This window comes from Penicillium odoratum, assembly GCF_028828045.1.
Source record: "Penicillium odoratum strain IBT 22623 chromosome Unknown utg000004l_segment0_segment0, whole genome shotgun sequence".
Taxonomy (NCBI): Eukaryota; Fungi; Ascomycota; class Eurotiomycetes; order Eurotiales; family Aspergillaceae; genus Penicillium; species Penicillium odoratum.
Window position 1 is genome coordinate 2,256,106 of NW_026643146.1, and position 1,078,343 is coordinate 3,334,448.

General features: G+C 47.3%; 397 protein-coding genes across 397 annotated transcripts in view; 188 read left to right on the top strand and 209 right to left on the bottom strand.

The window, feature by feature from the left end:
* Positions 1 to 43,730: 43,730 nt before the first annotated feature.
* On the bottom strand, positions 43,731 to 44,803 carry rps1 (40S ribosomal protein eS1; the record flags this gene model as incomplete). Its single annotated transcript, XM_057139054.1, has 5 exons — positions 43,731 to 43,874; positions 43,924 to 44,425; positions 44,520 to 44,545; positions 44,617 to 44,701; positions 44,790 to 44,803. 5 exons carry the CDS (start codon positions 44,801 to 44,803, stop codon positions 43,731 to 43,733), a joined length of 771 nt encoding a protein of 256 aa, XP_056997261.1.
* Positions 44,804 to 45,583: 780 nt separating this feature from the next.
* Positions 45,584 to 46,104, top strand: N7520_005121 (transcription elongation factor 1 family protein; the record flags this gene model as incomplete). Its single annotated transcript, XM_057139055.1, has 4 exons — positions 45,584 to 45,586; positions 45,647 to 45,688; positions 45,740 to 45,878; positions 45,932 to 46,104. The coding sequence occupies 4 exons, from the start codon at positions 45,584 to 45,586 to the stop codon at positions 46,102 to 46,104; spliced, it is 357 nt and encodes a 118-aa protein (XP_056997262.1).
* A 334-nt stretch (positions 46,105 to 46,438) lies between these two features.
* Positions 46,439 to 47,370, bottom strand: N7520_005122 (uracil phosphoribosyltransferase; the record flags this gene model as incomplete). The annotated part of the gene is made up of 4 exons (XM_057139056.1): positions 46,439 to 46,490; positions 46,544 to 46,715; positions 46,777 to 47,135; positions 47,201 to 47,370. Coding segments are annotated over 4 exons (753 nt in total), but the record flags the coding sequence as incomplete, so codon positions are not given.
* A 503-nt stretch (positions 47,371 to 47,873) lies between these two features.
* Positions 47,874 to 50,414, top strand: N7520_005123 (WAPL family protein; the record flags this gene model as incomplete). Its single annotated transcript, XM_057139057.1, has 2 exons — positions 47,874 to 50,081; positions 50,139 to 50,414. 2 exons carry the CDS (start codon positions 47,874 to 47,876, stop codon positions 50,412 to 50,414), a joined length of 2,484 nt encoding a protein of 827 aa, XP_056997264.1.
* A 392-nt stretch (positions 50,415 to 50,806) lies between these two features.
* rhbA (Rheb family small GTPase rhbA) lies at positions 50,807 to 51,564 on the top strand (the record flags this gene model as incomplete). The annotated part of the gene is made up of 4 exons (XM_057139058.1): positions 50,807 to 50,861; positions 50,930 to 51,069; positions 51,127 to 51,255; positions 51,325 to 51,564. The coding sequence occupies 4 exons, from the start codon at positions 50,807 to 50,809 to the stop codon at positions 51,562 to 51,564; spliced, it is 564 nt and encodes a 187-aa protein (XP_056997265.1).
* Positions 51,565 to 52,228: 664 nt separating this feature from the next.
* Positions 52,229 to 54,026, top strand: N7520_005125 (serine--tRNA ligase SES1; the record flags this gene model as incomplete). Its single annotated transcript, XM_057139059.1, has 7 exons — positions 52,229 to 52,361; positions 52,411 to 52,481; positions 52,548 to 52,694; positions 52,781 to 53,202; positions 53,278 to 53,368; positions 53,422 to 53,790; positions 53,862 to 54,026. The coding sequence occupies 7 exons, from the start codon at positions 52,229 to 52,231 to the stop codon at positions 54,024 to 54,026; spliced, it is 1,398 nt and encodes a 465-aa protein (XP_056997266.1).
* Positions 54,027 to 54,538: 512 nt separating this feature from the next.
* Positions 54,539 to 56,321, top strand: N7520_005126 (D-3-phosphoglycerate dehydrogenase; the record flags this gene model as incomplete). The annotated part of the gene is made up of 6 exons (XM_057139060.1): positions 54,539 to 54,834; positions 54,902 to 55,856; positions 55,915 to 55,957; positions 56,033 to 56,091; positions 56,147 to 56,228; positions 56,293 to 56,321. The coding sequence occupies 6 exons, from the start codon at positions 54,539 to 54,541 to the stop codon at positions 56,319 to 56,321; spliced, it is 1,464 nt and encodes a 487-aa protein (XP_056997267.1).
* Positions 56,322 to 56,818: 497 nt separating this feature from the next.
* N7520_005127 (CDC2/CDK family serine/threonine-protein kinase) lies at positions 56,819 to 58,716 on the bottom strand (the record flags this gene model as incomplete). The annotated part of the gene is made up of 8 exons (XM_057139061.1): positions 56,819 to 57,416; positions 57,502 to 57,696; positions 57,748 to 57,961; positions 58,020 to 58,050; positions 58,102 to 58,256; positions 58,326 to 58,422; positions 58,481 to 58,562; positions 58,613 to 58,716. Coding segments are annotated over 8 exons (1,476 nt in total), but the record flags the coding sequence as incomplete, so codon positions are not given.
* Positions 58,717 to 59,352: 636 nt separating this feature from the next.
* Positions 59,353 to 59,577, top strand: N7520_005128 (uncharacterized protein; the record flags this gene model as incomplete). The annotated part of the gene is made up of 2 exons (XM_057139062.1): positions 59,353 to 59,448; positions 59,512 to 59,577. 2 exons carry the CDS (start codon positions 59,353 to 59,355, stop codon positions 59,575 to 59,577), a joined length of 162 nt encoding a protein of 53 aa, XP_056997269.1.
* A 337-nt stretch (positions 59,578 to 59,914) lies between these two features.
* On the bottom strand, positions 59,915 to 65,040 carry N7520_005129 (uncharacterized protein; the record flags this gene model as incomplete). Its single annotated transcript, XM_057139063.1, has 20 exons — positions 59,915 to 60,201; positions 60,275 to 60,407; positions 60,480 to 60,592; positions 60,679 to 60,724; positions 60,791 to 60,914; positions 60,975 to 61,207; positions 61,265 to 61,399; positions 61,454 to 61,536; positions 61,591 to 61,923; positions 61,980 to 62,133; positions 62,190 to 62,676; positions 62,734 to 62,879; positions 62,928 to 63,277; positions 63,335 to 63,466; positions 63,533 to 63,599; positions 63,656 to 63,790; positions 63,846 to 64,187; positions 64,251 to 64,802; positions 64,852 to 64,891; positions 64,949 to 65,040. 20 exons carry the CDS (start codon positions 65,038 to 65,040, stop codon positions 59,915 to 59,917), a joined length of 3,984 nt encoding a protein of 1,327 aa, XP_056997270.1.
* Positions 65,041 to 66,274: 1,234 nt separating this feature from the next.
* Positions 66,275 to 67,793, top strand: nap1 (histone chaperone NAP1; the record flags this gene model as incomplete). The annotated part of the gene is made up of 5 exons (XM_057139064.1): positions 66,275 to 66,321; positions 66,398 to 66,477; positions 66,542 to 67,287; positions 67,352 to 67,669; positions 67,743 to 67,793. 5 exons carry the CDS (start codon positions 66,275 to 66,277, stop codon positions 67,791 to 67,793), a joined length of 1,242 nt encoding a protein of 413 aa, XP_056997271.1.
* A 762-nt stretch (positions 67,794 to 68,555) lies between these two features.
* On the top strand, positions 68,556 to 73,610 carry N7520_005131 (type V myosin; the record flags this gene model as incomplete). The annotated part of the gene is made up of 7 exons (XM_057139065.1): positions 68,556 to 68,690; positions 68,767 to 68,899; positions 68,953 to 69,142; positions 69,203 to 73,049; positions 73,107 to 73,180; positions 73,236 to 73,450; positions 73,507 to 73,610. 7 exons carry the CDS (start codon positions 68,556 to 68,558, stop codon positions 73,608 to 73,610), a joined length of 4,698 nt encoding a protein of 1,565 aa, XP_056997272.1.
* Positions 73,611 to 73,917: 307 nt separating this feature from the next.
* N7520_005132 (non-canonical purine NTP pyrophosphatase) lies at positions 73,918 to 74,754 on the top strand (the record flags this gene model as incomplete). The annotated part of the gene is made up of 6 exons (XM_057139066.1): positions 73,918 to 74,088; positions 74,146 to 74,219; positions 74,271 to 74,415; positions 74,470 to 74,506; positions 74,555 to 74,616; positions 74,686 to 74,754. The coding sequence occupies 6 exons, from the start codon at positions 73,918 to 73,920 to the stop codon at positions 74,752 to 74,754; spliced, it is 558 nt and encodes a 185-aa protein (XP_056997273.1).
* Positions 74,755 to 74,849: 95 nt separating this feature from the next.
* N7520_005133 (uncharacterized protein) lies at positions 74,850 to 77,473 on the bottom strand (the record flags this gene model as incomplete). The annotated part of the gene is made up of 7 exons (XM_057139067.1): positions 74,850 to 75,045; positions 75,101 to 75,249; positions 75,416 to 75,599; positions 75,909 to 76,113; positions 76,161 to 76,290; positions 76,454 to 76,921; positions 76,988 to 77,473. The coding sequence occupies 7 exons, from the start codon at positions 77,471 to 77,473 to the stop codon at positions 74,850 to 74,852; spliced, it is 1,818 nt and encodes a 605-aa protein (XP_056997274.1).
* Positions 77,474 to 78,434: 961 nt separating this feature from the next.
* Positions 78,435 to 80,225, top strand: N7520_005134 (aspartate kinase; the record flags this gene model as incomplete). Its single annotated transcript, XM_057139068.1, has 4 exons — positions 78,435 to 78,580; positions 78,630 to 78,710; positions 78,808 to 80,057; positions 80,128 to 80,225. 4 exons carry the CDS (start codon positions 78,435 to 78,437, stop codon positions 80,223 to 80,225), a joined length of 1,575 nt encoding a protein of 524 aa, XP_056997275.1.
* Positions 80,226 to 81,774: 1,549 nt separating this feature from the next.
* On the top strand, positions 81,775 to 83,880 carry N7520_005135 (forkhead box transcription factor; the record flags this gene model as incomplete). Its single annotated transcript, XM_057139069.1, has 1 exon — positions 81,775 to 83,880. The coding sequence occupies one exon, from the start codon at positions 81,775 to 81,777 to the stop codon at positions 83,878 to 83,880; it is 2,106 nt and encodes a 701-aa protein (XP_056997276.1).
* Positions 83,881 to 84,535: 655 nt separating this feature from the next.
* Positions 84,536 to 85,188, bottom strand: N7520_005136 (BUD31 family protein; the record flags this gene model as incomplete). Its single annotated transcript, XM_057139070.1, has 3 exons — positions 84,536 to 84,679; positions 84,767 to 84,897; positions 85,017 to 85,188. The coding sequence occupies 3 exons, from the start codon at positions 85,186 to 85,188 to the stop codon at positions 84,536 to 84,538; spliced, it is 447 nt and encodes a 148-aa protein (XP_056997277.1).
* A 299-nt stretch (positions 85,189 to 85,487) lies between these two features.
* On the top strand, positions 85,488 to 85,837 carry N7520_005137 (Tim10/DDP family zinc finger protein; the record flags this gene model as incomplete). The annotated part of the gene is made up of 2 exons (XM_057139071.1): positions 85,488 to 85,587; positions 85,674 to 85,837. 2 exons carry the CDS (start codon positions 85,488 to 85,490, stop codon positions 85,835 to 85,837), a joined length of 264 nt encoding a protein of 87 aa, XP_056997278.1.
* An 801-nt stretch (positions 85,838 to 86,638) lies between these two features.
* N7520_005138 (60S ribosomal protein uL23) lies at positions 86,639 to 87,572 on the bottom strand (the record flags this gene model as incomplete). The annotated part of the gene is made up of 4 exons (XM_057139072.1): positions 86,639 to 86,726; positions 86,788 to 87,074; positions 87,155 to 87,207; positions 87,551 to 87,572. The coding sequence occupies 4 exons, from the start codon at positions 87,570 to 87,572 to the stop codon at positions 86,639 to 86,641; spliced, it is 450 nt and encodes a 149-aa protein (XP_056997279.1).
* Positions 87,573 to 87,857: 285 nt separating this feature from the next.
* On the top strand, positions 87,858 to 88,709 carry N7520_005139 (25S rRNA (adenine2142-N1)-methyltransferase; the record flags this gene model as incomplete). The annotated part of the gene is made up of 1 exon (XM_057139073.1): positions 87,858 to 88,709. One exon carries the CDS (start codon positions 87,858 to 87,860, stop codon positions 88,707 to 88,709), a length of 852 nt encoding a protein of 283 aa, XP_056997280.1.
* A 55-nt stretch (positions 88,710 to 88,764) lies between these two features.
* Positions 88,765 to 90,872, bottom strand: N7520_005140 (putative transporter; the record flags this gene model as incomplete). Its single annotated transcript, XM_057139074.1, has 6 exons — positions 88,765 to 89,128; positions 89,180 to 89,346; positions 89,402 to 89,499; positions 89,558 to 89,686; positions 89,746 to 90,689; positions 90,748 to 90,872. The coding sequence occupies 6 exons, from the start codon at positions 90,870 to 90,872 to the stop codon at positions 88,765 to 88,767; spliced, it is 1,827 nt and encodes a 608-aa protein (XP_056997281.1).
* A 379-nt stretch (positions 90,873 to 91,251) lies between these two features.
* On the top strand, positions 91,252 to 91,628 carry N7520_005141 (uncharacterized protein; the record flags this gene model as incomplete). The annotated part of the gene is made up of 2 exons (XM_057139075.1): positions 91,252 to 91,433; positions 91,499 to 91,628. The coding sequence occupies 2 exons, from the start codon at positions 91,252 to 91,254 to the stop codon at positions 91,626 to 91,628; spliced, it is 312 nt and encodes a 103-aa protein (XP_056997282.1).
* Positions 91,629 to 92,502: 874 nt separating this feature from the next.
* N7520_005142 (translation termination factor eRF1) lies at positions 92,503 to 94,347 on the top strand (the record flags this gene model as incomplete). Its single annotated transcript, XM_057139076.1, has 6 exons — positions 92,503 to 92,626; positions 92,712 to 92,761; positions 92,821 to 93,192; positions 93,251 to 94,010; positions 94,085 to 94,234; positions 94,289 to 94,347. 6 exons carry the CDS (start codon positions 92,503 to 92,505, stop codon positions 94,345 to 94,347), a joined length of 1,515 nt encoding a protein of 504 aa, XP_056997283.1.
* Positions 94,348 to 94,686: 339 nt separating this feature from the next.
* N7520_005143 (prephenate dehydratase PHA2) lies at positions 94,687 to 95,652 on the bottom strand (the record flags this gene model as incomplete). The annotated part of the gene is made up of 1 exon (XM_057139077.1): positions 94,687 to 95,652. One exon carries the CDS (start codon positions 95,650 to 95,652, stop codon positions 94,687 to 94,689), a length of 966 nt encoding a protein of 321 aa, XP_056997284.1.
* Positions 95,653 to 96,493: 841 nt separating this feature from the next.
* N7520_005144 (uncharacterized protein) lies at positions 96,494 to 99,214 on the top strand (the record flags this gene model as incomplete). The annotated part of the gene is made up of 7 exons (XM_057139078.1): positions 96,494 to 97,205; positions 97,276 to 97,605; positions 97,935 to 97,962; positions 98,017 to 98,195; positions 98,248 to 98,345; positions 98,699 to 98,741; positions 98,793 to 99,214. The coding sequence occupies 7 exons, from the start codon at positions 96,494 to 96,496 to the stop codon at positions 99,212 to 99,214; spliced, it is 1,812 nt and encodes a 603-aa protein (XP_056997285.1).
* Positions 99,215 to 99,646: 432 nt separating this feature from the next.
* Positions 99,647 to 101,328, top strand: cbf5 (pseudouridine synthase CBF5; the record flags this gene model as incomplete). The annotated part of the gene is made up of 5 exons (XM_057139079.1): positions 99,647 to 99,746; positions 99,823 to 99,979; positions 100,072 to 100,703; positions 100,761 to 100,987; positions 101,038 to 101,328. 5 exons carry the CDS (start codon positions 99,647 to 99,649, stop codon positions 101,326 to 101,328), a joined length of 1,407 nt encoding a protein of 468 aa, XP_056997286.1.
* A 456-nt stretch (positions 101,329 to 101,784) lies between these two features.
* Positions 101,785 to 103,162, top strand: N7520_005146 (FYV10 family protein; the record flags this gene model as incomplete). Its single annotated transcript, XM_057139080.1, has 3 exons — positions 101,785 to 102,435; positions 102,487 to 102,681; positions 102,731 to 103,162. 3 exons carry the CDS (start codon positions 101,785 to 101,787, stop codon positions 103,160 to 103,162), a joined length of 1,278 nt encoding a protein of 425 aa, XP_056997287.1.
* A 108-nt stretch (positions 103,163 to 103,270) lies between these two features.
* N7520_005147 (25S rRNA (uracil2634-N3)-methyltransferase) lies at positions 103,271 to 104,606 on the bottom strand (the record flags this gene model as incomplete). Its single annotated transcript, XM_057139081.1, has 2 exons — positions 103,271 to 104,301; positions 104,417 to 104,606. 2 exons carry the CDS (start codon positions 104,604 to 104,606, stop codon positions 103,271 to 103,273), a joined length of 1,221 nt encoding a protein of 406 aa, XP_056997288.1.
* A 576-nt stretch (positions 104,607 to 105,182) lies between these two features.
* On the bottom strand, positions 105,183 to 106,515 carry gmtA (GDP-mannose transporter; the record flags this gene model as incomplete). The annotated part of the gene is made up of 4 exons (XM_057139082.1): positions 105,183 to 105,625; positions 105,677 to 106,048; positions 106,123 to 106,210; positions 106,273 to 106,515. 4 exons carry the CDS (start codon positions 106,513 to 106,515, stop codon positions 105,183 to 105,185), a joined length of 1,146 nt encoding a protein of 381 aa, XP_056997289.1.
* A 679-nt stretch (positions 106,516 to 107,194) lies between these two features.
* Positions 107,195 to 107,896, top strand: N7520_005149 (thioredoxin domain-containing protein; the record flags this gene model as incomplete). Its single annotated transcript, XM_057139083.1, has 1 exon — positions 107,195 to 107,896. One exon carries the CDS (start codon positions 107,195 to 107,197, stop codon positions 107,894 to 107,896), a length of 702 nt encoding a protein of 233 aa, XP_056997290.1.
* Positions 107,897 to 108,180: 284 nt separating this feature from the next.
* N7520_005150 (SMI1/KNR4 family protein) lies at positions 108,181 to 109,782 on the bottom strand (the record flags this gene model as incomplete). Its single annotated transcript, XM_057139084.1, has 2 exons — positions 108,181 to 109,708; positions 109,772 to 109,782. The coding sequence occupies 2 exons, from the start codon at positions 109,780 to 109,782 to the stop codon at positions 108,181 to 108,183; spliced, it is 1,539 nt and encodes a 512-aa protein (XP_056997291.1).
* A 1,804-nt stretch (positions 109,783 to 111,586) lies between these two features.
* On the bottom strand, positions 111,587 to 112,945 carry N7520_005151 (uncharacterized protein; the record flags this gene model as incomplete). Its single annotated transcript, XM_057139085.1, has 1 exon — positions 111,587 to 112,945. The coding sequence occupies one exon, from the start codon at positions 112,943 to 112,945 to the stop codon at positions 111,587 to 111,589; it is 1,359 nt and encodes a 452-aa protein (XP_056997292.1).
* Positions 112,946 to 113,555: 610 nt separating this feature from the next.
* Positions 113,556 to 114,073, top strand: N7520_005152 (SCF ubiquitin ligase complex subunit HRT1; the record flags this gene model as incomplete). Its single annotated transcript, XM_057139086.1, has 4 exons — positions 113,556 to 113,663; positions 113,723 to 113,801; positions 113,855 to 113,925; positions 113,975 to 114,073. The coding sequence occupies 4 exons, from the start codon at positions 113,556 to 113,558 to the stop codon at positions 114,071 to 114,073; spliced, it is 357 nt and encodes a 118-aa protein (XP_056997293.1).
* A 225-nt stretch (positions 114,074 to 114,298) lies between these two features.
* N7520_005153 (signal peptidase complex subunit 1) lies at positions 114,299 to 114,719 on the bottom strand (the record flags this gene model as incomplete). Its single annotated transcript, XM_057139087.1, has 3 exons — positions 114,299 to 114,496; positions 114,553 to 114,612; positions 114,672 to 114,719. 3 exons carry the CDS (start codon positions 114,717 to 114,719, stop codon positions 114,299 to 114,301), a joined length of 306 nt encoding a protein of 101 aa, XP_056997294.1.
* A 612-nt stretch (positions 114,720 to 115,331) lies between these two features.
* Positions 115,332 to 116,551, bottom strand: N7520_005154 (homoserine kinase; the record flags this gene model as incomplete). The annotated part of the gene is made up of 3 exons (XM_057139088.1): positions 115,332 to 115,676; positions 115,733 to 116,031; positions 116,131 to 116,551. 3 exons carry the CDS (start codon positions 116,549 to 116,551, stop codon positions 115,332 to 115,334), a joined length of 1,065 nt encoding a protein of 354 aa, XP_056997295.1.
* A 1,552-nt stretch (positions 116,552 to 118,103) lies between these two features.
* On the top strand, positions 118,104 to 120,068 carry N7520_005155 (magnesium transporter CorA family protein; the record flags this gene model as incomplete). The annotated part of the gene is made up of 1 exon (XM_057139089.1): positions 118,104 to 120,068. The coding sequence occupies one exon, from the start codon at positions 118,104 to 118,106 to the stop codon at positions 120,066 to 120,068; it is 1,965 nt and encodes a 654-aa protein (XP_056997296.1).
* Positions 120,069 to 120,841: 773 nt separating this feature from the next.
* On the top strand, positions 120,842 to 123,917 carry N7520_005156 (uncharacterized protein; the record flags this gene model as incomplete). Its single annotated transcript, XM_057139090.1, has 6 exons — positions 120,842 to 121,101; positions 121,166 to 121,367; positions 121,422 to 121,551; positions 121,602 to 121,718; positions 122,079 to 123,182; positions 123,247 to 123,917. The coding sequence occupies 6 exons, from the start codon at positions 120,842 to 120,844 to the stop codon at positions 123,915 to 123,917; spliced, it is 2,484 nt and encodes an 827-aa protein (XP_056997297.1).
* A 27-nt stretch (positions 123,918 to 123,944) lies between these two features.
* On the bottom strand, positions 123,945 to 124,457 carry N7520_005157 (uncharacterized protein; the record flags this gene model as incomplete). The annotated part of the gene is made up of 1 exon (XM_057139091.1): positions 123,945 to 124,457. One exon carries the CDS (start codon positions 124,455 to 124,457, stop codon positions 123,945 to 123,947), a length of 513 nt encoding a protein of 170 aa, XP_056997298.1.
* Positions 124,458 to 124,879: 422 nt separating this feature from the next.
* On the bottom strand, positions 124,880 to 126,289 carry N7520_005158 (splicing factor ESS-2 family protein; the record flags this gene model as incomplete). Its single annotated transcript, XM_057139092.1, has 1 exon — positions 124,880 to 126,289. The coding sequence occupies one exon, from the start codon at positions 126,287 to 126,289 to the stop codon at positions 124,880 to 124,882; it is 1,410 nt and encodes a 469-aa protein (XP_056997299.1).
* A 492-nt stretch (positions 126,290 to 126,781) lies between these two features.
* Positions 126,782 to 128,902, bottom strand: N7520_005159 (uncharacterized protein; the record flags this gene model as incomplete). Its single annotated transcript, XM_057139093.1, has 3 exons — positions 126,782 to 128,511; positions 128,564 to 128,815; positions 128,881 to 128,902. 3 exons carry the CDS (start codon positions 128,900 to 128,902, stop codon positions 126,782 to 126,784), a joined length of 2,004 nt encoding a protein of 667 aa, XP_056997300.1.
* A 2,358-nt stretch (positions 128,903 to 131,260) lies between these two features.
* On the bottom strand, positions 131,261 to 131,817 carry N7520_005160 (uncharacterized protein; the record flags this gene model as incomplete). The annotated part of the gene is made up of 2 exons (XM_057139094.1): positions 131,261 to 131,712; positions 131,751 to 131,817. 2 exons carry the CDS (start codon positions 131,815 to 131,817, stop codon positions 131,261 to 131,263), a joined length of 519 nt encoding a protein of 172 aa, XP_056997301.1.
* A 2,163-nt stretch (positions 131,818 to 133,980) lies between these two features.
* Positions 133,981 to 137,616, bottom strand: N7520_005161 (putative RNA polymerase II transcription elongation factor (Ctr9); the record flags this gene model as incomplete). The annotated part of the gene is made up of 2 exons (XM_057139095.1): positions 133,981 to 136,710; positions 136,762 to 137,616. 2 exons carry the CDS (start codon positions 137,614 to 137,616, stop codon positions 133,981 to 133,983), a joined length of 3,585 nt encoding a protein of 1,194 aa, XP_056997302.1.
* A 381-nt stretch (positions 137,617 to 137,997) lies between these two features.
* On the bottom strand, positions 137,998 to 139,315 carry N7520_005162 (lysophospholipid acyltransferase family protein; the record flags this gene model as incomplete). Its single annotated transcript, XM_057139096.1, has 2 exons — positions 137,998 to 138,385; positions 138,459 to 139,315. 2 exons carry the CDS (start codon positions 139,313 to 139,315, stop codon positions 137,998 to 138,000), a joined length of 1,245 nt encoding a protein of 414 aa, XP_056997303.1.
* Positions 139,316 to 139,833: 518 nt separating this feature from the next.
* N7520_005163 (NADH kinase POS5) lies at positions 139,834 to 141,234 on the top strand (the record flags this gene model as incomplete). The annotated part of the gene is made up of 3 exons (XM_057139097.1): positions 139,834 to 139,954; positions 140,007 to 140,118; positions 140,181 to 141,234. 3 exons carry the CDS (start codon positions 139,834 to 139,836, stop codon positions 141,232 to 141,234), a joined length of 1,287 nt encoding a protein of 428 aa, XP_056997304.1.
* Positions 141,235 to 142,001: 767 nt separating this feature from the next.
* Positions 142,002 to 144,607, top strand: N7520_005164 (serine/threonine protein kinase CLA4; the record flags this gene model as incomplete). Its single annotated transcript, XM_057139098.1, has 3 exons — positions 142,002 to 142,018; positions 142,082 to 144,038; positions 144,095 to 144,607. The coding sequence occupies 3 exons, from the start codon at positions 142,002 to 142,004 to the stop codon at positions 144,605 to 144,607; spliced, it is 2,487 nt and encodes an 828-aa protein (XP_056997305.1).
* A 1,092-nt stretch (positions 144,608 to 145,699) lies between these two features.
* N7520_005165 (uncharacterized protein) lies at positions 145,700 to 150,040 on the bottom strand (the record flags this gene model as incomplete). Its single annotated transcript, XM_057139099.1, has 4 exons — positions 145,700 to 147,622; positions 147,674 to 147,920; positions 148,024 to 148,403; positions 148,451 to 150,040. 4 exons carry the CDS (start codon positions 150,038 to 150,040, stop codon positions 145,700 to 145,702), a joined length of 4,140 nt encoding a protein of 1,379 aa, XP_056997306.1.
* A 402-nt stretch (positions 150,041 to 150,442) lies between these two features.
* On the top strand, positions 150,443 to 151,732 carry N7520_005166 (rRNA-binding ribosome biosynthesis protein RPF1; the record flags this gene model as incomplete). Its single annotated transcript, XM_057139100.1, has 1 exon — positions 150,443 to 151,732. One exon carries the CDS (start codon positions 150,443 to 150,445, stop codon positions 151,730 to 151,732), a length of 1,290 nt encoding a protein of 429 aa, XP_056997307.1.
* A 420-nt stretch (positions 151,733 to 152,152) lies between these two features.
* Positions 152,153 to 153,304, bottom strand: N7520_005167 (class I SAM-dependent methyltransferase; the record flags this gene model as incomplete). Its single annotated transcript, XM_057139101.1, has 2 exons — positions 152,153 to 153,110; positions 153,159 to 153,304. 2 exons carry the CDS (start codon positions 153,302 to 153,304, stop codon positions 152,153 to 152,155), a joined length of 1,104 nt encoding a protein of 367 aa, XP_056997308.1.
* Positions 153,305 to 154,391: 1,087 nt separating this feature from the next.
* Positions 154,392 to 155,135, top strand: N7520_005168 (aminoacyl-tRNA hydrolase; the record flags this gene model as incomplete). Its single annotated transcript, XM_057139102.1, has 1 exon — positions 154,392 to 155,135. One exon carries the CDS (start codon positions 154,392 to 154,394, stop codon positions 155,133 to 155,135), a length of 744 nt encoding a protein of 247 aa, XP_056997309.1.
* Positions 155,136 to 155,357: 222 nt separating this feature from the next.
* Positions 155,358 to 156,426, bottom strand: N7520_005169 (amphiphysin-like protein RVS161; the record flags this gene model as incomplete). Its single annotated transcript, XM_057139103.1, has 5 exons — positions 155,358 to 155,811; positions 155,858 to 156,005; positions 156,070 to 156,143; positions 156,193 to 156,238; positions 156,330 to 156,426. The coding sequence occupies 5 exons, from the start codon at positions 156,424 to 156,426 to the stop codon at positions 155,358 to 155,360; spliced, it is 819 nt and encodes a 272-aa protein (XP_056997310.1).
* A 1,456-nt stretch (positions 156,427 to 157,882) lies between these two features.
* On the bottom strand, positions 157,883 to 159,534 carry N7520_005170 (serine/threonine protein kinase SAT4; the record flags this gene model as incomplete). The annotated part of the gene is made up of 2 exons (XM_057139104.1): positions 157,883 to 158,014; positions 158,074 to 159,534. 2 exons carry the CDS (start codon positions 159,532 to 159,534, stop codon positions 157,883 to 157,885), a joined length of 1,593 nt encoding a protein of 530 aa, XP_056997311.1.
* Positions 159,535 to 163,356: 3,822 nt separating this feature from the next.
* Positions 163,357 to 164,077, bottom strand: N7520_005171 (TRAPP subunit BET5; the record flags this gene model as incomplete). The annotated part of the gene is made up of 5 exons (XM_057139105.1): positions 163,357 to 163,377; positions 163,445 to 163,533; positions 163,598 to 163,743; positions 163,799 to 163,985; positions 164,041 to 164,077. 5 exons carry the CDS (start codon positions 164,075 to 164,077, stop codon positions 163,357 to 163,359), a joined length of 480 nt encoding a protein of 159 aa, XP_056997312.1.
* A 355-nt stretch (positions 164,078 to 164,432) lies between these two features.
* Positions 164,433 to 167,173, top strand: N7520_005172 (serine/threonine-protein kinase; the record flags this gene model as incomplete). Its single annotated transcript, XM_057139106.1, has 6 exons — positions 164,433 to 164,533; positions 164,610 to 164,679; positions 164,734 to 164,883; positions 164,963 to 165,766; positions 165,814 to 165,951; positions 166,013 to 167,173. The coding sequence occupies 6 exons, from the start codon at positions 164,433 to 164,435 to the stop codon at positions 167,171 to 167,173; spliced, it is 2,424 nt and encodes an 807-aa protein (XP_056997313.1).
* A 1,496-nt stretch (positions 167,174 to 168,669) lies between these two features.
* On the bottom strand, positions 168,670 to 169,775 carry N7520_005173 (putative AT DNA binding protein; the record flags this gene model as incomplete). The annotated part of the gene is made up of 3 exons (XM_057139107.1): positions 168,670 to 169,496; positions 169,568 to 169,682; positions 169,734 to 169,775. 3 exons carry the CDS (start codon positions 169,773 to 169,775, stop codon positions 168,670 to 168,672), a joined length of 984 nt encoding a protein of 327 aa, XP_056997314.1.
* A 1,539-nt stretch (positions 169,776 to 171,314) lies between these two features.
* set2 (SET and WW domain protein) lies at positions 171,315 to 174,097 on the top strand (the record flags this gene model as incomplete). The annotated part of the gene is made up of 4 exons (XM_057139108.1): positions 171,315 to 171,711; positions 171,815 to 173,409; positions 173,457 to 173,537; positions 173,591 to 174,097. The coding sequence occupies 4 exons, from the start codon at positions 171,315 to 171,317 to the stop codon at positions 174,095 to 174,097; spliced, it is 2,580 nt and encodes an 859-aa protein (XP_056997315.1).
* A 365-nt stretch (positions 174,098 to 174,462) lies between these two features.
* On the bottom strand, positions 174,463 to 175,580 carry N7520_005175 (translation initiation factor 6; the record flags this gene model as incomplete). The annotated part of the gene is made up of 5 exons (XM_057139109.1): positions 174,463 to 174,820; positions 174,877 to 175,065; positions 175,126 to 175,212; positions 175,267 to 175,338; positions 175,546 to 175,580. 5 exons carry the CDS (start codon positions 175,578 to 175,580, stop codon positions 174,463 to 174,465), a joined length of 741 nt encoding a protein of 246 aa, XP_056997316.1.
* Positions 175,581 to 176,383: 803 nt separating this feature from the next.
* Positions 176,384 to 178,479, bottom strand: N7520_005176 (uncharacterized protein; the record flags this gene model as incomplete). The annotated part of the gene is made up of 3 exons (XM_057139110.1): positions 176,384 to 177,316; positions 177,367 to 177,719; positions 177,897 to 178,479. The coding sequence occupies 3 exons, from the start codon at positions 178,477 to 178,479 to the stop codon at positions 176,384 to 176,386; spliced, it is 1,869 nt and encodes a 622-aa protein (XP_056997317.1).
* Positions 178,480 to 180,035: 1,556 nt separating this feature from the next.
* Positions 180,036 to 181,181, bottom strand: N7520_005177 (uncharacterized protein; the record flags this gene model as incomplete). Its single annotated transcript, XM_057139111.1, has 1 exon — positions 180,036 to 181,181. One exon carries the CDS (start codon positions 181,179 to 181,181, stop codon positions 180,036 to 180,038), a length of 1,146 nt encoding a protein of 381 aa, XP_056997318.1.
* Positions 181,182 to 182,838: 1,657 nt separating this feature from the next.
* Positions 182,839 to 184,319, top strand: N7520_005178 (putative UV excision repair protein (RadW); the record flags this gene model as incomplete). Its single annotated transcript, XM_057139112.1, has 7 exons — positions 182,839 to 182,856; positions 182,928 to 182,975; positions 183,044 to 183,119; positions 183,193 to 183,272; positions 183,322 to 183,648; positions 183,698 to 184,153; positions 184,203 to 184,319. The coding sequence occupies 7 exons, from the start codon at positions 182,839 to 182,841 to the stop codon at positions 184,317 to 184,319; spliced, it is 1,122 nt and encodes a 373-aa protein (XP_056997319.1).
* Positions 184,320 to 185,372: 1,053 nt separating this feature from the next.
* On the bottom strand, positions 185,373 to 187,223 carry smp3 (glycosylphosphatidylinositol-alpha 1,2 mannosyltransferase smp3; the record flags this gene model as incomplete). The annotated part of the gene is made up of 4 exons (XM_057139113.1): positions 185,373 to 186,342; positions 186,395 to 186,519; positions 186,567 to 186,949; positions 187,115 to 187,223. The coding sequence occupies 4 exons, from the start codon at positions 187,221 to 187,223 to the stop codon at positions 185,373 to 185,375; spliced, it is 1,587 nt and encodes a 528-aa protein (XP_056997320.1).
* An 819-nt stretch (positions 187,224 to 188,042) lies between these two features.
* On the top strand, positions 188,043 to 188,758 carry skpA (SCF ubiquitin ligase subunit skpA; the record flags this gene model as incomplete). Its single annotated transcript, XM_057139114.1, has 5 exons — positions 188,043 to 188,091; positions 188,166 to 188,251; positions 188,304 to 188,471; positions 188,531 to 188,700; positions 188,752 to 188,758. 5 exons carry the CDS (start codon positions 188,043 to 188,045, stop codon positions 188,756 to 188,758), a joined length of 480 nt encoding a protein of 159 aa, XP_056997321.1.
* A 1,067-nt stretch (positions 188,759 to 189,825) lies between these two features.
* Positions 189,826 to 190,487, bottom strand: N7520_005181 (60S ribosomal eL39 domain-containing protein; the record flags this gene model as incomplete). Its single annotated transcript, XM_057139115.1, has 3 exons — positions 189,826 to 190,050; positions 190,170 to 190,270; positions 190,362 to 190,487. The coding sequence occupies 3 exons, from the start codon at positions 190,485 to 190,487 to the stop codon at positions 190,002 to 190,004; spliced, it is 276 nt and encodes a 91-aa protein (XP_056997322.1). The 3' UTR covers positions 189,826 to 190,001.
* Positions 190,488 to 191,408: 921 nt separating this feature from the next.
* Positions 191,409 to 195,836, top strand: mdr1 (ABC multidrug transporter Mdr1; the record flags this gene model as incomplete). The annotated part of the gene is made up of 2 exons (XM_057139116.1): positions 191,409 to 195,427; positions 195,485 to 195,836. 2 exons carry the CDS (start codon positions 191,409 to 191,411, stop codon positions 195,834 to 195,836), a joined length of 4,371 nt encoding a protein of 1,456 aa, XP_056997323.1.
* A 1,468-nt stretch (positions 195,837 to 197,304) lies between these two features.
* N7520_005183 (SWI5/SAE3 family protein) lies at positions 197,305 to 197,679 on the bottom strand (the record flags this gene model as incomplete). Its single annotated transcript, XM_057139117.1, has 3 exons — positions 197,305 to 197,464; positions 197,522 to 197,607; positions 197,656 to 197,679. 3 exons carry the CDS (start codon positions 197,677 to 197,679, stop codon positions 197,305 to 197,307), a joined length of 270 nt encoding a protein of 89 aa, XP_056997324.1.
* A 305-nt stretch (positions 197,680 to 197,984) lies between these two features.
* N7520_005184 (Ytp1 family protein) lies at positions 197,985 to 199,607 on the top strand (the record flags this gene model as incomplete). Its single annotated transcript, XM_057139118.1, has 5 exons — positions 197,985 to 198,101; positions 198,150 to 198,227; positions 198,274 to 199,116; positions 199,163 to 199,292; positions 199,339 to 199,607. The coding sequence occupies 5 exons, from the start codon at positions 197,985 to 197,987 to the stop codon at positions 199,605 to 199,607; spliced, it is 1,437 nt and encodes a 478-aa protein (XP_056997325.1).
* Positions 199,608 to 199,901: 294 nt separating this feature from the next.
* N7520_005185 (E1 ubiquitin-activating protein AOS1) lies at positions 199,902 to 201,287 on the bottom strand (the record flags this gene model as incomplete). Its single annotated transcript, XM_057139119.1, has 4 exons — positions 199,902 to 200,834; positions 200,891 to 201,083; positions 201,133 to 201,190; positions 201,245 to 201,287. 4 exons carry the CDS (start codon positions 201,285 to 201,287, stop codon positions 199,902 to 199,904), a joined length of 1,227 nt encoding a protein of 408 aa, XP_056997326.1.
* Positions 201,288 to 201,530: 243 nt separating this feature from the next.
* Positions 201,531 to 203,474, top strand: N7520_005186 (uncharacterized protein; the record flags this gene model as incomplete). Its single annotated transcript, XM_057139120.1, has 3 exons — positions 201,531 to 201,533; positions 201,575 to 203,304; positions 203,351 to 203,474. The coding sequence occupies 3 exons, from the start codon at positions 201,531 to 201,533 to the stop codon at positions 203,472 to 203,474; spliced, it is 1,857 nt and encodes a 618-aa protein (XP_056997327.1).
* A 505-nt stretch (positions 203,475 to 203,979) lies between these two features.
* Positions 203,980 to 204,222, top strand: N7520_005187 (uncharacterized protein; the record flags this gene model as incomplete). The annotated part of the gene is made up of 1 exon (XM_057139121.1): positions 203,980 to 204,222. One exon carries the CDS (start codon positions 203,980 to 203,982, stop codon positions 204,220 to 204,222), a length of 243 nt encoding a protein of 80 aa, XP_056997328.1.
* A 319-nt stretch (positions 204,223 to 204,541) lies between these two features.
* Positions 204,542 to 205,854, top strand: N7520_005188 (heterokaryon incompatibility; the record flags this gene model as incomplete). Its single annotated transcript, XM_057139122.1, has 2 exons — positions 204,542 to 204,974; positions 205,001 to 205,854. 2 exons carry the CDS (start codon positions 204,542 to 204,544, stop codon positions 205,852 to 205,854), a joined length of 1,287 nt encoding a protein of 428 aa, XP_056997329.1.
* An 870-nt stretch (positions 205,855 to 206,724) lies between these two features.
* Positions 206,725 to 207,814, top strand: N7520_005189 (uncharacterized protein; the record flags this gene model as incomplete). The annotated part of the gene is made up of 2 exons (XM_057139123.1): positions 206,725 to 207,174; positions 207,227 to 207,814. The coding sequence occupies 2 exons, from the start codon at positions 206,725 to 206,727 to the stop codon at positions 207,812 to 207,814; spliced, it is 1,038 nt and encodes a 345-aa protein (XP_056997330.1).
* A 399-nt stretch (positions 207,815 to 208,213) lies between these two features.
* On the top strand, positions 208,214 to 209,197 carry N7520_005190 (Pfs NACHT and ankyrin domain-containing protein; the record flags this gene model as incomplete). The annotated part of the gene is made up of 1 exon (XM_057139124.1): positions 208,214 to 209,197. The coding sequence occupies one exon, from the start codon at positions 208,214 to 208,216 to the stop codon at positions 209,195 to 209,197; it is 984 nt and encodes a 327-aa protein (XP_056997331.1).
* A 258-nt stretch (positions 209,198 to 209,455) lies between these two features.
* On the bottom strand, positions 209,456 to 211,859 carry N7520_005191 (heavy metal translocating P-type ATPase; the record flags this gene model as incomplete). Its single annotated transcript, XM_057139125.1, has 4 exons — positions 209,456 to 209,722; positions 209,771 to 209,908; positions 209,971 to 210,521; positions 210,581 to 211,859. 4 exons carry the CDS (start codon positions 211,857 to 211,859, stop codon positions 209,456 to 209,458), a joined length of 2,235 nt encoding a protein of 744 aa, XP_056997332.1.
* Positions 211,860 to 212,125: 266 nt separating this feature from the next.
* Positions 212,126 to 214,066, bottom strand: N7520_005192 (uncharacterized protein; the record flags this gene model as incomplete). The annotated part of the gene is made up of 1 exon (XM_057139126.1): positions 212,126 to 214,066. One exon carries the CDS (start codon positions 214,064 to 214,066, stop codon positions 212,126 to 212,128), a length of 1,941 nt encoding a protein of 646 aa, XP_056997333.1.
* Positions 214,067 to 214,428: 362 nt separating this feature from the next.
* Positions 214,429 to 215,494, top strand: N7520_005193 (short-chain dehydrogenase; the record flags this gene model as incomplete). Its single annotated transcript, XM_057139127.1, has 5 exons — positions 214,429 to 214,440; positions 214,512 to 214,674; positions 214,722 to 214,797; positions 214,858 to 214,947; positions 214,999 to 215,494. 5 exons carry the CDS (start codon positions 214,429 to 214,431, stop codon positions 215,492 to 215,494), a joined length of 837 nt encoding a protein of 278 aa, XP_056997334.1.
* Positions 215,495 to 215,620: 126 nt separating this feature from the next.
* Positions 215,621 to 217,276, bottom strand: N7520_005194 (bZIP transcription factor; the record flags this gene model as incomplete). Its single annotated transcript, XM_057139128.1, has 4 exons — positions 215,621 to 215,646; positions 215,715 to 216,282; positions 216,340 to 216,902; positions 216,964 to 217,276. 4 exons carry the CDS (start codon positions 217,274 to 217,276, stop codon positions 215,621 to 215,623), a joined length of 1,470 nt encoding a protein of 489 aa, XP_056997335.1.
* Positions 217,277 to 217,689: 413 nt separating this feature from the next.
* N7520_005195 (glycoside hydrolase family 115 protein) lies at positions 217,690 to 220,667 on the bottom strand (the record flags this gene model as incomplete). The annotated part of the gene is made up of 3 exons (XM_057139129.1): positions 217,690 to 219,324; positions 219,369 to 220,194; positions 220,249 to 220,667. 3 exons carry the CDS (start codon positions 220,665 to 220,667, stop codon positions 217,690 to 217,692), a joined length of 2,880 nt encoding a protein of 959 aa, XP_056997336.1.
* A 541-nt stretch (positions 220,668 to 221,208) lies between these two features.
* On the top strand, positions 221,209 to 222,930 carry N7520_005196 (uncharacterized protein; the record flags this gene model as incomplete). The annotated part of the gene is made up of 5 exons (XM_057139130.1): positions 221,209 to 221,502; positions 221,548 to 221,601; positions 221,649 to 221,872; positions 221,918 to 222,216; positions 222,263 to 222,930. 5 exons carry the CDS (start codon positions 221,209 to 221,211, stop codon positions 222,928 to 222,930), a joined length of 1,539 nt encoding a protein of 512 aa, XP_056997337.1.
* Positions 222,931 to 223,017: 87 nt separating this feature from the next.
* On the bottom strand, positions 223,018 to 224,375 carry N7520_005197 (uncharacterized protein; the record flags this gene model as incomplete). The annotated part of the gene is made up of 5 exons (XM_057139131.1): positions 223,018 to 223,495; positions 223,554 to 223,930; positions 223,976 to 224,043; positions 224,090 to 224,126; positions 224,175 to 224,375. The coding sequence occupies 5 exons, from the start codon at positions 224,373 to 224,375 to the stop codon at positions 223,018 to 223,020; spliced, it is 1,161 nt and encodes a 386-aa protein (XP_056997338.1).
* Positions 224,376 to 225,303: 928 nt separating this feature from the next.
* N7520_005198 (FAD-binding oxidoreductase) lies at positions 225,304 to 227,165 on the bottom strand (the record flags this gene model as incomplete). Its single annotated transcript, XM_057139132.1, has 5 exons — positions 225,304 to 225,587; positions 225,634 to 225,955; positions 226,009 to 226,508; positions 226,552 to 226,874; positions 226,918 to 227,165. 5 exons carry the CDS (start codon positions 227,163 to 227,165, stop codon positions 225,304 to 225,306), a joined length of 1,677 nt encoding a protein of 558 aa, XP_056997339.1.
* Positions 227,166 to 227,400: 235 nt separating this feature from the next.
* On the bottom strand, positions 227,401 to 228,485 carry N7520_005199 (uncharacterized protein; the record flags this gene model as incomplete). Its single annotated transcript, XM_057139133.1, has 2 exons — positions 227,401 to 228,393; positions 228,447 to 228,485. 2 exons carry the CDS (start codon positions 228,483 to 228,485, stop codon positions 227,401 to 227,403), a joined length of 1,032 nt encoding a protein of 343 aa, XP_056997340.1.
* Positions 228,486 to 230,605: 2,120 nt separating this feature from the next.
* On the bottom strand, positions 230,606 to 231,079 carry N7520_005200 (ankyrin repeat domain-containing protein; the record flags this gene model as incomplete). Its single annotated transcript, XM_057139134.1, has 1 exon — positions 230,606 to 231,079. One exon carries the CDS (start codon positions 231,077 to 231,079, stop codon positions 230,606 to 230,608), a length of 474 nt encoding a protein of 157 aa, XP_056997341.1.
* A 693-nt stretch (positions 231,080 to 231,772) lies between these two features.
* On the bottom strand, positions 231,773 to 232,099 carry N7520_005201 (uncharacterized protein; the record flags this gene model as incomplete). Its single annotated transcript, XM_057139135.1, has 1 exon — positions 231,773 to 232,099. One exon carries the CDS (start codon positions 232,097 to 232,099, stop codon positions 231,773 to 231,775), a length of 327 nt encoding a protein of 108 aa, XP_056997342.1.
* A 2,096-nt stretch (positions 232,100 to 234,195) lies between these two features.
* N7520_005202 (uncharacterized protein) lies at positions 234,196 to 234,378 on the bottom strand (the record flags this gene model as incomplete). Its single annotated transcript, XM_057139136.1, has 1 exon — positions 234,196 to 234,378. The coding sequence occupies one exon, from the start codon at positions 234,376 to 234,378 to the stop codon at positions 234,196 to 234,198; it is 183 nt and encodes a 60-aa protein (XP_056997343.1).
* Positions 234,379 to 237,676: 3,298 nt separating this feature from the next.
* Positions 237,677 to 238,685, top strand: N7520_005203 (uncharacterized protein; the record flags this gene model as incomplete). The annotated part of the gene is made up of 3 exons (XM_057139137.1): positions 237,677 to 237,957; positions 238,022 to 238,464; positions 238,531 to 238,685. 3 exons carry the CDS (start codon positions 237,677 to 237,679, stop codon positions 238,683 to 238,685), a joined length of 879 nt encoding a protein of 292 aa, XP_056997344.1.
* A 594-nt stretch (positions 238,686 to 239,279) lies between these two features.
* N7520_005204 (uncharacterized protein) lies at positions 239,280 to 240,469 on the bottom strand (the record flags this gene model as incomplete). Its single annotated transcript, XM_057139138.1, has 5 exons — positions 239,280 to 239,627; positions 239,679 to 239,805; positions 239,851 to 240,199; positions 240,236 to 240,337; positions 240,400 to 240,469. Coding segments are annotated over 5 exons (996 nt in total), but the record flags the coding sequence as incomplete, so codon positions are not given.
* Positions 240,470 to 241,310: 841 nt separating this feature from the next.
* N7520_005205 (uncharacterized protein) lies at positions 241,311 to 241,614 on the top strand (the record flags this gene model as incomplete). Its single annotated transcript, XM_057139139.1, has 2 exons — positions 241,311 to 241,511; positions 241,606 to 241,614. The coding sequence occupies 2 exons, from the start codon at positions 241,311 to 241,313 to the stop codon at positions 241,612 to 241,614; spliced, it is 210 nt and encodes a 69-aa protein (XP_056997346.1).
* Positions 241,615 to 243,910: 2,296 nt separating this feature from the next.
* Positions 243,911 to 246,679, top strand: N7520_005206 (uncharacterized protein; the record flags this gene model as incomplete). Its single annotated transcript, XM_057139140.1, has 4 exons — positions 243,911 to 244,221; positions 244,268 to 246,019; positions 246,067 to 246,148; positions 246,194 to 246,679. The coding sequence occupies 4 exons, from the start codon at positions 243,911 to 243,913 to the stop codon at positions 246,677 to 246,679; spliced, it is 2,631 nt and encodes an 876-aa protein (XP_056997347.1).
* A 537-nt stretch (positions 246,680 to 247,216) lies between these two features.
* N7520_005207 (MFS transporter) lies at positions 247,217 to 248,986 on the top strand (the record flags this gene model as incomplete). Its single annotated transcript, XM_057139141.1, has 7 exons — positions 247,217 to 247,300; positions 247,370 to 247,390; positions 247,444 to 247,501; positions 247,558 to 247,617; positions 247,669 to 248,049; positions 248,096 to 248,382; positions 248,429 to 248,986. 7 exons carry the CDS (start codon positions 247,217 to 247,219, stop codon positions 248,984 to 248,986), a joined length of 1,449 nt encoding a protein of 482 aa, XP_056997348.1.
* Positions 248,987 to 249,384: 398 nt separating this feature from the next.
* N7520_005208 (uncharacterized protein) lies at positions 249,385 to 249,947 on the bottom strand (the record flags this gene model as incomplete). Its single annotated transcript, XM_057139142.1, has 2 exons — positions 249,385 to 249,537; positions 249,597 to 249,947. The coding sequence occupies 2 exons, from the start codon at positions 249,945 to 249,947 to the stop codon at positions 249,385 to 249,387; spliced, it is 504 nt and encodes a 167-aa protein (XP_056997349.1).
* A 442-nt stretch (positions 249,948 to 250,389) lies between these two features.
* N7520_005209 (GNAT family N-acetyltransferase) lies at positions 250,390 to 251,246 on the bottom strand (the record flags this gene model as incomplete). The annotated part of the gene is made up of 4 exons (XM_057139143.1): positions 250,390 to 250,521; positions 250,566 to 250,910; positions 250,959 to 251,021; positions 251,082 to 251,246. The coding sequence occupies 4 exons, from the start codon at positions 251,244 to 251,246 to the stop codon at positions 250,390 to 250,392; spliced, it is 705 nt and encodes a 234-aa protein (XP_056997350.1).
* Positions 251,247 to 251,765: 519 nt separating this feature from the next.
* On the top strand, positions 251,766 to 254,519 carry N7520_005210 (alpha-L-rhamnosidase; the record flags this gene model as incomplete). Its single annotated transcript, XM_057139144.1, has 1 exon — positions 251,766 to 254,519. One exon carries the CDS (start codon positions 251,766 to 251,768, stop codon positions 254,517 to 254,519), a length of 2,754 nt encoding a protein of 917 aa, XP_056997351.1.
* A 147-nt stretch (positions 254,520 to 254,666) lies between these two features.
* Positions 254,667 to 256,283, bottom strand: N7520_005211 (uncharacterized protein; the record flags this gene model as incomplete). The annotated part of the gene is made up of 2 exons (XM_057139145.1): positions 254,667 to 255,057; positions 255,106 to 256,283. 2 exons carry the CDS (start codon positions 256,281 to 256,283, stop codon positions 254,667 to 254,669), a joined length of 1,569 nt encoding a protein of 522 aa, XP_056997352.1.
* Positions 256,284 to 256,825: 542 nt separating this feature from the next.
* N7520_005212 (metal-dependent hydrolase family protein) lies at positions 256,826 to 258,175 on the top strand (the record flags this gene model as incomplete). Its single annotated transcript, XM_057139146.1, has 2 exons — positions 256,826 to 257,452; positions 257,516 to 258,175. The coding sequence occupies 2 exons, from the start codon at positions 256,826 to 256,828 to the stop codon at positions 258,173 to 258,175; spliced, it is 1,287 nt and encodes a 428-aa protein (XP_056997353.1).
* Positions 258,176 to 258,451: 276 nt separating this feature from the next.
* On the bottom strand, positions 258,452 to 259,997 carry N7520_005213 (uncharacterized protein; the record flags this gene model as incomplete). Its single annotated transcript, XM_057139147.1, has 6 exons — positions 258,452 to 259,355; positions 259,404 to 259,481; positions 259,529 to 259,572; positions 259,622 to 259,747; positions 259,808 to 259,911; positions 259,970 to 259,997. The coding sequence occupies 6 exons, from the start codon at positions 259,995 to 259,997 to the stop codon at positions 258,452 to 258,454; spliced, it is 1,284 nt and encodes a 427-aa protein (XP_056997354.1).
* Positions 259,998 to 260,577: 580 nt separating this feature from the next.
* On the top strand, positions 260,578 to 264,342 carry N7520_005214 (transcription initiation factor TFIID subunit TAF2; the record flags this gene model as incomplete). The annotated part of the gene is made up of 1 exon (XM_057139148.1): positions 260,578 to 264,342. One exon carries the CDS (start codon positions 260,578 to 260,580, stop codon positions 264,340 to 264,342), a length of 3,765 nt encoding a protein of 1,254 aa, XP_056997355.1.
* A 433-nt stretch (positions 264,343 to 264,775) lies between these two features.
* On the bottom strand, positions 264,776 to 265,250 carry N7520_005215 (putative small nuclear ribonucleoprotein SmG; the record flags this gene model as incomplete). The annotated part of the gene is made up of 4 exons (XM_057139149.1): positions 264,776 to 264,835; positions 264,883 to 264,957; positions 265,089 to 265,160; positions 265,221 to 265,250. The coding sequence occupies 4 exons, from the start codon at positions 265,248 to 265,250 to the stop codon at positions 264,776 to 264,778; spliced, it is 237 nt and encodes a 78-aa protein (XP_056997356.1).
* A 170-nt stretch (positions 265,251 to 265,420) lies between these two features.
* On the top strand, positions 265,421 to 266,672 carry N7520_005216 (uncharacterized protein; the record flags this gene model as incomplete). The annotated part of the gene is made up of 2 exons (XM_057139150.1): positions 265,421 to 265,502; positions 265,552 to 266,672. 2 exons carry the CDS (start codon positions 265,421 to 265,423, stop codon positions 266,670 to 266,672), a joined length of 1,203 nt encoding a protein of 400 aa, XP_056997357.1.
* A 189-nt stretch (positions 266,673 to 266,861) lies between these two features.
* N7520_005217 (uncharacterized protein) lies at positions 266,862 to 268,667 on the top strand (the record flags this gene model as incomplete). Its single annotated transcript, XM_057139151.1, has 4 exons — positions 266,862 to 267,084; positions 267,130 to 267,482; positions 267,527 to 267,808; positions 267,855 to 268,667. The coding sequence occupies 4 exons, from the start codon at positions 266,862 to 266,864 to the stop codon at positions 268,665 to 268,667; spliced, it is 1,671 nt and encodes a 556-aa protein (XP_056997358.1).
* Positions 268,668 to 271,279: 2,612 nt separating this feature from the next.
* Positions 271,280 to 272,492, top strand: N7520_005218 (uncharacterized protein; the record flags this gene model as incomplete). The annotated part of the gene is made up of 2 exons (XM_057139152.1): positions 271,280 to 272,200; positions 272,277 to 272,492. The coding sequence occupies 2 exons, from the start codon at positions 271,280 to 271,282 to the stop codon at positions 272,490 to 272,492; spliced, it is 1,137 nt and encodes a 378-aa protein (XP_056997359.1).
* A 188-nt stretch (positions 272,493 to 272,680) lies between these two features.
* Positions 272,681 to 273,776, bottom strand: N7520_005219 (uncharacterized protein; the record flags this gene model as incomplete). Its single annotated transcript, XM_057139153.1, has 2 exons — positions 272,681 to 273,604; positions 273,651 to 273,776. The coding sequence occupies 2 exons, from the start codon at positions 273,774 to 273,776 to the stop codon at positions 272,681 to 272,683; spliced, it is 1,050 nt and encodes a 349-aa protein (XP_056997360.1).
* A 352-nt stretch (positions 273,777 to 274,128) lies between these two features.
* On the bottom strand, positions 274,129 to 276,095 carry zfpA (uncharacterized protein; the record flags this gene model as incomplete). The annotated part of the gene is made up of 2 exons (XM_057139154.1): positions 274,129 to 275,534; positions 275,594 to 276,095. 2 exons carry the CDS (start codon positions 276,093 to 276,095, stop codon positions 274,129 to 274,131), a joined length of 1,908 nt encoding a protein of 635 aa, XP_056997361.1.
* A 7,258-nt stretch (positions 276,096 to 283,353) lies between these two features.
* N7520_005221 (beta-N-acetylhexosaminidase) lies at positions 283,354 to 285,153 on the bottom strand (the record flags this gene model as incomplete). Its single annotated transcript, XM_057139155.1, has 1 exon — positions 283,354 to 285,153. The coding sequence occupies one exon, from the start codon at positions 285,151 to 285,153 to the stop codon at positions 283,354 to 283,356; it is 1,800 nt and encodes a 599-aa protein (XP_056997362.1).
* A 466-nt stretch (positions 285,154 to 285,619) lies between these two features.
* Positions 285,620 to 286,558, bottom strand: N7520_005222 (dihydrodipicolinate synthase family protein; the record flags this gene model as incomplete). Its single annotated transcript, XM_057139156.1, has 1 exon — positions 285,620 to 286,558. One exon carries the CDS (start codon positions 286,556 to 286,558, stop codon positions 285,620 to 285,622), a length of 939 nt encoding a protein of 312 aa, XP_056997363.1.
* A 955-nt stretch (positions 286,559 to 287,513) lies between these two features.
* On the top strand, positions 287,514 to 289,387 carry N7520_005223 (acetyltransferase SAS4-like domain-containing protein; the record flags this gene model as incomplete). The annotated part of the gene is made up of 2 exons (XM_057139157.1): positions 287,514 to 288,300; positions 288,351 to 289,387. The coding sequence occupies 2 exons, from the start codon at positions 287,514 to 287,516 to the stop codon at positions 289,385 to 289,387; spliced, it is 1,824 nt and encodes a 607-aa protein (XP_056997364.1).
* Positions 289,388 to 291,807: 2,420 nt separating this feature from the next.
* N7520_005224 (uncharacterized protein) lies at positions 291,808 to 292,342 on the top strand (the record flags this gene model as incomplete). Its single annotated transcript, XM_057139158.1, has 2 exons — positions 291,808 to 292,151; positions 292,213 to 292,342. 2 exons carry the CDS (start codon positions 291,808 to 291,810, stop codon positions 292,340 to 292,342), a joined length of 474 nt encoding a protein of 157 aa, XP_056997365.1.
* Positions 292,343 to 294,218: 1,876 nt separating this feature from the next.
* On the top strand, positions 294,219 to 295,626 carry N7520_005225 (neutral amino acid permease; the record flags this gene model as incomplete). The annotated part of the gene is made up of 2 exons (XM_057139159.1): positions 294,219 to 295,352; positions 295,399 to 295,626. The coding sequence occupies 2 exons, from the start codon at positions 294,219 to 294,221 to the stop codon at positions 295,624 to 295,626; spliced, it is 1,362 nt and encodes a 453-aa protein (XP_056997366.1).
* Positions 295,627 to 296,357: 731 nt separating this feature from the next.
* N7520_005226 (uncharacterized protein) lies at positions 296,358 to 297,865 on the top strand (the record flags this gene model as incomplete). Its single annotated transcript, XM_057139160.1, has 4 exons — positions 296,358 to 296,542; positions 296,591 to 296,824; positions 296,885 to 296,998; positions 297,061 to 297,865. The coding sequence occupies 4 exons, from the start codon at positions 296,358 to 296,360 to the stop codon at positions 297,863 to 297,865; spliced, it is 1,338 nt and encodes a 445-aa protein (XP_056997367.1).
* A 280-nt stretch (positions 297,866 to 298,145) lies between these two features.
* N7520_005227 (uncharacterized protein) lies at positions 298,146 to 299,730 on the bottom strand (the record flags this gene model as incomplete). The annotated part of the gene is made up of 2 exons (XM_057139161.1): positions 298,146 to 299,275; positions 299,361 to 299,730. 2 exons carry the CDS (start codon positions 299,728 to 299,730, stop codon positions 298,146 to 298,148), a joined length of 1,500 nt encoding a protein of 499 aa, XP_056997368.1.
* A 3,650-nt stretch (positions 299,731 to 303,380) lies between these two features.
* Positions 303,381 to 304,194, top strand: N7520_005228 (uncharacterized protein; the record flags this gene model as incomplete). The annotated part of the gene is made up of 2 exons (XM_057139162.1): positions 303,381 to 304,016; positions 304,072 to 304,194. 2 exons carry the CDS (start codon positions 303,381 to 303,383, stop codon positions 304,192 to 304,194), a joined length of 759 nt encoding a protein of 252 aa, XP_056997369.1.
* An 810-nt stretch (positions 304,195 to 305,004) lies between these two features.
* N7520_005229 (DUF3237 domain-containing protein) lies at positions 305,005 to 305,518 on the top strand (the record flags this gene model as incomplete). The annotated part of the gene is made up of 3 exons (XM_057139163.1): positions 305,005 to 305,287; positions 305,338 to 305,405; positions 305,465 to 305,518. The coding sequence occupies 3 exons, from the start codon at positions 305,005 to 305,007 to the stop codon at positions 305,516 to 305,518; spliced, it is 405 nt and encodes a 134-aa protein (XP_056997370.1).
* Positions 305,519 to 305,742: 224 nt separating this feature from the next.
* N7520_005230 (uncharacterized protein) lies at positions 305,743 to 306,656 on the top strand (the record flags this gene model as incomplete). The annotated part of the gene is made up of 3 exons (XM_057139164.1): positions 305,743 to 306,001; positions 306,055 to 306,215; positions 306,414 to 306,656. The coding sequence occupies 3 exons, from the start codon at positions 305,743 to 305,745 to the stop codon at positions 306,654 to 306,656; spliced, it is 663 nt and encodes a 220-aa protein (XP_056997371.1).
* A 69-nt stretch (positions 306,657 to 306,725) lies between these two features.
* Positions 306,726 to 307,073, bottom strand: N7520_005231 (Ankyrin repeat protein; the record flags this gene model as incomplete). The annotated part of the gene is made up of 1 exon (XM_057139165.1): positions 306,726 to 307,073. One exon carries the CDS (start codon positions 307,071 to 307,073, stop codon positions 306,726 to 306,728), a length of 348 nt encoding a protein of 115 aa, XP_056997372.1.
* Positions 307,074 to 307,103: 30 nt separating this feature from the next.
* On the bottom strand, positions 307,104 to 307,926 carry N7520_005232 (uncharacterized protein; the record flags this gene model as incomplete). Its single annotated transcript, XM_057139166.1, has 2 exons — positions 307,104 to 307,795; positions 307,899 to 307,926. 2 exons carry the CDS (start codon positions 307,924 to 307,926, stop codon positions 307,104 to 307,106), a joined length of 720 nt encoding a protein of 239 aa, XP_056997373.1.
* Positions 307,927 to 307,968: 42 nt separating this feature from the next.
* Positions 307,969 to 308,922, bottom strand: N7520_005233 (5'-methylthioadenosine/S-adenosylhomocysteine nucleosidase family protein; the record flags this gene model as incomplete). Its single annotated transcript, XM_057139167.1, has 1 exon — positions 307,969 to 308,922. The coding sequence occupies one exon, from the start codon at positions 308,920 to 308,922 to the stop codon at positions 307,969 to 307,971; it is 954 nt and encodes a 317-aa protein (XP_056997374.1).
* Positions 308,923 to 309,975: 1,053 nt separating this feature from the next.
* Positions 309,976 to 310,491, top strand: N7520_005234 (uncharacterized protein; the record flags this gene model as incomplete). The annotated part of the gene is made up of 1 exon (XM_057139168.1): positions 309,976 to 310,491. The coding sequence occupies one exon, from the start codon at positions 309,976 to 309,978 to the stop codon at positions 310,489 to 310,491; it is 516 nt and encodes a 171-aa protein (XP_056997375.1).
* A 3,014-nt stretch (positions 310,492 to 313,505) lies between these two features.
* Positions 313,506 to 315,610, top strand: N7520_005235 (uncharacterized protein; the record flags this gene model as incomplete). The annotated part of the gene is made up of 5 exons (XM_057139169.1): positions 313,506 to 314,293; positions 314,344 to 314,454; positions 314,505 to 314,802; positions 314,861 to 314,947; positions 315,002 to 315,610. The coding sequence occupies 5 exons, from the start codon at positions 313,506 to 313,508 to the stop codon at positions 315,608 to 315,610; spliced, it is 1,893 nt and encodes a 630-aa protein (XP_056997376.1).
* An 854-nt stretch (positions 315,611 to 316,464) lies between these two features.
* N7520_005236 (uncharacterized protein) lies at positions 316,465 to 316,959 on the top strand (the record flags this gene model as incomplete). Its single annotated transcript, XM_057139170.1, has 1 exon — positions 316,465 to 316,959. One exon carries the CDS (start codon positions 316,465 to 316,467, stop codon positions 316,957 to 316,959), a length of 495 nt encoding a protein of 164 aa, XP_056997377.1.
* A 62-nt stretch (positions 316,960 to 317,021) lies between these two features.
* On the bottom strand, positions 317,022 to 317,618 carry N7520_005237 (uncharacterized protein; the record flags this gene model as incomplete). The annotated part of the gene is made up of 1 exon (XM_057139171.1): positions 317,022 to 317,618. One exon carries the CDS (start codon positions 317,616 to 317,618, stop codon positions 317,022 to 317,024), a length of 597 nt encoding a protein of 198 aa, XP_056997378.1.
* A 2,656-nt stretch (positions 317,619 to 320,274) lies between these two features.
* N7520_005238 (kinesin) lies at positions 320,275 to 325,344 on the top strand (the record flags this gene model as incomplete). The annotated part of the gene is made up of 6 exons (XM_057139172.1): positions 320,275 to 320,362; positions 320,422 to 320,572; positions 320,628 to 323,740; positions 323,800 to 324,128; positions 324,327 to 324,776; positions 324,829 to 325,344. The coding sequence occupies 6 exons, from the start codon at positions 320,275 to 320,277 to the stop codon at positions 325,342 to 325,344; spliced, it is 4,647 nt and encodes a 1,548-aa protein (XP_056997379.1).
* A 1,458-nt stretch (positions 325,345 to 326,802) lies between these two features.
* On the top strand, positions 326,803 to 328,004 carry N7520_005239 (intradiol ring-cleavage dioxygenase; the record flags this gene model as incomplete). The annotated part of the gene is made up of 2 exons (XM_057139173.1): positions 326,803 to 327,318; positions 327,369 to 328,004. 2 exons carry the CDS (start codon positions 326,803 to 326,805, stop codon positions 328,002 to 328,004), a joined length of 1,152 nt encoding a protein of 383 aa, XP_056997380.1.
* A 1,135-nt stretch (positions 328,005 to 329,139) lies between these two features.
* On the top strand, positions 329,140 to 331,120 carry N7520_005240 (ER oxidoreductin; the record flags this gene model as incomplete). Its single annotated transcript, XM_057139174.1, has 3 exons — positions 329,140 to 329,241; positions 329,313 to 330,910; positions 330,967 to 331,120. 3 exons carry the CDS (start codon positions 329,140 to 329,142, stop codon positions 331,118 to 331,120), a joined length of 1,854 nt encoding a protein of 617 aa, XP_056997381.1.
* A 553-nt stretch (positions 331,121 to 331,673) lies between these two features.
* Positions 331,674 to 333,176, top strand: pex13 (peroxin PEX13; the record flags this gene model as incomplete). Its single annotated transcript, XM_057139175.1, has 3 exons — positions 331,674 to 331,725; positions 331,829 to 332,350; positions 332,401 to 333,176. The coding sequence occupies 3 exons, from the start codon at positions 331,674 to 331,676 to the stop codon at positions 333,174 to 333,176; spliced, it is 1,350 nt and encodes a 449-aa protein (XP_056997382.1).
* A 719-nt stretch (positions 333,177 to 333,895) lies between these two features.
* Positions 333,896 to 335,641, top strand: N7520_005242 (uncharacterized protein; the record flags this gene model as incomplete). Its single annotated transcript, XM_057139176.1, has 3 exons — positions 333,896 to 333,999; positions 334,059 to 334,826; positions 334,882 to 335,641. 3 exons carry the CDS (start codon positions 333,896 to 333,898, stop codon positions 335,639 to 335,641), a joined length of 1,632 nt encoding a protein of 543 aa, XP_056997383.1.
* Positions 335,642 to 337,141: 1,500 nt separating this feature from the next.
* On the bottom strand, positions 337,142 to 338,368 carry N7520_005243 (SDR family NAD(P)-dependent oxidoreductase; the record flags this gene model as incomplete). Its single annotated transcript, XM_057139177.1, has 4 exons — positions 337,142 to 337,359; positions 337,408 to 338,022; positions 338,079 to 338,160; positions 338,327 to 338,368. The coding sequence occupies 4 exons, from the start codon at positions 338,366 to 338,368 to the stop codon at positions 337,142 to 337,144; spliced, it is 957 nt and encodes a 318-aa protein (XP_056997384.1).
* A 1,388-nt stretch (positions 338,369 to 339,756) lies between these two features.
* Positions 339,757 to 341,292, bottom strand: N7520_005244 (Clr5 domain-containing protein; the record flags this gene model as incomplete). The annotated part of the gene is made up of 5 exons (XM_057139178.1): positions 339,757 to 340,335; positions 340,549 to 340,580; positions 340,628 to 340,744; positions 340,798 to 341,026; positions 341,122 to 341,292. 5 exons carry the CDS (start codon positions 341,290 to 341,292, stop codon positions 339,757 to 339,759), a joined length of 1,128 nt encoding a protein of 375 aa, XP_056997385.1.
* A 2,491-nt stretch (positions 341,293 to 343,783) lies between these two features.
* N7520_005245 (beclin 1) lies at positions 343,784 to 345,409 on the bottom strand (the record flags this gene model as incomplete). The annotated part of the gene is made up of 1 exon (XM_057139179.1): positions 343,784 to 345,409. The coding sequence occupies one exon, from the start codon at positions 345,407 to 345,409 to the stop codon at positions 343,784 to 343,786; it is 1,626 nt and encodes a 541-aa protein (XP_056997386.1).
* Positions 345,410 to 345,745: 336 nt separating this feature from the next.
* N7520_005246 (Myb-like DNA-binding domain protein) lies at positions 345,746 to 347,419 on the top strand (the record flags this gene model as incomplete). The annotated part of the gene is made up of 1 exon (XM_057139180.1): positions 345,746 to 347,419. The coding sequence occupies one exon, from the start codon at positions 345,746 to 345,748 to the stop codon at positions 347,417 to 347,419; it is 1,674 nt and encodes a 557-aa protein (XP_056997387.1).
* Positions 347,420 to 347,827: 408 nt separating this feature from the next.
* On the bottom strand, positions 347,828 to 349,277 carry N7520_005247 (putative cysteine synthase; the record flags this gene model as incomplete). The annotated part of the gene is made up of 4 exons (XM_057139181.1): positions 347,828 to 348,674; positions 348,721 to 348,839; positions 348,893 to 348,952; positions 349,008 to 349,277. 4 exons carry the CDS (start codon positions 349,275 to 349,277, stop codon positions 347,828 to 347,830), a joined length of 1,296 nt encoding a protein of 431 aa, XP_056997388.1.
* Positions 349,278 to 349,781: 504 nt separating this feature from the next.
* On the top strand, positions 349,782 to 351,371 carry N7520_005248 (class I SAM-dependent methyltransferase; the record flags this gene model as incomplete). Its single annotated transcript, XM_057139182.1, has 3 exons — positions 349,782 to 350,082; positions 350,142 to 351,112; positions 351,162 to 351,371. 3 exons carry the CDS (start codon positions 349,782 to 349,784, stop codon positions 351,369 to 351,371), a joined length of 1,482 nt encoding a protein of 493 aa, XP_056997389.1.
* A 1,696-nt stretch (positions 351,372 to 353,067) lies between these two features.
* N7520_005249 (uncharacterized protein) lies at positions 353,068 to 355,004 on the top strand (the record flags this gene model as incomplete). Its single annotated transcript, XM_057139183.1, has 6 exons — positions 353,068 to 353,515; positions 353,569 to 353,681; positions 353,733 to 353,956; positions 354,010 to 354,287; positions 354,342 to 354,812; positions 354,868 to 355,004. The coding sequence occupies 6 exons, from the start codon at positions 353,068 to 353,070 to the stop codon at positions 355,002 to 355,004; spliced, it is 1,671 nt and encodes a 556-aa protein (XP_056997390.1).
* A 218-nt stretch (positions 355,005 to 355,222) lies between these two features.
* Positions 355,223 to 357,272, bottom strand: N7520_005250 (tetratricopeptide repeat protein; the record flags this gene model as incomplete). Its single annotated transcript, XM_057139184.1, has 2 exons — positions 355,223 to 357,028; positions 357,105 to 357,272. The coding sequence occupies 2 exons, from the start codon at positions 357,270 to 357,272 to the stop codon at positions 355,223 to 355,225; spliced, it is 1,974 nt and encodes a 657-aa protein (XP_056997391.1).
* Positions 357,273 to 358,012: 740 nt separating this feature from the next.
* N7520_005251 (nicotinamide riboside kinase 1) lies at positions 358,013 to 358,780 on the bottom strand (the record flags this gene model as incomplete). Its single annotated transcript, XM_057139185.1, has 1 exon — positions 358,013 to 358,780. The coding sequence occupies one exon, from the start codon at positions 358,778 to 358,780 to the stop codon at positions 358,013 to 358,015; it is 768 nt and encodes a 255-aa protein (XP_056997392.1).
* Positions 358,781 to 359,190: 410 nt separating this feature from the next.
* On the bottom strand, positions 359,191 to 364,798 carry N7520_005252 (uncharacterized protein; the record flags this gene model as incomplete). The annotated part of the gene is made up of 9 exons (XM_057139186.1): positions 359,191 to 359,993; positions 360,274 to 360,797; positions 360,845 to 361,238; positions 361,294 to 361,435; positions 361,552 to 361,728; positions 362,152 to 362,334; positions 362,396 to 364,138; positions 364,192 to 364,603; positions 364,680 to 364,798. 9 exons carry the CDS (start codon positions 364,796 to 364,798, stop codon positions 359,191 to 359,193), a joined length of 4,497 nt encoding a protein of 1,498 aa, XP_056997393.1.
* A 3,062-nt stretch (positions 364,799 to 367,860) lies between these two features.
* On the bottom strand, positions 367,861 to 369,488 carry N7520_005253 (glucuronyl hydrolase; the record flags this gene model as incomplete). Its single annotated transcript, XM_057139187.1, has 3 exons — positions 367,861 to 368,624; positions 368,695 to 369,147; positions 369,239 to 369,488. The coding sequence occupies 3 exons, from the start codon at positions 369,486 to 369,488 to the stop codon at positions 367,861 to 367,863; spliced, it is 1,467 nt and encodes a 488-aa protein (XP_056997394.1).
* A 389-nt stretch (positions 369,489 to 369,877) lies between these two features.
* Positions 369,878 to 371,104, top strand: N7520_005254 (alginate lyase family protein; the record flags this gene model as incomplete). Its single annotated transcript, XM_057139188.1, has 1 exon — positions 369,878 to 371,104. One exon carries the CDS (start codon positions 369,878 to 369,880, stop codon positions 371,102 to 371,104), a length of 1,227 nt encoding a protein of 408 aa, XP_056997395.1.
* A 218-nt stretch (positions 371,105 to 371,322) lies between these two features.
* Positions 371,323 to 372,933, bottom strand: N7520_005255 (right-handed parallel beta-helix repeat-containing protein; the record flags this gene model as incomplete). The annotated part of the gene is made up of 1 exon (XM_057139189.1): positions 371,323 to 372,933. The coding sequence occupies one exon, from the start codon at positions 372,931 to 372,933 to the stop codon at positions 371,323 to 371,325; it is 1,611 nt and encodes a 536-aa protein (XP_056997396.1).
* Positions 372,934 to 373,507: 574 nt separating this feature from the next.
* On the top strand, positions 373,508 to 374,841 carry N7520_005256 (Chondroitin AC/alginate lyase; the record flags this gene model as incomplete). Its single annotated transcript, XM_057139190.1, has 3 exons — positions 373,508 to 374,126; positions 374,188 to 374,616; positions 374,699 to 374,841. The coding sequence occupies 3 exons, from the start codon at positions 373,508 to 373,510 to the stop codon at positions 374,839 to 374,841; spliced, it is 1,191 nt and encodes a 396-aa protein (XP_056997397.1).
* A 1,047-nt stretch (positions 374,842 to 375,888) lies between these two features.
* On the top strand, positions 375,889 to 377,448 carry N7520_005257 (uncharacterized protein; the record flags this gene model as incomplete). The annotated part of the gene is made up of 1 exon (XM_057139191.1): positions 375,889 to 377,448. The coding sequence occupies one exon, from the start codon at positions 375,889 to 375,891 to the stop codon at positions 377,446 to 377,448; it is 1,560 nt and encodes a 519-aa protein (XP_056997398.1).
* Positions 377,449 to 377,801: 353 nt separating this feature from the next.
* On the top strand, positions 377,802 to 380,670 carry N7520_005258 (Zn(II)2Cys6 transcription factor; the record flags this gene model as incomplete). The annotated part of the gene is made up of 6 exons (XM_057139192.1): positions 377,802 to 377,928; positions 377,979 to 378,056; positions 378,116 to 378,672; positions 378,749 to 379,038; positions 379,082 to 379,471; positions 379,530 to 380,670. 6 exons carry the CDS (start codon positions 377,802 to 377,804, stop codon positions 380,668 to 380,670), a joined length of 2,583 nt encoding a protein of 860 aa, XP_056997399.1.
* A 168-nt stretch (positions 380,671 to 380,838) lies between these two features.
* On the bottom strand, positions 380,839 to 382,911 carry N7520_005259 (glycoside hydrolase family 154 protein; the record flags this gene model as incomplete). The annotated part of the gene is made up of 1 exon (XM_057139193.1): positions 380,839 to 382,911. The coding sequence occupies one exon, from the start codon at positions 382,909 to 382,911 to the stop codon at positions 380,839 to 380,841; it is 2,073 nt and encodes a 690-aa protein (XP_056997400.1).
* An 895-nt stretch (positions 382,912 to 383,806) lies between these two features.
* Positions 383,807 to 385,556, bottom strand: N7520_005260 (uncharacterized protein; the record flags this gene model as incomplete). The annotated part of the gene is made up of 2 exons (XM_057139194.1): positions 383,807 to 385,189; positions 385,245 to 385,556. The coding sequence occupies 2 exons, from the start codon at positions 385,554 to 385,556 to the stop codon at positions 383,807 to 383,809; spliced, it is 1,695 nt and encodes a 564-aa protein (XP_056997401.1).
* Positions 385,557 to 386,380: 824 nt separating this feature from the next.
* Positions 386,381 to 387,083, bottom strand: N7520_005261 (DNA-directed RNA polymerase II subunit RPB7; the record flags this gene model as incomplete). Its single annotated transcript, XM_057139195.1, has 4 exons — positions 386,381 to 386,390; positions 386,447 to 386,616; positions 386,665 to 386,745; positions 386,835 to 387,083. 4 exons carry the CDS (start codon positions 387,081 to 387,083, stop codon positions 386,381 to 386,383), a joined length of 510 nt encoding a protein of 169 aa, XP_056997402.1.
* Positions 387,084 to 388,581: 1,498 nt separating this feature from the next.
* On the top strand, positions 388,582 to 389,342 carry N7520_005262 (2-hydroxy-palmitic acid dioxygenase MPO1; the record flags this gene model as incomplete). Its single annotated transcript, XM_057139196.1, has 3 exons — positions 388,582 to 388,614; positions 388,676 to 388,699; positions 388,752 to 389,342. 3 exons carry the CDS (start codon positions 388,582 to 388,584, stop codon positions 389,340 to 389,342), a joined length of 648 nt encoding a protein of 215 aa, XP_056997403.1.
* A 621-nt stretch (positions 389,343 to 389,963) lies between these two features.
* Positions 389,964 to 392,433, top strand: N7520_005263 (F1F0 ATP synthase subunit alpha). The gene is made up of 5 exons (XM_057139197.1): positions 389,964 to 390,225; positions 390,405 to 390,574; positions 390,714 to 390,770; positions 390,837 to 390,957; positions 391,052 to 392,433. Exons 1-5 carry the CDS (start codon positions 390,154 to 390,156, stop codon positions 392,300 to 392,302), a joined length of 1,671 nt encoding a protein of 556 aa, XP_056997404.1. The 5' UTR covers positions 389,964 to 390,153; the 3' UTR covers positions 392,303 to 392,433.
* Positions 392,434 to 393,094: 661 nt separating this feature from the next.
* Positions 393,095 to 394,412, top strand: N7520_005264 (methylenetetrahydrofolate dehydrogenase (NAD(+)); the record flags this gene model as incomplete). Its single annotated transcript, XM_057139198.1, has 4 exons — positions 393,095 to 393,291; positions 393,480 to 394,113; positions 394,165 to 394,254; positions 394,323 to 394,412. The coding sequence occupies 4 exons, from the start codon at positions 393,095 to 393,097 to the stop codon at positions 394,410 to 394,412; spliced, it is 1,011 nt and encodes a 336-aa protein (XP_056997405.1).
* Positions 394,413 to 394,826: 414 nt separating this feature from the next.
* N7520_005265 (signal peptidase complex subunit 2) lies at positions 394,827 to 395,568 on the bottom strand (the record flags this gene model as incomplete). Its single annotated transcript, XM_057139199.1, has 3 exons — positions 394,827 to 395,066; positions 395,123 to 395,421; positions 395,535 to 395,568. 3 exons carry the CDS (start codon positions 395,566 to 395,568, stop codon positions 394,827 to 394,829), a joined length of 573 nt encoding a protein of 190 aa, XP_056997406.1.
* A 303-nt stretch (positions 395,569 to 395,871) lies between these two features.
* On the top strand, positions 395,872 to 396,893 carry N7520_005266 (ER membrane complex subunit EMC3; the record flags this gene model as incomplete). Its single annotated transcript, XM_057139200.1, has 5 exons — positions 395,872 to 395,921; positions 395,978 to 396,011; positions 396,067 to 396,433; positions 396,487 to 396,648; positions 396,703 to 396,893. 5 exons carry the CDS (start codon positions 395,872 to 395,874, stop codon positions 396,891 to 396,893), a joined length of 804 nt encoding a protein of 267 aa, XP_056997407.1.
* Positions 396,894 to 397,109: 216 nt separating this feature from the next.
* N7520_005267 (uncharacterized protein) lies at positions 397,110 to 397,861 on the bottom strand (the record flags this gene model as incomplete). Its single annotated transcript, XM_057139201.1, has 2 exons — positions 397,110 to 397,202; positions 397,253 to 397,861. Coding segments are annotated over 2 exons (702 nt in total), but the record flags the coding sequence as incomplete, so codon positions are not given.
* Positions 397,862 to 398,039: 178 nt separating this feature from the next.
* On the top strand, positions 398,040 to 401,437 carry N7520_005268 (MET18/MMS19 family protein; the record flags this gene model as incomplete). The annotated part of the gene is made up of 5 exons (XM_057139202.1): positions 398,040 to 398,121; positions 398,192 to 398,465; positions 398,525 to 398,762; positions 398,812 to 399,000; positions 399,050 to 401,437. 5 exons carry the CDS (start codon positions 398,040 to 398,042, stop codon positions 401,435 to 401,437), a joined length of 3,171 nt encoding a protein of 1,056 aa, XP_056997409.1.
* Positions 401,438 to 401,908: 471 nt separating this feature from the next.
* Positions 401,909 to 405,583, bottom strand: N7520_005269 (WD40 repeat domain-containing protein; the record flags this gene model as incomplete). Its single annotated transcript, XM_057139203.1, has 7 exons — positions 401,909 to 403,499; positions 403,529 to 403,866; positions 403,931 to 404,618; positions 404,669 to 404,915; positions 404,956 to 405,018; positions 405,048 to 405,446; positions 405,493 to 405,583. 7 exons carry the CDS (start codon positions 405,581 to 405,583, stop codon positions 401,909 to 401,911), a joined length of 3,417 nt encoding a protein of 1,138 aa, XP_056997410.1.
* Positions 405,584 to 406,016: 433 nt separating this feature from the next.
* Positions 406,017 to 408,290, bottom strand: N7520_005270 (uncharacterized protein; the record flags this gene model as incomplete). Its single annotated transcript, XM_057139204.1, has 1 exon — positions 406,017 to 408,290. One exon carries the CDS (start codon positions 408,288 to 408,290, stop codon positions 406,017 to 406,019), a length of 2,274 nt encoding a protein of 757 aa, XP_056997411.1.
* Positions 408,291 to 408,345: 55 nt separating this feature from the next.
* Positions 408,346 to 409,214, bottom strand: N7520_005271 (uncharacterized protein; the record flags this gene model as incomplete). Its single annotated transcript, XM_057139205.1, has 3 exons — positions 408,346 to 408,401; positions 408,449 to 408,842; positions 408,891 to 409,214. The coding sequence occupies 3 exons, from the start codon at positions 409,212 to 409,214 to the stop codon at positions 408,346 to 408,348; spliced, it is 774 nt and encodes a 257-aa protein (XP_056997412.1).
* A 701-nt stretch (positions 409,215 to 409,915) lies between these two features.
* On the bottom strand, positions 409,916 to 411,012 carry N7520_005272 (uncharacterized protein; the record flags this gene model as incomplete). Its single annotated transcript, XM_057139206.1, has 2 exons — positions 409,916 to 410,745; positions 410,802 to 411,012. 2 exons carry the CDS (start codon positions 411,010 to 411,012, stop codon positions 409,916 to 409,918), a joined length of 1,041 nt encoding a protein of 346 aa, XP_056997413.1.
* Positions 411,013 to 411,690: 678 nt separating this feature from the next.
* Positions 411,691 to 412,421, bottom strand: N7520_005273 (GPI anchored serine-threonine rich family protein; the record flags this gene model as incomplete). The annotated part of the gene is made up of 2 exons (XM_057139207.1): positions 411,691 to 412,209; positions 412,275 to 412,421. The coding sequence occupies 2 exons, from the start codon at positions 412,419 to 412,421 to the stop codon at positions 411,691 to 411,693; spliced, it is 666 nt and encodes a 221-aa protein (XP_056997414.1).
* A 933-nt stretch (positions 412,422 to 413,354) lies between these two features.
* noc4 (ribosome biosynthesis protein NOC4) lies at positions 413,355 to 415,023 on the bottom strand (the record flags this gene model as incomplete). The annotated part of the gene is made up of 2 exons (XM_057139208.1): positions 413,355 to 414,381; positions 414,431 to 415,023. The coding sequence occupies 2 exons, from the start codon at positions 415,021 to 415,023 to the stop codon at positions 413,355 to 413,357; spliced, it is 1,620 nt and encodes a 539-aa protein (XP_056997415.1).
* A 228-nt stretch (positions 415,024 to 415,251) lies between these two features.
* Positions 415,252 to 416,162, top strand: atp4 (F1F0 ATP synthase subunit 4; the record flags this gene model as incomplete). Its single annotated transcript, XM_057139209.1, has 4 exons — positions 415,252 to 415,282; positions 415,351 to 415,799; positions 415,867 to 416,089; positions 416,140 to 416,162. The coding sequence occupies 4 exons, from the start codon at positions 415,252 to 415,254 to the stop codon at positions 416,160 to 416,162; spliced, it is 726 nt and encodes a 241-aa protein (XP_056997416.1).
* A 784-nt stretch (positions 416,163 to 416,946) lies between these two features.
* N7520_005276 (tetratricopeptide repeat protein) lies at positions 416,947 to 418,379 on the top strand (the record flags this gene model as incomplete). The annotated part of the gene is made up of 6 exons (XM_057139210.1): positions 416,947 to 417,528; positions 417,591 to 417,630; positions 417,680 to 417,773; positions 417,831 to 418,161; positions 418,214 to 418,278; positions 418,331 to 418,379. The coding sequence occupies 6 exons, from the start codon at positions 416,947 to 416,949 to the stop codon at positions 418,377 to 418,379; spliced, it is 1,161 nt and encodes a 386-aa protein (XP_056997417.1).
* A 1,290-nt stretch (positions 418,380 to 419,669) lies between these two features.
* On the top strand, positions 419,670 to 421,482 carry N7520_005277 (putative tannase; the record flags this gene model as incomplete). The annotated part of the gene is made up of 3 exons (XM_057139211.1): positions 419,670 to 420,058; positions 420,107 to 420,213; positions 420,269 to 421,482. 3 exons carry the CDS (start codon positions 419,670 to 419,672, stop codon positions 421,480 to 421,482), a joined length of 1,710 nt encoding a protein of 569 aa, XP_056997418.1.
* A 916-nt stretch (positions 421,483 to 422,398) lies between these two features.
* N7520_005278 (uncharacterized protein) lies at positions 422,399 to 422,581 on the top strand (the record flags this gene model as incomplete). The annotated part of the gene is made up of 1 exon (XM_057139212.1): positions 422,399 to 422,581. One exon carries the CDS (start codon positions 422,399 to 422,401, stop codon positions 422,579 to 422,581), a length of 183 nt encoding a protein of 60 aa, XP_056997419.1.
* Positions 422,582 to 423,370: 789 nt separating this feature from the next.
* On the bottom strand, positions 423,371 to 424,474 carry zrfA (high-affinity Zn(2+) transporter ZRT1; the record flags this gene model as incomplete). Its single annotated transcript, XM_057139213.1, has 1 exon — positions 423,371 to 424,474. The coding sequence occupies one exon, from the start codon at positions 424,472 to 424,474 to the stop codon at positions 423,371 to 423,373; it is 1,104 nt and encodes a 367-aa protein (XP_056997420.1).
* A 1,515-nt stretch (positions 424,475 to 425,989) lies between these two features.
* Positions 425,990 to 427,820, bottom strand: N7520_005280 (putative bZIP transcription factor; the record flags this gene model as incomplete). Its single annotated transcript, XM_057139214.1, has 2 exons — positions 425,990 to 427,046; positions 427,096 to 427,820. The coding sequence occupies 2 exons, from the start codon at positions 427,818 to 427,820 to the stop codon at positions 425,990 to 425,992; spliced, it is 1,782 nt and encodes a 593-aa protein (XP_056997421.1).
* A 3,179-nt stretch (positions 427,821 to 430,999) lies between these two features.
* On the top strand, positions 431,000 to 431,963 carry N7520_005281 (uncharacterized protein; the record flags this gene model as incomplete). Its single annotated transcript, XM_057139215.1, has 3 exons — positions 431,000 to 431,174; positions 431,226 to 431,643; positions 431,705 to 431,963. The coding sequence occupies 3 exons, from the start codon at positions 431,000 to 431,002 to the stop codon at positions 431,961 to 431,963; spliced, it is 852 nt and encodes a 283-aa protein (XP_056997422.1).
* A 543-nt stretch (positions 431,964 to 432,506) lies between these two features.
* Positions 432,507 to 434,036, bottom strand: N7520_005282 (CCCH zinc finger protein; the record flags this gene model as incomplete). Its single annotated transcript, XM_057139216.1, has 4 exons — positions 432,507 to 433,212; positions 433,260 to 433,371; positions 433,426 to 433,938; positions 433,991 to 434,036. The coding sequence occupies 4 exons, from the start codon at positions 434,034 to 434,036 to the stop codon at positions 432,507 to 432,509; spliced, it is 1,377 nt and encodes a 458-aa protein (XP_056997423.1).
* Positions 434,037 to 434,390: 354 nt separating this feature from the next.
* N7520_005283 (transcription factor IIF subunit TFG2) lies at positions 434,391 to 435,637 on the bottom strand (the record flags this gene model as incomplete). Its single annotated transcript, XM_057139217.1, has 4 exons — positions 434,391 to 434,762; positions 434,813 to 435,009; positions 435,059 to 435,323; positions 435,380 to 435,637. 4 exons carry the CDS (start codon positions 435,635 to 435,637, stop codon positions 434,391 to 434,393), a joined length of 1,092 nt encoding a protein of 363 aa, XP_056997424.1.
* A 652-nt stretch (positions 435,638 to 436,289) lies between these two features.
* N7520_005284 (uncharacterized protein) lies at positions 436,290 to 437,593 on the top strand (the record flags this gene model as incomplete). The annotated part of the gene is made up of 2 exons (XM_057139218.1): positions 436,290 to 437,516; positions 437,564 to 437,593. 2 exons carry the CDS (start codon positions 436,290 to 436,292, stop codon positions 437,591 to 437,593), a joined length of 1,257 nt encoding a protein of 418 aa, XP_056997425.1.
* Positions 437,594 to 438,832: 1,239 nt separating this feature from the next.
* N7520_005285 (oxygenase MpaB family protein) lies at positions 438,833 to 439,310 on the bottom strand (the record flags this gene model as incomplete). Its single annotated transcript, XM_057139219.1, has 2 exons — positions 438,833 to 438,901; positions 438,945 to 439,310. The coding sequence occupies 2 exons, from the start codon at positions 439,308 to 439,310 to the stop codon at positions 438,833 to 438,835; spliced, it is 435 nt and encodes a 144-aa protein (XP_056997426.1).
* Positions 439,311 to 441,327: 2,017 nt separating this feature from the next.
* On the top strand, positions 441,328 to 443,389 carry N7520_005286 (glycosyltransferase; the record flags this gene model as incomplete). The annotated part of the gene is made up of 5 exons (XM_057139220.1): positions 441,328 to 441,845; positions 441,891 to 442,054; positions 442,097 to 442,127; positions 442,171 to 442,932; positions 442,981 to 443,389. 5 exons carry the CDS (start codon positions 441,328 to 441,330, stop codon positions 443,387 to 443,389), a joined length of 1,884 nt encoding a protein of 627 aa, XP_056997427.1.
* A 2,008-nt stretch (positions 443,390 to 445,397) lies between these two features.
* Positions 445,398 to 446,744, top strand: N7520_005287 (uncharacterized protein; the record flags this gene model as incomplete). Its single annotated transcript, XM_057139221.1, has 5 exons — positions 445,398 to 445,539; positions 445,611 to 445,630; positions 445,690 to 445,726; positions 445,789 to 446,332; positions 446,402 to 446,744. 5 exons carry the CDS (start codon positions 445,398 to 445,400, stop codon positions 446,742 to 446,744), a joined length of 1,086 nt encoding a protein of 361 aa, XP_056997428.1.
* Positions 446,745 to 447,737: 993 nt separating this feature from the next.
* Positions 447,738 to 449,151, bottom strand: N7520_005288 (feruloyl esterase B; the record flags this gene model as incomplete). Its single annotated transcript, XM_057139222.1, has 2 exons — positions 447,738 to 448,978; positions 449,046 to 449,151. The coding sequence occupies 2 exons, from the start codon at positions 449,149 to 449,151 to the stop codon at positions 447,738 to 447,740; spliced, it is 1,347 nt and encodes a 448-aa protein (XP_056997429.1).
* A 3,423-nt stretch (positions 449,152 to 452,574) lies between these two features.
* N7520_005289 (fungal specific transcription factor domain-containing protein) lies at positions 452,575 to 453,696 on the top strand (the record flags this gene model as incomplete). Its single annotated transcript, XM_057139223.1, has 2 exons — positions 452,575 to 453,383; positions 453,456 to 453,696. The coding sequence occupies 2 exons, from the start codon at positions 452,575 to 452,577 to the stop codon at positions 453,694 to 453,696; spliced, it is 1,050 nt and encodes a 349-aa protein (XP_056997430.1).
* A 3,302-nt stretch (positions 453,697 to 456,998) lies between these two features.
* N7520_005290 (uncharacterized protein) lies at positions 456,999 to 459,039 on the bottom strand (the record flags this gene model as incomplete). The annotated part of the gene is made up of 2 exons (XM_057139224.1): positions 456,999 to 458,945; positions 458,995 to 459,039. 2 exons carry the CDS (start codon positions 459,037 to 459,039, stop codon positions 456,999 to 457,001), a joined length of 1,992 nt encoding a protein of 663 aa, XP_056997431.1.
* A 1,334-nt stretch (positions 459,040 to 460,373) lies between these two features.
* N7520_005291 (uncharacterized protein) lies at positions 460,374 to 461,246 on the bottom strand (the record flags this gene model as incomplete). The annotated part of the gene is made up of 1 exon (XM_057139225.1): positions 460,374 to 461,246. The coding sequence occupies one exon, from the start codon at positions 461,244 to 461,246 to the stop codon at positions 460,374 to 460,376; it is 873 nt and encodes a 290-aa protein (XP_056997432.1).
* Positions 461,247 to 463,618: 2,372 nt separating this feature from the next.
* N7520_005292 (sterol methyltransferase) lies at positions 463,619 to 464,754 on the bottom strand (the record flags this gene model as incomplete). The annotated part of the gene is made up of 2 exons (XM_057139226.1): positions 463,619 to 464,268; positions 464,304 to 464,754. The coding sequence occupies 2 exons, from the start codon at positions 464,752 to 464,754 to the stop codon at positions 463,619 to 463,621; spliced, it is 1,101 nt and encodes a 366-aa protein (XP_056997433.1).
* Positions 464,755 to 466,299: 1,545 nt separating this feature from the next.
* On the top strand, positions 466,300 to 468,960 carry N7520_005293 (alpha-L-rhamnosidase; the record flags this gene model as incomplete). Its single annotated transcript, XM_057139227.1, has 1 exon — positions 466,300 to 468,960. One exon carries the CDS (start codon positions 466,300 to 466,302, stop codon positions 468,958 to 468,960), a length of 2,661 nt encoding a protein of 886 aa, XP_056997434.1.
* A 1,520-nt stretch (positions 468,961 to 470,480) lies between these two features.
* On the bottom strand, positions 470,481 to 471,624 carry N7520_005294 (uncharacterized protein; the record flags this gene model as incomplete). The annotated part of the gene is made up of 3 exons (XM_057139228.1): positions 470,481 to 471,269; positions 471,321 to 471,391; positions 471,438 to 471,624. The coding sequence occupies 3 exons, from the start codon at positions 471,622 to 471,624 to the stop codon at positions 470,481 to 470,483; spliced, it is 1,047 nt and encodes a 348-aa protein (XP_056997435.1).
* Positions 471,625 to 472,954: 1,330 nt separating this feature from the next.
* N7520_005295 (aldehyde dehydrogenase) lies at positions 472,955 to 474,533 on the top strand (the record flags this gene model as incomplete). Its single annotated transcript, XM_057139229.1, has 4 exons — positions 472,955 to 473,397; positions 473,449 to 473,842; positions 473,890 to 474,338; positions 474,389 to 474,533. The coding sequence occupies 4 exons, from the start codon at positions 472,955 to 472,957 to the stop codon at positions 474,531 to 474,533; spliced, it is 1,431 nt and encodes a 476-aa protein (XP_056997436.1).
* Positions 474,534 to 475,670: 1,137 nt separating this feature from the next.
* osm1 (putative fumarate reductase Osm1) lies at positions 475,671 to 477,648 on the top strand (the record flags this gene model as incomplete). The annotated part of the gene is made up of 3 exons (XM_057139230.1): positions 475,671 to 475,707; positions 475,758 to 475,826; positions 475,880 to 477,648. 3 exons carry the CDS (start codon positions 475,671 to 475,673, stop codon positions 477,646 to 477,648), a joined length of 1,875 nt encoding a protein of 624 aa, XP_056997437.1.
* An 812-nt stretch (positions 477,649 to 478,460) lies between these two features.
* On the bottom strand, positions 478,461 to 479,624 carry N7520_005297 (uncharacterized protein; the record flags this gene model as incomplete). Its single annotated transcript, XM_057139231.1, has 1 exon — positions 478,461 to 479,624. The coding sequence occupies one exon, from the start codon at positions 479,622 to 479,624 to the stop codon at positions 478,461 to 478,463; it is 1,164 nt and encodes a 387-aa protein (XP_056997438.1).
* A 2,121-nt stretch (positions 479,625 to 481,745) lies between these two features.
* Positions 481,746 to 483,482, top strand: N7520_005298 (protein phosphatase 2A regulatory subunit CDC55; the record flags this gene model as incomplete). The annotated part of the gene is made up of 6 exons (XM_057139232.1): positions 481,746 to 481,789; positions 481,900 to 481,940; positions 481,996 to 482,093; positions 482,156 to 482,798; positions 482,850 to 483,409; positions 483,459 to 483,482. 6 exons carry the CDS (start codon positions 481,746 to 481,748, stop codon positions 483,480 to 483,482), a joined length of 1,410 nt encoding a protein of 469 aa, XP_056997439.1.
* A 1,038-nt stretch (positions 483,483 to 484,520) lies between these two features.
* On the top strand, positions 484,521 to 489,770 carry N7520_005299 (transcriptional regulator SIN3; the record flags this gene model as incomplete). Its single annotated transcript, XM_057139233.1, has 6 exons — positions 484,521 to 484,624; positions 484,690 to 484,754; positions 484,858 to 485,668; positions 485,717 to 486,854; positions 486,925 to 489,027; positions 489,075 to 489,770. 6 exons carry the CDS (start codon positions 484,521 to 484,523, stop codon positions 489,768 to 489,770), a joined length of 4,917 nt encoding a protein of 1,638 aa, XP_056997440.1.
* Positions 489,771 to 491,123: 1,353 nt separating this feature from the next.
* On the top strand, positions 491,124 to 492,833 carry coaT (acetyl-CoA hydrolase ACH1; the record flags this gene model as incomplete). The annotated part of the gene is made up of 3 exons (XM_057139234.1): positions 491,124 to 491,266; positions 491,314 to 491,554; positions 491,640 to 492,833. The coding sequence occupies 3 exons, from the start codon at positions 491,124 to 491,126 to the stop codon at positions 492,831 to 492,833; spliced, it is 1,578 nt and encodes a 525-aa protein (XP_056997441.1).
* Positions 492,834 to 493,848: 1,015 nt separating this feature from the next.
* Positions 493,849 to 494,205, top strand: N7520_005301 (uncharacterized protein; the record flags this gene model as incomplete). The annotated part of the gene is made up of 3 exons (XM_057139235.1): positions 493,849 to 493,938; positions 493,988 to 494,115; positions 494,169 to 494,205. The coding sequence occupies 3 exons, from the start codon at positions 493,849 to 493,851 to the stop codon at positions 494,203 to 494,205; spliced, it is 255 nt and encodes an 84-aa protein (XP_056997442.1).
* A 2,650-nt stretch (positions 494,206 to 496,855) lies between these two features.
* On the top strand, positions 496,856 to 498,613 carry btgE (putative cell wall glucanase (Scw11); the record flags this gene model as incomplete). The annotated part of the gene is made up of 1 exon (XM_057139236.1): positions 496,856 to 498,613. One exon carries the CDS (start codon positions 496,856 to 496,858, stop codon positions 498,611 to 498,613), a length of 1,758 nt encoding a protein of 585 aa, XP_056997443.1.
* Positions 498,614 to 499,600: 987 nt separating this feature from the next.
* On the bottom strand, positions 499,601 to 499,947 carry N7520_005303 (uncharacterized protein; the record flags this gene model as incomplete). The annotated part of the gene is made up of 3 exons (XM_057139237.1): positions 499,601 to 499,642; positions 499,692 to 499,799; positions 499,861 to 499,947. 3 exons carry the CDS (start codon positions 499,945 to 499,947, stop codon positions 499,601 to 499,603), a joined length of 237 nt encoding a protein of 78 aa, XP_056997444.1.
* Positions 499,948 to 501,233: 1,286 nt separating this feature from the next.
* Positions 501,234 to 502,037, top strand: N7520_005304 (uncharacterized protein; the record flags this gene model as incomplete). Its single annotated transcript, XM_057139238.1, has 1 exon — positions 501,234 to 502,037. The coding sequence occupies one exon, from the start codon at positions 501,234 to 501,236 to the stop codon at positions 502,035 to 502,037; it is 804 nt and encodes a 267-aa protein (XP_056997445.1).
* Positions 502,038 to 502,185: 148 nt separating this feature from the next.
* N7520_005305 (putative C6 transcription factor) lies at positions 502,186 to 503,640 on the top strand (the record flags this gene model as incomplete). The annotated part of the gene is made up of 1 exon (XM_057139239.1): positions 502,186 to 503,640. The coding sequence occupies one exon, from the start codon at positions 502,186 to 502,188 to the stop codon at positions 503,638 to 503,640; it is 1,455 nt and encodes a 484-aa protein (XP_056997446.1).
* A 116-nt stretch (positions 503,641 to 503,756) lies between these two features.
* N7520_005306 (uncharacterized protein) lies at positions 503,757 to 505,033 on the bottom strand (the record flags this gene model as incomplete). The annotated part of the gene is made up of 4 exons (XM_057139240.1): positions 503,757 to 503,941; positions 503,990 to 504,236; positions 504,288 to 504,793; positions 504,865 to 505,033. The coding sequence occupies 4 exons, from the start codon at positions 505,031 to 505,033 to the stop codon at positions 503,757 to 503,759; spliced, it is 1,107 nt and encodes a 368-aa protein (XP_056997447.1).
* A 774-nt stretch (positions 505,034 to 505,807) lies between these two features.
* N7520_005307 (sugar porter family MFS transporter) lies at positions 505,808 to 507,677 on the top strand (the record flags this gene model as incomplete). The annotated part of the gene is made up of 5 exons (XM_057139241.1): positions 505,808 to 505,920; positions 505,971 to 506,836; positions 506,888 to 507,003; positions 507,050 to 507,194; positions 507,241 to 507,677. The coding sequence occupies 5 exons, from the start codon at positions 505,808 to 505,810 to the stop codon at positions 507,675 to 507,677; spliced, it is 1,677 nt and encodes a 558-aa protein (XP_056997448.1).
* Positions 507,678 to 509,284: 1,607 nt separating this feature from the next.
* On the top strand, positions 509,285 to 513,426 carry N7520_005308 (uncharacterized protein; the record flags this gene model as incomplete). Its single annotated transcript, XM_057139242.1, has 11 exons — positions 509,285 to 509,569; positions 509,622 to 509,901; positions 509,949 to 510,182; positions 510,230 to 510,948; positions 511,000 to 511,162; positions 511,213 to 511,557; positions 511,615 to 511,738; positions 511,786 to 511,973; positions 512,023 to 512,641; positions 512,690 to 513,151; positions 513,204 to 513,426. 11 exons carry the CDS (start codon positions 509,285 to 509,287, stop codon positions 513,424 to 513,426), a joined length of 3,642 nt encoding a protein of 1,213 aa, XP_056997449.1.
* Positions 513,427 to 514,288: 862 nt separating this feature from the next.
* N7520_005309 (male sterility domain-containing protein) lies at positions 514,289 to 515,640 on the bottom strand (the record flags this gene model as incomplete). The annotated part of the gene is made up of 2 exons (XM_057139243.1): positions 514,289 to 515,447; positions 515,501 to 515,640. Coding segments are annotated over 2 exons (1,299 nt in total), but the record flags the coding sequence as incomplete, so codon positions are not given.
* Positions 515,641 to 516,406: 766 nt separating this feature from the next.
* Positions 516,407 to 517,584, top strand: N7520_005310 (uncharacterized protein; the record flags this gene model as incomplete). Its single annotated transcript, XM_057139244.1, has 4 exons — positions 516,407 to 516,438; positions 516,485 to 516,805; positions 516,969 to 517,362; positions 517,423 to 517,584. 4 exons carry the CDS (start codon positions 516,407 to 516,409, stop codon positions 517,582 to 517,584), a joined length of 909 nt encoding a protein of 302 aa, XP_056997451.1.
* A 295-nt stretch (positions 517,585 to 517,879) lies between these two features.
* N7520_005311 (uncharacterized protein) lies at positions 517,880 to 518,271 on the top strand (the record flags this gene model as incomplete). Its single annotated transcript, XM_057139245.1, has 2 exons — positions 517,880 to 517,892; positions 517,973 to 518,271. 2 exons carry the CDS (start codon positions 517,880 to 517,882, stop codon positions 518,269 to 518,271), a joined length of 312 nt encoding a protein of 103 aa, XP_056997452.1.
* Positions 518,272 to 519,197: 926 nt separating this feature from the next.
* N7520_005312 (Pfs NACHT and Ankyrin domain protein) lies at positions 519,198 to 521,723 on the bottom strand (the record flags this gene model as incomplete). Its single annotated transcript, XM_057139246.1, has 3 exons — positions 519,198 to 520,611; positions 520,675 to 520,972; positions 521,156 to 521,723. The coding sequence occupies 3 exons, from the start codon at positions 521,721 to 521,723 to the stop codon at positions 519,198 to 519,200; spliced, it is 2,280 nt and encodes a 759-aa protein (XP_056997453.1).
* A 1,135-nt stretch (positions 521,724 to 522,858) lies between these two features.
* On the top strand, positions 522,859 to 524,175 carry N7520_005313 (amidohydrolase family protein; the record flags this gene model as incomplete). Its single annotated transcript, XM_057139247.1, has 1 exon — positions 522,859 to 524,175. The coding sequence occupies one exon, from the start codon at positions 522,859 to 522,861 to the stop codon at positions 524,173 to 524,175; it is 1,317 nt and encodes a 438-aa protein (XP_056997454.1).
* A 279-nt stretch (positions 524,176 to 524,454) lies between these two features.
* N7520_005314 (uncharacterized protein) lies at positions 524,455 to 526,260 on the bottom strand (the record flags this gene model as incomplete). Its single annotated transcript, XM_057139248.1, has 4 exons — positions 524,455 to 525,203; positions 525,249 to 525,960; positions 526,005 to 526,135; positions 526,182 to 526,260. 4 exons carry the CDS (start codon positions 526,258 to 526,260, stop codon positions 524,455 to 524,457), a joined length of 1,671 nt encoding a protein of 556 aa, XP_056997455.1.
* An 825-nt stretch (positions 526,261 to 527,085) lies between these two features.
* On the bottom strand, positions 527,086 to 528,546 carry N7520_005315 (ankyrin repeat domain-containing protein; the record flags this gene model as incomplete). Its single annotated transcript, XM_057139249.1, has 1 exon — positions 527,086 to 528,546. The coding sequence occupies one exon, from the start codon at positions 528,544 to 528,546 to the stop codon at positions 527,086 to 527,088; it is 1,461 nt and encodes a 486-aa protein (XP_056997456.1).
* A 2,090-nt stretch (positions 528,547 to 530,636) lies between these two features.
* N7520_005316 (uncharacterized protein) lies at positions 530,637 to 531,351 on the bottom strand (the record flags this gene model as incomplete). Its single annotated transcript, XM_057139250.1, has 2 exons — positions 530,637 to 531,142; positions 531,249 to 531,351. The coding sequence occupies 2 exons, from the start codon at positions 531,349 to 531,351 to the stop codon at positions 530,637 to 530,639; spliced, it is 609 nt and encodes a 202-aa protein (XP_056997457.1).
* Positions 531,352 to 532,113: 762 nt separating this feature from the next.
* Positions 532,114 to 534,532, top strand: N7520_005317 (uncharacterized protein; the record flags this gene model as incomplete). Its single annotated transcript, XM_057139251.1, has 4 exons — positions 532,114 to 532,411; positions 532,486 to 532,571; positions 532,632 to 533,429; positions 533,489 to 534,532. 4 exons carry the CDS (start codon positions 532,114 to 532,116, stop codon positions 534,530 to 534,532), a joined length of 2,226 nt encoding a protein of 741 aa, XP_056997458.1.
* A 334-nt stretch (positions 534,533 to 534,866) lies between these two features.
* Positions 534,867 to 535,892, bottom strand: N7520_005318 (ribokinase; the record flags this gene model as incomplete). Its single annotated transcript, XM_057139252.1, has 1 exon — positions 534,867 to 535,892. One exon carries the CDS (start codon positions 535,890 to 535,892, stop codon positions 534,867 to 534,869), a length of 1,026 nt encoding a protein of 341 aa, XP_056997459.1.
* Positions 535,893 to 536,395: 503 nt separating this feature from the next.
* N7520_005319 (uncharacterized protein) lies at positions 536,396 to 538,633 on the bottom strand (the record flags this gene model as incomplete). Its single annotated transcript, XM_057139253.1, has 6 exons — positions 536,396 to 536,968; positions 537,016 to 537,098; positions 537,146 to 537,964; positions 538,017 to 538,328; positions 538,400 to 538,513; positions 538,567 to 538,633. The coding sequence occupies 6 exons, from the start codon at positions 538,631 to 538,633 to the stop codon at positions 536,396 to 536,398; spliced, it is 1,968 nt and encodes a 655-aa protein (XP_056997460.1).
* Positions 538,634 to 544,802: 6,169 nt separating this feature from the next.
* Positions 544,803 to 546,075, bottom strand: N7520_005320 (uncharacterized protein; the record flags this gene model as incomplete). Its single annotated transcript, XM_057139254.1, has 4 exons — positions 544,803 to 545,222; positions 545,278 to 545,326; positions 545,375 to 545,491; positions 545,540 to 546,075. Coding segments are annotated over 4 exons (1,122 nt in total), but the record flags the coding sequence as incomplete, so codon positions are not given.
* A 1,352-nt stretch (positions 546,076 to 547,427) lies between these two features.
* On the bottom strand, positions 547,428 to 547,754 carry N7520_005321 (uncharacterized protein; the record flags this gene model as incomplete). The annotated part of the gene is made up of 1 exon (XM_057139255.1): positions 547,428 to 547,754. One exon carries the CDS (start codon positions 547,752 to 547,754, stop codon positions 547,428 to 547,430), a length of 327 nt encoding a protein of 108 aa, XP_056997462.1.
* A 1,682-nt stretch (positions 547,755 to 549,436) lies between these two features.
* Positions 549,437 to 551,488, bottom strand: chs3 (putative chitin synthase activator (Chs3); the record flags this gene model as incomplete). Its single annotated transcript, XM_057139256.1, has 1 exon — positions 549,437 to 551,488. One exon carries the CDS (start codon positions 551,486 to 551,488, stop codon positions 549,437 to 549,439), a length of 2,052 nt encoding a protein of 683 aa, XP_056997463.1.
* A 1,009-nt stretch (positions 551,489 to 552,497) lies between these two features.
* N7520_005323 (uncharacterized protein) lies at positions 552,498 to 552,864 on the bottom strand (the record flags this gene model as incomplete). The annotated part of the gene is made up of 2 exons (XM_057139257.1): positions 552,498 to 552,676; positions 552,780 to 552,864. 2 exons carry the CDS (start codon positions 552,862 to 552,864, stop codon positions 552,498 to 552,500), a joined length of 264 nt encoding a protein of 87 aa, XP_056997464.1.
* Positions 552,865 to 553,840: 976 nt separating this feature from the next.
* chsF (chitin synthase CHS3) lies at positions 553,841 to 557,485 on the top strand (the record flags this gene model as incomplete). The annotated part of the gene is made up of 2 exons (XM_057139258.1): positions 553,841 to 557,354; positions 557,403 to 557,485. The coding sequence occupies 2 exons, from the start codon at positions 553,841 to 553,843 to the stop codon at positions 557,483 to 557,485; spliced, it is 3,597 nt and encodes a 1,198-aa protein (XP_056997465.1).
* Positions 557,486 to 558,845: 1,360 nt separating this feature from the next.
* On the top strand, positions 558,846 to 562,132 carry N7520_005325 (uncharacterized protein; the record flags this gene model as incomplete). The annotated part of the gene is made up of 5 exons (XM_057139259.1): positions 558,846 to 559,723; positions 559,788 to 559,917; positions 560,005 to 560,464; positions 560,519 to 562,020; positions 562,070 to 562,132. 5 exons carry the CDS (start codon positions 558,846 to 558,848, stop codon positions 562,130 to 562,132), a joined length of 3,033 nt encoding a protein of 1,010 aa, XP_056997466.1.
* A 47-nt stretch (positions 562,133 to 562,179) lies between these two features.
* Positions 562,180 to 562,398, top strand: N7520_005326 (tetratricopeptide repeat protein; the record flags this gene model as incomplete). The annotated part of the gene is made up of 1 exon (XM_057139260.1): positions 562,180 to 562,398. The coding sequence occupies one exon, from the start codon at positions 562,180 to 562,182 to the stop codon at positions 562,396 to 562,398; it is 219 nt and encodes a 72-aa protein (XP_056997467.1).
* A 1,145-nt stretch (positions 562,399 to 563,543) lies between these two features.
* Positions 563,544 to 565,802, top strand: N7520_005327 (WD40 repeat domain-containing protein; the record flags this gene model as incomplete). Its single annotated transcript, XM_057139261.1, has 2 exons — positions 563,544 to 564,315; positions 564,361 to 565,802. The coding sequence occupies 2 exons, from the start codon at positions 563,544 to 563,546 to the stop codon at positions 565,800 to 565,802; spliced, it is 2,214 nt and encodes a 737-aa protein (XP_056997468.1).
* A 636-nt stretch (positions 565,803 to 566,438) lies between these two features.
* Positions 566,439 to 567,496, top strand: N7520_005328 (uncharacterized protein; the record flags this gene model as incomplete). The annotated part of the gene is made up of 2 exons (XM_057139262.1): positions 566,439 to 567,296; positions 567,362 to 567,496. The coding sequence occupies 2 exons, from the start codon at positions 566,439 to 566,441 to the stop codon at positions 567,494 to 567,496; spliced, it is 993 nt and encodes a 330-aa protein (XP_056997469.1).
* Positions 567,497 to 567,846: 350 nt separating this feature from the next.
* On the bottom strand, positions 567,847 to 571,850 carry N7520_005329 (class I myosin myoA; the record flags this gene model as incomplete). Its single annotated transcript, XM_057139263.1, has 5 exons — positions 567,847 to 568,259; positions 568,307 to 571,375; positions 571,436 to 571,481; positions 571,539 to 571,772; positions 571,848 to 571,850. The coding sequence occupies 5 exons, from the start codon at positions 571,848 to 571,850 to the stop codon at positions 567,847 to 567,849; spliced, it is 3,765 nt and encodes a 1,254-aa protein (XP_056997470.1).
* A 1,157-nt stretch (positions 571,851 to 573,007) lies between these two features.
* N7520_005330 (OPA3 family protein) lies at positions 573,008 to 573,897 on the bottom strand (the record flags this gene model as incomplete). The annotated part of the gene is made up of 2 exons (XM_057139264.1): positions 573,008 to 573,784; positions 573,838 to 573,897. 2 exons carry the CDS (start codon positions 573,895 to 573,897, stop codon positions 573,008 to 573,010), a joined length of 837 nt encoding a protein of 278 aa, XP_056997471.1.
* Positions 573,898 to 575,060: 1,163 nt separating this feature from the next.
* Positions 575,061 to 578,449, top strand: N7520_005331 (PLK family serine/threonine-protein kinase; the record flags this gene model as incomplete). The annotated part of the gene is made up of 2 exons (XM_057139265.1): positions 575,061 to 575,360; positions 575,411 to 578,449. 2 exons carry the CDS (start codon positions 575,061 to 575,063, stop codon positions 578,447 to 578,449), a joined length of 3,339 nt encoding a protein of 1,112 aa, XP_056997472.1.
* Positions 578,450 to 578,794: 345 nt separating this feature from the next.
* N7520_005332 (NAD(P)-dependent alcohol dehydrogenase) lies at positions 578,795 to 580,043 on the top strand (the record flags this gene model as incomplete). The annotated part of the gene is made up of 2 exons (XM_057139266.1): positions 578,795 to 578,923; positions 578,970 to 580,043. The coding sequence occupies 2 exons, from the start codon at positions 578,795 to 578,797 to the stop codon at positions 580,041 to 580,043; spliced, it is 1,203 nt and encodes a 400-aa protein (XP_056997473.1).
* Positions 580,044 to 580,119: 76 nt separating this feature from the next.
* On the bottom strand, positions 580,120 to 581,977 carry N7520_005333 (uncharacterized protein; the record flags this gene model as incomplete). The annotated part of the gene is made up of 4 exons (XM_057139267.1): positions 580,120 to 581,250; positions 581,298 to 581,608; positions 581,658 to 581,733; positions 581,780 to 581,977. The coding sequence occupies 4 exons, from the start codon at positions 581,975 to 581,977 to the stop codon at positions 580,120 to 580,122; spliced, it is 1,716 nt and encodes a 571-aa protein (XP_056997474.1).
* A 699-nt stretch (positions 581,978 to 582,676) lies between these two features.
* On the bottom strand, positions 582,677 to 583,856 carry N7520_005334 (uncharacterized protein; the record flags this gene model as incomplete). Its single annotated transcript, XM_057139268.1, has 5 exons — positions 582,677 to 583,068; positions 583,119 to 583,164; positions 583,394 to 583,521; positions 583,582 to 583,787; positions 583,840 to 583,856. 5 exons carry the CDS (start codon positions 583,854 to 583,856, stop codon positions 582,677 to 582,679), a joined length of 789 nt encoding a protein of 262 aa, XP_056997475.1.
* A 1,202-nt stretch (positions 583,857 to 585,058) lies between these two features.
* On the bottom strand, positions 585,059 to 585,273 carry N7520_005335 (uncharacterized protein; the record flags this gene model as incomplete). The annotated part of the gene is made up of 2 exons (XM_057139269.1): positions 585,059 to 585,236; positions 585,257 to 585,273. 2 exons carry the CDS (start codon positions 585,271 to 585,273, stop codon positions 585,059 to 585,061), a joined length of 195 nt encoding a protein of 64 aa, XP_056997476.1.
* Positions 585,274 to 585,283: 10 nt separating this feature from the next.
* N7520_005336 (uncharacterized protein) lies at positions 585,284 to 588,536 on the bottom strand (the record flags this gene model as incomplete). Its single annotated transcript, XM_057139270.1, has 3 exons — positions 585,284 to 586,796; positions 586,843 to 587,674; positions 587,732 to 588,536. The coding sequence occupies 3 exons, from the start codon at positions 588,534 to 588,536 to the stop codon at positions 585,284 to 585,286; spliced, it is 3,150 nt and encodes a 1,049-aa protein (XP_056997477.1).
* A 1,018-nt stretch (positions 588,537 to 589,554) lies between these two features.
* On the bottom strand, positions 589,555 to 590,211 carry N7520_005337 (GNAT family N-acetyltransferase; the record flags this gene model as incomplete). Its single annotated transcript, XM_057139271.1, has 2 exons — positions 589,555 to 589,781; positions 589,833 to 590,211. 2 exons carry the CDS (start codon positions 590,209 to 590,211, stop codon positions 589,555 to 589,557), a joined length of 606 nt encoding a protein of 201 aa, XP_056997478.1.
* Positions 590,212 to 590,864: 653 nt separating this feature from the next.
* On the bottom strand, positions 590,865 to 591,746 carry N7520_005338 (uncharacterized protein; the record flags this gene model as incomplete). The annotated part of the gene is made up of 1 exon (XM_057139272.1): positions 590,865 to 591,746. The coding sequence occupies one exon, from the start codon at positions 591,744 to 591,746 to the stop codon at positions 590,865 to 590,867; it is 882 nt and encodes a 293-aa protein (XP_056997479.1).
* A 1,662-nt stretch (positions 591,747 to 593,408) lies between these two features.
* On the top strand, positions 593,409 to 594,643 carry N7520_005339 (D-isomer specific 2-hydroxyacid dehydrogenase family protein; the record flags this gene model as incomplete). Its single annotated transcript, XM_057139273.1, has 4 exons — positions 593,409 to 593,556; positions 593,615 to 593,681; positions 593,730 to 594,013; positions 594,063 to 594,643. 4 exons carry the CDS (start codon positions 593,409 to 593,411, stop codon positions 594,641 to 594,643), a joined length of 1,080 nt encoding a protein of 359 aa, XP_056997480.1.
* Positions 594,644 to 594,682: 39 nt separating this feature from the next.
* On the bottom strand, positions 594,683 to 595,762 carry N7520_005340 (DUF1295 domain protein; the record flags this gene model as incomplete). Its single annotated transcript, XM_057139274.1, has 2 exons — positions 594,683 to 595,013; positions 595,062 to 595,762. The coding sequence occupies 2 exons, from the start codon at positions 595,760 to 595,762 to the stop codon at positions 594,683 to 594,685; spliced, it is 1,032 nt and encodes a 343-aa protein (XP_056997481.1).
* A 324-nt stretch (positions 595,763 to 596,086) lies between these two features.
* On the bottom strand, positions 596,087 to 598,789 carry N7520_005341 (putative DNA mismatch repair protein; the record flags this gene model as incomplete). The annotated part of the gene is made up of 3 exons (XM_057139275.1): positions 596,087 to 597,894; positions 597,941 to 598,326; positions 598,383 to 598,789. 3 exons carry the CDS (start codon positions 598,787 to 598,789, stop codon positions 596,087 to 596,089), a joined length of 2,601 nt encoding a protein of 866 aa, XP_056997482.1.
* Positions 598,790 to 599,040: 251 nt separating this feature from the next.
* pfa4 (putative palmitoyltransferase with autoacylation activity Pfa4) lies at positions 599,041 to 600,535 on the top strand (the record flags this gene model as incomplete). The annotated part of the gene is made up of 5 exons (XM_057139276.1): positions 599,041 to 599,372; positions 599,431 to 599,602; positions 599,648 to 599,947; positions 600,000 to 600,078; positions 600,132 to 600,535. The coding sequence occupies 5 exons, from the start codon at positions 599,041 to 599,043 to the stop codon at positions 600,533 to 600,535; spliced, it is 1,287 nt and encodes a 428-aa protein (XP_056997483.1).
* Positions 600,536 to 601,083: 548 nt separating this feature from the next.
* N7520_005343 (GFA family protein) lies at positions 601,084 to 601,662 on the top strand (the record flags this gene model as incomplete). Its single annotated transcript, XM_057139277.1, has 4 exons — positions 601,084 to 601,166; positions 601,228 to 601,420; positions 601,473 to 601,498; positions 601,545 to 601,662. The coding sequence occupies 4 exons, from the start codon at positions 601,084 to 601,086 to the stop codon at positions 601,660 to 601,662; spliced, it is 420 nt and encodes a 139-aa protein (XP_056997484.1).
* Positions 601,663 to 602,709: 1,047 nt separating this feature from the next.
* N7520_005344 (sugar porter family MFS transporter) lies at positions 602,710 to 604,284 on the bottom strand (the record flags this gene model as incomplete). Its single annotated transcript, XM_057139278.1, has 1 exon — positions 602,710 to 604,284. The coding sequence occupies one exon, from the start codon at positions 604,282 to 604,284 to the stop codon at positions 602,710 to 602,712; it is 1,575 nt and encodes a 524-aa protein (XP_056997485.1).
* A 363-nt stretch (positions 604,285 to 604,647) lies between these two features.
* N7520_005345 (glycosyltransferase) lies at positions 604,648 to 607,823 on the bottom strand (the record flags this gene model as incomplete). Its single annotated transcript, XM_057139279.1, has 7 exons — positions 604,648 to 604,886; positions 604,935 to 605,073; positions 605,124 to 605,814; positions 605,867 to 606,634; positions 606,689 to 606,925; positions 606,980 to 607,619; positions 607,673 to 607,823. The coding sequence occupies 7 exons, from the start codon at positions 607,821 to 607,823 to the stop codon at positions 604,648 to 604,650; spliced, it is 2,865 nt and encodes a 954-aa protein (XP_056997486.1).
* Positions 607,824 to 609,585: 1,762 nt separating this feature from the next.
* On the top strand, positions 609,586 to 611,586 carry N7520_005346 (Peptidase S10 serine carboxypeptidase; the record flags this gene model as incomplete). Its single annotated transcript, XM_057139280.1, has 6 exons — positions 609,586 to 609,800; positions 609,939 to 609,975; positions 610,024 to 610,164; positions 610,217 to 610,523; positions 610,572 to 611,139; positions 611,196 to 611,586. 6 exons carry the CDS (start codon positions 609,586 to 609,588, stop codon positions 611,584 to 611,586), a joined length of 1,659 nt encoding a protein of 552 aa, XP_056997487.1.
* Positions 611,587 to 612,861: 1,275 nt separating this feature from the next.
* Positions 612,862 to 613,804, bottom strand: N7520_005347 (M50 family metallopeptidase; the record flags this gene model as incomplete). The annotated part of the gene is made up of 5 exons (XM_057139281.1): positions 612,862 to 613,071; positions 613,121 to 613,165; positions 613,217 to 613,303; positions 613,346 to 613,579; positions 613,625 to 613,804. 5 exons carry the CDS (start codon positions 613,802 to 613,804, stop codon positions 612,862 to 612,864), a joined length of 756 nt encoding a protein of 251 aa, XP_056997488.1.
* Positions 613,805 to 615,155: 1,351 nt separating this feature from the next.
* N7520_005348 (uncharacterized protein) lies at positions 615,156 to 616,661 on the top strand (the record flags this gene model as incomplete). Its single annotated transcript, XM_057139282.1, has 1 exon — positions 615,156 to 616,661. The coding sequence occupies one exon, from the start codon at positions 615,156 to 615,158 to the stop codon at positions 616,659 to 616,661; it is 1,506 nt and encodes a 501-aa protein (XP_056997489.1).
* Positions 616,662 to 618,426: 1,765 nt separating this feature from the next.
* On the top strand, positions 618,427 to 620,700 carry N7520_005349 (uncharacterized protein; the record flags this gene model as incomplete). The annotated part of the gene is made up of 1 exon (XM_057139283.1): positions 618,427 to 620,700. One exon carries the CDS (start codon positions 618,427 to 618,429, stop codon positions 620,698 to 620,700), a length of 2,274 nt encoding a protein of 757 aa, XP_056997490.1.
* A 384-nt stretch (positions 620,701 to 621,084) lies between these two features.
* N7520_005350 (uncharacterized protein) lies at positions 621,085 to 623,317 on the top strand (the record flags this gene model as incomplete). The annotated part of the gene is made up of 4 exons (XM_057139284.1): positions 621,085 to 621,163; positions 621,241 to 621,562; positions 621,607 to 622,004; positions 622,173 to 623,317. 4 exons carry the CDS (start codon positions 621,085 to 621,087, stop codon positions 623,315 to 623,317), a joined length of 1,944 nt encoding a protein of 647 aa, XP_056997491.1.
* A 3,531-nt stretch (positions 623,318 to 626,848) lies between these two features.
* On the bottom strand, positions 626,849 to 628,356 carry N7520_005351 (Oxalate decarboxylase OxdC; the record flags this gene model as incomplete). The annotated part of the gene is made up of 4 exons (XM_057139285.1): positions 626,849 to 627,498; positions 627,552 to 627,766; positions 627,817 to 627,941; positions 627,991 to 628,356. The coding sequence occupies 4 exons, from the start codon at positions 628,354 to 628,356 to the stop codon at positions 626,849 to 626,851; spliced, it is 1,356 nt and encodes a 451-aa protein (XP_056997492.1).
* A 340-nt stretch (positions 628,357 to 628,696) lies between these two features.
* On the top strand, positions 628,697 to 629,449 carry N7520_005352 (YoaK family protein; the record flags this gene model as incomplete). Its single annotated transcript, XM_057139286.1, has 1 exon — positions 628,697 to 629,449. One exon carries the CDS (start codon positions 628,697 to 628,699, stop codon positions 629,447 to 629,449), a length of 753 nt encoding a protein of 250 aa, XP_056997493.1.
* Positions 629,450 to 629,939: 490 nt separating this feature from the next.
* Positions 629,940 to 631,462, bottom strand: N7520_005353 (glycoside hydrolase family 5 protein; the record flags this gene model as incomplete). The annotated part of the gene is made up of 7 exons (XM_057139287.1): positions 629,940 to 630,087; positions 630,160 to 630,234; positions 630,300 to 630,616; positions 630,678 to 630,729; positions 630,777 to 631,137; positions 631,211 to 631,225; positions 631,285 to 631,462. 7 exons carry the CDS (start codon positions 631,460 to 631,462, stop codon positions 629,940 to 629,942), a joined length of 1,146 nt encoding a protein of 381 aa, XP_056997494.1.
* A 3,475-nt stretch (positions 631,463 to 634,937) lies between these two features.
* Positions 634,938 to 636,360, top strand: N7520_005354 (uncharacterized protein; the record flags this gene model as incomplete). The annotated part of the gene is made up of 5 exons (XM_057139288.1): positions 634,938 to 635,093; positions 635,148 to 635,252; positions 635,307 to 635,716; positions 635,771 to 635,838; positions 635,900 to 636,360. 5 exons carry the CDS (start codon positions 634,938 to 634,940, stop codon positions 636,358 to 636,360), a joined length of 1,200 nt encoding a protein of 399 aa, XP_056997495.1.
* Positions 636,361 to 637,163: 803 nt separating this feature from the next.
* N7520_005355 (uncharacterized protein) lies at positions 637,164 to 638,198 on the bottom strand (the record flags this gene model as incomplete). The annotated part of the gene is made up of 1 exon (XM_057139289.1): positions 637,164 to 638,198. One exon carries the CDS (start codon positions 638,196 to 638,198, stop codon positions 637,164 to 637,166), a length of 1,035 nt encoding a protein of 344 aa, XP_056997496.1.
* Positions 638,199 to 639,020: 822 nt separating this feature from the next.
* On the top strand, positions 639,021 to 640,109 carry N7520_005356 (uncharacterized protein; the record flags this gene model as incomplete). Its single annotated transcript, XM_057139290.1, has 2 exons — positions 639,021 to 639,283; positions 639,380 to 640,109. 2 exons carry the CDS (start codon positions 639,021 to 639,023, stop codon positions 640,107 to 640,109), a joined length of 993 nt encoding a protein of 330 aa, XP_056997497.1.
* A 1,141-nt stretch (positions 640,110 to 641,250) lies between these two features.
* On the top strand, positions 641,251 to 644,970 carry N7520_005357 (ATP-binding protein). The gene is made up of 9 exons (XM_057139291.1): positions 641,251 to 641,364; positions 641,427 to 641,601; positions 641,687 to 641,884; positions 642,020 to 642,310; positions 642,368 to 643,286; positions 643,339 to 643,367; positions 643,460 to 644,131; positions 644,206 to 644,728; positions 644,940 to 644,970. Coding segments are annotated over exons 4-9 (2,235 nt in total). The 5' UTR covers positions 641,251 to 641,364; positions 641,427 to 641,601; positions 641,687 to 641,884; positions 642,020 to 642,219; the 3' UTR covers positions 644,941 to 644,970.
* A 4,528-nt stretch (positions 644,971 to 649,498) lies between these two features.
* N7520_005358 (uncharacterized protein) lies at positions 649,499 to 650,131 on the bottom strand (the record flags this gene model as incomplete). The annotated part of the gene is made up of 1 exon (XM_057139292.1): positions 649,499 to 650,131. One exon carries the CDS (start codon positions 650,129 to 650,131, stop codon positions 649,499 to 649,501), a length of 633 nt encoding a protein of 210 aa, XP_056997499.1.
* A 1,037-nt stretch (positions 650,132 to 651,168) lies between these two features.
* N7520_005359 (uncharacterized protein) lies at positions 651,169 to 651,718 on the top strand (the record flags this gene model as incomplete). The annotated part of the gene is made up of 3 exons (XM_057139293.1): positions 651,169 to 651,247; positions 651,296 to 651,508; positions 651,543 to 651,718. Coding segments are annotated over 3 exons (468 nt in total), but the record flags the coding sequence as incomplete, so codon positions are not given.
* Positions 651,719 to 653,226: 1,508 nt separating this feature from the next.
* N7520_005360 (putative MFS sugar transporter) lies at positions 653,227 to 654,852 on the top strand (the record flags this gene model as incomplete). Its single annotated transcript, XM_057139294.1, has 2 exons — positions 653,227 to 653,431; positions 653,501 to 654,852. The coding sequence occupies 2 exons, from the start codon at positions 653,227 to 653,229 to the stop codon at positions 654,850 to 654,852; spliced, it is 1,557 nt and encodes a 518-aa protein (XP_056997501.1).
* A 1,957-nt stretch (positions 654,853 to 656,809) lies between these two features.
* On the bottom strand, positions 656,810 to 658,637 carry N7520_005361 (uncharacterized protein; the record flags this gene model as incomplete). The annotated part of the gene is made up of 4 exons (XM_057139295.1): positions 656,810 to 657,728; positions 657,774 to 658,235; positions 658,285 to 658,434; positions 658,474 to 658,637. 4 exons carry the CDS (start codon positions 658,635 to 658,637, stop codon positions 656,810 to 656,812), a joined length of 1,695 nt encoding a protein of 564 aa, XP_056997502.1.
* Positions 658,638 to 661,027: 2,390 nt separating this feature from the next.
* Positions 661,028 to 662,301, top strand: N7520_005362 (intradiol ring-cleavage dioxygenase; the record flags this gene model as incomplete). Its single annotated transcript, XM_057139296.1, has 3 exons — positions 661,028 to 661,283; positions 661,332 to 661,656; positions 661,704 to 662,301. The coding sequence occupies 3 exons, from the start codon at positions 661,028 to 661,030 to the stop codon at positions 662,299 to 662,301; spliced, it is 1,179 nt and encodes a 392-aa protein (XP_056997503.1).
* A 1,459-nt stretch (positions 662,302 to 663,760) lies between these two features.
* Positions 663,761 to 665,025, top strand: N7520_005363 (putative integral membrane protein; the record flags this gene model as incomplete). The annotated part of the gene is made up of 4 exons (XM_057139297.1): positions 663,761 to 664,027; positions 664,075 to 664,460; positions 664,511 to 664,575; positions 664,643 to 665,025. The coding sequence occupies 4 exons, from the start codon at positions 663,761 to 663,763 to the stop codon at positions 665,023 to 665,025; spliced, it is 1,101 nt and encodes a 366-aa protein (XP_056997504.1).
* A 1,262-nt stretch (positions 665,026 to 666,287) lies between these two features.
* Positions 666,288 to 667,978, bottom strand: N7520_005364 (uncharacterized protein; the record flags this gene model as incomplete). Its single annotated transcript, XM_057139298.1, has 2 exons — positions 666,288 to 667,582; positions 667,630 to 667,978. The coding sequence occupies 2 exons, from the start codon at positions 667,976 to 667,978 to the stop codon at positions 666,288 to 666,290; spliced, it is 1,644 nt and encodes a 547-aa protein (XP_056997505.1).
* A 1,287-nt stretch (positions 667,979 to 669,265) lies between these two features.
* N7520_005365 (uncharacterized protein) lies at positions 669,266 to 671,190 on the bottom strand (the record flags this gene model as incomplete). Its single annotated transcript, XM_057139299.1, has 3 exons — positions 669,266 to 670,671; positions 670,730 to 670,969; positions 671,019 to 671,190. The coding sequence occupies 3 exons, from the start codon at positions 671,188 to 671,190 to the stop codon at positions 669,266 to 669,268; spliced, it is 1,818 nt and encodes a 605-aa protein (XP_056997506.1).
* Positions 671,191 to 671,585: 395 nt separating this feature from the next.
* Positions 671,586 to 672,221, top strand: N7520_005366 (YbhB/YbcL family Raf kinase inhibitor-like protein; the record flags this gene model as incomplete). The annotated part of the gene is made up of 1 exon (XM_057139300.1): positions 671,586 to 672,221. One exon carries the CDS (start codon positions 671,586 to 671,588, stop codon positions 672,219 to 672,221), a length of 636 nt encoding a protein of 211 aa, XP_056997507.1.
* Positions 672,222 to 672,526: 305 nt separating this feature from the next.
* Positions 672,527 to 672,985, bottom strand: N7520_005367 (uncharacterized protein; the record flags this gene model as incomplete). The annotated part of the gene is made up of 1 exon (XM_057139301.1): positions 672,527 to 672,985. One exon carries the CDS (start codon positions 672,983 to 672,985, stop codon positions 672,527 to 672,529), a length of 459 nt encoding a protein of 152 aa, XP_056997508.1.
* A 965-nt stretch (positions 672,986 to 673,950) lies between these two features.
* On the bottom strand, positions 673,951 to 674,969 carry N7520_005368 (uncharacterized protein; the record flags this gene model as incomplete). Its single annotated transcript, XM_057139302.1, has 2 exons — positions 673,951 to 673,995; positions 674,130 to 674,969. The coding sequence occupies 2 exons, from the start codon at positions 674,967 to 674,969 to the stop codon at positions 673,951 to 673,953; spliced, it is 885 nt and encodes a 294-aa protein (XP_056997509.1).
* Positions 674,970 to 676,266: 1,297 nt separating this feature from the next.
* On the bottom strand, positions 676,267 to 676,783 carry N7520_005369 (GFA family protein; the record flags this gene model as incomplete). Its single annotated transcript, XM_057139303.1, has 3 exons — positions 676,267 to 676,347; positions 676,407 to 676,615; positions 676,663 to 676,783. 3 exons carry the CDS (start codon positions 676,781 to 676,783, stop codon positions 676,267 to 676,269), a joined length of 411 nt encoding a protein of 136 aa, XP_056997510.1.
* Positions 676,784 to 677,631: 848 nt separating this feature from the next.
* Positions 677,632 to 678,300, bottom strand: N7520_005370 (uncharacterized protein; the record flags this gene model as incomplete). The annotated part of the gene is made up of 4 exons (XM_057139304.1): positions 677,632 to 677,679; positions 677,732 to 677,941; positions 677,993 to 678,111; positions 678,159 to 678,300. The coding sequence occupies 4 exons, from the start codon at positions 678,298 to 678,300 to the stop codon at positions 677,632 to 677,634; spliced, it is 519 nt and encodes a 172-aa protein (XP_056997511.1).
* A 1,108-nt stretch (positions 678,301 to 679,408) lies between these two features.
* Positions 679,409 to 681,611, top strand: N7520_005371 (putative C6 transcription factor (Leu3); the record flags this gene model as incomplete). Its single annotated transcript, XM_057139305.1, has 6 exons — positions 679,409 to 679,507; positions 679,556 to 679,662; positions 679,717 to 680,028; positions 680,078 to 680,518; positions 680,565 to 680,818; positions 680,872 to 681,611. 6 exons carry the CDS (start codon positions 679,409 to 679,411, stop codon positions 681,609 to 681,611), a joined length of 1,953 nt encoding a protein of 650 aa, XP_056997512.1.
* A 1,565-nt stretch (positions 681,612 to 683,176) lies between these two features.
* optB (small oligopeptide transporter, OPT family) lies at positions 683,177 to 685,728 on the top strand (the record flags this gene model as incomplete). The annotated part of the gene is made up of 3 exons (XM_057139306.1): positions 683,177 to 684,947; positions 685,058 to 685,472; positions 685,533 to 685,728. 3 exons carry the CDS (start codon positions 683,177 to 683,179, stop codon positions 685,726 to 685,728), a joined length of 2,382 nt encoding a protein of 793 aa, XP_056997513.1.
* A 711-nt stretch (positions 685,729 to 686,439) lies between these two features.
* Positions 686,440 to 688,041, bottom strand: N7520_005373 (cytochrome P450; the record flags this gene model as incomplete). The annotated part of the gene is made up of 2 exons (XM_057139307.1): positions 686,440 to 687,691; positions 687,749 to 688,041. The coding sequence occupies 2 exons, from the start codon at positions 688,039 to 688,041 to the stop codon at positions 686,440 to 686,442; spliced, it is 1,545 nt and encodes a 514-aa protein (XP_056997514.1).
* Positions 688,042 to 688,602: 561 nt separating this feature from the next.
* On the bottom strand, positions 688,603 to 691,066 carry N7520_005374 (DNA cross-link repair protein PSO2; the record flags this gene model as incomplete). The annotated part of the gene is made up of 2 exons (XM_057139308.1): positions 688,603 to 690,192; positions 690,239 to 691,066. 2 exons carry the CDS (start codon positions 691,064 to 691,066, stop codon positions 688,603 to 688,605), a joined length of 2,418 nt encoding a protein of 805 aa, XP_056997515.1.
* A 616-nt stretch (positions 691,067 to 691,682) lies between these two features.
* Positions 691,683 to 692,163, bottom strand: N7520_005375 (Sm-like protein LSM2; the record flags this gene model as incomplete). Its single annotated transcript, XM_057139309.1, has 3 exons — positions 691,683 to 691,714; positions 691,826 to 692,076; positions 692,150 to 692,163. 3 exons carry the CDS (start codon positions 692,161 to 692,163, stop codon positions 691,683 to 691,685), a joined length of 297 nt encoding a protein of 98 aa, XP_056997516.1.
* Positions 692,164 to 692,668: 505 nt separating this feature from the next.
* Positions 692,669 to 695,584, bottom strand: N7520_005376 (uncharacterized protein; the record flags this gene model as incomplete). Its single annotated transcript, XM_057139310.1, has 1 exon — positions 692,669 to 695,584. The coding sequence occupies one exon, from the start codon at positions 695,582 to 695,584 to the stop codon at positions 692,669 to 692,671; it is 2,916 nt and encodes a 971-aa protein (XP_056997517.1).
* A 1,280-nt stretch (positions 695,585 to 696,864) lies between these two features.
* N7520_005377 (Glutamate decarboxylase B) lies at positions 696,865 to 697,677 on the bottom strand (the record flags this gene model as incomplete). Its single annotated transcript, XM_057139311.1, has 4 exons — positions 696,865 to 697,043; positions 697,071 to 697,281; positions 697,347 to 697,569; positions 697,619 to 697,677. 4 exons carry the CDS (start codon positions 697,675 to 697,677, stop codon positions 696,865 to 696,867), a joined length of 672 nt encoding a protein of 223 aa, XP_056997518.1.
* A 58-nt stretch (positions 697,678 to 697,735) lies between these two features.
* On the bottom strand, positions 697,736 to 698,454 carry N7520_005378 (Glutamate decarboxylase B; the record flags this gene model as incomplete). The annotated part of the gene is made up of 3 exons (XM_057139312.1): positions 697,736 to 698,102; positions 698,162 to 698,236; positions 698,303 to 698,454. 3 exons carry the CDS (start codon positions 698,452 to 698,454, stop codon positions 697,736 to 697,738), a joined length of 594 nt encoding a protein of 197 aa, XP_056997519.1.
* Positions 698,455 to 699,772: 1,318 nt separating this feature from the next.
* Positions 699,773 to 700,755, top strand: N7520_005379 (uncharacterized protein; the record flags this gene model as incomplete). Its single annotated transcript, XM_057139313.1, has 2 exons — positions 699,773 to 700,207; positions 700,294 to 700,755. The coding sequence occupies 2 exons, from the start codon at positions 699,773 to 699,775 to the stop codon at positions 700,753 to 700,755; spliced, it is 897 nt and encodes a 298-aa protein (XP_056997520.1).
* A 35-nt stretch (positions 700,756 to 700,790) lies between these two features.
* On the top strand, positions 700,791 to 701,626 carry N7520_005380 (uncharacterized protein; the record flags this gene model as incomplete). Its single annotated transcript, XM_057139314.1, has 2 exons — positions 700,791 to 701,345; positions 701,393 to 701,626. The coding sequence occupies 2 exons, from the start codon at positions 700,791 to 700,793 to the stop codon at positions 701,624 to 701,626; spliced, it is 789 nt and encodes a 262-aa protein (XP_056997521.1).
* A 110-nt stretch (positions 701,627 to 701,736) lies between these two features.
* On the bottom strand, positions 701,737 to 702,540 carry N7520_005381 (flavin reductase family protein; the record flags this gene model as incomplete). Its single annotated transcript, XM_057139315.1, has 2 exons — positions 701,737 to 702,429; positions 702,487 to 702,540. 2 exons carry the CDS (start codon positions 702,538 to 702,540, stop codon positions 701,737 to 701,739), a joined length of 747 nt encoding a protein of 248 aa, XP_056997522.1.
* Positions 702,541 to 703,590: 1,050 nt separating this feature from the next.
* Positions 703,591 to 704,567, top strand: N7520_005382 (GTP cyclohydrolase II; the record flags this gene model as incomplete). The annotated part of the gene is made up of 2 exons (XM_057139316.1): positions 703,591 to 704,484; positions 704,541 to 704,567. 2 exons carry the CDS (start codon positions 703,591 to 703,593, stop codon positions 704,565 to 704,567), a joined length of 921 nt encoding a protein of 306 aa, XP_056997523.1.
* A 691-nt stretch (positions 704,568 to 705,258) lies between these two features.
* On the top strand, positions 705,259 to 706,915 carry N7520_005383 (UbiD family decarboxylase; the record flags this gene model as incomplete). The annotated part of the gene is made up of 3 exons (XM_057139317.1): positions 705,259 to 706,154; positions 706,208 to 706,322; positions 706,376 to 706,915. 3 exons carry the CDS (start codon positions 705,259 to 705,261, stop codon positions 706,913 to 706,915), a joined length of 1,551 nt encoding a protein of 516 aa, XP_056997524.1.
* Positions 706,916 to 707,220: 305 nt separating this feature from the next.
* N7520_005384 (alpha-L-arabinofuranosidase A) lies at positions 707,221 to 709,483 on the bottom strand (the record flags this gene model as incomplete). Its single annotated transcript, XM_057139318.1, has 8 exons — positions 707,221 to 707,568; positions 707,615 to 707,722; positions 707,767 to 707,921; positions 707,979 to 708,398; positions 708,454 to 708,643; positions 708,696 to 708,812; positions 708,865 to 709,314; positions 709,364 to 709,483. The coding sequence occupies 8 exons, from the start codon at positions 709,481 to 709,483 to the stop codon at positions 707,221 to 707,223; spliced, it is 1,908 nt and encodes a 635-aa protein (XP_056997525.1).
* Positions 709,484 to 710,336: 853 nt separating this feature from the next.
* On the bottom strand, positions 710,337 to 713,930 carry N7520_005385 (uncharacterized protein; the record flags this gene model as incomplete). Its single annotated transcript, XM_057139319.1, has 5 exons — positions 710,337 to 710,553; positions 710,660 to 712,704; positions 712,754 to 712,788; positions 712,843 to 713,666; positions 713,716 to 713,930. The coding sequence occupies 5 exons, from the start codon at positions 713,928 to 713,930 to the stop codon at positions 710,337 to 710,339; spliced, it is 3,336 nt and encodes a 1,111-aa protein (XP_056997526.1).
* Positions 713,931 to 714,636: 706 nt separating this feature from the next.
* N7520_005386 (uncharacterized protein) lies at positions 714,637 to 715,272 on the bottom strand (the record flags this gene model as incomplete). Its single annotated transcript, XM_057139320.1, has 4 exons — positions 714,637 to 714,721; positions 714,781 to 714,851; positions 714,908 to 715,199; positions 715,247 to 715,272. 4 exons carry the CDS (start codon positions 715,270 to 715,272, stop codon positions 714,637 to 714,639), a joined length of 474 nt encoding a protein of 157 aa, XP_056997527.1.
* Positions 715,273 to 716,886: 1,614 nt separating this feature from the next.
* N7520_005387 (uncharacterized protein) lies at positions 716,887 to 718,878 on the bottom strand (the record flags this gene model as incomplete). The annotated part of the gene is made up of 2 exons (XM_057139321.1): positions 716,887 to 718,524; positions 718,630 to 718,878. 2 exons carry the CDS (start codon positions 718,876 to 718,878, stop codon positions 716,887 to 716,889), a joined length of 1,887 nt encoding a protein of 628 aa, XP_056997528.1.
* Positions 718,879 to 721,831: 2,953 nt separating this feature from the next.
* Positions 721,832 to 722,980, top strand: N7520_005388 (uncharacterized protein; the record flags this gene model as incomplete). The annotated part of the gene is made up of 2 exons (XM_057139322.1): positions 721,832 to 722,047; positions 722,093 to 722,980. The coding sequence occupies 2 exons, from the start codon at positions 721,832 to 721,834 to the stop codon at positions 722,978 to 722,980; spliced, it is 1,104 nt and encodes a 367-aa protein (XP_056997529.1).
* Positions 722,981 to 723,294: 314 nt separating this feature from the next.
* On the bottom strand, positions 723,295 to 724,203 carry N7520_005389 (ribulose-phosphate 3-epimerase RPE1; the record flags this gene model as incomplete). Its single annotated transcript, XM_057139323.1, has 3 exons — positions 723,295 to 723,579; positions 723,647 to 723,898; positions 723,961 to 724,203. The coding sequence occupies 3 exons, from the start codon at positions 724,201 to 724,203 to the stop codon at positions 723,295 to 723,297; spliced, it is 780 nt and encodes a 259-aa protein (XP_056997530.1).
* Positions 724,204 to 725,966: 1,763 nt separating this feature from the next.
* Positions 725,967 to 727,632, bottom strand: N7520_005390 (uncharacterized protein; the record flags this gene model as incomplete). The annotated part of the gene is made up of 2 exons (XM_057139324.1): positions 725,967 to 727,197; positions 727,247 to 727,632. The coding sequence occupies 2 exons, from the start codon at positions 727,630 to 727,632 to the stop codon at positions 725,967 to 725,969; spliced, it is 1,617 nt and encodes a 538-aa protein (XP_056997531.1).
* Positions 727,633 to 728,511: 879 nt separating this feature from the next.
* Positions 728,512 to 730,373, bottom strand: N7520_005391 (MDR family MFS transporter; the record flags this gene model as incomplete). Its single annotated transcript, XM_057139325.1, has 6 exons — positions 728,512 to 728,703; positions 728,778 to 728,920; positions 728,973 to 729,294; positions 729,339 to 729,856; positions 729,906 to 730,217; positions 730,265 to 730,373. The coding sequence occupies 6 exons, from the start codon at positions 730,371 to 730,373 to the stop codon at positions 728,512 to 728,514; spliced, it is 1,596 nt and encodes a 531-aa protein (XP_056997532.1).
* A 1,436-nt stretch (positions 730,374 to 731,809) lies between these two features.
* N7520_005392 (ankyrin repeat domain-containing protein) lies at positions 731,810 to 732,601 on the bottom strand (the record flags this gene model as incomplete). Its single annotated transcript, XM_057139326.1, has 2 exons — positions 731,810 to 732,409; positions 732,470 to 732,601. 2 exons carry the CDS (start codon positions 732,599 to 732,601, stop codon positions 731,810 to 731,812), a joined length of 732 nt encoding a protein of 243 aa, XP_056997533.1.
* Positions 732,602 to 735,610: 3,009 nt separating this feature from the next.
* On the top strand, positions 735,611 to 740,210 carry N7520_005393 (ABC multidrug transporter A-2; the record flags this gene model as incomplete). Its single annotated transcript, XM_057139327.1, has 5 exons — positions 735,611 to 736,104; positions 736,158 to 737,670; positions 737,719 to 739,203; positions 739,252 to 739,709; positions 739,787 to 740,210. The coding sequence occupies 5 exons, from the start codon at positions 735,611 to 735,613 to the stop codon at positions 740,208 to 740,210; spliced, it is 4,374 nt and encodes a 1,457-aa protein (XP_056997534.1).
* A 1,008-nt stretch (positions 740,211 to 741,218) lies between these two features.
* Positions 741,219 to 742,289, top strand: N7520_005394 (putative C2H2 finger domain protein; the record flags this gene model as incomplete). The annotated part of the gene is made up of 1 exon (XM_057139328.1): positions 741,219 to 742,289. The coding sequence occupies one exon, from the start codon at positions 741,219 to 741,221 to the stop codon at positions 742,287 to 742,289; it is 1,071 nt and encodes a 356-aa protein (XP_056997535.1).
* A 2,821-nt stretch (positions 742,290 to 745,110) lies between these two features.
* N7520_005395 (histidine phosphatase family protein) lies at positions 745,111 to 746,881 on the bottom strand (the record flags this gene model as incomplete). The annotated part of the gene is made up of 3 exons (XM_057139329.1): positions 745,111 to 746,449; positions 746,514 to 746,667; positions 746,728 to 746,881. 3 exons carry the CDS (start codon positions 746,879 to 746,881, stop codon positions 745,111 to 745,113), a joined length of 1,647 nt encoding a protein of 548 aa, XP_056997536.1.
* A 2,244-nt stretch (positions 746,882 to 749,125) lies between these two features.
* On the top strand, positions 749,126 to 749,732 carry N7520_005396 (trafficking protein particle complex subunit 4; the record flags this gene model as incomplete). The annotated part of the gene is made up of 3 exons (XM_057139330.1): positions 749,126 to 749,151; positions 749,174 to 749,296; positions 749,360 to 749,732. The coding sequence occupies 3 exons, from the start codon at positions 749,126 to 749,128 to the stop codon at positions 749,730 to 749,732; spliced, it is 522 nt and encodes a 173-aa protein (XP_056997537.1).
* Positions 749,733 to 749,992: 260 nt separating this feature from the next.
* Positions 749,993 to 750,976, bottom strand: N7520_005397 (proteasome regulatory particle base subunit RPN10; the record flags this gene model as incomplete). The annotated part of the gene is made up of 4 exons (XM_057139331.1): positions 749,993 to 750,541; positions 750,591 to 750,810; positions 750,860 to 750,898; positions 750,951 to 750,976. 4 exons carry the CDS (start codon positions 750,974 to 750,976, stop codon positions 749,993 to 749,995), a joined length of 834 nt encoding a protein of 277 aa, XP_056997538.1.
* Positions 750,977 to 751,206: 230 nt separating this feature from the next.
* On the top strand, positions 751,207 to 752,395 carry N7520_005398 (uncharacterized protein; the record flags this gene model as incomplete). Its single annotated transcript, XM_057139332.1, has 3 exons — positions 751,207 to 751,339; positions 751,394 to 751,667; positions 751,714 to 752,395. 3 exons carry the CDS (start codon positions 751,207 to 751,209, stop codon positions 752,393 to 752,395), a joined length of 1,089 nt encoding a protein of 362 aa, XP_056997539.1.
* A 1,276-nt stretch (positions 752,396 to 753,671) lies between these two features.
* Positions 753,672 to 757,394, bottom strand: N7520_005399 (GTPase-activating protein LRG1; the record flags this gene model as incomplete). The annotated part of the gene is made up of 4 exons (XM_057139333.1): positions 753,672 to 754,115; positions 754,176 to 754,462; positions 754,510 to 756,961; positions 757,014 to 757,394. 4 exons carry the CDS (start codon positions 757,392 to 757,394, stop codon positions 753,672 to 753,674), a joined length of 3,564 nt encoding a protein of 1,187 aa, XP_056997540.1.
* A 1,546-nt stretch (positions 757,395 to 758,940) lies between these two features.
* Positions 758,941 to 760,448, top strand: N7520_005400 (ubiquitin-conjugating enzyme E2; the record flags this gene model as incomplete). Its single annotated transcript, XM_057139334.1, has 5 exons — positions 758,941 to 759,033; positions 759,093 to 759,114; positions 759,163 to 759,259; positions 759,371 to 759,539; positions 759,588 to 760,448. The coding sequence occupies 5 exons, from the start codon at positions 758,941 to 758,943 to the stop codon at positions 760,446 to 760,448; spliced, it is 1,242 nt and encodes a 413-aa protein (XP_056997541.1).
* Positions 760,449 to 760,848: 400 nt separating this feature from the next.
* On the top strand, positions 760,849 to 762,147 carry N7520_005401 (C-3 sterol dehydrogenase/C-4 decarboxylase; the record flags this gene model as incomplete). Its single annotated transcript, XM_057139335.1, has 2 exons — positions 760,849 to 761,424; positions 761,485 to 762,147. 2 exons carry the CDS (start codon positions 760,849 to 760,851, stop codon positions 762,145 to 762,147), a joined length of 1,239 nt encoding a protein of 412 aa, XP_056997542.1.
* Positions 762,148 to 762,421: 274 nt separating this feature from the next.
* On the bottom strand, positions 762,422 to 764,070 carry N7520_005402 (sugar porter family MFS transporter; the record flags this gene model as incomplete). Its single annotated transcript, XM_057139336.1, has 3 exons — positions 762,422 to 763,284; positions 763,340 to 763,915; positions 763,965 to 764,070. 3 exons carry the CDS (start codon positions 764,068 to 764,070, stop codon positions 762,422 to 762,424), a joined length of 1,545 nt encoding a protein of 514 aa, XP_056997543.1.
* A 3,580-nt stretch (positions 764,071 to 767,650) lies between these two features.
* On the bottom strand, positions 767,651 to 769,406 carry N7520_005403 (uncharacterized protein; the record flags this gene model as incomplete). Its single annotated transcript, XM_057139337.1, has 3 exons — positions 767,651 to 767,824; positions 767,876 to 769,021; positions 769,071 to 769,406. The coding sequence occupies 3 exons, from the start codon at positions 769,404 to 769,406 to the stop codon at positions 767,651 to 767,653; spliced, it is 1,656 nt and encodes a 551-aa protein (XP_056997544.1).
* Positions 769,407 to 770,082: 676 nt separating this feature from the next.
* On the bottom strand, positions 770,083 to 770,627 carry N7520_005404 (uncharacterized protein; the record flags this gene model as incomplete). Its single annotated transcript, XM_057139338.1, has 2 exons — positions 770,083 to 770,268; positions 770,322 to 770,627. 2 exons carry the CDS (start codon positions 770,625 to 770,627, stop codon positions 770,083 to 770,085), a joined length of 492 nt encoding a protein of 163 aa, XP_056997545.1.
* Positions 770,628 to 770,908: 281 nt separating this feature from the next.
* N7520_005405 (GMC family oxidoreductase) lies at positions 770,909 to 772,898 on the top strand (the record flags this gene model as incomplete). Its single annotated transcript, XM_057139339.1, has 6 exons — positions 770,909 to 771,261; positions 771,319 to 771,348; positions 771,395 to 771,833; positions 771,909 to 772,256; positions 772,306 to 772,804; positions 772,855 to 772,898. The coding sequence occupies 6 exons, from the start codon at positions 770,909 to 770,911 to the stop codon at positions 772,896 to 772,898; spliced, it is 1,713 nt and encodes a 570-aa protein (XP_056997546.1).
* A 62-nt stretch (positions 772,899 to 772,960) lies between these two features.
* Positions 772,961 to 775,526, bottom strand: N7520_005406 (uncharacterized protein; the record flags this gene model as incomplete). The annotated part of the gene is made up of 6 exons (XM_057139340.1): positions 772,961 to 773,945; positions 773,992 to 774,155; positions 774,208 to 774,417; positions 774,469 to 774,923; positions 774,978 to 775,350; positions 775,407 to 775,526. 6 exons carry the CDS (start codon positions 775,524 to 775,526, stop codon positions 772,961 to 772,963), a joined length of 2,307 nt encoding a protein of 768 aa, XP_056997547.1.
* A 1,603-nt stretch (positions 775,527 to 777,129) lies between these two features.
* On the top strand, positions 777,130 to 780,318 carry N7520_005407 (uncharacterized protein; the record flags this gene model as incomplete). Its single annotated transcript, XM_057139341.1, has 1 exon — positions 777,130 to 780,318. One exon carries the CDS (start codon positions 777,130 to 777,132, stop codon positions 780,316 to 780,318), a length of 3,189 nt encoding a protein of 1,062 aa, XP_056997548.1.
* A 139-nt stretch (positions 780,319 to 780,457) lies between these two features.
* Positions 780,458 to 781,537, bottom strand: N7520_005408 (alpha/beta hydrolase; the record flags this gene model as incomplete). The annotated part of the gene is made up of 2 exons (XM_057139342.1): positions 780,458 to 781,136; positions 781,197 to 781,537. The coding sequence occupies 2 exons, from the start codon at positions 781,535 to 781,537 to the stop codon at positions 780,458 to 780,460; spliced, it is 1,020 nt and encodes a 339-aa protein (XP_056997549.1).
* Positions 781,538 to 785,236: 3,699 nt separating this feature from the next.
* On the top strand, positions 785,237 to 791,452 carry N7520_005409 (protein kinase RIM15; the record flags this gene model as incomplete). Its single annotated transcript, XM_057139343.1, has 2 exons — positions 785,237 to 785,791; positions 785,855 to 791,452. 2 exons carry the CDS (start codon positions 785,237 to 785,239, stop codon positions 791,450 to 791,452), a joined length of 6,153 nt encoding a protein of 2,050 aa, XP_056997550.1.
* A 1,610-nt stretch (positions 791,453 to 793,062) lies between these two features.
* Positions 793,063 to 795,831, top strand: N7520_005410 (Mechanosensitive ion channel family; the record flags this gene model as incomplete). Its single annotated transcript, XM_057139344.1, has 1 exon — positions 793,063 to 795,831. The coding sequence occupies one exon, from the start codon at positions 793,063 to 793,065 to the stop codon at positions 795,829 to 795,831; it is 2,769 nt and encodes a 922-aa protein (XP_056997551.1).
* A 747-nt stretch (positions 795,832 to 796,578) lies between these two features.
* N7520_005411 (tubulin alpha chain) lies at positions 796,579 to 798,360 on the top strand (the record flags this gene model as incomplete). The annotated part of the gene is made up of 7 exons (XM_057139345.1): positions 796,579 to 796,593; positions 796,756 to 796,814; positions 796,871 to 797,027; positions 797,084 to 797,171; positions 797,222 to 797,293; positions 797,342 to 797,845; positions 797,894 to 798,360. 7 exons carry the CDS (start codon positions 796,579 to 796,581, stop codon positions 798,358 to 798,360), a joined length of 1,362 nt encoding a protein of 453 aa, XP_056997552.1.
* Positions 798,361 to 798,683: 323 nt separating this feature from the next.
* Positions 798,684 to 799,732, bottom strand: N7520_005412 (thiamine transporter TPC1; the record flags this gene model as incomplete). Its single annotated transcript, XM_057139346.1, has 2 exons — positions 798,684 to 799,400; positions 799,493 to 799,732. The coding sequence occupies 2 exons, from the start codon at positions 799,730 to 799,732 to the stop codon at positions 798,684 to 798,686; spliced, it is 957 nt and encodes a 318-aa protein (XP_056997553.1).
* Positions 799,733 to 800,310: 578 nt separating this feature from the next.
* On the top strand, positions 800,311 to 801,762 carry N7520_005413 (putative Gamma-butyrobetaine hydroxylase subfamily; the record flags this gene model as incomplete). Its single annotated transcript, XM_057139347.1, has 1 exon — positions 800,311 to 801,762. One exon carries the CDS (start codon positions 800,311 to 800,313, stop codon positions 801,760 to 801,762), a length of 1,452 nt encoding a protein of 483 aa, XP_056997554.1.
* A 1,525-nt stretch (positions 801,763 to 803,287) lies between these two features.
* N7520_005414 (uncharacterized protein) lies at positions 803,288 to 804,406 on the bottom strand (the record flags this gene model as incomplete). The annotated part of the gene is made up of 1 exon (XM_057139348.1): positions 803,288 to 804,406. One exon carries the CDS (start codon positions 804,404 to 804,406, stop codon positions 803,288 to 803,290), a length of 1,119 nt encoding a protein of 372 aa, XP_056997555.1.
* A 342-nt stretch (positions 804,407 to 804,748) lies between these two features.
* On the bottom strand, positions 804,749 to 805,646 carry N7520_005415 (PICOT family protein; the record flags this gene model as incomplete). The annotated part of the gene is made up of 2 exons (XM_057139349.1): positions 804,749 to 804,808; positions 804,858 to 805,646. The coding sequence occupies 2 exons, from the start codon at positions 805,644 to 805,646 to the stop codon at positions 804,749 to 804,751; spliced, it is 849 nt and encodes a 282-aa protein (XP_056997556.1).
* A 369-nt stretch (positions 805,647 to 806,015) lies between these two features.
* Positions 806,016 to 808,178, top strand: N7520_005416 (RNA exonuclease; the record flags this gene model as incomplete). The annotated part of the gene is made up of 1 exon (XM_057139350.1): positions 806,016 to 808,178. The coding sequence occupies one exon, from the start codon at positions 806,016 to 806,018 to the stop codon at positions 808,176 to 808,178; it is 2,163 nt and encodes a 720-aa protein (XP_056997557.1).
* A 59-nt stretch (positions 808,179 to 808,237) lies between these two features.
* On the bottom strand, positions 808,238 to 808,849 carry N7520_005417 (cysteine hydrolase family protein; the record flags this gene model as incomplete). Its single annotated transcript, XM_057139351.1, has 1 exon — positions 808,238 to 808,849. One exon carries the CDS (start codon positions 808,847 to 808,849, stop codon positions 808,238 to 808,240), a length of 612 nt encoding a protein of 203 aa, XP_056997558.1.
* Positions 808,850 to 810,372: 1,523 nt separating this feature from the next.
* On the bottom strand, positions 810,373 to 810,698 carry N7520_005418 (uncharacterized protein; the record flags this gene model as incomplete). The annotated part of the gene is given in 2 exon segments (XM_057139352.1): positions 810,373 to 810,556; positions 810,571 to 810,698. 2 exon segments carry the CDS (start codon positions 810,696 to 810,698, stop codon positions 810,373 to 810,375), a joined length of 312 nt encoding a protein of 103 aa, XP_056997559.1.
* Positions 810,699 to 811,856: 1,158 nt separating this feature from the next.
* N7520_005419 (uncharacterized protein) lies at positions 811,857 to 813,470 on the top strand (the record flags this gene model as incomplete). The annotated part of the gene is made up of 1 exon (XM_057139353.1): positions 811,857 to 813,470. The coding sequence occupies one exon, from the start codon at positions 811,857 to 811,859 to the stop codon at positions 813,468 to 813,470; it is 1,614 nt and encodes a 537-aa protein (XP_056997560.1).
* A 214-nt stretch (positions 813,471 to 813,684) lies between these two features.
* On the bottom strand, positions 813,685 to 814,716 carry N7520_005420 (phenylacetaldoxime dehydratase family protein; the record flags this gene model as incomplete). Its single annotated transcript, XM_057139354.1, has 1 exon — positions 813,685 to 814,716. The coding sequence occupies one exon, from the start codon at positions 814,714 to 814,716 to the stop codon at positions 813,685 to 813,687; it is 1,032 nt and encodes a 343-aa protein (XP_056997561.1).
* Positions 814,717 to 815,358: 642 nt separating this feature from the next.
* Positions 815,359 to 816,455, top strand: N7520_005421 (carbon-nitrogen hydrolase family protein; the record flags this gene model as incomplete). Its single annotated transcript, XM_057139355.1, has 3 exons — positions 815,359 to 815,528; positions 815,577 to 816,016; positions 816,064 to 816,455. 3 exons carry the CDS (start codon positions 815,359 to 815,361, stop codon positions 816,453 to 816,455), a joined length of 1,002 nt encoding a protein of 333 aa, XP_056997562.1.
* A 104-nt stretch (positions 816,456 to 816,559) lies between these two features.
* Positions 816,560 to 818,493, bottom strand: N7520_005422 (fungal specific transcription factor domain-containing protein; the record flags this gene model as incomplete). Its single annotated transcript, XM_057139356.1, has 2 exons — positions 816,560 to 817,445; positions 817,496 to 818,493. The coding sequence occupies 2 exons, from the start codon at positions 818,491 to 818,493 to the stop codon at positions 816,560 to 816,562; spliced, it is 1,884 nt and encodes a 627-aa protein (XP_056997563.1).
* A 1,372-nt stretch (positions 818,494 to 819,865) lies between these two features.
* Positions 819,866 to 820,234, bottom strand: N7520_005423 (uncharacterized protein; the record flags this gene model as incomplete). Its single annotated transcript, XM_057139357.1, has 1 exon — positions 819,866 to 820,234. One exon carries the CDS (start codon positions 820,232 to 820,234, stop codon positions 819,866 to 819,868), a length of 369 nt encoding a protein of 122 aa, XP_056997564.1.
* A 272-nt stretch (positions 820,235 to 820,506) lies between these two features.
* N7520_005424 (uncharacterized protein) lies at positions 820,507 to 821,463 on the bottom strand (the record flags this gene model as incomplete). Its single annotated transcript, XM_057139358.1, has 1 exon — positions 820,507 to 821,463. The coding sequence occupies one exon, from the start codon at positions 821,461 to 821,463 to the stop codon at positions 820,507 to 820,509; it is 957 nt and encodes a 318-aa protein (XP_056997565.1).
* Positions 821,464 to 821,944: 481 nt separating this feature from the next.
* Positions 821,945 to 822,590, top strand: N7520_005425 (uncharacterized protein; the record flags this gene model as incomplete). Its single annotated transcript, XM_057139359.1, has 3 exons — positions 821,945 to 822,014; positions 822,187 to 822,341; positions 822,384 to 822,590. The coding sequence occupies 3 exons, from the start codon at positions 821,945 to 821,947 to the stop codon at positions 822,588 to 822,590; spliced, it is 432 nt and encodes a 143-aa protein (XP_056997566.1).
* A 5-nt stretch (positions 822,591 to 822,595) lies between these two features.
* N7520_005426 (LysM peptidoglycan-binding domain-containing protein) lies at positions 822,596 to 823,010 on the top strand (the record flags this gene model as incomplete). Its single annotated transcript, XM_057139360.1, has 3 exons — positions 822,596 to 822,640; positions 822,699 to 822,790; positions 822,860 to 823,010. The coding sequence occupies 3 exons, from the start codon at positions 822,596 to 822,598 to the stop codon at positions 823,008 to 823,010; spliced, it is 288 nt and encodes a 95-aa protein (XP_056997567.1).
* Positions 823,011 to 827,114: 4,104 nt separating this feature from the next.
* Positions 827,115 to 830,281, top strand: N7520_005427 (serine/threonine-protein kinase; the record flags this gene model as incomplete). The annotated part of the gene is made up of 3 exons (XM_057139361.1): positions 827,115 to 828,002; positions 828,057 to 828,457; positions 828,505 to 830,281. The coding sequence occupies 3 exons, from the start codon at positions 827,115 to 827,117 to the stop codon at positions 830,279 to 830,281; spliced, it is 3,066 nt and encodes a 1,021-aa protein (XP_056997568.1).
* Positions 830,282 to 830,866: 585 nt separating this feature from the next.
* On the top strand, positions 830,867 to 832,280 carry N7520_005428 (putative alpha-1,6-mannosyltransferase subunit; the record flags this gene model as incomplete). The annotated part of the gene is made up of 2 exons (XM_057139362.1): positions 830,867 to 831,281; positions 831,334 to 832,280. 2 exons carry the CDS (start codon positions 830,867 to 830,869, stop codon positions 832,278 to 832,280), a joined length of 1,362 nt encoding a protein of 453 aa, XP_056997569.1.
* Positions 832,281 to 832,815: 535 nt separating this feature from the next.
* Positions 832,816 to 833,255, top strand: N7520_005429 (putative NADH-ubiquinone oxidoreductase 12 kda subunit; the record flags this gene model as incomplete). The annotated part of the gene is made up of 2 exons (XM_057139363.1): positions 832,816 to 833,041; positions 833,173 to 833,255. The coding sequence occupies 2 exons, from the start codon at positions 832,816 to 832,818 to the stop codon at positions 833,253 to 833,255; spliced, it is 309 nt and encodes a 102-aa protein (XP_056997570.1).
* A 290-nt stretch (positions 833,256 to 833,545) lies between these two features.
* N7520_005430 (pH-signaling protein PalC) lies at positions 833,546 to 835,244 on the bottom strand (the record flags this gene model as incomplete). Its single annotated transcript, XM_057139364.1, has 2 exons — positions 833,546 to 833,812; positions 833,889 to 835,244. 2 exons carry the CDS (start codon positions 835,242 to 835,244, stop codon positions 833,546 to 833,548), a joined length of 1,623 nt encoding a protein of 540 aa, XP_056997571.1.
* Positions 835,245 to 835,558: 314 nt separating this feature from the next.
* N7520_005431 (uncharacterized protein) lies at positions 835,559 to 837,212 on the bottom strand (the record flags this gene model as incomplete). Its single annotated transcript, XM_057139365.1, has 4 exons — positions 835,559 to 835,688; positions 835,740 to 836,416; positions 836,463 to 836,957; positions 837,009 to 837,212. The coding sequence occupies 4 exons, from the start codon at positions 837,210 to 837,212 to the stop codon at positions 835,559 to 835,561; spliced, it is 1,506 nt and encodes a 501-aa protein (XP_056997572.1).
* A 1,249-nt stretch (positions 837,213 to 838,461) lies between these two features.
* Positions 838,462 to 839,106, bottom strand: N7520_005432 (Bromodomain associated domain protein; the record flags this gene model as incomplete). The annotated part of the gene is made up of 1 exon (XM_057139366.1): positions 838,462 to 839,106. The coding sequence occupies one exon, from the start codon at positions 839,104 to 839,106 to the stop codon at positions 838,462 to 838,464; it is 645 nt and encodes a 214-aa protein (XP_056997573.1).
* A 317-nt stretch (positions 839,107 to 839,423) lies between these two features.
* Positions 839,424 to 840,809, top strand: N7520_005433 (transcription initiation factor TFIID subunit 7 family protein; the record flags this gene model as incomplete). The annotated part of the gene is made up of 1 exon (XM_057139367.1): positions 839,424 to 840,809. One exon carries the CDS (start codon positions 839,424 to 839,426, stop codon positions 840,807 to 840,809), a length of 1,386 nt encoding a protein of 461 aa, XP_056997574.1.
* A 91-nt stretch (positions 840,810 to 840,900) lies between these two features.
* Positions 840,901 to 841,500, bottom strand: N7520_005434 (uncharacterized protein; the record flags this gene model as incomplete). The annotated part of the gene is made up of 1 exon (XM_057139368.1): positions 840,901 to 841,500. The coding sequence occupies one exon, from the start codon at positions 841,498 to 841,500 to the stop codon at positions 840,901 to 840,903; it is 600 nt and encodes a 199-aa protein (XP_056997575.1).
* A 590-nt stretch (positions 841,501 to 842,090) lies between these two features.
* On the top strand, positions 842,091 to 842,946 carry N7520_005435 (enoyl-CoA hydratase/isomerase family protein; the record flags this gene model as incomplete). The annotated part of the gene is made up of 2 exons (XM_057139369.1): positions 842,091 to 842,401; positions 842,448 to 842,946. The coding sequence occupies 2 exons, from the start codon at positions 842,091 to 842,093 to the stop codon at positions 842,944 to 842,946; spliced, it is 810 nt and encodes a 269-aa protein (XP_056997576.1).
* A 1,496-nt stretch (positions 842,947 to 844,442) lies between these two features.
* N7520_005436 (uncharacterized protein) lies at positions 844,443 to 844,818 on the top strand (the record flags this gene model as incomplete). The annotated part of the gene is made up of 2 exons (XM_057139370.1): positions 844,443 to 844,518; positions 844,571 to 844,818. 2 exons carry the CDS (start codon positions 844,443 to 844,445, stop codon positions 844,816 to 844,818), a joined length of 324 nt encoding a protein of 107 aa, XP_056997577.1.
* Positions 844,819 to 844,974: 156 nt separating this feature from the next.
* On the bottom strand, positions 844,975 to 845,787 carry N7520_005437 (uncharacterized protein; the record flags this gene model as incomplete). Its single annotated transcript, XM_057139371.1, has 1 exon — positions 844,975 to 845,787. One exon carries the CDS (start codon positions 845,785 to 845,787, stop codon positions 844,975 to 844,977), a length of 813 nt encoding a protein of 270 aa, XP_056997578.1.
* Positions 845,788 to 851,487: 5,700 nt separating this feature from the next.
* On the top strand, positions 851,488 to 853,058 carry N7520_005438 (uncharacterized protein; the record flags this gene model as incomplete). Its single annotated transcript, XM_057139372.1, has 2 exons — positions 851,488 to 852,478; positions 852,529 to 853,058. The coding sequence occupies 2 exons, from the start codon at positions 851,488 to 851,490 to the stop codon at positions 853,056 to 853,058; spliced, it is 1,521 nt and encodes a 506-aa protein (XP_056997579.1).
* A 1,215-nt stretch (positions 853,059 to 854,273) lies between these two features.
* On the top strand, positions 854,274 to 858,185 carry N7520_005439 (uncharacterized protein; the record flags this gene model as incomplete). Its single annotated transcript, XM_057139373.1, has 1 exon — positions 854,274 to 858,185. One exon carries the CDS (start codon positions 854,274 to 854,276, stop codon positions 858,183 to 858,185), a length of 3,912 nt encoding a protein of 1,303 aa, XP_056997580.1.
* A 1,445-nt stretch (positions 858,186 to 859,630) lies between these two features.
* N7520_005440 (uncharacterized protein) lies at positions 859,631 to 860,197 on the bottom strand (the record flags this gene model as incomplete). Its single annotated transcript, XM_057139374.1, has 1 exon — positions 859,631 to 860,197. The coding sequence occupies one exon, from the start codon at positions 860,195 to 860,197 to the stop codon at positions 859,631 to 859,633; it is 567 nt and encodes a 188-aa protein (XP_056997581.1).
* Positions 860,198 to 860,615: 418 nt separating this feature from the next.
* On the bottom strand, positions 860,616 to 860,852 carry N7520_005441 (uncharacterized protein; the record flags this gene model as incomplete). The annotated part of the gene is made up of 1 exon (XM_057139375.1): positions 860,616 to 860,852. One exon carries the CDS (start codon positions 860,850 to 860,852, stop codon positions 860,616 to 860,618), a length of 237 nt encoding a protein of 78 aa, XP_056997582.1.
* A 1,133-nt stretch (positions 860,853 to 861,985) lies between these two features.
* On the top strand, positions 861,986 to 864,148 carry N7520_005442 (nucleotide pyrophosphatase/phosphodiesterase family protein; the record flags this gene model as incomplete). The annotated part of the gene is made up of 3 exons (XM_057139376.1): positions 861,986 to 862,417; positions 862,483 to 863,749; positions 863,799 to 864,148. 3 exons carry the CDS (start codon positions 861,986 to 861,988, stop codon positions 864,146 to 864,148), a joined length of 2,049 nt encoding a protein of 682 aa, XP_056997583.1.
* A 1,065-nt stretch (positions 864,149 to 865,213) lies between these two features.
* On the top strand, positions 865,214 to 867,001 carry N7520_005443 (BCS1 and AAA domain-containing protein; the record flags this gene model as incomplete). The annotated part of the gene is made up of 1 exon (XM_057139377.1): positions 865,214 to 867,001. One exon carries the CDS (start codon positions 865,214 to 865,216, stop codon positions 866,999 to 867,001), a length of 1,788 nt encoding a protein of 595 aa, XP_056997584.1.
* Positions 867,002 to 868,249: 1,248 nt separating this feature from the next.
* On the top strand, positions 868,250 to 870,530 carry N7520_005444 (SLC26/SulP family anion transporter; the record flags this gene model as incomplete). The annotated part of the gene is made up of 3 exons (XM_057139378.1): positions 868,250 to 868,469; positions 868,526 to 868,671; positions 868,719 to 870,530. The coding sequence occupies 3 exons, from the start codon at positions 868,250 to 868,252 to the stop codon at positions 870,528 to 870,530; spliced, it is 2,178 nt and encodes a 725-aa protein (XP_056997585.1).
* A 1,002-nt stretch (positions 870,531 to 871,532) lies between these two features.
* Positions 871,533 to 873,413, top strand: N7520_005445 (uncharacterized protein; the record flags this gene model as incomplete). Its single annotated transcript, XM_057139379.1, has 6 exons — positions 871,533 to 871,763; positions 871,817 to 872,145; positions 872,197 to 873,037; positions 873,085 to 873,203; positions 873,254 to 873,337; positions 873,389 to 873,413. 6 exons carry the CDS (start codon positions 871,533 to 871,535, stop codon positions 873,411 to 873,413), a joined length of 1,629 nt encoding a protein of 542 aa, XP_056997586.1.
* A 688-nt stretch (positions 873,414 to 874,101) lies between these two features.
* N7520_005446 (TauD/TfdA dioxygenase family protein) lies at positions 874,102 to 875,408 on the bottom strand (the record flags this gene model as incomplete). The annotated part of the gene is made up of 4 exons (XM_057139380.1): positions 874,102 to 874,239; positions 874,292 to 874,425; positions 874,487 to 875,219; positions 875,280 to 875,408. 4 exons carry the CDS (start codon positions 875,406 to 875,408, stop codon positions 874,102 to 874,104), a joined length of 1,134 nt encoding a protein of 377 aa, XP_056997587.1.
* A 2,446-nt stretch (positions 875,409 to 877,854) lies between these two features.
* N7520_005447 (uncharacterized protein) lies at positions 877,855 to 878,749 on the top strand (the record flags this gene model as incomplete). Its single annotated transcript, XM_057139381.1, has 2 exons — positions 877,855 to 878,083; positions 878,133 to 878,749. The coding sequence occupies 2 exons, from the start codon at positions 877,855 to 877,857 to the stop codon at positions 878,747 to 878,749; spliced, it is 846 nt and encodes a 281-aa protein (XP_056997588.1).
* Positions 878,750 to 879,162: 413 nt separating this feature from the next.
* On the bottom strand, positions 879,163 to 879,513 carry N7520_005448 (uncharacterized protein; the record flags this gene model as incomplete). Its single annotated transcript, XM_057139382.1, has 2 exons — positions 879,163 to 879,332; positions 879,387 to 879,513. 2 exons carry the CDS (start codon positions 879,511 to 879,513, stop codon positions 879,163 to 879,165), a joined length of 297 nt encoding a protein of 98 aa, XP_056997589.1.
* A 2,785-nt stretch (positions 879,514 to 882,298) lies between these two features.
* On the top strand, positions 882,299 to 883,513 carry N7520_005449 (uncharacterized protein; the record flags this gene model as incomplete). Its single annotated transcript, XM_057139383.1, has 8 exons — positions 882,299 to 882,480; positions 882,532 to 882,621; positions 882,670 to 882,770; positions 882,820 to 882,873; positions 882,927 to 882,995; positions 883,050 to 883,225; positions 883,277 to 883,413; positions 883,465 to 883,513. 8 exons carry the CDS (start codon positions 882,299 to 882,301, stop codon positions 883,511 to 883,513), a joined length of 858 nt encoding a protein of 285 aa, XP_056997590.1.
* Positions 883,514 to 884,570: 1,057 nt separating this feature from the next.
* On the bottom strand, positions 884,571 to 885,044 carry N7520_005450 (uncharacterized protein; the record flags this gene model as incomplete). The annotated part of the gene is made up of 1 exon (XM_057139384.1): positions 884,571 to 885,044. The coding sequence occupies one exon, from the start codon at positions 885,042 to 885,044 to the stop codon at positions 884,571 to 884,573; it is 474 nt and encodes a 157-aa protein (XP_056997591.1).
* A 105-nt stretch (positions 885,045 to 885,149) lies between these two features.
* Positions 885,150 to 886,502, bottom strand: N7520_005451 (uncharacterized protein; the record flags this gene model as incomplete). Its single annotated transcript, XM_057139385.1, has 1 exon — positions 885,150 to 886,502. One exon carries the CDS (start codon positions 886,500 to 886,502, stop codon positions 885,150 to 885,152), a length of 1,353 nt encoding a protein of 450 aa, XP_056997592.1.
* Positions 886,503 to 887,517: 1,015 nt separating this feature from the next.
* N7520_005452 (uncharacterized protein) lies at positions 887,518 to 888,896 on the bottom strand (the record flags this gene model as incomplete). Its single annotated transcript, XM_057139386.1, has 2 exons — positions 887,518 to 888,459; positions 888,519 to 888,896. 2 exons carry the CDS (start codon positions 888,894 to 888,896, stop codon positions 887,518 to 887,520), a joined length of 1,320 nt encoding a protein of 439 aa, XP_056997593.1.
* A 594-nt stretch (positions 888,897 to 889,490) lies between these two features.
* Positions 889,491 to 894,437, bottom strand: N7520_005453 (kinesin-3 motor protein uncA; the record flags this gene model as incomplete). Its single annotated transcript, XM_057139387.1, has 2 exons — positions 889,491 to 894,307; positions 894,374 to 894,437. The coding sequence occupies 2 exons, from the start codon at positions 894,435 to 894,437 to the stop codon at positions 889,491 to 889,493; spliced, it is 4,881 nt and encodes a 1,626-aa protein (XP_056997594.1).
* A 4,587-nt stretch (positions 894,438 to 899,024) lies between these two features.
* On the top strand, positions 899,025 to 900,104 carry hapB (CCAAT-binding transcription factor subunit HAPB; the record flags this gene model as incomplete). Its single annotated transcript, XM_057139388.1, has 1 exon — positions 899,025 to 900,104. The coding sequence occupies one exon, from the start codon at positions 899,025 to 899,027 to the stop codon at positions 900,102 to 900,104; it is 1,080 nt and encodes a 359-aa protein (XP_056997595.1).
* Positions 900,105 to 901,059: 955 nt separating this feature from the next.
* N7520_005455 (uncharacterized protein) lies at positions 901,060 to 901,926 on the bottom strand (the record flags this gene model as incomplete). Its single annotated transcript, XM_057139389.1, has 1 exon — positions 901,060 to 901,926. One exon carries the CDS (start codon positions 901,924 to 901,926, stop codon positions 901,060 to 901,062), a length of 867 nt encoding a protein of 288 aa, XP_056997596.1.
* Positions 901,927 to 903,682: 1,756 nt separating this feature from the next.
* N7520_005456 (putative arsenite resistance protein Ars2) lies at positions 903,683 to 906,538 on the top strand (the record flags this gene model as incomplete). The annotated part of the gene is made up of 3 exons (XM_057139390.1): positions 903,683 to 903,779; positions 903,836 to 905,826; positions 905,945 to 906,538. 3 exons carry the CDS (start codon positions 903,683 to 903,685, stop codon positions 906,536 to 906,538), a joined length of 2,682 nt encoding a protein of 893 aa, XP_056997597.1.
* A 410-nt stretch (positions 906,539 to 906,948) lies between these two features.
* On the bottom strand, positions 906,949 to 908,025 carry N7520_005457 (uncharacterized protein; the record flags this gene model as incomplete). The annotated part of the gene is made up of 1 exon (XM_057139391.1): positions 906,949 to 908,025. One exon carries the CDS (start codon positions 908,023 to 908,025, stop codon positions 906,949 to 906,951), a length of 1,077 nt encoding a protein of 358 aa, XP_056997598.1.
* Positions 908,026 to 908,486: 461 nt separating this feature from the next.
* Positions 908,487 to 910,110, top strand: flbB (the record flags this gene model as incomplete). The annotated part of the gene is made up of 4 exons (XM_057139392.1): positions 908,487 to 908,529; positions 908,746 to 908,832; positions 908,884 to 908,971; positions 909,036 to 910,110. 4 exons carry the CDS (start codon positions 908,487 to 908,489, stop codon positions 910,108 to 910,110), a joined length of 1,293 nt encoding a protein of 430 aa, XP_056997599.1.
* Positions 910,111 to 910,662: 552 nt separating this feature from the next.
* On the bottom strand, positions 910,663 to 912,231 carry N7520_005459 (cytochrome P450; the record flags this gene model as incomplete). Its single annotated transcript, XM_057139393.1, has 1 exon — positions 910,663 to 912,231. One exon carries the CDS (start codon positions 912,229 to 912,231, stop codon positions 910,663 to 910,665), a length of 1,569 nt encoding a protein of 522 aa, XP_056997600.1.
* A 379-nt stretch (positions 912,232 to 912,610) lies between these two features.
* On the bottom strand, positions 912,611 to 912,861 carry N7520_005460 (uncharacterized protein; the record flags this gene model as incomplete). Its single annotated transcript, XM_057139394.1, has 2 exons — positions 912,611 to 912,760; positions 912,808 to 912,861. 2 exons carry the CDS (start codon positions 912,859 to 912,861, stop codon positions 912,611 to 912,613), a joined length of 204 nt encoding a protein of 67 aa, XP_056997601.1.
* Positions 912,862 to 913,131: 270 nt separating this feature from the next.
* On the top strand, positions 913,132 to 915,293 carry N7520_005461 (uncharacterized protein; the record flags this gene model as incomplete). The annotated part of the gene is made up of 4 exons (XM_057139395.1): positions 913,132 to 914,020; positions 914,041 to 914,482; positions 914,534 to 914,831; positions 914,883 to 915,293. 4 exons carry the CDS (start codon positions 913,132 to 913,134, stop codon positions 915,291 to 915,293), a joined length of 2,040 nt encoding a protein of 679 aa, XP_056997602.1.
* Positions 915,294 to 915,443: 150 nt separating this feature from the next.
* N7520_005462 (eukaryotic translation initiation factor 3 subunit D) lies at positions 915,444 to 917,312 on the bottom strand (the record flags this gene model as incomplete). Its single annotated transcript, XM_057139396.1, has 2 exons — positions 915,444 to 917,008; positions 917,105 to 917,312. 2 exons carry the CDS (start codon positions 917,310 to 917,312, stop codon positions 915,444 to 915,446), a joined length of 1,773 nt encoding a protein of 590 aa, XP_056997603.1.
* A 652-nt stretch (positions 917,313 to 917,964) lies between these two features.
* N7520_005463 (putative oxalate decarboxylase) lies at positions 917,965 to 919,737 on the bottom strand (the record flags this gene model as incomplete). The annotated part of the gene is made up of 8 exons (XM_057139397.1): positions 917,965 to 918,098; positions 918,150 to 918,654; positions 918,707 to 918,827; positions 918,891 to 918,958; positions 919,015 to 919,186; positions 919,240 to 919,255; positions 919,308 to 919,397; positions 919,452 to 919,737. 8 exons carry the CDS (start codon positions 919,735 to 919,737, stop codon positions 917,965 to 917,967), a joined length of 1,392 nt encoding a protein of 463 aa, XP_056997604.1.
* A 3,377-nt stretch (positions 919,738 to 923,114) lies between these two features.
* On the bottom strand, positions 923,115 to 923,417 carry N7520_005464 (uncharacterized protein; the record flags this gene model as incomplete). Its single annotated transcript, XM_057139398.1, has 2 exons — positions 923,115 to 923,257; positions 923,318 to 923,417. 2 exons carry the CDS (start codon positions 923,415 to 923,417, stop codon positions 923,115 to 923,117), a joined length of 243 nt encoding a protein of 80 aa, XP_056997605.1.
* Positions 923,418 to 925,562: 2,145 nt separating this feature from the next.
* Positions 925,563 to 927,587, top strand: N7520_005465 (uncharacterized protein; the record flags this gene model as incomplete). Its single annotated transcript, XM_057139399.1, has 6 exons — positions 925,563 to 925,960; positions 926,014 to 926,142; positions 926,197 to 926,260; positions 926,315 to 926,766; positions 926,815 to 927,053; positions 927,103 to 927,587. 6 exons carry the CDS (start codon positions 925,563 to 925,565, stop codon positions 927,585 to 927,587), a joined length of 1,767 nt encoding a protein of 588 aa, XP_056997606.1.
* Positions 927,588 to 927,838: 251 nt separating this feature from the next.
* N7520_005466 (putative ab-hydrolase associated lipase) lies at positions 927,839 to 929,692 on the bottom strand (the record flags this gene model as incomplete). Its single annotated transcript, XM_057139400.1, has 1 exon — positions 927,839 to 929,692. The coding sequence occupies one exon, from the start codon at positions 929,690 to 929,692 to the stop codon at positions 927,839 to 927,841; it is 1,854 nt and encodes a 617-aa protein (XP_056997607.1).
* Positions 929,693 to 930,208: 516 nt separating this feature from the next.
* On the bottom strand, positions 930,209 to 931,993 carry N7520_005467 (sugar porter family MFS transporter; the record flags this gene model as incomplete). The annotated part of the gene is made up of 4 exons (XM_057139401.1): positions 930,209 to 930,936; positions 930,990 to 931,451; positions 931,510 to 931,838; positions 931,896 to 931,993. 4 exons carry the CDS (start codon positions 931,991 to 931,993, stop codon positions 930,209 to 930,211), a joined length of 1,617 nt encoding a protein of 538 aa, XP_056997608.1.
* A 1,430-nt stretch (positions 931,994 to 933,423) lies between these two features.
* On the bottom strand, positions 933,424 to 935,477 carry N7520_005468 (putative manganese ion homeostasis (Fr); the record flags this gene model as incomplete). Its single annotated transcript, XM_057139402.1, has 2 exons — positions 933,424 to 935,082; positions 935,157 to 935,477. 2 exons carry the CDS (start codon positions 935,475 to 935,477, stop codon positions 933,424 to 933,426), a joined length of 1,980 nt encoding a protein of 659 aa, XP_056997609.1.
* Positions 935,478 to 936,228: 751 nt separating this feature from the next.
* On the bottom strand, positions 936,229 to 937,684 carry N7520_005469 (cation diffusion facilitator family transporter; the record flags this gene model as incomplete). The annotated part of the gene is made up of 2 exons (XM_057139403.1): positions 936,229 to 937,590; positions 937,670 to 937,684. 2 exons carry the CDS (start codon positions 937,682 to 937,684, stop codon positions 936,229 to 936,231), a joined length of 1,377 nt encoding a protein of 458 aa, XP_056997610.1.
* A 1,228-nt stretch (positions 937,685 to 938,912) lies between these two features.
* N7520_005470 (uncharacterized protein) lies at positions 938,913 to 940,218 on the bottom strand (the record flags this gene model as incomplete). Its single annotated transcript, XM_057139404.1, has 2 exons — positions 938,913 to 939,759; positions 939,929 to 940,218. The coding sequence occupies 2 exons, from the start codon at positions 940,216 to 940,218 to the stop codon at positions 938,913 to 938,915; spliced, it is 1,137 nt and encodes a 378-aa protein (XP_056997611.1).
* A 1,054-nt stretch (positions 940,219 to 941,272) lies between these two features.
* On the bottom strand, positions 941,273 to 942,785 carry N7520_005471 (uncharacterized protein; the record flags this gene model as incomplete). The annotated part of the gene is made up of 4 exons (XM_057139405.1): positions 941,273 to 941,971; positions 942,027 to 942,129; positions 942,187 to 942,659; positions 942,723 to 942,785. The coding sequence occupies 4 exons, from the start codon at positions 942,783 to 942,785 to the stop codon at positions 941,273 to 941,275; spliced, it is 1,338 nt and encodes a 445-aa protein (XP_056997612.1).
* A 1,180-nt stretch (positions 942,786 to 943,965) lies between these two features.
* N7520_005472 (isopenicillin N synthase family dioxygenase) lies at positions 943,966 to 944,867 on the top strand (the record flags this gene model as incomplete). The annotated part of the gene is made up of 2 exons (XM_057139406.1): positions 943,966 to 944,169; positions 944,229 to 944,867. 2 exons carry the CDS (start codon positions 943,966 to 943,968, stop codon positions 944,865 to 944,867), a joined length of 843 nt encoding a protein of 280 aa, XP_056997613.1.
* Positions 944,868 to 945,327: 460 nt separating this feature from the next.
* Positions 945,328 to 947,009, bottom strand: N7520_005473 (uncharacterized protein; the record flags this gene model as incomplete). The annotated part of the gene is made up of 5 exons (XM_057139407.1): positions 945,328 to 945,521; positions 945,576 to 945,735; positions 945,786 to 945,897; positions 945,947 to 946,539; positions 946,596 to 947,009. 5 exons carry the CDS (start codon positions 947,007 to 947,009, stop codon positions 945,328 to 945,330), a joined length of 1,473 nt encoding a protein of 490 aa, XP_056997614.1.
* A 356-nt stretch (positions 947,010 to 947,365) lies between these two features.
* On the top strand, positions 947,366 to 949,011 carry N7520_005474 (uncharacterized protein; the record flags this gene model as incomplete). The annotated part of the gene is made up of 3 exons (XM_057139408.1): positions 947,366 to 947,865; positions 947,916 to 948,284; positions 948,345 to 949,011. The coding sequence occupies 3 exons, from the start codon at positions 947,366 to 947,368 to the stop codon at positions 949,009 to 949,011; spliced, it is 1,536 nt and encodes a 511-aa protein (XP_056997615.1).
* A 720-nt stretch (positions 949,012 to 949,731) lies between these two features.
* On the bottom strand, positions 949,732 to 954,128 carry N7520_005475 (uncharacterized protein; the record flags this gene model as incomplete). Its single annotated transcript, XM_057139409.1, has 4 exons — positions 949,732 to 951,275; positions 951,328 to 952,330; positions 952,400 to 953,425; positions 953,487 to 954,128. 4 exons carry the CDS (start codon positions 954,126 to 954,128, stop codon positions 949,732 to 949,734), a joined length of 4,215 nt encoding a protein of 1,404 aa, XP_056997616.1.
* Positions 954,129 to 959,877: 5,749 nt separating this feature from the next.
* N7520_005476 (uncharacterized protein) lies at positions 959,878 to 960,429 on the bottom strand (the record flags this gene model as incomplete). The annotated part of the gene is made up of 1 exon (XM_057139410.1): positions 959,878 to 960,429. The coding sequence occupies one exon, from the start codon at positions 960,427 to 960,429 to the stop codon at positions 959,878 to 959,880; it is 552 nt and encodes a 183-aa protein (XP_056997617.1).
* Positions 960,430 to 961,049: 620 nt separating this feature from the next.
* On the bottom strand, positions 961,050 to 964,368 carry N7520_005477 (glycosyltransferase; the record flags this gene model as incomplete). The annotated part of the gene is made up of 7 exons (XM_057139411.1): positions 961,050 to 961,354; positions 961,422 to 961,560; positions 961,617 to 962,310; positions 962,360 to 963,133; positions 963,195 to 963,725; positions 963,787 to 964,138; positions 964,209 to 964,368. The coding sequence occupies 7 exons, from the start codon at positions 964,366 to 964,368 to the stop codon at positions 961,050 to 961,052; spliced, it is 2,955 nt and encodes a 984-aa protein (XP_056997618.1).
* Positions 964,369 to 964,950: 582 nt separating this feature from the next.
* N7520_005478 (potassium channel family protein) lies at positions 964,951 to 967,423 on the top strand (the record flags this gene model as incomplete). Its single annotated transcript, XM_057139412.1, has 5 exons — positions 964,951 to 965,012; positions 965,061 to 965,100; positions 965,151 to 966,349; positions 966,992 to 967,150; positions 967,204 to 967,423. The coding sequence occupies 5 exons, from the start codon at positions 964,951 to 964,953 to the stop codon at positions 967,421 to 967,423; spliced, it is 1,680 nt and encodes a 559-aa protein (XP_056997619.1).
* A 2,189-nt stretch (positions 967,424 to 969,612) lies between these two features.
* N7520_005479 (uncharacterized protein) lies at positions 969,613 to 970,731 on the bottom strand (the record flags this gene model as incomplete). The annotated part of the gene is made up of 2 exons (XM_057139413.1): positions 969,613 to 970,506; positions 970,597 to 970,731. The coding sequence occupies 2 exons, from the start codon at positions 970,729 to 970,731 to the stop codon at positions 969,613 to 969,615; spliced, it is 1,029 nt and encodes a 342-aa protein (XP_056997620.1).
* Positions 970,732 to 973,780: 3,049 nt separating this feature from the next.
* On the top strand, positions 973,781 to 975,256 carry N7520_005480 (putative MFS drug efflux transporter; the record flags this gene model as incomplete). The annotated part of the gene is made up of 1 exon (XM_057139414.1): positions 973,781 to 975,256. One exon carries the CDS (start codon positions 973,781 to 973,783, stop codon positions 975,254 to 975,256), a length of 1,476 nt encoding a protein of 491 aa, XP_056997621.1.
* Positions 975,257 to 975,314: 58 nt separating this feature from the next.
* Positions 975,315 to 976,764, bottom strand: N7520_005481 (cytochrome P450; the record flags this gene model as incomplete). Its single annotated transcript, XM_057139415.1, has 3 exons — positions 975,315 to 975,517; positions 975,605 to 976,136; positions 976,192 to 976,764. 3 exons carry the CDS (start codon positions 976,762 to 976,764, stop codon positions 975,315 to 975,317), a joined length of 1,308 nt encoding a protein of 435 aa, XP_056997622.1.
* A 378-nt stretch (positions 976,765 to 977,142) lies between these two features.
* N7520_005482 (uncharacterized protein) lies at positions 977,143 to 977,505 on the bottom strand (the record flags this gene model as incomplete). The annotated part of the gene is made up of 1 exon (XM_057139416.1): positions 977,143 to 977,505. One exon carries the CDS (start codon positions 977,503 to 977,505, stop codon positions 977,143 to 977,145), a length of 363 nt encoding a protein of 120 aa, XP_056997623.1.
* A 486-nt stretch (positions 977,506 to 977,991) lies between these two features.
* On the bottom strand, positions 977,992 to 978,641 carry N7520_005483 (fungal specific transcription factor domain-containing protein; the record flags this gene model as incomplete). The annotated part of the gene is made up of 2 exons (XM_057139417.1): positions 977,992 to 978,127; positions 978,196 to 978,641. 2 exons carry the CDS (start codon positions 978,639 to 978,641, stop codon positions 977,992 to 977,994), a joined length of 582 nt encoding a protein of 193 aa, XP_056997624.1.
* Positions 978,642 to 978,744: 103 nt separating this feature from the next.
* On the bottom strand, positions 978,745 to 979,051 carry N7520_005484 (uncharacterized protein; the record flags this gene model as incomplete). The annotated part of the gene is made up of 2 exons (XM_057139418.1): positions 978,745 to 978,897; positions 978,977 to 979,051. 2 exons carry the CDS (start codon positions 979,049 to 979,051, stop codon positions 978,745 to 978,747), a joined length of 228 nt encoding a protein of 75 aa, XP_056997625.1.
* Positions 979,052 to 980,402: 1,351 nt separating this feature from the next.
* On the bottom strand, positions 980,403 to 982,631 carry N7520_005485 (triacylglycerol lipase; the record flags this gene model as incomplete). The annotated part of the gene is made up of 9 exons (XM_057139419.1): positions 980,403 to 980,554; positions 980,636 to 981,248; positions 981,306 to 981,454; positions 981,514 to 981,524; positions 981,579 to 981,674; positions 981,726 to 981,806; positions 981,864 to 982,115; positions 982,167 to 982,276; positions 982,344 to 982,631. 9 exons carry the CDS (start codon positions 982,629 to 982,631, stop codon positions 980,403 to 980,405), a joined length of 1,752 nt encoding a protein of 583 aa, XP_056997626.1.
* A 4,022-nt stretch (positions 982,632 to 986,653) lies between these two features.
* Positions 986,654 to 988,468, bottom strand: N7520_005486 (alkyl/aryl-sulfatase; the record flags this gene model as incomplete). The annotated part of the gene is made up of 1 exon (XM_057139420.1): positions 986,654 to 988,468. The coding sequence occupies one exon, from the start codon at positions 988,466 to 988,468 to the stop codon at positions 986,654 to 986,656; it is 1,815 nt and encodes a 604-aa protein (XP_056997627.1).
* Positions 988,469 to 988,901: 433 nt separating this feature from the next.
* Positions 988,902 to 990,615, bottom strand: N7520_005487 (MFS general substrate transporter; the record flags this gene model as incomplete). Its single annotated transcript, XM_057139421.1, has 6 exons — positions 988,902 to 989,171; positions 989,231 to 989,323; positions 989,374 to 989,871; positions 989,919 to 990,131; positions 990,189 to 990,314; positions 990,367 to 990,615. The coding sequence occupies 6 exons, from the start codon at positions 990,613 to 990,615 to the stop codon at positions 988,902 to 988,904; spliced, it is 1,449 nt and encodes a 482-aa protein (XP_056997628.1).
* A 994-nt stretch (positions 990,616 to 991,609) lies between these two features.
* Positions 991,610 to 992,938, top strand: N7520_005488 (TauD/TfdA dioxygenase family protein; the record flags this gene model as incomplete). Its single annotated transcript, XM_057139422.1, has 5 exons — positions 991,610 to 991,823; positions 991,882 to 992,399; positions 992,463 to 992,511; positions 992,576 to 992,707; positions 992,763 to 992,938. Coding segments are annotated over 5 exons (1,089 nt in total), but the record flags the coding sequence as incomplete, so codon positions are not given.
* A 193-nt stretch (positions 992,939 to 993,131) lies between these two features.
* On the bottom strand, positions 993,132 to 995,254 carry N7520_005489 (Zn(II)2Cys6 transcription factor; the record flags this gene model as incomplete). Its single annotated transcript, XM_057139423.1, has 2 exons — positions 993,132 to 993,645; positions 993,696 to 995,254. 2 exons carry the CDS (start codon positions 995,252 to 995,254, stop codon positions 993,132 to 993,134), a joined length of 2,073 nt encoding a protein of 690 aa, XP_056997630.1.
* An 866-nt stretch (positions 995,255 to 996,120) lies between these two features.
* Positions 996,121 to 997,005, top strand: N7520_005490 (putative carboxylesterase 18; the record flags this gene model as incomplete). Its single annotated transcript, XM_057139424.1, has 1 exon — positions 996,121 to 997,005. One exon carries the CDS (start codon positions 996,121 to 996,123, stop codon positions 997,003 to 997,005), a length of 885 nt encoding a protein of 294 aa, XP_056997631.1.
* Positions 997,006 to 997,791: 786 nt separating this feature from the next.
* On the bottom strand, positions 997,792 to 998,643 carry N7520_005491 (lipase family alpha/beta hydrolase; the record flags this gene model as incomplete). The annotated part of the gene is made up of 1 exon (XM_057139425.1): positions 997,792 to 998,643. The coding sequence occupies one exon, from the start codon at positions 998,641 to 998,643 to the stop codon at positions 997,792 to 997,794; it is 852 nt and encodes a 283-aa protein (XP_056997632.1).
* A 1,518-nt stretch (positions 998,644 to 1,000,161) lies between these two features.
* N7520_005492 (uncharacterized protein) lies at positions 1,000,162 to 1,001,508 on the top strand (the record flags this gene model as incomplete). Its single annotated transcript, XM_057139426.1, has 1 exon — positions 1,000,162 to 1,001,508. One exon carries the CDS (start codon positions 1,000,162 to 1,000,164, stop codon positions 1,001,506 to 1,001,508), a length of 1,347 nt encoding a protein of 448 aa, XP_056997633.1.
* A 985-nt stretch (positions 1,001,509 to 1,002,493) lies between these two features.
* Positions 1,002,494 to 1,004,030, bottom strand: N7520_005493 (uncharacterized protein; the record flags this gene model as incomplete). Its single annotated transcript, XM_057139427.1, has 4 exons — positions 1,002,494 to 1,002,571; positions 1,002,649 to 1,003,019; positions 1,003,079 to 1,003,905; positions 1,003,993 to 1,004,030. The coding sequence occupies 4 exons, from the start codon at positions 1,004,028 to 1,004,030 to the stop codon at positions 1,002,494 to 1,002,496; spliced, it is 1,314 nt and encodes a 437-aa protein (XP_056997634.1).
* A 627-nt stretch (positions 1,004,031 to 1,004,657) lies between these two features.
* On the top strand, positions 1,004,658 to 1,006,584 carry N7520_005494 (putative MFS monosaccharide transporter; the record flags this gene model as incomplete). The annotated part of the gene is made up of 6 exons (XM_057139428.1): positions 1,004,658 to 1,004,783; positions 1,004,842 to 1,005,172; positions 1,005,234 to 1,005,433; positions 1,005,515 to 1,006,165; positions 1,006,227 to 1,006,316; positions 1,006,432 to 1,006,584. 6 exons carry the CDS (start codon positions 1,004,658 to 1,004,660, stop codon positions 1,006,582 to 1,006,584), a joined length of 1,551 nt encoding a protein of 516 aa, XP_056997635.1.
* Positions 1,006,585 to 1,011,693: 5,109 nt separating this feature from the next.
* Positions 1,011,694 to 1,015,751, top strand: N7520_005495 (uncharacterized protein; the record flags this gene model as incomplete). The annotated part of the gene is made up of 9 exons (XM_057139429.1): positions 1,011,694 to 1,012,046; positions 1,012,107 to 1,012,332; positions 1,012,392 to 1,012,451; positions 1,012,507 to 1,012,797; positions 1,012,854 to 1,012,964; positions 1,013,043 to 1,013,082; positions 1,013,135 to 1,013,294; positions 1,013,339 to 1,013,511; positions 1,013,581 to 1,015,751. 9 exons carry the CDS (start codon positions 1,011,694 to 1,011,696, stop codon positions 1,015,749 to 1,015,751), a joined length of 3,585 nt encoding a protein of 1,194 aa, XP_056997636.1.
* A 6,020-nt stretch (positions 1,015,752 to 1,021,771) lies between these two features.
* On the top strand, positions 1,021,772 to 1,022,172 carry N7520_005496 (uncharacterized protein; the record flags this gene model as incomplete). The annotated part of the gene is made up of 2 exons (XM_057139430.1): positions 1,021,772 to 1,022,050; positions 1,022,110 to 1,022,172. 2 exons carry the CDS (start codon positions 1,021,772 to 1,021,774, stop codon positions 1,022,170 to 1,022,172), a joined length of 342 nt encoding a protein of 113 aa, XP_056997637.1.
* A 1,805-nt stretch (positions 1,022,173 to 1,023,977) lies between these two features.
* N7520_005497 (MFS transporter) lies at positions 1,023,978 to 1,025,591 on the top strand (the record flags this gene model as incomplete). The annotated part of the gene is made up of 1 exon (XM_057139431.1): positions 1,023,978 to 1,025,591. One exon carries the CDS (start codon positions 1,023,978 to 1,023,980, stop codon positions 1,025,589 to 1,025,591), a length of 1,614 nt encoding a protein of 537 aa, XP_056997638.1.
* Positions 1,025,592 to 1,026,068: 477 nt separating this feature from the next.
* Positions 1,026,069 to 1,027,103, top strand: N7520_005498 (bZIP transcription factor; the record flags this gene model as incomplete). Its single annotated transcript, XM_057139432.1, has 2 exons — positions 1,026,069 to 1,026,219; positions 1,026,292 to 1,027,103. 2 exons carry the CDS (start codon positions 1,026,069 to 1,026,071, stop codon positions 1,027,101 to 1,027,103), a joined length of 963 nt encoding a protein of 320 aa, XP_056997639.1.
* Positions 1,027,104 to 1,027,174: 71 nt separating this feature from the next.
* N7520_005499 (alpha/beta hydrolase) lies at positions 1,027,175 to 1,028,095 on the bottom strand (the record flags this gene model as incomplete). Its single annotated transcript, XM_057139433.1, has 1 exon — positions 1,027,175 to 1,028,095. One exon carries the CDS (start codon positions 1,028,093 to 1,028,095, stop codon positions 1,027,175 to 1,027,177), a length of 921 nt encoding a protein of 306 aa, XP_056997640.1.
* Positions 1,028,096 to 1,028,728: 633 nt separating this feature from the next.
* Positions 1,028,729 to 1,029,845, top strand: N7520_005500 (uncharacterized protein; the record flags this gene model as incomplete). The annotated part of the gene is made up of 4 exons (XM_057139434.1): positions 1,028,729 to 1,028,833; positions 1,028,912 to 1,029,141; positions 1,029,191 to 1,029,537; positions 1,029,598 to 1,029,845. The coding sequence occupies 4 exons, from the start codon at positions 1,028,729 to 1,028,731 to the stop codon at positions 1,029,843 to 1,029,845; spliced, it is 930 nt and encodes a 309-aa protein (XP_056997641.1).
* A 407-nt stretch (positions 1,029,846 to 1,030,252) lies between these two features.
* N7520_005501 (SDR family NAD(P)-dependent oxidoreductase) lies at positions 1,030,253 to 1,031,074 on the top strand (the record flags this gene model as incomplete). Its single annotated transcript, XM_057139435.1, has 2 exons — positions 1,030,253 to 1,030,803; positions 1,030,876 to 1,031,074. 2 exons carry the CDS (start codon positions 1,030,253 to 1,030,255, stop codon positions 1,031,072 to 1,031,074), a joined length of 750 nt encoding a protein of 249 aa, XP_056997642.1.
* Positions 1,031,075 to 1,032,317: 1,243 nt separating this feature from the next.
* Positions 1,032,318 to 1,032,809, bottom strand: N7520_005502 (cupin domain-containing protein; the record flags this gene model as incomplete). The annotated part of the gene is made up of 1 exon (XM_057139436.1): positions 1,032,318 to 1,032,809. The coding sequence occupies one exon, from the start codon at positions 1,032,807 to 1,032,809 to the stop codon at positions 1,032,318 to 1,032,320; it is 492 nt and encodes a 163-aa protein (XP_056997643.1).
* A 646-nt stretch (positions 1,032,810 to 1,033,455) lies between these two features.
* On the top strand, positions 1,033,456 to 1,034,869 carry N7520_005503 (aldo/keto reductase; the record flags this gene model as incomplete). Its single annotated transcript, XM_057139437.1, has 5 exons — positions 1,033,456 to 1,033,580; positions 1,033,648 to 1,033,734; positions 1,033,801 to 1,033,881; positions 1,033,944 to 1,034,511; positions 1,034,579 to 1,034,869. 5 exons carry the CDS (start codon positions 1,033,456 to 1,033,458, stop codon positions 1,034,867 to 1,034,869), a joined length of 1,152 nt encoding a protein of 383 aa, XP_056997644.1.
* Positions 1,034,870 to 1,037,659: 2,790 nt separating this feature from the next.
* N7520_005504 (uncharacterized protein) lies at positions 1,037,660 to 1,039,402 on the bottom strand (the record flags this gene model as incomplete). Its single annotated transcript, XM_057139438.1, has 6 exons — positions 1,037,660 to 1,037,888; positions 1,037,942 to 1,038,162; positions 1,038,217 to 1,038,478; positions 1,038,542 to 1,039,201; positions 1,039,261 to 1,039,283; positions 1,039,322 to 1,039,402. The coding sequence occupies 6 exons, from the start codon at positions 1,039,400 to 1,039,402 to the stop codon at positions 1,037,660 to 1,037,662; spliced, it is 1,476 nt and encodes a 491-aa protein (XP_056997645.1).
* On the top strand, positions 1,039,401 to 1,040,674 carry N7520_005505 (Zn(II)2Cys6 transcription factor domain-containing protein; the record flags this gene model as incomplete). The annotated part of the gene is made up of 2 exons (XM_057139439.1): positions 1,039,401 to 1,040,055; positions 1,040,085 to 1,040,674. 2 exons carry the CDS (start codon positions 1,039,401 to 1,039,403, stop codon positions 1,040,672 to 1,040,674), a joined length of 1,245 nt encoding a protein of 414 aa, XP_056997646.1.
* A 375-nt stretch (positions 1,040,675 to 1,041,049) lies between these two features.
* On the bottom strand, positions 1,041,050 to 1,042,141 carry N7520_005506 (uncharacterized protein; the record flags this gene model as incomplete). Its single annotated transcript, XM_057139440.1, has 1 exon — positions 1,041,050 to 1,042,141. One exon carries the CDS (start codon positions 1,042,139 to 1,042,141, stop codon positions 1,041,050 to 1,041,052), a length of 1,092 nt encoding a protein of 363 aa, XP_056997647.1.
* Positions 1,042,142 to 1,045,275: 3,134 nt separating this feature from the next.
* Positions 1,045,276 to 1,046,190, bottom strand: N7520_005507 (alpha/beta hydrolase; the record flags this gene model as incomplete). The annotated part of the gene is made up of 1 exon (XM_057139441.1): positions 1,045,276 to 1,046,190. One exon carries the CDS (start codon positions 1,046,188 to 1,046,190, stop codon positions 1,045,276 to 1,045,278), a length of 915 nt encoding a protein of 304 aa, XP_056997648.1.
* Positions 1,046,191 to 1,046,806: 616 nt separating this feature from the next.
* On the top strand, positions 1,046,807 to 1,047,655 carry N7520_005508 (uncharacterized protein; the record flags this gene model as incomplete). Its single annotated transcript, XM_057139442.1, has 1 exon — positions 1,046,807 to 1,047,655. The coding sequence occupies one exon, from the start codon at positions 1,046,807 to 1,046,809 to the stop codon at positions 1,047,653 to 1,047,655; it is 849 nt and encodes a 282-aa protein (XP_056997649.1).
* Positions 1,047,656 to 1,048,691: 1,036 nt separating this feature from the next.
* N7520_005509 (cupin domain-containing protein) lies at positions 1,048,692 to 1,049,090 on the top strand (the record flags this gene model as incomplete). Its single annotated transcript, XM_057139443.1, has 1 exon — positions 1,048,692 to 1,049,090. The coding sequence occupies one exon, from the start codon at positions 1,048,692 to 1,048,694 to the stop codon at positions 1,049,088 to 1,049,090; it is 399 nt and encodes a 132-aa protein (XP_056997650.1).
* Positions 1,049,091 to 1,050,362: 1,272 nt separating this feature from the next.
* Positions 1,050,363 to 1,051,286, top strand: N7520_005510 (alpha/beta hydrolase; the record flags this gene model as incomplete). The annotated part of the gene is made up of 1 exon (XM_057139444.1): positions 1,050,363 to 1,051,286. The coding sequence occupies one exon, from the start codon at positions 1,050,363 to 1,050,365 to the stop codon at positions 1,051,284 to 1,051,286; it is 924 nt and encodes a 307-aa protein (XP_056997651.1).
* Positions 1,051,287 to 1,057,952: 6,666 nt separating this feature from the next.
* Positions 1,057,953 to 1,060,696, bottom strand: N7520_005511 (uncharacterized protein; the record flags this gene model as incomplete). Its single annotated transcript, XM_057139445.1, has 3 exons — positions 1,057,953 to 1,059,326; positions 1,059,379 to 1,060,098; positions 1,060,163 to 1,060,696. 3 exons carry the CDS (start codon positions 1,060,694 to 1,060,696, stop codon positions 1,057,953 to 1,057,955), a joined length of 2,628 nt encoding a protein of 875 aa, XP_056997652.1.
* Positions 1,060,697 to 1,061,928: 1,232 nt separating this feature from the next.
* Positions 1,061,929 to 1,064,013, bottom strand: N7520_005512 (acyl-CoA synthetases/AMP-acid ligases II; the record flags this gene model as incomplete). The annotated part of the gene is made up of 8 exons (XM_057139446.1): positions 1,061,929 to 1,062,265; positions 1,062,321 to 1,062,458; positions 1,062,512 to 1,062,598; positions 1,062,651 to 1,062,734; positions 1,062,829 to 1,063,126; positions 1,063,196 to 1,063,409; positions 1,063,467 to 1,063,638; positions 1,063,706 to 1,064,013. 8 exons carry the CDS (start codon positions 1,064,011 to 1,064,013, stop codon positions 1,061,929 to 1,061,931), a joined length of 1,638 nt encoding a protein of 545 aa, XP_056997653.1.
* Positions 1,064,014 to 1,064,411: 398 nt separating this feature from the next.
* Positions 1,064,412 to 1,065,891, bottom strand: N7520_005513 (uncharacterized protein; the record flags this gene model as incomplete). The annotated part of the gene is made up of 2 exons (XM_057139447.1): positions 1,064,412 to 1,065,633; positions 1,065,716 to 1,065,891. The coding sequence occupies 2 exons, from the start codon at positions 1,065,889 to 1,065,891 to the stop codon at positions 1,064,412 to 1,064,414; spliced, it is 1,398 nt and encodes a 465-aa protein (XP_056997654.1).
* Positions 1,065,892 to 1,066,660: 769 nt separating this feature from the next.
* N7520_005514 (uncharacterized protein) lies at positions 1,066,661 to 1,069,744 on the top strand (the record flags this gene model as incomplete). Its single annotated transcript, XM_057139448.1, has 4 exons — positions 1,066,661 to 1,067,496; positions 1,068,086 to 1,068,398; positions 1,068,481 to 1,068,738; positions 1,068,818 to 1,069,744. Coding segments are annotated over 4 exons (2,334 nt in total), but the record flags the coding sequence as incomplete, so codon positions are not given.
* A 40-nt stretch (positions 1,069,745 to 1,069,784) lies between these two features.
* On the bottom strand, positions 1,069,785 to 1,070,903 carry N7520_005515 (NUDIX hydrolase; the record flags this gene model as incomplete). The annotated part of the gene is made up of 2 exons (XM_057139449.1): positions 1,069,785 to 1,070,766; positions 1,070,839 to 1,070,903. 2 exons carry the CDS (start codon positions 1,070,901 to 1,070,903, stop codon positions 1,069,785 to 1,069,787), a joined length of 1,047 nt encoding a protein of 348 aa, XP_056997656.1.
* Positions 1,070,904 to 1,074,284: 3,381 nt separating this feature from the next.
* Positions 1,074,285 to 1,078,343, top strand: part of N7520_005516 (uncharacterized protein) — a gene marked incomplete at both ends in the record, with an annotated part of 4,998 nt that continues 939 nt past the window's right edge. Inside the window, one exon of the mRNA XM_057139450.1 lies at positions 1,074,285 to 1,078,343. This exon is cut by the window's right edge and continues 939 nt beyond it. Within this exon, the coding sequence (XP_056997657.1) occupies positions 1,074,285 to 1,078,343 (4,059 nt within the window).

The following is a 1,078,343-nucleotide window of genomic DNA, read 5'->3' on the forward strand; positions in this document are numbered from 1 at the left end:
AAGGAAATAATTAATCTTTCTCTTATAGCTCTATCTATTAATCTCTAATAATTAGTCTAAGAACCCTATACTATAATTTAGCTAAAGAGATAACTGGAGAAGATGAGCTAGTCTATTATATATCTAGAGAGATAGAAATTATTCTAGTTTAAGATTATAAACTAATAGTAAGATATATAATTTAATCTCTATATAGAGATAATTAGAATAAGACTTATATATAAAAGGCCTAATATGTCACGGTGTGTCCTGATAGGGTCCGTAGGGACCCGCTAAGACCGATAAGGGAGATCACGGGCACGTGATCTATATCTTGTTTATCTGCACTTCCGATCTGGATCCTGTTGTAGCTCTTCGAGCTACGTCTTGTATAATAGCTTACGCTAGACCGTCCGCCGACCTGCTGCCGGATCAATTAGAAACCCTCTGAACCCGACCCGATCCCGCCGGTCTTCTCCTATTATAACCCTGCCAGCCTGCACCCTGACATAATAGATATAATAGATCTAGAAGGATCTAGAATTTTTAGAAAGAAGTTATTAAAGAGTATTTTATATAATAGGATAATCTAACTAAGATAGATTCTAGTTAGTCCTAAAAATAGAAAAAGACCCTAATAAAATATAAGAATCTAATAAGTCTAACTAAAAAAGATCTTAATTAGCTTAAGCAGACTAATAAAGATAAGATACTAAATATATTAGATAGTATAATTAGTCTATACTATAATCTATAAATAGATAGATAAAGTTAATCTATAACCTAAATCTATAAAATCTATAGATCAGTTAAGTTAATCTATAATCTACTCTATATAGATTACAGATTTAGATATAGGTTACCTACGCTAGTCTATTTTGATATAAATTTTAATACTATATCTAAATAGGATAGATAAATTTAATTATTTATGGAATTAATTACTATTATTTATATATATCTTAGTTATAATTTTCGATTTCTAGTTATTTAATATGATTCACGGTCTCCTGGGCGATACTGCCGGTTAGGCGGCCCTATCAAAATCCCTCTTTATAGAAAAACATATTTATTAACCATAACAAAAATGCCTCCCTAACGCTCCGATCGAAAAAAAAAGTTAATAGAGTAGAAGGGCCGTCTTATATTAGCTATAAAAGCTATAAAAGATAGTAAATATCCCTCTGCTGCAGCTACTATACGATCATTTGATTTATCTGTCTTAACTTTGAAGTATTAGCTTAATAGGCGTGAATCTTTAGCTAGGAAGAGACTAACTAGCTATATTTTTACTGAAATTAAAGAGCAATCAATAGAAGACTGGCTACTTAATATAGATACTAGAGGTGCTACTCTTACGATACCTATATTATGTGATATGGCTAATCTCCTACGAAGTGCCTAGAAAAATACCCCCTCGACTATTAGCGTTAATTAGCCTACTCAATTTATCAAACGACGCCTAAATCTCTCTATTCGACTCTTACGTAAATATGATTATTAGAGAGCTCTTTTAGAAGATCCTAGAATCATTAAACTATAGTTTGATTTGGTTTAAAAGACTATTGAAAAGTAGGGTATTGTTTTAGATGATATCTTTAACTTTAATAAGAGTGGTTTTGCTATAGGTATTAGCGTAACGTAAAAAATTATTACTTCCGCGGAATATTATAGAAAAAGAGTTCTTTTATAAGCTAGAAATCGAGAGTAGGTAACTATAATTAAGTATATTTAAGCTTCTAGAAGTATTATACCTCTGCTCTTTATTTTTAGGGGAAAAAAGTTTCCAGAGTATCTACGTCCCTATCTCCTTTTAAACTAAAAAGGAACTTATCTAACTATAAGTAAAAATAGCTAGACTACTAATATAATTAGTTTATAGTAGTTAAAATATTATTTTATCCTAAATATTAGGATAAGAGTAGGAAAATATTGCCTATTAGTCCTTAATAGTTATAGGAGTTATTTAACCCCCGAATTTAACTAAGTTTATAAAGAAAACCAGATTATTATAATCTATATATCTCCGTATACTTCTTATCTTTTATAATCTTTAGATATAGGTTATTTTTTAGTTTTAAAGAAGCTTTATAGAGGAGCTATTTTAACTTTGATGCGGAATAGAGTAAACTCTATTAATAAGGAAGATTTCCTTAAACTTATCGTAGATGCGAGAATAGGTACTTTTAAGACTTCTACTATATAGAATAGCTTTTTAGCTACTAGATTAGTACTATTTAATACTAATAAGATCTTAGAAAAGCTAAATATAAACCTAGATTTCCTTCCTCTAATAGAGATCCTCTCTTAGTGACTATCTTCTTCTAGTAGTGATAGTGATCTAAATACTCTCTAGACTCTCTTAAATTCATAAAATCATAATCTCGGATCAAAAAAGGTCTAGAATCCTTATCTTTAATCCTTTCTTTACTAATAAAAGGGGAGATAAAGAAGTCGTATAATATAACTATCAAAGTAGTCTTCCACTATATTTTTCTCTAGAATCGCTATACCTAATTAGAGGCTACTAATAAGAAATAGACTAAAAAGAGAGCGATAATACCTAAGTTTATTACCTAAAGAGGTATCTTTAGAGGTCTAGAGGGTAGTAAAGATAATATAGTCTATAAGGATAAAGATAAAAGTAAAGATATATATTTACTAGAGGTATCTATAAATACGGTTATTAAGCCTACTTTACCTTCTATACCTTTAGTTCGGCGGTAGGTGATATATTCTGGGTGTGGGAAAAAAGGGCATATATATACTTATTGCCCTACTCGCTTTAAATAATTAAATCTATATTGTTTTTATGGTTTTATTCGTCATTAGAAATTAGTTATTTTTAAAAAGTTGGTAGGGTCGCCCGACCGGTAGTGACGCCCGCCCGACCGTGAATCACGTTAATTATTAGTATTATAGATTTAAAAGATCTTAATTATATTTTAAAATTTTAAGTCTAGTAATAAGATTATCTTTAGGATTTAATATATTTCAAGTAGATTATAACTATTTAAAAGAGTTTAGATAGGAAATAGTTATTTAAAGTAGAAATATATATTTTTTATATAGAGTACTTTAAGTATATCTTCTAGAAGATTAAATAAATTTCTCTTTCTTATCTAAATTAGCTTCATTTTAACTTTTTAAATATTAAATCTACAATTGATTTTTATAGAAATTAATAGTATTTTTATATACTCTCTCTATCTTAGACTTTATTATTTAGTAGTAGACTTTATTAGCTATTTCTATAGTCATTAATACGACTTTTATATCCGAAAAAATTAGGAGATTAACTATTTCTATAGGAATTATTTACCCTTAAGGCCTTTAGTAATCTATAAATTTAATAGATTTTATAGGTTTCTTATGGATTTCTATAGATTATCATAGATTGTTTAGGTTTCTTATAGGTTTCTATAGATTCTAATAAGTTTTATAGAGTATCTAATAATCTATAAATTCTATCTAATAGGAACTATATTTTATATATAAAGTTATAATAGATTAACATATTTAGTTATTTACTATATAGTATAATTAATCTCTCTGTTTATTATTAAATTCTCCTATTTATAGTATTCAAAAATTCTATATAAGTATCTATAGCTCTCATATTCTTCTAAAGTATCTACTATCTTTTTTTTATTTTCTGTATATCTTAACTCTAATATACTAATACTAATAGCTTCTTATTATCTATCTATAATTGTTATATAGATGATCGTCTTTATCTTTCACTAGAGAACTTATATCTTTTATATATATCTAAACTCTTAGTTAGCTAATAGATAACTAATTCCTTTAGTTAAGAGTTTATTTAACTATCTATATCTTTTATATCTCTTTCTTTCTAAAATATATTAGTCTAGATTATTAAAAAGACTATATTCTCTTCAAAAGCATAATATATAATAATTAGATAGATAAGTAGCTTTAGGTAATTTTAGGAAATAAAATAGGGTATAATGAGACTTAAACTACTTTTCTAAAGTTTAGATCTAGTTTAATTAGATAGTAAATACTACTAATAGTATACTAAAGATAATATATAGTTATTAAAGATAAATCCTTAAATACCCTTAATCTCTATATAGTATAATAAATATATATTATAGAACTTTAATAATAAATAAGTATTGAAAGAGTATTAATTATTATAATTATACTAAGAATAAGATATAAATATCTGGTTTTTTTTTTTTTTTTTGTATTTATTTCTAGTCCTATTAGGCTTTTAGCCGGATTTACTAATAGGGCACTATAAGATAGCTAGAATAGCTATATCATAGGGTGGTAATAACGCTAATTATATAAAGTAGGCTATTTGTAGGCGGATAGGGTAGGGAGAGAAAATAAGGTTCTTATTAGGGGGGTGAGAGGATAAATAGTATAAATAGGTCCGCTAAGACTAAATAGCTAAATAGTATAAATACCAAAACCTTAGTACGCCCCTTCTTTGCGTACGCTTAATCTCTCTTCTTTTACTTATACCCTATCGACGCGCCTAAGTCACTTTCGGTAGCTTATTATTACTTACCTATATTTATGTACCGTTAACGCTAGTAGAAGCGAAAGAGTAGAGAATTAACTATAGTATAGGTCCAAGCCGTCCCTGTAAGTATCTCCTACAGGGTTCGATCGCGTTATCTCTCTATCTTCGAATAATGTAGCGGCCCCTAGGCGTATAAAACGCTAAGAAGGGTTAGATTAGTAGTTTCTGGAGGCCTATAGGTACTCTAAGGAATATATATTATTTACGCGGCTATAGTGACTATGGTATAATATATTTCTAGTAGGTAGCGGAACTAGCTAACGAGATAAGTAGCTAGTATAAAGGTAGCTACTTTAGGGGTATACTCTAGGCTAGTAAGCTAGGATATCTAGGTACTCTTAGGTAGTTATATAATACTAAGGATTTTAGCGTGGAGTATAGCGAATAGACTTTAGTAAAGCCTATAGGCCGGCCTATTGGATAGCCTAAGGGCCAGCCTAGGATAGGCTTTGGTAGGCCTATCCAAGCCTATGGGCCTATAAAAAGCCTATGGCGGCCTATTAGAGTGGAGATATCTTTTTTTATATAATTTATGAAAAATATATAGTATTTTTGGTATACTAGCTATTAAATACAGCTAAATAATATATATATATAATAAATATATTAAAATATTTAGAAATTAAAGAAATATAAACTAGTCAGTACTAGAATAGAAACCTAGTTAAGAATAACTAGAATAGTATATACTGACTATACCAATATACTAAAATTATAAGAAATTAATCCTTTAACTAGCTTATAACCCTATCCTTAACCATAATTATTATGGGGTTTTCTGCTAAAAAACCCGCTTAAGTCTAATATATTATATTTCTAATCTTTTATCCGAACTTTTATACTATTTCTAGATACTTTTTATAAATTAAATATAGAATATAGATAAAATAGGGTCTAAATTTATTAGATTCTACTTTAAAATAGTTCAAAAAAGTACTTTTTAGGTAAATTTGGCACTAAAGATAGTTTAACTAGAAAAGTGGTAAGGGTATATGTATATGAAATATACATCTTTATACCTTAGTAGGGTTATTAACTATTACTCTATAGTATACCCTATAATCTACCCTTATCTATTAAAAATAGCTATTATACTAATAAAGATATATATTATCTATCTATAAATAGGGATATTTTATAAGAATAATATATAGAAGATAGATAATAGGGTAGGTAGTATATATTTTAACGAAAATAGGGGTAAATAATAGAATTAATTTTAGGTAACTTAGTAGTTTATATATTAAAGTTAGGTAGAATTAGGTACCTATAGGCTTTTTTAGGCCTATGGGCCGGCCTATAATAGGCCTTAGATAAAGGGGGCGGCCTATAGGCTGGGCTTAGCTAAGGGTAAAGCCTAATAGGCCGGCCTATACTAAAGCCTAATAGCGAAGTAGGTGTAGGTTAGTAGTATATACTTTATATCTATTTTACCGCGCTTATAGTAGTAGTATATAGAGAGGTCTAAATCGACTACTTCTTTAAGTACGCGAGCTACTCTCTCCTTACGCTAGGCGGAGATAGTTAATAGGTATACTAATAGGGCTAGCTTATCTACTTATATCTAGATAAGTAGACCTCATTAAAAACGTTTTGAGGGCCGGTAGTACCGGCCCTCGGCGGACCCTCAGCCCTCAGAGGGCCGCCCTCGAGCGGCCCTCATCCGCCCGCATTTACATAAAAAAAGTTGACCTTTCCTAATTTAGACGCATAATATTGCTCAGTCATCCTAATAGATTACTGTTTTTTAACACTGTTCTGGTTTCCATCTTTCATTTCTACTTTATTACCTTATTATTATTGAGAAATTTTAAGAAATCAAGTAGTATTATAGTATATAATGATAGGTAATATAGATATTATTCACTTTTAGCCTACTATTATGAAGATAGGGTTGGTAATTTTGAATGTTGCGAAGTCTACAAGTTGAAGTTGTAGAAATATATATTTGCACTTAGGGTATATAGTGTATCCTCCATAGGAACTTAGTAATACTCTCTTTAAATCTCGAATGCTAGTATTTATGATTAAAAATTGAATCAAAAGGTGAAATTACGATAACTACTTGAAATATTGCTAGTAATTACTATTAAATTATATATGGTATAATAGTAAAGTGTTAGAAATTATGATTTGGTAGAAGAGTTTGTGGAAGATTTTTGGGGGGGGCATCACGACTACCCATTTTTTGAGGGCGGATTATTGAACTGAGGGCCGCCCGCATATTTCGAGGGCTTTTCGAGGGCTTTTCGAGGGCGGCCCTCAACTAGCGCTCAAATTCTGACCAATAGGGGAAGGTAGTAGTAGAAAAAGTGGGTCATAATATGATAGATCATAATATGATTACCATGATCACTATGATTACTTCTCTTAGAATAATCATAACGCGACTAGTCAACTTCGCGTGCTTGAAACTGTGTGAGCCCATCAGTGATAATGAGGAAGATGATGATTGTGGTCATGATAGTGATGGTGATAGTGATGCATCTTCGCCAAGAACCCAAGTTTTTAGCCTAGCCCAGCCCCTTGTTGAAGTTGAACAGAGCCAGCGGACTCTAATAGAGGATGAAACAAGTAGTGAGCCTAGCTTACCTAGTACACAGCGTTATTCAGGGAGGGTTCGGCAGCGCTCAACACTTCTTAATGGATATGAAACTGAGGGTTGGAAGCGCCGGAAAACTTCGAACTAGACATATATCTAGTAGCTGCAAATACCATTCATAAATCACTTATCTCACTTATCTCATCTTTTTTATCAATCCATAAGAAAATACTACTACCCTAGTCAAAATCAGTAAGAGTAGTGTAAAGTAAATACCTAAAGATACAGCTGAAAAACTGCATAATTTATGCGAGTATGGGTCTTCAAAAGTATGTGTACTGTTTGTCCTGTTTGTCGGCCCTCGAAAAGCCCGCGGGCGGCCCTCATGAGGGCTAGTAAAAGACCAGCCCGACCCCGCGGGCAGGCTGGACCGGCCCTCCGCCCGCCCGCGGGCGGGTCCGTAGGCCGCCCTCTGAGGGCCGCCCGCGGGCGGGTATGAGGTCTATAGATAAGTATAGCGCTAGTAGGTCTATAGAGGAGCTTATAGAGCTAAAATATTACTTTTATAGGTTCTAGAAAGAGATCTTAGATATATTTACTATAGGTAGAGATCGCCTACTTATATATCTAAGCTTCTATTATCTACTTATATATAATAGCCTTAGTTATGGTTAGGAGTAGTAGTATCGTTATAGGTATAGCTATAGTAGATTCGGCTACCTCTTTAGTTATCTAGTCGATATAACTTATTATTAGCGACCCTAGTATATCTAGATAGCTAGTTAATTCGAACCTACTATACTAGTTATACTTAGTCTAGTAGCTCCGCGATTCCTTATAATATATACTAGTCTAAGCTTTACTATAGGCGTGCGAAAGTTAGAATTTGAGCCTAGTTATCTATAAAGATTATTATAGTAGTAGTAGTATCTATAGATACTAGGCAGAAGCCCTTATATATATATCGAAATCATATTTCTATATTAAATTAATAGAGTATAAGCTTAATTCTATAAAGTTCTACTATCTAGATTGAATCTATAGGGTATAGTATTACTATTACTCTTCCTATAGAGATAAGAGTAGCGGCCCTTATATCTACTAGATTATTAAGCTTACTACTATTAGTATAGACTATTATAGTATTTAGCCTATAGGGCCCTATAGCTCTAAGGATCTTATTATGCTATATAATTACTATATCTTTACTTACCGCGATCTATACTTTTAGCGGCTACTATATATAGCTTAATTAGCTTAAGGTTATATAAATTAATCCTATAATCTTAGAGATACTTCTTAAGACGCTATAGCGGGGTAGTTATAGCTTTCTAGATTAGCTTAAGATTATAGTATATATCTTAGCTAAAGTAATATAGCTATAACGTTACCCTATTAACTAGTATATATCTATGAAGAATAGTATAAAGTAGATAAATATAGATATATAGATATATAAGTTCTATAAGCTATTAGATCGTGAGGGATACTAGTTAGATATAGAGAAGGATCTATAATATAGCCTAAGATATTATATAAAATACGCTAGCGATATAGTAAAAGGCTTAATACTATATAGATTCGGGTATATAGTTAATCTTACTTTCTTTTATCTAGTATACCCTCTTTATATACTATATAGAGTAGCTAAAGCTTATCTATAGAAAGAGTATAGCTATCTATATATATTATAGATAGAGTATTATAATCCCCTAAGTTATATTAGTAATAGAATAGAAGGCTATAGATAATACTATAGCTTACTTCTAGTAGTAGAGTAGGTAGTTATAGACTATAAGATTTTCGTTTGAAATAACCCTAAGATAATATAAAAAAAAAAAAAATAGCTTAATGTTAACGCCTTAAATTATAATAGAGTCTATAAGAGTAGATAACTACTATAGACGGATACTATATAGAGATAGCACGCCTATACCCTATTTCTAGAAGTAAATAAGGCTATACTTAGATAGAGAGAACTTAGATATATACTATTTCACCTATATCTTAGTAATAGTATATAGTTTAGAGAGAAATTAATAATTATAAATATAGGAAACGCCCTATATAAGGATATAGATATTATTAATATGCTTCTGCCAGCGTTAGCGGTATGTGAGTATGCGTAAGTCTGAACTGCGTGTCGTAAGCGAATCGAGCGCGATGAAGGGGTGCAAGCGAAGGAGAGAGGTTAGACGTACGCGGAGAAGGGGTGTGCCGAGGTTTTGGTGTTTGCACTGTTTGGCTGTTTTGGTCTTGGCGGACCTGTTTATCTGATTTGTCTTCCCTCCTGTTTTCCCCTACTCCCCCACAACCTTATTTTACCCCCAATCCGCCTACCAAATAGCCCTACTTTGCATGATTAGCGTTATTACCACTTTGTGACATAGTTGTTCCGGCTATCTTATAGTGCCCTACTGGCAAATCGGGCCAAAAGCCTGACAGATCCATGAATAAATATAAAAAAAATAAAAAAAATAAAAATTATTAATATATCCTATTACTAGTATCTAGCTAGAAGTAGCTATATAGATATTATTATTTAGGTCTAAGTTATAGAAAAGATATAGAATTATCAATAATAGGGACTCTTATAGGATCCTAGTAATAACTAGTTTATGTATATAGTATTCTTCTTATAAAAGAAATATGGTACTTTAATTTATAAGAAAGCTAATTAGCTAGTTTATAATAATCTCTAGGATACTACGCTTCTATAGATAGTAGATTAGATATATATATAAGATATTATCAAAAGCTCTACTTCTATCTAATATAGGAAGCGTAGTAACCTACTAGTCCTTTCTCTATATATTATAGACTACTTTAAGAAATACATAGATTATATAGTTATAGAAATAGCTACTATACCCCTTAATATATATTTCTAGTGGTAGGCTATATTTTTAAAAATCTTTTAAAGTCAAGATACACAATAAGAAAGTATTAAACTGAAATATATAAAAATAAAACTACACAATAATTTAGTAAATGATTTAATGCAGCAAGATAAAACAAACACAAAATACCTTAAAAAAATTATATTAAACGGTTATTTTAAAAGATATATATAAGCCAGTTCCTAAAATATATATTTCTAAATGAAAATTAAACATATAAAAAATAAAATCACATTACATCGCGCGCGCAATAAGCTCGCAAAAATAAAGAAAGATATACTAAATTGTGTTCTATTCATTAAGTATAATTTCTGTATTGTTATCAGAATTCTCATGTATTTATTTATTTTTCATAAATAATAATTTTATTATTTGTAATTTTTTACTTTATAAATTTACAATCGAAAGATTGTGAAAAAATTAAATTAATATAATTATATAATATTAATATAATTACACATAAAACTATAAGATATAATAACTTTATGGCGATAATCGATTCGAGTATCTTTCTAAGGGTTTCTAATAGCGAGATCGGCCGCTATATATCTAGATTAGTACAATCTAGCTTATCTAACTTCTAAATCACGATAGTTATACTATCTCTAAACGCCTATAGGTAGTAGCCTAGGATAAGATAGGCGTTAAAGATAGCCATAATAAAGGTAGAGAATCCTAGTATGTCTAACCCGTATTTCTATATAGCGTTCGGGATATCTAATAGGCCTAGGGCGTTATATAGGGTTACTCTATAGATAGCGTATTCGACCTTAGCTAGAGATATTGTGGACGGTATTAGAACAGCGTCTAGATATATGTGCTTTTCAATATCGATATTAGAGAGATCTACGGTAGGGGCTAGTAGGAAGAGTGCTGTGCGAAAGTACGCGGCTTTCTCGTCTGTCATGGTAAAGTCACGATTACCTACTTGGAGCGTGGGTATATAGGAAGATCGAGGCATACTTCTAGATCTTACCCACTTTGCTAACCTCTAGAAGCCGTCGATTAATGTGGTTACTTCTTTAACCCTCTCTCTATAGGCCTACCGGTCTATCCTCTTACTTCTTTCGGCCGAGCTGATGTTGTAGCTGCCGAAAAGCTTCGTGATCTTCTTCGTTATGGCTTCTTTACCACGTGCGGTATGCCTAACGCACTTGCTGCTTTAGTGGAGTGAGAGCGGGCGTATATGTGGGATATGAGCGTCCGGGGTGGATCTTCTAGACTGGATAAATATCTAGTATTATCTAATTTATATAAATAGCTAACGTGAAGTCCGGTTGCGCGGGCGACCCGGTTGAGCGAGCGACCCCACCAAAAATCCACTTCCATATTAATACGTCTTCTTCAACCATAACAAGAATGCCCCCTGAGCGCTCCGATAAGAAAAAAAAGCTAATAGAGCAGGAGGGTCGTCTTTTATTAGCTATAAAAGCTATAAAAGATGGTAAATATCCCTCTGCTGCGGCTGCTGCACGATCCTTTGATATCCCTGTCTCAACTTTGAAGGCACGGATTAATGGGCGTGAATCTGCTACTGAAAAGCGACACAATCGCTTTATTTTCACCGAAATTGAGGAAGGATCGATTGAAAAATGGCTACTGGATATGGATTCTAGAGGGGCAGCTCTTACTTTGCCTATGTTGCGAGATATGGCTAATCTGCTACTTTATGCCCGAAAAACTACGCCCTCTACTGTGGGTAATCATTGGCCTGCTGAATTTATCAAACGACGCCCAAATCTCTCTACTCGATTCTCTCGCAAATACGACTATCAGAGAGCCCTTTCAGAAGACCCTAGAATCATTAAACCATGGTTTGATTTGGTGCAAAAAACAATTGAAAAGTGGGGTATTGTCTCGGACGATATCTTTAACTTTGATGAGAGTGGTTTTGCTATGGGTATCGGCGCAACACAAAAGATTATCACTTCTGCAGAATACCACGGGAAAAGAGCTCTTTTACAAGCCGGAAATCGCGAGTGGGTAACCATAATCGAGTGTATTCGAGCTTCTGGAAGTATTATGCCTCCACTCTTCATTTTCAAGGGAAAAAAGTTTCCAGAGCATCTACGCCCTTATCTTCTTTTAAATCAAGAAGGAGCACGTCTCACTATGAATGAAAATGGCTGGACTACTAATACAATTGGTTTATGGTGGTTGAAACATCTTTTTATCCCAAATATTGGGCCAAGAGTGGGGAAATATTGCCTACTGGTCCTCGATGGTCATGGGAGTCATTTGACCCCCGAATTTGACCAACTTTGTGAAGAAAACCAAATTATCGCAATCTGTATGCCTCCTCATGCTTCCCGCCTTTTACAACCTTTGGATGTGGGCTGTTTTTCGGTTTTGAAGAGGCTTTATGGAGGAGCGGTTTCAACCTTGATGCGGAATGGAGTGAACTCTATTGATAAGGAAGATTTTCTTGAACTTATCGCTGATGCGAGAATTGGTGCTTTTAAGACTTCTACTATACAAAATAGCTTTTCAGCTACTGGATTAGCACCATTTGATGCTAATAAAGTCTTGGAAAAGCTAAATGTGCGCCTGGATTCCCTTCCTCCTCTCGATATTGTCTCACAGCGACCACTCTCTTCCGGCAGTGATAGTGATCCAAATACTCTCTGGACTCTCTCAAAATTCACAAAATCACAATCTCGGATCAAAAAAGGTCTAGAATCTTCTTCTTCAATCCTCTCTTCACCAACAAAAAGAGAGCTTCAGAAGACCTATGATATGACTATCAAAGTGGTCCACCACCATATTTTTCTCCAGAATCGCTGTACCCAATTAGAGGCTACCAACAAGAAACAGACAAAAAAACGAGAGACCATACATAAGTTTACTACCCAGAAAGGTATCTTTGGGGGTCTAGAGAGTGGTAAAGATGATGTGGTTTATGAGGATGAAGATAATGGTAAAGATATATATTTGCCGGAGGTATCTACAAGAGCGGTTGTTGAGCCTACTTTACCTTCTATGCCTTCGGTTCGGCGGCATGTGACATGTTCTGGCTGTGGGATAAAAGGTCATACATATCCTGGATGCCCTTCACGTGTTTATTAGCAAAATTTTGAGTTATTTGATGGTTTTAGTGGTAGTTCAAAATTAATGATTTTTCAATGTTTGGTGGGGTCGCTCGCTCAACCGGGTCGCCCGCGCAACCGGACTTCACGTTATAGTAAGTATAAATTACCTAATGTACCTATAATAGAAGGGGTAGATACTTAAAAATATATATTAGGGAGAGTATATAAATATATCAGATATAAAGGCAGTAATTTCGTATATAATTAGCTATTTATTTAATATATTTACTTTATATTCTATCTACTTTAGTAATTATAAATTAAGATTATATCATAAAAACTATAAAGCTATACTTGGCTATATTAGGAATACTTAAAAATATTTGAAAATACTATATAATTTATATAGAGAAGGCTATTTCTATATTTATCTTATTTAATGATATTTTAGATAATCTATAAACCTATATAGATTTCCTATTAGAACCTAAAATCTATATATAGATTAGATAGACTAACCTAAAACCTAATCTATAGGGAGGATAGGGCGGGTTTAGGTATAGGTTTCTATAGATTATAGTATAGCCTAAGTATAATAGAAATTATAGAGTTTTAAAAAGTATAGTAGACTTAGTAGTCTATATAATTAATATATAAATAACTTTATAGAAGACTTAGAGATATAGTATATATTAGTAGGGGACTTAGTAGTCTATATATATATATAAGAGTTTATTTAGATTTAACTTGTTAGTATAAGAGACTTAGAAGAGACTTAGAAGTTTATATAAGGAACTATAGGGAACCTAGAGATAGCTAGATAGACTTAGAGATTATAAAAAGTATTTAAATAATATTAAATAATAGCTTCTAATTACTTATTTATATAATTATTTAGTATAGTGGCTAGAATTCGCTTATCTATGAGCTTATTTAGGGGTATCTCTATAAGGATAGGGTAAATAATAATAAGAGTTACAAATAAAGTAGTTATAAATAGTAATAAGAGTATTAGAAAAATAATCCTATTAAAATACTAGTAGAACTCTTGATATTTTTGGTTTTTCCTAATTAAGAGAAGTAATAGTAGAAATACCTTTAGATTTTAAATAATAATTATATCTCTAAATAGTATTATTTATAGGATTAAAAATAGTCTTTCAAGGCTTTTATAATATTTTATATGATAGTTAATATCTAGATTATCTTAATTTTTATCTTTAAAGAAATTAAGCTTTTATTATAGTGAGAAAATAGTAATAATAGTATAAAGATTATTATTAATCTTATTATTTATACTATAGTAATATAAAAGCTTCTTTTTTAATATCTTTAAGAGAAATATAAGCTATTTCTATATTATTTTCTTTTCCTTAAGATACTCTTTATTTTTTTAAGATAATTAAAAAGCTTATTATATATATCAAAAACTAAATAAATACTTATATTCTTAATCTTAGATAGAAAAGTAGTAAATTTCAAGGAAAGCTAGATAATATAATATAAATAGTAAATCTATCTCTATTTTTCTATATTTAGTATAAAATAATCCTAGTTATATTAAGAGTAAAAATTATTAAAGACTAATTAAAGCTAAGTTCTAATAAGTCTATACATTCTAAATTTGAATAAGTCTTAGCTCTTTAGTCTAAAGATTATAGAAAGTCTCCTATTATTATAGACTAATATTAACATAGACCATAATATTTAGACCTAAGTTATAATAGAAAAATTAGTTAGATAGACAAAAAAAAGTATATAAAAATATTATTAATTTTTATAGGAAATATGAACTCCTAAATTCTTAGACTACTAGATAATATCTAAATTAATAATATATTAGATAAATAAAGAGAGAGAGATGGAGAAATATATTTTTATATATAAAAATTTATCTCTTAATATATAGAGAGTAAGATATAAAGATTAAAGAGAAAGTGAAAGAAATTATATTTTAATATATAAAAAATATATCTTTAGACTATATATCTTATTAAATAAAATAAATACTATTAAGTAATTAAAACTAATATATTAGAGTAAAAAGGAACTAGAGATAATAGGACTAATATTAAAAAAAATTAGAGTTTAATATAATATTCTTAAGAGTAAAAAGTAGTTTATTTAATAAAAAATAAAAAGGGTTATTAGCTATTAGATTACTAAAATAAATAAATAAAGAGTAGATAAGATATATTAGATACTATTAATTAGAGTAATAATAAGAGAAAGAATAAAAAATGGATTTAGTAATAATAAGAATAGATATAAATAAACTATAGTTTTAATTATATAAAGTTGACTAATTGTATTATAATCATTTTAAGAGAAGTAATTATAGTAATCATAGTAATTATAGTATAATCTATTATAATATAATCTATATATTTTATTACCATTTTTCTTTATTAGTTAGAATTTAAGTATTAGTTAAGAGCTACTCTTAGAAAGCTCTTAAAAAGCTCTTAAAAAGTCTTTAAAATATATAAATAGCTCTTAATTTAATAATCTATTTTTAAACAATAGATAGTTATAATATTTTTTTAAAAATCTTCTACAAATTTATAATTTCTAATACTTTACTATTATACTATATATAATTTAATAGTAATTACTAGTAAAATATCAAGTAATTATTATAATTCTATTTTTTAATTTAATTTATGATTATAAATACTAGTATTCAAGATTTAAAGAGAGTATTACTGAGTTCCTATAGAGGATATACTATATACCCTAAGTATAAACATATATTTCTATAATTTTAACTTATAGACTTTATAATATTATAAATTACTAACCCTATCTTTATAATAGTAGGCTAAAAGTAAATAATATCTATATTATCTATGATTATATACTATAATACTACTTAATTTCTCAAAATTTCTCAATAATAATATAGAAATAAAGTAGAAATAAAAGATAGAAACTAGAATAGTATTAAAAAATAGTAATTTATTAGGATCACTAAGTAATATAATATATTCAAGTTAGAAAAGATTACCTTTTTTTATATAAATATAGATAAATAAGGGCTATTTATAGGCGGCTCTCTAATAAGTATAGATTAGGCTAAGGGCTAGTACCCGTAGCCCTCAAAATATTTTTTAATAAGATCTATCTAGATATATAGATAGATTACTATATCTAATACTAAGGGGTTAAAGCCTATTGATTAGTATACTATATATAACTACTAAGAAGGTTTCTTATTTTAGATATACTTTTAGTCTAAAGATAGTATACTAGCTATTATAATATAGGGCATAGAGGTTGGTTAACTAGTAGATATCGTATACGCTATTATAGTAGAGAAGTACATTACCGTTAGGTAGTATAAAGCTAGTAGATACTATAACTAGGGTCATTTTAGCTTTATTATAGATATCTTAGATTATCTAATTAGCCTAGCAGACTACTTCCTATACTTATTACTATAGTAGGTTAACTAGAGAGCGTTCTATACTATAGATAATTAGCTATAGGTCCTCCTAAAGTACCTATTAAGGTATAGGGGCGCTACTAGTACTAAGGCTATTAGTAGAGAGTATGCTATTAGTATATACTCTATTTAGCTAGCTAGAGATAAGAGAGAATTTGGTATTATTACGAAGTGTAGCTAAGTAATCTATTAGTTAGTAGGGGCTAGTAGACTTTATAGCAGCTATAATAGTATATATATTAATAGATACCTATAGTTTATAGTATAGGTCGGCCTATTTACTAGTATATTCGTCGAAAATCGCGTGTAGGCGCTGTAGCTCTGCTAGTAACTCGCTATCTGTTATCCTCTTCGCTAGGGAGATGATAGTGTTGAACAAGCTATATAGCTTAGCTGGCGGTAAGGGGTCACGGTTCTCGTTTATAGTAGACTTCTATAGTATAGCTATTTTGAGTATTTTTGCTACCGTGGTGTGTAGATCGTGGATACTGTCAATCTTTAGCGTTTTAGGCTAATCTGTAGCTACGTTATAAGGTATCGGCCGGGCGGTCGGCCCCTTTTCTAAATTTTTCGCTATCGCGTGGTATAATACGCGCTTTTTAGCGCGCAGCGGGCAACCGATGATGTATCTTATCATACGTAAGTCGAAATTAGGTTCAATCGAACTGTGGAAATAAGACGCTTAATTTACTGTCTAATGATGGGTCTCTAGGCTGCTATAGCTGTGGGGCGCGTTTCGCATAAAAGAGTTATTGATTTCTATAACTATGTTCTTAAGAATCTTAAGTAACTAGTTTATCTAGATAATAATAATTATATTTTTAAGATTTTATTAAAGCTTTAAATAGTAGATCTAAATATAATACTATTTAAATACCTTTTTAAGAAAATACTCTAAATTTAGTAAATACTAATAGAATCCAATAGATATTTAGTTTCGAAACTATTTTACTTCTTTAAATTAATCTAAATAATTAATAATACTGATAGATATATTGAAAATAAGCTTATCTATTTATTCTTTAAAATATTTCTTTATATTAGTGATATATCAGGCTTATAAATACTAATAAAGATAAAATAATATCTTTTAAAGATCTATTTAATAACTATAACTCTAATCTTAACTAAGAAAGTAAACACAAAGATCTTTAAGGTAATGCTAGAATCTCTAATAAGACTACTCTAGAATCTAAAATAATCTATAAGTCTTCTTTTAATCTTACTGATATCTATAAAATACTTAGAATCAATCTTAAAATTCTTAAAAATAACCTCAAAGTCTTTAAAAATATTCTTAGAATCCTCAATAAGACTATTTTAGATCTTGAAGTAAAAATCTATAATCTATAAGTCCTCTCTAATACTCTTTTCTCTTATAAAGTAAATATTTAAGACTTATTAGTCTGTCTACTATTAACTTAATGAATATTTTTCCTAAGTCTTATAGATATTTTATCTTAATTCTTTAATCTAAAAAGATATTATAAATATCAATTATATCTATAGAGCTGTTACTAGAGAATCTAATTAATAGGAAATTTATCTAAATAACTATAAATAAATTAAAAACAAGATCAATAGAGATTACTCTTTCTAAAATAATCTTTAAGAGATACTATATTATTAATAGTCTTATTTTATTACTAATCTTATCTATAACTATAGTTCTATAAATATAATAATCTAGTAAATATATTAATATTAGACTCTAGTTATAGAAAAAGAGACTATTTTAATTTTATTATTTTAAGGCTTATAATCCTAGTATATTCTAATATAATTTTTTTGAGATAGGGTATCTATATATAAAAGATTAGAGATATCTTCAATATCTAAATTAAGATCTAAAAGGAAATTCCTAATAGTTATCTTCTAATCTAGATATTATTTCTAGATCTTCTTAAATATAGTAAATAGCTTATCTAATATATAGTTTAGGATAATAATAGTATTTTCGCTTTTTATATAATATTAATAATTAGATACATCTTAAATTATCTAAGAGATCTTGGTAAATCTTATAGATTAAATTTAATATATAAAATAAATCTCTATAAGATATCTTTTATTAATATTATTAGATCTATAGTAATTAAATAGTCTTTTTATATAGCTTTTAGATATTCATAGAATAAATAGAATGACATATATTTTTATTCTATATTATCTTAAGAAGATTTATATTAAGGAAATCTCTATAGAGTATTATTTAATTAGACTATAGACTATTTTTATAGATTATAAGCCTATTCTGATAAATATAATTAATAATATCTTTCTTAATATAGATTATATAATCTATCTATAGTATATTATAAAGAATATCAAGATTAAAATATATCTAATTAATACTAAATATATTACTAGAAAGATTAATAATAGTATTCTTTAAAAAGATAGAGTTAAAAAGTAGTCTCTAATATTATAGATAAATTTTAAAAGAAATCTTAATAAGATTTTCTACTTTCTTATAGTTAAGAGTTCTTTAGTATATATTTTAATATAAATAAGATTAGCTTAGATTTAATAAGACTAGTAAATATATTATAAAGATCTAGACTAAAGGCTATAATAAGTATTTTATAGCCTACTACATTAAAAGCTATCTCTATCTATCTAAAGTAGTAACTTTTTATATTGGAAAAGATTACTAGATATTAAAATAGGAACTAATAAAGACTAGAAGTTATCTTTCAAGGACTCTAAGAGCTTTTTAAATTATTATAAAGACTTAATTTATTATAATTTAGTAAAATCTTATAAACTAAGTAAAATCTTATAAACTAGATCATCTATAGGTAATCTTAAATAGATCTTAAAGCTATAATTATAATTTATAATATTAATAATCCTTAAGATCTATCTACTCTTTAATAAAAATCTATTAGAGAGAATTTTTAAGGATAGTAAAAGGAATTTATACAGTCACTCCCTAAATTGATATGGTCACTCCCTAAATACCAAATTCGGAAAATTACGAAATGTCAGAAGTTCCACCTGTACATCAGCAGAATTATTTTTCTGCCACATTTATTGCCACCCACAATAACTTTGTTTTAACACATTATTATTTCTACCAACTCCGCGGAGACCCCCCCACCCCCCCACACAAGCTTCCTTATAAGCGAATTCTGGTTTTCATACTAGAGATTCACATAAATCAACGCTTAAAAGCTGTTATTTAACGTTATTCGAATGTTTTTCAGGCTATCTGAGTCCACCCCGCTGCCCTCCGAGTTCCCCATATAAACTTCCAAGTCCCTTAGGCTAACAATTTACTGACAATTTGACTCTATACAGAGTATTCCAAAAACCCCTTATATATATATACAGACTACCGAGTCCGCTACTGATATATGCTATCCCTCTGAGTCGTCTATATAGACCACCAAGTCCGCCGCGCTTATCAAAACTTCATAATACCTATTATACTTTCCGGCATATTGGGTACTATACCTCTATTATCCTTCCTTAGCCGACTAGGGCCTCTTTTCGTTAGACTTATAAGATTCTTACGCTTTTTGGGTATCTTCGCTAGAGTCTTATCCAATTATGTAAAGTACTCTTCAGTAACACCTTTATGAAATTACTGTTCCTCCTAAGACCGCTGCGTCCGTTAGACCTCCTATAATTAAGTCTTGTGCTGATTATTATCTCTCTATAGCGTATCTTACTATAGGTCTATAATCTCAAACTAGGATAACTTCCGCCTACCTAGTCGTTATCCTTTATATATTATAGACTCGCTAGTCTTAATTAGTCGCCCTTTAGCTCGAATTACCGTATAGGGTTCTCGAACTAGATACTATATATTAATTAGGGGGGCTATAAGGGAACTATTAGTAGTCTTTTTAGGACTCGGGAGATACTAGTACTAATAGAATTAGTCTTTAGTCAATAGCACTTTATCTCTCTAAGAGACTAAAATCGTATAGATACACAGAATTCTGGGCCTACTAGTCCCTTTAAAATAGACATAAGGATACTAAATTTACTACTTATAACCACCACTAGGGACTAGGATCTTAGGAGGGTTTTTATTAGGGGGTAGATAGATCTTAAAGGTTACTAATATCTCTATAATAGCTTTCTAGGAGATAACCTTTTTAATATCACGAATCATAATAGTAGCTTCAGGATCTAAGAACGCCCACGGACTACCTAGTCTGCTAGTTATTGCCGGATAAGGGTAAACTGCGCCTTTATAATAATTTAAAAAGATCTGAGAGTCCTTAAAAGGCGACTTCTAGTCTTTATCGAGTCTTACTTTAAGGCCTAATATTCTCCTTTAGCTCGAGAATTTACCACTTCAGACAGATAGAGGTAGCCCTTAGTATAGCAGGCTATAAAATACTTACTATAGCCCTCGATCTAGACCTTTAAAATGTAATCATTAACGTCCTTAAATCCTAATCGATCCTATTTACAGTGAAAGATACGCTAATTTTTCTAAGAGCCCTTAACGGTAAGGAAGTAGAAAACCTTATTAAGATTATCCTTAAACTCCTACTATAGCGATAAAGACTACTCTTTAACTTATCTTTTTAAAGAATCCTATTATAAACCTATCTAGCGATATATTAAGTAATAATAGGACGAACTCGGACTTTGATATTCTTCATAATATACTAAAGACAGACCATCCTATCGGTTTTAGGGAAGATATTATTAATTACATTTATTAGAGTAATCTCATGATTAGTAAAGATAGTCCGCGGTCCGGCTAGATAAGGGATTTCTTTATCATAAACCTCCTTTAGATAATCTAAAATAAAGGGATAGGACTCTTCTTATTTATTCTATAGGAACGCAAAAGCGGCATAGAAAGACTCTCTAGTCGCTACAGATCCAATAATATCAATAAGTAGTATCTTATAAAGATTCGTTTTATAAGTTAAATCTATCCAAAGAACCTATAGGGAGCCCCTAAGGAGTTTAAGGCTTATCCGGTGCATCGCAAAAAGAGCAAAAAGAGACTAGTCTTCACGAGCAGAGTATCGAATAAACCATTCACCTTTCTTAGGAAGATCTAGAAGGAGTACTTAAATCGACGATCGTCCACTAAGGATATCTTCTTAGATCTACGCTTAGATATTATAGATATCTCTGATCTTTATATATAAATACCCTATCTTAATAAGTTACATTAAGACATACCGCGGTTACAGACCTTAAAGTAATACCACTAAAATAGTCTCTATTTCTACCTACAGAGTCCGCCGGCGATATACTCTCTAAACTAAAGAGTTAATAGGACTATAGTTATGGTTAGGATTAGTAATAAAAATAGACTATTAAGTTAAATACGGTATCTCTCAGAGTAGACTTCTGCATAGGCTAGGCCTTAGACATAATTTTCTGGCCCATAGGCCGGTAAATTTAAATCTCTATATAATTACCATATAGTCTATCTGTTAGGGTTTATGGATAAGATAGAGGGAGAATAGATGGGTTGTAAAAAAGCAGTAATCAGATTTGTATCAAAACTGATTCTTGAAGGAATCGTAGGTACTAAGAGAGAGAAGAGCTTTATACCCCGCACTCTCTCGGTAAGGTCAGCTGAGGTCACATGAGAGAACTTCCAGATACTCCTTGTCAGTTTCGTGACATAAAAAGAGATCCTAGTTAGCTAAGAAAGGCTAATAAAGATATAGTACTAGATATACTAGATAGTATAATAGAGATTATAGAGTTTTAAGAAGTATATAGTGGACTTAGTAATCTATGTATATATATATATATTTAAGAGATCTAGAAGATCTATATACAGATTAAATTATTAGTATAAAGGACTTAGAAGTTTATATAGGGAACTATAGGGAACTTAGAGAGTAATTAGATAGACTTATATATAGATTTTAGTGTTAGCTGGCCTAATAGGCGGACCTCCTATCTATAGCCTATTATAGCCTAGCCTAATAGGCTTTTTTAGCCTATTACTATCTAATTCTATCTGATTTTTAGATATAAATTACTAAGTTATCTAAAAGTAATTCTATTATTTACTCCTATTTTGATTTATATATATACTACCTACCATATTATCTATCATCTCTATTATATTTTTATAAATATCTCTATTTATAGATAGATAATATATATCTTTATTAGTATAATAGCTATTTTAATAGATAAGGGTAGGGTATAGGATATATTATAGAGTAGTAGTTAATAATCTTACTAAGAGATAAAGATATAATTTTATATATATATACCCTTACTACTTTTCTAGTTATACTATCTTGAGTACTAAACTTACTCTAAAAGTATATTTTTAAACTATTTTAAAATCTAATAAATTAGACCCCCTTTTATCTATATTCTTTATTCATTAATAAAAAATTGCTAGAAATGATATAAAAGTTCGGATAAAAGGTTCGAATTATTAGACTTAGACAATTTTTCTCAGTAAATACTAGCCCTACTTAGTATAATTTACCCCTTTTACTCTCTTCTCTTATTCTTCTCTCCTACTTACCCCTTATATATACCCTATATATCTTAATTATCACTTTATAGTAATAGTTATAATAGTATCGATCCATCTGATTCTATATTATCTATTTAGCTACCATACCCCCTACTATCTCTACTACTCCTCCTACTCGTAATTTAGACTATTAAACTTTAAACCTTTAAATATACTATTCAGATAAAGATAGAAAGTCGAAATCTTATTAATTAGTAGCTAAAAACCTAGTATAGGACTAAATCAGCTAGCAATTTAATAAAATAGGACTAAAAATGTTAATCTTCTAAGATTTAGGTAAGTCTATAGTAAGTTACTAGTCTATAGACTAGAGAACCTAAGATTATATAGATTTACTATAATATCTTACTTATATACCCTAATTAGAAGGTAACTAGTATAATTATAGTCCGGCGGTATTTATAGAGCTATCTATTAAAGGTAAAGCGCCCTAGTATTTAGTATCTTATCTAGAAAGTGGTAAAATAACTCTTTTTCTTCTTATCCTATCTTCTTATCCTATCTTTTTTCTAGACAAAAAAGCTAATAAGCTATTTATAATACACCCTTAGGTCTCTAACTACTAATCCTACTATACCCTTCTTAGATAATCTATAGAAAAAGTAGCTTTTAACTACTTTTACTAGTCTAAACCTCCCTTTTTACCTAATTGAAAGCCTATATTTCTAGAATCTTCTATAGCTTATCTAATTAGTATCTTCTATCCTATCTTTCCCCTATAGTTAGATAATTTAACGCTAGTTAGAAAAAGCGATAATTCTATAATAAAGAGCTATCCTTAATACCTTACCCCCTACTTCGAAGCTCTCACTTAGCCTTAATTATTAGACCTCCCTCTTTTAGTAAGTATTTATAGCTATAATAGGCTATTTCCTTAACGAATTATAGGAGTATAGAGAAGTACTTTTAGGGTTTAAGCCCCTATTAGGGACCTATTCAAGTAAAAACCTTTTCAATATCAATATAAATAGATAGATTATAGATAAAATCATTCTATATTAGCTTAAAAAGATTTCAATTTAAAATCTATTATATCTATAAGATAGATATTAATTTCTTATTATTAATGGATAAAATAGCTATTTAATATTGATAAGTATGCTATAAATAATATTATACTTATGTATATCTCTATCCTTTTCATATCTTTCATAGTCTATTGATATAGACTGCTTTATTATTTGTAAATATATAATTAATTAGTAAAATAGAAGATATATTATAATATTAACTAAATTAATAAATTAAACTTTCTTATATTATATCTAAACGTAATATAGACATATTTCAATCTACTATTATCTGGAATAACTTCTTAGCTATTAGAATATCTCTATATCATTCTATAGAGATACTTTTAAGCCTTAATATCTATTCAAAAACCCCTATCACTCTAAATAATACCATTAGTATATTCTTACTTGAATGCTATATAATCTCTTAGAGCTATAAAATTAAGCTTTATCTATCAACATATCTATTAAAAAATACTTAAAAAGTCTATCTATGTCTGTAGATTATATATCTAATTAGTCAATTAAGAGCTAAAAACAAGTAGTAAATTCTATCATCTTTCTAATATATGAAAATAGTCTTCTATATATAGAAAATAAAAAAATGAACTAGAAAAGAGATTAAAAAGATAAATAGATTAAAAGATTTAAAAATACTTAGCAATAGAGAGATCTTATAGATCTAAACTATATCTCTAGAGATTATTAAAATAGAGATACTATCTCTAAAGAAAGCGCCTAGAGTCCTTCATAGTAATAATTAAGACATTTATCTAAATATCCTATCCATAGGTTTATAGAGTATAGATTTCAAATTATCTAAATGGTTATAGTTGGATTATTTTTTAATAAATTAATATTTTAGTAGTAGTATATACTTTTGAAAATAATAGATATAGATGGATAGCCAACCTAACTATATAGCCTACCTGATCATAAAATATATCAATTAGCTTTAAATTTCAAGTAATATATTAATTCAGCATAGTAAGTATTATTTAACTTAGGAGCCTATATAAAAGATATAAATATTATAGTTATGATAAAGAATTTATAGATTATCATAAAAGTAGTAGGAAAATATTTATAGATAATAACCAGATTTCTAGAACTCTTAATATTATAAAGTTTTTCTAATTTAGGCATAGGGGAGTAATAGTAACAGAAAAGAGAGTAATATTAGAACGTCTATAATCTATATCCTTTTCAGTTATAAAAAGTTTTTAAGTACTTCATAAGACTTAATCATATCTAAGGGTCTTTATATCTTACTATATAGGATATGATAAGATATAGTAAATAACATCTTATTTTATCTTTAACTAATAAAATTTTTATAATTTAAATTCTAGATTAAAGATTATAAAATAGAGTTTAAAAGTCTTTTAATAAACTACCCTATTAGTAATAAAAGGCTACTTTTAATATCTTAAAAGATATTAAGTATTAATCTTCTATCTAGACTAAGTAATATTATTTCCTATAATAATTATATTTTATATCTTAGTCTTAGGATTATTAACCTAGGCTTTATATTAAAGATCTTTATATCTAAAGTAAGTCTTAATAGTAAGTAATATTTCATCTATTATATTAGATCTTTATATTCATAATAAAGTGATTTTAAGAGTAATTATTAAAGAAAGTAAATTATAGTGAATTTACTTAAAATCATAGGAAGAAGGCTAAGTAAATTAGTATTCTCTTAGCTTAGCTATTATAATAGACTATTTTATAGATTCTTAATATCTAAATACTATTCAATCTTAAGATTTAAGATAATAGATAATACATTTTATTATATCTATCTATTATCTAATCTAGATTATTCTATAAAAGTTTATAAAAGTTTATGATTTTTAAAAATATCATAATAATACATAGTTTAATCTTTTAATAATATATACTTTAAATATATCTAAATAAATTATATCTTATTATAATACTAATAAATATTGTTATAAAGTTCTCTTATATAACCTTAACTAATCTTATTAAGAGAATATAGAGTATAAAGTCTATCTCTCTCTTAGAATATCTAATTCTTTAAGAATTAGTTTTTAAGTATAATCTAACTACTACTATATTATATCTATCTATTCTCTCTCTACTCTATCTATAAATCTTAATAACTCTAATACTTCTCTGATAGTATAGAAGAAAAGATAGTATATTTTATTTTTAGTAATCTATAATATTTAATAGATCTAGTAAAGCTAGTACTAACTATAGTTCTAATATTAATTAAATTTACTATAAAACTTAAATAATAATGATCTAGATATTAAATAACATATCTATAGATAAGTCTCTGAATGACCCTTAATAGATAAAGAACCTAAAGAGAAAAAATAAAATATATTTATAACTATCTATCTTTTAAAATTTAAAAAACTAGAGTAATAAGTTTTAAACCAAATCCCAATATATTCTTAAGAAAACATATATTTAGATTTAGATTAATATAGATATATCTATAAAAAGGATCTTAATCTCCTAGATTTAGGAAATATTCTACATTATATTTTTTTATCTATAATCATTATAAAAATAGTTAAAGAATTATAAACAAATATTCTATATTATATTATATTAATTTAAGATTGTATTAATTTAAGATTAAGGATATTAGGATTTTTACTATTCCTTTTAGTTTAAATAAATAATAATAAGAGTAGGTAATATATATCAAAGAATGTATTAAAAATAAAATATAATAAAAGATGAACATAAAGACAAACTTATTATTCATATATATATTAATATTATAAATTAGTAAGGTTAATTTGAAAGAGTAAAAAAAAATTTTTTATATTTATTTTTAGATCTATTAGGCTTTTAGCCTAATTTACTAGTAGGGTACTATATAAGATAGCTAGAATAACTATAATATAAAATAGTGATAATACTAATTATATAAAGTAGGCTATTTTAGTAGATAGATAGGATAGTAAAAAGAAGATAAAAATAAGTTATAGGATAGTAGAGAAAATAGAAGAGAAGATAAATTAGATAAATAATATAAATACTCAAACTTTAGTATATCTCTTCCCTATATATACTTAGCCCCTTCTTCTTTATTTATACCCTATTAATATACTTAGATTACTTATAGCTTACTTTTTTATAGAAACCTACCCCTATTTATACACTACTAATACTAGTAGAAGTAGAGAAGAAGTAATTAACAATATATAGGTCTAAGTTATCCCTATAAAAATCTCCTATAGTATTTAATTATATTATCTCTCTATCTTTAAGTAATATAGTAGCCCCTAGGCGTCTAAAGAGCCTAGTGGGTTAGTAGAACTTTAGTTTCTAGAGGCCTATAGATGCTCTTAGGAATATATATATAGCTATTTATATAGCTATAGTAGCTATAGTATAATATATTTCTAGTAGATAGTAGAACTAGTTAAGTAGATAAGTAGTTAGTATCAAGATAGCTACTTTTAGTATATATTCTAGTCTAATAAGCTAAGATATCTATATATCTAGTAGATAATTAAAACTAAGGATTTTAGTATAGAGTATAGTAAATACTACAACGCCTCTTCTCCTTACCGCAGCAAAGGCCACCCTACGTGAGCAAACGATAGAGGTATGGACACGTGAGTGGAAAACCTCCGCCCACGGAGAATACGTCCGAGACCTCTTTCCGAAACCCACGAAAGCAGTATTTCAGCTCCACGAGCCACTCCGCAGACCCACCAGCGCAGCACTTATCCAGATGCAAGCAGGTAAGCTGGCCCTACCAGCATATCTGTCAACCATCTCCGCCTGGCGGGACGAAAGGGTAGCTCGGGCACTCGAGAACGGGGTGCCGGACCTAGACCCTTCGGCCTGCCACCACTGCGAGCGTGGTAAGATGGACACGAAGCACGTGTTACTGACCTGCCCCCGCTTTGCCACGCTCCGCGCCGAAATTCTCGGTATCGATCGTCCACCTGGCATATGGACGTCCTGGCTCACAAAGCCAGAGCGTGCACCCAAAGCAGCTTCCCTTATGCTGGCCACTCGCCTACTCGGCCAGTTCCGCCACCTACCGGAAACGTATCACACCACAGTCGCTGCAGCCGCGTAAGCGATACACACATTCCTTGGAGTGCCCACGGGCCTCCAGAAACCACTGATCCAACCCTCCTTGGCGTTTTATGCGCCTAGGGGCTACTGCGTTATTCGAAGACGGAGGGTTAACGCGATCGAACACCATGGGAGATGCCTGCGGGGACGGCTCGGACCAGCGCTGCTGATAATTCTCTACTCTTTCGCTTCTGCCAGCGTTGGCGGTATGTGAGTATGCGTAAGTCTGAACTGCGTGTCGTAAGCGAATCGAGCGCGATGAAGGGGTGCAAGCGAAGGAGAGAGGTTAGACGTACGTGGAGAAGGGGCGTGCCGAGGTTTTGGTGTTTGCACTGTTTGGCTGTTTTGGTCTTGGCGGACCTGTTTATCTGATTTGTCTTCCCTCCTGTTTTCCCCTACTCCCCCACAACCTTATTTTACCCCCAATCCGCCTACCAAATAGCCCTACTTTGCATGATTAGCGTTATTACCACTTTGTGATATAGTTGTTCCGGCTATCTTATAGTGCCCTACTGGCAAATCGGGCCAAAAGCCTGACAGATCCATGAATGAATACAAAAAAAAAAAAAAAAAAAAAAAAACTAGCCCTTAGCAGACCCTGAGCCTTTAGAGGGCCGCCTATAGATAGCCCTTATTAGTCGATATCCATATAAAGAAAGTTAAGGTTTCCTAATTTCGATTTATAATATTACTTGGTTATCCTAATAGAATACTATTTTTAAATACTTTCTATTTCTATCTTACATCTCTACTTATTTCCCTCTTGATATTAAGAAATTTGAAGGAATTAAGTAGTATTATAGTAAAATACTCTTAATGAAACTGATAATATTTATTATCAGTCTGTTAATATGAAGAAGAGGTTGGTGATTTTAATAATCACAAAATCTATAAGTTAAAGTCATAGAAATTTATCTTTATATATGGATTATACAATATATTTCCTATATAAACCTAGTTATACTCTCTTTAAATTTTAATTTCAAAAGCTATTATTTATAATTGAAAGTTAAATAGAAAGATATAATAGTAATAATTAGTTTATATTTTACTAGTAATTATTAAAAATTATATATACTATAATAGCAAAGTATTTGAAGGTATAATTAATAAATGATTTTATAGACAATTTTATAGATAATTTCACGTGGATTTTAAAGAAATGTTATAACCATCTTTTTTAAGGGTATATTAGTAAGATTACTAATTCAAGAGCGATCTACATCTTTTAAGGTTTTTTCAAGACTAGCTTTTACTAGCCTATAAATTCTAGTTATCTAGTTAACAAGAAAAGAAGATAATAGAAGAAGTGAATTATATTATAATAGATCATACTATGATTACTACTCTTGGAATAATTGAATATAACTAATTGACTTTATATATTTGAAACTACAGAATCTATATATCTACTCCTATTCCTATTGAATTTCCCTTTTACTCTTATTATCGCTCTTACCAATAATATCCAAAATATCTGAATTCGTACATATCTAGTTTTTATCTATTTATAATAGTAATCTGGTATTTAGTCTAGATATTTTTCACTTTTTTTATAAATAAGCTATCGTTTATTTTTTATATCTCTAAAAGCTAGTAATCCTTTAGTATTATTTTAAACCCTAATTTTCTTCTCAGTCTCCTTATCTCTAAATTTTTTTTATATTAGTATATTAGCGCTAATTAATTAATAGTATTTATTCTATTCAATTATATATTAAAGTATTTAACAATAGAATTTACAATGTTATAGCTAGAAATAGATTTTAGTAAGATAAAAAATATTAATTAGGTTAATAGTTAGTCAGCTGAATACTAGGTATCCTTTCATTAAGTTATAGATATTAGAACTAGAAAGCTAAGAGTACAATATGAGAAACATTATTAAATCTTGGTTTTTTTAAGAATGTTGATCTAAATAACCATTCTTATTAGTATTTAGTTGGAGTAATTTATAAAAAAGGGATAATATTAAAGGACTCTTAATAAATATAGTCAGCTTTTCAAACTATTTTATAATTCAGAATCTACTAATTATTACTAATATCTTGCTATACTATCTATTTAGATATAGAATACTCTAAATAAAATAACTATTTCTATAGAGGAAATATAAGATTAAAAGCTTTTATATGTCTTCATCTTTTTATATCTTTTTTTAATCTATTAAATATCTACAATTTATAAGATTGTTTCATTGTTTCATTTATCTAGCTTATTTTGATATTATTATAGATTCTTTCTAAAGTTATAATATATTTCTGACTATAATAATACTTCATTTGAGAATGGTAATATTTTGTTTTTCAATTCTAGAAATAAAGCTCTTGATTATCTTCAATTATTAGATCTCTCTGTTTTAATAGGCTTATATAGCTATGATTAGCTATTTTCTTAACTTTCAATTATCATCTCAATCTTATAATAATATCAATCCAAATAAAATAGTCTTAGAGACTTTTTTAATAATATAAGATTATAGATGAAATCCTTATAGTTACTATAAATAATATATTAAATAATGAAGTATAGTTATAAGTATTCGAGAGTCATCATAGTTGTTAGAGCTAGATCATGGCTCTATGATTATTTAGCTTCCTTATATTATCTATTTTATCTAATTTAGCTTGAATAATTTTCGTAGAAAAATAAAGGTAATCCTAAAAAGTAATACTATATAGATAAATAACTAGATTATTATATTAAAATCCTTTATATAGGATGATAGAAGTTAGAAATTACTAATACACTACATAGGATATATAATCAAACCCTATCTTTTGATCTTTATCCATCTTTCATATATCAAAGCCTATTTTTCTACCTTTAGTATTATTAATTTCTGTAGAAATAAATATCTTCCTAGCTTTCTAAGAAACTAAGAGTTAACTATTTTTATAAAAATTTGTTTATAGCCTAATGAATCTGAAACTAGCTAGTTCTTTAGAATTAATGATATTTTTATATCCCCTTTATATCTATTAATCTAATTTTTCTCTTATAACTTTGATTGAAAATCCTACTATCTATATTAATACTAGTTTATAATAATAGGGATATTTCCATAATCTTTAGATTAAAGAATTAAAGCATATTCTGATCTAGAATATATAGACTTAATAAAAATTAGCTTTTCTTATACTTACTTGAACATACTAAGTAACTTTGAATAATTTTTCCTAAGTTCTGCTCTGAATGTAACTAGGATTGTTTTATATTAATAAAAGGGTATTACTATCTAATCTGATATAAATCTATAATAAGCTATTATATATTTAGAAGCTTTAATTTAGAAGCTATATTAGGAAAAGATAAGTTTTATCTAATCTTTTTTAGTTAAAAAAGCTAATATCTTCTCTTTAGATTATATAGATATTAGAGTAAAAAGGATTTTTAACTCAATATATAATATCTACTAGTATTAATATAGTTACCTAAAGATAAGTATAATTAAAAATCTTATACTCTATATTTATATAATCTTATTCAAGATAGAAGAGATAGAGCTTACTTTTATCTAATCTTTAGATATCCATAAAGAGGGTAGAAAGGGTAAGATTTAGATATAAAAGAGTAATATTTATAAAATTAGTAATAATTAAAAGAGTAAGAGTGAGGGTATAAGAGAAAGAGTACAAGAGAGAGTAGGGGGTAAAAGAGAAAAAGAGGGATTTTATCTGAAGAAAGTTCGGATAAAAGTACAGATCATAGGTTTTTACCTATATATCATACCTAGACTTTAGCATGGGCCGGTCCATATAATAAGAGGACCAAAAATGCGGCCTACGACAGTAATATATATATATTATATATATTATATAATAGTAATGTTTTTAATAGATTTCAAAATAATTCTATAAAGATCCAATGTCCATAGGCCAGAAAATTGTGTCTAAAGCCTAGCCTATGCTGAAGTCTAATCGTACCTTATAATTATCTAAAGAAGCGCCCTAATTAGCTAATTAGCTTTTACATCATTAATTAGGTATTTTTGGTTATTATTTATTATGATTTATCTATTATATTTCATCAGATTAATAAGAGTCACTAACTTCTATAAGAATTATTAACTCCTACAATTTTAGGTAATAAGGGTTTTATATAGACTATAATATATACTCTCTATTAGATATTAGGCTTAATACTATATCTATAAATTTAGGATAATAGATGTTACTTCTATACTAGATCCTTAATAAGGATATCTATAGATATCTATAAAATATCCTTAAATCCTTATGAATATCTATATAAGTATAACTTATACTTAATTATCTACTTAGGGGTAGTTATATATCTCTTATATAGCTTATTAATTTATTTTTTAAAATAAAAGATATACTAGGTCAGTCCTAATTATACTTCTACCCTTATTTATCCTATTTCGTAATAAAATATTAAGAAATATATTCATTTTAACTAATATTAATTAATTTTATTATTACTTACAGTATTTATCTTATTTTTAAAGTTTTTAGGAGAGAAACTTAATTTTTATTATTCTACTTTACTTTACTATATAAATATATATTTACTTAAGCTAGAATATAGTATCTTTTCGCTAAACTAAGTATATATAATTAAAATAGCTATTTCCTAGTTATATTTAACTAAAATAGCTTTTAATCAATAGTCTAAGCCTATGTTTAAAGTATATTAAACTTTTAAATATATTCTCTTATAAATTATTAGTCAGAAGTTCTAATATTTTTAATAGTAGATTTAATAATTATAGTAGTAAGATTAAGGATAGGCTATACTATAATCTATTAAAATCCATCAGAAATCTATAATTATCTATTAAATTTATTGATTACTTAGATCTAAGATTTTAGAGATCTATAATTTTTATAGAAATAACTAACTTCTAATTTTTTAGGCTATAAGAGTTAGACCTCGCCATGACCCGTGGGTGACCCGCAACGGGTGACCCGCGACCCTCCAATTTGCGGGTGACGGGTCCTGACCTCCTACCCGCGGGTCGGTTCTAGTATTATACTCACCCGTAAAGGGTCACCCTCGGGTTACCCGCGGGTGAGCAAACAAGTCAAACAATATCTTATGCACTTTTTTTTGTATGTAATTGTAATTTATGTATATGACTCATCAATTTTATCTATCCTAATTAGGAAATGTTAAGAAAAGTTATGCAGAAACGGGTGGGTGAGGGTGAGTGCGGGTGAGCCATAAGCAACCCTCTGCGGGTAAGGGTCGGGTGAGGGTCCCTAAGGTTGGACCCGACCCTCACGCGGGTCGGGTGGAGGGTCTTGACCTTGGACCCGTTTGAGGGTCATGGCGAGGTCTAATAAGAGTATTACTGAACTCTACTACTAATCAATATATAGTAGTCTAAGGATATCTAAGGATATCTATATAGATATCTGTAATATATCTATAATTATTATTAAATATCCATGTCAATAATTAGTAATAGCTAACTATCACTATTGAAAATAAGAGATATACTAAAAATACCCCTATAACTTATATACTATAGCTTATTTACTATAACATTAATATTTTTAGCTTATCCTATATACATATATATATATCTCTCTCTCTCTTATATAGTAACTAAGTATATCTTACTTATAAGTATCTTAGTCTAATTACTCCATTAATTTAAATCTAGGTCTAAATCCTAATCTTCTTTATTTAGATAATATATTTAAGCTTATTAGTAGCTAAACTCTATCAATTTCTATATTCTAGATTTGGTCTTTAATTATATCTCTCTTATTTATATATATTAGTCTCTCTCTTTAGTAGTACTAGATTCTCTATTCTTTTAAGCCTAATAATAAGATAGATAAATTTTATAAGTAGTTTATAAATTAGTAGCTAAATACTAAATCTAGATTAATATCTAATATACAGGGCTCTATTTATCAGTAATTAGTGATTTTGGCCTAGATCTACTTATAGAGAAAGATATTATTATATCCGAAGGGCCTTTTTATGGTAACCTTATATATAGTATAATCAACCTTATATAGACTATAATATCTCTAAAAGACTATATTATTCGCAATTCCCCCTACTATTAGTAGTAGTATAGGGCTAACTATATACTAATTATTATATGATTTGATATCTATACCTCTCTAATTAAGATTAAAGAACGCTAAGACTAGTAGGCTATAGATTAGGAAGCCGAGTATAAGGCCCTTAAGAGATATATTATAGAGGAAGAGTAGAGTATATTAAGTCCTAGCTAGATACTCGATATAGCTAAGAAAGTAGATAAAGCTATAAAATAGATAATAGATATAGTAGTCATAGTATCTACAGATACTATACTAGTATAGAAAATCTATCTTAGATACTTATATCCTCTATATATACCTACGCTTACCCTACTAAAGTAGTAAATGTATTAGATATACTATATATGGTAATAGACCTATAATAAGAATAATTTTAAAGCTTTTTAGTAGCTAAGATATTAGCTTAGCTAAGAAAATAAGAAGATAGGCTAGTAGGCCTATAAAGAGAGAGTTAAAGGAGTAACTATATCTTTTAATAGATTCTAGTAGTTAGTAAAGTAGGTAAGATCCTAGAGAGTACCCTAATCTTATATACCCCTATACTCTATATGAGTAAATATAAATTTACTATAATAGATAAGAAAATGGTATACTTTTATATAATATTTTTCCTACTAGCCCCTACTACTAATTTCTCTAATATTAATAGATAGATATATCTAAAGGCCATCCTAATACTATCTATTATCTCTCTTATAGAAGTTAAATATACTATCTATAGAGAATTCTTATATAATACCCTTAGTCTATCTAATATACTAAATACTATATAGAAGTATAGATTAGATATACTAGGGTTCGCTATCTTTATTATAGTAATCTTTAATATCTAACCCTAAGCTATTATCTATAGGCTTTTAGAGATAGCCTACCTATTATAATATAAAAACTAGATAACCTAGATTATACTAATTTAGATATATAATAGCTAATCTTACTAATAGAAACCCTTAGAAAGATACTTAAAGTAATTATTACTATATTTTTTATATATAGATTATAGTATAGTTAGAATTAAATTTCAGTCCTACTTTATCTAGCTCTTTATAATTTGTAAGCTATTTTAAGAAGAATACTATATAAATAAACTAATTACTACTAGGGTCTTATGAAGGTTTTTTTCTATTACTAATTTCATATCTTTTCTAAAACTTAGATCTAATTAATAATATCTATATAGCTATATTAGGCTACAGCTAGATACTAATAATAGGATATGTTCATAGTATCTATATCTTTGTATAGAGTATATCTTTTTCTTATAACTATTAGCTACTTATTAGACTATATACAATTACTAAGATATAGATAAAATACTATATATCTAGGTTCTCACTTTTAAAATATAGTCTAATTTACTTCTAGAAATAGGGTTAAGATATACTATCCCTATATAGTATCTAACTATAGTAGATATCTACTCTTATAGACTCTATTATAATTCAGGATAATAAAATTAAGCTAGTAGTATCTTTTTATTATCTTAGGATTATTCCTAATAAAAATCTTATAGCCTATAATTATTTACTCTACTACTATGAATAAGCTATAGTATTAATAGTAGCTCTCTACTCTATTATTAATATAACCAAGGAGATTATAATACTCTATCCATATTATATATAGACTACTATACTCATTTTATAAATTAGCTTTAGCTACTCTATATAGTATTTATAAAAGATATACTAAGCTAAAATTATTAAAAATAAGCTTAACTGTACTCTTAAATCTATATAGTAACAAGCCTCTTACTATATTATTAGTATATTTTATATAATATCTTAGGCTATCTTATAAATCTTTCTCTATATCCTACTAATACTATTTATAATCTAATAGTTATTAGAACTTATATATCTATATATCTATATCTATCTACTGAATAATATCATTAATAGGGTAATATTATAGCTATACTACTTTAGCTAAGATATATACTATAATCTTAGGCTAATCTAGAAACATATGATAACTCTACTATAATATCTTAAGAAGTATCTTTAAGACTATAGGATTAATATATTTAGTCTTGAACTAATTAAACTATATATAGTAGTCTTATAGTAGTAGCTACTTAAAGGATAAATTATAATAAATAAAGAGAAAGTAAGTATATACTATAATAAGATTCTAAGTACTATTAGGCCCTATAGGCTAAATACTACTATTATCTATACTAATAGAGATAAGCTAGATATAGATATAGAGACTACTACTTTTATCTCTATAGGAAAAGAGATGGTAGTATTATACCCTATAGATATAATCTATATATTAGAACTCTATAAAATTAAACTTATATTTCATTATTATAATATAGAGATTAACTTCCAATATATATATAAGTAGTCTATAATATAACCTATGAATAGATAGATAAAGTTAACCTATAACCCAAATCTATAAAACCTATAGATTAGTTAAGTTAATCTATAATCTACCCTATATAGATTATAAGTTTAGGTATAAATTATCTATATTAGCGTATCTTTATATAAAATTCTAATACTATATCTAAATAGGATAGATAAATTTAATTATTTATAGAATTAATTACTATTATTTATACATATTTTAGTTGTACTTTTCGATTTCTAGTTATTTAATTATTAGTATTATAAATTTAAAAGATCTTAGTTATATTTTAAATTTTTAAGTCTAGTAATAAGATTATTTTTAGGATTTAATAATATATTTTAAGTAGATTATAACTATTAAAAAGAGTTTAGATAGGAAATAGTTATATAGGGTAGAAATTTATATATTTTATATAAAGTACTTTCAAGTATATTCTCTAGAAGATTAGATAAACTTCTTTTCTTTATCTAAATTAGCTTAATTTTAACTTTTTTATTATTAAATCTATTATTAATTTCTATAGAAACTATAGACATTAGGAGTACTTTTATATACTCTCTCTATCTTAGACTTTATTATTTAATAGTATAATTTATTATTTAGTAGTAGACTTTATTATTTAGTAATAGACTTTATTAGCTATTTCTATAATAATTAGTAATACTTTTATAGCCTAAAAAATTAAGAGATTAACTATTTCTATAGAAATTATTAACCCTTAAGACCTTTAGTAATCTTTAAACTTAATAGGTTTTTTATAGGTTTCTATAGATCCTCATAGATTTCTTATAGATTATCTAATAATCTATAAATTCTATCTAATAGGAACTATACTTTATTAGTTAAGTTATAATAGATTAATATATATTTAGTTTTTTACTATATAGTATAGTTAATCCTCCTATTTATTATTAGATTCTCTTATTTATAGTATTGAAAAATTCCTTATAAATATCTTTAGCTCTTATATTCTTCTAAACTATCTACTATCTCTTTTTAGGCTCTATATATCCTAACTCTAATACTCTAATACTAATAGTTTTTGAATAATTATTGAATTACTAATTATATATTATCTATAATAATAGATAATATAGTTGATAATAATAAATATATAAAAGACTATCTAGTCATATAGCTAATTAAATATCTTAATCCTCTAAGTTCTATATATTATATATATAATCTAGTTAACCTTAAATAAGTCTTTTAAGAAGCTAAAAATAATATTATTAAATGAAGAGATTAAACTAAAATAGTCTAATAAATAAATATATTTATTTTCAGCTAAATAATTTAGCTTAATCTAGTAAATTGTAGATATTTTAAAAAAGATTAGTTCTCTATCTCTATAAAACTTCTAAGTTTATCTCATAAAAAAGTCTAAGATCTAAGATCTTATAGTCTTTATTAATATAAGTCTATAATATTAGAAGATATTTATAGCTCTCCAAACTAATAAATCTTAATTAATTCCTTTTTAAGATATCTAACTCTAATAAAAACTTAATCTTTATAATACGTAATCATATTAAAAGACTAACTATTCTATAACTAACATTATATAGATTATCAATAACTATAGTTTAAACTTGATTAAGAAGAGTAATAATAGATTAAATATCTTCTTCTTATTATAAAGCTTTTCTTTAACTTTACTATTATAGTATTAAACATTAAAGACATTACTATTTATAATATCTATAGTATTTATAATAAGCCTTTCTTTTTCTTAATAAAGCTAAAAGTAAATTAAAGAATAAAGATATTATCTAGAAGAAATATATACTCTAGGCTTTTTAGATTACTAAATAGAGGCTCTTAAATAATTATAATAATTAAATAGATATTACTATATAATTTATAATAATTATAGTATAATACTTTATCTATTAAAGTTAGATTAATAAGATAAAGGTAACTATATTAATTATTATTATAGAGTTCTAAAATAAGAGTTTTATTCATATAAAGATATTATATTATAATTTAGATAGTATAGTCTTATAAAATACTATTAAAAAAAGATCTTAGATAATAATTATAAAAATCTTAAGATTATCTATATATCTTAGAACTAGCTCTAGAAAAAGTTTTAAAGTCTAAAGATAATAAGACTATAAGATACTTTATATATATGATTAAGAGTTAGAAGCCTAAAATATTCTAAAAAGACTATAAATATAAAAATTATTTAATAATATTTATAATATCTACTACTATTATTATAGTTAATTAAAGTTAAATACTATCTAAGGATTAATATATTTTATTAATTTACTACTAACTATAATATTACATAGAAAAGATAGAGATTATCAAAAAGTATCTCTCTATTAAAAAAGCTATACTATTAGATTAAGCTTAGAAATTAATACTCTATCTTGAAACTCTTAAGCTAATTGATAATATTAAAAAAGAGGATCAATAGCCTAATATAGAGAATATATAATAGATAAGAAGCTATAGAAATAGTTTAGATAATAAGAAGAATAATAATTAAAGTAAATAAATATAGTATAAATAATTGAAGAAATAATTATCTAAATCTCTTTATAATAATGATAATAATCTTTTATAAATACTAATAGATAAGAGTATATAGGGATAGTATCCCTAGCAAAGCTTAGGCTAATATATATTATAAGAAATCGCTAAGCTATTAGAGTATATATAATAGATATAGTAGATCTATATTAATTAGCTATCCAAGTTAGAGTAGTAGGTAATAAATAGATTAACTAGATAGCTGAAGAAATAATAGGATCTACTATAACTATAGCTATATCTATTACTATACTACTACTCCTAACTATAGCTAAGGCTATATTATATAAGTATAAATAGAAGTATAGATATTTAAGTAGATAATCTCTACCTATAGCGAGTATATCTAATATCTCTTTCCTAAGCCTATAAAAGTAGAAATATAGCTCTATAGGCCCTTCTATAGACCTAGTAGCGCTATACTTATCTAGATATAAGCTAGTAGGCTAGCCCTATCTATATATATAGCTATTAACTATCTCTATATAGTAGGATAAAAGGGTATCTTGGATACTTAAGAATAGAGTACTAGATCTAGACTTTTAGCCTATTATTACTATAAGTATAGTATGATAGATAAAGAGTATATATTACTAATTTATCCTTACTTTACTATACTCTATACTAATATCCTTAGTATTAACTATCTACTAGATATATAGATATTCTAGCTTACTAGGCTAGAATATATACTAAAAGCTACAATCCTTATATTAGCTACTCGCCTATCTAGCTAGTTCTACCATCTATAAGAGATATACTATATTATAGTCTATTCCGTAGCTATAGAAGCGGCTATATATTCTTTAGAGTATCTGATATAGGCCTCTAGAAATTAAAGATCTAATTAACCCCTTAAGCGCTTTTAGGCGCTTAAGAGTAACTATATCATTTGAAGATAGAGGGATATTGTATGATTAAGTACTATAGGAGATATTTATAGGGATGGCTTAGATCTATACTATAGTTAGATTTCTTCTCTCTTACTTCTACTAGTGTTAGTAGTATATAAGTAAGGGTAAGCTATAAACTGCGAAAGTGTTATAGGCGTGTTAATAGGTATAAGTAAAGAAGAGGGGGTTAAGTATATATTAAGAAGAGGCGTACTGAGGTTTTAGTATTTATACTATTTATCTTCCTACCCCCCTTCTCTCCCCCCTCCCTATAATCTTATTTAACCTACCCCTACCCTCTCTACCCTATCTATCTACTAAAATAGCCTATAGCTACTCTAATTTAGTATTATTACTACTTAGTATTATATTATTCTAGCTATCTTATAGTACCCTACTAGTAAATTAGGATAAAAGCCTAATAGATCTATAAATAAATATAAAAAAAACTATTAAATAGAAGCTCTTAAAATATTATACTATAACTAATTATAAATTATATAGTAATATCTGTATATTTATAAGGATTCTTTATCTATGAAAGAAACTTTAATAATTTGTATCATTAAACTAATAAGATAAAATATTTTAGAACTAGTCTTAGAATAAGCTTAAAAATCTAAAAATAATAAGATTATAAAATATTTTATCTATAGGATTAAAAATTAACAGCTTAAAGTATTCTAAAAGGATTATAAATATAAACTTCTTTTTCTCATAAAGATAATATAGAATATTCTTTTAATCCTAACTAATAGTATAGATATTAAATAATTATTTAATTATATTTATAATATCTACTACTATTATGATAGTTAATTAGTAAATACTATCTAAGGATTAATATTTTATTAATTTATCACTAACTTTGATATTAAATAGAAAAAGATAGAGATTATTAAGAAATATCTTTTTATCAGAGAAGCTATAATATTAGATTAAGCTTTAATACAAATATCTTATCTTAGCTAATTAATAATAATAATAAAAAAGATAAAGAGCTTAATATAGAGAATATATAATAGATAGAGAGCTATAATAATAATCAAAATAAATAACTATAATATAGATAATTAAGAAAATATTTATCTAAATCTCTTTATAATAATAATAATCACTAGGAATACTAATAGATAAAGATATATAGGGATAGTTAAGGTAAATTTCGACGTAATCTAGATTATCTAATAGATTTTAGATTCATTTAAGATAGTTAATATTATATAGAGATAATAAAATTATATTTATTAGATTAAAATCTTCAAAATTTATAATTATACTGTAACTATATAAAAAATATATAGGAAACTATATAAATTATATATACTTAAAAGAGTTATAAGGCTAGATATATTTAGCCTATTTAATATCTACTAGATATCCTTAAATATATAGAGGATATTAGGTAGTATACTATTTCTATAATTTATAGAGAGGATATATAGATATCTATAGATATTATTACTATAGTCTAGTTTTATATATAAAAATATATCTCTTAGTAGTAAAAGTATATATATTATTTTATGGTATTTAATAGCTAGAATACTAAAGATATAGTATATTTTTTATTTATTATATATAATAGGTATCTCTACTCTAATAGGCCCAATAGGCTTAGATAGGCCGACCAAAGCCCACGCGGGCCGGCCTAATAGGCTATCTAATAGGCCTATCCAATAGGCTTGCTAAAGTCTAGTACCAATACACCCATTAGATCTTGCCAAAGACGGATTACGGATTATAGCCGGGGTAAAGCGTCTTACAAGACGAAACTGGTTGGTAGGCTGTGCCGTAACCCGCAGAAACCCGCACCCGAACCCGCCCCATCCTCCCTATGGGTCGGGTTTATGGGTTACCCAATGGGTCGTCAAACAGGACAAACATAGAAATTTATGTATAAAACTGTACATAAAAGTGGTTTATTACATAAAAAATTGGATTTATCCATCCTTTTTAGGTATAGTGTTAAAAAATTATGCAAAGATGGGCTAGCGTGGGTAACCCGCACCCGAACCCGCAACCCGCATGGGGCGGGTTGCGGGTTGACTTGACCAACCCATGGGTTTTGCGGGTTCGGGTTGCGGGTTGACTTTACCTACCCATTTGCGGGTTATGGCACAGACTACTGGTTGGGTTCGGGTTCTTCTGGAGATAGGGCAAAAAAGCATGCGTCAGAGAGACAAAGCTGGAAAAGTTGATCTTTACTTCCTCGTGGAACAACGTCAGATTAAGCTTATCCAGATCCACCAGATCGTAAGGGGTTTGCACCCCCGCATTAAGCACGATGGAATCAATGCCTGGTGATTCCTTCATCACCCTGTTACAAACCCCGTCAGTATGTAGAAGGCCCCTCGTGAGAGCACATACCTTGTGACGAAGTCCGGGATCTGGGCCAGCTCTGCAATGTCGAACCGCTCGCCTTTCGCGCGTGTAGCCCCGACATTCTGCACGGACTGATCCAGACGATCCTGCCGCCGATCCACAACGGTGACTTTAGCCCCCTATTCCACCAAATAGGCCGCGAGGGCCCTGCCGATTCCAGCTGTCGCGCCAATGATCAGGAAGTGTTTGTATGGGAATGTCATTCTCTAAGAAAGCCCGAGACTTAGCTTCACATACCAATGTCCACCAGAGGGCATAAATCCCTATCAAGGTGTGGACTTCGGTCTTATTTCGGTCTTATACTTCGTAGTCCGAGGAAATGGAACTTATCTCTATATGCATGTAGTCGCTGCCTCCACAACATTGCAAAAGTCACTGACAGGTATATGTGAGTCTTCCACTCTGAATAGTCCAATAAAATGGATGACCTTTGCATGCTACCGCCCATTGATACTATTTTAGCTTTTATGAATATCATTAGATTCAGGACAAAACCCGATGCCCGAGTGAATTGGTCGTGTCACCGAGTATTTAAAGTACCCCAGTCAGGCTCTGTGTCAAGATTGAGTAGCGCGAGAGGACGACTGTTATTGTGATTCCGAATCTATCTGCCATCGGGTACGATCATTGATGAACCTGCATATGTCAGACGGGTTTCAGGAGCTTTTAGAATTCCGTCCTGAGAGATAAATGTTCGGGTGCAGGGAAGGACAACAGTCCTATGTGAACAAAGCGAACGTTGCTTTTGGCCACGGGTTTTGAGAATGGATGGTTTGACACCTGGCAATGCAGCAGCCATTTGCCACGGTAAGCGCTGTTGCGGAGAGTGGGATGCTGAAAGGAGTGACGAGCTGACCCGAGAGGATCGAGCCGGTTGAATGATTTAACATCAACTTATTAAAGTGCACAAAAGGCGCTCATGGCTATAAGTTCTCACGCAGGACTCTCTGGCGATTAAGTTCATTACTGACCCACTATGTTTCCTATGTTAGCAGAGAAATGTCCTAAAGTAACGTTTATTTTATCAAGATTCCGATATGAAATTCAGGTCTAGAAGTTGTATAAATGTCCTATCCTGAAGAATGAATACTAATAAAAATCAATAAGAGCCTCAGCTTGAATTTAGCCCTATAGGAGGGCTATATAGCGGGGGTCCAGAGTTATCTATATCCCATAATAGTGATTAGTTCCCACTATTAGTGGGTCATACGATGATGGATACATATACGATACATAGAACGTGAAAGTCCATGGCAAGGTAGTTAAGTCCCGCTGGGGGAGGGTATCAGGCCGCTGATTTATGCGTTTCACTAGCTACAGGGTAAAATCCGAGGCTCCACACCAGTGATGTATATTTGCCATACATGTCATGAACTTTTTTGTTATCCTATTGATCGGGAGACAATAATTGCCATGGTTGACCAGTATTTGACATCACTTCAAAATGAAAACCCCTTAAACAGTCTGAAGGACAGTCTCCTTGAACTCCCGCTCCACCTTCTGGCCCTTGTCGTCAGTCGCGGACTCGCCGTGGAGAGCCAAGAGGGCACCCAGGTCGAACTTGGGGGACTTGAGCAGCTTGACCTTGCGGATGTGGACCTAGAGAAAGTCAGAAAAAAAAATCAATTGATGGAGGGAGAAAACATACATTCTGCAGAGGGTAGATGCCCTGGGTGGACTTCTCGATCTCACGTCCAATAACCTCAGGAATGAGCTTGTGGGTGAGCTGAGACAGAGTGCAGCTGGAAGCCTCACGCTGCATGATCTCAGTCATCTTCTTGCGGATGGCACGGATTTGAGACGAGCGGGCGTAAGTGGTCTTCTTGATCTGGTTGGGGCGTCTCTTGGTGAAGGCGATGGCGAACAAGCGGATAAGGTAGTCGTCAGTGGTCTTCACGGTGATGTTGGCCTCAATCAGAGACTGCCACTTGCGGACCAGGGAGCGCAGCTTGTCGGTGGTGAAGTCCAGACCGTGGAAGTTGGTCAGGCAATTCTTGCCCTGGATCTCATCCACACGGAGCTTGACCTTGCGGAAAGCGTGGTCCTCATCGTTCTGCAGGTCAGCGAGGGAGACCTCGAAGATACGGCCCTTCAGGGAGTCGTTGGCGTTCTTCAGACCGCTGGTGCGGTTGACAAGAGTCTTGCCAACACTTTTGATTCCGTTAGCACACGATTTTCAGGCTAAGTTACCAATGAAGGATTGGAAAGGGTGAAAAAAGTGGGAGAGGGGGTGGGTAATCCTACTCGCGGGTCTGGAAGGTAGAGGGGGCCTGGCAACGAGAGAGATAGTCAGTTAACGTAGTCCTCGCAAGATACACATGTTGATGTCCAGTAAGCTCACCTTCACGGAGTACTCATCCTTGCGGGTGAAGGGGTCGACGGTGCGCTTCTTGATACCCTTCTTACCCTTTGAAAGGCGCTTGTTCCTGGTGACGAGGTGAGTTAGTGGATAGGTTTCCCGAGACAAGATGTCCAATGAAGCGATAGAGAGGAAGCGGTGATAGCAAGACTTACTTGCCAACAGCCATGATTGCGAGTCGGGTCTATCTGTGTGTTGTTGGAAGACAGACAAAGGTATCGCACCACGGCGCTCAGAAAGTTTCGAGAGTCTCGCTGCAACGGGTCTGAGGGTTGAAATCGAAAACCCACAAAAAACTCGGCTAAGCGAGCTTACCGGGCCCTACCTGTGGCTGACTCAGCCACTCAATCAGTCTCATGTGACACACAGACAAATTTATTTTCTCTGCAGAATTATGATTGGTTGGATTCGCTGCTTACGTACTTCCATGTAGATTTCTTAATGATATCATGAAGGCCAGTTTTACTGCATCGGGTGTATAGCCATGGGGGTTTGACTATATATGACTGGAGTCACTCATGTAATTCATATGCATTCACTTCACATGATCCTGATGTTGATCAGTTCAGTCACTCAGAGTTAGACATACCTAGAGAGGTCAGAGGTAGATTAAGAAGCAGGGGTAAACCGTGAAAATTAACATATTATTAGACTTAAAGAACGAGGGATGGTTAGTAGATAAATAGTTAATGTCGTTCAGAAGCACTTATATGTACTATCCTATGTATATGCAGGACTTTTGTTAGTATGAATGGTTAGTTTAGTGTTGATCACATAATATTCTTTTTTTGTCTTTTTTGCAGCCCAAGAAGTGCCCGCTCCACTGCTACTTTGCGACTCTCCTTCTCCGCACGAGCTAACCCGTCATTAACATTGATTTCTTGAACATCAAGCTTCTGTCTCCCCTCCCCCCTCCCCTCCCCCCGGTTCTTGAAACTCATCGTGGAGCATGGTAATTTAATCTCTGTCGCGACTTTGGAGTCTTACCAGAATACTAATCGACTTCTACTAGGGCAAGCGCAAGTCCTCCTCCAAACCCCAAGGGCCCAAGAAGGTAAGGAGAGATTGAAAGTAAGACCAAATTGAGTCTAAATCTTCTCTATAGCGGGAACCCCTTTCAACCACTTTCGCCTGTCTGTTTTGCAATCATGAGAATTCGGTCATCGTTAAGCTAGATAAGAAACTTGGCCTCGGCGACCTGTCCTGCAAAGTTTGTGGCCAGAAGTTCCAAACTGGTATCAATTGTCTGTCTTTTCCCGGTCGCATAGCCCGAGACTCCTTTCTTACACTCTTACAGACCTCTCCGCCGCCGTTGATGTCTATTCGGACTGGGTAGACGCGTGTGACGCGGTTGCCAAGGACACCGCGAACCAATATGACGGGGCAGTCAGCTCGCAGGTAGCTACTCGCAAACAGGGCCCTCCAGCCGGCGTGGCACCAGGAGACGGCTTCGAGGAAGAGGACTATTGATTCTGCTGTTATGGGGCGAATTGGCGCATGGGAAACGGTATTGATTTTGATGACCTCATCTGTACACATTTAGGCGCATCCTTGTGATAAATTCATCTTTGCTTCACTCTTCGAATATGATCTCCCTTCTCTGACCAAATAGAGACAAGATCAGATACTGAGCTAGAGTTGGCCGGGGTCTTGAACCGCCGAGAATCCTTTATCGTCGGGGTATGATGTATTCTAATACATCCTTTTGACGACTATGTACTCTACTATAAGGATAACATGATGGACCAAGAATAGCTTCAAACCATAGGCTACTACCTTATGTCGTGATTGGCGAAGATGGCAACTACAGTGTATAGTACCGGTCACCGAAATCTCCCAATCCAGGAATGATGTACCTGCGAACAAATTAGTATGACCTCAGAGTCCGAAAATGACTGGAGCTTCGTACTTTTTATCATCCAGTCCTTGATCGATAAAGGCTGTGACAACCCGAAGTTTGGGGAATCTCTCAGCAAACTCCGCTACACCGGAAGGGCTTGCGATCAAGTTGAGGAACAAGATTCGGTGCTCAGGGACACCTTTCTGCTTCAGGACCTCTACCGCCAATGTCGCGGATCCTCCTGTAGGGTATCAGTATGGCTGTGAAAGCCTCCAGGTTGTCAAGAGGGAATTGCCACTTACCAGTTGCAAACATAGGATCCAGGAGTAGGACCCATCGATCTGCAATATCGGCTGGCAACTTATCATAGAAGAGCTTCGGCATGCATGTTTCTTCATCTCTCTGGATTAAAATCTTGCCGATACGAACAGAGCGGCAACAATCCCGTAACCCTTGCTCCATGGCCTCTCCAGCTCTCATGATCGACACGCCGCATATCTTCCCCTCGAACTTCACCCCCAGGTAGGCCCGTCCGACTGGAGTGGTTACTGATTGCTCCACTACGGGCAAGTGGTTCAGACCTTCTTCAACCAGCAGCCGAATGATGCGGTTGGAGTAGAAAATGAAATCTGCCCGGCTAGTCCGTTTATCCCGAATCATCCTACGAATTTGTTAGATATTCCTACACGTGAAAGAAGCTCCCAGCAGAGGAGAGGGATGTCTCACGTCAGTAGAGCGATCAATTGGGGTGTTTGGGACAGCACATGAACATTCTCATACGAGACTTCTTTAGAGACGGTTGCTGTGGGCTTCTCACCGTCTGGTCGATAGAGAGGGCCAACGCCTTGAGCGGGCGACGGAATAGGTTCCTTGCTAGCCATGAGGGAAGAACGGACCTGTAAAGATTGCTCTGTCAGGGATACTCGGGGGTGGACACACGACCTTCTCAAGGAGCTAAATAGTAAAAAAGCGGGGAGAGGGGATTTTCTCTTATCGTAGGCTATCGGACAAAAATGACCCGCACCTGTCTTTATCAGTGCCGCTGAATAAGCCCCGGTACTTGACATACAGGACTTCAGGAATCGAGAATTCAGCTGAGCTATACATGCGTCTTCCGCGGTCTAGCCGATCCCATCATTTACATTGGGAGATTCTCCGATCCAAGATCAGTCTTTCCATCATCGTATTTTACCCCACCTTTGTGTAACTACTCTCCGCTCTTTGATACTCCTAACTCGGCCGCCTGCGGCATACCTTGTTCTTGTTCACCCGCAGACGCCCTCTAGCTCCATTGAAACTACCCGAAGGGCCTTCAAACTTACATCTACGGGTCCATTTATTTTCTTACACGCTACTTGATGGGAATGCTGGCCATTCTAGGCTTCTTCGTCTAGCGAGAATGGAATCGCGACACCGAAGTCGACGGCTGGTGACCCATGGCTCTGCTGTTCATAATAAATCGCAGTCGAAGACCGTGCTTCCCCATACGTCTACCATCAAAAATACTCAAACCAGAACCTACCACCAACATCACTCAAATCATCACCTGTCACATGGCGAAAAGAAAGAAGAGCAATCCAGAGGGCTGGGGCTGGACGGGGATTCGGAGGACAAGATCTACGACATACCATCTTCAGACGAAGAAAAACAGCAATACAAGCCAAGGCGAAAAAGACTTCGATATGACTCGAATAGACAGTCTGTCACCTTGCAGCAGGATATTGTGAGCTCACGACAACCCACGGTGGTTAAGACGGACGTCAAACCTGACGGCATTTCTGCCAAAAAACAGAACCCGACAGCCCCCCTGATTAATACTGCTTCGCTGCACAGAAGGAAAGGCACACTTGGTGGTCAAGGGCGCCCCGAAAAATCAGGCAATGCCGGGCCAGGGAAGCCAAAACCCCGGGCAGCTACTCCTACCGAACGCCTGGGTATGACCCGAAGGCTTGATAGTACCTCCGCACGCGAAAACAAGCTACCAGATAATGCCGAGGTGCAAAAAGTTATCTGTTCAAATGAGCAGCCGGGTCTCAAGTCTCCCAGTTTTCCAAGATGTACCTTGTCAGGGGTGGGAAATCGTACTCCTGGCCGTCGGAGACTAATTGATTCACTTGGCACCAGGGAACGCTCCGTCGAGGGATCGCCGTCAGACATACCGACTGATAGCATGTCTTCGTTCTTGGCTCCTCTCACCCCAACTCGACAATCAGAACTTGCACCGTCAAGAACGCCAGTCAAGAGCCAATGTGATAGCCATGGCCAGGACAATACTGCTGCACCATCGCCCCACCTACGTGGCTCTAAAGTCACATATGCCCGCCAGCGTTCATTCTTGGATGACCTGATGTTGGAGAACGGACCCTCGGGTGTGGACCTTGTAGCTAGTGTGGATCAAAACGACCGCCTGAACTCAAATAATGGGCCACGAGCTCGTCTTTTCACCATTGAGGAACCTGACAATGATGACGGCACTGTCCGAAGCATCCATGAACTTCGTCAAGCTGGCGGAAATGCTCGTTACCGGGGTGCAATCGAGTCCATCTTCGAAGACATTGAAGATGCCCACATCTCCTCATCGGGTCGGTGCAATGCACTCGTGCAACTCTGCAGCAAGTTGCTCGACTCAAAGCTTGCACGCCAATTTCTGGAGTGCAGTTTTGATAAGAGACTGGTGAATCTGTTCTCCATGGATCTCGATTTGACTTCTTCTTCACTTGCCCTCTGTGCCTACAGCCTCTGTGCCATCGGCAGACCTCTCCCGTATACCCTCGCCACTACAGCTTGGCCTAAGCTTTTGGATATATCACTTCCTATGTTGGATGTTCAAGATGATCTGTTCACAATGATACGTGCCCCACGCCGGAATATATCCAAGGGAACTCAATTATCCATTCAACAGATCATTCCTCAGCTTCAGTCGACATTGCTTCCAGATACTCATATGACCAAGCTATCTCCCTGTTTCCTAGCACTGCAATGTCTAAAGACAACCATTGCAGCCGTCCAAGAGAAAGGCGAAAATTCAATTGGTCTTTCTGTGCCATTTTTGCAGCGATTGCTAAGTCTCATGCTATCCACCCATTCTCACCATGGAGAATTTGCAACTACTGTCGGGTCACAAGCTTCTCAGAATCTGATCTCAGGATTGTCCATATTGGAGGCACACACCACCTCTGTTGGCTCTCTTGGGGACGATCATCGTCGTGTTTTGAGTTCCATTGCCAGTCTATATGGATTAATTTCCCCAAGAGGCAACAGTTCAATGAACCCAGCCAATCACACCATTCAAAGTCTCTACATCCGAGTTATTTTGAACGTTACCAACAGCCACCCCGGTCTTTGCGATGACTTTGCAACACCCGAGATGATAGGTGAACTGGCTGCGATTGCAATCACGAACTTTTCCAATTTGCCCAAAGATCCTCTTGTTCAGAATAACAACAATTCTTTAGATACGGTAATTCTGGCTCTAGGGGCCCTGATTAATCTAACCGAACAAAGCGAAATCTCGCGTATCATGTTCCTCAACACCGGAAGTACAGGCCCATCTCTTCTCGACCAATTGTTAGAGCTCTTCTTAGCTCATGTCGATTCCACTTCTGAGGTAAGGATCTACCGCAGTATTCTCACTTTGATCGGCCGCTGAACTATTGACCTCTAGGCACATTCTGTCCCGGCAGTCCATCACAACGTTGCGGTGGGGTATCTGGCGGTCCTCCTTTTGGTCCTCTGTCTCAATCCCAATGCTTGTGTACAGGTAAAGAATTCATTGCACACCAAGGGGCTATCGGTGATCATGTCAACTGTCGAGGAATTCTTGCAATACCACCGCAAGATTGAGCAGGAAATGCAACCCCTGCCAGTACAAGGTGATTCAAGTGGGTTTTATGTTCGATTACATGAACTTATGGGTCGGATCCAACAAACCGTCGAATGATGATGGCAGTGATGATTTCGTTTTTCTTTCCCCTGCCTTGCATCATTTAGCGTGCAGGCAGAATGATCTTAGCGGACTTAATGATTGATACCCTTCTTCTCCCGGTCTTGTAAGTTCCCAGTTTCTAATAATATGTATAAAATTGGGTTCCTGAGTATGCTACTTGTATACTTGTGTCGGTTCACGTGATACCCCAGATCGGGTATCTAATCACCTGTTTGCAGCGTTTGCACCCGGTCGAGCTCCCCCGATTGCTTCAACCCGCGCATTTGCCACTCTAGCCACGAGCTCTCGTCGGTGATCAAATCGTTCCGAGACTTCTTTCTTGACCTCCACATATCCCCCACTCTATCCAATTCTTCCTTTTTGCTTCTCACCCCTCTTTTGACACGATGCCTGCGGCTCCGAAGCAGAGAAAGATTGCTATTGTTGGCAGTCGTTCCGTTGGTATGAGCCTTGATCGGCATTGCAACTCAAGGGGAATTTTTTCGGCGTACTGACCTTGCTTGTCACAGGAAAATCCTCCCTGACGGTCCGCTTTGTTGAGCATCACTTCGTGGAAAGTTACTACCCCACAATTGAAAATACCTTCAGTCGAATCATCAAATACAACGGTCAGGACTATGCCACCGAAATCGTAGATACGGCTGGACAGGTATGCCTCTTCTCTCCCGGATAAAAACCCTTTTTAGAGCTAACCTCTCTTGGATAGGATGAATACAGCATTTTAAATTCCAAGCACTTCATCGGTATCCATGGATATATCATTGCGTACTCTGTGACATCGCGGCAGTCCTTTGAGATGGTAAAGACCATTCGTGACAAGATCTTGAATCACTTGGTAAGAAGCGCCATTTTTGCTTATTCTTTTCTAAGATGAATGTCTGACCGCTGGCGTTTGGAGCAATAGGGAGCAGACGAAGTGCCTCTGGTCGTGGTGGGCAATAAGAGTGACCTGAAGCCAGAGCAACGACAAGTCACACTGGATGAGGGCCGCAAATTGGCCGAGGAGATCAACTGTGCATTTACCGAAGCCAGCGCCTTCTTGGACTTCAATGTCGACAATGCATTCGAGTTGATGATTGGGGAGATCGAGAAGTCTCAGAATCCCTCACAGCCCACCGGAGGCAATAAGTGTGCTTTGATGTGAACTGAATATGATTCATGTTACGGCATAATTCCCCCTGGTATGTTGCTTCATTGCTGCAGTGTCTGATGAACAAGTTCTCAATCTGTTCACCCTTTCCCCTCATGACCGTATGCCCACCCTTAACGCCATGAGGCCGCCTTCAAGCTAACATTGAGATCTTCTAGAGCTCTGCGGAGACATACAATGACGTTTTGATATTGGCTTCCCCTCTTGCCCTCCGTATGCTCTTGTTGTTCTTTTTCCCCTTTTTTTCTGTCCTTGTTATTTTCATTCTGGATTGGTGGACTCTTGGGGATTTTGGTTGTATTGAATTATGGGGTTTTATTTATTGCGTTCAAAGGCTAGGGACAAACGTGTTTGATATCTGCATAGAGTAATGAAATGTTGGGCCCCATCGGCCCTTTGGTACGTGGACTAAGTTCAGTATATCTTTCTCAACTCAGGTAGAGGGAGCTATAATTGATTAAGTGTCAACTAGATAGATCCCTGAGGTTGTGCGTTGATCACAGCTAGTGTATGTATATCTCTGCAATATGGACTTTGATGTGACGGATTTCTCATGTTTGGATTAAGTAATCCCCCCGCCGTCGGCGCACTTTTTTCCCACCTTTACCCCTCCACCAAAGCCAGTGACTCAAGTTTTCGATTGTACCCCTTCTTTACCATGTTGGACCTCAATGATTTTGTCACAGAGCGCGGTGGTGACCCCAATAAGATCAAGGAGAGTCAGCGCAGACGCCACGCCCCTGAGGAGGTTGTGGACGAAGTGATCGCGCTGTACGAAGAGGCCCGCAAAGGTATGCCTGGGCTGATCGACTTGGAAAACAGCCTTTAACTCATTATTAGCACGATATGCGGTTACTCAAATTGGCTCCGAATTGAATGGCCTTATGAAGCAGATCGGCATGAAGAAGAAGGTATTCGTCACCCCCACACCTTTTCTCCTACTCTAGGACGAATAGCTCATATGTTGGATCGGATAGAACAAGGAAGATGCGAGTGACCTGCTCGCTCAGAAGGCAGACGTCGACAAGAGAAAAAAGGAGGCCGAGGATGCCGCTTTCGCAAAGGAAATGGAACGGGACCGGAAGATTCGATCGATTGGAAACTACGTTCACGACTCGGTCCCCGTGAGCAACAATGAGGCAAGATCGCATTCCGGGTAAAATTAACACATGTGAGGCAAAAGTCAGCTAACGGTACTGGTGGACTACAGGATGACAACCAGATTATCAAGACCTGGACCCCCGCCAATGCTGTTATGCAACGGCCCGATTGTCTCTCCCACCACGAGGTCCTTACTCGCCTGGACGGGTATGATCCTGAGCGTGGTGTAAAGATTGTCGGCCACCGTGGATATTGTCTGACGGGCTACGGTCTCTTCCTGAACCTGGCCCTCGTTAACTATGGCTTGGAGTTTCTCTTCAACAAGGGTTACAAGCCCAACCAGCCTCCGCAATTCATGCTCAAGGAGCTCATGGCTAAGACCGCACAACTGGAGCAGTTCGACGAAGAATTGTACAAGGTGACTGAGAGCGAGGATAAGTCCACCGACAAGTATCTCATTGCTACCTCTGAACAACCTCTGTCGGCACTTCATAGCAGCGAGTGGCTGCAGGAGAGCGACCTGCCCATCAAGTAAGAGAGCCACCCTTACTGCGCTGTCAACAAACGAGGTCCTTCTTCGCGAGTTCTGACATCAATCTCTTCTAGGTACGCCGGCTACAGTACCTGCTACCGCAAAGAAGCTGGTGCCCACGGTAAAGATGCTTGGGGCATTTTCCGTGTTCACCAGTTTGAGAAGGTGAGGTGAACCATCTAGCTATACCCCTGTCTGGAGGCTCATATGTTCTATAGATCGAACAATTCGTGTTGACCAAGCCGGAGGACTCATGGCAAGCATTTGAGGACATGATCGCCACTTCTGAGGAGTTCTATCAGTCCCTCGGTCTCCCATACCAAGTCATGGCTATTGTCTCAGGCGCATTAAACAACGCAGCAGCCAAGAAGTACGACTTGGAGGCCTGGTTCCCCTTCCAGCAGGAGTACAAGGAACTTGTCTCATGCTCCAACTGCCTTGACTACCAGTCCCGTGATCTGGAAATCCGCTTTGGTGTCAAGAAGGCCACCGACCTGAAGAAGACCTACGTTCACGCGCTGAATGCTACTCTGTGTGCTACTGAGCGAACACTCTGCTGCGTTCTCGAGAACTACCAGCGGGAAGATGTACGTCCGCCGTCTCCTTTCTCCCTCCTGTGCTTGAAGCTTGATCTTTTTGCTAACTCGTTCCATTATAGGGTATTGAGGTTCCCGAAGTTTTGCGGAAGTACATTCCTGGTAACCCCGAATTCCTTCCGTATACCAAGGAACTTCCCAAGGACACAACCTCCCAGAAGCTCAAGGCTAAGCAGGCCAAGGGAACTGAAGAGGCGGCTAAGAAGATGCAGGATCTCAAAGTCTAGATATTAAACTATTGAAGATTGAGTCGTTTTGGATTTTGATTTTGATTCTTATAAATTTCATATGTATTTCGTTCGTAGTTCCACTGGTTTTACGTGTATTTTAACCTAATTGGACCCACAAAAGAGCTTCTTTGATTGGACATAAGGAGGAAAAAGGAAAAAAAAGCCCCGCGGCCGGCGATGCCCCTCCACCCAGAAATCACGCCTTCATGAGTCTAATGAGTCATGAATATAAAGGATTTTTCTCCTATAAAGATCATAAATGTTTTATATAATATGTATAATATTGTAGAATGAGTCAAACCCTGGTCTTCTAACCCTAGTAAAATCCTTTCTTTCTTCTCTTTTTTTCCACTTTATTCAATTAATCTTTTATCGTCATCCGATTCCGGAGACTTGAGCTTATATAAGGTGACCTAATTGCCTCATTACTTTGGACTTCAAACCCTTTTTCTTTTTTCCTCTCATACCTTTTTTCCCTTCCGATATCCTTCTCCCTTTCCAATTCCACCATGGCATCTGCCAGAGATATTCGTCCTCGCCAGGATGACTTGGCCGCTCAGGCTCAATACTTCTCCACTTCGCCCTCCGCTTCCTTCCACTCTCCCTCTAGCCATAGCTCAGCGCTCACCCGGACCATCCCAGTGCTCAATGCGAAGCATCTGAAGCCTTTTGCGACCCAGGATATCAAGGTTTTGCTGCTTGAGAACGTGAACGTGGCCGGCCGTGAGATCCTGCAACAGCAAGGCTACCAGGTGGAATTCCTCAAGTCTTCTCTTCCGGAAGACCAACTCATTGAGAAGATTCGGTGTGTTGCCTCGATGTTGTCCCAGAAAATACGCTACTTGCAGATGAGCTGACTAGGATTGAAATAGGGATGTACACGTCATTGGTATTCGCTCAAAGACAAAGCTTACCGAGCGCGTCCTGAAGGAGGCCAAGAACCTGATTGTGATCGGCTGCTTCTGTATCGGAACCAACCAGGTCGACCTACAGTATGCCGCTGAGCATGGTATCGCCGTATTCAATTCGCCGTTCAGCAACTCCCGCAGTGTCGCCGAGCTGGTAATTGGTGAGATCATTGCCCTTGCGCGACAGCTGGGCGACCGCTCCAACGAGATGCACAACGGGACTTGGAACAAAGTCAGCAACAAGTGCTGGGAGATTCGTGGCAAGACATTGGGTAAGTCTTTGATCTCTCAGAGTGCGCAGGAATCAATAACTCACGAAATCTCCATAGGTATCATTGGTTATGGTCACATCGGTGCCCAATTGTCTGTCTTGGCCGAGGCCATGGGCATGTCGGTCATCTTCTACGACGTGCTTAACCTGATGTCCTTGGGTACGGCTCGCCAGGTCGATACTCTGGACCAACTGATGGCCGAGGCCGATTTCATTACTTGCCATGTGCCCGAACTTCCCGAGACCAAGGGCATGATTGGTCAGAAGCAATTTGAGAAGATGAAGACTGGCAGCTATTTGATCAATGCCAGCCGTGGAACCGTTGTTGACATCCCCGCCCTCATCGATGCCATGCGCAGCGGCCGAGTGGCCGGTGCCGCGCTGGATGTGTACCCCAATGAGCCTGCCGGAAATGGCGACTACTTCAACAATGACTTGAATGAGTGGGGAACTGATCTGCGTTCCCTGAAAAACCTGATTCTGACCCCTCACATTGGAGGAAGCACCGAGGAGGCCCAGAGTGCTATCGGTGTGGAAGTGGCTCTGGCCTTGAGCCGATACGTCAACGAGGGCACCACCCTCGGTGCTGTTAACTTGCCTGAAGTGACTCTCCGTTCTCTGACTATGGATGAGCCAAACCACGCTCGGGTTAGTTCAATCAATTTTGATGAACTCGGGAAGACTAAACTGACATTGCCTTCTTTAGGTCATCTATATTCACAAGAACATTCCTGGTGTGTTGCGCAAAGGTATGGAACTATAACCGATCTTGGAATCACCCCCTCACAGCAGCAATGTTTCTCTAACGTCTTATTTTTAATTAGTTAACGAAGTCATTGGTGATCACAACGTCGACAAGCAAATGACCGACAGCAGAGGCGATGTGGGTTTTCGATTGATGGGCTATTCAGTGAATATGACGAGCTAACCATAAGTAGGTTGCCTATCTGATGGCTGATATCAGCGATGTGAGCGCTGCTGTGATCAAGGACTTGTACGAGAGACTTGAATCTCTTAACTGTAAGGCCAAGCCCCCTTAATTTCTCTTCTCTTTACATGAAAACTGACATAAAACCCCCTCAAGCCCGAATTATGACACGAATTCTGTACTAAAAAGGAGATTTCGATTACTCCACCCCTGATTTTTCTTAATCAACTTAAACATTGTTTGAACCGATTCGAGTTCGTTTCATTTCACGAACTTCACTTGGACCTCTCAACGAGGCCTTAGCGGTGCAATGGAGAGTCTTGCATCTGTTGACTTGGAAGACCATGTCTTTACAGACAAATTTCCGAACAGAACCCAAAGTCACTAGTCTAGTATTGGTAGATAACGGCAAAAGCATAAAAGCAAATTTACGGTTTACGCATACCATTTATATATCCTTTCCACATGCTGGCTGTGTGTTTACATGTAAATGTCATTTTCATCTCAATTAAACTCTTCACAACCAAGAAAGTTCCATTTCAAGGCCGGTTCATGGAGAATGATACATCTTTGCGAGTATTACGCAACCTAGATTAATATGGAGAGGTTAATAATGCAGACTCCCCCTCTAGCCGGATCCTCGAGAATTGGGACTCCGACTTCTTCTTCGAGCTGGCTCACGACGATAGTCTCGCCGGTTCCCTCCACGCCAATCTGCGTTTGTTGGTGGATTATCGGAAGCATGTCCATAATTTGGAACATACGAATCAATGCTACTGGAGAACCTACCCCCTGGACGCCCTTGGGGGAATCGATCCCGTCGTGAGTCGTCTGACCATCCAGCTTGCGCACCATCCCATTGTTGGTGAGAAGACACCGGGGGCCGTGGCGGAAGCCCGCTGTCTCGCTGTGAGTGAGGAAATGGGCCACGTCGATGAGAATTTCCGGACGTGACAGTTGGTCCGTTGGCCCGACCCCCTCGAGCACCCCCTGGGATTCTACTTCGAGAGTCCGGTCGAGGGCCCGGCCCGGACCAGGCTCCGTTGGAAGAAGCATCACCGGGATTACCTCCTGGAGCTGGAGGAACGGGTGCTCGCTGGCCACGGAACTTCTTTCGATCCAATTCATGAGAATCCTGGAAGTAAGGAATTTCCCCGGGCCGTGCGGGAAGTGGTGCGGTGGTGAAATAAGGATGTTTCAATGCATCGATTGCATTGATACGTTTCCGCCAATCAAGCTTCAGAAGCTCAGTGAGTAGTGAGATAGCAGCGGGGTTTTGACTATTGCATTGTTAGTACATGCGATATAAGTAATAGCCGTATTCCAAATCCCAATGCCTCACGGGTGAGGGAAGGGTCTCCCTACTCTTTAAACACATCGACAAGGTTTCCAGACTTGAAACCAAAATTCTTGACTCCCTCACATCCAGGCAAAGAACTCCATCCGGGCATGTTCTCGTCATTGGGAGTTCCGACAAGATTAAAGATAAGTTGTGCTTGGTTCAAATCGCTGCTGCCTGAAAGAATAGGCTTTCCTTTGAACATCTCACCAAAAACACACCTATAGAGTGTATCAGGATCTGTCCAATAAGAACTGCGGGCTCAAACTTACCCAACACCCCACATGTCAACCGCGGTCGTGTACTTCCGCAGCGAGAGCAGTAACTCAGGTGGGCGATACCATCGGGTTACGACCAGGGCTGTGTATTCTCGTTTTGCTTCTCCTCCGCCCTTTCCAGGTTGCGGGGGAGGTTCATCGAATGGTCGTGCAAGCCCAAAGTCAGCAATCTGGAGGATTCCGGCATTACTGATAAGTAGATTGGCAGCTATCCCATTGGTAAGTTTGATTGAAGCAGAGCCAGGTGTTGACCAATTGAACCATACCCTTCATATCACGGTGCAAGATACGACTCTGCTATATGCGTCAGATAGGAAGCTCCTTTAACCGGTTTAGAACAAGCCATACCGCATGCAGGTAACGAAGACCTTCAAGAAGCTGCATCAAATAACATTTGATCTGAGGTTCAGTGAACTGGACCGATGGGTTCTCCAGGAGCCCGGAAAGATCGTGCTCCATATATGGGGTGACCATGTACATGCTGGGCTTCTTTCGTCCTTCGCCTGAAGTAGGTGTCAGTCAAGGTGCAATCCACGGTAAATAGTCAAATCTATACAGAGAAAACCTCTTACCCTTACTCCGTTCCACGGCCATCTCTTTGAGCTGCAAGACATTGGGATGAGAAAGCACTTTGAGAATCTTGATCTCTCGAATTGCAGTGATTGGGAACTTTCCAGAGCAGGTTAGCTGTGGCGTACAACGGGGACATGTATCAAGTCAAACATACGCCTTCTTTCTCATGGTGCATAAGAATCTTCTTCAAGGCCAGAACCGTGTTGTCTTTCTTGGACCTTGCTTTATACACCTCACTGTCCCAATGATTAGCCACCGAACGCTCACTTGGGCAGAAAACACCCACCCAAAAGTTCCTTCTCCAAGCTTGCCGATGAATTCAAAATCTCGAATGTTAGAGCAACCAGGAAACCGGGACTGGCCACTGCTATCCTTTTCCAGGGACGACATGGACGCGAGTTCGTTTGAAAATAAAAATAAAAATAAAACCCTCTTGGTCGAATAGAGAATGATGATTCGACTGAGGAATCGTGGACTCCGAAGACTTGGGTTTCGGTACTCGTGAGATCTAAATCGGGTATCGTAGGTTTATTCGACTTGGAACGATGACCGAATTCAGTTGGATTTTGTTGGGGGATTCCGAGTCAAGACGCAAGGAGAGTTTTGGAAGGTAGGTGGAATCATAGTAGCATTCGCTGATCAGATAAAAGTGACCAGTAGTGAAGTGAGCTTTAACATTGCCAGGGCCTTTCAAGGACCTCTCGAGCAGAATGAAGGTCCGAGCTGAAGTCAGGGCACCAAAAAAAAATCGTCGATCAGATCCTCAAGGGCCCAAGTATTGCAGACAAGTAAGAAGATCAGATCAAGACCAAGTTCTTTCAAGGTGAGTAAACAGAAGAAACCTGGGGACGTTTAAGAAGAAAGAGCGTCACTGATCACGTGACCGTGACTTCCACTTTCTCGAGTTCCCGCTTCCGCCGAAACGTCCGTCCTCTGCAAAGCCAAGCCCATCGTCCTGCGTACACAAAGTATGTGACTTATTCAACCCATCAAAATTGCTTTCACTGACTCAATTGCTCTGTAGCAATGGCAGGAAAATCCCACCACCCGGTCCACATTCACGCGGCCCGGCCGTTATACCGCTTTACTGCCACTGCCTTAGGTGCCAGCATGTGGTTCTTCGTATGCCTTCCTTCCCCGGTATCCCTGGATTGAGGCCAATCATGCTAACTGGGTTTTTTGTAGCTTATGTACCGTGCGAAGCAGGACGGTCCAGCTCTGCTGGGCTGGAAGCACCCTTGGGATCACTGAATGGACGGGCTCAGTCGGCCTCATACCCACGAACCATGCACAATTGAACCCAGAGGCTTATTACACGCCGCTTGATACCTTGACTTTGTTTTTATTGTTCTTTGTCTAAGAGAGATGGAAGCTTCCAGGGACTTGGAGTGCTTGATATGTACCATACCGTTTCTATTAGGTGACAATGCGACAGTGCACCACGCGATCCAATATCTACCGCGCCTCTCTCTCTCTTCTCTCTTCTCTTTTTCTCTCTCTTTCTCTCTCTCTCTCTCTCTCTCTCTCTCTCTCTGTTCGTCTCTAACTCTCTCTAAGTAAATACTGTCATCATTACCCTCCAATGTATTCACAAGCCCATCCCTTCCAGAAGAACCTTGTACTGGCGACGTTTCTTGCGATAGTTCGGCTGTAGCCGAGTCCGTGTGTGGCCAATGATGCGTGCCAACCGGGGGAACACTGTGACCTCTGCTGACCAGGACAATGCAAACATCCCAAGTGCAAGCGCCAAAATCCAGCCTCGGTAGGAGTCAGACATGATGGTCAACTCGAGCACGCTCGTGACCCATTCGGATGGTCGGAAGAGCATGTAGACTCCGATCAACAAATCGACAATGATCGTGCATAGATATGGAACTACAGTACAAATAGAATTTAGCAGCAGCTCTCTCGTAGAATTTCTCTTGGGGAAATATAAATTGTTGCTTACCATTTAATGTCATCGGTTGTCTAAAGGGTGGTCCGACACTCAAAACAATACTGGTCAGTATATATTGGAAGCAGGAGAACAGGAAAAGCGCCGTGTTTTCCGAGTTTACAATGTTGCTCTTCTCCAAATCCAGCTGGGGAGGGAGAAACCTGGTTTAAAGAGTCAGCATTTTCTTCGATTCGCATTTTCAAAGAAAAGGACATACCAGGGCTGGGTCTGGACAGTCTGGAAGATCGTCAGCTGGGCGAGAACCACCATAATGATCTGGCCCAATAGAGGAGTCAGAACCTTCCGCGAGACAAGGTCGGCTGTCGGTCGCTTGCGAGAAAGTGTGGGATAAGGACCCGTCCAACCCACTGATTGTCTGTTAGTCAATTCTCGAGGTAAGGTAAAGCAGTACTCACTAAAGATAGCAATCGGCATGATCAAGGCTAGATCAATGAACAGAAACTAGATATTCAGTCAGCTTATTTCTCTGTCGCTGCAAGCGTAGGGTCCGAGAAGTTATTTACTCACCTGGAAGTCACCGAGATTGGAACCGGATGTGTAAAGGAAGCTCACGGAGGAGAACTGAATGGCCGAGTAAAGACTCATGAATTTAAAGCAGCAGAAACTCGTCACCAAAGCAGCACGGCCCTCACTATCAAAGTTTTGTCAGGTAATGCCCTAGCGTTGAGGTTGCAAAGTTAAACACTCTTACCGAATCAAAGTGGGCACGCATGATATCTCGAAAAGCCTGCTGGTGAAGGGAGCGGCAACAGATGCCTCGGCATCAGACAAAGAGATGCCCACATCAGCAGCCTTCAAAGCGCCACAATCATTTGCCCCGTCTCCACAGAAGCCACAACAATAATCGATTGATTGAAGCTTCTCCACCAGTTCATGCTTCTCATCCGGTGACATTCGAGCAAATACTTTCCCAATGACCAGAATCTGAACAGAACGGTTAGAAAAAGGAATCAATTTGTAGTATTCAAAAGCAGCTCTTACCCGGTTCAACACATCTTCGTTCCCATAATCAACCATCCACCGGAACACATCACCTGTGACCGCAAGACAGTATTTCCGAGCCTGAAGTATATTTCCTGGGATGGATAGATCCTCTTCCGTAGAGATTTGGACGAACTTTAGAATTGGTCAGTCTCTATAATCATGGCATGTAGATCCGGGTTTCCATACTAAAAGTGTTCTCGGGTCTAATCTGAGATCAGGGTTGTCCACACTTTCCCATATAAGAGATGTCTTGGTGATAAGACCAGGTTCTAGATCGGTCAGCTCATGTCAAATTTCTCAAATGGACATCGTGTCCTACAAACCTTCAATAAAATGTGGGATGAAACAATGCTCATCTGGGTCAATCATCTTACATTCCTTGGCAACACTCACTGCCGTTAAGATATTGTCACCCGTACACATAACGTTTCGAATCCCAGCTTGTTTCAGCTCCAAAATCACTTGGGAGGTGCTAGGCTTCAACTTATTTTCAAAAATAATGAAGCCCAAAAACTCAAGATTACTCTCGGCCTCGACCCGACTAAGTTTCTGGGCCTTCATCCAGCTCAACTTTCGTTCGTATTTGGTTGCACAAGCAATGACACGGTACCCTTTGTGGGTGTAATAGTTCAACAGCTCGTCATAGTCGGATGGGACTACCAATAAGGTGAGTAAATCTGCCAGAGAATATCTTGCAGAGAAGACAACTCACGACTTTCAGGCACACATATTTCCTTGATACTTTCCGGGGCACCTTTCACAAAGAAACTGGCCCCATTATCCCCAAACTGCCGGACGACAACACTTGCGCGGCGGAGTTGAGAGACGAATTCAAAGTTTCGTAAGATACCAAGTTCGACGGGAAGCTGTAGTTAGTAATGATGGTAAGCGACTATTTGAACAAGATGGTTTCACGACTTACATTGGGTCCATTTCGCTGGCTTTTGCCAGTGTGAGTCTCCGGTGGCCTTGCAACAGATGGGGTGATGGTATCAAACTTAGAGCTTGTCGGCTCAGAGGCATGACCACCACCCTCTTCATAGGACCAACTCGTGAACTGAAACATCTTGATATCGAGAGGATCTCCTAGTAGCTCGCCATCAACAACCCTTAAAGAGTGGCATGTTGCCATGGTGTATATTATCTTTCGCTGCTTCTCCATGTCATATGCCGAGTTCGCCACTGACGATGGCAGTAGTAGACCACAAGAAGTTTCAGATAATAGTTCGGAGAACCTTATATCCATCAGATCAGTTCCAGTCGATGTCTTCCTTGTGTTTGAATTTTGATTGAGTACCAACCTTTGATTGTTGCTAACCGCTCGTGCGCCGAGAACATCCAATCCGTCCTCAGTAAGGGTTCCCGTTTTATCAAAACAGACAACATCCAGCTTTCCTCCAACGTTGACTCTGGAAATTCCAAAGGCATCAGCGGAATATTCGCTTGTCATTTAAAGGTTGACTCACTTTTGTGGGCTAATGCAGAAAATACTTTGCTTTTTGAGGCGGGAAAGTGCAAAGTTTGTGCCAATGCTAAGGGTTGCCGGAAGGGCCGGAGGGACGACGATTGTAATCAAATCAAGGGCACGGACAATGATGAGATGCCAGGAAAGCTATTGTTTATTAGCAATAGCACGCGCATACACTCGGGGTTGACCTACACCCAGTCTCATGAAATTGATGAACGAAGCCACAAAGCCACAAAGCGCAACTATTGCCATAACGGCAATGTAACGAAAGGAGTCTCGGTAGAATTTGAAGCCAGAGGGTTTCGGAAATAGCATTGATCGGACCAGGGCGCCCTTGGTCGTCGAAAATCCAGTTCTGGCGACAATAGCCAAAGCCACAGCTTCGTCGTCATCAACATTCTGAGGTCGCCTGGCCCGAATGACTTTGGTCCCACTAAAGAGAAAATGCTTGGCAACATTAGGATGAATCGATGGGGCACTGAGATCAAGGTGCTTGAGAGCATCATCAATGAGAGGAGTCTTGGAGACAGGTACAGATTCGCCTATTGCATGTCAGAATGTCTAACGGAGAGTCAAGTACGCAATTCTTGAGGACAAACCGGTAAGCATGCTCTCATTGACAATGCAATCACCCGATAAAAGGATAGAATCACAAGGTACCTGGTTCAATGACGGATCAGAAAACTCGAACACGTCCCCAGGTACTAAGTCTTGTGAGGAGACCGATCGCCCTGGCAGTCAAAAGGGTCAGCAGCGTTTTACTCAGACTAGAGGAAGCATTAGATGGCGTGGCTTACAGAATCCATTCCTGAGAACGCGCACGTCACAGTCGAACATGGATATTTCTCTCAGTCGACTCATTGACTATCTGAACATCAGTATCCCCGCAGTTTGAATGCTACTCGGCATTAAGAGCCTACCGATTTGGTTTCGACCACAGTAGTGGCAATGCTGAAAGCAGAGATGAGAAAGATGCAAACCGCATAGTAATAGTATTCATCCATAGACCAGAGGATGAGACTCGCAACTTGGAACATGTAGAAAGGATGGAAAGCCTATTGCCAGTAAGAGATAGACGCAGAAGTAGATCTTGTAAAAGGGAAAACACACCTCATCGAGCAGCAATTGCGGCACGGTTTTTTGCTGGATGTCGATAACATTTTGTCCGAAAATCTGTTCCCTGCTATCACGCTCATCGGCATCCAACCCCCCGCGCATGGCCTTTGCATTGGTCCATGCGGGATCTCTCCAGCCAGTGATCAAGGAGAACTTATCTTCGACGGGATGGTAGAAGAATCTCAGGTACCTGTAATCAAGAAACCGTAGGGATTCAATGGATGGATCGCGGTCCTCATCGTAGGCTTGACCAGAAGAGTCAACAAAGACAGTGGACAGTGGACGCCCATAGGACTGACTGCCAACCATGTGGATGGTAAATTGATTCCATTGGTCCTATAATTGCAAGTTAGTAGACTTAATAGGAGCCAGTGATGGGGTTACCCTTGGTATTCCTACCTCAATTGCAATCCACTGGCATTTTCCCAATGGAGCTGCTTTCCCAATCAATCTCACGCGCCACCGTGGGAGCCAGCGAAAGAAAAGATATGCCAATCCGCCGGTCAGGATGCATAGAGCGACATAGAGAGCAAAGCCACCGGGACTAGTGGAAAACCCCGCAAATACCGCCGTCAGGTCTTCTGATGCAATATACACCTTCTGATTGAGTCTGCTCCCGGACCTTCTATCACGTCCATACGAGCTCGCGGATAGGTATCGCGAAAGCAGAGGCTGCTCCACCGAGTCCCGCGATTGCGAAAGTCTCTTGGAGACGAAAGACCCTCTGTGAGACTCGACATCAGCCTCCGGGAGTCCATCTGCTGATTCCCCTTCGAATCCAGAGCTCAGATCCTCCAGATCGTCCTCCACCGCATCCTCATTCGACCACTCTGCAAAGTCTTCGCCGTCTTGGTAATACGTGAAACTGACTGTCGATCCCGCTCGATTCCGACGATGCGAGAATGAGACGACGCTCGATGGAATACTTTCTGAGATGGGTCCATCGAAAACCTATCTTATGGTCAGCAAAGAATCGGGCGAGGAAATTGCTTCAACATACCTCATGCCGAGCCATCTCTACGTCTGAGACCACGCTCACGCTATATCTATCAGTTAGCGATGAATTCATAGGCGTAGGGGGAGGCGCGTTCCGTTACCTGCTCCTGAGAGAGTCCCGTCGAAGACTCGGCCGAGGTATGGAGAGGTCCATGGGGCCAGTCCCCGACGGAGATGGTGGTCTGCTACCCATTGCGATTCGCGCTATGATGGACGGTTTTCTCAGGTAGGTCAGCGTTCAATAATTGAAAGCTCATCCGTGCAAGTGAACACTATTATGCCACTGGTTGAAGTAGGTGCATCACTTCACAGCAGCGGGCACTCGAAAATTATCAAGACGCCTGATAAGAGGGACCGCTGGGAGCTCTTTTGCCAGTAAATCGGGCGGTGTCTCCGAATGTCGTTACTCTGTTATCACCATGTGACCTTGATAAGCCCATTGATGGCCTCGGGTGTGATGTAAGCAAGCCATCCCTGTTTAGGCAGGAGGGGCAAGAGATGGGAGTTTGGTAGACTTGGTCTTCATGGTTGAAATAATATGAAGTATACGCTAGGGCCGAGTAAGATGTTAGTATTGAAATATTTGACATTCATTCAATTCAATTTTATGAGGCGAACAGATTTCAATATGGAGGTATATATCCATGGGTGTACTTGAAAAGAAAATGATCTGCAGTGCAATAGGACCAAAAGAGAGGTATATATATATAGTTAAGATTGGAGTTAGGCATGCATGTATATAATATGTAGTTTGAGATGATTATCTTGTAAAATAACTCCAAACCATATCCCAAAGGTTCTCTCATGAACAATAACTTTTTCACCTACATCTTATATTCTGTTTCTGAATTTAACATTCAGAATGGCGAAATGGGTCGCGGCCACCAGTCGGACTTGGTTCCAAAAGCGAACGTCAAATGGTTTAGCAAAAGATCTACAGAGTACTTCTATAACTTATATTTGGAAATATTTGCTGTGGCCATTTTAATATAAAACTTTTGATGATTACTACTAACTTGAGCTTTTGTTTTATCTCCCATGTCGAGAGAAATAGGAATATTACCATAGAGGCTACGATATCCCAATTTTTGATTTGACTTGATTAAATTATTTTATAATAAAATATATTGCAGATTTAAAACAACTTAGAGAGACTACAAAGATTCTAAATTAGCTCCAAATAGAGAGAGAGAAAAACTCTCAAGTTCAGTAGAGAAGCGAGAGGGGAAGTTGTTGGGAGCAGTTTTTTCAACCAGAACCGCATCCCGCCAAGCCCCTCCGGCCACCGGCGCTAAGGATCCCACCATCCAGACTCTCCTCTCCCCCAAAACTCACGACCCATATCAATTTTCTTCCCTCCTTTTCTGATCTTCACATCTCTCCACCCCCCCCCTTTTCAGACATCCCTCTTGTTTACCCCCTTCACTATGTCTGAACCCATCAGAAATAAGAAGGCTGATTTCCCGGTCGCTCCGTAAGCATTTTCCCCTGGGATTCCCTGACCGCTTATCGTTGAGCAAAAACACTGACACTGTGAAAAAAATGTACAGGACCCCGCAAAACACCCCAGCCAACAATGCCCCTATCTCCTCGCACGCCCAACAGCCCGGTGTCTCCAGCATCAGTGAAGGTAACCATTTCTCTCTTTCGTAAGTGTCGTCTAGTTGCGGTTCTAATCTAGTTTGCGTTCCCAGAAACCATGGACAATGCGGCAGCAGCCTCTCTCTTTGCTCGCAACCCCGCTCTGATGTCGATGATCCAAGGCAAGCTAGGCCAACTCGTTGGTCGCTCATCAGGCTACATTGAGTCTCTTCCCCCAGTCGTCCGCCGTCGCGTCGCTGGCTTGAAGGGTGTCCAGAAAGAGCACTCTAAGCTGGAGGCCGAGTTCCAGGAAGAGGTCCTAGAGCTTGAGAAGAAATTTTTCGCCAAGTTCACCCCGCTGTACGAGCGCCGGGCAAAAATCATTAACGGAGGCGTCGAGCCCACCGAGGAGGAGGTTGAGGCTGGCAAGGAGGACGAAGAGGAAGATGAAGATGAGGAGAACGACGATGCTGAGAAGAAGGAGCAGCAGGAGGAGGGCGAGCTTACTGCCGGTATCCCCGAGTTCTGGCTATCCGCTATGAAGAACCAGATCTCACTCGCTGAGATGATCACTGATCGCGATGAGGAGGCCCTCAAGAAACTCACCGATATTCGCATGGAGTACCTGGATCAGCCAGGGTTCCGTTTGATCTTCGAGTTCGCCGAGAACGAGTTCTTCACCAACAAGACCATCTCCAAGACCTACTACTACAAGAATGAGAGTGGATACGGTGGTGACTTCATTTACGACCACGCCGAGGGTTCCAAGATCGAGTGGAAAGCCGAGAATGATCTCACTCTGCGTCTCGAGAGCAAGAAGCAGCGTAACAAGAGTAAGAGCTTCCATCCCCCTCCATCAGTATCAAGCATCGGAGCTAAAAATATATCTCAGACACCAAGCAGACCCGTGTTGTCAAGATCAGCGTGCCCACCGAGTCCTTTTTCAACTTCTTCTCCCCCCGCAACCTCCGACTGACAACGACGATTCCGAGTCCGTTGCCAGTGACATTGAGGAGCGCCTTGAGCTGGATTACCAACTGGGTGAGGATATTAAGGAGAAGTTGATCCCCCGTGCGATCGACTGGTTCACCGGTGAGGCGCTTCAGTTCGAGGAGTTGGGCGATGAGATGGATGGCGATGAGTTCGAGGATGAGGATGACGAGGATGATGAGGATGAGGACGAGGACGACGAGGATGAGCGGGGATCGGACCGTGATGTGGAGGACGACTCGGACGAAGAGGTATCTATCTATATTCTTGAGTTTCACCCCTCCATATCCTCACACTGCTAACACACCTTTTCTTTCTCTCCAGGATGGTACTTCTAAGCCCAAGAAGGAGGCCGCCGAGTGCAAGCAAAACTAGAAAGCGAAAAACACAGAAACTCAAAAGTGTGGTTCAGCACACGGCTTACTCGAGATGCTTCATGGAATTCTTCGTTGCTTTTCTTGCTATGTTTTCCTTTTCCATTATCTTTCCCCTCATCTCTCATCACTGATATCTTTGTCTCCCTCTGCACTGCGTGAATTTTTTGTCTCTACCTAATATCTTCCAATCAATCGACATAAATCAGTGTGTAATATTACTACTCGCCCTTCCACTGGGAAAAGTGGAAGTGAAGGCGTGTATTGTGCTGGGGGTGTTGGGCGATATGGCCTTCATAGATAGATTCCCGATACTAGAATGGCGTCGTTTTTATTTTATTTTGGTTTTCCTATGTAGATGATAGAATATTATGCTATATATGGAATCATGACCCAAAGGATGGCGGTGACAGTTATGTGGGGGCTGTGGCGCCAACCCCCAACTTAGTCCCGAAGCTCGCGCTCCTTCAGGGGTTCTCTCTCTCGCTAAAACCCAAAGTGTTACCAAAACAATAACTCCCTACCTTTCCATTCCCCCCCTTCAGATCTAACTACTATCTCTTTCTTTCTTTCGGACTATGAGTCGATGAGGGGCCACCGTGAGACCCCTTGTCTTTGGACTACTCGTGATTGATCTACCCTTCCTTTTTTTTCCGTTCTGCCCTCCCCGAAACATAGCCGGTATCTTTAGGCGCTTCGCATCTCCTTCGACCCTTTTCGCCTTAACGAGTCAATTGAATTTCTGGAACGTGAGAGAGGCGCCATGGCACACATCTACGAAGTTGGCACAAGGGCCTGGCAACCCGACCCGACAGAGGGATGGGTTGCATCTGAGGTCAAGGAGAAGCTGGTGGATGGAGAGAAAGTCCAGCTCGTGTTTGAGCTAGAAAATGGAGAGGTAAGTGCAGGATTCGCAGGAGAAAGGTCTTGATGGCTTGCACAATATGGAATACCTGACGGGAGAGGGATGATAGACCAAAACCGTCGAGACTACGGAGTCCGAACTCCAGGTTGACAACAACTCGAATCTGCCGCCGTTGATGAACCCGGCCATGCTGGAAGCAAGCGAAGACTTGACCAATTTGTCTCACTTGAATGAGCCCGCTGGTTCGTCTTGCTGGAAAATGAAGACCTTGTTCCCTCGACTGACGGCCTTCAAGTCCTGCAGGCTATAAAGCTCCGTTACGCGCAGAAAGAGATATATACCTACAGTGGAATTGTCCTGATTGCCACCAATCCTTTTGCTCGAGTGGACTCTCTCTACGTCCCGCAGATGGTCCAAGTGTATGCCGGGAAACAGCGAGCCTCGCAGGCACCCCACTTGTTCGCCATTGCGGAGGAGGCTTTCGCGTAAGAGTTTATGCATCTTCTGGAGTTTCGGATAATCATCTGACCAAAATTTGCTTATAGTGACATGCTCCGAGACGGGAAGAACCAGACGATTGTGGTGTCTGGTGAATCTGGTGCTGGCAAGACGGTGAGCGCCAAATATATCATGCGGTACTTTGCGACCCGTGAGTCTTCAGATCAGCCTGGAAAGTACACCACAAGCCGAGCAGATGCAATTAGCGAGACGGAAGAACAAATTTTGGCAACCAACCCAGTGATGGAGGCATTCGGTAACGCTAAAACCACTCGCAATGACAACTCTTCCCGGTTCGGTAAATACATCGAAATCATGTTCGATGACCGAACGAACATTATCGGTGCCAAGATTCGTACCTACCTGCTGGAGAGATCGAGGCTTGTATTCCAACCCCTAAAGGAACGGAATTACCACATCTTCTATCAGCTTGTGGCCGGTGCTACCGATGAGGAAAGACAAGAACTCGGTATCTTACCAGTGGAAGAATTTGAGTACCTCAACCAGGGCGGTACACCGATCATCGATGGTGTCGATGACAAAGCCGAATTCGACGCGACCAGAAAGTCACTGGCTACAATCGGTGTGTCGACACAGTTCCAGACCGAAATCTTCCGTATTCTCGCAGCTCTGCTGCACCTCGGTAATGTGAAAATCACCGCAACTCGCACTGATTCTTCTCTGTCGTCGTCTGAACCATCCCTGGTGCGCGCTTGTGAGATGCTAGGAATCGATGTCAATGAATTTGCCAAATGGATTGTCAAAAAACAGCTTATTACGAGAGGAGAGAAGATCACCTCCAACCTAACCCAGCAACAAGCCCTCGTGGTTCGGGACTCGGTGGCCAAGTTCATATATTCCAGCCTTTTTGATTGGCTCGTGGATAAGATCAACAGGGGCCTAGCAACCGACGAGGTTATTGAACGAGTGCAAACTTTCATCGGTGTGCTGGATATCTATGGCTTTGAACACTTTGCAAAGAACTCCTTTGAGCAGTTCTGTATCAATTACGCGAATGAGAAACTGCAGCAGGAGTTCAACCAGCACGTTTTCAAGCTTGAGCAGGAGGAATACGTCCGGGAAGAGATTGACTGGACTTTCATTGACTTCTCCGACAACCAGCCTTGTATCGACTTGATTGAGGCAAAGCTTGGAATCTTATCTCTACTGGATGAGGAGTCTCGACTTCCCATGGGATCCGATGAACAGTTCGTGACGAAGCTTCACCATAACTTTGCCGCCGATAAGCAGAAATTCTACAAAAAGCCCCGCTTTGGAAAGTCCGCCTTCACCGTCTGTCACTATGCTATCGACGTCACCTACGAGTCCGATGGATTCATCGAAAAGAACCGTGATACCGTTCCAGACGAGCATTTGGAGGTGCTGCGCAATTCGTCAAATGACTTTATCAAAGAGATCTTGGATACTGCAGCTACAGTTCGTGAGAAAGACTCCGCAGCTCTAACATCCAAACCGGTCGCAGCGGCTCCAGGGCGCCGGATCGGCGTGGCTGTGAATCGCAAACCAACACTCGGGGGGATTTTCAAATCGTCTTTGATTGAGCTTATGCACACTATCAATTCCACCGACGTGCACTACATTCGTTGCATCAAACCGAACGAAGCCAAGGAAGCCTGGAAGTTCGAGGGTCCTATGGTTCTCAGTCAGCTGAGAGCCTGTGGTGTGTTGGAAACCGTTAGAATCAGTACGGCTGGATATCCGACTCGTTGGACTTACGAGGAGTTCGCCATTCGATATTACATGCTTTGCCACTCCTCTCAGTGGACATCCGAGATCCGGGATATGTGTCATGCCATTTTGCGCAAGGCCCTTGGTGATGCGAAGCAAGACAAGTATCAGCTGGGATTGACCAAGATTTTCTTCCGAGCGGGTATGCTTGCCTTCCTCGAGAATCTACGCACGTCCCGATTAAACGAGTGTGCAATTATGATACAGAAGAACTTGCGATGCAAGTACTACCGCCGCCGTTACCTCGAGGCCCGGGAGTCCATTCTTACCACACAAGCGTTCATTCGGGGTTTCCTGGCGCGACAGCTTGCTCAGGAGATCCGCCGGACCAAGGCTGCAACCACGATTCAGAGAGTCTGGCGCGGCCAGAAGGAGAGAAAACACTACAACGAGATTCGGAGCAACTTTGTCTTGTTCCAGTCCGTCACTAAGGGATTTCTCTGTCGTCGCAACATCATGGACTCCATTCACGGTAATGCCGCTAAGGTCATCCAACGAGCCTTTCGCTCTTGGCGTCAACTGCGAGGTTGGCGGCAGTTTCGCCATAAGGTGGTCATTATTCAAAACCTTTGGCGAGGTAAGGAGGCCAGAAAGATTTACAAGTCTTTGCGTGAGGAATCCAGGGATCTTAAACAGATCTCCTACAAGCTGGAGAATAAGGTGGTTGAGTTGACTCAGTATCTGGAGTCGTTGAAACGCGAAAATAAGGCTCTTGTCTCCCAGTTGGAGAACTATGAGACCCAATTGAAGTCATGGCGAAGCAGACACAACACTTTGGAGGCTCGTGCAAAGCAGCTTCAGGTCGAGGCTAACCAGGCAGGTATCACTGCGGCCGCTCTGGAAGTCGTGGAAAAAGAAATGAACACGCTTCAGAAAAACCACACCGAAGCTCAAGTTACCATTAAACGTCTCCAGGAAGAGGAGAGAGTATCTCGCGAAGCCCTTCGCGCAACCAATGAGGAGTTAGAGCATATCAAGCTGCTCAATGGCGATCACGAGAAGGAGAAAACAGTTCTCCGCCAGCGCGTTTCAGAGCTAGAGGAGCAGTTGGAAGTCGCCAAGCGAACTGTACCTGCCAACGGCATGAACGGCGAGGTGTCAAATGGCGCAGCTGCCCCAACTCCTGCTAGCGGTTTGATCAACCTAGTCTCCTCCAAGAAGCCCAAGCCCCAGCGACGCAGTGCCGGTGCGGAGAAGGTTGGAACTGATCGCTTCAGCGGTGCCTTCAACCCACGGCCCGTCTCTATGGCAATTTCAGGTCTTGGTGCTGCTCGCTCGAACGCCGCGACGTCACCAGGACTGGATTCGGTGGAGGCGGAGCTCGAGCAGCTACTTTCCGAAGAGGAAGATTTGAACGATGAGGTCGCCATGGGCTTGATTCGCAACCTTAAGATTCCTCTTCCAAGCTCAACTCCTCCACCCACCGAAAAAGAAGTCCTCTTCCCTGCCTACTTGATCAATCTTGTCACCTCAGAGATGTGGAACAACGGCTTTGTCAAGGAATCCGAGCGTTTCTTGGCCAATGTTATGCAGTCCATTCAGCAGGAAGTCATGCAGCACGACGGGGATGATGCCATCAACCCGGGTGCGTTCTGGTTGTCAAACGTGCATGAAATGCTCTCATTTGTATTCCTGGCCGAGGACTGGTATGAAGCACAGAAGAGTGACAACTACGAGTACGATCGTTTGCTGGAGATTGTGAAGCACGACCTGGAGAGTCTAGAGTTCAACATCTATCACACTTGGATGAAGGTATTGAAAAAGCGGCTGTACAAAATGATCGTCCCAGCCATCATTGAATCTCAGTCTCTCCCGGGTTTCGTTACCAGCGAAACCAATCGATTCCTCGGCAAGTTGTTGCCCTCGAATAACAACCCAGCTTACAGCATGGACAACCTCCTGAGCCTTCTTAATGGTGCCTACAAGGCCATGAAGGCGTTCTACTTGGAAGATACCATCATCTTGCAGACCGTCACGGAACTTCTGCGCCTTGTAGGAGTGACTGCATTTAACGACTTACTTATGCGGCGCAATTTCCTGTCGTGGAAGCGTGGGCTCCAGATCAACTACAACATCACCCGCATCGAAGAATGGTGCAAGAGTCATGATATGCCAGAGGGAACACTGCAGCTGGAACACTTGATGGTATGTCCCTATGATTCCTATGGTGGATTGTCGGTTTAGCTAACCCGACGACTGTAGCAAGCGACCAAGCTTCTTCAGCTTAAGAAGGCGACTTTGAATGATATCGAGATCATCCAAGACATTTGCTGGATGTAAGAGACCTGGGGTGCTGTTTGGCCGGTGACAAATGCTAATCTCATCGCCTAGGCTATCCCCGAATCAAATTCAGAAGCTTCTGAACCAGTACCTCGTTGCCGACTACGAGCAGCCTATCAATGGCGAAATCATGAAAGCCGTTGCCTCACGTGTCACCGAGAAGAGCGATGTGCTCTTACTGACTCCGGTCGATATGGAGGACAGTGGTCCCTACGAAATTGCTGAGCCACGAGTCATCACGGCCCTGGAGACTTATACTCCATCCTGTATGTGAACGACCATTCTTTCTCACTTTTGCATCATCTGACCACTATATATACAGGGCTTCAAACACCGCGACTGAAGCGACTGGCCGAGATTGTGTCAGCGCAGGCGGTAGCGCAACAGGAAAGACTCGATGGAGACAACGGGGCGCTAGAGGAGTAGATCTGTATATTAGACGTGTTTCTTCATCTACTTGTGGATTTATCTGTGAGCTACGGATTACGACTAGTGACATCTCACCACGAATTTATACCTGGGATGGTGCCAGGTTCGATACATTGATGCATGAATCTGTTTTGCAATCGACACTTTCGTAGATTTCTCATTTTTTCCATAGATCATCGGTCCACAGGTTAGTAGAAGCGGTGTACTTTCCGTTCAGTGGACCCGCGCCCTTCATTTCCCTTCTGGTGACTCATCTCCCTTCTGGTCACAATATTCCACTCTTCCAGTGTACAGATCGCCCATAATGACTTTAACAAAGCTGAACTTCATCACGGGAAACAAGAATAAGCTTTCCGAAGTGCGGGCCATTCTCGGAAATGTCGTCGAGGTCGACAGCCAAGAGGTAGACGTCCCGGAGATTCAAGGGTCGATTGAGGACATCGCCAAGGAGAAGGCTCGTCGCGCCTCAGAAGCTGTAGGTTTGAGTCCTTTGATTTTGCAATATTTGCAGAGGCTTATTCGAGTCATATAGATCAATGGCCCGGCCTTGACTGAAGATACAGCGTTGGAGTTCCACGCCCTCAAGGGCCTACCTGGACCGTACATGTGAGAGGAAATCACCTGAAGCAACGAGTGGACTGTACGCTAATTATGTAGTAAATCATTCCTGGAGTCTGTGGGTAATGAAGGCTTAAACAAGATGCTTGATGGGTTCGAGGACCGAACTGCTGAGGCCGTGTGCACCTTTGCCTTCTGTCGGGCCCCAGGAACGGAACCTCTTATCTTCCAAGGGCGGACTCAGGTGAGTTGTCCATGGCATATATTTTACGAATTGCATCCTCATGGGTGTATATAGGGCACTATTGTGCGGCCTCGAGGCCCAACCAATTTTGGTAAGTTATAACCCAAGGATAGGTCGAACTAGTCTAATTGAGCTGTAGGCTGGGATCCCATTTTCGAGTACGAAGGCAAGACATACGCCGAGATGGATAAAGAGGCCAAGGTAAGAGATCACAAGCCCACTTGTACCCCCATGGCCTTCCATGTCTCAATTCTAATACACTTCGACCAGAACGTGATTTCTCACCGATACAAGGCGCTGGTGAAGCTCCAGCAATGGCTGGCGGAGGGCCAACAGTGAGAACGAAGGACCATGGGGTATATGCAGATGATCTAGAAGGAAGGTCGTAGATGAGAACAAGACAAGCATTATTTCCACCCTGGATGCACCTCAATTCACTCGGCGCCATGCTGTTTCTTCCAGTTATCGACCCACTGGGCCACTCTGGCGCAGTTGTTGTCGACGTCACCATCCTCTTCGCTATTCAATTCCACCACAATTTCCTCGTCAAATGCCTCGCGGGCCTCTTCAAGAAGGACACCAAAGATCTCCGCGTCCAAGTTTTCCTGCAGCTTTTCTTCGTGATAACCCCTAGAACAGAGCCTTTAGAATTGATTATTCATGCAGTTCTCAGATTGAAGCATACCGGGAGGCAAGACGGTCGTAGTGAACGGCGGTCGAGGGACAGCGGAGGACCACAACGAGATCAATCCACGACTTGGGGAAGAGATCACAGGCGTGCCAGTCAATCAAGTACCCGCCCTGCAAGACTTCATCTTCAATTGCATCCAATAACTAGAATAAGAAGTTTATGAGTATTCATCTCGCGCAACAATGATTGATTCAGCCCCGCATCGCAGAACCCCGCGACGAGAGAAAAGCCGTTGAGGTTAAGCGAAAGAAGTGAAATTGCAATCGCAGAGCAATGGTTCACTATTCAGGACGACAAAAAGGTACATACCTTATCCTCATCAACAACCCAGCTCTTCCGCTCCTCATCGTATGTTTCGTAGCAGTCGCGGTCCTTGGCAACCTGATTCACGGACAGATGCTTCAAGCCGATCTCCTGCGCCAGCTGCTCGCAGTGCACGGTCTTGCCCACCCCAGGGGTGCCGGTGACGATCACATTCGGAGAGGTTCTCATCCTTTATGGCATTGACTGGAAGTAATGGAGGGGAATGAGAGAGAATATGATTTGCGATGGAAATAAATTCGGATCAACCGTGACCCCGCTTATCTTATCGTGAATCTACGGGGCTAAATATTCAATGTATAGTACTCAAGTTCAATGAGCCGAGGATATTTGTTACAGATGGATCATAAATTTATCACTAACCCGATAATGCAGATGGTATGAGAAACTATGGATTGGTATTTGAAGCCGCGTCGGTGGGACATAACCTATGGTATGTCAGTTGATAAGCCAGCCGAGAAAAATTCAAAGAAAGACTGACTTGAGCAATTCAAACATTTTATACTTCTGGAGATAAGATGCGCCTCTTCGGTACGCTTTGAGTAACCGACCAGGGTTTTTGGATTGGGCAGACGTTCCAATGAGGCGAAGCATGGCGGGTGAGGTCTTGAACATAGGGTCAAATACCAGTAGATTGGCACTGCCGTTGTCACGAATTTCAAATCCAATGATCGTCATGGAATGTCCTGTTAATGTCAGACGACGCAAATCATTGGAAGAGAAACAGACCCACCATGATGTTGAAAATAAATGGGAGGCAAATCTGTTTTATACACTCTCTTTTCATCTTCTAGAGTACAGGCTGACCGAAAGTAGGCGGCGACATCCATGTACAAAGAGTCATAGGCTCGCAAATTGCTATTCTCACTCAAGCTGCTGGCATCGCATCTTTATTTGTCATATCAGTGGCTTTCCCAATGTGGTGGAATTTGGACCTAAACTTACGGGATTCCAAGACTCATGAATAATGCTTGTGCCTGATTGTACTGTTAGTAAATCTTGACTCAAATTAATTCCATATCTTACCTCTGGTGTCCCGATGAATTTTCGTGTGCCTCGAATGCCTCCAGTCTCCGTTCTTCCTGTACTGTTGAATCCCTTGTCCCAGGCGAGCTCGATTTTGTCTTGTAGCTCCAGAATGGTGGGAATACCATGCATAAAGTTCTCATGACCTGGGCTTTGAGATTTCCTGAGATAAGACACCAACATCTGAATGTTCCGGTACCCACAGAACCCGCCCTCACGAGGCATTTTGCAGACATGGCGGACCTTGGGAGAACACAGAAAAGCCCGCTGAACGGAGCTATCCTGCTCACAAAGTTTTGCAATAGTGGGAATCAGATGATCTGTCTCATTTTCCACTGTTGTATACCGACTTAGCCTGCCGTCCGCTGTGATCTGGGTCTGTTTCGAGGTGCGACCACCCTTCTCTAGCATCTTCTTCAGCCATGAGGGCATCTTCTTCTCATGGGCATGAGGGCCTAGTTCTGAGTGCTAATTGTGCAAGTTAGTTTACATTTTCACGAGGGGAAATATACGTCTTCATCGATGAGAGCATACCCCCAATCGCCTTGCACCGTCTGGGCCCACTGTTCTTGAGGAACTACGCGCATGATCTGTCTTGGAGGAACTGGGTTGTGCAAAGTCCCAATCCGGGCCTCGTTTCCCCCCTTTCCTCGCGGTCATTCGACCGAAGGAGTCTTCTGGGTCGGAGGAGATATCATGGTCACTCAAGCCTGATTCTGCATCCAACGGTGACTGGGCTGATCCACACTCATCCAGCGCAATACCTTCTGCAACGTGAAGATCTAGATGAGTGGACAGCTCGGTGGTGGTGACTATTTCCCCACATCCATGAGGACAGTCTACATACTTGTCTGATTCTTCAGAGTTCGGTTGTGGAGATGGACTTGGTCCACTGAGAGAGTGCGGGACTGGCTCCTGGGTTCCATTTTCTGGATGGCAATATTCAATATGCTCTGCCACAAAGTTTGCATCGCAATCAGAGAAGGGGCAGAAAGGACAGCACGGGTGAGAAGGATCCATGACCCGGTTCACTCAGCCGATTTGGGTGGATTGGGTAGGAATTGGTAAATGACCTTTCAACAAAACTCTGACATTGAAGTCTGGAGAAAATAGTAGAGGAATGAGTAGACTTGGACCATTTATTTCAGGAATAGCGCTATCCACAACATGTAGAGTTCAGATTCATGCCTGACAATTTACAACTGTGGCTGAGGGTGGCGTGACCCACTTTCTCTTCCGTACAGAAAAGTGCAGATTTTGACATCCTGAATGTATCATGAGTGCTCAATTATGACTTATTAAAAATGAATTATGAACCATGGATACTATCATTAAGACCAACTATAAGGCAATTCCACAGTAAAATAGGGAACTAGAATAATCAACTCTGCATAGGTAAGATCGAAGTGACAGGTAGTAATCACCTTAAAAATTCATTCCTGTAAAGCTTGAGAGATCCATGACCCCTTTCTTACCCAAATATATCAAAGTGATCATATCAATATAGAAGTGTTCTTGTTGTGAAATATTAACCATGGAGTATGTGAGCCTAATCTGAGATTTTAGCGGGGCATAGATCTATTAGATAAGCATGAGTGAGTCATCAATTCCTCGAATGCTGTAATGCGGTAATGCTAAGTCTTAAAAGTCCGCATGGGGTGGATCTATGAAAACAATTACCTTGTATACTTGACCTAAATAACCAAATCCATGAACTACTTTCGAACAACGTCATTGCCCTGGATGGCGTGATTTACATAAAAACCTACTTTGATTGGCTCTTCCGCCTCCGACATCGTTCTGGCTGAAAGTAGAAGGCGGAAGAAAGCCCAATTGAACCTTTTGAGTCATTGCTTTCGGGGCAAAAAAGGAGAAAAAAAAAGTTAATGCCGCATGTGGCCCACTTCCCTCCGCTTTCGCTTTCCCTCTTTCCCCTCCATCCTTTCTATGTTGACCTCGCTTTCTTTGGGTTGATTCCGCTATGGCTTCCCTCAATTCAGACCTTCCGGCTGTATCGGCTTTGCACAGCAACTGGGTTGTGCAAAAGTTTGGTGGTACCAGTGTTGGCAAATTTGCGCTAAATATTATTGAGCAGGTCATTCAGTATGCTCCTCCGATCGACTATCGGTACACACGATACCACTGCAAAAGGACACAATGCTAACAAGAGTCATAGACCTAGTCTGCTAGAAAATCGAGTCGCGGTCGTCTGCTCAGCGAGGAGCAGCTCGACCAAAGCCGAGGGCACCACGAACCGGTGAGTCACCATTGATTGACTGAAAAGCGAGGAGGACCGAGGCCCTCCCATAACAAGCAGTGAATAGAGTCAAAGGACTAATCCTTTACTTGGTTAGGCTTTTACGGGCCGCCCGAGACGCCGAGAAATCACAGTCCCGGCAATATGAATCCCTCGTCGAGGCTGTCCGCTTGGAGCACGTGCAAGTGGCCCAAGAGCAATTGAAGTCAGTGGAGCTCAAAGAGCAAGTTATAGCAGACATGAATGGAGAATGTGAGCGGGTCCTCAAGGTCCTCGAGGCTGCACAAACGCTGGGCGAGATCAGTGCTCGCTGCGTGGACAAGGTCATGAGCACTGGTGAGAAACTCAGCTGTCGGTTGATGGCTGCATTTCTGCAGGATCGCGGTATTGACTCACAGTATGTGGATCTGGCCGATGTGATTGATTTCCCTATTGGCAGCCAGGGTTTGGACCAGGACTTTTATAACAGCCTAGCCGCGAACCTGGGCAAGAAGATCGAAGCCTGTGGACATCGAGTTCCTGTGCTGACCGGGTACTTTGGTACCATCCCCGGAGGCCTGCTGGATCAGGTGGGCCGTGGTTACACGGACTTGTGCGCTGCTCTCGTGGCTGTTGGAACCCATGCGAAGGAACTCCAGGTTTGGAAGGAAGTGGATGGCATCTTCACAGCGGACCCTCGAAAGGTGCCCACAGCGCGCCTCCTTCCAGCCATCACCCCGGCGGAAGCAGCAGAATTGACCTTCTATGGATCTGAGGTCATCCACCCCTTCACCATGGAGCAAGTCATCCGGGCCAAGATCCCCATCCGCATTAAGAACGTGATGAATCCCAAGAACCGTGGCACCGTCATCTACCCAGACTCCGCCGCGGAACTCGACCGACACACACCGGGCCATGACCCGCGTTTGTTCCGGACCCGGAGTGCCAGCTTGATGCAGAAGCCGAAGCGACCGACCGCGGTGACCATCAAGCACAAGATCCTGGTAATCAATGTGCATTCGAACAAGCGGTCTCTGTCGCATGGCTTCTTTGCAGGCATTTTTTCCGTGTTGGACAAGTGGCGTCTGTCAATTGACCTAATCTCCACCAGCGAGGTCCACGTGTCCATGGCACTCCATTCCGAGATGCCCCTGTTGAATGGAAACGGACGGGATGATTACCAGGTCATTGACGATGACCTGAAGGGAGCCCTGAATGATCTGAGCAAGTATGGCATGGTGGACATCATCCCCGAGATGGCTATTCTCAGTCTAGTCGGCAAACAGATGAAGAATATGATCGGAGTGGCCGGCCGTATGTTCACTACGTTGGGCGAGAACAACGTGAATATTGAAATGATCTCGCAAGGTGAGTCAATGATCGATGCCCCTCACATTGTGTGACCCTTGAAACTAACACGCTTCCTCCCCCCCTGCAGGTGCAAGTGAAATCAACATCTCGTGCGTCATCGAGGAACGCGACGCCGACCGCGCCCTCAACATTATCCACACCAGCATGTTCACCTTCCTGGAATAAACCTTTTCACGATCACAGAGTGCGTTGTCATTTGAGATATCCCCATTCCGGTTTTTTCCTCTTTGTTTGCGTGGTTTCTTTGATATAGAAAAAAGTTGTCATACATCCCCTTTTGTCTGATCTAACTCCTATCTACATGGATATGGAGATGGAAAATGATATGGGCTTGAGCATATTTCTTTTTCCCTCATGAATGTTTTGGATTATATTTGCAGCATGGGCTTGGCGTTCTTATAGAGGTGTTTCATGATCGAGGAATAGATTGATCTCATTTTGTGGTGCAGGGCTTTGTACATAAAAATCTGTTTGATGCCTGCAAGGGCAGATCAACCGTTCCTGAATGCCGATATAATTATTTAAGTTGTTTCTTTCATGCATCAATTATCAGTCCCTCAAGCCTTATTGGATTTTAGCCAATTGCGCACGGGGGGTTTTAGGACGAATGGCTGGCTAACAAGGGATAACCCGACGTGGCCACCGTCTCAGACGTTACATTTGATCATTCCAGACAATGCCAGATACTTGTTTCTAAATGTGAAAAGCAAATATTCATATGAGATGAGTACATGAACATAAAAAAAGTAACGTATTTACACAGATTCACACGGATATGATTGCAACGTAGAAATTATAGAATTCATAATACTACATCCCTCCAGTGGATCTTATAGTATTTTAGGGCAGGAAAAGAAAGAAAATCCGATCGTCGATCATGAATGCGAGCAAGGGGATCTCCCTGTATTCAGTACAAGTTAGGAACAGTTGTATTGTCATAAAGTTACATGGTATATTACAACAAAACATATTGAAAAACGCGTGACGCGTCGATATATTTTCAATACAGATACAGTATTATAGATAGGCAGTACCAACCTTTCCATCTACATCATCCTTTCCCTCCCCACCTCTTGAGGGTCTTTGGTCTTTGCTTTAAGCCTTGAAACTCTTAGTTAAAACTCCCAGACAAAAGGGTCGTGATTGCCCATATCCTGGATTCATCGGTTTTCCTCTTCCCCCTCTCCCCCACCCCATATTCTATCTACCCATATCACAGTCTACTCTCCATATACTGGGAGTACATCTGAAAAAAAGAAACTCCCCCCCCCCCCCCATTCGATCAAACTGGCTTGTTAGATCAACTTGGATGTTCGTGTCACTTCTGTAACTCTTTCTTCTTCATTCTATCTCCACCCAAGCAGCCCAAGTCTGTTTTGAGGCTCGTGGGGAATTTCCACTTGCCAACTGCCTTTACTGAGCCGTGTTAGCGCTTGGTACTTGGTGGCCCAACATTTACGATCAAGACTAGTCGGGCTGCATTACGGCCTGAGGCTGGCTGATCATACGCTTATTTCGGTCTCCGATTGGCTTAACCCGAAAGTCTCTGCAACCAGTCTCATCACCCGGCGCGTCCGACCCCGTCGGCTCCGCTGTCCCCGGTCTCTATCCTCTGGACCAACGGAAATTCATTGTTTGGGGATTGTTTTCGACGCGTCATAAGGTCCCGATTGGTGACTGGTGACGTTCTGCACCTCTTCTGTCTATCTAGACTATGCGATCGACGCGTCCGGCGCCCATCGCGCACAATTCCTCGGCCCTTGGCCCATCTGCGCACACGTCCGTCAAATCGCAGCCCTGTCTTCAACCTTCACCGCTACCATTACAGCCCATTGAAAACTCATTTCATCGGCTGTCCCGCCCGCACAGGCCATCACCGACCAAAGGCCTGCCCACACAGGGCTCACATCCTGGGCGAAAACTCGGTTTCGTTCCCATCTCTGCTCCGGCCCCTCCCATGTTTACTACCGACTCCCCTACAAAGAAACCACCTTTCTCCTTACACTCGCAACCCTCGATGCCCCAGTCGGCACTCTTCACCACCTTCTCCAGTGTTAATACCGAGTCCAAGGGGAATCATCTTCCCGAGGACCCGTCCAATGGCAGCTTTGCCGACTTCCCAGAACCCTCATATGAATCCAGGCTTCCTATGAAGCGCAGCCTCATGGACGCCGCCCCATTGAAAGAGCGCTCTGTCAAGAAGCAGAAGCGCGAAGACGTGCCACTCCACCATCTGCCCGAGCCACACGACATGCCACCCATCGAGGACGACGGTACGAAGCCACCATATAGCTATGCGACATTGATTGGCATGTCGATTCTGCGCGCTCCCAACCGTCGCCTAACTCTGGCCCAGATCTACAAGTGGATTTCCGACACTTTCTCGTACTACAAAAACAGTGAGCCTGGCTGGCAGAACAGCATCCGTCATAACCTCAGCTTAAACAAGGCCTTCATCAAGCAAGAGCGTCCGAAGGATGACCCGGGCAAGGGCAACTATTGGGCGATTGAGCTGGGGATGGAGTTGCAGTTCTTGAAAGATAAGCAAGTTCGCCGCGCGACAATGTCCAGCATCCCTCTCCCTGCAATCCCACCACGGGATTTGATCCCTCAGTCGCAAAGCGCAAGCACGACTACCTGGATGGTTCCTCCACCACCCATGCAGCAACCGCTTGCACCGAAGGTCTCTTCGCGGAACGAAGACCTGTCATCGGATGCCACTTTGCCTGCCTCTGATCCTGCCTTGCAAGACGACACAGACGAGGGCGTTCACACAAATGCGCACCCAGCTGGTCGCCTGCGCTCATCGCCCCCTGCCATTCGATCATCTCCCCCTATTGCTCCTCCTCGTTTCGCGCGCCAAGGCACCCCGCCAACTCCTACCCACGCTGGTCCCACCCCAGCTTCTCGTCCACGAAAGCGCAAGTCGATCACCATGAATGACAGTGGTTATTTCTCCTCTTTGGAGTCATCCGCCATGAGGCCAAACAAGGCTGGTCACATGCTGACATCTGATTTGGATATTGAGCCACCGCGCATTAAGCGCGGTCGTGCTGAAGAGGAGATTGCGCGAATTCGTAGCTCCTCCCATGACATCAGTCCGGGGCAACCGGCCACGCGCAAGGACCCTAGCACGCTTGTTGGCTCGTCGCCGCTGCGTGGAGGATATGTGAGCATGCTGCCACCGCCGTTGACGCCTGTCATCAAATTCAAAAAACCAGCGAAACCCCCGCCATCAGTCTCCCCCAATACCAATCTTCGAAACCACCGTCGCAAGATCCAACAGATGGTCAACTCACCCATCAAGCATTTGGGCTTGACAGATGAGGACCTGCCATGGAGTCCAGCTTTCAATCTTCACGATGAAAGTTATACCCCACACGACCATTTCCATACAACATTCGATGTCTTCGCCGATTCGGGCCATGAGCTTGTCTCATCGGCCACATTTGGATCCCCTGAGAAGCGTTCGGTCAAGCGTCAGCGGACTGACCATGGCAACGTTGCGCTAACCGACATCACCTCTACTAGCGCGAACAGTCGGATTATTCCACCACTACCTCGCTCAAAGTCAGCTATCTTCCCAGAGTCTCCATCTAAGCTGCCGGAAATCGGCAGACTTGGCGATACCAGCCAGGATGATTTTTTCTCCTTCCATCTCTTTGATGAGAGCAACGATAGCTCCGGGGAGGTTGACGGTGTTGATCTCTTACAGGGATTCCAAAAGATTGGAGGATCCACGAAAGATGATGCACTTAAGCCAAGAGCAATCCACCCACGTCCCCAGATGAGCCACCGCAGCAACACCACTCTATTTTGATGAACATTTTGCATGTTTTGAATATTCGAATTTCCCCTTTGGCTTTGGGTGTAATTAACCCTGTTAGATCCATCCTCCCCTCCACTTCTACTTCTTCTACTTTGGGATCTGGCTTCACCTCTCACCCTCGTGCATTATTGCGTGATGTATTGTTCTGGGCTTTATTTTATTTACCTGCCTGGATTCTCGTTTGTTTGCTTTCTTTTCTCAACCTCTTGAATTTTGCGTTCTGGACCAAGGAGTTGATGCTTTCTGGATATTACCAGGTTTGGGTTGGGTGTTTTCGTATGGGAGTTATTGGGCTGCGTCACGGCGGCTCTGACTGTTCCTTTCACCAGCCCGGGAATGGCCTGGGTACGACCTTAATGACGATGCTAAGATGTACATGAGCAAGCGATGGTTTCACGATTCGGGATTATCGGCGGGATTTGATTATTTTTATGGGATTAGGGAAAATAGGCCTGGAGCTACGGATTAGTTTAGCAAATTTGAAATCTTGATTACTTGTCTACCAAGCTGTCATTGGTATTAGAGGGTATCTGATTGAGTAGATCAACATAAATAAACAAATGCAAGACCCTAAACGCCCACAGACTAGAAAGAATGGATTTCCCCAAAGCCCTCACATAAATGTGACCCGGCGATTATGATGGTTTTAGTCACTGCTTGAGCAGCCCCGACAGCCACAGCCAACACACTGGATTGTCTGTTCCTCTTTAAGCTGAGCTTTGGGCACACGGCAGATGCAGGTTGAATTGAAATTGGTCTCTTTCGTCTGGACACAGCGAAGACAACATAACTATACACAAGTTAGTATTCCGCCAAAGTAAGAATAGTAATAGGCAGGTTATGCAGTCCCATGTATCAGCATGATGTATTAACATACCTTCTCATAACCCTGCTTCTTCCATTTGGCAATCAAGTTCGCATCGGCGTAGTTGTTTTTCAGCAACCAGTCGTAAAGCTGCTTGGATATTGCTTCCTTTTCATAGTAAAGATCGTAAATGTATCGTGAGCCTATCAAAGAAAGGGGGGTATATGTCAGTATTGACTCGCATGTGAGATGGCGCTTGCTTCGTCGGCGGGGGACCCGGAGGGGGAGGGGCAAAAAGGAAGGTCTTGGAGTTTCCACGTACGTTGGTGACTGATCTGGAAGATGGGCCACAAGATCTCGTACTTCTTCTTTCCTTCACTAGGAGCATTCTCAGCATCCTTCATCTTATTGCTGAACTCCAGCAGAGTGTCCTCTATGTCGTCAAAGCCGGCCGGCGGCGGTTTGCGATTGCGAGCAGTACGAATTGGGGGCATGGTGGGGATGTGGAGAGTGATATGGACAAAAAAAGACAAGAAAACGAAGTTCGAGGTACACAGCTCAAGTGTTCAACCCTGACGGAAAGAGAAGAGAAAGAGACAGAGAAAGACGAGAATAAAAGCGAATTTATTAGTCCTTCTCAAACGCCGCAACGGATCGTCGTTTTTGTGCCGTGACACACCGCCTTCGATTTTGCGCGGAGCACTTCAGCTTTGTGAACTTGAACTATCTAATTTCCCCCCCAGCTTCTTCGAATTACCATCTACCATATCTTACGTCTCCACAATCTGCCGAAATGGACCAGCAAATCGACATCTCCAAGCTCAATGAGGCTGATAAGAAGGAGCTAAACCAGATCCTGGTCAACGAGCAGCAGAAGTCCAACATCCAGCAGAGTAAGTGACTCCGAAAGGGTAGCAGATGCCCGGATGGAAAGAGGCTGGATCGCATATCTTAGCTTGACTAACTCTTTAATCTATAGTGGTTCACCAGCTTAACGACGTGTGCTGGAAGAAGTGCATCACTGGCAAGATCTCCTCCAACACCCTCAACAAGACCGAGGAGGCATGTGCACAGAACTGTGTTGACCGGTGGATGGATACCCAGGTCGGTATCCTGAAGCACCTGGAGGCTATGCGCCATTAAAATCGTTTCTTATATTCCTCCGCTTCAATCTCCCTTCCTGGTGCTGTGGTTTCAATCCACCAAGATCATCACCACCTCCATCTCCACCTCCACGATAATTACAACTCAATTGTTCTTGAGTTGATACTTATTTTCCGTGGCTATAACCCTATGGTTGCGATTCTACTTGCCGGTGTATACTCAAAGGGCTCTTTGAGGATTGAGGTACACGGTATGAGACGCCTGTATACTAGAGTCAAAATGAACGAAATCCTGTATATCATTCCTACACACCTGTATTTCTGGCGTAGACTATGTCATTGTTGAAGGTCATCGATACTGCTGCTCGAGTTTAGCATCTAGAGTCGTTTGGAACAGTATATGAGACTTGAAACATGCTTCCAAATAGTCAAACAAGAATAACTATGGGGCATTATGGAGTACACAGTCAATTAAAGAGCATGTACATGGGGAAATTTGCAACTCATCCCAAAGCAGTGGAAGGGAGTACATGAGCACTGGAGTATTTTAGGTATTTAATTATGGGGCGTCATATATTGATTGCTCTATTGCAGTTCCCACCAACCCCAGGCCTGACCCAAAACGCCATCTACTCAGTATGTACCGAGGCAACAAAACTACGTCTAAGCCATCGCAACTACAAAGAATCCATACAAGTCACAGATGATCGTGTCAGAAAGTTCTTTTTTAATCATTCAGCCCTCGTTGCTGTACACACAGCCAAGGAAACTGGCTGGTATAGAGAATCACCGCGGTGGAAAACAAAGTTCGCCCAAACCCAAAGAAATCCCATTCTCGCCCTTAGACGATAGCCAGCTTGGTGGCGGCGATGTCAAGAGCATCGACGTCAGCAGTCAAACGGGCGAAAGCCTTCTTGGAGCCGTCGGGACTGTAGAGAATGAATTAGTAAAGTTCCTCCCCAGCCAAATGATTTCTGATATATGACTTACCGGACCAGGGTATTGACCTTGAGGGTGTCAACATCGTACAGCTTCTTAAGAGCAGCCTTGATCTGGCGCTTGTTGGCCTTGACATCGACGATGAAGACGAGGGTGTTGTTCTCCTCGATCTTCTTCATGGCGCTCTCGGTGTTAAGAGGGTAGAGGATGATCTTGTGGGCGTCGAGGACGGGCTGGTGGGGGATCGACACACGGGGGTACTTGGGAGACCGCGAGAGCTGGAGAGTCTTGGGGCGGTGGAAGGTGGTCGAAGTGCGAACCTTACGGGACTTGTGAAGCTATATTCCCTCGGGATTAGTAAATTGCTTTGATCGAAATCGTAATCGATCTCTCTAGATCGCGGATTTCAAGGACGTACGGAGTTTCCCTTCACGACTGCCTTGGCGGCAGCATTGGCCTTGCCGGCGGTGCCTGTAAAATGCTAGTCAGTTTCTTGGTCTTCATCGTAGTGTGTGCGGTATCGAAAATTTGCGGGAAATCGGTGCGGTCGGAGATTGTGTGGCTCCAGAGCAAAGAGGCGAGAACGACCAGGATTTCTGTCGGAAAGATCGAGTTGTCGATGATTGTTGATATTGCTCGCAATGTTATTCCCTTCATTCCCAGCTCTTGTTGCGCAGCCTCTTGTCTCTCGAGGGAATTTCCGTGCAATATTGAAATATTGAAATTCCTCCCACACAATCTCCAACACACAATCTCGTCGCAAATTCGCAATTGGGGGTTGTTCAAATAAGATGCCACTGGTATCAGAACGTACCTTGCTTGGTAGTAGGGGCCATGGCTGTCGTCCGCTGTCGTGTTGATTGTCGCAGTGTCAAGAGTCGAACAATTCAAAGTGGCTTCGCTAAGCGAAAACCCTACCACACTGTGGGTCAGGTGATTGCTGACTCACTCCCCGACCCGGCATGCTTAGTCATTCTCCGCATTTGAATTTTTTTTATTTTTTATTTTATTTTATTTTTTTTTTTATCGAAATCTTGATACGGAAAAGGATATTGTTAGATGCTTCTTGAAGTCTATTCTGGAGATAATTTGAACTCACTTTCTTTTTTCTCCACTGAATCATGCCTCCCAAGCGTCGCTCTCAGCGTCCGGGTTTACTCTCCAGTACCCGCCCGCCGACAGTCAAATCCAAGCATGCAGCGTTATCAGCCAAGGCCACCCGAACTCTCATCCGCTCCCATCATCAACTTCTGAAAGCAAAAGCTCAGGCAGAAGCGGCGGGTGATGAGGTCCGGGCAAGTAACATTAATGCCCAAATCGAAGCTGCTGGTGGGTTGAAAAGCTACCAGATTGCCAGCAAGCTAGGTCAGTCCGGGGATCGAGGTGGTGACTCCAGTAAGATCCTGGTAGACTGGATCAAGCCGCAACTCAATCAATGGAACAACAGTCTCCCCAAATTACGCGTCCTTGAAGTCGGGGCGTTAAGTACGAAAAATGTCTGTTCCAGGACCTCCGCCTTAGAGGTGACCCGCATCGACCTGAATTCTCAGGAACCGGGTATCTTGAAGCAAGATTTCATGGAACGACCATTGCCGTCTACGGAAATGGAGAGATTCCATATCATTAGTCTTTCATTGGTGCTCAACTATGTACCAGACCCTGTGGGTCGAGGCGATATGCTTAAACGCCTTGTGCACTTCTTCACATCCGAATGTCCCATCTCCTTTCCCCCGACTCTATTCTTCGTTCTTCCGGTGGCATGTGTCGATAACTCACGTTATCTCACTGAGAAAAGACTTCTCGCCATTCTAGAGAGTCTGGGCTTTCAACTCGTACAAAGCAGGCGGACTTCCAAGCTCATCTACCAATTATGGACTCATACCGGTGCCGCCTCACCCCAGTCTTTTAAGAAGGAGATGGTTAACCCAGGCCATAAAAGGAACAATTTCGCTGTTGTTGTGCGCGAAAGCTGATCGCGACAAAAAGAAATGCTCCAAGATCATATACTCCAAACGAATTGACATGCAATTATGCCCCAGAGATCAGTTCGTGGGGCAAAAATACCCAAATAGTTCCCACGACTGCCAAAACTGTCGACGTGATCAGCAGAAACCAGTCCAGGATTCGCTCGCGCCGGCTAATTTCCTTCCCAAAAATCTTCAAATAAAAGGCCAGAGGAAAGATGATGCAGATGGAAAAGCACAGGAAGGACCCAAGGAAGGCCATAATTCTGTCAAAGGCCGGGAATATAACGGAAAGGACGACAATGAGAGCCACGGTGAAGACACGAACTAAAGCTCGAATGATCTCTTGAGCTCCCTCTCTGCGTGTGGATGCGGCTCCCACGCCAACTCCACAGATGACTTCAAATGTTGCCACCAGAGGTCGGGCGCTATGTTTTGTCAGTTCTGTGTTGGACATTTGGACCAGGAACCCAACTCACTTCAGTGGCACCTTGCTTAGGGGGATGATTGACACAAAAATAATAATACAAACGGACAAGGCTTGGGGGTAGGCATCCTCGCTGAGGATGTTCGCAGTGACTTCATCGCGAACAATGTCACCAAACATAAGCCAGCCGATGATGGCCATGGAACAGTCCAGCGAACCCTGTCAATATTGTCAGCATCTTTCTAGTATTTCGCTCTACATCAGGACTCCCTACTGTGAATAGATATGTGGCCCAGAGACTCTTCCCATATTTCTTGGGATGTCTCATGTCTCGATAAATATTAGGAAAGACACCATGTCCGCCCCAGGGTGCTATGATTTTGTCAGCTATTTTTTTTCTCTTTCTGTTTGTGCACAGATCCGCTCTTACACATAATAAGGCCAAAACTCAAGGGCAGAGTGGCCCAATTCTCGGGGAAGAGAAACGTGCTTGCAGGTTGTTGTAGAGAGCCAGGGGCATCTGGCTTGATTAAGCCATCCACAAAGATCAGAATCACGACTGAAGAAGGTCAGTTCTGGATTTTGATCGATCTTGACTTTCTGTTGCTCGAGACTCACTTGAGGTGCATGATATGATTCCCAGGATGCTAGTCACGCTAAGGAATCGCAAAGGTAAAAAGTTCAGTGGAACCAACACCATCCCGCACACCATCTTCCATTGGAGAATACTGAGGCCTGGAACCAGAGCATATAAGCTATCAGCAAACAGCACAACCAGGGCCACGCATGCTCCCAGCAACTCCAGGCAGAAGAGGAAACTAGTAATGAGACGAGCGTTCTGTCCAAAGCTAATGTAAGCAAGATCGGCATACGTAACGAGAGACCGATCCACGTCCAGACACTTGGCCAAGATCTTGGCCGTATAGGAAGTGGTTCCAGCCGAGTAAACAAGAAACAGTAGACCAAGCAGCCACCCCGCGTATTTCATGGCGAGCGGGAGACTCAACAATCCAATGCCGATCAGCACATTGACCGAGTTGAAGACAGTCTGTGGCACGGTCGATTGGCCAATGACAATTTCTTCATGTATACCGTTTTCATGCTCCACGTGCTTTAGAAGCAGAGGTTCTCGGCCAGGGTCTTCCGAGCCATCTCCATGGGCCAGGTACTCACGATGAAACTGAATAGCATTTTGTCTGGCCGACTCACTTACTCGCGACGAGATAGTGCCATAGGAGGTAGCAATGCTTCGATCAAAAGACGATGCAAGAAGACCGGTGGTTGGAAGGCCCCTTCTGGGACTTGCATGCGCCATCGAACCATGCTCCTCCTGTGCGTCGTCATCCGCCTCGTCCTCTGAGAGAAGAGGGCGCTCTATTTCCGACCTGGAACCATAGTTTCCCCCGGTCGCAATGTCGAACTCATCGTCGGAATCTACCGATACAAATGAAGCGCGTCGCGGGAGCACCTGTGGGAAGCAAGCTGCTCTTTGCCATGAGCGAGCGAAGTTGTCGATACTATTCGGGCCACCCGCTTGTCGAAGGCGAGAAAATGAAGATGACCTATAGGGTGAATTAATACGTAGAAACTCTCTTTGCCTTGAATATCAGGGGATGATACCTTTGTCGACCCCAGGTCTCTTCATCGATCGGGTTTCCTCCACCCAGGTGACCGTAGTCGTATGAGCTCGCCGGGAATCTCAAGGATCCCTGATTCTCAGACGCGTCTGCATTCCTGGAAGACATTTGGTTTCCAAACAACGATATTGGGGGAGAGGGAGATCCTGAAGGGGGGGGAGGGATATTTTCTACCCGATTCCCTCTATATATGAGAGAACAAAGCTCCGGGTGAAATTAAATTCCAGTTTTCCTCCCAAAGCGCAAAGATAAGAGCAAAAGGCCAAACAAGACTCGGAGCTAAACGCTGTGGGGTTTAAACGATAAGCTGATAAACACTAAAACTAAGCTAAACCACGTGCAGTGTTAGCGTGCCAGGAAATTAGGGAAACAAAAACGATTGTTAATAATGACGAGTCATGAAAATCCATCCGATATCAACAATTCATACCAACAATCTAGACTTTTATATATACAGTACATAACTTAACATAAGTACCTAGGTACCATGTCGAACCCCAAGCCTCGATCGGGTCTTCGAACCATTCGTCTTACTCAGTATATCTTCGGTATCCAAGCCATCCCCCTGTTAGCCAGTGGTGTCTACACCCTGATCTGGCCAGATGCGGCTGCCAGCATGCCAGATTCACCTTTTCTAGGTGTTAGTAGTGGAACAATCCAGGCAATGAGGTACGCGATAGAATATCAGATATCTTATCAGTACTCTGAGAATTACTTATTCATATATATGGTAGTCTCACGTCTTTAGCTCTGGGAACGTGTCAAGTGGTGGCTACCTGCCAGAACAATATTCCCATCATGATTGCTGCCGTGCCGGGGCGAATGTTAGCTGCCATTGTATTTCACCGCTGTGGTGGACCGTGACGCAAAATGGCACCTTTCGAGGGTTATATGGGGCTGCTCATCGCTTTTGGAGTGTATTGGACGTGGTAGATGACAGGAGGTATCTAACATTAAGGTACATGAGGATACTCTAGATCAACCAAATCTCGTCTAACGTCAGTGATATCAGTTATTAGTTACTTTTCAGCTATATATTATTCAACCCCACGTGACTTGGACTTGGACTCGGGCAATGTACATGTACAAATAACAGAATATTTACTGCGTTGAATGGCTTTTAATTATTGTAATGGTCATACAACTTAGTACGTAATTCATTCTTATACAAAGATCAGTAGGTTTATTTTTGTGAAAACCAATTTTCAAAAACCAAACCGTCAACTGATAATCACTGGACTGTAGCCTTGGAGGTTCCCTCCCGAGAATCCAGTAAATCAGATGATTCTTCAAGAATTTACCTAAGTAACATTAGATGGCAAATTTACATGGGTAAACACCTTGGGTATCTCTCGATATATAAGTAATTTTGTACTAAATACCGGCTCCACCTGCAAATCAAGTACTAATTACTCCGTACTCCGTACCCGGTACAACGTCAGTGCCCTGGGCCTAAAGTGGCTTACCTCAGCCCACCGAACCCCTCGAAACCCCACGGTGCCTGAGGAAATTTGCTGCCGGACTCTACGTCAACCAGCAAGGTTTGTTCCTCCTTTGCCACTTTCTCGTTGACTTCAATTTGTTTGAATCAGCCCCTAATTATCGCCTTGTCTATAGGTGATCACCAGGAACAGGAACTTTTCCTTTGTTCCTTCGGCCCATTTTGAGCCCGGTTAGGCGTCGACAGGCTAAAAGGCCGATACTTTTCCCCCGGTGGTAGTCCACCTTCGCGCCCAAAATGAGTTCCCAACAGCAAGAGAACGATGTGGAGAAGAATATTGAGATCTGGAAGGTGAAGAAGTTGATCAAGCGTTTGGAATCCGCCCGCGGAAATGGAACTTCCATGATTTCGCTCATTATCCGTACGCTACACCCCCCACCCCCCGCGGCGATCCTGTTGAATTTTTGAAAATTTTACAAAGCGCCATGGCCTGACACTCGATATAGCGCCCAAGGATCAGATTTCTCGCGCGGCAAAGATGTTGGCTGAAGAATATGTATGTCGCTATCTTGACCTACCCCGGAAAGCCCACAGTTGTCTAAAGCATGATCCCAGGGTACTGCCTCTAACATCAAGTCCCGAGTCAACCGTCTCTCCGTCTTGTCTGCCATTACATCTACCCAACAGCGTCTAAAGCTGTACAACAAGGTCCCCCCCAATGGACTCGTTGTCTACTGTGGTGAAATTATCACCTCGGAAGGAAAGGAGCGCAAGATCAACATCGACTTCGAGCCCTTCAAGCCTATCAACACCTCCCTCTACCTCTGTGACAACAAGTTCCACACTGAGGCTCTGAGTGAGCTGCTGGAGTCGGACTCCAAGTTCGGTTTCATCATCATGGACGGTAACGGTGCCCTCTTCGGTACCTTGAGCGGTAACACTCGCGAAATTCTTCAGCGTTTGTCCGTCGACTTGCCCAAGAAGCACGTAAGTTTTGGCTCCTGATCATTTAAATTCATCTTCATTCCCGCTGACTGCTCTCCAGGGACGTGGTGGTCAATCCGCGCTGCGTTTCGCTCGTCTGCGTGAGGAAAAGCGCCATAACTACGTGCGCAAGATCGCCGAGTTGGCTGTCCAGAACTACATCACCAACGACAAAGTCAATGTTGCTGGTATCGTTCTGGCCGGTTCCGCCGATTTCAAGAACGATCTCAATCAGTCCGACCTGTTCGACCAACGTCTCCAGGCCAAGGTCATCAAAGTGGTTGACGTGTCTTACGGAGGTGAGAACGGTTTCAACCAGGCGATCGAGCTTTCCGGGGAGACCCTTAGCAACGTCAAGTTCATCCAAGAGAAGAAGTTGATTTCCAAGTACTTCGAGGAGATCAGCCAAGACACGGGCAAGATCTGTTACGGTGTCGAGGATACTCTCAAGGCTATGGAACTTGGCGCAGCCGAGACTCTCATTGTCTTTGAGAACTTGGATGTCACCCGATACACGCTGAAGACTTCTGCTGGTGATGAAGTGATTGTTAACGCTACTAAGGCCCAGGAGGCCAACAACCGGGAGCTCTTCCAGGACAAGGAGACTGGCGCCGAGATGGAAGTTATCGAGTCCACCACCTTCATTGAATGGCTTGCCGAGTCCTACAAGGACTTTGGTGCCACCCTGGAGTTTGTCTCGGACCGTTCTGGTGAAGGAAACCAGTTCGTCAAGGGCTTTGGTGGTATTGGAGCCCTTCTCCGATACAACGTGAACTTTGAACAACTTGCCGATTACAGCGATGATGATGAGTTTTACGATGGTATGTGTTCATGAGCCCAAAAATTTCGTTTAGTAACTAATATTTCTCAGATTGACGGTTGAGCGCCCTCGCAGAGAGCGAGGATGAACGGCCAGAAGCTCCCTCGGCGAGTGTTCTGACGGCTCGCCCCGTGGATCATGAAGGCGGCTCCGTGACTGAAAGCCAGGCACCCGCAAAGGATCTCTTCGAGACGCCTGCTCCAAGCCTCATGAAGCTGCTTAGAGGTTCGGGACACTCTAGACTTTGAAGCTATTCTCGCACTAATAATACTCATGCAGGTTCATCCAAGCTCCGTGACATGTTCACACGGATTATCTCAGTAACAGAGATGAACTAAGGTGTAAATTGCAATTTAAAAGTTGGACGCGATTCTCTGAAATATTCAGTACCCTATTGCCGCCTGCCACTGTGTAGGCGAGGCGGGGCATTGTTTCTTTGCGACTCTGTTCGTCAAGTGGCTTGCTCTGCTTCGCTCTTTTATGTTCCTCGCACTCGCTACAGTCTGAAAATACATTGGAGAGGTTCGCTATCCTGCTTTTTTTGGATATATATCTTCCTCTCTCGCCTGAAGTAACCTAAATACCCTAAATATCTATGACTACAACCCTTTATATCGTCACCGGGATCATTGCCCCCGCAGATGATCCCAAAATCAATATATGAATACAGTCATATCTTAGGCAGTCTGTGCACTCAGCTGATCTTTCCACGTCCCTAGATCCCGACATGACTCAGTAACTTTTTGTAGATCTTGCAATGCCTTCACAACCGCATCCTTGTTTTCCTCTGTTGGCGTTTGTCCACACTCCACAAAGAAAATATATTGCCAAGCCTGTTTCAAACTGGGCCTGGTATTTATAGTGGTGAGGTTCAGCCCATGGTTCTTGAAAATCAGAAGCGCATTTGCCAATGCACCCGGCGAGGAATGATCAATGGAGAACGAGATCAACGTCTTGTGCGTGTTCTCATGAACCGGTCGTTCCACCGAAGTAGGCGCCTTAGGCTGCTCTAAATCAAACTCAGCCGTCCGTTGAGAAAGAATGTTCCTCAAGATGAGGAAACGAGTTGTGTTATCAGCTCGATCTTCAATATTCTCCTTCAATACATCGACACCGTGGAACTCCGCCGCGAATCGGCTGGCAATGGCTGCGGTCTTCTCCGTCGGCTCCTTGGAGACAATCTCCGCCCCCTTGGAGGTTGAAGAGACATCCTGTCGTTCCACACCCTTGAAATATTGAGAGAGGAATTTCTCGCATTGACCCCAGGCCTGGGGGTGTGTGTATAGTTTGGTGATTGACCCGTCATATGCCGGCCAACCGGAGGGATGTGAGCCCTTGTGAACCAATAAGCAGTGGTGGACGGTCAAATAGTACTCGCCGCATACTTTCACGTCTTTATATTGATCATTGCGGTCGGCGAGAAGGTCGAGAGTCTGAACAACGGAGCCATTGGTTGAGTTTTCGCAAGGGATCACTGCGTAGTCGGCTTCTTGATTTTGAACGGCGGCAAAGGCTTCAGCGAAGGATAGGTAGGGAAGCAATGAAGCCGAGAGTTTACCGAAGGCTTCGGATGTTGCCTTGACACAGGAATTAGCTTGTGTGAAATTATTTGCGAAATAATCCCACTTATGCGGGGTAGGCATACCTGGTGAGAGAAAGAGGCTAGCGGGCCGAGAAAAGCCACCCTTAAGCGAGCCATTGAGATTGATGTTTCTGGGGAAGTTGCGATGGATTTTCTCTTTAAAAGACACTACAGCATCCCTAGTTGAAGGTGATGGTGCGGTGCTCGGAAGGGGGGCAGGCAACTGTGGGTATGGACGCGGTGTGGATCTCGGAGGGTGATTTTGGTAGGGGACGCTTCCTGGATATTGGAAGTATGCTGATATATGCTAATATTTTGAACTGAAGGGACTGAGATTCAAAAGTTGTTGGAAGATGGCGAACTGCGCAGATCTCCCCAAAAGGCGGTCTAGATTAAGTGTATTCAGACTTTATTACGAAGTTAATAGACGCTTTTAATCTTGATATGCCTTGATTATCTGGCAAATTTACTAAATAGGATTAGCTCGAATCAATTTCTAATTGCTTTCCTTTTGGTCTCAAGTGCTACATATCTAGGTTGTACTAGCGAAAATAGGGAGAGAGAACAGAGACGAGAGAGATGATAGAATTAGCGAGGATTAATATGTAGGGAGCAAATCTAAAGTTCTGAGCATTTGTAATTAATACGTATTATATATACACACCAAGGTACACACCAACATTGCCCTTGTGACCTAGTCAAATTTCTTCTTCCTCTCCAAGCTTGAGGCCTTTACAACCAAATATTCGCAGTCAGAATACAAGATCAAAGAAAAGAGCAGATAATCAATTTGATATCTACCTGGACTATCAAGTAATAGCAATTCGTCAATAAGTCGAGCGGTGTGGACCACCCGCAAAACAAACAAGGCAAACCGAGACTTCACAGTGATCAATGTTATCATGACCTTGCCTGTCAATGTGAAAGCCCGCGTGTCCATGAATTGGAGTTCTATGCAGTGCTTGCTCTCTCGAGCAGTACCGGGGCGAGCGTACTCCTCGCTCTCAGAACGCCTGCACCATGACCTGACCACGAGAAAGCTCCCATTGACATTCGACTATCTACACCCTCAGCAATCTTACCTGTTGACACTCTCACTTCAAGGCCTCCTCCCACAGCCCCGCTGTCGCAATGCATCACCAAACCTCCCTTCCATCAAAAACCCATCCCCGCTGCCAGTCGGTCATCACTTGGTCTACTTTCCACCGCAAGTGACACTGTCGCAGTTGGTCCCGGACGGCTGTGATGTCCTTCACACACCAGGCGATCCTTTCAACCGTCGCATGTGGGCAGGTGGTAAGGCACGATTTCCGACTCCTGGACCGCTGCTGGATGGCAGCCGGGCTGTCTGTATCGAATCCATCCGCAACGTGACCGTCAAAGGACGCGAAGGAGACGAGAAAGTAATCGTCACGATTGAGCGACGGGTTGGTACCGCCCCAGAAGGAGAATCAGAAGAAAGCACCTGGAGTCGGATATGGATGGAGAATGAAGCAGACCTGGGGGACTCGTCGCTGATTGAGAATCGAGATCTCATCTTCATGCGGCCCAAGACCGCTGAGCAAATTGCCTTGGACCGGGAGCAGTTTGTGAAACCGAGTCGCTTTGTTAAGTGTTAGTTTTATATCTGCACCGGGTAATTCGTGCAAACATGAGAGACGAAAAGCTTACAATTAGTGAACAGCTCCTTCCGATGCCGTATTCCGCCATTCGATATTACCCACCAAAGCGTTACTCTTCCGCTTTTCGGCACTCACATTTAATGCACACTCAATACACTTGGACAAAGACTACACACAGAACCAGGAAGGGTTCCGAAACCTACTGGTCCATGGTCCCTTGACCTTAACATTGCTTGTGAGTGTGCTACAAAGCCAACTTCACAATCTGAAGTCTCGGATTGAACATATTGAATATAAGAATCTCGCACCTTTGTATGTGGAGGAGGAACTGACGGTCTGTGGCAAACCCAAAAATGATGGTGCTTGGGATGTCTGGATTGAGGGTCCTGGAGGTAATCTGGCTGTTCGAGGTACTGCCAGGACTTGCCAAATTTAGCATCCTTTATTTGTATATGCAATGGAGCCGTGGGGCTTGTGAATAAGTTCCGCTTATATTGCATCCCTCACTATACCGAACCCATATATAATGCCAAGATTTCGGATACCGGATAAACAGACCTGCCGGACTTTTGCACACGTCTTTTAAAAGCTTGCACCCGTGTCTTCTTTCCTTCTCTTTTTTCTTCATCCTTTCTTTTCCCATTCAATGGCATAGTTGGGTTTTTGACAGCTTAGCTTTTCCTTTATGTTTATTGGCTCGCCATGGATCAATTTCAGGCAGCCTTCTGGGCAGCACCTCCGGTGACTCGGTATGCTGCATTGTCATTCCACCTCGGTGGACCTGTTGACTGACTTGTCTAAAGCACAATCACAGCGTTGACTCTGGTTCAGTCCGTCCTCGTCCATAGCGGCTTGGTCAGTTGGTATTATGCTATCTTCTGGCCAGGCAGAATTTTCAAGCTGCTTCCGGAGATCTGGCGTCTTGCCACTCCATTTTTACTAACTGGTGGAGGGCTCAGCTTTATCTTTGACCTCTATTTCAGTATGATGCCTCGGTATTGCATTGGCCTTGGGCCCTGCTAACCTTGCTGCAGTGTACCACTATGGCAGCGAGCTGGAGGCCAACTCGCCTCGGTTCAGCCAGCCTGGAGATTTCTTCATCTACTTGGTCTTTGTAGCATCCACTATCATGGTAAGTGGCTCGCTTGAATCAGAGTCATGTTTCATTTTTCATTTCATCACCTCCCAATCTGCCCGCCCAGTCAAACAAATGGCTGTATCGGTTCCTGAACGTGAGGAAGATTACCCCTGCATCCCGTGCAGCACCGCAAAGAATTCGCAAAATAACTTGGTGCTGCATGGGGTGTGGGATTGGTGGGATTGCCTAAGATAGCCGTCGTGATTCTATAAGTTCATGCCGGCGGTTCGGGTGCCCTACATTCTACATACATCAGTTATCATTCATTCCCAAATATCATTATCATTTGTCCAACTCCGTTCTCGTGGTAGCCCAAATATGTTCCAAAATTGCTAACCTTGCCCAAGCTTACTGCAGGCTACTTGCTAAGCGCGAGGATTTTTACTTCTGGTGAGCTTTCTGCCTGCATATGAGACAAGGCAAAGACTAAGATTTGTGTAGCGTTGATCATGGCTTTCATTTACACCTATGCCCAGGAAAATCGAGGCAAGAGGACCAAGCTGTGGTTTGTTCAGATTCCCATGGAATACCTTCCGTGGGCGATACTATTGATCGGCTTGGTCATAGGTGGATGGCCTTCAGCCTTGCATGATCTTACCGGCATTGTGGCTGCTCATCTTTATGACTTCCTCACCCGCATCTACCCAACATTTGGTGGTGGCCGAAACTACCTCGTCACACCTGAAGCAGTGCAGCGCTTTTTCGCCAGGCACACTTCAAATCTTGGTTACCGTGCATATGGCACTGCTTTCAGACCATCAGCATCCTCCCAGCCATCCCAGTCAGCATCTCGGGGCTGGACCTCCTCCATCCAGAACCCATGGAGTGGCCGAGGCGCGGGCCGAAGACTTGGTGGTGATTGACCGCATATTACGATCAACTTTAAATGCTCAGAATATCCACGGGGTTAAAGGGGGATAGTCTTGCATCATTCCCGGCGTTTCAATATGGCTAGTAATGAATTTGACTGAGAAGTTCATTCCTTGTGACGTTTAAATTGATTTAGCATCTATTCAATACTATCATGCATTCAAAGAATATATTAGCAGACCATGAACTTCCAGAAGGATAATCCAAAGTAGACAACAAGCCCTAAACCCCTTAAAGACCCCAAGCCACTTATTTAATCAGTTTCTCTGCTTCTAACTATGGGAATGAGAATTTCATCCGAAGGCCAGTCACGTGATCCACCACGGGCGCTAAACTAAAACGGGATATGGAGCTGCCGCACTCGCAAAATTTCCTCGAGCAAATTTTTGGTCTGTAACAGCAACACCACCGACACCACCGACACCATGGCGAACCAGGAGATGGACTACGCCATTAAGCCCGAGGCGGTTAGCCCCTCAATTACCGCTGAGGAATGGCCTCTTTTGCTCAAGAACTACGATAAGTGTATGTTTCACGAGGGAGAAGAAAAAAAACTTCATCTGCGATCCTTGAACCATTGGCTAACCATGTCAATTTATAGTGCTTGTTCGCACCGGACACTTCACTCCTATCCCTGCTGGTGCCTCTCCCCTTAAGCGTGATCTTAAGTCCTACATCAGCTCCGGTGTTATCAACCTCGACAAGCCGTCGAACCCTTCTAGTCACGAGGTCGTGGCTTGGATGAAGCGGATTCTCAGGTCAGTCCTCCTCACCACCTTGCCCCTCAATCCTTCACATGAATTTCCAATAAAAGGAAGGAGAACATATTCTAAACGAATTGATTATTTAGATCCGAGAAGACTGGTCACAGTGGTACTCTTGACCCCAAGGTCACTGGTTGCTTGATTGTCTGCATTGACCGTGCTACCCGTCTGGTCAAGTCCCAGCAGGGTGCCGGCAAGGAGTATGTCTGTGTCATCCGTTTGCACGAGAAGATCCCCGGTGGTGAGGCGCAGTTCCGCCGCGCTCTTGAGACCCTCACCGGTGCTCTGTTCCAGCGCCCCCCTCTCATTTCGGCCGTCAAGCGTCAGCTCCGTGTCCGTACCATCTACGAGAGCAAGATGTACGAGTTCGACAACGAGCGTCACCTTGGTGTCTTCTGGGTCAGCTGTGAGGCTGGTACCTACATCCGTACCCTTTGCGTTCACTTGGGTCTGCTGTTGGGTGTTGGTGCCCATATGCAGGAGCTGCGTCGTGTCCGCTCTGGAGCTATGAACGAGGAGAGTGGCATGGTTACCCTGCACGATGTCATGGATGCCCAGTGGGTGTACGACAACCAGCGTGACGAGTCCTACCTGCGCAAGGTCATCCGTCCCCTGGAGAGCCTGCTTACCGGCTACAAGCGTATTGTGGTCAAGGATAGCGCTGTCAACGCTGTCTGCTACGGTGCCAAGCTTATGATTCCCGGTCTTCTGCGTTTCGGTTCGTGCCCTTTTGTCTGAACTTGTTCTAAACTGATGCTGATCCATTTATTTGCAGAGTCTGGTATTGAGGTCGACGAGGAGGTTGTCATCATGACCACCAAGGGTGAGGCCATTGCCATTGGTATTGCCCAGATGTCCACCGTGGAGCTTTCAACCTGCGACCACGGTGTTGTCGCCAAGGTCAAGCGTTGCATTATGGAGCGCGACCTGTACCCCCGCCGCTGGGGATTGGGCCCTATCGCCCTCGAGAAGAAGAAGCTCAAGTCTGCTGGCAAGCTCGACGTAAGTCATGTTTTTACATCTATGATGGGTCATAACTAACTTGATACTAGAAATACGGTCGTACCAACGAGGCTACCCCCGCTTCCTGGAAGAAGGAATACAAGGACTACGATGCCGTCGAGGACGTGACTGAGGAGACTTCTGCCAAGGTCGAGGAGCCTGTCAAGACTGAGGAGCCTATCAAGGCCGAGCCCGAGGCCGATGACGACAAGAAGAAGCGCAAGCACGACGGTGAGACCGCCGAGGAGAAGGCTGAGCGCAAGCGCAAGAAGAAGGAGAAGAAGGAAAAGAAGGAGCGTCGGAAGTCCAAGCAGGCAGAGGACAGCGATGACAGCGACTAGATGTCCAGGAAGACACCCTGCTAGTTCGTGGTCTACTTCCTGTACCATATTATTAGGTCTTTTCATTATTTGCTTCCGGAGTCTTTGGGTCAAAAGGGAATGTCGGTTTGAAGATTTATGCGTTCATAGTTGTTGTTACTCCAACCTGTGATGTCCTTGTAAGACTTTTCTTATGAATATTCGTATACACGTTAGCTTCGAGTCAAGTGTCTACTTATACGTTGATACCTTTTTAGATACGTACCTTACAGCTGCACACATGAAAGTATGAAGTTATAACTTTACTAGTATAAGGAGCACATGACGAGATCATTCCACTTTCGGTGTGGAGCTCGTGACCGCCCACTCTCCGCATTTCCCCTCTTAGGACTTTGGAGCTTCAGATCTATTCACACCTATTTCATCAGCAGAATATTTGAGCTTTTGACATTCTGGACATTTACCTGTTCTTCAGAAATGGCTGCTGAGCTCACCTCCACGAAGCTCAACCCTGAGAGCCATCTGATCTTGGTAATGAAGCCTCCAACGTCATTGGGAAGCACCGAACTGATCACAGGATTTGTACAGGACCAACCACTCCTTCGACTGCCTCAAGAACTCGCCCGAAGGAATTTCAAGACTGTACAACGAGCCGTCGAACGAGAAAAGGAATATGTTCTTCCTGCTCTCAAAGAGGCGGCGAATGCTTCCTTATCTAACGCCAATACCCCCGACCAGACACTTGCGGCCCTCGATGCCATGATCACCCGAATGCAAGGCTTGAAGCGAAAAATGGAAAGTCTACAGGAAGAAGAGCGACGGATTCAGACCCAATCCCGAAAACGCATCCAGCACCTTGAGGCCATGCACAAGATACCGAGCTTGGCCGATGTGAAGTACGATCAATGGTCTCGCGTGCGGCTAGATCGATTGTTGGTCGATCATATGCTGCGGTCGGGGTACTCGGAGAGTGCGAAGCAGCTCGCAGAAGAACGTGATATCGAAGGCCTTGTAGATCTGAGTGTGTTCACACAGTGTCAACGGGTTGTCGAGAGTCTCCGCCGAGGAGACACCAAAGAGGCGCTACAATGGTGTGGGGAGAATAAAGCGGCTTTAAAAAAGAGCAACGTTCGTTTAACTTCTTTCCTCCTTTGAACAAGACTAACCGGTTGGTTCTAGCATAACCTCGAATTTGAGCTTAGGTTACAGCAGTACATCGAGATGGTTCGCACACAGGACCGATCGAAGAAGTTGGAGGCTATCTTGCATGCCAGAAAATACTTGACACTTAACCACGCGTCCCAGAATAGTGAAGTCATGCGAGCAGCAGGACTGCTTGTCTTTAACCAGGACACTCGGGCTGAGCCATATAAGGTAAGGCCCGATTTATGAAGTGGGAGAATGCTCACTGACCAGGATACAGACGTTATTTTCCCAAAACAGATGGAAGTTCCTTGCCGACCTCTTCGTGGAGACTCATCATGAGCTTCTTTCACTTCCCTCGCAACCCCTCCTGCACATTGCCCTTTCTGCCGGGTTATCGGCGCTCAAGACGCCCTTGTGCCACTCCGCTTACACGTCATCCAGTTCGAACTCACAGTCTACCATTACATCTGTATGTCCGATCTGTTCTACAGAACTGAATGATCTTGCCCGTAAAATGCCATATGCACACCATTCCAAGAGCTACGTGGAAGGCGATGCAATTGTGCTACCCAACGGTCGAGTCTATGGAAAGGCTCGACTGTTAGGGATTAGCAAGAACCTTGGAGTTGTCGAGACAGGCAAGGTCAAAGACCCAACAACGGGCGAGGTCTTTGACGAAAGTGAGATGAAGAAAGTGTATATTTTGTAATATGTTGTTCCCTGACATATGCAATCTGTTCAGAGCGCTTGCGAAACTCTATATACTTTACTGATGTTTTAGTTCAATATGTATTAATCCAATGATTAAACTTGTAGTCTATTCGCTATCCGAATCATCCTTGGCTCTAGATCTCTTCTTGTCCGACTTGACAGGCTCCTTTTTCACCTCAAAAACATACATACGAGCCTCCCGGTCTTCTCCACGCCATCCACCCCGCCCACCATTCTTTCCTTCAACTTCTCCAAGTGTCCTTGCATGCGAGTATCCCTCATAAGAAGTCCAGGGAAACCGGAAACTAGTAACGACGTGCAATCCCGCATGACGAGCAAGATCTTTGATATTCCACAAAGTATAAGGCTCAGCCTCAAAAAGTGAAACCAATATCTGGCCCGGACCAGTCCTCACCTGCTTCCCAGAACTTTGATCTTCCTCTTCTTCTTCTTCGTCCTCCTCCTCTTCCTCCTCTTCCTCCCCCTCCTCCCACTCATCATCATCCGGATCCACAACATCCGGCGCTAAAGAAAGAAGAGGAACACAAGCCTTGAAGAAACCCACAAGAAGCTCCTGATTCGCTCTAACCTGCCGATTAACATCCGTAGAAAGCCCACCCACATGGGGAAAATTGAAGCAAATCACATCCCAAACTCCAGTATGCACAGGCTTAACTTCCAGCGTGGGTCTAAGCAACTGTCGCACATTCTGTTGTGCTTTCTGGATTTCGTGTAGCTCTTGCTGGATCTTCCAGGCTGGTCGTTTGCGTTCTTTTCGCGGATATCCGGCTTTGAGTTCCTTGCCTCCTCCTCCTGAAGAGCCTAGTTTGCGGGCATCTACAGAGTAGAGGATCTTAGGGCCAGTGGATGACGATTTCTTGGGGGTTCCTTGTTTTTCATCTGTGGATTTGAAGGCTGTTTCTTGCTCCTCTGGCTCTAGCCCCGTCTCTGACTTTGAATCTGGCTCTGAAGTAGATTTGGGCTTCGATTTGGATGTGGGTGCTTGTAGGATATCTTGGATATTCTGCTCCGCTTGTGGGTATTTCCCCAAGAGTGTTTCTCGTGAGTCGTAGCATGTGGCGTATAGCTTGTGACATTTGTATTGTGTTGCCAGGGAACGGGCAAATGAGAAATCACCTGAGATGGTTAGTTTGGAAGTAAATATTGCTTGATAAGACATGATAAGAGACAGCAAATAACAATGTATGACTGAGAGGCAATTGGAATCCAGTATGTAAGAGACGGAACTCACCCTCTCCAACTAATAAAATCCGATCTCCTCTCAAGAAAGGCACAATAGGTCTCTGGTTGGCTTGAAGCGGTCCCTTCTTCTGAGGTGCATCGGTCCCAGCTCCCTTGGTCTTGGGCTTAGATTGTGAAGTAGTCTGTGGTTTAGACGGACCGCGGGCACGAACCGGACCCTTTTGCTTCTTTCGGGGCATTTTATGTATTCGAATGTGCTTTTGCTGAAGAGGGTATATACTCCACAAGTGATGGGTTCGGAGTTAAGAAATTTCGAGTGGGAGTTCAGCCAATCAAAGGCGGTGGTGGGCAGTAATTTACCCACCAGCACCCATGAAATGATATACTATACCAGTAACTACTCGTAGGTATGCTTGATATTAAGTAATTAGTGGTAGTAGTGATTATGTAGAACTGTATAGAAAAACCTTGGAATCTTATTTCAACCACACTCTATTCCAACGACACAGCTATTTACATTGAAGACCAGAAACAAAAAAAAAACAAAACAAAACAGGCTATGCCCTTGCTAAAAGGCAGAAAAGAAAAATTAAAAGTCATACTGCCCAAGTGGCAATCCCTTTTCCCTAGATGACGAAAAAAAAGCCAACACCAAGATCGGACCACAAGAGCACCAAGAGGCTACAATGAAACGTGAATCATAATGTCACATGCAAGAGGGTCCCAATGCCCCCCAATCAGACCAAGGGACTAAAGGGGTTGATGCGGTCCTAGGACTCCGTATCTAGAAAACAATCGTTCATTCTTCTTTATTTTTAAGAGCGCAGTGAGTCACGCATGCTCTGGCTGCTGGCACTGACGAGCGGATTGGAGGTAGGCAGGACGCCGGTCTTGGGCTTGGCGCTCTGCTTGATCTTGGCCACGGCGTAGACAATGCCGGAAAAGAACCCAACGACGATAGCAGACACACTGGGGAATGTGACGGGGGCGTCGAAGAAGATCAGGCCGGACAGGGCGATGGGCAGCTTGTTCAGAGCACCGACCATGGAGTAGGTGGTGGATGAGGTAACACGCACACACCAGGCGGAGGTGTAGGAGATGAAGACAGACGACATGCCGGACAGAATCATGGCGATCCAGATACCGTTGCGGTTGGCCTCGGGGAAGTTGCGGGCGAGGTTAGCGGAAGACCAGTCCTCCGCCAGCAGAGTGAAAACGATCAGGACAGGGATTGACAGCAGATTGTTGTAAAACATGGCTAAATAAAGTTAGAATGAGGGTTGATCAAGCGTAGGGTAAGCAAACATACTGTCAAAGTCCTTGAAGTTGGTCAGCTTGATGCGCTTGCGCATGCCCAGGACGTAGGACGAAGTGCAAAGGCAGTTGATCATCATCCAGACGTAACCGGCGTTCAGGGTCGACACCTTGCTCGAGGTGTCACCGCTGCTCTCCACAGCGTGCTTGATGTCGGCCCAGGCAGCAACAATGGAGCTGAGAACCATCAAACCGAAAGAGAACAGGGTCATGTTAGTGACGGAGCCACCGAACCACAGGACCTCACCGTAGGCGATGAGAATGATGGTCAGGTTCTTGAAAATGGTGTACACGGGGATCGAGAGGAACTGAAGGGCCTTGGAGCCGGTATAGATCATGCCAATCAGCAGCAGAGTAATCGGAAACCCTGTCAGAGAACCAGTCAGTATCTAATTCTTCGTGTGACAACGGAAATAATTGGGGACTAGGGTGGCATCTTACACTTCTTTGCCTCGTCGGTGCTGAAGTCACGGTAGGTAATCAGACCCATAGACTTGCAAGTCTGAATGGCCGCGATACAGACAACAGACTATAGTAAACTCAATCAGCGATTCCAATTCAATATATTGTGTCAGTGGGAGCGATACGTACCTGAACCATAAGGAGCAGAAAGTTGAGGTTAAAGTCCAACCCTGATAGAACATACTTGTTCATAACAGTCATCAGGATGGACGAACCGCAGTAGCACAGAACAGGCAAGATAGGGCTATTGGTCATAGTGCTAGGAGGAGACGGCCGAGGCTGTGGTGGGGGCGCAGCCTCAAATTCCTTATTGCCCTGATCCAGCTTATTCATGTCGACAGTATAGTCGTCGGTCTTCTTGTCTTCGACCATAGCGGGCGGTTTGTGAGGGTCGGAAACCCGGAAAAATAGAAACGAGAGAAATTAGACGGTGATGAGATAGGTATTGAAGAGAGGCAAGTCAAAGAGTGAGGAATCACGGAGCGTATACTACGCGCAAAGGAGGCAACAAGTGACAGAAACAGAACTTTTGGGGTTTTGGCCGGAAGCGGCGCAGGCTTAAGTCAGCAGGGGCTCTCAGGGGAGTCACATGACATTAAATCTTAGTTGATAAGACTCAATTAGGTTTAGCGTGGCTGGTTAGTCAGATTCAATGCAAATAGTCCTTCCTCCGTAGTTCTTAGGGGGAAATTACATTCAATTAATTAAATTACATAAATTTCATAAAGATATCGAAGGATTCGATCAATCCAAAGTTAACACGAATCAAACTTTGCTCTTACATATGCTGATCCCCATATACAATTCTATGCTTTATCAATCCTCCGTCCTCCGTATAGCCAAGATATACCCCAGTGGAGCTGGACGCGAAGATCCTCTAAACCTCCACTTCTCCCTTTTCAGATAATTCAAATCACCCATTCAGGGGACCAACAGTCAACAAACCATCCAATTGACCAATATAAAGGGGAAAAACGAGAGAACCAAAAGACAATCAACCTCGCGAACCTTCTATCTCCACCCCCTCACCCCTCCAAAAAAAATCCACACAATGCCTGTCGATCACCACGATTCAGACGACGAGGCCCTATTCGCATCCCTCGAGAACGAAGACGAAAAAGATGCAACCTACCGCACCCAACGAATTCAACAACTAAACGCCGAACTCGCCGCACAAAAAGACAACCGATCCGCCAATTCGAACGGTGCCACATACACACAAGACGGAAGATACCCCACCCTCAGCAACGATCAAGGCGTACTAGACTTTACGACCTCGACTACACGATGTATTGTTCATTTCGCACATGATGAATTTACGCGGTGCGCGATAATGGACGCACGGCTGGAAGAGCTAGCGGGGAGACATTACGAGGTGAAATTTGCACGGGTGGATGTACGGAACACGCCTTTCCTGGCAGAGAAGTTGAACATCCGTGTCTTGCCTTGTGTGATTGGGTTTAAGGATGGTGTCGGTGTTGAGAGGGTGGTTGGGTTTGAGGGATTAGGTCCAAGAGGGACAGATGGGACAGAGGCAGGGTTTAGTGTGACTGTATTGGAGAAACGATTACTGTACAAGGGGGTTCTGATGCAAGCCAAGTTTTCAGCAGATGATGAGGATGAGGATGAGCACCAGAGTGAGGATGATGGATATGATGTTAGGAAAGGAAGTCGTCTTCGGAAGAAGGCAATCCAAAGTGGGAAGGTTGGACAACGAGGACGATATGATGATGATGACGATGAATGGGATTGAACATATTTGGTCACTGTTTAGCTAGAAAGAAACCAACTGCATTCATCATAGAAGTACAGATACAGACAAAAAAAATATCAACCATAACAAACGCAAAGACCAAACCAAAATTGCTCAAGCTCCCTAAAGTTACAAAATGGAAATATGCCGCGAAGCCGGAAAACCGGAGAGAAAGAAAGCATGGGGAATTCTATACAGCAGAGTTTGTCAACTCAGAAACGTCAAATCAGACGAGAATGAGAATTGGAAACAGGCAAAAAAAAAAGACAAAGAAGACAGAAGCTTTAGATAGCCACGTTCTTCATCTCTCCAAGGACCTCGGAGTCAAGGGTGGATGATTCGGCGGTTTCATCATTCTTCTCAGACTTGTCCTCAGACGGCTTGGACTCAGGGAACCCTTCATTCTCCTTGTTGGAGATTTGTGGGGTGGCCACTTCGAGTAAGTCTTCTGTAGGCTCTTCCTTGCTCTCTTGGGGATCTTCAGAGATCGTAGGTCCCGTCGAACCAGAAGGACCTTCCTCAGTCACTCGGGCAAGAGGACTGGACATACCGAATGGGGTCTTGGGGCTCTGAGCGGGGCCGCGGTTGGGGAAGCGGTTGGGAGATCGGCCTCGTTCCTCAGCGCGAGTTGGGCTGCCGTAGGGGGAGTCCCGGCTGGATCCTTTACCAGTTGCATTTGCACCTCCGTTGGGGCCACGTCGGCGCGGTGGGCGACGGCCGTACTTCTGGTCAACGCGCCACCGGAGAACCTCCATGTATGGCGGCTCGACATTCTGCGATTTGAACTCCTTAAGTTTCATTTCATTGGTCTCCTCGTCCACGATGGTGCGGCCGCTGCAGAGGTCATCGGCGAAGGTGGCCAGGAAAGCTGCCCAAGACCGCGCCACGACGTATTTACAATCATAGTCGCGACCGAAAATGATCACTTGGCCCCATTTACCAGCGGGACCGGGAGCCAGATCGATCGCCAGAAGGTTGCCGCCCCAGTCGCGGGCCAGGGGGATCCAGGCAGGGTGAGCGTAGGCCTTTTGCACGGCACCGGGTGGCTGGGAGTCCTGGCGATCAAGCAGCTCGTTTCGCCATGTCGAGCTGGGCTGAGGGGGAGCGGCGGACGAGCTGGCAGCGGAGCTAGACACAGGAGTCGACATCATGGCGGTACTGAGGAACTCTTCGTTGACGATCTTCCAGTTTTGACGCTCCTGGACAATCTCCTCGCAGTCCAGCAGCATGGAACTGAAGATGATACCAGTAGGCAGACCTCCGCGCTCCTGACCATCATGAATCATCAAAGACTCCCGCAACTCGAGCGGCAGACTGCAATCCAACTCATGTTCCAACTCGTTAATGTCGTTCTGTGTGCATCCCTCGCCCAGGTTATCCAATAATTCCTCGTAGTTGTTTTCCAACCACCGCTCGATCTTCCGCCAGGAGTGAGCGACGGGTGGAGGCGGCGGCGCACCATCGTGGAAACTTTGCATCTGAATCTCTCCACCTTCCTGATCATTAGATCTCCGTTTCGATGCCGAGGATCTCATGCCAGGCGAGTATGGACGGTTGGGGGAACTGGGGTCGGTCGGGGAACCGTTGAATTCGGTGGATTGTGCGGTGGCCAGGCCCTTGGAGGATTCATCATCGTATGGGTTAGTGAGATCTGGGCGAGATTCGATGGCACTGGTAGCAATGGATGTGAGAGGTTCATGTCGGCTTTGGTTGAGAGGGACGTGTCGACCAGTACGGTAGGGAGAATCATGGGAGGCATGCCGGTCATAGGAGGTCATGGTATGCCAGAAGGAACGCCATGTTGAGCCAAATCTGCAGATGCATTAGATTCCAAATTAAGGAGCATTTGATCTGCGGCGGGGGGGTTTAACTAACACATTCGCCATGGTGGGAGGGTTGATGAAGAAGAAGAGAGGGGGAGGGTTTTTTTTCAGGGAAAAGGAAGTTCAAGTCTAATCATGGAGAGAAAGACCCGCAAATCAGTACAAATGATTCTTTCTATTTCTTCCCTATAAATGAAAAGAAAATAATGAGGAGAAAAGTAAAAAAAGGGAAGTTCAATTTCGCTTGATAAAGGTCATAACTTCCCCCCCCCCTGGCCGCATCCAGGTTCCTCAGGCATGCAGATCATGATGTCGATAACTGTTCGCAGAATGTAAAATCTACATTAAACTGAAGACAGTAACTTTCTTTTGCTCATTTCGCTTCATATCGATCTTTCATATTTGATGTTCTATTATGACCTATACTCATCACCCATAGACATCGAACCTCCTCTTCTATTTACTCCGTACTCTGTAACACTCAAGTTCAGCCACCGTGGCGTCTAGACTCCCTAATTAAGCTTCATTACAACTGAGACAAGATCGACGGGGAAAAGTGAACCCCAGGAATATGGAGTATCAGCAGAGGTATGGAGTATACTGTAAAAGGATGACTTCGTAGCCTGTAAATATAGAGCCAAAGTCAATCTCTGTCACCAAAGTATGTAACCAAAAACTTGCAGCAAAACCAGATAAAATTAGAATCCCATCCAATCCAAAGCCAAAAGTGGAGTTTAATAAGTGGCGTTGACCCAGATTAAAGGGGAATATTGCGACGCATAACATTAGACCACGTCAGCCATGGGGTTTTGCACTTGTTTTCAGGTACTATGAAAACATAACCTTGGAAAGCAAAGAACAAAAAGAATCCGCACAATTTGGCTTGGACCCTTATCAAGCAATTCTGGGCTACTGTAGCTTATTAGGATCGGCGGACTAAACCACTTGTTTTCCCAGTGGCTAGAGAGACGGACATTGACCGGTGATTCGACGCTCCGAAACGTGGCTTGGTTGGTCCACTTTTGCCACTTTTGAGGTCATCGTTTCCTGCATGCAGTTCTACAGAGCATAACGTACTCTGCTTCTATACATTGCTCACGAATGCTATTCGCTGGAGCTATAATAATTAAGATTTTAAGAATAAAGTTCAGTAGCAAGCGGAGTTTCACTTAGGAACACTGAAGAGTAGGCAGTATGGAGGCAGTATGGTCGAAAGGTGTATCTACTCTGTACTATACCATGTCTACTAAATTATTGGAACCCAACAAGGAGTGGACGGCATGGAATTCACACCAACGTAGTCACGAAGACCAGAACGAAGGGAAATACTACATAACAGAAAGTGCCAGCCAAGACCTGTCTAAGCAAAGACATAACAAGAGAAGGAAAAAGTAAAAGGAGTGACCATCTGGAGAGATCAATAAAATAATCAAGCAGAGAACGTATTTCAAATCATAGCCATCCTCGGCTGACTATCGCGAAAAACCAACCAGCCACACACCGCACTTGGAAAGATCCTGACTCCGAACGATGCAAATAAAGGCCTCTCTCTCTCTCTCGTTCGACAAGAAAGAAAATTGCCAAGTCACTGTACCGAGAAGCAAGACCCGTGTATCTCAGAAACACCTCAAAACCAAGCACCAATCGCGAGCGAAAGGATTCGGAATACCAAAACGAAGCCACCGAGGGGACCTTGAACCAGTCCAGGTTACCCCTATGAATCAAAGGCAAGAAACGGGCAGAGAAGAATCACAGGTACAAAAATGTCAAAAGGAAAAATAGGCGAGACGTCAAGAAATAATAGTGCAATGAGGGAAAACAACGGAATCAAATGGTATGGACGTCGAGTAATTAAATCCCAAGTAAATTAGGCAAAAGAACTTTGAATTCCTGGTGCAGCATCCAGATTCAAGATGCGCCTGAGATCATCCTCCATCTTCTTGGTATCAACGGGCCTGGAGGGTGACCCGGAGTGGGTGGACATCTGGAAGGCAGCAGTGGCGTATTCAGGCTGGGGAGATATGTAGTTGGTCGGGGGCATAGCAGCCGGCGCTGGTGTATGTCCCATGTGATGATTGCCATATGCACCAGGCGACGGGGCATGGTACTGATTAGGAGGGAGTTCCCGTCTCAGCGGTGACTCCGTGTTGCGAACTGGCGGGCCACTTGCGTAGGGATACGGATACCCGTGGTGGGGCATCTGCATCTGCGGGGAGTATCCCCGGTTGACAGGAGCCGGAGGACCAGAGTTGACTCGAGTGGGGGTTGCATAGGGAGGGATATTGGCGTTAACGTGAGGAGAGGCCCCATAGTGGGCAGGGGATTCGGGAGCCGCAGAGCCCGACGATTTTTGGGGGCGCGGATTAAGGAGAAGATGCTTCAACTCCGCAGTCTTCAGACGTCTCTGCTCGTCACTCTCTGCCGACTGGATAGACGGCGAGCTGGAGGAGCGGAAAGCGGTCATACGATCCTGGTAAGAAGGAGCAAAGGAAGGCCCGATCTTAGAAGCGCGGCCATTCTCTGGGCCCATTTCAAATGCGAACATGCCTCCGGGCGGGTTGGATTGAGCCAATTTCGGTTCGGTTTGCGGGGAGCGCACGCGACTGCTAGCCTCCGGACTGCTCATGGGGTTGGACTGGCGCGCCTGCACAGCAGCCTTGAACAGGAAATCAAGAGGAGTGGGCTTGGGCTCATCAGCCGCAGGCTGCGGGGGACGAGCTCGGGGCTTGGAAGGGGTTGTTTCCACGTCGCCTTCTGTGTCGCCAGTGTCGCTATCAGTCTCAAGGGTCGTAGCTAGGTCCGATTCAGGCAAGGATTTAGAAAAGAAGCTTGGCATTGGCAATGCTGACGGCGCCGGTGATGCATGGAAGGTCGGCCCAGCGTATGCGCTATCCTTGGCATGAGGGGTAACATTTGAGCGAGAAGAGGTGTGTCGATGTCCATTAGATCCATTTCCATTAGATCCATTGGGAGTAGGCTCGCCTCGATTCATGTCCCTGGGTTTCTTCCCAGAGCGAGGAGGTTTCTTCTTGGAATGCACATTATTAAGATTGGAGGAATCTGTGGCCACAACAGCTGGACTCATATGACGAGGTGGAGATGATGGAGGGGTGTTTAGTAGAGCCATCTTCTGTGTGTGAGGGGTAGTGCTCTTCTTGGGTAATGGGCGGCGATTGTTGTTATTGCGAGGGCCTTTGGGTGTGGGAGGTTGAGGTTGAGTCGACATGACGACAGTTTGGCTTGAAAAATAGGCAGCCTGATTCGAAGGTGTAAATAAGGGAAAAGAAAACACAGCGCAGACGCTAAGAAAAGCAGGTAAGGATATCGAGAAGAAAGCCGGTCCTGTCACTGCTCAGCAGCTGTCGATAATACTAGGTTATTTCCAACGCCTGAGAAGCAGAGAAAATAGGCGGAAGCGAATGTAGAAGTAAGGGAAACCAGAATCTAGGTCGCAGAGAACAACATAAATAAAGCGCGGGAAGGCATGTCTCTCTAAGATGTGTGAAGCAGAAGATGAGTCGTAGGAAAGTGACGGAAGAGTTCCAAGGCGGGGAGAGACCACATGACTAAGGGTTTTGCCGCCTCCAGAAACAGTGGGGTTTTATGTTTCGGAACGGACAAGCTAGGTCCTCAATTTCGGTTTGATTCTGATTCAACAATACTCTATTGCCAGTGTTTCAAGTATCCACGGACTTGAAGACCTGAAGACCTTCTAAGAGAACTCACTGTTCTTACGTCAGTGACCTATTCAGCACCCTCCCGAGGTCCTCCCAGCTTCCCTACTCTATCGACCATCCCACCCCGACATCTTCCCCCCGACATCACAAGCTACAATAATGGCCGACGTGGAAATGAAAGATTCAAGCGCAGCCTCCTCCAAGGGCAAAGCTGTCGCAAAGACCTCCGATAGTGCTGATGCTAAGAAGAAGTTCGAAGTGAAGAAGGTAGACAACCTTGGGGGCCGCTGGTAATCATGAAGATGTGAAACTGACTCTTTTTGTAGTGGAACGCAGTTGCTCTTTGGGCTTGGGATATTGTCGTGGATAACTGTGCTATCTGTCGAAATCACATTATGGACCTCTGTATGTTGGTATGAAAGCTTGGTTCGAGCTACAGCTAACCTACGGGCAAACAGGCATCGAGTGTCAAGCAAACCAAGGGTCTTCAACAACAGAAGAGTGCACTGTTGCCTGGGGTATTTGCAACGTGAGTATTCTATGATCCGATCTGCTGAACAAGTTCTGACACTGTCTAGCACGCCTTCCACTTCCACTGCATCTCTAGATGGTTGAAGACCCGCCAGGTCTGTCCGCTGGACAACCGTGACTGGGAGTTCCAGAAGTACGGTCGGTAAAGCTTCATGGAAGCATTCAACAGACCAGAGACAAATGCGCGGAGCCCGGCTGCTGCTACGCATACATGTTCGATGGCTATGATCGGAGGGAGAGCGCTTTTTTGAAAGATAAAAAGATTTTTATGATTTCCTTGCCCGGCGTTTAGGTAGTTATTAGCCTGGGTATTTATCGAAACTGATGGATCCTCCCTTCTTATCCTGTAGACTTATATGCTTCGGCTCCTTTTATGCCACCTTGACCCCGTCGACCAGCACCTGTGGACCTCCCGAACTCCCATCCTTATTCAACCACCTTTGCGGTTTCTGATTGTAAATGGGCCAGGGTGGGATCACGACAAGCGCAGTAAACAGTGAACCACCCAGTCCGACCCAAAGTGTAAGGTGGATATCATTGTAGATGTATCCGACGAGAAAGCTAACAACCTAAAGAACGATAGTCAGCAAATTTGACCTTGTGTTCGATGGCGTTAGGTACTTGCTCCGGAAATAACTAGCAAAACAGTGTTTAGCAGATCTGCCAGGTGTTGGCCGTGGAAGTCCTGTCGCTCCATGTTAGTGTTCTGCCCATGATTGACCGCAGGAAATCGAGGATACGTACAATCTGGCCTTCCAGAACATCCTGGATTGGTGCAAGTAGCTCGTCCATGATTAGAGTAAATGGGTGACGAAAGGTCACGTAAACCTGGGGCGGCTTATCGCAAGGGTGTCATCTGCCCACCGCCTCCGCCCCAGCTTCCATAACAGATAAATTGTCAACTCGAGATATCAATTTTTGGTTGGTAATTTGTAGTTCATTAGCAGGGCTCAATTGCAGAGAAACAATGGAAAGGAAAATATTTTTCCATAATTCATCTACGTCTATTTCCAGAACCTAGCGCCATGCACCATTCCTACATGGATCATATAGAGCTCGTAGTGGCGATTCGATATGAAGCAAGTTTTCTTCATGCAACATATGCTCTTTTTGCCCAAAAGAATTTCCCCCGTTTCCCGTTTCCCTTTCCCATGTCTCGGATTACCTGCATAGTGCGTAAAGCACAAGGCAGCGGTGAAACTTGTGGCAACACATGGCGGAAGCATTGGCAAAGAAAACAAGATCTCGGTGCCAATTACCAGACCATTGTTGATTCAAAAAATAAAGTAAAAGGGCTCGTAATTGGTACCGATTGTAGCACTTCCATTTCCGTGCACACGCAAGGGAATTCGGCATTAGGGAAGATCGCCGATGACGCAGTGGGATTTTGTTATCAAGTTAGATTTAAATATAGGTCACAGTGGTACCCGCCTGAGCGGGCTCCAGCAACTTCCATTGGCAGGTAATGTTGTTGGAGGCGAACTGTGCGATAATGCGGTCTGCAATTTCATCAAAACGATCGGTCGCCAGGGCCAGGATGGTTGGTCCGGCACCGGACAGACAGATACCTAAAAGACCAGGCTGCGTTGCCGGAGTCATGAACTGGAGGATCTCGGTCAGACCAGGGATAAGAGTCTTGCGGTACGGTTGGTGCACTCTGTCCTGCATGGCGAGGAAGATCATATCGGGGTCCGGCGGAGAGGTACCCAGGGCGGCGGGCAAAAGTGCCGCACGTTGCAGATTGAAAACCTAGAAAAGTTGATGAATATGATTTCGACCAGATTAGGTCAGATGTCCTAACATACCACATCGGCGCGGCTGTACGTTTGAGGAAGGACGTTGCGAGCATTGGCGGTGGGGACAACAAAGTCCGGGATGATGGCAATGGCCTTGATCTCCGGGGCCCAGTCAAACTTTCGGTAGTGACCAATGCCCAGCGGGGGCTCTGGGGGCTGGACTCCAGTATCGACACCGCCAGCAGGGGCTGGCAGGACCTCACTCAACGGGATTTCTTTCCGCGCGACGTCTTCCGGCTTGAGTTCATTCAGATAGGTTCCCACAAATCCTCCGAATAGCGACGCAGCAACGTTGTCCGGGTGTCGTTCTACAGGATTGTTAGCGTTATTCAAGCAAGATGGTGGGGTGAGTTTGGGTTTGAATTTGTGTTATGGGCCCGAGTTCCAAGTAGCAGGGAAGTACTTACCAATCATCAAACAGTAATCGAGTAATCGCTCCTTGCTCAAGCCTAGGTTGCCAACTGCATTACCCAGCATCACTCCAGCCACAACTGCGGTACCCGACGATCCCAAACCCCGACCTAGTGGGATGGGGTTGGAGATGTGTACCTTGGTCTCCACGGGAAAAGCGCGCTGATTGTGGCATCGTAGGACATAGAGGGCCACCCGGGTAATCAGGTTGACCTCAGGGTCCAAACTGATCTGCTCGGTGCTCTTGCTTAGGTCCTCATAGGTGATTTGGCAATTCAAGGGGAGCTCGGACGAGGATTTGGAGTCATCGACGGTGACATGGATTTCGAGGTGGAGGGACAATGCCAGGCCGATTACATCGAATCCGGGGCCAATGTTGGCCGAGGAGCAAGGGGTCCTAATCACAAATGAGGGCATTTTTATTCACAAAGAGGTGTAAAGTGCTCTATAGGTCAAGTCCCTGAGGTATGACTCGATGCGGGACAGTCTTGGCACAAAAAAATCCGGTCCGACGTCGGGGGATCATAAGTGGATCTTGGATCATTGTGGTTCAGATTGTTCATGATTGGATGATTGAATGATTGGATGATTTGATGACAATCTCTGGTTAAGAGGACTCTTTTTTTCTCCGTGACTTAGATTGTGTATTCCCACATAAGGCGATCCCGCCTGGCCTCCTCCACTTCTGAGGGACTTTAACTGTAGCCTAAATGAGTGGCTGTAATCCATTCAAATGTTGACTTTACCCGTCTAGGTAGGTGTTTAAGCGATAGCTTCCACATATCTAGCTACCTAGGTAACTAATAATGACAGAAATCCTGGTTATTACATTAGGTACTTGGTGATCCTTGGCGATTGGCCAGTTCAAAGATCTGATCCTAGTCTAACGTGAGTCATTTATAATATCCAACCTTATAGTTTAACCACCGATAAGCAGTCAAGTGACGTACGCCATGGAGAGAGAGAAATAATATATAAAAATATCCTCCGTATAATGACGGAGATATAAAACAAATGCCTCATGTCCAATGAAAATATGTTCATAGGCTAAGACTTAATCGGGGGACGCCGTCGGCAGACCCGCATACAAAGGAAATTTTCACAGGGTCGTAACATGTCCGTGGATATCCAAGACGATATATTTTTTAATATTTCTCTGTCGCAAATCCTGAAAACGTTTAATTAGGCAGCGTATTCATAATTTATTCCTAGTTTCTAAAATCCACATATTCCTGATATTCCAAGGATTTTTCCCCCTGATGAAATGAAAAATTGGAAGAAGAACTCGTGTAAAACCCGCAAGCAGGAGCCAAAAAGTGGTCCCCGCGGTCTAGTTTCCCACGCCACAACTAGCGGATTTCTTCTCTCTCTTCTTCGCCCCCCCACCCCCTACCTTCCTCCTTCACACATAAATTTCACCCATGAGAATTTCAAGTGGGAGGACTTCTATTATTCATTCCTGTACAGTGATCACCCCCAATTGAGGAATTTGCACCTTCATCGTCACTCGTTGAAGATTCTGCAACTTCCAGCCTGCGACCCGTTCGCTCTTTCGTGTCTCTTTTGCAACCCTGGAGCAGTCGCGCTCCTTTTCCTGGGACTCCTTCAAGTTGGCGGGACTTCGCTACTCCAAGGCCTCTCTCCTCCACCCTCTTGCAGGCCCCAAGTTCCGGGTCTTCTGCGGGGGCGACACCAGACCCCCCTAACTCGACTTACCCCCAAACCTTTAACTGTGGCAGCCAGACGTGTGTCGGTAACTCCAGACCCCTGCACAGGGTCTGGTTTCTGGAATGGAGGGCGCTCGACCATAATCGACCCTTTTTACCGACTTGCGTCTGCAGCTGTTTAAGCTGCCAAGAGCATATTCATATTAACCAAACGATACGAACACCAAAAAGCACAACTCCTTTGGAAACCCAAAAACAACAAACAGTCAAACTGGCGTACTGAACGATTTAAAAACTGCACCATGACGGACTCGCCTCGGTCTGAGAAGGAGCTGTGCCTCACCCGATACAGCACCCCGGTGCCGGAATTGGATGATCACCGCTTCCAAATGGACCCTCCTCGCCTTGAAGCCAGTATGGAGGACTCGAGAAACCAGCGCAGCATCGACCTGGTGGGACCGATGGGGGAGAGACTGGAACGCCCGGACCTGCTACACGCCCAGGATGCGCTTCATCCAGGCCCGTTGTTCCGAGACTTTGAGCAAGCCATTGTGGATGACTCGGATAATGAAGGACATCCAATGGATCGGCGCTTCTCGGTCGATCCCGCAGCCCAATTTCACTCGCCGCGTCGCATTAGCGTGGGCCAGCAAGATATGACCAATGTCTCGCGACCTTCATCTGTGTCTGCTCGATCTTCGTCACCCCCTAACTCAGTGGAAGCGTTTGCCGACCCCCGTCGCCGAGAACGAGCCAACACGCTTGACAGCCATGGTCCCCCAGATTTGGAGGCCATGCTGCAACGGACAGTCTCCGGGGGTACCCACCGCCGGCGTCCGACCTTCAGCAATGCCAGCATTATTCGGCCCCAACCCGGCGATGTGCCCGATGCGCAAGAGGAATGTGTGCACACGTACGACGAACCTGGTCGGATTCCCGTCATCGACTATGAGGAGCTTGAGGAATTTGTCGCGCTGAACCAACAGGCGAAGGCGATTGCCAACGCCAACCGCCGCAAGCAGAGTCTGGCCTCCCAGAAAAATAGCCCTCGTATCTTTTACGATCTGCGCCCCGGTGAGAAAGTTCTCGATGTTGATGAGATCAACAAGTCGGATTCGGCCGACTCCTCTGAATCGTACGGAGGCCCCGAGTCGGAGAAGTTTCCCGAGATCGAAGATGAGAAGCGGTCGGTGGACAAGCTCCAGAACATCAACGAGCCTACTCGCTTCGGTTTCTTCTCGTCCGAGTCGCAGACGACGGTTCACGCGGCCGATCTGGGAGATCTGGTGCTCCCTGGTGACAGCTTTCGTGATCTCTTCCAGCTGGGTCCCGAGGGTGGTGTGTGGTGGCTGGACGTGGTCAATCCTACCGAGGAGGAACTGGGTGCCATCTCCCGAGCTTTCTCTATTCACCCTCTCACCACAGAGGATATTTTGATGCAGGAAGCCCGTGAAAAGGTTGAGCTTTTCAAGCAGTACTACTTTGTCTGTTTCCGGACGTTCTACCAGATGGACAAGACTAGTGAGGAGTTCTTGGACCCTGTGAATTTCTACATGGTGGTTTTCCGTGATGGAGTCTTGACCTTCTCCTTCGATGAGAACCCCCATGCTTCTAATGTTCGAAAGCGTATTGGAAAACTGCGTGACTACGTCTCACTCAGTAGTGACTGGATCTGTTATGCCATGATTGACGACATCGTTGATAGCTTTGGTCCTGTGATTCGAGATGTGGAACTCGAATCCGAGGCGATTGAAGATCATGTCTTCATCGCTCGTGTCGACGATTTTGAGTCCTTCTTACCCCGAATTGGCGGTTTACGTAAGAAGGTCATGAGTTTAATGCGCCTGCTGGGCGGCAAGGCGGATGTCATCCGTGGGTTCTCCAAGCGTTGTAATGAGCAGTACGCCATGACCCCTCGTGGTGATATTGGTCTGTATCTGGGTGATATTCAGGATCACGTCGTGACCATGATGTCTAACTTGGCTCACTTTGAGAAGATGCTGAGCCGGTCACACACCAACTATCTGGCTCAGCTGAACGTCACCAACTTGGTGCTGGGTAACCACGTCAACAAGGTTCTGAGCAAGGTGACTCTCATTGCCACGATGTTGGTCCCCATGAACCTCATCTGTGGTCTCTTCGGCATGAACGTCCACGTTCCTGGAGAGGGCGTTGAGGGATTGGGGTGGTTCTTTGGTATATTGGGTGTGATGGGGGCTATCGTTGTTGTTAGCATAGCCTTAGCACGGTGGCAGAAGCTGGTCTAGTTTCTTTTCTGTTACTTGTTTTTGTTTTCGTTTCTGTTTCGGTTTTCATTCGATGTTTCTGCTATGTTTTTGTTGTCTATATCTTCAATTCTGCTGGCATAAAGCTCTGTGAGCGAGATGTCTCTTATGGATATCCCTAGACCTCTAATTATATACGCCTTCTGTCCCTCTCCTATGGCTGATTCAAGTACCTCATAACAATATGTTGCATGCCTACTCCTAGGTATAGCATATGTAGGGCGTCCAGTACACTCCATAATTATGGTGCTTGACTCGTCGTTTGACCTAACCCATCAGGACGACTCCGTAGTTGATTTCGGAACATTGGGCTTGATCTTGTAGATGACTAGCTTAGCTAGCACTTGAGCCAAATAGTTAATTAACCGACTTAACATTTGAATGATCTTTTCTTACATAAGACAACAATGCCAGTTCCCGAGACCATACCTAAACTGGTATATAGATCGGCCTACTGATAGGCTGGCAGATCAGGCGTGCACGGATCTTCACTCGGGTGTTATTTTAGGGCTTACCATGTATACCTTGAACACGTATTTAATTCTCAGATCCCGATTGACCAATAATCGTTGTTACCAATGAGAATGGGATATAGCGAAGGATGAGGCTGCATCTGCATAGCCTCAGCTAATTTCTAGGCATCAGATCACAGTCTCTAGGCAAAAAGATTAAATCTTGGCTATGGAAAGATCTTACATATAAAATGAATACCGTCAAGGCCAGGAATCAACCGTTATTCAATTCTATGACTAAAAATGTCCAACTTTGACGATTGTACCTTATCGACTTGCCCGCTTAGCGCGGCCTACTTGGACTACCTGCCCAACCTGCCTGCAAATGCATTCTTTGTAGCTCTGTTCGGTCTCATCGCTGGAATTCAGCTCCTCCTGGGAACCAAATACCGAGTATGGGCTTACATGATTCCAATGCTGTTCGGCCTTATTCTCGAAGTGTTGGGATATATTGGACGGATAATGATACACTCTAACCCCTTCAATTTCAGTAGTTTTCTTCTGTAAGTACCTTCCTGCGTGATCAAACCACCTGGGCATCACTCACCACATACTTCATGTATGTAGGTACCTAGTCTGCTTGACCATCGCTCCAGCCTTTTTCAGTGCCGCCATTTATATCTGTCTGGGAAAGATCATCATCATCTACGGGGGAATGGCCCGGTTCAGCCCACGAACCTATACAATCTTTTTCGTAACCTGTGATGTGATTTCCCTAGTTCTCCAAGCAGCCGGTGGTGCAATCGCGTCCATTGCCACGGAGAGCCAGGTAAGTCTTCAACAAACCGGAGTCAATGTCATGATTGCTGGATTGGCCTTTCAGGTCTTTTCGCTTTTTCTATTCATTGTTCTGGCCTCCGACTTTGCTCTTCGAGTGCGCAAGAGCCCCAAGTCGGAAGTCGATGAATTTGTTGGTCTTCGACAGAGCTGGAAGTGGAAGATATTCATTTACTGTATGCCTTGCCTTGTCAATTTCCGGAGCAGAGACTAATACTGTGTATAGGTCTTGCCCTTGCCACGTTGACAATTTTCATTCGATCAATTTTCCGAGTTGCTGAGTTGAAGGGCGGATTCTCCAGCGCTCTAGCTAATAATGAGGTGGATCTGATGGTGTTGGAAAGTACTATGATATCTATTGCTTGTATTTGTTTGACAGTTGCTCATCCCGCGGTTGCTATTGGTAGAGTTTGGAGTACTCTATAGAAGGGTTGAAGTTTGAAGTGTCAGCAATCAAATAGTTAACGTTAGTTAAGTTAGTGTTTAGTGAACCGCACGGTTGTTATAGTTGATGACATAATCATAAACTCTGATGACCCGATAAGCTGATTGTCACGATAACATCCATGGATCAAACTGATGATGCAGGGAGATCTCGCTCATACTCCCTGATTTGCGCCATTCCTCTATGCGTATCTCCCGCAACCCGGCCCTTCAACTTCCATGCGATTATTATCCTTGCAGTGCCAACTGACTGCAATAGTCATTGCCACTTCCCTAGCCGCGACCGCCCATGCCACGGATTGGAGCCATGGGGGTAACCACATCGAAAACATCGGCAATGGGGCCGGATTGCCGTTTGCGCTGGATTCGTTCAATGGACTAGAGTTTCAAGACGATGAGGACTCCATTGGGCTGGACCTGGTGCGAAGATCCGTTGCCATTACGTCTCTCGCGAACAATAATTTCGTTAATCCCACCATCAAGATTGGGGATATCCAGTACTGGTACATTCCGGATGATGTGGTGAATGGTGCGCATGGAACGGTGGGCAAAGGACTTCCTGAATATATCGACACCAATGGCGATGTCGTATCACATGCGGCCGCAGATGAGCTTCGAAAACGCGGATTTACCAAGCGCGACTCGACGAAGGTTTATTTGTCGTTGTCCACCTGCAGTCCGCCTGACACCAACACCACCGGCGCGGAAGGCTTGTTCCCGCAGCTGAAGGTGTATTACTCGACGTCAAAGGATCTGAAATATCCGGGCCCGGGCAAGGACGACTCGCTGCAAAACGTCACGACAGCCAGCAACGGCTATATTGGCATTGAATTTGACGCGGAGAGTGATGTCTACATCAGTGTGGTGGCGGAAAATACAACCTCCTATTCGGGTTCATATGTCTACGAACTTGCCATCTCGATCGACGATTATTTCTTCAAAGTGGTTCCCGACGACCCGTTCCTGTACTTTGTCGATTCCGACCAATCCGCCGCGCTGCTGGTGACCAACAACCTGACCCAGTCTAATTCCAGCTCGCAGAACTTTCAACAGTGGATGAACATGACCCCTCCGTATACCCTGTTTGCCCACAATCTCAACGACACATCATTGAAAGGCTTGTCGTCCTCCTTTTGTGCGGTGCAGACTCATTCGCAGGTGACCAGCAACCCGAGCAACACCGACATGACCAGTCGAGGACTGGGGAACAGGCCTAAGGAGCAGTTCTATATTCTCGGACTCAACCGTAGTTCGACGTATGTAGGAATCTTGGGGATGATAGGCAACTCTACCAACTCAGGGAATAATATTATTGGCGGAGGTGGAATAGTATGGCAGCCCATGAACTTCACCACCAAAACAGGTCCGCTCCCGTGTTCCCCATGTCCCACCTCCAGTGTCTTCGTAACCCAACTAACACCATGCAGAGGATAACTGTGCCGTTTTGTTCAACCTCACATTCTGCTCCGAGGTCGCCTACGCAGTCCCAGCCAACCCCAACAGAACAGTCGAAGACCTTCGACAGATCTACGACAACTACACATCGAAATACTACCAATACTTTGACTACTCCCTCCAACAAATCCAATGCAACGCCTCCGCAGACTCCATGTTCTCTCTAACCGTCAACTGCACCGACTGCGCCTCGCAATACAAGCAATGGCTCTGCAGCGTCAGCATCCCCCGCTGCGCAGACTTCACATCCAACGAAACATACCTCAGAGTCCGCAACGCCGGACAGGATTTCATCAACGGCTCCTCATTACCAGAAGACGATCCCCTTCGCTGGTCCGTTATAACGAACCAATCACGCAATCCAATCATCGACACCGATATCAGACCCGGTCCGTACAAGGAGATCCTTCCTTGTAAAGATATCTGTCACGATATGGTGAAGAGTTGTCCCGCGGCACTGGGATTCGGGTGTCCGACTGGATCCTGGTTAAACGCCTCATATGGATATAGGGATCCGAACGGCGATATCACCTGTAGTTACCTCGGCGCAGCGTATTATCTCAATCTCGGCTCAAGACTGGGTATATGGGGAATAATGTACATGTTAATTGGGATTGGGATCTGGGGATTCTGGTTAATATAGATAAGATCCTAATGCAATTTGTATTCACTACCACTCCAATTCCTTCTTTCTCCCATTCTCATCCACATTCTCCACCTTCCTATCTCCCCACCGTTCTCTCCACACATCTCTCTCTTCACGCCACAACGTATTTACACATGGATCACATGAACTTCCACAACAACTTCCCAATTCAGGCGGTGGTGGCGGATCATTATAGGCACGACCAGCCGCACGAAGAAGTTGTTTCGTCCGCGTACCTGATAACCTTTTCTTCTGAAGTTTCTTAAACATCGGTACTTCACTCGGCGCGTAATACGCTTCTGGCTCTTTAACCTCAATCTTCGCCTCTTGTTTGCGTTCGTTATTCGATTCTGGCGTACCCTTGCTTTGGGATCCGGATAAAAGTGCACTGAATGGCGAGCATAGAGTTGAAAGAATGGATGCTGAAGATAGTTTAGATTGACTTTTCTCTTGCTCTTCTTGTGACTTGGCTATATCGCCTGAGGTATCAGCCACAGGTTCGTGGGCTGTTGAGCCAAGACTTGAATCTATACTCATTGTGATGGAGCAAGTTTGAATATGAAGAAATCAAATCGGTTAGAATTTGATATACCGGATAAATGTTCAGCCCTGTATATCATCAGTACATCACCTCGGACAGTAGCATTTGAGGGATTTTTCTTTTACGTACCAGGATTGCACGGATATTTAGGAGTGCAATAGTTTCAGAGTTAAGGTAAAGAAGGTAAAAGATCAAAGTCCATTGATGGCCGAGGTCGGGCCGGATAAGATCGGGTTGTTCGTTCCGATTCTCGTCCTATGGTGAAGTATATCGAAATAGACACCAAGAACGGTTCTTGACTGTAAATGAACATTTTGGTGTTCTGCCATTCTCTATATACATATAAACCTTAACCTCGCTAATCCGAGGTCTATTAAAAAAAGCCTCTAACATGGTATCATATCATAAACCGTAAAATCTACTTGCGCCGCGGTGTCGGAGTCCACATATTCTTTAAACCAGAAGATCCTCCACGAGGTGTACTTCCAACTCTCGACAACAAATTTTGTCCCGCCGAAGTCAACATCTTCCCAGATCTTGGGGTGGGAGTCAGTCCATCAAGACGCGGACTGCTAGCAAAGCGAGGCGTAATATTCACAGGCGTCTTGGTTACCCGTGCAGCCTTTTCATTGCGCTTGTTACGTGCAACACGATCTACCATGCGGTGGTGAAGAGCTTCACGTTTACCGGTTTCGCGGAGTTGGAATGGGTTTGGAGTTGCATCGCTTGCACCGAGAAGACGCCAGTCAGCTTCGAGGTATCCGGTCTGTTGTTCGTATTCTGGCTCGTCTTCGTCGACAAAGGCGTAGCCGTTCACTCGTGGGGTTTCTCCTCCTGGAACAGCAGATGCTTCGGACTCGCCGAGGCGTGGGCGGCCCGCGATGGCATCTTGGATAGCTGAGATGGAAGGCGACGCTGGAACTTTATTTGCGGCATCGGCGGCTGCAGCAGCGTCGGCGTCAAGAAGTCTTGTATTTTGATATAGGGTCCTTTTGGGTCCTGCGCGGGATGCAGCTTCGGCCTTTTGTTGGAGTGTTTCGTGTGTATCCTCGACTGACGAGGGAAGGAACATCAATGTGTTATCTGGACGGGTCTTCCAATGATCTGGTCGGGCTGGGCGAGCATTGAGATCTGTTTTGATGGCAGGATGATCATCCATCTTGATCAGGCTGGTTTCGGGGTTCCCACCCTGGGCTGTAATGCGCTTCACTTCGCGCTGGTGGTGAGCGATCTGTCGCGCCGATGGGATTTTATTATCATTCCATAGCCAGCTGTTTTTCTCTCGTCGCTTCACATTCTGTTTGTCGAGAACCTTGTTGAACGACTCGTTATCCTCGCTGGTGTATTTCGCCTGAAAAGCAAGAAGCCCCATATTTGAAGCATCGGCAAGATTCTGCTCCTTGACTGTTGCGGTGGTGGCTGTGGTCGAAGTCGAAACCACCGACATTGGTGTATCACCTCTCCATCCGTGAGGGGTATCATCTGATCGACCGGGGTGTTGCGGAGTGCCCGCCACGGATGCGTCGGTCTTTCTTCGTGAGTTGAAGCCTGGTGTCGGGGTGCGCATGACATCTGCAAGTTTCTTCTTGGAACTTTTGATCCATTCTCCATCTTTTGATTCCAGCGCATCCAGATATTCTTGTTTGGAGCGGGTCTCGAGCAGACCGGGGAAGAAGTCGCGGGCAATAATGTGGGAGAGGGCGCTGGTATAGACATCTTCGTCCAGAACGGTCGCGGGGCGTTTGATGCGAGTTGGAGGGGGTGGCGGTGGCATAAGCTGACCATCTGGCCTCTTGGCCAAGGCCTTTGACTGCGATGGAGAGGCCATGGTCGCGTGGAGAGGAGAAGTGTAAGATCAAAATGAGGTTTGGACCGATAAGAGATAGCAAGTCAGATGATCCACCCTTACACTCCACCTCTATCCTCTACTCGTCAGACCTATCTCTTCCTATTCTACTAATTCTTCAAGCTCAAAGATCTACGTTGAATCACTCAAAATCAAAGGTACCATGGATTGCCTGTGGCTCTATAATCACATAAATAAAAGATAAAGCGAATGTTCCAAATCCTCCATCCCTTCCGATGTCCTCTTTTCCATGGTTTTTACCCAATCCAGACACCAACCAATATCGCTGAGAAATGCATTCAGACCAAACGACCGAACAGATTGAACACGGCTAACAGCCCTCCCAACATACAAAAAAAATTGAAACAGGTCATAACTCATAGAGATCTATCACAGGGGGGGGTAGAGCGGAAAAAGCAGAAAGCAGAACATATGCGATACATTTTGCTCTCCCCCAAAACAAAGAAAAAGCGCTCAGTGGGCGCCAGTGGGGAAAAGAGAGTAAGAGGGGTTGCGGCTCTTCTTGCGGCTTGGATGCTTGGATGGAACCGCAGGGAGGGACTCTTTGACAGGCCGGATATCCTCCTTGTCATGAACGATAGTGGACGGTAGATCACCAACATTGCCCTGGAGCAGTAGGTAGGATTCGGCCGGACTCTTGGTCTGGCGGTGGGTAGAAGGTGGACGGCTGATGCTTGATCCGGCGGCCAAGGTCTCGCCGGCGGTCAGACGGTCAGTGGGCATCAGCTCGCGACTGCTAGACAGACTGTGGATCAACTCTGGCACGCTGGTCGTTGAGACAGAGGAACGGTGCTTGCGGGCGATAGAGGCCGCGCGAGAGAGCATCAAGCTCTCTTGAGAATTGCACTTGCTAATGGGGGAGAAGCTACTCCGAGGAGAGACGGGGTTATCTATCCCCTGAGAGAAAGAAAAGTGCCGATCTGATTCTGCATCAGTGCTGAGGTAGTCTTCGTACAGGGTATCCGGGGGGATCTGCTTCAACCCCGACAAGGAGCTGACAGGCTGGAAGTAGTCACCCGTGTTCCGAACAATGAAATCACCCTCATACTCAGCTGTCGATGGGGTATGAGCCAAGTGCAGTGGTGTCGACCGGGCTGGGCTGGAATCCAGATCCGGAGTGGGGAATGCGGAGGTGCTCAAAGGGCTTGGCTGGAGTTGCCGAACCTTTGGGGCCACGAGCCAGGCCTCATTCGGAGAGGGCACCCCGATCTTAGGACGCTGAGTGTCCTCCAGAGAAGTGCGTGACCAATCAAAGTTGCAGGTAGACTCTGCCGCGTGCTCATAGCAGTAGTCAATATCTGCATCCCACGAGTCATACAACTCGTCCTCATACGAGAACTGGTTCACACCCGAAGTTGGCGGTGTGATCTCGCTTTTGGGTAGAGTTTTAGGCAGACTGTCGGGGAGGTTCTGTGGTAGAGTCGGTGAGCCCAGGGCCTCGGAGAATTGCCTTGAAAGTTGCTCGGCCACGAAGATTGATAGTGGCGCCTTGGATGCCTTGACAGTGGATGAGTGATAGGCTTCGGTGGGCTGACTCTGTTGCGAGGTTGAACGAGAATGGGCGTAGCCAATGCTAGCCTCAGGACTGTCCCACATGCGAGTTGCCTCTTCCTCTTCCGGAACGTCTGCAAGGTCATAGTGGCTACTGATGGAAGATGTGCGAGCCGACAGATCATCTGCTGAATCCCGACGGATAGAGGGTGCGGTGTGGATATTTTCTGGGTAGGTGGTTGCCGTGGTCAATCCTAGGATCTCGTCAATGGCACGCGGAGCCGGCTCTGCGTCAGGAATCTCCGGAGTAACGGAAGGTGGAGTTGTGGGACAAGCTCGAGGGAATCTGGGAACAGGCCGCGAGAAGTTCTCACCGACACGAGACTCCCGTCGAATATGGCCAGGGCTGATGGAACCGGGTGGGGAGGCTGGTGGACTGCAAGATGGCTCATCCACAGTGGTGGCCGTGCCATATGCGGCGAGGTCATCAGTCGAGAAGTTGCGGAAGTGGATATCGGTGGCTCGGATCCCCTTGAGACCGGTCTCGGGCCGCTGAGACGCGCGAATCACGGAGAATTCGGTGCATAGATCGTTCTCCCGGGTCTGATCCAATGACTGAAACTGTGCCGGACTCGTATGGGTAAGGTGATGAAAGTCAAATGGATCGGAAATGAGGCTCTTCAGCCGATCTTCTGCACGTGCGTCAGTTTTTCAATTCCCGGCACTGCTATGGTTGGCACTTACGTTGTTCGACATGTCGAGATCGGCGACCAAACATATCCTTCTCACGGGGCTTATCACGATCATTCTCATCTTCCTCGTCCAGCGTGGCGACGATGTTGACCTTGCTACCTTGGCGGCGGAGAATCCGACTTCCTCGAGCGAGAAGAGAGCGGGAGGACCTGTCAGGCCTATCCGCACGCATCCCCAATGACGACGTGGTGCGTTCGTCCTGAGACGAGAACGAGCCATCCATTGATGAGGTCAAGGAGGAACCTGGAGATCTGTGCGATGAAGTGGAATTGGTGGTGTTACTCCTTGATCGACCACTGAAGACCGACCTTCTCTTAGGACTATGAGCATTGGGATGGGCGGTAGACCTGGAACGAATGTGGGCAGAATGCTCTGGAGGATCATTTGAGGAACGAGTAGATGGGGGATCACTGTTCCCATCTTCTTCCCAACGAGAATACATTGAGGAATTGAATAGGGTGAATTCCCCCTAGTTTAAGCAGACGAAGTTATGTATCATGGTAGGAAGCGTTCAAAGAACTTCCCGTCAGTTTTTTCCCAGGAGATTGGGTCGGGGCGGAGTTACATATGTATGGGTTTAAATACAGAAGTGGAACCTTGACTTTTGGCTTTCAGGGGGGGGGGATCTCGACATGTTATGATGACGTTTTAACCGTTACAAACATTTTCTTTGTTTAAATTTAAATATTTGTATAGCTGAAAGCTCATTTTCTTTCAGATCAACCCTAGTTTTCCTCATAATTCAGCTCCTGCCAAGTTGGATTCTCTCATATTTCTCTTCCTCTTCCTCTAACTCTATTCCAGTACCTGTACCTGTATCAGTGATACGCATCCGAAACCGAAGGATTATAGTGTCCTGCAACTCAGGGGGACTGAACGTGCTTGGTAACTGTGGGGGGCCGCTTATCCACGTATAGTAAGTATCGACATGAAATACGTTTCAAACTAAAAAAAAATACGTGTATGTATCATACGTCTTTTGTTACCTCTCGTTCCTACTAAGCACTTGAATGCTTCTTTCCCCTCACAATGGCAAGAATCTCATATATGAATATGAGAAAATTGAAAATCTTCTTTTCTAATTTATTTAATTTTCCCAGAATTCGCCATAGAAGGGCCTGAGAGTCTAATCATTTTCCCCGCGTCACTAGCGCAAGCCTCGGTCTAACGGTTTTGTTCTCGACAAAGTGCGTTCGGGCCCAGAAAGTCCCCGGTGGGATTGCAAAGTGGAATTTAGTGGAAAAGTGGAATAGATAGGGCTTGAGATGCACAGATCCAAGTGGAGAGGATCGCGTAATGTACAAATGCGCCTCGGCATCAACAGATCGGAGGCGGCCGAGTTCAATCTTTGATGTTTTTCATCTTGATCCTTGCACTTTTTCATTTCTACTCATGTCGGAACTCACCGGTGATGCAGGAAATACTTTTGTCTCAGTCAATATAACGGGATGTGTTTCCATGGTTGAAGCCTGGAGTAGTTCCGTTATAATCAATCTCCGGTGGGGGTCTCCTTCCAAACCCCTCAGAACCTCCCCAAAACAGAAAACCCCCAAGCCCTACGGCTACGGGAAAGAACCGATATCGTCATCTGCAGAGTGGAGACTGGTGCGAAACAAGGGAGAAAGTCAGAAATTGACGAAACGCCTCGAACTGAGACGGGAGGAAAAAGTCAATTGTCTTAGCGATTCAACAGTCCTCCTGACGATCCGTCTAGAACCATCGATGTACTAACCGACTATAGAAGACTCCTTTGGTGATCGGTTCGTTATAAGTGGATCTTAGAGCCGGAGCACCATTTGAACAGGATTGTTACCATTACTCCAAGAATTGCTGCTCTATGATATTTACCTTGAGAAGCTCGTTCTCAATGATTCTGATTCATTCATTGAAAAGAAATAGCCAAAAGAAAACCTAAAAAAAAAAAAAAAAAAAAAAGAAGCAAAATCCAAAGTCAGTCCCTATCGTAACGTAAAGTGAACATTGAAAGATACGGAGTACGGCCCGTTCGAATCCTAATGCCAAGAACTCGACGCGGGTGGGATCACACTAGATACATTTAGGGGAAATGGAAGGCTGTCCTAGAGGTTTATAGATTTCTAGTTTTCTAATTTTCTAGTTTTGACTAGTCCAGATCATCCCCCTATTATTCCCTGTCCAGAATTCACTTCACTTACAGCCTCAGGGGCCACGCTAGTATCAACTTTTTTTTTTTGATTCTTTCGTCAGCATTTTCGCCCCCCGGAGACCAACGGCTAACCGAACCTAAGCTTTTTCCGCAACAACTGGATTTATTCATCTAATTACGGAGTACGGAAAACATGAACATCTATTTATACTATATGGTCTCCGTTCGGCTCCACGTGTGGACTGAACGAATCGAAGGAAAATGTTTCCCAACCCGAGGCGATTGGCGTCATTGGAGTCCATAGTCCCGACTAGCCGGTAAGATACAGAAGACGATCGGGCCCATCAGGGGCTGATAACACTTTACACTTCCAATGATAGGGGATATTTACTATTAATAAATATCACATTGAACTAACTTAGAATTTAAAATTATTACCTAGTACCTCTATACCGTATATTCCCAGCGCCCCTTTTGGTCTCGTGATCCTGATGCAACGTCAACAGAGCGGAATGTTGAAAAACATCACATACCATTCCCGTAGATAGCCCGATGTTTACCCTTTAAAGACTGATTGCTCCAATAGTGATCGGCGCCATCGAGAGATCTTCATCACGCTTGGCGTTCTCGATAACATGGATAGGAGTCCCCGCCTCAACCCCGCCAATTGAAACATCTTCAGCGCGCTTAGCATTCGTCACACCAGTACTGTCATCACTCCCAACATTGGTGCCAACGTTAAGATCACTAATGAGACCCTCATCTGAACGCTTCATGGCGTTGGCAATGTCATCGGCCAGCTGGACATAGTCCGTAATCAACCCATCTTCAGCGCGCTTGCTGTTCTTCACGCCGGTGCCTCCATCACTCGCGACCCCCGCGTCCGAGCGCTTCATGGCATTGGCAATATCACTAGCCAGCTGGGCGTAGTCCGCGATGAAGCCATTTTCCTCACGCTTGGCGTTCTTCGCACCAGTGCTTTCGTCGCTCAGGAGATTGGTGCCAATATTAACATCTTCGGTGTGTGGCTTTCATCCGAGCGGGCGAGGATACCATCGCCATTCTTGATGGGGGCAGCGATAGCAGCTACGGCGAAGAGAGCTACAAGGTGGTACTGCATTGTTGATATGCGGTATGAGAAGCCGGATTAAATTCAGTCAGTTTGGTCGACTAGAAAACGCCATCTTTCTAAGGAACCGCTCACCAGAGAAGAGAGGTATCGGTGTTGATGAACCACACAATCGGATAAAGAAGAAAGAAGAAAGAAGAAGAAGAAAGAGAGAAGAAAAGAAGTAGGAAAGTTTCCGATGCAGTACAGCTCTTAAGTATCAGAGCTGAAATCACACCCCCATAAAGAGTAATATAGTTGACGTGGTCCACTTGGGTAAGTTATAGAAAGTGCATATCTAGCTAGGAAGGTGTCATCGACATCGTCGATGACACCGGGAGACTTGAGACTTCTGATCATTGTCACAGGACAAGCAAAGCTAAACTTGTTCAAGAGAAAGCTAAGCTTTTTCTCTTGCTAGGGGAGCTCTACCAATTAGGAACGTTTAAAGCCGCAGATAACCCGAATTTAGAGACAGACCATGGTGCTTGATATCATGTGGAGAGTCCTCCTGGCCGAATGAATGGAACATGTTGGGTTGCAGAGGTTCAAACTTGACCACATGCCATACATGTGTGAAGCTGTCAATGGTGACAGTTGGTGACGATCCTTAACTAATTGGGGTTGAGACCCAGAGGAAACGGTTCTCGTTTCGGGTTGCCGAGCCGGGTACTCCGTACTTTCAATTTGACTAGACATTCTAATATGCATTTATAAGTACTTGAATATAATTGAAAAGGATGTATGTTTTGATGTTTTGATGTCATATATCAATCCATATATTCATATACGCCACATGAAATGTAAATTCAAGCTTCCAACCTTAGTGTGGATAAAGTTGCTGCTACCAAGAATGCTCCGTCCTCTACCCATACAATTACACTCTACTTAGATAAGTACCATGGGTGAGAAGAGAGGTGTCCGTGTTTTCCGAGGTCATTCTTATTCTCTAGTGCTGAGACATTTCAAGATGACGAAGTTGATTTTCTAATCAAACATGATCTCTCTCAAATGCTCGGACTTTGTCTACATGGGTAGCTGATGGTGATCTGTACAATAGCCTGGACTAGACTGAAGAACAAGAACACTCGGAGTTCCTGTCACATTCTTTTACCTTACTTATCTTTGACTCTACCTTGCATACCCCTGTCTAACAAACATTGAAGTCAGGCCTGTACCTACGCAGTACTAGGTATCCCAAAACACGTTACAAGTTATACATAGTCCCACAATAGGTATCGCGAAGTGAGACCTCACTTCACAAGTATCAATTACCAAAGCCAGGAATCAATTCATGTAAGAGATACAAAAGTACCATCCTTGGTACAAAGTACAGTATATAAGCTCCTCACAGCCCATGCAACCAAAAGCTTAAGCAAAAGTCCGCTTGCGTCTCATGCACACATAATATAGCAAGGGTTAACTCGCAGGCAAGACAAAGTAGAAGTAACATTGAATATTGACGAATGAACTACGAATAAAATCCAACAAACCAACAAAACACCAACAATACCGGAATATGCACGATCGGGACGCTCTGCGCCTCCATGCATCCTGCAATGCAGCCTGCAGCCCCAACCCGCTGTGCCTCGGATCGGGGATCCAATCCCTGCCTGTGTACTTAGTACCATACATATTGCATATACCTGTATCTGTATCTGTACCTGTAATCGTATCCGTATGTATCTGTAACCCGACTCATACACACCTCACTCAACATCGCACGATCCGAAACATGTTACGAGAATGCACTAGGATCGGAAATTAGTAGCGTCAGCTTGATCGGATCTCGGTGCTAATTTCTTTCTTGTGTCATGTGAAACTGTGTATCTGGGTGCCAATGTTTATTTTTAATACACCCTAGGACCCGCGTATGAATGAATGCTTTGTGGGATACTATAGATCGGTTGGTTCTTGTGCTTTTGATGGGTGGGGAATAATGGGCAAGCGAGGGATTGCGTAAGTGTTAGTGGATTCATATAGTAGAGAGTACGTAGAGGGCTGAATTAGTGGGTATTGAGAGTTGGAGTCACAGTACATCAAGGTATTCAGATAAACACAACTATAAGGCTAATTTACATCGAAGATTTGTTTGGCAAACTGTCTCTGGCAGTAATTGGAAACAGTTTCTGCGATAGGAAAGAAAAGAAAAGAAGAAGTCAAGACAGGCGCAGCTCAGTCCTCCATCTCCTCGTCTTCGGCCGGCTTAGAGGGCTCATCTCCAAACAGCTCCTCGTTATCATCGTCTATAGGCTTCTCCACTTCCGCCTCCTCCTCGTCATCGTCATCGGCGATGCGGCGAGAGACCCTGTCGCGGCGACGAGGTGCTGCGACCTTCTCATCTTGCATGGGCTCGTCATCATCACCGAAGAGATCTTCTTGTTCTTCAGGACTAGCCGGTGCATCTCCTTGTTCCTCATCATCCGAGTCTTCCACCCTCTCATTGCTCTTGAACTTGCTTTGGGCCTTGCTACTCTGGGCCTTAGCACCGGAGCGACGTTCCAATCGGCGGCGCTTCTTAGGGGCTGCATTCTCGCCCTCACTCTCGCCCTCCGCACCGCTGCGCTCAGCATCATTCTCATCATCAGCGATGAAGTCATCACCACCCTTCTTCTTGCGCTTCGCAGCGGGCTTCTTCTTGCGCTTGACCTTCTCGCCAGTCGCCGAATCGTCTGTGAGCTCGGCCTCCTCACGGGCACGTTCTGCTTCAGCGCGTAGAATTGCCTGTCGTTCAACCTCTTCAACCATCCCCTGGCGCTCTTCGGCGATCCTGCGCTTACGCTCAGCCTCAATCTCCTGGGCTTTCTTGAGTTGCGCCTCGCGCTCCTTGGCTGCGGCTTCACGGGCCTCGCGAGCCTGCTGAAGCTTCGCCGCATTCTTCTCCTCGTACTCCTTCTGGCTTTGCATGGCACGGTCGAGCTGCTTGCTGATAGTGCCACCCATGGCTGCACGTTGCTCCAAAGCGACGCTGGGATAAGGCGGGTTCTTCTCCTTGGAGAGACGCTCAAAGGTCTCGATAGCCTCCCTAAGGCCATCGGCTGCCTCCTGTACATCCTGCAGGGTCTTTTGAGTGGCCTGGAGGCTGTAAGCCAATGAGGCAATTTGGTTCTGCACAAACGCCACGTTAAACTGTAAATGAAGCTGGTCGGGGGAGACGCTTTGTGCCCGTTGGGCGTATTCAAGAGCAGTCTTCATAGACGCAAGGTTCATCTCCTGTTTGCCCTTCAACCACCAAACTCTACCAAGACAGGCGAGAATCTGCACGTCACGAGAGCGGTCCTTGGAAAGAGCGGTTTCGTAATGCTCAATTGAGCGTGAGTACTGTCGGAGCTCGGCGTAGACATGTCCCAGGTTGAGATAGACGCTGGGGTCCTTTATGGTCTCTCGAATCTTTGAAAGAATCTGCACCGCAGTGCTGTAATCCTTCTTGTCATCGACAAGAGCAATGGCAATACCTTGAGCGGCATACGCGTTCTTCGGATCTAGTTGAAGAGCCTTATCGAAGAACTCCACAGCACGCTGGTACACCTTCCGCCGTTTCTCCTTCTCCTGCTCAGTGTCGCGACGCATGTCGCGAGCGGAAAGAAGATGTACATTACCCATGCCAGTTAAAGCGTATCGGTCATGCTTATCGTGGTACTGCAGAGTGTGCTTGTAGTGGCGTTGCTCGTGATCCTCGGCAAGATTGGCAACCCGCTTCTTGGATTTGCTGAGATACCACCCGAAGAGCGCGCGAACCTCCAGGTTCGAAGATTCAACTTCGTACAGCTTAGCCATCTTCTTGGGACCTTCATCCGTGGGACTCTGGCGCAAGCTGATGTAAGTCAGTCGAGCACTAGCTTCTGTGTAATCGCTGTGTCGCTCCAAAAGACCCTCGTAGACCTTCTTCGCTTCATCCCACATGTCGGCCGCCTCGTAAGTCCGACCCAAGTTGTAGCTGATAGTAGTAACAAGCGCATCGTTGTCGGCCTTGTCTTCTCTCTCTTGTGATTGGACGCAGGCGTTGAGCGCTGACTGGAACATACCCCGGGCCAATGCAATCTTCTCGTTCTGATACAAAAAGGCACCCATGTTATTGAGAAGCTGGGGAGGGAGATAGTTGCGGAGAGCATTCTTCATATCTTCCTCATTATCAATTCCCTCCGGACGAGCACTCTCGGGAATACTGGCAAGCTGAAGTTGCTCTAGCTGAACAAGACATTGCATGCTCTTTTCGGGGGCAATACCCTCATAAAGTCGAGAAAGATAGACCAGAACCGATTCGTCTGGGGTCAAGTTTTGTTTCTCGTCCTTCCACATTGATCGCACAGACTCCAAAAGAGTGATTGCCCGCTTGGCCTCGGTCGATTTGTCCTCCTTGCTGCCTGACTTTTGAGCTGAAAACACCTCTTCCGCATGTATCGCTGCAAGAAGTGTCATAGCCTCTGCATTCTTCGATTGTTGAACAATCTTCTCCAAGCGGAATTTGGCACCATCAAAGTCCTTGTTGGTGACTTGCATCTGCACCGCACCGAACTTGGCCGGCAGGTAGCCCTTATCACCACCTCCACGGGCCTGATCGGAGCGGTTGTAGTACTCGGTGGCTCGTGTGTTGTCGTTCTCGTAGTGAGATTTGCGTCCAAGGAGATACCAGCCGTCACTGGCAATGGACATGACATCCGTCTGCTCGATAGCCTTGCGAGCAAGAGTTTCCACAGTCGGGTATTGTTTGCGCAGAAGGAAGTAGCCGCCAAACAAAGCGCAGGTCATTGGGTATTCTTTGTCAAGCTTGAAAGCTTTTTGGGTGTACTGGGTCATGGCGACCTTGTACAAGGAACCGAACATCGGGTCAGTGGTGGATCGGCGAGAGCTGTCGTGGAGATAATAAACTGCAAGCAGGATATTTGCGACCTTAGATTCGGGGTTCTGCATATGAAATTAGTTGTCAGGCCTACCAAAAGTATAGGATGAACCTACCAGAGCCAATGCTCTTTCCCACGCTAACTTAGCTTGATCTTTGAATCCTAGCTGCCATAAACAACATCCCAAACCGATGCGAGGATCTGGATCTGTGAGATTTGGAACCTTCATGAGGACTTTCTGGTATCCATCCAGGGCTTCAGCGTATCTTCCTAGCATGTAGTGTGCCCGAGCACGTCCTAAAATCGCCATAATATTGCGACCGCCAAAGGCCTTGGATGATTCGTCGAAGCATTTCAGCGCCTGACGGAGGGTTTCTACTCTCTCGGAGGTGTCAATTGCACCGGGGCGGACAGCACGAGGGGGGTACAAGGATGCACGGAGAAGACAGAGGACACCGCGAGCGAGGAACAAAGGTGGGTATGCTGGATTCAAACGGGAGGCCTCGTTCAGCGTTGATGTCGCCAACTGCAGGTAATGGTCTTTCGTTTTGGCTTGTGAGTAAAGTTCTCCCTCCGGAGCCACACGAGGTGCTTGTCGGCTTTTAAGCATCAGCAGCCAGCAGACCCAGCCCAGGAGCCCGAGCTTTTCCTTGGTCCCTCCGTGGGCTACGGAAGCCAAGCCTTTGTTGAGAATATCGAGGGCATGATCAAGTTGCTTTCGCTTCGCATAGGCAAGCGCAATGATTACCCAGAAGTTCTTTGCAGCTCGTTCGTTTTCCAGCAGTGTGCATAGCTCAGTAGGGTCTTCCGGAAGATCAAGGAGGCTGACTTCGACTTCGCTGTCGAAGCTAGAGGCGGGGATATCGATGGCATCGGGGATATCGGCGAAGCGCAGGTTATCCATGGAGCTTGGAGGAGGCATTGTTTCGGTGTTCGAGCCATTCGAGTGGCCGTTTTCGAGGGGGGCCATGATTGCGACGGCGCGCTGACGAGGAAAGGTGGTGTGTCCCGAATAAAATGCGTAGATGTAGAGAATGAGCAAAGTCTTCAGCTCATGATCAAACAAGATTGCCCATCTGAAATCTGAAGGATGCGGGCCAATTCACTGGAAGACAATGAAACGCGCCAGTGAATATCGGAGAGGCTCAGACCGCGGTGATCTCAATTGAGAATTGGATTGGCTTGGCGTGGCTGGATTACACCGCCACATCTACACACCGCCACAGTTTCTCATCCAGTCCAAGTGATTGTAAAGATGAAAATATTTATAAGTATTGGATATATAACATCTAGGTGATAGTCATGACATGTCTGGCCAAAAACCAATAGTAAAGTATGAAAAGTTACCCAATCAGTGGAACCAACTGCCCACAAGCTTGTACAAGAACACTAAACCAACCAGTACAATGAATATTTGACCAAGCTCTATCCAATGATGCAATCGAACGTAAGACTCGACATAACCAGCATCGACAGCTACCTTCTGTTCAGGGGTGGCGTTTGTAGCTTTGATTGAGCCAGCCAGGTCGGACGGGAACCGGCCAGTCTCCCAATATTGGTCCAATAGCCGATCTTTCTCTACCCATCGGGCTCGCAGCCACTCTTCAAATGCTGTTTGGTCATCCAGAGGAATGTCTGCAACAGCGAACCGCCGCCAATGCATATTAACTGAGGTCGGAGGGCGTCCTTGGAGATATGTGGAGCGAAGGGTGAAGTACTTGTCGGGATAGACTCCATTCCTAAGAATAATTAGTATCATTCAAAGAAAAGAATGGGGGGAAAGGGGGTGTTTTTATAAGAAAGAAAACATACGGTGGACCCTCATAGGCAATAGTGCTATCATAAACCCACTCTACTGTTCCTCGTAGCTGCTGAAGACAGAAAAACAGACCTGTTGACCGGGGGAGAATTTGGTGATTGAATGAAGGCAGTCCTTGTTTCTCTCCAAATGCATCACTCCGCCGCTTAGTGTTGATAGACAGATTGGTTCCTTCGGGAAAGATCAGCAGCCACATGGGGTCATATTGGGGCCCATTCGACTCTGCTCCAATGTACTTCGTCTTCAATTTTTGGAGCCGATAATGAATTCGGGCCTTGTCTGAAAGCCACTTCCGTGCCAGGAAGATAAATCCGTAGAACATCATGCCCTGGCCAACTATGGGAATCCATTTGAGGGAGTCCTTAAGGATGATGAAAATCCGGCCATGCATCACATTGGTATAGGAAATCCACCACAGGTATACCCAGTCGGTATAGATCTGGTGGTTGGCGATCATCACCAAGCGCTCTGGGAAATCGGTCTGCAACATGCCATCTTCGGACAAATGAATTTGACCTTGCACGCTGGCATCTCCACTAACTCGAAACAGTGTAGGGCTGCCCCATTCGGTGAGTGCGGTGATCACCAGTCCAAAGTTTTGTTTCGTGTACGCCATATACGAGTAATACCAGCTTTTGTTGATCAGGTACAGCGGGCTACCAACAAGCTGGGTTATGAAAATGACCACGATGCAGCAATCGAACCATGTTGCCAGCAAGAAAGATCGGAGCAGTTGCATCAGAATTCCATGTTTCAAACGGGGCTCTGTGGGCGGCTTGGTGGAGTGTTTTTGAAGCTCGGTCGCTTCCATGGTGTGAGGTTTGCGTTGGTGAGCCTCGGTTGAACCCATGGCGTAATAGGAGGCCCTGAATGGGCTGATAGAAGAGGGTATTCACAAACTGGGAGGCTATCAGAAGCTGTGGACCCTCAAGAGGAGTTTTTGTACAACAGTTCGCTTGGGGGGGGTGAGGGGAAGTATTTCTTTGTGGTCAGCGGGAGCTGGCGGGATGTGATCGGGGAGATCGACAAAGAGCTGGGGTTGAGGCTGAAGATTTGTCTTCTCCACTAACAATATGATGAGAAGCTTCAAAATGAAGTGGAATTAATTTAGGAAAATAAAGGAAACGAACTAAAACTGAATAATGAAGAAAATAATGAGAGTAAAAGTTGCTGGTCTCGTGTACTCCGTACAAAAAGCATAACGTCAGAGCCCGAGGCGGTGGGGCCCGATTATTTACTCTTTTAAACTCTCCGCTTTTCTTTCCAAATGTCACAACTCCAAAACCACAATATTTTGAGTACACTGGAGCCATCCGGATATGACCTTTAAACATTTTGCTACATGACCGAGGTCGCTGTTATTCAACCATGCAGTGTGGCCGCAAAAACCCTGGTCTATTCTTACGGCGCTGTTTCTCCTCATCTGCGCCGCGTCACGAGATCCGCGATGTTCGCGCCTTATCGCAACGGCTGATCCCCAAATACCAAGGTGTGGCTGAGCGTGATCATGTTTGGATGACGAGAGGTTAACTCTCTTTCAGAATCCCAAGGCGAACTTCTTTCTCTCCAGTGGCCAGCGCCGCCGCGAAACATCTTGCTGGTGCGCAAGCATTGCGCTCCAACTGTGACCGAATCCCTCATTGAATTTGCCAAGTATGCCAGCCTAAATTAAATGCCTGTTATATAACTCGTTTACCTAACGCTATTTTCTCCAGTCACATCACCTCCACCTATCCATCCACCGCTGTCGTCCTCGAATCCAAGACTGCTGCCGAGGTTCATTCGTCCCTGCCGTTTCCTGTGTACTCTGCCTCCTTGGACGATGATCCCACCGCATTTCATAACAAGGTGGATCTTACGGTGACACTGGGTGGAGATGGCACCATTCTCCATGCCTCTTCACTCTTCGCTACCTGCTCCAACGTCCCCCCAGTCCTATCGTTCAGCATGGGTACTTTAGGGTTCCTCAGCGAATGGAAATTCTCCGAATTTAAACGGGCGTTTCGAGAAGTTTACATGTCCGGGGCCGGGGTTGGAGACCGCACGCCTATGCTGGAAGACAAATTACCAACAGCAGAGAGTGGAGAGTCCACGCTTGAATCAATGGGACCGACAGGCTGGTCCTCGGTCCGGGGTAAGTCCATGGGATGTACCCGTGGAGCCCCCATTTTGATGCGCAATCGACTCAAGGTTGGACTATTTACGGTCGATGGTCATGAAACGACCCCCATCCGCGGCAAAAGTGACCAAGGGGATGGAGTCTACGTCATGAACGAAATCCTTATTCACCGTGGAAAGGAACCGCACCTTGCTGTGGTGGATATCTCCGTCGGGGGCCGCTTTCTGACCGAGGCCGTAGTCGACGGTATCATTATCTCCACCCCGACGGGCAGTACAGCATATAGTCTAAGCAGTGGTGGCAGTATCGTACATCCGTTGGTGCCTTCCATCCTGCTGACGCCCATCTGCCCGCGTAGCCTCAGTTTCAGGCCCCTCGTGTTGCCGTTGAGCACGCCGATCACCATGCGGCTCAGTGATAAGAACCGTGGTCGAGAACTGGAGGTCAGTCTGGACGGGGTCAATCTTGGCCAAGGGATGGCGACTGGCATGGAGGTCCGAGTGTGGAATGAGGAGATGCGACAAGGTATGAATGAATGGCAGGGCGGCGTCCCCAGTGTTATGCGGAGAAGTATGGGGGATGAAGCGCATGAAGGGTGGGTTGGTGGCTTAAATGGATTACTCAAGTTCAACCATCCATTTGGTGAATAAGACGTGTCACTAACAAGTAGTATGCTCATGTATTATATTCAATAGATAGTTAACAGGTAATTTAAATAAGATCATGGATAGTTCCAAGGTTATATGGGTTTATATTAACGGATTGAGCCGCCCGGACGGTAAAATTGGTTAAGGAGACGCGGGCCCAGATTCCCCTCGTGGATACCCAACCAAGCTAGATTTACTTCAAATCTTTATGATTGGTAGAGCTTTGTTTTCTGTAGATTAGCTCCATCAACTCCATACGTTCCAAGTTAGTCTGAGTTTACCCAAAGAAAATCTACCTGGTTCAGGGGAGATCAACTTGCCCCATTCCCGTCCCAAACCCAACTTCTCCCCCCTTTAATCTTCCTTTCTTCTTCTTTACCCCCCACCAATCATCCCACTTTTTGTTTTCTTCTGTCCACTTTGGAAGTCTTGTCTTGTTCGCTCCGAGCCATCCTCGCAGTGCGAGGACCGCTCTTCATCTATCACCAAAAGGTAAGCGAAGAAACCCCAATTGGGCTATCCCCGAGACACCCCCCCCCCCCCCTGGAACGTGGGAAACCAATTATGCTTCTTTCCCTCTTCTTTAAGAACCCCTCGAGCGCCCCTAGAATTTGATCGTGCGACAACAAGGGTATTGTGCTAATCTTTCTTCCTTCTTTCAAAGCCACTCGCTTGGAGCGGGCCTCAGGAGGTCTCGTCGCGCGTTCGCTTCTCCTAGCCCCGCAAACGCTGATCCCGACGTGGCTCCCATCTCGGGAACATAAACAATCATGGGTTCTTATGGAAAGTGAGTGGACTCGTGGAGAACAATGAAATTGTCAACACTCTGGACTCACAACAATCAAAGCAGTACCGCGTACTCGCCGGATCAGTTCATGAATCCGGGGCCGGCTCCCCGCCCCCCAACCGATCGACCCAAGTTGACACTTCCTACCAACAATGCCAACTCAGCGGCCAACTCGTTCAGTCAAATGTCCTTGAATTCACCGAGCACCCCAGGTCACGCCGGTAATTTATCACTGTTCCCCAACACCAGCACCCCGTCCCTGGCCCGGAGCCAAACCGGCGGAAGCGGTGTCACCATTGTGAAAGAGGGCCCTGTGCGTTGCAAGGAAGACAAGTTTCTGGCAACATGGAACCAGCGTCAGTTGATCCTGCGCGAATACAAAGTCGAATTTTTGAAGATCGAGTCCGGAAAAGTTGTTCTTTCATTCCCCCTATCGACCGTCACCGCTGTTTCTCGTTCGGAGGATTCCAAGATGGCCTTTGAGATCACACGACTGGCCAACCCTAAAGATGCGACCTCGAAGACTGCTCTGATCACTCGCGACGTGCCCACCAAGACTATCACTTGCGAGGTTAAGTCTGATGATGAAATTTATGAGTGGATCGACAAAATCTATGAGCGCTGCCCTGGTATGGGCGGCGTCAGCAATCCCACTAACTTCAGTCACCGCGTTCACGTCGGCTTTGATCCGCAGTCCGGTGCCTTTGTCGGCTTGCCCCCAGAGTGGGAGAAGCTGCTGACCGCCTCTGCCATTACCAAGGAAGACTACAAGAAGAACCCTCAGGCGGTAATTGAGGTCTTGGAGTTTTACTCTGATATCAAAATGAGAGAACAAAATCCACAATACTACGGTGGAATGAACGGCTCTTCCGGTACCCCGAACAAGATGCCTACAAGCGCTTCGGTGGGCAGCGGCATCGCCCCTCCCCGGCCTGCCCCACCAGGCCCCATGCAACGCCTGGACAATGGGCAGTCAGGCTCAATGCGTTCCGTATCTTCGCCGACATCGGATCGAACTGCCGAGCAGCAACAACAACTGGAGCGCATGAAGGAAGCGGCGGACCAGGAACGTCGCCGCTTGGAAGAAGCCCGTCGCAAGGAGGATCAAGAATATAATGCATCTATTCCCAAGGGACGTACTCCAATGGCCAAGCAGGAGCTTGGTGGGTACGGTGGTTCAGACACCCGCTACCAGCCGAGTCGCCCTGCCCCACAAGCGCCTGGCTCTGCAGCTCGCAATCCAGCCTCCGACCCCCGTCAGCTAACCGCACAACGACCAGCTCCTGCCCCGCCCTCGCAGAGTCCTTATGGACAGTCTCCTTCCCGCACTCCTGGTAACCAAGGGGAGAACCAGGCATCGCCCTCGCGCTATGCAGCAAATGACCCTCGTGCCCAGGCCTCGTCTAGTCGAGCTCCACAGGCCCAGGGACCGCCACCGACTCGACTGCCAGCTCCTGTGCAGCAAGTGAAGCCCCTGAACGTTGCCAACAAGCAACCGGCCAGCAAGGCCGTTCCTGATAGTGTTCGCCAGGCGGAGGCCGCTTTGACCAAGAAGTCCGAGCCGCGGCAGAAGGAGGTGCGCATGTCGGCAATGTCCGAGGGTGAGGTGATGGACCGACTACGCGCCGTGGTGTCCAAAGACAACCCGAACGAATCCTACAGCAAGCAGCGTAAGATCGGACAAGGTGCCTCTGGATCCGTGTACGTGGCACGGGTCAAGGAACATGCGACATCAGCTGTGGCTCACGAGCTGTACCGACAGTATGGACCGCGATGCCAGGTCGCCATTAAGCAGATGGATCTGCGCAGTCAGCCCCGTAAGGAGTTGATTGTTAACGAGATCATTGTCATGAAGGATAGTCAGCATGCCAATATTGTCAACTTCCTGGATTCGTTCTTGCAGGAGTCGAGCAACGAGCTCTGGGTTGTCATGGAATTTATGGAGGGTGGTGCTTTGACCGATGTGATCGACAACAACCCATTGATCCAAGAGAATCAGATTGCGACTATTTGTTCCGAGGTAAGTTTATTACTTACTTCTTTTATTCGAACTTTCGACTAACAGATAATTTGTAGACTTGCAAGGGGCTGGCCCACCTGCATAGCCAGAACATCATTCACCGTGATATCAAGAGTGACAACGTTCTACTTGACCGCGTCGGCCACGTGAAAATTACTGACTTTGGCTTCTGTGCCAAGCTCACCGAATCCAAGAGTAAGCGTGCCACCATGGTGGGTACTCCTTATTGGATGGCCCCAGAGGTTGTCAAGCAGAAGGAGTATGGTCCCAAGGTTGATTGCTGGTCTCTGGGTATTATGGCCATCGAGATGATCGAGTCCGAGCCTCCTTACCTGAATGAGGAACCCCTGAAGGCGCTCTACCTCATTGCCACCAACGGTACTCCTCGTCTGAAGAAACCCGAGAAGCTCAGCAAGGAGCTGAAGGCCTTCTTGAGTGTCTGTCTATGCGTGGACGTCCGTAGCCGTGCTACCGCGGACGAGCTCCTCGCTCACGAGTTCCTGCAGAATGGCTGTAGCCTTGCCAGCCTAGCAGAATTGCTGCGTTGGAAGAAAGCCAACGGCCAGTGAGGGCAGATTGATCAATCTCATTCTCGTCCACTCAATCAAAACTCAACTTCTGCATACCTCATTCAAGTTGAGAAATTTGTCCTGCGCACATATGTTCGATTTAACGCGCCACCCCCCGGTTAGATTATTCTTTTTTTTCTTCTTGTGTGAATTTTTGCCTTACGAACGAACCGAATACTGCATGGACATCCCATATTCCCCTGCCTTGAGCTTGTCCTTGAGACAGTTTTTTTTGCTGCACACATACAGAACACTGGGCGTGGGTAATTTGGCGTTGATGAACCTTGATTGCTTTCTACTCTGTCTCTAATGTCCATCATGCAGAGATTTCATTCCCATTCCCCATACCATTCTCCTTTTCATGTCTCTGTGCTTTCTTCGACGACGTTGACGATTCTGCACTGTATTTTGTGTCTCTGCACTAAAAAGCGACAACCTACTAGTTTCAGTCTGAATTGAGGGCTTTTTTTTATTCTTGTTTCCAGATCCAATGTTAAATTAATATATCCTTCACGGATCTAACTGAGATGGCGATCTCTGAGTATGCTTATTATAAGGTTGACTTTCAATATTCCCACGACATGAGTTGACGAAATAAAAAGATTTGACCCTGCTTACATTTACCTTGCAGATAACCTCTCCAACGATATTTGTCTCTCAAATTGATTTTCTTTAAGGACTGATGTAATCTGGATTAGAGTCATTCCCTACTCTTTCATCTCTTTTTCATGCCTTCCAGTTTTCATCTTTTAACCAATTTTTCGGAAGATCAGTGTGTAGCCCACTCAGCCTCTAGTATACCAAAGTATACCCCACTGCCTACCCGTCTAGCTACAGTGGACTATATTCCCTACTAACTTAGGGCTTCAAGTGGAACATCTTGGAGTAGCTTGCGGAATGACACTCTTGCATGTTATGTCGTCTATTTCATCCAAATCAGCTATATAAGTAAACATCATACAAATAATACATCACCAAACTGTGACCCAGCTAGACAGTACCCAAGCAGATATTGTGTTCAGACCGAGAACATGGGAAGATCAGGTAGAAAAGTCCAGAATAAGTACTCAACCAATTCATGATCAAACGAAACTAAGGCAGACCATTCGCGACAAACTGTCTCAACTGACCACAAGCCTCGCTGAACAGCACACCTTTCAACACGGTTTCACCCTCGCTAGCGGTCCAGCGTCCAGCATCAGTTAGTCGCTGTTTCCACACGGCCTGATCCGAAACACTCATATCCTCGTAGGAGCGCAAGCGCTCACTCTCAGAAAGCTGATGGTGATGCGCAGAGTTGGATGTCTCAATAAGAACGCTCTCCTCAGCATTCCCATGAGAATTACAGCGCACAATAACCGATAAAGACTGGGGAGCCTGAGTCTCCAGATCAGCGGGAGCAGCGCCGGCCTTGTGGACGCGGTCAAGGATCTCCTTTAGGCTTTCCAGCACGTCTTTCTCGATGGTGATATCTGCGTGAGGATTTGGAAGGAAATGTGTTTTGTCGAGAGGGTTCTCGCCCTTGCGGGATGGAGAGAGAATGTAGTCCAAGTAGGATCCTTTGCCCTGCTCTGGAGCGATATATTCGACAGCCCAGGATTCGCGGATCCCGTTGGATAGCCAGTCGGTGGCACCGAAGTAGGGAGGGGTTGCACCGCGGATTTCCATGTAGATGAGAATGGCAAAGATGATTGCGCTGAATGATAGGATACAGACGCTGATGTAGGTGAGGAGTTCCCATGTTTCCGAGGGACCGGGGAGGGATAAGGTGTAGCGAGGGTAGCGCGAAGAAGGTGGGAATGGGGAGAGTGGGAGGGTGTGGACGACGACTGTGTTACCCATGCTGACAGAAGCTAGTTTTACCCTCTGCGGGAGCACGTCTGGGGTAATAGGGTGGGCGGGGGCGATAAAGGTTGAGAAGCACAGTTTTGTCATGGAAAAGGGATGCACATCTTGAAGTGTTGTGTATAACTTGATCTTTTCGTAGCCTCGGTTGGGACCGTATTCAACTGTCCACAACGTGATAGAGTTATCGCTGCCGCTGGCGGCAATGATGGTCTGTTGTTGACCGACTGGGTTAGTGCCAAGAGCACAAACGTCGAGGCCGAGGCCGATCTTCACACTTCGGGGAAGCCTGCGGCGACGCAAAATCTTGGCCTGTACATCTTTGGTCTTTGGCAGCTGTAGGAGAACCAGCTCACTTCCGCTGCGGTTCGGGGAATTTTGCAACAGGAGAATGGCAGTGGGAGAAAGGAAGCGGAGAGCCCGGAACTTAGGGCGAGCAGCACGGCCACTGCTAGGAAGAGGGATGGTATAGACGCAGCGAACATCCGGGGCAGCATTGGAACGAGTAGAAGACGAGATCTCGCCAACCATAACATCCACCCCGTTTGTATACGCGACACGGAACTGGCCACGGGCATCGGTAGTCTGATCGGGGTCGAACTCAAGACTAGCAAAATCCACATCCTCTGCTTCCTCATTGCTGCTCAGACGTATACGACCAATGACATCCGACTGTGTAGGAGAATCCGTTGCGCTGAAGAAGACGATCTCGCCTGATGGTGCGAGTCCAGTCGTAATCGCACCCACCCTGGGTTCGCTCTTGTCGGCTTTAGTTTTCTTCCAGGGTGACAGCCTCAACACGCGTTGATAGCTATCACCGGCATCAGTCCCGCTCTTAAAGCGAAACAGCGATGCGCGAGATAGTGTTTCTGTCTTTCCAGGAATGACATTCTCCTCTGGCTCTTTATTCTCCTCCCCCTCCTGTTCCCCCACTTCAGTTGTTGAACGAACTTTCCGCGGCGCGTCGAATCTGAATGAGCGCATATGCTGGTTATTATTCTTCTTCTGTTCCGCAACCGAGCTATTAATTCCAGCGAGGACAACAAGTGAATGTTCGTCATCGCCAGTCTGCGGCGCCGCAGCCAACGACGTCACCGAGTCCTCGTCGCGCGACAAGCTCAGCTCAACAGCCTCCGTGATTTCGTTTCGACGTGACGTATCTAACAGAGACTGAAATAGACGAGTTAGACTTCTGTGAAAAGCAGCAGCTGTGTAACTCACGATCTTGTTTCCAACTCCGCTGCGGCCCTCGCCGCCTCCGCCGCCCACGAGCAACCGACCATTATTCCGTGGGTCGAATTCGGCTGCGAAGAGCGGACAGGAGAGTGTGATCTTTGCAGAGTGGACTGTAGGTGCCATCTTTTTAGTGTTCTGTTCTGAAGAAGGAAGAGGACAGATCTGGGATGATCGGAGGTTTCGATTCCCCGGATTCTTGGCGCGGATGACCATATTGGGCGATGCCGGGAGTCTAGCTTAAGCTCACTTATTGACTTAATACATGGACAGAATTATAAGAGCAATTTAAGAACAAAATGCAAAAGGTGTATATTTTTTGAACGTGTCTAATCTACTCCACTTCCTGAGCAGTGAACTCGGGCAGACGCTTGGCAACATCCTCCCAGGTCTCGTCACCATCGGTGAGAGACTTGATAGCCGCCAGGATCTCCTCCTCGGAGGCACGCACCTGCTTGGTGGAGTCACGGTCACGCAGGGTGAGGGTGTTGTCCTTGACGGACTGGAAGTCGACAGTGATACCGAAGGGGGTACCCAGCTCGTCGTTACGAGCGTAACGCTTACCGATACTGGCGGATGAGTCGTCCACACGGTTGGAAACACCCAGTCGGCGCAGCTTAGTAGTAAGGCTCTTGACGAGAGGCTTGAAAGCAGGGTTGGTGGACAGAGGGACCAGCAGCACCTTGGTAGGGGCGATGGACGGGGGGAATGAGAGGACCTAGAAGAGTCAGTATGGAATGGAATAAGAATAACAGGGAAACATACACCACGGTTCTCATCACCAGCACGCGACCAGTAGACATGCTCGATCATGCTGTACATAATACGACCGATACCAAAGGAAGGCTCAATGACGTTGGGAGTGTACTCGCGAACATTGTCAACACGGGTGCGCTTCTCAATCGTGATAAGGTCCTTCTCCAGCTCAACCTTGCCAGAACCGACACCAGCAACGTCAATCTCAATCTTGCCGTTCTTCTCCAGATCTAGGGACAGCTTCTCACGCAACTCCTGGGAAAGAGCATCAATGGCAGACTCGACGGCCTTGGCGTCCTTCTTGAAGCGGGGACCGAACTTCTTCTTTTCGAGATCGATCTGGTACTCCTCGATGCGCAAAGGCTCAGCGCGGGTCTCGCGAACCACAAGCGGGGCACCAGTCTTGTTCTTGTGCACGGTCAAATCATAGGCACTGCGGTCGGCACAGCCAACACACTCGATCCAGCCGTAGCTGGTCTGGAGCTCTGCGTCCCAGCAGTCAGCGGCGTAGTGAGCCATCTCGTTGGCCATGTGCTGACGGAAACGCAGCTTGTTGAAGTCAATACCCAGCTTGAGGAGGAAGAGCTGGATACGACCCAGGAAGTAACCCAGGGTTTCGTTGTCTACCAGACCAGTCTCCACGGCGTGGCCAATGGTCATCTTGGTGGTCTTGGTGCTACCAGACAGCTGCACGTTACGGTCGAGCAGGGACATCTCGATGTCCTTGACCTCGTTGAAGCGGGGGTGCTTCTTGCCGCCCTCTGGGTCGACGTAGTGCTCAATCTCAGCCATCAGGAACTCACGCACACGCAACAGACCGGCACGCGGGGAGATCTCGTTGCGGAACGACTTGCCAATGGAGGCCGAGGCGAACGGCATGGACTGCTGATTGAACTCGAGCAGCTTAGCAAAGTTCAGGAATTGACCCTGCGCAGTCTCGGGACGAAGGTAACCAGGCATGTTGCTGCTGGGACCGATAGAGGTCTGGAACATGAGGTTGAAGGCGACGGGGGGGAGCACGGGGCCATCGGTGGAGGGGTTGCGGATATCGTACTTGACGATAATCTTCTCGAGCTCGGGGCCGTCGAAGTTATCAATCTGTGCAAGAGTCTCCTCGTACTCCTTGACGAGAGCATCGTCCAACTTGACAACCTTCTTCTCGCCCTTGGACTTCTTCTTCTTCTTGGCCTCCTTCTCCTCGTCAACCACAACCGTTTGGCCGCGCGCTTCCTTGTCGCCCTTAAGACGGGCCTCGAGGACCTCCTCGACAAGGTGGTCCGCACGGAAAATCTCGCCAGTCTTGGGGTCCTTGCACATCCAGTCGGCGAACTTGTCCACGTGCCCGCTGGTCTTCAGGATCTCGTGGGGGGTGAGCATAGTAGTGTCGACCTCCAGCATGTCCTCCTCCAGAACGAAGTGCTTGCGCCACAGGTCGGTCATGTTGGCGACAAGGGCGGTTCCAGGTGGGCCATAGTCGTAAAGACCCGACACACCACCGTAGATCTCGAAGGCGGGGGTGTAGAACATGCGACGGCGGAGCATTGACTCCAGGATGTTGCGGTCAACATTCTGGCCGGTCTTGGTGGCGATGGTAGCCATCTTGGGGTTTCGTTTGGAGGGCTTCGGGGGCGCGGTCGAAGAGGTGAAAGTCCTGAGGAAGGACGGAGGGGAAAAAGCAGAGGAGCGGGGGAAAAGTCGCGGCAGCAATTGAGTCATCCAATCACCCCAGGCACACCTTTGCCTGGCTTAAACAACCAAACAATCAAAGCAAAGAAGGTGAACTGGTGAAGAAGGATAAGTATGACGCGGCAATTTCAGATTTGTCCTTTTTTCCTTTTTTATATAACTTAATATCCTCCAATTGAAAAGGGATCAACAACTTTCAGTGGCCGGAGCGCCCATGCCCGGGGAAAAGATATTCCGTGATAATCTATTTTCTTGCAAAAAAAAAGTTATCGGCCGGTCAAGTTCAACCACCCGGAAACTTTACAACTCAGCAAAATGGGCATGAAAGGCAGGGGTAGACCCCCTCCCAATGCGGGGCTCGAAGAGTCGAAGCCTGCCAACAAGATGCGCCGTCAAATGATGCACATCAAGCGCAAGAGAGAGAAAGACTCAACGCGCCGAGCGGAGCGATATGCCTTCAAGAAGGAAGAGGCTAAGAACCCCAAACTGAAAGAGGCTCGTCTGAGGGAAAATGTCCCATTGACTCTCGACCGTAAGCGAGTCTGGGATGAGGCTGATAATGACGCCGAGGAGACTGGGCTGGGTTTGAGTGTCGACGTTGAGCGCATCAAGCGTGCCAAGCAAGAGGAGGAGGATGAATTGAACCGACCCTTGGAGGAAGGAGAGGATGACAGCGACGCTCCTGATTCCGACAATGAGTCCATCGACAGTATGATTGCGAGCGACAGTGAAGACGAGGATGAGGATAAGGAAGGCGAAGAAGATGCCAGCCGCGGTCGAAGCAAATCGAAACTGCGCACTGCCACCGAACGTGCTACCAGCCCGACACAATCAACAAAAAGTACGAACCTGAACCTCGCACCTGAAGCTCTCGCCGCCAAGTTCCCAACCCTCTTTTCCTCGGACCCTCCCCCTACGCCTAAAGTTCTTATTACAACATCCCTCAATTCGACGCTCCACAAGGAAGCCGAAGACCTCACCAACTTCTTCCCCAACAGTGTGTACATCCGTCGTACCGCACACCGTTACTCGCACAAGTTCTCCATCCGCGAGATCTCCAAGTTCGCCGCAAACCGAAACTTTACCACTGTGCTTGTGCTAAACGAGGACCAAAAGAGACCTAGCGGTATGACAATGGTTCACCTTCCCGAAGGCCCGACATTCCACTTCTCAATTAGCAACTGGATCGAGGGTAAGCGGTTGCCAGGACACGGTAAAGCCACGGACCACTGGCCCGAGCTGATTCTGAATAACTTCCGCACCCCGCTCGGTCTCTTGACTGCGCATGTGTTCCGCACCCTGTTCCCTTCCATGCCCGAGTTCCAGGGCCGACAGGTTGTGACATTGCATAACCAGCGTGATTACATTTTCGTGCGTCGTCACCGTTATGTCTTCCGGGAGAAGCGGGAGACTGAGAAGGCCGTTGTTGGAGCCGATGGCAAGGAGATTGCCGGTGTAGAGGGAATCCGAACTGGCTTGCAGGAACTGGGCCCGCGGTTTACTCTGAAGTTGCGCCGTGTGGACAAGGGTATCCAGCGAGCCAGTGGACAGGAGTGGGAATGGAAGGGTGGAATGGAGAAGGTGCGGACAAAGTTCCAACTGTGATTTCCATTTGCTTTTTTTTGCATGGGGTTCGGGGAGTATTTAAAGTCTTTATGGGTTGGGCATCTACATATTTGAATTGAATGAACATAATGTCAACTATTACCATTATGTACCAGCTCCAACGTGGATCAACTAGAGGATTTCCGCTGCGCATTTCGGCGCCTAGAACAACGAATGTTTCTACTATACCTATACCATTTACTTACAGTCTCCCACTCAGTATTCTACCATATCTACCGCGGTGTAATCGAGTAATACAGTCATGTGGTTGATGATAGACATGTTGATTGTCAAAGTGTTGATAACCCTTGATATTGATCAATGCAATGTTAAATTCTTTGCTATAACTTGAGACAGACAGGTCATCGTCATCGTCCTACTTGTATGCATATAATAAACCCTAACTCCGTACACCATATATCATCCCTTACTCAGATCTCTAACTCTAGCCATAGCCCTAGCCAGCACATCATCTCTGCGCTGCTCAAACGAAATCGGCTTCTTCGCCGTAGCAATCCGCACCCTCCCCGTAATCTTCCCAGTAGCAAGAATCTCCTCCTGGACCTTCCCACACAGTTCTCTCGCAGCATCAAATGTGAACCCAGCGAACTTCGTAAGCGGTCTCAACGCATGCGCTTCCAATCCCTCCAACAACGCAATAAGTGCCATTTTCCCAAGGGTCTTCTCATACGGATCATCCGAGAGACCTATAGGAAAACACTGTTCAAGGACATTGATATCACTGAATCCTGCTGCTAGGAGTGTTTCTCTCCGGAGGTGGTGAAGATTTCGTGGATATCCCGATATTTCACCGGTAGTACGGAGAGCAGAGGCGTAGATCTGCAAGTTTGGTGTATTCCCCTCCGTAGTAACTGTATCTCCTGCAGGATCTGTATCTGCGATTTCAATATACCCGCCTGGTTTCAGGTGGGTGAATGCTTGTTGATAGATACCACGCCAATCCTTGAACGCACCTGATAGACCGCGGATATGAATTAGATCAAAAGGTTCTTGGTATGTCCATGAAGATTGAGCGTCTGCAAGTTGAAAGTCGACGTTTGGGATGGAGACGTGTGCGATTCCCGAGTCAAAGATGCCGAGGTCGGAGGCGATGATGGTGGCATTTGGGTATTCGGCGCTCATTTCGATTGCCCAGTCGCCTGGACCGGTGCCGATATCCAGGATGCGGGGTGAGTCGGTGGTGAATGGTGTTAAAGTGAGACGACCTTCTAGGAGGATGAGATAGATTTGGTGAACGATGTTGAGGCGAGTTAGTTCTGTTTCGTCGTTTGGCATGAAGTAGGTTGTGTCGCAGTATCGGCGGTTATTTTCCTCGATGTTGGGGAGGTTTTGGTATGTACACGAGTGGGTTGATTTTCTATCAGGATTAGTATGACTGGAAGTACTTTCCGTTCATGGTGCTCACATTGATTCCTCTCCATCTAAGCCTGAGAATGAATTCAAGTCCGAGTCCGAGTCTGACTCTGGTTCTGGGCTCCCCGCTTCGATCTCTAGTGATGTTCGAGTATAGGAAGGGCCTGGGTCCTCCTCTGGCTGAACGGGCATGTCCATAACATGACGAGTTGGTCTGGCCGAGCTAGTACAAGGGATTATGCCAGCTAACTTAGTTCCAGCTTCAAGCTGAAATATTTAAGTGTCATATATACACAAAAGATGTCGCAGATCTTCGGCTCCCTGAAATGTGGGTAACAAAGTTGAGCGAAGGAGGGGCTCAACCGTTCCGACGTGTAGCAGAATACGGGAATGACAGGAATGACAGGGTATCAAAGAAACAAGAAAAATCGATAGAGAAGATGCCGAACCCGACAGACTGGCACCAGGAGGGAAGGGAATAAGAGGCATCTGGACCCGAGCACATGGACCGAAAGCCGGGAAATTAGAGATCCTTTTTTGTACCCCATAATAAAAGTCAAATTCTATGTGCTGTACATATACATATAAGTGGATAAGGGGGGCAGGGAGGGAATGAACCAGTGAGGATGAGTTATATACGGGACACTTTGGATAACTCATGTATCATTCGGTAGAATCCTGTTCTGAATAGTTGGCGAATCATTGCACTGCCCAGTATGACCCGACATTATGGTACTAACTTGAATATCGTACCATAATAGCTTGGACTAAACCTTCTATACATAATCTCGGTTTCAAGCCCCCGAGTAACTTGAGTAGCACAGACAATTTCCCTGCATGTACAGAACTCTGTCAATGTATCAGTGTATACGGTAGTTACTTGTACTAGTAGACACCCCTATACTTTAACCTACTCACGCATGTATAATATGACAGGTAGCTGTCTTTTAGACCCACAGACTGGAACCATTCCCTCGGGAAGACAGATAATACTTAAGTACTATATAATATACCAAGAGTAAAAGTAAAAACAAAAACCTTTTTCTCCACTCAACTACTCCTTTAACCACTTCTTAACCACACCATGACCCGACAGTTTGGTTCGAATCCCGCCAAGATTACTTCATCCAGTAAAGACCAGCGGCACCTCCGAGACCAGTCACGAGACGATCTCCCGTCCCTGATCCAAACAACTGGGTTTCATTCCAAGAAATTAAAAAAAAAAAAAAAATTCCCCCATATCCCTACTACAAACAACCAACACGGCTCAAAGTCAAAAGCCAAAATGCATCCACCACTGACAGGATCACCTCGTCGTCTCCTCTTTATAGCCTCAATAGGCAATCAAGGCCCATACCGACGAACAAGACATAGCGCAGGTCATATTCTTCTCGATGAACTTCTTCCCCGACTCCGTTCAAGTTGGTCATCAAGCGATGCGGCAACGCAAACACCTCCAATCGGCGCATACTATACAACATGGTATAGTCCTTCTTTTATGAATGAGTCAGGGCCGAAATTGGTGCGACAGATGGTGAAGTCTTTTCAGCGACAAGAGGAGGTTCTTAAGGGCTCTTCTTTGTCTCCTTGGTTAGAGGGCTTGGTACCTTCTGGATCTGGATCTGGATCCGGGTCTAGATTCGGGTCTGGACAGAGTATTCCTGCTACATTGGTTATTTTACACGACGAACTTGAGGCGCCGTTGGGTAGAGTCCGGGTGAAACGAGGTGGACCGGAGATTGCTAGTTTACGCGGCCATCGGGGGTTGATTAGTGTTTGTGAGAGTTTGCGGGGGAAGGGGTTATATCCTCCGAAACAGGGAAAAGGGAAGAAGGAAGAACAACTGCGGGATTTGTCTATTCTGCGGGTTGGGGTTGGGATTGGGCGACCGGATAGTCGGGCGAAGAATGCTGTTGCGGACTATGTGTTGGCGGAGATGGATGCGGCGGAATTGGCAGCTGTACAGAAAGCTGTTGATCCTGTGTTGGATATTCTGGAGGAGGAATTATATCGTGGGGTAAAACTGTGATACCCCCTACATATACTGGAGTTGGATAGATTGATACCCATAAGCGATGCACCTGAATTGAACTCCTTTCGTCCGTACAGCGGTACAAAAAACAAAGGAAAGAAAATTAACCGATATGTCCGGTTGATGTACATGGCTGGAAAAACAAATCAAACAGAAAGAAAAGGTCTCAAATGGTCATCTGAACCCCATGGAACCCCCAATTATGCTAAACGTATCATCTTAAACAGTACCAGCAATACTTAAATCACGGATCTCCTGGAGCACCTCTTCTACCCGATTATCAAGGTCACCGCGGGCATACTGTTCTCTTGTCTCGGCATCCAGATACTGCTGCACCTGTGCCATGCGAGAGTACGCCTCCGCACAGAAGCGCAGCTGGATCTTGACAAGAGCCTCGAAGCTTGGATCCAGATAAGGGACACGGAGATCGATCAGCTGAGGCAGCTCACTGAAAAGCTGCTCGTTCAACTGCTCGTAGGCCTGCTTGGCAATTTCGGCCTCGCGCTCAGTACGAGGCAACTTGGTAGCGTCCTTGTCGGGCTTCTCGACGAGCTTCTTGACCTTAGCGCGCATAGCATCGTAGTCAAGCAGCTTGTGGTTGCGCTTCTTGATACATTCGTTGACGTCGGGGAAATAGGCACAGAAGCGAGAGATAGGATCGAGGACGGTGGTGCTACACTTGTTAGTCGTTGTGATAGAAAAGGTTGCATCGGTCATACCGGTATGGTCCATCCAGCGCCTTAATAGTCTCGGCATCCAGATCCTCCACAGCTTGCTTATAGCTCCGGCTCACACCATCCTTTGTCCCGGCATCACCGTAAAAAGCATCGATTGTCTCCGCGATGCGCATCTGCGACGCAGTCATCGCTGTATATAACACACTCCGTTAGCCTCTACATTCATGAACATTCAAGCCGAATGCAACACTCACCTCGCAAAGAATCTAAATATCCCTTTGCCTCCTTCTGCAGTCGGTTAGCGGCCGCCTCCATGGTCCGGTAGCGCCTGCAACTCGTCAGTTTCTCACCCAGCTCAAGGGCAATCCCCGACATACCGTTCTTCGATCTCATAATCCCGGTCATTTGTCCGCTCCACATGACCTAATCATTGAAGTCTCAGATTAGTATCGTGCATAGCTGTGGTGATTGTCGCATCGGGCAGCGATTGCGGGGTAGCATTCCGCGGACTAACCGGTCTTCATCATAACCTGCGTAGTCGCACGGTTGACATTTTTCTTGAAGCCTGCACAATAGCTAAATGTCAGCATGATTCTCGAAAGCCGACCCATGTTCGATCAAGACAGAGCGTGGGGGTTTTGAAGGTGTTCCCAGCGTACCTGCCCAAGACATGGTTTCGAAGGATAATGGGTGATGTGGGTCGAAGATTGGTAGTATTAGGATCAGAACAGATACAATGAAGCCCCAATATTAAAAAATCCCAGGAGAGAAGGCCGTTGTCTGCGTCTCGGTAGATCCTATGAGGAACAAGTCAACCCGGACTCCGAAGTCTGCCTTACCCGTGTAGCGGTGCGGCAGTATTACGTAATGTGACCAAATGCGGCTACGTCACCACCAAGTATAAAGATTTTTGCACAGAATTTGCACTACAGAGTAGTAGTATAGCACTAGATAATTGATGAATCTTACAATACACATGAACCAAAGACTAGTTATAAGGCTGAAGGATTACAGTTGCATATCCACCGCCGAAACGAGAATGCAGATGCCTAAAGACTTGGTGAAATGTGCCAAGACCAATAGTCGAAACAAACATTTAGTGGAATTTTCAAGTTTGCAATTATACGTACGGAGTACTCCGTACGTGAAAAAAAAAGCCAACTCAGAGACTAGGAGCTAAGGACGCCGCATTGCATCAGTTCTGATAAGGCTGTCGATCACCTAGAATAGATTGGGGTCGGGGCTAGAATTGAGGGCTGAAAGATGAACACCACATACGGTGAAGAAAGACCGGGAAAACAGGCGTATAGTTCATACGGCCCCGACAACCGGATGTCAACTGTTCCGTAAGTTCAGGTGGCTGTGGACATATTAGCCACGTTGGTTACCTGATGTCATCAAATAAGACAAGCCCACTCCAGGCCACCTTGATTTCGAAAATGTACAAAGAACCTAATTTGATTGGAAATCATTCATACGCCCAGCAGAAGCTAATTTGTCATCAACTTAATAACTAACTACACCAACTGACTAACTAGCTAGCTAGCTAGCTATACAATCGGCTTACATAGTGCAATATCAGGGTGATTTTTTAGGTAGTAAGGAGTTTGCAGTATGTCATTTCCATGAGATTGCTATGTACAGGCATTGGTATATACGTTGACAACAAACAGATCCGGGAATCTTCCAGTAGAGCTGGTCATCATAAAAGTACAAGTCCAAAAAAGAGAACGCGTGAGAGAAAAAGAAAGAACCAACGCCATCGCCTCGTCTGCTCCAGGCTGAGGGAAAGGGGGGGGGGGAAGTCATGACTCTTCGTTGCATTTGACGTGAAACATGACGTCCATAAATGAAATAAACAAAAGCTAACGGGCTGAAAGGATATAGAAATGCGCCGGATCGAATGACCGAAAAGAATAGGGCCTCCTGTCTATGAGGAGCATTCAAAAGGACAAGACCTCCTTTTCCTTGAACGGGTCTAAAACAAAAGAAAGAACCACCCTGAAGTATAAAGGAAGGGTACATAAATAATAAAGCCCCTTCCCCCTCAAATCCGCAAAACCAGGCTTAGAACCCTTCTTCGCCTGCCTTGCACAGTTTGATCTGCCGAACCCACTCGGATTTGAGAACCTGAGAGGCATTGATACGGCGAGAAGGATTCGGGTCCAAAATGGAGTAGATCACGTTGCGACAACGGGCCTGCAGAGAGCATGTTAGGAGAATAATCCAAATCCAAAGAATCCATTTTTATTGCTCACCCGATGAAGCGTCTCAATAGGCGCGTAACCATCTTCGTGCTTCCGTCCTTCCAAGTACCGCTGGTAGAACTCGTCTTCGTCCTTGCGAGCTACTCGCCAGAGATGACGTCCAGTGCGCATGGCCATGTAGATAACTCCGGTGGCCCACAAATCGACGGCGCGAGGATCAAACTCCTTTTCGATGTATTCTTCGGGCGCGATATAAGGGGCAGATCCACAGAGACCAGCAGTCATATGGGCTTCCTTTTCCCAGGCCATGCGGAAACATTCGCCGTTACCAAAGTCAGTGATCTTAAGTGCACCGTGTGTTGTCAATAGCAGGTTTTCGGGTTTGAGGTCACGGTGGGCCACGCCCATCTCGTGCATGTACTCGACTCCGCGCATCAGCTGCTTGAAGAAGCAGTCGGCTTCGGCCACCTCCAGTTTTCCGGCCGACAGGACCAGTGTGTAAAGGTCACCACCGGCGCAGAATTCCATAACCTCACAGTAATCGCCCTTGGCGTCTTGTAAAAGGTCGAGGGTGTGGATGACATTGGGGTGACGCAGGGATGAAGAGATACAAAATTCCGATGTAAGTCTCTTCTGATATTTTTTGGCGGTCTCCTGGGGTCGGCGGCGGAATTCCTTCACCGCATAAAGTTGCTCACATTTCGAGTCCTGCGGATCAACCTTGTGCGAAATGCGGACAATACCGAAAGCGCCGCGGCCGACAATTTCCTGACATTTTCCGTACTTGTCTACCAGGGATGCGGTGGCATTGGGCCCGCCCTTTTTATCGAGGGCCAGCTTGTCCCGTTCGGTTTTGAACTGGTCGATCCAAGTCGACATGAGTGAGAGCTGCTGCTCGTCGACCTGGTGATCTTCTCCACCCTTCTTCCGGCCACCACCCAGCATGTCACGGAGTAGATCGGTCAGTTTTTCCTGACGTCTTGCACTGCGAAGGTGATGGGAGTGATTGCCGAGAGCTTCGGCGAGAATCTCGAAACGCTTATGCGGAGGAACGCCATCTTTTTGTTCCTTGCCGGTCGGCTTCCTCTTCTTGTCCTCGATGGGTTCATTTTTGAGGGAAGGTTGACGGGAAGGCGTACGAGAGGGAGGTCTTGAGTTGGCTGGGGTTGTCGGTTTTGATGTTGGCTTTTCTTTGGTACTGGGGGGTGGTTGGACGCTGTCCAAGCTGCTGTCGGATAGATCACGGTGTGCGTCGTGTTTCTCGTGAAAGGTGGGCGTGTTTTTTCCAGTGGTGGAAAACATGCGAGAGAGACGAGCAGCCATCTTTGGCTTCTGGGGCTTCGTGGCGGGGGATGCCGGTGGAGGGAGAGCATCCCCGTTCGCCGCGGACAGATGCATGCCCGCTAGAGGGCGTGTTACCGGCGGTTCTCCATCCCTAGTATCATGTGAATGTTGAGAGTTTGCTGTGGAAGAGACTGCAGAAGGAACAGGTGATGGAGGAACTGGAGTCATGTGCGGTGGATTTTTAAAGGCGTAGAGAATAGGTGTAGATCTCGAGGATTAAAGAATCACGTCGTCCCCGGAAGAGGATGTGGAGACGAGCCGAGCTCGCACGCGGCTAAGCTGCGCAAAAAATGCAAGCTCTGATTGAATCTGTAAATTTGTCCTGTGAGGAGGTAGAGAAGAAACAAGAGCGAGATGAGCGTCGGCGGGCGGCGGGAGAAAAAGCGGTGGATGGCCTGAATTTATGGCCTGAGGCAACCAAAGAAGTAACCACTTGATTGGAAATGGTAGATCATATAATAGTAGATAGAAAATGAGAATGACAATGACAATGAATCCAGAACCAAACCGGCCCTAAGGGTAGCTTATCACATATAAAATAAATAGAAATCCAAAGGAAGAAAAAAAAAGAAAGGGAAAAAAAAGTGGCAGAGACGAGGGTTAAAGTTGGCGATGCTACGGGGGAAGCACATTGAAATACCACGGGAAACGGTTTTCTACGTATTGTGAGTATCATTTGCTTTACGGGGGAATTTCCATTTTTTGGTTTTTTTTTTGGTATTTTTCTTTTTTTTTTTCCTCTTTGGATTAGTAAGAGCTGATTCTAGCAAATTCACGGAAAGTTGGTGGACACTTTGCAACCGTGGTAATTTACCTTCGTAATTTATACCAAAGTCATATTCTCGACTAAGCCCCAACAATTATAATTAAGTCCTTTCTACTTACAAAGAATAAAGAATAGAAGCGAAAGCAAGGGACCAAGAAAGAATTGAAATATACTCTACTCTTTACATATCAAATCCTCTATCTAGGAGATTCTTTATTCGAATGGTGTGGTAGCATCATGCAATACCCAAGTACATTCCTGGTACCGAGTACCATAAGTGGCGCATGCTCTCCTGCCCTAGTGGTGTGGATTCAAGTTATCCTAAAGTACTTCGTACTCCATGAGAGATTTTTATTACCCTACAGGGGACCGGCAGATCCTTGGATCCGACACTGGATCCGACACTGGATCTTTCCTCTTCCGCGTTCGCTAAGAAATATTAAGCAATTCAATCATACAGGCCGATCCGTTCCGATGACGTCCCCCCCCCCCCCCCCCTGATCCATTCAACCAAACGCGTAACCCACCGGTTTTATCACTCAGTGACGTCGAAGTATATCGGGGAAAGTTGTATCTAGTCGGCTATCCCAGGCTATCCAGTGGCTTTATCGTGAATTTAAGTCGAGTGAGGCTGTGCATATCTGCATAGTGAGCATCTTCGATGATGATTCGATGGCCCCGCATGTAATAAGAGCCGATGCGCTGTATTGTGGCGCTAGCATGACTTGTTACCTTTGGGTTTGAGGGGTACAGGTCCGATGGCGAAGTTCTTGTCGTTGTCGTGAAAAGTCATTCCTTTACCCCGAGATAATGTACTGTCTAAGCGCCTTCTCCGTTATCCCGGTACATGCGACTTGATATGTATTTAATTCACGCAATATCACATGTTCCATGTTCTAAGGTTGAAGACTCGGAGGTATAGGATTCAGAGTGTTATCTAGTAGAAGGCCAAAAATGTTTGAATGTTGTTACAATTTCCACTGATCATCTATGATCTCCGATGGCTTTTCCGACTTCTTCAGGCCTCCGCGAATCATCCAAATTCTCTATGAACACAGCAAGCCCACTTTCCATATACTGCCGGAGGATCGCTTTGTGACGGGGTCAAAACCATGCACATCTCCGCATCGGGTTGCTCACAGGAAAGTCTGCGTGAGGTCCCTGCGATGGAGTCACCGTCAACGAAGTGTAAGCTAGCTGATGCGCCCCCTCATCCGGGTTGGATGACGGCATTTGATGTACAGCATACAATTCTGTCCAACGACAAGCAAAAGACAGCAGATATAGGAGCAAGGACCATGTGAGTGATAAATTAGAGCCTATCAAGACAGCACGAGTGTGTGATCAAGCTCGATTCGTTGGATGCTTCACCGTCTATTTACCTATAGCAGTCAAAGAGCAGAACAGTATTGAGTGGGGTTATCTGCGGGTAAACCAGACTACTGTAAGCCCATTCTACTGTAATTGAAACATTCCGTGTGAAGCCTCTCGTGTTTGATGTTTATGCTTTACGCTTTACGGGGTAGACGGGATTTTCAATAGGCTTACAACATAACCAAACCTCGGTCCTATATAACCGAGCACATGCGTGAGCCTCTACTCTCCCGCACACTACGAGGCATTTTCTTTCACCAATCAGAATACTCGATCTTAAGGAGGGGCTCTGTATTTCTCTTGGTAAAGACCTATCCACTACTACCCATGTACTTATATTGGATGCCAACAAACATTTGAACATTTGAACAACATGAAATCAATTACATGTTATACTACCACTAAACATATCCATTTCCATGCCAGTCATGATCCTAAAGATCTTTAAAGGCTTAAACCCCATCAATTCCGATCGGAACAAACTTCGCACACGACAGCCCCTCATAACCCCACCATCAAGCGCGGGTGACACGCCGTAGCTTCGGATTAAAGCCAAAAGCTTTTTCCACTAGACGAACAATGCTGACCGCCAGTTTAGGACGATAAGGAAAACACTTCAAAAAAATTAAATTAAAGATGGAGAAGGGAGGGTTAGCCGAACCTAGTCAAACTGTTTGGTACTCGATGGAATTACCTAAATTTTGAACTAGTAGGTAAATAACGCATGACTGGGACTGTGGGAAAACAAGCTAAGATTAAATGGTAATCAATTTATGAATACTGCCTGTAGGTAGGTCAATGCAGGTCGGCATTCCCCGTGAGCTGGAGAGCAAGCTTGAGATAACTTGAGCTGAGCTCGACATGCATGCATGCAGCTCCGAATCGTGCTTGTTTTTTCTTGCTTTTTCCTTTTTCATTTCCTTGTACTGCCTAGATACAGTGTCTTACGGTGCATGTTCATTGGAAGGTTTAATGGCGCGACGCCTGCAACGGTGCATGCACGTGTATCACACCTTGACAGTAACACCGTTATGTATATCTCCTCAATACTATGGCTGGGGCCACTTATACTAATGACAAGACTAATATTTGCCAAGACCGGTTTTCTGCTTCATCAAATTGGGCATTGAGATACTTTTCTTTGTTTCACATATGCGACTGCAAAAGGATTCTGATAGCCCTCAGTCCGTGCATGGACTATGGGCCAGATGCCAAAGAGCCTGCTTAATCTTTCCTTGGCGTTATATGCAATTGGACTGTTTGACCGCCTTAGTTGGCTTGCGGCTTTCTACATGTGCAGCTAGACTTTACTACTCGGGAGCGGGAGCGAGAAAAGGTTCAGGCTAGGTAACCCCACTTGACATTTACCGGTTCGAGGTATTTATAGACGATATATCATTGAGTATTCTAATGCATTGCCATTGACAAGGATAATGGTCAATCGAACCGACTGGACTTCCGATTTGTCCCGGTCCGTCTGTAATTGTCTTCTGTCCTCCCTGGTTCATAAAACGCAGACTTTAGCCATTCGTAGGCATGTGCGTGAATCGATTGTCCAGCGAGCTTTGACGCGTGCGCGCCACGTGGGAAGCCGGACGCAATAAGTGGTAGCTGAGATGGCGGGAAAAGGCGGTATGGGGGCTTTTATCGGGTGTGCCGTCCGTGCAGGTACTCGTGCCACAATGTGATAGGATTGCGGTGTGCGTTGTCTGCTATCGGGTTCCGGGTCCTTCAGGAGGGAGGGAGGAATGGCGGTCGTCCGTATATAGGAGGCTGGCTCAACTTGGTACCCGTGTGCAACATTAGTCCTTAAAAGGTTGGACATGGAATTGCCTGGATTGAGTGCTTGATCAGGCCAAAACCCGAGTCTGCTAGCAAATCAGAAAACTAGTCAACAACACAAAGGCGAGATGGAGTTGATAACAAGATGCCTCATACCACGAATTGTTCTAATGATTCCTCAAACAGCTCATTGTTCACACCCACGCCACCAGGGTGCTCGACCGGAGACAACGGATTCTTGACCACTAATTTCAGAGATTTGAGTCAGCAAGGTTGTACGAAGGGGTTCGGGGCCACCGGCTCACGAACCATATTCCACAAACAGATTGATATAGATCTGCTGCAGTGCGATGCGCATGCTTGGGCTCTTGAGGTCCGTCACCATGACAAACTTGATATTGGTTGGGGTTTCGTAGTAGTGTAGCTTGTACTGGCTAGTGGTGTAGGATATGAAGCTATTCCATACTATTAGTGCTCGCTCGGGAGCCCGCAATGTTGGAACTGACTTACTTGTCCTCATCGCCTCCTAGTTTGCGCACCATGTTTCTGAGCGAAAAAACAGTACCAAAAACTAACTTTGCATCATCATCGCTTGCTCGTACTGTCTGACCATGTCCTACTGATCCACCTTGGGTCTGGCTCTTGCCTGCAACAGATGTCGGGCGCGGAAGCCAGCGACGCTTGTAGATACATTCCGCTATAGCATATTAGGTCAGTCACATAACCTATACTTCATTCTTGAAAGGACATACCATGGCGATCAAAAATGTAGAAGGAATAGACTGTCATGATGAGTTTGTGAATTGGAGATCGTAGGCAAGATGATCACTGATTGTTGATGTTCAGGGGACGGGCGGTGAACATTGGCAAATACTATCGATAAAGAGTTAACGAAGGTGCCTAGTTAGATCAGGAAAGGTGCTTAATGATGGAAATCTTTTTCAGTTTAGTGTCACCTAAATTAGGGCTTTGTTCACTATTCTAGGTAGCTCTTTCCTCGATAATCCTTGTTCAAATAAAGCTTTCTTCGTAAGGCTGACTCCTGCATCACGCGTTATCTCAACCCCCGCTCTCTCCCCTCTTCTACCCCACACATATTTTGTCCAAAGTTTACTCTCCTTCCCATTTTGGCATACATTCTGCAATGGACGGTTGTCCTGAGACTCCCTATGAGATCTCTGCGGAGCCCATGGTGGAATCGCCAGTTGGGCCGGAAGACCCACCGCCACCCCCAACCCGAGTCGAGTAAGCTTCAAGGCAGATGAAAAGCCATTGTTCGTCATAAAGGATGAATAATTGACGCATGGGTCATTTAATACAGTTCAGCCGCATCCTACGAAAGCCTTGATCGGCATCGGCGAAGAAATCCTCGAACAAGACGTCCGGTGAAGGTTGGTTATGTTCCTGGTGTATGACGAACTCGACGAGACTGATTATGCGGCTAGGAAACGCTGGATGCTCGCTCCCAATACACGACAAGCCAAGACGATGGCACCGCGGAACACCACATCAATCAATACCTCATCAAGCAAGAGATTGGACGAGGATCCTTTGGCGCGGTCCATCTGGCGGCTGATCAATATGGGAATGAATATGTACGACTGCACCCTGACTGACCTGGTTGAGGATCTGGACGGGGAAGAATGTTATAGTAAGTGCTGACAATGCGCAAAGGCAGTGAAAGAGTTTTCCAAGTCTCGACTGAGGAAACGCGCGCAATCGCATATGTTGCGACGACCACGAGGACCTCGACGACATGGTACCGGTCTCAACCTCCCCAATTCGCCAATGCATCGGCATCCATCCGAAGATGACAATGAGAATGCAACAAACTCACTCTATTTGATCAAGGAGGAGATTGCGATCATGAAGAAGTTGAACCACAACAACTTGGTATCACTGATCGAAGTATTGGACGATCCGACCGAAGACTCCCTCTATATGGTCATGGAAATGTGCAAGAAGGGCGTGGTGATGAAAGTCGGATTAGAGGAACGATGTGATCCTTATGATGACGAGCTCTGTCGATGCTGGTTCCGTGATTTGATCTTGGGTATTGAATACTTGCACGCGCAGGGTATCGTCCATCGCGATATCAAACCAGACAATTGTCTCGTGACTAGTGATGATGTGCTCAAAGTGGTTGATTTTGGTGTTTCGGAGATGTTTGCAAAGGACTCGGACATGTATACGGCCAAGTCCGCTGGCTCTCCTGCGTTTCTGCCCCCTGAGCTATGCGTTGTGAAGCACGGCGATGTCTCTGGAAAGGCAACAGATATTTGGTCCATGGGCGTGACTCTTTATTGTCTCCGATACGGAAAGTTGCCATTCGAGAAGGCCAGCATTTTTGAGTTATACGAGAGCATCAGAAATGACCCGGTGGTATGCGAAGATGAGCAGGACGAGCGTTTCACGGATTTGATGGACCGTCTTTTGGAGAAAGACCCTGCAAAGCGAATCGATATGCAGAGTTTGCGAGTGAGTGACATGATCTGGCTTTGGGATTAATTCTTACGGTTCTGTAGGCACACCCGTGGGTGACAATGAATGGAGCCGATCCTCTTCTCTCCGAAGAGGAGAATACTGCCCATAACGTCGAACCGCCAACCGAGGAAGAGATGAACGCTGCCATTACCAAAAAAATGGGCCACGTTATGACACTGGTATGCTCGAATCCAAACCGTGACTGTCTATCAAATAAGCCTATATTAATCGAACCTGTAGATGAAAGCCGTCAAGAACTTCAAGCGTCTCGTGGATCCAAACAAGTCGAATCCAGTCATGCAAAGCATCCTTGGTGGAGATCACGAAGCGCACTTTGTCGAGCCACCCATGGAAATGGATCCCGACGAGGAGTTCCCAGCCATTGGACTGGATGAAAATGCTTTGACTGCCCACTCAGGTCTCCGGAAGACATTAGGGCGATACCCTGTGCTCGCTGGAGATCGACGAGACAACTCGTGGACAAGCGACTCGGCCAGTTTTTCGTCTCGACCAGGCCAAAGCCCTGTTGGTAGCAAACGACCCAGTGGTGTCTTTGAGCCAGAACGGAAAGACTCTGGGTCACGCAGTGGTCGGTCCCCAGCAGATTTCACGCACGAGGCAAGGCAATCGCAGTCGGGATCCCCACTGCCACCTTCCCGAGCCAGCTCAGCAACCACCAAACGGAGTGTTGAAGGAACTCGGGGTCATGCACGGGATCCATTGGAGGAAGAATTCCCATATCTTCACATCGGGCCATCCACATACACGGGCTCCTCACAGGAACCCACGGATCTCAATATTGGAAGCGATCCTGCCCCTCTTGTTGCTGAGCCAGATAGCATGAACGACCTGGATCCAGACTCGGTCGGACCGGTGCATATTGTTAGCGAATCACCGGGAGCAGCCGAGTTTGACATTTATGACACGGCCTATCGGCAGGAACTCGAGCGGATCAACAACTCCAATAATGGCGTCGGTCCGAGGGTGTACCTGACACGGCGCATTGAGAACAAAGACGAGGTGATGAACTTTGCCAAGGAAAAGGCGATCGACTTGCAGACTGGGACCAAGAAGCTTCTCTCTTCCCCAGCTAGAGGCCCGTCCTCGGCGATTAGTGCAGCCGTGAATCTGCTTCGGAATCAGATAGAACAGAAAAAAGAAGCAGATACCAAAGAGACACAACAGGGACAAGAGCAGGAAAAGGAACGTCCGATAACCACCGAACGGCGGGGGTCCAACCCACCTGTATCATCGATCCTGTCGCAATCCATCCCAACCCCCGAAGCTTCGTCTTTCGAGGCAACAGGGGTATCCGTCCCGGAGGCTTCAACTAGCGAAGACTCCAAGGCTCAGTTGCGACGATTTCTTGGCCGTGTTCGTGAGAAGATTGGGGAAGAATGAACCCGCTGATGGAGGTTTGAACGTATACAACCTTATCTTGTGATCATATTTGTATTGCCCCTCCTTCGCTTCGGTTCCCTGTGTTTCTTCATTCCTGTATACTGGTGCATTTGCATATTTGCCCTCGATCGGGTCTAGCGCTTAGCCATATTCCAATGAGCATTCAAAATGAGTTTCCATGGAATCAAGTAGTTGCATTTGAGAGAAAGTAAATGACAAAACCTGGAAGTCCCAAAAATTTGGTCTTATTCTCATTGGTTCGGTTGTAGCACTAGGACCTGTCATTTGCAGTGGTGCGTTATGCTCTCGAGTGCTTATTGGATACTGTGTGCAGATGGTGTTACACGGTCTTGACTTTTTTATTTTTCCTTCCTAGATTCCAATTGCAATTATATCTTTCAATTATTCAAACAATTCCATGTGTTCACAACCTATTTTGTTGCGTGATAGTTACATACCGTGATAGGTTAACCTCGGCACGTGAAGCATTTGCCAAGCGATGTAACTTAGTAAAGAGGATTCGATCTAACTTAAAGCTCATACATGTGTTTAACGTGATACGAGATAATAGATATATACATTCTTGGATCAATCTTACATGTATAATAAGTACTGTAACATTGAACCAGATCGAGAACATGTGAAAATAATCTTGGTATAAATATTGGAATCAGTCATAATCCCATCATAGGCCCAGAAATCAAAGGGACCAGCAGTAACAGTAGTGCCGATCATGGTCAGCGAGAAATGAATGAAAAAAACATTAGATAATACAGGACTCATCAGATCCGTAGAATAGAATGCAAGTCCGCCAATAGAGAGAATAAAAAAGAAAGAATAAAAAGTCTCAAGGCTAGAAACCGCCGTCACCATGCAAGACATTCGTTAGTTGGGGTGCATGTCACATTACGCTAGACTGGGCAGGACAGAATAGAATCAAATCAAATCAAATCAAAGCCAGAAGCAGAGAAGCAAAAGCAAAAGTGGAAGCCAAAAGAGTGAAAGGAAGGCGAAAAGAAAGCTTCAGACTCAGAAACGCAAATGCTAAGCAAAGCAAAAGCAAAAGCAAGCTGCAGCATCACGCATGACATAACACTTCGTTTCGTTTTTGTAATGCAAGCATGAAGAAAGCCGTAATCTTCGAGCAGAACGTGGATCATGGACACATCATGGGGAAGATTGGATTGAAATCAGGATCAGTGAAGGAGTGTCGTGGGAGTCTCGCTGAAGAGCAGGCATAAGCAAACGTAACGCAACGCTAACGCAAGCAGACACAAAACGGAAACGGAAAACAATAGCGCTATGAAAATACTGTCTATTGTTCGTCATTGGATTCATGGAATCGTTGCGGGAAGAGCAAGGGCAAGGACAATTGTCAAGCAATGAAACGAGGGTATGTTTAAGTTTGTCGACGCGCAGGATCGTGAACATCGCGTCAGAGTCAAGTCAAGTTTCAGCGTAACTTCAGGCCAGCAGAGTAGAGTAGATCTGGGTTATCAATTCTCGCCAGGGGTAGTACTTGCGCGTCCATCATAAGGGACCCCCTGTCCCTTTGGTGGATCTCCCCGACTAGTCACCGAGTCCCGACGACCACTATCAGGCGAGAAGCGATCCGGGATAGCATAATCCCGCTCACCAGGATTACTATTGAAGCGAGGAATGGGATCCGGTGGACCGAGTTGTAAGGCATGTGGAGAGGGAAGAGGATGACCCATTTCTTGGGGGCGGGGCAACTCTCGCATCGGACCCATGGTGCGCGTCGGAACGTCCCGACGTTCCTCTGGACCCGGGAGACCTGACGTCGGAGCCGGAGCTGGAGCAATTGGACGAATTGAAGAATCATACGGGACACCTGGATTTGGGCCTAGTGGCTGAGAGATCGGGTTTGTGTATAGAGGGACACCTGGACTGCTAGGGGGAGGTTTGAGTCTTCCTGAGTTGGAACGTCTTGGTGGCGGGTAAGTCTCCCCGCGAGCCTCAGCGGCTGCTTTACGGCGTTCTGTCTCGAGTTTGCTGGGACGGCCTCTTTTGCGCGGGGGCTCGCCGGGAGGACCGGGACCTTCTAGTCGTGGGGAGAGCTGGGCTGATGTTCCACTTTCACTGCTGTACGAGGCGACGCTAGGGGGTGGTCTTGGTTGAATAGCGCGCGGTTTGTCGTACAAAGGTCGTTTGCGCAGGTTTGGATCTATGGGCGGCGCTGATGCCCTGGCTACTTCTGGTCGAGGCATGGCTGGGACGGGTACTGCCGGTATCGCAGGTGGATATGTGTGGTATTGGGATTGCATGGAATCAAAGGCCAATCTGCACGAGTTCATAGTGCGACCTGCAATGGATTGGAGCATTAGAATTGCTAGGAAATTGCGATTGAGTGCCGAGAGGCATGGTAGGATATACCTGGCGGAAGAGGGATATGATCCCAATTTGGTTGAATGCGATTCTCATTGATCATGCGAACCAGATAGTTGGATGGGATACCGGCCTTTTTGAGGATCTCAGTGAGTAGAAAGTACTATTGAGGTCAGTTTTTTTGTGATTCTGTCTTGTAATCATATGAACATACCTTCTCCTCCTCGGTCCATGGCCTATCGGATGGATTCGACATATCCAGACCATGGAAGCGAACTCTGACTTCCGACTTTATACAGTATTCACAATGATATATCTAAACACAAAAAAAAGATCACCCCCCAGACCAAAGATTTCAATCGGAGCGAATGGCGGGTCCAGTAGAGGGGGGGAAAAAATCCAAAAAAAAACGCGGTGGAACTGGGAAACCACTCTAGAAGAAATAAAGAAAAGCAGGGTAAATTCTTATATGTCCATCCTCCCAAAAAAAAAAAAGATCAAGGAGTGAAAAAGAATTGAAGGCTTTTCAGCCAGTGAAAAAGAGAAAGTCGAAGCAAAACAAAACGCGGTCCATTCAATTCCCGGCTCGAATTGGTCAACACGGACTTGGGAGCCGGGATCGCGCAGGAACAACGCGTTGGAACCGGGAAAGCTGCAGGCACTGGAGGGATTAACGTTAGAGTCGAGGAAGAGGAAAGGAATCAAAAACCAAGAAAATTAAGAAAATTAAGAAAATTAAAAGGAACAAGCAGTTTCATGTCTTCCAGAAGTTCGAAAATTACCACTAAAGTCAAGTCCAAGATTGTGGTAGGTTCGGGAATAAAGAGGGGCCAGATACCGCCCCCTTTTACATGCATGTTTCAGATCTGCATGTAAAGTACAAAGTATACATACAGTATGAGAAATGAAGTAAAGAGTAGAAGAGTATGTAGTAAAGTATGAACGGTTATGACGGTATACTACTCCATAGTAACTTGAAAGTATAACCTATTACCAGAACCAAGGATTCAACTTCCTTAACCCATCAATCCCGGTGATTTGGGTCATAATGGATTGTGTTTGAAGCTAAGACCAATTTAAGTATAGACTCGATCCACAATAGATTACTGTAAATTCCCCCCTGACAAACCCCCAATGGTTCGGATCTATAGTTCGCATATACCAACCAGTATCAGTACAATACTTATACACTGTCAAAGTCAGCACAGACACCGTTTGCTCAACGGTTCATCTCATCCAATCATTTCCCGCCCAAACTTCAATGCTTCTTCATCTATCATCCCTATCCACTCATTGTACAGCAGTTATCCGTGGACGTGGCCATGCTTATGCCTTGCAGCTGAAACTTGTGATGGTCACAGACAACTTTTGAATTAAAATGATTTGTTATTGCTTTTCAATTTACTTTGATCTATTCATTATCCTTTGGTTCAGGAACAGGAACAATCATGACAATCTCAACTGACGTGATATCCAATGAAAATTCAGCATCCAGAAATTCAGAAATTCTCAAAATTCTCACAATCCAGAGAGCTAGGAGATGGAGAATCCTCATCTGTCAGTATATCAACTCCAACATGATATATACACTGACTTCCTCCCGGTGAGGCTGTCGTTGTCCAGTCCAACGCGTAGTGGTAGGGCGGTGAGCGCGCGTCGGGAATGGCGCCTGAGGCTTCTAGCATATCACCAGTCAATTGAACTTCATCTTGAACTTGAACTTTTTCTCGTAACCAATCCTACTCTTTACATTCTCTCTCTCCTCACCTTTTTCTCAATCTAGTCCGGGTCTGTCATGCTTGCCCATGGCACGGACTCCCATGACTTGAAGACAGCTATGGATTCTCCCGACCTGAAAAATGGCCTCTTCTCGCCCTCCCGGACGTCTGGACCTCGCCAGTCCCCGACTTCGGACTCTCTTCCTACCAAATACGAACCCGAAGTGAAAGAGGAATCTGTTATCATGGAGGAAAAGATTGGCGACATCGTCAAGGACGAGATCGGCCAGCCGCCGAAGCTGTCGCGGAGTTCATCCAAGATCGCCCCGAGGCCACCGCAGCTTTTCTCGCATCTGCCCGACAGCACCGATGATGCGTTGGCCACATTCTCGCAGATCGAAGAGTGTTGGTATGCGAACAAAAATATGGGCTATACTGAACATGCTATGGAGTGTGAATGTGCTGAGGAGTGGGGTAAGTCTTCACTTGCTATCCCTATGAAATGAGCTTGGAGAGAGAAAGGGGCTCGTGGAATTGCAGGTCCATTTTCAAGGTTCAATCACTCACCTCTGAACAGACGCCGAAAGTGGCAAAAACCTGGCCTGTGGAGATGATTCCGACTGCATCAATCGATGGACCAAGATTGAGTGTCTTGGAGACTGTGGTTGTGGCGCCGACTGCCAGAACCAACGCTTTCAAAAAAAACAATATGCGCCGGTGTCGGTCATCAAAACCGAGAAAAAGGGATTTGGACTACGAGCCGAAGTCAACCTCGAGCCGAATCAGTTGATCTACGAATATGTGGGCGAGGTGGTGGGTGAGGCCCAATTTCGGAAACGGATGCGCGATTATGATGACCAGGGTATCAAGCACTTTTACTTCATGTCTCTGAACAAGGGCGAGTTTGTCGATGCGACCAAACGGGGTAATCTGGGCCGATTCTGCAATCATTCTTGCAATCCCAATTGCTATGTCGATAAGTGGGTGGTTGGAGAGAAATTGCGCATGGGCATTTTCGCCGAGCGCGCGGTACAGGCGGGTGAGGAACTGGTCTTCAACTATAACGTGGACCGATATGGTGCCGATCCGCAACCATGTTACTGTGCCGAGCCGAACTGCACTGGGTTTATTGGTGGTCGGACACAGACAGAGCGCGCAACGAAACTGTCGAATGCCACGATCGAAGCCCTGGGTATAGACGAGTCCGAGGGCTGGGATACCGTGGTGGCCCGGCGTCCGAAGAAGAAGAAGACCGAGGAGGACGATGAGGAGTATGTGGACAGCGTGCAGCCGAAGTCATTGGATGAGGATGGTGTGACCAAGGTCATGGCGGCGTTGATGCAGTGCCAGGAGAAATGGATTGCCGTCAAGCTCCTGGGGCGGATCCAACGCTGCGAGGATGAGCGGGTGCGGAATCGCGTCGTGAAGATGCACGGTTATCAAATCCTCAGCTCGCAGTTAGCCATGTGGAAGGGAGATCACAATGTGCTGCAGCAGATCTTGGATATCTTGGACACTTTCCCTCGCCTTACCCGCAATAAGATCATCGACTCCAAGATCGAGGACAACATCCGGCCAATTACGGAGTGCGATGACGAGCGAGTGGCCCAGAAGGCGACCGCGCTATTAGCTAGCTGGGCCAACCTGGCAGTTGGTTACCGCATTCCGCGGATGAAACGGGGCGAACAGGCAAAGCAAGCTGTGAACCAATTTGAACGACGCGAATCTGGCCGCGAGCAGCGCGCGCGATCTGCCACACGTTCTCCATCACCCGAGCACAAACAAAATCAACCGAAGAACCGACGCGAGCCTCACAATCGGCCACCACGACCTAATCGGCGCATTCGTCAGCAGCAGCAGCCCTTGCCCGATGGTTGGTATACTGCCAAGGACGAAGCAGGTCGCACGTATTACTATTCCGCATCGAAAGATGTGACATGGGACCGGCCGACTGCTCCCGCTCCTGGTCACCCTGCAGTGAACAAGACCAATTCGCTGTTGCAGAATATTATCGATGGGATCATGAACACGCAGGAAAAAACCCCTTCCGAACGAAAGAGTGAAACGCCCGGTACCCCCCAGACATTCGAACGACCAGAGAAGAAAAAGCGGGAAGCGGACTGGTGGAAGAAGCTCGATATCCAGAAGCAAAAGAAGCTCTATGAGAATACAGTATGTCATCATGGCTAAATGGCTACATGCGATGCTAATCTATCCAGCTTCATCCCCATATCAAGGCCGTGGTCGATCAATACAAACACAAGATTCCGAAAGAGCATCTGAAGCGGTTCGCCAAAGAGGTATGTCTATCCACAGTGTGTGCCAAGAGCTTGATCCATGCTAACAACAATAGACGGCCAAAAAACTTGTCGAAAGTGACTACAAGAGGAACAAGGTGTCCGACCCGACCAAGATCAGCGATAAGCACCAACAGACCGTCAAATCATTTTGCACCACCTTCTTCGACAAAGCCGCACAAAAGCACAAGGAGCGCGAGAGGCGCAAGTCCGGAAACCCCGTAGACGAGGACACGAAGATGTCCGATGACGAGGCTGAGCCTTCAGGAACCGGCGCGGCTACATCGCCAATGGACGACGATGCATCATCACTGAAGCGCAAGTTCTATGATCGCATGGATCAAGACCCAGACCACCTCACTCCCGTCGAAGATGGAAGTACCTCTTCCAAACGACAAAAATCCACTCCTCCTCCGCCTTCTTCGAGAGATTCTGTCGAGTCAAAGGATGATCCATCGCCTCCACCACCGCCTCCTCCCCCTAAGTTCCCGGAGAATGGACATGGACATGGGTATGAGGATGTGGAGATGAATGAGGTAGCTCCTTCGCAGATTGAAGTATAATTTATTCTAATACATTCAATGAGGAACGAGGGAGTGATTTAAAAGCAAATTCTTCTTGATTGTGTTTTTCCCATTTTATGCTCGACTTTGATCGAGTTTTTGTGTACTTTTTGTCAAATACCCCGATCACAGTTCAATCAAGGAGTTCTGCTGCTATAGCATCTAGAGCATAGAATGCCCCTCTCGGCGTCCTTATACCACTTCTACTTGTAAACTATGTCTACCTCTACATTACTCATAATGGTCATCAATCATCATTGTCAGTCATCACAGTAAACTGCCTCAAACAACAGGACCAACAACACAAGGAACAGAATAGTAACAAACAGTAATAAGTAACTTCATTTCTCCCAACAAAGAAGAATCTAGTAGAAACTCTCGACAATAGACTCCTTATTGGGACCCTGTCCAGTACCACCCGGTGCCATCTCACCCAATCTGAACACAGACTCAATAACACTCAGCTCAGTGGCAGTGGTATCCAAACCAGTCACAGCGAGCCAGTCATTAACCACCATACCGGCACCAACAACGGGAGAGCCACGGTTCACGGAACCTGCAACAAGAGGAACTTGCAAGAGGGAGGAGAGCTCGTCCTGGTCCCGAACGGAGGTCTTGGGGTGAACGATTCCACCCTGGTTGGAGAGGGACATGTATGAGCCAGTCAGGACATTGTCGGCGACTGTTTGACGGAAGACTTCTACACCGAGGACGTCGGCGATGCTGTACAAATGAATGATTAGCTTCAGTTCAGATCCTGAATGGGGGTGGGGACATACATCTCCTCTGTCTCACGCTCCAGATCGGGATGAACAATTGCAACGTGATCATTGCAGCAGATGACATTGCCCAGTGCGGACAATCGCTCTTCTATGCGCTGGATCTTCACCTCATCTGGGAGGGTATTACGCAGGTGCTGCAGTTCCTGGTCTGTGGTGGTGGTAGGAACGAGGAGACCTTTGCGGTTACTATTTTCGTTCTTCGTTAGTAACAACCCTAGAACAAGATCCGAGCTCATGAAAACATACCCAACTGTTAACCGACCGACAATGCGGGTTCCGGCGATGGTGGCGTGGCAGATGGGAATAACATCCTGGAGCTCAGACTCGAAGACACTGGATTATGTTAGTATGGAAATGGAAATTTCCATCGGCTTATCCACTACACACCTGTAGAAGTTCTCGGAAGCACCGACGGCGACGATACAGTAGGAATTGGTAAGACGAGCGAAGACACCGACTCTGTTAATATGTTAGAAATTGATTTTTTGTGTTTTTTTTTCTCTTCCATTTCGAAATGAAATCAAATCGAAATCTGCGACTGCTTGGACTGGGATCGTGCGGCTCTGAATTCGATTCACTTGAAACAAGAACAGGATCACAGCGCAGCGCATCACACCACATCCCATCGTATCGCAGTATCACGCATCGCTGTGTATAGGTACTCACTCGTTCGAGTTCTCGAATTGCGCGCGAACAGCCATAATGAAGGTTGTCTAGGGTATCACGGGACTTGGTTGGAGTGGAATCGGAGGAAGAAACCTAGGTAATAGGTCCTAGATATTGATGTGATTAATGTGTGTCGTAAACAAAACCCGAGATAGAAGTGAAGTGGTGAAGTCTAGCAGAGAAGCAGATCTTAAATGGTTGAAGTGGGATGAAGATAAAAAAGAGCAAAAGCTTGGGCCAATCAGATTGCTGCGTTGATTTCGCCCCGCTGGTGGAGTCGCGGATTCATGATAAGTCACTAGTACTTTGGTTTACTAGTATTCTGTTATTACAACTATGTATCCGGTACTTTGTAGATTGACTCATCTTGGCTCATAGTGAGGGGGCAACTAACTAGTGCCGTATTGTATGACTCTTGGTCTAGGCATACATTCTTGTATCTACGATTGCATTTACGCTTGTATTTACGCTGGTATCTACACATGTATCCACGCTTGTATTCATTAGGCTGACGAAAAATGTAGGATGAATTCTTAACTGAATCCTGCTGACAAACAAAAGCCGGAGCCCAGGGTAATAGACGCCAGAGGAAAGATAACACCGACGCTGAAAAGCAGGTAAAAAGCAGTAGAGTACATCCAGGGAAATCATAGAAACAAAACAGTAGAAATGACTCGAGATTATGATGAGAACCGTGTCATATGGATTGAAATGTACTCAGGGGGGTTGGCATGAGTATTTATCGGCTCAGATCATTGGACTCGTGTCGAATGATTCGGAGGTGGCGGGCCACTGATGATGGTACAGGTCGTATTGTGTATTGTGATTAGCCGTAGTCTTAATATCGGCGAGGTGGTGGCCCATGTCCATGAGGAGGAGGCCCATGGCCATGAGGTGATGAAAAATACATTGATGGTGGGCCAGGCGGACCAGGGGGTCCTGGAGGACCGGGAGGAGGACCATGAGAGTGAGGACCTTGAGGAAGCCCGTGAGAATGGGGACCGGGGGGTGACAAGTAGTTCGGAAGAGGTAGACGTGCAAAGTTGGAACCAGGTGGTGGCGGGAGTTGAGGAGGTCCATTCATGGAAAAGGGATCAGGAAGACCCAGTTGACCCCGTGCGGGGAGTAGGCGACGGGGTTGTTGGGTGGGAGTAGGACGAGGCAAGATGAATGACCGAGGGTCGGTCGGGCCATGGCTCATGCTTGGGGGTGCCTGCGATGGCTGAGACAAGATAGGTCGATGTGACATGTTAGGCTCAGTGCGCATCTGAGGCAGGTGGGTTGGCATCGGCTCGGCGAGAGCGATATCAGCCAGGGCACATAGAGCTCGAGGGGCGAGCTCTGCATCGGAATTGGCTCGGCTGGTGACTTGCTCGGCAACAGTCTTGGTGGCCTCTAAGAGAATTTGCATGGCCTGGTCAACTGTGGCTTGAATCTCGGCATCATTTCCAGAGCTCAGTGCTCGCATCTGCGGGTTGACATCGACGCCCATACGGACTTGATTGATAAAGTCTTCCCAACTCTCCATACCGCGGTAGTAGGCAGCGGCACCATCTGGTACCCGTGCATGCTCAGAGAAGAAACCACGCTGAACTTCCTTGGCGCCAGCCTTGCCGATCCGGAACAAGTATTGCGGCTCTTCGGCATCAGGGTCGGACCCGTCAGTTTCAGTGTGCTCGTCATCTTCGGCGGCACGTTGGCCTGTGACCAACTCGATAAACTTTCCCCTGGCGACATAGTACAGCTCATCTTGCATATTCATAATTTGTTGCTGGTGATGTTAGCGCCATTTGAGACAAATAAGGAAGGAAAAGAATTTACCTTAGCTCGAGTGTGAATAACGTTAATCTCACCCTGATAGACTCTCTCTGTGGCCTCCACGTTGTATTTGTAGTCGGCCTTCAGACGGCCGAGTGCCTTGCGCTCAAACTCTGCAAGTTCAAGCTGCACCTGAAGCCATTCAGGGCAGTCTTTGTGGGCGTTCTTATCCCTGGCAATCTTCTGCATGGAATGATCGGCCAATACAGCCAGCGCCACCTGCTGCACCTGTCCAACCTTTTTGAACATGGCAGACAACTCTTCCTGACGATCCTTGATAGGCCGAGTGAGGGCAATTGGTGAAGGGGATCGTCGTCTGGTCTCAATTTCCCAAATTTCATCAACAAGCTTCTTGCCTTGCCGGTTCAGTGAAGCTGCAGCTGCAGCTGCACGAGCACGAGCACGTCCTCGACCTCGACCTCCACGAGCACGGGTTGCTGTCGAACGAATGGGTCCCATGGCACCGCCACGGCTACCACGACCTCGGCCTCGACCACGGCCACGTCCTCGAAAGCCCCCACGACCGCGACCACCCCGTTTTGCGGGGGCAGCCCCATCTTCATTGTCGAGGTCCGTCATGACTGCGTCTGGGGTGGTTTCCACAGATGCCTCGATCCCATTCTGAAGAGTGCTGTCAGGGGTGGGTTCAGCCTCTTCCAGCTTGGGCTTTTTCGGAATGGGATCCGGAGACTGTGTCTCATCTTTGAATTCAATTGACTTGCGCTTGCGAGACAAACGAGGCGAAGTTGACAGTTTCGTGTCGGGAATCTCGGGAGTGACCAACTCAGGAGTCGTTTTCGTTGATGCAGATTCTGAGGGCTCATCTTCCGTCTGATGGGGATCATTTATCTCTTCATGATTGGATGCATCAAGGATTTCAGGCGATTGGGAAGATTTAGTGATCTCGTACTCGCCGTTTTGAAGATCCTCATGTTCAATTACATCCCCTTCTTTGCTAGGAGATGGCTGTTCGGCCTCTCCAGCACCCTTCAGTGTAGTTGACTGACGGGTCGTTAGACGAGCGGAGCGAGTCTCTCTGGATGATTCCGGGACTGCCATAGCCCGCTTAGAGCGTCGGCGCGGAGTCGTCGGGTTTTTACCCGTGCTCATAAACATTGACTCTTCTTCTGGAACAAGGCCAGTGATGTCAGCGAGCCTGTCACCAGGCACGCTGAATTTGAGGATAAGTGATTGGGGCACAGGAGATTCATCCCTCGCCACTACAGGACTTTGAAGATTACCGCGAACATAGCGATTAGCCCAGCGACCTCTACCGCGTCCACTCCCGCGCCCGCGGGGAGTAGGAGTTGAGACAGAGACTGGGGGGGAGGATTAGAAAGGAAACACATGGATTGGATATCCGGATGGATGACCTACCTGATGCACGGCGCGTAGATGTGGATCGCGTAGCCAGGCTGGAACTATGTGTCGGAACACCTCTTTTTCCTCTTCTGCCCACCATCCTGTCTTTTGGGGGGGTTAGCTTTGGCTACGGAACCAAGGAAGATAGCTTCACGCAGGTAGAACCAGTCCAACTGCGATCAGCAAAAAATAGTGGAGAAAAAGAAAAAAACGGAAGGGGAAAGGGAAGTGGGTAAGAGATGGAAAGGGAAGAAAATGGATGGAAATGGGGAAAAGGGAAAAAGTAAAAAACGAGGTTTTATTAAACCACCAACAATGAATGGGCAAGGGAAGAAGGAAGTTTTATCCGGGGAGAGATTCATTCACTGTAGAACATTCACAGGGGAAATAACCACGCGACTCTTGATAGTGTAGAGTAGCTTGGTTTAGCTTTTAGACAGGGGGGGAATTGGAGGAGGGAAAAACAAGATTACGTAGAATGTGTAGGTAGAACTTGAGATGGAGAAAGGAAAAGAAAAAAGAACACATTTAGGGGAATCAGGGTACAAATCAGATATACGCAATTTCCGAAGGGAATGAACTTACCAAAGTGTAAGGAAGATGGAGGAAAAAGGTTAAAGGATCTACTCGGAGCAGGATTTGACGGGGCCAGGTGGCGCGCGAATGGGGGAAGCAAGGGTGGAAAGAGTATCAACGAGTAGAACCCTCGATGTTATTACTCGGTTTCAGTATCATGGGAGAGATCAATAGATCGAGGTTGTTTAAGGTAAAAGTAGGAAAGAAGAAGAAAAAAAGCAGAACCAGAAATCAGTCGAACCAAAACCAAAAGATACAGGAAATTACGAGATTCGGTGGTTTTTCCCGCGCGTCTAGAAGCAGACTTTACATGGGTTAAACCACAAAGATATAGATTACTTTTTATCTCAATTGTTTTTCTGTAGTCTATTATATTACCGTACTCTTATGATCGTGAAAATTTAACGGCTTTGAGCTCCCTTTACTTGTGACCCACTTGAGGTTTTGGTGACGGACGAACGCGGCCGTGGACGAATCCAGTACCAAGCGGTACACCGCTATACTCAGGATTCAGGAAAGCTCGGATCAACATGTGTAGAATAGAAAATAGTATCTTAAACTATGACTATCTTAAAAACAGATCAAATTCAATCAATAGCATATCAACTCCATCATTATCATAGGAAATCCTTTGTACAAAGTCGGTATCAACATGTTACCTCCAAATTCATATAAACGACGCAGGGGGAGGGGAAAATAACAGAATAAGATAACAAAATAATGAAAAAAGTAAATCAGTTCTCGTCGGGGGATTCGTTCAGGTCATATTTCTTCTCATATTGCGTAATACTGCGCCGGACATGTCCGGCATCAATAAAGGACAACCCGGACTCGGGGTCCTTACGCGCATGCGCCAATTCTTCAGCACTTAAAAATGGTGATGGAATTTGTCGCTCCCGGAGTGATCGGGCGGATCTCATACGAGTCAGGGTCTGGTGGGTGATCGTCTGGCCAGCAGATGGGGATGCCTTGACCCGGGTCCCCGGGGTTGGCGTGGGGGAGGGACAAGGACTAGTGGATCGAAAAAGAGGGTGAATGTTGTGTTCTTGGATAGTGAGTGTTTCCATAGATCCTGTTGGTGAGTCTATATGAAAGGTGGAGGCTGTTGGGGATGGTTGGACTAGCGTGTCCAGCGAGAGCTGTCGGGGATCTTGGCGAAGACTCGGCATACTGCGGATGCTTCCATTGCGTAAAGTGCGGTGAGTATGGAATGACTGTTCGGTTGGGGATAGTGTGGACGTGGTAGAGGTGGTATCGAAGGAACCATGCTTGACTGATTCCAAACAAAGTCCCGAGTCTCGGTTGGAACGCCGGGGAAACTTTCGAAGAGAACTTCTTCGGGTATCAAATTGTTTCATCTCGGGATATGGGTCACAGAGGGCCTGGACGGGAGGTGTAACCGAGGTTGGGGTATCAGGGAGGGCCTTCAACTCCTGTGAGAGATGATAGGAGCGAGGCCATGAATCGGATTTTTGATGAAAGCAGATCACCAGAAGATATCCACAGTATGAGCCTTGAGCAAAGACCGAGATCCCCCAGAAGACTGATTGAACAATGAAAAGCGAGAGTTGGCTATGATTCGTGGCCATGGTTCCGGCGGTAGATCCGGCCGCAATCAAGAAGTATGCAACAGTGAGTAAAAACACGCCAACCTTCCAGCGAGGCCATTGATGGTTGTGTCGAATATCTTTATGCACGAGAAAACTGAGCATGATCAATGCCACGCAGCTCACGACGCTTAGACTGATAGGGACCAGCTCCGTGGTTCGTCTGGATGAGGAGAAGGATTGGGCAGCCCCGTAAGCAAGGGCATTTATAATGGTAACAATAAAGACAGAAAGGATCGAGGCTCCTCCTAGGAGGTATAGCATATTGGACATGATGAGACAAAAAGAGGGACAGGGCAAAATGGCAAAGGGACAAAGAATGGACCCAGATGCACTTCAATGTAGCCGGAAGCTTTTGAACCACGAGAGAATTCATGCAGGGGGAAGCGCATATTTATGAACATGGGAGTTCGCGTGGACTGGACCGGGACGGGGCGAAGTACGTCGTGGCCAAAGTATATCGAGCATAAGATATGCAGGTTCGGTTGAACATGTCAAATTTGAATTTATAGATCGATCTGACCCATCAACCCGGCAAGGCGGTTAAAGTCCGGGGACGGGATAAGCAATTAAGTTTCTAGCCTTTTCATCAATACATTTGCCTTGTCAAAAAGGATCTTACTCAATGATATTGTACAATTGATCTGTCGAGTGGAGTCTGGTGCATAATCTTGCGTAAAGAACCATTCTAGGTATCTCGTACTCGGTTCAAATATCCACAGATGCAGACCCATGCATGCTTTCTGCATTGAAGTTTATATCGGCAGTTCATCCCATCTACCACTATCGTCCACAGCCTTAAAGGTGCACTGCATCCAAATACCATGGCTAATTGCTACTTGCTACTTGCTACTTGTTTTCATCTATACCCAATTCCGGGGTACAATCGCGGAATCTGTCCAATCCAGCGAACTTCCCCTAGTGCTGTCAATATATCCGCTAGCTGAGAAACTATCTATATGATTCATCCAGTGGCATAACCGAAACTCAAAGTAGCGGATCGCGTTGTCCGATCTCCGGGTTAAAATGTGATATATCCAACGGCTTTGGGAAAATCTTCCGCTTTCCTCTGAACCTTCTCTTCTGGTTGGATCATCCTATTCGAAGTAACTCGATTCCGAAGAAGCGGTGATCGATAGAGTTGGCCGGGTTCCTGGGACATATAGCTCCATATGTCCATTATGTAGCTCCATAATTACATATGGATATGTTCGCCAATCGGAATCCCCCTTTTCCCTTGCGTGGCTAGAAAAGATCAACATTTGTAATTTGTCAGCCCAATCGGGATGCTGGTCTGATCACTTGTGGTTGCTGTCTGGGTTGATTCCTCATAAGTTGATCTTCGGCATTGGTGACTGATTCATGTCATCGGATGCAAGCAATTGACATATACTCCGTACCTGGGCAAGGATCGGTGATTTTTGGTCTAAAGCGCTGTAGGCGAGCAATTATGCCTAGATCATGTGGATTGTGATTACTGGCCATTAAGGTCCTTGCTTACAGATGCTCCGTACATGGGAGATTCCAATTTCCACCTTGGGTTGAATCACACACTTTACACCGTGGAACTGGAAATGTTGGATTGATGAAATTGAAATATTTCATTGCCAATTAATTCCTATATCAATGTGGGATCAAAATAGATCAACATGGATTGGTGCCACGGGTCGTAACTGAATTTCATTCTGGACTGACGTTTTGTGTGGTTCCAAGTGTATCTAAGAAAATCCCCGAGGGTTGTCCGAGTGGGGCGGTGAGCCTGGGGCTTCTTTTGCTTGCCATCATCGTTAATCTACTCTGAACCCGACTCCCTTCACCTTCATTGGGACCACATCTTCTTTACTTTTATACGCCATTCTTGACTCTGCGGATTCTCATCCTTCATCCTCCCCCTCTTCTCTCCGTTCGATCCTCCCCCAGTGGTGCCAAAATGAAGCTTACTTTCAAGGTTCGTCAAAAACACCACCCAACATCTCTCTCTAACCTACTCAACTCTAACGATGTATTTTTCACGTGTAGGATCTGAAGCAGGAGAAGTTCGTCATCGACGCCGAACCCTCTGAGACTGTATGTGTTGCTCTTAACTCTACCAGCTACCCAACGCCACCCAGTGCGGGGCTGACGCTGTACTGCAGATTCGCCAAGTCAAGGAGAAGATCGCTTTAGAAAAGAGTGGCTACGATGCGGAACGCACAAAGGTCATCTATTCTGGTATGGGATTTCTTGCCGGAGCTATCGAGTTGATGGATCTGGCCCGCAGCTCTAACGATATTCATCTTTACAGGAAAGATTCTGCAAGATGACAAGACAGTGGAGTTTTACAACATCCAAGAAAAGGACTTCCTAGTCTGCTTGCCGTCCAAGGTAAGACGAATATACCGCACTCGCAAAACTCATCGCTGACATCCTCAAGCAACCCAAGGCCGCGTCCTCTGCCTCTGCGGCCCCTTCCACGCCGGCTCCCCGAGCTCCCGCTGCCACCCCTGCTGCCCCTCCTGCTCCTGCCCCGGCCGCTGCCTCAACTCCCGCTGTCCCTGTGACTCCATCCCCTGCTGAGCGTGCCGCTCAAGCAGAGGACCGAGACGCTGCCTTCAATGACCCTTCCGCGTTGGCGATGGGTACCGCCGCTGAAAGTGCGGTGAGCCAGATGGAGGCTATGGGATTCGCAAGAAGTGATATCGACCGTGCGATGCGCGCTGCATTCTTCAACCCAGACCGTGCGATTGAATACCTCTTGACTGTAAGTTGAATGGGATGAAGAAATGAATTTAAGGTCTAATCATTTCCAGGGCATTCCCGCAGATGTGCAACAGGAACAACAACAGCGGCAGCAACAGCAGCAGCAGGACAGATCCTCCCCTGACGCTCCTACCGCTACTCTTGGCACTGGCGGTGAAGAGGTAAACTTGTTCGAGGCCGCTGCCCAGGCTGGTGATGGTGGTGCCCGTGGTGCCCGTACTGGCGGTGCTCACGTCCCTGGTGGCGATGCCTTTGCCAACTTGGAGTTCCTCCGCAACAACCCCCACTTCCAGCAGCTGCGTCAGCTTGTCCAGCAGCAGCCTCACATGCTTGAGCCCATCCTGCAGCAGGTTGCGGCCGGCAACCCCCAGATTGCCCAGATCATCGGACAGAACTCTGAGCAGTTCCTGCAGTTGTTGAGTGAGGACCTGGACGAAGATGAGGCTCTGCCGCCAGGCACACAAGCCGTATCCGTCACACCGGAGGAGCGGGATGCCATTGAGCGCGTACGTTCCAATTTCACCTCCATCTTTGTTAAATACTGACATTCCTTAGCTGTGCCGTTTGGGCTTCCCTCGGGATTCCGTCATCCAGGCCTACTTCGCGTGCGACAAGAACGAGGAGCTTGCCGCCAACTTCCTCTTCGATCAGCCCGATGATGAGGAGGAGTAAACGATCTCTTACGTCTTTCCTTGCTGCTTTTTTACGTTCTGATGAATACCAAGCATACTGCTTTTTGATTCCATATGACAGAGAATTGCCTCTGCTTTCCCCCTACACATCCATACCTAAATCCGAATCAAGTTGACCACGGCAACCTCATTTGTTGTGGTTCACCTGTATATCGCTTCCCCCTCTTTTACCCCTTTGATACGACATTTTATGTATTTAACCTAATGGGCAAAATGGGACGTTTCGCTAGTATTCAGCTGTACGTAGTGGTCTGTGCGTAACCTGTAGTCAGATCATGCGAACTACGACAAATGACCCTAATCCACAGAACCTGTTCTGTAGCTTGCGCATAGATAATCGTGTGAACCTTCTATAATCTTCAAGGTTATTTCATGGGGGAAAATATTCGAGAGATATGAATATTGAAGCACCTAAGATACATCATTGAATGTCTGGTTACGAATTTCGACCCGTGAACCCACTTGGAATATATAACCATCTATACGATACTCCGTACACTTACTGCCACCTTAGTGTCACCTTATCGTATGCACAATGTTCATATATTATTTTGAATTGTCTTCTGACTAGCTGGTCCTTCCTTCATATGCAACCTTGGATTTTATTTAGATAAAGTGGAAGGATGCTCTCAGACAAGGATACCAAATTCCACATGCAGCACTCGTGGACTTGAGATATGCAGTGGCGTGTATAATTACATAGTCAGGAGGACAGCAGTCCACGAATCAAATATTCAAACCCAATCAATGGATTAATGATCACAAGAACCCAGAGATAATACAAGAAGCTAATTATATATACGACATGGAAGGTTTGAAATTCTGAACATTGGAATGAACGGGAGAACCTTGAAAGCTCAGTGCCTGTAATTCGCGCTATGCTGTATGCAAATCTAGTACATATATAGAAAGCTCAATGCTGAGTACTCTAGACATGTGCTCCAAGGCACCAGAGACAGATAGGAGTGACCAAAATTAATGAAGTAAAATATCCCAAAGAAAAGTGACATGAAGTTTAGTGGTCATTCTCCAATTATTTGCATGCTCGACGGACGGACCAAACGCCCAGACCACGACGGCCGATGACTCTGTTCAAGGTATTGAGGACGCCATCATCGCCAAAGTCGAGATCGTCTAGGTTTAGATGTTTGCTGTATGACCACAGGCGGTAGAGTTGGAGGTTGGGGATATGCGGGGAGAACAGTGTAGAAGGAGAGGAGTATTCGTCGAGAAAGGTAGCGGAGGTGGGAGCGACCAGGTACACTGGGGAGGAATGAGGGCAGCTAGGCACAGATGTTTCCAACTGCTGGATCATCTCCAGACCTGGGATACCCATGAGATCGATGGTGTCGATCTGACCGGTGTGGTTTCCCTGCTGACGACCGAGGAGCCAGTGTGGTGGGGAGTAGGTCTTCCACCAGAAGACAGTAGCGTCTGGGTGGGATTTGATGCCCTGGGCTGCGGTGTTGGTTTCGACGATGGACCGCATGGCAAGTTGGACTGGGACGATGCCGCCCTGGTGGTAGACGCCCATTAAGAAGCCCATAATTGCATTGAAGATGATCCATGTTGCGAGGAATATCCGTGAGCGGTGCATGCGGACACAGCTGAGAAGGAGAGGTACGCAGGGGATCAGGAAGCGGGGCTCCTGGTGAGGAAAGATGGAGAGCAGGACTGTTGCTGAAAGGGCTGAGAGAGCGCGCGTATTCCGCATCCATGGTGGCACGATCGGCCAGCTGAATAGAGACAGTATCATGGCGATGTATGCGGGTCCTAGCAGCTGGAAGAGGTTGGCGAAGAAGTGTTGGTGGTGCGGGTGGAGGCCATGTAGTGCCAGGTTCGAAGAGTCGGAGTTGTAAAGAATATTATTAAGAGGAGTGATAATTGGATGGCGCACAATTTCCAAGAGCGAGGCCGTTGGTCGGTAGAAGGATGTATCGATGAAGATACCTATCGAGGTGAAGAGAAGTCCAAAGCCAATAATGACCACCAAGGAGATTGGCCTGTTGATATTAGTACATAATGCGATACGTGAAAAAGTGATAGGCAACTCACTTGCGCTGGAAGTAGGGCAGTAATTGTAGGCCCGGGAACAGAAGGAAAGCAGGGAACGTGATGCGGTTAAAAACACCAACCACGGCGATGAACGAGAGGACAGCGTATGAGAAGAAAGATGTGTGCTACACCAAGTCAGCCCAAGCCTTCGCTGGCGTAATGCGGAACGAACCTTGTTCTCAACAATGCGACGAATCAAAACCAGCCCCCAGGTCACTAACAGGGTCTCTAGAGAGTTGGAGAAAGTGTGCGTCTGATACGTCCAGGTGACATAGGACGAGGCCACCAGGACAACTGCTGCGCGCCGGTGCCGCGGGGAGGGCACCAACTCATAGATAGCCCAATCCTCCAGCACAAAGCTCAGTAGGAACATGGCACCCCGCAGCGCATAGTAAACCAGTTGTGGTGGAGGGTTGCCCGATCCGATCTCCATGTAAAACCATTTCAGCAGGCTCATGGGTACATCGTAGATTGGCCATAGTGGGAAGACGCTCCGAATAGGGAGATCGGTGGTAAATTCCCAAGGGAGATTTGAAGGGTATCCAAAGATGCGACCTAAAGTAGTGGGGTGATTAGTCCACTGTTTTCAAAAGGAGGGTATCGTGGGACGGCCGGAATGGCAGGAACGAGGAATTCTTGACACCGGCTAGACCTGTGGGCTGTACTAATCGGCAGAGATGTATGGATATGATGGAGATTCAAATGACAGATGAAACCTACCAGCAAAGACCTCAGGGCCCTGGAAATGCTCATCAGGATGTAAATAGCTGGGGGACAGCGCGAAGTAAACACGGATCAGCAGTAACAATAGGTAGGTTCGTCTCCACATTATGAGGGGGCCAGGAACATGCTGGCAGAGAGAGATTTTAATACATGAAAACAGAAACAAAGGAGTGGAAGGACAAAATGTGTGAGAAGAAAAAGAAAAAGAGATAGAACGCGCGCGAAATGTTTGACTTGCGATGATATCACTTGCGACCGATAACGCGGCAGAATCTTGTGTACGGCGTACGGTGTGTTCCTCCCACTATTAATTGATAGTTTAGATTCGAATGAATTTTAATTTTAATTTTACAGAGAACTAACGAATAAAAGGGGTAAAGATTACGGGAGTGAAATAGCCCTGGAGTAAGTATGACTGGACTAGTCAGTTATTTAGATGGTTTTAGGTCGTCAAAAAACGTTGACTGTCTCCAGTGCTAACGGTTGCGGATATATATATATGGATACATATGTCTTAGACATATATATGTATTCATTCGCTTTGACTTAAGCTATACTTTCATAAAATTTAAAAATGAAATACTTCATAAAAACTGTAGAACGATGAAACAATGACCCTGAATAACTACCCAGATGGTCCCTTTACTCAATGTGGGGGCGGAAGTGCTAATCTTGGCTTAGAAAGGTCTTTGCCGTATGCAGAGCCTCTCGCCTGACTAACCTGGGAACCACGCAAACATCATAGCATAGTCACTTCTCCATCTACCGCCGACCACTTCAACTTTGGAACACTTAAAAGTCAGCATCTCCTTTCCCTGAAATCCCGACTTTGATTTCCTCCATTTCCTGGATTTTCCTACTTAGCCTCTCCCACGCAAACTCACAACCTCTTAGACATTGCCACTTCACCGTCTTCATAACCAACATGGCTACCATTACTCTCACCAGCTCTGATGACGTGAACGTCACAGTCGGTACGTATAATCTGGGATAATGCGCAATCTCCGAGATGGTGTGGACAGGACAGGAAGCTAACCCCGCTATCCAGAGCGCTCCGTTGCTGAGCGGTCCGTTTTGATCAAGAACATGCTTGAGGATCTCGGTGATTCAGGAGAGGCGATCCCCATTCCCAACGTAAGGGTTCTATGTCCCTCGGCCTTAACGGACTTAGCTCAAATTTATCTAGGTCAACGAAACCGTCCTTAAGAAAGTCATTGAGTGGTGTGACCACCACAAGAACGACCCCCCCACTGCCGGCGACGACGACGATAACCGCCGCAAGACCACTGATATTGATGAGTGGGATCAGAAATTCATGCAGGTCGACCAGGAGATGCTCTTTGAGGTTATTTTGGTAGAAAATCACAGTCGGGACGCTTCGAGCTTGGTGGACAAACGCTGACCACTACGCAGGCTGCCAACTATCTCGACATCAAGGCTCTGCTGGATGTCGGCTGCAAGACTGTTGCCAATATGATCAAGGGCAAATCCCCCGAGGAGATTCGCAAGACCTTCAACATTCAGAACGATTTTACTCCTGAAGAAGAAGACCAGATTCGCCGTGAGAATGAGTGGGCTGAGGAGTGAGTCTTCCATTTCCTTGTCTTTGAACCGCCTTTACTAACATCTTCCAGTCGCTAAACAACAATGCTAATATGGGTAACATTTTAATTCATACCCACCCATACCTCGAAGCTTGCAATGTGGTCACTTAATGACCTTTCCTTGCATCCTGGTATCGCTTGAGTTAAGGGCTGAGATAGACTTGCTCATGACGGCGTTCGGCTCAGTGGAATTGCTTTCCCCCTTCTCACGACTCCCCCTCCTGGCTACACCCTTGTTCCCTAGTACATGCCGTAGTCATCCAGACTGGCTTTATGACTCTAAACAAGTTTTGTTTATTAATGTATCTTCTGATTCTCAACGCTACCTGTGTTTTGACAGGGATCTATTGCAATAGGAAGACCAGCTCCAGCCCGAACATTAAAATGAGTGCTTCCATAGCCAACATAGACAAACCGGAATTAATCCCGGCAAGTATCATATGGATAAGAGTTGATGTTTCGAGGCTACCAAATTGTTTGAACTCAATAGTTCATGTTGATTTGATGTGTAAAGTAGTCGGGACTCCCTAAAGACGATTAACTTCAGATACTCGGGCCATCTAGACGACAAACCCTTACACATCCATCCCCCCCCCCATCTTGTTCCACTCCCTGGGCGACCAGCTAAAATGTAGACTTGATCTTGACCATAGTCAAAACATATCAAGTTTGATGGGCTTGTCTTGAGGGGACTCAATTCCTAGCTCATGGAATCCGTTCCTCAGTTTAGGATTTCCGGTGTCTCGTAGTATCCCCCAAGTGTCCCGAGTTCACAGTCTGATAAGTTTCATGAGGTCATTCGTAAGACCATCGCCCCGTCAAAATCCAAGCCCTACAATGCTACGAAGCAGCACAAGATTATGCAAGACAAAAGGGACGTCAATTCGATTCCATTCAAAATTTTTGTAAAAAGGAAAAAACCGCCCCGCCTTCAAGTCCATTCCTCCATAAAGACGAGCTCTATCTCAAATCCATTCCCATAAATCGTAAAAGATGGGAAACGTCGGGCCAGGCCGGGGTCGATATTCGTCATCGGAAGCAATCGAATATCGCATCAAGGTCGGAGATCACCGGCATCGATCATATGGCACCTGGTTTCGCACAACGATCCCGCATCGGACTTGAGTAGTTCCCCATCAAACTAGCGCGACCAAGTAGGGTTGAAATGGAAGATTCATATCGAGGTAGGCGTCCCGGGATATCGACACACATCGCACAACATATTGGAAGTGTTGGAAAAATGGATCTTGAGACGTAGGTCGGGAACTGTCTGGTCGAATTTAGATGCCCAGACGGGTCTTGCGCCAGTGTCGCCGCTTAGCGTTGTAGCTGTGGGAGAGATCCTGTCAGTTTTGATTCTTGTCTTTTTCGAGGTCGGATCGATATATTTTCTCGAATGGTAATCGGGATTGGAAGGGTATTTGTTGTCTGTAGTCAGGGCGAATTACCGGATGGTGTTGCCAGTGCGCAGGCGAATCCACTGAGGGATAGGGCGGTTCTGGCGCTGAGCCTTAGCAAGCTTTTGCTTGGTGCGGAAGGTCTTGTGGCTCTGTGGAAATATTTGGGTTAGCAACTGGGGGAAAAGGTCGTAAAAGATAACTTCATTATGATATGAGTCTGGATATGAGTATTAGACGTACCGGCATCTTGATGGCTTGATCGCGACGGCAAGCTGTTTGGATGGGGGAAAGATGTCGACCTTCGGGAATGTGTGTGGTTTGTGTGCGGACAGGGCTTGGCGATTCGCTTGAACGGTCATGTGACATCGGTCGAGGTAATTTAATGCCTGAGGCAGAAATGTGGATCAACGTTAACCTTCGTGATTAGATCAGCAGGGCTAAAGTGGATCTTCAACCAAGTAAGTAAAAGCACATCTACAGAAGCTGAATTCATTTACCAAGTCTGCTTTTTGATGCTTGATACATAAAGATATGATTCACATGTTTTTTACGTCAAACCTTTGACCAAGGGAGCATGAGAATTGCACAGTGTTCTCATCCATCGAGGAAATACCTTGATAGGGTCTCAAGGGATACACAAGAAAGGTCCAACATGAGATCCATGGCTCGTATAGGTGCTAGCCCAGGTCAGTACAGAGTATGCAAATCATGTAGTAGTGCCTTTGGATCTAGGGGCAAGAGTGGTCGGAGAGAAACACTATTGGTTCTCAGGTTCCCCTGCATACCCTTGCGTCAGGAATGCGGCAGCTCGAGGCTTCGCAAGCCGCCACTCTCCCAAAAACAATACTTGGAACTCCGAATCTCATGATACACTCAATTTGCACGGATGAACTTTGCCTTTTTCAAAACCTGTGATTCGCCTGTCCAGGATAATCCCTCCAAATACCATCCGACAATCGGACTCCCCCGAAGCTTGGGATACTTCTCCACGTTGCCTCTCCCTTATAACGATGACATGAGCCAGCTGATATAGTCTCCACGGCCGTTACTTAACACATCAAGGTCACGGATATTATCACCAAACCACTATCAATGCTGCTCGTCGCCCGGCTCCAAGTCTCTCCCTCTATCAGACTATCCCTATCGACGATTTACGATCGTAATACGCCCAGGCCTGGCAACAACTCAGGATTTGCGACCTCCTTTGAGGAGCCAATCCACTCATTATAATAAGACTACGCAGTGCCCGTCCACGATTGAACGATTGAACAGTAGTCGATATTTATCATGACCCGTCCTGACTGGACGCAAAAGCAGAATGTCTCGGCGCTGGCCGTCGAGATGGTAGAGGTTTCTGCTATGAAGGACCCGGTTGATCTTAACAAGGAGCTCCCTAACCATCCTGAGCTGCCTGATGCTGCTTACCACCTTCTACCTGACGACAAAGATGGAACGAGTCCACTCTCCGAAGAGGATGCCGCCTATGCACACCTGCCTCACGATGAAAAGCACATACTGAAGAGTCAGCTGGACCAACCAAATCCCAAGGTCTCTTTATTTGGGCTTTACAAGTTTGCATCTCGTCGCGATCTGATCATTGTGACTATCAGTGCATTATGTGCAATCACTGCTGGCATTGCGCAACCTCTGTTCGCACTTATTTTCGGTTCGATGAGCTCCAACCTTTCCAAAGCTTCTGGTGGTGCCATGGATAAAGAGGCTTTTATGCGCGAGCTCAATCACAATGTTCTATACTACGTTTTTTTGGGATTTGGCGAGTTTATCACTGTGTACATCAGCATGGTTGGTTTTATGCATACGGGTGAGCACATCACCCAGCAAATCCGGGAGAAGTACCTTGAAGCTATTCTGCGCCAGAATATTGGCTACTTTGATAAGCAAGGCACCGGTGAGATCACAACTCGCATTACTGGAGATACAAACCTGATCCAGGAGGGTATCTCAGAGAAGGTTGGCCTGACCTTGACGGCTATCTCCACCTTTATTACTGCCTTTATTGTCGCCTACTGCAAGTACGCCAAGCTGGCCGGTATTTGTACCTCGACAGTGGTAGCCATGGTACTGCTGGGGTCAATCGGATCACGCTTCATTGTCAAATATAGCGAGCTTTCTCTGCAGAGCTACAGTGCTGGTGGCACTGTTGCCGAAGAAGTGATCAGCTCAATACGCAACGCCACCGCGTTCGGCACTCAGGACAAGCTTGCGCGACAGTATGAGGGTCATTTAAAGATGGCTGAGCGGTGGGGGATACGGATGCAGACAGCCGTGGGGCTCTTGGTTGCTGTCATGTTCTCTATCATGTTTCTGAACTATGGCCTGGGCTTCTGGATGGGATCTCAATTCCTAGTCAAGGGTGAAATCGACGTCGGAGCCGTTCTCACTATTGTGATGGCCATTCTCACGGGCTCCTTTAGTCTAGGTAACATCAGCCCTAACGCTCAAGCCTTCACCAATGCCGTGGCCGCTGCCACTAAAATATTCGGTACGATCGAGCGCAATTCCCCGCTCGACCCGACTTCTGATGAGGGTCTTTGCCTGCCCTCCATCAATGGGGATATCCGCTTCAACAACGTCAAACATATCTACCCCTCCCGTCCTGATGTGACGGTTATCAAGGAAATGAATTTAACATGTCCCGCGGGCACCGTCACTGCTCTAGTTGGGCCTTCAGGTTCTGGCAAGTCCACCGCAGTGGGACTGATTGAGCGATTTTACTTACCTGTCAGCGGAACTGTATCCCTCGACGGCCATGATCTCCGAGATCTTAACCTAAGATGGTTGCGCCAACAGATCTCTTTAGTGAGCCAGGAGCCTGTTCTCTTTAGATCCAGCATAAGCCAAAATATTCGCTACGGTCTGATTGGTACCCGTCACGAATATAAGCCCGAATGGAGGATCCGGGAGCTGATTGAGAACGCTGCTAAGATGGCTAACGCCCATGATTTCATCACCGCTCTTCCCGAGGGATACGAAACAAATGTTGGCCAGAGTGGCTTTCTGTTATCTGGTGGACAAAAGCAGCGTATCGCAATTGCCCGAGCTGTTGTGTCGAATCCCAAAATTCTTCTGCTGGATGAGGCGACCTCTGCCCTGGATACAAAGTCTGAGGGCGTAGTGCAAGCTGCCCTTGATAAGGCTGCCGAGGGGCGCACTACGATCGTCATTGCCCACCGACTATCTACCATTAAGAACGCCAACAATATTGTCGTGTTCGTCAAGGGCGAGATCCAAGAGCAAGGCACCCACGAAGAGCTGCTTAGAAAGAGGGGTCATTACCATACTTTGGTCGCGGCCCAGCACATTGCCGAAAAAAAGGATGAGCAATCGGACCCTGACATGTTTATCGAGCAGTCCCAGCCTCGATACAAGTCTATATGGCGTGCGTCGATGGCAGATCCTTCTTCTATGTTCCGTCGCGGATCAGTAGCTCGCCGTGGTTCTATTTTGCGCCAGGGGTCTATTGTTCGCCATGGATCCGTGATGCGCAAAGGCTCCGTTATTCTTCATGACACTCTTAGTCGCCACGGCTCTGTGGCCAGAAATGGCCCCATAGCTCATCCTTGCCCGGCATTACGCCCTCAGTCGATGTTTAACCCTGGCATACGTGGGTCATGGAATCGTGGCTCGTTGATACGTCCACCTACCTTCTATCCTGATAATAATCAACGTGCTACTATGTTGCTTCGCCCTGAAGATCGTGCTGCCCTCGGTCTGTTCTCGCAAGATATCTCGAAAACTATGGATTCGATCCGGCCTGTCAACCCAACTGAATACCTGCGCCACAGCTTCATCAGCATGCAAGCAGCTGATGATGACTCCAATTCCAGCTTCATTCTTGCGGAAGAAGAAGTCGAGGAATCCCAGCAATACTCCCTATTCTCCCTGATTCAATTTACCTTTGGATTCAACGCGGATCAGTGGAAGGTCCTGACGGTTGGATTTATCGCTGCAATGCTCGCTGGCTGTGGTCAGCCTATTCAAGCTTTCTTGTACTCGCACGCAATCGAGGCTATCTCCCTCCCTCCGAATAAGTACACCGAGCTTCGCTCTGATGTCAACTTCTGGTCCTTAATGTTCTTGGTAACTGGAATCGCTCAGTTATTTACACATGGAACCATGGGTGTCTGCTTTGCGTACTGCTCTGAGCGCTTGATTTACAACGCCCGTAGCAAGGCTTTTCGCGCCATACTCCGCCAAGACATGAACTTTTTCGATCGCGAGGAGAACAGCGTCGGTGCTCTGACATCTTTCCTTTCGACGCAAACCAAATCGCTCGCTGGTATTAGCGGTCAGACCTTGGGGACCATTCTATCATGCAGCACCACTTTGGTCGTCAGCATAACAATTGGTCTTGCTTTCAGCTGGAAACTAGCTCTGGTTGTCATGTGTGGTGTCCCTGTTCTCCTGGCATGTGGCTACTACCGGTTTGAGATGCTTGCCAAATTCCAGAGCCGCTCTAAGGAAGTGTATGCGCAGTCTGCTGCTTATGCCTGTGAAGCTACTTCCTCCATTCGTACCGTCGCTGCGCTTACCCGTGAGGATGATGTGGCAAGGCACTTCCATGAGCAACTGGAGGCTCAAACCCGTAGGAGTCTTATTGCTGTTGCCAAATCTTCGACTCTCTATGCTGCTTCTATGGCCATGGTTTTCTTCTGTGTTGCTCTCGGTTTTTGGTGGGGTGGTACTCTTGTATCTCGTGGTGACCTTGACCTTCTAGGATTCTTCGTCTGCTTCACCGAGATCTTATTTGGTGCTCAATCGGCTGGTATGGTGTTCTCCTTCTCCCCTGACATGGGAAAAGCCAAGAACGCCGCCATCCAGACCCGTATTCTCCTAGAGCGCGAGCCGCCCATCGACACCTGGTCCGAAGAGGGCGAGCGTGTCTGGAAGATGCAGGGTGAGGTTGAATTCCGTGATGTTCATTTTTGCTACCCCACTCGTCCGGAGCAGCCTGTTCTGCGCGGTCTGGATCTGACTGTCAAACCTGGTCAATATGTCGCGCTAGTCGGACCCTCTGGATGTGGAAAAAGCACCACTATCTCTCTATTGGAGCGCTTTTATGACTGCTTGGATGGCGGTGTGTACGTTGATGGCCGCAATATTGCCGACCTAAACGTCAAGTCCTATAGAGAGCACCTTGCCTTGGTTAGCCAAGAGCCTACTCTCTACCAAGGTACTATAAAGGATAATATCATGATGGGTGTTGGGCGACGCCACGCGACTGATGCGGACGTCGAGCAGGCTTGCCGTGATGCTAACATCTACGACTTCATCACGTCCCTCCCGTAAGCTAATCCTTCTTTCCGAGAGGCTCTGACCTATCAAATACTGACTTCACACAGTGAGGGTTTCAACACCGTCGTTGGCAACAAAGTGTTATCTGGTGGTCAAAAGCAGCGCATAGCCATTGCTCGAGCTCTTTTGCGCCGCCCCAAGATCTTATTGCTGGATGAAGCTACGTCGGCTCTTGATTCTGAATCCGAGAAGATTGTGCAGAGTGCCTTAGACGCTGCTGCTAAGGGTCGCACCACCATCGCCGTTGCACACCGTCTGAGCACGATCCAGAATGCCGACATCATCTACGTGTTTGAAGATGGCAAGATTGCAGAGGCCGGAAACCACATCGAGCTGATGAGGAAGAGGGGCCGTTACTTTGAGCTTGTCAACCTTCAGAGCCTGGAAAAGGCAGAATAGTCCCGGCGAAAATAATGTCGTGCCCCCGGTAATTTCTATGCTTTCGCTACAACCTTCTTGTTACATAAAGTTCTTCCTTATTCCTGAATATTCTGTTCGCTGCATTTGCCATGCGTTGACCTCATGGTTCCGGGTCTACGTGGGGGTGAATATCTCCATGTGTGTCAGTATAGCTGTCCTTTGGGAAGTTATCTTACTATGTTCAAGGTCAATGACCAGTGTACTATTGATGATAGGCTCTTTGTTTGCACTGGAGCATATCCTCACTACGTCTCTCACTCCAGAGGCTTTTCTCTCACACATATCTCTGCACATGCACTCGATCGATCTCCACCTCTACATCGTGTTCCTCGAGCACTCTTCTCTTGGGATCATGCTCAACACAATGTATCTAAAATTTAATGTAAGCGCTTCTTGGTCTCCAACATATTTTAGCCCTCTACTCAAGCCCTCTATTACTTGAGTACTTACTTAGAGACCTATGCGGGGTATTTGTGTACGCAAAATTTCCATGAACATAAACCCTATCCTCAGATATCTTATTCCGAGGGTCCCAAATTAGATTGCAGCATATTGAACCTCATCATGACCATTGGTACTTCATCCTGAATTCTTCTTTCCCTTTTATTTCTTCATCCACCAGCATTATCTAGAATCACTTTCTCAACGACAGAGATGGCCGAACTGCATACTGTTGAACAAGGCTCCGGCGGTTTTGTCCGGGCTGAATTTGAGAAGGGTCCCATGTATTAAAAAAAGGACGGAGGAACGGGTCGGCCATGAGATACGGTTCCGACGTGCACAATCGAACATTCAAAGTCCTTGAAATTAAACCACACCCATCAGTATTCTCATCACAACCACATCAAAATTCCGACACCGTACGAATTTGTCCAAGCAAACTATCAAAAATGGTGGTCAGTCAATCAAAAAATGTTTCCGAATATGCGTCAAGCTCTCGGCAATCACTCAATGTGGGTATCAAACTTTGATATGTGCAGAAAGGTTACCGTTGATGCTAGAGGAGTGGAGCAAGCTGTGTCTATATTCTGGAGAAATGACCGTTACTACCTTCGACCTGGTATAGATCCTCAATTATGGACTGCGGTTTGAGAGCACTATATCCAGTCCAGGAATACCCGTGCAGAGACTTTTGTCCAAAAGAAGGAGAGAAGAGGGGCAGTCTGACACGTCACCTCAATGACCTGCTAGAACAAGGTCACGTTGTTACTGATGGAATTTCGATTTTTCCCTGTGTTCTTCTATACTCTCAATTTTGGTAAACCGATTATTCAAGTAAGTCTCCAGATAGGTACTCTAGTAGGTGCCGAAGTAGGTGATCTGAAGAAGCTTATGAATTGTAGAAGCGCTGACCATAGTGGACGGTTCCTCATTGGCAAATAATGTATCTTCCCAAAGACCAACAGATTGGAAATAACAAACTGCATTATCGAAAAACAAAGATCGATCAATCCTTCTCGTCGACTCCAAACTCCTGGTGAATTTCCGCCACTCTGACTCCTTTAGCATCGGCGATCAACCCCATCAGACCCTGCGCGGCATCCTTAATCTCGTTATATTCATGCAGCAGACGAACATGGCGTTGAACTGTGGTGGCCGGATCGTTTCTAACTCGCATTAGTGTCTTAGTTCCAACGTGCGTGGCAGGATCCACTCATACATACCGCAGCTTGGCCTTGTCATCCGCAACCTCCTTCTCTAGCTCACATAGTTGCGATTGGAGTTGGGCGACTGAATCCCGAAGCAGAACCTAACTCGTCAGTACTACAGTAAGAACTCTTAACTCCGAGTCACTCACTAAGCGTTGTTCCCGTTCCGCCATGTGGGGAATTGACAAGGATAAGAAAGAACCAATCAACAGACGCGCTGAATAATCCGTGGATGGTTGCGGTGATGAGGAGTAGGATCAGGGGAAGGAGATGGAGATGAAGATGGAAACCAAGAAGAAAGAACAATAGAGACACAAAAAATGAAATATTGATTCATTTGAATCAATTCGATCGTCGTTGTTGATGATACAAAGTAAATCGGATGCTCCGGATTGGCGTTAGATCGACATTGCCTGATCTGGCCGCTTCCCTTTTTCCCTTTTAACTTCTTCAAACCACTTATTCTCACAACTCCATCATGGATTTCTTGAAGCAAAGGTCCCTATGGGCCCTGTTTCTTGTTATTGGGCTTGTCACAGCCCACGGTGGCCATGAAAATGTCCCCGAGGGCGAAACCATCTCTGAAGATCCGATTGTTTGTCGCCCCCCTCTCTTACGTGTCAACCTATACTAACAGTCTCAGGACTCGACTCTATGGGTCCATATGATTCTCATGGGATTCGCATTCGGTATCATCTTCCCACTGGGCATGGTCCTAGGTGTACGTATTTCTTTCTCCTCCACGCGCCTCAACCTAACGAAAATAGATCGTCCGGTCTCGCTGGCACGTCCCCGTCCAAGTAGTTGGAACCATCATCGCCGTCGTCGCCTACTTCCTCGGCCACGCGCACAAGGGCCGCCAATTCGCTCCGAACGCCCACCACTCCTTCGCAAATTGGTTGATGCTCATGCTAGTCGTGCAAGTCGGACTGGGTTTCTATCTGAAACTACACTTGGAGAAGGCCGGGCAGGCTCGTATCCGGTGGATCTTTGTGCTTGCGCATGGCGTCCTTGGAAAGGTCATGCCGGTTGTCAGCTGGGCGCAGATGCTGTTCGGTGGGATTGCCATGATGGGCTTCTGTCAGGCTGACCACATGGGACAGTGTCTTGCGCACTTCATCATGGGCTCCGCATTTATCGGATACGGTATCTGCTTGACTATCCTTCTCTTGGTGGGACAGTACTGGTTGCGCCGGACAGGTCGGAGCCAGGAGTTCTTTGACTCTTTGATCATTGCGGCCTGGGGCTGTGTGAATACCTTCACCGAACACCGGTGGGGCCAGCCGTGGGCGCACAATGATCTGCAGCACACTACTATGGGTGTTGTTTGGTGGTGTGCTGGTCTTTTGGGAATGTGGCTGAGTCGCAGCCGTGATGGTCGTCCTAAGCGCAATCTAATTCCCGCAATCGTGATCATGATGACTGGATATGCCATGTCAGCTCATGCGCAGCATCTAATGATCAGTACTATGATCCATACCGTCTTCGGCTACACCTTGATGGCTGCTGGGTTGACTCGGATCATTGAGATTTCGTTTGTGCTGCGCGATCAGGCTGCCGTCAGCATGAGTGGCGTGGACCCGAACAGCTTCCAACACCTGACTCCATTTGTACGTTTCTCCCTGCATGGAAAGTGGTCTTTGCTAATGAGTGTAGTTGCTGTATGCCTCTGGATTCTTGTTCATGGGCGCTACGGAGGAGCAGATGCAGCTTCTCAACGATGCGGGTATCACCCACGTGTCATACGTGCTAATCCTCTATAGCGTTGCCTTCATCATGTACCTTTGTAAGTCAACATGGGAATTTTTTTCGGCCTTTATTAACTTTTCTAGTCGTCAACGTGCTGCTGCACATTTACGCTGTCCATGCCTGGCCCAACGGTAACGAGGAAGAGGCTCCTAAGTACACCAACGCCAACGGCACCTATATGAATGGCAATGGACGTGCTCGCTCCAACTCCGAAGCCCAGCGCATCCAGGATGCTGAGGGCTTCGAGTTGCAGGGCCTGATTAGTGAAGATGAAGATGAAGAGGGTACTTCCATGGGCCCTAGAAAGACGACCGATGAAGAGATGGGCGCGAAAGAGACGACTTCCTCTTGAATCTATTGAAATTCCCCATCATCTTTTGATGGCTATTTAATTTGCACTTGCACTTGTGGCGTTCAGGTTGGGGGTGTATCACCAGAGAACATTGTCTAGCACACTTAATTTTGCACATAGATAGAGTCATTCTGCTGGAACTGTGACTTGGTGACTGAAATAAAAAATCATACATTTTACTCGCCATCGTATACATGAATCGTGAAGAAGTTGGGAAGATTTCAAGTTATCATTATTATCGTAGATTCTCCAGACCGAACCTTGAATGTCAAACCGCCTCAACCAAGCAGCCCATTATGCATTGGTAGTAGGCATACCATCCATACGTAACGGAATCGTAGACTGCTGTGGCTGCCCCAATGGAATGGGATTGGCAATCGGTGGGACAGCTCCCAAAGACTCCACACCCATCTCGGCGGGGAAGAACGGATGCAGAGGATAGATAGGACCAACGTTCTTGTCACCATCAAAGAGAAGCATGTTCTGCAATGGTTGTTCTCGTGCCGAAAGAACATTAATCACATCCTGAGCCAATGCGCCACCGAGGAAAGCGGCGATAGGACTCAACTCGCTGCCTAGGTTCTGGAGGAACGTGCGCAGGAAGACGGAGTCCAATGAAGCCATATCCAATTGCAATTCTTGGTGGCTTTCACGTGCGATCTTGGTGAAGAGTTCCAGATCAGCGTGGTTGAATGTGGGGCGGCGGCCGCCGGACATCTTTTCAAATTCCCATAGTGCGCGCAGACAGCTAAGAAGGGGCGTGACTTGTTTGCGGCGGCGAGGAAGACGAGTAAACTCTTCTGGAAGGGGTGAAGTATTTGCCAGGATGAGCGGGGAGTAGGTTTCGCGCTTGGTGACTAGTTCGATTTTCTTGTCTGTCTTTTGGTCTTTTGTTTTGGTGGTCACGTTGACGATGCTGCGGGTGGGGGTTTCCTGGGTCACTGGGGAGACGTTGGACTTTTCGCGCTCGATCACAAAGTCGTGAGAGATCAAATCAGCGAAGACGTAGCCGTAGAAGCCATGAAGACCGGCGGCGTAGAAAGGGCGGTTTGCAAGGCGACAGGCTGCGTTGATAGTTGCGTTGGTGTTGAAATCCAGTTCCGTCGCAATTGTAATATCGAATTGAGCGAAGAAGTCTGGTTGCTTGGTTCGGACGTCGTCGGTGTCAATGGTGAGCTTGACTCGTGGGTTCATGCGCTTGATTTGAGGACCGGCAACTTCGGCACGCTGGAGCTGTTAGCCAGAGCTAGACAAACAAACGAATAGACCAGAGTGTGGCATACGTTTTTCCCTTCTTTGACAAGTTCTTCGTCCCGGTATGCCTCCTCCAAAAAAAATTGTCCCTCCAGGTCGTTCTCTGTCACCGGTTCGTGGTCGATGATGGTTAAGGATCCGATACCTGCTAGGACCAAGTTCTTGGCGACTTCATTTGCAAGAGCTTTGACAGTAATTAAGAGAATGTTGGCCGAGCGAATTCTGGGCAACATTAATATTCGTTCGCGACGCGCTCAACGGGTCTCATTACTTCTCTTGGGCTTGTATGCCCCATAGTCGGATTTGACGATCATATAGAGCGATCTCATCTTAACGGTATGAGCACTCTTTTTTTGGGGTAATTGGATATGAATTTGACTTACCGGCACTAATCTGGCCGTTCTGCTGATTTTGAGACTCAGTCATATCGGTGGTGGAGTGTAGAAGGGAAGAAGCTCTAAGATAAAGAGCTCTCCACAATGACCTAATCCCCATCACGTGCGAAGCTACAGGGAAGCGCCGGAGTAAACTGGCATGAAAGACATCTCCTTCATGGAGTTTTGTTTTATCATAGTTCCTGAATTGCGAGGTGTCGGATATTCAAGTCTATCTGTTCCAGGTAACCATTCACTCTGGATGTTATCTGACTCACCCCACTAACCACACAGCATGGTATGTTTCAGGTCCCTGACTTCACTCCCCCGGACTAACAGCCCCCCAAGTCAGATAACTACGATCATCCCCCTGCTTCCTCCCGCCGGCCATCTGTTCCAAGTGACCGAAGCTCCCCTCTCGTTCCCGATAGAGGAACATTTCAACAGCGACTTTGGGATCCTACGAGGATCAACGCTGACGAACGCGTTCTTCGAGATCTACGTGATCTAGAGGCTCGTAGGAATGATTTAATGGCTCGTATGCCCGAAAACTCTCGCCATTCAGAGCGACAACCCTCGGACGAATACGAGTCAGACCTGGATACGATTTTATCTGATGTTCAATTTGCAAACCCTGCCGCACGCCTCTTAGATCGGTTATTGATCGATCAGGCATCACGGACCCCGCGCGAGAACCAACCTTCAGACAGGCCAAGAGAACGCTTGATTTATCTCCGGAACTTGATCCACCAAGAAAGCAACCACATAAATGCCGAAGATACCCTTCGGGCCTTAGAGACACTGAACCAAGAAATTGAAGATCACTACCGTGATCAAGCTCGGAGTGGACAAATAACAAATCAACAAGCCCAACATTCTCGAAGAGCCTTGCTGGAACAGATCCCTCAACTACAGGCGGCTGTCGTAGCCTCTGCGAATTTGGAGCCTCGTCCCGCGAGCAACAGAGGCAACCGACGTCGTTCATCCCGATCGGACTTACGAGATTCACTTCCTACTCCGTCACTCATGCCCCAGTCCCAGAGCAACCGCGATCGCGACCGCGACCGCCGGCAAAAGCGGCGCAAACTGGACGCGGATGATAACCGTGAGGGCTCTCGTGGGTTCAACTACGGGCATCAAGGCCAGGTGGTTCCTGGAGCCTTGAAAATGGAAATTGCGAGCTGTGATGGAGGCGTATTCGATCCAGATCCAGACAGCTTTTTCCCGGGAAATGTTCTGCGGAATGATTTGTCTGTGTACAGCACCAAGTCTAATCGCTGGAATTTGATTCTTCGTCACAGAGACGAGGCCCCGTTCTGCTTGAAGAAGCTTGTCATCAAGGCCCCCCGTTCTGGCTTCGATTCCCCGTATGTGATCCCCAATTGGGTCTCAAACTTGACTAAACTCAGTAGAATCCAAGAAGGCATGGTGTTTGTGTCCATGACGTCGGATGAATTGCTTGCTCGGACCGCAAAATATAAGATCGAGTATTCCAATCCACGACGCCGTCGTGGTCATCGCCGAATGATCCAACCATCTCAAGAATATCTATCTGGCTTCCGCACTCCCCTTCAAACCCTTGAGCGCACCGTGCTCATGGACCCTGACTCCGGTCCAAACTCCGTTCACCCCGCTGGTCGGGATGCACACGATCCCCAGGCCGAGTTCCGTGTCACTACCGAGTATAACGAGACCACCGAAGACAATGTGTTTGTGGGACGAGAAAATGATGACTCCACCTCTTCCACCGAATTGGAAAGAGCCAACGAACTTGACGATCTGCTCTGCTCCGATACCGATGATGACTCTCCTAGTGACGACGATGACGAGGATCACCCAATGACTCGCCGTCGCCTCGAAATCCAACGCCGAATTGGCTCCATGCGCCGACAGAATTCCGATCCATCTCAACGACGCCGCCAACCCCCAAGCTTGATTGATCCAATTCCTTTACCTCCCGTACCTGGCCCAGCAATGCCTACACCCAATTCCGAGGTCCTCAAGCCGCACGCTCGTTTCTTCATTGAGAGGGAGAAGAGTGTGGTCAGCATCAAGTTTGACCCTCCTCCGTACGTTTCTTTGTCCTGTCCTCAGGTTCACTGCTAATTTCCCCAGATCGGGCCGTTTCATTCTTATCAAGCTCTGGAGTCCCCGCAGTGAAGGCAATATTGATATCCAAAGCATCATTGCTCACGGATACGCGGGTCCCAGATTCTTTCCGTCCGGCGGGTTCCGATGATTATAATGCATCTTATACTACTTGCCCATTATTTTAAGCAGCTATTCGGCTTTTGACGACGACACGACAATGGAATGACACTATGACTTAGAATTGGGTATCCCAGAGATGTTCTTCGTAAATGAAGTAGAATTTAGTCTCGATCTATTCGATAGCTATAGTTCCCAAAGGAATAGAGACAAAACAGAACCAAGTCTAATTGTTAGTCTCCTATAGCTCTAGTGCAGCTACATTATCCAGCCCTCAGGCATAAAAGTATGAAGTCACTGCCAATCGGCTGTTTTTGCTTCGTACAGAAATAGCAAAGTTAACCTTCAAATGTTCATCGGGAGAAATTGCCTTTCCATTTCCTCACTTATACTGACATCTGATATGATCCCCGCAAATACGAGTCAGCATAATGAATGTCGCATCAGCTATCAAACATGCTATATCTTCAAGCCCCGTTTCCGAGTCCTTGTATTCAGTCCTAAAAGTTGAACTGACCACCCTCTGATCAATTAAAATGGAGATACACACCTGTCGCAACAACACAATCCCTTCCGATACAAACCCATGCCATATCTGCACAGAATCACTCGCAAAATTCGACGACGAGCCAAACTCAGCAGAGTCAAAGCGTCGCATGAGACTCCTCTTCCATGGAACATGCTCCAACGAGGATGACAGTGAGCAGCAGTCACTATGCGCGTTCTGTCACCACCTACGTCTTGAGCATTTACTGGGCTGTCTTGAAGATGGCAAATAAAATTGCAGAATATGATTTTGCGCGTTCGAAAACATTGAAAAGCGTCAATCGTGCCCTTTTTGTCATCTGTTCATCCGGAGCACCATGCCATACTCGTTTTTCTCCGGGATGACTCCACCCTACCTGTTCGAATGTGGATATGTAGAAATGATTGTTGAGGCTGGTTGCTCGATATTCATGAATTTCCAGTATCCGGGCGGCCCGTGGATAATTGCGAGATGGATATATTATGATTCAGGTCTCAAAGCCAAGTGTACGGGGTATCAAGTATTGTATCTGTATCCCAGTCCTCTGTGCTGTAGACCTGACCCCTCCTAGGATGGATGAACAGTTGATTAATAAAGAAGTGGTAAAGCGACGAAGGGAATTTGGGACTAAGGAGTTTGAGACTAAACGCGAACCAATCACGTTTCAAACTATCAAAAGGATTGGGGAGTTCGTCGATTGGGACATTATATCAGACTGGCTGTCGTCCTGCTCCGAGGAGCATCCAAAATGTGGACCAAGAGATCTAGGAGTGAAGCCTGCTCATTTTCGACTGATTGATGTGCGACGACGGCGCATTGTCTCCGCGCCTTATGACTGTCGCTATGTTGCTCTCAGCTATGTGTGGGGACTTAACACCGATAGGAGTAAAATGTCTACTCGAGCTACATTGGAATCGCTACGGAAGGATGGCGGATTGCTTGTTTCAAATGTTGTGAAGACCATCAACGACGCGATTACCATTTGCTCTCACTATGGGTGGATCAGTACTGTATCATTGAAGATGATATAGATGACCAAGCAGAGCAGATTGCGTCCATGTCTGCAATATATTCGTCCGCTGCGTTGGTGATTATCTCTACGGATGGAGATATGAACGACGGGATTCACGGGGTGAGCAGTGATAGAGCCCAGAAGCAGATCCAATGTGAGCTTGCTGGGATGAAATTCATCAATGAGCTCCCCAGCTGGCGAGAGATAATTAATTGCTCATCTATATGGTCGACACGGTGCTGGACATACCAAGAAGGAATCCTAGGGAGAAGGAAGATTTATTTCAGCTCTTCGCAGTCATTCTTCGAATGTGACAAGAGCATTCTCGACGAAGACGGCATGAAACAAGACGCCATGTACTCGCCAAACGGACTAAATCCACAACGATGGCACTCAGTCATCGACGCGTTCTATGGCCATATGGCGAAGTATTCGAGGCGCCACCTGGGAAGTGAATTCGATATCTACAATGCTGTTGAGGGTATTGACAGTGCCTTGTACGCAAGCAAACATCCTCTATGGTTTGGGCTTCCACGCGTCGATTTTGATAAAGCGTTACTGTGGTGTCATGATTCTCCATCAAATGGAGAATTTAAGGGTGCAGTGAAGAGTCCTCCAGAGGGTTTGATCCCTAGCTGGTCCTGGTCTTCGACTACGCAGAGTGTTTTGCTCTTGGATGATTGCAACCGACGGTCAATTCGATATTGCGGACCCCTGGTGATGTGGACTTCGTGTCAGAAGACAGAGACCGGCTGCAAGGTCGAGGAAATTGTACCTAGCTCCGCAGTGGACTTTCAATGCCCCCATTGTGAGAGTGATGTGACCGGAAACGATCGCGATAGAAGATACACCGACGAGCACTGTTACATATAGCCGTTGCGTGGAGTCAAGGATGCACAGAATGCGAATATTCATTCAAAAGGCTATCTAAGACGTCGATCTCAAGTCTGAAACAGTCTATCTCTTCCCGCTGGTCATGCCTGCATCGAAACTCGCATTTCCAAGGCCTCAACAGAGCGTCTACTAGTGCATTTCTATTCATGCCCAAACTCGAACCAACAGTCATCTTCACACGTGCACAATCGGCATTCTTCAGACTCAATCTTCTTACGGACCAATCTGATTTTTCACGCGATTACCCCATCATCAACGATAGCGGGACTGTGGGTGTCCTCATCGGTCAAGATCCAGATATATAGAAAAATCTACTTTCACAGGTAGAAGCAGGCGAATGCCTCGAGTTCATTGGTCTATCTATCAGTAGACTGGACGGTATCATTCTTCCAGACGCGACAACCGAGTACGGGAATTTCCTGTACGGAGATCCCCGGGAGAAACTTCGTCAAAATGAGTCCTTGAGGGAGCTGACCTACTTGGATAAGAAGTGAACACCTCTTCTTCCGATTCCAGTGGTCAATGTCATGCTCATTCGACGCACTGAATGGACAGCTCATCGAGTGAGTGTTGGGTGGATTTATCCGAAAAAATGGGTCTAAGCGAAGCCGAACTTCGGTGATATTGTTCTGGAGTAGCTCCGACGAGACATTGAACTCTTCAAATTACTTGCCATAGCTCTATGCCGGGCACTCCACATACATCCGTGAAAAATACAGGTTGTCGACCCCTTAACCGGCCCGTTGTAGCCTTGTGCCTAATGCCCCACATAAAACCTTGTCCCACCACAGGGTCCAGTCGGTCCAGCTTTAAAGCTCACAGCGGCTTTGGAAGAAAGTTGCAGACAAGATGACTTCAATTCCTATTTGGCAGCTCCCCGAGCTTCGAAACGAAGACGTTCCCACCCCAACATGGATGGTAGTCTTCCTATGTCCGATGGAGGAGGAAGAGCGGGATGAAATCATGCAAAAACTCATTACCGTTGATAAGAACTGGCCTGATCGTCCCACTGGTGAACCGAGGCGGTTGTTACAAGTTCCTTGGCTGCTTGATACACCCGCGCACCCGTCAGTTCTATCTTCTATCGTGAAGCGAACCGAGAAACCCGACTCGTTGATTTTCGTGGATGAGCAGTCGCTGAAAGATGACATGGTCATTCTGGTGAACTATGACGAATCGGGAAAGAATTTTGAGAGCTTACGAGCTCCAATACATCGAGCCAATGTTCTCTTGAGCGCTGCGGCGGAAGGGACTGCACTTGAGGGAATGCCTCTTCCTGATGATTCCGAGGCAATAACGGTTAGTACTTTGGAGTCTGACCGGTACATGAGCTAATCTAACTGGCTAATAGCAACAAGGGACCAAGTCATATGGTGAAACCCCGGTCTTCATTCTGGAGGAAATGACAGAAGAAGAGCTCCAGAGAATCAAGGACTTGTTTCAAGAAAACTACCACTATGACCTGGACTGGATAGATGTCTCCAGCCAACTCGAGATCCCCGATATAGAGTCCCTCCTTGAGTATTTCGAATCCGAAGAACACGAGATGCAAAGCCCACCATGTTATTTCCTAGCAGTGGATCGCACCACTCTGGAATTCGCCAGAGAACAAGAAGGAAAAAAGTCAGAAATCGTGATTTTGGCATCGCAAGAGGCTGGCGAACTACAGTTCTGCGATGAGTTAGGAGATGAGCATAGCAAAGTCTGCATGGGATATGGTCTAGTGTCACAGAGTGTGGGAGACGCTATGGATGCCGTGGTGAATCTTTCCTTGGCCAATATGGACTTTTGTGAAATAGCCCCCGCGCCTGAGTGTGTGTATTGGAAAGGATATCAGGCTTGGGTGGATGTGAATATGGATGATTATGAGGGCGGGGATAAGTCGTTTGCGAGTGTTTGGATCCCTGGAGAAGGACGAGTTGATATTGAAAGATATTAAGTATTGTCACTCTGGGGTTTATTTTTTTAATATCTTTTCCATTTGTTTTATTGTTATACTACGCGTGATGCTATACATAGCGGGGCTGTAATTGAGTGGCTATATTCTTTTTCCCTGCAGGTGCGGGATAGGGCTATCGCGGTTCACCATGAAATGACTGGTCAGTTTGGTCCACAAAATTATATGCACCAACAAGTAGACTTAATGGCCAGAAGCGCTTTACCCCGCAGCTATGCTGCCCAACTCATCACGACCGCTTACTACGAAGGCAGATTAGTCCCCCTTCACTTCTTCGAGTTTATCGCACATTTCGCACCCTTTATCTGACTTCTATCCCGAGCCTTGAGCCATAAAACCATACCAGTTGGTTTTGATTATACATCCCACCCAAAAGAGAAGATGGTTGCTCCTCCGCTTGGAGAATTCAAAGTGGGCTGGATATGTGCCACATCTGTTGGTGCAGCTGTCGCGAGAATAATGCTGGATGAGATTTTTGGGTTCCTCGACGAACAAGACTCGACCGACATAAACCAGTATGTGTTAGGCCGTATTGACAAACACTACGTCGTGATCGCCTCAGTCCCCGATAGAAATGAACCGACATCAGCCTCTATCGTTGTGGCAAACATGTTGCGTACATTTTCGAGCTCTCTGAGAATTGGACTGATCGTAGGAGTTGGAGGTGGCATCCCATCTGAAAAAAGTGATATCCGACTTGGTGATATTGTGGTCGGCAGCCCCCAAGAGAACTCAAGCGGCGTCGTTCAATATCAAATGAAAGAAGTCGACGAGCGTCGCGAACTTGCTCAAACAGGATCCTTGTATAGTACCCCAAGACCGCTATTGAATGCAATAACCAACATGAGAACTACCTGGATCACCGACTTCGAGGAATACCCAGAATACCTCAAGGCTGCAACTGAAAGGAATGGCAGAACACGAAAGCGTTTCGGTCGGCCGGACTCCAGTGATCGGCTATTTAAAACAGAGTATCAACACTCTCTTACTGAAAAGACGTGTGACAGATGTCTCCCAGAATGGGAGGTGATCCGGGATGAGCGCGAGGACACGGTTCCAAAGATACACTTTGGGGTCATAGCATCCGGGAATCCAGCAATGAAAGATGATGCAACCAGGGATGTACTCCAGAAAGAGACAGATGCCTTGTGCTTTGAAACGGAGGCTGCTGGTCTACTGGAGGGCTTTCCTTGCATTGTCATTCGCGGAATCTGCGACTACTGCGACTCCCACAAGAATGAGGAATGGCAAGATTACGCTGCATTGGCTGCAGCATCTTATGCCAAAGAGGTTCTTAAATATGTGTCTCAAGTCCAAATCTCAAAGGAGAAATTGGTTGTAGATATTATTCCAACCCAATTTTAGGGGTATAAAAGGAGCTCCGATGTTGGTCACTATCTAAACAAGTGGGCGTATAAATTAGGGTCTAGTTTAGAGCATCATCTAGTCAAAAGAAGACTGAAGGATTGAATGCAGGGCTAATTTGCAGGAAGCGCCTGTAACAGATTTCGTAGATACATTGTGTTCAGCATGACCCCAAGAGATGAACCCATCATCAACACACTGGCCGCTGACCTTGAACAAAGTAAGATAATCTTTTCATTTTCAGACGAGCGGATTGACTCATGGTGAAATGTTCAGTCTCCACGGCGACCACAGACCCATGGCCAGTGGCATCATAATAGCGTTAAAAACGTAGGCCCAGATAAGGTTTGCATTGATCGTATTTGTCGTGTACTTCGCGATATGAATTGCGTTCACAATATCCAACAGGGAAGATTTGAGAAGAACAACATCTGATGATGCCAGAGCAACAGATGTACCGCTTTGAGGACAGATGCCAAGGTTGGCGGTGCTTAATGCTGCTGCGTCATTGATTCCATCCCCAACCTGGATGATTACTTAGTGACGAATGGAGATTTTGATGGGTAAATGTACCATTGCAACAACTTTCTTCGATTCTCGGAGTTGAGAAATGTGATGAGCTTTGTCTACTGGACTTAGCTCGTGCCAAATGTTTTGAATGCCAACTCTTTCTGCAATATCAAGAGCAATCGCCTCTCTATCACCAGTCATCTAGAAACTACGAATTAGCTTGTCTTGGTCCAATTTACCACGCTTATAGAAAGCTGGCTTACTAAATAGCATTCAACGCCCAATGACTGGAGGCCCTGGACTGCACGACGTAATTCGGGCCGCATAGGATTTTGAGCAGTCATATAACCAGCATAGCGGCCGTCTATCGCAACAAAAACACACATATCCGAGGGACAAAGTTGAGCTAGATCTTCGAGCATGCCGTCTCTACCCTGCACACCGGCATTGTCCAGCATCGTAGCATTTCCAACACAAACCTTCAAAAAGCCTACCTTGGCTTGGACCCCCTGTCCTAGGGTTTCGGTCAAAATTTCCACTCCCAGATCGCCTGGTCGAAGGTCTGGAAAATTGGTCGCCACATGCTCCATCACTAATGTTCTTACCCAGTGGGATGATGCTTTTTTCTCCGCGGCGGCGACAAGAGTCCACCACTTATCTGCAGAGAAAGAGCCACGGATTTGATTTCCACTAATTACCATCTCATTTGAGGTGAGAGTGCCAGTCTTGTCGAAAACGACGGTTGTCAACGCCGCCATGGTTTGTATGGCCGACGCGCCCCCCTTGAAGACTACACCCTTTGTAACGCTGTAACCTGAAGCAGAGTTAGCTTTGAGAAATCTCTAATTGGAAACGAATGTATTCGTGACTCACCACTGGCGACCATCACGGCGGCCGGTACACCTAAGCCCGTAGCACAAGGACAAGCCACAGCCAACGAAGCGGTCATAAAGCCCAAGGCTTTCTCCAGTCCATCAGAGAGCCAGTAGAAGAAGGCGACAGCGGAAAGAATGATCGCAGCAGGAGTGATAGCCTGTCCAAGTCGTTCGGTAGAGGCCTGGAATTGGGAACTTCTTCGCTGGGCATGGAGGATTGCATCAACAATTTCACCGATGCGGCTGCGCCCTGCGCCGGGTAAGACTTCAAGGAGCACAGTCTCATGACTTTCATTAGTTGTGCCAGCGATGCAGATATCTCCCAACCGCTTCTCAATGCGATGTGACTCTCCGGTATGGAGGCTTTCGTCTACTAGCAGTGGAACACTGCAGGGACATACCGGGTGGGCTATCAGAGTGCCATCACAGGGAAATCGCTCTCCTGGCTTTACTAAAACTCGGTCGCCGGATTTAAGCATCCGTGCCAGTACCTGTCTTCCCAGGGTGAAAGAGTGCGCGTGGGTAGGCAGAAGCTGGGCAACAGCAACCAGAGCTGCGGTAGCCGAGCGACGAAAGCGTGATTCCAAATGCCTATTAAGAGACATGACAGAGATAAGCATAGCAGCCGTGGTGGCGTGATTGGCTGGTAGTCCACGGCTATAAAAGAAGAGGTCGGTCAAGTAAGAGACGGTGGTAGAATAGACGATAAGAGAATCCATAGATTGACGCCAACCATTGCGCAACGAAAAAATGCACTGGCGGTAAAATGGCCATCCAAAAACCGTCTGCACGATACCAGCCAGAATGATTCTATACAGATGCCGAGTCCTCGCATCGATCAGGAAATCAAGATTGAAATGCAAGAGGCAAATCGGCAAAATCAGAAACAAGCTCCATGTAAACGCCAGACCCCATTTCCACCTAGCTTGAGCTGTTGAGTTGCTAGTGCGACAGGGAAATCCTAGTTTTTGAACAGTATTGGTGATAGATATTGGTTGGATGATCTGGGAATTGTAGACGACGACTGCTCGGCCACTCAGGGGCTCTAGGCGGGCGATTCGAACACCATCAATGCTAAGAATCTTTTTTTCAATTTTATCTGTGCAGTTAATGCATGAGATCCCCTCGACTGCTAATGAAAGGGTTCTGTCGTTCCCGATTTCCTCCTTGGGGACAATGTTCAGGAGGGAGTCAATGGAGGCGTCGGATGTGATTTGGTTGCATTTTTGTAGGAAAATGCTCACAATGAAGGCACCAAAGAGACAACAAGCTGCCATCTGGATTTTAGGGATGCATCTAGGTAGTATTGTAAATAGTATTTGATCTCTTCTATCTACATCAGTCAGATTTTGCTTTGTATTTCCCCGCTTCTGCGTGTCAGAAATTTCCTACGAACCTGCGCAGGTACCGACTAGACGTTGCTCGGAATTGAGGAGAATACATCTACTACTGATGTACTGATAGGAAATGGAGGTATAGTAGAAAGAGTTCAATTCATAATGCGACTCCCTCGTAGGTACAGACTCTGCCATATACTGAATGATCAATTTATCTGTGGAACCAACTGAATCTCCGTCCGACCATCTACAAAGATATTCAGTTCAGCATTGCCAGTGGCGTCTGCTACAAGCTCAATACCACTATTAGTATATCGACCATTTGGCTGCAGGCGCGTTATCCCAAGCTTAAACAATCCACTCTCAGCCGAGGGATAGAGCACGAAGTGCAAATCCCGCAAGGTGATAGACCGTGCTTTAGCCACAAGCACACCAGGATACGGAACTTGGTCCAAGATTGGTCCCTGCAAAGTAGTCTTGGTCGGCCCCTCATTTACCAATCGTTTCCAGTCCCCCTGTCTAAGCATTGTGGCTTTAATCGCCGCAGTTTGCGTGCTGAAGGACACCCGTTCCGGAAATAAAACCACCGAGCCAGTTGCATTAACGGTCCAACCAAACTCTTTGTCCAAATTCTGCAAGGCTTTTTCTCGAATCCATTCGTCGCCGAATTCCCCAGCCACATGTGCCACAAACGGGAGCATAGCCAAGGGATTGGCCTTGTAGTTTCCTGGATCCATCATATCCGCACCGACAAGGCCCACCATCTTGAAATTTCCTTCCTTTGTTCCTTCATCACTAATGTGGAGATTTTCATGGCGAAAAGTAGCCCAAAGACGTCGAGCGATATGATCCAGATTTCCACGACACATCATGGAATTAACTAGATCACCTATGGCTCCACATAGTCCTGGGATGGTAAAACCTGTGATCTCTGAGCGGATTGGAATTATAGAGCCGCTGGGCTCCATGAACTCAGACGTCAGCGATGCTTCAAAGCCGAGAATCAAGCATTTGGCGTGCGTTGTTCCGAAAATCCGATCATAGATAACTTGACCCACCATGCCTTGCAGGTTGCAGGGCGAGTATATCCAGTTTGGCTCGCAGGGGAATAACGTATAGGGATTTGCTTTCCACTGCTGGACTAACGCCTTTGAGATGTGGTGGAGATCGTGCTTATATATGTGCTTTGGTGTGACTTTACAGACCAGAGATCCTGGCTTGGTATACCGCATATCACCTGTATTGGCGGTATACAAGGTGACTACTTGAAGTAAGAAGCCAGAAACCATAATATTGTCTTTGGTAATAGGGTCCAAGTCGGTACTGAACTTTCCCCACAAGGTCTCCCATTTCCAGAAGCCCAAGACCTTAGTAGTAAGGAATTTTTCAATAGTCGCCCGGGAGGCCTCGGAGCAGTACCCGTGGAAGTTTGGTGTGTAAATGCCTTGGTACATACTCAGGCAAAAAATCAGTTCGTAAAGCTGATATCTGAGAGCGGAGGTCTGAAACGAGAAATTGGACCAGTCGTCGATGGATTGCAAACCCACGTCGAACAATCTTTGGACTCGGCGTAGCTCCCACAAGGTAAGTTCTCGATCTTCATCCGGTGATACACTCACTGCGCTGGTTTGTACACGCTCTAGTGCTAGTGGAAGTTGTAGGTTCCGATCCTTTCGTTTGGTGATGGCACTGGCGCGAGCCTGGCTCGAGGAGCGGTTGAGATAAAGAATAGGTGCGGCCTGTAGTATGACGGCCACCACCCAGGCTTTCTCGTAGAGGGCATCAGATGCGGCAAAATATGCACCGGGGATAGAAAAGGCCCAGAGCAATAGGGGAAATGCAAGACCACAAGCGCCAAACCAGGCAAAAAGAGTGATGGGAAGTAGAAGAAGGGTGACGACGACGAGAAAAAGGCCCAGGGCGTTGGCGCAAGCAATGTATCCCGCTCCAGGAAAGAGGAGAGATAGAATAGCGGCACGGGTTTGTGGAGACCACCCACTTGTGTTAAATTGGATGAGAGCCAAAGTGGATATGGCCATCCAATAGGTCAAGGTGCGTCGTTGGACTTGCTTTCGATGTCTTCCTTCCCCGGCACAAGATGGTATATACTCGGGGAAGGACTGGATGGTATCCGTTGAAGCACCCATTGTATTGTTTGATCTATTCAATTCTTTTCCATAGAAAGACTTCAATAAAAAAATGGTTCCACCTCATTATAGAGGGAAAGACCTGTCTGTGCGGGGAATCTGGAGATGTCAGAAAGGTCTGACATTGTTGATGCAGTGGCGGAATAGTCACACGCCAAGATCAGAAAAGAATTGCGAGAGTGAAATTTCCTACTTAACCCCGGATCTTACCCAAAAGACCAATCCAATATTTTCTCCATCTGTTCTCAATCATTTCTTCCAAATACAGTTCAGCATTGGTGACATCTTGTTGGTCATTGACCAAACGGTGCTGAATCCATTTGCATCCGGCCTAATCCTTCTAGGCCTTACATTCAACAAGAATGCATTTCCTGGTGCACTGTGCCATTGCCTTAAATTATTTGGTTTGGGATCAATCATTCGGATTAACCGATATCTAAGTCAGCGAGCGTTGAACAACGGAGTGCAGACGCAATTCCATTGGAAGAAGGAAATCATTCTGGTGACTGGAGGCTCAGGAGGAATTGGAGCTGCAGCAGTCCAAAGACTAGCGACTCGAGGCTCAAAGATTGTGGTTATTGATGTCATTCCTCTGACCTTCCCCAAGCGTAAGTGAAAGAAATTCATTCAAAGCTGCAGGACTAAACAGATCCAGGGGATAACATAACCTATTACAAGTGTGATCTGACCGACTTCGAGGCCCTCAAGGCTACTGCGGCTATCATTGAAAGGTAAGATCAAGCATTTATCTCTCAAATGTTAGAGCTAGAAGCTGAAGAGCCTGAATCCAGTGAAATCGGTCGTCCAACTTGTGTCGTTGCCAACGCCGGGATCTGTAGAGGAAAGTCTCTTTTTGATGCCACGCAAAGGGATATCGAACTGTAATATACCCCCATTTAAGATTCAAGATAACCAACTAACAGGGAAGGTAGAACATTCGGTGTGAACAATCTCGGTCTTATCTGGACAGCAAAGACCTTTATCCCGGCAATGGTCAAGGAAAACCGAGGTCACTTCCTCATCATTGCTTCTCAAACCGGGCTCCTCGCCACTGCAAACATCGCGGACTACGCAGCCACAAAATCCGCCGCTCTCGCCATCTACGAAGGTCTACACACGGAAATAAAACATCTGCATCAGGCCCCGAATGTGCGGATTTCTTGCATTTCCCCGTCCGCGGTCCGCACGAAGATGTTTGATGGAATTAAAGGCCAGTCGAATTTCTTCTTGCCACGCCTTTCGGCGGAGGATCTGGGCGGCCTCATTTCGGACGTATTGTGGAAGGGTGAGAGTCAGAATATTATGACACCTGATTTTGCTTATATTTCCTTGTTCTCGAAGGTTTTGCCGGAGTGGATGCGTGTGGGCATGCAGGATGCGGGAGCCGATATTATGACTGACTTGAATCCACACCATCCCCTCAAATAGAAACCTGGAAGAAGGCGAGGCTGGTTTCAGATTTAAATGTAGTAAATAGAATCATACACTCTGGAAACCGGGAAATAGTTGACAAAACACATGTGAAGCTCAGAAAAGCTAAACACCTTCGTACTCTTAAGCCAATAGACTGCAGGCTGTAACTGTTGGGAAAGTTGCGAAAAATCCTATGGTGGTCAGTGATGGAAGAGAAAAAGATAGCACCACGTACTTTGTTCTTGCGAAAGAGGGTAGATGCTGGTGAAATTGCCACTCAAACGCCAATCCGGCCAACGATCCACTTCGAGGTTCCTGACAAGAAGTGCACGCCGCTGCTGATTTACGTCATTGGAATTCGTAACGACGTCTGGATCGACAGAAGCCATTCTATGGACAATATCTAACCACAAACGGTAAAAGAAAGCTTGGTCTCCAACACTGCATTTCGACTCCCTACCTTGCAACTTGCCACGAAGTTCCGACTCCGAGATGACAGGGGTATCTGGGGCTCGTACGATGGCATTGCAGACCATATCAAACACGTTGAGAGACATCTGCAACTGAGGCAGGTCAATCACTATGTTCAGAACTGTATCCCAAATGGCAGTGTCCAGGTTTTTTGAATCCAGGGTAAGGAAGTATTCGCGCAATTCGGGCCATGGCACCATGTCGATTACGGCTGAATGGGTGCAGTTCTCCTGCATAGGTGTTGGTCGGAAGAGCTTTTGTATTGCAGCAAGGTTCTTCGAAGTTGGCGCGAATCGCCAGCGCATTATGGACTCCATTAGTTCGTGGGTACCCTGTGCCATCAGTCAATAATCAACTCACGGTCAGAATCCGAATTATCTGGGACTTACAGTGCTGTTCACGTACTTAGTCAATCCAGTCCATGAAGTCATAGCTTGAATGGCAACCTTGGATGTTCGATCTATCAACTCTTGGCTGACCCAGTCCTTGTACTGGTCTTTAAGGGGCTTGAGGGATGCGGGGCTGGTGATCTGAGAGACGATCGGGAGGTGGAGCTCTTCGCATTTGTAAACCACGCAGGCGATTTCGATGCAATCAGTGATGCACATAGACGACATTCTCCCTTCATGGTCAAAAAGGCGATCCGAAAGTTCGGATCCGATCACCGAGGGGAGAGCTAGTGGGTTGCAGGAACCACTGATCGAATTTCCAGCCCCAAGAGAGCAAGACAAGGGCCCCGGGAGGTTTATTAGATCCCAAATCGACACATCTTCGCAGGAGATTGGAAATTCAAATGACTGGATTGGGTTTTGCTCCATTTGAGACATTCCAAGAGATGCTGTTAGATTATGATCACTCTGCAGTAGATTAGAATCGAGCTCTCGCGCCTGGAATTCGGGACTGGCTTTCTCTTTTTTCTGGCGATTTAATATGCTCTCGAATATGGGATCATCTAGAGAAACAGATCAGTCCTAGCACGAGCTAACATCGCTTGACGATTGGAGATAACCAACCTGCAACACTGGCAGAATTGTTACTGATGCTGAGCAACTTCTTTCGCATTGTAAGCAAGGCCTCGCTGAGACGTTCGTTCTCTTGCAAGAGCTCTACATAAGCATTGAAAATAACTGTGTTGGATCCCTGCGTGTCTCTTGCACTGTTTTTGACCAAATCGCGGAACTCCGCCATATGAAGCCGTTGGGCGGCCTTCTTCTCACGTGCGCATCGCTGGGAGATCCGATTCTGAACGCGCTTTCGCTCTATTCTTTCATTTATCTGTGGGTCGACGGAGGCTTTCAAGCCTCTTTGTGCTCGTGATGTTGGCATGATGTCGCAACGCTGAACTGTGTTCGTGGGTGCCCAGGTGGATCCAGGTGAAGTGGATTGGATTACCAAGTTCCGGGCCCAACTTCCGGGCTCAACTTCCCCACAATTCCGAAATGCGGGGTTGAGCTATTGTATTCCGGTGGCGTAGGTACTATAATCTTCTCTGGGAGGGCCTGTATTAGGAAGATAAATTGAAGTAAATGATAATCTCGCTCGGCAGGTAACAACACCGTGACTACATCTCAAGGGGCCCCACTGAACACTGCAGTGGTTGCGGGTGGCCTCAGGCAAAGATTTCTTTGCGACAGATGTCTTTGGATGTCTGGGAATTCGGGTATCAAAATAAATAATGGGTATGGGAATGAAAACTAGTTAGCGTATAGAATTGACACTCTATAGGTCTATACATTCGTTTATGCCCTAATATAAAAGCTTGAAGGCGGCCCAAGATAACTATCCTTGACACCGCCAAGATCCAGAACGATCTTCTCAAGGAGTAGGTTCGGATGAAACAATCGCACTCTAATTATATGAGCACCTGCTTCCAGAGAGCCAAGCTGGTGAGTTTTCTTCCAGACAGAATCCATAACAGCATCTGGCCAGCCTTCTGCGGGAATTTTAGCCCCTGTGGACTCTCGAACCAGAAAGTGAGAGGTAGCGGGCTGATTGTCGATCCCAAAATCATAAGACATTTTGTGATGTGGATCTAGCTCCAGGGTCATATTAAAATAGAGTGTAACAGTTGAAGTCCGTTGCGAGAATGTGTAGATAGGATACTCCAAGAATGGCAAGCTCCTGGTGCTGAGCGCAGAATTGTCAATGGCAACCGAGCCTTCGCTTTCTCGTCCTAGTTCAGGATGGTGTTCGTACGGTGCTTTGATTCCGTCAGCAGCAGGAATAGAGACACAGCCGTCTGCTTCAACAAAGCCATAGAATGAGATCGGGACTTTGTGGCCATAAATAGGCAGATGCAGGTGTTCGAAATCGCCCTCCATTGATTTCACGGTAATCAGAACATCCTCAAAATCCGTGTCAACCTTTTCCCAATCAACAGAGATCTGGATTCGTACATCATCCCCATCAGGATGCAAAGTCCCTTTGGTCGATGAAAGGGTAATCCACGAATAAGGTGCCGAAGCACTCCACCGAATCGTCTGCGTCCCTCGAGTGAAAACATCGAACCATCGCCCCGGCCCATACCGACTCATACCTCCCAATGTCAGCCCTGGTATCAGGTCCCGTCGACTAGGATGAGTACGCTCACTCTCTTCGTTGATCCGACCTGCTCGCACACCTTCATGACCCTCAACTGCGACACCCATCTGGCCAACAATCAAGTTACTATCCTGGCCCCGCTGTACATATGCAAGTCCAAAGATCGCATCCCGCGATGGCGCATGCCAAGTATCGCCGTACCCGAGGTGGCTCTGGCACATAATATGATTCCATTTGCCACCCAAGAGAGAGTGGAATTCCTGCGAGAGTTTGAAATCGGCGTCGAAGAGATCGAGCACTTCTCTTAGGAGTTTGTTGGCTGTATTGCGTCGTTGGCGTGCGTGGAGTTGGTTTCGGGCTTGAGTTACTCGGAGTTGGGTGAAGATTGCGCTGGCCTTTACCGGGTGTACGACAAGCTGCCAAAGCGCCGCTTTTTGTTCCTCGGTGGCATTACTTTCGCTAATATGGGCATATACGGTCTCTGCGGCGGATGAGAGATCCTTCCACCGCTTGACAATGTTGTCGGCTTCGTTGTAGTTTAGGAGTGAGAAAGTCTCTGGATCGATATGTTCGTGTCTGCGTAGCCGAACAAGACGATCATATTCGTGCCAGACACTCACAATGCCTGGGCTCACCTCTGCACCAAAATATTGAGTAGAGATATCGGCCAAGAACTGAGGAATAGTACTCTCTTGCACAGAGTCAATATTCCATGCCATTTCCATGGCGAAGGTAAGGGGTACCTCGATGGGCTTGATGTCGCCGACATTGAACACCCATATTTTGCGTGCATTCCGACGATACGCTTCACGGAGCTGATGATAGGTTTTGCCCTGTTCGTGTTTAGCTATGTCCATACAAGGCGATGTTGACGAACCAATGAATTTGAGTTAATCCACTTGTAGCTTCGAGGAGCCCCGACGTATTCAAAGTGGTAGTATATACCAGCACCCCCTGACCGAGTCAACTCAGGCCCAGTTGGCAATCGCCGAAGAGAGCCAAAGTTGTCATCTGCGAATAAAAGAGTTACGTTGTCTGGAACGGTGAATTCGCCTGCTTGATACAAATTCTGGATTTCCTTGTATAATGCCAGGACCTGAGGAACAGCATCTTCACGCCCATAGAACTCCTTGAAGAGAGCGCGTTGTTGCAAGAGAACATCCCGAATAACAGCGCCAGGGTCATCCGTTACCATCCCTTTGTCATATTCGCCTCGAATGCCCATGGTGAAATAAGATTCGAAGCCCCTGGCCCGCTTAACACCCTCGCGGAAGAAGTCAATGATCTCTTCTCGGCTTTTCATCCAATCCCAGGTCCCATCTGCCCGCTTCTCAAACCACTCGGTTGTAGCACGCTGCATCGGCTCATGATGTGAAGTCGATACACAGATCCCGTACTCGTCTGCGATGCGCTGGTTGTCCAGATCATCTGTAAAGAAGACAGCCCCGGGATTGGGGTACCCGGGCCACATGGCAGGCCACATAAAGTTTGCTTTCAAGCGAAGAAGCAATTCGTAGACTTTTTTGTAGAATTCACTGTTGTAGGAGCCGAATTTCTCCAATACCCATCCGGTCAATGCTGGTGCTTCGTCGTTGATGAAGATTCCTCGGTATTGAATGCTTGGCTCGCCATGGATCGTCGATGTAGGAAGGGCATAAATATCTGGGTGGGATTGGGCTGGGACATCGGCCCACCAGTACCATCTGTACATTTAGTATTCCAAGGGAGATTTACCATGTTGAGGATTTTGAACATACGGAGATACACCAATTTGGTAGGATAAGGTGTATGCGCCAAAGATCGCAGCTCGCTTGTCACTTCCCGCAATCACCAAAGCCTTGGAGCATCCTGCGATTGGTTCATCCACAATCAAAGTCATGAATGATTCCCATTTCCCTTTAATAACGCTAGTGTTGATTCTCTTATCATTCTCAAGCTTATTCAGCATCCAACATGACTCGATACAGCCAATGATAATTGCCGTGTCTGCTGTTGACGGGCTTCCCTCATCTAGGAGTTGAAATGGACTCGCGTTGCCCCGCGTCACCCGACCGAAGTCCTTGGCCAAGTCTCGACCCGCATGCTGAATCCCAATAAAGTCAGCCGGGTCAATTATTATAGCAGATCCAACGAGACTGAAGTCGGACTTCTCGAAAGTGACGAGCTGTTCAGACATAGTGCTCAGCAGTGGAATGTTAACTTCTCAGCCATCACAAATGACATTAGTACGGAGTTCCCCGTGTTCTCACCAGTACCTGGTTAGCTGATGAGATAACTGATCGGCATCAAATCATGGCCTTGGCATTTACGAGTCTGTAGCCATACAACCCCACGCTCGGGTTGTTGTGACCCGAGCGTCTCCCAGTGGATCCAGACTAAGGCTTATGCGGTCACCTCCGTTACCGACCAAGCAATCACACATGTCGCTCGGTGGTCTCATGCCGAAGCAATGGCTTGAAGCGTCACTAGCTTCCTTGCTTTCGCGTCGAAACCCCTACACATATCTCGTGCTGGCGTGGGGGACGTTCCCCACGGGGATGGATCCACCCCGCTTCCCCGGATAAATCATCTCAACTGTTCTTTCTTCCCCTGCAAATTATTTACACTTTGCAGTTAAGGTTGACGCAGGCGTTATATCTTGGCTTCATAAGTATCCTAAATTCTTGGATTCGGGTTCAAGCTGAATATTTTAACTTCACTTCTTTCATTTCGCTACAATGGCCACAAAGACGGAAAACCACGAGGTTGAGGATGTGGCTCACATGAACGTTGACGAGCCGCAGAAGAATCATACTGATTACACCCGGGTTGACAAAGAGATTGCCAAGTACGCCACCGATGGCGCTATCGAGATTGACGAAGCCACCAATAAACGATTGAAGAAGATGATCGATAAACGAGTACTGGTTGTGATGATGTTCACCTACCTCCTTCAGACATTGGACAAAGGTGCGCTATCCTTTGCTTCGATTATGGGAATTAAGAACGATGCGCATCTGCATGGTCAGCAGGTAATAAAACTTCACGCTTTGGTGTTCATTACTGACAATTTTTAGTATTCGTGGTTGACTACTGTCGTTTACATCGCCATTCTCATCGTTGAATATCCGGTGCGTATAAATATCCATAATGAGAGATGTTAGCTGATTTTTTGTAGGAAAACTGGATCATTCAACGAGTTCCGATTGGAAAATGGCTGTCCATCAATATTCTCCTATGGGGAATTTGCATCTCCTTGATTGCTGCCATGAACACGTTCGAGGGGCTAGTTGTGCTACGCGCGCTAATGGGTGTCTTCGAGGCTGCCTGCCAGCCGACATTTGTCGTGCTATCAGCAACATGGTACCGAAGGGAAGAGCAGGCCAGCACTATCAACTTTTGGTAAGCTCCAATAGTGGCCAACTGTCAACGTCGCTGACCACATAGGTTCATGATGAATGGTCTCCAGAATATTGTCGGCGGCCTTCTGGCCTTTGGCTTCTCTTTCGTCCCCTCTACTTCGCCGATCAAGTCATGGCAGGCGCTGTTCATGAGTTACGGTATTATCACCGTCTTCTGGGCTATCTTTGTCTTCTTCTGGTTACCGGACTCAATTATGCGAGCAAAATGCTGGAGCGAAGAAGACAAGCAATTGATGGTCGAGCGAGTGCGACAAAATCAGACTGGTCTACAGAATCGGATCTTTAAATGGGAACAAGTTACGGAGGCCTTTACCGATCCACAGCGTATGTCTCCACCACCAAGCTACCTGTACCTGCTAACGATATGTAGTTTACGCTTTTGCCCTCATTCAAATGTTGACTACCATCCCATCCGGTGGTATTGGTGCATTCGCCAACATCATCGTCAGCTCATTCGGATTCAGCACCTGGGCGAGTCAGCTTCTGTTAATGGTCACCGGTGCAGTAACAGCCATCACGATGATATCCTCCGCATACCTCGACCGACACTTCAAGCAAACCATCATTATTATGATCCTCTCACTCATCCCTTGCATCATCGGCACATCGATCTTAGTCGGGATCCCGTTCTCCTCGAGCAGAAAAATCGGCATGCTGATCGCATACTTCATATTCTACTCTTTCTTCGCCGTCCAATCGCTCGGACTGAGTCTCATGTCTCGAAATGTGGCTGGCCAAACTAAGAAGTCGATCGTCATCGCGTGCAACTTTGTTTTCTGGGCTGGCGGAAATGCGATCGGACCTCAGATCTTTCGGGATAAAGATGCGCCGCGATACTACCTTGCCTTTGCGATTATTCTGGGCTGCTTTGGACTATGCTTTATTATTCTGATTGCCTTGCGTACATGGTATAGCATTCAGAATAGGAGACGGGATGCGAGGATTGCGTCTGGGGAGGTTATCCCCGACGTTAACTTCACCCATGCCTTTGAGGATATTACCGATCGCGAGAATCCTCACTTTAGATATAGCTACTGATTGTCCTTTACTAAGAATCATAACGTCATTCAAGAAGACATTGAGAATTTCATGATATTAACAACTTCAGAATCTGACTCGACATAGTCAACATTCAACATCGGACTTCCGATCAATAGTAACCTCAATCTCATGCTTGACTCGGATATAATTCAATCCAAGATACTCCTCCAACGGGTCCAAGTTCCAATAAATAGGCTCAGGACTAGCTTCCACCCGGGTTGCGTGAGCAAACAACCTCACTGCATCATTTTCCTTCGTTCCTCCAAATGAATCAACGGGTGTGATACTGCGTCCCGTACTTTCCACATCTGCACCGAAGATCCCGCGGAGAGAATCTCTCGCTCTACATGGCATGTGTTTCCGGATATGGTAGTTGTGTTCCAACTGCAGGGCCCACTGCACGATTGGCTGCATCGCCGGAAGACAGGATCCGATCACGGAGATGCAGGGCTCAATGGTGGACCAGAGACAGACGGGAGCGATAGTCCACGTGATATCGACCAGACCTTCACCTTTGAGTTTCGTGAGGTAGTGGATTCTGATAATACTCGCTGCGAAGACACTAATCCATACCGTGTTAGCCTCGAATGGTACTGGTACTGAGATCGGGTGAGACATACAAGCAACCCAAGAACAAAACAATGGAAACCATAATCTTCTGCGCAACGCGCATCTTCAGCCTCCAAATGATGGGGAGTGGAACCATCATAACAAGGAAATCACAGACGACATTGGTAGCCGCATTGGCGATGTAATACTGATAGAAGCTGTATCGATAGTGTCCACCCGATTCATCATCGACTTGTGTCCAGAAATATGATATCGGGGTAGGAGCGAGACAGAGTGCGACAGTACACCCGATGACCCAGCCGATGGAGAAGAAACAAGCCAGCCAGTTTAGCGGATTCATACCGAAGACGCGACGGTAGAACAGTAGGATCGATACTTTGATCATGCAGAGCTCAAAATTATAGATTACTAAGGAGACGAAGAGCAACTGCTTCGATTAGTCAAGACCCAGGTCCTCGAGCTGTGTGCGTACCTTTTTCATTGTGATCATGTTCCCGACTGTACAGAGCCAAACATGTTTTCCCAGTCCGTAGTGATCGGCTGATGAAGTTAGATTAGACGAGGTATATTCAATGGAGGTACTTACCGACAAAATTGCTCGCGAAGAGTGCACCAAGAGGAGCCTTAAATGTTAGTAAAAGTTATGAAGCAATGGCTTGAGATAGACTTACAACGGCAATGATCATGATCCAGTCATCAAGTCGGAGCTTCTTATTGGTACGGATTCGCACCACGACGCGTATAGGAAGGATAATCGCGGCTAAAGCAAACACGATAATGATGGCGATATTATTGGGAAGGTTCTGATTCTGTGAGAGATCTACCCCCGCCGGCGGGGGTGAAAGTTCTGCAATTGTCGTGGATAGATTCATTAGTCTGCCAGCAGACGAAGCTAATTAGTCTTCTCTTCTCGCCTCGTCACTGGTATTGAACAATATCCTTTGCAGATGCGAGTGTTCGAGGGCCAGCACGGGTCGAATTAATCATGCTGGCGGAGCCATCAACTTAAGGCAAAGCAGAGCCAGAAATAGCTACATCACCATGTGGCAATTGCCCCGCGAGCTATGCATATACCCAATAGAAAGATATGAAAATATGGGCATTGGGGCCGCTCCTGGGATTCTGGGGGCCGTTCATGGTTGTATATGGTAAGTAAGTTTTGACCCCCAAATGTAGATTGAAGTCATTTCTATCGCTTAGAGATATGGGGGCGGAAGTATACTTTCAGTCACTCTGATTGGCTGGATGACATCCTTCAGGATTATGACTACATAAGGATTATAACCCCGTCTGCAGAAGCACGTAAGACTTGATTAGGAAGAGAGGAACTTGGAATGGCGAGAATTATCGAGAACAAAAATTCGATTTAAACTTGTGGAGTGACGCTGGGGCCATATGCTGAGTTGCTGCAAGAGAACCCGAAATCTGAGATGCAGTTTCTACCATCTTTACACCTTTTAGACAATCACAAGGGTGAACTTTCTCGAAGGCAAAAGTTATTTTGAAACTCTGTAACGGTTCTAGTGGTCGTTTCGTAATTTTCTTCTTGTATCCACCCATTACAGCGCTGAAGGAATCTTTGGACCTAGTTATAAATGTCTAGTGCCTTCAGATCGTGATCTGCCAATTTCAAGTACGTAATAGGACACACCAAAAATAAGGACTACCAGGTTGGGATGGGTCACAGCTTGACCACTCGGAAGGAAACCATCCCTCATCCGGCAAGAGCCAATAGTATAGAGGATTAATGATACAAGGATGTGCCAAGTCTTCAAACCCAGCTCCGCAGCGGATAAAGTATCACAGCTTCCACTCATCCTTGTATTGGCGTGGCCAAACACCCGACTTCCCAGGTGCCATAATACCATTTGGATCAATGGCATTCTTCAGAAGTTCGTTGAACTTCAAAAACGCCCCGTCGTTCCAGTTATAAGTGCCCATGATCTGATCCATAACAGCCAAGTGAGTGCGATACTCTCCCCAGCCCCTAGCTGCGCAATCATCGATGAGCGTTTTGATAAGCCAGTGTGCTTTCTTCTTTTGCTCGGCGTCTTTTTTGTTGAAAACGATGCACACGATGTGATCTGTCGGAGTAAGTATGTGGTCATTGTAGGGTAGAGAATGACTTACGCATCTCTCTCATGCCGATTGTGAATGTTCCAATAAAGTCCAAATCAGCCTCGAGACATCTTTTCCTCGTTAGTGCATATTGTTCCATCGCGTCCTTTCCTTGGACCGGAGCGATGGGTGAAAAGAATAGGTGCGCTCCGTTGGGAAGCCAGTCGATCCATTTGAGCTCATCATAGGTGGGGATACCTCGCATGGTTTTATCTCGGATGCGCAGTACAGAGTTCTCGGGGGTATCTTCTGGGAAGTAGAACTGCGCACCAGGAATAGCGGAGAATGCTTCTTTGACGGCACCCCACAGAGCATTCCGGATAGGTTCGGGGCCCTGTGAAGTTAGTACTAGCCGGGTCTATCCTGTATGAGGATAAGTATACTTACATAGAGCGCACCGTAGAAGTTCCATCGTCCGAGCTTGAGCTTTGCGGCGATTTCGTTCAAATCCTCTTCCCCAAGTGGCTCTGTTTTCGATGTATAGTCCTTCTTAGAACCCATCACTGCAGCATCTAGAAGGATATGTCGGATTGTAGGAACATTCTGAAGCGCCATGTTCAAACGAAGAGGCCGAATGATATCTACCGCTTGCTTCAGATCCTCTTCTCGTGGGATGGTCACCAGGTAAGACTGATATCCACCGGGGTTGGGCATAAGCCACATGCCAAGCTTGGTGACGATTCCAAAGTTCGACTGGGTGAAAATTCCATCGACATACGGACCGAAGCCGTAGTTGAATAGTTGAGCAGTCTTGTTCCAAGGCTGGTCCTCGGGTTTCAGGCCCGCTGTCTCTGGACGGCTAGGGTCTGGGAGCGCACCCATACCGGTTCTAAGAAGCTCTCCGTTGGGAAGGACAACTTCCATGCCACTATGCATCATCCAGTGGTCTCATCTGTTAGTGTGGATTGTAAAACTCGGGTGTGTACATACCTCCGTACGGCGTGTAGCCAACGCCACGTTCTATGGTATTTCCAAGAACTGAACCTCCACCAAGATCGGGAGTGTCGATCCAAAGCTTGTCTTGAAGGTTGTTGGCGACAAGGTAGTCATACAGCGCTTGGAATGTTACACCAGGTTCGAGCAGGCAGTAAGCGCCATCCACATTGACTTCTAGAATCTTGTTCATGTTCTTGCCCATGTTGAGTACTAAACTGCCCGAGACTCGAGGAGCGGCACCGCCATACCCGGAGTTCCGTCCGATGGAGATAGGCCACAGGGGAAAAGATAGGGTGTTAGCAAGTCGCACGATTGTTCTGTCTACGTTAGTCGGTTCCCACGTCTTCTGGGGCTACATACTGGACTTCGGACACATTCCGCGGCGCTACCACGGCAGATGCCAAGAAGTAGTCCTGCTCCATGACATGGTGAGGGTCATGTGTGTATGTCGGGTCCATGTAGGACTTGTCGTCGATTTGGTCCTTGGATGTTAGAACATCGACATTGTCGATACCAACGAGATCGGTTATCTCTTGGATGAATCTGTTGAAATCATCGAGGGTAACCTTGGGCGGCAAGGCCAATGGAGTGAATTTGGTGTTAGACATGTTGAGATGGGAGAGGGGAGAGGGGAATTGGAAAAAAATTGGGAAGTTTCAAATAGTCAATGGACACTGTTCAGCTGGCCCCGCAACTGACGAAGCTATCCACTCAGTTCTCCATATCACAAGCGAGATGCACCCGGTGACTAGTGTCAAACAGGAAATAAATTCCATTGATACTAGCGTGTCAAATGTTATCTCGTTGATTCATGTGGGGCCCAGTGACATCAGATAATCTTTTTCAAAGGCGAATCACCAGTTTTCCTTCCAATGCATCAATCCGATGTACATAATCCCCTATATCCGCCAGATCAACCACAGTAATCTTCGGTGTTACCAACCCTCTACGTACAAACTCCGCCGCCTCGGCAATATCAGTTCGATCCCCAGTAATACTCCCAACCATCCGAATCCCGTAATCAATCAAAGTAAGTGGATGGATCGACATCGTCAACTGTGGCGGGGGAATCCCAACTGCAACCAAAGTCCCAAAGTAGTCCAAACATCCAATCGCGGATTCATAAGCAGAAATAACCCCCGCACAAACGATAGCAGCCCCACAAAGCTTGCCAGTCTTCTTCAACAAAGCCTCCTTCACATCCCCCTTCTCATAATCAAGATAAACTTCCGCCCCGGCCTCCATACAAACCTTTCCCCGCTTCTCACCCCCGTCCACACCAACCACCCGATACCCCATAGCCTTTGCGTAAGAAACAACCAACGCCCCAACCCCACCCCCCGCACCAGAAACAAGAACCCACGAGCCAGGTAACAAAGTAGCAACCTTAAGTGCCTTATAAGCAGTAACACCCGCACACATCACAGGCGCAAGTAACTCAACAGGTACACCACCAGGTAATGGCGTAATATATCGTTCAGGAACAACGACGTAAGTAGTCAACGTCCCAGAGACATCACGACCACTAAATACCTGCGTCTCACATCTTGTCGTATCCCGTGCACAGTTCCGACACGAACCACACGCATCTCGGAGCCAGCCTACACCCACTTGTTGTCCTAGGACAGCGTGTGGGCTCGTGCATGCCGAGCCAACTTGAATGATGTGGCCGATTCCTTCATGGCCAAGGATTTGTTGCGTGGGACCTAAATGGCCATTTGCAAGGGCGAGATCAGTGCCGCAGAGACCTGTAACGGAGAGTTGGACGAGGACTTGTTGCGGGGTGATTGTGGGGACTTCAATTGAATTTATTGTGAAGGTGAAGTTTGGACCTGGCTTGGGTGGTGTTAGTATTAAAATTTTGGATAAAATTGAAAATTAAAACTTACATTTTGAAGTATCGCTGCCTTTTGAGTCTGAGGAATCATGGTGATGGTAAGTTCATACCCCGCTTGATGTGATGGCGTTCCAAGGTTATGGGGATATTATGGGTCCGGATTGAACACTCCGAATCTCCGAGATTCGACAAAGATAATGAATTTTCGAACTTGCATATACCAGAAACCAAACTGAGTTTACATCACAGCCCTGGAGCCTGGAGAGCTTGATCACGTACAGTTCTCACTTTCCTTACAATCTTGGAAAACACCGGCCGAATCAACTCCTGTAACCAAAGTGGAAAAGCCCGAATTGATCCAGCCAATCTAAAATGTCTAGGAAGAATAATCTGTCCACTTCTCCGCGCTACAATCTGTTCCACAATAACCTCCGAAATCAACTTGGGCGTTATAATCAGTTGTCCAAAAACGGACTGATAATCCGTGAATCCTTTAATCATAGGCGTACCAACCCACAGCGGATGAACAATACTATACAGATTCAAATGAGCGAAGACCACCACAAATAATGATGACACTAACCTTGTCCGCACATTCGGAGCATTATACCAAAACTTCAATTCCTGTCTCAGTCCCTCATGGAACGCAAGCGCACCCGCTTTAGAACAACAATAATCCACCATCTCGCCTACAGCGACAAAACTGGCAATACTCGCAACCGTGACGATATGTCCGCGATTTTCGCGGATCATAAATGGTAAGAACTGCTTGACCAGTAGGAAATGCGCAATCGTGTTAACTTCGAGTACTTCTCTGATCTTATTTTCCGGTTTCTCGAGAATAGTTCCATGTCCGAAAGCGCCGGCGTTGTTTATTAGGATCGTAGGGTCCCCATGTTCGGCTCGAATAACATCTGCTACCTCCGAGATCTCCGTGGATGATGTAATGTTTGTTTTGTAAAATGTGACATTCGGAGGTAATGTGTAGGAAGGCTTATAGATGTCGAGGACTATCATGCGGAAATTGGGTACGAGATAAATCTTCTGCGAGTTGTTTGCCTATTCCGCTTGTACCACCTGTGAGTAGAACGAGTTCTTTCTGCGGATTCCATTTTTCTGGAGCTTGGAAGTTGTTCAACACGCGTTCAGAGAGTTTTTTGTGGAGGTAGTAAGTAAACAGGGAGATTCCTAGTGCGCCTAGGAGGATAGTTGATGGTAGATTTAGGTTATTGGTGACTTGCGGGAGCCACTGTATCCAGATTTCATTTCCCATTGTGTGACCGGTCGTAAATCTTTAAAAGCACTTTCAGGAGCAGATGGAGACTCGCATATTTATGCCCAGCTGAGCTGGTCACCCATCACGAACTATATTTTGCTTTTTCTACCAATCTACGAACTCGTCCTAAAATGCCGAATCCAGAACCTATTATCGTGCTCGGATAATATTACCGCACTGTTGACTTGCATTCGCGCTGATGCAGCTGAATCACACACAGCCTCTGGTCGCACAAGACATTCAGCCTCAGCCTATCATTCCCCTGTCTTCGTACGTCAACCCAAATGAACTAGGTAGAGGTTCGACTTATGAGTGGATGGTGGCGGTATTCCAAATATGGTATCATGTGTCGCGTTCACTGTATCGATCGGATATAAGTCCGGCGATCGAGAGATTTTATTCGTTCTATGCCTGTCGTTGTGGTCCTGTGGATATAGATAAAGATGGTTCCGGGGCCAGTCGCCCCCGGCCCGTGTGGTCCTGTTAGTGCAAGGTTTTTTCCTGGCCCAATGAGAATTGTTTATACAGTTCACGTTACGTTCCGAGAATTTGTAGAAGAATCTGACGTATGACAATTTTCTGTTCTATACTACTTTAAAGGCAGGGGATTGAGTCGTATATGGTCCAGCAAGATCTGTAATCCGGATTCCGGAAAGTATGATAAAGGGAAACAGATAATAAGATGGACAGAGATAAATCAGGCAATGGAGCAAACGGAGGGGTACCTGACCCATAATCAACAATTTGGCTTCCTTGCCAAGTCATACGGGCCCTATCGATCTAGAGAAATAGAAATTGTCACTGCTCATGTCAGTAAGGCACCTCTTAATCTTCTTCATAATCAACAGCAGCAGCAGCAGAGATTGTCGACGTCACTGTCATCAGCCTAGCTTTAAGATAGTCGCCGAGTATCCTAGTAGCGGCATCACGGCTTCTCAGTGCTGCCCAATGAAGAGGAGTGTAGCCATCCTTATCTTGAGCTTCAGCTTTCGCGCCAAGCTCGAAGCCGCCAGATGAAGGGGAGTGCTGCCATAGTTATCTTGTGCTTCAAGGTTCGCCTTGAGTTTTATGAGTGCCTTAATAGTGGTAACATAGCCCGTGGTCACTGCCAAATGAAGAGGAGTACAGCCATTGCGATTTTGAGCTTCAAGATCTTCTCCAAGGTTGACGAGTATCGTGATAGCTAGAATTTGATTTTGCACCGCTGCGCGTTGAAGCAGAGTCCTTTGACGCTCACCCCGGACATGGAATACAGTTTCTTTCCCCTTGTCTGGCTTCGCAGTCTTTCCTTGACCACTGAAAACTGCAAGAGACAAAGCTGTTTCCTGGTTCTGGTTCTTGAGAGTATGATCGGCGTTTTTATTGGTGAGGGCGCGCACGACAGCTTCGTGGCCCCGATCAGAAGCCATATGTAGTGCAGTCTGTCATTTAGCATCGACTTCGTTTATTTCCCATTTATGTTGCAGGAGTTCATCCAAAATTGCGGCGACATTATTCATCGCTGCTAGGTGTAGAGCATTCAACCCATCATTATCTCGCTTCCAGTTAGGAGTGTAACTTTCAGTAGCATTCTCATCAGTTTTTCGTTGCCACGATCTGCTGCGAGGTGTAGTGGTTCCTTTGCGCGTTTAATCTTTTGTGGGAGATTCAAATTTTTGACCTTGAGAAGTAGGTCTACTACTTTTTGGTGGTTACTCCAAACGGCGTGGTGTAATGCGGTCCACCCGGATTCGTCAGCTCGGTTCGGATCAGAGATCGCTTTAGAAGAGATTCAACTTTTTCACCTCGCCATCGCTGGCAGCTTTGATGAACTCTTTCAGTAGCTTCTAATCGTTCATTGCATCAAGGTCAAATGGTTTATGACCAATTTGTCGTTTCCTGTATTGCGTATTGTGCGAACAGCTCTTCATGCTCTTCGTTTCCTCGACCATACTCTGGGCATTCTTTTTCTTCGTGGTACTTTGGTCACTTCTGCTGTGATTCATCTCATCGTATCCAACGTGAACGTGGAATGACAAAATTGGACCATCCTTTTCGATCTCTGATCCCATCAACGCTGGATGAGAATAAACTGGACCAATGTAATCACAATAACAATCGAGTCAGGTCTTATCACCCATGATCGAAGGCTTGACCAGAAGACCTCTGTTTACTCCAGTCCGTTGAGAAGTCAAACCAGGCTCAATGAGTATCATATGTTCATTTTTCTTTTCTCGAGCGAGAGAAACTTTTGCTTCTATCAACGGATGGGAATCACCTGAGATAAACCTTTCGTTTTCGATGAGATCAAGAGACACGATGTTCCACTTGCCAAACAAGTTCCCATTCTCCTCGATCTGGAGGGTGTCAACTATGTCATCTGTGTCATCTAGAAGTATAACATGCAGTTCATAGATGTTTGTTGGACACCAGTTGTATCCATTTGTCATGGTTGCTGACTTGGGGATCAAATGCGTGGAAAGTACGTTCCGTCAGGAACAATCGTCGGAACCTCGCTCTACACGCTTATGCGCAATCCACGATACTTTGATTATGCAGAAAGATTCATGCCAGAGTGATGGCTGTCATAAAGTCAATCGAATTTACTGGCATTAGAGGCATTCGAGCCTTTCGGGACAGGCCCACGATCCTGTATTGGCAGAAACCTGGCAGAGTTAGAATTGAAAATGACCATCGCACGAACGCTGTACAGATGGTGACGACTAACACTTTGTAAGAGAAAGAGATCGGACGAGAGTAATTTTTATTCTACTGTGACTCATATTTCAAGCTAGATCACTGATGGGTTAGAGGATCGCAGAGTATCCGACGAGGCGCAGTAAACCTCTGCCACGTATTCTGTTCTTTCCGATCTCCCTACAATGAAGTGGGCCTGTCAAGGGCACGTGCGGAAATATTCAATCAGGTGGATTCTCCGTCTGGTGTCCAGACGGTAAACAGCTTCTGCAAGCGTGCTTCGAGTGGGGCGCCTACTAAGAAATGAAGAAACCATACTTGATGTTGACTCATCGAAGATACAAAGTGACTACAAGGCCGGCGGAAGCATTTCCTGAGACAGACTAGATAGATGTGGGGCTTTTTGAGAAACAAGAGAGAGAGGAAGAAATAGAACTGATTTTAGATATCACTGTATAATTTAATAGTTGTAGAGAAGCGTTTTGCCACAGAGCGCATACCCAAAGATAGCTATGGTGTTGTTAACGTGTGGGACTCAATTTACTGTACTGAAGGGGATGGAAACAAACTCCGCTCGAATGACTTGAGGCACGTGATGTCAGTGGCTTTGGGAGAGTATATCAATTGAGAGGTATGGCCTGCCCGATGCCGAAAACTGTACTTACGGTAATTTTAGATCTACTAGAAGTACAACAAACAAAGATGGCGGGGACTTTCTGGCCGAATCCGGTTTAGCGCGATCTGAGTGGGGCGCTGGGGAAGAAATCGTGAGTAATCTGTTTTCGAATTCTACTGTATCAGTATCAAGCGGCTCATAGTAAGACTACTACCGGCGCTGAAAGTAGTCAGACTTGGGATGATAAGACTAGTGCCCAGTAAAGAAATGGAGAACCCAGATGACACCCTTCCTCATTCGAAAATCGCATGGGCCTTCCAAACAGTCGCTGGTGGCTATGATAGGTAGAGTCCTTCGTATCTGCGCGCACTAGTAAAGCTTCAGTCCTCCAGCCCTTACTACGGACCCGTACTGGGGATAGCCTCTGGCGGGGGTATAGTGGAGTTGTAGACCGGTGGTTGCAACAGGCTTTTTCCTTCCTAGACTCCTTAGCCTGTTGAGCTTGGAAGCATTCTATAGTATACCCATTACATTGCTATTAGAGGAATCTACACTTGAATCCAGCTGTCAAAAGCAGACGAGATCATCCCCACCTAGTGTTAACCGCGACTGTGGAGCTCGACACCCACTCAATGTAACCTTGGGTCCAAGAGCTCCACCCTGTCAACCGTTCTAACCGAGCGACCAGAGCGCCAGAAAAGGGGCACAGCTATATGTAATGTAATAATAAGGTAAGAACCTCGGAGGACTCTCATACAATGACTACCAAGCAACTTCCCTTATGTCTGGCTGTTAACCGGTCCGAACTTCGCATCTCGTTGAATCCACAAAATGGCTCTTGCCCCACCGGAAGGTTTCGCAATACGCAGAAATGGTACCTGCCTAGCCGAGGAGAGCGATTGCGGTACTACCCTGGCCCCGTTTCGTGCCTGTTGTCCCCAAGGCGCATCATGCTTCGGTTGGCACAATAAGGATTGCTGTGTCGGGTCCAACTGTACGCAGACATTACTCGAGTATCCGAGCTGTGCAAACTCATCGTGGAAAATGTATAAGTATGGCGGGTATTTTTGTTGTGCTCCTCAAGCAGACGGGATCGGGTATGATAATAGCAACTCTGATGGATGCGCGGAGCCTGGAAGCTCCCTAAAGGGTGTGAAGGTGTTGGGCGTCCTCTCACAAAGCCGACGTAAGCTATATCCCACAGAGTGGATGCTTGTCTATCTTACCAGCCCGCTACGGATTATTCTCTAATTTTGCTTTCTGTGTAGCTAGTTCTACATCCACTTTCGCCTCCACTTCCACATCCTCGACCGCTCCCACCGATTCTCCTTCAACGACAGCGACATCTACGACATCCAACAGAAGCTTAGGGGGCGGGGCAATAGCCGGAATAGTTACCGGCGTGGTCGTAGCCATCGGGCTTCTCGTACTGGCTTGTTATCTGCTCTTCTTTAGTAAGAGACGCAAAGCCAAGACGGGGCAGAATCCCCGAGCACATGAGCAGGATGTTATAGCTCTTAGAACAGCTCGAAGCGAATTGGAAGGTATGCCCACTAACGGCGCCGGTAAAACCGTCACTGCTGGACAAGAATTAGATAGCCGTGCTAAGTATGAACTCGGGGGTGGTCAGGACCACGCTCAACTGAGCCGCCCGATTGCGGAGTTGCCATGAGTTTGAGGTAAATGTACGGTAATCAATGCTTTTTACTGTACGATGCTGCTCGAGATAAGCTTGTACTAGTCTGCGGGCTATTTTATTGTTCAGGTATAAAGTCTGTAAAAGGTTTCAGCGTCATAATCGCGTGGCGTCTGCGAAAATGTATCGAGGAAGCTCCAGGGGTATGATAATGCTGTTGGAAATACGAAGGCGGTCGCCCAATCGTAGGCATTTCGAACTCTGGTATTATATGATCCCCGAATAACTAGTGACAGTCAGGTGTTGTTTTCATAATAGCCTTATATGGCTTAACGTCGTGATAGGCCCGCGAAACAAAGCGTATGTCTCAGACAGGGCGTTTCGACAAGTATGGTCTGCCCCGTGCCGGGACCTATAATTCCGGTAATTCTGGTGATCTACCAGAAATACATCAAGACAAGATAGTAGGGGACTTTGACGGGCCGAATTCAGTTTAGCGCGATTTGGGTAGGGCGCTAGAAAAGAAAGCTACTGTGTCCGAGTAGTCTGTGCCATAACCCGCAAATGGGTAGGTTAAGTCAACCCGTAACCCGAACCCGCAAACCTGATTGATAGGTCGAGTTAACCCGTAACTCACCCTATACGGGTTACGGGTTAGGTCGCGGTTACCCACGCTAGCCTATTTTTGTATAAAGTTCTAACACTATCCCTAAATAGGATGGATAAATCTAACTCACAGGGGTAATTCCACCGGACACCAGTGGAATGAGGGTGGGATTCTTTGGTATGGGAGAAAAAAAGTGGGGTGGGGTCCAGTGGATTTATATTTTCGGCCCGTACAAAGCTTAAATTTCGATATGTTTTTGGACGCCCTCCGTTTTGTAGGCAAACCAATTTTCAAATCATTTCAAATAAAAATAATAGGCAGTAGCAGGGGTCCAGAATCCACTGGTTGATACTTCTGAATACCTAATATGCTAGATTTATCTTTGGTTTATCTATCTGTGCTGGAGGAATTTTATATGATATATCTTCAACTAATTAATGGTTTTTTACATTTTCTCATTTATTTGATTGAATTTTTCGTTTTTTCAATATATCCATTAATAGACAAATTTCGTAAATAGCTAATATTAGCTGAAGTAGGTGCACCTACTTCTACACTTGGTGAAATAGCACTGTGGAAGAATGCTCAGCTTCATTAGCAGTTGCTTTTGTAACTGTAGCTGAGAGAAAAACGGGAAATATTGCTAAATCAACACTTGGTCCACTGCATGTGTGAGATTGTATTCCTGATAATGGTGGAGAAATATACTAATGTTAAACAAAATATTAATCCTATTAATATATATGAAGCGTAGGCCGGCCCCGATCCGACATCTATTTTCTCGACAAGAAAAGTCTTTACCAATTAAGTCAATATTTATATTAACAACAGCAACTGTTTTATTCATGCACGGATACCAAGGATTTGAGTATCTGGTAATGAATTTTCTAGCAGTAACAATAGTCGTAACTGGAAAGTTGATCGAAGATTTTCTTGATTTTATATAATTGCATCTGTCATATCTTGTTTGAGTTCTCACAAAGGGTAGTAGACTTCATATTACCGTTATTTCCTTTATTTATAACAATGTTTATATTTATCATATCAAAAACGTATTAAAAAACATAATATGTAGTATATAATATATTATGAGTTCAAAGAAAGATCTTATAATTAGACAAAGAGAATTGAAATATCTTAGTAACTTTATGCCTTTTCATAGAAGAGTTATATATATTTATTGTTGGAACCTCCATACCTGCCCCCACAAAAGTGCTGATGAAAAATCATTTGACTTTTCTTTTCAAGCTTGGGCAGTCGCAAGTGCATCTTAGGATCAAGTTGAGAGCAATTACCGCGTGATGATACCACAATGAAACTATTTCAATTGACAAATATTAAATGTGAGCCAAGGACAAATGTCTAGTTATACGCCCCAGGGCTCTCCCATACAGCTCTAGATGACGTCGTGCACATGTTCTGTAGTAAAGATCTTAAAGCGTGCTAGTCCCGCTCGGAAACGACAAAGTAGGGTGGATAACGGAGGTCCCAGGCACTCGACACTAGTAAGATAATAGTTGTTACAGGAACTACGCGTAAAGTAGGCTGTTCAGAGGAAGAAGACGGACATTGCACGTGTTTCTAGTAGGATGGTGGTTGCGTCGATCAATCTTACTAATGGGGCTAATGGGTAGCTTGGTGGGGCTAGGCGACAGCAACTCTTAGTGGCAGTGCTTCAGCCGTCAAGCCTTAAGGGAGGGATCGTTACGTATATGGTGTGGCTGGCAAATTACGTAGTCCGTATACGCGTTTTATAACCGATTGCGAAGTAAGAGAGTCCTTGGACGTATGAAAAGGGAGGATACGGACGAGAGTTGTGGGGTTGGGAAATTCTACTAGTACCCAAAATGGATAGCATTTCGGAGGCCGGCAAAAGGAACAAAATGGGGGCGGAAACGGAATAGCGGGGCAAGAGAGGCTGTCACGCAGAGCCCAAAAGATGACAGGGGAGCGCCACCAAGGAGATCTCTGGGGCGATGACCAGGCAGTCCAGTAGTAGACTAGCCGGCAGAGCGACAGGCAGAGGTATCCACACCATCACCCGTTCACTGCAGCCACATCTTGAATCCATTCCTAATGAGGTATGTTGATTGTAGTTGCTCCACATGGAGATGCTTGAAATCCTCAAGTTGTCATTGAATGCCTCGTTCGTCTTTGTGTTCAAGTGCACAGCCCGAATGCATTGCAATATTTTCATCTTACACCTGCTCTACCACGGGAGGCCGCTCTCTTATTTTACCCCTGGACGTTGCATTGATTACCCTCTTATCATTTTCTCGTCCAAGGCAAGAGTTGGTGTTCGAATGACTCCCAACCCTCGCCCTATCCCTCATACTTGTTTCAACAGATCATACCAGTTTTCTAGGGCCTTCAATCACTACCCTGACCTTGTAATATAGATTGCCCTTTAATCAGCCATCAGCAAGGCACCTGCCCGCCATATTCGCCGCTCCAGCCCCTCTCGATCCGAGATGACGTTTAGCTATCAAGATGGTATCGCGTTGTTGCAGCTCATCGCCTTTGTGCCCTGCCTCTTCCTCGCCATTCTTTTGTGTTACCAGCAAGGAATGAAGGCTGTGGCATCATGTTGGAGATTCCTCATTATCCTCGCTTGTCTCCGAATTGCCGGCGCTATATGCCAGCTCATCACCATCACTGACGACTCGATCGATGTTGTTACCACAAAAATCACATGCGACTTGTTGGGCATCGCTCCCCTAACACTGGCTGCCTTGGGTTTGCTGCAAAGAGTGTAAGTCGCAACCTGATATCCACCTACGCGTGACTCGGGACTGACGTAGGAATGTCTTCTTCAGAAACGCCTCGATCAACAAGCTCTCCAAATGGATCTTCATCTTTGTCAGCATCGTCAGCTTGGTCGGGCTGGCCCTTGGTATCGCCGGCGCTATCAAGGCCCTCGACAGCTACAACATTCCCCCCATGCTCCAAGCCGCATTGGGCATGTTCGTCGGCTGCTTGGGTCTCCTGCTGGCCATTCTGGGGTACCTGACCATCTACCGCAACGAGATGCCTCGCAACGAGAAGATCATCCTGTACTCAGTCTACGCCTGTGCGCCACTGCTCATCGTGCGCACCATCTACGGCTGCTTGGGTGACTACACGACCATCGCGCGGTTCAACCTGTTTGAGCCCAACCCCACCGTCAATCTCTGCATGGGCGTCCTCGAGGAGATTATTCTTATGATTATCTGCCTCACTGTTGGCTTTTACTGCCCCCCACCCAAGGAGCCTCAGCTTGGTAAGTCTTGTCGTCATTTTAATGTGATTGATTGTTTTGTGACGAACACATGCTGACAATTCTTAGATGCTGCCGACACGACGAATTTGGACGAGACCAATAATGTAGAGAAACGCTCGTCTTCCCCCAGCGATACCCGCTCTGACACCGTTGACACCATGAACAAGGAGAGAATTGCTGAGGAGGGACGCATGAGGACCTCGACCGCTGAGGCTTTGTAAGATCTGGCTGTCCCTTTACACGTCACAAAGCTCCTATAACCTTGCACTGCCTCGGGAGGCCTTTCGTTACAATGATGAACTTTGGGATTGGCCTCTGCTGCAAGTCTAGAAATCTGGCGAATCTCTTTTTTTCGTATATTTTTAGCGTTAAGCACCCGTCTATATGACACAAGCCTCGAGAACTAGAAAAGAATGCTAGCAATTGCTATATACCAAATACCCTTCTGGGAATGTTTCTGTCTCTCTTTTCGAATCTCTTGAAGTGACAATGACCCATGGCATAAAGTGGACAAAGCAGGGTGATCCTGAGTCTTGCGAAACAGTGCACTGAATACCGTTGAATCGCAAGTGCCACCCTTGGCGTAGATATCTCAGGTGGAGTTTCTCATGAATAGATATTAGAATCATATGCCCAGCATCTTTATTGTCAAGCTCACTGATTATTAGATCTCATTTCACTCGAGGATCAAGAATCAAAGCAGTGTAGTATGAGACTGATCTGAGTCTAGGGGCGAGCGGCCTGAGTAAGCTACATCAATAAAAGGCAACTTAGGTAGCCAGTTCTAGCCTCACCTTTGTTATTCGCAATCCTTTTCAATTGTTATATCCACTTGGGCTTGGGCCTGGGGCACTTCCACCCGAGGAATTTTCCATCCGAGCCTGGTATGCATTTGATTGGGCCTCCTCACTCTCGAATTTCGCCCATTTCTTGATGTCATCTCGTCGAAGCTTCCCAGGAAAGAATACACTTAGCATGCTCCGACCCAAACCCCCATATTTTTCTTCGATTTCAAATAGTGTATCCATCACTTCGGGCTTACCCAAAACCTTGACAAAGTCGAGGGGGATGCCAAAGCTTTCTGGGCGCCTATTCCAACCAGCGACGAATATATTCTGAACAATACCGATAGCACCAAGGGCAAGAAGAAACCAAGTATTCTTCTGTAATCCGGCCGCAGCAATAAGAAGAAGAACTCAGAGAGTCGAAAGCACGAGAAGTAAAGCTCGAATAGTCTGATTAGCTGAGGCATCAAGATTGCTCTGCCCCGATGCCAAATCCTCAAGGTTCAAGCCATGTTTATTCCCCAGAATAACGATGGCATGTTGGGCACCATTACCTCTGGTAAGGATATAGAACTGCTCGGAGTTCGTCCGACACGTTCACTTTTCCTTCTTCCATTGTGGGAGAAGGCCCGTCGCGATGGCAAGCGCGTTACCCGAGACTGTTATCAACAAAATACCCCAATCGCCAAAAAGTCCACATGGTATAGCTGCAACTCCTAGCTGGACTACCAAAACAAGTAGGCCGCTCCAGTAGATGACATCGCGCTCTCCGATACCAGAGGGTTTTGTCACACTTGGCTCATAGATAGTAACAACAAGGCCAGCTCTTGTTGGCATTTCCGCATCCAATCTTTTAGCTTTCAGCTTTTTCCACTTTTCGTCCAAGATTTCTTTGATCTTTTTCTTAGTCCTTTGATCACTCCATTCATCAAAGTCGCGCAAAATTGTGCCTATAATCTAGCTCGAATTCTCTCTGATATATCCACTCTTGCCGTTGATGACTATGCACTTGCAATCCGGGTCTTGTGGCATTAGCTTGTTTTCGCCAACGGCAGAGACGAGCGCAGAGACGGAACAAGCTACCCATCCTTTTAAGTGGCATCGAATTAGCATGCACATGAAGACAGAATAGTGTCTAGAGAGGTAATACCAAATGAGAATGTAATAGGTGTCAGAACACCACCTGCAAGTTGCGCCAGCGCGCGAGCGACGACATCACCGACTAGAATGAGCAGAACACTGAACACATCGTTTGGGTGAACCCATTGGTCCCTGAATTCGTTCGAGGTGACAACCGGGTCAAATCAAAAATTATGGGGTAGGGTATCAAGTGAGCAAGCAAGGGCGCCATAATGTCTAGCCCAGATAGGGCAAATTGTGCAAATGGAGCGGAGATGATGATGAAGATCCTCTTTTATGAGAGAAAATACGAATTACAGGTGTGGCAGGGGAAATCCGAGGAAATAGGCTTCTTTTCTGGGCTAACTCGATTAGCGATGAATTGAGTTAATTTCTGGGGGATTGCAGGTCTCAACCTACAATTTACATCTGACTTACGCTATTATGAGCTGTAAGGGGAGATCCATCCCGAATGACAAGCGCGCTTCACTGGAACATTTGACAAGCTTGTTGAGGCCAGTTGCGGCGCTATCGAAGGGGCAAAGCGGAGCTTGTTCACGTCAAACGCCTAGAGCAGTCCTCTTCTGTAGCTGTCTTGCGTGATACCATGAGTTAGTTATCCTATTCGAGCTTCCGTACTCTCCTCGAGACTTATTATTATGCGAACTATGCCTTCCTGATGTGGGAACTGGTGGCTCTGTCTGTGAGCTAGACCCTGGCATCCAAGTGCCTTGTCACGGAGAGTAAAATCGTAGTAATCGTTTAGCTAGTATGTGGTATCGTTATTGATTTATGGTGGGTCTTTAAGGAAATAAAGTACCTGCGTGATTTGGGGGGAGTGCTCGCTACCCTGAGTGCTGATACTATGTCACTTACGAAATCTAGAGGGGTATAGATTGGTAAGACGCATCTGTAATGAAAGCGTAGGCTATAATGTTGATAATGGTCTATCGTATAGTGGGGGTCGAGCATAGTTGCAAAATCAGCCTTGCGGAGATGGACGCCGCCACGTCTAAGCTATTCGCCCTAACGGAGATTGTGACGAAGCTAAAAAAGAACAACACACCGCCCCATTACTGGAGTACTGAGATCGAAAGTCTATTGAATCGATTGAAATGCCAGTCTTTTGAGGAGCTCTTACAGGTCAGTTTTGCTTTTCTATATCTGGTATTCACGACTGACCAAGCTACCGACCGCAAAAATCCCAATGCAGGAGTTATTTTCTCGTGTTGTACAGTTGACTTGATCCGAGTGTCGAGTTTCGATATTTATATTCATAACTATTCTAAGTATTCACCAGAATGATCATATTCCTTTCGGAACTCTGAAGCTTACACTTGAAAGAACCGGATTTCCCAGGCCCAAATATTCTGACCTTATTCTTCAATATTAAAAAGGTAAATATTTTCCCTTATGATAGCCAACTTCAAACTTGATAAGTAGTGATAGGTAAGCTATATTATAGGCCAGAATATGTCTTGATTCTTGGGGCCTTCACAAATGAAGTTTATGGCCCGCGACTACAAAAAGTAGCCCGAGCAGCTAATCATAAAACTAGGAGGACACTTACATCAACGAATATATATTACTAAGATTTCCTTCCGTTAGAAAAAGCTTAGTCTCATCTTAACAAGTATGACCTTAAGTATTATTGTGATAAAGCTAGTGCAGATCAGGAAAACAAATTCACATCGTCGGCGTGATTTCCCTAGATACCTACCACCAAGCCAAGTTGATGAAAATAAGATTTTCTCGTCATATATACTATATAGCCTCATTTGGTCTCTCTGAAAAGTAGAATGATTGATCTCCTTTAAACCTTAGAAATGATTAATTCGCATATTCGATTTTATCGCTAATACCGTGAATGTAAGCTATATCGACCCACATTCATCGTAGCAAATACGCAGATACGATAGAGTCCGCATATTTTTTACGGGTAGCAGGATAGTCAGTAAGTTAATCATACTAAAAGTAAACTAGGCGGAGATACCTAGAGCAATAAATACAGGCCACTATTCTATGCTCCTTTAACATATCAGTCATAGGTACCCGACGTTAGCCCCTCTCCCGCTCAGCCTCAAGCCGATTCTAATCGACCATTGACCCATAAACTAGTGCGCCCTAGTCACGAGAACGCCGAGCGACCACCTTATACGTTTGAGATCTTTCGGCTTTACACAGCCCTTTAGGATACTTTTAGGTATAATAAGAGAAATGCCAAATTGCGTCGGTTTAAGGAAGAAAATTGCATACTTCGTTCACCGAACCTTCAATTCTATTGGGCGAACCCCTTATCCAGGCCTAACCTAATAGGCCGACCCTTTGTCCACAGCCTATCATAGGGAATGAAAGTCTGAGAGTGTAGAAGTAAATTTGATTTCGAATACTACTGTACGGACCCTTAATCCAAACAAATCCGTGAAATCTGCGGGGGCTTAGATGTCAACGAAGGAGACCCTGCATAACCGGAGCCAAGGATGCAACTTCAGGGGCGAAAAGGGGGCTGATGCGCAAATAGAGTTGGAATCCGAGACACTGCAGGGCCTCAACGTAGTGACTATTTGGAATAATTCTTGAAGCTCTACGGAGTACATAGTAAGACAAGATACGTATTAGTTCATCTCTGTTTTTAAACAGCGAGTGATGATTGATCACGGGTAAAGCTATTTTTGTTTTCGAGTCCGCTTTCACTTTCCACGTTCTCCACTCGGAACTCGGCTCCCAACCCAATGGGAAATTGCAAATTCTGAGCCCTCCCTCTGATTTTCCAGCCTTAGGCAGGGAATCTGAGACGAAAAAATGTGTCCGGCTATAATGTATAATCTTGTGAATTGCCAAGTCATCGAAGTGAAAAAAACCTCCGAGTCTTGTCCATGATAGCCGGGCATGACCGGTAATTCGATCAGGGTCAGGACTGTGGGACCCACAATGTTCCAGGGCAAAAGCAAAGAAAAAGCCAAGAATTCAGGTTCGGAGCCGCAATCCTGGGTAGAAATTGTCAGCTATTGACTCTAGGCTACAGCAGACGCCACTAGAATATACTGCGCCAAAAGTATTTTACGACTTCGTAAGACTGCAAGTGAAGGTTCTGTATGGTACAGGGGCGTGTGGTGGCACATTTGATGGACCATTGAGGTTGATCCACCTGTGCATTCCCTCAATACTTTCCAAGGGGAGTCGCCATAGCCACGTTGGAAACCATGTGGAGTGACGGAACGGAAGCTGGATAAACCGAAGCCAATTCCCATTAGGTAACTTGGACCCTTATGGACCCTCAATTTCTCGTTTAGGAAAAACAGCGCATGACCTGAAAGGCTTGGATGAAACTTTGATGATCCACATGCAATTTTGTTCCCCATATTCTATTTATTCTATTTACTACTTTCCATCTCCCCGGAGCCTCCGGAATTTGCTTTGAATCCTTTGGGATGTTTCGTGAATACATTCAATGCTGTTTTTCTCCGTACTTCAATGCTTAATGATTTGAGCTTTTTCCTTCTTTGTTAAAGAGTCCACCTGAGTGTGACGCATCCATAAATATGATCGCACGGGCTTCGAACTGCCTCAGCTTCGTCTGTTGTGCACTCCCCGCTCGCGCTGTACAAGCTACCTTGAACTGGGAGATCGCGCGAAAGTTCTGGTTTACATTCCTTTTTATAACGGTGATCTGCGCCAAACTTCTCCACATATACGCGCATTGGGACTCTGTTCCACTCAATCAGTTGATCCTTTGGGGATCGACATTTTTCCTTCAAGACTTCTTCTTCCTGCTAGCAGGATATGCATTAACGCGAGACTTCCAATGGATCATTGCTCGTATTTTGGCGGGACTGGTAGTGGTTTTCACCAGGTAAGTGCATCGAGGTAGATTATGGACATTGCTAACCCTATTCTAGTCTCATCCTCTCCGTAATGGCGGCTGCGAATACCTCATTTTTCTTCCTGACCGGTGCGGAGATTCATTGGCGTCAAGCAGGTTCTTTCAATGCTGATCCAGCCGCTGTCAACACCTTGCTTACCGGTCTGACTGGTCTTGTTATTGTCGAGGCTTTGATTCTGGTTGCGGCGATCTTCGCCTCGCCATACCCTCACACTGGTATGGAGGCCATGGTGGGTATCTGGGGTCGTGTTGCTGGGGCAGTGTGGAGGCCTACTGCGCAGGCTGCTAAGCCAGCGGTAGATGCCCTGTTGGTTCGGTACCAGCCTGTGGTAGAGCGTGTTCTGAGTCGGACTACTCGGGGGAGGGTTTTCTTCGCCAAAATCAAGATCTACGAGCCAGTTCCACTGACTGAATATGATGAGGAGGATAAGATTGTGTCAAACTCGGCTCCGCTACTCGACGAACCGGCGGAGGTACAGCCAACGCAAAAGGAATACTGGGGACGCAGGCTGATTATCAAAACCGTGCTTGTCGTTACTGCAACTCTCTTTGTTCTTATCTTGCGATGCTTCCGTCCGGCTGATGATTCATACGGCTTCCTCTCCCAGACCATCGGCCTATCCCCGTTCAGCGGTGTCGACTCTCGGACCAAATTGGCGGGTATCACTGGGGATCGCGAATTGAAAGGCAAGCTGACTGCGCTGACTACGCCACCGCATTTCGACTGGTTTCCGGCGGGTAAGTGGCCTGGATTTAGAGACTGGGAGGTTTCAGACGGAAAATTCGAGCACAAACACTACAACTCGACTGAAGATCCTATTCACATTTCCAATCTGGATCTGGATGTCCTCGAGCCTCTCCGCGCAGTCCTCCAGAGTGAGGACTTCAAGATCAAGCACGTTCTCGTCTTCAAGATGGAGAGTACTCGGTTCGACGTATTCCCGCTTCGAAATGGCTCTTACTTCCACAATCGGATTCTCGACTCTTACGAGAATAAACAGGTCCCGGAGGATGTTCAGAAGCGCTTGAATAACCTGACTCACACCGCCGAGCGTCTCACGGGCACAGAATCTGGATTCCAGGAGAATGGAACGGTAAAGCCATATGGCGGTATCTATGCGACAAATTCATACACAGCCGGAACCTTCACGTTGAAGAGTATCGAAGCAACGACCTGCGGTCTTTCGCCATTGGTCATGGATTTCAACCGCGAATACGAACACCACATTTACCAACCCTGTATGCCGCAGATTCTCGACGTTCTCAGCGCCAGCACAAACGACAGCGGTAGTTCCGACTTCACCAACTGGCCTTGGCGACCGCGATTCATGCAGTCCATCACCGATACCTACGATCACCAGGACCTCCTCACGCCGGCACTGGGATTCAAGTCGGAGAATATCTTAACGGTCGAGACGATTGATAAGGAACACATAAATGATACATCATTCCACGGCGAGAAGTTCAACTTCTGGGGATACCCTGATCATGACCTCGCAGGTTATTTCCGAAATGCTATTATCCATGCAGAAGAGAACCATGAGCGGCTGTTCCTGGAGCACCTGACGGGGTTGACGCACCACCCTTGGGATACACCTGGCAAGAATTACTCGGAGCTTATTAGCTCGTCCTGGGGTGGAAACAACGAAGACGTGAACAAATATCTCAACACCATCGGCATCAACGATAAGTGGTTCGGTACTGTGCTTGATATTCTCGAGGAGACAGGCGTCGCCAATGAGACACTCGTTATCATGACAGGCGATCAGTAAGTGTTCTCCTCCAGTCCTAAACACCATATTCTAACCATATTAGTGGCCTCTCCCTTCTCGAAGACAACAGTATCACGCCCTACGACAACCCACACGTCGCCAACTTCCACGTCCCACTAGTCATCGTGAGTCCATCTACCACCGAAGTAGTCCCTAACTAACAAAACTAGTCCAACCCAAACCTACCTCCCATCCAAATAAACTCCTCGGTAACATCTATCCAAATCCTCCCGACAATCCTCGACCTCCTCACTACCTCCTCCTCCCTCTCCCCCAAAAGCAAAACGGCCGTCAAATCCCTCCTCCCCATGTACGAAGGCCAATCCCTCATCCGCCCCATTATTTCCTCAGACGAAAACACTCGAAACTGGCAGTTCACAGTAATGAACACCGGCGGCTCAATGGTCGCGATGCGCTCCGCCGATGATCCATACAGATTGATCGTCCCGCTCGTCCCGGAGGTGGAGTGGCGGTTTACAGAAATCGTATCTGATCCCCATGAGAAGAAGCCGATTAAATCTTTTGATTTGGAGTCTATCAAGTCTGCTGTTGCTTTGAGGCATGGGGCTGAGGCTGTAGCGTGGGTTGGGGAGGCGGCAAAGGTTGCGCAGTGGTGGGTTAGTGATAATTGGAGACGGTATGAATATTCACCTTGATTGGACACGTGCTGGTCTTGGTTTCTGGGGTTGCATTTGGTCTTGGGTTTGGTTTCGGTTTTGCATGCATTTATGTCAACCTTGGAAGATTCATGATTTCGATCAGCGGGCGCAGGGGATATCCGGTTCTGATTAACTGTAATTTTAGCATTCGGGAGGACCTTTTATCATCTCATCAGGATTATAATACATCTTTTCATTTCCACTCACACTTCTATTTCCATTTCAATTTGTAACTGAAGCTTCATCGTAGAATTTCCAGACCGCCACATGGACCGCCACGATGACTGTGCACGGCGATCTTGCACGTCAAAGCGCATGAACCAAATCCTGACAAATCATAAGCAGCGTTGAAACAGATCTCGGATAGATCACATTAGACGGTCCTGATCTGCAGTGAAATTCCAATTTATGGAAATCTGAGCCCTGTCGATATTGGGAGACAAGGTAATGGTTGGGTAGTCCGCCCGCAGATCAATGATCCATGGTTCATGCGCCCCTCCCCCAACTTCATCTTCTTCAACCTCCTTGCGCGAGATGGGGAATATAAAACCCTGGCTGTTTGATATTCGATCTTCGGAGAGATTTCTTGTTTTGACGGTCGCGATTGCTATTTTCACGGTATGTTTTCTTTTTCTTTCTTCCCTATTCTTCTTGCGGTGAGATGGGCGCAGTCGCTTACAATTACAGGATGCTTTTATTTATGGACTCGTTCGTTCTTCGATGCAGATACGCTGTTGTGAAACATTAATCTGATGTTCTAGATTGTTCCCATAATCCCTGTCGCTCTGGTGGAACGAGTAGGCGCTCGTCCTGAAGATGGTATACCATTTCTAATTTCTGCTTCTGTCGACCGGTGTGCGACTAACATACCCAAGCACAATACCTTGTTTCGTTGCTATTAGCAGTCTACGGTGGCACGCTTCTCGCTGGATCTCGTGAGTCAAGTCAAAGGAGATCATGATCAAGAACAAGCTAAGCCTGTATAGCATTATTTGGATACTTCGCCGATAATTGTTCATCGAGAAAACTTCCCTTCGTCCTCGGGCTTGTCACCCTCGGAGCATCCACGATTCTCTTCGTGGTTGCGCGCACATTCCCCATTCTGGTTCTCGCGCGCGGGTTACAGGGATTCTCCGCTGCGGCGGTCTGGGTCGTGGGCCTTGCTATTATATCTGATAATGTGCCCTCTGAACGGGTTGGCGCGGCGCTGGGAACGACTACAATTGGGTTGACGTGGGGAGTCCTTCTAGGCCCTATGATTGGGGGGTATGTTTATGACAATATTGGGTATTACGGATGTTTTGCGATTCCAGGAGCATTGATTTTGGTTGATGTCGTGTTGCGGTTCGCGATGATTGAAGTGTCAGGTATGTTGCCTTCCGATTTCTTGGGGGCTTTTCTAACGTTTTATAGTGATTGATCGAGATAGACCAGACTCTGGAATGGAGTCTGATTGTGATTCTGAGGCGGAGGGCAATACTTATGATACTTTCAATGCGAACGATCTTCAGAGTTCGATTCGGGCTTCTCGTTGCGAGCTGGATGGGGAGGAGGCTCCATTATTACCACGGCAGTCTATTGAACACCAGAAAAGTAACGAACAGAACGCTACTATTCTACGCCTCTTGCTCACGCCACGATTACCACTTGCTCTGGTGGCGACGACTTCTATGGCAATCACAATGTCTGCCTTGGAGACTGTACGTATACAACCCATCTATTCATGCTCCCTGTTAACATGTTCAGTCTTTACCGTTATTCACCATGGAAACTTTCACCTGGACAGCCCAGGGAGCCGGACTCATATTCATCACGCTAGCTGTGCCAAGTTTTGCCGCTGTGCAGGTTGGTCGACTCTGCGATTCAGTGGGAGTCCGGACGCTAGGAACTATCAGTTTCGTAGTTTCCTGTTGTGCCTGGATTTTACTGCGACTCGTCACCCATAACTCACCAGGATCCAAAGTATTGCTAGTTATTTTGTTGCTGTTTCTTGGTCTAACCATCGTCATTATCGAGATCGTTGCAATGATGGAGGTATCGCAGGTAATCGGAGACTACGAAGCCGAGTTCCCTGGGGTGTTTGGAGATAAGAGCCCGGTTGCACAGGCTTATGCATTGTTCAATATGTCGTTTGCGGGAGGCCAGCTTCTGGGTCCGCTGATCGCTGGTCCGATCCGTGTTAATGCGGGATGGGGTACCATGACACTTGTTCTTGGGCTCTTGTCTGGTGTGACTGCTATTCCCTTCGGCTTTTTCAGCGGTTCTCCACGCAAGGCACAGAGCGAGTCGGATGGCGCTGTTTGAAGATTGTGAACGCCTGGTATACAAAGCGTTCATTATTACTTATGATGACATGATCATGATTCTCCCATGACAGCCGTTTAGCAGGGGCATTCGAGGCATATCCGGCGCATTTGGTGTATATATGAATTGTGGCAGCACTGGGAACAACCGCTAGCCAGAGATGCCACGACGTTTGGGGAAAATCGGACTCATTGCTTGGACCTAGGTATAATCAACGAGAACCTTGTTCGGCGACAAGGGACTGATGGTCCGTTCAACCGATTGTACAGTAGATGACTGAAAACCGTCCCACTGTTTCACCACTCAATGCTATGACCCTAGTGTATACTCCCGATACCGCATAAACCAGCTCAACCGTGAATAACGAAGCATAGAACAAAGTGGAAGAACAATTCTGTTCAACGCAGAATAGTAGACTGCAAACCCACCCCATGATGCGGTGAATCCCGTTTCAACTGCACAGCCCGAATAGCATCAGACCCAATCAACCCCTTAGCAACAAGATGACAAATAAACTCCATCGTCCATTCCTGACACCGTTTGTTACTAAACTAACACAAATCAGCAACCAGCCCCCTCAAAAGCTAATGCTAAAGCTAAATTCACTCACATTATTCACAGGTGCTAGAAAGTTCTCACTAATACCAGGAGTAGGTACCTCCTTAGCAGCAACTTCAATATCACCCCTTGGCGTTGAATCGCTCGAGTTCACCCCAGGCACTGGGTCAACAATATGACCAGAATCAACCTCGCCGATTGGGAAGATATTATATCTCTCTATCGAATCGGCGGGTGAGTAGTTTCGCTTGAATTCGAGAAAATAGCCCGACTTTGGAGATCCGGTGGCTTGGATCAAAGTTCCCCTGTTGTCGTCTTCTTCGCTAGGGACGTAGATGGCGAAGTGGGCTCTTTGAGCGGCACTGTCCCGGGATTTAATTAGGTAAATTGTCCTTGGGGACATTGTAATGAATATATTGTGAATTGGTAATTTCTTGGAAGATTGAAGGTTATGTATACACACGCAGTATTGTGTATGGAACTGACGTCAGAGGAAGGGATTTTGATGCGGGGTAAGGTAACACCTTGGTTCTTGGCTAGGCTGCTAGGGATGATCTATGTAATTGGATATGATGCCAGTGGGGTGTTTCATGCAAGCTATGAGAAATGTCTGTGAAAGCCAGGGAGAGTCAAGTGTTATCGATCTGCTGTCAAGGGTCAACCTGATCGGGTTAGCGCGTCCCCTTTAGCCTTAAATCTCAGTGATCAAGGTTTCAATAGAAAATTTCATTGATGAGAAAGCTAAATCTCGCAATATCATATGGTCATCTGCAGTTTCATATTCATTCCAATCTTCAATTTGCTCACTGTGTGCTCCATATGATCTCCCGAACCAAGCCAAGTCGTCAAATGTCCTTTCTCATAAAGACGGTCTTCGTATCCCAGATTTTCCCCTTTCTGTCCTCAATGATGTAGTAGTTGTGTACTGTTCGAATCACGCGGTACCCTCGCCGAGTATACCAATCCTCGCTCACGACCTGCAAACGTTAGCCACCTGCACAACCCCAAAAAAATGTCTTACCTTTGGCAGACATCCCTGTGTCGCCAAGGCAAATTCCTCTCGGAGAGAATCATCTCGTTGTATGGAATCCAGCATCAAAGTCTGAGCATTCAAGGGATCTCGAATTGCCATCTTCTCAACCTCATCCATTGCCACCCGACCGATCCCCTGGCCCTGCAACGCGCGACTAACATAGAAAGATTTGATCCAGAAGACTCCAGCACGTGGGATATCCAGGTTAAGGTGGGTTGATTCCGGGCTCATAGAGTCCAATGATATATGTCCAATCGGGATAAAAGCTCTCTGCGATGGCTTCCTGTGAGCAGCATTAATGAACTGTGCTGTATCCCGCAGGACCTCTGTTTTCTGTTCAGTGCGTTAATGTCAGATCCTGACAGGCTTTCATCTTGTTACCTTGGACCGAAGATACGAACTCATGTGCTCAGTGATGTGTGAGTCATCGGGAAATACCTGGCGCTGTTAGTATTAATTCAAATAGGAACTTGAGCTTAGAGAGGTTTCAGCTCTTTAACTCACGATCCAATGAATGCATTTGGAACCCTTTAATTGTGCTTCTCGCCATTCTTTCTCGACTTTTTCTTGGTGCCAAGTACATTCTTGTCGCTGCCTAAGAAGGACATGTCGGTGGGCGGTGGAGTCAGGATCCCAGGGGATCAATGTGACTTTCGATTTAAAACTCATTCGAATGATTGGAATGTATTGAGATTACGGTAAAATGGAATTGTAATGATGAAGTTGATGAGTCAAAGTTGTAGCTGGAATCACTGAGGATCAAGCCAGGAATTTGGGAAGTACAACTGATCCAACCTTTGCAAAAGACTTCAATCTTTCAATGGCGTTAATGCTATGCTTATTGCGTGAAGAAAAGTCTGTATTCTCTTCTAACCTTGTATTCGATTTGAAATCATGGACAACGAATCTCTGACATTCCTGGATGTTATTATATCGCGTGCATCAGTTATGAGATTTCTATGAATCCAATCTGATGCGTGGAGAGCGAGGGGAACTCTCTTGACGGATCCATTGGCGTTGAGAGTTTAATTAGTCGCATTCCAAACTAAGGAAATCAACTTCGGGTTGAAGGATACCGAAATACCCCACATCTTCCCACGGCTTTTCCGACTTCTTTATTTATGAGTAATTTTGTCGTTTCAACTTGTTGCTCTCCGATTTTATTTTCAGGATACGCAATCCTTAAATATGGGTAGTTTCCTAAAGTTTCTTCGCTGTGGCATTCACGGGTACGATGAGGTGCTCGGAATTGACAGCGATGAGATCCGCTTCTTCTGGGCAATAGAGACAAACGCCAGTAACGTCAAACAGATCGCCTACCGCGTCGTGCTAAGCACCAATCCAGCAGTCCTTGATACCGAGAATCCAGATGTTTCTCAGCTCGAATGGGACTCAGGGCGCGTGGAAAATGCGGAGCAAAGGAACATCATCTGCAAGCCCGAGAATGGCTTCAAGTCGACATGCAGTTACTACTGGCGAGTAAAAATGTGGACTCATGACAGCGCCCATCACAGCCCCGTCCAGCACTTTTTCACAGGCTATCCCTGTTCTCGACTGCTGCCTCCCTATAGCATGAATCAGACATACATGCCGCATTCAAGTCTCATCTTTCGAACCTGGTTCGAAGATGAGGCGAATCGGTGGAAGGCCGTCTGGATTGGTGATGGGGGTGACAAGCCAATTTATCTCCGCAAGTCATTCCAACTACCACGAACCCCCACGCGCGCCATTCTATTCGCCTCCGGTCTGGGCCATTTCAACATGAGCATGAATGGGCAACCGACATCGAATCACCGACTGGATCCCGGATGGACTAACTACCACCGGCGAGTCCAGTTCACCTCGTACGATGTCACGGACCGTATCCGGGCGGGGGAGAATGTGCTCGGCGCACATGTCGGAAACGGATTCTACGCCGGTGATAAGGGCGAGGATCGGTTCTTTTGGCCTATGTATGAGGACAATACATATGTGAGGTATGGGAATGAGCTTTGCTTCTTTTGTGAACTTCATCTGTTCTATGAGGATGGATCGCATGAGAATCTCATTTCGGATCCGACGTGGTCGGTGCGGAAAAGTGCTACGACGCTGGCGAATATCTATGCTTCGGAGAATCACGATCGTCGTCTTTATCCGAATGGTTGGGACTCACCTGGATTTGATGGTAGTGATTGGGCCCCGGCAAAGCCATTGACTGGACCGCGAGGTCAAATATATTATCAAACACAGCCACCGGTGGTTCTGCATGAGACGTTCGAGCCGGTTAAAACGTACAGCCCTCGTCCAGGGACTGTCTGTTATGACCTTGGACAAAACGCTTCCACGATGGTCCAAGTGATTGTTGAAGGTGCTACTGGTTCTGAAGTCATTGTTCGATATTCTGAAACTGTGAATGAAGATGGCACCGTTCTGATGCCAGATCCTCTATTCAAGGAGTTTGAGACTGGTGTTTTTTCCAGGATATATTTAGCGGGCACGGGTGAGCCGGAGATGTGGGAGCCAGACTTTAGCTTCACCAGTGCTCGCTACATCCAGGTCGAAGGCGTATCTCTCACGTCAGGCGACGGTCTCCCAGTCGTTCATTCTGTCATCGGTCGTCACATCTCCTCCGCCGCGCGAAAGCTTGGTACTATGAAGACCGACAAAGAGGATGTCAATTCTCTCCTCAATGCTCTCCACTGGACCTTCAGCAGCAACCTATTCAGCTACCATACCGACTGCCCGCAGATTGAGAAGTTCGGTTGGTTAGAGGTGACCCATCTCCTCGCACCAGCTACACAGTACACCCGCGATATGGAGTCCCTATACACAAAGATTCTCGATGATATTCTCGATGCGCAAGAGCCAAGCGGTCTCGTCCCAACAATGGCTCCAGAAATCCGATACATGTGTGGGCCCCTTCACGACACCATCACCTGGGGCTGTGCAGTGTGTCTCATTCCGGACATTCTACTCCGCTACTACGGCTCAACGCACGTCATCGCAAAGGTATACCCCGCCGCAGTCCGATACATGGAATACATGCGCACCAAGGAGCGCAAAGGCGGACTAATCGAACACGGCCTCGGAGACTGGGGCCGCGATATTGCCTTCGGAAACCACCAAGCCAACATCGAGACAGCAATCTACTTCCAGTGTCTCAAGTGCGTCGAGATGATGGCTCGCGAACTAGGAAAAGACAACGAAGCGGAAAGGTTCAAATACTGGGCTCAGCGAATCTACGACGTTTATAACACCAATCTCCTCGTTACGGATGATCCATCCCGACCTGCATACTACACCTCTCTCGACAACTTCCCCCAACGAGACCGCACAGCTATCGCCCAAGCAATGGCCCTACAAATTGGCCTAGTGCCAGAGGAATATAAAAAAGATGTCATGGCCGCGTTCCTAGATGACGTTTCAGATGGCAAGATTCGCGCTGGTGAAATCGGACTTCGATACCTCTTCAATACGTTAGCGGATGCCAAACGACCCGATCTGGTACTTCAAATGGCTCGTCAAGAGGAACATCCCTCGTACATGCGTTTCCTCCGACGAGGAGAGACGACACTTCTGGAATTCTGGCAGGATGAGTGCCGGAGTAAATGCCATGATATGCTCGGCACGATTTATGAGTGGTTTTATACTTCTGTGCTGGGATTGAAGGTGGTAGAGAATTCGTATCGGGTGTTTGAGATTGATCCGCCCTATGAAGCGGAGTTTGGACACGTGCATGGAGCGGTTGATTGTCCTTATGGGTTGATTGAGATTGATTTCCGCAGGGAAGGGGAAGAGGTTATTTTGAGATTTTCTGTGCCTTTTGGGACGGATGCGAGGGTGAAACTTCCTGTTACTAGGAAGTCTTACAGGGTGGATCGTGAAGGATCTTCGTATAGTGTTGATGGGGAGAGTCATTTCACTGTTGGGTATGGGTCGTATACTGTTGAGATACAGCTTTGAGAGGTACAGCTATCATTGATGTCGATGGAAAGACCTACATGTATATCTACCTTAATGGAATCGTGTAAAAGTCTGCTACCATTATATTACTCATTCATATCTCAAAGTATACTATTACGAACATATATTAACCAGCTATATTCCACGCTATACCTTATCGCCACCCAAAGATCCTCCTTCGCCGGTCCAGTGCACAAATTCCCTGCATGGTAGCTTTGCCTCAAACATAGCATCAATCTCCAAGACTGAGCGACCCTTCATCTCCGGCACGAGAAGCCATGTCAATGCGCAAGCCATGAAGCATAGCCCGGCATATACGAAACCAGTCTTTCCTTTGAGGTCGCCTTCATCGGTGTTGTAAATGTACGGAAGAATGAGATTGAAAACAACATTAGACAACATGTAGCAAAGAACACCAACACCCTGTGTCTTTGCACGGAGACGCAATGAAGAGGCCTCGCCAGACACGGCGTATGATGCGGGCCAAGCACCCATTCCGCAAACGATGACGACGGCCATCATGCAAGCAGCAGTGTACCTAAACATCATTAGTATATTGAAGCTTCCAGTTTCTCAAGTGACTCACCAGATAACAGCGTTCCCAGACCAGCAGCCTGCTATTCCCATACTCAGCCAGATAACCGTGGTGACTGCCAAAGTACCAAGCATCAAGCGACGTCGCCCAAATCGACTCATCAACCAAACACCGATCGCATTGGCGAAAAGACCCAAGACGATGCCGACAATAAGGATAATTATACTGAGGCTCGACGACATGCCCACAACCTGCATGAAGTAACTTGCGCTGGACAGCAGTGGAACACCAAACAAGCTAGGAACCATGAAGGAAAACCCGACGATAATAGTCCGACGCAGATTGACACCCCTGAAGCAGTCAGCATACGACAACTCTGCCGAAAGCTGTTCCTCATGAATAATTGAGGTCCTCATCTGTTCCAAAAGAGGCCCCACATCCATACTAGCGGTATGCAAAGACCTCATCGCACTAAGCGCCTTCTCATTTTCCCCCTTCCGCAGCAAATACGAAGGACTCTCCGGCATGAAAATCGCCAACAGGAACGGCAAGAGAGTAGTGATCCACTGCGTCCCAAACGGAATCAAATAAGCCGCATCAGAAACCTTATGCTCGCACGCAAAGATCACCGCCGCTCCAATAAGCTCACCGAGAAGCATGAATGTTGGACTCAACGCCATAGCCGAGCCACGAAGACTAACAGGGACAGTCTCAGATAAATAAGTCTGAGCACCAGCCATCGCACCTCCAACGCCCACACCCTGAATAACCCTAGCAACGAGAAAAGTGCCTCTTCTAGACCCCATCTCAGCAGGAAGGTTGGCGCAGAAAGCGATAGCAATACCGATAGCGCAGATCACGCAGCTAAGAGCTAGTGACCAGCGGCGTCCGACTCGATCTTGGAACCAACCTGCAACGGCGGCTCCGAACATCGCGCCGATGGGTTGAATTGCGCTCCAGACTGATAGCCATGCTGAAGGGATGATGTAGCTGCCGTTATAGAGTTCGCCAAATTCGAGCTTGAAATACGGGACTGCGGTGATTGTGCCGAGAATGACAGTGTCGTAGCCTGTCAGGAGGAAGGCGAGGGCTAGACCTAGGGCATAAGCGGAGATTTTGGGATATTTGCGGATTTCCGATAGGAGAGTGGTGGGTTCCTCTTGGATAGAAGTTGTCAAAGTCATGACATCTTGCTTCGTATCAGAGACATGGGATTCAGGTGAAGACATTGTAGGTGAAAGTCAGGAGGTTGACTTCGAATCTCCCCAGATTTTCAGTCGAGATTCGCGGGTCTCTATATACCTGGCCCTTATCAGATATCAATACTACATTATGTTGGGGTAAAAGACGCGTGGATACTTCCCCAATCAGGTCTTTGGCTGGGGAAAATTGCCTTTCTTCGCTACAATTGCTCATTCGTTCGAGATTGGCAACACTTCGCTAAGAAAGAGAAGTTGATATTCTATAGATTGGATGCCGACGCAGCCAATCAGCGTTCAGCGCTTGCCGATATAGCCAATCAGAGCGAGATATGGAGAACCTTCATCAGATTAGGATATTTCTCCACCTCAACGCTTGGTCAATTGTCTTTTCTTGCATTCTTTGCAGGAATTAGCGAGTTAGTAATATTGCTGGATTTACCGAGGTTGAAGTTAAGCTATTTAGACACGTTGGACAAGTTTAAAATAGATAGCGGGGGGTCATTGAACACCTTTCCTCTTCGACCTATCTTACCTCCTTGGCTGCTCTTTTCTCACAAATCTGCATCAACATGGATATCGCCAGAATCATTAAGCCGTGGAAGCGTCAACCGCACAAGTCCTTCGTCTTCACCAATGCTACCATCATCGACCCAGTCGAGGGTGCTCTGATCCCCAATGCAACCGTCCGCGTCGCTGACGGCAAGATTACTCAAATCGACACGAGCAACACAGAAATCGAAGAAGAAAATGTCATCGACCTGAGCGGAAAGTACCTATGCCCCGGCCTCATCGACTGCCACGTCCACATCGCCGTTGTCCCCGGTGAAGCCGACCTTCGAGCCTACAAAGATATGACAGAGCGCATGAGTCTCCTGAGACAGCCACACGTCCTCAAGACGATGATCGAGCGCGGATTCACCTCCATTAGGGATTGTGGTGGAGCTAGTCTGGCCATGAAGGAGGCTGTGGAGGAAGGTGTTCTTCCCGGACCTCGTATGTTCATTGCTGGATTTGCGCTTTCGCAGACGGGCGGACACGGTGATATGCGGGGACCGCATTCGGAAGAACTGTGCTGTGGCGGTACTATCTCTGGTATTAGCCGGATCGTTGATGGACCGGCTGAGTGCTATAAGTATGCTCGCGAGGAGTTGCGACAGGGAGCTGATTTTATCAAGATTATGGGAGGTGGCGGTGTGGTTAGTAGCACCAAATACCAGGACCCCATTGAGGTGAATTTATCTAACTGCTGGTTTATGTAGGCAAGCCCGACGGATCGCATCGACCATATCCAATTCTCTGACGAGGAGATCAAAGCTATTGTCACGGTTGCCAAGAATGCTGGTACATACGTGACTAGCCACAGCTATACACCACAGGCTATCCAGCAGGCGATCAACCTGGGGGTTCGTGGCATCGAGCACGGAAACTTGATCGACCTGGAGACGGCCAAACTGATGGCCGAGAAGGGCACGTTCCTGACACCAACACTTATTGCCCACGTTATGTCCAAGCAAATGAACTTCCTCCCCGCCGAAAGCGCCGCGAAGAACGACGAAGTGCTGGAAAAGGGATTGAGGGCGATGAAGATGGCTGTTGATGTTGGAGTCACTGTCTGCTTTGGCACAGACCTCTTGGGTCCGATGCACTTTGCTCAGAGCAAGGAATTCTCCGTTCGCAGCAAGGTTCTCACTCCCATCCAGATCCTGCGCAGTGCCACGATCAATGCTGCACGTTTGCTCATGCAGGAGGATCAGTTGGGTCAAATCCGTGAAGGATTTACCGCTGACATGTTGATCCTTAATGACAATCCTCTGGAGGATATCACCGTCCTGGATCGGGCTGAACAAAGCATTCTAGGTGTTATCAAGGATGGACGGGTTCTCAAATCACGCTGGGAGAAGCTGACTGCTGAATCATGAGGAAATATAATATTTAGTTTTTTCAATAGTTAATACATTGATTGCATAAATACATTGCAGGCATGCTGCGAGTGACAATTCATAAAATGCCAAAGACATCAAGGCAGTATGGTATTCTAATTACAACATATATAGGCGTATAGACAAAATGCAATGTGTGACTATTTTGTCATGGCGACATGCAAGGCGCGGCTTCCGCAGGAATGGCGAGCTTATGTTTCATGAGATAATATCATGAGATGAGAGGCTAGAAAATGGAACAGCTCTTCACAAAATTCAATGGTGCTTATAACCACCCTCCTCAGTGTTGTTAGAGGAGCCCAGGCCAGCTTCACCAAAGTCACGGTAAACCCTGTCCCGAGCGATAGATCGGTCCTTGCGGATGGTGAGACAGTTGATGCCGAGGAACGTGGTGATCCGGTTGATGACCAGAACGGCCCAGTGCATGTAAATTACAAAGGCAAACACCAAGTACAGGCGCAGGTACAAGACCTCCACCCATGCGCTGACCATCGGGAGACCGAGGCGAGGCAAGTTTGCCAACACGGCACCGCCGATGAGAGGGGCCTGCAGAACGGTCCAGAAGGGAAAGGGCTGGCGCAGCAGGTGGGCCAGGATGATCATGGTGGTCATGCGGCCGAAGACGAAGGAGATAACCCAGCAGTAAAGAACCAGGTGGTTATCAGTGAGAAGGTGCGAGTAAGGCGAGAACAGCCAGGCGACGTTGCACAGAGTGAACATAATCATAGGCACCCACTCCTTGAGAAGAGGGGTGAACGGCAGACCCTGCTTCTTGCGCGCGGCATACACGTTCATAACACAACCTGGGAGGTGGCCCAAGAGGAAACCACCAACAAGAATCGGCACCCAGAGGTCCTTGACGGAGTTGGTGCCGAAGATCTGCGGGAGGTTGATCAAATCGGTAATCGGCTGCGCCCAGATACCCGGTCCCCAAATACCGGACGCAATCATAATGCTAATGGCGATGAGGAGACCTTCGGTAGGTCCATTAAAGTAGCCGAGATAAAGTGTGTGCGTGTGGAAGGTCTCCCATGTCGAGAAGTACATCGCGAGACAAGGAACAAGTGCGGTGTAGGCACCAAGCTGGGAAGCACCGAATCCCATGGCAGCAGTCTCCAACAAACTAGCCAGGGTACAGTTCAGGGAATCAATTCCGTGACTAAGTTCGTCAGTAAGCATCCATGGCTATCACAGGGATGGTACGAACTCAAATAATTCTCCCAGCCCGCTGGAAGTTCCCGTTCTCCGAGCCTGTTTGCCATCCACATTATCCAGAGTGGAGTACCTGCTGGTTGTTAGTCAAGGTCAGGAGCTTGACGATATAATACTGACATCCACATGCCGAGGGCGAAACTGAAGTACAGCCATGCAGGGGCCTATCCAAAGATTTAGTGACCGCTCATATACCGATTCCTTTGTACATACCGGTCCCAAAAGATCAGGCATATAGATCACAATCAACAAGACGTTCGCCACAATCCACATGAACCCGAGCAGGGTCACCATGTTCGGCGCCATCCACATGGGCAGAAGCTCAACGAAAGCATTCCACTAGTCTGAATCAGCCTTGTCCTTGTTTCACTTTCCAGGTTCCATCTTCGGAGATCATACGTAGTGTCTGAGAATGTAATTCGAGATAGGGGACTTGTCAACACTCGAGTACTTGTAAGACTTAAGGGGTAAAAGCGCATCATCGGATAGGGAATCTTGGGTCTCTGTAAAAGCGTATGATTAATATCGACCCCTGGATTAGTTGGGTGCAACTGAACCAACCTTGGACCATTCGCTGAATGACGTCCATCTTGCGGGCGCGTCGCGTGCAACGTTCAGACGGCGGGAGAGCCTGAGGCTATACAACACGACCTTTGACCTGAATATAAGGCTGGCAGGGGGAAGTGAAAAAGAGAAAGATGTAGTGCAGGTCAAAGCACCAAATGGAGACCAAATGGAGCTATTAGACCCAAAAATAGCCAAGGGAAATAAGGGTCTCAAGAATGTTTCACTCAGGGATTTTCCGCCCGTGGTCATGTGATCACTCCGCATCGGAACGCGCGCGTGAAAGCTCCACTTGACCAAGCTTGATTCTTGTCGCTGGCTCACTCTGAACTCTCAACATCAGTCCTTGGGGACTTGTCGATCCTGTTACTATCGTTGTATCATCATTTAATTCTCTGTCTCATTCACTGTTCCAGAATTTCAACATTGGCCTACCTCAGGCTTCCGCCAGCCTCGCGCGACAAAACTTGCTTCACTCCACCGTCTATCATCCAACCACCTTTCACTCACTACTTGTCATGGTCTCCTGTTAAGTTTGACTGGGCATGACGGTTGATTGTCCTCATAGCGCCAGTCGCGCTTTCAATAATTGAAAATCTTTCGCGATGCCGGGCGTCGTCGAAATGCACACTGGCGGCGGTCCTGCGCCAGCACTGGACTACAGTGTCGCACACCAAAAGGTCGAACTCGAGATCGATTTTATCAACAAAAGCTTAAAGGGAACTACCGAAATCACCATCCATCCGCAAAGGCAGGACTTGAGGAGCATACGTTTGAACTTTCGCCAGGGAGAGATTAAGCGCATAAATGTGAATGGCAAATATGTTGCGACATGGGAATATATCGACAGCTACGACAACATCCAGCTCTATGGAGTGCAATATCACCAGCGATTAACCACGAAGCTCGATTCCCTTCTCAAAACCCCACGCGACCCCGAGTTGAAGATAACCGTCCCGAAAGGCATCAGAATCGAAGAGCTGGATCCATTCTCGGCAGAGGCGCAAGAGCAGATTGCACTCCAGGGTGCTGGGGATGATGTTGATGCGCCAGCCGGGGGTCGGACGGCAGAGGCCAGTCTCCCACGATTCAAGGCCTTGACGTTGAATATTGAATTTGTGACGGATCGTGTTCGTGACGGCTTACAATTTGTCGGGGTGGACAGCGGAGATCGTCGATACCCACATGCCTATACTACAAACTCGCTGGATTCGGGAGTTGGGTCCCCACTGTTCCCTTGTGTTGATGATTCGGCGTCGCGTTGCACCTGGGACATTTCAATATCATGTCCTTCTACCCTGGGAGACATATTTGATCGCAAGATCCGTGATGCTGCAGGTGCTCGCTCAAAAGTTCCAACACGGAACCTGTCTGCGGATGATGAGGGGCTTGACATGTCCGTAGTCTGTTCGGGTGAGTTGACGGATGACATCGTCGACCCCAAAGATCCTAGCCGGAAGACAGTCTCGTTCGGGTGTTACGCTCCTCTGTCTGCTCGTCAGCTGGGATTCGCTGTCGGCCCCTTCGAATACGTCAATCTAGCGGATTTCCGCGAAAGCGACCAGGAAGAGCAACTTGGTCAGAATGCCATCCCTTTGCACGCGTTCTGTCTTCCCGGCAGAGTTGACGAGGTGCAAAACACCAGCTTCCCCATGGCACAAGCGATCGACTTCTTCTCCTTGTCATATGGTTCATATCCCTTCTCCAGCTACAAGCTCTGTTTTGTGGATGACGTTACCCCGGACACGTTGCCCACGGCCTGCTTGTCAATCTGTAGCAGTCACCTTCTCTTCCCAGCAGAGATCATTGATCCCATGTACGACTCGACTCGTACGTTGGTTCATGCTTTGGCGTGCCAGTGGACTGGAATCAATATCATTCCCAACGAACCTGCGGATACTTGGGTCACGGTTGGTGTTGCGTGGTACATTACCGATACGTTCATGAAGAAGCTTTGCGGCAACAATGAGTATCGATTTCGACTTAAACAAATGTCTGACCGAATCTGCGAGTTGGATTATGAACGCCCTTCAATCTATGACATGGGAAACTTCCTCAAGATCGATCCATCAGAATCCCAGTTCATTGCACTAAAGGCACCTCTGGTTTTGTTCATTCTCGATCGGCGTCTGACCAAGGCCAGTGGCAAGGCCACGATGTCTCGAATTATCTCTCGGCTTTTCCTCAACTCCCGCATGGGCGATATTCCTAACGGAGGGGTCACCACGTCTCTGTTCCAAAAGCTATGTGAACGCCTGGGCCATGCGAAGCTTGATGTTTTCTTCCAGCATTGGGTCTACGGTGCTGGTTGTCCCCGCTTCTCGGTCTCACAGCGCTTTAACAAAAAGAAGCTTGTGGTCGAGATGATGATCACACAACTGCAAGCCGACCCAACAATGTTAGTGACACGTGATCTCGATAAGAATGCTTTTCTGCGTGATGTCAAGGAAGAGATTCGTCACGTTTGGGCGGGTGCCCTTCAGCCCGTTTTCACTGGTTCTATGACTCTCCGGATTCACGAAGCCGATGGCACTCCATATGAACATATTGTGGAGATCAAAGACGGTGTGACAAAGTTTGATATCCCATATAACACCAAGTACAAGCGATTGAAGCGGAACAAAAAGCAGCGAGAACGTGCTGTTGCAAACGGTGACCCAGAGGTTCAAGAGGAAGTTCTTCTTTACTGTCTAGGAGACGTTCTACAGACAGAAGAGGAAATAAAAGATTGGCGCATGACCGACTGGACCAAGGAGGACGAGGAACGCATGGGCCAGGAGTCGTACGAATGGATTCGTATGGATGCAGACTTTGAGTGGATCTGCAGGTTGACCATGAATATGCCAGGTTACATGCACCTGTCCCAGCTTCAGCAAGACCGAGACGTTGTCGCCCAACTAGAGTCCCTCCAATTCATGACGCAACAACGCCCGCATCCTTTGATCTCCTCAATATTTGCACGTACCCTCATGGACAGTCGCTACTTTTACGGAATCCGTGTGACGGCCGCGCGGGCGCTGGTCATACACGCCAAGGATGAAGTGGATTGGATCGGATTGTTCCATCTAGAGAAGGCTTTCCAAGAAATGTTTTGTCTTCCAGGATCTCCCATGACCAAGTCGAACGATTTCTCTGATATGCCTGCTTACTTTCTTCAGAAAGAGATCCTAGAAGCGATCTCGAAGGTGCGCGACAACAGTGGCAAGACTCCCATGAGGGTCAAGAAATTTCTTTTTGACAAACTCAAGTACAACGACAACTCGAACAATGCGTACTCCGATAATTATTATGTGGCGTCACTGATGCGCTCGCTTTGTCATGCCTTGATGGGCCGGAATGAGTCTCGGCAACAAGACGAGTTGACCAATTTTGACATGGAACGTGCCATCGCAGCCCAGGATGAGGAGCAGCTGGAGAAAGACGCTCTTGCCGAGTTTGATCGATACCGAAGAATGGACGAGTGGTCAGGCTCGTATCAGAATTTGTATGCGCGAGCTGCGCTGCACTGCCAAATGCAAATGATGCAGGCCAAAGTTCTAGACACAGACCTGATGCGTTTCATCCCATACACTCGAGCTGGGACATTCGATCTCTTACGATTGCAAGCATTCGATTGCCTTGTTGATCTCGACATCTCTCAAGTCCCCGAGCTTCTCCGCTGGCTCATCTTCACCATGACGAGCGACTCCTCCGCCTATGTTCGGCATCATTGTGTACGGTTGTTTGGTCGGGCACTGGCTATGATTGCATTTGGACGCACTCCGCAACCCGAGACTAACCAGAATGACGGCTTAATCATCGAGCAAGAGTCCTCCACCGAAGTCCGTCAGGCAGACTTGGAACGTCGTCAAACTGTTCCCGGAGCAATTAAGGCCCTCAAAAGGGAAATCATCGTGCAGGACATGTCACTGAGAGAATACCTCTGGGCTGCGTGTAACTCATGGCCCATAGGAATTCACGAGATGTCCGAAATAACAGATCTCTGCAACGTCATGTTCGACGCCGTGACATCCCAAATGACCAAACTCAAATACCCTCGCTTCTGGAGTGTGCAGAACTTGGGTCACGGCAAGGTGCGATTCTATCGGTCGAACAATGTACGGACCAGTTTGGCTCCCTCAAAGGACGCCATCAAGCGCAAGCGTGACGAACCAGGCATGCCGCCGCCTGCTCCTCGCATCACATTCAAACAAGCCAAGACAAGTGCCACGCCTAGCACCCCATCCTCCACGAGCCTTCCGAAGCTCCACATTCCCAATCCATCCCCCATTACCGCAGCCGTCAGAACCCCTGGCGCTTCTACCCCATCAACCCCATCCAGTGGCGGTCCACTGAAGTTGAAACTCAAATTTGGGCAGAAACCCAAATGACCGCTATATCTGCATTCCATACCATGTATTTTAAAGTTATTTTTTTTATTTTTGGCGAGTACCCACCATTTGGGGAGAAGAAACAAGCATGGCTCTAGGCGTGATGACAATGCATTGCTTAAATTGCATATACCTTTTCTAGCCTTTGGCCACCTCGCCATACGTAGGAGAATTATTAGACTAGAACGCACACATCCTCGTATCACGAATCCTTGATATATGTAATCCCCCAAACCCAGGGTGGTATTTATTCAGGTTATCGGGAATCTTTCAACAGCAAACGAGCAGAAGTAGAAACAGAAAAAGAAGGTTTTGATGGTCCCCGACGAGCAACCGACCCATAAACTCCCTGTACCATTATGATCATCCCCAGCCGCGTGGAAGCCGCGCGCTTGTACCCCTCGAAGAAAATGTCATTGATCGTGCGTGGTGTCTATTTGTCGTTTATCCGCTCAAGGGCCTCGAGCATGACGACGGAGTTACCGCGAATGACCTGCGATTGTTAGTCGAGTGAGCAGAGGAGATATTTGAACAACGTACAATCATGCCAATGGCGACCTTCTCACCGCCAGCCTTCTCTTCGTAGGCCTCATCGAGGACAATGTTCATGAAGACCTAAGGAGCGAGATGAGCGTGGTTCATTCGAAGAACTCTATCAGGTCCTGATCTTGAGATGCTGATCATCTGCAGATCAAGACCTCAAATCTGAGTGGCGCAATGAGTTCGTGGGGAAGGATTGAACGTACATCGTAACCTCGGAGGATACCAATCACTTTGCGGTTGCCGTTCAACTGGCAGAAGACCCGCTTCTCCATGTACTGCAGAAATTGTCAGCGACAAGACGCAAGGTAAAGAAGGGATGCAGATTCATCACATACCTTTTTCAATTCCGGCTGAGCTTGAGGCATCTTGGGCAAGCTGGTAACTGGATTACTGATTTGGCAAGAATCGAGTTGACTATCGCGCAGTGCTGTGGTATCGGTGACCGGGACTAGGTTGATCCGGGTCCGGATAAGCGATAAGAAGAATAGCTCATGAGCTCGCCGCATCCTTCTTTCACGCCTCACTGACGCCCATTATGAGCTCTACTTTTTCAAACAGAAGGAAACCTCGGAAGATTGGCGGGGATGATGATGAAGAAGATGGAGCTTCTGCACCAGGTTTGTCATATATCCATTCTTTGTGGTACTGTCTAACAGCTACATACAGAGCCCGTTGTCAAGCGGCCAACGAAGGCGAAGCCGAAATCGAAGTTGCGCATGTCCTTCAACGCCGGGACTTCGATGGCCGAGGAAGAGGATTCACCGAGTGAAGTGGTCATTCCAAAACGACATGGTCTAGGTCGGAAGGCTGTGGAGCGCAGTGCCGCCCAGCGCAACCAGCTTCCAGGCGCTGCAGCAATGCTCTCCGAACGCTTTGGTGATCAAGACCGACCAAACTACAGCAGTGACTATCTCAAAGAACTCCGCGACTCAACACCTTCCACCCCAAAAAGCACCGATGATGATAAAGACCGTACTGTCGATGTGGCTGCCAAGTTTGGCGAACTTATGACCGTCTCTGGCCAATCGGCCATCCCAAGTGCAGCTGAAATTCGAGAAAAGAAGGCCCGGAGAGCGCGGCTGGCGTTGGAACATACTGCCAACTCTACAGAGGAGGACTTTATTTCACTCGACCATGGTGCTATAAGCGACGATGATTGGGTTGCGATAGCACGGGGTGAAAAGTTAATGGAAAAGGAGAAGGATACACGACTTGTTCGCGATGATGAGGATTTCGCGGAGGGATTCGAGGAATACGTGGAAGACGGCAAGGTGTCACTTGGTAAGAAATCGGAACGTGAGCAAAAGCGCAAGCAACGCGAAGCCATGCGGGAACTCATCGATGATGCTGAGGGACTTTCCGACGAAGAAGATTCCGACGTGGAAGAAAAGGCCGCATATGAAGCTACTCAGACCAAGGCCGCCATGGGACAGAAATCGGACATCGACCGGCCTCGCACACCACCCAAGATGACTTCTCTGCCTCAGTTGGCTAAAAGTTTTGACCGACTGCGTACTTCTCTGGCATCAATGGAAAATGCCAAGACTCAGATGATCAGTCGTATGGAAGACCTTCGCAAAGAGAAGGCTGACATTGCTATTCGTGAGGTGGAAATCCAGCATATGATCAAAGAAGCGGGAGAAAATTATGAGCGACTAAAGAGGGAAGCCGGTGTTGATCCAGCTTTAGACGGAGCAGGGGCATTGGAGAAGTCGCGAGGATTGGAAAGTATTGGAGCGCCTTTACCACCTTCTGATTACTCTGACTCCAGCTTCGATTCATCATGAGTCGTACTTTCCTCGTCCATCCCTTCCTGTATGACGATCTTTCGCCAAATACCTTCCAATGTTTAGATTTGGAGATGATTATTTTGATACCCAATCCGATTCCCAAGCTCTACAATATATTTACCATGCCTGCGCCTCAATTATTCTTCATATTTCGCCAACTTCCCCGTAAATCAGCTTCAACAGATCATGCGTCAGCAAACTCTCACCCATGAACCTGCCTACTCTCTAATGCTATCCAGTGTTCATAGTGGCCCACTGTCATGGATCGTCAGCCCAATCAACAAGACCGCAGCGGAGCCTCGTCTTTATCGTCGCTCCGACACGACATCCATTGAACTCTTCTTTGACTTGTTTTTTGTGGCCAATTTGTCTACTTTCACAGCAACACATGAGATCAACAATCTGAATGGTAGGTTCTGATCCGACTCTGACATTCAGAAGCTGACACATTTAGCCTTGGGGTCATACGTGGGATTCCTCGGTGTCATATGGTTCACATGGCTACAGGTCACCTTGTTTGATATCCGCTTTGCCCAAGATTCGGTCTTCGAGAGAACTTGTAAAGCTCTTCAACTTGCAGTGATGATCGGTTTCGCGTCCGCCGGAACTCGCTTCACCACCCGCGTTGGTAATGAAAACCTTTGGGCATTCCAGTCGTTGAGCCTTATGCTAGCGGGAAGCCGACTCCTGTTGGCGATCCAATACACTATCACTCTCGCGTTCATGTACCGACCAATGAAAGCTACGTCAAAGGGGGTTGCATACACCGCCATGATGTTTTGGGGTGCTGCGATTTTGTATCTTGCAGTAGGCTTCCAAGCACCTTTGCCCGTCTCCGCTAACGCCTTTAGATGTTCTTTGCCTTTAGCCGAGGGCATCAAGTCCCACCGCGAATTTGGACCGTTTGGTTCGTCCTGTTTGGTGTTGAGATGTGGACGGTAATGGGGGTCTCTTGTGGTTTCCCAGAAATTGGCTTCCAGGAAACCTACCTCAATATCCGGATGGGCCTTCTCACACTGATTATCATTGGCGAGGGGGTTATTGCGGTAACTCGGATTGTCAACAAGACGGTGCGGCCGGGGGGATGGACTAAATGGTCGTTTGTCCATATATTGGGAGTGACTACCAACGTCGTATGCCACCCACCCGATGTTTATTGGGGTCTACTAACTGCGATAGTATCTTCTATGGCAGGTCTATTTTGATCTCTCCCCGGGGCGTCGACTTGGAAAAATCACGCAGCATATCTGGGCGCAACTTCATTTCCCCTTCCATGTGGCACTTATTCTCCTGCTTGAAGGCTCCCAAATCCTTGCATTGACATTGGATGTGACCCTGAAGTTAAAGTACCTTGCACAGACATTCTCTTTTGTGTGTGAAGAAAATCGTCCTAGCCAGACGGCAGCGATTGCACTGATTAGAAGCACCATCACGGACATGGAGATCCCATTTAGCCGAGGTGCAACACAAGAGTGGGCGGCGATTTCGAGTCTTTTAGATGACCTTTCCAATCAGCCTCTTTGTTCCGACCCCGGGACATTCAATTCCATCCACAGGCAGGACATCTTCAGTGATCTGATGGGGAATGTGACTGCGGCCCTATTCTCAAGCATGGACATCACTCCACCAGTAAAAGTGGACATCGGCCTCCTTGACAGTCATCAACTGCTCCGAATGTATATGAAGCTCTTGGCCTTTGTGTATATATATTTCTTCGCGGGTGCCAGTCTGTCAATGGGTCTTTTCAGCGCATTTACCATTCTCGCCCGTCGGCACGAACGCCGTCTGCACCTCGGTCTTTCCATGGCAGTGAGAGCTTTACTCGCGATTTCTCTAGCTAGTTTAGTCTCATTTGCCAGCCACTTCCAGTTAGCCTATTCCTTCATGACCTCGCCGATCATCCTGTACGCCTTTACGTTGCCGCTCCTGACTGGTCAGTTCTTCTCCTACCGTAGCATGCGGATTCTAATTGGTAACAGTTCTTTTGGTTGACCGACTTTTGGACGGTCTAGCATCCCGGAGGGACGCAGCCGGCCGACGGACGCGGGAAAATAGTATCGAGCTAAAGCGTTCTAATTCAGGCATCGCGGGGAATGGGTCTTCCGCGGGGGCTAACCAACCCTCATTGTCAGTTGGAGAGCTTCATTCTCGGTCATTTGAACGTTAGTCGATGGAATTGCGGCTCTTTGAGCTTAGTCGGGGAGAGACATGACCGTCTAACGGGCAGCAATGCGTGTCTGCGTAGATACCGATTGGAGGTAGCAAAACGCCCCAACTGCTTGAATACATCTGAGCATTCTTATCATCTCAAGCTACAAGTCTCACACATCAATATATGCGTAATCATTAGGAGATATTCAGATATTGATAGTAGTTTGCCACCGACTCTCCGGAAACCTTTAGCAGAGACAGAAGCTAAAAAATTAGCGCAATATCCGCGACAGCGCATACCTACATGGTCTTGGCAACACCGTTATGGATGATCTGCAGCAAGCCATCCAGATCCATGGATTGGCTCCTCGATCGATTTTAGGCCTGGCCGTTAGATGCCTAGGTTCTGAGGGTGTCTCGGTAACTCCAGGTTCTAGCTGTACAGAGAGAAGTCCTTATACTATCTCAACTAATATGCGGAGTACTTAGATAGCTATGTCAATATGTCCAATGTTATAGGTACGATCACAATCTCTCCTGAGATACATCCAGTCCAAGGCCTCTTTGGCACCATGTGTTATGTCTATGTTGATTTCTAGACAAAGAATCTAGACCCCAAATGACATGCACATGCAGTACAACGCCCGACGATCCCCCACTCAGCCCGAACCAACTCCAAAATGCTCCAAACCAACAACCCACTCCAGGGCTTTATTATGTCAAGCAGGAGACGGAACTGTATCCGACTGGATAGCGCATCGGCAGTGCGCACTTAGCTGGAACCATCGCTCGTTCGCATTTCCTGCAGGCTGGTTCACTATCTTGCCGGTTTCAACGCCACCCAGCCCATCCCATAAAAAAGCTTCTTTGAAACGGGGCTGAGGGATGGACAGGGGAAGTGGGGAATAGCTCAAAGCTTGAGAAAGTACATAGCATTATAATACGTTGAGTATTTTATACTTTAACAATAAGCTTGGAATTAGCTTTGAGCTACATGAACTAGCACTGGTGCTATATCTATATGCCTTGTCCCAGTATGATGTTTTGAAGACGTTTGAACTTCTGCAAAAATTCACTTTTGAGATGTCCTCGGCAGTTCGCGTCCCCAGTAGATACATCACTCCACACCCCCGAGCCCCTAAGAACCAAAATAGAAGAGCTCATTGCTTTTCATGGTCTGTTGGATCGGTTAGCTGATCTGATTCGTGCGGACGAATAAGCACCCTAGGCTAGCCCTATGTAACTACCCGATCAGGATGGAACATTCTCAAATTGACCACACCAAAGAAATTGGGGAATCAATCTAGTGGAGTTAGAATGTATTTAATGGGGCTCGGAAATACTTGGGTTGATCTGGTTTAGGGCTGTTTTTGACAAGTGTGGGTTGGGGTTGCGTTGGTTCTGGTCAAGATATAGGAGTTAGTTACCTACCAGACCATTGGAAAGCAAAGGTAAATCTACCAAAGCTCAGGTCTGCAGGGCTTATGCAACCTATATAAGGATCTACGCAGACAACAGGTTTCGGACGTATAATAGGTAGCTTAATCAGTGTCTCACATTATTCCTTGCCAAGTCGAGTCTCTCCGCGAGACATTGCGCCCTGAGAACCTTGAGACTTGGAATAAAGAAAAGATCCGAAACGAGCGGCAAGTGGATGATCCCGCGGCTCAATATCCCGATTTATGGTCTGACTAGGGTTAAGTCATTCCGGGAACGATCCATGTTCAACGTCCCCCTTATCCAACGGTATGGGGTCGGGCTTTTATTAGGGATGATGTTCTATTAAAGTATCATCCCGGGGTAGAAATGCTTCATTTTTAAGACAAAACATCAGAGATCTCTAAGCCTTGACTTCACCGAGTTTCATTCATCCTCCTCTTTCCGTGGATCTGAGACCGCATTGCATCCAACGGTTTACCCGCAATAGACAATTAGCAAGAGATATGTCAATTGCTTGATAGTTATATCTAGATCTATCTATATATAGATCAGATTAGCTTATACTACAAGGTTTCCAAGGTTCTCCACTGAAGATCTACAAGGTTAGCGAAGATCCGAAAACTCAGTTGTCAAGTGTTGAAGTGTTGACAGAGCCCTATATCAGCAGCTGTCACCCGTCAAACCGTTGCACATTGAGGACAAAGTCTACGGTAATCTACACCCAGCGACAACCCGTGTACAACATTCATGATTACAGCGGTGAATCCATAGCCACGGTATTCAGCTGCATTCATTTTACCATGATAGATGTGCTGGTCAGTCCGGTACCGAAGCCATGGATGTCGCAGGAAATTACCATGAATTCGCGGTTTATTACTGGGGATTCTTTATTCACAGACTTCCCTCTTGACCACCTATCAAACTACTGGGACTCTGTTGACAACTCACAATCCACTTATCACCTACACTCCCCTTTGAAAAGACGCACTCTGTCTCCATCAGATTCTGAAAACATGTCTCATGTTCCTCTGCCAAACAGCTCTCGTTCCAAAGCTTTTCTCTGCTATCCTCCGAAACCTCCCTCTCTGCAGTCAAGTACGAGTGTCTCTCCCGCTATGGAGACTTCATTTTCCAGTGATGGAAACGTCTACCCTGATTCGACATATGGACACTTCGATCAGTCAGGATATCTCCCAGCTTACATGGGAGCCGCTGGTATTGACTGGTCTGCGAAGAACATCCCCTTCGTGGAACCTGAAAATACACCCTCACTCTCATCATCATATGAGTTCCAGGATCTTCCAAAAGATGGGCCTCCTACGTGGGATATGCCTTTCCAAGCCCAAACACCCCTCATGGCCATCAACGACAAGACCTTTCAACCAGTCAATCCTCAGTGGAATCTATGGCCCAACCAAGATCCTTGGATCCAGCCCTACTTCAATCAAAACTACTCCGATTCAAACTGGCAACATCTCCACTCCATGGCCCAGGACCACAAATCTTTCCAGATGCCCATGGAACATCACATCATTCATCAATCCACTCCAATCACATACATCCATGCCGCAACCTCTACCCAAGACCAGAGCCAAATCCAACTCCCAACTTCTTCCCACTATCACCCTGAGCCTACACATGTCCAATCTTCCCACCCCCTCACCACTCAGCATCAGCAAACTCCAGAATCCCTCTACTCCCCAATCCCAAACCAACTTCCAACGGCCCCGCAAAACCACCTCAAAGCAACCCTCCACTACACTGACACGCGCAACGCATTCCTAATAGACTGCAAACGACGCGGGCTGTCCTACAAAGAAATCAAGCGAATGGGAGGATTCAAGGAAGCCGAATCCACGCTCCGGGGCCGCTTCCGCACATTGACAAAGTCAAAGGAGCAACGTGTACGGAAACCGAAGTGGTTGGAACGAGATGTAAGTTTTCCCTCTTGTCTCATCCCGTCCTATCCCACCCCATACTTTTCTCCACGGGCTGGACTAATAAATCTAGGTAACATTACTCATTGAAGCGGTCTCTATCTACACTGATAAGGATTATGTGTATGAGGGTGATGAGTTGCGGGGACAGCAGCGGGGACAGGGTCAACCGCCTAAGGTTTCGTGGAAGAAGGTTGCTCAATTTATCTGGGCGAATGGGGGGAGTTATCAATTTGGGAACGCGACTTGTAAGAAGAAGTGGTGTGAGATATATGGGGTTAATATTTGATACTTTGTTTTGACTTGGAGCTGGGAGTGTTTGAATGGGTGATAATATGTACTCATGGTACGGAGTTTGTTATCTCAGCTGGACTGGATTATTCTCTTCTATTCTGATTCTAATTCGGAGTTCGATTTCACTCGTATTCCTAAATCACTTGTATTGTATAGAAATGCATATACATAATCAAATTTAAATCACAACAAAGATCCTCCAAAATCGACTCTCGGATATCCCACATCCCTCAAAGCACGATTCAAATTCTCAGGATAATATCTCAACGAATCCCACTCCCCTTCCGCCTTCACCATTAGTGTCCCCGCAAGAATCGTCCCGTTCAACGAAATCACCCCCGGATCCAGCGTATCTCTCGCCGCATCCGCATCAATAGGAACAATCGCCGTCTCTGTCCGTCTCGGCGCAATCATCATTGTTGAAAGCGTCATCGCCAGGTTATAGCTTATAGCCGACGGACCCTGAGTTGGGAGGTTGCCCTGATGGGTGTGAGGATCTTGCGATTTTGTTGCGGCGACCGCGGCACGGTAGAGGGATAGGTAGATTGAGTGGAGGATTTCTGAAGTTGCGTTTTCCGGGATGGGGAGGGCGAAATGGGCGAATGGGAGGTGAGGGATATATTGGAATTGACTCTGATTCTGATTCGCTTTCGGTTGTGATTGTGCGGCAAGGAGTTCGATGAGTGGAATCCAATCTGTACCTGCACTGGGCTGATGCATTGCTTCGACAGGAAGGAATTGGAGATGGCGGTGTGGTTGGCTTGCGCCGCTATCTTCTCCGGAGTTGAAGAATGCGAAGAGACGCGGGTTGTCTGTGGTGTTGTTGTCAGTGCCCCATGTGCGGAGACACTCGTATGTAGCTTCTAGATCTACTTTGTCGAGTAGATCTGTCTGAGCACGCCATTGTTTTGTGGCGAGGATGAAATGGTTTGGGATTACGGGGTATTTGTTGAGAATGAGGGCGTGGGAGGGGTTCTCGGGTGGGAATTGGGCGAGGAGGAGTTCTGGGGAGGGGTTCTCGAAGGGATCAGGCTTTGGACCTTTTGGGCCGTCGGGTTTGAGATTGGTGGGTTTCTTTGCTAGAGCTGGACAGTAGCGTAGTTGGTACTGGATTTGTTAGATGGTATGACAAATGACGAGCAGCTGTACTCACTGGGATCCCTGCAGCTGTAACGATTGACAAATGTGTATGCGAGAAAACTAGATGATTTCCTTCTTTAGCGGTAGCGAACCGCCTGGCGACCAGCGCCGAAAGACTTTCTGAGAGACCGAGTTGCATGGTGTGGAATGGCGAGAAGAGGTTAGGAAGTGATGCGGGGATATCGTGGAAAGGCGGTACCGCCTGTGGGGCCGACTCCGATTACGCTTCAAGGATGTTCAAGAAGTTCAAGATAATTAGGATCACTTGAAGTAGATATTTAGACATGATTCATTATAATCAAATATTTTCCGTCAACACCATCCGATAAGTCACCCGAGCCAGCAGGGTTGGGTATAGTGTGAGCAAAGCTTAAAAAACATAGAGAAATCGTATAACATCGAGCTAGGTATCATATGCGTAACCCGTCATCAGGACGCTCGCTTTAATGAAACAAAGGAGATGATGACGCTCAAAGATCAAAATTGGACATTTAAGCCATGAGTTCGTGGATCGACGGATCGTCATCTTGTTGGAAAAGATCGGGGAGGAGTCTTGCTGGTTGGCCCATGAGATGGGTAGATGGGCCATCGAGCCAGGGACCACGCTCCTCGTCAGAAGTACTGAGGACACCCTCAGCGCGTTTGAGTGTCTCCACATCCAGATCAGTGACATAAGCGTCACGATTGGTGCCGTCACCTGCACCGCCCGGAAGTGGCAGACGGACCTCGAACTCGTTGTTCAGCATCATCTCATCCTTCCACAGACGACGCTGTCCATTGAAGACGCAGAGAACACGCTTCTTGCTCTTGATGCTGCTGCTCGGGCATCCCCAGGACTGCGGGTAATTCCCACGGTTGTTGCGACGTCGATTCACCACCGCACGGGGACCTTTACCGGAAGCCGTGGACTTGGTGATGGCGCCAGCAATGATAGCACGAGAGGCCTTGGGTTTGGCAGTCCGACCAGCGCGCCAGTTTGAGAGGTCATAAGGGTCGTTATCATCGTGGGAATCATCATCATCGTATTGCTCGGATCCAGCCGTGTCAAATAGTTGATGCTTCTCCATTGTCTCCTGCACCTTTTCGTCAGAGGCAACCGCAGCGAGATGCTTTTGGTTGATCGCCTCCGACGGCTCCTCCTGCTGCACGACGCGCAGAACACAGTCGTCCAGATGCTCGTAGAAATCTTGAGCGTTGCTGAATGTCGCCGAGCAAGTCGAGCACTTGCCAGTGGCATCGCTGCTGTAGTTTGTGCCCTTCTTGGAAGAGGCAGTAGGGCTGCGCTTGCGACAGTTCGGCGGGGTCTGTTCCACGCCGTGAACGGAGGTCAAGTGGCGCTTGAACACATCGGCTCGGTTGAAGCTTTTCTCGGCGGAAGAGCCGGAGCCAGGACAAAAACCGCATACCATAGTGCCCTTGTAGTGGGTCAAAGTGTGACGGTTCTTGTCATACTTGCGGGCAAAGCCCTTGGTGTGGTACTCGCAGTTCGAGATGGGGCACTTCTCTGGCCGCTCGGACTGATGAGTGAGCAAATGCGCCTTCAAATCCTTGAAGACACGACCGCATTCCAGATAAGGGCATTGGCCTTTCTCCTTGACATCATCCCCTTCGACGCTGCTCATGGGACTCTGTGGAGAGGGACGGGAATTGGTAGAGGAAACGGAGGACCGCCGGTCGTAAACTGAAGCGGGCCGGGAGTGGAAACCAGAGTTCTTCATGGGTGGTGTTTGATGTGGAACTGGGTGGAGCAATGGTGAATGTTGCTCCACATTGTCGCTGTATGGAACGGGTGAGGTTGCCGGGGAGTGAGGGAAATAATCAGGACCGGAGTAGATGGTTCCGGAATATGAGATGGTAGGCATCAGGTGAGTAGAATCAGGTTCGATCAGGGACGGATCTAGATCCAGTCAGTACTGATTTTAGAATTTCAGAATCTGCGCATATTTCCAAACTTACCAACATAGGTACCGGCCAGTTTCTCTCGGTAGTATCCATCCATGTCGACTCCGTTGCCGATATACTCATTGGGGAACAAATCATGCATCACGGCCGCCGGCAGCCCCAGTCCATGATTGGTATCTACCCAATTCTCTTGGAATACTGCCGCAGATGCGATGTATGGAGATCCAATGGCGGAGGAGGGTGCGCTGGCAATGGATGGTCCGGAAGCCGCTGAGCCTGTAGGAACTTGCGGCTCTACATAGGATGTTGTGACGGAGGGAGGAGTTGCGGGCAAAGGGGAGAAATTGGAGTGTTTGTGCAGCTCCTCGGTGTAAAGATGGGCATCGAAATATTGGGGATTCCGAGAGAGGTCCATGTTCGCATACTGCATCTCCATAGGATATGAGTACATTTCCATGTTGGGATCCATCATAGGCTGGGAGTATGTGTTTTTGGGTCTTGCGTCAAAGGCGAGCATCTTGGATTGAAGAGGATTCGGAAAAAGAACAAAATCCATATAAATGAGCGATTGAAGCCGCTATTTCTTTCTTAGCTGTGAATGTTTGAAGAATCTGCGGATGGACATACCAAGGAATTAGGTTCGGATTGCGGCCCGTCAACCCAACGTGCGAACCTCGAATAGATATACAAGGCAATGTGGTAATGACCCGGGTGATATGCAAGGGATTGAAGGGGAAGGGGGAAGGCAAGGTCTTATATACAATCCGGGGTAGAAGTCTTAAAAACCGAATGGGAAGGAGGGGGGGGAAGAGGGAGTATTATAGGAATCATTGTTGCGCTACAATTAGTTTATAGTAAGGAAAATGATCAAATAAAATAGAATAAAAATAAAAATAAAAATAAAATCAAATTGTTCAAATGTAAAATGTAAAATCAAAATAAACCAAAATGTCAAAAAACCCCCGAAATTGAATAAAAATCTGAAATAAGAAAACGTGAGATCATGAAATTGACAATACAATACGAGACCCTCGAACATGGGGGCTATGCTTAGCGCCTGGTATTAACCCACAAAATTATTTTACCTCTTACTCGATCAAGCGTTCCCCATTACAATTCGTTCCCTGTTACAATTTCTAGTCATTTTTACCGTTCCCCTTTGACCAGCCTTACCACACCTCTTCGGCATGATTATCTGCCCTACGGAGACTAGGTTCAGGTTCATAGGGTCTCCCCCACGGGCCTCCCAGGATTTGTCCGTGACATTCTGCAGCCAATAGTGCGAGTGGAAATAATTTCCGATAGATCGTTTTTTAATCAATATCACAATGGAGACATGGGATGGAGATATTCGGCATCAGAAAAATTGTGCGATGATCGACCAGATTGGCATCCTGTCTTGGAAATAGCCTGTCAATAGCCTTATGGGTTCGATTTACCTGTCAAGATCGTTGCACGGGAAGGGCGCCCCATAACTGTCGATGACATTTTTTTCCTTTTCCCCTCCGTATTCCCAATTATCAGAATTTGTAGGTCCGTGAGTTTTGTTCCGAGTTCTTGGGATTCAAATTTGTCATACCAGGATGATCTGGTTTACGGAGTAGATGCCAGGTGACACTACATACATCTGAGATACAGTGTGTCTAGGCCTTGGTACGCGACATACATGGTACGGGGTACTCATACTCAATCCATGCAGGAAAAGGGGGAAGACCGAAGGCCAGTGGATCACCGGAGCACACAGAGATCGTGCGTATATGATACAGTAATTTTTCCATAGGTTCGGGTTGCCGATCTTTGACGGGCCATCTTTCCCCACAAGAACCACCATTTGGCAGGCGTGCATGGCGCGTTGTGGGGCTTGATTGGATGACAGCAAATGAGAGGTGAAATGAGGCCCCGAACTGCTCGTCCCAATCGAGGGCACAGATGGCTTCCGACGGCAGACGGGCGGACCTTGGTGGGTTCGCGAGTGACTTTTCTTGGAGCCACGCTAACCTTCCTGAACTGTATAGTGGCCGATCATTGTCCGTGGTCTTTCGGTGTGCTGGCCTCTGAGTGGAAGAGCCGCATGCTGATTGTAATCTGGACCACTTTATCCTTGTCCATGGGATAGGTCCTATCCTCTTCCATTTTCTCCTTTAATTCATTCTATTACTTCCCGTCCTGACGAGACGACTTGATCGGTTCCACATGTTCCAAAGATGACTGGGGACAACTTCGGCGTTTCCGTGATAATTTGGCCCTTAATTCTCAAAGTGGTATTGACATGTTCAGCCAAGCCATGAAGAACAAAGTACATAAATTGCCGACCATCAACTACGCCATGCCGCAGCCCTAGCGGCAGGGACGGAGAGACCGTGAAAAAGCAAAAAAAAAGAAAAATACGAAAGTTACAAGCCACATGTTGAGCCACACTCGGTCTTCTCCTAGTTTTCTGTCATATCCAATCATTGACCACCGCATGGTTCCCAAGTGGGCCAGTGCATGATCTATCCCCCCAGTGCGGCGCAGCATGACCTGTCGGCGATCCCGGCGCCAATGCTTGACCACATGGAAAGGTGAGATGAGGTTATTTACTTTCGTATTCTCACCCCATTCGTGCCGGATAACTCAAAAAAATGTCAAAAGCCGTTGAGAGATATGCCAACGTGGAAACGTCCCACCCTGAAACACAGGGCTGAAGGTAAGAGTAGCCAGTCAGAGTTCAGGAACAGGGATATCCCAAGCAAAGGGTGATGGAGCCATCTCCAATTATCCAATCCTATCCACTCCACTATATCCCCAATAAGGAGGCTCTCTGCATATAAGGATGATTAGACTTGTTCCTGCCCGATACTTCGGATCCGGGAGCCTGAGGATAGAAAGTAAATGAACCGGCGACCCCGAAGCCACGTTTTCCAGGCCTGAACTGTGGATTATGGAAATAGTTTGTTACGCTAGCATTCACCCACATTGTCGGGATGAGCTTAGGTCAAGTTGAGGTCCATGTGAAGATTCTAATTAATTTTGAATTACAAATAGCTATACGAAGTACAAAGTACTTAATTAATTTGTTCGATTCTCATTGATTTTCCCCGGTGGGTGAAGCTACGGTCGCGCCGGATTAAACCCATGATATTCTACGTGGAACTCTAACAATATAACAATATCCCGCCGTCGGTGAGTATATGTGTAATTGAATTCATCGCACTTTCAAATGCGAAGACTCTTTATCCTCAATCTCATTGGATGAATTCCCTTTCTTCCATGTGGGAAAAAGTGGAAATCTAAAAACAGAAGTTCGTGGTAAGCGGGTGTGTCTTAGTCTGGGGTTCCCGGTTTTTCATCCTTGGTTACGCGTAACAGTTTTATCCAAGATTATGTTTTATGTTAGGTGTCTATGTCGACTGTCTTGGTATAGTGGTTGTGCAACATTCAAACCATCTTATTCTCACACATATTCAACACTGAGTATCAAAAGTATTGCTTGTGCTTATTTCTAAAATTCTATATTTATTTCCCTTGGATCATATGCCACTGAAACGTCTCCTGCGTCTGTTTCAGGATTTAATAATGCCATGCTGCGCGCTGCTGCACCCATGCAAGGAGGCCTTGACCCGTTCAGTAAGCACGTTTTATTTTTTGATATGCATTCCAATGTTCCCTCGCTTCGGCCGAGTCTCACTGGTATTGCGGTCTGACAGGAAGTAAACGTAGGGTCCACGGTCAGCATTATTGAATTGGTCGGATTTAGAGTGATTAACGCCATCCCAGAGCCTCCGTCTGACAAATGCACGTCAACCTTCATTCCTGTGGCCCCATACGCCTTTAAAGTACGGAGTACTTGAGTGGCTGTTTCAAGAAGCGAGTCTAATCTATCGATTCACCGGTACTTTTACCTATGTAAATTCATCAATCTACACTGTATATCTCACATTAAGTCGTATCCACTCCCTCCAGAATTAACACTCCGCTCCCGACTCCCTCCCCGGCTTTGGCCCCATCGGAGAAACCCCGAGGTCACAAGTCAACCACAACCTTGGAAAACACCACTTGAGCTAAACCAGGTCTAGGCTTTGGACTCTGTTACGTGCCTGCACCGGATAGGACAATGCATCCGTCGATCCGACCATATCAGACCTTTCGCATTTGACATTTGATTTGACATGACCTCGTGTCGTTATCGGCGGTTCGGGTCGCTCTATTCCCCCTGAATAAGGTGAATACACTTCCAAACAGGTTCATGATTCGCGGAACAGACTAGCGGCTTTCCTCAACCTACGGTCGCTTATGTTCCCAGGCTAACTATTAAAGTCTGCGATAAGCGAATTCCTTTCCCCGTGTCTCATGTTTGCTTATTTTGCCGGGATAGCCTGGGATTGGCTATGGGTGGGATATGGTATATATCCGTACAGTACCCAAATGGGTTTGGTTGAAGGAATAGCTTCGCTGTACAACGCATTATTTCTGTTCAGTCTAGGTCTAGGGGGGAATGTAGTTGCACGATTCAATAGTACGGATCCTCCCGTGATGATCATGAAGATGAGATAGTCTGGGTGAAGGAATACATGTATTTACAGTACCATACCCGGCCACTTTTGCCTCCTTTTACCCCGTGTCTCTCTCTCAAGTTTCCTTTGTGGCTTGCACTTTTGGCTTTCTCCATGCATTAGCGAGTATCCCTCCGCTCGAACATGTTTGTCTATCAGGTTCCAGGTGCCGAATAGCACATGCACGAGCAACATACCCAATCAGAAGTACAGTGTCGCGCACTATTGATGCATGATAAGGTGCAAGGGAGGGGAAGACGTGCACATCCTTCCTATCAAAGCAGGAGAGGAGGATCGGCAGTACATCGTGGCGTCGATTCATATCTTTCTGAACTCCTGGCGAGCAGATACTCTGTACAATTACGGAGTATGAAATGTTATATCCTGCTCGTATACGTCTACTAGTCCTGGATTGGTCGCTCTTGAGATTTAATCTATTTGCCAGCTCTTTGCGACATCAATCTGATCGGGTTATACTGTAAGTCTAGATCCAAGCACTCGAGTCTTGCCACGCATCACCCCTCTGGAAATCGGTCTTCCATGGTACTCCCAGTGTAACGATCGAAGGACTGTTTCACAATTGTGGCACGAGTTCGAGATTCCTAAACCCTCAATCCTGACGTCGGTCGCCGATGGTCCCCGGGAGTCATAGCATCCAACACAGGAAGCTTGAATGCTCGTCCCTGAGTGAGGTGTGTGGCTTGTATCTATGCAAAATACAAGTGAACGATCTGCAGCAAATCACCCGCTAGTGATGATTCTCCTGTCACATCCATCACATTCGGCTGATTAAACATTTCGAGCGGGAATCTCGGGAAGTAGATTGCATAAGCGCCAAATGATCGACAGAGACTCGATAGCTCTCTTCTCCACTATTTCCGATCCATCAACTTCCGCATGTCATTTCCTATCGCTTAACCACGGGCTCGGAGGAATTTCTCTCGTCCCCGTGGTACTGTATCCTGTAACAACACCCTTCCCTTAGATCCACAACGGAATAGAAAAAAAGAAAAAACTTAGACGTGTGGGGTGTCATCTCCACAAACACCATGTCCACAGGGCAGTGTAAACAATACAATACAGACACAGAAACACAATCCGCGTGGCACAATCGGATCCTCCGTCCCCACAATACTACAGCTGGAACCTATAATAACCCAGAATCTTCATCCCCGAGATGACAGTGCAAATCTTGTCCCGGTGTCACGATCCGCACAAAAAATTTCCTTCGCTTTCTCCACTTGTGCCTTACCGCCATGTCATTATAGACGTCATAAATCTTGGTGGACGGCATTTTTCGATTCAGTGGGGTTCAGAAGTTCCGATGTACTGGTTTTTGGGATTTTGTTGACACAAAACTGTGCCACTTTGTCTCGCTTGGGTACTTCATGGTCCCGCAATACCTGGATAGGAAGTGAATGATGCAATTGTGGAATGCAAGGTTTGCGACATACGGAATACGTATTAAGCAATTCCAGTTTTACAGGTTTATGAATTCTGTTTGAGCGCATGAGGTACAGGATACAGGATACAGGATTGGCCTGCTGGGCGGATTCTAACTGGTTCGCGCTTTGTGCGTCTGCTTTAGGTTCTATGGTTTGGTGCTCAGATGTGTTGGCTGCAGGTCGTCCAGGTTTCTGCGGGGTCTGATCACTTGGATTCGGAGGATCTGGGGATCTTGTCAAATCTTAGGCATGTATAAATCGTAGATTTGCATTTGCGATCGGTGATTCGCGCTAAGTGCTTATCGTGTACCGTTGATCATTGCGGGTGCAGAACCTTGGAAGCTGTCCGATGTTATGGAGACCGAACCATAGAAAGACCTCGGGAATCGAAAGTCAATCCATGGTTGGATTGCACTTGGCATTGACCTGCAATGTGACGCTGTTCTTATTGATTCCATTGTGGAATCAGTGGCTGGTCAGGGATTCACGCATTGACATGCAATATGGAGCTGTTTTTATTTATTTCATTCTGGCTGGTCCGGGGATCGCGCATTGACCCTACTTCCAGGGGTAGATGCTGTGTAACCCACGGTTCCAAGGTTCCGGTTGACAGTCAGCATATACTCGACTGTACAAGAAGCTTAGCCAAGCAAGAAATATTGGATCAAATGCCCCTCTAGGTTCGATGGTTACGCAGCAAAGGATATTATTCATGCAATCAACGACATGTCCGAGTATGGATAAAATAAGCGATCAGACTTCCCCAATAGGAATAGTAAGTGAGGCGAAAAGGACTGATCAATTACCTTGCCTTGTTCATAAAGCGATTGTTATACAAGCCAAACTAGATAGAGACGTCAACCTAGGAAGTCATCATTAATAGGACAAATATCGCCAACGGGTAATAATCCGATGTCTAGGTTTTCTTTCAACTAGAAGCGACAAAGCAAACTTCTTCACTTACTTTCAATAGATGTATAGTATAGTACATACCTATAAGGGAAAATCACTATCTCACCAACCTGAAAACCCTGCCACCTCGTGTGCTACCCAAGAAATAAGATCCCGATCCACCGAACAGATCCAAGTGGTACCCGATCATTACCGATAGATTTCCCTGCATGTGTACGACCGGGGATGTCGAAAAGAACAGCACAGAATCGGACTATTGACGTTATACTTATGTCCAAAATTGAGGCACTGTCACTACATATTCAATATTGAATGTCTAGCATTGGTTTCTAATATCAGATCCATGGATCGGTTCAGGTTACATATGCACATAACGCGGCGCATATAGCACATAGTCATCAAATGATACGCGTCATCTCGCACCTGTGCGTATATGTGCCATCCAGGATATGTTATATTACAGACGCCGGTTTTGCAATTTGTGTCACAGAGGTTGAAAATCTTGTAAAGACGAATCTGCGATGACAGAATCTAGCAATATCTGGTACTTGTATTAAGTATTTGAAGGAGATGACAGAGATGCAGCGGGTACTCCGTGCTACGGCCCAAGTGTTATCGTAGCACATGTGCATAATATCTTACGTCGGGAAGCCCGAGTAAGAGGTAAGATCTCTTGCTTCAGATTGTTGCACGACCTGTGGAGATATGGACTGGACTGGGCAGGTGGATTCTGAAACACGAGATCTGTGAGATGCCTCCTCGTGATCTTGTGTGGTACCTTTTGGCTTTCCATGCTAGACTGAGCGATCCAGTTTTTCATTCGTGGTAAGAGGTACGCGGTCAGGTATCAAATGAGTATCCAATTATGAATTTTATTGGCTGTCCATCCTAAGCTATGTAGGTATGTACAGAAACAGTACTTCAATCAGGTAATCACGCTCTGATTGTAGTAAAAGTCGCAGGCATGCGGATGCTGCAGACAGTACTTGGGCATTAGGGCTGTGGCCATGACACCATTCGCGACTAGGTATTCGCGGAAGTTAAGCAGGCGCTGGGTGAGGAGGGTGGTGCGCTTTTTGCCATGTTCGTCGCGGTTGCCGGACCACACGAGCTCAGCGAGAGCAGCAGCACGGGGCCACATGAGGTTCGAGATGGTGACATCGTCAACCTGCTCTGACCACAGAGGAGCTTCAGCGCCGAGGATGTGTTTGGCTTGGGTATCGGTGAGGTTCGTAAGGAAGTCGTAGTCGTAGATGCGCTGCCAGGTCTTGTACGGGGCACACCAGGAACCACCGGCGCCGCCGTAGTTGAAGGTCACGTCGCCGCTTGGGTTGGACATCACGTCGTATCGGGGGTCGTTGCCTATAGCCCCACCGTGGCCGCAGTCTAGATACAGCCAGTCGGAGGAGGAGACGATAACATCGTAACCGCGCGCAGTGAGGTTCTGGATGTTAGTCAGGCCGTTGTTCCAGGTCTGCATGACAATGTCGTCGGGAACATCGTGTGCGGCCTCGGTAGACAGAGTGATATCCTCCCACATCATGATCTTGCGATCGGGGCTGACATTCCGGAAGATGGGCACGGCATGGTCAACCCAATACTGGGCCAAGTCGTTGTAGGTACGGGAGGGATCCTCCAGGAACCACTCGGTGACGTGGGTGCTGAAGTTGTAGCATCCGGGCTGGAGTTCGTCGGCACCCACATGGAACCAGTTGTCGGTGAAGATTCCTGATAGCTCGTTGTACACGTTGGCCACAACCTCGTAGGTCTTGTTGTAGATAATATCCAGCTGGCCAGGGTTCGGCTCCACGGCGGTGTGATATGTCCAGTCATCATTCGACCACCAGGAGTTGGCGCAAGCCACAATTTCAGGATCCACCTGCTGCCAGCCAGAGGCCGAGTGACCGGGCATGTCGACCTCGGGAATGACACGCACACCACGGGCGCGGGCATAGGCAATCACGCTACGCATATCATTCGTAGAGTATGTTTCCCGGGGCGAGTATGCGTCCTTGACCATCTCAGGGTAGGAGTTCATATGCATAGGCCAGGACTGGGAGTCGTCCAGGTGCCAGTGGAGCACATTGAGCTTAGACAGAGCCATGCCATCGATTTGTTCAAAGATCTTGGGCAAGGATATAAAGTTGCGGCCCGTGTCAATCATGATGCCACGGTACGGGTAGAGAGGCGCGTCCTGGATGAGAACCGGCTCCTCAATTATCAGACCACCATTTCCATCGGAGATAATGAGCTGCTGCAGAGTTGTGAACGCGTGCAGGGCACCCCAGACAGTCTGCGCGTGGATCTTGACACTGCCAGAAGACTCGGACACCTCCAATGTGTAGGACTCATCGACTCCGTGCTGAAGATCGGCATCACCATCGACCAGGGTGAGCTGAATGGACCTGATTGGGTTGGCACTGCGCTTGGTCTTGGTCAAGCCCGCGCCGGTCGGGAAGGGCTGGAAAGAGGAGATTGAAGCTTCGGTAGCGGCGGGAACCCATTGGAGGGTACTGATGGTGGCCCAGGCACGTTCCCAAGCTTTGTTGACAATTTGATGGGTGTGTCCTTGGGCGTCGGTGGTACGCAAGGAGAGCTCTTTGACGGAAATCGGACCCGACGAGCCCCAGGTGATGTTGCGGGGCGCGGGAAGTGGATTCACCTTGACGGCCGAGACGGTCGCGGTCAAGGCACTCAATGCCCCAATGACCAAGAAGAACTTCATAATGGATGAGAGAGTGGAAGGATAAGGAAAAGTCAGTAAAAAATGCGACGGGGGATATTTATGTTGAGAATAGTAGCATGCCGATCGACGCTGATCACCTCCTGGTATGTACTTCATGCACGAGTAAATGAGGATAATCAAGTCCTAAGCTATCTAAATAATAGATCCACAATCCCTTTGAATGTTCCAGTCCATCGTTACATCTATATATTTACTAAACCTATTTGGACTTGTTTATCATTAACTAAGCCTATTTAGACTGTTTACTAGTAAACAGTCAAGTGCGACCTCCACATGCGACATCGGGGTTCTCCACTTAACAATCACAAAGATCATAATCAGAATCAGAATCGGAGATTAAAATTTGGTCAAAGCGACAAAATGAAACAGTGACATTGGTCAAGCTATGTGGGTATAGATAACAGCGGGGTAAAAGGTATCATCCCATTCAATTACTCCGTACTAATTACTCTAGTGACTTCTCCGTCTCCATTCCCTCGCGGAACTCCTCATGAATGGCCGCAATGACCTTCTGGGACGGCACCACACAAGGACGACGGGGCAGTCCACCGTATCCACGGTATGATTGCAAAGCACTCTTTACTGCAACAAATCCGCCGTGAATGGCACCCCAATCAGCACGCGCAACAATAGCCTGCAACTTCTGCGCCTCCTCAACCTTTCCACTGCGGTACAGCTCCATCACACGCACACTCGACCGAGGAATGAGGTTGGCAACTCCACCGATGATACCGTCACCACCAGCAATGAGAGTCTGAAGAGTGAAATCAGCCGATCCACCAAAAGTCAAAAACTCCGGCTTGGAAGAGGCAGCGACACGAGCTAGCTTGCCAGTGTTACCACAGGTGAGCTTGCATCCGATAATGTTGGGGTGCTTGGACAGCGCAAGAATGTCGTCCGAGGACAAGTCCAGCCCGGATGAGGCGCCGGGGAAATTATAAATGAGAACGGGGACTGGCGACGCATCGGCCACAGCTTGGAAGTGTGCGTGGAGAGCCTCGTTGCTGACAAGAGCCTTGTAGTAGCTGGGAGGTAGGACTAGCACCGCGTCGGCGCCTGCTTCACCAGAGTCCTTGCAAAGCTGGATAGTCTCGCGGGTGGACGCGGCACCGCACCCAGCAATGACAGGAAGTGATGGGTACCCTGCAGCATCCACGGCACGACGTGTTGCGGCTGTGATGGCCTTGCGCTCTTCGCGGTCCAGGTGTACTGCTTCACCATTACTGCCCTGGGTGACCAGGCCAGTAACGCCACTCCGGGCTAGGTATGCGGCGTGCTTCTCAGTGGTCGCCAGGTCTACCTCTTCGTCTGGCTTGAAGAATGCCACTGTGGGCACGTAGACTCCTTTAGAGAGGGCATTCCGCTTAGTACCGTTGGCTGTCATTGTGAATCTAGACAAGTTAGCATCTGAGTTGAGGAACTCCCAGGGGAAGTCACTGACATTTAGGAAAGATGATCAGACATTGTTTTTGGGGAAAAGGACCAGCTAAATAACCTGGGGATGATCTTCAACCCCCACGTCCACAGGGTTTGATATGATTAGCCGTTCATGTTCCTCCGTTTGTCATCCACACTTCTGTGGAGAGAAACTTATTCGGTTCCCCCACGCCTTATGCGGGGTTATAGTCAGTCTAATTTATTGCACTCGGATTCTCCGATTCTCCGATTCTGTTAGGCTCGGAGGGATTTTCGTGGAGGAAAGTGATATCCGTAGAAAATCCTGGAGTTTTGATGAACATCAACGTGTTCAGTTGAAGACTCGATGAGGGGAATCCCCCACTTCGAGACGTGGGGGTCGGGTATTGGACATGGACAGAGTTTATATGAAACCTGGCGTTTTATGAAGTTGAATAGAAATGACCAAAGATCGAATCTGAAGCCCACGTGTGTAGCTGGTGTTCATTGTAGAAAGGTCGACCCGAAATTCGTTATGATGTTAGCAACCGTCCAGGTGTGCAAATCACGAATATATATATATTTGTCTCAAATGCTGCACGTAAAGTAGTTCACATGTGGGCATCTTGGAATTTCAGGATTTAATGAGAATTGGAAATAGGAATTCAAGCCTGATTGTTCGAAACATGTAAATAAGTGTACAGATTCACAAATTTCCTTCGCATCTGAATGGTTCCCTGTCGCAACTTGTATAGAATTTGGTCGCCAAGAACCTCTTCCTCGCATTACGCTCTGAACCACCACGAGCCGACTTCATTCCGGCATCTGGGCGACCTTCCCGCCCTCACTGACCCTGTACTCAAGCAACTTCCAAGGTTCCAAGATCCTCCGTCCATCAGTACCCACACTATGACTCGAGATTGAAACCTCTCCACCCCTCAGCAATGGCCCTCTTGTCGCGGCCGTCTCTCCGCTCTGTGCGACGGAACCCCAACCACTTGGGGAATGACGGTCGCCCCCCGCCGATGAAGAAACAGAGAACCCTAGAGGAATATGGCTTGCGCCGTCGAAGGAGTTCTCCAGACTGCCTCGACACGACGACAACCCAGGAGAGCCACCCGGTCGGGAAAGTTCGCTCCGCAAATCCTCCCTTGAGCGCCACGCGCCCGCGGACTGCGACGACACGCGCTCGCGGCCACTCCTCTGCCTCGGCGGACTCTATCGCGTCCAATCAATTGAAAACACCCGGCCGTCATATAAACGGTAATAGATCTTCTGGGTCGCCTCGTGTGCCCGATCGGAACACCCCTGCGATTCATCATCTGCACGACGACCGTGAGTCTCCAGACCCATTGGATACCATCTCCCCCGCCCCGACTACTATCAGACCACGATCTAGGGCGTCTGTCCACGCGCCCGAATTCGAGAAGCCCAAGTCCCCTGCGACTACCCGTAGCACCCGACACAATAACGAACCCCTAGAGCCGGTCCACACAATCAAGCAAGAAGAATCAGAGGCACAGCCGGCTCCCACGAGCCCGGTCGTTGAGACACGATCGCAGCCTACGCGCAGGAGTGAACTTGATCTTCTTGAGAATGAGCTTGTGCCCGCGCCGACAGGAACAGAAAGGCGGTCGCTGCGCTCCGCAGACACTGGTTCTCGTAAGAGCGAACTTGCCCAGTACTTCTACAATTATGAGCAGATCATCAGTCTCGATCAATCAAAGCCTGGTAGGTCTAACCCCAATTTTTGACAATCATCACTAACTCCCGTGAAGTAGAAACACTTGCCGCCAATACAAATGTCACATTAATAGACGACCTTTCCGAGCCATTACCTTTTCCTTCTACCCCAGACCCCATGCCATTTGGGAATCCGCTGCAGAAACTTTACAATTGCGAGGTGATCTCGCTCCCGATCCCTGTCTCACAACCTGAAGATGATCCTCTCTGCGAAGAACTATACTTCCGTTCGCATCGCCGGTTTGAACGCCAGGAGAAACAGCTGCGAAACATCGAGCGAGATCGTGCACAGCACGAAAAGCAGCAGGTAGATCGCCTACTGGAAGAACTACGCGGTCAAGATTGGCTGCGTGTAATGGGACTAACCGGTGTTCATGAGAGCGAGAAGAAGCTCTACGAGCCAAAACGCGAGATTCTCATCCAAGAGCTGGTGGCCTTGGTAAACAAGTTCCAAGTCTGGAAAGACGAAGAGAGGCGACGTAAGCTTGCTAAAGAAAAGTCACATCCTTCTACAGATGAGGCCGAGTCCCGACGTTCACGGAAGCGTTCACGTCCGGCCGAAGAAGCGGAGGAAAGCTCCCTTTCACCGGGAGTCCCACCCAGCACTCCCGACCCCAATGATGTGGATGCCTGGGCCGCACGCCAACTACATCAAGAAGCCCGCTCAGCTTCCGATTCAGCAGCAAAAAACCGCAAATCGATCTCAGGATCTCGCAAGCTCAAGCCTGCAGATGAAGATGATCGCCATCCAACCGATAAAAGCTCCACAAAGCGACCAAAAGCCCATGACCCTACCTTTTCCTCCCCACCTACTGACCCAGTCCCTTTCTTCCTTCCTCCGCCTGATGACAAACCCTTCACATCTTTCTTTTCCGATCCCGACGAACGCGAAACCGCCCTCTCTGCAATGCCAGGGAACTTCGAGGAGCGCACAACCCCCGTCCTGGCATTCGGTCACCCCATTCCTCGAGTAGGTGACTGGGAATTCCAGCCACCCGAGGATCTTCTTACCGAAGAAGCTCTCCAAGCTTCGCAGCGACAGCGACGTTTACTGAAACGACGAAGTCATGGGTGAGCAGTGGCGTGGATTGCGGCTTGTGTTTGCACATTGCCTCTGTACGATTTTTGTATGATACTATCGCATTGCGGCGTTCGGCATGGTGTTGGTTTCTTCAGGTTGGGTCTGATGGCGTTGGACGAGTGATGTTACCTTGTAAAGTGAAAGGAACTGTTATCAATGGAAATTGTTACAAATTGTTACCCATAACCAAGTAGTTGTGCAGTCATGATCTAAAGTGATGTACTGTTGAATGCATCCTGCATCTCATCGAAGCATCCTAGAACTCTTATAACGAAAGCTTCTAGTCGCCCAATCTAATGCTACGTACCAGCAACTTCTGTTCGAAGCAGCTTAAGGGGAAGATAGGATGCCAACAGAGCGCTGTATATGACAAGCACGAAGAATACGATGGGCTTACGTTTGTTCACAGAACACGCTACATACCATGCTGTATAATTAGGCCATGAAAGGTCGGCGAGTAGGTATTGACTGAGCCAATAGTAATCAGTTTTATCTTCGAATCCGATTACTCGAAGAAATTTTTACTAAAAAGGTTTTTTTTCTCTGAAATCTTTCTTCCTTCCTCATCACCACTCCACTCCTCATTTGGGGTATGGAGATCTCAAAAGATTTCAAAAGTGACCTTACTTCCTTCGAACATGCTGAGCAACCCAGAAACCTTGGAATCACTCTGTCGCTGCAAACTCCACCCGCAACTCAAGAAAATTCAACCTCCGAGATTCTATTCATACCTCGGAATCATCGAAACAAAACGAAAATGGGTTGTGAGCTTGAGGCATCACTCGTTCTATTAGTGATTTCGTTGAGATATCCAACGGATGCAACTTCAGGTCTGAGCCGAAAACCCCAACGTTGATGGGCATCTGGAATACCCTCGGGATCTCAACAAACATGATGGCCTCATCTATCATCCTCTACTCAGAAGGGTTGCAGATGGAATATGATACGCTACATGCTAGCTGACATGGAAACTCATATACCGATTCCAACAAGGATGATGTATTTCGCCTCAGAAGCCAAACTCACTTGAATGGAAGTCAGGGACATTCAAGAACTTGGACAAAGGAAGGAGGAAAGTCCAATTCGATTGATAGTGCCGCATCCACGAGGAAATCAGGCGGAGCCGTCCTCTTCTTCACCTCTTGCTCAGGCTTGCCATGGAGCCTTCAGAAGAGATAGCAGGAGGTTCTGATACTGTCTGTACGTTTCACATCTTTGAACTTTGACTTCAGAAGACTGACTTCATTCTTAGGATCTCAATACATGGCAAGACCATGTACGGAATGGTTTGATGGCAACATGGGTTGGAAGCCATAAGACGCCGGGGAACAGCATATTATCAGGGTCCGAGCGAATTCTCTGAATTCCACGATGATTGTAACTTCTGATCAAGGGTTTGCCAAGACGAGTCCCTAGCATCGAAGCTAGATGGAGATCCAGCGCCGAGCTGGATCGTGGGCGGTCGACGCTTCTGGCCTAAGTCCAAAGACGACTACCTGCTTACTATGCGACCGAACTGCGTCCAGAACCATCAGTTAGAAAACCGGAAGAAGGATACAAGAGGACTGATTAGGCTTTGGTACTTGGCTATCGCTTCGCAACAGCAGGCCTCTTTGGAAGGCATTTTAATGGACGACGATCGGTGTCGGTCAATGGCGAAATGCGCAGACATACCGCGGTCGGACACAAAGGCATAACATTCGCGACGTTTATTGTTCACCATCAAGCGATGAGGACAAGGACGAAGGGATGGATCGGGTCAGAACAACACGCGATGGATCAGGATTGTGGCTGGTTTTGGGTTCTCGGTTTTCTGTCTTATGTTCATGTTGTTAGGGGCGATATATTTGCTACGCACAAATTGTGACTACTACAATTTTCGGCTCAGGCACCAGTGTTGAAGCGAAAATGGTAGTACGGGAAAAACAGAGCATATCAAGGATCTTGACCTTCCAGTCCGCGAAACAGACCGGTCTTCAACAGCTTCTGGTCAAGCTCAACACGCAGCAAATCTAGTGCCATTGGAGAGAAACACTCTGCTAGACACTTCTATGCGAGGACTCCGCGTGGAGGAATGATCGACTCTGGGGATCTTGTTGGAAAGGAAAATCATGTTGAGTGTTTGTGACCAGTAGTGGGATTGCTACGTGCCACGCTGGATATGATAAGGATACGACATGCTGGATGAAGAGACCAGCGCATCAGAACCGATCGCAACCAGCGTGGTCTACTTTTTTTGACTGGCATTACGAAAGAAAGCCGCGAGGGTGCTAGAACAAGAATACGTGGTCCTGCTCTACAAGCTTATTTAATATGCACTGGTGATAGTTGCAGCCTATGTCGCCGCTGATGTTGGATCATGGCTTGTTGTGGCTGGTGCTTAGCGGCGAAATACAGCCAACAATGGCTTCTTAATGCCTTTCGCTTTGGCAGTTCAACTACTCTGCGGCATTTGGGAAAGTGACTACAACTCAACGAAATCGAACGAAGCAAATACGTTGGAAGCTCAATCTGGTTTTGATGTATGCTTACCGAGAAGCCTCTGTACATCGAGCCCCCTGCAGTCCCCAACCAGCGTGCACAAAGAAAGTCAGTGGTCCAAAGAGGGACTGATGTTCCACGGAAAGGAGGTCAAGCTTACTGGCCGCCCAGACTATACAGTCTGGTATGGAGATGACGATGACCTAGCGGTGAATATCGTGATGATGGAAGTAAAGGCGACGGATCTGGCCCTAACTGGTGTTCCGCAGGCCCTAGGGTATATGGATAAGTTCCTCCAAAGTCCCTTGGAACTTGATTCGAATTCTAATTTAATTCAGGCATGGTTCATCAGAACGCAAGAAATGCAGCAAGGCGGACTGCCAAGTCTATGGACTTGCTGGCGACGACAAAACTTTCTCTTGTTTGAAAATCAATAATCAATCTCCAAAGGCGTTCGGGTGGCCCTAGGCATTTTTTCTTTGTTACAGGTTTCTTTGTCCAACCATAACTTCCCTAGACGATCACCAAACCATCTTCATACTATCTCATCTCACTTTTCTTTACCCGTCCCCACAAATTTCTTGAACATCCAGGACCTTGCCTCGAGTTAAGCAATATGAAGCACCGACCTATAACCTGGTGATGATTCTGAGGAATCTGGCGCGTCCAGCGATTTGAGTAATTTATGGGTGTCTTATATATTAGTGTTCAACACCTTTAGCGTTCCGTGGGACCCCCTTGAGTTGACGTCTACTTGGGAAATCTTGACAGTTAGACGACCTTTCGCTTCTGCTTCACTACTATTCCCATAGGGACAAGAATGAACCTTCAAATTCTTAACCTGTCCTTATTGACGGTAGACCTGTTAAAGAAAGCTGCACATAGTCCTAAAACGGAGATGATCGTAAATGTTGATCCCATACAATTCTTATATCCAAATGCATGGTTACAAAGCTGAATAGACCTAACATAATTTGGGGCACTGCTTGGTTTCATCAACAGTATAATTTGTTCAGTAATAGCCCGTGCCGCCCGTTATGCACAGTATTATGCACCATCACCACGCCCGCTCGGCTCTGCGCCTTACCAAACCATGCTCAAACCGCAGTAAAAACACGATGAGGTCAGGTTTTCGTGAATAAGCAAAAGAAAAAACCACAGGCATGGATTTGTACGAATTCCCCAATATGAATTCTGGCTAACTACTGGCGAGGGAAAAAATCCGATGTAGAGCAAGACATCATTTGAAGAGGCTGTTCGGTTTGATCTATGGTGATGCAGAGAGGTTAGGAAAGTTGACAAGTTAAAGGACTGTTGATTTCTCGAGACAAAGGTATAATGTATAGCATTCTATATAACTTGCACCAACTGGATCTGGAGGTAGAAATGTATCCCAGTCCTCGGTAGAACTTCGGCACATGCCCTGACCCACGCCACATCAAGACGAACATCACACCAGGATGATAGACCTACGCACGATCCTTAGCAAGCGGGAGAACAAAGACTACCAGCTATGGAAACCTCTCATCCTTTTTCCACAGGTCATCTCAACGGACCGATACTTGCTTCATCTTCGGTAGCCCTCATTTAAGAATACCTAGAACAAAACAATCCGATTGGCCTGATTCCGTGCTGGTGACGAATCTACTGTGGTCAAAATGCAGTATCCCATGGACTGTGATGCGCCACTGGCAGGGACATCGGGTACAGTATTGCATTGATGAGTTTTCCTTTAGTAATTAACCTGGAAACTATATTGCGACAGAGTCGGATAGACCATGTGCATGTCCTCTCAGTGCAGTTATACCTACAGGGCTGACTTGATCCAATAAGGTTTAGCTTCTGCAGGGATTTCAAGCTAACAAGCGCCGCAAGAAGCTAGTCGCCACGTGGATCAAGCCCAAGCCGAATTCCGATTTCCTACCAAAATCCCAAGCATAAAAGCACAAAGTAAAGCATCAGTATTGGCCACGCCGGCATCGGCGCAGAAACTTTTTTTTTCTTTGGTTTCCCCAGTTTTACCAAGCCTTTCAGACTCCGTCGCAGAGCTTTTTTTGATGGTTTCCATTACGTCTCGGCGCCGTGATTCGTTATATCGGGCCGATGGCTGGATTGGACCCACTCGGAGCCGCTCCGGTTCAGCATGGCCGAGACTTTATTGAAGAACTTGACTCAATGCTTTTTTTTTCTTCTACATATCGTTTGTTGAGAAGATTTTGCCCTGGTGGATTTTCTTGTTGACTTTGTTCAGCTTGGGATTCTTTTTGTTACGTTGCATCGCGTCGACTTGGGGTTTTAGCTCTTCGTTGCTTGTCATTGTATACCTCACAAACTCGATATCACTATGGGTGCTTCGGTTCCGGTTGCACCAGGGGAGATGGAGCTTCAGAAGGAGTTGAGTTATGATGCTGGACTTGAGAAGCAGGATGTTACGCCGCCATATGAACAAGATGCCTTTGGCAATGAGGATTCGGCGGAGGTTAAATACAAGGTGTTGAGGTGGTGGCAATGTGGTTTGCTTATGGTTGCTGAGACCGTTTCGCTGGGTGTTCTCTCTCTGCCATCTGCTGTTGCGACTATGGGTCTCGTTCCCTCTATCATTGTGCTGCTTGGCTTGGGAGTCATCACCACTTACACGGGATACATCATGGGTCAGATGAAGTTGCGGTTCCCTCATATCACCACTATGTCTGATGCCGGTGAGGTGATTGGTGGTAAATTCGGCCGCGAGTTCGTCGGTGCTTGCTGGATCATCTTCTTCATCTTCATCATGGCGAGTCACTTGTTGACCTTCACCGTCGCCATGAACACCATTACAGACCACGGCACCTGCACCATCGTCTTTGGAATCGTGGGAATGATCATCTCCTTCATCTGCTCTCTCCCTCGTACTCTGGACAAGATGTCATGGTTGTCCCTCGTGTCATTCGTCAGTATCATGTCAGCCGTTCTGATCACCATGATCGCTCTTGGAATTGAGAGGCCCGACAAGCACGTCGTAGCCATCGCAAACACCAATCTCTACCACGGATTCACCGCTGTGACCAACATTGTCTTTGCATTCTGCAGTCACGGCGCTTTCTTTGGTTTGATGGCTGAGCTGCGCAACCCACGCGACTTCACCAAGTCCCTCTGCCTGCTGCAGAGTATCGATGTCTCCCTCTACCTGGTCGCCGCAGTGGTCATTTACTGCTACGCCGGAGATGGAGTCACCTCTCCAGCCCTTGGATCCGCTTCCCCCGTCGTCTCCAAGATCGCTTACGGAATCGCGTTGCCAACGATTGTCATCGCCGGTGTCATCAACGGCCACGTCGCATTTAAATACGTCTATGTGCGCATCTTCCGCGGCACCGACCGCATGCACAAGCGTGACATGATCGCCATCAGCTCCTGGATCGGTATCGCTCTGGGAATGTGGGTTCTGGCCTGGATCATTGCATCTGCCATCCCGGTATTCAGCGACTTGCTGAGCTTGATTGTAAGTTAACTCAACCTGAGCTGAGTCCACCACTAACATGATCTAGACTGCTCTCTTTGCTAGCTGGTTCTCTTTCGGATTCCCGTCTATCATGTGGCTCTTCATGAACAAGGGCGTGTATTTCTCTTCACCACGCAAGATTGTCATGACCGTGATAAATCTCATCATCATCGCCATCGCATTTGCTTTATGCGGTATGGGTCTTTGGGTGTCTGGAAAGGCTATCCATGACAACCCCAGCAGCGCGAGCTTCTCCTGTGCGAATAATGCTTAAGGATATAATTTGGACGGCGTTTGGTCATAGACTTGCATGAGTATTTGCATTTGCATGAGCTTTTGATTTACTGTTGGAGTTTGACTCCCAAAAGCATGAATATTTTCATTGCATCATATTGTATATTTGTCTAATATTGCTACAATACATAGAAAGCATTGCATTTTACCACTCAACTTATTAATATGTCTCAAGGAAAAATACATGTCACAGCATGTTTAACGTTGTGGTCACATAGGGCACACAATTCATGTGTGGGTCTTACTACTGAATATCGCACAACCATCTTCACCTGATCATTAAAAGGGTTCGTTAAAAAGGTTCAGACTTCCATTGGCCACAAAGCTGCATCCTTAGCTATGACCTAATTTAGGCAGCCTCTACGACTGGCTCAAGAGAGTCAGACCAGTCTGGTGTAAAATTCTCGTCACTTTTCCTGCGCCTCGTTTTCGCTGTCCATACAATGTGGAGGCCATCCCCGCAGGGTAACTCTTCAATGTCTTCATTGTGGGATATTCTAGTTGAAAAATGCAGCTGTACTGTAAATAGTCGATGTTCCACCATTGCCAAGGTTCTTATGTGTCATGATATGTGATACTCATACCCAGGTGCTTCCCAAGCTCTCATGCAAGTGTCTTGATTAGTGTACATTCCGCTGGAGTGTAAACACCAATGCTTCGAACTGTAAGTACAATGTCCTACAAACTGTGCATTCATATGATCCACTCCCAATGGGCAACAACACATATTCTGTATCTGAGGTGTTAGAGGTCGCAAAAATCCATCCTTTCTACGACCGCAATGTGGAATACCCGCCAAGCCCAGACACGATCCAGAGGATCCTCGAACGAGCTGCGGCGGATCATAAAGAACCAAATCTTGATGCTTTCCCGTTGCTTCAGAAGGAAGCTTGTAAGTATACCGCTACTATATGCTACGCCATTCATCACTAATCATCCTCTAGATATGGAGTCATTAAGCGTCTTACCGATGACCTGAGTTCGCAGAATCATTACCGGCATAGCGCCTACATCAGTACTACTGGAGGAGGCTCCGGTGGTCTACCCCTGATGTTTGCGACGGACAATAAGGAGAACCGTACACAGAGACAGATATTTGGTACCATGATGAAGACTTGCGGCATAGTCGAGTCCCAAGACTGGGTTCTTACGATGCATACTTCAGGGTATCTTTACCGGTACGCGTCCGTGACCAAGAGACCAGGCCTCGAGTAATAGCGATTGATCGTTTTCCACAGATCCCTTGACCTCATGAGCGAGCTACTTGAGAACGCAGGAGCTTCAGTTCTTTGTGCTGGGAGTCGCATGACGCCTGCTGAAGTTGTTCGGGCTCTTGTGAACTACATGCCAATGTGTTGACTGGCGACAGCAGCCAAATCATCCAAATTATGCACCACATCTCTACCCTTCCTAGCATCGAACGGAAGCAGATAATTCTCAACAAAGTGATCTACACTTCTGAACCCCTTACCGAGGTCCAACGAACCCACATTCTCACCATCTTGGGTCCAGTCCAGATCTTCTCTGTCCTAGGAAGCGCCGAAGCAGGCCCATATGGGCTTAGCAACCCAAAGCTCACTGGCGAACATACTCCCCCAGGGACACGAGACTTCATTATCGATACGAGGATGGTTCACATTGAGATCTTGGACCCATCCGTACTCGACAACGCTACAACCCGTAGAACGCCGATGCCCGAGACCGAATCCGGCATTATCGTAATGACCTCACTGCAGCGCCTGCGCAACCCGTTGTTGCGCTATATCACAGGTGATATTGGATCTCTGCATCCCATGCCAGAGACTGCCATTGGCGCTATTCCTGATGTTGAATGGCCGCACTTCCGTGTCCTCCGTCTAAGGGGCCGCGACCGCCGGTTCAGTTTCAAATGGTACGGCGAGCATTTCGAATTTCGCAATATCACCAGCCTGATGCAGACAGCGAATTTGGGCATCCTGCAGTGGCAGGTTATCCTGGATTGTCTGGACGTGGCTCCCCAGGCGACCCTGGAGGTTCGCCTGCTTCGTGCTGCGGCGAGTGAGCATGTCATTCCTAAACAGGAGCTGGTTGACTTGGTGGAGGGGTTCTTCTATGTGTTCCCGGAAAACAGATCTTTGTTTTCTATCACGTTCTTTGAAAGTCTGGAGGGGTTTGAGAAGAGTAGCACGGGTAATAAGGTCATGAACTTTGTGATCGATTTAATTAGTAATTTTCTATAGGTGTAGGATGCACAGCAGTCCATCGAAAGAGTCCTTATTAATGATATCCCATACGTCGTATGAGACATGAGAAAGCCCCCCGTCTTCTTATGATTGTTCAATTACTTCTGCGTCATCCTCCGGCTTGTTCCCGCACATTCAATCTTTCCTAGGATATCCAGACTTGATTTCGGCATTGCATAGCGCGCACATTTTGCCTAGCCTGATCAACACAAGACGCGCCAGTGATCATACAGGAGACCCATCAATTCACCAAAATCCATGCTCATGTCAGCATCGCCTACTCAATGCTTTCTTGCATCACCGTGCATGTCCAGGATCCTCCCATGCTGATGGTACAAATACGATGAGGACTGCAACGCCAAACACCGAATCCGATCAATTGACCATGTATGGCATGATATGTGCCGACAAGAGGATATCGAGTTCTCTCTCCAGATGCTTTCAATACAACATCATAGAGACGAGGAGTGATGCGTCGCTGGACCACATAGGTACCTCCTTTTCCCAGAGTTGGACTCTGTAGTCGCTTCAAAATAGAAACCCACTGGTCAGGCTCATATTCATCACCGAAAACAATACCAGCACCCTTGCCACCACGTACTGGCTTTAGAAAAAATTGGTTTCTGATTTCGGGTGAGACTTTGGAGAGGTACAAAACTTTGTCAAGATATCCAGATCCTGGAAGAAAGGTGTCTGCAATGCGCCTATCGAGCGCCTGTGCCTGAGTCGGAGAGAGCACATTGCGAGCCACGAGGTGATCTAGCTCTTCCTTCACTATTCCGAGCATTCGCTTGTCATGCACTAGCAAAATTGTTCGCAGGTCGTTGAAGCAGCGCAGGCTTACCTGTTGTAGTATCTCCGGTTGCATGGCATCTAGCTCATGCTGGTGAAGCTCAAGGCCAAGTTGATAGACTTCCTCCACTGCCTCTCCCTCAGGGGTGAACAGAGAAGAAGTAACAGCTTGGTCATGATCTACCAAGCAGCAAAGCGTGTGCTTGCCTTCCTTATGGGGATCAGGTAGCAACCTTAGATCTTGAGGAGATGTCAAACGAGGGGAGAGACCGATCTGACGCTGAACGAAGTCCACAACCATGTGAATATCTAAGCCAGGCTCTTCACCCTTGAGAAAATGCAGGGGAAGATTATGACGAAAAAGGCTCAGTAGGCCATTAAGCACCTGGTAAAGATGAGAAAAGGATATATCAGTGTTGCAGGACTGTAGCCCGAAATTTACCTTGCCTGTATTGGTTCCAGCGGTAAGACAATTGTGTCTGTCTTCAATCATCCCCAAGGCATCCTGCCCGTAGGCCTGATGCAACAGCCCATTAAAAGGGAAACGGGCGTTAATTTCCGTGATCTGGAAAATTTCCATCGGAGCTCCAGGCTCCGCACAGCTGTTCTCCGCGACTACAAAATTGGCCGTCCAGCCACTGATTCTGAAAATTAAATCAATAAACAGGAAATTTAGGGAAAAGTAAGGTCCAGTGCTGACGTACCCGCAGAAGCTCCTCTTCCTTCTTCTCCAGGGGCATTCGCTCTGGAAAGCGCGCTTCTTTTTCTGTCCACCATCGATCAACAATATCGGAAACCGCCGCTGTCAGCGCGGCGTTAAGTTCCGATAGCTGCTCCTGATGCTCCTTGACAACAAGGATTGGCCGGGGAGACATACAACTGTTGGAATCTATCGGCCATAGCTCCCGAGGACATAAAGTCAAGAGGGTCTTTTCAAGCGTTTCTTGATTTCGCAAGTAGACACTGCTCTGCGTCTCACAGTACTTCACCAGGTTATTGGTGCCAAAATCGGGCCCAATGTGGATTTGGAAAAGCTCGGGGTGTGTTTGTGTTCCTTTGAAGACGGGCATAGTGAGATACACATATTTGTGTGCGTGTATTGGGAGGGGGTTTGAGAAGTGAGAATATGTGTTGGTGTGGTGGATGTTGGTGTGGTGGATGTTGGTGTGGTGGAGTAAAAAGCGTACTGAAGTGGTAAAAATAGTCAAAGGTGAGGCTGTCGAGCTGGTCAAAAGGCGTTATAAAAGGCATAGTGCACCCGGGTGGCATAGACTGTCAGGCCCAATACCACCGATGCAATCGACTCATAACCTGTACGAGGTAGCGAGTGCATGGATATGTGGAAATGGATCCGAGAGGGTAAGCCCCTGCAGAGACGTAGATGGAGAGAAGCTCCACCACGAACAGCTCAACGCAAGATCAGTCCTCCTCTATACGATGTCATGCTGCGTGCATCCGTCATCAAGATAAGATATCCCCTCGTTGGGAAATACCATTCCATTGGTGAAAATACCGAGGCTTTGGGGTCTGGCGCAATAGCGCAGATGGAGTGGTAGCCATCAGCTTTGGAGGTGCATGGATATGCTCTGTGATGCATCTCGATTGATATTTCCTCGAACCTGTAGGGTTCAATATGAATGTAATTTGTTCGCGTGACTAAATTTCCTGGCACAATGGTGTTACCGTACGAATTGAAGCAATCCCGATTCCAATAGGACAGGGGTACTCTGTGTCTCGGATAGTAGATCGAGCCCATAGACCAGACGGACAGGGACAGCAGGAAGGGACTGGGTATGTTTTGCATCAAAAAAAAAACCTCCCGACATATGGCATGGATTGCTCCAATTCAATATGTGCATTATGGCTCAGCTGAACAACATCGGTAGACCCATACTACCTTTTGCTGATAATCTCACCCCCAGTGTGGAATCGAGCCTTGAAAATGCAACTAGACATACAGCCGAAGATATCTATGTCGTGTAACCTCGTCGCTATCAATATGGAGATTTGTCCACTGGAGTGTTTAGTCGGGTGAACTCAATCGGGCCACATCATCTTCGACTCAGAGCAGTGGATTCACTCACCCATACTTGAAAACCCGGGACCATGTCGCCGGTCGGTATGCCAGCGTCACGTGCATACAAAGCGACTGGAGACGACTCTAACAAATACAACATACCCATCGCTTTCTCAAGCTCGAAGGGAATCCTTTTTGAATTTTGCCAACAAACCTGCTGTTCTCATCACCGACTGATCCCATAGCGCCCGTAGTTTCCGCTATAGCAGCTAAGATATTCAACAACGACGACATCTTTATCTTATCAACTCAGCCTAGTACGGCGTTACATTAAGTTTGCGCTCCGCAGCCCTGGAGCGTCATTTTATCCGGCTAATTTACATCTCACTGTATCTTAATACTAGGTATTTACGCGGTCTCTTTCATTCCTAGGGGAGTGTTCGTGGTGGACCTTCTCGAAAATGATCATATGCTCTCCATTCATTGTAGAGCTGAATGGGACTTTATCGGTACCAGGAACGTCGATGAGCCCCATAATCGGGGCAAGAAGAGCCCACCCAACTGTGGTGGGATAACAAAATCCAAACTGATCGCGTAGCCATCCGGCTAGAGAACCTAAAAGTACAGTATAAATAGTAGCTGCAAGGGTGAATAATTGTGGACGGCTGGATCTTCTTGTCGGCTGGGAGAAGAAAGGTGCTCTATGGTAGCGTGGAAACAGACGAAACAGACACGATCTGTATTCCGAGAAGGACGGGGAAGTCTGGAAGAGAGAGAGATCTCAGAGACACATGCAGGGAGTCACCTGGCCCAGGTGCCCGACAGTCGAATAGTAATGATCATCACTTTGAGTTGAGATACAGTGTGCAGAACTAGAAGAATGTTTCTATTGTCGCATGACGATACCTGTGGAGTAGCGCGAATATAGTATCCAACCATCACTTATCGACAAGGCACCCTCCAAAGGACCGCCCGCCGCAGCCCCGCACCCACGAATCCATTCCATTGACCTTGCGTCCGTCGCACGAGGCAGAAGACGAAGTATTTTCCCATCCACGCAAGCATATATAAATAGTGCAGGCTATTTGACGGTCATGTGTGACGCACGGGGCAGAATGGCGCGAGGGTGCGCAATGCCCGGAGATCATCGTGGGCGGCGATCATCTGCGGGTGGATTGGGCCTTGCAGGAGATTAACTAGTTGGGGTAACACACTAGCTCCATTGCTAGATTTGTATGAATCGTTTCTTTGCAACTATTGTATTCAAGTTCTCAATAATTGGTACCTCTTTATATGCAGATCTTTACTTGATAAAGTAATTGGATAAGAATGAATCACTACATTCCTGGGCTCCTTATCATCGAAATGTGGGTATACCGTCATACCCCGGCAACTCCGTCATAATCTCCACTTTTAATCTCCACGAATAAGGCGGAGAAAGATGTACGCTACTTAACAGTGGTGTAGTACATTTAAATCGTCTATTTGAGCTTACAGTCACAACGTTGTCCATATCTCAGTGCGACAGACTCAAGAACATGTGCTTAGTCAGAGGAATGCAACTTGTTGGTACATCCCTTGTTCACCCGGACTGCCGGGATGAAGCTTGTCCTTGAGACCGGTCTGGACCAAGTTGGACTTTGTGCTCCGTTCTGTACGGAGTATGTAGATAGTCCATCTCAAGGGCAGAACTCAATCTGGGAGCGGGAGCCCCTTCAAAGCTTCTCCGGTGTCACCATGGAAGCACTGACCTTTACATGCAAGGGCTGTGGATAATTAGGTTTTCCCTTTGCTGTGTAACGGAATCTAGGCCGGGTGATTCCCAGCCTTGCTCGTGAATTTTGAGAGTACAGGGAGACTGACGGCACCATTTGGGCAGTCGTTAAGCTTTATCCATAGTGGACGGGTCATCATGTACCTGGAACCAGTCCTTGCAACGGCAATAAAATGGACAGGAACCTCGCGGGAATGGAGAAAGTGCGTCATCTGCAAGACTTGGAGTGACTCAGTTTGGTTGAGTGGTTCGATGCAACATGTGGTGACTAAGCACGTGTCTCGACCATGTGTAAGGGTCGTGACTCGTAAGTTGAGTGTCGGGCGTCAAAGTTGGGACTCGGGGCTTGTCATTCAGAAATCATGTACCTTAGGCAGGTACATTTTCAATCTTGGTTCAAACTCTGCCCTTGATAAATTAAAAGTATGATATAATTCTACAGTAGTGAAGATCAATTTGCCTCCGAATGATATCATGAACGCCGAGATCTTTTGGGTCTGGCGTAGCCGGAGGGTCCACTGCTAAACCCATTTAGGTAATAGTGGAGCAATTCCAATAGAAATTTACTTCACGAGATTTTGTAGTGCCGACTCTAACTTTGGGATCGGGTCCCCCCCCCGAGCCCCAGTCAATCTTAGTCGTCACGTCAGAGTTGAGCTCCGACGCTCCGATTCCTTCCTGAGATTAAAGTACTTAGGTACCTTCCTTCTCTCTTCTCTTTTCTCTCTCCTACATCTGACACATCTCATCCCCCCGCTATCGATCTACTACACATACTTTAGCACTTTAGCCCCACTTGACAAAGGTCATTCGTATACACATACCGCGTGACTCGGTCATCCCTCAATTTTCCTTTTGGCCCAACTTCACAGTAAAGACGAGCAAAACTGTTTCAATCCATCAAATCACGGATCTCCCAGGAACACGAAATGACATCCGTCGACTGCCTAGCGATGGCCTCAATCCATCATCCTCACCACCCTTATAACCCAGCCAATCTTTCTCGCTCTTCCTCGACCAAAGTGAGCAGCAAGAACCCTTATGCCAGATACATGTCTCCTGCGCCATCTGTGCGCTCGCAACAGTCCAACTCACAATACTCCACCACATCCGTACCATCCGTCTGGTGGTCCGGCTACCCGGAGCATCATCCGGTCGAGCCGAAGCGACGTCGCTCCAGCGCCAGTGCCAGCGGTACTCCCCGGCGCAACCGCTCTGGTCGCTATTCTCGGAATTCGATGCTTGTGAACCCAGACATCATCGACGCTCTGGATGACATCACACTTTACTCATACCATCACGAGGGTCCTTATGATGCGGTTCGCCCTGAGCGGAACCGCGTGAGCTCGACTAGTCCGTTGGAGGCTGTAAAGGAGTCCAATGCAGAGGCGTTGCGTGCGACACCGCGCGACAAGATTATCGATTCACTGCAGAGTCATCGGCCGTTGGATGGCACTGCGTTCTTCCCGCCCGGGACTACGGATCGGAATGGGCAGTCATATGAGTATGAGGAGGGGTCCAACATGATGAACGAGTATGGGAACTTCATGCGACTTCCTGGGGTGGTGAGTAACGGCTTCGATAGTGGTATTGGGTTTCCCTTACTAACTTCGGTTGTAGAAATTCACCGACGAGGACTTCAAGGACGATCCTTTTTATAACACGCCAATCTCGAATCCTTTTACACAGCTGAAGAAGAAGCTCAGTTTGCGTCGGAAGAAGAACCGTCAGAGTGTGCTTTGATGTGATCGAGGTCCTACGTTTTATTGTTCTGCGACTTATACCCTATGCTTTTTTTTTTCATTACATTTATGGAGGTGGATCGGGATTCTTTGTATGGAATAGTTTGAGATTCTCGTTATTTTTTCCTGCGTTCACTGCCAATGTGCTTTGGAATTCATGCTATATGATAGAATGGGATGTTTTCAATGCGATAGATAAACTTGTACCAAGCGTACCAGGTGCCTGTACCTGAGAGTACCAATGATTCAATAAAAAAATATTCAAACCCAAACAGTCCCAGTAAATTGATAGTAAAGCCATCATAAATCGCGGCATCTGTCTCGGCATTTCCATGCTCACACTCTTTAGAACTGCCTAGGCACGAATAAATCAATTTATTTTACCTTAACGCGGGGTTGATGTGGGGTGCGGGAGGACCTCGGCGCTAATCCCCTAACTCTTTTCTGGATATTTTCCGCGACGCCACAACGCGGGGTTATCCCATAGTTATTGACGATCGGATTTGATTTATTGATCTTATGGTCAACGTATGTGCCGATCAGACAGACGCGGATAGGAGTTTCGGGATATAGCGATCAGAAATAACATAAAAGCTATATAGAATCCAAGTCCAGATCTCCGTAGTCATCGTTCTCCATCAATTTACATCAACCCATAATCTTGTTAACCTTGACCATGCATTACTCAAAAATCTTTTCAACAATTCTCGCCCTAATCCCATTCTCCCAATCCACAAAACCCCCACCAACCCCCCCATCTCTCACCTATCTCTATACAGCTTACGTAATCTGCTCACCATCGATCTACGAAATGCAAACTCCATCCGGAATTCAAAAAGCCATCCCCATCATCGGCGGCAATTTTACCGGCCCACGATTACGCGGTAAAATCCTAGATCTGGGCGCAGATTGGGGAACCACCGATCCGCAGACGGGAATCTTCTCCGCGAATACTCGGTATAATTTGCAGACGCACGACGGAGCGAATCTGTTTCTTCAAACTTCGGGGGCTGGACAGCCTGATGGGGATTTGCATTTGAGGATTGATATTTCTACTGGGAGCAAGGATTATTATTGGTTGAATAATATTGTTGGTATGTTTGCTCTTCGGAGTTTGGGTCCACGGGTGCTAACGGATATATAGCTTTCGGGACTCTGAAGAGTGTGAGTGAAAGTGCGGATAATTTTACTTTAAGGATTGATGCATGGCATGTAAGTTTCCAGGTTTTGATGTCTTATGTTGTGTATCTTGCTGACGCTATGGGGTGTAGATGACCAATGAGTGGAACTCGACGACTTTCGTTAATGGGACTACATATCCGTAAGGGACTAAAAGAGTAGATCTGACACATTTAATGTTTCGGGTTTCTTGAAGTCTATTCAATACATTTATTGCAAACTTGAGAACATGAATTTGCCTCTGTCGTCAACTTGATCTCATCTTTAGTAGCCACCAAGGAGTATCATCCAGACATTCAAATACCCGCATAAATGCACCGAGCAAAGTAATTTCCTTAAATTGCATTCAACATCCATACAACTCCTCAAAATGACATCCATCCGCATCCCTCACACACTTAAAAACATCGGACCCTTGCACGCCCCCGCTATCGACCCCTCAACACCAAAGCTCTGCATAGCCAACAAAGTCAACATCAAAGTATCCGAACCCCAAGGCCACTATACTCCAGCAATAATCCACGAACCCCCAATAATCTACCAATCCCAAAGCTACAACCAATTCGATAAACGAACCGGCGCCGTAGTCCTAGTCTCCGGCGCCGGTGGAGGTGTCTCCGGACCAGGAGGTACAAACCCCCCACAACCATATAACATATAAAATGACACTAATAATTGCCAGGAATATATCCCTCGCTCGCAGACAAAATCGCCCTCCTGCTCTCAATCCCCTGTATCAGACTAGACTACCGCACCCCCGCCGAAAAAGGACCCTGCATAGCCGATATCCACGCTGCACTAGACCACCTCCACGAAAAATATGGCGCGCAGAATTTCCTCCTGGTAGGCTGGTCATTTGCCGGTCCATGTTTCTCCGTTGCAGCGCAAGAACCCACCCGTGTACTTGGTGTCGTGGCGATCGCATCCCAGATAGCAGGGACGGAGGGAGTAAAGGAACTAAGTCCACGGCCTTTGTTGTTATTGCATGGGGAGGATGATAGGGTATTGGCATCTTCGTGTTCCTTGATACTTTTCCATCAGTATGGAGACCGGGGGGATAGGAGGATTAGGTTGTTTCCTGGGGATGATCATGGATTGACGAGGAATGCGGTTTTGGTTGAACGGAAAATATTTGTCTTTGCGGCGAGGTGCCTTGGATTGCAGAGAATTGTTGATGGGGATGTTTTGGAGCAGGCGGGGATTGATCTGGTTGGTGGGAGGGAGGAGAGGGTTAAGGAGATGGAACTGGGGAGGGATTTGGAGAATGGTGAAAGGTTGTTTTAGATTGACTAACATAGAGAAGAAGGATCCGATGATTTCTTCTTTTACTGGGTAATATGTCTTCAGATATCTTCAGCGATGATCCGGCTTAAGAGCTATGCCCAAGGCTAGGGCCATTTCCTGTATTGTCAATGGGCGACGTGCTCCAGTAATGATGAGAAGAATCTTTTTGACAGTGGAGAATTGATCGGCATGGACTCTGGCCAGGATTTTTGCGTATGCTGCATTCACTGTAGTGGGGACAGGTCTGATTGACTCAGCATCTGGCTGAAGACTATCATTGAGAGTTATGCGAATGTCATCTAGTGCTAGGTGGAGCCAAAGATAGGTTCGATTCTCCATTTGCAGAAGTTGAGTCTCGAACCTCTTATGCACATCGGCTGAAAGCCCTGCTTCCCGGGCCAATAGTTGCATTTTCATGCTGATAACGATGTCGATTTCCTTCTTGATTTAATCATTCTGTTCTTCCCCCTTAAGTCTGATCTGTGACCATGCGGTTGTGAGGGAAGAGAAAAGGGTTTGGATCTCAAGATAAGGACGGCTTGTAACGAAGAAATTCAGCCTTGCACAATTACTGCTCCTTTTGTAGTCCTCAAAAGCTTGACACAAATTCTGGATTAGAAGTTCCACGTCTTTTGAATGACATTCATCAAGAGCATCAAGAACATAAATAATCTGAGGCGCCTGAGACTCCGAGGCCACCAGAAGCAACAATTTCCACAGCCTGGAAGTCTCGTACTGAATTTTGTCTCCGGTCGCTTTGAATAAATCCATCGCTTGAGATATCAGCGATGGCCCCTGGGTGAATATCTGGTGAAGAATGGCACATAGAGCAATGTTCAGGCGATCCTGCTGCTCATTATCCTTGAAATAGAAGTGACAAACTAGTGCTCCAGGCTCCAATTCTTTGATATCGATATCTATCAATGATTTGGACAACACTGATTTCCCGCAACCTGGGTCGGTAGATACCAAAAGAAGGCTGTTTGACAAGTTATCACGCCAATTGAGATAAGTTGGGTTTTGTAAACCCATTGGCAGGTCCCTGGAGCTCGTGATGGATTGATGTCCTTGAAGCTCTCGTAGTTTGATGTTTTGAGAGCCTGATGGCAGTTGTGATGCTCTCCAATCAATATTGTTGCCTTTTGCTCATCAAATTGGTCCGCGTGCTAATTGAAAACCTTGTCTAGTCGCTCATTGGTGACATGGACTATTTCATTCAAGCTTTCTATGTAGTCTTCTTACTGGTGAGCAAGACTGTGCTGCTACCCATCGGTGAATACGTCAACTCACGACAAATATCCGCCGCCAGCTGCTATTGAGTCACTTGGTGGCGAGGCAAATTCCCCAACAACTCTTTCGCATAAGACGCCGCTACCAATGCAGCATATCCTTGCCATTGCTTGTTCTCGTGCGAATCGGAGTAATCGCAGATGCCCCGGATGATGATACACGGAAAATCCAACATCAAACCTGCAGCTTCCATCTCAAAGCACAGCGCGCCGATTTCAGAACCCAGTCTCTCGCGGGATCTTCCATCTTTGATCACTGAGTTACCAGATGCAATCAGGCCATAATGAGAGCGGGGAAGATGATCATCCCAAGCTTCGCGTTTCACTTCCCACTCAGATGAACAAGCATCGCAAGTGCTTTCATTGGCAGGATGATCATGCTCAGATTTGGAAAGTCGATCACTCTTGGGGTCGGGGTGAGTAAACAACTTCTCTGTGCGAATTGTCCTTTCTCTGGCAGATTGGATGTAGTCGAAAAATTGAGGATCATCCGTGAGCTCGTCGGCCCTGAGACGGTTGATAGCTGTCAATAGCGACCGGGGCGGGCTATTAAGAGACCCAGTCTTGGAAAATGCACCACAAGCAACATGCTTGCCCATGTCGTATTGAACTACTCCCCCATAAGTGCCAACCGGACAGCTGATAACAACATCGCCGAGGCGAATGTCATTTTCAGAGGACGGGATGCCACCTCCCACTCCGACCATTGACCCAACCCGCAGTGAATTGGAAAAAGTGCGTGTCGTGTGTTTCGCAACCGTCGCCGCTGAAGAAGTCCCATACTGACCTGCTGGTAGACATGCAATGGCAATGTTATGCTTGCCAATTTTGCCTAAGATGTATGCGTTGGGATCTGTAGCATCTTGATCATCTAGATTCTCAAATCTTTCGTCAAGCATCTCTTTGGCCGCAGCGGCCTCGACTGCAAGAGCGCAAACCCAGCCAATCTGAAATTCATTCGGAGGTGGGCAGGACATTTTGACGACGGCATCCTTATCAGAGGCGTTCTAGCTTGTCCCAACTGGGCTGTAAACTTCGACGTGTTTTCTCTCGCTATAACACCATTGATGTAGACTGAAGCCTAATAGACAATTTTTTTGGATAGCTTAAGCTCAATTATCACAGCCACGCACAGTGCGCTGGCAATGGGGCTGGAATGTGGGTATGAGATTCCATTCTCATTGGATATTGTTTTGCACTAGTATGCGGCGTGTTTCCGTGCCGCCTAGGATAGTTCGCCATAGTGATGTGAAGATACACAAGGCTGGATAATAGAGAAAAATAAGTGTTCGAATTTAAGACTGAAAAAGTCTTCTTGGTTGAATTGGACGAGGATCACTTGGAAGGGTGTTTACGCAGTAGTCCGGTGAAACCGATAAAATATGCGATACTATTATCCTACTTATGCACGCTCCTAGGCTTACATTCAGCCTATCAACAATGTAAAAGCTAAGACATGACCCTGATCTCGTATAAAAGAGGTCACTATATGTATTCGTAAAGGTCGACAAAAGACATCATCGGACAAAAATTCTCCAACTTTGAAGTGTCATTTAGGTGTGCATGTCGCATATAGCCAGCAATAAATATGACGCCCAGATAAACATTTTTATAGCCGCTATTACACTCGAATTAGCGGACGAATGACTAGGTTGCCCAGCCAAGGATGGAAACAGCATAGGTCGCACATCTTCTTCAGCATTTGCGCCCACCTTCCCCTGAACCGGTGTTGCTGCACATAATTGTGACGGGAAACCTCCGCCAAGAACAGAGCCAAGTTGCCAAGCTCCCTCGGATACGAGATCAATCAACCTATGACTAGGGAATCAGAGTCCAATATTCCCCTTGGCGGTACTTGGCAGCTATAATAGGTTAAGCACATTACTTAGTAACTCTAAGTTCTTGGCCGCTCGTACGATTTCAGGGTCTAATTATGGATTTTCCTGAATGCTATTAGCATCCTTCCTGCCCATGTGCTATTCTTGGCCTTCTGACTATCCAGAAACACGTTCTACTCTATTCTCTTCACAATGTCAAAGATTCCACAAAGGACTCGCCTCGTTAAATGGTGGCCGATCGGCTTCGCCATCGCAGCCGTCATCTTCCTCGCCACCGGAGCAGCCCTCCTCGGCGTAGAACTCAGGGCACCGTACTCACCCGACTTACCCTGCAACTCTTATTCCTACTACTACAGTTATATCCATGGCCACTACTGCGAAGATGGAGACGACAGCAAGTTTTACGCTGGTGTTGTCTGTATCGGCATCGGAGGTCTCTTGAAGCTCATTGCCTGGATCCTGTTCGTCATCTGGTGTGTGAAGCGCCCCCGTATCCAGCAGACCAATATTACCCATACGAACAACGCACCGGTCGAAGACCCACCGTCCTATGATACACTTCAGCCTGTGTACTCTATGAAACAGGGTGCTCCTTTCGCTCCGGAGTCTCCTGCCTCTCCGGGTCCTATGTATGTTGAGGCTGCTGTGACTCCTCCGTCAAAGGAGGGCGTGGCATCGGCTACGGCTTATGAGAGTTGCAGTCAATGAGTTACGGCTATTCATGGGCTTTTCTGTTGTCATTGTGGTACAGCCGCCAGCTAGGTGGTGAAATCTTCATCAGCGCTATCCGGGCAACAATTTCGACGTCTTTGATTCAACGCTTTATGTATAATTTTATGCATCTCTAGCCTCTCACTTATACCTCCAGTTCAACCGTCTCTCCCTGCCTCCATTAAATCCTGTTGATGTGGAGAACTTCAACGTTATCACATCAATCCCCTATGCACTTGTGGTCCCCAGTTCTATCGCAGAGATTAGAGCAGCATATCCTATTACTTTCACAGTCCTCGCCATCATCTGCAGACATGATATTAGTCAATTAGGTCAGAAGACAGGACTGGATTAAAATCCAACATACACTGGCAAGCCAATACCACTAGAGTCATGGTAAGAAGATAGATCACAACTTCTGAAAGGAACTTCATTGCAAATGGTGGATGTATGATACGATTCGATCTCGATCAGAGTGAGGCCTGATAGATATTTCAAGGCAATTGGAGGTGTAAACTTGTAAGATTTAGCTTAAAAGCTAAAGGGTTCGATGTATAAACTCGCAACATATCAACATAAGATGGCCCTGTGGGACATATTTATACCTACACGACGTTTAAATAAAATTTGTAAGGGATAGCCGGTTATGAAATTATCTACTCCGTATCGTGTCACTCATTCAAATGGGAATATGATTACCTGTTCCAGATCTACAATGAATTCGCTTTACTATCAGCACTTGAGGATTTAGAACTCATGAATCTGGGATATTAATTCTTACTAGAGTTGATTTTGAGGAGATGCAAAAACTATTGCACGTTTACATGTATTTACTCGAAGTGGGATGGTGAAAGAATGATTAAAGTGAGGGTGAGACATCATAAAGTACGTTGAGACTACTAGAGGCACCGAGGCCTAGGCTATGGGCTAATAACGGCACTGTCACAATTTAAAGCAAACCTCAGTTTCCATTAATCATAATCTTTCATTGAATATTTGACTGAGTGGAAGGGAACAAGGGGACGCTAGAAGATAAGACACTGTTCTCGATTTTCTATTATATAGGTCCGATGAATCAACAAAAGCAGAGTCTCATATATTCTCGACTTCACTTATATTCTCCATACTTAACATCAAGTACTATCGCTTCTGTTCACTGACTCGAATGATTTACAGGGATGAGCATAGAAAAAAAGCCATCATGTATACTCCAATGTTGAGGCTCTCGAGGGAATTGGGCAGATTTACGTGGAACATGAGAATATGAGTGGTCTCCTTTGATGCTTGTATTATCTTTGTATTTTGATTCTCGGATTCTCTTTTTCTTTCGTTGAGATAATAATCAATTTTTCGTTTTGATGATTGCAAAGTCATCTATCTGAGTTCAATGCTGATTTCCTTCGTTCTTTGATGAACAGCCAGTGCTTTGAGTGAAAATTACACTAATGACCGCTATCGCCTTCCATGCCAAATACTAACATAGAGAAGGTCTTTCAAACGCTAATCACATGACACGCTAGTCCTTTTATAGTTAAGCCTGTATTGCATGATGCGTTCCAGGCTTGAATCGTATGACTCGGAACAAGTAAATAATTTATTAGTGTATCCTGTTACAGATCTGGAAATATTAGGTCCATCGTAGATGCCCGTCAACTTTTCGTACGACACTGTCTGGTAATATCCTCACCATATCGCAAGAAGAAAGAGCATTATATAGTATTTGACGTTCTGCCATTCGTTGATTTATTGATTCAGAGTATAAAGGACTTAGAAATTCCAGATCGTCTCTAAGTATCCCACCAAATTGAATGTATGGCCTAGATAACCGTCATTATTTTCATGATAGATGCTTGTTGTTTTGTCAAGTGCAAAGTATTTTTTGGGTTAAGAGTAGGAAAATGATCTATGTACAAACCGAGGTCACCCCTCGCAGGTATAGCAAGGGAAGTAGATATATTATCAGGCACTAGTCTCTATCTGTGATATGTAGCATATCGAGCTGTTCCAGAACTCCTTATATCATTTAATGATCTGGACCTATGGCTTTATCTCTATTTGCCAGTGCTCGCTAGTATAGCTCCTCTGCCTCCTTAAGCTTGCCCTGACCTTCATAGAGAATTTCAAGGCTGTTCATAGTATCGAGGGTGGATGTATGGTGACTGGTCTGGACACAGAGCTAGACGTCCACAGAACCCAACCTCGAATCCAACTCGGACCAGTATTGGGTCCGGGTTACGATTTCTAACCTAGTTTTTGGTATAGGGCCCTGACTTAGGTAGCTCTACGTAACATATTTCCGCTCCCGGGTGGGGCTTTCCTATCTTAGCTGCCGCCGCTTTTATAAGGGCGCTCAGAGTCAGGCTCACTGAGTAAATCTCAGTCCGGACTCAGGCTCAGTGAGCTGCTCATCTCTGAACACGTAATCAGGGTCGAACAGCATGTACCAATGGTATGGGTCACGTCTGTGTACTTGTCTGGTATTCTCTAGTCTCCACCACAGCAATTTAACATGTGGTACGCTGACTAATAAAGTTGATTACATGATCCATTGTTCCGACACTTGGAATAGCTTCTCTGTATTCGACCTGGAAGGCGAAAGCGGTCGCTACTGTATAACCAGGAAATTTTAAAATTAAAAATTAATTCAAATTTTGGTTCCTATGGAAATTTCTCTGATGCTCAAGATTTCTACGGTTCAGCCTTGGTGAGGGAAGGATTCATCGTCAAAGAAACATGAAAGAGACTACACAAAATCTAATTTCGATCATTCTTCCTACTAACGAAAAGCAAAAGTTTTGAAACAAAGAATAGTGAGGAATTATCTCTGGTAACCATTCACCTAGCGGAGTTGCTCTTTGTTCTTTAGCCTGGTTAGTATGTCTCCCCAAGTTATATTTGCTTACCAGCCAGCATTTCCTAAACACAGCTATCTTGATTCTAAAAAAAAGCCCCAAGTACAACCATCATCCACTTTGTCCCCAATCTTACAGAATCTAAAGTGCTTCAACAACATGTCTACAAATTCAAAGGATAGCTCTAAAGCTAACACCAACACGACTGCTTCTACCGCCCCTACCTCTGTCTCAACCCATGCATCTAGTGGTCCGCGCCGAAGGAAACACCAGGTGGATGTTGAAAAGCCATCATCTGATTTGATGTCCGGCCCGGAGAAGAAGAAGAAGAAGAAAGCCGATCCCAAAGCAAAACTCGGTACTAAGGAAAAGTCTGATACCAAAGTCAAGACAGATCCGAAGAAAAAGGTAGACGTGAAGGGAAAGGAAGACAAGAAGAAGCAAGCGGAGCCGAAGAAAAAGGCAAATTCTCAGGCAAATACAGATCCTAAAGCCAAGGAAGACCCCAAAGCAAAGACAGACTCGAAGAAGAAGGCGGCTGCGAAGATGGAAGACACAAGGGAAAGGACAGAAACGAAAAAGAGAGACAATGGAAAGAAGAAGGATAAGGCCAAGAGAAAGGCAGACATCTTGAAAAAGCTCGAGAGGAGGGAAGAGTTAATTTCCTCAGAGTCAGAAGAATACGCGACTTACGACTTGCATTCAGACTCGGGTTCAGACTTTGAAGCAAAGGAAATATCTCCCTGGGACCCGAGTCCTCGCAAGATTCTCGACGTCGCTGATTTGGATCTCAATAAATCATACATTCCTGATATCCCTCCCTTCTCCACAGTGGTAGCAAGACCACCCAGGCAACAGAGGTGGATCCATCCCGGACGGACACCTTTGACAAACGTCAAGGATCTACCGGAAGGCTGGAATTCCAAGGAGCCTGATCTCAGCGAGCAGTAGGTTAATATCCAAACATGATTCCAGATCGGGCTAACAATCAGTTCAGTGACGTTGATGCTCAAATCAAGAGATGCAAAGAGCGCATCGTGGATAATATCATGCCCCAAGTATTTGAACAGCGATTGATAGAGTTTCAAGAGGTGAAGAAATACCGAAAGTGAGCCAGGTTTGATGAGCGTATCTTAATCATTGCTAAAATTATAACAGATCGCTGTACAAAGGGGAGCCCTCCCATCTTAGCTGGGAGGTTATACAACGCATCGATGCACTGAAAGGCATACGAAAGGATATTTTGAAAGAGGACAAACATGAGCAGCTTTCTAATTCCGACGCTATTTTGGATGCGTACCGGAAGGGAAAGTTGACTCGAAATGCTGGACGCACGCGGCTTGTCACCTACTGGTCGAAGGGAGTTCAGCTCAGTCAACCACGCCCGTTTGACTGGGATGAATTTGACGCGATCAATGACCTTCATAAGGGTGAAAAATCTTTCTGGGTCGAAGATGTAAATTCCCCAGCGCAGTAGTGTTTTTTTAAGAGCTAAATTTTGTTTGTTTTCTTAGTTTATGCATGCGATACATGGATTAGATGAAGGCGCCAATGCGATGGTAGTCATACCTGAGAACGAATCTTGTGTTAATGCTAATGTGGTAGGAACTTTCCCCAGGATCTATATACATTTTCCATTCTAATGAGTCTCACAGTACCAACCTGCCCTCCGCATACCAGGATATAATTATTGGGACGAGATGAACATGATCTGGGATACCGGTGCAGGGTATATGAGACTCTATGAGGGAGATCTTATTACGATCACCGGTTCGCAACGACCCGAGAATCGTCCAATTAGGATTTTGGGCTGGGCCAGATCTGTAGCAGGTGACGGGCACGTAACTAATACTCCTGCGGTTGCAATCGAAGTGACTCTCCGTAACAACAGGGGCAAATTAATGTCGCCTTGGGTCAGAACGGCCGCATGTGTTCAGCCGGGCTTTTATCTACCGGGAAGAAGCAGTCGATTGGATGGCCCGTGGCTTCGGTATAGCTTGTACGCTGGAATTGCACCAGATGGTCGTTGCGAAGTAATTTTCGCTACTTCTAGGTCCGAACTTGGGATGCGAAGAATAGGATTTGAAGACAGACATGATCCTCGAGATCCTCCCTTGCATCAAATAGAAGGAGCTATCAAAGAGATGCCTCTTGGTCCAGTACCAACGGGACTAAGGGAACGGGGGACCAGAGTCTTGCCAGAGCCGGGTTTCAGAGTCCCACCGACACGGGAACGAGAAAGTTACGTCCCGGGGACTGCGTGATACTTGGGCTGTGTTCTTGAATTTTTGTCTTCTTTGTTTGAGACTTTTGCGTTCATTTCCTCAGTCGCGGAATATTACATATTATAAATGCGTAGTTGAAAATATTGTTGCAGCCTTGTTACTCTGGCGGAAACCCTTCGTATTTATTGTATTACCATCTGTGAGGTATCATCAGAGAACTCTAAAGTTACATAAAACATTCGGTATTATTTGACAGCCACATCTCGCCTCTTTCATGCATGCGAAAGCCCTTGTCAGATCAAAGGAGGGGTATGGATGGGTGGCTTTTCAATGTTCATTCCAGCTCTTATGATCCCCCAAAGGATAAAATACCTCTTGTCAACACCAAGAGTCACTCGTTTTCAGATATAATTTTCTATTTTACCGCTTTAAGTCTTTCTTTATTATACATCTAAAATCCATAAAAATAGCCAATCGAACAGCCTACTTCTTCTACGCGCCTACCCGGGACTACCCTGCTCCGCCACTCGGTCCCATCAAGTTGGGAAATGTTATCACCTCGATTGAAAAGCCTGTAGTGGAAGGTTCTGAGGCTTTTTCTCTGAGCAAAAAGTCTGTCGAATTCACTCAGAACAAGCTTCGAAACGGCAAATTCGGTATCGTCACTAAGTTTCTATCAATATTCAGCTTTGGGGTCGATCTTAGTGGGAGCTGGAATGTGGCGTGAGTCAATTTCTATCGTGCTCTCCTGTTTGGATACATTGTGGTTCATGCTTAAATTTTTCTTTTTGATGAATAGTAACAACCAGAGACTAATTTTTGATTCCGTGACCACCACGCAATTCATCCCGGGCCCCGGCTTCATCCAGGAAGAGTGCATCAATGCTTCCCCGATGGTCCAACGGTGGCTCGAAAGGAGCCGCTATCGCAAGCCGCTGTACGTGATCACTGGCCTTAAGACGGTGACAGGTGCAAAGACAGGTGCAAAGACAGGTGCCACGAATCGCATTCGAGGTGGTAGTGGGAATCTTGCCGTTCAGGTGGACGGGACTGTGTGGAGTGGTGGTGCTGTCCCCATCGGTGGAGAGCCTGAGGCAGAAGTCAGTATCACAAATAAAGCAGGCCAGAAGTGGGAGGGAAGTGGTGATTTTGTATTGGCTTTCAGGGTCCGGCGGGTCAAGGTGAGTCGAAAGACAAAGGAACTGACGCAGGATGAGGACTATATGCACGGCGCAATGCTGGGGGACGAGGTGGAGCGAAAAAAGGAGAACGAGACTGTCATTGTTGACGAGGAAGACGTACAAGTAAACAATGCAGGCTGGGGGTGGGATGAAGCAGAAGTTCTAGAAGGGGAGAAAGTAGTTACAGTTGGAGTTCTGAATATTTGAAGAAAGGGAAGAAGAATCACCATGTGATACATAGTTTTAGATAGTCGAGGTAAATTTCTTCATTAACGCTCACTGTTTAATATCTCCTGAATCCTGGAATCAATAATAGATTCTTGATCCCTGCCAAAGAGATTATTGGAGGACCTGTTAATCACCGCATACTGGTATCCATCCCGAGCTCTATCTGCTATACGGGTAAGTAAAGCTTCCATGCGCGACTTCTGCTTCATCATATCGGCATAATTGTCAGACAGATTTATTCTTGCACACTCTAGCAAAAATACCGCCATACTGGCTGCGATAGGCGTTGCGTACGATGTACCAGACTTAAATAGCACTCCTTGCCCTGGCCATGCAGATTCCACAGCCTCGCCGACAGTTGCAATCTTAATGACATTTCGAACGGGCTCTGGACTGAAGTCTGATCGGTTTTCATAGGTGTCAGTAGAATGGACACAAATGACATTATCATCTCGAGCAGGATATGCTCGACCCTCATTGGCACCTCTGTTGGAAGCCGCTGCGAAGAGAAGGACATTATTAGAGCGTGCAGTGCGGATGACGTTCTCCAACCTCTCATATCCATCAATTTGTCTTGTCGGGAAGCCAAAAAACATCGAAATGACATCCACACGCCATTTATTAACACCATTTTCCATGGCCTGCACCAGGTAATAAGGATCAGTCGTTCCTTAAAAAGAGGAGAGCACGAACACATACATTTGCAATTAACAAAGGACTAACAGACTTTCCATTCGAAATATTAGCAACTAATAATTCCGCATTTGGTGCGTAGTTGAGAAGTAGACCTGCCGTGAGGGTGCCATGACCATGGGAGTCGAGTACTTTATGTGTGTCCTGCTCGTAGCTCTCTCTCGTCCAATTGTAACGCCCCTAATTTTCTCAATTTTTGCATATATATCTTGATGTGTGTCATCGATCCCGGTGTCAAGAAGAGCGACTTTGACTCGGTGTGCAGGTGGATTTTCGATGAATCGGCTGTACACTTCTCTGAAGTCCATCTCCCATTTTTGATATTTGGAGACCCTATAATTTTCAGAGTTAGAGGCAAAATAGAATAGTCTTTGTAGCAAGAGATAACTACCCTCCAACAGAAGGATCTTCCGGGACGGTTTGGTCGTCAAAAAACTCGAAAGATTTGTAATTGAACTCTTCTTGTCTCTTACGCTTAATGGAACGTCTGAGCTCGATGCTCCGTGGTGCTGAATAGGCACCCGACTGGCCTAGGTGAGCGCGAGGTGGGTGATTTACTTGAGGATCAATTACTCGTCGCCAGTCGGAATTTCTTCGCGAAAAAGGTTTGCGAATCCAGCCTTGGATCTTCTTTCTATAAAGGCAAGAAGTGACGAGTAAAATCAGCAATAGGCCATCCCCGACGGTACCCCCGACAATACTTTTTATGTGCCCTTTACTCGAATTGTGTTCCGAGGAAGATGAGGAGGTTGAAGTAAGTACTTCCGTACCTGATGATGTATCGCTCGAAGATGGGTTGGTTGCTGTGGAGGCTGAGCCAGATTCGCCAGAATAGGACATATATGCAGTGCGATAGAGTTGCTCAGCAGCACATTCGAAACCAGTCATGGGCGTATCTTCTTGCCATAGGATAGTCATGCACTCGTTGAAATTAACATCAGTCGTACTAGGATAGAAGAAAAAAAAGTAGATGTGTCTACAAGAGATCAAGCAACCGTGCTTACCATTTTAGTACAGACGTGTTCAGCTGACAAGAACTATCGCAAGCGCCGTTTTTCACGTCGCTTTGAGAATAGCAGGTGATCGGCATCACACAACCGTCCAGACTGTTGCAGCACCCGCGCACTCGATGAGATACATCTGAGGCGCATGATGAGCCCACGGAGCACATAATCGGCTCAGCTTTGATGCGTTAGTTTCACGATATAGGGAACATCTAGCGGAGAGGGAGGTAATACTACTATCCCCATTCCAATAGCCGCAAGTTGCATATTCACCCGCTCGTCGCGAAAGCATTCTAGCCACATTGGCCGGGTCAGGGAGCGGTGTAGGTAAAGGTGCATGTATTTGCTCCATGATAGGCCTTTTATATACAGGAACGAAAATGAGAAATATTGCAAAATACAAAACAATGGAGAAGTAGAAGAAGATATATGGATGGTGGGCCGTCTCGTTATAACCCCAATGTCTGGTTTGTGATCCACATGAGGCGAATCAGCCTAATGTGCCTGGAAAATGGAGCTGAATCTTAAAGGTAGGAAATAGAAGCCAAAGCGAAGGGGAAAAGCAAATGATCTCGCGAAGGTATCCGAATGGGCCTGCCAATAGCCAGTCATCGCCTCGGCTGCCCTGGCAGACCCTTATTTTGCCTCCAGGGTAGTCCAATCATGAGCTGTCATCTAATGTCAGATAAGAGACTGATCACTTTCAGAGGTCGCATTAGAGATTGATGAGCCATGATGGAGGGACCTGGGGTTACCGTATCATGTGTACTACTATTGCAGGTTCCTATAAACTACAGTATTCGACATTTCCGACCGTATTGTAAGTTACGTCGACCATTCAATGACGTGGGTTGGAAAGAGTGAACGCAATATTTTCACTAGGTTTCTGCTGAGGTTAAGTAAATAGAGGGTCGAGATACGAATAATATTGAAGAATAGTACTGTACAGAGTGAAAAAGAGCTATGGACCGACTTGAAACGTTCCAATATTCTTGAGAAGCCTTGTAGAGAATAGATTGCTGTGCTTGAAGAAAAGACCACATTGGATACCAAGCTTACATGCATATACGAGAGACATGATGCTCACTTTAATTCCAAATTTTAATCTTGCGGCGATAGATACTCATTAAGGCAAGCGCCACAATATTTTTGATTGGCTATTCCAATTGCTTGGGGCTGATTGTGACGGTCGGCTATTTTGGAGTCACACATGATATGTAGACCAAGTGGCTCGTCACATACATCCCTGTACTTTCTTGCCACCCAACTTGTATTTATATTATAGCTATGGAAGAGATATTTATTCTTGTAGCACAGGTATGGTAAAAGGAAGACCGCCAACGCATATTGGCACGAGGGGAAGCCGGCAGGTGTTGATATTGGGGCCTTATTTTTCTAGGCCCTTGGTCTTCTTGTCCTGTTGTTGATAGACCTCTCTCGTTCCCTCCGCCCAATTACAGGTATTCTCACGTCACCTGACGAAGGATTGAGGGGCTGTATTCTTTCCTTAACTGAAGCAGAGTAGTTTAACCCCACCCCGCTTCCAAAACCACCCCAAGACTCAAATATTTAGTAGCTGGCGCACCTCATAACTATCATGTCTATTTCATTTGGGGGGTCCAATGCCGGCTTTCAAGTGGGTGTGAACAACGGCTTCATCAATCCCACTTTCCATATGCCGTCGGGTAAGTTCAACCGAAACCTGTAAGCCTGGCTTATTTTAATTGATTGCCGTGTATTCTAGGGGATGACGACTCGCCCCTGAATCCCAATGTTTCGATACCTTTTTCCCGCAATACTCAGTTCATTGCCGATCAATTCATTTTGGATCAGCTTCATGAAAAGCTCTCCGTGCCGGGGTCAAAAGCGGCACTTGTTGGCATGGGGGGAGTCGGGTGAGTTAATAATCTGGGAATACGTTAGGTCATGCAGAATCCTAATGTCGAGAAGGAAGTCGCAGCTTGCCTTAGAATACTGTTATCAAATTCTCGATCGATCACCAGACACACGGGTCTTCTGGGTATGCGCGAGTAATACAGCCCGTTTGGAACAAAGCTACCGCGATCTTGCCGATTTTCTCAGAATTCCTCATCGCAGTCAGCCTGATACAAATATTTTCCAGCTTGTGCAAAATTGGATCCAGGACTGGAAGCAGAATTGGGTTCTTATTTTGGACGACATTATGAATGGAGACATCCTTCGTACCTCACCGCCAGCAGCGAATGAGGATGGAACGAATGATGAATACAATGCTTTGAAGAGTATTTTTCGATCATTTGAATCCCGAGATATTCGAGGTACAATTCTTATGACCACTCGAAATCGTGAAATATCTAGAAGCATCGACAAATGCAATACCATTCAAGTTAACACCATGAGCGAGCCACTTGCTTTGGCTCTACTGGAAAATTTACTACTGGAGTCTGCATTCATGCAAAACGAAGCCAAGATGCTTATACGAGCTGCTGGTTATCATCCACTCACAATCGTGCACGTTGCTAGATGCATCATATCTCGATACAGTCTATTTGAGGCAACGCGGTTCCTTGAAATTCTCCAGGAGCATCAGAGGAATTCCCTAAGCCATGAAGTAGACTCTCCACCCACTGGATTCAGATCTGCCATTCGAATTTCTTTCGATAATCTACAAGACACATGCCCAGCGTCCATGAACCTACTATTTTTGATGAGCTTCTTTGATCCGAACGGATTCACAAAAAGCTTGCTGAAACGAAGCAGTAATGAAGTGGACAGAAATGCAGATGACACTTTTGAGAGTGATTTCTACATGCTCAAAAAGAATTCTCTAGTTGTGATCGGCAAAAATAGACAAACGTTTTTCATTCATGAATTGTTACAGCATGAAATAAAAATTCGGCTTGAAGAGCACGGCCAGATTGAGCAATGGAGGAAACAGTTCGTCATAAATCTTTCTCGCGAGTTTCCAACAATTGGACTTGATACAGGGAACCGAAAGAAATGCCAATCCTTATTCCCACACCTGAAAGCAGCAATGGCACAGCTCCCAAACTCAAGCTCGGAGGAATCACTCCTGGAGTGGGCTGAACTTCTTCAAAAAGGTGCGCAGTATGCGACAGTGATTGGAGGCACCTTGGACATGAAGGAGATGGCTAGGAAGGCAATGGAGGTTAGAGAGCGTTTGCTTGGCCAAGATGACCAGAAAACCATGGATTCCTGCATGACGCTCATCCGAGCATACATTCTAGAACGTGAATTGAAAAGGGCTGAAAACCTAGCGGAGTCACTTATTCCACGTTCTACTCGAGCCCTAGGAGCGGAAAATCGCACTTCACTCACTGCTATGGATTATCTAGCTTTGATAAAATGGCATCAAGGCCACTGGCAGGAAGCAGAGGTCTTGAATTTGAAGGTTCTTGGGATACGAAAAGAAAGGTTTGGACCAGAGCATCTGGACACTGTGACAAGTATGAACAATTTAGGCTTGACTTATTGGAATCAAGGTCGATGGCAAGAGGCAGAATCACTTCAATCTCGAATACTTGAGGTTCGAAGACAGTCACTTGGTCCAAACAATCCAGATACTCTCACCAGCATGAACAACCTTGCAACAACCTACTGGAATCAAGGACGGTGGCGAGACGCAGAAATACTAGGAAAAGAGGTTCTCGATGCCCGCGTAGATTTGCTTGGACCCCAGCACCCGGACACTTTGACCAGCATGAATAATCTCGCATTGGTATATCGCGACCAAGGCCGATTAGTGGACGCCGAAGCTCTATCCGTACAGGTGCTCGAGAGCTACGTCAATCTGCAAGGACGAGGCCATCAAAATACGCTAGGGAGCATGGAGAATCTTGCCTCTAATTATCGAAATCAAGGTCGATGGACGGAAGCGCAAGCACTGCAGACTGAAGTCCTCAAAGCTCGTGAAAAGCTTTTTGGTCATAATCATCCGGATACCTTGACAAGTTTGACCAATTTGGCGACAACATACTGGAACGAAGGTCGATTTGAAGATGCTGAACGCTTACAAAAGCGTGCGCTTCAGACCAGCCAAAATTTATTCGGTCGAGAGCATCCAGATGTGCTTTCAAGAATGAGCGATCTGGCTTTGACTTATCAAAGTCAAGTAAGGATGGCTGAGGCCGAGGAGCTCCTACTTCGAGTCTTAAAGTCTCAGAAAGCGCAGCTTGGTCAAGAACATCCAGATACGCTTCATTGTATGCGAAAGTTGGCTTCAATTTACCTTGAGCAAGGCCAGCTGGATACTGCTGAATCCCTGCAGGTCGATGCACTCGCCAGAGGTGAAAAAGTACTTGGCATGGACCATCCAACAGTGCTCTCAAATATGAACGCTCTGGCATCGATCTATAGAAGCCAAGGCCGACTAGATGATGCCGAAGATATACTCTCGCGAGCCATGGGTTCTTACCAGAGAGTTCTAGGCCCAGAGCATCCTGAAACGGTAAATAGCATGGAAAATCTAGCGTTAATTGCCTTCGGAAAACAAGAATGGAACAAGGCCGAAACGCTCGAGAGAATGGTAAAAAATATACGAATGAAAATATTCCGAGAAGATCACCCGGAAACCCTGAAAGCGATCAAGCTGCTCAACCAATTTGCTCGGCAGAATCTGGCAGAAGAGAAATTCAATTTGGACGACTCTTTATCTGACTTTTCAGATTCTGGTTCTGTCATCAGTTCTTTCTCATATACAGCAAGTGTCTCTACAAACCCCACACTAGATCAGCCCATTGCAATGACCGGTGTCGAGGTACTTACTGCATCCTTGTTAAAGAATGAAAACTTTCAAAATCTCTGCAAGTCTGCACTTTTGGAGAGACAGATACCGAGAGGGCGGGTTCATAGAAACCTCCGGAGGCTTCTTCGACTTTTTGCATCTCATTTGGGCCAAGGCGCTCAAGCTGGTGAACATGCCAATACCATCAAATTTGTGCGAAGCGCATCTTCCAGAATCGCTAGTCGAATATTGCAGAGTCCTGGAATAGTGAACATCCCTGGTGCTGTGTATTCAACGCTGGACATCTTGAAGTGGCCAGCTCCAGGGCCAAGATTGAAGAGTACTTGAAGTCTCGAAGGAATCCAATTGAGCCGACAGTATACACCAAACCTTCAACAGGTCCTCCAAATGCTGAGACTCTAGATGAACTTTCGCGCATTGAGGAGGTCGAGTCCGAGTCCGAGTCGGGCATGAGTGAAGATGAATTCGAAGTTCAGGAGGCCACAATACTCGACGATATTCAAAGGCTTGAGGACTTTTTGTTTACATCCAATGCATTCCAAGTCATGGAAAGGAAGTTCTTTGATTTTGTTTATCCCTCTCTTCGCTCCAAGTTGATGAAATGGATTACCAAGGAACGTCGACTCAAAAGATTCACGCCTGAGCTGCTACGAGATCTTGAAGTGGTAGTTAGCGAGCTGCAACACATTGCCGTTGATCAGATTTTGGTAAGTCTCAATGACGCACCGTCAGTGGTAAACAGCATAAAAGGCAGATGGGAGAGATTCACGGCAGAGACGTGGGACTGGTGGCCCCTCATTCCATATATATGTCCCCTGGCTAGAGGGGAGGCACGTTTGCACTGGAAATGTGTAAGTCATATCATCAATATTTTGTGAGAAACGTCTAAAAATAAACTTCCTTAGACCTGTGGCGAGCTTCGCTGGGCTAAAGTGCCTCTCTCTTTTGCGAAACGCGTTACTGGTGCTTCCAAAACTCTTGCTCAGTCAAATGCCGCGGCCAGTCCATCATCACAAATGGCTTCATCGTCACAGGACTCATACCCCAGTGTTCCAGGTCAATCCGATCAAGATACAGCTCAGAATCATCAGAATTCCAGTTGGGGTCGCACCCCAACGCACTCATATAAGGTCTTCAATCGTCCAACCACGCCCGAGGAAGATAAGCCTGATCTTCACATTTTCCTCGTCATGAAGCATTGGTTTTGGGACTCTTTTTGCCTTTCCCAAACATCAGTCAAGACTATGACAGACTATACCTTTTTTACCTGGATGCGAGCGACGTATTATTCTCGGCGCGGATTCCTGCTTGAATGGTTTGGGATTTCCAAGTATTCTCATTGTGAATTCTACAAGGTACAGAAGATGGACATATAAATATCATACCTCTGTCGCTAATATTGTGCAGTGCACAAGGTTTGCATGGTCCAAATACGAGCCGTTGAAGAAAGAATACCCTAGCGACGAGCCATCCTATCATTATCGCCCGAAACCTTTGGATCCTGTGCCACCAATGTCTCCACATCAATTCAGGCACTTTTTCGAGGACCAAGCGTGGCACTTTATCACATTTCGAAGATTAGCCAAGATATTCTCAACAGCAGAGCTGAACGATACATTCGATGAGCATGTCAATCTTCTTCCCAAGCGTGATAGTGTAATGGAGGAAAGAGATTACTCACGTGAGGTTTTCTGGGGGCTGTACGTTTTCGAGATTCGCTCAGTGTTCATGTTGGTATTCTACAGTTTTCTGTTTATGACTCCGTCGATTTATTTTTTCTTCGCCTGGTTATTCCAATGGGGCCACCACGGGGATCTACAAAATGCCTCTGTTCTTCCTACTTTGTCACTCATGTTGGTTCCATTTTGGGGATACATTATCTTCAGCTCACCAGGCTTTGACCCATCTCCTCAAAGCCACTGAAGGATCATCTAGATGGAGCAAGGTGCGGGAAATTATAACTTCACTGATAAAGCCTGTTTAGGGAGTTTGTACAGGAGTTTTTCAACTACTCAACTTCAAAGTCTCATGGCAAAGGATTGATCTTTGTATTATGACCCTCCATCTGTTTTGGTCTTTCTCACTTTCTGTCCTTTGTCCTCTTTCATACCTCAGACAAATCTTCCCTCTTCTGCTTCCAGTCCACGTATCACATATCCCTTGTCCTGAGCCGACAGCCGGCTTGCTCTCAGCGATGACTCGGACCAAATATTCCCCCAGAATTAAGTTAGACAGGAACTGCACAACTCCGCATAAAGTCAATTCCCAGCGCCTCCGTGCCAAGAACAGCAGCCCGGCGGAGGCGGGGAGAATGGAGTAAGAGAATGATCGCCCACGCCCACAACTCCTGCGCCGGAAACCCGATACCACAAAATGATTGGTTTTTTTTTCTTCATCAAACTGATGATCACCTTGGCACGGAGCGAAGCCGTCACAGGGCGTTTACCACATTTCTTGGCACTATTGGACTGAGAAGAGGCTGACGCGTTCCCCGAGCGAAGACCTGCAGAGTTCTGGCTCCTGAGTCCCTTCCCGACAGCTGGGCACTTTGGATTGTTAATATTCTATAGGTAATTGGTTGGGCTATTGATGCTGCGTTAAGTCGAAATTACCGGCTTGGCACTCATGCAAAGAGTAATTTAGCTTGACTTTGACGTACTATAATTTCCGTTTGGGAGAATAGAAACTAACCTGGTAAGTGCCTTCGGTATTTAATTTATTACAGCCATAGTCTATTACTACCCCATATAGGAAATTCATGAAGATCTTGGCGCGCGGGGTCCTCCATGTTTTGGAAAATGTTGAGCATCATGCAAGCCGTGTTGATTTTTGGTTAGTTTTCTGCACGTCGGCTTGGTCATTCAGGTGGACTATCTCATTCCATATTCTAGAGACGGAGCGTGTTGGAAAAGCAAGTGGCGTCCGTCATTGCGCCGGTGGGTGGCATATTCTTTATTTCCTGCTTGTCACAAAGTTCCCCGGAGATCTGCCCGTGGCTGATGTCAAGTCTGTGATGAAGGTTTGCATTACTCCTCCCAAATCTCCGTCCCTAGTAGGCTCATCGAAAGGAGCTAAGTTAGCCCGGGGGAGCACAGCCAAGAGAAGACGTACGCAATTCATCTTCGTCGGCGCAATGGAATTGCATCATGGCACTGTATTTGGCACAATATTCCTCTGTTTCTGCGGGGAGCATGATCTAGATGGCTGTTTCATTACGGGATCTTACTTGTTCAAAGCCACGAATGAGGAAAGGAAAATAAGCAATCTTGGTGACGGCGAGACTTATAAAATGGGCTTGACACTGGATCTTTCTTCTTCACAGCAACTTTGAACACAATTCCCACCCAGGTGTCTCGGCAAGCCTCATCATTCTTCTTCAATATGCATTTTCAATCTGTGATGGTACTCGCTACTGTTGGCCTAGCCACAGTAGCACTTAGTCACCCTGGCCATGAGGAGGAACGTCGCGACATAGGCGTTCAGCAATTCAAATCTCGGGTTCGTCGAGACTTGGCCAATTGCGCAGAGAAGCGCGAGGCCTCTGGTCTTAATGCCCGCGCCGAAGCTCGGCGCAAAGCTACTCTCGAAAAGTATCGCCGCCAGCTCAAGTCCAAGAGGGACACCACCACAATTCTAGACACCTCTCATTTGTATACTGGAACGGATATAACCGTCGACAGTGATGAGACTACTGTATTCTCCGACAGTGGTACCTGTGTGCTCAACCCCGAGGGAGAAGTTGGCCCCTTCTATGTTCCGGGTGAGTTGATCCGTGAGAATGTGCGTGATGACGAAGAGGGAGTGCCCATTGTCCTGGAGGCTCAGTTCTTGGACGTCAGCACCTGTGAGCCTATCGAAGGAGCTTACTGGGATATCTGGAACTGCAACTCGACTGGAGTATGTCTAATCCATCCTTCACCCCGTCATTTCTATGCTAACCGCATAAGGTCTACTCCGGTGTAGTTTCCAGTGGCAACGGTAACACCGCAGACACCGGCAATCTGGACAAGATCTTCCTTCGTGGTCTCCAGGAGACCGACTCAGATGGTGTTGCCACCTTCGAATCCATCTTCCCCGGTCACTATTCCGGTCGTACCAATCACCACCACGTGGTCCTGCATCTGGATGCTACCGTGCTCGCCAATGGCACATTGAGTGGTGGTACAGTCCCCCATATTGGCCAGTTGTTCTGGGATCAGAGCCTTGTCTCGATCGTCGAGGCCACTTCCCCGTACAGCACCAATACTATTGAACTGACCACCAATGAGGAAGACCGGGTGTTTGCCGTCGAGACTGAGGATAGCACCTCCGACCCTGTTTTCGAGTATGTGTATATTGGTGATGATGTCTCTGACGGAATCTTTGGCTGGATTACCATTGCCGTTGATACCACGGCCGAGTATACTCCTACCTATAGCTTTGAGTACACTTCCTCTGGTGGGGAGGCTGTCAGCAGCTCCTCAAGCTCTGGATCGGGCTCTGGTTCCAGCTCGGGTTCTGGTTCTGGTTCTAGCTCTGGTGGTTCTGGTAACTCTGGCGGCTCCAGCGGTGCTGGTGGCTCTGGTGGCACTGGCGGTCACTGAAGGCCAAGTTGAATTTCCCACTCCCTGTGCTTTTTAAGTAACTTGTTTGGTCGTCCTGTCATTACAGCTTGACATTGTGTTTCAAATCCTGCTTTCTGGTACACGTTAGCTTAGGCAATATCATGTTTTATATTGATTCTTGGAACATATCGTTTCGCACTCTTGTGCGGAGTATGATCAATTTTGCATTAAGATGTGCTTGTCAAGCAAGTTTCAATATTCTTCAGATACTAGTCAATGAACAATATCAGCCTTACTATTATGTATCCAATTACCCAAAATACATATTCCGTGTATTCAAGGATAGTGCCATTTGACAGGCTTACCTACTAGGGACAAGTTAGGTCGCACTTGTCTAGTCTTGAACACGTGCGCCTTCAAATGTCCCTTCTCTCCGTGGATGAATAATCACCGATCAATTAATTAAGTAATACACAACCAACTATGCTAATCCTCTTCGATTGGGCTTCATTTCATAAACCCCATGGAGCACATACTAAACGAAAATATATTTCACCAGTGCCCTTCAATAAAGTAAAAGTTGAATTGATCAACACAAACCTAAGATCTCCATGATATACCAGTTTAGGCAACTAGTTAATGTTATGCATTGGCATGTAGGACGATGGATTAATAATCAGCCCTTGCAGACATACTATCACAGTATAAAGGGCATTTTGTCGTACAAACTTGGATTTATTTAATTTTTTGTGAAACAATACGTGTAATCATGAATAGGCTGGTCTTCAACATCCTTAATATTTGAACTGACTGAATCTGTCATACAAGCAATTCGATCAAGACTATTTATATCACATAATATGGGGTCATACTCCCGCCAATCAGAATTCATCAGACCACTTCTTGGCGTCGATCGGACCGAATGATAAAGAAATCCGCCACCGAAGGCCAGATTGTCCACTTCCCTTGAACTTTCTTTATAAGCCAACAATTATTCCGTGACATGAATCGGAATCTGTGATTACTATCCGATCTGCGCGACGCACCCGCAACTTGATTTTGCATTGTCGGCGAGATTTTTGCTTTGCGTCACATAGCGCATACAATCGCCGCGGTCTCCGCTCTCCGCGTTCTGTTTTCTTCATACACTACACTCTCTCTAATGGTCCACAATATGCGTTCCGCGGCAAAGCTGTTTTACGCGGCTGTCTTCGCCTTTGCGAGTCTAGCTGATGCTAGTCATGTCTCGCAAGAACTTGACACGGCGAAATGCGCTGTAAGTTGGTCTCGGGTGCTCGGGGGCGAAACTACGGGGTTGATTTGCTGACATTTTCATGAATGCTGTAGTTTGATCCTTCAGCTATGGTCACAGATGCGTGTGTTTCCTATGGCACTATCAACAATCTTAACGACGAAGTTTACTTACTCCTACAATCCCTGACCACCGAAACCGATTTCTTCTCATATTACCGATTGAATCTGTTTAACAAAGAATGTCCGTTTTGGTCCGATGCCAATAGCATGTGTGGCAATATTGCATGCTCTGTGAATACGATAGAGTCAGAGGAGGACATCCCGCTTACCTGGCGCTCGGAGGAACTGAGCAAGCTGGAGGGTCCGAAAGCCAACCACCCGCCACGCAAGGTACAGGCGGAACGTCCCAAGGAGCGGCCCCTCCAGGGTATGCTCGGAGAAGGCGTTGGGGAAAGTTGTGTGGTTGAGTATGACGACGAATGTGACGACCGGGACTACTGTGTCCCCGAAGACGAGGGTTCCGCTGGCAAAGGCGACTACGTGAGCTTGGTGGACAACCCTGAAAGATTCACCGGATACTCCGGACCTGGTGCGCACCAAGTATGGGACGCCATCTACCGCGAGAATTGTTTCATCAAGGCTTCGGAGGAGCCGGAGGAGCAATCCCTCGGCATGCCCATAGGCGGACTCCAGGCAGCATCTGATTTCCGCAACGTAATGCAGAAGGAGTCGCAACGCTTAGACGGCCTGCCATTGGACAACGAGTGCTTGGAGAAGCGAGTCTTTCACCGTCTTATCAGCGGCATGCACGCTTCCATTTCGACCCACCTCTGCTGGGATTATTTGAACCAGACGACTGGCCAGTGGCAGCCGAATATGCAGTGCTATAAGGAACGGCTGCATGACCACCCGGAGCGTATCTCCAACATGTACTTCAACTACGCCCTTGTCTCACGCGCCGTGGCCAAGCTGCGCAAACACCTGCAAGGCTACACCTTCTGTACCAGCGACCCTGTCCAGGATTTCGACACCAAGCAGCGAGTCAACCAACTTGCGGAAATTCTGGCGCGCCCTCCTCGCATCTTTGACGAGGAACTCATGTTCCAAGATCCCATCGCCCACGGTCTGAAAGACGACTTCCGAAACCGATTCCGGAACGTCAGCCGACTCATGGACTGTGTGGGCTGTGACAAGTGCCGCCTGTGGGGTAAACTTCAGGTCAACGGATACGGAACCGCCTTGAAGGTTCTATTCGAGTACGACGAGACCAAGAACGGCGAGAACCCACCTCTGCGCCGTACCGAACTGGTTTCTTTGGTCAACACCCTGGGCCGTATCTCTCATAGTATCGCCGCCGCGCGTAGCTTCCACGAAGCCCTTGAAGCGGGGCAGGAACATGCTTTCCCGCTCCATCATTACGCTCCTTTGGCCCCCAAGCTGGCTGAGGTGAAGCCAGACAAAGAAGAACCCAGACGTATATTCCATGATGGTGCTGGTAATTTGTACTATGAGGACTCTGATGACAGCGAATGGTACCACGGAGGTCAAAAGGTGGAGGGACGCAAGCCCTGGGAATACCCAGCTCGTCCCGAGAATCCCACTGCCTATGATGAATTGGTAACCGAATGGACCGTGCTTCGCGACACGACGCTGTATGTCGTGAAGAGTTGGATAGGAATCCCTCGTACCTGGTAAGTTGTTTCCCATTTACCAGTCAAAGTAAAGACAGTATCGCTGACGTGAATAGCTATGGCATTTTGAGTTCCGAAATCTCGCGAGGCTGGGCTTACTGGTTGGGTTTGCCAGTTCCTCCTCGTCAGTGGAAGTTGAAGGCTCCTGGCGCAGATGACCCCTTACGCCGATCTGTCGGTGATAGGTCTGTTCATGATAGGGAACTCTGATCCATTTGAGCATACGCATTTGTTGTATATAGCGACCATTGTATCTGGCGTTGAAAGTGGTATTTGGGGCTGGGATTTTATTTGCATCAGTGGCTTCACTGTTTTTATATTGACTTTCGACTGTACTAGAGTCAGGCAATTGTTTATGCAGAAACTCTGATATACATACATTAATAACTTATTATCGTATATTCTCCCTCGGAACTACATACTTATTCGGGTACAATGATCAAAAGTACTCCGTACCGCTACTTAGATTCGCCACTTCAGAGATTTCACCCCGCACTACCATAATTTAGAAATGAATGATCAATGAGAGAAGAATATCAGATACCGAGTGAAGGAATTATTTCATGACCTATACTAAAGTTCTTGTGGCGACTTAACATACAAGGTTGATAACCTAGGCGTATTCGGTAATCGCCGACATCCTCGGCTTCTCCACTCCCGGCCACATGCGACCTGGAACTTTGCCTTTTCCCTTCCCTTTCCCCATCGCTCTCCACCCCCAGTTTCCCTTCCCCATCTTCTCCCCGATGCGCTAGATTGAGTCATGGCCTCGGTGTCACCACCAAAACCGTGGGAAAGAGCAGGTGTCGCTACTGGTGAGTCCAACGTCCTTATTCTTATCAAAGCGGTGAACTAAATCGCCTTAATGCGATCGCGTTTCCATCGGAACTCCGAATGCTCATTAATCATCATGTACAGGTAACGCATTAACATCTGTGCCCACCGCTGGTAGTCCGGTTGCTTCGACTGCGATGACTACTACTGTCCCCTCTGCGGACAACCCCGCAACCACCTCAAACGCTCCCGACTTACCCTCCCGCCCCAGCGCTCTCAACTCCGTCGTCAATAATAATGCCTCTAACTATTCTCCCTATGGTGCGTCACGCTTAGGTACCAGTCCTTACGGAGGACTTGGTGGCATGGGCGGTTACTCCTCACCATACTCCCGCTTCGGCTCCATGGGCTCCATGTACGGAGGAGGCTATGGTGGCTACGGCGGCATGGGAGGCATGGGAGGGATGTACGGCGGTATGGGTGGTATGGGAGGCATGTATGGAGGCATGCCTGGGCAGGACCCGAATGATCCCAACAGTTTGACGAACTCGTTTAGTCAGAGCACCCAGGCCACGTTCCAGATGATTGAAAGCATCGTCGGGGCATTTGGGGGCTTTGCCCAGATGCTGGAAAGCACATACATGGCAACTCACAGTTCATTTTTCGGTGAGTCCCTAACAATTGGGAAGTGAGTGAATGTAAGCTAACTTTCGTAGCTATGATTTCCGTCGCAGAACAGCTCGGAACATTAAGAAACACCTTAGGCTCGGCACTGGGGATCTTCACAATCATTCGGTGGTTCCGAACATTGATCGCCAAACTCACCGGCCGCCCTCCCCCAGCCGACGCTACTTCACTGACTCCTGCGGCTTTTGCTGCATTCATGGGTGGGCGATCTATGCCCGCCACTCTCCCAGATGGCTCACCGGCCCCTGCCAAGCCATCCAAGAAACCGTTCTTCATGTTCCTTGTCGCCGTATTCGGTCTCCCCTACCTGATGACCAAGCTCATCAAGGCTCTCGCCCGGTCGCAGGAGGCAGAGGCAAAGCGCCGACAGCAACTTATTGGCCCCAACGGCGAGATGCAGTCCGCCTCGCTCGATCCGACCAAGCTGGACTTCTGTCGAGTCCTTTACGACTACTCCCCCGAGACCCAAGAGAGCAACGGCATCGATCTCGCCGTGACCAAGGGCGATATAGTTGCTGTTCTCAGCAAATCCGATCCCACAGGAAATGCCTCAGAATGGTGGCGCTGCCGTGCTCGTGACGGACGTGTCGGCTACCTGCCCGGCCCATACCTGGAAACCATTCAACGACGACCCTCACAAGCAGCCATCACCTCCGGCAGCGAGATTGGCAACACAGCCACTGCAGGCCGCACGCAAAGTCTCTCGGCGATCTCCAAGCCCGCCAACGACCAGCCACCCCAGCTGAAGGGCAAGATGGGCGATATCTCCCCCGAGAGTTTCCAGAAGAGCACCTTCTATTCGTGAGAAATATAGATTTTGCCCCGGGTCCGGGACTGTTAGAGCTTTAACTGTGACGACCGCTTTCTTCTGCTTCTGTTCTGCTCTACTGACCAGCTAAAAGCACAACCCTCTATCTATGATTATATCCCCCATCTGACCGCGGCCAATGGACATTTGTAAATATCCATCTTTTCCCTTGCTTTATCCATGTGGCTTGGATCTTCACCTTGTTTTAACCTTGATTTTTTTTTTCTTGTCCTGGATTAGGACTGGTTTAGCGACTGTACTCTCTGGGATTTGTGCTTACTGGCGAAACGCATTTTATGGTTTATCCATTTCACATCTACTTGGTTCCATCTGGACAAATCGAAGTCTTTATTATGAAACGTTCCGAGTTTCTCAAATTTACAATTGTCAACCTTGGAAGGATTGCAATCTGATATCGCTATGTAGCACTTTCATACTGATGCAGTAGGTTAATTGATACACAACTCATCCTGTGTAGATGCATGTGGTCACGCAATTTTATATCCCGCAGATACCCGATGTCCCACGGGTCACATCTAACCCGGTTCATGATACGCACATGCTCTTTTACATTACTTTTGATCCATAATGTCAAGCTACTCATTTCTGGGGTGGCCGCTTTTGACTACTATACACCGTATATGTGCTAGCGGCGGCCGACACGAATCTCTGTCCTTTCTCGCCAACCCACCACAGTCAATTTCATTAAAGCAATAATGCCAGCGGCCGCCACTTTGAAGTCTCCTAATGTATGCGCCAACTGTAAGGCTCGCAAGAAACGATGTGACAAGTCTCTGCCGCGCTGTCGCTATTGCGCTGAGTATCATGCTACTTCTACTCCGACTCGGGGAATACCCGCTGACGCACAACCCCCTTTAGCCATGATCTACCCTGTCTGTATCAGGCCTTGAATCCTAGACCACGACATCGAGCAATTGCAGATTCAGCCATTGCACTCGCAGCCAGTCCTCGGTCCGAAAGCGACGTCTGGAAAATTGCTGATGCTCTACGAGCTAGCAACCCTGTCAGTGCATCGACAAAGCTACTTTTCGACAGCCTCGCATGCAGCGCGCAGATTCCCCATGGGGTGTCGATCTCAACGGTCGAGTCCACACTATGCGTCCAGGCTCAGCGGTTACTCGAAAGTACGGGGCTTTATCTTGATGACATCAGTGTGCGATACTTCCAGGGTGTTCATACATTCGTACCAATTATCTCCCGACGGCGATTCCACGTCCAATTGCTTTCTTTTGGGGCCAATGTTCAGGCTGACTTCGCTTTACTCGTGCTATGCATGGCATTACTTGTCCCCTCCACAGACTCTGCCGATCTCCTGGGGCCGCAAGTGGGCCACCGTGTCGAAGAAATGACACTCTACGTTGCCATTAAGTCCCTTATGGCCCAGGCGCAAACACTCTGCGCGCCTACAACCCGCCTCATTCAAGCTGGCTTGTTGCTAGCGGTCTACGAGTATGCCCGTGGTCACCCGGAGCAGGCATTTATGACGATCGGAAGCTATGCGCGGATGGCGTATGCAGCCCAGCTACGATCCATTCCTGCTCTGGCCGGAAATGCTCCGCGGCAGACCGATTGGACCATAGAAGAAGAGGAATTAAATACCTGGTGGGGAATCCGCATATGTGAGCGGTACGTACTTGGTCCTCTCTACGCCCCATGAGACCATTGGCTCACGGCGACATAGAACGTTCCTTTGTGAGCTAGCGACTTTGGATCAGCCATTGGGCTCCGTGATACCCGCCCAGGATAGTTATCTACCAATCGAACCCGCCATTCTAGACCAGAGGAATCCTGTGGTGGCGCTCACATCACGCGTCGCGATCCAGGCGCTGGACTCTCCCGGGGTTGGCGGCTTCGGGCGCAGCGCTCAAGCGGCATGGCTCCTGGATGGGGTGCTGCAGGGTCTATCCATGACGGATCCGGACCAGAAACATACATATCTAACTGAATGTGATCGAACACTGCAGTCATTTCTAGCTTTTGTGATGGAACAGCATGGGGGCAACTATGGAACATTCTGTGTTCCAATCGCTCTAACGATCCGGTCTGTCCCTCCCCAAGATTCCGATCTTATCTCTGAAAATAATTGTTTCAATTTGACGGGAACGCATAGTGCGTTGTTTCTTCTTCATTGGCATCTCCTTGGCTCGCGCGCCCGAGACTCCCCGAGCCCCTATGACTCGAGTAATACTTCCCACCAGGCTATGGATACAATTACTAAAATGGTCATTGACATTGCCACGATGCAGGAACACGTCCCCTTTGATCAAATCGATCACCTTCCTCCCAGCTGTCTGTATATTAATCGAGCAGCGTTGACACATATTTATGACTATCAATCAGTGACCGCGGATCCTCGGCTGCAAACTTCGCTTAATAAATTCGAAGCGCGCTGGGGCGCATCGCCAAGTGACCCTGGAAGATCACCGGCGTTTCGGGCATGAGGTCGGCTCTGGAGTGTGAGAGGGGGTGGATATAGAGAGCAAGTATAGTATGAGTCAACACGCGTGTAAGTAGAAGGGAGTTTCTTGCTCTGGAAATCTTATCGTTGCGCCTGGGCAATACAGTATCTCCAGCAAGTGGCATACTATGTCATGACACGTACGAAGAATAATTAAAGGCTTCGCAACTTGCCATTCCCTTTCCTTTTGGATCTTGGCGGATACATGGGGACGCACTGGCCCCGTTCCCAAGACTCTCGATAGTCCATCTCCTTTATTTATGCCTGCAAAACTAACATTCACCTGGAATAGTGCCCCAAATACATATTTTGAGGCACCGAATGCAAGCCCCTGAATTTTTTAGATTACACCTTTCAACTCTCTGAGCTTCAGATAAGCAACGTGTCGAAACTGCCAAGAAGCAACAGCCGACGAGACAACACAGGCCCGAGAATGGATGCACTCCTATATATTTGCAATTATCCGATCGCTGAGGATGGCGCCCATGATCGGCAGTCCAGTAAGATATGCCGACCACAGTCTGAAACGTCCCGGATCGTTGCCCTAATGTCTCCAGGCTGCCCGCCTTGGCTACACATGGCATGAGCAGAGAGACAAGAGCACCGCTGAGAAATCCATATACAAGCGCAAACACTATTACTCCTGCCCGTATGTGGGAGTAATTAAATGGCAGCCACAATGCCAGATTGACACTGCTGTGAGAAAGCAGCATACGGTAACGACATAAAGTAGCCCACGCGGGCGCTTACCGTTGCGTCTTCCGTGTTGAGATAGAATTCAAGAAAACATCTTCATAGAACATCTCAGTTGAAGTCTATAAATCCTGAGGATATCATCTGTAGATCCTGTCCCCACAAAACTACATGGATCATCCTTCGGATGCAATACCCGCCGTCGGCCGCCGCTAAATTCCCCAACAAAGAAATAAAACATAAAGCGCCGCCAACGCCCGCTGGAGACCCACAACGGATGTAACAGGATCTGCTTTGTCTTAGATCATCAAGAAGAAATGGGGGGCCTGACCAAATCCGACTCCTTGCATCAACGAGCCTGTCTAGAGAAACAATGGGAACCTCATCCTGTGTTGTGCGGTGAGAGAGGATAGAGGCGGTGAGAACGAGTCTTAAGATGTTACAAGTCTTCGGGGGAGGAGACGAAAGTGCAAAGGTCGATGGCCGCCTTTGTACGAGACCAGTGACTGAAGCTCGGGGTCTCGGTGGACATCTTATCAACATTCCTTGAATTTTATATTTCATTAGTTCTGGGGAATTTTTCTACCTCAATATTACGATTTTGATTTTCCGGGCGCACGAGTATATGAATTTCAAGAAATCAAACACCGTGTGACATTATGGTAAATATCAAGACATCATCACACTACTAGACCCCATGATCGTAAAGCTAGCAATATGTACTATTCCTCGGCTACCATCACGATAGCAATCATTGCGATACCCAGTAAACAGTTACCCCACCGTGAATTTAATAGGTACTGATAATAACAGATAAGCGGCCACCGTCGGTAGTGAGGATCAATCCATTCGAGTAGCTCCCTGCCCGACTCGTCAAATACAGAATGGCACCCGCCATCTCCTCATCCCCTCCGAAACGGCGAGCCGGAATGAAACGATCATCGTGAGAAGCTGCTTCCTCAGGCTTGCGGCTAGAGATAAAAACCGCTGCCAGGTCCGAAGGGTAGACTGATCACTTTAGTATAGAACTGTATGCATGTGTAAGGGAGAACATACTTCCAGGAGCAATGGCATTGACACGAATACCAAACCGCGCCAGCTGGGTACTGGCATGCTTCGCCACTTGCATGATAGCCACTTTGCTGGTCAGATACGGGGCCGACGAGGTCCAGTGACGACTGAAGGCCGAGATACTCGTCGTGAAGATAACCTGGCTCTGGATCGAGGGCACATCGCTGCCCTCCTGCAGGGGCTTGCCGAACCCGCCTTTCAGGGCATTCTGCGTTCCCGCGTCGAGCAATTCGAGGAACGCAGTCATTGTGAAGAAAGCAGCGGTGATATTGAGGTTCAGAGCTTCGTTCATACCGTCCATGGAGAAATCGGTGAATAGAGATTGACGCAAGTTGGGGAGAGAGGCCGTTGGGTTGAACCGTACGGGAGGTCCGATGCTTCCTGAATTGGCGACAACAAGATTGACATAGCCCACTTCTGACTTGACTCGATCCACAGCTGCTTGAAGATCCTGTTCGGAGGTCACATCGGCTTGGTGGGGGATGATAACATTGGGATATTCGGCAGCGGCCTTCTCGAGGACCTGCAGCCGACGGCCTAGAATGTAGATCTTGTGGGCACCATTGGCAGCCAGGGCACGGGTCATACTCAGGCCAATTCCTAAAGAATCGCATGAGGATGGCTGATACATTGAAGGGGAGATGGAGATAATTTACCACTGCCACCACCGGTGATAACGGCTACAATGCCATCCACCCGGAAGATGTTGCTGGTGTCCACGTTGCAGTCATGTTTGTTCTATCAAGCGAGATAAGCGTGAGAAGTATCAGAAATATTTAAGATGCGTGTAAATGTTTGGGTTATTATTTCTATCGCGAGGAGAACCTTATATACGTATTCTATCCATTTGTGTCAAGAGAGCTATAGCTAGAAGTCACACATTATTTAGGTATAAAAGTATGACTGAGAAGCACCCGAGCATCCGACGAATGAACTTCCTTGTCATCTGGTTGGTAATCAAGATCGTATTTTTCTCCCGACAAGGCGGCCGCAATGGCGGCCGACCAGAGCCCTAAGCCTATGGCACAATCATTATCTAACAGTAAGCCCTTTACCAACGGCAGATCAGGGATAACGCGACATCCGCATTTCATCTCCACTTCGCTGTCCTCCTGGCTGGTCGGGCCCCGCGCATTGGGATGAAAACGAGCTTAGCCTTCCCCGACACGTCACAAATTACGGATCTACCCAATCCCCAAGGAGTCTCATATGCGCAGAAACCGCCTTTGCGTATTCCTAGTAGTCGGAAATACTTCGCGGAAATTATGCCGCTGCATCGGGATATTGTGTATTTTTATGGTATCGGGAATGCGAAATACAAATGCAACATTCGCTGCAACCCAGCTCATGCTTGTTCAGCGATAGAACTGTGCTTTCAACGCAGGAAAGGTCAATCGCGATTTTGGTTGGACTGGTCCCAGCGTGACAGTCGATGCCGCTTGTTCTTCAAGTGTTGCGATTCACCAGGCCTGTCGGGCTATTGATCACGGCAGTGCAGCGGTGCCCTAGCCGGGGCGTCAACGTTTTGACCAACCCGATCTGGCTCTATGATTTATCCAGTGCCGCATTTTTAGTCCGACTGGGCAGTGCAGGCTGTTTGATGCCAAGGGAGATGGATATTGCCGCGGTGAGGGGACGGAGTTGTGATGCTCAAAAAATTTCGAGTGCAATTGCCGACGTCGACCAGGTCTTGTGCTTCATTGTGGCCACCCACATTAGAATCAGAATGGACAGCCATCACTGTGCCAACGCTTCATCACTGTCAGAGCTCTTTTGTTGATGTGGTCTGACAGGCCCCCCTGAAGCCACAGAATAGCTGTCGTCGAGGCTCATGGAGCCAGTACTCCTGTGGGTGATCCGGCGGAGTACGATGCCATTCGAAACATCCTCGGTCAGTGCAGCAAGGGATCCGATACTCTCTATCTGTCTTCCGTCAAGGGCTTCATAGGCCATACGGAATTCGCGTCTGGGGTATTTTTGCTGCTCAGGGTGTTGCTCATGATTCAGGAGGGCGTGGTCCCTCCCCAGACTAATTTTACAACGTCCAACTAGGCCCTCAATGTTCGCTCTGAAGACCGCATCAAGATTCAACGGTCGCGTGCTCCAGGTGTGCCTATCTGCAACCAGACACCAAAGACTTCGGGGAGTAGGAGAAGGAGACCTAGAAGAAGCTTAGAGAAGAAAAGGTAATCCGGTAGTCTAATCTCTGAGACGTAGAACTTATATACAAGTCAAGAAGAGAACAAATTAGAGAAAACAAGAGAAAAGAAAAGAAAAGAAAGAAAAAGCGTAATCATGGGGTCAAGGTCAAGATCAAAGATAAATTAAATCAAATCACTGACCAAGACCCTCATGATGTCCATTAATTTCATGACCCGGTTCCTGGTCCCTCCACTTAGACATAGAACGATCCAACTCCTGCTGCAGGCTTTCCAGGCGATTCTGGAAAAGATCCAGTCTGGTCCAGCCGCCGAAATTAGAAACCAAATCCGCTGCGTCGATGTCATCTCGAAATTGATGATGAGGATGAGAATTAGAATGAGACGGGACTGGTGCGGGCGCTGGCGCTGGCGCAGAAACAGGTACAGGCACTGAAGGAACTGATGTTGACGCTGGGATTGATGATACTGGTCCTGGTACTGATACTGATAGTGCTGGACCTGATGTCGGTGCCGATGCCGATGTCGATGCTGATGCCGGTCCTGGTCCAGATCCTGGTTGGATTTGCATTTGGGATGGGATTTGAATCGGAGGGATGGTCACTTCCGTTCCGGGTGGATGAATGTGGATGGGATTTAGATGGACTGGAGAGTGGAGCATCGAATGGACGGATGGGTGGGATGGACGGGAAAGTTCTGATGGGTGATATGGGCGGCGAGGAGTGGAATGTGAGTGTTGATGCTGATGCTGATGCTGATGTGGAGGAAGATGCGGAGGAAGATGTGGTGGAAGATGTGGTGGTAGATGTGGATGTTGATGCTGTGGGTGGGGTGAATGGGGTGAATGGGGATGGGGATGGGGATGGGGATGGGGATGAGGATGAGAATGAGGGTGAGAGTGGGAGTGGGAGTGAGAATGAGAGTGGTGCATGTTCATTGAATATGGTTCGTCATCCCCGGCGATGACGAGGTCAGGCATAGTTGCCAAGTTATTTGGATCTGATGGATGTGAGATTCCATGCTTCTCTTCATAGATGTTGACATACCATAGTTCATGGAATAAGGTGGGGTTTCCCTTGGAGATTGCACATCCGTTGGTGAAATGGGAGTAGCAGCTCCTTCCTCAGGTTCAGGTGTATAACATGACATATCAGACGGGGTTTCTGGTGATGTAAGTATACAAGATAAAGATGAAGATGGAGATGGAGGAACATACTTGGCTCAGGACTGTTTAGTTCATCATCTTTATCCCGATTCTTCACCCACTGCGTTCCATAGCGCCGAACGAAGCGAGTAAGTCGTTTCGGATCAACATCTTGCCCAGCTCGACGAAAGGCTGTCTGCTTGCCACGGGCGGCACGCTTTTGCTTCTTGCGAATCATGACTTGCACCTCAGCAGCTTTAATATTCTTGCGGACATTCCAGGCGGCGAGGCGATCTTTGTACTGTTTTTCTCTGAGGATTGTTAGGCATGATATTGAGGATAACAGAATACATTTGCACTAGTAGGGAAAAGAAAAGGTGGTGTATACGAGGCAACGAATTTATGATCTCTTTCCATGATGCGTTTCACATCTCGCAATTTAAGCTGATCACTTCGGTAAAGTTGTTCGATTGTTTCGCGATACTCGTGCCAATCTTCGGATCGGCGAGGTCGGAAGAGACCATTTGGCCTGGGAGATTGAGGGGACAGATTTGGAGGATATTCCATAACGACATAGAAAGGTAGGGGAGAAGGTGTAAAGATGGAAGGAAAAGTCAATATAATGTAGTCGGAAATGAAAAAGAATATTAATCGAAAAAGGAAAATGAATCAAAAAATCGAAAATTGAAATAGAAATAGAAATCGAACTAAAATACTAAAATAAAAATAATTGCAAAAAAACGCATATAGAAGAATGCGATCACCAGGCAACTTCTCACTCAGATCAGAGCCAAGGAATCTCTTGACTACTCTTTGCGGCGCGATGCAGCGAGCGGACGCACGACCCCCTGCTTCCCCGACCAAATCAGGTTGTCCATAGCTATGGACTACATGACATGATCGTCAACGGCGATAGGTGCACCAATCATACTATAGGGAAATGATCCCTTAGAATTTTAGATTTATAAGAGAATAATAGAAATAAAAGAAATACTAAGATGAGATAGAATATACAAGACGAGAATTCAACCTTTGGATTGAATCGAAATAAAAAGAAAACAACCCGGAAAAGAAGATTAAACAAAAGAATTGTTCCCCAATTGTGGAGCTGGTGAAATCGCGTACTTTTGACTCGGGACTACTGTACAGCCTAACCGAACTATTACATGCAGTGCACTGGCCGCAAATTAGATGCATTTTCCGCTGCCTTCTGCTTACCTATATAATCACCATACCTCTACGTATAGATTTGATACGTAAAGACAATGATCAGATACTTCCTCTATTTCAAATCTTATACAATTCAGTCACAATTCAGCTACTCAGTGACTCGTGGGCATTGACTGGTCCGGGAGCGGCCCGAAAAACTGACAGCTCTTTTATCGCGTCGACTAACAATCCCACCATGCTGGTTCTGTAACAAGCCACCTGCTGGACTAGTAACGCTGACTTTTGACTTTGTTTTGAATTTTTGCATTTCTCATTTCTGATCTCTGATTTACTGTTCCCCCCCTGTTTTGTGACAGTCTTTCACTTGCCATTTTAGGTCCAGAGTACTGCCGGTCTGTCTTTATCCCTCGTGCTGACGCAAGGGTGGGTCGCCCGTTAGATGCCTATGACCGTTGAGACAAGTGTCATCTCCAGAATGTCAATCAAGGGGGTATGCGACAGGTAGATCGATCCAGCATGAATTAATAATCTAATCCCGAAAAGAAAAAGAAAAAAAAAATACCTTTCCCGTATGTGTTGTTCCCTGTAGATGTTATGTTCCCGGTCCCCGAAGTATTCCAAGGTTTGTGCGCTTTGGTCACCTAGCTCCGGCCGAAACTCGTGGAGAATACAGATCAAATTGTAATTATCATTATCAATATAATTGTCATCATTGAAATTAGATTCAAATTAGCTAGCTCTGGAGAATAGTAAATTAATGCACCCTAAATGGCACTAAGCTTCCCTAAGCTAGGTGAGGTATATTCTGTAACACTCGCGTGGATGTACAGATGATCCTGGGTGGATTCACGATAACTAAAGTACCTCTACGCTAGCCCAAATCCCAACGCCTAGAGCGCACAGATGAGTTAGGTGGCAAGGCATCGCTGCAGTGATCGACGGCTCAGGAGTCAGTGCTCGGGGGATGGGCCTAGTTCCCGCAACAAAAGAGAGAAAGGTACGGGGACCTCAGCTTTCGTACTTTTCAACTCCTTCTACTTTGGTGGCAAGAATGAACCACAAGTACCAAAAAGTACCGCCGTATAGGGGGAACAATCGGGCACCGGTCCCTTCTGCGTGCATGCTCCGGGGACTAGTTCTCAATTCGGTATGGATCGGAGGGCTTTTCGCTACTAAAATGCGGGGCCGCGGGACCGCCGTCGTGTATGTGGATCGGGGATGTGTTGTTTTGTTTTTCCTTTTTTTCCTTTTCGCGCTCGAGCTTCCTTGCTGAAACGGTAGACTCTCTGAGATGGTACAAAACGGCAAGAGGGGCATTTCCCGCGTGGAGCAGGGTCCACATTGCGCGCCGAACTAGGCGGAGATTTCTACCGTGCTCATCGCCATAGGTCCCACGGACCACCGTTCACCGGCTCGGATCGCCTGCAGGTACTAGGATGTAGCGCGAAGACCGGCTAAGCGATTCCCCTCGTAAAGGATGTGACTCGCAAGAGCGTATCGGAAGGTGATCCTATTCCCCTTCCAGGCCAGATAGGAATGGAACGGCTTTCCGGTTCACATGTTCCCTCTTGTGGCCTAGGGAGTCGGCGGATCACAGGACATTGATGACTCCCGCCTTGTCGATCGATCGGGTAACCAATAAAACGCCAACGGTTGACGAGGGTACAATGCTGTACGAGGGCACACACCCACGCTTATCAAAAGCACCGCCTCCCCAGGGGGGGGCTCAGGATTCGTGGCATCGGGGATCATGCATCATCATGACATGTCGCCTAGAAAGAAGGGGGAGAAAAGAAGAAAAAGAAAAGAAAAAAGCAAAAAAGAAAAGTGAGGCTGCGTGAAATCTTTCACCGCATAATCCCTGTGTAATCTAAAGTTCCAGCCTCGTTCAGGGTCGACTCTTGGCGGGGTTGGGTCGAGTCTCAGCAGCTGCCACGGCTGCAGCCGCGACAGCGGAATTGTTCGATCCTGCGCTGGCAACGTTGCTCGCATGCGCTAGCAGGAACTTGCAGCACGTCAAAGTGTATTTACAGGCTCGAGTCCAGGTCTCGTCATTCTGATTAAACCCGAGCTTGATGCTAGCATCCCCGATGCGGTCTCGTTGGATCTCATAGGGTAGTCGCAGCCCGGGGGCGGTGGCGCTAGTGTGGCCGCGACGAGGGGATGCTATCGGGGCGGGCGTCGATTCGACGAACTGCCCCAGCTGGCGGAGACACTCGAGGAACGCCACCATACCTGCGTCAAAGCGGCGATGCAGCCAGGGGAGATTAAGCGGAAGATCCCCCGAGGAGAAGAGATCTAGTTGGGTAATCTTGGGTGCAACTCGATCAGTGGCAGCTGGTCCGGTTGGATGCACGGGATACTCAATCTTGTCGATCCGAGAGGTGGACCCCAGCGGTTTCAACCGATACCCTTGGAATTGAAAGCCGACACGTTCTGCGATCGTGGATAACAGCAGACAGGTCTGGCCCCATGCAGCATTGATCTCGGGCCACTCAACCGAAGGGTTGGCCAGACGGCCCAGGCGCAAGCCATTAATCGTCCCAAAATATCCATCATGACCGATGCAAAACGCGTCATTGTAGACATTAGTCCGTTGCAGTCGCTCCAGCTGCTGCGAGTCGTGGTCGTAACGCATGTTCAGCGCATCCCGTTCGGTTTGAAACTCTGCCAGCGTCAGGGCAAAGCTGTTGCGCGCTCGCCAGAATCTTTCCTCGTCGGCGTCTAGCTGCTGCGACTCTTCCTCGAGGTCGGCAATTTCTTTGTCAAGCTGGGCTTTCTCTCGCTCCAGGCTCTCAAGCTCCGCAAAGGCTGCCTTTTCCGCTTCGAGGCTTTCTTTCAAAGATCTTTCAGCGGACGCTAGCTCGTCCGCGGTCGGAACTGACGCATTCAAGCTTCTAAGAAATGAAATGTAGGCGTCCCGCTCCTTTGTAGCCCCAGCGAGGCGTTTCTGTAGTCCCTCCACCAACATATCGGTGCACTCCACACATATCGGATGATCGATATCCGACCGTGCGGACACGATCTCAAAGAGACGAGTGGTTCGTTCGATTTGGTTTGCAAATGAGCCTTCCTCCTGGGGATGTTCCTGAATCTGTCCAGTACTTTTGCGCTTTGCACGAACGGGTAGACTCTCGACGGCTGGTGGTACAAATTGCGACTCCGTAAGCATCACGAATGACATGTTGCCGCTATCACCGCGAGGCAGCCCCGGAGGGTTGTGGCTCCCCGACCGTGGACCCGGAATAGACCTCCTGTAGACTGGTGGCGTAGCATGCTTTGAGGTTCGATCGTAGAGTTCTCGTCTTTCTGATGGGTAGGAAGTTCGATTTGCAGATGAAGCAGCGCCATGATCGGATAGTGTTCGGCCTGTGGAGTCTGCGGAGCTGGTTAGATCAACACGTAGCTCCGGAACGAGGGGCAGCTTACTGACGAGTAGCTCAAACGCAGCTGGATTGAGTGACTCGATAGAACCATCCAGTTTTAAGGAAGTTCGACACTTCTGGCAATACATGGTCATCAGTTCATTGGGAGCTTTGGAAATGAATGTGGGGAGGTTCAGGAGCGGGAACGTCATCTCCGTTTATTCGTTTGTTTTTTGAACTTGAACTTTCAAGCTCCGCATTTACACATTTAACAACATTGAAAAATTCTTGTTCACTCCTTGCTCTCAATTTATTTCTATCTATACTGCCTATAACCCTCGAGCATCCTCTTCTTACGCAATTTATGCTACTGGAAGCTTGACTTCGCGCTAAGATCCGACCGCGTCGCCTGACGCGCTCTGCGCTCTGCAGCTGGCAGCGATTATGCCACGAACGATAATACAGCTACCTCGACGAATGACATCATGGAACGACCCGCGAAACGACAGCGCCTCTCTTTACCACCGGGCTCTCCAGAGGAGGTGACCGAGGAGTGGGACCTCCAGGCTGCGCGCGCCCGGAATGACATGCGATTGAAATCGATCTTTGAGGGAATATTCTCTAAATATGGAAAAGACTTTACAGAAGTGGGCGATGAGATTGATCTACGAACAGGGAAGATTGTGGTCGATAATGGCCACCTATCGGGGATGCATGAAGAGAAGGATATTGGAGACGAACATTCATGGCTCGATGAATCTGATTTCTCTGAGGGGGATGAGAATGAGATAGACGAAGGCCGAAAACACTGTATGGGAAATTCTCCGAGTGAAACGCCAGTAGTCACTTCAAACATCGGTGAGACCGACAGTTCCTGGAACGCAAGTACCCATCATCAACCTGCCAACCTATGCAAACCTGTTATTCAACCTTCACACCCATTTGAAAATGACCGGCCAACGGACCCTGTTTGGCAAGCCCCCGATCTGCCCGCTTTATTCTCCACGCCCACGGCCGAAACCAAGCGGAAAGGGGTTCCGAAACTTCCACATTTCGAAAGGGAGGCATCTCCACCAGGTTCTGGATCTTTATGGAGCGTGCCTCGACGAGGGCGTCCACGCACAGAAGCCAAACCCAAAACAACGCCGAGCCAAATCCGGCTCCGGGCGAAAAGAAAGTATCATTCCAGCCCTGTGGCGCATGACTGGTCATTTGCAGCCACGCCAGATGGAGATGAATCAGACGACCCGCTTCAGGAATTCCAACCTTCGCCTTCGTTATCGAAAGGTGCGAGGAACATTCGCGGAAAGCGTATGCAGGCGTCGGCTCGTACAGCTCGCCTACCATCTCCCGACGCACGACCGCCCCTATCTCCGTCTGACCAATCGGCTACTCAAGCCCATGATAATAAACTTCAAAACCACGCGAGAAAAGGTGCAGAAAGCCATGTGGCATTTGACGCCTCCAACTCGCAATACGATTCATATGCACATCCACATTCCCACGTTTTATCTGCCACGGAAACACCTGTCAAATCAAAGCGAGGGTTGACACCTGAAGATGCCAAGCTGGTCGTTCGCATGAGGCACATCCAAAAGAAAAAATGGAATGAGATTCACAATTTTTTGCCACATCGAAGCCGGTCTCAAATTTATCAATGGAATTTGGTTCATTGGACAGAACGCCGCGCAAATCCTCCTCAGCTTTCTGCGCCCTGGACCCAGGCTGAGCTTGAAACTTTGGACTGTCTGAAAGAGGAATCCGGTCTCACATGGCTGGATATTACGAGAAGTATTCCAAATCGCACCAAAGCGGAGATTGAGTTTGAGTTGCTCCGACTTTGGGTTGGGGATGAGGTATGGATTGGTCAGAAGAGGGAGCCCGAGCGGGAATTCCAGCAGGATGAGAAAGGCAGTGAAGATGAGGTAGATGTTCCTGAGGTTGTTCCTTCTATTGAGGTATACTGCGGGCCCGACACCAATGAGCCCCGGATTTTTGAGGACCATATTGGTGACGATGACCCCGTCGTCAACATCAGTGCTGCGTCATCGCCTTCCAAACTGTCAGCCATCTACCTTGACAGCCCAATCGCCAGCCGGCAGGGATCTAGGACACCAAAAAGAGCGTCTCCAATCAAGCAATTGACGTTTACAATCTGATGTGATTCCTAAGCTGTGCACTTGGTCAGATATCTCATTGAATAATGAAGTAATTAGCTACTAGAGGCTTTCGGTCGCGCATGTCGGGCCGCGCCTAGAACAGAAATGTTCCTACTATACTTCCTATACCATTTACCTATCGTCTATTACCCTGTCTCTTCCCCGTCTCCTACAACATCACCTCCCAGACTTTCTACCTTCTTTCCTACCGTATTAGTTAAATAGACGAGGCACTCTCCAAAATTAGAAGTAATGAACTAGAACGACGAAAAGAAAAGTGGAAGGGAGAGGCAGAAGCAGGAAATATAATTATCGGGTAGAGGTTTCGAACGTGTCCAAAAGGTCCAGGTGTACCCAAGTAATAAATGGTTGTTCAATTAGCTATTCCCAATCATAGGTGGTTATAGACTATAGGAAATCCTCGTCCCGTGCATTCAAAACATCAGCGAGCGTTGTATCAACTGCTCCACCAACATCACCGGCTTTAGCCCAGAATCGAGACAGATGCCGCGACCCCGAGTCCGACAGCATAGTCACAATCCGATGACCAGGTCCCAGCTTCTGAGCCGTCATCACAGCCGCGAAGCAGTTAACAGCGCTGCTACTCCCAATGAAAATCCCATCCTTCTCAACAAGCCACCTAGCCATCGCCAATGCCTGTGCATCAGTCACCCTCACCGCATCATCAACAAGCTCCTTGCCAACCTCAAAGTTAGCAGTAACCCGATTAATCCCAATCCCTTCAACAATGGTGTCAACCTGACGTCGTCGCCGAGTTCCTTCTCTCTCCTTAACATCAAACATCACTCCATACCGCACCCGGTTATACAACCCGCTTCCCTGCGGATCCGCGAGTACAACCGTGATGTTCGGTAACAAGGGTTTGAGATAACGCGCCACGCCAGAGATAGTCCCGCCCGTTCCAGCACCTGCTACAAAGGCGTCTATTTTGCCATTGCACTGCGCATAGATCTCTGGTCCACTGCCGCCAAAGTGGGCGCGCCAGTTTGCTTCGTTCTCGAACTGGTCGGCGAAGAATCCACGACCGCGTGCCATGCACTCTGATGGCTCAACCTGGTCGTCTGTTTCAGGGATGGATACTGTGCTTGAAGCTGTGTGGGCGGTTGCTAGTGCCCTGGCACGGTTGACGAAGTTCTCCTTCTCGACGATTGGTGCCGGAGGCACGCGGTCGACGATTGCGCCCAGTTTGAGCAGAAGGTTTGATTTTTCAATAGCCTGGTCTGACGGCATGCATCTGGGTTCTGTTAATATTGAGCGGGTGGTGGGATCGGATGACATACATGTGTGCAAGATATCCCTTTGCTCGAGCCAGAGATGCTAATGAGATACCGGTTGATCCTGATGTACCTTCATAGATGGTGTCGCCTGAGTAGGGTGTTAATATACCCTGTTCTTCTGCCTATGTTTAAGTCAGTACATATTTAATATCGAATTATGATGGATCATGCCTACCAATTCAATCATACTTAAAGCAACTCGGTCCTTTGAGCTTTGACCAGCGCCATTCAAGAACTGTAGGTCATAATTAGAACTTAGAGCGAGTATCATGTATCGCAGGGCTGCATACTTCTGCCTTTCCCAGGATCTCACATCCCGTTGCATCTGATAGTGATTTGATTCGGAAAAGGGGTGTGTTTCCGATACATCCTTCGATCCCGTCCACGATAGCTGGAGGTCCTGCTCGAGCGACAAGAACATTTTGATCTGATGCAGGAATTTGTGCTTTTGAGAATTCTGATTTTTCCCGATGTGAATCTAGGATATCTTTGCATACTAGAGTCAAGCAGACACCAGCAGCAAACGCTGTGCCGATATATACGGCAGTGTGTTCTGGCATTGTCGCTGCCTCGTGGCTTGCCTGGTCTTTTTGAGGATGGGTTTGTCCAGATGTCGTGATAAGACGCTCGGACCACCTCGGTCAACTGTGGGTATAGCAGGTTGAGTGACAAACTGACCAAAAATAGATATTGGTATTGATATGGAAATTGGTTAATGATGAAAAGGAGTTGAGAGACATAGATATAAAAAAGAATCGAACTTGGAACTGAGTTGAGTTGGAGCACATGACGACACGTGCTCTTCCCTTAGTTGACGGAGTAGTAACTAGTTAACCAAATCATTAACATTTGAATATGATTTGGGAGTCTTTCCGATTTCACTACACGCAAGAGACAATTGAAAAGCTGGTATAGTATGACCTTGAAAGCAGAGGGAGCATGAGTAAATCTTCCTCAGCTTGAGAATCCTCCAATAAGCACGTGCCTTGGTGCCTGAGGCCACAATCATGCACCAAATCCGACTTGTGCTTTCTCCGCAACGGACCTCCAGATCGTCACACATCATGGACTCCCCCGTTCTCAACCAGCTGTTTCGTCAGCTATTCAGGCATCCGGCCTGCCAGTCCCTGCGAAATTCCCCTATCTCATTACCAAGGGGACAAAGTCGCTCATTCCTCACCCGGCGCACCCCCGCCGCCAAACGCAAACCGCAAGATGCTGGCATGCTTTGGACAAAACGAGGAGACATCAATAAAAACATCGATGAAGAATATCAGACATATCCGACTGTCACGGCAAGGGAGCTGCGCAACCGGCGAGAGCGGCCGCGGCAAGTCAAAATGTTGACGCGCGAGTTCATCGACGGTAAATTTGGACCTTTACCGTACCTGTTGAGAGCTCTGAAAGCTAACATCATTCTGCAGACAGTCTTTATAACCCGTCTTACGGATACTTTTCGAAGCATGCGACTATTTTCACACCTGGCGAGCCGTTTGATTTCAACAATATCGATGATGGGCCGGCTTTCCACAGAATGGTAGGCGAGCGGTACACGGAATTCGAAAACATGCTTGACGAAACCAAGCCCGACATTGCGCGTCAGCTTTGGCATACACCTACCGAGCTATTCAAGCCGTACTATGGCGAGACAATTGCGCGGTACCTGGTTTCCAATTACAAGCTCACCCTCTACCCCTACCACGACCTGATCATCTACGAGATGGGTGCCGGTAACGGTACAATGATGTTGAACATCCTGGATTTCATCCGTGATACCGATTACGAGGTTTACCAGCGCACCAAGTTCAAGATTATTGAGATCTCGCCGTCTCTGGCCGATCTCCAGTTCAAGAACTTGACCGATGCTGTCGATTCCCGAGGACACCGAGACCGCGTCGAGATCATCAACCGATCAATCTTCGACTGGGATACCTATGTACACTCTCCGTGCTTTTTCCTTGGTCTCGAGGTGTTCGACAATTTCAGTCATGACACAATTCGTTATGATTACGAGACCGAGATGCCCCAGCAAGGTGGTGTGCTGATCGATGGCAATGGCGAGTTCCACGAGTTCTACAACACTCAGTTGGACCCCGTTGCTGCCCGCTTCCTGCGCGTGCGTCAAGCTGCTGCCCGCCGTCCGTTCCCCAGTCCCCTTGGCCCTCGTGTCCTCCGTGGGCTGCGGTCCACACCTCCATTCCGCAAGAGCCACTCTCTTCCCGAGTACATTCCTACGCGGCTCATGCAATTCTTCGATGTGCTTAACCAGTACTTCCCTGCTCACCGTCTCGTTGCGAGTGATTTCAGCTCCTTGCCTGATGCGGTGCCTGGGTTGAATGCTCCAGTCGTTCAGACACGGTACAAGAGACAGACAGTACCGGTGACAACGCCGTTTGTAAGTACCACAATATATCCAGTTTGAACATTACTAATGACAAAAACAGGTTCACCAAGGCTACTTCGATATCTTCTTCCCTACTGACTTCAATGTCGTTGAAGACATGTACCGTGCCATCACTGGAAAATTGACTCAGGTGATGAGTCATGAAGACTTCATGGAACGCTGGGCCTACATTGAGGATACAGAGACTAGAAACGGGGAGAACCCGTTGCTGAGCTGGTACAAGAATGCCAGCATGTTGATGACTGTGTAGTTACGCAAGTCATCGCGAGAACTGTCAAGTCCTACATATACACCCATCTATCCTCACTGCGAGATACATCTACAAAATCATGCATCTAGAGCTGAATAAAGACTTCAAGACTTCATAACGTATCAGATATAAACTGTGATGAGGTCCAACACGGTGATTAGATAGGATGTCTGTCAGGGAAAGAGGCAAACCAAAATGAATCCTGAAAGGAATGGTAATTACTGGATGAATCAACAGACAGAAGGGCCAGCTAGCTAGGCAGAGCCATGACCTGGCTCATCAGCCCTGGCCTAGCTCTTCTGCTTCAAAGCTCCAAATAAACCCCCCTTCCCCCCCCCCCCGGTGACTCGGATTCCTTCTCCAGCTGGGGAACAGTCAACCCGGCCACAGGCGCTAGGTAGCGCATTGGGATGAGGCTGTTCTCACCCCCGGTATCGGTCGATGTTGGCTGCTTAGGGCCATAGTTCCGTTCTGCCACGGAGTGTAGCGCAAGGAATCATGTTCAACCTGCGGAATGATACCAATTGGCAAAGTATCGCATCGCAACTTGGGAACGGCGTTGGGAGCAAATTGATATTTGGCTGGGTCCTGCATCGTGACACGCAAAGCCTGGAAGTCCCCGAGCGTATTGGCAGTAGCATCGATATAAGCTCCCTGTCACCACGCACCTTGTGAATTTGCAATGGGCAAGTATTCCAGCTGATGCCAATCCTGGATAAGAATCATAGGAGAAATGCGAAGACGTCCCCCACGAAATGGAAGTGAGGTTTCTCAACCACTTCATATGCTTGTTTTTGGGCATCGCCATGATGTCAAAACCTCAGACGACTTTGATGCCTTCCATTTCAAGAATATCAAGTCTCATTGGGGTCGAATATAGCGCGGTCCATCCGCACGTCATCCCTAGCTTCGAAGTCAAAAGGGTATCGGCTTGATCATTGCTTCATCGAAAGGACGCATAACGCCCAAAGGACACCCTCGCATGACTGTCGCACGTAGTTGGTGTCTAAGACCAAGGGGAGTTGTCGTCGTCGGACTGGTCATGCTAATCGTGGTCCGAATGGATGTCAAAGCAATGGAGCTGATATCCTCTCTGGGTGTCCAGAGTCTTTCTTCCACGTATCCCAGGGCCCTTCCCCGAGACCTTTCGGCATCAGCTTGTCCAGCTCGTTCTCCGCATTTTCAGTGATTCTGGCGGCTGAAACTTGCATGAGTCGTTCAAGTTCGGTCAAATCCTTTCGATGAGCCAGCATTCAGCCCAGTCCCCCTGGACTGGGTGAAGGTTGGGTGGTCCTGTGATATTCCACGCGAAATTGTGAGATTTGTGAAAGAGAAGAAGAAGTTGACGAAAGTGTCCTTTAATAGTTCCCAAATCGATCTTGCCTAATTCTCTTTTATGGAAAGAAGTGTTCACTTTAAAGAGGTTATTAAGAAGCCTGTTACATGTACCAATCGTAGCCTATTGAGAAATTCATTAAAACTCGCTTTATCCATATATCTCCTTCATATTTGATCATAGGCTATTACCCCTCACTATAATCTACACCTCGGGTTATCTCTATGATAACCAGGAGGGGGAATCAGCTGAGCCCATTTATACCAGGCTTCCTCTTCAACTTTTTTCAATTGTCTCTTACATTCTCCTTTTCCACCGCCATCCATAAAATAAATTCCTAATCAGGTATAAACTTGAATCATGCAGAATACCGAACTTCCGCACTGGAAACCCATCGTCCTAGAAAAGCGCGCTGCCCAAAGTGCCTTAATACCCAAAGACTGGCTTCTTCCTGACTCAATCTTATCAGATCCACCTCTATCAACACTCGATGCTATCCGTTCAAGTGGCATCCTTTCACCAGAAGAGCTCGCATGGACCGATACAACTGATATCACCGACCTAGTTTACGCTATTACAACCAGTCGTGTGACGAGTCTACAACTTACAACGGCGTTCTGCAAACGCGCTGCGATCGCGCAGCAGCTGACAAGATGTCTAACAGAGATTTGTTTTGATAAAGCTCTGAAGCGGGCTCGGGAATTGGACGATCATCTTTTGCGTACGGGGGAGGTTGTTGGGCCTTTGCATGGAATCCCGGTGTCGATTAAAGATCGATTTGAGATCGAGGGACTCGATACTACTGTCGGTATGATGGGAGCTACAGTATTCTCTACATTACTTTCGCTGATACCCATCCAGGTTGGGTTGGCCTCATTGGTAAACCGGCAAAATCCTCCTGCGAAATCGTACAGCTCCTCGAATCGATGGGGGCAATCATGTACGTTAAGACGAATATTCCTCAATCTCTTATGGTACTTTCCACCGCCAATGAAAACTTTCCAACTTCATCTGATATGCTATAGATGGCCGATTCCTACAACAATGTGTTCGGTCAATCGACCAACGCGTTCAACTACAACCTGATCTCCGGCGGCAGTTCCGGTGGTGAAGGAGCTCTCGTTGGTTGCGGAGGAAGTATCCTTGGAATTGGCACAGATATCGGTGGCTCCATTCGAGTGCCTTCTGCACTCCAAGGCCTTTATTCCATCTTCCCAACAACGGGGCGAGTACCATGGGATTGCTCATTGTATGTCGTCTTCATTCCTATCCATATTGAGCCTTTGTTTACCAAACTTCCAGCCGCCACCAGCATTACCTTGTCCCGCCCGTGGCAGGCCCAATGGCGTCTTCTCTCGCAACAACGGAGTATTTCATGCAGAGCCTATTAGCCTCGAATCCATGGAATATTGACCCATCAGCTATTCCCATTCCCTGGCGAACGGAACTTGCGACTCCGCCCACAGACGGGAAAATGAGAATTGGCATCGTTCTTGACGATGGTGTTGTGAAACCGCAACCGCCTGTTACACGGGCAATGAACGAGACTATTCAGGCCTTACGTGCAGCGGGACATGAAGGTATCATACACGGGATAAACCAACACCTAAAAACTCATGCTGACTCTTATTCAGTGATTGAATGGGACACATCCCTCCACGCACCAGCAACAGAAATGTGGACTAAAGCCATCCTCGGCGAAGGTGGCGTCCATTGCCGGAATCTGTGCAAGATAATCAACGAGCCTCTTATAGAGGGTATGCTCGTCGGTACAGAGAAGGATATGCTAAGTATTGACGAGCGCGAGATAGTCGAACAAGAGAAATACGCTCTTTCAACCGCCATGCTAAAACAATGGCTGGAAACTGGTATCGATGCCCTTCTTATGCCTGTTATTCCGTGGGTTGGATACAAGCCTAAGACGTGGGTGAAGAGCAAGCAGTGGGTTGGATATACTGGGATGTGGAATTTGCTGAATTATGCTTCTGTTACGGTGCCTGTTGCTAAGGCGGATCGGGAACTTGATGCTGTGGGTGGAGTGAAGAATGTCGAGTGGGAGGGTCATAAGGTGAGGAATGAGTCTGATGCGTTCAATTACGAGCAATGTAAGTTTTTCCATCGTGAATTGGAGGCTTAAGGACATACTAATGGCTTTGGTAGATGATATTGAGCTTGTACATGGGATGCCTATCTGTGTGCAGATTGTTGGTGGGAGATTCGGAGAGGAGAAGGCAATTGCTGCAGCGAAGGTGGTGGATCAGTTGATGAACTCGACTCCATTCCATCCGTTTAATTGATATCTAACGAGAATTCGCCTTCATTACTTGGCACTTGCGGTATATATTAGATGTCTTGGAAATTTTCCCAGGTAGCTCACAGTAATATGTCATGAAATTTCTATCCACATCCAATCCTCATCATACATCCATAATAAAAGTAGCCAGGCCCTGCCGGCGATCTCATTGCGGGCAAAAATAAAATGGAACCCCATTCATATGATCCCGGGGGAATAAAGCTAAAATTCAAACTCCTTACGGAAGACATTCACGTCCATACCGGCGACAACCTGGTCAGCCAGATCCCGTCGTCCCATCTGACTGAAAACACGGCGCAGCGTGTCGTACAAGTTGGTGCTCTGGTTCTGGCTGATGTGCAGCATGCGCTCGAGACGCTCATCGTCAAGACCATCGGGTGCTCCGCCGCCACCGATGATTTCGCGGGCACGTTCGCGGCCCTCTTGTTCGACTACACGGTGCATGGATAGAGCGCCCAGGAGGTGCTGTGCGGCTTCGGGGTAACAGCCGATGTTAATGCAGGAGACACCGAGGTTGTAGCGGGCGCGCACAAAGTTGGGGTTGATGGTGAGCGCCTGCTCGTAGGCTTCGATGGCCTCCTCGGAGCGGCCGGAGTTGGCTAAAGTGGCGCCGAGACGGTTCCAGAGGAGGTGGAGCTGCTCGCGCTGGTTGGTGGTGCCGGACTCGGTGGAGGCCAGGGCAGCAGAGAAGCAGTCCACGGCCTTTTCGTATTCCTCGGCACAGTAGAACAGTACACCCAGACCGACTTGGACGTCGGGATCCATCTGTGCACCGGATGGAGAAAGTTGAGCTGCTTGGATGAAAAGCTCTGTGACACGTTCGTGCAGGAGTTGACGGTCTGTGAAGCCGAGGTCTGCATCGCCGGATACCTCGTTCGGGTTGATGATCGACGGGTATTTGTTAGACAGCCAGCGCTCCAGGGTTCGGTAGGCTGTCGAGTCATAGCCTTCGTTGGTGTATGAAACAGCCAACCCCATCAATGCATCTAGATTACCGGGATCGATCTTGAGTGCCTGCTCCAGAGCCCGAATCGCAGGCAACTCCTTCTCATTCTGAGCCTGTGCAGAACCCAGCATTGTCCAGGCCTGCACGTGCTGTGGATCTTTCTGCACAGCAGCCTCGAACGCAAGTGCAGCCAGAGACAGGTTGCCACCCTCTTGCATGATCTTTACACCCTCCTCGAATGGATTGTTCACCGCCTGGTACACATTGTCTTGCTCAAACATGTAGTCACCGAGTTGGGGATCGCGGAAGCGTGTGTTCAAACTATCAAAGCCCTCCCAGTCACCCAGATCCCCAACATGCACGCTATCAGTAACCTGGAAACCGTCTTCTTCTGCGAGTTTTCTGCTCGTCGCCGTCTCAGCCTGGACTCGCTCCCATACGGACTCAAAGGCATCATTGGTGGGCACTGACCTGTCCAGCTCATTCAACTCTGCCTCCATAGCCGCATTGGCCTCCTCATCCGTCTGCTCCTGATTACCCGCCGTCTCCATCTCAGCGAACTGTGCTTCCCAATTCTGATCGTCAAGCTCCACCATCCTTCCCTTGCCTTTATCCTGTGTAGTACCTTCCATTGGCTGTTGTGTCATGGGTCCACCCATGCCCCCCATAGGCCGCATCATTCCCATACCGCCCATACCGTACATACCACCCATGGCACCCATCGGTCGCTGGTAACCGGACATCATGGGCGTAGCAGTGGTAGCGGGGCTGGAATTCTGCGGCATGCCCATCCGATTTTGTTGCTGAAACCGAGAAAATTCCGCTGGCGAGAATCCAGATCCGTTGTTCATCTGTGCACCAGGGAATGCAGCCTCCATGCGGGCCTGCTCGCCGGTGTCGAACTCGGCAGCCCACCCGGGTGACCCCGTGCGGGGTGAGGCAGTCTGGAAGTTCTCCAGCTCCCGACGCATGTGCTCCATCGCGAATGGTTGAGGCGAGGGTCCATTTAATTGTTGTCCGGGTTGCTGCATAAACTCATTTTGCTGCATAAACTCATTCATCTAGACAGCCGCGGGAAAGTACGTCAGTCGATTGGTCATCGGGGTTTTCACGTTCAGAACAGAGGTTATCACGTACCTGGTCTTGTCCGCCCATCATACCGCGAGATCGCATGCCTTCTTGCATACCTGGTCCTCGGCCAACCAGGCGGTCGCGCTGTAGGGACTTGTCATCTTGGACATGCTTGGTGAACTGTGAGAGAGGGTTTCCCGCTGTGGAACATTCCGCGCCACCGAGGAACGACATGTTGATGTGAAAAGATTGAGAACAGTATAGATAAGGATATTGTAACAACAAATAAAAAACCAAAACCGGACCGGTGCAAGGATGTTTCACACCGATACTCAAAAAAGGAGAGAGTGGAGGAGAAGCAATGCCCCGGATAATGCGTCGGATAATGCGTGGGGTTGATCACCGAAATGCGCCAAGACACTTTCCGTCAGCCGAGGTTCCCCGCTGGTCACGTGGGTGCAGAACTATATCAGATTCATAATGCAATAGTAGATGTTACTACAGTAATATTCGTATCAGATTTACCTCTACACTCTTCGAATTTAACTCCCAGACCCTATTTTGAGGCACGCTAATCCAAATATATTAGTCTCGTCAATCCCCTGCTTCGTAAAATAGAAATGTATCTTACATGACGCGCCGGGACCTCCCTTGATGTAATTTATACGAAACTCTTACACGTATGATACCACTCTATACACGACACTCAAGCGCTATCATACGTTGAGCTTGCTATATGGCCCTAAGACTTCTCACTTCAAGCTACTTCTTACCCGCGATATGGTACATAGCCAGTCACTACCGTCAAACATCACACTTGTACCTCAATCCAGGGTTCAACTGCCGAAGCGATTTGCAGGCTACAACTATCGCGTAAATATCTAAGTATGAGATCCAGCCTGGAAGATTTGGTCGGAAATATTGGCATTTGGGGTATCTTGGTAGAGACACTTCCAAGGCCTGGAGCTTATTTACTACCGCTGTTTCAAAAACTCGATAATCTGATCGATAGCCCATGGCAAGCTGTCCTCGAGCGGCCGATCGAGACCTGGCAGAATTTCAATGCCGAGGTTTTGACATTGCTGCGCATGCACTATACCCTCAACGTTGCCCCCTATGAAAAACTGAGCATGGTGCGCAACATAGTTTCGCCACACCATTTTCTCAAAGTAGTCCTCCGTCTTCCAAAATTCTCCGGACTTGGCCTCTGATCCATAACCCGGGCGCGTAAATCGTCTCTGCTTGGCGCTTGCATGACTCAACCGCAGGAAAAGGCGCAAGTCCAATCGATTCCTTATGCTGGGCTCATGATAGAGGAGAAACCCATCAACAAATACTATTTTCGCAGCGACGAGATCTCGGGATGAGTTGTGACCGGCCAGCCGCTGTGCCTGTTGGACTTTTGCACGCATATTTTCCATTAATTCCACAGGCGCTAGCTCAATTGCTTTCAATCTTAGATTCGGAAAGACGTCAGCTTGCCAACTTTTGAAGCCATCCGGTAGCCTCCCATTATGGGATTTCATATAATCGAGGGTTTCTCCTAGGCGGACAAAGTCAACACCAGCGGGCCCATCACAGTCCAAATAGCCGTTTACGGTGGGGATTTGGTCGAATTCCTTGCAAAAGTCATCGGCGTGGAGAATCTCAGTGTTTGGAAATATCTGGCAGAGTATGTGGGCCAGGGTGGTCTTGCCTGAGGATGACGGCCCAGACAAGCCAACGAATATCACATCCGGCATGCGTAAAGAGAACGATTTTATTAGTCGCGTGACGCAAGATTGAGTGTTCTTGAGTCAGGAAACGTAGTGCCCTGAATCTGAAACGGAAATATCGAGAGTATGTGCTTAGTGAGTGACGATAGTCAGGGGCCAAAGACCAGCACGTCCTCCGATTTATTTAAAGCGAGAGTATAGGAAGAGGTGGATGAAAGACGAGCACTACGAGGGCAAAGGAAAAAAGGAGATACAATACAGTCTGATCGGGATTACTTGAAAAAATCGCTAAAATTAGACTAGCGTGTTTCAAGCTAATTTCCGATATGAAAGTCTAAGAGTGTAAGAGGTAAGTGTAGTAATTTCGAATACTGCTGTAATGATACAGTTACTGGGGCTTTCAGTAGAATCCCTATCTTACGTTTCTTATATCAATCTTAATTAATACTAGCCATCTCGAAAGCAAGCCCTCCCTTACCCCTAAACATCCGTCCCATAATAACAGCAGTAACAGGCAAAATAGACTCCCTAGCACGATTCCACTCCTCCTTCTCCACATCAGATAACCCTCGTGGACAACTAAAGTCCAAAAAAACAGTAACTCTTTTCTCAAATCCACATCTTTCATAAAACGGGACAGCATCCGGCGCAGCTTCAATCCACACATCATACCCGCCCTTATCAGCTCTCTCCAAACCCCACTCCATAAGCATATAAGCGATTCCCTTTCTTCGGTGTTCTGGGACTGTAAAACAGCTTCCGAGTGTCATATACGCTCGTTTTCCGGAATAGCGTTCCCTTGTTTCGTACTCGGCTGTGCGGAGTGTTCGAAATGCTTGTTCTGCGAAGATGCGGGCACCGCCTTCTGGGTGGCGAGCTGCTAGGGAGTGGATTTCTGCTTCGAGGGTTGTGGGGGTTGATGCGTTTTCTGGTATGAAGATCCATTCTGCGCCGCCGATGATAGGTTCGTTTGGGGGGTGGGGAAATTCTTTGGAGCGGGTTACTTGAAGCCAGGTGGATGTTGGGTTTGATTCTATGCGCTCTTCTAGCTGGGCTATTTGTGCTTTTTGTGCTTTTTCTGCGGTTGTGGATATTGTTTCGTCGATGTTAATGTTGATCAAGGGACAATATAGACGGAAGATTGGTTGGAGGGGGTTTTCGAAGGCGTACCGTTCGGCTGCGATTACGGCTGGGAATTCGTTGGGGTTTGCATGTACTAGACTAAGGAAATAGGGCATGGCTGTGCTGTAGAGTTGAGTGTTGCTGATGTGGGGTATGAGATGACGTTGGATCTGGGGTTTTGACGGTTTATGGGTTGAACCCGCATTACGTCTTGACTGTGCTTCTCCACTTGACCCAGGTGGAGGGAAAGCACTATATATACTCGCATAGCTTCAAATCTTGCTATGAGTGAGCAATTATTCTAGTCTGTGCTCATATTTGCACGGATGATTCAATATACAAACAGGTGGTATTATATACAGTTTACTATAGTACATACGTGAGCATCAACTACTCACTCTTCGGGCCCTTCTTAGCAACTCGAGGATCTTCAGAATAATCCATCGCCTCTTCAACCGAGTTAACCATAGGACTCTTCTCTCTTTCCTTTTTTGCCCACAATTCAGGCAATCGTTCGGAGTGCAACATCCCCACCTTCTGCCGATTCGTAAACTCCACCTTCAACTTCCGCCCATACGGAGCCTTCCGCGACAACACTTCTTTGCCCCACATCGCGGATTGAACATCAATGAACTCCACATGCGCAAAGCCACGCGGGACACCCGAGCGCCTGTCCACGGGAACCCGGATATCGAAAGTATTATGCACATCGCTGAACAAGTCTTGAATATCACGATCTGTGAGCTCGTAGGGAATGCCGCCGATGAAGAGGGTGTTTGTGGGTTCGTGTTCGGTGGTTTTGTGTGAAATGGCGCTGCGCGCGTATTGGAGGACGACTGGACGGCCGGCGAGGATTTTTAGGTGTTGCTTCTCGACTGCTCGTTTGGCTTCTTCGATGGTGTCGAATTGGACGTAGCCGAATCTGGGATTGTTAGGACTGGACATTTGTACAGTGTGGGGATGGCTTACCCTTTACTTATTCCCCGGTTATCGTGGACGATGGTCGTGTTCAGCACGGTTCCAAACTGTTCGAAATGCGCCCGCAAATCCTCGGCTGCGAGATCGAAGAACAAGTTGCCCACGTAGACTGTCTCGTTCGGCGGGTTAATCTCATAATTCTTTCGCTTGACCGGGGTATCCTGCTTCGTCTCTTCATCAAGTAATTTATGACGTGATGATCTTTTTGCTTTTTTCTCTTCAACTTCCAGATCTGCGGCTTTGGACCTGGCATACAAGGCATCATAATCGATGTCATGATCCACTGTTGCGTCTCCTTTGATGTAGGCTTCATCTTCATGTTTAAGAGGAGCAGCCTTCCGGTTGGCAAGCTTCGAAAGGTTGCTGCGCTTTGATCTTGGCGTATCTGTTTCTGACAGGCCGGGGGTTTGCTGGTCTTTATTTGTTGAGTTCCAGCGTACATGAGCGGAAAGGTATGAGTGTTGAGACGGGGCGTGAGGGTGAGATCGGAGTGAGGTTACGCATCGTGATCGACATAATGAGGCGGAAGTAGATGACACAGAGGGAGCAAGTAGCCGTGACGAGGCTCGACGGAGGGATTGCCTGGGAGTAATCATGTTAGTCCTTGACTTGAATCGAGTAGGCAGTCGGCAGTCGGCAGTCGGCACAGGATGTACTGCTATCGTAGGGAAATATTATAGAATTGAGAAGTAACATACATTATGATATGACCGGTCGAGTGCCGGGATCAGCACAAATATTGCGAAAACTAAGATATGGAGCAATCGGGGATCCGCGCGGAGTTGAGCTCCTCGAAAAGTTTCCAGCGATATCGTCACGTGCTGATAAGGACTGTCGTCCACGCCTACGATGGAAATATTTGCGATGTATTCCAGCTACATCATAGAAGACAGAATCTGTTGGAGTGAAGAAAGATGGTAAGAGCGGAGTCAAATAAGACAAAATCCCAATTATGATACACGTGACCCTCTTATAGCCAGCCAAATTGCACCTCGATAAATATTGCTTCATATTTTTAAAGAATTCTCCCATCCATTGTATCGTTCCCACGGTATCAAAAAGACATAATAAAGAGTCAGCCTGCACCAACATTCTCAGACATCGAAGAATCCCACAGGCAGAAGAAATAGAATGAGTGAAGATCAACTGAACTCAATTAAATCCAGATTAAGAGCACTGCAGAGCAATTAAATTGATCGTTGGTTCCGGCCAGAACTACTTGGCTGGGACATTGGTGTAAATCCCTGTGCAGAAGAACCGTTGCTGTCACTGGTCGGCGGCGAGAACATGTTGGGTACTCGGCCACCAATGTCGTTCTGCGTAGTCGATATACCATTCGGTGCCTGTGCTCCAAGCGGACCGGGTATCGGAGGCTGTGTCAATCCAACGGGTTGCACTGTCTGTCCTGAGGGATCCGTCATGGGCCAGTACTGATTGGAAGCGCCAAAGTTAGGATTCTGGATATATGTATCCCAAGCCTCCTGTAGCAGAGTTTAGCGGTCGAACATACAATTTACGTCCGTTATTTTGGATAGAACTTACCCAGTCAAGGTTAGTTTGCATGTCCGGCATCTGGCCGAACATGCTACTGAAAGGTGATAGAGGCCCACCAAGCATCTCAGCCGAGGCGCCTGCACCCAGGCCCATGCCTGCACCCAATGGCGAATCGCTCATCTTCATTGCAGGATCTGAAAATGGAGACATGCCAGGGTTCATCGGGCTCATCCCACTACTCAACAGACCCAGCGTCATGGCGGCGTTCTGCTTCTCATCCTGTGGCTCGAACATGTTTGCGGTGCTATTTTCAAGCCCCGGGATGCTATGCAGCTTGCCAAGCATGACCCCGAGAATGCTGCTGGCTTTGAAAGCCTCCATGCTTTCATCGCGGACCTCGTCCCAGATCTCTTTCGAGCGTTGGATTGCTGCAAGCATCTCATCGCGTCTCTCACGGCCCCACGTATACGTGTCACCGGATGGTCGACCCGCCGCTTGGAGTTTGTACCCTTGGTGCAGATCAAGACAAATGATTGACGCAGCCAAGAGGAAGTCCACGGAGCTAATAGACGAGGCTTGGCTCTGGAGGCTACCGAAACGCCCATTCCGCGTTTCTGAATAAAGAACCGACTGAGCTCCGACCATCTCCATGGCAGAATCAATACATGTTCGTCGAGAGTAGGTGAAACGAGGGTTCTCCCGTGCACGGACAAGATATGGTCTATGCAACACGATCTGTGCCTTGTGATAAAGCATTATCACAGAGTAGCGAGACATTATCAGTTGTACTGGATCCAACTGACAATCTTCCAGCGGGCGGAGACGCAGATGATCAGGAATTAAGTCTCTGGCGTGCCGAATATCAGCATCAAGCTCCATGGTCTTCTCGTAAGAAGCATTGGAAACCGATGAAGCATGCTCATTCACACGGCCAAATTCGAAGGTCAGCCGGGACTTGGTTATCAGATATGAGATTGGTGTTGGCTCGGTCAGCTGGCGAGGTTGGGGTAGTTCCTTGCAGTCTTCGTCAAAGTCATCATCATACAAATTCTGCGGCAGGTCTGTATCACTATCGGCAGCCCGGAGCATACTCGGCATGCCGACTTGAAACGAAAACAGCACATCTGCAACCCGAACAAATGACCACACTCGCCGTCGCATCTCACCCTGGAACGGTGTGATGTTGGGAAACGCCTTTGAGTCTCGATGATATCCCATTCGCATCGCCAGACGGGCAATCACGCCTGTTAAAACCCATACTGACACATCTGCTTCCCGGGTCTGCGAGAAGTCACCATGCAAATGAAAAATTAAAGCTTCGATCAGATATGGGTGCGGTTTTGTGTAATCTGCCAAAGTCAGGCATTCTGCAACCGAATTTCGGAAGGAGCCAGCCATATCCATAGCCTTGCCCCTGAACTCCGGGGGCTCGTCGCCTTCTCGGAAATACGAGAGCATGGCCAATCTCATCATGGCGAACAACATAGCAATCCACACTATTTCGGTTCGAGAGGGATCCTCCCAATGTCTGTTGTACTGTGCTTGGAATGTTGGGCCATGAAGGATATGTGTAGCAGGATCGTAGGTGTTGAAGTAACGAGCAACAAGAAGGTCGGTCATGTATTTTGAGGGCAAAGAAGACATGATCTCTGGTCGGCTGAGGGGCTTCATCACCCCGAACAGCAGTGTTGACCCAGGAACATCAGTCGCTGGTCGAGCTGCCTTGACCTTTTCTGCTTGCTCCTCGAATTGCTTTTTATGTGTGTTGAAGAAATTCTTCACCTCGGTAATCTGCACAAAAACATGAGACATGAAGAATCCTTCCAAGGACCATCGAGACTTACATCATTTAATACAGAGGCCCAGTGTGCGTCGCTGATGTAATAGGACTTGTTATTGTCCATTTTCATCACACCAAATGACTTTGTCACCTGTTCCGTATCACTCTCCTCCGCACCACCAGGAGCATCGTCTTCAAGATCCAGATCATGGGAGAGTCCCGTAGACCCCGCACTACTATCTCCAGAGATCGTAGCCATGGCAGCCGTGGGGCCCGCAGACTGCGCACCATTCGTCATCAACGATAAAACCAGACCCTCCAGCCGGTCAATGCGATTTTGCATATCATCGGGCGAAGTCGGCGTTGTCTGTTGCTGAATATTCTTCTTCCGAGTACTCACTTGTGCATATGAGCATGAGTGCGCATCTCCTCGTTTGACGCAATTTTCGCACGGGTTGGATCGATTGCATTTTAACCTATGGATAGAACGTCTATTAGCACAGAGCTATGTATTGGGACCGGGTCATTGGAGGCCATTTTCAGGCTGCTTACTTCCTGTGTCGGCAGGGAGCGCATGAAAGCGGGACTCGATTGCGTTTGCGGATGATTTTGAAGTCAGGCGAATGAGCGCTTCCGCTCGATGGAGTTGTAGAGGGCGGTGTAGGGGACATATTGAGCAATTTCTGTTTGATTCGGGCGGTAGAGTATAGATAGTATTTCGGATGTTTTACCTCGCGAGTCACAGTCTCTTGCGCAGATGGAGCTGCAGCCTAGCCTCTGAAGGAGTTGAATCTGCAGCGACCGGAGTATTCCTGAGGTGAGCTCGGATGACTGTCGAAGCTATGCGCGATTCTTGCCAAACTGATAAGCTTGGTGGGGTATCTGAAGACACCTTTTTGACCCCTGACTGTTGCGACTGCGCAGTGTCGCGCCACTGGTGGCCAGAGCCTTGGTCGGCCGAAACGGCGCGCAGAGATGGCGCGCAGAAGCGGCGCGTGCTTATTAGGCGGAATTCGCGAAAGACCAGTATGAGTAACTCTCTTACGGGTCTTGGATTTCGCGTCGGTGTGAACGGTAGAAATGGAAGCTCGGGTTGCGGTAAGAGGGGTTTGGGACGAGTCTCATTCGGGTAGGAACCGAAGGGTTGGGGGCCAGTAGGGCTAGGAGCTCGATCCTGATTTGACTGAGATAGCGCACCAGCTGTGATTCCCCCTGAGGATCGAAATAGAAGATAGCAAATAGCAAATAGTTGAAAATGTCAAAGAAATGTCGAATGGGGGGTGATGATTAATCGGTCGTTGAGTTATCTCCGTTTTTGGGGTCTTATCGCCATGATGATCTCAGTGGGTTGATTGGGCCTACACATACGGGAATGGAATCTCCTCTAGCAAATGCTTATTATGAATAGCTATTCCGCTTAAAGTTATTTTCCTTTATATTCGAATTTTTCCTCTTATCGTCGCATCCTATCCTATTTAGGTTCCCGATCATGTCCTGCATCATGATTGGCTCAACCCTGGTTAGAGTGAGTCATCTCAGCGTCTCGACCTGTCACCTGCGCTATGTAAATGCTCCATATCAGAAAGGCACATGTCTCCTGCATCTTCATGTCCATGGACCTATGAGAGGTAATACGGATTATTAATACTAAATTTGGCTATATATATCTGCTGGGCATAGCAGTCTTGGCATTTATCCACGGATATAAAACATTGATGTTACTACATGAAGGTGCTCCATACTCGCTGGCGCATAGGAGGCTTAAAAGTCGAAATAAGCTGTCCCAGTCACACGCGCCTAATAAATATTAGGCGTAGAATATACACTACTAGTATGTTATGTTCATACCCATCTGTAGAGATCAAACAAAGTCATCATAGAGTCCTCGTGCATGATTTTGCCGCAATCACTTAAGCAGCCGTCGATCTCTTCTAGAACACCCACCTTATTTTACGATAAAATCGATCAAACAAATTCAATAAAGCTCGAGTGAAGCGAAAACAGGGGTAAATAAACTCTTCGTATTATGACGTTCGTGTGATTACACATCTCATTGTGCAGGTATCTTACATGCACGAAACCTGATTATCTCGGGTATCCAGCCACCTATGAAGTCAATATTCCCTTCCAAACCTGGTAGAGCGAGCTTCATTACCTTCAACTTAGATTACTTCTAAATGAAATCATCAAACTCCTGGAGCTTCATACTTTGAGATTCTTGATTCCAATGCCCGTGCGACGAAGCAAGATACTCCTCGCCTGCTTCCTTGCCTTTGCTTGGCATTCCAGCACTTGAGCATCAGCAACTCCAACTACATATAACCTGGAACCGCGTCCCCGTCATTCTCACGACTCCAGGCGCATTAATAATTTTACAACCTACATTAAATGACTCAACGACTCTCACAATCGTCGGATGGTTTTTCCGAATCAAGCTCTCGAAGAACCGGCTCTATATCTTCTACGGGCCCCTATATACACATCAAACGAGGATCAACGGGCTCCGAAATTCTCCAGACGATCCCCTTAGATCAGTCAGCGCCGATCGAAAAGGCTAAAGTTGCTATCCCTCGACATCGGTCTGGCGTTGCTCCTAGGAACCCTGGACGAGTTCCTCGAGCTTGTGAATCATGTCGCTTGCGAAAAACGAAATGCAGCGGCGAATATCCTGTTTGCAAGCAATGTTATGATTTAAAGGCCAAATGTGTATATCCTTTGACATTGAAGGAGAAAACGAAGCAGTAAGCTTTGCACTGTTTCATTTGCTGTGGTAGTTCTTTCGGGTCTAAGCAATAATACAGGCACATACTGATCTTCAACGTTTTCTTTATAGACAGATCCGCGGGTTGTCACAAAGATTACAGGCGTGTGAAGATCTACTCAGTGAGGTCGAAAACCTTGTCTCCGAAGATATATCTAAGCGCATTCGCGACTTACTGGTAAGGCTACTATATCATTCGATCCCCGCATACTTGCTATATCTAATTTGAATATCAGAACCAAGGAAACGACTTGGATAATACGCCACAGGAAAAGAGCTTCAGTGACGAATTAATGCAAGATGCAAATTCAGTCAGCTCATTGTCTGTTGGATCACTGGACAGCGATATCGCCGGCATGCAGCAGAAAGAAACAAAAAGCCGCGCCAAAAGTGAATCAGGCCAGTCTCCCGATGAGTCCACTCCAGATAAGATGTTTTATCGTGATGCCCAAATTGGAGTAACGAGACCAGTACGAACGTGGTGAACCCCCCCCAACAGCTGATACATGTCGGACACACCACTTTGTTTGAACAACGAGAACAGATCGGACTTGTAAGCATAAGCAATTGAGCTTAAACAGTCTTTGAAATAAAATTAATATCTCATAGCACTTGCATCAATTCGTTAAGCGTTGATATATAATGTAGGGGCTTTGCGCTGCGCGGAACTATCCCAATCCTAAATTCGAAGTTTCTTAATTCTAGGTCCAGTTCAAATTTACCGCGATTTACCCCGGTTTACCCCGGTAATGGAGGGCTATGAATAGACAATACATGAAATGGGAATACGGAATCTTGAAGAGTGCCACAGAATGTAGTGGATTCGTGACCAATTTCGAGTTTCAGCATCTAAACTGATCACCATACAACGGAGCAGACTTGGGAAGATCTCAATTACACTGTGTGAAACCTCTAAATACTATCTAGAAAAGAGCATCTGTTTTATCCAAGAAGCCACTGGTGAAGTCTCCTTTAGAAACCCATCCGTAGCATTCTGTTCCCAAACTCAAGAAAGTAGTAGTCCGCATAAACTAGCCCATGATCTTTATACCTCATCAGAGCATTCGAGTTATTATTTGCCGTCGAATGCTTCAGGATTGCGTCCCAACTCCCCGCCGGCACTTTCACCTTACCAGTCTCCCCATCTACCTCTAGCCGCGCGACATCCCCTTTGTCAAGCGCATACGCGATTGTATCCCTCGCAATGTTTAGCGCTGCATCCAGGTACCTCCTTCCATCATACTTCTCCTTCTCTCCTGCCTGCAACGCCTGATGGAGAAGCAGCATTCCATTAGCGGCAGTCATACCCGCCGATGCGTCTCGCAACCTGTCCCCCTGGGAATCAGTCTCCCCGCTGTTGTCATCAAAGTCCCATACAGGCACCCAAATGCATTTCTTGGCGGGAGATTCCTGTAGTCGGGTGATGAAGTATTCGGCCAGGCGTCTGCATGCCACTAGGAATTCGATTTCGCCGGTCCAGTTGTATGTCTGCGCGAAACCAAGTATCGCCCAGGCCTGGCCGCGTGCCCAAGTAGAGTCGTCAGCGAATCCCTGGTGGGTCATGTTATACTTCACGGTGGCTTGCTGAGGTGCATGCTGATCGAGGTTGGCGACATGCCATGTGGAGGCATCCGGGCGAATAAGGGTCGCCAGGACCGTGCGAGCATGTCGGGTTGCGATGGCAGTAAGGCGCGAATTTTTGGCGTGATGGCCAGCGTAAAAGAGTAGGTCCATGTCTAGGATCGGCCATTTAGTACCAGCCAATATTTGAGTTTGAGGAATATTTGAAGAATCATGGAGACTTACTACACATGCTGTCCACAATGATCAGAAAGTTGTTCTCCTTATCAACAATCTCGTAGGCTCGGCTCTTAGCCTGTTCCCAGCTACGAATCGCTCCGACCCTCTCGTCGTACCGCGACGCCAGGTTATCTGCGGCGGTAAGGTAGCTCTCTAGACTTGACTGATTGCCAGTGAGCTCCCAGTCCATGCGCAACGGATGTATCATGAAGCCCAAGTCGTGTGTATTGGTCCTTATTGCTTGGGCGTGTAATGGTGCAGACCACGAGCGACATAGGGCCAGGAGCTGGGCGTAGTGCGAAGACACCAGCGATCTGGTATTGTCAGACGACAGGGCTGGAAGGGGAATGCGATGCGGGAACTTTGCAAAACGCTCAAGGATGCAGTATAAGCTCGAAGGGAAAAAGCCGCATGTCCAGAAGTTAGCGGGCTTAGAATCATATTTGCCAAACTGGGGACCTGTTTCCGGGACATATTCCGGGTATGTTTCAAGAGATGGCTACGTTAAACAGAGTAAGCATTTGATGACAATGAGTGGGTAGATTAATACACACATGTTCCTCGAGATACGTTTCGGCAACTCTCCAGATCTTGGCCACAACATTCTCACTATATAGTTCCATAAGCTCGGCTGTGTCCACGACTGGTAAAGAGGACTTCATGGTCGCTGGTATAGCTGTGGCCTTGTCGGTTTCGAGACCATCTATACATTTAACAGATGGATCGGATACCAAAATGGCATTATTGTCATCGAAGCTCATTGTTTCGGTGGTAGATTGTTGGAAGGGCTTGGAAAACATGGCAGAGACTGCGTGGCGGTTTCTTAATCAAATTGTAGTATTTCGTGGGTTATGAAGAACAATAAGATGGCGAGTTCAGAAAAGTGACATTCTCTATCTATTTGCTAGTTCAAATTAAATATGAAATGTTAGCGGAAGTTGCTAGTTGATGTCACCTTACGTCGGCCATGCCGTCGGGTGATCGGGCTAGAATTAGTCCGCCGCTTTTTCATGGAGATCCGGGGTATCTACACTCCGCTGACGGTGGTAGCCATGTTTAATGATGGAAACCTAATGGATGAATCGTTTAGAAATGTGCGAGTTTCAATGGGCGCGAGCTTTTCAAGTACGCTGCCCAATTTTGTTGGTTCTCTTCGTTTTTCTCTACGGCAATGCCAAGTTGATTCAGCATGAAGCCACTACATCCCCGCACAGTCGTTCTAGATGGCTTCAGACTCAGCGAGATCAGGAAGCGCCTGCATGATGGTACCGATGCCGCCCTTCAGGTGGCACTGAAAGCTCTTACCCGGCAGGCTGATGAGTGGCTGACTCAAGGCCCCTGGTCTGTCACCACGAAAAAGAAAACCCCACCAAGCGGCGACATACATGACTACACCAGTCAGGCCCCCTACTGGTGGCCCTCACAGGGCTCACCGGATGGCAAGCCGTATGTCAATCGCGATGGAAAGAAGAATCCTGAAGTTCTCAACTATACGGACCGTGTGTATTGGGAGAAGGTCTTCTCCTCCTCCACAGTCCTAGCCTTGGCCTGGTACTATACACAGAATGAAGCATACGCCCGCCATGCTGGTGAGATTTTGCGCACATGGTTCATCGCGCCTGAGACTCGCATGAATCCAAACCTCAACCATGCCCAGCTCATCCCCCATGCCAATACGGGTCGCTTCATCGGCATCATCGACTTTTCCCAGGCTTACACCAGCGTTTTAGATGCTGCTGCTCTTCTAGCTACCGGAAATATTGGAGCACAAGGGCCTAGTGAAATCTCAACACGGGCACCCGGCTGGACTGATGCCGATGTTGAGGCATTCCGGTCGTGGAATCTCGACTTCCTCTCCTGGCTAGCTGACAGCACATTCGGCCGAGAAGAGCGTTCCCAGCGCAACAACCACGGCAGCTTTGCAGCCATGCAGATTGCCGCTATAGCACTCTTCGTTGGTGATTATGACCGCGCCCGTAAAGAGGTGCTCGACACGCGCACCCATCTCCTCAGCACCATTTCTTCTGACGGATCCCAGCCCGAAGAGCTCCGCCGCACTCGCAGCTGGCACTACTCAACCTTCAACCTTCTCGCGCTGACACGCCTAGCCTGCGTGGGGCAACATGTTGGGGTCGATTTGTGGAAGTTCACTGGTTCAGGTGGGGAGGGGAGCATTGCCAGTGCAGTGGACTTCATAATACCGGCAGCGACAGACAGCGAAGTCTGGGCATTCCCTGAATTGGGCTTCAAGGCGTATGCGGCGGCGGATATAATCCGGACGGCGGCGAACGCGGGTCATCGAAGAGCGAAACAGGTCTCGAGTAGGATACAGATGCCTCCTGCTGGTGATCTGTGGCCGCTGAGACCGGCTCCAGAGCAACTTGATGCGGTTAAAGTTGATGAGCACTCTATCTGAGGACAATGAAGGAAGCTATTTTATGATAGTTGAAATATCAGGACCTCTAGATGCCCAGGAAGATTCTTACTAGAGTTAAAATACCAGTAGTGATACCTTATTCATAAATGCATTACTCTCCTTGAATCTCGACATTCCCTAGATTTTATTTCAACCCCCATTCAATTCTCCTGTTTCCCTGTTTTCCTCGTTTTTCTCTTCCTAGCATATTTTTCGTATTAATTGACTCCCGGTCCATTGTATACCCCTACATTTGGCACGACGTTACTTTGTACTGCATTACCAAAGAAGTCCTGATTTCCATTTGCCACCACCAATGCACCACCATCCAAAGCTGCCGACCCGGTTCTGACACGGTACCCAAATCCTGCGCCCAAAGTATTCCCCGTCAGCCCTGGATCTATGAACTTCGGATCCCCGACGATCCCGTTCTCTGTGGGCGGCAGAACCGTCTGGAACATGTTACTCCTCCAGTTGATACCACTGCCTGTCGGCAGACTCGCGTTGGGTTGAATTCCAACGAATATGTTGTTGACAAAGTGCGTTGTAGGCGGAACATTGATATCAAAGGGCCTGTCAGGGCAGTAAATGATGTTGTTATAGAACCACAGCTCTGGTAGCGTCCCGACGCTGATTATCCGGCAATCACGCTCAAAGATATTATATCTGACCACTTGCTTCGACACCGTGCCAGCTGTGGTCCCGCAACCATCGCAATTGAGGAACGCACCACCAGCATTGTCGTGACTGTAATTGTACTCAACGGTGCAGGTGCCTGTAACGCCGAGATCACAATCGAAGGCTTCGCTGTCATAGGCGCTCATGATAGTGTTGTGGACAACGTTGTGACTGATGACGGGGTCTTGCGACGTTTCGACCCACATTCCTGCGAAGTTACCTCCTGTCCAGGGATACTTCCCCATGCCAAGATAGGCAGCGACATTGTGGTCTATAGAGGGCGAGTCCGATGTCGCGATGATTATGCCGTCACCACCACATGAGGAGATCTTGTTGTATGAGACGCGCACATTTTGGGAAAGACTGTATGTCTGACCAGGGCGTACCTTGATGGCACCACCGCCGCAATCATGGACAGTGTTGTCGCGTACAGACACGTCGTCGAAACGGCTGCCGTTGGATGCGGAGATTGCGATACCAGCCGATTTGGCGAAGTCTGATGCGTAGGTAGCCTTGTTCGTCTGGCCGGCCACGTCGTAAACGATGTTATGATCGATGGTGATGCCGTAGTGAATCTTGCTGTCAGAGGCAGCCACGAAGATTCCCTGACGGGGACCGAGCTCGCTAGCGGGATTTGTGATACTCAGGTTGGTGATGCGCCAGTAGTCTTGGTTGGTGAGAGTCAACGAAAAGTTGCTCCCGCCGCCGTTGATGATGGCTGGACCGGCGGTGGAGTCAATAGGGTATGTCGTTATTTGAATGGGGGCAGTATTGTTCCCGCTACCCAGCGGTGCCAATGTTCCATTGCAAGTGACATTAGATGTCAGAGATAATATGTCGCCGGGCTGAAAGGTGAAGCCATTGGCCTGACCCAATGAATTCCAAGGTGCCGTCGATGACCCATTTCCAGGCGTGGGAGAGCTGCAGTTGACATAGTATTGAATAGCCTGTCCAGTTGCAAGAGGCCCCGAGAAAAGCAAAGACAGACACAAAAACCTGAGAGCTCTGAGGAAGCTACCAGTAATGATCTCCATGTTGCGTCTTACTGTCTTGGTGATATCCTTGATTAGTTCGAGGATATGAGACGCTGTGACGCGTATTATATTACGAATATCCTGAACTGATTCGCCAAGATCGGTTACATACCACATGTGCAGTCAACTCTATTGCTTTCTAGTTTGAGTTGCATCCGCAGCTACGACATTGCTATCAAGGTGAACTACTAATGATACGTCGCTTCGAGATAAAGTTTATTTCTTGTTTTCACTCGCACTAGACAGACTTATCTTATCTCGAAGAGATACCGAAGAGGGGAACACGTCTACGGAACTCGATTTATTAGTCTACGGATCTCGGTGTATTGGGCTTCCGGCGCTATGATAGACTGCTAACCCTAACCGGGAATGTTCACGCGATCTGGATAAGGAAATCCTATGGGCGAAAGAGTTGAAAGTTAAAAGTCAAATTCTCTTCTGTGAGCGAATTTAGAATGAGCATCATCATGGTATCTTGCTTTCTTGCGATCAAGTGTGACATGACGGGATGTGGAGAAGTCAATGTGTACTCCAGGGCTTAACCTTGGGCGGAAGTGATAAGAAGTATAAAAGAGACCTCAGGACAGTGTCCATATTCCAACGTTGTTTGCCAGATAACAGGTTGTTCTCGGCAGTTGTGATTGCTAAATATATCCCAAAAATTTATAGGCCATTTCTTGGCTTCTTCACTATGTTGCTCCTGTCATGGAAATTCTCTACCTGGATAACTACGGCTCTGGTGATGGCGGCCAAGGTATTGTCTTCACCAGGAGTCGTTGAGCCCCGTGCACCCTCGTCCTGGATCCATCCTGGCATCCTGATGAACACTACTCAACTTGAGCTCATGAAGAGTCGTGTTGCCAGTGGTACATCGCCATGGTCTGACGCCTACGAAGTCATGGCGTCCAACTCATTATTCAATCTCAGCAGGACTGTCTCTCCTGTTGAAATGGTCGAATGCGGGTCATATTCCAACCCAGACGTTGGGTGTACCGCCGAGCGAGAAGATTCTATTGCCTCTTATAGTATGGCCTTGGCCTGGTATATCACGGGCGAGGCAAAGTACGCAACCAAGGCTATCTATTACATGGACGCATGGTCATCTGTGATCATCGGCCACAACAACTCTAATGCCCCTTTGCAGTCGGGCTGGGTTGGTTCTGTCTGGGCCCGGACGGCAGAAATCATCCGATATTCCGACGCCGGTTGGAGTGATGATGGCATTGCTCAGTTCAAAACTATGTTAACAGATGTCTATCTTCCTGAAGTAATCGGTGGTGATGCCAATGCGAATGGAAACTGGGAGTTAGGTAATCAACTACCTGGCGCGGCTCTACATCCTTAAATCTAATATTGTGGATACCTGTTTAGTCATGATGGAAGCTGCCATCTTCATCGCCATCTTCACTGAAGATGTTGATTCATACAACACTGGCATGACCGGGTTCCTGGACCGAGTCCCCGCTTACATCTACCTCACCTCGGATGGGGATATCCCCATTGCGCCTGTAAACAGCTCGTACACTACCACCGCAAAACTCGAGGCCTACTGGTACGGTCAAACAACCTTCGTTGATGGCCTATGCCAGGAGACATGCCGTGACATGGAGCATACGGGCTATGGCATCGCGTCCATCTCACACGTCGCCGAGACGTCGCGCATCCAGGGCACAGACCTCTTCGTTGAGGAGACGGGTGAAAGATTGAAGTATGCACTAGAGTTTCATTCGTATTATGCTTTGGAGGGAAGCTTCCCCAGCTGGCTCTGTGATGGAACACTCACTGGGGTACTTGACAATGGTAAGACTGCGGTAATTCATTACATTGTTTCCCAAAAATTTTGCTGCCTTGAGGGAGCCTCTTGCTAACATTGCCATTGAAGTAACTGAGATCGGACATACCGAATTTGTGAGCAGGCTGGGTGACACGATGGGCAACACGACGAAATATACAGAGGAGAAGCGCCCTGGCGGCGAAAATGGTCTTTTCGTCTTGTGGGAGACTCTCACTCATGCACGCTTGTAGACACCACAGGTTTGTACATGAAGGCAAATTATACTCACCAACAGGCCGTTCCACTCTGGACACTTTTCTGGACACTTTCAAATTCGATCAACAGATCAACACCACTGATTTAAACTTCCATGATTTCATTATTTGCTTCACGATAATCTTGTCTTGCTCTTTACTACGCGGGTACTTATGCTTTTTGGTGGCCACCGACTGCCCAGTCCCTGAAAAATCGGTCCTCTCGATAGCTGAGTTCATACTGAAGTGCCTACTTGAAATTACAGTTGTATTTAGTATGACAAATTGATTTCCCACGATATTGGTAAGATTGCCTTATATAACGTACTATACCTATCAATCAATATTTTGTATAGATCGGATTGATACTCGAAGTCGTTTTGTGTACCACAGGCATCGTTCTATATGTACTGGTTTTATGGTCTAATTGGATCAACTACTTATTATAGAAACCATATCTCCTGGTATTTTGTAAATGCTTGCTTCACTCAATAATTATCATTCTTTATCAGAGTGTTTATCACGCTTGAATTGGGGTGATCTGTAGTAAACCTAGCGTCAGGATCCATCTAGCGTAGATTTGACCTTTGGTTATGCCAAACTCATCCAGAATGCTGATAAGCCAGATCCTCCGACAATCCCATGACTGCCCTAATCAACCCTTTCCGGATAACTAGGCGTCCGGGGTACCAATAGCCCGATAATCCGCTATCAAATTAAGCACAACCCCGCATTTCGGCACTTGGGGAAAGTATCAGATCAGATGAACTATGCCGTGAGGAGCTCGGTTTGTGGGGGAATCTGTTGGATGGTCAAGCCACAGCTCGCTAATGTTGTAGATGCTACGTTCCAGGGTGGACTGGGGTTTTCGTTCGCCAGCTGTACGTCTCCCGTTATCGTAGACTTCTATAAAGCGGAGGTTTCCTTCCGGCCTCTATTCCCTCCTGTGCTCAATATTTCTAAACATCGCTGACATCCAAGTACGCGGTCAATAATCAAGACTTCTTCCTTTTCCCACAGAAGTCATCTTTGTTCCATTCTATAATGTTCCACGTCGACAAATCTGGCGTCCGCGGAATTGAGGGTGTGACGCTGCGGGAGACAGACCAGCGGACGCGGTTCTGGTGGCATTATCCCGGCTTGCGATCTCTTAATCTCCTACTTCTGGGCTGTATTGTCTGTGACATGACCAATGGCTACGATGGCTCTATGCTCAACGGCCTGCAAATCATCGACCAGTGGCAAGACGCGCTGGGCCATCCGAAAGGCACGCGCCTAGGCAACATCACCAGTGGTACCCGCTACGGGCAACTCGGTGCGCTCCTCGTTGCGGCACCCATAATGCAGCGGCTGGGTCGACGGCTGTCCATTATTATCGGATCGTGCATCTTGCTACTTGGCGTCGCGCTGCAGGCTGCGTCAGCCAGCTACGATATGTTTGTCGTGGCGCGTGTGCTTATCGGCTTTGGGAATACAATTCAGAACATGGCTTGTCCCATTCTGGCTTCTGAGCTTGCTCACCCTTTTCAGCGCACCCAGATCATTGGTATCCAGAATACGACCGGATCACTAGGTCAGATAATGGCCGCTTGGATCACATACGGCACCTCCTTTATGGTATCATCATGGGCCTGGCGCCTGCCCTCACTACTGCAGGCCGTGTCTTCTATCTTTCAACTTGTCATGATGTTATTTACGCCTGAGAGCCCGCGATGGCTTGTGCACAAAGGACGGCGTGAGGAGGCATACCAGATCCTCGTCAAGTACCATGCAGAAGGGGATCACTCCTCACAGCTGCTTCAATTCGAGATGGCAGAGATTGAGGCAGCTATCGAAGCAGAGCAGGTGCAAGCGCGAACCTCGTGGATGGAGTGGTTCCGCACGTCGGCCAACCGGTACCGACTTTTCATTATCGTGACATCCGGGTTTATCATCCAGTGGTGCGGCAACGCGCTCATCACGTACTACATCAGCCTTGTTTTCGAGTCAATTGGCATCACCAGCTCCAAAAAGAAGCTGCTCCTCAACGGTGGTATAACCATCAGCGGCTTCATCTGGGGCAATGTATGGTCGCAACTGGTGGATAAGATGGGGCGACGGCCGATGTGGCTGACTGGCATGTCGGGTATGTTCGTCGCCTTTCTAATGATCACTATCTTCACGGGCGTGAACGCGAGTATCGGCTACACCAACGCGGGTCTGGGAAGTGCCACCATCTTCGCCATCTTCCTTTTTGGATTCTTCTACAAAATGCCCGGCTGCATGACCGCATCGTACGTCGCTGAGATCGCACCCTTTGGCCTCCGTGCTAAGGCATTCGTCCTTAATGGCTTCGGTGACGCGGCGGCCAATATTTTTAGCGGATACACGAACCCTGTTGGACTTGAGGCTATTGGATGGAAGTACTACATTGTTTGGTGCTGCGTGCTGGTTAGCAACTTCACCATCATCTACTTTTTCTACCCTGAGACCAAGAAGCTTAGTCTTGAGGAGGTGGGCCAGCTTTTTGACCAGCCGTTGAGAGCTGTGGAGGCAAAGCTGGCGAATGATGAGGCTGAAGATGGGACACCAGTGACCCATGTTCCAGTGAAGACGGTGGAGTGAGATAGGACTCCATAATATTCCTCTATTTGTGTTTATTAAGGCCTCGGAACACTAAGTGCTGATTTGAAGGTTTGGATCATGCAGGTTATAGTTATTGTTTAAATTTATGGCATTTTGAGGAAGCACTGGGCTTTTTTATAGTGAAGAGATTTTCCCAAGCTTTAAAAGATCCTAAATGCGGGGAAAGTTGCGGATAAAGTAGCCTTTCTCCTATCACTTGTTTACTCCCCCGCAACTCGCATGGCAATTATCCCGATGCCCGGTCTCACACTTTAAATCAATCCCATACTGAGAGCTAAATTATTCTGGAATATCGGACAAAAATGCATGTTTCCCGGCGGCCTGGGGCAACGATGGCCGGCGTATGCGAAGAGGAGGGACTTTCAGCTGCTGACGACCTGCCTGCCTGTCAGTCATGTCGACGGAGGAAGCTCAAATGTTCGAGACAAACTCCATCCTGTGCACAATGCGAGAGACTGGGTGGGTAATGAGATGATTCTCATCAAAATAGGAGCTGACCGTGTTAACAGCATTCGAATGTGTCTATGTGAGCAAACAAAAGCCCGGAGTCAAAACCGGTGCCGTCGACAGCCTCGGTCGGAGACTAGGTAAAAATGTCTCCCGCAGAATATGAAAAGCTCCTGACTGTCGGAATACATGTTTTCAGACGTGCTTGAACGAATTCTCCTAGACGAAACTGGCAGGCGTAAAGCGCAACTCGCCTTCCTGGACCTCGACCCGGAACACGTCGATGAGAACCAATTTACAAGTCTCCAGAGCCAGACCTCCGACAAAGAAGCCCGAGTGGTCGAATCGGCAGTATCACCACGTCATGCTAGCCAGAGCAACCACAAGAGGAGAAGAACCAATTCTGTTAATCCAAATCTATGTGAGGATGATGAAATACCTCCCCTACCTCCTTTACCCCTTTTGGACGCCATCGTCAACGCCCACTTTCTTACGGTCCATCACTGGATTCCCATTCTTCATCAACGTCGGTTCAGAGCTAGGCTCCAGGATCCCCAGGAAAGAAGTCGGTTGTCAGTACTTCTCCACTCGCTTGTTGCTGCCGCAATAAAGTACGTGGAATTAGATAAATGCGGGCTTAGCCATGAAGATGTTGAGAGCCAGATCAGGGTATCCAGAAGGACTGTATTACTCCATGCCATGCAGTCCCTGTCGGTCGAGAGTATGCAGGCTCTTGTTGTTCTCGCTTTCGACTACGTAAGCTGCCTCTTTTCTTACCTTGCTCTTTGGGGTTCCCCATATTTGACCTTGCTCCTAAGTCTCTGGTTTACAGATGGGATGCGGAAATCCTTCCAAGGCGTGGCCAATCATTGGCTCCCTTACGAGAACGGTCGAGTATCTTCAATTAATTGTCGAACCGGCGGACCTACCTTTGCAAAAGCAACCGCTTCTTCGCCCCCTTATGCTTTTGCCATTGCCGCGCGATTGGACGGAATCGGAAGAGCAGAGGAGGCTTTTTTGGAATGTTTTTCTCCTTGACAGGTTAGACAATCTTAAGACATGCAACGAAGAATTCATGATTGACCCCATCATTGCAGAGTTTGCTCAGTCACTTCCGGGTAGGTACTTTTATTTTCCAAAGCCGCAACGTTTCTAACATAAGCAGCTGGCACACATGCCTGACATCGAACCATGTCCAACGTCGACTTCCATGTTGTGGAGCACCATGGGCACGCGAGGAAGCGGTTTTGACTCCCTTCTTCGGTATATGGAATAATTCCACGGCCAATATTGGCCGGTCTATAGCCAATATCCCAGCGCTGTACGAGTCCTCTTCTAACAGTAACTACAGCCCTGGCAGTGCCGCCGGTGGAGGTAGCGGAGGTGATCAGCTGGACACTTCGAATCTGGGGGCATTTGCATATTGCATCGAGGCCACCGAAAACCTCAGCCAAGTTACGTCCTTCTTTCTGCAGCAGAGTATTGACTTTGGAGACACTCAACAGGTCAAGAACTGGCTGATGAGGTTCAAAGAGCTAGATCTGCGGCTCGTCCAGTAAGCTTTCGCACCTCCCCGTTTCTTTTTGTATGTTATTGACTTAATGGTGATTTAGTTGGAAGATGTTTCTTCCCCATCAATGGAATGACTCTGATGTCTCCCGTGACATATCAGTCGTTAAGATGGACCCTAATTTAACACTTGCGCACTTGACACACAATGCCGCCATGATTCTGCTGCATCAGCATGTTGCCTACCCTCCTACGACCTGGTGTGGCGTGATCAAGCTGCCCAGCGCCTGTAGCGCCGAGACTTGCCAGCTTGCTGCTGTCGAGATTGCTTCCATAACTGATAAATACTTGTGCTTCATGGGAGGCATCGTCAATAACCAGTTTGCCTTTTGCGCTTTTGTCGCAGCCCGCGTACTTTTAGCGCATTGGCTCTCTGCTCAGGAGACGGGGGATCCTCTGGCGTACGAGTTCTTTAGCCTCATAGATAGCCTAAGAAATATGTCGCGCCGATGGATGGGATTTTACAGTCGAGAAGGGACGAATATGGGTGATGGCGATGGCAACAACGTGGGCCCTAGTGGGTCAGATATGATGGCCAAATATGCCACACAGCTCCAACTCATGCACTCCCAATATGCAGCTGGCCTTGGTGCACACAGCTCGGTCGGTGACATGCTATCAGACTCAAGTCTGGATGGCCTTCTGAATAAGCAGCAGAACATGGCAAACGATGAACCATCCCGTCCAGATATAACTTTTCCGTCAATGTCGGATGTAGATCCGGGAGCCATGATACCAGGTTCCTCGAGTTTCACACCTTACATCCATCCAACGGGCTCTCTACTAAAGCCACCGGCCCATCAGCATCCACCATCTACATATGACTCCCAACACACGTTAATTCGCTCGGGTGATGTCAGGTCACGGCAGCAATCGCGTAACACACAGCGGCGAACGCACTATGGTACGAACACGGCAATGACAGGAGCTCCAAGTACAATGATGACAAGCTCACCTTCGACGGCAGCCGTGGCGGGGCTTATGGAGTTGGGTATGGATAGCAACAGGAGTAATAGGAATAGCGCTGCAGGCGAGGATGACGAGCTGACAGCCATGTCACATATGCTGTTGGGTCAGCAATTTCTCGAGTTAGACCGTGTTATCACTTTGAATGGGACGGACTTTTTCGGGTCCTATACATCTGGTGATAGTGGTGGGGTTTTGTCTTATGGTCTTGATAAATAGTTCCTAATCCTGCCCAAGTGATCCCAAAATACTGTACTGTACCAACTAGTTTCTCGATTTCTATTATAGTGAAACGGATCTGCCCTATTTCTATCAATACATTACATCTTATGATTTCCAATTAGAAGCTTGGTATTTCATAGAAGCATGGACTAGTCTAGATCGCAGTTAATCGGCCTGTGACGCCTTGAGTGCCTCAACGGCATCGCCCAGCTGAGGCTGGTGAAACCATCTTTTAAAAAGCTCTTCCCTTGTGATATCATTCTTTCCATTAGCAATGGCAAATACCGCCGTCGCAATAACAATTCCTCCACCTGGTTGAATCGTAACTTTGTGTTGTATAGTTGGGATAAGAGCGCGGGGCTCTATTAAGTTTGTGTTTGGGTCGGATTTCAAGATTTTACCTTCAACCACAGTCCCTGAATCAAGGGAACTCTTGAGGCCACTAACACCAGCTCGACTAAGGACAAGTGAGCTGACATCGGTTTCCAAGGTTCCCTCATGCTCAGATCCACTGGCCCAGTCTTGATTCAGCGCCACCATCTGCCGAGGTTGTTTTGCTTGAATCGCAAAACCTCCTTCAACAAGGATAAGGTTCTCGCTATTTGAGTTATGGTTTTGACTTTTTATGCGGTGGATTCGGACGTGCCAATCCGGCCATTCATCACAGGGTGGGATAAGAGTCGTTTCGATTTCGAGCTCGGCTTTTTTCCAAGGCTTCCAGGTACTTTGAAGACAATTGAGTTCCACTCCGCCAAGTGAGATATATTGGGCATGAGGATTTCCTATTGTCTCCCACCTTGTGGTCCATGTGCAGCCATCGTCGTGGCTGATGGCAAGCGTGTTATCCGGAGCAAGTTGGGCCAACAATCGTCCGGTTGGAACACTAAACCCAAACGCAGAAGAATAGGCAAATTTGCTATACTTTGCTTCTGTTGCTTTCAAGGGCCACATGCAGAATTGACCCCCTGATAGCATAAAATGATGTTGTCCCGCGCGGTGGTGACATAGGATCTGAGATGGGGCGGGTAAATATTTGACTCCGGAGATGGGCCTACACTCAGGCGATGTGGAAAACAGAGGGTGTGGAGCTTCGGCCGCTATCCAAAACTCATCGTTGCTTTCTAATGCGAGAATCACAAAGCTTTTCATGGCCCAGTAAGGAGATTGAGGAGAATTGTAAGCCTCGCACATGAACATGTTCGGATAAAGATACCCAATTGTCAAGGTTCCATCCGCCGCGAACATTTGAGAAGAGTTCTTTGCCCACCATCTGAGATGTCGTAGCAACATTCCTTTCACAAATGCCGGGGATGTGTAATGGTTTGAGATGTCATAGCATTTGGCAAGGGCGAAAGCTGCGTAGAATGCACCCATCGCGAATCGGTAAGTCAACGATCTGCCAAAGGGGATAGCGGCGCCTTCTTCATCAAAGAACCTCCAGAATTGACAGGCAAATTCTGTTGCCTGGTTTCGATAATGAGCGACTCTTTCGGGGTCGGATTTTTCAGCAATTATGCAGTAGAGTAATTGGCTATACTGAATTGCAAAGCTTCCGGAATAATAATCGGCTTGGCGACCATAGGCTTCTTGACCAGAAAGAGAATCATCTCTCCAGATCCCATCAGCAGACCACCCATCCACTAGTTCAAAGCGATCAAGCATGGAAAAGTCATCGTTGATATACTTTTCGACATCTCCATATGGCACTCCACAGACGCGAGTCAAAGCAAGATTCGCAAAGATGCGAAACCATCTCCAATTATTCTCTGGCATAATCTTCCCATTCAGACCAGAAAGCCAATCAAATAAGTGAGAACGACTTCGATCAGAAAGCCTTTCGTAGAAGCTCTGAGGCGCAATCAACAGTGCGAATGAAATCGGCTCAGCCTCCACCATCCGCTGATCCCAGTCTCCAATAGCACCCCAATACTCAGGATGTGTTGGGTCAACTCCATTGGCCAGGCCTTCTACCAAATATTGAATGTAGCGGGTGATTTCTGGGTCGGTTGAAGAACTTGCGGCTGTGGCTGCTGCTGCGATTGCCCAGATTGGGCGCGCATATCCTTCAAGCTGTGCAGCATCTTCGTCAAAGTGCGCGGCGGAATGAACAGGTAATTGAACTCGTGCCTTTCCGGGTGAGAAGTATGGCTCAAGTGCCCTTGTCAATGCCTTTGTTGCATTGAGAATATCTCTCCGGTCATGGAAATGATTATCGGAAAATCCACGAAGAGGAGGCATTGTAGGTACTTCTCTAGTGGAAGAGCCTTTGGACTAATATAATTTTTTAGCCAGGTAGGGTTTGCTGCGAAAAGTAAAAGTATTGCTTTGATATGTACGGGGGCTCTACATCTGCAACATATGTTTAAATAAAGCCTTACAGCAGAAAGGCCTCGAACTGATAGCAAATGAAGAAAGTGAGTAACTTTGTTCATCGGAGCATTCAATATCCCGAAAAGCGTAGTTTCACTCACCATATTACCCCGGATCCCGGATCCTCGCAGTATGGATTCCTCCGACGCGAAAACAGCACATAGAATACCAGCTGAGATAGGAAAGGCCTGATTCAATGCGTGCAAGAAGGTTTGACTTTTGAGGGATCAAAATTTAGTAATTATGAAATTTATTTCCCAAAGCTGCTAGTCATGACTAGTGCCTAATAAGTTCTGGTGGGCTTACTATACACCGTCATTGGAGCTGACTCAGTGTAAGCATGTCCTTGCTAACAAGTAAAGTAATCATGAAAGTATCAATTGCACGAGTGAATTCCCTTGCATAGTGGTAATCTGTACAGTAGAATTAAAAGCAAAACAAGCCACAAAAGACAAAAAGATAAAGGGACACCGGACCTGAAGGAGTAAAAGGTAGAAGAAAATAAAGACAAGGTGGATCAGGAACCTCTAACACAACCCACATCAAGCTAGCTAATACCGGGATAAAAGGTAGTAAGTCATAGCAAGCTGTAGTGTCCTCGGGCTCGATTGTGTTGCTTGTTTAATGGGTATTGATACATATAGCTCGTGATTAGAAGCGGCCATGTTGTCATACAGCTGGATTTAAAGACATGGACGTTAGTCTCGTGCGGACTGGCCTAGGCTATTGAGCAATAAGCCCAGGTACCTGCGTGAATAATTGTTTATTCGTCGCCATATGTCCAGGTCGGCTGGTTACGACGAGTAGGGTTGTGCAGTGCCGTTGCGGTGCGAATAGGTTCAGGAGATCGATCATAGTCATCCCATGAAGCCTCCATCATTTTCACTGATTGAATGTGGTCATGGGGGATGTTCTCGATGTCTGTTTTGGGAGCAGGAGAGTCTCCCATCTTCCAGTGAGTGTCGAAGTTCTTCTGTCGGTTGGTATTGTTGCCTGGAAGTGATAGGTGCGCTGAGTCCTTGGTCTCCTGTTCGCTGGGCATGGCTTCACCGTTGTCGTCGAATAGGCGGTTTTGGTACAGACCCTGGCCGCGGCCTTGGTAGGAGCTGATGACACGCCCGTCATCTTCTTCCTTGTCCTCGTTCATTTCGAAGTGTACATCTGCGTCACGGCGAGGCTTGAAAACGTGGTGGCGGGGCGGGGGCGTCTCGATGTCCTCATCACTGTAGCCAAAGTTACGGGCCTTCTCGGTACGAGGCTTCTGTGGAGTGACAGTGTCACCGAAGTCCCACTGGGACTGGTTACGCGATTTTCCATGTTGGGGCTTCTCGGTCACCTCCTCATCGGCCGCACCGATGTCGAAGTGGTTGAACCTAGTCGGATTGCTCTTGTATGGGGCACGGTCGTGGTCCAGGTTATCTTCATCATGGTCCTGAGTGTTCACAGCATCACCTTTTGGCGCAGCTCTTCTCTTGGTCTCCGTGCTGTTGTCGGCACCGATCTCGAAGTGGTTGAACCTCGTCGGATTGCTCTTGTATGGAGCACGGTCGTAGTCCAGGTTATCTTCATCTAGAAGCTCCCGGGATTTTCCACCCTTGGGCGCAATCACTCTCTCGGCCTTGGAGGGTGTGGGAGGAGCCTCCTCGTCGATGAAAAGATCGGACAAGTCGCGGGTGGGAGGCTTCACAGCTGACGGCGCATAAGGGCGAACGGTAGCAGTTTCAGCCTTGCTAGGCGACAGAATCTCAGACAAGGACCCAGCCCCATATGGATCCTTGTGGTATTTCTTGCTAGGAGAGGCCGGCCGCGGGACGTGTAATATTTCCTCCTCATCTGATTCGCCTTTCGTGGGCGAGAGAAGATTGAACAAGGAGCCGGCACCGTGAGGGTCCGTGATGTGTCGCTTGCCAGGGGAGCCAGGTCGCGCAAGAAGTTCCTGAGAGGTATTCTGGGATGGGGTGAAAGCCGGAGCGGATTGCGCATTGGCGGCTGATCGCAGTAAACGGGTCTGCTCTTGACCGGCGCGAATGGGCCAGCTTCGGCTACGCGCTCCAATAATTTCCACCTCCTTCAAGAGAGAACCTTGGTCCCAGTAGATGCGGACCTGTTGAATTTCGCGTTCGGCGTTCCAGTGGACGATGTGGAGCTGCAGGAAGCTGCATTAGCACTGCTGCAGGTCATGGGGATCTCGGGGAGTTTACCGTGGGGATGGTGACGACGCGGTCGGCCAGGAAATTATCATCCAACGAGGGGAGATAGGCCCCGCCGCCCTCTAGGAACTCTAGTGTTGTCTCCATATCCAACACCAACGAGTCGGAAGCCTCAATTGAACTGATGACATCCTCGGACTTTTTCTTGACAATGCTTGATTGGCGCGACAAATGGGTCAATACTGAATCTTTGCCCTCGAATTTGGTGGTTGAAGGGACATAGATCAGCGAGACATTGGCGGCAAGCTTAGCGGACCTAGGGCTCGCCAGGAAGTTGCGATATTCAGTTTGAAAATAAGTCATGGTCAGCCAGTACCCTGGATGTTCACGCAAGGGAAGGGGAAAGTGTATCAAAGGAAGAACGGGAAGGATATCAGGGGGAAATTGAGAGCAACCGAGGGGGAGATTAGACTGTCGTCACGAGGCCGAGACTGAGGACTTGAAGAAAGAATTACTCTGCAAGGGACTGATCCACCAAAATAAAGATCCAGTTGTTAGATGTACGCGTCTAAGCTGATGCAGGTACCCGGTACCGATGGAACCATAGAAACTAATAGGCTAATGATGAGTACAGGGTACAATGAAATCCAAAATCCCCAAATAAAACAATCGCGCGCACGGGGAACCAAAGAAAAACACGCCGGTGTTTCATCTGGGTCTGGGTGAGCCCCAGTTGGAGCCACGGTTTTATGATCCCGCGTCTCTCCGGCAACTATAGAGTTCAACTTTGAATTCCGAGTATAAGAATGAGAATTCTGTAAATTCTGTAAAATTTTTCAGTATAGTACAGATCTCTAGGATTTCGCATGTCAAGGGCAAGGCCAAGGGCAAGGAATGGTTTCCCAATGCCTCGATCCTCGGCATCATTTCTCCGGGCACCTGCGGGCACCAGATGTACTCTCCACAGTCTTTTAGGTTTTTTAGTATGGGGTCGTCACTCGCCAACACAAAAGGGCATAGTTGCAATGTATCTGGACATTCAAAAGTGCCTAATCGCTAGATCCCTCTTGGATTGGTACCATGTGCGATTTAACTGCCTCGCTGTGATAGGGACGGACACCATCTCACGTATAATGATGATGTATTATGGTGGGTAGATATTGGGTATGTTGCGGCTCGTAGACTCATTACAGCGGTCTATAAAGAAATAGTGTAAGCATACAAATCATCCGATCAAAAGTTAGCTCACTTACCCAAGATAATCCTCCTTAATCGTGCCAATGGCGTTGATGGCGGCCACGTCTGGCTTCACACCAAGAATCTTCAGTCGCAAACTTGTACCCTTTTCAATCACCTGGTCTGCATGGTCGGTGTATTGTGGGGGAACGGTGTTCGGCTCCCACTTGATGTCGGAGGGGATATTCTGGTTTGCAAATTAGTAGTGGTCTTCAAGATGCGCATAGATCCATACTTTTCGAGCAATGAAGACAGATAAAGGACCCGCCAGTGTGAAGATGCCGGTGGGCTTAACGGAGGTGACAATGGCGTCGACCTGATGGTTTCAGTGTTAGCAAAAGCTTGGAATCGCAAAGCCAAGACTAGACTCAATCCAGCCGGGGCCAGGTCTCAACCTCCACATACAGTTTCACCCCGGAATGGCTTCCAAATGATTGCACGGTATTTAATTGTGTATTCGGCGTGGCCGCTGGAAGGCATTACTCGTCCTTCGCCAATGTCGACCATATCCATCACACAGATCACGAAGTGGTCTCCCGTACACCGGCCTTCCTCCTCCTCGTTGAGTCGAGTAATAAGATACTCGCGCATGTTGGGTCCGAAGTAGGATGGGTGCAAGGTGATGACCTTGGCTTCTTCTTTGAGGAAGAACATATTTGCGAAAGCTGACGATGCGATCTAATGTGTGGTCAAGGTGGGAAGCTTCGAGATGGTGAAGCGGGGAGAGTAGCGGAGGAAGTGGCTGTGGCAAGCCTGTCAGTCGTTGAAATTGGGACTCGCAAGGAAATTCCGGGGGATCAATAAGTGCTGAGACTGCGCGCGGAACAATGCGATGATTCAATTGAGGCTGGAGGTTACCGAGTCTGCTGTCATGACCTAGAGATAGCGTAACGATAGGAAATTTCACGCTGATAAAGGACTGGGTAAAGGTTGATGAGCAGGTGCAGAGTCTGCCTGGTATAATGAGGCAGATCGCAATACTGCGGGCGCGCTGGAGCTGCTGACGATTGTCTCGGGGTTCATGGCGGGCAGATCCAAGTCCAACTTGGATTTTGGTCATGTGACCTATGGCTTTAGTTCATAATGTTCGAAATATTCGACATCATTTTATTTTTTGATCATGAATGTTCTTAGTTCTTTAGGTAGCACGAATTGATTGACTTGAATCTGGTTATCATATTCAAGGGATTCTTAATATGGTGATTATGCATCACAACCTTGGAACATTCAAAATTCCAAGATTGTCGGAAGAAATATATTGCATGAATCGATGCTACGTACATATATTTCCTGCAAATCCGAACCACAAGCGAACGCAACGTTGTGAGAATAAGTTATGTAGGAGAAGAAAGCTAATGCCTAACATTTATTTACTTACGTCCACAGTATATCTCACCTAAGTAGATTTTTGGTCGTTTTAGAAGTGAATGGTGTCTGAGGTCTCCCTCAATTTCAGGATCACAAAGACTAGTTAACATCAAATCATGCTTACACCACAGTCCGAAGGCTATAGATACATAGTAGATAGTTCGGTATTAATTAGGATTAGATGTAAAGTATTACATTGGTACCAGTTTATAAGTTTAGTTCAAATCTAAACTCTACATACTGTACACGCATACGGATAGCCTCCTAGTAGGTATGTAAGTAGGTAGAACAAAATTGGTACATGTAGATCACATGCATCCATCGAATGAGTAATATACATGCTTTTTATCTTTACTGCTCAGGTTCAGGGTCCATTAAAACTTAAATGTTTGATTTAATAGTATCTAAGTTCAAGATCAATTTATACTCCATAGAAACAAGAGAGCATCCTTGATTTACCCATTCCAGGTGCACTAAATTTGTTGAATATCTTAATCGAAGATCGAGGTATCAATTGTCTACTGAAGTCTTGCGATAAAGCATGATTTTTGCATTGAAATGTTTCAAACATTGTCGTTGTGACCATGTAAAGATGATTTCAAAAATGACAGAAAGTTACCGCCCACGTTCATCATTTCATCCATCAATACCGTACAAAAACCACTCTATGGGCACCTCGGCTCAAACACATGGCACCACTCAGAGTTCACGTTTAGCTGATGATAGAGCTTCCCCAACATTTTGTTCCCACCCCGCCCTTAAGCAACCTGGCGACCACTCCAGAATGGCGCTGAACTTGGAGAAGCAGTTGCTTTTCGTGAGTCCTCACTGAAAATGATTTCGGAATTATTGACCATGCCACTGACCGACTTTCTCAGTATGGGGCTTACCACAGCAACCCGGTATGATTTTCTTACTTTTTGACGACGGAATGCTTGGCTCATAACTATCCAGGTGAACGTGGCAATTCACATCACCTGTGTCCCGATCCTGCTGTTCACTGGTATTGCTCTGGTACGAGTGTCCGCGATATCCCTTCAACGCGAAGAATACGAACTAACACAACGTTGTCGATCTCAACAGGCTTGCAACAGCCCGTCGTTGTTCTCTGTCCCAGATTTTCTGAGTGTCGAATACCTTCCTCCGAATCTCGGCACCATTGGCGCATTCATTTACTCAATATTTTACGTCTTACTCGAACCGGTCGCAGGCGGCCTGATCGCACCGCTGGTCATCGGCTCCGCAGCATGCGGTAACTACCTCCTCGGAAGCCACGGAATGATTGTGAACTACTGGGCAGCAGGCATTCATATCGTGTCATGGCTGGCACAGTTCGTTGGACATGGTAAATTTGAGGGACGGGCCCCGGCGCTCCTGGATAACTTGGTCCAGGCGCTGTTGCTGGCACCTCTGTTTGTGTGGATGGAGATTCTCTTTTTCTTTGGATATCGGCGTGAGCTGAAGCAACGGATGGATAAGAGTGTGGAGATCGAGATTGAGAAGTTTCGCAAGGAGAAAGAGCAAAAGGCCAAGGAAGCGAAGTGAGAATACCATAGCCCATGGGTTGGTTGAGGAGTCGGATGTGATGGGTGTAACTTATGGCTTCAGGACGATCTTTCATTGGGGAAGCATGCCCATAAGACGTGTCGTAGTACACTACGGATTATGCAAATCCGATGATACTGGATATCAAATGCTTGCATATAAATGGAATTTGGGGAAGATTGATGTCCTTCAGGTATAACCGGATGGAAGATGCTATGCTCTCCCATTGATATTCCTTCATGGATATGAGTAGTCTCAGTTTTAGGTGATATTGTATATGTCCACACATGTGCATGCATAAGACTAATCATATAGTTATAACCACTGTTTACTTCAGGGAGACCCCATACTATTGACTACCCGGTTGCCGTGACGAAACACATTACCTAAGCGACACACCTGACCAAGGATTCCGGCGACCCGAAGAGAAAAAAACGGGAAGCGGCTGGCCCGTTCTCGGAGCGCCTCCCATAGTGTCAAAGTGGTCTTTTTTCATGGGAAAATTTAGAGTCGTATGAAAGGGAAGGAAATGTAAAATTTGATCCAATCAAAAGTAAAAAAATGTGAAGGTGTAGTTCACGATAAATGCATCATTTCAACGGAATGAACAGCGTGGAGGTACACTAGGGCCACATCGGAGGGACTAAGCCCCCTAAAACGGTCTAGCGCGAGACCTGAGAATCCAATCCTCCCGAGAAAGCTCTCCCTTCCCACCCGTCCACAACCTTCTCTCTCCTCTCCGAACTCCTCTCCCCAATTACATCCTCCCTCTCAGAGAATTTATCCTCAGACCCTCTGAACCCATTTCATAATGTTCAGAAACGCTCTGCGGCAGTCCAGCCGCTCGGTTGCGGCTGTTCAGGCCACTGGCCGCATCGCCTCGGTGAGTCCACCCCGTCCTGGCCATCCTCGTTCATCGCCCTGCCCGGCCTTTTCCATCTCGAATTCGAGCTCGATTGGTTATCGGATACCTATCCTCCCCAGCGCCCATCCATTGAGCATACTTCGATCACTCTAGCATCCACCGAGCTCGTCGTTAACAAAGTTTTCGCCATGTTATAGGTTCGCGCGGCTGTCCCCGGCCCCATTGCCGGTGCCTCCAAGCAGGTCCGCTCTTACGCCTCTGAGGCTAAGGCTTCCCCCACCGAGGTCTCTTCCATCCTCGAGCAGCGCATTCGTGGTGTTCAGGAGGAGGCTGGTCTCGCTGAGACCGGTCGCGTTCTGTCCGTCGGGTACGTCAATTCCGCCCGGTGCGGGTAAAGGGTCGTGAGGGAAAAAAATTCGGTCACCGGATACACCTTCGCCCAACGCGCCCACGCCCACCACCAAAACAATCAGAATCGAACTACAAACTGATGATCAATTGAATAGTGATGGTATTGCCCGTGTCCACGGTATGACCAACGTCCAGGCTGAGGAGCTGGTTGAGTATGTGACCCCTGTTACCCGAAATGTCTTGGCATTATCAAGTTTGGAAAACTAACGGATGTCCAGGTTCGCCTCCGGTGTTAAGGGTATGTGCATGAACTTGGAGGCCGGTCAGGTCGGTGTTGTCCTGTTCGGTTCCGACCGTCTCGTCAAGGAGGGTGAGACTGTTAAGCGTACCGGTGAGATTGTAAGTTGTTTGCCCCTTGGGTTCAATTTTGATATTGGATCCTCAGCCTCCAGCCTCATTTTTATCTCCAGCCATTCCTAACATCACCCCCCAGGTCGAGGTTCCCGCCGGTCCTGAGATGCTCGGCCGTGTCGTCGACGCTCTTGGTAACCCCATTGACGGCAAGGGTCCCATCAACGCCTCTGAGAAGCGCCGTGCTCAGCTCAAGGCCCCCGGTATCCTTCCCCGTCAGTCCGTCAACGAGCCCGTCCAGACTGGTCTCAAGTGTGTCGACTCCATGGTGCCCATTGGTCGTGGTCAGCGTGAGTTGATCATTGGTGACCGTCAGACCGGTAAGACTGCCGTCGCTCTCGACACCATGCTCAACCAGAAGCGTTGGAACGCCACCGGCTCCGAGTCCGAGAAGCTCTACTGTATCTACGTTGCCGTTGGTCAGAAGCGCTCCACCGTCGCTCAGCTCGTCAAGACCCTTGAGGAGAACGACGCCATGAAGTACTCTGTCGTTGTTGCTGCCACCGCTTCCGAGGCCGCTCCCCTGCAGTACATTGCTCCCTTCACCGGTTGTGCCATCGGTGAGTGGTTCCGTGACAACGGCCGCCACGCCGTCATCATCTTCGACGATCTGTCCAAGCAGGCCGTTGCCTACCGTCAGATGTCCCTGCTTCTGCGTCGTCCCCCCGGACGTGAGGCCTACCCCGGTGACGTTTTCTACCTGCACTCTCGTCTGCTCGAGCGTTCCGCCAAGATGAACAAGACCCACGGTGCTGGTTCTTTGACTGCCCTGCCCATCATTGAGACCCAGGGTGGTGACGTTTCCGCTTACATTCCCACCAACGTCATTTCCATTACTGACGGTCAGATCTTCTTGGAGGCTGAGCTGTTCTACAAGGGTATCCGTCCCGCCATTAACGTCGGTCTGTCCGTCTCCCGTGTCGGTTCCGCCGCCCAGGTCAAGGCCATGAAGCAGGTCGCCGGTTCCCTGAAGCTTTTCCTTGCTCAGTACCGTGAGGTCGCTGCCTTCGCCCAGTTCGGTTCCGATCTTGATGCCTCCACCAAGCAGACCCTTGCCCGTGGTGAGCGTCTCACTGAGCTGCTCAAGCAGAAGCAGTACTCCCCCATGGCCGTTTCCGACATGGTTCCCCTTATCTTCGCCGGTGTCAACGGTTTCCTTGACCAGATCCCCGTCGGCAAGATCCTCCAGTGGGAGAACGACATCCTCGCTCACCTCAAGAGCTCCTACCCCGAGATCCAGCAGACCATCGACAGCGAGGGCCAGGTCTCCAAGGAGCTTGAGGCTAAGCTGAAGGAGGTCATTGGTGCCTTCAACAAGTCTTTCAGCGCATAGGTGAGCTAAGAAAACAACTTTGAGGGGTCCATGGTGATCGTTCAGTTTTTCCTGACTCTTTCTATGTGTATAGACAAGATAGCTTGTACAATTTTGAGGCCATAATTTCGTTTTGTTCCTCTTGGTCCCTGACGTCCAACGGCGAATTTCGATTTCAAGCCCTGGATGTAGCGACGTAAGGCTATTCCTGTCTACTGGTTCTACTGGTCCGGGGTAGGGATCATGTTTCGCTGTGAGACTCTGGACTGACTTGAACAGCCTGATCTTTTGACCTTCCAAAATGTGATTATATCCTGTACGTTTAGATTTTTTCCGCGCATCCGGGGGCGCGTGATGGGAGGACACCAAATTAACTTCCATCTGGTCTCCATGTGTCTCTCCATGTTGGATCCGCAATTCATTTTCTTTTGTTCCATTTTGCGGCTTCCTTGTAAGCAAGTAAGTTGTAGCTCAAAGTTATTTGGGTCACATCACAGATCATGACATCTGTTCTGTGCCAAGTACAAAAGTTGTGCCAACCATTCAAATTTTAGTTTCTCAATCAGATATTTATTTAATATCCACCACATGTGCATTCCATTCCACCTATTAAGCTGTCAGTTTATTTATTTACAATCATCTACTAAGCCTGTTAGTCTAAAATCCCAGTCCCGTCACGAGCGATCTCGGCAAGTGAGACCGAAAACGGCAGCCGATCTCTTATCGATAAGCGAACAATCTTTTTCCTTTCAAGTCCCCCGCGCGAAGTTCTATATATCCCAATTCTTATTGCTCAGAGAATCAATTGTCGTCATGTCGGCCCCTACAGCTTCTGCGCCTTCTTCATGCAAGGTTATGCTTTCCAAGCACGTGGCCAATCGCTTGATCAGCGAGGTCCAGGAAGGCGTGAAGACGCTTGAGAAGCCGCCCCATTTGGTCGGATTCCTGGCCAACAATGATCCTGCAGCATTGATGTATGCGCAATGGACGCAGAAGACTTGTGAAGAGAAGTGAGTTCAATTCCCTGTTGTCTGGCTCCCTGGGGCGTTTTCAGCAGCTTCGGTTTGTTGGTGGGGTTGGCGGATATGATTCATACTTGCCCCTCGCCGCGGAGATGGAACTCATGCCCCCAAACAAAGCCAAAGACAATCATAATTACGAATTAATTCAAGTGATACAATATACTAACTTGATAAAGTGGATTCAAATACTCCCTTCGCGAAGTTACCCGTGACGACATCGAAGAAAACATCCTCGCTGCCAACACTGACGCCGACGTCGACGGTATCATTGTCTATTACCCCATCTTCAACAACCGTCAGGACCAATACCTGCAGCAGATCGTCGATGTCACCAAAGATGTCGAAGGTCTCAGCCACCGCTACATCTTCAACATGTACCAGAACATCCGCTTCCTGGACCCGGAAACCAAGCGCCAGAAGTGCATTCTGCCCTGCACGCCGTTGGCCAACATTAAGATCCTCGAATACCTGAACATCTACAACACTATTCTCCCCTACGGAAACAGACTGTTCGGTCACACCATTTGCGTTGTGAACCGGTCCGAGGTCGTTGGACGTCCACTTGCCGCTCTATTGGCCAATGATGGAGCTTGTGTGTACAGTGTTGATATCACCGGTGTGCAGAAGTTCACTCGTGGTGAGGGATTGCAGAAGCACAGACATGAGATTGTTGACCTTGAAGGTGCTACAATGAAGGATGTGGTGCCCCTATGTGATGTTGTTATCACGGGTGTGCCCGGTGAGAAGTTCAAATTTGACACCAGCTTGCTTCGTGAAGGTGCTGTCTGTGTCAACTTCTCAAGTGAGAAGGTACGTTATCCCCAGCCTTTAATATTTGAGGCGTTCTAACATTTTTTATAGAACTTCGGTCCTGAAGTCAAGGAGAAGGCCTCCCTCTACGTGCCCTCTATTGGCAAGGTTACTATTGTCGTTCTGCTTCGCAACCTGCTGGTGAGTTTCATTCAATTCATGGGAACCTTATAAACTTTTGAAAATATTTACCCTAACTTTCACTACAGAGACTCATCCAGAACCGTCGGGTAGACGATGTCAAGCCTGCTGCTGCCACAGAGCACCCTGGCACTCTCGAGGCTGAGACTGCTTCGTAGTATAGCAATCGATTGCTTCAAAAATGATGGATGACTAGGATGTGCATATGTTGAAAATTCTTGATAGATTTGGTTTTAGCCGTACGAATATATGTATGTTCTTACTGTACTGAGGATCCCGAGGTCGGCTGGTTGTTTGATGAAGTATATCATCGAGTCTACTGGTGCCTTGCCCAATATGCAGTGCATAATCCACTGATCCATGGATATCAAATCCATACTAGCACGACCTGGGATATCAAGAATTGCAGAGAATAGGGAATAACCCGAGATCGAAGCACCAGGTCGTAAATTCAAATATGTTTGTGATATGCGAACCTAATATGCTCAATGCACCCTTCACAAGATCGAAGTATCGTTTTAAGCCAGATCAGCGTTGCCATTGCCGCTTTTGTATACCAACTGGACCAAGCCCTATCGTCCGGAATCACTGGTCTTCTTCTCATTTTCCTTTGCCGCAAGCCTTAGTACATCAACTTCACTTGCCAGCCAGCGTCGGTACGGCTCCGGGTGAAACACGCCGTCAGCCGAGAACCATTTTGTAAAGGGAGCTTCGAAGCGCTTTTCCTGCAGGACCTTGCCAGCCGGGGACTTGTATTGGACGTGGAGTTTATAGGGCACAGAGTTCTTATCGACAGACGAGGAGATAGATATCTGTTGAAAGCGTTAGTCTCAAGCATACACATAAAAATGCTCAGGTGCATCCTTACCGTCTCTCCAGTTTTGCGCTTCCCGTGAAATACCTCCCCAGCTTCAACAGCCCAAATCCAATATGTCAGGGCGGTGTTGAGGATGAAATACGAGCATACAGCGATAATGATCCAAGGCGATGTGGCGGCCTCCCAGCCTAGCTTGCGGTCTGCATAGAAGGTGAATGCTGAGATCGCGACGGCGCTATATCCCAACGCGAAGCGGACGTTGGTCTTGGTGTGGTCTGGTGTGAAGGTGTAGGGCGCGGGGAGGTTGGTCAAGTAGGGCACTAGGGCGTCATCGCTAGTGGACTTGAGGTCTGGATGCAGACATATGTTAGTTAGTCCTAATGGCAGGTATATAGATCTCGTTTTGAGCAAACAAGGGTCTTGTACCGCACAAGTTGGGGTAGGTAGATCTGGGGAGACAAACCGTTGGTCGAGTAAACAGGCACCTTAGTCGCCATGACTGCGATTCAAAGAGAATGAAGATAAAGACAGTCGTAGCTGCTGAATATCTGGCCAAAAATGTTGCAGAAAAGGCGTTTCGTGGCGTTGACGAACAATGTTTATCGCAAGGACACAGTTGCGGGTTGGAGAGAGCTGGAGCTCTTGCGGGCCAATGGCAGCCGCCGCCGCGAACCTCACCACTTCGGTCCGACATCCCCTTCTCCCCCACACCAGCAATCAACCGCTAAAGGAATCCTCGCTGGGAGTCATTTGAGCAACACTTTCTATCTTAATTGCTCTGGTCTTTGACTCTGTTCAACATGGCTTTCCAAGGGGCTGAACAGACCATCCTTCGGGATCCGGCGCTTTTGTGAGAAGCCATTCCCATGAACGCGGAGATACCCAAACTAATTGTTGTCTGAACAGTTATTGGATTTTGTTCCCAATTTCAGTAGTCATGGTATGAGAAACTCTAGCCATTCGATATAGACTCTTCTAATCCATCGCACAAATAGATCCTGACCGGAATCCTGCGCCACTACGCAACAGTCTTGATGAACACGCCTCCGAAAGCCCCCTCCACTCTCGCTGCATCGCGCGAGCGCCATGCTCTCATCCGCGGTGTTAACCTCCGCAATCATGCTTGTGCTGTTCTGGACCGTGAATCCTTCGAGATGCGCAAGAACTACATGATCACTGGCTTCCGCAACGGCTCCTTCCTCAAGGACCCTAACAACCGGGGCCAGCCTCCTGCGAACCCGATGACCGACCCCGCAGGAATGGAGGCCATGATGGGCATGCTGAAGGGAAATATGATGATGATGATTCCTCAGACGCTGATTATGAGCTGGATCAATGCATTCTTTTCTGGATTCGTGATCTGTATGTGTTAATGAGGATAAGGATAATTGTGCGCTGCTAACAGGGTTGAATAGTGAAATTGCCTTTCCCCTTGACTATTCGCTTCAAGTCTATGCTCCAGTCTGGTGTTATGACCCGCGATCTCGATGTGCAATGGGTGTCCAGTTTGTCATGGTACTTTCTCAACCTGATGGGTCTTCAGTCTGTCTTTGCATTCATCTTGGGCAGCGATAATTGTGAGTGACACTTTATTTACCACGAAATGGGATTGCGACTAATGTGTATTATAGCTGCCAACCAAATGGCCCAACAGATGGGTATGGCTAACCCTGCTGCTATGATGAACCCGATGCAGCCCGGTCAGGACCCTGATAAGCTGTTTTTGGGTGAAGCCGAGAACCTCGAGGTGATGGAGTTCTTCTCCATTTTGAATGGAGTGGAGGAGCGAGTTCTGCAGAACTTTGCCCCAGAGGTGAATTAAATTGGATTTACGAAGGGAGATAGTCTGTACGGTATATAAAAGGGCAGTTGGCTCCGAATAGAACAATTTCACTATCAATACATACGCTTACAGGCTTGCAGCCTTAGAAAAGGCATTTACGAGTGCTGTGTATCCTGATTTAGCCCAGGCTATTCCATGGGAATTCCATTATCATTAAACATCCTAAAGATCTCATGAAGTCGTTACTGTTCAATATCATCGATAGTTGATCACACCATTCAACACCCAGACTTCTCCATTGGCCACCTTCTCCGCGATGCTGTCCACCTCGATATTACCGGGTTGGATCTAATACCAGTCAGTCATCAAATCCAGTGAAGATGGAACATATTACTCACAAATATCTTATCTCCCTCTTTTATCCACTTGATTTTCTCTCCTCCCAAAGTCTCTACCTCCTCTCCTTCTTTCCATGGGCTAACAGGGATGAGATGGGCTTCGACAAATCGCTGCAGATTGCGCTTCGCCCGATCCTGTCCACCCTCTCCTCCATAAGCATTTACATCCCCATACTTCGCATAGTCCTCCGGATCCTCCCATGGTTTCCGCGGTAATGCCTGGACAGCACTGTTTCGAGGTGCCAACACGGTGATATTCTTGGAGAAATCATTTAAACGAGAGGCGATCGGGTCAAAGTCGCGGGTCAGCTGAGCGAAAATATTGATGCCCTTCGTTTTGGGAAGAACATCCGAGATAACAGGTGAATCTTGGTCTGCATCGGCACCTTTATCAGGACCAGCAGGTTGTGGCTTAATGAAGCCTGGGATGACTTTATCCATAATGGGATGTGGATTTTGTGATAAACCAAACGGGACTTGTCGGAGCGTGTTGGGTATAGATAGACCTAGAACTGCAGCTGAAGAGCTTAAAGCAGTGCAAAGCAGAAACAAAGATGTAATCTGAGTGGAGTGTCTCATCTTGGCTGAGCTGCAAGTGGGATGTACAATCTGGAGTACCGTTTCAGCCCATGACGCAAGGTACACGTGATATCGATAAGTAAATATACCACGTGACCCTTATCGATAAGACAGAAAATGGCAGTCGCCCGTCACCGGAGGGCAAGGTGCGCCCCTGGTATTGTTCTTATTCGATTCATTTGTGGTGTGAACGCTCTTTTTCCACACAATGTCGGCTCTGCAGACCTTCATGCTGGTCGTTGACAACGACAAAGATGAAGCAAAGAGCATCGCTGACTCTGTGGCACAAGGTAAATCTTGTCCAATCATGCCACCCCGCACTCGTCTTAGTGATATGATTATAACTGAGCTGCAATGTAGATTTGGAAAACAAAAAGACTACTTTAATCGATATTGTCCGACAGCTTGGCGAATACATCAATGACGAAGATCCAATTCTACGTGGAAAGGCAATTTCCTTCCTCACTGCGGTGATCAAGGCACTGCCGCCCCGCTTCCTGTCGAGACAACAAATCCAGGTTTTGACGACGTTCTTTGGTGACCGGATTGAGGATGGCGGTGCTGTTGCGGGACTGGAAAGATTGCAGGGTTTGGAACGGTTCAACAAGGAATTGGCTATTGAAACTGCCCAGGCGTGAGTCTCATACTTTCATACTCTGTTTTGTAGTCGACAATATACTAATGCTATAATAGCTTGTTCGCCAACTTCCAGGACCTTCAATCCCGTTCCCAGACACAGCGATTCCAGGTCTATCAGTTGCTGAATGAATTGATGTCAAGACATCGGGGGGCTCTGCGTGATATGGGCGATGATTCCCTCATGGGAATTGTGGATCTCATGACTGGAGAGAAGGACCCACGTAATCTGATGATGGTCTTCTCCATCATGAAGGTTGTAATGATAGAGTGGGATATTACAAACCATGCCGAGGTAAGGATATTGCAGCCAGGAAAAGTAACACAGCAGCTGATTCTACTAGCTTCTTTTTGACGCGGTATACAACTACTTCCCTATCACCTTCCGACCTCCGCCAAATGATCCATACGGGATTACCGCACAAGACTTGAAGGGCCGCTTGCAGGATTGTATTTCGGCGTCGAGACATTTTGCGCCGCATGCTATCCCTTCATTGCTGGACAAGCTTGACTCTACTTCCCCGAATGTTAAGGTATATCTATCTGATGAAGACCTGTATCCAAATACTAATACCCATGTAGAAAGATGCCCTGAACGCATTGATTGCGTGTATTCATTCATACGACCCGGACACCGTATCTCGATACTCTATCACCATTTGGGAGGTCCTCAAGTTCGAAATTCTTAATGCCCAAGAAGAATTTTTGTCAGAGTTGTCACTGGAGGCCCTATCTGGAATCGCACAGCGACTATCTGAAGGTGTAACCCAAGTTTCGTCAGACCTGCCCCTTGCGCAATATCTCCGACCTATCACCCAAGAGTGCAACGAGCAATTACAAGAGCCTCAACAGAAGCAGGCAAAGCCTGCCCAACAGATTCTCAGCTCGCTGTCGTCGTCTTCTGTTGTAGCATTTACGCTCATTGTGCAGACTGTTGTTGCTCCCATCTTTACTATCTACCAAGAGGCAGATGGCATCGTTAAGCAGCGGGCTCTCCTTGAGACGCTGGCTGTCTTGTTCCAATCTGCCACCCAGGTCTTCGGGCAATGGACGACTCGTGGTGGTGAAGTCGCTCACGAGAACCCCTTGGTCGAGTTCAAGGATCAGTTCTCAGATGTCTTGGGACAGGCATTAATGGGTTCTGCTAAGGATGAGGTCTCTTTCCGTGTCACTGCACTGAAAGGATTTCTGCGGCTTTCGACCTTGCGAAATTTCTTCCAGGACAACGAAATCGGATTATTCGTGCAATATTTGGATGAAATCCTCCTCACAGAACAGTCTGTTGGTCGGGATGACCTGAAGAAGGAAGCCATTGCAGCACTGGCTGAGATTTCTAAGCACAAGCCTCGACTGATTATGGATATTACTTTCCCTGCATTTGTGGCCACATTGCCCGACGAAGATGATGATACGAATTCGGCTTACTTGTCCACTTTGGATACCCTGGCCCAGATCAGCGTTGAGAGAGACATTTTTGAAACCCTGTTCCGACGACTATTCAGCAAGCTGTCTTTCTTGCTTCAAAAGGAGCAGCCTGGGTCTGCGGCATACCCTCGTGCCATCCTTGTGACTCTGCTGTATGTTATGCAGCAAAGACAGATGGATGCTGACCCGAACGTGGACTTTTACTTTGACAAGATTGTTGTTGGTCTCTGCCGCAGCGTTGCAGATTCCGCTTCAGGACAGGGAAAGAACCGTCTTCTCAACGACCCTACTATTCTTGATACTCTAGGCCGGCTCTGTAATCTTCTTATGCGAGCTGTCTCTGTTCAGAAACAGGAGCAGGCTGCACACAATGTCTACAGCCTCTTCTCGACCGGAGGCTTTGTGCCGGTACCTTTCTCTGAAGGCGCAAGTGCTGACCAAGAACGTACCATGATCATTTCGACATATCTCCTCGCAGGTCTGCCAAAGGACTGCGTCAATCTCATCCCCAATACGCAACCTGATATGTCGGACCTGCTTTCAGATCTGATCAAGCGATCTATATCTGACAATGCAGAGCCGGCCACCCATCTTGCATTTTTGCATCACTTGGCCCTGCTTGTAAACAAGTTCTTGTCTAAACAGGATTTGAAGATTGCTGAGAAACTTTTTGATTCTCTTGTCTCGCCAGAAGGCCAGTCTTTCAGCCCGGCTACTATTCGTACCGTCTTCTGGCTATCAAAGGCTCTCGTTCTTCGTCTTTCCCCATCCACTACTCATATTCTGACCTCCCTGATGGATCTCCTCTCTTCCCCTGACCAGCAAACGAGCAACTCCACTGCTCGCGGGTTTTCAATTCTTCTAGGCGATGATGATGTTCTTTCCGTAACCAACGGTGCCACCATCCGCCTGCTATCCAAGCAGCGCGTCTTCACTACCGTCATCCCGCTGATCTCATCGCGTATCCGCGACGTCAACATCGCTGGCAATGACGAATCTTCCTCAAAATTATTAGACCACATCAAACCAGCCCATTTAACCGCTTTGGCCGGCATCCTCTCCACAATCTCCACAGCCCTTGTCATGCCCGAACTTCCCACCTTACTTCCCCTCCTCCTCCAATCCCTCGACCTCCAAACCGCCGACTCGGTTGCCGTCCGCGCCGCAACCCTCGACACCCTCGCGGTTATCATCCGTGAGAACGGTGTCACCACCATTGACAAGTGCGGCCACGTCCACAGTCTTGTCCAGAGACTCCTCAAGACAACAGCTGTCAGACCCGGCCCTGGTATCGTGAACCCTCCCCGCCTTCGCGTTGATTCTCTCAGATGTCTTTACCTACTCGCCACAAGACAGACTTCCGAATCAGCACCCAATGCCCGGATCCCACCTGCCATCTCGCCGCTTCTACCTGAAAAAGCACAGGTCCTGCGCTCTTTGCGGGCTGTGTTGGATGATCCGAAGCGTGATGTGCGAAAGGCTGCTGTGGATGCGAGCAGTGCTTGGTTCCGGGGTGTGGATGATGCTCCGGAGGAGGATGATTGAAGATTTGATTGACTTGATGATATAGAGGTACAATTTTTTTTTTAGTACATACTGTTTGGGTGCATTCACACTAGGATAGAAAAGTTTCTGTTCCGCTATTCACCCAATTATTTGTCCATCCCTGTTTACTTCGGATATACTACAATGTAGCATGTAACATTTGAATGGTCTTCACTAAACCGATCTCAACATAATGCGTCTTCATCCCGAGAACATCTCTCTTTATCTCCAACGGCCTCGCGATCTAATCACCTCCACTTTTATCCAGAATGAGCCGCCACAATTTATGATAATCGAGGTCGCTGTCCACGCCCATACTCCCTTGTCGGGGACGGACGGTAGACTCTCTACCCATATCAGAAAAGAAATTCTTCTATTACATTCGCTTCTCTAGAGATCGACTATACAAACAAGCTTCCGCGAATACAAAGGAAAGTGAGTTTGGAAAATAGAAGAAAAAAACATTTCGAATTAGTTACAGAAAACACCCGAACTTTGGAATCCTATGAACGAAACCTGCCCTGACTCGTTTCCTAGGGCAATCATATTCGAGTGTACTGCGAAAGCGCCAAGCAGAGACCTGTACTCAGGAGGAATCCATAACAATTTTATCCCGTTTACATAAAGCCAGTCATCAGAAGAGAACTGCGCAGATACCTCTAGGTTTGAACTGGGGGAGTTTAGGATGAGATTGGTATTTTTGGATCGAAAGCTGAGCGATGCTCGCATAATCTGGTCTTTTTTTGAAACTTTCAGAAGTGAGTCATCTTGAGAGAATTCAAGTTGAATGATCCCTTCCTCTGAGCTCCACGTCTCTTGAATTTCTCCCGTCACGGTGTTCCAAAGACGCACTGTGTGATACGAACAGCTAGAAGCCACTTTGCCACCAGCAGGTGAGAAGGCCACCGAAGGAACCCACTGTGAATGGCCCTCGAGAGTGTGTAGGAGGCTGCCTGTCGTTATATCCCAGAGCCGCACTGTGCAATCAGTAGATCCGGACGCCAACAGTCGGCTATCGGGTGAGATTGCCACCGACAAAACCCCGCCCGAATGGCCCTCGAGAGTATTTAGGAGACTGGCTGTCGCTATGTCCCATAGTTGCACGGTGCAATCCAAAGATCCGGATGCCAACAGTCGGCTATCGGGCGAGAAGACCGCCGACAAAAACAGGCCCGAATCGCCCTCGAGAATCTGCAGTAGGCAACTTTTCGAGATGTCCCAGAGCATTATCTTAAACGCATGATATATACCGGTAGAATCGTAGGAGCCGCATGCCAGAAACTGACCACTTGGCGAGAAGATTGGCGAGAAGGCCAATGGGCTAACTAAGGCTGTAGGGCCATCTAGAGCTTGCAACAGGCAACCTGTCACGGTATCCCAGAGCTGAATTGTGTGATCCCTATTTCTGGAAACCGAAAGTCGACCATTGGGCGAGAAGGCCACGGACTCTATCACGCACTTACGGTCGTAGAAAGTCTGCTGTGAGTTGCCTGTTGCGGTGCCCCAAAGCCGTATAACCTTATAGTCAGTGCCAAACGCTAGTCGACCATCGGAAGAGAAGGCCATTGAAGGCACCGGCTCCGAACCATGAAGAGTCCGCTGCAGGCCACCCGTTGCCGTGTCCCAAATGGTCACTGCGTGATGAGAGCCGGACGCTAGCTGCCTATCGGATAAGAAGGCCACTAGAGTGATCGAGGAATCTCCTCGGAGGGACTTTAGTACTTCACCCGTCTCGATATCCCATATAAGCAACATGCGATCACTAGAGCCGGATGCTAGCCGGCCATCGGGTGAGAACGTCACCGCCCAAACATCGTCCGAGTGGCCCCATAAAGTCTGCAGCAGGGCACCCGTCGCCGTGTCCCAGAGCCGCACCATATGATCTTCAGAGCCGGACGCCAGTAGCCGACCATTAGGCGAGAAAGCTAATGAGAGAACTGAGTTTGAAGAGTTGTCCTCGCGACTCTGCTGTAAGAAGTCTGCTTCTGTATTCCAGCGCCGCACAGCATCAGAACCGGACACTAGTAACTGGCCGTCGGGTGATAAGGCCACCGAATAAACACTGTCAAATGGCGATTTAGAGTCCGCAACAGGCTACCCGTCGCCGTATCCCAGAGCCGCGCTGTGCAATCACTAGAGCCGGACGCCAGAAGCCGGCCATTTGGCGAAAAGGCTACTGAATAAACTCCACCCCTATGGCCCTCGAGAACCAGTAGCTCCTCACTCCATTTTTCGTTGACTTGTGGAAAGTGATTTATCCAACTAGGGAGGTCTGGTTCAAACTCCGTGCGAATGATGGACGTTCGAGGTGCGAACACCAAACCGGCGCAATAGATTTGGAGTGGCGCTTTATCGGCAATATAGTGATATTTCAAAACAAATTGCTTTGCGTCGTACAGGAAGTCAGACATTATAGAATCACCATTGCGCTTACAACGTAGTGTCAGTATACTTCATAAATAATCGTTTACTACAAATTTCACTTCCAGGTACAGCCTTCTGGAGGATATCAATATTATCTAACACTTCCAATAGGAGGCCCAGCAGGCTCATCGCCTCCATCCAATGCAAGAAATGCTTTCGGAGGAATAATAGTATGTTGGCGATATCTGAATGTAAGAGCTGACTCCTCTCAAAATGGTGTGTCCAGTACCGACAAGAGTATTGCAGTTCCGGTGGTAAAGGATGGCGGATTCTTTCATCTTCGATGTGTGACCTTTCCGCACCAGGACTTTCTAAATTGCAAATATCCTTCTTCGAATGCATGCGCATAAGTTTAAGGCAGTTCAGAGCAATCTCCCTTTGCTTTGCAGGCTCGTTCACTCGAAATTGGCTCTTGGATTGGACCAAGAAGTCTCGAAACGATAAATGAAAGATTCTGACTGGCAAATTTTGATCGCTTGGCAAGTTGACAACGGACCGGAAATTATCTAGAAGATTCAAAATTTCTCTTGCTTTGATGCTGATAAAGTTTAAAAGCTCGTTGACGGAAAGGGGAACAGCAAGAAGGATTATAATGCCGACAATCTGTTGGAAACTTTGCAGCAATTCTTGCGCATCCTCCTCATCGTGGCCATTCAACAGTTGCATAAGAACCGGTAGGTACGTCTTGTCCATTCTCGTTGCATATTTGGCTCGGTCCTCAAGGAGATTGTTGAGAGATTCCTCAGGATCCAACTTGCTTTCAAAAACCGGTGTATAGTGGCGGCTGAAATGAATAAAGGGACTGACATTTTCACAAGAGCTTGAATTCTGTCATTGCCCGGCCAATCGATAGGGACATTTTTCGCGTCCCTGATCATTTTGAATCGGTCCTCAAAGAACAAGGTGATAGCATGTGTTGTCGCAGCTTCGGGCATCTCATGAAGTGCTAGGTCTTGATACTCATGTTTCGCAATTTTCGAAAAGCCCAAGCGAATCGGCAACTCAGGTCGACTGGTGAGAAAGATTCGAAATTGTATAGAGCCAATATTTTGCACTTGCGGTAGTAAGTGAAGGATGACTTGTCCCGGATTCACATTCATCCAATGCGTCAATCACGACAGCAACCACACCTGGGGCCGAGTAGAGATTTGTAGTCCCTGTAATGGTCGAATAATCAGTTTATCACATTGTTCTCTCATCGATTTCGCGGCAATATCAGGATCGCTTTCGATTATTTCGTGGAGACTCGGAACAATGCCAGGGACGCTTGCTGCTAATTGTCGAGTGATCGTGGAAAAAAGCTTCCTAGCATTTCCTCGATCCTCTTCACCTCTTTTGAAGAAGAAGCAAGCGGTCACCACGTCCTGTTGGCGAAATGACCTTGCAACGGTGCGAGAGATCGTCGACTTTCCCGTCCCTGCCATGCCATTCAGCCAATATATGCATTTTCCGTGTGGTGACAGAACCCATTGTTCTATGCTTTCGAGAAGCTCATCTCTTGTGCCTGGAAGACATTCATCTTCATGTTGGTCTGCATACGAGTTAAATTTGGCACCATGGGCAATGGGCAGCTTGTCTAGAGGGTCTAGATTTCGTTAGTTCAAGCATGAAACGTAAATTAAATGACTGACCTGTCACATGAGCGTGATTATTGATCGTGCCATTATTGATTCCAGTCTGGATTCCGGAATTGACACCGCCAAAAGATATTGTTGAGCTCATAGTTAAGGGGGCACAAAGAGTTGGTATGATATGGTGCGCGGGGCTTTTGTCCAAGTGACAGCGCATCTATCATCACCACGTGATATATCATTAGCTAGTACTGACCAGTAAGCGCCAGGCATATGTGCAAGCCTCATGATTTGTTATATGACATGTCATGTTCATCATATATGATACCTAACTATGAGAGTGGCTTTCAGTTAACCATGAGCGGTATCATACTCTCGCTGTATCAACTCCACATGTTCAAGTAGTACACTGTGCCTTATTCACTCAAATTGTATTACAGGCGCCTGGGTATATGTTAAAATATTTGATTGGCTCCAGAGCTAAAAGGCGAGCTAAGCTTGTTTCTGGGCAGCCTATTCTACATGCAAAAGTCAATAAAAACAATAACTCAGATTCTCACGGTAACTTTGGCCCTCTTCAGCCCTCACCACCGCACTGAACCCTGGAAAGGCTTTGTGGCAAGCACGAGTGCTCTACTGTCCGAAGAAATTCCTTTCTGAGAATCTGACCTCACCACGGGATTCGTTGCACCCTCGGTATTGTCAACGTTCATGCTAGACCTAAGGTTATTGGCCCCCACGAAATCGATAACCTTCACCACATTCTCTGCCAGAGAAACAAGAGCACCCAGGCCTGCGTTACCGATAGAAGAGGAAATAGTAGTCTCGCTGGAAACATCTGATTCAGTAAGAGGGACATGAAGATCGAGCGAAGATGGACGAGACACCTTTGGCGACAGGTGCACAAAATCGTCTCCAAAGAGAGACATTGGTTTCCATTCAGTTGCCTTGTCACCCAGCTCGAGCTTGAGATTGCTTCGGAGCACTGTATCCAGGATCTTGGATGTCAGAGAGACACTCCACCATTGCCGGCTAGCCTTCACCATCTCCTTTAACGGGGCGCAGTGCGCTGCGATAACCTTTTCTGAGTTATTGATAGAGATTATGAGGTCTTGAGTTTCTTTGACATGAAGATAAATTTCTGAATCCTTATCTGGGTAATTTGTTCGAATATGCCGGTGGGTAGTTGTGCGACGTAGAAGAACCTTTACAATCTTGAAGTCATCTGATCGCTTCAACACAAGACGGACGTGAGTGCGATTGGGTGCAACGGATAGATTCTGTGATATCTCAGTGGCAGCTTGTCTGGCCTCCCGACTGGTCTTTGTAAATTGTCCCACGGAGCCGTAGATAGTAAGAGATGCATCCCAAACGTTTCCCGGCACATTGAGATAGACCGATCCGATAGGCACCGGGGACTTAGGAACTGTTGTCATCTGTGATTGGTCGATGACAACCAAAAAACGCTCTTCGCCGATACTGCAGTGGAACTCATACTCGAATATTCCGTCAGTGGGTTCTGCCTCGAAAAGGCGAGAACCCTCGACTTCAAGATTGATGATATGGTCAATATCAGCTGGCGAGCTCGTAAGACGGCCAAAGAACTTCATGAAAGGTGGCGGAAGCTCGACATTTGGATCAAAAAAGACCTCCAACTCCTTCACGGTCATGTGTCCCATCTTGTCAGAATTGGGGCTTCGATACAGAAGAAGGAGCCCAATCTGAATTTCTACATTTAGTATACCTGGGTATGAGGTAGCAGCATCGAGAAGAGGACAGATGGTGCGGAACAAGTATCTGATTTGATCTGCCTTTTCAGCCGCTTGTCGATTCTTCCTCTGGGTCGTCTTCGAATTCTCCTGTGATCTGGCTTTGGATGGGCCTGGTAGCGACAGGATTTCTTGCTCACCCCATGCCATGGAAATCAGGGCATTGTGCCTCGCCTCGATCACGGTTTTGGGCTCTGTGTGTCCCTTTTGGAGGGGATTCCTTCCGGATTTCTGGTTCATCGTAAAATGCATAGTTGATGGCTCAGGCCGCTTAACCTCCCGTTCTTTGCCCTTAATTGGATATTGATTCACCAAGTGAAGGATTTCTGGAAGTTCAGTTTCAAATTCATTAAAATTGCTTTGATCCTCAAACATAAATGGGTAATTCGGAAGGCTCAGATCTGGGAACCATTTCGGGGTTTCAGGTGCAATTGATCGTGCTTTCTCTTTGGCAACGCAACCCTTGCACTTGCATATATGCCGACAGCCAGCCAGGAAGTCCTCTCTATTTGGAGAAGGAGGGTCTGGGGAGCTTTCATCAGACGCTGCAGTAAAAACGCGCTGGGGCGTGGGAGCCGGCGAGGGAGTTTCGAGTTCAAGACGAAGAAATTCGGCAATCATTGGGGCGGGAGCAGTTGCTGGACTTTCAAAATCAATCAAATCACCATGAAGCTTGGCGACAGGGACCTTTCTCATGGAGGGAGACTCTAAAGCCGGGTCAAGCGACTCCATGATTCTTTTTTGCAGTATCGCCTGCGGAACAAATATTGGGGCTGTGGCCCGGAGAGTTGATTTCGATGCCGGTACAGGTTGGACTGGCAGCTTCTTATCAACATTTTCAGGGACTTCAGGGGTATTGAAAGGGGGTAGAGACATAAACGCAAGCTTTGAACCAACGGGCTCAGCTAGAGGAATGGCAACAGACGGGGTATAGATAGAGGGTGTTGCCGAGCGAGTAGGCGAAGCCGATTTTATTGACTTAGTTCCAGGAGTAGACTTGACCGACTGGGCAGCAATGTTAGCCTTTCGGTTCTCATATTCAGCCTCTGTGACCCGTTTCTTGATACCACGCGGCTTGCGAGGTTCCATCTTCTCTTCACTCTTCTCTCCACTCGACGGCTCTGATACTGGCGCTCCAATCAGACTAGTAAGAAGCAAACCGGACGACGAAGTCACAGCCGGCGTTCCAGAAGTAGTTAACTGCGAGTCATTGACCCATTGACCAACCTCCTTTGCCTTAAAGTCACCCAGGTAAGGATGATGCTCGGAGCCAGTATCGGTCTTCGTAGACCACTGGGGGCTGAAGACTGAGGGCAAAAAGTCAGAGTATACGTTGCTACTACCATTTCCTGGGAAACGGAAGTCCTTCCACGCTTGGATCATTTCTGGATAATTTGCAGCCGTCTGTAGGGCTGGTGGCTTGTCCAACTGGTCGAGCAGATTCCAGGAATTGATCTTCGTGTTGTAGTGGTACGTAACCAGGGCTTGCATGGCCAGCACTTCACCTAACGGTGTGGCCGTGTCCAAAAGAACACGCTGAATGGCCAGCTGGGTGGCTGTGAGGTCCCTAATCCGGTATCTCAATGAGGGGGACTGAGAGGCGACGACCATGGATACATGATGGGGGGCATCAGTTAAGTTCTGTTGAGTTAGATGTAGTTGAAGACAGGGGTATAGGGCTAGACGAACCATGACTACTGCGAGCTTATCGAGCTTCTCCATCGCCTCCTGGATCTCGCACTCAGCTGTAGACCGGATTTGGATATGGGTATTATCACCCAATTCCTCAATACGGATCTCTGTGTTTGTGGCGAGGGACACGAGAGAGAGAAGTCCGTATCGATCATGGCCGAAGTATCCCAGTGATCCTGCCGGGGTCCAGGTTCGAGTGACGACCTTGAGAGGCTTCTGCTCCTCCATTATGCCGATATCTTCATATTGAGCGCTCGGTCCGTCACTGGGTGAGGGGGAAAGGGACAAGGGAGAGGGGAGCGAAAACGAATTTGAATCCATGCTCGGTTCGTGGTTCTGATACATCTAGTATGCCCTATTAGTGGGGCGGTCGAATATTGGCATCATATGAACCACGTCTGAGGGTCTCAAGTCAAGGGCTTGAGTCGACAACGGTCACAAAACGTGATTCAGGCGGAGGGTAGGTGTTTCTGGTAAAAAGAAGGAGGACTTAAGTGAGGATTGAAGCTCTCACTTTTGCGTTGGAAGTAAAGTAAAGTTTTGTAGTGAATAGCGCCAAAATTCATGCTCAGTTGTGAGTGAAAAGTGATAGAACAATCCAGATAAGAAGTCGACTGGTGAGTTGTATGTGAGTTGTATGTGAGTAGGCATCAGGATAACCTATTAATGCACTTCACATCTCAAACAACACTTTGTCATATTCATGTCTTTGAAATTTAAATGCCTTTGAATTGAATATAGATACAAAATAAACATGCCTTAGAATTCTGAAGTACTCAATCATAGCGGTCATCATATATGAGATCTTACAATATCTAGGCCAACAAGAAGCTGTCATTGGGTATCTGCGCTACCCGAAACGCCATGCACCGTTAAAATAAGAATGCAAGATGCAGAAGAAGCCTTAAACCAAAGGTGAAGATTATAAGCGACATCAGGAATCCGATATGGCGTGGAAAGGGGTTCTGGACTATACCATTGTCAGCAACTCGAACCCTCTATATCAAGGAAGAACGCATACATCAATTATGAACCTGGTTTTTATTCAATTGAATAGCCCACTTCATCTCTGATTCTGTCTGCTTCAGGGACTTTATAGCAGCATCAATCTCAGCATTGTTGGCATGAGCCCGCTCAATTATCCCCCGTAGCTCTTCATCCTTCATCTTTTTGTATTCTGTATGATTCTCCAACAACTTCTCATGCACCTCCTTCAATCCCTCAATTTCCCGGTTCTTTTGATCGGCAAGGACATCGAGCCGCTCCGCACACACCACCTGAGTCTTTTGCGCCTCCGCTATTGCCTGCAATTCGGTCCATAGCGCTTGTACCCTTCGGGTGAGCTCGGCTTTATCCCGCTTCGTCATACTAGATAAAACCTCGTACTGTGTCTCGTGGTACTTGGCTATCTCCTGTGTCCGCGCTTGCTCCCGGTGGTGATTCTCACGCTCTTCCCGCATGGTCTCGTTCGTCCGGCTAGCGTTTTCTTCGGCGTCTTGTCGCTTGTTTCGCTCGCCCGCGTGCTCGGCGCGGAGGTCTTCGATTTTGCGGTCTTTCCGGGCGATGGAGTTTAAATTTGTCTCGTTGACTTGTTCTAAGTTCCGGAGGCGCTCGTTCATGTTTTGGGCTTGGATCTTGAGGGCTTCGTTCGAGCGCTGGGTTTCTTCGGCGCGGGAGCGGTAGAGGCTGCACTCGCGGGTTAGGCGCGCGATCTCTTCTTGTAAATTATGGATGACACGTCCGGATTTGCCGGTAGCGGCGTGGCCAACGGCGGACCATTCTGTAGGGGCTTCGGGGGTGAAGTTTGAGCTTTCGGAGGGATTGGAAGGTTGGGGCGGTGAATTGGTAGAATCTAGGTAAACAAACAATGTCAGTAGCTCACCGGCGGAGCGATGGGAGGAAACTAACCCGTCAGACTGTGATCAGCTCCATTCTCAACCCCCATTACCCCATCAACAGAGTCTTCAAAAAAGCCATTGAGGTGCATGTTTAGCTGTGTGTCCACATGGGGGAGATTGACCTGTGGCGCTTCTGTCGTGGTAGACGAGGAGTCAGTATGCATGGTATCGAGTTTTCGAAAGGACTCAAGCCGTCGCATGACGCGCCCCAGGTGAGCCATACTGGATGACGTTTGGGGGCGCTGAAGATTGGGGCCAGTGAAGTGTGCGTGTCTGCATGACAGATCCGATTTCCTGCAAGATGCGAGGGGGGTCCGGTCTTCCCAGAAGGCAATTGCAACCTGAAAAATACTTGAAGGGTGTCACACGTACCAGTATTATTAAACGTGGCGTAGGAGATGGACTTATGTCTGATCGAGTCTGGATTTAACGGGACATTCTAATTGTGGGTCATTCGTGAGTGGAGACAAAATCAATAGTCAGGACTCAGTAGTGCTTAGAAGATCAAAAACAGAAACAAAGGAAAGAAGCTCGGGGTGAAACAGACCAATCAAGCTGAAAGAATTAAATTGGAAATGAAAAAAAGGGAAATTCATCCTAGTTGACTTTGCTTCAATGACGCCACATCACTAGAGCCGGACGCTAAGGAAAGGTCGGCGAACCATGAATACACATGTGTATGTATCAAATGTCAACACAATGAGATCATATCAACTTTACGGAGTACAGCGGGAAGGATCTGTACGGAAACTGAAAAATTCATACCTCCACAACGACCAAAAGCCTCCTATCATTGATATCAAGGGGTATTGGGATGTATATACAGGAAGGCAGCCCCGGTCCAAACAGGGGACATGAAACGATACCACTCCCAGATAGAATCACAATGAAGTATCAAATTAAAGTCCCAAGTAGAAGAACACAGCCATGGCACCAGCTGCTAGCCCAACAGAGTATCGTAACACAGAAGCAGAGCCCTGAACACTGGCAGTCGCAGATGCATCCTTTTCATTGATATCTGAATCACTGGTACCAAAGGGGGCCTCAGCGCTGATGGAGCTGGTGGCCATGGAGGCAGGGGTGCTGGAGGGTGTGCCGGAAACAGAGGAGCTGATCAAAGGCTTGCTGCTAGTGCTGGTACCAGTGGTCTGGCTGGTAGCTTCAGTGGTAGGGGCCGTGGTGGTTCCAGTACCGGTTTGAGTCGTATCGGAAGCCGGAGGGTTGACGGGGGCACCAGCTCTCAGGAGAGCAGAGTAATTCCTCTGGCCATCCTGTGTAACTTGGAAGGCATAGGTCTCGCCTTCTTTGATATTAGAGCCAGGAGTCCAGGTAAAAGTTCCATCCTTGCCCTGAGCGGTGATGACCTCCACGTCCTGCAGGTCCGTGGAAGTACCCTTCCGTAGGGTAAGAGTGACAGGCTGAAACATGAACGAAGTCAGCAACCTGCCACAATGGTCTTTATTAAGAATTGGACTCATCCTACCTCATTGGTAGCGGCACCTGTCCATGTCAGAGTGACGGGCTTCCCAGCCGCGATATCTGCGGGCCAGCTAGTGAAGGATAGAGGGTCGGCGACACAGCCCAAGGTAAAGATCGAAGCTGACACAGCCAGGATAGTAGCGAAATGCATGCTGAAAATAAAAATTGATAATTAGAAGGTAATAATTAGGAAAGTGTCGTATTAATGTCGTAGACTTATTGACGAAGAATATTGATGCACAAGAACAAAGATGTCGGTGGCGCCCAACGGTTCTTATTCTCCAGAAGAAATCCCAGCTATTGCAAAGTAAGTCCAGTGTGCTGGTATTCGATTGTTGACATCCGCTCCCTGGGAGAATGTCGCATTCCTGGGGTATAAACACTATGATCTTGCTGGAGAGCCCGAAGCATGTAAATCCATTTGTTAAGATAATTCATCCTGAAGACACATGAAAGTCTCCACTAAGGACTCCAATGTTTGGAGATCTCAGGATGTTCGCTTCAGGATGGATGGTGAAGCTATACGTGTGTTGGTCAGTCATCACTAGCACTGGGCATTTCCACCCGTTCAAGCTGGCTGAACATACCTCCCAAGTGCTCCTTGGCTGCTTAGCATCCGAATAAACAATGCACAGACCATGGCTGATGTCCAGATCCAGGAATGTTATCCCTTCCCGACGTTCGTCGACCAAGGCTTAGGGCTTACCGATTTCCGTAATTCATACTGTCGAGCAAGGTATTCCACAGTGTGCGAACATTTCTCTCTGAGACCTGGGGTTTACAATATCAAGGGGGCGCAAAAGCTCAGTGTATATGCAGTTGTCATCGATCCAGTCTGGAGACGGCATGGCTGTCGATCTTATAATCTGCAAGGGCGGCCGTCAAAGTTGACAAGTGCAGATTACATATAATTTTCTTAGCTGCCCCGCGGGTATAAGGTTCATTAAACTTGGTTTGTACATTGATCGCGTGATTATATCAACATTGATATGTGACTCTCTTTTTGCGAGACTAAAATCTAGCATGATATACCCAATTTTATCCTCCAAACGCCAGCTGATGGTTATATGCTAAAATTTTACATTCAGGAAAACTCCCACAAGCCACGCATAAAGGACCCGGCTCCCGAATCCACTCCACCATCCTCCTCAAGCAAACGATCGGTGAAAATACGCTTGGGGATCTGGTATTCCACAACAGGAGTCTTCTTCAATGGTCTCTCTCCAGTTCCCAGTTCTTGTGTGACCATTCCCTGATAAGTGTGGTCCAGGAAATCCTCCAGGTTATAGTTTTGCTTGGTGAACTGTTCGGAAATGATGCGAGCGATTGAGGCGACGTTGGGGTGGTAGTGAGACTGTAGGGTCACGATCTCCCAAAGACTGCTCTCAATAGCACGGGTGCGGGTGGGGTCTCTCTCGGTAGGATTGAACGGGTCGTCCATGCCTACTTCTTCAATCTTGGCTTCACGCTTCTTGTCGGTGATGACCCGGTGCATCATGAAGGTGGTTGCGGGGTGGCTCTTGAAAACATTGTACATGAAAGGGACGATGACGACGATGGCCGAAGGTGGGGCATTGAGGGCCAAGCGGGCCAGTTTCTTGATAAAACTAGCCATCAAGGTGGCCGGAAGATGGGTCGAGGAGAGGAAAGTGTTCAGCAATCGGAAGAATTTTGACCGGTGCTTGGAGTGAAGCAGGTCTTCATCGAGAAGCGAATAAAGCTTGGGGTAGAAGTCTGGGTAATCCAGATTCGTCTCTTGAATGAGGTAGAAAAGACCGGACAGAGCGAGAAGCGAAGTGGCACCACCGGTATCGTAAGAGCGTGTCAAAAAGTCCATGAGCATATGCGGGTTTTTGAACCACGGCACAATGTGGTGCACCATACTTCGAAGGAGATTCTTTCGTTGCGCTTGCGAGAGGTTGTTCTTGAGAATCTCTACCCATGCCGCCTGCACGCGAGACTTATGCTCACTCGCTGAGGCGACCTGCTTGTTCTTGGTCACAAAGAAGTTTTCGAATTTGTGGTCTTTGCTGGGCACGTCGTCGCATGCAGAGAGGATGGATACGATGGAATCGAGAATTTCGGGGCTTCGACGGGTCTCTGCGTATTCACTGATTATAATTAGCAAGAAAACATCGACCAAGGAATTGAGATACATACGCGATATGTCCAAAAGTATAGTATCTCACATCTTCATATCCCTTCAAGAACTTCGTGATGAACTCTGTGTGCAAATCCTGATTCTCAATCACGGCTTCCACAATAGACTTGAAGTTATTAGACCACGCAACGCCCTCGTCTGCGGGGACATGTGTGATGCGCGCTTTGATCATACGCATGCTCAGCGCTAGAGCAGTGGTCTGAGATGTAGCATCAGCCTCGCGCATGATATCCACAAGCCTGTCCATGTAATTCAGACAAGTGCTTCTAATCCACTCTGTGCGCTTTTTTTCCTCTGGAGTAGCACGGCTCGACGTAGTAAAGTCTCCCGCTGCCATCAACCGGCTGAAAATCCGGCATAGAGACACTGCAACGGCAAGGTTGGGGTTTTTGGCTGATTCTTCGACATTGAGCATTTTGAACAGGGTCACGATATTGTTGAGCTTCGATGGCGACTCCGCAATCTCTTTTTCGAGCTTCTCGATTGTAGACGGGGTGTCGGCGACGTCGTCTGCGACTGCGCGGCGTTTGGAGGGAGCTCCAGCATTTTTGCTGCTTTTGCGCTTTTTGGAAGCGTCGACGGCGGCGGGCATGATGTTGTTTTTCTTCCTGCCGTGGTTCAAATACCCTGACGTTTATCACTGGCGTGATCTCGGGACAAAAAAAGTATGGAATTTTGAGATTTCGGAAGCGGGTTTTTCCGCGCGCACCATACCAATTCCCAAAGGGGTTAGCGTTTGCAAGCCCGTCCTACCCGTCCCGACCTCAAACCTCCTCTCCGTTCACCCACTCTGTTAAGGATCTTTAAATCATCTGCAACAATGGCTGCCCGTCTTGCTAAGAGCGCCATTGGTACGTTTCAACCGACTCTTTATGATCCGATCTGAATCCCAGAGGTACTGACTTGCATCGTTCCCTAGGCGCCGCCCGGCTGCGGCCGACCGTTTCCATCCGCGCTCCTGTCGTCCCTGCCATCACTGCGATCCGCGCGGCCTCCAACGTCCCCGTTGAGGACCCCTCCAAGAAGGCTCAGTCTATCCTGAACGCTGTTCCCGGAAACTCCCTTGTCTCCAAGACTGCTGTTCTGTCCGCCGCCGCCGGTCTGTCCATTGCCGCCATCAGCAACGAGCTTTACGTGATGAACGAGGAGACCGTTGCCGCCTTCTGTCTGCTTTCCGTCTTCACCGCCGTTGCCAAGTACGGTGGCCCTGCTTACAGCGAGTGGGCTCAGGGTCAGGTCCAGAAGCACAAGGACATTCTGAACGCTGCCCGTGCCGACCACACTAGCGCCGTCCAGACCCGCATTGACAACGTCCAGGAGATGTCCGGTGTTGTTGATGTCACCAAGGCTCTGTTCGCCGTCTCCAAGGTGCGTATCTGTCGTCTCAAGGGCTGAATTTGACCAAGTATCAGATGGGTGTTAACTTCCTGAGTAGGAGACTGCCCAGCTTGAGGCTCAGGCCTACGAGCTCGAGCAGCGCACTGCTCTGGCCACTGAGGCCAAGCAGGTCCTGGAGTCTTGGGTCCGCTACGAGGGCCAGGTCAAGCAGCGCCAGCAGCGTGAGCTTGCCGAGTCCATCATTGGCAAGATCCAGAAGGAGCTTGAGAACCCCAAGGTTCTGCAGCAGATCCTTAACCAGAGCGTTGCCGATGTGGAGCGTGAGTTTAATTTCTTGCTGTTGTATTGGACATCTACTGACATCGACTAGGCATCATGACCACCAAGGCCTAAATAATTAGGACGGTGGCTCCACCGGCAGTTGCCCTGTGTACAAAACTATAGCGGCTATTTGCATCTGCTGAGTTAGATTTGCAATACCATTTTTTCTGTCACTCTGTATGCATTAATGAGCGCAGGTCAACCCTGCTGCTCGGCTCCATGGTCTCATTTCGTTGAATTGGCCTCTCATGCCTCGTATGTCTCGCATTGTAGCCCGGAACCAAGTTCCGACAAGTAGACCCTGGAGGTTCAAGGGTTTCTACTTTGACTGGATCCTAGCATGATTCTGGCGTCATATCCGGCGCATCTGTAATTTTCACAGGGTACTTCGGCCGTAGGGCTGGTTGACATCAGACCCGCTCACCATGCAGGGACAACCCAATGTGGGACTTTGTATCGGCGCTTGAGGTAAATGTATCTAGGTACGTAGTTTTTGACCTTTGCTCTGTGCGTTATAAATATGCTTCGTATCCACTACCTAGGTAAACCAATTCTGGTTGGACATGAGGTCACCCTTGGTTGTAACTTTGATTAGCCGCCCAGTCTGACCCAAGGAAACGTCTCGGTCAGCTACAGGCACAGATGCCTGTTTCATATTCTTACGCGCTGAGCTCATTTTGCATCTCATCATTCTCAATTTTGATTTTTATCTCCACCTTCTTTACTTCTATCTCTTATCTTTCATCTTTGAATTTCATCTTAGAAACCCCAGCCCCTCCTCCCCGCAACCTCCGCATGCGGCATATTGAATATCGCATATAGCACTACAAATCAACTACATCAACACGCAGCCATCATGCCGTCCCTCCGAAACATTCTCCACAAGCGCGAAGACCTCTCGATCAACACATCCACAGAAAACCCAACACCCATGACCCCACCCCCCGAGTTCACCTTCATCCGCTCAGACACCTTCGGCGAAGAAGTCATAACTCCGCCATCCCACGCAGACGACCCTCCATTCTCACCTAGATCGCCTTCGGACTCCCTTGACTCCCCTCGAACATCCACCAGCACATCCCGCCGCAGCTTCCAGCTATTCTCGCGCAACCGAGCCTCCCGCTCAGACTCGCTCTCTAGTCCCTCTTCGCCCCGCCGCGAGCACCGGATTTCAAACCTCTTGCACCGCGATGGAGGGCGTAGTCGCAGCAATTCGCACGACCTGTCTGTGAATCTTCCCGAGGATCTGCCGCAGATTGCGGATGATGCGCTTGACAAAGAGGAGCGCGAGGCGTTGTGGGAGAAGAGAGCTACTGTACTTGCGCGGCATCGTCCGGCAATGGGATCACCGTTGCAGTCCGAGTTTGATATTTCGGGGGAGTGGGGTGGACAATCTAGGAGTTCGAGTAGGAGTCGAGCTGGGGAGTTGCAGGATGATGTATGTGCATATGTGTATACATATATATATGTGGAACTATGAGGCTGACATTTTTTCTCTAGGCGAATATCCAGGAAGCGATTCGACTTCATGAATCGGGTGGTGAGTTTATTTTTCGGTCTATATATCCATCTCCACTAATTTTTTATAGATCTAGAACGATCCACCCAGATGTTCGGTCAGCTTGCGGATCGTAATGGTGCAAATAACCCTCTTAGTCAGGTTCTATATGGACTCGCTCTCAGGTATCTACTTATCTCCGAATTGATATGGGTTAACATCAATGCTAACTTTTACTGTAGACACGGTTGGGGGTGCACCGAAGATAGAAACCAGGCTTACACCTATCTTAAAACCGCAGCAGACAACGCAGCCGCCGTTGAATCTGAGGCACTAAAAGCTGGAATGAAAAAAGGTGGTTCCGCCAAGGGAGAGCTTGTGCTTGCTATTTTTGAATTAGCCAATTGTTACCGTTATGGCTGGGGCGTGAAGGAAGACGCTGTAGCTGCTAGGAAACACTATGAGACTGCTGCAAATCTCGGTGACACCGATGCTATGAACGAAGCCGCTTGGTGTTACATTAAAGGATATGGCCAGGAGAAGGGAAAGAAGAGGGATAAGGATGAGGATAAGGTATATCACGAGTATCTAATGTGTCGTGTCCCCGCTAATACGAAGGCTATAGCGCATGGCAGCGAAGTATTATCGCCTCGCGGAGAAGAACGGTTGCCCTACTGTGGGAAATTCATGGTATGTGATATAGCTGACTGCAAGCTTACCGGGTATCTGCTGACTTGCTTAGGATCTGGAAAGAGAAATGGGACGAAAAACCGGCCCATAAGGGAGTTTGATTTGACCCCCGCAATATGCGACCACATGACTGATGAACTTCTCGCACGACATATCACACTGCATTATTATGTTCTTCCTCTGTATATATATCACGAGTCTATGAACAGAATGATGGCATGTAAATATTTTCTTAAACCTTGGAACTGCCATTGAGTCAATACGAAGGATCTTACTGTACAGGTCGTTCAGATATTACCGTAGGTTTTGAGGACGGCCGAGGATGGCTCTGCTAGACCGTCACCTGAACACTGATTTTTCGAGTTGTTCTTGGTGACATGAAAGTAGTCCTGTTTGATTACCGAACATGACCCTATTTCTATGACATCATAGTGGCTTCAAATGTTGGTATGCACGCAAGGGGTCAAGGGATACCGGATTATTCGCTGTCTTATAGATACTAACTCCTTCATTTTGCTGTACCGAACAAAGAAAAAACGACTAGGCTGCGAGTTAAGATGTTATTACTTCGTTGGATAGATCTAGCCCCAAATAAGATAACATCCAGCCAACATCTGCACGGCCACCTTGAAGACGTCTATGAAATCAGATTAATATTACATCCATGGCATGATAAAGACCAATGACACCATAATACGAACATGCGGGTATAATCTCAACCTAGCGATATGTTTATCCCCGCAAATCCAAGTCTGAATGGGGTAACTGACCCGGATTCAGGGGATCAGGTACATTCTTCCGTGGAGACAAGCTCTTTGGCAGACGGTGGAAACTTTGTTCGGAGAATTAAACGAGTCGGTTCAATTGATTTTAGACTACGTTTATGATTCAATCCCAATACCCACACCTATGGTCTTTAATCTGGGGTACCCCGGAGTCCTGAATTGTACCTGGAATCTCACGTGCACCCACTTGAAAACAGCTTATGATATTTGTAACATACCACTATGCAAGGGAGAGGCACTTGTTCCATTGAAGGCATGGAAGTCAAGTAACGGACGGTCCGTCCGAAGTCCGAGAACCACTATACCTTTAATGTCGGGGTAATTTGCTACACAACGCTAACTATATCCAGGCTACATGCTTCCTTCGACCCCATAAACAGTGTATTAACCTAACAGGGACTCCTTTAGCCCGGGGTCCCCACACCGACAAGCAATTGGGGTGGGGACCGGCACAACATTTAACCCCAACGCGAAGTCCGGGGTTACCCCGGATTCTACCAGCTCTCTCATTATAAAGACCATCAAAGCCATGCTCTTTGCTCAATTCCCCAGCAGAAATTTCTCTGAGATCTACATCTCGGATTTTGATCTTGGGTAGATACCAATATGCGTTATTCCAGGACCCCTGCGGCCGCACTCGCCTTTGCGACTGCGGCCTCCGCTACATCTCTCAGCACCATTTGCACGGACGCATATGCGAAGAAATCCTTGCCAATTGGTGCTATTGATGGTATCACGATTGATTCATCTTCGGTTTCGACGAGCCTTGTTACGAATTTTACTGCTACTTCGATTTTTTTCCCTACCGATACCTTCAACTACTGCAATTTGACCTTTGCCTACTCCCATGATGGTATTGATGGGGATGTGGTTCATGTGCAGTACTGGTTGCCTGAACCTTCCAAGTTCAAAAACCGCTATGTTTCGACCGGTGGTGGTGGTTGGGCTATCAACTCGGGAAGCACGTCCATTCCTACGGGTCTTGTTGCTGGAGGGTAAGAGTTCACATTCGCTGTATCGGACTTGAACTAATATCTTCCCAGTGTTGGCGGCTTGACCGATGGCGGATTTGGAAACTTCGATACTCAATTCAGCGATGCTGCTTTACTGGCTAATGGAACTGTGAATTGGCAGGCAACCTACATGTTTGGTAAGCAAAAGTCTTATATTTCGAGACTGAAGCTAACCTTTGCGACCTGTGATAGGATACCAAGCGCACAACGAGCTGGCCATCTTTGGAAAGGAGCTGACTCGCAACATTTACAACGTGGCCTCCAGTGAGAAGATCTATTCTTACTACCAGGGATGTTCCGAAGGAGGTCGTGAAGGATGGAGTCAGGTCCAGCGGTTCCCAGACCAATTCGATGGTGTTGTTGCTGGGGCACCCGCTTTCCGCTGGGCACAGCAGCAGACCAACCACCTGAGTGGTAATGTCATGGAGAAGACTCTGGGCTACTACCCCTCCAACTGCGAGCTCGAGAAGATCATGAACATGACAATTGAGAGCTGCGATCCCCTAGACGGCAAGACCGACGGCGTCGTTGCCCGATCCGATCTTTGTCTCGACAATCTCAACTGGGACAAGATTGAAGGAGCCTCCTACTCCTGCGCCGCCGCCACCAGCTACGGATCCACTACCCCCGCTGCCTCGGGCACCGTTTCCGCCAAGGCCATCGAACTCGTCAAGACATACTGGAAAGGTCTCTACGACTCAGACGGCAAGCGCGTCTACTTCAGCTACCAGCCCGGTGCCACCTTTACTGATCTTGAAACCGAGTACAACTCAGAGACCAAGAGCTACGAGCTGGATATCAGCGGTCTAGGCGGGATTTGGATCGCGCAGTTCATCGACTTCATCAAGGATGCCGAGAACATCGACAGCCTGACAAATGTTACCTATGACACTCTCAAGGAATGGATTATCTACTCGGAAAAGAAATATGGCGATATCCTACAGACCACTTACCCCGATCTCACTGATTTCCAAGCCGCCGGCGGAAAAGTCCTGCACGTCCACGGTGAACAGGACTTCTCCATCCCCACCGCCTCGTCAGTCCGCTACTGGGACTCCGTTCGATCTGTCATGTTCCCTGAAAAGGGCTACCGGGAGGGTGCTGCCGCTGTGGACGATTTCTACCGTCTCTTCCTTATCCCTGGTGTCGGTCATTGTGCGGTAAATGACTACGAACCCAATGCCCCGTGGCCGCAATTTACTTTGCAAAGCGTGATTGAATGGGTTGAAAATGGGAATGCGCCTGCTACGCTGGCTGGATCGACTGAAATTGAGTCCACTATGTGTCGCTGGCCATTGCGTCCTCTGTGGACTGACAATGGTAAGAAGTTCCAGTGTGTCTATGATCAGGACTCAGTGGATTCTTTCACCTACGATCTTAATGCGTACAAGCTTCCTGTTTACTAGGGTTTACTAGGGGTGATATGCTTGTGTTCTAAGACTTGTAAGTTCCTAGCTTATTTTATGATTGAATAATATATGGTTATAACAGTCCAACAAGTATGCAACTTCAACCTTGTATTAGGTTTCTCTCGGTCGATTAAGCATTGCGTTCGAGTTGATGTTAGGATATTAACATGGCTACTAATATTATGAGCACAGTAATCTGTTTGCAAGCCATAGTGTGCTGCCGGTTGAATAAACAATTCAAAGAGTTTCGAGTATAGGGAGGATAGGGAGATGTAGGTTATTCAATCCCTTAAGTATCTGGAGATTCCATAAAAACCTGGAATACTCTTGAAATGAGCAGCCCTGAACTGTATTGGCATCAAATAGGTAAAATAGTATGGTAACTTTCAACCTACTAGTATATCGTGAGCAAACGAGATTCACATAAATATGACCTAGGATCCCACGAATCAAACGAAGTCATCGTAAGTTTGATTGTGAAGGTCACCCGCATGATTGGTCGATCCTGGGGGAGAGAGGGTGATCTTGTGAAGTGTTTTGATTGGTCGATCCTGTTTGCAGTTGGTGATCTTGAGGCTCATTCACTTCACCCAGCGAACCCACCCACTACTATAAATACCTCTTGCATCACGCTCCTTCTTCCTCTTTCTTTCTTTCTTCTTCTTCAAACTTCAAACTTTCAAGGTTCATCTCTTTGAGCTTTCATCCCCCTCTTCAAGCTTTAACTTTGAAACTTCCATCCATGCTTTCATCAAAACAAGCATCTTTCATCTCATTCCATCATGCCAACCCCCCTTGATGCAATGATCATTCAATATGATCAAAACTCGGCCTGACGAGTATCAAGGTTTGTTTACAATTCCATTCCCTATGATGTTTCTAACCTTTCAGACTGTGCCAATCTTCCTTCCAGATGACCCATATCTTGCTTCCACACCAATCGAGTCTGCTGAAAAGCCACTCTTCCCTCCTGAAGCTTCCTACATCTGAGAACGTAATCTTCGAACTCGTCACCGGCGTCGACAAAAAACAAACAACAAGTGGTGTGGAGGACAACCCACTGGGCGACTTTGCGGTGAAGAAGCACCTATTGTGACAAGGAGGATACAGCCTCAGCCACGGTTCCATCAACGGCATGCGGTGAAGAAGCACCGGCCATTTCTACTTTTCTCTCGAGGAAATGTTGTGACTGTGCGGTTTTTCAAGAACCACAGTCCAACATTGCGACACCTCATGACTGGACTACCATTGACACACCATACAAACAAAAAGAAGGCTTCTCTGACGAGCTGCTACTGTATAATATCATTTGTTGCAATATCGTTTATTCTCTTCTTGGACTCTATGTTACAAGTCTATACAAAAATTACAAAACATCATGATACGCTATTTCCGTTGCACTACTAGTTGACCTAACAGTTTCGAATGTCTTTTCCCTTAAGGTGGTCAAACTTTCCAGTTCGCCGAAGTAGATTGTAGGATCTTCCAAGGTTGTGTAGCTTATCTTGCATCAGCATCACACCCACAAGTTGCACTGGACAGCAACATTCGTCAATGTTTGCTACTCGGTCCTCTTAAAGAAAGATTAATGCTCATCCATTACCAGAAACTTGGTCTTGAAATATGTAGTATGTAATGTATTGGTCATAATTCGAATTATTCTAATATATAGGCGAAGAGGCTCTGGATCAACCCTGAGTATAGTATATACTTCAGGCTGTAAGCAAAATCGTCCAAATTGAAACCAAGTACATCTGGTTATTTTCACCATATCCAATCGATCTATCCAAGCATCATGGCACGGATCACTAGCATCATATCCGGGGTATATCTCTCTCCAGAGCAAGCAAAGACAAAGACAAATACAAGCAGAAAATCTAACAGACTAAGCCCACTTTCCAATCAAAGCCATAATACCCGCACCAAAGAACAAACAACAAATCATAAAAGCAAGACGCTTATCATCCTGAGTCCGATGGGGATCAAACAAAAAGTCACGAGCAATCAACTCCACGAGACCGGTATAGATAAGAATACCAGCAGAGGTCGCATCCAAAACACCCGAAATCACATTCGCGGTAAAGGAGCCGGAGTTGTATGTCGTGCGCACGCCCAGACCGATAGCAATAGAAATGGGCGTTGTTAATCCGTACAACGAGCACAGAATCCACGGTAACCAGCTACCCTTTTTAAAAGGGATAGAGGACATTCTAGCGCCGATACCCAAGCCCTCGAAGGACTGGTGGAAGACCAGAACGGGATAGAGTGTAGCGAACTCGCTTCCGGTAACACCGAGATTCAAACCGATAATAACGGAGTGGAAAATGACACCGAATTCCAAAATAAGGAAAGCGGCAATCTGCTGTCTGAATGAGCGCTCGATAGTCTGGTTCTCATAATCGGATTGCGACTCTAGCTCTTTCGTCTGTTTATCGTGAGACTTGGGACGATCAAGAGAGCGTCGTTCGTGATCGTGATCATGACAAGGTCTCTGTCCATCATGAACTTGAACTTGAGCCTCCACTCCAGAAGCCATGATAGGCTCAGGATCATCACGACAAAGTCCATACTTCTTCTCGACGTACCGCTCTGCACCGAAGTCCAGGAGGAAGACCAGCATGAGAGATGTCAGCACGATGGCAGGGCACCAGGAGTAATCTGCCCAGTGGCCTGTCATTCCGACGCAGCTCTGACCGCCGATCTCGGAGTAGGCGGGATCGAGGAGGTGGATGAACGCCGTGGCAATGATAACGCCCGCACCAAAGTATTTGGCGAAAAGATAGACGTAGAGTGGGATGCGGAGGCGTGGAGCTCGCTGAGCGAGCACAGGGAAGAAGGTTGCGCATGAGGAAACAAAGCCGATGACAAAGATCGCAGAGATACGCGCGCCTAGTTGGCCATTGTAGTCATTGCTTGAAAGGTCGAGGTAGCAGACTACTTCTGTTGGGTCGGCGGTTGTGAGGTCGACATTGTGTGGGTCGAACACCATTTTGGGTGGTTGTTTGTGTAGAGGGCCCTCTGATTGGGGTTCAAATTGATCAATTTGATAGATAGGAGAGTATAGAAGGATATTGGAATTTATATCGAAAATGATAGGATCTTCCCTGTCACTTTATAGGGAAAAGAAATCTCCTCATCGGCGTCTCCGCTGTGGTGAGGACCTTGGGAGTTGGGAACCGTGGTGAATGAGTTTTGGCCCCCATCGATGTTTTGGTTTGGTGAAGACAGGACTAAGGATTTGAGATGATTTGAAAAGTGTAATTAATTATTTAGTAAATGCTAAGATGATGTAGGAATGGTTGTGGTGGTATGGTTGGACAAGATGGTGGGTGTTTGTCCTTGGCCATACACGGGAACACGACCTAGACCCGGAATATGGATATCGAATCCACCAATGTCTCGCACTTCAACGGGAGTCAAGCTTGGACCAGAATTCAGTCTCTCGTAGTGGACCAGAATCGGAAATAATCAATTGATCAAAGGGAAGTGATTGGGTGCCTGAAGGTGCGCAGAAGGTCCTTTGCTCCCAAGGTCCTTCGGCTAATATGAAGTGGATAGAATGACGAGCTTTCGTAACATTACGGAGGCAAAAGGGACTATGACTCCGGTTTAAAGAGCACTTGAGAGCAAAGTGGGCATGAATGACCAAGCAAACACCCGTGGTTCACAAAGAGCATTGTTTGACATCGGGTTGTCCTCCTCGAACCTGATCAGAACCCTGCTTTGTCTTCAGGCCAAGCACGACTGCAGCACCTTTCTACTGGTACCTCCTTCAACTGTAGCGTATATTAGGCAACCGTCCATGGGTAAAAGTCGTCCAAAATAAGATTGATATATTAAAAGTGGATTTGGTATGAGATGGTATTGATGTAGTTCATTCGAACAAGATCCATCCGCGCCACGCGCATGCGACCCAAAAACAAAATCATAGCGTCGGAAATCCTTCCAATTGCATCGTATCGGTCATAATCATCAGGGCGTTGCCGCCAATATGGTTTAGTTAACGCTCGAACAGGAAAGGTCAAAATTCAACCCTGGAATAAACAATCAGCCTCCGGAGGCCGAGAAGAATTGACAAAGGTAATCCAAACAACAGGAAATGACCCATCCAGAATGCTGTCCGCTTAGAAAAACGCTAGAAAACAAACAAAAAAAAACAAAGAAACAGAACCATAAATCACTCTCCATAACTCGTAATCAATATTCCCCGTCCCAATCCCATGTACATCATTCCTATATGGAAATCGAATCCTTCCTCCCTATAAACAAGTCGCTCCAAATCGCTGACACAACATCTGAAATCACATATGACAGAAAAGATAGAGAAAAAAAAATAGTAACAAGAAATCATTACAAGAAGATTGCGTTATAAAATCACGCAGTGGAGAACGTCGGTTCATGTGAGTCTGATTTGCTCGAACCAAAACCATCAAATGCAGAGAGTCGTCGTAACACGTAACGACCATCCCAGTCAAGAGTAGTCCAGTCATAGTGGGTCCCCTAGTCAAGCAGACTGAAAGCCCATCTCCTGCTTGACCGGCGCCCCAAACTCCTGAACCATCCGACGGAAATCATGGATCACTTTCTGCGGGACCCGCTCCCACATAAGCGACCTAGTGTACACATTAGAAGTGGCATGCATCCGAGAATGCTGAGCCGCATTATGACGCATAGCCGCCAGTGCCTGTTGCAGATTTGACGGCTGCGGCGGCTGCGGCTGCGACTGCGACTTGAAGCCGTCTCCTTCGAAGGTCGTTAGGGAGTTATACTGATCGACATTCATTGCGAAGGCTTGTGCGCGCTCTTGTTCCTCGGTTGGGATGACTAGGGTATCGTGTAGTTCGTCTAGCGTGGAGGAACCCATGCCCATGTTCATTTCCATCATGGGTGCACTAGGGCCGCTAGGGGGTACGGTGGGGTGGGTGAGGTCCGAGGGGGATGAAGCTAGGACTGCCTTCAGGACGTTGGCTGATTCAGCACGGTACTCGTCTGACAGCTGGGGGAGGTTTCGGCCAGGGAGGGAGATGTTGTTGGAGGCGATAAATGCACCGAAGAGGAGACACATGTAGAAGGCGTTCCAGCTGAATGGGTATTCTGAGTTGGGGGGCTTCTCGGCTCTTTCGTTGTGGGTGAGAGCATGTGATGGCGCAGGCGCAGTGGGTATTTGGTCTTGCATAGAGAGTCCGTTGGCCATCGAGAACTCGTCCCATGGATGGCCGTCCATCGACATATTGTCGAAGCCGAACTCGCCATGGGGTTCCATGCCGGGTTTGATGCCGCGTTCGAGCTTCTCGATGGTCTCCAAGAGGATGTTGTTTTTCTTCCGAAGTTCAGCTGTCTCCAGGGTGTGCACGCGGATCATCTCATTCTTTTCAAATTGCAAGCCTTCCACGAACTGGGTGAACTGCTGCTCTTGAGCGGCGAGCTTGCCAAGTAGTTCTGCCTCTTGCTGTTGAAGTCTTGCGATGCCTTCCTCCATCTGCGTCATTGCATGAGCATACTGCTTCTTCTCTTCCTCCAGCTTCTCGGTGTGGAGCTTCTTGCGTTGGCGAGAGTCCAATCTAGGTAAAGGGTTAGCGAGAACGTAAATAGTGACGGAAGAATACATACGCGGCCTGGCGATTCCGTAGTAACCGCTTCTGCTGCTTGAGTTCTTTGATCTCATCATCGTTCGTCGACTGGTTGATGAGCTGGTCGATATTGTTCAACGTCCTTTCCGCCGGGATCTCAAAGCGAGCGTTCTTCTTCCGAATCCCATCACGTCTAAGCATCAACGGTGACCCATTGCGATAATGACTTTTAGACGGATTCACATCGGACAATTCCATAGGCGCCGGCATCCAACCTTGGCTAGACTGCGGGGACATGGCGACCCCACCCGGCGGCTGGAAGCCCATGGCACCTCGATATGAAACTGCCATAGGGATAGAGCCGACCGGTCCTACTGCACCCCCCTGAAAGGGCGCGGAACTGCTCTCTTCTGATGGATACTGATCGTAAGCGGTAGGAGTACATGAGCCGGAAGCAGTCCGGGATAGAGACCATGGTTGAGCGTAGTGGGCCCCGTCCACGGGCATGAAGGGAACGCCCGAGTCCAAAACGGCCTGTCCTAGCGATGTTGGACGAGCCTGATCGGAGCCTGAGTAGTTAGACCAGACAGAATTCCGATGTGAGTAGGCCTCGTCGTATGAAGCACGTCGCGGATCAGAAAGACCGGGGGAGGTGGAGTCGAGAATTTTGTCGTCTAACACGTTCATCTCCTCCTCTTCTGACTGGGAAACATCTAATGGCGATGGATTTTGCTGGTAGAATTCAAACTGAGAATACCGTGCCATCGCGGAAGAGGCGGTGTGAGGGTGGATATAGCGTATAGGGAAAGAAAAAGAGGGGCGGGGGCGGGGCAGACAAGATCAAAGCAAAGATGCAAGATGCAAAGTATTGAGATTAAATCAGGTGCAAGGCAGGATGAGATGGGAAAATAGGATTTCAAGATCTTCTTGAATGTATATGCAAAAGCATAGAAGGGGGGATGGGAAGATGGGTGTAGCAGTGCGCAGGTTATGGTTGATCCGAATCCTCCGTCAAAGATACTTGGGTTATACATAGAAGATTGATAATGAGTCAAAGTAACTAGTACTATGAGCGGTCTGCGCGGGACTAAAGTATGTCTCTTCCCTTATCATTGGTTGCTTCGCTCATCTTTGGGCAGACGTGCAGGCGCATGTATTTACTTTCCTTTTTAAAAAAAAAAAAAATTTCCCCTACCTGATCGGGCCATGACAGGATCTACCAAATAGGCCCAAAATAAAAATAAAACTTCCCATTTAGGAGTCAAGTATACAACAATAAACATGAAAAGTAAAGTAAAACACAGTAAAACACACTTCATAGGGCGGGGTATGATTGGCTTATCGATAAACGATAGCCTATCGATCAAATCCGAGACACGGTCTGTGCAGCCCGAGAAACTTCCAATATTCTCTCCTCTCCAATCATTCTTTTCTTGGTGTGACTTTCCTGTCACTGATTTCTTCCATTCATTGTGGATATTCCTGGTTTTGTGTAATCAACGGCTCCGGCCCGTCCAAGATCCACCGCCAAATCCATGGTTCTGCCTGGATTATCCCCGTGCGGGAAAGCAGGGCGGATGCACAAAGCACGGATGTTCTGCAATGATCACTCGTCCCCTCCAGATGACGCCCTTCAGCTCCCCCTCCTAATCTGACCTATTCGAGTCCCTAGTTCTTTTTCGGGGGTCATCACCCACACTTGCGGGGAGGAGTAGGACCACACGATGATGCCATCGTGATGAACCGATGAACCCCAAAGCAACCCAAAATCCATAAGTGCGAACCCACTAATGCGAACCAGTGATGGTCCGGATCTTTATTGCTTTTTCATTTTCATTTCATTTTTCGGCCCTTTCTCTCTGTTTATGTGGAACCAATCCCACGCATGAGCTTAGTCTATGCGTACACTCTACCCGCCCAGAGCGCAGTATCGCGGTTCCTGTCTTCTAATATCAAGGCCGAGCCCACTTTGCATTGGGACCCCTGAGTCTGTTTGGCTATAGGACGCGGCATCTCACCAAAGTTCCGTGATAGGTCCTCGGAAACGGCGACCCCGTGCGAAAGGCCCCGGCTGATTACTGTAGAATCTGGCGGTGAAAAGCCCACTTCTATCCAATCGTAGATCGAGATGAGGATCATGTTCCCGCCTTACTAATGGTATGACCCAGATCAGAGGGTAAAGAAGGAGGAATCGATGACCTCAATTCTCGTACTGTAGTTTGCTTTACACCTTTCGCGTGTTTTAGTTTTTGATGACGACTAGACTACGTGAGATTTGGATTCTTTCTAGGAATGACCTTGTCCATATATTCTTCTTATATGGATCTCGTGTATCCATGACTCGTCACTCGTGCTTGTAGTTTGAATGCCATAAAGAAATCGTCTGGAATGACCCATGACTCATGATCTGCCATAACCTTGTCCATGACTGATAGGTGCGGAATGTGTAAATTGCGAGTCCACTATAAAGGAGATATCGTGGAGCCAGCCACGCGGTGAGTATTGTCGTTGCCCAACATCCTTGAAACGCTATCTAGCCAAGACGGGCTACAGTAGCCTCACTTTAGCCCGTATACCCCATGCCTGATCTTCGTTCTGAGTTCTGAGCATTGGGCACATGAGATGGAGCCTGGCGGAAGATTGGTGGACTGTTAGGAGCTGACGGGTGTGTTCCTATTCGGTGGAATGTTCCACTAGGCGCCTAGCCCTGGCTACCAGTACCTTGAGAAGACTTCTTTACATCATGGTTTAACTTGTGATTCTTTGTTTAGCTCAATTGATAGGATGATTGATAATCCTAGGATTCTAGCTAAGTGAGTCATCTCATAGACTGGACCACGTTCTTTGACATGATGCGGGAGATTGTTGCCAGTCCTTCCCCGTAGAGTCTGCTCTGTAATCTAGGGTGTTTCCCTTCATCTGAGATTTGGTCCTACCATCTATATACTGCTAGCTAGAGAACAAGTTATCACGGTCATAGTCCCAAGATCATACCCATAGCATAGTTACCTGGAGCATTGTTCCAAAGAGATGATCATAATGCATGCCTTTCTATTTCTGAACCATATACCCACATCTAGAATATTCATTTCTTACTCTGTATCTCCGCGAAGAACCATCAGTTTGTTCCTGCTTTTCCTTCGTTAATGCTAGAAAAGAGCGTGCAAAAACCGAACTTTGTGCTATACGGCCATCGAGATTTGGCTGAATAACTCAAATACCTACGAGAGAACTCGCTTCTTCATCTGTTTCATTTGTTTAGATCTTTAAAATCCTCCCAGTGAGAGCTAGGGCTCCCCATAGACTCAGATATCTATCATTTTCTCTCGTGCCGCTCCGCACCTATGCCGCGGCGAGCCATTTTATTGCCCACGGAGTCGAAGGACTTACCGGTAAAACTATTGCTGAGGTAGATGTGGTTCCAGACTTAGATGCCTATTCTTTAGGATCTCTCTAAAACATCTATCTTTCCTGGTCAACCGCGCTCAATCGTTGGTTGCTGTGACAACTCAAAATGGTGTGATATTGATTGTGCAAGGTGAGGACTCTTTTCCAAAGGAATTTGAGCCTATTCTAAGGTCATCAGCAGAGAGTGAAATCATGTGGCAGAGGAATCATAGGAGAACAGCTAACCGAGACTTTGAGTTAAGGAAAGTATTATCGTTCTAGACGGGTCGTTGCCTGACAATCCTGGCAGCTTCCCTGCATGGGTTCTGGCTGACACTCTGGATTGAGCACACTCGAGGGCTTTGATGGAAATTGGAACAACAAATTTAAACTTCATCCATTCTAACAGCTGAATATTAATAATAGACTCAACCTCGATTATTGTTCCGCTTTGATGTAGTTAGGCCCGGATATACTTTCACTCTCATGTGCTCTCCAAGGTTTTCAGCTATCTCACACCGCCAGAAATACGAACTTCATTCTGATGTCTAGATAAAATGACAAACCTTATCGACCTGCTCAATGGAGCCAGCCGTCTCCGCTCAGGAGTCCCATGCTCATTTGCCGATGAAAACCCTCGCGTTGGTGGCTCACACCACGTCTTCCAAATCATCATTGCAGACTCGGTACATTGGGCGGCCCGAATCAGCATCAATCCCAATACTTGGAAAGGTGAATTGCCCGCTTTCAAGAAATTACAGCATATCAAGAAGAAATGACCAGAGATCAAAGCGCCAAACATCTTTGTCGATGAAGAACGCCGTGTGCTCTACTCAGAATGGGTCATTGGCAAGCCACTAGCAATATGGAATCATGAAATTCATTCCATCAAACGTCTGAGGATGTTGGCTGGCCTTGCGGAATTTCTATTGTACTTATGGACTACACCGGTTCCTTCTGATCTTGTTACGAACAAAGATTGTCGGTACTCGACTTGGCTTATGGAAAGTCTGGATCAAGGTCTTCGTCGAATTCTTGCTGGGACTGCTAGATGGGGCAATGCTGTCAACTATCTAATTATGCGGTCTATGGTCTCGAATTATGCTGCTGAATTCGATAACACTAGTACTGGAATTGGGTTTAGCCATGGGGATCTGAATGCGTATAATATCATGACAAATGAAGACTTAAGCATAACAGGGTATGCAAATTCCGCTGCTTTGTTATGCATCAAGTCAGTCTAACAATGAGATCGTTGGTAGGGTCGTCGACTGGGACTGGACTTCCGTGGCTCCACTGCCAGCCATTATTCACCACCCTTGGTTTATGGCCGATATTCCCGGATGGAATAACGACGGCGTGTCAGATGGTGAAAATTTCCTTGATGACCGCCTCTCTCTTCAAGATTTTGTGAGAAGGAAAGAGATTTCTCAGAAGCTGCCTCTTACGGTGTCAACTTTGCTGAAAGACTCTGGCAAAAGACTGTATTTCCAGTCAGCTTTCCACTTTAAGTATCCATGAGGCCTTCGTCAAGACCCATTGTCCATGGACGGCGGAAACCTCAGGGCTGCAAGAGTACAATTAGATATAGCGCTTGGCTTGTATCCCGAATTGGGAGAGAAAGAAGGCGCATGGGAAACCAAAAGTCTGCTGGAGAGGAACGATGAAGATCAATTCTAGAAAATAAAATATAGTGCCTTCTTTCTGTTCATGTCAAATACTTTGAAAATGAATATGCTGAGATGAGTGATTCAACCGTGCAGATCAAGGTTATCTTGAACCTAAGAAGTATCTATGAATCACTTCAAAGGTTCAACGGTTTTATGGTCTCATTCACATACCATGAGAATCTAGAATATATTTAGTCTACGTGGTGTCGGGTATGTAACAAATCAGTCTATTCTTTCTCAGCAATGCTATGAATCTCAAGATGTTCCGGGTATCACTGGTTCTGGCTTAGACAAAACCACATGAATAAACGAAGAAACCAAAGTCAAGTCGATACGCTCATGTTACGGGCTTCCAGCAGATAACTATCTCCTATGGACAAGGTGATGGACTGCTTTAGAAGCGAATAAAGTCTTGCTGCTGTAGCATCTCACCATCCTCACCTGCAATCAACTCTTCAGGCGCGTCGTCAAACTCATCTGAGTCGACATCATCCGAATCAATCGCATCGTACTCCTCCTCTTCACTGGACTGGTCAGAATCATCCTCTCCAGGCTCGGCTCTACTTGCTGCAGCGGCGGCAGCCTTCCGAATTTGACCGGCACGGTCAACATGTGGCAACTGGCAGCGTTTCTTGTGGCAGACGCCGGAGTTCGCGTAGTCAGGGCACTCGTGCACATGACGTTCTTCGCATTGAGCACCTTTCTCACAATAACCTAGAGTCGCAAAGCCACGGCAGACAGGTGCACCAGGTGTTGTGCGAATATGACCATAGCGGCAGTTATCATTGGAACACCGTCCCTTCATAAAATGCACACAGGCGGGAGATCGGTGAGGCGATGGCTCATGGGAAAGATCACAGCTGGTTCCTGCGCTGCACTTGCCTGTCTGAAGGAAGTCTTTGCAGATTGCAACTTTAGTTGGATCATGAGTAAAGCGGCAGGATGGTCCCATATAGCATGTACCTGAATTCAAAAGTAAGTGTGTCAGTTTCTGAGTAAAGGGGGCGATTTTGGCGGGCAATGTGGCGCCGGAAAACAAAATACCGGTCGTAGTGAATCTTTTACACAGTTCATCCCGCTTTTTAGCGGCGCCTGGTTGTCTATTGATATGTCAGTGAAGCCCCTCAATTTTGGGAAGAAAACAAACTTTTTCGAGGCAACAGCACCAAGACGGTGCAGGTTGCCGTTCTTGCTTCGGACAAAAGTCACGCCAGCAACGGTTACACGCTTGGGTGTGGTATTGGCGGAATTTGGGTCATCTAAAACAGGTGAGCCAGTTCCGGACGGTACTAAAAGGTCCATAGGAAACATACTTGATACCCGAACCAACTTGCTGCCTCCGCGTACAACCTTAAATGGAACATCGTTGACAAGAATCTGTTGCGAAGCAGTAGACACAGATGCACTTGAAGAACCCTGAGCATACCGAAGCACCTTTGATTGTTCACGTTCGGCGCGTCGTTGCTCTTTAAACTTTCGAGTTTCTTCCATAGCCTTGGCTCTGGCCTGTTGTTCCTTGTCGTAAACGGCGGAGTTGATGAGCTGCATGTGGCGATCACGTTTAGCAACCCACCCTGAGGTGATCGGAGGGCGCGACTCGCCATCGTTGTCGCTCGCGGGGCCAGGGGAAGAAGTAGCACTGGGTGTGGAGCCAGCACCTCCGTTATTCAGAATCAGTGTGCGGTGTCGATGCGGGCCCGCAGGTCGGCCTCTGCCTCGAGAGTATGGTGCCCATCCTGGATGAGAAGGCGCATGGCGAGATACATACTGTGACTGGTGAGAGGACTGTGGCTGCGATGACTGATTCTTGTGTCGATTTATTTGACCTGTACATATAAGATACTGCTGATGTGAGGGTATATTGAGCGCTTTCCTTACCTGCAAGTCGGCCAATCTTGCTCAACAGATCCTCGTTTTCTGTCATGAAGGGCTGCTTAGAAGCTGTAGAGTTACTGGCGGTTAGTTTAAGGAAAGATAAAATCTTTCTGAGGTTCTCTCGGTTACAAAAGATAGCCTGAGACTAATTTGCAAATGAGAGATAGCTTGTGGGGGATGATGTGAATGACGAGTCGCGATCCAAACCTTATTGTCGGTGGCGCGGGCAGGTCATGTGATAGCTTGGCGGCGCGTATAGATCACAACAAGGCAAACTTGAAGTACAGTAATAGTTACTCAGGGACCGCTTTTTACATGAGATTATTTCTGCTTTGTTCCGCAAAGGATGCAACGTACTATGTATTATGTTAGATATCTCTAATCTATGTAAATTTTCAACATGTTAAAATTGCATTTCATCGACCCCAGAAGCAGTTGGGTCATCTTCCGAGCCATCATCGTAATTTTCAGGTTCAGGAGCCAACTCAGCCTTGGCGTCGTCGAACGATAATGCTTGTTGGGCATAATTAGCTTCCTGTGCCTCTGGCTTCAACTGCCATGTCATAGAATGATCTCCCGATTTGATCAGATGTGCCACCATCTCCAGAGTTTGCTTGAGATACGCTTCAGGCTGTTGCAGCTTGTTTTTGAGTGACCTGAATGGCCAGTACTGGTATTGGCGAAAGCAATCGAAAATCTTGTCCAGCAGCTCGTTTTGTGCGATACGCGTAGTTTTGTTTTCCTGGGACTTGGATTTGATAGGTTTCGTAGCTTGCTGTAATGGTGTGAGTAATCATTGGACAACAAGTATGAACGGAGACGTACCACGAAAGTTCCCTTGTCCACGGGGAGAGCATGCCGTGCCTGAAGAAGGTGTGCAGGAATTTTCTCCACAAACTTGACCCCCCTTCTCGGCTTCAGAGCCTCCAGAGCCCGAATCTCTGAGATTTTCCGGAACTCCTCATTCTCCACTGGTAGACAATTAAATTCCTCGCTGACTCGTCCGATGAGTGCAGTTTGTTCTAAAAGTTGTGAGCAAAGGTACTTCCAACTGTTCTCGCAAGTGCATACTTGGTACTGTTTTCCGAACATAAGGCTCCCACTTCTTGCCTTGTTCCCTTCTCCGAGCCTCACGCTTCATGGCCTCATACAAGGCAGAGCGTGTCTCTCCGAATGAAGCCATGCGATTTTCAGCGCCGGGCACGTCCTTCTCTGTGAAGACGTAGGTATTTTGTGTCATATGGGAGGCATTGGTGGACGTGACAGTTTGTCGCTGCAAGGTGTAGTCTTTTGGGATGTCCTTATTATCGGGTCGATCGTGGAGTCGCAAGCTAACCTGCACGCGATATCGTTAGCTTCTGACAAAAAGACTGAGAGAAATTGCAAACATACCCGCTTGAGGTCTGATGGGTCCCCCTCTATCCTCATTGTTCCAATCTCAATCTCCTCGTCATCATCGATTTGCGCCCAGTTCTCCCACAGCTGCCGAGGCAGGCGGGATAGCCATACATTCTGGTTGGCTAGTGTAAAATCTAGATCACCGGTTTCTTCGTAGAGATCGTCATCGTCCATGTCACGAAAGACCACATCCTTGTTATCAGGATCGGGTTTGATGTACATTGCATCCGGGTCTTGTTTGAACTGCGCCATGGTGAGTGGAAGGAGAGAGTTCGGGACCGAAGGAAATCAAAGACTGGGCGTATGCGACCGTTCACAAGAGAGAGAAAGACAAAGGTGATAGGCGTGGTAGGCGTTGATGAAAATTGAAGAACAAAGCTCGAGTGGAGGCGCCACTTAGCGGAGCAGTCTGGATCAACTGGCCAAGGCGGTGAAAGCTGGCAGTGATGACTTCACCGTAGCTCCATGACAGTCAACTAAACCCTGGAAGCAAAGATTCATGGCGGAGATAGAGAGACCAGAATATTTTTGATTGCTGAATGAGGCAAGCAAATTTAGCCCTGGTTTTCCATTGTGCTGATTTTCATTTGTGAGAGGTCTTGATGTAGAGCTTTGAACTCCACAAATAACATGTTTCTCTCACTACAAACTCCAAAATCATCAGATAAAACTTACATATTGAACAAGACTGCAAGAAACAAGACTGGAGGAGTCATCGAGTGAAACTGTGTGAAATTCACTGTTTGATCCGTAATCCTCGCCACCACTGACAAGGTAAGCTATACACATCTCTTCTCCGCCTTTCTTATCGATAAGCTTGCATCTTGATCCCTACCACAACCACCCCTCCAGTCTCCCAGTTATATTGCTCCTTCAGCTTGCTTGATCCTTTCAGTCTATCATAATGGCATCGCAACGGGTCACATCTGCGCTGGCGGCGATCGAATCCACATCCCACCAATCCACAAAGCTCCAAGAATACAACACGCTTCTCAATGACATCGTAACCACCTCATCTGGCGACGAACTGGCCCAAGATATCGTCTACTACCTTGACTCTATTCTCAGCGAAAACATCAGCATTGTCTCTGCCCGTCCCCTTCTCGATTCCTTTATCACTGTCCTCCACAAGTTTGACCCCGAAGTCAAAATCAAGGTCGGACAACACGCCGTCACGCTCCTCCAGTCTCGCGCAACATCCGTTGAAGAACAGGACTCGCAAATTCGTGAGATTCTAGCAGAAGCATACGAATCGCAGGAGGAATTCACCGCTGCGGCACGTGCCCTACAAGGGATCACTATCGATAGCTCGCAGCGTCTGGTCTCGGATGAAGACAAGGCGAAGCTCTGGATTCGGATTGTGCGTTACTACCTCGAAGATGAAGATACGACCAGCGCAGAAACTTTCTTGAATCGTATCAAGAATTTGCCCAGCAAGATCCAGGACCATGATTCCAAGCTTTATTTCCAACTTTCCCAGGCTCGCATTCTTGATGCCCGTCGCCGGTTCCTGGATGCCTCGCAAGAATACTACAATGTCAGTTTGGCGGAAGGTGTCGATGAGGGCGATCGACTCACAGCGCTGTCGGCTTCTATCCGGTGCGCGGTTCTGGCGCCAGCGGGGCCACAACGCTCAAGTAACCTGGCTCGGCTGTACAAGGATGACCGAGCTTCTTCTGTGGACGAGTTCTCTATTTTGGAGAAAATGTTCCTCGATCGCCTTTTGAATGCGGATGAGGTTGCTGCTTTTGCCAAGAAACTTCCCCCTCACCAGCTTGCTGTTACCGCTGATGGCACCACTGTTCTTGACAAGGCGGTTATTGAACATAATCTAGTTGCAGCAAGCAAGCTCTATGAAAACATTACGGCTGACGCTCTGGGGGTTATCCTGGGTCTTAAAGATTCTGGTGATTTGTCTGCCGGGGAGAAGGCAGAGGCATACGCAGCTCGAATGGTTGAGCAGGGGCGTCTACGTGGTCGCATCGATCAGATCGATGGCATTATTTCGTTCGAAATGGGCGAGACTAATAATCCCGTTTTTCGCAAGCACATCCGTCAATGGGATGCTGGGGTGGAGAAGCTTGCCGGAGATGTGGAGCGGCTGGCAAGCACTATTTCTGAACAATTCCCGGTATGTCTGCCGAATTCTTGATAATGCAATAGTACTGACCCTTTCAGGACTTGGCTGCCAGTCAAATGGTGCGCTGATAGCTATTGGTATCTGACGAACTTTCAACGAATTGATGTCTAAATGTCCGTGGTTTAAACCACTCTAGTCAAGCTCAAAATACCCGTAAATGGCTTTCTGCTTTGAGGTCTTGATTGAATTCAACGTAGTGCCAATTATATGGTGTTAAGGAACCTTTTTCGACCCGTCCACAGGGGGGAACCCATATCTCTTTATAGGCGCATTACCTCATCTTCCTCGCCAAAACATACCAGCTTAGCTTACTCACTAGTGATCTTATAGCTCTTATACCGCGAGCTCCGAGGATAGAATCTCTATGATATTTTTCCTGTTTAGCAGTATTTTACTAACCAGATTTATTGGATTCTCCATAACTAGATGAATAAGTGGTATTTGTGGGGCTTAGGTGACGCTACTTCGACCAAGGTAGGTAAACCTCGGGAGAATGTAAGCTAGCTTATGGCTGGGTGAGGGGGAGCTTTCGAGATTCTTTACCTAGATATGTATTATACGGATGGACCTAATTATCTCAGGATATGCTATGATTAATTTGCTTCGACAGTCTGTCTTCAAGTTGTTAAGTCTTACCTGTACAGTTAAGATGATTCAAACATTTGAAGGTAGAATTTAAAATAAAAAAGCCTCCGGAACCATGGGAAAGGCGGAAATTTGTCGGGCGTCAAAAGCGACTAAACTTTTATAGAAAAGCCGAATTATATAGAGGACATTAGCCGACTTTATCCTATATGAGGAATTTATGTGGGGCAAAATCCGGGGTTGTCAGGGTTCCCCAAGCTGATGCCGGCCACCTAGTGCTGACTGGCCGGAAACAACTTATGTTCTTAGCAAAAAAATTGTGCTATGTCTGGACAGCTATGGTATAAGTTATATTTGGACACGCAAAGAGTCGCTTACATACTTGAGAATAAACATAGAATGCAAAGCCTGAAGTAAAAGACTAGGGCGGCTGCATAAGGAAAGCGACTGCATGTATGACAGGGTAGGAAAATCTATCTGAGTAAAGCAACTAAATACAGGATCGATGAACAACTAATCAACTGAAATGATGAGGATATCATACATAACCTTCCAAGGTCCCAAGGCTATGACGGGATGCTATTTTGACAACATGACGGCCCGGTTTTTTCGGAGCTGATCCCCGAAAGTATGCACAGCAAGCCTCCGAATCACGAGTGGTACTAATGGATAGACCAATTTGGTGACTTTCACACCAATTCTATACAAAAGTTTTCTTCGTTTCAAGCCATAAGCATCTCGTACGCGGGGCGGCAGCGCTTCCGCGGCAATGATTCGGAGAACAAGAAGACCTGGCCAAGTCCAAAAAGGTGTAGTATGGCCCCAAATAAAAACCCGACCAATAGCTTTTGCATCGTCTGTAACTTCCAACAACTCCACTTCCTTGTTCCAGTAAGCCCAGAACGACCGACGATCAGCAGGCAGCATTTCACGAGGAACACGAAGGTATAACGAATGATAAAATGACTGATGATAAAGCTTCTCCGACGCCGCATCATCCATGGGTCCAAGTATCTCCTCATAGATTGGTAAAGAGCAAGCATAAATGCAAGCTGCAAGCCAAATCTGGATCTTGGGATCATGGGCATTGTATCCTGGACCCTTGACCTTTCCATGCAAGCCGTTTATCCAGCGAGCAAGTGCATCTTTTTCTTTGGGGGTTCCGAGGAACATGACGTAAATCCAGGTCAAGCTGTTCATCATGCGTAATATAGGTTGTCGCATAAAATGACTGTGTCTTATGGCTGCCTTTGACATTCGTTGGTTGGCCATTTGTAGGAGCACACATGGGAATAGAGACACGTAGACAATGGGCTCTTCCCAGACTGTCTGTAATTCTCCAAGCCTATTTCCTGAAGGTATAATTGATGAGGGATTCGTCGAGGTCGTGGCGTCTTTGTGCATTTTCCAAGCAAGGATATTGTCGGAGTATGTATCCATGTAATTTCGATGGCCACCTCGGGATAACCGTATTGGAGAATCGGTTCAATGGTGAACTTGCTAATCTCGTGAGACAAGGTTAGTTAAACTAGAAGGCAAAAACCCCATCCAAGGACATTCTTTGAGCTGACCTTCAAAATATAGGTTTGTGAGCTTCAGGCTCAACGTAAGAAGAAAGTGAGCGATAGAGCATCAAAATGTGGTGTTGATTCATTAGGACAAAAATGTGCAGGAAACTCTTAAGTATACATCAGATGATATAAATGAGGGAATAACTGGCCATTACTAAAGTGGGTCACACTTAATACTTCGGCAAGGGAAAAGCCATATTGATGTGATCAGGTTATCACTTGGGAAACAGTGATACTTGTAAGCTAGACAGAAGCTCCTTTGGAAAACGAATTCAGAGGGAATCCAATTCTCATATCAGGTTAACTGCACAAATGTCCCACCCCATACATCCTTGGCTTCCCAGATTTGATATATAATGTAGCTTATGCTCTTTATGTGTGACCCCAAAAGATGTCAACCATGTCAAAGAATGCCCAATCCCTGGTATCTATAACCAATCAATAAGCTCTTTTATGTCTTCATAGAAACCATACTGCTGTACCTATAATTCAAAACGGACTAAACTAAATTTATCTGCCTCAGGCATGCAGAATAAAACACTTTGTGACCTATAACAGCTTCACCATGCACGGGTCAATTCCAAGGAAAAAGCAAAAAAGGATCGAGTATTATAGGGCTCATGATCATAATGTCAGCCAATAAATTACCATGGTGGGCTTCCAGACCCTTAGGCCTGGGCCTACCGAGGCGGCCAGGAACATACTGCATTCCACTCCACCCATGATAGATCACACAACCTTCACTTTTGAGTGATGTGGATATGGTACTTTCATCCCCACCGCTACTCTGAACAATATAAGGAGTATTTATTGAAATTTTACATACCAAAGCTGCCCAATATCTGGGATCATATGTTCTAGTTTTGAGCTAAGTTGTACCTGTGTAATCTCAAAATTTGATAGATGGTTATTCTTTGGAAAATTCCGATGCCTTGACCTACAATTGTTGAAAAGAATTTGCCTAGAGTTCTCTTTTCTCTTCAAACATTGTCTTTACCACGTTCCCGAATCCCGAGATCCGTTTTCCCCATCACCGCTCCCTTCTCAATCCGCAACATAACTCAAACAATGTCCTGGCCTCGATCACAGCTTTTGGAGAAAGGCGACCGAACATGGTGTCCTTTGTGGCTACATCAACACGAGCAATTCACCCTAACTCAATTATGGGGGTTGAAAGTCCCCGGGTGGAGCCGCGGAGGCCGATGGTTCAAGAGGCGACATCCAGCCCTTTGTCGCTCTAGGTTCATACCGAAATACGAGGACCGGGATAGTTTCCACCAATTGTGACGTAATAATTCTGAGATACGACAAGGAGTAATGGGATATTTTGAGGGCAAACTGTCAACCTCCTATAAAGTCGTGATCTGAAACCCAGTCAGGCCCTGCAGACAAAACATCAAACCCCTACCATTCAACATAAAACCCACGGCTGGGCCCAGGCAAAGTAGTTAGTCTGATTTAACTTCCTCTGAAATATATACGGTCCAAGGCAAAATTCATGATGAAATGGAAGGACCATGGCGATAGGTTCGTGAGTGATAAAGTATCAAGGGAAGCTGAAGTCTTGGGTATTACCTTCACTATTTGGATCAAAAAGAAATACTGACAGTATAGGGGATGGCCGGGTCAACGTAGGCTTGAGGCACATGCGACATGTACCAGAGGCGTTGCCCACACCGAATGACCAGGGCGTAAAATGGACCGGCAACATCGACGTGACGCCACCACATATGAACATCGTCATGCAGATCGTTGGTTCAAGAGGCGACATCCAGCCATTTGTCGCTCTAGGGATAGCCCTAAAACAAGCAGGCCATCGTATCCGGATCGCAACACATGAGATATTCCGTTCTCTTGTCCAGGATGTCGGCCTGGAGTTCTTTAACATCGGTGGCGACCCGAGAAAATTGATGGCATATATGGTAAAAAACCCCGGGCTTCTTCCCAGCATGGAGACACTCCGGAAAGGGAGTATCCAAGAGAAGAGAGACGACATGCGCGAAATCCTTGAGGGATGCTGGCTGTCATGTTTCTTGCCGGACGATGGATATGGAGACCAGAAAGCAACGCCGTTTCTGGCCAACGCCATCATTGCAAACCCACCGTCATTCGCGCATGTACACTGCGCAGAGAAGCTGGGGATTCCACTCCATCTAATGTTCACGTAAGCACACCTATCCTGTCTCTCGCATCCAGCTGATTTGACTAGAATGCCATGGTCGCCCACACAAGCATTCCCCCATCCTCTGGCTAATATTCAGTCATCCTCACTAGAGGCGAAGATCACAAACTACCTTTCTTACATGCTCCTTGAGGAGTTGATTTGGGAAGGACTGGGAGATACGATCAATGCATTCAGACACAAGACTCTTGGTTTGTCAAAAATTGATAGATCCTCAGGACCAAATTTAATAGGGCGCTTGGGAATTCCATATACATACTGCTGGTATGCATCCCTCCCCTTCTAGTGTCATTGCTGACGGTCTTAGGTCTCCCGCCCTGATTCCAAAGCCTGAAGACTGGGGTGCACGAATATCTGTGTCGGGGTTTTATTTCTTGCCATTGACTTTAGAATATACCCCTCCTGATAATTTGCAGACCTTTCTCACCGCCGGGAGTCCGCCAATTTACATCGGATTCGGGTCAATTGTCATCGATGATCCGAAATCCCTCACCTTGCTATTGTTAGAGGCTGTACGGCTCGCTGGTGTGAGAGCTGTAATCTCAACAGGCTGGATCGGCTTAGGTGGCGTAGAGATGCCACCTGCAGTATGTGTAGTAGGGGACTGTCCTCATGATTGGATATTTCGGCGTGTGTCCTGCGTGGTACATCATGGAGGAGCCGGAACCACAGCCGCGGCGATTGCAGCTGGAAAGCCATCAGTCGTCGTGCCTTTCTTCGGGGATCAACCGTTTTGGGGCAGAATGATTGCAAGAGCAGGAGCAGGACCCGAGCCAATACCATTCAAGGAGCTCACAGCCGCCAGACTTGCAGCCGGAATCAAAGACGCTCTCGGGCGCGCTGTGCGGGAAACCTCACGCACATTGGGTGACCTTGTCAATGAGGAGAACGGGGTCCAGGTTGGCGTCAGTTCTTTTCACCAGCAACTGGATCTATCAATGTTGAAATGCTCGCTTACTCCGATGAGTGCTGCGACGTGGCGAGTTCGCAAAACCGAAATCAGACTTGGCTCAACCTCCTCCGCGCTTTTAATAGACATGGGTCTACTTGATCTGGACAAACTTGAGCTGTGGGTTCATTCATGTACTCTTCTTCAACGATATACTAACATGCTAAGGCTTCGATCCTGCGATTACAATATCAATGTTGGACCTAGGGATCCTGTATCTGGTGTCATTCTAGCGATAGTTGATTCAGCCGGCTCAGCTATTAAAGGGTTCAAGTACATCGGTTCTTCAATAAGCAGGAACTTCAAAACGAACTCATTCGCCCCTGGAGATGGCAACTATTTCAGGGATTCAAGAGCTGGCACTTGCCTGAAGGGCATCGGCCTGGCCTCATCAAGTCTGGTGCGTGCCCCGGTCCACGTGGGAATGGCGCTCACACAAGGGCTACATAACGCCCCAAAGATCTGGGGAGATCGCACAGTAAGGAGTCTTCAGAATGTGCACGATTTCCCCAGTGGACTTAAGGCTGGTTGCAAGGTAAGCATCCTGCAGTCTCAGTGTGTGAAAAAGGTTGATTGACAGTAAGACCTACTCCAGGAAATGTGTTTTGGTGTCTACGATGGCCTCACAGGTCTCGTCACACAACCTATATCTAGCGCTCAGCATCATACTGCGGTAGGAGCATTATCTGGAGCTGGAATCGGCATACTGTCTGGAATTTCCAAGGCAACATCGGGTGATATCGCCTTCCCCGCTCTCTACATTGCGTCCGCTGACATTCTGCATAGGAATATTGGCCCTGATAACATATCCCTTGGGGGGATTGGACAAGGAAGCCATAGAATATTTCTCCAGGACATACCTGTCATCGATGGATATCCAGTTGATGGAACAAGGACGAAGGGAATACGCGAAATTCAGCGACGAGGACCGCACTTTTATCGTTCATCAATTTCAGGAAGTAACAGCAGGTATAAAGAAAAAACGATTCAAAAACAGAATTGGAAGGTGTAAAAAGATTGATGGAGCAAGGAAAGGGCTCAACAGCTGAGGGATTCCTACAGTGAGAAGTTACTTTTCGACCACGGCGCCTCATTTCCGAATTTCACGGTAAAAGGGCCTGATCTTTTATCATCGAAAGATACTTTCATCATTGAAAAGCTCGTCACTCTTTTCTTCATGCAGGAGATATTCTCAAATAGATACCTTCTATCATGCTCAAGAAGTCTTTGCCAACTCAGAGCCTGCCGCGGTTTCCCGCTCGCCTCGCCTGCTCCGGCTAGCTGCACATTCCAGCTCCCTTTCTAAACTTGCTACCTTGAAATCTGTGTCTATAGGTTTTTATCCATTTGCAGGCACACTTTACTTCTTTTGACTTTGAAAAATGTCAGATTTTACGTGCACATCAGCAGTGGGCGTTAACTTTGAACTGATTACAAGGAAATCCAGGCCTTCATATCTTGAATGACGTGGGACTGGACATCAATAAGCTAAGGTACTGAGATCCGCAGCCAGTTGAGCCGAATGCCCTCGGGCTCATTTGGTACGACTTGAGTCACTTGAGACGGACGTGAACCTAAGCACTGACACTTTCGCCGGTTCCGCCAAAGACAGAATTTCGCATCAATTGGTTGTGTTATATCCCAAAGGAAGATCCTTTTCTATCATTTCAGAAGGAACATTTGAGACTATCTATACAATGAGAGGATCAAGCTGATTTCCAATCCAATGAGCTTGATAGATATCTCGGGAATTAATTCCGATGGTGCGGTTCGGTTCCTGATCTAGACCAGCCTCATATCACAAAAGTTTTGGTGAGGTGGCCAGGTCCTGTGGCACTTTTCTCTGCACTAGACTAGATGTGCTTCACAAAAAATTATCAGGTAAGTCTATCTGTGGTAGGGAAGATTGATATGACGCTCGGAGATAAGCAGGGGCCGACAAACACTCAACGTATGATCGATGTAGGGAATGGTCACATTATTTCATGCCTAGTCTATCTAAAGCTCTGCGCCTAATTGGCCTCTATTTTCAGAAAACAGGTAAAAAGAAAGGATTATTGGTCTCAGCATAGCAGCATTTGGTAATTCCTTGAGGTGAATCAAAGGTGAAGAAGACCGCCAAGTCTTACTACGTGTTGGCATTGCGATCTACGCCACAATCTGACTTTCGCGCCCAATCAGCCGCCTGCAAGGTTATGCACAACAGAATTGTGTCGGGATAAAAATGATTCCGCCGCGTTCTTTCCTTAGATCTTCGCGTCATAGACTTGGGTGTTAAATTTTAAACTATTCCATGTACCATGGATTTGAGCCAAAGATCCATGGATTCCTTCCACCGTGTGATCCCGAGAAACCGACACTCCGCCCTCGTCGAATTTCCGACTCAGAGAACAGCGAAGTTGGTTAACAGACAACTTATTTTAAAAGAGGTTGTCTGGAGGGGAGAAAACGCCTTGAATATTCTCCTATGAGCCGAGAATACGGAGGAGACCCGAGACGCACTCAAAAATGTCCTTGGGGTATGCGGTACCATAGCTCACGTTTCCTCTTATCCTCTGAGGTCAATTGCTCGGTCGCATTGGATAATGGCATCCGACCACCCAAAAGATGTCCTGCACACAGTCAATATCGTGACACAGGCACTATGTATTCCTATAGTGACGCTCTTCGTGGCCTTGCGGGTCTACACCCGGGTCTTGTTCAAGAAGAAATTCGAAATTGAGGACTGTAAGTATCTTTTTGTTTCCATCGATGGATGGATCGATGAATTTAACTAAATTCTGACGGTGATATGCTAGATTTCTGCGGAGTCGCATGGGTACGCTGACCGCCACCATGAGCTCTATTCTGATGTCGATGTGTGACTGACTGGTACAGCTACTGTTCATGGGATACTGTGCCATTGGCATAGTCCGTAAGTGATATTTCTCTCCGACACAGATCGGAAACACAGCCATACTCATCCTTATTCCATAGTCAGCTTCCATGGAGGGGGGTATCACATCGACACCCTCTCCGATGAACAAATCGAGGCATTCAAGAAATTTTGCTATATCGCCACGACCCTCTACTGCCCCATGGCTCTCTTCGTCAAGATTGCCCTTCTCGCCATCCTCGTCCGCATATTCTCTCCCTACCGCAGAAAAGTGTGGTTTATCTACATATTCCTCGGTTGTCTGTGCACCTATTACGTGGTTGCGCTCATCGTCAAAATCCACATGTGTAATCCCATTCCCCGGTACTGGATGGGTGAATTGGTCCCAGGCTCTTGCCTAGACCAGACAGCCGCCCTCATCGCCGACTCGGTGATCAGTGTGGTCAGCGATTCTATCATTCTTATACTCCCGCTGCCATTGACTTGGTCATTGCAAATGCCACGCAACCGAAAGCTTCGTGTGATGGGTCTGCTCGGTGCGGGCGGCTTGGCCACCGGATTCAGTCTGTATCGACTGGTGCTGGTAATAAAGGACGGCAGCTCAGCCGATCAAAGTATTGTTTTCATACAAGTTATTTTGTCCGGGTATGGGAATCCCTTTTTTCCTTCTTCCATCTTTCTTGTAAGCATGATCTGACAACAACACCCATGCAGTAACGCAGAAGGAGGTATCGGGCTAATCTGCACATGTCTCCCCGTCCTAAATCTCCTCATAGCCCACCACTGCAAGAACCTCTCATCAAACAAATCCTACAGCCAAAGCTCTGAGATTCAGCTCGGAAAGCGCAAGTCTGGCACAAGCTTTAAACCTGCCTCAGAATGGCTCAGTTCCTCACAATTTGGCGACCAGAGTCACCTCACCTCTTACGCCGACGCACCGGAGAACAATTCCCCACATGCGGAGGATGGCATTTGGAAGACCATATCTGTGTCACAGACTATAGAGACACATACCACGGGAGATCCAAGTGCAAGTGGCGCTGGTAAAGTTCGATGATTCTGAAATCAATTTTCATCTCCAGAATTTTATACGGAATGCAATATAGAACCATGCTAAGTGGAGAAACCATGGTAATTCCAATCATGAGGAATGGGATCACGATTTGCAGCTTCTTTTTGCGGTTATGCCTGCAATTTTTAATAGAATCTTCTGGAGTATGGGGTCAGCTGAACCCCTCCGTTTGCCAGCGCGTGTTTGTCTGAAATAGATCTCTCTCTCCTCCATCGCTCTCGGAATATAGATCTTGTCCCGTTCTTCTGTTTCCACGCTACTTTGTAGCCCTTTCTTCCCCTGGATGGCAGATCAGCTGCCAATAGAATGAAAAATTTTGTTACGCTTGCAATTGTAAGTGATGAGACAGCAACGGTTTCATCATTTACGACTAGGCGCTAGGATTTTATAGCTTTCATTATGCCCTCTATACACTCTCGAAGCTAGCCAAAAAATCTCCGTTGATGCAGGGAAAACAGGATAGGATCAAGGCGGTCATAACCCCAGATGAAGCCATGCCTGCATGCGTTTTCTCTGTACCCAGTTTCTTCGCATGTCGGAAGAGTGCTCTGCTAGTAGCGCACGCGAGTGGCGTTTTTCTCGACGGCTCGGCATTGTGGGCCGCCCGGAACAATCAAATTTCTATTAACCTATTTAAGCTCAACTAGTGAAGAGGGGAGCGCTCTTTGGCAGCGTAGTCAGAATTGAGAGGGGGGGTATTAGGTGTCCCATTCTATATCTCTGCTGCTATCTATATATACCCCTGGCTGCCGAAAAGACCTTCGAGGGCCTGGTATCCCCACTATACTAGATTTGTCGGGGCTATGCAGGCGCTTCGTCCAAATTTGCAGCAGAACTTGGTGTCCTTTACTTCAGATTCGCTGCTTGCAATAAACAGTAATAAATAGGAGAAGGCTGCCTTCCGCAGGAGGCCGGTACAGAAAAGAGTGTACTAAATCCAAATTCCAAGCATAGAAAACCCCAAATAAGTTGATATCTTTAAATGCATCGCCAGGCATCTTCACTGGTATAGTTCCCTGGACCAGTAAAGATATTGCGTTGAGGATAGCGGCAATGCTTTCTCATGTATTCCACTGATCCACTCGCATCAAGCTTGGCCCCGCGTACATATTCAGGGGCAATACCCTTCTCTACCCAATTCACAATTGTGGCTAGCATATTATTCTCTGGCGCTTCATCAGAATATGTATCCCAGGACTGCCCGATGTACGAAGCACCGGCACCAGAACCGCAGTGGCCCATTCCGCTGATCGGGAAAAATCTGAAAAAATTATCCAGTTCGGCTGGTGGCTGGTTGAGAGCATCTGCAACACGCCTATAATAAAGCTTCGAGTTTGTGGAACTGATGATCGGATCCTGCATACCGTGGTAGGCCAGCAATTTGCCACCGCGGTTCCTGAACGCGGAGATATTGGCATCAAAGGATTCAACATTGAAAGGGTTCTGGTCCAGCGCAAGTTTGGCACTTTCTGGCGTCCAGGAGCTCGCATTCCACGTGCTGTCGTTATACACAACGTAGCGATACCATGTCATCAATGTGGAAAAGGGAGAGCCGGAGAAGTAGATTGCGGCTGAGTCGGCTTCGGCTCCAGGTTGCAGACGAGGATAGTATAGTTTCCCTTCAGGTCCGTAGAAATCGCTCAAGGCAAGGTTTGCAATATTGGCCTGACGACCAGTGATGCAAGACGAGGAATTCGCACTGGTGGTTTCATTGCAGATCAAAGTTTCGAGAATTGGGGAGCACAGATCTGGATCCTCAATGATGCCGTCTTTGGCACCGTCAATAGTATCACACTGTCTCATGATTTCCTCATGAATTGTGGACCACTTATCAATTGAAATGAAGTCGGCATCTTCTGTAGTGCCTGTCACATTGTAAAGGTAGCCGCCCCACGAAATTAGATTGACAAAGTTGAATGCCGCCGAGCCAGCCACCACTCCATCAAAGTCATCCGGATACCTTTGAACAGACTGATAGCCCTGACGTCCGCCAGTCGAGCAGCCGAGATAATAAGAGGTGTTGTATCCTTGGGAATAAAAGAGCTCCGTCACCTTCTTGCCTACAACCGATCCCACATGGACAGACCGGTAGGCATAGTCTGCGAGAACCTCAGGATTACCTAGGAAATATTCAGCCGTATCACCATCATGGCCTGCATTAGTTCCAACCGAGGCGAAGCCAAACTTGGTGGCAAAACTGAGGTCATCCTGCTTGACACCTGTTATAAGTATAATTAGTTTAATGTTCCAGCTCACGAAGGGTAAGCTGGGCCGTGAATAACCTACATCCGGACATGCCATTGTTTCCAGTACTGAGGAAACGTCCAGTGTAGTTGCGAGGAAGCCACACTTCCGTCCGTAGGTGGCTTCGATCCGATGTCGAGACGTTCATGTAGACCCGGCATAGATCTACTTTGGCTGCGACTGAGGCGGTGCAGGCTGATGCGGTGTTCGACTGGGAGATATTCCCCCCGCGGGTACGTATTCGACAGTACCCACGGTCACGTTTGCGAGGTCGATCTTGCCTTTGAACGATTCACATTTTGCCCGAAAGGAATTGGCGTTGGCCAAACTTCCCCGCGACGGGGACAGTGCGGCAAGAGAAAGTAAGAAAGAAAGCTTCATGAACAGCAGGAATCCAATATGAATAAGGTCGATATGCGTGTAGACCAGAGAAGCAGAAAATTGGGAGTATCTCCATAAATACTATACTCGATTTTTAGTTGCCAGATCAACTCAGTCGGCCTAAGTCATATACTTGGCACTATTTCGTTACGTCTTACGTATGCGTATTCAAGGTCCATATTACGTTTGTTCCTGTGGCATAGCTCGTTTAGGTTGAGCCTTTGACCCGCTTGATTGGAGCAAAAATCATGTTAAAGCAATCTGTCTATGATATTAAGTTTCAAATGCGGGGCGCTACTTTAAATTAGCTTCTCGGCTTTGTCCCACGGGGGTAAACCTTGATTCTCGGCGCCTTTGAGTTGAGACTGCCGCTCTTAAGTGCCGAACGTCACTGCAGCTGGTGCCACGCGTCAAGTCAAGTGGCTTGTTACTTGGTGGGGTCCAATAATGAAATAGAATCATTCACTACCGTGTGGGACATCTAGAACTAGACCTCGGCGCCCCTCATGGAAGGCCCAGGACGCCCTTGGCATGTGGGAACATTGGCACTGCAAACTATCAAGCGGAGCTGGCAGAAATATCCAATGTAGTCAGAGACTAGATAGCAATTATTTGATTGAAAGGATGAAGTCTGATTGATCTAGCTAGATGAGTAGGAGATATAAATCTCAGATAGCTAGCTAAGAATTGAAAGATTGCAGAAATGATTGAAAAAAGGCATTATGCATGCAGCAATGGAGGAAAGGGGGCGAGGGGCGGGACCCAGCCCCTGGGCCGGACCACTGGTGTCCGCCCGGGGAACGATCTGACGAAGATCCTGTGCCAGATCTCTGTAGGTAACATGAAGAAAGGCAGGAAGATCAGATAAGCTCTCTGGTGAGACCATTTCACACGAAAATGTGGCAGAATCGGGGCGACAGTGCTTTATTCGAAAGATTTCGTTGAAGCTGCCGTTGGAGGATCCGATCTGCTCAACTTTGATGTAAATAAAGCGTTCAATTAGACTATGTCTATGGCTTATTAGAGATTAGAATAACTAGATTTCAAGTTGGTGCTTCAACGAGGTTTGGTTCTTTCACCACGTCTGCTCTTTCGCGGGGACTCGAAGTTGAATGACAAATTTTGGTGGGCCGCTTGTTTGGTCCACCGGATCAAAGAATTGACTCTGTTCAATGTTGCCTCAACGGTTGGAGGCCGCGATCAATTTCATCTTTGAAGACGCGTTCACCGAGTATGCTTCGGCCTTCAAGAGTTGCATCGACCGCGCTCATCTAGGACGAGTACCAGCATGGGCTATGTTATGGTGGCATAATGGATGATGAGAAAGGGTAGTGGGCTAATTGCCGGCGCCACGGCAGATTGATATCCTTCACAGAATCCGTTGAAGCAACGCGGGCTGATGATTGTTCAGCGCACTTACAGTTTTGCGGGTTTGATGGAATAATCGAGAGGGTTCAATGGTTGATACATTCATTCATTTCTAGACGATGTTGCCGCAAAGGTTCTGGGGGGTGATTAGACTTATTGAAAAGACCAATTTGTATAAAATTGTTTAGACACTCAAGCGCTTAGCCGGATGCGCATATACATTGGGCTAGTGGTGAAGAGGGAGTGGTATAGAGGGGTGTTGTATGTTCTTGCTTATTCAACAACCATAGTTCATTACATGTTTTTTGAGCATGGCGTTTAACTTGACTGTAAGTCTCACAGCAATAACCTTGGGCTGATTATCGGCAATATGGTCGACAATTGTTGATGAAAGACTCCGCCGAAGCGCTCAACTGCATGGATGCTTTGATCTAGGCCAGAATGAAGATATAGTAGGGACATGAGCTCGACTTAAAGTGCATCGGGTGCTAGAACAGAAAACTGACGCGTTCGATATGCGCGGGTACAAGGGCACAGCTGAGCAATTGAAACATCGTTCGTGCCAACAGAGAGTCAAGGATGAGATACAGAACAGACTATGAGTGTCACTGTGAGATGATGTCGAAGCTGTGTGCGTCGAACCCCAATGTGCACAGCCGTGTTTTCTTGGCATTACGTCTTCCCGTCTTGGCGCGTGTGCTACGTGCGAGTTTTAAAGGTCTTCAGCCTCTCGGCTAACAAATCGACGTGAACTCTGGCCCGTCAAGAAGCCGCGCTACGGCATTGTTTAGCTCAACGCTCTCCACCAATCACAGCGGAACGGCTTCCGGTCCACCATTGCCGTTGTGGCATCTGAATCTCTACAGCGGCGGCTTCCACGCTTGATTGCTGCCGCAGGTGGCGACATGGTTGCCCCACATAAACCCGCCCTCACAGATCGAGTCCATCGGGCCTGCGACCATTGCTATCAACGGAAGGTGAATTGCCTTCGATACGCTGGGAAAAAAGTGAGACTGAAAGATGGCAGATCAAATGTGATGCAGCAAGTCCACGCTGCAATGATTGTGCCCACAAAAACATCAGCTGCACGTACAACAGGCCACTACGAAAACGGGTGCCGAGACTAGCTTCTGCTCAGCGGTATGAATCACCCTGGTGCTGTACCCGGCCCCTCCTGTTACTTGCTGACTGAAATACATGAAAAGTGGGAAAGCCGACCGAGGGGTGACGCAATCACTTGAAAAGGCCCCTTCACAAGAACCGCACAAAGGTTTGTCCAGCAACTGATATTTTAACTTCATGACCCAAACGTGATATCTACATAGGAGACTAAGAATGTTTGTCATTAGATGCCAAGCTTGTCTTCCCATTTTTACAGCATGTTGGGAACCTAAGGCTCTGCGAGGGTGCCGTGCTGTTGCCTACTAAGGGACAGGAATGGGTAGAGAACCTCACAGGAGAGAAAATACCTACAGAACTCTGTTCAAACAGCTCACGGCCATGGGAGCAAAGCGCTATCGTTAGAACTGATGATCCCACACGAAGTGGACATCTCCTGACGATGCCTTTACCCAACAGGGCAAGAATGAACCAAGTCATAAGTGCTTACTTCAATACGCTCGAGTGTCAAATTTGGCCGCTGCTGGACGCGAATTTGTTTAGGGAAACGGAACGTGTGGCCTATGAAGACCATCATCAGAGCCCACTGAGAGTTCACACCGCGAGGATCTGTGTCTGGGCGGCTTGGGCATTCATATCGGCCTTTCCGGGCACATCATCACACTTGCTACCTTCAGAGAGGGCGGAGATTGTGACATCAGCCATGGCTTCAATCAATCTTCTCCAGCAGCCACACGTTGAATTACTGGAGGCAATAACGATGCTCGTCACCGTACATCTTCTGTCAGGCAATGTCCAAGCTGGGGCAATTGGCAACACGCTCGCTGCACAATATGTACTTCGGATAGGAGGCAACACTCGGGACTGCTTCATAAAAGCCTCCACCTTTGCAGCTACTGGAGACGAACGATTTCGAATCAACTATCATTTACGGAATTTGTTCTGGATCTGCTACCAACAGGACAAGGAGTTATGTCTTCGTTCTGGGCAACCACCAACTCTTTCCGAGGACAACTGTGATCTTGATTTACCCGTCGGATACGAACAGAACTGGAATAATTCTCTAGCGATAGATAACTCCACGGCCCCCGTTTTTCCGGGTGATCTACGTTTGAGCCAGATCAAGTCCAAGGCTTACTTTGAACTGTACTCTCGGCGTGCGCTGGAGAAGAATGGCGCCCTTGTTCTTAGCGCGATTCGCCAACTGGATGATGATCTGGAGGAATGGCGTATGAGTATCCCAGCAGACTATCGCCCGACTATGCTCTTCAACGAGAAAACTCCTCATAGGCCCAGACACTTCAATATTCGGTCTTTAATGCTTCGCTTAGAGTATTATCATTGCGTGGCGTACATTCACCAGGCCTGTGCACGATTTCAAACGATGACCGGAAGTCCAGATCAAGAGATACAAGGCGTTACATCGAGTTTAACGTTTTCGATGGCCGCGTGCCGCTCCTCGCTCTACTACCTGGTGGCTGTTCAGGATACATTAGTCCCTAAAGACTTCTGGTACGTCTTGGAACAACATTGCAATGGCTCGTCTAGGCTGCCAATTCGTTTGTGACTAATGAACAAAACTAGGTTGACCTTGTTTTATACGCTCTCAGCGATTTTGACTGTATTCTGCTTTTTAATATCCAACCCCGGGACTCCAGAGGCAAGGAACGATCTGGAAATCATTCGCAAGATAGCAGCCCAACTCCGGAGATTGGGAAAGGATGACCTTTTTACTGAGGAACACTCTCAGACTGAACGCGTGTGGAAAGTCATAACAGCTTTGGAGGGCCTAGCTAAACGTACAATTGAGAAACAAATTTCATGAAAACATGGCACTGGATACTTTTCAGGTACTGATATAGGAAGATTATAAGTAAAGGTAGTGGATCATTTTTTCAACCTCGCCAATATTCAAGCCACATCATGTTTAATGAAATCTCCCAATGCGCCATTTCGCCATTTTAGGGAGAGCAGGCGGGGTAACGCGCAGTTCAGCGAGAGACATTTTGAGCCGTTGGTGGATGGGGATCGTAGTAAATTAGATTTTCTAGTCAAAATTTTGAGGAAGACTGACTTTCTTCTTAGTTTTCACCCTGACCCTTGTTTTTTTTTTATCGTAAGATATGTATCGGCTCGGTAGTTACCCTTAGCACATAAGGTAAGTCCCAATGGCATGTGTAAAGCCAGAGTGACGCGTCCACCTGATTTATTTTCTTATAAAGAGGTGGAAAAAAATCCGTATATTCCAGCCGAGACTTTCACCTAAAGTATGTTCAGTGGATGAAACTCCACTGGTTTAACGTTCAAAAAACACGCATCATATGAATTCGGACCTCGAAGAAACCAACGCGCGATATACACAGACTGGTTTACAGATGGAGTATAAGAAAGAGAAAAGGAAGGGCGAGGAAGTATAAGGAAGGGAGGAAGAAGAAGAGAAAGAGAAAGAGGAAGAGAAAGAAGTGAAAGGACAGAAGAATATATGGAGGTTCGCGGTCCCCTTTATTTACATCCTTTTTAGTATAACGTTCACTCAGTTAGAAATCGTATGTTATACTTTATATTAGCCTTCTTGAAATTTTATATACAATTCTTTGCCTTTATCTTCTGGCTTAAAAATTTATCACCATACTTTCTGGCAGAACAACGAAGGCGAGGAGGTGTATGATAGTCGAAGCCGACGAGCAGAGGACTTGGTGTGGGTATCTGAGTTGCGGTTCCTCAAAAAGAACGCAAATCAAATCTTGGATGTACTGGACCCACAAAAACCACGACATTTTGGCCTTTCGCGCAGTCTAAAACCTCCTGTGCGGTGAACTTTCGGTTGGTAAATGGGTCGTTAGACTTGAGAGAGAAATGGATCGATGAAAGCGACACAACCAAACATGGAGTCTATATTTTGATTGACATACACTGTAAATTTGAAATAGCACCGACACTGTCTCTTCCTCTAGACTTGTAAATTTTTGGACCTGATTGCCATATTGACGCTGTGGCCGTTCTTGATTTGACAATTTCCACCCTTTACTCTGATTATAGAGCCCAGCTATGCCAATCAAGCGGCCAAGTATTGACGTCCGGTTCTTTTGGCCAAATGGATTTGAAAATCTTCATTGTACCATCGTCAAAAGAGCTCTTATTGCCATAAGGATCGAAGGACTTTGCTGCTCTTATATGCAGTCCTGTCATGAACCCACGTTTAACGATCCAGGTGGGAGCCAGCTGTGTAAGGAAACGATTGTCAACTTGATAATGGACTCCCCTTCCTTCCCCTGGGAAATATTGTTGATATTGGAATGCTTGACCAAATAGTGGGTGAATAGTCAGCTGCACGAGGGATTTCCTTTTCTGGCATGCAGAGATGTATGTGAAAATTGCTTCGGCCAGGGTCTCATCAATAGCATAGTTAATCATGTAGTCCCGAAAGAACTATCTAGGGCAGCCGTTCCAACGAATAGTCATTGAACCCTTTTCAAAATCAGTTAAGTTGCGATGCGGCACCGGTAGTATATTGATATCTATTTCAGGTAAGTAGTTTAGCACCAGGTCGAGCTCCTTCAGACACGGAAAACGGCCTAATGCAGCATAGATGTCCGTCTCGAGACCTCGTCGTCGTTGTACACAAATCCGTAGCTTTTGTAGAGATAGATAATGATTCGCTAGCTCTGAAATACTCTGTGATAAGAATAAAGGCCCGATCTGCCCCTTTCTTGAAAGCGTCTCTAGAGCTCTGCTCGTCCATAAATGACATCCCATATGCAATTTTAATTCGAGAAGTGTTAATCCGTGCCTCCAAAGGACCGGACCATTGAGAAAGCTAGGCGAATAAGTGCCTAACAAACAGAGATATCTCAATGGTGGTAGAGATTTAAATATCAACTTAGTAGCAGGCCAGAACTTTATATCATTTTCATTTTGGAATAAGGTAAGTGTTAGTCTTGTTAAATCACGGAAAGGTTAGATATCCACGACGGTCTGCAATAGCATTGAATCTTCAATATAGCCAATAGTCCATGATTTCAGAACACTGAAATCCGTAATCCTTTACCAATCCTGAAATTGCTTGGCTGTCATTTTGGTATTGAGTGGCCATGATAGTGATTCAAGTTTAGCGGGCGCTGGTGTCTCATCACTCAGGGGTTGGGATGTTAACTTAACCCTCTCATTAAGATTCTTTTGGGACGATTGGTTAGGACATCTAGTGATCTGTAATGCAAGTTGCCTGATGTGAGGCGTAAATAGTATAATGCTCTGAAGGATTCGATCCGGATGTTCAGAAATTTCTATGCTCCGACCGTCAAAACAGGTGATATTGACACCATGAAGGATAGGTGACAGAAGCCTAGGTGTACAATTTCACCACGATTAAAAGAATTAGCGGCAGGTCCGATCCAACTGGTGAACATTGTCACTTGACAAGTCGGATAATATTGCGAAAGAGCCTCTAAGAGCTCGACTGGGCCCCCATTCTGAATAAGGATTTTCGCCTTGTGCAAATGAGGTAGTCGTCGAATGAGATCAATGACGAGATTCCAGTCTCCCTGCTCCCCAAGAAAGATATCAGAGATTTGCTCATCCCCTAAATACGCTTGCTCTAGAACATCATCAAGGCACATCCAAGGATTGTAAGATTCTTGAGAAGTATGCCCCGATATGATGGTCAGTCGTCTCACGTTGGTGAGAACACGTCGGGCACCCAGAAGATAGAGCAATATATGATGTGCTTCATTTGAGTCTAAGCGGATGATGAGGTCGTGATATAGAATTGCTGCGGCGATTCCATTCCATTCTGAATTCACACGGGACAGTGCTTGGAGACTTTTCTTAGACTCGTCGCCTGTCTGGGGCTCTTAAATCAGGGACGTATATTATCACATTGGATAGGAGAACTCACCCATTTGGTGATCATCTGCCTGATCTCTATTGGTAGCCGATCCATGGTACTTAATTCTTGAACTTGCAAGGATAGGAAAGTGTAATTGTGCAGAGTAACAAGACGAAGAGAATTTAATATAAGGGATTGGTGCAGTAGCAGAAAAAAAATTTAACCCTCCTTTCTCACCGCTCATACAACAAAGATCGAAATCGGTTTCATCTAGCTACGTATGCATGCGTTCTCATTAAATTCTAACAAAATTTGGGTACCAGCCCGATGCTAGAGATTCTGCCGGTGTGGAGACCCGGCTCGGCAATGAGCTTCTCCCCATCACCGACAACCGTATGTGCCCCACCCCACTGTAAAGGCCAACTACGCCACCTCTGCAGCCAATTACCATCATTCTCACGCTCCTCTGCCTCTTCCACCAGCGGCCAGACAGAATTGTAAATGACCTCCAACTGCACAGCCCCCTCAGTCACCCAACGGCGGGCAATCTGCTTCTGCCTATACTTCACGGCCTTGACACCGGCCAGAAGATCCGTCTGAACCGTCCAAGACGAAGCCAGTGCTTTGAAGATATCGTTATTCGACGCTATTGATATGCTTTTTGCAGCCACTGCAGGTGCACTATACAAGGGACGGATCTTTAACTTCGCGAGGCGCCGATCCCTAACCTGGTGGGAGCGGATATGTGTAAAGATGGTCTTGGCCAGATCTTTGTCGATAGCGGAGTTGATCATCGTGTCTCTGATGTACCAGATAGGCACGTCGAGGCCGGTAGAGGGCGGGGGTTGAGCCTTCTCGAATTCGGTTAGGTCGCGTGGTGGGACTGGGGAGAGGGGTTCGGTTTCATTGGGGTCCACAAGAGGTGGGCAGTTCAGGTAGAGCTCGAGAGTTGTTAGGGCTGGGAACAGGGCGAGTGCGGTGTAGGCGGGTGTTTCGAGGCCGCGATTGCGTTGGATGGCGATGCACAGGGTCTGGAGGGAAGGGCAATGAGCTGCAAGGGGGTAGATTTCCTCGACGGAGCATATGGGGCCTGTCACACTCTGGCCTCTTGCGCGTAGTCGGCGGAGTGTCTGATGGTTCCAGTCTTGGGGGCCGACGTTGAGCTTTAGTTCGAGTAGTGTTGGGCCGTGCTTGCGGAGGGCAGTAGTAAGGAGGGTTGGTTTGTAGCTACCTAGGAGGCAGAGGTATGTGAGCGGGGGAAGGGAGTCGAACATTGCCTCTACAGCTGTGTAGAAGGATAGCTCGTCGCCTTGCGGTGGGAAGAGAGCGAGGGTGAGTCTTTTTAGCTGCTGGAAGGGACGAAGATTGGCAATAGCACGTAGTACTTGGGTGTCTTCGATGCCGCCAACGGTCCACGATTTTAAGCAGCTGTAATCTACTAGCTGATCCCACTTGAGGAACTGCCCAGCCGGCATTAGGGTATTCAGCGGCCACGCTAGCTGTTCAAGCTTTGCACGCAGTGGTTCCACCCCACTCCTTCCATCAATAATCACCGTCTCGTTGAAGTCTTCTTTCGGGCCAACTTGGCCACCCGCGACGATCTGCAATGCAAGTCTCTTGACATGCGGTGCACGAACAACTACATCTTCAAGAACTCTATCTGGGTGCTCCCTGAAATTCCTGCGCTCTGGATACTCGAAAAGAGTGACATGGGCGGTGTGCAGCTGCGGCGATAGAACCCAACCGTCCGTCTTTTTATACATGTCTCCCAGCTGAGGAGTCAAGTAAACAGATGACCGACAACTTGGATGATACTGCCTGATGGCCTCGTGAAGCCCGACAGGGCCGCCGTTTGACATAAGAAAATCAATATCCCGCAGTTGAGGAACCCTGTGAATGAGGTCAATTACCCTGGCGCTCTGGTGTGTTGAACAATCCCCAACTTTGGGAATGCTTCGATCTCCGAGGTTCTGAGTTCTAAGCATAGCCCGGAGGCCGCTGTAGGCAGGAAGTACTGGTGCACGCGTTTGGCTGCTAATTGGAGACCACGGGACGATGATACTGAGTCGCTTTACGTGAACGAGCACACGGCTGGCTTCTGGCTGCCAGAGAAACTTATGAGAGACATCATCTTCATCTCCGAGTATACGTATGATGATATGCTCGTACAAGAGCGGCCTAGCAATTCTGTTCCATTCTTGGTCCACCAGAGAGAGTGCAGGCAGGCTCTTCATACGTTCATCGCGTATCTGCAGATACGGTCAGATATTAACAACATTGGAAAAATGGTCAACGTACATATCTCGCAATCATACATTTGATCTCTGATGGCAATCGGTCCATGATTTGGTAGAGGGGTTGGGTGTTGAACAGAGAGTAGAAAAAGCTAGCTTGGGGAACATGGCTTTTTTTTAAAGATTATTAATTATACACAGAGCTTACCTAACACCACAGCATAAATAGCCTACTTCCTGCCTAGTGGAAAACATGTCTAGAGCTACATAGAAATCCTGCTCTGCTCCTCCTCCTCCCGCACCTCAACCCAACAACACCCTAACTATCAGCGACATAAAACAACATATGATAACAAGGCCCCATCCCCGCACTATAAGCTATATCCTCATCTCCATCCGAGTCCTCCACATCCAAATCCGGAATATAGCACTGCTCCTTATTCGTCCAATCCCGCACCTTCGAAATCGTCTCTGGGTTTTCAAAATAGGCCCTTCGCGTTGGCCAGAGTGTTACCGTATCTTTAGCGGCCGGATCTGGCTATGGAAAGCATTTCAAAGAGGTGGCAAATGTCGACTTGGATAAAATCATGAAGGTCTAAAGTGGTACCATCCCACTACCTTTGAGCAAGTCTGACAAAGCTATGGGGCTCTCTGAATGGTCAAAATGTGTACTTGAGACAAAGATAAGCATCCAAATTCCTAATTTCGAAATGAAAACCGTATTGCAATCCTGTGTTGGTAGATTTAGATCGCATGTGAAGAAATTCTCTAGACATTCGAGAGACACTGAGCCAGAGCTCTGAGGAATAATCCCAACAATCCTTGAACGCTTACATTATATGCATGATTTTCCAGGCAAGTTACTTCCTCAGTATTGTGCATCGTGAAGCGCCGTGACTAGAGTATCCTTCTTACTCTTGAGCTTGCGGAGATACTCTGAGTTTATCATTGGATTTAAGTCCACTACTTATGGTTGATCAATATGAAGACAGAGGTGATTGCTAAGTCTGGGCCCTCCAAGGATTGTTGCCCTATTTCACATGAGGAGGGTTGTTGTTCTTATCCAGGTACATGTATCAGACTTATATACATTCTAAAAAAAAAGGACCCAGGGTCCGTCACTGTCTCTTCCTCTTCATGCTCAAGACTTGAGAGTTTGCCAATGCATCAATCCGATCATGATTAACAGTATGACCAGTGATCCCACTTGCATAATGCTTTTTCATCTGTGATCTGCTCAATGAAGCTATTAAGTCTTGACGTCTGGCCCTGTCTCCAATATGCCTATGGACCGAAAAATCGATACCATCTCATGTGGGTACCCACCGAGGTAGACAGGATTGAAGGGCTTCTCGCGAATCGCATGCAATTCTGTATTATTGTCTTGTTTGACCGTCCAGACAGATGCCAATTTATCGAAAATGCCGTAGTTGATGAATCTCTTTACTCCCCGGGGAAACAAGAGTACTGGTCCAATTTAGTATACTGGGCCCGTTGACCGATTAGAGGACTCATGACAAGCTGGACAAGGTTTTCTTGAGATGTGCGTATTTGTGCGAAGAATTCCTTGACGAAGCTAGCGCTCATGAAACAGTTGATCATGTAGTCCCGAATGAACCATCTAGGGCAAACATCACTATCCCAATTGAAATCTGATGCCAGACCCTTTTCAAAGTCAGTCAGCTCTCGCAACGGGACTGGCATCATGTTGGCAGATATTTCCGGTAAGCAATTCCACACAATGTCGAGTTTCTTAAGGCATGGAAACCGGCCCAGAGCACTCGACATATCAGTTTGGGCACCTGGATACCGCTGTACACAGATGTTTAGCTTCTGGAGAGATGGACAATTATCTGCCAACTCTCGAACATGCTCAGTTGAAAATGTAGGCCCAGCTTGCCCCTTTTTGAACAGTTTATATTCCGGTAGCGAAATGCCTTCAGAACCTGATTGAGGTCTTATTTCCCTATGCAATCCCAATTCAAGGAGAGTTTTCCCATGCTTATAGCTAATCACGCTGTTGGCAAACTCAGGAGTATACATTCCCAGTAGACAAAGATGTGTTAAGGGGGGTAGTGAACTGAACATCGACTCCGCAGCTTGCCAAAAGTTTGGGCCATCGTCATCTTTTCGTGGAAATAAGGCAAGGGTGAGTCGCTTTAGCTGTCGAAATGGCTGATCATCCACGATAGACCGGAGTAGTGTCGAATCACTGATACAGCCAACAGTCAACGATCTCAGAACACTGAAATCGGTGACTGTTTGCCAATCCTGGAACTGCTGAGCTGTCATTTCGGTGCTAAGAGGCCATGACATGGTTTCTATTCCAGCGGGTCTAGGTGATTTGTCACTTTCGGCTTCCTGGTTCATGCTGAATCCGTTGAGCTGCCCACGCGAAATGTAAGGGGCTACCCATCCGTTAATTCTTAATGCGAACTTTTTGAGATTAGGCGCATGTAACACATTTTGTAGGACGCTATCCGGATGCACAGAAAGAGGGCTCCTATAACTATCCAAAACGGTCAAATGAACAGCATATAGCATTGTTGAAGAAAGCCACACTGGGTTAATAATAGGAAAACTATTACACTCCCGAAGTGGATGTCGATCCATCACAGTGCTGAAGAAAGACACTCGACAAGTAGGGTGATATTGCGAAAGAGCCTCAAAGAGCTCGACTGGGCCACCATAGAAAACAAATATATTCACATCGTGCAAAAAAGGTATTCGTCGAATCATATCGATGACGGGACTCCAATCTCCCCCAATGTAGAAACCAGCTTTAGGGAGATTTCGATCGTTGAAGAAGGCTCTTTCCAGAGCACGAGGAATGTCGGAATACTCCTGACCAAGCCATTCGCTGGTCTGAGGACCTATGCGATTGGGACTAAATTTCCTAAGATGGGAACGCGGCGTCCATTTTGCCACAAGGCTCAGTTGTCTCGCTTGTGTGAGAATACCTCGGTCATCCGGTATGATAGGGATTTTCCCGTCCTTCAAGCGAATCACGATATGTTGGTCCTGAAATCTTTTGGCAATTCCATTCCATTCACGGTTGACTAGGCACAGCGCTTGGAGGCTTTCCTTAGATATGTGTCCTGTCTGTTGCTTGAATTAGAGCTGCAATTTATTGCTTCAAACAGAGACGCTCACCCAATCGGCGATTATATGCCTGATCTCCAGTGGTAGTTGATCCATCGTTCTGAATTCCCAGTTTCGGTAATGGTGGTCACATATGATCAAGGGTAGGTAAAGATTGTTGTCTAGTTACTAGAGAACACAAAAGTGAGCTGGGAGTCCATTCAGTGTTCAAAGGGGTACGGCCCAGGTGGGTCTGTAACACCTATCTCCCTAACCGTCTTTGGTGACGAAGGGCATTACTGATTGTAGGCTTTGGTATGGAAACACTTAAAATTATCCAGCAAAATCAACTTCATTTAGTCACGAAATTAATCGGTCTTATTCGAGCAGATGGACGTACAGTGCTTCTAACGCTTTGACGGAAAGAGCATTGGCAGCGGATTAGACCGGATCCTGACTGTTATGTGCCTGCTGCTGCCTGTAGCTTCAGCCATGTGATAATTGACTATGTCACTGATAATCGCAACATGACCAAGGTCAAGTGTAGTTTTAGCTACGTACGGTGCCTTATCTACTTCCGCCGAAAGTTATTAATTCGCAAAGCTTCATGAGTCGCGTAGGTATCAACTTATTTGACATTACCTCATCAAATAGGTGCCATGGTCTAGTGGTATGACGACACATTGTGGTAGATCACAGTGAATCTGTGTTAGCCCCGGTTCGATTCCGGGTGGCGCCATTTTTTTCATTTCCATTTTTTTGCTTCTCAGACATGCCATACTACCAAATATTAACGAACCTTCTTGGCTCATCGGTATCATATTAAAACCCTTTTTAGGTTATTGGTAAGGAAGTGGTCGATAAGTTGAGCAAGAAGGTTATATCTATCGGAAATCAACCCCGCCATTTAAAGCTTGGCTCAGACCACATTTTGAACGTATTTCCATTTTTCAAATCCTGATTCCACGATTTCTTTGTTCGGGTAATATAGTCAATGTAGACTAATATAAAAATAGAAACACAGAGCTTGAATCGCCATAAATAATCTTGTAAATGGATGTGGAAGACAACAGAGGCTGATGACTATTCAGCGAAGGACTCAGCAGAAGCCGAGATGACATGGATTTATAACAACCACAAATCTGTGATTTCAGCGCTATATCCTCTGGCAACATGAGCAGTTTGATTTGCAATCTGATCGCACAATCTCGACAATTAGTCAACTTTCTTTCTCCAACCTTTCTTTTGACATGTCTTCCAACATTGAAATGTTTCCTTTTGAAAAGCAAACACCATTCACTCAACCTTGTCTTTCCCTTTTACCTTTTTAACTCCTTGGCTCATAGCTGTTCCGAGTATTTTACACAATTTCAATACTCGACATAAGAAAAACACATCCCGAAATAAGATACAACACGCAGTACAATCTGTAGTGACAGCATACTAATGTGGGGGAGGGGGCAGAGCTCCCCACTACAATGCATAGCATTCATAAACCTATTATAGTGATGTTGTACCGCAAGAAACATTTTGAAGCTGGTATAAATTGAAAAAAAAGATCCAGAAGCTCCACCTGGGTAGGGCTATTCTTTTTTAGAAAAGACAGGTCAAGCCTCTGGCTTACGACCAACTATCAGATACATAGGCGTGAATAGCTTCTCCTTTCCACCCGCAACAAGACAGTCCGCGCCCCCAGCAAGCGAGTCAGCAGTTCTCTGTGATCCCTTTGGCGCAATGCCAATCATCTCAAGTGCACCAACAATGCCATGCGCCAGTCCACGGCCAACATGAGTCATGCGGATCAGGGTCGGTAAGTCCCAAAGGCTCTGCGTGTATCTCAAATCACCGCTGAGGGGCCAGTACCAAGGAAGCTCATCGTTGCGATCGGCAAGATCCTCACTGACCTCAAGCACGAACCCAGCCTTCTTCATCGCGTCTAGAGCGACAGAGATCTTCTCCATATAACTAATTCCATTCCCTTGCTCGATACCAAGACGAATCGCACGGTGACGGAGATCATCGTTGTCGTAGTTCTCGGTCATCAACCACTCGTAAACACCAAAGACGCCACCAGGCTTGAGGACCCGGAAAATCTCGGAGTAGATTCCTTCCAGACTCGGAGCATGTACGGTAGCTTCGATCGCGTAGACAGCGTCAAAACTGTTATCGGGGAAAGTCATTTGCATAAAGTCGCCCTTGGTAAAGCTGACCTGATCACTAAGATCTTCCTTCTGTGCGTACAGAGTACCACGCTCAACTTGGTAGTCGTTGTTATTAAGACCGAGGAATTACACCCGGTGAACTTAGCGATTTCCCTCGCAGGACCACCAACACCACAACCAACGTCGAGAACCCGTTGACCCTCCTGGATACCCATCTTCAGTGCAAGGTAATGTTCGTGTCGAGCCAATGCCTGCTTAAATGCCTCGCTCTTGCTGAATCGACAAAAGTGGAAACTTTGCGCCCAGCCATACTCGTAGAAATCGGTCGCGAGATTGTAGTAGTGTCGAGTGAGGGTTGCGTATTCCTTGCGTCTGGTTTCGCGGGTTTTGGATGTCTCGTCATCGGCACCTTTGTTATCCCAGTGCTTGAAGTATTCGTCCACGGCGATTTTTTGAGCATCCTTGTTCTTGCGCATGATATTCATGAATGAGTTTTGATCCTGGCCTGTCTTGCCATGTAGCGCTTGCTTGAAATCTGCATCTCGCTTGTGGTCTTGAGGCTCGAGAGTAATAGCGGCCATTTTTGGAGTGTCCGTCAGGGAGGGATACGATTTGTGAGGTGGAAGAAAGGATTATGAATTGGATAATTGGAGTGAGATGGGGAAGCTATGCATATATGAAACTTGAACTATGTATACAGGATCATACAGGGGCTCGAAAGTCGGTATGATTCGACCAATCTGAGGCAACGAGGCGTTAATCTCGGGCTTTGACGCTCTGACAGGCTCCCAGATTCAGGATTACCACTCCCGGAACTACGGGTCACTGCTTGTTTAGATGGCGCCACCTACTTGCAGGGATTAATAGGGGATCGCATGCAGGGACGGAAAGGGGCTATGTTTGCACATGTGTATTTTGTGGTCTGCATACTGGTAGAGATGAGATTTCTTTGTGAGGAAGCGTATCCAGCATTGGTTCCAGGGTACCATTCTCACATTCCAGCATAAAAGAATCCTTCTCAGGTTATCTGAAGGGCTCCAAGGGGCAGTTTCAAAGGACTCATTCGGTACGGAGTAACCGACCAAAATTAGATAAAAGACTGACTTAATTAACTAATTACAGTAGTGGAAGTAACCTCAACCGGGACTTATAACTACTGTAGCCTTGTAAGTAATCTACTATGTATATCCTAGGCTAGCCTAGGATCCAGTGCCTAAGTGGGGATCCGGGTATCTGATGATCACCCGTAAGGAAAAATAGCGTATATTAATTCATTAAGCGAGTATTTTGGGTTAAATACCTCGGAGTTCGGTACTGGGATGTTATAGATCCGATGAGGCATAGTGCCGGGACTAGTAGGGTGAACTGACCATTAAAGCTAATCCATAATTCAATTTTCAACTGTGCGCAACTCCATGTATACGCCACCCTGCGGTTCTTGATTTGTGACTTTTCTTTTTTCTATGGATTTTCTTGGTTCAATTGTTCTGAATTTCTTTTTCTTTTTTGTTTTTTTTTTTGTTGTCATAATAATTGGGCCAAGTGTCAAGCCGACCTTAATTAAGTGTTAAGCCGACCTGCTTCCTCTGGTATGACGATATATTGTGGTAGATCACAGTGAATCTGTGTTAGCCCGGATCGAATCCGGATGGCGCCATTTTTTCATTTTATTTTTACTCTCTAGACATGACATGCTGATTGCCAACTATTTCATTAACTACAGTAGATCCATCGGTATTATATTGAAATTCCTCTACGCTAAATAGTAAGAAAGTGGTCGATGCGTTTGAGCAAGAAGGCTATATCTACAGAAACCAATACCGCTAACCACCTTGGCTCAGACCACAATTTTAACGTATTCTTCCACATTTTCATACCCTGATTCCACGATTTCTTTATTGATACAGTCAGTGTAAATCAGAATAAACACAGAAACATAGAGCTTGACTAGTCATTCACAATCTCAGAATATCTCTTACCTGGAACGTGCCCGGATAAATATCGGCAATAGAGGGGATGCGGGGGGGTTGCGTCGGCGTCTTTTACCCCGAACCACGTCATACGTCAGAAATATTACAATGGATGGATAAAGCGTCAGGAGTTATCTACTTCATCAAACTATCATAATGTCTGAACCATCAGTCACATCAGTATCATTTGAACAACATGCCACTGGACTAGGCATCGGATTACCTAGACCTCGTATTTCGTGGAAATTCGTAGCCACCAATAACACAGTTCCGAATTGGGAGCAGAAAGCATATGAAATTGAGATTGTGCGTGGCGCTTCAAGCCCTGAGTCTTACCATGTTAAAAGCTCAAATTCCGTTCTCGTGCCTTGGCCGAGTCAACCTCTTGAATCTCGCGAATCCGCTCAAGTCCGTGTTCGATCACACGGTCTAAGCAACAAAACGGACTGGTCGGACTGGGAAACAGTGGAGTGTGGACTGTTGAAACCTCAAGACTGGACTGCGCGCGCTATTACCAGTCCTGTTAAGCAGTCCGAGGGGCCTCTACGCCCGCTTCGATTTCGAAAGACATTCAATGTTCCTTCTGCTCTGCAGAACGCTCGTCTCTATATCACCAGCCTTGGTGTGTATCAGGCTTACATCAACGGTGTCCCAGTTGGTGATCATTGCATGGCACCAGGTTGGACGAGCTACCATCACCGATTGAATTATGAGGTTTTCGATGTTGCATCATTGCTGCGGGTCAACGAAGAGAATGTCATCGCGGTAGAACTTGCTGAAGGGTGGTATGCTACACGTTTAGGATTTCTTGGTGGCCAGCGCTTTATCTACGGTGATGAAATTGCCTTGATTTCCCAGCTGGAGATTATTTCCGATGAGCTTAAGATATCTGTTGTCTCTGATGCGTCGTGGAGGTGTCACTCATCGGCGCTCATCACTAGCGAGATTTATGATGGAGAGGTCTATGATGCTCGCGAAGAACAACAGGGGTGGAATAGCCTGGCATTCAATCAGGAAGCATCTTGGGATCCCGTTCGCGAGACAGTATTCCCCAAGACTGAACTTGTGGCGCCTAATGCGCCCCCGGTGAGAGTGACGGAAATCGTGAAGCCTATAGAGATTATCACGACACCTTCTGGGAAGACCATCGTCGACTTCGGTCAGAACCTAGTTGGCCGGGTCCGCATTCCTCTTATCAACCCCACGAGCGTGGTCGACCATATCGTGACACTCATTCACGCCGAAGTTCTCGAGAACCAAGAGCTCGGCACTCGTCCACTTCGAATTGCCAAATGTACCGACACTATCATCTCTTCTGGTGAGATCCGCAACTGGGCACCACGCTTCACCTTCCACGGTTTCCGTTACGTCCAAATAGATGGCTGGACTCCCACTCTCGACAATCTTGTCGCTGAGGTAATGCACACGGATCTCCCCCGAACAGGATGGTTCAACTGTTCCCACAAAATGGTCAACAAACTTCACGAAAACGCCACCTGGAGTATGCGCGGCAATTTTCTCTCCCTTCCCACAGACTGTCCCCAGCGTGACGAGCGTCTAGGCTGGACAGGCGATATCCAAGTCTTCGCACCTTCCGCCAGCTTCCTCTACAACACAGCCGGTATGCTCGGGGACTGGCTCAAAGATCTCTCAGCAGAACAACTCATTCACGATCACGGCATTCCACCCTTTGTCATCCCAAACGCCATCCCGGAAGCCCTCTGGCCTACTTTCCCTCAAGCAATCTGGGACGACGTCACTGTCCTCCTTCCTTGGACCCTCTACCAAAGCTACGGAGACAAAGACATCCTACGCCGCCAATACCCTAGTATGAAAGCATGGGTTGACACAGGTATCCTCCGTGGCCCGGATCAACTCTGGGAAGATACCCTCTTCCAACTAGGCGATTGGTTAGATCCTACTGCACCACCAGATAATCCCGGTAATTCACGCACAGACGGTACCCTCGTCGCAGATGCATACCTCGTCCACGTCACACGTATTCTTGCATCCATAAGCAGGATAATCAACGAGGAATCCGACGCATCACGCTACGAAGCAGATTACCAAACTCTCAAATCCCGATTCCAGAACAAATACGTCTCCTCCGCCGGTTTGCTCGTCGGTGATACACAGACTGCCCTCGCACTCGCTATCGTCTTTGATCTACTCGATGACCCTGTCCAGATCGCTGCAGCTGGAACACGTCTTGTGAGGCTGGTGCGGAAATCAGGCTTCCAAGTCTCGACTGGTTTTGCAGGGACACCTATTATCACGCATGCGCTTACGAAAGCGGGATATCCACAGGTAGCGTATAGGATGGTACAGGAGAAGAAATGTCCGTCGTGGATGTATCCCATTACGATGGGCGCGACGACGATCTGGGAGCGGTGGGATAGTATGCGTCCAGATGGGAGTATTAATCCTGGTGAAATGACGAGTTTCAATCACTACGCGCTTGGGTCGATCATTAACTGGCTCCATTGTACTGTTGCGGGTGTTAGCTTGCTAGAGCCTGGGTGGAGGGAGATTCTTGTGAAGCCTGTTCCCGGGGGAACGGTGACATCTGCTGAGGTTGTTTATGAAACAGCTTATGGGCGCTTAGAGTGTGGGTGGGTATTGGATGGTCAGCAATTTACGTTGACTGTTGTCATTCCACCGAATTGTAAGGCGAAGATTGTGCTTCCGGGTGAAGAAGGTGAGGAACGGGTTGGATCTGGACGGTATAAGTTTGAGACGACGTTTGATAGTCAGGTTGGGTGGCCGCCCAAGGCACTTGTTCCTCCTATGTTCAAATCGGAGGACTCGTTTGTTTGATTCCTAATGGATTTAGGATGATATAGGTAGAGTATAATCTTATCATCTATGATGTCTTGTAACCCGAAACCTCAAACTGTTCCGCAAAGAAGGCTCCATCCATGGTAACTCATAATTCCCAGATAAAGTCTCAACCAACTCAAACCCACATTTCTTCAAAACATTTTCTGAAGCCACATTCTCTGTATCACAATACGCCTCTAACACATCAAACTGTGATCTCTCCTTCCAGAATAACTCCAGAAACCCAGATAACGCTTCCGTCGCGAAGCCATACCCCCATGCCTGCCGATTATAAAGATACCCCAGTTCGGGCACAGGATCCGAGCGCCAAGTTCCTACTATCCCAAGTAAGAAGCCTGGTTTGAGAATATCTTGATCATGGACGTTGGGAATTCGGCCTTGGTTTTCTTTTGTAATAGTATTGATATCGATATCATTGCGTAGAAAAACGGCATAATTCTCGCCAAGTGGATTCTTCTCGGGTAGTAATCCAGACAACCATTCTTCGCTTGCTTGCAGTGTTTCGCATACTCCGTGTGGACTCCAGCGTGTTACGGTAGAGTCGGACCAAATAGCGTGGTAGCCGGGTGCGTGGTCTTGTGTTAGGCGGACTAGATTGAGACGCGTGGTTTGCATTGCGCAAATTGTGTTTGATGTGGTAAAATGTCTATTATGGAGTAGCTATTGTGGTTCATGGGAATACAATATCTTAAGTAGCTCTGGGACTACATTATCTTAAACATCGGGGTCTCGATTGGGACAGTGGATCTCATTTTCGAATTATGATAGGCTATAGTCATTACTTTACATAGTGATGCCCCATAGCTTTTGATTTTCATTTCCTTCTCATGAAATTGTTTCACATATCAGAGAAACACTAACCCTAAACATGATCTAAAAATGACCGATATTGTTCCATGTATTCTGTTTGAATGATTATGAAGGCATTGTACCGCATGTCCAAGGATTATGAATCAGATAGAACCTTGGATTACATAATCAAGGGGTGATAGCTCAGTTGGGAGAGCGCACGACTGAAGTTCACTGCAGTCTTGACATTAGTCAATCGTGAGGTCGCCGGTTCAATCCCGGCTCGCCCCAATGTTTTTTTTGTTCGTGAATTTTACAATCTTTACTTTGCGATCAAAACCTTTAACCGAAATGAGGCAAGCAGGTAAAGAAACACTCGCCGTTCTACGCGCCGCGCGAAATGCCCGGCGCAAAGCCTCTTGTATTAAGAGTTCGGGTTTCGTAATTTCAGAACAACAGAGAAAAATATATGAATTATATACAAGAACGAAATGTATAGTGATGGAGATTACGCATGTTTCAGTGAAAATAATTGATCCTTCTAACTCGTAGCATGGGTTGGAGATGAAATCCATAACATGGTTCAAATGGCTTTGAAGGGATCCAGTAATATCCTGAGTATAGCCCTCTTGACACCATACAGGTTGAACAACCAATTCAGAAAGAGTCAAAGATCGTCACGTCATATCAGCGTTAAGGACAGACATTTAGCTGTGCGGCTGTAATGCAGTAGTAGAGTCATCGTCCGGGGAAATAGCAATGTCAGTTTGAACCTTAATACCAAGCTCATCGCCCAGTCTATTCCTTTTAGACTGACGCCCACCAGAGATAGAAGACTGCATTCTCAGATAGGTTGGATCTGGCGAGAGGGGACTTGACTTAGACAATGTGTGCGAATTACTGATGTCCGTATCGATATAGTATGGTTCATTGCTGCGTTTGGAACGGTTCTTCAGCTTGAATTTTGGGAACAGACCGCGGACGATAGGGAGACAAGAGCAGATGAGTCCAACGGAAGGCTCGATGTGTGTCCATAATGTTGCTTGGTAGACTGTGTAAGTTGTGTCGGTGGGGCTGATCCAGAATAGAACCACGATGCGGTAAATACTAGCGAAGCAGACGAAGGCTCCGATTGCGAAAACGCCGTTAAGGGCGAGTTTTTCTTGCCAGGTGCGGTGAAGACCCCAGATCATTGGAACGGGGAGGGCGAGGATGACGAAGTCCATTAGCACGTTGAATGCTTGATTGACAATGAAGAAGAGGTCGGCGTTGAAGCAGTGGCCGTCGATGCTTTGATCCCAATATGCGCGTAGTGGGCGGCATTGTCCGGCGCAGGCGAAGAATATTCCTGCTCCCCAGGCGGCGATAAGGCAATTTATACCAAGGGTGACTTGTTGGAATTTGGGGGTGGTGAATACTCGGCGGTAGAAGCAGATGATGGAGATCTTGATGGACGGGCATAGGATGAAGTAGGTGAATTGATTTGCGAGGAAGATCTGGGTGTGTCAGATCAGATCATGCTTCAAATTATGCCGCGATATGCGTACCTTGTAGAAGTTTTCGATTGTCTTGTTGTCTAGTGATTTAACATGTGCACCATTACCTCCAATCGTGCACCCTAATAGGCATTAGCAGGGACTCGAATCGAGAACTCTTCCACTCACATAGAACCAGCTCAACCAACATAGCCAACATCAACATCATTGACAGAAGACTAAGATAGTCATCAACACCGAAGCTAACTCTTCGACGTGCGCGCGCCACCACACGCAATGCGACACAAATGCAACAAAGAGCGACCAAGATCGAAATGATCTCGATCATCTGCAAACCTCTCACACTAGCAGCCATGGTGAATAGAAACACTAAATCAAAAGGTGAGGGGTCAATAAGAATGGAATTATGTTGAAGATAAATGCAGATATATGGTCACACAAGAGCAGCCCAAGATTGAAGTCCTGGGAAACATTCAAGTCCGCGAATTAGATTGACTCGATGTCCAGTCATCATCGGCAGACTCGTGAGCCGTATAGAGTGGATAATTCTATATTCCAGTCTAAATAATTATACTATAACTGGGACGACGGTGGGATCGAAATTCTTTGGAACGCCGAGTTAGCGCTGTCTATCATGACCAAGAGGGGTGCAGCGGCGGGGGTTGTAGTGACACCTTTCTTCTTGCTCCGACTTGCTTAGAGGGTCCAGAGTACCGGTTGGAGTCAGTGAAATGGGGTTTATGGAGCTTTGTGGGTCTGTCTGATCGGGAGGGCGGCACTCCGAACGAATCTGATATGTAAGATTCTATATTCAACCTCGGGAGGTACGAAAATGAAAAAAAAAAAAAAGCAGTCACATAAATAGCGACGTTTATATGCAGTGCTTGTGTATGTTATACCAGCTTTAGGATAAGGTTATAGGTTTGAAGTACCTCGGGCTTCAAACACGTTGTCCTGTACTCTGTAGTGATTCATTCTTCGTGGCTGATCTGTTACGCAGACATAAATAGTTCATCTCAACCCGTGTCCATTTAGAAGTATTGAGCTTGGCGTGACTTGCAGGATCCAACAATCAGGGTCTCGATCCTTCACAAAGCTTACAACCTCAATATAAGCAAGTGCCAATATGCCAATATGCCAATATACAGAAAATCTATGTATTACAAATGTACTTTAAAGGTACACTATCAAAGATCGCACAATCTGTCTATCTGACTCGTCTTGCATAGCCAGAATTTCATTCTGGACTTTCGGTGATTCAGGTAATACACTATGGATCCCGTTGGGGCAGACTGTCAAAATCTTCGTAACATTAGAAGAATGCGATCATTGGTTCTTTCTATTTATTATTATTGTCTTGAACACCACCAGAGTTAATTCAAAGTATTTCACATCGGCTTTGATATTCCTATGAACTAATCCCACGCAGCCACATTAATACTGTGTCAAACATTGTGTCAAACATGTACGGAATAATGTAAAGCGAAGGGTCAATTCATGGCTAGCAAGTAGTGGAAGCATTGAATCAAAATCAGTGTTCTTATTTCAGGCAAGGATCAACAAAACTCCAGTTCAACTCCAACTTCAGATAAAAGTCCACATATACAGTGGGTCACAAATCCCATCAGTACTGTAACTCCCACACCTGGGCACCTTCCCCTCACCACATCCCCAAGATTAACGAAATGATCTCAGTCCCCCTCCTAATTAACGGCAAAGAAGATTTCCTCTCTTCAACATTCGACGTAATAAGTCCATACACCAACAGAACCTGCTGGGCCGCTTCAGCAGCCACTCCACAAGATGCCATTCGCGCCGTCGAAGCGGCCGACGCAGCCTTCCCAGCATGGTCGACGACAAAACCCACCGTGAGACGCGACATTCTTCTCAAAACAGCCGATCTCTTGGATCAGCGACTAAGCACGAATGCGGAGATTATGCGCATAGAGATGGGAGCTGATGTAGGTGCTTCAGAGGGATTCGTGGTACCATTGGCAATTAGGATGCTACGCGAGGTTGCGAGTCGAATTACCTCTATCTGTGGAAGTGTACCTGTTGTTGAGACAGAAAGACAAAGTGCGATTGTATTCAAGGAGGCTATGGGTGTTATTTTAGGTATTGTACCTTGGTAAGTTATATTCAGAAGTAGTTATATGATTAAATGTACTAATGAGTCCAGGAACGCTCCTTATGTCTTTGGGATCCGCTCTGCGGCTTGTGTGCTCGCTGCTGGGAACACTACGATTCTTAAATCTTCGGAACTTACGCCGCGCTGTTATTGGGCTATTGGTCGGGCTTTTCAAGATGCGGGTCTTCCGGCTGGGTGTTTGAATGTCTTGTCTTGTCGGCCGGAGGATGCGGCTGAGGTTGTGAATGTCATGATTGAGCATCCTGCTGTGAGGAAGATTAATTTTACCGGGAGTACGGCTGTGGGGCGGAAGATTGCGCGCAGCTGTGGACAGAACTTGAAGCCTTGTTTGATGGAGTTGGGCGGGAAGAATAGCTCGATTGTGTGTGCGGATGCTGATATGCAGGTTGCTGTGCAGGGTGTGCTTGCAGGGTCTTTCCTCAATGTAAGTTTCTATCTGTTCTTGGAAGGTGGAGGCTAATTCTGCTTTAGTCTGGCCAGATCTGTATGGCTACCGATCGGATCCTTGTTCACTCATCGATTGCACCTGCTTTCATTGATGCTTTGAAGAAGGCATTAGCTGCTGGTGTGGGCGCAGACTCCCTGCCCCCAACACTGGTCAACACGGCGTCCAAGGCCCGTGTCAAAGCCCTGATTTCTAGTGCTGTTTCCGCCGGTGCGCACTTTATTTCGGGATCTGCTGAAACGAGAGTCCCTTCTGATTGTGGTGTTCGCATGGCGCCCTCTATCCTGGGTGGTGTACGGGAGGATATGCCCCTCTGGCAGGAAGAGTCATTTGCCTCTGTGGCGGCATGTATGGTGTTTGAGAGCGAGGATGAAGCGATCCGACTGGCCAATGGTAGTGGGTACGGACTGTCAGCGTCAGTGTTTACAGAGGATCTCCGTAGGGGCTTGGCGATGGCTAAGCGGATCCAGTCTGGGTAAGCTTTCTTTTGACCTACTCATGGATCGGCGAACTGATAATTTCTAGGGCGGTGCATATCAACAGTATGACTGTTCATGATGAGCCAGTGATCCCGCATGGTGGAGTGAAGAACAGTGGTTGGGGTCGATTCAATGCTGCAGAGGGTCTGAATGAATTCTTGGTAACGAAGAGTGTTACCTGGATGGATTAGATCTTACAAGTAGATCTGGGTTGCTTATTACTTGATCTGGTACATCCCTGCATAAACATGAACAAAATTAGGTATTCATTTCCGCGATCTCTGCTGAGTACTCCGCGTTCGCACATCAATATCCCGATCTTGCGACTCGTTGATCTGGTCTCGGTCCGAGCCCCTCTCGGATAACATTAACCCGAGACTCGGCCTTCCAACCACCGAGAACTATTTTATGCTTCGGTCAAGCAACGAGAAATATGCTTCCACTTATACGGTCGGCTTGACTAGAAATGACTTCCGTCGGCAATTGAACTCCTAAGACCGACCAGGGATAGGTGATGTCATAGATCCACAAATAGTGATTTCCATCCCCGGATTTCCTGGTTCTTCCACCAATCAGAGGCGATCCATATTTCAGCGGTCGGCGATTGCTTTTACCATAGATGGATCAGGACCGATCTGGATATTAACTAGATTGTATTGATAGACTTAATCCACATGGTTATATCCACATAATTCTCATACTTATCATTCTTGTCGTACCTAATTTTATCTAGTCTCTCATCTTGCGGAAGTAGGTGTCTTTTACTTGGTTGTCATGCCACCTCGGTCACATTCTCGGCTTCTTGCTGCAGTTTTTGTTCCGAGGTTAAACCTCCGCGCTATTATTGTATAGACCGAAAGATATGTTAGAAGGATCTAGATAGAAAGACAAAATACCATTCTACATCTATCGACCTAGGTATAGAAAGGACCCGGCTATCAATACAAGTTGAGTCTAACAACTGCTGTGACCCTTTCTACCAGATCAAACAAAAACATGATGACGCAGATGCATGTGAAGATTTGACAAATGCATAGTACTAGTAGCTAAGAACATCAAATCAAATCAAATCAAATCAATTAGATATCGCCGCATGTGATACTCTTGCCCCGGATTCTTACTGAACAAACCAGAGTGTTGCTATTTACTGTTATTCCCCAGTATCCACCAGACCCATAAAGGCTCCTCTTTTTACTCCACGCTTTGCCTCGGCCGATAGAGCTTCGGCGTCTGAGTTAAATCCCCCCCGGATTCCTTTTAAACATTTCATCATTCCACTTTATTTTCTCTTTCCCACGCTTTTTTCTTTTCATTCCCACACATCCATCATGGCAGCCCCTCAAGTCATTGTGGTCGGTGGTGGTCGTACGTTCCCCCGCATTCTCATGGTGATCATCTTCGCTGACCTTCTCCAGTGTCTGGCCTCAGTGCCGCCCACACCGTCTACCTGAACGGTGGCAACGTTCTCGTTCTAGACAAACAAGGTACGATCTCATCCCCGGGGTTGAACGGCCCGCGCTGACCTTGCCAACTCCAGCTTTCTTCGGTGGCAACTCTACCAAGGCTACCTCCGGCATTAACGGTGCCCTTACCCGCACCCAGACCGACCTCGGTATCAAAGACAGCGTAAAGGCCTTTTACGATGATACCCTCAAGTCCGCCCGTGACAAGGCCCGTCCCGACCTGATCAAGGTCCTCACCTACAAGTCCGCCGCCGCCGTTGAGTGGTTGCAGGATGTCTTCAACCTAGACCTCACCCTTGTCTCCCGCTTGGGTGGCCACACCTACCCCCGCACTCACCGTGGTCACGATGCCAAGTTCCCCGGTATGGCCATCACCTACGCCCTCATGCAGCGTCTCGAGGAGCTCGCCGAGGCCGAGCCCGGCCGTGTGCAGATCATCAAGAAGGCCCACGTTAACAAGGTCAACAAGTCCGGTAACCACGTTACTGGTGTCACCTACACTCTCAATGGCGAGACCAAGTCTGTCGACGGCATCGTCATCCTTGCGACCGGTGGTTATGCCGCTGACTTCAGCGAAACCTCATTGCTCCTGAAGCACCGTCCTGACACCTATGGCCTCTCTTCCACCAACGGCACCCACGCCACTGGTGACGGCCAGAAGATGCTGATGGCCATCGGTGCCAATGGTATCGACATGGACAAGGTCCAGGTTCATCCTACTGGTCTCGTGGACCCCAAGGACCCCGGTGCCAAGTTCAAGTTCTTGGCCGCTGAGGCCCTCCGTGGTGAGGGTGGTCTTCTGCTCAACTCGGATGGCGACCGGTTCTCTGATGAGCTGGGTCACCGTGACTACGTCTCCGGCCAGATGTGGAAGGAGAAGGAGAAGGGCAAGTGGCCCATTCGCCTCGTTCTTAACAGCAAGGCTTCCAATGTCCTTGACTTCCACACTCGCCACTACTCTGGCCGTGGTCTGATGAAGAAGATGTCTGGTAAGGAGCTCGCCAAGGAGATTGGATGCGGCGAGGCTGCCCTCAAGAAGACCTTTGACGAGTACAATCTCATCGCCGATGGCAAGAAGAAGGACCCTTGGAACAAGAAGTTCTTCCACAACATGCCCTTCAGTGTTGATGATGAATTCCACGTCGCTTTGATGGAGCCCGTCCTTCACTTCACCATGGGTGGTATCGAGATCAACGAGCACGCTCAGGTTCTCAACTCCGAAGAGAAGCCCTTCGAGGGTCTCTACGCCTGTGGTGAGTTGGCCGGTGGTGTCCACGGTGCCAACCGTCTGGGAGGTTCCTCCCTGCTGGGTTGTGTAGTCTACGGCCGTGTTGCCGGTGACTCCGCCAGCCAGCACCTCTTCCAGAAGCTGCTCAGCAACGGTTCCTCCGCCGCCCAGCGTCTGGGCCAGATCTCCCTTCACATCGACCCCTCCACCCCCGGCAAGATCTCCGTCGAGTGGGGCGGTGCCGCCAGTGGCAGCCTCCCCACCTTGGCAGCTGCCCCTGCTACTAGCCCCGCTGCCGCAGCCCCTGCCGAGGAGACTAAGGCCGCCAAGCCCGATCCCGCCAACTTCCAGATCCCAGAGAAGGAGTACACCATGGAAGAAGTCGCAAAGCATAACAAGAAAGACGACCTTTGGATCGTTGTCAAGGGCATCGTCCTTGACGTGACCAATTGGCTCGACGAGCACCCCGGTGGTGCTAACGCTCTCTTCAACTTCATGGGTCGTGACGCTACCGAGGAATTCGCCATGCTCCACGATGACGAGGTCATCCCCAAGTACGCGGCCCAAACTGTTATTGGTCGTGTCAAGGGTCAGACTCCTAGCCTGGAGCTGTAGTTGTGCCTTGAAAAACCTTTCCGATTCTACGATCCACATACCCATATTTCTTTTGCTGCGTTTCTATTTATTCCATGTCTGAATGATACATCAATTTGGTTTACTGTATGTGAATGGTCCTCGTGTAACATACCATCTCTATTGGAATACTTCTTTAGAATGATTTTTGCTTAGTATTCATCTTGGGTAAGTCGTACTTCTCGCCAATAAATTTGGCATATATTTGCTTAGGCACCTGTTTACCCACCCGATTACCTACTACTTTTGCTCTTATCTCTATTCTTCTCTTTCACACACTCTTTATCTTCCATATCCCATGGCACGAAGCGTTTCATATTAAGCATATTGGACTTCGTCTGCCTCTTATCAAGACAAGAGTTTAGAGAAAGACTGACGCGGCTTGAACATTAATATCGAAACAATTGACCATTTGAGGATGTAAGAAGAAAAGTTCATCCGTAAAGATCCATAGAGAACTTGTCCCTTGACTACCTTATGTTTCTACTATACCTCCTATACCATTCACATACCCTGTATCCTAGCTAGTGTCCTACCATATACCCTCTTCCTTAATTCCTGCCATATTAGTCAAATAGCTGGAGTTTACTCCAGAATATTTCTTCAAGTCGATAAGTAACGACTGGGAAGAGAAGAGAAGTGAAGGATAGGGTTTCGGACAGTGTCCAAAAAGTCCACGTTTACCCAAGTAATAGAGGTTGATGATCCCCAATGTGTTCAATGTATTTAAATATTCAAGAAAATAATTATATGTACGGCCCCATCCACGCCCTCGCTATACAAATGCTATGCGATCAAGACTTCATATGCTTCAAAATCATCTTCAATCGTCTAACAGCAGGTCCATCCCCATCATCTTCCATGCCCGTCTTCTCCTCAATCTCAGCCTTAGCAGCTTCCAGCGCAGGCCGCAGATACCCCCAAACCTCATCATGGTATCGCTCATGGACACTAACCCAGTCTTCCGCACCAGGAAGCTGAGAGAGCACAGAGTCCCTCAAAGGCGTCGAAGTAGACCCAATCTCCGTTTGTGTCGGCGCAGATGCAAACGCAGCCGGATCGTTTTCTCGTAGGAATGTATCGATATCAGGAACCAGGCTGAAAGACGAAAGCCGTGATTGCGATTGTACTCCATCCTCCTGTGCGATCTGTCTTCGGAAAGACTCAATCATTTTGATCTCCTCCGCTGTTAAAGGCGGAGGAGCTGCATGGGGATCTAGATCCGCGCCTTCATAGTCTCCATCACCGTATGCACCGAAACTCGCATCGAATGACGTATCAGAGAGAAGCGATACGACCGCTGCGCCATCGGCTGGGTTCACTTGTCCCATTTGCTCGGGGTGTGTATTGGTATTCGCCCGCTCCCACGCTGTTGTATATTCCATCTGTACGGGATCTTGTGCACGCGCCTTTCCCTTCCAGTTCCCTGTGGAGGATTGGAGTCTTTCACGGCTTGGTTGAGCACTAACACCTGGTGCGGTAGGTGCCGAGGCCGAGGCCGATAAAATTCCATCCTGCTGTCCATATTCATGCTGGAACTCTTCCTCGCTCAATGCCGGGATCTCAAATCCACCCTGCGCGGCTCCAGTATTTTGGCGGAAGGCTTCGCTGGCGGATCCTTGCGCGCTCTGCCCTGGTGGCGCGCGAGGTGCTACTAATCCCAGCCCGTCTTGTATGCTGTACCCTGCCGATGTAGATTGGGATGGTCCGCTCTTTCCATTCGTCGCGCTGGAGAGTGTTTGCGCGGCATTGCTTCCCGCGCCTTGGAATACGCTGCGGGCAAGTCCCGTTGCGGAGTTTTGGACGCGACGCGCGAGGGAGTGCTGGGATTGATCTTTTGGAGTGGATTGGTGTGTGTTGGCTTGTGTTTGGGCGGTATTGTTGGTGACGGTGTCGGTGTCGGTGTCGCGGGTATGTGACTCGCGGGTACCCCGCATGTTCTCCGGGTTGTCGGACATGGTGGAGGGGGAAAGAACTGGGGCTGCCTAGGTGGTACGTAGCTCAATCTGGTTTCACTAGGATGATGCGCCTGGGATGGCGACGTGTATTATAGGAAAATATATCTGCAAGTTGGGACATTGTTCGTTGTGGGTTGCGGGAATGAGCTCGGTTTGAGGCCGGACAAAGTAGGAATGGAAGCATGTGAATATTTGTGGGGTTTGGTGCAACTTGAACTTACATACTTACATGAAGTCAGCTGTCAATTCTAATGTCATAAATTGCTAATAATTTTTCACATTTGAAGCTTTGTATACCTTTACCTTGATAGTATTGATAAGGAAAGCTGGGGTGGTTTGATACTCCGAAAGTTGGTGGTATTGTGCTCATGGTCAAAGACCTAAATGGATTCCAATTGGGATGTTTGGGTGGGTGAGCTTGAATCCAGCAAGGCTTGCCATTCTTGCTTTAGCCCAGTGACTAGGTTCTCCGGCCCATCAGTATGGCTGTACACACCAAGATGCTTTCATCCTGGCGCGCCGACGATCAAGGGCAGCATCTCATCTAGCTCCTCGTTTTCCGTCGACCAGCGATTGTTGTACAGGACACCCATAGTGAGAGTGTGTAGACTTGGTCGTTTGATGGTGTTGATGCCAAATTTCAAATGAAAGAAGGGAGAAGTGTTGTCTTGCTTTGGCATGTATTACATTGTATGCCACCTGCTGCCTTGTACTGAGAGCGATAACCTCAGCTTCTTTATCAAAGCCCGGGCACCTGCAAGGGTTGGGTATGAAATTATACCCACAATTATATGTTGTAGTATTGATGAGCTTCTAAATGCCCCTTTCATGACCGTATTTGAGTTTGTATGTTCAGTATGTAGCTAATCAAATAATTCCACTCGTACATTGGCACGTGTTGTATTATGAATCATATTTAGCATCCCGATATATATTATACTATCCTGGCATTTATTTCTAATGATATGCCTAGAACAATATTGCACTATAGAATATTCAAAATTGGTTAGTTAAATAGTAAAACAATGGTGGAAATTATACTATGATTCGTATGTAAAAGTTGAGATACGAGAGCACAAGCTTTCCATGGATATTGCTTCTGGCCCCAACAGGATGACGACAGCGGCGGGACACTGGCTGCAGCTCCAGGAGTGCAGTATGAGAGCCTTATGAATTGCAGGAGGTCCTGATAATCAAAGCAATTGATTGGTAGCAGCTTTCCAATTGTGCGCCCAAATCTTTAAGGGACTTCCGTGTCTGCTTCGGGCAATGTTGCAGTCGCTGGGTAGTGTTGATGTCAGCATTTGGTTGAATAGTTCAAAATTTTCCCCTCTTTCATTTTAATTAATCAAGCGGATATCTGGATTTTTCAGGTAGAACAAAAGTATATCATAGATTCCAGAACAAAGATTCGGAGTATAAACCCCAAAGGATCCGAGTTGTAGCGGTGGGAAGAAAGACGGTAGAGTAACTTCATTCTCCCCACCACCGCCTTACACACACTCTTCACCTCTTTTTGAACATATTTTCTCTTTTTCTGCTGTTTCATCCCGAAAAGTGAGATAGAAATGTAAATCCGTATGAATCCCATATACTATACCCTTATTATTCTCCTGTTTGATTCCTAAAACTCGAGAAAAAAAGTAGAATTCCAGATCATCAATGATCCCCTCTCAAGCTCTGCGGGCCCACTCATAACAACCACCGGCTCGTTTGCTCCCCTCCAAACCCATCCAACTTCTTCCCCTCCTCCATCCCGCAACTTTCATCACCTTCTCCTTTTACCGTTAAACTTGGTGAGGAGATTCACGGTCTTTCCAGTCTTCGACCGTAATTTACTATTACCCTCTCCCCCCCTCTTCCGCGTCATCGGGCCCCTCGCACCTCCGATCGAAGCGTGGAGTCCATTGCCTTCGCCACTTCTCCCTCACTGCACCGGACGCTGTGATAATACTTGTCCGACCGCTTCCGCTTCGTCGTCAATAATACGCTGAACTGAGTGATTAATTTGCATCCAACAATAGAGCTCCCGGAGCCCAACGTTTTGCCTGCTTTTTTCACCGTCCTACAACCCGACCTTTTGCCCAGATTCGCGATCAAGGGCGATCCTAGAACGAAAAGATGGTAGACAGAGATCCAGGTACACCTACCTGGAAGTTCACACAGTGAGTCTTGGCTTGTGGGGAATGGATATATGGCCGGGTGACAAGGCCGGGATTTCCATCGTTTCTCGACCCCCAAGGAATCCAGCACAAGAGCTAACTTGTGCCCATAGATGTTTTGGTGATAAAGGTGATGTAGAGGATATCACAGAAGGTAGCTACGCCCGAGGTTGAGTCACCAGAAGCTCATCGGCTGATATATTCTCTAGCGGACATCATCTCGACCGTCGAATTCGATCACACCGGAAATTATTTGGCTACGGGAGATAAGGGTGGACGAGTAGTGCTGTTCGAGCGTAATGAGACGGTGAGTGCTTTCGCAATCCCTGGTTCCCCCGGGCGGGCCATCTCATGCAAAAACCTTCACAGAAAAAAACCTGCGAATATAAGTTCCACACCGAATTTCAGTCGCACGAGCCGGAATTCGATTACCTCAAATCGTTAGAGATTGAAGAGAAGATCAACAAGATTAAATGGTGTCGGCGCCAGAATGCATCACACTTTCTCCTTTCGACCAACGACAAGACCATAAAGCTATGGAAGGTGTTTGACAAGTCGTTGAAAGTGGTCGCGGAGAACAACCTATCGAATGAGATGACTCCGCCTCCCCCGACGGGTGGCTTGCCTCGAGCACCTCGGGGGACTTTCAAGCACGCTTCTGCGCTAAAGCTCCCCCGCTTGACACACCACGACACCGTTGTGGCAGCCGTCCCTCGGAGAACATACGCGAACGCCCATGCGTACCATATAAATAGCATCTCCGTGAACAGCGATGGCGAGACTTTTATCAGCAGTGACGATCTCCGGGTCAACCTGTGGAACCTCAACATCCAAGATCAGAGCTTCAACATTGTGGATATCAAACCCGCCAACATGGAGGAACTGACCGAGGTTATCACAGCGGCTGAGTTCCACCCCGTGAGCTGTAACTGGTTCATGTATGCCAGCTCGAAGGGCACCATCAAGCTTGCCGATATGCGCCAGCGGGCTCTTTGCGATGAGCACTCTAAGTGTATGTCGGACTCCCCGGAAGCTCTATTCTGCGACTGACCACATTCTCTAGTGTTTGAACAGGAAGAAGATGCGTCGTCGCGTTCTTTCTTCTCCGAAATCATCTCCTCTATTTCCGACGTTCGATTCTCACATGACGGCCGGTACATCGTGTCGAGAGACTACTTGACCGTGAAGATTTGGGATGTGAACATGGAGCGCCAACCTGTCAAGACCATTCCCATTCACGAGCACTTGCGGCCACGACTCTGCGATACCTACGAAAATGACAGCATCTTCGACAAGTTCGAGGTGGTTTTCTCCGGCGACGCAGAGAACGTGATGACCGGTAGTTATAACAACAACTTCATGATCTATCCCACCGAGGAGCAGAAGGATACAGAGATCGTGCTCCAGGCGGACAAGTCGGCTTTCAAGGCGAAGAAGGTTGGCGTGCCCACACCGATGAACAAGGGCGGCAAGAAGGCTGGTTCGCGATCCGGAAGCCCTGCTGGTCCTGGCAGCCGAATGAAGAAGGAGACCGATGCAGACCAGATCGACTTCAACAAGAAGATCCTGCACATGAGCTGGCACCCCTTCGAGGACAGCATCGCCATTGCCGCTACAAACAATGTAAGATCTCCGCTCCGGGCTCACACTCCGCCTTTACTAACATCTTTAGCTTTTCGTCTTTTCTGCCTTGTAAGTGGTTTTTGACAGGACAATACACATTTTTCTTCCACGGACAGGCGCATCATGGGATCGGGTGGCTGGTGGAAGGTCGATGATATGGGGGGAGAAAACAGAAGACAACAAAATGAACAAAATCATGGCCATAGCAGCGAGCCACAGGTTCCATAATCTCAATTCTGTTCACACCTTTCCTTGGGATCAACCCGACTGTCCAACCCGACTGTCACTCCCTGGTTTCTATTTCCGTTGAGCCACTTTTCCCTCATCTGGGTTGTATGCAGCTTTTTTAGGTACCTCGAAGGCGTTGTATGGAGGCGCTTCATGATAGAGAATGTTAAGCCTGGTTGAGGCATATACCCATGCTTTTATGTAGTGCGGGAGGTTTGTAGAGAGACGTGGTGTCTACACGACTCATAAGGCCGAAAGACCTACCACCTAGGTTTTCAACTGATGCTACGCAATTCCAGCTCAAGTTACGCTTATTCCACAGGCTACTTTCACCTACCCCTTTATCCCTCTGCACGCCATCTGCACTGCAACTTTTGCTCCGGAATTTTCTGCCTGCCATTGGGGGCGATGACGAAGGCGGACGGAAATATTTATATTTGTGTGACAAAACAATACTGTATCTCAGTCGAATGCGGTAGTTGTCAGCTGGCAATCCTCAGATTATCAGTACAATACGGTTCAGGAGGCAGGGAACAACAATGATCCGGGACAGTTGGCGCTAGGCAGTAATGGGATTAGCGCAAGTCGGTCAGGAAACCCTCCACTGGAGAGCCCGCGATCGGTCGCGCGCATCACAATCCTGTCCCTTATCCACCTGGTCCCTAGTCATCTCTGTTTTGGTATCTTCAACTGCTTTACTTAGGCCGGTCATGCTTTGACATGCCCGCGATCTGAGTGTCGTGGATTACTCTCCCTACTGAAAATACAACGGAGAAACACACCAGCTAGAGCTCACCTGACCCAAGTCAATCCTCACGACTGAGACCCTTTCCCGTTTCGTTGACACCTCTTACTTCAGTGTCTTGGAGTTCATGACCAGATCATGAACTCTGGGAACGATAGTTGGCACTCCTCTGCCGGTGGGCCACCGTCGCACCCTAGCATGGATCAGATGAATCAACAGCCTCGACCCTTGGGGTCATTTGGGTATGCATTATCGGCGCGAGTCTTGTTGCGAAATTACATGGCTAATGCATTGTTTCCTCCGATAGTCAAAACCCTCCTCAGCAAGGTCCGGCGTCGCAGTCCTCCGGCCCCGTCCTTCCTCCTCCTGCCGGTTAGCATTTTTTCCCGCTCCCTCATGCACTTGGATATGCCCTCTCTGCTGTCATGGTAGTGACACTGTGAGAATTACAAACTGACATTTGTGCGCCGTAAAGGACCCTACCATCCCGCTAGCCAATCCGGCGGCCACTCCCTCCCAGGCCTAGCAGAGCTGAGCCAGACTCATGGCGCTCCGCACCAGCCTTCATATGGACAACACGGCCCCGGTCCGTCTCATGGATCGGGCCACTCTCTGCCTGGTATTGGACAGGCAATGCAACATGCGTCTCCGCAGTCTCTGAACCGCGAACACGAGCGGGACTCCCGAGAGCGGGACCTGATTGAGCGCCAGCGCCAGGAAGAGATGGCCCACCGAGAGCGCGAACAGCGCGAGCGCGAGCAGATGGAACGCCAGCAGATGGAGCGCCAACGCGAACACCACCCTGTCCAGAGCCACCCGGGCTCAATTCCCCTCCACCAGCCTGTGGCCTCCAAGGTTCAGAACTCCATTCACGGTCCCAATGGCCTCCTCTCGAACCTCGGAGCCAACCCAAACAATGCCCCCCAGGGTAATGTACAGTCTTCCGGGGGCCCCGCGAGTCTGTTTGGCCCGCAGATGCCGCACGGTGAAGGCACCCCTCGTTCATACATGCAGCACCCCGGTGGACCCCCCATGATGGGAGGATACAGTGGAGCGGGACAGCAGATCCCTGGAAATGTTGCGGCCCTCGCACAAGGCCAGCAGCCTATTTTGAATGCAAGTCTTCATGACTCCCAAGGATTCGACCCCCTCAGCCTCCAGATTCTAACGCCTTTCGTCATACAGGATGCCCTCAGCTATCTGGATCAAGTCAAGGTTCGATTTGTGGACCAGCCCGATGTTTACAACCGGTTCTTGGATATAATGAAGGACTTCAAGAGCCAAGCGTGAGTTTATTGATTGGGTTGATCCGATCTCATCTGACTGTTTGACAGAATTGATACCCCCGGTGTGATCCAACGAGTTTCGACCCTTTTCAATGGCCACCCGGCTCTGATCCAGGGATTCAATACCTTCCTTCCTCCGGGTTATCGTATCGAGTGCGGTACTGAAGACAACCCCGATGCGATTCGTGTGACCACCCCCTCGGGCACAAATACCCTGAGTATGCCTCGCGCAGGACGTCCATTGGAGAATATCAACGATCAGGTCGCCTCCAGTAGTCTAGGCCCGCCTGGTCGTCCTGATTACTATGATCAGTCCCGCCCCGGTTGGCAACAGACGCAACAACAGCAGGCGCAGCAGGGCGTGCCTGGATCGTACTCTCCAGGTTCCAGAATGATGGGTCCAGGTATGTACCAAGATGGCCAAGGTCCTGCGCATGACCATCACTATGGTTATCAAAGCCAGGAGGCCCAAGGAGCTGCGGCCCTCTCCCACCAGCAGGATCACCGTGGAGTCGCACAGTTGCAAGGTGCAGCTTCGGCTGCTTCTGGAATGGGAAGACCTGGTATGATGCAAGTTTCAGGCGCCGGACCCAATGCCAGTCTTACCCAGCCCATGAACAGCCTGGCTGGTGTTGGTGGTATGCTTCAGGGCGGCCACGCTGATCTCAACAAGCGTGGGCCCGTGGAGTTTAACCACGCCATCAGCTATGTGAACAAGATAAAGAACCGCTTCTCACAAGCTCCAGAGATTTACAAGCAATTTTTGGAAATACTGCAGACATATCAGCGGGAGTCAAAACCGATCCAAGATGTGTATGCGCAGGTCACTCAGCTGTTTAACACTGCTCCCGATTTGCTGGAGGACTTCAAGCAGTTTTTGCCGGAGTCTGCAGCTCATGCTAAGCAGCAGGCTGCTGCTCGTCTTGCCGAGGAGTCTATTCCTATCAGTAATATGCGTGGGGACTCTATGGGGCTTCCTTCTCAATCCTCCAACCGTGATATGAAGAATATGCCACCGCTTGGCAACTTCAACGTCAAGGATTCTGGCAAGGAAAACAAAAAGCGAAGAGGAGCAGGCCCGGGTGTTGCTGGATCTTCAGTGTCGGGACCTTCTGGTATTGATAGTGCCAGAATGCCTGAATCTCAAGTGCGTGGCCAGCCAGCACAGTTTGGCAATGCAAACAAGGTTCGTTATCAATCTCTGTTATCGCGAGGCTTCCCTTCTCACCTATGGTTTGTACTAACAACTTCGATAGAGAGCCAAGTACTTCCACGGAAAGCCTTCCGGTGCTGACATCCCGAACGTGTCTCCTACTCTCATCCCCGCATTGCCAGAGCCTATTCCTCCATCTGTCTTGACAACGCCGAGCCAGGAAGAGATTGCGTTCTTTGATCGTGTCAAGAAGTTCATTGCGAACAAGCAGATCTTCAGTGACTTCTTGAAGCTGTGTAATCTGTACACAAACGATCTTATTGATCGTTTCGTTCTTGTCAAGCGCGCGGAAGGTTTTATTGGATCCAACGCAGAGCTGATGAGCTGGTTTAAGCGCTTCATGAATGTCGAAGAACCTGAAGACAAGACCATCGACCCCAAGCCCCAGACAGAGCTTGGAATTGTTAACCTCGCACACTGTCGATCTTTGGGCCCCAGCTATCGCCTATTGCCCAAGCGAGAGCGCCAGAAGGCATGCAGTGGCCGTGATCAGCTTTGTTTCGAGGTGTTGAACGACGAGTGGGCTTCACACCCCACCTGGGCGTCTGAAGATTCTGGCTTCGTTGCTCACCGAAAGAATCAGTTTGAAGATGCTCTGCATCGTATTGAAGAAGACCGTCACGATTATGATCACCACATCGAGGCTTGCACCCGTACTATCCAGCTCATTGAACCTATCTGCCAGCAATTCCTGCACATGTCCGAGAGTGAACGTGCCAACTTCAAGTTGCCTCCTGGCCTTGGTGGTCAGAGTGAGGCTATCTATCAGCGCGTCATCAAGAAGGTATACGACCGCCAGCGTGGTGAGAAGATCATTCGGGACATGTTTGAGCGGCCCTGTCAAGTCTTGCCCATTGTTCTGTACCGCTTGAAGCAGAAGCTCGAGGAATGGAAGGCGTGTCAGCGCGAGTGGGATAAGGTCTGGCGCGAGCAGATGCAGCGAGCATACTGGCGTAGTCTTGATCACCAGGCCATTGCTACTCGACAGACTGATAAGAAGCTGTTTATTGCGAAGAACATCCAGCAGGACTTGCAAGGGAAGTTCGAAGAAGCCCAGAACCGTCGCAAGAGTGGCTTGAAGGCGCCCAAGGTACAAGCTGATTTCAAGATGGAGGATATGGATGTGCTCTTGGATACTACGCACCTGCTCTGCATGTACATTGACCGGAGCACTTCGGGCTTTGGTGCCGAGCCCCAGCGTCTGATCAACTTTGTCAAAGACTTCATTCCCATCTTCTTTGGGCTGGACCGCGAAACCTTCCATGACTACATGGATGAGCTCATGCTTGCTGCTACTCCCCCCGAGGAGCTGGAGGACAATTTCGGCACAGAGGAGGAGTCTGCTGCAAGTCGCAAGGCACCTAACACGCAGAAGCTGGATCTCTTGCGTGAGGTTCTGGAGCGTCGTGTGGAGAAGGTTAGCCAGGAGAAGTCGAACGGGGTTGCTGAACACCCACAGGAGCAGCAACAGCCAACACCTGAGATTGGTCGGGCTCTTTCTTCAGCTGTGTCTGAGGCCGAAGAGGCCTTTGACGTGGCTGAGTTGAAGTGGATGGAGCACCCCGGTCAAGGGAACTTCAATGTTGAACATGAGTACACCCTAAACGAAAAGTACAAGAAGACTGAGCACCACATGTACTGCAACCTGAACATTCTCTGCTTCTTGCGTACATTCGAGATACTCTACGAGCGTCTGCTCCGCATCAAGAATCAGGAAGAGAGCGCTCACGAGCAAGTCCGTCGGGGCCTTCTGCCCAAGCCCGCCCACGAGCTCTGTCTCATTGATCGCTTCCCCAGCGATTTCTTCTATGATGTCGATCCCAAGGCCAACCTTTACAAGCAAATTGTGCGCATGTGCGAGGAGGTTATTCGGGGTGATATTGACCAGATTCACCTTGAGGAGACTCTCCGTCGCTTCTACATGCAAGGTGGATATCTCTTATACAACTTGGAGAGAATCTTCTCGTCCATTACCAAGTTCGTCGCCTCCATCTTTACTGGAGACTCGCGCGATCGGAGCTCGGATATTGCAAACCTGTTCTTCAAGGAGCGCGAAAAGGAAGAGACAACCCACCACCAAGAGATCCAATATCGCAAGCAGGTTGAGAGACTGGTCAAGGAGGGTGATATTTACCGTATTACCTATGTGAGTGTCCATTCCCAGCCCATTTTGACATATCTAATCCTCCACAGATCCCCTCCGAACGCCGCATCACCATCCAAGTAATGACCACGGAAGATGCCACCCTCGAAAACGAGGAGCTGACCCCCGAAGCCCGCTGGTCTTACTATGTAACAGCCTACTCGATGCGCGACCCCACGGAAGGCGTCCACTTCTCTGAGATGCGCATGCCATTCCTGAAGCGCAACCTTCCTGGCAAGCTCGACGAGGACGAAGAATACGACCGCTACTACCGCCGTCTCCAACATCATGACGGCCTCCTCATCCGCATCTGCGCAAATAACTACACAATCCTTTACCAACCCGCTAGCCACGACTGGTTCTGGCGTCCTACCGCTCCCGCGCCCAAGGACGACGCCGACGCCAAGGCATTGGAGGAAGACCGGGCCAGGGAGAAAACCGCTCTCAAAGAAAAGCGTCATGACCGCTTCGTTGAAAAATTCGTCAATAACCCTAACTGGGCCCGTGGTCTGAGCAAGGACAAGGTCGATGAGTCGAACCAGCGCTTCCGCTCCTGGATGAACGGGACACTGGAGAATGGAGATGAGAAAAAGGTCTCCCCTCCTGCTGAGGAGGTCAGTGCCGCTCCTGTCTCAGAGAAGGCGCCCACTGAGCCCGAGCCTGAACCTGAGACCGAAAAGGCCGAGCCCGAGCCCACAGCCGAAAAGGCTGATATCGAGATGGCAGATGTTGAGCCAGCGGTGTAATTGTTCTATGTTGTTTTCGAGAGTGGAATTTGGGGAGGCCCTTTGTTCTGAGGAGAAATGCATTTGTTGCTTGCGAGAAGGAAACGGCGTCTTATCACACGAGGAAATTGCGACGATGAGTTCTATGGGGTTTGTCTATTCTACTTTTTTCTTTCTTTTTCTTTTTTTCTTTTCTTTTCCCTTTCCATTCTTGATCTCGCAACCTGTATTAGGGGCCTGTATCCTTAGCGATCTAGTCACCCGGTCTGTTTATCATTGTTTCCCAATGCACAAACGAAAGTGCGGTGTTTTCAATATTGTCCTTTTCCTGGACGAATACTTTTTATGTATCGAGTGACACAGGTCCTACTTAGCCTCACCGGATCTTGATGCACAGGGATCAAGCTGGATGAATGAATGACCTAATCTTCCAATGTTTATGTTCAATGTTTCATGTATTATACAGAATACCTAGGTACATACTGCCTATGTAGTGTGGAATCTAATCTGCATGCATTTATATATTTACCTCGAAGATAGTCGATCTAGCACAGATCCGAGGTTATTATACGAAATAACATTCCACCATGACCTCTTTCCACCTGGACAAACTCAAAAATAGATAAAGTAATGCACTAGTAGATCATGTGGCCAACCATCCACGCTTGATCGATGGACCAAATATTGAACTTAGCCCTCGGTGTGTATAATGAGCTCCGTGTGGCCGAATCAGCATAACCGATACAGTCCGAGACGTGGAATGACAGGCAAGTTCGGGCCGGGCGGCTCCTCTTGACCGGTATCTTATTCAGCCATATAATTCATGAGGCTTCTGTACATGCTGACACAATATGCATAGTCTATTGCAATGGTATATTTTGCATATGTCTCTATTCAAATCAATATACTAGTACGTATATTTTTATCTTGTGGCTAGGCGATATTCGGTGTATTATGGGGTATTGGGGGTATTACTATGCTGTATGCTCCGAGCGAGAAAATCCCGAGACCGAGAGAAAGCCGCGATGATGTCAAGATGAGGTTCACGCTATACCGCATTCGGGGTTCAGTGTCATCGATTTGACGTCTTGGATGAGAATGAAATGGACATGGGAGGCTATTATGTGTATATATATTGGTATAGACAAGATGGTAAAGAGTGTATATGGATTGACTTTGATAATATTTACCTTCAAATGTGCGGGGAATGGAAAATCTGGGGAGCGGAAGAGAATACATCCAGCAGGAAGCAAGTCCAGAGCTTTACCCTTTCTTCCGAGTTTATCGTATTTTGGGTGGAACCATTTGGGATTATTTTAACCCCTGCTGTCCCACCTTTTTCTCTTCATCTTTGTAATTCTCCTCTCTATCACAATGTCGGCTTCTGCACTATTGAAGAGCCGAATTCGGCGACCTTCTTACTTGAAGAAGCTTGCTAAGGCAGAGGACCTTATTCATCACTTCCCTAATGGCTCTTACATCGGCTGGTCCGGTTTTACTGGTGTTGGATACCCGAAGTACGTGATTGTGATCCAATTGACTTGAACCAATCTAACAATGACAGGATGGTTCCCACCGCACTGGCCGACCACGTCGAGAAGAACAATCTCCAGGGCCAATCCAAGTACACCCTGTTTGTTGGAGCGTCTTCCGGCGCAGAGACGGAGAATCGCTGGGCCAAGCTGAACATGATTGAGCGTCGCAGCCCTCACCAGGTCGGAAAGGAGATTGCCAAGGGAATCAACAATGGCCAGATTAAATTCTTCGACAAGCATTTGAGCATGTTTCCCTCGGACTTGGTCTATGTAAGTTGATTGTATCTGCAGCTCGGGATTTCCCGCCGCGGACTTTGTCGATCCCGATCATGATCGCCGCTAACGCTTCCCGCAGGGTTACTATACCATGAACAAGCCCACGAACAAGATCGATGTCGCTGTCATTGAAGCCTCCGCCATCACCGAGGATGGTGGCATTATCCCTGGTGCTTCGGTTGGCGCCTCACCTGAGTTGATCCAGATGGCCGATAAGGTCATTATCGAGCTTAACACCTCAATGCCCTCGTTTGAGGGCCTGCACGATATCGTTGGCTCCAGTCTACCTCCCGGCCGCAAGCCATACCTCGTCATGGCACCGGAGGACCGCATTGGAACCTCATATATCCCCATTGATCCCGAGAAGGTCGTCGCCGTGGTGGAATCAACCTACCCCGACGTAACCCAGCCCAATGCTCCCGAAGACGAAACCTCCCAAGCAATCGCAAGAAACTTAATTGAGTTCCTCAAGCACGAGGTCGCTCACGGCCGTCTCCCCAAAAACCTCCTTCCCATCCAATCCGGCATTGGCAACATTGCGAACGCCGTCGTCGGTGGCCTCGCCAAGGGCGGCGCAGACTTCAAAAACCTCAAAGTCTGGACAGAAGTCCTCCAAGACTCCTTCCTCGACCTCTTCGACAGCGGAAACCTCGACTTCGCCACCGCTACTTCAATCCGCTTCTCTCCCGACGGCTTCAAGCGCTTCTACGATAACTGGGAACGCTACGCTGGAAAACTCCTCCTCCGCTCACAGCAAGTGTCCAACAGTCCTGAAATCATCCGCCGATTGGGCTGCATCGGCATGAACACCCCCGTTGAAGTAGACATCTACGCCCACGCAAACTCAACCTGCGTAATGGGTTCCCGCATGCTAAACGGTCTGGGTGGATCCGCCGATTTCCTGCGTAACTCAAAGTACTCTATCATGCACACCCCATCCACCAGACCCAGCAAGACCGACCCAACCGGTGTTAGCTGTATCGTGCCTTTCGCCACACACATTGATCAGACAGAGCATGATCTGGATGTCATCGTCACCGAACAAGGTCTCGCCGATGTGCGTGGTCTTTCACCGCGTGAGCGTGCCCGGGTCATTATCAAGAAGTGCTCGCACCCCGATTACTACCCCATCCTTACTGATTACCTGGATCGTGCGGAGTTTGAGTGTCTTCGTAAGGGTATGGGTCATGAGCCGCATATGTTGTTCCAGGCTTTCAAGATGCATCAGAATTTGCAGGAGAAGGGTACCATGAAGATTGATTCTTGGGAGTAGATCTGTACCCTGAGATTGACTTTCTTACACCATTGCTCACATTGTATATATTAGCGTTTCCCTTTCTTACTTTCAATAAATGATTTTTTTTTATTTGAACTGGATTCGCCTAGGTCTTGCGAATTGGTAGGACGTAGACACTCGATGTCACGTTTAGCTCTGTAGATCTGATATCGCCGGCCCACTCAGAGCCTAGATAATGGCCCTTTACAAAGTCTACTAGATGATTGGTTTGACGATAATTTCCCATTTCAGAAGGCGGGTCGAGTCAAGTTTCGAGTCGACCTTCTAAATACTTAGCTATACATTATTCCCACCTGTAAACTAGTGTGTAAAATATTATCCTATTTCATAAATCGCTTAAATGTTAAGTACATTTTTGGACCATCCAGTCTCACCACCGATCATGCCACCCGATGACTGAAAACCCTCACCTGACCACCAAATCCTTCCAGCCACACCATACCATTCCACCCCAGCTTGAAATTCGGCAATCCCGAACCCAAAAAGCACTCCAATGAAAATCCAGTGATAACAAAAATCTTACCTCTAAAAACTCGGAGAATTCGCACCCGACGTGGTTCTTCGGCCGTACCATAGTATCACACCACACGTCACGTCACGACTTGAGCCCCACCCCGGATTCTATGCACAAACACATAGCACATTTGTAGGTAAATGCAAGGATCAGAATTTATCCACGCGAAATAAAATAGGACTGGAATCGGATTATTCCGGCGGGTTTTACACCAACCTGTAGTCAAGTGTTTGGTTCGGGTTCGGCCGTTGGGTGTCATACAATGCATTCGTGTTTTTGTCGATGTGGCGGTGCTTTTGATATTCTTGCGGACTATAGACGAAGTCTCATGTATATAAAGTCGTTAGATGTCGCTGGGATGTTTTCGGATTCACCCAACTCTCTCAACTCTACTTGACTCGACTTTACTCTACTCTTCTCTACTCTCAACCCAATTCTTCCAACTTTACTCTACTAAAATTCAATCTGGTTCACAAAATGACTACCCCAAGCCCTAAATCCGAGCACGCTCGTCTCCAGAACGACTTTGGAGCGGATTACTGGATTCGCAACAAGCAAGAACACCGTGTACGTCCCCATCCTAGGAATCGGAAATTAGCTAATCGTTTCGTTGTAGCACGCTACTGCTGGACGGGGCCTCTTCGCTGGTTTACAAGATACCAAGAACTATAATGTGGATAGTGGGTGGGCGCGCCGCAAGTCTGGGGATGTGCAGACTGGGTTTTTTGGAGCTATCTTGAGTCGGTGGGTCTAAGCCTTTCGCATTTAGATGTTGGATCTGGGCTGATCTTTTCTAGGTTTGTTGGTGGATCTTATCACCCGCCGACTGATTAGATTCGAATATTTGGTTCATGGTATTGGATTTGAAGGTTCGACTTTGGACATTTCGAGGCCTGTGATGATCTACATTACATGAATGTGACGTGCCTACATGTGTTATTTGCTTGTCATTTATTGGCTAGGAGTTGTGGTTTGGGATTCAATATTATAGCGAAACAGTTTTCACGCATATAATGGCTCTTGCTTATTTATGGTAAGAGTTCGAGGGACTTTAAATTTCGGAATTAATCCTGAGGTCAGGTATAAGCTTGGAAAATCATACCCATATAGTAGATCCATGGTATTTGATATTGGGTTTTCAGTCACAACTCGCATATTTGGGAGTGGGGACTCAATTGATATCACAAACTCCAAAATATGTACACTCAATTGAGAGAAACTGTACATCTTTGAGATTCTACGTATATATCATAAAGGTCGTGATGCTGCGGAGACGTGCCCATGTGAGCGCAGCGAAAATATATTTCCGACTCAGAAGGATGATAATCATAATTGTACATATAGGTACAAACAGAGTTTTGCTATATACATATACTACAGGTGAATTGCAGATCTTCTATGAAAAATACGGAGCCAGTGCTGTATTCGTTCCACTGCACCTACTTCATGTGTATAAGTACTTAATATATACTAGTAGATAATCAATGCCTCAGGCATTGATATGGTTATTAGTCAGCAGACTCGAGTAAGAATGGAACATTCTAAAATTCTAGGCCGAAACACCCCTACCTGACAAAGGCAATGGCACCGAGACATTAAAGTGCCCAGCATCCACATATTTGGCCAAGCATGAAGTACGTTGGGCCAAGCATGAAGTACGCAAAGAGTAAGGACGCGGCAAATGAATGCAAGCCTGGGCAACCCCACCCCACTTGGCCAGAGCAATGAGAATGGCCAGAATTTTCGCAAATGAAAATTACAAAATTCAATGGACCTATCAACCCCTGGACCTCCCCCTGAATAACCTCAGAAGCAGGGTCTTGCCAAGCCTCCAGACTCAGCCGGACTCCATACGTACAACAGCCGGTGCCCAGATCGACTATACCGCTTAGCGCTGCATAGCGCCTCCAGATGAAGATGGCGGTCGAGACCAGTGGGGAACATGGAAGAGAATTAAATACACACCGATCGGGCCCAGGTATGAAGTACTTCCTACTCCGTACTTCGTATCCGTACATAATATTTGCTTCCCTTTTATCGATATTTACCTTTACCCCATACCCAAACCTGGTCGAGTACGTATGCAAACTTTAGTCCAGCGAGGAACTGAGTTGAGCCAATTATGGGTCCACGGGAAATGATTAGATGGTCGGATGCGACTTATCCGAGACTAGTGAAGCCTCAGGGGTTAACTGTGGCGTTGCCTAGGAAGATTCCTCCACACCGTGAAAGTAATATTCACTCAGGTAAACATGGTAGCTTCCGGATTGCCGTGAACTGAATGTTTGAGGCATGTAGGTTAATCTCTCAGCAAAATCTAGGCCTTTGTCGCATTATGATCAGCATCTTGTCCCGTGATCGTCGTTTACGGGAACGTGCGCGAGTCCCACGAAGTTACTAGAACTAATAAATATTTCCAAATTCTTGATCAACTACTAGTTGTTATCAGGATCCCGTGCCTCGGATGATCGGCAATCACAGGCTATGGAGAAGAATTGAGTAAGCGGATAGGAGGAGAAAAGGCCTCCTGTTGATATCTCATTCTATATATCCGTACTCCGTATTGAGATTATATTCTTGTACGGAGTATCCATCAATTTTATCCATACATAAACAACGGGGTGTGTAGGACGGAGTATAGAATACAATACACGATACCTAGGAAAGTATGAGATCGGCAGGGCGGAAATTAGAGTCTGTGCGTTGAACCAATTAAAATCATATCATCTCCACATATCAAGTTGACACTTGACTTGATCGAGATTAGATTGTAAGAATGAATGAATCCACATGGTTAAGGGCCAGTTTCAGGTTTTTTTTTTCTCTCTGTCTTTCACTTTAGATGGCCTTCATTAATCATGAGTATTTACGGAGTATTGTGTATTAAATATGATATATTTCTTCAGATGATTGATCGAGTATTTATTTAGTTACTTAATAGTATTAATTCTTTACTGCGTATGATACTCAAGTTTTCCCTGCCCCGCAGTAAGGGGCTTAGACAGCATGGCCCCTAAGTGAGACATAAAACTCCTACTCCGTTGGTAATCTCATACATGCTAATTTACTTACTGTAATCTGGTAACTTGATCTCCACTCTGCCCGACCCGTGCGGGCCAACCAACATGGTCAATGAATTGGGTCAAACATTGTCATCCAATCACACTTGCAGCGTACCTGAACGGCAAGGTCTGACCCCGTATGAACGAACCACCCAGGGGTACAGGGTAACTCGAATTTACGATCGGTGGAGCCTGATACCTGTATAGTATTCACTAATTGGGTCTAAGCTCACTTCCCTTTCCTCCCCTTTTTCTGTTTCCCCCCTAACCTCCACTTTCTTCCCCCAACTCAAGCCCTCGAACAAAAGGCCTTGCGTGCCCACTTCCTCTCCTTTCCCTCTACCCACGTTCCTTGATACCATTGACCACCGCTTCACTCGTTCAGCGGGCATTCATTCATTGGCACGCAAGATTCCTCAAAAATGAAGGGCTCTATTTTCGCTGCTGCCGCCGTTGTGGGCTCTGCCCTGGCTGACGGTAACCTCCACCGTCGTCATGATGCTCTTCACCAGAAGCGCGCTGTCGCCGCTCCTCTGATCCCCGCCGAGGAGACCTGTGGCTGCACTACCAAGGTCATCACTTACTATGGCTCGCCTACTCTGGTGCCCGTCCCGGAGACATCCACCGCCGCCGTTGAGGCGACCAGCACTGAGTCGACTAGCACTCTCACCAGCACTATTCACTCGACCAGCACCCTCACCAGCACTGTGACCGTGACTCCCTCCGTGGCTGCTACCACCTCCTCCACCCCGGCTTACACCCCGTCTACCACCCCGGCCGTCTCTGAGGTCCCGACCTCAACCATCTATGTGACTCTGCCCACCAATGGTGTCACCTCCTTCTCCAGCACTGGTACTTACACCATCCCGGCCACCACCATGACCGTCACCGAGGAGACCACCGTCTGCGGTGCCACCACCACCGCCCTCAGCAGTGGTATCAACACTATCGGCGAGGTCACCACCGTCGTCTCGACCGGTACTGTCGTGACTTGCCCCTACGCCACTGTCAAGCCCACCGGCACCACGGTGACCAGCATCATTGAGTACACCACCTACACTTGCCCCGTGGCTGGTACCTATACCGTTGTCACCGGTACCACCACTTCTGTCCCCGCCGAGACCACCGTTGTTGTCCCTACCGCTTCGACCATCACTCCTGGCACCTACACTCAGCCCGAGACCACCATCACCGTGACTGAGACCGACACCACCTACTACTGCCCCTACGCCACCAGCACTGGCCTGGCTTCTTCCTCCGCCGTCCCCACCGCTGCTGCTGCTACCACCACCGTTGCTGCTGCTCAAACCACCGTTGCTGCCGCTACCACCACCGCTGCCGCCGCTGCCACCAGCACCAGCGCTGCTGCCTCTGCTAGCAGCACCTCCTCCCTTACTGGTGCCGGCAAGTACGGTATGACCTTCTCTCCCTACACCGACAGCGGTGACTGCATGACCCAGGAGGAGGTCTACAAGAACGTCAAGGTTATCGCCGACAAGGGCTTTGACCTGATGCGTATCTACTCCACTGACTGCAGCGGTCTGGAGTTCATCGGCAACGCCGCCAAGAAGTACGGCATGAGCCTCATCCTCGGTGTCTACATCGAGAGCACCGGTACCTCCGGCGCTCAGGAGCAGGTCACTGCCATCTCCGAATGGGCTCAGTGGTCCATGGTTAAGCTGATTGTCGTCGGTAACGAGGCCGTCTCCAGCGGATACGTCACCGCCGCCGAGCTCGCCAGCTTCATTACCTCCTCCAAGTCTAGCTTCGAGTCCGCCGGCTACACTGGCCACGTCACCACCACCGAGCCCATCGACATCTGGCAAGAGTATGGTACCTCCAACCTGTGCTCCCCCGTTGACATCGTCGGTGCCAACATCCACCCCTTCTTCAACGCCGACACCACCGCCGCCGAGGCTGGTGCCTTCGCTCTGAGCGAGTACAAGATCCTTGAGGGCATCTGCTCCAAGGATGTCGTCAACCTGGAGACTGGCTGGCCCAACGCCGGTAACGCCAACGGAAAGGCTGTTCCCGGTGTCTCCGAGCAGGAGACCGCTATCAAGGGAATTGCCAGCACCATCGGCTCCAAGTCCATCTTCTTCTCCTACGCCGATGACACCTGGAAGTCCCCTGGCGAGTTCGACGTTGAGCAGCACTGGGGATGCGCTAGCGTCTTCTAAGCTTCTTCAAAACTTGTACAGGAGGATCAGGAGTTCTGACCATTTACATTCTTACGCGTTGGACCCAGTCTAGCGTGCCCTTTCTTGGATTCTATGTCTATTATCTTGGACGTGTGGTAGATACCTTTATTTGATGCTGTCTACTAACCTGGTTGCACCTGATCTCTTTGTTTTACTTCGATGCTATTTGCGTTGTGTATATTTTATTTATTACATGCCTTTTACGAACCGGCATCCTGAGTAGTCCCGAGTAGCCCTGAGTAATCTCGTACTGTATTTCTGGTTTTGATTGACATCCCGAATTGCATGTGGATGTCCGTAACAGTTTCAGATTGCGTAGCTACCCGCACACCGGATTCTCACCCACGTAAAGTCAGTCTTGCCGTTTCCTTCGAGTTTAGCATGTTGTTGACAATGCAATCCAGCCTTATTCCTTACCTGGCCACATCGTACATACCCCTGGTAAGGTATAATGCACGTCATACTTGGACTTAAGACATGAAGTGAGGGATACAGATACAAGAATAGCGGTGTACTGACCAACACTGGGAATTCAGCAATCGCAATCAGATCAATCTAAAGCATAGTCTGTGCTCATCATCTATGATGCACCTAGTGAAATTGGCTCTAGGCTTGTCCCCCGGCCTGTGTCTTTTCGTTTCCCTTCCTTCTCTTCCACTTCCTTATTCTCTATTCTGCTCGCTATTATGATTTTTGAGATCCTTTTCTGAGTGCCCTCCCACGATGTATTTATATAACATTGTAGGAGACCAATTTGGAGACTGAGTAGGAAAATGGTAAGGGAGGCAGAGTAGAAACATGATTTATTCCCACGGGGAAAAGACAACTCTCATTCAAGGTTGCTGTCAACATCTATATGTACTATTGAAATTGATACATTGAATCCAATCCACCAGTTCCCATGTCCCCTATAATTGCGTGCTATGTGCAACTCCATATATCCCTCAAACAGATCCAGCATACAAACTACTGAGGAAGCTTGCCAACATCATCCTCCTTGATACAGACCTATGAAATCATTAGTAACAAATTTTTATCCCGGTATCATGCAACTTACACCCATGGTGCTATTTCGCTGGTTTCCGTTGGGCTGGCAGATCATGTTGCTGACACAGCACTGGTGGGGATCACCTAGTGGGGCATTGACTCTGCAGGCTTGGAACTCCTAATTTATCAATGGATGTTAGTTGAATTGTTTTCATGTGTTGGAAGGTTTGGTGACGTACGGTCAGGCATGTGGTTTGGGTTTCGGGAGTCGGCACTGCGGAGGTGAGACTGGCGAGGAGACCGAGGATGAACAGTGAGGCGTGCATTCTGAGGAGTTGAGGAGGGGTTTTGAGAGATTGGTTGGTTCTGGATGATGTTAGCAGATGATTGACAAGGTTGTATATGGGTATGTGGGATCTTGAGAGTAGGGAAATTGGTCGTGTTCAAGTTGTTCAAGATGCATGCAGATATGAATTTGGACAACAAATGAGAGATGTAAACTTGAAAATGAAATCAAATTCAAGTTGTGATTGAAAAGAAAATGGATTCAAAAATGCACGTACCTAGAGCGACCGGTAAAGTACGGAGTATATTGATCAGGAATGTCAGGTCACTGGGAACGACGTCTTATAACATTCCACATTATTCAGTGCCTGAATAGATGGGGCTGCCATGCTCCCGTGGAGACTGCCGAGACAAGCCAAGGGATCGACAGGGGGGTACTGGGTCGATCAAAGTGGTTGGTTTTTGATGGAGGCTGGTCATGACTACAATTTGATCTCATTGTCATCTGTGAGGAGTGATCATGTCTATCGATGTACGCTATGATTTGTGTTATACAATGCGATTAGATTGTATGCATCGTGATCCAATGTTTTCTGATTATTTTTCCATTTTACTCAAACGCTTCTGGCGACGTAGGTTATGAAACTGCATCTTCTCCTTTCTAGCACTTATTTTTAGATGATTATGGGGAATATGAAGAACTACTCTAAGCGAGCACTTAGACTCGTTTAAGTGGGGAATGTCTGTCATATCTCGTGGCAAGAAAGGGATAGTTAAGCTCGATATTCCTTGAAACAAGAAATGATATTCCGGTGCTGGGGATCATTGGTTCTTCCTGCGAGGGGCAGTACATGAAATGGCGGACTCAGGAGGCGGGGCTTGGCGGTTGTTTCGCTGGGTTGTCTTGTTAGGAAGGGATCGATGTTCTTGTGGATCGAACTGGACTTATTCTGCGTCGCTCTTTACTGCTTATGTTAGAGGCTAAGATATGATAAAATGGCCTTACTAACATCTGAGTTGACATTCCGGCAGGGTATGCCTACAAGCATCTAATGTATGCGGCTACAGAATGAATGGGAATCAGATGTCAAAATCAAGAAGGTCTGGTGGAGGTTTCGAACGTACGTCCAGAAAGTTTGCGATTTATCCAAGTAGGTTCTGTCATTATGGCCGCTACTTGCCTTCGTACGCGATTACGTCAGTATTTCAACTACCCAGGTCCTAGTCACCTGCGTACAAGGCAACCCCATTTCGAATCGTCCATAAAGGAAATATTTCTTTATCCCCCCTGTGCTTCGCCTAAAGTCGCTCCGAAATCATTACAATTATGGCATTCGAAAATTATTTCCCCTCTGCAACGCCTATCTTTAAATATGAGGGAAAGAAACATCTCCTTGAGATTTGGGAACAGAAGTATTACCGAAATATCCCGTTTTTGATTTTCAAGATGGATGAAAGCACCTTCCTCACGGATTTTATACATACCCGTAATGAAAAGATATCCAAAATATGGAAGTCGTATGAGTATTCCTCTAACAACCTTCTTATTGAAATGAACGAATCAAAGCCACACGCAGCAGCGGCTGATGAATTCAAATTCATTATCATGAATTGGGCAAAATCCGTCTCAGAAAAGCGATTACTACCATGGGGTTCCTATCCGGTTGCGAGGGATTCCGGGTTCAAGAAACCGGATGGGGCGTGGGGACCGAAGGAACGCCTTCGCTGGCCCACAATTGTTTTTGAGGTTGGAGTGACGGAATTTGCTGAGAGCCTACAAAACAATATGAAAAATTGGCTCGAGAACAGCGAAGGGGCCGTTAATGTCGCATTATCGATCAGAGTGACAAAGACAAGGGTGACTGTGGCGAGATGGGATCTGGAAAACAACTCAGAGAGATCAGCATTCATTTCACAGTCAATGTTTATGACTCGCCGGTCGAAGATTCCCAGGATTAGCGGTCATCTTGGATTTTCATACGAAGAGGCGTTTCTGGAATCTCCTCAGGGGGAGGGGAAAGATTTTACGCTTACGGAGGAATTGCTTCGTGACTTTGTCACTAGTGTTTGGGACCAGTGGGACAATGAGGAGCAAGAGAAAGCGTCTTCCAAACAACCAGTCACGAACTAGCAGATCGATGCGAATATCTCAGGCCACTGGATTGATAGATTGGACTTGCCGTGTTGAGACTAGACGATCCATGGATCACATCCGGTGACTAAGTATCTGTCTCCACTTAAACTTTCCTTCCCTACCCCAGATTCTACACTCTGCAGCCATGGGCGATGTTCCTCCGATACTACCTGATGGAAGACTTCCTGGGTTCAATGCCCCGGGTTTCGAAGAAGAAGCCTTCTTATCGCCCGGAACATTCTCCAGTGCGGACGAGTACGCCGCTAACCCCCGTTTCCTCGAACTACAAGAGGAACTGCGCTGTGTGCTGTTCAGCGCAGCCGCCAATCTTGACCCTAACAGCTACACATCTCCGCCATCCGAACCATTAGAAGGCGCGACAGAGGCTACGAGGATAGCCCGTCAAAATCTAGACTTCACACGCGTGTCCATCCCTAAAATCCGCCTGATCCACTACCTCAAAAACTGGATCACGGAGTGCGCGCCGTACCTCGACAAATTTGACGAGTCGCGTAATTTTGGTGTTCACATCCCTATTCTGGCACAGCGGTCGCCGGCGCTCTTCTATGCTATCCTTGCTTTTTCCGCCCGTCAGACAGAGCGGAAAGCATGTCTTGATAAGGCGTATGATAGTTTAGAACTCTACCAGGAATCTATCCGTCTCCTCGCACCATGTCTTCAAGCCAAGGACCCTAATGTCTTGGCTACTGTGTGTATTCTCGCTGTCATGGAACTGATGTCTGTCAGCCCGCGCGACTGGCGCCGCCATGTCGAAGGCTGTGCTGCACTTTTTGATTCGTTCAATGTGAACGGACTATCAGGCGGACATCTGCAAGCTGTATTCTGGTGCTACGCACGTATGGAGTTATGTGGAGCGATTATTTCCAACGGTGCCGAAAGTACAGTTCTACCACTGGAAAAATGGGTGCCTGCCATGCCTGAAACGGCGACACCAACGGAGCGAGATAATATGATCCGAGATTTGTTCTGCCAAAAGGGTGTGGTGTCTCCGGATATGCATGCGAACTGGGCTGTCTACCTGTGCGCGAAGACATGTGACCTTTCCTGCCGACAAACGAGATACATCGAGCTAGGTGAAATGGTCGACGATCCACGTCCTTTCACTGAACGATGGAAATGTCTATGGAACGAACTGCAATACTGGCTGGAAAAACGTCCTCCGGCTATGTTACCCGTTAAGACAACGGGGATAGGAGGCGGGCAGATCTTTCCGGAGATCCTGTTCGCGCACTGGGCTGCTATTTCGGGGAATCAGCTATATCACGCGGCGTGCATTATAATGCTGGATATGAAGCCACCGGAACACATCTCCCCGTCGAAACCATATTACTCGCCCATCTGGCATGCGCGCAGAGCTTGCGGCATATCGCTTACGAATCCCCATAGTGGCAATTTGATCAATGCTATCCAGCCGCTGTATATTGCGGGCAAGCTTCTCAGTCATCACAGCGAACATGTTGAGGTGGCAAGGCTTTTCAAAATTGTTGAGGAGACGACTGGTTGGGGTGCACTTTGGCGACTGAAGGATTTGGAACGGGCTTGGGGGTATGAGCCCGGTGAGATATTATCGGCGATTTGATATAATTAATGAGTAACGAGACTTTCGTCCTATTTAAGACAAATGAACATTCACATCTAGGAATCTATGCTGCCCAAGACCGCTTGATTTAAATCCAATGTGTCATACAGTCCCAATTATTCGAGATCAGCACACGACTTTGGATACTGTAGAGCATGCTTGATCCGCTGTTTCAGCCTGTCCGCATCAACCTGGAAGACATAATTGACTGCCCGAATACCACTTGGAGCGAGAGCCTTCTGGTACACGTGAATGTTGCCATAGTTGAGGCTGCCATATGAAACATCGACATCCAGATAGACTAAGACTGTTAGTACCCAGTACCCTCTTCAGCTATCGAAAGACTTACCTGAAGTCTGGTTGGTAGCGAGTGACGGATCAACCATCAGCGCCGCAGCAGTTTCATCCCAGAAGGGAAATGAAAGATCATAGTGATCGTAAAAGAGCTTGCTATACGGGCTAGGAACTGAATAGACCTCATCAGCAAATTCCTGACCCGGAAAGACCTGATTGGCAACATTTCCCGCAATAGTGATATTGGGAAAATCAGCCGTGAGGGCAATCTTCGCAGCTTCAGGATCAATCATGAGATTGATCTGTTCATATCAGCACATGAAAACCACTCAAGTTGGAACGAGTAAACCCACATCAGACTGAAGATCAGCTAAGAGAATACTCCCCGTAGCCTGCAACATATTCACATCCACATACCCACCCATAATAACCAACTCCTTCGCCAACACCGCAAACTCCGCATCCATACGCACAGCCAAAGCAACATTCGTCAACGCCCCGGCAGAATATATCGAAACCTGACCAGGATACTTCCGTACCATCTCAACCATAAAGTTTGCAGCGCTGGAATTCTCCGGTCTACCAACCGGAAACCCCTCCAGGAACGCAGCTTTGACAATCCGATTCGGATCTCCAGATGTAGGATCACTACCTTCCGCCTCGGCGGTTTTGTTCTCCGGGGCAAAAGCACCTTCCCACGGGAGCTTGCCGTGGATGTTTTCCCATGCCTGAAAGCGATGGGGCGTGTTGATGAGTGGGTACGTGGCGCCGGGGTAGACGGGGATGCAGCTTAGGTTTCCGGCTTCTAGGGTTGCGACGGCGTGAAGTGCGCATTGGTGTTGCCAGCTATTTGCAGTGTCTGATGTTCAAATCCCAGTGTTGTTAGTATGTTTTTGGACCGGTGGGACATTGTGATGTGATTGTCTGTACCGGAGGCGAGGCCTAGGATCTCGATATCTCCGTCCAGGGCGATCAAGTATGGGACGAAGCCGGCTGTGTACCAGTCGTTGTCCATTATGGCGTAGTGCTTTTCTGCATGGGCAGTTGCTAGGAAGGGGAGAGTGCTGCAGAGCAGCGGTATAGTAATAGAATAATGCATAGTGCGATTGAGGTTCAATTCGAGTAAATGTTCAGTTCAGGAAATAATCATTGATTGAGAGGTCGATCTGAGGTCTTCTTTATACTACTAGGTAGCAAAATTAAATCCAACCGGTATAATTAGTGACACATGCATATATCGGATACCACTATAAAAGCTTATGAAAAGATTAGCGAAAATTAAGCAAAGTTGGGATTTCTTGGGGCCCTAATGGGTACCCGCTATCGATAAAGCCTTTCCCAATTAAGAGTATAATCATCTAAAAAAGCAAGAACAAGAGATAGAAAGGTCTTGGGCGGGGTTGGCCATCGAGACGTGCGGGCGAGTTCAGGTTTTGAGTCCGACTTTTATAACCCAATTGGTTATGCTGAAGCCTATTCACACCAGTTGACCTGTATGCGGTCCCTGAGTTTCCTCCGACATGGAGACATTTACGTCAATTGAAACCCAGCCCCATAATTCCCGCTGGATTCTCCCCGCATTTAACCGAAAGAGAAAGTCTTTGCCTCTGCATCCCAAAGAGGAATGTATGGTCCGACCCTCAGACCAAGTAGTTTCAGTCTTGGCGTTGATCCAAAACGGTCAGTGTAGGCTATACAAGTCTAATTCGGGTCTAGTGTCTCCCTCCGCACTTTTCGTCTGGGGAAATTTAACTTTTTATGGTTCGATTTAGGTACGGGGAAGAAATTGTATATATGGGGCCTCCGTCCTTGAATTTCCACGTTCTTTCCTCACAGTGCTTGTCTTTATCTATTCTTGAGCTTGATCTTCGCCATGGCAGAGTCGTCTATAGATGTGGAGGCCCCACGTATCCACATTGTCAAGAAGTCAATGTGGCAGTCTATCTTTGATAACCCCAAAGTCCTATTCATCGCGTTCTTTGCCTCGTCAGTTCCCCAGTCGAATACAGATAAAACTCACCAGCTAACCTTGTCAGATTCGGTGGTTTCGAATATGGATACCAGCAGGGTGTCCTCGGGCAGTCCTTGGTGATGAGTCGCTTTGTTGAAAACTTCCCGACTGTCGTCGCATCTTCAACCGCAACAGGTTGGTTGACCTCTGTTCTCCAGCTAGGAGGTATTGTCGGATCCCTCACAGCCGGAATCCTGGGCGAGATCATCTCCCGCAAGTACACCATGTTTATCGCCTGTTGCTGGGTTATCCTAGGAAGTTACTTGTACGTCGGTGCGACCGCTGGAAACCCCTCTCTTCTGTATGCTGGTCGCTTCTTCACTGGCCTTGGCGTGGGCTTGTTTAGTGGCGTCGGCCCACTGTACAATGCCGAGCTGGCAGCCCCAGAGATGCGTGGACTGTTGGTTTCTTTCTATCAGTTTGCCACGATCCTGGGAATCATGATCTCCTTCTGGGTTGGATATGGCAGTAACAATATCGGCGGGACGGGTGCGACACAGTCCGACTTGGCATGGCGTCTGCCGTCTATTATCCAGGGTATTCCCGCCGTATGTCTGGCGTGTGGGATCTGGTTTATGCCATTTTCGCCTCGCTGGCTGGTAAAGAAGGGTCGTGATGAAGAGGCACAGACTACGCTAGCATGGATGCGAAAAGTGCCGGTTGAGCACGAGCTGGTTCAGGTTGAGTATTTGGAGATTAAGGCCGAGGCCGTCTTTGAGGAGCGCGCATTTGCCAAGGCATTCCCCAAACTGGCAGAGCATGAGAGAAAGAGTGTGCTTATGAATCAGATTGCGCAGTATGCCAATTGCTTCCGCACGATGGACAATTTCAAGCGCGTGACGACTGCGTGGTTGATCATGTTCTTCCAACAGTGGAGTGGTATTGATGCCAGTAAGTACCTCTACTCTGTCCATTATCGTGGTTGATTCTCATCGCAAATAGTCATTTACTACGCCTCAAATGTCTTTGTCAGCCTTGGTTTGACTGGTGGTACAATTGCTCTTCTCGCGACTGGCGTGACCGGCGTGGTGTTCATTGTCAGCACGATTCCTGGAATGGTAAGTCAATCGCAATAGTATCCTGAATTTGTCTAACAATGTTTAGCTTGTCATCGACAAAATTGGCCGCAAGCCCATGCTTCTCGGTGGATCGGCAGTTATGTTCTGCAGCATGGTCATTGTTGGAGTGATCGTGGCAAAATTCCAGCACGACTGGCCATCGCATGTGGCAGCTGGTTGGACTGCTGTTGGTAAGTGCAATTGTACCCTCAAAAATGCTCTAGCTAACATCTCTAGCTCTCATCTGGCTGTATATTGCAGGATTCGGTGCTACCTGGGGTCCCGTGTCCTGGACTCTGGTATCGGAGATCTTCCCCCTCTCTATCCGCGCCAAAGGCGCCTCGATTGGCGCTTCAAGTAACTGGATCAACAACTTTGCCATCGCCTTTTTCGTCCCGCCAATGTTGCAGGCTTGGGAGTGGGGCACTTATATCTTCTTCGCGGCATTCCTGGCGGTTGGTATTGCTTGGGTTTGGTTCTACTTGCCGGAGACCAAGGGGACATCTCTGGAAGAGATGGACCGTGTTTTCAAGAGTAACACCGGCGAGCGGGATGCTGAGCTGATGCGTGAGGCGCAGCGGGATGTTGGGCTGACTGATTTCTTGGAACGCATGGGTGCTGCGACGGGACGGGACCTGGAGAAGAATGGACCTCAGTATATTGAGAGTCTGTAGTCGGTATGACTTTCCCAAATAGGATGCCAGTACTCCATATATCAATAGGCTTAGCAAATAAAGCTTCGATGAACGTGTTGCCCCATATTACCAGACTTGGCATGATGAACCATGGTAGATCGATCAGAGAAAGAAACCGATAATTATCAATCTTGATTCTTCGGGTGGCGTCCGGACACTGAGTCTTTGCTGAGCGGTTTAACCCGCCCCCACTTTTATCAATAGATGGCGGTGAAAATAGGCAATATTAACAGTCAGATTATGTAACGCAGATCATATGACCTCGTCGTGGAGGCTAGGAGCTGACTGCTGCTACCCAACTTCGATTGCTTTCTCGGACGGCATGTACGGACTCCAGACGCCCTAGTCTAAGTATAGATTTTAGGCTTAAGATGACACGGAACGTGCGTTCAGCTGCCCTTTTGTAGGAGCCTCCACTCCAGAGTCCAATGAGTCGCTCTCTTTCCCGGAAAAAGGTAGAGTTGGGAAAAAATATAACGAATAATGGAGGAGAATTGCATCATTAGGATGCAGACGAAGCTAGTGTCATTTCACCAAACATCTATGAGTCAAGACAAGTGTTATTTACTGATCAGATTTTAGGCTGCAAAGTTGATACGAAAAATTAGTTGCGGCTGCTTACTGCTTATGTCGCTGGTTGGTGGAAATGCAATTAACATTGATGGGGATTTAGAGATGATAGCTGGGCAGATAAGGACAGGGTACTTTTGTAGACTCTTTTCTTTAATTCTTCCCGTTCTTCCACTTCTTTCTCTGACTTTTCATTCTGCTTGAACTAAAAAGCCTTGTCACAACGGACTCCCTTTGCGGAGAAGAATTCGACTGGTCCCATCGCGGATATCAGTCGACATGTCGACAACCTGCGAAGCTGACAGTGACCATCAATTTGGCCCTCGCGTTGCTGCCAGCTGTCGAGACTTCGATTTCACTCTTCTTTTCGAGGATGCCTTCCTGACAGTAATCCCCGCGGCAATTTTCATTATTTTCTTACTAGCACGGCTATACATCATACGAAGAGATTCAGTGAAAGTAACATCCTATAAATTAGCAGGCTATAAATTGGTAAGGATGATGTCCCCTCGACTTTCTTAATAATGCGAGTTCTAAACAATTACTATGTGTTCAAGACTCTTTTAACGGCTCTGTTTACATTGCATGTGGTCTATGCCGTTCTACATACCAGAGCGCCAGACTTGCGCACCCAGTTATCACTAGTATCCGACATTCTCAATATCGTTGGCACCGCCGGTGCAGTGGTTCTTTCATTTCTAGAAGATCAACGTTCAGCGCGACCATCAGACCTCCTGGTCATATACTTCTCCTCTCTTGTGCTTTTATGGATCCCCCGGCTTCGCTCATTATGGTTGATCTCTGGATCAGGTCCCTGCAGAAGCTTGTGGGTGGCAATATATACCGTCACTGTCCTTATTGCGTTCCTCGAATCAACCAGAAAGGTCAAAACCCTGCGTCCTTCGTATCAAAATGCCAACGTGGAGCAGATTAGTGGGTTCTGGGCTCGAAGCGTCTTTCTATGGGTTGTGCCTTTTATTCGAACCGGATATTCAACAATTCTCTCTGTTGAAAATATGCCGGGAGTTGACGAGAGCTTACAAGGCGATCCCGCACGTGATAAGCTGGATCAAGCCTGGGTGCAAGTAAAGGGCAAACACCGCCTCATGAAAGCCGTATTCCGTGCGTACCTTGGATCTACCGTTTCTGGAATCTTTCCTCGTTTGATCCTTGGTGGGTTCACCTTTTGCCAGCCATTCCTGATCACAGCGACCGTGGATTATTTCACAGGAGAAGCAGAACCCAAGGAATATGGGCAGGCGTTGGTGGGGGCATTTCTGCTCGTGTATCTGGGAATCGCAGTATGTTGATGGATTTGGACTTGCTTTATTGGCAAACTCTGACCATGTTTAGATATCGACAGCTGTCTACTGGCGCCAAACATACCGACTGTGCTCGACGGTGCGAGCAGGCCTCCTCTCGAGCCTGTACCGCAAAACAACACTTTTGGCTGGGGATGATGTGAAAGGGAACGCTGTGCTAACGTTGATGGGAACAGATGTGGAAAGAATTGTGAACAGTTTCAAATATTTACATGAAATGTGGGCCTCCATAATCGAGGTCGCTGTAGCGCTCTTTCTCTTGGAGCGCCAGGTTGGTCTGGCCTGTATTGTCCCTGCGATAATTTCTCTAGGTGAGCCCAACCTCAAAGCAGTTCAATCAAATGCTGACATGCTTTAGCATGCGTATTTGGTGCAGGCCCCATATCCGCCAAAACTGCACCAGCGCAGAAGGCTTGGGTCGAGAAAGTACAAGAGCGGATTGCTGTTACATCTTCCATGCTGAGAGACATGAAATCCGTCAAGATGTTGGGACTGACTGACGTATTCTTGGGACTTGTTACCAAGTTGCGTGTGGCAGAACTGGAAAAATCTTCTCAGTATCGCAAGTTGGTTGTTTGGATGCTGCTATTATGTAAGTTACTACAGCGGTTCTTACGAACAGGTTTTGATTGGTGATAGCAAATGTTCCATCGGACCTAGCTCCATATGCGACGTTCGCTGTTTATGCAATAATTTCCGTGGTCCGGCATGACCAGTCTCTGTTAGCATCTCAGGCCTTCACTTCTCTGTCATTGATCTCGTTGATGACATCGCCGCTATTGGAATTTGTGCAATCGGTGCCATCTTTCATTGAGTGCTTTGGTTGTTTTGAAAGAATTGAGGAGTACCTGGAGAAAGCGTCAATCACGGACACTTCAAATGCCCCAAGCTCTGGACCGATAGTCGTAGACCCTGAGCAGCCTGAATGTGAAGAGAAGCCTTTGATCTTTCCCAGTGTGGTATCTTTCAAAGACGCAGACATTTCGTGGTCATCCGACTTGGAACCCTTGTTTCAAAATCTAAACCTGGACATTGGCAAGGGAATCACGATGATTACTGGGCCCATCGGCTCAGGAAAATCGGCGCTGATCAGGAGTCTAGTAGATGAGATGACCGTCAGGAAAGGCTCAGTTGACAAAACGTTCCGGACTATTGCATATTGCCCCCAGACTCCGTGGATTGTGGACGACACAATCCGGCATAATATCACCGGAGGTACAGACTTCGATGCGGCATGGTATGAATTTGCAGTTTCGACTTGCGGTCTGAATGAAGATTTCAAGTTTATCCCTGCTGGAGACATGCATGTAGCAGGCAGTAGTGGCGCCTCCCTTAGTGGAGGGCAAAAGCAAAGAGTGGTAGGTCACCCTGATATGAGGCACATGCTGACGTAGCTAACATGATATCAGGCTCTTGCACGGGCGATTTACTCTAAACTACCCGTTCTCCTCCTTGACGATATCTTTAGTGGTCTAGATTCAAAGCGTATAAGCGATATATCTGCAAAGCTGTTCGCCGAGGATGGATACTTTCGCACCGCTGGAAAAACGGTGATTCTGGCAACTCACACTGGTATAGCTCACATGCACCTGTCTATTGGGATTGAAGATAACGGTTTATAGAATCCCTTCTTCCATACTCCGATAGCATTATTGCCCTGGACAATGGCACAGTCGTTCATACAGGCTCATACAAGGACCTTAAGCGAGGTGCTATCTTGAAGAAATCGATATTGCCACAAGAGGGAAAGATCGACTTTCATCCTGAAAAGTCGTCTGCAGATATCCAATTTGTTACAGCCGAAATAGACTCAAGCAATCCCAGTCAAAGAAATGATGAGCTCGACTTTTCTCGGCGCGATGGAAGTTGGGAGGTGTATTCATACTACATCGCGAGTGCAGGGCCCTGGATTAGTATGGTGGTTGTTGGCTCAATTACAGTTTTCAGTTTTCTCAGTACCTTCTCCAGTGAGTTACACCCATCAGATCTGTATAAATCGTCTCAACTGACCACACATTGCGCAGCTCTGTGGATCCAGTGGTGGTCTGAATCAAACGCCAAGGATCCCAACGGCAGGATTGGCTGGTATTTAGGCTTCTATACTGCATTCGTGGTCATTAGTCTCTTCTTCTTTTTCACTGCTTGCTTGTAAGTCTCACTTGGAAAGATCTGATCAATTACTAATTCGTCTCCAGCTTGTTGTTTATTCGGGTCATCAATGACACAGCACTAGCTCTGCATACGGCTTTATTGAAAGTCACATTGGAAGCACCATGGAGCTTCTTCCAAACAACAGACGTTGGTTCTATGACCAATCGATTTAGTCAGGATATGGACCTCATCGACATGAAGCTTCCTCTCTGCGTGGCCAACTCTTTAGCAAGTGAGTAGACAACTCCATCCAATATTGGAACACTTTCTCACGCCGACAGATGCCGCACTGGGCATGATGAATCTGCTTCTTCTATGCGCGATAGGCAAATATATGGCCATAACATTTCCGTTCCTGCTCGCCACCTTCATTATCATTCAGCTCGTCTACCTCCGGACGTCGCGACAGGTGCGATTACTTGATATCGAAGCCAAAGCGCCTCTCTATGCCCATTTTGCGGAGACCATCGATGGGATCACCTCGATGAGAGCTTTTGGATGGCAGGAAAACTTTCAAGTCGAATGCAACAAGAGAGTCAATAACTCCCAGAAGCCATTCTACATGCTACTTTGTCTGCAGCAATGGCTGAGCTTGGTTCTAAATCTAGTCATCGCTGCTATGGCAGTTGTCTTGATAACGGTCGCTATATCTATGAGGAATCATTTCAGTGCTGGTGGTATGGGAGTAGCTTTGAACCTGGTGCTGAATCTGAATCAAATCTTGGTGCAGGCAATTCAGTCATGGACACAGCTGGAAACATCAATTGGTGCGGTTTCTCGCGTACACAGCTTCCAAAAGAACACTCCTTGCGAGGATAGAGCCCTCGAACCAGCACCAGGAGCTCAGGAATGGCCAATCCAGGGCACTGTGGTCTTCGAGAATCTAACGGCAGCTTATCAGTAGGGCACCTCAGTCCGGCTTTTATATCAATGATTAATAATATATAGGAGTACTGATAGCAAACCTGTCCTCAAGAATCTGAACCTAAAAATCAGGTCAGGTGAAAAGATTGCCCTTTGCGGACCATCAGGAAGCGGTAAGAGCTCTCTGATCATGAGCCTCTTGCAGATGACGGAAATAAAAAGCGGTCATATATCCATCGACGGGCGGGACCTGGCATCAATACAGCCATCCGAAACCCGCTTGCGACTCAATGTCATCCCACAGGACCCTTACTTTGTACCTGGCGCAGTCCGACTTAGCCTAGACCCCCATGCAGTTACCTCCGATGAAGAGATCATCAGCGCAGTCAAGAAAGTGGGCCTATGGAAACAGATCCAAGCAAATGGCGGCCTAGACGGAGATCTCGACGCTTCTAAATGGTCCATGGGAGAAAGGCAATTGCTGGCATTGGCGAGAGCATTAGCCTCAAAAAGTCCCATATTGATCCTCGATGAAGCTACAAGCAAGTATGTTACCCCAGATGACCTAACTTAAAACGAGACTAATAGATGGTACTAGTGTCGACCGTGAAACAGAATCGATTATGCAAGAAGTGATAGAAACCGAATTCACCAATCAGACTGTTATAATGGTTATGCATCGACTTCACTATATCACACGGGTTGATCGAGTGGCTCTGATGAAGAATGGCGAGCTGGTTGAATGTGATAGTCCATCTGCATTACTTGCACGGGACTCGGAGTTTGCGGGTTTTTATGCTGCTTTTAATGGGTCGCACTGACCCAGGGTATTTAGTGACGCGGTAAATAGTGGCTTATGATTTTTTGGATACTGCTGTACAGCTTTAAATTACTACAGTACTCTAGTGGATACCCGGCACAACTGGGTACTTTACAGTTAAATTCGAAACAACGATTCTCCTCTCAACAGACACTTGTTTCTTGGCCTGTACCCGAGACTACGCTAGTACACGTTAGATCAACGGCATTAAAAACACCTGCTTAGCCGCATATTGTCTTTAAACGTGCTAGAATTCAACACTCAATGAGTCATTGTGAAATACTGTTAATTCCAGGCCAAACATATAAACAAAGTTGACAGGTGACAAGCTCGGCATTCTCCACCACATCGTGGATCTTTTTGTCATATTGTCGACCTTCGAGTTTCAGGGCATCCCTTGCGTCAATCCAGTTCAAAAAGTCAATTGCTAGTTAGTCGCTGCAGCACGCAGTTCTCGAAATTATACTCGTTCTATGATCCCAGGCCGACCAATGGTCTATGTAGAACTAGCGCGTACCGATCTCTTGGAATCGACGATATCTTTAATTGGTTGGGTACTATACAAGAGTTAACAACATTCAGAATTCATGTGCAAGGGCCAGCTAAGGTAGTGGTGGACCTTTGATCATTATTAACGATTGCATACTCCATTGAACCCTCGGTTTTTGTATCTTATCACTATTTAGTGGTGGAAAAGTACTTGATATTGGGGCTCAGTCTTAAACAATCTCGTGAATTGGATGCTTGTTAGCAGCATTCAGCTAGTAAAATCGTACATCTCAACGGATAGTAGACACAATTAGAAGCTAGAAGGAAACAAAACATCTTAGTGCCACTTGTAGGGTGTATAATATTCATTCCATTCAAAGTGACCAAAGAAGTCGAAAGAAGAGACGATGAGGAAAGCTCATTCGTTTAGATAGTATGATGACACACTGGTAAATATGCTCTTTCCTCGAGGTTAAGTCAAACAAGTGGTCCCTAGTCTGACTAAATAACATTAACGATTGACGATCTTCGTGGCTTAGGCCTTCCCAGATTGCAAAGGTGCTCTCATCTAAGAAGTTGAAAGATGTCCCTAGCAACTTGAAGATGCGATTGACCCAGTGTTGATGCTTTGAGTGCCAGCTGTCCATCGACCAGATTATAGTGGGTTCCCAAGGGAGCCAGCGTATGGCTCTGAGAGCCTGATGAATTTCCTGCGCCTTGATTCTCCCTCGTTCCCCGTTCACTGCATGAACACACCCTTGAGTATTAAAAGCAAGGTGGATAAGGAGGCGATCAACAACAACATCAACTGGCACTTCATCTAGGGTCGCATCCATCCCGGGGTTGGAAAGGGAGCTCGCGAAGTTGAGACAAAACAAAGGCGTATTCGCCAACATCGCTGAAACCATGGTAACTGGTGAAGATGTTGGAACCGTGTAATGTGGAAAGGGAAAGCATTCAGCGGGGCCTATGACTGAGGGCCGTACAATGAGGAGCTGATTATACCTTCCGCATTCCGAGAACATTGCCGTCAACAATCGCTCAGAAAGATGTTTCGCATATCCATAAGCCCATGGAAAATCATTGGATTCGTATTCGATGGTTGAGAATCTTGCCTGAGCCTCTTTGTACTCGACAGTCACTGTCCTTTCAGAGATTGACTGAAGGGGGTATATGCGCTCTTCAACTTTGACATCAGTTTCTGAAGAAAGTCCATGGAGATGAGAGTTTGCGTAAGCAGTAGATACATAAACAAATCTTTCCACGTGGTCGCATTGAAGGGCGAACTGCGCCAGTGCTTCGGATGGCTGGACAACATGTTTCAAGGTGCTTTTGAGATCATGGATGAGGTTGATGGAAGACGCTGCGTGTACAATAAAGTCCAACACAGAGCTCAAATTTTGAATTTCGTCGTCATGCAGACCAAAGTTGGGTCTAATGATATCACCGTCTAGAATGGTGGTCTTCTCAGGATCTAGCAGCCAATTCACAACGTCAGAGGGTAGTGATCGACTCCATTTTTCTTTCAGGCAGCTATGGCAGCGTTAGCCTGGTGACATTGGAAATGGCACAGAAATAGTATATACCTTTTTCCTCCCCGCGCAAGGAGGTAGATATGATTGCACTGTGCTTTTGATCTTAGCCGAAAAACCAGCGCGGTGCCCAAAAAACCAGAGCCCCCCGTAATAAATGCAGTCTTTCCATCAAAGAAGTCCCACATGACGCGCTGTTTTGCAGAATGGATAAACTACTCTGGACGTGTTTCTATAATTTCTTATTCAATTTCAAAAATCATTGGATCTTTATATACTACTCCATCTGGCCTCAATCAAGCTGCAACACGTCATAGGCCACGGAAACAAAACATTGCAGTAGCAATCTGCTGGTCAATAGTGAATATCCAGGGTATACTTTGAAACTGGTAGTCAGATATGAAATGTTACACTGTCGCCATGTTTTCGCCTTGACGGATTAATTATTGATGCTCCCTTGCATCGAACCGTATCACAGCAGCCAAAGGATGTTACCTGACGAGGCAATTTACTGCGTGTTTATCGTCTGTAGGCCCTGGCATGTGATGCATCGTGGCTACACTCCACGAGCAGACTGACAGCTCGCCTAGCACGGCAGATCCTTGGCTGAGCTGAATAAACCTTATTTTTTCTTGGCGCATTTGGTATCCAGAGATCGACTAATTGCTAGACCCAAATCGGAGGCTTTCTGGAGGCACGACATGTTTGGGACTAATTATGGACTGCGTATTAGTCCATGCTATGTACTATTGGAAATTCCATACGGGGAGATGATTGAACATTGGAAACACCGTTCATTGCTTTGTCCTTCTTGTCCACCAATTCCCGTCTTTGATCCTATTTTTTCGATTTTCAACATGTCGATATCAGCATTAGAAATGAATTCTTGCAGGATATCGTCCTCCCGGCCTGATGCTGAGATTCATTCGACTGACCTTTGAACTTCCCTTTTCGAAAGTCATGACGAAGATAGAGGATACCCCACCGATCGCGTTCTTATCAACAGGGTTGGTTCGGAACATAGTCTCACCTATGCAGAGACTCGGTGGTACTCCCTGAAATTCGCTCATCACCTTCAGCAAGATTGCGCTTGGAGAAGGGAGATACGCTGCTCGTCTTTTCCTCCGAAACTGTGTGGTATACAACTTTCGTGTGGGGCACCCTGGCAGCTGGAGGAGTTGTGAGCTCTGTGAATCCTGGATACAGCGTTGATGAGCTTATGACTCCTTTGAAAGCCGGAACTGCCATTGCAACACAGCGAGACCAGCTGCCGGTGACCCTGGAGGCAACAAAAAGAGTCGGAATCCTCGAGCTCTCGCGTTATAGTCTTCGAGGAACTTTTCGCGCAATTAGCCATGGGTTTAGAAAAGCCGCTCTAGGGATCATATAAGCCGCCAATACACAACCCAGCCAAAGACGTTGCCGTCATAGTCTAGTGTTCAGGGACTTCGGGCCTTCCGAAACCTGTGAAACTGTCACATCAGAAGATCGTCTCTAATCTGTGCCAGCTCACATCGTAAAGAGACGCAGGCATTGCGGCATATGGCGGACGGAAAGAAGTTGAGGATCGGGCCTTGGCAATCTTGCCCTTTTTACTAAATTTTGGTCAGTCAGACATCACTGCGCTGCAAGCTGTACTAATGTTAGAAAAAAGTCTGACCGTGGTTGTTCATCTAAACTTTTACCTAGGAATTCCAACCTTCATCCTCCCTCGTTTCCGTTTGGATCACTTCTGCGCTGCACTAGAGAGATACATCACCCATGCCGCAGTTGCTCCGCTAGTACTACAATCCCTGGTTTCAAACTCACACCTGGCCGCTGAATACATTCTCATTTCCCTCCAGCTGATGACCCCGGGTGCGGCCCCGCTCAGTCCAGATCTCGTTCACGCACTATACGAGAAGCTTAAGCTCCGAGTGGGGCAAGGGTATGGCCTCAGTGAATGTTAACCGGTCACCCATCTCCAAACATGGGAGGAGAGTCTTCTGTTCCTGGGCTCAGTTGGCCGCCTTATGCCGAATATGACGGCACGTTATGTCGCCGCCGAAGACCACGACCCGTCCAGCGCCTACAAGGAACTATGGGTCAAAGGTCCAAATGTGTTCTTGGAATACATGGGCGACGAAAAAGCAACATAGGAGCATTTTAAGGCAGATGGGTTCTACAAAACTGGTGATGTGGGGTTCGAAGACGAACATGGCAACCTCTTTATAACTGGGCGGCTGAAAGAGCAACAATAAATGGGTTTGCCTTGACTACAGGAACTCTATGAGCCTCTTTGGGAGAATTGTATCGACAATCTGCACAAGCCGGGTTTTGAATTCGCAGATTTTGGATCGCTGATGCGGCACAACAAGGCAAAAGTGGTGCCATCAACATGCGTTCCCTCAGGGATGATCGTTATTTTCCCTCCGCTAAGTCCGCTAAATCTCCATGGCTTTGGCGAGTAATCGCTCTTAGCACATTGATTTGATCATTCTTATGACCTAATCAACATCATCACAATTACCATGGTATAATCTCTAGCCCAGTCCGAGACTAGGGCCACTTTGGAGCATTTACTCTGCAACGAAACCTTGAGTCTCGTTGAATTATACGAACTAAAGCTTGACGATATCATGCACCAGCCAGTGGATTACGCAGTACTGGCAAAGAAGTGCCTGAGGATATTGCTTGATTCCACAGGTTCTGGTAGTGTGAACGACTTGATGAGCGTTTTAAGCACAGAACTAACAGACATTAAGACTACTCGGCGTCTTGAAAGAAACCTCACACGGGCAGAGATAAGTGAGTCCATTTGTTTGAGCTGCAAAGGATTTATTTGATAAAGTGAGCACGGCACACGACTACAGATTATTCATCTAAGTGCTAAGGATTTTTGGAAACCCAAGGAATCTCTTAAAAAGTCAATTGGTCTTCCATCAACAAATCTAAAAATTTTCCTGTGAAATAGATTTTAGACAAACTTTCAAACGTGAGCCATTAGACAATTGATAGTAATTGGCGTTGTATATTATTAGGGATAGATTGTAGCTTCGATGAGGATAAACTGAAGCACCCATGGTGAGCACGAAAGTTTAGTGATAATCGAGACAGTGGTGCAGGAGGAATTAAGAAGCTAAAGATCGGAAGATGACAGACCAGTGTGGAAGAGTATTGAGATCTCTTTAAATCTGTAACATCATACATGATGCAACCGTCCTAGAATTGAAAAAATGCTAGTCCAAAAAAGCGGTTATTTACGACTATTCCAGATATGACGTAGTTCGTACTCGGGAACGGTACAAGCTTCGGTTAGAGGAATTCGATGATATTCCTCCATACTACTCCTTCAGGTCATCATATCTCGCAACTCTCCATGCTGATCGGAGCGATTCCGTCTCATGCTCTAAATTATTATGTAGTGGGCGTAATTTTTCTCAGTCGCTCCAGCAAAACGATTTGCTGAGATTCGTGTATCATATTTTTCGCAATCAGAAGTAGACCTACCACCAGTACCGAGTCCCACTGCTCCGGCAAGTCATTACTAGCTGCGATACCACATAATGCTATCTTTCATACCAATTCAAGTCTTGAAATACTGCTACTGTGAGTTGAATGAGTATTATAATTTTTGAGACCGGATTCAAGAAAGACACCCAGTGTGTATTGTCAGTGGTGAAACTTATTTCGTTCTTCCCTGGCACTTTCAGTCTTCTCGGGAAGTGCGACATGATAGTGATCTAGTCTATACAGCGGTCGAGAAGTTGTCTCATGATCTTCTGCTGACAGGCCCCATCAATAGTAGATACCACTTTCTTGGTGATAATGATCTGGTCACCGCAGCGATCAAGAAGGAGTACCAGCACTGCTTCGCCACTCCCCCAGTTATCAGCCGCGCGGCCTTAACGACTTCCTCGGTGATAATGATCTGGTCTCCGCAGCGGTTAAGAAGGAGTGCCAGCACTGCTTCGCCACTCCACCAGTTTCTAGCCGCGGCCTTAACGACTTCCTCGGTGATAATGATCTGGTCTCCGCAGCAGTCAAGAAGGGGTACCAGCACTGCTTCGCCACTCCCCCAGTTATCAGCCGCGGCCTTAACGACTTCCTCGGTGATAATGATCTGGTCTCCGCAGCGGTCGAGAAGGAGTGCTAGCACTGCTTTTCCACTCCCCTGGTTTCCAGCTGCGACCTTGATTACATCTTCAGAGATAATGATCTGGTCTCCACAGCGGTCGAGAAGGAGTGCCAGCACTGCTTCGCCACTCTCCTGGTTTCCAGCTGCGACCTTGATTACATCTTCAGTGATAATGATCTGGTCTCCACAGCGGTCGAGAAGGAGTGCTAGCACTGCTTCGCCACTCCCCCAGTTACCAGCCGCGGCCATGACGACCTCCTCGGTGATGGTGATCTGGTCTGCGCAGCGGTCGAGAAGGAGTGCCAGCACTGCTTTTCCACTCTCCTGGTTTCTAGCTGCGACTTTAATAACATCTTCAGTGATAATGATCTTGTCGCCGTAGCGGTCAAGAAGGAGTGCTAGGACTGCTTCGCCACTCCACGTGTTTCCAGCCGCGGCCTTAAAGACTTCCTCAGTAATAATGATCTGGTACCCGCGGCGGTCGAGAAGAAGTGCCAGCACTGATTTTCCATTCTCCGGGTTTTTAGCCGCAGCGCTGACCACCTCTGTAGTAACCTTCCCTCCTCGGTTCAAGAGGGCAGCAGAAATATTCGGAAATCCTGACCTAGCAGCATGCTCCTGAGGCGTTTGACCGAAATCATCCGTACAATTCACATGATCAATATAGGTAGTCCTTTCCACGTCGGATTCTTGAAATTCTAACTCGGCGGCATGATTCACTAGAGCGCAAATACCCCACTTCGCAGCCACGTGAAATATGGAGAATCTTGTAGGCACCGTTGGAACACTCATGTCTGACCTTACACCTTCCAGCCACCATTCCCGACAACGAGAATCGATCTGGAAGAACTCCGCTTGTGAAGATTGTAACTCGGCCATACGCGCATGATGAGCCCATTGTTGAGTTGCATAATACCAGAAGCCGGACTGTGGTTGATTTGTGTCGCGGAATTGCGCAATGATGCGATCCACACAGCGATAGGCAAGTTGGGCATGAGCCTTGAGCTCCTGGATAAAATTACTCGAGCTCGCCCCAACTAGGTAGTCCCTTATCGATTTATGCAATAAATGTGCCTTTTAGTTCTGAATGATGATCATTAAGCGGCAAGACTCGAGATATTCTTGAGTGAACTGGAGCGTTGTCTCAACGTCTTCTTCCTCCTGGTGCAGCTGGCATGCTTCGGAGAGCTCCGACACAGTCAGTGGCCGCGAACTAATAGCTACGCAGCTTAGAAGGTGTCTGATATCATCACCACTGACCTCACTCTGCTTTAATGCCGTTACAAGAAGTTGCTGGAAGAGTGCATTAAGTCCCTTTGGTATATTCTGCAAAGTGCGGACGACGCTGTTTGACGGAATATCTTTAAGCTCGCCACAGGCCAAGCCAATCCAGAGGAAAGTACCCTCAGCTTTGTCATGTAGAATTCTGCGGACCTCTGCTTTGACCTTGTGTGTGTATTTCTTTCTTTGGGCCAAAAGATTGACTTTTTCTTCGACAAAAATATTCATGTCCTACTTTCTCTGAGGGAAAGAAACCAAATCTTTATGCGTGAAAATTTGCAAGCTTTCGCGTATCTCGGGGTATGGCCTACTAGTGACTAATATTCGGGCATTTGGTGACACGTTTGGGCACTTGAAGGTTTCTTCCAGCTGTTGTAGTAGAGTGTCTTGCGATTCTCTATCACATTCGTCCAGTGCGTCAATGATGCAGTATTTCCGACCCGTGTTCTCATCTGCCACCATGGTCATGAATATATCCCAAAGGTCGTCGAAAGATGTGAATAGTTCTTCTCCGCGCGTATGGTACTTCGATAATAGGTGATTACGAAGCTCTTCGTTTTGCTGAACGAGCTGGTAAAGAAGCCCTTTGACAACTGAAGTCGCGGTCTTCCGTGTATCGAAAGCGGAGTCACAGAAAAAGTAAGCTAGCATTTTCCCGTCCGTATTAGAGAAAGTTGCCGACAACTGCTCCGTAAGGTATAGGGCTATGGTAGATTTCCCTGTTCCTGGGTTACCATAGAGCCATAGGACCTGGGTCGGCTGGCTCTCGGGACCCACCGTCGGGCCAGATCCAAGCCAGGCAGTGAGCTCTTCCGTACGAAGTACCCACTCGCAGGTTCCCGGAGTGGGGCCTCCTTTCTTGCGTTTCAATGTTCTCATATCTTGGAGCGGATTTATCCCGCGGAAGTAATCTTGCCACCTATTTCCTGGCAGTCTGTCAGTCGGGACCCCAAGGCGATGCTTAGGTAGTAGGCTAAGATCTTGTGCGGTTCCTGACCTACCCGAAGAGATATAACTAGACCTCGCCATATTGCTTTTTTGGGTACCCGAAGGAATACCCGCGAACCCGCCAAGAACCCATTTACCTGTATATTACAGTATTACTGTTGAAATACAACCAATACCAGATATAGAGTGATGTAATCAGGTATATGTTACGTGTATTTTAATCTCTTGGCGGGTTTTGGGTCAAGGGTCGAAACCCAACCCGCCCATTTGGCGAGGTCTAGATATAACTAATTATCGAACCTTCATTGACCCCAAATTGTATTCTATCATTGTGCCCTTGAAATGGAAATCGATGTCATGATGAAGTAGAGCGCATAGTGTGTGGTTCATGACGGAAGTCCTTGTTGGGCCTCCACGAGCTGGATGAGGGGTACGTTCTCAGCCTCATAATCATGTGACTTTCCTGCGCTCAGTCAGAAAGTTCGCGGCAGCTTGCCCAATATATTTCCGCGAGGGTAAGCTGGGGCTAGCACAAGCCCTAGGAACGGATTGGCCCAACCCGACCCCCGAGAAGTTGAGGCACCCGGTGACCAGCGAAAAGTTTCCAGGTTAATTGCTCTAATCTCACCGACCGGGAGTTAAATCCCTATTGTATGAAACAACTAAATTTGGAATGATATGATCGAGAACCTAGTGTGTTCTTTTTTTCCAATTGCCCTGTTCTGAGGGCTGCAGATTGAGAAGAGCCACAATATGTAAGAATTTTTATTAAGGACTCGGATGTGTTTAATACGAGGATCATTGCAGTACGTATGATACTGTATGTAATACAAGCCTCATACACCCCTTAATGGCCCTCCATACTCTGGAATCCATCCTTCTCCACCCCTTCACGCAATTGCTACAGTTTCAAGCCCAAGATGACACCCAGTCTGATTCCATAAATGCTTCTTCTTGTATGGTATGATACAAAATCAATCACTAAACAAGTCCTAATTAGCTCACCCGGCTGAATACAGCTAACGAACGTCTGCTTTACTGAACTTCATCGAATCAGTCTCCAAAGATGACTCGTACTAAAAGCCGACTCTTCTTCAAAAACGCTCTTTTGATCTCTGTTCATTCCAACAAAGAACCCTTTATTTCAGATGTGCTGGTATCACAAGAAGGATTGATATCCTATGTCGGACGCGAAATAACTGAAGACGCCGAAGACGCCGACAGGGTTATTGATGCGACTGGGAAGTGGCTGTTACCAGGATTTGTTTCAGCACATAGCCATTTTTGGCAAAGTGGCTTCCCTGGCCAAGCGTCGGATAAATCTGTGAATGAGTGGTCGGAGGCTATTTACCAGCCAGCCAGGAACTTAACCCCTCAAGACATCTACACTCTTACGAGTCAAGGCGCGGCCTCTCATATACGGAAAGGGATCACAACTGCGTTTAATTTTACATATTCGCCAAATTTCCGAGATGGCCTTGCAGATCGTGCTCAATTCATTGCGGCTCTCGATTCTGGGATTCGCTTCGTCCACGGGTTCAACGTGGGTGCTGTGACTCCAAGATGGTCTAACGAGCAAGCTCTAGCTCGGACTAAGAAGTTTCTCGAGTGGGCTTCTACCGTTGATACTTCTGGGAAATATCTTGGAACCATGATTGCGAATCACGGAATTATATACCGAACGGATTCCAGTATTCATATGGAAGCCGAAGTTATGCAAAAGCTCAATTTACATGGCCATCTCCATTACCTTGAAAGTCCTAGATCTCAGGACATAGAGACAGAGCAGTCTCGGTGGACATGGCTTAGAGATGCTGGTCTCATTGACCAGAGGCTTATAGTTGGACATTTTCTGCATCCTACACCATCCATGTTGAGGGAAGCTGCTCATGCTGGTGTGCGTATGAGCTGGAATCCAATGTCCAATGGCCGTCTTGGATCAGGCATTGCAGATATTCCTGAGTATCTCAAAAAAGGTCTTTGCATTGGCCTAGGTGTTGATGGCGAAGCAAGCAGCGATCGTTGCGATCCGTTTGAGAATATGCGAATGGGCCTTTATTCTACCCGAGGAAAGTATCAGGACCCTTCTGTCTTGACTACACGAGAAGTACTATATATGCACACTCTAGGCGCAGCCAAAGTACTAGGGATTGACGAGAAAGTCGGCAGTTTGGAGATAGGGAAGCAAGCAGACATGGTCCTTCTTGACCCACCATCTTCCTGGAAGCTCGATGATCCTGTATCTACATTGGTACTTTCAGCTGGTGTTGAAGATATCAGAGCGGTTTTCGTTGGAGGGGTTGAGCAATGGCCACATATGTCTACGGTTCATAAAGACCCTACCCGATTACCAGAGCTAGCTTGGACATTTTCTTCGAAATAAAGTGTTCTTTGAGGACCGCAGAAGTATCTCAGGGGTTGGCAAGAGAGTAAGCCAGATCGCCAGATCACCAGAATTCCCTTCGAGACCAGAATATTCTATAGAAGTTTACAGTATTTTACAGTGACTCATTGAGCATCGAAACCCAATACGTTGAGATAAAAATACCGCTAAGCAGTACTATTTACAATTCAACCTCATTAAGACTAGCTTCGTCTCGTGTTCGTATTCAGGTACGGTACAGGCTTCGGTTAAAGAGGAATTCGAAGAGAATCCTTCATACTACTCCTCCAGGTCATCATATCTTGCAACTCTCCATGCTGATTGAAGCAATTCCGTCTCATGCTCCAGATTAATTCCTGTAGTGGCCGTAATTTTTTTCAGTCGCTCCAGCAAAACGGTTTGCTGGGATTCGTGTGTCATATCTTTTGCAATCAGAAGTAGACCCGCCACCAGTACCGGGTCCCACTGCTCCGGCGAGTCATTACTAGCTGCGATACCAGCAATTGCCTGAGCATGCCAGATATGAGAAGTATAGCACCGTGGACCCGGAAGCGACTTGAGGAGTCGTGGTTTATGCGTGAGGAGTAGAAGGGACGTGATATGATAAACGACATTGGCGACCAGCGCGACTGGTGTCGTCAATATCAAAATGGGGAATGATGAGTCGTGAGCGGGGTCGATCTGGTCTGCTTCGCCTCCACGGATATCCAATATTTGTTGTGTATCGACCGAGCGCTCGTTGTACCATTTTTGACAATCTGTCCAGAGAAAGGTCCACTGTGAGAGGAAGTGGGATTGTCGTAAAGATGGGAAGCCTGCTAGTGAAGAGCTCGCTTGTGGGGAAGAAAGATTCGGGTCTCCGTAAATAAGGGCAAGGCAGTGCCCCAGCAGACACAAAGCATGTTGATGGAATCTGGCCGTATTTGATTGAAGAGGCTTTGATGTATGTATTGGAGATCCGTCTCGCTGTAGGAAAGACGGGAATGATATAATGGGTGCTTTGCGTGTACACAACGAAGCTGCAAGGTCTAAGAACGGTCAGAAACTTTCTTTCATTGTTGGGGCTGACATACCGAGTCGGAAATAGAACCAAAAGAGGGATTCACCCAGCTCTTCGGCTAGATCAAGTGGAGAGATGAACCCACGAGGATGCTCAAATTGGGGTAAAATTAGATTTCTCCATTGGTGCAGTCCAGATGGCAACAGTTCCTGGACAAGTAGCAAGACATTACCAACGTGTCTTTCCAGTTCAGGCCGAAGTGCCAGGCTTTCTTCTGCTTCCTTGCGAAACCGCAGCATATTCATAACATCTTCGGTATGGGTCAGTGAAAGAAGAGATCTCTGGCCTGCCGATAGTGCGAGAATGGCAGACTGGAGGGGTCTATTTGATCTGGACAGAAGGAGTACTTGGACACCGAGAGCACAATTCGAATCTCCTGTATCCATCCACGGGCCAACGTGATAACGAAAATGACGTAGCAAGTCGGTCTCATAGCTGGTGTTTTCTGGGGGCGTGCGCACTAGCCGTCGATAGCTTCCCGCAAAGCCAAGATGCCCGTGATAGGAAACAGAAGTCCTCCCTCCAGCGAATTCAATGTCCCCCAGACCCGGCGGATAATGAATTGGCACATCGGGAGCGAGAATGCTATTCAGCCCAACCGGGTCAATGTCTTCATTTTGAAATGGGATATCATGATCCAGATTATCTTGCAAATCACTCCGACTGGGCGCAGATTGTTGTCTTGATTTGCTTTCCTTGACTGAAGCAGGCGAGTCATCCACAAACTACTGTTGTCAGCGTGCATCTCACCTTCTCGCAAGACACTAACCGTAATTTTTTTGTAACCCTCCCTTGCCCCAGATATTTGCCCAGATCGCGTCACAAAAGCCAAGTCCGATCCATATTTGCAAGTGAATCCTTTGACTTCACAGTTGGCGCATCGCGGCTTCTGCTCGTCGCCTGCGAGTATCAGCAAGAGTCCGCAGGGATTTCGGATCTCCCTTACATTTTCGTCGCCTTTTCCGACACGTCAGACAGCCCGTCCTTACTCTCTGCTTGTCTGCAGGTGTAGGCTTGCGAGGCATTATTGATGTATGGGCATGCCGAATGTGTCCAAAAGGAGATTCAGCGGAGCCTCTGCGGACTGAAATTAGCGGAGGTCGCCGAGAATGTGGGGAAGCGGGTTGAACCGCGTCGACATCATTATGTGCCCGGACGCCACCCGATGATTGAACTGACTGAAAACATCGACCAATCAGTTAAATTAAAGGAATTTGCGCCTTTACTGTAGCTTATAGGTGCGCGACTTAAGAGTAGCTTTAACTGACCTGACATACCTTCCAAGGTTCGGAGACTCTGGCGTGGCATTCGTCACCTGTTTGGTTTTCGTTACCCCTCTACATATGAGGATTGTCTCGTAGCACAATTCAGACCCTGAGCTGGCATCCAGATGGGGTTTACAAGCAATGACGGGCGCACTCCGCGAAGGAAAGAGTGCCGCAAGGACTTGTTGCCCACATTTGTAGTAGATAACCTCCTGACGTAGACTCTACAATGCCGCTGATTACATGGATTACTTCCACCCGATTGCCTTCGTTATCAGGCGACCGACTGGGCCTTGTGGTTCCCCTTGCAGGATGCGTCGGTAGCCTTCTGTACAAGACGGCTATGCATGGTCTGACTCAGCCATGATTGTTGCGTGAGGGTGTACGAGGCGGAGCATTTCAAGCTGCTCAAGGAGGTAATTATAGGATTAAATTTGGTTTATTTGTTCAATGATGGAGCTGATTATTTCAAGTGGTCGCTTTTTTGCCCTCGCGGATTGAGAGCAATAAAAACAACGAGTGAGTTGCGTCTGTCAAGAACCATATGTCATCACTGATTATACGTTACTTTCACCAAAGTCTCTTCTAGGTGGAGTCCCAATTATTGGTCCATGATCGCCCCCCCCTCCCCTTCCTCAAGGGCTGATAAATAGACGGATACATTGCCTTCTTCCCGAGGGAATGCACAGGGAACTGTTCGGCCAACTTTGCTATGTGACGAGGGGCAAAAGATTTTGCGCCTCGTAAAGTTTCAGGGTAAATGTGAGCCCCATGGCGCAATAGTAATCTTATGATGCCGACATTTCGATAGAAGATTGCTTTGCCGACTGCGCACTCGCGGATGGTTGGCAAATCAGGATCTACCCCTCGTGACAACAAAAGGGCGACAATTTCCTCTTCGCCGTATTCGATTGCTGTTAGGAATGACTTTTCTTGGTCTTCGAAGCCTTTATCGAGTAAGAATTGGAATGTTTCCGTCTCGCCAGCTTCTGCTGCGAGCTCTAGCAAATCAGTTGGGCAGTTTTCTGTTCCGTGCTTGGAAACGAGCATCTCAACTGATTCCTTGTTGCAATTCGTAATAGCAGCACTAATATGTCCACCTTCGACATCGGCACCGTGAGCCAAAAGCACTTTGACAACCTTATTGTGGCCGCCCCAAATTGCCAGGTACAAGTCAGTCTCCTCGACACTAGATGCACTCGTTGTGATTTTGACGGCAGATTCATTAGCAAGCAAAAAGGTCACCAGATCTAGATGCCCGTATCTGGCTGCTACTGATAAAGCAGTCGATACATACCCTCTTGCGTCGTGTGGGTATAGGGATATCCTAGGAGCATGGTGATCAATATACTTGTAGTTGATATCTGCCCCATGACCAAGGAGCATAGATACTAAGGCTATGTCACCGGAGACAGCGGCAAATGGAAGGGTCGAAGAAGCATGTTCACGGGGAGTTGGAGCATAGGACAATAAATATTCGACCACGAGTATATGTCCTTTCAGTGCAGCCTCTTTGATAGGAGCCAACGTGAATTCGGTATCTTTATCCATGAGGAATGGTATGGAGCATCCTTCTTCGAGCAGGACCTTGATAACCGAGAGAAATCCGTTTCTCGCTGCTAGATGCACAGGCGTTTCGCCTAGGTTGTTCTCAAAGTCTGGTCCGGCGCCTGCGCGTAGAAGATATTTCACAAGCTCCGAATGTCCATACTCTGCAGCACAAAGGATAGGGTGCTCTAATCGACATGAGCACGGGCCCGGTCGTGGAAATACAGGCCGTGGTCGATGTTTCTTGGTATGGATTGGTCGATCTTTCACAGGGTATCCCTCCCTGATAAATTGGACTACTGCAGGGGTTGATCCCAGCCTGGCTGCCTGGAGAATTCCATCCCCGTTCCGTTGCTTCAGGTTGTATCGATACAAGATGTGCTTTATGAGGTGATTGAGGCGGCGGTTAACCTGCACCAGCGCAGCGAGATCTGCTTGCGATTGTAATTGCTGCGCAATCAGGATAATGATTTCATTCGACGCGTCTGACAAGGACATTTTGAGTTCATGTCAGACGCGGTTTCCAGGACGTGAGCATCGACGAAAATACGGATAAGGCGGCAACTTTATTTGTGGGCTTTGATTAGTTCGTGAATTCTGCCCATTTCGGGGGATTTCTAAGCCCGAATGGCGGTCAAACTTTAAACGGGGAAGGAGATGGAGAATGGGAGGAATTCTATAAAATGATAATGTCTTCCTTTGGCAGATAAAAATCTATGATACATGATCCCATCACTCACATCATAGGCAAAGGGAATACTCGAATGCATCAGGCGACGAGTCGATGCACTCCAGTAATTTGGTAAACCGAATCTGAACACAAAAAGAATATTGATGTACATGATTTCCTCGACAGATTTATCGACGTAAACGTGAATTCGGCCCATCCTGGATCAAGCTCGCTAAATAAAATCAGCCTGATGATGATGCAAGGCGGTCCATGGCTTTGCTCGAGCTCTCACATGGAGATATGTGGACAACGAATGATCTGCAACATTCCAACTACCTCCGTTATGGCTTATTACTCAAAACCTTTAGCTGGGGTACTCAGACTTCACATCTTGTGATGGCAACTTATATCAAGTAATTTGAGCTTCCTACCTCTACTATCGCACAGAGTATAGGTACGTTGGCTTGAGAAAATATTGATTCCGAATTTATCACGTTCGCAAGGTTGATATCGACTTTTGTAGTTGACGGACATGATAGCCATTTAAAACCCCGATTCGATGAAACTTGCGGTGTAATTAATATCATACAGTGCTTTTGAAAATCGGTGTCACTACTGTTCTGGTAAGGGAGGTTACGGAGATGCTCACTTACCACTTGGATGGGCACTGGGTACCTTTAAGCGTATATAATAGTTTAGTGAAAAAATACTTGTCATACATTAATACTTGTTGCTGCTTTTGAGTGTATTATTGTCATGGTTGCCTAACTTTGCCTTTACTATGCCTCCACAGAAAGCTGATGGAACTGTAAAAGTGCTTCAATTCGAAATCCAAGTCGTTGCACAATTTGTAGTGTTGACCAAAGAGCAGACCCACCACCAAGTTAACACAAATTCAAACAAGAGTCAAATTTTGAAGTATTGATTTATGATATATTAGTCCCTAGATTCGGTCATAGTGAAAGAAATTGAAAGCAATTGGTGATGGGTCACCTCATACCCGACATGGACCATGATCTCAGCCCACTTCACATCCAGATCGATAACGGCAGCTCACCAGACTGGAGATAGTAGCTTTGACTGTAGACCTCAGGTTTAGTCCGATGGCTGTGATCCAGGACTGCTGAAGAATCCACATGATACCAGGTGGAGATCGCGGTGTGGCCGAGGTGGAGGTGTGACTAGTGCGCCACGAGGCCGATAATCCTCGAAGACAAATTTTATTTTGATCGTTCCTGTAAACAGCCAAGCTAAGCGCTTGTCTCATCGCCAGGTGAGGTGCATCTGCGACAGTTGGACTGGGCGAAGTTACCCGAGTATTTCTTAGCTCGAAAGATCAAGTAAAAATGGAAAGGCGAGCGATAGGCGAACATTCGCCCAAGTGAAATGTCGAGGCAAATCAAACGAAGTGAACTTAGCAGACACTGACGCCTGATGGGGCACTTTCCAAATAGCGAAGTCTGTTTCTGAATAAATCTAAGCACTTGCCATAACTATCTACCGTTCTTAGACCCTTGCGCACCCTTTGAATTGCTCTGCTTCCAAGGTAAAGATTTCAACTCTGACCTAATATCCGATTTTTTCTTTCTTTAAGTCTCAAAAATGGGATTCGAAAACGAACAAGACTATTTCGCACCGGACGAATTTCATGGGCGCACCGTGATTTTCACCTGTGTCAATGGTGGGTCAGCCATCAATATTTTTGCTGGTAGATCAGGCCCCTCTCAATAATCAACTCAAATCTACATTTGTAGCTAACTAGTATAATCAGATGGCGGCAATGGTGGCACTTGCATCAGCGGCTATAGCTTGAATAACGCCACTTCGCAGCAGTGGAAACTCCACAAAGTAACACCAGGTGTACCTTGGTCTGCATGGACGTTGCAAAATATTGCCGATTGCAGTAGGTCTCTCTCAATCACTCCAGATTCTTGATTCTTATTTTTATGTCGTGGAGGCGTTGGAAAATTCGATTGTAAATGACGATTTCTCCGTAGGCTATTTGGATCTCCCGGATGGTAACCCTGACAATTGTACCCCAGTGCAAGCGTGAAATACAGGGGGTCTGGCTAAGAGCTCTCAATGGTATCTGACTGGCTAAAACATTGAGGTACTGAGCGGCATTATCTCCAAGCCGCATACACCGCTCACACTCGAGCGATATATTAGTCGTGGCGTTCTGCGAGGTAGTGCAGACTTCTTGGAAATAGTCCACTGTTGCGTGCAGCGCGTTGAGTATGGAGGCGTCCTCACGCGACAGACGGGTGTTTCCATGCTCCAGACGCATTAAAGTGTTTACAGATTGCTCCAACTTTGCATAGCCCTGACGAGCTGCTTCTGATACCAGCTTTTCTAACGCGTCGGTAACAATCGCAAGGCTCTCGTAGCTTGCATCATGTTGGTCAATGAGATCTTTGGTGCGCGCTTTAAGAACGGAGAACAGTCATTGATATTGACCCATATAACACTTAGAGTCTTCGAGGTACCACCACAGTTTGGGGGCTTAGGGGCGAATATAAAGGCAGTTTACCTACTCGCCCGAATGGGTCATTGCTCCACTTGATTGTCCGCTCGGAAAGTACCTCCTCCACAGCCTTCACGGCTGTTTGGAACTGATCTTCGTTGAATGCCATGAATAGACTTATTGGAATTGAGTTTCACTTGATAGTCAACTGAACATCCAGAAAAACCTTGCGATGAAAATTGGCATGAATTGCCTTTCTTCCGGCTTACTTATCAATTTGAAGAACATTTCCATGTTCCGAGAAATAGGATATACTGTTCATAGCGCGGATTGAATTGTCTCATACCGCTTTCATCCATAAAGGAGACGGCAATTCGTCGCGAGGCTATTCTTTCCTTCGGCACCACCGGACTCAGAGCCATACCCCGCAGTGGAACCCACTCGTCACCGGTGGAGCTTGTCACGCAGCTGAACCACGAACTTTGTCACAGGCCACTGGTTTCCAGCTGTCTACTCGCAAGCAGGTCCTGCAGATCCACAATTGGGTTGACATCCAAGACAGACTCTGAAGAATTTCGAAGCTCGGCACGAAATGCTAAAATGTGTAGACGAACTAGAACCAACACTCAGACCTCAGTAGTGGGCGCAGGCTCCAGCCTTCGACTGGACCTGCGGACGAATATCCTCAATAGTCCAAGTGGCCAGTCGAGCCGATCCAGCTGAGACTATGGACGTTGTGTTCCAATACACCATCATCATTAGAAGGAGCCGGTTTGTCTACATAAAGTCCGCTTGTGACGGACTAAAACTCGCATTATCCATCAGTCCATCCATCTCCGCCTTGACTACAGTCGCTGATCTGGGGATCTCCATCATTGACGTTTCTTTCCACTTGCTTTCCCATCCTCCCTCATCTTTGAAAAGTTTCGCAATGGCTTCCGACGCTCTCACGGATCTGGAGCGTGCGCGTAAAGAAATGCAAAAAATTTACTTTGGAGGCAAAGCATCCAATCAATTCGTCGACGAGATCAAGAATGCGGCTCTCTTCCAGTTTTCCTGGGGTGAGCTGTTGAGCGCAGCACCCACTGCCTTGAGTCTCATGGGATCTCTTTGGATTGCAGCATCGAGCGAAACCGCAGGTAAAATCATGTTGGACTCACAGCCTACTGGTGGATTTAAATATCTGGTCAACAGAAAAGACATGTCATTGAGAAGTTGTCTTGTTGAGGGTACGTGAGCCCAGTATACAATATAAAATCTAATGCAAGACTTATCTAACAAAATCACGTTCAGTCTGTGACAGTGGCGGTCGCGAGGCTTTCACAATCGCTGGCGGGCACATGGACGCACTGCAAAACCGCAGTCGTCGAATCACGACAGAGAAGGCAAGTCATTTACCATGATGACAAAGATATCTAGCGCAACATGCTGACAGCGCACCTTATATAGATTAACATTGTTTTTGCGCGGCTTGTTCCTTGTACCCGGGGCAAATATGAACTCGAAGACTTCATGGATGCTCTTCAAGACTTCTCGGAGGAAGCGAAGCAGTGTGCTACTCTCGCTACCGAGATTCGGATGGCTTTCAATAAATGGGGAAAGATGGTCGGTGAACTCCACGCCTGTCTAGAGCAGGAGAGTACCAACACGAGCCTCAAACAAGACATCGTCAAGGTAGACGCGCTTGTGGCCATAATCGACAAGAAATTCGCGACAGCGGCCGTGGAAGACTCTAAGTTACAGGCCGAAGCGATGCAGAAGCAGGTCCAGCGTGCTGAAAAGCGACTGGACAATGCGCTGGATAACTTACCAGGACCGTGGGCGCAGGTTGCTCAGGCTGCAGTCTCGGGCTTTGCTCAAGCACTTCCCTATGTCATGGGGGGAATCCTTCCTGCCGTGCTCGCTGCTGCCAACCCAGCTAAACCTAACAATAATAACGCTCAGACCACTGATTCGGCTGCAAGTTCGCCAGCAATTACCGCGGCGGATCCAGCTTATGCTGCCGCTCTAGAAATGAAGGATTTCACGGCCCACTTCTATGAGAACCTAGGGGGTGAGAAGGGAGAGATAAACCTTGAAAAATTCAGAGGCTCGGACAAGCCCACTGACGATGCAGATGGCGCCCAAAGTGACAACAGTTCCATCGGGTACCTTATTGGAACTCTCACCAACCAGCAGAATTCCATTGAAAAGACAAATACCGAACCCAACAAGAAGCTGCACGCCTCTTTAAATAGGTTGATCAAGGTGAGTTGAGATACTCTCCTTTTGTCATCTCATTTGGATTGTATCGCTGACTCATGCAGGTCGCCAATGATATTCGCACTTTGTTGGGCAAAGGGAGCAGCATTAATTCCGAAAAGCTCGATCCCAAAACTGTGAATGAATGGAAGAGCGAGGTCAAGACTGCAATGAACGATCTTCTAGCCCTCTCCTCCTCTGCCGTAACCATGTCCTCAATCAACTCGCCTGAGCTGATCAAGATCGACATTTCGAAGCCCGATCATAGTGCGCAGGTGGCACAGGTGAACAGTGCCATGCAAGCAGTACAGATGACTCAAAGTGCTGTAGAAGCAGCGCAGAAAAACTATGATGCTGCTCTGGCTCGCCAGGCCAATACTGCGGCTGCCATGGCTGAGGTGGAAAAGCGCTTGGAGCGACTAAAGGAGAGCGCGATCACCTTGGAAGAGATCAAAGCCGTCTTGCGTGACTGCATCAACGTCTTAGTTGATCTGTCTGTGCAATTTGGTAAGCTAGAGCGCTTCTTCACCATGCTGACAACGGTTATCGACCACGTCATGTTGCCACGGGCGCAGAGCTTCGTCAAGGGAATGAGCAAGGCCGGCGAACGCGCCAACGAGCGTGGATTGGTCAATGTGGACGATATTTCAAAGCAGATTATCTACACCTCCACTTTGCAAGTCAAGGCCTACTTCTCTCTTTTGGAGGACATCTCCGGAATGTATAGCCAGGTGGATCGCCACTACATTGCCGACGGTGTTAATCTCTGCTACAAGCTCTCAGAGAGTGCTGCCAGCAACGAGCCTATGGAGGAGTTCCAAGCTGAACTCAAGAAGTACAGCGAAGATAGTTCTAAAAAGGTCGCGCAGATAGTCGATGAGAAACAAAAAGAGATTCTCAATGGGCTTCGTGCCCGTGCCGAGAAGGCCTTGCAATCCACCCTAATCCTGGAGGATACAATTAAGCAAAGAGGAATCATCATTAGCGACGAATCCAAGAGCGCAATTCGGGCAGGAGCTGAAGCAGCCAAAGCGAAAGCGAAGGAACTGCTTAATCAGGAGCAATGTGCCACTGGCGGAACCGAGGATATGGCGCTAGATGAACTTTGAGACTAATAAGTATGATAATCGCCATTAGCCAGGAGGAATGATCGTGATGTGTTAAGAACAATGAGATTCCCTGATTGTGTTTCCCAAATGTTACCACATCTTAATGGATCTGGAAATCTGAAGCTCACTGAGCTTGAAAAAAAAAAAAATGAAAAAAAGAATTACTGGATAGACCATCATGAGTTATCAATCCATTCTACTTCAATAGCCGAATGGCTCTCTAAAATAAACATGAAATGGGATTCTTCATAAGAAAAAGATGTGGAAGGAGAGTGGGAGAGGAATTCTGTACGAAATGATAACGTCTTTCTTTTGCACATAAAAGTCCATCCCATCACTCCAAATCATAAGCAAAGGGAATACTCTGCATCGCACCACTCCGCTGAACACACATAGCAGCAGCCGCATTTGCCTTCCCAACAACCTGTTCAATCTCGTCATCGAAAGCTTCCAACGCAGCTCCACTAGCAAGGAATCGCGCCAAATTCGCCGAAAAATATCCAACGAACGTATCCCCCGCAGCAGTAGTATCAACAACCTTAGGAACCTTGACCCCCGGCACGGCACCACACCGACCACTCCTCGTCGAGAAATAAACCCCCTTTGCCCCAAGTGTAATAATCACAATCTGAACTCTCGCCAACTCATGGAATCTCGGAGCCAGCTCCTCAGGCTGCAAAGCATCCAGTTCACTCTCACCAAAAACAGGTAGCCCGGCGATACACCTGGACATCTGAACAGCCTCGGTCTCATTCAGGATTAAAACCGAAGTCCCCATAACAGCCTCCAGCGAAATTCCTTCCGAAAAAACAGGCGCGGGATTAAACACCACATGAGCATAACTCCCGTTATAATGCTTCAAAAGTTCTAATGTAGTCGACCGCGGAATTTCTCCCTGCATCACAATGACCGAAGGCATAGTCTTCGCAACAGTCGCAACTATCCGCGAGGAATCCATCATACCAACATGATTCGCACCAGGCACCACAAGAATGCGATTTTCTCCACATTCCTCAACGATGATACTCGCCGAGCCGGTTTGCGCATCGGATAATTGCTGGATATGCTCTGTGTTCACGCCGGATTTCTGAAATGCGGGTTGAAGAAGCGTAGTGTAGTGCGGGTCATTGGCACCGACGGCACCGATCATACTGACTTGTACATCTTGTTTGCTCTCTGTGATGAAGGAAGCGCGTCCAGCTGCAACCGCTTGGTTTCCGCCTTTTCCGCCGGCTGTTATGGTGAGGGAGGTTGCTGTTAGGGTTTCACCGGCGGTTGGGCAGCGCGGTGTTGTTGTTACGAAGTCGATGTTTAGGGAGCCAATTATGGCGACGCAGAGGGGGGTAGGTTTGGTGCTCATTATTGTGTTTTTTTGTGGTGGTGGTGGAAAAAGAGCTGGTGTATGGGTGGTTTGGGGAGGGATGAAGCTTGAAAAGATGTAGGTTGTAAGTTGTTCATATATTCCTTATCGGTGGTGTTATTCTAGATTAGGTTGGCGTAGCCTACATATGGCCTATTACAGTTAGACTGGTAAGATGCTCGCCAAATGTGGATACTGCATGCGTCGCGCTAGCCTAAAATGGAACACCAAAGTGATCCCACTCTTTGATGTTGGCGAGTCATTGGATCCGCATTAAAATGCATTAGAGTCTGATTCTACTTGCCGAATGACTATGCCTATTAGCCAGTAGCTACCACGGTGGAAATATAAAGTAAGTTAATCGATTTTCATGTCGTTAAAATAGTTGGGTGTAGCTTTGAAGATGGGAACACCCCTAGATGATGCAGATGATGATTGATGATCCTGATAAACTCCCCGCCATGCGAACCCAAATAACACTGAGCGATGCGTAGTCATCAGCTTCAACTCATGCGAACGTAAAAGAGATAACGCTGCCTGATCTGAGCTACATCGTAGACGATGTACTCGTTGTACATCAGATACTTGCCGGGCACATTCCGATGCTGATCGACCGCCACATCAGGCATCTTGACACTCTTCAGATTGGATGTCAGACAGCCAGCATCCTTCCATCCTCCAGGGATGCATCGGCCCTGGCCAAGGGTGGCGATCTTCCCTTGGCTCTTCGCGTTTTCCCCAGCCGAGTAGTCACTGCTGACAAGTTCCAGCATAGGGTCACCTAGCTCGGCATCACACAGCAGTAACAGACCAGTGTTACCACTGTTACGTGGACAGCAGTAGTTAGCAGACTTGGTGGACGTGTCAGCGAGGTAGACACCCTTCCCAAACATGTATCCGTTCACTGGTGCCTCTGGTGGGGCGATGCGCAGACCCTGGCTCAGAATGCCACCGAAATTTGTGCTTCGAGACCCGTGCCAGAGAAGGCGGCGGTCACTGTTCTTGAGCTTTGCAAAGGGAGAGGAAGTAAAGCGGTCGTGTTCGCCTTGGCGTTCAATGCGAAATATGTCGATAACCTGGATTAATTAGCCTGGGACAAAACGCTGATCTGGGATAGACTCACATTGTAATTGAGGTTGTGAGTTGCGCCACGGGAATTGTTGAGGTAAGCGACAAGCTCATGGTATTCGGTTCCGTTGTGATCAACTATTTCATGTTAGTATCTCCTCGAGCGAAAAATCAAATTAACTTACGTTGAGTCATCTCCTTCATACCAAGGCCCTGGAACTGCCGGTCCAGCTCGTTGATATCAGACAGCTTCGAGTCTTTCATGATTTCATTTGCAACGTCCATGTCCGTCAAGGCATCCAGTAACTCAACCTCTTTTTTGATCAGTGCATCTGAGTTCAGGATTGGGGGTCTGTTGCGACCAAAGACGTGCGGAATCGTGGTGAAGTATCGATTGCTGAGAGTCACAAGAGACTGTTGCCAATCTGTTCCAGTATTGGGGGTGGCAATAAGCTCCGCCAGCTCTTTCAAGATCGTGAAACCTGCTTTGAGGGTCCGTTCACTCAACTTCCCCAACGGCAACTTCTGCGCATCATAAGACATTGAGGCCAAAGTAGATTGGAAGTGCTCGGGGTTGAAAATGAAAGACATAAGACTTTGAAGGGGCTTGGTGAGAGTACTTTCAACCTTGATCTTAACCTCATCTGAATCGTTCTTTGTCACTGTCTCCTCGGTATCGTCCTCATCATCCTCATAGTCACGCTCGATGAAGGTGTATTTCCCTTTCTTGGGAGGATTCAGGCGGTTTTCCCACGTCAGACCCGACTTGTCTTTGAATTTCTTTTCAAAGGATCTTTTGGCATCTTCCAAGGAGCCATGCCCTAGGCAGGAAAACTGCCCGAACTCGCCAACACGACCCCAGCGTGTCCACGCCACGAACTCTTTCTCACCATCGGAAGCAATGAGCTGGACGCGGTAAAATTTGTTGTTGTTCTTTCCTGAATCTGTCTGGTTGAGTGTCGCATCCCAGATCAACCCATCAGATGAAATATAGACGTGTGCATCTGAAAAACCAATGAGTGTTTTTTCATTCCAGTATTGAGAGGGAAAACTCACACTGAGGGCCTTTGAAGGGACAGTTGTGAAAAAACCCTTCATCGATAGGGATGTTCAATGGTTTAGAGTGGCTTTTCTGAGAGTCATTTTTGCTTTTCTTGGACTTTTGGGCGTCTTCATCATCTTCCTCCTTTATGGCGCGTTTCTTTGGGTTGTCCGAAATCCCGTCAAGCATGGGCAATGTGGCATCGCTATTCGAGTCTGAAGACAGAAGAAATGCTTTCTCAGGAAGGACTTTCTTGGCTTCACCTGAAGAGACCAGCCAATCCACACTCACAATTTTGCAGGTGGGAATCTTGCAAGCCGCTTGATCTGTGTTTGCCGTTAGTAATGAAAATCGTGCGTTTGCTGAGACCATGGCAAGACTTATAATAGGGACTTACACTTGGTGCCCTTTCTCTCAACTTCCTTCTCAGTTGTGATCAAATGGGTGCACGTGTTATCCAGGGCAGTCATGAACGTAGATCCTTGGGCCTCAACCAAGGTCTTGATGTCAGCTGTGACTCGGCACGTTAGTGTGGGGCCAATTGTCTGGGGTCGGAGGTCCTACCCTGCTTGTGCCCAGGAATTGTTCCACTGACTGCAATGAAAAGGGATTTGAAAGATCGTGCCGGCATCTTGATCAGTTCGAAGTAAATAAAAGACAAAGAGAAATGGAGAAAATGAAGTGAGTTGAGCACAGCACTTAAAGAATTGGATGAATACAATCAATAGTGGAATGGGTCAGGTTGATGAAGGGATGTGGTTTGATGAGAGGAAATGAGGAATAAAGTTAATCAATCGCGAAGTCCTGAAGTGAGGCAACAGAATCCTTTTAAACAAAGCTGATGGTCACATTGTTTATTTGTGGCCTGAATGGTAAGGCGTGAATGGGGCTGCTGCCTGGCTTAGTCTCAGGCAGAACATGTGCTAAGTGGGGAATTTCCAGGCAGCAAAGTCAATTGCTTTGGACCTCACACATTTGCTCTTTTTGACTAATTAATCCTAACATCATATTCTAACTAATTATCTCAGTCCACTCAATAAAACTAGGGTGACCTTTTTTTTGTGGGGCCAGTGACCGAGACTTAGATCTGCTGCAGTTGTGTTACACAGCTTCATCAGCGTCAACGTCACCCGAACGTAGTCAAGCCCAGCAAGCTTCAATCCATTGATAATGGATAAAGCCCTATACATAGTGTACTTTTGGTGATTTTATCTTTTGAATGTGATCTCGACATCCGTGGATCTTTGACTGGTATGTAGAGTTAGATCATAGTTTAATTTTACTGATCTTTAATGCTAGCCGTGTGGTTAGGTTCCCAACGACATAGGTACTATATGGTGAAGACATCATCATTGCCCAAGCCCATCCTTACCCTAGTCATCTATAAAGCGACCGTGGAAGACCTCAAGACCGACACCACCATGCCACCCGAATATACTGCTTCCAATAGCTGGTTGTCAATGGCTTGTAGATATAATGATGTGAAGCGTTACATATGGGTATTGTTTGGTAAAGGCATCGTACTGACCTCCCATGTACATCCATAAGGCTTCAATTCTAGGTATCTAACCACATACCTACCCCTTTAGCTACCCAGGTGTCCTATACCTCAAGTGCTAGCATAATATGTGGCATATCTACCCTCTACTCAACCTCAATATATAGAAGTGCGTTGAAGGTATTATAGATACATATACCTAGGTAAAGGGAAAATGAGTACTTATCGCCTCCTTATAAAGCCCTATTCATATTGAGGTAATAATCAATTGATCAGGATAACAAAGACAAAAGCTTTGCCAGCAGTGGATTCTACAACTTTTGCTGTGCGAGGAGAACAACAGATCTAACTCATGCTTCACTTCAATAGGAGTAGAGAACTCATTGGCATCCGATGATGGATGAAATTTTGAGTGGAAGTGTGCAGTGCGGACGTTGGTCTCATCCAGTGGGATTATTTGTTTTCGCTCCCAGTTGGCGCGGTGAGAAGAGAATCAATGGTAGAGAAACGAGACAGCCATAGCTTGCTTTCGCATAGCTTGCTTTCGCTCCTTTGCAAGACGGTAGAGTACCGGAGTAACTCCCAACAACGTCCGCAAAGCTCCGAATCTACTTAATAGTTCAATGAAACCGTGATAGGAAGCGGACATGCTATGGTATCTTTCCTTGCGAATATGATCTTGTAATCGTTCTCTATGGTCTTCTACTTTGACGCTGTCAGCTGCTTGTTCTCCTGGATTGATAAATTGACTCAACGCTTTAAAAATGATAGAAGGTACTCCAGGTCCTAGCAGACGCGCATCTTCTGGTTTTGCTTGTGCTTCGACTATGTATTGATTGGGTTGCCTTGACGAACGGGGAGCTTGTTGTTGATTTTCCTTCAATGTTGTCACCATTTGCTTCTTCTGCCGATCGGATTATTATTAATAGTCCCTTTTGGAAAGTGCTGTTTGAATATCACGGTCGACTGGGGGAGGATTATTGAAGCTACCCTTGCGTTTAAGACCGGTGTTTGTGACCTTGAATACTATCTCGGATTAGTATAATTAGGCCCATCTGGAAACCGACGTTTAGACTCACTGCTTCTTTGGAACCCTTCTCAACATACCCCTGGGGACCGGATTGGCATAACCACACCTGTCTGGAAAATTGAGGTTGGCTCACTGATCCTTGAAGATTCTTCGCAAAACGCTCCTGAGGATCGGATTAGCATTTCAAGGCCGCCAATCTTGAAACTCAAATTAGCGCTTGTTGTAGGATTTTACATGTTGTAGCTCAAATTTGTTCACTTTTTGGGTGTATTCCACCTTGAAACGAGCTCAGGGTCATCTTTAAGCTTCATGTCGAAGATGACTTGGATGTCAACCTGGTTCGAAGATGGCATAGCGACACTTGGAAGCAATGACACATCTTCAAATCCTTTGGCTAATTTGAGTAGCGCGGCGTCCTCTGGGTTCTCTCTGTCCACGAAAGTCCGAACAGCGTCGCAAATCCTCTTAAGCGTCGGAGTTATCGTTGGGAAATTGTGGCTTGTAAACTGGAAAAAAGCAAATAATGACTCAAAGGGTGATTTTGAAAGTAAAGTATCAAGTTGAAGTGGTGGGACAAAATCCATTGCTTTCATTTCAAAGTGATTCTTAAACTTGAAGATACTTCGATCAGTAAGCAATATTGCCACGTTCGGGGCTGTCATATGAATGGTCGACATTTGAAACAAGTCAACCCACATGAGACTGAACATCAGCCAAGAAAATAATCACCATAGCCATCAACATATTCGAATTCAATCCCGCATCCACCTACAATATACACAGCCAATACAATTATGACTGCACATAGTCCTCTATACAGACTACCGAGTCCGCCGCGTTAATCAAAAATCCATGATTCTTGATATGCTATCTAGGACATCCGGTACCTTACCTATCTTAGCCTTCCTTAGCCGACTAGGACCTCCTAAATGTTCGTTAGACTTGTAGGGTTCTTTCATTTACATAGATTCATCTTCTGTCCTAAGGGTAAAGTAGGATGTATAGATAACGAGGGAGAAACCTAAATAGGATATAGGGCTTAGGGCTAGGTGATTACAGATTACGTCATGAATTCAGAATTGTCTCAATTCACGTTTGTCACCTAATTTCATTTGGAGATATAAGTGGAAGTTGACTGTAATCGTCTAGTTGTACATTATCTGGAATTTGTATGCATGTGGAGTAGCTATCCTGCTTGCTGTGGCTTTTGTCTTTTCAAAACCCATATTTTTCCTCAGGACCATCTTTGTCGCTTTTACTTCTCCATGGAACCAATATGCAATCTGTCACGCGTGGAATAGAAGTCCCAGTACAGACGGAAATCTATTATTTCTGGAGGCTTTCGCGAGTGGCTTTTAACGGAAATACTTACATCTCGGCGCTCCAATGAGCTGGGTTTGGGTCTATGGTTAATTGGCAAGTCAATTATGTCAGTGGCAGAACTTGAATTTTACTTCATCTTCCCGTTATCGCCTCGTTTTTGTCGATCTTCTTCGAGCACTGGAACTCAATTTAGAAACAATGTGCAGAGTAACAACTTGTTTTGTAGCCAGCTGGAACTTGGGCTCATGATGAATCACACTGTGGGGGTGCGTCCCCCACCTCCTGGAGTAACCCCGGATTTCAATTCCAGGCCTTGGTTACTGAATGCCAACCGCATCGCGGTCGCTGTGGGCCTGACCCTTTCTACATTGTTTCTTATAATCCGGCTTTATGCTAAGGTCTGCATCATAAGAAGTTTTTGGTGGGATGATGGTGAGTTAGTTCATTGATCTTACTGGGATAGCTCTGACTCTAATGTTCGGCTCTTAGTTTCAATCTTCCTTGCCTGGGTATGTTTTTAAAAGCAAAGGAAGCAGAAAAGAAAATTCTCGCTGATGAACCTGATAGGTCTTCTCCATTGGGACTCAAGCAACTATTTTGTGTTAGAACTTATAATGATCACCCCATGAGATCTAACTACTGACCATATGGATGTAGACGGCTATGCCAATTCGTGTTTCGCGATTCATATTTGGAATATCCCTCTGCCTCTTATAGTCAGCTACCGAAAGGTAAGTGAAAACCGAGTTGAGCACCTGCACGAAGTTGACAATAGACCAGACCATCCTCGCCTTGGCAGTGCTCTATCTCCCGGCGCTCGCATTCGCCAAGCTAGCCGTCATAATGCTTTACTATCGTGTGCTTGAATCTGTACGCATGTGGCGATACACTCTCTGGCTTGTTGGTGTCGGTATCTGCGGATACAGCATCGCTCTAATATTTGCGCTCATCTTTGCCTGCAATCCCTTCCAGGCTGGATGGAATTTGTCAGCTCCTAGCGCCTGCAGGCATCGATCAGGTATATATCTGGGAACAGCCATTGCAAACACCGCCAGTGATGTGGTATTGATTATAATACCGATCACGTTTATGTGGGGGATGCATTTGCCGCTTTTGCAAAAGGTTGGGATATTATGTTTGTTTGGGATTGGTTGTCTGTTCGTGAACCTGATTGCCACCTGATCAAGAGATATGATTCGAGAGCCCCTGGGCGAAATGTTAACTTTTGTCTTTTTATTTCCAGCACCGTGGTCACCAGTATCGCTCGCTTGGTGACTTTGATCCCCTTACTCGCGTCGAACGATCAACCACATAATCTCGGCCTCGCCTGTCTTTTCATGTAAGTGATCTTTGGCTGAATAGAGATTCAGTCTTTGACTCGGGTGATTGTTAATGTGATATCTATGGCTATTTAGAGTTATTGAGGCCAATTTTATCATCCTGTGTGGCTCTATTCCCTACACCCGCCAATTTGTCCGTCACCACGGCCCCAAAATTCTCAGTCAAAATCGGAACGGAAGAACACGCCTTTCTTCAAATGATATCCCACCGCCTCAGACACACAGGACTGGCCCCAAGAGACTACCTGATGATATTGAAATGGCTATGAATGAGCCCTGCGACATCAATCAGTCGGAATATAATATGAGCGAATTTCGTGCAGAGGACAGGGAATGAGCATGATGAGCATGGAACCATGTTAGAAGATATGAACCAGTTCTAGGATCCATCCACTGACTGATGTAAATAGTAGTAGAATGGTTGGAAAATCAGCTGCGTTTGAGAATAATTTCATATATCCAACCACCTACTCAGCATGCATACAGCTCCCTTACCAGTGTCAATGCCCAGTAATTGCTGGGTGAGACCGCCAATCATCTGGCAATGCACGACGGATTCATCGTATCTGGAACGGAATAGAAGAAAGTAATTCTGGTTAGCTTGGCTACAGTCTGAATCATATTAAATCTTGTGTTTTACGGGGTTACAGAGACGCGCTCCCCGTGGAGGCCAGACTAATCTCCCATACAAATAGCCCCGTCTTTTTTAGAAAGAAAGCATCCTTCCACTTGAAAAGCATTTCGAAAAGTCCATCGGAGGAAAGGTCACGACGGGATTCCTCGCACTAGAACGAAATACCTTTGGCATTTGCCGGCAATTGTCTCTCGCTGAGTATATCTGCATGAGGACAGTGGGCGGCTCCTTTACGTGTTCCAAAATGTGTCTCTACAGCATCGACGCGTAGAGCCAGGTTTCAGGTCACAATACCCCGTTTTCTTCGATAGACAACGCGTAATAGAAGAACGAGTAGAGTAAGGAGGCAGTTCTCAAAATTCATAACATCTATAGTCAATGTGGTATGGCCGCATTCAATAAAGATGTCTACTGTTGATCGATTAGAGTTAGGTCCGGGCGGGACCGTAGCTCGCGCAAGTGAAGGCGCGTTAACGCAGACTTGCAACACACAACGCTCTAACCGGCTTCGGCTCCAGATCCACGGCTAGTGTGGACAGTCAGATGATGGTACTAAACGCCAGATGTGTGTGTCACTGATTTGATGATCGCGCTGCACGTCGAGTCTCAAGTATTGAAAACCCTGGCAGTTGAATAAACGTTGGACTGTGAACAAACTTCTAGTGCATACGGATAGACTGAGACAGCGGAGCCAGCATGCCCTATAGGATCCAAAATCGTGTGCTGATCTGGAATTACTTGAATTTTTGGAACAAAATACAGTTTTTTTACATAATAGGAAAGGATCAAGCCTACCGGATCTTTATAGGATCTTATTTAGAGAATATCTCATTGTATCTTCATGTGCATTGAACACACAACAACCTTGAAAAACAGGGATGCATTTTCAAGCTTCACGAGGCTCAAAATCCAGAAATTCGCTGCCACTCCCTTTAAATATGTATACTCACATTCCAGCTAGCCTCAAACTGACCCCTTCAAATTCATAACACTGACACTAACCAAATTATCCGTCGTAGAAGCAGAGTCACCACCGCCAGTAAGAACCAACCAATTTCCATCTCCAGCCAAAACCCTCAAAGATCTCGAATAAGCAGCAACCTCTGGCGAGGCAACCTCTGTCCACTCACCCTCACCAAGAGCCTGATTCACAAAGATAGAAGAAGAGGACTGCGCACTCGCAATGATAGTACCGTGCTTACCACCGTACGAGGTCCAGACCACATAAGGCGCGGATGTAGGCTTCGTACCCTCTGTGGTGATTAATTGAATTCCTTCAGCGGAATTAAATTCCTCCGGGTTTGAGGCGATGCGGTAGTAGACGGGGAAAGAGTAGTCTGACGTGTTGAAGAATGAGCCGTACTCGTGCATGAAAATGTATTTCCCGTTTGGAAGCTATAGTATGGTTAGAGTTGTTTTCTTAGTAGGATATATGTGGAAATAGACGTACTAATGCCACAGTTGGCATTCCCGGACGATCAGTGTATGTTGGGTAGGCACTAGAATTGATTAGTTGAGATCATGCAGGTGGAATGGGATTTTCGTACACGTCGTCAACGACAGGACCCCATTTCTTCAAGTCGTAGGAAACTTGGTGAACGAGCTTTTGTCCGTAGGTCGCGTTGTCGCGCTGATCCGAGTAATAGCAGATCAGTTTGCCGTTACTGTGCCGAGTCAGTTTATGCCAGGTAATTTTAAGTAGTGCAACTCACTAAGTCATAAGGAAAGGTTCCCAAACAGGTGTCAGTCCGTTATCTGGGACAGCTTCACCGCCACTTGCGATGTGGCTTACAAAGTCCCAGGTAAGACCGCTATCGTGCGAAGCATACAAATCGATGTGCGTGGTGGAGAGGTCCTCCGGAATACTGTTGCCCGCAAGCAAAATGGTTCCAGCCTTGAAGGAGCCGATAGACTCAGAGAGATAGTACAGGAATGGCTGGTAGCGCAAGCCATATCCGTTGGCCTTGTCAGTGACATTGGAGTAGGCCTTCCAGGTTTTACCGTAGTCTTGAGAGCGGTAGATTGGGAAGTAGACTAGGGGTGGCTCTGGGGAGTAATTCTCCCATGTTGAGAGCAGGTCACCATTTGGGAGCTCGATTGTGCGAGCATAGAGAGTTCGGGGAAGATTGTAGTCTGTCGGTGGGTTGAAGATTGTTACGTCGGATAAAGCAGCTGGGGATGCGGAAGCATGGTTCAGAGCTGCTGCTGCTGCCGTTGCAGCGAATGTGAATATATAAGAGAGCTTCATGTTCAATTGATAGAATTTTCTTTAGATGATTAACATAGGTTCTAAAGGGGAGAGTCCCTTTTATGCATGATTCACAATAAACATTGTTTCTTAGATCAGGCCAAGCACTATCCCGCCGGAATTGTCCTTTTTCTGGACTCATTAGCACTAGACAAGCGTGGTCTAGCGGGGAAATTTCCATCAATCGCGGACCAGCTGGACCGCCTTAGGAAACATTACGCTAAGGTAATATACCTGTTAATGTAACAATTGCCGAGAAACAACCGAGATTATTTTGCGGGTAAGTTACCCGGTCCGTCATGTCTGGAGTACTTTGCGGGGTTGATCCCCACATATCCTCCGTGCAGTACGTTTGTGAGGCGCCAGCAAGCGAGATGAGAAAATCACGTTAGAGTGAAGATTACAACGCCATTTGATAAATAAGATTTGGCAGGAAAACCCAAGTGTTTCTCTTACATCGTCGGTGCCGAGGTAGGGTTAATAGTTATATGCAACTATTATCCTGATTCTGAGGATTTAACCGCGAAGAGATCATAATCTTCTGCATCTTTTAGATTAAGGACAGGAAAAGATCACCGGTATTTGATATTTTGCAGGGCTTAAGAGTTTTCAGGGTGCTCCCACAAAGTAGTCTGCTCTACATGTGCCCATTATTGAGTTTCTCGTACTCCCGAAGTCGATATTTCTGCGATTATCTACATATCACTAGATGGATCATCCATTACAATGGAAAGCTACATACAAATAAACAATTTTACAGAGGTAAGGAACTCAAACCAGGACCAATGCGTTGTTGGTATTGGCGTAATCTTCTTCAAGATGGATTAGGGAGGGAGCATCCTCCTCACCGGCAGGAAGTGAGTGGTGGACCTGCACTCCTTGCTGTTCACCATCATAAGTCCTTTGACGAATGGAAATAAGAAATTTAGCCACAAGAACCGGACCAGCACCATTTCGATTAGTCAAAACGCACCTATAAGTCCTTATAAATCCTTGAGATCCACTTCACCCTTAGTAAACGCTGGCCGAAATCGAAAGGGGCTGATAGGCGCTTAAGTAACCCTTTTCATGCGGACTTGAGGATCTTAATGCCTATCTCCGTCTTCGGTCCATCTTTCCACGCAGCTTTTTGTTGTTCATCTTCTTCTTGATAATCTCACAGACTGCCATTGAAGCCCATAGGGAAAAGAGAGAGCGATAGTTGCAGGCTGTATGGCCCATAGCCGGACTGAGTCGGACAGCCAAGTACTGTGTTCCCCTTCAGTGACATGATCTAAAGAGTCGTGATCCTGTTCTTTTTCAGTTCCAAACGCACATTACGATTTCCACAGAAACTCAAAAACCCGCTGATTTCAACGCTCGAGTTGGAACGGTGAACGACTAAGATTTGTAGTCATTTTATCACCTCCTCCGCCAAATTTATCGTCCGAGTCGCGATAGGTGATAGCGGCGGCAGCGGCTCGCGTGGGGCGATGTCCGAGGACTGCATCCTGGAACGGAATTTCGTCGAGCTCATTACAGTCAGCGTCGCTGATTTGACTGCTCGGAACGATATCACAGATGGGCTTGAAAGAACAAGTCAACCCGAAGGCCGGGATTTGGTAAATCAGCATAACGAGAATCGGGTCACCTGCTGTTGCAGGGGTGATAATAACGTTCCCAGTGAAGTCCTTATGCATCACAGTACGAGTCTCCCTCCTGTATCCGGATTACCGTCGTGGTAGTGAACTAGTTTGAGAATATCGAGTGGAAGATTTGAACCTGGCTCATGAGCATCACAATCCTTCAAAGGCAGCAGGAAACGCCGATCAATGCCATGCACAGATTTTGTCGCTTGTGGTCACGGTCATGATGGCAGTCCAGCGCCATAGAAAGAGGAGTAGCAGCAGCTGCATACAGCAAGCCATGGCGAAGCAGGGACGAGGAGATATCGGTTATTAGACAAATAATATTTGCATCGACAGTCTACTTCGTCAGAAAGCCCATGGTTCGGGATTTTCTTCAGAAATGGAATTGGTTTGAGGCATCTGCTTCCCATTTGTTGTTTCACACACCAAAGTCATAGCCTAGGACGCGTTACATTTCCGGGCCCCATAAATTTCGACAGAAAATGTCTACTTGGGTTTTTGGACTGTTGGTGTTTCCTCTCCGTGTTTCTGAACTCTTCAGCGAGATCGGGCCTGTAATCCGGTTGAACGTAGATTTTCCAAAGCCAGGGCTTTGAAGGCAGGCAGAAAAACATTCACATAGGAAACATTTTTACACATGTGTCCAGGGATACTCCGACACAGTGGCGCATAGTGCTGCCGGCTGGCTTGAGCATAGATCTAATATAATAAAGGTGCCAGCTGTGTTGTAGGAAAATAATCATCGATCGGATACTGACATTCTTCAGTGCCGTTGTGCCAGAGAGGTCAAAGAAGATAGCCCGCTATTTAGCGGGAAGGGGCGATGAGGAAGGAGGAAGGAAGGAAGGAAGGAGGGAGGGAAGAGGAAGATGGAATTGTAAAAATATATAGAGAGAATTTGTGATCGATCAAATGTTACCCATTTGAACATTTGAAACGACTGGGTAGGAGGGGATGAAGAAGAAAGTCCCATGTGAAGTGGGTAAGGAGTAGTCAGAGAGAAGGAAGAGGGAGAGGGCGAAAGATGAAGGGGAAGAGGAAGAGGAAAAGAAAGAGGAGAGGCAATTTTATACCCACGAGTTTGTTAGAAACCCACCTCACCTCACCAATACTAAACTTCTATCTATTTGAGCGGCAAAAGAAAATTACAAAGCAGGAAGTGAACTAATTGAAGAGAGTGATATTTTCATTGGCAACTGAATCGCCACAAAGAACCACCTAAAGTAACCGAAGCAGAATGTCGAAAGTTGAAATAAAGAGCCGAGGATATGGAGACGTTTACGCCCAAGAAAAACCCATGCATGGAACCAGTGAAACAGATTGAGATAGTAATACTGGAACAAAAAGTATCAAGGATGATACCTAAGGCAATAACATCATGCAGGAATGAAGGGATGGAAGTGAAGTGAAGCGTAAGATGAAATAAGGGAGTGAGGGCGCTATACACAGGTCGCTTGTTCGGAATGATTGGAAGTTGAAAAAAGAAAAAAAAAAAGTCAATTGTTCAGGCCCGAAAATTCTCGAGCGTGAGATGCAGATTATGTATTAATGCGATTGCGATGGATTGAGTCAGTGTTGCGGGTGGCGTGTGGGATATCATGGTCAAAACGTCATTGAGAAAAGATTTGTATAAGGACGTAGATGCTTTAAGTTGTTCGATCGGGAGAAATAACTTCATCAGAAAATGGTGAATCGCTTTTGCTTTGCTTTGGTAGAATCTGAAATTGTCAGTGTTATCCCACTTTACATTGCTGTTGGGACTGACCATGTGCAGGGGGTTTTTCGTTTTTGAAACGACCGTTTCGAGTGGCCATTGCTGCGTTGGCACCTTCGGAGGCTGCTTGGATTGCAGCGAGACGAATCTTGGCACGCTCGTCGCCTTGCTCGGCGGCTTTGACGTACCAGACGTTTGCCTCGAGGACATCACGTCGGCAGCCCAGACCCATTTCGGTAAAGTATCCGACGGCATATTGAGCTTTCACCAGGCCTAAGCAAATTAGCAATGATCTTGTTTTCGTAGATTGGAGAAAATGGTACTCACCAAGGTGAGCTGCTCGTGTAGCCCATTCGTAAGCCTCATCCTCGTCCTTTTCAAGGACAGGCTCCGCACCAACCATATACCACGCGCACAATGCCATCATGGCAAGTGGGTGTCCATGCTGTGCGGCGGCCGTGTAGAAGTGTATACTCAGTGCAGGGTCTCGGGGACAGTTTAGCTTGCCATGCTCATAGGCATCACCTAGTCGGTAAGCTGCCTCGACGTGACCCAGCTCTGCGGATTTGGTGAACAACTGTGCCGCGTAGGATTCATCTTTAAACACATCATTCCCGTCTCCTGTCTCGTGGAGAAGTCCAAGCTCATAGGGCGCTGAGTTGTACTGTGTATCGGATGATTCCGTTGCCCGCTTCATCCATTTGATGCCCTCTCGGTAGCGTTTGCCCAGACCCATGTCACCTGCCAGACAAGCTCTAGCCATGCGCGACATTGCACCGGGGTGGTTCTTCGATGCAGCTTGTCGGTAGAACTGGACAGCACGACTGCCATCTGGCCTTGTTCCCCAGCCAAACTCGTAGCACAGAGCTGCACGGTAGCAAGCCTCCACATGGCCGTGTTTGCTGGCAGCCACGAAGAGGGAGAAGGCACGATCATGATCTGGCTTTCCCTTGCTGAACAGCCCAGACGCATACCCGTCACCGAGGTAGTATTGTGCAAAAGGATAGCTGCGGTCCGCAAGACGTTGGAGAATGGATTTTGATTCCCGGAGTAGTCGTGATCGGGTGATAGACTCCGAATCCTCGAGATCAACATTAGGCATTTCGCGCATAGAATTTATCATGAAGACTGCAAACTCGTACTGCACGCTTGGTGAGTCCGTCTTCTTCACATTCGCCAGATACATCTCAAACGTCTGTTTGTGGCTTAAGAGAGAAGCATTGTTCCCGACCGATGCTTGGAGGCGCGAATTATCGAATTGAGCCACACTCGGCCCAGGCTGGGGGTATGATGTATTCAATAGATCCAAGTGTGAAACTGTTGGCGATGCAGTTGAGTTTCTTGATGATGACCGGCCATGCATGTACGGCGAGGCCGAAAGATTACGCCGGTGGGCAGCCACGCCATCTGATCCAGATGAATACGTGGAAAGGGGACGGGCGATTCTTGAGTGCTGGACGGCTAGGTTTCCAGTCGAGCCGGATGGCTGTTCGGTCAAGTTCATTCCCAAAGTCGAGCGCTTAGCTCCTTGTGTAACTTGTTCTTGCTGGTGGTGATACGCCAAAGGCTCGTATGCATCAGACGCCAGAGCAACACTTTCCCAGCTGCCACGAGAGGAGTCGCTCTTTTTCACCGAGTCTTGAGCATCTTTCGGGGTTTCGCCTGCAGACCATGATCCGTTGCTGGGTGGGCCATACGAAGAGGGATACGCCTGGGAGTTCGTTTGGGAATAATTAGCATCCCAGTTGTGAGGCGGAGTGGATTCTCCAAGTGACATGTGAGCGAACTCCGGGAGCTCTATTCGCGGTGTGCCATTATGGGGAATATTCTCGACAACCACGCTAGAAGCCTGGGGTAGTTGGACTCCACTGTCGATCTTCACTGGGGAACGAGGTGAATTCTGGACGATTGGGGACTCGTCATCGGTAAATGAGCCAGGTCGAATGAGGGTCAAGCTCTGTGGACGTGGAATTGTTCGAGGAGTCTCTTTGGTGTGGTGCGATAGCGGAGGAGAGTCCCGGAGATAAGCTGGCGGTGGTGAGGATAATTGGTTTGCCACGGAATAAGCCATGATGAAACGATCCAAACGAGTGTGTCAAGACAAGAACGAGCGAAGTTCAGAAATATTGAAATACTAAGCCATGCGAACCGATCAAAAGTTGAAATGTCGGTGGACTGTAGCTCTAGTGGAGAATTTTAGGGGGACCTAAAGGAAATCTGCATTTGGGGGGTAAAATTCAAAACGATCCAATGACCATGTTTAAGTGAGGGAGGGGAAAGAGTTATGTTTCAGCCAAAACAAAGGGAAAATGATTTAAATTGTAAAAAGATTTAAAAGATTTAAAAAGGGTTCGAATCCCCACTTGATCGCTAGTTTACCCCTCGAAGGGTCATCCAGCGAGTACTAGTTGACACAAATCCATGGCATTTTTATGCGATTTAACAAGATTTACTCCTACTCCGTACTATTCCAAGATTTTCATGTTCATTACCCATATAGCGGGGGAGCTATTAATATACGAGAATTCCATTCGAATCTTTACGCGCCCAGTTCACTTGGCTTGTCGTATTAGTTAAGGCTAAAGAATGCCACTTCTCTCCCGTACAACTCCACTGACTCCACCACAATGAACACGCGGAGTTGATCGCCCTGACCCTCTCGGTCTAGCAGAATACGACATGCAATCTTGGAATTGAACCTGTCTGTCTTTCTCCAATACTAACTTGTATGAAGATCGTGACGATCCATGGGAAGCACGGTATGCTGACCACGGAATCATCCCAACATTTTCTTCGGTATGGCGAACGGTATTTCCGCAGCTTACTGAGTCACCTCTGGAACTCCGACAATCACAGTTCACCTTTCTTACATCATTTTCTATTTCTATTTCTATATTTACCTTACCATATCTCTCTTATTCTCTCATTGATTTTTATTTTCCGAATTATTGCTTTGATTGAGTTATGCCCGCACGGCCCGTTCACCTTCAATAATGGGGAGGGTCCTTGGCTTTTATGGGTTCCTTGGTCCTCCTTGCTGGCGTTCAAACTATCGGCACTATTTCCAAAGGTTGCCAACGCTACACAATCATACATATTGACATGGGCTCGATGACGAAATTGCCGGTTTTTGTTAGCTCATCCTCCCTCGCATACCGCCATCTGCCAGGTGTGACCTCTGTCAGATGCATTCCAGTTTGAAAGAACGTGGGCATGGCTCCCATGCGCTCGCTGCCAGGCCGATCATACAAGGGAGGGCCTGTGAATCCCTAGCAGATCCGGATTCGATCGGACAGAGAACATGAAGTACAGCGTACGCTGTAACTGACTTGTATGTAATTTAGTATGCAAAAAATACTAACTGAATTGGTAGACCCGCTGTGATCGTCCACCATGTCGATCGGCATTCGGGTGTGCACCGGGCACGGGTTGAGCCCCTGGAGGCATTTTCATATTGAATTGATAGATCTCACGCCTTAACCGGCATTGCATAAAGTTACATCTGTAAGGACATAATTGATCGAATATGACAGAGCACAGACATATACGGTATACGGAGTGTACGGAGTATAGACGGTAAATCTCCTGCAGGGTCTGAATGTGGCACAAATAGAACTTGGCAAATAACCTCAGTTGGGTACAGGTTCGATCAGGTATTACAAAACCGAGTAGTTACGGTCTCAAGTGGCGTTAAATCTGAAAATAGAAGGGAAAAAGTCGATGACCCCGTGACTAGAGTCGGCTCAAGTTCCTAAAATTGAAAGGAAAAAGTTCAGTTTAAGCCTAATGAAGTTAAGTTGGAATCATTTCGGGGTCATTTTGGTCCCTGACTTCGGTTGACTCCACTATCCAATCAAGTTGGTTAGTCATTTGCTTGCTTATTGGTAATGCACCCCGGATGCCCCTAGCGAAAAAACCAATAGTGACGAGAGGATTAAGGGGGAATACTAAGCGAAGTCAAAGTGAAACAGTGATACATATCAAGGCCAGGTGGTACTAAGAATGAAATCATGACTTGTAATCTCTTCTCCTGAATTCTCCCCAATTCACTTGAACCCTTCGGGTCGATCCGCTCGTTTCTTATTTGACGTTCTCGATTGCCTTGTGTGGACCTGGACCTTTGTTTATTTCTCCACCCCCGGCCGTCGTTGCACCGGCCGACCGCAGTGAACGTGAGATCACTCCGAAAAGACCAAACGGACTCATTGTCCTGGGAATTGTCTGCAGCTACCAAGTACCGTCAAATTTACATGCAGGAATTTGGAGCACTTAGCCGATCACCGGAGATGCTCTAAACGATCGACCGGATCAGCGAAATTTGGACATTCCGAGGTCATTCGTTTCCAGTACATGACCGGGGCTTTCTGAGAGTGAGTGCGCCGATACTGCGACGCGATACTTTTAAACTAACTCGATCAGCACCATGTCTTTGCCCCAGAGGCCAGGAAAGGCCTCGCCTCGGCGTGAAGAGGTACGGGCTTTCCGCGAACCCTCACGACGACGTCGCAGAGACGACACGGGAGACTACAGTGACAACCCAACCTCTCCTTCCCACCGACACCGCCGCCGACACTCACACTCGCACAGCCGCCGCCGGGCGACCGACGACGAAGATCGCATGGAGCGGGGCGGTGATTTACGCCGCAAGAAAAGTATGGTGAAACCCGAACGTCGCCGTGTCGACTCCGACCACCCCAATTACCATTATCGTCAACGGTCGCATCATATGAATACACACCCATCCGCGACCGGAGATGACCCACTATTGGACCACGATGGCGAGGCCGAGACCAATAGCTCGAAAAGCATCGACATGAAGGCTAGGGAGCTGTATGGAGGGAATGTGAATAAGCCTATGGAGCGGGGCCCGAGTCGTCATCGCTCAAAGAAGAAGAAGAAGAGATCTTCGCGACGGATCTCGAAGAAGCCTAATCTTGAGGATCGTAAGCGCCAGAAGGCTATGGAGGGGGTGCGACCGCCGGATCTGTGGACAACGTACTGCGCGCTGATCAGTTGCTTGGTACCGGATTTCTTGTTAAAGTGCTGTGGCATGCCACAGAGAGATCAGCGGACCGCGTGGCGGGAGAAGATCGGCTTGATCAGCATTATTCTCATGGTCGCAGCCTTTGTCGGTTTCCTTACATTCGGATTCACCGCTGTGGTCTGTGGATCCCCTCCTACACGAATGAAGATCAACGAAGTTGGTAGTGGTTATATGATTTTCCACGGCCAAGCATATAACCTGGAGAGTTCGACGCACCCTGCTGCAGAGGGCGTTCCCTCGGGCTCGAATGTTCTTTACGATTTGCCGCACAAGTATGGTGGCCAGGATGGCAGTTTCATGTTCCAGGAAGTCAATGGTGCCTGTAAGGGACTTATCACTGCTGTAGATGGTGGTGGTGTTCCAACCAATTCTGCCGGTGACTTGGGATGGTACTTCCCATGCAATGCTTTCAACCAGGATGGCTCGACTGAGCCAAATATGACAGACTCCTACTACGAGGGATGGGCTTGCCATACTAGCTCTGCTGCACGGAAACCTTTCTGGAAGCTGAACCCCTCGGGTGATGTGTATTTCACTTGGGAGGACACTAAGAACAAAAGCCGGAACCTGGCTGTTTACTCAGGTAGTGTCTTGGACTTGGATCTTCTGCGCTGGTTCAACACGAGCCAGGTCTCGTATCCGGCCAAGTTTGATGCCCTTCGCACGAATCCTGATGTTCGAGGAGTTGATCTGACATACTACCTACAAGGTGGAGACGAGAAAAAGCTTGGTCAGTGTCTGACGCAGATCATTAAGGTTGGAAGTATCGATACAGACACCGTGGGATGCATTGCTTCCAAGGTAGTTCTGTATGTGTCTTTGATCTTCATTCTGTCGATTGTCGTGGTCAAGTTTTGTTTTGCGGTACTGTTCCAATGGTTCTTGGCCAAGAAGTTCGCTGCGGACAGCACCAGCATGAGCTCTGATTCCAAAACTCGTAACCAACAGATCGAAGACTGGTCCAACGATATCTATCGACCGGCACCTCGCTTGCCTGATCCTCCAGTTCCCGACCGCCTCAGCAAACGCGCCAGCTTCTTGCCGACGACATCACGTTTCTCCAGTCCATATGTCATGGGATCTACCGGCGGTAAGCAACGCTCAAACTATGTGACGATGGCTAGCCAGAACTCGACTTCCCGCCTTATGCCAAGCTCAACTACCACTGGAACTATGTACAAGACCAGCCACAACGGCAGTGGTGGCACTTTGAGTGCGGAAAACTCTCGGAACCCCGCGGCAAGCAGGACTAGTTTGATCGGTCCGGGCTCGCAAGAGGCTCCGTTTTCTCCCACGGCGCCTGATTATGAAGCTCCTGGTCCTGCTGGATTTATTCATGAGTCCGTTGTTCCTCAGCCCCCGCCTGATTGGCAGCCGTTCGGCTATCCCTTGGCGCATGCACTTTGCTTGGTCACCTGTTACTCGGAGGGTGAAGAGGGTATTCGGAGTACTCTGGACTCTATTGCCCTGACCGACTACCCCAACAGTCATAAAACGATTCTCGTGATTTGTGACGGTATCATCAAGGGTAAGGGAGAGGAGTACTCGACTCCTGATATTGTGGTTGGCATGATGAGAGACCATGTGATTCCTCCAGATGAGGTTCAGCCATTTTCATACGTCGCCGTGGCTACAGGCTCCAAGAGACATAACATGGCCAAGATCTACACTGGATTCTACGACTATGGTGAGACCTCTCTCATTCCTCCTGAGAAGCAGCAGCGAGTCCCAATGATGGTCATCGTCAAGTGCGGTACCCCTGCCGAGTCTACCCAGTCCAAGCCTGGTAATCGTGGCAAGCGAGACAGTCAGATCATCCTCATGTCGTTCTTGCAGAAGGTCATGTTTGATGAGCGGATGACCGAACTGGAATTTGAGATTTTCAACGGCATGTGGAATGTCACCGGTCTTCCTCCAGACTTCTACGAAGTCGTCCTGATGGTAGATGCCGATACGAAAGTCTTCCCCGACAGTTTGACACACATGGTCTCCGCTATGGTCAAGGACCCGGATATTATGGGTCTTTGTGGCGAGACCAAGATTGCCAACAAGACCGACAGCTGGGTCACCATGATTCAAGTCTTTGAATACTTCATCTCCCACCACCAAGCCAAGTCCTTTGAGTCCGTGTTCGGTGGTGTTACCTGTCTTCCTGGTTGTTTCTCCATGTACCGTATCAAAGCTCCCAAGGGCGGCCAGAACTACTGGGTTCCCATCCTAGCCAACCCCGATATTGTGGAGCACTATTCCGAGAACGTCGTCGACACCCTTCACAAGAAGAACCTCCTCCTCCTAGGTGAAGATCGATACCTAACAACCCTCATGCTCAAGACCTTCCCCAAACGCAAACAAATCTTTGTCCCACAAGCAGTCTGCAAAACTGTCGTCCCTGACAAATTCATGGTCCTTCTCTCCCAACGCCGTCGCTGGATCAACAGTACAGTCCACAACTTATTCGAACTAGTCCTCGTCCGCGACCTCTGCGGAACATTCTGCTTCAGCATGCAATTCGTCATCTTCATCGAACTAATCGGAACACTCGTCCTCCCCGCCGCCATCTCATTCACTATTTACGTTGTTATCTCCTCAATCGTCAAACGACCAGTCCAGATTATTCCTCTCGTTCTCCTCGCCTTGATCCTGGGTTTGCCAGGTGTCCTGATCGTTGTCACCGCTCACCGCCTCGTCTACGTCCTCTGGATGCTCATCTACCTTGGCTCACTTCCAATTTGGAATTTCGTCCTTCCTACCTATGCATTCTGGAAATTCGACGACTTTAGCTGGGGTGATACCCGAAAGACAGCTGGTGAAAAGGATAAGGGACACGGTGATGCTGAGGGTGAATTCGACAGCACGAAGATTACGATGAAGCGATGGCGTGATTTTGAAAAGGGTATGTTTTATCAACTTGATTCAATGTCCTTTGCTAATTAATCTATAGATCGACGACTACGAAATAGCGCTTGGCCTCAATCCTTACCTGGGAACGGGTACTCACATCATGAGGCATATTCGGACTATTAATGAGCCAAGGTCTTGGCGTTTTCGACTGTGATTTATTTCTATTTACATACCGAATCTCGGGGCGTTATGAGCTTCTTTCTTTCTCTTCTTTTTCTTCTTTTTTTTCTTCTCATTCATACTTGATTGATTTGCCGGAATTCAATTCATGGATAGGTTCTGCATGACTCGATGAGATAAATTTGTGTCATCACATTATTGCGGCTACATTTTTATTTGTTTTGATATTTACTTTTTCATTCTGCTATCGGTTCAATTTTACTGTACAGTGAGAATGTGAATCAACTTGAATGGGCTGAGCCTGTATTTGATAATTCTTTAGTGTTACATTCTTTCACAGATAAGTAGTCTACTGCAATCGAAAGCTATGTAGACTATGACATACGTATGGCCTTTCATATGATTACCAAAAAGGTTCCAAACTGTTATGCACAGCTCGAGCTCACATTTTAATCGAGGCAACGACACCTGTCCGATGGCGAAAGAGAACCATTGACTGAAAAAGGGCCTTTTTTTTCAGGACTTAGAATACACGGATGAGCCCGATCAAGCGAATATATGGATCGAATTATTCCCAGGTCTCATCGTCTGTCTCCCAGTCATAGCCATGGTAGGGTAGTAAGAATAGCACACCAACATCTAGATAAGTGTCAGCCTTGGCCGTCTTAGCTTATGTAGGAAACTTTCATTCCACGACAAGCGGCAGTCAATATATACAGAACCCAATGGCAGTGATATGTCAACTGGGTTACGAGTAACAACCGCATGCGGATACGGATCAAGGTCAACCGTGGTTGATATATGTCATCGGAGGGATATAGGCAATAGAAAGAAGATGACATTGACCTCAATGTTCTATCTGGACAAGCAAACAGACGGAATAGGTCACCTGACTAACCTACTATACTTTGATTACTGCAGCCTATTCTCAGTGATACCGCTCTCCGCACAGTTGGATCGAAACAAGGTTCCATACTCTTAGCCTCCGGGCTTACTTGACAAATGCAGACCAATGACACCAAACTACTCATGTAGTAGGTCATGCTCACATTCCACCATGCCTCGTATCGGTACCTCAGTGGCTGAGCTCAGGAATATCGCATGAGGTCCGGCGCTTACGTAGTGCCTCTCCGATCTGATGGACGGAATTCGAATAATCGACGTTATCGCGTCTAGTTCTCTTTTCGCTTCCAGGTTCCTCACAACTACCATTCGATCACAAAGGTCATCACTCTTGACCTCGATAACATCCATGATACATCCTCCTCTTGATCCTTGACTGAACATGCTACGAAGAAAGTTGATCCACGGTGCTTACAGAGTGGGATGGATATGTCCCTTGGAAGTGGAACAAATCGCAGCAATGGAGATGCTAGACGAAGAACACGAACCTCTACCACAACCGAGCGGGGATACCAACATCTACAACCTTGGCAGCATTAACAACCACAACGTTGTCATCGCCGGTCTCCCCAAGACAGGCAACTGCTCTGCGGCAACTGTTGTCACTCAGATGAGGATGACATTCCCAGCTCTGAAATATGGCTTACTTGTGGGTATTGGGGGCGGCGTGCCGGTAAAGACAGACCATGGGATGATCCGCTTGGGCCATGTGGTGGTTAGTGAACCTACAAGTATTCATTCTGGAGCAGTCCAATACGACCATGGAAAAGCGAGATTGGGTCGTTTTGAGCGGAAAGGCTCCCTTCCGCCCCCTCCTACTGCACTTTTGAACGTCGTAAGAGAGGTGGCTGTGCGACGTCAAAGGATGAATCATGATCCAATTTGGCAAAATGTCCAGCGGATTCAGACCCACCGTCGACATCTTCGCCGCTTCAAGTATCCCGGCCCCGAGAATGATCACCTCTATAAATCAGATTACCTCCATCAGCAGCAGGGGGCATTATGTGAAACTATATGTGACCCAAAGCAGCGTATCGAGAACCCTGTAGATGCTGAAGATGATGCATATGTCGTCGTACACAGAGGCACGATAGCATCCGGGGAATTGGTGATCAAGGATGCTACTATTCGCGATGAGCTAGCACAGGAACACGGGGTGCTTTGTTTTGAGATGGAAGCAGCAGGCGTTCTAACTGATTTCCCGTGTATGATCATCCGCGGGATATCTGACTATTGTGACTCGCACAAGAATGATAGATGGCATGGGTACGCGGCAGCAGTAGCAGCGGCTTACGCGAGGCAGCTGTTTATCCATATGGCCATTGAAGACACGCCGAGGTAATCCGTTCTTTCTTTTTGACAATGAAGTATGTCAGTATATTGCTTACACATGATTGCTTAGAGAAAATTACAACTTTGCTCTCCCGTTAAACCTATCTGGAGTCTTCGCAGTCAATGAGTTTATTGCTAGGAAAGATGAGCTCGGAAAGTTGCAAAAGATTCTTGAGGGCGATGGGCGTCGCACTGCAATTGTACGTGGATTGGGCGGTATCGGCAAGACGCAAATGACGATTGCATACATCAAGCAACATCGTAAAGACTTCTCTGCGGTTATATAGTTTAACGCAAAGGATGAACTGTGTCTAAAGCAGAGCTTTCTGAAAGCAGCCGAATGGATTCTGCGTCACCATCCCTCTATCGCTTACATCGCAGATGCCCTGGAGAGCCAGGATCTCGACCAAGTGGTAGAGGCCGTCAAGCGGTGGTTGGACGAGCCGATGAACCATCACTGGCTTTGCGTTTATGATAATTACGATAATCCTTTGTTGGGGGAGAAAAAGGAAACAGTGCACGTTTCTTGTGGTGCTACGGGCAGTCATAGTGAGAGCACCGAAGATGTCATGACGGCCTTCGATCTTCTTCCCTACTTTCCGCAGACTGACCATGGCGCTATCGTTGTGACCACGCGTTCATCTGCGATTAAATTTGGTGCAATTCTCCCATTGGGAAAGCTCCAAGACATGAATGATAGTCTGGATATTTTGGCGTCCACTTCTTATCGTGCTAGCTTCAAGGACGGTGAGTATTCTCGCCTCCCATAAGTTCAACGTTCATACCACTAATGCAATGCAGACCCAGCAGCAAATGAACTTGCAAAGAAGCTAGACGGACTTCCTCTGGCTCTTGCAACTGCTGGTTCATATTTGGACCAGGTGTCGATGTCCTGCACGGATTATCTGAAGTTGTATGACGAGTCATGGCTTCAATTACACGAAGACACACCGCAACTGCCTGCGTACGACAAAAAGCTATACTCGACTTGGAATGTTTCATACAGCTATATCGAACAGCAGAGTCCACTCGCAGCTAAGCTTCTCCGACAATGGGCTTATTTTAGTAATGAAGACCTATGGTACGAGCTATTGCGAGAAAGTATAATACAGAAGCCAAAATGGTTAGAGGAACTTACAAGTAGTACTCTGACATTCCATGGAGTCCTACGGCTTCTATCTAGTCATGGTCTTGTTGAGGCTTTGCCGCCTTCATCCCTGCAGCTGGAATCAAGAGGGTACAGCGTCCATGGGTGCGTTCATTCATGGATGATCCATGTACTGAATCAGAAGCCTGATGAGGAAATGATATTCACAGCCTTTCAGAGTGTGACCTCGCGTACACCGGAGCAGGATCAGCCCGAGATCTGGTCTATAGAGAGACGACTTATGCCACATGCAGATAGGTGTTGGGAGATTATGACAGGTTTGGAGGTTGGACACAATGCCCTGGCATTTTTGAATAATCTCGCGTGCCTATACTCAAGCCAATACCGTTTTCCAGAGGCAATTATGATACTCGATCGAGCACTTCAAGGTTTTGAAGGGGTGTTAGGACCGGATCATCTGCGGTCGATTGATACAGTTCATCACTTAGTGTCAATATACATTGACCAGCGCCGGTTCACAGATGCAGAGATGTTATGTGAGCGAGTACTAAAGGGATACGAAAAACTGTTCGGACCGAACCATCTGTCGACATTTGATGCGATCAGCAATCTTGGTGTAATCTACACGGAGCAACGCCGGTTTACGGAAGCAAAGGCGATGCTAGAGAGAGCTCTAGAAGGCAAAGAGAGGATCTGTGGACCGGAACACTCTTCGACGCTTTGTGCGGCTCTTGATCTAAGCACACTCTATATGAATCAAAGGCAATTTACAGAGGCAGAGGCTCTATGTGAGCTAGTGATTAAGGGCTATAAGAAGATATGGGGGCGGGGCTATAAAAAGACGTTTAATGCCATCTACCACCTAGGCGTCATCTACATGAAACAATGCCGGTTTCCAGAAGCACAGTTGATACTTCAGCCAGCACTACAGGACTACGAAAAGGAGTGCGGACCGGATCACAAACCTGCATTTAGTGCATTCCGTGCTCTGGGTTTACTGTGCCTCAGTCAAGGTCAATTTTCAGAAGCGGAGGCATTATGTGAGCAGGGGCTAAAGTACCAAAGGAGAATATGGGGGCCGGATCATATGATGACTCTTGGTACCATCGGTGACCTGGGCATCAACCACATGTATCAGAATCGCTATACAGAAGCAAAGCTGATGCTCGAGCGAGCACTCCAGGGATACGAAAAGGTGTGCGGGCCGCGCCACACATCTACGTCTCGTATAATCCATGCTCTAGGATGCCTCTACGTACATCAAGGTCAACTCACACAAGCAGAGGAACATGTTAGACGAGCGCTAGAAGGCGTTGAGTAGATATGTGGACCGGAACACGCATCAATACCTGATATGGCCACCAATCTAGGTATCATTTACGAGAGCCAAGGCCGGCTTATAGAAGCGGAGGCAATCTACGAGCGAGCGCTACAAGGATATGAAAAATGGTGGGGATCGGACTATGAATGGACGCATAAAGCAACCAAAAATATGGCCAGGATCTATGAGACGCAGGGTCGGCTCACAGAAGCGAAGGCAATGTATGAGCGAGCACGTCGCAAGGTGGCATAGGTTAATTTTGAGTATTTGACCCTGAGCATGGATTTTGTATTTGTGAAAGTAAAGCTAGAAAGGTAGATGAAGCTTTCTTAGATGGCCAAAGACCAGGCAACAAGGCAACTGTGTTTGTGGCCTCATAAACAAGGCAAACAACCCGATCACAGTCAGCTGACTAAGAGTCAAAGAAATGCCTGAAAGGGATTATAACTGAGATGGAAGTCGGACGTCTTCTCCAATAGCTGAACAGTTCCAAGTGGTCGCCTAGAACTTTATTCGGACACCTGCATCAGGGCTGGCGCATTTCCCCCCGTTAGCATTCCTTGGGTCCCCCTTTCGTCATCTTACATCCCGCTTATCAGTCTTGTTTTTGATCCTGGGATCAGATCACCCTACAGAGGACGGAGTACAGGGTAAACGGTTAGTCTTTCCCCTATGCGCCACTGTCTCCAAATGTACACAAAAGAAATGATGTTTCTACCGGGGTGGACTTCCCCCACGCATTTCTCATTCCCTTTGAGGATCCATTCCCATCCCCTCTGACACCGGCGCTAACCCGAAAAAACGGCTGTGCTGTGCTCAGTCCCATCCGTCACTCCGTCTAATTAACGGCCCGCACATTCCCATCCCCTCATCTTTCTCTTTCTCCTTTCCTAGAACTTCTCATCACCCCGCCACCCTCGTGCGGTACTAGCGATCTGATCGCCGACTTCAACCGTCGCGGCATTACGGCATTACTGTCTCACCCGCATTACTGTATCGGCTGGGGCCGAGTTGCGCCACGCAGAGTGGAGTCATCAGCGAGTCAGCTGCAAGTCGATTGATCAGTCAGTAAACCAGGATCTGATCCGTGATCCCGGTCGAACATCCTGCGCCAGCTCTACTTCTGCCCGTGTAACCCCGCTACCAATCAGTGGAGCCGGACACTTGGGATCAACCGTACCTTGGTGCGCATCGTGCCTGTCACATTTTCCCTCAACTTGCTTTTCTTACTTTCCTTTTTGTTTTCTCGCCATACGGGTTATTGCCTTCCCCCATGACGGGCGATGCTCGGTGACAGCAACTCTGCACCTATTCGTCCGTCCGGCCTGTATTCAGGCGCCCCGAATATAGCTCGAGATGCGTCATGTGATACCACAACTGTGCCAGCTCATCGAGGTATGAATAACGCTCCGTCAGATTCGACCGGCAGGCCCGCTGCTTCTGATGCTTCGAGTATGGACGTTTCACCTGCTTTATCGCCTGCCTCGCGGTGGACTGGGGTACCCTCCGAAGATGATCGGCGGTTACATAGTGTGGGAGTCGCCGCTCTAGCTGCCGTCTCACAGTACCCACGCCCTGTGGATGAGGGGGATTCTTTTTTAGTCTCAGAGGTTGTCAGTGCAATGACGAGCATTTCCCATCCTGCGTTCCATCGCTCCCATCTGGCAATGGAGAGTGATGGAGATAGCTCTGAGACTGACCAAGATGGAGGAGTGTACTTGGAGGCGAGCATGTCTGAGTCGGAGCCTTCCAGGTCATTGTCGGGTGATGATACCGGTATGGAAGACATGGAAGATTCGATTGAGCGAACTGTGACCTGGCAAAACACCGCTACAATCGCAAGTGCCCATGATCATTCCAACTTGCAGACGGACATGGTTATGGACTATGAGCCTCCCTTTGCGGACTATGCTTCGTCGCCGTCTTCCGGGTCCGATTATGACCTAGAGGATTTGCTCAAGTTTTATCCAGGCGAAGAAGAATACTTGCGCCAGCGCACAGCCGCTCGTTCCCCTGAGGTCTCTACGCACGATGTGAACCTGGACCAATTTTATGACCATGTCACTTATGATGAGCCTGACCTGGAAGCCTTACAGCCACCTGGTGGGACCACGGGCGAACCCCAGGAGGCTTTAGAAATCCATCCTGCATCCATCATTCATACAACCAGTAAGTCGGCAATCGACTAAATGGGAACTAGTCTAACAAGTTTAGCTTTCGAGCGAAATCACACCATTGATGAATTTATCCATCGTTGGATGGTTCATTCCCGCACTGTGCCTTCTGAATTTCACTCGGAGGGCAGAATTCCACCACAATTTCGCCCACTATCAAAAATGATCAACTGGAGGCCACCTCGAGATATCTACCGACCGCAAAGAACAAAGCGCGAATTTTTTGATCTCCAGCAGATTCCGTGGACCGAAACTTTGAAGGTGAAACGAGCCGACGCCCGTTCGCTTCGCGATGCTTGGTACACATCTTACCATAACGTTAATCATTCACACAGCAACCAAGCGGAGCGACTGCCAAGAAGAGAGTTGTTTTTCCGGGCGAAATCTATGCATACAGCGCACAAGGCTTCTATCGAGCACTTTCAATTGCGCAATCTGATGTCAGTTACGGCATACAATACTGTTCAGTTTGCCAGTCGGTCCAAAATCCAGTCGTGGACCCCATCCTTGGATAATTATAGCTCTGTCATTGATTTGAGTCGCCCAAACCCTGACGTGGGATTTCTTGGCCCGGTCAAGATTTCCAGCATGAAGTCTGGACACGGTCTTACGATCGCAGGCGGGTTCTGTGGTGAATATGCGGTACAGGCATCAGATGGACAGGGCTCCGGTGTGCGAGGCTTGGTGACGCCGGACTTTAATGACGGCATCACGAACCACGTGGATATCATTCGAAATCGGACCGGCCGATCGCCGATTTGCGTGTTTGCCTCGAATGATCGCCACTTGCGGATTCTGGACTGCGAAACCAATATGTTCCTGTCGGACCAGGAACTGTCGCGCCCGATCAACTGCACCGCGACATCTCCGGACAGTCGTCTCCGCGTGGTGATCGGCGACTCACCAGACGCGTGGATCATCGAGGCCGACACCGGCCGCCCGGTCCATCCGCTCCAAGGCCATCGCGACTTCGGCTTCGCCTGCGCCTGGTCTCCTGATATGCGCCACATCGCCACTAGCAACCAGGACAAAACAGTCAATATCTGGGATGCGCGCACTTGGCGTGTCCTCGAAACCATTGACTCTGACATCGCAGGCTATCGATCCTTACGCTTCTCACCGGTAGGCGGTGGCCCGCGCACTCTACTCTGCTGTGAGCCTGCCGACCGGATCTCTATCATTGATGCTCAACTCTACCAATCCCGCCAAGTGCATGACTTTTTCGGTGAGATTGGCGGTGCAGATTACTCCCCGGACGGCAGTACGATCTGGGTCGCAAACACAGACCCCCACTTTGGCGGGTTCATGCAGTACGAGCGCCGCCAATGGGGGAACACGTTTGGATTGGCCGATCTACCGAACGAGTGGCAGTACGAGTCAGACCTTGAGCGAGATGATCGGTGTCTGCTTACCTCGCAGGAGAGAAAGTTGCGATTCATGCGCAACTTGACCGATGAGGAGCATGATCAATTTTGTATTTGACGCGCATTTTCCGTTCCTTTTTCTCCTCTCTTTCTTTTATTATCTTTTCCCTTTCTTCATTCTGCCTTGCATCTGATACCCTGGGCTTTTTGGTGTTGTTGGATGTCTGCTACCTTTCCAGATAGAGTAAACCGCATATCGCATGGTCTGTCACACAAGCTAGTTATTTTCATATTATTTTGACATTTGTATCCACTTGGGGAACCTATAGGAAGTGCTACACGTAGTCCCATTTTTCAGCTGATCAGACTATTGATTTGGGTTCCAGGTTAGGCATGGTATCGCCTCAACATGCCAAAGCATGTATGCCTGGCATAGCATATAAGTACTCCATACTTCGTACCTACACGTGCATCCATTCCAACCAACTACTAGTTCGATAACGTCTTTAAACCCCGATCTGATCCAATCCAATAATTAATTCCATTAATTGCCCGGCTGAAAGCTGAAAGCTGAACTGGACCGATCTGGATCGGCTCCACCCGCCCCGCCACATCGCAGCAATCATCAAGCTCAACGTAAATAAACCAACCCCGCCCCCTCCATCTCGCCCTATTCCTTTCCCTTTCCTTTCCCTTTCCTTTTCCTTCCACCCATCCATCCCAAACCAATCTAAATAACTTGAAATTATCCAAAATGTCTTACGGCAGATCCGACAATAACCAAGAGTACGGCGGCGGCGGCTCCTACGGCGATAACTACTACGACCAAAACGCCAACTTCGAGGAGCAGCAAGGCCAAGGCCGAGGCCACGGCCAGGGCGGACACCACCAACGCCGCGACAGCGGTGAACAGTCCTACGGCCGCCAAAGCGAAAGTTACGGCCAGCAGGGCGAAGGCTACGGCCAGGGTGGACACCAACAACACCAACGTCGCGGCAGCGGCGAACAATCCTACGGCCGCCAAGGAGACAGCTACGGCCAGCAGGGCGAAAGCTACGGCCAGCAAGGAGAAGGCTACGGCCAGGGTGGACGCCAACACCAACGCCGTGACAGTGGTGAACAATCCTACGGCCGCCAAAGCGAAAGCTACGGCCAGGGTGGACACCAACAACACCAACGTCGTGGCAGCGGCGAACAATCCTACAACGACACACAATACAAAGGACGGGAGCAGTACAGTGGCGGCGACGATTTCTCCTCCGCTGCCCACCACGCTAACGAGCACCATGGCGATAACTCGCACGGTGCCATGTACGATAATGCGTTGTCTCACCTGAATCAGAGCAAGGCCAGTGGACAGTTCTCTTCTGATAACGAGGTTGATGAGGAGCATGCTATCCGGTCTCACCAGGCTATGTATGGTGGTGGAAGTGCTGAGGGTGAGAGCCATGATTCTTCGACTGTTGGAGCTGGTGCGGCTATGCAGGCTTTGAAGATGTTCAGTGGTGGCGGTTCTAGTGACGGGGGCTTTGATAAGAATAAGTTGATTGGCATGGCTATGTCTCAGGCTAGTCAGTTGTGGGATCAGAAGTCTTCTGGTGGAGCTAGCATGGTGAGTTTGTGTTTTGAGTTTCAGTTTTTATTGGATTATGGTGGATTGTGCTAATCTTCTTCTAGGGTGGTGACAAGCAGTCTGCTATTAACAATGCTGCTGAAATGGCTATGAAGTTCTACATGAAGAGCCAGGGTGGTGGTGTTGGTGGTACTGGTGGTGCTAGTGGTCTTCTTAGCTTGGCTGAGAAGTTCTTCTAAGCTTGACCTCTAGCAAGATAGGTTTACATCTCACCTAGTCCATAGGCTATGCTCGAACACCTGGATTATGGAATCTATGAACATAGGAACGAAACTATCGCGGACAGTATATATTGAACGTAACTTTCTAGTTTGTAGCTTACCAACAACCCTAGAAAGGAAGAAGGGAACAATGAAAATGAAGGGTAAAACAAAAACCCGGCTAGCCCATGCTCACACAGTAGACCAAAACCTGAATGCACGCATATGCCAGGGTTTACAAAAATGGGAAAACAATCACAGGCCTAACGCTAAGCGCAAAAAAGAAGACCTCTGAAAACTCGAAACCGACTGAAGGAAATCTCTTGAATCTACCAGTCGTCGTCATCCTGCTTTCCCTGCATAGCGTTCTGTCGCGCACGCAATGCCTCGGCAAGACCACCAGCCAGACTGGCATTGGATGTGCTATTCGGCGTTCCGCGGCCGCTTGCACCGGACGAATCACCCGAGTTCATGCTCACGGCACTGTCACGAGGAGCAGGAACAGGGGCGGTCTTCCGGCCAGCCATGTTAGGTCGCTTGATAGGGGGCGCGGGTGGAGCAGGTTTACTTTTCGCGGCGACCGCAGCTCCGGCTCCATTGGGGACAGGGCTTGGGGTTGCTCGAGAGACGGGAGGGGGAGGAGGGGGTGCGGGTTTAGGAGTCGCGGCTACTTGCTCTTCGAGGTAGGCTTCGGGAGTCCAGCCTTGAGCAGAGGTTGTCATATCCATGCAGAGCCACCATCCTGGGCAAATTAGCTTAGTTAAATTTGTAGAGGTATAGGGGACTAACCATTTCCTTCCTTTGATACAATCTGCACAACATCACCACTCTTAATAGACAATTCGTTCGCACGATCACTGTTAAAGTCATACAGGACCTTGGCCGTGTGTTTCTTCGATGCAGGAGGCGCGGGTGGAGGGGGTGGGGGAGGAGCTCGTGCAGAGCCTGTGGAAGAGGTGTGAGAATGTGAAACCTTGGTAGTAGCAACAGGCTGAGGGACTGGAACAACTCGGGGTTGCTCTGGCTGTGGGGCAGGGGCAGGGGCAGGTCTGGGTGTCGATTGAGGCAAGGGCTGTGCGGCAGGTACAGGTCTGCGAGCGGCAGCGGAGAGCTTCGACTGGCCCCCTCCTGGGCCACCGGGGCGGAGCAGCTTGCCCTTGGTGACTGGCCGAGCAGCAACCGGCTTGGGTCGAGGGGTAGGCTTGGAAACGGAGCTGGCTGGTTCACCGGCAGTGGTGTGGATCGTGCTACTCTTGTAGCTGTCGATATTGCTAGAGCCTGGGTCTTTGACGGCCTTGACCATGGCTAGCTTTCCAGGCTTCTTGTTGTATTCGATGCTCTCTCCGATCTTCAGGTTCAGAGAGCCTCGCAGAGCCGTGCTCAGGTGAGTGAAGAACTCGGTCTTGAAAACACAGTTGATCAATGGGTCTGGCTCTTGAGCACCAATTACCAATGAGAACCAGTCATCCTTCAGGTTGGAGGTGCTGACCGCTTTAATGGCCCCGATTGGAACGGTGCGTTCGGACGAAATGACAAGTTGGTTGTTAACGATGCCCTGGGCCACAATGTACACATGTCGGTTGGTCAACACAATAAACCGAGGAACCTGTTTGCTGGAGCGACCAAACTTGGACTGCAGTACTTCTCCGCGGCAAGAGAAGAGAACCTCTTCTGAGCCGCTGATGTTGCCACCGCTGCGAATCATTTCACCTGGACCACCGGTATTGCCCACGCCAAGGTAGTCACCGAGGAAGCGACGCGAACCAAGAAGACTCATTCTTCGGCGCTCCTTACGGCCTTGGAGAAGTTTATGTCCCTGGTCACGCACTTTGATGAATTCCAAACCACCGGTCATGCGGCGCCAGAACCGCTGGATCCGAATAGCGCACTCGATACGGTACCTAAGGTAATTACGCCAAGCGCGCTGGATGCGAATGGCCATGTTATGCCAGTAACGGTCGCGCATGGCCTCAAGGGCAAAGAGGGTCTCGGGTGTCTTCACAAAGACCTTGGTGATACCCATCTGGTACTCCTCTGCAGGGATACTGGTATCCTTCAAGATCTGCTTGGCACCCGATTCTGCATCGCCAGTCCATGTGTAGTCACCAGCGTATGAAGTTTTGGGAGACAAGAGGTAGAATCGTTCGACAAACTTGTCAAAGGTCTGACGATAAGCAAAACCAGCACGACGAATGCGCACGTTCTCCTGGAGACCAAGGTATTTGATCTGATGCAGCACATTGCCGACATTGTACTCCTTAGGGGCCTTGTTATCGTTGGGCTTGATGGTTCGGATGTAAGAGGGTTGCGCCTTCATCAGCGTAGCAACAAGGTCGTTGGCCGAGGCCTTGATCTTGTCACCTGCGGTAGGCGGGCGACGCTTATCATCCTGGTTCACCTGGTTGGGGAAAAGATCGTGAACGAACTGGTTGCTGCTGGATCCAGCCAGGTTCAGGAGATCCTTCAGCAACTGATCCTTGTTCTTATCGGTCATACCCTCAACGGCGTAGCTCACATCACCGGCGTAGTGCTTGATAATGAACTGGCCTTGGCGTCCCTCGAAATTAGGGTTTTGAGAAAGGAAGTTTAGACGACCAACGAATGTGTTATCGGCAGCGCCGGAATCAGCGTGAGCCGTGGCACAGGCATCGTTCAGGGCGGCGAAAACACCAGGAGGGCGCTTGTCCTCGATCAAAGAGCACACCACCTTGTTATCGAAGTACTTGATGGGAGTCCATTGGATCTGCTCGCGAGCATACTCATCTTGCTCGGCCTTCAAAGTCAACTGGATGAAAATCTGCTGCAGCTTCTCATTGACATAATTGATGCAAAGCTGCTCAAAGGAGTTCTTCTCGAAAATCTCGAAACCGTAGATATCCAAAATACCAATGGAGTTGGCCACAGTTCCGCGAGCAGCCAACGACTGGTTAACACGGGCCACAATCCAGTCAAACAGATTGAAGTAAATCGCCTTCGCCATGGCATCCCGAACAGCCGTCGCTTGCACGGTGTTCAGCGGGACTTCGTAGATAGAGCCCCTGCGGCCTCCGCGCGCAGTCTCCATCAGACGAATCGTGAAAGCCTTGTTCACTTGCGCGGCATCCACCTCCAACAGATATGCGACAAAGTCAACCACGGACTGATCCGTGATAGAGGCATTGCCGGAGTCATCTTCAGTGAATTGAACATTACCAATCCACAAAATAGCCGCCAGCATGCGGAAAACATTGTCCTGCTCCGCCTCGGTCATTCCAATCATCTGCATCGCATCCAATGTATCTTTGAACTCGCCCAAATCATCGATTCCAGGAACGTCAAAACATTTTGATCGGCTCGTGTAGAGGTAGGATTGCGGCTGCTGAATACCGAAGCTGTCTCGGTACTTCTGGGGTGCACCCTTGGTAAATTGGTAAAAAATGTGGAAGTTTCGCTCGTTGGTGATCTGGCCGACAACTCGCGACTTCTCCAACAAGTAGTTTGTAATGTTGGCTCCGACAGGCTCACCGTTGGCATTGAACTCGAGTTCGAGGTACTTGCCGAACCGGGAAGAATTGTTATTGCGCAATGTTTTCGCATTACCAAACGACTCCAGCAGAGGGTTTGTGGCTAGTACCATGTCCTTGGTCTGTTGAATTGACGAGTCACCACCTCCAGACACACTGGCGATATACTGCATGATGCGCTTGGCAGCCTCAGTCTTTCCAGCACCCGACTCTCCCGAAATAATAACACATTGGTTGTCCTTGTAGGATTTCATGTTGTAGTATGACGATTCGGCGACTCCGAATACGTGGGGAGGGACCTCGAGACGGTTCTTGCCGCGGTAAGAATCGAGTACCTTATCGGTATAAATACCCACTTGACTGTGTTAGTATTTTGGTTTCCGAAGTATCCCAGGGGTTGCAATCCATCACTCACGATCTTGGAACGGATTGACCGAGACCAACACATGGCCAATATAGGTCTGTTCGGACACCTGTCAGCCTGCCCCTGCGCGCATCCCCGCGATAGAGTCCCTTACATAAATCTCGCCATGCTCGAATCGTAGTTTCAAATTATCGTTGATTGCCTCGTTGGAGATCTTGCTCAGCAGTGTCAAGTCCGAAACTCCGATCTCCTTCTTCTTAGAAGTCTCAAAGGTGGCCTTTTTGATCTGTGATTTTCCGGATTGTCTGCCATCGCCAATATCAGCGGCTCCTTTAGAGCGTCCGAATCGACTCTTCTTTTCCCCGCCTTGCGGGCGTCGTGATTGACCCTAAGTCGGAACCGCGGGGTCAGTGCCGGAACTTGGATGTGTCAACGGGGGGTTGTCTCCGGAGGTTCGGCTCACCATGATATGTCAAACTCCCGGATCTCGCGCCCAGGCGACAATGGGGAGGTCAAAATAAGGGAAATATGTTTAGGAAGAGAGCACTAAAGAGTGGGTGTTCTAATCGCCAGGAGGAAGGGCGGACTTACGTACACAGACAAACCCAATCAAACAAGCTGCGCCACACTTAAAGGGTCTGGATCGGCTGTTGCCTTAGGGGCGAAATTGTGTTATCACTGGTTCTTCATTTACCCGCATTTCCACATACATTCAAATTTGTTCCAATTATATTCATCCTTTTCTCTAACGTGTGCCTTAACTAGTATGTGTTCATAAGGCTGTGTGGCTCGTGCGTGTCATAAATAGCAACACCGACGTCATTGGGCATACACCGAAGGCACGTTCGTAAGCGCTCGAGTCCTTGCGTCCGTTTGCTGCCAGATGGTAGATTTTTAAGCGCCTCCAAGCCTCGTATACCATAATACTCATGTTGACAGATATATTGTTATGAAGTATAGGTGGCAAATACTCCACGGCTCCGCACGGAAGTGATTAATAATAATTGTGATAATTGTATTAGATATCGGGATCACGATGTGTTGATAGCTCGTTATGGGAGTATCTAAGGGGCATCCAAGAGCATCGTCACCCTTTCTTCATTTCCTCCATCACAGCTTGCGTGTATTGAGAACACAACCGGTCGATAGTGCTTAGGTAGCTGCCGAAGAACGTTCTACCGTCACATCACTATGGCCAGACAGAGAATGGAATTCGGTATGGCTCCACACAAATGAAACGAACACAGAAGCGATCAAAGATCGATAATAATCAAATTGCTGAATAAGCGAGCATATCGAATCAACTGTGGTATTGATAGTGCTATGGGAGACCCTTTACAGTTGTAGGCTCCCTTCATTGAACCAGTAGTTGCAGAAGGTTGGAAAAGATGGTTGAAAGAACAGAGTTGGGAAAAAGTGTTAGAGGGAAGTGATGACGGTGATTAGACGAAAGTGCAAGATGAGCTGTAATGTACAAAATTCTAAGGAGCTCAGAGATGAATAAGTAGAGAGGGTATAAACACCAACAGAAAGCCACACGCACCACTTTCACCAATGGCTCTAATCGACAGCACCCAGATATTAACAACGTTAAGCGCTCTATATATAACATGCAATGAAGTCTTATTCCGAATTCTTCGACTCGGATGCTTTATTTGGTCCAGGCGAAGCAGATTGCTCACCAGAGCCTGTGGCTTTTGAGTCTTGCGGTATTTGTGAAAGGGTTTGGGGAGTCGGTCGGGGTTTGTTTGATTCCCTGCCAAACGAGAAGTACGAGGTGACAGTCGACCACCAGGTTTGCTCTACCTCGGGCTCCTCCAACTCCGGCTCTTTTTCCCACACTGCCCGCGGTAAGATACGGTGTGTCAACTTGGGCTTTTCGCCACGGGCAGCATGCAATGCCAGCAGCTCCTTCTCCAAGGCAATCAAAGCTTCCCTAGCCATTTTCTCCGATTGCTCCAGCTCAGCAAGACGTTCCTCAACGCCTTCTCGACGAGTACTTTCCTTCCGACGGGATCGCCATGCCTCGAAGATAATCAGCCCGCCGGCCACCATGAAAAGAAAGCTTTCGCTAATGAAATTTGCACCGGACTCGATTGCTTTCGACTCGGTCAGGGGTCGGATACGGTAGTGGTGAGGCTTTGCTGCTTCTTCCGCAGCAGCTTTTGCTTTGGCTTGTGCATGCTCCTCTGCTTTGGTCTCGGCCTCTGTCTTTGCTGTCGGGGACGTGGGGATGTGTTTTTTCGCTTGTGCCTCGGCGGCAGCTTGACGCTGTGAGGCAGAATTGTCTCGAATTGAGCCTAACCGTAGGCGCATGTCAAATCGGTGGAGGGCTTGTGCCATTGACACACAAAGGTTGCGGAAGCGTTCATGTTCACGAGCTTGAGCTTTCAGTCGAGTCTGCGGATCGTTGTCAGTATTGCAGGCAGACTTAGAACGCTTGTAGAGCATACCGCGATCGGTTTAGATAGGGTGCGAATCGCTAGAGACGAGAGTTTCAATGTAAGGGACATGGTGGAAACGTTGGAATGTGTGATCAAGACAAAGCTTGCGTGGGCCTGGAGCTTGACTCACGCTGTGACGTTGATCAGGTACTGCCCCCACTGTACTTCGTACTAAAGGGGATTAGTCTTTGATGACTCAGCGAGGCAATCCAACTTTCAGCAGATTCCATGGTTATCCATGAAAGTATAGAATGCTAGTACTAAGCTAGATATTAAATGATTGTGTCTAAAATATGCCGATTGTGTATGTGGGATTACTGAGATACCTTATCAGGCGGGTCTTTGGAACCTGGCGGTGAATAGTGTAGAATCATGTACTCGCTATAGAAAAGAAAATTTGGGTTTAATTCTTTCACTTTGTATGCTTCAATGTTGACAAATTTTTATTTTGCACAGTGCAGCCCTGTTTTGAGATCTTGATGGAGATCATTTTATGCAAGGTAGGAGCCTTTTTCCACACAGAGGAAGGGTTGACAATATGTAAAGGAAGTGCAAGAGAAGAGTGGCCATGATCTACAAAATATATATACCAGCCCGGAACATCGATTTAATTGAAAAATGACATAGCCTTTTCAGGTGAGCAAACAGCCAACCTTGGGACTCGGCATGGAAATAACTAGTAGCTATATAGATAGTTAAAAAAAATCCAAAGACATCAATAAACCCGGTGCAGTGTTTTTTAAGGAATAAGTGAATATTCCAGATCATCAACAACTGGAGTGAATGCGGATGACACGTGATGGATTACCTCAGCATTGGTGTTTATCGATTTCCGAATCAGGAAATCTATTATGGTCCGAACTTCTGCACTTTAGCTTCAATCCTTCCCCACTCCAACTCTCGGTCGGGTTGTGCTTTGTGGCTCTGTGGGTGATTTGTACAGTCTCTGTTTAGCGCTTTGCATTCTGGTATGTTCTCTCACCTCATCCGCCCTGAATTGATTTACTTAGTTTCGTCGGTTTGCCGACCGAGTGGAGCTCGATAAGCAGAAGCTGAACTTTCGGATGCTTGCAGGGATACCAATCTTGCTCAACTTGATACCCTCATCGACTCTACCTGCTTAATATTTGTTACTCAATGACCTTAATGCCTGCAATTTCCTGAGTTCGATCGCAAAATCACTGCAACAGCTATAATACCGGTTGCGAAACCTCGAACGAATACTTTTCATAATGGACGCTCTCTCACCAAGATCAACAAACCAAATTATCAAGCCCAAACTTGCCATGGATCGGAAAGTCGTCAACAAACCCGCCGCTGCCGGTCAGAAGGCTCCCTCTAAGAATCATGCCGACCCCCCACCTCCGTTGGTCCCAGAACCTGCGGATAGTGGAGAGCAATATGCGATAGGCGCATTCTTAGGGAAAGGCGGATTCGCTGTATGCTATGAAGGCACACTTGCGCGGAATGGCCGCGTGTATGCGATGAAAGTCGTCAAGTCTCAGATGCCACAAAAGAAAATGGAAGAAAAGGTAGGCATGCTGTTCAGTCGGTGGAGGTAAAGTTGCTGATGATATGACAGTTCCGGACCGAGCTACAGATTCATTCAAAAATGCGCCATCCATTCGTTGTGCAGTTTTACCGCGCTTTTGCATTCGAGCAAAGTACCTACGTGGTACTGGAGCTATGTCCGAATGGGTCAGTGATGGATATGGTACGGAAGCGACGATACCTATCATTACCCGAAGTAAGACGGTTCATGATTCAACTTTGCGCCGCCATGAAATATCTACACAAAAGATTTGTTGCGCACCGTGATTTGAAAATGGGGAACCTGTTTCTCGACCAATACATGAACATCAAAGTCGGAGATTTTGGCCTGGCCGCTATGATTCTCTCAGACAAGGATGCGAAAAGACGAAACACTTTATGCGGAACACCAAATTACATCGCCCCGGAGGTTCTGGATAAGAGTAAAGGTGGTCACACGCAAAAAGTGGACATCTGGTCTCTCGGTGTCATTTGCTTTGCCATGTTGACTGGTTTCCCGCCGTTTCAATCCAAAACGCAAGAGGAGATTTACAAGAAAGTTCGAAATCTGGCCTATGTGTGGCCAAAGGATTCGGAAAATAACAATCACATTCCCGAAGAGGCCAAGGACCTAGTTAGTGCTTGCTTGAATCTCGTCGATGAAGAACGCCCAGACCCAGATGACATTGTCGAGCACCCATTCTTCAACATGTACGACGGATGCATTCCTCGCCAGTTGGATCCCGCCACGCGTTTCACCAAGCCAATTTGGCTGAAGGATCAGGCTCCAAGAGGTGACGTGATGATCAGTGGTTATGGTTTGGACTCCGACGAGAAGCTGCGTGGCTATGTATACCAGGTGGATGATCCGAGCCAGCGCTATCACTCTTGCAAGGCAGCGTTTTACTCACTGTGCGGTGTTGGGCGGAAACCTGATGGGACCGCTCGCAAGTCTGTGGGGCGAAATTGCTCAAAATCTGCCTATTCTGAGTGCGAGACAGAGGATGCAAGAGGTCTGCGCCCCTCCGTTCCATTGCCTATGGACTTTATCTATCAATGGCCCCATGACCTCGAGGGCGATTGGTGTCTTGCGGAAACATCACGAAAAACGGTCCCCAGTGTTGATGGTGCTAGTGACAGCAGTATATTATCATCTCGGCGAGCTGTATCCGCTCGTACTAATCCATCAGCCACGCGAACAAATGCGGCTCTTGCTGCGGCCCAACAGCGCAGAATGGAGCCTCAAAGTCACGCCGCGACACTTCGCCAGCAGGGTCGAGTTGGCATGGTCTCTCCTCGCAAGATTCCGGGAATGGGTGAGCAGGAGCCAGCGAGACCTTACCGGGAAACCCAGGAGCCCCCTGTACCACCAGTCCCTAGTGTACCTTTGGGTGGGCTCGCGGAGCGGCCCATCCGAACTCGACGAATGGCATCGGCCTCCCAAGCCCAGACCCGGGATATTGAAAGACCGCAGTTGACCAAGTCAACCAGCATGCCATCGGGGTTGACCATTGGCAAGACTCGGTCTCAGTCTCGTCGGCTGGAGGCCGCTGGTCAAGGACCTATGTCGACCGAACCCAAGTTACCGCGATTGGAGGAAAGATTAGCTAGCCGACAGCCAACCTTACGATCATCTCGACCGGAGCTAAAGATTGCTCCCGAAAGAGCAGAACGACCAAAGGTCATCAGCCCCACCGAATCAGTATTCACATCCAGCACGCAGTCAAAGCCGGTAACCACGTCTCACGGAATCGGTCGGACCAACAGCAAGGGAAATTCGTCAACGAAGCCTCGCTCTAGTCTGGGACTTACGCCTCTCTTCCACAGCGAAGATGTTTGCGAGATCTTGCCAGGCACTTCTTTGAGCGAAGTCAACACGGATTTGCGCCTTATGTTGTCGAATCTTGTTAGCCAATCTACCCGCCGCCGAACAGGTCCTCGGAAGCAGCCCCACGCATATGTTATCAAGTGGGTTGACTACACCAATCGATATGGCATCGGGTATGTACTGGATGATGGTAGTGTTGGGTGTGTTTTCAAGGGAGAGAACGGCCAGCCGGCTTCCAGTGTGATTGTGCGAGACGGTGAAAGACACATACGCCGTAAAGCGCGCAGTGCCGATAATGGCGAGGAGAAAGGTATTCCATACTCAGAAGCTGAATACCTGATTCCCCGCCATGGCAGCCCTGTAGAATTCTACGAGAACCACGATGACGATCTGCTGGGTTGCCGTGGTATCCGGCGAGGATTCATCTCCCCATCTTTGTTCGATCCCAGAACCTCGAGGGCGATGAGATTACGCGTCAATACGGGGACAGAAGCTGACAAAGCTGATATGGAGAAGATCAAGCGAGTGAAGTTGGTCGATCAGTTTGGAAAGTACATGATTGGATCCCTGGGTCGCCATGGCGATGATGGCAGCGATCACGTCTCCAGCCACATCAGTGGTCAATTCATCAAGTTCTATCAGCGACTGGGCAATGTCGGTATCTGGGGATTCGGTGATGGCGCTTTCCAGTTCAATTTCCCGGATCATACCAAGCTGGTCATTGCTCCGGGTCGTACCCGGAGCTCTTCACCGTGGATCGACTTCTATCATCTTTCACCCTCTGCTGCACGCTACTTCTCCGCGAAGGGGAAGATGCATCCGGCTGGATTTGACACGCGCGCTGTCGCGTCAGATGAAGCGGCCACTTTCTTGAGCATTGTCAACGGAGAGTCCCTCAACTCCGTCGAAGACCGTATCCGGGAGATCTTGGATGCCAATTCCTTCCTCCAGAAAGTCAGCTTCATTAAGGATGTGTTGAAGGTCTGGATCAAGCATGGGCGTCTTGGTGGTCGTCCTATGTCCAGAGGGCTTCCAGGCGATATACCCCCAGAAATGTTCTGGCAAGGTACTCAGGAACGGTCGCAAAGCGGCAGCTCTGGGACCAAGTTTGTCTGGGTAACCGTCGGAGCTCCTGATGGTGATGGAGAGTATCGGTCGGTAGTGCTAAAGGAGAATGACAAAGAAAAGCTGGAGAAACGGGGAATGGAAGTGGATAAGGAGGTGGACATGTTGAAAGAACGACTACGAGTAATGGGTCGTTAATTTGTTGTCTATTTTGCTATTTCACGACGATATGACCTTGTTTTTGATTTGCGTTTGATATTGATAGCCGGCAATGGCATTTGAATTCATAATTCCCATACCCTTGTCACTTAACGTCACTTAACCCCTCAGTGGGCCAAATAAGCCAAGTATGTAAGACTAGCCCATGCAACTCCAAACCCTGCTCGGATTTCTGTCCTCCGACATTCTTTAACTCTGAAGCCGTTTAGACTCTGTATTTCACGTCTTCCCATAGGCCTGATTGTTCCGATCATACGACTCTAGCCTGGCCCGCATGCAAACTATAAGAGTGGTTGGCAGCCATTACCACCCATCCTAAACAATATGCAGAATCCATCCTGTCTCCTGTATGGACCAGCCGATATCCGTTTCGAGGATCACCCTCTCCCAACCATAGAAGAGCCTAACGATGTAATCATCCGCATCGCCTACATCGGCGTCAGTGGCAGTGACGTATGCCCCCTGCGCAGCATCAATAACCCCAAACTAACCTCATCAGGTCAATTTATGGCTTGACGGCGGGATCAAAAAGGGAAATCTGAAATTATACGTCTCAGAAGACGAACCTCTCATCATGGGCCATGAGGCCTCTGGCATCGTCCACGCCGTGGGTCCTGAAGTCTTCAACCTCCAACCAGGGGATCCTGTCGTCATCGAACCAGGCACACCCTGTCGAATTTGCAGTCGCTGTAAATTGGGGAAATACAACCTATGCCCCGCTATGAAATTCGCCGCCTCCCCGCCTTTTCATGGGACGTTGACGAAGTATTACAAAATCCCCGCTGATTGCTGCTATAAGATCCCGCCTAGTGTGGGAATCTCCTTTGGATTGGACGAAGCTGTGCTCATTGAGCCGCTCGCAGTGGCTGTTCATGCTGTTCGCCGGGTGTGCGTGCAGCCGGGCGATAAGGTAGTTGTTTTCGGCGCCGGGACGGTGGGATTGCTATGCGCGGCTGTTGCAAGGGAATTTGGGGCTTCGACCATCATGTCGGTGGATGTCAGTCGTGGTAAGCTTGATTTTGCACACTCGTTTGTTCCGAATGGACGGTTGTCGTTCTCGACTGCTATTCCTAATCAGTCGCTTTCGTCTGAGGAGAATGCGCAGTGCTTGAGGGGGATGCATCGCAATTCGCATTTTACAGAGTCGGATGTACCGGGCTTTGATGTGGCGATTGAGACGACTGGAGTGGAATCTTGTATCCAGATGGCTATTCATGCGCTGAGGGTTGGGGGGTCGTTTGTGCAGACTGGGCTTGGGAAGAGGAATGTTGCTTTTCCCATTGCTTCGGTCTTGGAGAATGAGATTAGTGTTCAGGGGTGCTTTCGGTATGGAGCGGGGGATTTCAAGATGGGGCTTGAGTTGGCTTTTACGCGGAAGATTGAGTTGAAGCCTCTTATCACTAAGATTGTTGATTTTGAGAATGTCGTTGAGGCCTGGGAGACTACGGGGCGAGGAGAGGGGATCAAGACGTTGATTCGGGGGGTTGGATATACGGATGATTTGGAGGATTTTGCATCAGAGAGGAATGGGACTTCGAGATATGGCTCTCGAGGTCGTAGCATGTATGAGTGAGGATTATATAGTCATTAAGCTAAATTATCTAAGTACTGTACATAAGGTCGTCAATCATCAGGTTCCAGGTTCGCCATCACCATGCTAGTGGATTCTCCTGCTGCATCGCTTGATCGGCACGCGCCTCGACGTCCTTCTCACTATCAAGATTGTCCTTGCCATCACGTAGACCTTGGGAAGTCTCCAGGGCACGATCCAGATCATAGGACTGAGTCAACAGACTGAACAACAAAGCAACACCTGATATAGCACAGCAAACGACCCAGACAATGCGCAGACTGTCTGTGTACGCTTCCTTCAGATTCAGCTTTGTGGCCCCATCAGCCATGCCCTTGATAACTTGCACCAAACCCGACGCATCCTTACTATAAGCGCTAGCCATAGGCGCCAGAGCAGGGTATTTGAGCAAGTTTTTGTACATCCGATTTTGGAAGATAACACCACCGACCGCAACACCAATCGCCTGTCCCAAGGCACGGAAGAAGCTAAACATAGCAACGGCGATAGCCAGATTCTCCGGCTCAGCGGATGCCTGAACTGCGTATCCGAGAGATGGGAACAAAATCCCCAGCCCAAGGCCCGGGACGAGGTTAAGCAGAATCCAGCCATAGGTACTGGTCTCCACCTTGATCAACCACATCAATCCCAGTCCAATCGTCGAGACAGTCCAGCCTAGCCAGATAGCCCAGCGGTAGTGTCCCGTCACCGTAATCAAGATCCCGACAACCATGGCACTGGGTGCAACGGTAAATGTCTCAGGGAAGAGAGCGACACCCGAGAGGATGGGACTGAATTCTTTGACGGCTTCGTAGTATAATGGTAGGTAGTAGAGTGTGCACCATAGGATCAAGCCTTGGAGAACACTTCCAATGAAAGAAACTGTTGCTGTGCGGTTTATGAAAATCTTGGGCGGGATGATTGGGTCGGAAGCAAAGCGGTACTCATAGAATGCGAAGACGAAGAGACCTGCAGCGCCAATGATCAAGGGGACGAGAGTGTGCCATGAGTTCCATGCATAGGAGATACCACCCCAGGTAATCGGAATCAGGAAAGACGACAGACTTCCCACGAAAAGTACAGTCCCGATATAGTCAATTTGGCGCAGTTTTTCAATTAGAGATCCGGGAAGAACCTTCAAGTTCAAGAAGAGAAGGACGAAGATTGCACCAACTCCAATAAAGGGAAAGTTGATGTAGAAGATCCAACGCTGGATGATATTAGTATACTTCAATGTTAAAGCTCTGGCTTACTTACCCAGGTCACATTCTCGGCAAATCCGCCGCCCAAAATAGGACCTGTCACTGATCCAAGACTCCACATTGCGCTCATGATTCCAAAATATTTCCCGCGATACCGGAGTGGCACGATATCAGTAATGACGATTTCACTCAAAGCGATGATCCCGCCACCACCTACTCCTTGGATGGATCGTCCAACGAGCATATAAGTGAAATTTTTTGCGACTGCCGCGACGATTGCGCCAACGCAGAAGAAGAGAATGGCGACTAGGATCATTGCGCGACGGCCAAACATATTAGAGAACGACGCGAAGCTCGGTTGGAATACTATCAGATATTAACTATGAATTTTAAGGCAGATTAAAGCCGAGTGTACCTGTAGAAGTCAACAAGAAGGAGGTACCACTCCAAAATGCTTCGATGGCTGTCCCATCCAGCTCTTGGGAGATGGTCTGACTTGGTAAGCTTGAGTCATGACACTATTGAAGGGAAAAATACCGGTAGAGCCACAGAGAGAGAAGTTCCATCCAGAGCCGCCATCAAGGTAAGAACGGCCAAAGTGAAAAACACGAGCACGCCTCGTCGACCAAGTTTGAATCCATTATCGGGATCCGTCATAACAGAAGAAGGCTTACTAGGACTAATGGGACCTGGCTTCTCCGACCCGGAGGACGAAGGATTCACAGAGGAAGGCATCCCGTGAGAACTTGGAACCTTGAAACCTTGAAAAGTATAAGATTAGTGTATGCAAATAATGAAGCAAGGGAGCATCTCAGAGAGCTATATACATTAGATCGGATTTTAGGAAACCCAAATCCCATTCCAGCCTCAAAGGGATCCACAGATCAGAGTTTCATAAGGAATTAGTTCACCCGCTAGCTCCAGACCGGGATAAGCTCAAGCCGATTAGCCTCTAATAGTTGACAATTGATGTTGAGATGGATTGGAAACATGCCAAGAATCGGGCTAATAACCGGCCGAAGCGGCGATCGGTGTAATCTCTTAGGCCCACGGGCCCGCGGACTTCATGTGGATACCCGCGATCAACCACGCCTGATCTAATCTTTCTTAAAGTAAGCGTCATTTTTGACGACACGGTGTTTTCCGACAAGGCTGCATGTCAGCCTTAACGTCTTGGTGGCGTTGAATTACGTGGCTGATCGGAGTTTCTACCCGACATGCGTCTTATATTCTGCATATTGTCCGTATTGACAACAACTGGGCTACACGTCAATCTGACACCTCATCTGGTCCAAGCTGGAAGTATAAGATCTGGATGGAATCTGCGAAAATCACACCGTACTTTCTTGACTCTGAAATAGGCCAGCACTGCCGCTGCGTGACATGTCATATTGGCAGACCCGGGGAGAGATCGGGGAGACATTCCACTTCGCGCTACTGCAGAGCCTGCCACTCACTCTGAACAATAGCCGGCAACTCAGCGACCAAACTTGGGCGCGAAGGATTCCATCCCAGAATCTTACGCGCGCGGCGGGCACGACCGCGAGAATTCATCCCCCAGCTCAGCGACTCAAAACCAGCGTATCGCTTTGCACTATCCAGATCGATTGGTTCGGCTTTCACCTCTGGCAGATACCCCAGTCTCGTGGCTGAATCCACCGTCTGCTGCGCCAATTCTCCCCAGACATGTTCCATGTTCTCGGTAAGATAGTAAGCCCCCGCACCCCAGAGCCCATCATCAGTCCGACCTGCAATGGCTGCATCAACGAGCAGCGAATAGACGTCACTTAGATCGTGGATGTGGACGTTATTCCAGAGCGACTGGCCTGCTCATATGATAGGGCCTTTTTGTAACTGAAGCGTTACTTTTGCTAACGCATAGACCTGTCGACCGCGTTGCGAACATGGGCCCCGGCCTCGACCTGTAAAATAAAATGTGAGTCTTGACCCTTGCTGACGGGGAGATTCAGGGATCACCGTAGATAGTCGGTGGGCAGACTAGAGCGGTTTTAAGCACATCCGCATGTTTCGTACCGGCCTCTAGCACGAGCTGGTCTACATTGTGATGGAATGCATGGTCGGGAAGTGTCAGGAGTTCTTCAACTCCATCCCAGTCATCGTATACTTTCTCGCTCTTGTTACCGTAGATACCGCTGTCGCTGCGAATGTTAAGATTCCTGTTCCGCCTGTGTGTAGCCAGTAACCTGGGTTTTCTTTCGTGTGGCCAGCCACTAGACCTGCGGCAATAGCCTTTGCGGCGCCTGCATGGTCGGAGGCGTCTGCGGTTTCTGAGTTTTGTTAAATTTGTTGTGGTTCAGTGAGGCTGGCTGAGAATTTACGGAGGACGATATCAGCTGCGGCACTTTCTCGCTCTAGAGGAGCTGAATTACCGAGATCACCGAGGACAATACGGATGTTTGGGTATTGGGCTTTGACCTGCTCTGCTTTTCCTGTGGTGCGAACCAGTGCAGAGAAGGAGAAATTCGGATGCTTTGCAAACAGGGTGGCTAAGGCGTCTCCGGCAATGTAGCCCGTCACACCGGTTCTGTGGTCATATTAGAATAAGGACTGTGACGCCTTGAGTTGATCGAACTCACAAGAAAATCTTGGTCATGTTGTGTGATGTCTGGTTTTCTGTATGACGTCAACACGCGAGGTGCGTGGTTTGAATCAAGAAGAAGGTTTATTAGCTGGCCCCGGAGACGGTGAATCAAACAAATAGTATACATGTTTGGGATTTCTTCAACTTGCTGAATGATGATGATAGCCGGGGATTGCCTTCTATGACCCCGCATGAAGCAATTGTCGAATTTGTAAGCGAGTGGGGTTGAAGCCCAGATCGCATCAACGTCTTTCAAGTTTCTTGATGCAGAGAAAGGGAGATTATAATGGAACAGCACGCTGACATTGGCTTTTGATAATACCGGACGGAACCAACGCCGTTACGAGCTGTTCTTGCCTGGGAAATCCTGGGAGTCAAAATCAAAATAATTCAAGCTTCGATCTGATACGGCGAATTAGATTACTTGGATTTATTGCTCACTACACTTATTCGCCTCATGACCTCAGTGATGGACTGGCTGTAGTACAGAGGCACCATGACCCTAAAGTGACCATATCTGTTCTCCATGCAAATTGTGTTATTGATCCATATAAGACCAAGACTTGAGTCTGAACAATGAATTGTCTCGTGTTTCTTCAATCAAAAAATGCTTCATTTGTTCGGGAATTGGCTTATAGTCGCCCTGTTACTTTCCTGATAGTGCTTGCTCTTCTTCTTTCCAATTTTAATCTCTACTCAGCTTTAAAGCTACTCAACAGTTGATCTGGCCGATTTCTGCTTGAACTAACTCAGAGCCAGGCTAAGATAAAGCCAAGCTGCACCTCAGATGCAGTGGCCAAATCCAGCAACCTTGACCGAGTCTCGGATTTAGCAGTCCAAGAAACAAAAACTCAAGCAACAAGCTCGCATTCCTATAATCTCAATAAAAGCACAAGTGTAGACCAAAATCGCGAGACTATATCAGACCGCTTTCTAAGTCTAATTAGGAACAGGCAATCTATCAATACATGATATATCCGCCAGGGATCTGTTCTAACATGCGGAGTAGATATAGATCAGGGAAGATTCAGTCTTCACAATTGAGTCTCTGCATCTTTGAGAGAGACCGGAACTAACACTTTCGCGGTCTTTACTATTAACTTATACTATTTGCCATTATGGATCCAAATCACCAATTTAAACACCGTATTCTTTCAGTTCAAAGGTGGATAGAAGTTTTATTTCAAAGGTGACTTATCTAGAAGATTGAAAGACTACTCTGAAGAGAACAAAGTCAGACTAGAGTCAGAGAAGCCAGAAGTCTCATCTCTTAATAGGCCTAAGCTAGCACTATTGTTGACAAAGAGCTTGACAATTGATATATGACGATTTTTGGCAGCCCATGACAGCGGCGTCTCGTCGTCCTCATCCTTCGTCTCTAGATCAGCACCCCTATCAAGTAGCAGCTTGACCACTGGCTCATGGCCATATTGGGCTGCTCATGACAGCGGTGTTTGACCATATTCATTATCCTTCGCCTCTAGATCAGCACCCCTATCAAGTAGCAGCTTGACCACTGGCTCATGGCCCTCTTCGGCTGCCCATGACAGCGGTGTTTGACCAAAACGATCATCCTTCGCCTCTAGATCAGCACCCCTATCAAGTAGTAGCTTGACCATTGACATATGACGATTTTTGGCAGCCCATGACAGCGGTGTTTGACCAAAACGATTCTTCGCCTCTAGATCAGCACCCCTATCAAGTAGCAGCTTGACCACTGGCTCATGGCCCTCTTCGGCTGCCCATGACAGCGGTGTTTGACCAAAACGATCATCCTTCGCCTCTAGATCAGCACCCCTATCAAGTAGTAGCTTGACCATTGACATATGACGATTTTTGGCAGCCCATGACAGCGGTGTTTGACCAAAACGATTCTTCGCCTCTAGATCAGCACCCCTATCAAGTAGCAGCTTGACCACTGGCTCATGGCCCTCTTCGGCTGCCCATGACAGCGGTGTTTGACCAAAACGATCATCCTTCGCCTCTAGATCAGCACCCCTATCAAGTAGCAGCTTGACCACTGGCTCATGGCCATTTTTGGCTGCCCATGACAGCGGTGTTTGACCAAAAGGATGATTCTTCGCCTCTAGATCAGCACCCCTATCAAGTAGTAGCTTGACCACTGGCTCATGACCATTTCGGGCTGCCCATGACAGCGGTGTTGAGCCATCTTGGCTTATTTTATCAACTTGGACCCCTTGTTGCAGCAACATCTCAACTGCGTCTCCTAGTCCGAAGAACGATGCCATGTGAAGCCCTGCCATGATATCCTCAGACAAGTAGAGTTCGGCGTAGCGATAGATATTTAACATCACTTGGCTTGACGCTGCCACCTTTGTCTCTGAGTTAAGGAATTCTATAATCTCTGGGCATATACTAGAAGCACCACGAGCATGGTCTCCCCAGTGATCTGCGCAATAGCCGTAGAGCCTATTCACCTCCAGTCGTGCGACAAAATCGTTCCATTTTCGACAAGGTCCACTGTCAAACGGACGAAAAGAGAGATAAGAGACGCAAACCTTCGTAATATCAGCTTCTGCATTCACAAACAGTTTGTCTCGTGTTCGCTCGAAGTATTCTTGTGTTGTGTAATGCACCAGACGGATGACATCGCTTTCTTCGTCAATCGTGACTAGCCCAGCGCAGATAGAGAGAATATGGGCTTTACGTGGAATATTTCGTTCGTCAAATTCAGTTTCGCCCACCTCCACTGCCAAGGCGTGCAGCAGCTCTTGGACGCTCAGCTGTCGTTTTGCAAAGGTAATCCATTTTAGAGTCCATTCTGCTGTCTCTTGACAGGCGGGCGCTTGTCCCCTAATTCTTTCCAAGGCTTCGTCATATGCATAATCGTACGCATTTGATCCTTTAGGAAGCTTCTTAAGCGCCATTTCGATAGCCTTTGGTGAATGAATTCCAATGAGGGAATCAAGGTGGAGTCGTGCGAGTAAGAACCTTTATGATATTAGTATGGTCGCAATGAATAATCAAAACTACTCACATTCCATCAACGGCATCAACAATTCCAGCCACAACCTTCTCATGCAGTTCTGGGCTCTCATTGACAAAATCTGGCAGCCGCGTCATATGGCTGTTGAGATAATTTCGGATATCCTGCTCTGAAGCAGAGATAGGCCGCAATATACACCGGTCAAACCTTTGTGCAATCTCTGGGATAGGTCTCGAAGTGGCCAAAAGATTCGTGGCAGCTTTGCTCTGCAGAGTGAAAATCTCCGATAAAAGACTTGACAAACACCCATCGGATACTTGGCATTCATCCAAAGCGTCCACAATGATAAAAATTTGCGAATAAAGTGCTGCCACAGAAGAAAGAGAACTGCAAATTTCATGAAATGATGGCCGGGTTTTTCTTTCCTTATGTTGACTATGAAGATTTGTAACGGTGCCGGGCAGGGAAGACCAGCTTTGGCTCAGTTGCTTCACCAAACTTGAAACCAGATCTTCACGGTTTTGTTGCTGGGTTTGGCGAAAGTTGCAATATATATATCCAATCCCAATCGAGGGATCTTGTGCAAACTTGGTGGTAAGGTCGTCAATGACGGTTGCTGCGAGAATTGTTTTCCCCGATCCAGGGATGCCTGGACAGAACAGCGTCTGCTTTTTTGAGCTCTGCCAATTCCGGTATTCGACGGAGTTCAAGAACCATTGGCCAGTGCCAGGCTGTCGTCTTTTCAAGATATCGCTATGCTGTGGGCCGTAGTCAATCTCAGTAAGCCAATCGAGAATGTCGAGATCCTCTTTTCTATCCAACTTGTATCGCATTGTTCTAACGTTGGTGTCTGTTCTCTGGACTGTTTCTTTGACTTCTTTGACTGGACATTATATTAGAATAATCCTATAATGACGATTTGGCAGCCGTAGTCACTGACCATCACCTAAAATATCTTTCAGTGGACGCTCATTGTCCACGTCATTAGGCTGTACATGCTCGAGAAGCTCCTTCGCGCATGCTGCAGCAATAGCCGCAGCATATTCCTGCCAATCTTTGTTTTTCTGTGCATCGGCATAATCACATATTCCCCTGATGACAATGCATGGAAAGGTATTCATGAGCCCAGCCGCCTCCATTTCGACACATAAGACATTCCCACCAAGACTTTCATTCAACGCGTCACGATGCACGGCGTCCTTGATGACGCTGTTTCCACTTGCGATTAGGCCATAATGCACGCGTACGTCATGACTAACAGGGGGTACTGCTGATTTTGCTCGAGAATCAACAGCAAGCAATCCACTCCCGGAGAGGTATCTGTAAATAACCAGAATCAGGCTCCAGAGTGCAAGAAGAACAATTTGCCAGCCACTCTGAGCATGTTGAGAAACTCCCGGGTTAGATAAAGGGTCCTGAAGGGAATCGGACCAGGTGTATTGTGATACCAATGGGGGATATTTCCTTCCCATTTCATCAAGATATTGATGTATCCGAGATCCATGCATCGCATGTCGAGTCTCAAGTGTTGTCAAGGCTGTGAGCAGTGCAGTTGGCGGATTATTCAGCGCACCAGTTCGTTTGAAACCGCCTGTTTCAGCTTTTCCCATATCCCACTGGACAACGCCAGGATACCCAGCGACAGGTGCACTGATCACAACATCGCCCAGTCTAACCCGAGGTGGAATACCGCCACCAATTCCAACCATCAGACCAATTTTGAGGGACGGAAATGTGCGCACCATCTGAGTGGCCGCAGCAGCAGCAGAATTGGTGCCAATTTTCCCTTTCGGCAGACAGGCTATGATGACATTGTGCCGCCGATAGATCCGAAAGTGTATGCATTATGATCATTTGGCGGTTTAGGTATTTTGAGATGGATTTTGTCGAGCATAGCGGTCGCTGCAGTCTGTTCCTTTGGCAACGCGCAGATCAATCCGACCGTGTAGTCATTACACGTCAGCTTGATTGAGTCACTGCTAGGATGTCCAGTCTTGTTGCTGGTCGTGTCAGAGGCGATTTCTTCGCCGACGTCAATCCCCATTCTTCTCTCTGACATTCTTCATTCGATCCAGGGAGAGAGGTCTGCGAAATGCAATGAATAGGGTGCCTGTCGCCACAGATTGACTGGTTGGCTTTTTTGAGGCTCAGTTGGAACTCCGTTGAGAGAGATTTGAACTCAGCTTGGTCTTTGGGTGTTGCTTTTCTTCAAAAGGGTGGTCAAAATAGTCACTGGTAACATAAACGCAGAAAGTCCAGATGTCCGACCATTTATCAAGGATGTTAAATTAAGGGGCAAATGAAAACATGATTTCAAAACGCGAATTTCTGAGCTGACATTGCTTTGGGGGCTGAAATAAACCCCGCAGACTTGGTGCCAATCACCGAGCTGCTTGCGTGGCGCGCAGCAAGGCTAAGGCGAATACACTTGGACGGGTACGGCGGCTGCTTGTGGTTCAGAGAGAGAGGAAAGAAAAAGAGACCGGGCCCCCATAACGCTGCTCATGGTGATAAACATGCATGACTGTGAGTAAGTGAGGTATTGAAACTCACTATCCATGTAAGCCCAAATAATATGAGATTCCACTCGCGTTTGACTTTTTTGCATCACTATGATGGCTAGCTAGTTTTTACAGTGACAAGGCATGAAGTCACCAATAGCTATAATAAATGCTTATGGGACAAATAAAACACAGAGTATAAGAATGGGTAACTATATGGGGTTGCGAGTAGTCAACCTTAATTATGCCATAGCTCCAAATCTCATTGTTGAGCTGGCCGAATCATATTTACCTGCTCATAGCCAGGAAATGGCGAAAACGACTCATAAGACTGAAACCCATTCTTCTCATACATAGGCTTTCCATCCGGAGAACTCGACAAATAAACCTCTACACCCTCCTCATCCGCCCTCGCCAATCCCCACTTCAACAATTTAGAAGCCAGTCCCCGCCCCTGATAAGAAGGATGCACACCCAAAATCTCAAGATCTGACCCCAGTCAGTAAACAAAAAGTTAACATATGCAACGAGTAAACCTACAATAATGAGCTCTCTCCCCCATCAGCTTCTGATGATGATCCCCCATAGTCCCGAAAAACAAATCACACAAATCCTTATCGCTCCCTACAGGCCAGTGCATGTCGGATTGAGATTCATGCAGATCCCGATCTGCAGCCGCATGATACGGACGTATCCATTTCGCAAATGCGATAGGTTTCCCGTTCTCATCGATCACTTTCATAATCAGATCGTGCTCGGATGCGCGGGCGTTGCCGTTTAGGAGGTTTTCGGATATCCATGCGCCGACTTCTGGTGTGGGTGGGAACATGGTTCTGTTGAAGGGATCCGAGAATGCCGCTAGGAATACCTCGGTGAGGTCCTGGGCATCAGAGGGCGTTGCTTCGTGGAGTTCTAACATTTTGCTGTTCTGTGCCTGTGTGTTTGTGTTATTGGTGACTTTGGTCGGGTTCGTTATCGGGGAATCGGATGTTCTTTTGCGGGGGGCCGGAATTGGTTTTGCGGGTCGGAGAAATTTCTTTTTGCATTTTAGTCCAAGTATGAAAGGCTGGATTCTTGAATCTAGTTGGTTGTTTATTGGTTGCCTAATGGTCTGAGATGTCTTAGACATTTTTCTGTTTGATTATAGTTCCTCATTTTGCAGAGTTTGCTGGTCGCTGATTACGTTCACTAAAGCATTCAACAGGAGTGTCAAACAAGCAAATTGGTATTTCCAATGAGAAGTGGTATTATGTGACATTTTCGTATATATTTAGACATTATAACATTCATTGACTATGGCCACCGTAATAATCCAGCTGGCCTCGCAGGTGGATTCTCCATGATATTGTCCCGAATGGGGTTGCAAATGGAGACCACCAGCTCCGCAATTATAGTCGTAAGAAAAAAGCTTAAACGGTGTTGCTTCAGGTATAGTTTTTGTCCGCTCATGGAAAGTTGCGAAAAGCAAATCTCCGCTCGCCAATAGGTTGGTATTATTCCACATATCAAAACTGCATAGGCCTGTGGGTGATGCATTCGTATGGGTCTTGACAGATAACATGGCAACAAGGCTTAAACCTTGTCATGTACTGCCTCCGGAACAGTGATCGGGCCGACTGGCTGTTCATCTTGCGGGTGCAATGCCGTTGAACGTTTCGCCGGGGTTGTCGAAGGCCTTTGACCACTGAGTTCGTTATGGGATGGGAGAAGAGAGCGACGTATCCTCGGGTCATCTGGCTGTTGTGTATTGGAATCCGCAGAACTCCGTGCGGATTCCATTTCCGATTTCAGACTTTGGTACATGCTCTCCACGATGAAGACTTCCTCCTGCACGTCGAGATCAACCCCGACCAGACAGAATTCACGCTCACGTTGCTCAATATATTCTCGGATGTGCTTCCACTTGTTCTCATAGGCCTTCAGGCGGTCTGGAAGACCGGAGCCACGCAGATAAGTCAGAATACCAGCGATAACTGTGTTGATGGCGCCAAATGCTGTGATAGCGCCGTGGGGACCACTTGCGGCACCGAGAGCTGTCAAGGCGGCGGCGACGACAATCTGAATCCCCAGACAGATGTTGATCATCCAGTTGAAGAAGTTGTACGCGCGCTCGGCTTGGGTTTCGTTGTTGATGACACGCGTGTAGATACCGACATTGGGAGCGCTACGGAGAAGATGACCGCCTTGTGTGAGGGCGGGAACACTGTCGATACCGGTCAAGGCGCGGAATATGAGAAGCTTGTCGTTGGCTGGGATGAGGGTCTCCGGGTTGCTGGTTCCAATATTCCACCTTTGACCTTCCAAGTCGCCATTATTTCCCAAACTGCTATTCCCGCTCTTCTGTGCTGCCACAGCAGTGGCGTGAGCGGCCATGGGCGGGTAGGTGTCCTCATGGCGATTTAAAACAGCCTCGATTACCCTGGTCAGAAGGGTCTTCTTTGGAGGCTGCGTCATGGTTCATACGCAGATCAAGAAGCGGTAAGAACTGGTTCACAGGCGTGTCGGGGGAAAGGGGAGACAGCCTCCATTTGTAGTCGCGAAACACTGCCGGATCTTAACCCGGTGCATATGACCTTGTCCATAGCTAGTGCATATGCGGAATAAAATGACGGCTAGAATGGAGTCTTTATGCAACTCAGCTATAACGGGGCCATGATAAGCGTGATTGAATACCTAGTGTGGAAGGCATAAGAAGCCAAAACCAGGGTCTGGGGGGCTAGGAGACTCGATCTCGATTGTGACAGGTCGGGAACCGTGGACCAACAACCCGCGCTGAACTTTGTGGGCAAAGCGGCCGAGCAGACTAGTGGTGGCGCTGATGCAGTGCAAATTCAGGCTTGGTCACTCGGGCGTGGCGTCAAATACGGTGAAGATCTGCATGAAGTACGAGGATAAGAACGGTGGGGTTGCCTTTAGAGTAATGCAATCTCGCGATCCGGCTAGTAGATGTCGATCGATGCGACGATTTCTGCAGCCAAAAGGGGTTGAAGTTGGAACATTGATGAAGTCGTCGAAAGTGGGAGGAACATCAGCTGCATCATGGCTGGTAAGCTAAAGAATCAGCCAAAGAGCTTTGTCCCCAAGTCTTACACGCCATGAGCTCCCCAATCGGGAAATTGATGAGATTTGGCATTCTGCAAGCTCGGGAATGTGAAGCCGAGTGGAGCTGATTGCACGGCATGGCAACTCCACATAAAGAGCCGATGGTCCACCACGCCCGTGCGCTCCCCTGCTGATCTGTGACAAGGAACTCGATCCTGTGGCTTATCGTGATGAAACACAGCGTCCCACTCATGGTGAAGAAGTAGGTAAAATGAGAATTTTCTTCGGGTCATGCTTGCCCCATTCGTGACATGGATTCAATCGGGAAGTGGTAAAGGCTGGCGACGAGCTGAGAGTGTGGTTACGGCTTAAGTTGCAAGGATGTCGATAAGGGATGCAAACAATATAAACGTCCACAATCCGTTGGTTGACGCGCATCATCCTGTAGCATCCAGGATTCGCGACCTCGGGGACTCCGCTTCCAAGAGAGCTGAAGGCGATAGATATAAACTTTTTGAAGTACGGAGTACGGAGTACATGATGCCATGATAATCCGCCTGCGCGACAAACAACCCACACACGTAACTCTGCCACGTGTAGCGACTTTGATGACGAATCGAACTGTGAGAAGTCATCGATCTATGATCAAATCGGATACCTCAGACCAATGCATAAAATAAAGCTTTGCGGACCGTGGCATGATGCGGGGTTACTCATGTTTTTACAGATTATCTGTTGAACAGAAGTGTTTCTGCGCCAAGTTATCGTTGTTGCCGCAGAATTGGAGAAATCAATAACTGGCGATGACAAATCACTGCATGTCCTTGTTCGCCATATTCATCAGGCAGCTAGAATCAAGCTTGCGCAATTCGACACCATAATGCAGTCACCAATGGCCATCGTCTCTCCACAAAGGGGAGCGAATCACCTTATCATGTCTTTATCAGCAGCATCGCGAATCACCAATGCTAAGCTTAGCTTCAACCGGCTGCGGGGCCCACCCCGCCCCCAATGACAGATTAATAATGCGCGTCCGCACCTTTCAAGATCACCACCTTTCATCTTCGCATCAGGATGGGCGACGCACCACTACCCAGTGAGCATGTGCTCATCATTTTAAACTACACCCTCCCCGACTCTCTGCTGGAGGCCATTCGGCAGAAGTTTGCCGATGCCGAGGTTACTCTTTATTCTGCGACTCGGGGTGCAAAGGTGCCACCTGGTATATTACGCCCTCAGAGCAGCCAAGTTTGCGGGATTAAATTAATGGTTGAATGTAGAGCTATTCCGCAAAGCGACTATCCTTGTCACATTCATTGATTTGCCTGAACCCGAGGATGCCGAAAAGTGAGCAACCCAAGGCCTTTGACCCAGTCAGTGTTAACATACGCATAGTTTGAAGTTTGTCCACACATTCTCCGCAGGTCTGGATCATCTGATGAATAATCCCCTCCTCAAGAGCGGTGCCGTTCCGTTCACTACCAGCTCTGGTATCCACGGCCCACCAATTGCAGAATGGACCATCATGAACTGGCTAGTCTCCGCTCGCAAATACAGTATAATGTACGAGGCGCAGAAGGAGCACAAATGGGACAAGGAAACACCGTGGATGCAGACAAACTACGACCAGGCTGGCAAGAAAGTTGGCATCCTTGGTTATGGCAGCATTGGTCGACAGAGTGAGTCCACTATCTCAAACGAGTGAACAAATCCGCTAAATATTGCCAGTCGCTCGTGTTTCCCAGGCATTGGGAATGACCGTCCACGCCTACACTGCCTCTCCACGTCCAACGCCTGAATCACGCCATGATAACGGGTTCATCGTTCCGGGTACTGGAGATCCCGATGGTTCGATTCCTGTATCCTGGCACCATGGAACAGAGAAGAGTCACATTCATGAGTTCTTGTCACTGGGATTAGATCACCTAGTCGTGTCTGTTCCGCTGACGCCTCAGACCACTCATATGCTGGGCGCAGAGGAATTTGCTCTTCTATCCGAGAACTCGAAGAATCCCGGTATCAAGCCGTATGTGACGAATATTTCACGTGGAAAGGTGCTGAATCAAGATGCTTTGATCGAAGCTTTGAAATCTGGACAGCTGGGTGGTGCGGCACTTGACGTTACGGATCCTGAGCCCTTGCCTGCTGATCATCCCCTCTGGGATGCGCCGAATGTGCAGATCAGTCCCCATATCAGTGGATCGGGGAGGGAATATTTCTGGCGGTCAATTCAGATTGTTAGGATTAATTTGGATAGATTGGCGAACGGGCAACCTTTGATCAACAAATACGGAGGAAAGGGCTATTAGAACATGCCCCATTCTGCACAAATATATTTTACTATAGAATCAGAACAATCTGTATCTGGACCTCACCACCTCCTCTGCGAACGCACCCAGCAAGCCGCAACTGTAGACGACCAAAGCCCATGGGCTGAATAGATCTCGCAACGATGGCCAGAAGCTGTTCTTTTCACCCTGCCATTCCCGGAGTTGTTCAAGCTTTTGCACGTCAATAGCTTGATATCGCTCTTCTTGGCTAGCCTCAATTTGCTTGTCGCCACCGATACAGCGAAGGAAGAGATAATTCGCAAGTGGTCCGAGAAGAATGATCGGATTGAAAGAATTGGCGAGATTCAGAACTGCGAATGATAGATGAACCAGGGTATCGCCCAGGTAGCTAGTATGATGTTAGTATAACAAATGCAGAAGTTCTAGAGAAACTTACTTTGGATGTCTAACAATGCCCCGCACTCCATGTCGACACAAATCAGTACGCTCTTGTTGATGAAGCTCAAGTTGAGTATCGGACATAACCTCCAGTGAGAACCCTGCACTAAAGAGCCCAACACCAAATGCACGGATTGCATTCAATGACGAAACACCGAGGGGAATAGCAGACCCAGTCATCTGGAACGGCATTGTAAAAGGTAAGGAAATAATAGTCAAAAAAGCAGCCTCCGGGAGAAACAATTTGAATAAAGCCGTTCTCCAGAACTCCGTCTCTTTCTTGCATGCCTCGTAACGAGGATCATCCTTCCCACGAGCCAGCGACCGACTCACGAGACGGGCGAAGAGTCTCGCACACCATATTGTAACGGACCCGAGGAGAAGGTTTTCGGTCCAACTAAGATTACCCCAGGCCGCACTAAAGGAAGATTTGTTTCCGTACATCTGTCGTCCGACGGCATTCCACCATGCGTTCAATATTTGGCTTGATGGCCATAACCAATCTTTGAGCTCGACGCGGTTTGTTTCTTTGGCTGCTGCGAAGGCTGCGATCGAAAGACTGGAGTAAAGACTGAATGAGGGGAGGATTGTTGATTTTAATATGCCGACATTGCCGGTAGCTGCTTGGATGTCGGGGTGGAATTTGTGGAATGGTGGTGGTTGGAGGGGACTCGAAAGGCTCGGTCTATGATCCACCATTGTAGCAACCCCATCCATTTTGATTGTTTTCACATTGGAATATGACTTGAATGGATTCGTGGAAAGATTGATTCTTAATTGTCAGAGGTGAATGAATTGGTGTTGATGTCAATGTTATGTAACAGAGGGATGTTTCGGTGGGCTTTGCCCACAAATCAGGATCCAAACTGGGATTTGTAAGGATACAGTCATTGGAATAAATTAGGACATAGAACATATCCGATAATATACATGCTGGGTATAATGTTGAATGGAATCAGAGATATCCTTGGAGAAATAGTATGCAAAAGCTAAAAATGAAGTCGAGTCGCAGCAAATAATGTATCATGAATCATATCGGTTGAGATGGTCGATAAGCAGAGAAACATCGATGTTCAAGGCTGGAGCTCCGGACTCATTTTTAGCTTTGTATTTCTTCTTGATAATGGCATTCAGTCGTTCATTCCAGACTGGGACTAGAGATTCCACAGTGGATGCAGAAAGCGTGTGTTCCTTTTCATCACGCACGTAAGAATCATGAAGAGCTATCAGATTGAATGATTTTTTCACATCGGATAGATCGGTAGACATAGAAAGACCGATGCTGTGAGTATCATAGCCCTCAGGTATATTTTCAAAAGGTAACTTGTTGGCAGGAAGTCGTCGAGCCTTCTCATTTCCAGATTCCCGAGTATTTTGGCGAATGAGATACGCTCTTGGATCATTGGGAGAAAGGGCATTGGTAGAATCTAATGGAGCAAACGGTCGATCTGACGCTAAAGCGGCCTTTGCTTTCAAGAATCGATTGTGGTGCGGCGAATGTGAGATGGCGGTACTGGTTTGAGAGCTCGACGGTGTGTTATTGTTAGCCTGACGGGCACGGTGATTTCTAATCGCCTCTTTCTTGCGCCTCTCGAAATCGAGGGCTTTGTCCACCTCAGATTGGGTTTCTGGGTTGAAGCCCTCCCGAAGACTGGCAGCCCATCTTTCAAGAACAGGAAATCCACGACCACTATCCATAGAGCCTTGATAACCAGCTTCATTATGCTGATTTGACGGAGAGGTTTGATTCTCTGATGCATCAGCCCTGCGTCCAAGATCGTCCGCATTGATTGAAGGTTCCTCAATTCCGGGATTCTCGGTCTGATTTCCAAACCTTTCTCCCGCAAGCTGGGAAATGCTTGGAATTTCTTCACCTTCGGCCGTCGACTCTGTCGGCTCTTCCCCAAGAGAGACTTGTGTAATTCGGGTGAACCACGTGTCAAGCGCCCCATTGCCATATCGTTCTTTGTCACGCTGTCTCGCGGCCTTCTTTGAATCGCCCGTTGAATTTGTCTGAGTAGGAGAGACTTGTGATTCTTGTGATGGAGGTTGCCGTCGCCGATTGATAGAAGACGTTGACACAAATCGTGAAATCGGGGTTAGCGGCTCGGGAATATCCGTGGGTAATTGTTGAGTAGGTCTGCGAGGAGGGGTGGGCCGTACATGCTCTGACGATGGTAAAAGCTCTGGACTGACGGGTTGGGGAGCAATCTCTTGCCTCGGGGTACGCAATGATGCATTCATAGCCGTGACCGACCAGGGGTTCACAAAACGAGACCCTCTTCTTTCCGTATGAGCCGTGCCGTCGCGACCCTTCTGACTCGCAAAAGGAGTGGTAGTTTGGGGCTGAGCTCCAGGGCGTGGAGTACCGCGAATCAGAGGAATTGGGGCTGTAGATTGAACACATCTATCTGTCTGTGTAGATTCAGTAGAGGGCTCATTAGCCGGTCTCCGGGCGAGCATGATGTCGAATTCATCACTTCTTTGAACTTTGGAGCATTTGTCTTTGGCTGCGCGTTTTGCATGAGAATCTGGGAGAGGTCCGTATAGTTCATTAAATAGACTTTCGACCAAAGAGAGCATGATGTCTCGATCCTCAAATAATACGTCATCCTTCCCCGGCTCAATGTTGACATCGTATGAGCCTCGTGGACAGCTAAGCTGGATGATCAGGAATGGATCTGTGATCGACCGCGTCACTTCATTCTTTGACGCAGCACGAATGTAGGATTTGAATAGCTTTGCAATACCCTGACCAAACCCGGTCGCAGCAGACAGCGGTCGTCCGTCCACGCTGATAAACTGCCCTGAGTTATTTATTTTGTAGATATCTGCTAGGGTCAGTATTTTACTTGAGCAAAGGACGGGGAATATGACCTGAATCTGGTTTTGGAAGGAAAGCCACAACATCGTATTCCTTGTTGTCAAACCTGCATTGTGTTGCAGCTGATGAGTCGGGCGAAAGTTTCTTGGTAACACAAGAAGAGGATAACTCGCGGCCAAATATCTTGATGGCCGCATCGTATAGTGTTGCATCGGGACTGGGTGCATACATCCAGTTGTTGTTCTCATTTTTCGCCTTAAGGACTTTTAATGAGAACCTCTTGAGGGTCTGGGCGACAGCATAAGCCTGAACTAGCTTTTTGATTCTTGTGAGAATCTTGGCCGCACTCTTCTGGACCAACTGCCTGCGGACGGGAATGTGTTTGAGAAAATGAACAATGCGGACAGTCGTGCCGACCGGGTGAGCGGTTCGTTGAGATCTTGCAAAATGTCAATTACTGGGCAAAGCATAGTCCCATAATCATGTCAATCATACTGGAAAAGCTGCCCATCCCTTTCGTACTTGAGACACGATCCGGTAGCCTCGGAAGCAATTCGTGTGGTGATGGTCATGCCGCCAGACATTTCAGCCACACTGGCTAGTGCCTCACCACGAAAGCCAAAAGACGTGCCACCGACATTTTTCAAATCATCGAGGGTCTGAATCTTGCTGGTGAATGTATGCCTGCAGACATATGGGTGGTCATCAGTCGGAATCCCATGTCCATTATCCTTCACCTGTATCACGTCCACGGTGTTTGATGAGATTTCGATCACAAGGGAAGTAGATCCCGCATCTAAAGCATTATCAATGAGCTCTTTGACAACCGAACATGGATCGGAGATCACAGATGTAGATCCGATTGCCCTGACTGTCGCCGAGGGGAGGGCCTCAATCGGCATTTTGGACGCTCTATATCAGGTATACATGGCTTTGATCCCATCAAATAGTTAATTGTGATCAGATGTACGATGAAAAGGAAGAAATATTGGAAAAAAAAGGGAAGATTGGACGAGAATTGTTGAAAACAAAAGTTGGTTTCGATTCAGTTCGAAGTTGGCGATCCATCATCCTGCTTAGTCATCACCCCATAAACAACACGTCCACGGACTTGGTTTTCTCATCTCGATCGTAGCAGGTTGTCAAGCCAAACATGTTCGGCGATGACTTCTCAATCTCACAGCTGGCCATTCCGGCGGTTAGTGTGCTGATCAGCTTCCTAGCCTACACATCTCAGTACTTCTTTCTGCGGTTCGAGTCGGCACCTCTCCAGAAAGATGAAGTGTGGAAAATTAATATATTCGCTTTGTGCATCTGGATATGTTACTTCAGGGCTTGTTATGTAGACCCTGGTCGGCTTCCCTTGGACCGAAAATCAATAACTGCTGATCAACATGAGGAGGAGCGGGCTACGGGCAGGCGATGGTGCCGTCGATGTTCAGCTTATAAACCACTGCGCGCTCATCATTGCAAGACATGCAAAAGGTTGTCCAATATCATCTTAACAATTTGAAATTCGCAAAATGGACTAACATCGATTCAGGTGCATTCCCAAAATGGATCATCACTGCCCGTGGACCTCCAATTGTGTCTCACATTTCACCTTTCCCCATTTCATACGTTTTCTATTCTACGCAGTGATTGGGATGTCCTACCTTGAGACTCTCCTCTGGGAACGTGCGTCTATTGTCTGGGGCAGCCGAAATCTGCCAAGTGTAAGTCGCCTCCTTCCCTTCAATTCCGGTCACTGACTTTTTCAGTATATGGGCCCCTCCATCGGGCAACTGGCACATCTTTTTATCTTATTTATCGTCAATAGTTTGACGGTCTTCGCACTTTTTCTTCTGCTCGTGCGAAGCCTATACACGCTTGCCTTCAATACGACTACCATCGAGTCTTGGGAGATTGAGCGGCATGAAACTCTCGTCCGACGAGCCCGTGTCCTTGGTGGTCAACTAGATGGACCGGGTGGGATAAAAGTCCGAATCAAGAAACAAGAGTTTCCGTATGATATTGGGATTTGGACCAATATCAAACAGGGGATGGGAGGGAGTGCAAATGTGCGTCCAAATTTCAATGTTCCAATCTACAGAATTGTCTGACGTCTTCTAGATCTTCAGCTGGTTCTGGCCACTGGCAGCCACCCCTGACCGTCGCACTGGGTGGGAATTTGAAACAAATGGCTTTGAAGGTATGCAAGTCATTCATCAACGTGATCAATTCTAATCTATTGCTGCTTTACAGATGCTGGATCCTCGTGGCCACCACCTGATCCAGATCGTATTCCTTGGCCAGTGAGCCGTCCAGACCCAAGTAACTCAACATTGGAGTCATATTCATCTGCCCGTGAGACTATCGAGGCATTCAAACGACGCCAGGCAGAAGACATGGATCGTCGCAGGCCATTTCCCGAAGTTCAAAGACGTAAGCGATTCCACGATCGATTTCAAAAAGAGGCCCATGACAGTGAGGAAGATCGGGGACCTGGACCTGTCTATGGCGATGACTCGGATGAGGGCGAGGAGTCTTGGCGGAATGCCGAAGGAGAGCGCCTCCGTGACTTCGGGGTTGATGAGGACGTGGAGTTCTATGACGAGGACGATGTGCCTTTGGCCGTGCTCATGGAGCGACGAAAGCAGCAACAGTGAAGAATGACCCGATTGGAACCACTATCAAAACCCTTGGGTCTCAAGCTGTGTGGGTCCCCGTTTCGTCTCTCTTGGCCCTTTCTACCGTAGGGAGCTATGACCGGCGAAAATACAATGGATCACACGTTTCCTTCATCTTTTTAACCGGGTCAAAAATTACCACCAAAATCCATTCCACATTCAAGCATTTGTATAATCTTTCATGATATCCGTGCCAGGACCATTCTCCACGTTGGCTAATGTGACGTACTGGAGCGCCCTAGCTGTATCAAAACAATATTTCACACAATACAACTGGCAATTAATGCATGAGCCTGTCAATGGCGAGAGAAAACCGATCGCGACTCAATTGTGTGTTGGGGACATGTTTTTTCCAGGTGCTGATAAATAGGGTTTACAAGTTTGATGTCATAATTAAATAAAGCGGCAATACATTCCGCGCTCACGCGGAGCAATTCCCGGCCTTGAGAGCAATTGATTGCGCATTTCCTTCCCCAAGGTCCCTTCTTCAAACCAACCTGATTCGTGCTATCAAAGAAGTATTCAACATGTCATACACCGACTATTGCAATTGTGAAAGCATTCACGTTACGCTGCCGCAGCAGCCCGAGAATTCTGGATTGTGTCATTGGTGCGTCTTCATGAACCAACCTCTTGTCCGTTGGCCATATTAATCCAATTTCAAAATATAGTGATAATTGCAAACGCGCAGGCGGGGGTAAGTCGATTTTTGTGGTTATTCCTCCTGGTGACGCTAACATGGAGTTCTCAACAGCGTTCTCGGTCAACTACTTTCTTCCTGAAGATGAGATGACCCTGGATGACCCTAAAAAGGCATTGAAGAGTTACGAAGACTCCGAGACTGCAAGTGGGAATGTGATCCAGGTATGATTTCTTTTCGATACATTTGAGGACATTGCTAATAAATTTGCTCAAGCGCTATTTTTGTTCCAACTGTGGGAGGTAGGTATTCATCCTGTTGATGATAAGCACTGCTAATTTCAACCAGTGCCATCTTCACCAGAACTCCGAAAACTCCTGGAGATATCTTCTTGAAAGCAACCTTATTTGACACTGTTTCGCCGACTGCTGGTGAGATTTTCGCGCATAAGAAGCTACAGCTGTAGTAGCCAGCATTTTCTACCAGCACTCGGGAGGCAATTATGCAATATTGGAACTAATACTCAGCCTTGTTCTCGTGGAAGATGGATGTCAAAAGCAGAGGTCCATCGGCATTAAGGCTGTGTTTGACTCCCGATAGGAGACATGATGTCAACAGGGCATCTAGCTTCACATCTGTGGATAGGTATGCCTTGGTGCTTCTAAGAAAGGAATTCGAATAAAAGCCTTTTATTTCGATTTGACTAAACCCCTTGGCTTCAAACGCTTGTTTTGCTCCCTTGTTAGAGCCACCAATGCAAACCTCGACTGTTAGAACAAGCCAATACATCATGTCGAACCTGGAAGGAGCTCTTTTTCACCAAAATTTCATCTCGTAAATATCACATTTACCACGAGGGGGAAGAGCATATCTGCATCAGCACACTCCTGGATATAACAAAGAATTGGGATACAACATGAAAACGCATCTAGGCCAAACTCAAGAATGCACCTACCACCATCGATCCCGGGAATCTAACAGTTACTCCAACCATCACCCAACCTTGACTTTGCGTCACACACTGCGCAATTCGCGGAGATGAAGTGATCATTTCGGAAAACCCATCTGCATCATCAGCAGGTTCTTCTGGCGAATTGAAATATTCAATCTGCTCTAAACTCGACAAATATTGTTGATCAACGAGGCTTGGTCACCTGGGAAAATCATAAAACACAGGATAATACTACTTCCCATGGAGATCGCGCATTGAAGGGGTACAATGTACGCACCTGGGGGATGTGGGGTGAGTCATGAGGTGAACATCACAGGAGTGTGAATGCTTGAGATCAAGCTCTAGCCGAAGAAGGCCATTTGCCGTTTGCAAGTGAAAAATAGCCGATTGGTAGTCGTCGGACTTGCACCGAGTCAATACTCGTGTAAATTTGGGAACGTGGTGGTATAAACCTTCATTTTAAAGTTAAATTGGCAGGTGCTAACAAAGGACAGATAATTGAGGTAGTCTGCGGGATACAAGTATCATTGGTTATAATATATCAGCATGCTTCAGCTAATCTCACGCAGTCTCCAACTCGAGGCACTGAGCCTTATTTTTAAAGTCAAGTGTGTCATCCTGCTTCTCCGCTCGCAATGCTGCTCTATCTTGCAACTGTCTCTCAATTCCTGACACAAAATCCTTGTCAAGCGAGTCCCTGACCACACGCCAAAGAGACGGTCGCTTTCCATCTCGGTCAGCAAAGAACAGATCCACTGCTTCGAGAGGCATTTTGCTGGTCTCCGGAAAGGTGAAATAGACAAGAGGCACCGTGGCGAAATTGATAATCGCAAAAACGACATAGCACTTGTATCCGATGTTTGTGATCATGACAGGCGTGATCTCGACAACTAGGAAGGTGAACAGCCACTGAGAGACGACAGCTAATGCACCTCCTCGAAGTCGCAGCTTCAAAGGAAGAATTTCACTGGGATAAATCCACATATTGGATTGCCATCCCAAGGTGAAGAAACTTTGAAAGAGATATAAGACAACTGCAGCGCCATAGCCCAGTTTCTCCCCACCGATGCCGATAAATACAGCAGAAAGGGTCATGCAAAGGCCCATCCCAGCAGACCCGATCATGAAGAGTGGCCGGCGTCCGAATCGCTCAATCGCCCACCATGGAAACAGACTGCTGAGAAAATACCACACTTGCAGTCCACCAGACACGAGCATGGCATTGTGTCGTGACATGCCGATCGAGTCCTCAAAGACATACGGACCAAGCGAAGACATCACATTGCATCCCGACATCTGCTGGAAGAAGTTTGCCGCAAACCCGATCGCTATTCGAGAAAATCCGCTGATCCCATTATCCTTGAATACGTCACTCCAAGACCCCTGCTCCTCGGCTTCCACCGAAAGCGCAAACTGAATCTCCTTCAACTCCGCCGCGACGGCAGGGTCATCGGGAAACCCAGCTCGCAGGGCTGCGAGGCTAATCGCCCCATTAACCATATCGCCTTTCGCGCACAGATACCGCGGCGACTCCGGAAGAAACGGCATACAAACAAGCGTAATACAGCAGAAAAGAATCTGAAACGCACACGGAAACCGCCACTGCACCGAGCCAGAGTAAGACTCCATCCCGTAATCCAGCCAATTTGCCAAGATGAGCCCGACAATCAGATTGGACAATTGCATAGCCATCATTCGTCCGCGAGACTCGGGCATACTGCATTCTGACAACCAGATAGGAATAACGGTAGTCATGATACCTAGTCCGAATCCTGCAACAATCCGACCAATCAGAAATTGTGGTAAACTGAATGTAGTTGCTTGGAGAATCGCCCCGATCGAGACGATCACGGCGCCAGCCATGTTGTTCGGTTTGCGTCCGAATCGATCGCCCATGAAGAACTGGAACAGAGCGCCGGAAAGTGCACCGATTTCGTAGGATGAGACGAGGAATGCTAGTAGTGATGCTTCAGGGTCTCCGAAGACTGCTAAAAATTCAGGTGACGTTGTGAGTCCCCCCATGAATCCTAGGTCATAGCCGAAAAGAAGAAATCCGATCGAACATGTGAATGTCACGGCGTAAATGAGGCTCTGACCTTTGAGGCCGACGAAAGTCGGCGACTGTGTTGGCGACATGATTGCCTGAAAATTTTAGGACTCGACAACAACATCAGTGAGTTGGACCCGTTTTATATGATTACCCCACAGAAATGGGGTAATTTCCGGGGTAGGTGAATGCCCCGGCTATTTCTTCAGGTCGGCCCATCTCCGATTCCTGTGCAACCCTTTGGACTTTCCGGCTGATCATTGCTGGTTACACTAGCTAATTGTCCTATCCTTGCCTTATTTGCTTAAATTTGATTATCATATGCACGCCAGATAGGTTCCTACCAATACCCACCAATGTCGAGCAGGTTGTCCGTGTTTCCCTGCATCAGCCCAATAATAAACAGTCTTCTATAATCACTATTATAGGGGTGATTAATTATATACAGAAAACTAGACAAGGCGGCGACTAGGGCAGGATCGGATGGATTGCCTGCCTTCACTTAGTTTTGCTTCGATCGAGGCCCACTTCCTGGCCACTTTGGCCCTATCATCAGCTGTTGATTCCAGCATCTCTTCATGGCCTTGCGCGATGCGAGATAAAATCATATGTCCTTCCTCTGTTTTACCGAGTGATCTCAGGAGCTTTAGGCGCAGCCCGGTCAAAGGATACCCGGCAAGTCCCCAAAGAGCTGACGATGTTAGAACATGGGAGATCCACTTGTAGCTTAGACACATACCTGCTGGGGGTTTCAGGAAAACTCCCCCGATGCCCTTTCCAATGCCCTTGAACATTCCTTTGGTGCCATTTTCTTTATAACCATATCGAGGCTGAGTAACCAACCCTGTGACGCCGTCATACCATCCATTGCGAAATTCCTGTCACAAATTAGCAAATGATTCGAAACATATCATATAGGTCAACAAACATATCCCGCTGCTCTGAAGCCACTCCGAACTCCCTTCACCTTTGGCGTGGTCTTCACCATCCGGTCGTGGTATAGCTTCGGTGCATTGTGAAAGGCCCTGGCCATACTGAGCGAGAGATCGGTCGGAAGCCAGATTATTAAATTGACAACCTTCATAGACATCCTGCGTCCATGATTAGCAGCCTCGAAGAGACCACCGTGCGCATGCGTTGGTGCGATTTCATCACCCATGGTTTTTGCTCTCTCTAGCTCCAGACTATGCATCTTCTCGACGTCGGTCTCAGGAAATAGACTATAGTCCCCAGGTTCGGTGTCGGAATCCATCATTTCATTTTCATTTTCATCCTCATCCTCTGCCGCTCCTTCCTGTCCTTCTTCATCACTCGACTCGTGGCCGTGGGTTTGCTCTTGTTGCGCCTCGACTGAATGCTCTGATGATGACAGATCACTGACAAGTTCATCTTCATCATGACGTGCGCGGTGCCATTTCTTATGAGGCTTGGTGTGGTCATTGGGGTGGGCATGAGCATGAGTTATCGCCCGACCGGCTGAAACAATTTCATGCACCATCTCTGTTGGCACGTCTGCTAGGCCTGTGATGAAATTGGCGATCGCTCCATACAAGACTTGTGCGGAAGCGCTAATTGGACCGACGGGATCGCGATATGTATCGTATTCCATAGCTCGGCTCCTGCATACCGAATTAGTCCTGCCTCTCACTTCCAAGGAAGTAATAAACTCACAGTACCAGATCCTCTGGCTTCAAGCTCCCCGTCTCGACCAATATAGCCGCGGCAAATGCGCTGAAGCCCAAATTGGTTCGTTTGAGATGCCATACTGCAGGACGATGAGGACATATGCAACACCGCAACGACTTCAAATCCAGCTGACGGTGGAAGCTGCGAACGCCTTCGCGCACCCCAGATTCATTTTCCATCTTCTTCGCGATAGTCTGTGCTTTTTGCCGAGTGGACTCCTTGAGCGCCATATCAATTGCTTCGCTCAATTTGTCCACGGTCAATTGTTTGTGAGGTATCGGTCGTGGCCCAGCCCCTGCACGCGCAACAATTCCTCCCCAGAACTCCTGGTCACCGAAAAACGGTATGATGATGGTCGGGCATCCGAGTGCAAGTCCAGCGGCAGTTGTACCTGCGCCACCGTGATGAATCACGCATGACACTTGTCGAAATAGCCAGTCATGAGGACAACTGCCGATTACGAGAATATCGTCAGGAACATCGACGACATCGGCACCAAGATTTCCCCATCCTTTTGATATGATTGCCCGTTGACCTGACTTCTTGACGGCCTCAAAGACGATCTTGGTTAATGTGACTTGGTCATCTACCACGATAGAACCGAAGCCTACGTATATCGGCGGTGGTCCGGCTTTGAGGAATTGGTCGATTTCCGCAGACGGCTTATAGTCGGACTCTGAAGGGAGGAAGCTGAACCCACAAATATCAATGTTGTCGCCCCAATCGCTTGGTTTGGGTAATACGGCCGGGGACCTAGGATAATTGTTAGTTTAATGTAAGTGAAGAAAGTAGACTATTACTTCCTACCAAAGGTATGAGGTAGGTATTTGCAGCCTATGGAGTATGCTAGGTCCGACAATACTATCCAATGTATCGAGAGAGAGAGACTTCTTGCGAAAGCTGTTCACAAGATCGCCCAAGCCCTCCCAAACCATCATATCAACGACAGCATAGGATACAAAGTTCGCGACCGACCGCTTGCAGTCTTGTTGGTGAATAATAGCGAGTGGATGGGAGAAGGATTGTGTAGGTGACCATGGCATCCTATAAAAGTCAGCTCAGTCTTAAAAGTCATCACCACAACATATGTCAACATACGTGAACATAATATGAAGCGGTATCCCCAACCGTTGCGCGCAATGAATATGCGCCAGACTAGGAGGATTAGCAATTATGGCATCGGCCACGAAGGGCCTTCGCCGATAATCAGGTGTATCGCCCCAAAGATCCTCTTTGATCTGATGCATATTTGTTCCATCACCGATTTCGAAACATGATCTCCAGCACCCGTGGATAATCTCTTTCATCTCCCGACGCCGCTTCTGTATCGCACCGCTTCGAATCGTAGATAATCCTGGAAGCAGACCGGGATTTTTGACCATGAATGCCATTAGCTCCGCCGGATCTCCCCCAATATTGAAGAATTCTAGTCCTCCTTCGAGAATGAATTCTCGGAATGCAAGGTGGGTCGCCAGTCGTACGCGATGTCCATGGGCTTTCAACTCTTTTCCAAGTGCAACGAACGGCTGGATATCTCCGCGGGAGCCGATGACTTGGATCACGATATTCATGCACAGTGGGAAGTTTATCCCATCCCTTTCTTTACGGCTGGAGGTACTACCTGCTATACTACCTGCGTGTTCCCGTTCTGATTGTAGAGGGGTATTCTGAATATGATGCAGCAGTCCGGCGATACTCGCTTTGTGTTCCTTGATCCGGATATCGAGGCGTCCATCTCCTGTTGCGCGATGACGTTAGTTACTATTAAAAAAGCTTTTCATAATCGCGCACCTCGCACTCGGACGCCTGTATTCAGTCCATCGCCAGTGAATTGCATCCGCTCGTCATCTTGTGAGCGGGCTTCGCTGATATCCTCTGGCCAGTCTTCTGATCGGATCGGACTACGTTCGGACTGTGGTCCTGCAGTAGCCGATACCGACATGGTGAGCGGGAGATCGACGAAGCTTCCAAGGTTCCGTGAAGAAATGCGGTTACGTGTCAAATATCAGAAGTAAAAAGGAAGCTTCAAATAAATTCCAGGAGCAAATATTTCTTTGTCTGACGTACTCTAGCATCGAGAATAATGTTGCAGTCGATGATGTCACAAGGGTCCGGCTCAGTCGGCTTGATCGGCCCACTCAATCCACCGGGTTCCATGAACCTGATTAGCCCTATCCGTATACATCATAAAATTTCCACTTGCAGTAACAAACTTTAAAATGGTTTATGATCGACAAACAACTTTAGAATCAGTATCTGTAAACCTCCATAAAAAACTATTGGAATGACCCACAAATCGCACCCTAAGCATGTAAAACGAGGAATCACCACATCCACACAGTTGGTCATCCCAGCCGAACTCCCACATTGAGGATGGGACTTGTCATTGCTGTGTTGCAGTCTTAGCTGGCTACCGATCGACGTATCCCACAAGTATTGAGAATTCCTAAGGCAACCAACTACGAATGCTTGGTAAATTTCCATTTGGTGTTCTTGCGAACCAGCGGAGTGGATCACAATGACTGTCTGCCGATTATCATCCACAGCGTCACTGAACATTGTGTTCCAGTAGATGGCACTGATGATTATGCGTAGAAAATCCATTGGAGGAAGGAGGTCAGGTGACTCCACCCCGTTTGCTTCAATCTCTCCCTGTCTCTTCCTCCATTTCTCTCGGAATAATCCTGAGTAAAAGCTCTTACGTTTTAATCTTCCCTAGAAAGCAGAAGCATCTAAGTGTCAGCAAACTCAGAGCTCCAAGTCCACTTTTATTTTATGGCCCCGTCGCCGATGTCTACCTTCATAATAACAGGTCCAACAACTGCACACCAGCATGACAGTTTTGACAATACTAAAAAAATATATCTTGTTAAGCTGGTGATAAGTGTGTCAGTAAGCACACATCTGGTATGGGAGAGAAAAGGGAGCGAGTAGCATTGTGGCTTTTTTGAGAGTGGAACTGGAAAAGCTGATAAACCGGACCGATCCGCAAAACGTGGAGATCGACATCGGAGAGCTGGACATAGAATCCACCTGACTTTTAACAATACTAAGGTATCCTGAGGTCGGCTCTATTGAGTATCAGGACTACAGTCACAGTTCTGCGCAATAGTATTCTTCGAGATTTCACGCCGTCTAGGACGTCCGGAGAAACCCCCGATTCGTACTAGTACATTAATATAGACCAGGCACGATAAGAACCGCATCGACTCTGTATGGAGGTACCTGCATCCACTAAGCAGGTACCGTCCGCCACAATCAATGTTGGAAGTCGAAGCAATCTTACCAGCCTCTCATCCGGTTGAGGAAAAGATCTGCGAGTCTCATCACCGCCCTCCCTCGAAGGAACAACAGTGTTCTTGCGGCGTGACTTAGACCACTTGAAAGTGAAGCACAGCTCAAAGTATCGTACGTGGAATCCAATGGCCTTCAACTATCATCTGTTGGGGGAAACTGCTGCCTATTCCCCTAAGCGAACCCATTAGGATGATCATTGGTGCCGGCGATAGACGGATCTCCGACCGACCAGATAAAGGGGCACCAATCAAGGCCAATCTCCTCGATATGGATCCTACCTTCCCAATCCATCCTAGTGATCTGCAGTAGTTATATATGATGAATTCCCAGCGAGCGGGGTCATCTGATTTCAAAGCCTTCCCCTAATATCCTCTCAATTGATAGAAGGCTGCATTATTTGCGTCAGAATGGTAGTATTTTCGAGGTTCGCCATAGTGGCCGCGTTGGTTCAGTATGCCTCGGCTCAATTTGTCCCTGCGCCGACCGATTTGATCACTAAGAAGGGTTATGCTGGTATCAATGTGCGGTATAAGGAAGTGCCCGCTGGGATTTGTGAACAAGATCCGGACGTAAAAAGTTATTCGGGTTATGCGGATGTTGGTGAGAATGAACATATTTTTTGGTAAGTCATTTTTCCGATATGAGTGATCATCACGAACACATGCAGGACGGCACACATGCATGTGTTACATACTATTCATGTATGGCTTATAAATGGCCGCGCGAATTGCATGTTTATGAGACGCTGACAGACCACAAGGTGGTTCTTTGAGGCCAGGAATGAAAACCCAGAAGAGGTATGTCATATCGCCTTGTTCCCAAGTACAATGCTAACGGTCAAGTAGGCACCACTTACAGTCTGGATCAATGGAGGGCCGGGATCATCGTCAATGATTGGATTGTTTCAAGAATTGGGGCCCTGTGGAGTTGACTACGATGGCAATGTATACAACAACCCTCATTCGTGGAGCAACGTGAGCAACATGGTAAGTTCCACAACTCAGTCCATTACGATAGGTTTTGCTAAACGGCCATTAGATCTTCATTGATCAACCCGCTACAGTCGGCTTATCATACACCATTCCAGTCCCTGCCTACCAGGACGACGATGGCAATATAATCCAGTTGCCCAACAACACATGCCCAGATTACGCTGAGCAGTACGGGACATGCGGCACGTACTCCAAGTCAGACGTCGGTCTGGTTCCCAACACCACGGCAGGTGCTGCTCCAAACATGTGGAAAACACTGCAGGGATTCATGGGTGCATTCCCGCAATACTCTAAGAATGGTTTCAATTTCGCTACCGAGAGTTATGGAGGCCACTATGGCCCAGTTTTCAACAGTGAGCTCCCAGTCACGGTCAAATAAGAGCGATGCTAACAGTTTCCAGCCTACTTCCTGGAGCAAAATGTCAAGAAAATCCCCGGCGCTGTCGACATCGAGCTTGAGAACGTGTTCATCGGAAATGGCTGGTTCGATCCTCTGATCCAGTACCAGGCTTACTATAATTTCTCTATTTCCCCCGGTAACACATACGATTACGATCCATACAATGCCTCAGTCAAAGCTGAATGGTACAACAATCTCTACGGAGAAGGAAACTGCGTTGACCAAACCTTGGAATGCTACGCCACCGGTCGGAATGATATTTGTTCTGCAGCAGACGACTTCTGCGCCAATAAAGTGGAGGAGCTTTATGACATTTACTCGGGGCGCGACGAGTATGATATGCGTGAACTGAGCTCTGATCCTTTTCCATACGAATTTTATGTGGATTACCTCAATAGTCCAGAGGTTCAAGCCGCGATTGGTGCGTACCAGAACTTTTCCGAGTACTCTTATACTGTGGGAAATGGTTTCGGAAGCACTGGTGATGATGACCGTATGGATGGAACGATCGGAGATGTGAAGGAGTTGATAGAATCTGGTGTTCAGGTGGTGATGTACTTTGGTGATGCGTAAGAACCCCTCCGGCTCCCGAGGAAGCGATCCGGCTGATCTGACACTCATCTAGTGACTACAACTGCAACTGGCTCGGTGGTCAGGTCATTGCGAAAGAGATTAATGCTCCGGGGTACGAAGAAGCAGGCTTTGTCAACCTCACCACTTCGGATGGAATCGTTCATGGACAAGTCCGACAAAGTGACCTGTACACGTTCATTCGCATTTACGAATCTGGCCACGAAGTTCCTTTTTACCAGCCTTTGGCTGCGCTGTCTTTCTTTGAGAGGGGAATCTCTAGAAAGGATATTGCCACTGGAAAGAAAAAGATGAGACAGCATGGTGGCTATCGGACTGTGGGAACTCCCACAAGCGATTACCGAGAAGGTAATAGCACCATCGTTTTTAAGGATCTTTCGAGTGACGCTACATATAACACGACCCTCAATGGACCTAATCCATAGGCTCTAGGCTGTTCGTCATGAGATAAATGGTATTTCAGAAGAATTTATGAAATGAATATTGAGGAATGAGAAGAGAATAGAATAGCGTAGGACCTGCATACAGCGAACAGAAAAACACTAGAATATGAATTAGTTAATTTTCCTTGTAATTAATGGATCTATTGATACATCATACTACATGTATCAATATTTGCATTTTTATCCTTCTGCTATAAGTTTCACGTCCCGTCTGCCAAGATATATTTACAAAGACCGGGTGGATCCAGCTCATGAATATATGTGGGGGTGTCAAAAACGAGTAGAAAAGACTGATGTATGACTCATTTAGCCCATAATTTACGGGGTCAATGACCTTGGTATCTTGAGCCTAACGAGTGAGTTTATAATTGTGAGAATATCTAAAATGAATGCGCCGGTTTTGCTACTTTGCGCAAGTTTGGAATAGGTTCAACCATCGTTCCCAACAGCCTCTTCATAAGGTATAGGCAGTCTCATGTCCCTAGTGGATTTTGAGCTGTTAAATAGACGGGGACACAAGCCTGGAGTCCTCTCTCTCCTCTCCATCTCCACATTTTCCCTTCCCTTCTTACCCACCCATGCGTTTCTTTTTATACTTGCTCTTGTCCGTCATCAAATTCCAAGTGCCTTTTTGTTTCATTTGATCTCCTTTATCTGTTTCTCTTGATCCTCCACCCCCCATCCGAGCTGTTCAAAATATGGACAACAAGACTACACAGAGGTTTTCTAAGCCTCAAGGTCGCTCACAATCTTCTCGACGTGACGATTCAGCCAATCCATTGCTTAAGCACATATTCCGTCTGCGTCCCTCATGCCATACACAACGAAGAACCAGAATACTGACCATCCATATACTGCTAGCTACCTATGGACTTGATGACAACGGAATGCCAAGATTTCGTATGTGGTTTACACAGTCGGAGAAAACGATCTTCTCCCACGTCCCCGCCGATCCCTGGCTGTCGAAATTTATTGTTTTCATCATCAAAGTTTCAACCAACTCCTCAATAATTTTAGTATTTGACAGTGGAAAATTCATTGGAATCAATCTTCTTCTCTCAAAAGTGTAGCTGCAATCATAATAAAACAAGACTACAGCCTCGTCAGCCAGATAACCACTGTCGAGGTTTCATGTTCAAATGCCGTCTGCAGTCGGAGTATCCTTGCATGGAATGGAGGTGGAAAGATCATAAAAGTCCGTGACAAAATATAACTGGGTATTGAGTTTTGGTCGTGAATATCATGCAACAGCATCAATTAGAAGGTAGGAATGAAATGGCTCGAATCTTTCTCTTGCTGGCTGAAAGACTCTGGGAATGCTGCGATTCCCCCAATAATACCAACTGCCATGAATCCCAGCGAGATGAGAGACCAGATGACACCCCAGCACTGAGAAGATCCTCCATATCTCTTGGCGAACACACTGGCATCCGAGCTGTTGACTTTGCGGAGAATGAGGTCGTCGCACTATGATTGTTAGTCAGGTTGCAACCAGGAACACAGAAGGATAACATACGATATCCCATACACTGTATAGAGAAGACATGACGCCGATAAATAGCTGAGTGACTGTCAGTACGTGAATCTCAACCAAAGTCCAGGTCTAACTTACCACGAACCACCGTAAGGCTTCAGCATGGGCAATGAACCAGCATGCCACGAGGAAGCCGACCGCAAGTAGGATAGTGCCGATAGTCAACTAGTCTCTCCGAGCCCACCAGAGAGTCAAAAGAAAGCAAACACCCAGAACAATGCTTGCAATCTTACTAGCCACAACATCGAACCCAGCGAAGATCAAAAGAGCGCCAATAATGGATGACCCCAGGTATCCCGCCGGCAGTGTGATCGCAGACATGCCTCCTCGCATATGGGTGACGCCACCTTCATGGGGATCAAGGGAGATCGACTCGACCTTTCCACCTGTGCAGCAAGCAGTGATCGCATGCCCGAATTCGTGAAACGCGATAACCAGCATCTATCTCATTAGTCGACGCCGTCTGCGAGGAGGGAGGACGCTTACCTTGAAAGGCCATAATGAATAGCGAAGATATGGCAGATTCCAAAGTAAGGCGATAACAACCACGTAAACGGCCATGATCCCTAGCGTTATCGCCTGTGTATGGTTGACGCTTAGGCTGCGTTGGGCAAGGTGCGGGGCCATGTGGGCCCGCTCCTCCAGGGTCGAGTACAAGGCTGGCATGGTGAGGTCTTTGCTAGAGTTGCCAGTGCAGGGCGGAAATGGTGATGTTGAAAGTGATCCTGAGGTCTTACCAAGCTTTTAATATTGCGGTCGGGAATCTCTTTGGTTGGACGCGTCAGGAATGGACGCGCATACCATCTTGGCGATTTGTTTTGTGGCGCGCAACAGGTCTGTGTGGCTGGGTTTCCCGCCTTCCTATTTATAGCGGAGACACAGGGCAAAGCCTTACACGTTCTTCAAATTTTAATTTAAAGGATATTGATTAGAAACTGTAAAAGATTTGTATATGGATCACATTTGAACTTTACTGTATCTATCTACTTTCTAAACACGCCTTTGAACCTTGGATCGAGTGCTTCGGAACGATCGGTTCAAGTGCTAGGTTAAACCCAAATCTACGTGCTGTACAGTCATTAGCGAATCTGCTACTCCCTGACAACTGCCTTTCTTCACTTGGGCCCCAATGCCAACGCACTAGTGCGGCAAATTATTAACGGACGTCACTGAAGATATAACTGCTCAAGGTACAGTGATGTACAACAAGTATTTGATCTTGGGTACTTTCAGACCCGATCGCTTTATTATAGATCGCTCACCAATCCAGTGAAGTCAACTCCACGCGCCCTGACATTTTAATATATACAGCACTATTCAATCGATAAAAGGGTGCTTAGAAGAAAGTACGGGATTTTTACTTTTATTCCTCGGCCAAATTAGGCCAGATATGGATTATAATGAATTTCTGCAGTTTCTGCTGGCAATGAGAGAAGTGGGTCCTAAGTACCCAAGGTCAAATACTTGTTAAACACCACTGTATTAGAAGGTATTTGATACTAGGTTTACGTTCTTAATTTACCAAACACCTACTACTACGCTGCAACACTCCTACACATCTATGTACATCGCGACGTGTCATTTAACTTTCATTTGCGATGGTCAAGGTATACCTCGTCATCCATTCATTCATTCTCTGTACACGCTCGACTGGGGATGAGCTCTCAACACACACTCACGATGTAATGACTATCGTAGGCCACAGCTATTATTTCTCATCTGACTCTATTTTGGCGATGCCCCCATCCTTAATTAGCAGCTGTTCCAGTTGTATGCTGCCACGTGTTATGTCGCAGCCTCAGGTTTGATCGCGTATCGGCTGTTTCCACAAAAATGCGGATCAGTTCACGAAAGAAAAAGTGAATGAAAAAAAAGCAGCAACATCATGTCAAAAGATCACATTCAACTTACGTGTCCTTCAGAGCTTAGATCTACCAGAGGCTTGAATTTGAATCCCACCTCCCCTCCAAGCAGGCCAGCATCAGATACAGGCGCTGTTGTGAGAATGACGTCTTGTATGGCTATGGAAGACGCCGAGACGGACTTGACTGTTTCCAGGAGCCGAACGTTAGCTATCATCGTCTGCATCACCTGCATCACCGGCATTGGCAACCTCTTGGCTGGGCTCTTGACTGTAGGGATTCCTGTTATTGCGGAGGACCTGCAAATTCCGTCTGCACAACAACTTTGGCCGACTGCTGCTTTCGCTCTCGCGTGCGGCTGCACGCTACTTCCATGCGGTGCTGTTACCGATGTTCTTGGTTCTCGTCGTGCGTGTCTGCTCGGTGGGATATTCCAGACAGCTAGTGCTCTAGGTGCAGGGCTTGCTGCTACACCGGCGCAGCTTATTGCACTGCGGGTCACAGCAGGTTTTGCCGCCTCTTTTTGTCTACCTGGCGCTGTCGGCGTCGCCGCACGTGTCTTCCCCATCAACAGCAGCCCGCGCCGCCGTAGCGCCGCCTTCGCAGCCATGGGAGGTGGCCAGGCTGTCGGCTTTGGGTTGGGGCTGGCATTAGGCGGCGTGTTTTCGGATACTGTCGGCTGGCGCTGGGGCTTTTATGCCACTGCCATACTCAATGGTGCCGTGCTGGCACTAGGACTGTGGGCGCTGCCACCTAGCATTGATGGTGGTCCGCTGAATCGAGCATCGCTCACACGTCTCGCACGCGAGATCGACTGGGTCGGCGCACTGCTCATCAGCACCTCTCTCGCGCTTCTATCATATGAGCTGGCCCTGGCCACTGGATCAGATGCGGCGCGAAGTATTCAAGAACCGTCAAATATTGTGATACTATTCATTGCACTTGCGCTCATACCTGCATTCGGCTTATGGATGCGGCGCCAGGCTCGCCTCAGCCTCCCGGCGCTGATTCCAAACACTTTATGGGCTGATGTACCCTTTACAGCCACTTGCATCACTGTTTTTCTGGTTTGGGGCAGCCTGAACGCGAGCGAGCAGCTAACAGCCTTATACCTACAGGATGTCCGGGGCGCTTCGGCTCTCACATCGTCCTTGTATTTTCTACCGGCGCCAATTTGTGGGGCATTGATGAATGTCGCCATTGGTGTCCTGCTCCCGCATTTGCGACCCTCAATGGCGGTACCCGCAGGCTGCTTTGTGAGTGGTATTGCACCATTACTTTTAGCCACCCTTTGTGGTATTGACGGGCCAGGATATTGGCGGGGAATCTTTCAAGCCATGGCCCTCAATCCTTTAGGTGCGGACTTAATTTATACTATTGCGAATTTGGTGATGACAGCGTCATTTCCAACCAGCACTCAGGCCCTGGCAGGCGGTGTATTCAACATGATAGCTCAGATTGGGAAGAGTGTCGGTATCGCGACCTCGGCAGTTATTGCAAGGCAAATAACGGCGCGGGTGGCGGAGGTAAGTACTGAGGAGGCGCTATTGCTTGGTTATAAGGCAGGTTGGTGGTATAACTGTTCACTGGGGTTTGCCTCCGTACTTGTCAGCCTCTATGGTTTGAGAAGCGTTGGGAAACTAGAAGCCAAAAGAGAATGATACCCCATTTCCTGTGCATTTGGCTGCAAATATATATTCTCGCATGGAAACATGCATTGTTTCTCGATCTGTATCCGAAACTATCCTACTATAACTTGGTCCCTTTTTATTATAAGGTGACTGTGCATACTAAATTAAATTTCAACGTCGAAAAGTGATATAAGCCTCTAATGATTGATCCGAGCATGGAGTCGCTAGTATTTTACTTCCCTTGTTTTACGAACGACAAATAATAAATCAGAAGCGATTAAAATTTCTTCGAACAAGAAGTTTGGTATTCATACAAGGAACTCCTATGTGGTTGCTGGCTTTTCCGAATGCAAAGGCAGTGCCACTCACAAGTGCCGTTCAAATGGTAAGCGCCACGAAGCTTACTATACTTGCCAAACACATCCGACGGGATGTAATGACATTTCTACTAGCCCTCACTATTAACTCTTTCTCAATGGACGATCGATCATAAACGAGTAAATGTAAATAAGCGGAGTCATGTATTTTTGAGGAACCAAAAAATGGAAGAAAAAATGGCGCCACCCGGAATCGAACCGGGGCTAACACAGATTCACTGTGATCTACCACAATGTGTCGTCATACCACTAGACCATGGCACCTGTTTGATGACTAAGGTCGTTATTAATGCTACATATACCATAAGCCTTCGTTATTGCCTATAAGCATCTATCAAGTAAAAAATGGTACAACTACTAGTTAGTAGTAGGTACTAGCTACGATTATTAAAATACTTGGCCTTACGGAGTACAAGTTGTGGTCTCCACTTAATGCAAGAAAAAGTTTTCCAACCAACCCATATGAAGTTCTTGATATTAGTCCCGATAAAGGAAGCCATACTTCTTGACCTTGAAGATACATATGCGGGTCCCCGCCGACCTTCTGATTTTGACCTATGCCGGGATTGTGACTGTCGGGAGTATAGAGCCTCAAATTTTGGGGAACTAACCTGACGTGCAATACATGAGGTCATCCAATAAACATTCTTTCGGCTAACCTTCAAATGCTGGCTGAAGAACCTTGAATTCAAGTGCTTGACACTTTATTTTGATCCACATAGAACACTTATTAGTCACAAACCTGCTGCTTCGATACTAGTCTGCTTGGTCCAACCCGAACGAGAACGAACTTCGTAAATGGCGCATTGTTCCTAGCGACCGGTATTTCCCGTCCCATTTTAGCCTTCTAAGGCGTCATTGGCATTGGCCAGCGGGAGAGGAAAATCGAAAGGCCGGCAGACAATGCGGAGTCCCCGGTTCCACACCTCGTCAGTGGCAGCGACAACGTCCGTTCGGGATATCGGTATACCGAGAAAAACATGTTAATCAGGGTAAAATCCGGGGAAATGTTGTCTTGCACAGATCACAACTCTTGTGGGAAAGCGACCTGCAGCTAGTTGTTCATCTGGACCCTCAATCCCTGAATCTGGGGACGGCAATGCGTTTAGGAGGGGGAATCGGGAGTCTTCCGAGCGGATACCTCGACACGACCCGATGGAGTCGACAAATGTGGGGTTCATGGCGCCATCAGCCATTCATACATCGACTGACATTACGGGACGAGGTGATCGTCATTAAACACCCGGCTTCATGGAGAACAACCCGAAGAATGGGCGTTTTGTGACGTAGCGATACAAAATTTCGCTGTGGGTCACCTTGACAGTGGTCTAGGGACTTCGGGCAGGTCGGCGAATGTATGAAGCTTAAAAGGTAAGGGGTTGCCGCTCTTTCGATCGACATCAGGTCAATCAATTGCAATGCTCGGATTAAAGAGTTTGGTCTGGACGACCCTTGCGGCGTCGGCCGTTGCGACGCAGGCTTTGGACCTTGGAAGTGGGTTTAGTCTTGGTGTTGACCAGGATGCCAACCATCTGGCTGTTACTGGTCAAAATCGGACCATCTGGGAGACTGTGCCTGGCGCGGCATTTTTGAGCGCCAGCGCGGGACTGGATGAGATTATTGATGACAGTGGTAACTTTAAGATCACCGATGTTGATACCAACAAGTGCACATCTGAGCGTATCACTCAGGTCACCCAGCGCGCGTGGAAGGGAAGTGTCAACAGTCACGCTGCAGTCGTGCAGGGCTCCCTCTCAGGTTGTGGAAACGCCACCGCTGGATTCTCCTTGACTCTCTATGTCCCCCTGGAGTTTCCTGACCGGGTTGCTTTCAGCATTAAGGTCAATCCCAGCGCCGACGGTGCTTTGACCAAGCTGTTCTTCACCTACCGCTCATCGCCATCTGAGGACTTCTACGGTCTCGGTGGTCAGGCCTCATTTGCTTCGCTGAAGAACCAGTCTGTGCCGATCTTCTCCCGTGAGGGTGGTGTTGGCCGTGGTGACAAGCCTACTACCGAGCTTGAGGATGCAGAGAGCTTCTTCTCTGGAGGTGACAAGCACACCACCTACTCCGCCACTCCCCAGTATATCAGCTCCGAGGCGCGCGTGTTCCACCTGACCCAGGAGAGCACCGCCTATGCGAACTTCGACTTCCGCAATGCCAGCTCCGTTACTGTGCGGTATGCCGCGCTGAGCGTGGATGGTTACTTCATGCAGGCAGGCAACATGCTCGACAGTATTACCATGCTTACTGAGTACACTGGTCGCATGCCGGAGCTGCCCAAGTGGGCTGATAGTGGTGCCATCCTTGGTATCCAGGGTGGTCAGACCAAGGTCAACAGCATCGTCAACTACGGATTGAACCACTCGTGTCCCATTGCCGGAGTGTGGCTTCAGGATTGGGTTGGCACCCACAGTCAAACCGCATCTTACCTGAATGGTTTGACTATTTCTCGTCTGTGGTGGAACTGGGAAGCTGATTCCAAACTCTACCCTACCTGGAACAAGTTCGTGCAGAACCTGCGCGACGAGCACAATGTACGCACTCTGTCGTACATCAACCCATTCATTGCCAATGTCAGCACTAAGCCTGACGGATACCGCCGTAACCTCTACCTCGAGGCAACCGAGGGTGGCTTCTTGATTCAAAACTCCACTACCAACAGCACTGCCGTCATCTCCAGTGGTCCCGGCATTGAGGCTGGAATTGTGGATCTCACCAACCCTGCTGCCTGGGCCTGGTTCCAGGAAGTCCTCACTGACCAGGTTTGGAGCGCCAATGTCTCCGGATACATGTGTGATTTCGGAGAGTACACCCCGGTCACCTCGGACACCAAGTTCGGAAACAAGAAGATTGATGCCCGATTCTACCACAACCAGTACCCTCGCGACTGGTCCGTCGTGAACAATCAGCTCCGCAACAATGTGTCCGCCGTCGCTGATGCGCTCATCTTCCACCGCTCCTCATCCATGTCTTCCAACCGCAACATGAACCTCTACTGGGTCGGCGACCAGAACACCAACTGGGGCGTCAACGACGGAATCAAATCCGCCGTTACGGTCCTCGGCCACATGGGTCTCTCCGGCTACGCCCACGGCCACGTGGAGATTGGTGGCTACACAACAACCTGGGACAGCAACGGCATTGTGAACCGCTCTGCCGAACTTCTCGGTCGCTGGGGGGAGCTATCCGCCGTTTCCAGCGCTGTCTTCCGCTCCCACGAGGGTAACGTCCCCACGGTGAACGCCCAGTTCTACACCAACGCCTCGACCTACGCATACTACGCGTACAACGCCCGTATGTTCGCCAGTCTTGGTCCTTACCGTCGCGCAATCCTCGATACCGAGAGCAAGCACCTTGGCTGGCCTCTTGTTCGCATGCCGGTCATCTACCACCCCAACGATATCAAGGCTAAGCAGATCAGCTTCGAGAGCTATTTCCTCGGTGCTGACTTGTATGTCGCTCCTGTTCTGGATGCTGGACGCAAGAGCGTCAGCGTTTACTTCCCTGGTCAGGGTGAGACGTACAAGCATGTTTGGACTGGGAAGACTTACCAGGGTGGCCAGACTGCTACCGTCCCTGCTCCATACGGCAAGCCTGCTGTTTTCGTTGTGGGTCAGCCTAAGCACAAGCATCTCGAAAGCTTCTTCGACTTTGTTCGTAAGGAGAACTCGACTGTGATTCATGTATAATTATGACATCAATTGATGTGATGTGGAATGTTGATATGTATAGATAAGAACGAGACTTTTTTAATTTTTCACTTTGAATCCCGGGGTATACTTTCCAAGAAGCTACCAATAAACGTTGATCATCGCATTGTTCTTCTCTTCGGGCAAAACCCCGACGGAGAAGCTTCACCCAAAACAAGATCTGCACAAAACATCGCACAGAATACATCGGCTCGAGCCGCAGTAGATAGCGACGGTTACATTTCTCCGCACTTTGGCCGGATCTCTTCCACCGCCTCAGTAAGGGGTGTAACCGAATCAACCCCGCAGTTATACTGGTTGCATGGTCTCATAGCAATATATAGCCAAGCTAAATCCTATGGATGAAGTCGCAGCTCATTCAAAATGTTTCCGACATGGTCTGTGCAGTGGCTTCTGTCATTCACGACATTCAACCTTATCACACCTACACGGGCTACCTCACGTAAGTAAACAAACAAGAGTTGTGTTCCTACTAACAGACCACAGTTGTTCCATTCGCATACGATCCTCTCCCGTTAGGTAGCATCACTCCGAATGGGTGGTTGAAAACGGAACTTGAGACCTCTGCTGCAGGTCTCGGTGGCCATTTGTACGATTTTTATCGCTTTGTTGCCAATTCATCCTGGATCGGTGGAGATCAGGAATACAGTGACTTGAACGAGGCGTTACCATATTGGGTGAATGCCCTTGTACCACTTGCGTATACGACGCAGGATGATCGACTGAAAGCACAGGTCCACGATATTGTGGATAATGTGCTCGGTCGGATTCAATCTGATGGATGGATTGGTCCCGTAACCCTGGAAAGTCGGGAGCGAATGATCTGGGCGAGGACGTTACTGTGAGTATTAGGCGATTTTGTTAGAGCATCGCTAATGTATTCAGATTCCTTGGCTTGACAAACCTTGCTGATGCGAACTCGACTTACGAGGCCCCTATTGCTGATGCGCTGCTTCGATTCAATGGACTTATGAATACCATGTTGAAGGATAATGGGACGGGGATGATTTGGCACGAGGGTGATAAGCCTAATACTGATGATTTCTTGTGGTTCCGTGCTCGAGCTGAGGATATGATGGTTAGCGTGCAGTGGCTTCTTGATTATCACCCTCAGAATGAGACAGAAATTCTGAAGGAGAATCTTGAGATGCTTCATCAGTATGCATATAAGTGGGAGGGATGGTATACCGAGGGCAGTTATATCAAGGAAGACTTCTATGATCTTCCACAGTCTGTGACGGATGACTTGTGGCAATTTTTGCATGGAGTGACTATTGCTGAAGGTAAGACTCGCATCAAAATCATTATGTCCAGGCTGACGATTTCCAGGTTTGAAGTACGCTGCTGTGGTGAGACGCTTCACATTCAATGATAGTCTTCTGACAACCGCCAAGAATGGAGTAAGTTGAAATTCCACATTTCAAATGTTTGAAAGACACTAATTCTGTAAGTCGACTGGACATTCCAATACCATGGAGCTCCAAGTGGCACCATTCTTGCGGATGAGCGAATCGATGGACTAAACCCGTACTACGGATCGGAACTTTGCACACATGTCGAGACCATGTATTCTCTCGCATACAACTACTTTGCGATCGGTGATCCAGACTACGCAGATCGTGCCGAGTTAACGGCATACAATGCTCTCCCTGCTGCCCTGATGGGAGATTGGTGGAGTCACCAGTACATGACTGAGCCTAACCAGCCATTCTCCAAGAATCTCTCCGCCACGCCGTTTTACGACGACAACTCTCTGGCAAATACATTTGGCCTTGAACCAAACTACCCCTGCTGCACTGTGAATCACCCACAAGGATACCCAAAGTTCGTTCTTCATTCCTACGTGAAGAAGGGGACATCGGGTCTCGTACACGCCCTCCTCAGTCCAGGCAGGGTCCAGACAGAGATCGACGGGAAGAAAGTATCCGTCAATTGCGAGACGGATTACCCATTCTCGAATACCCTCTCCTACACCATCGATTCCGATTCAAGCTTCGACTTCTACCTCCGAGTTCCAAACTGGTCGACAGGCGTATCAACCCTGGGTCTGGAAACACCACCTACAGACCCAACCACCGGACTAATGCAGTTCAACATCCCATCTGGAACGACAAAATTCACCTACACGCTTTGCATGGAAATGAAGATAACCCCTCGCGCTAACGACACCGTTTCAGTCTACAGAGGTCCACTTCTCTACGCTCTATACATCAAACCCGACATCTCGTCCAGTCCCCCGAAATTCTATAACACTCAATCGGAGTACCCAGCAGGCACATACCCTCCCCAAGCACAAGATCACGTGCTTCTCAATACAACAGAGTGGAATGTAGCGATTGACCCGACGACATTGGAATATCATCCTGGCTCGAGTCCGCTTCCTGAACCTGCTTTCCAGGATGGTGCGCTGCCTATGTATATGACGGCGAAGGGGTGTTTGATCGATTGGCCCATGTTCCGTGGTGCTGTTCCTGGATCACCTATTCCGAAGGAGGATCGGGTTTGTTTGGGTAATGCGTTTAATGTCACGTTACGGCCTTATGGGAGTGCGAAGTTGCATATGTCGGAGATACCTATGATAGATCTTTCTGAATGATTTTTGATGAAAGCCCTGCAACGCAACAAGATATTGGCAGAAATATACGAACACTGGCTTATATTATGGAAGCTCATTCTGCAGCATATAAAGAATAAGGGTGATTGTATTGGGTCTGGCGTCCTCGAAATCGTCTGGGTCTTGTGTTGCTTCGTCGTCCGTGATCCTGTCGGTTTCATCAGAGTGGCGTTTACTGTCTTGATCATACCAGCATTCTGGTAAATGCTGGATAGCCCTAACTCTGACCTGACTGCGTTCCCCATTCGCACGTGGTTCCATGTATTGTACACTCGCGGCATTCTGAAAGCCTTATGAGACAATCCCTCGAACAAAAGTCTTGGCGCCCTCGCCGAGAATGTATCAACTGAGATTGGGAAACCGTTGGTGAGATAACACGCGTTTGCTCTGATTTTGGTCATCGACTTGCTGGTTACCGTGCATAGACGAGCTGCCGGCGATTGATGAATCGAGAGGTTGATCTAGTGCAACTGGCGCTTCAAAACGAGGAAGAACGTGTCCGGGAAAAAAAAGCAAGTGAAAAACACAAGGAAACGCAGTAGAAAAGCAACATACAACTAGAACTAAAAATCAAATTTGCTCCACGAATCCTCTTCATCGTCCTCCTCAACGTCCTTGGATACATCCATGTCCCTCAGTTTCTTAGGTAAGTCTCCCTCCTTTCTTTTTATGTGTTTGCCAGCAACTGGTTGGATCGCAGCCAAAACCCTCCTACGGCCGAGCTTCCTCCACCTCCGCTGCATGTTCCGTGTTGTTAATCTTTGGTTTTCGCGACGGGATGCTCTTTTGAGTGGCTCGGTCTGTTTTCGAAGTGGCTGCCGGCGAAACTCCGGAATTTTTTGTTGTCAGTGCTCTGTCTTTGTTGTCATCCATCCTTGCTTCTGAGGCATCGCTGAGTTCCACTCGTTTTTCAACGCTTGAGACAAATGCTGACTGAGGATTCAGAAAGATCCCCGCTCATTCGTAACGTCTTCACTTTCAACAAGGCCCAAAAATGACCAAGCTATACACTGCGGATGCTGTTCAAGTTGTTCAATGTCCAGGATACAGGTAAGGTCGAATACATCGATAGAAGGTGCGTATGAGATTCGCAAAGTAGCGAAGAAATGTTGGGCGAGACAGGAAACACGTGGATCATAAGTATATCACTTAACGATTTCCGTCCAACTGTCCCTGCAATACTGTACGTTAGCTTGGCAGGGATGCGCCAAGCGACCGGACTCGAATTCCGTTGAAACCAGGGAGCCTGGGCGCGCTTAATTTGTCTTCTTGATCGGTGCTGAGGAGATTACTGGCCTTCCTGTAGTGCACGAGGAGTGGGTTGTTCGCGGCAAGTGCTGTTTTCGCATAGAATTCCTGGAATATGGCGACGTGAGGAGCGGGGTGAGGTCCTCGGAGGTCACTGATTTTGTTGGTAGAACAGGCCAAACGTAAAGCGGGGATATCGCACATCCGCTAAACGCTTAACGGTAATTGCAACGGCGACAGTGGCAGGAGGAATAATTACGTGCTCCTGACCATGAGAGGTTGTGTTACCCCTGGGCTACTCCTCTTTGAGTCACCGCGGCTCTCTTTTGGATTGAGTGCTGAATCCTGAACTCTTGGCCAGCGATTAAATGCTTTCAAATAATTTCTTAGGTTCGAGGTACACCCCTTATCCTCCTGAATGTGGGGATTTTGCAATAGCATTGTACTGCTGGTGCTGGTAAAGGGGGTCTTGGAGCTCATCATGAATAGTCCCCCCATTGACTTGGTTGTTCGCCTTCGGAGTGTAGGTGATAAACAGTCGTCCAGGGGCTCTGCCAAAGGCAAAAGACCAATTGACCTCTGGCCTGAACTTTCAGACTAAATTACCACAATATCTTTGCTCTTAAAAAATAGGTTTTATCGCTGTATCTGTTTGACGCAGGGTCTTTGAACAAGCAAATTTAGACAGCGTAGTTTGGTTTAAAAGTAAAATAAAGAGCAAACAAGGACAGTTTTGCTCAGAACTCCCATCGAAAACGTCAAGGAGACAACAACCATTTCAGGTGCGTCCTCTCCTTAACTAAAGGAAGACACAGCCTGCAAACCCAATCTGCACCATACCACACTTGAGCAAGCTCAGTAGGGGCCAGAAAGTCAAAAGCTCTTTTTTTTGCTAGCCACTCCCTCAGTACGCATATCTTTGATTGGTGATCTTGAGCCTGATGGAACGACTACTGAATTCCCGTCGGAGTACAAGTCACTGTCATCATTCTCGCGGCACCCTGCATAGCGGACATCCGGTGGAGGTTTCATTGTAGTTGCAGTCAAGCAAAAGATTGTAACGACTTCTCTTTTGGATGATCGATAGGGGCTCTTTAGTAAAGAACAGCGACCGTGTTTCTGTATACCGTCTTGGTTGCCGTACTTGGACGCGCAAGAATAATCATGGTAGCCGAGCATTTTCTGAGATGGAATTTGCCAGTCACTGTTTTGGCCCATAATCCGATCTCCACTATGGAGATTCACCGAGTCCATTCATAATGCAAGAAGAGATTTCTCACTCAGCGGTAATGTCCACCAAGCGACAGTTCCACGAGCCCATCCTCAGACTCTTCGGCAGCGGGAACGACCTTTGGAACAAAATATCTCACTCTTCTTCGATAAAACCATGATGAAGGTGTTTAGAGCATCCTCTTTAAAGCCATTCCATTTCTGGAGCTTTCCTACCAACCTTGTAGACGTAAGGCACTTGTGTTCATCTGGTTGGCCCTTCAGGTTCCAATAAAATTGTTCTTCCTGGGAGTTGTTTCGTGATGCAGGAGCCGGCGCATATAGTCAGGATGCATTCAACCTACCCATAGCTTAAGGGAAGTGGTGATATCACAGGATACATCTTCCCAGCTGAGTGTCCATAAATCCGAATTCACCGCTCTGAATCAGCACAGTGTGAAATAAATCAGGACTGTTCGGTAAAATTGAATTAATGAAAGTAACTCGAAAATGAAGAATGATGATTACCTATCATCTGTGATTTGTTCATCAGTAATCCGCAAATTTATTGCGACACATCTCTCATCGATCCATAGCATTGCAATTTTGTGAAAACCTAGGCTAGCCTTTTGAGAAATCATAAGTAGACGAATGCCAGGAAGAGGAGGAAAGATGATACGTACCAAGTAGAGATGAGAGAACATGATTTTGATTGAAATCCATCTAGTATCGAAAGAGGGAGGTTGTCAGAAAGAGAAAAGAAAGAAGAGGTGAGAGTGGGGAGAAGAGAAGAGAAGAGAAGAGAAGACAAGTGAGTGATCAATGATATCTATAGGCAAAATGGAAGATGAGGATCACATGATAGATTCAGGCTCCCATGACAGAAGAGACTTAGTCTAAGCGACTGGTGTGATAGCAAAAAGCAGAAGTGAGTATGTAGTACTGAACAGCTTTGTATAAATTGACTATGTGGAAAGCGAGATTTTCATTATTGAGCCCGTAATAAAAATGTCCGGCATTTTCATGCGAACTACCAGATCACAATGAGAACCAAGCCTAGTATTTATCCTTAATAGGATCCTTCTCAGCTCCCTCAATCTGCTTCAAAAACTCCTCAGCAGCCTTAGGATCATCAGCAAAGATATGCTCTGCAACCATGCGCCGCGGAGTCTCCCCGAGCCATTGAAAAAGCGAAAAATCCTGGAACTTATCCGCACGGAAAATCTCCAGCACCTCAAGTGGTTCCTCATCGCTCAAGTTCTCAATGAAGTGACCCATATTTCGAGGGACAATACCCACATCTCCAGCCAGGTAGTTAAATGTGCGAGCATTTCCTTCTGCGGCAAAGACAGTGACGCGCGCTCGGCCCTTTTTGAAGTAAGTCCACTCATCTGCGTTGGGATGCCAGTGCATTTCTCGAAGTGCACCAGGACCAATTTCTAGATGTGCTGCAGCTACGGTTTTTGAGATGGGGAAGTTGGTTGAATCTGTGATTCGCACAGATCCACCACTTGTTCGGATGGGGTCTTGGGCGTGCATGCGGTGAGTGAATTGAAGTTTGCTCTTTTGGAAACCGCGGGGTTTCTCGTGCTCAATACTGTCTGGTACTGTACCCTTGAAGATATATTTTTCGGACGGGGGAATGGTGAGGAACCTTTCTGGTTTGACGCGGAAGTTTTCAGCTAGGACTGACTTTGGGGTGTGGGCTGATCATTGTTAGCGAAGGATTGATACTACAGCATGTATTGATGAAATGTACCTAGCCAGTCAGTGAGGATAAAAGTAGACTCTTCAGAGAAGTTGCCATCGTCGAAAATCAGAAGGAACTCAGTGCCGTTGGGACTGAGTCCTTGAAGAGAATGGGGGAATCCTGCTGGGAAATACCACAGATCACCCTCTTCGAGATCATCGATAAAACTGCCGCCGTCAGGATCCAGTGCCGTCACCCGGACTCTGCCTGCAAGTACGTAGGCCCTTTTGAAGGTAAGCGTTGTGTTTCAGAGATATTAGCATGTCCAACTCACCATTCCGCCTCAGTGTGCCAGTGCAACTCGCGATATACTCCCTCGTCCAAGCGCATATTCACACCAGCGAGCTCACGACTAGTTGGCAGTTCACGGATCGTAGTTTGTCGAGTCCATCCTCCTTCCTAAATGCACTTTAGAATTATGTGAATAACAGGATGACAGAGAGCCTACTTCAATCCGAACGTGCGAATCGGCAAAACTCCATCGCATATTTGACATGCTGCCATGATCCGTGCTCGGAGGACGCACCAGATCAGGATTTTGCTTCTCACGGTCTTTGTTCCTCGGCCCCTCAATCGATGCACCATTACCCCCGCGGTAAGGAAGAGGTTCCCGATCATCTCCTACTGAGTCAACTTTGTGGTCAAATGGATCACGATGGCCCGGGGTGAATGGAGGATTGCCGATGCGGAGAACATCCTGAGTGTGACCAGCAGGGATTTGCAAAAGTCTCTGAATGGCCGAATTGGGAGCAGGAACGGCTCTTACAAGGACCAAGATCTGCAGTAAGGCGCAAGTAGCCAAAATTATGTGCATGATGGGCGTGTTCCAAGATATCGTTTGTGCGAGGGAGGCAGTTTTTTAAGTCCATTGTTAACCCCGCACGTAAAAGGTACATTTAGCATTTACGTCAAGCATATCTAATTCCGGTTCATCCGGTCATTGCCTAGTATCTTACATTGATTGTCTTGAATTGGCTGAATAGTGAAAGCTTATCCTTTTCTGATCCACAGTTGACGGATGACGTGCATTGCTATTGTCCGGTGCGGAGACGCGACTCGGGCGGGAAGAAAAACTCTTCCCCGCACGTACACACACCAAGAGGACTTTGAATCAAGACTTCAAATCAACTTAACTCTTACAATTATCTTTCACAATGAATGAAGAAGAGCCACTACTGGGCAATCCACCGCCCCGACGCGTCTCAAAATATGTGCGCGAAGAGATCGATACCAACCGCGGAGATTTGCTTCTCCTCATCTGTTACATCATCACTGGACTACTAGACAGTTCGGCTGTCTTCATTTGGGGTAGTTTCGTATCGATGCAAACAGGCAACACTGTTTATTTCGGGCTCGGTCTTGTCGGTTCGGACGACGATCGATGGATCAAATCTGGTGTTTCGATTTGTGGATTCTGCGTTGGATCGCTTTGCTTTTCTGCATTCCATCGCTTCTTCACACCGCGACTTCGCTGGGTCATCACAGTTTCGTTCTGCATACAAGTACTTTGTATCATGGTGGCTGCTGCGATTGTGACGGTTTATCGTCCCACGCGTGATGCGCCTTTGAGCTGGGTGATCCTTGTGCCTGTTGCTCTGGTAGCGTTCCAGAGTAGTGGCCAGGCTGTCGCGAGTCGCGTGTTGAAGTACAATGGGTTGACCAGTGTTGTTTTGACCAGTATCTACTGCGATCTATTTTCACATGAAGACTTTCTTTCTTTGAGGGTCTTTCGTAACGCCGAGGAGATGCGTCGATTGGGCGCTGTGCTATGTTTGCTTCTTGGCGTTATTTTTGGTGGACTCTGGGCACATAGCTCGATTGGAATGATGGGTGCACTCTGGATGGCTGCCATTATGAAGGGATGCATCATGTTGGCTTGGCTTGGATGGAAGGGCAAGAAGGAATGAATGATCTATTGGTTATGAGTACGCTGAGTTTTGCAGACATCTGAATTATTGGCCAATGCATCTTATTATACAAGTATCTATACCTTGAACAAAACAGTTGAGCACTTGGCATCAATCACGTGGAACTTATATTTAGTAGAGTCATAGTGGTAGTTCTTACGGGCCTACCGAAGTCCAGTCCCCTGGGGGTATCCTGCTACGCTGGAGATATGAGTAAGGGATGTGAGATAGGATTGATATAGGTAAAATGATATTCAGACTAATCACTAGTCCTCCTAGGAGGTTCAAGCTCCTCAGAGGGGTCCCTTCGTGCATATGCGTATACAAGCAGGTAAGCGAAGCGATGTATTGACAGGCGGCCCTAGTATCTCATAGGCACCCCTTACACATTCCCTTATACCTCATTGTATGGTTGGCGTAAAGGGTGATTCGGTGATACATATACAGTGGGAACCGAACCCGACATCTCGCCAGATTCTGCGTCGGTGGATCAAAACATTCCAGCGACGCAGCTTGACAAGATTCCTGTGTCTGTCCAGACTCCATTCGAATAAGTGGGAGTCAAGGAGAGAGCGTAGCTAGTCGCGAAAGAACCAGCTGCCCATCCGATCCATCCCAAATAGACATCAGAATTCGAGCTGTTCGGCCAGAAAAGGTTGGTTAGATAGGAATGATCTTGGTAGTCAATTTGAATGTTCGATCGGACTTACTTCATCCAGTCCAACTCAGCACAAAGATCTGTGTAGCAAGAAGAAGTGCTTCCGCCGCCAGTTTCAGTCAGGAAGCTGGTACGTATGGTATTAGCATTGATAATAGATCATCTCGAAGACTAGTTGTGGGTGGGACATACGCTTGTCGCCCATTGCTGCGCAGCCAAGTTGCCAGCGTGTTGAGGTTATCGACTCCATTGGTAGTGCAGGTAGTGCTAGTACCGCTTCCGTCTGAATCGAGATACTGATGTACGTCAAAGATCAAATTCGTAGTACTGCCATCGGGATTTGTCACGGCACTAAGGGCCGAAGCAGATCCATCGGAGATGAAGCCGCCGACAGATGTATAGTCGGTACCTGGGAGCAAAATCATTTGGGACGTTGCACCAGCATTGCGGATCGACGTGACAGCCTCTTGAGTGCTAGTCGCCCATTCTGTGATGTCAAGGTCGTGAGGCTGTGGAGGCATGAGATTTAGAGTCATGGCTGGCTTTAGTTTTTCACTCCGGTCTGCTCACCTCATTCATCACCCCGAATATAACCTTCGATGTCGACGCATATTTTGCTGCTCTATAACAATGTCAGGCAAGCTTTCAAGCAGTAAGAAGTCCTCTTACAGCTGCCACCACACGCTAGCGAGTTGATCACTAGTTACTGCACCACTTGACTGCCCTACAATCTCATTATTCCAACGAGCATAGTTGTGAATGTCGATGACACAATAGGCTCCTGTGGTCAAGCAAGCCTGCACCAGCTGATCATAGATACCAGAATTTGTCGAATCTAAGTTGCCTCCAAGGTTGTTATTGACCAAGTACTGCCAGCATACTGGAAGACGATAGACATTGAGCCCATATTTGGTGGTAAAATGGCTCATCTGCCCCGCCCCATCAGCCCCTCCCTGAGAAAGGAGCGGCGGCATCACCTCGGAGGCAGTGTATACCCCATCTGTATTTCCGCAGCCGAAGTCAAATCCAGCTATAGTATCCAGGACAGTTTCAGATATGGTACCGACAGTGAAACTTGCAACAATCAATTTGGAAAGTCTTACCAATATTCACGCCAGCTATATACAATACTTGTCAGAGGCAGGAAATAGTCATTAATCATCAAGGACAAGCATACCTAACCAGACATTGGCAACAGCCTTCTGGGCTAGGATTGCAATTGCAAGCAGCCTCACGAGCATGGTATCGAAGAATGGCAGTGTTTGCTCTTGATTTTGTTTGTTGGCTATCTGAGAAATGAGAATATTATATTTGGAGGCTTCTCCATGCATGTCCACCTTATATAGCTTACCCATGAAAGCCCAAAAGTGTAATTTGATTCGAAGTGAACAGAAATGCACACTGCCACGTCGGAATTTCATCGGAGGGATAGCCCGATGTGCCACGGAGATACTCTCTCGCCAATTTGAGCGAATTGAATCCAAATCTAATTGATGGCAATTATATAAAACTAATAACTCGTTACTCCCAGGATCCGTGAGTTCCCCGTCTCTCCTGTCGATTTTATTATTATAAATTATCATCAGGTATATACTCATCGCAGATGTGCTAAGTAATGAAAACTCTACATTGAAGCCTATAAGCCAAAATCCTGGGGTAGCGGGCAACAAAACTAGACTGTGCCTATTAAAAATCTCAATATTGCATGCAGTAACATAGTTGGTCAAAACACCAGCGGCAGGGCGTATTTCTTCACGAACCTTAATGATCAAATCTCGCTCGAATTACTTCAAACGTTTTAGCGCGCGGGGAACTTTTAGTACATGCCATTGCGATATTATAATTCACTCCATGGTTAAACGCGTGTATTAGAGGTCTACCAGATCTCAGAATGATTGATATTGCATGGTCCACTGCCGTTCAATCTAGATATTTCATAATATGGTTCCTCCATCTTGTCTTGATTATTTGTTGGTCGTTGTGACGCAACTCCGTTTTCGAGGCGAAATGCCGTTCCAAATCTGGTAAAGCTCAGAATGAAGGCGGCTGTTCATGTTCATGAGGTTACCTATCTCCTTGGAGAGAGCGGAAATAGGCGGTTCTAATCTCCGATCTTGCAGGAAAACAATTCAAAACATTAGATACAAACAAGGAAATAAAATCTGTATACTCTTCTGAAACATAAACAGACATACGCTCGGCTGGTCTAACCCAATGAAGCCTGGGTAAGGACTTACAAATTCCACCCCCTTTTGTTACATCGGGGATATAGCGGAAATTGCGAGCGGTTGTTAGTCGGGATGTACATGACAAATGTTGCCTCCGTGGACTTTCCGAATGAGATCAAGGTTCCTTGGTTTTTGGTTGCAATTGAAATGACTGGAAATAAATCGCCTTGAGCCTGAATCACAGCGTTGTGTTTTGATCTACGCTTTCTCATAGACGTGATCTCCGTTGGACGATAGCGGAAGAATCTCCATACAAAAAGCCCTAAAATTGTTTTCGAGGAAAAACACCACTTCATTATGATTCCGAAGGGTTAGACGTAATAAAAACAAATTTTCGAAGCGACTCCGCATTGTTTTCTGCAATACCGTTGGGATTGCCGGCATTCCTTCAACGATGGTGCTTCCATAAACTTGACGTCAATGTCCTAGCACAGTCGCAGGAGGTTTTTTTGTTGAATTATCAGTAACTGCAGTGAATTGTCGCTCAAGAAGAGATTAGTTGAGACTGGTTCCAACATGACTCACATTGGGCAAGCTTTTTCACGATTGTCTTTCAACATTTGGTGAGAACAGACAGGGCTGAGGCGATGGAAAAGAAGCAGATGGGTGAAAAGGCAAGCTGAAAAGTCTATAAATACCGCCTGCTATCCCAGTCCTCTGCCATACGGAATCACTGCCGGATTTTGTCACATTGGGAACCTCTGAAATCAAGAAGATATCATATGCTATCCCACCAGCAGACCCCCGATAAGTTCTTTCTCCTTTGATTCTCTGAACCCTTTCCGGCACTGACAGACGCAGATCACATCGAGATCATTCAAGCCAGGCAGCCCTTATCAGGCGATTAATGCATTGCTTCTCTGTTCCAACTCATACCAGCTAGCCAAGTAGAAGGCAAAGCCACCGTCCGGTCTTTGACTCAAAGATCTCTCTCGTGCCCGTAGGTCTCAAGGGAATTTGGCCATCGGAGCCCGAATGATAATACCCATTAGCTTCTTTGGTCGTTTGAATGTAAGCGACCCTACCGGTGTGGGGACAAATGGAACTCTTATTCCATCTGTAGTCGCGGAGATAATTCTTAGGAAGATGTCACAATTGATTGCATATGTAGCGTGAAAGTGGCGGAGGACGGAACACCGCGGGAGAAACACCGAGATCTCTTATTGGTCTTCAATTCCAATCCTCACTTGCTTGACGTGCGCCAACCGGCCGCTCAAGTGACTTGTTGAGATTTAAGATTTCCGCACACCATACTGTCAGATGGATGTTGTGCTCTGCTCTTAACATGTTCGATGGGCTTTGCAGAGCTAGATTTTGTCTTCCTACTGCTCTGCTGACGAGATAGACACTATTGATTAGTCTAGGTTTGATCTTTCGCAGATTAGTGTTCGCTGATATATCGGGGAGCGAGAGGAGGTACGATTTGCGAGTAGGTGCACCCTTGATGAAGTGGATAACTCAATCGGTCATGTCCCAACGTCTCATCATTCTCTGGGAGTATAATGGGCCTGTTCTGCGAAAATGGCGGTCCGTATATCTGCCGGAGATGACGAAAGCATCTCAAAGAGATGCAAAGCTTCAGACGATCGAGAGCATCTAATGAGGGGAAATTAATCACTTGCATCTTTCGGTTCTTCCGGGTATGGGGATTCCCCACTGGGTTTTCCCTGAGCGCGAATGGCACCTTAATCTTTCTTTATCATTGCGCTTACTTTGTTATCTGTTATCGATGTATCGCATCCTCACAATATTCACTAACGTTTCCTTCTTTCACTAAAGTCAATATGCCCCACATAGTTCAGGGACTCCACGTGTCATGTACTCCGTAGGTCTCGCGGAATAGTCTTGCACGTGGATCATCTGGATTTATTGAACTTTATCTAAACTAATGCTATGGGGTCTTTGAACCGTATAGTCAGTTTGTTTGCTAGACTAGAGCCCCCTGCCATTACAGCTGAAATCTGAAGCCAATTCACCTCTAATCACACCTTGGTCTCGCCCGTACAATTACTGGCGGAATCTGTTCCCTCAGTTGAGCTTTAATTTGCTCGGGGCCCACTGCCATGGTAATAGTGCCAAAATCTGTTGTTTGGATCAATACGGAACGAGCGAGAACACAAAACATTGTGTATTGTGGAGTGTGAAGAAAAAAGGAGAGGTGGCACCTAAGAGGGTAAGCCCCTTAGTCCTAAATCGGACTAGTTTAGAAACCGCTTCGAACCTCCAATTTCCCGCTGTGGGGATCGAGTTCCACGCTAAGGTGCATTGGGCGTAATGTATGGCGCAGTCCTCGTAGGCGAATATTCCCTGGCTACCATTTGCCAGAGTGGTCCAAAGGTCCGCGAGACCTCCCGAAATACCGAACGATCCCCACGCCGGCATTCTGCGGCGATCTCACGTCCTTTGCGGCTCACGCCGTTTGCTAACGAGAGTTAGCTCTGTCAATCATTGCCGTTCGCTGGTGGCAAGCGAGTTCTAGCGCATTGAAATTATCCCTGACGGAACAAGTGTTCTAGATCTCCGCTCTGGTCACCCTCAAAGTTTTTTCTGGATTTGAAATCAACGCCGAATCCTTCCGCCACATGTCCCCCTAACCTTCAGGATGAGTAGCGATGAAGATCAACAAAACCTAGCGATCAAGGTCGTTGCGGCCCTTTTCATGTCGATAGCATGTGTGGCCGTGATGCTCCGGTGTTATGTCCGTGGCTGGCTGGTGAAGGCGTTCGGATGGGATGATGCCGCGATGGTGGTGGCTATGGTAACTTGCCCCATTCTGATTGCCTTGAAATCCGGCCTACTGACTGTCGGGTAGTGCTTTTATGCAATGTTCTCCGGGTGCATGATCGGAGCGTCGTTACATGGCAATGGGAGACACTGGTATAGTCTGGAACCAGAGGAGCGAGTGGTCGCGATGAAGGTACGATGAACCCCCTTAATTTTCCTGATAACCCCTGCTGATTTGTTCTAATAGTACTGGTGGTTATGCGAAGTTGCGTTCTCTCTCGCATCCATTTTCTGCAAGATTTCAATCTGCATGTTCCTCATGCGAATCTGTGTCAAGAAGACCCACATGTGGATTCTCTACAATGTCATGGGCGCAACAGTCCTTGCTGGCTTGGTGTTCTTTCTCCTAATGATCTTTCAATGCAAGCCATTGCAGTTTTTCTGGACTCGCATGGCACATCATCCCGTTGTGAACATTGAAGGCGAAGGCCACTGTCTCAATATGGAAATTATCGTGGCCATGTCATACGTTTACAGTGCTTTTGCCGCAATGTGCGACTTCACTGTGGGTATTTTACCAATCTTTGTTGTGCACAATCTACAGATGAAACGCCGGACAAGATTGGTGGTCATTGGAATCTTGAGCATGGCTTGCATGTATGTGACTGCAGCCTTGTGAGTTGGGGAATCTACAGCTGACCTCTTCTGCAGTGCATCCTCTGCCGTGATCGTCCGTATCCCATTTTTATGGACCTTTGAGGATTTAGACGACTTTTTGTGTACGTTCATATTTCACCAATTTCCGGATCCTTAGCCTCAGGAAGTACTGACTCGCAGAAGATATGACCGTCCAAATTGCCATTTGGTCGAATCTCGAGATCGGTCTCGGCATTACTGCTGGCAGTCTCGCAACCCTCCGTCCCCTGGTTCGCCAGTGGCTCGGTTCGCGCGCAGGTCGATCGTATTCTGGATTCCCTAAAGGATCCTATGGGCGCTACGCTGGTGCCAGTGGGCAAAAGGGGGTGTCTTTGGGGTCGATAAATAGAAATAACCGGAACGACTTGAGACCAGATAAACTGGCTGTCATGGTGACAAATATCGAAAGCCAGAGAGACGTTGAAAGTACATGGCCACGTTCATCCAGCCTGAGCAGTAGCGAGGAAAGATTGACCATGCAGCATCCCACACATCCAGGGAAAATAGAAGTGGATGTCCACCAGACATTCGAGGTTACACGAACGGTAGCCGATGGCAATGACGTGGGAGGATCATCTCGTCAGATCGCGAGAGAGCATGTATAACAATTAGATCAGAACTTACTAGTAAGAAATCAATCACAAGTTCATTTGGTTTTAGTTTCTTTCAGAAGATTTAGGATTCAATAAGGAGTTCTGGGCTTAAATAGCTACTATAAAAGCGAAGAACATATCGTCGGTTCCTGTAGCACGTCTGGCATAAGTCGAGTAGACCCTGATACCCAGAGAGCCCAGAGCCGGAAACATCGCAAATGATAGGATGATCGTAATCAGACTACTGTCATTCGTGTCATTATCCACTGTCGGGCGGGTGTTATGCCCAGCGGCCTCAAAGGAAATGCAACCGCTATGGCCGACAACGCCGCAGGTCGATGCCAGAATCATTCAGTAAGCGTCGGGACATGTCCTGGCTTATATCCAGAAAAGAGAAATATGTTTAACTGAAAGAGAATGATAGAATTTCTGAGTACAAGAGCTGACTAGATGCAATACTGGGCCTGAGGCTGACCATCTCTAAAATACTTTGGATTCGTGAGTTTATGCTGACGGATACACACGGGTTGTGGCGGGGATCGCTGTATCTTGTTCTGTATTGTTTTATCTGATTGGTCTTCTTTGCTGTGGTGGCGCTGGGTTGGTGCATTGAGGCTACTTTGCCCCATATTTCAGTACGTGGCGTTGGCCATCCCCATTCCATACTTTATTCAGGTCTTTGATTTCGTACTCGTGATTTATGCAAATATATATGTATTAACCCTGTTAGATGGAACACTATGACTCCCTGAGAGAAGGTTATGCTTATTCACTCTTCCTTTAATAAATGTTATATCTTCGCTATATATTTCTTTTTAACTTTCCATAAACGGCATATATTGACGTATCTTGCCCTGGCGAATAGCTTCTTCTCTCGAATTTGTATCAAGGATTCGTTTTGAGAAAAACGCTCTGGCACTGGCCCAGTCATTTGTCTTATGCGCCATTTGGACCGCGTCTCGCGATTGCAACATAAAGTCCATGATCCTAGGCGCCTGGCGATCGGCGAACCAGTGGTCAGAAAAACGGCCATAGAGGTTAAACTTGCGAAGCCAGCTGTTGTACGAAGGGTACGGATAGTGCAATATCATCGCCTCTTCACCTGACGGTGCGAGGGCACGGCCAGCGTAGCCGGAGAAAGAGTGAGGTCCTCTTGGTTCAACACCCGGTCCGAGGCGGACTGCGCTCTTGCCGTTGCCATAGGCGATAAAGTTGGCGTTACGATCCACCCCGTTCACCCAAAAATACACGCAGTCTTTGAAGGGATCGGAGGTCTCGAAGTCGACTGGGAGCGCCTCGTGATTGGTGAAGGTCACGAGGCCCACATCATTGTCTCTCGCCCAGGAGCGCGACTCGACTAAAGTCCCAAAGAGCAGCTCATCCAGGTCAATATGAATGAGCCATGTATAGCCACGTTCCATCAGATAAGCGATTGCATGCCTCATATTGGCCATCTGGCGCTTAATGAGGCGGCTTTCTGGCGTCATATTAGACTCGACTTGTGATCCATCGAAAAGTGTGACGGGTTTATCCCCACAAAGCTGCTCAAACAACGGCCGCTCATCTGGATCGTCCATATAAATCACTACATGCTGCACCCAGCGGAGGTGGTAGTCAAGCCAGACTGGAAGCGTTGGCCCGGGACGAAGGATTGTGGTGGCTATTGCCAAGGAAACATCAGCTCTTATACTTCCTACGTCGTCTGTCTGGTAATCTGAGGCAAGTGTGTAGGAATGATTCTGGCTCAGTGAATTCCCATGGCATAGCTCTGAGATGAATACAAGCCAGAGCACATTTAAAGCCAGCACTCGAGAAAATGCGTTGAACAAATTGTACAACTTATGAGACATCCCGAGGAGAATGCAGAATTGGACGGAGGTGTGATGTGAGATAACAAGTCTGTTGAAGGAGCCGTATCACCAGTATCCACATTAAACCCATGGACAAAAATTTTCCAGTTCATTGGGCTTATGCCGAAGTCTAATTGGGTTAACGGAACGGAACGGGAAAAGGTGGCGGCGGGCGCAGCAACAATCTCGTGGGGAGTTTGGCAGACAAAGCCAGTATCCAAGGCTCAGAAGTCGGACCCTAGTATTATTCATAATATTGTGGGTAATAATGCATATTTATCTACTGTGGATGCCTTCAGCCTTGAAAATTGTTGATAATTGTTAGCCCCACTAATTCAACGGAAGCGAGCTCTCTGCCGTGTTTGGGCACCCTGAGTCTCTGACAACCCGCTTCATTTACATGTGTCGAGTACATTAGATTCAAATTACTAAGTATATCGGATAAAATCCAAATCCTCGACACTCGGATTGAGGCAAAAGTAGAAAATGAAAAATCAAAACAGCGGTCGCTGCACAGAACATCATCTTCATTTCTCACAGTGCACTTACACTAATTGCCTCACATTGCGCCCCTCATCTATAACTTTATCCGCTTCCGCCCTTCAATGTTCCAACTTTCCTTTCTTTTTCACCGAATTTACTTAATTGGTGCAGTCCCAAAAATGATTACTACGAAAACCTGTCAGCGAAAATGAACCAAATGTCTCAGTCCCGTTGAAGGACAGAAAACCCACCGGTTTCAGAATAACCCGTGCTTGTGCAGTGCCGTGTTCCGGGTCTCCGGCTCTTTTCCCCCCAAATCAGCCGAACTTCTCTCTACCAATGGATTACGAAGCAATAACAGGGAAATTGACACAATGCCTCTACAAAGCTACGATTGGCACTATTCAAGTCGATATTCGCGCTTCCGGCTTTGGAGCAAGTTCTCCATGGCAACTATTCACCGACAAGAGATCACCTGATAAGGACATTCATCTCCGAAATGGTGTCATCAATTGTGCCCTGCACCCGTTATTGACTTCCCAAAGCGGAAAAATTAACTGCCTATCACAATCCATCCATAAGGCTGTGTTATGGAAGAAGAGGTATGTTTAAGGCTTCGTCTGCACTCCCCAGTTCCCAGCCCAACAGAGAATATTTAAAAGAGTATACACTCATTTCACAAAAACATTACGCGATAGATGCTGGGATGAATTCCACCAAATCACAGAAAATGACCAAGTCTGCCTTGACAGGGTGATCGTCAACGTTTATCTCCCCCATCTCTATAGCGCATGCGCCATAGTAGCGCCTGAGTCTGGCCCGGCCCATCAGGGTGATCATTCCCTTATCGATAGTGTAGCTACTTCAGCCAACAAGAAGACAGTAGACCTCGCTGCTGGCGCCGCTCATCAGGAACTACAAGTTCTGGACTCTGTGATCTCCCTTCTTCAAAATCACTTTCAATTTTGCAAATCCGTCTACCTCGTTCTCAAAACAGACCTAGATCCTACTATGGAGATTGTGGCTCCGCTCACCGATGATGATGACGCGAGAAACGCTAGTATCTCGAATAACGAGATTCCTACTAGCGTGACCAATTTCCTTGAAGACAAATTATTACCGCGCACCGACGACTTATATCGTATAATGATACAGCAGCGGCTGTCATTAAAGGCGGACGACCGCGGGGAAGGCCTTCACTTCTTGCCGTCGTTGCGTGCATTCACGCCATTTGAGGAAAAGGCGAGGATGCGAGGAGAGGTTATACGAGAAGGGGACTGGGATCGAAACCGAGATGCGGAGATTGCCGTCTGGCGGGCTATGGACGATCTGTATTCTGCGGAGACTGATCGCGAGGGCACTAGAGGATATTGGGTCAAGACAGATGTATTCGATATGTTTCCATGGAAAGGAATGAAATTTGTCTAGCTGGAAAAACAGATACGAAAAAGCAAAAAAAAAAAAAAAAAAAAGAAAGATAAAGGAAAGGGTACAAAGAACCAATGTATCCAAAAACATATTCGTCTCCCTCCATTGCCTATAATTCAAAGGTAAAATGAGAATTTTGACTATGTGAAAGTCGACTTTACATGATGTTGATTCTCACCAGCACAACGTTTAACATATTATAGTAACCGAGAGAGGGGATTCAGATCCAAACTACCGATGTATCCGTGTCCAACCTAAGAAGATCCAAGAAACCCCCAAGAGATACAACAATAAGGATGACTGCCTTTCCTAGTTGTATTAAAGGCTATGTCTCAAAGAGATGAATAACTATCAGTAGAGTACTCATCCAAATAAGGAATAGTATGGTTCTAAGCTCAAATTTAGGGCAGATATCTATCTTAGCTTAGCAAACCAATACGGTCAGCGGGTCCTTTCTCATAGGGACAATCATCCAAGGCTTCATCAGCATACAAGATCCTAAATATCAACCGCACGATTGCCTTCACAAGGAGTTAGCCTAATGGGCCGCCCTATGCCGAAGTCTATGTAGATACATTGACATGATGTCGATCGAAAAGAATTCCTATACCGAATGCTATCCAAATACCTGCGTGCATATTTTCCGATGCTGAAAACTTTTCCTTTGGCTACTCCGGCTGAAAGATCTTGAATTGAACAGGCCGTAGCGCAGCAGATCGTAAGGGCGTTTCAGACCAATCATGTGCGTCGCTCTGACTAGGGTGCTACCAGTCACCCCTAAACCGCCCGCACTCGCTTATTTCCTCGCCATCCTTCATCTGTCCCTGCTTTTTAATTAAAATTGTCTGATTGACCTTTATGCAACGCAAGCGCAACACAATCAAGAGTTCAAGATTTGGCAAACTATATCCATCGACCTTTTCCCCCGGCAGCGGCCAACTGCGGGATGTCATCAAGCCAAACATCGTCGCTGCTTTCATCCGTCGAAACCTACGTCACCTCGCTCAGTTTAGATGCAAATGAGAAATAGAAGTTTTTGGCTGATTTGGGGAATGCCTCTTCTGAAAAGGTGTTGGATGCCGTGATGATGATTCAAAATTCGTACATGGCTCGACTTAAACTTCAAAGTGTGGCTGAGAAGATGAGGAAATGCATGAGTCGGCTGGAACGCCTCTTCCAAACCATCGACATTGCAATTCAGGCGGATCCAACTGTGTCAGCTATTGTGTGGGCGGGGCTACGTCTACTCTTTCAAGTACGCCCTAGACATTTTTAACACATGGCTGCAATGCCTGGGATTGCTGACACATGCTCCAGCTGGTGGCAGATTTTTCATCGTTCTTCGATAAATTGGCCATGATGATCGAGGGCATGGTCCTCGCGTTGCCAGACTATGGCGAATATTTGTCCTTGTTCAAGGAAGATGACCAATTGAAAGCAAGTATTGTTGATGTCTACCAGGATCTCATGGATTTCCTTCGCATTGCTACAGGTATATTTTTCCAAAAAAAGAAGTATGTGTTATCCTTCCCAATCATATGTCAAATTTATAGCATCTGACAGCTGCTATGATTTAGAGCCAAGACGAGTTGTGAAGATCGCAATGACTATCACATGGACTCCATTCGATCAGCGATTTGGCGATATTTTGAAACGCTTCAACGAGCATCATGAGAAAGTCAAGAGTCGGGTTCTTTTATCCTCGATGATGAATACAAAGAGGGCGCAAGATGATGCCGAGCTCGAACGAAAAGTTCCAATCAAGATAGAGAAATGTTGACACGGCTGGACAAAACAACAACATCCTTACTGCTCGCTCAACAGGAGGAGAGAAAAGGTATTATGGAGATTCAAGTCTATTCCCTATATTCTGCCCAGTTCTCCATGACTGACATTTGATGGCAATTCAGAGGCGGCATTTCGAAGACTCCTTAATTGGCTTGACCCCAAGAGCTGCCAGGATTTGATTGACCACATCTCTGAATCCCGACATCCTCAGACCGGTTTCTGGATTATTCAATCAACAGAATACCTTGAATTCACATGCTTTTCACACGAAAAAACATTCACGGAGAGCGAAATATTGGATGATTCTGTGCTGTTAAAAAGCATGGGTGGGAACTCGACAATGAACAAATCAAATCAGCGAGTTCAGGAGATTACAGGAAGAAAACCAAATAATAATCTTCTGTGGATATACGGTATGGCTTTCATTTGCAGTATCGCATGTAGTGAGAATTAACTAATATTAGTTCCAGGAAATCCGGGTTGTGGAAAAACATGGCTTACCACCCTTCTGATTGAGGATCTCCTTTCGCGAAAGGACCTGATTTTCCTACAACAAGAACCGACAGTTGCCCATTACTTCTGCAGTTATACCAAAAGCACCAGAACGGCCGATATTCTTCGTTCCATTCTCGCCCAGCTTCTCCACGTACACAGAGACAACCATGAGGTCGTTGACGCGTATTGCTTTTGTTATTCCAAGTCCATTGCCCCCATAGCAACTTCAAACTCACAACTTATGCAACTGCTTGAAATTACGCTTCGTCGCTTGCATAACGTTTTTATCGTCATTGATGGCCTTGATGAATGCCAAGATCGCGATCAAATAGCCCCGTTTCTTCTCAGACTATCGCTACAGCCATCCCTGGTGAAGGTTCTGATACTTGCAAGGGATAGCGACACCATTCTGCGTCGCAAATTGACACTTTTCAAGGGCTTGGAGATCACAAATTATCTTAACCATGCTGACATTTTGGCGTATGCCTTATCGCGGATCGAAGATCTCGTGGATTACCTATCATGGGATAGCTTTCATCGACTAATATCGTGGGCTGATGCTGCCAACACACACATTTTGAAAGCAAAAGACGAAGATCTGGTCGGCTTCACCAAGAGGTTTGTCAGAGACTTTCAAGACCTGCAGTCAAATTTTGATCAAGAGCTGAATTCCCACCCTCACCATGTCTGGACCGGGATGACAGACTGTTCTAGCGTTGGCGGCCCCCTCAAGTCTTCACGGTCAACGATTATTGTTTGTGAACAGGAAGCCCCAGAGCAGCTTGATGGTACCGGGTCGTCTACACCGTGGGACACGGACTCGCCTGTGGCAGTCATCTCCGAGCTTTCAACTGATTGCAAGAGTTTACTAGTCTGCAGTGTATGGGCTTCAAGGTATGGCTTGCAGTTTTTGTATAATGTACCATGCAGTGGCTCACAGAACTAGGGATTTTTCCTCTCTGCTTCAAATTGAGAGTAAGTCGTCAATGCGTTGGTCTCAATGGATTGCGTGTCTTCTTTTTCCAAATGTGTTGTACAACATCTAGGTGACTAATATTGGCATTCAGGCAAGACAACTGCAGGAAGGCTTTCTCTTCCTTCATGTCTAGACTTCAAAAAGGTTGCATCGGGGTGGATTCTACGCCTCGAGACTTGGGACTTGATCAGCAGAAAGAAAGTCGCCTTCCCGAAAGATCTTCCTTTGAATCCATTGGAAGTGGAAAATCAACTTCGAAAGTCATTTTGTTATGATGCGCTTCGCAAACCACGGTTTGGTTTCCCCATGGCACTCTCGCCAAACCACGACTTCATTGCCGTATTAGGTTCAATCTATCGCATTGAGATAAACCAAATACCGAGCAAGACTGTCGAATGGTGGGTTAAGTCTTTAGAGACCCAGGAAACAGGCAGCGCTTGCTATCATGATTACCGCATCAAATTCTCGCCGTGCAGTGAGTTTGTTGCTTATCATATCGCGAGGCGCTATCGTGAGCCACCACATTTGGATGGTGGGGAGACCCTTGAGGTGTTCGGCCTAGCTCAAGATTCCACCTCTAAGCCAATTTGGAGGCGAGATGTTCCGTGTTTTTCCAATTCGCCTCTGATCCGAGAAGACATACCTAATTACGAATCAGCATCGTCATCTTTAATCGTGGCCTTTCATCCCACCTTAACGCTCGTTGCCTGGAGCGGGCCTATGATGGGAACTTATATATCTGATTTCATCCACGAGAAAATTGGTCAGCCCTTCTTTCCTGAAAAGCATAATGCAAAACCTTCTTTCCGATATAGTCACTCACCTTTCGAATTTTAGGCCTTGGGATAAATCTCACCCACCAAGAGATTGGAGAGCTCCGGTTTTCTAACTGTGGGAGACTCCTCTTCGGAAAAGAAGATTACAAGCATCTTGGTCGCCCTGTCTACTTCCTGGTGACAGAAGCAGGAATACCGCCCATAGAAAATCCCGATGCCATAGAAGTGACAAGGCTTGGCGATAGCGTTTTCACCAAAAGGGACCTATCTATGGTGCCGCAACAACTTCTCAACGAACCGATGCAAACCACTCCAACTCAAGAACTACGCGTGGGCAGCTTTTTAAGCAGCAGTCCTAATGGCTCAACCTCAATATCAGTAATTGCCCGCGTGAAGTCTGCCAATGGCCAAATTAATATCCAGCAGATTAGCAATCAGCGCGGGATGGAGGAACGACAAATTGCTTCACTTCCAGCGTCAATCTTAAATTCCTCAAGCGAAACGCGGGTTGTGCAACACATCAATCCTGGAGATGGATCTTCTGACGAGCTCAAGATTGTTCTCAACAAGATCGGCAATTCGTGGTACACACAATCCACAAGAGAATCAAGTCTAAGCAGAGATCCGATTTTATACATTCGCCCCCTAGCGGAGCTCGGGCCCTGGGAATCTGTTGGAAGCAGCACACATACCAACAGGGGCTCTAAAAGAAAACTTGAAGAATTTCAGGGCTCGAGTAGGATCGATGAATTATCTGAGATATGAGTACATCAATGGACTACATATTCCATATAGAGCTCCTAGCAATGACTACGGAGGCGAGTAAGATTGAGTCTAAGTAGAGACAGGGTAGGCAAGCACCATATCTATTGAAATTTTCATCAAGCTTTCTCGATGTGATTTCACCGCTTCCCTGATTATTATGTAAGGTCTCAATTGATAGTCAAAAGACAATTAATGACCAAACCGATAGTTCACATTTGAAAAATAATATTAGATATACATACCATAATGGTTTCCTCACTGTTGCTTACTTCCTACTTGGAGGTGCTTATTATTATCGTCCTTTAATCAGCGCATATCTTACTAAATTGATTCAACGGAAAAATCTAACAATCCGACCATATCCCATTCTACATTCTCCTGGAGGGTGACGGGTGTCGTGTCCAAGCCCAGGAATAGGGAACTGAGCTTCTGCAAGGAGATATCATCAATACAGAATTCACTGCAAATATGATGTCCCACAGCCAGCATAGCCTTTTATACTGGGGCTCGGTAGGGTGTGCGTTCCTGTCAGTGTCAGTGAATGAAGCCCGAACCGAGATGCAGATTGCACTGGTTAGTTATCAATCTTGACAACCACTAAGAAGCGTCCTTCTCTATCATGATATTTCTCCAGCTCCCAGCCCAGAATGATATGAGACAGTTTGCTGAACGATATTGCCATATGAATCCAGGCCACTTGTCGCGATAGTGCGAGTAATTCTCGCCACATTGGATGAAACGGACGCATCTCCCAGATCCGACGCAAGCCAGGCTTCGTCTGCACAAAGAATGATACATTTTCAACTTGCAGGCCGGGATGCTAGCTGCGTTGATTTGGGCGGCATGATGGGAGGCAATAGAAACGTTCAGCTGGCCTGCGAGTCAATTTGTGTGTATGATCATATTCTCCGGACAAAGGGAGTTAATAGGATGTTTCCATTCGCGACACACGATCTAGCGGAATGTTGTCCTCAAGGGTGAATCGGGAGAAATACCCACGGTGGCAAATCAAACGCAGCCATCATTACAGGAGAATTCCTCAAAGGAGCCTCAAGGTTTAAGAATGCAATGATGTCCTGTGATTTGGCCTAGCAGGAAATATGCATTTAAGTCTCTGTCTCAATCCCCAAGCTCATGATTCGTGGCATATTTTTTTGGTGGATTAGAAACACTTAGTTTGAACCAAAAAACACCCAGACACCCCGCTCGCAGCAAAGTCCTCAAATCCGAATGAAAACCAACCCAATTTTCTCGTATTTGCAGCTATATTAGCCTACACGATTTTAAAGTAATACGAGAGCTTGATGCTCCGGTAGATCTCATAGTATGGGAACCATGGGAGATCATGTAAGGTTTGACTGGTGGATTTTACCCGCTCCAGATTTCCCTTCTTTGGGGGACTAATCGGTACAATCTTGTTAAGTAATCCCATAAGCCAGAAGGGCCAGTCTCTGTCACCAGTCTACTGCCTAATCCCATACAATGGAACCGCCTATTGGGTGGTAAGAGCAGTCAATGATACGCTTATCCAGCAACATTCCCGTATTTCGTAGGTGAGACTTAGAATACAGGATTAAGTCCATTCTTCGTCTGTGTGAGAGAGAGAGAGAGAGAGAAATGCATTATACTCTAATATCAGACACCGTAAGGGGCTCTTCCCGAGTTGACAGCGGCCGTACTGGCTCCAAAGTAGCTAATTTTCTTGTTTTACATGTCAAATTCAGCCACCCACGCCCGCCAGTTTGCCCTCATATCCCCTCGTATATTTGTCAAACGCCCTCGTAAACCCACTTTCTCAATCATGCTGTTTTTGCCACATCCCTTTGTAAACCCCACTGTAAATCCAACGCATCTCCCACAAAATCTCATAAGAAAGCTTACTAGGTAAGACGCTAGAGCGGCATGCACTGCCATTAGTGTCAAAAACAGCGGATCAAGAGTGCGGTATAGTAACGAAGTCGCGGGCCATCGGCGCCCCTGTGCGGTGCCTGCCCCACCCGGTTTGACACTTCGCATCCATTCTTTGTCTTTGGTCGCGTTCTGAGTAAATCTAGAACCTGTAGAATATCCAAAAGCGGAATGCCGGTCTTCGCGCGGTTTCAAGTTTGGATGTACCATAGAACCTGAAAATGAGGGCACCAGTGATATCCCAAATTTGATGTTCAAATGGGATTAAACTATGATGCCAAACCTTAAGCCTAGTGCCAAGCCTACTGTTGCGGGGATTAGTACATCTAGTACCTCGAAGACATTATTGAGTGACACGCTCCTACACTACACTCCCTAATTTTGGTTCATTTTTGACCAATAAAGTCATTTCGGTCAATCCTTCCACAGCAGTTAGCCTTAAGCAAACCAGAGAATCTCGCCTCTGACAGCTGGATAGTGACACACTTGTCTATATAATCTAGACCATTGATAACGCCACATCTCATGACGCTCAAATCCAACATGAAGCTTATCCATTTTGAGGGCAGGTTTTTTCAGCTGTGTCACTACGTCAATACGAGACAGCAACAGAGACATAGCAACGCCACGTACTTGAGGCCTGGAGTCTATTTAAGCAGGCATTATGTTCTTCGAAAGCACACAGAAGCAAGCCTTTGAAGGAATTCTTATCCAGGTTCTCATTCTCTTCTATTGATCTCATTGAGAAGACAGCATGCAAATCAAGAGCATCGTTGCAGTCCTGGCCCTGGTCAGCTTAGCCCCTGCGGCTCCAGAACCCGCAAACTTAGAGAAAAGGGCGCCGCCATGTGGGCCTGGTCAGACCAGGTTCTGCTGCCAAGATTTTTTCGATTTCAATTTCTTGTTTATTACGGCACTCGGAAGCGATTGCCAGGGTAAGTCAAATTATATGACACTCCAGTGAAACATACCTGACAAATTCAGAGGAAACTGGTCCCACTCTCTGTCAAGGCACAAAACCTGACCAAGGCTGCTGTAGTAATTATCTTCCCCTCCAGGTAAAACATGCCCTATACTGTATGGTTTGGCATCAACTATTGCTAATTATGTTAAAGAATGGTGGAAGCCTTGTCTGTGTGGACTAAGCGAGCTACAGTGCGAAACCATGTTGGTTAAGTATCATTGAGGTTAGGGGAGTTGCGTTTACCATAATTGAAACAGGGAAGCAATAGAAATGTTCGGCTTTGTGATGTTGTTTCACGTGGAAAAGCATCTGTTAGCATTGATGTCTGCTTGAGTATCAAAAGTTATCAATTGATGTACAATATATTCTACTCCACAAAATGCTATTAAGTTCTTGGTTTTCAGAACTGACACAAGTTTAAATATAATTTTTGTTTGAGAAGTATTTGGAGCTGACAAAACATTAAACTCTAGAGTAGATGTCATCAAGTTCCGCTAGTCAAGAATTGTTCTTCCTCCTGAGTGACGGCTCATTGACTGCTCTTAGCGCTCAACCTTTAAATTCTATAATCAAGCTATCAAATGGTATCCTGTAAAACTTCTATATGTAGCTTTGCAGTCCCTCAGATGCTATGGAGATATGATACTCCTTTCACGTAGAAGGCTAGGCCGACCATCGGGTGCGTGTCACTCTTTGCCTGTTGCTTGATCTAAGAGCCCAATGGTTTTCTAATACGAGACTAAGACTAATTTCTGGTCGGAGGAGTAGTAAACTACTGATTGAACCAACGTTTTAAAATAGAATAACCCAGGATGATCTGTCGCTCTTCCCACGTATCGCGTTCTCGAGTCCGATTGTCAAGGTTTGTAGGAATCATGTGTAAGTGATCCTAAGATGCAACCTCCTCAGAGGTGAATAGCCGTGGATGGCGATACCAGGGATCAATTTAGATCAAAGGTTCGCGGTCGGATGATCGACACGCGTCATGTGGCGTACCCGAGATTAACGGGTGGTCATCCACTGAACGCTGGGTTTTGAATTCATTGGCGGGGACAAGGGTTTATTATATTCTGCTCCTACGGAGGTCAGTAGCGGCCATGTGGTCAGATTCCCAAAACCAGGCAAAAATGGTACCGAAAACGGTTATTCACAAGGGAGCAAACGACTGTGCATGTTACATAGTCCCTCAATCTTACATATGTTGGTTCCCGCCTAGTATATATTAATAAAAAAGGTCTTTAAATTTCTGAAGTTCTAATAGATCTAGTCAGCGTTATCCTATTCCTATAGTCATAAATAGTATCACAGATATCTTTAAGAGTATATAAGTCCGCTTAAGAAGGGACTCGATTCCCCCTGGTGGGAGATTAATCTATGGGTCAGGCAGTCAAGTTTGAAATGAGCCTAGGTAAGTATTAGTACTGGATAATACTGAAATTATGGATATTTTGGTATAATACAGTCCAAAAATAATGATCTGACCACATGGCCGCTACTGGCTTCCGTAGGCGTCTTAACTCTCAGTTCCTTAGAGCACATATAGATTAATTTTCTCACAATATCACAACATTTATATTGTGTTCGTATAAAACGTGTTAAAGTTGCCCTTGATTATCTGGAGGTAATCCAACTGATGGAAGAAGGCACTAATATAATTTTAGTCTCGGCACTATAAATTTCGGTCCGTTGCTACTGACCCTGACAGATGTTCCTTTTGTTATGCATGTGTACTGACAGTTCCCATTTCTTCATCCGTCTGGCGTGCCTTTCCATTCTTTTCACTGGTCAAAGGTATTTGACTTGAAGAACGATTCGCCTCTATAGCGACGGCAGAAGCTTGGGAAATCCTTCCATCAGCATACGTATCTGTTTCGTTTGTTTCAATGATCTGCTGTGCAGAATGATATGCCTGGTAAACCTCCTGTAATAGAAGTGAGATTCCGTCATTGCAGACACCGCTATTGCCATATCTCAATAAGGTCGCTTTTTCTTGAATGAAGTCCGAAACCTTGGCGATCTCGATCATGTTTCTCCTCAATCGCTCCGGGAGCCCTCTTCCTTTGAGCAGTGCTAGCAATCCGGCAATAGAGGTGTTGAGAGCTCCTAGAATTGTGATCGCTAGCATGTGATCACCACCTGACGGTCCCAGTGCGGTAATAGCTGCACCAATTATTACTTGCGTAATTGCGATCATATTGAAAGCATTTTTGATGAGCTGATATTGGAACCTAAGGTGTTTTTCCTGGCGAATCAGTTTCTTTCGTAGCTCAGATGTTGCAGCCTCATAAGTTACATAGATCCGAGATTCGTCATCAGATTCTTGTGGGTTTGATTGATGAAATTCAGACATGGTATATGGTTAAATATCCTTTTGTGAAAATAGTGTTCGTAAAAAAAATCATAGTGTGTTTGTTGCGCAAACGCTGTTAATACAGGCAATCTTGAGTGATTCTTAAACGTGAGAAACTATAAGCCAAGTTCTATTTGGAGTTTCAAGGTTCCGGAATTTCTGGTTTCGTAGGGAACACGGGTTCTCTAGAGTCTCGGCCAGTCTCCGAGGCTCGTACCGTATATTCGTCTTCCGTGGATTTGAAAACTTTTCTTACCTCAAATGGAGAACAAAGACAAGCAGAGAATACGGATAGCCGTTTGCATCCACAACTTTGTATAGTCTGATTCCTGCGTATTTCAAGGATCACTAGGCAATATGAGTGAGCGTGTCGAATCAACGCATATGCCGTCTTCGAAAGAAACTATGGTATTATTTTACCAATTCTACCTAGTTGATATTTAAATGATAAGGCCCTGAAACGAAGGAACGGAGTGGAAGGACTACCAACCTCACGGCTGCCCAACGCTGACGTTGACGATGCCAAGAACACAGCAAGAAATACACCCTACTCTCCCGCCAAGCCTCTTGATCATTGATAGTGGTTGGATTCCCGGTTACGTTTCTTTCTTCTCGTGTTCGGTTATCTCTTATGTCTCTTTGCTTTCTTATCACCCTGCTTTGCATGCATCCTTGTATATTATGCCTTATGCCCTTTCCGTCCGTTATCGCAATAACCTGCCCATACCAGTGCTACGTCCTCGTCATTCTGGATGTTTGCTTCTCTCTTCTTGCTATTCGCCTGTAATATCGCCTCCCCTACTCTACACCAATACTTTCGCGTGCGTCCAGAACTTTATTTCATTTCTGTGCTTTTATTCTAGAGCTTTAGACCTTCCAAGTTCACTGCTACCTTTCGAGAAGTTCCGTATCTAAATATAGTACTTCTTTCACTATCCGTTCCCTGTAAATATATTTGTCTCCATTTCATACCGCCATATCATTACTGATCCTTATTTTCATATCCTCTGACACCCCGCCTGCCATGTATTAGTAAGTTTTATTACGGTGGTGCTTGGCCTACCATAGGAGTGAGCTTGATGGTTGGTCGGATATCCGCTATCTACGGTTTACTCAGTTCGTTACTCAGAGCATAGTTTGAAGCAACGGAACTATAATTTGTAGTTTCTGATGCTACTACACACATATTTGAAGAGGTAAAAGACGCAGGTCCCTCCGCTCTCATTACTATCGCATGGGGCTATTTTGGCAATGGGTTTCTGGCTATCATTGTTTTACCGGCTTATTACTCGCAATCCCATCGGTTCCAGCATCGCTCACCGGAAGTTCCGGTTTCTATTCCTATATGTTTTCCGGAAAATTTCTTCTTTAGCCGGAGTCAACGGACTATCCTCAATCATCTTGATCTTAGTAATGTTCAGCAATATTCTCTTCAACGAATCAACCGCCCGTCAAACCCACGCCTTTGCGCGGTGGATTTCTAATGTCCATCCTCACCGCCGATTTCCGGTGCGTACCAACGGGCTATCTTGCCTGACAAGGGGATGTCATGAATACAGCATTCACTGCAAACGTGATGTCCCTTAGCTAGCATGCCTATTTATACTGAGTTCCGGCAAGGTGTGCGTTCCGACCAGTATCAGTGAGTGAAGCCCGAATTATGCAGATTGCACTGATTGGTTGCCAATCTTGCCAGCCACTATTAAAACGCACCGACCGTCTCTCGCCAATTGAGAGCCCCTTTAGCAATGCTTATCCACGTTTTCAATTTCTCCCAACCAAGAATTAGGGGCCGTATCATTGGGAGAGAAAGGAGGGAAAATTAACTAGGATTATTAGCAAAATCTGTATACCTAAGGCAGCCATTGAGGCGTGGACATGATGCCTCAGACAAGGATTCAGAATGTCAAGATTAAGTAGAGAGAATCAGAAACAACGATACACTACTACCCATTCAGCACGAAAAGTTTCAATGGATTGCCCGCATCACTAAGCAGTGAGAATACCAGACTTCGAACGCCCAACACAAGCGGAGGAGGATGTGTTAGTCTACGTAAGCTATGACTGGAATAATCTTGTCATATTTTGCTCACCTTCTTTCGCTCCTATTACGTAGTCGACATCTCTCCAGCTGATACTTGTCAATTATATGAACTCACACTCTAAACTAGTGACCGGCATTCGTTATCGAAATTCTCTCCAATTCTTATTGCAAATAAGTGCTATGCACAGTCCAGGTAAGGCAAAATTATCGATTTGACTAATGACCATGATCAACGCCATCATGAATTTTTGGGTTTTAATTTACACGGCCTACTTCCGAAGAGATCAAATATCGTCACTAAATCTCGGATACGGAAGGAACTTCCCCATAAGTTACTAGTGCGTTTAATTGGTGGCGACTGTAGCGCCGATATAGCATGCAGTAGTTCCAGGAACGCATGGAAGCGAGTCATGAAAAGCTCATATGGGGCAAATTTCCGGGGTAAGATAATCAAACGGATCTAGCGACAAATACTCATGACAACTGTAATGTTATCTGGTCCCGAGGTCTCTTCTCAGTGGTCATCGGCCGGGTCCGATGGGAACAAAAGTGGAGCACGTTAACAAGTCGGTCGGGATAGAATGTTATCTCCTGCAAACCAGATCTCGGACCGAAGCAATCTTTAAGCTTTAAAATTCTTTCGGCGTCTATAGGGTTTGAAACTAGGCATCCCGATCGAAGTTCTGTTTCAACGTTCCCCAGAACTAGAAAGATGGAGAGGAATCCGGGGAAATCAAGGCATCTTAGCTAATTTTATTTCCCTTTTCAGTTTTCATTAGTTTTGTTCTCCACAATTCCGATGATCGGGACCTAACTAGCCCTTATTCTCGCCAATGGCTACTGCGATGCTCGGTCCTGGGTGGATGTTGGTCCACATTTTCCTGTCACTTTTGTCTTCGCCAGGTCGGGGGACGCCGATGGCCGTCAATTCTGTCTCGAAAGTATATATGAATTGGATCACCTCTAAGCTTCATGTTCGACCTTGGCGGGGAGTTTTCTATGATCCTTGCATGATCATCAACTTTAACTCAACTTCGAATAATTTTGCAATATGGCGCCTTACTTTGGCCTTCGTGGAACGGCTTTGAGCCGAGCAATTATGTGGCTTGTTGTTTGTCCAGCTTTCGTGACATATGGATATAACCAAGGTGTTACTGGAGGTCTTTTGACTTTGAAGGCATTTGCAGAGGAATTTCCTGCGATGAACACACTTACCACCACCGGTGCTGAGCAAACACACAACTCGACCATTCAAGGTATGTCCAGCAACCTGCATCTACAGACAAGTATCATTCTCGAAGGGGTCTCCTAACATGGACCGCTAGGAACCGTGGTCGCATTATATACAGTGGGAGGAATGTTCGGCTCATTGTCATGCATTCGATTGGGAGATATCCTTGGTCGCCGGCGAATCATCTTTATCACCACCTTCATCTCATTGATCGGAGCGGTCTTGATGGCCACTTCCTTCTCCCTAGCACAGTTCATCGTTGCTCGTTTGGTGCTCGGATTCGGAACAGGAGGATACGTTGCAACCGTACCCGTCTGGCAATCAGAGATCTCCAAAACTACTAAGCGAGGTGCCCATGTCGTGACCGACGGAATCTTCATCGGTGCCGGTATCACCATCTCCCTCTGGATCGACTTTGGACTCTACTTCGTGACTGGTAGCTCGGTCTCATGGCGCTTCCCCTTGGCCTTCCAGATCGTCTTGTCCTTGATCGTCATGGCTTTCGTCATGCTATTCCCTGAGTCCCCTCGGTGGTTGATTAAGAAGGGACGTATCGAAGAAGCACGATCTATCCTAGCAGCACTCGCCGACGTTGACGAAAACTCCGAAGAGATTTCCCTCGAGATCCGCGATATCGAAACCTCCCTCGTTCTCTCCGGCTCCGGCTCCTTCAGTAGCTTACTCACTATGGGTCCACAACGTCTCTTCCACCGCACCGTCTTGGCAGCCACCGGCCAGATGTTCCAGCAAATGTGCGGTATCAACCTGATCACCTACTACGCCACCACGATCTTCCAGCAATACCTCGGTCTGGATGCAACCCAGTCCCGGATTCTCGCGGCATCTATGTGCCTGACTCAGCCGCTGGGCGGCTTTGTCGCATACTTCACTATCGATCGTCTAGGTCGCCGCGTTCTCATGCTATGGAGTGCAGTCGGCATGTCCGTTTCAATGGCAATCCTCGCCGGTACCAACTCCCTCAGCAACAACACCGCGGCGATGATCGCCGCCGTGGTGTTCCTCTTCGTTTTCGAATTCATCTTCACCATCGGATTCTCCGGGTTGACCTTCCTCTACGCGACCGAGGTGGCCCCATTACAACTCCGAGCAGCCATCAGCGCCGTCTCCACGACCGCAGTATGGATGTTCAACTTCCTTTTGGCAGAGGTGACGCCTGTGGGCTTTGACACTATCTCGTATCGATACTACATCATTTTTGCCGTTCTGAACGCTGCGATCGTGCCGGTCGTTTACTTCTGCTTCCCTGAGACTAACGGTCGATCTCTGGAAGAAATCGATGAGATCTTCATCCAGTCGAAGAGCATTTTCGATCCTCCACGCATTGCTCGTTCCTTGCCGAAGATGCATGTTGCCGATACCCACGGCGTTGAGATGAAGGAGATGGACGGCGATGATGCGGGTCCGAGGATGCCCTCCAAAGCCTAATCACGATGTTACGAATTTTCATACATAGCCTGCATTTCAACGACAGTGTACAATACATAGAATGGGCGGATAAAAGAACTGGTCTAGAGATTTCATCAATACATCATATCTCACATTGATAATCTACTTTCATAATCGACGTAAAGCCAGATGCTTGTGGAAGTTCAAATATACATAAATCACTTGAATTTCAGACGTTATTTCCTAGCTACGGGGAACTGAATGCAGGGTTTTACGCCATCATGCCTAGCGCAGCACTGCGACCTTCTAGAAGCTCTTCAAAATTTGACCATGATTTCAACAACTGTCTTTTAAGTTCGAAAATTCTCAACTTCCAAACCATGTTCCGATTGCGGCCGACATTTATGGGTCGGTGGAGATAGCCGCGAGTCACAGTAAATAGAATCAGCGAATTCCGGGGTGGATCTTGGCACCTGGGGTTGAAAGGGGAAATTTGGACGTACAACCCAAAAGATCCCAGAACATCTCAAGAGGAGGGACGGATCCATGAATCAAGGCTTGAAATTCTTTTCACTTGATAGGTACTTGTGCAAAAGAGTTTAAGCAAACATATCTGGGCAAACGAAGACAACATTCAGCTATCAGCTGCAGCTATCTGTTCAGTTTCTTAGATGACCAAAAATAAATCCCTCTCAATACCACCAAGTACAAAATCAGCACTTCTTCTGCAGGTGCGGTGATATGCGTTGCAGGTTCTAGTGGTGATACAATGGTTATGGCGTTAGCGATAACTGAAGTCTCCAGACCTGAGTGCGTGGAGTCTGTCCTACAAGCGCTAAGTCAATATCCTGGCTAGTCAACGTTGAAAATGCGCTTTTCCGAATTGCTTCTAACTTCTCAACCAGCCACTAGATGATTATGTAGTTTGAGTGCCGATATGCCGCTTCATCAATGACACGAAAGTTTTGATCTAGCCTGATTTTGATTTGTCTCATTCTCAATGCACAGTTTACGTTGAGATTAAGTGCAACCTGGTACAGATCGATTCAAAATAATAATAGGAACGAAATCTTCCATCTCAGGGGTTGTCGCTATTCCCATGTCATGCCAACCTTCAACGAGGGTATATATACTCTTAATTTCACAGTTTGCTTTCCTTGTTGCCCATATTCTAAAGGCACTTCCTTTGACTATTACTCTCAATACCGATTCATCGACGAATCTCCGACGTGATGCCATTCAAGACTTTATTTTCCGCAGCTTTGGCCTCCCTTTTCATTGATTGCAGCCTTTCTGCACCAGTAGTCGGTGATCATTCTGTGGTAAAGAATACATTGGAGCCTTCTTTACTGAAGAAGTCATTGACATTGGGTTTAGGTCCAATATTGCGGCTTTGAATCTTCCCAAGATTGTGAGCTCCAAATAGTGAGCATAAATCAATGCACCATGCTAAATCACGTGTAAGACCTCCTTCATCCCTTTCAATCGTGCGTGTTGCTAATCGGTCACCAGGGACAATGCAAGATGGACTGCTGGTACAAATGGGTGTTGGCTATACAGGTAGGATTTGCCAGTCATAGAACATATAACTATATACTAATACCAAGCTTTAGCAATTCTGACTGCTCCGGGGAAGAGAGATTTTCAATCCCCAACGCGATGAAGGCATTCCTTGTTAACATTCCCATGAAAGGCAATGCTGTTTATTGTGCCTCGGAGTCACGCAGCTCATAGTGACATGATCATTGGTTCTCGGGGGACGATGGGTACATTTGAGATTCCAAATAGGTTAGATATCCATTCAAGTGACGGAAGCAAATGACATTTCTTTTTAACGAGAGAAGGACGAAGTGCCTTACTAAGTGTGTCGATTGAGTATTTACTTTTCTGTACCATGCGTATACTAGATACAATGTGTATGTTAAGATCAAAGGTCATAAATCAAAATATATACATACCAGAAGAGGTGAATGGAACAACCGCGTTCTTGAACCATCTAGACATCAGGCTTCTCCATTTCCTCCGAGTCATTGGCCCCCGAGTCAAACATCGACTCGCGCATGAATGGACTGCGGCGTCTAATATCTGGACCCTTGAGTACCAAAACCACCGGGACAATGGAAAGAGCGAGGCCAATAAACCCCAGCAATGTGCCAGCCCAGCCATAGCCCAGTGTATCAAACAATTCGTAAGATGCAAGGGGCAAAAATGCGCCAAATGTGTTCCGACCCAATGAAGCAGCCGACAGAGCTGAGGCAGCATACTTCTCATAAGCATCAGTGAGATAATTCACAACAGCCATATAAATGCTATATATTCCCACGCCCGCACATCCGATACCAAGGGTGGGGACAATCCAGTGGATAGATCCATTTCCAACACTTCCCCACCCGTACCAGAATAGACCACCCGCAAAAAGCAAGCTTCCAGGGATTGAGGTATATAAACGAGCTTCGGGGATTGGCCGACCGGGTCGCTCCTTATTTCTCTTGGCAGATTGGAGGTAAATCCAGTCCTGGATGGGATTGAAGACTGTGCCAATTACTGCACCGACGGAGATAGCGAGCTGGACGAGGCCTGTAGTGAAAGTTCCCCACCCATAATTGTGGCCGTATGTCTGCGAAACGCTCGAGAAGAATAAGTAAAGAATTCCCCATGCAAAACTGACCCACAAGGTGAAGAACGTGACGACGGGTTCGGTTAGAAGCATTCGGGTCGGTCGCTCGAATGATACTTGGACCAATTTCCAGACACTCGTCGTGTCCAGGTCGGCTTCTGCGTAGATCGGTTTTCCGGTCTTCTCGCGAAGCTTTTTCGCACGTTTCTTCAGAATAACATCTGCACGAGTCTCGCGAAGGATCAACCAGAATACCGGGATCAATGCAGCGTTATATATGATCTGAATATAAAAGATCCTACTCTCGTTAAATCAAGTCTCTCGAATGATTTCTCGTGCTTACCATCTCCACGGGTCCGACTTGTGGATAGTCTGAATTGCACCACCAATGAATGGCCCTAAAGCAATTCCAATCACACTTGTGAACCCGAATAGTGACATTGGTAAACTCCGAGCCTCATCGCCATACCAGACGTCACTAATGCTTCCGCCAACAATATTGATGCTGACCGATGAAGCACCACCACCAAAGAATCGGGTGACTACCAAGGTTGCGAAATTCTGTGCAAACGCTGATGGGAACAAGGATACAACGAGGATGAAATAAGCGATAAAGTATCCTGGCATCCGGCCTGTTGATTCTGTCAAAGGGACGAAGATAAGGGGCCAGAAGGCGGCGCCCATGTTCCAAGAAGTTGTAGCCCATGCGAGATTCGGGAATGGTACATTTTGAACGTGGAAGCGCTGCTCCATATAATTATTTCCAGCACCATATGATCCGGCAGGGAGACCTGTGAGAATGGATCTGTAATCGTATTTAGTTTCGGAACTCGGGAGAGTAGCGGTTCACTAACATGAAGCACACTGTCAATGTCAACACCCATTTATAGGTTTTGCTCCAGTTAAAAGGGTTTTCGGGGTCATCCGGGCCATCCCAAGTATGGATCTCGACATCCTCCTCTCGTAAAGGGTGTCGAGAAACTTGACCTATGTGGTCTTCTCTTCTGAAAAAAGAGCGCACTCTAATTGAGGTTAGTACTCACTTGCACAAGAAAAAAGCAGAGATGTTCAGATCATGCCTCGAGAGGAAGGAATCGTCAAATTGATTGTGATGTAGCGAGCTGACAGTTGATGCTCGGTGAATAGGTTGAGAAGTCGGGTCGACAACGGGTGGCGTCCTAGTGACCAGTTCTTCGGGATTTTCCATATTGATGTTTGGACCAGCAAAAAAATAATTATTCAATGTCGCAAGCACTTGATGAAACGACCGGACAAGAAATCGATGTATATTATTGCAGTTGACTGCTGAGTCAACGACTCTCATATTTGTCTTGACGTCATGATAGCCATGGCTCTGGACGATTTCGATCGTTGCGCCATCATTTTGGAAATTTCTTGTTTTATTAGGACCCTAAGTTATCAAAGTAATTCGCCTCTTCAATCAGAATAGTATAATGCTCTTCAACGAAAAAACAGGTTCTTTTCATGACAACATCGCATAAATTTGGCATTGGCCAGGGGATCCAACCCGAAAATATCTTTGGGTATATTATTCACAGTACTGATATTTCTACACCTTTATAGAGATATGTATTCTCCACCGTGATCTTATTATCGATATTTCATGAGATTTGTCAACATGATCCTGCTCACTTTGATTGATATTGAGTAAACAAGTATAAGTTTCATAATCTCATAGATCTCACTTCAGCCGTTCCTCCCGAAGACAAGAAATAAGAGATACCAAAAGGTAACCTTCGAAGAATTTCATAAGAGATAATATTTGAACTGAAAGCATCAACTGCCCCACACATGTATGGACAAAAAGCGAGATAGAAATAAGCTTGCCTATATCATTGTCATCTACTACAGATCCTAACATCACCCTTATATTGTTTGAGTACACCGGGAACTTTTTGGGCGCAAGTTCAAAGCCCCTAGCCCCCAGGTTTCTTTTTCTTTCATTTCAAAGTCGCTACTGATCAATCATTTTGGAGGGCCCTTCAGTCATCATACCAAACGGTGGAAAAGAAAGTAGGACCCATAGTGGGAGATTGAGAGGGAGATTGGGTAGGTAAATGGCATAAGAGTTACAGTAGAGGTCATTGGACCCTCTAGGTGGCGCGCGAGCGGATAGCCTATATTTGAACAGTACTCCGTAGCTCGTAAAAATTTGGCCTGGCGAGACCGTACCAAAATCCCCTATTTTTCTGGATCCTCGGAACTATGCCGAGAAGCTTTTCGACAAGGAAGGTGGTCATACTCATCATATTTTGGATCTGCCTCAAAGATATCTGAAGATCATCTCCTCGGTGCCTTACTTTGAGATCGAACTTAATCAGAGATGTAGTATATGTTGAGCCGAGACGGCCCCAGGATGCGACTAATATGCAAGTGGGGATGTGAGGCCCACTGCGTGTCCAGGCCACGAATCCTACCTTAACCATTGAATCGGCACTTGAGCGATGGAATCTGACGAAGAGTGAATATACTGCATATATATACCGGAAATATGCGAATGTCGTCATAATCGAGTACTCCTACGGTCGTTCTAAGTTTACATACCGATGTACTCGTTCTGCGTTCTTTCGCATGTTCATATTTAGACCTTGGCTTTCACAATGGTACTCTAGAAATGCTAGGCCCTCTGATTAAGAAATTAATCTGAGCTCAATTATCAGTCGTATCTTGCAAACATCAAATGTTTCATTGGCCCTGCCTGTGCTTTAAAGTGGATGGATGTGGCGGGTTTGTTGACGTAAGTGTTTCGGAATTTAGGTTGTGAGCAACATTTATAGCTTGCCGATACATTTCCTCAGAGCCAGAATTGCGCCATGGGGAATAAAGCCGGGGGATCTTCGGATACATTTTGAGAACCAATTGAGTCTTTTTTGATTACGACTCGTGGTAAATGAGGTCTTGGCATTCATGAGCAAGCATCATTCAGAGTCTCGACATTTGTACATTGCACATAGGTAGTAAACATTGTTTCCAACCCAATTGACCTTCTTAGACTCATGTCACTCTTTCCCTCCTCTCTCAGTGTTGGGGAATACACAAAGTAACTCTGGAATTGGGAAGCCACTCACGGCACCCAAACAACCCTCCCGCTCCCGGCCAAGCCTCTTCCGTCTCAGCTCTGACGCGGTCCCCATTCCAGACTCTGGATTACCGTTGATAATCCGGCTTTTTTAAGCATGTGGACAAGATCTACAAGAAGAGTTGGGGATAACGAGTATCTTGACGAATGGAAAGTCCTTCATTCGTCAGTTCTTCGACGATCGTTTTCCATGTCGAGGTAAGCTCGTGGGGCTCTGGCGCGTCTTCGCCCTGACACGCGGCGCCAAGCACCCATTCACCTACAGGTATAGGAGACGAATGCTTCCAGACATCCAATTCCAGGAGACAATTCCAGAGAAAGATAGTATCCGACACCGAAATTAACATAGTGGATCTCGATGCTTTTTAACACTGATATGACGCGTCCAGAGACAAGAGCAGGATGCTCGAGTGGTATAAATCCAGGCTGTCGATCCGGGTCTGGAAGAAATGTTGTTTGAATTGTTCATCCCCTCTTCTGGTTAAGATATTTTCATCATGGTTCATTTGTCCAAGTTCTTCGCTGTCGCAGCCGCATGCCTGGCTGCCCCTGCTGTTGCTCACCCTGGCGAGAAGCATGATCCTCATGTCGTGAAGCGTGAGATCCACGCCCGGAATGCCGCGGCTGCCTATGCAAAGCGCTCCCTGGGCGGATGTGAGAACAGCCTCCATGCACGAGAGCTGGCGAAGCGCAATGTTGCCCGTCGTGCGCAGAAAGTACAAAATCTCCGCGAGAAGCGTGGTGTCACTTCCAGTATGGCATCTGTTATACTTTAGCATGGACATGACTGACTTCATATAGAATCTCAGAAATGGCGTCGTGACTTGGCTGCTCTTGAGAAGTGGGAGGCCATCAATCACAACAAGACTGGCATCCTCAACTATAGCCCTGCCACACCTGAGTCTGTTGTGTTTAGCGCCAACACTAGCTGTATTCTGACACCTACTATCACCGACGGCCCTTACTATGTCTGGGGTGAGGTGATCCGCGAAAATGTGAAGGAGGACCAGTACTCGGATGGTGTGGACCTCTCTCTGGAGGTTCAGTATATTGACATCAACACCTGCCGACCTATCCCTGGCGCACTCGTTGATATCTGGCAAGCCAATGCCACCGGTGTCTACAGGTAAGCAAACTTCAACAATCTCCACACACACATACTTACCAGTTTAGTGGAATCTCGGAATCCGGCAACTATGCCGCCGACGGATGGGACAGCACTTACCTGCGCGGCATTCAGCAAACCAACGAAGATGGTGTCGTCAACTTTGAGACTATTTTCCCCGGTCACTACGAAGGCCGCGCCACACACACCCACCTGTTGACTCACCTCAACGCAACCGTCTTCCCAAACAAGACTCTCGAAGTGGACACCGGCAGCGTGGCTCAAATCGGCCAATTGTTCTGGAATGAGGTTCTCAGATCCGCAGTGGAGGATACATACCCCTACACCCTCAACAGCCAGCCTGTTACCTCGAACGAGGATGACCAGTGGGCCAAACTTGAGGCTGATAGCGCCTACGACCCCTTCCCGGAGTACATCTACCTTGGTGAGCATCTCGACGATGGTCTGTTCGCGTGGATCCAGATTGGTGTCAATGCTACCGCAGACTACACGGATAACTCTTACTACAGCATTGCTGCGTATCACGATGCCGACGGAGGCCACGAGAACGCTGATGACACCTTTGTTGGTGGAAGCGGCGGAGGCAGCGGGACCGCTTCTTCTGGTAGTGCTTCCGGCACGCCTTCCCCCAGCGCCTCTGCTTAAGCGGTAGGTGGAGATGTGGCGCCGGAGGAAGCCATGGAAGGCTTCCTCAAGCGAGAAACTACCACTAGTGACAGCAGGATTGTTATTAAGGGGTAGCTCAATCGGCATTCTTGTGCTCTATTAGACAATGCTAGAATATAAAACTTGATGTTTTGTTCATGTTTCACTTTCTGGTTGGTCAAAATAGCGTAGGCGTATTAGTAAATATGATGACTAAACGAAAAAGTCGATCAACGGGCTGCCGCGTTTCTCTCTCCCGCGTTTAGACGCAACCGAGGTTCCAGAGCTTTGGTTTATCAATAGACGCGCACGGACAGCAGGATTCACAGAATTTCAACAATGAAGATCCATAGTTGCGTACACTAGGCGCCCAAAGCGCAGATAGAATAATGAATCGAAGATTCTACTCCGTACAAAGCGCCACAGTCCGATCCACAGGTCAAAGGTATGGGACGGAGTAAATACGGAGTACTAAGCGGATATCTGCAACAGCATTCAAGATAAAATGGAGCAAGCACTAAACTACTTTTGGAAGGTGTAATCGGATTAGGGCATTGACCCTGACACTTGGCCAAATTGGGTAGTCCCAGATTGAATTATTCATGCCTCAGGCAATATTTATTACCCTTTGCGGACTGACGCCGGTTGTGAGGCCGAAGACCTCGTGGCATTCAAGCCTCGAATCTAGAATTCCGTGGGTTTCATCCTTAATCCTCAAGTGTAGCACGTCACGCTTTGGCCACCATGCTGCATCTATTGGGTAACTAGATGAAATAAAACCAGATAAAAGAAACTTGGAACCACGGTTTGCATATTTAGTTAGTACTGCTCTAGTAAAAGCCAATCACAAAGATCTTCGGCATTTTACCGGCTTTCAGGATAGATGCGGCTCCTCGCCCGCCCAGATGAAACCCACCTACGCACTAGCCAAACCGATTACCAGATCTTTGAAATACGGAGGTATTTCTTTCATGCATGGGGATTGCAAATACCAATTTTGTCTAACCTAACCAAACTCCTTTCAAGTTCTCACGAGCATGAACCCTGGAAGCGTGGAGTCCCACACCCCCGACATTGGCCAAGTAGCAATTCCGAAAGTGGAAAGACGGCTTATAATCCGGCTTTGTACTCCGTAACATGTGTTGCAAGAATTCCACTAATTTTATCACGATCGCTGGGGCTTTTCGTCTGCCGATCAAGCGGGTTTAGACTCGACCCTATAAATCAATACACCCCACTTGTACCATGAGATGCATTATTCACGACGCAGGGGGGTTCCACTCAGAACCAAGACTCTAAAGCTCCTTGACGGGTTTTCTAAAGTCAAAATAGCCGGCCTGCAGGACCGTGGGGAACCGATCTTCTTTAAAACATAAAACCACGAGGGTGCCACCTTTTGATCTTCCCCTCACCCACCCGACTCACACTACCAGGCGAATGGGCTTTCCCAAGGACTGCCATGGATGAGGATGATGATAGCCGCAGTCAGGCTATCCTGATCGTCACAGCCATCTTTCTCGCCATTTCACTCATCGCTACCGGCCTCAGGCTTTTTGTTCGAACTCACGTGGTGAAAGCTTTCGGCAAGGATGATGTCTTCATGGTATTGGCTATGACCCTCAACCTGGCCTTTGCCATCTGTGGATTCCTCGGAGTAAAATATGGCATGGGACGGAAATTGATCCATTTCGTTGGGAGAGAGGCGGATTTCCACAAGGCCTTGCTGGTATGCTTAAAGTCGAATCCGCGCAATATCCATGCTAATTGCGACAGTGCTGGTGGCTGGGTCAAATCTTCTATGTCATTACCTGTGTCGTCGCCAAGGTATCCATCATCATCACTCTTTTGCGCATCACCGTGGATCGCATCCACCGCTACATTCTCTACGCCGCTATCACGCTTGCCACCGCCGTTGGCCTGGTCTTTCTTTTCTTCACCGTCTTCCAATGTAATCCGGTCTCTTACTTCTGGAATCGATCCCCCGCAACGGGCACTTGCATCAGCACCGACCTCCTCATCGACATCGCATACCTATACAGTGTTGGCGCAGCCGTAACCGACTTAACCATCGGTCTCCTCCCAGTCGCACTAATCTGGAACCTGCGCATGAATACGCGCACCAAGGGCGCCATCATTGGCATTCTAGGAATCGGCTGCATGTACGTCACATCACGCCACCCATATCCCTTTTCATTACTAACGAAACCAGCGCGAGCGCCGCCGTGATCATCCGCATTCCATTCGTGCACAATTACAAAAGCACCGAATTCCTCTGTATGAATACCCCACATATTTATTCCCCTCTCGGACCTAATCGGACCCGTCGGCTAACATTGGCTAGATAATACTTACCAAATCTCCATCTGGTCAAACGTCGAAGCAGGCCTAGGCATTACAGCCGGATGTCTCACCACTCTACGCCCATTAGTCCGATTTCTCCGCGATGGCTCCTCCGCCTCCCGCAGCCGTGGCAATCGTACCCCCGGCCCCGGATCTTTTCCCTTGTCGAGCAATGTGGCGCAAAAATTCAACCGCTCCTTGCGATCTAAGCACGACGAAGAAGGACAGCTTTGGACTGGTACGGATAATGACGATTATCATGGTATCACCACTACTATTATGGGGAGTCAGCGTCCGAATCCCATTAGTAGTGAAGAGGATCTTAACCCAACAAATGGGTGGAAGGTCGAGCGATCCGTTCGGGTGTCCGTGCGCGACGAATAAGGGTTTCTTCCTGGCATTCCTTTACGTATAATTCATGTACTATACCATTAACGACTTCGAAAAATGTACTAATGTTTCAATGGCTTGGGTTGCAATTTGGTCTGCATGTAAATTTGGTATGCTTTTTGTTGGGATCACAATTCCCTTCTTTTTACCAGCCTCCTATACTGGAAACGATCGGTGGCGCCTGCACAGTGGGGCTTGTATGGTAAGCGAGACGATGCATCCTTGTAACAAGCGCACCAGCTCAATCAACCGGCTGTTTCATGGCATGGTGTACTCTATCTTATATTTGAATGACCGGCAACGGGAACCATTCGATTTTGATCCCGTGAATTAAGGCACCTTACCTGATAGTATTGATAAATTGGCCATGTGGAAGCTTGGTCTTGTAAATATTGAACACTACTGTACAATGGTGTAATTTAGCGGTATTATTGCAGGGATCTATTCCACTTTCTACCAAAAGGGGAAACAACTCGCCGAGTTGATCGTCAATTAATGAACTCAATACTCCGTAGTAGATTACATTCTGGAGTGTTGTACTACATAGGCGCTTGAAATATGTAGGTTGAATGTGATGTCATTGCATTAATGAATTCTAGAGCTAGAATGATTACAAGTTCTGTTTGCACTTGAGTTTGTGATTGTGTATTCTTGGCGCCTTGGCGCCTAAGATTGCATCACCGACCTCGGCCTATGCCTATTCTGGTTAGGTGATACTATATGCGAAAAGCATACGCATGCGTGTACCTGGGCAGTGCGCCACATTGTATTGATTCTGTTGCCTGGAAGGCTGGCTAAGACTAGGAGGGTGCTTTTGTCTCATTAATGAGTGTCCTTAAATATTCACATCAATTATTGATCTGCATACAAAATTCACAATTTAAGGCCGCTGACAATCTAATATGGCAGATCGTTATGGCACGTGGATAGGCAGCGGATCAATGTACTGAGTGGATCTTAGCTCAATAGATTAGAATGATTTTCTTCCCAAACTAACATATGTTTTACCTTGGCCAAGCGCTGGGCTAAAGGTCTAGCTAGCGATTTTTGATACTATTTGGTACTTATGGTCAGCCTGGTAATCTCGGAAATTTGAATACTATACTAAATGAGGTTCTGTAAATAAAGCTCGTGGAAGCTTGGACTAGAAAATGGTAAATACAATTCTCCATAATTAGGTATACACAAGCTTGCGACCTTTAGACATATCGAACTTTGAACTATGAAACTAAGATAGAAATTGAAAGTCCATCATTTCACTCCTTGATTTCCTTCACCTCCTCATGGACAAGTCCTTCTTGCGAAGAGGCCGACACAGCGGCATAGGCATCCACATGAGTCGAAGCGAACTTGCGCGCGGAAACCTTTCTGGCGAAGAGAATGTCAAGTTCCGCATATGTACGGTCCTTAGGCTCCGGCAGACGGAAGAAGGCCCATGCAAACATCATCACAGCGGTACCACCCCAGAAGAAGCCTGTTTTACCAGACGCGTTCCATGCAGTTGGGTTCATGAAATAAGGCTCCAAGACCTGCGAGACGACGTTGATGAGTTGATAGGCTGTTCGTGCTAGACAGACTGTCAGGGTTCGCAGCCGGACGGAGGACATCTCCGAGACGATGGAGTAAGCAATTGGGCCGACTGTCAGGGAGTATGTGAAGAGCCAGAGCATACAGAGTGCCGCTTGCGCCCACATGCCTCCACTGCTTGAGGACGCGGCATTGATGATACCAATTAGGAACAGGAGGGTGGCGAGGGTGCCTTGGCCCCAGACGTAGAGGGTTCGTCGACCGAACTTTGTGATTAGGAACCAGGAGAGCGCTGTGCCGACGAACGATACAGCAGTGCATCCAACGCCTAGCTGGAAGGATCGGTTGGTGGACATTCCGGCTTGTTCGAAGAAGTAAGTCGGGGAGTATGCAAACGAGCTACCGGAGAGGACCTGGCCCATGAAGGCTACACAGCAGATTTCTGTGCGCCGCAAGTCCACTCCCTTAAAGCACTCGGCATATGTGGTCCCGGCCTCAATTTCAGCTTCCAGCTTAGTTGTGTGAACCATCATTGCCAGTTGTCCGTTAATCTGATCGTCGGTCTTGTTTCCTCCCAGTCGACTGATGCTACGCTTGGCGTCTTCCAGACGATCCTTGCGGACAAGGTACCATGGACTCTCGGGTGCCAGCCAGCAGATCACCATCAATGGCAAAGGCCAGATCCATTGCAGGGCGAAGGGAATGCGGTATCCCCATTGGTCCGTTCGGTCGACTAGACCATACAACACACCTGATGCAATGAGCTGGCCGATGGCCCAGCACATGTTCACGTAGATAGTGAGGTAACCACGGAGGTTCGTGGGGCATACTTCGGATGCATAGGCGGGTCCAACAGTTGCGAAGACACCCCAGGAGAATCCACAAAAGATCTGGCCAACGAGCAGGACAGCAGCTGAGTTGGCGAAGAAGGTGATGAAGATGAATGCGTTAAGGAATCCCAGTGCCACGATCATAACACCTCGATATCCAAATTTCGAGGCGAAGTATCCATTCATGATACCGCCTGAGCTGGTCAGCGATTTGCTTTTCATATGCGCCAAGTCAACTCACCAAAGATACATCCAACTGTGCTAGCCATACTGAGTCCCGTCTGCCACGGAGCTGATACTTGGTAGTCGTTTTCGGCAGGATAGTAGCTTCCGTACTTCTTCCTAAACGTGGGGTAGGCGAAGAAATTTCCGATCAGAATCGTATCATAGCCCTCCATGATGATCGACATCGAGATCAACATCGACCACGCCACAGCCTTTCGATTAGCAGCGAGTGCTTGGAACAGCGTTTGAGAGTGCTCCTCATCAGTCGCTTGTTTAGCTTCGATAAGCGCACCGTGGCCCAGAGTATCCTCAACATGGTGGGCAGCCGTCTTCTCCAACGCAATCTCAGTCTGAACAGTCGCCATGTCGAACAGCAAGTATAACCAGTTGACCCAGTGCCAGAGATCCCGTAGCCTCAACGGGCCGAAAAAGGATGGACGAGGCTAGTGATATAAGACTTTCTGACAGACATGGTCTCGACACACCCCGCCACATGCGGGTCCAGATTTTGAGAAACGTGGGGAAAGATAGCAAGAACAAAGCATCTACATGCATTCAGCCTAATGTAGGCATGGAAGCCAATCGCAAACGAGCTGCCTAGGTGGTTCGACCAGTAAAATTGCCAAGGGACATAGAGTGTCTTGCCACTACTCGGAATGCGAAGTTCAAAAAAGGCGATAATTTTGCACCTATTATATTAGCCGAAAGGTTTAGGTACGAGCTAGCTCAAGAATGGCCCCGCAAATCCTGATTAGTTTCTGGGGAAGCGAAGGCTGTATATTAGGTCTCGGCGATGTGATTGGATCCCGAATTGCGCCTCCGAGGTCTCAAAATGCCCCTATTCCTTTCGCGGAACGGGGTTTCGCGCCGTGATGATTCCATGGGTTGTGTGATCCTAGCCGTTTTGGCTCTAAGACGCAATCACCCGAGGTTATATCGTGTTCTGATTGCTCACTTCTTGGATTCCCCAGTGTCTGACCGGGGTGTTGGCCTTGACCGATCGAGTAGCATGTTTTGACAGGGGGAACTGTTGGACCCAAAGGAGTAACGATTCATTTTAGCCGCGAATCCCCGATATTCTGATCTTCCAGGGCTTTTGACAAAACATGTGCAGCTTAAATTGCGTTGGGTCACGAGGCTAGTGTAAGGATCTGACGATCCGGGGTTTTCTAGACTCGCACGGACCTCCTAGGTGCCCGAGGTCATTTCCCCAGAAATGCTATTAACCGACGTGAAGGCACGACCGGCGGGGTTTAAATTTGCATGTCTATCAGTCATTGGAGGAATAGGAATGAATGGGGAGCTCTGGGGAACATCTCACTCGCGTTGCTGGGACATCGAGGCTTTATGACGTAGTTCCCGTGAGAAGGTAGAATAATTGTCTACGTTAGCCAGGCCATGGAGTGGGGGAAAAGGACACGGTTGATGGAAAATGGGACCCTTCCAATCATGAATCATTGGAGAATGAAAAAGAGTTGTCTTATAATATTCATCTAGAATGATCGCCCTTTCGGCATTGTGTTGATCATGATTTTGAGCATAGCTTCAATAAAGTCATGGAACCTGTTTACTAGGCCAAGATATATGTACATGTCGTGTTATAAGATTCGTACTGCCACCTAACACCAGTACAAATCTTTATTTGAACAAGTTTATTGCTCACGGGAGAGAAGTCCCTCTGCCTCCTGGGCATCATCGACTGGCCCACCATGCGATTTACCCAAGGTTTCGGCCATGGCAAGAGCATCGCGATGACCCTTGTCGGCGTTCACCATCCAAACCAGAGGAATTGGAAGCACAATGATAATGGCGATGAAGAAGAAACCTGACCGGACCTGACCGGTCGCGTCAACAAGTAGTCCCACCACCGCCGGTCCGATGAATGAACTACCTTTGTCCGTGGCCGCGTACAGCGCATAGAACGCAGCCTCGCTACCAGGAGGAATCAACATGCCAAAGAAGGAGCGACAGTAGGAGGCCAGACCTCCAGAAACAATCCCGTGAACAATTGCAAGTGGAAAGATCTCCCACGGCTTTTGAAGACCAATTACACCCCAATTCTTGACAAAAGGGATATAGGCCAGCATTCCGTAGAGCGGGATGGTCTCGAATAGTACAATGCAAACGATGATCGTTTGGTTGGACTTGAGTCCAAATCGTCGGGATACGTGCGGCCAGAGGAACGCACCAGTCATGCCTGATAGGGTTGCAGTGATTGACAACAGACCGACTGCTGTGGTGCTCATCTTTAGTTCTGTACGCGCAAAGAGGATGGCTGTACCGGAAACAGTAGCCATGGCGTCTGACAACAAGAACCATGCGACAAGGAAGATCATGGCCTCACGCAACTTCACTGCCACTTTGACGGTCTGCCACAGTGACTTCCATGCGAATCCCATAAGCCGTAACCATACACGCCACCGAGAGGCACCGGGGGCAGATGAGGTGTCAAGACGGGGACCAGGTCGTGCGCGCAGACAACGGCCGGCGACAAAAGTGAATGCACACCACCATATTCCAACCAACAGCAAGACGAAACGCATTGGGAGAGATGCAGAGATCTTTGCGAGCTTGGTCTTAGAAAGTGTGATCAGTAGCAGAATGCTGAGAATTTGGACGAATACCGCCGCACAATATCCAAGCCCAACACCCTTGGACGAGATCTTTGTAGAGAGCTGAAGCTCCGGGGTAGATCCCGCGCTTTTGCTCTTGATACCATCCTCTCTGGGCTGGTTGTATTGACCTGTTCCTTGTATGCCATCGACACTGTCCTCGTCGTCCCATGCGTTCCAGTCAGCGTCGTCACCAGCGCCATTGCTGGCCTGGAAGCTCGACATCTCGTTATCTCCATCTTTGATCTCTTGGACCGATGGGTCGTTGGCGACCATGACGGGTAGAAACGAGTTTAGGACAACAAAGGAGGATCCGAGGCAGGTGACGCCGATGACAACCAAGATGGAGCCGATGATAAATACCGACGGCGCGACAAACATGAAGAGCATGCTGGTGACCGAGCCGATGAACCCAAAGGACAAGAGCAGCGTCTTGCGATTACTTTCTGCACGTACTAATCAGACATTTTGCAGTATAAAATGACAAGCGATCCGCAAGCTTACCATAATCCGCCAGCGCACTGAACGAAATCAATGTCAGTGCTTGGATTAGCACCGCTAGGGAGAATGTATACATGGCGAAACTCGCAGTGGTAATGTGGAGTCCCATCACCCCAACAATACACTGTTCGTCTGCTTGTGTGCCATTCGTCGGCGCCTCGGGCCCCCAACAAGGGAGGTGGCTGGTCTGCAGTGTACCATGTTCGCGCGCTAGCTGCTCAAGGGTAAGAGGCAAAAAAGAACCTGGATTATAGTCAGAAGATATTCCCAGTGAGTGGAGAGTTGTACGGACCTACACCGCAGACTGCGAAGACTTCGGCCGCAATGCCGTAAGCATACCAGCCGAGAATCTCACGGCGGGTTGTCGGTGTCGTGTCTTCGCCAGCATACCGAGGGGTCCTTTGCTGCACCCCATCGGCTTGATCAGGAGGTGATCTGATAGCGGCGAGAATGGACGACAGCATGGAGGGGGGGTTGAGAGGTTAAAAGCCGAAGCTACCCTCGCGATGAATTTCTAACCGGATGTCGACGGAAACGGGGCGGGGACGTACGATGTGGTCATCGCCGATCGGGATCGCCCAGGAGCCACAGGGCAGACCCACTTTGGATGCCCATTCTAGTCCTGAGTAGTTATGCAAGTATATCAGAAAGATAGTAAGCGAAGTAAAGTAAACATGAAGAACCAAATAAGGGAAAGTTAGAGTTGGGTTGGTCGTTGTTGCCGTTTCCGGGCCGGAACCGGCCACGGTTTGCTATAAACTTCCTCTTTAATGCGTTTACCGGCATCGCTGCCTTTAAGTAGGAACATTTGGACTTCTTTTTTTTCATTTTAAGAACCTTTTTCAAAAGGTCTTTCAACATGGCATCCATCTCGCATTACATACAGTACTTCCTCGGTCGCCTATTTTATCCCATACGAGGCCATGACTCTCGCCAGTTCATTTTCAGTCCTGCATTTAAGGATATCCCAACACCAAACATGACTCTTGAATGTGAGGAATGTGGACCGTCTGGCTCGACACTACTTCTGCACCATACATCCTTCGCCAAAGATGGCGTTGGTGCCATTCCTGAGCTCAAGTGGTCACCTCCGACAGACACTGAGCCAGTCAACGAATATATCTTGCTCATTGAAGACTTCGACATACCAATCCCATTCCTTGTCATTCACCACGGTCTTTTCTGGGGTATCAAGCCCACCGATCAAGCTGTGACACCGCTACATACCAGTGTTTCAAAGGAGAACCCGAAATGCTTAACCAGCTCAGGATGGCGTTACGTTCCCAACGTGCGAGGCGCATCTTATATTGGAGCCGGTCCTGTCCTCGGGCATGGAACCCACCGCTATGTCTTTACAATCATTGCTTTGAATGAGAGCCTCAAGTTTGAATATCCAGAGAAAGTCAGCAAATCAGACATCCAGAAAGCCATCGTTGGCAAGGTCATCGGTTGGGGGCGTTGGGTCGGCGTGTTTGAGCGCCCGTGGCCTCAATAGATGTGGCTCGGTAATTTCTTGAACAGCGTTTCGAACACGAGAGCATTTTCAAAGAATTGAACGTTAAGGATTCAAAGGTCACATACTTACCCACGAAGTCATTTACTTTTCTCTTCTACTGTGCATCACCAGTCTGTTTCTGTTTTGTTTTCTTACAACTGTTCAATTGGTGCTCAATGGTATGCGATTTGAAGTACATAAATATTCTAGTCATAGGGCCCCTTGAGAGTGTGATTTGTGTGACCTACGTAATCACAACTTTCTAGTCACATAGGTATCAGACAACCACCCAGACAAAGTGAAGATCAAGCTAACGGGACAATATTGGATTCACCGTCAAGAGCCTCCTTCAGCACCACCAACTGGCTCATGATAGACTCCACGGAAGATTTGTAAGCATGGAATGTCGAAGCTCCATTCCGATGGTCCGAATGTGAATTGTCCAGCCCCAACAATAAGGAATCTTTCAAGCTCTCCATCAACTTTACCAACCTCCTCAAGCTCTCCCTGATTATCGTGCGAATCAGCAGCCTCATTTCATCCTCATCGAGCTCTGTCTTGCCAAATAGAATTTTGCTCCGGATACAGATAAACTGAGAACATTGCTGCTCCACCAGCATTGCCGGGTCAAAGAATCCAGATTGGGTGGGGATATCATATGCCGCGCACAGTGCTTCGAGCAGTGGGAGACATTGCTCGGACAAAGCTGGGAATGTCACGATGGAAGGATGCGGGGTCTCGATGCAGTTCTTGCATTGCACCATTGTTACCCCTTGCCGACATATGCGATGTATCAGATCGAGGATATCTCAGCGTCGACAACAGCATTCACATTCTGCAACTCAGATATTATCTGCAAACCTTCAATGGAGCAAGGGCAGATATCTTCAAAATTCATCTTTTATTGATTCAAATGTTTTGAAGAGATTATCGGTTCGACTTGTCCCATTTAATGGAGGTCCTTGTTTGGCAGTCATTCTTATTTTTCACCAACCGACAGTTGGTGAAATGTACTGTTCAGTGTCATTAAAGGTGGCCAGGAGCGAACAAATTCTAAAATAAGGATGAAAGCCAAAGAAGAGTTCCGACTCTGCTCCTCGTCAGCTGCAGAATACTCCCATCGCCTGACAGCCGACATAAAGGAGGTTGTCACACCACGATGACGCTTTGGGAACGATTAGCTCTCATCAAAGTTTATTGCTGACCAATGGATGATCGTAGATGACCCCATATAAATCTTCATAACCAGAAGCCAATGAAGTTCCCCAGAGGAGCTGCCGCATTAGTAGGTTGCTATAGTTCGTTCTCCTCACGGCACCTGAGTGCTTTTCATGACCAAAAAGCTCGTTAGGAATCATAGATCGATTCGGTTTATTGTCACAATAATCTTAAGAACAAAAACCAAATTCAACCAATTACCATCCTAATCTTCATCATAATAACCTGCAGCCTCCGATCAGTCTCCATAATCATAAGTAACCTCCCCCTTGAGAATACCGCCACCAAGTGCTGTTGCATACGAACGCGAATTCGTCGGACAGTCAATAACAGCATAGAAAAACGACCATGCAAAAGCTGTAGAATAAAACACGATTTGTCTTCCAGAGGGACCCTATACCTTCCAACCAGTAGAGGGCACGCATCCACATGGGACTTGAACCCATCCCCACCGTTTCGCAACTTCCTGCTCCCCATTGGTGGCGACTGCATTGACATTCTTTCGTCATTCCTAGCTCCAGCCGACTTCGTAGTGGTATCCAGTATTGAAAGAAGACTATCAATCGTCATCACAATTATCATCAACATATTAGCCTGAACCTCGGACTGTGAACACATATTACACTGTAGAATCGACTCAGTATGTAATAGTAACTCCTTTTGACGCGCTAGTATACTATCGATACTAACCGAGCCGTCTTCTTCCGCACGTTCACCTGAACTGATCAACTCGCTCGTCGCATGCTTGTAGCAGCTGCAACGGATATGTGGCGGGCTAAGCAAGCCCGGCTCGTCAGCTGAGTATAGTTCGCTATCAGGACTGGTATCTGGAGATTGGAGTGGATGGTAACTCGAGTAAGAGGGATCTACTAGAACAGGGATAGATTGATGTGGACTCTCGAGCATCCATGCATCTTGGATAGACTGCATATTGAGTTGAGCGTAGGCCCATGGTGTGGTCTCGGCTTCTTTGAGCTCGAGAAATGTCATCTGCTCTAGGTTGTGGATTTCGGGGTCGCATTGATTTAGATTCATGTCGTGCGCTAGGGGGGTTGAGGAGGAACAGGGATCTCCTGATGGTGGGATGAGAATTGCAGTGGAGTTTCTCGTGCATTCTGATGGTGTGATGAATGTGTCTTCTAGCTCCATTTCGGCGTACGTTTGCTCGAGTACTGGACTCAAAGGGTCATCGTTCATGCGAATGGGCATGAGCGGTTGGGTCCAATTCTCTGATGTGAAGTTCATCTCAAAGGATGGGTGGCAGGTTGGCTCATGGGCTTCGTAGTGAGTGGACATGTCGGGCTCATCGATATCCGGCAACGTCTTACTAGAGAGTTCTTCGGGGATGTATTTTTTCTTTGCAGCTCGAGGCCGCATAACTTTCCCTGGCCGATTTGCTTTCTTTCTCGATGTTCTGCGAACCGTGCGTTCGAATTCAAGATCCTCAAATGTCTCAGGTGTGGGACTGCTCCCTTCAACCAGGAGTTGTGAACTTTTCTTTTTCGCTGGACGACCTAACATTCGCGACATACTGTAGATACAATCAATATTGTGTTTCTGACAGCGGTGACAAGAAGGCTTCTCATGGCTGCAGCGAATCTTGGCCTGCTGACAAGCATTACATGTAGAGCGAACCTTGACGCTTTTGGGAAGTTGACCAACTCCACTCTTCTTTGAAGAATTCATGAGAATGGATACTTGGATGCATTGGCAGAGGATCAGATCAAAATATTTCAATCTGTGCATATCGCACTGGACTCGCCGTTTATCTATACAGCATCCCGCCCTCACCCACTTGATCGACATCACATTCTCGCTTTTAATTCTTTTTCCGTATCTGTCGATAACGCCATGCACGGCGAAAGAGCCTATTGCTAGATCGTGGAAGTTAAAAGTTACATCCGAGAACCCCTGTTGGTTTGTTTGTTGTCCTACCCGACCCGCTGGAATGCCCCGTGCAATAGATAGTGTTGACCAGTGGTTCGCAACTACGGTCGATCTTTCAAAGAAATAATTCTGAAATGACTGTCGGGGAAGTAGATTTACGGATATCCTTGAATGGTTTCGGGTCACGCATGTGTATGGTATTGCAATTTCAAAATTAAGTCACGGTTCTAGCATAGTCTATCAGTCAACGCAGATCTTAACTAATTTCCTTCACGCTTAACCTTATTTCCACATATAACATTGAAATTGCTGAACATGCGAAGATTAGAGCAATTCTTCTAAGATCAATTGTACTCAAGGCCATAGTTCTCAAGCTTACCCACCATAACCTACAGACAGACCCCGTAAAAGGGTGTTATCGCCGTTTCACAAGAACGAGGACCTTTGAATATAGTGACTCTTACCTTTTCGTCCCAGTAATCACCAGATCCGTGTGACAGGAACTCTCTAATCAAACTACACAATGCTCAACTGAAAGGGGGAAGTCCTTCCGAGGACGAAATAGGCAACGAATGGAAGCTATGTACATAGAAACCGTCTACCGATGTGTTGAAATCCCGCATTCTGGTACAAGACGGAAAGTCAGTCTTAATTCGTTGCAGGGACTTTCGGCGTTTAGTTTCGGTTGGATTTTGGAGGTACAGACTGTAGTGTCTGTATCTTCGGAGGGAGATGGCTACAGATTAACTGGCATAGAAGCCGTCTCCAGTAGCATACCCTGGATTAACAATGAAATGAGATATTCGAATGACGAGGTAAAGCTTTAAATATTGTGGAAAGATCATTGATATTGAATTCATAAGCTCGTAAACCATAGGTCCATAGCGGTGAAAAGCAAAAAACCTTCGCACTATTTCCGTCATAGGTATATTTAATGTAATTATTGAGGCATGTGCTCGAAAGGTTTCTCCAAGTGCTCCTGGCAGAAGGGAAGCTTGCTGACAGTCCAGATCTCGGTGTCCTGCGGAAGACAAAGTTAGCCCCACCATCTAGTGCGGTCCATTCCCATGCCCCACGTACCGGCTTCAGTGTTTTCTTGATTTCTGTGTCCAGGGTACCAGCTTTAATGGCAATGATCTCAGGCGCGGCATCTGGATCGTGAGCGATCGGAGAACCGCACTCGCCACAGAAGATGCGGTGCACGGATTTTCCAGATGAACCCTTGCCCTCCCAGCTCTTGGTGGGGCCCTTGATGGTCAAAGCTGCCTTGGGGACGACGGCGACGAGAGCTACAAAATTAGTAACAAGCTCTCGTGTAGGAATTGGTAAGACGTACAGTAGGTAGAGCCACTCTGGCGTTGGCAGTCATCGCAGTGGTCATAGGCAGTGATCAAAGGCTGGTCGACCTCAATGGTGTAGGTGACCGCCTTGCAGAGGCAGTGTCCGGACAAAGGCATAATGGAATTGATTCTCACAAGGTTCTTGGGGGATGTGGTTTGAGGACCTTGGGGAGGGGGGAAAGTCGAGAGTATTTAAAGGGAAGAAAGTGGGATTAGCTCAAATCTCTTCCATTACGAACTTAGACTTTCTACTTTGTAAGGTCAACGAACTGTATATGCGCGTTGCGTCATACATAAATCAATTCCAAATTCCGCATGACAAATTGTTCCAGCCCCGCTAGCATGAGCCCCTCACTATCTATTCCTCATGAGCTTACTCTGTCTAGTCTCGGTCTTTTACCAGCCATAACCAGCCATATACCGCGCCACCGAGTCCGAGTCCCGTAAGCTGGGCAGAAAGGTTTAACACGAGACCGCACTTGCGACGTGCAGATAGAAATTCCCATGAGATGAGGGCTTTCACCAGGATCTCCCCGCGATCGACTCGTGGTGAGGATCCACTTCATTAGCCCGAAGTGGGGGTATCGAGAAGATGAGAAAATGAGACGGATAACACATCACCGGTCACATCGCGGGCGGTGAATGTGAGGGTTTTTGTTGGGAATTAAACAAGGCGGTGGAGTTGCGGCTTCTTCTCGGGGACCTCGGGGAGCGAATCCTGCGACATATAAGCAGGAAGCGAGGGATAAGCAGTGGGGCATTTTGGGATTTCGCACCGGAGCTTTGGGATACAGTCGAGCTTGTCGATCATTCAGCTGCAAGTCCAATGGGGCGGGTCAGGGCTAAGGATGCATTCACCCCCCGCTTCGTGGAAACCTTGGAACTAGCACGATTTACGGAAGAACAGTACAGATGTCTCATTATCATTCGTTCTATATGCTGCATATCACTGGAGTCTGGCCCCGCTACCAAGGCTCTTCTCGCCGGACATTCTCAATCTTATCTGCCGCGCTCTGCATCAAATAATTAATGCAACCCTCGAAACCTCTTGAATACCCCACTTACCTGCATTTGGGCGGCCATGCCCTGCCGTGGAGTCTGTCCTCCATAAACCAACGATTCGGCTCGTTGTGCCTCGCGAGCGTCGTCCTTCGTTACATACACCGGTACTTCGGTCGGGACAGGAGAGAGCCCGAGGATTTCATTCCGATCCGCAATTGTGCGCACCTGTTCAGATACGGAGCCTCGACCGGGACGTCGACCAAAGGCACGACCCTGGGCTATCAATCTCGACTCTCATGTTGAGGTAAGCTGGGATAAACCTACTTCGGTGGCTTGCATCTCACGTGCGTCTTCATGTGTGATGTGGCTCTGCGGCTTACGAGATACTTCGTCTAGTTGGGCGTCAAAGTTCATTTGTCGCATCGCAAGGCTTTGAGCGGTTGCTTTCTCTTAATCAGTAATCATCTTCGATTGCAAGGTGAGGGCGTACCGGCTGGTCCGCCACGAAGCGGGCCTCGTCCGGTTAAGATGCTTTCGGCATGAGAAATCATTGAGACGTCTGCGGGGGTGATTCGTTGCCCAGCCTCGACAGCTTGTTTTAGATCAGCCACGGTTGGGATCTCTGCGCTCATTTTCTAATGCTGGTGTATGTTGTGTGGTTTTTGTTCCTATTCGCCACGGTTTGTTGAGTGTGCTATATACCTTATCTGTGGCGCTGATGTCACGTTGAACGCATCCTCGCCGCACGCCTTTAGTGGCGGTGCCACTTTGCCCAGGTGTAGTATAGAGCACGAATCTGGACATTCAATTGGTAAATACACCAAGGCTCTGTCCTGGGAATTTGACTAATATTACAGACATGTGGAGCAGATTCGAGGGTTCACGAGATTGAACACATTGAGGGTCGTCGCTACCACATGGAATCTCGAGTTCACCAAGACTAGATAGGCAAGAGTTTCAAGAAATAAAACCCCATACCCGCGGACGCTAGGAATTAACTGCGAAATTAGCACGCTGTTCCACCAACGCTTCCAACACCTGCATCTATCCAGCTTATCTCACACAATGACACATTCGTCAAGTCTGCACTTAGCCGCGAGTCACCAAGGCCAACCAAAGAACTGCGGGGTGCTTGACAAACGATTCGTGACTGCCAGTGTGACGCGAAGATACCATTGACTTATCGAGATCACAGAAACAATTCATTCTTAACGACGTGCTGACCACGTAACATGTTTTATAGGGAGTACAGTAGACCCCCTGCAATGACCTGTTATGGAAGCCCCCGTCTTGGCCCGATAGACCTGCTGTGCTTCCATAATCCAGGGGAGTGAAAAGTCTGTGTATCGTTTCACCGTGTTGGTTGAATAAGGGACACGAACGGGCTGTAAGCTGTATTGACTTTGGTCCTTGCCGAGGAAGTACTTGTCCGTACCTCTGTTGCTCTAAATTTGTTTGGTACCGTTATATGAAAGTAAAACTGGTAATTGAAATCTATCTCTTCAAACTAACAGAGAACTATCGAAGTTGGATGACTCTCAAGGCGCTTCGACCAATCAATGCTGACGTAAGTTGACGGCCAGGCCGGTTCCGGGATTGTCAATCCACCAGATTGCCGGCACCGGAGTTGTTTGTCCCTCCCTCATCGTCAACTCTCGCCTCGTCACACCTTGACGCCGGTCAAGTCATTTTCCCCAACTGGTTTCCCATTAAATTGGACTAGCCTCCGGATGACTACGTATGGACCCGTTTCTATATTTGCCAGCCTCCGCTAACATGAAATCTCGCAGGCCATTGAAGAAAGGGAAGAAGGCGTGCACGGAATGCCGTCAGCAGAAGGTACAACCTCCAAGAAATAATCTAGTAATAGAAGCTCATACCTAAAAGGCAAAATGTGACGTGTATTTAAGTCCGGGTGAGCCGTGCACTCGATGCCGCAAAGTCAAGACGGAATGCATAGTGTCAGACCCATTCAAAAGAGAGCACAAGCGCAGGTACGCTAATTCCAGACATTCTCATTGACGCGCAGCCTAATATTTACTGTCCAGACGTCTTTCTGATCTGCAGCGAGAGTCCGAAGAGTTGCGGCGAAAGCTCCGAGCATCACAGCCTGCAGATTCACACCCGTCACCCATTGCTCTTTTAACAGCCGCGGCAGAGTTGGGTAGTCGTCCGGATCCACAAGGCGCCTCTTATCCTTCCTCACAAGCCACGGCTAATGTATACCCACCACAGCTTCTAGCTCCAAGTAGTCTGGGGTCTGGGACCCCGGCACCGGCATTCGACAATGATGCTACCCTGCCTAGAACATTGAATGGCATTGAGCTCACGAGTCAAGAGATTGACGATCTATTCCAGTTGTATGTTCTCGCATCCAAATATTGAGAGGATCTATACTGACTTCATCAGGTTCTTCCGCCACTATGCCCAATTCCTCCCCATTCTGGACCCCCACACCCGGCCGAATGCCTATTATGCCCAATCCCCCTTCCTCTTCTGGGCTATCATTGGTGTTTCATGTCGGGTCTATCCACAAAATCCAACCCTGTTGATGGCGTTGGCGCGCAGTATTATTGAGATGGCTTTCCTGTCTGCCCTGTCATCGTCACCAGCATGGCATACAATCCAGGCTTTCTTGGTGATTTTACAGTGGCCGTTCCCAAAGGGGGGTCATCCCGATGTGAATTTCACCATCGGAGGAATGATGTTACATATAGCCATGCAGAATGGCTTGCATATCCCGATGGCAAGCCACGAATTTTCACATCGCCCAAGGATGCCGGTCCCATCTGAAGCTGACTTGGTTCGTCGGTCGGAATTGTGGGCACTGTGTGTGATTGTTTATCACCGGTAAGATGAGGAATTGACAGCCGAGAACTTTAGCTGATTCTGGTAGGGTCTGCTTGCAAAAGGGGCAATTTCCTCGAATCAATCCGGCGCAAGATCCACCACAGCGCCAAGCGATTCTCGATAAAATTGCGCCGTGGCTGGCGCTGAAGCTCCGCTGTCAGGGAGTCGTTGGTCGTTGTAGTGAGGCAGTAATGGAGAATGGAGTTCAAGCCATGACCCTGGAGCAGGAGCAATCCCTCGATATCGTTCTCCGTACATACGAAGGCCAAATAGATGATCTTGAGCTCCAAGCAGTCACCAGTAAGATCTATCAGGCGCGATTGTATTTAGTTTTTAATTCTGACCAATCACAGATGACGAAAGATTTGACGTCTTCCTTAGCCGCATGGCTATCCAAGGCTTTCATTTCTACAAGATCCAAACACGGATCTCCAGCGCATGCTTCCCGCGTGTCCTTGTCACAGCATGTAACCTAATCGACTACATCCAATCCCTGACCGACCGAGTCAGCAGTGTTGCAATGGCACCAGCACAAATGCAGTTCGCACTATTACTAGCCTCAACCGCCTTGCTAAGAATACTCAAAAGCCCCTCCGCCTCCCACGGTCTAGAAACAATCCGCGCGCGATCCTCCCTCTTCACGGCCATTAACCTCGCCAAACAAATGTCTATCGATAGCGCCGACCTTCCGGCTAAAACAGTGACCATCATCAACTCTCTCTGGAATAGCACCAAGGCATTCCGCAGACCGGACGGATCTGAATTCACCTCTCTGCGTATCCGCGGCCGGTTGGTACTGAGTCCTGTGATCGATGCTATCTGGTGGTGGCGAGATGAATATGATCCGCCTGCGAGATTCAGATCTGTGGTTGAACCTGCTGGGGGAAGTGCATACGGTCAATCCCGATCGTATAATGTGCCAGAAACAAGGGCCGATACGAACCTGCAAGATGTGCCTAGTGGTCTCAGCCAAGATGCGTGGCTTCTAGATGAGCAGTTCCTTGGGGATTTCGAGTGGGCTTTGACGGATGACGCCTTGTTCTCTTTGGATCCGCTGCCCAATTATTGGCCTTCGGCAAATAATATGTTATAGATCATGACTGAGATTGGTCTAAATATACTACATGGGGTTACTTTGACTGCCCCTTAATCTGCTGCGACAAAGGTTTACAAATTACAAACTCGACGCCGTCGGATTACCTGCCCCTCTATAAATTGGGTGCACTGTGGAATTTTCAGACCTTCGTTCGGAGCCCGGGAATTTCTTTTCCCCTCTTTACCTTGCATTTCTCTTTCCTTCTTTCTAGGTCAGCAGACCACTCCGATTCACTCTTTGTGACTAGCTCAGTTATGGAGAACCTTCTCTTCTCATTCCCCATGAATACCACATATTTGTGCGTCTTCCGCCCTTTTCCAGTAGATCCTGATTTCAGCCTTTCATAGGCTTCAACGATTTTCCGTCACATATAATTCTGGAGAGCACTTCGACTATCTGACTAATACGGTGAATGTAATTAGGAGACTGGATAGGAGACTCGATAGGTGAATGGTGTAGGAGGCGTAGTGGAAACATTCTTCTTCTAGGCGCCGCACGAAAGGTGCTGTGGAAAGCCTCTAGTCAGATTCAGCGCAATACCTCCCAAATAAGATCCTTTTATCTAATCGTGCAAGGACACGGGATGTTACATTTCAATCAGTTAATAAAGAATATCCGTGAGTAGCATCTTGATTGGACCGGAATTTATTCGTGGATAACCCCGTGCTGTCTGATATGTATGACATGTAAAACAGCGTCATGTATAGCAGGGAATATGTGACACCATAGACGAAGGGCTAGCATATCAAATACTTTAATGGTTCTGAATACTCTTAATGGAAGTCATTAGTTGAAATGCTCAAATTTTGTTGAAATAGTAACTTTCTACAGCACTTGAGGGTTACATCGTGTCTCAAATAACATTGAAAAATGTTACATAGATGGATTTCTTTCTTTTGCACAGGTACCTTCTGGCCCCAGGGACAATTTGGTTCTACGTCTAATGCAGGAATCTGATAGGTGGTCATGTATTATGAAATCCGACATTCGCACCAACTTCGCTCAACGTGGCGACCAGATGGACTTGAGCACTGAATGTTACTGATGACAAGAACCAGCTTGTATTAGAAAATTTCGCTTACTACTATGTATATCCCCTGGAATCCGCCGTGGGTTAAGGCTTAGGAATTGAAGGCTGTTTAGGCAATGGTGGTCTTGAATCTTGGTCGCACTCCCCTTCTTAACTCACTTCTCACTTCTTCTCTCTTCATCTGCCCAAACTATCCCCTTCATCTCTCACTCTTCATCTCTTCAAACTTTCTTTTCCCTTTACCACCTTTCACTTCATAATCCTCCTTGCGGCTTGCGTACATGCTGGACATACTCCCGTTCTCAGACAGCCTTGCTCTCAACTGGTTGATTGCTGGTCTTTACTCCGACGGTATTCCTGAGATTACAACTCCCCAATACCTTCCGAACAGTAACCAGGAAATTCGCTCCTGTCACGCGCTCTGTCTCTGAACCAAACCTTGCCGTTGTTTTCTCATTCCCTCGCCATCCTTGGTCACTCAAACCCGTTCTTTCGCTACAACATCACAAAATCTCCCCGTCAAACCTTCACAATGAAAAAGGCTGGTCACGAGATTGGAGGTGTTCCAGATGCGAATGGGGCCTCCAAGCGCTCAGACTCAATGGCGGAGAAAGATCAAGTCGGCATCGCTGTCTCGACTGGGGTTTCGGCCGACGTGGAAGCTTTTAAGAATCTCAATGAAAAGCTGCTTTACTTGAAGGAACTTCATCGTTGGGATCCTAACATCCCCGAAGACTATTTTGACGTGATGATTGAGGCACTCGCCACGGACGACAAAGATGTTCGTGATGCACTGGCTCGTGACATTTTCGGCAACTCCATCTACCCCGAAGTTCGAGCCGCAGTGTCCAACATCGACGAAGGAGGATACTGCAACACGATCCGCGCCTGGGTAATTGGGATGGTTTTTGCGACCGTTGTTGCCGCCGTCAACGTTCTTTTCTCTTTGCGCAATCCCACCATCGGTATCCCGGTTTACATCATCCAGCTCCTGTCTTTATCTCTCGGCAAGGCATGTGAAAGATGGATCCCAAGCAGAGAATTTCGTTTCTTTGGGATCAAAGGCAATCTCAACCCTGGCCCTTTCAGTAAGAAAGAACATGCCTTGATTGTTATCATGGCAAATGCCTCCGTCGGTAGTGCCTATGCAACAAACATTATTACCGCTCAGCGTATGTTCTACCATCAGCGATTTGGTTGGGCCTTTGAGACATTTCTCTGCATCAGTAATCAGATGTTAGGGTTTGGAATTGCGGGACTTTACACGCGTTTTCTGGTGGAACCTGCCGCCATGATCTGGCCAAGTCTTCTCATCAGTGTGGCCCTTTTTGACACTCTCCACAAGCACTCAAAGCCCGACCCATCCACCACGTTCGGATGGAAGATTAGCCGGTATCGATTTTTCCTGTGGGTGGTTTTGGGATCATCTTGTTGGTACTGGTTCCCAGGGTATATTGCGCCGTTCCTCAGTACCTTTGCCTTTGTGACATGGATCAAGCCACAAAGTGTGGTGATCAACAAGCTATTCGGATGTAGTACTGGACTCTCTCTGATTCCTTTGACATTTGACTGGACTCAGATTGCTGGTTATAAAGGCTCGCCATTGCAAACACCCTGGTTTTCCATCTGTACTACAATGATGGGAATGATCTTCTGGTATTGGGTCGTAACGCCGGCAATCCATTTCTCGGGAATGTTCTACTCAGACTACCTCCCTATCAGTGATTCGACTAGCTATGACAACACTGGCAAGGTCTACAAAGCGTCCAGAATCTTGACTCCAGATTTCATGTTCGATCTGCAGAAGTATCAAAATTATTCACCGATTTTTCTCTCCACCACTTTCATGATTTCCTATGGTCTCTCGTTTGCGGCCATCATCTCGATGATCACTCATGTGGGACTCTTCCATGGTGCCGAAATTTGGAATCGAATTCGTCATATCAACGATGACCAGGAGGATGTTCATAACCGACTCATGTCACGTTTCAAGCCAGTTCCTTTCTGGTGGTATGTAATTGTTATGGTTGTCATGCTAGCTATGGCGCTTGGTATTGTGCTGGGATATGACACACGTTTGACTTGGTGGGCTTTCCTTCTTGCAATCTTCATATCTGTCATTTGGACGTTACCTATTGGGCTAGTTGGGGCGATGACCAATATGGCCCCCGGATTGAATGTCTTCACAGAGTTCATCATGGGCTACATGCAGCTTGGTAAGCCTATGGCCTTGATGCTGTTCAAGGCGTACGGCTACATCACGATGAGTCAGGCCCTCAGCTTTATCGGTGATCTGAAGATGGGTATTGCTTGTTCATCCTGGCCATTCACAGCTATAGAGCTAACTGAATTTATCAGGACACTACATGAAACTTCCCCCCCCGCGTCACCTTCATGGCACAGATGATCTCAGCTCTCTTCACAAGTGTCGTCCAAATCCTCGTTCTCAATTGGTGTTTCGGAAACATCAATGATGTCTGCGACCCTAAGCAGGTGAACAACTTTTCCTGTCCGAATGGCCGTGTCTACTTCGTTGCCTCGATCATCTGGGGAACCATTGGACCAGGACGTATCTTCTCTATTGGCCAGATGTATGCACCAATGATGGCCTTTTGGATTGTCGGTCTTCTTCTGCCAATCGCAGTCTACGTTGGCGCTCGTAAGTTCCCACGAAGCGGACTCCGGTATTTCACGACACCAGTGTTCTTCTGCGCAGCGCTTAATTTGCCGCCTGCTACACCGCTGAACTGTTTGTCATGGGGTGTTGTGGGATTTATTACCGGCAAGTGGATCCGTGGCCGCTATCGTGGTTGGTGGATGACCTACAAGTATGTTCTCCCCTGCCTTCCCCAATACAATTGATAATTTTCTAATCTAGTTCAACACAGTGCGAGTCTTTCAGCCGCTTTGGATGTTGGGCTTGCCATTACAACCCTTATCATCTTCTTCACGCTGACCATGACCAACACCAAGTTTCCAGACTGGTGGGGTACCACGGTCACCGCAACCACACTGGATGCCCAGGGTCATAACGTTCAAAAGCATGTTACGGATGGAGAGATATATGGCCCCACATCGTGGTAAATCCGTCATATCAGGTCTCATGGGTTCTCGGTGTGGAGCGAGGTCTATCATATGCGTTCTTGGGGGTTGTGTGGACCGATTTATGCGTTACTCTAAAGCAGCATTCTTATCGGCCACGAGGTGAATCTGGCTCTGACTTTTAACCTTTATTTCTTTATTTGGGTACGTCACTTGCCAATCGAATTTTACCGCAACCTTTCAAACCCTCCACCAGTAATCGTCGAAGCTTCGGGCTAAAGCACTGTAGAAGGACAGAAACAATTCAAATGAGATGGAGATCCTGTGCCAGAGAGTATCTACTAAAGTGCGTAGTTCTACCCGTTGAAGGAATCTATCCAAAGTACCTGCTAAGAAGCAGACACCCAATAAATCATAGCTTTACAGTAATAGTAAGTGCAGATGGTGGGCACATATGGAAAAAATGAAGTTGATCAAGTCCAAGCAATATCTATTGCGATCTTACATGAGGTCATACAGCAAGTGAATTTCAATTCTGCGGCCCAAATCCAAGATGTTATTCAAAGCTGCTAGGTACTGCCAGAGTCATAATGATAATATATACAGTCAATTTTCTCCATACCATCAAACCGAGATATTCACATTCACGACCTCGGAATCAGGAGAACACATAAAGTCATCAGTGCGGAAGATAGCGCACCCATGGACACCGTCTCGTCATATAAACACAATCCAACCCAATGCTCAATGCAATCAGAGCTGCACCCTACGGCGGCGCATACCAACCTGCAATCCCAAAGGCTTGCGCAAGAATCCCTCGCGGGTCTCCATGGGGTGATCCTGCTCAAGCTGGAACTCAAATTGTCTGAACACAGTAGCGCCCATAACAAGCAGCTCCATCTCGGCAACATTGCGTCCCACACAGGCACGTGGACCGTAACTGAATGGGATAAAGGCCGCCTTCTGTCTCGGGGTCAGACGCTCAGGGCTCCAGCGCTCAGGATCGAATTCCTCCGCATCAGGACCCCAGATTTCCTTGGAGCGGTGGATTGTGTAGGTGGGAACAGAGAGCACATCTCCAGGTCCGAACTCGTGTCCACAAATGGTAACCGGTGCAACACCAGCAGGGATCTCACGAGGAAGACCCATGGCAGCTGTACTGTGGATACGCATAGTCTCCCAAATGACCCACTGCAGGTAAGGAATCTCCTTAACCATAGCATGAGTGGGAACATCAATATCCTTGGGAATAGCATCATCAAGAGCCTTCTGCAACTTGGGAACAACACCCGGAGTGCGCAGACACCAGTACAAGATAGCACAAGCAGTGTTGGAAGTAGTATCCGAACCAGCAATAAGCTGCGTCAAGGCCTCGGCGGTAAGTTCTTCTTTACCAAGCTTGTTTCCATTGCTATCCTTGCCCTCCATCAACCGAGCCAGTAGATCCACACGAGTGTTATTAGCCATAGCCTCAGGCTTCAAGCGCTCAGCCACACGCGCAATGGCAATACCAGCAAGATTCTCCACAGCCTCAAGACCCTCGCTGAAGAATTTGTCGGGAATGTACTTCGCGAAAGGTTTAATCCATGGCATACAGCCGAGAGTAGCGGAGACTTCACCACGGCGATTGAGAACTTCGATAGCAGCGACGTACTTGGCTGGTTCGTTGGGACTGTGGCGCATTTCGGCGAAATCTTTACCCTTTTCCAGCATGCCGAATGGGGCTCCGAAGGCGAGATCTCCGATGATGTCGAAGGCGAGGTAATTGAACCAGTTCAAGGCGTCGATGGAAGCGTATCCTGTCTTGGGATTGGCTTCGAGATCGGAGAGTTTGTTCCATTGCTTCACGAACAGTTCGACGTTGCCGTGGATGTACTGCTCGAATTGGCCAATTGACTTTGCGCTGAAAGTGTGCGAGACTGTCTTGCGCTTGCGGGTGTGCTCGTGGCGGTCACGAGTGTTGAAAAGACCGCGACGGATGGAGACAAAAGCATCGTAGAAATCGCTGGAGCTTATTAGTGGATGTTTCGATTACTTCGATGCCTTGAGTGGATGTACTTACGCCTTCAGGAACCCATTTCCGTGTCCGTACACAGCGTTGATGGCCTCATCATCGGCGATAGAGACTTGGTTTGGAGAGATACGGACGAGTTTTCCGTATTTGGCGTGCGCTGCGTCGACAGATAGGAATCGTTTACCTTGGCGGGTTTGCAGGAAAATCCATAGATAGCTGAAAGCTGCGAAACTCGGGGCGGGAATATCGCGGATGCGCGACCGTGTCAGGTAGGGGACCAGGTAGTAGGCGAGGAACAAGCCTACGGCAATGAATGGGGCGTTTTCGAGGGAGATCAACATGTTGAGTTTTATCGATCAAGTGAGGAAATGTAGGGTATGGGTATGAGGGCTTGGCCCAAGCTGAGGCGGTCAACCAACAGCGATGAAGTGGTAGATTTGGATGAAAGTTTTGATATTTGCGGGGAAGTGAAAAGTTGGGGAAGTTGAATTAAAACTCTCCCTTGCAGACTATAAGGTCTATTTATGCAAATTGGTCAATGAGAAGTCATGATGGCATCCCCGAGGTTAAGGTTAACGGGAAAGGATATCGGTATCTGGGGATTCAATAGAATGTGGAGCGACCAATCATCGTTTTGCCGATTTTGATGGCCGAATTCGGCTATCCTTGAACCAATGAGAGGACAGAGATCTACTTGCTTATGTCATGGTCATACAGATGATAAAGCCTCGATAGGAGCATATTACTTCATTTGGATGTGGGGATTTCATACAGATAATCTCTGAAGCTTCGTAAGGAGCATATTACTTAATTTGGATGTCGGTGATCGTCACGGTGATCCGGCTTCCGTGCACACAATTATCATTGAATTGTCTAAAAGTGCTAAATAGTTAATAGTGTTATCACCAATCTTCTACAGGAAATAGGCCATTTCGCTTCTTTTCACCCTCCCATCGATCCATCCATGCCTTCATATTATCTCGACTTTTTTGACTCCCCACATTGACGGTTGGAATCACTCGTCCAATCCGTAGCGCACAGCAGAACATGGTAAGTTCACGAAATGAACTATGCTCACTGTATGGCACGCCGAAACAGGCACTTTCCCGCGTGCTACCCCGCTGTGGCGTCAAATGGTCAACCGTAAACGGCGTTCTCCAGTGTTCACCACGCAGCACTGTCGGCACCGGCGGGTTCTCCAGCATTCGCCCCGCGGGGGGCCGATAGGACCAGCCGGTGGGGCGAAACCCTACCACTCGGGAAAAATGCGGTTTTAGGGAATCTAGGTAGTCGGCCAATGTTTCTGCCCGAATTTCAAACAATGTCTGCATGTGCACCTGGGCTTCTTTGGGGTCTGTAGTTAACAGTGCAGAGAGCTCTGGGTCTTCGAGACAGGCGCAGATACGTTGTTTAGCCGGTGTGGCGAAGATTTTAGATCCTAGGGCGCGGGCGATTCCTATGCAGATTCGTTCTTTGCCGATGCTGTACGTTCCAATGACTACCAGTAGACGACCTCCGGATGTCTCTTTCGTCCGTTCAGGACTAGTTACCGATAAGAATTTGTTCATCAGACTACCGGTTGCCTTCCCCAGGTCCAATCCCACGCCTGCTTCTTCGTTCAACCGTACACAAAGTTCCGAGCATGCAGAGATCACTTGCGCCTGGCTTGGGAACGCATACTTGGGACTGAGATATGTAGTGTCCAAGTAACATTGATCGATCCGCTGCTGTCTTGGCTGGCCAGTCGCTGGGTTGGTGGGATTGGGGCATAGTAATGGATGGCGTAAATGATCCGGGGACGCACGAAAGTCACCACAGTGGAGGATTCTCTGTTGGCGGGCATTCGGTCCATTGCCAAATCTCTTCTCGAACATAAACAAGGAACTGCCCGGACAGTGATTCGCATGGATCATGGTGACTTGTACGCCACCGGTATTCGGCACTTCAGTTGTGGTCTCAAAATCAAGGTCTATCACCCATTTGGGGTCGACTCGGAGTTGCTGTCTAACAAGATTGCCCGTGGGTCTGCTGCAGTAGATAGGACCATGACACCAGGACTTGGATAGCCCGATGTAGTGATCGCTGTGGAAATGACTGAGAAAATAGGCATTGCACCCTTCAACAGCGCCGTAGCGAAAGGCATCCACGGTGATTGAAAACCCAGGCATCACCTTGTAAAATGGGCATGTCCGTGTAAAAGCCCGCTTCCCACGAGACGATACCTCATCTGCCGCTGCATCTGCCCAGGCTGTATCTTCTGCATTTCCAGCCATCATTTTGGAGAATGCAGTTCGGCTGCTGGTATTATTTTGGGAATAAGGATCACGTTGAGCGGGTCGAGCGATTGCAGCTCGTTCAGTGTCGGTCATTACTACATCCGCGATCGATTTAGATGTCGGTGATTTCTTTTTTTTGATCTCAGGGACCGACTCGATTAAGCTTATCGAGCTGGGCTTTCCGTCTAAACAATCATTCACGTGTATATTTCGTTGCTGGGCTCAGTCAGTATGAGAATTTTATTGATCGAGAGACACGTACTCGTTCATCAAGTCCAGCCAGTTGTCCCTGACATGCCGGACAGGTAAGATCAGAGATGCCAAATATCCCCTCTGCTTCCGCGGGACTCATTGCATCCGCGTCTTCAAGTGCAACCCTTAAATCCTCCTCATTCCCCCATGGCGATTCTTGAAATTCCTCCCCTACAAATCGATCTTCTTCCTCGTCGTCAAAATTCTCGTATTCATTTCCGGCATAATTCGTGTCTCTTACCAATGGCGGCTGCGCAGCCTCGGCAGATGAATCCCCGGCGTGGTCGCCACTGATTGGTGTAATGGGCATCGAGTTGGCTTCGTCTTTAATTTCTCGGTATTCATCCATATCGTCTTCGTATTCGCTGTCCGATTCATCGATGAAGGGGCCACTGGTCGCTTTCCTGGGTGCAGGTTTTGGTTTCGTCTCAGCCACTTGTTCATTGCTAACCACAGTTGCTTCGTCGGTTTTGCGGCGCTTTGCAGAATCGTTTCCGTTGTAACGTGTGTCATCTTCGGCCCAGATGTCATCCGGTGTCCGTGACCGTGGTCTGACTTTTGTCTCGACTTTATTCAAGCTCTGTTGCATTTTCGCGAGTCCTTTCTTATCTTCGAGGAACAATCCCTCGTTTGATTCGACATCGGCACGTTGTACTGGTGTTCCGCGGCCGGAACTCGGGGATCGGGAGGACGTGAGAAAGTGTGACATGCGAAGCTGGGTCTGCGTAGGTCTTTGTGGAGTATCGGTTTTTTGGAAGAAGCTCAAAATGCTAGAATTGCGTTTGGTAGGAGGCGCCTTAGAGGGCGTGGACGCCTTTCGGGAGTTCGAACCTGCCATTGCGAGAGACAGACAAAATCATGCAACAGAAAACAGCGAGGGGTGTTCGTATTCTCGTAAATGGTGGGTCTGGGATATGTACAAAGCTATTGATCATGTCCGCCTGAAGCAAGTCTCGGTCAAGTGGCGTACAGAACCAAGAATCGCGCGGGACCGCGACACGAAGTCACATGACCTAATATCTACAACTTTACAATTTATCAAACAGCAATGCAGAATCAAATTTGGATGATTGCAAGGGTATTGAACACAAATGCAAAGCAGACCAGATAGTCACAAATGGCCCACGGCTCTTCAACTTTTCGCATATTGCAGAAGCCGGCAATAAGTAAAAAACCTATTCCCTTCCAGCGGCGCCACTGCGATGTCATATGTGATATCGGCAGATAGTGAGAGCCAAGATCGGCGAAAGAAATAAAAGAAACGCTCGGTCATAGAATCTCTCCCAGATTCCGGTCATCATTCCGGACCTTGTTGAGGCTCGGCCTCGATATTCTTCGTCCTCGGTCCAGGATATTCTTCTCTATCTCGGTCCGAGGGATGTTATGACAAGCGTCAAGAGGCATTAACAAGGATATAAATGTGGCGTTGAATTTGTTGCGTTAATCGTGGTCATTTACCGAGCCTTGCCCACCTGGTTGGCAGCCTCTGTGCGATTGTTAGCGTGATCTTATACCAGTGCACATGACATTTGACCGATCCGATAACTGGAGAATAACGACCCAGCCAACGTCTCGGATTTGGATTGGAATCACTCACCCCGCCGTGTGGCATCCTCCAACAATCCCACGTCAACCTCCGACCGTGGCAACATCACATATCGCACCACACTACCTCGGATGAACATGTTCTTCACCGATGACAGGTGGGGGTACTTGTCCAGATCCAACACCTCCACGTCGTCCAACTTGATGTTCAGGTACTGGTCGACCGACTTGAGGATTCCACGGATGCGGATGTCATTTTTAAGCTCGATAGTGACAGTCTGGTTGGTAAGGGTCTTGAAGAAGCTGCGGAGAAGGGAGTTAGTGCCTGTTAAGAGGATTCAAGGTCGCAATGAGCATCGCATAAGCTGGGTTGTACCTGAAGAAAAGCATGATGGTGGGATGGCGCACTGGGCGCGTAAAGGAATTGGAGTTTGAGCTGAAGAGATATCAAGTGTGTGAGATGATCCAAGAATAGAGAAACCCGGTCGCAGGTTTGGTCGACTGTGAATAGCTCAAGTATGAAGGCGCGGGGATCTCGTTATGGCAGAGAACGATCCATGATGCGGGAGTGGAGGGTGGATCACGTGATCTATTCCCTACCAGCACTGAACAGTGTGAGCATCGGTATTGTACCAACTTTAATCTATTGCTGTGGATGATAGCTGGCATATTAATATCTAGCTCTATTCCTAGTATCTGACGTCTCGGCGTTATGTTCGAGTTGTTGGATGTATATACAGCTCGATCCATCGATGAACTATATTGTATCCACGAGGTATATATACATCTGTGCATCCATCTCAACATCATTCCTATCTCACGTCTCGCATTAAATTACATAATGGCCCGAAGGCACAGTAGTTCAGATATTAAATGAATGCAAAGGTTTTCTCCCTCAACGGCCCACACTCGTATGCTTCGGCTTCATGGCCCAACCAGACAGACAAGTCCATCCTGCACCGTTCTTCCTTCCCTCATCAAAGATCGCCCCAACACCCTCTAGCAACTGCCCCCGTTCCCTCCCCATCTCCATTCGCAATCTAACAAGCCATTGCTCCCACATCCATCCACCTAGTAACCCAGTGATACTGGCCACATCCCCCGTGCTGCCGATAGGTCCCTGCACGGCTTCGTACTCTTCAATCTGGCTCTGGACTCGAGGCGCTGGTGTTTCACGTGGTGGCTGGGTTTCGATTGGCTCCATGCCCATTGGAAGGAACATCCAGGCGCGCTTGATTCCTACAAAGCCGGTTTTGCGGAGACGGTTGAGGAAGCTCTTTGAGGCGTTGGGGTCGTAGCCGTTTCTGCGCAGGGCGGAGGCGAACTCGACGGATGGGGCTGATGATTGAGTTCCTGCGCGGGAGATCTCCGCGTCGAGAAGCATGTACTCTAAGTAGCCGCCTGGCTTGAGACAGCGAAGACATTCATTCAAGACGAGGTCGTATTCATCGCGATCGAAGCCAGTGGGGCATTCGGTCTTGAGGAGGGCGTGCAGGGAGCGCGTGGTGATGACATCGAACTTGTTGGCTCCGAATGGTAGCTCCCACAGGTTTGCCACGGATACCACGCGGTGGTTTGATGGGCCCTTGATCTCCTTATTGACGACTTGAGTCTTGTTGTTGACAGAGTAAACCGTGACTTTGGGGTACTCTTGCGCGACATGCCATGCCCATTCGCAGGACGACTGTCCACCGAGGTCGAGGATGCGGATTTTGCGCTTCTGCTCCTGCGTGTATTTGGTCTTGTTTGTCCTTGCAATGTGCTTCTCAGCGGGGCTGGTGAGTAGCTTGCCACCGTTGAGACTGCGGAGGGATTCCATTGCCCACATGGGCTCGCAGAGCTGGGCAAGAACGAGTTGTTCCTTTTCGAGCTTGGAGAACTGAGCCTGCTCAGCCAGGACTGAGGCAATGGTCGAGTTCCGAGGTGCCTTTGAGAAAGGTCCCCTGTAAGCCGGTCGTTCGGGACGGACAAGGTCATATTTTCCTGTCAAACAGTTGATATGATTGTCAAGCAGGCCGAGACGGAACGATTGAACCGCATCGTAACGCATGTTACGGTGGAGGAAACCATCAGGCTCATCAGCCCTTTCAAGAATTGATTGAAAGCCGCGCCAGTAAATTGAATCTTTGGTGGGGACTACGGCAGGCAGAGCAGGAAGGGGGCTCGTTGGAGCCGGGGTGCCTTCGATGAATCGAACTACTTTCTTGGTGAGGGTATCCTGCACCTCAGGTCGTTCCTCCACGATGGAAACTTTAAGCTCAACTTCAGACTCAATCTCGTTCACGGGGTTGGTTTCACTTAAAGCCGCCATGTAAGTGGCTTGCGCAGCAAGCCAGACGCTGGTTCGGTCAAGGCTGTCGGCCGCACGGTCCTGCAGGTCTTGGTCGTAGGATTCGTCATACTCAGGCAAGTTTGCAGAGCGGGGAATCTCCTGGACTGCTTCAAAAGTCGCACTCATTGGGCTGTCATGGTGAGCAGGTTGGGTGGGAGTATCACCTGGAATTCGGATCGCAGTAGGGGGTCCTGATTCATCCCGCACTGCAGTAACAGGATCTTCGTCTGCACGTTGAGGCCAGTCAATGACCTGCTCGACTACCTCGTCGTCATCCCGGCGCCATGGCAAATTGTAAAATTCCTTTGCAACGGCTGATGAGGGGGGCAAGTTGGAAGGAGCCATAGACCAGGTATGCCGGGCACGTGGAGCGAGCGAAGCAAAGAACCCACCAGGGGAAGGAATGCTCAGCTCACTAAAACTATAGCTTGACATTGCCGACGCCGGAGTGGCGCCGTCTGCACTGCGAGGGCGGCTAGGAGGTGCCTGCAATTGCCACATCTCATCGTTACCCTCGGAGCTCTCTGACCAAGCCTCTTGTGCACCATCGAGCTGAATATGGTGGAGCATCGCTAGAGCTCCATCTGGAAGGAAAACACCCTGATCCGAGGGAGTTGGTTCTCGGGACGGCTCGTCATAGCTTTGAAGAGCAGTTGGGATTTGTGGGAAACTTCCCAAGACGTTGCGCCAGTCAACATCTTCTGGGTTCTCGATGGTGATTGGAATAGCCTGGAGATCCGAGTTCTCCTCGAGCTCATCTTCGCTTCCGTCCAAGTCAGGCCGGACATGGATATCCATCGCATCCCAGTCGGGAAGGGAGTGTGTATCAGGAGTCGCGAGCGCACTGAGGTTCGATTCTTGGTCCGACGAAATACTTCCATCCAGGGAAGGCGGTGCGTAGGATGCAGGAACGGCTCGAGTCAGCATTGAAAGCGCAAGGGGAGAGACAGGAATCTTGGGCGGAGGCGTTGGAGGGATCGGCGAGCTCTTGTGGCCTCCAGTGATCGAAGGCCAGACATTGGATGGAGGAATCTGAAGAGTAAGAGAGCGTCTTCGACTGCCAGTTGATGTGTATGAATCCCTTGTGATCGGTGTCACTAAACTCGAGGGGCGTGTCGCTTGGGAGAAACAGGATGAACTGATTTCGGTCGAGTTATCATCATCTATATCTTCCTCGTCGGTTGCATCATATAGATCGTCGAATCCCTGCATCTGCTGCTGCCATTCCATATCCGAGCAACATGATGAAACTGTCGCCGCTGACAGAGGCGACATCATGCGGGCAAGTCGGGCATGAGTCGGTACCGCCAACCCGGTGGTCTTCAACGTCAACTTCGGACTCAAAGGTTTCTGTGGACTGTTGGCCTTTTCACCGAACTGTGACTCGCGAGTATCCTCCATTATAGTATTAAGTACCGTCCCTCGGGCCTGCCGAAGGGGCGGACATCGTGTTTGATAAGATCGAAGTGTGTCGGCCATATCTGCTCGATGTTGGTTTATTGTTCGTGTCCGAAGCGTGGCGTATCGCAGGACAGAATTCTATGGGTATCAAGGAAAGTGCATGGACACCGATCAACGGGTATGCGTAATGAACAGTGGGAAAGAAAACAGTACAGAAAAAAACCACCTTAGCTACCAGAGCCAGATGGTACCAAAAAAATCAAGATAACGAAATTAAGGACGCAAATTCGAGTTAGTCCTTGGGCCGCTGAAAGGACTATATAGACGAGTGATGGTGTTCGTCCCCTCGATGTGCATGAGGAAGCCGGTCCTTGTTCACTCGCTAGTCATCAGGTGCATGAGCTACTGCACGATTGGGCACCGCTAAGACGACCCCCCTGTCGACTCGGCGGAGATGAGGATGTTCATTGGTTGATAGGAGGGTGGGCGCGTCGCCCGGGAACAGTTGCTAGCCCTTGACCGACTCATGCCTAACAAATTTGTCAAAGAGGACGATGATGGGTGGGGAGGAATAATGCAGACGGTGGACGAATCAAAAATGTGGAGAGCGTGACGAGGCGCCCACTTTGATGCTTGAACCAGTGATGAGGCTTGTTTAACCGCTGTGGATGCTATGTTTAGTCCCCGCCAAGGTCCGTGCCACATCAATATTCACCTCTTTTCAGCACATTTCACCAAAATATAGGATAATTAGTCTATCATGACGCATTTAATCAGTGAAGATCATCAACCAAATCAGCAAAGGAGGGGTAATGCATAGTCAAGGAGTAATTTTAGAAATTCCAGTTAATTATTGCATGCTAACTCCGGAATCGGTCAACTGATGTGACATAGTCCAGGACAGAATAGTCCAGATCTCATTAATTATGCTGATATTCAGGGCGCATACAGTATCGATGCAGATTGGTTGACATAGCCACAATGACACATTTTAAACCTCAGCTTCATCTTCTGAAATATCATGATTGGCATCAAGAGATCAAAATCAAGATGGTATTCCAGTTCAACCTAAATAAGCGCCCCAGAGAGCAACCTGAAAATGTATCTCTGACATTGAATGATTGGAAACGTACCGAGAGCTTGCTTAGGCTAGAATGGAAGTGCTTCGTGCCCAATGAAAACATTTGTTGAAGTGATGTAGATAAACTCTATGATTAAAACTTCCGATACGAGGGACTTTTACATAGCAAGACCTTGCTCATTGAAACATTTTTTAATCGGAAATGGTTCATCACATTGACTGAAACTCTACTTTCCAAGGTTTGTAGGCGGTATACATCGGATGGTATCGGACCATCTTAATTCAAATCCGTTAGGCCACCCGACTCAGCCACATGAACAAGACCCTTCAAAACGCTCTCCATCAGCTCAAAGGTAAAGCCTTCGCGCACAACAATCCTCATTATGTGAATTTCGTGCCCTTCAGGACCCCACTTGAAGACAGTGAAACTATAATCGAACAAGTTAGCCGTGTATTCTTAATGTGAATCTGAAATGAGCGTACTGGGGATGGAAATATTCTGATCATACATCGAGTCACTAGATGAACCCAGAGATACTGCTGGGTTCCGCCGTAAGAACTTGCCAGACAGTCTGAAAGCGACAACCGGAAGCCCAGGATGTTTTGCCTGAACACCCTTGTCGGAAAATTCATGGCATCGAGAGATGGGTCGGTGTATGTCACTCCAGCAATAGAAGTAGCCAGTTGCTTCCAGCTTTTAGCTCAACAAGCGGGGCTTGGCCATCGAATTTTGGATAATCTTGCGAACTCATCCATCACTAGACGGTGTAACTGGTAGTACTGGACCACAACAGGGGTACTAGGCCTCGAGAAACTAAGCGTGAAGGCAGATTGACTGCCCTGTAGATAGGAGGACTCTAGCAAGAGGTCTTTGAGAACGTAGGAATTTTCACGCCAGATAAGCCAGCCAACGGACAGACTGTTTAGTCCAAACTTGTGACCCGAGGCATTGATCGATTTGACTCGAGGAAGACGAAAGTCCCTATATTTTGAGACGGGGTTACAATGCATGACTGGGGATATTACCAGACAAAATTATCCTTGTTGGGTGTGAAAGGAGCCACGAAACATCCACTCGCAGCGTCAACATGGATAGGAATATCATTCCCCGTTGCCAGCTCGTGGCGGTCTAGAAAATCGGCTATCCGTTATATTGGGTCAAAATGGCCGGTATAGGTATTTTCCAAAGTCAAGAAGACGCCGATGGTATTATGATCCAGATGTTCAGCCAGGTTCACCGGGTCAACAGTGTGTTGCTTGGTAACAGGAACAATCCTCGCTTCGACATCGAAATAGTCCGTGAACTTTTGCACGCAGAGATGTGCATTTTCGCCAATGATGACATTCATACGAGAGTCGGAGTTCTCCGAATTTTTGAGCTGCCAATTAGGTTTCATTGCGAGACAACCAAGCTGAACGGCTTCGGATGATCCTGTGGTGGCTGTACCAAAAGACGAGTTGATGGATGGGGCATTCCAGCGATCGGCGAGGATAGAGATACAGCTCTCTTGGAACCTAATAAGAAAGAGAGTCAGAAAAGCCTCGGTTCATAAAGGATGAGAGGACTCAGATACCTAGCAATGGAAGGGTACTCTTCCACACAGGATACATTCTTGAGGAGACTTAGAGGAATAAGATCCCACAATTCACTTGAAAGTTGGGTAGTTGAGAATATAGCAGCATTAGTGTAACATGATTTTGAATGGCTCGCTTACGTTCCGAGATCCTGACCTAGAGGCATGTCTGCTGTCATTTCTTTGCGCACCAACGATTCCATTTCGTTCTTAGGAACCCCATATTGAGGAATGGGCCCTCGAGACTGGGAAAGGACTCTGCTGCTTGTATTGCATGTGTTTTCGATTGACATTTTGAATCACTTTCAGAACAAATAATTGAATGGGAAAATTTGTACCTTGCTCCAGAGAACTCCTGTCTACTTATAATGAATAGGTAGGCTGAAAAGAACAATGGGTGACGATACCTTGAGATGATTGCCATATGTGATCTGCATTCTGGGGTCAAGTTTCGGAATCTCTGTTAACATCAATTTGGAGGATACTCTTCAGTGAATAGGATTGTGATCTTTTATTTGCCACATGAAGTCAGTTGCAGGAAAGTCATGCCAGTCTTCTCGATTCAGAACTGGAACCCATTTACGAAGTTATACATTCGTCTATATCTTACTACATAACAGCTGCATATCCATGTCTAGACAAAACCCATCTAGATACTTGACTACTCGAAAGCTCCGCGATACTGGAAACATGTGCTGCCTATATGACGGTGTGTATACAAGTATTTTACAAACATCAATGACGAATTGTGAGGACTTGACGAGGTATTTCTCATCGAGGTCAAAGTTACAATAATATTTAGGGAAGTCCTCCTAGCGACTTTCCTCGATCCTATCGATCGATCGATCGAGAGGCGACTTGGAATAATGAAAGCCAAACGCATGGTATTATTCTGGAAATATGCTAGATAGAAGATGTAACGTCAGAGAATACAGTAGGATATTTGTCGAGAGGAGAATATTAAGTGATTCACAGTTGACAAATATTAGCATATGCCGACCTGCAAGTAGTTAAAGGGAACTTAGCTATCGGCAAAGCGAATATTTCATATGCAAGGGATTTCCATCAGCTCCTTCATTTGGAACTGAACTTCTACTTGAACCAAAGTGGCCAATCTTGATGTCGATCTTCCGCGCGAGTTCTGCAAGGTATGCGTTTCTCCAAGATGTGCTACACACCATCAGAGCCACCTGGAAACGTATGGGGAATGTTGGAAGTATTTTCCCTTCAAAAAACACCACCCGCGCGTAAAAATATATTCTGTGCAACAATCCCGTCCAAAATCAGCACCCAAAATGTCCTGTCTTGGATTGATTCGGCGACCTGCATGCCAAGAGGTTCCATTGAGGGTGAGAATGATGATAATATTCCTGAAAACTGGAGATGAAGTATGAAATCTATGACGAAATAACCAAATTGAATCATGATGATGGTCCTCCCTTGCAAAGGTTGAAATTATTACATACGTCCATCCGATCTATGAAATGAACGCAGATATAAAGTCAAGGTGAAAGAACTTGTGGGTTGAAAGTTATCAGACACGGACACATCTACGTTTATCATCAGATTTAATATCGAAAAATCAGTTAATCAGCAGAGTGACAGTCACAAATGTACACAGCTGCATTGAAAATCCCAGGTACCGACATATCAACTCGGCTTGTCGCGCAACCTTCCACAAATCACACCCAAACACCCCACAGCTGCACTTCCTGGGCTGTGCTTATGCGAGAATATTACATTCAAGATGCGACAACCTTCCTTTGGCTAGAGCCAAGCCATGGCGGAGACTTCCACTGGAACAACCCACAGACAGATCTGCATGCCCAGAAGATCTCTATTCCGATCAGTACAGAACTCTCCATGGAGGAACTGAGAGAACACATGTTTGAGAGCTCCAGAGATGCATCGTGGGAGCATTGGAGCAATGGAAATACCAAGGCTGTGACAGAAGGACATTCTACCGCTGTCCTTGTACTGAATGATGAGCAAGTGGATGATGGAACCTCCCCGGATGCCATATTTCGAACATTTGAATGGTTGCAAGTACGTAACTCCAAATCAAAATCTCTCTGCACGCTGTCGGTATGAACTCAATTCAATTTGTTTCCTTGGCCAACTGGCTGTTCAAGAAGTACGGGAAGAGAATCAAGGTTGAAGCTTTGCGCAATTTGCACAGCGTGTGCGATATTAAAGATATTGTGATGGACAGAAATTGGGAGCATCAAAGAAAACGAGAATCAAAGAAAAGCGAGATTCAAGACTTGGTTGAAGAATTCGTGAAATTGAAAGCCAAGCTGTCCATGCGCAAAAGGACGGGCTTCTGCACTTCAATAACTGGATTCTTGGGCAGCCAAATTTTGCGAACCTTGCTTCAGAGTCCTACAGTCGGACAGGTGGTTGGTCTTGTCCGTGCAGAGAATCGGGATTTAGCGATGGAAAAAGTCCAGAGACAAGCTGAGATTGCTCAGTGGTGGGAGCCCCCGTTCCAAAATCGGATTCTTATTCTACTCGGTGACCTTAGCAAGCCACAACTTGGTCTCGACGAAGTGACTGGAATCGAGTTTTCGGCAAAGTTAAGGAGTCTCCAATAAATGCAATCATCCATAATGGAGTCAAAGTGAACTGGATGAGCAATTACGCCGAGCTTGAACTTGTCAACGTCATCAGCACTCTTGATATTCTATCCGGAATGTCGAACATGCCATCCCCTTGTTCGCTGGTCTATGTTTCTGGTGGAGATTCATCCAACAGAGAAGAAAGCTCTACCGAACTCGCAAATAAGCTATCCCGCGCGTCGGGCTACGATCAAACAAAATTCATGTCCGAATGTCTTGTTTCGGAATATAACAGGAACATCGACTACCAACAACTCCCTGCCCCCAAGGCATGCACCGTTCTCCCAGCTTTCATTGTCGGAACTCAGAAAGAGGGCATCGCCCACCCCGAAGACTTTCTCTGGTGGTTCGCATTTACCACCGCCCGAATCGGAGCTATGAGCAATGATCTCAGCCGGGTCGCAGTTGCAGGAGTTGATCAGGTATCCAGCCTTATATCAGATGTCGCTCTTCATCCTGATCAATATCGTGCTGGAACCCTTGCATGTGGTGATGGGGTCTCTCGACATTTTGCAGTATTTTATCCGAATAGCTCAAAAAACCTATTCAATGCATTTACCATGATCGTTGGATGAAGATTTCGTGCGATGATGTTGACAATACTGATTTCGAGCACCCTTTTTTACCTGTCTTGGAATGGTTTGAGGATAATCGATGGCACATGGCAGATCCAAAGGATACGTCGAAGAATCGGTACCTTGATGAGAGTAGGATTTTAAAGGCGCTTGAAAGCAGTGTGGATTACTTGATAAATATGGGCTACTTTATTCATGGCGGTCTGAAGATCAACAGCGGACTGAAGGTCAACAAAGACCGGGCTGAAATGTTCAGCCGATCACGCAACTAGGGTATTCGGTTGTTTACCAAGCGTTATATCAAATTGATGAACCAATAAATAATGGCCGTTTTATGAAGCAAATATAGTATACATTCTGCCGATAATGAAGTGACTCTAATCTAATCCTTCTTCGTAATCCCCTCGGGACGGGTGGGAAACTCGCCAGTTGGGTCCGACTCCGCTTTCTTGTTGAACTCATTCTTACTACGGTTCTTAGCCGCATTCCCCTCTAATCCGTAAAGCACATCTTGCGACATGTTTGGGATGATCATCTCAAAGGTATCCCGCACGACGGTGTACTGATAGTAGCCACAGCGGGCAATCGGCTGAGTCTTCTTGATATCCAGGATTCCATCGGTGAGCACGCTATCAGCGATGTGCACTCCGACAACCTTGCCAATGACGATGTCCACAGTACCCATGGGTGGGTTACCAGGTAAGCGCACGGTGGTGTGGTACTCACACTCGAACTTCACAGGGGACTCTTTGATCATGGGAACATCCATCAGCTTAGCCTGCTCCTTGGTCACTTTGCAGAGTTCAAACTCGTCGGTGCCATAAGGAGTTTGCTCAGCAGTGATATTGACGGCCTCCCTGAGGTCCCAGGTCGCAAGGTTCCACACGAAAGTTCCGGTCTCCTCGGCGTTGACAACCGTGTCTTTGCGGACACCTTGCGCCGTTTGGTTTGAGGAGAACATCACATATGGCGGGTCGAAGGTCAGATTGTTGAACTGGGAGTAGGGCGCTAGGTTGCATTCGCCCTTCTTGTTCTTGGTGGAGATCCATCCGATTGGACGTGGAACAACACAAGCCTTATGTTTTGTTTTAAGCTGGGGAGAACCGGAAAGAACTTTTATCTAGTTGCATACCTTGAAAGGATCATGGGGTAATCCATGCTCGGTGACGCCTGGTTCATAGAACATCTTTGTGGTTTTTTGGTTGGTGGATCAAATCTAGAAAAATGATTTTGAAAAGATGTGGCTTGAGGGGATGCGAACTATAAATAATGGCTTGAGGGAATGCGAACTATAAATAATAATTGTTGTCTACTTTCGGGACTCGGACCTCGCTGCATATCGGTAGATCATGCGGCACTTGGGGTAGGGTGAAGCCATCGTAGACTGGGTTCAGTAGAAATGGTGGGTCTGTTCAATTGAAATCAGATTCTTGCCACTCTGTCCCCTTTGTGGAGGGGCATTCCAAGGTGACACCCGAGAGATCCGAAAAAGCAAGCTTTTGAGCGAAACATTTAATATGAATTGATCGGCCGTTGGCAAATTTGATTTGTCGAGTACAGTTATACTTCGGCGGTACCGTCAGAACTCGATTGTACTGGATGGGCAAAAGCGGAACCACGCAGAATATCCGAGTCCCCGAGGCTCCGAAGGCGCCGGCTATCATTGAGTCGTTCAATATATAGGATCGTCGTCTTTCTTTTAGGAAATAAATTCCGTACAATAACATGAAAGATCCACCATGTCCCAAATTTGGCAAAGTGACTGTACAGAAATAAAGAGAAAGGAACAGGCGCTGCAAGTCCCCGGTGGGAAGCCAAAGCTGTTGGAGGATATAACATGGAGTAAAAGGCGAATCAGCAATTATGAAGACATGATAGACACTTATCTGCTTGCAATTTCTCATTCTTAACCTTCTAAGTTCTCAATGTCTCAATACCGTGTTAACCGAACAGGAAAATCTGAAGGCAAGTGGCAAGCTCTGTCGGGTCTCGGAGATCTCGGGACTTGCAAATCTGTGGATCTGAGGGCTAGGGGAACTATTACATTAATGTATTGATGTACTCCATTCAATAGACATCAGCCTAATGAAACCCCGAGTTCTTAGTGGTAATACAACGAGGTGCTATTTTACACTTCCAAGGATCCATTAAGTACAAAATGTATATCCAAACATGAACCCAAGCCCAAAGTCATTGCTAATAATTTTCAAGGCTTTCTAGCCATCTTCAAGGCACAATGTTTACGACAAATTACGATACTGGACTACCGCAGTTTGATCTTGCCTTCAATGCGGTCTCACAAATAACCAGCTCGATATTGGCTCCCGAATTTTCTCAACGAAACACATCGACCAAACAAACTACATGTTCTCAAAAGCTCACCCCTTCCCCAACCGTCGAATGTATCTCGCGAGCGCGCATTCCCACAACCACCGGAGCAGAGCTGTGGCTGCACGTATACAAGAATGATCTCGATAACAAAGAGCACCTGGCATTTGTCTTCGGAAATCAAATTGCGAGCAAAAGTTTAAATCGGGCGAGAGAGGGTGAAACTGAACTGGACCGAATGATACGAGGAGCTTATACGGGACGGTTGACTCCCGGGCGGATCAGCAGTCGCGATGATCAGGAATTGGTCCAAGAACGGAAAACAACGCCGACAAATCCAGTGTTAGTCCGTGTCCATTCGGAATGCTACACTGGCGAGACAGCATGGTCGGCGAGATGTGACTGCGGAGAGCAACTTGATGAGGCAGCTCAGATGATGATCGCCTCAGGAGATGGGGTGATTGTCTATCTTCGACAGGAAGGCCGTGGTATCGGCCTCGCAGAAAAGTTGAAGGCGTACAACCTCCAAGATATGGGCCTTGATACAGTGGATGCGAATCTTTCTCTAGGGCATCCTGCTGATGCCCGGGGGTATGGTATAGCAATCGCAATTCTGGTGGACCTTGGCCTGGGCAATGATTCCGGCAGTCCTGGAATTCGACTCTTGACGAATAATCCGGAAAAGCTCGACGCCATTGAAGGTTCCCATGGAGAGGTCACTGTGAAAGGGAGAGTTCCTATGGTTCTTTCAGGATGGGAAAGTACTAGATATTTGGAGCTTCACAGATATTTAGAAACCAAAGTGAGTCTAATACATTTAAAAAAAGAGGTTTGTTAATGCTAATTGCATGTATACAGGCTAAGAAGATGGGACATATTTTTTGAACATTGAACGATGGAAATTTGGATGGCGTTCAACGGTACTCTTGGGATTTCAGCGATAGCAATTCTTATAATACATTTGAGCAATTCACATAGATTATTGGAAATCTTAGGACTAGAAATATTATTCCTTGGGATTCGATCACTCCAACTCACACCCAGTCCCTCGGGAGGTATATCTCAAAAGTAGCTTAATCTGACTATTCTTTCGATTCTAAAGAAACATCAAATACGCCCAGATGGACCCAGCCTCGGATAATTTTCAAAGCTTGTACCGGAGGCCACTGCCCAATCTATGTTTCGGAATGCCGATCAAACCTGAGCGGGCGTCGGCCCATCCCCGTTTATGCTTCATACTATTTCGTGGATCACCTGCACACCGTATTTTCGCCATTGCCGACCACGGGCAGGTGAATGGAAGGTTAATGGCCACATTTCGGTTCGAGATTGCCGAGTTACCGTGGATCAGTTTAGGCCCTCGGGGCCTTCGGAGGCTCGGGATCTGCGAACTCTATTGATGATCGACGCTCGTCGCGCCAAGTTAATGGTCAATGACAATTGACAAGCTGGAGATGGAAAGCATATTCCCCTTACTTGTATAAATACGCCTAACTTTCCTTCAAGCATGAATTGGAACGACTTCATCATCCTAAACAACTCTTGATCTCATCAATTTTCTTCAGTCAACGCAACCATGCCTCACCACGGTCACCACATCGTGCATCGGGACCAGGATCCCTCCATCCAAACTCTTCCCCACATGAACTTCCGCTCATTTGTGGAGGCTTTGAAGAAAGATGGCGACTTGGTCGAAATTGATCGTGAAATCGACCCTAATCTTGAAGCCGGTGCCATCATCCGCAAGGTCTGCGAGACTGATGACAAGGCCCCCCTCTTCAATAACCTCAAGGGTGCTGATAAGGGCCTCTTTCGTATTCTGGGAGCTCCCAACTCGTTGAGAGCTGATCCTAAGACTCGTTATGGTCGACTGGCTCGCCACCTGGCCCTCCCACCCACGGCCGGTATGAAGGAGATCCTCGACAAGATGATGTCGGCTGCCCATCAGAAGCCTATCCCTCCTAACGTTGTCTCCACCGGCCCTTGCAAGGAGCACGTTCTCAACGCAGGAGAATTCGACCTTACCAAGCTCCCTGTCCCTCTTCTGCACCAGGCTGACGGTGGTAAATACATCCAGACCTATGGTATGCATGTTATTTCATCGCCGGAAGGAGACTGGACCAACTGGTCCATTGCTCGTGCTATGGTTTACGATAAGGACCACCTGACTGGGCTGGTGATTCCTCCTCAGCACATTTGGCAGATGCAGCAAAAATGGAAGGCCATCGGCAAGGATGTTCCATGGTCTCTTTGCTTCGGTGTCCCTCCTGCTGCTATCATGGCAGCTAGTATGCCTATCCCTGACGGCGTGACCGAGGCCGGATATATTGGAGCCTTTACCGGCCATGCTATTGATGTCGTTAAGTGTGAGAGCAACGACCTCCTTGTTCCGGCCAACACCGAGATAGTCCTAGAGGGTACTATGAGCATCAGCGAGACTGTTCCTGAAGGTCCCTTCGGTGAGATGCACGGGTGAGTTCTATCTTAAAGGAGCCTTCTTAATCGATGTACTAATCTATTTCCAGCTATGTTTTCCCTGGAGACTCGCACCCTTGCCCCCTGTACAAGGTGAACAAGATCACCTACCGCACTGGTGCTATTCTCCCTGTCTCTAACTGTGGTCGTCTGACTGATGAAACTGTATGTTTTTTACTCCTGATCCTGACTACCGCTTTGACTAATTATCTTTCTAGCACACTATGATCGGCCCTCTCGCCGCCGCTGAGATCCACCAGCTCTGCAAGGATGCCGGCTTGCCCGTCAAGGAAGCTATGTCTCCATTCGAATCCCAGGTCACTTGGGTAGTCTTGCAAATCGACACCGCGGAGCTTCGCAAACAGAAGACAACATCTGCCGAGTTCTGCAAGAAGATTGGTGATTTGATCTTCAACCACAAGGCCGGTTACACCATCCACCGCCTGGTTCTGGTAGGCGAGGATATCGACGTGTACAACTGGAAAGATGTTATTTGGGCTTTCTGTACCCGTTGCCGTCCCAGTCTCGACGAGTACTTCTACGAGGATGTTCGTGGATTCCCGTTGATCCCGTACATGTCCCACGGAAACGGTTCTCCTACTGAGGGTGGTAAGGTCGTGTCCGATGCTCTGATGCCCTCGGAGTATACCACTGGCGCCGATTGGCAGGCAGCTGATTTCAAGAACTCTTACCCTCAAGAGATTCAAGATAAGGTTAATGCCACTTGGGCTGAGATGGGATTCCGCCCTGATCTCTAGATTCAGGACGAAGTGTCATCATCCTGAAGTCTAAATTTTTGCAGATCTTTGTATTGTAGAATTTCAACTTTAACTAAGACATAAGGCCAGGGTGGGGAGAAGTTTCACAGTCTGAGTTCTTATCACTGTCATTTCTGAATATATACTTGTTTACTGCATGTGGCCTACGTTGAATCTTTTCAAACGCTTTGAATGCTTGACAAAGCTTATCAAGATCTGTATACGGTATACATTCGAATGGACAAGGTATCAGAGATAACTGTATTTTGAGACTAAGTCTTGCTTGCGTTGGCTCAGCTATGGACTTAAATCGTAGTAAGCACCGCAACGCTCAGGTTAGGCAAGCTGAAGCTGAATACTCCACTCTTTCCAGCCTGGATAGTCGTAGTCTTGGACTCCACGAGATTAGCTCCTCCAACCGCATTCATCGAAAAGGCATCAGGAGCCGTCAAGATGGTCAAGTCAGCCTTGGTACCCTTTGAGACGCCTTCAAATGTCAATGAAACTGGCACATTCTCAGTGCTATTGTACACAGCTCCTTTCCAGATGTGCGAGCTGGTCTTGTTGTTCAAACCAGCAACCCAGTATAGAGGACCGTATGCGTCTGCTGATGTTGTCGGCAGGGTGTTGGTAATATGGTGGTGGTTGAAGAGCTATATGATGTTAGAGAATGTTTTGAGATAAAAAGGTGATACTTACACTGTACACATGCCAACTCGTCGAAATGGCAGTATTATCTGGATCGGCATCGAAAGAATACATGCACGGACTCCATTCATAGGAGTTGAGATTCATGAAGTAGGGTGCCTAATATGTCAGCTTAGGTTCTCGTAGATGCATGCGAAACCTACATAAGTTGTTCCAATGATCTTGTCCGCATTTCGCTCTGCTCCCAACAGGAAAACAGCTTCGGCGACCGAACCAATCCACCAAGGATACAGCGAGAAATTGATATCGCTCCAGTCAATGCCAACGCCATTATTAAATTCAGTAGCGGCGATCTCACCTATCAAGCAATGTGTTAGCAATTTATCTTGTAGTTTTAGGGGCGTCTCAAACGTACCCAATAGGATAGGATTCGCATCGGTGTACTGATCAAACTGATTAAAAGCGGCGACAAAATTATCCGGGATATCATAGAGATGGAAATCACCACCCGCTGTGCCCGGAAGAGTCAGATCAATGGTCGATGCGAGAACCTGAATATGGGGGTATTTCTCCGTAATGGCATCGTAGAATGCAGCAAACCGGTATGCAATGTATGATTCCAAGCCATTATTGAGGTGGTCTTCATTGCCAACCTCGACATACTTGAGAGTCCATGGGTCAGGATATCCGTATTTGGCACGAAGCGCACCATACTCGGTATCGACAGAGCCAGTCAAGAATTCTATCTCGTTGAGGGCATCTTCGACATAGATATCAATATCGGCTTCGGCAACGACATCCTCATTGAGGGCGAGACCACTCCAAACGGCGAGGACTGGATTGATTAATGGTGAGTTTTAGAGGTCTTTCAATTTGGAGAAAATACTTACTGGGCTCCATGCCAAGATCGTCGCACCATTGCATGTACTCGATTAGACCCATTCCACCTGTCTCCTCATAGCCCCATGTAGTAGGACGACCGGGACGGTCTTTGAGTGGCCCAAGAGTCTCATTCCACTTCCAGCGAGTGTCAATTGTCTCTCCCTCCAGGTTATTTCCGCCGGGGAATCGAAGGAATGACTGTAGAGCGATGAATACTTTATAAAATATGGCATAGTTGAGGGTCACTTACCACACCCATATCACTCATGGCCTGCATAAGGTCAGTGCGCAAGCCATTGGCACGGTTATTCCAGGTTGGTGGGAACAGGCTAATCAAATTGAAGTCCAAAGAACCACCAGATGCTTTCTAATATCGAATCATGTTAGTCATTGCATCTAGGAGGGTTGTTCAATCTTACCGAGGAATCAAACGTGAGCGAGAATGTATTATTGACGTCGGCAGCTTTGGACTTCGGCGTGAGTGTAAAATCATGCTGAACCCATGCGTTGGCAACACTCTTAGAAGTCACCTGAACACTAGCAAGTGTCTTTCCGGTACTGGACTCGAGTGATGCAGTGAAAGAACCCTTGTAGGATCCTTTCACATAGAAAGATCCGGAATACTTCTGAGGGCGCACATCAATTCCCCACCAACCCTCATTTGTAAGGCCAATAGTACCCTTTCCTGAAACCTTGACCGATGTCGGAAGAGCAGAAGACAGTGGGTTGCTGAGATTCTGCAAGGCCAAGGTTGACTCACCGACCGCAGTCCAGGCGTCCAAAGTTGACGGGTAGAGGGAGCTCCCTTGGAAAGCTCGGTTGCGAATCAATTCTGCGTACAGTCCTCCTTCACCACCATGATTAATTTCCTACCAGTCATGTCAATACAGTCAATAGAGAAAGGGAGAATGGACATACCTCTTCCATGACACCATACTGCGTGTTAGAAGTGAAATTGCCACCAGACTTTGCAACTGAGATCGTATAAGCCGCGCTGACAGAGGCCAGCAATGGCAGTAGCAGATATTCACGCAACATGGCTGCGATCTCCTATTGAAGAGATGCAATTGCAGATATTATCCCAATTGGCCAAGAGAAAAGATTACACAGGGAGATCACACTGGGTATTTATGCATCGAGAATCCCAGTCCAACAAGAGCCCATGTTGCCAAGACGGCTGAAGACCGCTGTTAGACATACATTTCCCCTCATTGTCGTGAAGATAGATCTGGGGGTGGCCCGTGTCGGAGCCGATCATTTCCAGTTGTATCGTGAAATTAGCCGGTAGCTCGCGATTGTCAGGCAATTTCAAACATCGTGTATCCCAAATAGGTAAAACCCCAGAGGAGTGCATGACGCAGGGATCAGTGCCCTCCAGGGGCAGAGTGGGAAAACCTCGGCAGAACTGCCAAGGATAATGAGAAACCCTTGTTTAGAATGGTGGCTGGTCTGCCCTATCGGGAGATGGTAAGGAATGGAAGAATGGGGGAGACATGCAGGAATTTGCATAAAGGCGACATCTCATGTTAATTAGTACCGAAATAAGTAAGGACTATCGTGGCTTATAGACCGTTGATGATTCTCTTCAGCGCCACCGGAGAATAAACAGTAAACAAGGGATGCAAGCGGGGGATGTGATTGACGGGTAATATCAGGTCTTCTCCGCATCCCCACAGAGCCTCCACTTCCCGGTAAGATGTAGTTATGCCCTGGATCCGGTGTGTGATTATATCAAGATGGAACATAGGAAGAAAATGGCGCTTTTTATTTTGACAAATAATTTTCATGATAATTTTCATGCATGATTGATATCCACATAATATACCGGAAATCCATCTCAAGTAGGCAGGACAGATGGCGGGGCCGAATCGAGCTTCTTCCGAAGTTGTCTTTAAATTAAAGGAGTTCCGTCCGTAGACGCACGACTCAGCGCAAATTTCGCATCCAACTTCAGTTTCATCTCGTTGAGCATAGTATAATCGATCTTGCGTTTTCGCACAGTCAATAGCCCACCGTAGGCTTTCGCTTTGGGATACCTTCGCCTTAGATCCATTATCTGTGCAGAACGTTCCATCGAGGGAATATGCTGCCGTAAGCGTAAGAACACACTATAATTTATATATCATGTTAGCAACAATCGGGCTATGGATGAGGATGCATAGAAGCAAATGTGTTGAGGAAACATACTTTCCTGCTGTCCATTTCTTAACGCACCGATCGCACTCGAGAGTGGCAGGATGGTTAGGACCACAAATTTGAGCATTGAGACGTGCGCATTCCGTCATCATCGCAAGAGATTCCTGATGCCGCATTTGAGCCTTCAAAATTTTGGCGAGTTTGTACATATCGCGTATGAATACCCGATGCTCTGCTCCATAGATTTTCCGGTCTGTTTCCAGCCTATCAATGTACAACTTCTCCGCGTCTTTCAATTTCCATTGATCAAGGTAGCAATCTGCGAGAATCGCATTGGCAAACATCTCCCACCCGCCATCGGTGTCAATTGTGTCAGAGATTTTTGTGATAGCTATGATGTGGTGAGCTAACTCTTGTGCTTCATGAAGTCGGCCCTGTGCGTGATATGTTAAAGACATCCCAGAAATAGCGTGGCAGAGACCAGGATCATCCAGCGAACAGTGGTCCAGCATATATCGGAGAACAGTTTCGTTTAGTCTTTCGGCCTCCTCGACGTCACCAATGAATCGATAGCTATGCGATAGTGCGAACCGGAGATCTATCGCCTGCCTACTATCAGAACCACGGGCCTTTTCCTCGAAGTGTATTGCCCCCTCAAAAGTTTTTATGCTCTGTTGGTATTCGCCCTGGCTGTGGTAATTGATGGCCAGATTTTCAAGAAGCCATATAGTATAGGAGTGATCATGACCATATGCAACATTAGAAGAATCAATTGCTTGGCGATAAAGCACGGTCGAATCTTTAAATCTCGACTCTTGAGATTTCACAACGGCGGCAAAGCCAAGCAATCGTGTTCTTTGCTCGGTAATGGGCTCGTCTTTTGTTGAATTCAGAACTTGGAGAGCGTGTGGCAAGGCTATTCGGCGTTCACTTAGCTCCGATGGACAGTACGTGCTCATTTGACACAACGTGTGAACCATCCAGTCATGAAGGGAATTGAGCGATCGAAGCCAGTTCCTTGTGGCAAGATGCACCAGCCGATGCATGTCAAGCTGAGTACCATTATTCCGGGTCCGGACAAATGAATAAGAAACAAGTACCCCGATCGCCTTTTGGCTTTCCAACTGGGTTGACCGAAAGACCATCGAGGCGGGTATATCCTTTGCGTTCAAGCATGACATATGCGAGAGATAACTGGCTGCTAGGGGGTGGTCTCGACCAATTTGAGTAAAGGACGTGAGCCATGTTGTTGCGACTGGGTTTCGTATACTCTTGTATCTCCCCTCGTCTTCAAAATCTTCACTAAGAAGATCAAGGACATCCTGATCCTGCCCATCCAAAAGCTTCACATAGTTTGCCATGTCGGTTTCATTTTCATTTATGAATGAAGCGGCTTGGACAATTGCCAATGGAAGATATGTGAGGCGCTCCAGGAGCTGTCGGGTACTTTCTGTGTCATCAAGGAGGTCCTTCCTAAGAAGAGAATTTCTCAACACAGTCGTTGCCCTTTGTTCATCTAATTCGGCAATTTGGAGAAGATCTGTTGCACCGAGATGTCGCGCCACTTTGTTGCTTCTTGTGGTGAAAAGAATAACGCCGCGATCGCTTGCGGGAAGAAACCCCCTGAGACCAGCGCCTTGACCGTCTGGATCGTTCTCTGTCCACATGGTAAGGTCGTCAGCATTATCAATTATGAAAAGCCAACGACCACTGTGACTCTGGGTAAGATAGCTTTGAACAACAACTTTGACGTCTTCTTTTTTCGGATCGAATTCAAGACCCAATCTATATGCAATATCTTGATAGGCCTGGTGTAGACTTTCCAGGTCAACGGCGGGAATCCAGAATACCGCGCAGTCTGGGTATAAGGTTTTGGTCTGGTAGGCAACCTCCAGGGCAATTTGTGTTTTACCCACGCCACCAAGCCCAACAACAGCGATACGCTGTGATTCCATTTTTAAAAACAATTTTCGTTTGATTTGGCTGACATGTTCTCGATCAACAAATCTCGAATTCCGCTGTATTGGAACAACCCAACAAGGTGAGGCAGGCTGGTGAGATGCCTCTCCAGACAATTCAAGGACTCCAAGGACTTTATTCTTATATATTCGAGCTTCGTATTCCTGTTCGATATTAGTATGACTTTATACAGCACCCCAGACTCATTCTGACCCTCATTGTCAAATCAAATTCCAGTACAGTTTTTTCTACGAATCGTTAATTCTTGAATAGACTCAATGATTGTTCGGTTTTTCTAATACCTTTCTTTGTTGCCAAATTCAAGATGCAGTCACGGATGCGAGTTTTCTGGGAAGAATGATGCAGATAGTCTTGGGTGGCGTTTTCAATCAGACTCCGCTGCGAACAGTCATCCATCCTGACAGTCTGTAGCCCTTGCTGAACATTAAAGCGAAATATACGATTCTCTTTGACCTCATTGCTCCATCGAGCCATGAAACGTCGCTCTGTACTTTCCGGTTTGGTGGCCAAGTTGACCAATGTCTTGCTGAGAAATTTCAAAATGTTATCAGTCATGGGCAGCACTGCTGGACAGCCCGTACCAACTGTCAGAAAGCATTTGACCAAAGGCTTTATTTCTCGACTCGTGGTGCACCATATATCAGCAGCCTCCTCTTCAACCTCCTCAACGGGATTATTTGCACCGAATGCACCATCCACAAAGTCACGATTCCCAATAATCACCGGCTCAAAGAATCGGGTTGCTGCAGAAGTCGCTAGAGCTGCCTCGAGGATTGTGGCAGGAAGAGTATCTTCATTAGGTATGCTGTAGCTTCGGAGTCTTGTGACCTGAAGGGTGTCTCTCGCGGTAGTACAAACAAAAGCTCTAGTGCGGCGAGAAGCCCCATCATCCATCAGATCTGTTGGCGATGCACCAGCTTGAGTAATGACATGCTCGATGGCTGCCTTGAGTCGCTTGCTGTCAAATTTCGCTCTAATATTCAATGACCAATCAACGGGAATGTGGCTGATCCTCTCGCCGAAGACCGATTCCATCAATTCACTATAGGCCTCGATACACTCATCCACATCGAGCTCCAAACGACCGAGCATAATGGCAATGAGCCTTCTTATTTAGTATGGACTTGTTATCATAAATTTTGAGGTTCACTTACCCGCCCGTGCTGGTTCCCCCAATCAAGTCAAAAACATCGCATGGCTTAAGATGTTGACCAACTCCTCGTTCACGATTCAATTGCATAAAAATATCCCTCAAAATTAATAGAGTAGAGAATCCTCGAACACCACCCCCATCAAGTGACAAAAGACACAGCCCATTAGCGTCACGGGGATTCGATTCAACATTTTCCAGGGTCATCGCATGTAACATATAGCGGTATTGTCGCAAGCAGATATTCCACTGGGGAATTCCGTTTAAAAGAAATCCCTTTGCTCAGCCTTGAAAGGCAAAGCCTCGGGAACCCGGCCATCATTGGTCGCCTTCTTCCGGTGGCAGTGAACATCTGCGGAGCAAAGCGCTTAGCTGCAGTCAATGCGGAGCAACGAGATTAGCTGTGACTAATCTGGGACGCCAATCGTAGACGTATTACAAGTGTCTGGCGATGCGCCGGTAAATGGTTAATATGCAAACTAGGAGAAAAGATAAGATAAAAATAAATCATAGAAACCATGGTGTTTACTGAGTTCCCGAGCTTTAGATAAGCCTTTTCATCCGTGGTAACTATTGGGCCCAGGTTGCTAAAGCCTCTAAAGTCGTTGGACTTGTTCTCGATAGGTCTTCCCTAGTGGCTCACCCTCCTAAGCGATCCGCTCTGGATTACTAGCAAATTCATTTGCACTATATAATCAGATGAAAAGGATCAGATGATTTATTTTCAATAGGTTAGAGATCTTCAATATGGAAACATAATTTTGGCTAATTTCAGTGTCACCAGATTGGAGCTTCACAGAGCTTGAGAAGAGACATTAATACCCGAAGAGTGAATTGGATTTAGCCCAGACCCCGCGGGGAAGATCCAAGAATCGAAACGCCATGTAAGGAAGGAAGATATCATCGAAGTCGTTGATTGCGGCGCTTAGCACATCTCACAGCACTCGACACAATCGGCGCAGCACTCGCAGCCCTCCTCACAAACGAAGCAACAACACAGAGTAGCCAAACTATGAGCCGATATGAGTATAAGAGAAATCACTTCTGGAGGAGATATGCTGGAACTTACCAGGCGCTGAGGCAGCCACCACCAGACTTCTGCTGTTGCTGAGGAGGCGGGGCCTGTTGTGGGTATTGCATCTGGATAGCGCATTAGTTAATGTTTTAATTACTTCGACATTGGTTTTGACATACACCCTGTTGAGGAGGATATTGCGGCTGCTGCTGGTAGTATTGCGGTTGTCCTTGGTATCCGGGGCCGGGGGGAGGAGGACCATAGCCTGGGCCTTGAGGGTAGCCGCCGGGGCCAGGGGGAGGGGGACCATAGCCTGGGCCTTGAGGGTGGCCGCCGTAGTGACTACATCGAAAAGCTCGTTAGCAAAACAAGTCCAACAATCGTCGATGTCCAGTTTGTCCGCGGGTCGCAATAATCCACCCCAATAATGCCGCCAGTCATTTTCGGTCGGCAGGGAGCGATCGATGTTCCGTCTGGTGGTATTCGAGGGATATATTGTTCATGACTCGGTGCGACTTACGCTTGCTCGGGGTATTGGTAGGACATGATGGCGCTAGGAACCTGGTATCAAGAGAGGCCTAATATCTGACGAAAACAAATCAGCGACATGATTCTAAACAACAAGACTGCCCATGGAGCGGCCGCGGCGTTAATGACTAGCTCTCCTGAGTATGATAGCCCGTCACGGCGCCGAAAGCGACCAGGGATGCGATATACCTGGTCGGTCGGAGAAGCGGAAATTCGAGGATCGAACACGGGGCTTACAATAAAATAGGCTTGGCTCGCGAGTGAAGCGATTTGACAAGAATGAATCGACGAGGTGGATGTGAAGAGTAAGGAAATAAGGAAGTAAGGAAGAAGAGGAGACAAGGTTTACCGAAACCGCCGATGGAGCTGAATCTGCAGGAATAAGTTACTCAACTCCTTTTTTCCCTTTGGTTTCCCGTTTACTAAATTGGTACGGTCTTGGCACGTAAGGCTGGATGGGAATATAATTCCAAGCCAAGACTAAATCCTTATACTTTATATCCTGTTCAATATTCTCATTCTATTGATTCCCATACATATTTGTTCTTGGCCTGCGGCTGTGAAGACTGTGATTCGATCCACTATGAATCGAACTTGCCACATTCACTTTGCCGAGTAAAGAATGAAATACCAGTTCCGTTGACAAATGTGGTCGCGGTTTGTATTATTACTGTAATATGATGTATTGTGACCCACTTAGCCACAGCAAAGCCCCAGCCCTATCACCGGACCAGCGTGTTCAGCCACATAGGCATCTCCGCTAGGTTTGTGATTATTGGATTGGAACCCAGCCACCGTGTCACTAGAAGCATTAGAGACTCCACAAAGAACGGGTGCTCATCCACTCAGAATACGGGAGCGTGCGAACCTCCCCGGCTGCATCGGTTCGGTTTGGGTTGACCGCTGTATTGTTGCTGCCTATGGATTCCATACTACTACACACAGGTTGTACCCGACATCCACGTAAATGGTACCATAGAAAGTACTCTGGAGGGTTGTATACTTTTCTTCCTATTGGGCGTTGAGTATAGTAATCTACTTTTGACTTTCGTACCTTGGCTCTGGAACATTACTGGAGTTGCTCCGTAAAATACGATTCGGGGCCATAAATTACGGGCCCCCAACATCTCCGCGGTGGTACTGGTACGGAGTACATCTACACGATTTACAGCCCCAGCCCCAGCCCCAATTGTATGCCCGGAATGACATGGGAACATTCCAGAGAATTTCATTGCTAATGAAAAACTGATACACTCAAAATAAAAATCATTAGTTGCTTTCGTCGCTCGTCAGTATACGGTGTTAAGCGAAAATGAAAAGAACGACGACCCTGGGTTGCCTCTTGCAAAGCAAGTGCAAAGTGGAGCAAAGGGAATGATGTCACGCTGCGCCAGTCGCCAAACCTCAATCAGCGAAACCTTTCAACCGAAATTCCACCCTTAATTGAAAATCCCTTCGGTATCAATGTTCAAGTTCAATCCTCTTCAAACGAACCAGATTCGATGCTTATGCCAACCCAACCTAATACCATATACCACATACCATGCCGCCAAACCATGAAATAACCATGTCATATAAATTGCTCAAATGAGGGAAAGAAAAAGGATTAACTCGCCAGCAGACTACGACCGCTCACATCACATACGACTCCATCTCCGGTGGGAACGGAGGTTGGGAGTCCATGCAGAATGGGACATCGAGCGAGGAACCAAGCTCATATGCCATGGGATATGACTCAAATCCATGTACAAGGGTGGGATCCATTCCGAATGAGTGAGTTTGACTCTGGGTCATGGAACGGGGCACATGCGAGTTCAAACCTGAATTCGAATTCAAGTTTGAGTTCATACGTGGCTCATCTAGATCAACATCAAGATCCAGATCAAGCTTCCCCTCCCTCTCATCATCAACAGAATCAGACCCGAAACTCCCTTGCCGCTCAAGCTCAAGTTCAGCCTCTAGCTCAGCCTCAAGCTCAACACTATCATTCCCCTCCTCAGCTCGCTCAACAGTCTGTCTCATCCAATGCTTAAGAACGTCCATAGGTGGATGATTCCCCCCACCCTTTCCACCTCGCTTCTCGCTATCCTTCCCCCGTCCTCCTCTTCCACGTTGACAGGGATTAAAATGCGTGCGTCGAAGATGCGCCGCGGCATTGTAGTTCGCGCCGTATTTTTTGCCATTCCGACAGGCTTTGCAGTTCGCCAGAAAAGATTTGTCGGGTGAAATATCGACGCAGACCCAGACTTTGCGGACGGAGGCGTGCACGCGGTCCATGTGGCGGCGGAGTTCGTGTTCGCCGTGGAATCCTTCTGGCTGATCGGTGCAGAGGCGGCAGTATGTTTTTTGACGCGGGGGGCGCTGGATGGAGGCCTTGGGGATGGCTGCTACTTCTTTAGCGGTGCCGTCTGTTGGTGAGATGCGGACCATCTTGTGTGGGTCTGTGCTGTCTTGGATCAGGATGGGACTTGTGCTGTCGTGGGTTTCGCGCTTCGGAGCGATGGGACGGGATGCATGGGCGACTTGTTCTTGGGTCCGACGGACTGCGCGGGGGACTTGGTCTTCGGATTGTAGGGTAGGTTTGACATCCACTGTGGATGTGGATTCGATTTCAGATATCGGGGTGTGTTGAAAATGGTGAAAGGAAGTTGTGCAGGGGGCAGATGTGGAGAAGGATGGAGGGTAGGTGAGTGGGAAAGTGGAATCTATGTCAGGATATAGGGGAGGGAAAGGGAGACCAGATGTGGATGTGGGCACCCATTCTGGGGGGATGGGGATAGAGTAGGAAGCCAGATCCGGGTCCGCGTTTGGAGCCGTTTGATCAAATCGGAAGTTGTCAAAGTGGTTGATGATCGTGTCGGTTGTTCCACTGCGAGTCATGTTGATGGCTGCGGGGGTTGTATCAGGAGAGACCTGTCCGTGGTGGAGTTGCAGTTCAGTCGATCCATGAGCCGCGAGACCGAGCGGCATAGCCGAACCAGTACCAGAAGGATATGACTCGGTATCGTCCAGTTGCAGCTGTTCCGTGTATTCGGAAGGCGAGTACTCGTCGATCACTTGCTCGCGCGGTTGCTGGGTCCTCGTTCCGAAAGATGGCCCTTTGCCCATGACCGCGGGTGGGTGCCAGTGGGATATGGGGATCTGTTGGCTCTGCGAGCGGACCATGGGCGTATGCCGGTACGCTGGGGAGGGACCCTTTCGGGGACTACCAGCGGTGGATGCTTGGGAGAGTGCGCGCCTGAGCTCGACGGTCACCGGAAGATCCGGGGTCTGCCAATCGTCAATCCAAAGATTTTGGCTGGGGAGGAAAAAAAAAGAAACGGAATGGGTTCTTGATCAAAGGGTGCGGGAGCAAGAGACCAAGGTCACACATACGGTGGCTCGCCGTTTCGCTTGCGGAAGACCAGAACCAGGGACCGTCCGCGGGATAGCATCCTGTCGAGTTCGTTTGCCCTTGCTGGGGGTCACGTCGTTCCGTTCGAGGGCCGGGATAAAAGGGCTGATCCGGCGGCTCCAGAGTTGATTTCGTTCGGCATCCGAAAGGTGGGAATATCGATCCAAAAATGCTTCGCGGTACCCAGATATGGCCCTGGTGAAGAGTTCATCATCCTGATTGAACGTCATGATTGGGGATAGACCCTGGTGTGATGAACTGTTTATCAGTAGGGAAGATCAAAAGCTGGAAGTGCTAGATTCTGGTGAAGGGATGTTTGTCTGGTCTATATAGATCGTTAGGAGCCGCAAAGCCGAATAGGGATGCGCACGTACATTCTTTTCCCCAGAAAAAGTGTCTTATCAATCGATTCCGATCCAGGGGACTCGATAAGGAGAGAGAAGCTTTGAGAGGAAAAGGAGAGATTAAAGAGTTAAAAGAAATTACGATATCAAGGAAAAGATAGAAAGATGAAAAGATGGAAAGATTGGGCAGAGAGGAAAGAACAAAAGTCCGGGAAAATCAGAAATCAGAGCTAACTAGTCCCACATGAATGGATACGAAGTGCTATAGACATGGAGACCTTCAATGGACGAGTGGATCTCCAGGTCTGGAACCATCTGAATTATGATGTATTGTTTTCCCCATGTAAAGGGGCTATACAACAATCCGTGAACAGAAATCGATGGATATTGTACCCCGAAATCTCTGGTTGGTTCTCTCTTACATGCAACACGGGCAGAGTCGGTGATGGGGAAATCCAGCGGATAAAGTGAGGCAGCGAACCGGATCGCCCCGAACGTGACCCGGTGCTCACGATGCATTGATTAACTAATCAAGGGATATGGGACTTCACTCAGGGGAGAGTTTGGGAGTTTCAAAGAATCGTTACGTATTCGGTTAGACTATTTATTTTACAACAGCGCATCCTCAAACCAAAGTCCACTTTTTACCTGAATCTTAGCGACTGGTCCCATGGATTACATACTACAAGTACGGAGTCGATCCATCCAAGTAATGGATTGGACGTCTGAATGGCTGCCACGTCGTTCCAAGCTGCAGCCATGATTCAGTTGGGCCCTGCAGGTGACTTGGTGGATTGGTGGACTCTGTCGCCCAATTGTTGCCCGGTGGTTGAACCGTTATGAAGGTCCGTGGGAGCAGCCGAGCAGTACCATGGTTCAAATCTATAATTGGTATGATTATTGACTCTTTACTTCCTACTCTACGGAGTATAGCTAGTCAATTGTTCTTACTCTGAGTATAATAATTGGAGACTTCCTAATTTCTTTGTTCAGGGGTCGATGATCACACGATCTTGGCGCTAATAGACCCGCGACAGAACAATAGTAACTTCCAAATAAGGCACAAAACCAACTTTGGTTCCGTACAAACCAGCGGTAACTGCGTTTCACTTCCTCTTCCCCCTCTACCATTCATAGGTGGTTACCAGATATTGGCCCGCAGTGGAGGATCGACGACGCAGTTTCCAACCCAATAGCGATCAGACTGCGCCGCCCAATCTGAGATAGGCTCCACGGCTCCACGGGCCAGTAAGATGAACTGTTATCTGTCCATTTCGATGTGTCATGTCCTGTGGATTTCCACGGAATGAATCGACAATAAAAGATTGACATTCGTACTGTTCGGACCGCATAATAGAGTAAATTTCAAATATTTCGTCATTGCTGCGAAGACGGTGTACGTTGTATCGTATTCTGCCCAAGGGTGAGATCACTGATTGGTTGGCCATCGAGTTATTTTGTCCAATCGCCCTGTTCGTCAGTCTACCAACAACATCATCTTGGTCGCGTTAGAGCTACTAGTATACTCGCCCGAGGGATATTATTTTTGGAGTAAATTCAGAATCTCCCAAAATTACTTTCTGGTAGAACCAAAAATCACAATCTCGAGCAAACCCGGACAAAAGGATCCATGTCAATAAAACTGAAAAGCCTCACCGACTCGCCCTGTTCCAATCACCCTGCTAACGGGTCGTGATATAGCCTCTCTCTCCCTACCAGTGGTCCATCCAGCCGAGTCCAGTCTACACGAGCCCCTGATGACAAGGCACTGCCACTCGGCGCAGCACGTCGCGTGCGCTACATCGCGGCCTAGAAATGCATTCCCCCTGATCGCGGTGCAGGTGGCTCATCACCAAAGCCTACCACACCTTGTCTTATTGGAAGCATAGACGCATCATGCAGCAATGGAGATACGGGAACTGGAGTGGCTGATTGCCATTGTCTTGCACGTTGACAAGGCGGAAGCAGTCCACTTTTGAATGGATTGGCTTCATGGCATTTGAGCGGTTCCCCTGGACGCGTGATTTACCGCGCAATTCAAGCTAGAAGGCCGTGCTGATTCTGGCTCTGGCTCTGGTTCTGGAGGCTCTGCGGAGAATACTGTTGCATACTGACCGCTACTCTGCAAACTGGATCTGATCAGCACATCCAATTTTGTTGGCACTAGTGTTCTAAGATGGACCCTCTGGCTTTGGCGGTGTATGCAATCGAAATGTGGCTACAAAGCTCTGCGGGACTCACATAGAAAACGGACAAAAACGGTCTGACTAAGGTCTGACTGGAGTGAATGGGAGGATCCGTGGGATCTTGGATTCTCGAAGAATCTACTCAGGCCCGTGGTTCAAGCTCAGGCGAATGTGTCGTAGGAACGATTAGGCGACACGAGTTTCCCCTTCCAAAGTTGGCCAATCTTAATTTCCACTGTTCGCTAGCTGTGAACCACGGGACTCATGCTAGGTTGGAGTTCTCATCAGGGAACCAGTGACGACTGGGTCGGCTGACGTCAAGTCGCCACGCGGGCCTTGGAAAACGTGTGTGGAGAAAGCATATATAACATTCGGCGGAGAAACCGCGAATCATGACTAAATTGATGATTCAGGAATGTACAGTAGAAAATCAATGAAAAATAAAGACCACACGTGATTATCTCATCAGCCACGTCATAATTTCAAGGAGGGAAGCTGGTTCACGCTGCACAAATTTCGTTATACCTTTTTGGCTTCTCAATAGTTCAGGTGTTCTCCGCCTTGATGAGTTGACCCTCACTGATTTACCCCTTTAATTTACGATTTACGATCCTCCAGTGACTCACTTCCTCAACCACCCCCCTGATCGCACCATGTCCGACCCAACCCTTTACCTCTACACCTCGCTCACCGCGGGGTCTTCTCACATCATCACCGCAACCTCCCGCATAGAAACTATCCTCAAGGCGAACAAGCTCCCCTTCCGAGCCATTGATGTCGCCACAGACGATGCCGCCCGCAAATTGTGGGGTCGCCGTTCCAAGGGCAAGAAGCTGCCTGGCCTGGTCAAGTACGGCAACATAGTCGGAGTATGTGTCACTTTCATTTCAGAAGAATACTACTGACTCCAGTAGGATCTGGAAGAAATCGAAGAGTGGAACGAATTCGGCGAGTTGCGCCAGGTCGTCAGAGACGCCCCAGATCTGGACGGCATGCCAGCGACTAGCTACCCGATCGCGCCAGAATCCACCCCCAAGGAGCCCGAGCCCAAGACCCCTAAACCTTCTACGATCAAGATCCAATCCCCGCCTGCAAAGACCAATCCCGAAGAGAAGAAAGATGAAACCGCCGTTCTAGCCCTGCGGCAGGCCAGCTCTGAAGCTGCATCCAAAGCAAAGAGCAAAGCAGAGAATGACGCGACCGCAAAGATTGATATGAAGGAGAGCGATTCTACCAGCCGTACCATCCGGCCGCGCAAGGGCTCCGTCGCGCCTGAAATGCCTGATACACAGCCCGATTCACCCAAGGGACTCAAGAGGCCTCCTCTCGTTCCTGAAGTCGCGGCCGTCTCAAGTGCGAACTTCCATGCGGATAATGCTGAGATGCTCGGTCTTGTAGAACATCATCGCGGGTCGATTATTTCGATGGCGGACAAGGACGAGCAGGATAAGGTTGTGAAGGAGATTCGATTGTCTATTTCGGCAGAGGATCCATCTGGGTCGTTAGAGGCTTTGCGGAAGGAGGCTGCCGGAAAGGCGCGACCGAGCGAGACCATTGAGGAGATTCCTGTTGTGGAGGAGACCAGCGAGGTCGAGCCTGAGGCTGAAGCTAAGGAGGAAAAGAAGACTGCTACCGAGGCTAAAGAAAATACTGAGGATCCGACCAAGGAGAAGGAAGCTGGAGAGCTCAATGATACTGCGACTGAGACGAAGGACGTCTCCGGGAGCAAGGACAAGGCCGAGGCTGAGGCTGCTCCTGCGGACGCTGCGGAGGGCACGGAGACTACGTCAGCGACCGTGTGAGGGGCATTTTACGAATCTGTACAGGAATGCGTCAATTGCGATAATTTTATGCATGATACCAGAGCCCAGTTATTGATAAGAAATTGAATTTCTTTTCCTATATGATTTTCCCAATGCGATTCATTTCTCATAATTAAAACAAAATACACCCCATGAATGACAACAAATCCCGTATATGAAATCAAACCCGCAATGAAAAGTCCAAAAAACTGTTGAGAACACCGAACCCCCTTTTTGATCACCCCACCAAATGAACCCCCACCTCTCATCAATGGCGGGGTAAGTCCAAAAGCTCAACTGTAGTTATGCCCCGCTCAGGAAGAAGTAGAACCAGCCTCAAGGCCTCTCCGCTTCTGAACAGCCTCTCTCAACTTCGCAATAACATCCGCTGGATCCTGTGCGCCGAAGATCGCAGACCCCGCCACAATAACATTGGCGCCCGCCTCGGCAGCCTGGTCAATCGTTCCAAGACCAAGACCACCATCAACCTCAATGTTCAGATCCGGGTAACGTGCGCGCAGGGCTGTGACCTTCGGGAGTTCAGACGCCATGAACTTCTGGCCGCCGAAGCCGGGGTGAACTGTCATGACGAGGACCATCTAGATCGGAATTATTAGCGCATATTTCCGGAGGATGTGGAATGTAAAGTAGAAGTGGGGGACGCACCTCGGGTCGCTCAGCAAGATCGGGACTATCCAAAATATCCCAGAGAACATCAACAGGCGTATCAGGCTTAATCGCAATACCAGCCTGCATACCCTGCTCATGAATATACTTGATCAATTGACGTGGCGAGGTACGTTGAGTAGTCTCCTTATCAGTAGGATCGGTAGCAGCAACGGAAGAAACAGCAGCTTCATAATGGAAGCAGTAAAGATCGCAACCGGCTTTCTGGAACTCCTTCACCCATTTGTGAGGCTGAAACAAAATCAGCGAAAGCTCGCGCGATTCGGATTTCCTCCGAGCACTGCCGCACTCACCTCCATGATCATCATGTGGCAGTCGAAAGTACCACGAGCACAAGGCTCCAGCGGGCGGTCGACGCAGCCGCGAATTTGAGAAACGACGGGACATCCGATGGTCATGTTTGGAACGAAGTGGCCGTCCATGATGTCGACATGGAGCCAGTCGGCGCCTTGCTCCATCTTCTTGGAGCAGTCATGGCCGAGATTTGCGAAGTTGGCGCTGAGAATGGAGGGAGCAATGATGGCGGGGGGAGCCATTTTGGAGGATTATGGGGAAGGAATTGGAGTTGGGGGGAGGGGGGGTTGGGGAGGAAAAGAAAAAGAGAAGGTGAAGCTCTGGATGTTTACATCAGGCCGAGTGGCAACCCGAGGGTGGGTGGATATTCCGGGTTCGCCCACCGATCGGTGACGGAGTAAATTACTTATTCATTCATAATGTTAGTCTTTTATACAACATATCTACAAATCAACAAATCCCTCTAGTACTCATGCACCTGTTCTTATTCAACAAAATGCAAAACGACTTTGATAAGGGCTCGGCTTACTCACGTGGATCACAGTTAATCTTCGATCGGCGCTGCAATCTTAAGGGCCTTACATGTCTGCATTTCAGATCCACTTAATCACTACCATTCATCCAGTCCAATGCTCAGGGGATTTAAGCCTGACAAATCGTCATCATGGAATACCCGTTTGGGTCATTCCGGTTGAAAATTCATCAAGTCCGCTGACTTGAAGCTTTGATGACGTTTCTTATTGGGGGAAAAGCCTGGAATGTCCGTCGAACACTGGCCCACCAATCAGTGCCGTTATACTACCACGCCTTAACAGTATACAGTTCAACTCACATTGTTCATCTGGATATCTTTACGATATTATATTTACGATTTCAAATTATGTAAAAAAATGTTCTACAATTCATGGATTCCATACGCAGGTCAGCCTCCGACTTGTACAGTCAGCAAGTCGGAAAACAGCATGTTCCGGAACGGTCATCAATAGCCGTCAGGTTAACTGATCTTGAGTTGGAACTCGGTGAACTCCGTACATGTGTGAAAAGCGGATATTAAGCATAAAGCGGGGATTGACATCGTGAGTGTTCGGCGCACTGTGATCCGACGCTCATGCCATAGACCGCCCTAGGCGCCCAACGGTGCTGATGGCTTCTGCTTGTCATTTTTACTCGCTTAACGTTGATATCGAAATTCAGTCTAGTTATCTCTTAGATTACGCCACAGAGGGGTAATACATCTCTCTCTGTTGTAAACTATGGAAATTGACCAGCAACGCCATAAATTTCACTGCCCAATCTTGCTTGTTTGTCGGATATATTACCAATGTACATACCCCTAGCATATCATTTTATCTAACTCGCTTATCCTTTTCAGGAAGCCCGGCGTAAGAGCAATTGGGCGTTATCGAGAAGACTATGGTTGTAAAAGCCGAGACTATCTAACATTCACACAAAATGCTTTAATCTTGTCAATCAATCCCGAAGATTGAGTCAGATCCCGCTGATCATCAGACATATCCGCATTTAGATAAGCTATGCTATGCTGTCATTGAGGCGGATAAACCCGTGTTACGTGCTGTGGAGGAAGGTGTCGCGGGTCTAGGACCCTTGAAATAAGGATCCCGATAATGTTAACGATTGAATTGGAAGATTGATGGATCTGTTTTCCGTGAGCTTGAATGATCTGCAATTCAATGGTTCAGCCAATTTGCGTTATTGATATTACCATGTGCTATTTATTCCGTCCCAATTGAATAAAGTCAGACTATCGTGTACTTGGGTCGGCGGTGTTCTGTGTGTACGCTACTGTAAGGATTTTGAAGGTGACCTTTTTGTGACCAAAGTCTAGTAGACAGGACAACGGCAGAAATGTGGAATACATCATCACACTCTTGCCACTTATCATTCATTTATCAGGATAAAACTAGTTTATAATCCAGTCTATAGTATGTATGCATACGATACACCTGATCCATCTGAACTTGTGGAGATAATATAGTCCTTGGAATCAATGCATATACTCATCATGTAAATTCATGTTCCTCTCCTTTTCATCTCCTTCAATAGCACCAAGCACAAGCGCCGACTCCAAGTCCTTAGCAGCGTCAGCTCCAGACTCCAATCCATGCTTAAGAAGTGATCCCTTTCGGCAAGCATCCTTATCCAAAAACACAAGCGTGCGCCGATTTGAGGTGAACAGAAGGTCCAGCTCCTCCAGCGTCCGGCGCGAAGTCTCCGGGAAGAAAAAGTATACAACAAACGAGATACCGATATTGATACCCCCGAAAACATAGTACACCTTCCAGGACCCCTCATTCAGCGCAGTAGGCATATACAGCCCCAGCCAGAAATTGACGAACCAGTTCACAGAGGTTGAGAGTGCAGTTCCCCGACCACGTGCATTGATTGGGAAGACCTCGTTTTGATATGTCCATGGAAGTGAGGCCATGCTCGCACCAAATGTAACCATGTAGAGGAACATGAATGCAACAGCTGTGTTACCGGCTGCGCCATCCTCGAAGTTGAATTTCATTTCCTGAGTGGTTGAGTCGAAATAAGGTGCGCCGAAGCCGACTAGCATAGATGCGACGATGATCATGCATATTCCCATTAGAATAGGACCAATGATCAATGGCTTGCGACGGCCATACACATCCATGAGAAGGGTTAAAGAGAAAGATGCGATAAGGAACAGGGCGGACTCAATGCCGTTGGACAAGAGCGCGGCCTGAGTTCCTGTTTGACCTGTTTGCGCAAACACCTTGGCAGCATAGTACAAAATGATGTTGACGCCGGTTATCTGCTGCATGAACTGGAGTCCCATGGCCAACGCAGTGCGACGACGATATTGCTTGCTGACCAGCAGCGAGAGGTAAGATGGGGCAGGTGTTCCTCGCTCGTATTCGACGACGACCCTAACTTCTTCAAATTCCGACTGCACGACGGGTGCATTCTGGTCTCCCTTGGCGTGAAGTTTGGCCAGGATTTGCAAGGCTTCCTCGGAACGGTCATGTCGGAAGAGCCAACGGGGGGACTCAGGACGAAACAGCATGATAGCTCCGACGATCGCACCGGGTACCAGCTGGAGACTGAAGCACATGCGCCAGGCAGCGTTTCCCTCGATATTAGCCGCGCCATATTGGACCCAGTACGCGACCAACAGTCCCATCGCGATACCCAAACTCATCATCGAAGTCATCATGCCACGGATTTTCGGGGGTGTAATTTCAGCGGTATACCTGAAGAGAAATAAATAAATTTCCACAGTCAAGGTACAGGAAAACATACAGCGAGATTGTCTGAAACAAACCACCAGCTCCTAGTCCATTAACCACACGCCCAGAGATAAAAATGGCTTGATTCTGCGAAGCGACAATAATAGCCTGACCAATGAGGTATACAACAACACAAAACAAGATAGTGATGCGACGACCAAAGCGATCCGAAATCAAGAATCCAATCAGCAAAGAGCCACCGAATTCGCCAGCCAATAAAGCCGCGGTCATAACGCCCTGTCGAAAAGCAGAGGGGGTCCCAAAATAACCCAAGAACTGGGTCATAGTCAGAATACCACCCATAGAAGCATTTTCCCAACCATAAGCAAAGCCCGCAACAGCTGGAGGGAAAGCATAGTATAATTTGCGCGTTAAAGAGGTATCAATTTCAGTAGCCATTGTGAAATGAGAAAGGAAAGAGCAATGAAAATGAATTTCTGGACAAATCTAACCAGAAGTCGATCTTTATTTCTTTCTAAAGTGTACCCCCGAGATGCGGGGGGCTAAGCTTTTGTGTCGGCTTGTTTTTTTAGGTCCGTCTTGGCGGCTTATTACATAGCCGTCTGTGGATATAGGGGGATTTGAGCAAGTCCGGGGAATCTCCGATGGAGATGTGGGGTAAGCCCCATGTACTTCCCCAGATTTAGTCTATAGGATGGAATAGCCCAATTATACCGCTGCATTTTATGGACTGCGACGCCATTGTTCCAAGGTTGATGGCGGTTTTGTATTCCGTTCATCCTGGAGGTTGTCTGGATATTTGATTACCCTACCAGTTAACATATGATTTTCTGTCCCCGCTCCTGGTGAAACTTTACATTAAATCGCGCAAAGGATTCCAATTGATCACTTCTCCTAGTAGTGTAAGAGCTTTCCCTAACCCCAGGGGTAAAGACCATTTCGCTTGTCATGGATCTGCACAATACTAGAAATAATACTGGTTCCAAGATTATAGAAAGCAAAAAGAGCCATCATCACATCAACTGAATTTTAGAGATATCCATGTATTCAACTAAAGCCTGTCAAATAGGGCCGCAGGCCCAAAATCCACCCAATCTGCTCGACATTCCTGTCCAATCCTCCACCTCAACCTTCACCTCGATAATCAGTTGCTTCCGAGCGGGACTCACTCAGAACAAGGGCTTTGCACGCCAACTTATCCTTACTATTCCACGGGCTCAAAGAGCGTCGCGCTGAATCCCTTATTCCGAGACTCGTGTCTACCCTCCATGTAGTATATCCTGCTTGTCAAGTTCCTGCACTTAGTTCAAGCATGATTTAAGCTCCACGACCTCTCTCCAGTCCCTTTCCACGCGTGAAGAACGCTGCGATTGTTGCAATCAGTGCAAAGGCGGCGGACGCCGCAAATGAGAGTCGGATACCACGGTAGTAAATCTGGCGCACGGCGATTTGAATGTCTGGAGGTAGGGTGTAGATTGCAGAGATGGAATGACGGATTTCGTTTATCAACTAGATTTTGAATATTAGGGGTCAGTTTCCGTTTTGGGCTGCTGTGCTTTTTTGTTGGAGAGATTGGATAGTACTTTCCATTTGTCAGGTACTCCACTCAAGGCCTCTGCGAGGCCTGAGCTCAGTGTATTTTGGATTATCGCGGATGTTATGGCGACGCCCCATACTGTGCCGAGGGAGCGGATGAGGTAGACTGTTGAAGCTGAGACGGCGTGTTCTGAGAAGTGGCAAGTTAGTAAGGACTGCGGTCGGATGGTGAAATTAATTACCGTCGTGGTCGAATGCAGAGAGGAAGGTGAATAGGATCCCTGGGTACACGATTCCTTGTCCTAGGTTTGCGGGGATGATGTATGCGAAGTACTTCCAGTTTGAGTCGTTGAAGTGCAGAAATGTGACGAGGAGGTTTCCTATGAACATCAAGGCGGCGCCGATGCGCACAAGCTGAGCTAGTTTTCCCCATCGTGACATGACTATGCCGGCAATGACTCCGCCTACCGGGGTCATGAGAGATGGAATCACTAGACGGGCACCGGCTTTGGTGGGACTATCCAGCAGGATTACCTGGAAAAGGAGCGGCAGGGTAAAGAGGAACTGCGCCAGTCAGCTGAATCCGTGAGACTTCTCGGCAAACTTACAGCGTATGCTGACAGTCCCACGCAGACGTTGGCAATCTGAGTAGAAACTGGGTGAAGCCCATATAGCATCTTCAGTGGGATAAGTGGGACAGCTTTGGTATTCGCTTCCACAGTGATGAAAGCAGCGAGAAAGAAAATACTAGCCCCCAGAGGCATTATAACCCAGATACTTGTCCAGGGCAACTCATTTCCACCAAAGCTCAGTCCGACCAGTTGAGTCGAAAGAGCGAGGACAAGAAGGAAAGATCCAAGAAAGTCAATCTGGTGCCAAAGACCTGGCTGTCCAGGTTTGGGGGATTGATCATTCGTGGGGAATTTGAGAACGAAGTACCCCAAGACGAGCACAGTCACAGATACAGGAACTTGTACCAAGAAGCACCAACGCCAGCCAATAGTGTCAACGATCGCACCTCCGAATGAAGCACCACATATAGCACCGAAGCCGTACGCAGAATTTTGGACGGCTTGGTACATTCCACGATTGCGGAAGGGAATGAGATCAGAGTTTATAATGGTAGCTTATGACGTTAGTTGAATATTCCGTCTCTTGAATATCTTTTCACTCACCCATCGTCATCAACCCACCACCTCCCATACCTGTCAACGCACGCATGATATTCAAAAAGACTACGTCTCTCGCCATTGCACAGCCCAGACAACCTGCGAAGAATGTAATCGTCGCAGTGGAAAAGCAAGCGCGACGGCCAAGTAGATCTGAGAAGCGACCGTAAAGAGGTTGAAAAGCCGTGCTCGTAATGAGGTAGGAGGTCGTCAGCCACGAAGCAGTATTGGCAGCATTGAATTCAGAGCTGATGACTGCGTATGTTGACGCAGTGATTGTTCCGTCGAAACCGGACAGAAACACATTTGACATTATAGCTGCGATCATTAGCCTCATGTCATCGTCTCAGAGATAGTCTACACACCCAATTGTATCCAAAAGAACCCCCGTGGTGGACTCCAAGCATCCGGTTCAGATAAAAGAGATTGTTCTTCACTTGGAGTATTCATTGCAGACTCCTGTTCTGATTCCATGTTGTGGTGAAAATTCACACTTTCTTCGGTATAGGAATGCAACAACATAGTGGGATGCTATAATCCAAAATTGAAATTCTTATAACTTCAACTGTATTGACCGACCTTAATAAATCAAATTATGGCCGAAAACTCGGCATTGTACTTGCAAAAATCTTCCAGCCAAGATATTTTTACTAACGATACCCTGCAATACAGTGTATCGGGCACCCTATTGGGAAATGCGCGACGTGAAGCCCCGCTGAACCAAGCACGACATTTCACCCTCGGTTCGCGTATTGCATGTGTATTGCACCAGATGAGAATTTGAGTAATGACGAACGTAAGTAAAACTTAGAAAAATCAAAACTAAACATTCCATCCCATCAATGCCAGATTATACAGAAATCTTTGAAATTGGCTTCCAAACTTTACATAGTGAGACTATCTCCAGCCCAACACTAAGACGATAATAAAACCGCCTAAAGCAAATTAATACAATACAATATCAAATTAATCTATAACTCTAGTTATTTTAGAGAACGCCCTAAGTAGGTAATTAGAATTTATACAGTTGACTTATGTAGCTCCCACTTCTCTATTAAATTTTACTTGGACTACATAAGGGTAACCGATTTCTGTAGAAATGATTAACTCCTAGATTCTCAGGTTTTAGGCTTTTGGAGCTTTTAGATTATTGATTATGTCTTACTATGCATATTATTTAGCTATATATAGCTAAAATACTAAAAATACAGTATATGTATACAAAATCCATATCATTGTGTCGTGTCCTAAAGCGGGGTAGCTATTTCGAAAACGGGTACAGTGAAACGCCCGCTTACGACATACGTCACTTCAAGGTGGCCGTTCGAGGAAGCTGCAGATATCTTAAGTAGAGAGTTCGAGGCGATAGTAAATCAGGAAGTAGAGTGAATAGCGTTAATGTGTCCAAGAATTTATGGGAGAGGACATTATAAATCAGTTGACGCCGTTGGGAGTTTCTAATTTTGGGATAAGTATTTAGGGGTTGTGAATAGTCTAGCAATCGCTAATATATATTGAGTTGACCCTTTCTAGGGCCATCTAGACAAAGATATATGTTGACCAGAAACACCGAAAGAAGCTTATGGATCCTTTTGAGGTGGTTAATTTGAGGTTGAATCGTGTAGAATAGAGAAAAGTGGCTTTCGTAGAAGGCTTAAATTACATGGCCGCCTATTGAAAAAGGATTTGCCGAACATTTAGTGGAATTTATTCAAAAAACTCAAAGAATCAATCAATCCTACTGTATCTCCAGGTGTCAATCGTGGCGCATCCGTTTGCCAATTCTGTGGAGCAGCCAATGAAGCAACACGAAGTGGCTCATTTGTTCGCTGCGCCCCATGATTGATGAGTAATTGGATAATTTCTTCATCACATTCATTGTGATGAGCCCACATAAACACAGTATTTCCCTACCGGTCTTGGGGCTCATTAATCCAGATTTTAACCCCTTCGACAGCCAGAAGAACCTTGATCATCTCAATGACTGGTGGTTTAGATCGTACTGCAATCATCAAGGGTGTATCTGATCCCTGTAGAATTTCATGGTTGATATCGACCCCCGGGACAGCAAGAAGTAACTTGACAACTTCTACATTCCCCAATTTCACAGCCTCTGGTAAGGTCAATATAGCCTGGTTACCCGGGCTGTGCTTACGTCCCTTCCGAGTGTATAACCTTATCGCTACCTTCTCTTCGCATTTTTGTCCCCCGCCTATAATTCGGGAGTTATGGTGCATCATCTCATCTAATAAGAGCTGGACCATTTGAGCATGACCGTTCCTTGTTGCGCAGAGGAGAGGACATCCTGGGGACTGGTAACACGCCCCTTGCTCTAGAAGAAGGCGGACAGTGGATAAATGACCTTTTCCTGTAGCACAGGTTGGGGTATAACGATTCATAATCAGACCAGAGATAATCGTACAATCAATATTCGTATTGAATTCCAGCAGGGCCCGAACCACCTCATCGTACCCCGCCCAGGCCGCAAATAATAAAGGGAGATAGATATCCTGAATCAAAAGTGGATGTTCGTCCCACCGGTGTATTCTAGACCGCTGTCTATAACTCACCATCGCTCGCTGATTATCATCCACATGGCCATCGGGCCGTGCGCCTTTCTGCAAAAGCAGTCGAACTATAGCACTTGAGCCAAAGCTCTCCGCAGTAGCCCAGTAAAGGGCATTTCGACAATCGTAACCCATGTACTCGATGTTGGCACCATTTTCAAGTAGCAATTATATAACAAGAATAGACCGGTCTTGTGCAGATCTTATTACACCCGGTGCCATTTTAGGTTTCAAATCCGATTCACCTAAGGGGTATCGCATTACCCAGATCAGTGGCGAGTGACCGTATATTAGATCCCTTGAATTTAGATCGACACGCTTTGTTTCCAGTAAGCATCTGACAATATCAACGTATACCCCTTGTGCAGCGTATGACAACAGTGTGCGTTCGAGTGTACTCGATTTATTATCTAGATCGACGCCTTCCATAGACAAAAGAGTGTTCAAAACACTTATCTGTCCGTGTTGTGCTGACAGTGAAAGTGCACGGTTCATATATGGTAATAATAAGTTGGGTCCTAGATGGCCATTGGCGATCAGGAAAGATTACAAAAGCCGGCTGTGACCATGTTCCGCAGCCCAGTAAAGATTATCTCCTTCATTTTTCTGAAAGCTCAGCTGGTAAAGCTCCGGCATGAGTAGATTGTGAAGTTTGTGACAGGTTTGTGCGAGGTGGGCGATGTCGCCTTTTGATGGCATATATTGGGAGACAGCCATTATTACTTCCGTGGGAAGGGTAGTCAAAGACATGCTGAGGTGGCTTTTTGAACGACCGAAAGTATGTAGGGTGGTGTAAGGAGGAAATGTTTGCACTTTGCAGATGGTAGGCAACTTAAGCAGGACGAGAGAATTCAATAAAGGATCAATCGAGATTGGGGTAGGATAAATTCCGGTGAGTTTTTATTGGTTAATTTTCGCCCGCAGATGATCACAGAAGGTCCCGTAAAGAAGTTCAACTCCATCTACACATAGCCTCTCAAATTTGATCAGCAATTATCACCCATTGAGCACACTGGTCCTATATGCAGCAAGTCTATCCCATAGTCACTGAGGTTGTTTCATATTCAATCTGCACCCAGTAATATAGATCGGCGATTAGTGTATAACTCGATCCCAGCTCTGTGACAATGGGATTCTGGATTCTGGAAAAATATAGTCAGAGACTATTTGAATGATCATGTGTTTGGAAATTGAGGACTCACCCACGCTTCAAACTCTGCCTCTGTCATTCCGAAGTAGTCTTCGATAATGGCATATGTTAAGCTGGACGAATACACAATCTATGCACTGCATTCTGACGTACTTCCAGGAGCGACAGTGCCTAGAGGACTGGTCAGTCAAGTATGCACCTCTAAGGTGAAGGTTTAGGGCCAATGAAAGCAAGGCCAAAAGCTTTATCGTAACCGAGTGCCAGAAATATAGCGAGGAGAGCAGAATAAGAAAATTAAGAATAGAAGACAGAAAGATTTGTCCCTGTTTAATATCATTTCAAAATCTCTTTGCTATGAAAGATGCGCACTTTTTTGGTCTAGCGGTAAATTCCACCCAGTGCAGCAGGCAGATAATATGATGAGGATGCAGCACTGGCATTGGCAGATCATTGCAATAGCTGACAGGAAGGGTGGCCGGTATGATATGCGAGGCTGAACCTTGCAAAGCAAGCATACATGCGGGTATTAGGACAAGCGGGCAAATAAACGAACAGAGACTACCAAATACGAGAAAGAAACGTGACCTGGGATCCAACTAAGCAGCAATGAGAGAGAGGCTTGGTGGGAGAATAAGGTGTGTGTTTCTCGTTGTTTGGCAGCGTTAAATAGATTTGGGTCTCCTTGGTGAAGGCTTGTAGAACTACTGTGCCTTCCGCTTTAATTGAACCTGTCTTCCTATCGAAGAACCTGCCAACGTGATATATGACTCCCTCCGGTTTAGTTGTGTCTGTTCGAACGGTGACAAAGAGACAGTTGCTTGGCGCTTGTATGCTGTGACGGACAATCAAGGATTGCGGTCGTTTCTTGATGAAGCCGAGCGCAGCGGATTCAAGAGCTTACTGCTGCTATCCGGTCAAAGTTCTGCACATGTGGCTGCTGAGGGCAATTTCCGCTCGGGGTTGCGTCTTACGGACCACGCAAAATGACTCGTATTTAGGATCAGGTCCTTCTACAGGTCATATTCGCCGCATTCGACTGATCGGTCGCTTATGAAGTAAGGTGTGTTCTAGGCTTGGTGCCGGTGCCAAGGCCAAGTCGCGCATTGACCAGTCTGATCACGGAGAATTATGGAGAAGTAAGGGGTAGGGTGGATCGAGGTTAATTTGACTGTATCTTGATTATTGGTCAGTATAATGAAAATGGTGTATAATGAGAAATGGTGAAGTGGTGATAAGTCTATACGTTTCTTTATTTAGTCAGTAAGAGTCATCTGTGAAGCTAGGGTTCATACGTAGTGATGACCTGAAACATGCTTCACCATGTGAATACACGTGCTTTATGCAGGGAAACGAGTGATTATAATTGGATCAATCATTATGTAAGATATCGGAAGCATCCTAAAGAGGTCAGTGTAGTTGAATCAAATCCATGGATCCGCTCCACTTCTGCATCCACTTTAAGATGCGGGGAATACGAAACGAATACGCCACCAATCAACTCTCACTAATGATGTAGCTGACTGCGTTAAGTTTGACATTTCCTGTTCGCCTAATGACTTAAGATGACTCTTCATTCCTCTTTATATTGAAATTTGGGTCAGGGTTTCCTTGAGTCCATTCACGGGAACTTCAAGTTCCGGGGATAAAGTAGTGGATACATGGATCCGCACGTTAGATAAACCATATCGATAAGTAGATCTACTTCCATCGGGAAACCCTTTCAGGCCCCCGATGATGAACTTACAGCGAGACGCTTAATCGTCCTTTCTGCCCGGATCTTACGCCTTCCGGTATCCGGCACAACATTGCACACTTGCCCAAAAAGTAATCGCTCCTTATCGGAAAGAACTTCTCACCTTTCCTTCTCCTTTCCTTTTCCCCTCAAAGTTGTTTTGTTTTTTTGATCATGCGTTGAACTCTTCGTGAATTCTCGAGCCCCGACTTCGTTCTTCGGAAATTTCTTTACAGCTCGCGCGGTTTCGCATATCAAGAAGATGAATTCGGACGAGACCTCGGTGTCCTTGAGTGACCACGACAAAGATGAATCTGTAATCCTAGCTCAATCAGAACAAAAACGTCACCAAGAAATCACTAAGCTCGCACGCACTTTCTCACAACTCTCACAACAAAACAGCTCAGGTTCTGACGCCATCAATACCTTCCTTGATCCGTCCAATAATCCTGAGTTGGACCCTAATTCGCCCGACTTTAACTCCCGCAAATGGGTTCGCAATACCTTGCAGTTGACCCGTGACCCTGACCGTTTTCCGCGTCGCACAGCAGGCGTCTCCTTCCAGAAATTGAATGTCTTTGGTTATGGCACCGCTGCAGATTATCAGGTCAATTTTGCTAATGTCTGGCTGAAGATGCTGGATGGTGTGCGGCATATGGTTGGCCTGGGAAAGAAAGTGCGCATTGACATCCTCCGTGACTTTGAAGGAATCGTGGAGCATGGTGAGATGTTGGTAGCTTTAGGTCGACCGGGCAGGTAATCTTGAACTTTCACACCCTTTTTCAGAAGTAACACTAACACGTGCTTAGTGGATGTTCCACACTCCTTAAGACCATTGCGGGTGAGACACATGGTCTCTTTCTGGGTGACGGAGTCGATGTACAGTATGAAGGTATCACATGGGAGCAGATGCACAGTCGCTTCCGTGGTGAAGTCATTTATCAGGCTGAGACGGAAATTCATTTCCCTCAGTTGACCGCCGGAGAAACATTGTTTTTTGCGGCTGCAGCACGTACACCGGCCAATCGTCTGCCTGGTGTGACGCGTGATCAGTATGCCTTGCACATGCGGGATGTGACGATGGCCATGCTTGGACTCTCCCACACCGTCGACACCAAGGTGGGAAATGATTTCATTCGCGGTGTCTCTGGAGGTGAGCGAAAGCGCGTCAGTATTGCCGAGACAACACTATGTGGCAGTCCTTTACAGTGCTGGGATAACAGTACGCGTGGACTGGATAGCTCTACTGCGCTGGAATTTGTGAAGAACCTTCGGCTGTCTACAGAGTACAGTGGTACTACTGCTGTCGTTGCGATCTACCAGGCTAGCCAGTCTATCTATGATCTCTTCGATAAGGCGATTGTCCTTTACGAGGGGCGCCAGATCTACTTTGGCAAAGCTCAAGATGCGCGTCGCTTCTTCATCGAAATGGGCTTTAACTGTCCCGATCGACAAACCACTGCGGATTTTCTGACTTCGCTTACCAGTCCATCGGAACGTGAGGCTCGTCCAGGCTTCGAAAATCGAATCCCCCGTACACCAGATGAGTTTGCAGCTCGTTGGAAAGCAAGTCCCGAGCGAAAGCAACTTCTTCAGCAAATCGCCGACAAGACGGCTCAGAATCCAGTTGAAGGGCGTCGGTTTGAGCAATTCAGTCACTCTCGCGCAGCTGAGAAGGTCAAGAGCTCACGCGCTGCCTCTCCGTACACCCTTTCATATCCTATGCAGGTCAAGCTCTGTCTCTGGCGCGGATTCCTACGATTGAAGGGCGACATGAGCATGACATTGGCATCTGTGATTGGTAACTCGGTTATGGGCATCATCATCGCAACAGTTTTTGTAGGCCTCGAGCCCAACACTAACAGCTTCTTCCAACGCGGTGCACTACTTTTTTTTGCTGTCCTGTTGAACGCCTTCGCTAGTGCTTTGGAAATCATGACCCTGTGGCAACAGCGGCCCATTGTAGAGAAACACTACAAGTACGCCCTGTATCATCCGTCTGCTGAAGCCATCAGCTCTTACATCGTCGAGCTGCCGTCCAAATTATTGATTGCCATCTTTTTCAACATTATCATCTACTTCATTGCTGATCTTCGTCGGACAGCCGGTCACTTCTTTATCTTCTTTTTATTCTCATTCACCACCACTTTGGTAATGTCGAATCTTTTCCGATGGATCGGAGCCGCGTCCCGAGCCATGGCCCAAGCTATGGTTCCGTCCTCAATCTTCATGATGATGCTGGTAATTTATACGGGCTTTGCTATTCCAACTCGAGATATGCATCCTTGGTTCAGGTGGTTGAACTGGCTTAATCCTATTGCGGTAAGAATTCCGGAAACAAACTACAAGTCCTATACTAATCTCTAACAGTACGCATTCGAATCATTGATGGTCAACGAATTCAGTGATCGGGACTTTCCTTGCTCCTCCTATGTTCCCCAGGGCCCTGGTTACCAAAATGCCCCACGGAACTCGACAATCTGCAACACAAAGGGCGCAGTCGCGGGTCTGGATTATGTCAGTGGAGACGCATACATCAACACCACGTACCAGTATTCTAAGGGTCACCTGTGGCGGAACTTTGGAATTCTTGTTGGGTTTTACGTCTTTCTACTGATCCTCTACGTTATCACGGCCGAGTACAGTCGAGCTAAACCATCCAAAGGCGAGATCTTGGTTTTCCCTCGCGGCAAGATTCCTGCCTTTGTGAAGAATGGTAGCAGCGGAGATTCGGAGACTGGGCTCGCGGAGAAAACCCAGATTGGCGAGGCTCAGGATCAGACTGCCAAGTTGGCTAAACAGACCTCTATCTTCCACTGGGAAAATGTTTGTTATGACATCAAGATCAAAGGCAAACCCCGACGTATCCTTGATGGCGTGGACGGCTGGGTAAAGCCTGGTACCTTGACTGCCCTGATGGGTGTGACAGGTGCGGGTAAGACCTCATTGCTCGACGTGCTCGCTGACCGTGTGACCATGGGAGTGATCACCGGTGATATGCTCGTGGATGGTAGGCAACGTGATGGCTCTTTCCAGCGCAAGACAGGCTATGTTCAACAACAGGACCTGCATTTGGAGACTAGCACGGTCCGTGAAGCTCTCATCTTTAGTGCGCTCCTCCGTCAGCCTCACAAGACCCCCTATGACGAGAAGATTGCCTACGTTGAGGAAGTCATCAAGATGCTTGATATGGAAGAATACGCAGAAGCAGTTGTTGGTATCCTGGGTGAAGGATTGAACGTGGAACAACGCAAGCGACTGACCATTGGCGTGGAGATTGCGGCTAAGCCGGACTTGTTGCTGTTTTTCGATGAACCAACCTCCGGTCTTGACAGCCAAACCGCCTGGTCTATCTGCTCGTTGATGCGCAAGCTTGCCGATCACGGCCAGGCTGTTCTCTGTACCATTCACCAGCCCTCGGCAATCCTTATGCAACAGTTTGATCGGCTTCTGTTCCTTGCGAAGGGTGGTCGCACGGTGTACTTTGGTGACCTGGGTTCTAACATGCAGACTCTGATCAAGTACTTTGAGAACAAAGGCTCGATCAGTTGTCCACATGACGCAAACCCTGCTGAATGGATGCTCGAAGTGATTGGTGCTGCCCCTGGCTCCCATGCGGATCGCGACTGGGCCGATGAATGGACCACTAGCCCTGAACGAGTGGTGGTCCGAGAAGAATTGACCAAGATGAAACAGGAGCTCTCCCAGAAAACGGTGGCGCTCGCAACGACTGGGTACGGAGAATTTGCAACTCCAATTTGGTACCAGTTCCTGGTCTGTATTCGTCGGATGTTTCAGCAGTACTTTCGTAGCCCCGGATACCTCTACTCGAAGACTGCGATGTGTGTCTTACCGGTAAGTTTGGAGTGACTGAATGATATCCCTTTTACTAACCTTCTACAGCCTCTCTTTATCGGCTTCAGTTTCTGGCGTGAACCGAACACTCAACAAGGCCTGCAGAACCAGATGTTTGCTATTTTCATGCTTCTGATCATCTTCCCCAATTTGGTCCAACAGATGATGCCCAGTTTCTGCGTGCAGCGCTCGCTGTACGAAGTGCGGGAACGGCCCTCCAAGGCGTACTCTTGGAAAGCGTTCATGCTCGCAAGTATCTTTACGGAACTGCCGTGGAACATCATCATGGCCATCCCCGTGTATTTCTCGTGGTATTACCCGATCGGACTGTACCGCAATGCAGCCGGCACGACGGCAGCACGGGGTGGAACCATGTTCTTGATAATCTTGATCTTCCTCATGCTCGCGTCGACTTTTAGCTCGATGGTTATTGCGGGAATTGAGACGCCCGAGACGGGCAGCAATATCGCGCAATTAATGTTCTCTCTTTGTTTAGTTTTCAATGGGTTAGTCTGCCCCATTTTCCGATTCCCCGAACCCTGGTACTTTCCGTGATCTTCGTCCGCTTACTCATCTTGTCTAGTGTCCTCGCGAGTCCCACCCAGTTGCCCCGATTCTGGATCTTCATGTACCGCGTCTCGCCCTTCACATACCTAGTCTCAGCGGTCCTGTCCACTGGACTGGCAGGGAGTACCGCGCATTGCTCCGATATCGAGGTCCTCACCGTCTCGCCACCTTCTGGACAGACTTGCTCGGCGTATCTGGACTCCTACGTGAATACTTACCACTCGACCCTGCTCAATGGGGACGCAACGGAAAACTGTCGACTCTGTGCTATCTCCACTACAGACCAATTCCTGGCTGCACTCAACATTTATTTTAGCGACCACTGGCGGAATATCGGCTTGCTCTTTGCTTATATTGCTTTCAATATTTTCATGGCCGTCTTCCTCTATTGGTTGATTCGGGTACCGAAAAATTGGTCCCGCAAGGTCAAGCGGGAGTGAGCGACTTCACATTCTCCACTCGTGGGGGCGGATTTTAAGTCAAGGTCCGTGGCCCGATCGATTGGCTCCATATGAAATATGTATTATGTACTACCTAAGTAGTAGTCATTATTTTACTCCTGTATCTCAAGATCAATCAAAGTCGATCAGTGACCAGTATCACTGTTTAAGTCAAATTCCTATGCAGCACAGAGTAAAAAACCAACGTGTCGCTCTCACTTACCCCTTTATCTTTGACTTTGACCCGGAAAATCATTAAGCGGCTCATCTCGGATGAACCAGTCATGAGCTTGTGGGGGCCGTTTTACCTCACCCAGTTGACTCAGGACTCAGGAGACAATTAAATCATAGAAATGTTGGCTGTGGTGAATTTATTCGATTTACCTTTCAGTAACAAGTGGATATTCGTACTATTTCTGTCTAACATCCTCGGTGATCTTCGGGCATGAAACTCACGGGAGTCCGTGGGTAGGGTTTAGTGGAGAATTCAATGGAATTTTACCTGGATCATTTGGGGTCCAAGTAGATCCTTCATCATCCATGTTTGTTGAATGAACGATAATCTCCGCACTAGACGGTGTGATTATCTGTTAATTATGGGCCTTTTATTCTTACACGTAGCCCATTCTCGCAGGTCCGAGTTCAGTCTCCGCTCCTTTCTTTTACCTCATTGGCCCCAACTTGAGGCTCATCCAGACCCCGATCCACTGTGACTGAACTTATGCGCCGTTGGGAATGAATACTAGCTTGGACTCTGATGTAACTTGGCCATTATTTATACCTTCCCTTTGTCACCTTTTCTTTTGACTTTTTTACACCCTGTACCTGTACCCTTTTTTCCCTTTAGGGCTATAGATGATGGATTACCCTTTTATCAACATGCCTATGTCCCAGACATACATCTTTGATCCTTCTCTAGATCCATTCACTCATGCTTCCTCTCAATTCCACCTTTCGCCCCTGGAACCAAAATCTGATTTACCCCAACCCGGGGAAAATTCCTTCAACATGACATACTACCCCGATTTCTCGTGGAATGGCGCCCTCTCAACAATCTCGGATCCCCAAAGTCCCCACAGCAGTAGCGAAAGTACCCTAGGAATGAACCGCATCACATCACCAGCATTTTGCCAAGAGGAGATACTCCCCGTGGACGAGTATCCCGCGCCCAACCAACTCCTCGATATCGACTCAAATCTCCTCCCTAAGCATAACGCACTCGATCATCTCTCGCCTTATACCGATTTTGACGCTTGGTCGGGTAGCCAGTCGGATCGAAATATCTCGCCAGAGCAATGGTCCCCTCTTCTTCCTAAGGATGCCGCCCTCCCGCAACCTGACCGTCGCTCAAAGCGACCGGTAGAAGCTTCGAGGGGGGTTCGCAAAGAGCGCAAACCTACTTCTGTACCTAGTCGAAGGCGGCGAGGGACTGGTACAAATGATATGAGGACATTCGTGTGCAGTTTTGCGCCTTATGGTTGTGAGAGTACCTTTGTTTCAAAAAATGAGTGGAAGCGACATGTTACCTCGCAGCATTTACAGTTGGGGTTTTATCGTTGTGATGTTGGGAAATGTAATTCTCAACACCAGACACATTTCCTCTCCATATCGACTTTGCCAGCTACGGTTTCTACTTTGACATCTACATCGAAATCTAACGCGAAAGCGACATCGAGCATATCTTCACCTCCACCGGGGCAATCAAATGATTTCAACCGCAAAGATCTCTTTACGCAACACCATCGCCGTATGCATGCACCCTGGCTACAATCCGGAAGACGAGAGCCAACCGGATCTGAGCAAAGTGACTTCGAAGCTGGGCTGGAGGAGGTACGTCAGCGCTGCTGGCATGGTCTACGGACACCGCCCTTGCAGAGTCATTGTGGATTTTGTAGGGAGGGGTTTTCGGGCGAGGGAAGTTGGGACGTGCGCATGGAGCATATTGGTCGCCACTTTGAGAGGGAGGATCGACGTGCTCTTGGGGTTGAAAGGGAGGATCTGGCTTTGAGGGAGTGGGGGCTTGAGCAGGGGATACTGGTTCTTGTTGATGGGGTTTGTCGGTTGGCTTCTTTGATATAATTTCAATATTGGATGGGCTATTATGATCCTGGTTTGGATATCTGATTTGGTGTTGGGGTGTACATGTATTTTGGACTTAACGTATATATTTGAGATGTCAGACACCTTTCGGCATCATGAATACCTAGGTACAGGCTATAAATATTATGTACTATGCATGGTCTACTCCGTACATCATACTATTCACTCTGGTCAACAGATGTAGTAAGCCAAGTATTACCGAGGTTCAGGGATCACAATCCTGCCCAGGTGGAACTATTGATCAGTACAACCAAACTCAGTAAATTCCCTAACACCGACACCGATATATCCGACACACCCGCTAATTTCTGACGGTGGTAGGCCTGATATATCTGGATCTGCCTGGTCATGCGGAGGAGTTTTATAAAAAGCACAAAAATGGGGTATCTGTCAGTCTAATTGGGAATACTTGCATGGATAAAGCAGGCTATACACTCGATCGACATGAACTCTTCGCTCCGTCGAATGTACGAACTTACTGGCAGCTGGTCATAGGTTCAAGGTTGTTGGACTCGTGAGCACTAATTTAGACTGCATACCACGTTTTGACCACGTTTCCCTTCTGTTTTCTGGGTCTTCTGTCAAAGTATAATCGGAAGACCGTGTGATCCTGATGTGATCCTGCGTTCTTTTCCGTAGATCTCTTTCATTTTTATATGCCACGTTTCTCTCTGTATGTGTCTGTTTCTTTTTATATCTTTCCATCCATGGATACGAATTACGCATTTCTAGATTAGGTATCTGAGTTGCAGGTCTTTTGACACATTTAAAGGGGTCCGAGGGTCACTCGAGATGATTGGTCGGCTCGGAAGACGATGGTTCAAGACTAGAATCCGAATCTCCTGCACATGTGTGTGAATCTACCGATCTGTCCATTCATTTAGGTATTCTAAACCGATAGAAATTGGAAAAGTTGCGTAAAAAAATGAACACCTAAACCCAGACCTATCCTGAGGGGTATTCAAGTGATTTCTCTCGCTTCGCTCAAGTCCTGATCATATGTATATATTAGGGAGTATTTTCAAAGATCGTAGGATATTAACGATCTTTTTATAATAGCTTTAAGTATAGGTTTAACGACAGCTTCAACAGTAGCTTTAGCCTTTAGCGATAGCTTTAGAGAAAGGTTTAATGAATCTGATGCCTTTAACGATAGCTTTGATCAGAGATTTAATAATAGGTTTAACCATTTAATGATATAGGCTTCATCAGGACACAAGTTGGACCCAACCCAACCCAACCTAACCCTTGGGGCCCCAATTGGGTCGCGAACATAACAATTATGCCTAGATTCTATCACTGCATAAAATCAGAGATTTGGCGCTAGTAGCAACGTAGAGCCGCTGAGCGTGCTGTCATCACATTCGCACAAACTCCCACGTATATACATCGTTATCTCCAAATAAATGTCGAGCTTGTCTCGTATATCAGCATATATAAAGGTTTATATGTCATACCAGCTGCCATCTAGCTAATAGAAATTAGATAGACTGATATCTCTTAAGCATATATGTACGTACGTACTCATAAGGCTTTTCTTAAGTAGATGATGAAATTAAATATGTTTTCTGTGCATAAAAACACATCTCTCATAGCTAGAGAGCATTAGGCGTATAGATCAAAAAGATTATCAAAAAAAAATCGAAAAAATCATGTTTTTGTGCTCAAATCCGTCATCCTCCCTACTTTTTCGCTTCCTCCCTGACATCCGTAGTTGGGTATTCACATCCGGTAGCTGCTGAACCTCCTCAGCCTCACTGCCGTTATCCTCCTCCTCCTCCTCCTCCTCTTCGTCAACATCGTGCTCCTCGGTATCACTAATAACACTTACCTCAGGGTCATCCCGCCTTTCATCATTATCTTCCTTTGCTGCTTCATTTTCATCAAAGGAAGAGAATTTCTCAAGCTCCTTTATTTGCTGCTCTTCAAGATCAAATCTTGAAATACAAAGAAAAATCATCAGCTCCTCAATTATTTCAGTCTTCCTGCGGCTACGGCGATAATGGCAGATATCCCAAGCAGTATTAAATAGTCGCTCCACACCAGCGCCTGTTGCTTGGATTGAGAGGATATCCCGTGCAAAGGTAGATATTGGAGGGAAATGCCCTTATCGCTAAGCGGACTGCACGCTTCTTCCTCGCTTCCTACTCGCCACCAAGCGGCCCACATACCTACTCCTACCGGCACTGATACCCGACGACGACAGCGCAAACGACCAATGACACCCACATACACACACACACACACACACACACACACACACACACACACATATATATATATATATATATATATATATAGGGCCTCTCTCTCTGTAGTCTCTCTCTCTCTGAGTATGCTGCAAAGAGTCAAAACGGGCGGGGCAGGCGCCGTCTGGGGAACCGATAGTCAGCGACTCTGTTACTATACCGCACTCTTATTCCGCACTCTCAAACCACCCTCTTTGATACTATTGATAGGGTGAGCTGCTCCGGTGCCTTATTAAGTTAGCTTTCTTGCGCGGTCCTGGGGGATCTACAGTGGTATCTACAGTGGGATTCAATGGAATATACAGTGGGGACTTGGGCCAGGACCTAGCGATGAGTCACGAGGGATATCGGATGGATTTAGATGGTGATGAGCAAGCTGGTGGGCGTGTTGACATGTGAGCAGGAAAGTTAGCTAGTTAGGCGCCGTTACGGCCGCTGAAGAGCCCCTTATAGTGGCTCATATTCGAGTGTAATGCATCTTTCTTTCTTTCTTTTTGAATACCCAGGTCAATTGTCGCTCAAATTTCCCAATAGGCTGGTTTTGGAGGGTCCTAAGTAGGAACACCATCAGTGACAGTGCCGAATCCGCCATAGGTCCAATTTCCATTGCACGTATAATCGAATTTCGATTTTTCCAGACTCTCCTTCTGGATCCTCATGAAGGTGTCGAGCTCACACCAACCATCGTCTCGGTATTCACAGGCTGAGAAACTAGCGTGTAAGGGCACAGTGCGCTGGTTTAGCAGAACATGGATGTAGGTGGTTTCATTCGTGCCAGAGACGTATACATCCTTGGCATTGCGTTCCTTGGTACTGCGCTTCGTGGAAACCATACCGGGGGCCTTGATGATCTCAATATTCATGCGACCGGCAAATGGAACGATTTTACTGCTCTGGAATTGATGGTTGGCGGGGGGTCCGGATCCGGGCAGAAGCTCCTTAAACTGCTCAAAGCCAAGGGCTGTTAGAGTAGTAACGATTCCGCCGTCGTGGGTGAAGTCCAGATAAAGGCTTTGGATAGGGAAGGTCTCTGGGTTAGTATCGAGGGTCATATTAGCGTCGGTTTCGGTATTCTCAAGGAGATGACCCTCGATACGTGCGATGAATTCTTCTACCCAGGCAATTCCCTGGGCACGACCGGTGGGGCTCTGGAATCCAACCGTCTGAGCGAACGATAGATCCGAATAGTATGCAAACCCTTCCCACTCCTCATAGGTAAATAGCTGGCAGATCTCACTCCAGCCCAAAGCGACTGTTTCGGCACTGCATAGCATCTGGGCGTTATAAGAATCGCTAGTGGTCCAGTTGTAGTCACCGGCCCACTGCTGGAGTGCGATAGTTCGGTCTTTGAGGTATATAGCTTCCCACTCCTTATATGGTAAGGCCATCGCTGATGATTCCTGATACGTAAGTGCATTGGCACACCCATATGTACCGATGAGGGAGTTATTGAACCCCGCCTCCTCAATGATCGGAAGGAGATTTGCATTCTCTGTCCACTCTAGTCCAAAGAAGCCAGCTAAAAAGTTCTCAGCGCTCTTTAACATCCGATCGGATGTAGTGGTGCGAGCGACAAGCTTAGTGCTATTATTGTATAATTGGCCGTAGTTATACCAGTTTAGCACGCCACTTTCGAACAGTTCCTGGCGACCAAGTGGAACTAGAGAATTCTCCCCTAGGCTGTATGTGTAGTCGTTAAAAAAAGCCAGTTCTCCAGTGAATCTAGTACTGGCGGTCGCATTGGCGATTTCTGCCGCCCAGGTACTAAGACTGTTGTCACCGGGATACCGGGATCCATGGCGGTGCAACATATGCATCTGAGTAATGTTAGCGCCCTTGGGAAGAGGGTATTCGTCTACCCCAAAGCCTTCTTCGGGCGAGTGATAGGGGCTGTTTTAAAACTTATGTCAACATTAAGAAAAGATAGAAAAGCTCCAGATGATAGAATACCCACCCTTCATTGCCCATGATATGGAATATGTCTCGTCCATTAGCACCCTTGATAGGTTCCGATGTCTGCAATGGGGAGTTGGGAGCATAGCTGACACCTGAGAAGGTGACTGGGTTGACCTCGACGAGGAACGGAGCGATACCAGTTTCTACAGCCCCTATCCATCTCATCTGTTAGTTTGTGATCAGGTAGCCTCTGAGTCATAGATTGAAGATACCTGCATATGATTCTGGACTCGTCTGGAACCAATTCGGCCCCGTGCTGGTGCTGGTGCTAGTGACCAAAGTGGTTGTAGTAGCCCGCGGCTCGATGACGGCTGCTTTAGCCCTTGAGACTACTGCCACGAGAGAGATGATTGAGCGAGCCAACATATTGAGTGACAGGAGAAACAAGACATTCAATTGGAGAGTTGATGCTGCATTTTGAAATTCACTAAATCATCAAAGATAACTGGTCCATTTTATAGTTATTCTCATTTCTCTAAGTTCGACAGGCCCGCATACTCTCCCACTCGTAAACCTATTCGGAGTAACGGAGTCTATTCTGGAGTAGCTCAGTCGAGTCTGGAGTACCGAAAAAAATTTACGTGGTAACAAGTGAACACAGCTTGCGGCCGCACGTGGGGATCCATCGAATTGGTGAGGCTCCGCATTCGCGAGTTTAGCGCATTTGCCGGATAGCACGTGGGGTGTACAATACGCTACCATGCTTTTGATGCGCATCTGATGCTTCTCAATTACTGCTGCACAATGCCCCATATAGAGTTTCAGATAAATTCCCTTGTCCTGGTTTAACTGAAAGCGTGGTCCCGGTTTGAGCTTATCGGGTTTTGTCGGATACTCTGAACGAGCAAGACCCAATTAGCCTGGAATCGACCCAATTTCTATTTTACTTTAAACTAGTCTTCAGTAAGGCCGAGTAAATGCCTATACTAGTAATAGTGGTTTCTCTTTACACTACGTCCCGAAGCTAGTGCGACCACCTCTACTCTTCCACTATTCCTTGGGAATAGTCCCACTAATTATCAATATTCCTATATTAGTATCAGTACCCTAGCTTACCAACATTAAAATATGATCATTTTCTTGCAAATATATTAGCGATTTAAGGAATTCTATTATAATGCAAATCAAACAATCACTAGGGCTGGTAGATACCTAGAGAATCCGGTAGGTATTAACCTAGTAATAGGTCATATATAGTGGAGTTAACCCCAGTACTAATTACTCATAATTAGTAGTAAACCCTTATGCAGAGATATTAAGATCTAAGGTTACATCACCTTGTGTGGCGTGCTGAACTGGTATAACTACGACTAACTATACAACAATAACACTAATCTTATCGTTCGCACCACTACATCCAATCGGATGTCAAGGAGCGCCGAGAACTATTTAGCTGGCTTCTTTGGACTAGAGCGGATAGAGAATGCAAATCTCCTTCCGATCATCGAGGAGGCGGGGTTCAATAACTCCCTTCTCAGTACATATGGGTATGCCAATGTACTTAAGTATCAGGAAGGCAATTTATTCTTAATTGAGGCAAGGTCTTAGACTTGAAACGAAAAATCTGAGGTTCACAATCAAAGTCCTCCAAACATTACTACCCACTTAGCAATGTTATACGTTCAGCATATTTGATTGCATACAACTGCCCACATATCATTTCTTTAAACTTGGTGACAGAAGCCGGACTAGGCCTTGGCCTCGACTTCGTCCAACAACTAATCGAGTATAAGAACGATGTATTTGCATTCTTCGCGATTTGTCCTGGTGTAAGTTTCTCAAGTTTTTATTCTTTTTATCTTTCAATAACCTTCGACACAGTGGGTCAAAACTGACATGGGAAGCCAATTAGCGCAACTTGGAGTTGACACCAGGATCAAGGCAGTCCTTGATATTCTCGACAAGGATGCAGTGGAAATCAATGGGAAGTTCCGTAAACTTCTCATCCCAGGAGTGGAAAACGCCGAGGATCTCCACAAGTATGATGGGGCTAAGATTCCATGGTAAAACTACATAGCGCTCCAAGAGCTATGTGAAGTCAACGTAATCTAAAATTCAAGCTCAGAATATCTCATTGAAGACACCGTCTGCCATAATAATATGATTCATCTGAATTCAGGCTCAGAATGAGGACCTCATCTTTCGGTGTAAACAGACTTTGGAGCTTGGGTAGAAAATGAAAGTTCGAAATGTCACTTATTTCCATTTCCTGTTTTATTTATATGGGAATGTCAATTATTTCATATCCTGTTCTATTTATATTTCAAAATGTTATCAAGACATAGAATGTTTGAATGTTTGTAGTCCCTTATTTGGTGGGTCATCTATAATCTAGACAGCCCCGAGTTGAGGGATCGTATATTGGCTGATATCCCCACTTCCGTCACTAGCGTTACTCAAGATAAACAGGTGCCGACCTCGAATCCCCGCGACTCCGACCAAGCTCATGCATTACATTACCATGAGAATTTAGATTCTCCAATTCCAACAGCCTTCATTCCTCATTGTTTCTCCTTCTTATACTATTCCGACCCTAAGCCACCAGGCATGCCATAATCGCAATTACCCCTATCCTCCAACCACGTCTGCAACTGCACTCATTACGGCATTATGTGCGTCCCCCGAAGCTACCACGAGTGCTCAACTAACACTCTCCAGGACCGTCTTCTCCCTCATCATCATCAACAAGGCCGGCGGTCTAATCTACCAACGCGAATTCCAAGCCGGTCTGCACAAGCTCTCCACAAACGACTACCTCGTTCTCGCTGGTACCTTTCACGGGTAAATAATCTCCTACCTGCTCATCCCAGCGCTACCTATCTGACAACCATTGATTTGCTTCAGTGTCCACGCAATCACTCGCTCCATTACGCCTAAAATTCCGCTCCAAACAACCGCCTCCCCGGTCCCCTCCTCACCCGGGACAAATCCCCCTCCCACATCCGGATACAGCTACCCTGTCCCAGGTGTCCCTGTCTCGGGTCTCGAACAGCTTGAGACGGATAAGTTTCGCTTAACCTGTTTCCAGACTTTGACGGGAACGAAGTTTCTGCTTTTTACAGATCCTGTTACAGGGAGTGTGGACTCCATCATCAATAAGATTTATGAGCTGTATGCGGATTACGTTATGAAAAATCCGTTTTATCAACTTGAGATGCCGGTGCGCTGTGAGGCCTTTGATCGGCATCTTGGGGCTTGGTTGAGGGGGCGGACATAGTTCGGGTTACCTTGTATGCTGGTGGGTATCCTGGGATCATGACTTTATGACTAGACATTTCTTCCTGTTGTTTATGTTTTGGCGGTACGAACTGGAAGCTTACTCCGGCTTTGTGCTTAATACCAATTGCATCGATATTTCCCTCCCTTATCTAGAACAGTGTCTATAGGAGTTGTTCGAGTATACAAAATACGAAAACACAACAAAAGAGTAAACGCCGGGTATGCATCAGATCGTTTCCACAAGAAAGCTCAGGCAATCTACGCAGTGTCCATCTTGTCGTCATCTTTCTTGTCGCTGGATTCGCCCTGACCTTCCTCGGGAATGCCACCCAATTCCGTCTTACCATCCTGCGCCTCACGATCGCGCTTCTCCTTGTCCAAGCGGTTCTTCTCCTCCTCGAGCGATAACCGCAGAGCGAATGCCAATTCGGGATCATTCTCTGCCGCATCCTCAAAGTTGAAGCCACCGGCATCACCACCCTCACCACCGGACGGGGCAGTGGTTCCAGCACCCTCGCCTGCCAGGATCGGAGTCTGCTGGAGCTCCTCGCTGAGCAGGTGAGGACCCGGTGGGATGATGGCCAGGTATGAGCCCTCGCCACCCGTCACGTTGTCCACGAAGGCCTCGAGCTTCTTGGTCTGGTCGGATTCCAGGTCGCCGAATGCCACCACGTCCACCGAAACGTTGGATTTCTTCAATTTCTTAGCGAGTTTGACGAGGGTCTTCTCGTCTTCTTCGATGGGAGAGCATGAGAATACGATGATGCGTTGCCGTTGCGACTTCTCGGATCGGTGCTTAAGTGCCAACTGTATTGTATATCAGTATTGCCCTGCTGTGCTGCTGGTGAATACTTACGGCTGCAACCTGAATGCTAGAGCTGAGATGCGCAGTGCCGCCGATTTTTGTCTCGTGCAGACCAGCTAGGATACCGCCAAAGTCTGTCGTAAATGTTGATAGGACCTCGGGGCCCTTGCCGCCCATGCTCATCAGGCCGACGGCCGACTGCGGGTGTACGCGCATCTTGACGCTGTGAATAATGCTCACGGCATCGATTTGAGCTTGCCATCGGGTCGATCTGAGATTATTAGATGATTTGATCGAAATGAGGGGGTTGACAAGCTCACGTGTAGTCTCCATTGCGACTGCTTTCGCTGTTGTCGACACTGCGGAAGAGGTCAGTGATGCTATGAGCTTGCGGGGGACACAATGACGAACATGATCATCGTAGCTTCGAGAGACATGGTGGCGGTGTGATCGATGGAGCTGAGAGATAAAGGGTGTGGGGATGAGCGAGAGAAGAGATGGTCCTTAACGGAGTCCTAAGTCGCTGATGACGATGGAAGGTAGAGCTCGGTTCTGCCGGATTTCTCCGCCCGCACACGCTTGTTTGTTGTGACTCCGCGCTCCACTCGACACTACACTTACAACCGTTAATCCGTTGCCCCATTTCGTCTCAATTTACACCACAACTATGGCTACTTTAAAGCGCAAATCACCGGAGTTTTTGTCTGCGCCTGACGCGACCCCGACAGGACGACCAGTCAAGAAGCTGCGTCTGACTCAGAGCCAGAAGCAAGCGTTAATCGACAATCTTCAACTTGAAAGTGCGTGGGATAGTGGGCTTGTCTGCCATAACAAGTACTGACAATGCTCCACAGTCACTGAGCGAGCTCGAAAGCTCCGCTCCCAATATGCCCTACAGGCGAACGACCTCCGATCGCGCATTGAACGACGCGTCAATCGTATTCCAATCTCACTCCGCAAAGCCAACATGGGCGAGCTCCTCGAAAAGCACAACGCGGCCCTAGCTCAAGCTCAATCTGCTTCTCCTCCACGAAAGATCTCCCCAATCAAGGCCCAGCGACCTATTCCTACTATTGGTTCTATTGACCAGGCTCTCTCGCCAGCCGGTACACGAACCCGCCGCCCGAGGTAAGATGCGCTCGTTCATTAAAGGTCCCTACTGACCCAATAGTAGTCATGATGGCCATTTCTCCGACAAAGAGAACGGCGGTCCAGAAGGTCTACAAAATCCAAAGCGCCGCGGTAAAGCTCCTGGTGTCGGCAGTACATCCCGCGTTGTCTCACAAGAAGTTCGAGGCAACGATCACCGTATCCTCTCTCCCAAATCCTCCAACTCCCGCACATACCCACAATCGCCCTTCCGAGCTTCACCAGAAAAGGGTCAACCGTCTTACCTATCACGCCCTACTTCCCCACTCAAACCATCTAGCCCGCTCCGCGCTCCTCCCGGTAGCATCACTCGTCCTCGTGGCGCAACTACTTCCACTGTCAATTCCTGGAACCAGCCTTCCCAAGCAAGGAAGACTGCTCGCGCTGCCACAGGCCCCAAAACATCTGGACGGTCTCCTCTTCCGAGACCTGCAACGAGACAGGGTGAACGGAAGAACAGTTTTTCTTCAAATGCTTCATCCGGGACTACTGTGATTAAACCTACTCGCACTGGCACTGGTGCTCGCAAGGCGACAGCTAGCACTGCCTCTACCGCTGCGAAGAAACCCACTGCCCCTCGTGGACAGACTGCGTCTTTGGCTGTGAAGAAGAATGCCAGCACAGCCTCGGTGCGGAAGGCTACTGCGCCTGCTTCTACAACTGAGGCTTCGGCACGGGGTACTCGGGCTCTGCGGAAACGCGTATAAATATGCCGGGTCTTGGGCTTCGCGAACTTGATTGGTGACCTGTGTTTATTTGAGTTTGAAGAAGTTGGCACTTGAGCGTGGAGTATTTTGATTAAGAGAATCGAAGGGAGAGGCGCTTTTTGGGTTGTTTTTTGGTCATTACATCGGTTTAATGGGTGCGTAATGGGTGTTACTTGGGTGCTGGGTTTATTTTATTCTCACATGGGTATTTAGGACCCTCAATGCCTCCTTTCAAGGTTTGGCTTTCTATTGCGTATTTGTCTAAAATTTTCATCGTCAACGCGCTTTCTAAGCCTTGGCAAGGTATTAAGCAGTGCATCTAATTTTCCACTAGCAGTAGTGATGTAAGAGAACCTAAGATTTATTCTTTATCGAAGCACATGTTGATTTCTGGTATATTTCTTCTCTAATCCGATTAATCCTGGACTAAGACTCTGCATTCGAAGCACTTGCAGTTGGTTTAACACAGCTTCATTTGAGAATCATACAGCAACTAGATTAACTACCAGTCAGGTAGGAGACCCATCACAACGGCTTTAATCCAATAGCCAACTAAGACCAAGTAGTGATATCGAGAATGGAAGGTCAACATGATAGTAACAGATACATTTAGACTCAGCAATGGTATCATAGCAGTCATGCTGGTTGACAAGCAACAATAGTCAAAAGGGGGGGTCAAGAAGAGAAGTAAAGAGAAAGAGCAAAACCTTTGATCTTTCGGTACCAGATCGAAGGCAGAAAGTAAAATGAAAGAGGGCGAGGAAAGACCAAGGAAACTCGGAGCCCTGGCCTAAAACATGAGATAGACGGGAACATGCTCGAGATTAGATGAAAGAGGGACATAGAAAAGTCCCACTGCAGCGAAGTAGGAATGGGATGGTATGGGTATGACTGATCCCTAGAATCAGATGCAAGCAAGAAGAAGAAAGAAAAATGACGGAGGGGGATCTCCTGTGAAAGATATAATAAGAAAGAACAAACACGAATCCATCGGACCAATCAGCTCGCTGATCACTTTTGGAAGAATTTTGATGTATGTAAGTAGTAGGAAATGGAAATGGAATGAAACTCCGTCAACCAAGCCTGTCAGTCGAGATGAAAAGACAACACAGAACAACGCTAAAACAAGCCCCCAGAAGCTAGACAGGAAATAGAGTGGGTAAAAGAGAAAAAAAAATACACCATGAACAGGGAGGTATGGCGCCAGGTTGATGATGCGAATCAGGTCATCGATGAATGGTATACTAACTGTGCATGAAAGGAAGAATAACCAAGTCTACCCTGTAACGCCCATAGCACCCGGGCTAGGACGAGGTCGATAGGGGACGTTCTGTGACTGGCCATCGGCATTTTGTTGACTGCCATTGCTGGTACTGCGTTCACGATGGTAGCTGGGCTCCGGTGGTCCGAAATCCAACCCGGCCTGGGGAGCAGCACTCATCGAATGAGAGTGGCCACTTGGCCCAGGCACATGACGAACGGAACTTTGCATTTGCCAGGCTGCGTCCTGGGAGGGATCGGACTCGATACGAGCGGAAGTTGGGGTGTTGTGTCGGTTGGAGTTGGTGATGGTGAAAGTCTCGCCGCCATTGTCGGGTCGTGTTGAGAAGCTTCCACGGGCAATGTCACCGTACCGTTTAAGGATCTCTTTTGTGGTGACCTCGGCATTTTCTCTGAACAGGGTGGGATCACTGAGGATAGATTGTAGATCCTCGGGAATCTAGATAAGGATTAGACTGGCTTCACCAAGACCTGTTGGTAGTGCTAAAGGGCTACTTACCTCGCACATATTGTCATTATACGTGATCAGCGAATTAACTGCCTCGATGGACAAGAAGCTCTCGTCCACCGTGCTGGCCTTTGCATTTGGATAGAGAATGTTTGGTGTGATGACTGTTGCAAGGTTGTGGATGTCCATCTTGCTTCCAGACTCCTCGTCCACATGCGAGAAGGAGGATGTCCAATTAAGGAAGGAGAAGAGGACTTCCATTGTATCACGGTGAGCCTTAGGGAGGAGACAGCACGTGAGGTGTAGCAGTCGCTTTTGCTTCTCAGGATCGGGCAGTTCTATTAGAGGTTAGCTTGGACTTGACAGAGTATGTGGTGGAACTTACTTTGTGCTGCCACCCAAAGACGATGCAGTTTGAAGGTCATCAATGGATCCGGCATCTCGCGAAGGAATTTCTTTAGAAGGGCCGCAATCTGCACAGGATTCTCCTTCGCCATGTCAACTGACTCATACTTTTTGTCAATAAGCTCGGCGAGATCCTTCAGTCGCCGAATGTTTCCGTTCTTTCGGAAGACACCCTCAACCGACATGTCCATTTGGCGCATCGCGGAAACAGCGTCGTCCACGACCGTGGGGATACGCAACGCTCCTGGTCCAACGCCATGGCTGGACTCGGTTCCTTCCTTCTCCACCAAGTAGTCTAGTGATACTCCAAAGACACCCTTCTTCTTGCCCGCCTTCTTATTATCCTTGAAGGCACGACCGAAGATGTTCCAGACAGTCGGCTTGCGAGACTCGATGAGAGAGAGTAGTTCTTCCATATTAAATTGGCCTTCCAGCAGCGGCTCCATCGACAGGACGGCAACGTGGCGGACGATGAAATATTCCAAAGCAGTAAGCTCGGAGAAGTATCGCTTGGTGCGTGTCGCGGGCTCTAACATCATATCCAATCTCCCGGTGGACATCTCACGCTGATGGCCAGCCTTGTAAACAGGCATCGGCTCCTGGGGTGCCACAAGTTTCGATCCAGCGTGTCTGTATGCATTTGGCCGCTGCTCCTTCGCCTGCTCGGCGGCAACGATCCGCGGAATGTCATCTAAAGTAAGTGCGTCCTGGGCTCCGAATGTCAGATCCTTGACAGTATCGCCATTGGCATCTCTCTCCTCGACGATCTGGAATCCTGGACCTCTAGGATCGCTGCCGTCGTTGCCAGATGATCCCGGTCGTGCACTTCTCCCCTCGGGACCATCGATGATTCGGGATGCACGAGCCTTCTTATATGTCGTAGATAAAGTGCGCTCGTTGCGAATTGAGCGTAGTCGGCGCATCTCACCAACAGTTTGTTCAAGCGATGACTCTTCGAACCCCTCGCGACCACCACCTGCACTATATGACATAGAACGTGTGTTGGCTCGACGAGGTTCACCTGGGTGCACTCGGTGACCTTCTTTGTTTTGATATTCATTGAGATTGGGATCATCCGAGGTGTGTGGCAATGTACCACCAGCACGAAGGACAGCAAGCAATCTGGCTAGAGCAACTCGCAACAGGAACACAAACTGCTGCAGCTTGGTAACTTGAACGAAGCCACTCTTCGCGGCGGATGTCACGTTATGCTGATCAGCACATGCCGAGCAGTACGTGCTCTCCTCGGCCTCGTTCCAGAGAGCTTCAGACAAGTCAACACTCAAGTCCTTTTCACAAGAAGAGCATGATAGATGAGGAGGCTTGAGGTGCCAACGCTTGTCTTCCAGAAGAAGACACTCATCATCGATGGGTTCTTTGCATTGGATGCAGCAGTCTGAGAGCTGGTCCGCCAAACCTTCCACCCCCGCATTCAAGTCAATTGGACCATCTTCGTCGTCTGGCTGAGCAAGAGATTCTGTGTTTGCAAGGTGGCTCAGGAACTCGTGCAGTCCATCGGGTGCTGATTTCTCCCGCTCAAGCTTCAAGGCACCTTGCAGACCGATGCGAATGAGTAGCTTGAGGTAGTGGGCAAGGCCTGTCACTAGTGAAAGTAGCTCCTGCGTCACACCAAGTTTGCGAACTCCAGTCTCCTGGGTTTTTGACAACAAAGCAAAGAATGCCACAATCTTCTTGCAAAGCAGTTTCGCCTCCCGACCATATGACAATTCCTTCGCTCCCTGGGACTTGATGAAGGTAGCCAATTGATCAACGGCTGTGAAAAGAATCTCCACGTGAGCGATGAATCTCTTGGCCACGAGGACTCCGTCAATATAAACGCCATTGCTGACGTGCAAGAGCATGTCTGAGATGCAAGCGGCCGATGATTCTTCGAAAGTCGAAAGTGTACTCCAAATATTGTAAACCTTCTCCTCCATCGTATCCTCTTCCCGGCGAATACGCTCGCGTTCTTCGGGAGAGGCATCTTCATCAAGTGGCGGGGTCTCCCACGCTTGACCAGCAGGGGACAATCGCACATTCCAAAACTTGTGTATCATGTAGCACTCAGGGTGCCAATGTTGATTTTGACCGTTGCGGAAGATCTCGACGAATTGCTTCAGAATCGCAGTATGACAGCCATGACAACGCTGCGCAAAATGTGTCGAATAGTGGAAATGACAATAGACCTTGCCCTCGTGCTCGTAATATGAATCCTGGGCCCCAAATACTGTCGGACATACTGAGCAGGTAAAGTGTTCGATGTGGTACTTGCGATCTAATGCAGTAATATAGGAACCACGCAGAGCACCCCCGCAATCATGACATAACAGGTTCAATCGCCGGAAGTAGTCCGTCTCGCAAAGGGGAAATTGAACACTGTGGTCTTCTGAGTCGACGGGGAAGAATTTAGAGGCGACAATCTCACCACAATCCTAATAAAGGGTCAGCATAAAGATGGAAACATTATCCATGAGAAGCTCTTACCTCGCACTTAAAACACTCCAGATGGAATGTACCACCTAGTGCTCGAACAAACTGACCAGTCAGTGGCTCATTGCACTTCTGGCAGATTCGTGAGGAGCCAGGTGATTTGTTGTGTGATCGTCCATTGGTACGTGAGCGATCTCTCGCAGTAGATCGATCTCGATACCCTGGCTGTTCAGGCTCTAGTCCACGACCTGAGCGATCATCCTGACTGAGTGGGCTATTTCCTCCTGTGCGCGTGGTGGGGGAGTCAAATGGGATTAAACTATCTTCAGGTGAGGTGGGTGTGTTTTTCGAGTAGCTGCCTGCGTAGCCCGAGGTATTTAAAGTTGGAGTGGGCTTGCCTGCGACCAGGCTGGCCGGGAGTTCACCGGGGGGCATGATGGTCCCCCGTCAGAAATTAACAGGATCAAATCGCGAGCACGGTCACACGGTGAACACTGCATGCAAGGGAACTTAAGGAGTGACGGCGGGGTGAGTGTATTATTGTGTCTGGTAAACACAGCAGTGCAATGCGCGCGGAGGAAGGTTCACAAAAGATCGATCAAATCGTACTGTAAGTCCACATTGTTTGGTTAGAGCTGGAGGAGGGTTCAAGGTGATTTGGGACTCTAGTCTTTGATTCAACTCACTCGTCACGCCATGTAGTTCCACCAGGCGGGGTTGAATGTAGCGGGGGAGTAGATTTGGATCTGGTACACGAAAAAGGAGGGTCCTGCAGGGAGTGGTGATCGATATACGCCAGATTGGTGTACAGGATGTCAGGTGCTTGACGCGCGGGTCCAGACGCGGGGGTTCAAGGCTGAGAGCTCGGAGCACACTAGGGACAAAGGGTAAACAGGTCGAAGGTGAATGAAAGGAGGATAGAAGAAACACAGTGTAATAGAGTGTTAGGGGAGGGGGTGTGGGTGGGAAAAGAAGTGGGGGGGCTGAGGAATGAAGATGGAGAAGGTTTGGGTGCTAATTGGACTTGTGGTGCTTCCCCCCCCTAATTGGACTATAATGCCAAAGTATTATTAGGCGCGGTCCCTGAAGTCACGTGGTACACCGCCCCCATTAATTCAATTTGCTATAACTAGTCTAGTACGGGGTGATTAAGTATAGAATGATACTAGTAGGTACCTAGGCATTGTTGAGATACGTTATGAAATTTAGTACCTAGTCAAATCCATTATCTCCGCTTGTAGATGGTCCCAATATGTTGGCGGTTTCCCGACCCAAACATGCTCACTCAAAGGTTCCCCTATGTTTCATGTCACCAGGTTTCAGTTCTACTAAGTATAGAAATTTGGCATAATTTTGTTATTTATTAAAGCATGAATAATTGTAGATTTTGAAAGCTTTACTAGTGAATTGGCAATAGTGAAACGTACGGGACCTGATGGTGTAAGCCATGGTAGTACCGCAAACTATAAATACTTCTATGCCCAAGGATGGCCCTTGGTATATTTGGGTGAGATCTGTGGGTTCCCGGACAAAATGGTTGACTGAACCACGACGTCAATCACGCAAAATTGAATCGTCCTCATCAACATTTCAAAATCAGTTGTTGGAAAAATGAAGGTGGTTTAACAACCGAACATTTATATTCGCTGGCAACTTCCAACATTGGTTCTATCACAACTTCTACAACTACACATCCCCACCCACTAGATCATGCCCCACCACTTCTTCCATCCACATCACATCTCAATTGACTGCGACTGCTTTCTTCGTCAAATCTTACCACGTTTAAACTCGTTAGTATGGCGGATCAGAGCCTGATCCGGATCCTGCGGGTACGCTAGACACGTTCTCGATCAATGCCAGTACTGACACAAGAAATGACATTAGGAAATTCATATGTTTGAAAAGGATGACCAGCTTGGTAGGAAGCGAGAAGCGATAAACCCATCTTGATATTATTGGGGCTGACGTTATTGTAGCGATGACCATTCACTACTGCGAGAATAATGTCCGCCAGATCACTGCTCTCCTTATTGGACCTCCTGACACCCCATACGCTTTTGGATTCTACCAAGTGAGTTTCCAACATCTGATCAGGGCTGAAAGGGTTTGTGCTAAATACCGAGGAAACAGTTGAACATACAGATTCCTCCTGGTACGCTTGATACTACCTCTTCATACTGTGGCTAATTCTGGACTCCAGACTACCCTGCTCGGCCTCCAGCTGTGACGCTCCGAACGACAAACATGGGCAGAACTCGCTTTGGCCCTAATCTGTACTCAAATGGCAAAATCTGCTTGTAAGTGTATTGATCTGCTCCTTCCTCAGCTACCACTCACCTTCGAACAGGTCAATCATCGGGTAACTTTTAGCTTGCTGTCGGCTTTAGTCAATCGCTAAACATTTAAAGGACATGGCCTGGCCCACCAAACGAGGCGTGGTCTCCCGCCCAGGGCCTGGAGTCTGTTTTGCTCTCAATTCAGAGCTTACTCTCCACGAATCCGTACACCCTGGAGCCTGGCTTTGAAAACCTCGCTCTGCCGCGTGACAAAGAGGCCAGCAAGGTATACAGTGCCAAGGTAAGCATGTAATGAACAGATCAAAGTTCCTCGGCTCAATGATGATAGATTGCCCATGAGAATCTGCGACTCACGGTCATTGCGCCCCTCGAAGTGGCCATGGGCATATCACCAGCTGCATCGCCAAGCGGAGAGCCTCGGCCCAAGAGAGGGAAGGAATTCGACTTAACACTGGGCCCGTTTGTTGATTTCTGCAAACAACGCTTCCTGTGGTATCGAGAACAATACAAAATGGCGATGCAAGCTGGAATTGATGGCGTTGACGACGAAAAGCCGCGCAATGGCCAGTCTTTTCCCCATACATCCTTCGAATCCAGTGAAAATTGCATGTCCGGCGAATGGAACTACCCAAGCCTGATGAGGCGTTTTGAGGTTCTGGAGAGGGCCATGATGAAAGAAATCAATCACTGGCCCAGCGCTGGCCTGGATCTCATGAAGCGGGAGACCAGCCTCGCAGTGAACTTACGCGCTCAGCAGGAACAAGTCGTCTCGGAGCTGGCTCTGCGCTCGGAGTCCATCTTCGACTTGGCTTTGGTTGATGACAACCCTTTTCTCTGGCTGATGACATACTTTGGTCGCTCAGGTACCCCGGTGGATGATGGCGTTTTCCAGATTAGGATCCATATCAGCCCTGACCACCCGAAGGTTCAACCTCGAGTGTTCATGGAAACCCCATTGTTTCATGTTCGTGTGTCGACGGATCAGATGCTAATCTATCTTCCCGTACGTGCTGATGAGATGATCCGTCATATCGAGGGTATAATGTTCGCTCTGGAGGAAAAATTGCCAATATGCAACCCACTTATGGTCGTCAATCAACATAGCGCTAGGCTTTGCTGGGGTACGCTATGTGAACAAAAGGAGTACACTCGTCGACTTCGTCGATCTGTCGCTGACAGTCTTGAGTAAGTGGCATCTTTTGGACTTCATATGATCATTGAATGCTAATCTATCCAGGAACCTTTGATCTCGAAACGACCCAGGACATCACACCTCCCCTCCGCTGATATCCCCCTTTCCATGCAATATTCAACCTTGATTCCATGATACCCCAGTTTCGGAGGAGTTAAGGATTAAAGCAGTTCAGCTTCGGCCCCTTTGATCACCACACTTGCTACGGCCAGTCGTTTATGGTTATAAGCGCCATAGAAATTTTCAATAAATTCCAAACTTCCAACCTTTTAAGTCGTAGAATTCCAACCCGCGGGCAGTTAAGACCACGATAACGCTTATCAGCGATCAGCTGATCCCGCCCCAAGTTCCTCCCCTTTTCACTCCACACTTCAACCCCTAACCTCATTCAATCACAATGTCTGCAAAGAGCCGCAATTTGGAATTAGGCAACGTCCTCGTGGTCGGCGGCTGCGGCTTCCTGGGGTGGCACATCGTCGATCACCTCCTGAACTTCCCCTCCGAAACAGACCCTAGTGTCGCACTGCCTAAGGTCACTGGTGACGCGCGCTTCGAGGTGCCAACACTCGGCTCCCGATTCCCGAACTACAAGGCCAATGTTTCGGTCGTTGATCTGCGCACCACACACAATCGCCTCCCCGGCGCGACCTACTACGATGGCGACATCACCTCCGTTGAGTCCATGCTGGAGGTTTTCCGCGCCGCGAAGCCGGACGTTGTGATCCACACTGCAACCCCGTCAGTTCTCGATGGAAACAAGCCCCTGCTGTACAAGGTCAATGTGGAGGGAACCAAGACTCTGGTTGAGGTTGCTGGTGGTGAGCACGGAGATTGGGGTGGCAAGTGTAAGGCTTTCGTGTACACCAGCTCTAGCTCCGTGGTGCACGATACCCAGAGCGACTTGATCAATGTCAACGAGGAGTGGCCTCTGATCCGCGGCCCACGCCAAAAAGAGTACTACTCCGAGACCAAGGTACGTCCAGCTCCATTTTGTTCCCAATTGTAAGCAACGAGCTAATGATCTTCCCCTCAGGCCGATGCCGAAGAACTCGTCCTCAAGTATAACCGCAAATCTCCCACCGGAATGGTCACTGCTGCGATCCGCCCCGCTGGTATCCTGGGCGAGAAGGACACAACAGTCACCCACAAGATCCTCGAGCACGGTGCTAAGGCCTCCTCTACCGTGCTGAAGATGCAGCTCGGCGACAATGATAATCTGTTCGACTTTACCTACGTCGGCAACATCGCCTATGCACACATGCTAGCTGCGCACCGCCTGTTGGCTTCCTATACCCGCTACGAGTCCGGTCAGGGCGGGCCCCTGGACCATGAGCGTGTTGATGGCGAGGCGTTCAACATTACCAATGACTCGCCTATTTACTTCTGGGATGCGACACGCGCTATGTGGGCACTTATCGACCGGATCGTCGAGCCTAATGAGGTTTGGGCTTTGCCCGAGGGTCTCTTGGGTACGATTGGTGGTATTGCGGAGACTGTTATGGGATTGTTTGGAAAAACTCCCCGGTTGACGCAGCGCATGGTGCGATACTCATGTATGACACGGTACTACTCTATTGAGAAGGCCAAGTACCGTCTTGCTTATCTGCCTGTCATCCCTGTTGATGAGGGTATCACCCGTGCTGTGGGGTATGTGATTCAGAAACAGCGCGATGAGGAGGGAAAGAAGGCTCTGTAAATGCATTTTCAATCGAGGACTTTGACGGATATAATAGAAAAGTATTGTTGATACTGTATTAATATGGCGACGCCTGAGGAATGACTAATAAATGTCCAAGTTGGGAAGTCCGAATACATCGTAGTTCAAGTATCCATGACCACATGTTCTTCTTGTCTTATCTTGTTGAATGAATAGTGTTCATTGTATACTAAAGCTAGCCCGCAGCTTAAATATACTAAACCATGCCTATGTAAAGTGCATATAAACAAAACATCGTTCATCATTATATCCATTATTCCGAGTCGTGACTCCTCTTGGTATCCGTTTTCAAGTTGCCATGCACCTCAAGCGCACTAAAGTTATCATCTGGAATGGCCTCGCCTTCATGACGAGCAATCTCCACATCAAACGCAGCCGCACTGTGGAAGATACTCTCCATCTCCTCAAGGGACTTGCCCCGGGTCTCCTTCACGAAGAAGAAAACACAAACAGCCATGAAGATATCCAGAGCAGCATAGAAGAGGAAAGTGTATGTACCCCATGCCTTGATCATGTAAGGCGTTGTGAGCGAGAAGAGGAAGTTGAACAACCACTGAGAAGAGACAGCGACCGAAGATCCGATCTCACGAATACGCGAAGGGAAGATCTCGGTCGTGTACGGCCACGGAATAGGACCCCAACTGAACTGGTAGATTGAGTTGCTGAGGAAGATCATGAAGACAGTGGCGATTCCGGCGCTGGAAGGATCTCCCGCTGCGTCGAGGGAGTCGGTTGTCTTGTTCACGACTACAACCACAATGAAGCAGCATGCCATGAGGAGATTGGCGATCCAGAGTGTCGGTTTGCGTCCCCACATCTCCGAGAAGAAGAGAATGTATGTTCCTACTGTGACGAACTTCTCGGCGCCGAAGAGGCCTGTCACGAGAAGGGAGCGGCTGCTGTCGTTGCCGACGATGATCTTGAAGAATTGTGGCCCGTAGTAAGCTAGCGCTGTCATTCCGGTGCATTGTTGGCCGCAGAACATTAGGAATGCGAGGATTAGTCGATAGCGGTTGGCGGGTTGCATGAGCTCCTTTGACTTCAGGCCTTCTGTTGCCTTGAGCTCCTCTTGCAGACCGATTTCGATTTCACGGAATTCAGCCTTGACATCGGGGCCTAGTGGAAAAAAAAATTAGGATCGTTAACAGATGCTCGGAAGAATCGTACTCACCATCATCAGCACGCATCCAAATCAGGTTCTTCCACGCCTCCTCCATGCGTCCCTTCTTTGCCAACCAGCGAACACTCTCGGGCTGGGTGAACAGACCCAACGCCAGAATGGAAGACGGCACCAATTGCAAACTAACAGGAATGCGCCACTCTGCTGATTGTCCTGCGAGGCTCTGCTCAACACCATAATCTATCCAGTAACTCGCCATCACGCCAAAGGCGAAGAACCACTGCATGCCCGAGCCCAGCATGCCACGAATCTCCTTGGGAGCCATCTCAGCACTGTAAGTGGGCACGACGGTGGTCGCACCACCAAGACCAATACCGCAGACTACACGGCCAATATAGAAGCAGACCAGGGAGTGCGACGGGACCAGTTCAAGGACGACACCGATGCAGAAGATGAACATGGAGGCTTGGATGGTCTTCTTGCGGCCATAGCGCTCGGATATGGGGAAGATGAACAATGAAGTGAAGAATGCGCCCACGTTTTGTAGACTGACCATTACTGCGTCGACGGTGGTTTCATCGGTGTAGCCGAAATCCTTCATGTAGGATTTGAATGTGAGAATTCCACCTAGTGTCATGTTAGACCCTGTCCATTATGGGCTGTGTTTTCGACGTACCAACAATTCCGGTGTCATAACCGAATAGGAAACCTGCGAGGCAAATAAAGAAACCGAAGAAATAGGCTCGGAAAGCACCAAGTTTGGTGCCATTTAACCGTCCCATGATGTATAGATGTATAGAAGCACAACAACAAAGAAAACAGAAGGGAAGAGAAAAAATATTTTATGAGTCTGGAAAGCTTTCAAACTCATGGTTTTAAGTTATATTATATCCGAGTTTCTGCTGATCTACAACAGCAGCACGCAACCGTCGCCCATCGATTTCGCCATAGCACGCCATGGCTGGACACGTCTTCCGCTAATCTAACCTATTAAGCTAGGATCTAAGCTTTCTGCTCGGCTCTATTCACTTTGTAAATATGAATTGATATATTTATTATCATATTCTATATATATGTCAACCCCTATCTTATGAATATGAAGGGATATAATATCCCAGCTGAACACCTGTGATCACCCTTTTTTTCTCCGCATTTTGCAAAAGCCCCACACAACCTACGGCATGATCTCATCCGGCTGGTCGGGTCGATCGCCCCGGTCGCTTCAAATGTTTGTATAACTTCACTCATCTGTGGCTTTTTGCTCGTGCTTTTCTTTTCTTTGTGGATTTGAACTTGATCCAGTGCTCAGAGCTTGAGCAGGGGTAGGGCCTCCCTTGCAATGCAGATTGCCGACCAATGATCGAGCCTCATGAATCGGCTGTCGGCTAACGCTAAAAGCCCGGGAACTACATGACCTGTCGCTCATATTTGCCTTTGTGGAGTTCCTGGTCAGCAAGCCTCTAAGTCGCTACAAAGAGTACCATATGACCCTCATTTGCACAAGCCCTGGATCTCCTTAAGGCCAGGCTCCAGTGGATCCCATGCATTGCGCCAGGAGTACGTTGTACTGCATGCTGCGCTCCGAATCTCGTGCCTGTTGGATTGGATTCCATGGCAGGATGCAGTGGATGCAGGGATTGTCCTGATTCGAGCAAACCGAGAGCCTATGGGAAGCTGGGTAATTGATCCTCTGTGGATACATCGTCCGTGCATTTTGAGCTTTGTACGTCTTCCCTGTAGGTCCCACTGGGGCCGTTTGTCGGAAACGCGCAAGCAGTGCCGATCTCAGTCTCTTTATAAACTGGATAGCTTGGGCATTAGTTAAGACGTGCTTTGGTAAGGCCTAGATCGGATAGCAATAACACTCAAAATTGCTTCCAGTAGTAATACCGCAATCGGCGTGGTGGATCAAGGGGTGGTATGCTCTGGACTGGAAGAATCAAAAGTCGAGGCTGGACCTACCCACAGGACCTTGCTTTCATTAAACACCATCTTTTTCTTTCAGTCGATCGAGATTTCCGGGCCTCTTTAATTCGCAGTTGCATCAAAAGCAATATTCTCTTCCATGACCGTTGACTTGAACCTTGCGGATGAGGCAGGGGTAAGACTCGCCACAAAATTGACCGTAGCGCTCCACTCCAGCATCCCTTCTTTCCTTAGCAGCTGCTGAAACTTCGAGAATTAATACTCCGAATGCCGCCACATCGTCGTGCTCTGACTTCAACCTAAATGTCGATAGATTGACCGCTAGCACGCACAGCCTCTGCTTTTTTCTTTCTTGGTGACTCAGCGAGACTAGGTGTATAGTAATCCAGTATCCTCCTTTAGAGGAATAAATTGAGCAGTTCATTGGCCGTCTGCTGCACGATTTGCTCAATTTCGATGCCACACGTGCGACCCGTGTGACAAGGGGTGTTTTTGATACTGTTGCAACATATGCGAGGGGCTGTCTGCTGTGAATACTGTAAAAAAATTGGACACGTACATGAAGTCATACAAGTTTGCCCGATCTTATTACTGTCTTTTGTCCTGGTATCAGGCGTCTCGAAGTTCTCGACTGTTGTGTAATACAAAGGGGAACCGAGATGACCACCATCTGCCCAATTGTCCTTGCCTCCTTATATGCAGTAATCGGAATTTTCATCTTATCCGAACTGATTCTGTGGCGTAAGATCATAGCTGACCGGCCTATACATATGTGTGTATTCGAGGGGCGGTCGAGGTCCTCCTAGTGCTTCAGCTGTTCCAAGGTTTTCGACAAGCGCACACCCGGTGTGCCTTTTTGAGCGATGCCAGTAATTTCTTGGGCGTATCTTGAAGAAATATCTTGGATATGTTTTACATAGATCATCTGGATGTCTATTGGTGGCGATCTCAAGGGTACCTGTTGTTCAAATTGGTTCATGGATTGCCTGGGTAAGAGTCAACAGGTCCACCACAAGTTTCCAAGGTTGTAGTGCGTCAAGATACATGTATATCCTTCAATAAGAGCCGCAGTTAACATTTAACATTCGTATGTAATTATTGGAGATACATATTCTCAAATGATGACTGGCACTGGATGGAAATTCTGTATTCTGTACGCTACTGTACGACTTTAGCTTCTATCTTTGGCTTTGACCCATCATAGTGATTAAATGAAGCAAGACGGGTTCCAGGTCTCTCGGCATGTCATTGATATTAATGATCCTACCTTGATATTCTTGCGATGACAAGTCCGAAATTCCTGTGATCCAGTGGATAGCATCAGATACATCCGTGCTCATCCAGATAGCAGGTAACAGCGAATCTAGTATTCCGTTTTCTGGACAACATGTCGTTATTGCTCGTATCTTCCCAGGGGTATGCCGGATCGACCTTCCGTAAGTAGATAGAAAAAGAGAGTGAATCGGCTTGTATAGCGTGGAGATAGTACGCCTATTCAGGAATTGACGCCGGGTTCGAATGGTACTTCGAGGTATTATGGCCTTATTGGAGATCCTGCGATGGGGTCAAGATCTTTAAGAGGCGCTTTGGGAGGGGTTTCTGAACCTAATCCAGTGTCGCATATGGTCGTGAGCGGGGGCGGGCGCAACTATGGGCTCGGATATGGAATATCGCATTGGGAATCAGACACTTGATCTAGCTGATGTGTGTTTTGTGATATCGAGATGTCGGTTTAGGAAGGTTGATTGTAAGATTTACAGGGCTGATAAGCCTGATAGGGTTGATTGGTGGGCATCGGGTATCGTGTAAGATCATGTAAGAGGGCGTTATCAAGGTCATAGTACTTCGTATTGAAGTCACGAGAGTGGTAGGTGCGTAGTGGGTCTTGTGGATGTTCCCTGTTTCGGGGAGGTATGGACAATCTCCAATCGTCGATCATCGTGGATCCCCTTTATCATAGCAATGCCGTCTTGCGGACCGGTCAAGGCTGTAGGCCGGTTTCAAAATCGAAGAAATGTTTTTGATATATGAAACCTGGAATGGTCGATTAATTACATTCCTAGCATATACTTCCACTATCTTCTATTCACTCGTCACTTCGCTCGTCCCGATAAGTATGTCGCATTGGCCATAGTTGTCGCAAGGGTAATGTCATTTGGGTGATCCGAATGGGTTTGGCGCGATGGTATGTATACAATGGTCGCATGGTAATTGGATCCTTAGCAAGGGTGGTTCCGCATGGGTCGCAGCAAGGGTTTTTGAAAAGGGCAAAGGGCAGGATTAGTGTCGTATAAATGGATCGTGGCGAGGGCCGTGTTGAGGGCAGGGCTGCTAATTCTAGGTGCCGGGTATATGGGCGGTATTAAGTTGGCGGGGCTCCGGGTTGCTCAGGGTGGCTGGTTTGTCGCAATGGGGATCGCTGGCGGGGTTTAGGGATTAGACACTCGGACCATGGTCCTTCTTCTTGTCTTCCGTGACGATCTCCACCTCGGAAAGGTCATCGGCAATAGCCTCAGTGACCGGGCCAGTGTAGACGGCTTTTCCACGGATGTACCAGTAAGCCGTGGAGAAGACTAGAACGGCGACCAAGTAGACACAGGCGTAGTTCATCTGTAGTCATGTCAGCAAATATAGCCAGAAAGGGCGTAATTTAGTACGTACGTTGTCTGCAAGGGCGGGCATATCGGTTGGCAGGATGAAGATGACGCTCACAAAGAGGGTCCACAGGCAGGCATAGGCATTCACCAAAGTGCTGAAGGGGCCCATGTGCCATGGCCCAGGCTCAAAGTTGCCAAAGATCAACTTGCACATGATTGGAATGCAGTAACTCCAGTCCAAAGCAATGGCGCAGAGAGTGAAAATACCGCTAATGGCAATGTAAGATCCCAATCCAATCAAGTTGATCGCAATGCAGAAGAACACGGAGATCCAGACGGCGTACAAGGGAGTACCAGTCCAGGGGTTGACCTTGATCCAAATATTGGAGAAAGGTAGCATGCGATCACGGGAGAAGGCGAAAACGGTTCGCCCGAGGGACTGCATCGCAGTGAAGGTAACAAACTTGATGATGACAAGGCCCGCAATGGTAAAGAAAATACCGCCACCCTTACCAAGACTGTTGTAGAAGATTTGCGCCACAGGCTGCTCAATTTGGGAGTCGAGAATGGCAGAAGGGTCACCCATGCAGAAGCAAAGGACAATGTTGAACAGGAATCCCGCGACGTAGGTGAAGAGCATAGCGGTAGAAATGGCCCAAGGAGCCTTTTTCTCGGGCTCGCTCATCTCCTCGGTGATGTGGGCAGTTGCATCATAGTCAGTCATGGTCCAGCTAACAGAAAGGAAACCAAACAGCCAGCTGAAACCAACGGGCTTCCAACCGCTGGAGGTTTCCACATGAGTGAACACATAGCTCGCGTCGTGCTTGTCTTTGGTCAGAACCAGTAGAGCGATAGAACATGCCACAAGCACAGCGATGTGAAAGATCACGTAGAACTTGGTCATCTTCTCCATCCAGTAGGTCGACAAGGAGTTGACAGCACCAGTCGCCACGGTCAAAGCAGCCATGACACCAACAGTTGTGTCGGTAGTAATGGTGTAGTTGAAGTCCCGGCTCATCGACACAGCCGCCAGAAGCATCTGGGCAGCGCCGTACTCGGACGAAGCCACACCAGCTACTTGACCAATGAGATTGAGCCAACCGGTGACCCAGCTGATTGAGGGAACCCATTTAGAGGGGGCCATGCGAGAGATAGTGAAGTATAATCCACCAGAGGTGGGATAAGCAGAGACCAGTTCAGCCACGGAACACTAAAATCCAATCAGCCTATGATATCAGTAGGGAAGCAATCGTTCTTACCGCAATACACATACAGCCAGCACCAGAAATGGCCCAACACCATACCACCGCACTACTGCCACCAGCTGCCAGCGGGTACGACAAGGTAGTCATGATGGTTGAGAACAAACCACTGATACTGACTGCGAAAGAGAAGGTAGCCAGGTATCCAAACTCACGCTTGAACACCGGGTTATAACCAAACTTGACAGCAAGTTCATTATCTTCCTCAGTCATATCGGCGACGGCGATTTTCTTGTGTTGACCATCTGGACCAACGATCTCGACTTGTCGAGTGCTATGACGATTCCGCATTTCATTAAGGTCGGCCGCGTTAGCGGTAGTGATATCCGCCATGATGGATATTCAAGTTGATTTCCAAGGGTTTCGGGGAAGGGATGGTAGAGGGAATAAATAGGAAGCAGAAATGAAACGAAAAAGGAAAAAGATCGCGGGCCGAATCTTTTTCATCTTTTTTTCTATTTTTCTTATTTTTCTTATTTTTCTTCGGTGGAGTCCGTAAGAAACCGGGTTGTACAAGATACGTCTTCGCCGACCCGCATGGGGCTTGTCAAAGTTTGATGGCTTCATTCTAACATGTTCTTATTGGTTTATCAATACTTAGCGAGTGTCTCGAACACAAAACCACATGGTCCATGGAGGGGCTAAAAGCTTCAGATCTTGTATTAACCTATCATATGAAGCTTGTGATTGGGTCCACTATAGATAAACGTTTTCTATTGGTGAACCTCCTATCAACTTCACGCTAACGGCTAAGACCTTCCTATTGAAAATTACTCAGGGGGTAGTCCCTCGTTTCTACCTCTTTACTAGCTTCAAAGAATCAAGTAATCTATGATCGCATGATTCAGATGTTCAGAGATAATCTTATCATTCGGGACTATGCCGAGCCTTCATATCTGCACAAAAGTCCCAGAAGAAGAAAAAAAGCCCCATAAACCATCAACCTCGGCTTAAAGCGACACGGGGTTACACCATGATAACAGAATCGGCGAGCGCAAGCGACTCGAATCTAGGCAACTCTCCTCAGTAAGGTCTTCAATACCTTATCTTGCTTGGCGACGGACCGGCCAAAGAACTTTGTTGATGCCTGGGTGTAATTGGATAATTCTTTGCGGCTGTTGAAGCGCTGAGGGGAACGGTCCTCTTCCCAGCATTCCAAAAGATCGATGATGTTGACATAGACATGCGACAGGGCCTATGCAAAACATATCGTTAGCTTGATTCGTCATACATGATATATGGACCCACTTTGCGACATTTGGTGATTGAGGGAAGGTCACCAGGAAGGTCCAGCTTGTGACACATTTGCTGCCAGGTTCTGAGATCATGTACTCGATCTCCAATTAACAAGTCATAATACTCAAGCATGCATCGATTCCAATTCTTTCTCCAATTTTTGGATCCATTCTTCCAGTGTCTCCACTGGGCCAAACGGTAGAACTCCATGCTCACTGGGTTGTCGGGCTGGTGATCAAAGCCATGGAAGCTTGAGAAGAAAGATACTTCTGTAGATGTTGAAGGAGAATCAAGGAGAGGGCTTGGTACAATAGTCATCTTGAGATAATCAACAGATATGGGAACCTTGAAATGTTGAAGGAAGATGGTGAAGGAAGATGGTGAAGATGGAGAATTATGACTACCATGATTTTTGGTAAAAAGTAGGCAAACGACTAGACAATGCATTAATCATACAATCAAACTTCATTAAATATCATCCCGGAAGACACGATTGCAAGTAACCTTTCATTTGGAAACTTCGATGGACATTCGGGTGAAGGAAAGCGCATGTCCAAGGCACTTTCACAGTTCGAATTTCCAAATCGACTATTGCTTCAATGTTCTTCACTGGGAATCTGGCAGCAGCCATTGTTGCGCTTCTTGGTATCGCCGCCTTTTACTCATTTACCCTCGGTGGGACTTTTGACTATGTGGTGGTTGGTGGAGGCACAGCGGGCATTGCCCTTGCAGCACGCCTAGTCGAGCACGGCTTTCGAGTTGCCCTCGTCGAAGCAGGTGGCTATTACGAATTAAAGCACCCCACTGCTCGAGTGCCAGGCGCCGCTATTCTAGGCATTGGTGCTGACCCCAAGATATCATCGCTTGTCGACTGGAAATTCGTGGTCCATGGGGGTGAAGGTACAGCCCATCGCGACATCCATTACCCAAGGGGGAAGTGTATGGGCGGGTCGTGAGTACATCATACCAGTTTTTGACCACATCATCGGAGGCTAACCTTCCCTTTCAGATCAGCGGTAAACTTCATGATATACCAACGGTCAGGATCTGGAAATCACAACGGCTCATAGCTAACGTTCGAGCAGACCGTCGGAGGAAGCCATGAGAAGGTGGGCAGAACTCACCGATGACCCAAGCTTCCTCTTTGAAAACACGCGTCCTTTCTATCAAAAAACAACAAACTTCACACCTCCCGGATTTCGAACGGGTGTCACAATTCTCTACAATGAGTCTGCCTTCAGTCCTTCGGGCTCGCCACTGCACGTGTCATATCCGCAATGCACCATGCCGTTTTCCCTTTGGGCGCAGCAGGCTTTCTCAGAGGTCGGAATACCCGAGGCAGAAGATTTCAATAGCGGTTCCATTCTCGGGCATCAGTTCTGCGCGATGACCATTCGAGACACAGACCAAAGCAGAAGTAGCTCCGAGTCTGCCTTCATTGGAGCGCCATATTTGAGAGATTTGACCATCTATCAAAAGACCATGGCAAAGAGAATTTTGTTCAACAAAACTCGAGCGGTCGGAGTAAGGGTCAAGCAATTTCTGACACTCACGTTGAAGGCCAGAAGATAGGTTATAATCTGCGCAGGTGCATTTCAGTCCCCACAACTCTTGATGGTTTCAGGCATCGGTCCTGCCGACTTGCTCCACCAGCATGGAATCAAAATTATTGCCGACCGTCCTGGCGTGGGTCAGAACATGTGGGATCATGTTTTCTTTGGGCCTTCGTACCCGGTCGCCGTGAATACTTTCACCAAGTTGACACAGAGCAAGGACGAGCTTTTAATCCAGATTGCGTATTTCTTTTTGTGTCAAAAGGGACTCTTGACCAATCCATCAACCGACTATCTTGCATTTGAAAAGCTTCCGCCCCAATACCGATCGATTCTGTCGGCTCAAGACGAGCAGGAACTTTCCTGGTTTCCGGCAGACTGGCCTGAAGTGGAGGTGAGATAATTCAGCCCATCACAACAAAGACATCAACTAATGTTTGTAGTATCTAGCCGCTGCGGCTTATGTAGGAAACTACTCAAATCCCCTTGGACAGCAGCCTAGAATGGGCCAATATGGAAGCATTATTGGCACTCTCGTCGCGCCCACCTCACGTGGGAATGTGAATATTCAATCAGCGGACATGGCTGATCCACCGATTATCAATCCAAATTGGTTAGAGTCCGAGACGGATCAGAGAGTTGCAGTTGCTTCCTACAGGCGAATCCGCGATATATTCAAGACTGAGGTTATGAAAAAGGTGCTCACAGGAACGGAGTACTTTCCAGGGCTCGAGGTCGAAACGGACGCGGAGATACTCGAAGTGATCAAGCAAACGATGACGACCATATACCACGCTGCATGTACCTGCAAAATGGGGATCAAAAAGGATAGAATGGCGGTTGTTGATAGTCGCGCAAGAGTCTTCGGGGTGTCGGGTTTGAGAGTAGTGGATGCAAGTGCATTTCCATTTTTACCTCCGGGTCATCCTCAATCCACAGTTTGTGAGTCACTCTTCTTTTATGGCCTTGTCAGTATATTAACAGACTCGAAGACATGCTGGCTGAAAAGATTGCAGCCGATATTGCAGGCTCGTAATTGTGTACAGGGATGGGAGCTTTGGATCCAATTATTAAAGAATGCTATTATATTTTTAGCCGTTACCAACTCTCCTCTAGATACATTTGATTCAACGTGTCGAACATATTGTAATCACTGGGTAGACAATCTGGAGAGAACGCGAATCCCAGATTATTCGCAAATATCTCGTCCGAATTTGGACAGTCCTGCACACCCTCAGAGGGGTAGCCCAATCCAGGAATACCAGGACGGCTGAAACTGGATGCTTGATGCAACGACAGAGGCTTTTCGAGTTCGAATTGTAGCGGATTATCAGTGGCACATGCTTTCGCATTGATGATATCATCAAATATGTCAAGATTAGGAACTGTGAAATCCGTCGCTGTGGACTCGAATCCCCGTGGTGGATCTTTCCCATTGACTTCGCTCTCCTGCGGCATAAAAGGTAGGTGTTGAGATCCATATCGCTGGATATACACCTTCTCCAGATTCCTCCCAATACGCTTCGCGATGTTCCAGGATGTGGATAGCTCTCGCAGAACCTGGAAGCATAGTGCAACGGCGGCATGTGGGGGTAACTGGTGCCCATTCTCTGTGGGTGAATGCTTAGCGACAGGTTTCATAGAGCAACATAACTCTATAAGAATCAGTGCTGTTGATAACGTGCAATGTGTAGCTGTGATGGGACTGAGCTTGAAGCTGCCAAAGGTCTGTCGATACTTTTGTGCGATGCAGCACATGTATCGAACGGAATTGCCACAGCTCGAAAGGGCTTTGGTGTATCGTGTATTTCGTGTTGTTTTATCCTCGCTTAGTGGTGGAAAAACCATGGTGTCATCTTTGGGGTATTGTAGATTGTGGGATATGAATGGGGAGCAGAGTAGGATCATTGCCTGGTGGTAGACCATGGACAATGTATATGCGTGCGGGAATCGAGAGACCTCTGATGCACGGATGACCTTTAGCTCAGATGGCAAGTCGTAGGACCATGTTTTGAGTTCAAGAATGGTGGTGTCGAAGAATGCGCATCGTTGATGGCAGTGAAGAAGTGGTTTGGGGGACCATCTTTTAGAGTTAGCAAAATCCAAATTAGCGTTGATTGGATCCTTACAGAGAACGAAGAATCTTCTCAATGATGCGGCATAGATCAATCATTGATCTCTGCAGCTGAGTGACGGCCTTTTGATTAGCTGCTCGTGGTTGGCCATTCGCAGAAGGCAAATGAATGTTAGAGACACATTCCAGATCAGGCTTATTCACAGCACCTTGCGAGTCCTGGTTGAGAGATGATCAGTTTCAGTGCAGTGCAGGAGTTTGAATAACATACCAACAAAGTACAGACCCTACCTGTGTAGCAGGCCGACAGTTTGTCATGGCAGTACAATGCCCAATATATTTGCCTTCGCAACTCGATTTCAATCGCCGGAAGGGAAACAGTCCCTGTAAGAACTACAGGGTCCATGTTGAGTCCCATATCAATGGCCAGACGATTGGCCATTCCTTGTTGAAGCCAGCCTGCGGCATCAGATCCCGTTGCCTGGAATTATCAGTGATCAAGCTAGGCCTAGCGGACAGCTGGGTAACTCACAATGTAATACAAGCCCATGATGGACAGGGATTGGATTGTTGTGATTTTGGGCCAGCGAAGGTCATTTTGGATGAGTCTCTCTGCTGCGCGAATGAACATTTTACCTGCTGTGTTGGGGTCATTTGGGTCTGTTCGGACCTCGATTCGATCACAATAACGAGAGCCAACGGCAAGGATACAATTCAGCAAGAGAGGACTGTAATACCGGCCTCCGGATGCTAAACTTTCACGAAAGAGCTGCTCATTCACAACTTGAAGCCATGGCTGGTCCCAGTCGAAGTAAAGGTTAATTAAGTGGGCTTGTAGCTCTTTTGATATCGAGGGTGCATCATGCTCGAACGGACTTTCGTGAGCTTGCGTTACACAATGTGAGGATAAATTTGAGGTGGCGGGCGTGGCTCCAGACCCTCCTGTATAGGAAGCATCAGTTGGTGGAGTATCTTCCCCGGGAGAGGCTATCCATTTATCAGCATTTGTCTATCCGAATTCGAAGATGGTCATCTGCTCACTAGTAGCCGAAGACTGAAACAACAAGCGTCCACTGGTCGGTCCAAAATAACGCACTTCGCCATCCTGATCAAAGTTCAAGGATTCATCTATAGTGAGTGCACCATCAAAAGTAACGCATAGATCATCCACACGCGATCCATGTTCAAAATCTGCCGAATGGTTTGAAAGTTCATTCTCGGCCATCAGTTCTGCCACGGAAGCTTCTGCATCAATTCCATGATTTCGCAAAACACGCTCTAAGAGCTCGATTCGGGTCCGCAACATCACTACATATGACTTCGGCGCTGGTTGCCTTCCATCTTCAGCGGTGGAATATTGGCAGCGACCGCCGCGATCAAGACACCGGGAACATGACGGTCGTACACCATCACACTTCACGCAAATGCGTTAATGTTCATTGATCTAGACTTTGACAAGACAGGAATTACCTTTGATCGTCGTCGACGACACTCCTCACAGGCTCGAGATGTATACTTTCTTCCGGCGCGTTTGCGCTTGGCCGATGGATCATCCTGTATGGCCGGAGGATTGTACTGAGACGGATCCATCTTCTGATTCCATATAACTGGAAAAAGCGACCTACAGGATTAAAGGATAGGATTATGAGGCAAGGATGAGCGGCGTTTGACATTACAAAGCAATTTTGACACCTTATATATGAGGTGTCGAACTCTGCGGCCTTACGCGAGTAGCTTCGGCAATGCTCCACTTAGAGCTCATCAGAGTTGTATCATCAAGCAACGAATCCTCTGTCACACAAGCCCAGATTACGACAGATTAATTTCCCAATACGACGAGCCTGAAGAATGGGAAGATGGCTCGCAACATACGCTGTAATGCCTGGTTACTGTGGTAGTTCCTACGCTACGCGGTCTAAATACAGTCCCTCACTATCTGTTGTGCTCGAGAATCAGTCACAACCTGATAGTCTTAAGATGCTCCAACTTCCTTAATGGGAGGAGAAAAGATTATACGACCAGGATCCAACAACCTGTATCCACTATCGTATCGAGTGACAAGTGACATCGGCATTGACGTATGGTCCCGGACGAACAAAAATGTCTAATTGACTTCTTTTGCCAGTTTGAATAGCAGAGTGGAGTCCAGCGTCTGGTTTTTGGGTGTATGGTACGCCCACTCAGAGTCAAAAGCAAACGCCGTGAAACCAGCCGCTTTGATCTTTTCAAGGATATCCCGCCATAGACCGGGGACAGGGATATGCCAAGTGTGGAATTCACCAGAGAAGATGAGACTACGCTGACTGTTGATCTGGAAGCTGCAGTGATCCCATTGAACGACCTCATTCAGGCCATCGTCGTGAAGAGGCCACTTGGCCTAGAAGATACGAGTTGCTCGAGTCGTCTTGAATGCCGCTCGAACTGCAGCTGAGAATTCCCAAGCTGCCAATTGATTGTTTTGAGCTGACGACAGCCCAACTGGGACTTGTGGGAGGGGGGAACTTATTGTTGCATTGGACTCATACTTTGTGCAGAAACTTGCCTCTCAGAGGACAATGTAGGTCAAGGAAATCTGCTATTGTAGCTAATCAGACTTAGTCTGCGTCAAGGCTGGAGTAACAGGGATTGGAGCGAGATTCCGGTGGAGCTCAACTCTACCCCGCGCGAGGGCCCTGCAGCACTTTTGGTTTAAGCGAGTACCAATTGGGCAATGATGATATTTCCCCGCAAGTTAATGGGGAGCAGCAGTAAAGAGAATATATTACCGCAATGTCTACCGTGAGTTTGCTCCGCAGAAGCACATGCAATTCGGCATTATATATACCGACAATCAGCTCTCAGTGAACCTTGTCTACCGCTTAGAGCACCAATTATAGACGACCTTCTTTCATTAAAAAAAATAATCGTGCTCCTACTTAGTTAAAGGAAGATTAGATCTGACTAACATCGGGATATCATTAGTTATTTCGGCTGGCTTTGTGAGAAGGGGTATGAAAACCCACTACCCCCTCGGTATTGTTGCAGCCGATGCCATGGCATAAAAGAGAGCGACACTAGGTAGTGGTAGATATCTTCTATCCTTGGGGGAGATAGATATTTCACTGACTGTATTCCCTTCCGCGGGAGACGTTCTCAGCAAAAATCCAATTATTGCCGGGTCTGGAGAAATTTCTTCGAGCGGTAGTTGCCAATCATGCGCATTCTCGTCATTATAAGTGCCGTTTTACAGGCGGCATATGTCGTCGCGGATCAGCCGTACGCTCTGCGGCTCATGGATGCGACTCCGGGCATGGCAATTGACCAGCCGTCACCGCGATTCGCGTGGGCATCATCTTTTGAGCAGAGGGGATCAACTCAGTCGGCATACCAGATACAAGTGATAGACGCGAAAAATCACGCAGCATGGGACTCGGGTCGAGTCCAGTCCGCAGTACAGGGGGGCATCGACTACACAGGACCCACCCTCAATTCGTGCAGTGCCTATACGTGGAGGGTGCGTGTGTGGGATCAAAGTAGCGAGCCGTCTCATTGGAGTGCCGCGTACGAGTTTTCCACAGCATTCTTCAATGCCTCAGATTGGAGTGCCGATGCCATCTGGATCAGCGCGCCGCAGAGCCGTGTTGGCCTCGCGGGAAGCAACTGGATCAGCCCACCAACTGCATCTTCCAGGACGATGGTATCCAGAAATTTCTCTCTTGCTGGCGATAGCGTGGTAAGCGCACTTACGACAGTGACCGGTGAGGGCAGCTTTAACCTCACAGTCAACGGACTGGTAGCTAAGCGGTTCAACGGCACGTGGGAGGACGGTGTGGTGGACCTGGATCTAAAGAAATTCCTCCAGAAAGGATCAAACATCATTTCCATTTCAGCTCCATCATGCGCCCCAGCCGTGGTCCTGCGGATGGAGATACGAAAATCCGACGAATCCTGGCTTCTTGTGGTAACAGATAACACCTGGTTTGATGAGGAAGGCGAGAGTGTCACTATCCTAGGCGACTACACGCAATCTTCCTTCGCGGGCATCGGGATCCTTAAGAAGAACGGTGCCGTCAATGACCAGCCTTCATCCTTTCGCAAGGAATTCATTGCTAAAAAGGGCGTAAGAGTTAGCCGTGCAACGCTGTACATCGCTGGCCTTGGCCACTTCATTGCTTACCTCAATGGCCAGCGAATCGGAGCCAACATCATCGACCCGGGATGGAGCAACTATGACGACAGGGTATACTACGTGACGCTGGATGCGACGGAGCTCATTCACCCAGGTCTACAGAACGTGTTAGGTGTTCAGCTTGGAAATGGCTGGTTCGATTACCAAACAATGCATATATCAGAGCGCTGGGGCTGGGGCGAGTCTGCAGTATTTATCCGGAATTGGGGAGTCATGCGTATGTTTGCGCAGCTCAATATCGAATATGAGGATGGCACGGAGCAAAAAGTGGTCAGCGATCCCGGCTGGACCACAGCTGCAAGCCCCTGGTCGCTGACTACGGCCCACGGCTCTGAATGTTATGACGCCAGAATGGAGCAGCCTGGGTGGAATATGGCCGCGTTCAACGACTCAGCCTGGAAACCTGCGAACATCATCGAAGGGCCTCCTGGGCAGTTACAGGCTCAACAGACGGCGCCGCTTCGAGTGCAAAATACGCTCCAAGGAACAGTGATAATGGAGGGTTCTGATTTTGTCATCTTCGACTTGGGCATCAATATCAATGGACAACAAGAGATCACAATTTATGGACCGCGCAATGCCACCGTCACTATCATCGGAGGGGAACGGATCGACAGTAATGGCCATGTGCAGGCAATCGGAGACTCCAAACAGGACCCTGCCTCCGCAGAATACACGACGTTCTCCACGTTCACTCTAAGCGGAAACGGGAACGAGACCTGGCGACAAAGCTTTTCCACCTCGGGGTTTCGATATATTGAAGTACAGGAAGCAAGGTCAAATGCGGTGGTGGGTGGTCAGGCCGACCTGCCCGTCGTGCTGGGCGCCAGGGGTTATTTTGTCCACAGTGACGTACCCTTGGCAGGGTCATTCAACTCCTCTAACACCAAGTACAACGCGATCTATGATATAGTTCAGCGCACAATGCTGAGCAATCTCGTGTCCATTCACACGGATTGTCCCACCTACGAGAAGCTAGGGTGGCAAGAAGTGGTGTCTAATCTCGCATCATCCTACTCATACATTCGAGATGTCCGGAATTACTATTCTGTCTTGATGACCCATGTCCGCGATAGCCAGCTCGAAGATGGCCTCGTGCCGGACATTGTTCCTGCCTATACCGCAGGGAAGGACGCCTACAATGATGCCCCGGAATGGGGCACGGTGATCATCAATGCACCGTGGGAGCTTTACCAGATGTACGGGGACCCGACCGTCCTGAAGGACAACTACGATGCCATGAAGAAGTACTACGCCTATCTTAAGAGCAGGGCAGGAGACAATCTGATCACTTACGGCTTGGGTGACTGGGTCGCGCCAGCGAATGTTCAGGTCGACAACGTGGCTGGCGCCGTTTATGTAAGAAGCGCTAAACAATTGGCGCAAATTGCGTACATTTTAGGGGAGATTGCCGATGCCCAGGCATTCCAGTCTGACTTCAACGAGACCCGGCAGGCATACAACAAGGCCTATCTTAGCACGGGGAATTGCAGTTACATCCCGAACACGCAGGCTGATCAAGGCCTGCCACTGGCTTTTGGAATTATCCCGGACACCCAGCTTGACTGTGGCTTGTCTGTTCTAGTCTCCACAGTCACTGATGGTGGATACCTAGCAGGCCAGGACATCGGGTTCGGCCCAAATCTCCCTAATCATACCACCATGGGCGACATCTCCATTGGTTACGTACTGCGCGCTCTCAGTGATCTCGGACGCCCTGATATCGTTGAGAACATGATGCTTCAATCTACTCTCCCTGCTTACTGGGCATTGGTCGCCGACGGTCAGACCTCCTTGCCAGAGAACTGGGACTACACTATTGCACGCTCTTTAAACCACGATATGTTCGCTAGTATTATGGAGTGGTTCTACAGGACCGTCGCTGGTATCAAGCCGCTGGAGCCGGGTTTCGCCAGCGTCGCAATCAAGCCCGCAGTCCACCAACTATCACTCACCGAGGTGGAGGCCACGTACCGGAGCATCCGCGGTGACATTAGCGTCCAGTGGGAGAAGACTGCCTCCGGCGACGCTCGAATCTCCGTGAAGATCCCCGGAAACACCGTGGGGTTGGTGTATATCCCGTCAGGCAAATTCTCACCGCGCGATGCAGCTCACTTTAGCAGCGATCAGGGATTGAGGTCAGTTAAGCAGGATGGGGATTACGTGGTAGTGGAGATCGGGTCTGGGAATTATACTTTCGATTTCGACCTTTAAGGACTACTCAGTAGCTAGTTCAAATTGCGAGACAATGCGCGTACGGGTGTCGTCAGGGGATCGCGTGGGCATCGCATGAAGATTCAGCATCTCGATCCAGACCTCATGATGGAAGTCAAGTTCTCATTTTATCTGCTTCCTAGCTTAACTTCTCATGCAAAAATTCCAAGGTCACCGCATTTGCTTCCTCCGCGACCGGCAGGCCAGGGAGAAAAGTAAAACCATGAGTGGCACCAGGGTAGATCTTCACGATAGCCTCTCCACCGGCAATGCTCCACTTAGAGCTCATCAGAACTGTATCATCAAGCAACGGATCCTCTGACCCACAGAGGAAGATAGCAGGTGGTAACGACCCAGTAGAGGGGTCTGCAACAAGTGCGCGTAGATCCTGATATAGTGGGGAAACACGAGGATTTTTGAGCTCGGCGATGCTCATGCCCGGCACATATAGATCATTGGACCGCTCCATGATTTTCAAATTTATCATGAGGGACTTGGTCGAATTTATCATCGTGGGAAGACCGAGAGCAAGATCGAAATATCCATAGGGAAGAATGAGTCCCGATAATTTGTAAGACAGTCGTGAGCGCATCAGCTGTAGAGCTGAGAGAATGGCAAGACAGCCCCCTGCTGATTCTCCACAGATGAACTGAAGAGGGGCACCAAATACCTCTACCGCGTAGTCTACCATGTATTCAGCAGCATCGATGGCGTCGTGAGTAGCGGCCGGGTATGGGTGCTCTGGTGCCAGACGGTATCCTACTGAGATGGCCGTCAACTGGCACTCGTTGGCGTATTTCCGTAGGAGGGTATCGAAGCTATCCAAAATGTTAACATTTACTAGTAAATACAGGTACTAGCGAAGGTGGGGAAATCACTGTTTGTGCGTTCCTAGTACAAAACTGCCCCCATGAAAGTGCAAGAAGACGCCTTTGCTGGGTTGACCATTATCAGGCCTGTAGATGCGGATGGGTATCTCGCGACCAGCTTTTCGCGAAGGAATTGCACCATCCAAAGCCCCCGGCAGAGAGATTGGCTTGGGTAGCCAAGTCTGGCCAAGCTCGACCATTTCACGATATTTTTCAACGCCAACCTCCCACCATCGGGGCCCATTGGTTCCGATCTTTTCTAGGAGTGCTGCGGCATTCTTCGTTGGCTCTGTAAAGCTCTCTGGGCTGAATTTGCAGATATCAAGGATCATATCGCTGGTGATCGGCATCGTAAAGAGAATCTGAGGGATTTCTGCGTTAAATTCAAAGAGAAATCCATTCCGAACCCCTTCAAACCAACATTAGGCTACGGGCTCGATGGGGGGCGATATTGGACTTTTGCCCGTTTTTCTTTATGATCCATGACTCGTGTTATCGTGTTGCGTGTTGCCAGTCCAAGCTATTCCAAAATTGGACCCGGATTTGGGGGCAATCACATCTTTACACCAATCATCAATAGTAATTGGAGCTTGCAACGCATACCTTCCCTGTTTCCACTAACATTCATTAGCTACGACTGCTATTCCGGCCACCGAATACCGATATGCAAGGCTTGGCCAGTGTTGGGGGCCAAAATCCCCCATCAATGGTGAAATATGGCAACGGCCGCAGCATGATCTCGGACGATCCATTTTCTACTTGACCACCATTTCAAATAAACGCTCAGTCAACGGCTGTATGAAAATGCCTGTCGACACCAGTCTCTGGTGGTACATCGGGGGGCTTCATGATTTTTCCGTTCGTAGCAAACGAACATTGTGGAGTTCCCAAATATAATAGAGTGGCAGTCGTTAATGTGGGTAGTTGGACACTTATGGAGCTTTGGGCCATTTTGATTGTATGCCATCCTCAGATTGGAATGTTACAGGAGCCTTGTGCGTGTTGAAGATTGGCTAAATTCAGACATTTGGGTAAATGAAGTAGGAATTTAAATGAATATGCCTTTAGTCTATATAGAGGGATCTCGGGATACGCGACACGGCCCATTTACAGTCTACCCACGGCTTCGATGTCCCGAGGTCGTCCGGTACGGGCAATCTCAAGACTACGGCACCTAATCTTTTTAGACAAGGATCCAAGTTACTTTTATTAGGGGTACTGTGGAGTTGACTTTCTCTAGTTGAACTCAATCATGCAACTTGAAGATCCCTCTCCTTGTTAGCAAAGAGAGGGGCGAAACTACCCCGCTGTCTCCATAGCTCAACCCGACACCCGACTAGAAACCGGGTACGAGACAGAATAAAACGAGATTTTTCACAATTATGCGATGTTCATCAATTCTCCTTTCCATGACCGCCTTCAAAAGAATGGTCAGATAATCAGGAGACTTGGTAGTTCCAGTGGCTACTGTACTGCCCTTTCCTGGGTCAACTCATGTGAGAACAAGATCTACATACGGAGTATGTATATTTATAATCTGTCATAAGGTTTTGACTTCAACCTTTTTGATTCTTGAGGTCTTGGCAAGTTTACTAGGCGTGAGCGCTAGCGTCTATTATGAGTGACGGACTGCTACTTCAGTCCGGAGCTGATACCTCTTCACCAGCCCAGAAGAGAAAGAGGAAGACTGCATTTCATTGCATATTGTATTATTAGCCTTGCTTACAAGTATGTCGTAATTAACATTCTTGTCAGTGGCAAGTAGTCCACGTGAGTGTTTTGTCGATCATGCGACATCGGTGGATCCCCCAAGTGACAGACTTTGGTAATTGCCTTTTCAGTTTTACTGGACTCTGTGTTGGTTTTGCATATCATTATGTATTTTGTTCGCTAGATCTCATGCCTTTCAAAATTTGGGATGCATGCAAATTTTTTTCCAAAAGGTGAAGCAGATGTGTCGTCATGCTTTACCCAGGTAATATATCTCTGGACCAGGGATAGATAAGTGCACGTGTGTTGAACATGATACGCAACAAGTACGTAATAGACTCTCATCTATTGTCAAAGTTTACACGCATCAATTGTTCCCACCCCCTCTACCTAGGTACTGAGGCACCAATCACCGCTACAGGCCAATAGTGGGTTCATGCAGACAGAAACAATTACGATGATTGGGCCACCCCACTCAAGGGCTGTGGGGAAGGGAGAGAAGCATAAAGTTTCTTCGGGGAGTATCATGGTCCCAGGTTGGTCACTTGGAGGTACAACCAGTCATAGAGAAGATGGTGGTGACTTTCGAAGACGTGCCGTCCTGGACTGTCGTGGATCAACGTAGACAAATATATTATCGAATCTTCCAAGCTGGAAGTTACAAGGGTCAATGTGGCTCAAATGTTCCATAATTAGATTCAACATTCAAATTTTTCTTTGGAGAGCTAGTCTAGTATAAACCTCCCAGGTCTACATCAGCTGACTCTTACCCCGCGGACCCGAAAATCCGAAGAAAACGGTGGAGTCGAGGATCGACGGTCCACCCAAATCTACATTCCATTCCAGCAGATCGGCTCCCTTCTCCCTCGAGCAATGACACAATACAGCCCGAAGGGCTTGAAAGGAGTCCCGGATGTGGCTTCCCCAGCCCATCCTAGTCCGATAGGAATCATGGCCAGTAAGGGACCGTATCAAACTCTTATTGGTGGGACAAGCCGGGGCAACTAGTTCTACCCTCAATGAGCGTCGTAATTGTGTTATTCAAATATTCACAATGGAGCGATAAGAAATGGATATCAAAAATTTCTATGGCTCAAGTAAATATATTCCAGACCGCTGCCGCTACATTGAAATTGTCTCGGCCGCCATGGCAAGTGAGTCTGAGAATTATATCCAGGAGTAGATAGTGGCGCCCACATGGAGAATTCTGAGTGGTGAGCTATATGTGACTAGTCCATTATTTGTTTCGGAATGTCATCCCAATGGGTACGGCGAGGGAACTGGCTGGGGGGAAGCACGTTACCTGAGACCTCGTTACGAGAGTCCACACAACATTGAATTTCTAATACAGTACAAGTACGGAGTACGGAGTAACTATTTTGAATGATAAATATTATGACTGTTTCACATTACTTTGCGGGAATTATCGAGTTTATCTCTATACCTTAAGTATGAGCGGTTTCTCTTGATGAAATTATTAGACAAAAGTACCAAAACAAAAATAAAAAAAAACAAAAGCCAAAAATGATACAGATCCAGACCTGTTGCTATCGAGGACTGCAGCTGCATATACCACTCAGGTTGATAGGTTAGATATAGGTAGTATTAATCAACGCCGTTCTTGAGTAAGGGTGTATACTGTCAGCAATATTCCATGGTGATGATAGATAAAGTGATGAACCAATAGAAATATACTGTAAAACAGTGAGTATGATAAATCCGACAAAATTCAGTCAAATTCCCTATACTTTTTAACTTCTGCGATGCGACAAAAGGTGGTGCAGAAGGGAAAAGAGACGCACGACCCAGTTTTCTTCCTCTTACCGCCAATCAACATTCGTCCTGCTTTCCACCTCCCCTCTCCCAAATTCCCCCCATTTCCTCCCTCTTTTTTTTTTTGTTAAGCAACGATAAACATCGACACATTCAGTCCTTTAAGATCTATCTGGTCCCTGATCTCCCTCCCCTTGGGCCCCCGTCGGCGTTGACGTCGATGATCTTGCCGCGTCGAATCGGTCGCGCCGCTCCCCGCATAAACCACAACGGTTTCCGTTACCCTCCGTCATACTGAAGGTCTTCCTGTGCCTGCCCAACGAACACTCCTCTGTCGGGAACTGTTCGATACACTATTACCCTTCCTCATTGCGGACACGTTATGGCCTGTTGATGTTACGGATGAATTCATAGCCCACAAAGCCTAAGAGCACCCGCTCTGCCCTCTAGCAGACGGTTCTGCTTGGCTCTACACAAACAAGTGGACAAGCTCTTTCTCGTTACTAGGTGCGCTCGATACGCCTGTTCCCTCTATTTACGGCGGATTCTCGGTGAACCGCTTCACCATGGCGGACAATGGCCCTCCAAACCATCAATTTCTCGCGCCTCCCGCCGTGACCGCGTTGCGACAGGAGGCTCGGAACATCAACCCGAAGTTGACAAGAACCTTGAGTGAAAATATGCGAGAGGAACGGGAGGATTTGAAGGAAGCGGCGGAACAGACCTTGAATATCATCGTGGATTTGGATCTGGAAGGTCGGATCAAATGGGTCAGTCCATCATGGCGGCAAGTGGTCGGCTCGGCTCCTGAGTCTGTCGAAGGCTGCATGATTTCGGTATTGCTTCTCGGAAACAAGGGTGTCTTTAGAGATGCGATTGAGGCCATGAAAGAGGATGACTCGCGGAGTCGATTCATCCGTTTTACTGTGCAGATGGGGCCGGACTCCGTTCTGAAAACCGCGCCGGAGTCGCGGCAAACCGAAACGGAGGAGACGTACGACAATACCCTCGAACCCGAAGAAACGACAGAACCCTCGCAGGTCGAAGGTGAACAAAACAACGATGTGCTCACCATGGAGGGGCAAGGTATTATGGTTTATGAGCGTGATGAAGATGGACATGTGAGTGATGCCTTATACAAACTAACAGGCGGCAATGAGCGAAAGTTGACCTTGATGACATAGTCAATGTGGATGCTGCGACCATTCACCAAGCCGAGAGAAGTGACCATCGATCTCCCACCTCTCCTGGTGGAGTCGTTGGGCGTGGGAGCTGAGGTGCTCGCAAATTACTTGACCACACTGGCCGAGGCCGCTGCGAACGAACCCGATCCTTCGAAACACCCTGCCCCTACCCCCGTACTATGTCGAATTTGCGAGCGTCAGATCACACCCTGGTGGTTCGAGAAACACTCAGATCTCTGCCTGCAGGAACACCGAGCCGAGATGGACGTTCAGATAGCCCAGGAGAACCTCAACGAACATCGACATATAATTGTAAAAGTGCTGGATGCCTTGGAAGCTCGGCACGGAAGACCGTTGATCACGGCTGATGGTAATGTGGTACCGCTCCCTCAGCCGGAGTATAAAGGATTACCCATTGGCCCGTCTCCTGTCAGCTCAAGTCCATCTTCAGCCCCCGTCTCCGGTGTGAATTCTGCACCAGGCACCCCGCCTCGTTCAAGGGACCACTCAGCATCAGGTCTTCCTACGACGGGCCGCGCCCGCTCGTTTACCGTCCGGCGACCACTAGCCCGCATTGTGGAACTCATTCTCGACCTCTGCGATACCGCCCTAGAAATCAGCATGCCGATGATTAAAGACTCCACTCGTTTAGAACACCCGGAAGAGTTTCGGACGCTTTCGCCACAGTCTGAATCTCGAATCTCACAGGTTCTTCAGTGGCAATCGCCAAGTTCTAATACCCTGGAGCAGGAACAAGGTCTTGCCGCTCTAGCAGGCGACACCGAGCAAATTGCAAGAGCCAAAGTCGACGCTGTTGTACGTCACCGAAAGATTGTCGAGTACGCGGAGAGAATTCGTATCGAATATACTGTCCTCGTAGAAGAGTGTATCACAGCTGCGCTCAGCAAAGCAGAAAGGATAGCCGCCGGCCAGCTCAGCGATTCGTCTTGCTCCTCTGACGAGGAAGAATTGCAACATTCTACTGTCCTTGGAAATCTAGATGACTTGAACATCGGTGCAGTTGCCTCCAGCGACGGGTCCATCGCTCCCGACCCTTCCAGCCAAGAATCTTTGTCTTCCCCGGCACGGCACTTTATGCCCACTCCACAGCGGTCTACGACATCGGCACTTACGATGTCCATGCGCCACTCACCAGATCGCTTCTTGCTTGGGCAACAGCCCCAACATCAACCTACAGACGGCAGACCTTCATCTTCATCCCTCGCCATCTCTACCGGATCCAATAGCCCTATGGAGTGTCCTACCCCTCGGTCTTATAAAAGTGCCGCTGGACTGCTTGGAACTTCACAATCCAGCCGCAGGGGATTTTCTCTTGCAGACATCGACGCAGGAGATAGCAGCGACAGTAGTATGCCGTCTGTATTCCCGGGAGTCTTGCGAACTGATTCACCATTGTCTGAACGAAGCTTTGACCGCAAGCGGAGAAGTTTGGTACTTCCTGGGTTATCGAGCTCTCCCCGCCGGCAGCCATCTCCCGCGCGGATATCTGGTCCGCACTCCCCATTACGCATGTCCAAGCCTCGGCATTCTTATGGGGCAGAAAGCTTACCGTCACCGGTAGTCTCTCCGTCAAATTATGCGAGTGAACTGGCCCACAACTGCCATCACCACCGTCGCCAGTCATCAGCAACCTCCTCTGACGTGACCAAACCACCGCCTTCACCGCGTCTGCCGTCAGTCAGTCAGCAGCCTCGCCCTGCGCCGCCTTCAATCAAGGATTTTGAGATCATCAAACCGATCAGCAAGGGCGCCTTTGGAAGTGTCTACTTGTCTAAGAAAAAATCTACCGGCGAGTACTTTGCCATCAAGGTTCTGAAGAAAGCAGATATGATCGCCAAGAACCAGGTGACCAATGTCAAAGCTGAGCGAGCCATCATGATGTGGCAAGGAGAAAGCGACTTTGTTGCTAAGCTTTATTGGACGTTCTCGAGCAAAGAGTACCTCTATCTGGTCATGGAGTACTTGAACGGTGGTGATTGTGCCTCCCTTGTCAAGGTTCTTGGTGGTCTCCCCGAGGATTGGTCTAAGAAGTACATTGCCGAAGTGGTTCTTGGGGTTGAGCACCTACATGACCGAGGGATTGTGCATCGTGACCTGAAACCCGACAATCTTCTCATTGATCACCGTGGTCATCTCAAGCTGACTGACTTTGGTCTATCCCGAATGGGCCTGGTAGGTCGCCAGAAGCGGGTACTGAAGAGCCCGAACGAACCTGTCCCGGACTTGCTGAAACAAGGACCGTTCCCTCGAGCCATATCGATTGCCTCATCACGCTCTGCATCCTTTGATTTCCAGGCTGGATCCCCTGGCTCCACGCCACTAATGACCCCGGAGAATAACATTGGTGTAGCCCAGCCGTCATATTTCAGTCTCAACCAGACAAATCTCAACCAGACTGGCCTCAATCGCCAGACCTCCCGAAGGGCTTCTGGTTACCGCAGTGATAGTGCCGGCAGCGACAGTTTGAATGGCATGTTTCGAACATTCTCACTCAATGACAATGGACACGAGCCAACTGCCCCGTCGCCGAGTATGCTTTCTAGCAGCTTAGCTGAGGAAGAGCACCAGAGTGAAGCAGAAGACTCGCCACATCTGTATCCGTTGCAGCAGACGTTTAGCCACCCTGCACACAGCACTCCGCCGCCACAGAGCATGCTTCCACCAGTCATGGCACTTTTCGATCCTGAAGACCATGACCGTCGTTTTGTTGGTACGCCGGACTACCTAGCCCCAGAGACAATCAATGGCGTTGGGCAAGACGAAATCAGCGATTGGTGGTCATTGGGCTGCATTATGTTTGAGTTCATCTTTGGATATCCTCCTTTCAATGCTGAGACTCCGGATGAAGTTTTTGAAAATATCTTGCAACGCAAGATCAATTGGCCAGATGATCCAGAGGAATACACCTCGCCGGAATCACTGGATCTTATGAATAAGCTGCTGACCCTCAATCCCCGTGAGCGCATTGGAGCCAATGTGGAAGAGAAGTACCCAAATGGCGGCGCGGAAATTCGCGCTCACCCCTGGTTCTCTGATATCAATTGGGATACTCTATTGGAAGACAAGGCGGAGTTCGTTCCCAACCTCGAGAACCCTGAAGATACCGAGTACTTTGATGCTCGTGGAGCTACTCTCCAGACATTTGCCGAAGAGATGGAAGATGAGCCGTCCCCTCAGCCATCCACCGCTTCAGAGTCCTACCCAGATCGACCGCATGACGCTTTGTTCAAAGTGCGCTCGCAGGTGAATTCCATGAAGCGTCCGCTGATGCCACTGCACATCCCTCCCCACGTTCGTGATGCCCGTGATTCACGTAGCCGAAGGTTAAGTGAGCCGGCACTGGCTGACGACTTTGGAAGTTTCAACTTCAAAAACTTACCGATGTTGGAAAAGGCCAACAAGGATGTCATTCAGAAGATGCGCCAGGAGGCTATGCAAACCCAGCACCGCCACTCAAGCTCTTCATCGTCTGGTCAGACACCATTGACCGCTGCTCAACCTTCTCTAGAGGGAAGTCCACTTCCAATGTCACTCCAGCGTACTTTGTCTCAGACTAAGGGCAACAATCGACCTTCATCGCCGTCCAGCCTAAGTCAAGCCAACTCATCTCCCAGTCGGCCTTCTCAACCATCCTCTCCACTCTTGGTTCAGTTTAGTACTGGGAGCAACCATGAGCGGCGCAAAACATCTGGGTCTTCTTCCACTGCATCCCACCAGTCCAGCGGTACTTTCCAGCCCTCTTCAGTTGAGCAAACCCGCATGCCCAATCTTCGCCTCGGGTCAGTGGCATCTTCTCCTGTCAAATCCCACAGGATAGCGGCCCATTCGCCGGATAAGCATTCTTCACTTCAACGTCAAGGCAGTGCTCCCGTTAGTCGAGCTCGGTCTCAGACTATAGGTTCTCAGGATGGTGACTCCTCATACTTCAAAGAGGCCATCGTGCCCGCTCATCACAAGCACCGAAGCCAGCTGTTTGACATCTCACCATCCTCCTCGGATAATGAGGACCCACGTACCAAAGCCCTGCTTAAGGTGCAGCGTCGCCGACAAAGCTCTCGTCGTCTCTCTCAAATCAATGTTCAGGAGGGACCTAAATTTCGTGCACTGGATATTCTCATTTGTGAGGATCATCCCGTTTCACGATTAGTAATGGAGCGTCTCTTTGAAAAGGTTGGCTGTCGCACCATTACAGCCACAAACGGTGCTGAGGCCGCGCGGTATGCTGTCAGTGATATAAAATTTGATATAATCATGACAGAGTATAAGTTGCCCCAGATGAACGGTGTTGATTTTGCTCGTATGGTCCGAGAGGGTCGCGGTGCCAACAATCATACGTCAATTGTCGCTGTCACTGGCTACTTGAAGGATCTACCCGAGTGGCATAATTTCAATGCCCTCATCCAAAAGCCTCTGACCTTGTCGAAAATCATTGAGGCGCTGTGCACTTTTTGCAATTGGAAGCCACCTCCAAGTGACTATAATCCTTCTGACCCTCTCCCTGTGCCAATGCCTAGCGCACGCTCATCACATGGTCCGGATGATAACAGTCCCGGCTCGCAATCATCGGGATTCGTGCCCCCGCCAAGCCCATACCGTGGATCAAGTCGTGATGATTCAATGAGCGGCAGCGTTTTTGGAGAGATGGAGATCAAGCCAGAAGACGTTCCAGTCATCATCCGTCGCAACCACGACGAGTGGGACCCGAGTGGGCTTGGAATTTCCGAGGATGCGCATCCAGGCAGTCCTGATCCTAAAGTAGTGCCTGTGCCACAATTACTACATGCGGTCTCAGCTCCAGCGGTTGTGGATGGAAGTGGAGCACTTACCCCTCGCAAGCAGCGTTCCAGCGAGGCCATCCGAGCGAAGCGAGAGTCTCTGGAGCGGAAACGGTACGAAGGAGCCGAGTCTGGCGATGACGAAGATGAGGAGCTTGGGAACTCGCAGACCCGTAAGAGCCCCCCTGGGCGTACCCGTCGCCCGGGATCCAAGCTAGGTATCGAGATGATGCGCACCAATAGCCGTGGCAGTGTGGTCAGTGGCAGTGAAGAACTCCTCAAGAAAGAACGGGAGGCATTGCGCCGCCGAAGCGGCGAGTATATCGACACTGACATTGACGAGGGTCCTCTGGGATCCCCTGCTAGCACTAGCATGGAGGAAAGATTCGAAGGGCTCAGCATCCCAGAAGAATCCGAGGCTGAGGACGGACTAGGCATTCAAAATGCCTCTCCAGTGGATGGATCTACAGGCGCCCGTCGGCCGTCCCTTGCCCACCACGATACTGAGATCTATAATGGACCTCCGCTTAGCTCTCACGCTGCTTTGAAAACCGTCGAAGGGGCCAAGTCAACCCCAACCACTCCTCCATGGGAGATGAGTGGCAACAAGTCACCCATTACTCCAGAAATCCACGTTGCAAGCAATGATTCCTCCAGCTCTGGAGCGGACGATGGCAAGCCTATGTCTGACTCCGAAGCCACTCCACGACCCCAGCAACTATCTCCAAGTCTGGACTCCGACGAGACGCCTCGGCCTCCTGGGCGTTACCGGCCTGATCTATCATCTGTATTCAAGAGATGATGATTCAGCCTAGCCAAGTACACTTTACGATTTTTTTTTCCATTCTGCTCCCCATACTGATATGCTATCATTTCCCTTCGTTGTATACTTTTTTTCCTTGTCGGTTTTTTACCCTATCCTTAGGGAACATCTCCCCTGTCCAGCGGACATGCCACCATACGCGTTGTCTTACGTCTCTTATGTTCTCATGGCTTATTGGAGCACGGTGTTCTGGTTCTGGTTCTCATTCTGGTTCTATGTTTTCTTGAATTCATCATCACATGCAACTGGCGTGAATGGAATCATCAGTTTCTTCCTCCTAAATCACTTTCTTGCTCTTGCCATTTCGAGTATCTAACTTGACATTGCTTTTATTTTCCCCAGCCCTGTGCATTCTGTGAATGGCGAGGTCTTACAGAAAATAAATCGATGTCATCGAACAGATATTTCTTCCCCGTGGCCAAAAATATCATTATCTCTAACGGTCGAAATAAAACATTTGAATAATGTTCACCGAATTAGATCTAGACTTCACAGCCTCAGCTCGCGTAGGTCAGTGCCGAACGATGAAACCCCCTTAGCACCAGTAAAAAGCCCAGACTCAACTAAGCCGAGAGGTCGGGTAACACCATTTCTTGGCAGTGTCAATGTCCTCTGATAACGCGACGATCCTACTATTTAGGGAACTTCCGAGATGAGCACAAAAATAAATGTGCGAGCCATGCAGAACCTGCATAATTGACTCATTCATGATCATTGGATGTTGTGCGGGGTTACACACCCCAGACTTTTACTTATCCCACACGGAGTAGTAGACACGGGCTAACTAGTTTACTAAGTCAGGTCGGAGCGATGGATCGTCATAGCCTGGACGTTTGACCCACGCGGGCCATGATATCACTGGAAGTACAATCAAAAGGCATGTGGATACTGTTATATTTTATTTTATTTCATCTAAATTTATCCTTTCTTTCGATGTCTCACAGTTCGGGTTACCTACCACAGTAAGGGTCTGCACGGTGGCGTTTTGTGGCGCTTTTTGGCGGATCTAAGATATCCTCACATATGTAAGAGGACGTGCCCTTAATTATTGATTACTGGCAATCAAAAGTCCGTGGCATTTTCGACGCCACCCGGTGGAGAACCCAGGTGGATCCGTCCGATACAGAAGAAAGAACAACGGATTGCGTGGTCTGGGCTTGGCGGGTTATGAGGTGGTTGGATTGCGAATAATTTCATAAAGAATAGATGTCGATTAACGATGTACAGACGATAATGGCTACGGTACATTCAAAAGTTAGTACAGTGCATGAAGTTCTGTGTTTCAAATCGAGATAGATGCAATCATCAAAGTTGACCCATCTGCGGGATTGAGTCTAGACAAGTTAGTTAATTGTCCTTTGACCCACTTGGTCCACTCAGGGTACTCTCCGGGTTTTACTTGGTAACGATCACCTTCTCTCCCCCCTCAAGCTTCACTTTTCTTGTCTAAACTACTACTTGACGTTCGTTACTGGCTTTCATCATTCGTTCTATTTGCAATTTGCCCGTGAAGTACCATCTCTTCCATGCTTTTCCGTTAGAGCTTGAATAGATAATCCCCACATTCTTTCGATCGGCCTGGTGCCATCATGTCAAACCCAGAAGAGCGCAAGATCCTGCACATCAAGGAACAAAATGAGAAACAAACCGACCCCGAAGTATCACCCTCAGACGATGATACCTACGTGTACGAACAAACATTCGAATCGGATAACCCGCTACGGGTCGATACCTCCATGAACGATCATGGCCCTCCGCCAATGAGTACGCCATCTGCTCGCCGGGAACAAGCCACTCGTCTTGAAGATGATTTGTTGCTCCTGCAGGCTGAGCGCGTGGTGTCTCGGTCAACGCAAGGGCCCGAGGACGGGGAGGGATCATCAATGAACCGGACCAGGTCCCGTCGCACCGAAGTCATCGATGAGTTTGACGAAGCGACCAACCCGTTACATGAAAAAGCCGCTGTGTATACCCCACCAGAGAGTCCTAATACCAAACTCTCGGCTTTTGTTAAAAAGATCCACCAGTCCAGCTTCATCGTTCGCTATCTCACCTACATTCTGCCCGTCGTCATCCTTCTATTGATCCCGCTCCTCGTCGGAGCCCTTGCATTTCCCGATGCCGATGTTGGTGGTGTGAGGTTGATGTGGTTTTCAATCTGGCTGGAAATCTTCTGGTTAACTCTCTGGGCTGGTCGCATTGTTAGCAAAGGTCTACCTGCCCTCGTAAGTGTCCTGGCTAGTATTTTTACCAACAATGCGAAGAAATGGCGCGATTTAGCCAGGCAGTTGGAGATTCATGCCGCCCTGTTCCTATGGTGGCTTGGTGTGGAGATCTCTTTCTTGCCGACCATGAAGAACCACCATGTGGACGGAAACTCGGCCACACGCAGCTGGGAAAACACTCTCAATAAGATCATCATCGTGATCTTTGTGTGGACCATTTTGAACTTGATTGAAAAGGTCATTATTCAATTGATTGCCATCAGCTTCCACCTCCGCACCTACGCGGATCGTATTGAGATCAACAAGTTCCAGATCGGCAGCTTGACGAAGCTGTACGATTGGTCTCGGAATCGCATCGAGGAGACAGATGAGGCTTTCCATGAGAAGCCCGCGGAACAAGCAGATACCCCGCCTGGGATGAAGAACCCTCTGCATTATGCCGGAAAAGCTCATAAGGTGGCAGTTGGTGTGGCCAAGGGCGCGGCGAAGAAAGCTGCTAATAAAGTCGGTGACGTTGCTAATGCCGTTACCGCGGATTTTACTGGTCGCAAGGCGACCAAGAGCAATGATCCGTACCAAGTCATTCTGGCGCTGTTGCGAAGTACATCTGGTTGTCAGGTCCTCGCACGTCGTCTGTACCGCACATTTGTACGTGATGGCTTTGATACTGTTTTCTCTGGTGATTTGAAGGAGGCCTTTGAGAATGGCGACGAAGCCGAGGCTGCATTTACCATGTTCGATCGTGACATGAATGGCGATATATCCATGGAGGAGCTCGAGGCTGTCTGTGTCGATATTGGCCGGGAGCGGAAATCGATTACTGCTTCTTTGAAGGATTTGGATTCAGTTGTGTCCAAGCTCGACAATGTGTTCATGTTCTTCGTGATTGTTGTTGTTCTTGTGGTGTTCTTGTCTTTGATCTCTACATCTGCCGCTGGTGTTTTGACTTCGGCTGGATCCAGTATCCTGGCCCTTTCTTGGTTGTTCTCAGCTACGGCCCAGGAATTCCTGCAGTCTGTCATTTTCGTGTTCGTCAAGCATCCCTTTGACGTCGGTGACCGTGTGACTATCTACGGTAATGCTGGTGATGCTGGACTGGGCGATGATTATTTCGTCAAGGAGATTACCCTGTTATACACCGAGTTCAAGAAGATGCAGGGCCACGTTGTCCAGGCACCGAACAGCTACCTCAATGGTCTATTTATTCTGAACCAGCGACGATCCGGTGCTCTAGCCGAGGCTATTCCCATTGTTATCAAGTACGGCACAACTGTCGACCAAATCGATGCTCTCCGCCAGCGTCTGCTGGAGTTTGTGCGCAGCGAGAAGCGCGACTTCCAGAGCAATATGCTCACCGAGCTGCGCGAGGTGACCGAAAACTTCTCTCTCACGCTCAACATTGTCTTCTTCTACAAATCTAACTGGCAGAACGAGGGTCTCCGTCTGCAGCGCCGCAACAAGTTCATCTGCATGCTCATGATCGCCCTCCAGGAGATCGGCATCGAGGGCCCACGCATGAACCTCCAGGGTGCCAAGTTCGACATCCCCTTCCACATCAACCACAACCAGCCCATGGTCGCACCGACCCCCAGACGCGAAGAGCCAAGCGAGTTCGAGCCCATCCCAATCGGCACAGATTCCAGCTCGCTCCAGGACAATACCGCGACAACCAGCGGCGCCGCTACCCGCCAGCATTCCATCTTGCGCAGGGGCGCAGATACCGCTGCCGCCCGAGCTCGTGGTACCTCCACTTCTCGGAAGCATGTCGATTTTTCCCTCGGCATGTCCAATCTCTCCTCGAACGATATCATGGGCGATGTCTTCGAGGATCGCTCCGTGCGACTTGACAATGTTGTCCGTAGTGCGAACCGCGAGGCGGCTGAGCGTCGTATGCAAGATGTCGCGGAAGAAGAAGAAGAGCGAAAGAGCCGAGCGTCATCATCTCAGCATCGTCGTCCTTCGACTTTGAGTGCTCCGGCTCATGAACCTCGTCACTCTACCGATGCTCATAGCTATCGCAGTGGGGCCTCGTCTACACGGAATCACTTCTTCCGACACCGCAGCAGTGTTACTCGGGACCGTGAGGATATAGAGCTGGGCCGTCCTGGTACTCCACCGGTTAAGGATGACTGATTTGATTGATTTGACGTTATCTCTCTTACGTTGACCTCGCACTTCTTGAACAATTTCCAGCGTTTCGATATTCCCTTTCATACACTAATCATTCTGTTCATATATCCCAGTTCATGTATAGTTCAGACAAGTTATGAAGATCTTGTCATCTGTCCTTTTAGGTTCTAAAACTCCCATTTTCTCATCACGCTAATTCCTCGGAATGTCACTAGTATACTTCTAAATATTGATAAGCTGGAGTGACACGGACCACTAGATCGCGAACCATTGGTATCTGCTTAACGGTTGTTGATTTGCTATCTAAGCTCAAGTGCTTCGACTACTTTGCCAACATTTGAATTCAACCTTGGAAATACTTCAGACAATTAAATACCTAGCTCAAGTCTTACTTGACATGCCCGGACATATAACACTGTAAGGGGTGTGTACATCTAGAACGGTTGTCCCTGCATTTGATCACTGTCACCCCGCATTCCACACTCAAATAAGCGAGAATGGTAAGGAAATATCAAAATTTCACTATCATAAATTCAAGAAACAAATAGTCCGATAAAACCAAAATCAAACCAATTTAAAATCGAGAAATTTCAAATTCTGCATTAGTGACCGCCATTGTTTGTTTTCTTTTGGTCAGCCAATTGCGCCCCACTGTTCGGAGTTCCCTATTCTTTCTCTCACAACTCTCCTTCAAGAGTTCCCCCCCATCAATTCTTCTAATCCCCCCCTTTTCTTCTATCCTCGTTCAAGATGACTCGAGGTGAGGTACGTTGTTACTACCCTGATACGTCGGTCAAATCTTTGTTTACACTTCTTCCACAACCGGTTCCCCTCTCCTGAACCGTGAAAAACACCACCCAGTTCCATGGCAACTTCCTGCCCGGTTCAGCTGGCAAACAATGACATGCTAACGCGCCAATTCATCAGATCTGTCACCTTCACATCGGCCAGGCTGGTGTCCAGCTTGGTAACGCTGCGTGGGAGCTGTAAGTTCTTCACCGCTTCTTGATGATTGTAGGGCATCATTCTCACAATTATACAGGTACCTCCTCGAACACGGCCTTACCCCGGACGGACACTTCAAGCCCGAACTCGCCGCAGACGACCTTTCCCAGAACGGTTCCTACGATACTTTCTTCACTGAGACCGCCGGCGGCAAATACGTTCCCCGCTCCGTCTTCGTCGACTTGGACCCGTCGGTACGTTGGCCTAGCGAAGGAGTATGAATGGTGGTCTAATTCGTTGGATATGATAGCCCATCGATGAGATTCGCACTGGTGCCTACCGTCAGCTGTTCCACCCCGAGCAGCTGATCAGCGGCAAGGAGGATGCCGCCAACAACTGTATGTTTCAAGTGGGGACATATGTGGATTGGAGACTAACTAAGTCGCAGATGCCCGTGGTCACTACACCGTTGGCAAGGAGTACGCCGATGAGGTGCTGGAGCGCATTCGCCGCGTTGTTGGTACGCATGACATTGGTCCCCACAGCTGACCTAACTAATTGCATTTAGACAACTGCTCTTCCCTGCAGGGATTCTTGATCTTCCACTCCTTCGGTGGTGGTACCGGTTCTGGATTTGGTGCCCTTCTGCTTGAGCGTCTCGCCAGCGAGTATGGCAAGAAGTCCAAGCTCGAGTTCTCCGTCTACCCTTCGCCCAAGACCTCGAATGCCGTTGTTGAGCCTTACAACGCTGTCCTGTCTACCCACAGTACCATTGAGAACGCCGACTGTACTTTCCTGGTTGACAACGAAGCTGTCTACGACATCTGCCGTCGTCACTTGGATATCCCCCGCCCCGGCTATGAGCACCTGAACCGTCTCATTGCTCAGGTTGTCAGCTCCATCACCTCCAGCTTGCGCTTTGATGGTGCTCTCAACGTCGACTTGAACGAGTTCCAGACCAACTTGGTGCCATACCCCCGTATTCACTACCCCCTGATCTCTTACGCTCCTGTGATCTCGTCCAAGCACAGCTCTCACGAGAGCTTCAAGGTCCAGGACCTTACCTACCAGTGTATGTGCCCCACTTTATCCTGCCTGTATTGATATTAACTCTGTCTAGGTGTTGAGCCCCACAACCAGATGGTTGTCTGCGATCCCCGCAAGGGTAAGTACATGGCCGTTGCTTTGCTGTACCGTGGTGATGTTGTTCCCCGTGACTGCAATGCTGCTGTTGCCGCCCTCAAGGCCCGCGATACCTTCAACTTGGTCGAGTGGTGCCCCACTGGATTCAAGCTTGGTATCAACTACCAGAAGCCCGTCACCGTCCCCGACAGCGAGCTCGCCCCCGTCGACCGCTGCGTCAGCATGCTGTCCAACACCACCGCCATCGCGGAGGCCTGGAGCCGTCTGGACCACAAGTTCGATCTCATGTACTCTAAGCGTGCTTTCGTTCACTGGTACGTTGGCGAGGGTATGGAGGAGGGTGAGTTCTCTGAGGCTCGTGAGGATCTTGCCGCTCTTGAGAAGGATTACGAGGAGGTTGCCGGCGACTCGCTTGACGAGCTTGACGAGGAACAAGAATACTGATCGACCGGTTCTTGACCGAAACTTCCCTCGCACATATTGCCGTGATTCTTTCTTCTCAGAATATATCCCCTGTCGGCCTTTGCGCTTGTTTTTTTCGACATTCCTTTTGTTTGAGCTAGCTCTTCAGCGTTACTATCCTTTTCCCGCCGCAATAGGTCTTTAATGGCATCAAAAATCAATAAACCTTTGATTGATCCTTCTCGCTTTGGCATGAGCCCAATTGTAAGAGCCCAATTCTAAAAGTACAAAAGAGCATTACCCTGTAATCTATGTGTCCAAACGCCAACCAATGCCAAACCAGACCGATGCAATGCAGCTGCACATCACCCCATCGCCGCGATCTCCGTCTCCTGCAGAATGCGCAAAACCTGCTCATATGTCCACATAGTGACCGCACTTGCCGGAGCCGCCTTCAGCAAGCTAACCGTCAACCCACGATAAAGCCCACGTACGCCCTGCGTCCGCAGAATCATCGCAATCGACCTCGCAACCCCATTGTACTCCGGAATGTTCCTATGCACATACCGCGTCCTCGTCGGCCCTTGAACTTGCAACCTCTTTCTAACCAGATCCAACGGAAACACCCCCGTCTTCGCAATCACACTCGCGCACACACCCGCTGCCGCATCCCCCGTCCCAAACGGCATGTGATCCAACTCCGTCATTATAGGTCTGAACCCTTCATACGCTGTAAAGAATAGTCCCATGTACGGAACAATCTGTATAATGGCTGCTGAGCTCCCGCGAAAGAAACCCGCTATACCCTCGTGTCGTGCGATCTCTACAATCGACGCCCGGAGAGATTTGTAGATTTGTTCGGGTCCTTGCGCTGCGAACCGTGTGCGGAGGAGATCGAGTGGGTATGTTGTTGCTGTGGCCATTCCGCCGGCTGTGGCGCCTGCGACGAAGGATTCGGCGGACGGAGGAAGTCTGTAGGGCAGTTCCGAGAGCGCTTGTGTTGTGCTTCGGTATGCGGTGAATTGGAGAGCGCCATAGCAGACGTACATCATCTCTGCGGGAATGTTTCCTTTCCATAGACCCTACTCACAACATTAGCATGTCTGTCTTTTTCTTTATCGTTGCCTTCGCCGGTTCGAGTCGGAAATGGAATTGAGATGAAATAAAAACGTACAGTAATACCCTCCTGTCGCATAATAGCCCTCATAGTCGACATGGTCCCCTTATATATAGGTCCTTCGACTGACTTGTGACTCGCCGGATCCGAAAGCGAGTGGACCTGCAATTGCAGTCGGATCTTGACGACGTCTAGCGGCGCAATGCAGAACCGCGAGATTAGTCCTGCTATCCCGCCGGCTAGCACTGTTTGCAGCTTCGTGCCCTCATCTTTGAGATGTTCGCCCCCGGCTGACATTTCTGGTAGGCTGGGTGGGTTATGTGTTGGTTGGGGAAGCCATGTTTAAGCGCTGTGGATTGTTTATGTCATTTTTTTGTTATGGAATTTCCGGGGGGCAAAAATGTATGCTTTCTGGCCGGGAATTCGGCTTTACGTAAGGAATTCATGCCTGAGGTGTCTGTATGGTGAATGTATCTCGTGGGAATTTTTATGATTGTTTCTGGGGATGATAGCTCAGGGATATGTGGAGAAGTAGTGATTCTTTGATTGATCATACTTGCATGCTGAAGACAGGGAAATACAGAATCATATTGCCTATGCGTGTAGTGAAGGTGGTAGGTGACACTGAGACGGACCCTGAAAGTATTGGCCTTGGAAGGTGGCACAGCTTGAATAATGAAAGTTCAAGGTGAGCTACGAATTGATAGCTAATAGAAGATCTTAAGGGAACCTCATGTTTGTCAACGTTCATGTTAAGCAGATATTCATGTACCTCGGCTGGAATATTAGTCCCGTGCCGAAATCCGGGGACGCACCGGCCATTGACTGACCTCCTCGACCTTCTCCTTCCTACCGTCACTACCTCCGCCTTTTCAATGCGTTCTCGATCACTTCTGCGACAACTTACGCGAGGCCAGGTCCTTTCAGGCCCTTCTACGCGGGGGTTTGTCACTTCAACCCGGCTCTGGAACGCGAACGCGAACGCACCTAGCCAACTGGAAATCGCTTCCAAGTCAGAAGACGTGAAAGCCGACTCCTTGAACATTCCCATCACTTGTATGAGCAAGGGTTCGGCCCTGCATTTGAGAGGTCCCCGCGCAAAATTGACATTGAACTATACTTTTCTTCGTGATCTTTGCAAATGCCCTCAATGCGTGGATCCCCACTCTAAACAGAAATCTTTCCGCACCAACGATATCCCTCTTGATATCCGTCCGCGTAATATCAAGTGGGATGGCGAACATTTAGAAGTCCAGTGGGTTAATGATACCCAGGGTGCAAGTCCAGACCACCTCTCACGATGGCACCTGCAATACCTTCGGAATCCCAGCATCAAGCCAAACCACTCCTCACCACGCTTTTCTCCCCTGCTTTGGAACGCCGGTCAGATGAAGGAACAGCAACACTGGGTCTCGTATGAAGACTATATGAATAATGAAGACAAATTTGCTGCGTCAATGCGAAATTTGCAACGCCTGGGTCTCATCTTCATCAAGGATATCCCTGATTCGCGCGAGGAGGTTGCGAAGATTGCGACACGCATCGGTCCATTGCGTAATTCCTTCTATGGATCAACCTGGGATGTGCGTTCCGTTCCCGAGGCTAAAAATGTGGCCTATACCAACCAGTTCTTGAACTTTCACATGGACCTGATGTACATGAATGAGCCCCCGGGTTACCAGCTTCTACACTGCTTGGAAAATTCATGCGATGGTGGCGAGTCGCTGTTCGCTGATTCATTCCTTGCCGCCGAGTTTATGAAGAAAAACCACCGCGAGCTTTACGAGGAACTCACTCAGCGCTTACTGGCTTATGAATATGCCCACGAGGACCAGGTCTACTATAATGAACGACCTGTTTTCGAGGTCGATCAACATAGTCAAAAGCTCCGACACATCAATTACTCACCCCCCTTCCAAGCTGCTCTTCCAACCCCTTGGAAAACGCCTGGTTCGCCTGTGCATATCAATCGCATGAAGCAAGCCTTGGACGTATTCACCAAGCTTATTGAAAGCGAGAACAGCGTTTTTGATCTGAAATTGAACCCGGGTGAATGTGTGATCTTCAATAATCGTCGTATTGTCCATGCGCGCCGCCAGTTCAACACTGCAGTTGGTTCGCGCTGGCTGGCGGGGGCTTACGTGGACACGGACGCTGTGCTGTCCCGCTTTTCCGTGACTGGCAGGAAACACTTAGACATATGGGAGAGTGCGGATCCTAAGAGAGGAAGAGAAATCTTAAAAGCCAAAAAGGTTATAGAGTCAGTAAATCAACGGTTGGCCGAGTTGATGAGCCAGGGAGCCGGAGAGGTGGTGACTAAGGCGTGACTTCCAGGTTCAATCAAAGCCCGTGGAATATGAGCATATTTAGACTTATTGTACAAATCTATATTCCTCGGTTCTGTCTATGACAGGTGCATCTAACCAGAATTTCGGAGCCTATCCAGGTGTAGGTATCGTAGAGCAATTCAATCAAATATAATGTGGAATGTATCCGTAAGGACCTGTGATGATACCGAAATGAAGATTAGGTATCTCAGATATGGTCTATCTGTTTTAAAGAAAGGACATTTCTCGAAAGGTCACGAATTGCCTAGTTCGCAGTAGTTTCTACGTCCATATCAGTCACTGCCCATTTCTCCTCGGATAGTAAATACTTTTCATTGGCAGAATGGAGGTTACAGCTGGAGAAGAAATGCACGAGGAATTTCACCTTTGTATAATCAGTGATTGGATTTCGGAAGTAGAAAAAGACAATCACTTCGAAACCAAAAGTCTACGACACGACAACTTGCTTGTATCGGAAAAACCTCTGTAATTGCCCTTCTAATTTTCACGATAGAATTCTTTCTGGTAAGAGCTTGCAAAAAATGTACCATATCATAAGTTGAAAAAACGATTTTCCGAGAATTTTGCGCCAAAAGCTAGGAATGTACTTAAGATATAATCTCTTTAGAGATGATGGACGAACCAACAAGCAGCCCATGGAAAGGCATGCCACACGCCACGCGCCAGAAGGTATGAGAAGGGTAAATTATTTGAACGCTGTCTGAATGGGGAGTTCAATAACGAAAGTAAAAAACCAGGGCAGAAGACTCAAACTATGAATCAATCCCCTGATCAATCTTCCAGTAAGGCGCATCACTCGGGGAAGGTAGGAAATCCATCTTAAACGTAACCGCTCCTCCCGTATACTAGGCATGAAGAGTGCAAAGACTGTGCCTCGTAAATCACTAACTGAGACTTCTTTGACCTTGCGCTCCACCCATCCTTCGTTAGAAGCACCTGGGACTATCTCGATACTGAAAAGGGACTTCTCAAAGAAATCTTCCACGGTGATTTTGAACGAGTATGCGCAAGTGATTTTGAATGTGTCAATAAGAAAAGGCTCCATCAAATATTCCATCTCTCTTATGGACAGAAGTTTGCCTCTTAGGGGCTCCACAAAATGACACTCTATCAAAAAGTCATCTGAGTGAAAGCTTCCATACGCGGTATCGACACTAGAAAACAGTGTAACCTTACAGCTGAAGGCGAGATTGAAATTATCTCTGATGTCTTTAAGGCACACGAAGACTATCGGTGGGTGAATGTTCCAATCCGGGGGAAGGTTCCCTTTCTTTATAATCATTTGATCAAGTTTATGTGGGTAGACAGATCGTATTTCGGTAATTTGGAGGTGAGATGGGAGACTCCTCATCTTGACTGTGAAGTCTGGGATATCACCGTCGTGATTGGTATACGTGGCGGACGTCGGGAGTAGGTATATGTTTTTCAATGGCCATTCAGACCAGGTGTGATGTCCAGCTGAATGAATCGGTGCTTTGACCCGCATGTAGATATTTTCTCTCACCTATTTCAATGGGATTGTGAGAAGAATAGTAGAATCTTTCTTGGTTTGACATGGAATGAGAACAAATGAATGATCTTTGCATGATAAGAGTGGGACTTGCATGCTGAGGCCCTTATTGGTGATGGAAAAGGGAGGTGTTTGACCTCCCACGCTGCATGGAATGTAATTACCGCAATGTAAGAATGCCGCTGGGGATTCAGCAAGGAATCCACATGTGAGTAAGTCCTGGGGATTTGACGGCTTGAATGTGTCGAAAGAGGAAAATTTTGGCTGTGATAGGGCCTGATGTTCAGAGCCATTTTCAGGCCCGGTTTCAGGCCCACTTTTGGACTCAATTTTAGAGACACAGTAATGGCCTAAATTGACATTTTCTTCTGTCCATGCGAATAAAGATTGGTCATCTGAACGCTTGATGATTTCTTCCTGTAAGCGTAAAAATGCACCCATCCCTTCGCCATAGAGGAGTGGCATGTTAATTCCGAATAACCCAAGTAGAGAGTATGCCCGGTCTTCCTGCCGACTGGTTTCGCGTTTTGATGCCCAATTCATTCTTTCGGCAATACTAGCCGAGTTCAAACGAGTCCTGAGACTAACATTATCCGGTCTCTGCTCTAGAAATGACACACTGATACCAGTGATCTCACTCAGATGGTTGCATACCTTTTCCCGAGAAGATAGGTCAGACCAATCATGGGCTAGAAAAACAAGCCTGGCTGGTGCAAGAAGTTCTTGCAAAGTCCATCCACGGGTAAACCATCGACTATCCTCAAATGGCCGTTGGGGTACATCTGACAGGTAGGCATAACAAATCTCGGCATGCTCATACCATTTCATCATGGAGTTGATGGCTTCAGAGAGCTCTGCGCTGCTTGTTTTATCGATACAGCATGTGTCCACCCACGCATATTCGATACCATCCTGGAGAGCTCGTTGACAAGAATGCTGGATTTTGTCATATCCCTTTTGTGACAGGTTGTTCTCTTCATTAGCTTCCAGCCATTTCATGTCTTGAAAAGTGACCTCATCTGCACCCCAGGTATGGGACAAGATGGCATATTTCGGGATTTCATGATCCATGAATTCCTCCAATCGGATAGTTGCGCTTCTGATTAGGCGCATTGTGCTCTCTGTGATTGACAGTGCCTTGTTTTGAGGTTGGGGTAGACGATTTTCAGCTCCAGGTGTCAGGTGTCCGTTGGGCTGCAGTTACGCCCGTGAGTCGGCCAATTAGAAAGTGGTCACTCTTTCGAAACAGTATAACTAAAAATTTATCTTTCATGGTGAATAGCGTAGCAGAATGCCTGGGTAGCTACATCTATTTATACTTTTGTAACATAAATTGATTACATTGGTGTCGCATTTTGAATATCTTTCATACCAAATAAAAACGTATATCATCATGGTGACTCATCCAAATGTAGTTCTCCACGCGTTTCATGGGTATCATACCATAGCCTATCCCTATTTGCTGACGGAGTAGGCTGACAGGTAGTTGGGGTCACTGTTGATCTCCTCGCGGACCTGTATCAATGATTAGTAATTGTCAATATGAACGGAAAGAAAGACTTACAATATCCAGACCACCCACTAATTCGCCATCGACCCACAGTTGGGGGAAGGTGGGCCACTCGGCGAACTCCTTCAGACCCTGTCGCACATCCTCATCGGCCAGAATGTTGAAGAATCCGTACTTGACGCTCCGCTCTCGGAGGATGCCCACCAATTGCCGACTGAAGCCGCATTGCGGAGAGCTAGGTGTTCCCTTCATAAACAGCATAACGGGTGCAGCCTTGACCAACTCAGCAAGACGAGCGAACAGCGCCTCTTGGGACTGCTCCGGAGTGAGGGTAGGGGTGGCGGCGACGGGGGTAGCGTTAGCTGCGGGACCAGCGGCATCCGCCGAAGGAACAGGGGACTGAGTTGCTGTCACAGGGCCATCTTCGCGAGGAACGGCAGAGAGAGGAGGAGGGATATGGGCTCTGGTGACACCGTCGGCGGGGGCCGCGCCGTTTCCGCGGCCAGCGTGGCGCTCGATGGCGTCGCGGACCTTGATGGCATCGCTACCGCTGATAGATTCGAGGATCTGGCCGCTGCGCAGGCAGACGACAAAGGGAACAGCGGAGACGTCATACTCCTCTGAGATGTCGGGCAACTCTTCGGCATTGATGCTGATAAATGAAATGGTCGGCGGGGCTGTAGCGGGGTACTGCGAGGCGAGAGCGGAGAGGACGGTGCGCATCTGGGTGCATGGTGCAGCCCATGGTGTGTGGAAGTAGAGAACAACCAGCGCAGATGGGGAGAGCGAGCTCAAGTGTGCTGAGAAGTCTTCCTCGGTGAGGACCTCGGTGAGTGCCGACATAGTGAAGGGGGTATATGGGAGGGTGTCGGAGGGGCGGGGGAGCTAGGACGAAAATCCCAGAAGAGATGTGAACTGCCTAGAGATAGGCAATTGAATAGAGTAGTAAGCTGGGTGGATATGCGGACTAATCAGGTCCCTCGAGAATTGCAGGGTGTTGTAAGCAGGTTCTATACAGGACGAAGATTGATTGCGTGACCAGGCGAATTTTACCCGGCGGCGATCCGTTGTTATCAGATCCTCAAGCCGGAACAGGTAATTTACGTAATTTACATGGTGCCTTGTATTTTACCTCTTATCGCTTATCGGCACGTGACTACCTTTCTCAATTTGACCGTGGGACGGAGCTTGCATTTGCTTTTTACAGCAACCATGACAGGAGAAAACAAGCGGAAGCGCGAAGAAGGGAGCGAGTGCGGCGAAAATTCCCCAGATACTACAGGTCATGAGGTTAGACTCACTACAAATGTCTCACAGCTCAATGACTCCTCACCGGCTCCAGATGTCGCTATGAACGGCCCAAATCAAGATGCGCACCTCCGCAAATCGAAGAAAAAGCGCGTTGATGGGGAGAAGACCAAATACCCCGACTTGACATATGTTGAGGGAAAACTTCAATCGTCCATCCGAATCGCTGACCTGCAGGGGTTGCTCCTGTACTGCTTTGCAGATGGCATCGCTCCGCAGTGGATCTCCGTTAAGCACTCTGGACACGTGCGCAAAGTAGTCGCCCTGATGGTACCTGGGCTGGAGATTGGTATGTTTGATGGTACGATCCCGTTGCAGCCCATCGAAGACAGCAAGCCGAATCCCGAGCCATCGAATGAGACCGAAAAGACCGCCGCCGAGGAGAAGGCCGCCGACTTCGAGCGATGGAAGCAGGGTCTGCCACTCGAAGATCGATCCAATCGATTCAATCCTCGCCCTCTGTCGTCGAATACACTTCCCGAACCTTTGCGCCCCATGGCTCACATGTTTCCCCACATCTGGCCTGTCAAGGCCCCCGGTGACAGCAAATACAACAAAGTGCATTCACCTCTACAAGCAATTCTTTCGTCTCAAGTACCAAAGGCCAAGGATGACGGTGCCCGTGGCAAGGGTGCGCGCCCTGCCAGGGTCGATAAGAGCTATGTCGAGCAACGGACGCCCATCACAGCTTTTATCAGCACATTGGATCAACTCCGCGAGAACGACTACACCATACACCCCGCCTTCTTGACCTCGGAGAAGGAGAGAGCCGCTGAGGCTGAGGCTCGACGACGTAATAAACAGTCTGAGGAACATGGATGGGTGGATTCTCTGGTACCCAGCCTTGAGGCTGGTGATGTACCCGATAAGGAGATTGAAAAGGGCAGCATGACTGCAGGTCGGGATGTGCTCGCTCTGGATTGTGAAATGTGTCTGACAGAGGGAGGCAAGTCCGAACTGACCCGTATCAGTATGATGCGCTGGGATGGCGAGGTGGTGTTGGACGAATTGGTAAAGCCGCCGCGCCCAGTAGTCGACTACCTTACCCGTTTCTCAGGCATCACCAAGGAAATGTTGGACCCGATAACAACCACGCTCCCTGACATTCAAAAGAAGCTTCTTTCTCTTTTAACTCCTCGTGCGGTCCTGGTTGGCCACTCTCTCAATTCGGATCTGACGGCTCTCCAACTCACCCATCCTTTCATTGTGGATACTGGCATCATCTACCCGCACCCCCGCGGTCCTCCATTGAAATGCAGTCTGAAATGGCTCACACAGAAATACCTCAACAAGGCGATCCAGCAGGGTACGACCGGTCACGACTCGGTTGAAGACGCCCGCGCTGTGCTGGACCTCGTGAAATTGAAATGCGAGAAGGGCGAGCGTTGGGGTACCAGCGATGCGTCAAATGAGAGTATTTTCCGACGTCTCGCTCGTACCAAGCGTCCTCATAAGACCTCCTCCGAGGAAGGACGAACTGGAGCAGTAGTGGATTGGGGAAATCCAGAACGCGGCTTCGGAGCCCAGGCAGCGGTTGCTATTGGATGCACCAATGATGATGATGTCGTGAAAGGAGTTTCCGCCGCTGTCAACGGCGATCCCTCGAACCCAGCTGTCCCTGGTGGCGGTGTGGATTTCACGTGGGCACGTCTTCGCAATCTTGAGCAGTTCCGTGGCTGGGCCACACGCCTCCCAGATGCAAACAATGCCAATGCATCCACCGAGGTGACTGCCTTGCCCGAAGAAACCACGCCAACGACTAACGCTGATGGTTCTACCCCCTCATTTGATCCTGCGCTCGTCGACTGCGTGTCTCAAACCGTCTCCAACATCCATCGCATCTACGAATCGCTCCCCCCATGTACATTGTTTGTAGTTTATACGGGCACCGGCGATCCTCGTGAGGTCAGCCGTCTCCATACTATGCACAAGCAGTATCGTGAAGAGTTCAAAGGCTGCAAGCCATGGGACGAGCTCACTGTGAAGTGGACTGATACGGAAGAACAGGCTTTGAAGAAGGCATGTGAGCAGGCTCGCGAAGGATGCGGATTTATGTGTGTAAAGTAAAGATGTCTTGGTTATTCGATACCCAGCAATGAATACATATGATCAGCATTTAAATCATCTCAAAGGGCATACTGATCCCACGGCACGATCTGAACGCCGATAGACTGTAGCTCGTGTTCAATCTCCTTCTCAATATCTTCTGCACTTTGACCCGTTTCTGCCTTGTTATAGGTAGAATGCGCCCCTTGAAGCAGCACCACATCAAATCCCGCTTTCAAAGCTCCGCGGCAAGTAGCGCGCACGCAACATTCACTCTGAACCCCAAAGGCCACGATAGTAGTCACGCCCCGACTTTTCAAGTCATGCGCTAGTGACGGGTTCGATTCAAAGGTATCGCCTATCCCATATGTCAAATAGACTCCAGAATTTGTAGCCATGACCCGTGACTCACCCGTAGTTTTCTCGACAACTCGTTCATTCTCGGCTCCCTCTCGAGGAGGTAAAGCCAATTCCCACGCCTTGCTCCCGCGGATTAATGTTGCATTCGGATCGCTTGCTTCTTCGTAGTGTTGAACGATAATAATCTCAAGTTCTGTTTTGGGAACGCGTCGCGCACGGTCGAGGATCTGACCACCGACTTCGCAAACGCGTGCACCATGGGGCATGGCAGTACTGGGAATCGAAACAAGCTCGGCTTGAGTGTCGATTACGAATAGAGCTTTCTTGGTCATTTTGACGGCTTGTATGGTGTTGTGCAGAGGTTGAGGTTTTCTTCAGCACAAGTGGGATGGAAGTTTGGAGGCTTTAATAGCTTTAATTAGCGCGCCACATTGAGTCATATAAGGGAACGGACTATCAACCACCGAGATTACACTTTGTTCGCGGGTGGTAAGTATAGTTGACTCTGGTCAGTTATTGAAACTTCTTTAACTTGGAATGCAAAATTTCATTGAAAGCCTCGACCTGAATACCGAGTAACATCAACAGTGACAGCATTCCTAAAGTCTAGGATCGGGCTCTATCGCACGCCGGCTTGTAGACGGCATCTCTCTAGCCAGAGGCGGATCCCGCGGGGGTAATTGAAGACGACCAAGCCCAGGTCCATGTGAACCACCAAGAGTCACCCTTGGCACAATTCGATCCCGTGTATGAGACAATCCGTACCTCCTCAAACCAAGCTCGGCTCTGTTGTTCGCAACATATATATTGTCGTGGGCATCTGGCTCGGAGGTAATATGCATAATATACCTCCGCCAGGGTCCGTCCAGTCTTTGGGGATATCTTGGGTCCATTGGCCCTTCAGAAATAGCACATTGGATTCTGACCCATGGCGTTTCGCGGGTATCATGGGTGTAGTGGTTTATCAGACATACTTCGGCCATTATGACAATGTCATCAATATGGCCGGTGAGTTCCTCTCCCCGTGTGACTCCTACTATTGGGATGGGATGGTTGTCGGTAGTCAAGTCTCCTTGGAGTCGGACTACGTCGTGCCAAAAATATCCTTGTCATTGTTGCGCCGGTATCGTATAACATCTCAAACTCTTCCCAGTATTGATGGCCAGGAGACAGAAAGCAACGTTGTACTCAGTTCTCTGTTAGCTTTTGTTTTTTTGTTTTTTTGCATGACTGAATGACATACCGTGTGTAGGAACTGATGGTATCTCAATGGGGGAATTATTAGGTGATATTTCCAGTGTTCAGGGTCTGGTCCATGTAGCTGACTAGATTGTCAGCATATTCTCAAGAAAATATAAAACAGAACCCATGCCTTCAGTCCAGAAAGAGCTGGAACCATTGTGTCTCTTGTTGATTGCCTCAAACTCGTCCCAATTGAAAGGTCGAGGTTGGCAAAGTTGTTGACCACGGGACCAATACGGGACAAGTCCAGTCCACTCTAACTCGCCTGACCTGTAGGCATCCATAACTGACTCAATATTGGTGAGCTGGTTGAGTTCGTCGCGATTTTTTCAAATCCCGTCCCAAATACTGTCGAGGGTGCCCAGGCGTTGAATGGCAGCTTGAGACAGTGAAAGGTCCTCTTTGGAGCTTGTCATTATATTAAGTAGGAAGTTTTTTTAGCAGTTTTCAAAGTGTAGATAGTCAATGAACAAAATTCACGAGACTTGCTGGTTCAAGGCGTAAACCTCTTCAAATTTCTGCAATTTGGCCTCAAAGATGTGTGGCATGATCCCCTCATCGAATCGCTCATAACATCTCTCGATTTGGGCTACAATATCACTGCGCCATGGGATTAGCTCAGCGGACTTTGTTTTATGCGTTTTTCACCGTACTTATCACCAAGATCTGGTTCAGCTGGATGCCAGCCCTCAGGTAGCCGCTCGATATCATAGAGGGGCCATTTTACCGCGTGAGGATTGACCCAAGTCTGTTTGGCTGGGAGTTTGACTTTGTCATTCCTTTCCTTTTCCTTGACTCTTGAAGATCATACACGTAGGATTTCTCCAGATCCAAATCTTCCACATCGACTGGATCCCGGTCCACATCATCCAAAATGGATCCTTTCCAAATACTCCGGGCCCGGCTTGGTGGCGCAATCTCAGGGATTGTTGAAGACATGTCAGTTTCTCAGTAGAATTTTTTAAAACAACAATGTGAAGTCAGATTGACCTGAGAGCATATTTGGGAGACTGCGATCTTTAAGTCATCATTAATGAAGAATTCAGACAAAGGTGAACATGATTGGAATGTAAAAGAGTTATAAGTTTGGGATAAGCTAATGATCAACAAAGAATTCTCAACGATCATGACAACCACGATGCTAGACTTTCTGCTCCAACTTCACCAATTTTATAATTTGATATGTAACTTCTAAGTGTGTATTACAAGAAGAAAGTGCACATTCAACAAATGAAACAAACGAGACATATTAGGCGAGATACAGCGCACTCGGGTCTGCTGGGCAGGTACTCGAACAAAGAAAAATCAAGTGTCTCACATCCTGTAATTCAGCTTTCTGTCATCATAATGACAAGGCAGTGCTACGTCATACCACCATTCTGCGGCCACTGGCATCATTTTGTTACTGAATAGGGTCACTTGCCAATATTGACGACCATAAAGAAGCTGAAAATAACTCTCCTCAAACTCTTTACCCATGCGATCATCAAGGAAAGTCCAGTATGATGTGCACCTCAGACCTACCTATGAGCCTTAGTATTTCCACACATTTGCATGGTTGAACTCTATTTTACGTCATATTTTCTAACTCAACAGAACTAACGTCGATTGACAGGAAAGGCTGGCTGAAGCAATGCAGGGCGACTCTATGCGTATCGCTGAGTATCGATAGTCGGCGCGAAACGCTCTGCAAGAATTAGTCTCGGATTTAGCGTGCAGAATGGCACATGCCCTGGCAGGTGGCTGCGAGAGTCCCACATATATGATTGGGTGCTCGGCTATTTAGGACTGCCGCACAGTGTGGGGAAACTGGAGATCAAACAGCGACGGCTAGACTACACGAGAGTGAAGAAATGCTCAAGCTGAAAGTCGAAAAACCTCAGTCATGACAGGCCCACAAGCTCGGCTTGTTGAGCTCTCTCTCTCTGAGAATCATTTGGTGAGCTGAGAGTTGCCACGAGTCCGAGTCTTCAACATTCATAATTTTCGGATATAAAATGGACTCAAATCCCGCAAAGTTCGAGTATTCTTATCACACTTCAGTCATCATTTGAAGTACATTCTATACTTCCCGACGGCTATCTATCTCTTTACATTATGCCTTACACCAACGCAAGCCAGCAGCAGAAGGATGCTGTGGCTACTATGGTTGAGAGGATGATGAAACCTACCAACGCTCCCACTGGCAACTCTTTCACGCTCGGTTGGGATGTTGTTGCCTCATACTCTGAAAAGCAAATCAACAAGCTGCTCAGTGTTCGGCACGGAACGAAGAAGGCCGGTATGCTCAGGAATCTGGTACTCACAACTGAGGACTACAACCCTGCAACGGACGAGCCTTACACCACTACCTGGAACCTGAACTTCGGTCCACCAATGCTTCAATTCGATGCGCATGCCAGTAGTCAGCCAATGTGCTCGATTCAAATGGATATTATCTCCGGCACCAAGCAAGTTACCGGAGCCCCAAAGCCTATCCCGACCGGTTGGAAACTTCAGCTAAACGGCATTCCGCTCGCCACTGCTCGTGGTAAAATCTCCGATGAAGGAGAGATTGAAGGCGGCGTTGAGAACATCGTCCCGGGTGATACGCCAATTCACTTCGGAGACGCTAACGAGGAGCATAGCCATGTTGTGCTTGGCTTTCACTTGGACAAGGACAATCTGAAAGTTCTCGCTATTTCTCCTGACGAATTGGACCTGAAGAACAAGGCTCTTGGGTTTATGAAGACCTCGTTCCAAGAGGGTTTCCTCGACTTCTTCACTGGCAACAACGGGAAGACCGCTTTGAGCTATTCGATTGCAAGTGTCAACAGTGCCTCAGCACCAGGTCACGAAGATCTCAAACCGGTGAAGTTTCAATTTGCAACATTTGCGAAAGGTGATTTGGGCATCGTCTCTATTTTTATTCAGGTCAAAGGAGGCTTTAACGCTGGTACGACCGAAGGGCTTCAATCGCTGTGGCAAGCGCAGTGGCTGCGGAGCAACACTCAGCCAATTCCTGAGCACTTCACTGCCAGTCTCATCCTTTCATCCGAGATGATTCATCGCGTGCTTCTTCAGCCAGGATTCCAGAAATCCAATTGGGATGCGACGAATGCGACCGAACCGACCGACTTTTGTAACAGAGTGAGCGCACGAAACCACGCGGTCTGGAAACTTCCAGTCCAGGACATTGATTATTCTGCTGGAGTGTTTCATGTTGACGGGCCTCAAATCAATTTACATGATTTCCCCCTGAAAATGACGATAACTCAGAAAGATCCCGCTGGTAGCCCTGAGGTGACCGCACACTGGCAAATCGAGAAGGATATCTCTTGGGAAGCACGCCGTCCCATACTGGCAAACTCCGACGGCCACATCCATGCGATTTTCAGACTTTGTGATCCCGATCACTATGATCAACCTCGTAAGATGGACTGCACGATTACACTAGATGATGAAGCTTTTGGCATGGACTTGCAGGTCAACACTCAGAACTTCCGAATGGATCAGAATGAGGAAAATGCAATTGAATTCGAAGCTTGGCAAAAAGGCATGAGGGGCATCTGGACTCAGGCGCCAAATGTCAAAATCGGGACTATGGGCCTGGGATTCCTGCGCACCACTAATCTTCTTACGCCTGATGCACGCGTTGTCGATTTCAATGAGGAGATCGGTCTCAAGGCCCCCAAGGACTTTGTTTTGGTTGGTGATATCTTGGATTACTAGGATGTTTCATGATATTTAGCTTCTTGATTAAAGGCATGTCAATCTTTACCTTTAACAGCATGAGAATCGAAGAATTCGCCATTTCTTATTCCTAATTCATACAAAATATGGCGTAATAGAGCTTTGATAGATATCCCGAGGTAGAAATCATGAAGGATATAACTAGACACAAAACTTGAACAATTATTTCGAGGTTGAAGGTCGCCTGGGCAGGCTATGCCGCGAATTGAGGATGACCCCTCCAAGCCATCCATCCTGTACCTTCCAAACATCCCACATATTCACATTGCATCTCCCCTGCTTTGAGCACCGTGGTCTCGACCCATAATCCAACCTTCCCGGCACTCATTTCCCCGTCTGGTCCATATGCAGCCATGAAGCGGTCCCGAAGCTGCACATGCCCTTTGTTACTGCGCCCAATACGCTCCATGTGGCGTAGATCTTTGAAATAGAACAGCTGAATTTTTTTGTTATACTTCAGTGCCCTAGTCTGAGAGTTTCCAAAGATATCACTTTCTGCGTCAAAGCATAGACGGCCATCTAAGATTCCAGATTGTGACTCCGCAGACATAAGATCTTTGATCCAGTTTTCGACAGATTGCTGGAAGTTTTCGAACCAGTATTTCTTCTCCTCTGGTGAGATTTCCGAGTGGTCTTGGCCTTCGATGACGAAGCAAAGGTTATCAGGGAATTGATTCATAAGGACACGTTCGAAGCGGATGGACGCTTGGCCTGTGGAGCTTATGGCAGGATAAGAGTCTAAATCCTTCTCAAGTGGCGTGGTGAATTTGTCACCAGACGATGCATCCATTCGATGCCGATAACAGCCCCAATAGCCTGCTCTGTCGGCAATAGACACTCGAGATCCAAGCGTACCAAGCCCTATATCATCTGGCTTGTTCGTGCCGTATTGTGTCCGGGATGCATCTGGCATCATCACTTCTCGCCACATTCCAGCGTCTGGAGGAAGGGATGACCAGAAAGCAGAGACTTGGGGACTCGTCCACCAGTCGAGGTACTCTGTTCGGGATCTCCAATACCCCAGCCAGACGAAGGTCTTGCCATGGCTCATTGTGACGGAATCTTCTTGAATCACGCGGTCGACGTGAGTGGCTTTGTCGGTGATAAGAGAGTCGAAGTTGGCTCTGAGAGTTTCTTTCTCAGTTGTTGATTCTCCGTCGCGGTATTGTAGTCCAAATATGGAGTACACGAAGGGTTCGTCCGATGATAACTTGACTCCCCACATAACTTGAATGGGCCTATTGTGGTGCCGATTTAAATGAAAAGGTTATATATATTGGTCTGAAGGAACAGTAAGGACCAGGACGCAGAAAGGTGAGAAAAGAAGTAAGCTGAGAAGCGGGACAAGACCTATCAGGGTATTTAAAGGTATATGTACGTGAACATATGGGGTTAATCGAACAATTTACGCAAAAATAATACAAATTCTCGCGACTTGAAGAGCCTGATGTCTTCAGTCATGACGAGTGTGACACTTGCGGAACTTATCATTCCGCAAATTTGCAAAACAACTATTGGAGACTTATGGTCAAAGATAAAAAATCGCCTCGGCGGTGCATTTCTTCTACTTTACAGTTATGAAAGCCCTCAAATGATTGGTGATTGCCGTGGACCCCGCATTGCGGAGGTGGTAACCTCCGCAGATGCTCATATCTACCCAATCTTTGGACAATTCCATTTATCAACATCTTTGATAAGATAGATAACACCCAAGATTTGAGTTGAGATAAACAAAAGCTCAGCTAATGCGGAAGTCTTGATTCCGCACTTGATCCAGACACTGCATATATAAGTGACATTTTACCGCCGTTTTCTCATTCTCGTAGTCTTACCTTTCCACAGTGGTACCTATACCAGATCACACCTCATGTCGACCCAGACCGTCCGTGTTGCAGTTACCCAGGCCGAGCCAGCGTGGCTAGATCTCGCAGCTGGGGTGGCAAAAACGTGTGAATTAATCACGGAGGCCGCAAAGAACGGCGCTAAGTTGATCGCCTTTCCCGAGTGCTGGATACCCGGGTATCCATGCTGGATCTGGTAAGATTGAGATGATGTCCAGGACAAATCAGTATTAACACTTTCTAGGACCCGGCTCCTCGATGTTGAGCTCAATGTGGCTTATATCAAGAACTCGATCCGCCTTGATTCTCCTGAGATGAAGCAGATTCAGCTTTGCGCAGATACCAACGCGATTGCAGTATCTTTAGGTTTCTCGGAAAACTCCAATGACTCTATATATATCGCTCAAGTGATGATCGGGCCTGATGGGGAGGTCAAGGCCCATCGCCGTAAGATGAAGCCCACGCACATGGAACGTACCATCTTCGGTGATGCTTCAGGAGAGTGCTTTGCAAGTGTTGTGCAGCTTCCATTTGCACGAGTCGGTGCCTTATCTTGCTGGGAGCATATTCAGCCTCTGTTGAAATACCACACCTTATCTCAGCAGGAGGATATCCATGTCGCCGCATGGCCAAGTCTCACGCCTCATAGTGGCGGCTCGGATTTGTGGTCTATGTCAGCAGAAGGTGCGTCCATGTCAGTCTGGATTGGAACATGGCTAACGCACTTATAGGTTGTTCGAGTCTTTCTCAAACTTACGCGATCGAGTCTCAAAGTTTTGTGCTCCATTGCACGGCTCTCATTACGCAAAATGGTATTGACAGAATGAACACTTCTGGGGGAGCAATGATGTCCTCGCCTGGTGGGGGTAGCTCGGCGGTCTTTGGACCAGATGGTAGAAGGTTGACAGAGTCAGTGGATAGTACAACTGAGAAAATCATCTATGCTGATTTGGATATGGATCAAATTGTGGCGACGAAAATGTTCGCAGATGCCACTGGGCATTATAGTCGTCCAGACTTGATGTCGCTTCATGTGTGTAAGCGAGTCAAGAAAATGGTTCACGATGAAGAGGCAGTGGATGTTAAGGGGAGTACCAAACAACCTGTTGAGGATGAGCAATAATCGTCAATACTATTTCCTTATTTCATTTCAACTATATAACTTTCAATTCTCAAATGTTGTACGCACTTCAATTTGCAATACTTTGCTTTCAAATTACATAATTGTTACCTTGTAAATCCCAAGGACAGATCATCACTACTCCCAAATCGGAATATCTGAGACAGGCCCAAAGCTTCATTCTCGCCTTCAGGAAAGGAAATCGATAAAAAATCAAGTTGCGGCTCTGTGCTCCACTCAAACCGTTGCCAATCGTCTGCCATGCCAATATGTAGATCGGGAGGTTCGTCGAAAAGCCCGTTTCGCACGTTAAATGCTGCGTCCTCTGTGTTGATCTCTGAATCTGGCATGAGATGAGAGATTGGAGCAAAAGGATCAGCCTTTTCTGGGCTCGCGCCCAGATTTATATTCGTATTGTCGTCTTTCAAATCATTATCACAAAGCACAAACTCGACGTTCCACCTTCGTGCTAAAGCCTCGATAACGTCAAGACTTTTTTTCGAACGTAGCTTCCAGTAACGGCCAAGCTCCCTAAGGAGATTGAGGCAAGTTCGCACTGACCGGGTATTGTATCTTCTGAAGGTATGTGATGTGGTTGTGGTATTCATTAGATGCACAATCGATGCGCTGAGAATATGATGGATCAGCAATGGATTAGCGTGCTCAAATCCATAATTCTTAGTATAGGTTTGCACGAGACGGACCATTGATGCTGCGGCAGAGGTAATTGACCGCAATACCAGTGGCGTTGCCTTTGAAGTGTTTGGTTGCGCGGCTTTGACTGTGGCAAAAACTCGGAGAAATGGAGGCATGGTGACCAGAATAGCCATTTGGTATGACATGTGGAAGAGCAGAACAGGTTTTGGAGGAACTTTGCGGGTAATTTCCAATGCTTGATCAAGCGACTTGAAGAATTTGCTCAGGTCTTTGTGCGTTAAAATGAGAAGATGGATTTGTTCCGCAAAGTCGAGTTGCTCGAAGGAAGAGGAAAATCTGTTGTCAATAATTAGCCAATGACTTACTATTTCATGACGGAAACAAACATTCGATCCATATTCTGGTCATGCATATACCAAAGTTTGCATTGCCAAGCAAATGAGACCTTAGCCAGATCTTTTTCGCCTCTGAAGAAGGATTCAATAGCTGGTACATTGACACGCCTCCATGGCAGTATACAATTCCGTCCAAGGATCGAGACAGATGTTCGGTCGGTCATATAAAACGACCAAAACGTCTGAACTGTTTCCAGTGGCGGCTTAATGGAGTTTGTTGCAATCTCATCAAGTGCCAAGACATGAAGACGCAGATGAACTGCCATTCCAGCAGCCATCGACAGAAACGTCCACCCGAGATGATCATGACCCAAGGCCAAAGATCGCCAGGATAGAATACAGAGTCCTTGGATGATTTTGATTGTTGGTGCATTTCGAAAACACGTGAAAACCAGACTCTCGCTCAGTTCCGCAAAATCATCGCTAACCTTCAAGGAGTCTGACTGGTTTTCAAATGTAGCACCGGCGGCTAATACGGCCCCGTGGAGGAAAAGGACATCGAGTGGATGGTCAGGGGAAATTGAGAACGCTATAGTGGTTTCGTATTCAGTGAATTGATGCTCTCGGTTGATATTTTCCAAGAACAGAGTTGCAAGTCTGCGTATGCGATTTCGATCTTTGGCATAGTCCAAAATGTGATTTGGAATGGCATAACAGGACTTTGGCAGGCTTGTAGTTTCTGATTGGTTGTTACCAGGCTCAGGGACAATCGTCACTCCATCTGCAAGGTTGGTTCTCCACATCATCACACTTAGCTCCTCCATCGCTTTGCGAGATTGGGTGGATTCGGAGTCATCTTGTTGGATCTCTCTGCACTCGTGATCTTGACCAGAGCTTTTCTGGAGTGAAAGATCATCAAGTCCCAAACCTGATATGTCGGATACGCCCTTATTCTTGGTATTTTCTGCACTCTGTAACGCTAAAAGGGCCTGCACTTGGTTTTCAAGAGACTTGACATACTCCTCGTCCCAGTATTTTCGCCTGGCCATTATTAGCAATCGTGGGCAAAGGGTGAACTAGCAGACATGTGCAGACCAACTTTCGTGTCTTTGGTTCATTCTGGTAAACACAACTCTTGTTCCCTTTCTTACAGGTTGAACATTCGGGTTTCGCCCCATCGCACTACTGGATGATAAGCTGCAACCCTTCAAGTGGGGATCGATGCACCTACTCGACGCTTTGAAGACCGACATTGTTTACAAGCAAATGCAGCGGCCTTGGACTGCAGATCAGTCATTAGACCATAGGGACACAATACCGTGCCCTCCCTAGTACCGGATTAAGGTGCTTGCAGTTGCATGGGGAGATAAGGCGGCGAGATCCCAATTTGGATGAGATCGGTCACGTGATATTTCATACATACAAATTCAATAAGTAGTTATTGACTCTAGCTTGAATAAGTATCAAAATATGATACTAGGGTAGATCCGACTGAGTATTTGGCTTGGCGAGCAGTTGCAATCAGGGTCTAGTGTAGGTCCGATAGATTCCTGAAATGAGCGACCAGAAGCTAGGTCCTGGCGACAAAACCGACTCCACTTTGTATCTCACCCGAACATCTAGTTATAAGGAGTGTTCAACTACGGCTTCCAGTGCATGCGGTCAATATTTGCATCGGCTTAGCCTTAATTGGAAGTAGATGCGAGGTGGCCAAACACTGTATGGAGAATCAAAATGCATGTTCTAATTTACTACGGTGACCCGAACATTCTTCTCAAATACACAGGACATAGTATCAACCGAAACCAAACAGGCTCTAGTCCCAGGGATGAGCGGGCCTTCGAACTTTTGCCGGTCAATCCCTTCAGTCTGAACTTTCATGGCAAGACTACGTTCCTTTTCGGATTTCTGCTTGTACTTCGTTGCCTCAGAGATACCCATGGGCTAGTCAACTGTTTCGCTCATGATAAGATCAATAAGTCCCTGGTGTAATTTATTTGCAATGTGGTCTCGGTGATTAAAGCAGCCTCGTGCCACCAGTCATGGCGCTGTGCGGGTACGTTCTGCGTTGAGTAGATGCGGTAGTGAGGATCAACCAAGTAGATGATAACACAGCGTTGGTGGCCTGAACAAGATTTGTCTTTCAAGGAGAATGGCTGCATTTTGTACCGTGAAGTGTTCGGCCAAGCCAAAGATCGACCCTGCTTTACTCCCAAAGAGCCTAGGTTTTGAACCTCCGGGGGAAATGGGAGATGGTGGAAATCATAGTAACCAAGAGTATGTGGAATGCCGAAGATTTTGTGCATTACATCAGGCTCAGGTGCATAGTCCTATTCATTCAGGTCACTCTCTTGTTGAAAGGATATCCGCGACTCGACATTCTGAACACCGTAGTAGTATCGCGATGCGACCACAATATGCTCATTGAGGAGACCATCGACGTGGAAGTCGCTGGAAGTCGCTGTCACCGGGGTAGAATGGGCTTTCTGGGGTAAGTTCGATGTTGGACACGCGAATGATAACTTGCAGCCCTTCCGACCGAAACTCATCTTGCAGGCAAGTATTCTGGTATGGGTGGTCACCCGACAAACTGGCATCAGGAACAGGGACCTCGCGGCGACTTCTCTTCTTTTCAATGATCGGCTTCCACGTTTTGCAAATTTTCCATTCTTCGTAAGAATAGGAGATTCCGGCTTGTGGGTAATTGAAAGTATTGAGCCTTTTACACTTCAACTCCATCAGTTCATCCAGCTCATTCACTGCCGAGCCCGTCAATATGTCTGGAGTCATTGCAGCAGGGAGATCATCAGGCCCTCTTGAATCTTCCAGATCATCATCATTGATTTCATACTTTGAACCAGGTTCCGGCAAAGCGAGATACTTTTCTACCTTCGTAATAAAAGAGCCCCATGTCTCTATTTCCAGACGCAACCAGGCACGCCAATGCCGACAGTACTGGGTTTCTCGGGTTTAAATTGAGAGTTGGTATCACTCTTGTCGAACCCATGAATTTTGATGCGCAGTGGATAACGACTGGTTGCTCCTTTGATCAGAATTTTGTTTCAAGGGTCCAAGCTCAAGGAAATCAGTATTTCAATTGCCATATAAGCTCGCTTGTTTTGGGGGTGAAGGTTGTTGATGTATGATGGTATGCGAACTTCTGTGCTGGAAGCTTCTTGGCTGGTAAATACTACTTCACTTGGAAGCCACTGAAACCGGTTGAACCAACGGTAGAAAGGGTGGGTTTCGTGATCATATGGCCGAGAAGCTCTCCTGTAGCTCGATGACTTCGCTGTGAATATATCGAGTGGGTGCTCTAAGATTGGTGCAACAATGGCCTTTGATGCAATAGTCGGATATGCTAGACCACTATCAGCCATGGGTACAAGACCTCCTTGACTGAGCACGGCAGTCCAGCCATCGACCAGCATGAACAATGAGGGATCAACCAGATCATGCATCGGACTCGAATCTTCCTCTGGGAATTCCCCTCGTTGGTTGCAGGGAAGTTGTTTTTCCAGCGCCTTTTTCAGTTCAATTTTCAGTGGTTCTCCAGCCAGTTCATCTGATTTGCAGACACCCGAATCGGCATTTAGAGTAAGGACAAACTTCTGTTTTCGAATATCTTTTGCCTTGTCCTGCAGCTCTGCAATGCACCAGTCCCATGTCGTCTGTGACAAATAATTAATGTCGACATCCATATCAGCGTCAGCTTCTGGGTTCAATTGCTCTGTTGATCTCGACTCAGATATCGCATCTGCATACCACTGAGCCAACGCTTTGTCGTCGAACACATCATGTTCCCAGCTTGGTATCTCCGACACTCTTTCAATCATACGAAGGATGAACAGTTCGGTAATAGTCAAACGGGTAGCTCGACCCCGCCTGTGTGGGTGGTTCGGCAGGGCACCATGAGCAAACCTTTGACTGGTTTCCATTTCATAATCAAGGGATATATCCCCGAATGCTGGGACCTGTAGCTGGCCAATCCCAGGATTGTCCATTTTAGGCAGGGTCATCATGAGGCTCACCAGGCTGGTGGACTTGAGGCTTGAGGATGGAGACAGAGAAAGCGCGATCCTCTATGGGGAAAGGTGTCTGGTAATACTGTTGTTAATGCCGTTTCGCTTTGCCAAGAGCTCCGGACTGAAATCGGACCTTCCGCCGATATTTACTTGCTCCGCCTCTCTCACCGACGGTACATACTATTGCGTCGCAAGCTACACCAGCAACACTCTGCCATCTACAGTCTCCGTTCTCCCCAGCCCTTTGCAAACCGGTATAGTCTCTACACGGGATGGTACCTTGCGGATGATGACGATACTTGCGAGGAGATCGCAGAAATATTCGGTACATTCAGCGAAGATAACTTCCTCTGATGGAATCCCGCCGTGGGATCTAACTGTTCCGGTATCACCGCGGGCGATTATTACTGTATCGCTACTCCAGGCACCCCGACCACAGCTACTACCACGGCAATTACGGCGACGTATTCTACAAATGGAGTGGGGCTACAGCCCGAGCAGACTGGTATTTCCGATGAATGTGTATCTTAATGGCTTGTTGGAGTGTAAGTTCACACTTCTACCTTCTTCTCATTTATTGTTGATCGTTAGTTTTGACTAATTCCATCTCCAGAGCTGATACGTGCGCAATCATTGAAGAAGAAAACAGCATCACAGAAGATCAATTCCTGGATTGGAATCCTGCTCTTGGATTAGATTGCTTTAATCTATTGGAAGATTACTATGTCTGCGTTTTGATGCCGAATGCTACCACCACCGGTGGAAACCTTGCGCTTTCCGCTGATAACTCTACAACCTCTGCTTCCCTTACAGCGTCTTGTACTATCACGGTAACGACAGGTGTTTCTCTCTCAATTCCTACATCTTACCAGGTAAGCATCTAACTGTTTCCAATTGCCTCTCCGCTATTACAGAAGTGTGGACTAATTCAAAACAGTCCGACATGGTCTCCAGCTGCGAAGGCTTCTACCTCGTCGAAAGCAACGACCACTGCTAAGACATTGCTCTCGAAGCCAACATCGCCCTCACAGACCTCTACACCTAGAAACCAGCTGTCGGAAGAGACTGCTCGGACCTTGAATCTGGGGAATATGTCTGTTTGGGAAATACTGGACCACTAACGACAATGACGTCCAACCCTCCTATGCCTACTACTCCTAGTCCAACACAGGTAAGCTTTGAAATTTAATTGATAGTGATAATCCTTGGATTTCTAATGGATTTTCTAGACCGGTATGGTGAGCGGGTGTCTTCGGTTCTACTGTGTGGAAAGCGGAGATGATTGCTATGATATTGCTCTTGATGCAGGAATATCGCTTGAGTAAGTGTAGCACCAACTTCCCCTTCTTATCAAATCGTATTTTTTCATCGACTAATCAATATTTTTAAGTGATTTCTACTCCTGGAATCCAGCGGTCTCGGACTGTGCAGATCTCGAAGTCAGTATATTTGTCTGCATTGGCATTTCTGGCCAGGCGACAACCATCACCAGTGGGACGCCTGTAGCAGCAACTGGAACAACAACGGCTACTTCATCATAATATACTATTTGTATAGGATAGATTGTGGGAACAAGACGAAAGTTGAAGAATCCATGTATTGTCTTCCATATATCAGAAATACCTAAGTAGCCAGCCACATGTACAGCATTAATTCCGGGGTCTCAATTCCTTATTCTTCCTCGCCCAGAAGCTGTCAAGTATAGACATCGGATTTTGAATATCTAAATGCGAGCTCCCCTCCGAAATATCAGTCCCATATCCATCACGTTCCCCCGTACCAAAACAAGTCTGCCACTTGATAGTCGTACTGTGGCACTTGTAAGCTTTGTATCTGACAGCGCTATTTTTCACCCTTCTTTTCTTTTCCATCTCCCCTAACCACGGTTTCACCTTCTCCTTCAAAATCCGATACGGTGTAAAGATGGACTTCAAACACCTCTAGATACTCATTCGCCTCAACCATGGCTTCAATCCTATCTAGCCACGCATGTTGGATGTAATTCTTATCGTTCCCTGAATCCCTAGGGACTCCTTGTGGCATTTTCTCCAGACTTGGCAATCAATGAAAATCCGGATATGAGTCAGTGAGGTAAATGTCATTCCTAGAGCGTTCTCTTGGCGCCAATAGGCCCCAAGCGGGGAAGATGGAAGATGACTACAATATGTAGGCTGACAGCTTCACACAAAACGTATGTGATATTGGGTATGGGGGGAGAAAAGAGAGAAGGAGCAGAAGATCTAGAGGATATGCCCCCAGACCCAAAACTAAGCTAGTCCTAAACGGGATGCCAGCGCTGCTCAGGTCACATGATATGACCCAGGGACACCGACACGTTCCATAGGCAGTCATATTTTGCTTTGTTCTGCTTTGACATGTGTGGTTGGATGTTTGTTCCCAAGCTCCACCAGAAGGTCAGACGGCGGATGGCGGGAAGACCCAGAGAGGGAATCTGGGCTGGGAAAGTAGTGCATATATCTTTCTGGTATTGAAAGCGGAATTCGTTGGTGGCGTAGAGAATTGGTAGGCTTTCAGTGTATCTGTTTTTATCATCAGTATTATCATTTCTGAAAAGTCCATGATTCATGTATTGGGGGCACTCTAATCACATATGTAGAATCAAAGATAGGTATCACGGAGCGACCTCTGGGAGCATTCAGAAGCTTGACCGCTGCGCTACTGGCAGAGACTAAGATGTAAAGCCTTTCGGCTTTACACTGCGCTCACATATATACCGCGGCAGAACAGAACAGGGCAAAGCATGTAGGATAAATGTGTGCGCGGTCGCACATAGTGACAATATGAAATGTAACTCACCCCTTCCAACACGAAAAGAAAGCCCAACATCAATCCACATCGCCCAAAACTCTGCAGCAGAAGACGCGTGTCCCCCATTGCTGTACAACGGTCCCAGTCTACTCTTTCGCATGGCGAAAAGCAAACATACGAATTAACAACCCATTTCCTCTTTTCTTTCACCCAGCTACACTGGTAGTGCAGGGCACGGTTTCCGAATAGGAGCTCATAGATGATGATTCTGATTTCTGGGGGAAGGAGGGTGAAGAATGAGCTTTGGAACTGGGGGTTGATGAAAGATCGAGAGGGTTAGAGCTCCTTCTGCTGGACATTGGATGCCGGGTGTTTTTGTGATTTGAGCTTTTCCTCTCCTGATTTTGTATTTAGTGAGTGGTTGATTTTTTGGTAATTTGCACAGTGTTTGTTACTTACTACTCTCTAGGTACCGTGTAAGAAATTTGAAGAGCATGGTTTAAGGCAAAGGTTAAAATGTGATGAAGGAGATGATGAAGAAAGCCGTGGAAGATATGGAGTCTGGGGCACTTGTTTATATCTAGGTAAATTTACTAGGCTAAATAGGGTACCCCGGTAAAATTACAGTACACCTGATTAGATATGGGTCTGGAGCATAAAAATAACACAAAAGGAAAAAGAAAAAGAAAATTTCAATTGGCAAAATGATTAGGAGCGTTTTATAGTGATTGCGCCATGCCTCGCCATCGTGGGGACAGAACACCACACATTGGCATTGACTCTAGATGCCCTCGCCTACGCGGACTACGCAATCTCTGGTAACCGAGATGATCTTTGTTTTTCATCTCTTCTTCCTATAAGAATGCCCATCGCCCGCAAATAATGTACACAGAGATCCACATTTCATCATCTTATAATTTCATTTCCTTAAAAATGACCTCTCTCGATCGCAAAATGTCCGATCAGGGCATACTCAATGTAAATAACAAATTATTATCGTACTTGCAAGAGATGGCGAAGTGGCCGGGAGCCCACCAAACCAACGATACCGACTGTCTTGCCAGTCCCGTATCAAGGTGCGTGCAGTTGCACGGGAGATAAGGCGGAGGATTACCCGATTTGGATGGAGTCGATCTCGTGAAATCCCATGCAAGTATGGCCCTGGAGAGACAATGATTGACAAGTGTGAGTTATTGAAGAAATGAAATGAATTTCCACAGGAATCGGGCACTGAGCATCTTAGGCCACTAAGTACTGTTTTCGTACATGATAGCATTTATATACTACACACGTGACCTCGGATGTGATCAACGATAAGGTTATGTGATGGCGATGCAACTGTAAGCTTTTCTAAGACTGTATATGAAACTATCCTGATAATGGACAATTTTCCTTGATAAACTCCTATACTCAGATGATTTATCTACAAAATGTTCACCGGGATTGATTATTCACAAAAAGCCTCCGTACGTTTACTTTGTATATCTACGGGACTGTCCCTGGATAGTGGGGCTCAGACTTAAGATCAGCATGGTTTCTGTTATTTGTAGACTAAAAAGACTAATATCAATGTGAGATAGTATGATAGGCACTAGTTTAGCTTTCAGTATACATTATGCTTAAAATCCACGCTCTAATTTTCATGTTTTCTGACCACACTGTAATGCAACTCTTCCATAAGTAGCGGAAAGCTGCCTAGTGCATCCACGGTAAGTGGGGCATTCAGGTGGCAAATCGAAACTATCACCGCAGTGATTAGAGCAGGCTACAGTCAGCTAAAAATTCTGTAAATGTGATTTCTCCCGTTATACACACTTGGCACCAAATGAGCCTAAGGAAGTCATAGATCTGATTACGATCGCATCCATGGTTTAGATTGGGAGGAAGTGAAATCGACCAATCACGATCACCTAAGCAGATCAGTCAGCCAGGAACGGTTGCCTGAGGCCAGAACGAGATCAACTGCGGCTCCAGCTGGTTCTTGATTCTTGTTTCTCGGACGACGAACCCTTTACCAGGACTACAGCCGTCCCGGTTTCCCCCTTTCCGATCTGTTCACAACTCTTCAATCGTTTGTGAATGGATAAAAAGGGTGCCTGTCAATCTGTGTAAGTGCAACCTCGAGTTGTGTCGACGTCAACAAACGACCTTGGACCGCGATCTCAATGAAGGGAAGCTGACGATCATGTTTGATTTCTACAGAGATACTCCTTCATTCCATTCAGACTTATGAGAAGCATCGATCCGTCCAAGAGTCTCGAAATTCCATCGTTACAAGCCATCGGATTTGTCCATCGCCGCAACTTGACAGCTCTCCCTTCGCAAAAGCCAAGATCTTCGAGACGACGCATCAAATTTAACACACTGCGTTCATCTGAAAGGTGGTATTTGGATCACCTGGCAGTTACGCGACCTGAGGCCAAATCATTGGTGTGCCCACCAAGCCAGTTGTCACAGGTCAACACAGGCCCCGCCATTCCACGGCATTTCACTCTGCTTCGATCTTGTTCCCCGACCTCTTATCTCTGTACCCGAATGAAACGGCAAATTGTATGCACCGGATCCCCTTTCTCGTCCTTTCTCTGCCCTTATTCTTTTGTTGAGTGTTGAGGTGTTTCGCCCGGGTAAATTGCCCCGGTGACCTTCCGCCCTTTCTCGCGCCTTTCTCAAGGTATATATACCCTTGTTCCCGGACTGTCGACTTTTTCTTCTTTCTCAAACTTACAGGCCAAGCACTTAGGCCGTCACGTGTATCTCCCCTGTTATGGAAAAGTTTCTTGTTCAATCAGCACTTATACCCACACAAAACCAGTCTTTAGTAGTCGTTTTGCTATTTATCCTTAGCGCTTGCAATTTCTTGCTTTGATTTCTTCACCATGGAAGCAACACAAGAATCCACCCAGCCATGTGCCGACCCGCGCCGCATGGGCCTGAATAATTCGGGGTTGCAGGACCAGGATCTTGCCGACATTGTTTGTATCCTTCATCCTAACTCCCATGCCGCTCATGACGCCGTGGCTGCTACGGCTGCACGAGGTACCCAGCATATCCTGCAACAGGCAGCCTTGGACTTCGAAACCTCGGAGACTGCAGCATTGGACCTCGCACTACGATTGTCTTCCGATGTCCACAACCCCGGGGTTGGGTTTTGTTTTGGTCGCAATCAAGCCATTTGTGATATTCTTTTGACACCCAACGATAATGTTAAGAGGATATCCAACTCACATTTCCGCATTCATCTAACTGGCGACGGCATAATCATGCTGCAAGATACGTCGACCAACGGCACTATTGTAGACAATTGCCGGTTGCGAAAAAACTCCAAAGACCACAGTCGCATGCTTGTTAATGGTTCAGTCATCCAGGTGGTGGCTGGGAATCAGGGAACAGATGAGGTTCGTTTCGTCGTGCGGATTCCTTCACGTGAGAATTTTGCTGTGAAGTACACGCAGAATATTGTTCGGTACTTTGAGCGAGTCCAGCAGGTTGTAGCAGGGCAACACAAAGCCCGGCAGGCGCCATCTCAACCGGTTCTGCCGTGGTCAGTTGCCAATGCTTATGGCATGCATTGGTCGGGCGGCCCGATGTACAATGTGACCGGGCAGATCGGTAAGGGTGCCTTTGCCACAGTGTATAAACTGGCCACGAAGCAGCACGGTGCGATATACGCTGCCAAAGAGTTGGATAAACGCCGGTTCATGAAGAATGGGATTCTGGATCAAAAGGTCGATAATGAGATGAAGATAATGAGAGACCTGAAACATGTGAGTTGGCCTATTTCCCTCATGGAATGACAATACTGATGTGGTTCGATTTAGCCAAACATTGTCCAATACATCGAGCATCATGAGTATGACCGGTGGATCTACATCGTCATGGAGTATGTGCCCGGTGGTGAGCTGTCCACATATTTGCACAGCCCTGGCAAGATTCCAGAGGACATGGTTCGAACTATCACTCGTCAGCTTTTGCGGGCCCTGCATTACCTCCACAAACGTCGTATTACCCATCGCGATATCAAGCCAGACAACATCTTGATTGCATCTCTGGATCCGATTCGGGTCAAGCTATCCGACTTTGGACTGTCGAAGGTGACACAAGAGGAAACGTTTCTCAAAACATTTTGTGGAACACTGCTATACTGTGCCCCTGAGGTGTACCCGGACTATGATACGTACGGACGTGGTGAAGCCCGGAAACGCCGCCGAGTGGGAGACCCGTGAGTTATTTCTGACCAATTCCGACAGAGCAAATGCTAATCGTTAGACCGGCAAAAACCTCTCCGTATAGCCAGGCTGTGGATATGTGGTCCCTGGGTGCAGTTCTTTACCATGTTTTGTCCGGTGTCCCGCCATATTCGGGCCGCGCTGAAGATCGGGGGATTGCCATGCTGCGCAGTATTATGACAACAGAATGCGATTTCAATATTTTGCGGCAGGCGGGGGTCTCTGAAGATGGTGTTGATTTTGTTGCCAAATTGTTGAATCGAGACCCGTTTTCTCGCCCTACAGAAAGAGAATGTTTCAAGCATCCGTGGATTGTGGATGTGCCTGATGTTGACGAGTACGAAGATGATGACATTTTGCCCGACCCACACGACGGTCTTTCAGTCATCGGTGAGGCGGAGGAAGAACTTGACGCGTCTCAGTTGTCTATTCATGACGGAATGTACACGCACGAGGGTGGAGATGAGGAAGCAAGCAGCAGTGAAGCACTGGCTAAGAGGCCAAGGATTGAAGAGATCCCTGCAGATATTCGATATCCTGCCCTCCCTCAAATTGAAAGCTTCCAAGACAGTCAGGTGATTGCCGAGCACCAGGCAAGACGATTATTTGGCGAGGTCACCTCGTCAGCTCTGCGCAGCTCACATGCACTTGGCCACACAGGCGCGTGGGAAGACGAACCTGACGCCGACAACTTTTTGTCTTCCGGTGAGTCGGTGAGCGATGAATGCAGCGTCTCTTCGGTCGTCTCCCTCCCGGCACATCCATTTGGCGGCACTGCACCCAGTTTGATGGGAGCGGAAAACCTCGTCGGACGACTGAACATGAACTCCTCGCATCCTATCCTCCATTCCCAAACCACCCCCGTTAACGAGACATCGACGCCACAGATCAACCCCGGACAGCCCAAGGATCTGGCGAGTGTAGGTAGCCCCCCTGAAGTGGCCAACTCACCCCACCCGAGTGTTGATACGACGCCCAAGGCACCCAAGCTGAACGTTGCTCGTCGTCTCGAATTCGACCTCCCCGAGACAGCCAGTGAGGAATCGAGTGACGCAAGTGCACAACAAAGCCGTCGAGGATCTGCACAGCCTCTTGAACGAAGCTCTCAGGGAACTATTGATATTGAGCTTATGACTACGCTTGATGCTCAGACTGGTCAGGCTATTCTGGACCAGCAACTCAAGTCTGAGATCGAAGCGTCTGAGCCTATCGTGCACTGGCCTGACCCACCGTCCATTCCACCAAGCATGCCCACCAGGGCCAACACCGAATTTACCAAGCCCCCGAAGATTCTTGGTCGCCTGAAGAGTACACCAGGCTCTATCTTTGATTTGAACCTACGCTTGGAAAACCGAATGACCTCGTGGGGTCGAGGACCAGCCGCGACCATCCGTCACGAGGATCGAATGGATACTCGAATCTCGGCCTATGCCTTGGAGATTACTTTTTGGGCGCCCGGAATTGAGGTCAAAATCGCGGAAGGGAAAGACTGGCAGCAAGTTCCTGGGGTCAGGGCGCTTCTCTCTACTAAAACACGCAAATGTATATGGGTGAATGGAACGGAACTTCGACGAGGGACTTCGACAGAAGGGGGATCAGAGGGTTTACACTTTGGCGAGATTTACTCAGGCGATATCATCACAGTCTACCGACACAACGGCCAGTACCTGGATCTTCGGTGTGAGTTCTACCATGGTGAGAGTGCTCAGCCACGACCCGCTCACGAAGCCGGGTTCGTCGTACGAAAAGCCTTGGCCAATAAGCCTGATGCTGCGGCTAATCGACAGCCGCTTCGAACGCAAAAGAAATCCGCGTAATAGATTGATAGTTACATGTCATTACATGCCATGTGGAGACAATTAGATTGTATGCATGCGGAGATTTCTTGATTCGGAAATCAAGTCCAAGATTGTGTTGTTCCATGCATAAGATTCCGATCCGCGGCATTTCCAGGCTCATTTAAGCTCAAATGAGCATTTAATATATTTGAAACGATAGAACCAACTTGGATTACTCCCAATCTTCTAGACATAGGGATAATAACTTCAAATAAAAAAAGGAATATGAAGTTGAATAATACCAACTTAGGTAGTACTCAAATGACTGGTTGCGGCTTTACAGTCAATTTGATTGTTACAGTGCTACAGTGGAGACTTGGTCTGTGCTGTTACTATGGACCCTAAAGCACCTTCAATCTTAATCTTAATCCGTCATTTAATTTCTTTTGACTACAACGACTACAATACGACATAATTTATATGTATTCCCCTCCTCCCGGGCTTCGGTCATCTTGACCTCATTCTGCCACACACACCTAAGCAGTTACCAATATCCCAAACGCGCAATCTCCACGCTGCCATTTTCTGCCCTCGGCCTTTCCTCTCGACCACCGATCGCATCCCATGTCACTATCGCGATCACCCTCTCCCCACCCGGGCGGAGGGTGGTCCAGCCCGGGCTTAGCACCGGGCAGCGGAACCACAACTCCGCGCGGGTACTCGCCCTCCAAATCACCCGGAATTTCCTGGGCCGCGGCGAAAGCGAAAAGCGACGAGGTGCGCGGATACCCATCCTTCTCGACGCGCAATAGTGGGTTCTTCTCGAGGCAGAAACATAAGATCTCGGCGAGGTTGCCCAGCTTTCGGGGACGGTCTGGTGCTGGTGGGTATGTGGATAAGGATGCGTATGGACGCGCAGAGTGGCGCTCTGGCGGGCATGGGCCGTTGGCTACGCTGGGAATGTTGATGCGACGTGGACGGGCCCGTTTCCTTGCGGGAGTTTTACTGCTTCTTATTGGGTACCTGTTTCTTTGGTCGAGTAAGTGATCGTCTTCGTTTGTGAATGGGCGCATAGCTAATCGCTTGTGTAGCGCTGGTTCAATGGTACCGTCGTTCATCGCTGGGAGGAGGCCGCAAGGTGGTAATCATTCTCGGGTCGAATATCGAGGGCGGTGTTATGGCGATCAAGGGAGCGCGTGAGTGGGCTGTCGAGCGCAACAGCGTCTGGAATAAGGAACGCTATGCACAGCAGTGGGGATACGAATTGGAGGTGGCCAACATGCTGGCTAAGAAGCGGTACTCGCATGAGTGGCGCGAGAGCTGGGAGAAGAGTGACGTGATCCGTGAAGCTATGCGCAAATATCCCGAGGCGGAATGGTTCTGGTGGCTTGATATCAACACCTGGATTATGGAGTATGGGACCTCCTTGCAGAGCCACATTTTCAATGACCTGGAATCGAAGGTCTATCGAGATATCAACGAATACAACCCTCTCAACATGACACATCCGCTTCCGGAGTTCTATTTGGATGATCTAAGTCGTTCTCGGGAGGGTGATGGAGATTCTCGCTCTCTCAACTTGCTCCTTACTCAAGACTGCGGCGGGTTCAACCTGGGTTCTTTCTTGATCCGACGGTCTATCTGGACGGACCGACTCTTGGATGCATGGTGGGATCCTGTCATGTATCAGCAGATGCACATGCAGTGGGAACACAAAGAGCAGAATGCTTTGGAGTACATTTACCAAAGTCAGCCATGGATTCGCAGCAATGTCGGATTCTTACCACAGCGCACCATCAATGCCTTCCCTCTGGGGGCCTGCGGTGACGAAAACAATCCTGCCATCCACTACCAGGAGGAAGACCGCGACTTCGTCGTCAACATGGCTGGCTGCATGTTTGGTCGGAACTGCTGGGCCGAAATGGTCAACTATCGAGATCTCAGCGATCGGCTCAATAAGAGCCTGTGGGAAGCTTGGAAAGATGCCCTCGGTGGGGCAGACGACCAGGAGTCGGAGGATGAAGAATCCGAGGAATAACCTCACAGTCACCCATCTCCTAGGTCTTATGTACCCACGCTCTCTACAAATCTCCGATTCAAAATCTGAGCATTGTATGATACGAATTCAAAGATTGCTTGATGCCGGAGTTTGATCTGTATTATTGTCTAGCACTGGTGCAGGACGTTTGGAGTCCAGTGCACGAAGATATGATTTTTTTATTTTTCTACCTTCAATATAACCATTGAATTACACCAACCTACACCTAGTTTCTTGAATCATATACAGAAACTCCTAGCTTAGAAGCCTAAAGCATCCCAACTATAAAGTCACGTGGTTTAGAAACAAACTGCACTTCTGGTCCCTTCATCATCCAATACTCACACCGCCTTTCAACCCACCCAATCATCTTCCCCCTAATCCAACCTCCAGAGACATCGGATTCGACGGCATCAACCTCGCGCACCCTCCAAAATCCCCACACCAGCCCTCGCCCTCCATCCTTCCTCAAGCCTCAGGGATCCCTCCACCATTCCCTCCTCTTAATACCCAAATACCACCTAATCCGCCCACAATGCCTACCCCCGAGTCCGCCGCTTTCCTCGCGAAAAAGCCCACCGTTCCCCCGACCTACGAGGGTGTCGATTTTGAGGACAATGTCGCTCTGCACAATGCTCGTGATGCTATTATCCGTGAGCAGTGGGTTCGTTCTATGATGTCGCGACTTGTCGGTGAGGAGTTGGGCAAGTGCTATGCGCGTGAGGGTGTGAATCATTTGGAGAAGTGTGGTGTCTTGAGAGGTAAGATCTTTCCTTACTTTCTTGTCCCGATGGAAGGATCTCCGTGGAATTGGTTGATCGGTCGATTGGATCAATATTCAATTGAAGGATGTGAGAGATTCTTTGGCAGAATTATTACTAATTGCGAACAGAGAAGTACTTTGAGCTCCTCGGAGAGCGCAAGATTAAGGGTTACCTCTTCCAGGAGAAGAACGCTCTTGGCGAGAAGGCGTAAATGACCATTTACTCTATTGGTCGCGTATGCTGTTATGACGATGGGGTCTGTGGAATGCACCGTGAACTGCGACTCGATTTGTGCCGTGGGTGCAGATGCTTGATCTTATTTGAATCAAGTCTGATGGGTTGGTTTGAGAGTTCTGCCATTCCACTGCTTGGGAATGGCTGGAGATTTCTGAGGGAGTGATGCTCTCTCTTGTACTGTACATATACAATATCATTCCAAGGTTGTCTGGTCAATTTATTTTTGTTTAAATCATAATTACATGAAGCAAGAGCTGGGTATTATCAATAATACGCAGTCGAAGCTGTGTCACTGCGATCTGGGAATCCTCCTGGTGTCCCTCGAGTCTCGGGGGAAAAATCCTCGTCGCTATCATCAGGGTCATCCGCGAAGGAGATATTCTCGTCCTCGTTCGGTGGAGCCCGCATGAGAATCAGCTGGTCTGCATCCATTGAAGGAAGGTTATATGCTGCTGGCGGGGTGTGTATATCTCGACCGGATGGTAGATTAGACAACAACGGTGCGGATGGTGGAATGGCTTGAGTATTAATCTGAATGGCGTCAGTACATCAGTAGAACTCGGATGTTCCGATATGTCAACTACTTGAAGACTTGATGTTCACTCACAGTATCATTCATGCGCACCCACTTCGTCTCCAACATGGTAATCACCCGACCCTCTTCATCGCGCCCTGCATCATCTCCCGGTTCCAGAAGACCCTTCTCACTACGCCCACCCCCAGCATCTTTGCCAATCTTCTTCTCCTCTCGACGCTCGGTCCACTCCCGCTTCAAACGGGAAAATCCACTCTTGGACGTGGCCGGTGCTCCACTGGGATCATCAGATCCAGCCGAACCCGTGCCGCGCAACCCAAGCTGTGTGCGGGCAGCTCGCAGCCATGCAATACCCTCACCGCATTTCCCTGCAAGCTCAGCATCGATTCCAAAGAACCGACAAGCTCGTGCACGAGCAACACGGCCCAGAACACCTGCATACCGCGTAATCTCATCATCGAGACGACTACCTTTGTCCGAGCCAACACTTCCAAGTCCCGCAGCAGCCTGCTCCGCGTACTCGGCAGCGCGCACGCATAAGCGCGCAAACAGTAAAGCACGCACCTTTGGGATATCAGGCGCTTTCACCATCCATTCCCGATCATTAGGATTGCGCGCCTGGATACACGCCGCGACGTATGCATCATCTTTAAGCACAGCGAGGAGTGTAGCCTCTGCGAGCGCAAGTGAAGCCAGCGCGGATTGGGTCGTTGTCTCTATATCCGACACAGATGTAGATCCGGAATTCGCGACGGAAAAAGAAGGCGAAGAGGCCAGAAGCCCGTGTACCGAGCTAGCTTGTAGTAAGTGCCGTGTGGCGGTCTGCACTGCCGCAGTGCGTTGCTCGGGGGTTTGAGTCACAGGTGCATATACTGATTGAACGACGCTCGCTCGTGCAAGTCGGCTCAGCACGTAGCCGAGTGTTGTGAGCGTGAATGCGATTTCGAAGTTGATGCCTTTGCCTGAGGTACGGCCTCCGCGGGCTCGGACCCCTTTTCCGTTGGATTTGATACCCGCTGAAGAGTTCAGGTTTAATGTGTTGCCGGTTGACAGTGTGGGTTTCCAGGCAGATTCGATCTCGGCGCGTAGTGTTATCTCGATCTCTTCGCTGGCGCGTGGTTGGTTCTCGGAGGTATTATAGCTTGCATAGTGGCTGCCGGGGAGAGAATTTGTTTTGATAGATTGACCACGTAGACCGTGCGAGATTGCAGAGAGATAGGGGAGATAGTCTTGTAGTGCGGAGAGGACGGTTGGAAGGTGGGCATCTTGTCGGGCGCCGCGGGGTAGGCGCTTGTGGGCCTTTAAGGCGAGGCGAAGAGCATGACGGGAAGTAGATGCGGATTGTGGAAGAGAGGGATGTGTTGATGATGATATGAATGTTTGAAACGAGAGAGGAGAGGTGGTTGGAAGGCTGAAGGCGTACACCATGTTGATGCGGGGAGTTGAATTGGGGAGTTGGAGATGACAGCTCCGGCGGGATTGATGTCACACGGCCAAGACTGGTGACTTGGCGAAATAATATTCTGTTTATGGCATCAACTCCCCAGTCAAGTATTTCTTCAATATTTAATTCGAAAGCTGGGTTGGATCAGGGGTTGGACCAGATTACCCAGGAATTTGGAGATAACTAGGTTTTCAGAGCGATCATATGTACTCCGTATAGCATCGTATAAGTATAATTGTACACTACTACTGTACTATGGAAAAAATCCGTCACAACCACAGTCATTCCATATCCTGAATTAATGGCTGTACCATTCCTCTCCCTTCCAATGTAGAAGCGCAGTAGGGATGAAGCTGGCGCCCATGATCAATGCCGCAGCCACACCAGAACTCTTCGCGATGCCAACGCTGTCGAACAAATCGGTGAACCTGATATCAAGTTAGCTGAAATTCAATACACTTTAAAAGGAAGAAACATACCAGAAAGGACCGATAAATCCCCATGTCGAGCGAACAAAGTTAATGAATACACCAACGCTGCCAGCATCTTGGGGATAGGTATCGACAGCATAAGTAGTCATAACAGTAGTAACGACCTGATTTCCGAACGCTGCGATACCCGTACCAACAACCGGTGTGACCGTCCACTGGCCTTGTTTCGCCTGTTCGGTGCATACCAAGAAGACAACCATCCCAGCAATGGTCACCAAAAACCCGATATAGCTCAGCCATAATCGGTATTCTGGGTCAGGCTTCCGGCCAATGCGTTTGGCGCGAGCATTCATCCACATATCGGACATGAAGCCACCCAGTTGTTCACCCAGCAAAGAGCCGATGATCAGGCCCAGGAACTGGAGACCAAGTTGTTGGGCATCTAGGTCGAACTTGGATTGCAAGAGTTGGGGGACTTCGACGGAGCCCATCACCGAGGCAAATAGGAAGACCATGGAGTATGCGATCGCAGCAAGGAGAACAGGAATATTGGTGAATAGGGTGAGGGGGTGGAAGAATTCGGAAAACTTGAAAGGGGTGGGATCGATTCGGCGGAGGGATGTGTACTCGCGCTTGAACGCAGAAGCTTTACTCTGGACGTCGTCGCCAATGTAGCGGGTTTCGGGCCCGAAGAAGAGGTATAGGATGAATTGGACACCATTGGTCTGGTCCGTTAGCATGTCTCTCAATAGGAGATACCAAATGACTTACGATAGCCAGAATCCAGTAGATCCAACGGTATCCAACCCGTTGGGTAACAAATCCAAATATAAAGGGTCCAATTGGAACTCCCAACGTCACCATCACTGTCCAAATTCCCATGTACCGCGCTCTTTCATGGCGGAAGAATGTCTCCGTGACAACACCGCTACCGATAGCCATGGCAGGAGAAATGAAAAAGGCTACCAAGGCACGGCAGGCTGCCATGGAGGCATAGTCTGGGCTCTTGGCACAGCCTATGTTGCATACGCAGCTCAACATCAACGACAAGAGGAATACGGGGCGTCGACCATATCGGCTAGAGAGCGGCTTCCAGAACAACGGAGCACCACCAAGAACAGCAATCTGCAACGAGGTGAGGTAGCTGACTCGCTGGATGGAAACGCCCAAATCTAGAGCGATATTTTCGTAGGCACAAATAATGGCTGCGGCGGTGAATGTGCCCATGCAAGCATGAAAGGCGACGAGGCACAGATTGGTTACTTTCTACTAGCGGATTAATTTTGCTGCTCATATTTTCCGTGGCATTTGATTTACCTTCCACGAGGGCCAGTTGTATGGATCAGCTGGATCCATACTGGGAATTGGATCAAGGTCGAGTCTGCCATGACGCTCAACCAAGTAGGTTTTGTGGGATTCCGATAAGACGCTTGAGGGCTCATTGTGCGCCTCAGCTTTTTCATCCACATAAGAACTTATCTTGCTGGGGGTTTCATCCGGGATTCCACCTGGAGTCGCCATATTGAATATATTGAGGAAAGGAAAATGGGAAAGTGGGACAGGGTCAGATCTAAGTACATAAAGGGGGATTTAAAACCCCGCGCATCTAGAATCCCGCCGGTCATTTCCACTCCGGGGTCATTTGGTCATCACAGAACGCGGAGTAACGACTGGGGTGAATCTGGGGCAAATGGAGTCCCAGTGGAGTCATTATTTGATGGAAATCCCCCGGTTTGAACATTTTGTGGAGGAATTGCGGTAGATATATAATGTACCATTGCCGATAAGTTGTTGATTTGTTGAGTTTGACATGGCCGACATGTGGATCGGACCGCCAGACTCGGGAAATTCTGGATCAAAGGGAGCCAATCAACGGACACATGCCAGGCCGAGATCAACATCAGACCGAAATGCCTCGCTTCGTTTGATCTAACTGCCGATGTGCGACTCCGAGAGGCTTTGATTGGGTGAGAGGTCGTTGTGGCAAGTGTGGGAAGGGCGTGGGCTCAGCGTTAACTGGTAGGAAGTTCGCCGATGGCGTTAGAGTTTAATCTTTCAAGGCTTGACTCAATACTGTACGAGCAAGTAATGAGGTTATCCTTTCAAACCAGCGATTATGGAGTTGGGACATCAAACAAGGACATTTGGGAAATTATTTAGTCTAACCCCGGACTTGTTGACGCGGGGATTTCCGATTTCCGGGGGGAAAGTGGACTTTTTACCCTTGACCAATTAGTCTTAGCCTATTTATATGTATAGATTAGTCAATGATTAGTAATTATCTTATTTGGCCCAAACTACACTGCGATACTGCTAAACAGGATTGGATGATATAAGATTGCATCAAATAGCTATTAAATCCATCCTAGATTATTTGCCCGTGCCTATACAGCACGCGGGTTCCGCTTCTAAGATGTTCACGACAAGAGGACTTGTAGTGATCGTAGCTCATGCTTCATCGCCTAAATCTTTCTCGTAGAGCTCCGTGGCTCTTCTTGCTTGGACCGGGTTTTTGCGCATGATCCTTCCACCGTGCGCACCTGTTTAGACATGTCAAAAGGTCCGGGAGGAGTGTTTTGCTTTGCTCGACTGATTGTTCGTGTAGCTTGAATCATGTGACGGACTGGTTGGCTTTCCAGTCCAGGCTTTCCAGACCAAAGGCGGAGAGTTTGGTAACACAGAGCCAGGGTATATTTGGTTGGTAGCTCGGAGCATTGAGGTTGTAATAAAGATATTGGATCAATCGATCCTGGAAGCTTCGGATTCAAATTCACACTTCCATGGCACCCTCTGACATATTGCTTGGTACACTGCTGACGCCTGAAGTATCGCTGTGTGGGCTGGTAGGTGCGCGCGATCGCACCTGTTGTCCCCATTCCCGGATGCTCGGGGCACCACCCTCGATGACGATCGGGTGTTCTTCAGCACTCTTTCCAAGAACCGTTCCTGCATATCGGGACTCCTCACCCGTCTTGCTGTGTTTCTTCTTCAGGGCTGTCAAGTAATCCTCCTTCATGAGGGAATCGGGGTCCATCATGTCGCCTTCACTGGGGACAAAGCCTGCGATCCGTCGAATCTCGCGGTGTGATGGGCCCGTGATCCACCCGATCAAAGATTCAAGACCACGCATATCCTCCTCATTTTGCCAGTCTTCCTCCCATTCTCGTAGCTGAGGTCGAAGAGCGCCTGCATCCTGAAGAGCTTGGTAAACATCCTCAAGAACTGGTGATGGGTCTTCGGGGTGAGCATTAGCGGCATGCGCGGCGGTTGAAGAAGCAAGGATCATAATGTATCGCGCAGTAAGATCTGCTAGTGATTCGATGGCTGATGGTCTTGTGGAATGGAAGCCTTGAGCTCGGAGGATCTGGATGATGGGAGGGCGCAGGAGAGCATTGTGGAGGTTGTGGCCGGACATGGCGATGAACTGGCCAGATACTGTAATGAAAATAACAAGAAGAACGTACGATAGACTGTATCAATAGATTGTCTTTCAAGATTGGTGGCGCGCAAGTAAAAGAGATGCGGTGTATGGGTGAGGAAAGAGGATGAAAGTGTTTAAAGTTAAAGCAACGCGGAATCGTAAGGCGGAGAATTCCTTGGGCCGCGCCTTCAGCGATCCGCCTTCCTATTACCTTGCTATACTACTAACCACTTTCACTTCGTCGCCCATCTTGTTTCCCATTCAACGACATACTGTTTTGATCTCTGATAAATCCTCCCTCCGCTGGCATCATGTCTGATGCTCCACGACCGACGCTCAAGCTGAAGTTTGGCAAAAAGCCGGCACCCGAACCTCCAGCAGACGCGCCTGCACCACAACCCTCCCAGCCAAAAATCACCCTAAAGATCGGCTCCAAGCCAAAAGCACTCTCTCAGGGAACTGAAGAGAAATCCAAAAAGAAGAAGACGACAAAGAAGAGACCCGCCGAGAATGCAGGCCAGCCCGAACCCATAGCGGAGCAAGGGCCCAAACGCCTCAAATTAAATCCTTCCAAAAAACCAGGACTACAGGCAATCAGACTTAAGAACCAACGAGTGGTTGCTCATCGACCGGTGGGTGTTGGATACGATTCAGAGGCATCCGATACGGAAGCCGATCCGGCCATCGAAGAACAGTTCATTCTACGTATGCTGCCGGGAGAGGACTGCGAATACCTTCGACAGGCCATCAACGAACGACGATTCGACAGGTCAGAATTTTCCTTCAAGCCATTAAATCGGGAAGGGCGACGTGCGGTCTTGAAAGTTCGGGATCAAATGTATGCCGCGTCTTTGGTTGACCTCCCCTGTATCATTGAGGGCATGAAAAGTTGGGATCGTCGAGGTTGGTACAAAGCGGCAGATATCTGCCAAATGCTGCTAGTGCTTGGACCAGTGTCTAGCGACCAGGAAGCACTAGAATATCCTCTTCCTGATGAGATCGAGTATCCGGATGATAAAACTTTACACTACCCACACGGTCTTGCACCGCCATTGCGGTGGGTTCGCAAACGACGTTTCCGAGATCGCGTGAGCTCGCGCACTATTGAACAAGTGGAGAGAGCTGTGGAAGAACTGGTCGCACAAGATGAGACATCGGTCTTCCCACCGCGATTTGAGTTGGTGGACAGTGCATCTGTGCACCGCGCCGAATATGTCCAAGACGAAGAATACGAGGAGGAGTTCTACGATGAGGACCAGGATGCCGAAGGCGAGGCGGACGATGATATGATGGGCGACTTCGATGACGACCTTGTCGCTGAGATGGAAGCGGCCTTGGCTGCCGACGATAACGACGCGTCTGCCATGCCCACGGATGCTGAACAGGCAGAGACACCATCAGCCAACCCAGCTGCTGCTGCAGATGGGTCAGGCGCCAGGGAATCATCTGGCGAAGATAGTGATGACTCAGATGATGACGACTTGGATGATGAACAGCTGGAGCAACAGCGACAGCTGCAGCAATCGCGTGAAGAAATTGCCGAGTTAGAAGACCTAATCCGCACCGAAACTCGACAATGGGAGAGTCTATTGAATCCGATTCTACGAAACAAGTTGAGTCGACGGATCACAGAACTCAAGAAGGACCTTTCCCTGAAGAAGATGTCGGCTGGACTTGGGGACGACACCGATATTTAATTGTACATAATACCCTCCCTCTCGAGATGGATCGAACGCTCTCCAAATGATGATACCAGCAGTTCCTGCCTCGCATTCCTCACTCACTAGACTACTGTACCACTGGATTTCCGCTCGCCTCCCTGACTGCCCCCGCCACATCCACATCTTCATTCTGCCTCAGCTTGCGTTGCCGAGCGGCTTCTCTCTCAGCGACATCATACTCTGGTTCTAGGGGGCTCTGTCCAATCTTCTCGCCAAGTATGCGATCATGTTCAGCCCGCTTCTCACCCATATGAGCCGCAAGATCCCTCTCCTCTCCAAAACCGGGATGTCCAGGCCCACCAGCACTTCCAACCGGCCCAGCATGTGCACCAGCCTGAGCGCGCCGCATGCCCATGCCCTTCCGCTCGACTGAATCCGCAATATACCCCTCTGCTGGTTGCTGCTCTACCCCGTACTCCAGATCGACATCTGGAGAGTTGAGCATCCTCTCTTGTTTCAGTCTGTGTTGCTCGTTAAGACGGGCCCGGACTTCGTCACTTGATGGCTTTGAACTTGCGCCCCTTGTGATCACTCCAGGGGCATCATCGTGAGGTCGTGCTGGAGCTCGTTGCTCTTGTGGGCTGTGTGACACTGGGTTTAATGGTTGGGTGTAGGCAGCTTGCTTGGGTGGTTGGGCGGGCAGACTGGGGCGGTCGCCTGTCTCCATTTTGGTTTCAGATATCTGAATGGTAGCAGTAGAGAGGAATTGGTAAATGGCCAATTGTTTTAGTTATCACGATAGTGTATTGTTGGGGAAAAGAAAGAGAACGATTCTTGAATGTTGCGAAAGCATTCTGATATCGATATGACGTCAGGTCTTACAGCCGGTTCTACGACGTCTCCATGCATAGATATACCAAAACAAGTCAATATCATTGGTTCATTCGATATTCAAAACTTTGATATAAAGTCATCAATCCTGAGCTCCTTTTGATTATGGGTAAAAACCTTGGAGGTTCCCTTCAGGAGTTCGAACTCAAAACCGCCAACTTTCCATCACCTGGATAACTCCATAACGTTCGAATTCAACTTCATCTCACCTGACTAGATAGCGTTCAAATTTCATTAGTGATGAGAGGTCCCAACTCCTGTGACATTGATCTTCGACATTGTATGCCGATTATGTCATCCATAGGCCAGGCATGTGATGCCGCGGAGTGATTACAATTCAGATCCGACTTGGCCGGTGAGCCTTGAACCGAAATTGCTTTTATACTGTAGCTTTCCCCAGCTTCATGTCTAATCTATCTACCCAATATGACCACCTTGTTCACGGTTCCCATCAGCTCAACTGGTGGCTCCATCGTCTGCACCAATCCCACTCAAGACCAGCAGAATGTCTACCTATTGACATTCACCTCGCCAAAAGATAATCGGTTGACTCCGACATTCATCGACGCGCTAATTCTGACACTTGATATTATTGAGCTTCGCTATCCAAAAGGTGTCGTGGTAACGACAAGTGGTATCGCCAAGTTCTACAGTAATGGACTAGATCTGGAACTTGCCATGAGCACGGAGGGATTCCTCGATAAATGGCTCTGGCGTCTTTTCCGACGATTCTTAACGTATGTGCTATTCCTCCATGCCCGGGTCCTAGCTGATATTTTCCAGATACCCCATGCCAACAGTGTGTCTACTCAACGGACACGCATTTGCAGGCGGCTTCATGTTGGCCATGTACCACGACTACCGTATTCAAAATCCCGAGAAGGGATTCCTGTGCGTTAATGAGTTGGAGTTTGGCGTGCCACTGCAGACGCCTATGATGTCGATATTCCGGGAGAAGTTGGCCCCAACCACATTCCGGAATGTGGTCCTGGAGGCTCGTCGTTTTGGAGGGAGGGACTCATTACAGGCTGGGATTGTGGATGGGGTGGGTGGATTGAATGAGGTTCTTGAGTTGATTCGCGATCGCAAACTTCTCAATAAGGCTGCGACGGGTATCTATGGGACCATGAAGGAGGAGATGTACTCACGGGTGTTAAATGGTCTGGATGATCATGATGGGAATCTCTCGTGGCGGGAGAAAGTGGAGCTGAAAAAGGATGATGTTCAGAAGAGAGGTCTCCAGGCCGTGGAGGCATGGGAAATGAATAAGGCGAAGCTTTGAACTTGATGCAGATTTTGAGTCATCTGTGTATCCATTGTTCCTCACTGGTCGTCGGAGCATGTCACGATTAATACCTGGTTGATATAATGGTGACCATTAGTATACTTGATAGGTAAGGAATTTCATACACCTCTTTCGACCACCTTGCAGCGACCAAGAGTTTTTGTTTTCCTATACTTTACTATGTCTTTTGGATACTATGGCGATCATTCTATAGCTTGGTTTTTTGTACGTTTTGCCCTCTTTGCAACTCACGCAATATTCAACCGATTCCCGTCAGAGAAAAGATGACTGGAAGCACAGCATACTCAATAGTCCAAACGGCCGAAACGCAAGCATAGTATGTCAGACCATTGTTGATATTAAATCAGCTTCGCAATCATGGGAATTTGACATTTATCCAGCTGGTAGATCTATCCACGGGGATCTCTGCTATAAGAGTCCGGAACACTGGCTCTAAATGACTATACAATCGATCGAATCGGCTTGGTTCACAAAAAAAATCAAGATAGAGTACGATATCCCAACTTGCAGACTCTCCCACTATCGAAAGATTATTGCTCCCGAGGCAGCATTTGAGGTAAGCAGTGAACCAGTCTGTATGCACATTCTATAAAATGCTAATAAATGGCTTTTAGGGCTGTAAGATGCTTTCGGTGACAGTCGGGACACCCCAATCGACATCTGCATTAAGACCAGGACGAAAGCCGAAACAGTCACAAGGGAGATCAACATCGAAATCAACATCAAAATCAGCAGTGGGATACAAGTCTGGTATTGAAGCTTGGTTGCTTGATTACGTCCAAAGCTGATTATTGCTGATTTCCTCGAATTTGGTCCATCCCTGCGTATTTCCAATCTGCCCTTATGCTCTTATAGCTGTAAGATTTTGAGAGATCAGAGGGGTATTACAGGTACATGGATCCTAAAGAAAACGAATACTTGCTACAAGAAGAGTAGACCAGATCTCAGATTTCCAACATATTCAAAAGCAGCCCTCATCTTGCATTGTCTTAGCCTCTTAGACCATGCTCCTCCACGCGGCCTTGTCACATTACGAGGGTACTTGTAGCATGCTCATTTGACACATTCTTATTTGGGCTAGTCAACCTATCAACGTAAAAAGCAATATGTACATCGACGTAGTTCAGCATCTAAGGTCTCTCATAATATTGTGATCCTGGCGAGCGAAGGATCGATATGACTGGTTGAGACCCTGTCAATCTCCGAATCTAGTCAAGACATATTCGCCGAGATTCTAGGATGGAGTCAGCTCGACTGGTTAGGAGAGAGGAATATACAATGTGTCGGGAACTTGGGATATAAAACGGGCATCCCTCGCTCGACATTGTTCTCAGATCATGACTCTCAAGTGCTTAGTTCTCTATCATCAATCTTGATCTCTCTCTAGTACACTCCAGTGTCCATCTGGTAAATGTTTATTTGTCCTTCGGGGCAGGAACCTTGACTAACTCTGTTGGAATTGGTAGATCAAAATGCGGTCCAACTACATTTTTGCCCTCCTTGCCTTTGGAGGTGTTGCTATTGCGGCTCCCGTTGCCGCTGAGGCTGGTTCGTACTTCAGATATGCCGATATATACACTCACTAACAATAAGAATACAGAGGATGCAGTTTCTCAGGGCGGCATTGGCTCGGGATTAGGCGTTGGCTACGGCAGTGGTTCTGGTAGCGGCCTGGGTGCCGGCGCTGGCAGTGGCGCTGGCGCTGGCGAAGGTTCTGGAGAAGGTTCCGGCTTCGGTGCTGGCCTCGGTGCCGGTGGTGGTATCGGTATTGGAATTGGTGAGGGAAGTGGCGGTGGAGAGGGCGGTGGCAGTGGCATCGGATTTGGAGCAGGATCGGGTAGAGGTTAGATGCCGCGTATCCATTACATCTAGAAGGACAGATAGATGTGGCAGATCATATACAATATAAATGACATTTCGAGGAAACCTCTATATGCTTTCTCGTAATAAAATCCATCACGTCGTAAGGTAAAGCAGCGCTGTCGTAGAAAACTCTTAAGGTCATCATTTTTTGGTCTTGGTTGGCCGGCCCAGCCGTGCAGGTGTATCTAACTGATCGACCAGTGGACGGTATGGCGAGGCCAAAATATGTTCCGGTGCAGGTTCTCGTCGTGGTTCTCCAGGGTCTGGACGGCGTAACTGTTCTTCATGCATGCGATCGAGTGGTTCTCCAGTCACATGGTACTTGGCCCAGTTGATCGGTGGCATGCGCACCACATTTTGAGGTTGTGGTATGCGGGCAAATGCCGAGGGACTCCCGCCCTGTGTCTGTTTCGGGTTTTCTTTATCATCCTCGTCTATGTCCATCTCGTCGGAGAACTGTATGATGGCCCCGCGATCTTCAGTGCGCAAACGTCCCGCCGCCAACTCACGCGCAAAGCCTTCTGGGTCGGCAGCGGCGGCCTCCTTCAAGCGATCTAATGATTTTATATCGCGCAAGCTCTGCTGCTTCTGCATCTGCAATATGGATATGGCGGAACGCAGTGCGATCGCATCGGGGTTATCACTCTCGGAGATGGGGACTGGAGGTGGCTCCGGTTTGAAGACAGGTGGATTTACCGGAGGTGGTGGTGGACGATATATTTGGTGCGGAGTGTTATTAGTAGGTGAAGGCGACAAGGGTGGTGGTACAATCGTGGCGTTCTTTGCAGCGACCGGTTCGAGTTGGGCGAACACTGGCGTAACTGGGGAATAGGTCGGGCGGGGTGGAGGTGGGCGATCTTCCTGGTTTTCTGGTATCACTCCCTCCTTCCATGTTTTTTCTCGATGAGACTTCATCGTCGGGGAACAACGAACGGTGGGCTCAGTAGTAGACATTGGGTTTGCCCAGGGGCAGAGTGGTTAAGAAGCTCGTAGAAATAGAAGGCTGGAGGATGTTCCAGTGGTTTCTGGGCGGGAAGTGACGACACCGGTTGGCGCCTGGAACGAACAGTACCAATAATCTAACCTATGCACTCAAAATTGAATCGGACTATTCTCATGCAATGTGTCGGTTCCGTTAAAGAAAGACTCAACCAGATTTCAATTCAGTGTAGGAGTTGAAATTCCTCTGTCCAGCAGAAGTCCTGGCGGGCCAGGACCTGGTCATTTACAGAGGATTGATTGCAGAAAGAAGAGCATCCAATTCCCTTAGTAACCTTCAATATCCTTCTGGAGAAGGAAAGCTGGCGTCGTGGATCAACATGAAGCCTAGATCCAGTACAAGGGATAAAAGTGACAAGTGATGCTGTTGAAGCGTTTGACTCCAGTTGACAATTCACCGCCTACATTTGAATTGGCCGTCGTTGACCTACGACTTCTCTACTCTATAACTACAGTATCCAGAGACTGAGCGCAAGTCAAATTAGACCTTGAGTCCTAAGCCAATATTTGCTCCCAATACGCACCGCCACTACTGGTTAAGTTACTGCACGCATTCACTTTTATACTGGGGAGCCGCATGTGTCATTTCAGCATGTTGCACAGCAATTTGCGAAATCTACGGATATTCTAACTAATATTTTTGGGATTGTCTTGTGTTTCAAACATTAGGAATTCCTGAGATCCCAAGATGCTTAGTCAGGCCCGATCCATCGAGCTATGTATATATGCTATCTCCACTTGCCAAATTGCTCTGCAAGTGTTCAATTTTCGCCCGGAAGCAACTATAGCAGTCCGGGCCAAGCGGCAATCGAAGCAAATTTCCTTTTCCCGCACCCATGACAGTACCTGTCACAGCTTCCACAACCCGCTAGGCCGCTCTGAAAGGTTCATCTTGACTTGTCGGCCGATCGAAACTGTCAACATCCTCCAATGGTGTTCGAAGTCGTCGTTCATCCCAGCAGTCTCAGCGAAGTAGGCAGACACGAGGACACGGATACCGAATAGTGCTAGCTATTCGAAAAGCTTTCGGGCGTTCCTGCATTCCCGGCTAGCTAATTGCCCAAGACCCGGGGATTATAATCCATCTTATCATGGCTACCTACCGATGGCAAACTTTCGTCTCAGTATAGATTTCGTATGAAGACAATCCATCCAGCCTGTCAATTCTGCTGGTATTTGCGATTTCGTAGGGCCTGTCGAGGTCACCTGCATGAAGGCAAAGTGCCATTTAGTATATGCACGGGCCCATAACATTCGCGCTGGATTTTGTGGAGATCCGCTTCATTGATGTCTATGCTTCCCGGTAGTGAGTATCCTTGTTGACAACTACTTCAATTCCGCAAGTCCATTTCATCACGCCTGTCACATTCGTTGTCATTTTCCTCTCCCAGGTGTCGTCCCATCGGGTTGCCATGCTGGGATCTCACATGTGCAGGACAATCTTGTTTGAGCGTCGGATATTTAGGTAAACCGTCTGGATATACAGAGTGTTTGCAGTGGGTTTGTAGACACCAACAGCTCATGTAGAAAACATTCAAAGCTTGGATTTTCTGGGATGCTGTACAGTGTACCTACATGCTTTCAGTGCTGTGACCTGGTACTTAAGTATATATATCAACACCTGCACAGGTGTTTACAATTGTTTCAAACATTTGAACCTTGGAACCACCTGAGGAACAAAACTTTGAAAACATATAATAGCCAGAACGTTTGTACCACTTGGAACATGACGAAATAACATCAATGCATTATACTCTCGAGGTCAACATGAACATCTGCTTAATGGACCCATACCCGTGGACAGTGCATAGAAAGCCAAGATAAGCGACAAGCCGCTAAATGCGAATGCGCAGATGTCAATCTAGCCGTGATCGACAGATCCGCTAGGTTGAGAAACTCCGTAAACCTCGGAAGTTTTCCAAACTGGGACCTTGGCGATATTAGATTCCAACTTAAATTTCACATGCAAGCAACGCACAGCATATCACCAACGACTTTGTGAATGTCATTTCAGGTGTTCATCTTGGGCTGGGCAGTAGAGTGGGCAAACCTAAAGCACCGCACAGACAATCAGATACCCGTGAGGAGATACCCGTGAGGAAGTCGTCATCACCGTAAGCACTTGAGCGTATTCGGGTACATAATCGACAAGGTGCATTTGGCCCCCATCGCCAAGAGAATTCCTCAGCAGAGCTTCATTAGGCCAACCTATTCAGGAAACGCGATGTAACAATACTACAATGGGCCAGATAGCGGTCAAGCCTTAAGTCACGGAGTAACTTTTCTTCCACGAATGGCGGACATCTCACAGGATTGTATTCAGACCCCTAACATGATGAAATCGCCCGGGAAACGCGAAACAAGTCGCTCCACACCAGCGCTAAATTGGTGGCTACGATGATAGTTTGATTAAAAATACAATATTAACCGAGTTACTTATTTGATAGTCGAAACCTCAACCCGTTAAGAAATAGTGTAAAGTGTGAAGCGCGAACCGGGCCGTAGGGTCCCGCACTGACTGAAACAGCCACATGGCTTGAATGAGGTCACCAAGTGTACAGAGCATGTAAATGAGTCTCGCTGTATGGGATACAATCAATTATTGAGTCTCGGTTCAGTATCCCTTGTACACCGTCATTACGGCGTTGTAACCAGTACCTGGTACACATGGGTTACCCGACGGGTTGAGACATGACCAGTGAGGGTAGCGATGGAATTCGGGGCGTCTTCCCCGTGGTATCTCAAACATGTTTCTCCCGTTAAAGTCGTGGAGTCCATGAGCGAAAGGGACAGGCAAACACTGGTAACAAGGGGTATGAGAGACAGAAGGGAGGGGAAAAAATTGATCGTTTAATGCAGCGATACAATAACTAGCATGGAATGATCTCCACTCCCCCAGCTTCGGGGAGGAAGACCTGACTCGATGATCGACGGGCGCACAAGGGAAGTCTGTGCTGTTCCCCCCTACCAAAGTCTGTGATAGGCAATGACCAGAGAATTTGAATGGCGTCTTGAATCATGTGGGTAAGCCTAAGCTTGTGGTACTCGCGTGTGAATGAACTATTGGGAAGCGGGGCGCAAGGAAGGGCCACGATATCTCCCCGTGGGCTGGGTATTCAGTGGAATGTGGTTCCGTGGAAGACAGATTACCGGGTCCGTGGACCAAACTATTTGGTTCATTAACTCTATCGTGGATTAATCCCTTGAGGCTGAATTTTCCGGGAGGGAAGGGGGGGGGAGGAAGCTATGACCAGAGTAGAGTGGTATGAGGAATTCCTTATATAAGCTCTGACGGGATTTCCCCGGAATGGAAGACTGCTACCGTGTCAAGGGAAACATCAGAAACATTCTGCAAGGCGACTGTGCCATGTGGCAGGTGAAGAGTAAAGCTGAAGCTTCAGTAGCCACGCAACATTACCGTGGCGGTGTCAGGACCCGCTTCGGCTTAATTATAGAATTAGGCAGTTGAATATCTTGCTGCCTACTAGTACTTAAAACCATACAATACTGTATGTATATCTGTAACTTGATCTGTAACATTGAGCGTGAGCTTACTCTAAGTTGAACAGGATCTAGATCCAAACGGTCAATTCGAGGCGAGAAAAGCCGAGTAAATAGACACATCCATCAGGATCAGATACCAATCAGCCACCAAGTTCTTGATCCAAAATAACCGTGGCAAAAAATGCCCGTTTTCTTTTGGACTGGTGTGGTAATTTCCGATGAGTGTTCCAACTGAGAAGATCTAGTCTCGCCAAGAAAACGTTGTGGTCGCACAGACTCGAGTAGGGCTCCGAGCAGGGCAAGGTTGTCTAGGCCGAAGAATACGAAGTTAGACGCGCGCGGGTCTAGGCTTGTTAAAGTGGTTTAACATTGAAGGTGGGGATTCGGGCGGCAGCGGGCGGGTGCAGAACCGGGCCAATGTGAATCTGATTGAAGGATCAAGCTTCTGAAGAGATTCAAACACGAGACTCGGACTGGATTTTACATAGTTCGAGTTCTGGCTGGAAAAGGCAAACAACAAAGAAAAAGAATGAAAATTGAAGGCTGAAGATTGAAGACCGAATACGGGGTAAGTGATAAGAGGAGAAAGTGCCATGTGTGGGAAACCACGCGTGTGGGAACTTGGACAGGTCAAATTGCTGGACTTGACAAAAGAAACCTCATTTTTTACTCTTTCTGTCAAACATATGCCATGTGTTTGACGTTTATGGTTTAGCGTAATGCAGCCACTATTCCTGCAGTTTGACACTTCAAGTTTCGTTTGCTTTCACCCTTGGTAAGGGATATACATCAAACTTTCATGGTATAGATTGTTTGAGATGCAAGGAGCCTCAATTTGCCTCGAGTCTATTTGATCTCTTTGCCACGTGAAAAGAGTTAGATATATTCAAAGTCAAAAACTCCCAAGGGTGTACACTCCATAAGACGTTCCACACCACGGGTGGTACAGAAAGTCAACCACGTTCGAATGTTGTGACATGAAGAAGTCATGATGTAATTAACAAGAATGTAAGAAAAGACCCAAGTTTGGAAATTAGCTTCCAAATAACGTGTACTCCTTGCGTCGAGTCCCAAGGGATCAGATTGGGGAACTGGAACTTGTGGGAATGGGAATCTTGGGAATTTGAGAATGTGAGAAAATCAAAAATAGGAAATCAGAAATCAAAATTACATTGCCATGAGGAATTTACTCCACTTATCTTCTGATCCATCCCTTGTGAAGGTACGGGTGACTACGTCGGCGGATACGGGATGGTTTGATTTGGAACTTTCTTGTATCATACGGGTAATGAGTGGGGATGGGCAAATGTAACTCTGAGAGAATCTTCTCTCTCTCACACTCCCTTGCCTTTTTTTGCCCCAGGGTCAGCCTCGTGGCACAGGTGGAGTTGTGTTGCGCGCAGCAGTGGTCTTGGCGCATGGTAATAATACTCATACCGTGGTTGCCAAAGTTACATACTACTACTTGTTATGGAAGATGTCGGCTGGTCCAACTGGTTTTTAAGTGTATCCAGAACTAAATACTTGTGCCACATTTGGCTACATGGGTAGGTGGTATACAATGGGACAGGGTTTTTGTCTTGGTTTTGAAAATGTGAAACAGATTTAGTAAAGGATGTAGTAATTGTTAGTAGAGTAATTTAAAGTAATCGGAGTAATTACTACTCCAATACATGTAATTTCACAGAAATCCGATATAATGTAAAAAAGATCGGACTGACTTTGGACAAATGAGAAGTGACTAAACTGGGTTAACGATTTCACTAATAGTCATAGTGTGAGATCGACTTTACTTCTTTTTTTCCCCCTCTTTAATCTCTATCTACCTAAATAGGTTGTACTCCGGCCCCTCTCTGACTGAATTTCCTCGTTTTTTTCGTCCCGCTCTTTTACATCCCCCAAGTTCAAGTCTCCAACTCTCTGGGCAATTCAATATCGACAAGGAAGAAAAAAAACCTCACGAACGTGACAAACTCGGATCCAGATTATACTCCGTGAACTTGCACCAATTTTTGACACTCTTTACTCTCCCTGAGGGGAATATGAAATAGTGTGCGCGTCAGAACTTATTGTGTTCTCCGAATTTCGCTCGTTCCTGTCCTTTATCGCTTGTTCGCATCGTTTCTACTCCCTATTATTCTGCCCTCCATGATGGACTCGGTCGCTCATCGGCCATGGGAGCCTGTATCGTCGGGGCCCGCGACTCCCGCGGCCTCGGCTCAAACCCTGCCGTCTATCTCAACCCTCACAGCCAATATGAACGGCGCAGGTCCGAACCCTCAGGACAAATCACCGGGCAATTCGTCATTAAATACCATTGAGCGAGACTCGGGGAATTGGTCTATGCCGCAGAGTACAAGTAGGAGTTTGAGGTCCAGGGATGTTCCAGTGACTGACTTTGGGCCAGGGTCTTCCACCTACTCGACCACAACCAATGGGACCGGCAACAATTATCCTTCTCTGACCTTCCTGACCTCGACCTCTCAACCCTCACCCAACCGAGGCCACATTGCGCCAGACCGGTCGCCATACGGCCACGACCAATCTACCACTCCCTCCTCCGCCGGCGCACAGCAACCCTCGCCCAATTTCAACTCTTCGCAACACAATTCCGCCCTGCCCTCCATAAATCAGAACTACGATGCTTCCTCTCACCGTGGGAGTGTGGTCGAGATCCCCGAGTCCAGGCGGAGCAGCGTCGACAGCCGCATGAACCAGGGCATCAGCTCGCTGGCCATCAACCCGGCCTCGCCATACCACAGCACAAATGCCTCACAGTCCTCCATCGTGTCCAATCTCCAACGGGAACGGGGGATCGCAACTGACATGAACTCGTACCGGGGGCCCAGATACTCTGGAGGAAGTCAACCACTGTCGCCCTTGGGACCTCGCGCGAACGACTATCGAGGATTCGCAGCTGGCCGAACTGCTCCAGCCATCTCGTCCAACCCGCGATCTGACATTTATAACGCCGAGGCGCCCACGGCCGGTATGGCTTACGCTTTTCCTGACCCGGATGTGGCACGATCAAGTTCCATTTCGTCTACTGAGAAGTCCAACCCACCTTTCTCACGAAAAGGCAGCACTGCAGAGTCTCTGAACAGCATGTACTCGGAATCGCACATCTCCAGAGGACAGCATGGTAAGATGAACCTTTCGTCTAGGAAAGGAAATGAACTGACTTGGATTTAGAACTCCCCCAGAATGTACACCACCATTCGTTGCAACACAAGCAAGTGCGAGATCTAATCGGGGAAGCGGAGGGCTCGGCAGCGAACACACCATATAGCCGGACTCCCGAATTGCGTGTCACGCATAAGCTGGCGGAGCGCAAGCGACGAAGCGAGATGAAGGATTGTTTCGAAATGCTACGCATGCGTCTCCCACAGCCCCAAAATAACAAGTCCAGCAAATGGGAGACCCTTTCCCGGGCGATTGATTATATCGCTGGTCTTGAGAAGAACATCTCCGTGCTGCGGACGGAGAATAAAGAGCTCCGCGCCCAATTGCAGCAACAAGCCAATGGGCAATCTCGACCACCCTCAATCTTCGAGCATCATCCCATGTCTGCGACACCGACTAATGGGCAGGCCCAGCCGGTGTTCTCGGGCTTTGGAAATGGCTCCGTGGTTAACCAGGACCAACCTCGTACTCTCCCACCTCTGATGAATGGGTCGGTTGCTCCGATGCAGGGCATCCAGTATACCGATGAGCGACGGTAGCCCAGCTCCCCGAGCCTATGGATGAGAAATGACTAATCATGCTGCGGATGCACTTCCACGACCAATTTCCCACCTTGTCATTCTACATGTCCTCTTTAGATATGAACCTGGGGTCTTCTTTCATCTGTCCCGAGGCGACTCCAGGTCTTTTCACCTTCACCTTCTCATTTGCATTTCCTTCTGGAGTGGCTCCATTTACCTTTTGAGCTTATACTTTCCTATATGTTTCATTCATCATACCCGCCGTGACACTTTTTTGTTTTGATTTTTGAAGCCCTGATGAACCGTTTTATCATCGATCTGCATGTTGCACATGAGAGGCTCATGGGAACTGGGGTTTAAGGCATCGGATCGCCTGTTTGTTTTTCTCTTCCTTCTGCTTCTATATGAAGTGTGTAACAAATATCCAAAAGTGCGTACTTTACGCCATGATATCCATTAAATCTTTGCTGTGCCAATATCACCATTTCTACCAACGGTAGAAACTGATTCACCGATTCAACAACTTTTTGCCTCAGTAATTATGTTGTAAACAAAGCAAATCCAAAATCCACCTAGGTTAAACTGCAGCGCCTGAAGAAACTAAATAAATACAAAACGCGGGATCTATTTTTGGGCTTCTTAGGTCTTGTCTATCATTGGTGGTGGTTTAAGCGCCCTGTTCTCAGCGCGTATGCAGCCCCATTGCCACTCTGCACTTGAGATGATCTTCATGAAACGTCCAATAGCGGCGATTTAACTCCCGTTTAATTTAGGTTGTCTGGGATAGGTATAGATATAGTGACTTGAGATGATTTGATTGGCTTTTAGCTGACACTTTTGACTTAACATGAATGCGTCTAGATCGGATCGAAAAGCTACATGCATAACAGTGACAGAAGCTCTTTTCTTCACGGATCTCCCGACTTTTCCTTTCTCTTCTCTCTTCTTCACATCTTCACTCTTTGACCTTCGATCGGATTCCTTTATCTCGTTGTTGTTGCTTCTCCTTCCCGACATTGAAAGCATTTCCGTGGCGTTTCTTTGACTACATTGTTTCAGGAGTCATTAATATTAATAGAGACTGCGTTGTTTCCTCCGATATCTACTGCAGAATCCGACTTCCTCTCTACTTGACTCTTCATGCATCGGACATATGGTATGTCGTGTGAATGGAGTCGCCTATGCTGTCTTACTAAACGCTATTGTGTAGTATTTTGATCAAACATTCACAAAATGCTCTCCAAACGACAGAAACCGCAGCCGCAACTGCAGGTCCCAGTTCCGACTTTCCCCCTATCATCACCTATCACCGAGGAAGTGGAGGGTTCCTCGTGCTCTTCTGCCGAGGACCACGAGTTGGAACGGAGTCGACCGTTTGATTTCCTGGTCAAGTCCACGCGACAAAAGGTCGAGAGGTCACAGAAAGAGGGGAACCGGTCTCCGAATATCTCGAATTCGCATCGTGGCTATGGAGATACCCCAAGGCTGAGCCTGCGTGGCATTACAAAAAAAAAGAAAGCCCCCAAACCGGTCGGCCTCAATTTAGTCACGGACTTTTCACTTTCAGCCCCTTCACCCAAAAGGCAACTCGATGATATCACAGCTCCATTTGTGGACTTGAATGATCTGAAACAACTATCCAAGGCTCGAGAAAAAGAACGCTCAGCACAAAAGGACAAGACAAAGAGCGGCTCTCGAAGGAGAGCTCCTCGGACTGGGCCACCTCAGGAACCAAGTGATCACGATGTGTCCTTTCTCAGCCCAGATGCCGAAAATAGACCTAACAATCGATCCGAGTCCGGTCTATCACCCTCCGATCGTCATGTTATGATCGGTCTGACGGTTCCATACCACGAATCCTCGGATCGAGCAAGGGAACTCGACAGTGCAGGCGACCAACCGCTCACTCCCTCGATAATCGTCACTCCTGCCTGTGAAGAAGCGCCCTGGTCTGTAGACACGGCCAGTCTAGAAGGAACACGACCCCGAGCAACATCCAGCGTATATTCTCAACCCACACCACGTCTTTGGGATAGTGAGACTGATATCCCACCGGTTCCTGCCATCCCCAAGGAACATTCCATGTCCAAAAAGCAAACCGAGGCTGAGTATTTAAATGCCCATTTTGCTGCTATGACACGGAAGCGCCAGTCTCTTTCGGCTGAAACGATTTTCGAGAATGATAGCCCGGATGAGGAATGTTCACGCGTTGTCGATGATAATGATCAGAGCCCGTTGAATCGGCTGAGTGTTAACACGGAAGCGAGCCGGCCACAATCTCAAGGATGGTGGAACGTATTGCTCTCACCTTTACTCGGTCGTTCGGATACACTTTCTAGTAAGAAGTCTCCACTCAGCCCATGGTTTTCTCGGGCGAGTCCATCTACGCCCATATCACAAGCAGTCCGGGCGAAGGAGAAGATAAAGGAAAAAGAGAAGGAGGTTTCTTGTTTCTCGCCTGATACACCAGAGACAGTCGTGGTAGATCAGTGGCAGGAAAGAAACAAAGGTCTCGAGCAATATCGCTCTCTCGATGAGGCCGTCCCGCCAGTCCCAAATAGACAAACTGCCATGTCGATGATGTTCCAGGGAAATCGGGTTCAGGGCGAAGCGGCAGAGTACTACCAGGCTTGTGCACATGAGCTGTTCAGCAAAACGCCATATTTTGACTGTTTCAATCATGTATGTTCGATTACGCCGCCTACTATTATTTCAAGCCAGCCAGGCCTCGAGGCAACCGTCACGGGCGATCGAGGGCTAGCTTTGGCTGAAGCTGAGCTTCTGCATGATCCATCGGAGATAAAGGATGATGAAGTTACGATTGCTGCTCGTGGATTGCTCATTGATGTGGATACACCTTCTCAAGATGCCATGAAGAATTCCGAGTGCGCAAAATGCTCACATTTGCGGGTTTCAACGAGCAGTACTGCTTCTTGGGCTTCCACTGCAGTCGATACTGTAATTGGTGATGAGAAGAGTCCACCCGAAATGCCACAGAACACAAGGGACTTGGTTATTGAGCCTCCTATTCCAAATCCTACTCCACCCAACACCCTGGAGTCGGCTCCAGCGCCAGCTATCTGTCCACCAGAGCCAGCCCCAGTCCCGGCTCCGGCTCCGGCACCCTACTTGCCCCCGGGGCCCTTGATGAGAGAAGCAGAGCCAGCTTCTGAACCGTATATTCCACCACAACCCCCGGCTCAAGCACCACATTCGGAGATGGCAACTTCAGCTCCCGCGCCTTACTTCCCACACGAGCCCCCGGCCCAAGCTCAGCCTCCGCAGATTATCAATAACTACCACTATGCTGTACCGCCTTCCGAAATCCCTCCTCAGGCTCAAGTCATAGTTGAGAGAGCAATGCCTCGTTATATCCCAGTGTACCCCTCGAACAATCCTTTCTTTCCTCCACAGGAACAACCCCAGCCTGCAGTTTCAGGATGGCTAGTGGGACCTGCAGTTCCTCAGTCGCACTCCGAGGAGCTATCCCAGGAGCCAGATATCACCAAGATGCCCGAAGAATTCCAAGATAGACCACGAGATGTACCACAAGAGCATGAAAGAACACTTGAGCTTCTTGCGCCACCAGAGCAACATGGGCCACCCCAGGCGTCAGAGCCTATCTCTCCTGGCTTCCAGCGTGCTGCAGGTGGACCTGGGGCCATTCAGCTGTCTGAAGTCAATGCCCCGGCACCTGCATATGCACAGCACCACAGAGATGCCCCTCTTCCAGAACGACATGATCTCTACCCGACTCCAGGGGCGGCAGTGATGAACCCCACGGGAGAAATAGGGCCTGGTGAAGCTCGCCGACGTAGGCTGGAACGCGAAGATGCCGTAGGGAAGAAAGTCGGTGGTCTTTGGCGTGGACGAGGCTGTTTCAGCAAAAAGGGCTGCTTTGGACGCCCCGGGCGTGAAGGTCGCCTTCGCCGAAGATGGTATCTTTTCATCGGCTTGTTCTTCCTCATTATTGTGGTTGTGGCGGTTGCTCTGGCTACTACATTGACGAAGAAGGGAGACGAGACGCAGGTTCAGTCGCAGTGGGTCAATCTGACGAATTATCCGCCTATCCAAACTGGCATTATGACAATCGCTGGAACGGAGGCTCAAATCCAGGATTCTGGGTGTATCAATATTGAGACCCTGTGGAGCTGTGCACTTCCTAAGGGTACACAGCAGACTCAGAATGAACCTTATGCCGCAAATCAACCCACTTTTCGGGTTGAGATTCGCTACCGCAATGAGACCTCGAACACCACTAGTAGTTCGAATTCGACAACCAAGCGTGACATCTGGACGGCGGATCCAACTCCTCCGAGTATCGCGGATCAGACCTTCCTTGGAAATACAACAGATGATAACGCCAAGCCTTATGCTGGTGAGGAGACGCCTTTTTACCTGTCTGTCCTGTCATCGGCACATCTGTCATCGACGAATATCTTCCGCCGCGGTACCAATTCTTCATCCCTCATCCCTGCTCCAACAGAGGACTCAGATGGTTCAGCAGCAGCGGTAACACTGTACCCACTCCCCTCCTCCCAGCCAGTCCGTCTCTATAACCGAGGAGAGCCATCGGAGCATTACGGTTTCTATACATACTTCGACAAGTCCATCTTCCTCCAATCAAAAGCACCTCTCAACGATAGTACAGAAGATTATGATTCCGAAGATAACAACGGTGGCTCCACCCAAGCAGAAGCCAAAGCACGCTGTACCTGGTCACAGACTCGCTTCCTTGTCCAGATCTGGACAAACCCATCCGGTATGGGCTACTCTCTCCTTTCTTCCACGAGTGCCACAGCCACCGCGACAGCGACGTCTACATCTACATCTACATCTTCAACGGCTACGTCGTCTTCATCTGCGACGGATTATACTCGCCCTGGTTCTTTCCCGTACCCTGTCACGGTGACTGTAGATCGACACGGTGGCGATGCTGGTAAGAAGAGGGTTTATTGTTATGGGATTGAGGATAATGGTCACTACAATTTCACTGAGGCGAAGCTGCAGATTGAGAATCGGTCGGTTGGAGGGACTTTGATTAATCCTGCTTCTGACTCTACTTCTTCGTCGGCTTATGGTGGGATTGATGGTGGGACGGGGGGTTGTGAGTGTCAGTGGGTAAATTGGATATCTACTTCATAGAATGATATCTTGCCAAAATTAATTTCTTATGTTTATTCTCATTCAAATTTTGCTTCAGTGGTATTGTTTTCCATTTCATTATCTTATGCGAAAAGCCACTGTACTACTTTGAAATTTGTCTTACTTTCGAATGGACATGTTTACCTGCCATCGCCTTCTAAGTTTCATACCAGATATAGGCATGCTCTCTAGATAAATTTCAACATCCATTCGCTGTGTAGGATACTACGGTTCCGAGTGACAAATCAAAAAGCCTCGGCGAGGACTTGGTGAAGCCATTGCCTAGCGTAGGTAAGCAGAGCAGCATAGCACAGGCAATATGATTAATTCTCATATTAAGTTGTTTGCTAAGTAACATCATGTAGTAACAGTGAGTGGCTTTTTAATGACCTAAAAACTTTGATTGCATGGATTTTGAGTACAGAGTAGTATTCATAGGTAGGTAGGGCAAGTGATAAAACCAGTACTAAAGGAACAAACCGGTATAATCCACTCGGGCACTTCTTAGACGCGATATACAGGGGCTGAGTAGATCCACATTAGAAGCATCAAATTACGTGATATAGCTTGCATACTCCCTTGGTCATACTTCACTCGATGTTGCATGCTCATCTCGATGAGAAACCTTAATTAAAACCTTAAGTTTAGGCCCTGTTGGAACACTACTATTAATAGATGTATGACTACGACAAACAAACACGCAAGAGCAAGGTTGCATTTGCCACTTAGAAATAAGGTTTGAGTCAATATATCATCATTTGAAAATTTGCTATGAAAGATGGGATATCAGGCTGGGACCTAGGTGATGATCATCGTTCTCCAGGTAATGACTCATGAGGTACCTCTTTCTACTCCTTGTGTTCCTGCCACTTAGTTTGGATCTGCTTCACTTAACCCCTCAATACTTTGATGTACCTTCCTGGTTCCTCCCCTTTGGCCCTGATCTTAACTCTATCTATAACTATGACCCTGAGATGAAATTTAGAAAGGTGGACCTTAAAATGGTTCCTTGTGTTGGAGGAAATATTTTCACTGAGGTAGTCTCGGATGCAATTTTTTAGACCAGGATTGGACTAAAAGGACTGTGCATAAGTGTCAAGGGGCATTCCATTTCCAAGTCTCAAAATAAAATGCTCTATTGTGGAAAATCATCCGAAGCTGAACTTTTGGAAATTAGAATTATATTAGATCGGTAAATATCCCATACAACATCCTTAAAATATTGAAGAGCACGATCTAGAAATCAACCTGAACGCCATTCTCTTTTCCAACATCTTGCGTTTCCGCAGCTTCAATATGCTCAGAAAACGACCCACGGACAGCAGCCATGGAGACAAGATCAGACCATAACAAGAACCAGGGTTGACAGGATGGGGAGACAGGAGAAGTTTAAACACCATCATTAAATAACAAAGGAAAACACAATATTAGATATGATGACCCGCTTATGCGAGGAGCATAAGACCGTAGACAGCACCACCGACAATAGCGCCGGCAGCACCCATGGGGCCGACGCTGGAGCCGCCACTGGTGGGGTGGAAGCCACTGGAGCTGGGAGAGGCAGCAGAGCCGGCGCTGGAGCCGGAACCAGAGCTGGAGCCAGAGCTGGAGCCAGAGCCGGAGCTGGAGCCGGAGCTGGAGCCGGAGCCGGAGCCTGCGCCAGCGCTGGAGCTGGGCTTACCAGTGGCAGCGCTGACGGGGGTGCTGTGGATAAGGGGAGTGCTGACAACGGGAGTACCGGTAACAACGGTGCCGTTGCCGCCAGTAGTGCCGTTGTTGATGGGACCGCCAGTCACGATGGGGTGGGTAGCGGTGTTGACAGCAGCAGTACCGGCAGCAGCAGTACCGGCAGCAGCAGTACCGGCAGCAGCAGTACCGGCAGCAGCAGTACCGGCGGCACCGGTTGGGTCAACAGCACGAGCGAACTTCTCATGGACAGGGGGCTCAGCACGCTTGGCAGCCTGAACGCCAGCGGCGACGGCGAGAATAGCCACGGAGGTAGTGAAGTGCATTTTTATTTTTTGGGTGGATAAAGCTGGAAGCGGTTGTCTAACGAATGACGAAGCGTGCTGAGGAAGATTAGTATAAGCTGTTATCTTTCAATGAAGATATCCAAACACACCTAGATGAAAAAGATATCAATGCGTTGGAAAGCTGTGAAGGAAAGAGATGAGGAAGACGTTCTTATAGACCGAGAAGCTGTCTCAATCCGGCGTGTCTAGGGATATCAAGGCAAGTAGATGATGACATATAACGAAGGAGAACGGAAATTTTCCATCAAGGTTTTCTCGGACCCATATGTTCCTATCTATGATTGCCTGTGCCTCTCTGCCCTTGATGGGAACCCCGGCGCAACGGCGAGACGAGATTTGCAATCTTGGGGATTTCCGCATCCGGGGTGGACATTTTGATGTCACTCTGGGTACCCGCTCAAAGCTCATAATCCACTGTGGAACCATGGTACGGTTTGGGACCTACACCATAGACTTCCACCGAGTCAGAGACGAGGAAGGCTGTGCGGTGTTTATGGTGTTTGCAGACTTGGTCTTGCTGAGGGCAGATGTAGGTCACGTGTTCTCCCGAATAGGAAGGCGTTTGGCTCGCAAGCGGAAACATCGTCTCTGCCCCCGTCACTGCACCAACGGGGAATTCTTCGACGATCGACATGTGGAGGAAAGAACAATTGCATTTTCTGCTCTGAGGGATCCAAAACGGCGCGTGTTTGTGGGGGGGGGGGGGATCTGCATCCGCGAGGGAATGCGGCCAGAGAACAATGGGTGGGGAGAAGCTCAACCATTTACCCTGGTAGGAAATAGGAATCAAGACTCGTAGATCCAATTGTCAGTATATCTTACGATAGCTGAAAACTAGGAATTCAATTTTCTTAGAAGCCCTCTGGGTGGTAAGCGACAGGATTAAAGAGATAGAACTGTCTCTTGACGAGTTTGCTCCACAGTCAAGTTGTACAAGGGCAATAACATCGGAACTTGTCTCGGGCCAAAAGGTCAAGACTTCCTGAGGTCACAGTCACAACATTTGAAGGCTCTGTATACCATAAGGTCTGGCGGCTCATTGTCCTAGCCTTGAGACAATAGCGACTGCCCATGTGGACTTCAAGGGTTCGCAGCTTGAGCATAGCACTGCGATACTGCATCCGGAACCTTCTGTTTACATCAGTACCCCTACCAAATTCAGAACCATCCGTACTGAAGCTGACATCTGCAACCTTAAAGTCCATGTTCAATGTTGTGGAATGCAAAAGCGCATGCCCATGACGAAAGATTTCTCATAGAGCTGTCATTTGCGTCAACTCGCACATCCTGAGATGAAAGATGGAAATGGAAATAGACTCTGTGTTCAGATTCAAAGCGAAGGTATGATCATCATTATTCCAAGGCCATCATACAAGGCGCGAGCATGATCTATCATCAATAGTCAATAATGGCTTTCAGGATGTCTTAGATTTGAGAGTCAGGAGTGAAGTACAGTATTGTTCTGATGGTAATACATTTATACATTGTACGTGAAGCAACTCGGTTTGATTTACTGTTCGATTGGAAGAGAATATTTAAATTTGAAAAGAGGCATCCACTGTGATTGGAGAGACAATTTGACAAAATCCATGTTCTTAACATTTAGTCTCAGCATTTGAAGTTGAAATCGCCTGAGACATGGGGAGAAACATACAAATGGTCTTGGCGGGTTAATCCCGGCCCGCCGATCTCCCTTTTTCGAGATTCAACTACAACGCTGCTTCTCCCCAGCTTCGATGCATTCGTGTCGTGGCTCATACGCCCGCCATGTTGCGCCCAGAAAGCCCTGAACTTCTATCTCCAGCAAACTATGACGGCGATGCAGCCTCATTACGATCACCCTCCGAGCAAGACTCCGACTCCGAAGATGATGAGTTCCTTCGTCACCCCCGCAGCACCCTAGAGCTCGCCAAACACGATCGAGGCGTTCTCGAAGATGAAGATGAGTTGGAAAAATTGCTGACCAGACGTGGTCCGACTCATGGGTTGCGCAGGATGTTCAGCCCCAACGGAAGCAGTGTGCGGATTGGAAAGAAGGAACGGCGACGAGCGCGGAAGGAAGCCCGATTGTCGCGTCGAGAGAGGGTCAGCGAGGAAGGAGAGTTGATGTATGAGATGGAAGAAGGGCTTGGCGATGATGAATCCTTGATGAGCGGTTCTTCAATAGATTTGGATGAAGACGACTACATCTATGAACCGGTACGTCAAGTGCAGCAGTCACTCATTCATTCTCAATGCTAATGTCAACTTTGTTCTTCTTTTAGCCATCCAGACTATCATGGCGTAAATATTTATTCATATTCGCTCTCATTGTCGTCCTTTTCCTTATCCTCGTTCTCGGCGCATACAAAGCCTCCACCGGATTCCGAGCTGCACAAGTCCTCTCAAAACCCCTCCTGTCTAATGGCACAGCACTATTCGCCCCGACAACCATTCTTATCTCCCTCGACGGATTTCGGGCAGATTTCCTTGACCGCGGTCTGACACCAGCGCTTAGTTCACTGGTCGCGGACGGCGTCTCGCCTCAATACATGAATCCCAGCTTCCCCAGCGTGACCTTCCCAAACCATTTTACACTTGTCACAGGATTATATCCCGAGAGCCATGGGATTGTGGGGAATACATTTTGGGATCCAGACCTGGAGGAAGAATTCTACTACACGCATCCGTCAGTCAGTATGCTGCCAAAATGGTGGAATGCTGAGCCGTTATGGGTGACGGCAGAGAAACAGGGCGTCAAGAGTGGTATTCACATGTGGCCAGGGTCAGAGGCTCATGTTGGAACCCCGGAGCCAACTTATTTGGATAAGTATAACGGAACTGAGGCTTTGTCCCGCAAGGTCAACCGTGTCTTGGAGCTTCTTGATCTGCCCGGTGCAGAGGACGAATCGCAATTGTTGCCAACGCGACCCCAGTTCATTGCAGCTTACGTGCCGGATGTTGACCGAGACGGTCACAACTATGGACCCAACAGCACTGAAATTCGAACCACTATCTCACACGCCGACGAGATGGTGGGAGGTATTGTTGCTGGTCTCAAAAGCCGCAATCTCACGGACGTGGTCAACATTGTGGTTGTTTCAGACCACGGCATGGCTACAACCTCCACCGAACGCCTCATTCAGCTGGAGGATATCATTGACCTTGATCTGGTGGCTCACCTGGATGGATGGCCATCCCGCGGCATTCGGCCCAAGCGACCGGAAGATCTAGCAACGCTGCAAGCTCAGCTTGAGAAGGTGGCGCCCGATTATGCGCACGCTTTTGAGTTCTATACCCGAGAAAACATGCCTGAGCGCTACCATTTCAAATACAACGATCGCATTGCCCCGCTGTGGGTTATTCCAAAGGCTGGGTGGGCTATTGTGGAACGCCCTGAATTTGATGCGGTTGAAGCGCTGAAAACAGGACAAGTTTATCACCCAATGGGTATCCATGGCTATGACCATGAACACCCGCTGATGCGGGCGATTTTCATCGCGCGGGGTCCAGCGTTTCCCCATACTCCCAACAGCCGCCTGGATGCATTCCGTAAGTTTTCTTGGTCCAGATTCGAGACGTATCAGCTAACCTATCGTAGAAAACATTGAGGTATACAATATTGTTTGTGATTCCCTGGGCATTGACCCACATCCGAATAACGGGACACTTCGACTTCCCCTTCACCCAGTCGGGCTTCATTCGGACAAGGACGTGCCGCCTATGGAACGCCCATCAGATCCACCCGAGCCAGCCTCAACTGTTATTGTTTCACCAGAGCCAACGAGTCCCGCATCAGATGCCCCAACTGAGGAACCGCCTACATCAGACCCCAACAGCCACGACAAAACTTCATGGTGGGGCTCCCTGGTGGACAAATTGGAAGAATGGAAGGAGTGGGCGGGGGAATTGGTCTCGGCTGAGCAGGCCAACCACCCGCAAGGCGCATAGTGGCTGGCGGAATGCGTTTGCTACATCATATTCCATTTTAATTCGGCCGGCTTACTGGCCAAGATTTCCGAGATACCCATGTTTATAAGCCTCTAGAGTAGATAATACATAGTACTTTTGTGCAACCCTTTGGAAGTTCTCTACAACCCGAGGACCGTGCCACCATACATAACGTCCTCGCCCCAATCATTGGAGACATCCAGGTTCTAAGGTTTACCATATATAGGTGAGTCTAGGTTCATGGTCTATGTATGATTCGCATGCTTCCATAAGTTCCGAGAAATTTCAAAATTTATTACTGATTCTGTTCAAATTAGCTTACGCAGAGACAATCAACAGTTTGATTGATGATGCATGATGTGGAATGCGTTGCTGAGCTAAAGATTTCGGTTATGTAGCCAAAGCCGGGGAATCCCACATCAACCAGTACCAAGTGGTCGAGCGGAAACTCGACTATCTTATCTTCCTTGGTCTAGGGGTCATGATTTCCGCTTGTCATTAACACTGATACGCGCGGGAGACCGGGGTTCGATTCCCCGAGGGAGAGATTTCTTTTTTTGCTCTTCTTTTCGAGTCTTTTTTGTTTCATTTTCTTGATTTTATTCTCATTCATATTAGCCTTGTGATCACTCGGCTTTTTTTCGCTTTAAATGACGTATCTGAGGCCAAATCAGTAGATCACTGGGTCCAAGCCACTCGAGTCATGCACGAGTCAAACTGTACTACAGGCAGGCAGCCATCAAGCAAGGCTCGGACACCCAATTGGGCGCCCGCAAGGCTTTCTTCGGGAATGAGGCTCTTTTTGCTAACTTACGTATAAAAAAGCCATTTTACTCGCCTTCAAATATTTGTACATATCAGCACAGGCACCTGGGCATTTATAAGCTTGAGGTTTGCTCAGTCCCTTACTCCTTCCTATTATCACTCTCTCTTTCTTCTCAATACTCTGCTATTGGACTTGCTGTTTCTTCCCGAGTCTTTACTTCTTCACATTCAGCTTACTTTTTTTTTTCTCGCTTCCTCTTCACACTTTCAATTTACAAACTACGGACCTAAATTCGGATCATGGATTCCAACCAAACAATCCCTCTGTCTGAACGGACAGGTATCTCCTCGCATGAGACGCTCTTCCTAGATGCCATGATCCCAGGATACTCGCTAGTCTCACGCTTCCTGCTATCATACCTCAAGATCGATCTCGCAGCTTATCTCCAACAACTGATTTTTTTGGTTATGGTTGGTGCTGCCACCAAATATGCCATTTCATACATCAGCGATTTTGTCAAGGAGTATCTGGTCTCCACTGCAGAGATTCGCTTGGACGATGAAACATTCAACTACTTCATGTACTGGATCTCACGACAGCCACACATGAAACGCACCAACCGCTTTGTTGCTGGTGTGAAGTCCAACGGCTACTGCAGCGAGGGGGAATCTGAGGATGATGACAACAACCCAGACCAGGATAATGGCGAGTGGGATGAGCCCGGTAGCGCTGATGGCGTCTCCTGGGATGAATACTGGGCCAAGGTCATGAGTCGCGACAAGTACAAGCCCCTTCGCTTTACTCCATCCCAGGGCCGTCATATATTCTGGTATAAGAGGAGGCCCTTGATGCTAGAGCGAAGGCATCAGACCAGCAGCCACAGATACGTCTTGAATAATGAGCGACTCTACCTTTCTTGTCTCGGTCGCGATGCATCTATCCTTCGAACTGTCTTGAACGAGGCACAGCAGGCATATGTGCAGCGGGATGGGAACCGCACGATCATCTACCGTGGTACTAACCGCTACTATTCCCGTGGTGCATGGGACTGGGCTCGGTGTATGGCCCGGTCGCCGCGGCCGCTGTCGACGGTTGTGCTCGACCCACGGCAGAAGGACGAATTCATTGACGATATCAAAGAGTATCTTCATCCGCGTACCCGTCGCTGGTACTCGAACCGTGGGATTCCATATCGACGTGGATATCTTCTACACGGTCCCCCTGGTACAGGAAAGACCAGTCTATGCTTCGCTGCGGCGGGTCTGTTTGGCCTGAAGCTTTACCTTCTCAATCTGAACTCCAAGTCTCTTGACGAAGAGAGCCTTGCTTCTTTGTTCTCCGAATTGCCAAACAGATGTATCGTCCTTCTTGAGGATGTTGACACGGCTGGGATCACCAAGACCCGTGGTAAGACCATTGCAGATATCGATTCTAAAGAGAGCGAGGATGACGCCGACCTCGAGGAGGTTCCCGCCGAGGAGGTCGATGCCATCGTCGTTGAGGAAGCTGTTAGTACTGACAAGGCCGATGGAATCACCCTGTCAGGCCTGTTGAATGTGATTGACGGTGTCGCTGCCAGCGAGGGACGTATTCTCGTGATGACTTCGAACCACCCGGAGAAGCTAGACGCAGCACTCCTTCGCCCTGGCCGAGTGGATATGAGGGTTGCCTTTGGATATGCCAGCAAGATGGCCATCGAGGAGCTCTTCAGCTCAATCTATATGGCAATGGATGGGGACTCTCCTCGCACGTCCGCTGCCCAGCGCACCAAAAACGGGAATTCGAAGCTCGCTAACAGTTTTTCCACCCCCAATGGACATACACGGAGCAAGAGCCTAGAGTTGCTGGAAATAGAAGTGAAAGAGAAAGAAGCGCATCAGACTTACCTCACAGAATTGCGCTCTCGCATAAATACGCTGGCCAAGGAATTTGCATCAATCATTCCGGCTGATGAGTTCACTGCTGCTGAAATTCAGGGATATTTGCTCAACTATAAAAACACCCCCGAGGTGGCCATTAAGGGCGCAGGAGATTGGGCGAATACCCTACGGGAGAAGAAAAAAAGGCGCGAAGAAAAGCGTGTTTAGTTTGGCGTTCAGATACTTGGCCATACGTAGTATATTCGTTAGGGTGTATAGGGTGTATGTCGATTATGACTTTGCAACATGATTTTCTATTCATGATTACTTCAACTGGGGATTCTAGCATTGATAGATCAGTTGAAGAATGGTATAATAACGAATGATCAATCTCCAGCTACTTGTTTAACAGCAGTAGAGTTCTTCCTGACTTATGCTGCCCAGAGGTCTTTATTTGAACAAATCGCAATAAGTCCTAATGAATGATAGGCTGTATTGGGTATGTATAATCAAAAGAAAACAACATCAAAAGGTCGTGAGCGCGTTATCTCTTCAAACCAGACAAATCAGACAATAATAGCAGTTTCACCGGTAAGACTAACATTAGCGACATATATGAACCTCTCCATCTTTACAGCATTATAAAAATCATGAAAAAATATCCGATCACCACGTCCAGAAACAGTCGTACTTCCAGGTGACGCCAACCCGTTCTCACCCGTCTTAACCAACTGAACGATATAAATTGATGCCTTGGTGCCTGATTGTGAATCGACCCAATTAGGGTCTAACGTAGGATTCCATGAACATAATCTCCTCTACTCAGGTCTCCCCTTTTCTTCCTTTTCTCATCTCTCTCTCGGAATGCAAGCAAATTTCTGTCTCTTTTTACATAGTAGGCAGTTGGCTCAGCATCATGTTTGATTTCAAGTCCAACGATGCTGGCCAGAGCTCAAATGACCGGTAGTATATAGATTAGTCTTCCCTCCCCTTTTCCCTCCATCGTGTTCCCTCTACTGTTGTCATGCATATAACTGACAATTCTGACTAAATGTTGGGATGTAGTAGGGGCTGACTCTGCATCTCTTCAGGCTTCCGGTCTGCCTCACGGGACCGCCACATTCTTATGTGAACAAGTGTGACCCGATGCAACCCAAGTCTGACCCAGGAATTTGAGCCACAGGAACTGGCAGTTCCCATCCATCATCTAATTTGATAGGTCACTACATGTACTTCAAAATTCGCTCCATGGGCATAGATTATGCTCGTGTTCCCTTTCGCATTCCTCTGTCGAATTGAACCCAATATACTTTTATCTTCTCGTTGTACCGGCACACATACCTTAGTATCCAAAAACTGGTTTTCCATTGGCCCATATGACTCTCTCTTTGACCATGTCGCTATATAAGCCTATCCTTCCCTTTCTCGGATTGTTGATTACGCGTTCCCCTGAATTCGATTTATTGCCCCCGCACGATGGTGCGATTTCTTAAAAGAATCCTTGGCCTCCAGGACCCGTTCAACCCCTTGGGTAAAGTTTCCGACGAGCAAGAATTAGATCCCACAGTTTTGGACTGGTTGAACGAAACATTCCCGTCAAGAAGCCAGCTACTCCAATATGTTCGTGGACTTTTCCCATTCTGCCAGTGGCTTGGGCATTACAATCTACAATGGTTTTTCAGTGATTTAATTGCAGGTATGGACAACGATTTGGCCACTTCGCATCCCATTACTTACATATTCCCAATACAGGAGTAACGGTTAGTGCGGTCGTGATCCCGGAGAGCGTGGGATATGCGAAATTAGCGGGACTACCAGCTCATTATGGGCTATACGCATCTTTCACCGGTGGAATGATCTACTGGATCTTTGCAACATCCAAAGACATCACTATTGGGGTAGGTGCTCAAATTGAGGATTCGAGGCCATTTTTAACGTAGAACAGCCCGTCGCGGTATTATCCACCGTCATTGGTGCGATCGTCAGAGATGTACAAATCGCCTATCCCGGATCCCCTGCGCCCCAGATCGCCATGTCAATTGCTATAATATGTGGGGGTGTCGTCACATTCCTCGGTCTGACCAGGTTGGGTTTCATCATCGATTTCATTCCTCTTCCATCGATCACTGCCTTTATGACTGGATCTGCGATCTTGATATGTTCCGGGCAAGTCAAGAATCTGCTTGGAGAAACCGCCAGCTTTAGTCTGGATGACCCTGCATATCAGATCATACTCAATGTTTTTAAGAATCTGCCTTCGGCAAGGGGATATGATGCAGCCATGGGACTTTCTGCGCTTGTCCTTTTATATGGGATCCGCACGATGTGCAATTATGGAGCCCAGAGGTATCCACGGCGCGCCAAACTTTTCTTCTTTTTCTCGAACCTGCGGAAATTGTTCGTCATTTTGTTCTTCACGATGATAAGCGCCATAGTTAATATACATCGTCAAGAGGATCCCGTCTTCGAAATTGTTGGATACGTACCCCGTGGGTTGGAAGATGCCGGTGTTCCTATACTCTCCAGCGACATGATCCAACATATCCTTCCCAAACTCCCAGCTGCTGTCGTTGTAATGGTACTGGAACACGTCGCAACGTCCAAATCTTATTCTCGTATCAACAATTACACCGTGAACATATCTCAAGAGCTCATAGCCATCGGCATCACCAATCTCCTCGGCCCATTTGTCGGAGGATATCCTTCCACTGGCTCGTTGTCCCGCTCCACCATTCAGTCCAAAGCTGGTGTCCGCACTCCGTTGGCTGGTGTCATCAGCTCCACCGTTGTGCTAATTGCTATCTACGGTCTGACGCCAATGCTTTCTTACATCCCTCATGCCTCTTTATCAGCCGTGATCATCCATGTGGTGGCTGATTTGATCGCCGCACCAAACACTATCTACCAATTTTGGCTTATATCACCCTTGGATGCCGTGGTCTTTGCAGCGGGGCTCATCGTTTTAATTATCAATCGCATTGAAAATAGCATTTACGTCACTGTTTGCTTATCTCTGGCAATTTTGCTTTTCCGCCACATCAAGGCTTCTGGAAGACTTCTTGGTCGCACATGGATCGGAGATGAAGAAACCCAGAGACCCCTTTTCTTCCCTATTTCGGATGTCCAGAAGCCTCGCCAGTGGAATGTCGAAAAGCCACGCCCGGGTGTTTTCATCTACCGCTTCTCTGAGGGTCTCAGTTACTCCAATGTCGGCCACTACTTGGATGCCTTGGCGCAGGACATACTCAAGAGCACCCGTCGTACATGTGCATTGGACTCTGGGAAGAAAGGCGATCGTCCGTGGAATGACCCTAAGCCCAAAAATACAGGGAATACCGCGGATGAACTTCCACTTCTACGGGCAATTGTTTTTGACTTTTCGGCTGTGAATAATGTCGACGTTACTTGTGTCCAGGGGTTGATTGATGTGCGCAATCAACTCAACCGCCATGCTGCACCATCAGAGGTGCAATGGCACTTTGCCAACATTAAAAATAGGTGGACCAAGCGAGCGCTTTCTGCCGCAGGCTTTGGATATCCTACTATGCCATCCGTGGTTGAAGGTCAGCCTGTTTCAGTGGAAATAGAGATACAAGAAACTCGTGAAGACTTGGAGAAGGCAAAGGGGGCCACTTCATGCAAGGGACAGGTTTATGAGAAGCATGAAGCTCGCTCTGCACGATTAGAGCGCATCAGTCGACGCTTCTTTCATGCAGATTTGATCGGAGCTCTGGAAAGTGTTGATGCTTATCTGTAATCGAGTCCAAAAGTATAGACTATGTATTAGACGTGAACAGTTTACCAATGCTTCTGTTTTATGGCTTGTGGTTCCTTGGTGGTCGAATCGCCCAGCAATCACATCATTATCCCTGTAAATATCGTTAAAGTGCCAAGGTGCCAAGGTGGTCTGGGACTGGAGAAATAGCCGGCGTGCGCGCCCTCATTTGAAAGACCCTGAAAGGATTCTTAGATATTTAGCCAGCTATGGCGCAATCCCGGCCATGATTTCCATTCAACGTTGTAGAGATGATAAGCCGGAGAAAATGCATAAATTCCGTCTTCTATTCCTCCGGTGATGCAAGACTAGGGGCTTTCCGTTGCGCCTTTCGTGCGGCTCCTACTTCGGTTTTATAGATACTAAATCTGCTACAATATCTCATACTTAGTCTCCCACTCAGTATACCACTCATTATTCTACTCTGTACTCTACTCGGTCTTCTATCCAGTGTCTTACCCAGTATTCTACCTTTTTTCCTACCGGATTAGTTAAACTGTCAAAGGGCTATCCAAATTCATATATAGCGGAATAGAAAGAAAAGAAAGGTCGGAATTTCGAATAAATGTCTGAAAGTCCGCAGTCTACCCAATGAATAGAGGGGTAGATCGAAGTACCTGATTAGTACTTGCATTCGACTAATATGCCAGCCCAAGGCTGGAGGTACAAGTCTTTTCAATGTCTTCAAAAGTTGGAACAATGAATTCAATGAAATGAAAGTACATGAATCACATTAATTGAGAAATCCTAGACATCTGAGAGCATAATTAATACAATTATCTCATTTCAACTGGAAGGCACGACATCAATTGATGGCTGCATGTGTGATGTGATGACCGCCGAGCTAAAGGGATTGCGTGACCAGGCATGTATACCCCGCTAATTCAATGATATATAAACCATTAGAAGTATGACGAATGATTGTACAGAAGGGCAGCATACAGAGCGCGTACTAATTACCTTCGTTTGATCGCGATTAAAGACATGGCCGAGAAGACTGCGCGGGTTTCCGTCGGTCAGAAAGACTCTCCCGGAGTCAGTGTGTCAGACAATTCGGATCAAGAGTCGCAGCAAGTTCAAGTTTACGACAATGCTACTTTTCAGGTCCAGGGGGGTCATGAATTCTACCGTCCGATTGATAGCTATGAAGGAATTCATCGCTGGGACCCGGAATTTGAATGGACGGAGGAGGAGGAGCGAAAGATCGTTAGGAAAGTAGGTCATTTTCAGCAAGCTGATGTCAACTCTTACTGATATCCTACTGACAGATTGATCATCGTGTCCTGACCTTCGCCTGCGTGACATTCTTCGCCTTGCAACTTGATCGAGGAAATATCGGTCAGGCACTAGCCAGTACTTTCCTGACCGATTTACGCATGACGAGTAACGACTACAACTTGGGTCAGACGATCTTTTTGGTCTGTTTCCTTCTGGCTGAAATGCCATCTCAGTTGATATCCAAGAGACTGGGACCCGATCGCTGGATTCCTATTCAAATGATTCTGTGGAGTATCGTTGCAGCATGTCAGGCTTTTATCAGAGGAAAAAGCACGTTCCTAGCCACACGCGCTTTATTGGGATTAATAGAAGGTGGCTTGTAAGTATTAGTATCCTTCTGCTCGTTGGAGAAGCTAACTATTCAACTTAGTATCCCAGACACTGTCCTCTTTCTGTCATTCTTTTACAAATCCAATGAATTGCCCAAACGACTCGCTTGTTTCTGGATCTCGTTGACCTTGACTGGAGTTATCGGTGCATTTTTGGCTTTCGGGTTCCTCCATATCAGACTTTCCGATGATGGGGGCGCCTGGCGATATCTGTTTGCCTTTGAAGGTCTGATAACTGGAGTGATTGGAATCATCGCTGTGTTCTGGATGCCCGCTTCTCCGGTCCAAACAAAAGGAGGATGGCGCGGCAGAGATGGATGGTTCACGGAGCACGAGGAAAAAATCATTGTTAATCGAGTCATTCGTGACGACCCAAGTAAGGGAACCATGCACAACCGACAAGCTGTTACGCCGAAGTTGTTATGGGAGTCAATCCAAGACTACCACATGTGGCCGATTTATTTTCTTGGATTGATTTGGATGATTCCCTCGACCCCAGCTACGAACTATCTCACGCTACAATTGAGACAAGCTGGATTCGGGACCTTTCAGACAAATTTGTTGGCGATTCCGGCTGCTGTTGTTGGGATCATCGGTCTCGCATCCATTACGTGGATTGCGGAGCGAACTCAGCAGCGGTTACTTTCTGGTGCCGCGGTGGAAGTGTGGAATCTTGTTCTTCTGATCGCATTGGAAGTTTTGCCTGAGAAAAAGCTACCGTGGCCTAGATTCGCTATTCTGACTCTTCTTGTCGGAAGTCCGAGTATACATCCGGTCATCGTTGCTTTGACATCACGAAATGCGGGCTCTGTACGAACTCGGACTGTTGCTACCGCATTATACAACATGTCTGTTCAGATCAGTTCTATTGCGGGCGCTAATGTGAGCTATTGCAACTTATGACTCTGAGTATTTACTAACTACTGTAGGTCTATCGAACCCACGATGCGCCATACTATAAACATGGAAACAAAGTCCTTATTGCACTGGCGGTGGTCAGTCTGTTTTTGTTCATTGGTTCGAAGTTTTACTACGATTGGTGCAACAAGTATGTACTCTTCGCATTTGATCTTATTATAGGTGCTAATGAAGATTCAGGCGTAACGCAGCGAAGTGGGATGCAATGACAAGCGAGCAAAGGGAAGACTACCTACGTGAAACCCCTATCATGACTAATAAGAGGTTTGTGGACACAAGCCTATAATTCAACATGACCAACTAACATTTGAATAGAATTGACTTCCGCTTTTCTCGGTAAGACTATTGTCATATCGGATCTGGTTAAGCCAAGACGGGACGAAGCCATTATATAGAGTAATCTATCAAGTAATGAATATTGTTGGAGGTGATACGTGAATTTTACATCGAAAAGCACGAAAGATCATAATATGGAGTGGTATGGAGAGAAAAAAAGGCTCCAAGACAGAGAAATGGGATATGCCCATGCCAGCGTAAACAACCCGATATACTCGAGACAAATATGATAAATCGTTGTCGCACAAGCATTAAAGTCTCAAGATCAATTTTGAAAGATGTATCTCTAAAAGTAGCTTTATGCAGGGTATTTTGTGTCACATTAGACACTGATGTTGCAATATATCATCAAGGAAAAGTTGTATTTGTTATCGGCACAGACTGTCACTCTGAAAATAATACTGGATTCTTTGTTTACTGTCGGTGTCCCTGGGTCATATCATGTGACCTGAGCAGCGCTGGCATCCCGTTTAGGACTAGCTTAGTTTTGGGTCTGGGGGGATATCCTCTAGATCTTCTGCTCCTTCTCTCTTTTCTCCCCCCATACCCAATATCACATACGTTTTGTGTGAAGCTGTCAGCCTACATATTGTAGTCATCTTCCATCTTCCCCGCTTGGGGCCTATTGGCGCCAAGATTTACATACAGCTCCAATCTCATTCACGGCTGAAGTAAGATGAAATATTGCTTGCCTAGTTTGCCTCGTGTGATTTACTTTCCGGAATGTAGGGCGTTTCGTATGGGCGTTCGGCCTGCGGGGTAATTCGTGCCAAATGACGGCGCTCGCCAGTCGTCCAGTCAATAATCGCAGAATGGGCAGTCACGCGATTCTGTACATAGATTAGTTCAAGAATGGCGTCTTTATCGATGATAATAACTTACATCCCAAATGACAACAGTCTTAGGGGCCCATCGAATGCGAGCCTGGTAGTCAATACCTCGGCCGACATGAGCCAGCAAGAATGCTAGGAGAGCGTCACTTTCTTCTTTCTTCAGTCCCACGATACTGCGAGTGACTATTTCCCTATCAGCCTGAAGCATAAAAGAATACTGGGTAATGAGAACAATTATACTTACAACCAGCGTTGACAAAGAGCGCTTTTTCCCGGGTTACCGGATGAGTCCGAACAAGAGGATGCTCATTCTTTACTGGTTCTCGTCTCACAACACCATCACGAGCTCGGCTATTTTCAGCTTGTTCAAATCCAGAGTGCACGGCCTTCAGTCCATGCAGTCGCTCCTGGATTGCCGGGGAAAGTCGCTTGTATGCTTCAACTTGATCCACAAAAACAGTATCCCCACCCACTTCGGGACCATCAAGAAGATACAGCAGCGTGGTTCCAGGGGGCTGCTGCTCGTAGGTCACATCCGAGTGCCATGATACACTACTATTCTTCTCAGCAAGGTACTGATCAAACTCCCACGCGTTATTGTTGCGATGAACGAGATGAATCTCAGGATATCCCTCCGGAGACCCACTCGTGGGGTGGATGTGGTGTCGACCAAAGTAACCACCAAAGTCCAAGGCCTCTTGAATTGATAGGTCTGCAAAGTCCTGGTCTCGGAAGGCGACGACCTTGCGTTGAGCGACTAGAAGAGCGAGCTGGTCTTTTCCGGCGGAGTTGAGTTTGCTCAGCTGGATGCCTGTGACTTCGGAACCGACGGTTGGAGTGAGTTTTTGGATTTTGGATCCTTCAGCTAGGAGATCCTTAAAGCTATGGTCGGCGTTTTTGCCGTGATCGACGTGAGTAAACGGTTCAAGAGGGGGAAATTTCTCGCCATGATCCCAGGTTGGAAGATAGTGCGGATACTAAAATACCAAGGTTATGAGTACAAGAACATAATCTCATATAGACGGGTCTGGGCACACGCTGGCAGTAGTCTTTCCCCCTTCTTCTTCGATCACTCTTCTTATCTTGGGTTTGCCCTCGGCAGATCCAACGCCGTTTTTGATAGGAACGGTGATATTTGTAACGGCTTGGGAGATAGATGGCGTCATTTTTTTATCTTTGAACTGTGCTTGAGAATTTAGTAGTGTAGCGTTCCTGCGTAGCTCTTGACTCGCATATATATATAACTCGTATTCACGTCATAATCGCTTTGAATCACGCAGTTCTAAGGTCTCATAAACCATATAATTGTGACATCAGCGTAATCTGGTAAGTGGATGGTGTTTTCCAACGGGAAATGCTTGACACTACTTTTGAATGTCAAAGAAAGCCAACTGGAAAACTAGGGAATCTCATTAGAGGGATCACCTGATCCCTCTCCTAAACCCCCCCCCCCCCCTCCTCCCTCTCTCCTCTCTCTCTTTTTCTCACCCATTCTTCCTTCTCCCTAAATTTTCTCCTTTTTGTTTGTGCGTACACCATGTAGGGGCTTTGTCCCCTGTATGATAGATCAACTGTCGACAACCCTTATAAAGCAGGTTGTACCGATGGATAAGTGCACATAGTAGAGGAGTGAAGTCTTAACTTATTTTGCATTTTCACTCACGTCTTGCCCAAGGGTATAGATATTTCATTTTCAACTTTGCATTTCTCAATTCCTAAGGAAGACGTTTATGGAGAAGGTCAAGAGGACGGACCTACAGAGCCTGATGGATTATGAGGCAATCATGTCTCACCCGCAGGCGACTCGCTATGTCGCCGGATCTATGTTATCAAATGGTCTTCTCGGGCGGTTTCGCCAATGTGATATCGAGCCCGAAGAAGCAACTGAACCATCACACCAGGAGTTACCGCAATGGGCAAGGGGTGAAGATGATGCGTATCCAACACCAGAGTGAGCGATAACTGAGATATCGATCACAACGACAGTAGTTGATAAATGCAGAAGGAGATATACAGGAGGATATCGGGGATATCAAGGCATTTTACATAGCGATAGCGACGTTCTTTTCAGCGGGGTTTACTTTGCTTGGCATTTTCGGCTCTATTTCGGCTTCATCTTTACCTGTCTGGGTAGTATCATATCTATTTCCTTTACGCATAGCCATTCCTTACTGTGTGTGGGATTCACTGGCGTTGGGCATATTCTTGCTTCGGACGACGAAGCGCCTGCATTGCCACGGCGACCAGAGCTAGGCAGCATCAGGTTAATAGATCACCATCATCATCATCATCATCACCTTCTTAACTTTATACTCACTTAAGTTATCAGGGATGAGAGATTGTTCTTATAGAAATGCAAACGAATCGTAATACTGTTATGCATATAGTGACAGGCACCTATTGTGATGCCTTGGCAAAAACGATCGGATGCATGGTTTAGGCGTATCACATCCTAGATTTTAGGTATGATCAGGCACGCAGATAACATTGGCTAACCGTATTTAGAGCCTAATTTGCTACAAACCTGCTTTAATGTATCGATGTCGATCCTTTGAGGGAAATTGAAAGGAAAATCTCTTCGTCGCCTTACAGGCATCTAGACCAGATGCCCGGTTATTCAAATTTTCAAACCCCACCAAGACCGTCTTTCTGCACCAATTGACCAACCGACATGACCCATGTTAATGGTAAATGAACTTGAAAGAGGTGATAGCCTGAGTCTAGACTTATACAGATAGCTCAAAGGGAAAAACCTGTTCGGTAAGAGAAAGGTGGATATTAAGACGCTTGGACCCAGGGACAACAATGACGCGTCCCGTTTAAGGCAAAAGTGGAGGTCGGGATTCAACTTGTCAAATCATGGTCAAGTTACGGAGAACGTACAAATAGTCAAGTAACTAAATGAAATAGTTATATGAATCATGTCTGACCCAGATTCAATGTTTATTGATACGTCTTGATACGTCTCAATAATCAAAGTTTTCCAGTTCCTGGATTGTCAGGCCCGTTTCAAGGCCTAGCTTCATGCGGGGCTATCAACAATGCAGATTACTTGGCAGTGGCGTTCCTTTCTAGCTTCAAAGTTGAAAGAAAAATGAGAAAATGACACGGAGTCCGCCTACATGAATACTGGGATTAAATGTGCTTCTATGGAAATTTCGGATGAACCTAAATAGCAATGAGTTCCTGGGCAAAATATCATCATCGCCTTGTGGGATGGGTCTCTGAAAGATCCATTTTCCAGCAATTTCGGGCTTTTGATCTATGACAGGGATCATGTGGACACGCGGCCTGTCCCACGTTGGTAATTTCCCCGCTACATTAAACATTGATCCTATCGAGATGCGGTTAGTGTCTATAGTTTGAACAATCAGCATGAAAGAACCAATCAATTGGGGGATTTGATAGGTTCTAACGGCGAACACGCTCGCCTAATTCCCGGTTTTTGTATTTACTCGTGGATGATTCGTAAGTCTCTCGTAGGTCATTGCTTTTTCTCGATTACTTAAACCCCTGGGGTTGGCGATTTCGGTCTGACCTTAGACATTCGTTTTGAAGCACTGTTTACATTCGTCTCGCGCTCTTTCATAGCCCACCCTTTCAACCTACATTATGAAGAGCACCATTGCCATCGCAGCTTTCCTGGCTGGCGCTAATGCCCTCGTTGGTCGCCGTGATACCTGCTGTTTCGAGCTCACTGCCTCTGGAAGTGCCTCCGGTACTCTTGGCCAGCTGACCGACGGTCAAGTCCGCCTTGGTGACACCACCTTGTCGCCTTCCACGTTCTGCATCTCGAACTCTATCATTACTGATAGTGAGGGCCGTGGATGTGTTATCACTTGTGAGTCAGCCCATGCTTGTCAGATCGACAGAAACTAACCGTCTATTAGCGGAGACTACTCAGTTTCAATGTGACCAGGGCGCCACCGGCACCTCTGGCTTCACCTTAGCCTCTTCTGGGTTGCTGAGCTTTGACGGTAGCTCATCTTTCATCGCTTGCCAGACTGGCGAGGACAACGGTAGCAACATCTACACCACCAACAGCACCGATGTGACCCAGTGTGTTAGCATCCAGCTGACCGGCGACTCGTGCGCCGCTGCTTCCTCCTCCGTGGTATCCTCTGTTGTCGCTTCTTCTTCGCCGGCTTCCAGCACCCCCGTTGGTGTATCGCCTGTCACTACGGCTGCGTCTTCGGTCCCTGCTCTCCCTACCTCTAGCCCTCTTATCCCCAGCAGCCCGGCCAAGGTCTCTACCCCAGTTGTCTCTACTCCAGTTGTCTCTACTCCAGTTGTCTCTTCCAGCGCTGCGATCACGAGCTCCTCATCCGCCACTGCTTCGAGCACCATCACTACCAGCACTACCAGCACTTCTTCTACAACTAGTGCCTCCGCCTCTAGCGCTGCCTCCACAACTGCTGTCAGCGGCTCAGCTGTCTCTGCTCCCATGGGTCTCGCCCACTGGGTCGCTTCGGTTGCTGCGATGCTGAGCTTGATGGTGCTTTACTAGACCCTCATCTAGACATATACCTTATGGCCTTACCGAGATGATCGCTGAAATTGAGGAATTGATTTGAGGATCCTGCGATTAATGCGCCCAGATCAATTTGATTTGATTGGGTAATGTTTTGAACACGGTGCGGGTAATATTTGCAAACCGCATGAACACTCCTTTATGAATATAATATCGTGACTGAAATGATCACTAATGTCTCCCTGTTTGCACTGGCATGAAATTACAAGCCCCCAGTTCCCCAGCGATCGGTGATATACATCGTGGGAAGAAAGTGAATTTTGTAATTAGAACTGAGAAGTAATAATATGTTTATGATTATACACTATTAGGTAAAAGTACATAACTTTGAACCATTGAAGATCAGAACGAGTCTCTTTAGAAATACTCAAGCCTCCAAAGCACTCTTCTTAGAACCCAATTCCCACACCGTTGCTACGCCGTTGAGCGCTGCAGTATTGTCTCGTAGCAACCCAATCCGCACGTTCCCTTTCCTCTCGCTTCAGGCGTCGCTTCTCCGGTTCGTTTTCGTCTAGGGAGTAAAAGCTCCAGCTGTGTTGTTTCTGAGGGGCATCTTTGACTACTTTAAGTTAGAATACCTATGTTCGAAAGCAAAAAGTCAGGGATACCTAACTAGTAGCCTTGGGTGTGTTATCGACGCCTGTATTGTCACTTGGCTCTGACTGGACAGACTTGGTCAAATCAACCGAGCCGCGCCTTTGGTTGTATTGTTTGAAGAAATCAGAAGTCCTGCGGAACATGATTGAGATTAGGGAAGAGTTCTTCAATGTTCGATGATTTATAGAAGAAAATATTTGATATTAATGGGCGAGTAGGAGGCAAAATTTCGCTAGTTATATATGCAAATCTGATCATCATATGAGAACGCTGTTATTATGCCAGGAAATACCACAGGGTTAGAATAAGCTACTACAAAAACTTTGTATCAAAGCATCCTAAGTGGGGACATTCGTCATCCAAGGTAATTAACCGCCCTCCTGGCTTGTCAGGAATGCATCACGCAATGACTGAGACTGGGAATGTGGTACTCTTTGTGTCAATTCTGATTCTATTATCTTCTGTTATCAACGGAATCCTCAGGTCAACACAATTATGGTAAATCTAAAGTCGGGATTTACCAAAAGATACACATCGGAGAATTGGTAAGTCTCTATGAAACATTTGAATTATCTCATTTTCGCATTTTTGAACAATAAATGTTACTTGGTTAGAGACATAACTGAGTGAGGTTGTGAATTCCTCCGCTCAATGCTGTGAGTCCGGAGATATTGGAGTCTAAAGTGTACATCTAACTTGAGTCATGACCAATAGCATTCCTAATTGCGCAATCATAGATGTCAAGTCTGCCACTTGTTCCAAACTTGAAACCACTGAGCTTCATTTGACCCTTGGCTGGAGATCAGAATGTGAGGCCAAGGTTGACTTACGATGCCCGTCACTTGATCAGGGTACGTTGATAAACCATTTAATTTGTCCCGAAAGAAAGCTCCCTAATTCCAGCCAAGCCGCAACTGAGCTCGACTTCTCCAAAGCATTGAACTCTAGTCCTCTTCCTGGACAGCGAGCTAGGCGGATGTTCCTCAAATTCCAACACAAAATTTTTCAACCCAGCTACGTACCGTGTCATATCTTCGATCAGCGCGGGGCAAGCAAATTTACCCCCATCGCCGTGTTCAATGAGAACACCAGCCAGAGCCTAGTCCCCAATATCCAAGTTCTGGGCAAACACCTCTTAATATCGAAATGGCACCTTGTTTTCGGCGGGTCGTGGGGATCAACCCTGGTACCACTCTATGCACAAGCTTACCCCCATATGGTGGGATCACTGACCCGCCAGAAAGTGTGAGCTTCGGTTCTCTCGAGACACTTTTGGTGCTGCGCAGAATATTTCCCGAGGCGTATGAGATCTTTGTCAACTGTCTTCCCGAGAAGACCGGTCGAGGCCGAATGAAGGGTATTATCGGTTGCTTGTCTCGGAGGATTGTGCTACTGGGGTTGATACAGCAAGTTAGTGAAATCGCTGGGATCTTGTTATTGGTACTTAAAGGTCCGGCCTGGATGCTTTTACTAACCTTGAAGATGAGGGCTGGGTTTTGTCGCATGCCAGACTCGAGGCGCGTTATGTTTTGAACATCCGCTTCTTGGCTAAGCAGATTTTTTAAGGGCGAGACTTTGGCGAAGATTAAGCGTACTAGTAGTTAGCAGTGGTTGTATCCTAATGCAATGGAATTTGGCTGACAATTTTGCTCCAGTGACTATCATCCAAGGTCGCTATGGCATTATTTGCTGGCCGAATACAGCTTGGGAGTTGCACAAAGGTTTGCCAGGCTCTCGTCTGTCTTGAACTCCAGATGCCGGTCATGCTGCTACTGTGAGTTCTTTTTTCTGTTTTGTTATACTGTACTTATCTCGTTCTAGGAACCTGGCACCCGGGCTAAGTTGGTCGAGGTGTGTGATGAGAATGCGGAGGTGCAGGTTCCTCATTTGTGACCCTCTGAAAATATGCCTCTGATTGGATAAATCTGGCTTCTATACTTTTTCTCCGATTTACCTATGCTATAATTTCATTTAGTCATGCTCTTCCTCTTCTTCCTCTTCTTCTTCTTCTTCTTCTTCTTCTTCTTCTTCTTCTTCTTCTTCTCCTTCTCCTTCATGCCAAACCAGTTTTCGGTGCCTACTTCTCTGGGTCTGGGTCTGGATCAAGGAAGTCCCTAAATCACCCTGATATCACGCCCCTGTGGAGTGAATCTTTGGTCGCGGAAACCAGTTCCGCTTTTTGTCGTCACATTCAGTAGTGTATCAACCCCCTGGGCTGGCCAATCAATGCATAATGCGAGATTAAGGTTAAAAGAAATTGAAACGAATGGTGGACACACGGGCTAGGACTACGGTCCTGACAATAGTAACACAAAACACACACACAAACAACGATGGAGTGCAATTCTTCAGTTCATGGATGGGTGAGCAGAGAGATAACCTGGCGTATGCACATCCGAAATCAATTCCGCTCTTGATTCTGTCACCAACTTTAAGAGCCACATACTCTCAATAATTGACAATCATTGGCAGGATCAGACGATCAGAGGATCCGACTGACGTTCAATTCGGGTTCCGCTTGTTCGGCATATTTATCGGCATCTTTAAGCTTTCGGGAATCCTTGGATAGATGGTGGCGACTCAGTATCAACAATTCATCTCCAGCGTAGTACCCAAACTTTGTTTCTTGCCCAGAGTGCGGGGATCGTCGAAAACCATGGAAACGTTTCCCGATATCTTCTTCCGGTGCCACTTTAACCTTTTTGCTCCAGCCACAATTCCACTTCCGATCGGATGCGGAGACTCGAAACCTGGGGAAGCTCTCCAGGTATGCTATAGCTATCAAGCGGGACTCAAAATCGGTAATTGGCAGTTTAGAGCTGTCTGCTGGTCCGACTTAAATACCCTTTGCTATCCTCCAGATCTCTGTTCGGCAAAGGTCCACCATTTCAGGATATCTTTTACCCACAACCTAGAATAGAAGTCAAAATGGGTGACGAAATTATGCGTGGAACCTCCAAGGTTCCTCATAGTGAAGGGGGGATGCCTGCCTTGACGCAGGTCCCTACCTCGATCACTCTGTCTGCTGAACAGTTTGAAAGGCTCTACTTGAGTCCTATGATGCATCGCCAGCCAAAGCTGGCCAAGAATTTGGGAAATCCCACACCATTGTATGATATGAATCCCAACTCCTGATGACCCCTTGCTAACTATGACTCCAGAGGTATCGGAGCTTTTGTACTCACAGCGACACCAATGGCATGTTGCTTGATGGGGTGGAGAGGTGCAGGTGGAGGTGGTGCTGCTTTCACGTAAGAACTACCCTGGCTCTAGACTGCTCTTCGACTGACATGTTATAGTGGAGTCTTGATCTTACTGGGTGGACTCTTACTGGTCCTTTCCAGCATCCTTGAATTTATCCTTGGAAACACTTTCTCGTCGGTCGTGTTTGGGCATTTGGGTGAGTCGCTATCGGAGAATCGGAATACAACAGAATTGACTTTTCTTAGGTGGCTTCTGCTTGGCTTTTGGTGCTACTATGACTCCAGCATTCAACTCTGCAGGTACGTATCATGCAATCTCAGAGATGACCTTGTGGGTACTAACTTTATATAAGCCCCCTATTCTCCAGATGGAACCAATACATTGGCAGGTCTTCATGGCCCAGGCTTCGTGGACACATTCGGTATGTTTCGATTAGGGCTGCGGGTTCAATCAGAAGACTAACCTAATTGAATAGCATTTTTCTTTGTATTCATGGCACTGCTGATGCTTATCTACGCTGTCTGCGCCACTCGTACCAACATTGTGTTTGTTCTGATTTTTACATCCCTGATCTTCGTGTTCTCTCTCTTGGCGGGTGCGTACTGGAAATTGGGTCTCAAGGATGAGGTGGTCGGCAACAGGTTGACTGTGGTATGTTTGAACTATTTCTGTCGCTGGTCAATGTTTTCTAACACCGTTTAGGGTGCTGGTGCCGCTCTATTCGTGGCTACTATGCTAGGATTCTACTTGCTGGCAGCCCAGCTGCTCGACTCTGTTGGTTTCCCCTTTTGCTTACCTATTGGAGATTTGAGTGGAATTTGGAATCGCACAAGTCAGCGGTAAGTTCTGAATGACCTCAGTACATGTTCCATTTGCTGATGAAATGTTAGCAACTTCTCGGATCCCGAGCTGGCGACCGATCCCAATGGCAAGTTCTAGGCTCCATTGGTGGCTGGACCGTCTAATCTCACTTGTTCTGCAAGTGATAGGGGGTAACAGAGGTATATTAATTATGATATTCTATGTGGGATGGGCAAATTGCCATTCGTTGATTAATTTGATGCTTAAGCAAATGAAGCTTCCTTATTATGCACAATCTCTGCTCTCCGAAAGCCTATATTACATTTTAAAGCGTTTGAAACAATCAATTATTGGATAACATTTCAAGACTCGATTGGCTCCAGGATACTGAGTAGAATCCAAATAGAGAAGGGATCATGTAGTCGATTTGTCTCGCAAGCCATCGAGTTTCAAAATTATTTTTCGATTCCTCGAGCTTTTACCACCTTGAACATTTATTCTTGGTAGACTTTTCTTATTCACAACATGGGGCAAATTGAAGCGAGCGCAAGTGGCTGTCAGCCAAGCCCATCCCCACCAAAGCCGAACGGAGCGAACGGGCGAAACATAATGAGGGGCTTAGAGTTATCGTCAGCCATCTCTGCAGAATTCATGTTTTCTCTGTCAATCCAGCCGAGCTATGGTAGACTGTCGTTCTGTACTCTCATTGGTGCCCGCTCTGGGCGCTACTGGGAACACTTGCATTTGACGGGACAAGATATTCGGGGCGAGCTGCCAGGTACACTGACCTCGACTCCACTACGCGGCCTTGCCGTACGGAGACATAGATTCAGCCACTTGGCAACCTCTTCAGCTGATTATGCTAGTCACAACGTGATGATTGGATTCTATCATGTCGGATCGAGCTGCCCGTCAGCAATCGACTTTTCTTCGGCCTCGCCGTTCTTATGGACTAGCTGTGATCATGACTCCAGTATAGCCATAGCCGGATGTGTATGAGGCATGAAGGCATTGCAAGCGATGAAGGACAGACTCGAAAAATTTATAAGGATGGCTGATTCCCCTCGAATACCAGATTCCAAGCCTTCGACTTCAATCCGATCATCTTGTACACATACGACTGTCTTTTGCCTTTATCGTTTTTCACTTTCTAACAAAAATATCTTAACTTTCAACTGCTCTTCGGTTCACTTCATCAAATACCGCCAAAATGGTTGTCGCTGTTGAGGCTCCTGCTCAGCTTACCTTGACGGAAAAGGGCTCTAATGAAACCAATGACACCAATGGTACCAACGGTACCAATGGAAATGGCATCATGAAGACTACTTTTGTGCCCTGGCCAAAAAAGCCCACGGTGACTCGAATCCCTCCACCCAAACTCGTCGAACCCGATACCATCGCTGCTCTGGCCGAGAGATTCAACCTGGACAACTTCATCAACCAGCATGAGGTCCATCAGCGAGAGCTTACGACCATTGAGGATATCGATACCACTATGATCCGCGATAAGGATTTCTTCCGCCAGATGACACACATCGACGTCAAGCACAACCACGCCGCCCACTGGGGTCAGGTCATCAAGGCTCGTGAGAGTATCGCTACTCATCTTCACATTGCCCACGCCGAAAGTGATCACCTGCTCGAGTCCCTGACCGAGGTTATCGATCATCTGGATAAATCAGAGCATGCCAAGGCTGTCGCCATTGCCAAGTTCAAGGCCGCTGAGAGGCGCCGCACAGAGATCGAGAAACAGTTGGAGATTGCCAATTGTCAGCTAGGCCAGGCCCGCTTCAGAATGGTCGAGTTGGCCCAGGAGCGTGATGCGAAAGAAGCCCGGGCTGAGGTTGCGGAGAAAGTCTTGCTTATCCGTGATAAGCAGATTGAGACTTTCCGTATTGAAATCAAGAAGCTCAAGGAGTGGGCTGTCAAGCTTACTGCCCAGCGTGCTGATGCTATTGAGGCTTGCCGAAGGGCCCGAGAGGCTGAACGGATTGCTTGTGCAGAAGCTGAGAGCGCCCGGGAGCGGGCTAATGAGCTGGAGGTGGAGAAAACAAGGCTGGAGAAGCTCAACATCGACCTCGAAAAGAAGTATACGGAGATTTCCATGGAAAAGTCTGACCTCGAACGCAAGCTTTTGGTTCAGACTACGCTGCTTCATGAGGCTGAGGATGGAATTGTCGAACTGACTTCGATGAACGGCGACCTGCAGGGACAAGTGAAAATTCTGAACTCTGAGCTGATCAGGGCTGAAGAGGATAAGGATATCCTGAACGGTATCAATGCCACTCTTGAGACCAGGTGTGATAGGGCAATTGAAGACCGCAGCAAGGCCGAAAGTGCGCGTGATACAGCTATTCGAAATGAAATGGAGAGCAAGCGCCAGTATGCCAATCTCCACATTTTGTGGGAGGATGCAAAATCTGCTCTTGAGTTCAAGGAGTCTGAGATCGAGGACATCAAGCTCGAAAGAAACCATGCTCGCGAGAGAGCTTTCAACGCTTGCCACTTCGTTCAGGAGAGCCTTGAGTGGGGACAGTCGCTCAACCTCATCAATCACCAGCTTCTGAGAGAGTGGAAGGTCATGAAAGAGGAGAAGATCTGTGCTCTTCGCGAAAAGCTCGAGTGTGAGAAAGAGAAATTCCACCTCGAGGGCCACAAGGGTTATGACCATAAGATTATCCTTGAGCTGGAGACCAAGCTGCGCATGGAGAGTGAATGTGCGCAGAAACTCGAGAAGGAATGTGAATTCAAAGACAATGAGCTCAAGGAAACGAAGGAGAAGATGCAGTCTGAGCTCAATCGCAAGATTGACGAACTTGCCAACGCCCAGATTGACGCGTTCAAATGGGACAAGGAGAGATCTGAGCTTACCAAGTCTCTCAGCATGGCCGAGGCTAAGAATGTTGAGCTTAAGACCCAGCATGAGACTGAAGAGACTATCCTGAGGAAAGAGATGGAGAAACTCGAGCTCCGCATCAAGGAGAGCGAGGCTGCTCACGCCGCCCATGAGCTGGCCGTCAAGCAAGAAGCCGAGAAAATGGCGGCTGAAAAGGCGGCGCTCGAGGCCAAACTTAGGAGGGCAGAGGAAGCCATCCTGTCTCGTGAATACGAACACCTCTGCATCCATGATATCTTCTATGATAACAAGCGACTTGAGGACCACGAAGACCTAGATGATTCAATCCGGAAGAAGATCTACGATGGCATTGCAGCGCTCTGGGGCACCGAGAAAAAATTCCAGTTGGATGAGTTCTTCCCGGACACACACAAGAAGAAGCCGGTCCAGGTCATCTGTCGTTTCAATAAGGGTGATAAGCCGGTCCGCGTGTTCGACAATTCCGAGGGATACTTCAAATTCCCCAGCCGTAAGTAGATACTGAGAACTGAGTTAAGGGATCTGGACATTCTTTTCGCCAAGTTGAGCCTTGGTGTTGTTTCTTTTGTTCATTCCTGTCTTCTTCTACTTCTCTTATGTCTTTCTAATGTTCCTTTCGGTGATGTTTTATTCTTGAGTAATAATCATATTTTCTTGACTTGCGATCGCATCTTCTTCGAATAACTATGGAGGTTTAGTGTAAGACTATCAAAGTGGGATATTCACATATCAAACGTTAATTCCTCGAAGATCATTGAGTCTGTCTCGATGAGATTTCTTAGGGATTTCTGATTCTTTAATACTCGTAAATAGATATACCTAAATTACCAGAGGATATCTCTCGCCTTATCGGTAGGGTTTCAGCTTTAGGGATCTGTTCAGAAACGTTCTTCCCTGATCCATCTCCAAGATCATGCACTTGCAGTCCACCCCGAATCGTAACTATGACGGCGACATTTGGATGAGAGAGTCATATGATTCAAATGTCGGGATAAGGTAGCTGGAAGCCTGGGACTGCAAAATTCCGAAGCATGTCAAACTCATGGAAAGGTTTTGATAATGTCCTCCAGCATTTGTTCAATAGAGTGCATCAGTGGAATAAACATCTGAGTGGGGTGAGAGCCAATCTGTATATATTTGCAATTCAGTCACTTCATAAACAAAGCGTCAACATAAACTGAAAGATGTACAAAAAATAATCTCGTTCAAGGTATCATAAACGCCATTTCCAGCCATCCAACGCAAACGCTAAAATAAATCACGAGCATCAATGCATGAGCAACCAGGTCTCAAAAGGAACGCCACGAGGTGATTTCTTCCCATCACGATCTGTAGAGAACAAGACAGGCTCAAAGTCTGAAACCGAAGCATACTGGCGGACTAAATGCCGCCAGTAACACGACTCCGCAGCGGGAGTCAAATAGCGATCCCGGAATGTCCTCACTGCATTATCAGCGATCCGCTCCGCCACCTGTGGATTATCAATGAGGTAATCAATCTTGGTGGATAAATCTTCAAAGTGCTGGTCAACCTCTATATAATTTGCGTCTGGACCCGATGAAACAAGTGCGCCGTGGTGCGCTTCGCGCCAGACAAGAGGATGCGAGATCATCACCGAGCGACAGTTGAGGAGGTACTTGCCTCGGCCAGAGAAGCTCCTGCCCTCGGTATGCGCGACAAACATATAGCGGCAGTGGTCCTCTATCGGTAGGAGGTTGTATCGGATGTCATTCTCGTCGTCCCAATCGATTACACGGACACTGGCCCAGCTCCGGCTCAGAGCGGTTTTGAGTAGCTTGCTGCGGATGACCGGGTTTGTGGCAAGGCTGCCGCGCCAAACGAGTTGCTTTTTCTTGTCTTGAAAGGCTAGTCCTGGGACAACAGTACCATCTGGGAATGTTTCACCATCGTCAATTGCGGCAATGCGCCGTCGGACTTCGTGATACGGTCCAATTTGTACTTCGGGCCAGGCCCAGTATCCGAAGTCGGGCATGAGCCACACTGAGTCCTCGCCATCGCGCTTGGAGTATGCCCAAATTGGACCGGGGCCGGATGAGTCTTCGGCGAAATCTTCTGTTGTGAAGATGAATTCGATGCTAGGGAGGAGACGACGGTCCGGGTATGCCTTTAGCGCACGATGCAGTGAGTTCAATGTGGAGCGAGCCCGAGTGCCTGTAACAGGCATGGCAGCATAATCGACAATGTATAGCTGTAATTCAGGCTTATGTGAATTTAGAGACTTGGAAAACGAACGCGGCTTTAACTCACCTCTCCCTGGTCAATGATCCCCCGCACCATGCCGTCCTCCACATTCCGGGAATCAAGCTCCTTGTAGGAAATATGGTTCTCCTGCTTCAATGAAGCAGACTTGTCGATCTCGACGAAAAGCTTCGGGAATGCAATACGACACTGCTCGTCTGAAAGACCATGGTTCTGTCCGTCACGCCCGACAACAAACTCCCAGGAACCATTGCCAAGAGCTGATGATTCAATTGGATGGCAGCGTTGAATCGGCCCAGAAGTCTTCAGAAAATATCGACTGGAGTCTCCAGATGGACGCAACTGAAAAATAAGGAATGTGAGGATGACAAGGGATACCGTAGCACCGGTGGCTAAGAAGCGGAAAGAAGGCCTTTGCGCGAGCATCCTGCCCAGATGGATGTTGGTTATTCGGGAATGAAGATATCCACAAGGCTACACCAACCCCATAAGCAATGATTGTACCAGTTTAAATCAGTTTAAATCACTTGCACTTGAACTTCAGTCGCGAGTGATTCAATCAACTGGACCGTAAGAGATGACGAGATGTCAACGACGATAGTTGCCGTGACAACCAATTGTCCCAATGTTTCACTTCAAGAACCAGTTAATACAAAACCTTCGACTAATGAAATCAAAAGGAACTTTTGTTACCAGAAAATACTAGTGGTAAACATTTTACAGGTTAATCTGGGAATGCATGAGATTATACCTAGGTAAAAAGCCGAGATAATAATCTAATAATCAATGAGCACCATCAAATCTATCATGGCCCCAACGATATCGCACTATGTACAAGGGAGAAGCGCGCCACGGCCAGTTGATATATTCAAGGGGGGTATCTCAACAACAAGTCATAACAGGGGGGAACATATATAAAATGAACTAGAATGGTAGACTCCAGGCCTAAGATCACCAAAGACATGAAGCACAACTCGAAGCCGCCAAACGCAAAGGGTAAAGGGCAAAAGAACAAAAAAATCATCGCTCGTCGCCACTTGCAACTGCACTGCCACCGTTGCTGCTGAAGTAGCTTTCGTCGATCTTCAGAATCCATTCAACTTTCTGGGCCTCGGTGCGGGTCGCGAAGAGGTATGTGTTCTGCGTTCCGTACACGGCAAAGATATTCGGGCGTCCTTTGGCGGATAATGAGCGATCGTTACCGGCGCCAGATCCATCGAGAAGGCGGGCAAAATCCGGTGCATGATCGACGCGGGAATTACGCAGGTTGATGGCGTTGATTTCATCTCCACCGGGAACCGAATAAATGTGAAGATACGGCCGGCGAAGCTCCACGAATCGGCGAACCCAAACACTGTTTGTGTCGTCGGGGGTCAGGACATGTCCTGATTTCAAGACCTCTGGGTTCTTGGGTAAGGCCTGGATAGTAGCCACGAAGCGAGGCTTCAATGACATCTTGTCTGACATGGCATTCGACCTATGCTGTGCGCCATCAGTGGGAGGTTCGGTATTGCTGCCAACCAGGATAGTCTCGGTGGGATCTTTCTTGGTCGGCCAGAGATCAAGGTATTTCCGAAGAAGTTTGGTTTTGCGCTCGTTGAGGTCTTGATTCCTCATAGGCGTGGATCTACCACTGCCACGAGCGGATGAAGGCATTAGGCTACCCGCACTGAGGGCTCCCCGGGCAGCCTGTAATTCGGCTACACGGTATCGATGTTTGCGAGCCGCGATATAATCTCGAACCAGCGACACTTTTCGGGCAGCCCACGTTGTCAACAGCTCTTCACCCTTGACGTAGTCGTTTTGAGTGTTCATTCGCCACAGGTCGGCGGCTCGTTTAGCGGAGATTGGTCGAATAACCAACGAATACATGCGAGTAGTCGAGTGCACAACGCGAGTAGTACTCCACAGCTGTTTAAACATAGACTGTTGGCGGACATAGGTCCGTCCGAGGATTTGAACCGTCTGATCGACCTCGAACACCACGGGGTCCTGGAGACGGGACGATATAAGATCCCAGCGCACCGTGACCTGGACTCGATATTTGTCTGCGGTGACTCGGTCGAGCAGTAGGGAGCCGTGCAGACTCGAGTCCCACTGTCCCACGATCGTCACATTGGAGGTTCCATCGGCGTTGTCCTTCACCATGGGTTCTTGAAGGAACTTGAGAGGAACGTCCGGGGTCTGGAGATCCTGGTCAGGGATCTTACCCCATGGGTCCAGAAGACGCACAGAACCCACACGAGCATTGCTGATGTCATCCCATGGGAGACTCTCCGTGGAACTGTAAGTGAGATTGATGGAGACACGACGCTGCAGACCCTGGTGAAGCTGGTAGGTGCCTGCATCAAGATTGTTGCTCTGAACAACCTCCACCGGCAAGTATTCACCAGTCTCCGCAAGCTCGAGGATCTGGACTCTAGCAAACACGTCGTGCCTTTCTTCCGAGTAGAATTCCGACTCTGCAATTCGAGGGGCGGTTCGCTTTTGGGGTACAACGTCCGCGGAATCACGCATATCGTCCCAGCTCAAGAGCTTGTCCAGATGCATTGAAGTCACACGAGCGTAAACACAGACCTTCAGGGTCGCCGTTCGCGGGCTTGAAAGCGGCAGACTCATGCTATGCACACTTTCAAACCGCACTGGACTCTCTTCAAAGCCACTAATCATCTGTGTCGTTGTAGCACCTCCTTCCTCGGAGATTCCAGGAACGAAGAGCTGTGCATGAACATCTGTCCCCTCCCACTCAGCGAACCCAACCATGTCCCGCATAACCACATTAAATTTCAATGTGGACGATGGGGCCTCTGCGGAGGATGGTTCCAAAGACAGTCGGATGATCCCAACAACGCTTTGGGTATAAGGTGACGTGATCTCAATGGAGAAATCTTGCACGCGGGTCTCGAAGACGGCTGTCAGGGGAATATCTGTGTCGCCGATGAGGGAGAACTGTGGGGAACACGGGTCTGAGAACGGGTTCTCGAGTTTGAAGTGCTGGATATAATCGGGTCGATCAATGTACTGGTGTAATTGGCGCATGGATTGCACGCGGCGTTGAAGTTTCTCGATCGACCACAAGTGAATGACGCACTGCTTGTAATCAATCACCCGGATGCCAACACATGGTTTCTTGGCCTCTTCTAGCGCGATATCGTCGTCGCCAGAGATTCCATTCAATACAAGGTCGTAGGATGAAACCATGTTATGGCCATGATCCACAATGGCAAATTGAAAGACCACATTCTTGTCCATGATCTGGCTCATGATCTGAGCTTCCTTGATAAGAGATGCATGCTGGAGGATTTTCTCGGCCATGCGGACATAATTGCGCTGAGACCAGTGGCGGAAAACGGATTGGGCGATTGCGATTTCCCGTTCATCAAGTTTGGCGAAACCGTTCTCGTAAATTTGAGGAATAGGCTTACCCATGTCTCGCATCTGGGACTCAAATTCCTCCTTTTGCACTCTCAGCTGCTCCTCATAGTCTTCTTTGGCGAATTTGAGGGCGTCCTCCATACGCTGCTTCTCGGTGCGAGTTTCGGTGGGATCCTGATTGGAAGAAGCTTCGGCGGTCTTTAGCTTGTCCTGGAACTCATCCTTTTGTCGATCTAATTGGCGCTGCATATCTTGACGGACTGAGTTGAGAGATACCCCACTGTTTGGTCCGTCGTCATCGCCATTCTGACGGGGAGTTCCAGGCATCGTGATAGCAGTGTCGAGAGAGAAGTTGTCGATAGTGCCATTAGACATGTACTTGTCACGTACAGGAAAGGAGCTGAGAGAGTCAGAGTCTTCCTCGTTCTCAGGTAAGCCACGACGCTCTGCGCGGGCCTTCTGCACACCTTCAAGTAATGCATCTAGTTCGTCGTCTGGCAGATGTGAGATATGATCTGGTCCAAGCATGGCACCGACCGCCTCTCTTCGAGCAAGGAACCAATCTGATTCTCGTCCGCGCTGAGACGGCATCGGAGAATCTGCCCTACTCGAGTCTCCATCGACTTCGGACCCAGTCTTGCTCATATTGCGATCGTGTGTTTTGTTGGGCGCGGGCGACCCAAGTTGGCTGGTTGTCACAGAATGCCGTAGTAAACTCTGTTCCACTCGTTCAGCACGAGCCTCTTGTGGGTGATTGAAACGGAAGATGTGGAAATCACCGAGAATGATGCGGAATCCACTCTTGAGGCGTTTGGGCTTGTCGACCCGCATACCATTGACCATCACTGCGGCACCTTCGGTGGGGACGATGGTGACAACATTGTCCACGTTTTCAAAAGTACAGTGTTTGGAAAGGATTTTGGACCCGTTCAATCGAATTTCGACATTGTTCCCTTGGTCCATATGCCCCACGGTCGTTGTCCCTGGTTTGATGTTGTAGACCAAACATTCTGCCAGCAGGGGATCGTCACTTAGGTTGACCAAATGAGGCATCTTCTTGGGTGTACTAAGTCCAATGAAACCTTTTTCAATGTTGATACCAAGTTCTTCCAAGGCAGCCTCGCGCTCCTTGTGAATTTCTTCTGTTTTCTGCAATTTCTCCTCCCACGTCTGGTTGAGGTCCTTGTATAACTTCTCACTTTGATTGAGCTGCTCCACAATCTCGGCCTTGCTGACTTTCTTCACGGACCCGTCGCTTTGGTGAATGGAGACCATTTGTTTCTCCAGCGGTGTGTCAGGAGGATATGATTCTTCAGCTGGCAATCCACCGGCGGGTCCAGCACCCGCACCACCTCCGAGCTTCGAACGCAGCTGTGCTAGTTCCTCTTTGAGTTCGCGGATCATACGAGCGTTCGGATCTTCGTTCACTACTGCGTGATTCTTGATTCTCTTCGCCGAATCAGCATATCGTAGAGTACCGAGTGTTTCTTCAAAGTTAATATCTGCAGGTGAGATAGCTGCGATCATAGAAGTCATTGAATTACCACCCAGTGAATCTTTCAGAAGCCAAGTGAGAATAGAGTCACGGTATGGAACCATCGAGGCGTTCTTTTTTTTCCCAGCAGACACATCGGCCAGGGCTGCAATGACACGACCCAGAGTGGATAGAGAACGGTTGATCTCTGCACCTTCCTTCAATCGAGCACCAGTCGCTCCGGTGGAATTTGCTCTCTCCGAACCTGCCAAATCAACCAAACTGATCTTTGACACCTTCTCCGTATCCATCGAGGTCTCGGAGTCATGACGTTTCTGCGTGAGTGTTAAAGTGAAGACGGCGTGGGATCGACTGGATGTTTCGTTCATGTTTGTCGCAGCCACCGTTCGTGCTTTGTTTCCCTCATCCATCAAATTTTCAATCTCATCGAAGGAGCGCACCACTAACTTGGCCAGATCCTCCACATATGGACCCGTTGATGGATGCTCGCGGACCTTCAGGTTACCCTTGTTGGACGGGTTGAGCAAATCGCGCACTCGTTCGTTGTAAATTTCTAGGTATGAGACCTCCACGGTACAGTTGAGAAGTTTGTCCTGTTGAATCTGGGCAATCCGCTCAAACATGTCCTGGCAAATGCGAGGGATGACACCATATTCCTTTCCATATCCCATCATCGAGTATGACTTTCCAGAACCGGTCTGACCATAGGCAAAGATACAATTGTTATATCCGCCGAAGGCATTATCCAGCAGCGGTGTACCCAGGTCATCGAAGAGATTATCCTGTCCAGCGTAGTTAGGGGAGTTTTTGTCGAAAGACCAGTACGATCGATCAAACGCGAAGGTCTTGGGTCCTTCACCACCACCCTTGCCACCTTTTCGCGATTTATCCTCCATGCCCGGCGGCTGGCTGATCACCGTCTGGGCGCCTTTCATTGACACAATACATTTTGCACCACGCTCGATTTCTGCAGATTGGGTATGCTCGTCAGCCTCATTGGGTCTCGGTGACTTTTTCTAGATCCCTCACTCACCTCGGCTGTTAAAAGGTCGCACCCGAACCACCACCTTAATGTTGCCTCCACCGCCTGGACCCATCTCGGTCACTCTACCCCATAAACTGGGGATGCGTCAGGGATCGACTGCTCGGGGGAGGTTTGTGTTTTTGGAAGGGTGACACAAGCGGTGACGGGAGATGCAGCAATGCGCCAACTCCCCGAGGAGCGCGGGTTAGGGAGATTTCACAAGGTTTCCTCCTTGAAATTGTTTTGATGGTCGTCTCGGTTCTTGCGTCTGGGTCAGAGTTGCAGGGAGGTCGGGAATAGTCGATGTCAACAAAGACGTCATGTACCGAATATTGAGCGTGTGCTGTTGAGTGTGGGGTGGGTCACCGGGGTGCTACAAATGGGTAGTTAGAAAGAGCTGGGTCGATCGACTCAAGAGCCGCGACTTCAATGGCGCAGACTCGAGACAGTGAACGGTATTGACGATTATTGTTTAACTCGACTTGTCCATGTAGAAAAGCCACCTGCTCCGGAGCGGGACCCCTTGCTGAGGTAAGCGGTCACTAGCCTGGAACAAAACGCCAAGTCAATATTGCAGTAATGATAATCAAGTTTCAATGTTCGGTCTATGCATCGAGGCATGTAGTCAGAGCATTTTTCCTGCACGAATTCCGGATAACGAGGTGAATGGTCCGTAAAAATTGCATGGACATCAGCATCTGGTTCGACATAGCGCGCTGACAGGAACCACCGACAAGAATCGACTGAACGTTGTAGGTAGTCTTGAATTTGAACGCCAACTTCGCGCGTCACGCGGAGCAAATCCAGCAGATCATTCCAAAGTTGTCTCGCTTGCCCACGCTGTCGTTGGTACCTTTTGGACCGACACCGGCGAAAACAAAAGCTGATGGTAATGCGTGCGGGCTATTAGATTAGATCATGACTTGCTGCGTATGCTCCATGTGTATCGCAACATTGGGGAAATTTGTTGTCGTTCATGTAAGCTGTGGTGGGTTTGCTTGATACTCGGTTCAGATCTTGGTTCAAGGTTTCATTGAGCCCTGCCTGTTGCGTGGTAGAGCAAGAAACGAGGGGCTAGAGTCTAGGTGCCCATGTACGACATCTGCAACATTTGAACACATGAATGTTCCAAAAACAAAGAGTTTGAATTACATGATGTATATGTACTAGTATGTACCTCTGATTTTCGGGTATACAGCAGAAATATTTGTTGGAAATGGATATGGTACTGGATCAGTGTTGTACAGTATAATCGCTCCAAATATATATTCCAACTTGAAGGTTGCGAACCTGAAGGTGCCGATCGCACGGTATTCAAACCGACACGTCTAGATGAACAGAATCCGAGCTGTGATAGAATATTCAAACTACTGCAATAAGACATATCAAAGTGAATCAAGTCAAATCAAATCCAGAGCTTGAAGATATCAATTTGCTCGATTCATTTTATAGGGACTCGATCTTCTGTGGTCCAGTCCGAACACACGTGGGGTCCGCAGGGGATCGGACCCGTAAAATTAAAAAGCAATGAATGGTCACCCACGTATAAAGTTGACGGTTAACACGTGGGCCATCATCAAATGATCCATGCATGGTATCTATAGAGTATTCCTACAGATTTGTATTTACTTGGGTGGGGGATGTAAGTCTCACTATGTAAGACGCCTAGAATAAAGGTTCATGGATACTAATGTACGCGCCGGCGACTTCCGTGGGCGTATCGCCCGACTCCATTGTGACGAGCGAGACCCAGGACGATGGCATGTTAGGTCATTTGTTTCATGGATCTTACTTGATTGAAATTGCCACCGTTGGACATGACGTATCTTGCGTCATACCGTTATTTCCAAGCGTTAGATTGAAGGGAGGCACGATCGCCGGACGACAGGGAATGAGTGCAAGCTCGAGAGTGCAGGTGGTTGAGATTGGAATTGTCGCCGATCACCATCTTTGCTAGGATCTCATCACGGAGCAAGCTGTATCACAGTGACGGGATAGAGAGCATGATTGCCCAAACAGGAGCGAGGGCCGAGGGAGGTCAGCACAATCACAGTAATTATGATGGACACCACTTCATTTCGGCCCCGGGATTAGGTCAGAATCAGTAATTACCATGGCTGAACACAACATTACTTTCACCGCTTTATGAGTTGCACATGACTCTCTCGTGACTTCCGGGATGGCCGGATTCCATGTTACTAAGACAGTACCAAAGTTACAAGAGATCAACAACGATACATGACAGTATTAGACCTTACCCTAAGTTTAGCCAATAATACCACTCAAGTCCTGTAATGAAGTAGTATTGGGCCGCATTACCAGACCCATACTAGACCCGCTGGTAAATGGACCCACTGAAACACGTACTCTGATACGTCAACGGGTGAAGAGGAAGTCATCGTCGGCCAGTCAGTTAAAAGAAAAGTCAGTACTAAAATACTAAAATGCCCCATCTCGCCCCTTTTCGCCCTTTCTCTCCTCTTTCTGCCTCTTCTCGTTGGTTGCCCGTCCCCTTTCCCAAGCTTCCTCCTGCCAACCATCGCACAGAGTCGGCCACCCTTACTTCGTGTTTTCCCATATCATTCGTCCACCTTGGTCCAGTTGGTGAGCCCAATCATCTTGCTTTCCCACTTGGATTTCCCCTCAGGTGTCGAATCCTCTTGTTATCTGGGTTTATCACCGATCTTCGAAGTAAGTTGATGCATGGACTCGATGGTGCTCGTGCGCTATGATCTTTTAGTTTTCTTTTCAATGATTGAATCGTTTTGATTGCCTTGTATATCCCCTTCCTTTCTCGGATTTGTCTTGCTTTTTTAACATTTCTTACTTTTCTTACATTTCTATTTGATTTGGGATTTGGCTCACTTTTTGGGGGCTTTTTTTATGCCTTTTGGCCTCTCCCTCCATGAATCATCATCACCTTTAACCCCTACCCGTTTATGGACTTGTGGCTCTCTCACTCTATCCTGAGATCAAAACATTTGTGGAGAGATTGGGGATCCATTCGGGCTTTTTGAAGGCTTGATGGGTTTAGTTTTAGTGCCCACACAAGAACTGAACCCGCCCCCCAAAACCACCACCGCCTTTCCCTCTCGTTGGTCTCGTTGGTTCTCTTCCCCTCTTTTTGGATTCCCCCCGAGTCCCCTCTTGATCTTTTCCCCCCAATCATTGCATCCCTTGAATTATCTGAGCCCGTTTCCAAGGAGCTTTGTGCTTGTTGGTTCCCACCCCGCCTATTACGGTAATTCCCCTTCTCCAATCCCACGTTGCGTGCGCGTTTTTTTTTTAAGTCCTCGGCCCGTGCCAAAACAACGCGCTCCATCGCCTGCAAAGCGGCTACGCCGTGTTTCAGCTCGCTTTCTATTACCATTGGTTGTTTCCCCCTGTTGAATTGTCCGCGCTCACCATTCATGTATTCTTGTTGGTTCTTTACTTGTTTTGATATTGGATGTGTCACCATTCTCCCGATCGCGTCGGGATTTACATCATCGCTCGTGGCAACTCGCATCTAACATATGGCATTTAGGCTCGGTTTGATCGGAGTTCCTTTACTTGCACGCGATTCCATTCGCTCCCTGCCTAGCCTTACGATCTGCGCCTTTGCTGCAGAAACCTAACACGCGATCGACAAGGTATGTCAACTTTCCCCAGCTGCAGCAATTGCCCCCATTATTCCCGTGCCAACGCATACATCCACTCGCCCTTTGCCTTGGGCCCTAATCCATTTCTGGGTATGCAAGTCTACCATGGCCTTGGATTGCAATCCCACACCCCCCATTTGCCAACGCATCACTCTCGTTCTGGAAACTCAGATCAGAAAATGGAAAGACTAACTGGTGCAGTCTTGATTCGTGGAGCCTTCCAGCGACTGCTCTGACGTCGCCGACTACATTTCTTCATACACCCGCAAGCCCGGGTACCCTTCCTCCTCGGATCTTGCGCTGGACGTGGCCGCGCCACACTCAGCCTCGGTTTATTCAGGGAAGGCCCTTGCCTGAAATAGTCTGCGTAGCCTCAAGTGTCGGAGTGGCATTATCGTGAACAACGCATCACAGCTCAAGTCGAGGGGCGCATCACCCCCCCGGTCCGCTGCATCACAGCCCAACCACGTTACACCCGACGGTGGACATAGACCGATTTGCACAAAAGAGCCAAAACCCTCCGAGTTTCGGGATTCCCATTGACGAAAAGGTCAGAAGAATTTCCTTTTGATCTTAAACACCACATCCTGGCTAGTGGTGCCTGCAGTTAGTAGTTAAGGTAGGCGCCGAGTCCCGTGTGCTTCGATTCCCCATAGCGCTTGCCCCCACCAGTGTCCCTTAATCCAGTGACTGCTCGGTCCTGCGCTGTTACTGACGCGGATACCCGGCCTGCAGACGATTGTGCCCCGCTCCGTCGAATCACCGATCACCCACGTCAACTGCGGTGACATCTCCCCGTCCACACGCGCCGTACGTGCCATTGACCCGCGCCGTCTGCCAAACAGATTTCGCAGTTCGATTTGACAAGATCACTCATCTACGACGGCGAATCTAATCCGTCGCTGCGCCTAGCTGAGTTCCATTTGACTGGGTGGATCCCGTCATCTTAACGCCTCATATTCTCTGTCACACGGTGTGACAGCGCAGTCGCGTCGACGCTTTTTTCTCCTTTTGCAACCATGGAATATCCTCCGCAGTATCAACAGCCTCATGGCCAACATCCGCATGCCTCGTCACACATCCCTGGAGCTTACCAAGCGGGCCCACAGAACCCTGGTGCCCCGGTCGGCTCCATGGCATCCCCCACCAATGCTCAGGCACCAATGCAATCACAACACTCCGCCCACCAGACTTCCCCTATCGTTCCATCGCAACAGCATTACCAACAACAGGTACAGAATGCGCCGGGCGCCGTTCACCAACAAATGAACTTCCCCCAGGGCTACGGCGTCCCCACCGCCATGCCCCAGTCATACGGTATCTCCCCCACCCAAGCGGCCGCCATGGCCACCGCGGCCGCATCTGGCCAGTTTTACCCTCTACACCAGGATGTGACAGGACAGATGGCCCAAGGATCTCGAGGTTCACCTCGCATGGCTGGTGTACAGATGAAGCCCGATCGGAACCCGCGTTCCCCCCCGCAGATGGCAGGCCAGATGCCTCCAATGGGTGGTCAGGTCCAGATGCCTCCCAACTCCCAGTTGCCACCCCGGCGGATGAGCCACGTGGGAAGCCCTGGCGTGCAAAATGCGCAGCCTGTGATGAGCCACGTTGGCAGGCCCTCAATAGCGCCCCCAATGGGAGGCCCCCAAGCGGCAGTGCAACCGCACCAACCGTCCCCTGAGATGGTGGCCAGTAACAACCAAGAAGAGTCCCCCTTGTATGTGAATGCCAAGCAGTTCCACCGCATCTTGAAGCGTCGGGTTGCTCGACAGAAGCTGGAGGAACAATTGCGCCTGACTTCCAAGGGCCGGAAACCCTATCTCCATGAATCGCGACACAATCACGCCATGCGCAGACCCCGTGGCCCTGGTGGCCGGTTCTTGACAGCGGACGAAGTGGCTGCCATGGACAAGAAGGTTGCTGAAGGCGATCCAGACCCGCTGGCTGACCTCATGGGAAAGGAGAACGGCTCTGCGACCAAGCGCAAATCAAGTGAGGTCAACGAAGACCACGTGAATTCGAAGAAGACCAAGGTTATTGCCAGTGCCGAAGCAAGTGAGCAAGACTCTGCTGACGCATCTGATGATGATGGTTGAATGACTCGTCCACGTCACGGTACCTGAATCATGATACGTCCCGGTGACTGGTGTTTTTATACTTTTTCCTTTGTTCCTTTTCTTTTGTCGTTACGGCTTTATGGATGGACGTTTTTTGGACCTTATCTCTAGCGAGCGATGTGTACGGATCCCCCTAACCCCTTTTGACTTCTTATTCGTGCCCTTTTTATTCATGCTTGGTTTCCCCCCCCCCCCTCTTCTTTTCTTATCGTCCCCATGACGTCTGTGTATAGCTTCTTCGGGGATGATCTCAATTCTCCTCTTTCTACTTACCACATCTGAAGTATTCCATCCGATGGACATGGCTGCCATCGTACCCTGGAGGATCATGGTCACATCGCGCGGGAGTGTCCCAGACTTCAATGCCAATGAACTTCAATGTTGACGTGAGATCTCTGAAACAGAATATTCTTTTCTTTGGCCACGCCACAACACCATACTCCCTTCCATCCCCCGAATCGGAAGCCCCTGGGCTTTCACCATTATGTGTATATGTCAGCAGTACAGCCTGATCTGTCTCTACTACCCCTCTTTCGCGTTGCTTTGGGTTCTGCACCACGGCGAATCTTGTGAGTTTCGATGTCTTTGTGTTGTGCGTTTATGGGTCTCCGGTTCGGATTTTAGAGAGGGTCTCCATCACTGGATAAAAAACAGACAGGGAAATGGGGTTGGAAAGACTGGGTTGTTTTTCTCGGATCTGGATATGAATCAATTTGTCACTGCTTATACTTAGTATGCAATAAAGATACCATTTGTATTTTGATGAGATTTAAGAAAATTCCAAGTAGTATGACAGGAGATGCAGGGCAATATCGCAATGTTGGGCGAAGCCAGTCGCCGTTGAATAGACTGTACATGAGGAAAAGATAAAACATTATAACACACAAAAAAAAAGCGCCACCTGAAACTCCAAACCTATGCAATCAATGACTGATCAGATGGCCTCCCAATCCATGGCATCGACAATGAACCCCCAATCTGATTCGGAGTTAGCTGTGTCATCCAGCTCTCCTGGGCGAATGCACAAATCCACATGGGATCTGGCGCGTATATACGCCTCCTCCAGCCCCCCAAAAATTCCAGTCAAAATCTCATCAAAATTGAAGCTCGATAGCGGTAAGATTTTCTTCCCCACTTCGAAGGGATCTCGTTCCCGTTCTTCTTCACTCATATCAGCGCCCTTCCACCGATTCCGTAGCTCCTTTGCCTTCCGCAACAACTCATAGACGTATCCACTCCCCAGTACAGGCGCAAGAGGGGTAGTCTCTTCCTCCAAGGCCTGTAGCACATTCGCATGGTATCGATGTATTCCTGCCGCATTTCCGTTCACTTGAACCCCACCTCGGCCGCCTCGACCAACTGAGGAGACCGCAATATTGAATACTGCTAATAAATGCACAATCGCTCGCTCAAGTAGTGCGTAGTATTCATGAAAATCGATCTTGAACATGATTTCCGCTTGCGCAACATCCGCAGCCGAAATGCCATTCACCTCATCGACGGCCAGCGTTGCGAGACGGTAGCCTTCAGCCAGGAACGGAAGTTTCCATCGCAGTCGTGCAACGATTTTCATGAAGCGTGCCAGTTCTTCGGAAGGGGGAAGGATCCCAGTCGCTGACCTTGATGGTGTTCTTGATGCCGTTCCGCGTGTGTGGCTATTCGAAACTCCAGGACCCGATAGTGCGGGATTCACATCTGAGTGGGTCCGATTTCCTGAATATGGTCGCAAGGGTGCGTGGGATTTATGTCGAGTCGCCTCGCTCGCGCCGGGAGCCCAGCGCGAGCTGAGAAGGTCAGACATTGCTTGTTCGTTCTGGTTGGAGTGTGGGTGTAGGTGTTGAGGTGGACTCTGCTTGAATCAATGATGCACGGACCATTGTGGGGGCGATGACGATCGTCAATAGGGAGACGCGTGGGATATGGTTCACAGCATGGAAAGGCTAATATGATGTCTTTCAACATTTGCCTGAGGCTTACAAAGCTTCGGATTCAACTTTTTTCAATTGTTTTTCTTTGATACGCGTTGAATTGAGTTTCACTTTGAATGATATTAAATACGGTAAATTGCATGTAACTAACTAGCGGCCTCAATGAAAATTTGGATAGGCATCAATTCCACATTTATTCGAGCAATTTGAGGCTTTATAATCAATTTTACTACATGTTATAGCATTCATGGTTACGTGGCTACCCAGGTGGAACCGAAGACTATCAGAACATTTTGCAAGTCCAAGATATAGAGCTTTGGCTCTACCCAAGAAGAACAGTTCAATTGGAAACAAAAGTCTCCATTTCTGCAATCATCGAAGGTTGGTCTAGGCTGGGGATCCTGTTTAAGCCGGTGTGATCGAAACAAGTGATGGCCTTTGAAGCATTGTTTCAATGTTATAAGCACTTCGGACAGATCAAATCCCTTGAACCTTTCCATTGCAACGATAATGTACATATCTTGTCACATTGTGTTGGTTAGCGCTGGCCAGATTGGCCTATGCAGGTAAGCCCGGCGTCTATGGGATAGTGGCAGACGAACGATGGACTTAATTCAAGTTTTCACTATTAGCCAATTAATGTAGAGTTCCAACAAATATGAAAAATCATTACATGATTGAAGAATATTTGTTTGAAGTATGTAGTACATTTCATCGTTTACTAACAATGTTTTACTTATGCATAAGTAATGTTTTACTTTTTCTTTTCTTTCTTCTTCTCACCGTCACAAAAACCATCATCAACAGCCAACAGGTTATTTCCCCATTATTTCCTTTTATCACTTCGAATTTTACTCGATCCTCCTAATCAACAAAATACCAAATAGCGAGAAAGCTGATCAGGCGACTCTGGAATCTCATAAAGCGCGCTAGTTCCCAAAATAGACTAGCGCTCTCCAGCTCTCACCTTCAAGTCGGTTTTAGTCATTCCCATTCACTTCCCGCTCTCCATCTTACCGTGAGCTTGTCGCTTTCACGATTTCCCACTCTAGCTCAGGCTTCTTGTAGGTTGCCTACCCTTCTTTTATCATCTCTTTTGTCAATACCCCTTTCCTGCCTTGATACCCTACCGCGCAGTCCCCTATTTCTTCTGGTTCTGTGCCTGTTCCTGCTTATCTTTTGTTTCTTCCTCTGAGCCATTGCACCGGCTTCGTCGCAGCGGTCTTGCGAATTATGGCAGTTACTTTGCAGGGCACTGGCATGCGCTATTCCCAATTTATCATCTCTTTTGCTACACTCCTCCCACCCGGGGCCATGTGGCTGGGGGAACCTGCCACAGGCCACCGTGACGACCACCTCATCTCATTCCTCTTCAATCCCCAAGCATTTTGTCTTTCATGTTACTCATGAACCTCCCCTTTCGCCGCTATCTACCATTTTCGCGCTTTTACCACTTGCTTGGGTCATATATTAACGATGCTACCTCTTAGCTCATCGTGCGGGAGTGCAACCCACTCGACATTCGCTGGAAGCTTCGTTCGCAATTGAATCCCACGATCTACGTGCTTGGGAAATTTCCTCAATCTCTCACGGCAAGAGCCGTGAAACTGCACGAACCCTCAAAACATAATGGATTCATACGAAAGTTATGGCTCCCCGGGCAGAAAGCGCGAAGCAGATTCATTTTCCGGGCGAGGACCGGGTGAGTACCGACGCCGATCGCCGGGTACGTTCGTGGGACAAGTTTGCGCCAGTGGGAATATTTACTGACAATGTCTCTAGCCTCACAAGATCGGCGCCGAGGCCGCGGCCGCTCCCGGTCACCCATGATCGACCGCTATGAGCCATCTGACCACACTCGCCGAGAAGATTTTTACAACAACTCTCGCGAACATGCCGCTCGCGAGCGCGAAGATCGTCGACGCCCGCCTTCTCCTAACATTGCCAATATTGATCGCTATGTGCCTGGCCAGGATGCGGGCAAACGGCCGCTGCCTACCAACCCGCTTACCAACCCACTCAGCCTCGATTTCCAGGCGGGCTTCAATTTCTTCGCGGAATGGTGGAGGGCTGAACAAAAGGTCAATGAGGAAAAGGAACGAGCGAAGAATGGCGGTCGTCACCCATCTGATCGGGTCAAAGGAGAGCGTGAGGCCCGTGATGATCGAGAGAAGGAGCGGTCGCAGATTCAGGAAGCCTATGATGCATACAAGGTGGATCTCCAGGTCAAGCTGGCCCGTCAATTCGTCCAGCAGCACCGGAACGAGGAGTGGTTCAAGGAGCGTTATGTGCCAGAAGTGCGAGACCCGCTCCGAAGCCAATTCATGCAATTCCGTAAGGGGGCTTACGACCAGTGGGAACGCGACATCAGCGCGGGTACGTTTGACGATTTTACCCTGGAAGGTATCTACAAGAATGAAAGCGACGGCGCCGGTGGTGTGATTGAGAAGGAGGAAGGTGAAACGACCGCGGCGGGTGAGACAATGGGTGTTCTCGACTTGCTGCCTGTCCGAGGAGGCGAACTTCGCGATGAAGCCCTTTCTCAGCCTACTTTGCTCATCAAAACACTGGCACCAAATGTCTGTCGCGAGAAGATTGAGGAGTTCTGTAAGGAACACCTTGGAGAGAGTGACGGTGGTTTCAAGTGGCTCAGCCTCAGCGATCCCAACCCGTCTAAGAAGTTCCACCGCATGGGTTGGATCTTACTCCACCCTGCGACTGAAAATGCTGTGGTGGATCGAGGAGACGGGCGCGAGGAAGAGGGCGAGCTGGACGCCAATGCTGGCCAAACTATTGGCACCGCCGAAAAGGCCCTAGAAGCGATTAACGACAAGACCATTCATGACCCAATTCATGGGGACTTTGTATGCCATGTGGGTGTGCATGTTCCTCCCTCACAGCCGCGGAAGAAGGCACTTTGGGACCTGTTCTCCGCGCCCGAGCGAATTGAAAGGGATCTTGATCTTGCTCGCCGATTGGTTTCCAAGCTTGACTCTGAGATGGGCCAGGGTGTGGACGGATTCGCCAAGATTGAGGAGCGTGTCGAGGATTTGCGCGGCAAGGGCTGGTTGCAGCCACCTGTTACTGGACCGGTGAACATCAAGAATCAGTCCAACGGACACGACGATGACGGCCATGACGAGGGTGAGATGGAGGAGGGGGAAGAGAAGGAGACTTCCGAAGACGATGAAGTAGATGACGAGGAACTCCTGGCAAAGAAGAAAAAGCTTGATTTAATGGTTGAATACCTGCGTCGAGTCCATAACTTTTGCTTCTTCTGTGTATTTGAGAGTGATTCAGTTCATGAATTGGGCCGCAAATGTCCCGGCGGACATCTCCGTCGCCCACGCTCTGGTCTTTCTAACCAAGCTAAGCAAGTCGCGCGCGCTACTGCCTTGGGACAGCCGTATCCAGTCAAGATGAAGGACCCCAGTGAAGAGGGTGAAGAACGAGGCTCTCCGGTTGCAGAGAAGCGGCCACAGCGACCCAGCAAATCCGAGGGGCAACTACAACGCGCATTTAAATGGGTTCAAACCTTCGAGGATAAGTTGCTGCAGATCCTGGAGCCTGAGAATGCTGACCTACGCAAGCTGGGAGGAAGGCCTGTGGAGCAGGCCTTGGAAGATGAGTTATCCAAATATGTCAAGCAAGAGGATGACTCGCGCTACCGTTGCAAGGTGCCCGAATGCACCAAGCTATTCAAAGCCGAGACCTTCTGGCACAAGCACATTGAGAAGCGTCATGCAGATTGGTTCGACAGCATCCAACGAGAGGTATGAATTTCCTTTCATTTTCCCTCTCACATTTCCCTTCCAAATTTTCTTCCCCATTTCCTCCCCCATTCTCTTTGAGCTTGTTTCTACGGGGCGAATAGTTTCTAACCTTCTCTAGCTGTCTCTTGTAAATTCATATGCTTTAGATCCATCACGCATTCTTCCGTCCCGGTCTGATGCCAACAGCAATGGCCATTTCCCCATGGCTGGTGGTGGTCAGAGTGGTACTCCACGTGGCTTCAGCCTTGCCAACGTGCCTTACATGGGCAATCCCGGTGCCCTCACTGGGTTCCCCGCAGCTGGAATGGCCGGTTTTGTCGGCCCTACCCATTCCTGGAATGGAAATATGCTCATGTCAGGCGACGGAGCCATGCACCAGCCAGGAGTAATGCGTCGTGGTCCCCACCGTCACAACAATCGCTCCGGGCCATATGACCGTCGCCGAGGCTACAATGGCGCCAATGGTCGATTAAGTCCCATCCGGATGGGCAACATGTACGGGCCAGGTGGCCGTCTCCCTCCAGCTGGAATCAGCGTCCCCCCTGGTCACCCGGCTGCCAACATGGTTGCCGGTAACAACCCTTTCCCTGATGCGGCGGCTGGTGGTCCCATGGCCATGCCTCCGCGGGAGTCGATCCAGGGCCGCAGTTTGAAGAGCTACGAGGACCTGGATGCGGTGGGTGGGTCCGGCAGTGGCGAACTGAATTATTAGTTGCGTTTCAAGTTTGTTCCATAACTGTTTTACTAGGCGTGCGTGGCGTATGACAAGGCAATGGATGGGACCTGCTGGGTGTGCCTCATATATTCGGTTATCGCACATTTCCCCATGGATTGATCTATGTTTTCTTCTTAAGCAACATTTCTTTCCCTTTCCCTTTCCCTCTCGTTCCCTGTTTCTGACCTTCTTTTTTATTTCTTTTTCTGCACCTTATTCGGTCGAGTGATATGTATTACCCCGAGTTTTTCTCTTTCTTCCCCTGGGTCTCCACCCTGCATTTCACAGCATGTACAATAGCCTTGATAAGACCAAATTGGAGATCTCAACGTATTTGCATTCATTCGTAACCGTGGTAAATCAAAAAGGGGTATTCAGTCATAGATGATGCCACTTTGAATACAAAATCACGGCATTTGGATCACTGGCCGATCGGCGGAATCCCTCCATTGCATTTCCATTCCCCGAACCCGCCGCTCACTCGCTAGGAACAAGAGCAGATACACGTGCATGGCGACCTCCCCCCATGCATAAACTTTCAGTAGGACTGGAGTGGATCGATCCAGCGCGGCATCTGCAGTGGATGGGGATGCATGTGGAGATGCATGCTCAAGTATACACCAGACGCCCCAGCCGGCGCGAGCGTCTTTCCCTACGAATTCTGAGAGGAATGACCAGAAGCGGGTGAAGAAGGAGATGCTCCAGTTGCGTTGAGTTTCTGAATCTTTCATGTTAGTTTCTAGATTCGGGTCTGATTTTGGTTCTGGTCGATTTTCCAGGTGTTTGACATTCTTCTCAGGCCATATATGGAAGTGCACGGCCCAGTAGCCACGTTCGAGTGGATCCAGGGACCGAGTCTGGTGGAGTGGTTTGTAGGTTCGTGCAGGGTTGAGGCGTTCGGTGAGCATTGAAAGTGTTGGTGTGATATGAGTATTGAAGGTGGCATTAGAGATGGGGGGTAAGGGGGGTCTGATCTCTAGAGGGAGGGATAGAAGAGGAGATTTGGATGGAGTAGTATAAGTAGAATTAGAGATGGGGAAGCCATCAGGATCAGAATGTGGTGGTGGTGTTGAAATCGGAGGGCTGATTATAGGCTCTCTCAGGCTCAGACTTGGACTCGTATGGGATGGAGATTCGAGACGGGGTTTTTTATGAGGATTTGCCAAATCCAGATATTCAGAAGTCTGACCGGCTTGGTATATTTCTGGCTGGGAATCTGGAATAACGCTGACCAGACTGCCAAGAGAATCCTGCACAGGCTGACGAACTTGGATTGGATCTAAAGGTGCCGTCTGGCTGGAACCGATCTGAGTAGCGATCGGCTGCTCGGGGACCCAGTCTAGAATGGGAGTAGTATGGCCCGAGCGACTAGAATCCTGTCGGATATCTGCAGTCAGGCCTGAGAGGATGGCAGCAACCTGATCACGGTATCTTGCATCATCCTGTGCCCTGCTGGGGGCAGAAACATGAACAAGAATCTCCATCACCCGATTTGGAGTATTTGTCAACGGTGCAGGGGAGCAACTATTGATTTTTGATTTTTTTTTCTTTATTATGCCTCCCAAAATTGAATTTCGCATCACTTGGTGAGACTCGTCACATCGACAGATGTCAAGAGGGGAGAAGATTGGACGGGAAGGAGAAAAGTATTGAATACAACCATTTAATAAGTAAAATACATAACCAATATTGGTATTGAATACATAATCAATTCTGTAGCACCTTAGAATCGATTGATTTTTCCAATTTCCCCCCTTTTACTTACTTCCCAAGGACTCCGTAACATTGAACCTACTGTAGCAACCTACTAGTAGCTATTCTGCCAAGATTCCTCTCTCATCTCTCTCCAACAATCTCCAATCTCCACTTCCTCCAACGGCCAACGGCAACGGCACGCTCGGACTTTTCTCTTTAAATTCCCTCTCCCTTCCTCCCCTTGCTCATCATGGATGTTGGTGGGGTGTATATGGATATGGAACATTACCCTGGTAAGTTGGTTGACTTGCGACCGGTGGTTCGGCTCAGATCTGGTTCCCGCTCCAGATCGAGAGAGATGAGAGAGATGAAAGATCCAGAGAGATGAGAACAAGCATTCGAGTATTCGAGCATTCAAGCATCAAGCATTCAAGAATGTCTCTGAACTTTATACTGATTAAATTTCCCAATCTATATCAGATCGCTAATTTTTGTCGCATTGATTACAGAACAACCGCAGACTCCCACCAGAGGCGGCTTTGGCGCCGAGTTCAAGAAGATGTTCCAAGCTGCTGGTCCCAAGAAAACCACTCGAGGTTCGTCTCTCGCCTCCCATCAGATCTGATCCCCACTAACTCCCCAGCTAGATGGCCAGACACCAAAGCGCCGTGGTCCCAAACCCGATAGCAAGCCCGCACTCACTCGGCGACAGGAGCTGAACCGACAGGCTCAGAGGTATGAACCAAATTCATCTATGGATTGTCGTGTTCAGGACAGGAATGGCTGACCGTTGAAAAAGAACACACCGCGAACGAAAAGAACAATACATGCGCGCGCTAGAGACCGAGGTATCGCGACTACGAGAGGCCTACACGACCGAGATATCCGATGCAAACACCACGATCCAACAACAGAAGGAGGCCATCAATATCGCTCGACATGAGAACGAAATACTCAAGGAGATCTTGCTTGCCAACGGGATTCAATTCGAGCCCGAGCTCGAGCGACGCCGGACGGAGCGCGCCTCGGTCGGCGGTTACCAGTCAAGTCCGGTCGCAGGAAGCAGCAATGGTTCCAACGCGGCCGTTTTCACCAATTCCATGACACAACAAAACACCACCCCGGGTACCTCAATCTCAACAGCCTTCAGTCCGCGCGCCAATGCTGGTCTGGAACACCCCGAGGTGTCGCCCCCAATGGCATTTGCTCCTCAACAGCAAGTATACCATGGCGGCCCGGCAGAGCAGATGGGTGCATTGGATCGGTCTGCATGCCATGTAGCAGAACCCACCGTGCCTCCCATGCTGAAGGGCGTCTTCGAAAACGACCCGCAGCTTCAGATTGATTTTATTTTAACGTATTTCACCCCTCCCCATACAGCCAGGAATCCTCTAACCATGCCCGTTCACAGATTGGAAGCTCCGTGCCGCGAACACACTGACTACCTGTGTCGACGATCAGTCACCGAAGCAGATGATGAAGATATGCCATTCTCGGGCCATGCATTGATGGCCACTTGCCCGCCGCCGAGCTACATCGCCAATACCACCCCAGAGCAGACATATCCACACAAGGCACCGGATCTCCCTATTCCCAATCTCTCCACGCTACTCAATCTCAGCCGACAGCTGGTGACCGAGGGTCAAATTACCCCGATTATGGCACTGTCATGCCTCAAGAACCACGAGCTCTACCCGTCTTTAAGTCGGGATGACGTGAAAATCATCATTGACACTTTGAACACCAAAGTGCGCTGCTATGGATTCGGTGCGGTCGTCGAAGACTTTGAACTTATAGATTGCCTGAGCAGCGTTCTGGGGACCAAGGTAGACATTGGCGTTTCCCGTGTCCGTGGTGACTCCATTTACGGATAAAGCCGCTTTTCCATTTCCCTATAATGATCCTGATGTCTGCAAAATCTTTTCCTTTCTTTCTTCGGCACAAATTGCCCTGATTACTTTCAGTCTTTTCCTCTGGATCTGAGCGGGAGCCGAACAGGCCTTTTAAATAGCTCTTCACCATTCTTTTCATTTCTTATATTTTCTATGGCTGTATATACCGCGAGCGGCCCTGGCTGAGCTGTGAACCTAGGGCGTTGATCTGTTTCCTTTCTCTTCTATATGATGGTTGGCCCCATGGAATGGGATTGCCTCGGCACTTTGACACATGTGATATATCCTGATTCTGATCAATTTCTTTTTGAATATTCAAATACAGCTGAAAGGCAGCTATCCAAACCCAATCGCCCCAATAGTCAACAGGGTCGAGATGTCTCGAAATACGATGCTTCACAATGTCTTCGTGCTGGCTACCTCTACGGAACTTTGAAAATGGTATGATTAAAGTTGTTTGGTTCAATTAACAAGTTCCATGGGTTTTTTGACCTGGGTTTATATCCACTTTACCGCATGTAGCGTTGCACAAATTCATTGTAGCAGCTTCCGAGCCTTGTCTGATCTTGGCGTGATGACGCATGGGAAGCTATCAGGAACGCCACTCAAGCCATTCGAGAAGGTGACGCGTGGTAAAATCCTTTCTCCATTATTATCTACCGGGCAATGCAAATCCATCGTGGCCAGCAAGGTTGCAACTACGATGTAAACCCCAGCAAGGGCCAAGTGCTGACCAGGACACACCCTCCTCCCGAAGCCAAATGGACCCTCCGGTAAAGGCTCCCCTTTGCCACCTTCTGACGGTGGAATGAATCGATCTGGATTGAATTCTTCAGGGGAGGAGTATTGCCGTTCATCTCGCGACATTGCCCACGCATTTGCAAAAACGACTGATCCCTTGGGGATGTGATATCCATTATACGTGTCATCCTCGAGAGAGGCATGAGGAACGCCGAGGGGTGAAAGGGGTGCCCAGCGAGTCGTCTCTTGGATCACGTACTCGAGGCACGTCAATTGCGGTCTATCGTTAAAATCTGGGAGGCGATCGATGTTCCCATGCTCATCCACCCCTATCACCCTATCAATCTGGTTCTTGACCTTGGCTTGAATCTCCGGATGGGTCATCAAGTTGAGAATACACACGATTACGGTGGACCATGTGGTATTGCCGCCTGCAATGGAAATTGCGCCCGCCGCACCTTTCAGATCGGGTATCGTTGCTTCATTGGGCTCTCCAGTTCTTTCATTGGCAAGGTAGCGCCCAAAATGTGTACGCATAAAGGAGGGCTGGATTGCATCTCCCGTGCGGATGGAAAGCTCAGTTGCGTTCCAGGGTGCGTCGTGCAAATTTTGAATAGAGGATTTTGTGCGGCGGGCATGAGCTAGTGGCTGGAAGGCAGTGGAGATCTTCTCTACAGAACTGGGCAGATGGCGCAAGATAGGAATCAAATCCACGATGGAAGCGCCCGGCACACCACCTTTACCGGTAGCTTCTTCCACGTCAATAGCCATCTGCACGTAGGGGTCTTTTTCTTCTTGAATCTGTATGCCAAATCCAATCCGTAGTACGACGGCGGTTGAATATCGTCGTAAGAGCATTTCCCAGTCCTGTGGTTTCTGCAACAATGCCTTGACAGCTCGTCGGGCCTCTTCCTGCTGAATCGGATGATATGACTTGCAGGCAGACTGGGTGAAAGACTGCTGAAGAAGCTTTCGATGGAGTCTGAATCGCGGGGACCAGCGCAGGAACGTGAGGGTGATGCCCCATCCCATCACCTCGAAAATAACAAATCGTGGACGGTCAGCATAGTTAGCCCCTCTTTTATCCAGGAGATCATGTGCCGCCTCGACACTGTTGAGTATGATCACTGGCCGGGATAGGACGTTGTAATAGAGAATGTCGGAGTTATACTCTTTACCCCATTTCAAAAATTGACGTGCTGGATATTCTTTTGGAATTATGCGAAGATGGCCCCAGATCGGATTTCCTGAAGGCCCAGGTGGTAAAATAAGTGTTTTGCTTCGTTTGATTTGAATTATCCAAATAGTAATGGCAAGAATGAGGCCAATAGCCACCTGCAGAGGTGACATCGGAAGCTCCATGTGAACAATCTGATACTGGAGGCCTGGAGGTGGAGAGATCAATGATTTGTGTTGGCTTGATACTCGACAGCTCTGTTTAGAATCTTCATGGAGAAGTGTGTTACGTGCACATGTGTAGGGATCAGGTCAGCTGGATATTCGGACTCCACAGCGGGGCAGTGGAATTAAGTTGGGACCCACTGATCGTGGTGACTGTACAAGGGTTGATAGGATGAGATGAAGTAGAGTAGAAGTTATGTATTTGTTCCTGCGAGAGAGGAGAATGATAGATGACTGGTGCTGACTAAGTCCATGCCAAAGTATTATACAAGTATTTGTTGATTAAAATCTCAATGCATTCCTGGACTGGATCATGTCTAGGTATGGGCAACATTGAATGTCAGTTATAGGACCATGAGAATGGAGTTACTTGATCCTTACTGTATGGAGCTCTATCCATTCGAATCTTACCAAGACTCTCATTCTCTTTCGGTTGTCGTGGAGTAACTAAAGGCGTTGACTCATTCTTATCAGGTTCAGGCTTTTCGTTCTGTTCATAGTCAGTATTTGGTTTCTTCTGAAACATGATTAACATACCAAAGGCTGAATAAACTTGCGCCAGGCAGTTTTGCAGTGAGTGAACTTGGACATTTTGTATGGACTTTGAGAAGGATAGAATTGATAGAGTAAAGACCTTGATCCATGATATTGGCATATTTATACCAGAGACCACACATGTAGATGATTCATACAATCGGAGTTCGGATCTTTCATTCATATCAAAATTTCAAATGTTGCCTATACCCATCGGAATTAACCAAAACAGCACTAGTTCAACTGCCCCTGATCGAACTCCGAGCCCCGAATCTCTGACTCCTACGGAGTACATCTTTCGTTCTAGACAATAGATCTCCGACTAAAATGCCAATCACTAGGCGTAACGGTCAACTGTGGTCCTGTGAACCATGTCGCAAATCAAAGCTACGTTGTGATCATGCAACTCCGATTTGCGGCCGATGCACCAGACGCGATAAGCAGCATCTCTGCGTCTATCACCCATCACCCCTCACACGAGCAGTGACACCCGGAGAGAAACGTTCCCGTCGAATTACAAAGCCGACAGAGCGCAGCATTGATTCGGATGACTGGAGTCAAAAGAGGGTCACATCCGCACCGGGGTTTCTTGGCCATACTAGCTACTCCGATGCGTTCAGAGATAACGACAGTGGACTGGAGTTGGGGGGTATATCATCGCCCCCAGATGTTGTTTCTGTCGATATTGAGCGGATCCAGCGGGGTGCACGGGCGTTGGTAATGCTGAAACATATTTCATTGTACCGGGAGATGTTGAGTGCTCGTTACAAAACCTGGCAAGGCTGGACCTTTGGCTGGCCAGTTATACTCATGATACTGACACAGACCGAAGAGATGTGGGACTCACTTCAAAATGAAGAAGCCGATGAAACAACGCAGACACTCTTGCTGTCCAAGAGGTTGTTTGAGAAACAGACTCAGCCGCTGGATGTCCATTCAGATACAACATGGCAAGAATTTGCGTCCGGCAGTGTTGGGCGCTGGGAAACAATCGGCTTATTGTTCACTCTCGTCGGTCTGGGGATTGATACCATCCCTCGTGATTCTCTTTGGAAGTATGATGAGTTGGGAGATGCAGAGCACGTCGCAGCCACAATGGTGGCAATCGGGGAACTTTGTCTTCAATTCTGCGAGAGTGCCGGAATCATCAATGACATTGTGTGCTCGCTGCTCCTGCATCATAGTCTACTGGTTTCAATAGTGTATGGCGATGGCGGTATGTCTACAATCTAACAGTACTTGAACCTGGTCTAATGATGAACGCAGATCATCGATCCTGGCGCAAGTTAGGTGAATTGTCGACTACTCTCTTTGCCTTTGGACTCCATCAAGAGCCGGTGAATGTGCCATTTTTCCTCCATGAGGGTCGCAAGCGGACAATGGTGGCAGCATATGATCATGATAAATCGCTTGCGACATTTCTTGGCCGCCCACCACTCATCGGCTGGCGGTATTGTGAGCTTACAATGCCTTTGGACCTCAGTTGGGACGAAATCTACGCCGAACCTGGGATACGACAAGCAGCCATTAATAATTTGACCCCGGATGGCTGGAACCAGAAAGGATGTATTCAGAATGGTGCTTTAGCTCGTGTCTGTCTTTTATCTGGTATTTTCCGGGAAAAGGCGCTGGAGTTGTCGCTTGGTCGCCAGACTGAAGATCTACCAGAACGGGTTGAGTATGAACCCTTTTACGTACACCATTCACAGGTTAGAGCTGACATAGACAGGGACTTGTCACGGGAGTTACATGAACAATACGACGATTTACCTGACTTCCTTCGTTGGAGTTCCGTAGGAAACTGCTCAGCAAAGAAGACCCCCGATGATCGCCTCCAGATTCTCCAAATTAATCTTCGTCTAGAATACATCTATCACGACTTCCTGCTACATAGAAATTTGGCCAAGAGAACAAAGACCACATCGGACAGAATCATCAGTGTTTCACTCGAGATTATGACTACGCTTATATCGTTGGTCGCCAGAATATTGGAATATCAAACGCCAAGAGTGAACGCTGCTTGGAGTGTAAGAGCACATGCGCACATACATGCAGGAAATGCTGACTTTCCATGCTAGCTCTGCAATGTCGGAATTCCCTCAGCTGGTGTCCTATCCGCTGAGCTTCTACGGCAATCCCGGTTACGGACACCCGAGCAATCAACTTTCTCACGCTCTGACATTATCCAGAAACTTAGCATCTTTGCATCATATCTAGAGACCACGATCCGTCACGGTGAGGGCAACTATCACATTGCTCAACAGGGCCAACGGGCAATTCGTCGTGTTTTGGATCAGGTTCTTGCAACTTCTGCCTCGACCAATCCGTCCGCGTTTGAATCAACAGAGTTGGGCACCAGGGAAGAAGGGTTAGAGTATTCGGATTTATTGGAGGGCATTGATATTGAGGATCGAGGACCATTTCTAGACTGGCTCGATGGGACGACCGAGTTTCACGAGTCATGGCTTTCCGGGATAAACTGGAGTTGAAGCAATGTGATTTAGATTAAGAGGAAGTTTGGAATATTTGGAAGTCATAAAGTGTGGTTCATAGCTCTTATCAAACTTTTGCAGATATGCACAATCCAAGAAACAAATAGAAATCTAATCCAATGAAAAAAAAATCATGTCAGAGTTTATTTACTCATCCTTCTCCTCGTCATCATCCTCATTCTTCTCCTCAATCTCAGCCTCGTCATCCTCCTCGAAAGTGGTAGCGGGAACACTGTACAGACGGAGCACGGAGCGGTTGGGGTCCTTAATGAGGACGTACTTCTTCAGAGCATCAGCAGGCTCGTCAGCATCCAGGCCACGGATACGGTCCACAATGGTGCGGACGATACCCCAACCATTGCCGAGGTTCAGGTTCATCTGAGCAGCGAACTCGCGGGGCTTGTAGCCAACAACGCCGAGAATGATGTGGGCAGCAGCGGAGCGAGGGTTGGCACGGGACACGAAACCAAGCTTCATGCCGTCAGCCTGGGCTAGGATAGCCTGGGTGGTCCAGCGAGCGAGCTTGCAGGAGTTGTTCTTCATCTCAGTGGCGATGACGGCACCACGCTGCGAAACGAGCTTGCTGCGCCAGTCAAGGGCACCACCCGAGCCGATAGCCTTGCTGTCGAACTCGTTGAGAGCCTTGACAATCAGCTGCTGGTCAGGGCCGCCTGTCGGGCTCTTCATAACAGCGTCAACCTCGGTACGGACAATAAGCTGCAGGGGCTCCTCATCACGCTCCAGGGAGATATCGAAGCGGCGGTACTTGTAACCCTTGGAGGCGAGGGGCTCGGTCTCCTCGGCCTCGTTGTAGAAGGGGTTGGGCTGGGCGAAGGAGATCTTGGCCTCGTCGGACTCAGTCACGGTCTGCAGAGCAAAGTTGTGGTTGATGAAGGTGGCTTCCATGGCCAGAGCGCCGGGGGTGTTGATCTGCTCTTGCTTGCCGGAGGCCTCAGAAATCTCGAGAGGAGCATCTTGAGCGTTCTCGTTGACGCTAACGAGATCCATTGAAGCACCGGGACGCTTGTCAAAGAAGATCTTGTTACCCTGGTGCGAGATAACGATATCCCACGAGTAGACACTGCGGGTGGCGCACATGAGCATGGAGAGAATGTCGGAGGTGACGAAAACGGTAGCCTGGTCCTTCTCGGCGAGTTCGTGGATGACAGGATCCTGCGATGTGGTGACGTTGTAGGCGGCACGCTCGAGAGCCTGGAGTCTGCGCTCGGCGTTCTTGACCGGGGGACGGTCGTAGGATCGATCGTAGTAGTGCAAGAAACCGTAAGAGTCAAGATCCTCACCCTCTGGGGCCTCGAGGTTCAATTTGGAGAGACGGTTGAAGTCAACCTCCTCCAGCATCTGCCACTCGGGACGAACGTTGACGGACGGCTCACGAGTGCGCTGGGGCTTGTCGTAATCTCTCCAGCCGAAACGACGGCCACCACGGCCACCACGGTTGCCGCGGCTGTCGTAAGAGCGGTCACCCTGGCCACGGCCACCACCGGCGCGCTGGAAGCCACCACGGGCACCACCACGAGGGCCAGCCGTACCGCCACGCTGACCACCACGGCCACGGAAAACGGTACCACCGCCACGACCGAAGGTACGCTTGGTGGAAGTGCGAGTGTTGTCGACGACGGAGAAAGAGGACTCATCCTCGGCGGCCTGGACGGTGAATAGACTGGTGGAACCGGCACCGTACACCTGCTGATCTTAAAAACAAAAAAAAAACCACAAGTCAGTAGACTGCGGAATAGCATGCCACGGCGGGCCACAAAGAAAAAAGAGTCGCAACACTGATAACATACCTCTGAAGTTACGGTTGTACTGCTGACGACCCTGACGATCACCGGTCTTGGACTCAGCGGTCCAGTCAGCCATACGGCCCAGCTTGTCACCCTTGGAGAAGGGGGCATAAGGGACACCGTTCAACATGTTGTCGGCGGAGGAGGAGGGGCCCCAGGAGTCCTCCGAGGGGAGGGCGGCCACGAGGTCCGCAATAGAAATAGGAGCCATTTTGCAGATGAATTATGCAAAAGTAGGGCAGAAGATGGTTTATCGTGGGGTTGGAATTATCAACGGGAAGTTTCTGTGTCGCGAGTAATTGTGGCTGAAGTGGGTCTTCCATACACCGCCACATCAGTATAAGCCACATCACGTGTTAATCATATTCTAATTAAGAGTAGTATAAGCCAGCACTTGTACTGTCAGACTGTATAATTGCGCATCTTTGCATGTAGAAAAAACCGTTGATCAACATTTATGAGCATTGAGTTTCTGACTCCTCTATACGTCAGGATGGCAGACATGTCTCTGGATGGACAGTGCAGGTATCAAACATTCCTTTTAGTGAGCATCCATGGATGCTCTTTACATCAGTCCTAGCGATTATCAAATAAGAACAAATCTAATTTTTCTAACACCTAGCAACTTTTTTTCAATGGGATAATGTTTTTATCACATTGCTAGAAGTATCGCTCCAACCAAAGTCAGTAGCTCTAGGGGTATTTGAATAGCACTGTATTTTAGATATTAAGATATGTACCAGTCAGAAAGACATTGATAGTCAGTTAGATTGTCATACTTTATTAAGCTTCCAACGCCAGGTGTTACAACCGAAGTAATAACAGCTAAAATAAAATCCGCCCTCAGTATGGCATAAAAAGTACTAGTCGCTAGTCGTACTAGCCACAACATATTGCTTTGCCGTTTTGAGCTTATCAAGAGTACTTTCACTCAATTTCAAGGTGTCTGACACAATCTGTTTCGGGGTAGATGCCAGCCATTGGCCAAGAGCCATATCTAAAGATGATAAGCCAAGGGATCAGAGAGGTTGATGTAAGAGCCACCTACCGGTAAACTGGGGTGCTTGAAGCACCTCCAAGAACATCAAATCCTCATCACCAGTGTTCTCTATATAATGACTGTTTGACTGAGGGAAGTAACCAACATCCCCAGCACGGTAGTCAAACGTCGTCGCAGAGTTAGGCGCCGAAAACAACGTTGCGCGGGCTTGCCCTTTGATGAAAAATGTCCACTCATCACTAGTGGGGTGCCAATGAATTTCTCGCATGCCACCAGGATGCACAGTGACAATGGCGGCAGAGAAATTACTGGCAATTGGAAAGGTGAGGGGATCAACGATTTTAACTGACCCGCCGGCGACTTCATGCGCGGGCTGCTCAGAGAAGTGGTAGGAGTAGCTTTCGGATCGGGGAATAATGCCAGATTGAGTCGTGACATTTTGCTTTTCAATGTCATCTGGTGCAGGGGTGCCTTCGAAGATGTATAGCTCGTTGTCTGGAATATCATCAAAGGCTGAGATATTCAAGCCGAGGTTTTTCGCCAAAACCGATTTCTGTTTCTTAGGTAAGCCTCATCATTGTTATTGATACATGGGAGCATCTTACGGGGGTATGAAGGAAAACTTCCGTAGCAAGGAATGTGTTATCCTCGTCGAAGTCGCCCTGGTCAAAGACAAGGAGAAACTCGACTCCATCGTCTAGTGCTTGAATGGAGTGAGGAATTCCTCTAGATACAGGTTAAAGATGACTTTCACATGATTCAAGCTGTTGAAAAGGAATATCAACATACGGTGGGAAAAACCAAACATCACCTGCAGTAAGGTCATCAACGAAAGTCTGTCCATCCTGGTCGACGGCCTGCCAGATTGAGTAAGTCAATTGAATTATCGGGTACAAAATATAACTTCGCTCACCTGGATACGACAGGAGCCATTCAACACCAGAGACCATTCTGCGGCGACGTGCCAATGCAGCTCACGATAACCAGCGGGTTCAAGTCGCATATCAACGCCGGCCATTTCCGTTGCAGCCGGCATCACCACCGTATTTTCCTGGCGAGCCCATCCAGCATTATCTTGGCCAAGTCTTTAAATCTATTAGCGATGCTTTGAACTTGAAGTTTATTTAAGATTCCGTACCGGTTGTGGCTAAGACCTATATGATAATCAGTATTCGCACGTTGTCTCTGGTTGGTTCAATAACTTACCCATAGGCCACTGGGCATTGATAGTTTGACCGTTGTCTGTGCCAGGAGGAGCAAGTTTGTCACTGTTGATTCGATCGTATGCATAATTACCTGAAGATGTTGTGTCAGACCTCTAGTGTGGAGCAGTAATAGATGTCAACATACGGGGGCCGGGATCATCACTCCCAGTGGAGCCTCGGATAGGCTGGGGATTTTCGACATCCTCAAAGTCCAGATAGGCACCGATATCCGGACTGACCGTTTGGCCAGGAAGAAGACTATACTCAATGTCTGGCTGAGTTCCACTAGCAATCTTTTCAGTGGAAGAGTACCCGAGAAGCGCTTCGGATCCTCTTAAAGGGGCATTGATGCTCCTTCGAGCTGGTGCTGCATCAACAACAGACAAAAGGGGCAGTAGACACAAAGTCGGGAAATGATCTTGGAGCTTCATGATGGGAACGAATTTCCAGATTACAGCTTTATTCAAGGTAGTGGGGAAATGAAAGGAAAAAATAGTGAACTTTGGGGCTCATATCCTGTTTGTAGACTGGAATCGCTGGGTCGTTTGAAGTGCACCAAAAGCCCTTTTATAATGGCATTTCTGCTCATTAATTCCCTATGAAAGATGTTTCCCCTCATGCGGCATATCCTGATAGTTCCCGGAAATTGCTACAGTGGGGATGGATCAATTTTTCCCCTCATCGGCAAAATTCATTGACCTGAAGCTGCTCGCAGCCTCCAACTAGTAGAGCTGATGATTGGCTCACGCCATTCCAAGAAATTACCGAAAAGAGGGGCAAGATGCATAAGAATAGATACATATATCGGTTGCAAGTAATCTTAATAGCGCAATATATTGGCATATCCAAAACAGAGGGATGAGTAGCATTCTTCCGGTTATCTGTTCAATGTCGTCTCCTCGAAGATCCCAGATGCCCGCTGTAAGAAGGTGAAACACTTGAAATCTCAACTGTTTCCCGGTTGAATCTGCTATGTTGGGGTATTTTGGGGATAAGACCTGTGAAAGACCCGCTTTCTGCGGAGTAGTTCCCGGTTTGAAGCAAACATGACCATCCAGGTACTATACATAGCTTCGGCTACGCCATAGAAGGGGAAAGAATCTGCAACAAGCCCAGTTTTATGCTAGGTTCATTCTTGAAATGACGTAGATAATATTAGAGGTGAGGGGCACATAATAAGGAGTTGAGCTTTCCCAAGGTGTAACGGGGACCGTGAAAAATTAGAGTGAATTTCAGGGCCCACATCAAGTACCTTGTTTCTCATTCCAGAACGGAACAGCTGTACAGATAAACTAAGCTATTTCACAGATGAACTTAATGTGATGAAAGCAAGAACGATTTGACCATTTGCGGGACATTATTGACCCCGTATAGAGCGAAGGTAATGCTCAAGCCAAGCTTTGGCCGAACAAGACAAGCAAGCTGCCGGTATCAGGCAATCGAAACTATGCATGCCACCTCCGGTAACAAAGTGGGACCGTAGAATTCTCCGACTGTTCTCGCCATGCCAAAGTACCATGGCGAATGGAATTCAACTGCCACCGCTTTTAATCCCGCTGTTCTCCATGTGAGGGCAGTTTCGGGGTAAAGTTTGCCACATAATGTATGGCTCAATACTTTAAAGCCATTTGGATGAATTTCCCTGTTTAATCGAGGGAGTGTGTCCGGCTTTGGGCGGGCTGTTGACGGAACATCGTGAAACCTCGCTTAGAAAACAGAACGAGGGTCCAAACATATCGATGCAGAGCGTGCAGCTATTTCGCCATTTGGATGCGATTCGGCCACATTCAATGTCGCTCGCTGGCTAATACACAGCTTGCATGGAACTCGTGCTTGTGGTGTTGGCCAGAGAAAGGCTGCTAATTTTGGAATTGGTGATGTTTATGTGAGTTAATTATAGAAAAGTCTTGCCGCTGTGGCCATTACCCCGCGCGATCTGATTAGTCGCTCGAGTCCGAGAGCATGATTGGTTACAAGTGAGAAACTGGAAGGCATCAAGGGGATTTAAGTGCAGGTAAGTATGTAAACAACACAAATCTGAAACGGTGCACTATTGTAATCCTTAATCGCCTTCTTGCCCCGAGGACCTTGGAGCTTGGAAGCTTATATGGCTCCACTGTTATCGACTGACCAATAATGAAGATCACGAGTGGGTCACTTTCAGCCTTGTTGGTGACAGGTAATCCACATCGGATGGAATGGGAAGTTTTCGTTCTCTTGACTCTGTACAGGGAGCAAGGGTGAGCAATATGTAGAAAGGCAATCAGAGTAACCAGTATGAAATTGGCACGAAATTATGCATATTCCATCTTCCAGGTCTTCCCGGAGCGGCACTGATGAAATGTCACGCCGATGCTAGCTCCAAGGTTGGCTACACGGAGTACAGGGAGAAGTTCCGGAATGGGAGATGAAGTAAGACATTCCGGCAGAAATGGGCAATGTGCAAATTAGTAGAAGGGACGCAAGCGCTGAGGTGCGAGTTGAGAATGTCCTAAGTCTGCTCACGGGTCACTTCGTGCAATATTGATGAAATGAGTGCCTGGGTGTCTGAGTGCGTGAATAATAAGGCTCAAGTCCGATATGATGTTTGGATTTTCATCGATTTCTCTTCAGTTAAGTGCGACTTGCAAGTTTGGTCATTTGGAGGGATGCTTTTGAGACGGCGGAAAGGTACAGTCTGTAGGGGCACAGGGATCACAAGGATATTAGATCATTCGTATGATAATTGAGCTAAAATGAAGATCTGATCGCTGAATAGTCCAAAATTTTGCTCTAATTGATGACATAAAAAGGATTGAATTGACCACACTTAGCAAGAATATCCATAAAATATGTGACGCAAGAGAGCTAAAGCACCTCCCTACATGCTGACACATAGTCATGCCCTCATAAAACCAACATGATCTCTCATTTTAAGACCTCCAACGGTGAACAACAAATTCTCATTTATTCTGCGCCGTTGCAATACTCATTCCAGCTTTGCTTATTTCCCCAGACAACCGAGAAATAAACATGACAGATCGCCCAATGCGGGGTTGCCAAGGCCCTTGCGTCGCCGAAGGATACAATCATGAGATCACCTGCTAAGTACAGTGACGACGCCCTGAGTAAGAGGCGTGCAGTGATAGGTCGGATGGCAGATTGGGCAGCCCAGAAAGGGATGGGGCGGGCTCTGCACCGGATCCCTTTAGGAATAGGGGCTAGACTGGACGGCCTTCGTAACCTTGGAATGTCATGGTCGCGCTATCCAAGACCATTTCCCCCGTGTTACAGCTGAGATTCTGAAAAGTTTCCATTTGTATCGAGATGACAAGATTCAAAACATTTAAATGATTTGGCCGGATATGCGAAATGACGAGAGCAAGGATCTGTAGTCATAGTATGTAGTCATAGTAGATCTGCTCCACATGAAGATAGGCGACAAATTCTAGCCCTAGTATGTGTATCTATTTGATTGTGATGACTCGATGAAAATCTTGATGATTGCATCCCTACGAAGCGTGTCTCCTACGAGTGGCATGTCTCCTGTTTGTGTTATAGTAATTGATATGTGGGATTTAAAGATAGTAGTTGCAGTAACGTTACAGTAGATATGATAATAGTCATGTATTCAGGGTAATAGTAGCCCTCAAACGCCTGGTCTGTCTTGCCACTCTATGGTGATGATACGACGACCATGAATCTGAACAAAGGAAAGGTCCATAACCGGTACGGTGCCCAAGTAGTGAAGGTGGTGGGAGAAGAAAGTGTGTCAAGCGAGAATATGTATGGTTAATCAAAAGAGTTGGACGCCATGATGTGGCCGGATCTATCTGACATGCTTCAAGTAACGCATGGTGAGATAGACCGCAGCCATACTGGTGTAAAGGCCGCCGCCGGCAGTCACCCAGACAGGTCGATGGACGGTCATCGAGGTGCGAAGGAGTTGACCTTCCTTCTTTGGCTTCTCACCTGTAAGTTATTAGTGAAACTGTTCGTCATGGAGTTGGTGAAAGAGCAAGGTGAGCGTACCCTGCTGGAAGAGCCTCTGTCGCAAATTATTCAACCCCTGTCTGGAACGAGCTGGCAGGGTAGCGAGCTGCTGCATAATGGGTCCGACAGGTGCTGACATGATTGCTGTGTGGATGTTGTATTCTGTTATAGTAGAGAGTAAAGAGTAGAGAGTTGGTAGATGAGAAAAGGCAAATTCCCCCTTCCCACCCTTATATAGGTGAAATCATCTGACAGGTGTATGCGGGGTTGTGGCGGTACCGTCCGGGGTACCCTTGCGTGGCGACACACTCGTACTTTCAGGGAATGAATTGGTTTGGTTTGTCTAGATTGGCCTCGATGGGATCATTCAGTGGATAGAGGCAGCTGCGAGAGTTTCCAGCAAGGGCCCACCATGGTCGCTACGTCTAAATCCATGATTCCAAAGAGCTACTTAGGGTACTTTTCGTATTGCCTGATGGTGACAGTGGAATGAAGAGAGTCTAGGTTGACCTCCTCCCACGGAGCTGAAACTCTTCTCAATCTTACCATTGGTCGACGAAGGTCTAATCCAGCACCTAGTACATCCTCACACGATCAGCGCCTAAGGGGTTCAATCAAGGTTCTGAGATTACACAAAGCAGAACATTAGGAAATCAGAGATTCAGTTCTTCCCTTCCGTTAATCCGAAGATGATTGAAGATATAGATACAGTGGAGACTTGGGGGGAAAAAGTGGAAAAGTGGAAATCTGGGGAAATGTCAAAAGTGGGGTTTTAGTGCCTTTAGTGCCCGCTCCACCTTGAGCTCGGACTTTTGCCACTTTCCACGATCTGGAGAAATGCGACTCGTCTACTTCAACCTGGTCTACCTGGAAAACATCAATTTTGCTCCCTTGACTGTTAGACGGATCATCATATAAATAATGCGGTCTAATTGATCTGGCACGGATATACTATCCTGGTCAGGTACACCGCTACACAACGCTTGTGTCTTAGTATTAATCTGGCCGATGGCGGCTACGTCAAAGGTGAAGTTTCAAATAGCAGCTTTCTTGTTAAACTAACTCACCCACCTGGAGGTATAAGACTGACCGTTCCAGTGGCGAAGACTCCGCGAAAGGACTGACGCTATCGTGAGGCCGCAAATTGCACATCGATCGCATCACTGATCTCAATACTTTTCTTACCCAGGGTTTTCGAAACAGACGACCAAATCCTGGCGCCGGGGCATAGGCATGATCGAATAAAAGATTGGAAGGGTGTCGGCACTAAAATCAAGCAATTCTCGAAACCAAACACAATCGGTGGACCAAAGACAAGCAGAGAGTGGGGATTCACTTCCAACCACTATCGATCCGACCCGGGCCATTGATTGAGGATGCATCTATCTCTTTTAACCCCCAAGGGATGCATGCCAACTGGGGCGCATTAACCCTCCCAATCTGCGATTGCCGACCGTACGAATATCGTGTAACTTTGTAAACTTAGCAGGATAAAGTGGAGACCTTGAAACCGCCATAGCACGCCACAATGGTAAATGCTGTTGAAAAATTCAGCTGATAAGGGACCGGATTACCGCATCGAGTCTAGGGTGATTGCATTGATTACGTACACACGAAATGTCCCTGTTCGACAATCAGTTTGTTCAGTTTGTTCAGTTTCACCTGTTCATGTCAATTACATTCAATCCTGGCAGACAAATAAGATAAATGAGATAAATTAGACAAACTGTAATGGACACTTTGGTCCATTCAGCCCCGTCAAGCCCCCTTTCAAGCCTCCGACGTATTTTCGCGTTTCTTGAAAGGTAAGTGGATCCATGTGGCTTGGCATTGTAAGATTGACCAATGAACAGATATCAAGATCCAAAAACGTGGCGTATGAAGTCCAAGACCGGGTCATGTATGGAGTAGACTAGATGGGAACGTTACTCTCTTCCCGGCCAAGTTGCTTTTTCCCCCGAGAAATCTTCTTTCAACCTTCATTGCTTTCCATGATTCGACCGAAATCTTACATTCTTTTCAATTCTGTTCAATCTGGATTTCCTCACGGTCCATTTCTCCGTGAACCGGCACTAAGCACAAAGTACAATCCAAGTCTAGATCGACAATTCTCAGAATATCCCGGATCCCCCACCCATAGCAGCACCCCGCCTCGCGACTCTTTTACTCCCGTGCGACACTGCCCCCATTTCATTACAAGCCCTGCAAGCGACATGCCCATTTACCCAGATATTGTACGATAGACTACTTCTTACTCGCCTGTCCCGAATTGGAATGACCCAACATGGCGTTCATGAGCGAAGATAAACCGTCCAGCAACATCCATGGCGTGGTGGACACGCTAGGTCTCAAGGCGACCGAGGGCCACCAGGATGTCCAGGAGGGATTAATGGCCGATAACGCCGACAATCTCCAGCGTCACTTGGGGAACCGCCAAATTCAACTAATTGCCATTGGAGGATCCATTGGAACTGCCCTATTTGTGAGTATCGGAACGGGCTTGTACCATGGTGGTCCTGGTAGTTTGTTCCTCGCCTACAGCATCCAGTGCATTTTCTTGGCCATGGTCAACAACTGCCTCGCCGAGATGACCACCACCTTCCCCGTGAGTGGTGGTTTTATTCGATTGGCCGGAAAATGGGTTGATGATGCCCTCGGTTTCATGGTGGGCTGGAATTTCTTGTTCGATTCTTTTCTTCGGCGTTACCAAAAGATATGGGCTGACCGAAATGCAGCTTTTATGAGGCTCTTTTGATTCCATTCGAAATTTCCGCTTTCACTCTGGTCGTGTCCTTTTGGTCAGATAAAGTGACTGAACCTGGTCCCGTGGCTGGCATTTGCGCTGCGATCATCATCTGTTATGGGTAAGTTCTTTGTTGGCATGAAATCCCCGGCATCTCCGCTGACATTCTGGCTAGTGTCCTCAATGTGATGGCCGTCAAAGCTTATGGTGAAGCTGAATTTTGGCTTTCTGGGGGCAAGGCAAGTTCCCTCTCTGACTATTTTGAGCTTGAGCTAACTCAAAAGGATTCATAGGTGATCTTAATTTTCGCCCTGTTCTTCTTCACCTTCATCACCATGGTTGGCGGCAACCCAGCCCATGATGTATACGGCTTCCGCCACTGGAACAATCCTGGCTCCTTCATGGAGTATCTCAATGTTGGCACCTTGGGTCGCTTTGAAGGGTTTTTAGGAGCTCTGTGGTCAGCCGCGTTTACTGTCGTCGGCCCGGAGTATATTTCGATGGTCGCGGCTGAAGCCAAGCGCCCTCGACTGTATATCAAAGCGGCGTTCAAGACAGTCTACCTCCGCTTCGGTCTGTTCTTCATGGGTGGAGCTCTTGCTGTTGGGATTGTCTGCTCTTGTAGGGATCCTCAATTAGCGGCCGTCATTTCCGGTGAAAAGTCTGGTTCAACTGCTGCGGCATCGCCTTATGTTATAGGCATGCGAAATCTTGGCGTCTCCATTTTCCCATCTATTATCAACGCGTTAGTACTCCCAACAGCCAGATGTTGCTTAATGCTGACAATTCTTAGTCTACTATTGACTTCCATTTTCTCTGCCGGTAATACGTATACCTACTGCGCTATCAGAACCCTTTACAGTTTAGCGCTCGAGGGTCGAGCACCTAGAATTCTTACCCACACTACACGCAACGGTGTCCCGATATACTGTTTTATTATTGTGATGATCTTCCCGATGCTATCGTTCCTGCAATGTTCTAGCAGCTCTGCCACTGTCATCACGTGGTTCTCAGAACTTGTTACTGCTGGAGGTCAGAATCCACCGAAAATGTGCGAACATGCCGCTAACCCATGAACCAGGTCTTATCAACTACATCACGATCTGTATCACCTTCATCTGCTACCACCGCGCCTGTAAAGTGCAGGGTGTGGATCGCAGAAGCTTCGCATACTTCGGTCGCTTCCAGCCTTACTCTGCCTACTTGGCGCTGGTTTGGATGTTTCTCGTCACACTTTTCTACGGATACCCCGCCTTTAAACCATGGTCAGTGTCTGACTTCTGGGCAAACTATACCATGCAAATCGTCATCCCTATTCTCTTCATTCTGTGGAAAATTTTCAAGCGGACCAAGTTTGTCCGACCTCATGAGGTTGATTTGGTCTGGGAAAGACCTTTGATTGATGCGTATGAAGCGAGTTTCATAGATCCTCCGCTGGGTTTCTGGAGGGAAGTGGGCCAAGTCTTCGGTATTCGACGAATCAAAGGTGGTAATGACCATCGCCGACACTCGATTACTCTTCCTTCAAGTAGAACCGAGGGTACAGAGGAAGGAGTGGTGGCATAGTCTGTATACCTCGCCAGCTGGCTCGATTCTTTATCTTTGGATTTGGCTTGGGTTTTATTCTCTATTGTTTATAGCCCCTTTAAGGGAATGCCCTATATCACTTGCTTTCATAGCATTTGAATCTCACTGAATGATCTAAGAAACCAATTACCTCCTAGAAAAATCTAGTATACCAGTACTCACAGATTCGTGTGCCTCTATGTACAATTCGTGTATATATATATGACGAGGAAGTTGATCTAAACCGTCATTTATCCATCGAGCTGGCCCGAGTGGACCCCGGTCGGAATGCGACAGACGCTGCGAGCATCTTCAGGCATTGTTGTCCAAAGCACCTGTCGCACTTCTTTGCCCACTTGCTCAATCGCATCTACGGCCCATAACACATCGAGGTGTTCATATTCGTCGATCACTTTGGAGTGAACGACTCGTACATGCGGTTCAAGTCCATCCTGAAAGCGACGCAGGAGTCGTTGGCCATCAACTAGGGCATCAGATCCACCGATCCACATAGCAAACGGGGGCACCTGGGGGCCGAACCAAGGGATTTCCCTTTGAGAACCAAGACATGGGTCCCGGGGATCATCACCATGATCGCCCCCAGTCGAGGTACGATGACAGTTGTTCTGGTCCTCAGCAGGGGACAAGATGCACCCATGCTTGGCAAAGCTCTCGCTACCGAGCCACCATCGCATGGATTCCGCGCTGACATATACAGGAGCAAACTGAAACATACGATGACGTAGATCACGCTCCCAGCGCGCATCAGTCCATCCGAAAAGAAATGAAAAGACCCAGTAGGCAAGAGTGCCATATACCTTGGGATTGCAATATCGACGGACTGTCATCATGACGGGAATAAATGCATGGATGCCAAAGACAAGGCGAAACAATGCAGGTGAAAGAATTTGCATGAACCGAAAGAAGGACTTGCGAACGAGTGGGCCGGCATATGCAGCTGGTGCAAGCGCACAAAAGACCGAGATTCGTTCGCCTAGTTCTGGTCGGTGTTCTTTGGCCAGTGCAACAAAGGTTTCAGTAGTTCCTTGTGAATGGCACACTAGACCCAGCTTGCTGAACCCGGTTTCGTAAAGCACACGCGAAGTCAGTGCTGTTAGGTCAAGGGTCCCAAGATGGCGAATATCCCACGACCACATGCGGGGATCGGAGGACGAAAGAGTTGCGTGTTCTGGATTCATGCCACAGCGATTGTTGCCCAGCCAGACATCGTAGCCAGACTTGCACAGAAAGAATGCAAGACTGTCATCGTCGTTGGTGCAATACGCGCCCGCACTTTGAAGAAGCCCATGAACCAACAGAATGGGATATCGCCGACCAGACCCGGATTGGAATGAATTCCCATCCTTCATTCCATTGAAGACGGTCGGGCCTCGCTCACGTCTTTGCTGCGGAGACAGAGCGGTGTATTCTTGAGGGTCATATACGTGCCATAAAGTAATGATGAAGCCATCCTCCGTTTGAACACGAAAAGTTTCCACATCAAGCCCGACCTGTCTCGCATAGTAGGCAACGTCGCAGACGATCATGTCCTTGCTGCCTTCCAGGGGAGGGCATTCGTCAGGACCTTGCTCTTCGTGGACATGCTTTTTCTGCGGCCGAGTATGCCATTCCTGGTCTGGATCCGCTCTTTCCAATTTCCGATTTCGCTCCTCGACAAGAGAACCCTGTTGTAAAGCCATGCGATATCCTCTTAATCGTGGAATCACGGCCTGCAGTGTCGTCTGAGCCTTACAAATCAATGCTCCTGAGAATATGACTGTGAGAAAAGCCAGAGACAGTATAGATGAAATAAACATCATGGCATAGTATCGTGAATTGCGAGTGAAATTAGGAGCGCCATAGGTCGGAAGGGGAGGAAACAGTGGATGGTCGTTCGAGTCAACGTGGAGTGCCGGTTCGATGTGTTCTGGCTTTTGGGCGATAGTTGGTCCATCCTTGTATCGCGTAATACTGGGTTGGCCTTTCAACCTCGGGGACTCGAAAACATGATCAAAAGAGGAGAGAACCAGGTGGGGCTGAGACTTGTCCGACTGCTCCGCAAGGACAGGAGAAACGAGATTCTCCAAAGCAATGGGGACCGACATGGTCACGGTTATATGGTTGACATCGGTTTGCAAGGATCCGTCATTAAGCCTCGACCTGGCAATGATCAGTGCGCAAAATGATCCTGAGCCTATTAGGAGGAATTCATAACAAGAGAGATCGATCCTGGTTACTGGTTCAGGGACCATCACGTGAAGATAAAGGTACACCAATCGGAAATACAAATAGTAACGTGCGTCATAGTAACATACGTCATAGCCTATTACACCTGCACTATATGTATCACATCCATCCATGGATACCCACGTCTATCGCAATGTTGAAAGTTCGCTGATAGTTGGCGAGACTATCGCTCTGGGGCTCGGTCTAAGTCCTTAGAGAGAGAAAAACCTTAGAAGAAATCAATATATTCTGACATTGGAGAACATTGTAGGTATACACATTAGATCAGGCGAAGTTTGCAATTCAATACGCAAAGAAAAAAAAAAAAAACAAGAAGAAACAGTCATAGTCCGCTAGTCATGCACATATTCAAAGCATTGAGACAAAAAGCCCAATTAAACATCAGCCTTTGCACTAATAGTTTCCAAATGAGTCGCTTCCTCGCCGCTGCGTTTCTCATTGGCCTGTGTCTCAAGCTCGGCAAGATCACCAGAGTTGGAGACGGAGACATCGCGAACATCAGTGTAGTGGACAGACGGAACAAAACTTTTCGACTTCCACGCAACAGGCACCTTCGCGTAAAGTTCATCCACTTGTTCGAGTGACAGACCCTTGGTCTCATAGATGCACGTGTAGACAAAGATGGCGCAGATGAAACAGAACCCACTCCAGATAAAGAAAACCTTGGACTTCAGGTTTGCATTCCCGGGGCCGCTGTTCACCATGTAGGGTGTAGCATAGGCAATGGCCCAATTGAGTAACCAATTGGTAGCGGTCGTGATGGAGAGACACTTGGCGCGGGCCTTGAGGGGAAATAGTTCACCCGTGACTACCCAGGCAACGGGACCCCAAGAGCAGGCAAAGAAAAAGATGTAGACACACACGAATGCAATCAACACCTTATTCGCCACGGCGGATGTTGCCGCGGTACCGACGATGGCTACCACGAGTTGCGAGATACACATGCCGACTGCGCCAAACATCAACAGGGGCCGACGGCCCCATTTCTCCACCATGTATAGACCGGGCAAGGTTGATACCACGTTGATGATGCTGGTGATCAGCGTAATCACAAAAGAGTTCTGGATACCCGAATTTTGGAAGAAAGTGGTGCCGTAGTAGACTATAAGGGTTAATAGATATTAGGTAGTGGGACACGGATTGTGATCAACGTACAAATGAAGTTAACACCAGCGAGCTGTTGGAGGCCTTGAACGGCACAACCGGTGGCCAACCGTTTTCCAATAGAGCCACGCAGGATCTCCAGGTAGGTGGCCTTACCCAGGCTCATTTCATACTGGTGGTTAGCCTGGATTTCTGCCAGCTCCTCAACGATGGCGGAATCGTTGATGTCAAGATGACGCAGGCGGGCAAGAGCCTTGGCTGCGGCTTCATGCTTGTCTTTCTTGATGAGGAATCGGGGAGTCTCAGGCAGGATAAGCATTCCAACGACAAGGATGATAGCCCAGGCAAATTGAATAGCCACGGGAATCCGATAGCAACCAGTGTCGTCGCGATCCTTACTCGAGTTGTTGACAATGGCCGCCAGGAGCAGACCAATCGTGATGGCTAGCTGGTAGGCACCGACAATCGTTCCTCGAATCCATTTGGGCGCCGTCTCTGACTGGTAGAGGGGGACTAGAAGACATGGTTAGAGATTTGCCTAGCCAGTTTTGTAGATCGATGATAGACTCACTAGTTGCGGACAAGAGACCCACACCCAGGCCGGCAAAGAAACGGCCAGCCACAAAGAGTGGAATGGATGTCGATGCAGTTTGTAGAATAACACCTATGCAGAAGACAAAGGTCTCAAGAATCATGGCAATCCGACGACCGAAGTAATCCGCAATAGGAGCGGCACCCAAGGCACCGAAAAAGGTTCCCGCTGAGAGGAGGGAGACAATCATCGAGGATTGGGGGGATGTGACATCAGGTAAATGGTCGTCGGGATTGATGTAGCCGGTGGAAAACATTTTTCGCCAATACTTCATGGCAAGAATGCCACTAATAGTTCCGGTGTCATATCTGCACGAGACTAGTGTATTAGTTTAGTACTCAGAGGAAACTACTGTCAAGACTCACCCAAATAGAACACCACCGAAAGCCACAAATAGGCCGATGATGATAGCCGGAGTTGCAGAGCCAAGTGCATCATCAGGCTTCTTCAATGCGAAACCCATAGTGTACAGATGGACAGATTTGATCGAGTGGAATGATAGAAAGAGTACGCGAGTAATGTATGATTAGAGGATCAACAAACATCATACCCGGGAAGTTCAAAAGAAAAACAAACAGAGGGAAAGTGGGAAACATTTTGTACTCCACATGTGCAAGAGAGCCCAGAATGGCTGCAAGCAGAAACTTTTGACCTGGTGTACCCCGTGGGGCTCAGGGTCTATGTCCATGGACCCATTCGTTCCATGTTTTCGTTAGCGCAAGGGTTGAGTAAAGCCAATGCGGCCACGTTGAAAAGTGGAACCGATCAACCTGTTGCCTCGAACAGAATTGTTCTCGAAGGAATTGACCTGTTTCGAGTCAATCACGTCCCAGATGTTGGCTGCAACCGGGAATTTATTTACATGCCTCTTAAGATCGCCTAAAATCTCCTGGGAATCAATAAAGTCAGCTTCGAATGTTCATACACCGGAAACGGGAGTTCAAGTGAAGTCAAGTTGTGCCCGCTTTAAGTGCGCCGATCGGGATCGGCGGTCTCGGGAGCCGCATTAGGGGGAAACGTCTATCCCTTGTTGCTGTATACAGTTGACTATCGCTTATGTAGATGGGTTTCTTCAATCTAACTGTATGTGTCAATTTGAGGATGTAATGGGGCGTAATGCATCCATAGATCCTTTAATTAGAATATCCCTGAAGGGAGAGTCTGGACTCGTCAAGCTCCGGATTTTCAGATCTCCACATCCCTGGAATGACGCCATCTCCAGTATTCGGCAACCTTGTCATGAGCGCTACAGACTCGGGGAAGAGTTTGGGGCTTCACCGGAGCCCAGTTGAGATGTCCAAGTGGCGATATTGAGGTTGCACTGAGTTTTTGAAACCTTTTCTTCCGAGCAGTACAGGAAGGCCCAAAGTCAAGTATCCACACATATCCCCGCATCGTGTCATGAAAGCAAACTAGAATAATACAAAACATGTACATGGTTTTGAGTTGTTTCGGTGTAGTATGGAAGATCAAACCAACACATCTTGAAATCAATTCTAAAAGCCTGGTACACTTGTCCAAGTGTATCCGCTATTTCTCTCGGTGTTTACCCCGGGCAAGTTCCAGTACATCGGCCCGTGTCCAAGGCTTGGCAAAAGCCTATTGAATAGGGGGGCTGTCCTTAGTGTACATTGGGCGGGATACCCGATAGCCTGCCGAAATTAGCCCGGTCTCGGCGAAATCAAGACAACGGGATCCGAGTCAACAGATACAAACCTTGGTGAGACCTCGCCGAGTCTGGGCGCCGAGTGCTCCAGACCAACTTCCAGCCTCGGTGAGCAAGATCGGGACTGGGCTCGCGATGAGAAGGATTGGAGTACGCTGCGTCGGCTTCTTGATCCGATGGTTCCATGTATTAAGTCTATTCACTATATGCGTTGGGTTGAGAACCAGCTACCAGCGCCAGATCAAAAAGAAATACACAGGTAAGACAACCTGAGCAACCGCCCGGATAGAATGAACAAATTCTCGGGTCGTGTGGGCACATTTTTGGCGGAAACCATGAGCCCGTGTTGGGCGGTAAAGGCCTTTGTCCTTTTGCGTGGTCGTCGCAACATCATCTTGAACTAGGGCCCAATAAGCATTCTGGGGCGGTTGGGCACCGGAGTAGCGACGGGGCAGGACAGTGCTGCCACGGCCGGCCAAGCCGGGACCAGATAGAGTGGAGCTAGACGTACCGGATGTGGGATACCGGCGCTTGAAGGACTCCGGGCGTGTTTCAGAGAGGGGAAGGAGTGAGGTAGGGGAAGACGTTGACCCAGGGGTAAGAAATGCATGGTAAACAGAGGCCATGAACAGAACGACAACGCTAAACAACAAAACGCAGCCATAGTGCATGAAGATCCCGAGTTGGTCGGGGAGAAGACAAAGGTGGTTTTGGATCGTTGGGGAAGATCCCTTCATCGTGGACTCGCCTGTCTCAGGGTCAAGTGGATTCCATAAACTGGTCATCACAAAACCAGGACGTCGAACACCCATCGCCCAAGAAATACTCTTCACAGTGATCTCCTTGGGCGAGCCGTTGAACTCTCGATGGGTCAGCTCACAGTAGTCATGGTCATCCCCAGAGTAGACCTGCACAACGTTGGGGCCCGCTTTGGAAACCAATTCGTTCGAGATGGTTGGGGTCAGTACGTTCTGATATTGATAGCCAGCGCCAAGTGTCAGTGAATTGGGTTCGTCTTCTTCCAGCTCCTCGGCCGACGAAGGCGGGTACCGCTCTCGGAGCGGACCACAGGGAGTGGCTGGCTTGCGGTAGAGGGGCACATGGGTGAGGAGAATAGCAGGGAGCTGCAGAGGGTTGTTGGGGGGATTGTCATGGATTGAGGACTCCACCACATCCACGACCCGGTAATCGAATTTGACGCCCTCGGGCTCTTTACGCAGCATCCTGAGCTCATCCATTTCGGCCTTGGCCCGGTATGTGGGAATCTTGTTAAGAAAGTCGGCTGCGTCCTTCCAGATCGGCGGAGGGAGACTCTCATCAACGGAGCTTGAGCTGGAGCTGCCAGTCTGGGGGTTTGGTTGGTCCATCGCACTCAACGACGGCGTGTCCACCGAAATAAAGGTGTGGTTTCCAATGACATCTACCCGGTTACCTTTGCCGAAGTAGGCTTCAAACCGATCCCGTACGGGCTCTTGTATTCCATTGCCAAATCCCAGATCATGGTTTCCTGGCAAGCTTGCGATCATTCTGCGACCCCGACCGTCCATGGGAGAATCGGTTTGCCTGAGCCAAGGTTCCACAAATATCTTTACAAAGCGCCCATACTCTTCCTTCCAAAAAGTACCTTTGTATCCTTTGTAACGCTCTTCCGGGCTAGAGGTCGTGCCAGTGGCCCATTCTCTTCCGCCGTCGAAGAGATCACCAAGGAACAAAACCGAATCCGGAACCAAATTGTTTTGAATGGTTGAAAAAGACCGACGGAGATACTGGTCTGTATAACGGACGGTCAAGGTAGAGAGTGGCCATGGGCGGCCAGGATAGGTGTGGGGATCGACTAGTTGCGGATCGGCGACGAAGGCAACGTGATGCGGCGTTGCATCTTGAGGCTAGAGCAAGAGGTAGTCAGAAGAGATCCCATGGATATATCCCATTTAAATAGCAGATCACAAAAGCGACTCACCCAGCTTTCCCAATTCTGCCAGATGCAGGCATCTATACTTTCTTGGAAGATTGTGCGCTCTCCCCACCGTAACGTGAAGCACCAAAGTAAGATCACAGCATTGATGATTGTAAAGATGCGCTTGAAGATGACTATCGCAGATCTCTGCATATCGTGTCTGATACGGGGCCTTGCCGTTCGAATGCTATTGGCGCCCTCCCCAATCCATCGTTTTGCGGCCCCTGGAAGATCATCCCACGTGCGATCAAGAGTTCGCGTTTTGGAAGGTATAAAAGAAGGAAGGGTAGAAGGTCCTATGTTGCGTGGATAGGCGTAACTCATTTCGGTTGAAGATAGAAGAAATAGTGGCTCGACCCCAGGCGACACGGGTTCATTTGGGTGGGGAATCAACGAAAGGAGTGACGCTGCATGCTCTAAAGGCCAATGCACATGAACGAACGAGAAAAAAAAAACGATTGACTTGCGTCGAAATAGGGCAAAGAGGAAGCAAATGGTGATTTAAAAAGACGTTTCAATGCATGACAGGGACTTGGCAGCAAAGAGGGAAAACAAGGGGCCGGAAACATTTGGTGGCGCCCACGTCGATCCCACGTGACTTGATGTTGCATGCATACGGAAGGTTCGCTGTTAAACTGTAAGTACTTATGGAGCTTCTAACAATTATATATCTAGTATGCTTCGTGGTTGAATAGCTGCCAGCGGAGCCCAAATATTAATTTCCGAATGTGGTCGAGTTCATTAACGATAAATAGAGATACAAGGACTGAGTGGATATCAGGATGATGAGGAGGCCGAGAGAGAAGCAATCAAATCTAATGTCACGCCATGATTCACCGTTGGGAGGAAACCCACAGGGCCAAGGACATAGGTGAAACTCGAAGTTCTAGGATACAGAACCGTGGAGATCCAGGTACAAACCACGGTGAAGAATAGTTGGAATAAACGGAAGTGAGGATGATGTATCAGGATAGACAGCAATGGTAGTCAGATAGGATGATGAGATGCACAAGATAGATGGGGATTAGCGGAGAAAGAATGCAATGGAGTGGGAAGCAAAGACGATTTTTGAAGCTCACTTTGGTGGGCAGCATTGGCCACCCTGGGCGCAATTGTCGTCGCACTCAAGGAGACAGGCTTGAGAGTCACCATCCCGCAAGCTAGCGGCTTGGCTGTGGTTCGCATCATCAGCGCCCGGTCGAGACGAGGATGCCTGGGTCAAGTTCTGTCCCTCTTCAGTATCGCTGTCGGGGGCAAACTCTGGCTGAATGGTTGAGGAGTGGATGCCGTAGGCATGGAGACATCGTCGAACTTGACGGGCGAGACGCATATATCTCTCCGACCCCTCGCCCTTGATTTCCGTGTCCACCTGGATGTGAATAGAGGCTACGACCTTCGTATCGCTCAGCTGCCACACGTGAAGATGGTGAGAGCCAATGACACCTGGAAGTCCTTCAATGTCTTCCTTGATGTGGTCAATGCTAAGGCCCGCGGGCACAGCCTGCAGCAGGATTCGCGACGCGGCCTTGCAAAGAGGAATCGCAGAGGCAAGAATGATGAGGGTGATGACCAGGGAAATACCCGGGTCCACGTAGAAACGCCAATCATAATCGGTCAACCAGATTACCAACGCGGAGGCGATCACACCGATATTGCCAAGAGCATCACCCATAACGTGTAGGAAGACTCCACGCATGTTTAGGTCGTGATTGTGACCACCCTTTTGGCCCTTAGGCTTAGGTTGGGCGTGATTGTGGTGCTTGTGCAAGTCATCCTCAACAGGGCCTGGCGCCATCAACGGACCGGCATCCTCATCGGTGTAATTGGAGGCGCGGTCGCGATGGCGGAGGAGGCCGGAGTGTTCAGTTGGGGTTTCGTCGTCTCGGGTGTCCGAGTCGGACGAGTCTGCATTGCCAAAGGAGCCCCGGCTGGCGGCAATGATATCCTGTCGCATAGTAGCGGGATGCACGTAGATGTCCTCGACGCTCGCCAAGCCGGAGGTGCTGTATCGTCTCGAGGTACGGCTTTGGGAGTCTGCCACGCGGCGCTTCCGAGACGGCGAAGCGGGGTCAGTGGCGGGGTGCGGAATGCTATGTTGCAAGGGAGCATCGGGGTGGTTGTGGCCATTGATATGGTGATCAGTGACCACCGAATGGCTGTGCTCATGATCGGCGTGACCCGATTCGATATCTTCATCATGGGCGTGACCGTGATCATGTCCGTGAGAATGGCCATGCGCATGGCCGTGGTCGTGAAAGAGGGCTAAGCCCAGGATGTTTGAAAGAAGGCCAAAGCAACCAACAATGCAGACCAACTTGGGGTTCTGCACCTCCTGCGGCTCCACCAATCGCTGAGTCGCCTCTAAGAAGATCGACATGCATAGGGCGACCAAAAATACCCCGTTGACCAAGGCACCAAGTGTTTCCGCCCGTTGCCACTGTGAGCCCAGAATCAAAGTTAGATCATATTCAAGGGTGGGGAGGGGGGAGAGGGGTCGCCGCTCTCATCCAACTTACGCCATAAGTATACATTTTCGAGTTGGTCTCCTGGTTGGCGACCTTGACAGCCCATAGACCAACACATAGGGATAACACATCATTCAACTGATTTTCCAATTAGACTCAACTTCACGGGTAAAAGAGCATCGTGCGATCGGGGGCAAAGGACGAACCATGTGAAAGGAATCGGCGACTAGAGCGAGCGAGTGGACGGCATAACCTAAAAGAGACAGGAGTCAGCGTGAGACACATTTACCGGAGAAGTCGGCTCATACCGGTGATCAATTCCAATAAAAAGAATGCGATATCGATGATCAGCAGGATGATGATCCTGTTGGTCTTGGAAAGTCCCATGGCAGCTGGAACGCTTGCGCTTTGTCGCGCAGAGTTTCGCAGCGGGAAAACAAGGGATGGACTGTTTGATTGGTAGTTTGCCCGTTGAATAGAAGAACTGTGAGAAAAGGAAAGGGAAAAAGAAAAGGGAAAGGAAAAGAAAAAGGAATGGAGGTTTAAGAAAATTTGTGAGTAGGTAAGATGAAGTGGGAGGGATTGACACTTTTTTGGCCGGTGGAGTCTCGAGCTTATAACGGGCGGAACACTCCGATCAAGGCCAGAGTGGCGTCACTCCATATTAATGTAAAACAGGCAAAATGCTTCCAGGTAAAACAAAGGTGCGTTGTTTCTAATAGTATTTTGAAAGGTTTTGGTATTAGATTCATCTTTTTTCTTATCTCTTTTATCTTCGTAACTATGGTTTCAAAAACATTTTCGTGTTGACAAAAAGTACGTTGATGCAGCTAGAGCCGAGATTATTACGGCATATACTGTAAGTTATATCTTGGCCCCACTCCAGCCCAACCGGCTCAGCCTTAGAGAGATCCCCAGGTCCAATCATGATCAATACAATAGGACCCATAGTAACAGGCGCCAAGTCTTCTATACCATGAGAAGTTTAGACCTAGAACTAACCCTCAAGGTCCTCCTCATGTGCAGAGATTTTTCATCTCTTGATTCCTATATCGGAACCTAGACGGCAGATCGTAATTCCATTCTACCCGCAAAGTTCTGTGATGTTCTCTGGTACATACGGACTCATGATATCAATCAGGCTCGAAAGGCTGATCCAGTCAAGTTCCCCATGCACAGTTTCCAGTGGTTGACCACTGTACAGAACACGAGCATAAATTGACTCTTGCTTGTCCTCAATTTTCCTAGAGAGAGAGTCAGTTTAGAATCATTACCTGCGCAACCAATAGAAAGCTCACCAGAGTTCAAAGGCTATGTTAGATCCCATGGCCGGCCATCGAAGAGCATTGATCCCCAGAGACCCTAAGACTGGCCCAAGGTCGCCATCGTGAATAAAGATATGACTGTAATCGATCGAGGAACTGCCGTCACCCACGGCCTGGAGACGAGCTAGGATCTCTCCGATAAAGAGTCCCTCGACAACCTGGATGTATTTGGTGACATATGGGTTTGTGCGCCAGTAGTAATTCCACTCCCAGTCTCCAGCTCTGAACACCTCATTGGCCATTTCCTCGGTGACGCATTCAGATGAGTTTGTCACGCTGCATGGAAGGTCATAGCCATTGCAGAGTCGTGCTTGGAAATTGTCAGAGAAGTGGTCAAAGGTGCTCTGCCACGAGCTAGATGTAGCACCGAGCATGGAGCCAAGCGTTGAACGCAACGTTTCCGTCACAGCCAGATGTTCCTTCCACTCAGACGTAGACTCCAAATCATCGAGAGTCGAGGAGATCGCGCTGCAAGAGTATCCTTCATTGACGGTATCAACGGACGAGACCATCTGGTGCAAAGGCAAAGCCCCGTCGTATTCAGGCCAAACCCCACGTAGGACCGCACCCGCAGAGCCTTGAGTCAAGGCGGATTCACTAGACCGGAACCAGACGCGGTCATTGGGGCGTTCTGGAAGCAAGCCGAGCTTCTTGCCGTAGACGTTCCAGAGGTCTTTGCCATGCTGGTATCCATCCTGAACACCACCAATCGTGATCTGGGGGTACTGGCAAGTTCCATTTACACCAGGAGTAAAGGGATTGGACGAGTCCTGGTAGGTTTGGGCATACATGGGCATAGGCTGAAGACCAGTTTCACTGTTGGGCCCGGCGAAGAGGTACGGCCGTACATTATCACACTCGTACGGTTGATTCTAGCTCGGTTCTAGTCAGTTCAAGATATACGGACTATAGGGAAGGGCAGATGTTTACCTCCCCACCAGGAAGGATATTATAGGGGGATCGCCTCTGGTGACGTTGCAGATACTCAAGGTAAACAAGCTTTGCCTTGACTGAGCCGTTCGCGACCGGTCCGGGTAGCTTGTATTCTTGAGCCCGTGGATGCGGCATGGAACAATAATCATATGTTCCATAAGGGGTGCCCTCGGTAGGACCCTGTGTTGGTGCCTTGTAGATACCACCGTATGTTCCAATTGAAGCGTTGGATATATATGATGTCTCATTCAGAGTTGGAGGGTAGAAAGTATCCAAGGGTGTCATGCCTAAGGCAAGGCCGGCAACGCCCAACATCCAGCCGGGATTGATTCCATGCATCATGATGAAGGAAATTGGAAAAGGGGGGGAAAGAAAAGACCTTGAAGTGCTCGTCTTGAAATTATAGATTCATGAATCGAAGCATGAACTACCTACCAAACAGGAAGGGATGTCTGCAAGGGTGAGATGCTGAAGACAGGGGAATATGCTGCATATTAAGTACCCAAACAAGAGAAAAGTGGATTCAAATATTCAAATATTTCGCTAAAACTGGAGAGAAGGACGATGGACGAAGAAAGACACGTGGGTAGACAGAGAAAGAGGCTCGATTCATATGCGCCAATGAGCAAACGGGTCTCTGACACGTGACACATATGGCAATCACAAAAGTAACTGAAATTATATTTCAAAATCAAAAGGTGGAGAGAAAAGGAAAAATATGATCTAGCTCACCAATTTACCATGGCAAGAAAACAATAGGCTAGATTACAATCCACCTCGATAACCAGTTGTCGCATTAGCCTTACTCCACGTGTACCACGTGTCAAACTGCATGCAGATATACCACCCAAGTCTTCAATGTTTCTAGAAACCATTTGAGTTCCGACAAAAAGTCTCAAAAAGAGTCGTTCCAAGGTTCAAAAGTAGATTTAACAAATAATGTGATTTTGTTGATGAAATTTGCCGAGTTGTTCTGCTGCTGATTTGCATGTGGGGGAACTGCCGGTCAATCAAAACAAACCTCTTTGCTCTTACTTATCCAAGTATGAGATGATAGTTGTTAAGACATGGGGCATTATTACTACTGAGAATATTTGCTTTCTTCTACTGGAATACAGGCCCGTGAGATTTCTCTTTGTATACTGTTTTAGAGCAGAAAAATCCATTTGACAACATCTCCATCTACACAGACCTAGTGTTTCAATTTACCTTTTTTATCTTATTAATGAAGACCTGTGAATATGGGAAACTCACCTATTAATCTTCGGGCCATTACTATGTTTTATCCTAGATATCCGTGCTCATTACTCTTTGGTTCAAGGTTTTCACCTCTCTTCAAAAAAGCTTCTACTTAAACATCACCCGAGACCTCATTGTAGAGAAAAGAATTTGACATTCAACGCTTAGAATAAATATCCCACAGACCCGAGCTTCCAAGCCAGTCCAAAAACACTTCATTCAAACCCTGTCGCAACAACTCATCGCCCATGTAAAACTTTCGTCTCTCACTCCATAAATGGGTACCAAATGTACTTTGAAGCGGAATTTTCATGCGAATTGCCTCGATGGACTTTTGAAGATCCACCCAATACACGCTCGTTGGCATCCAGCCACGTTCGAGATCGGTGGAAGATGCGAGACTCTCAAATTCAGGCAATTTCTGGACTGCCTCCCAGATTTTAAAGGCATCATAGTATGCCGCTTTGCCATATTTCTTCAAAACTTGCTGCTGATACTCAGGAGAGACCATCTGGCGAGAGGTTCGGTGCAAATACTCAATTTGCTGAGTAATGATACTCTGCAGCTCTTCTCTTTGGAAGGAAGAGCTTGAAACATCCCCCGCCTTATCAAGATAATGAGTGATTTCATCTCGGAGCTTTCTCAGGCGATATCGAGTCCACTCGGGGTAGAGCGATCCCAGATCCGCATAAGGCCGGATGTTGGTGATGTAGCTGGAGTCATAGACGTTCGGCATCCTTGAGCGATAAGATGTGATTGTAGAAATTCGTTCTTTCACTCCCTTGGCACGAGCAGCCAGGTGTTGAACTTCTCCTCCTTGCAGCATTACTGCATGTCCAATTTGTGGACCTTCCACCTGCATGATTTTTAGCTTGACTTCCTCTCCCCTGGTACTATCAAGCGAGAACTACTTTTTGGGCTTCACCATTCCCCTTTTTGATGTATGTTTCCCCACCGACCATGCCGTCAGTCTCACTTAGCATGACAACACAAACATAAGGATAGGAGTCATAGCTTTCCGCAATCAGTTCTAACACTCTCAACCATGAATGAACTGAGTGGGATACTTACTGCCAGGGTATGATAGAAGCTTCATCTTTCAGTGGATCGTAAGCCCGATCCTCAAGACTCAACTCTATTTTCTCTACTGAAGGCTCAACCTTCAAATTGTTAATCATTCCTTCAATCGTTGCTCCTTCAGCCTGGATGTTTGTATGGCCTATTTCTGTGGGCATCACTACCTCTAAAGGCACCCCGGAAGCCTCAGATACTATTCTCATCATTTCAGGGTGGGTCCAGAAGTCCCGAATAAATCGAGAGTGTTTGACTGCATCACGAAGGACCAGGGTGTTGGGAAATGGCGACGTTGCGCACTGTTCAATCACATTCTGCTGGAACAGGGCCTTTCGATAGGCTCTCACGCCTTGGGGTGATAGTAGTGGGAATGGTACTGTCCCTGCAATAGGCGTTGCGGTTGAACTTGGATTCAAAAGCAAATCTTGCATCGTTATCTTCTTTTCAGGCGGCACATAGTTGAGATGGACCTAATCAATGAAGTCTTGAGCGTTGGTCAAAACGAAAAGTGGTTTGTAACTGGATGGACCTACTGTGGGGTCAAACAGCTCCTCTTTGACAGAAACTAGTGGGTCGGATTCTCTCAAAGGGTCCATCCTGCGCTTGATGTGTCTCCTAAGTAACGATCAATTTCGTGGGATTCAATGTATTCTATCTGGTTTCACAGAAGAGCAGATTGAATCAAAAATGCTGCTTGGAGAAGAGTCAATAGGAGAATCTAGGCACCAAGAACAGAGTTTTAAAGCGACGCGTGCTGCTAATGACTATAGTGACTGCTACACCCTAGGTTTACACTCACACGCTATTCCCATCCAGGTAATTGGGTCCCGCAACACACATAACAAGGGATCGCATCTCCGCTTCTAGTTATCTATTTACAATAAACAGCGACTTATGATTCACGCCCATTTTTGAGAAGTACTATATACCTGTACTTTCTGTTGAATTCTTCGGTATTACAGGGGTCTCATTAAGTTACCTCCCGCTTCCGGTGGTGATTGTATTTACTAAGATTTACAAAATGTCAGATCTCTTATCTCTCTCCCATTGGGTACATGTAAGAGAACTGCCGGGGATAATGCCATTTTCACAGGTAAAACGTGGTGTTTCAAGTATTTGACCCTGGGTACTTAGAGACCGGGGTCGTAAAGTATCCGAGAGCAAATACTTGTGATACACCACTGTATTATCCACAGACCGTGTCAACGGTGTCGGAACCAGTATATATACGGCTTGATGGTGTTAATTTTGATAAAAGAACGTCGATAGAAGAGAATTTGGAATATTTCATTGACTTGGAATGAGATATATCAAACATTAAATCCCCAAGCCAAACAGATCGGATTGAAACCACACATGTGGGCATTCCATAAAGTTACCGGCCAAGGCATTATTTAGTTACCTAGTTATCTATCTCTAAATTAGTTGAAGTTAATTAGTTATCACATCGCTTAGGTAAGGTGACTTAATCGATAACTTAACTCCACAAAGCGGGGTCGACGTTATCTTTTATCGCCAATGCGGATGGCGGATATCTGGATGTCCGAACTTGCGACTCCGTGATAACACAGCGGGCAATAAAGTCCAACTGAAACTGGGAGTATTATTAAGATATATGTGGCAAGAAGACCTTCGCTTTGTTGAATTACGTTCCTGTCTATATACAGGTACCTCTAATGGCCGATTCAGCTCTTAATATACCATCGGTAGATATATCTCCATTCTTGGCAGATCCTAACTCCACTGAAGCCGACAGAATTGTCGCACAGATTCGCGATGCCTGTTGTACCAGTGGATTCTTCCAAATTGTCGGACACGGAATCGATCAAAATTTGCGTGATGCGGTATTTCGCGCTGCCAAAAAAATTCTTCGCTTTGAACTTGGATGAGAAGAAGAAGCACTGCGGTGCTCGTGGCCGGGGTTACGAGCTGATAGGATCTCAAGCTTTGGAGCCAGGAACAAAGCCCGACCTGAAGGAGGTGAGAAAATTCCCAGTTCATCTGTGCTTCCTTTGCCAACGATTGACACTTTCATCAAGGGGTACTTTGTGGGGCGTGACGATCCAACCCGAAAGCCACCATTTCGAGATTTCGAACATCCCAATGTGTGGCCAACAACCGCAATCCCCGATGTCGAGTTCAAAAATCCGCTGGTAGAGTATCACAAAGCTCTTTCGGCCCTAAGTAACCAGATGATGAAGCTCCTGGCTCGTGGCCTCTCAGGCATGGATCTAAATACTGATATCATCAATGATTTTTGCCACGAACCTGTCGCTAGTGTGCGTCTACTGCACTATCCTCCACATCCGCAGGATCATGATCCGGAACTCCGTGGAGCTGGAGCACATACGGATTTTGGTGCGATCACTCTTCTGCTTCAAGATGTCGGGTCAGGGTTGCAAGTCCTCAACCAAAAGTCTCTGGAGTGGATAGACGTCCCACCAAACAAATATGCGTATGTCGTCAACGTTGGCGACATGCTTTCATATTGGACAAAGGGCCAGTACTTGAGTAACATTCACCGCGTTATCAATACCAGTGGAACAGATCGATATTCTGTGCCGTTTTTCTTTGATGGTAATTTGGACTGTGAACTCAGGGCATTGGATGGCTCAAATGGGAAGGTATTGACGGTATCAGACCATCTCCATGCGATGTATGAGAAGGTTTATGTGTGATTATGCGTGGACCACCTTTGATAATGACTGCGTTGTCAAGCATTCCGTCGAATGAATTACTGTCCAAAACTACTAAATTTACTGTTCAGGGCTCAATACTGTCGAGACTCGTGAAGTGATCGATATTGGCCTTCGTGGACAGGTTATCTCAAATGATATAATTACCTTGTTAGAACTCCTGCCTCCTTTTTTGATTAGCTGGTCTTTCTACTTTTACCCTGACCTATGGCATGACTTCTCGAGGCGATACATGCGGAGGCCAAACCAAGTACGTCAAATGCGAAGAGTTCCACCGGTTTTAGGATTCGAAGTAAAATTATACTTTAAAATTGTAAATATTTTGGCGATAGCTGATCTGTCGTCCAGTGGAAGCAAGAGCTACATGGGTAGCCCGGCAACCGAAACAGCGGACAGAACCCGTATCCAGAGAGGGCGGGAGCTATTTACTAGACATGCGAGTTCATGGTTCCCAGGGGCCGCGGGCTCGACTTCCCGTCAAAAGCTGGGGTTTTTCGTCTCCCCAAACTAGAAGGACATCTTCGTGTCTAACTCCAAATTTATCTACCAGATAGATTCCTGGCTCGGATGTGAACGTCATACCGGTCTTTAACAAGCTGGCTGTATTCCCTTGGTTCATATACGGGCTTTCGTGAGCTAAGCCACGTTGTTAGTACCTCGGAATTGGATTCAAGAATGCATATAACGGACCTTTGATTCCGATCCCATGCCCCACACGATGTGTAAAGGCTTCAGCATACCCAGCATCGCTGATGACGTTGCGTGCAGCGATATCCACACTGGCCGCCGTCATATTCTCACGCATTTGATCAATTGAGCGAGTTTGTGCCTCGAAAACAATATCCCAAACCTTAACCCAAGTCAGTGGCCAGGATGAAGCAAAGAAACAGAATGACTTGCCTTCAGCTTCTCGGTCATGCGCGGTGAAAGTATCTCGTGTTTTGACGGCTTCTGCAGGAACGGAGGGAAAAAGGTACGGCAAATATCCGATGAGTAGCCATAGAGATGTGCACTATCTTAGCGTTAGATAGCGAATTTCATAATCTCCAGGAGTTACGAACCCAACATCGATTAAGACCAAGGTCTCGGGCTCCAAAACTTTAGATCCATTGGTTCCACCATGCGGGTTGGACGCATTCTCATCAAAAAGCACGATATCGAAGAAAGGATCCATTCCAGCGGCCCGAAGTGCCTCGTCAAGAGCAGCGGCAATTTGATTCTCCGTCAATCCTGGGTAGAGGCATCTTCTCATCTGTCGCACCGCTTCAACGGTTCCGGTATTAACCGCGCGTAAAATCTCAACCTCTCTATCTGTTTTGATCTGTCTGACTTCCTCAACATGGCCCTGCAGACCGACTATCTCAAATCCCGCAGATCCAAGTCCGCGCTGGATGAAATCTCGCATTTCTTCATCTACCATCAGGCGCGCAGGTCGACGGAGGCCCAAGAACACATCCGATTGTTGGAGAGTGGCGTACGGATTCCAGTGCTCCTCCCACGGCACGATCGAAATTTCCTCAGAGAAAGGCATTCCAAGAAGACGGGCACGTTCAGCCTCGAAAGACGGGCAGAGAAAGGTGGTATTGGCCTTCACGCTGCCGGTGGATTCATCATGGAATGGGCGTACAACCATCAGAAAAGGACGCTCTTCCGGCTAAGTTGGTGGGTCAAATATGCCCAGAAGAATTGAGATCCTAATGAATGACTTACCTCCCACACTTCCCACTCGGGCTGGCTCACGTTGCCATAGTACTTGAATGTATACCCCGGCTCAATCACGAAGGCATCAGCTCCCTCATCAACCAGCGCTTGCGCCAATCGATCCCGTCGTTCTTCAAAGTCTGCAACTGTGATGGGGATGACGTTTCTCATGAATGGGAGCCCCGTATCGAGAAGATTGTTGGTTGCGCATTGTTGGAATGTTTTCAAGCGGTCAGAGTTGTCCAAGTCGCTCCGAATGATTTGACCAGGCGCGAGGAGATCAACGTCCCTAAGCAACGATGTGTGACGAGAAAAGTTGTAAGTCGTGGCTAGTAGACCAGCACTGGCTATCATCCATGCCAGGTTGCGAGCTGTGAAGCGATTCCTGGGCTTGGCCTCGCCAAAGGGCAGGTGTTTTGACATGATCCAAGTAGTTGATACAAGTGAAAAAAAGAAAATTGTCTTCCATTTCACCCCTCATTCAATTTCCCCCTCAATCTCGGGTTGATTCTTATCTCGTTTTGACCTTCCTACTTTCGCATCTGCTTTCCCCGCCTGGGCCGCTTTTTAGCGTCAAGGCCCAAGCACCGTTGCGGAAATTTATACGGTAGTTACTTTTGTGCCTCTTGATTGGTACAGTCGGACTAGATTTACCTGCAACGACATCGGACAAATCAGGTTTACTGCTGTATTCTGGTAGATACCATGGATTTTATAAAGTGTGAGCCGTGTCCAAATCTGCCAAGTACCAACAGCTAACTCCAATCTCCAACCCCATCATGGAAAAGCCTACAGTAGTCGAGAAACGTGAGCCTTGCGAAAAGAAACCAGAAGCGAAAGAAGTGGACGTTCCAATGGCGACGCTTGCCCTTTCCCCCGCAACATGTTATCTGACAGATGACCCCTACAATGGCCGAGGCTACTCACGCCTCTCCATGATCACGATGGTCATCTTCAGTGGCCTCGCAATCGGGTCGGATGGCTTCAACGCTTCCATCATTGGGAACCTGGAATTGATCATGGCCGTCATTTATCCGAAGTCGCTGACCACGGCTGTAGCCGCTAGGTTATCCAACGCATTCATGGTCGGTATGATTATCGGCATGCTTTCATTTGGTTACATCTCTGATAAGATGGGGCGCAAGGCTGGCGCTGTTCTAACAACCACAATTTTGGTTTTGGGGATTGCGTTGAGTGCCGGTGCTAGCGGGCTGACCGAGGATGGGATGTTTTGGATGCTAATCATAGCCCGCGGAATCGCAGGTGTTGGAGCTGGCGGGTGGGTTAATTCACCTTATCCGTGAGCTATTGCTAATTTCAGCCTATTAGAGAGTACCCTGTTGCAGGGGCTGGTGCTGCTGAAGCCACAGACGAGGCTCCGAGCATTAGGAAGCGAAGAGGCTTTATTTTTGCAATCATTGGTGACCTGTCGGCATCCCTTGGATTTGCCTTTGGTTCTCTGGTACCACTGATTTTGCTTTTGTGTTTTCATCAACAAGTAAAACACTATGAAGCTGTGTGGCGAGTCTCATTGGCCATGGGGGCCATTGCTCCTCTTTCGATCTTCTGGTTTCGCTATCGGATGGTTGTCAGCTCAGCATATCGCAAGAGCTCTATGAAAAAGCAGAGGCTACCCTATTGGCTAGCGATCAAAAAGTATTGGCGGCCTTTGCTGGGTGTTTCTGGTTCGTGGTTCATGTGAGTACCCTCAATACCGCAGAATAGTCTCGCTGTGGCTAATCACAGCTGATACATCAGTTACAACTACATTTCCTATCCTTTCGGCCTGTTTTCATCCACCATCGTCGGTCAGGTAAATCCGTCCTCTTCCTTGGCGCTCACAATGGCCTGGGGAACATTGATCAATTGCTTCTATATTCCCGGCGCTTTCATTGGTGGTTTTCTCTCGGACCGTATTGGCCGCCGCCGCACTATGGCACTGGGGTTCTTCCTTCAGGCCATTCTTGGCTTCATCCTAGGAGGAGCGTTGGGCCCGATCCAGACAAATCTACCACTATTTATCGTGCTCTATGGCATATTTCTTACCCTCGGAGAGGTCGGCCCAGGTTCTACAATTGTTCTTACTGCCAGTGAAAGCTTTCCCACGTCAGTTAGAGGCCATGCAGTAGGACTAGCTGCTGCATGGAGTAAGGCCGGGGCGGCGATTGGAACTCAAGTCTTCAAGCCAATCATGGCTACATGGGGCGATGATGAGCTTCATGGCACTCAGGCCGTCTTTCTCATTGGATCAGGGTTTGCCGTACTCGGAGCTTGCCTGGCGTGGTTTGTGCTCCAGGACAGTAATAAAATCCTCGATCACGGTGACCAGGAGTGGAAGGATTATCTGGTTGCTCATGGCTACTCAAACATTGAATGGGGCAATGGAGAGCAAGAGGCTATACCGGACCAAAAACTGGCTGATTAGATCAACTCGCACGAGTCAGTGCTCAAAGTCGAAGGTCATTGTCGGGCTTCGCTTTTCCTTCAATGTCGTCTTCAAAGATGAGTTGTAGTCCCTCTTGAAAGGGACCAACTTACTTGCGAAGTTCTTTGACTTGGGGCCCGCCATACTCCCTGGCAACTCGCAGCTCTTTGAGAATATTTAGAAGATCAAGTACGAGTATCTTTCTGATACTAGAGGCTTACCCCCGCGCTTTTTGCACGGCGCCTACTTAGGTTTTAGACCTCACCTCCTACTATATCTCCTACTCAGTCTCCTACTTGATCTTCTTCTTAGTCTCCTACTCAGTATCCTATCCAGTATCCTACCTTCTTTCGTACCGTGTTAATCTAATGGTCAAAGGTCTCCCCAAATTCATAATTAGCGGAATAGAAATGCAAGAGAGAGAAAAGAGAAGAGAAAAAAAATGAAGTGGAAGGAGAAGGGCAAAAAGCAAAAATCTGGTGGAGGTTTCGAACGTATGTCCAAAAAGTCTGCAGCGTACCCAAGTAACAGAGTGGTAGATTTTGCATGTGCCTTATCGATTTTTTGTACTGGGAACCAGAATTGTAAATAAGCGTTGCATATCAAGTAGTAGAACTGGAGCTCATATGTGTTAAAAGAAATTATAAGTTGAAAGAATGTGCAAGTGGAGGCTGTGAGAGTCACCTCATCTTGATCTCGGTAATTCTAGTCATTGAACAATTACAACCCCTCCGCCACCAAAGCCAGTGGAGCACAATCAGATGCCACACCACCCACAACAGTGTATGTCAGATCAGAACCCTCGAGGACACTCGCACCAGTATCAGGATCCTCAACAAGGAAAACCTTGTTTAATTGATCCTGGATTCCGCACACGAAGGGGAAGTAGTAATTCCCAAGGGTATCAATCGCGACAAGAATGTCCTCAGCTCCCGTGGACATCGGAACCAAACTAATGAGGTTGGCTGTCAGGGGAATCTCGCCCCAAGCTCCAAGACGCAGCCGTGACGCCCCAACAGAAGTCATACTATCGGGAAAGTAGTAAAGTAGACGAGAGGCCGAGTCTCCGATGACAAGACCTTCAGTAAGATCGGCGGCAAACTGGATTCCGTCGGTCAAGCTGGTGAGATTGGTGCTGTCGCTGACAATGGAGACGAACAAGCTTCCATTGATAGAGGGATTCAAGTAGAGTGTACCAGTGGTGTCAGTGATAGTCATAACGCCAGTAGTGTCATCAATAGTGGAGTTTGATACCACTGTTGCATTGTCAGACCGGGAAGAGAAGAAATGACGACCGTAAGGGCCAAATTTCCCGGTCGGAGAACGCTTCTTCTGTTGAGGGACGCTGACCGGAATCGTCTTGGATCTGGAGACAAGAGTGCTGTACGCACGCTTATCCGTCAAATCCGACACATCAACTGCTCTCTTCTTAGTGACTGAGGTGGGGAAGGCTTGGTAGGTGTTCTCATCGCCAGTAAGGTGTTGCAAGTTGCCAGACGAGTCGCGGTAAAAGATGACACCAGTCTTTACATAGCCATACCAAAGGTCCTCTCCGAAAAATGTGTTGGAGAATTCGAATGACTCTCCCGCTGCGGCGGCGCTGTAGACTGCATCATAGACTGTCTCATTTGTTATCACACCGATGCCCCAAACAATGGAGACAATCGTGATTTCAGCGTCTGCTGGTTTGGTGTATGTGGTCGCTTCGTAGGTGTATGGAGATAGACTGAGAGCACCAGGAACGATCAAGTATTCTGCACGGGCAAGCATTGCAGACACAAATACGCGAAGGTCAGTGCCATACTCGAAGAGCATGACGATAGATCTCTCGTCCGAAGCCTTCGACGTACCGGCCCATGAATTGGTGAAGAACGCTTCGAGCTCTGGAAGAGTGATAAGAATGTCATTACCGATGACAAACTTCGTCTTGGCAATGCTAGTCTGGTCAGAGTCTCCGTAAATGAAGTATTCCATTGTAACCGAGGTTGGTGTGGCCACGGCTGTAGCTGTAGTCGTTGTAGCTGTAGTCGTTGTTGCTGTAGTCGTTATTGCTGATGTGGTTGTTGAAACAGCATCTCCAATACACCCATTGGCCAGATCAGCCAATGTGTACGAGTCCAGCGTATATGTGCCCGCATCAAATGCGGAAAGATCAAGAACGACATTGTTAACCAAGGCCAGGTCCCAAGTGATGCCGTAGCATCCATCGGCAGGAGTGACGTCTGCCTCTCCATTTGTGTAGGACAGATCATCATCGTACTCAGCTTTTGACTGTTAGAAGGTAGTTCAAAGGTGGAAACATAGAGAATGGCTTACCAGTAGCAGAGATTCCTGGAGTATCAACCAATTTTGCTTCCTTCTCCCACTTTCCATTCAAAATATTGAGACCAAATGCTAAGGTCACAGGAAGACCCAAAGTGGAAGTAATAGTAACATCCCCGTCGAAGCTTGCAGAGTAATTGTGGGTGGGTGTGAAACCAGAGTGAGTAGATTGAGAGTGGTCAATCAAATCGAGCATGGCAGAGATATCGGACCAGATCAACCCAGCCCCAACGAGATATTGACCCTCGGCTTGAATATCAAGCTCAGCAGACACACCAAGGGCCAAGCTAGGACCCAATGTGACAATGTCAGGAATTGAAAAGCCGGGCAGACCGACAGTGAAAAGATCGTGCTCGGTGAGCAAATCATATTCAGCAAAGGCATCGAGGCCAATGAACAATCCGGCGTACATATTTCCCGTTAAGGAGAGTTGACCTTTGGTAATTCCAGAGGTAATGCTGGCCGAGAATGAACCAGTCACTTTGAAGTCACCGCTCACGCCACAGTTAACACACCAGAGTTCAATACCAGGCTCGGGATCCGCATCTCCAATAAGCTCTTCCGTGATCTTTTCCAGGACGTTTTCATCCAACGAATAGTGGGAGTCATCATCATCATCAAGGGTCAGAGTATAGAACTTAAACCCATCACCCCAAGGGGACTCGGTCAAGAGCGAGGATGGAGGCCCAATGCTCAGTGGGAAGTTGAAGGTTTGCTGGTAGTTGCCAGTCACGACAAAAGTTGCGAGCGCCACCACCGTTTTCGCAATGGTAGCCACTGTACTTGCAACTGACTTCACAACTGATGCTACAGATGCAACAGCTGTAGTGACTACAGCCTTTGCGACCGTAGTCACTTTGGTAACGACGGCCTTAGCAACAGTCTTGACTACCGCAGCGACCTTCTTAATGGCAGCCTTGATTTTGCTAAAGATGGATCGACGCATCTTTCGGGAGTTCGTGCTCGCTGAACCAGGAGCAAGAGCAAGCAGAGTAGCCTAGTTTCAAGTTAGCGTAATGAAGAGGCTTTCAGTTTGGGAAAGGGGAAAGAAGAGCTGAAAACGTACATCGGTATCAGCATCAGTTGCAACAGAGTAGTAGCCAAGCAGATCATCCAGATTCTCGTCGAAGTCACTTCCACAGGAGACTGCTGGAAGACCATCAATATATGACGAGTCTGGCGAGGTGCAGCCTAGAGATGATGAAGAGGAAGTGGTAGTAGAATTGGAATCATCCTCTGTGTAGTCAATTGAGCCAAAATCCATTCCAACGGTTTCCACAACATCTGAAATTGATTCGATGGTACCAGAAGCCACAAATGAATCTGTCGAATCATCAAAGACAATTGAAGTAGACAGGAAGTAGATACTCTGGCCATCGGAACTACAGCTAGACGCGGCCGTGACGAGGATCACCTCGGAATCAGTGGGCCAAGCACCTTCAGCATAGACATATGCCGCCGAATTGCTGAAACTTCCCGACAACGAGTTGTCGACGCAGACGATATCCTCAATGTAGATCGATTGATCTAGCACAATGGAGTCATACGCAAAGGTAAGGTTCAAGCGCACGTAAGGATACGCAGTGCTGGAGTCAGAGGAGGTACTATCATCTGCACTGTACCACACTTGAGCAAGCCCAGTGGGAGTCAGAACACCAGTGCCGCCCATGTTGACACCAGGAGGATCAATGGGAGTCAAGGTAGCTGTTGGGGCGGTGCTGAGAGTAATTGGACCTGCGAATGAAGAGACTGTACCGCCACCGTAATTGGAATTGGAAGTTGTTGTGACAACGTATGAAGCAGATGTGACTGTGGCAGTGGCGGTGATAAGATCAAAAGTTGTAGATGAAAGAGTCACATAATTCACGGAAGTGGCAGTCACAGTGTCCGTTACATCAGTGGTGAAATCGATCGTGGACTGCACAATGGACTCTGCCGTGATGGTCTCGATGAAGTCGACCGTTCTCAGGATTGTATTTGTAGTGGTCTCATCCAACGTCACAATATCCGTAATGTCTTTTGTGGTGCGAACCGTTGACAGAATGTTATCAGTAATAGTGGCGGTTTTGTGAACAGTCGAAGTCTCGGTTATCTGAAATCCAATTAGCGAAGAAACTTCATTTATATCAGTCCAGGGCAGATGCTGCATGTACAGTAGGTTTGACGGCAGTTTTGGTTATAGCATGAGTGATCGTGGGCGTTGGCAGGTGTAAACAAGAGCAGACGGCTGTGACAACATTGCTCCCAAGTCCCCGAAGAGCCCAGGGAACGGGCCGTTCCGGTGGATGCCCAGGAGATCGCCCAAAGATTTGTTCAAATCCTGCGGTAGAGGTAGCTGTAACCACATCCAAATCGGTTGAAGTCAAAATTTGGGTGATTGTAGCAGTCGACGTATCGATGATGGTAGCAGTGTCAGTCTGAAACACATCATTTATTATGGTTGTTGCCAGTGTGGTATCAATGGTATCAGTAGTTGACAGGGTAGAGTGGTCTGTAGTGGTCTCGGTCCGTCGGTCGGTGATTATTTCAGTGACAAGGTGGGTAGCAAGGACAGTGTGGGTGCCTGTTTTGGAGACAGTAGTCGTAACAATTCTGGGCGGTGGAGTCCATGTTTTCGTGACAGTAGTTGTGTGGGTTGGAATATGCAGTACACTACTGCAGTATAGCTGGGCCTCCCAATCCCAAGAAATATCATCAATCACATGGCGTTCAGATTGACAGACATTGCCCTCTTTTAAAGAAGGTAGGGCAGAAGCTGTGGCCACAAGGGCCAACAGAAGATGGGTCCAACCCATCCCCGAGAGCCAAGATAACAAACGAGTGAGATATCTATATATATGTGAATATTGAAGCGAATGGACGTCAAAAGAATTGACCGGTAAAAGGAGAATGTCCCAGGTTTGAAGCCTAACGATCAGTCATATTCATCCGGGGAAAACCTTTGCCCATATATAGTAGGGGGAAATGGATGAGGCCTTTGCTAATTTGGTCAATTGAGATAGCTGGGGTTCTCCTGGCTAAAGATGGACAAAGCAAGCGATGATAGTGCCCTGGTTTGGGGATTCAATAGTAACGCCACTTTGAAAGCCGAGGCTTGCGTGCTGCGGCTCGAAATGAGATGAAATATTCCTTGCGGTTGGCTTTTTATGCCAACATTCATTAACAGACACTAACGGTTTCAAGTTGCTTGCAATTCCCGTTTTATGATCCTCTCTTTTACATTTTTTCAATGCCTGTCTATGTGCATTCTGTCGTTTCTGTATGTAGTATTAATGTCTAACTAAGCGGTTTAAAAGGGTCAGGTGGCTTAAGCTTTTTTGCCCAGGGTCTGTCCAATCGGCCCCGTTTCCCCGCCACTTTTATGCTCTTTTGCTGGATAAATTACCCACTTAAATTTCAGGCACCAGCTTAATGTATCTTAGTTTGGGGAAGAAATAACCGATCTTCTCCCACAAAAGCGCCACAACAGCTAAGCTATTTGTACCCGAACTCCACCATAACTGCCGGCCATGGATAATTAGGTCAAGATACCGGAATTGGGCTGATTCCAGGAGAATCTTTCGATGGATTTTGTCTCCCTGGTTCCAGTCTGGAAATTGATTCATTTTTGCCAGATCCAATGAAGTTGGAGGATATGGAACTACAAGAAAAAATAGAGTTCCAAGCACAGCTTAGCGGAAGCTTTACGCTCACATAACCCCATAGAGGGTTTAAAAGGGTTATTGAGCAATTGATACGCTATAGTCCCCTATTATCGGGTGCATGGAGACCAGTCCAAGCCCAGCTGACTCCGGCTCGCTTGGACTAACCCTGTCGATCTAGCTTTGGGTGAGTGGGTCTGCTCTGCACACTTTAAATTATTCGCCTTGTCGGCAAGTAAATTTGGTTCAGTCCATAATTAAAGGGCACTTCTGCCGAGCACTTCCGAGGGTGGCTGAGCGAAATACAAAAAATCTCTTAATTTCGACTATCACCCACAGCGCTCACCTCTGTTGTATGCTTAAAATAGTTGCGTGAAATAGAGCATAAATAATTCAAGCGCCTCCGAATGACACAAAATAGCTTATCCACACCACTACTTTGAGTACTGTGGACACTTGGGAAATCTTACGATACGTGTATATATTTCAGACACAGTATCGCTCATCGGCTCATCGAGGCTGTACCTCTAGAGCATATGTCGCGATTGCTATCTGAAGATTAGCGCTGTCTCGGCCTTCTCCGAGAGCCAAACCCTCGGCTTTACCATCTTTATTGGGGGCTATTTTTGATCTCTTGGGCACTGTGACATTTGATATTGATCACTGATCACCGGTGATAGAAATTTGACTAATGCAGGCTGCCGACCGGACCCGTATTGTGCATCTTTTGCCAGATGAAATTCATAGAGATGCCTACTGCCGAACCGGGTCCGGGGTCGTTACTACCAAGAAAGGGTAGCCAAATTCAGATTGGTGAAAGCTTGTACTTGTATGAAGAATACTGTTAATACTTCTCTTGAAATAGTACTCGATAGGAATGACTTGAGGGCTTATTGGGAATATTTTAAGACATTTTAGGAGAGACAATATCAATCGCAAGAACATTCTCAAAAGGCCATACATATACTTTCTAAGGAAAGAAAAAACCGGCGCAAAGAGGAAAGCCAAATCAAGTAGTTTGAGCTTCATGGGTATGATATGATGGACTTCTGTCACGAAAGCAGTTAACACAGATTTCTTGATGCGATGTACTGACGAGGGTACGTATTCCTTCATCGGCTGACTGCGTTTACCGCACCTGTGGTTTTGAATGCAAGTTCAACTTTTAGGTTAACGGCAGCAAAGAACACCGTCTACGGAGGCGAGTAGCGGCCATGAGGACAGAAACTTCAGAATCACATGATAAATAGCCGAAATTCATGTATGCTACTAAGCTAATCTACCCCTTTGTCACTTGGGTATACCACAGACTTTTTTGAACGGACGTTCGAAACCTCCTCCAGACTTTTCTTCCTTTCACCTGCTCCTTCCACTTCATTTTTTTCTCTTCAATCTTTTGTCTCTCTTTTCTATTCCGCTATATGTAATCTTGGAGAGCCCTTTGAACATTTGACTAATCTGGTATGATAAGGGAAAATACTGGATAGGAGACTAAGTGGGAGACTGAGCAGTAGACTAAGTTGAAAATTCAATGGGAAACTGATAGGAGATAGAGTAGGAGATATAATATTATACCTTAGTAGTAGGCGCTACCCTAGAATGTTCTGTCCTCATGGCCGCCATTCGCCCCTATAATCCATCCTCTGGTTAAAGTAGAGCGGTGAGTGTAAAGGATGAGTCAACCAATACCTATCGCCTTCTTTATTGGTGACCTCACACAGTCAAGAGGAGCAAGAAGAGTTTAGTTTGGCCGCAACGGGTTACCTGTCGCTGCGGTCGTAGACCGTGGCGTCAGATAGGCCCAAATGACCCGGGCCAAACTAGGATGGTGGAGGGGACGGTGGTGGAAGCAGCAGAGACAGCGGGGCCGGGGAGCCTGTCTGGAACTGGTGGTTGAGCTTGTAAAGGACTGACGCATTCGTCGTAAAATAGACCCTGAATGCCTCCGAGGTCCATCTCCCTAGCATCTGAATCTGGTCGTCGAGTATCCCACTATCGTGCGCATGCTGAGCCGCACCCTTCCGAAAGCTGTGACCTGAATATCCGTGTGTCGGTATCCTAAGTGCTCTTAGCTTAGTAGATAAGGTCGAGAGGAAGTTGTTGCGGCTAAATGGTCTTCTGCCGAAGGAGAATAATGGGGCGTCGGGCCCTTTGGGGTCGAGAAGTAGCAGTTTCCGAAGGGCGTCAACTGGGCATGCGCCGTCTCCCGTCTTTGCAAGAATAATTTGCACCCCTTCGTGACGGCGGTCCGTCTTACTGCGCTTGAGTGTGAGTTGCGCGTGGTCTAACGAGGGCGAGAGTCTGACGTCTGAGCGCGTTAACTTTGTGGTGGAGAAGATAGAACGTGTGCGGAGGTCTTTAGTCTTATAGGTAAATTCTCCGAGGCGGAGAAACCCAGCAAATGCTACCCGACACGCGGTTACGAAGTTTAGGTCGTCTAGGAGGTTCGCATTCATCTCTAAGGGACGTAACGGGAGTATGGCGAGGCCTGCGGATAGTTTCGTGATAGTGTCACGCGAAATCGGTTTTCTGAGCCGTACTTTTATCATGGGATTGAGTCTTCTCGCGCCGTCTATAAGACGTCGGAAATGCTTATTATTAAAGAGTTTATCGTCATGGAAGTTGTCGATATGGTAGGCTCGGAGAGCGGCTAGGTCGGCGAGTGCGGTATCAGGCTTGACGGCCTTTTGACTAGCGTTACCAAGAAGTCGTGCGCTTAGCCATGAGGTCAATGAATGCCTTGAAACTGGCCACGCGGATAGATTCTGTAGCGCGTAGTGCTTTTCGTAATTACGCTGAACGGAGAGGTAAACGGAACGTGTGTTAGCGCTGAGTCCGTTCCAGAGCAGTTTCAGGTGGCCTGCATTGAGCTAAGGAGCTCGTAAAGAGAACCACGCGGGCGGTTCAATACCGAGAGGTCCTGCTAGTGGGGACAAATATTAGCAATGTCTTTAAGATTATTACGTGAGAGCGCATCTGCTAATGTATTTTCCCGGGAGGGGAGCCATAGTGGCACGATATGGATGTCTCTCGCCGCCGCTAGGATAAGTAGGCTCTTTAGAGGTGCGTTAGGCGGACCATGAAGGAAGCCTTTCTTAAGTCCCATGTGCGCTGTAGAGCTATCCGTGTGGATAACGAGAGTATGATGGAGCCAATGGTGGCTGAAGAGTAGGAAGCCTTAGAGGATGGCGTCTACTTCTTAAGTATTGATGTGCGCATGTACGTCTTAAGCAAGGGCCAATGTGGCAGTATTGCTTTGATGAAGCTGGTGACAATAGGCCAGCCAGCAGTCTAATGTAGACTTGGATGAGAAGAAGAAGAGCCCCTAGCCTATACTAGAAGCATCTGTGTAGAGATGCGTGATAGTGCGGCGGCAAGGGTCAATGAGGAGTACGCCGTTAAAGAGAGATAAGGAGTCCCTCCACCATTCCAAATCGTCACATACCTCGTAGGGGATACGGCAGCGCGCGCTACTCCCATATGGGAAAACGGCTTAGAAGGAGTATAGAGACTATAGCCTTGTTCTCCCTAGCCGGACAACTCTTAAACAGAAGGCTAATAAGCCTGCGAGGCGCTCTGTTTACTTAAGTGAGAGACTCACTGCCGTCAGACAAGCTGCGGCGTCCAATATAGCGCGGCATAACTTTTCTGGTGGTAGACAAGCTTCCATTACAATAGAGTCGATCTAGATACCTAGGACTGTAACGCAGGTCCCTTGCTGGTCCTTTTTGGTATTGCGGGGGATACGTAGGTAGTCGGTGACCCTGTTGTAAACCTCGTCGAAGGGACCCGTGGGCTCGGACACCGAGGGAGACCGGGCAATGACGATGAAGTCGTCTAGGTAATGATTGATATAGAATGCAGGTAGGTGGCATTGGAGTATCCAATGGAATGCCTCGGCGAAGAGATTGAACAGAAATGGGGCCGTTGCGAGGCCAAAGGGGAGACAGCATTCGACGTAAGTCGAGTCATTCCACTGGAAGGCAAGGAGATGTTGGTTATCCTCGGCAACGGGGACTATTCGGAAGGCGTCCTTGATATCCCTCTTAATGATTGTGCAACCTCGGCCAGCTTATATGACCTACTCGTAGATATGATCGATTATCATATATTCGATCGCTGACCAGGAGTCCGGTATGCCCTGGTTAAGGCCCTATCCAGGCGGCCAAGATAGGTCATGGATGCGGCGCCATCCCCCATCGTGCTTAGGAACCAACCCAAGCGGTGAAACAAAGGAGGGCCTAGAGGCTAGTCTAACACGGCCGAGGTTGAGGTCTTCTGCTAGTTGGGCCGTGATTATGCCGGGTTCGTGTATGTGATGGTTAGAGGAATAGCGAAACTGCTTCTTGCCCCTATAGCCAACCTGGGCACCATAGGTCAGAATCCCAGCGATAGTAGAGCCCAGATCGCCTGGATAGTAGCGCAGAAGATTGCTCCAGCCTTTCGCATTGAGTGGTGACGGAGAGGATTGTAATCTTGGGAGCTCTAGGTTGAACACGGGGTATTGAATAGCAGTATTTAGTCTAGGTAGTTGCCCCTGCGGTGTGAGGCTTAGGGACAAGGGGTTAAGAACAACGTTACCGGTGTCACTAGTGCAGTTCTCAAGAGCTATCGCTTGCTACTTCTTCTTACGGCAGGAGGAGGCACCATGCTCGCTTAGGCCGCATGCCGTGCACTCATGACGTCTCTTGCAGCCTTCCCAGGAGCACCCTATCGTATTGAACTTATCGCAAACCTCTGTCTCATTATTCGAAGACCTGGTATTCCTGGCTTGACGAGGCCGGGCTGGAGGATTTGTTAGTGACTTCGCAGGTAGGGTGAGATTATGGCGGAGGTATTTCTCGCGAAATGGGCCCGTGACCAGGTAGTTATCCGTCGATAGCTCTCCTTTATCCAGTATGTATTAGTGGAAATTAAGGGCAAGTAGGAGAACTGCTTCCGACCACTGATAAGTCTGAGCGAAGTCCAGGATCTGTCTCATAAACATGAGGAGGTTGGGAATTGCCTTAGGATGTTTCTCGCCGAAGAGGTACCCTACAACGGCCAGATAGGCAAGAAAGCAAGTCGTCCATATCTGAGAGTTAGGGCCCCAGTCCTTAAGCGACGCTGCTGCCTTCTTGAAGCCCACTGTGCCTCCCGATTCGGTCATTTTGAAGACTCTATCCTCCTGATCTAGCTCGGTGACTGACTTCTCTTTGAAGCGTATAAGTTCAGTCGCCTTCAACTTCCTCTCGAAGACGCGGATAAGAAGGGCGGCGGAGACACCCGGAAATATGTCGATGAGTGATTTGACCTCAGGGGGAGGCTCACGGTTTTCTTCGAGATTATCGTCATCTTGCAGGTCCACATGAGGTCTTCTGCGGCGTAGATCGGTCTCTGCTACATCCAATTCAAGGCGTCTAGCCCTGTCTTTCTGTATCTGCCCTAACCAACTGGCACGGTCTGCCGCACCCATAGTCTCCCAAATGTGGGCCGGTGGCCAAGCGGAGTCGAGCGGGGCAGGAGTGACACTGCTGGACTGGCTGAATGTCATGGTGGAGAGAGATATAGTCAAGGCTTATCGATGCTGTTGCCGTAGGGAAGGACGTGAAACACAAAATTGACACTTGACTGCCTGAGAGATGACGAGCTACGAGCTACCCGCAGAGGCCATCAAATGACTCTCGTGAGGCAGTTGTAGGAGGAAGAGGCCCTCGGAAATGTCGGTGTAGATATCACGTGAGGCTACAGACATGGTGAGGCTACAGGCATTGTGAGGCAACCCCAATAAAACCACTCCCTTGATGCAGGCTTCAGATCACGTGTGTATTACCAGGTTCTCTCATCGACCAAGTGTAATGTAAGACTTATTTCAAACTATAAAATCCATGGATATTCCATCAAAAACAATCAAACCTTGAAACCGAATATGAACCCTTGTAACATAGAAATTTTCTTGTTTGGTTCCTTTGCTCTTTCATCGGTAATTCGAACAGTTCTATCAAGAAACACAAGTCTATGGAAAGGTTTTACTAATTTTAGATAAAAGGACGGTTTAGTTGATTGTAGATACGTATAAACTTCCACAGAGTTACATCAGTTAATCCGAATCTCGGGGATGGGGACGGCTGTTGGGGCATTTGCAGGTAGATGCGTGGGTACATCATGTTCATGATTCCATGCACTGCCGCGACTATATCGTGTACTCTTTCTCAACTCCTCTTCAAGTAGTATCCACTTCCTGACCAATTCGGATCTGTCTTCCTCTGACGCTTTTGGCATTTCCTCGTGGCCTTGCTTAATGCGGGAGACCACAATATGATTCTGCTGGGATTTACCCAAGGAGACCAGAAGGGTTCGGCGAATTCCAGCAAGTGGATAACCTGCAAGCCCCCAGAGACCTAAAGGACGGTTATTCTGCAGCTGATACGAGCGTAGCATTAAAAGGAAATCTCAAAGAGAACTTACCGGCTGGAGGTTTCAAAATAATCCCACAGATGCCTTTTCCAACACCCTTGAACATGCCTGTAGCACCATTCTCTTTCAGGCCATATCTGGGGAGAGTAAAGAGGCCTGTTATACCATGATAGAAACTATCGGTGAATTCCTGCGCCAAATATTAGTTTTGCTCCTGCCCCGGTCAATCACGGATATTGATTATACCTTTCCAGCCGCTCTGAATCCGCTTCTAAAGCCATGAACGTTGGGCGTATCCGTGACCGTTGGATCATTGTACAGTCTTGGCGCATTGTGGAAGCCTTTTGAAAGACTCAGTGAGAGATCAGTGGGTAGCCAAATGAGATGGTTCAATAGCCGTTTCGACATCATAGTCCAATGTATTGCTGCTTCAGTAATAATACTTGGTTGTTTGCCCGATCGCATCTCACAACCCATCGTCACCTGCTTTTCGAGGTGCAAGCTTGTCGCCCTGTCCAGCTTTTCTATGTCAAGACTTCCATTCATGTGCTCCTCGTCATCTAGGCTATCCATATCCTCATCTTGTTCCGCCAGTACTACCTGATGCTGTTGAAGCTGTTCTGGTTCTCTTTCATCATCAGTTTCACTTTCAGTTTCGGCTTCAGAATTGCTAGCCGAAAATTCGCGTGAGCGTGAATGGGAATGAGAACGGGATCGGGATGGCCGATGCGCCCGACGGCACACATACTCCTGGATAGGATTGGAATGATCATGCGGGTGGTTTATCAAACGACCCGCGGAAAAAATATCTCCAACAAAGCCCACTGGCGTATCAGCTATGCCAATGATAAAGTTGGCAATGGCTCCAAACAATACCTGTGCTGATGCACTGAGAGGGCCGGCCGGGTCGCGGTAAGTGTCATATTCTTTGGGCCGGTTTCTACATACAATATTAGCATGTGAATGTTCCGCTGTATGAGATAACGAACAAGACAAGCCCTGAAGGCGACAGCCGCCCCATTTCAACCAAGGTAGAGGCTGCAAGGGCACTCAACCCAACCTTCGTGTGCCGAATGTGCCAAACCGCGGGGCGATCAGGAAAAATCGCACATCTCATAGATTCCAGATCAAGTTGTCGGTGAAAGCTGCGCACAGCATCCTTCACACCAGATTCTGTTTTCATCCTATTTCCAATGTCCTGGGCTCTCTCATGCGTTGAGGGCTCCAGAGCCATTTTTATCGCGCTACTCAGTTTATCCACTGTCAACTGTTTATGTGGAATTGGGGGGGGGGGGGGGCCAGCTCCAGCCCTTGCAACTATACCTCCCCAGAATTCTTGGTCCCCGAAGAAAGGAACGATGATAGTGGGTCGCCCAAGAGCCAAACCAGCAGCTGTTGTGCCAGCACCGCCGTGGTGGATAACACACGAGACATGTCGGAAAAGCCAGTCATGCGGACAGCTTCCAATTACCAAAATGTTATCAGGAGTCTCATCATTATCGGCACCCAAGTTACCCCAGCCTTTAGAGACAAGGGCGCGCTGTCCGCTTTTTTCGATTGCTTTGAATATAACTTCAGTTAGCTTGATTGGATTGTCCACAACAATAGAGCCGAAGCCAACATAAATTGGTGTTGAGCCTGCATCAAGGAATGCTTGTATCTCCTGTGGAGGTTGGTAATTGGACTCGGATGGAAGAAAACTGAACCCGCAAATGTCAATATTGCCAGCCCAGTCGCGTGGCTTCCGAAGTAACGCTGGGGACCTATATCATCACTCTTTTAGAGATGAATCTTACTATTTCCGAAAAGGTAGAATAGTCTTACCATAGATATGAACAAGGAATCTGGAGTCGATGGATCAAACTCGGAGCTGTGATGCTGTCTACTGGATCCATTGATAATACTTTTTTCCGTAACTTATTCACAAGATCGCCTAACCCCTCCCAGACCATCATATCGACAACAGCATATGATACGAAATTTGCAACGCTTGGTTTACACCGTTGCTGGTGAATGATGGCTAGGGGGTGTGGAAACGATTGGGTCGGTGACCATGGCATTCTATTCCGTATAATTTTAGTAAGTGGCCCCAGGGATTCTTCTTTCGCGTATACTAACGTAAACATAATATGCAGTGGAATACCCAGCCTCTGTGCGCAATGTATGTGTGCTAGACTGGGGGGGTTGGCTATAATTGCGTCTGCAACAAAGGGCCGTTTTCGCCAGTCCACAGCATCACTCCACGGGTCCTCTACAATTTGATGCAACTTCGTCCCGTCACTTGTCTGAAAGCAAGATTTCCAGCACCCATTGATAATTTGATCCATTTCCCGACGACGCTTTTGAATAGCTCCACTGCGTATGGTGCTGAGATTTAGGTAGAAGTCCAGGATTTTTCACCATAAAGGCCATCAACTCGGCGGGGTCACCTCCAATACTGAAGAATTCCAGGCCGGACTCAATGACAGGATCTCGGAATGCAAGGTGTGTGGCCAATCGGACGCGGTGGCCGTGATTTTTGAGCTCTTTCCCCAGAGCGATGAACGGTTGAATATCTCCACGAGAGCCGATCACTTGGATTAAAATATTCAATTTAAGCGGAAAGTCTATCCCTTTGCCTGGTGGAACACCTTGCTGGCTATCTCTGTCTTCTGATAGACTAATTTCTGACGTTTGATGAGATAGTAGAGGGCTTCGCTGCATACCCCTCAACAACCCTGCGATGTTGGGCCTGTGCTCGTTGATTTGAATGTCAAGGCGTCCGTCACCTGCACATAACAGAGAATGCCAGTAAGCAAGTCGCCTCTCAGATAAGCAACTTATTCCAGAATCTCTGACCTAGCACCTTGACGCCCGTGTTCAAGCCATCTCCACTAAACTGCACTCGATTATCGTCGCTGCTCGAAGAATCACTCGCCTCCCCTGGTTCGCCTTCCCTCTGTAGACTCGCATGGCGCGTAGATCCCGGTACCGAGAAAGTACGTCTCAGTGTATCCATGATATAAGATGTTGATTTGAAATGTTGGGACTTTCTTCTCGAACCTCGAGCATAATGAATGTCCACAGGACTTTTTCTAACTAAATGTTAAAAATTGGCTCGCATGAGCTTAGCAATACGATATGGCTATTTGGAAGTAGTCGATGATGTCACAAAGAATCTTCACGAGGTTGTCGTGCAGATGCTTACATAAATGCTGCAGCAATCGACTCTGCAAGCTTTAATAAATGAAAAACATTAACACGTTGGTCACCCATTTATTGCTAACGAGATAAGCCATAGAAAATGATCAGATTATCGTCGCGTGGCATTGTCAGCTGAGACTGGGATCTTGTAATTTCCGCACTGAAAGAACTTATCCCCAACCATAATGTTGGAGCTTGCTCGCAAGGAGAAATTTCGCGGACGCTGCGCCATGGTTGACACTCAAGTCTGATTCGTTCGTCAATTGGCCTAGCCCAGCCACTGAATCATCAAGAGAGCAACCCCTTCCGCATAATTTACTATTATTTTCTGTATTTCTATATTTCTGAACAGTTTGGATCTGCTTTGCGTTGAGAACAATTTTTCGTCGCAGGAAACATGGAGAAAAGTCGCGATAATGAAGATTTCGCAGACCAGCAAGGGAAGAAACGAAAGGCAAGGTGAGTCATGAGATCAATACCTACAGTTCTCTTTTAACATCTTTTCAGCCATTGGTCACTGGTCTCGCTAGGCTTCCCCGTTATTGTGGTATGTTACATTTTGATACCCTTCCACTGAACTTTCCAACGGTAAATTAGGGAACACTGTGTGCCATGGCTATCATGTTCAACATCTGCGCGACAGCACAGGGGTGGCAACAGACTATCCACGCCAACGCTCAAACCGTTAAACCAAGCTTACCACATTGGCAAGTCTACTTCGCTTGGTGTTTATTCTTCATTCAATCACAAACTAAAGTGTTCAGGAATGTCGCACTAAAAGCATTATCCTTGGCCCTAGCTTCTACTGCGTATATACTTTATCTACTGGAAATGGCTTTCCACTACACCTCGCGAAGTGGATTCACCATAGCAGTGTTTGGCTGGCTCGCCTCAGCGATCATCCTGCTAAGCCTTATAGGGATAGAAGTTCAACAGCATCGAAACATCAGAAGTGAACAGCCATTGGAGTATACACAGAACTTTTACGCCGGTATTTTCGCTGCAAGCCTCTACTGTTTAATTGCAATCCTACTAGCAGCGTACATGGCCAGTTCAAGTTCGCTCCACTTGAGTCCCACGGACAGGCGAACGGTCGAATGCTCAAGCATCATCCATCGGGTCATCACTTTTACCATCATTCTTCTCGGTGGTGCTGGGATTTATAGCACCATTGAGGGTTGGTCTTTGATGGATGCACTGTACTTCACAGACTACACCGTTCTTACCATTGGTATTGGAAACATCACTCCCCAGACGCATCTAGGGCGCTCACTTCTCTTTCCATATGCCACCGCCGGAATAATCAGTCTAGGTTTTGTCATTTCGGGTGTAGCATCATTCACCAACCAAGTGAAGAATTTAAAACTGAGATATGCAATTCTCGAGGCACGGCGTACCTTCCGAACTCAGGACACAGAGATATCTATGGCTGAAGAGGAAGCTCAAAGCACTGTTCCAGTCCCTTCAAAGTTCCCTGAAAGAGATGAAGTGCTCGAGCTTCACCGAATCAAGTCAAAATTCTACCGCAGGAGACGTTGGCAAGATTTAATATTCTTTTCTGTGGCATGGTTCATCTTGTGGCTGATTAGTGCGGAGATTTTTCATCGATCCGAGAAAAGTGAACACTGGACCTATTTCACGGCGCTTTACTTTACATACACTTCCCTCACGACAATTGGCTATGGGGACTACCATCCGACAAGCAACTTCGGAAAGGCTTTTTTTGTCTTTTGGTCCCTACTTGCTCTTCCCATATTAACAAATCTTGTCACCACCATGGGTGAAGTCCTCCATAGGTTAATGTTGGTCTTGTACGGCCACGTTTGGAGAAGTTTACCTCATAGGAGGTCAACACCACACCATCATTCCCATGAAGATGGGTGTTGGTTATTTGAAAATACAAGCGATAATTTGTCAGATAGCCCTCCTTCGCATATGGTCGAGAACGATCATGAATCTGCGATGGAAGACCATCGTCCGCATCTATCTTCCGTCAGACCAACACCATTGTCCATACAGAAGACTGGCACCGCAGCAAAGAAATCTATGCAATACAGATTAAGTTTGGCGGAAGAGATGACAAAACTCCTAAGTTTTTTGAGGAATGAATCCGTTGACAACTGGGAAGAGCTCTGTTGTACCTGGTCCAGAGTCATAGCTCTACTTCATGCAGAAGAGAGCTACCATATCAGGTCACAAGGGATTACTTCATTCGAGGTATCATCGACATCCGAACATTTGACTATGATGAAGATCATGGACCCCAAGAGGGCACTAGCGGAGAGGAATGCTGAGATTTTATGGATGATGGCATTGCTGGTGAAGAAATTTAGTTCAGATTCAAGACGGGAGTTATTTGAGCTTAGCTGAATTGTATCAATACTGACCAAAGTTGGTATAAAAACCATCCCGTGGTGCCAATCTTCAATCCATCTCAGAAGGGTAGTACAGCGGTGCTTCCCCATGATTAACCGGTTTTCTAAACCTGGCGGCATGGCTGACGTTGCGGGGATGCCCATAGATGTTAAGTTCGCACAAATCCGCACGGTAGATACTCATCGCAGGGTCGAAGAAACATTGGATGGTGCGCAAGGCGTGTAAGTGCTCATATCATAAGTAATGAGTCTCAAGGATGCCATCGGGATTGTAGCATCTGGCTGGCGCACCAACTCGCGATAATCCTCATGGTAGACATGAAATATATCGAGCCCGAAAAGCCCCTCACGCGATACTCATTCGACGGTCTGCTGGCTTGGGAGCTATGCAGCTGGATCTTCACGGACATTCACTCTGGTCTGTCCGTGTTTCAGCTCATGTCCAACGGGCACATTGCCAAGCTGACTCGGCAGACTTCTGTGAAGAGCAAATGACACGAGCACTTCACGATCAAGCCGTGCTGGCAAGTTAATGCGAAAATAAGGGGAGCTCGTGGAGGTATCGCTTGGGCATCAATCGGTAGAAAATCATCGGATTCTGTCGGTGTCCCTGGGTCATATCATGTGACCTGAGCAGCGCTGGCATCCCGTTTAGGACTAGCTTAGTTTTGGGTCTGGGGGCATATCCTCTAGATCTTCTGCTCCTTCTCTCTTTTCTCCCCCCATACCCAATATCACATACATTTTGTGTGAAGCTGTCAGCCTACATATTGTAGTCATCTTCCATCTTCCCCGCTTGGGGCCTATTGGCGCCAAGAGATTCGATGTTTCCATAGTAGTTATGTGATCTCTTATCTTGAAGATTGATTTAAAAAAAATATTGTAATCGCCAGAACTCTTCGATGCCTTCATGTTTCCTTCCGCTTCTCCATAAGGGGGCCAAACTCGGATAATTGCTTCATGACCAAAGACAAGCAAATGAACAGACGGGCAAGACGAACCATTACCCATACATCAATACTACTAGAAGCTTAGGAATTTTGGGCTTATGGGCCACTTTCTACGCGGCAGCGCATGCTAAGGGTCCAAAGATAATTTTAATCAAATCGAACACGCCCCCAACAACGGTACGCTTGAATTGGTAGCCACCCTCGTCACCCAGAATACCGACCTGCTTACTTATTAACTTTGAACATTCATTTTATACAATGGGAAATGTTAATTCTAATATTTAATCAAAATTCACAAGAATTATACATCAGATCACAAAACTATGAAAAAGAGGTTGAACACCCCCCAACTCCACCCCCCAAATCCACCCCATCATGCGTCCGCCGTTTCCTGTGTCTCCATGGCAAGGGTACGAGCTCTAACATCTTCGCCTCACATTTAGGTATCATGATCATCAACCTCGAGCGCCTGGGTCATGAAATCGTCTTCGTGGGCGGATTGAACGAATGCGGTACCCCTCCGGGTATTTCCAGTAAATACTCCGTACAGCGATTTCAATTCTTCGACTTACGGCAGCCTTTGGGCCAATCAATTGATCGATCGATGGTTGACAGACAGCGGAGCTGAGATCGGCAGACCCCTTTCAATCATGATCTAACCGCACAATTTCCCATTGACGTTGTCGCTGTATAACCGGGATATATTTTCCGGCTACATATCAGACGAGCCGGCCCATCTGTCGTGGGAAATGTTGGATAAACCACCTAAACAATGGTATTGCATATAGATAGGTATATGGAATGATTCGGAAATCTATTTCACGACCGACCCTTTGAAACGATGATAGAACAGTGTTCTCCTTCCAAAATCAAAGATAACGTTTACCTAGGCTGTCTGTATGGATTATTCGTCGAAGATAATCCTACTGGGTTCACATCTTTGTGACCGCGTAGTTCACGACAAATCACAGGAATTCAAGGTCAAGCCAATTTCCAGTCCCTTCTGATAACAACTGAACACCAAGGAGCTCTGGTCTCATATGGTCAGTGTGCGAGACAATGCCGGTATTAAAAAGAGAAAATTATGGAATTTGGCGGGTATTAGCAGCTATACTACCATGGTACTATACCCATCATAATTTTTTTCGAGGACGGATAATGAATCAGACCGTTTACTTGATCAGAGAAGTCTCGAAGTCGACGTGAGCAGAATGGGTCATATGACCTAACCCTTGCGTCTTATTCTTACAGAGTACAGCGAGTTAGTATCTACTCCAATCGTATAGGTTCTCCAACAGTCGGTGCCCACATTTCTTTTTACATTTTATCGTCGACTTTTGTATACAATGCTGTGACCCAGGAAATAACGCAGATAAGGCATCCCGCTTGAGCGTGTGGAGACAGATCAGGAATCAATCCGCACCATCGGAAACAGCGTCGAGATGTGTATACTGACAACCAAATTGATTGGAAATCAACTTGAATCCTTGTTATATATATTTTCTGCAATTGGTAGCCCTCATCGCTGCCTTGAAAGCTGCAAATTTTGCCTAAGAGTACGATAATACAGCTCATAGGAGCCGCACTCAGAGCACATATGTACGCTTTTCCCGAGACAGCATGATCAAAATGAGATATATTTAGTAGATTGTCCAGCACTTTTTTGAATTATACATATTCTTCCGAGAAACAACAATGAGCTGCCTTTCTTGAACAACGTCTTGAAATGACGTTCTAGCGGTAAGAGATGCCGTGACCTGCAATGTCATCAAAGTGGCCAATAGTGGGTACACAGTCACATGTCTCGCGTTCTCCGAGCAGCTCCTCGTGTAGGGAGTCTAATTCAGCCCACGCGTTTGCATATTTCATTCCCCTGAGCCTTTCTTTCTCGATGACCTCACAGATCTCGGAATTGCCCAAATCCTTCTTTATCTTACTCATTGATTCGGTGCTTCTCGGTCGAGGGTCCTGATGTTGGGCGGGAAAGTCTGTCGTCTTTTTATTTTCGCCTAGTAGACCTGAAGCTCTCAGAAGTCGTTCCGGCGCCACGGTCAACCTACCCTTCTTGAAGACGTACTTCGAGACGGAAGATGCAAATACAACAGGGCGCCCCAATTTGTCCCCGCTATTCCCGCTCCCAGCCCTGGTGCACCTTCCAGAAGTCTTTCCGGTAGACAAGTTGTGGGTGATCAGATCGGTTTCTTTGACGCTTCCTTTCTGGACAAAATGTGTCACAATATAGAGCCACTTTCGGTCCCATGTAAGGATCCGAGACCATACTTCGTACTGCTGGAAGATTCGAATTTCCTTCTTGAAGCTTGTGGTAACAGATCCGATTATGGCAGCCATTATCCCCCGCCTGCCATCCGCAACGAGCTCTTGATCGACAACAGAAACTCCGCGATAGCAAAGGTATGATAGAAGATGAGAGCGGCTTGCATCAACATCCGTAAAATATGTACTATTCGACTTGTGGAGGTTGTAGTCTGCCTCAAGGAGTGGGGTGTATGTTGTCGTTACACATGGAAGAAAGACCAACGGCAAGTCTTTGTCTTTGTGATGAATCGAGACGTGATGGCTTCTTTTCTTTGTTAAGGAGCTCTGAATGATGGGGCGAAAGATGCGATACTTCAGGAATGTCAGTTCAGAGCTTGCAGGGGCTTTGAGAGAAAGGACTGGAATTATGGGCTTGTTATTCGCCTTTCAATGAACACTTACGTGGAACACTAGTGGCAAATTTTTGAAATTGACCACAAGAAAGATTGCTAAAATAAACTTCCAAAGACTAATGGATTGAATTGAACTCCAAAGCCATTGAATCATCTTGGCGAGTTTGATTAGCTCAAAACGCATCGAGCGAAACTGGAAATTTAGAGCAGAAATTGGCTTCAGAGGCAAATGCAATGCAGTGACGGTAAAGCTGTATGTGCATTTACCATCGAAAATCGGCTGTAAAAAGATACAAGGGAAAAAAAAGCCTCGTGACAACGAATGTGCGCAAAATTTCGATGCCACTCAAATAAATAAGCATAAAGATTCTATAGGTTGATACTGGAGCATACTGTACGGTCGGGAAGCCGAGGCAAGCTCGGCATGATATCGTTATCATTTAATTCTGAGACCCAGGATCAAGTTCCGAGAACGCCTCGGTCGGGATTGGCCTCATGTTATCCTCAGGGAAAATTCGTCTCCGACGGATCACAGCCCACAAGCATGCTATTTATCAGGCTAAAATAAATGAGGGATGCCGGACCTTGAGCGTGGTGTGCCCACTCCACACTGGTTAGTATAATCTTGATCTATAATAAGACTACTGGCGTAAGCAAGAGATCGATCGCGTCGCGGCAAAGGCGGTGAGAATGTACAAGACGCGTGGTGTACGCCCGAAGGTGTGCACGATGACCCATAGAGTTGGCAATCTAACTTCACTTGACGAGCGGCTCTTCAAGATACATCAGTGTGCTTCGGGGGATATGAGGCCACACTCACAATTATTCACCTTCGCTATTATTGACCTGTTCCGCACTCACCCCACGGCAGCCAACAGACCACTGAGATGGGATATAGATATCACCCTTAGCTTGAATCGGGTAGCGATTCTCCGATGTATATAATATGAGCCGTCTTCTGAAGATGGCAGAGTACAAATTCTCGGCAAGCTCTTTCAGCTAAGAGCACACGGATATACGGTAAAGCAGTGAAATTGTAGAGGAGACGGTATCCATATGCCCGATCAAATATATTAGGCCATTGAAGTATGCAATATTACCAGAAGGTGCCATTTATGAGAATTGCTCTCATGGGCCAAGCGGTATCCCAAGGCAAAAGGAAGGGAGAGGTAGAATGACAGAGAAGTATTCCCGTAGGTCATGCAGGGTGCAAAAATCCAGGTTTTGACATTGTAAAAGAATTTGACGAATGATGGCCCCGCACGATGCTCATTCAATGGTTGTAGCTACTACACGGAGAGGACGAAGGGAACTTGGCTTAGCATTCGAAAGGCTGAGACTCCGAGAGGATCGAAAGGCTCGGGATTTGCTAGAAACTAGTATAGGCATAGCCAATTGACTGCTGAGAGGTGTCTGTCTAAATATAGATGGAAGATAGGTATAGAATGAAAAGAATCATGTGAGGCAATGAATGTGTTTGCAGGCAGGAAAACCCGAGCGCACCCTCAATTTCATTTTTGCCCACTGCCTTCGTACAATATGGGCTACTTTTCTTAGCTTGTAAGCATGATAGCAAAATACCCTTTCTTAGCAGATTGGGGGCTAGTGGCATTTAGTTAATATCTATAATCAATCAGCGGCCACCCTAGCTTCTTTTAATGTAAATTCTAGGGCTCTTACTGTATATCGAACGTATATATATGAATGCTATATAGGTCTGTGATTTTTAGATATTCCTATAGTATATATCGATCCTACTAGTCACTACATCTATCTTCACCGTATAGTAAAAGTCTGATACTTGGGTCGGGAAGTTTTGGGTTATAAGAAAAGATCCTCTAGCTAATCGGAAATAGGTATTGTAAACCCTGCCCCACTGATATGTCTTTTTGGCATAATTCTTATGGGAAGCTTATTTGACTTGCCTAAAGTTCGATATTAATAGTGAAATAAATATAAACATCACCATTTTCTCTTAGACTGACCAAGGACCCCAGACTTCATTCCCCAACGCCCAGTACTTTACTTTGTACGGGGCTTCGAACTAAACTTACTACCAACCACTGGAATGTCTTAATCTCATTCCAAACCAGTTTCTTCATGGGCATGGGATACCGAATCGCGGCAGATGTCTCAAGCTACAGACTCCGAGCTAAAACCCTGTCTGTGGGAGTCGTATCGCAAACATTCACGGCGTGGCTCACTCAGTTTTGTGTACCTTACATCTACAATGTAGAATCGAGAAACCTTGGTTCCCGAACTGGATTCATCTTCGCCGGAAACAGTATTCTACTCATCGCAGGCACATGATTTATCGTCCCCGAGACCGCCAATCTCTCCACGGGCGAAGTTGATCAGGCATATGTGGACAATGTGCCTATCAGGAAATTCCAGTGCTACTGTGCTGCTAGGCGAACTGACATTTAGGATTCCGCAAAGATGTCTTATGTCAAATAATGAGGGCATCAAACGTTTGGGATACTGGAACAACGTCATGCACGCACCTGGATACGGAGAAATGTTGCGTTAATCCTCACACCGTTCTCTGGAAATTTACAGACAGGATTATGCTTCTATTATAGTCCATGAAAGACTTTTGTTCTGATAGGACGCTTCGCTAATCGTTGACGAATTTTTGTATATACGTACCACACCAATAATATTACTTCTAACCCTTAGGGGTAATTCCATCGTGGTATGATGGATTCACAGCCGATAATTCACGGGCGAAGGATTATAAATCTGGGCCGAAAAATGTCGGCCGAAGAAAGTGGGTCCCAACCAAACATCAAGCTGAGTAACAAAGCAAAGCCCAGGGCCAACAAAGGGGTCCAGACCGGATTAGGTTAGGCTCTGTTTGATGATCAGCAATCCCATTTACTACAGCTGCTCAGTGCAAAGGTGTCTGTTAGAAATTGGAAATATCCCTTACAAATCAATCCAAAGCTTCAACACCTACCGTCATGAGCTGACATTGGTGGACTTATCATTAAGAATACTCTTGTCTCTGAGAAAATAAATAAGTCCTACAAGGGCTTCTGCCTCGAAGATATCAATTTCTAACAATATTCACGGCTTTAGAAGAGCTTCACTTTCCGCCTGTTTGGCCCTCCATCTCCTTCTGCTCCTTACTATCTCCATTCCCAGAGGACAGAAATCCAATTCTGTTCCAATTACAGTGTCGGAACTACACCCAAATCACATGAGACTGGACTTGTCTTACAGTCGCTGCGATGGTAGTCCTTGATAATAAACATCAGGGATTGGCTGGAGGGAACCTGGAAGAGAAAAGGCAGGACGAGTCAGGATCGAATAGTCGCGCAGAAGACAGCTACGATGATGAAAAACCGAAACCACCAGCAAATGAAAATCCTCCCCTTGCCGAGCCAGAGGCCCCGCCACGGGACATCAATGGCTGGAAGTGGTATTTGACCCTGGCGTCTATTCTAGCTTCTACATTTCTCTATGCACTTGACGCAACAGTGGTCGCTGATCTCCAACCAGTGATTGTTCAGGATCTCGGTGGTGTCACAAAGCTTTCATGGCTCAGCGCTGCGTTCCTTCTGAGCGCAACAGCCACGAACTTGATTTGGGGCCGTGTGTATGGTCACTTCAATACAAAATTGTTCTATATCTTCCATGTGACTCTCTTCGAAGTCGGCTCTGCAATCTGTGGTGCAGCCCCCTCCATGAATATCATGATCCTCGGTCGCGCCATTGCCGGCGTCGGTGGATCCGGTCTGTACGTGGGTTGTATGACGCTCATTGCGATGACCACAACTATTTCTGAGCGCCCAGCTTACATCTCCTGTACTGGATTGTCATGGGGTCTGGGCATTGTGCTGGGCCCGGTGATTGGCGGCGCCTTCAGCGAATCCTCGGTGGGCTGGCGATGGGCTTTTTATATCAACCTCTTCATCGGCGCTGTCTGTGCACCTTTCTACCTCTTTCTGATCCCAAACAAGGATCCTCGACCGGGTGCTTCCATCAAAGAGCGGGTTGTTGAGCTTGATTACCCAGGTATTGTCATTCAATGTGGAGCTTTGACTACATTGATTCTGGCCATCAATCTGGGGGGCATCACTTACCCGTGGAACTCTGGTCGCATTATTGCTATGTTTGTTGTCGCGGGAGTCTTGTTTCTTGCTCTGGGTATCCAGCAGGTATGGGCAATTGGCACCTCCACGGCCCGTCGCATCATTCCGGTGCAATTTTTCCGATCGAAAATCGTTCTCACCCTTTTCGCTGCCTGCGCATCAGGGGGCGCATGCGCCTTCGTCCCGATCTATATGATTCCTCTATTTTTCCAATTCACGCGCGACGACATTCCCCTCGATGCCGGTGTGCGGCTTCTCCCATTTGTGGTATTTATGGTGGTATTTGTTTTTCTCAACGGCAACCTGATGGCAAGACTGGGCTACTACATGCCTTGGTACTTACTGGGTGGCCTGCTGATCGTGCTCGGTTCAGCGCTCATATATGGCGTTCGTCTAGAATCTTCACAGAGTTGGGTTTACGGCTCCAGCGTTCCGCTGGGTGTTGGCGTTGGCATGTTTCTGCAGGCTTCATTTTCAGTGACACAAGCCGTCGTTTCACCCGAAAATATTGCGCCAGCCGTTGGATTTATGACCTTGGCGCAGTTCGTGGGAATCACTATTGCTCTTGCCATTGCCAACGCTGTCCTTTTGAATGGATGTCTTAAATATTGAGGCTATTCTGCCAAATGTACCAACGGCCCAAATCCAAGCTGCCATCCTAGGTGCCCAATCAGATCTTGTAAAGGATCTGTCCCCGGCACTCAAGACTCGCGTGCTTGATGCTATTGTCCATGCTATTGGCGACACTTACATTCTCACCATTGCCGGTGGGGCTCTTGTGGCTGTATTGAGTTTGCTGCTGCCTCGCACCAAGTTGTTCAGTGAAGCGAGTGGCGTTCATGCGGCATGAGACAATGTATTGGGTGACGGCACCTAGACTCCAAAAGGACTTGTTCGTTTCCCATTGAATTCCCTCCAACTTCTTAAACTACATCCAAGTTATAGCCCTGTGAATAATACCATAGCTCGCCTTTGGTGCAGCCAGAGCTGCAGAAACCGGGAGAAGATCGAAGTTCCAAATAACAAGCGTTACTACCATGCGCATCTCTAAGTATGCGAGTCGACGACCCCAACAGCTGCGCAGACCCAAGCCAAAGGCAATCTGAGGAGTTGCGTTTGCGTTGAACTCCACCTCATCTTCCCCAGAGCTTGATTTCTTGTATTCGAGCCAACGCTCCGAATTGAATACTCTCAGGTCGGGTTCATCCCAGTTATTCGCCTTGGTGGTTTTGCTGCGCAGCTTTTCGTCGACAGAAAGCGATGGTGCATGGCATCCGGGCCCGTTGGCGATCATGATAACATTGGTGCCTTCGGGAATATGATGGCTGAAAATTTCAGTGTCACGAACGGTTTGTCGCGCTACACTTGTCGCGTGCAACCGAAGAGCCTTTCGTAGCTTGTTTTGAATCTCCGGGTAGCGGGTCATATGAATAAAAGACCAAGCAAGAGTGGTGCTGGTCATTTGTAGACCGGCGATATATTGCCCAGAAATCTGGAAGAAGACGCATTATTATTTGAGAAGAAATTGACGGGTACCTAGAAGTAACAAGGGTTTTAGGAGGTGAATAAGGAAAGTAAGCATATTTCACCTCTTCCATTATGGTAGTATTTTCATAGTCCGGCTTTCGGCCCTGCTTTTCAGCAGCCTTCGTTTCACGCATTAACTTATATTCAATCGCAGTTTTGATTTCCTCTGTCGCACGGAATCTAGCCTGGGCACTCTGCACTTGTTCCTGGACAACGCGTCTCTTTACAGCTGTGACGTTTCTGTAGCGAGGCGCTTGACGGAGCCACGACATAGTAAAATTTGGTGACATGGACTTGGTCACTTTATCTGCATCTACCGCCTTATAGAGCGCGATGATGAACGGATGGTGTTTTCCTTCTGGGAATTCCACCTCTCTAAGGGTGCTAACTTTAACAGTTGAAGGCTCAAGGGCGGAGACAGCCTCAGCTTGAGGGCCAAGGGCAGTATGCTCAAAATGCCGATGGAAAACAAAAGAAAGCATACCACCGAGGGCGCTATGATTCAAGTGTTCGTTGAGGTCAAAGGGCCGGTCATTTGCTAGGTATGCCTTTTCCTGCCGAAAGTTCACCAGATGAAGTGAGTTGGCGTACATGACTGGGCCGATGATATTATTCAGGAAGCTCGGATTCACGAGGTCTTGCAACCCCTAATCAGCACCACTCTTACTCCTCCACGCTTCGATCTAAGACGACTGATGAATGCGGGAATACATTTACTCACAAGAATACGACGAGTCGAGTGTGCACGAATCAGGAACACTGATTTGATGCTCAGTTTATGATAAAAATATTTTTACTTCTGCCTTTTTATTATTATAAAGAAAATCGAAAAAATTATATCAACTGGACTTAGGACTGGTAGGTAAGATTAACCCTTACCAATGAGTTTTCACAAGACTTTTATAGTTTAATGGGAACAAAGTCGCGCGGTGAAGAGTTCTTGAGAGCCACAACGGGAAAGATCATAGAGCTCAAATATTTGAAGCCAAAGCATCCCAGTTCATATTCATATCAACATCAAAAGCCGCAACCGAGACCCGCTCAGACAGAGGGACTGGGGGATCCGACTCTGAATATTCTGGTAAATGAATTTCAGTCGAACTTCCTCCTATTTGAGAGAAAGCTCCGTCATCTGGCTTGGAGGGGTTTTCCATTTGCGAGGCGCCGGTCGGCTGTTTGGCGACTTTGCCGATCAGCTTGACAAGGCTCTGTGCTCCCACATCTGCCATATTGCTGACCTCCGCTAACATTTTTAGGAGTTTCAGTGCATCTCGTATAGCATCCATGCAGCCCGCCCATGTCAAGTTTGCCATCCCGGCCGAAAGCGGATCCATCTTGGTGATCCTTAAACTATGGTTTTCGAAATCTCCCAGGAAGCTTTGATCCATGCATAATGATACTAGAAGCACTGCAGCTTCGAAAGTGGGTCGAATGATCCCTGTGCATCGTGTTTGAGAACCTCCGATCAGGGAATGCAGTCTGGATACCCCTTGAAGAACATGTAGTGCAGCAACTGCCAGAGCCTTTCGCTGGGATGATAGCAAGACTTGCTTGTACTTAGGAAGATCGCTTGCATCCAGAAATATGGCTGGCCGAAAATTGTAACAAAGAGACTCAAATATGAATATGAATAAAATCTCTCTTTGCTTTGCAAGTATCCGAAGTCGTTCATCCCCACTGCTTGGCTGGAGAGCAAAAGCGGATGGCAACGTAGTCAGAAACTTACCACATAAGCTTTCATATCTTTCCTGGGCAACGATCATATCATAATTAGACCCTATTGCTGGACCCATGGTCATCCAGAAATTGGCCAGGCAAATCTAAAGGATTCGTTCAGTGAATTCTTCGGGGCCATGGGTGTCATTGATATCGGAGCCAAGGCGCATGCTTGGCATGTTCTCCGGCTCTATCCCACTGGGTATAGCAGGGATGCGGTCCAATTGTCGTGATATATAGCTATATGGTCAGCAAGTGCCATTGATCAGAAGTGCCATAGCAAGAAAAATATATTCTTGGCCACTCACCTGTCCCATATATAAAGATTGCAGAATATCCTACGGCGAGTTTCTTTCTCTAACTCACTCATATCCGGAACATCTGAAGAAAGATCTTTATCTGCCCCAATCCTTTGAGCAACCTCTATCGCGGACCGAAGTGCATCTCGGAAGTCCTTCATAAAGCCCTGACACTTGGCCTTTAACCCAACAAAGGCCAAGTGCTGTACGCGAAGAAGACTTCCCTTCGGACTGAGACGGAGATATATTTCTGCGAGACTGTTAGCAGCTTCGTCGCACGAGTAGCGAATATCCGCTAGTGAGGTATCCCGGATCCTTTCAATGGTACATGACAGAGAGGAGAGATATTGAGATGTATAAGAGCATATTCTCAAAATGAGAACCGCAAACTCAATCTCAAAGAGAGATGATGGAATTTTGACGATCCGCCAGCGTTGGAATCGTCTAGAATCCATGGAAGATGAACAAGCTGATCCATCCTAGGCATCACAAACGGAGTTGGTTAGATAAGGAGTTCCTGGTATAGTCTTTGGGGTCTCTTTACTTTGTCTGCGGTACTTACCAGTTCACTTCGCGCACGTAATATTTCAATAAGAAGTCCAAGATTGGTTCATCAGGAATCCTTTCTAGACATTGATGAATCTCCGAGTAATATTGACTCGACGGTGCTTGATGATTGCGATTTTGATCCTCTCCATCGCATTGATCCAACTATTGATAAGATATGAAACTGTTGGAACAATGCTTCACATCAAACCTTATCAGGGTATGGAGCTATATAAAAACTTACCATCCGCACGAGAGCTAGCGTGATGCTTTGACTGTCTTCAGAATACCCGAAGACATCCGTTAAAGACGGAGGCATGGCGCTGCTTGTCGAACTCCTCATAATTTCTTGCTCTGAAATGGTTTCGAAAGAGAAGAGCCCGTGTTTCTATTTTGGGGGCTCCTTTGATCATATTCAATGCGTCGGTTGCGGGTTTGCAATGGTGGGTTAGAAGGGGGTTGGGTGTCTTCCGATGGATAGTATGCGCAGTCTTCCGGGCGACGGCGGCGGTTGCAGTGGTTACAAGGGGTTTGACGATTACACTGACCACGTTAGTAGACTTGTCCTGGGATTCATACCAGGACTACGTTGGTTCTTTCACGAATACCTTTTGCTTTCTCATGTAGCAAGGCATGCAAGAGGACACCTTGCGTTTTCCCGAGGGCTGCATCATGGGAGCAAAAGCTGGCACCTGTGGCAATCTGCCGGCCTCAGTCCGTTTGAGTTGAAGATTCTGTGCTGTCTAATCCCTGAAGTTGTGATGGTGGTATGAAATAGGAGGGTCGATGCCTCGCCCTTCGTGCTCACATCATCAATCTCCCTCGAGGGTCTGTCGTAGCCATATCAGGAATAGCTCGATCTCGTTAATTACTGTATTTGTATTGTTATTTCCCCACCCCCACCCCGGAATCAAACGGGGTTTGGTACAACCCTGGGGTACATCCCATCTCAGAAGTGGTCCCCGTTGTTCGCCTCAAAATACAATATAGGTGGCCTCGGTCTAGAGCTTTCCTTTCTCCTCTCTAACGAATCTTCTTGGTGTGACACTTCTGCTCTGGTGCTTACAGCCAACCTTCTCCAATGCATGTCTGGAACGAATCAAAGGCTGGCCCCGAGGGAATACTTGGTGGATAGTCACGTTGTTGGACTTTTGTCAAATTGAAATGGAAACGAGAGGAACTGACTCTACTACCGTTTACTCTCAATGGTGGGTCCAGGCTTAGGACAGGTGACCCTGGCTCCCGCTTCCACCCGGACAGCCCAATCGGAGGCGTTCGTGATGGGTACCCCACGGTGTAACCCTGGGATCGCCTATTGAAGGGTATGCCAAGTCGATTGAGAAACTTCGCAAATTCTGAAAGGGAACGAGATAGAACGTAGCGGTTTTGAGAAGAAAGGAAGCTGGAGCGTGGGAATGAAGCTATCTGAATACAGAACCAGGATAGTCCATGGCTGCGACACCAGCATTCAACAAGGTTCGCAAATTATAACGTAGTCACAAGTCTTATTATGTGTATAAGAAGTGAGAGGAGCCAAGTCCCTTCCTTTTATTTTCGCTAAAAATTTATTTGCATTTGTGTATGTGAAATGATTCTTTGTAGTTTCTTTTATGTCCGATATCTGTCCTTTTGCGTAGGATAGAAAATATGAACAAGACCGGCTTTTCACGTTATCGCCCAAAAACAGTAGACATGATGGAGCTGATATATGCTTGTGCCTCTGCTCGATAGTAGTCTGGCTCGGTGTAGGAGGTGGTGATCACACTGAACAGGTAGTTTTGGGGATTATATACCGAGTAGGCTGGCCAGTATTGGCTCTCAACTATAAGGGTTCAGTGCAAGTTAAACAGCTTCAACCCATCTGGGCATAGGAACTAGTTGAAACATAAATGGCTAGACTTACCTCCTGCGTGATTAGGGTCCAAGTCCGCAATAAAGTTAGACCACATTCTTGTCATTAACCTTGCTAAGTCAAAGTAGCTCGCCGGCTCTCCGTCAAAAGGATTGACCTCGGCAATTTCACGATACCCTGATCCATCCAAATTGTAGAAAACAAAGGGTATTTCGGCTCCGTGATTTGAGCCAGTTTCGTTTGTAAGACCATTCGTCAGCACATTAAAGTGATAACTGAAACAAGTGATATTATTCATCGCCCAAGCAGTCGCAGTCAAACGCCGTGGAGTCTGATATTGCAAATCTCCCAAAAATGCAGCGGCGCGCTTGAATTGAAGGCCGAGTTTCTTTAACTGAGGCTGTCCCTGGAGAGTCTCTGGAATCCCTATCGCTGGAATATCTGGATAGAGCACCATAAGATTCTCGGCTGATAGATTATCGGCCCCATAAGAGTTGAGATACTGCAGGAACTCTCGGTCAGTGTCAATGCCTTTGGAGGTAAAGGTAGTACCTTCGTCAAAGTTTGTCCCGATGAGAATAGGTACTTTGACGAATTTGGCGGTCTTGAGTTGGTTAAAGCCTCGGTCTGCGATGAGATCACCGTCAAGCATGGGTCCCCAGTCCTAAAATGGCACCACCTGTTAGTAAAGGCATAGGATTAGAGAGAAACTTCTTCGTACAGCTTCAGTCATTGTTGAAGAATTGAATACAGCATTGAGTTTCGTAAACGGCAGCGAGCGTAGACAGGCCAGGGAATTGGTTGCATCGGAGCACCCGGTCGCTCGTGTAAGGTTTTGATATACTGGTTCCCACTCATGTGGTGTCGGATCTGAAAACTAGTTATTAGAAGTTGTTTGCTCTATTTCAATTGAGCAGAATGAGTCGTACACTTTGCAGGTCTGCCGAATTCTATTAGCGTTCCGCAATCAATGCCGAGTATCACGAGGACCTACTTTATTAAAGCACCACTCTCCATGATAGCAGCTCTGAACAGTTTATCGTCTCTCCCATTATAAGCCATAATATGTACGCCGACGGATCCAGCACCGCTTACTCGTGAATTAGCAAAACCGGGAGGAATGGGAAATGAGGGATCTTACGCGCTCTCTCCCCAAATCGTTACTTTGGAAGGATCACCCCCGAAATTGGCAACGTTCTCCTGGACCCAATGAAGAGCCATACTTGAGTATATTATCAGGACTTGATATCACATATTCGGTACTTGGCATTTGAAGTACTCACCGTTGATCCCGGAATCCGATATTTGTCGATCCATCTTTCTGAATTTCTTCACCGTAAAGAAATCCCCAACCTGCGAGTATTTAGCGGCGAAATCCAGAGAAATTAGATGAAGCTGAATGTGAGCCTTGCCTTGAAGACGATAGTTGATCGAAATCGCAATGTGAGGTTTTCCGGAATTGGCAGCCTCTTGTACCGTGTACGATAAATTGAAACGGGGGTCCGCACTCCCACCCTCGACGAAGCTACCGCTGCATACATGTTAATTTTATAGCACTCACAATTTATATGTGGCGGTATACCCATATATCCATATAACGACAGGCAAATCAGAGCCTTGTCCCACCGGTCGGACGATATTGAGGGTCAAGCAATCCTCAGACATGAAGTCAGTGTAGGCAGATGCAATAGACTACCGATAGAATACGGTCAACTGATAGTATCGCAGGACAGGAACAATAGCTTGGGAAATATCTTACACCATAGCCAACACAAAAGGCTCCGTAAGCCGTGGCATTGCGAGACCCAGACCAGGATGTGTTTAAAGACTGAGGTGCTCGTAGCCGCAGATCCCCAATTGGAGGCTGTGCAAATGGGATGCCAAGAAACAAATCTTGATTATAGTATGGGTTATGGACCCCCGCGTAAGTTCCATTGAGTGTCTTCACGGTTGGTGAATAGTAAGAACCATCTACGAATGCAGTAGTGATTGCACTGACAGTGGGGGCCAATGATGCGGCAAGGAAGAGTGGGGACCTAAAGATCATACTTGTATCAAGTTGAAACTCGTTTAATGTTAAAAGATAGATCTTTTCTGCTTGTGGGTGGACTACGTTCATTCTTATTTGGATACAACACTCTTTCGGCTCCTACATCTAGCTCCGGTTATCTCGGTATCTATTCCACAGTTGTTATATGATTCAAGGTTTACTGGCGGAACGCGGAATGGTAAGTTCCGACTGGGTAAAGATAAGAACCGCCGTCGGTTCAGCCCGCTTCTTCGCAGGGCGTATCAAAATACTTAGATTTTAATCATTATTTATCTCTTTGAACAGCGTTCACTTCCGGATCATTGATCAAAGATTTATTGCACCTGATTACCACTTGTTGAGTGGTTTGTCTAATTATGTGCATTTTTTGAGAGACATGGTGCTGAGCAAAGTTCAAGCTTTCTGAGAATAAGGTCAAAGCCCTTAAATGCAAAGTAAGTCTGGCTCTAGATTGAATAAGTGACCAGGAATGCGTTTCTCGATTTTTGTTTTTGTGGGGTCTGGGCGCGTCCTCGTGCAAACGAGGCGACCATGGAAAAACTGGCGAAGTCTTCAATATCCTATGTCTTGCAATTAGGTAGTACCTCCTTGCATGACTCGCAAACGCCTTGAGCAGTTGAGTATAAATAAGAAACGCCCAATAGAGTCCAGGTTATAGTAATCCTGCGCCATTTCTGCGACCTTTATCCCGGGGCCGCTGAGCTCTACCCTAGGGCCATCTTCTCAATAGCTGGCCGGCTATGTAGTGATGAGAGGAACGCTCGATGGCAGTAGGCTCTGACGACGTACGAATCGGACGTGTTACAGCAGACACGAATCTCATTCGTAGTTCCCCACTGTATGTTACTTGTGGGTCACAGCATACAAAGTAGATATTAAATTAGCATCTGGCTACTATTATTTATTCGGCGATATATTTTTATTCCAGAGATCTACCACATCAGAGCCATTGTACCGACTGGAGGGGCTTTAAGCAAGTCACTTGACATTGCTAGTATGCATCCTCCGGAGAATCAATCCACGGCCGTTTTCTCATTCTTCTTCTTCTTTTGAAATGAAAATTCTGCTTTCTTCAAACAAAACCTCGTCCTCCCCCGGTGCACGGCTCCCCCATCGCCCCGATTCATCTGGCCCAGTCATGCCTCTCTGCTTCCTTACCTACCCAGCGCTGCGGCAACCTGTCAGACAGAGCGAAAATGAAGATACCGAACCATTGACGCATCCATTAGCCGACCCCAGCTGTACTTAGTCACCCGGCCTAAGCGCTCATAGGTTAAGAACTCTGGCGCAAATCGCTGAAACTCCTCGGCCCACTCAGCCGGTGTATAGTCGTTCAATTGCGATAAATCCCTACACCGGCTGAGCTCCACCATAATTTCTAAGATGGGTGGATTAAGATCGATACTATCATTAGGTTTTGTCTATCAGCCTATTCGCCGCCGCTTAAAAAATCCAATAGAAAGTAGGGGGCGATAAATAGGAGAAAGACGATTAAAGCTAGTAAGTATATACGGTTTGTTCCAGCGCGGCGATATATCAGGCCTCTTGAAAAGCTCATCCCAGAGATGGCCAAGTGAAAAATGGATCTCCGTAAGAGGACCGATATTAAACGGGCGCATACGCGCTTCGTGCACAATCTGGCTATTAGAACCAAAGTTAAGTATGCGGACGCGCCCGTCCTAACAGCTCTGGTTATCGATCACATAGAAGGCCTACGATATGAGAAATAGAAAGATAATAGTCCCTATACGGGTTATAGCTATTGCGCTGAAGTTGGCAGTTCCGTGGTAAAGGTTTATAGGCAAATTCTCCGGTATGAGGAGTCACGCGTACTGATCAACTATGGTAGGGTCTAGCATAAATGCTGGGATCTATAGGTTATGTTCCTGGTCGAAGCTTAATGGATGAGCGTCTGTTTCCCTAAGATAGATGTAGAGCAGGATTAATAGCTTAGTTATGCAGGAGTAATTCTCGAGATCGTAGGGCTTATCGATAAGGCAAACGAAGCGTTTGGAATTATATGGGCCGAGAAATTCTTTGTTCAAAGCCCTAGCTAGTGCACTTAAATAATAAGACTAAAAATGCCTATTTTTATTAAACCCTCTTAGGATCAAATAAGCTAAAAGGGGGCCTACATCACGAAAGCTTTGATTCACAGACGCCCAATTTTCTATAAGAGCCCGTCGATAGGCTCTATATTCCTCCGGGTTAAAAAGAGGGGTCCATGATGCCTATAGATTGTTAATAATATATTATTCACTTATCTATCTAAAAAGAATTATACCTTCGAAAACTGCCACCATCCTTTGATTTCCTCTTCTGGCTGATACTCATTAAATTCACAATTGGGGTGCAGGCGAATGGCGGACGGGACCCCACCAGGCCATAACTGCGTAGGTGAAAGGATTGCTTCCATGCTATCTGTGGGTGAAAGTTACTAAACTTTACTCAAGATAGATAACGGGTAGATATAGGAATTTATTCGCAGTCGGACAATCAATTACCCTACCGCGCCCCGCTATGGGGCAAGTCCCTGACTACGGAATTTTCTGGGCTAGCTATATCCAGTATAGGAATTTACGAATCTTACTACATATCGGCATTGCGCGGAACAAGTGCCATCTCCAAGAGATGTTAACGCTATATATAAAAATGCTGAGCTCGCGACTGCTGCAGCGCTACCTTATGGGGAGACAGCGCATATGGCAACGTTAAACACAATGGTTTGTGCCCGGTTACATAGAACCGATAGGTACTCTATAAAGTTTTCTTGATTTGACTGTAACTTATTCTTATTAGTGCATATACGAAGTACCTCGTCGTACTTCAAGCACTTGTGCTTGCAGTCTAGATTATTCCTACCCAGATCCAGTCGTGAAGAAAAGCCCGACTCGATAAGCGAGTTATAGGACATGGTTCATGCATCATTCTCCGTAGGAGGTATCATACATGCTTGCCGAACAATAGTCCGTAGTTGAGCCACTATTGAAGGTCATAAATACCGCTCGGGCTCTCTCGGAACTTGAAGAAGGGAATCATTGAGTTCCATAACGTACCAGTGACTGTAGGTGCTACAGCAGCTTCCAAACTGCCAGTCCAGGCAAGTTTAATTATCATTTGCTGAGCCACAAAGACCGTTGGTAGAGACATTCGTTTCTACTTCGAGGGCGTTTGATTTAGTATGGGTAGAATGGACGATGACCTGTATTGAGGAAACCGTTACTCAGTAATAGAGAGATCAATGGCACTTAATGGGGCAAGTATAGATCTTCATGCGAGGAAAATAGCTTGTTCATGATATGCGAGGTGAAGACACTATGCTTATCCCATACAGGGTTCTTTTTGAGAGACAAGAAGAGAGGTGCAATCAGTGAGCGTTGAAAGTTACCTGGACTTGTCCGGACCGGCTGGTTAGGTATCTTCTGAGTGCCAATTTGTGCCATGAGGTCTTCCCTTCTCGAGCTGGTGGTTGTGTTCACAAACTCAACACATTGATTATGACCTTCACACTGATTTCTGGCTTTGTGGCAACGTTCACAACTTGACTTCGCTTCATCTAGCACCATGTCAGTATTGATTGAACACACGGACAGTATTGGGGTGGGCTGTGAAAATCGTACCGCATTTGACTGATGTTCGTCGGCAATTCTTGCAGCCCTTACTGCGTCCAGCAACTCCTTCCATCGCGAGGCGGAGGCGAAGAGAGATACCAATGTTTGGATGGAATAAAAAGACAGAAGTCTTACCATCGAAGGAGATGGTGAATGTTTAGTCAAGGTGGGGGCAGATAATCGCGACACGACAGACAGCGGTTGGATCGCGCTGTGAGTTGAAAAGGAAAATGAAGAATTCATGCTGGGACTAGAATATTGAAATTGAGAAAATAGCGAATAAATCCCATATGGATAGTATGCACAATATTGCCCTCGAAACAAAAACTTCTTCGCTTTGTTGGCTGACTGGAGATAGGGGGTACACGGAAGATGAACAAAGCAAGAATAAAACTACCAGTCACTCTATTACCTTGGCATACCGCTCTCCAATAGTGAGAGAAGCTTCGACATCAATTCGAGATCTCCACTCTTTATGGTACCAGGAACTTCTTCGCCCCTAAGAACACCCAGGAGCTGCGATTTGGTAAGTTGCATCTGTAAGCCTGATGCTTCAAACAATTCATCCTGGGTAGCGGAGTGCCTGCTGGTCAAAGCAGCGTTGCTCAGGTTCAGCCTCCAGAATTCTTGCTCGTCCGTGACATGGAACTCGATTGCAAACTCTTCACTAATTGCTTTGAGGCCATCAATGTGAATAGCTAGCAATGTGAACCACTGCTCAATTGTTTGTGTGGGCAAGAACTGGATGCCCATCTCTTTACGAGGTACCCTTCCACCAACCTGCAGAAAATGGGCGCCAGACAAGTAAAAGTTACGCCAGGTGGCATTTTCTGTCACATAACCCAGTTTGCGAAACACTGACGCCAAGGCCTCTTTTGCACTGGTATGGGTTGGGTCCAGAGAAACTGCATGGCTCAGGAGGGTTGCTGCAAATCGAAGATCTCCATCTGATTCGAATTCTTTGGCTTTTCGGGCAACTTCATCGATTCCGCCCATGCAAGCCACATATCTTTTGGCGCTCTCCTTCGGCGGATGCTCCCAAAGATGAGCGGGATTTCCATCAAACCAGCCCATATATCGCTGATAGATACCCTTCACATTGTGGCTCACAGATCCGTAGAATCCTTGCGCGAACCACGACGTCTGCAATGAAGTCGGAAGGCGGAGATTCTCTGCGATCTCAATACCGGTGAGGCCATGATTCATCATGCGAACAGTCTGGTCATGGAGATAAGCGTAAAGGTCTCTCTGGTTCGCGAGCAGCTTGATGATGTTGTGGGACTCCCAGGTGGGCCAGTGGTGGCCAGCAAAGAGAACCTGCGAGTCTCGTCCAAATAAGGACAATGATTCATCGAGATACTGTGACCAGGCTTTTGCATCGCGAACCTGAGCCCCGCGAAGCGTGATGATGTTGTGCAGGCTGTGTGTAGCGCATTCAGCAATATAGAGCGCCTTCAAGTCCGGAAAGTAGAAGTTCATCTCCGACGGCGCCTCTGATCCGGGCACCATTTGGAACAACATCCGTACTCCATCGACCACGCGCTCCTCGCCAGTTTGGTTGATAGTCACATTTGGCGGGATAAGCGAGTTGGTACCGACTGGGACGCACATCCCTAGTCCACAGCCAATTTGGCCTTCGGGCCCTTTGGGAAGCAGAGTTCCATACATAAAGGCCGCACGTCGGCGCATGGCATTACCGGCGTATAGATTTTCGCTGGTCGCTTCTTCCATAAAACCTTCAGGACCAATAATAGGCACATCAGGCCTTTGGGTATCGAGGAATAAGCCCCGAGCACCGCCGAAATGATCGATATGGGAATGAGAATAGATGACTCCCGTTACCTTCCGATCTCCTCTATTCTTTCGGTAGAGATCCAGTGCAGCAGCCGCGGTCTCGACAGCTGTGAGGGGATCGATGATGACCACGCCTTCATGCCCCTCCACAATGGTCATGTTGGATAAATCGAAGCCGCGTACTTGATACACTCCCCGAGTCACCTCAAACAATCCCTGGATCGAGCTCAGTTGGCTTTGGCGCCAAAGCTTGGGGTTGGCGGTCTCAGGGCATTTCTCGGCCAGAAAACTATATTCGTCATTGTTCCAGACGACACGAGCATCGACGTCGCGAATAACACATGGGCGGAGAGCATCAACCAGCCCTCGTTTCGCGTCCTCGAAGTCCGTAATGTCTTCGAATGAGGGTTCTAGTTGCTGGTTTGCCATCGTGAAATGAATATTCTGGCTCGTGAGACTGCAAATCATTTTGACGGAATTCCGGTAGTTATTATAGCCAGAAAATAAAATTGGGGCACGCCCACGTATAAGGATCTACCACCGCAATATTTACCCCATTTTGCCTAGCTTGCATTGCGCCTTCACTGATGATACATCGTATAGCATGAGTAGCGTATATTTTAAACTCCGATTACCGACAAGTGGAGCGGCGAATAGGTGGGTCAAGGCCGCTGTAAACTACCTTTGCCTAATGGGTAAATGGTTCCCTAAGGGGGACTTACGCGGGAGCGGTAATTCTATTTCCCAATCGTTCAAAAAACATTTTAATTATAGATTGACATCTTAGGGTCAGGATTTAGAGTTCTCTCCTTTGAAAATAGAGTTGCTTAATCAAGGGCTTGTCGCCTAGGTTGCGGAGACCTCAGTAAGTGTATCGGAAGTTTGGCAAGCCAGCAATAACGAGCTCCCCACGAGATGCCTTCCGGTTGAGAATATAGAATCGGGTAGAAAGCATCGCCACGATCACGATTATTAACCCAGAAAGCCCAACGCATGTCAGGATACCGGGATGGTAGGTTGGGGAATCTTGCGATCGGTAAACCAATGACCCGGTCATGCCGCCTGACGCACCAAGGCCGACGAAAATAGCGCTTGATATCGCTCTTTTCCATTGCCCCCGTATATTGTTGGCCTGTAGTCCTAGATTAGCAGGTCTGAAAGGTGATTGGTTCTGAAACTGCCATAGCCTACCTGATACGCCATTGCGGCCGGAATATTCGAGTTGGCGCCCATCGTGGTCAAAAAAGCACCAACGAGGCGGGACGCATTCCCCTTGGTAAAACCCTAGTAAAGATAAGCATCGTACAAGATTTGTGAGGTGGAGTCTGGCTCACCATAAGTGGAAGGCCAATGATTGTGAGCAACGCATTAAAAATCAGAATCGGTCCTCGGATATGGTATCGATCCCCCAACCATGAGGTTGCATACATCAAAATGCCAGCTGCAGCATATGGTGGAGCAAAAAGACATAGAGAAGCTCCCATGGAAAATCCCATCCCTTTCTGGTAGATGATGGGTAGAAAATATGATATAGCGTAAGCGGTTGTGGTCGTTGAAAAGTAAATCAAGCCAAAGCCCCAGATGTTAATATCAAGTCCAGCACGAAGATACTTCTTCAGATTAAATGGCTCCAAGTTCGCATCTGCGCGATCCTTCGTGATCCGACGCATAATAAAGTCATACTCATCATTTGACAGGAACTTACGCTTGCTTTCTTTCATCTGATCAGGAAAACCGACCAGCACGAAGTAACTGATCGTGGCCACAACGCAGGTAATAAGTCCTTGAATGACGAATATCCAACGCCATGCTGTAAGGCCGCCCAGTCCACGCTGGAAAGTGTCAGCTAATGTGTTCACTTGTTTTAAAGGAGGCCTACCATGAAAGTGATGCCATAGGAGAGAATTCCAGTGCAAGCGGATGCCACGCATCCGAGAAGATAGAATATCGCATAGCGTTTCTGAATATCATATCGGGTGTACCAGGTAGAGATGAGATAAACCGAGGCAGGGAAAAATCCGGCCTCGAGAGCGCCAATGATAAATCGAATTCCAATCAACTGTGTCCACTCCTTGACGAATCCGGCGGACAGCTACCATGCATGTTAGAGAATGAGAAGCTCAGGTATAGGAACAAGATTCTAACATACCATGACAGCACCCCATATGAAAACTACCGTGGAGAGATAGTTGGTCGGCCCGATCTTGCGCACCAAGATGGGGCCAAATATCTGCAGGCAGATATATGGGGGAAAGAAAGCGACTGCAATTGTACTCTAGCACGCTATTAGTTTCTCTAAGTGTTCAGTGCGGAAGGCTGTTCCTGACATATTGCGTCCCATGAAGATGAAGTTCCTTCTCCATGCCAGCAACGGCAGCCGTCCCTAGGTTCCCTCGGTCAATAAGCGAAACCGTGTGAAGGAAGCCGAGCATGAGGACTAGGCGAGAATCGACGCGGTGGATAATCTTGCGCTGTTCACTATAAGAATAAACGGGATCATCGTCAAGACCCTCGACTATAGGCTTCTGAGACTCGACGGGCTCTAGTCGAGCCTCTGATATTTTCCCGTCATCCATGAATCTAGGTTCGGAGAATGATAAAAAAAGAATAGTGTGTTAGTTATGACAATTGTGGACAACCCGAGGAAAGCCGTCGTGATATATACCTGGCGACATGGAAACTTTGCCTCACATAATGTATAAGAAGTGGTGAAAGATGCAGCAGCTATGTTGCAATACACTGATTCTATTGCCTATGGATGTCTCGATTTGAATTTTGTGGGGTAATGCATATGTTTGTGAGACTTCCTTATTGCGAACTGAATTACATTCGACTTGATTGGACCCACTTGCTGTCATGCCCCACAGCGGCGCTGGGGTTTTTCGGCTCATCGGCGTTGAGCATTCTCGTGAAGCCTGAGCGACTTTCTTTATCGCCGACTTGGTCCTATTTTTCCGACACGATCTTGAATGGAACAAATTTTGCCCATAGCTCCCCACTTTTAGCCATTTTGAGCAGTTTACAATCTGTTAGCTGAATAACGTCACTGGGGTTGAATGGTTTCGTGCATCTCAGGACTGCTTTTCTTGCACCTTGTGATTCAGTCTAAATTGGAATGATTGCATGTATATTGATTTGAAACAATTCATTGCCGTCAAGTACTCTTTCAAAGTTCGAAGGTCGGATGGTCACAGCCTATGCATCCAATATCACATTCTCTGCGTGATCTGTCTCGAGACCTGGAGCTCAAAAGAAAATGGCGTCCACCCGAGAGGCTGGCATTTGCGGGGAAATTGTGGACAAGACTTGCTAATGTCATATCATGGAGCGATTTGCTCATATTTTGGCTCATATGAGTGATTCAATTCGTCTAACTTCAAAACATGGCGTAGAGCGTGCTCTTGGCAGATTGTCGTTAACGCCGAAAGCCGACAACGCCCCGTTTTCTACTAGATATCGCAATCAACGGCAAAGGTATATAGAGACCTTTATTTGTTCGTCATTAAGATGGTGTATCGCAGCAATTGGTTAGAGATCTTGGATATTCCGCGATCAATACACCTTTGACAGAAAACACCGCTGCAACAACCCAGAAGAATTTTCTTGACCCTCACTATGCAGCCCACAGTGCGACAGCATTCGTCAGGCTCCCTCGAGCAGTTCGATCCGGTCATGGTGACTCCTGTGATTGGGAACGAATTTACCAAGGATTCCTGCAATATCGTCGACGATATTCTTCACGCGCCGGATGCTGACCAGCGCATCCGCGACCTGGCGATCATGAGTATAGCAACCTTTCGCTTGGCAGAAACCAGACATCAGCTCATATTCTATCTCTTTAGTTGCCGAACGGGGAGTGGTCTTCTTCCGTGCCCAAGATAACCTCACCAACGATCTGCAAAAAGAGCTGATTCTGCGCATGGGCCAGCTCACCGGTCGTCCAGCCAGCAACGCTCTACACATCCACCCCGTCACGAATGACGCGCGTGAATTCGGTGATCCCGATCCTGCTATCAGCACAATCAACTCCGAGGGCCGAAAGAAGCTTTACAAAGGATCGAGTTATACTAAGATGGCGGCTGTATGGCACTCCGACATCTCCTTCGAGCCGGCCCCAGCGGACTTTTCGTCCCTGAGATTAACACAGTTGCCCAAAACCGGAGGAGATACGCTCTGGGCATCGGGATACGAGGTCTATGATCGGATCAGCACGCCGTATCAGAAGTTCCTGGAGACTCTGACTGCGACGCATGACGGCGAAGGCTTCCGGCGTATGGCTGCGTCGGGCAAATTCCAACTCTACGAGAAGGAGAGAGGATCGCCGCAAAACGTCGGAGGGGATCTCTTCGCTATTCACCCAGTGCGTTTCTGATTTCATTTAATTGTTCCCGTTAGGTATCCTCGTCGCTCATCTGTCTTCCAGGTTGTCCGGACGAATCCCATCACCGGGTGGAAATCTATCTTCTCGATCGGTAAGCCCTTGAAACCGCCCGAAACAACGTGTGGTGATATTTACTAACAGATCTCGTTTGTCAGGCTCATTTCCATCTTGTATCACTGGCCTGAATCGCAAAGAAAGCGCGAGTATGCTGCAATGGTTCCACGATCTCATCACGTACGGACACGATTTACAAGTTCGATTCAAGTGGAACCAGCCCAACGATATCGGTGAGCATAACAGTATATAATTTCACTCTTAGCATCAGAAACTAACTTAATGCAGCAATTTGGGACAACCGAAGCGTCTTCCATACAGCCACTGGAGATCACGAGGGCTTCGGGCCACGGAGCGGGAGTCGAGCCGTGGGCGTTGGCGAAGTACCTTATTTCGACCCTGCGAGTAAGTCTCGGCGTGAGGATTTGGGAATCCTTGATGATCTTGCCCCATGCCACCTTTAAGAGACATTTATTGCTTGGATTGTCGGCTCTTATTTCTTACTCCACGTATCGTGAATTTGGGTGAGATTATGGAAAGATAGGCAGGCTTCTGCTTGAAAATTTATACATTGCTATAATACAACCTTCATCATGTGCCATTGCACTGTCCAAAATAACTTTTATACCATAAGATCCGCTTTATATTATTTAGAAATCATGATCTCCATCCAAACTCATCAAGCATAGGTAAGTTGAAGGCATCTACAGCCCAAAAGTCCTCGGTGAAAATGCTCTGGAAGGGTTGTGTCAAAGCAGGATTATCCCTTGACAACCCATCTTGGAGACTGGTTGAAAGATCCTGAAGATCCTGAAAGATATTGGAATCTTGGAATCCGAACAATTCTGCACCTGACCCCTGAGTGGCAGTGCTCTGTGTGACTGGCATTGGCGGCTCAACGTGTGGAATAGCATCTGGTGGATATGCCCTCGGTGCTGACTGGGTATAACTGGATACGCCGAGACTAGAGACATTATTCTGAAGCGATGCTGGCGCTTCGGATGCCTCTTGCACGAAATCCATGGCACGGTTGATGATAGAGTCTAGCCCATCTCGGTAAGGTTTCAACCGTGTATTCCGCTCTGCCATGACGAACAGTGCCGAGTAACAAGCACGGAGATCGTTGGAGACTGCAGGGGTCCACAGACTAGGCGAACGGAATAGACAGAAGCTATGCCGGCGTTAGATCAACTTTCATCAAAGGTCACCAACTCCACTCACCACATTGTGATCCCGGCCATGAAAATGGAATTCACCAGCAAAAAAGAGTAGCCCGACGAATCTCGCTGGCGTAATTTCTTAAAAAATTGACACATTTGCCCGGAGGCATACAGACACGTGTTGAGAAGCTTGTCTTGAGGGTTTAAAATGCCAATGAAGGGTTGAAGGAGTATTCGGACCGAGTTATTCCAGTGCATGTGCACAAAGTCCCCTTCATGCAAGTCGAGAGACGACAGAGAGTCCTTGAACCCCTGCAATGCAGCCAATAGGGGAGCAACCTCGTGGAGTAAGCTCGAGACATGTTTGTCGACCCGGTAGATGCGCGTATGAATCTGGGACACGATTCGCTGCAGCTGGATGGAGGCGATGAATCTGCCAAGTTTTCCATGTTGCGTTTGTGATCCTTGGCCAGCTAGATCGTTGTTTATTATTCGTTCAAGAAGATCGTCGTTAGTCAAGGAGTCATCTATATTGGAGGGTGGCTCTGCGTCAATTTCTTCTTCCGCGATGCTGAATGGCCTCCCCAAAGACCATGCTGTATATCTCTCAATAATATAGACACTCCAAAAGAGGCGTCGCCGTAGTTCGGCCTCGTGGGGTCGTAGTCTTTTATACCGCGATTCTCTGTGGAATCCAAAGTCCACACATGTTCTCATCGCTAGGCCAATCATGTACCACACGCTGGAGTTGGAGGTCGACCTTAGGTTGTACAAAACCATTAGTAACATGGCCTCGATACTGGCCACCGAGATGGATTCTCTCAGCGCCGCATCAAAATGCAGCGCCGTGACCAGAAAGTCGCGGGATGGGATGGAGTCGTAAGTCTCCGTCATTTGACAAATTTCCGCTCCGATGGCATACACCATAAACAGCTGGAATCGACCGAACTGGGCCTCGGGCGTCCCGTCTGGGGGTTGATGACGCTTGGCGTGTAAGTCGAATATGGCGCTTCGATCCATAAATGGCAATCGAACATGCATGTTCTTGAAATAAGCGTCCAGGATTTGAGCTCCGATGATATCGTCCGGCGGGGCCGCCCTTGCGTTCTCACTGCGTCGGGATCTCGAGTCGGATGGCAGGCTGCCGCCATGGATAGGTAGCAGCTGGATCCCGACCGTGTTGTGTACGATGCGGTTAACATTTTCCGCCATCGCAAGGCCCGATGAAGGCCCAAGATACGGCGCGTCTTCATTCGGCTCGGTGCCCAGCGTCAAGAAACGCACGACGCCGCTCCCATGGCGCCTGCTTCTATCCGGGCGCGACGAACGCGCGTCGGTGTCGGTGTCGGGGTTTCCTGTGGCTCGATCGTGCCCCCTGGCGAGGTCGGGCGCATTTACCTTCGATGCCGCCAGCTGGGCTTCCAAACTCTCGATCCGATGCGCCAACGCGCCCTTGGACATGCCGTGGTGCCATGATGGGGCGGTCTCGGATCGCGAGCAGGGCTGGTGTGCCGATTCACAATTGGTGCAGACGGGAGAGCCGACGCATTTTTGCTTACGACGGTGACAGCGCCGACAGGACTTTGGAATGCGCTTCCGCACTCTCAACTCCGGGTCCATCGGCACGATCGACACCAATTTAAGGGTGGTATCGGGCGAATGTGAAGTGCAGCGCTCCCGCAGGTTTCGCCGAGACGCCGTTTGGTTGTGCCTAGACACGGTGGAGACGAACGGCCCGCGCTGCTCAACCGTCGATCATCGATTTTTTTTCCTCATCGAAGCGCGTCTGCTGGAGTTTATTGCCGAAGTATATCGAAGGATCTGACAGAAGACATCGAACGTCCAGAACGTCCAAAACATCCACAACACTCAGAAAATAAAAAGGGGGTGGTGGGGGGGCAGAGAGCCGGGCCTAGACCGTTTGTTGGTCACATCCACAATGCCCAGATTTTACCGTTCGCCGTATTCGGGACCTCGGTAACTAACGGATAGCATCCGACCTCTTTTCCTTTAAAATCAAAGTAGGCAAACAGCCATCTGTCAGGCGTCTCAGGCTAGATTTCCTGCCGAGATTCAAGATAAACAGCTCTCTAGGGGACCTTACCGGACACATCTAGACTCTTCATTTGCTTTTGATGTCTCCATGCCATTATAAAAGCTGGTGATCTTTTTATTTTAGGGTAATTTTTTATTTACTTGTTTTTGAGGCAGAGCTAAATTTGCAGTTAAATGGCCAGCCATCAAGTCCGCCGACTCAAAAATGAAGCGAAAATAAAATTTTACGCCACGCTTCTCTGCATGGGTATGTTATGCACATTCTGTACAGAACTTGATGCAAACTTGACGGTTATTCAGTCTTACATGCCTTTATTGCCTTCTTAATCAAGCTTGTTCCCCGCCTGCTTTCTGGCTGGCCCCTTCGCCGTGCCTTTGCCGTCGCTTTTCTCAGAACGAAATCATGGATTTCGCTTGAACAAAGTCGCAGCATGAATCCTCCTACGGGCAAGAGCATTAGGGACTTCTGTAGTGTTGCAGATCTCCTTTGTGAGCCGGTCGATATCGACTGCAGCGGTGGTGTGCCACCAGGAACCTTACACTTGATCGACCTCGAACTTCCTTCTAACACTGGAATCCTGTTATATGTGCATGGCGGTGGCTACTGCAATCCGATCAGCGCTAAAGGACACATATCCTTTGCCCTTGAGTGTGCACACGCTGCCGGTGTATCAGCTCTTGCCTTTCTGGAATATACACTCTCTCCGGAATTAAGCTATCCTGGACAGTTAGTACAAGTCGTGGAAGCACTACGTTTTATACTCCGCAGCCACCAACCATCGCAAATCGTGCTAGGCGGTGACTCCGCCGGAGGTAATCTAGTTCTTGCTCTGATTGCCCATCTCATTCAGCCTAGCCCATATGTGCAAGCAGTGGCTGGATTTGGTAGAACCTCCGGACGTTTCCGCGCAGTCTTTTTGATCAGCCCCTGGGTGGCCTGTCAGTACAATTCAAGGAGCTTCAGAAAGAACGCAACAAAAGATTATATTAGTACTGAGGGCATGAAACGCTTTACTGCTTTGTGGCAGCCAAAGGTTCATGAGATTTGGGCCACGCCCATAGCTGGGAGTGCTAAATTTTGGTGTCATGCTCCGGTCGACGATTTACTAATCACGGCCGGCGAGTGGGAATGTTTTCTGGATGATATACGTGGGATGGCAGACCGTCTCGGTGCCAAGCCATTTGGAAGCGGATCTCCTGTGGAGTTGGCAATTGCAAAGGCAGAGGTCCATGTGCAATGTGTGGTGGATGCAGCTGTGAATGTTTCACATGGTTTCATGGCACGCATCATTCTGCGATGGCTTGCTTCACACTAGACGTGGAGACCCTCCCAGCACAAGAAGATCTCGAGCTGTTAGCCGGTTATATAGCACCCTATCCCTCCTTTAACATGTCGTCAGGATCGCATGTTAATGCGGGTAAGACATAAAGTCACTTCGGTATTCTCTTTTACGTGCAAATGGTGCAAAGCTCTCCTTCAAGACATGGTTCGTGTAATGGGTGTGTGATCTGGCGACCTACGCCTTTCACTCGGTGGGCGTTCATCACGAGTAGATTAAGAAATTAAAATCTGAGGCTAAAGACAGAAACTCAAACGTGTGGAAAGTCGACAAAGAAGTGATCAAGTTGGTGTTCAAGTAGGCTGCAAACATAGGAGGATTTTTATTTCGAGTCAAAGCACCTAACGTGTAAGAAATCAAAGAAATATAGCGGGTTGAAGACAGTCATATACTTAATGATTTGAAAGTGTGATTAGACAATAGTGTCTAGAGATTACAGGAAGCAAAAATGAGAGGAGTCGACTGATCTTGTTGGAAGAAAATGTGCAAGTCTTGCAGATGCTACGAATGCAGATCAACTGCCTGGTTCATTACGAGTGTGCTGGGTGGAAATTCATTGCTATCTTATGTTAAGGAGAGAAACCCTAATCAGATTAATGCTTAGCTTCTTGAAATTCTGCAATATATCCTGAAATCCTGGGTACATGTCGGACAAAGGGGTTTCTAGATGGGCAATTTGGTTTGCGGATGTTGACCATCAATTTACAGGACCTTGATGATGACCAATTGCTCTTCCAGATATGACCATTACTTTCCTTCCTTTCAACGACTTCTTAGCGGCAATCCTCCAAGGTCACATATAGTAGATGGCACAATATTAGGGTCGAGGTAATACGCAATTTGCTGGATGACGTTTGTATCAAAAGGCTCTGCCAAGTGTCCTGTCACGTCATAAGGACATCTGTCCTGAATGTAAAGGTTTGTGACGCCAGTTTCATTGACAAAAGCATTCCAGACTGGCGTTACCACTTCATCTTTCCTGCTTGCGATGATGTGATATTCGATGCCGGGTTGAGCAATAGGTCCAGAGTCAAGGAGGCTGATAGCAGTGCCATCAGGAAGGACATCGGTGCATGCATCGCAACCGAATTCATCGATCACTTGCTCCACTTCGGTGGTAATTCCGGACCCAAAGGCTTGTATCAAGTTGGTGATGCCGGAGATAGTGGTACCATAGGATGGTGGCGCAACAGCGACCACTTTATCAACGAGAGAAGTGACGTTCTCAAATTTGGGTATGTACAATGTCATCAAAGCACCTTCCGAGTGGCCAACAAGATCAACTTTCGACGCGCCAGTCTTGGTTTTCACTGCCGAAATGAAATCTGCGAGAACCACAGCCGATTCGTTGATGGGCATCAGGCCCCCAATCAAAGGAAGTTCTGCATAAGCTCCATAGGTCGTAGCATACGTGCAGAAGTCCTGAGATTGGAGGTAGACAGCTATGGCGTCCATGTAGTCGGCATTACAGAAGAGGCCATGAATAAGAATGACTGGATTCGGGTGACTGCTGGACTTGCATGAGTAATTGTTTTCGCCTGTAGCCAGGGCTTGTACTGTTTGTCCGCAGAGAAGATTGGCGAGGATGCTTGTCCAAATATATAGAATAACCATGATTTATTTTGAAAGAGAGTTGATAAGGGTCGGTTGGTAACTATAAAAACACGGTCAGCTAACCCGACTACTTATATCCTTAATTCAACTTCCCTTGACCCATTCCCTTCCTACTCCGTCGAGCCTACCCCGCAAGCTCTTGAGGAAGACTTGCCTACATTCGATTTGGAAAAGAATTTCATGAAATTAATGACCACTTAGAGCGATCAGAAAAGCGACCGCTTTGACTTTGACCGAGTACGGGATTCCGAGGCCGAAATCCGTAACCTGAGTAAATCTCGTTAAAGAAAGAGTTATACGGTGTTTATGAGCGATGGCAAATATGCCGAGTACGAAGCTGGCCGATGATTGCCGAGGGCCCACCGTAAATCGGGGATGCTCGTTCTTGGGATGGCTTCAACCTAGGTCTCTCTTGAATCTTAGTTGTACGTAAGTAGCTACCCACTGCAATGGTTTGTCCGTGGGTCAGAGGTGCTTCTGCGAAGTAAAAAACCCGAGCTCACGTTATATCATGTCTTCTAAAAGATGAGCACGTTAATACACGTGGCCCATTACAGTCGATACCTAAGCCTGTGGCTACGGACATTGACACAATCTGGCGGTAGACTATACGTCACTATAGATAGAGCATCACTGAATTCCTTGCAAATCGAAGCAAATCTACAATCTGTTGCAAAGCATCAAGTATGAGTAATTAGAAGCGCGCGCTGCAAGAAAATCACTGTATAGGACGTAAAGGATGTCATTGACATTTTTGGCCTGGCGGTATTTTGCGATGCGTCAGAATATTCTGGTCTTGGGGGCGGTCAGTCGGATTTTCTTGTAGAGCCGTGGGCGGTAGGTCAAATAGAGGCAAGTTTGGATTTGAATCACTTGATATTAAGCCGATCACAAGCACCAGGTCTCTTGCCGAATACGATCCGCCGAGGTCAAATCACAAAGTGATATCGCACGAAAAAGGATAGTGGCCATGAGCCTTCGTCAAAGATGCCCCGCGTTTTACCCCGCACCAAGGATCTACCCTGAAGTGGACAAGGCTAGCGGATCCGGTCGTCCGGTTACTCAGGAGAAATATTGATATGAAGTCGCAACTTTCAAGTCTATGCTGCGCTGCAATGAAGGCGCAGACATGCCTCTAATCGGTATCAGCAGATCCTCGATCTGTACTCTACAAGAGACATTTTCCTTTCACTCCCCTGCCCCACTCCGGTCTTAGGCATTGGATGTCTTTTAACAACATGGCTGGCGAGCTGCGAAGGAGAAGGCCGCATCCCAAGACTAGGAATGGGTGCCAGACATGCAAGTATGGCTGAGCCTTCTTTCTTTATGTGTAAAATTATTATTTACGTGTTTTCAAGGAAACGACACGTGAAATGCGACCAATCATGGCCATCTTGTAACCAGTGCAGTAGAACAGGGCGGAAGTGCGACGGGTATGAAAGGCATTTACGTGCCTTGCTCACTCCTCGTCATATGTCTATGGAGCATTTTCGGGAAACAATCTGCCCTAAACTTGAGATGTCTCTTCATCGCTTTGGTGCTGGATCGGTCGATGAAATGCGTTCTATCCAATACTTCCAAGCCCGCACGTTACCGGCTCTGTCAGGTTTCTTTGACACGGGTGTATGGGACTGCTTATCGTCGTTCATTGGCCAAATGGAGCCTACAGTCTTGCATGCGGCCATTGCCCTCGGTGCATATCATGAAATATCAGAAAACACCGGGCCTCTGAAATGCTGGGACTTGCGTCGCAACACTAGCTCTAATCCTGACGTCCGGTTTGCTTCTGAACAATATGCAAGAGCTATTTCGTTGTTTCGAAGGAGCCTATGTTCTAATAGGCTGTATGCTTCTGGACTCGAAATATCATGTATTCTTTTTGCCTGCGTGGAATTTCTACGAGGTGATCGGAAATCCGGATTAGCCCACATCTCGGGTGCATTGAGTTTCCTCGAACTTCGTCAACAAACTGTTCTTCTGAGCAGGGAAGAAGCGGCTTTAATGTCCCTCATTGCACGACTAAGCCTCACACAGTCTCTCTATGGCCGGCCTAGGAGCGTTCAGTTCCCCGATCTCCTAGATCTTCGCAAGAACCCCCTATTATCGCATGACGGTAAATTTTGCACGCTCATTGACGCCAGAATGGAAATAACTTTCCTATTGAACTCTACTCTGCGTTTTGTACGAATGGCGGTGTACGATTGCTATCCAGACCCCTTCACGGCGCTCGCAGCACAGCGGAGCCTTCAAGTTCAGCTTCGGAATTGGTCTATCAGTTTTGAAACTTTCGTCGAGGTTTCAGCTCCAACGACAAAAGATCGGAGAGGGGCTTGCCTGCTTCGCATACATCATCTTATGGCTACTATCTTCGTCGCAGCCTCTGGGGCTTTTGGGAACAAACAAGAGAGCGCATACGATCGCTATCTTTCCAACTTTGATAACATCCTTACCTTGATGGAAGACATCACATCGGAAGATATGGAGGACGAGAGCTCACATTCATCGTCATTTTCCCTTGACATGGGCCTCATTCCGCCCCTTTTTTTCACTGCCATTAAATGTCGCTTCCCTGCTGTGCGGCGTAGAGCAATTGCGTTGCTCCGTTGTGCCCCTAGGCAAGAGGGTCTCTGGGATGCAATAGAATCAGCCAAAGCAGCAGAGCTAGCAATGAAATTTGAGGAACAGCACATAGTGGACAGCATGTTGTCATGCGAGGCCCCAATACCAGAATGGGCGCGCGTCCACGATGTAGATATACACGAGAAGGATCCTTCCCAATTTTCAAAACAACTGGTTATTCTGAGATGGAAGCCAGACGGCATCGAGAAAGAGATGCAGGATGTTCGCACTTATATCCAATGGTAAAAATCCCATGTGTTATTCCCCATAAACTCTTTCCAGTCCAGCACACATGGCTTTCTTCGATATTCACTCCTTCTTCCTTTTCTCGGTTAATTGGGCTCCGAAAGGTGTCATTATAAACTCGCGTTAACTCGGCCGCACCTGGACTTGGACGAGGAATACTATAATTGTAATTGTAATTATAATTTCATTGGGGTAAATGTGAGCGGCAAGGCAGATTTATCGGCAGACCACTCTAGGGCGACTTAGTAAGCTACATCACATAATTGTGCCTAGACAAGTGCTCGATCCGCTATAACTCATCCACTCAGTTCTATTCATGTAAAATGTAATTATCGAATTTCAAGATATTTAAAATTTGCGCTTCTGAAATAAATTTTGAAATTGGCCTTGAAAATACGTATATATTTCTGGATATTCCTTTTGAAAATTTTCCTATTTTACGCAAACACCACCATAACGAACGAAATTTGTTGCTCTTTTGGTAAGTAATATAAAACTAGGCTTGCTCACTTCTATTCCAAGGAGATTACTTAAAATTTTCTACTTAATATGGCGATACTATAGGAAGATTCTGTGAATGAACCAGAACAGGCCTAAAATAGGGTCATTTATTTTGATGAATCAGCTACTTTATAAGCGCCGAGACCAAGACTTTATGCAAGTATGGGCTTTCATGAGGACCCAGTGGGAGCCCACGGTGGGTTGGGCTTTGCGCAAGTCTACTTTAGCTAGCTTCTTAGTCCAGGACTTGTCAATAGAGAGATCCAATATTATTGCTTCGACTGTCCTCCTTTCCGTAAAATTGAGCATGCCCCTGACAAGCATGATCTACTCATCAAGCCTCACAGGAGCGCTTCTGAGTAAGAAAACCTCATTAGATAAGCATCACGCTAGCCTTGTCCATGTATATACCCCTTTGGTCACACTTCGAAACAGTACATGTAGGATACGCCGGATAAGGAGAGTAAGCTCCCACCGCGGTATGCTACGTATTGCATTGAGAAGGGAGAAAAATCATCTCTGTTGTGCATTTCACATGCTCCTCAGGAAAGTCTCCCCAGAACTATCGTCGATGTCAGTGTCAGGTTTTCCAGTATGGCCCCTGGATGGCTCTTTGGGGTAGGGGGAAGTTCAGCTTACCTTAGCAACATGTTGTCGGATGCGATGCATGTTCTTGCCCGGCTGGATCTGGCCCACCACCCCTGGGTGGTCCGACTCGGTCCTCTTGGGCACAATCATGGTTCGTCCGACGAAGCACTCGAGCGTCAGTAGTGCAAAGCCGAGAGCTTCTTTTGCGCCGATAGGGATTCCAATCTCGGAGATGGGGACGATGCGAGTATTGGGCAAGCGCTGCTTCAGGTAGTTGATGATGTTGGGGTTAAGAGATCCGCCGCCACCCATGTAGATCTCATCTACGCCCCCAGGTGGACCCCAGCGTTCGTAGGCATCTGCCAGGGACTTGGCTGTGATGCGAGTTATGGTGGCAACACAGTCCTCTGGTGTAGCTCCGCCTGCAGTGTCACTTTTTGTCAGCCGAAAACCCTGTCTCGATTAGTGAAGTCAGACTAACGTTTCAGCATCTCGTCGCAGATATCTTCCGCCATCCGATCCCCGAATGTCTCTCGGCCAGTAGTCTTCGGTATATCGTGCACGAAATATGGCCCCTGGAGCACTTTATCTACAACAGACTGGTCAACCTTGCCCTTCTGGCCCATTGCACCATCCTTGTCATATTCCTGTTGACCGTTGGTGAAGTACCGCACGGCTGCGTCGATAAAGACATTCCCAGGTCCCGTATCAAAGTCGTAACACTCTTCAACAGCGCCTCGAGGTAAGATTGAAAAGTTTGCGATGCCACCAATGTTCTGCACAGCGCGGTTAAGCGTTGGGTGGCTCAGTAGGAGGGAATCGAGAGCTGCGAATAGTGGGCAGCCTTGCCGGCCGAGGGCCATGTCTGACACCCGAAAGTTGCCAAGCGAGGTGACGCCAGTGCTAGCGGCTATGATGGCAATCTCAGCCATGTCGAGATGTGCCCGGCTTTGGTTGCCCTCGAAGAGCTCCGGCAGCGGTAGGTGCCAGATAGTCTGGCCCTGACCACCGATCAGGTCGACATCTGTTGCCATATTGAGATTGTTCTTCTGCTCAAACCATTTAACGGCGTCGCTAATGACCTCACCCAGCTGGATGTTAACGATGGCTAATTCCCCGGGCGTCGTAGTGTTCTCCTTGATGAGCCTCATGACTCTTGCCTTAAGATTTTTAGGCATCGGGTATTCTCCATAGTGCAGGAGCTGCATCTTCAATGGCGTTGTTGGGCTATCCTGAGTGAAATGGACATGAACAAGGTCGACCCCGTCCATGGAGGTTCCCGCATTGTGGCCAATGACCATAAGAGACCTGTTGGAGGTTAAGCCACATGATCGCAATAAATTTCAGCGACGAAGTGTTCTGTGAGATATGTGTTTTGCGGGTATAAACACTTACAGTGGGCTGCCGCCGGACTGGTTCAAAGCGGAAGGCATCGTGTCGTCTAGCGTGAAGGAAATGTGCAACTTGAGACACAGGTCACGAAACAAAAGATTCTGCTGCGAACATACAAAAAGCACATTAATATGGTCGACATACCTTATATATCTTGTCAGGAGGATTGTCGGCAAAAGCATGCTCCACCTCACGCTCAACAGCGGCTCGGGTTCGGTTCCCTTCCGGATGGAGATGCGGGGGCCGAGCATGGAGCAGCAACTACGAGGATCGTCCCCGGAAGGCAGCTGACTCCGATACACTAAGGATAGGCAAGTTGCATCCCGTTGGTTTCTCCACACCAAGGACGGCGATCTCCTCTCGGCGATGACTGCCTTCCGCGATATCCAGCCCCGTTGAGTACTCACTTCTCGCCGCAGTCTGTGTGGAACCGTGGGACAAGGTTTTTGGAGCTGGGTGCCGTCCGGGTACATGGAAATTTAAAATCCCCCGGACCTTGGCCCAGGATTTTACAACGCCTCTTCAAATCCTATCTTAAGACCTATAAATTCCAATTGGAACCAGGACTGTCACATGCCAGTATGGGATATATCTCAAGTCCAAATTGATCTCATTTATCTCGAACCGAGAAAACACCCCAACCACGTTCGCACTCCATTTTCGCAATCATGGCTTTTCTGCCGTTGACCAGATACACAACCCACATGGGCACATCGGGTCTGAAGCTCAACATTCTCGTTGCCGGCATTGCGACATGTGCGTTTTGGCTTTTCGGCTACGATATGAGCATCATGGTACACTCCCACTCCTTCGCTTTCCCCCATGACACATCCAGTCTGAAAACAAATATAGGGCGGTCTCATTACCGAGGAATCCTTCACGACTGTCTTTCCTGAAATGAATGACGCCAATGTCCAGGGCATCGTGATCGCCTCTTTTGAACTTGGTGCTCTTGTCGGTGCCCTCGCCTGCTTAGACCTCGGCGACCGACTCGGTCGTCGGCTGACCGTTTGGTTCGGCATGCTTTTCATGCTGGTGGGCGGCACGTTACAGACCAGTGCCTGGGCGATACCTCAATTGGTAGTGGGTCGCGTCATCAGCGGCATCGGTCTCGGCTTACAGGTTGCCACGGTGCCGTCATGGCAGTCTGAGTGTGCGAAAGCACATAGTCGCGGGCGCTGGGGTAAGCAGTAGTTCTCCTTCTTTCTCTCGTCTTCGAGGAATAGATGACTGACTTGATCTAGTCATGATTGAGGGTGGCTTACAGACATTCGGCGTGGCTTGTGGCCAACTTGTTGGTTATGGTTTCTTCTTTGTGAAGGGTCAAGCGCAATGGCGTACACCCGTGGCAATTCAGCTCGTTCCAGCCTTGATCGTCTTCGTATTTATCAATTTCCTTCCTGAGTCGCCCCGTTGGCTGATCAAACACGGCCTGACTGAAGAGGTTCGTCTCGTGTTTTGCTTACCATACCCACGCTCCCCTGGATGGTGAAGGTCCCTCGCTGACAGTACACTGCTTGTGTAGGGCACATATAACCTGTCAAAGCTTCGGGCCCTGCCTGTCGACCACCCTGAACTAGTCCATGAACGTGATGCAATCATCGCCTCGTTCAAAGCGCAGATTGAACTTGCTCCATTCTCCTACAGAGAAATGCTGGATATGGGAAAGACCAAGACGTTCCATCGCGTGGCTATTGGAGTCTTCATGCAATCAGCGCAGCAAATATCTGGAGTCAACTTGGTCTCGACGTACGCCAACAAGATACTGCAGGAGTCGTTCGGCCTCGCCGCCAGCACATCGCACCTCATCGCTGCTATGGGTGGTTTGGAGTATGCTCTATGCTCGCTTCTTTCTGTATTGCTCATAGAAGGCCTCGGGCGTCGTCGGGCCTTCTTGTGGACTACTATCGGCATGTCTAGCTGCTTTGCCATCATTGCTGGGCTTCAAAGCACAAACTCGCGAACCTGCCAATTGACCGCTGTTGGATTCCTGTTTCTCTTCAATTCCTTCTTTGGTCTCGCCTGGGTTGGGGGACCGTTTCTATACAGCGCCGAAATTGCACCTCTGCGATGCCGCGCGCAGGCTAATGCCTTGGCCAGCGCTGGCAACTGGTTGTTCTGCTTTGTGGTGGTCATGATTATCCCACCCTCTTTCCAGAATATCGGATGGAAGACGGTATGTCTGCTTCTTTTTGCATTGTGCATTGAGTTCTATGGTCAACCTAACGCGTGTTTAGTACATTATTTTTGCCGTTCTGAATGCCTGCTTTGTACCTATCATCTACTTTTTCCTCGTTGAAACGAGAAAGAGAAGTCTCGAAGAAATTGTGAGTATATATTTATTCAAAAGTTTTTTTTTTTTTTCCATCGAAGGAGAAAGAGTGAAAATTGAACTCGCAATCCCATAAGGAGATCTAGAAGGCTAATAACTTCGGCTTGCAGGATGTCATCTTCGCTGCGGGTGGTGACCCGGTCAAGAAAGAAAAGACGATGCCGTATAATATACCTATTGAGGAGGCCCGGAGGATTCTTGGGCTTTCTGAGAGTACCATTATCGCTGAAGTACTAGAACATGACGTGAAGACGTCAGATTGAGAGCGTGCTTTTTTAGTTGAAGGCATTCAGGGGTTTTCCTGTCGCAACAAAGGTTCTCAATTTACAAGATTGCGTTAGGAAACGCGGGTGTAAAAATGAACTTTAAGGCCCAATAAACTGAGACAGTCTATATCAGGGATCGTTTCAACGGAAAAAGCAGCTGCGTGCCGTCAAGCATTAAGAAGCAGCCGTAGGCACAGGCCATAATAAGCACTCAGTCACTTTGCGTGAATCGGATACTTAGGGTAAGAATACAGAAGAGATAGAGTAAATTTTGGCAAGCAATGATAAGAGTAGATCCGTCACTAAATCTGATGATGACAATGCTAAATACAAGGTGTTGCTTGCTCTTTGAATCATTCATCTATGGAAGCATGCTGAGCTATGCCCAAGCAACTGGTCGAGCATATACATACACATGCCAGTCGAACCAAGGAGATGCCCGTTATCTACGTGTAAAGGGGAACTCCACTTATTGCATTTCTCAAATTAAAAAGTTGGCATGGTGCATTGATTAGTAAAACACTGTCCATTTCTCGATCCATTTGGGGTACCCAGCTAACGGGGACTCAGAAAAACTATGACTAATCCTGGGTCCCCGTTAACTCCTACACCTAGCCGGGACCGAGGATTCCTGAGTCCTTAGTTAGCGCCTATTTACGATTTATGTAAAGTATACCTAAATTATACACTATCACCTAAGGTATTATACTTAAACGCACTATATCTTTTTAAATTATTCTATGCTATAAATCGTATTCTAGATAATTAATCCTCTATCTAAACCTATCTTCAGCTTTTGAGTAACGATATTTGTATATTCAGAAATAAGAAACACTCTGTAGGATACGTAAACTATATATTAAGGTAAAAAGGGACTAATAACGTATTTCACCAGCGAGTGGCGGGCACTACCGAGTGGCGGATCCCCCTAATATTTAGACCTCATTAAAAACGTTTTGAGGGCCGGTACCCCCGGCCCTCAGCCCGACCCGCACCAGTTGGAGGGCCGGTACTACCGGCCCTCGGCGGACCCTCAGCCCTCAGAGGGCCGCCCTCGAGCGGCCCTCATCCGCCCGCATTTACATAAAAAAAGTTGACCTTTCCTAATTTAGACGCATAATATTGCTCAGTCATCCTGATAGATTACTGTTTTTTAACACTGTTCTGGTTTCCATCTTTCATTTCTACTTTATTTCCTTATTATTATTGAGAAATTTTAAGAAATCAAGTAGTATTATAGTATATAATGATAGGTAATATAGATATTATTCACTTTTAGCCTACTATTATGAAGATAGGGTTGGTAATTTTGAATGTTGCGAAGTCTACAAGTTGAAGTTGTAGAAATATATATTTGCACTTAGGGTATATAGTGTATCCTCCATAGGAACTTAGTAATACTCTCTTTAAATCTCGAATGCTAGTATTTATGATTAAAAATTGAATCAAAAGGTGAAATTACGATAACTACTTGATATATTGCTAGTAATTACTATTAAATTATATATGGTATAATAGTAAAGTGTTAGAAATTATGATTTGGTAGAAGAGTTTGTGGAAGATTTTTGGGGGGGGGGCATCACGACTACCCATTTTTTGAGGGCGGATTATTGAACTGAGGGCCGCCCGCATATTTCGAGGGCTTTTCGAGGGCTTTTCGAGGGCGGCCCTCAACTAGCGCTCAAATTCTGACCAATAGGGGAAGGTAGTAGTAGAAAAAGTGGGTCATAGTATGATAGATCATACTATGATTACTATGATCACTATGATTACTTCTCTTAGAATAATCATAACGCGACTAGTCAACTTCGCGTGCTTGAAACTGTGGTTTATGTATGTCTGTCCTTATTGCTGCTAAGTCCTTCTTTTATTCTTCCTCTTAATATTACTCTTATTGATAATATCCAATATGTCTCAGTTCTCAGATATCTACTCTTCATCTATTTACGACGGCGATCCAGTAGCTAACGACCCTTTTCACCCTTTATTAAACGAGCCACTCCCTACCCCTGAGGATACTACGTCAAACTCTGGTTTTCTTACGCCGGTCCTACCACCTCTGATTCCTCCCTCACTCCAGCGTGTTGGTCCTGGTCGTTCAACAGCGTTTGTCCTATTTGACAAGATGTCAAAAGATGACTTTGTGGCATGGTGGCTAGAGACAGACTTTGGAAAGACAAAGAAGATACATTGGGGTAGTAATCGGACAGCTAAATGCTGGGAACACTTTGATGAAGTTGCGGACGTAAGATCTGGGAAACCAGGGGCAAAATGTCGGAAATGCCATAAAGTCCTAGATCACCCTGGGCATAGTCGATATGGAACAACTGCCCTTAATCGGCATATGGCTGGACCAACTTGCAAAAATTCCACTACCCAAAAGGGTAATATCAAGGGACTTCTAGCTACCGCGGTATGTTATTTTAACTATTCTATGAATAATGTCTGACTTTTACTACCTTATTAGATACAGAATACTCCAACCAAAGCAACTACCTTTACACAAGAAGCATGGGAGCAGAAGCTTTTACAGCTTCTTACCCTCTCCCGTCTCCCCTTCCAGTTTATCGAGCACCCACAATTTCGTGAAATTATTTCATTCGCCCGGCTCGCCCCAATACAGCCACAGATTCCATCTGCAGTCGTGATACGTTCGCGACTACGGCAATCCGTTCAGGAACAACAGAAGTCTATTCTTCAGAAGCTCCCTCCAAACGCAAAGCTTTCGATTGCCCTCGATTGCTGGACCTCTCCATTTCGACAGGCTTTCATGGCTATCACTGGCTATTTTCTTGATCAAGATTGGCAGTACCAAGAAGTCCTTCTTGGCTTTGAACCGCTATCTGGATCCCACACAGGTATGAATCTAAGTGATATTGTTTTGAAGATCCTTCAGCAGCACAAGATTACAGATCGAGTCCTTACAGTCACTACGGATAATGCATCAAACAATAACACTATGGTCGCAAGTATCCAAGAGTCACTATAGGCGTTAGAGCTAAGCAGTAGCTCGACAATTGTGCGGATTCCTTACATTGCCCATATTATCCAACTTAGCTTAAACGACCTTTTGGGGAAGATGAAGGCAATACCAAAGAATGATAGCACAGAGATCAATTGGTCGGATGATCGTGTTCGAATCCTTCGTGTAAGGCAGCAGAAGAGAGAAATTGTTGATACGCTTAATAAGGTATGTGGTCTAGAGATGCGTTTTTGTGCACAAAAATTTTGATTCTTTGACTTTTTCTTTGATCTTTACACCCTACTCTCTATGCTCCAAGAGATGGGTTTTTGTGCACAAAAACCCATTCCTCTATCCCCTACCCTCTATCTACCCAATACATTATCAATTCAGACATTATCTAGCAGCCTAAGAATTCAGGAGTTAATACTTTCTACAGAAATCAGCAACACTTTTACACACCCTCTCTATCTATCTAACTAACTTTTCTATCAAAACTTAGGTCCGAAACCTTGCGGTCTATATCAACGCTAGCCCACAACGACGGGAGTCTTTCTACAATCTTCAGACCGAAGAGCCAAGGCTTGTTCCAATCCAGGATGTACGGACTCGCTGGAACTCGACTTTTCTTATGCTTCGACGTGCTAAGCGGCTTCAATCGGTCTTTGATGAGTTCTGCTCTCAATATGACCAGGATCACTTTATGCTAAGTGCAGAAGAGTGGAGACAGATTGACTATCTGCTTTACATTACCCAGCCCTTCTTCAAATTCACCACCCTTCTGTCTAAGACTAAGGACGTGAGTATTCATCTGGTTTTCAGTATCTACAATAAGCTTTTTAATCATCTTGAAAAGGCAAAGAGTGCCTTAAGGAGGAAGAAGGTAGTATGGAAGCAGCTTATGCTTCTCTCCCTAGAGGCAGCAGAGAAGAAGCTTTCACATTACTACAGTATGACTGATGAGATTGATAATGACCTTTACGCCATCGGTACTATCCTCTCACCACAACAGAAGCTCGACTTCTTCAAAGATAAGGATTGGGGCGTACTTCGCTCGAATCCAAGGCCCCTTGATTTCTGCATTCGCATTTTTCTCGATCGCCCTGAATTGTATGCAGGTCAGCCTCGCAGCCTCCACTTCTGATGAGAGGTATTCGAGCGCTTTGTTATTTGCAGCTTGCTACTGGCTCAGCACTTTGATCGGATTTATGACCGGTGTCCTTATGCTGATGATGGTATCTCTTTTCTTTTTCAAAGTGATCAAAGAGTGGAAGTTTGCGATAGCCCATCGGCTACGGTGGAAAAAGAATCCACAGCCCAGACTAGAGGGCCGTGTGTAACGAGGAAGTTACACATATTTCAAGAGATGTTATTGGCACTCGACAAGAGACACTTGATAAGCCGTGTATGTTTATTTCGGATTCTGGGCTGGGAGTGGAAATAAAAATTTAAGAGAATAAGTGAGGATCTCAGTGATAAGTGGCAACTGCTAAGAGGGGCTTTTTTTCTTCCCCACTCCAGCCCGACACTCTCTTTGTTTGCTCTATAGAGTAGAACTATACCGTGCCGATAGCAAACAAGAAACCCATCCAAGGAGACCCACTTGAGGTTTTAAATGGCGCTCAGATTGGCTCTATCGATGAAAGGGCTTAACAGGGCTCGCTGGGTCAAATCTATCATTAGCTAGCAGCCTCTGGTCTATTATAAAATCGATAATAATCAAGCAGAGTTGCTCTTACGAGCCCATCGAAGTTACTTAAGCTGGAGGAGCCTGCTCGTGACAAACGAGCCACCCAGTCCCCGTACGAGGAGCTTCTCCACCGCCGGAATCATGTGATCCCGCGACCTACAACTTTGATAACAAGTAACTTTATTACGTGGATCGGGGTAGAACTTCATAGGAGTTTTATAATCTACTTTTAAAGAAAATTAGCCTTTAGATTCTAGACTGATTAGTATATGGCTGCGAACGACTTTCTCCCTAGATAAGTGATATAGCAATCATTATAAGTCAGGTGCCTACTACCCCGCACCTGTCAGTGGATTCAGCCTCGCCGGAAGGCTGAGTTGACCAGACAATCCATCAATAAAGGACGCAAAGTCCACTCTCGTCTGATGTACCACTCCAACGAAGACAGATGATGATGGCTAGTCAAAAGTCGCACATCTTCCGGGTGACAGGCCTGTCCAGGGAACAGCCCGATGAGAATCTCAAGACCGCATTACAAGAGGCACTCAACGACAACTTCATCGACGACGAGAGATCGCAAATGAAGACTGAGATCACAATAGTCCCTTCATGCTATGAAAGTGACACACAGAGGGTGGCGCTGGTGCAGTTTCGTGGCGGGGTGCCTCAGTTTCTTTATGAGCTAAGACTCAACCCGCTTGGAGACTGGCAGGTCGAGATGGAAGAGGATGACATCAACATTGACTGCCACTTCTTTGGATTCACCCAGCTCTACGCGCCAGACGACAATGAGCCAGTGGCTGCAGAGTGAGGACTGTGCAGATATCTATACCTAGGAGATTAATTCTAACTAGTAATGGGACATAGCATCATTGCCATTGCCGGACTGGATGGACATGCTTACGGATCATGGCAGGGCAGAGGCAACCTCGCTCGAATGTGGCTTCGTGACTTCCTGTCAAAAGATCTCCCGCAGTGCCGTACGATGATCTATGGGTACAACTCCAAGCTGTCGAGCCACGGCGTCGATACGATCCTCGACTATGGGCGGGAGCTGATGGAGGAAATCAAGAAAATCCGGAACACAAAGGAGGTAGGAGACAGTATCTTATTGTCTATCGATAGCAAGTTTTGGCTGAAATCTTCGACTAGCTCCAGCAGAGACCTCTGATCTTCATCGCGCATAGCTTTGGAGGCATTATCTTGGCTCACGTGGGACCACCATCCGATTTGAGGTATTGGTATGATAAACTGACATCACTTATAGTGTCTGGTAAGGGCCATCCAGACGATGGAGGAAGACCACCCGGCGATCAAGTCGCTGCATCGAGCCACGTACGGCATGATCCTCTTCGCCATCCCCCACAAAGGATTAGTGATGGACGATATCCAGCAGATGCTAGCGGGGGACAGGAAACATCCGCGAGAGCAACTACTGCGACAGATTTCTAGCAACTCGGATGTCCTGATCCACCAACTGGCCGACTTTAAAAATCTAATCCGGGACCGTAAGGTGATCAGCTTGTATGAAACAAAGCAGACGCGGCAGTTAGTATTGGTCTGTGTTGGTGCTCGTCTGAAACAGGGCATGGCGTGTACTGATGATCGCAATAGGACTCGGAAAGCAGACAATGGAAACGGACCGGGGATTTTATGACGACACTTGATGCAGATTCGGCTCTTCTCCAGCTTCCCGACCATATAGAGGAGAAAGTGCCGCTGCATGTAGATCACTTAATGATCATCAAATTCGACACGCGCAACGCGGCCGGGTATCGAACGGCGCTTGATAAACTGCGATAGTTCTTAATAGACGCACCATCGGTGGTGGCGGCTCGGTTCAGTGGGTGACTTTCTCTAGGGTCTTTCTGCGAGCTAATAGAAACTGTGTTCAGCGCGGACGCGTCTGAAGCCTCAGCCGTGCTCCACGGTGCCTTTCCAGAAGGACTCGATTTTTGTGGGCCGTGAAGCTGTGATCAGTGCGGTCAAGGAAAGACATGGGGCGATCGGCCAGCGTCATGAGCGGGTGGCATTAGTGGGATTGGCCGGAGTTGGGTGAGCCGTCCCTAGAAGGAAGTCATTTGAATAATAACTGATAGAACTGTTATTCAGAAAAACCAAATAGCCATCGAGTATTCCTATCTCGTAGAAGCATCAAAAACGGATACTTGGGTTTTTTGGATCCACGCTAGCAATGCGGCGCGGTTCGAACAGGGCTACCAGCAGATTGCCGCAGTCGCGGAGATCCCGAGACGGGACGATCTAAAGATGAGTAATATCTTTTAGCTCGTGTATCAGTGGCTGTGTGATGCACGTAATGGGCGCTGGCTGATGGTGCTAGATAATGCGGACGACGATGGTTTTTTTTTCAGTAACAACGAACTCAATGAACAAGGGCCACTGGCAAGCTTCCTGCCCCAGGCCGCTCATGGATCAATCCTGATTACGTCGCGAAATGGTCGTGCGGCGCGGAATCTGGTGGGGAATGAGAGGCATGTGATCGCAGTTCAGCCAATGAGTGAGGCAGAGTCCCTTGCCCTTCTACGGGCAAGGATTCCGGCCGCCCACTCTGGAGAATGTGGAGGGGACGAGAAGGCACTGGTCCAGGTGCTGGAATACATTCCGCTGGCAATCACTCAAGCAGGGTCGTATATTGCGAATAGATCTTCGCGAGTCACGGTGTCCCGCTATCTTCAGTTGTTCCGTGAGAGCGAGTCGAACCAGAAACATCTTCTGCAGCATGAGGACGCCAAAGACCTCCGGCGGGATCCCAGTATTCGGTATGCGGTCATCACGACATGGCAGCTATCCTTCGAGCAAATCCGCCATGACCGGCCGGCGGCGACGGAACTGCTGGCGTTCATGAGCATGTATGATCGGCAGGGGATTTTAGAAAGCCTCGTCCGTGCAGATTGCGATGACCTCCAGTTTGAGGATGCATTGGCACCATTGATTAGTTATTCTCTTGTTCGGTTTGAAAGTAAAACAGCGTCATTTGATATGCACCGACTAGTACAGCTATCGGTCCGGACATGGCTGGAGATCCACCTTGAGCTAGCACGGTGGCAGGAGAAGTCGCGAGCCATCGTGGCAAAGATGTTTCCCGATGGACAGTACGAGAGCTGGACTGAATGTCAAAGGCTGCTTCCGCATGCGAAGGAGGTGATGAAGTCGATATCTAGTGCGAATAAAGAAGATCGACTACATGTGGCGACTATTTCTTTCAATTGTGGATGGTATTTATTGCTTCAAGGAGCATATGAAGAGGCGGAAGTAATGTATCGACGGGCATTGGAAGCACAAGAGAAGGTGCTTGGGCGCGAGCATCCTGACACGCTCACTACTGTTAGTCGCCTTGGCTTAGTGCTTTCTAATCAAGGAAAATATGGAGATGCAGAAGCGATGCATCGACGATGCGTGGAAGGGAGTGAGAAGGTGCTTGGATGTGAGCATCCTGATACGCTAATTAATTTTGGAAACCTCGGCAATGTGCTCTCCAGTCAAGGGAAATTTGAAGCGGCGAAAGCGATGTATCGACGGGCCCTAGAAGCACAAAGCAAGATGCTTGGGCGGGAGCACCCTCATACGCTAACAAGTGTTAGTCGTCTTGGCTTGGTACTCTCCAACCAGGGGAAATATAAAGAGGCGGAGGCGATGCATCGACGGGCGTTAAAAGCACAAGAGAAGGTGCTTGGACGTGGGCATCCTCACACAATCACCAGTATCGGCAACCTTGGCACTGTGCTCTCCAGTCAAGGGAGATATGAAGCAGCGAAAGCGATGTATCGACAGGCGTTGGAAGCACAAAACAAAGTGCTTGGAGCCGAGCATCCTCACACGCTCATCAGTGTTAATCGCCTCGGCTTGGTGCTCTCCTACCAAGGGAAATATAAAGAGGCGGAGGCGATGCATCGACGGGCGTTGGAAACACGAGAGAAGGTGCTTGGACGCGAGCATCCTGACACGCTCACTAGTGCAAGTAACCTTGGCAATATGCTCTCTGACCAAGGTAAATATCAAGAGGCGGAAGCGATGTATCGACGGGTGTTGGAAGCACAAAACAATGTGCTTGGAGCTGAGCATCCTCACAAATTGACCAGTGTTAGTCGCCTTGGCTTAGTGCTTTCCAACCAAGGGAAATATGAAGATGCGGAGGCGTTGCATCGACAGGCGTTGGAAGCACGAGAGAAGGTGCTTGGACGTGAGCATCCTGACACACTCACTAGTGTCAGTAACCTTGGAAATGTGCTCTCCAGCCAAGGGAAATATGAAGAGGCGGAAGCGATGCAACGGCGAGACCTGGAAGGAAATGAAAAGGTGCTTGGATTTGAGCATCCTAATACCCTAATCAGTGTCAATGAACTTGGCTTAGTGCTCTTCTACCAAGGGAAATATGAAGAGGCGGAAGCGATGCATCGACGGGCGTTGAAAGCACAAGAGAAGGTGCTTGGACGTGGGCATCCTCACACAATCACCAGTATCGGCAACCTTGGCACTGTGCTCTCCTGCTAAGGGAGATATGAAGAGGCCGAAGCGATACATCAAAGGGCACTAGAAGAATGTGAAAAAATGCTTTGACACGAACATCCTCATTCTGTACGCCTACCAGTGTCAGTGATCTTGGCTATGTGCCTGATAGCCAGGGAAATATGAGGAGGTGGGAACGATTAATCGACGGGCAACAAAAGGATATATGTCAAAGGTGTTTGAAGGTGAACATACCGAATAGGTGACTGGTCTGGATATGGTTTAGATTTCCTGGATCAAAACGGGAAACATCAAGAGGCCACACAACCTCAGACCCGTATCTTTAGCATTTGGTGAAAAGGCATCTTACATGCAGACATAATATTTACACTTCGTGATTTTCCCTACAGCACTTTACATCTCATAATTTGATGACCTCTCAAAATACTCCTAGAATAATGTTTCCTTCGAGTGACTTAGACCATCTTCTACTTGCGGACACGGTTGTGGGGCGGCTGTTCCGTTTGGCGGCGCTAGTATTTTGCATACATCAACTTACATGATTGTTCCCGACCCGTGTATTCGCCTTATAGCAATATTCGAAATTGGCTTCCATGTTTTACACAGAGAAACTATCTCCAGCCCCACCGCCAAGATGCTAGTGAAACCGCCTAGGGCAAATTAAGCTAGCCTGCAGATCATGCTTGTTTTAGACTGTCTCGACGTATGGTACAAAACATGAAACGTAATACGGCCCCGTAAGTTACCCATGGATATAGTCGAAATAGTTTCTAGAAAATTCCAATGTTCTAATTATTGATATTATAATCTAATGTTTAGAGAGATATGAGGCTTTTATTTTCGTGATTAAATAATAATTTTTTGGTTTAATGCTTTGTTTTTATCAATAATTACTAGGCAAAGCTCCACTCTAGAGAGATTGAATACGGGAGAGTCCTACTTCCTGCCAAATAGGCGCAAGAATATTGTCCGCCTACGATGTCCGCCAGGTCTATATACCGGCTCGGAGGTTTCTATGGAACTGCCTAGGATTGAGGCCTCTTTGGTGTCCGTTGGTGGTTTAGTGAGCTAGGAAGACGGGGAGTCAACCTTCCCGCGCCATTCGTTTAAAGCAGACTTGGAAGATGTAGTATGCGGATGGTTAGGGCCTAGTTTTCGGTCGCGAAGTTGAACGCATTCGGCCATTAACTGTAATGCGGCTGTGTATTGACCCGATGACCTAAGGGTATAAGCCAGGTTGCTCATGCTCATTAGCGTGGAGGGATGGTCCACGCCGAGCTTCGTCTTGCTCGTCTCCATGACCTGCACAAAGAGCTCCTCCGCCTCCTCCCATCGGCCCTGATTCCTATACGTCGATACCAGGTTCGCCATGCTCGTCAGCGTGTTAGGATGGTCCACGCCGAGCTTCATCTTACTCGTCTCCATAACCTGCACCTCGAGCTGCTCCGCCTCTCTCCAGCTCCCCTCCAGTCGGTAGGCTACTGCTAGTATTGCAGTGCTATTAAGTGTTTCTTCATCTTCCAAACCCAATATCTTTATTCTCTGCTTTCTCGACATAGATGCCATTTCCCGCGAATCAGGGATATTGCCACATTCTTGCGCATACCACGCCCCCTTGTAAAGTAACCCAGCCCAGCTTTGGAGACAATCTTGCGATTTCGGTCGATGCGATATAGCTGACTTAACATGTGGAAAGAGTGTCCGGCATCTCTCCCAGTGTTCATGTTGACCAGTCGGAAATTCAGCATGTAGATTTTTAATGAATCGTTCCTTCCAATCTTCGTCCTGGCCGTATGTTTTCAACCACGTGCGTACTGTGATCTGCACTAGCCGATGCATCGTGAACACCATGCTATTTTCACTCGTAGTAACGAAAGAATAGTCTCTGAGAGTTGTAATATCGCTCTCGAAATTGTTATCTGGGTCACATTCAGACGGACTTTCCGTGTCCTCTCCACTAGAGCTGTTTACAAATTCCCCCGACGAAGCTAAAGCTTCATGATTTTTTACCGTATCTTGAACCCGTAGAAGATCCTCGGGGATCCCCTGCCAGTCGAAAAAGCTCATAAGAGATAGTAAATCAGCCGCAGACTACCTTATTCGTCGGATATGGTCGAACGATATTTGCCATGTCAGTATAATAGAGTTCTTTGCCTCCCAGTCTCGATCCGTGTGAAGTCCCTCATGATTCAGAAGCTTCGTGGCTTGACGATTACTCTGCCGAAGCTTTTCGATATATTGCGATGCCGAGCAACGGGGTGAACGGTGCGCGATGTAGCTAGCCGCTTACACAATCGCCAGCGGCATGAACTCAAGTTCCTCCACAAGCTGAACCAAGTCCGCTCTCTCTGCACATGAGTCCAGCTTGTGATGCATTAGATCTAGCGCCTCGGCCATATTCATTGGTTGTACATCGATCAGGTTCTTCTTATGGCCGGCGATTTCCGATGCTACTGCTTTATTCCGGCTCGTGATAATAATAGAGCCATTCGAGGGTCCGAGAAGGTACCTTAGCGGTGGCTGCGTCGAGGTATGGTTCTGGGCGTTCGCTTGGGCGTCCGTACGAGTTGCCAGTGGTTTGCGAAGGAGCTCGTCATCATCTACATTATCCAGGACAAGGATCCATTCTCCGATACTTTCATCTTGCAACCAGTTCCCGAAGAGTTGGAATACATTAACGTTGCGGTCCTCGCGTCCGGGAATCTTGGCGCGGTCGGCCAGGTTACGGAGACTTTCCTCGCAGCGCGCCGCAGTGCTCGCATGAACCCAAAAGACCCAGGTGTCGCTTGATCGCTGTCGGACCTGGTGGCAGTATTCGATAACAAGCCGAGTTTCCCTATTATAAAGTTAGCCTTTGACGGACCGCCGTTACACCCGTGATGTCTTACCCCACACCGCCGAGACCAACGAGAACTATTATAGACCCCGGGACTGACGATTTCTCGTGGATTGTATTAAGGATTCCATCGCGGCTAACAAAATCCGGGTCATGCGGGAACGGCACGGTCGACAGTGGCTCTGGACGGGGCTCTGGTATTTCTAGAAAAGCGTGTCGTTATTAGTCGATCCAACGTGGACCTGTCCTCCACGCTATGGGAACTAACTAGATGTGAAATTCATCACCCCATTGTTGATCCCTACCTGGGAACCTGAGTTTCCATAGCCAAAATTTATGGATTCCATAATTAACACAGGGTATACAGAGTTAATCGTTTTTTGGGCGGAAGAAAGATGACGACCCCTCATCGAGGGCCTCAGCCTCACTATCAGGTGATCATGGGCGCTTGTCGGCTCACGTAAACGGACGTATTTTATCGACCAATAGGGTCCGTACTCGATCGTGTAATTGTCTGAATTATTACCCGCCCTCGAACCACGGTTCTTATGTGCGGATCCTGACTAAGGCTAGCATGACAAAGCAGATTACCTAATTTTATGATTCTCCATAACGTGATTCACGGTCGGGCGGGCGTCACTACCGGTCGGGCGACCCCACCAACTTTTCAAAAATCACCAATTTCTAATGACGAATAAAACCACAAAAACAATATAGATTTTATTATTTAAAGCGAGTAGGGCAATAAGTATATATATGCCCTTTTTTCCCACACCCAGAACATGTCACCTGCCGCCGAACCGAAGGCATAGAAGGTAAAGTAGGCTCAACAACCGTATTTGTAGATACCTCTGGCAAATATATATCTTTGCTTTCATCTTCATCCTTATAGACCACATCATCTTCACCACCCTCTAGACCCCCGAAGATGCCTCTCTGGGTAATAAACTTAGGTATGGTCGCTCTCTTTTTAGTCTGTTTCTTATTAGTAGCCTCTAATTAGGCACAGCGATTCTAGAGAAAAATATGGTAGTGGACCACTTTGATAGTCATATCGTACGACTTCTTTATCTCCCTTTTTGTTAGTGAAGAAAGGATTAAAGATGAGGATTCTAGACCTTTTTTGATCCAAGATTGTGATTTTGTGAATTTTGAGAGAGTCCAGAGAGTATTTAGATCACTATCACTACCAGAAGAAGGTAGTCGCTGAGAGAGGATCTCTATCGGAGGAAGGGAATCCAGGTGCACATTTAGCTTTTCCAAGACCTTATTAGCATCAAATGGTGCTAATCCAGTAGCTAAAAAGCTATTCTATATAGTAGAAGTCTTAAAAGCACCTATTCTCGCATCTACGATAAGTTCAAGGAAATCTTCCTTATCAATAGAGTTTACTCCATTCCGCATCAAAGTTGAAACAGCTCCTCCATAAAGCTTCTTCAAAACTGAAAAACAACCCACATCCAAAGGTTATAAAAGATGAGAAGCATACGGAGGCATACAGATTACAATAATCTGGTTTTCTTCACAAACTTAGTCAAATTCGGGGGTCAAATGACTCCCATGACCATCGAGGACTAATAGGCAATATTTTCCTACTCTTATCCCAATATTTAGGATAAAATGATGTTTTAACCACCATAAACCAATTATATTAGTAGTCCAGCCATTTTCACTCATAGTCAGATAAGTTCCTTTTTGGTTTAAAAGGAGATAGGGACGTAGATACTCTAGAAACTTTTTTCCCTTAAAAATGAAGAGCGGAGATATAACACTTCCAGAAGCTCGAATACACTCAATTATGGTTACCCACTCTCGATTTCCAGCTTATAAAAGAACTCTTTTTCCATAATATTCCGCGGAAGTGATAATTTTTTGCGTTACGCCAATACCCATAGCAAAACCACTCTCATCAAAGTTGAAGATATCATCTGAAACAATACCCCACTTTTCAATAGTCTTTTGAACCAAATCAAACCATGGTTTAATGATTCTAGGATCTTCTAAAAGAGCTCTCTGATAATCATATTTGCGTGAAAGTCGAATAGAGAGATTTGAGCGTCGTTTGATAAATTGAGTAGGCCAATTAACGCCAATAGTCGAGGGGGTATTTTTCTGGGCACTTCGTAGGAGATTGGCCATATCACGTAACATAGGTATCGTGAGAGCAGCACCTCTAGCATCCATATCAAGTAGCCAGTCTTCCATTGATTGCTCTTCAATTTCAGTAAAAATATGGCCAGTTGGTCTCTTCTCAGCCAAAGATTCACGCCCATTAAGCCGATACTTCAAAGTTGAGACAGGTAAATCAAATGATCGTGCAGCAGCTGCAGCAGAGGGATATTTACCATCTTTTATAGCTTTTATAGCTAATACAAGACGGCCCTCCTGCTCTATCAACTTTTTTTTTCGATCGGAGCGTTGGGGAGGCATTTTTGTTGTGGTTAATAAACATGTTTTATTATGAAGAGGGATTTTGATGGGGCCGCCCGACCGGCAGTGTCGCCCGGGAGACCGTGAATCACGTTACACGATCAATTACCTATTAGTCCTGGACGCACCGCCGTGATTACGTGTTCCGACACCATAGGTCAGATATCAACACCGCGCTTATTGATCCTTTGGGATCTCTTCCAGCTACGTCTTATCTACTCCGCTATACGTACAGGAACTGTAGGTCTACCGTTGAATAGGAAATACTCCGACCGAGGCCGCCTAGATCCTGCTAGATCAGCTACTATTAATCTATTTGCTTAACGCACCATGACATCTCCGCAATTCCTATGAATCTGCTTATATATGGGATTGTAATCGTTTTTGAATGTTGGATTCTACAGTTTTTTACTCCATAGTCGCGGTTGTTGCTTGATAGCCACTGTATTTCAACACTCGTTAGGTGACGCCAACCAGGAAATGCCAAGACAGCAGCTGTGCCAAGCAGGGCGGCAACGCTTTTGCTCAATTTCCCTATTTTACTTTGTGGACCCCACAATCAAAACCCCACCTGTCAGCCACTCTCGGGTTTATGTTTTAAGTCCGGTGAGTCTGTGGCTCTCCGTGCCGTGTATTCCGAAACCTTCCACAAGTGTCCTGACCGCGTTTTCAAAGGAACAGCTAATTGTGTTAGCGTCAAACTCTAATCTCAATTAGAACAATATCATGTTGCAAACTTATTCTACCTCTCTTCTTTCCTTTAGACCGGCAAAACGAAATGATCTATCAAAGTCTGGATCCTCTAGACAGACGATTGGCGGCACTAGAAACACTAGTCAGCACTTTGATGGACGACACTTCTAATTCTGTCCCCCATTATGGAAGACAAGGAGAGGAAGCTCAATCCAATGTTCTTGGACAGCCTGCCATCCCAGGACAAGCCAATCACGACTCGATAAAATGCTTGATACACAACGAAATCCCCTTCGGAAAGCTACTCGAAGACCTCGACAGTGCGTATATACGTGGCAGGTTGGGTACTGATGCGCTGCATGAGGTATGTAGATTATATAAATCAACATCACCGTGATTTTGATTGCTTTTAAATGCTTACAGAATCTATGGGAGAACACAGACAGTGGTAGATTGTTCCGAAATTGGATCATCGATAACGAGTAATTCTGCAGCTATCCCGGCTTGCGGGCTGATGAGCTTTTTCGATTTTTCTTCCGCCTCATCTATCAATGAAGAAATCTATCCGACACCTACCCAGTCCTTTGTCCTATGGGAGATTTACAAAGAAAATGTCGCAGCGGTGCTACCGATTCTACATAAGCCGACCATCCAAGCCCTGGTAATGCAAGCATCGACGGACCCTGAGTCTGTAGAGCAGAGCTCAAGGACTCTACTTTGGGTGGTTTACCTCTCGGCTGCTATCAGCTCGACAGATGAACAGTGTATCCAAGAGCTGGGAGATGAGCGTACTAAGCTTATCATTCGCTACAAACAAGCAACACAAAGAGCATTTACCAAAGCCAATTTGTTAGCAACAACTAACGTCAGCCTTCTGCAAGCAGCAGTTCTATACTTATCTTGCATGCACAAACATTATGCAGACTCTTCCTACGTTTGGGCAATGACAACAGTACTACGTCGCGTGGCTCGGCAAATTAATATGCATCGGGATGGGACTATTCTCGGAATGAAGCCCTTTGACATTGAAATGCGTCGCAGGCTCTGGTGGCATCTTTGCCTTTTAGATGTGCGCTCATCGGAGGCCCTCGGCATGGACTGCGAAATAAATGATTTTATTTCTGACGTCCGCCTGCCGCTAAATATCAATGATGAGGACATTTCTCTGGAGTCAACGCATCCAATCCAGGAGAGGGAGGGCTTTACTGAGATGACATTCGCCAACATGCGGTCTGAATTGATCCTTGCCAACTATAAGATGAGGAAAATTCCGAAAAGGTGCCAACGGTCGGTCGAAGCAAATTGTGATTGTATAGATCAATGCAGGGCGGTGATCGAAGGTCTGGTTATACGTTTTCGGACCCATTATATTGGAAACTGCGACCTGACTGATCCCACCAGTCGACTATGCGTTGGTCTCGCTTGTATCATGCCGAAACTGTCTTTTATGATTCATCATCCGGTCTCTCAGTATGATATCTTCAATTTGCCTGTAAATATGTTGGATTTTTTTTTCATAGCTGCTGTGGAAGGAGTGGAGTTTCATTGCTTTATTGACTCATACGCCCCGACTGCTAAGTGGACATGGCTTTTCCGACAGAGCTCTATGAGATGTTATTTGCTTACTCTTCTCCTCACTGAGCTTTGTGTCAGGCCATCTTGTCCCTCTGTTGATCGGGCGTGGCTTGCTATCGAATCCGCATATAGATTGTGGGGACTTGCAATATCTGGAAAACAGTGGCAGACGATCTCCATGCTGATGGAGCGAGCGCAATCATTTCGCGAGGTGGCATTATAATCTAGAGATTAAAAATCGCATTCTCTCTTCTTGTTGTTAAACTTACTTAAACTCGAAGATAGTTCACAATTTTGATCTGTGGGAATGCGAGAGCCACAGTAGTCATGTTATAGATTTTTTTCATTATGCCCATTCGGTTTTAAAGAAACTTAAGACCGGGAACCGAGGTCAGTCTTTTCTCTATAGTGCCGAGTCCCGTGCTGAAGCGCCGATTATCCGCATAGGAAAGTAGATTGATTTGCAGCAACAATCATAAATAATCATGATTTTGGTCTGGGATGATTAGTGGAGACTAATTCGAAAGATCCTGTGGATATTTCCATCGGAAGTCGGCATTGAGAAAATTAACACTATTCATTCAGATAGGCTTCAACGATTAAAGCCGCTTGGGTCATTGAAACGCGTGCCATCCAGTCGCTATAAAAAAGGGCCTATCACACCTATACTTGCCTCCAGATTGCAGAAAAGACTTATCACCTCCTGCATTGCAAGCATGATTCATAATGATCCAGAATGCCAGCCAGGCAACACCACACGCCCTATTTCCACGCATTCGATACCTTATTTTCGCCAGGTGCTAGATCAGGGTGCAGTCACAAAAAGCGTTTTGGACTATCAGTACCCTGGATCAGGAACGAAAGCCGACCCTTTTGTTGTATCCTGGCTCCCTGATGACCCTCGCAATCCAATGCTCTTCAGCTTGCCAAAGAAAGTGGTGATTACAATCATTGTTTCAACTGCGACCTTGGTAGTGGCCGTTGGATCATCGGCCTATTCGGGTGCCGTTGATCAAGTCATGGATTACTTTGATATTGGAACGGAAGTTGCCACTCTAGGCATGTCTCTCTACGTTCTCGGTTTCGCACTGGGACCCATGGTTTGGGCTCCCCTTAGCGAGTTTGCTGGAAGACAATACCCATTCTTTATCTCCTTGGGCGGCATGGCTGCATTTTTTGCGGGTTGTGCTGGTTCGACGAATATTCAGACGTTGATGATCCTTCGATTTTTTGCTGGCGCATTCGGATCATCGCCTTTGACCAACGCCGGTGGCGTGATCAGCGATATGTTCCTAGCTAGACAGCGAGGGCTGGCTCTCAGTCTTTTTGCGGCCGCCCCATTCATGGGACCTGCTATTGGCCCATCCATTGGCGGATTCATGGGAATGAATGTCGGCTGGAGATGGGTTGAAGGATTTCTGGCTGCATTTGCGGGGCTTATATGGATTGTTACAGCACTTTTTGTACCGGAAACTTACGCCCCAGTTCTATTACGGCGGCGGGCGGCTCGATTAACGCAGCTGACGGGAAATGTCTATCAAACACAGATCGATATCGACGAAGTCAATGCGTCAATCGCGCATTTGTTTGCTACTTCCCTACTGCGCCCGTGGATTCTTTTGTTTCGGGAACCGATTGTTCTTATCCTCTCGATTTATATTGCCATTATTTACGGCGCACTTTTCATGATGTTCGCTGCTTTCCCGATCGTATACGAGCAGCTGAGAGGCTGGAATCAAGGTGTTGGTGGACTTGCTTTTATGGGAATTTTGGTCGGCATGATTATCGGTATCCTTTATACGATCCCCGATAACATGCGATATTTGCGAACTGTGGATCGACACGGTGGTCTTGCTCCCCCAGAATCACGCCTCCCACCGGTAATCGTCGCGTCTGTGTGCATTCCCATTGGGCTATTCTGGTTTGCCTGGACCAACTCTCCCTCAATTCATTGGATGGCCAGTATTGCTGCCGGTGCTCCATTTGGATTTGGACTCATCTTGGTTTACCTGGGAATCATGAGCTATTTGATCGATTCCTATACCATATTCGCCGCTTCCGTGTTGGCTGCCAATGCGGTTTTGCGGTCAATATTCGGTGCAGTGTTCCCTTTGTTCACAACATATATGTATAATGGCTTGGGTGTTCATTGGGCTTCATCCATCCCTGCTTTTCTCGCTGTTCTCTGCATGCCATTTCCGCTAATTTTCTACAAATTCGGAAAATCGATCCGGAGTCGCTGCAAATATGCTGCTCTGTCTGAGGAGTACATACAAAGGGTTCACAACAATACAAAGCCGGAGAGGAATAAGGCGGTAAGGGAAGAATGAGAGTGCTTGAAAATTGGAATTTGCCGACATAGGACATGCAAGTGTTCTTTTTGGATTGGCCGGGAAAATGTTTTGTTCATGTGCAAAATTGAATGTCGGGATTACTTAGATTCTCCGGCCGAAAATGGCAGATCATACATTATGCAAAGATAGGAGTCCTCTTATGAGGGCCATTGTGTTTTATTAGTCACGCGCTTGCAAATTGTCCTCAACTAATTATCATAATTGTTTTTGGAACAGTACTAACTCTAATGCATGAATAGAGCGTATCAGGGTGACAGGACAATACCGTAAATCTAGGTGGAGCGCCAAACAAGTGGGGTCCGGAGATTAGGAAGAGGGCCTTTAAACCCGACTAGTCATCCAGGTGCATAAATGCCCCCGCATGGCTTGCCTTATCTGTGTGGTCTAACGACTCTCTCTTTCCCCATACTACCGATCGTTGCAGACAATACTCCGAGGCGTAACACTGCCAATATGCAAGTCCTCGGAAATGAGCACCCTATTATCCCTGTCAGGAAAATGCCGCAGCAGGAACGGGCCAGCAACCCTGAAGAGGACTGGACCGGAGTTGTTGACCGCCAAGAAAGAAAAAAATTGCAGAATCGGTTAAATCAACGGGTATACCGTGAGTACCACGCTAGCTTTACTGGGTGAAGTGTATTATGCGGCAAATAACCTGTGAATGTAACCCTTCTAGGACAACGCAAGATGAATCGATTGCTTCTACGTACTAGTGCTTATGGGATTTCCCAACCGGTTCTCGAACCACAATTATCATCTCGCTGCGAAGCAGCCCCTGCAGTCCTCATCCCTGCCTCTGCAAAAAATGCAATGGTCTATGATTTTCCCGGGCTCCGTGGCCCCGCTAGCCTTTGTGATTTTGATTCTGAGACCATCGAAAGTCTAATGGCCAATATCGAAAGCTGGGCCTACAGTCATTCACTGCGGGGTACTCCAAGTGCGGATAATCTCTTGACACTGGTCCACTTCAACGTTTTTAAAGCGATGGGATGGAATGCTCTAATCTTAGGGCTGGGAATGAATTGGTTAGAAGAGAATGCCTTGTCACCATTCAATACTCTTGGCCCGGTGCGAGTGAATGCCACGGCGGATCATCTTCCCGTGAGCCTGCAGCCGACGATGCTTCAGCAAATAGTTCCGCACCACCCTTGGCTCGATCTGCTGCCATCGCCGAGGCTACGCGATAATCTCCTCCTAGCAGGTGATGCTCTTGATGAAAGCAAACTTTGTACAGACATCTTAGGATTCTCAGGTCACTCGACAGAAGGATCGGGTCTTGTAGTTTGGGGCGAGTCGTGGGATCCAAATGGTTGGGAAGCAACTGAGGACTTTGCTAAGAACTGGAATTGGGCGCTCACGGCATGCGATGATATTCAGAGCTCAACAAACGACTGGCGACAGAAGCGCGGACTCAAACCCCTCCAGTTTGGACATTCCTTCGGAGTAGTGCCCTGCCGAAAATTGCTATGCAATCTTGAAGAAATATGATTTTCGAACTAGTGGTTGAATAATGCTACTCTCAAGTCCGAACCTTGCGTTGGTGAGACAAACGAAAATACTTAAGTACACAGTGCCTTGGTCATGAAGTCAATGAGCTTCGGCAAAGTAACCAACGTATCATCATACAGATCAATGTGGGTCTTGCCTTCAATCTCAAACAATTCCTTAGGTTCGAGCGCCCGCTCAATCCCTTCCTTGCTGAAATAAAGGGTATCCGCAGCAGATCCAGCGATCATCAACAATGGGCGAGGCGAGATAAGATCGTTAAACGCAAAGGATGAATAGTTGGCCACAAGATCAACGCTTCTCGTGGGGAATCGGTTAACGGAGTTGCAGTGTGCTCCACGATCAGTGCGATAGTACTGAGAGCCTTGTTTGAAGAGGGTAGGCAAGTTATCCGGAACTTCGGCGGCGTTGTCGGGAACAATATTACCAAGACTGGGACTTTCTCCACGAGCCTCTGCGATGCGAGCCTTTCCGGCATTTCTCCGATTCTCCATAAGCGCTGCGCGATCCGTGGCAGCGACAGTGCCCTCAAGGCCGTTCCGCATCAGCCCACCAATGTCGACTGCACTGACGGTGGCCACGGCCTTGATGCGGAAATCTGTCTGTGCCGCGAAGGAAACGTAGCCTCCACCTGCACAAACACCCATAGCTCCAATGCGCTCGGGATCCACATCGCTTCGGGTTGAGAGATAAGTAACTGCACTTCGATAATCTTCGGCTCGCTGCGAGGGGTCTTCGAGACCACGAGGCTCACCAGTGCTTTCACCCTGGTAAGCAGCGTCGAAGCTGAGGGTGATAAACCCATTGCTGGCTAGTTGCTCTGCATAGAGCCCTGCAGTCTGCTCCTTCACTCCGCCCCAAGGATGACCGACAACAATAGCAGCATGTTTGCGATCGGGGGCTGACACTGGGGGGGTGTAAAGGTCGCCGACAATGTTCAAGCCCTTGCTGAGGAAGTTGACTTTGACCGGCATTTTCAGAGGAGGATACGCGATATCAACGAGGTTATTTGTAGGAACAAGGAAGTTTGTGAAAGGTGTCGGCGAATGAACCTCAAATTTGCAATGGAAATGACCACCGCTATATTTTATTTACCTGATGGGTTGTGGAAGAATTGATTGCCGGATTGCGGATTTACCCACAATCTCCGATTTAAAACTCATCAATTTGCATCTCTTTACTGTGTAGTACTGAGAGAATATCTAAAAGAATTCAAGTGATAAAATGCAGGAAAAACTCAGATTAGCTTAGCTTCATGCAAACGGATTACCGCACTAATCAATTCTTGTAGTTAATTGTGGGGCTCTGTGGGTCACAATCCAGTATTATACTAGATACAGGTCCAACTCTAATGCATGAGTAGTGGGTATCAGGGTAACAGGAAAATACAGTACCAATGATACGGTGGATCCAGATATAATTGGTAGTCCAGTCTGGATCCATGGATACGCACGGTGAGCTGCAACCTGTGAGTGGCGGTGTCATCACGGCGACAGTGTTTTAACTCCGGTCCCGGGAATGTTGTTTTGCTGTTAGCAGAACTAAATCGGCAACAGAAAGATACACCAAAGACAGCCCGTCCGATATCCTACATCCAAGTACTCAAAATGGTGGTTGTTGCAGTTGCTGGTGGTTCCGGAGATGTCGGAAGGACTATAATCGAAGAGCTCAAAAGGGCAACTAGATTCAAGATTGTCCTGTTAACTACACAGGTGAGTCGGTTCTCCAATTGGGGCCCAGCATAGATCGGAGCCCTCACTGCTTTCTCGCTATCCTGACGGCGGCCACAGAAAGATCTACAGCTTCATGGCGACATTTCTTCAATTTTTGTCAATTACAATGATGTCGCATCCATCACCCGTCAGCTCGAGGAGCATGCTGTCCATACCATCATTTCCACGATCTCCATGAGCTCAGACGAGAGCAGTAGGTCGCAGGTCAATCTTATCCGAGCAGCGGAAACTTCGACTTCGACTAAACGGTTTATTCCAAGTGAATATGCTTATATCAATACCCCTGAGTGAGCGATATCGTGATCTGACTATATGGTCATTTGCTGAGATGAGTAGGCTGCTAGAGCTAGACCCCACCACGCAATGGTGGCTCGATGCTGTTGAATGTCTTAAAAAGACAAATTTGCAGTACACTCGATTTGCGACCGGTTTCTTTATGGATTACTGGGGCATGCCCTACATAAAAACCAATCTGGCGCCATTCACATTTGGCATCGATGTGTTAAACTACCAAGCTTCGATTCCGGGAGACGGAAATTGCCTACTAAGCTTGACTTATTCGGTCGACTTGGCAAGATTTGTCGTCAAAACTCTTGATTTGGACGAGTGGCCAGAATACAGCATTGGAGTTGGGGAGGATATCAGCTTCAATAGTATGTTGAAATTGGCTGAAGAGATTCGTGGTAAGCTACTAACCTATATCATAAAATGTTCCTTCTACATAAGCTTATGCCCGAATATAGGAAAAAGATTCCAGGTCTCTTATGATAGCGTTGAGAAACTCAGGGCAGGTCAAATTACGATGCTTTCGATTCCAAAAGACGCTCCATACTCAGCACAAGAGGTTATGGAATACAACGCTTTGTTTGGACAGCTGGCAATTCGAGAAGTCTTCCATGTACCCACTGGAAATCGACTAAACGAGAAAATGTCAGACTTGAAGCCATTGACATTCGAAAAATTTTTGAAATCGGCTTGGGAAGGTCGATAAGGTTGTGAGGTGTTCAAGTGACGAGATTGCGCTTCTTGTAATTATTGAAATTCTTGTTCGAAGAAAAACCCTTTCTTTCGTCTCCATCTAAGATTCTCCGGCGAAGTTCTCCGCATTTTGATATTCCATTATATTATCACCCCTTGTACTAAATGATCCTCAATTGGTCTAGACCGCCTCGGCTGACACGGAAGCAAAAACTGGGCTTGAATTTCGGTGTTAACGGTTTTACCGGGTTGAGAGAAATAAGCTCCAAATTTTCACATTCGAAAATCACTACCAGTAGCGCTATTAGTCTGATATAAAAAGGATAGCGCATTCCATCACGACTTTGGACACTTTTTTTTGACTTCGCTTGTTCTCTATCTGTTACACGTCCCTTACAAAACTTTTCAAACTCAGAAGCCATGCAAGGAAAAATATTTGCGATCACCGGTGGAGCCAGTGGGATTGGGCTGGCCCTTGCGAAACACCTCTTATCTCGCGGTGCAAAAGTATCCATCGCCGATGTTTCCAAGGAAAACCTTTCTGAGGCCTCCAAGCTGCTACAGCCACATGAAAATGTGCTGGTCATGCAATGCGACATCAAGGATCTTTCCTCGATCCAGGCCTGGCTGAGAAAGACCGTCGATACTTTTGGGGGCTTGGATGGAGCAGTAAATAACGCTGGAACACTTGGTCGTTGCTCTGCGTATGACAGCCGAGTCATTAACCTTGACGAGGATGATTGGAACAACATCATTGCTGTCAACCTCACAGGCACAATGCGATGCATGAAAGAGGAATTGAAGCTGCTTAAAAATGGTGGCAGTATCGTCAACGTGGCATCCTATTCCGGTATCATAGGCGTGCCCAAATTTGGTGCCTACAGCGCCGCAAAGCATGGAATGATCGGCCTGACGAAGAGCGCCGCCAAAGAGATGGGGGAGCATAATATCAGGTGCAATGTGGTCGTGCCGTAAGTTATCTCTCTTTGCTTCGTTCATCATGTCTTTTTGTTGGCAGTCGCTAATCTACATTCTGGGTCCAGAGGAAACATATCGACACCTATGTTCGATGGAGTCATGAACTTGGGTAACGACGAAATCCGCCAAGTTGCTGCTTCGACTCCCCTTCCCAGACTGGGAGATCCTCGAGAGGTTGCCACCGTCATCGCTTTCTTGTTGAGCCAAGAGGCATCTTTTGTTACGGGCGCCGTCTACACGGCCGATGGAGGGTTGGTTGCTTAACGTGGCCACTTATAGGATATAATTCAAAATGGGATGCTGGTTGTGTCTATAGCTAACCAGTATCACTCCGAACTTCATTTCACTATGTCAACACACCCAATCCGGCAAAAAGGACTGCTCTCCCATGCGGACGAGCTAAATATATGCAAAACTAAATAGTGCAGTCGGAGATGCAGTGTCTGTACAATCCGATTTTACTTATGCTCACTGTCAACGACGTATTTTCTCTCATACCGCCTGTAGTGAATCAGTTTTCCCTTCTTCTACCCCCCTAGATGCCTCCATTATAGCAAAGCCCACTCCTCCTAGAGGTTGGCGTGGCTCACAGACAGACCAACTACTTGATGGTGTATCATGAGTGTAAGTTCGCGGCCCTCCGTAATATGTAAAAGAAAGCTTACCCACCAACCCCATCGCCCAATTATTAAAAATATTGATTTCTTTCGTAGAAATAGTCGACAAAATCTACCTACGTCTATTACTTAGCGCGTAATGCACTTGCATTAGCGTCAAGCGTGACCCAAGGTACTCGGCTGTTTGAGTGGGGTCTTTTAGCGCGTAATCCGTATGCGTTTGGAACATTGACGTATCACTTCCCCTAAATTTCGGCACGTTGTCATCCTCCGTCCTGTCTTTTAGAGTTTGCCATGAAGCGAGTTCAATCTTTACCGTCAATTTCACTATTAGAAATATCTCCACAAGTACGCAGGAATGAAATCATCGTAGAATCCGAAAATAAGCCTCTAGTTAAGTCCCGTAAATGAGATTCATCAAAGTCCATTATTTTGGGGACTTGAGAAGCGGAAAATTGTCTGGTTCGAATTGCATGAGACTAAGTCCTTGGAATTACTTGAAATAGAGGGGATCATTGGTCGTGTTGAGTGTACAGAGAGTGTTTGAAGTGCTAGCAGAGACCGTGTTGGAAAGCTCTTTTCCTTTCTGATCTAGCTGGGCTGTCATGGTTGTGGTAGCCATGGTTTTTTCTGGTTAGAATTTCTCATTTTCTGTTTTCGTTTCGTGGTCGAGCGAGTGACCTTTATACCACTGAGGTCATGGGCATCTTGATACGTGTCTACATTCCAGCAGAGTCTCCTGTATAGCGTTCTTGTGTTGAATAGCGAGTGCAAAGAATTACCGAAAATAGCGCTTCTAATAGACTTTTGCACCGAAGGCATATTAAATTAAGGCTCGAAGCAAATTCAAAAGGTTTTGTACTTCTGTAGCTACTTCCGTTGCGGCTCGCTCAGTATTGACTCGGCAAAACTTTGCCATTAATGATCACCCCTTGTGCGGCTATCATAACCGAGATGAGCCTCGTCCATTCATCAGTCTCGTTTTCCCAGCTATGCATTGTACCCTGTTGAATCATAACATCACCCTCTTCAAGCAAAGTCCGTGAGCCGTCGTCAAGGCCAAGCGTAACCTTGCCCTTCTGAACCACAATATAGTCAATCGTGGCTGTGCGGTGCAAAGCCGTTTTAGATCTTGGAGGAATATCAAACATAACGAATGTTGATCCCTTCGGAGCGAGCCCTGGGTTCTGCAGTGCTTTATCCTGCAACGAGACTATGTCGGCAGGGTGTTCTTCTGTTGTCCAGAGGCGGGCAAATCCAAAACCGGTATCTCTTAGTTGAGTTGAGAGTGTATTGTTCCGGCTCACAATGGCAGTTGCTTCTTCATTGTGGCCCGTCACTACTCGACGAGTGGAGGGGAATGGAGAGGTAGACGTAGCCATACTGGAAATATGGCACAAACGCGGCAATAATTTCAGGTTTGAAAAGATCATCAAATAGGACCCAAATCACCACGGATTATATATGGAAAATGAAGGTCACAATTGAGAGCGTCCTCATGTCAGCTTTTCAATTGGATCCATAATTTCCATTAATCCTTTTCTGGTCGCCAAGTTTACACTGGGATGACGAATTAGCGTTTGTAAAGTTCTTGGAAGTACGTGTCAGCAGGCTCTATATCCATTAAGTCCGTGTGACGCGGATTTATTTGCGGATCCGGCTTTAAGACATGGATTACACTGCCGAGAGCGACAAGTGGAGACTTTGCGAATGATAGTGGACATAGTTGGTGCAGATGTATGTGGATGATAGAAGACTCTTCGAGTCTTGGTGATCCGCCAGAGCAGAACTCAAGACAATGAATGCAACTAGATTACATGTGGGCCCCAAAATGGCGGATATCCACCGCTCACTCATCAAAGTTCACCAATTCTTGAGAATGACGCCATCGACTCCGATACATCTATTTAACTTCCTCCTTTCCTTCAACCTCTATGTAGATATTCTATGCCTCCTTCTTCTCGAATCAATCAGCTTAGGCAATTTTTTGTTTCTAAACATCTGTACTCAACGAAAAGTAACCTCAAAATGGGTTTCTATGACGTTGCTCCCAAACCGGCAAGTGCCCTTGGTTACCATCGTATCCTTGCCCCCTCTGCCGGTGTCAAGGTCTCTCCGTTGTGTCTTGGGGCGATGAACTTTGGGACCAATTGGTGAGTAAATAATTCCGATGGAGGGCGCTCATACTCCCAACTGCTTGCTTTTGCTTACTATCAACAGGGAGAGCTTTATGGGCAAGTGCTCGAAAGAGGATTCTTTTGCTGTCCTCGATGCTTTCTACAAATACGGGGGGAATTTCATCGATACGTACGTGATCAACTACTTAAAACAGAATCCGAGAGTTATTGTCTGATAACTCTTGTTCGTTATTAGTGCCAACTGCTACCAGGATGAGCAGTCTGAAGAATGGCTCGGTGAATGGATGAAGGCTCGTGGGAATCGAGATCAGATGGTGTAAGTATATATTACACACCCATCTTTTGATTTCATGTTGCTTATGCTCTGTCGCCGATTAGTATCGCGACGAAGTACACCACTGGCTACCGGGGCCACCACGCTGATCATGAGCCCATCCAATCCAATTTCGTTGGAAATTCGATGAAATCAATGCATGTTTCAGTCAACGCAAGCTTGAAAAAACTACAGACCGATTACATCGATGTGCTTTATCTGCATTGGTGGGATTTGACCACTGGGGTTGAGGAGGTGATGCATGGGCTCAATGCTTTGATCAATGCGGGCAAGGTGCTTTACCTGGGAGTATCTGATACTCCCGCCTGGGTCGTTGTAAAGGCCAACGACTATGCCCGCGCACATGGCCTTCGTCCTTTCTCTGTCTACCAAGGCAAGTGGAACGCGTCATTCAGAGACATGGAAAGAGAGATAGTTCCCATGTGTCGGGACCAAGGGATGGGTATTGCTCCATGGGCACCTCTCGGACAGGGAAAGTTCAAGTCAGCCGAAGATCGAGCAGCTGCTCATACTGGATCAGCAAGAGCGGCAGAGTCGTCAGAGAGTGAACTCAAGGTATCTGAGGTTCTAGAGGCTGTAGCGGCGCGCAAAAATACCAGCCTACACGCGGTGGTAAGTCTTTATTCTTCAGGACTCATCAAGGTCTTATAGGCTCCATTCTAATGGCAGAGACATCCAGGCCCTAGCGTATATCCTTCACAAGGCACCCTATGTCTATCCGATAGTCGGGCAGCGGAAGATTGAGCACCTCAAGGCGAATATTGAGGCCCTCAGCATTCAATTATCCAAACAGGATATGGATGAAATCGACACTGCTGTGCCTTTTGATGCAGGATTCCCCAACACTTTCATTTTTAGGGGCAAATATGATTCGAACAAAACCGCGTCAGACGTCATGTTGACAACTCTGTCTGCTCATATTGACTCACCGCCGAACCAGGAACCGGTCAAGGCCCGAAAAGAGTTATAAACGCTGCTCTTGTGAATGCTTTTATTGGAATTTTATGAGGGTGATGAGGTGATAGCCTGCTTATTTTCTGAACCCTGCCGAAGCGCTAAACAGTCTGTTTCAAAATCGTGTATCGGAAAGACTTAATATATTAGGCACTGCTCGAACTCCCTGCCAATGACTAATTTATTCTACTTTGTTCCCATATAGCCTGTAATTTGATCAAAATGGATTCTCCATGTCCCTCTCTTCACTGAGCCTGGGAATTATCAAAAGACATGTTGACCACAGGCTAGGGACCTGCGATATATATTGAACTGCATATGATTCGATGCTTGTGCGTATCTCCTCGGGCCTACCTGATTCTCAGTGGCCCATTGATGACGAAAGGCCCTCAAACAGCTGATTGTTGCGGGGTCGCTGTACTCAGGTAGTTGAGTGTTATAATAAGTAGGTATTAGTTAACCGTTACAGTACAAAATAGAGATAAAACACTTTTTTTACAAGCTACACTCAAAGCATCAACTCCCTAGCCGTAACATTGTCTGGAAATCGGCACAAATTCGAGGACCATGGAGAAGATGACGCAGCTCAAGTGGACCGCGGAGTTCGTCGATCAAGGGCAAGTGAGTAGCGCATCAATGTTAACGGAAAAATGGTGAAGAAAAAACCGCATTGAGGAGTAAGACAGATATCGAAAGGTAGTAGAGCCATTACGCTTTGAAGGGAATGAAGAAGAGAAGAATCGAGACTATGCCTGTTCCCATGAAAACTGTGAACCCCCTGGATCCTTAGGGTTTATCATAGGCCAGAATATTTTTCTCCAAGGATATATTACGGGTTATCACCGTGGATAGTAGTACATTCGAAGTTGACTATAACTTCTTGTCATCCTAGGTTCTCATATCCAGGATTGGCCAATGCTACCTCGATGGGATTTCCAGGGTTATCGTGTTTCGTGCGGCTAACAGTAAACCAATTGGAGGTTCTATCTTACCAGAATCCATGTCTTCAGTAAATTCTGAGGCTCGACTTTTCCGGTCGACAATTGAGCTTCCCGCAAAGTTTGCGAAGGCAAAATCTCGGGAGACATTAAAGGATGAGGGCAGTTCCACCTGGCGACCAGGCAATAGAGCTGACAGCCTGGCTATGCCCCTCCAGAGTAGACGCGCCCTGGCCAGTGGCCGGGTTCCAGATCCTGACTGTCTTATCATCAGACGATGACGATAATCGGCTTCCATCTGGCGACCAATGAATGGAGTTGACTAATTTACTATGCCCCTAGAGAGTGATCACGCTTTGACTAGTGAGAGAATCCCAAATCCTTAGGGATTATTTAAATTATCTATAGCGGCCCATTATTCATAGTTATATAGCTAGATCAACCTATATATCTCTTAAGTGTGCTACCTTAAGCGTTCCCCTCTTTAATATCTAGTAGACTAAATGGTATTTATAGGATAAAGATAATAATTAATAATCCTATATTATATCTTCCCTATAGAACAGCCCTAGCTATAATATAGGATATAGATCTTATCTAATGAGGAGGATACTCATTAGCGGAAGAGATAATCACCAAAGATATATCTATTATCCTTAGTCCTATAGTTAATATACCTCGCTCTCCGCTAGCTAGATGATAGTTTAAGTTATTTAGTAAAGATCCCGTGCTCGTAGGTATTATATCCTTAGCATTTATAAGCGCCGTCTAGTCAAAAGGTGTCGGAGCTACTCCTAAATACTTTATATATAACAATTAAGAGCTTAAAAGAATAAGCTAGGACTAGCAGCTTAGAGAGAGAGCCCCTAGAGAGATATATGCTATACCCTTTTAGATCACCATGCAGTTATCAAAATGATGATCTTATAGTATACCGCCTGCTGGGATATTAGGTTGATGAAGGTCCTAAATGCGAGTATCTGAAGAGACATGTTCAGACGGTCCATTGAACGGAGTTCGGCGGGTATGAAATCTGACGCAATCGATCTGTAGAATATCCCTTGACCTCTCTAACGTGATATGACGATAAGTATCGGAAGTGTCTTGAGTCTGTCCTGTGTCTCTGTCCCTCCGGACACCTAACTCTTACACCGTCATGGCTTTCTCTTCATAGCTTCCATAGAGCGATCTCCTGGGTGGAATCGATATCATGTAGTACAGAACTCTCTACATTATTCTATCCGGCAATAAATTGGCTATGTATTTTTTTAAAGCTTAAATCGACTTGTCTTTGGCAAGATCAAGGCCGTGCCTATATATCACGTTGAAGGATAGTGGCGTTTTTCCCTAATAAAGAAATCAAGGTACACTCATTTAGGTTAAAAACTAATAAGTATTCAGAGGGATCTATAGATACTATAGATATTAAGAAAGAAAATGTGAAACCTATTTCCAAGGCAGAAATAATTAAGGAAGAATTATATTCTATATCTTTCCTTCCTTTGAATAAATTCTTATTATCAAGATGCACTATATTAATTATAGTGTCGAAATCTACTCACTTTAATATCGTTTTTATATATAATTCACTTATCTGTCGCTACTAATTCACAATCTTTTTACCTAGTCTTTCCTCCCTTACACGGGATTTCCGGGCTAGTATAATACTACGGTGTCATTTTTCAATTAAACCTAGTCCCACGAGCACATACCCTAAAATCATTGGATTTCTTATTCGAGATCATATTCGAGAAGTATGAATTAATTATTCTCCATTTAGATAGCTCAAATGGCTATCAGCTAATTTCCCTAATACCGCTCAAACAAGGCGGTGCAACCAAAGACACTCAGTACATGGTGGACGACGATCAATACACGTAGATAAAATCCTCGTTCATTTGGTCCGTTACATCGTGCAGACCTTTGTCTTCGTCGATTACCTGACGGTAGTCCTGGACCTGTTCAAGCTGGACGGCGTCGCCCTTGAGCTTCCGGTACTCGAAGATATCCCCAACGGCGACCGGGTTGCTTTTCCCAAGCTCGCGGCGCTTTAGGGCGTGCTGCTTGTTAAGGTACATGAGGTAGAATGGTATTAGTCTTTTCAAGTAAGCTATAGCCCAAAAGGAGATTCAGGTAAGGAGTGGACTTACGCAGACACAATCCCGACTGTCACGAACATGACTAGGTTGGCGATGAGCCCTGTCCGGTACAACGGGGCCTCGTCGGTCGAGTATAGCAGGGGGCCGATAACGTTGCCGGCACACATGCCCACGAAGACAATCCCCGAAGTGCGCTTCTTTTTGGTGTCTCCGGCGGTATTCTGCGCCTGCCAGGCGTAGATTAAAGGGGTGATGGCCGCAAGGGTGGAAACCTGTCAAAAGTTAGATATATCAAACCAATCTAAATTGGGATTGTAATTCAATACCATGTAGTATCCGAACAACAGAACACCCTTCTGTTCACGCGATACGGTGAGCATTAGGATTGTTCCCACGGTGGGTAGGATGCTGATACCGGCGATGGTCCAGCCCTTGGATCGGATCTTAGTGGCCACCCAGCCCGTGCCCAGGATCGAGATCACCTGGATGACGCCGAAGGGGATGTTGAAGAGGATGGTCGCGAAGCTGCCGAAGCCAAAGGAGCTGACAATCAGGGAGCCAAAGGTGCCGATGCCGCCGCTGGCGATACTGCACTGGATTTTAGCCACGGAATGTGTTTCGTTTAGGGGAAGAAAGGGCAGCAGAACTTACGATATGGTGATGATTGCGATGAACCAGCACCAGGTCTTCAGGTCCAGGGCGGTCTCCCAAACATGCTCCCAGCGCCACTGCCGAGTCGCAATTCCCATCTGATTAGCGCGCAGGCGTTCAGTGGCAATGATCCGCTCACGCATGGTTAGGCACTTTGCCTCCATTGGGGAATCAGGCATCAGCCAGAGGACAACGATGGAGTAGGCGACGGTCAGCAGCCCGCAGAAGAGGAATATGGTCTGGTAGCGGTACATGGAGCCGTGCTGGATATGGCCAAGCCCATAAGTGAGAAGGCTGCCCACGATTGAGGTCACGCCATTCATCGCGTTCCAGTAGCTGGTGCGCAGAGTCTGCTCGCGCCGCCGCCACCACATCTGCGTGATGGCCACACACGAGGGGGCAATAAGCGCCTCGAAGGAGCCCAGAACAAACCGCATACCCAGCAGTGACTTGAAGTCTGTACATACCGACATGATCGACAGCGCCGACCCCCAGAGGAAGATAGCCGATGCTAGTACCTTGCCCGTCGGCAACTTGACTAGGAGCACTGTCGCCAGAGGCTGCATCACAAGCTCCGCCAAGTACAGTATCGATCCCAGCCAGGAGTATTGCCGGCCGTGGAGATGGGCATCGGTCGTCAGGCCGAAGATGGAGACGTAGCTAGAGTGAGCGTGAGCGGGAGCGTATCAAGTATGGGCAACGAACATCAAGGCACCTACCTTAGAGTACTCTTGTCCAGCTGCTGGAAGAAGTAAGCCCACAGAATGATAATCAGCACACGTTTATCAATCTGCCGCAACTACCCGCCCGCTTTTGAATGCTTGGCACGCGGAGACTACCTATCACGCAACTCCGAAACATGACTTGTCATTTGCAAAGTAACCTAGGGCCAGGAAATACCATGAGCGGGGGAAGAGCGCGTCACAGCGCATGCAAATATTGTCGGGACCATAAAGTGCGGTGTGATGGTGGCCAGCCATCATGTGAGAAATGCCGCAGGGCCGGCGAGGAGTGCATTTATCTTCCAACACAACGACCCACAAGGGCTGATCTCACTCAAACCGTGGCATCACTACAGAAGCGACTACGTAAGACGACATCCCTTTTTGTCTTTCACTCTTTTGGATATGATTGCGTCCTTGATACGATTCTCGTGCTAACCCCGACACAAGGTGAAACAGAAGCGCGTATCTCAGGAGTGCCCAGTCAACCAAATGGCCCATCGCGCATCGCCCCGAAATCACATCCTCATTGCAATACAGATGGGAGTAACAGTTGGGACAGCCAACCCCCCGCGGCTTTCCTCTGTCCACTCCCTAGTACAACTCAGCACGGGTACCAGCTTCCATCTACTCAATCTTACCAAAATACCTCGCCAGGCTCCTTTAACGATGCTAGTCTGCGCTCGCTGCACGGTAACGACGGGCAGTATAGGATAACAGCGGAAGAAAACGAGCCAACAAATTTTGGCAGGGAGAATGGATTAGGAAGTCACCCTGGAGTAGATGTGGAAGGTTCGAATTCCCGCCAATCATCCAAACAGACATTCACAACAACTCCGGTCAAGGTCAGAGCTATGTTGATATAACGGATGTATTAACTCCGGATATCAGCGAAATTACAGAGGCTTCCTTTTCCCTTCCCGCACCCGTACCAGTCGCGCCACAGGGGGCAACTTGCAGTGATAGCAACATAAGCGAAGGCGTCGCCGCCCACCTAGCCGACTTCTCCTCAGCTGTCTTCCATACCCAGGCTGAGATAGCTGGCATCGCGCTAGCTGTCGCCGAATATATTACCTGGATGCGGAAGGTTCCTGCGGGAATGACGCCGCCAAATACCACTCTTGTTTTTACAAATATACTCGAGACAGTTGAGGAACGACTGCGTGAGATAGGTGAGATGGCTCAAACTAAACCACGCGCTGCGTTTCAAGAGATGATTGGGGGAATCCAGAAGCTTGGGCCGGCCGGTGCCCCTGTATATAGCAGCTTGAGTGGGCTGGAAGAGAAATTCGAAAGACAATCAGCAGATGTGGCGAAAGGTTTCTCCATGCGGTATAATGCGTGTGCATTAATGTCGGAACAAGCGTCAAATTTAACGCGTGGGCCTGCTACGCGAATTGAATCTCACTAATGTTCGGGCTCGGAATAGCAGTGGATTGATGCAGCCATTCATCTTTAAAGAGTGGGCCTGAAAAGTCGAACTCATCGTGGTGGACTTTTAGTGTGGTATTCAACTGTGTTGTCCCACGGGAGCACAGTGTGCCAATGGCATGCGTGGTCCGTGGAGTCCTAGATTTCTTCATTTGGCAAGCCCAATCCTTTAGCTTTAGATATCTCAAGACTCAGATTGATTTGATTGAATGACTATACATAATTCGTGCAGATCTGAGATAATCTTATCCTTTGTGCACTTCTCGAAAAAATGTTTAACCCTACATTGCATGATATCAATTCTTTCCAGCATCTCTGGGGAATGGGTTCTGCTTTTGCGAACCAGGGCTACAGTTCATCCCACCACTGGGTGTCCCGTTGGATCCCAATGAGCATTGACATGAGGCGCATTATTTAACGCTGCATAACGCTCTGCATTGGGGTCTGCGTAAGTGGCCCCTGACGGCGCCATATTAGCCCCAGACATCATAGACGGCTCGACAGAGTGTTCATGAGGAAAGTCGCTAAGGACGAAATCACTAAGAGTCAGCCCTGATGGCGCCTGTACTCCAGTAGGTACTTGATCGAAATGGGCGTCTCCTTGTGCCGAGTGCACCGTGTGCATCAGCATTCTCGCGCCTGGGTCGTTTGTCCGAACTTGCCCCGATATAATGTCTTTGACAGACACCTTCCTGCCGTAGAATCGCTCGTTCTCGTCGTTGCGCTCGATGATGATGCTTCCGTCGATTTGCATACCGGCATAGAATCCCCGGCTCTTGACATAGGTCCAAATCGGCGCTCGACGCTTATGAACCTCTGAATCCAGCACTCCTCCGATTCCAATCGGCCCAGCGGCAACGGTGACTTCGCTACCGAGGGTCACTCGCACGTTGCAGAAGGCCTCTAGCGCCTCGTAGGTGTTAATCACCATAACGCAGTCGTATATGTCCACGCCAACAAGGAACCCAACGCCTGCAGTATGCATCAGGATCCCAGACGGGGCACTCCACTCCCCTGTCTCAGGTACACGTGCAATAATCACACCACTTCCAGAAGCACCACTGACCCACATCCCCGTCCGCATCGCCGTAAAAATCACCAATCCCTTCGCATCGCGAATGACCTCCTTCGGGATCTTCTTCAGCACCCTTTGCTTCCCGCGAGGCCTGTCTATCTTATTGCTCGCTCCATTCTCAGGTGGAGCCGTGTCTGGTAACGAGTCCTCGACGTAGACGCCGTCTTTGCAAAAGCTTCGGAGGATGCGGGCCACTTTCTCGCTTTCCTTCTCGAGGGTCATGGGCCAGAAGGCCTCGGAGCCGAGTTTGTTGCTGAGTCGGTTGACGGGGGCGCCAAGCTTATCGAGAGCATCCCAGCCTTTGTCGAATCCTTTTTTGCCGTAAATCTTTGTTTTGCTCCATATTGTGCCTTGATTGGTGGGTTGAGACATTTCTGTGGTATTTGCGAACGGACTCTTCCCGTTGATATTATTGACAAGTAGTCACTGACTAAGGGCCCAGCTGTTGTAGAGTAGCCCGAAGAGAGGTTCAAGGAAAATATCGAGGATGAAGCGAGAGCTCTTCTTTATAGACAAGTGAAGCCTGAACAGCCATTTGGCCCTGTGGGTCCGGTCCGCTGCAAAATACGTCGTATTCGTATTGTGGCATCACAGTTGCCTGATCGGGCTGAGTCGCGATCAGCGCTATCCGAAGGCAGACATTATTCCACTATCTAAACTTAGATCCTTGATGCTTATTTCTATCAAAATAAATGACCATTTTAATCTAATAGGCCCGGTCGGCTTTAGGTTGATTGGGGGCTCATGCAGGTTGTCGACAGTGCTTGAAATCGCGTTTCAATAGATTGAGCTCTTCGGTCTGATTGTTACGGCCTCATTGGGATATTCTGCCAGGGCGGTATGGCACCGATTGTATATCGATTCTGTCCAGGAAAGCGCCTGCATGACTCGCTAAGCCAGAGTTTTGCCTCCTCCTGTACATAAGCAGTGCACTTGAGGAATAGGTTTATTCCTCAAGGATTAGTCTTTGTCTAAATTGAACCTACCATTAAGAGACATCTTCGATCTTTGCCTAGTCAATAACCTTGTTCTTAACACCCGTCTCGTCAAAATTCTAGATATTCTTTAGACTAATCCCTTCTAATTAGACTGCGGCAACATCCTCAAAATCCATGGATATCCACATATCCTCTCCGCAAATTGCGGATATGGTATGCCACCTAATATCCGCAATCCTCAATTTTGTGGATATGGTATGCTACCTAATATCCTGTGGATATCAAACAGGCCAAATTTGCCAAGATTACTACCTATTTAGGTAATTATCTTGGCTTTGAAGGCATAAAAAGGCATTAATCTACATTAAACTGACGTGACATACCAAAATTAGATAGTTAAGCGAGACTTATGCTAGTGCGGATATCCGTAAGATATCCTCATTGAGGATATGGTATGGAAGTAATATCCATTATCCTCAATTTGCGGATATGGTATTGAATTTAATATCCAATGGAGAGGATATGCCGCAGTCTACTTCTAACCAACCTCTAGTATACTTAAAGGGAGTGGTTTTATTGGGGTTGCCTCACAATGCCTGTAGCCTCACCATGTCTGTAGCCTCACGTGATATCTACACCGACATTTCCGAGGGCCTCTTCCTCCTACAACTGCCTCACGAGAGTCATTTGATGGCCTCTGCGGGTAGCTCGTAGCTCGTCATCTCTCAGGCAGTCAAGTGTCAATTTTGTCCCTCCCACCTTCCCTCTGTATATAGAATCCACTACAATACAGACACATTGCCTCCCTTCAAGGGAGCGCGGACGGGGCCTATCTGACGCCACGGTCTACGACCGCAGCGACAGGTAACCCGTTGCGGCCAAACTAAACTCTTCTTGCTCCTCTTGACTGTGTGAGGTCACCAATAAACTCGGTAATTAAACGCGAGATTAGATTTAAGTCTCTCCTTATCGATAGGCTTTTATTAAATCCAAAAGAAGCCTTCCAGAAGGCGTCGTATGAACTAGCTTATCTATTTCTTACTTACCGGATATCACCCTGACCATGCTAATTCGATATTAGCATAACGCTCGATCTCTTAGAGCGTATAAGGTGCCTATAGATCGTCAAGTTACTTAATATATCGGACTAAAGTAGTCTCTTGCACTAAATTTAGCGCACGTTAACTCGATCGCTTATCCTCGAAACTTCCGCGTTCGTGGAATCGGCGGACTAGTGTTCGATATAGAAGGTTAAACGACCGGGCTAACTCGCTTAAATTAGGGGTTTCTTAATCAGATAAGGTTATCAACGCACGTTGGATTCGAGGTCGGAAGATATAATTAGCCTATTCTGGTTGAGAGATTGGATTAAAAGTGTAAATAGTTGTCATTCAGTGTGGGTTTAACAAAAAGGGTGGCTGACCAAGCCTACATCTTGGTCAGCACACCCCCGAGGGATCAAAGCGTGTGACAATTATATCCGATTCGTAGTTCGTTGGAGCGTACTGCCATCGAGTGTTCCCCTCTTTAATATGTAGACAAGGCGACAACACTTACATTTTTTGGCTCACGCAGATCTATAATAAGAAAAAAGGGCTTACAAACCCTTTATTTGTCTGTAAATAAGCTTATTTAAATGCGAAAGTCGAAAAACAGAAGCTGAAATCCACAATATGCTCTCTTAGACGCCATTGGAAGTTGATTTCGGTGTTAAGGGCAGTCCAGTAGCAGCACTTTGACCATACTTTTGTTTTGACCAAGCCCAAGACACGGTCGTGCCCTTGATAGCACTGCTGAAGAATTTCTGGACGGTTTCAATGCGAATAACGACTTCCTGAAAAACCACCAAGACAATGAAAAAGCCTCTAACTGTGATCAGCGGTTACAATCTCGTTGCTACAAGCTCCCTATCACGCCCTATCACGTACTCGATAATATGCCTTGTCTCTTCATGGGATCACCACGGGTCATAGTCCGTGATATAGGTACGATAGGTAGGGCCACCTCATCAGCTGGTACGCAACGGCCGTAGAGCGATAGTAATGTCTGCGACTTGCTCCTTATTTCTTTGACAGGTTCCACGATGGCCGGTAAACCGCCCTCTATGCCAGCCCCCCATCGTGAGAGTCATGCATACCAACCAGAAGACTTGGAGAACTTAATGAACTCAGGTGGCAGATCTTCATATCGTGTTTGAACTATCAATCTGGCCGGCTGAGGGGCCGGCTAGAAGTCATATCTGTACGAACTTGGTGGCAGTCATATGTCCATTCTCTCTTGCCCTATTGAACCATAGGTTTAAATTTAATCCTGCCGGAGAGTGGTCATAGCTTTCTATCTCCGGATCCTGTAATTTCAGGTTGTTTAGATCCGATAAGACCAAGAACCCGTCCTGCTATTTTACTTTTACAGTCACTGCCGTTTGTGGCATTTGAGAGATGACACTAATTTATGAATGAAATTTGTTTTGGTTCATTCATCATCTTTGAAATGTTTGTTCTTTTGATCATTGTGCCACTTCAACATTAAATTAGGCTTTGCACGGAATCCTCCGGTAACTTTAATGAATCACAGGTTTTTAGCGAAGAAATCAACCAATTTAGGGCCAGACTCAGAAACATCATCATAAAGACCAGCGTGGTTTTGGTTCTTGATAATGTACAACTCCTTAGGCTCCTTGGCTTTTTCGATTGCATCTTCGCTGAACCACAGGGTGGCAGCCTCACTGCCAGCGATCATCAACAGAGGTCGAGGGGAGATCATGTAGTTGAAAGCGTATGAATCGAAATTTGCCAGAAGATCAGCGCTTCTATCAGCGACCTGGTTGGGCGCTCGGACATGCTGAGCACGAGGCGTCCGATAGTACTCCACGAATTCTCGAACGATGGGGGGATACCCATCTGGGATGGCATCAAGAGTTGGGGGGATAGCGGGTGAGGCAGGGGCCTTTCCGGTTTTGGCCTCTTCGATCCGAGCCACGCTAGCTCCCTTAAGTGACTGAAGAAGCATCTCAGAACTAATCATGCCCTTCATGAGTCCCTCACGTGTCATCTTGCCGGCACACACGGCAGCAACAGTTGCTACAGCCTTGATACGGAGATCCGTTTGAGCCGCGAACGGAACGTAACCACCAGAGGCGCAAATTCCTAAAGCGCCAATGCGCCCGGGATCGACATCCGACCTCAAGCTAAGGAAGGTAACAGCTGCTCTCACATCCTCAGACCGCTGGGCAGGGTCCTCGAGTAGGCGTGGTTGCCCATCACTTTCGCCTTGATACGCAGCATCGTAGGCGAGAGCGATGAATCCGGCATCACAGAGAGCTTTTGCGTAGTGCTTCGGGCTCTGCTCTTTGATAGAAGTCATTGGATGTCCGATGACGACTGCCGGATATGTTTGGGTCGGCTTGTAGTCATTGGGAAGATACAGCTCTCCCACGACTTTGATTCCGTTGCTCAGAAAGGAAACCTTTTGGATTGAAGGCATAGTGACGAGCTTCTCTGAAGAAAGTGTTTTGAGGAAGTGTTCGGAAATTTTGAAATTTTGGTGTTTCATCCACTGAGAGATTATTGATCCAGCGGGACAGGAATTCATCGATTATATAGGCAAGGCCTCTTAATCGATCTCTCGGACCACATATCGAAATATTTCGGAATTATGTCACATTTTCGGATAAGCTAATCGGAATTTGAGCAGTAGGTAGTCAGCAATGTCATCCACCCCTTAAGACCGATTAACTCCACGATCGGGAGATGATGGTGGTTATTGGTAGAAGTTCATTTTATGGGTAATGTGGCTTACAATCAAGCCGTAATCCAATTGCATATTGGAGGGCCCATCGAAAGATCATCATTTTTTGGGTCTCTTGTCATCCAAATGCATCCGCTCCAATCATGTCCTTGTACCACTCTCCACTTTCCACTTATCATTACCACCTACTCAGTCAAATCTCTGTATTGTCATTTCTCGAAAATACACCCCCTTTCCAATTGAGACAATCAGCCGTACGAAACACGAAGCCTTCCTTTTAAGTCCTGAGTAGCGGAATTTTTATTTTCTCTAATTCATCTATTTCATCTATTTCAGCTATTCTGAAAGCAACATGGCACCATCGGGTCTGGCCATTATTCTCGGAGCAGGTCCAGCTGCCGGTGCAGGAATTGCTCGCGTTCTTGCCTCTCCAGCCGAGGGTAATTTGGCAGTAGCACTGCTCTCACGCACTGGTGACGCTCAACTTGCGACCGAAATATCCAAACTTTCAGGTGGAGGCGTCTTGAAAGCCTTTCAGACAGATACCTCTGAAGACCGTCTTCGTTCTACCTTTGAGGACATCAAAACTTGGACTCGAAGCCTTCCAAAATCCGATGATGGGCAGAGTTTACGCCTTAAACTCTCTGTTTTCAACATCAAACATTCGCATAAAGTGCCATTTGCAGAGGAAACACCCACCAGATTCACGGAGTCACTCACGGTATACACCACCGGCGCGATGATATTCTCCCAACTTTCCATCAATTGGATGTTATCGCAATCTTCGCAATCAAGTGATGATAAGCCTGAGGCTTTCATACCTCTGCATAAAGCTGGAACGGTCATCTTCACTTCCAGTCTTGGTTCCATGCGCTCAAATGCGGGGTTTGCCGCCTATGGTGCAACAAGAGCTGGTGTCAGAATGTTGGCACAGAGTCTTGCGAGGGAATACTCATCCAAGGGAATTCATGTCGTTCACGCAATTGGGAACGGTTGGATAACCAACAATTACGATGAATCCTACTTGGACTCCGACTTGAATGACGGAGCGAAGGAAAATACGGATGATACGAAGGCAGTGCTTGAGGGCAAGAAGATAAAAGGAGCGAGTGTGGGAAAACTGTATCTTGGCCTAATGCAACAGGCCTGCGATCTGTGGGTACACGAACTGGATATGAGGCCAGCGGGTGAACCCTTCTGAAGAGCGTTTGACTGGATTTCACCATCTTACATTATATTATGCAAGAGTTTCTTTTTAGCTTTTTACTTATACTTGTCATCTATATCGCTAGGATGATTAAACTTACAGGATGGCTAACACGAGAAAATGGAGAGAAAATCAAGATAATCGGCGTTTTCAAGGATACATCTGCACAGAGAAGGATAGCTATAATCGAAGACTGGTGCTCGTAGCCAGTCTAGTGGTGCAGACTTCTAAAGGAGCTTATACCTCGCGACTATTGGTATAGTGTCACTCTGGCCTTGATTACACTATGCCAATCCACCCAATTCAGTCACCAGGGCTGCCCCCTAATGCGTTGGATTGAATTATAGTACTCAGGACTAAATAAATAAAGCGTTGTAGCATGCTGCAATATACTACTAATGTGTGGATTTTTACAACTCACTACCTACGATACATGAGAAGCGCAAATCAGGGTCACGAGACAGTTCGAAAGGGACAGATACTCCAACAGAAGGAGTGAAGTGAATATTGACATAGTGAGTGGGCCTATTTACTTAGCGCGTAATCCGCCTGCATTAGCGTCAATCTTGACCCAAAGTGCTCGGTCGTTGAAGTGGGGCTCTCTCCCTTAGCGCGTAATCCACATGCATTGGAGTGGTGACGTATCATACCCTCGAAATTATGGTATGTTGCAATCCGCTGTGATGCACTCGGAGTTTGCTATGAAACGAGTACGTTATTTACCGTCAATCTCAGTATTAGGGGGCATCCTCAGAAGTAAGCAGGAATGCAATCGCCGCAAATTCCGCTAATATCCGAAAATGAGCCGGTCATCCGCACATAACAAAAAAATGACGCTAGAGAACAATACTACTATAAAAAGACCTCTTTCTGTACTGCAGGAATTTGAAAATTCCAGAGTTCTCTTTAGTCTCAAGTTTCTCTTCCAACAGGTACGTTATCTCTCGTTCCTACTCTAGCCATTGCATCATTGCAATCTAATAACAGAAATTAGGCAGTGAAATCCCTACCGAAACAACACGTTCCCACCATGCCCGAATCAGTCATTATCGCTGGCTCCTCCAAAGGAGGCCAATCTACATCCAAGCCTACCGCCACCTTTACTGGGGATGTCTACCTCGATATGATCCACATGGATGACAAAGCTGCTATCGCCAACGTCACTTTCACCCCCTGTGCGCGTACTCACTGGCACACCCACGAGGACGGACAGTTTCTAAAGGTTGTTGCCGGTTCCGGCTGGATCTGCGACAAGGGCGCTGAGCCTCGCCGCATCAAGACTGGAGACCTGATCTGGGCTCCAGCGGGAACTACCCACTGGCATGGGGCCGATGATGGTAGTATTATGACACACCTGGTGGTTGGTTTGGGCAAGACAACATGGCTCGATCCCGTGACTGATGAGCAGTACGGTGTCAAGAAGGATTAAAGCTTTAAGAATAGAATTGGATGACACCAAGGTCATTTGACTACCATGTATGATGTTACATATCTTCCATCCTCAAGAACCTTACCAATGTTTTGAGGCTTCATGCATAGTTCTAGTCTCACATTCGAATACCTCAATCAAGATTAAGATCAAGACCAACCGCAACAAGCGATGTCAGATTACAAGGAGAGAATTATAGCGACTCCCCCCATAGCTTTAGCTAGTTACGCAGGCTACTTTAGGGGGAATTTTCGACCTTCGCTTTCGTCTCAGTATGGAGCCTTATAAGCAAGGACGTTGGATTTGGCGTCGCTCACGTCTCAACATAATGCATCGGGCTCTGCTCCTTCACCACTATCATTAGAATCTCATTAACGGCGAGTGAGTTTATTTCTTTCACATGTTTTTGGCTTGGAATTAAAGGTCGCCCAGTACTATGAGTTCTTTGCGGAAATAGGATTTATCTGAATTGACATTATGGCATAGTCTCCGTGATATGGAAACGGGTCTTTGGGGCGAAATCATCTCAAAACTCGATTTGTTTTCGCTATTCTATAGAATTTCAATCCGTAATATTCAGTCTACAAATATGGAAGGAAAGCCAAGGATTATATTTTATATACGTGGATCTCACCAAGGCATGTCGCCCGCCACATTGAGGCTTCTGGTGCGGTCGAACTATTCCGCGATATGGTTCCACCCGGGCATGTGGGTAATCAGTTGGTGGCTTGAAGTCACCGTTTAAAGTCACCGTTCATGAGTGGATAGTAAGTGTTTTTTTCACCTAATGAAACCCTGAAGGATCTCGGACTCTGGAAGACAAATTCCACCTAACTCCGGCTAACTCCGTATGACCACCAGTGCCTCGAAAGATGACGCCCACACTTTAGAGGCCTGCTCATAATTCAGGGTCATCTATTTGCATTCAAGTGGCGCTCTTCCAGCTTGATGTCATCTACTATAACCGACACCAAGATTCCACGGACATTTCACTCGATCGGGCTTCTCGCGGAGATAATAGGGTTTGGTGTCTCTCAAATCTACCATGGTTTGCAAGTAAGCCAAAACCTCGCAATCAAGATTCGATTAAAAATGCTGACCTATACGAGATCAGAGATAGTATACTGGTACTCGCCAGGTTCCTGTGATCTTTATTTTTTAGTAGATATAAAGAGCAAAGATCGCCTTTGGGGATTCAAGTTGTTCTCATATCACGACTCTTCGTCAGTCTGAATAAGCTCTTCCACTACCGGTTTGCCATATCCAACAAAAATGACTGGTAAAGTACAGTTTTCAAGTCGAGGAGTCACGGTTGCAGCACACCTGTACCTTCCTCCTCCCTCAGCCCCAGACCGAAAAGGTGCCGGGGTAGTCTGTGGTCACCCTATGGGAGGGGTAAAAGAGCAGACATCCGGTACTCACGCGAAGAGGCTGGCAGATCAAGGATTTGTGGCACTGGCTTTCGACGCTGCATATCAGGGTGAGAGCGGCGGCGAACCACGCGGCCTTGAGGATCCTTTCCAGCGGGCCGAGGATGTCAGAGCCGCAGTCACATTCCTTGCTACCGCGGTGCCTGAGGTGGACCCAAACCGCATCGGCGCATTTGGCATCTGCGCATCCGGGGGATATGTTTGCTTTGCCTCGCAGACTGACTTACGGATCAAGGCTATTGCGACTCTTGGTGCCGTCGACACTGGAGAGATATTCCGGGATGGCATGAAAGGAACAGCGATGCAAATATCTCGCGAGAGCCTCCGAAAGACTCTCCAGGCAGCTGGCGAGGCCCGCATGGCGGAGGCGCGCGGAGAATGTGCTCCTCTGATCCCTCTAGTGCCCGACGACCCTACAAATGTGCCCGAAGGCACCCCGGACCTCTTCCGCGATGCGAGTGACTACTATCAAACTCCGCGTGCGGGACATCCTCGTGCAAACAACCGATTTGCTCTTCGCAGCTACGATCTTTTGGTCAACTATTCCTCATTCGCGTTCATGGAGTTGATTTCACCTCGCCCCCTCCTGATGATGGCTGGCAGTGAAGCCGACACTAAATATTTCAGTGAGGAGGCCATCGCTCGTGCTCTGGACCCCAAAGAGCTTTATGTGATACCGGAAAAGGCGCACATTGCCACATATGATGATCTGACGGGGCACTTCCCTAAGCTTGTCGACTTTATGGCCCAGCATCTTTGTTGGTGAGATTGGGGAGAACTTCGGTGAGAAGCTGCGTACGGCAACCTACCCTCGCCTCGAGGTCGGATACTTATTAAGCAGCTTGGGCCTGATTTTTAAGCCGGCAGAAAGGTTAGAATACTGGAATTACCAATACAGAGAGATCAGTCAAATCAAGCCAGTCCAACCTTATATAAGCAGAAAAAGTCCATTTTGGAGTGCCATAATAAATAGTGCACATTAAATTAACAGGTTTAAAGGCTCAAATCATATAACTTGACCTGCAATTTCGCATATGCTCCCATATAAGCCGTTTCTGAATGTAGCGAGTTGGTGCTTGTGAGGCAACACGTGCTCGCTTGCGGAACCTCGCTGTCGCTCCTTGCCCAGACCTTCCTGTCGCTCTCTGACGAGGGCTTGGAGCTCTCCACCATAATTATCAGAAATGCCTAAGGACACATGGCATTCGTTCGGATACGTTATATTATGCGCAATGGTGGAGATACGGCAAGGTGAAGTAGGGGGTGGTGGGTGGTTTATGGTGCTGACTTATAGACCAATCAAACTACCTTAAAATTACAGGTTGGCTTACACGATTGCGTTGAGGCGGTGGAAAACACGGTCAAAGCTGACAGTCAAGCTAGTCCAGTTTAAGCCAAATCAGGCAATTATCAGGCTTTAATCAGGCTTTAATCAGGCTTTCTAAGGCATCCGACCTCAACGCGAGGTTAGGATGCCGTAAGCTGCGTGTACACTGTAGAATAAACGAAATTCCATTTACTATGGTGCTCTGCTGAGGCATACTATGTGGCCCATAATAGAGTTTCATGTAGATACCCTAATATAGCTGCTATACGAGACGAAAGCCCCGGAAAAGGCCCAGAGTGGTCATCTGGACCCTCTGTGGCCATGCTATCTTGGGGAGCATTCATATCTTCACCCTTGGGCAGCTGAGATACAATTTCGTCTGAACAGTTTAAGGTTCATCCAGTGCTATAAAATCATCATCACCAAACTTTTTAATTTCTTAGTTACACATAGTTCTTGTTTCCTCACGTAAACTGAGCTCGCTCACGGGTGAAGAATTAGATCTCGGACGAATTAAAGTGCTTTTTGGAAGCTAATTTGAGTCGTTCGATCTGATACTTGATTTCTCTAAGCCTGAGCAATTAAATGAAGTGTATAGTCAAGGTTAATTTTCTTCCGAGGATCAAGCCCACGATCAAGGATAGTGATCATCTAACGCATCCATTTCTTCCGGTATTGGTGCTCTAGGTTTTGACTAATTACTTGGCTCAAGGGTTGATAAATCGACGTTGAATTTGCAGCGGAAAAAAAACCTGAATTTGGGGTGGTGGTGGTACTAATTCCATGTCTGTGAGATGCGGGGAAACATTATCCATTAATAGAAAGACTATTCTCCCCATACTAGCATACCGATAGAAGGAGCGTAAGCATCTTTTCATGGTGTCATAGCACATCCATGATGTCTGATTCGTGTTCCAAAAACAACCTAAAACTTGGAAATTAGTTGACCGGAGAGCGTGAGGAGTTTGATATCTTCCAATCAACCATAAAGCTATTCGGTCTGAGCCGATCGCATTATTCGCAATAACAAGAGGAACTCGCGCTTTATCAGACTTCTGCCCGACTCGTTTCCAAGCCACTCTCTCCCGCATAATTACCACGCTTCGCTTGGGGACCTCTGATGAGATATATTTGTTGATATGGGAGGCTCAAGAACATGAGACAGATCAAGAGGCAACCCGCTACCTTACTGAAAGACTTCAGAGGACTCTCGATCTGTCAACTTCACCTAGATGAACTGTTCAATTGCTCGAAGATGATCCAGCAATCAAGCTCCTTCAAACATTTCCTTTTCTTAAATCACAGCATGCTTATTGCGTCGAATCTCACTCTCTTTCAAGTACGCTTTTCTTTCTTATCAGTGGTCCGAAGAACTGATCAATATTAACTTTTTCTTGACTCTAGGTCCTTTTGATATGCTATTTAGTCACTTTAGGGCGCTTGAAGAACATCATTGATTTGGTGCGCAATGGCGACTAAGAATATCTACATATACTTGGAGGTTCAGCGATGTAAACTTTGGCGTCAAATAAGACTGATATTCGATTTATTCGATACTCTTATATAATACAACAAATCCTTGTAATCACTACCAGCAAGTAATGAAATACAATAAGACAGTAGTAATTAAGATATGGCTAAAGTATATCGTAACTACCACGGTGTTTTGGACCGGGCCGCTCGCCTATTGATTATGTTATCACATGGTAATATGGAGTATGTAAGCTAATTAGATCACATAATGTTAGTAAACACACAGCTTAGGTGCGCGCACAGAGATAGAAGAATGGACGGACAGGCATATATTCGACCGGAGATCCATTGGTCAAGCTTCCACCGCCCTGATTACGTGTTCCGACACATAATTAAAACAGGCGTAAGAAGCTGCTAAAACCAAGTATAGCAGCTTGACAACTTATATGAGGTTTGCAAGCTCCAAGGTATTGAGCGTTGCGAGAACTCAATCTTAGGACGTTTTGGGCAAGGTCCGGTTGGCAAGGTGTGGCTAGTCGCTTTATCACGCGTCTACCAGAAGGATTATAATGATTAAACAGAAGCCAATGGATAAAAAGCGGATTGAAGCTTTTTCAAATACTCTGTCAATATATTGAAGAAACCGGACCAAAACCATATATAATTTCCATGAAACGGGGTTTCAATTAGGTCAGGCAAAGGCTCAAAACATCATAACACGCTATCAATGTAGCGCAGAGAAGGTTTCTACTGTTGACTGATGTGAAACTGTTGACTCGCTCGGTTGAGTGTATTGCTCCTGATGGGTGGGTTAAGATATAGTCAAATAGGGTAATGGCGGAGAAAAAGATATTTAGTCTCCGCCTAAGGGCCAGCAGGAACTATATTATATGGGAATTAACCATCATGAGACAAGGCGTAGCGATCTGCTCCGGCCTTTAATAAATCTCCAGCTATCTCCCACATCCATTTCTTGGCTACTACTCTATGTAATGGCGTATAACCGTAACAGTCCCGAGAGTTCACATCAGCTCTGTGTTGAATGAGAAGCGCGATAAGTTCTTCGACTTTCGATGCAAGATCATAACTTTTATCGGCAACATGGTGTAGAGGGGACCTTCCTTTTATATCCTTTTCATTAACAATAGCGCCGTATTCGAGAAGTAGCTTTACCCATTCAACGCAGCATATGCTGACGGCGAGGGAAAGAGGCGTCAGCCCATCGGAGTTTCGAAAATTAACATCCGCGCTAAGCGATAAAAGTTTCCGGGCGCTCTCCATCCCTACTGGATTTTCTAAGTATCTGATAGCGTAAAATATCGGTGTTTTATGCTGCTTGCCACCGATCTAATTTACATCGGCCCTACTCTCTATGAGCCAGCTTATTGTATCGAGACGGAAGCGCCATGAAGAAAAGGCTAAATGAACTATAGTTTCATCATTGGAGTCCCTTGCCATGATATTTGTACCGCTTTTAAGGAGCGCCTGCGCTTGTTTGATGGCACCCCGCGAGATAGCATAGAGCAGAGGTGTCTGCTGAATGTGGTTTTTAGAATCTACCTTAGCCCTGTGCATAATAAGTGTTCGAATGATGGTTTTGTTCTCATGCCTTCTGCTTTTCGAGCTCACGGTATAAAAGAGGGCTGTCCTTTCCACAGAATACTGGTCCGTGCTTTTCAAATTCGGATTGGCGCTATATTGCAGTAATACGCGTATAGCACGTATGCATGAATGATAAGCTGCTACTTAGAGCGGTGTTCTTCCCCAGCCGTCTTGGGAGTCGACTGGAATACCAGTGCCAATGAGTATCTTTAGAATTGTAGGAGTTGCGTTTTTCCCAGCCGCGATATACAAGAGGCTTATTGCGTCTCGCCCTTCGATTATATATGGTTCGGCCCTATGCTCTAAAAGTAAAGCCACTTTTGCTTCCTGATTCGATCGAATCGCCTCCAACAATAGAGGGCGATTATTAAATGCAACAGAATTGGCCGTAGAACCATGGTTAAGGAGCAGCTTAGTGATAGCCACGTCGCTACGTCTAGTTATCGCCAAAATTAAAGGCCTTCTGGAATAGAGGTCCGCCGTGTTTAGTAATACTCCATTCTTCAGAAGAACTTCCACAATATGGATATGATTATTACGTACGGACTCCAGGAGAGCTATTGATTATTCTAGGCTTAGTTCTCGAAGATTGACATTTACACCCGCGGCCAGCATTTTTCGAACACCATCCTCATTCCCATAACGTGCATACCACACAAGAGCTGATCCACCGTCGTATTTGACATTTCGTTAGTAAAGTTTCCCGATGAGGAGACTGTAGAGCTTTCGTTCCGCTTATAAAAAGTTGTAAAGATCTTTGATCGATCCCAATTGGTCCGCAACGAGCGAGATAATTTCCGTTAGAGATATGTGAAGAGACATTGCATTAGGCCAATATTGAAAGTCTTCATTACGAAGACTGAGGGCATAGGTAGGCTAGTACTCATTAAATACACATGGTAAATGACAGGGGGAATTATGAGCAGCTCACCTTAGGAGTCAGATTTCAACGTACGAAGGAGATATCGTTCGGAAAAACCTAGCAAATATCGACATGGTAGTCTGCAAGATCTACCAAATCATTTATTTGGATATTTTAATTTTTACTTTAGGTGGTTACATAGTCGCTGGTCGTGATAAGTCTGTGGTCTAAGAAAACGAGCAGCGAATGCAGTCAATATTTTCATTTAGGCATGAACTTTATCATCTAGATTTCTTTTTTTTAAAAAAAAAATGAAAACATAAGTACGCAAATGTGCCAAGAAGCAACGAGGATGCAGTAACCCAACTCTTGCGCACACAAAGCACAGGATGAAGCAAGCGATTGATCAATAAAATCAAAGCATACAGATATTTAGCTGAACTGAGCATGCCCCAGTTAAGCATGATAAAGCGTTACTTAAACTTCATGTCTGCCAAACGTGGAATAATGAGAATATAGCAGAGAATAACCAAAGAAAGTGGAGAGCTTCGACACTAAGCCACAGAAAGTGGTTTTGTAATGCGGTGAAAAGGGCTGTCAAAAATTTTACTCTCCATAATAGTCCTCCAATTGATCGATTTTACATTATATAAATCGTGGAAATCATTTGATTGGCCATCTATAGTTGATTTTCCATTTGCCCCATTTTTCGTCCCTTTTGACTGAGCTAAGACAGAGGCAATAAATGATAGTTGAGGATAAATTAATTAGCGTACTAATTGGGCAGTGTGCGGAATGCATAGAGAGGCGGTCGAAAGCAGTCTTCATTATTCTTCTTAAATCTTAGCTAGGTCCACTACCGTCCACATCTGGCTTGGTGAAGACTGAGGTGTTAGATAAGAACACCGCCAAGAGCGAGGGTCTGCTAATTCCAAATTTCCAATCGAATCGAATTTTCGAAAACGTAGGATTTCAATTTTTGGGGGGAGGCGGGAGAGGGGAAAGGGCAAACAGCAATAAGTGGGCAACTTTGGTCAAAATAGCACTAACGAGGTAATGAAATCATTTGATAAGACCCACAACATTAAAAAAGGACAAAATAGCTATGCCGAAAGAGATGAATGGTCAATCGCTAGACACAGAATACTGAAACCTTTAATAACTTAATTCGAGAGTTATTAGTCAAAATGCTGCACTATATCATGCGAGCGTGATTCAATTATATTGCGCTATAGAATATCGATCCCACACCCTCTCTTCTTTGAAATCGGACCTCGAAAAGACGGTCATTTATTAGCCAGTGTAACATATAATAGTAGGTCGAAATTAACTAGAATATTTCGCAAAACAAGACCATCGATCAATTAAACCAACCACAGAATCCAGAATAGGAGTGTGATAAACATTTTGTAAGCTGAGATATAGAATAGCCTTAAATTCTGGCCATAGGTAGACAGGGGAGATAGTTACACACCTCTATTTAATCATTCAAAGTCTCTTTCCTTTTCTTATCACTCATGATGCAAGCCTCACCATAGAACGTGACAAGCGAGCTACTCGATTTAACATATATCAAGCACAGGCGCCGTTTCCTTTACAAGTCAAATTTCCCGAAAAGACAGCTACGCAACACGATGGTACTGAAAGTTCACTCAAACGCCAAGAAATTCCTGCAGCAGGGCTAAGTCGATCTCGTAAGATTTTAAAGAGCCCCTCTAGTTCAATTATAGAATCGGAGGGACTAGGCCCGGCTATATACAATAGCTCGCCATAGGACACCTACAAACTCATTTTCACATATGATCTTGCTAGTAAAGTATATATCAGTGAGTACCGTCGCCAAGACTCCCAGTTAGACTGCGGCAACATCCTCAATATCCACGGACATCCGCATATCCTCTCCGCAAATTGCGGATATGGTATGTCACGTAATATCCGCAATCCTCAATTTTGCGGATATGGTATACCACCTAATATCCTCTGGATATTTGAGGATATCCAATGGATATCAAACCAGCCAAACACGCCTAGCCTCGTGACTTTTTTGAGCGTGTATAAATTATGCGGTTTCTTGTGTATTTTTGAAGTAATCTTCGTGTAATCATCATTTTAAAGATTTCAATCTGGTAAACATGATTCTGTCATTTCTAATCAATACTTAATACTAACTACCTTAAATCAATCTGAAATCCATCAGGTAACCTAGGTTGCTTCCGAATTCGCCCCGACCGTCCCTGCATGCCCTCATCTATTGGCATTTCTGGAAGGTCATCGTCATCGTCATCAAAACAGTCGGATGATCGTTTCTTTGATCGTTTGCGCTGCAGTTGCTTACTTTGATCATTATTCTTCCCACTACCCAAATCATCATCGCAGCTCTCTATCTGTTGTGTATCCTCTATGCTAGGCTCTTGATCCTCCTCTTCGTTATCACTAATTGGCTCAAGTGTTTCAAGCTGGGGCATTGGTTTCCAAGCTTGATCTAACAACGCAGCTTCTCCAATGGATAGATACTCTTTGATAACCTCTATCTCCTTCTGCTCAACGTCAAAGTTAGTGGCGAATTGATGAAGCATCAGTCCTCGGATGGTACTTGGTTTCAATTGCCCGCGACGATAGTGGCACATATCGCGAGCGCAATTAAATAATCGCTCAACGCCTGCGCCACTAGCTGGGATTGAGAGATTATCCCGTGCTATCCTCGCAAGAATAGGAAACTCATGCTCATGGTCTTTCCAGAATGCTCTAGGCTTCTGACCCTCGATCCCGCGGGCAAGATACCTCGCAATCTCATCATCTTCGGGCTTTGAGAGCCTATGCTGTGGCTGGCTCTGAGAAGCACAAGCAGCATCAAGATCACCATAATCATCATCCAGGGCCTCTTTAGTGGTATCTTGTAAGACTGTATTGTTTGAATCATGGTGAAGTGTCTCTTTATATCGATCAAACTCTCGCTTAAGAACTCCATGAAAGTGATCAACATAGTTAATTTCACCTTGCCAGTCTGATGATGCAAAATATCGAAGTTTTTTTGATGGGCAAAGGATTGTCGCGAGTGCATAGACATCACCATATGATTCATAATCGGTCGCAGTGTAGTACTTTGAGAGCTTCCGTTTAGCAGTCTGAAGAGCTTCGAGCATGTGCTTCTTCCAGACAACACCTTTATTCTTCAACTTACTCTCAGCTTCATCAAGATGAGAGAAAAGCTTGTTGTAAATACTATAGATGTTATGTGTAGTAACATCCTTAGTCTTAGACAACATATTTGTGAAGTCGAAGAAAGGCTTTGTGAGAAGAAGAAGGTATTCAATCTGTCGCCACTCTTCTTGATCAAGTTTGAAGTGAAGATACTGATGGTCTATACAATACTGATCATAGAATGGTTGTAGCCTTTTGGCCCGATTCAGCATGATAAAGGTCGAGTTCCATCGGGTTTGGACATCTTGAACAGGAACTAAACGAGGCTCCTTAGTTTGTAGAGCCATAAATGCCTCCCGGCGTTGTGGGCTTGCATTGATGAAGACCGCAAGACCTCGGATCTAAAACTCTTTTATCAGAATAAACTACAAGCCTTAGGGAGATAGAACTTGCCTTCTTTAAGGTATCTGCAATTTGCCGAGTTGAGCTAGATCTTTTGGTCTGAAATGAATGGGTCCGCTCATCAGACCACTCTAGTTCAATCTCTTTGTTAGGTGGTGTCACCTTTAGCTTCCCAAGAAGCTCATTCAAGCTTAATTGAATCACATGCGCAATACATGGAACTCGGAAAATCAAGGTATCTGATTGGCTTTGCGACTGGATAGTCTCTTGGATGTTCATCATCAAGGTATTGTTATTCGTTGCATTATCTGTTGTCACAGATAACACACGATCAGTGATTCCATGATCAGTTAGAAGCTGGATTACGGTCTTGCTCAGATTTTCACCAGTATGAGATCCATGAAGATGCTCAAACCCAAGAAGAACTTCACAGTAATTCCAGTCCTGATCAAGGAAGTAACCTGTGATGGCCATGAAAGCTTGCTGAAATGGCGATGTCCAGCAATCAAGCGCTAGTGAGAGGCGACTCCCATCTGGAAGCCTTTTCAGAACCCCCTTCTGGTCACTTCTGACTGCAGAATCAAGATAACGTCGTATGCTTCGCGCGGATGGTATATCGATCTTGCTGTGGGCTTGTTGAATAATCTCTACTAGATCTTTGAATTGGGTGTGTTCAACGATTCGGAAGGGTAGGTGAGCTGTAGAAATGAAGTCTAGTATCGCTTTCACCAGACGCTCCTGGGAGAAGGGTTGGTGTCTAGGGATAGTTGGCTTTGGGATAGTTATTAAGATTAGCAAGAGAGATATTAGGGGTCTTGATGAAAGAGAAATATACCATATGTTTGAGTAGCTGATCGATCCTCTGGGTAACTGGCTTCCGAGTACAAGTGCCTGCCTTAATATGTGCATTCATTGGCGATGACCCAGCACGGCGATAGCTTGGATGAACAAGGGTACAGAGACATGATGTACACATAACCTTTGGCTTGCCAGTCTTCTCATGTGCAACCTGATTGAAATTATCCCAGACACTTGATGTCTTTTTCCCATCCCAACGGATCGAGTCTTGTATTTCGGGCGCTGATCCAGACTCTGTATTTAGCCACCACGTTATAAAGCGCTTACGAGATCCATCCATCTCGCTACCAGGCTCGGAGGAATAAAGGACCCAGTACTGTTGAAGAGGGAGGCCAACACGCGTAAGCGAGAGGGGCGCAATCGGAAATGAAATTCGGGACGTGGATGTCAATGAAGCCTGACTGCCAATGAGCTCAGAGATATCATCTGAATAAAGGAGGTCGGTATTCAGACCTAGATCTGAATCGGCGCAGAAGGAAAATTGGGACTGAGATGCCTGTGAGTAAGACATATTGTACTTGATCACTATACAAGAGAAAGAAAGGGAGAAACGTACATATAGGACGAGCTGAAAATATCAGGGTTATGGCAATAAGCTGCAACTCGTAAGTTGCGGGGTGCGTTTTCGACATATCTCTTACTTTTAATGACGATGATTGGCTATTACTAATCACCAGTGAGGATAATTGAGGATAATTGAGGATATATCGCGGATATCCGCATGGATATCCTTGGATATCCTCGACCTTACTATCATACTCACTAAGTCCGCTGTCCACAACATTAGAGCTTCCGACCGGTATTTCTTAGAAGGATATATTTAAAAACTTAATATACTTAAAAGATAGGCTTAGGAAACTAATTTAAAGCTAGGCTAGTTAAATTTGACCAAGAAATGGTGAGTTTAGTCATATGTACATCGTTTAGCTAAAAGATCCTACACTACTGCCTTGAGTAAATATATATTTCCATGGTAAAGTAAAGTGGAATTACAAAAAATCATGTATATCCCCCAATCTACTTCAAAAATCAAATTGCTGCTATAAGTAATAATAAAATGAATATAAATTGCTTAATACAAATATATTTCTTAATATTTCATGAGGAATTAGGATAAATAAGGCTAGTAGTATGGTCAGGACCAAACCTGTGTATCTTTTGTTCTGAAAAATAAATTAATCAGCTGGATAAGAGGCACATGACTACCCCTAAGTAGATAATCAGGCGAGAGTTATGCTAGTGCGGATATCCGCAAAATATCCTCATATCCTCGCGGATATCCATGGATATCCTCATTGAGGATATGGTATGGAAGTAATATCCATTATCCTCAATTTGCGGATATGGTATTGAACCTGATATCCAGCGGAGAGGATATGCCGCAGTCTAAGTATATTATAATTACCCCTATAAGTTAGGGTGCTTAAAAGATAAATTAGAAATATATTGAATTTTCAGCTTTATACAGGCCTAGAAGATAATTACAATATACTCGAATACTTTTAATGAAATATACTATTACCTACTTCTTTTTCCCTATACTAAAGAATCCCACCCTAATTATAATACAGTACATTATAATTACCCCTATAGGTTAGAAACCAGTCGGAAACGGACTCGTACCTGATATTCTCAGATGGAAATGGTGACTTTTTGTTGAGTACTTCAGACCGCTCTTTCTATACTCTTTTTGTTGTTTATCGTTTTGTTCTTTTATCATATACAGCGCCCAGATCAATCAGCTCATATTTTACTCGCCCTCTTCTTTCTCGCATCAGACACCAGACGAGCCGGAAGGTGCGCTCTCATAATCTTGCCCGTGGCATTTTTGGGCAATTCTGCCAAGTAGAACAGCCCACCTCGAAGTTTCTTCGGAGATGATACAACGTCGTCGACACTTTTCTTAATTTTTTCCAACAAGTGGTCACGGTCACTAAAGGCCACGGAGTCACGGAGCTTGACGTATCCCACTGGAATATCAGTCTGTTGCGATTCGTCAAAGTAGCCGCAGACAGCCGCTTCGAGAACGTCTCCATGAGCTGCCAGAAGATTTTCGAGCTCGGCGGGAGCCACCAAGTTTCTGTAATATGGGCATTAACAATAATGAAGGAGACTTGACTAACGCCTCTGCTTACCCTTTATACTTGATCATCTCTTTTTGACGATCATGGAACCAGAGAAAGCCGTCCGAATCCATGCTCAGGATATCTCCGGTTCGGAACCATCCCTTGTGAAATGCCTCCTGTGTACTAGCCAAATCGTTTTTGTACTCCCTTTTTCCAAGCCAGTCAGCAAATACAGCAAAATTTCATCAGATGTAACCAACATGAAAAGGGTGGGGCCTCGAACGAGTGCCTCTCCAGCGTGGCCGGTTGGCACATCTTGCAACTTTTCATCCACGATGCGCAGTTTACTAAATGAATCAGGGACTTTGAATGCAATATTGTCTTAGCAAGTCAACTTACTTGCCTGGAAACAATCTTCCAACACTTCCAGACTTCTCAGATGAGCGTGCTCCTTTCAAGATTGAAACCCCAATTTCACTCAGACTATGATCAACATCAGCAAATGAGCGACTTTCAAGGAATCGACAGAGGATAGCTTGGAAACATTGCCTCGGTGTTGAAATGGAATATGGCTCACCCATAGCTCTGAATAATAGCGCAACTCTTCATGATCTCCTGAAGTCTCCTCACAATTTGCGCCTGAAGTGTCGCGCCCGTACACAATATATGTCTTACATTGCTGAGATCATGCTGCTCAATGCTGCGATCTTTTGCGATAGCCACTGCTGTGGCAGGAATCATTTTCATTATTGTAACCCGGGCTTTTGCGCAGGCTTGGATATAAGTCTCATAGTGGAAGCGTTCCAGGATTACAGCGTAGCAGCCTAGGAATGCGGGCTTCAAGACTGCGCCGATAAATCCGAGCATGTGGCATACTACCCGATATCCTTGGTTAGTCCCCCGAACGATTCTAGTCAACTTTGAGGGTAAGTGGTCTGACGTACAAGGTGCGTACACTACCTCTCTTTCCAGACAGCTGTTTTGCTCGGGAAGAGTGATTCGAGGCTGTAGGACATGCGCAATGATGCTATAGTGGCTCCAAATTACGGCTTTGGGCTTACCACTTGTACCAGAGCTGAACATGATTGATGCGGGGCATTGTCGATTGTCTTTTCCAGATAGATCAAATGGCGCACATGGTGGGAGGCCCTTTAGAGACTATATTTGTTAGATTTGATTTGAATTTAGGTGATATATTCGATGCATTGGATTCACCATATTCGTGAAAAGCTCATCGAGGTCGAGAACCATCGAATCCACATCCTTGACTCTGGATACGGCTTCTTCCATCTTCATCCGCAATGCGTGATTGGTAATCACGGCCGATGGTCGAGAAATCTTCAGATAATGGACGAGATCCTGAACTGATGTCAAAGCATTCATTCCTCTTTTTCAGGAGAAGATATAATGTTCCGTCAGATATTATACAACTGAAATTCAAAAGTAGCACTCACGCGATCACACCCCCAAACCACATCACTGAATGCGCAAGAATTGGATATTGGACAGAATTCGGGGCATAGATGGCGACAGTGTCACCGGTGCTCAATCCCAAAACTGTTGTGAAATATGCGGCCATAGTCGCAGCTTCATTACGTAGCTCGCCATAGGTAACTTGTCTGCCTCCAGGGGATATACCTTCCAAAATAACCTTCGTCTCTGGTACATCCTCAGGGTTATATTTCTGAAGCAATTGAGACAAAGAAAGATCGGGTGGAACATGGAAGTCCGGATGAATTGATTCGTAAATCTGAGAATCCATGATGTCCGATGAGCAAATATGAGAAGGGTTTGTGAGATCTAGTGGCATTTTAGGATTCTGAAATCTCCCTAGACCGCCTTGATAAAAAAATTGACGATCGTGGAACTGAGGTATCATTGTATTATGGAAGTTTCGCAGATCAAAACGTCGTTCCATTCGGTAATGGTACTGATTTGTTACGGTACGGACTAGTGCTGTTGGGGACCTGGGAAATATCAGGTATGACACAACGAATACAACCTATTTTACTTCCGCCTCTTCTGCCCTGCTATGTTTCATGAATCTTTCATGTCTGTACCATAAAGCATCAGAGCCCACCGCTTGATCTGGTACATCGCTAAACACGAAGTCTTGATTGTTTTGAGGGTTCATTGATAGATACAATCATCATCAAAAGGCTAACTGGGGACACTCCTATCCACAAAGCTCATCACTTTATTACCCGTCGAGCTGCGGACAAAATCGTCACCGTGTCCTACAAATTTCACCTTGAACAGGTGTTCGCTGTTTGCCACAACAACAAAGAGAGCTTTCAGCTTGTCGATCAAATGTGCCTCGGATATCTGATTGGCCGTCACAACGGTGGAGCGCAATACACGAACCTCCAAGATGACCTCCGGAGACGGTTCTTTTACACTCAAGATCAACTGCCACTGCAACACACCCCATTCTGCTGTGCCCATGATCTCCCTGATAGTGCGGAATTCGAAGTACCTCCCCACCCACTTGAAACTGAACCGTTTATCGCGTCCCCGCATCCGGATCATTCGCAGGTGCTGAGATTCTTTCACAGGTATGGCGGCCTTTGCAGCGGCAGGCAATGGGTGAATTGATCCCACATCACCAGTTATATAGCGTACAAGCGGGTTTCTCAAGCGCTGCAGGGAAGTTTGAACAATAACACCCACGCTTCCCTCTGGAAGCTCAATCAAATCCTCAGAAGACCCTCTAGGTGATTCTGTGGCTTCCAGAGGAAGGATCTCGATGATCATCGTGCGCGTATCATAGATGAACTCCACTGCATCATCATCTGGCTCGCCGGTAAGTGCCAAATTGGCAACTGCCCAGGGTCCAGCCTCAGAACTACCTAGCACAGAACAGATCTTCAGGGGACCAAGAACAGACCGAATGAAATCCCGCTGGGGTCGACCGAGCGCTTCTGAGGTATATATTATCTTGTCGATTTTCAGCGCATTACGCTGTTCCTCGGTCGCGGATGAGGCAATATAATTCAGGATCTGCAAGATCTGACTACTTCCTCCACTAAGAACGTTCACTCTGTATTTGATGAGCGCGTCAACGACATTGGCAACGGGAGTTGTATGTCCGGCTGCAAGAACACTTCCACCTGCATTTTCGAACATCTCCGACAAGAGATCAAGAGACCGGTAAAAGCCTCCTGTAACGTGCACTGTCAAGATCCAATCCCGAGGGTCTACCAGTCCGCATGTTTTTAGGAATCTGCCAGCGGTGTATCGGTGCTTCCGATTCTCGGTTGTATCCGTCAAGAAGAGCATTGGCACGCCTCCAGATCCTCCGCCGGTAATGCTGCTGTAAACACTTCGTCGGAAGTCATTTTGCGGGCAATCATCCGCGGAGAGGCGCTGGATTACAGTATATCTATGATCCAAAGTTAAATCAATTAGTCATTTTTATCATCCCGAGGTCATGATATTGGGTATCACCGGGTTTTGTATCTTACAGATCTTCTTTATGTGTAAGCGGTAGCCTGGTAAGCTCTGGAGCTGCTGTCGCAATAGGATCGATTAGCCCGGCTATTTCTTCGGCATCGGGTGGATATCGAATCTCAGGATTGTAAAACGGATGTTTGGACGCTACAGAGAGAATTTCTCGCAAAGAGTAGTAAGAATCAGGCATGGTGGAAGGTTGCTCGCGGGGATAGTAATGTGAAATTCCTATTGTGTCTACCACAGTCTTGAAATACGTATTTTGCCACCGGAAATTGCCAGATCAGATTTCAGAGAGCTAATGACATGAATCAGGACTTCTTTTCTTCACTTGCCAAGCTCATAAGTCAGCCTGTGGGGCGAGATCGGCTTAAACCTTGCGCCAAGACCAATATTTCGGCGAATGGATCCCTGTGGGACTAGTATTACATTTACAAGGCCGAGAAAACGCATCGGTATTTAATCTTCACGCTAAGATATAACCAAGAAAACATTGTTCAATGGAGAAAAAATGTCTCCCATTTAGTCATAGCTTGGTATTGGCTGACATATATGCAACAATCAATCAATCTCATATTGTTTTGTTGAGAGGGACTGGCTAGTAGTATACGTGTATTGGTAGGCAGGAATGATACTCACAGACGAAGTAGATAGCTATGAATACGAAATATCAGGCCACCGTTTGTCAGACGCTGATTGGTCCGAGACTCTATAAGTATCAACACCCGAATTGTCCAGCTTCAGTCCTATTTTATGAGCCATCAGGCCCAGGAACCTTACTGAACAGCTTGAATTCAATCGAAATCGACTGAAGACATGCCAAAACTTGCATGTAGGCCATTTTCTTGTCTTCGCAAAGCTTCATCATGGTGTATTCCAAAGATCACAGCTCGTACGTGTTGTACAAAACTTTTTACTGCCCATTCCACAAGGTCTCAGCTTAACGATGATTCACAGGCTTTTCAACTCAGGTTCACGAGATTGAGGCCAGCGAACTAAGAAGCTCCCAAAACTCCAAGCATATTCGTCAAGTTCATGAGATACTCCAGAGCCATGGATTTCTCAAGATAAACTTAAATTTCCCCGATGAGTCAAGCATTTATCTCACGCAATTGATCTCGTCCTTGAGCGCGAGTCATGGCCATGGGCTACCTATTACACATAGCTCAACCCGAGGTTGGTTTTGGGATGTACGACCACAGCCCACGGCAAAAATATCATCACCATCAAGTTCAGATCATCAGATATCGCTACCAGAAATTGTCCCAGCACGCTCTGAGACCGCCGAATCGTTCCCCTGGCATACAGACTGCAGTTATGAAGAATGCCCGCCACAATATTTTGCCCTCCAAATTATCCACGCCGATGCCTGTGGAGGCGGCACTCTTTCTGTACTGGAACTGACACGGCTCCTGCCTTTACTGTCCGCCACGGCGCGAAAATACTTGTCAAGGGCTGAATACCGTATTAACGTCCCACCGGAGTTCATCAAGAAAGGCAATCAAAGTTCCATCATCGGCAGTGTTTTGACCAATACCGGGCGCGGGTTACGTTTCCGTGAAGACATTATCACGCCGCTGACGACAAGCGCGGGCCAAGCGCTTGTGGAGCTGAAAAATGTGCTGCGGAGCCCCGGAGCGATATCGCACACTGTATCTCTTTCGTCAGAATTACTGCCGAGTGGGTCGATTGTTTTGATCGACAATCGACGATGGCTTCATGGAAGGAGCACCGTGTGGGACCCGATGAGACATTTAAGAAGAGTTCGCTGGGACGCCAAACCTTTTGCGGGATAGTGGGTAGCCACAATGAAAGTCGGTGTAGAGAATCATGGTTAATGGAACAGGATTGACTGAACGAGAACAGGCTTGTACGGAGCGGAGCGTTCGTGGGAGGTGGGGATTAACCCCTAAAGTGGAGTAACTAGGCCGTACCCTCGATCGAAGTCTTCCACTTGAACCTCGGGTTCATGGCCACCGGTGTTTGCTGATAGTTCAGCATTCCCCGGTCTCAAGGAAAAAATCTTTTTAGCCAGCTTGCTAGCACAATAGTACAGAGAGATTTTAAACCGTCTATGTACACCTCGTAACGAGATACTAACAAATATGATAAAATAAAAACAACTTCTTTTTCGTTGCCCAGGTATCCATCATTTAACCCCATAACTAAATTAGATTAGAGATAAGATCCTATGGAGATTACATAGCTCATCTTTGACTCCATTCTGATACATTTGGCTTTTCGTTCTCTTTCAAATTCACCCACCCAGCCGAACTGATTTTGCGCCTTTAATATACTTTTTATCTCGGGGTGCATATAAGCAAGAACAAGATGGGAGAAAAAATTCAAAATCGGCTGCGTCAAATATCTCTTGCACTGAGCAGCAACAGCTGCGATGTCTCGGAGTTTCTTGTGTATCCAGTGCAAGCAGAAGAATCCACCAGGAAACAAGAGCGAGAAGTGAATATAAAAAGCCTTGAGGCACCGTGTCCTCAATTTGGGTGGCCACTTGATGCGCATTTACAAAGCTGCCCACATCCCATGCGAATGAACACACAGCACACAAATAGTCTGAAGGAGCTTCACGAAGCGCTGGTGATCGCAATTAACCATATTGTGGAGAGGTGGTGGAAGGACGAAGAGGCGGCATTCCCGACAAGAATGCCATTAGAAGAACATGAGGAGCGTCTTCTACAGGTCAGTTCTCTTCCGCTCGTGGTGCAAGAACCCCGAGATTGACGAACATGGAGAAAAGGTTCGAAAAACTGACTGGTTGTAGTGGATCGATGGGTTGAATAGGGACGAGGCAGAATCTCGTCCATTCAAAACGCACCAAGGCTCTTGGAGACCGGACTTTTTGATTGAGGAGGTTCCTGTGTTAGATGGATCGGAAAAGACGAAGGAGCAATTCCGTATCTGTGAAATCAACGCTCGATTTGCATTCAATGGCTTTCTCATCACTGCGTACGGGCAGGATGGGCTACTGGCTCTGGGGTCTGAAAATAAAGGTTTCTTGGGAGCCGCAAAGTCTGATGAGGTGAGTCATCTAACTTTTGCTACTGTTAATAGTATGATCATAATATCTGTGGTATATATATTAATGCATGGAGATGTAGATCATTGATGGGCTTTTTGAGCTCTTTGATCCTGAGCTTCCATTACACCTTCTCAAAGGTGCAGAAGGGGGTCACGATATTCTCATGTTCCTGGAGTGTGCAGAGCGGCGAACTGGAATTGTTCCCAGAATAATTTCACCGCAAGACCTTCGACTGGTGTCAAATCCATCTTCCAAGACGGGATACAAATTATGCAGCGTGATTGATGTTGAAAAAGCATTGTCGACAAACACAAAGCATCCGAAATCGTCAACCTTCCTCGACGAAACAACAGGCGAAGTTCTAGAAGAAATCAACCAGGTAGCACTTGAACTCCATCAACATGAACTTCGAGTGCTATCGCACCAAATGATTCAACATATTTCGGATCGTTGTTTCAACGATTTCAGATCAGTCTTCTTGGTCCACGATAAGAGAATGTTGGGGATTGTCCACCAGGAATTGGATTCCTTGCTACACAAGTACAATGTTCTCAGCGAGCGCCAAGCCGAAGTCCTTCGCCATGGTATTGTTCAAACCATCCTTCCGGGGTCACCGGAGCTTAGGAGCTTCATCCAGCAAAGTCAAGAGTCGTCATCAATTAAAGACGATTACATCCTCAAGCCTGTGCGAGGAGGCAAGGGAGAAGGAATCCTCTTTGGGGATGATTTATCATCTGGAGAATGGAACGAAAAGCTACAAGGACTTGGAAGCGCAGGGTTGGTCCAGGGCAAGACAACTTACGTGGTACAGCGTCAGGTTCAACAGCCGCTCTACGAAGTCTTGCTGAGAGAAGAAGAAGGCGTCCAGCATAATCGTCTAGTCGGGACATACATGTCAGTGAACGGCAAATACCTCGGGGTTGGATGCTGGCGCAGTGGCCCGGGGAGGGTATGTGCTATCAGCCATGGCGGCGCATGGATGGTTTCTGTTATAGGAGGTAAATGAAAGCAGACTGGTGAAACTGCCCGTCTTCACTCATTTTATATTAGATTTTGCTCTTATCAATATCTTCCTTCAATATGATCTCAAAATCGCTGGGTCCTGCCTTGCCAAATTTGACCAGCATAACACGGTCCTTCACTCCACTCCGATCAGATCCCTCCAACTCAGGCCCTGGTTTATCTAGCCTCACAAGCGCCCGTCCATCAGATAAGACCCTCTCAATTGTGGGTGAAATGCAGATGTGCGTCCAAGGTGGAGATCCAGCGTTCAAGAATTGCTGCAATTTTCGTCGCTGTCGCCTTAGAGCAACTAGAGATTGACGACTGCGGGTCCAGGTATCCAGAAATTGCGATGCCACAGAAAGGAGAAAATGTTGAGGCGGAAGAAGCTTGACTTGCCCCGCCCGGGCTTTCCGCAGCCACTCAGAGGATTCCAGAAATCGAGCGTCGGTGATCTCGACTCCTCCGTCATGGTAGGGATGAATTGGCATTTCTGTGTCTAGACCTTGCTCATGGTCATGCGGAATAGGTAAAAAGTAAAGATACATTTGTGTTGTATACCGATGGGGGACGCCGTATGGTGTGACCCAGCGCGTGAAAGGTATCAGATTTTCTTCCAAGATGATCAGTATGCTGAAGAAGAACAGAAAGAGAGTTGTAGATATACCTGTATCTGGTTCCATGGTAAGACCGTTGTTCTCTTTCTTGAGCCATTCCAGAAATGAAATAGATTGGCTGTGAATGGCCTTCCTTCCTTCATTTCTCTTATTCTCATCAATCATCATCATGTTCCCAGATGTTTTGTCCCGCGCAAGTAAAATGCCAGTTTCTTCGAAAAGCTCTCTAAGCGCGGCTCTTCGGTAAACAATCGAGTCCTCATGTCGCTTGGGGTCTCCCTGAGGCGGGCATTCTCCATCTTGTAAATCGAGATTTCCTCCAGGAAAGACGTGGGCCGAGGGGAAAGATGACGAAGTCTTGGTACGTTGGAGTAGGAGAACTTCATTTATTGACGAGATGAGAATTACACTAAATATTTAAGAGGTCAGAGTTTCCTTCCCCAAGAAAAGTGAGACGGTTATGCAACGGTTTCAGACTCACCTTGCGCTGGGCGTTGCTTCGGGTGCGCTTTTTCCCTTGTCGTCTGTGCCGGCCTTAAGAGACATTATGAATTCTGATTTTATGAGGTCGGATAGAGATCTGAATACTGTGAGGAATATGGAAAGTTAATATATATTCCAGGAGTCCAGAGAGAGAACGCAAACCAGGATGTATTGTGTGTGGGAAGGGAGATGAGAAAAGGGAAGAGAGGAAACGAACTACAGGAAGGTGATATGCATCCTTAACTAGGTGTTAAGACCAGGGTCTTAGGGGGTTGGATGGATGGGAGTGATAACACGGCACAGCGTACTCCTGTACTGCTGCTGTCTGGATTGATGGTAATATAATCACTGGAGAGCTGTTATGCAGCTCTCCCGCCGTGCTACTTCTGTTGTGCGGCTTAGCTAAGCGGATCACCGGCATACCGGGTCAACCCTTCTCCGGCCCAACTCCGTTAGGGCCCTTCGCATGTAGAAGTATACTCCTCTGCCTATACTCTTGGGTTCTGGCCCCTCTCGTATAGGTCTTCCTAGACGTGTCGTAACACTAGGCCTGACTGGGACTAATCAGGCGACCAGGACCTCGGCCACGGTCGCAGCTAAGGGCGGTAACATCACCTTCCCGCTAAACCACCAAAAACCTGGAAATGGGCAAAACATGTTCGAATCAGCACTAGACTTCCGCAAAGCCCAACCCCCGGCCCATCATGGGCCCCCACTGGGCCCCCACGAAAGCCCATTTTTGCATAACTACTTGGTCTTGGCGCTCATAAAGTAGCTGAATCATCAAAACAAATGACCGTTTTTTACGCCTGTTCTGGTCCGTTCATGCAATTCTACCATTTCATCGCTTTATAAAGTGGGAATTTTTGAATATCTCTTGAAGTTGGAGTTATTACGCCTATCATTCTATTAATTACCAGTCAATTACAAAATTAGAAATTTATTAGTGGATTGACCAATATTCAACATAAACTTTAAGAAATATATAGGCTCGTTTACGGCAGCGGAGTTTTTTTTTTTTTTTTTTTTTTTTTGTATTCATTCATGGATCTGTCAGGCTTTTGGCCCGATTTGCCAGTAGGGCACTATAGGATAGCCGGAACAACTATATCACCAAGTGGTAATAACGCTAATCGGATGCAACTGTAGGCTATTTGGTAGGCGGATAGGGTGGGTGGGGGGGGGGGGGGGGGAAGGAAGGCAAATAGTGCAAACAGGTCCGCCAAGACCAAAATAGCCAAACAGTGCAAACACCAAAACCTCGGCACGCCCCTTCTCCGCGTACGCTCAACCTCTCTCCTTCACTTGCACCCCTTCAACGCGCCCGTCTTCGCTCGCCAGATCGTGTCTCGCAGTTTAACCTTACCCGTACTCACATACCGCTAACGCTGGTAGAAGCAAAGTGATCAGCTGACCGTGCGCAGGCCTGAGACGTCCCCGCAAGCATCTCCCATGGTGTTCGATCGTGTGTTATCCCTCCGTCTTCGAATAACGCAGTGGCCCCTAGGCGCCCGAAGGGCCTAGGAGATTAGTGGATCGGTGGTTTCTGGAGGCCCGTGGGCACTCCAAGGAATGAGTGGCCGCTACGCGGCTGCTATGGTGTGGTATGTCTCTGGTAGGTGGCGGAATTGGCCGAGAAGGCGTGTGGCTAGTATGAAGGAAGCTGCTTTAGGTGCGCGCTGCGGCAGCGGAGTAAGTGGTCACGCGCTGTGAGATTTTCGTTAAGAATAACCCCGAGGTATCGTAGAGAAGCCACCGGCTTGATTTCGATGCCCTGAATCGTGACAGAGCCTGTGAGGGCTGGGGTCTGTGGCTGGACGCCGTACGGGGGCAGCGCGCCAGCACCCCTCTTCCAGAAGTGAATAAGACCATATTTTGATGGAGAGAACTTAGATGCGTGCCGTTTCGCCCACGTCTCAGCAACAGCGTGTAGTTCGGAGAGAAGTAGACAATTGCGAGTAGGGGAAACGCCCCACACAAGGATGCAGATATCGTCGATATATCCTGTCACTAGCACCCGGCCAGGAGCAGCTGCGTGGATATCGTCGATCAGGTCTGAGTTGTAGAAAAGATACAAAATTGGTGATAGTGGTGAACCTTGTGGGATCCCGGTAGCAACCAGTTCGTTTGCACAGCGTCCTTCTTGCAGTAAGAGGGTTGTGCTTCGATTTGATAAGAAGCTAATCAGCCAGTTTGTGATAATCTCCGGGATGCGTCGCTTCCGTAGACAGTGGATCAGTCGTATATGCGAGACGTTATCGAAGGCCCCGCTACCGTCTAACGTGAGAAGCGAAGCGACCCGCCGGTCCTAACCCATGGGGGTAATTGTAGTCTACTAGACTACAATTAGGGTGGCCATTTTTACTATGGGGGAAAAAAAGTGGGTCGGGGTAGGATACATTAAAACTTTAAGAGTAGACTACAATTAGATCCCAAGGGCGTACGAATCTTAAATTTTAGTATGTTTTTAGTTCAAGATTAAAGCACCTTCTAACCCATGGGGGTAATTCCATTCTACTACGATGGAATTAGGGTGGACTTCTTTAGTATGGGGGAAAAAAAGTGGGTCGGGGTACGATGGAATATTATTTCAAGATAAGGATGGATTTACATTCTGGACTCGGACGGGGCTCAGATTTTGATATGTTTTTCGCCAGCCTCTAACCCATGGGGGTAATTCCATTCTACTACGATGGAATTAGGGTGGACTTCTTTAGTATGGGGGAAAAAAAGTGGGTCGGGGTACGATGGAATATTATTTCAAGATAAGGATGGATTTACATTCTGGACTCGGACGGGGCTCAGATTTTGATATGTTTTTCGCCAGCCTAACCCATGGGGGTAATTCCATTCTACTACGATGGAATTAGGGTGGACTTCTTTAGTATGGGGGGAAAAAAGTGGGTCGGGGTACGATGGAATATTATTTCAAGATAAGGATGGATTTACATTCTGGACTCGGACGGGGCTCAGATTTTGATATGTTTTTCGCCAGCCTCTATTTCATGGTCAAACCGAGATTCAGATCATTCGAAGCAGTGAAAATGGTTAAAACAGGGGTTGGAAATCAGGGAGTTTTTTTGATGGGGTGCCGACCGCGGGTTAGGGCGATACATCACCGTACAAGGATTATATGGGTTAGAAAGCTGAAAATTCAGGGATATGGATTTTGAGAGATGGGGTTTTGTGCACAAAAACCCAATAGAGGTGCCGACCGCGGGCTAGGGTGATACATCACCGTACGACCACCGCCACTAGATACCCAATAGGGTATAGGGGATCACATGGGTTAGAAAGCTGAAAATTCAGGGGGTCGATTGATTTGATTCAGCTTTATATTCAGTTCGTTCTTCAAGGCCAATTAACGAATTTTGCCCGTACGGTGTTGAAGTTGCGCATACGGATTTGCATAATCGCCCCAAGTGTGATATTTCCATTTCCAGTATGTCCGAAACCACCCCCCACAGTCCCCAGGCCAGCGAGTTTTTTTTCACCAATTCTGAGTTCAACGTGGTGATTTGCCACCAGTGTGAGCATGCCGTACGACGGGATAATATTACCACCCATTTAACCGGCACCAATCATCGGGTACCCCGTACAACCGCACGGTATATCGAGCAATGTGTCCAGCAGTGGGACCATATTGAGGACCAGCCCGATATCAGCCATTGGCCCACCCAGGTTGATAGCCCGATTCCCGGATTAACCATATTTGAAGATGGTTTATTATGTTCACGTTGTACAGTATATATTTGCCGCGATTTAAAGTCCATGAAAAACCATTGGTCCGAACAGCACCAGTGGTCCCCCAGTAGCCACCGTGGTCGACCGAAACCGTCCGAGATCGCGCAGATCCAGGCCGAGATCCACGCCAATAGCCAGGCCGTGAGATGCCAGCGGATTTTCAAGCGGCAATTAGGGTCGCATTTTATCCAGATCCGCCAGCCCGTTCCACCGCGGGCCGAACCGGTGCCACCCGTGGATGCCATCCACCAGTTGGTCCAGCGCGTCCGAGCATTCCAGGCCCAGCAGGCCCGCAGCCAGCAGACCGTGATCCAGGCCGGGGAGATCGACGAAGCCACGCCGTGGTTAAACCGTACGGGGTGGGTCCGGTATTTACAGGGCATTTCGTCCGCCCCGTTAGTGCAGTCCATGGAGCGGCCGGACGAGGATGCCGAGGGCCCCGAGGGTGCGGCATGGGCCATTTGGCAGGCCATGGAGCGATTGGCCATGGTCAGCCAGCAGATCACCCGGGCGAGTGGGTTTTTGGTGCGGATTGAGGCCGCCCGCACGCAGAAGGCCGATTCCCCGTACGAGCCGTTGTTGGCGTATATGAAAGAAGCGGAGATCAAGGACCATATTGAGCCGTGGCAGCGGATATTGATGTTTTTCACCCGCACCCAGCAGCCGCACGATTGGGAGAGTCCCCCGTACGAGTTCACCCCCGCACAGCAGCGGTCGTGGGAGATCGTATGGCGGCGTGCGCAGGCCGCGGGCCGGTCCAGCCCGGACCCCATGGACCCCGAGCCGTACGAGTTATCGCCGTTGGAGTGCGCGATTATGGATTTTTGCATCAATTTGTTACGCCAGCGGATCCGGCACCACGAGTATGGGTGTGCGTTTATATGCGCATCGGCCGTGTTGGGCCGGAAGTTGTCCGGATGGGATGGGGTGGAGGATTACCCCCCCAAGATATCCAGTTTGATCAAGATCGCCCGTTTTTTGGTATTGCATAAGGCGTTGCGGTTAGACCCCGATTCGTTGGCCATCCGGCGTGGGTTCGCGCAGGGCAGCCAGGAGCCCCATTTCCGTGGTGACGATATCCCCGTCGCGGACGGATATATATTTGACGGGGACGAGGGTTATGCCAGCAGCCCCGTCCGAGAGACGCCCACCCCCCGTCCCATGCCCGGATCCCCCACCACGTCCATTTTGGGACCCCCCACCCAGATCCAGGGTCGTCGGGTGATTCGTACGTTTCCCGAGTGGTTACGATTGATGGTGGATGCGTTTATGGTGCGTGGGACCCACGGGCCGGTCCAGTGGTTATTGGATTTACGCACGTACGGAAAGAAGGTGTTTTTCAACACCCCGTCCGAGGGGCATATCGGATGGAAAGGCGAGGATGAGTTGTTGTATAAGCAGTTGCATTTTACCATGGGTGATTTCCGTGGGATGGTCCACGGGTTGGTCGAGAGCATGCGGAACCAGTTTCACCAGCAGTTGATATTCGCCGAGGGTGCACAGATCCCCAGTATTGATTTACAGGATATATACGACGATCCCACGCAGCGGACGGCGGATTGGAGTTTTATCAAGGATTCCCGTACGCAGTGGCCCGTCCACGGGGCCGAGTGGTTGATCCAGCGGGTGGCCCAGGAGCCCACGTTCCGGCGGCGATTCAGCGAGCCGGACGGCCAGGGGTTCCGGATGCGTGCAATTGACCGGTATTTTGCCGAGGTGGCCCGGTTCCGCGAGCGGTTAAGCGTGGCGATCCATATCACGGCCGGCCAGCCCAGCCGTACGCCCGAGTTGTTGAGTATCCGGTACCGGAACAGCGAGCGAGAGATCCGCAACGTGTTTATCGAAGATGGGATGGTGGTATTTGTCAGCCGATATCACAAAGGGTTCCATATCACCAACGATACCAAGGTGATTCAGCGGTATTTGCCGCAGGAGGTTGGGGAGTTGGTCGTCCGATATATATGGTTGGTGTTGCCGTTTGTGGAGATATTGCAAGCATATCAGTGGCAGCAGCGAGGCACCCCCACCCCCCGCCGACAAGAGTATTTATGGGGCCCCGACGCCGGCAGCGAGAAGGCGTGGACGGGCGTACGATTCCGGAAGGCGTTGGAATCGGCCACGGCCGCGGGGTTGCACGGGCAGGCGGTCCACGTGTCGGCATACCGCGACATCGCCATCGCGATCAGCCGGCGGTATTTACGGGGCAAGAGCCAGTTTGAGAGTAACGTGCAGGAGGGCACGGGCGAGGCGGCCCCCCCGTACGACCCCGACGACGAGGGTGGGATGGACGAGGAGGAGTTTATGGGGCATATTGCGGATTTGCAAGCCACCCATTCGTCCCACGTGGCCGGGATGATGTACGGTCGTACGATCATGGAGCCCACCAACAGCACCACGCACCGGCGGCAGCGGTTCCGGCAGTCCAGCCAGGATTGGCATCAATTTTTAGGGTTTGCATCCGCCGTCCGCGCCGGGGTATGCGGTAAGCGTCCGAATCCGTGGGAGGATGATGCCGAGGAGAGCCGGACGCAGCGGCGGTATCAGTTACAGCAGGCCCATATGTTGCAGTCGTTCCAGCAGATGGTCGGACGGCCCGAGATGGTATTCCGTGGGGTGCAGGAGCCCGCGTTGCGGGCGATCCAGCAGGGGGTCAGCCCGGTCGTGGCGGTGATGCCCACCGGGGGGGGCAAGAGCATATTATTCATGTTACCCGCGTGGGTCGGGGGTGGATTGACGGTGGTGGTCGTCCCGTTGATCGCGTTACGCCAGGATATGGTCCAGCGGTGCGAGCAGTTGGGGATATCATGCGTGCCGTACGACCGCCAGCGGCCCCCGGACGAAGCGTCGATCGTGTTGGTCACCCCCGAGAGCACCCGCAGCCAGGGGTTCCGGACGTTTTTGAACCGGCAGCGGATGTTGCAGCGGTTGGAGCGGATCGTGATCGATGAGTGCCACGTCGTGTTGAATCATCAAGATGATTTCCGGCCCCAGTTGCAGATGATGGGGGAGTTGCGGGCCGCCAAGACGCAGATGGTCATGTTGACGGCCACGTTACCCCCGGCGGCCGAGCCCACGTTATTATACCGGATGGGGTGGCCCCGGGAGCAGGTGGCCATATACCGGGCCCGCACGCACCGGCCCAACGTGGCATACCGGGTATGGTGCCCGGAGGTGGAGGCGGGGTACGATCACCCATCCCAGTGGATCCAGATGGACGGGGTGATCCAGTTTATCCAGGAGCGGGTCCAGCGGGCCCACCCCGGACGGGTGATCGTATATGGGAGTATCGTGGCGCACGTCCGGATGATGGCGGACCAGTTAGGGTGTGACGCATATTTCAGCCAGCAGCACGATCAAGATGGGGTGTTAGCCCGGTTCCGTACGACGGCGGGGGCGGTGATCGTGGCCACCAACGCGTTAGGCATGGGGATCGACATTCCGGACATCCGCAGCGTGATCCATTTGGGGCAGCCCCGTACGATATTGGATTACGCGCAGGAGAGCGGGCGTGCGGGGCGTGACGGGTTGCCGAGTGAGGCGATCATCATTCAGCCGGAGGGGCAGCGGGTGGGATATCAGCAGCGTCCAGCATGGATGCCCGAGTCCGCGGAGGAGCAGCAGCGGGTGCAGCAGTATATGTTGCCGTTGGACGCGGGGGGTGGATGCCGGCGGGTGATATTAGATGAATATTTAGATGGGCATGTCCGGCCGGGGTGTACGGACGACGAATCGGCATGTGATGGGTGTGATCGGGGGTGG

Excerpts from the sequence above, each read along its gene's own strand:
- N7520_005357 (XM_057139291.1), top strand. The coding sequence starts at position 642,220 with ATGGGTGGGAACTCGACAATGAACAAATCAAATCAGCGAGTTCAGGAG. Across the intron at positions 643,287-643,338 it reads TGCAGTGTATGGGCTTCAAG|GGATTTTTCCTCTCTGCTTC; the intron begins GTATGGCTTGCA and ends TCACAGAACTAG. Across the intron at positions 644,132-644,205 it reads TTTCATCCACGAGAAAATTG|GCCTTGGGATAAATCTCACC; the intron begins GTCAGCCCTTCT and ends TTCGAATTTTAG.
- N7520_005263 (XM_057139197.1), top strand. The coding sequence starts at position 390,154 with ATGTTCAGAAACGCTCTGCGGCAGTCCAGCCGCTCGGTTGCGGCTGTT. Across the intron at positions 390,226-390,404 it reads CCACTGGCCGCATCGCCTCG|GTTCGCGCGGCTGTCCCCGG; the intron begins GTGAGTCCACCC and ends GCCATGTTATAG. Across the intron at positions 390,575-390,713 it reads GGTCGCGTTCTGTCCGTCGG|TGATGGTATTGCCCGTGTCC; the intron begins GTACGTCAATTC and ends TCAATTGAATAG.